Consider the following 878,510-nt stretch of genomic DNA (forward strand, 5'->3'; position numbering starts at 1 on the left):
ATTAACTAAATAATAAACAGTAAGCGGACAAGCCGCAACACACGGCTGAGCCGCGACTCACGAACACCACAGGATGTTAAAGGTGCTCGGTCAGACTCCAGGAATAGATGGCAAACTTCCGAGTACAGGATCTCTGAGGACAGGAACAACCGGATTGAGCAGGACTGGAAACTCTCTGTAGCAGACACAGGCAAACAGGAAGCTATCACCGGCGTCTGTAAGAAGTCCTGAGGGTGCCTTTATTCAGGAACCCTCCAATCAAGATCCAGACAGGGTAATCAATGGAAATGCCGTGCAGCTTGCATGCTGCACGGCCAGCACATAATCAGGTAATTTAGGACAGACCCAGCAACGGGGAACGCGGCTGAACGTGGCGTCCCCGTTGCTAAGGTCAGAGCGGCTCTGTGCGCCCGGCGTCTAGCGTTGCCAGGGAGCCGGCGGCTGAACGCGCACGGCGTCCCTGGTTGCTAGGCGCCGGGCCGCACCGACGAGCGGACCTCGGCGCCTAACAGTACCCCCCCCTTGAGGAGGGGTCAAGGAACCCCTAAAGCCAGGTTTCTGAGGAAATTCTCGAAAAAATGCCCTTTTGAGCCTTGGGGCATGAAGGTCCTCATCCAGGACCCAAGACCTTTCCTCTGGCCCATAACCTCTCCAATGTACCAAAAAATAAAGCCGACCCCGGGACAACTTGGAATCGAGAACCTTCTCCACCAAGAACTCCTGCTGACCCTGTACATTTACTGGAGATCTCCCCTGAGATATTCTACGAGGAAATCTACTGGACGAAACATAAGGTTTAAGCAATGAGCAATGGAAGGTATTTCCGATCCGTAAAGTTTTTGGTAAGCGTAACCGGAAAGCAACTGGATTGACTTTTTTGATAATGAGAAATGGTCCAGTAAATCTAGGACCCAATCTGGCTGAGGTTTGTCGGAGTTTAATGTTGCGAGTCGACAACCACACCCTGTCTCCTACTTTAAAAGTGCACGGCCGCCGGAGTCTGTCAGAAAATCTTTTTTCCCGGAATGCTGCTTTTCTGAGAGCCAGGTGCACTTTTTTCCAAATAAGTTTAAGATGAGAGGTCAGGGCCAGAGAGGAGACAGAGGAATGTTGAAAAAATGAATTAGCTCTGGGGTGAAAGCCAAAAACTGCAAAAAATGGAGACACATTGGTGGAGGAATGACAGGCATTATTATAAGCAAACTCCGCCAATGGAAGAAACTCAGACCAGTCATTTTGGAGTTTGGCCGAGTACAAACGCAAATATTGTTTAAGAGATTGGTTAACTCGCTCAGTCTGTCCATTGGATTGGGGATGATAGCCGGAGGTTAATGATAATTTCATCTTCAACGAAGCACAAAAGGACTTCCAAAATTGTGCAATGAATTGTGGACCCCTGTCAGAGACAATATCAGTGGGTAAGCCATGGAGTCTGAAAACATGGCGGAGGAACAAGACTGCCAATCCCTGGGCAGATGGCAATCGGGGAAGAGCAATGAAATGGGCCATTTTGCTAAAACGGTCCACTACCACCCATATGACTCGGCATCCGGCTGACAGAGGGAGGTCCACCACAAAATCCATGGAGATATGCGACCATGGCCTAAGGGGAACATTCAAGGGCATAAGTTGACCTATAGGCAAAGAACGGGGAACTTTATGCTGTGCACAGACCTGACAAGAAAAAACAAACTCTTTAATGTCTTTGGAAAGACCAGGCCACCATACTGAGCGGGAGACTAATTCAAAAGTCTTAGCGATTCCCGGATGCCCGGCAACCTTGCTATCATGAAACTCCGCCAAAACAGTAGCTCTCAAAAACTCAGGGACAAAAAGACGACCAGCAGGAGTATTTCCAGGAGCTTGATGTTGAAGCAGCTTTAACTGGGTAAATACATCCTGTGTGAGGCCTGCCCGAATGACTGAAGACGGAAGTATGGGAGTAACAGGACTGTTGTCTTGAACTGGAAGAAAACTGCGTGACAGGGCATCTGCCTTAGTATTCTTGGAACCTGGCCTGAAGGTGATAATGAATTTGAAACGAGTAAAAAATAAAGCCCAACGAGCCTGCCGGGCATTCAGTCGTTTGGCAGATTCAATGTATTGAAGATTTTTGTGATCAGTCAAAACTGAAATGGTATGGGTCGCTCCTTCAAGCCAATGCCTCCACTCCTCGAAAGCCCATTTAATAGCCAGCAATTCCCGGTTACCAACATCGTAGTTGGATTCTGCAGATGAGAATTTCCTGGACATAAAGGCACAAGGATGTAATTCAAGGGAATCTGGATCCTTCTGAGAAAGGATAGCCCCTACTCCAACCTCCGAGGCATCAACCTCAATAATGAAAGGCAATTCTGGGTTGGGATGTCTAAGGACAGGGGCTGAGACAAAGGCTTGTTTCAAGGCCTGAAAAGATAACTCAGCTTCACATGACCAATTGGTAGGATCTGCTCCCTTCTTAGTAAGTGCCACAATGGGAGCAACTAGGTCAGAGAAAGAGTGAATAAATCTTCTATAGTAGTTTGCAAACCCTAAAAAGCGCTGAATTGCTTTTAAATTGGTGGGTTGCGCCCAACTAAGGATGGCTTGGAGCTTCTTCGGTTCCATACGGAATCCCCGAGGGGAAATAATGTACCCTAAAAAGGATACCTCCGTGACATGAAATTCACACTTCTCCAGTTTGGCATATAGGTGATTTTCACGTAATTTCTTTAGCACCTGACGCACCTGGGTAACATGTTGTTCTTCAGAGTCAGAATATATCAAAATATCGTCTAAGTAGACTACAACGAATCTTCCAAGAAATTCACGGAGCACATCATTAATGAGATCCTGGAAAACTGCCGGACCGTTTGACAGGCCGAATGGCATAACCAGATACTCATAGTGGCCTGATTGAGTACTGAATGCCGTTTTCCACTCATCCCCTGACTTGATTCTGATGAGGTTATATGCTCCTCTAAGGTCAATTTTGGAAAAATCACAGCCGAACGTAGCTGATCAAAGAGGACAGAGATCAGCGGCAGAGGGTAAGTATTCTTTACTGAGATTTTATTCAAAGCTCTAAAGTCAATGCAGGGTCTGAGTGAACCATCCTTCTTCTCTACGAAGAAGAAACCTGCACTTAATGGGGATTTAGATGGCCTGATAAAACCTTTCCCAAGGCTTTCTTTCACATACTCATTCATGGCCACAGTTTCAGGACCAGACAATGCATATAACCTTCCTTTAGGCAACGTGGCACCAGGAATTAGCTCAATGGCACAATCGTAAGGCCTATGGGGAGGCAGAATATCCGCATTGCCCTTGGAAAACACGTCGACAAAATCCTGATATTCCTCAGGAATGGGTGCAGGAACGGCGGCAGCTACTCGGATAGGAAGCGTAATACATTCTTTCCTACAGATGGTACCCCATTGTAAGATCTCCCCCGACTGCCAATCAATGATGGGATTATGAAAGGCCAGCCAAGGGTGACCCAGAACCACAGGAACTGCTGGACAATGAGTAAGGAAAAACTCAATCTTTTCAGAATGCAGGGCACCCACCGAGAGTAAAACAGGAGGTGTACCTAGAGAAATAACCCCATTGGACAAGGGACTCCCATCTAAACCATGCATGGTGACACACCTACCCAAGGTTAACTGAGGAATACCTAAGGCCTTGGCCCATGTTAAATCCATAAAGTTCCCTGCAGCTCCACTGTCCACAAAAGCAGAGACCGAGGAACAGAGGCTGCCAAAGGAAACTTTAGCAGGAACTAACAGTGAATTATTTGAGGAGATGAGCTGCAGACCAAAGTGAACCCCCTCACAACTCACTTGGTCAGGAAGTTTCCCGATTTGTTCGGACAACTACGGGCAAAATGTCCCTTACCTCCACAGTATAAACAAAAACCAGAATTTTGCCTCCTGGTTCTTTCTTCAGGAGACAATTTGGAGAGACCTATCTGCATAGGCTCCTCCATGTCTACAGGAATGGAAAGCACACAAGGAGAAGACCCGACAGATGCCCCTTTTTCAGCCCTCCGCTCTCTGAGCCGACGATCTATCTTAATAGAGAGCTCCATGAGTTTATCGAGAGTCTCAGGAGCGGGATACTGAAGGAGACTGTCTTTTATAGATTCAGATAAGCCGAGGCGAAACTGACTGCGCAGGGCTGGGTCATTCCATCCACAGTCGTTCGACCAACGGCGAAACTCCGTACAATAATTCTCTGCGGGATTCCTACCCTGTCTAAGAGCACGCAACTGACTCTCAGCGGACGCCTCTCTATCAGGGTCGTCATACAATAGCCCTAAAGATTTTAAAAAGGCGTCTACAGACGATAAGGCCGGATCGTCTGTCTTTAAACCAAAAGCCCAGGTCTGAGGATCCCCCTGAAGCAGAGAAATAATAATTCCAACCCGCTGAGCCTCCGTACCTGAGGAGACTGGTCTTAAACGAAAATAAAGTTTACAAGACTCTTTAAAATTAAAAAACTGTTTTCTATCCCCAGAAAAACGGTCAGGCAGATGCATTTTTGGTTCAGGGATGACCCTCGGGGAAGTCCGTAACAGATCTTCCTGTGACCTCACCCGGAGGGACAGATCCTGAACCATCTGAGTAAGTTCTTGAATCTGACTAACTAGAAGCTGGCCAGGATTTGGCCCAATACCGGCGGGATTCATGAGGCCGACAAAATCTCCCAACTGAATAAGTGAAAAAATTAACTCCTGTTAATTTAAATTTTTTCTTTTGTCTGGCCGGTGATAATGTTATGATTCCCGTACTCCAGACCAGAAGAGATCTTATGGCAGAGGTCTGAGTACTGGGAAGATATGCTGGTTGTGGGAGCAGGAGAGCCTAGTAACCCCTGGCGCCCTAACTCCGTTGTCTCGCCCGTGTTATCAGAAATCCCTTGCGAGACTATGGTTGCTTGAGCCCATGGCAGCCGCGTTCGAAGGGCGGATTATGTCTGCCCAACCCCGATGCCCCCGCAGGTCTTAATGGGAGACAAAGGGAAATCCGAGACAGGGTGATAACAAGGGGCCCTCTGACTAAGCAACCAGGCCAGGGGTTACAAGCTAACTAACTTTAACCAAAGGTATGTGCGGACTAGCCGCCAGGGAAAAGGACAACCAAAGAACCACTGATCCGTTACTCCTATCCAGCACCGCTGGATACCAGAGTGGATCTGTGGGAGCGGAATCCTCCGCAAAAGCTCCAGAACACAAATTAACTAAATAATAAACAGTAAGCGGACAAGCCGCAACACACGGCTGAGCCGCGACTCACGAACACCACAGGATGTTAAAGGTGCTCGGTCAGACTCCAGGAATAGATGGCAAACTTCCGAGTACAGGATCTCTGAGGACAGGAACAACCGGATTGAGCAGGACTGGAAACTCTCTGTAGCAGACACAGGCAAACAGGAAGCTATCACCGGCGTCTGTAAGAAGTCCTGAGGGTGCCTTTATTCAGGAACCCTCCAATCAAGATCCAGACAGGGTAATCAATGGAAATGCCGTGCAGCTTGCATGCTGCACGGCCAGCACATAATCAGGTAATTTAGGACAGACCCAGCAACGGGGAACGCGGCTGAACGTGGCGTCCCCGTTGCTAAGGTCAGAGCGGCTCTGTGCGCCCGGCGTCTAGCGTTGCCAGGGAGCCGGCGGCTGAACGCGCACGGCGTCCCTGGTTGCTAGGCGCCGGGCCGCACCGACGAGCGGACCCCGGCGCCTAACACTCAGACTCTGAGGAATTTTCCGAGGAGCCTATGCAGATTGGGGCTACCCGCCTCTCCTCGCGTGAGAAGACGCGGAGGAGACAGCAGGGGTTATGTTTGTACTGTGGGAATAAAGGTCATGTGGTAGTATCATGCCCAGAAAAGCCGGAAAACTTCAGGGCCTGAGGGTGATGGGAAATATCCTGTCAGGCCAGAAGTCAGAATTTCCCAAGAAGACTTTTATCATTCCGGTGACCTTGAAGATCCTCGGTCAAACTGTCAAGACTGAGACCTTTGTGGACAGTGGGGCCGACGGGGTTTTTATGGACCGCCAATTCGCCCTGAAACACTCTGTTCCCTTAGTACCCTTGGCATCGGAAATTGAGATTTGTGGGTTAAACGGGGAACCATTATCCCAGGGTAAAATTACCTCTTGCACTAGCCAGATTTCTTTGTTTATTGGAGCCACACACTCTGAAAAATTGTCCTTTTATGTGACTGTCTGTACTTTTGCCCCATTGGTGTTGGGGTTACCCTGGTTAAGGGCCCACAATCCTCAATTTGACTGGGTCTCTGGGGAGATTCTTAGTTGGGGTACTGATTGTTTCAGGAGTTGCTTGAGCCTTCCAGTCAGGCTTTCGCAGCTAAGTTTGCCAGGATTGCCAGGATGTTATGCAGATTTTGCGGACGTGTTCTCCAAAAGAGTTGCAGAGGTACTACCTCCCCATCGCCCCTATGACTGTGCCATTGATTTGTTGCCGAATGCTAAGCTTCCCAAGAGCAGGTTGTACTCCCTGTCACGTCCTGATACTCAGGCTATGGCAGAGTACATTCAGGAGAACTTGGCTAAGGGATTTATCAGAACTTCACAGTCTCCAGTTGGGTCGGGGTTCTTCTTCGTGGGTAAAAAGGATGGTTCGTTGCGACCCTGCATCGACTTCAGGGAATTGAACCGTATCACGATTAAAAACTCATACCCACTGCCTCTCATTTCGGTCTTGTTTGACCAGCTTCGTACTGCCACCATTTTTTCCAAGATTGACCTACGCGGTGCGTACAATCTAATCCAAATAAGAGAGGGGGATGAATGGAAGACTGCCTTTAATACCCACTCAGGGCATTATGAATATTTGGTGATGCCTTTTGGGCTCTGTAATGCCCCGGCAGTCTTCCAGGACTTCATGAACGATGTGCTCAGGGAATATTTGGATAGATTCTTAGTTGTATACTTAGATGACATCCTAATCTTCTCCCATTCCCTGGAGGAACATCGGAAGCATGTACGCTTAGTCCTCCAGAAACTCAGAGACCACCGGCTTGGGGCGAAGCTGGAGAAGTGCGAATTTGAAGTTCAGCAAATCGCATTTCTAGGATATATTATCTCCCCAGAAGGTTTCCAAATGGAGGGTTCCAAGGTACAGGCAGTCCTGGATTGGGTGCAGCCCACTAGTTTGAAGGCGCTTCAGCGTTTTCTGGGCTTTGCGAATTTTTATAGACGATTTATCGCTGGATTTTCGTCTATAGTGGCGCCCTTGGTGGCACTCACTAGGAAAGGGGCGGATGTTGCTCACTGGTCTTGTGAGGCCAAAGCGGCTTTTGCCCGTCTCAAAAGGGCATTTGTCTCGGCCAAGGTGCTGCGACACCCAGATCCAGAGCGTCCTTTTGTGGTGGAGGTGGATGCCTCTGAGATGGGTATTGGGGCAGTGCTCTCTCAGATGGGGGTGTCTGATAATCGCCTTCATCCCTGTGCTTACTTTTCCCGTAAATTTTCGCCTGCCAAGATTAATTATGATGTGGGTAACCGGGAATTGTTGGCTATTAAGGATGCACTCGAGGAGTGGAGACACTGGCTTGAGGGGGCTAAGTTTGTGGTCTCAATTCTCACCGACCATAAGAATTTGGCATATTTAGAGTCAGCGAAGCGCCTCAATGCCAGGCAGGCACGATGGGCTTTGTTTTTTGCTCGCTTTAATTTTTTGATAACATATCGCCCTGGGTCAAAAAACATCAAGGCTGATGCGCTCTCGCAGAGTTTTGCTCCAATCCAGGAGACCACCGAGGAGCCATTGCCCATTTTGTCCCCATCATGTATTAAAGTAGGCATTACCCAGGACCTCTTGTCATTAGTCCTTACAGCACAGGAGCAGGCTCCTCCAGACCTTCCGGTAGGTCTTTTTTTTTGTGCCTCCTAGGTTAAGACCGCGAGTGTTCCTGGAATTCCATGCCAAGAAGTCGGCAGGTCACCCGGGTATTGCCAGAACTCGGGAGTTGCTATCTAGGGCGGTGTGGTGGCCCTCGGTGGCTAGGGATGTGGATCAGTGGGTTCGGGCATGTGACATCTGTGCCCGAAATAAGACTCCTAGAGGGGTTCCTGTTGGCCCATTACATCCACTCTCTATTCCATCTAAGCCATGGACCCACATTTCAATGGATTTTGTGGTGGACTTGCCCAAATCCTCGGGGATGACAGCCATCTGGGTTGTCGTTGACAGGTTTTCGAAGATGGCGCACTTCGTTCCTTTGGTTGGGCTGCCATCGGCCAGACGCCTGTCTGAATTATTTATGCTGCATGTTGTGCGCCTCCACGGGTTGCCACTTGATGTGGTCTCTGACCGCGGATCCCAGTTTGTGGCCAAATTCTGGAGGGCATTTTGTTCCGATCTCCAGATTTCTGTCAGCTTGTCGTCAGGCTACCATCCGCAGTCTAATGGGCAGACTGAAAGGGTGAACCAGTCCTTGGAGCAGTTCCTCAGGTATTATGTCTCCAAGTGTCAGACTGACTGGGTTGCTCATCTGTCCATGGCGGAGTTTGCCTATAACAACGCGGCTCACTCTGCTACAGGGATCTCTCCCTTCCTTTGTGTGTATGGGCATCATCCTAAGGCCAATTCTTTTGACCCCCTGGACTCCACGCCTGGTGGTTCCTCTGTGGTTTCGGTCCTTAGAGGTATTTGGAGGAAAGTGAAGAAAGCCCTTGTGTCTGTGTCATTAGTGACCAAAAGGGTTTTTGATAAGCGGAAAAGACCCTGCAGCTTCAAATTAGGAGACTTCGTCTGGTTGTCTACCAAGAATTTGAAGTTGAGACAGCCATCTCATAAGTTAGGCCCCCGGTTCATCGGTCCTTATAAGATCACTAGGGTTATCAATCCGGTGGCATTTCAGTTAGATCTACCCCGTTCTTTGGGTATCAATAAAACATTTCATTGTTCCCTTTTAAAACGGGCGATTAGTAATCCTTCTTCCAGTGGAAGACCTTCCCCTCTTCTGATACGAGGCCAGAGGGAGTTTGTTGTTGAAAGGATTCTTGACTCCAAGATGGTTCGGGGTCGGCTGTCATTTTTGGTGCACTGGAAGGGGTATGGCCCGGAGGAGCGGTCGTGGGTGCGCAGTTGTGATCTTCATGCCCCCAGACTGTTACGCTCTTTCTTCTCGCAGTTCCCCGATAAACCCGGTGGTAGGGGTTCTTTGACCCCTCGTCAGAGGGGGGGTACTGTTAGGGTCCCCTGCTCTGTGCTGCCACGTCGTCATGGCAACTGGGAGACAAGTGCTAGCGGAGTAACCTGAGCGTAACTGATACTCCGGTTCGGGTCTTTTGCTGTGCAGTGGTTACAGGCTCTGTGCACGGCAGGGGATCCGGTGCTGGTTTTTGTGCTCACAGTCTGTGAGGTCTGAGTGGGGCGTGGACAGCACCTGCTATATAAACCCTCTTCTCAGGTTAGGCAGATGCTGCTGAATCTTTGTTGGTTAGTCAGTTCCTGAAAGCTAGCTAGTACTGTGTAAACTTTGTATTTGTTTGTTGCTTACTGCAAATAGGCCTTGGGATTTGGTATTACACTCTGACAATCCAGACCTAGCAGTAAGACTGGAGTCAGTCGTTTAACCTGCTGGGGTTCTTTTGCTACTCTGTGAACCTAGCAAGTTTGCGGCTGTATTCTCAGACTTGCCTGCCAAAATCCTTTCTCACTGTGCAAGGTGTTCAGGTGTCAGTTTAGTGGCAGTAAGCTGAACCAGTGCACTGCAAGTGAGGACTAGGATTGTGGAGACTCTCCTTGTGTCTATTATTCCATCTCTGACAAAGGAGTTTACTGCCACACCCGTTGGTAACCCTTTAGGGTTTTGCTGTTGCCCTTAGCAACAGCATTTCGGGTTCTCTACGTATTAAATCACCACATCTCGCTTCTTTCCATCTGAGCATTCCTAATACTAGGGAGACACCCAGTTTCTTAGCCTTTGGGCTTCTCTGTTCACTTTGTGTTTATTTTGTTACCCTATCACCTTCTATGTATGTAATGTCATATTCCCTAGTCTGTCTGTGAGTTCATTTGTTTTGCATCCCTCTCCGTTCAGACACCAGTACATTCCTGCTGGCACTTGTGTGCATAACAACCTGTATATATAGTTCTATAACGTTCTAGTGGATACTGGGGTAATATTAGTACCATGTGGGGTAGAGATCGGGTCCATTGGAGCCTGGGCACTTTAAGAAATCAATAATGTGTGCTGGCTCCTCCCCTCTATGCCCCTCCTAGCAGACTCAGTTTAGAAAAATGTGCCCAAGGAGCTGGGTGCATTCCTCTTGATCTCCAGAGAGTTTTCTTCAGACTTTTATTTAGTTTATTTTCACGCAGTACTGGTTGGCAACCAGTCTGCCTGCATCGTGGGACTTACGGGGGAACCCAAACCAACTTCCTAAAGAGTTAATGGTTCGTATCCCCGCTGACAGGACATTAAGCTCCTGAGGTGATGTTTCACATACCCCCAGGGTGTGTGCCCACACCGGCAGCATGCTGCCACCCCTAACAGATGCTGAAAATGGTGCGGTGAGTGTTACACCGGGGGTCCCTTTTAGTGGGTCCCCGGTGAAAATGGCGGCATAAAGGCACAGTGATCACCGGGCTGCGAGCTGCGGTGCCCGCTGTGGACCCCACACTGGTGCTGATATAAAGGGGACTTTTGCTCTCTTGTACACTAGAAAACACACTCTTGGCCAGTGTAATCAATGAGGGACTGCGCGCCATTGAAGGGGCAGGGCTTCCCAGAGAGTGGGACCAGAGGCTGAAAGGTGCCATTACAGCTGCTGCTGACTGCCTGGCTGCACGCTGAACACTGCTCCACCACAGAGACCCACTGAAACACCACTGTAACTGGTACCAGGGGCTAATATAGTGAGGGGGGTGCGCTTATACAGCACTAAAAGCCGCCGTTAACACACAAACGATATATATATATATATATATATATATATATATATATATATATATATACCCAGCGGGGCACTGCTCTGTCTGAGGTATTGTGTGCTGGTTCCATTCTTTTCTTTGTCAATCCATGCTGACTGTCTGGGGCTAGTGTGCTGTTTCACTTTCTGTGTATTTTCATCTAACTCTGTGAAAGTTCTGCAAAATGTCTGGGAAAAAGGCTTTATGTCCCTCATGTAACACTAAGTTTACACCTTCTCCGGGGTCTCCCCCCTGTGTGCCCAGTGCTCTCTGCCTTCTCAAGATAGTAGCATGCAGGAACCTGAGTGGCTAGATTCATTCAAAAACATGATTTCTAATATTAATACAGAGTTAGCTACTGCCAGAAAGAAAAGACAAACCCTTAAGCAGTCTGTAGATGATTTTTTGCTTAAGGTTCAGGAACACAAACAGGCTCCTCAGCCCCCTCTGTTGGTCTCTCATAAACACACGCTTCCACAGGTGCTCCAGTCTGACTCTGAGTCTAAACTAATGGAGCAGGATGAAGGGAAGCTGGAAGGGGACGATGATAATTCTGTCTCCAGAGGTTGAGGCTCTAATTTATGCTATTAGGTGTGATGTTAGTGTATTAGAATGCTTAATATTTGTACACACTCCCTTACTAATGTTTGTAAGCCTGTATCTTCAGTGATGGTCCCTGGGACCAGGGGAATGCTGGGAAGTGGGTGGTCTATTGTGCAGTGTGCCTGGAGTTGGAGGGAATAAACAGCACAGCAGTGAACTCACATGTCTCTGTGTCCCGATGACTGGATTTACAAATATATGAACAAAACATGGTGTCAGAAGAAGTTTAACTTGGACTGCTAGTGCTCTCAGAGTGTGAAAGAATCTTGCAGAAGTCTGTGGCTGTGATACTCTGTGTCTGCAACCTGCCGTGTGCTCCTATCTTCAAACACTGAGTAACCATGGATAAACTAGCTCCTCCAACAGGCATGCTGATGTCTGGTAACTTGTCTGAAAACTGGAAAAGATTTAAGCAAAGGTTTAATATATATCTTACTGCATGTGGAGCTGATTCAGAGGCTGACAAAACAAAGGCATCCATTTTCCTCCATGTCATAGGAGAGGATGTGCTGGACATTTATAATAGTTTTCAGTTTGCTGAGCGGCAGAATATGGTACTATCTTCTATAATGCAAAAGTTTGAAGATTACTTTGTGCCAAGGAAAAATGTGACATATGAAAGATATAAGTTTTTCACATGTGATCAGAAGTCTGTAGATGGATTTGATCAGTATGTTACAGAGCTGCAATTACTCAGTGAAACCTGTGAGTTTGGTGATTTAAAGGATTCACTGATTAGAGATCGTATTGTCTGTGGAATACCTGATAATGGACTCAGAGAGAGATTGCTGAGAGAGCAAGACCTAAAACTAGAAAAGACAGATGACACAATGAAAGTGTTGAAAGATATCATTCTGAAAGGTTGGCCAGCAGAAAAACATGCGTGCCCGCTGTCTATCCATGATTATTGGATGTACCGCAGTGACCTTACAGTTGTCGATGGTATTATTTACAAAGGCAATAGGTTTGTCATACCTGCACAACTAAGAAAAACTATGCTGTGCAAGATACATGAAGGCCACTTAGGAGAAGAAAAATGTAAGCGGAGAGCGCGTGAAGTTATGTATTGGCCAAGAATGAACCAAGACATAGCACAGACTACAGCTACATGTGAATTATGTCTTACGTATAGACCGAAACAACTAGTCGAGCCACTGAGTCCTCACGCAGTGCCAGAGAGACCGTACCAGAAAGTTGGCGCAGATTTGTTTGATTGTAATGGGAAAACATACATTGTCGTGACTGATTATTACTCTAACTACCCTGAGGTGAAGACACTACATACAACTACTAGTAAAGCCGTAATCAATTGCATGAAGTCAATCTTTGCAAGGCATGGTGTTCCTATGGAAGTGTTCACTGACAATGGTCCTCAGTTTTCCAGTGCTGAATTTAGACAATTTGCTGATGAGTGGGAATTTGTCCATACTACGTCAAGTCCCCACTATCCACGCTCAAATGGGTTGGTGGAAAGTTCAGTAAAAACTGTAAAGAGTCTCATGAAAACAGCTCAAGAAGGTAAAGAAGATTTCTACAAAAGTCTTTTAATCTACCGCAGTACACCTTTACAGAATGGACTTTCTCCTGCACAAATGCTGATGGGAAGGAGGATTAGAGCAAATCTCCCGATACATGATGAACTGCTTAATACACATAACTCAGCGTTGGTCAGACTGAGTAAGGAACGTCAACAGGCGAAACAGAAACTGTTCCATGACAAAACGCTTATCTGATCTAAAATCGGGTGACCAAGTCCGTCTCAGAGATCACGAGAAAGGTATTTGGGGGCAGAAAGGTATTGTGCAAGCACAAGTAGCACCAAGATCTTATACTATATGTACAGAGCATGGAACGGAAGTAAGAAGAAATCGGGTGGATTTAAGATCTCAACCTAACCATAATGAAGACAACATGACTGAAGAATACCCTTCATCTGACATGTATGATGATCCTGATAATGGTGAACAAACCACGATTCTAGAAAGGTCCGACATGGTCCATGAAACACAGACTGTGTATGAAAGACCCAAAAGGGAAATACGCAGACCTGAGAGACTCATTGAAACGTGTTAGATGATGTTCTGAATATGACGTTGATAATTGTTGCATTGAAGCGTACAGGGCTTATCTTTAAAGAAAAGAGGATGTGATGTTAGTGTATTAGAATGCTTAATATTTGTACACACTCCCTTTCTAATGTTTGTAAGCCTGTATCTTCAGTGATGGTCCCTGGGACCAGGGGAATGCTGGGAAGTGGGTGGTCTATTGTGCAGTGTGCCTGGAGTTGGATGGAATAAACAGCACAGCAGTGAACTCACATGTCTCTGTGTCCTGATGACTGGATTTACAAATATATGAACAAAACATTAGGGATGTCCTCAACATACCAGACAAGGAAGTGGAGCCAGTGGAGGAATTATATTTTAATGTAAAACCCAAATCCTCTGCCACGTTTCCCGTCTCTAAGGAATTGGATACCCTTGCTAGAGTAGCTTGGGTTAATCCTGATAAAAAGTTTCAAACCCCTAAACGGTTATTGAATTCCTTACCTTTCCCTCTCGATGATAGGAAAGTGTGGGTACATCCCCTGTCTGTAGACCCATCTGTATCCAGGTTGTCATGTAAAATTGTGCTGCCTGTACCTGGGGCTATCTCTCTCAAAGACCCAGCTGACCGCAAAATTGAGACTACACTCAAGTCGATTAATACTGCAGTAGGAGTGGAACAAAGGCCCACTATAGCTTGCGGCTGGATCTCCAGAGCCATGGTAAATTGGCCTGAGAATATTATAAGGGTATTTGAACTCTGCCTCAAGATGAGATTATGACACTTCTACATCATATACAAATACCTGCAAATTTTATGTGTGAGGCTGTTAAGGAATTATGTATCATCAATGGCCATACTACTGCTATGGCTGTTTCGGCCCGCAGGGCTTTATAGCTGCAACAATGGTCAGCAGATGCTGACTCAAAGAAAGGGGTGGAAAATCTTCCCTTTACAGGAGAGGCCTTGCTCGATGATGAACTGAATAAGTGGATCTCACAGGCAACATCGGGTAAGTCTACATATCTACCATCCGCTGCGCCTGCTGCTAGACATCCCTACACTTGGCCTTCTGTGCAGTCCTTTCGTGCGGACAGATTCAGAGGCAGATCCAGAGGTGCCTCAAATGCCGCTAGGGGAAATTGCGGTAATTCCCGTAGACCAGCAGCTGCTGGATCCCAGGATCAGGCCTCTGGATCCTCCTCCACTAAGCCCTCCGCATGACGGTTGGCCTCAACAGTAAGGCGACTTTCAGTTAGGTGCTCAACTTCATCACTTCCCCCATGTGTGGGCACAGTCCTGTCGGGATCCTTGGGTGAGGGACCTCATATCCCAGGGTTACCAATTAGAATTTCAAGCACCACCTCCTCACAGATTCTTCAAGTCAAGCTTACCAGCTTCACCCTTAGCAAGGGTTACCTTGCAGGTCGCCATTCCAAAACTGGTACAAACGGGGGTTGTGGTCCCAGTGCCTCCTCCGTTGCATTGCAGGGGTTTCTACTCCAGTCTGTTCGTTGTACCGAAACCGGATTTGTTCAGTGCGGCCTATTTTGAACCTATAATCTCTGAACCCATATCTACGGGTGTTCAAGTTCAAGATGGAGTCCCTGAAAGTGGTGATCTCCGGTCTGGAGGAGGGGGAATTCCTGGTGTCTCTGGATATCAAGGACGCTTACCTGCATATCCCGATATGGCCTCCTCATCAGACTTACCTTCGGTTTGCCATAATGGACCACCATTTACAATTCCAGGCCTTTCCCTTTGGTCTCTCAACAGCTCCGAGGGGGTTCACGAAGGTCATGGCAGAGATGATGCTGCAATTACACAGGCTGGAAGTCAACATAGACCCCTACTTGGAGAATCTCCTGATAAAGGCGGTGTCCAGGGAGCGTCTATTACACAGCATCGACTTGGCTACGCGCCTTCTTACAGAACATGGGTGGATCTTGAATTTTCAGAAATTGCACATGGAATCGTCCCAGATAATTCAGTTCCTGTGTATGATACTGGACACGGTGTCTGAGAACGTGTACCTTCCACTGGACAAGGCCCTGGCTCTCCATGCCATGGTCCGATCCGTACTCAGACCCCGCAAGGTCTCAATTCATCTCTGCATCCGCCTGCTGGGCAAGATGGTAGTCTCCTATGGGGCAGTTCAGTACTGCAGATTCCATGCACATCCGTTCCAACTGGATCTGCTGGACAAGTGGTCGGGGTCTCACCTGCACATGCATCTGAGTGTTACTCTGTCAACAAAAGCATGGATTTCCCTGCTATGGTGGCTAAAAGTCTCTCACCTCGTGGTGGGTTGGAGTTTTGCTCCGCATTCTTGGGTTCTACTAACTACGGATGCCAGCTTCCGAAGATATGGGGCTGTGATTGATACAGGGGGCTCAGTTCCAGGAGAAGTGGTCGAGTCAGGAATCTGCACTCCCGAAAAATGTTCTGGAACTCAGGGCGATTTACAATGCTCTTCTGCAAGCATCCTATCTTCTCTGAGATCAAGCCATCCAGGTGCAGTCGGACAACGCCACGGCTATGGCGTACATAAACCGTCAAGGAGGAACAAAAAGCAGGGCCACCATGCGAGAAGTGTCGTAGATTCTCTTTTGGGTGGAAGCCAATGCAAGGGCCATCTCAGCCATATTCATTCCAGGGGTGGACAACTGGGAAGCAGACTTCCTCAGCAGGCATGACCTCCATCCGGGGGAATGGGGCCTTCACCATCAGGTGTTTCAACAACTGGTTCACCAGTGGGGCTGTCCACAGATAGACCTCATGGCTTCTCGTCTCAACAAGAAGCTTTGCCATTAAATTTCCAGAACGAGAGATCCGCAAGCTGCAGCAGTGGATGCTCTGACTGCCCCCGTGGTCTTACCAGTTCGTGTATCTGTTTCCTCCAATCCCTCTTATTCCAAGAGTTCTAAAAATACTCAAAAGGGAATGAGTACAAGCAATTCTAATTGCACCGGATTGGCCTCAACGGGCCTGGTACGCAGACCTCCTGACCCTGTCTCTGGAGGATTCCTGGCCTCTGCCGCTTTGCAAGGACCTTCTGCAACAAGGGCCATTCGTCTATCCAGACTTACTGTGGCTTCGTTTGACGGCTTGGAAGTTGAGAGACCGATTTTAGCTAGAAAAGGTATCCGATCTTGGGTTATTTCCACTATGGCCTAGGCCCGTAAGGTGGTTACATCTAAGCATTACCACCGCATCTGGAAGAAAGACATTTCCTGGTGTGAGGATAAGAAATATCCTCCAGTGGAGTTTAAGCTTGCCCGGTTTCTGCTCTTCCTGCAAGCAGGGGTGGATGTGGGCCTACGGTTAGGCTCCATCTAAGTTCAGATTTCGTCTCTCTCCATCTTCTTCCAGAAACAACTGGCGGTCCTACCAGAAGTACAGACTTTCTTGAAGGGTGTTCTTCGCATTCAACCACCCTTTGTCCCTCCCAGGGCTCTGTGGGATCTCTTGGTGGTTTTGACCTTTCTCCAGTCAGACTGGTTTGAACCTTTGCACAAGGTGGACTTGAAATATCTTACCTGGAAGACTGTCATGCTGCTGGCTCTAGCCTCAGCTAGATGTGTGTCAGAATTGTGGGCCTTATCTTTTGAGAGCCCGTATTTGATATTTTGTGAGGATAGGGTGGAGCTCAGGACTCGCCCGCAGTTTTTGCCGAAGGTGGTTTCAGCCTTTCACATTAATCATCCGATAGTGGTTTTGGTACTATCGGATCTGTCGATTGCTCCGAAGTTCTTGGACGTGGTGAGGGCTTTGAGGATTTACGTCAAAAGGATAGCTCGTCACAGGAAATCTGACTCGCTGTTTGTCCTTTATGACGCTACCATAATTGTGTCACGGGCTGGTCTGATTGTGTTTCTGGTAACAACCTGGGTGCTGTCACAACTGAGGGCCTGAGCTGACGGGAGGCAGCCTCAGTTGTAGGGGCTGAGATGTACCGGAACCTGGGAGGTTGTATCAGACCCCTGGACATGTAAGTAACATGAATAATAACTGCCCGAAGGCGTGACCACGACAACTTAGATAAAAGTCAATGATGTTTATTATGACAACTCCGCAACACAGCAGCAGTAAAAGAAAACGTAAAAGTCAGCAAATAATAAATACAGTTCCTGGGTACTACAGGATGGCAGGAGCCACAGGGCACTGGTAGTGTGAGATAGTTCTTATGATCTTCTAGATGGAAAGTCCTTACCAGGCCCGACTGTAGCAATGGAGATAACCCAGGATTGTGCCAGCTGGTGTTCCAGGAAAAGCTGGGTTGCTGAAGGTAAAACAGCTGCTGTGGATACTGGCTGGAACCAGACTGTTGTTAGCACGGAGTGGATACTGGCTGGAACCAGTTAAATAATAAATGAACTTGGGAGCGATGAAATATGAACTGAAATGTAGAACTTGAGAGCGGAGAAATAATAATACCGGTGGAGAGTGGTAAAGTGTAGAAAGGACACCGGCCCTTTAAGGGAAGCTGTACTCTGCTGGAAGCTGAGCTGGAAGCAGGTAATGTTGTAGCTGGAAACAGATGAATCCACAATGGATTGGAGAGTCAGGCTACACCGCAGGTGGAATGCTGGTGCGGGTCTCTATGGTGGAAGTCTTGAGACAGGAGCTGGAACCTGGAAGACAATCACAGGAGAGAGACAAACAGGAACTAGGTTTGACAACCAAAGCACTGACGCCTTCCTTGCTCAGGCACAGTGTATTTATACCTGCAGCAAGGAAGGGATTGGCTAGGCAATTATGCAGATTAACAATACTGACAACAGATTGGAGGAAATGATCAGCTGACAGAATCCAAGATGGCTGCGCCCATGCAGACACTTGGAGGGAAGTTTGGTTTGTAATCCATGTGGTAATGAAAACAGTAATGGCGGCGCCGGCCACTGGAGACAGGAGACGCCAGGCTGACAAGTGCACATCCAACCACGCGGACACAGCGGAGGCCGCGGCTGACGTAATCGCCACTCTGACACTCTGCATGCAGAAGCTCAGGGACGGCGGCGGAGGCCGCGGGAGACGCCATGCCAGATGTAATAAGGCGTTACTGTGACAGCGTCTCAGAGAGACAGGAGAGGATGCAGGAATGTGAACATTAGGATAACAGATGGGATCCGGTCCTGGAGCGCTGAGCCAGCCTTAGGAGGCATCTGATGGGTAAGAAATGGCGTCCAGATACCCGGATCGTGACAGCACCCCCCCCCTTTAGGAGTGGCCCCAGGACACTTCTTTGGCTTTTGAGGAAACTTGGAATGGAATCTCCGGACCAAGGCAGGAGCATGGACATCAGAAGCATTGGTCCATGAACGTTCCTCAGGACCATAACCCTTCCAGTCAATAAGATACTGTAGTTGACCGTAACGGTGACGTGAGTCCAGGATCTTGGCCACTTCATACTCAATGCCTCGTTGAGTCTGGACTTTCGGAGTTGGAGGAAGTGAGGAATGAAACCGATTCAAGATCAGCGGTTTCAACAGGGAAGGAATGTCCTGGGTATTTTTTAAGAAGGGAGGCAACTGGAGTCTGTAAGCAACAGGATTGATGACTTGTTCAATCTTGAAAGGACCGATATAGCGAGGTGCAAACTTCATACTGGGAACTCTTAACCTCAAATTCTTCGTGGATAACCATACCCGATCACCCACCTTGAGAGCAGGAACTGCTCGACGCTTCTTATCCGCAAACTTCTTGTACCTGAACGATGCCTTGAGCAGAGCTGATCGTACGCTCTTCCAGATATTGGCAAACTGATGCAAGGTGATATCCACTGCGGGAACAGAAGTTGCTGGAAGCGGTTGGAACTCAGGAACTTTAGGGTGGAATCCAAAGTTAGTGAAGAATGGTGTTGAAGCAGATGAAGAATGATACTGGTTGTTATGACAGAACTCGGCCCAGGGAAGTAATTGAACCCAGTCATCTTGAGAGGAGGACACATAGATGCGGAGGAAGGCCTCCAAGTCCTGATTCACCCTCTCGGTTTGACCATTGGTCTGAGGATGGTAAGCCGTGGAAAACTTTAGCTTGACTTGGAGGACTTGACATAAACTTCGCCAGAATTTGGCTGTGAATTGAACTCCTCGATCTGAGATAATTTCTTCAGGAAGACCGTGGAGTCGGAAGATCTCTTGTATGAATACTTGAGCCAACTTGGAAGCTGACGGAAGACCGGTGAGAGGAATGAAGTGTGCCATCTTGGTGAACCGGTCAACTACCACCCAGATGGTATTGAACTTGTTGCACATGGGTAAGTCTGTAATGAAATCCATCGACAAGTGGGTCCATGGTCGACGGGGAACGGATAGTGGAACCAGTTGCCCCGCAGGCGACTGGCGGGATACTTTATGTTGGGCACACTTTGGGCAAGATGCAATAAACTCCAAGACGTCCTTTTTCAGAGTTGGCCACCAATAGGACCTAGAGATAAACTCCAGGGTTTTTTGGATACCTGTATGTCCGGCAAAACGGGAAGCATGGGCCCAATGCATGAGCTTCTTCCTTAGCATCGGCTTCACAAAACTTTTCCCTGATGGGGGCGTAGAGTCCATCCCTACCGTGGAGAATGCCAACGGATTTATAATAGGATGCTTGTCTGAAGACTCTGACTCATTTTCTTGCTCCCATGAGCGGGAAAGGGCATCGGCCTTGCGATTCTGAGAGCCCGGACAGAACTGGAGTTTAAAGTCGAACCTGGAAAAGAAAAGTGCCCATCTGGCCTGACGAGGGTTGAGACATTGTGCGCCCTTCAGGTATAAAAGGTTCTTGTGGTCTGTAAGTATGGTGATTAAATGAGAAGCTCCCTCCAACAGATACCTCCACTCTTCTAGAGCGAGCTTGATGGCTAGCAACTCCTGGTCGCCAATGGCATAGTTGCGCTCAGCTGGGGAGAACTTCCGGGAGAAGAAACTGCAAGGATGTAAATGGCCATCTTTAGCCCTCTGAGATAACACCGCTCCTACTCCAACGGAGGAGGCATCCACCTCTAGGATGAAAGGAGAGTCGATGTCAGGCTGTTTCAGGACAGGCGCAGAGATGAACCTCTGTTTTAAAAGATGAAAAGCTTGCATGGCTTCTTCAGACCACTTGGACGGGTTAGCACCCTTCTTGGTGAAAGCAGTAATAGGCGCCACAATGGTGGAAAAGTCTCGTATAAACTTTCGGTAATAATTGGCGAACCCTAAGAACCTCTGGACCCCTTTGAGGGTTAAGGGTACCGGCCAATTCTGAATTGCTTGTAGTTTCTCAGGATCCATCTCTAGTCCGGAACCGGACACAATGTACCCTAGAAACGGAATGGACTTGACTTCAAAGACGCATTTTTCTAATTTGCAATAGAGATGATTGACACGGAGACGGGACAGAACCTCTTTAACCCAAAAACGATGTTCCTCTAAATCGTTGGCAAAAATGAGGATATCGTCTAGATAGACCACGACATGACGGTATAGAATGTCTCTGAAAATCTCATTGACAAAATGCTGGAAGACAGCTGGAGCATTGCTCAATCCGAAGGGCATGACGAGGTACTCATAATGTCCGTCACGGGTGTTAAAGGCGGTCTTCCACTCGTCACCCTCACGGATCCGGATGAGATTGTATGCACCTCGCAAGTCCAGCTTTGTAAAGATGGTAGCTCCGCTAACTCTGTCAAAGAGCTCAGTAATCAGGGGTAAAGGATAACGGTTCTTGATGGTAATGTCGTTCAAACCTCTGTAGTCGATGCACGGCCGCAGACCACCATCTTTCTTTTTTACAAAAAAGAAGCCTGCGCCGGCTGGGGAAGAAGAAGGTCGAATGAACCCCTTTGCTAGGTTCTCTTTAATGTATTCCTCCATAGAATGCGTCTCAGGCAGAGACAACGGATAAGTTCGGCCTCGAGGTGGAACCTTCCCTGGAACGAGATCAATCGGGCAGTCCCATTCTCTATGAGGAGGAAGGATATCAGCAGAAGCTTTACTGAACACATCCGTGAAATCTTGATATGGAGGAGGTGGAACATCAGACGACCTGGGGGAGGAAGAACAGACAGGCAATACTTTAAACAAACATGTCTCTGCACAGGAGGAACCCCATGCCAGGATTTGCGTAGTCGTCCAATCAATTGTAGGATTGTGAAGACGGAGCCATGGAAGGCCCAGGACCACAGGATGTGTGGCTCTTGGAATCACTAAAAGTGAAATAAGTTCGGAATGAAGAACTCCCACTCTCAGACGAACTGGTAGAGTCCTTAGAGCAATAACAGTATCAAAAATTTTACTGCCATCCACGGCAGTTAAGGAAAAGGAGGAAGGAAGTCTCTCGGTGGGTAGGGACCACCGTTTAACATAGGCTTCAGTAATAAAGTTCCCAGCTGCTCCGGAATCAAGGAGAGCAATGACGTTCCGATAACGTTGAGCAACTTGAAGCGAGACTGGGAGATTACAATCATGAGGAGATGGAGAGGAGATCATTACTCCTAGCCGACCCTCTCCTGGGCGAGCTAGGGTTTGGAGTTTTCCCGGACGTTCGGAACAGGCATTGATGGTGTGAGACGGAGCTGCACAGTAAAGACAAAGAGACTCAGAGAGACGTCTTCGGCGCTCAGCAGGAGTTAAACGGGAACGGCCAATTTGCATGGGCTCATCTTTAGATGGTGACAGTTGACGAGGAGGAGGAGCAGAAGATTTTGGAGCAGATGATCTTCCACGCTCAGTTGCTCTCTCTCTGAAACGTAAATCAACTTTCGTGCAGAGTGAGATTAGCTCATCTAACTTAGAAGGTAAGTCTCTGGTAGCTAACTCATCTTTAATAAGCTCAGATAAGCCATGCCAGAATGCAGCATACAGGGCCTCGTCGTTCCATGCCAGTTCGGATGCCAGGATCTGGAACTGTATCAGATATTGTCCTACAGTACGTGACCCCTGGCGTAAACGGAGAATCTCGGATGAAGCTGAGGTTACCCGGCCTGGCTCGTCGAAGATGCGCCTGAATGTTGACACGAATGCAGTGTAAGAAGATAGCAGGGTGTCGGACCTCTCCCATAACGGTGATGCCCAGTCAAGGGCGGAGCCACTGAGAAGAGAGATGATGTAGGCAATTTTTGTACGGTCACTGGGAAAATTGCCAGGTTGTAGCTCAAACTGAATCTCACACTGGTTGAGAAATCCCCTGCAGAATCTTGGAGATCCGTCAAATTTTGCTGGCGTTGGAAGATGAAGACGTGGAGCAGAAATGGGTAAGGTGGGTGGGGTTATAGCTGGAGTCACTGTGGTTGACGCACCAGATGCGCCTGATCCACGGAGAGTTGTCTGAATCCCATCCAGCCGAGTAGAGAGATCCTGGAGACAGCGGATGATGTGGCCCTGTGCAGCCTCCTGATGTTCTAGTCGGGCTGCCAGTTCTTGCATCGGCCTGGCCGCTTGATCCTGGTCTCCGGCTGGATTCATTAGGTCAGTGCTTACTGTCACAACTGAGGGCCTGAGCTGACGGGAGGCAGCCTCAGTTGTAGGGGCTGAGATGTACCGGAACCTGGGAGGTTGTATCAGACCCCTGGACATGTAAGTAACATGAATAATAACTGCCCGAAGGCGTGACCACGACAACTTAGATAAAAGTCAATGATGTTTATTATGACAACTCCGCAACACAGCAGCAGTAAAAGAAAACGTAAAAGTCAGCAAATAATAAATACAGTTCCTGGGTACTACAGGATGGCAGGAGCCACAGGGCACTGGTAGTGTGAGATAGTTCTTATGATCTTCTAGATGGAAAGTCCTTACCAGGCCCGACTGTAGCAATGGAGATAACCCAGGATTGTGCCAGCTGGTGTTCCAGGAAAAGCTGGGTTGCTGAAGGTAAAACAGCTGCTGTGGATACTGGCTGGAACCAGACTGTTGTTAGCACGGAGTGGATACTGGCTGGAACCAGTTAAATAATAAATGAACTTGGGAGCGATGAAATATGAACTGAAATGTAGAACTTGAGAGCGGAGAAATAATAATACCGGTGGAGAGTGGTAAAGTGTAGAAAGGACACCGGCCCTTTAAGGGAAGCTGTACTCTGCTGGAAGCTGAGCTGGAAGCAGGTAATGTTGTAGCTGGAAACAGATGAATCCACAATGGATTGGAGAGTCAGGCTACACCGCAGGTGGAATGCTGGTGCGGGTCTCTATGGTGGAAGTCTTGAGACAGGAGCTGGAACCTGGAAGACAATCACAGGAGAGAGACAAACAGGAACTAGGTTTGACAACCAAAGCACTGACGCCTTCCTTGCTCAGGCACAGTGTATTTATACCTGCAGCAAGGAAGGGATTGGCTAGGCAATTATGCAGATTAACAATACTGACAACAGATTGGAGGAAATGATCAGCTGACAGAATCCAAGATGGCTGCGCCCATGCAGACACTTGGAGGGAAGTTTGGTTTGTAATCCATGTGGTAATGAAAACAGTAATGGCGGCGCCGGCCACTGGAGACAGGAGACGCCAGGCTGACAAGTGCACATCCAACCACGCGGACACAGCGGAGGCCGCGGCTGACGTAATCGCCACTCTGACACTCTGCATGCAGAAGCTCAGGGACGGCGGCGGAGGCCGCGGGAGACGCCATGCCAGATGTAATAAGGCGTTACTGTGACAGCGTCTCAGAGAGACAGGAGAGGATGCAGGAATGTGAACATTAGGATAACAGATGGGATCCGGTCCTGGAGCGCTGAGCCAGCCTTAGGAGGCATCTGATGGGTAAGAAATGGCGTCCAGATACCCGGATCGTGACAGGTGCCAGTGGAGGGCGCAGGGAGGCAGAAGTTAGGTGGCTTGAGATATGGACAAGTCATATGCTGGAGCTCTCTAGAAGATTACACAGTGAGCACAGAGAATTGGCGAGACCTGAAGCAGAGGCGCGGAGTCTAACTCACCAGGGGTTTTCGCCAGTGACCCCCGCCAGGGGATATGGTCTTCGCTGCGCCTGACGGGCAGGTCGCAGCCCTCTGCTCAAGTTCCTCTGTGGAGGCTGTGAGACACTCGGGTATACAGGGATGCGTATTACACTGAAGTGTTTAACCATCGATAGTGAGTGCGATGGTGGCGTGAAAAGGTAAGTATATCGGAGATGGTGAACTCAGGAGTACTTGGGTAACTGAGGATATCCGGAGCCTGTGAGGGGAATCCTGGACTGAGCACCGAAGACTGGTAACACACTGAGATGGAGATAGTGGAAGGCGCAGGTAAGTAACCAGGAAAAGCAGGTACAGCAGGACACGGGTAAACGGATCTCTGGAGCAAGCCTGGAGCATTGAGACGACGCTGGAGAACTTGCAGGAGAACTGACAAGTTGTTCAAGGCAATGAGGACTCTGGGAAGCCTGCTTATATCCCCCCAGAAGGATGCTGATTGGTTGCTGCTGGCAGCAGCAGCAGCATGCACAGAACCAGCAAGTAATTACCTAGATAACCTGGATCATGCGACTCTGGATCATGTGACTCTGGATCATGTGACGCAGTGGAAATCATGCTAGTAACCACAGAAAGCACCAGTGGCTGATCTGTGGTACAGAATTCACCAGCGTGCCGGTAAGTGGCATGTGCGAGCAGTGTGTGAGCTGTGGTTCCTGACAAATTGGATGTCCTGCTTCTAAGCAGTACATTGCTCATTGGCTCAGATTGACTATACAACAAGCCTATTCCTCCGGAGTGTTGCCTCTCCCGATTTCTGTCCAGGCCCACTCCACGTGGTCGGTGGGTTCTTCCTGGGCAGCTGCCCGGGGCATTTCGGCCTTACAGTTGTGCCATGCTGCCACTTGGTCTGGTTCAGACACGTTCGTTAAGCTCTAAAGGTTCGACACCTTGGCCAGAGATGACCTTCAGTTTGGTCAGGCGGTTTTGCCGTGGTCTCAGCACTCTCCCACCCATTCTGGGAGCTTTGGAACTTCCCCATGGTACTAAAGTTACCCCAGTATCCACTAGGACGTTAGAGAAAATAGGAATTTAATACCTACCGGGAATTCCTTTTCTCGTAGTCCGTAGTGGATACTTGGCACCTGCCTCAGTGCTTCATTGTCCTGCTTACTTGGTTGTAAGTGTTCTTGGTTGGGTCTGCTGTTGCAGTCCCAGTTTCATGTTGGTTAACGTTGCTCCCCTCTGTTCTAGTGTGCTCTGCTATCTCCTTTTTACTGCTGTGTGTTGGTTCGTTTGTTCGTTGCATCACCGCTTTCATGTTATTCCTTATCTCATGGGGGTCGATTCTATTCGGCAACTAATGAATAGCGCTGGGAATTAGCTCCCGACGCTATTCAATTCAGCAACTAGTTACGTCGGCGATGGCCCGTTCTCGCCGACAAAACAGGTTGAATTGTCGGGAGAACGGGCATTCTCCGACTTAACTCCCCGGCGCGAGGCTGATTCCCGACAGAATCAGCCTCGCGCCGGCCGCGAGGCAGCACTTTTGTCGGGTTTCTCTTCTCATCCCCCGGGGATGAGAGAAGAATTCCTGACAATTGCAGGTAATTAGTTGCTGAATTGAATAGCGTCGGGAGCTAATTCCCGGCGCTATTCATTAGTTGCCGAATAGAATCGACCCCAGTGTATGTCCGTCTCCTCGGGCACAGTTTTCCTAGACTGAGTCTGCTAGGAGGAGCATAGAGGGGAGGAGCCAGCACACTATTGATTTCTTAAAGTTCCCAGTGCTCCAATGGACCCGATCTATACCCCCATGGTACTAAAGTTACTCCAGTATCCACTACGGACTACGAGAAAAGAAATTACAGGTACGGATTAAATTCCTATTATATATATATATATATATATATATATATATATATATATATATATATATACACACAGACTATGGACTTGTGGATATGTGTGAGTCTGTATGCATGTATGTATGTATATATATATATATATATATATATATATATATATATATATATATATACACACTATCGACTTCTCTGGCACCCTAAATTGATGTTCTTGCTGAGCGAATTGACCAACTACGTACCTCTTATCAGGACAGGCAACAGAAATCATGGGGCCCAATACACTCATGTATTTGGGGCTCAATACACTCATGTATTTGGGGCCCTCCATCCCTTCCCCATGTCTGTTCTCCAGATTCATTTCCCTTTCATCTCCAGCTTCGTCCCCCTCATTGGCTCCAGGATCTTTCCCCTTTATGGCTCCAGACTCATCTCCCTCTCTGTATCCAGCCCTATTTCCCTCTCCCCCTCTCCCGCTCCTTCCTTACCCCCTTCTACAGCTCCAGTTTTCTCTCCCTGTCCGGCTCCAGCCCTACAGTAACTTTATCCTTTTCTGAATTCTGCATCATATCTCTCTCTGGCTCCAGCCGTATCTCCCTCTCTGGGCTCCATCCCTATCCCTTTCTCCGGCTCTAGCTTTATATCCCTCTCTGGCTCCAGCCCTATCCCTCTCTGGCTCTAGTCCTCTCTTCCTCTCTGGCTCTAGCTTTATCCCACTCTAGCTCCAGCCTCATCTTCCTCTCCAGCTCTAGCCCCAGCCCTGTCCCCCTCTCCGGCTCCAGCCATGTCTCTCTCTGGCTCCAGCCCTGTTCCCTGCTCCAGCCTCATTTCCCTCTCTGGCTCTAGCCTCATTTTCATCTATGGCACTAGCCTCATCCTCTTCTAGCTCCAGCTTCGTCTCCCTCTCTGGCTCCGGCCCTATCTCCCTCTCCAGCTCTAGTGTTACCCTCTCTCTGGCTCCAGCCCTATCCTCCTCTGGCTCCAGCCCTATCTCCCTCTCCAGCTCTAGCTTTACCCTCTCTCTGGCTCCAGCCCTATCCTTCTCTGGCTCCAGCACTATCCTCCTCTGGCTCCAGTCCTCTCTTCCTTTCCGGCTCTAGCCTTATCCCCCTCTGCGGCTCTAGCTTTATCCATCTCTGGCTCCAGCCTCTTCTCCCATTCCAGCCTCATCTTCCTCTCCAACTCCAGCCCTGTCCCCCTCTCCAGCTCTAGCCCTGTCCTCCTCTCCGGCTCCAGACCTGCTGTCCCCCTCCCCCTCTCCTGCTCCAGCCTGGTTTCCCTCTCCGACTCCAGCCTCATCTCCCTCTACGGCTCCAGCCTCATTTCCCTCTCTGGCTCTAGCCTCATTTCCCTCTCTGGCTTTAGCCTCATCTCCCTCTCCGGCTCTAGCCTCATCCTCATCTAACTTTAGCTTCATCTTCCTCTCTGGCTCCAGCCCTATCTGCAGCTCTAGCTTTACCCTCTCTCTGGCTCTAGCCCTATCCTCCTCTGGCTCCAGTCCTCTCTCCCTCTCCAGCTCCAGTCCTCTCTCGCTCTCAGGCTTCAGCCCTATCCCCCTCTTTGGCTACAGCCCTATCCCCCTCTTCAGGTCCATCCTCTCCTCCTCTCTTGCTCCAGCCCTAGTCCCCTCTCTGACTCAACCCTATCTGGCTCTAGATATATCTCCCTTTCCAGCTTTAGTTTCATCTCCCTCTTCTCTGGCTCCAGCTCTTTTCCCCTCCCTGGGTCCAGCCTCATTCCCCTTTGTTTCTCCGGCTCCAGCAGTGCATCCACTGTATCTCTCGGGATCCATCCCCAGTTATCTTCTCTGTCTTCTGCTGCTCCTCTTTGTGACATCACATTGCTAAAAAAAACAAAACTTTATTTCTGAGGCCGACTGGCTCCTAGTCCCTCTTCGTGCCGTAGCAGCTGGACTCCTAGTACCTTTTCATAACTGTGCCCTGCAGTGTATAATAATATGGACGAAACCTTCACATATAGAGGTCTTGAATATGGTGTCTCACACTTGGACCAGACAAAACTTTCTAACTTCTTTGTGCATGTGTCAAAGATAACACAATGTGACAGCCAGCTACCAGAGTACTCTGGTAGCTGGCTGTTAGATCGTGTTATCTTTAACCCATACACAAAGAAGTTTACACCTCTATACAGTATGTGAAGGTTTTGCCCATATCATTATACACTGGACTTCCATGAGATATCGTGGTTTTTGCTGTGTTCACAGTTGACTCTGCTTGTTCACACCATCTATTAGTGTTGCTACCATTTTCCCTGGATTTGTACCCCTGATGAAGTCCATGAGAAGGCCAAAATGCGTAGGATTGGAGTCCCACTCATAACGTCCATGTTCATGTTCAGCCTTGGATTCCAAAAATTAAAGGGATAACAATAAGGCTATTTCCATATTTCCTTACTGCCGTTATCCAACAAAGTTTCTGAGGTTGAAAAAAGACAATTTGTCCATCGAGTTCAACCTGTTAGTGATCTCCTATACTGAAAATATTTAAGACTAAATTTAAATGTGGTGAGTGTTTAGCTGTAAACTAAAATATACCTTTGTTTTTGTTTTTTGTTTTTACTATAGCACATGATCTACCGACCATAACCCTGTATATCCTTATCCATTAGGAATTTATCTAGCCCATTCTTAAAAGGGAATTCCAAATATATTTCTCTAACGTCCTAGTGGATGCTGGGGACTCCGTAAGGACCATGGGGAATAGACGGGCTCCGCAGGAGACATGGGCACTTTTAGAAAGAATTTGGATTCTGGTGTGCTCTGGCTCCTCCCTCTATGTCCCTCCTCCAGACCTCAGTTTGAATCTGTGCCCGGACGAGCTGGGTGCTATTTAGTGAGCTCTCCTGAGCTTGCTATAAGAAAGTATTTTGTTAGGTTTTTTATTTTCAGGGAGATCTGCTGGCAACAGGCTCCCTGCATCGTGGGACTGAGGGGAGAGAAGCAGCCCTACTCTCTGAAGATAGGTCCTGCTTCTTAGGCTACTGGACACCATTAGCTCCAGAGGGATCGTACACAGGATCTCACCCTTTGTCGTCCGATCCTGGAGCTGCGCCGCCGTCCCCCTCGCAGAGCCGGAAGACAGAAGCCAGTGAAAGAAGCAAGAAGACTTCGAAATCGGCGGCAGAAGACTCCAGTCTTCACTGAGGTAGCGCACAGCACTGCAGCTGTGCGCCATTGCTCCCACACTACACCCACATACTCCGGTCACTGTAGGGTGCAGGGCGCAGGGGGGGGGGGCGCCCTGGGCAGCAATTAGGACCTCTTGGCAAAAGTTACACATATATACAGTTGGGCACTGTATATATGTATGAGCCCCCGCCATAATAGTGTACAGAAACGCGGGACAGAAGCCCGCCGTCGAGGGGGCGGGGCTTCTTACTCAGCACTCACCAGCGCCATTTTCTCTCCACAGCTCCGCTGAGAGGAAGCTCCCCAGGCTCTCCCCTGCAGATTCATGGTAGAAGAGGGTAAAAAGAGAGGGAGGGCATATAAATTTGGCGCAAAAACATAATATACAGCAGCTACTGGGTTAACACTAAGTTACTGTGTGATTCCTGGGACATATAGCGCTGGGGTGTGTGCTGGCATACTCTCTCTCTGTCTCTCCAAAGGGCCTTGTGGGGGAACTGTCTTCAAAAAAGAGCATCCCCTGTGTGTTCGTGGTGTGTCGGTACGCTTGTGTCGACATGTTTGACGAGGAAGGCTATGTGGAAACAGAGCGGGAGCAAATGAATGTGGGGTCTCCGCCGACGGCGCCGACCCATGATTGGATGGATATGTGGAAGGTTTTAAATGATAATGTTAATTCCTTGCATAAAAGGTTGGATAAAGCTGAAACCTTAGGACAGTCAGGGTCTCAACCCATGCCTGATCCGATGTCGCAGAGGCCGTCAGGGTCTCAGAAGCGCCCACTATCCCAAATTGTTGACACAGATACCGACATGGATTCTGACTCCAGTGTCGATTACGATGATGCAAAGTTACAGCCTAAATTGGCTAAAGCCATCCGTTATATGATTATAGCAATGAAGGATGTGTTGCACATCACAGAGGAGACCCCAGTCCCTGACAAGAGGGTGCATATGTATGGGGAAATGAAGCCGGAGGTGACCTTTCCCCCTTCACATGAGCTAAATGAGTTATGTGAAAAGGCTTGGGAATCTCCAGATAAAAAACTGCAGATTTCCAAGAGGATGCTTATGGCGTATCCCTTCCCGCCAACGGACAGGTTACGCTGGGAATCCTCCCCTAGGGTGGACAAAGCTTTAACACGCTTATCCAAGAGGGTAGCCCTGCCGTCACAGGATACGGTCACCCTAAAAGATGCTGCGGATAGAAAGCAAGAGGGTACCCTGAAGTCCATTTATACACATTCAGGTACCTTACTAAGGCCGGCAATTGTGTCGGCCTGGGTGTGTAGTGCTGTAGCAGCATGGACGGATACCTTGTCTGAGGAAATTGAAACCTTAGACAAGGATACTATATTAATGACCCTGGGGCATATAAAAGACGCTGTCCTATATATGAGAGATGCTCAAAGAGACATTAGCCTACTGGGCTCTAGAATAAATGCAATGTCGATTTCTGCCAGAAGGGTCCTGTGGACTCGGCAATGGACAGGCGATGCCGACTCAAAAAGGCACATGGAGGTTTTACCTTACAAGGGTGAGGAACTGTTTGGGGAGGGTCTCTCGGACCTGGTCTCCACAGCTACTGCTGGAAAGTCAAATTTTTTGCCATATGTTCCCTCACAACCTAAGAAAGCACCGTATTACCAAATGCAGTCCTTTTGATCACAAAAAGGCAAGAAAGTCCGAGGTGCGTCCTTTCTTGCCAGAGCAGGGGCAGAGGAAGGAAGCTGCACAACACAGCTAGTTCCCAGGAACAGAAGTCCTCCCCGGCTTCCACTAAATCCACCGCATGATGCTGGGGCTCCACAGGCGGAGCTAGGCCCGGTGGGAGCGCGTCTCCGAAATTTCAGCCACAAGTGGGTTCACTCCCAGGTGGATCCCTGGGCAATAGAGATTGTGTCTCAGGGATACAAGCTGGAATTCGAAGAGATGCCCCATCACCGATACGTCAAATCGGCCCTGCCAGCTTCCCCATTAGAGAGGAAAGTAGTGTTAGCTGCAATTCACAAATTGTATCTTCAGCAGGTGGTGGTCAAGGTTCCCCTCCTTCAACAGGGGAAGGGTTATTATTCGACCATGTTTGTGGTACCGAAACCGGACGGTTCGGTCAGACCCATATTAAATTTAGAATCTCTGAACATATACCTGAAAAGGTTCAAGTTCAAGATGGAATCGCTCAGAGCGGTCATTGCAAGCCTGGAAGAGGGGGATTTTATGGTGTCTCTGGACATAAAGGATGCATACCTTCATTTCCCCATTTATCCACCTCATCAGGCGTACCTCAGATTTGTGGTGCAGGATTGTCATTACCAATTTCAGACATTGCCGTTTGGTCTCTCCACGGCACCGAGAATATTTACCAAGGTGATGGCAGAAATGATGGTACTCCTGCGGAAGCAAGGGGTCACAATTATCCCATACTTGGACGATCTCCTTATAAAAGCGAGATCAAGAGAGCAGTTACTGATCAGCGTAGCACGCTCTCTGGAAGTGTTAGGACAGCATGGCTGGATTCTGAATATTCCAAAGTCGCAGTTGATTCCTACGACTCGTCTGCCCTTCCTGGGCATGATTCTGGACACAGACCAGAAGAGGGTTTATCTCCCGATGGAGAAGGCTCAGGAACTCATGACACTGGTCAGAGACCTATTAAAACCAAAAAAGGTGTCGGTGCATCACTGCACACGAGTCCTGGGAAAGATGGTGGCATCATACGAGGCCATTCCCTTCGGCAGGTTCCATGCGAGGACCTTTCAATGGGATCTCCTGGACAAGTGGTCCGGATCACATCTTCAGATGCATCAGTTAATCACCCTATCCCCCAGGGCCAGGGTGTCTCTCCTGTGGTGGCTGCAGAGTGCTCACCTTCTGGAGGGCTGCAGATTCGGCATTCAGGACTGGGTCCTGGTGACCACGGATTGCAAGCCTCCGGGGGTGGGGGGCAGTCACGCAGGGAAGAAATTTCCAAGGCCTGTGGTCAAGTCAGGAGACTTGCCTTCACATCAACATCCTGGAACTAAGGACCATATACAACGCCTTACTTCAAGCGGAGTCCCTACTTCACGACCAACCGGTTCTGATTTAGTCAGACAACATAACCGCAGTGGCTCATGTAAACCGCCAAGGCGGCACAAGGAGCAGAGTGGCGATGGCGGAAGCCACCAGGATTCTTCGCTGGGCGGAGAATCACGTAGGTGCACTGTCAGCAGTGTTCATCCCGGGAGTGGACAACTGGGAAGCAGACTTCCTCAGCAGACACGACCTCCACCCGGGAGAGTGGGGACTTCATCAAGAAGTCTTCACACAGATTACAAGTCGGTGGGAACTACCACAGATAGACATGATGGCGTCACGCCTCAACAAAAAACTACAGAGCTATTGCGCCAGGTCAAGGGACCCTCAGGCGGTAGCTGTAGACACCCTGGTGACACCGTGGGTGTTCCAGTCGGTCTATGTATTTCCTCCTCTTCCTCTCATACACAAGGTACTGAGGATAATAAGAAAAAGAGGAGTAAGAACAATTCTCATTGTTCCAGATTGGCCACGAAGGACTTGGAATCCAGATCTGCAAGAATTGCTCACAGAGGATCCGTGGCCTCTTCTTCTAAGACAGGACCTGTTGCAACAGGGACCCTGTCTCTTTCAAGACTTACCGCGGCTGCGTTTGATGGCATGGCGGTTGAACGCCGGATCCTAGCAGAAAAGGGTATTCCGGAGGAGGTCATTCCTACGCTGATAAAGGCTAGGAAGGACGTAACAGCTAAATATTATCACCGGATATGGCGAAAATATGTTTCTTGGTGTGAGGCCAGCAATGCTCCTACTGAGGAGTTTCAGCTGGGCCGTTTCCTTCACTTCCTTCAGTCAGGAGTGGATTTGGGCCTGAAGTTAGGCTCAATTAAGGACCAGATTTCGGCCCTTTCCATTTTCTTTCAAAAGGAGTTGGCTTCTCTGCCAGAAGTTCAGACGTTTGTGAAAGTAGTGCTGCATATTCAGGCTCCTTTTGTGCCTCCAGTGGCACCTTGGGATCTAAACGTGGTGTTGTTTCCTGAAATCACACTGGTTTGAACCACTTAAAACAGTGGAGTTGAAATATCTCACGTGGAAGGTGGTCATGCTATTAGCCTTGGCTTCGGCTAAGCGCGTTTCAGAATTAGCGGCTTTGTCTCATAAAAGCCCATATCTGATTTTCCATATGGATAGAGCGGAATTGAGGAAATGTCCCTAATTTCTGCCAAATTGGTCTCATCCTTTCATATGAACCAACCTATTGTGGTGCCTGTGGCTACTCGTAACTTGGAGGATTCCGAGTTACTAGATGTTGTCAGGGCTTTAAAAGTTTATGTATCCAGAATGGCTAGAGTCAGGAAAACGGAGTCACTGTTTATCCTGTATGCATCCAACAAGCTTGGTGCTCCTGCTTCAAAGCAGACTATTGCTCGCTAGATCTGTAACACGATTCAGCAGGCTCATTCTGTGGCTGGATTGCCGCAGCCAAAATCAGTGAAAGCCCATTCCACTAGGAAGGTGGGCTCTTCTTGGGCGGCTGCCCGAGGGGTCTCGGCATTACAGCTATGCCGAGCTGCTACTTGGTCAGGTGCAAATACGTTTGCAAAGTTCTACAAGTTTGATACCCTGGCTGAGGAGGACCTATCGTTGGCTCACTCGATGCTGCAGAGTCATCCGCACTCTCCCGCCCGTTTGGGAGCTTTGGTATAATCCCCATGGTCCTTACGGAGTCCCCTGCATCCACTAGGACGTTAGATAAAATAAGATTTTACTTACCGGTAAATCTATTTCTTGTAGTCCGTAGTGGATGCTGGGCGCCCGTCCCAAGTGCAGACTTTTTCTGCAATGCTTGTATATAGTTATTGCTTAAATAAGGGTTATGTTATAGTTGCATCAGGGTTTATCTGATGCTCTGTTATTGTTCATACTGTTAACTGGGTAAAGTTATCACAAGTTATACGGTGTGATTGGTGTGGCTGGTATGAGTCTTACCCTGGATTCCGAAAATCCTTTCCTTGTACTGTCAGCTCTTCCGGGCACAGTTTCTTTAACTGAGGTCTGGAGGAGGGACATAGAGGAAGGAGCCAGAGCACACCAGAATCCAAATTCTTTCTTAAAGTGCCCATGTCTCCTGCGGAGCCCGTCTATTCCCCATGGTCCTTACGGAGTCCCCAGCATCCACTACGGACTACGAGAAATAGATTTACCGGTAAGTAAAATCTTATTATTGTCCTTACTGTGAAGAAACCTTTCCATCCCTGTGTGCGAAATCTTCTCTCCTCTAACCTAAGCGGGTATCTAGCTCTGTGTATTGACCCCTTATATATTTGTAAATGTTAATTATGTCCCCTCTTAATCTTATTTTTTCCAGTGTAAACATGCCTAGCCTAGCAAGCCTTTCCTCGTATTCTAGCGTCGCCATCCCCTTAATCAATTTGGTCACTCATCTCTGAACTTTTTCTAGTTCCAGGATATCCTTTTTGTATATGGTGCCCATAATTGTGCACAGTATTCGAGATGTGGCCTCACTAGTGATTTATATAATGGGAGTATAACACTCTCATCCCTTGCATCAATTCCCCACTTAATGCATGCTAATAACTTGTTTGCCTTTTTTGCTGCTTTCCTACCTTGGGTACTACTGTTAAGTTTGTTATCTATGTAAACACCTAAATCTTTTTGCCAGTACAGAATCCCCTAGTTTCTCCCCATTTAGAATGTAGGTAGTGTTCTTATTTTTGTTACCGAAGTGCATTACCTTATTTGTCTATATTGAACATCATTCTCCATTTCAAAGCCCATGCATCCAGTTTGAATAAGTAGTTTTGAAGAGACTCCGCATCCTCCACCGAATTTATAATTATCACAGTTTGGTTTTGTCTGCAAAAATTGGCACTGTGCTCTTTAAACCTACTTTTAGATCATTTATGAAAATGTTCAACAACAATGGTTCAAGTACAGACCCCTGTGGCACACCACTGAGTACCTCAGTCCATTTCAATAAAGTTCCATTTACCACCACTTGCTGCTCCCTTTTTTTAACCAATTACTCACCCAAGTGCATAATGTGCTCCCTAGCCCAAGTTGTAGATAAGTCTTATGTGAGGGACTGTATCGAAAGCTTTAGCAAAGTCTAAAAAGATTACATCCACCTCTTTACCCTGATCTAGATTTGCACTAACTGTTTCATAAAAGCCTATTAAGTTAGTTTCACATGATCTATCCTTCACAAATCCATGTTGGTTCCTATTAATGACCTTATTGGTTTCAAGGAACTCCTGTATTCTTTCCCTTAAAATACCTTCCAGTACTTTCCCCACCTTAGATGTAAGACTTACTGGTCAGTAATTACCCTGTTCAGATTTACTTCCCTTTTTAAATATTTCCACTACTTCCGCTATACGCCAGTCTTTGGGAACCATGCCTGATGTAAGTGAGTCAATAAAAATCAAATATAGGTGTCTTGCTAATTCGGAGTGAAGCTCCATGAAAACCCTTGGGTGAATTCCATCAGGACCAGTTGATTTATTAATATTGTTATTTTTTTAATCTGTCATAGACTACTTCCTCACTTAAATAAGCAGTTAGCAGTGGGACAGTCTCATTACTGAGGTTATACGTCAATCCCGCCATCTGGTCCTCTCTTGTGAATACTGATGAGAAAAACTTGTTTAATTATTCCGCTATGTCATTGTCGTCTTTGATTAGGACGCCCAACTTGAAAGGGCTTTCTTTAATCTTTTGCTGTATTTAAAAAAACTTTTTGGGGTTTGATTTACTGTCCTTTGCTATTAGCTTTTCCATTTTAGACGCTCTAATTTCTTTTTTGCATATTTTGTTACAATCCTTATAGTACTGGAATGACTCCACCTTCCCGTCCAATTTATACTTTTTGAATGCGTGCCTCTTTTTGGCCATTAGTTCCTTAATCTTTTAGTTAAGCCACATTGGTTTGGAATTATTACTCTTTAATTTGCTGCCCATGGGAATGAACTTCCGAGTATAATTAGTGAGCAACGTTTTTAATACCTCCCATTTCTCTGTGGTATTCTTGCCTTGAAACAAAATTTCCCAGTCAATGTCCCTTAAAGGTTCCCTCATCATGGCAAAGTTGGCTTTTTCTAAAGTTATTAGTTGAGCCTATATAGGGCTATTTGTGAAAACTGATAATGAATGTGACCATATTGTGGTTGCTGTTTCCCATGGGCTCCCCTACTATAATATTCGATATCAATTCACCATTGTTTGCTAGTACCAGGTCTAAGATTGCATTGTACATAGTTGGTGCCTCGATTAATTGAAGTAAGTAGTGATCATTTAGTGTGTTTAAAAACGTATTACCCCTAGCAGTATCACATGAATCATTTGTCCAATTAATCTCTGGATAGTTAAATCTCCCAACACTATTACATCTCCTAACCCTGCCGCTTTTACGATTTGCTTCAGTAACGATTCCTTATCAGACACATTAATATCAGGTGGCTTGTAGCATATCCCTATATAGTAGCTCTTTTGCTCCCTTTCCCCGCATGCGATTTCTACCCATAAAGTCTCCACAGTATTACAGTCCCATCGTATTACAGTCCCATCGCAAATGTCATCCTTTATATCAGGTTTTTAAAAAGGCTTTACATAACAACATACCCCTCCACCCCGTTTATTTATTCTGTCTCTCCTGAACAGTGTATAACACTCCAGATTAACTGTCCAATCATGAGTTTTGTCCAACCAAGTTTCAGTAATACCTATACCTTGTTTGCTGCAAGGACTTCTTCTAGTTCCCCCTTTTTCCCTGTAAGGCTGCTTGCATTTACATACATACAATTAAGATAAGTATTCCCTCTTATGCTAGGAACATCATCCATGACACCTTTTTTTATATATTTACTGTAAGCAATTGCTTTTAATGTTACATTTTATGTTCTATCAAGAATAAAACTATTCTGATGTATTATTATCTGGCAATTGGCCACACTGTTGGATGATTTTCTTGTTAAGAAGGTATGTTCACAGAGCTTAATGGATATCTGAAATATAAAGAACCTTGGTGGACATATCAGAAGAAGTCTCCAATAAAAATATTTTCTGACAGTTTTCAGTGGTATCTCCATTGTGAACAATTTATTGATATTTTATTTATATTATATTAATATAGTGGTAATAAACTGTATCAAATTGTATTAAACATTCCACTTGTTAGTGCCCTTTGAGTATTGTGTTTAGATATAACATAGAAAATCACGGTCGACACTCAGACTGAATAGAGAAAACACAGAAAACTTCTGCTAACTTCGCGATTTAAAAGAAAAAGTGAGAGTAAAAGAGGGAAGGATGTACGGGAAGGATGGATGGATGGGAAGGATGTACCATTTCCAATTCAGAATGAGCATTAGTAGTTAAATAAAGACTATAGGGGGTCATTCCGAGTTGATCGCTCGCTAGCAGTTTTTAGCAGCCGTGCAAACGCTATGCTGCCGCCCACTGGGAGTGTATTTTAGCTTAGCAGAAGTGCGGACGTTTTTATTGCAGAGAGCCTGCAAAAAAAATTTGTGTAGTTTCAGAGTAGCTCAAAACCTACTCAGCGCTTGCGATAACTTCAGACTATTCAGTTCCGTATTTGACGACACACACCCGCCCAGCGTTCGCCCAGCCATGCCTGCGTTTTCCCTGGCACGCCTGCGTTTTTCCGAACACTCCCTGAAAACCGTCAGTTGCCACCCAGAAATGCCCACTTCATGTCAATCACTCTGTGGCAACCAGTGCGACTGAAATGCATCGCTAGACCCCGTGCAAAACTGCATCGTTCATTGTGCCCGTACGTCGCGCATGTGCATTGCGCCGCATATGCATGCGCAGAATTGACATTTTTTAGCCTGATCGCTGCGCTGCGAACAAATGCAGCTAGCGATCAACTCGGAATGACCACCCTAGTACCTGTAATGGTTCATCTTTAAGAAACTCACAGAATTGTAGTAAAAGTTGCCAGGCTGCCACTTAATATACAGTGTAGTGTTTGCCACACAATGCAGAGAACACACTAGTGACCACAATGCAATACAAAGAAATTTAAAAGTAATTGCCAAGATACGAAACAGACCATCCTGGCAGAGAGCATCCTAGTAACTGCAATACAGTATAGAGAGAATTTTAGCAATCAACATACAAACCATAGACTATCCTAGTGACATCACCTTAGTTTTCAGCATATGTCCAGCACAATAATGGTCTTGCTTCTATCTTTGGTCTAAATTTTGCTCAAAAACATGTGCGCCTCCCTCACAGTCCAGTTCAGTTGAGATTTGCCACAACTTCTTGCAGTGTCTGATTCAGCACAGACCGCAAAAGACTCAAAATACTTGCTCCAGAAGTTTTGCAGACTCCTTGTCCAGATGTTCCCAGCTATGGCTGAATAAACACAGCTCAGCCTAAACCATGCAGTTCTTAGCAAGGATCCGCTTCAACAAGTTTCACAATGAGCTGCCACATATATACAGTGTTCCCCACCAGTAGATAAGGCATAACACAGAGATGAAGTGTATACATAAATTGTCACATACAGTACACACACATAGAAGATGTATGGGTGTAGATGATAGACACACATATGAATACTCCTGGGGGAATGGAGAGCATATTAAAAGTAAATACATAGGATTTGAAATGAAAATGGTTATTACTTAACCGTATAGATCAAAAATACATCTCTTCTGCTATGCAATTTGGAAATCACATCACTGGAAAATGGCCTTTGAACTGCCCTCGTCCTTTGTTAGTGAAGTCTGCCCTTGATTTGCACTGCTGTTTACACAACTTTAAAAACTCTGTTCATCTCTGCACTTGGCTGGCACTCATGGCAAATACAGCAAATACCAGTTACACAACGGCTTGTGTGCAATATGTGGGACAAGTCCAAGCACTCCTCCGTACTGGTCAGCCAGGGCTCTTATTAATCCACTACTGAATATACAACTGTAATCAACAGGTGTTATGGTCATACTCAGATCACATCTTAGTTTAAATCTAGACATTTTAGAAACTCTAAAATATGCCATACGTGACTGTGGAGATTTCAACAGCCAGATCAATAATATTCTAGAATAACACTTGTAGATTCTATGAAATTAATAATAATTATATTTCTATGTGAATGCAATCAAATAATGTTTTAAGACAGTATAGCAAAAGCAAAAACATGATCTACAGTAAAAAAATTATATATTGGTTATTTGTTCTTTATAGCTTAGTTATTTTTGTAACCTCCCTTTTGAGTGGTGATTAGCATTATTCTAAATAAAATTAAATGGATTTTAGCCTTGCAAATAATAAATATATGTATAGATGTATTTTATTGTTAATGCAATATTAATAACTAATAGGGGCCAGGGAAAATGCTTTTTAATTTAGGTAGGGGGAGAGAGGACCGAACTTTAATATATATCACTGAAGCAGTCCCTGAAGTACCTAAGGGGCACTATACATGACAGCAGGTGTCATCCTTCTATGGCAACCTGAGAGGTGCTATAAATAGCACTGAGGAAAGGAGAGTGACAGGTTGACTGAGGTAACTGCATGGAGATGGAAGATCCTACGAACGAGCTGAAACAACTGCCAGAGTGAGTAGAAGTCTAAGGTAACAGCGGAACACAGAGGACGCACCTGCAGTGGTAGGCTCGCCGCCGCGTCTGAAGAAAATGTCAGTAAATATGCGGAGAGAGAAAAAATGAGCCTGACTCAAGGGAGATATACCTGTAAAGGGGACCAGGTACCAGTTACAATGGCTGTCTTCCTCAAAACCAGGTGATCCGTCTCTCTCGGTATCATATGACCATGCCTGGTGCCTGCACAAAGCACAGGGCCATCAATATAGAATTCAAAATGTGCAGCACCCCAGGCGTGAAGGGGGCAGGTTGGAAGACAGAGTGAAGGATGGAAGACTGAGAGACACAAAGTGAGGTGGATTGTAAGAGATGTGTGGAAGGGAGATGCAGGTGGGAGATGATGGTGTGGATGAGAAACAACACAGGGAGGTGATGATGGTGGGGCTGAGAGAAGACGCAGGGAGAGGATGAGATGGTGTGGCTGAGAGATGCAGTTGACACATGTGTGGTTGTACCTCTGTTGCATGATGATGATCTTGGTTATATTCCTACACAAACAGGCATCTTCTGGCCATGTCATATTCCACATTAATAGTGATTACCGACAGAAGATGTTGTCTGCCCAAGGAGGACATTTCTTCAGAGGTTCCTCATGTGAAGAAACCACCATATAGGTAAGGTGCATATGGAATGGAAAGGAATGCTCCCAGAGTGAAAAGAAACAGGCGGCGTGTCATGCTGACATACCCCGTTTGCAGTGGTATGTAATTTGTAGTATGTAATTTGTATTGCATTGAGTGCCAATAGGCAGTGCTAGACATGCCCAATAGGTGGTGCTAAACACACCCTTCCGATGGTGCACCCCCTATTAAAATGTTCTGCGCACGACCATTTGCATAATGTATTAATGCTGCTCTGTGGCCCTCATTCCGAGTTGTTCGCTCGCTAGCTGCTTTTAGCAGCTTTGCACACGCTAAGCCGCCGCCTACTGGGAGTGTATTTTAGCATAGCAGAATTGCGAACGAAAGATTCGCAGAATTGCGAATAGAAAATTCTTAGCAGTTTCTGAGTAGCTCGAGACTTACTCTGCCACTGCGATCAGTTCAGTCAGTTTCGTTCCTGGTTTGACGTCACTAACACACCCAGCGTTCGCCCAGACACTCCCCTGTTTCTTCAGACACTCCAAGAAACGCCAGCGTTTTTTCGCACACACCCATAAAACGGCAAGTTTCCGCCCAGAAATACCCACTTCCTGTCAATCACACTCCGATCACCAGAACAATGAAATTTCTTCGTTAAGCTGTGAGTAAAATACCAAACTTTTTAGCAAATTTACTTGGCGCAGGCGCACTGCGAACATTGCGCATGCGCAGTTTGCGACTAATCGCACCGATGCGAAGATAAAATAACGAGCGAACAACTCGGAATGAGGGCCTGTGTGTTTTCATATTGTACATAGTGATTGTGAGAAGTTGAAAAGTGATTTGCTTATATTGCCATCTTGTGGCTGTACAGTAACTTGCACTTACTGTATCTAAGAAAACGAGATACTGGGAGCCTGAATGCATTCACACATTAGATGAAAAAAAAAATACATATTTTAAGAACATTTAGAGCTTTTTATTATTTAAATGGATTAGAACAAAATGAGACTGCATTTCTTTTGAATAATGGCAATATATTTAGACAGTGTTCTGTCTTATCTTTGACATACAGTATGCACCGAGAGCAGGTGCTTGTGCCACAGGCAAGGAACCCCCTCAACCAGGGAACTTTGAGGGCCCCATAACAACATATTGAAGGGGTCCCTGGCCCAATGATTCCAGGAGAGACACCTCTCCGTGGCAGTTATTAATTTTATGCCTCCTAATAGTGCTCTAGTTCATTTCTTGAACTATAGTAGTGCCTAGTTAAAATTATGCCCCACACACCCCTCACTGAAAATGTAATGTCACACAGCTAAAGCTGGGTAATAGATCAGACCCAATTGCTTAGTAAGCAAATCTGGGAAATTAGTATGCAATTTTATAACCTGGGTCAAGACCCCCTAAACCTATGGGTCCCATAGCAACTGCCTCCCTTCCACCTACTATAGGGGCTAATTAAGACCTGATCACAGCAGCAAATTTGTTAGCAGTTGGGCAAGGCCATGGGGGTCATTCTGACCTGATCGCACGCTGCAGTTCATTGCAGCGCAGCGATAAGGTCAGAAGTGCGCATGCGCCGGCGCAGGCCAGACAGCCGACGGCTGTCGTAGCCCATCGATTGCATCTGCCTGATTGACAGGCAGAGGCGGTCGCTGGGCGGGAGGGGGTGTCACGGCGGCGTTTGCCCACCGTTTTGTGGGCGCGGTCCAGCCAACGCAGACGTGGCTGGACCATGTGGGGGGCGGGCTGCAGCTGCTGCGTAATGTCACACGCAGCCGCTGTGACCATCACAACGACGAGTAACTCCCTGTCAGCACACAGGAGCTGCGCTGGCTGGGAGTTACTCTTCAAGTACAAAAGTGTCGCCTCTGTGCGATGCTTTTGTACTTGTGCGGTGAGGCAGGGCCTGACAAGCGGGGCGCACTATCCCTGTGCTGGGCGTCCCCCCGCATGTCAGTGTGGATGATCGTAGCTGTGCTAAATTTAGCACAGCTACGATCAGGTCTGAATCACCCCCCATGTGCACTGCAGGGGCGGCAGATATAACCTGTGCAGAGAGAGTTAGATTTGGGTGGGGTGTGTTCAAACTGAAATCTAAATTTCAGTGTTAAGGTAAAGCAGCCAGTATTTACCCTGCACAGAAACAAAATAACCCACCCAAATCTAATTCTCTCTGCAAATTATATATCTACCACACCTGCAGTGCACATGGTTTTGCCCAACTACTAACAAATTTGCTGCTATGATCAGGTCTGAAGTACCCCCATAGTCACGCCCATGCACTCAACAGCTCCTACCACAGCTACTAACAGATCACCAGAGAGGAGAGGAGCATCACTGTTCCGGCAACAGTGAGTGAGTATACCTTGGAGGGTGCAGGAGGGATGGCTGACACAGAATAAGCCAAATCCATATTTCTTGTGTATATATAATAGATACTTATGCCAGGAGCCTAAATATCCCCTATTTATCTGAGAATTGCTGGTACAGTAAATGCATATTTCCCAAAATTGATTACATTTGAAGCAGGATTCCTTTGCGCGATGAAGCCACGTGCAACTTAAAAAGGGGCATGGCCTATGTAAAAGGGGGCATAGCTTCATGGGAGTGTCGCACCTTCTGTGAGCTGCTAGCATGCACTCAGTCCCACTGTGTCCCATGAATAAACGCATGTGCACAGCGTCTGTTTACCGCAAAGTAGCGCAGCGACTGACAGGAGCCTAACAACTGCCCCCCCCACACACACACACACACACCATGGGACACTTCGGGACAGTCCCAAAAAATCGGGACTGTCCCGCAAAAATCAGGACAGTTGGGAGTTATGTAGTAAATGGTGATTTAACATTATTTTAGTGTTTGTTTGTTTTTCTTTACCAGGCTAGACAAAGTAAGTTGAGATATTTTGTCATAACAGATATGGTATGGCAATGCAGCATGCATTACTACTGGTGCATGCAGCTCTACCTTCACAAGCTGGGCAGCGTGAAATGGGACATGCATCTCAACCATACCTCCCAACATTGGAGGTCTGCATTTTGGAAAAGTGACCATTACTACAATATGGGTGGGACTTGTTTGCATCATTTAGGGGTCATGGCTGCAGCGATCGGGATAATACAATTCTGATCATGACAGAGGGATAGAGCCCTCAACTAAGTACTATCCCATTGAAAGTGGGGAGTTAAGAGCAGGGGTAGTCAACCCAGTCCTCGAGAGCTACTAACAGTTCCCTAGCTGGTGCACAGGTGTAGTTATTACTAAAGGTGCACATACACACAGTGAGATTTTGACTAAATGCCAATTTTGACTGATTTCCCTTGAACTCCCCAGAACACAGAACCACCAATTTTGACTATATTAACTTGCGATTTTGACTATGTACAATTTTGCCTATACTAGAAACTAGATTGTACACTTTCTAGTAAAAATTACCTTGCCTGCACAGTCTATTTTTACTTGCGACACCGACCCTGCGGGAGCAGGCATCAGTGTCGCAAGCTGTAAACACACGGGGTAATTCAGATGTGATCGCTGCTGTGCGTTTTCACACAGAGTGTGATCAGGTCCTAACTGTGCATGCTTATGCACCTCAATGCGCATCGGACAACAACAACGGGCATCGCCGGTCAGCGACAGGATGGTGCAAAAAATTTGATCGCACGGGCATTCGCAAGGTGATTGACTGAGCCTTTACATGAAGTGTCTGGAAAAACGCAGGTGTTCCCAAGCGTTTTCAGGGAGGGTGTCTGACGTCAGCTCCGGCCCCGATCAGCCTGTTCTCATCGCACTGGAGGAGTAAGTCCTGGGTTGCGCAGAGACTGCACAAAGTGGATTGTCGCAGCTCGGTGTACACATGCGATGGCACACTTGCACAGCGAATTTACACTCTCCCTGGAGGCGGCAACAATCTGATTGCAGGACAGCAAAATTAGCAGCCCAGCGATCAGATCTGAATTACCCCCACAGTGTGATATGTGCTAACCTCTCTTACGATTTTGACTATATAGTCAGAATCGTAAGCACACATTGCACCGTGTGTATGCACCTTAACTGTCACATTTTCAAACGTGGTGCATTCATTCCTAACCGACACATGGGTGGTCATTCCGAGTTGGTTGCTCGTTGCCGTTTTTCGCTATGCTGCGATTTGTTGCTAAATGCACATGCGCAAGGCACGCAGGGAGCATGCACTTAGTTATTTAACTAAAAACTTAGTAGATTTGCTGTGGATCCTGCGGCGCTTTTCAGTCGCTCTGCTGATCGGTGAGTGATTGACAGGAAAGGGGCGTTTCTGGGTGGTAACTGAGCGTTTTCCAGGAGTGTGCTTAAAAACGCAGGCGTGTCAGGGAAAAACACGGGAGTGTCTGGAGAAACGGGGGAGTGGCTGGCTGAACGCAAGGCGTGTTTGTGACGTCAAACCAGGAACTAAACGGACTGAGCTGATCGCAATCTGTGAGTAGGTCTGGAGCTACTCAGAGACTGCAAAGAATTATTTAGTAGCAGTTCTGCTAATCTTTCGTTCGTTATTCTGCTAAGCTAAGATACACTCCCAGAGGGCGGCGGCCTAGTGTGTGCAATGCTGCTAAAAGCAGCTAGCGAGCGAACAACTCGGAATGAGGGCCATTGTACAGATCCAGAGATGGCCTGGAAAACATGACCTGTTGGTAGCTCTCATGGACTACCACTACCGCTGGTTTAGTGATATGATTTCAACTCTCCCTGAAGTTGACACAAAGAACTGACTAGCTGATTAAGTCACCTAAAACTGGGATTGCCCCCTACTAGAATCAGGACAGTTAGCAGATTGTCCCACTCTCTTCTACCTGTACTTGCACTACCTGCTGCTGTTTTGCTGCCTAAAGGGGCCCATACATCTGCAATCCCAATTTATTGTTTCACAGACCCTGAGATTTTTTCCCCCCAGATTTATTGTTTTTACTATCCATGTGACTTGCCCATATATTACAGATATTTTTTGATGATCTGCAGATCATTTTCAGTTAAACAGATCTGCCAATCTTGAAAGACTAGAAACGGTCTGCTGATTTAACAAATCCAATCGATTTGTGTGATCTGTGAACCCCATACCAGGGCCGTAACTACGTGTGTGCCAAGTGGGCTTGGCACACAGCGCAGTTGCCCTGAGGGCGCACGGCCAGCGGCATGTAATGAGTCAAATTGACTCATTACATGCCGCCTCTGCTGTGTGCCGCGCGCCGCCGCCGCGCTGTGGAGGAGAGCTGCAGCGCCGGGCAGGTGAGAAGGAGGAGGAGGGAGGGGGAGGAGGGAGCCGCAGCAGCGCTATTTCATTGGTAGTAAGCGCCGCTGCAGCATCCCCCTCTCCTTCCGTATTGGCTGCCCGGCGCTGATGTGGATGCTGGGATCCGGTTCCTCCATCCCAGCATCCACAGCAGCGCCGGGCAGCCAATACGGAAGGAGAGGGGGATGCTGCAGCGGCGCTTACTACCAATGAAATAGCGCTGCTGCGGCTCCCTGCTCCCCCTCCCTCCTCCTCCTTCTCACCTGCCTGCACCGAGGGAGCTGCACGAGGAGCCTGTCAGCGGGGAGATGGTAAGTATGTATCTCTCTCTCTCTCTCTCTCTCTCTCTCTCTCTCTCTCTCAGGGGGACACCGTCTGCCATAATGTGTAAAAAGGGGGCCTAGCTGCCGCAATGTGTAAAAAGGGGGACTGGCTGCCGCAATGTGCAAAAAGGGGGACTGGCTGCCGCAATGTGTAAAAAGGGGGCCTGGCTGCTGCAATGTGTAAAAATGGGTACTGGCTGCCGCAATGTGTAAAAATGGGTACTGGCTGCCGCAATGTGTAAAAAGGGGGACTGGCTACCGTAATGTGTAAAAAGGGGGACTGGCTGCCACAATGTGTATAAAGGGGGACACCGTCTGCCGTAATGTGTAAAAATGGGGACGCTGTCTGCTGTAATGTGTAAAAAGGGGACGCGGTCTGCCGTAATGTTAAAAAGGGGGACGCTGTCTGCTGTAATGTGTAAAAAAGGGGACGCTGTCTGCCGCAATGTGTAAAAAGGGGGACTGGCTGCCGCAATGTGTTAAAAGGGAGACTGTTTGCTGTAATGTGTAAAAAGGGGGACGCTGTCTGCTGTAATGTATAAAAGGGGCTCTACCTGGTGTAGTGGCGCTACTGTGCAGCGTAATTTGAATAATGTAGACTACTGTGCACCGTAGTATGAATTGCTATTATTTTGTGGCCACGCCCCTTCCCCATGAAGCCACGCCCCTATATATTTTTCACGTGCCTACGGCGCGCACTGGCCCTATCTTACATGGGGGTGCCAATGTCGTTTCTTGCAGACAGCGCTAAAATGCCTAGTTACGGCACTGCCCCATACACTGTAGATTTATTTGCACAATCATCTGCAAATTGGAAAATTAGCTCAATCGATTTCTGATATATGGGCCCCTTTAAGATCAGATTCTGCAATGTTAGGGTATTGTTTGTAAAAAAAAAAAGACATACATGAAATCTGGAAAATTTAGCTATGAGTGAATCCTGTACACCAGGCCCAATATTTAATTTAGCTCTTATGTTTAGCTATCTGAATACCCGTGCTTCACTACGGGATGAGGATGGTAAATTAGAATGATAGTTGTTTGTTAATTTACATTGGTTGGAGATCTAGTATATAGGCATATCTTGCTTCCCTGACCCACTTTGTGTAGTGGCCAGACCCCTTTTTGGTCCCCCCAAGGGACCCTGCTCTTCCCACTATACAACTCTCAGTCTGTGACTTCTTGCTGCCTCCATTCCCCTCCTCATATCATGTCAGTGCCCCTGTGAAATGATCGATTTATTTACAGTTTCTTATATAGCGCAGCACATTATACATCTCCTGATACAGTACTCTGTGCTGCTGGGGGACTGTGCTACTTCTACTATATAACTCTCAATGTGTGGGTTCGTGCTACCTCCATTCCCCTCCTGACATCATGTCTCTGCCCCTGTCACATGCAGCCCTGTCCTGCCTGACATATCCTGCATCTCCTAATATACTGTGTGCTGCTGGGGACCCTGCTCCTCCCATTATATATCTCTCAGTGTGTCTTCCTGCTACCTCCATTCCCCTCCTCACATCGTGTCACTACCACTGTCACATGCAGCCCTGTCATCACTGATATTTCATGCATGTCCTGAAATAGTCTGTGCTGCTGCCTCACCCATAGGGTGCTAGGTGTATGTTACCACCACAGTGTTTGTTCCCAGACTGTAAGTCATATGTGTACCAAGTTTGGTGTAAATTGCTGCAGGCATTCTAGAGTTTTGCTGGAACATACATATACGCATACATACATACATACATACATACATACATACATTAACAAATACATCCATTATTGGCGATTTTCGTAGGTGGGAAGGTACATTTGTAAAACTGGTTCTTAGAAAGCACCTTGGACCTAAGGAGAAGCTACCTGCCAAGTCTCAAGATTGTAGGCCTTGTGGTTTAAGAGATTTCGTAATGAGTCAATCAGTAAGTCAATCTCCTTTTTTGCCTTTTATATATATATATATATATATAGATAATAAATATTCCATTCCTGCACCTGGCTCTGACATTAAATCAATTATATTCACATTTAATAAATACATTTATTTCCCTCAAACAGCCCCAACTGTATTTTATTAGTCTGCACATTCAATAAATAAACCTATTTCCATCTCAAATAGCCCCAACATTAAATTAATATTTGCATTTAAAAAATAGCCCACCTTCACCCCAAACTCAGTCACACATTTAATGCAAAGGTAGCAATCCAGCGTACAAAGTTTTAGGAAGGAAAAAGCAAAGGAAGAGGGTACTGCTCATAAGAGCTTACATCCTAGAGGGGTGTGGTTTAATAGATCTACAGTAAAAAGATAGATAGTCAGTAGGTCGGCCCCCAAATGCTTGAAATGCAAAAGGATGACAGGGTCAAACTTTAGACAGGGTCAAAAGGTCAACATGGAAAAGGTAGACAGGGTCAAATGGTCGACAAGTTGTTTTTGTGTGTGTATCATTTTGTATGTTTCACCATATCTGAGCTAAATTAGTGGCACTCGGTACAGATTACTATTCCCAGTCGTAGTCTAGGTGTATTACAAATTATTAAAAAGTTGACATTTTAAAAAAACAAAAAACTTCTGTCCACCATATGTGTGTGTTAACCATTGTCATGTTGACCTTTCGAACCTGACAACTAGAGATGAGCGAGTTCGGTTCTCAGAGAACCGAACCCTACCGAACTTCATGTCTTGAACCCGGATCCGAGTCCGGCTCAGATTTTCCAGCCTGACTCGGAAACCAGACCGAGGCAAAACGTCATCATCCCGCTGTTGGATTCTCGTGGAGTTTGGATACCATATAAGGAACCGCGCGTCGCCATTTTCACTCCAGTCCTGGAGAGTGCAGTGAGAGGACGTGTCTCCGTCCTCAGAGTCTGTGCGGGTGGGAAAGTGGGGTAGAGATTATAGTGCTGTCTTATGCTGCTCAGTCCAGTGTAGTGTCTTAGCTGCATCAGTCAGCCCAGTGACCAGTCACAGTGTCCTCTGCTGCCATATGTCCAGTGCTGCTGTATAATAAGTCCCTTACAGTGTCGCTGTGTTGTCCTGCATCAGACCAGTTGTAGTGTCCTGTGCATCAGTCAGTCCAGTGACCAGTCACAGTGGTGGTGTCCTCTGCTGCCATATGTCCAGTGCTGCTGTATAATAAGTCCCATACAGTGTCGCTATGTTGTCCTGCATCAGACCAGTGGTAGTGTCCTGTGCATCAGTCAGTCCAGTGACCAGTCACAGTGGTGGTGTCCTCTGCTGCCATATGTCCAGTGCTGCTGTATAATAAGTCCCTTACAGTGGCGCTGTGTTGTCCTGCATCAGACCAGTTGTAGTGTCCTGTGCATCAGTCAGTCCAGTGACCAGTCACAGTGGTGGTGTCCTCTGCTGCCATATGTCCAGTGCTGCTGTATAATAAGTCCCATACAGTGTCGCTATGTTGTCCTGCATCAGACCAGTGGTAGTGTCCTGTGCTGTATATTATTTACTCCAAATAAAGGGGTTATTAACATTTAATCCAAATATAATTTTTACAGGGTTTGCCCTGTGTGGTGTAGGTGTATGCTCTCCTGTGCTGCATATTGTGTTATATAACTCCAGAAAAATAATGGAGAACAAAAATTTGGAGGATAAAATAGGGAAAGATCAAGAACCACTTCCTCCTAGTGCTGAAGCTGCTGCCACTAGTCATGCCATCAATGTCGTCTGCCAAGGCCGATGCCCAATGTCATAGTAGAGGACATGTCAAATCCAAAAAGCAAAAGTTCAGTAAAATGACCCCAAAAAATAAATTTAAATGGTCTGAGGAGAAACGTAAACTTGCCAATATACCATTTACGACACGGAGTGGCAAGGAGCGGCTAAGGCCCAGGCCTATGTTCATGACGAGTGGTTCAGCTTCACATGACGATGGAAGCCCTCATACTCCCACTAGAAAAATTATAAGAGTTAAGCTGGAAAAAGCACAGCAAAGAACTGTGCGTTCTAAGATGGTATCACAAATCCCCAAGGAGGGTCCAAGTGTGTTGGCGGTTGCGACGCCTGACCTTCCCAACACTGGATAGGAAGTGGTGGCTCCTTCCTCCTTTTGCACGCCCTCTGCAAGTGCTGGAGGGAGCACCCACAGTCCAGTTTCTGATATTCAAATTGAAGATGTCACTGTTGAAGTACACTAGGATGAGGATATGGGTGTTGCTGGCACTGAGGAGGAAGTCAGTGACGTGCAGTGGGGTGAAGCAGGTGAGGCAGAGCCTTTCCTGTCACACTAACGTTTGTGCCAGAGTTTTGACTGTATAAAGTACAGTATATGAAAAATACAAAGAATATGTTTGAAATATCTTTTTTGCATTATTCTAATCATTTTCATAGCCAAAACTCTGGAGTAAAAAGTATATGGCAGGTGAGGCAGTGCCTCAGCTGGCTAACTTTTCCGCACATCTCTGATCAAAACTCACCAAATTTCCAGGAATTTATACTGCTGAACCTGTGTATAATGCCCAGATGTATGCTTTGGCTCATATATTGCACTAAATCTGACTCTGGTGCTAGTCAGTACATCCTGAGCTATTTAGCTCACCGCACGTCCCTGGAGGAAGTTGACGAGGAGGATTCTGATGGTGATGTGGTTTGTTTAAATCAGGCACCGGGGGAGACACCTGTTGTCCGTGGGATGAATAAGCCCATTGTGATGCATGGGCAAAATACCAAAAAAGACACCTCTTCAGTGTGGAATTATTTCTCCACAAATCCAGACAACAGATGTCAAGCCGTGTGTTGCCTCTGTCAATCTGTAATAAATAGGGTTAAGGACATTAACCACCTAGGAACATCCTCCCTTATATGTCACCTGCTGCGCATTCATCAGAAGTCAGTGTCAGGTTGTGAAACTTTTGGTAAGAGCGTAAGCAGTCCACTGACATCTAAATCTCTTCTTCCTCTTGTACCCAAGCTCTTGCAAGCCACACCACCAGCTTCCTCAACGTCAACTCCCTCCTCAGTCAGGAACGTCAGTAGTCCTGCAGTCCATGTCACTGGCAAGACTGAGGAGTCCTCTCCTAACCAGGATTCCCCCGCAGGATCCTTGAGTGGTACGCCTACTGCTGCTGCCGCTGCTGTTGTTGCAGATGGGAGTCGAACGTCATCCCAGAGGGTAAGTCAGAAGACCACTTGTATTACTTCAACTAAGCAATTCACTGTCCAACGGTCCTGTGTGAGGCAGATGAAATATCACAGCAGTCATCCTGTTGCAAAGCAGATAACTGAGGCCTTGAGCGCTATGCTTGTGTTAGACGTGTGTCCGGTATCTGCCATTAGTTCAGTGGGACTTAGAGAATTGTTTAAGGTAGTGTGTCCCCGGTACCAAATCCCATCTAGGTTCCACTTCACTAGGCAGGCGATACCAAGAATGTACAGAGACGTCAGAAAAAGTGTCCTCAGTGACCTAAAAAATGCAGTTGTACCTACTGTCCACTTAACCACGGACATATGGACAAGTGGAACAGGGCAGACTAAGGACTATATGACTGTGACAGCCCACTGGGTAGATGTATTGCCTCCCGCAGCAACAACAACAGCAGCGGCACCAGTAGCAGCATCACACAAACACTAACTCGTTCCTAGGCAGGCTACGCTATGTATCACCGCTTTCCATAAGAGGCACACCGCTGATAAACTCTTACGGAAACTGAGGAACATCATCGCACAATGGCTTACCCCACTTAGACTCTCCTGGGGAGTTGTGATATCAGACAATGCCACCAATAATGTGCGTGCATTACATCTGGGCAAATTCCAGCAAGTCCCATGTTTTGCACATACAATTCATTTGGTGGTGCAAAATTTTTGGAAAAATGACGGGCGTGCAGGAGATGCTGTCGGTGGCCCGAAAAATTGCAGGCCACTTTCGACATTCAGCCACCGCGTGCTGAAGACTGGAGCGCCAGCAAACACTCCTGAACCTGCCCTGCCATCACCTGAAGCAAGAGGTGGTAACGAGGTGGAATTCAACACTCTATATGCTTCAGAGGATGGAGGAGCAGCAAAAGGCCCTTCAAGCCTATACATCCACCTACGATATAGGCAAGGGAGGGGGAATGCACCTGACTCAAGCACAGTGGAGAATGATTTCCGTCTTGTGTAAGGTTCTCCAACCCCTTGAACTTGCCACACGTGAAGTCAGTTCAGACACTGTCAGCTTGAGTCAGGTCATTCCCCTCATCAGGCTTTTGCAGAAGCAGCTGGAGATATTGAAGGACGAGCTAAGACGGAGCGATTCCGCAAAGTATGTGGGACTTGTGGATGGAGCCCTTCATTCACTTTGCCAGGATTCAAGGGTGGTCAATCTGTTGAAATCAGAGCACTACATTTTGGCCACTGTGCTCGATCCTAGGTTTAAAGCCTATGTTGTATCTCTCTTTCCGGCAGATACAAGTCTGCAGAGGTTCAAAGACCTGCTGGTGAGAAAATTGTCAACTCAAGTGGAACGTGACCCGTCAACAGCTCCTCCTTCACATTCTCCCGCAACTGGGGCTGCGAGGAAAAGGATAAGATTTCCTAGCCCACCCTCTGGCGGTGATGCAGGGCAGTCAGGAGCGATTGCTGACATCTGGTCTGGAGAAAACACAAAAGAAGAAGAAAAGCGATCTGTTTCAGGTGCACTAATTATTTAAAACATAACCTTTATTTTAGTTGTCACGATAAAAAAATGTATTGTTTCATCCGACGTCCTGCAGATGATTCGTATGCAAAATATCTTAAAAAACATATAGAAAAGTGATGCTAGAGTTAAAATAAAGGTTATGTTTAAATAATTAGTGCACCCGAAACAGATCGCTTTTCTTTCTTCTTTTGTATTTTCTCCTGATATATATGATTTGTGGTAGCACCCCCAATAACAAATATTGAATAAAATTAAGTATTGACATTAGGGGCTCAGAAAATAAAATAAAAAATAGAAATATTATATAGACAGTTTCCTGTGCAACAATAATCCTTTCCCGTTTTCCCTAACTGACATGTGGTCCGGACTGAAGGACCTGCCAACAATTACTGACATGTCTACTGTCACTGCATATGATTCTGTCACCATTGAAAGAATGGTGGAGGATTATTTGAGTGACAGCATCCAAATAGGCATGTCAGACAGTCCGTATGTATACTGGCAGGAAAAAGCGGCAATTTGGATGCCCTTGCACAAACTGGCTTTTATTTTACCTAAGTTGCCCCCTTCACCCCTCCCCCCCCCCCCCTCCAGTGTGTACTCCAAAAGAGTGTTTAGTGCAGCTGGTCACCTTGTCAGCGATCGGCGTACGAGGTTACTTCCAAAAAACGTGGAGAAGATGATGTTCATTAAAATGAATCATAAATTCCTCTGGGAAGACCTTTACCAGCAATTGCCTCCAGACAGTAAACAGGGACCTGTCATGGTGGATTCCAGTGGGGACGAATTAATACTCTGTGAGGAGGAGGATGTACACAGTGAAAGGGGTGAGGAATTGGAGGTTGACGATGTAGTGGACATCTTGCCTCTGTAGAGCCAGTTTGTGCATGGAGAGATTGATTGCTTCTTTTTTTGGTGGGGGCACAAACAAACCAGACATTTCAGCCACAGTCGTGTGGCAGACCCTGTCGCTGAAATTATTGGTTTGTTAAAGTGTGCATGTTCTGTTTATACAACATAAGGGTGGGTGGGAGGGCCCAAGGACAATTCTATCTTGCACCTCTTTTTCTTCTTTGCATCATGTGCTGTTTGGGGACTAGTTTTTTAAAGTGCCATCCTGTCTGACACTGCCGTACAACTCCGGGGGTACTGCCGTATAAATCCAGGGGTATTGCCTTATAAGTCCAGTCCAGTGGTGATGTCTTGTGCTACATCAGTCCAGTGGTGCTGTCTTGTGCTGCCATAAGTCCAGTGGTGATGTCCTGTGCTGTATATTATTTACTCCAAATAAAAGGGTTATATACATTAGTTATATTATTTTCCAAATAATTTTTACAGGGTTTGCCCTGTGTGGTGTAGGGGTACGCTCGCCTGTGCTGCATATTATTATAATAGCTACAAATAAAAGGGTTATTATTATCCAAATTAATTTTACAGGCTTTCCCGTGTGTGTGTGTGTGTGTGTGTGTGTGTGTGTGTGTGTGTGTGTGTGTGTGTGTGTGGTTTAGGAGTATGCTCTCCTGTGCCACCAATATTGTGCGTGTATTACATCTGGGCAAATTCCAGCACATCCTATGTTGTTTGTGCCGCACAGTTGTGTCGCTTAGCTTAGTCATACAGCTACCTCATTGCACTTCTTTTTCTTCTTTGCATGATGTGCTGTTTGGGACCTAGTTTTTTTTAGGTGCCATCCTGTCTGCCACTGCAGTTCCACTCCTAGATAGGCCAGGTGTTTGTGCCGCACACTTGTGTCGCTTAGCTTAGCCATCCAGCTACCTAATTGCACCTCTTTTTCTTCTTTGCATCATGTGCTGTTTGGGGCCTATTTTTTTAAATCTGCCATCCTGTCTGACACTGCAGTGCTACTCCTAGATGGGCCAGGTGTTTGTGCCGCACACTTGTGTCGCTTAGCTTAGTCATCCAGCCACCTCGGCAGTGACGTGCAGCCAGGGGAGGCAGGGGAGGCACTGCCTCACCTGTCATGCTCCCTATCATGCTCTGAGTTCTCACTATAAAAATGATTGGAAGAACACAAAGAAGATATTTATAATTTACAGTATAAACATCTTCTTTGTACTAATGCAATCATCTTTATAGATAAAACTTTTTCAGGGCTCCTGGAACTTGCAGGGTGAGACAGAGATGAGGCAGCTGCAGCTCAGCCTCAACTCTCACACTGTCCGACACTGCCTGTACAGATGGGTGGGGCTACACAGCGGCCAATCAGACTGCATGGAACAGAGAAATGTGAGCTCTGATAGACAGCTCGGATTGATCATGAGACCAATCCAGGAAGTGAAGAAAGGCAGACACCGAAGATGAGCAGCATGACAGGGGAGGAGGGAGATGGGGACCCGCAGTGCCAGCAGCAGCCGCCCATGCACAGTGACTGGGGTGAGTAGCTGCCAGAACCTGGGCTCTGTGTGTGTGTGTGCGTGTGTGTGTGTAACATTTGTAGTGAGTGTGGGGACAGTACTGTGTGTGTGTGTAATCTGTAGTGAGTGTGGGGACAGGACTGTGTGTGTGTGTGTGTGTGCGGGTGAGTGTGATCTGTAGTGAGTGTGGGGACAGGACTGTGTGTGTGTGTGTGTGTGTGATCTGTAGTGAGTGTGGGGACAGGACTGTGTGTGTGTGTAATCTGTAGTGAGTGTGGGGACAGGACTGTGTGTGTGTGTGTGTGTACAATCTGTAGTGAGTGTGGGGACATGACTGTATGTGTGTGTGTGTGTGTGTGTGTTTGTGTGTGTAATCTGTGGTGAGTGTGGGGACAGGACTGTATGTGTGTGTAATCTGTGGTGAGTGTGGGGACAGGACTGTGTGTGTGCAATCTGTAGTGAGTGTGGGGACAGGACTGTGTGTGTGTGTGTAATCTGTAGTGAGTGTGGGGACAGGACTGTATGTGTGTGTTTGTGTGTGTGTGTAATCTGTGGTGAGTGTGGGGACAGGACTGTGTGTGTGATCTGTAGTGAGTGTGGTGTCAAAGTCAGAAAAATATCTCTATGCACACTACCATATTTGCACCTCACACAGGTCCGTGCTGCGCATGCGTACGCTCTCCCGTACGTGCGCATACTCACAGTCGCGGGCACCCGCAGGCGCATGGTATGCGTATTTACGGTAGAGTTTATGCGATCATAGCGTGCGACTCAATCATTACATATTTTCACTAATAATGTATTTTGTAGATCATGGTCCCTTTGATAGATTCTGAAAGTTTGGTTAATATAGAATGTTCATGAACAGAGGAATCCCTCTTTGTTTGATACGAAGGGTCAGATAGGAGTAATACAGTGGTGTTTAGTATCCATCGGAAGAATATTTAATTAGAAATATTCCGGTGTTGGTTTGAAGCAGATCAATCGCTCGTGCGAATAGTTATGGACATAAGAAGTTTATGAACATTTACTTTATTTTTACTTTATTACCCATGCGGCGGGAAACCCAGTTTCCCTCCCACCTGAGCAGTTGGAAATAGTCACAGCCCACCTGTATGAATCAACCTATGACCTTTTGTTATAATGCGAAGCCGAATTCCTGTGTCCAATGAACAATGAGATTGTAGGGACCATTGAATTGTATTGTGTGTGGGGCATAAATAGCGGGCCGACCATATCCAACTTCACTCTCTTCAACGGTTCTCATTGCTGATAATCGGGAGCTGGATATCGAGGCGCATGCGATCGTTCCCCTTGTGCGTAAGTTCTCCCCGTAATCATATTGTCTTACTCTGAGCCATTTCTCTCTCTCCCTCTCTTCTTTTTCTCTCGTATTTTCCCTTGATTAGACTTGAATTGTATTGTATTATATTTCCTGTGTAGTTATCTGGTTAGTTGGTTTATGTTATACTGTAGTGTATGCTTTGTACTGTGATTCTTTTTTGCAAGTAATAGTCATAATACATATAATAGGTTTCGGACCCTAAGCCAGGTATCTGTGTATTCTTTATAGTGTTAAGTATTCTCTGAGCGTCGGTGACGCTCAAGCAGCTTTGTAGGTAATCAGGTTACACAAGGTTGCACTTACACATTGTCTCCACACTAAGGTTTACTGTGTATTTCATTGCTGAAGGTATAGATATAAAGGTTTAACGTTGTGAGCGTCTGCATCGCTGGTGATCTCCTCGTGGTCCCGAGCGTCCGCTACGCTATAGCTAATCATTACGTTAGTCGGCAGCCAATAGCGTGCCTGCCTGTGATCACTAAGCCGTAAGCGAACGTGACGCTTGAGCGTCTCGCCTACGGCTGAGCGATCGTTACGCAACTTGCGTACCCTTACGGTACTTCTTACGTAGCTAGCGTACAGTGTTCTTAGACCTCATAAAGGGTTATATACACGATAAATATTTAGCTTTATCAATTGGCGGCTCGTCCTGTCCTTCACATATCTGCACTAGGTAGATCAGCAGACATTATCCCTCAGCAAAGGGCGGGAGGTTGTCTCGTAGTGCTGACGGGATAAGCGTCTGCTTCGCTTAGATAAAAGAGTGCTGAAGGAATCCGGGAACCGGAGGTAAGAAACAAAACGCTAGTGTCTTTTAAAACTGTATTTTTCTGTCTTGCGTACACACGCACGCACACATATATATCTGCATTTCTTCTTTTTCATTTTCGTATATCACTCTCCTGTCTGCCAGTTTTATAGTCGATAGAAGTGCTAAAAAAAGATTTGCCGTTATTTCATAGTTTAAGAGTAAAGGTAATATAGTTAAAAGATAGACAAACACACAGTTTTGCCTGGGAGATAAGGCGAAGTCAGTGTGTTGTGTGGTAGATGACCAGGGATCATCTACATTGATAAAAATATAAATTGTGTTACGGTGGATCTTTGCTTTGCGTACACGTGTCCCTAACAAAAGACTTGTGTACGCAATCCAAAGGCGGACGCACGCAGCGTACATTACGCAACGGAGCGTCCGGTTACGCCCACGTAGCTCAAGTCACGATAAGTTGATTTTTAACGCAACGCGATAAGTAACGCAAAGCGGTAAATAGCGCCACAGGCGATAAATAACGCAAGTCTATTTTTGGAAATCCAAAATTTAAATTAACAGATCCTGCTCCTAATTGGTAACACAGCTGGGCTAAAGAAAAAAAATTTCTGCGCAGAAATAGAAATAGAAGCAAAAGGGTACATGTGATGAGTGAGTGTTTTTGTATTACATAAGTTTATATAACTTAAAGGTTGAACCACAAGAAAAGTCGAGTACTCGTGAGGTACACGCGTGTAAGTGACGTGCACGGTGGCTAGGGAGGCATCCTTGGTTAAACATAATATTTGAGCATTAGAGTATAGCGGACCAGTATAGAACAAGACCAGGAGGTCAGACCAGGAGGTCGTACAGAACAAGACCAGGAGGTCATAACAGACCAGGAGGTCCAGTTACAGTAAACAGGGAAGTCCGCTATACAGTTCAGAGGCACAACACCGAGATGGGTTGGTGCAAGACCCATATAGGCCGTACAAGCTCTGGCTGAAGGAATTCGCAGTCGTAAGTTTCGATTCCATTGGTCTTTCTGTACACAAGCTTAGTTGTTTGTGTACTGAACGACTGGACCGCACGTAATTGTGTACAGTAGTTAGTAATCTGACCTAGTACCATTAGAGTAAAGGGGTCACAAACGCTATTTGTACATTCTGACGTGATTTGTGTAATTTTTTATTTTTCAAGAAGGGAAGTTCGCTGGTCACTCAGGAACTATCTGACAAACCTCACCTTTACTGGAAAGAGTAAGTGTTCTGCGGATAACCCTCATATGTTCCAGTAAACAACGGTTTTTATAGGTGCCCTGGGTCGAGTGCGCCAGCACCATATCGGTGTGATCAGGTCGCATTGGTCGGCGTGGGCGAATGAGTGGGGTACTCGGTAAACCGCCACCGTCGGCCTATTGTGAACAATCTGGTTTTCTGTAAGGGTTCGCTGAAGACCTTGATATAGAGATCAGAGGTAGAGCAAGCAACGCCTGCAGAGTTATGGGGGCCAGTTGTTCAGGTAGGGGGCGATCAACCTCGGTTCGGGTTGATTCAGTGGTCCGACCAATTGGGTCGGCCAGGTATATCATGTGTGAGAAATATGGAAGTCACACAGAGGTTTTATGTGATGAATGGGAGAGAATGACGGTACAAGACCGGGAGAAATTCCCAAGAATAGGTAGCTTCAGCCCAGAGGTGTTACAAAATTTAAGGAGGAGTATATGTCTCATAAAATCAACAAAGAGACGAGTTCAGCATTATGATTATTTACAGTTGTGGCAACAGGAAGGTGAGATACAGAGAGGTTTGGCTCAGGCGGCAGGATCTGGCTCTAACAGAAAACTGATTGCCACGGCCCCGCCGCCACCATATATATCAGGAGAGAAGTTGATTACGGAGAAAGACGCACTAAGGTGTAACACAAAATCACTTAGTAACTGTGTAAATGTTAATGATAATGTTAACCCATTAACCCATGCAAGTATTAACCCGTGCAAGTTGTACCCTGTTTTGAACTTTCCTCAGGAGTGTGATCAAGAGGACGAAGCGACAACGATTTCAGCGCTCTCTCTAGCAGCCACCATAGCAGAGACCACAGTAGGCACAGCAACACCCACGAGATTAGTAAAGGCCCCTAGCGGAGGGATAGGTGAGGTCGTATCAACTGGTAAGTACGGCACCATGCATTATGCTGAGACTATTTCACCACAAGCTGTAGAATCTACACAGAATGAGGTTGTTAGAATTACTCCTGTTAGGGTAATAGCAGTTCCCAACGGGAAAACAGATGTATCAGGAGCCACTCCCATAAGGAACATTGCCATGTACAGCCCATTTTCCCGAATGGAATTAAGGACCATAGTGTCTGAATTCCCTGACCCTAGAAAAGATTTAGTTGCCAGCCAAAAATACATCACAGACTTAGGAAACACTTTAGAGCCCAATAATAAAGATTGGCAGATATTGCTAAAAGCTTGTTTACCCTCCAATGTCGACTCAGCTCAATTTTTAGCTGATTGTGGACTAGATCTGGATGTACCTCTTACAGATGTGTACAACAAAGATAACGTAAGAAGGATAAACTTACAGTTAAAGGAGCAATTCCCAGCAGTTGTTAAATGGAACAAAATATTTTCCATTAAACAAAAAGAGTCAGAAACAGCTGCAGAATATTTTCACCGGGCACTATTAGAAATGGCAAAGTACACTGGTATAGAGGACATTAGGACAAATCCAAACCATCGAGAAATAGCAGTATCTGTACTAATGGATGGTTTGAAGGAAACATTAAAGGCAAGGGTACAGACCACGCAACCATGTTGGCGAGGTCTGTCAGTGTCCACTTTGAGAGAGGCTGCTATTGATCACGACCGAAACATCACCAGACACAGGGAGTCGCAGAGTGATAAGCTAATGTCAGTAAGTATACAGGCTCTGACCACAAAGCAGCCTGCGTATGTACCATCCAACCCTATGGGTAAGTCAACTATGATAACATGTTATTCTTGTCAAAGACAGGGACACTATGCACGAGACTGTAGAGCGAAAAATTCGCAAAGATCATACCAACCCCCTAGACAACGACACGACACACGACATTGGGAGCAAGGTCCGCAGAAACGGAGTTATGAGCCACATACAGGGGAAACAAAAAGATATCCCCCAAACAGAGACTGGCATGCCTCTGGTAGTTCCCAACTGTCTCCCTCACAAATAGTTGCTGCCAGCGGGATTCAGGGAGGTCACCATACCCAAGAGGGGTGTGGCCATACCTGTAATCTGCAGCCAGTGAAATTGATTGCCAACCTTGAAAGTGAACCCGAGGTCGCAATTAATGTAGCTGGTAAAACTTTAAACTTTCTTGTAGACACAGGGGCGGCCAAGTCAGTGATAAATTCGACAGTGGGCATGAGGACCACTGGTAGGACAATTCCAGCCATGGGAGTAACAGGAGTAGTCCAGCACTACCCTGTTAGCAAACCAGCCGAGATTACAATAGGGCCTTTGCATACCAAGCATTCCTTTTTGCTGGCTGCATCGGCACCAACCAATCTCCTGGGAAGAGATTTACTGTGTAAAATGGGGTGCGTCATTTATTGTACTCCTGAAGGTGTATTCTTGGACATACCTGAGAAACACGCTCAGGAAGTGCGAGACATGTTAGACTCCCCATCAAAATTAATGTCACATACCATTATGACAAATAGGAATCCATCCCAAGTAGAAGAGATGACATCTCAGATACCAGAGTCACTTTGGACAAAAGACGGACAGGACACTGGATTAATGGCAAACGTAGCTCCAGTAGTTGTACAAGTAAAAGATGGTAGGATAGCTCCAAAAATCCCACAATATCCTCTGAAGCCAGAGGTGGAGTTAGGAGTTTACCCAGTAATAGAGCGCTTGCTACAACAGGGCATTCTGGTAAGAACGTCCAGCACTGCCAATAGTCCCATCTTCCCTGTTAAGAAGAGTGGGGGGAGGGGTTACAGGCTAGTGCAGGATCTAAGGGGGATTAACAAAATAGTTGAGAGTCAGTTCCCCGTAGTGCCAAATCCAGCTGTCATCCTAATGCAAATCCCTCCCACTGCCAAATTTTTCACTGTTATTGACCTCTGCTCCGCTTTCTTTTCGGTACCTCTGCACCCTGACAGCCAATATTTGTTTGCATTCACATACAGAGGAGTCCAATACACGTGGACTCGATTACCCCAAGGTTTCATAGATAGTCCAAGTATATTTTCTCAGGCTTTGCATGATTGTTTACAGTCTTTCCAACCAGACAGTGGATCAGTATTGATACAATATGTGGACGATTTATTACTGTGTTCAGATTCACTGGAAGCATCTCTGAAGGATACGAAACAGCTCCTGTTTCATCTTTCAGACACCGGACACAAGGTGTCCAAAGACAAGTTGCAATTATGCCAAACTAAGGTAAAATATTTGGGACACTGTCTAACACAAGGACTGAGACACCTGACCGCTGATAGAATCCAAGCAATTAGAGACATGACCCTGCCACAAACCCAGCAACAGATCAGAACGTTTTTAGGAATGTGTGGGTATTGCCGTAATTGGATCCCAGGGTTTTCCATTTTAGCGTTACCTTTGCAGGAAATGGTCTCCTCAAACAAACCTGATAGGATCTCGCATACAGACGAGTCCGAAACAGCATTTGAGAGACTTAAACAGTGCCTAACGCAGGCACCAGCACTAGGTATGCCAGACTATGGGAAACCCTTTGAACTATACGGAACAGAAAGTGCTGGTTGCGCGGCAGGCGTACTAACCCAAAAACACGGTGATGCCAGCAGGCCAGTTGCATACTACAGCGCTCAGCTAGATACGGTAGCGCGATCCCTCCCCACATGCTTGCGAAGCGTTGCTGCGATAGCATTGCTAGTGACAAAAAGCGAAGATGTCGTGCTAGGCCACAACCTCACAATCCATACGCCACATGCGGTATCAGCCTTATTGAATTCTGCCCAAACCAGACACGTCTCATCAGCGAGGTTTACAAGATGGGAATTAGCACTAATGGCCCCCGTAAACATCACCATAAGGAGATGCAGTGCATTAAATCCTGCAACATATCTCCCAGGTGTGCCTGGTCAGGCACAAGGGGTGGAAGGTGAGAGTGCTGGGGAAGGAGGATTTAATACAAAGGAAGATACACATGATTGTATGGAATATTTGACCCAAAATTTTACCGCAAGGCCTGACATCAGTGACAACCCACTGGAAGATGCAGAACTCACGTTCTACACGGACGGTAGTTGTCACAGACAGTCAGACTCGGGAGACTTGTGTACTGGATACGCAGTCGTAGATGACCAAGACACCATAGAAGCGGAACCGCTAGGCCCACCTCACTCAGCCCAGGTTGCTGAACTGGTCGCCCTAACCAGAGCATGTGAATTGGCTAAGGGTAAGTCAGCCAATATCTACACCGATTCTAGATACGCATTCGGGGTAGTCCATGATTTCGGAGCCCTATGGCGCCTCAGAAATTTCATGACGGCAGCTGGTACACCGGTAGCGCATGCAGCTCACATAAAAAGGCTTCTAACAGCGATACAGGAACCCGACAGAGTGGCTGTTATCAAATGTAAAGCACACACATATAGCCAAGACCCGGTATCACTTGGTAATAGCCGAGCAGACGAAGCTGCTAAGTTAGCAGCTGCTACCCCCATACAGACAGACACCACACAACTGATGGTATTCAATACCATCAACACACAGAAGTTGTGTAAAATGCAAAATTTGTGTTCCACACAGGAAAAGGCAGTCTGGAAGGCAAAGGGATGTGGCCAAGAGTCCTCAGGACTCTGGACGGATGGACATGGTAAACCAGTGGCCCCCAGAGCATATCTTCCATGTCTGGCTGAAGCAGCTCACGGGCTGACTCATCTAGGCAAGGAGGGAATGTGCAAATTGGTAAGAGCCTATTGGTGCGCCCCAGGATTCTCCTCTCATGCGAGTAAAAGAGCAATGTCATGCCTTACCTGTCTGAGAAAGAATATTGGAAAGGCAATACCAACAGAACCATCCCATATCCCACCTGCCGGCGGCCCTTTCCAGGTAATACAAATTGACTTCATTCAATTACCCCCTTGTCGGAATTTGAAATATGTACTTGTTTGTATAGATGTTTTCTCGAATTGGGTCGAAGCATTTCCTGCAGCTACAAATACCGCTATGTTTACAGCTAAGAAAATTGTGCAGGAATTTGTATGTAGATATGGTATCCCTAGAATAATCGAAAGCGATAGGGGTACCCATTTTACAGGTGATGTCTTTCAAGGAATGTGTAAGTTGATGGGAATTGATAGCAAGCTGCACACTCCGTACCGTCCACAGGCGAGTGCGAAGGTCGAAAGAGTGAACAGCACTATTAAAAATAAATTGAGTAAAGTGACGGCAGAGACAGGATTGACATGGCCAGAAGCTTTACCCATTGTATTGTACAGTATCAGAACCACTCCCAGGTCCCCTCTTAATCTGTCCCCCTTTGAAATCTTATTTGGTCGACAACCGCATGTCATGATTAACCCTCAGGATGATTTGAAATGTAACAATGAAGTAACTGTAAAGTACTTGATTAACATGAGTAAACAGTTAAGGAATCAAAATGATAATCTAAAGTTGGTGATTCCTGATCTACCTGATAGTAGTTGTCATGACATTGAACCTGGGGATTATGTAATGATACGAAATTTTCTACGCTCAGGTTGCCTTATTGACAGATGGGAAGGACCATACCAGGTCTTATTGACTAGCACGACAGCATTGAAGGTTGCTGAGAGAGAGACTTGGGTCCATTCATCCCACTGCAAGAAGGTTGCTGATCCAGAGAAGTCCCGTGATAAGGAACAGACGGTAGAGGTTGTATCACTGGAGTGTCTGTTCCAGGAGGACTGAGGCGGCACCTGAGCCTTGAAGACCGAGAGCTGTTGTCGACTCCCCACTCCCTTTTATTGTTTTTCTCCACTTCCCATCCCCTCTCCCTCAAATGTATTTTTCCTCCTTCTCATTCTTCTTCGTCTCCTCCTCAAAGATGGACTTGCCCCAAGAGACTGTGATCCGGATTTTCCTGTTGACCATGATGTTGACCAGAGCAGTCTGTTCCGGCGAGAGTACCATGGAGGTCGATAGAGGTTCTGGAATGGGTTCTGATGATAAAGATGGAGGCGTAGTTTTCCAAGATCAACCTAACCAACAAGCAAAGGCGAGTATCAGAAAACGATCCGATAGCATTGACCATAGAAGAAATTGTGATGGATTGTTAGCTGAAGAAAACTGTATCTGTAGGCTCTGTAACAATGTCATTGAAGATGGGTGCATTAAGAAATGCCAATCCAGTTTTAATATCCATATGGACCGGCATCCATTGAGTGATTATCACTCCTTAGTGGGTAATGTGTTAAACAAAACAGATTGTTGGGTATGCTCTCAAGTACCTCAAGGTCATAGCAAATCAGGGCTAGTACCATTTCCTTTAACGATAGGGGAGGTACTTGAGTTAAATGGTGGGAGACCGGTGGACCGGAGGTTTAATATCTCCAGCCCTCCTAGTTTGAAGCTCCACCAATACCACGTGGATAGGTCCCTATTATGTTTTAACATCTCCAATCCCAGAAAGCCGGGAAATTGGGAAGTATCATGGAGTAACCACACCATGACCTTTTCACATAGAGCAGATAGAATGCCTACAGATACAGAGCTTGTACGCCACATAGCCAGTAGAGGAAAATCTTTCCGGTATAGATACACCTTAGGAAATAGGATTACTAGAGTTGGAGAAGTATCACCAGGATACTGTGCACATATCGTACAACCTGATACGTGCATTAAGCAGATGGAAGAATTAGGGCTAGGAGATTTCACCTGGAAGGTGTGTAATATGGTAATGTCCTTCTCCGTCCCATATGTTCTCCCCGATGATGCATATTTCATATGCGGGAGAAAGGCGTACAAGTGGCTTGCCCCAAACTCTGAAGGATTGTGTTATATTGGAAGAGTATTGCCTGAAGTAATGACTGTAACTCATGATAAAATGAAAGACATACACCGTGGTGCCCAAGCTCCTTATACTCACACTCATTACGAGCACCTCGTTAAAAGACAACTGTCAGAAAGGTTAGAGCATCCGGCCTCTGATCTGATCCATGAATCCACCGGAATTCAGGTTCTGGTGGCGTTAGATTTCACTCGCACCGCTCGAGGAGTGATGAATTATAGATACATTTCCGCACTCGCCAATTTGTTAGATAATATCACTGAAATGTATGAGGACACGTTTAGATATACTGGAAGAGAACTTCAGGCTTATAAAACAGAACTGGTACAGCATAGAATGGTTCTTAATTACCTCACAGCAGTGACAGGCGGATATTGTGTTACATTAGCAACACAGTACGGCGTGAAGTGTTGCACGTATATCACGAATAGCACCGAGGATCCGGTAGAGGTCATAGACCAAAAGATGGACGATATTCTCCAATTAAAGTGGGAATTTCGTCGAAAACACAATCTCACTCTTGCTGCTGTGGGTAATGAGCTGACTGGTTGGGTGTCATGGTTGAACCCGCGAAATTGGTTCTCTGGTTTAGGAGACTGGGCTCAAGGAGTCATAATGGATGTTGGGAAGTTTCTACTATGTATCTTAGGTGTCGTTATATCGATTGGATTGATATTTAGATGCGGGCAGGCTTTAATGAGGTGCAAACAAAGTACCAGAGTGATGAGTTTGAGGAGTGAGGAAACTGTAATTAACCTGGATTTGATTTACGACCCAACGATAGAAACAATAATGTGATGAAAATGCGATTTCTACGGTCCGTTTCTTTCACCTGTTTTTCTGGTTTTTCTCCAAGATAACAAGACCCCCTTTTGGACGAGGAAGTTGATGAGACGCTATACAGACAACGGATAGACCAAAGAAGAAGTTTTGACCACTTGAGATATGGACACTTGATGAACTTTGCCATGGATCCCCAGTTTCCCTAGAATTCTTAAAATTACGCTAGCCCAACATTTTTTTTGTAAATCTAATGGCATTGACAAAGCTTATTGCTCACGCTTAATGAGCAAAACAGCGCAAAGAAGACGACTTTCAACTGATACCGAACAAAACTTCAACCGACAGATGTACATTAACCTGACATAGAATACCACCGCATTTACCGTAATTATGTCTTTTCTTCATTTCTACAACCCTCAGGTAATGACACACATAGTATAGGGAATACAGGCACAGATATCAGCAATCACATATTCCCCCATTCATGTATCATCAACTAAAATGTGCTCCCCATTTTGTTCAAAATCCGAAAAGAGCTCGGTAAAGTTTGACAGCCCATCCACAGACCTGTACCACGGGATAAGAAGGAATTCAAATGTATACTTCGCAATACCTCGAAGCTTGATTTACAACACGTACGGCACGATGATACATGACCCCCCAAACATGGACTCATACACACATGCTTCTGCTATCTCACTAGGTCATACCCTCTTCCCACCTACTCCTCTCTCCTCCCTTACCCAACCATGGAAATGAATTAACCCCTGACATATATTTTTCTCCTTTTGAAATGTTTTCAGGAAGTGGCAGTTATTATTGACTGCCAAAGGGTGGACTGTCAAAGTCAGAAAAATATCTCTATGCACACTACCATATTTGCACCTCACACAGGTCCGTGCTGCGCATGCGTACGCTCTCCCGTACGTGCGCATACTCACAGTCGCGGGCACCCGCAGGCGCATGGTATGCGTATTTACGGTAGAGTTTATGCGATCATAGCGTGCGACTCAATCATTACATATTTTCACTAATAATGTATTTTGTAGATCATGGTCCCTTTGATAGATTCTGAAAGTTTGGTTAATATAGAATGTTCATGAACAGAGGAATCCCTCTTTGTTTGATACGAAGGGTCAGATAGGAGTAATACAGTGGTGTTTAGTATCCATCGGAAGAATATTTAATTAGAAATATTCCGGTGTTGGTTTGAAGCAGATCAATCGCTCGTGCGAATAGTTATGGACATAAGAAGTTTATGAACATTTACTTTATTTGCACTTTATTACCCATGCGGCGGGAAACCCAGTTTCCCTCCCACCTGAGCAGTTGGAAATAGTCACAGCCCACCTGTATGAATCAACCTATGACCTTTTGTTATAATGCGAAGCCGAATTCCTGTGTCCAATGAACAATGAGATTGTAGGGACCATTGAATTGTATTGTGTGTGGGGCATAAATAGCGGGCCGACCATATCCAACTTCACTCTCTTCAACGGTTCTCATTGCTGATAATCGGGAGCTGGATATCGAGGCGCATGCGATCGTTCCCCTTGTGCGTAAGTTCTCCCCGTAATCATATTGTCTTACTGTGAGCCATTTCTCTCTCTCCCTCTCTTCTTTTTCTCTCGTATTTTCCCTTGATTAGACTTGAATTGTATTGTATTATATTTCCTGTGTAGTTATCTGGTTAGTTGGTTTATGTTATACTGTAGTGTATGCTTTGTACTGTGATTCTTTTTTGCAAGTAATAGTCATAATACATATAATAGGTTTCGGACCCTAAGCCAGGTATCTGTGTATTCTTTATAGTGTTAAGTATTCTCTGAGCGTCGGTGACGCTCAAGCAGCTTTGTAGGTAATCAGGTTACACAAGGTTGCACTTACACATTGTCTCCACACTAAGGTTTACTGTGTATTTCATTGCTGAAGGTATAGATATAAAGGTTTAACGTTGTGAGCGTCTGCATCGCTGGTGATCTCCTCGTGGTCCCGAGCGTCCGCTACGCTATAGCTAATCATTACATTAGTCGGCAGCCAATAGCGTGCCTGCCTGTGATCACTAAGCCGTAAGCGAACGTGACGCTTGAGCGTCTCGCCTACGGCTGAGCGATCGTTACGCAACTTGCGTACCCTTACGGTACTTCTTACGTAGCTAGCGTACAGTGTTCTTAGACCTCATAAAGGGTTATATACACGATAAATATTTAGCTTTATCAGTGGGGACAGGACTGTGTATGTGTGTGTGATCTGTAGTGAGTGTGGGGACAGGACTGTGTGTGTGTGTGTGTGTGTGTGTGTGTGTGGTCTGTAGTGAGTGTGTGGACAGGACTGTGTGTGTGTGTGTGTGTGTGTGTGTGTTTTTTTTTTATGTGTGGATGTAATCTGTAATGAGTGTGGGGACAGGACTGTGTGTGTGTGTGTGTGTGCAATCTGTAGTGAGTGTGGGGACAGGACTGTGTATGTGATCTGTAGTGAGTGTGGGGACAGGACTGTGTGTGTGTGTTATCTGTAGGGAGTGTGGGGACAGGAGTGTGTGTGTGTGTGTGTGTGTGTGTGTGTGTGTGTGTGTGTGTGTGTGTGATCTGTAGGGAGTGTGGGGACAGGAGTGTGTGTGTGTGTGTGTGTGTGTGTGTGTGTGTGTGTGCAATCTGTAGTGAGTGTGGGGACAGGACTGTGTGTGTGATCTGTAGTGAGTGTGGGGACAGGACTGTGTGTGTGCTCTGTAGTGAGTGTGGGGACAGGACTGTGTGTGTGTGTGTGTGTATAATCTGTGGTGAGTGTGGGGACAGGACTGTGTGTGTGATCTGTAGTGAGTGTAGGGTCAGGACTGTGTGTGTGTGTGTGTGTGTGTGTGTGTGTGTGTGTGTGTGTGATCTGTAGTGAGTGTGGGGACAGGACTATGTGTGTGTATTCTGTAGTGAGTGTGGGGACAGGACTGTGTGTGTGTGTGTGTGTGTGTGTGTGTGTGTGTGTGATCTGTAGTGAGTGTGGGGACATGACTGTGTGTGTGTGTAATCTGTAGTGAGTGTGGGGACAGGACTATGTGTGTGTGTGTGTAATTTGTAGTGAGTGTGGGGACAGGACTCTGTGTGTGTGTGTGTGTGTGTGTGTGTGTGTGTGTGTGTGTGTGTGTGTGTGTGTGTGTGTGTGTGTGTGTGTGTGACATCTGTATTGAGTTCTCTCCCTCCCCAGGTGCTGCTGACAATATCACTGATGATTGTATTGCCCTGTGTAACCTGCGGCATCAGGTCAGCTGTGTTTCTGCAGGAGAAGGGGCAATGGGGACACCTTACCGCACCAGTTTACTCACAACACTAGGGTGATGGCTGTGACCTGGCTATTACTGTATGTATATTCTACCTGTGTTTGCATGGATATAGTGCAGGGACATGAGTTAAATTGTGTAGGGGGTGAGAAAGGCTCCTGGCAATGAGAGCCTCCAACACTTGTGCCTCCCCAGCCTCTGACCTCACCGCACGTCACTGCACCTCGGTGCAACCTTTTGGCCTAAAAACAATTATTGAGGTGTGAGGTGTTGAGAATACACTGGAAATGAGTGGAAATGAATGTTATTGAGGTCAATAATACTGTTGGATCAAAATTACCCCCAAATTATGTGATTTTAGCTGTTTTTATGTTTTTTTCAAAAATCATCCAGATCCAAAACCAAAACACGAAAGGGTGGTTTTGGCAAAACCTATCCAGATCCAAAATACGAGCATGGAACCAGAACCAAAACCAAAACACAAAACAAGAAAAGTGCCCACCGCACATTTCTACTGACAACCTTTTGAACCTGTCGACTTTTTTTTACCTGTTGACCTTTTGGCCCTGTCGACATTTTGCATATGAACCATTGGAGTCGACGTATTGACTGTCTATCTTTTTACTGTAGCTCTAGCAACCAGATACCATCCTAAAAGGTAGGGGCAGATATTTGTGATGGTGTTCACTCACACGTTGCTAGGTTACCTCCAGGCATCATGGTAGTGGCAGTATAAGCAAAATCCTGGATGAGGGAATGTAGTAGTGAGGTGGCGATTAAATATCTGCGCAGAGGTGATGGACTAGAGTGTAAGTAGGGTTGTAGATGTAGGGGCTAGAGGAGTGAATGAGGGCTTTGTAGATCAGTGCACTGTGAGGAGTGTGTTCTTGATTCTACAGGAGACAGTGAGTCAGTGTTGTAATTGGCATAGAGGGTCAGCAGAGGGAGAGTCGTGAGAGAGAAAAGTAAGACGGCAGCATCATTTAGCATACAGAATTGCAATTAAGATTGCAAAGGACAACTCTTCCAAAAATAGATGTCCTTTGCGATGATAGGACTTTTCGGTTTATGACTCATGAGCCCTTCTGCACATGCGCAGATGCGCACACTGTGGAAGACACTGGGAGAGATCAGAATTGATCCCTCTAGGTGCACAATGCAGAAAGAAGCCCATAGGTTTCTATTAGGCAATGCCATCTATAGATGGCATTACCTAATGGGTCCAAGCTCTGGAAAGTATTGCATACCAGAGCTTGCGGACAGATCTTCTGCAGTTTTGGGAATTTTGGCCAGATTTAGCTTTTATTACTTTCCGGGGGATTCCTCTCATTATGCGAAGTGTAGCTCATAGCCATAAGCATGGACAAGAGGGTTAGGAGGACAGTTGGCTGGGTTTTTTGAAGAAGTACATCTTGAGAGCCCACTTGAAGTGTTGTAGATGTCTTTATATAGAAAGGCCACCCAGTGCACCATATGCTGCTTGCATGTGCTGCCCGTCAGGTCCATATGATGTCACAACGCTATGACGTGCACTCCATAGGGGTCCCATCATGCCCAGCGGTAAACTAGCAACATGTGAGTGAATACTACCACTAAGAGAACATGAAAAAAGAGTTGCAATATAAATACAAACACTAGAGGGCAAGACAAATGCATGCCAGTAACCTGAGAGAAAATGATGCAGTATCCTATATTATTTATTTATTATTACCCGTTATTTATATAGCGGACACATATTCCGCAGCACTTTACAGAGAATATTTGCCAATTCACATCAGTTTCTGCCCCAGTGGAGCTTACAATCTATATTCCCTACCACATGTACTGTACACACACACACACACACACACACACACACACACACACACACACACACACACACACACACACTTATGCTAGGGTTAATTTTGTAGGGAGACAATTAACCTACCAATATATTTATATAATACAAGGCTAATGCTGCTCCTTACCTCTGTGAGGGAAATTCAAGTGTTTTGCGCCCCAGCGGCCACTCTCTGGCGCCTGCCAGAGCAATGCAAGTGGTGCTCCATTGTTACGTCATTTTGACAGGCTGGTAACTAGTGCAGTATAATGCCGTTAAACACATATACACTTGGAGATACAAATAAAGCTAAACTCTGCAATAAAAGTATTTGTGTTTCCAAAGCATTTTATTTTTATGATACACAAGGACATAAAACCATAGTACCCCTAAAAAAATGGGTAAGAGTAAAAATATGTCATATTGCCAACAATGCAGGCAAAACTCCCCAAAACAAAAAGGTAAATCTAGCCATAAGATTGATCCAAGTGACAAAGATGACATTATTTTATCAGAATGAAAGATGTGCATAAACATAAAGCTAATTACCCCAGAAGTAATTGCCACATTCCATGTAGCTGCATTTATAACACCCTGGGTTTTCAGTAAAGGAATGTCATAGCAACAGATGGTTGAAAGGTAGAAATATCGTTCTGCACCAGCAAGTCCTTCAACTTTCTACTGCTAGAGAACTAATGTTGGTTATTCTCAGAGACTTCAGATCTGGATCCGATTTCACTAGTTGCCACAAATCCTTGTCAAAATAGGGGTTGTAACCACTTGAAGAGTGGTATTGCTGAACAAAGGCCATCTGCTGGGACTGGACCTTTTTAGAGGAAACTTGAAAGGTGTTCTCTCTCGGTGGGGCCAAGACTTTAGCAATAGCCTTAAGCAATACTCCGTGATTATAGCCCCTACATACTGTACACAAAAACTATGTAATCATATGGTAATTTTTTTTATTAGTATCCGACTCAACAGGTAATGAACTAATGATATATCAACTATAGACTACTGTGTATAGACACAGAGAAAGGGAGGCATTCAGTTGGCTGAGTTGGTTGGATACATCATTAGTTCATTTTCTGGTGAGTCGAATACCAGTTTGATACATCATTAATCCTTTATCTGTAGCACATGCATGAAGTTGAAGTAAGCTATATTGTACAACTGTTTCTGGTTATACTCCTGATGAGGTGAAATGCGTAGGTTGAAGGTGCTGTACGGTCCATCACGGAGGGCACACACAAGTTGTTGGGTGAGACAGGACATTGGGAAGATCAGCTCAAAGTGTGGCTAACCTAGCAGCATCTGTTAGGAATATTGTGTAAGCATTGCTCTGAACTATTGTGTGATAAATAAATTCATGTTTTAATAAATATTTAAAACATTTATTAACAAGTGTCCATCTGACATTTTCTTGGGTGTCTTTCATTGGTATGAGGGTCTAATTAACATGTTTGGACATTTCATCTGAGGAATCTCCATAATGTGTGTGTGTGTGTGTGGAGGCCACACACACTACTGAGCCTTATTTTGACTTGTTTTAAGGACATTACATCAAAGTTGGATCAGCCTGTAGTGTGTTTTTCCACTTTAATTTTGAGTGTGACTCCAAATCCAGACCTCCATGGGTTAATAAATTTGATTTCCATTGATAATTTTGGTGTGATTTTGTTGTCAGCACATTCAACTATGTAAAGAACAAAGTATTTAATAAGAATATTTCATTCATTCAAATCTAGGATGTGTTATTTTAGTGTTCCCTTTATTTTTTTGAGCAGTGTATATATATATATATATATATATATATATATATATATATATATATATATATATATATAGTGAAAAGAATAACATGCACTGGATAAAATACAAGCCGTTTCATTTATTCTCTCACTCAGAAGGACAACATCAGGTAACTTTGCAACAGCATAGGCTTCACAGCATGGCAATTCACAAATCAGGCAAGGTGTTCACAGGTAAAGACACATTGGTAGTACATCCCAAAAGGCTTCCTAGCATAAACTCCACACCCCCGGTCCTATCGTCTGGCCGGCGGATCCAGCACCGGAAACAATGTGTCACTGCACTGAACACATATTTAAAGGCATACGACAGGTGCTGTTAGTTAATTAGCCTAGCTTCTGGCTGACAAATGATTGACCCTTTAGTCCTCCTACTACTGCTGCTCTAAAGCTGAAAAATCCTGCTGTTCCACATTAACTTCATATGGAACTATGCTTTCCCTGCAATATATATGTAGATAGATAGACAGACAGACAGACAGACAGGGCCAGTACAAGGTCTCTCTGCACCCTAAGCAAATCTTCAGCCTAGTGCCCCATAACCTGCAAACCCCCACCACCATCACCTTTTGGAGATGAGTAATTGCATTATAATACATATACTGTACAGAGAAAATGGACAACACTCACTCAAGGACTTTTAAAGTGAAAAAGTATATTGTAAACAAAAGTCAGAAAATGTTGTGACTTTGTTCACAGTATACTTTCACTAAGCCACTTAACTGGCATGGTCAGATTTCATGCAACTGCGCCGTCCCACCCTGTCCCCCTGTTTTTGATGAGGAGGTCTATTCTGCAGATATGCATAATATAATGTTTAAATATTTAGAAAAATACTTTTTAAACTTTATTAAATAAAATAAATTTTAAAAAACAATGTTATTAACAGTTTTGAAGGGAAAAATTGTCAGTTAAGTGGTTTTAAAATCCTTGAGTGACTACCAATCTTTCTAGTAATTGGATAGGACACTGAGGCCAATTTCATGTTATTGCTGAGTGGCAAGAAAAAAAAAATATATATATATATATATTATTAGGAATGAGCGAGTTCAGTTCTCAGAACCGACCCCCCCCCCCCCCCCCCCGCCCCGAACCCAGGGGATCCGGGGCAATATGAGCCACAGCTCGGATCTCCCTGCCTCCCGCTGTCGGATCCTGAGGTTTTGACTCGGACATTGGTCTCCATTGTGACCTATGGAAGACCGCTGATTGGCTGAGAGAGCTGTCTGTCATGGCTCTCAGCCAATCAGCATGTCCCCATAGGCTACAATGGCCAAGATGGATGTCCCCACAGAGTTAATAATGTCGCTGCCCGCACTGCCGACACCGCCACCCGCACTACCGACACTCCTGCACTGCCCGCACCCTTGCACTGGGGACACTGCCGGCACTCCTGCACTGAGGACACCACTGGCACTCCCGCAATTGTGACACTGCAGGCACCCCTGCACTGCCGGCACTGCCGGCACCACCACACTGAGGACACCACTGGCACCCTTGCACCTCTGACACTGTTGGCACCACCACACTGAGGACACTGCTTGCACCCCTGCACTACCGACACTGCCGGCACCACCACACTGATGACACCACTGGCACCCTTGCACTGCTGACACTGTCAGCACCACCACACTGAGGACACTGCTTGCACCCCTGCACTACCGACACTGCCGGCACCACAGCATTGAGGACACAGCTGGCACCCTGCACTGCTGAGACTACCGGCACCAACGCACTGATGACCCTCTGTCACAGTAAGTGCACTACTGGTGTATCCAACCTGCACTGTATCCCGTGCTGTATCTGACCCACATTGTATTTGACCTGCACTGAAACCGCACTGCATCTGACCTACACTGCATCCGACTCATATTGTATTTGACCCGCACTGTGTCCAACCCACACTGTAATTGACCTGCGCTGTATCCAACCCACACTATATCCAACCCACACTGTATCTGACCTGCACTGTATCCAATCCACACTATGCCTGACCTGTGCTGTATCCAACCCACACTGTAACCTGTACTTTATCTGACCCACGCTGTATGTGACCCACAATATATCCAACTCACAGAGTATGCGACCCATACTGTATCTGACCTGCACTGTATCTTGCCTCTGTATCCGACGTGCACTGTATCTGACTTTGCACTGTAGCCAACACTCTCTGTATGTGACACGCACTGTACCCAACCTGCACTGTAGCCTACACTGTATCCAACCCACACTGTATCCTGCACTGTATCAGACCCAAACTGTATCCTGCACTGTATCTGACCTGCACTGTATCTCGCACTTTATCCGACCTTGCGCTGTAGCCAACGTGCACTATATCCAACCCGCAGTCCGACTTGCACTGTATCCAACACTCACTGTAAACTGGTCAATATTTAACTATGTGTCCCATAGTATTCCGCACTGTACTATGCAGGTACGGAATGCTGTTTTTTGTGATTGGGGAGAATTTGGGGAGCTTCTCAACAAAATGGTTGATTGACCGGAGCTTTACATGGGCACAGAGTGCCAGTCCAGTCATCAGTGACTTACGGCCCCCAGGAGTGAGGTACAGACTGGGCACTGAGATTAAGCATGTGCTGGGGGCATGTGCACTTGTGTAGGGGGCATCAATGTCTGCTGTTGCTATTTTACACATAGTTTCATTTTTTTTCTTTGCTGTTTGGTAACTACTTTAGAGCAATGATATTGTACACACGATCAGTGGAGGAACTACCGCCAGTGCAAGCAGTGCCTTGCACTGGGGCCCGCCACTGTCCAGGGGCCCAAAGCCAGCACGGCATGTAATGAGTCAAACTGAATCATTACATGCTGCTGTCCGCTGCCCACCAAGTAGAGGAGCGCAGCGGCCACGGGGGAAGGAGGAGGAGAAGGGAGGTGGAGGAGGGAGCCGCAGCAGCACAGTGTAATTGGTGGAGGCGCTGCTGTTGCTGTCCCTCACCTTCCATATAGGCTGCCCTCCGCCGCTGTGAATGCTGGGAAGCGCATCCCAGCATTTACAGCGGCGGAGGGCAGCCTATGGTAAAGGTGAGGGACAGCAGCAGCAGTGCCTCCACCAATTACACTGCGCTGCTGCGGCTCCCTCCTCCACCTCCCTCCTCCTTCTTCTCCCCTGCCCGGGATCATCATCCGCCATCAAGCTGCACCGAGGAGCCTGACTGCCAGCGGAGACAGTAAGTATAATCTTTTCTTTTTTTCTGTCTATGTATCTGTCTATCTATGTATATATTCTGTCTGTCTGCCACAATGTGTAAAAAGGGGGACTGGCTGCCTTAATGTGTAATGAGGGGACGCTGTCTGCCGTAATGTGTAAAAAGGGGGACGCTGCCTGCCATTATGTGTAAAAAGAGGACGCTGTCTGCCGTAATGTGTAAAAAAAGGGGTAATGTCTGCTGTAATGTGTAAAAAGTGGACGCTGTCTACCGTAATGTGTAAAAAAGGGTAATCTGTCTGCCGTAATGTGTAAAAGGGGCTCTACCTGGTGTAGTGGTGCTACTGTGCGGTGTAATTTGAATAATGGAGACTACTGTGCACCCTTATATGAATTAGTATTATTTTGTGGCCATGCCCCTATATTTTGTGGCGGAGGCGCGCACTGCCCCTGTTTTACATAGAGGGGAGGGGGCTCCGATGCTGTTTCTTGCACACAGCGCAAAAATGTCTAGTTACGGCACTGTTGCTAGGTATCTATTTCCCTGGCCCTGAGCAGCTCCCCCTCACCAGATTCTCTCCAGAGGTGAGGGGGTGGACTTGGATGGGATGGGGGGGGGGGGGGGCCATAGCATTTTGTTGCACCTGGGCCCATCGCTCGCTAGTTCCGCCACTGCACACGATTCTCAGGAAATTTCTGTGTTGGATTGATTTCTATTGATAGTACTTGTGAGTTGGTTTGATTAGTTATTGCTAATACAGTACTAATTTGTAAAACATTTTTCAACAGAAATAACCGTTGTGTGTTTGTGCCGCTGCTCTGTTGCTTAGTTTAGCCAGCCAGGCTTTGGACTATGTTGGTGAACAATATTGTGAGCGTTGAGGTGGTCAAAATTGAGTGGAAATGAAGGTTATTGAGGATAATAATACTATATGAACAAAAATACCCACAAATTCTGTTATTTTAGCTGTTTTGGTGATTTTTAAAAAAAGAATCCAGATTTAAACCCCCCCACCCGAAAGGGTGGCTTTAGCAAAACCAATCCAGATCCAAAACACTAAAGGAGATCCAGATCCAAAACTGAAATACAAAACCCGAAAAGTGTCCGGTGCATATCCCGTTGGGTTGGAAACTGCAGAGCAGTTGATATCACAGTTAAACAGGTTGAGAAAGAAAGAGTTAGATTTTATTCTGCACGGGGTGTCTCTTTCTGACTATTTCCAAGACAAACGTATCCCCCGGGGATTTAGAATCCCCACGTTTGGACGCCATAATCAAGAATTTTGTAGAAAGTGGGCAGCTGTCTTTAACAAGTGCTCACCTGACCTTATCTTACTTTTGATTGAGGAGTCAAGGAGGGAATTAAACGTAGTGAGAGAGAAAATAGTTTCTTTTGAAAACATCCATCTATCTAAGATACAAGCGGATGCGCCACAGGATTGGCTAATCAAATTAAATGAGCAGCTGAACAAATATCGCACCAACTTGATCAATTTAAAAAAATAAAAATTGTCTATAGTCATTCGTGACTACGAACAACATCAAGTCTACAGTTGGGTGTATAATAAAGCACCTGCATATCCAAGGGGGTCCAGATTTAAAAGGAAATAAAAAAAAAATCCTCTGGAAACTGACAATTCAACAACAGCTGAATCATCCACGGACACAGAATGTGCCAGTACATCAGCAGCAGGGGCAATCCTATAATAGCTTCTCGATACTCGCTGGTTTATTCGGTCTCTCAATATTTATTTTTTTCCTCCAACCATCGATCCAGAATCAGCCAAGGTTCCTCAAAGACACCACCACTCTAATTAAGAAATTATGTGATATCTCACCGCTACCTGATAAATATCTTTTGTGTATAGTAGACGTCGTCAATTTATATACAAGCATCCCACATGAACGTGTACTTGAAGTGATGAAGATATTCCTCCAGTCCCAACCAGATTACTGTGGTCCTGACATTGATTTTTTTTAAATTTGTTATGGCTCACTTTGTCAAGAAATTATTTTTTATTTGACAGTAAAATGTATCGCCAACGTACTGGGTGTGCGATGGGATCATGCGTCACACCCAGTTTCATGAATACGTTCACGTGCAAAGTAGAAAAAGACTTGTTCTTTGAAAATGATGACATCAGTCAACCTATAAAGTTATTTCTGTGCTACATCGACGATATCTTCATCCTATGGCAACGAAACGAAGAGTCATTCAAGAGGGCTATGGAGTGGGTGAATTCACAAGATGAAGTAATTAAGTTCACATTTGAATGTGATACTAAAACGATCCATTATTTAGATGTTCGTATTTCACTTGACTCCAATTTAAATATAATCACTTCTATCTATTATAAACCAACCAGTAGAAATACCCTGCCTGAAGCAAACAGCCATCATCCTGTATCAACTAATTTTTGAGGATTATTAGAATATGTAGTGACCCAAATGATGGGAACAACAGCTTGACATCATGGGGGTCATTCCGAGTTGTTCGCTCGTTGCTGATTTTCGCTATGCTGTTTTGCTGTGGATCCTGCAGCGCTTTTCAGTTGCACTGCTGATCGGTGAATGATTGACAAGAAAGGGGCATTTCTGGGTGATAACTGAGCGTTTTCCGGGAGTGTGCTAAAAAACGCAGGCGTGTCAAGGAAAAACGCGGGAGTGTCTGGAGAAACGGGGGAGTGGCTGGCCGAACGCAGGGCGTGTTTGTGACATCAAACCAGGAACTAAACGGACTGAGCTGATCGCAATCTGTGAGTAGGTCTGGAGCTACTCAGAAACTGCAAAGAATTATTAAGTAGCAGTTCTGCTAATCTTTCGTTCGCTATTCTGCTAAGCTAAGATACACTCCCAGAAGGCGGCGGCCTAGCGTGTGCAATGCTGCTAAAAGCAGCTAGCGAGTGAACAACTCGGAATGAGGGCCCATATTTCAAAAATTCCTTCAAAGAGGAGAGATGGGATGGGTGCACCACATAACTGCTCATACCTTCAGTTGCATAGACTGCATGTGTGTATTCCAATGAGCACACAAGTCTGTGAACTAGCAGCTCCACCATTGTGTGAGGGACAGCAATCTCACTCTGTGAGAGTGCTGAATCTGCACTTACCCACAGGCTATGATGGCATACCATATCTATATTGCGCAAGGAACACGTCCATTAAGGTGTCAGCCTTAATGATCGGAATTTCATTGCTTTTTGGAGTTTGAGTGGAAGAGTTACAACAGGTTTCTGAAATGCCAGATCATGTGTAAGAAGCCTTAATGGGACATGTGAAACTGTAAGGTTTTTTGTCTATGGAATTTCATAGCTTTTTTTAAATGTATTTTTTTTAATATTCAAAAATGTAAAATTTCACTGTAAGAATTACCATTTGATTTTGTAAATGTTTAAACGAAAATGTTCATAACACACCCCTGGCAATGAGCATTACCCCTGGCCACAAGCATTACAAACCCTTGGCAATGAGCATGACACCCGTCCTAGAGCATGAACCCATGGCAACAAGCAAGACACCTAGCTCATGAAACCCCTGGCAACGAGCATGACACCCAGTGTGTAGAAGCATTACTGTAGGGCATAATGTATCACAGGCATTGCAGTGTGTGGCATATGGTGCAGGGGGCATTACTGTGTGGGGCTTAATATTGTGAATTTTTTTTCCTGTGGTGGCCAAGGTCTGTTGGTGCAGGGTCAAAAACTGAGGTGTAAGGTAGTCTTTTCCTGAGAGGCCACGCCCATTTTAATGAGACCACGCCCCTTGACTGGGGCAGAGCATTCTGCAGCTTTCACATTTCCCCAGTGGCTGCTGAGAGGAACAACTGATGGGAATACACTGGGGCCAGCTCATTGTGTATTTACTTTTCCCAGGTGGCTGCTCCTCTTTTCAACCACAGCAGAGTGCTGGGTGAAGGGGGGGGGGTGCCTCCAGCCCCACTGGGCTGCCCGATCACTGAAATCAGGGGCCCACTGGGAGAGAAGCCATGGGTGCAGAGTGACCAGGAGGTTCCTCCAAGATTGTACTGCTGCTGGAAGTCAATCTTCCAGCACCAGCCAGTTTTCTGATTTAAGTGATATTCAGTAGTTTTCTGAAATTGGACATGTGCATCCATTATATACTGTATATATGCCAAGACAGGGGCATAACTAGGGTCTTTGGTGCCCAGGGCAAGTTGAGGAATGCCCCCCACCAAATAAAAAAAAATCATGCACTTCCAAAAAAGGGGCATGGTCATCTGGGGAGAGGCATTATCACTGTTTTGGTGAGTAACTTAAAGAGACACATGGGGCAGAGAGAGAGGGAGACACATGGGGAAGAGAGAGAGAAAGGGAGACATTGGAAAGAGAATGAGAAACCAGGGGCAGAGAGAGATGAAGACATGAAAGAGAGAGAGGGGAACAAGAGCAGAGAGAGAGAGCCAGGGGCAGTGAGAGGGACACATGGGAGAGAAGGAGACAGATACCAGGGCCAGACTAAGAGAGAGGGAGACATGGGGGGGAGAGGGAGACCGAGAGAGACCAGGAACAGAGGCAGAGAAGAGACCAGGGGCAGAGACAGAGAGAGACCTGGGGCAGAGACAGAGAGAGACCAGGGGCAGAGACAGAGAGACCAGGGGCAGAGACAGAGAGACCAGGGGCAGAGAGACAGAGAGACATGGGTCAGAGAGACAGAGAGAAATGGGTCAGAGAGACAGAGAGACATGGGTCAGAGAGAGAAAGAGACATGGGGCAGAGAGAGACACAGAGACCAGGGGCAGAGAGAGAGACTGGAAGACATGGAAGATTGAGAGATTGAGAGGTGGAGGAGACAGAGACAGACCAGGGGCAGAGCGAGAGAGAGAGAGAGAGAGGGAGAGAGACCATGGGTAGAGAGAGAGGGAGACAGACAGTAACCAGCGCTAGAGAGAGACTGGGAGACATGGGAGAGAAAGGAGGTGGGAGAGACAGAGAGAGACCAGGGCCAGAGAGAGACCAGGAGACATGGGGGAAGAGAGAGAGACCAGGAGACATGGGCGAGAGACAGAGACCAAGGGCAGAGAGACAGACAGACGGAGGCCAGGGGCAGAGAGAGAGAGCAGAGCCAGAGAGAGATGGGGAGAGAGAGAGAGAGAGGGGGGGAAACAGAGAGAGACCAGGGGCACCAAAAGACAGACCAGGGGCAGAGAGAGAGTCCAGGGGCAGTGAGAGGGACACATGGATGAGTAGGAGACAGAGCCCTGGGCCAGACAGTGAAAGGGAGACATGGGGGAGAGAGAGTGGGGGTGGGAAGACAGAGATCAGGGGCAGAAACAGTGAAAGACGATGGGCAGAGACAGTGAGAGACCAGGAGCAGAAAGAAAGGGAGACATGGGGTAGAGAGACAGAGACCAGTGCCAGAGAGAGAGACTGGAAGACATTGGATAGAGAGAGGTGGAGGAGGAGACAGAGACAGACCAGGGGCAGAGAGAGAGAGGGAGACAGACTAGGGCCAGAGAGAGACTGGGAGACATAGGAGACAGAGAGAGACCAGGGCAAGAGAGAGACTGGGAGACATGGGGGAAGAGAGAGAGGAGGAGACAGATAAAGACCAGGGACAGAGAGCGAGAGACACAGAGAGACCAGGTGCAGTAAGAAAGAGAGAGAGAGACATACCAGGAGCAGAGAGAGAGAGAATTACAGACCAATAACAGTAAGAGAGAAATACAGATATGGGGCAGTGAGAGAGTGACAGACCAGGGGCAGCGGTAGAGACAGATAGACCAGGGCAGTGGGAGAGAGAGACAAGACAGGGATAGCGAGAGGCAGAAAGACCAGGGGCAGCGAGAGAGGCAGACAGACCAGGAGCAGCGAGAGAGAGAGACCAGGGGTAGCGAGAGAGACAGAGAGACCAGGGCAGTGGCAGAATTAGAGAATGGTGGGCCCAGGTGCAACAATATGCATTGGGCCCCTCTCCCTTATAAAAATAGGGATAGCACGCACAACAACAAAAAACTGTAAGTGGGCGACAGGCAGGGGTGACAGGGAGATTGTGGGTGACTGAGGCAGGGGTGACAGGAACATAGTGGGTGACTGAGGCAGGGGTGACAAGTAGAGAGTAGATTACTGAGGCAGGGGTGACAGGTAGAGTTTGTGACAGAGAGTGGGTGACAGAGAGAGTGGGTGACAGGGAGATAGTGGGTGACAGGGATATAGTTGGTGACTGAGGCAGGGTTGACAGGGAGATAGTGGGTGACTGAGGCAGGGGTGACAGGGAGATAGTGGGTGCCTGGTGAGGGAAGGGTGACAGGGAGATAGAGGGTGACTGGTGAGGCAGGGGGGACAAGGAGTTAGTGGGGGACTGAGGCAGGGGTGACAGGGAGATAGTGGGTGACTGAGACAGAGGTGACAGGAAGATAGTGGGTGACTGAGGCAGGGGTGACAGGGAGATAGTGGGTGACTGAGGCAGGGGTGACAGGGAGATAGTGGGTGACTGAGGCAGGGGTGAGAGGGAAATAGTGGGTGACTGGTGAGGGAAGGGTGACAGGGAGATAGTGGGTGACTGGTGAGGCAGGGGTGACAAGGAGATAGTGGGGGACTGAGGCAGGGGTGATAGAGAGATAGTGGGTGACTGAGGCAGAGGTGACAGGGAGATAGTGGGTGACTGAGGCAGGGGTGACGGAGATAGTGGGTGACTGAGGCAGGGGTGACAGGAACATAGTGGGTGACTGAGGCAGGGGTGACAAGTAGAGAGTAGATGACTGAGGCAGGGGTGACAGGTAGAGTTTGTGACAGAGAGTGGGTGACAGAGAGAGTGGGTGACAGGGAGATAGTGGGTGACTGAGGCAGGGGTGACAGGGAGATAGTGGGTGCCTGTTGAGGGAATGGTGACAGGGAGATAGTGGCGGACTGAGGCAGGGGTGACAGGGAGATAGTGGGTGACTGAGGCAGAGGTGACAGGGAGATAGTGGGTGCCTGGTGAGGGAAGGGTGACTGAGGCAGGGGTGACAGGGAGATAGTGGGTGACTGAAGAAGGGGTGACTGGGAGATAGAGGGTGACTGAGGAAGGGGTGACAGGGAGATAGTGGGTGACTGAGGCAGGGGTGACAAGGAGATAGTGGGTGACTGAGGCAGGGGTGACAGGGAGATAGTGGGTGACTGAGGCAGGGGTGACAGGAAGATAGAGGGTGACTAAGGCAGGGGTGACAGGGAGATAGTGGGTGACTGAGGCAGGGGTGACAGGGAGATAGTGGGTGCCTGTTGAGGGAAGGGTGACAGGGAGATAGTGGCGGACTGAGGCAGGGGTGACAGGGAGATAGTGGGTGACTGAGGCAGAGGTGACAGGGAGATAGTGGGTGCCTGGTGAGGGAAGGGTGACTGAGGCAGGGGTGACAGGGAGATAGTGGGTGACTGAAGAAGGGGTGACTGGGAGATAGAGGGTGACTGAGGAAGGGGTGACAGGGAGATAGTGGGTGACTGAGGCAGGGGTGACAGGGAGATAGTTGGTGACTGAGGCAGGGGTGACAAATAGAGAGTAGATGACTGAGGCAGGGGTGACAGGTAGAGTGGGTGACTGAAGCAGGGGTGACAGGGAGATAGTGGGTGACTAAAGCAGGGGTGACAGGGATATAGTGGGTGACTGAGGCAGGGGTGACAGGGAGATAGTGGGTGCCTGGTGAGGGAAGGGTGACAGGGAGATAGTGGGTGACTGGTAAGGCAGGGGTGACAAGGAGATAGTGGGGGACTGAGGCAGGGGTGACAGGGAGATAGTTGGTGACTGAGACAGAGGTGACAGGGAGATAGTGGGTGACTGAGGCAGGGGTGAGAGGGAGATAGTGGGTGACTGGTGAGGGAAGGGTGACAGGGAGATAGTTGGTGACTGGTGAGGCAGGGGTGACAAGGAGATAGTGGGGGACTGATGCAGGGGTGACAGGGAGATAGTGGGTGACTGAGGCAGAGGTGACAGGGAGATAGTGGGTGACTGAGGCAGGGGTGACAGGGAGATAGTGGGTGACTGAGGCAGGGGTGACAGGGAGATAGTGGGTGACTGAGGCAGGGGTGACAGGGAGATAGTGGGTGCCTGTTGAGGGAAGGGTGACAGGGAGATAGTGGCGGACTGAGGCAGGGGTGACAGGGAGATAGTGGGTGACTGAGGCAGAGGTGACAGGGAGATAGTGGGTGCCTGGTGAGGGAAGGGTGACTGAGGCAGGGGTGACAGGGAGATAGTGGGTGACTGAAGCAGGTGTGACAGGGAGATAGGTGATGACTGAAGAAGGGGTGACTGGGAGATAGAGGGTGACTGAGGAAGGGGTGACAGGGAGATAGTGGGTGACTGAGGCAGGGGTGACAAGTAGAGAGTAGATGATTGAGGCAGGGGTGACAGGTAGAGTGGGTGACTGAAGCAGGGGTGACAGGGAGATAGTGGGTGACTAAAGCAGGGGTGATAGGGAGATAGTGGCTGACTAAAGCATGGATGACAGGGAGATAGTGGGTGACTGAAGAAGGGGCCACAGGGATATAGTGGGTGACTGAGGCAGGGGTGAGAGGGCAGAGGCGGAACTACCGCCAGTGCAACCAGTGCATTGCACTGGGGCCCGCCGCTGTCCAGGGGCCCAAAGCATGTAATGAGTCAAACAGACTCATTACATGCCGCTGTGTGCTGCGGGCAACCGCTGCCCGCAGCACACAGCCGCCCGTAGAGGAGCGCAGCGGACACGAGGGGAAGGAGGAGGAGGGAGGTGGAGGAGGGAGCTGCAGCAGCGCTGTTTTATTGGTTGAGGCGCTGCTGCTGTCCCTCTGCTTCTCTATAGGCTGTCTACCGCCGCTCCTTCTCTCCTGCCCGGGAATCGTGATCTCTGCCAGAAGCTGCACCGAGGAGCCTGAGCCAGCGGAGAGAGTAAGTATAATTCTTTCTTTCTTTCTTTCTTTCTTTCTTTCTTTCTTTCTTTCTTTCTTTCTTTCTTTCTTTCTTTCTTTCCAAAAAGGGGGACTGTCTGCCATAATGTGTAAAAATGGCACGCTGTCTGCCGTAATGTGTAAAAAGGGGACGCTGTCTGCCGTAATGTGTAAAAAGGGGACGTTATCTGCCGTTATGTGTAAAAAGGGCACGCTGTCTGCCGTTATGTGTAAAAAGGGCACGCTGTCTGCCGTTATGTGTAAAAAGGGGACGTTATCTGCCGTTATGTGTAAAAAGGGGACACTGTCTGCCGTAATGTGTAAAAAGGGCACGCTGTCTGCCATTATGTGTAAAAAGGGGACGTTATCTGCCGTTATGTGTAAAAAGGGGACGCTGTCTGCCGTAATGTGTAACAAGGGCACGCTGTCTGCCGTAATGTGTAACAAGGGCACGCTGTCTGCCGTTATGTGTAACAAGGGCACGCTGTCTGCCGTTATGTGTAACAAGGGCACGCTGTCTGCCGTTATGTGTAACAAGGGCACGCTGTCTGCCGTTATGTGTAACAAGGGCACGCTGTCTGCCGTTATGTGTAAAAAGGGCACGCTGTCTGCCGCTACGTGTAAAAAGGGTATGCTGTCTGCCGTTATGTGTAAAAAGGGGGATGCTGTCTGCCGTTATGTGTAAAAAGGGAGACGCTGTCTGCCTTAATGTGTAAAAAGGGGACACTATCTGCCGTAATGTGTAAAAAGGGCACACTGTCTGCCGTTATGTGTAAAAAGGGCCCGCTGTCTGCCGTAATGTGTAACAAGGGCACGCTGTCTGCCGTTATGTGTAACAAGGGCACACTGTCTGCCGTTATTTGTAAAAAGTGCACGCTGTCTGCCGTTATGTGTAAAAAGGGGGATGCTGTCTGCCTTAATGTGTAAAAAGCGGACGCTGTCTGCCGTAATGTGTAAAAAGGCGATGCTGTCTGCCGTTATGTGTGGCTCCGATGCCGTTTCTTGCACACAGTGCTAAAATGTCTAGTTACGGCACTGTTGCTAGGTATCCATTTATCTGGCCCTGAGCAGGTCCCCCTCACCAGATCCTCTCCAGGGGTAAGGGGGTGGACGTGGATGGGATGAGGGGGGGAGGGGGGCCAAAGCATTTTGTCGCACCTGGGCCCACCGCTCGCTAGTTCCGCCACTGTGACAGGGAGATAGTGGGTGACTGAAGCAGGGGTGATGGAGATAGAGGGTGACTGAGGAAGGGGTGACAGGGAGATAGTGGGTGACTGATGCAGGGGTGACAGGTAGAGTGGGTGACTGAGGTAGGGGTGACAGGTAGAGTGGGTGACTGAAGCAGGGGTGACAGGGAGATAGTGGTTGACTAAAGCAGGGGTGAAAGGGAGATAATGGAAGCAGGGGTGACAGGGAGATAGTGGGTAACTGAAGAAGGGGTGACAGGGGGATAGTGGGTGACTGAGGCAGGGGTGACAAGGAGATAGTGGGTGACTGAAGCAGGGGTGACTGGGAGATAGAGGGTGACTGAGGAAGGGGTGACAGGGAGATAGTGGGTGACTGAAGCAGGGGTGACAGGGAGATAGTGGGTGACAGGTAGAAAATGGGTGACTGAGGCAGAGGTGACAGAGAGAAAGTGTGATTGCAGAAAGACGGCGGCCGCAGTGTGCGATCCTGTCCCAGTGGTTTCCCTCCCTGGCTCCCCACTCACCTCACCCTGTGGTCCGGGCTCTCTCCGGGGGCAGTGCAGCAGGGGTGCGCGCACACCTCGGAAAGGTGGCAGTCAGGATGAGAAGGCTCTTCACGGCAGCTGCTCAGCCCCTGACTCTCCCTCCCCCTTCTCCCAGCATGCAGTGTGGCCATCAGCAGGAACTGACAGTAGCAGCAGTAGTACGGTGCCGGGTTGAAGGGTGATGTGATCTGATGACTCTGGCGACCACATCCAGGCTTCCTCCAATGAGGGCATGCAGGGCAGCATGTAATGAGTCTGTCTGACTCATTATACTGCTGCCTGTTGCGGGCACCTCCGTCATACTGGGCCTCGGTGCAATGCACCACTGGCATCAATGCTAGTTCAACTGCTGGATAAGGAGCAGCGAGAGATAGAGAGACAGACCGGGGCAGTGAGAGAAGGGAGGCATTTGATATGCCGGCTGTCGGGATCCCGGCATTCACCATACCGACGCTGGAATCCCGACAGCCGGCATACTGACAACTATTCTCCCTCTTGAGGTGTCCACGACATCCCTGGAGGGAGAATAAATAAGAATTTACTTGCCGATAATTCTGTTTCTCATAGTCCGTAGTGGATGCTGGGAACTCCGAAAGGACCATGGGGAATAGCGGCTCCGCAGGAGACTGGGCACAAAAGTAAAAGCCTTAGGACTACCTGGTGTGCACTGGCTCCTCCCCCTATGACCCTCCTCCAAGCCTCAGTTAGGATACTGTGCCCGGACGAGCGTACACAATAAGGAAGGATTTTGAATCCCGGGTAAGACTCATACCAGCCACACCAATCACACCGTACAACTTGTGATCTGAACCCAGTTAACAGCATGATAACAGAGGAGCCTCTGAAAAGATGGCTCACAACAATAATAACCCGATTTTTGTAACAATAACTATGTACAAGTATTGCAGACAATCCGCACTTGGGATGGGCGCCCAGCATCCACTACGGACTATGAGAAACAGAATTATCGGCAAGTAAATTCTTATTTTCTCTGACGTCCTAGTGGATGCTGGGAACTCCGAAAGGACCATGGGGATTATACCAAAGCTCCCAAACGGGCGGGAGAGTGCGGATGACTCTGCAGCACCGAATGAGAGAACTCCAGGTCCTCCTCAGCCAGGGTATCAAATTTGTAGAATTTAGCAAACGTGTTTGCCCCTGACCAAGTAGCTGCTCGGCAAAGTTGTAAAGCCGAGACCCCTCGGGCAGCCGCCCAAGATGAGCCCACTTTCCTTGTGGAATGGGCTTTTACAGATTTTGGCTGTGGCAGGCCTGCCACAGAATGTGCAAGCTGAATTGTACTACAAATCCAACGAGCAATAGTCTGCTTAGAAGCAGGAGCACCCAGCTTGTTGGGTGCATACAGGATAAACAGCGAGTCAGATTTTCTGACTCCAGCCGTCCTGGAAACATATATTTTCAGGGCCATGACTACGTCCAGCAACTTGGAATCCTCCAAGTCCCTAGTAGCCGCAGGTACCACAATAGGCTGGTTTAAGTGAAACGCTGAAACCACCTTAGGGAGAAATTGAGGACGAGTCCTCAATTCTGCCCTGTCCGCATGAAAAATTAGGTAAGGGCTTTTATAGGATAAAGCCGCCAATTCTGAGACACGCCTGGCTGAAGCCAGGGCTAACAGCATTACCACTTTCCATGTGAGATATTTTAAGTCCACAGTGGTGAGTGGTTCAAACCAATGTGATTTTAGGAACCCCAAAACTACATTGAGATCCCAAGGTGCCACTGGAGGCACAAAAGGAGGCTGTATATGCAGTACCCCCTTGACAAACGTCTGAACTTCAGGAACTGAAGCTAGTTCTTTCTGGAAGAAAATCGACAGGGCCGAAATTTGAACCTTAATGGACCCTAATTTTAGGCCCATAGACAGTCCTGTTTGCAGGAAATGCAGGAAACGACCCAGTTGAAATTCCTCTGTAGGGGCCTTCCTGGCCTCACACCATGCAACATATTTACGCCAAATACGGTGATAATGTTGCACAGTTACATCCTTCCTGGCTTTGATCAGGGTAGGGATGACTTCATCCGGAATGCCTTTTTCCTTCAGGATCCGGCGTTCAACCGCCATGCCGTCAAACGCAGCCGCGGTAAGTCTTGGAACAGACAGGGTCCCTGCTGGAGCAGGTCCTTTCTTAGAGGTAGAGGCCACGGGTCCTCCGTGAGCATCTCTTGAAGTTCCGGGTACTAAGTCCTTCTTGGCCAATCCGGAGCCACGAGTATAGTTCTTACTCCTCTCCTTCTTATGATTCTCAGTACCTTGGGTATGAGAGGCAGAGGAGGGAACACATACACTGACTGGTACACCCACGGTGTTACCAGAGCGTCCACAGCTATTGCCTGAGGGTCCCTTGACCTGGCGCAATATCTGTCTAGTTTTTTGTTGAGGCGGGACGCCATCATGTCCACCTTTGGTTTTTCCCAACGGTTCACAATCATGTGGAAGACTTCTGGGTGAAGTCCCCACTCCCCCGGGTGGAGGTCGTGTCTGCTGAGGAAGTCTGCTTCCCAGTTGTCCACTCCCGGAATGAACACTGCTGACAGTGCTATCACATGATTTTCCGCCCAGCGAAGAATCCTTGCAACTTCCGTCATTGCCCTCCTGCTTCTTGTGCCGCCCTGTCTGTTTACGTGGGCGACTGCCGTGATGTTGTCCGACTGGATCAACACCGGCTGACCCTGAAGCAGAGGCCTTGCTTGACTTAGGGCATTGTAAATGGCCCTTAGTTCCAGGATATTTATGTGAAATGACGTTTCCATGCTTGACCACAAGCCCTGGAAATTTCTTCCCTGTGTGACTGCTCCCCAGCCTCTCAGGCTGGCATCTGTGGTCACCAGGACCCAGTCCTGAATGCCGAATCTGCGGCCCTCTAGAAGATGAGCACTCTGCAACCACCACAGGAGAGACACCCATGTCCTTGGAGACAGGGTTATCCGCTGATGCATCTGAAGATGCGATCCGGACCATTTGTCCAGCAGATCCCACTGAAAAGTTCTTGCGTGGAATCTGCCGAAATGGAATCGCTTCGTAAGAAGCCACCATTTTTCCCAGGACCCTTGTGCATTGATGCACTGACACTTGGCCTGGTTTTAGGAGGTTCCTGACTAGCTCGGATAACTCCCTGGCTTTCTCCTCCGGGAGAAACACCTTTTTCTGGACTGTGTCCAGAATCATCCCTAGGAACAGCAGACGTGTCGTCGGAATCAGCTGCGATTTTGGAATATTTAGAATCCACCCGTGCTGTCGTAGTACTACTTGAGATAGTGCTACTCCGACCTCTAACTGTTCCCTGGACCTTGCCCTTATCAGGAGATCGTCCAAGTAAGGGATAATTAAGACGCCTTTTCTTCGAAGAAGAATCATCATTTCGGCCATTACCTTGGTAAAGACCCGGGGTGCCGTGGACAATCCAAACGGCAGCGTCTGAAACTGATAATGACAGTTCTGTACCACAAACCTGAGGTACCCTTGGTGAGAAGGGCAAATTGGGACATGGAGGTAAGCATCCTTGATGTCCAGAGACACCATATAGTCCCCTTCTTCCAGGTTCGCTATCACTGCTCTGAGTGACTCCATCTTGAATTTGAACCTTTGTATGTAAGTGTTCAAGGATTTCAGATTTAAAATAGGTCTCACCGAGCCGTCCGGCTTCGGTACCACAAACAGCGTGGAATAATACCCCTTTCCCTGTTGTAGGAGGGGTACCTTGATTATCACCTGCTGGGAATACAGCTTGTGAATGGCTTCCAATACCGCCTCCCTGTCGGAGGGAGACGTTGGTAAAGCAGACTTCAGGAACCGGCGAGGGGGAGACGTCTCGAATTCCAATTTGTACCCCTGAGATACTACCTGCAGGATCCAGGGGTCCACTTGCGAGTGAGCCCACTGCGGGCTGAAATTCTTGAGACGAGTCCGCTTGTAAGGCCCCAGCGTCATGCTGAGGACTTGGCAGAAGCGGGGGAGGGCTTCTGTTCCTGGGAAGAGGCTGCCTGCTGCAGTCTTTTTCCCCTTCCTCTGCCCCGGGGCAGATATGAGTGGCCTTTTGCCCGCTTGCCCTTATGGGGACGAAAGGACTGAGCCTGAAAAGACGGTGTCTTTTTCTGCTGAGAGGTGACCTGGGGTAAAAAGGTGGATTTCCCAGCCGTTGCCGTGGCCACCAGGTCCGATAGACCGACCCCAAATAACTCCTCCCCTTTATCCGGCAATACTTCCATATGCCGTTTGGAATCCGCATCACCTGACCACTGTCGCGTCCATAACCCTCTTCTGGCAGAAATGGACAGCGCACTTACTCTTGATGCCAGAGTGCAAATATCCCTCTGTGCATCTCGCATATATAGAAATGCATCCTTTAAATGCTCTATAGTCAATAATATACTGTCCCTGTCCAGGGTATCAATATTTTCAGTCAGGGAATCCGACCAAGCCACCCCAGCACTGCACATCCAGGCTGAGGCGATTGCTGGTCGCAGTATAATACCAGTATGTGTGTATATACTTTTTAGGATATTTTCCAGCTTCCTATCAGCTGGTTCCTTGAGGGCGGCCGTATCAGGAGACGGTAACGCCACTTGTTTTGATAAGCGTGTGAGCGCCTTATCTACCCTAGGGGGTGTTTCCCAACGCGCCCTAACCTCTGGCGGGAAAGGGTATAATGCCAATAATTTTTTAGAAATTAGCAGTTTTTTATCGGGGGAAACCCACGCTTCATCACACACCTCATTTAATTCATCTGATTCAGGAAAAACTACAGGTAGTTTTTTCACACCCCACATAATACCCTTTTTTGTGGTACTTGTAGTATCAGAAATGTTCAAAACCTCCTTCATTGCCGTGATCATGTAACGTGTGGCCCTACTGGAAAATACGTTTGTTTCCTCACCGTCGACACTGGAGTCAGTGTCCGTGTCTGGGTCTGTCTGAGGTAACGGGCGCTTTAGAGCCCCCGACGGTGTTTGAGACGCCTGTACAGGTAATAACTGATTTGCCGGCTGTCTCATGTCGTCAACAGTCTTTTGTAAAGTGCTGACGCTATCAAGTAATTCCTTCCATAAGACCATCCAGTCAGGTGTCGACTCCCTAGGGGGTGACATCACTATTACAGGCAATTGCTCCGCCTCCATACCATTTTCCTCCTCATACATGTCGACACAACGTACCGACACACAGCACACACACAGGGAATGCTCTGATAGAGGACAGGACCCCACTAGCCCTTTGGGGAGACAGAGGGAGAGTTTGCCAGCACACACCAGAGCGCTATATATATACAGGGATAACCTTATATAAGTGTTTTTCCCTTATATAGCTGCTGTATTGATTTATCTGCCAAATTAGTGCCCCCCCCTCTCTTGTTTTACCCTGTTTCTGTAGTGCAGGACTGCAGGGGAGAGTCAGGGAGCTTCCCTCCAACGGAGCTGTGAGGGAAAATGGCGCCAGTGTGCTGAGGAGATAGGCTCCGCCCCTTTCTCGGCGGCCTTTCTCCCGCTTTTTTAAGGAAAAACTGGCAGGGGTTAAATGCATCCATATAGCCCAGGAGCTATATGTGATGTATTTTTTGCCATCTAAGGTATTTTTATTGCGTCTCAGGGCGCCATCCCCCAGCGCCCTGCACCCTCAGTGACCGGAGTGTGAAGTGTGCTGAGAGCAATGGCGCACAGCTGCGGTGCTGTGCGCTACCTTATTGAAGACAGGACGTCTTCTGCCGCCGATTTCCCGGACCTCTTCTGTCTTCTGGCTCTGTAAGGGGGCCGGCGGCGCGGCTCTGGGACCCATCCATGGCTGGGCCTGTGATCGTCCCTCTGGAGCTAATGTCCAGTAGCCTAAGAAGCCCAATCCACTCTGCACGCAGGTGAGTTCGCTTCTTCTCCCCTTAGTCCCTCGGTGCAGTGAACCTGTTGCCAGCAGGATTCACTGAAAATAAAAAACCTATACTTAAACTTTTTCACTAAGCAGCTCAGGAGAGCCACCTAGTGTGCACCATTCTCGTTCGGGCACAAAAATCTAACTGAGGCTTGGAGGAGGGTCATAGGGGGAGGAGCCAGTGCACACCAGGTAGTCCTAAGGCTTTTACTTTTGTGCCCAGTCTCCTGCGGAGCCGCTATTCCCCATGGTCCTTTCGGAGTTCCCAGCATCCACTAGGACGTCAGAGAAAATAGCGTGCGCGGCAGCCTACAAGGGGCTCTTTTGCGCTCAACCCGCTGCCTGCATGCCGGCGGTCGGGATCCCGGCACCCAGGCCCGCCGCTAGCCACTCAGCAAGGGTATGCAATGCAGGGAGGCGCCGGCCAGGAGAGGCGCTCTCCCTGCTCTGCTACCCTGCTTTACTTTGTTCAGTGTTTTTGTGGTCGCCGCTGTGCCTGTCCCGCTGAGTATTAACAGCGGCTCTACTCTTCAGGCACAGGCGGATCTAAGGTGAGGGAGGAGAGGCAGGCAAGATCCCAGCCGGAGGGGACCCAGAGCAGGTGGCAGATTGGGCAATGAGGGGCCAATTGCCGTATGTAGCTCCACCCCCAGTCACTCTCCATGTTAGCTTACTGCAGCCTGTAGAGTGGAGGAGCTCTGAGCTTTGTTCTCATGAGACAAAGCTCCGCAGGTCACACTCGGGTGACTGACTGCATCTCCAGCTCTGTCCCTCTCCTAATCAGCGCAACGGTAAGCAACATTAACCCCCTCCCCACTGGACAAATAAACAATATAGAGAAGGAGCATAGAGGAGGGGGTGGGGGATGGAGGAGTTTAGTGTCAGGCTGAGGGTTGTTGCTGAGACTTCAGAATGACAGGTGCATGTAGCCACTGCTACATACACCTTCCATCCCTGCACCTTGTTACTGCTCTCACTAAGCAGTGCAACTGCACCCTTTCCCCGTGCTATCCTTGTACCTGTAACTGCTCCCCATGCAAGGGTCACTCTGTAACTTCCACCTTTGCACCTTCCCTGCAACTATGACATCAACCCCGCCCCCCTCACTGCACACTGTAATTTCTTCCCTATACAATATAACTGCCCCTCACCTCATGCAAGTGACACCACTTAACCCTATAACTTCTTCCCTTGCACCCAGTTACACCCCCTGCAATTGCACATTGCAACTGTCCCCACTGCACATTGTATATTCTGCACCCCTGCCCTTATACAAATAACACTCCTGCACCCTGTGACAGCACTGTGTAACAGCCACCCCTGCACCGTAACTTTCTACCCCTGCACCCCATAACTCCCACTGCTGCACCTTATAACTGACACCCATGCAAGTGACAATCCTACACCCCATGCAACTACACCCCTACATGCTGTAAAGGCACTCACCTGCAACTGCACCCCCAGATCCTGTAACTACCCCTCCCCTACATCCTCTAACTTCCCCCTGCTCACTGTAACATGCCCATCTGCACCCTGTAACTGTCCCCACTCTCTACCCTGTTACTGCCTCCCCTTGTGCCATGTACTGCCCTGTCCCTGGGAGGAACAGCCGCTGTCCTCTCCCTGCAGGCTTGCTGAAGTCCTGACCTCATCATCTGTGCAAGTGCGGCACTGCCTACTCCTAACAGCAGGAAACCGCAGCCAGATCGGCACACACAGGTTAGGATCCCGTGCGGCCAGTTAAAACAGCAGTGGTAGCCGGCCAGGTCAGTGGAAAATTAATATGGGGACTGGCAAAAACGGATTAAGGAAGGAGGGCACAGGGAGAACATGCATTGTCACCCTGTGCATGACCTATTGTCCTATTGTCCTACTGTCCCATGTATATGTCCCTCTGTCACCCTGTGTATGTTCCACTGTCACCCTGTGTATGACTCTGTGTTAAGTTCGTTTAACTTACAGGGAAATGTTATACCATACAATACACTGGTTCGGGCCGCTGTATGCAGATAATACCCCTACGACGTGAATGCACGTAGCATATGCACGCCCACACGCTATGTGCACTATACAGCGACATGTGTGGCTAAATACACTTCTATACCCAAACAAGAATGGAATGCGACACCAGTTGTATATGTTATGTTGTGATCCAACACAGCAACAAATATTTACTAAAAGGGATATACATAGAAATACAACAACATTACAAGAGAAGAGCTACAACCAATAGATACATACGTTTGTTCGCGAGTGCTCCTGGACCCAGGACTCAGCCTGTCTTAGCAAGATGACCTTCAGAGAATTCGCACTGAGCCTGGTTAGGAGTCTCTCTTTTATATAATGGGTCCAAATACAATACTATGGGATATGTAAGCTCTTCTTCCATTGGTCCGGGGGTGGGATATATCCAGTGCACTGTGGATCATTGGTCAGCTCAACCTGTGGGCGATGACTAAATCCTGAGATATGATTACTGTTGTTTACATCGGAGTTCCCGCCCCAAGACCAGTTAAACCCACCACATTATCATACATGAATCCGGTATTGCTAATAACTTATTGCCGCAATATGAGACAATATCCTCACACCCACCGGATTACTGCTTATGTGACCCTGAACAATATGATCCCACACATGATATATTTATACATTCCCATCCTCGTGATATGTGTATGTGTGTGTATATGTATATATATATATATATATATATATATAGATATAGTTTCCTGCTATTCATAATTATTTATGAAATATATATAAACCATGGGTTAAATGTGTTTAAACTATGTGTAGGAGAATATACATGTTATACATTTGATATATCATATATCAATGTCTGGTCTGTAATGTCACTTTTTGGTAATCTTGAAAGGTATTAAGCAAACAAGGGTCTGGCTTGTGTTTATGTATGTTATATTGTGTTCTTGTTTGTTCTGACCTCTAGTGTAACAATGACAGTCCAGTATCTGATGACTCAATATACAACTCTCAAACAATTGGGGCAACAACGGTATTTACACATTCCCTCAGTCTAAGGTCCATCTTCCATGGTCACAATATTTGCTTAAACAAGACAGTCTGATATGTTTAAAAAACACTGTTTGTATTATATCCCTGGAAGTATCACCTTTGAATGTGTGAGAGAGATTTGCTATTTTTTTGTGACAATATGATATTTATTAACACATGCATCTTCTACCATAATGCGCACAGTAACTTGCCTTTATGGTCATTTGCGCCCTACTGAATCAATGCATCCATTAATAAATGCCATGGCGTATGCTAAATATTGAAATATGCAATTTTGACTTCGACGTCTGTCACCCTGTGTATGACTCTCTGTCACCCTGTGTATGACCCTCTGTCACCCCATGTATATGTGCCACTGTCACTCTATGTATGTCCTCAGTCACCCTGTGTATGTCACTCTGTCATCCTGAGTATAGGTGCCACTGTCACCCTGTGTGTGCCCCTCTCATACCGTGTATGTCCCTCTGCCACTCCCCTTGTTTTGAGACCATGCCCTTTTACTGGTATCTAGTACAACTAAACTCCCCCATTCCCCTATCATGGGGGCCCCCTATCATTTTCTTCTAAATCTGCCTTGCTGTGTCTGTGTGGCATAATGTGTACCATAGGCATTATGCGTAAGTGGCATTATTGTGTACATTATATGTAGGGGGCACTACTACTATGGGCATTATGTGTATATGGGGCACTACTACTGTGGATGTGTATAAGCGGCATTACTACTGTGGGCATTATGAGTATTTTAATGACGCAACTGCTGGGGGTATTTTGTGTAAGGGGTGCAACTATATTGGACATTATGTGTATAAGCAGCACTACTAATGTGGGCATTGTGTATAAGGGGTACTACTGTGTAGCATAATGTGTATAAGGGGCACTATTTAGTGGTGTAATGTGTATAAGTAGTGTAACATGATTAAGGGCACAACTATGTGGTGTAATATAAATCAGGGGCACTATGTGCGGTGTAATGTGAATAAGATAGTGTGGCATAATTTTAATTAGGAGTACTATTGTGTGGCCATACCCCTTCCTTGTGAGACCACATCCCTCCTTTTGTAAAGTATGGGAGGGGTGGCGCAAATTTTCAGTTTGCAGGGGGGCGCAGAACACCCTAGCATCGGCCCTGCCGGCACCGGTATAACATACTACAACTGTGAGAGAGAGAGAGAGAGAGACAGAGACAGAACAGGGGCAGCAAGAGAAAAAGAGACAGACCAGGGACGGCAAGAGAGTGGCCAGGGGCAGCAAGAGAGACAGACCGACCAGGGGCAGCGAGAGAGACAGACCGACCAGGGGTAGCGAGAGAGACAGACCGTCCAGGGGCAGCGAGAGAGACAGACCGGCAAGGGGCAGCAAGAGAGACAGACACAGAAAGACCAGGGGCAGTGAGAGAGTCAGAGAGAGTGGGACATGGAAAGAGACAGACACAGAGAGACCAGGGGCAGCGAGAGAGGGAGACATTGGGGCGGCAGGCTGTTTTAGAAGGGTACAGCTAAAGGGTTAGGAGGCATTTTGCCCTAAAACAGCCTAGTGTGAAGACTATACACACGAACACTACACATACAAACACTGCACACATACACACTTACCTCACAATCAGCTGGTGATCTGCAGCAGCTTCATCTCTCTCTCCCTGACAGCACAGCTGCCCCTCTGGGCAGGGCCGGCTCCAGGCATGTTCGAGTCGAGCGCCCGCACAGGGCGCCACCCTTAAAGGGCACCGCACGCTGGCGCCGCCATGTTGGAGCCTGGAGCTGGCCCTGTCCTATGCTAAAGTGATCTGTGCGCGCTGTTCGGCGCCGGCGTCTGATGTCAGACACCGGCGCCGAACAGCACGCACAGATCACTTACAGGCACAGGCGCTGCACAGCACGCACAGATCACTTTAGCTATGGACTGCCTACAGCAGCACTCCCCCTCCCTCATCGCCAGCACAGCAGGTTCTCTGGGGGCATATGTGGCACTGTGGGGAAATATCTGGCACTGTGGGTGGCATTAATGTATCTGGCACTGTGGGGACATATCTGGCACTGTGGGGTCATTTATCTATCTGGCACTGTGGGGGCATATCTGGCACTGGGGGCATTTATGTATCTGGCACTGTGGGGGCATTAATGTATCTGGCACTGTGGGGGCATTAATGTGTCTTGCACTGTGGGGGTCATTTATCTATCTGGCACTGTGGGGGCATATCTGACACTGGAGGCATTAATGTATCTGGCACTGTGGGGGGCATTAATGTATCTGGCACTGTGGTGGCATATCTGGCACTATGGGGGTATTAATGTATCTGGCACTGTGGAGGCATATCTGGCACTGTGGGGGCATTAATGTATCTGGCATTGTGGGGGCATTAATGTATATGGTAGAGATGAGCGCCTGAAATTTTTCGGGTTTTGTGTTTTGGTTTTGGGTTCGGTTCCGCGGCCGTGTTTTGGGTTCGAACGCGTTTTGGCAAAACCTCACCGAATTATTTTTGTCGGATTCGGGTGTGTTTTGGATTCGGGTGTTTTTTTCCAAAAACACTAAAAAACAGCTTAAATCATAGAATTTGGGGGTCATTTTGATCCCAAAGTATTATTAACCTCAAAAACCATAATTTACACTCATTTTCAGTCTATTCTGAATACCTCACACCTCACAATATTATTTTTAGTCCTAAAATTTGCACCGAGGTCGCTGTGTGAGTAAGATAAGCGACCCTAGTGGCCGACACAAACACCGGGCCCATCTAGGAGTGGCACTGCAGTGTCACGCAGGATGTCCCTTCCAAAAAACCCTCCCCAAACAGCACATGACGCAAAGAAAAAAAGAGGCGCAATGAGGTAGCTGTGTGAGTAAGATTAGCGACCCTAGTGGCCGACACAAACACCGGGCCCATCTAGGAGTGGCACTGCAGTGTCACGCAGGATGTCCCTTCCAAAAAACCCTCCCCAAACAGCACATGACGCAAAGAAAAAAAGAGGCTTTTTACTGATATTTGGTGTTTTGGATTTGACATGCTCTGTACTATGACATTGGGCATCGGCCTTGGCAGACGACGTTGCTGGCATTTCATCGTCTCGGCCATGACTAGTGGCAGCAGCTTCAGCACGAGGTGGAAGTGGATCTTGATCTTTCCCTAATTTTGGAACCTCAACATTTTTGTTCTCCATATTTTAATAGGCACAACTAAAAGGCACCTCAGGTAAACAATGGAGATGGATGGATTGGATACTAGTATACAATTATGGACGGGCTGCCGAGTGCCGACACAGAGGTAGCCACAGCCGTGAACTACCGCACTGTACTGTGTCTGCTGCTAATATATAGACTGGTTGATAAAGAGATAGTATACTCGTAACTAGTATGTATGTATAAAGAAAGAAAAAAAAACCACGGTTAGGTGGTATATACAATTATGGACGGGCTGCCGAGTGCCGACACAGAGGTAGCCACAGCCGTGAACTACCGCACTGTACTGTGTCTGCTGCTAATATATAGACTGGTTGATAAAGAGATAGTATACTCGTAACTAGTATGTATGTATAAAGAAAGAAAAAAAAACCACGGTTAGGTGGTATATACAATTATGGACGGGCTGCCGAGTGCCGACACAGAGGTAGCCACAGCCGTGAACTACCGCACTGTACTGTGTCTGCTGCTAATATATAGACTGGTTGATAAAGAGATAGTATACTCGTAACTAGTATGTATGTATAAAGAAAGAAAAAAAAACCACGGTTAGGTGGTATATACAATTATGGACGGGCTGCCGAGTGCCGACACAGAGGTAGCCACAGCCGTGAACTACCGCACTGTACTGTGTCTGCTGCTAATATATAGACTGGTTGATAAAGAGATAGTATACTCGTAACTAGTATGTATGTATAAAGAAAGAAAAAAAAACCACGGTTAGGTGGTATATACAATTATGGACGGGCTGCCGAGTGCCGACACAGAGGTAGCCACAGCCGTGAACTACCGCACTGTACTGTGTCTGCTGCTAATATATAGACTGGTTGATAAAGAGATAGTATACTCGTAACTAGTATGTATGTATAAAGAAAGAAAAAAAAACCACGGTTAGGTCACTGGTATATACAATTATGGACGGGCTGCCGAGTGCCGACACAGAGGTAGCCACAGCCGTGAACTACCGCACTGTACTGTGTCTGCTGCTAATATATAGACTGGTTGATAAAGAGATAGTATACTCGTAACTAGTATGTATGTATAAAGAAAGAAAAAAAAACCACGGTTAGGTGGTATATACAATTATGGACGGGCTGCCGAGTGCCGACACAGAGGTAGCCACAGCCGTGAACTACCGCACTGTACTGTGTCTGCTGCTAATATATAGACTGGTTGATAAAGAGATAGTATACTCGTAACTAGTATGTATGTATAAAGAAAGAAAAAAAAACCACGGTTAGGTCACTGGTATATACAATTATGGACGGGCTGCCGAGTGCCGACACAGAGGTAGCCACAGCCGTGAACTACCGCACTGTACTGTGTCTGCTGCTAATATATAGACTGGTTGATAAAGAGATAGTATACTCGTAACTAGTATGTATGTATAAAGAAAGAAAAAAAAACTACGGTTAGGTGGTATATACAATTATGGACGGGCTGCCGAGTGCCGACACAGAGGTAGCCACAGCCGTGAACTACCGCACTGTACTGTGTCTGCTGCTAATATATAGACTGGTTGATAAAGAGATAGTATACTCGTAACTAGTATGTATGTATAAAGAAAGAAAAAAAAACCACGGTTAGGTGGTATATACAATTATGGACGGGCTGCCGAGTGCCGACACAGAGGTAGCCACAGCCGTGAACTACCGCACTGTACTGTGTCTGCTGCTAATATATAGACTGGTTGATAAAGAGATAGTATACTCGTAACTAGTATGTATGTATAAAGAAAGAAAAAAAAAACACGGTTAGGTGGTATATACAATTATGGACGGGCTGCCGAGTGCCGACACAGAGGTAGCCACAGCCGTGAACTACCGCACTGTACTGTGTCTGCTGCTAATATATAGACTGGTTGATAAAGAGATAGTATACTCGTAACTAGTATGTATGTATAAAGAAAGAAAAAAAAACCACGGTTAGGTCACTGGTATATACAATTATGGACGGGCTGCCGAGTGCCGACACAGAGGTAGCCACAGCCGTGAACTACCGCACTGTACTGTGTCTGCTGCTAATATAGACTGGTTGATAAAGAGATAGTATACTACTAATATTATATACTGGTGGTCAGGTCACTGGTCACTAGTCACACTGGCAGTGGCACTCCTGCAGCAAAAGTGTGCACTGTTTAATTTTAATATAATATTATGTACTCCTGGCTCCTGCTATAACCTATAACTGGCACTGCAGTAGTGCTCCCCAGTCTCCCCCACAATTATAAGCTGTGTGAGCTGAGCAGTCAGACAGATATATAATATATATAGATGATGCAGCACACTGGCCTGAGCCTGAGCAGTGCACACAGATATGGTATGTATGTGACTGAGTCACTGTGTGCTGTGTATCGCTTTTTTCAGGCAGAGAACGGATTATAAATAAAAGTGGTGGTCACTGGTCACTATCAGCAAAACTCTGCACTGTACACTACTGAGTACTCCTAATGCTCCCCAAAATTAGTAAATCAAGTGTCTAAACGGAGAGGACGCCAGCCACGTCCTCTCCCTATCAATCTCAATGCACGTGTGAAAATGGCGGCGACGCGCGGCTCCTTATATAGAATCCGAGTCTCGCGATAGAATCCGAGCCTCGCGAGAATCCGACAGCGTCATGATGACGTTCGGGCGCGCTCGGGTTAACCGAGCAAGGCGGGAAGATCCGAGTCGCTCGGACCCGTGAAAAAAAACATGAAGTTCTGGCGGGTTCGGATTCAGAGAAACCGAACCCGCTCATCTCTAGTATATGGCACTGTGGGGGCATTAATGTATCTGGCACTGCGGGGGCATTAATGTGTCTTGCAATGAGGGGGCAATTTATCTATCTGGCACAATGGGAGCATATCTGGCACTGGGGGCATTAATATATCTGGCACTGTGGGGGCATTTATGTATCTGGCACTGTGGGGGCATATCTGGCACTGTGGGAGCATTTATGTATCTGGCACTGCTAGGGGGGCATGTCATGTGCATCTGGCACTGCTGGGGGGGCATGTCATGTGCATCTGGCACTGCTGGGGGGCATGTCATGTGCATCTGGCACTGCTGGGGGGGCATGTCATGTGCATCTGGCACTGCTGGGGGGGCATGTCGTGCATCTGGCACTGCTGGGGGGTATGTCATGTGTATCTGGCACTGCTGGGGGGCATATCATATCTATCTGGCATGGCTGGGGGGCATATCTTGTAGTGTTCCCGTTTCTCAGCGCAATACCTGGTGCAATGTGTTGCAGTGCTCTATCTGGCACAAAGTTTATAACGTTCTCTGCCTGGCGCAAAGTGTATAATGTGCTCTACCTGTCACAGTGTGTATAGGAGGTTCTACCTGGTGCAATGTGTATTAGCTGCACTACTGTGTGGTGTAATGCGAATTGCCACTATTATGTGGCCACGCCCCTTCCCCACGAAGCAACGCCACTAAATTTTTGCTGCACACCTTCGGCGCGCACTGTCCATGATATTGCCAGGGGAGCACCAAGCATTACGGTATGCACATAATTTTGCCCTTCTAACTTAAAAATGTGCCCTCCCGATTGCAAAATGTGCCCTCCACGTGATCAGCACCCTGCCCTAAAAAAATCCTAGAGTGAACACTATCATGTGTAGCTGGGGGGCATGTCATGTGTAGCTGGCACTGCTGGGGGGCATATCATGTGTAGCTGGCACTGCTGGGGGGCATGCCATGTGTAGCTGGCATGGCTGGGGGGCATGTCATGTGTAGCTGGCACTGCTGCAGGGCATGTCATGTCTATCTGGCACTGCTGGGGGGTATATCATGTCTATTTGGCACTGCACTACTGTAGACATTATGTGTAGCTGGCACTATACTGGAGACATTGTGTGTAAGGAACACTACTGTGGCTGTTATGTGTAAGGCTGCTAATTGTGTGCGTAGAGGGGATGTGAAAATATATTTATTTATAGTTTGATAATATGAAGTTGTGAGGCCACGCCCTTTTTTCCAGGAGGCCATGCCCACTTTTCCAGGAGCATAGAGGATGGGAGGGGGCGCTTTGACATTTTCTCGCTCAGGGTGCTAGTAGGTTTGGATCCGGCCCTGCCTCTGGGTCCTGTGTAGCTCTGCCCCCTCTCACAGTTCACTCGGCCTCTCCTGCTTAAAAAGAAAATAAGAGCCTGACCTGCTGCCCTCTGTGAGTCAAAATTAACTCGGAGTCCTCACAGCAGTGTGGACCGCGGGTAACGTCAGATGGCAATTTGGTCCTGCTTGCCACAGTACCTGCCCATCAAGCTCCATGTGGTGCCAGCCCCGCCCACCAGGGGTTAAAGTGAGCCGGAACGGGGCGGAACTGTGTTCCGTCAGTTCCACTTGGAGACGGAGCGCAGTTCCGCCTCCTCCGGCTCACCTAACCCGCTATGTGCAGCACTGCAGGGAGATGCCGGGCGCCCGCTGAGATTGTGTTACCAGCGGGCGCCCGGCGGCAGCCGGAGGCAGGAGCTCAGTACTGAGCTCCCACTTCCAGCGCTGTCACTGTGCACTATGGGAGAGACGTCATTACGTCTCTCCCGTAATGCAGAGGAGCGGGCGGCGAGAGAGGACTGCAGCAGTCTGGGGGGAGGCATCTACTGGGGGTAAACTACTGGGGGTGGGCATTACTACTGGGGGGATCTACTGGGGGCAAACTACTCAGGGGCATCTACTAGGGGCAAACTACTTGGAGGGCATCTACTGGGGACATTATTACTGGGGGCCAACAACAAGGGGGCAAGCTACTGGGGGCAAGCTACAAGGGGGCAAGCTTCTGGGGGCAAACTAAAAAGGGGCAAACTACAGGAGGGCATAACTACTGGGGGGCAAACTACAGGAGGGCATTACTACGGGGGCATCTACTGGGGGCCAACTACAAGGGGGCAAACTACTGGGGGCAAGCTACATGGGGGCAAGCTACATGGGGCAAGCTTCTGGGGGCAAACTACAAAGGGGCTAACTACTGGGGGCAAACTACAAAGGGGCTAACTACTGGGGGCAAACTACAGGAGGGCATTACTATGGGGGGCAAACTAAAGGAGGGCATTACTAGGGGCATAACTACAGGAGGGCATTACTACTGGGGGCATAACTACAGGGCCATTACTACTGGGGGCGTAACTACAGGGGCATTACTACTTGGGGGCATAACTACAGGGGCTAAACTACAAGCGGGGCATAACTACAGGGACTAAACTACTGGAGGCACAACTACAGGGGCTAAACTACAAGGGGGCAAACTACAGAGGAGCATTATTGCTGGCGGCTAAACTACAAGCAGGCAAACTACTGGGACTAAACTACTGGGGGCATTACCACTGGGAAGCTAAACTAAAGGGGGGGGGTAAACTACTGGGGTCATAACTGCAGGGGCATAACTACTAGGGCTAAACTAGAGGGGGATAAACGACTAGGGGCATTAGTACAGGCAACATTACTACTGTCAAAGTCGAAAAATATCATGATGCATATGCCTTGCACTAACCCCATGCACATGCCTGCTGCTCGTGCACCCACTCCCCCGTGCGTACACATCCCCGCAGGTTGCGTAGGGGATGCACCAGCGTCTCGTGCGCATAAGATGTGTATTTACGGCGGAGTTTGTGAGCGTGTAGCGTGCGACTCGATCGTAGCATATTTAACCCAAATAGTGCATTTTGTAGTTAATATTCCCCTAGACCATGTCAGCGAGTATGATTAGTTTAAACTGTTCCTGGACAGAGAGATTCCTCTTTGCATGATAGGAAGGGTCAGATAAAGGTTGAAAGGTGGTGTCTAGTATCCAGCTGTAGGGTATTTTAAGGGTAACATTCCGATGTTAGTTAGGAAAGGATCGCTCGTTCCTGCGCATAGTTATGTGCAGAAGTAGAAAATAGATATAATATTGTATTTAAAATATATTACGAATGGGGAGGGGACGAGAATGGAATTCAGTCACACATAAATTTCCCACAGACTGAGATACAATGGCCTTATTTACACTAAGCTTTGAGATTCTATGAAGAGGGCATACACCTTTGTTTATGAATAGGGCCAGGTTTCTCTCCAGAATAATAAGTGCTGAGTTGCCATTGTCTCAACTGAAAGAAAGAGACAAACAAGGGTGAACAATGCCCAGGAGCAGAATATTTTTGGAAGATCAGAAACAATAGCTAACCACAACAAATACCAGGCAGATAGGAATTTAGAATACTAACAAGTCCTAGTACAAAATCCATGGAGATAGAGGTATTCATTTATTTTTTTATATATATATATATATATATATATGTGTGTGAATAAATATATAATTCCTAACAAATTGTAATAGCAGGAGTGTGTGTGTATATATATATATATATATATGAATATGTGGATATATGAATATCTTGAAGATTGAATATCATGTGTGGGTTCATATTGTTCAGAGTCACGTGAACATTAATCTGGTGGGAATTAGAACATTGTTAAAATTTACCTCATTAAGATATTAATAATACCAGATTTATGTTTAATGTGATGGGTTTAAACTGATTATGGGGCGGGAACTCCACATCCCAAGTCCTAGCCATCGCCCACTTCTTGAACTAACCAATGGAAGAAGAGCACACAGTGTCTATTGTATTATGTCTTGAGCTAGTGAATAAATAGAGCTTGCAGCAGGCTTGGTCAGACAAGACTCTGAAGGCTTTCTCCCTGATAGCTGAGGACTGGATTCCAGGTTGCGCTGGCGAAACATTTTCACGTATGTGTATTTCTCTGTAGCCATTGTTCGTTTTATTCTCTGTTATTCTGTTAGATTTCTATGTTAGTTTGTAGTGTATGATTTGTACTGTTTTTCCCCTTTTACTCTGAATAATCCACGGCAGTGTTAGAGCTGCTGCGGTTATAACCAAATCCGGTGTTGTGTTTTCACTTTCCTGCAAAGGGCATTCTTAGTGTCTTAATCGCTCAAACAGCATACACATTGTTAAGGTTTGTAGGCGTTACATCATTGCAGTATTTGACTACTAAGGTTTATAGTATAAGCATATTCTTACTGTGGTTTTAATAATAAGGTTTAAAGGTTATCGACTGTGTGTACGCTCGCTGTGTGTATTCCGTACACTCAGCGCAGCGTGTGTACGCCAAGTGCGTACCACGTACGGTACTCTGTACGCAAATAGCGTGCAAAGTGCGTAGCACATGCATGTTGTCTAGCGGCCATAGCGGCTCAACGGTAATAGTGTATAGCTTTATGTTTAAAGATAATATTTGACATTATCAATACTGGGGGCAATACTACACGGGGCATTACCATTAAGGGCATTACTATGGGGGGCCCTTCTAATGAGGGCATTGTAAAGGGGGCACTTCATAAGGGGCAACACTCCTGGGGACATAAGGGGCACTACTGTTGCGGGCATTGCATAAGGAGCACCACACACTGCCGTACTCATACATCCATACACTGCCGTTCTCATACATCCGTACAACAATACACTGCCACTCTCATACATCCATACACTTCCACTCTTATACATCCGTACATCAATATACTGCCACTCTCATACATCCGTACATCAGTGCACTGCCGCTCAAATACATCCGTACATCAGTACACTGCCGCTAACATACATCCATACATCAGTACGCTGCCGCTCTCATACATCCATACACTGCCGCTCTCATACATCCGTACATCAGTGCACTGCCGCTCTCATACATCCGTACATCAATATACTGCCCCCAATTTTGACTGGTCCCGGCAATCAGTGTGCAGTCCTCCCTGGCCTGCTGCTGCCCTGTGTCTGGCTAGTGCAGGTGTATCTCTAACACCTAACAGCAGCCTGCCATCATATGGAGGGAGACAGCAAGATGAAGGAGCAGAGTAACCTGACTAGGAAGGAGTAGGTAAGGTCTGTGTGTGTGTCAGTGTATTTTTCAGTGTGAGTGTCAGTATGTATGTCAGTGTGTGTGAGTGACAGGGGGTACAAAGGGTACACCCATGCTGGGCCCCAAGGTTCTGAAGGGCTCCATCTGTATGAGAGCGGCAGTGTACGGATGTATGGATGTATGAGAGCGGCAGTGTGTGGATGTATGAGAGCGGCAGTGTGCAGATGTATGAGAGCGGCAGTGTGCAGATGTATGAGAGCAAATTACTGTAAAAATGTGCCCCCCCAACCCCAAATCGGTACACCTCAATGTTTAAACCTAATATTTGCAATTCCCCTCCAGTTTACTATCAAAACTGGATGCAGAGAATAAAAAGTCAGCCATGTCTATACACCCATTTGAAGCCTCTGTGAGTACACCCCCTACAGGCAGCACTGCGCAGGCACAACAAATTGAAATGCTCTATCTTTAAAATGGGGCATATTTTACTTAATTTTAAAAAAATCTGTAACTTTCTAAAAACCTTAACCCACAAAAGGCACTACACTGGGACAAGCTCTATCTAACTAAATAAATCCCAAGTATTAATTCGTTCTCTACCCTGAGTTATGCCTTTCCAAAAATCCCCTCATAGACTACATTGGAAAACGGTCCGAAAAAGCCATACAGGAAGTGGCAGAAAAAAAACTGACAGTTTAAACTTTAGATTGCTCCCAATAACTCATTTTTATTATTTTGCCCTGAAAATTAGTACGCAGCACCAGGTGACGATTCTACGTGTCTATGCCAAATTTCAACTCAGTATGTCCAATCACTTTTGAGGTGTAGCCTCTCAAACACCATGCCCCAATCTGAGAAGTTCCCTATGGGAACATTCCGTTTGTTCGATTCAGTCTTAATATAAGGGCACGACCGTGCCCTTATAATATATATATATATATATATATATATATATATATATATACACTGCTCAAAAAAATAAAGGGAACACTTAAACAACACAATGTAACTCCAAGTCAATCACACTTCTGTAAAATCAAACTGTCCACTTAGGAAGCAACACTGATTGACAATCAATTTCACATGCTGTTGTGCAAATGGAATAGACAACAGCTGGAAATTATAGGCAATTAGCAAGACACCCCCAATAAAGGAGTTGTTCTGCAGGTGGTGACCACAGACCACTTCTCAGCTCCTATGCTTTCTGGCTGATGTTTTGGTCACTTTTGAAAGCTGGCGGTGTTTTCACTCTAGTGGTAGCATGAGATGGAGTCTACAACCCACACAAGTGGCTCAGGTAGTGCAGCTCATCCAGGATGGCACATCAATGCGAGCTGTGGCAAGAAGGTTTGCTGTGTCTGTCAGCGTAGTGTCCAGAGCATGGAGGCGCTACCAGGAGACAGGCCAGTACATCAGGAGACGTGGAGGAGGCCGTTGGAGGGCAACAACCCAGCAGCAGGACCGCTACCTCCACCTTTGTGCAAGGAGGAACAGGAGGAGCACTGCCAGAGCCCTGCAAAATGACCTCCAGCTAGCCACAAATGTGCATGTGTCTACTCAAACGATCAGAAACAGACTCCATGAGGGTGGTATGAGGGCCCGACGTCCACAGGTGGGGGTTGTACTTACAGCCCAATACCGCGCAGGACGTTTGGCATTTGCCAGAGAACAACAAGAATGGCAAATTCGCCACTGGCGCCCTGTGCTCTTCACAGATGAAAGCAGGTTCTCATTGAGTAGATGTGACAGACGTGACAGAGTCTGGAGACGCCAAGGAGAACGTTCTGCTGCCTGCAACATCCTCCAGCATGACCGGTTTGGCAGTGGGTCAGTAATGGTGTGGGGTGGCATTTCTTTGGGGGCCTGCACAGCCCTCCATGTGCTCGCCAGAGGTAGCCTGACTGCCATTAAGTACCGAGATGAGATCCTCAGACCCCTTGTGAGACCATATGGTGGTGCGGTTGGCCCTGGGTTCCTCCTAATGCAAGACAATGCTAGACCTCATGTGGCTGGAATGTGTCAGCAGTTCCTGCAAGACGAAGGCATTAATGCTATGAACTGGCCCGCCCGTTCCCCAGACCTGAATCCAATTTAGCACATCTGGGACATCATGCCTCGCTCCATCCACCAACGCCACGTTGCACCACAGACTGTCCAGGAGTTGGCGGATGCTTTAGTCCAGGTCTGGGAGGAGATCCCTCAGGATACCATCCGCCACCTCATCAGGAGCATGCCCAGGCATTGTAGGGAGGTCATACAGGCACGTGGAAGCCACACACACTACTGAGCCTCATTTTGACTTGTTTTAAGGACATTACATCAAAGTTGTATCAGCCTGTAGTGTGTTTTTCCACTTTAATTTTGAGGGTGACTCCAAATCCAGACCTCCATGGGTTAATAAATTTGATTTCCATTGATAATTTTTGTGTGATTTTGTTGTCAGCATATTCAACTATGTAAAGAACAAAGTATTTAATAAGAATATTTCATTCATTCAGATATAGGATGTGTTATTTTAGTGTTTCCTTTATTTTTTTTGAGCAGTGTATATATCAATCTTGATTACGGCACTCTACACCTGCATGCTTAAAATATTGAATTCGCTCCAGTGCCCTCATTATCATACTGCACAGCAGCCTGACGAAAATGAGTTAATCACTGAAACGATGACCAGGAGTCCTGCCTTACTGTTGTTTTTTTCTGAGTGGCGCAGAAGTGTGACTATATATATATATATATATATATATATATATATATATATATATATATATAGAAGACAAGGGTGTCCGGCACTCCAACAGTTTGCCCAACTGGTCCCGGTGCCAGAATCGTAACGATTAATATAGAAGTGAAGAAAAGACGGCACTTAGGAAACTTCAATGGTGTAAAGATGCTTGGATAATTGGGCTTGCATTGTAGGGTTAATCTTTGGTTAACTCATATTAACTGTGGCCACAAGCTTTGTTCATGCACCCCTATGCAAGCCCAATTATCTTAAACCTGAGTCAGCTGTTCTTTAGTAATTTATCAGCCAGTGTCAGGTGACTAGTGTACCTTTAAAAGCCATGGAGTATTTGGCAGATACACAGTAAACCTAGTGGGCATATTTGCAGTTATATTATGTGTGATACAGTTGCTAGGTTTTAATTTTTGAGACTCTGTGATAGTGTAGGACCTGCATGAAGATGGGGTACCTTGGCGAGCGGTTTGCAGGCTTCCGTGCATTGGACAATTCACTAACTAAACCCCCATCACTTATTTATTGATGTTGTGAATATAAGTGAGCTTGCTTTGGTGAGTGCTGAACTTTCTGTTTGTATATATATATATATATATATATATATATATATATATATATATGCAGCAATAGGAATCATGCAGCGGCACTCAGAGACTAGATCCCAGTAGGTAACGTGAAAAAAAGGACTTTTAATCCATAACAGCAAATAAGGTGACCAACGTTTCGGGGCGCTGGGGCCCCTTTGTCAAGGTGATACAGTGTACAAATAACAACATACCTTAAATAAGCAGTGAAGAGACCCGCGAACGGGACGCACGCCGCTGAGAAGTGGGTGTGAGCGGAACGCCGCTCTGATCACTTCCGGGTGCGGTGACGTCAGCGCTACCTTGCGTCTATGTCCGTCATTTCCTGGATACCCAGAGCTTGCTCGGTCGCCTAGGTGACCGGCGCCCGTCGGTAAGCGGGACTCCGGATGGACGTAGGATTGGCTGGCGTGAACATTAACAAAAACAATCAGTGATGTAAAACACAAGAGTCTAAACTGGATGCATTTCAAACACCCAGCTAAGACAACGCTGTGCAAATTAAAAAACGCTGTGCAAATTAAAAAAGGGGGCACATAGCTTTGACTTCATAACATACATGATGCCTGTAATAATGCATTTTCGTTGTACTTAATAATTAGCAGAAATGCATGTATAGAGCAAAAACAGGAAACACCTGGATAAAAGCATAAGGCCTTGTGTAACCTTAGGGAAATGTTAACTAATAATCAATTAAAGGGAGCTATAGCTTTATAATGTTAGCTAAACATGAATTCAGATCTGAAATATATTCCAGGTGACTTTGTCATTGAGGCCCTTAGGTCTGATAGTGTCCAAAAAATAGATCCATCTGGCTTCAAGACGCAGAAGTTGTCCACCACGGTCGCCGCCCCGTGTAGATTTGGGAACATGATCGATGATCTGAAAATTTAAATCTTGAAGTGTATGCTGAAGGTCGGCGTAGTGTTTCGCCACTGGTTAATCAGAAGTCTTCCCTGAGGTAGCATATTTGATCGCGGATCTGTGCATGGCAAAGCGTTCCCGGGCAGTACGCACTGTCTTGCCCACATATTGTAACTTGCATGGGCAAGTGATTAAATATACAATGTGGGTGGTGGTGCATGTGATAACGTGCCTGATGTTATATGATTTGCCAGTGGAAGTGGATGTAAAGGATGCACCGGGCGTTATGTTAGTACATGTCTTGCACCCAAGGCACTTATAGCAACCTGGGGGCTTAGTCAAAAAATTGGAGGGCAGGCATTCCCCAAAGCCTGTTACATCTGAATGCACAACAAAGTCTTTAATGCTTCTTCCTTTCTTAAAACATGTAAGGGGTCTTTTTTTCTTGAAGCAGGGTAATTTCTTGTCTGTGGACACTATTGGCCACATGGCTTTCAAGGCTCTGGGTACAACAGGACTGGCCGTCGTGTATTTTGTGACTAGTGGCACCAGCTCGTCACGTTTCTTAGGTTTCTGTTGTAGCAAATCATGACGTGAAATGGCTGCCACTTCCGATTTGTGTCTCAAAAGGTCGCCTTTATCGTAGCCTCTGACTGCAAAGCGGTTTACTACCGTGTCTAAGGCTTGGTCCAATCTGGAAGGGTCACTGGTGATTTTTGAAGCCCTCATCAATTGAGATCGAGGGAGACCTTTCTTCAAAGCCCTCGGATGGTGGCTGTTCGCGCGTAGTAGTGTGTTTTTGTCAGTCGGCTTATAGAAGATGTCCGTTCTTATACTTCCATTGATGATGGACACCTGGACGTCTAAATAGTTAAGCGTCAGTGGGTCACAGTTTGCTGTGATCTTTATTGGTGAAACTCTACTATTGATGTTGATCACAAGTTGTTCAAAAAGCTGTTGGCTCCCCGTCCACAGGATAAACACATCATCGATGTAACGTGAGTAATGCAAGATGTGCTTGCTGAAACTAATGTCCGAAAAAAACATAGCTTGCTCCTCCTTCATCATGAACACGTTGGCAAAGGAAGGGGAGACGTTACTCCCCATGGCACACCCGCTAGTTTGGCAGTAGAACTTCCCATCGAACAAAAAATAATTCCTGGTCAAAGTGAGTTCCAGTAGTTTTAAGAAAAGGTCCAAATTGATGGACGTCAGATTTTCATTGATGAGAAATTGTTTCACCGCTGCCAAGCCTTGAGTATGGGGGATGTTGGTAAATAAGCTGCAAATATTAATGGTGCAGATTAAGGTGCCCTCAGGTATGTCAGACAGTAGAGCAAGACGGTTCAGAAATGCAGTGGTATCTTTCACAAAATTTGGTTGTTTTAGAATAAGTGGTTGGAGTATACCGTCCAAAAAGACAGACACCGGTTGGTATAATGATTGATGGGCCGAAATTATAGGTCTGCCCGGAGGACATGCTAGATTTTTGTGTATTTTCGGTACAGTGAATAGGATTGGAACTCTAGGAAAATCCTGTTTCAGGGCCCTGCATAACGCCTCAGAAATGCAGGATGAGGCACAAGCTTGATCTAAAATACTGTCCACTTCTCGCTTGTAGACGGTTGTGGGGTCGGAAGGCAAAGCTTTATACATGGTTGTATCATCAAGTTGTTTATAAATTTCGGATTTATAATCAGCCAGGTTCATGATTACAATACCGCCCCCCTTATCGGCAGGGCGGATCACGATGTCCCGGTATTCTCCAAGTTGTTTCAAAGCTCTGAATTCTAGTCTGGATAAATTCTGATGTATTTCATGTTGAGCCCCAGTGTATTTGGTAACAGAATCGTCTAAGAGCCTGGTGAAGGTCTTGATGGATGCATTACTTGACTGGGGGTCGAATGAGGATTTGTGTCTAGAGTTGATAAATGCCTGATGCGGATCAGATGAGGCCACCATTGGATGGTCCTGGAAGTACTCTTGTAACTTCAGCTTGCGTGTAAAGTGATACAGCTCGGCTTGCCAAGTGAGACCATCAAATTTATTGGTAGGTATGAAAGACAGGCCGTTGTTGAGTACTCTGATTTCGGTATCCGTGAGGGTACGATCTGAAAGATTGAATATTAGACTTTCCTCCTTGTGGAGGTGTTTCTCGATCCTGCGGTTCTGTTGGCCCCTACGGGTGGGCGTCCTCTTGCTTTGGTACTCTCTACGGCTACAGAGGGGGTCCCTAAAGGGACAGCGGCATGGTCAGTGGGCCCATCTGAATCAGCAATATTGAATTCGTTATCGCTGTTGGACGTGGCATACTCGCGATTGCGCGACTCACCCCGTTTGCGCCAGGTATGCTTAGATCTTTGGTTGTACGGGCGGTGATTGCCTGGTTCTCCCCCAGCTACCCACCGGTAGACTTTGTTAGATTCATAGTCCTCCCGGACAATAGCACACTTGTTGCGTTTGAATCTAACCAGCTCCTTACGGTAATTTTCACACTGGGTTTTCAACTTCTGCATCAGTGCCTGGCTCGTATCCAGTTGTAAAGTGTCTCTGTGCTCTTGCTCCAACGCTTGGATTCTGTCTCTAGTAATTTTCAATTCTCTCCCCGACTCCTCTACTACCAGCAAAATTAAGTCAAAACTGCACTTGTTTAATATGGCCATCCACTTGTTACAAAACTCTGCATTAAAGCGGCCTATGGTAGGCACATTGCGGATTCTGAAGCCGCGAGGGATCATTCTGTCCCGATAGTAGTCGGACAGTGAGATGCCGTGCATTAAGTAGTCTGTTTCACGTCGTTTGAGTTTAATAAGTTGATGGTAAATATCTTCCATATTTAATTGTTTTTCTGAGTCGGCTAGGTCCTCAGTGAACAGCACCCGTTCAGCGTCCATTTCATTGAAGCTGAAGCTGTTAATTGGACCAGGGGGTACGTTCAAACTACTCAAGGGGGCCTCTTGAGTCATACCGATATCAGTACAAGGCAGTATGTTCAAACAGAGAAAAAAAGAGAAAAACAAAACAAAAAAGCCCAAACTTTGCTGGTACACAGTTCGTTGAAATGGGGAGAGAATGAATTAAATATAAAAGTGCTATGTGCTCAGTAGGAAAGTGCCAAGTGTCCATAAAAGTGCTTGCGTGTATAAAGTGCTCAGTGCTAGGGCGCAGGACTCCACCTTGCGATATTTAATGACTCCGTTGCACAAAAGATTTATATGAATAAATAATTTAAATAAAGCTGTAGCAATTGAAGGATGCGGGGGTGCCTCGTTCCTGGGTTAATGAAAAGTCATGAACATAATATATATATATAGATTTCCAGCAATGACAGCACTCAGAGATTTTTTCAGCAATGAAAGTGTATTAAAGCAATTGACGTTTCGGAGCTGCAAGCTCCGTCCTCAGAATACACACCACAATACAAAAACGAACAAACTTACCCCCTTATGTAGAGACCCACAGCCCCGTGAACACCGTCTCTGTACTTCCGCCGACTCGAGCGTCCCGTCTCCTCGTGCTGCAAGCGCCACGTCATATCCGGGAGCCAGCTGAGCGGTTGCCTAGGAAACAACCGCATGCGTGTCAGCTGCGATCAGCGCCACGGAACATCACTGACGGGCTGGCAATAATTGCATGAGGGAGGGATCTATCGGGGGGAAGAGAGAGAGGGAACAACACACATGTTAAAACATACAAAAAAACACACATATAAAAATAGATGAGCACCATACACCTTATATGAAGCAGGAGCTGAATACATGAAAATACTCCACATAAATGTAACCAGACCACTAAAGCCTGCCAGGCCTATATTAGAAAAGAAAAGTTATGGACAACGTAAAGGGTTAGATATACTTTACACTAGAGTGCTCCAATTAATCTTCTCATTAAGACCACCTGGGGAAGTAGTTCCCAATCTGGTGATCCACCGGGCTTCTTTAATTAATAATGTTTTAGCCCTATCCCCTCCCCTAAGTGTCATGGGGACATGGTCAATGATAAAATAACGGAGAGATTCTAATGGATGACCTGCCTTCTTAAAATGTTTGGCCACAGGTTGGTCAACCAGTTTCCCCTCAAGGGTCAACTTGATTGCCGATCTGTGGGCAGCCATCCGTTCCGAAAATTTCCGGATGGTTTGCCCAACATAAAACAACCCACACGGACAGACAATAATGTATACGACATAGGTCGAAGAGCAGGTGAGAACAAATCTAATGTCATATTTCTTCTGGCCATGGGGGTGCTGAAATGCTTTGCAGTTAACCATAAACTGGCAAGTGGCACAACCAGTGCACCGGTAGCACCCAGGGGCTTTATAATAGACATTCGGAATTTTAGGGGCTCCCATACCCGTAATATCGGTTTTAACAATACGGTCCCTGATATTCCTACCTCTTCTAAAAGCCATCATGGGTGCGGATTGCTTAAGACTCTTAAGATCTGGATCAGTGGCGACTATAGGCCAAAGGGCCCTAGTCGCACGTCTCATGATAGGATTAGAGGTAGAAAAATCACAGGGAAATGGAATCCTAGATTTGCGCTTCCTGCTGACAGGGACCAAAAGCGATTGTCTGGGCATCAGTAGGACCTCATCTTTTTGGGCCAATAGGGACTGTTTGTCATAGCCACGAGCCAGAAATTTAGATATAAGGACATCTAGTTCCCTGTTGAGGACTAAAGGATCACTAATGATCCGAGCTAGACGCATCATCTGTGAACGTGGTAAACCTTTTTTGAGCGCTTCTGGATGGAAACTAGAGGACGTCAAGAGGGTATTCCTGTCAGTAGACTTATGGAACACATTGGTACTTGATGTACCATTATTAACCTTAATTGCTACATCCAGGAAATGTGCCTCACTGGTGCTGCAAGAAAAAGTAAATTTAATGGGAGAGTCACCAGACTCTATGGTAGCCATCAAGTCTCTAAAAGCATTTTCGCCCCAAGTCCATAACAGAAAGATATCATCAATATAGCGACAGTATAATAGAATACTGTCGCTAATATTGTGATCAGAAAAAAATATCTTTTTTTCTTGTGTAAACATATATACATTTGCGTACAACGGGGCCACCGGGGACCCCATCGCACATCCCCTCAGTTGTAAGTAGAAACTACCGTCAAACAAAAAATAATTACGACGGAGAGTCAATTCTAACAAGGTCAGAAAAAGATCATGGTTAAACACATCTGTGGAAAGAAACATGTTTAAAAACGAAGACATAGCAGCCAATCCTTCTATGTGAGGAATCACAGTATATAGACTGCAAACGTCTAGACAACAGAGGAGTGTCCCTTCCGGGAGCTGGCCAATTCCCTGTAATTTCAGCAAGAAGGAGGTGGTATCTTTCAGGAATGTTGATTGAAGAGGGAGGAACGGCTGGATAATGGAATCCAAAAACTGTGCTACAGATCTATACAGCGAATCAGGGGCCGAAATAATTGGCCTTCCAGGAGGTTTTGAGCTATGCTTATGCAATTTAGGCAAGGTATAGAGTATTGGAACCTTGGGGTATCGTATGAGTAACACTTTAAGCATTTTTTCAAAGGCAATTTTCCTTCCTGTACAGCAATTTGCAAAATAGACTCCAGTTCTCTCTGATATTGAGATGTAGGATCGGTAGTCAGCTTACGGTATACTTCCTCCTGCGCCAGTTGAGAATAGATTTCGGCTTTATAATATTCCAGGTCAAGCACCACAATGGCCCCGCCTTTATCGGCGGGTCTGATCACAATGTCCTCATAGGACCCCAGTGCGGTCAGGGCAGCAGACTCATCTTTAGAAAGGTTAAACTTAATCTTAGAAGGATTAAATTTATTAATCGACTCATCAAGAAGCCTGTGGAATGATTTCAGCGAGGCATTCGTAGAGTATGGGTCAAAGGTAGACCTAGAAGCCCTTCTAAGGAAGTTGGAAAAGATGGACGTCTCAGTCTGCTCCGCATTGTCCTGGAAATGTTCTTTAAGGCAAAGTCTACGGGAAAAAGCATGTAGGTCTCTCGACCAATTAAAGGAATCGTGAAGGCTGGTGGGAACAAAACTTAATCCTTTATTAAGCACAGCCACTTCGGTGTTACTAAGAGTGCGTTTGGACAGATTAAAAATCAACGGTTCTTGCGTTGTGTCACGGCTCTTACCCCTTTTGTTCTGGCCACCCCCGCGGGTGGCAGAGATTTTATGGGGGTTACGGAATCTCGTGAACTGCCCTCTAAAGGGGCACTCGTAGTTGCCACACCTTCATCCAGCTCAGAGGTGGCAAATTCGCTCTCTGAACTAGATTGATTGGAGAAATTTTTACGATTCGACTTCCGGAACCAGGGTCTTCTCATACGGAGTGGTTTCTTGTTGTATTCAGAAGAATTTGTCCCAGACAACCATCGATATACTTGGTTTTCCTCATAATCGGTATCCACCGTAAGTTTCTTATTTCTTTTGAATTTCAGGAGGTCCTTTTTGTATTGTAAACACTGATTCTCCAGCTTTAGGATCCAATCCTGGGTTCGATCCTCCTCAAGGGTGGCATATTGTTCTTTTTCAAATACTTCAATCTTAGTTCTGGTAATTGACAACTCTTTGTTAGCTTCATCAATGACTAAAATCATCAAGTCGAACGCACACTTGTTGAGTATCGCGATCCAACGTCGGACAAAGTCAGGGTTATTGCGTCCTATAGTAGGTACGTTGCGTACCCTGAATCCACGTGGAATTTTGTGCTCACGATAATACTCCGACAAGGTGCTGCCATGCAAGGAGAAGTCTCTCACGGCGTTTCAATTTCCAGATTTGATGGTACAAAGACTCAGGGTCAAGTGATTTATCAGACAAGATAGGAGTTTCTTTAGAGAGAATCTGCTCAATTTCAGCTTCAGAAAAGCTGAATGTCTCCCCAGTGTCTGTGACCACTAAGTTACGGCAGCCCGGAAGTTCCTGTGAGGCTGACATCACGTCTTCAGCGTTGCCTCACACCAGGCAAGGAAAATAGGTGCACATACATATAACAGTAAAAAAGTCACTCAGACTGGGGAATGTCTCCCAAAGGTAAATACCAACTGGTGGTGGTGCCAGGTAACGGGTGCTGTAAACAGCACAATTATATCCATCCAGTGAATACCGGCACTCACAAACATAGAAGCAGCTTCCTCAGGTGCATGTCCATATCATAAGTAGATTTCCAGCAATGACAGCACTCAGAGATTTTTTCAGCAATGAAAGTGTATTAAAGCAATTGACGTTTCGGAGCTGCAAGCTCCGTCCTCAGAATACACACCACAATACAAAAACGAACAAACTTACCCCCTTATGTAGAGACCCACAGCCCCGTGAACACCGTCTCTGTACTTCCGCCGACTCGAGCGTCCCGTCTCCTCGTGCTGCAAGCGCCACGTCATATCCGGGAGCCAGCTGAGCGGTTGCCTAGGAAACAACCGCATGCGTGTCAGCTGCGATCAGCGCCACGGAACATCACTGACGGGCTGGCAACAATAATGTCCTATGAGGACATTGTGATCAGACCCGCCGATAAAGGCGGGGCCATTGTGGTGCTTGACCTGGAATATTATAAAGCCGAAATCTATTCTCAACTGGCGCAGGAGGAAGTATACCGTAAGCTGACTACCGATCCTACATCTCAATATCAGAGAGAACTGGAGTCTATTTTGCAAATTGCTGTACAGGAAGGAAAATTGCCTTTGAAAATGCTTAAAGTGTTACTCATACGATACCCCAAGGTTCCAATACTCTATACCTTGCCTAAATTGCATAAGCATAGCTCAAAACCTCCTGGAAGGCCAATTATTTTGGCCCCTGATTCGCTGTATAGATCTGTAGCACAGTTTTTGGATTCCATTATCCAGCCGTTCCTCCCTCTTCAATCAACATTCCTGAAAGATACCACCTCCTTCTTGCTGAAATTACAGGGAATTGGCCAGCTCCCGGAAGGGACACTCCTCTGTTGTCTAGACGTTTGCAGTCTATATACTGTGATTCCTCACATAGAAGGATTGGCTGCTATGTCTTCGTTTTTAAACATGTTTCTTTCCACAGATGTGTTTAACCATGATCTTTTTCTGACCTTGTAATTATTTTTTGTTTGACGGTAGTTTCTACTTACAACTGAGGGGATGTGCGATGGGGTCCCCGGTGGCCCCGTTGTACGCAAATGTATATATGTTTACACAAGAAAAAAAGATATTTTTTTCTGATCACAATATTAGCGACAGTATTCTATTATACTGTCACTATATTGATGATATCTTTCTGTTATGGACTGGGGGCGAAAATGCTTTTAGAGACTTGATGGCTACCATAGAGTCTGGTGACTCTCCCATTAAATTTACTTTTTCTTGCAGCACCAGTGAGGCACATTTCCTGGATGTAGCAATTAAGGTTAATAATGGTACATCAAGTACCAATGTGTTCCATAAGTCTACTGACAGGAATACCCTCTTGACGTCCTCTAGTTTCCATCCAGAAGCGCTCAAAAAAGGTTTACCACGTTCACAGATGATGCGTCTAGCTCGGATCATTAGTGATCCTTTAGTCCTCAACAGGGAACTAGATGTCCTTATATCTAAATTTCTGGCTCGTGGCTATGACAAACAGTCCCTATTGGCCCAAAAAGATGAGGTCCTACTGATGCCCAGACAATCGCTTTTGGTCCCTGTCAGCAGGAAGCGCAAATCTAGGATTCCATTTCCCTGTGATTTTTCTACCTCTAATCCTATCATGAGACGTGCGACTAGGGCCCTTTGGCCTATAGTCGCCACTGATCCAGATCTTAAGAGTCTTAAGCAATCCGCACCCATGATGGCTTTTAGAAGAGGTAGGAATATCAGGGACCGTATTGTTAAAACCGATATTACGGGTATGGGAGCCCCTAAAATTCCGAATGTCTATTATAAAGCCCCTGGGTGCTACCGGTGCACTGGTTGTGCCACTTGCCAGTTTATGTTTAACTGCAAAGCATTTCAGCACCCCCATGGCCAGAAGAAATATGACATTAGATTTGTTCTCACCTGCTCTTCGACCTATGTCGTATACATTATTGTCTGTCCGTGTGGGTTGTTTTATGTTGGGCAAACCATCCGGAAATTTTCGGAACGGATGGCTGCCCACAGATCGGCAATCAAGTTGACCCTTGAGGGGAAACTGGTTGACCAACCTGTGGCCAAACATTTTAAGAAGGCAGGTCATCCATTAGAATCTCTCCGTTATTTTATCATTGACCATGTCCCCATGACACTTAGGGGAGGGGATAGGGCTAAAACATTATTAATTAAAGAAGCCCGGTGGATCACCAGATTGGGAACTACTTCCCCAGGTGGTCTTAATGAGAAGATTAATTGGAGCTCTCTAGTGTAAAGTATATCTAACCCTTTACGTTGTCCATAACTTTTCTTTTCTAATATAGGCCTGGCAGGCTTTAGTGGTCTGGTTACATTTATGTGGAGTATTTTCATGTATTCAGCTCTTGCTTCATATAAGGTGTATGGTGCTCATCTATTTTTATATGTGTGTTTTTTTGTATGTTTTAACATGTGTGTTGTTCCCTCTCTCTCTTCCCCCCGATAGATCCCTCCCTCATGCAATTATTGCCAGCCCGTCAGTGATGTTCCGTGGCGCTGATCGCAGCTGACACGCATGCGGTTGTTTCCTAGGCAACCGCTCAGCTGGCTCCCGGATATGACGTGGCGCTTGCAGCACGAGGAGCCGGGACGCTCGAGTCGGCGGAAGTACAGAGACGGTGTTCACGGGGCTGTGGGTCTCTACATAAGGGGGTAAGTTTGTTCGTTTTTGTATTGTGGTGTGTATTCTGAGGACGGAGCTTGCAGCTCCGAAACGTCAATTGCTTTAATACACTTTCATTGCTGAAAAAATCTCTGAGTGCTGTCATTGCTGGAAATCTACTTATGATATGGACATGCACCTGAGGAAGCTGCTTCTATGTTTGTGAGTGCCGGTATTCACTGGATGGATATATATATATATATATATATATATATATATATATACAGCCAACAGAAGGTCCGTCTCTCCCATTAATGACGATGCTGCGCCGGGTGCCCTCACATAGATTCAAATATGCATGTGTATGGTGCGGCACTCCAGGCGACAAAGGACTCAGAGCCAATGCACAAGTTGAAGAACAACGTTTCAATGCCTTTATTTGGGCATTTTCATCAGGTCACCTATATATAAGCACTGTTGGCGCACACCACCGGCAACACCAGCTCATCTCACATAAGTAGCCAGGCAGCGGCCAGCTCATCTCACGTAGGTAGCCAGGCAGCGGCAAACTCAGCCTGTCAGTGACAGGCTGAGCGTAGCGTCTAGTTCCCTTCGTGGAGAGAACCTTTGCTGTGCGGTGCGCGATGACGTCATCGCGCACCGTTCAGCAAAGGTACTCTCCACGCAGGGAAACTAGACGCTACGCGTCTAGTTCCCTTCACAGGAGGCACAGACGGGGGACACAGCGGGCAGCGGAGGGCACAGCAGTGGCGGATCTTGCCATGGTGCGGCACCCTTCAGACGGCGCCAGCGCCCTCCGGATGGCGCCAGCGCCCTGACAATGCTAAATTCCTTTGTCGTATAACAACCCTTTTTGAAGCTAAGAACACTGTACGCTGTTTGCTTAAGAAGTACCGTAATGGTACGCTATTGGCGTAGCGATCGCTCAGCCGTAGGCGAGACGCTCAAGCGTCACGTTCGCTCACGGCCCAGTGATCACAGGACACGTTATTGGCTATGACTAGAGTAATGATTCGCTATGGCGTAGCGGACGCTCGAGACCACGAGGAGATCACCAGCGGCGCAGACGCTCACAACGCTATACCTTTATGATAAAACCTTATACCAATGAAATACACTGAATACCTTAATGTGAGTACAGGGTGTAAGTGCAACCTTGTGTAACCTGACTAACTACAAAGCTGCTTGAGCGTCACCGACGCTCAAGTGAACACTTAACACTATAGGAAATACACAGATACTGGTTTAGGTTCCAAGGCCTATTAACTGTATTATATCTAATATACTTGTAAAAGGGGATAACAGTACAAATGATACACTACAATATAACAGAGACTTCCTAACCACAGAACTAAACAATAAATACAAAAGGACAATACTACTCTGACCTAAAAGAAATACAATACAATACTATCTAATACAATACAATACTAGCCTAGTCTAGGGGAGATATGAGAGAACAGAACAGAGAGAGAGAGAGAGAGAGAGAGAGAGATGAGATGAGAGAAATTGGCTCACAGAAAGACAATGATTACGGAGAGAAACTTACGCACAAAGGGTATGATCGCCTGCGCCTCGATATCCAGCTCCCGGCTATCAGCAGATAACCGTTGATGAGAGAGTGAGAGCTGGATGTGGTCGGCCTGCCTATTTATGCTCCACACACAATGCAATCTCCTGGTCCTACAATCCCATTGTCCATTGGCCGAAGGAATTCGGCCCTGTATCATAACAAAAGGTCATAGGGTGATTCATACAGGTGGGCTGTGACGATTTCCAACAGCTCAGGTGGGTGGGAAACTGGGTTTCCCGCCGCATACCTGAGTATGTGTAAATAATAGAAATGGACATAAACTTCTTATGTCCATAACTATTCGCACGAGCGATTAATACGCTCCAAACCAACACCGGAATATTGCTAATTAAATACTCTTCCGATGGGTACCAAACACTGCTGTATGATTCCTGTTAGACCCTTTGTACGATATAAAGAGGGATTCCTCAGCTCTGGGACATTGTATTTTAACCAAACTTTCAGAATCTATCAAAGGGACCATGATCTATAAACTACATTAATTGTGAACATTTGTAACGAATGAGTCGCACGCTACGACTACATAAACTCTACCGTAAATACGCATACCGCGCCTGCGAGTGCACGTTATTGCGGGTATGCGCATCCACGGGAGAGCGCATGCACGCGCAGCGCGGACCAGTGTGCGGTGCAAATATGGCAACGTGCATTGAGACATTTTTTCTGACTTTGACAGTCCACCCTTTGGCAGTCAATAATAACTGCCACAAAACATTTAAGGAGAAAAATGTAAGTCAGGGGTTAATTGATTTCCATGGTTGGGTAGGGGAGGAGAGAGGAGAAGGTGTGAAGAGGGTATGACCTAGTGAGAAAGCAGAAGCATGTGTGTATGAATCCATGTTTGGGGGGTCATGTATCATCGTGCCGTACGTGTTGTAAATCAAGCTTCGAGGTATTGCGAAGTATACATTTGAATTCCTTCTTATCCTGTGGTACAGGTCTGTGGATGGGCTGTCAAACTCTACCGAGCTCATTTCGGCTGTGGTTGTAACAAAATGGGGATGCACATTTTAGTTGATGATACATGAATGGGGGAGGTATGTGGTTGCTGATATCTGTGCCTGTATTCCCTATCGTCTATGTGTGTCGTTACCTGAGGGTTGTAGAGATGAAGATAAAGAACACTTACGAAAAATGCAATGATATTCTATGTCAGGGAAATGTACATCTGTCGTCGAAGTTGTTTTCGGTATCTGTTGAGGGTCGTCTTCTTTGCGCTGTTTTGCTCCTTAGGCATGAGCAACAAGCTTTGTCAGTGCCATCAGATTTACAAAAATGGTGGGCTAGCGTGAGTTTAAAAATACTAGGGAAACTGGGGATCCATGGCAAAGTTCATCAAGTGTCCATATTTAAAGTTGTCAAATCTTCTTCTTTGGTCAATCCGTTGTCTGTATACATCTTGTCTCGTCAGCTTCCTCGTCCAAGGGGGTCTTTGTATCTTGGAGAAAAGCAGAAAAACAGGTGAAAGAAACGGACCGTATAATCGCATTTTCATCACATCATGGTTTCTATCATTGGGTCATAAATCAAATCCAGGTTAATTACGGTTTCCTCACTCCTCAAGCTCATCACTTTTGTACTTTGTTTGCACCTCATTAAAGCCTGCCCGCATCTAAATATCAATCCAATCGATATAACGACACCTAAGATACATAGTAGAAACTTTCCAACATCCATTATGACTCCTTGAGCCCAATCTCCTAAACCGGAGAACCAATTTCGCGGGTTCAACCATGACACCCAACCAGTCAGCTCATTACCTACAGCAGCAAGGGTGAGATTGTGTTTTCGACGAAATTCCCACTTCAATTGGAGAATATCATCCATCTTTTGGTCTATGACCTCTACCGGATCCTCGGTGCTATTTGTGATATACGTGCAACACTTTATGCCGTACTGTGTTGCCAATGTAACACAATATCCGCCTGTTACTGCTGTAAGATAATTAAGAACCATCCTATGCTGAACTAGTTCTGTTTTGTAAGCTTGAAGTTCTCTTCCAGTGTATCTAAACGTGTCATCATACATTTCAGTGATATTATCTAACAAATTGGCGAGTGCGGAAATGTATCTATAATTCATCACTCCTCGAGCGGTACGAGTGAAATCTAACGCTACCAGAACCTGAATCCCGGTGGATTCATGGATAAGATCAGAGGCCGGATGCTCTAACCTTTCTGACAGTTGTCTTTTAACTCGGTGTTCGTAATGAGTGTGAGTATAAGGAGCTTGGGCACCACGGTGTATGTCCTTCATTTTGTCATGTGTAACAGTCATCACTTCGGGCAATACTTTTCCAATATAACACAATCCTTCAGAGTTTGGGGCTAGCCACTTGTACGCCTTTCTCCCGCATATGAAATATGCATCATCGGGGAGAACATAAGGGACGGAGAAGGACATGACCATGTTACAAACCTTCCAGGTGAAATCTCCTGACCCTAATTCTTCCAACTGCTTAATGCACGTATCGGTTTGTACGATATGTGCACAGTATCCTGGTGATACCTCTCCAACTCTAGTAATCCTATTTCCTAAGGTATATCGATACCGGAAAGATTTTCCTCTACTGGCTATATGGCGTACGAGCTCTGTATCTGTAGGCATTCTATCTGCTCTGTGTGAAAAGGTCATGGTAAGGTTGCTCCACGACACTTCCCAATTTCCCGGTTTTCTGGGATTGGAGATGTTAAAACATAAGAGGGACCTATCCACATGGTATTGGTGGAGCTTCAAACTAGGAGGGCTGGAGATATTAAACCTCCGGTCCACCGGTCTCCCACCACTTAGCTCAAGTACCTCCCCTAACGTTAAAGGAAATGGTACTAGCCCTGATTTGCTGTGACCCTGAGGTACTTGAGAGCATACCCAACAATCTGTTTGGTTTAACACGTTACCCACTAAGGAGTGATAGTCACTCAATGGATGCCGGTCTATATGGATATTAAAACTAGATTGGCATTTCTTTATGCATCCATCTTCAACCAGATTATCACAGAGCCTACAGATACAATTTTCTTCAGCTAACAATCCATCACAATTTCTTCTATCGGATCGTTTTCTGATACTCGCCTTTGCTTGTTGGTTTGGTTGATCTTGGAAAACTACGCCTCCATCATCATAATCGGAACCCATTCCAGAACCTCTTTCGACCTCTATGGTACTCTCGCCGGAACAGACTGCTCTGGTCAACATCATGGTTAACATCAAAATCCGGATCACAGTCTCTTGGGGCAAGTCCATCTTTGAGGAGGAAATAGAGAAGAATGAGGAGGGGGAAAAAGAAATTTTAAGGGAGAGGGGCTGGGAAGTGGAGAAAAACAATAAAAGGGAGAAGGGAGTCGACAACTGCTTTCGGTCTTCAAGGCTCAGGTGCCGCCTCAATCCTCCTGGAACAGACACTCCAGTGATACAACCTCTACCGTTTGTTCCTTATCGCGGGACTTCTCTGGATCCGCAACCTTTTTGCAGTGGGATGAATGGACCCAAGTCTCTCTCTCAGCAACCTTCAATGCTGTGGTGCTAGTCAATAAGACCTGGTATGGTCCTTCCCATCTATCAATAAGACAACCTGAGCGTAGAAAATTTCGTATCATTACATAATCCCCAGGTTCAATGTCATGACAATTACTATCTGGTAAATCAGGAATCACCAACTTCAGATTATCATTTTGATTCCTCAACTGTTTACTCATGTTAATCAAGTACTTTACAGTTACTTCATTGTTACATTTCAAATCATCCTGAGGGTTAATCATGACATGCGGTTGTCGACCAAACAAGATTTCAAAAGGGGACAGATTAAGAGGGGACCTGGGAGTGGTTCTGATGCTATACAAAACAATGGGTAAAGCTTCTGGCCACGTCAATCCTGTCTCTGCCATTACTTTACTCAATTTATTTTTAATAGTGCTGTTCACTCTTTCGACCTTCGCACTCGCCTGTGGACGGTACGGAGTGTGCAGCTTGCTATCAATACCCATCAATTTACACATTCCTTGAAAGACATCACCTGTAAAATGGGTACCCCTATCACTTTCAATGATTCTAGGGATACCATATCTACATACAAATTCCTGCACAATTTTCTTAGCTGTAAACATAGCGGTATTTGTAGCTGCTGGAAAAGCTTCGACCCAATTCGAGAAAACATCTATACAGACAAGTACATATTTCAAATTTCTACATGGGGGTAATTGAATGAAGTCAATTTGTATTACCTGGAAAGGGCCGCCGGCAGGTGGGATATGGGATGGTTCTGTAGGTATTGCTTTTCCAATATTCTTTCTCAGACAGGTAAGGCATGACATTGCTCTTTTACTCGCATGAGAGGAGAATCCTGGGGCGCACCAGTATGCTCTTACCAATTTGCACATCCCCTCCTTGCCTAGATGAGTCAGCCCGTGAGCTGCTTCAGCCAGACATGGAAGGTATGCCCTGGGGGCCACTGGTTTACCATGTCCATCCGTCCAGAGCCCTGAGGACTCCTGGCCATATCCCTTTGCCCTCCAGACTGCTCTTTCCTGTGTGGAACACAAATTCTGCATCTCACACAACTTCTGTGTGTTGATGGTATTAAATACCATCAACTGTGTGGTGTCTGTCCGTGTGGGGGTAGCAGCTGCAAGCTTTGCGGCTTCGTCTGCTCGGCTGTTACCAAGGGATACTGGGTCTTGGCTATATGTATGTGCTTTACATTTGATAACAGCCACTCTGTCGGGTTCCTGTATCGCTGTTAGAAGCCTTTTTATGTGAGCTGCATGCGCTATCGGTGTACCAGCTGCCGTCATGAAATTTCTGAGCCGCCATAGGGCTCCGAAATCATGGACTACCCCGAACGCGTATCTGGAATCGGTGTAGATATTGGCTGACTTACCCTTAGCCAATTCACATGCTCTGGTTAGGGCGACCAGTTCAGCAACCTGGGCTGAGTGAGGTGGGCCTAGCGGTTCCGCTTCTATGGTGTCTTGGTCATCTACGACTGCGTATCCAGTACACAAGTCTCCCGAGTCTGACTGTCTGTGACAACTACCATCCGTGTAGAACGTGAGTTCTGCATCTTCCAGTGGATTGTCACTGATGTCAGGCCTTGCGGTAAAATTTTGGGTCAAATATTCCATACAATCATGTGTATCTCCCTTTGCATTAAATCCTCCTTCCCCATCACTCTCACCTTCCACCCTTTGTGTCTGACCAGGCACACCTGGGAGAAATGTTGCAGGATTTAATGCGCTGCATCTCCTTATGGTGATGTTTACTGGGGCCATTAATGCCAATTCCCATCTTGTAAACCTTGCAGATGAGACGTGTCTGGTTTGGGCAGAATTCAATAAGGCAGATACCGCATGCGGTGTATGGATTGTGAGGTTGTGGCCTAGCACGACATCTTCGCTTTTTGTTACTAGCAATGCTATTGCCGCAACGCTACGCAAGCATGTGGGGAGGGATCGCGCTACCGTATCTAGCTGGGCGCTGTAGTATGCAATTGGCCTGCTGGCATCACCGTGTTTTTGTGTTAGTACACCTGCTGCGCACCCAGCACTTTCTGTTCCGTATAGTTCAAAGGGTTTCCCATAGTCTGGCATACCTAGTGCTGGTGCCTGCGTTAGGCACTGTTTGAGTCTCTCAAATGCTGTTTCAGATTCGTCTGTATGCGAAATCCGATCAGGTTTGTTTGAAGAGACCATTTCCTGCAAAGGTAGCGCCAATATGGAAAACCCTGGGATCCAATTACGGCAATACCCACACATTCCTAAAAACGTCCTGATCTGTTGCTGGGTTTGTGGCAGTGTCATGTCTCTAATGGCTTGGATTCTATCAGCGGTCAGGTGTCTCAGTCCTTGTGTTAGACAGTGTCCCAAATATTTTACCTTAGCTTGGCATAATTGCAACTTGTCTTTGGAAACCTTGTGACCTGTGTCTGAAAGATGAAACAGGAGCTGTTTCGTATCCTTCAGAGATGCTTCCAGTGAATCTGAACACAGTAATAAATCGTCCACATACTGTATCAATACTGATCCACTGTCTGGTTGGAAAGACTGTAAACAATCATGCAAAGCCTGAGAAAATATACTTGGACTATCTATGAAACCTTGGGGTAACCGAGTCCACGTGTATTGGACTCCTCTGTATGTGAATGCAAACAAATATTGGCTGTCAGGGTGCAGAGGTACCGAAAAGAAAGCGGAGCAGAGGTCAATAACAGTGAAAAATTTGGCAGTGGGAGGAATTTGCATAAGGATGACAGCTGGATTAGGCACTACGGGGAACTGACTCTCAACTATTTTGTTAATCCCCCTTAGATCCTGCACTAGCCTGTAACCCCTCCCCCCACTCTTTTTAACAGGGAAGATGGGACTATTTGCGGTGCTGGACGTTCTTACTAGAATGCCCTGTTGTAGCAAGCGCTCTATTACGGGAAAAACTCCTAGCTCCACCTCTGGCTTCAGAGGATACTGTGGGATTTTTGGAGCTATCCTACCATCTTTTACTTGTACAACTACTGGAGCTACGTTTGCCATTAATCCAGTGTCCTGTCCATCTTTTGTCCAAAGTGACTCTGGTATCTGAGATATCATCTCTTCTACTTGGGATGGATTCCTATTTGTCATAATGGAATGTGACATTAATTTTGATGGGGAGTCTAACATGTCTCGTACTTCCTGAGCGTGATTCTCAGGAATGTCCAAGAATACACCTTCAGGAGTACAATAAATGACGCAACCCATTTTACATAGTAAGTCTCTCCCCAGGAGATTAGTTGGTGCAGATGCAGCCAGCAAAAAGGAATGCTTGGTATGCAAAGGCCCTATTGTAATCTCGGCTGGTTTGCTAACAGGGTAGTGCTGGACTACTCCTGTTACTCCCATGGCTGGAATTGTCCTACCAGTGGTTCTCATGCCCACTGTCGAATTTATCACTGACTTGGCCGCCCCTGTGTCTACAAGAAAGTTTAAAGTTTTACCAGCCACATTGATTGCAATCTCTGGTTCGCTTCCAAGACTGGCAATCAACTTAACTGGCTGCAGATTACAGGTATGGCCACACCCCTATTGGGTATGCTGACCTCCCTGAATCCCGCTGGCAGCAACTACTTGTGAGGGAGTTAGCTGGGAACTACCAGAGGCATGCCAGTCTCTGTTTGGGGGATATCTTTTTGTTTCCCCTGTATGTGGCTCAAAACTCCGCCTCTGTGGACCCTGCTCCCAATGTCGTGTGTTGTGTTGTTGTCTAGGGGGTTGAAAAGACCTTTGTACATTCTTTGTTCTACATTCTCGTGCAAAGTGTCCCGGTCTGTTACAAGAAAAACATGTTATTACACTTGCCTTACCCACAGGATTCGGTGGTACATACGCAGGCTGCCTTGTGGTCAGCGCCTGTATACTTACGGACATCAACTTATCACTTTGCGATTCCCTGTGCCTAGTGATGTTTCTGTCGTGATCAATAGCAGCCTCTCTCAAGCCGGACACTGACAGACCTCGCCAGCATGGTTGCGTGGTCTGAACCCTAGTCTTTAATGTTTCCTTTAAACCATCCATCAGTACAGATACTGCTACTTCTCGATGGTTTGGGTTGGTCTTAATGTCTTCTATACCAGTGTACTTTGCCATTTCTAATAGTGCCCGGTGAAAATATTCTGTTGCCGTTTCGGACTCCTTTTGCTTAATGGAAAATATTTTATTCCATTTAACAACGGCTGGGAAATACTCCTTTAGCTGTAAATTTATCCTCTTTACATTATCCTTGTTGTACACGTCTGTAAGCGGTACATCTTTATCCAATGCACAATCAGCTAAAAATTGAGTTGCATCAACATTGGAAGGTAAACAAGCTCTTAGCAGTATCTGCCAATCCTTGTTGTTGGGTTCTACAGTGTTACCTAGATCCCTGATGTATTTTTGGCTAGCAACTAAATCCTTCCTGGGGTCAGGAAATTCGGACACTATTGTTCTTAATTCCATTCTGGAAAATGGAGTGTACATGGCAATGTTCCTTATGGGAGTGGCTCCAGACACATCTGTTTTTCCATTGGGAACTGCTATTACCCTTACAGGAGCAATTCTAACAGCCTCTTCCTGTGTAGATTCTACAGCTTGTTGTGGTACAATTGTTTCAGTGTAGTGCATGGTGCCGTACTTACCCGTTGACACGACCTCACCTATCCCTCCGCTAGGGGCTTTCACTAATCTCGTGGGTGTCGCTGTGCCTACTGTGGTCTCTGCTATGGTGGCTGCAAGAGAGAGAGCTGAAATTGTTGCTGAATTGTCTTCTTGATCACACTCCTGAGGAAGGTTCAAAACAGGGTACATCTTGCACGGGTTAATACTTGCATGAGTTATTTGGTTAACATCATTAACATTTACAGGGTTACTAAGAGTTTGTGTTTTACAACCCAGTGCGTTTCTCTCCGCAATCAACTTCTCTCCTGCAATGTATGGTGGAGGAGGAGCTGTGGCAATCAACTTCCTGACTGCCCCAGATCCTGCCGCCAGAGCCAAACCTCTCTGTATCTCACCTTCCTGGTGCCATAACTGTAAACAATCATGATGTTGAATTCGTCTCTTTGCTGATTTTACGAGACATATCCTCCTCCTTAAATTTTGTAACACTTCTGGACTAAAGCTACCTATTCTTGGGAATTTGTCCCTGTCTTGTACAGTCATTCTCTCCCATTCATCACATAAAGATTCGGTGTGAATTCCATATTTTTCACACATTACATATCGTGCCGACCCAACTGGTCGGTTCACAGAATCAACCTGAACCAGGGTTGATCGCCCCCTACCTGAGCAACTGGCCCCCATAGTCTGCAGGTGTTGCTTAGTCCTCCTTGGATCTCTGTATCAAGGTTTTCAGCAAGCCTTTACAGACAACCAAATTACTCCACAGTAGGCCGGCGGTGGCGGTTTACCGAGTACCCCACTCACTCGCCCACCTCGACCAATACGACCTGATCACACCGACGTGGTGCTGGCGTACTCGATACAGGGCCCCTATGGAACCTTCAGTTTACTGGAACATATGAGGGTTACCCGCAGGACACTTACTCTTTCCAGTAAAGGTGGGGTTGTTAGATAGTTCCTGAGTGACCAGCGAACTTCCCTTCCAAAAATAAAAAATTACACAAATCACGTCAGAATGTACAGATAGCGTTTGTGACCACTTTACTCTAATGGTATTAGGTCAGATTACTAACTACTGCACACAATTACGTGTGGTCCAATCGTTCAGTACACGAGCACTACTTGTCATGTACTGAAAGATCAATGGAATCTATGTTTCCGGCTGCGATTCCTTCAGCCAGAGCTTGTATGGCCTATATGGGTTCTGCACCAACACCCCAGGCGTTGTGCCACTGGACTTTTATAGCGGACCTTTTACCTTACGACCTCCTGGTCTTGTTCCTTATGACCTCCTGGTCTTGTTACCTTATGACCTCCTGGTCTTGTTACCTTATGGTCCGCTATACTCTAATGCTCAAATATTATTTAACCAGGGATGCCTCCCTGGCCACCGTATATGTCACTTACACGTATGTCCCTTGACGAGTACCCGGCTTTCCTTTTGGTTCCACCTTAAAGTTATATAAACTTTTGTATACAAAACACACTCACTCAACACAAGTACACTTTTGTTTCTATATCTATTTCTGCGCAGAAATTGTCTTTAGGCCAAAAGTGTTACCAATTAGGAGCAGGATCTGTTAAACTAAATTTCAGATTTTCCAAAAATAGATTTGCGTTATTTACCGCTTCGCGTTATCTACCGCTGTGCGTTAATTATCGCCTTGCGCTAATTATCGCTTTGCGCTAATTCAACTTTTTCGTGACTTGAGCTACGTGAGCGTAACCGGACGCTACATTGCGTAATGAACGCTGCGTGCGTCTGCCTTTTGGATTGCGTACGCTAGTCTTTGTTAGCGACACGTGTACGCAATGCAAAGGATCCACCGTAACACAATATATTTTTATCAATGTAAATGATCCCTGATCATCTACCGCAATCCACACTGACTGCCTTGTATCTCAGACAAACCGTGTGTTTGTTCTATACTTTAACTATCACCTCTACTATTAAATAACAGCAAATCTCTTTTTAGCACTTTCTATCAACTATAAAATTTGGCAAACAGGAATAGTGATATACGAAAAATGAAATACACAAGTGAAAAGAAATGCAGGTATGTATGCGTACGCAAGACAAAAGAAAAATAAACAGTTTTAAAAAGACACAAGCGTTTTGTTCTTACTTCCGGTTACCGGGTTCCTTCAGCACCCTTTATCTAAGCGAAGCAGACGCTTATCCCGTCAGCACTGTGAGACAACCTCCCACCCTTTGCTGGAGGGATAATGTCTGCTGATCTACCTAGTGCAGATATGAGAAGTATAGGACGAGCCCGCAATTGACAATGCTAAATTCCTTTGTCGTATAACAACCCTTTTTGAAGCTAAGAACACTGTACGCTGTTTGCTTAAGAAGTACCGTAATGGTACGCTATTGGCGTAGCGATCGCTCAGCCGTAGGCGAGACGCTCAAGCGTCACGTTCGCTCACGGCCCAGTGATCACAGGACACGTTATTGGCTATGACTAGAGTAATGATTCGCTATGGCGTAGCGGACGCTCGAGACCACGAGGAGATCACCAGCGGCGCAGACGCTCACAACGCTATACCTTTATGATAAAACCTTATACCAATGAAATACACTGAATACCTTAATGTGAGTACAGGGTGTAAGTGCAACCTTGTGTAACCTGACTAACTACAAAGCTGCTTGAGCGTCACCGACGCTCAAGTGAACACTTAACACTATAGGAAATACACAGATACTGGTTTAGGTTCCAAGGCCTATTAACTGTATTATATCTAATATACTTGTAAAAGGGGATAACAGTACAAATGATACACTACAATATAACAGAGACTTCCTAACCACAGAACTAAACAATAAATACAAAAGGACAATACTACTCTGACCTAAAAGAAATACAATACAATACTATCTAATACAATACAATACTAGCCTAGTCTAGGGGAGATATGAGAGAACAGAACAGAGAGAGAGAGAGAGAGAGAGAGAGAGAGAGAGATGAGATGAGAGAAATTGGCTCACAGAAAGACAATGATTACGGAGAGAAACTTACGCACAAAGGGTATGATCGCCTGCGCCTCGATATCCAGCTCCCGGCTATCAGCAGATAACCGTTGATGAGAGAGTGAGAGCTGGATGTGGTCGGCCTGCCTATTTATGCCCCACACACAATGCAATCTCCTGGTCCTACAATCCCATTGTCCATTGGCCGAAGGAATTCGGCCCTGTATCATAACAAAAGGTCATAGGGTGATTCATACAGGTGGGCTGTGACGATTTCCAACAGCTCAGGTGGGTGGGAAACTGGGTTTCCCGCCGCATACCTGAGTATGTGTAAATAATAGAAATGGACATAAACTTCTTATGTCCATAACTATTCGCACGAGCGATTAATACGCTCCAAACCAACACCGGAATATTGCTAATTAAATACTCTTCCGATGGGTACCAAACACTGCTGTATGATTCCTGTTAGACCCTTTGTACGATATAAAGAGGGATTCCTCAGCTCTGGGACATTGTATTTTAACCAAACTTTCAGAATCTATCAAAGGGACCATGATCTATAAACTACATTAATTGTGAACATTTGTAACGAATGAGTCGCACGCTACGACTACATAAACTCTACCGTAAATACGCATACCGCGCCTGCGAGTGCACGTTATTGCGGGTATGCGCATCCACGGGAGAGCGCATGCACGCGCAGCGCGGACCAGTGTGCGGTGCAAATATGGCAACGTGCATTGAGACATTTTTTCTGACTTTGACAGCCCTCCGGAAGGTGGCGCCCCGGGCAAAAGTCCTGCTTGCCCGTGGCAAGATCCGCTACTGCTGGGCAGCCACCTCATGAGTGTGTCACTGGGCAGCCACCTCATGAGTGTGTCACTGGGCAGCCACCTCATGAGTGTGTCACTGGGGCTGGGCAACCACCTCATGAGTGTGTCACTGGGCAACCACCTCATGAGTGTGTCACTGGGCAGCCACCTCATGAGTGTGTCACTGGGCAACCACCTCATGAGTGTGTCACTGGGCAGCCACCTCATGGGTGTGTCACTGGGCAGCCACCTCATGAGTGTGTCATTGGGCAGCCACCTCATTGGTGTGTTGGAAGAGCTGCTAACTATTTTTTAAATGTTGACGGTTACATCCAACTCACTGATAACTTATACCCCTTTCACACCGCACAAATAACCCGGTATTGACCCGGCATATTGCCGGGTCGACGCGGGTCAGCGTGCGGTGTGAAAGCGCCATAGCAGAAATTCCGGGTCCCCTGACCTGGCAATTCAACTTGGAAATAAAGCAGTGTTATTCCCGGGTTGAATACCGGGTCAATGGCAGTGTAAACGGGCTCCCAGGTCGATGCGACCTGGGACCCGTTCAGTTAACAGGGAGAGGCAGTGCGGAGATGATCTCATCTCCCAGCGCCTCATCCGCCCCTGCTGCCGGCTCCGCCCCCTGCTGGTTTGGCAACCCGTTCGGCATATTGCTGAGTTGGGGAAGCCAGCAGCAGCGTCCAATGACGGATCCCACCCGGAAAGGACCTGTTTCCAATTCCCGGTTGGGATCCGGCATTGGCGGTGTGAAAGGTGTATAAATGACTTGAAGATTTATGCCTGGGCAATGCCGGCTACTTTAGTTAGTACTGTATATAGGACCAGTTGTCCTCCAACCTGATGTATTACTGCACACGCAACTGAACAATTATTGCTCTGAGCACACGTCAAGATTCCTTTGCGTTTCCGCTTGCAGTGAGGATTTATTTGCAGAGCGATTGCCTGAAGGGGACCGTTTCTGGGAGGTAACGGGGAGTGGCCGCAAAAAAACACAGGCGTGTTACGTCTGTTATTGGGGCATGTCTCTGTCTTCAACTATGATCATGTACATAGGGAAACAATAGCGCCAGCCAGTGTCGGACTGGGGCATGAAGGGCCCACCGGGAAAATATAGTGGTAGGGGCCCATGTTTATGGGTGTGGCCAACCACCACAGAGGCTTGGCTAACCTTTATGACAATGTACCAGATTAATAACAGCAATGCAATGTAGAAAATACACCAGTCCTGTGCAGTATAATGTAACATATGTATAATGTATAATTAAAGTACACTAGGATAGAGTTTGGAACCTAATCCCTAGAGGAGGAGGTGGGCCCACAGGCAGAGGAGGTGGGCCCACAGGCAATGGGGCCTACCGGGAGTTTTCCCTGTGGGCCAGTCCGAGCCTGGCGCCAGCGTCCCTACTGACACGACTAGTCCACATTACCAGAGACTCACTTTGGGACTCGTTTCTGCGCTGATGCTGTGTATGTGTACACAGTTGCTGATGACTTTGCGATGACTCCGGTGGGCGTCTCTATTCTTTTCTGGGCGGCTTCTTCACTTGCAATGATTAGCAACTCCGTAGGTTGAAAAATTGCAGCTGCCTAGGTATGTGCCTGCAAATCGGAATCAGGCCCTTACTACAGAGACTTTGTACTGTGTGATAAGTGACCTGGCGGAGACACAAATCTCCCACTTAGCTCCAGAGAGAACCACTATATAAAGCTGTTCCACCATCCTGCACCACTACCTGTTTGCAGTATACGCTTACTGGCTGGTGAGCTGTATCGATTCATCACCAGTGTGTATCACAGTGAGTACGACTGTACCAGCTAATATTAATAAATCGCACCACTTGTTAAGTAACTGGGCTGTTCACACGGTTGGACTGGCCCACAGAAGTATAGGGCAACCCCCCAGTGGGCCCCACTGCCTGGGGGCCCACCTCCTCCTCTAGGGATCAGGGCCTCATTCCAAGTTGATCGCTCGCTAGCTACTTTTAGCAGCCGTGCAAACGCATAATCGCCGCCCACGGGGGAGTGTATTTTCACTTTGCAAGTGTGCGAACGCCTGTGCAGCAGAGCGGTACAAAAACATTTTGTGCAAAACAAGACTAACCCTGCAGTTACTTATCCTGTGCAATGAATCCAGCGGCGAAGGCCCCGAAATTGACGTCAGACACCCGCCCGGCAAACGCCTGGACATGCCTGCGTTTTCCAAAACATTCCCAGAAAACGGTCAGTTGACACCCATAAATGCCCTCTTCATATCAATCTCCTTGCGATTGGCTGTGCGAATGGATTCTTCACTAGAACCATTGCACAGCAACGATGCTCTTTGTACCCGTACGACGCCCGTGCGCATTGCGGTGCCTACGCATGCGCAGTTTTGCCGTTTTTTAAATGAATGCTGCGCAGCGAACAACGGCAGCTAGCGATCAACTCGGAATGAGGGCCAAGGTTCCAGAATGTGCACTTGAATTATACATATGTTACATTGTACTAATATGCATTGTACATTGCATATTCCTGCCCAAGGGGGCTTGTGTGCCGGGTGAAATGAGCACATCCCCTTCCCGTCCGTCATCCATCCACCCCCCCTCGCCTAGCACACATCGTGCTGTGGTGAGCGGGGAGAAAGATGTGTGCTGAACGGTCACTGATAGATCGTTGCTCATGTAACAGCGAGATAGAATGTAAAAATAATATAAAAAAATACCAGTTGTAACTCAACTTTGATCATCAAATCACAAATTGGGATCCATTGGCCCTGAAAACTGTACAATTTGTTAACATTTCGAGCTGATGCAGATGTTTGGAATTTGCATAATGTCACTGAGACCACATGAAGTTTGTTGTCTTTATATCCCGTGTGGAATAACTTTGTAATATCAGCCAAGGATATAAATGCATATGCAGTCTATGCTGTGGTAAATTTGCTTTTGTATATTAGGTGTGGACAGTAATTTAGGGGAGTGTCGTCTAGTACATCCATTGTATTGTGTCCTTTGATGTGAAGGAGGTGTGTGACATATATAGTACATACAGCTACAGGCAGCAGCTAAAGCGCCAGTAACCGGCTAGCTCACAGGCACAGTAGACAGTGCGCGCACACACACGCTCTGTTGTTGTGGGAAAGACGTGTGCGCGCACCGGTCTGTGTATGCTACGTGCACTCCCGCTGCTGGCAGCTCCGCGCCGGCGCGCCCCCGGGAGCCGTGTCCCGAATCCTTGGGGACTCGCACATCACCCGGTCCCGGGGCTACCGGGGACAAAGGAAGGTAGAGAGATTCAGGATGTCTGACAGGTCAGTGTTCCGTTTCCTCTGGCTGTTATCGCAGAACCATCATGCGGATGCATGATGTATTGCAGTATGTGTGCACTGTGCAGCATGTAACGCACATGACATGTCGCCACATCGTTGTCTATGGAAGGTGGTGCTGTGATTGCGTAGAATATTATTTAGCATTGTAGTAACTCACGTCATGGTTATGCCACCTTCACATGCTTTAATCCATAGTCAGGGTTACAGACAGTCATTGTAGAAGTAATTAGTAATGTCAGAGATGTGTCTGGTGGGGGGTGAAGATAAGGGTTACAGGAGCAGGAGACCCATGTAAAGTACCTGATTGATGAGGTGTTATAAGGGACAAAGGGTAGTTGATAGCATGGTAAAATGTAATTATGGGAGTGTAATCCATACTTTGGCCATATTTATCAAACCTGTTTTTCATAAAATTATGCAGAAACTACAATTTCTAAATAATTTTATGTATCCCAACAATATGAAGGGAATTCACCTGGCATTGCAGGGCCAGCCTGACTCGCAGACACACAGCCTCTCAGCGAATATGCGTGGTCGCACTTTCCAGCAGTGGGCTCTAGTTTTCAGCAAACCTGGGCACCAAAACTCCAAAAAACATAGCTTTTAGGAGTTTGGCCCCATTGGTTTTTAGGAGTTTGGCCCCATTGGTTAACGCCATCCCCAGATGACGTTAATCACTTTATGCCTATGGAGTCAATCTGACAGAAGAGGGATCTTATAATCCCTCTCCCGCAGCCTCTGTCCGGCTCCGAAAAACTTGCTCTGTGTGCATGAGCAGTGCCAGACTTTTAGGAGGAGTCTTGAAAATGTGAAAGATTATTCCGATGTGTTCAGGATGTAAATCATATGGACAGCGATTCTCGCAACCACGGTCCCTGCACGTTAACTTTAGTACCTGGAGGGGTAGTTTTGCTAATAAAAAAGACTGTTGCGATACGGACTTCCATATCAATGGCAAATCAGTGGGCACGTGCACTGCTGCGGTTATTAATATGTGGGCCCCTTTATCTGCAGACATACGATTTATTTTGTTTGTTTTGACAGTTATTAGTAGCAAGTGAGAACCATTATATTGGTCTTCATCTTTGTAAACAGCTGAGGTACCAATGTAGAGCCATTGCAACACTCTGCAAAGGAATACAGTGAATGACATAGACATCATCTGGAAGGTGGGCTTTACCAATCACAGTGCTGAGTCTTTTAGAAATAAAATCCTAATTACATTTTAAGGCCATAATTGGAACCTTATTCCCATTATGCCAGATTGCCCCTCACGCTGATGATGTAGCCAGTGCTCGAAGTGGGGCAATATACGTCAGTATTATTCTTTCCCTGACCTTGCAAAGCTTCAAACGGCACTGAAAACCCACCCATTCATCAAAGCGTACCCTTCCGCATAATCTAGTCTTGTGGCTGCTCTTCCAAACCCCTGTCTAGTGCCTTGGTCATCTTTGCCTCACTTACTTCCTGCCATCAGGCCACCTTTCGCTTGCTTGCACCTCATGTCACCTGTCTGCCTTCCCCTAGTTTGTAAGCACCTTGGAACAGGGCCCTCTTCTCTCCTGTTCTCACAGCCCTCTTCTCTCACCCCTCAATTACAGCTCTCTCCTACTCAGCAATCATCTATACCCGCATCTCCTCTCTCGTTTATGTTTGTCTCTGCCTGCTCCTAGTAGTATGCCAAGTACTCCTATGCTTCCTTACATCTCGCCTGTAGTGTGTACTGAGAATTGAAGTGCTAATTGTTACCTGTGCTCTGTTTTAGTTATTCAGTCACTGTATTGTTTAGTTCTGTGGGGTGTGGATCATATGGTCAACAGTAACTAGGTCGACCACTATTGGTCGACAGTGACTATGTCGACACCTGAAATATGTCAACACAGTCATTAGGTCGACATGAAAAAAAGGTCTACATTAGTTTTTAACATGTTTTTGTGTCATTTTCTCTGGAAAGTGACCGGGCACCCCAATTAGTGCACCGTATCCCCTCCCATGGCGAGCAAATTACTATTTACAATTGTAGTCAACGTGGATCGTAAAGTATGAAAAAGTTCAAAAATGAAAAATTAATGTCGACTTTTTTCCATGCCGACCTATAGCCCATGTCGACGGTGCTGAGAACCACTTGTTGAGCCTTATAAATAAAATATAATAATAATAATTGTCATAAAAGCCACTTCCTGCTTCCCACTTAGAACACAGCGGCACTGGCTGTCAGCGCTGAGACCGAGGATGGGATTCCAGCGGAACATCTACATCGGTGCAGGGGGAGAGAGAAGGAACCAGGCAGGGAGTGACCCGGGTCTTCCGGCATTCAGTGGGCGCTTGGAGAGTATCTCATCTCCGAGCGCTACTTTCCCCGGCAGTCATTTTCTTTTAAGCTTTACCCAGGTCATCAAGACTCGAGTCGCACCTTTCAGACCTAAGCCGGATCATCTATCCAGGTTGCAAGTCCCTGGAAACCCCCTGCTAGCGAGCAGGGTCGTAGACCTGGGACACTTAACCCGGGTAGACTCTTGCAGACATAAGCTGGACAAGGGTCGATGCAAATTCATTTGCTAAAACCCAAGTTTTACAGATATTAAAGAGAAACATTATTGGGGAATGGAAGACAAACATTTGAAAAATAGAACACTGGTGGAAATTAATTATTTTATTGAGGAGGGTATAATCTATACATATAATAAAAGTGTGAGGGTTGTGTCTGTACATAGCAACTGTTTTTTTTGAGAAATACTGTATACTGCTTGGGACTGTGTATGAACTATGGAGATGAAAACATTTTTTGGGGGGGATTTATGTCTGCTTGTCTGTCCGTCTGTTCGTTCCAGCATCACGCAAAAACTACTCCATGAATTTGGATTGCATTTTCAGCATTGTTTTGTGACTAAGGGGGACATTTACTAAGCAGTGATAAGAGCGGAGAAGTGAGCTAGTGGAGAAATGGCCCCATCAACCAATCATTCTATAGTATGCAAATTATAGATGTTACTTCAGGTTTGATTGGTTGCCATGGGCAACTTCTCCACTGGCTCACTTCTCTGCTCTTATCACTGCTTAGTAAATGTCCCTTTAAGTAACTGAGGTATGATCTCGATGTGACATCAGGGAGAGGAGCATAAAGGAAAAACCATACGCTTGACTAATTTCCTGTAAGCGTCAGCTTCCCTATGACGATCAGCAAGTAGCAGGGGCAAATGCTCAGGGCTGCAGCTGCTTCTCCCATGGGCAGCTTTACGTGGCTTGTAGCCCCAAGCATCTTTTTGTGTTAATTCCTGAAGGAAAAGTTTCAAATATTGTTCACAAAGAAATTTTGTGATCAATGTGTACAATATACAATTTACATCACAATATTAGATGACATTTCTGTTTTCGCAGCCGACGCCCCGCAAATGGTCCAGACACGCCTGTGTTGTACGGACCGCACCCCCCCAACACCACCACAATGCCGTCCCAACGATGCCGTCGCATCTTACTATGTGCGCACGCGCAGTGCGGCTTCTGCTTGTGTGCAAACAGCACTGGCCTTCAGCCTGCGTACGCGAAGAGGTCTGAATTAGCCCCAAAGTATCATTTCAGGTGGCAGAATTTTAGTGGTGGTAGAGATGGGATCTCAGAGCCCCTCCTGAGTTGCAGCATTTCTCTGTGTGCTACTCTGATAGTCATTGCAGGAGGAAGTGTTTGGTGATAAACCTACTCACTGCATTTCCTTCTACAGGGACTGTGCTAGTGACTGATAGATGGAGTGGAGGAAGCACAGGTTAGGCTGATGTCTCTGTACCAGTACACTGCAACTTCTCCATTGTAAGCCATCTCATCTAGGCATTGCCTATTCCACCCAGTGTAACCTATGTAGTGCGCCCAAAATGGCTGCCTCGCCTGATACTTTTCATGGATGGGTTATGTAACCTGTGGAAGTAATTACCCAAAATGGCTGCACCAACCCTGCATTAAGTTCATTACGTACACTGTGTTTATTGTTTGTCTCTTGCTGTAATAATAAACCTCTGTGTTATGTTTTTGATGCACGTAACTTTAAGGGGGGAATTCAAATGTTTGGAAAGTCGGTTGGGTGTCTGTTTTTTACTATCTAATAGGAAAAACAAACACCAAACTGACTTTTCAAACATTTCAATTCCCCCCAAAGAGCTTCTTGAGAAAAACGCTATATAAATAAAATGATTATTATTCCAGCTCAATCACTGTTATGCTCCTCATAGGGCCACCAAAGGAGAAAGATCACAGCATGAAGTATCACCATGTACTTCCTCCAGGGGTCTATTTCAGATCCTTCCTATTTTGGCACCAAAAAGTGGCGTTTCTTATCGCTGTACAAAGCAGTGATAAGAAATTATTTTGCGCTGTGATTTATTAAGAAACTATTGCTGGGAAGTGGCTCAGATAATAGTAAAGTGATGGCTTTTGTTAATACTTTACTTCTCGGTTCTGCATAAACCATTGAGGGAAGAGCATGGAGGCTGGTGTGAAGGGATCAAAAGATCCCTTTTTGTTAATGATGAGAGCAAAATGACTAACACCATGTTAATTATGGAGGGCAAGAAAATGAAAAGAAAAAAAAAACTGTTTGGTGCTTGCTAAATTTGACCATACTTAACTTCCCATTGAGAACTGTGGTTAGTATTAGTTTGCCCATTGCAGGAAACAACTGGAATATACTGTACCTGCGTTATGCATTTCTTAACTAGTCCTATCTATATCTGCCTAAACCATGCTTAAACAGCTGTTCTTGCATGGATTCAGGCTTCATAAATGTTCCCCTCAGTTGCTCTATTTTGTCTATATGAAGGTGATAGGGACTAACGTGGTGAAGGAAGAAGCTTAGTGTATTGGCAGTATATAATATATATATATATATATATATATATATATATATATAAAAACTCACAGACTGAGGTGAATTAGCCTATAGCCTACGTGCAATAGCTTTTCAGAGTTGCTGTGCAGCATTGAATAATGTAAAGCAGTGGATTCATACATTGGGGCTAATTCAGACCTAATCACACAGCAGCGATCAGATCTGAAGTGCGCCAGCGCTGCAGTGGCGGTCGCTGGGCGGGAGGGGGCAGGCCGGCGGCGTTTGTCCGCCATTTAGGGGGTGCGGTCCGGGCACACCTGCGTTGGGGGGTCGGGCCGCTGCGGCTGCATGACGTCACATGCAGCCGCTGCGACCCGGGCAGCGACGAGTAGCTCCCTGCCAGCGCGCAGGAGCTGCGGTGGCTGGGAGCTACTCCTACCGCTGTGCGATGCTTTTGTACTTGTACGATGGGGTAGGGCTTGACATGCGGGGCGGACTAGCCCTGTGCTGGGTGTCCCCCCGCATGTCAGGGAAGCTGATCGTAGAGGTGCAAAATTTAGCACATCTACAATCAGGTCTGAATCATCCCCATACGGAGGTACATAAGGGGAGATGTATTATAGCGGCACTAATCGTGACGCTATAACACTTCCTGCTTCGCCTCATTACCGAGGCGAAGCAGGAAGGAACATTGTTAAGATGTATTACCATCTTGTCTGGCCGAAGCAGGGGAGTGAAAACTCCATCCTCCGGCAATCCCCACCTGAGCCCTCAACGCATCAACTTAGTGCTGATGCGCTGTGTCTCCCTGCCTGGACGAGCCACTTTCGCATGATCTCACATGCATCCTGGAGCCTGCAGTTGCCACAGCCAGGGACAACGCTGTCCCTAGCTGTGGTGTATGAGTAACGATACCTGCAGCTGTCGAAATCGATAGCTGCAGGTGTCGGAATGCCCATGGCTGCTGACCGTTCTTACATCGGCGTGCAGTCACTTGCCACACACCACCACTGTCATACATGGGGGAGAAGTTGTATCAGCACACACAAAGTGCACTGATACCACTTCTCCCCTATAACAAAGGGTAATACATTTACCCCTGAGTGATCTAACAACATCTCATTCTGAGCTATTTTACCTGTAGTAGATTCAACTGGCAATCTGCCTTCAATAAGTGGGATGAGCTTTAACTGTGTGAAATGTAGCAGTGGAGCAATACTTAATTTCTCTAACGTCCTAGTGGATGCTGGGGACTCCGTCAGGACCATGGGGATTAGCGGCTCCGCAGGAGACATGGCACAAAAATAAAGCTTTAGGATCAGGTGGTGTGCACTGGCTCCTCCCCCTATGACCCTCCTCCAAGCCTCAGTTAGGTTTTTGTGCCCGTCCGAGCAGGGTGCAATCTAGGTGGCTCTCCTAAAGAGCTGCTTAGAAAAAGTTTTTAGGTTTTTTATTTTCAGTGAGTCCTGCTGGCAACAGGCTCACTGCATCGAGGGACTTAGGGGAGAGAAGTGAACTCACCTGCGTGCAGGATGGATTGGCTTCTTAGGCTACTGGACACCATTAGCTCCAGAGGGAGTCGGAACACAGGTCTCACCCTGGGGTTCGTCCCGGAGCCGCGCCGCCGACCCCCCTTGCAGATGCCGAAGATGGAAGAGGTCCAGATGCAGGCGGCAGAAGACTTTTCAGTCTTCCTGAGGTAGCGCACAGCACTGCAGCTGTGCGCCATTGTTGTCAGCACACTTCACACAGCGGTCACGGAGGGTGCAGGGCGCTGGGGGGGCGCCCTGGGCAGCAATGTATAATACCTTTTTTATGGCTAAAAATACATCACATATAGCCCCTGGGGGCTATATGGATGTATTTAACCCCTGCCAGGTCTCAGAAAAACGGGAGAAGAAGCCCGCCGAAAAGGGGGCGGGGCCTATTCTCCTCAGCACACAGCGCCATTTTCCCTCACAGAAATGCTGGTGGGAAGGCTCCCAGGCTCTCCCCTGCACTGCACTACAGAAACAGGGTTAAAACAGAGAGGGGGGGCACTGATTTGGCGATATGACTACATATATTAAAATGCTATAAGGGAAAAGCACTTATATAAAGGTTGTCCCTGTATAATTATAGCGTTTTTGGTGTGTGCTGGCAAACTCTCCCTCTGTCTCCCCAAAGGGCTAGTGGGTCCTGTCCTCTATCAGAGCATTCCCTGTGTGTGTGCTGTGTGTCGGTACGTGTGTGTCGACCTGTATGAGGACGATGTTGGGAGGCGGAGCAAATTGCCTGTAATGGTGATGTCACTCTCTAGGGAGTCGACACCGGAATAGATGGCTTATTTAAGGAATTACGTGATAAGGTCAACACGCTGCAAGTCGATTGACGACATGAGACGGCCGGCAAACATATTAGTATCTGTCCAGGCGTCTAAAACACCGTCAGGGACGTTATAATGCCCATTTTACCTCAGTCGGTCGACACAGACACGGACACTGACTCCAGTGTCGACGGTGAAGAAACAAACGTATTTTCCTTTAGGGCCACACGTTACTTGTTAAGGGCAATGAAGGAGGTGTTACATATTTCTGATACTACAAGTACCACAAAAAAGGGTATTATGTGGGGTGTGGAAAAACTACCTATAGTTTTTCCTGAATCAGATAAATTAAATGAAGTGTGTGATGAGGCGCGGGGTTCCCCCGATAGAAAATTATTGGCGGTATACCCTTTCCCGCCAGAAGTTAGGGCGCGTTGGGAAACACCCCTTAGGGTGGATAAGGCGCTCACACGCTTATCAAAACAAGTGGCGGTACCGTCTCCAGATACGGCCGCCCTCAAGGAGCCAGCTGATAGGAGGCTGGAAAATATCCTAAAAAGTATATACACACATACTGGTGTTATACTGCGACCAGCGATCGCCTCAGCCTGGATGTGCAGCGCGGGGGTGGCTTGGTCGGATTCTCTGACTGAAAATATTGATACCCTTGACAGGGACAGTATTTTATTTACTATAGAGCATTTAAAGAATGCATTTCTATATATGCGAGATGCACAGAGGGATATTTGCACTCTGGCATCAAGAGTAAGTGCGATGTCCATATCTGCCAAAAGATGTTTATGGACACGACAGTGGTCAGGTGATGCAGATTCCAAACGGCACAAAGATGTATTGCCGTATAAAGGGGAGGAGTTATTTGGGGTCGGTCCATCGGACCTGGTGGCCACGGCAACTGCTGGGAAATCCACCGTTGTTACCCTAAGTCACATCTATGCAGAAAAAGACACCGTCTTTTCAGCCTCAGTCCTTTCGTCCCCATAAGCATATCTGCCCAGGGATAGAGGAAAGGGAAGAAGACTGCAGCAGGCAGCCCATTCCCAGGAACAGAAGCCTTCCACCGCTTCTGCCAAGTTCTCAGCATGACGCTGGAGCCGTACAGGACCCCTGGATCCTACAAGTAGTATCCCAGGGGTACAGATTGGAAAGTCGAGACGTTTCCCCTCGCAGGTTCCTGAAGTCTGCTTTACCAACGTCTCCCTCCGACAGGGAGCCAGTATTGGAAACAATTCACAAGCTGTATTCCCAGCAGGTGATAATCAAAGTACCCCTCCTACAACAAGGAAAGGGGTATTATTCCACACTATATTGTGGTACTGAAACCAGAAGGCTCGGTGAGACCTATTCTAAATCTGAAATATTTGAACACTTACAAAGGTTCAAATCAAGATGGAGTCACTCAGAGCAGTGATAGCGAACCAGGAAGAAGGGGACTATATGGTGTCCCGGGACATCAGGGATGCTTACCTCCATGTCCCAATTTGCCCTTCTCACCAAGGGTATCTCAGGTTCGTGGTACAGAACTGTCACTATCAGTTTCAGACGCTGCCGTTTGGATTGTCCACGGCACTCCGGGTCTTTACCAAGGTAATGCCCGAAATGATGATTCTTCTTCGAAGAAAATGGACGACCTCCTGATAAGAGCAAGGTCCAGAGAACAGTTGGAGGTCGGAGTAGCACTATCTCAAGTAGTTCTACGACAGCACGGGTGGATTCTAAATATTCCAAAACCGCAGTTGTTTCCGACGACAGTCTGCTGTTCCTAGGGATGATTCTGGACACAGTCCAGAAAAAGGTGTTTCTCCCGGAGGAGAAAGCCAGGGAGTTATCCGAGCTAGTCAGGAACCTCCTAAAACCAGGAAAAGTGTCAGTGCATCATTGCACAAGAGTCCTGGGAAAAATGGTGGCTTATTACGAAGCGATTCCATTCGGCAGATTCCACGCAAGAACTTTTCAGTGGGATCTGCTGGACAAATGGTCCGGATCGCATCTTCAGATGCATCGGCGGATAACCCTATCTCCAAGGACAAGGGTGTCTCTCCTGTGGTGGTTACAGAGTGCTCATCTTCTAGAGGGCCGCAGATTCGGCATTCAGGATTGGATGCTGGTGACCACGGAGGCCAGCCTGAGAGGCTGGGGAGCAGTCACACAGGGAAAAAATTTCCAGGGAGTGTGATCAAGTCTTGAGACTTTTCTCCACATAAATATACTGGAGCTAAGGGCAATTTATGATGCTCTAAGCTTAGCAAGACCTCTGCTTCAAGGTCAGCCGGTATTGATCCAGTGGGACAACATCACGGCAGTCGCCCACGTAAACAGACAGGGCGGCACAAGAAGCAGGAGGGCAATGGCAAAAACTGCAAGGATTTTTCGCTGGGCGGAAAATCATGTGATAGCACTGTCAGCAGTGTTCATTCCGGGAGTGGACAACTGGGAAGCAGACTTCCTCAGCAGGCACGACCTCCACCCGGGAGAGTGGGGACTTCATCAGGAAGTTTTCCACATGATTGTGAACCGTTGGGAAAGACCAAAGGTGTACATGATGGCGTCCAGCCTGAACAAAAAACTGGACAGGTATTGCGCCAGGTCAAGAGACTTTCAGGCAATAGCTGTGGACGTTCTGGTAACACCGTGGGCGTACCAGTCGGTGTATGTGTTTCCTCCTCTGCTTCTCATACCCAAGGTATTGAGAATTATAAGACGTAGAGGAGTAAGAACTATACTCGTGGCTCCGGATTGGCCAAGAAGGACTTGGTACCCGGAACTTCAAGAGATACTCACAGAGGACTCATGACCTCTGCCGCTAAGAAGGGACTTGCTTCAGCACGTACCATGTCTGTTCCAAGACTTACCGCGGCTGCGTTTGACGGCATGGCGGTTGAACGCCGGATCCTAAGGGAAAAAGGCATTCCGGAAGAGGTCTTTCCTACCATGGTCAAAGCCAGGAAGGACGTGACCGCACAACATTATCACCACATGTGGCGAAAATATGTTGCGTGGTGTGAGGCCAGGAAGGCTCCACGAAGAAATTTCAACTTTGTCGATTCCTGCATTTCCTGCAAACAGGAGTGTCTATGGACCTCAGATTGGGGTCCATTAAGGTTCAAATTTCGGCCCTGTCGATTTTCTTCCAGAAAGAATTGGCTTCAGTTCCTGAAGTCCAGAAGTTTGTCAAGGGAGTACTGCATATACAACCCCCTTTTGTGCCTCCAGTGGCACTGTGGGATCTCAACGTAGTGCTGGGATTCCTCAAATCACATTGGTTTAAACCGCTCAAATCTGTGGATTTGAAATATCTCACATGGAAAGTGACCATGATGTTGGCCCTGGCCTCGGCCAGGCAAGTGTCAGAATTGGCGGCTTTGTCTCACAAAAGCCCATATCTGATTGTCCATTCGGACAGGGCAGAGCTGCGGACTCGTCCCCAGTTTCTCCCTAAGGTGGTGTCAGCGTTTCACCTGAACCAGCTTATTGTGGTACCTGCGGCTACTAGGGACTTGGAGGACTCCAAGTTGCTAGATGTTGTCAGGGCCCTGAAAATATCGGTTTCCAGGACGGCTGGAGTCAGGAAAACTGACTTGCTGTTATCCTGTATGCACCCAACAAACTGGGTGCTCTTGCTTCTAAGCAGACGATTGCTAGTTGGATGTGTAGTACAATTCAGCTTGCACATTATGTGGCAGGCCTGCCACAGCCAAAATATGTAAATGCCCATTCCACAAGGAAGGTGGGCTCATCCTGGGCGGCTGCCCGAGGGGTCTCGGCATTACAACTCTGCCGAGCAACTACGTGGTCGGGGGGAGAACACGTTTGTAAAATTCTACAAATTTGATACCCTGGCTAAAGAGGACCTGGAGTTCTCTCATTCGGTGCTGCAGAGTCATCCGCACTCTCCCGCCCGTTTGGGAGCTTTGGTATAATCCCCATGGTCCTGACGGAGTCCCCAGCATCCATTAGGACGTTAGAGAAAATAAGATTTTACTTACCGATAAATCTATTTCTCGTAGTCCGTAGTGGATGCTGGGCGCCCATCCCAAGTGCGGATTGTCTGCAATACTTGTACATAGTTATTGTTACAAAAAAATCGGGTTGTTATTGTTGTGAGCCGTCTGTTCAGAGGCTCCTACGTTGTCATACTGTTAACTGGGTTCAGATCACAAGTTGTACGGTGTGATTGGTGTGGCTGGTATGAGTCTTACCCGGGATTCAAAATCCTTCCTTATTGTGTACGCTCGTCCGGGCACAGTATCCTAACTGAGGCTTGGAGGAGGGTCATAGGGGGAGGAGCCAGTGCACACCACCTGATCCTAAAGCTTTATTTTTGTGCCCTGTCTCCTGCGGAGCCGCTAATCCCCATGGTCCTGACGGAGTCCCCAGCATCCACTACGGACTACGAGAAATAGATTTATCGGTAAGTAAAATCTTATTTTTTAGCTGCAGTGGTAAATCAGCTTAATATTGAACAACGGGCGTGATTCAGACTTGATCGCACGCAGGTGTTTTTTTGCAGTGCTGCGATCAGGTAGTTGCCGCCTACAGGGGGAGGGGGTAATTGCTGTGCAGGGGTGCGATCGCTTGTGCAGTCTCTGCACAGCTCAGGACTTTCTCAGCCGCTGCGATGATCCGGCCATGAGCTGACGTCAGGAACCCTCCCTCCAAACGGCTGGGCACGCCTGCGTTCCCTAGAAACGGTCAGTTGACACCCACAAACGACCTCTTCCTGTCAATCTTCTTGTGATCGCCGGTGCGATCGCTTTCTTCGTTAAATCCGTCGCTGTCCGGCGATCCCCATCGCCAGCAGCCGACGCGCCTGCGCATTGCGGAGCATACGCATGCGCAGCTCAGACCCGATCGCACCGCTGTAAAAAAAAAAGCTAGCGTGCGATCGGGTCTGAATGACCCCCAACGTGTTTTACCTTCAAATTGAGAATTTAACTTTTGTAATCCATGTATTACAAAAATGAAAGGACCCTGTATTGCTCTCGTCCGTGGTAATACTGTAGATACATTTTAAATATAGCTAACCAAAATATAAATCAGGTTTGTACTGTTTAATACAAATTACGAAGATAATTTGTAATTACAAATTACAAAGATAAAGAATAAACCTTTACAGCTAGCATAGCATATACTTAGTTTGTGATGTATTATTAGATTATAAAATAATGTTAATTGTTAGTGACATCTGCAATGTGCCACTAATTATTAATACAAGGAACCTTCATGACAGTTTTAGAAGCACACTGCAGAGCATTGAATTGCCCCCTCTGTTTACAGTGATAGCATGACTGGAAAAATTCCAAGAGCTACTGTGTCAATATGCCTAATACCTGTATATTACTCCAGGTGTGTAAATTATGGGAGTCATTTTTATTAAGGTTAAATGGATACACATATTACCTGATTATTCTGCTGGATTGGATATGCTGGCTTTACATAATGATGCCCATTGGGATAAAAATCACAATTCAAGCGTTAAAAAAAAGAAGAAGAAGGGACCGCTTAGCAAGGGGTTTGCATATAAACTTGTCCACCGTGGTCACATGAAGAGCCCATGCTGCCAAAATTGATTTGACCTACAGTACATGCAATTAAATATTGTGTATGTGTCAAAATATATGAACAGTATTCACGAAAATGGTGTTATGATCTCAGTGCTATTAGAGAACATTGTGGGTCATTCCGAGTTGATCGCTCGCTAGCAGTTTTTAGTAGCCGTGCAAACGCTATCCCGCCTCCCACTGGGAGTGTATTTTAGCTTAGCAGAAGTGCGTACGAAAGGATCGCAGAGCGGCTACAAAGTTTTTTTGTGCAGTTTCAGAGTAGCTGAAAACCTACTCAGCGCTTGCAATCACTTCAGACTGTTCAGTTCCTGTTTTGACGTCACAAACACGGCCTGCGTTCGCCCAGCCACGCCTGCGGTTTTCCTGGCCAGCCTGCATGTTTTCGAACACTCCCTGAAAACGGTCAGTTGCCACCCAGAAATGCCCACTTCATGTCAATCACTCTGCGGCAACCAGTGCGACTGAAAAGCTTCACTAGACCCTGTCTGAAACTACATCGTTCGTTGTAATAGTACGTTGCGCGTGCGCATTGCGCCGCATAAGCATGCGCAGAAGTGCCTTTTTTTGCCTCATCGCTGCACAGCGAATGAATGCAGCTAGCGAACAACTCGGAATGACCCCCATTATGTGCGAAGCAGAATCAGGACCTATATTTGCAGAGAAATAACATTTTAACTAAATGAGTAAAATTTAATTTGAGAAACAGACTAAAAAAATTGCGCAACAGTTGTCAGGAATTGCACCACAATCAAGAAGATTTTCTAAAATGTGCAGATAGATTTAGCGTAGTGGGAGGACAAATTGTACCTCAGCTCTACATCACAATGTAAAATAATGCTGTTCAGCATTTGTGTTCTACGTGCAACAACAATATTATCCGTGAATACAAGAATTACACTGCATCCCCGTATTACAGTGGTTTGTCCACCCTTTTTCTGTATTGACTCCTGGCTAAACAGGGCCTTGGGAATTGATCACATATTGATAAATCATACAAAGTAGCACTGATAACATTTACCAAAGCCTTTGCCACTTGTCACATTTACAGTAGCTTCATTCTCCTCTATGGTTGTACTTTATAGTCTCAACAGTTTGTAAAATAAGATTAAACTGGAGCTATTAGTTCCATAGTAATCGATAAGTGTGCTTAATGTTTGATCTGAGGATTAAAATCAGAGGAAAAGCAAAATAGCTGCTGCCACAAAGACACTGTGCTTTTATTAACGAACATTCCCGGAATCGTCTAATTAGCCAAGTCCTCCCCCGGACCAGGCTGGATAGCTGTCTGTGAGATTAGAGAAACAAGAAACACAGGATCTCATTCAACTTAAACACTCCACCCCATTCATAAGTAGAGGAGGCAGGGACGGACATACATCAGGGACACATACCTCACCCACACTTACTGAGAGAACAGGACACTACCTTTCACTCCCACCCAGAGTAAACACCAGGGACTCTGTATCCCATTGCAAACACAGGGGACTTCACTATCTCCTGGAAAGCTCAGGAAGCTGCTGTTTACTATTCATAACATTAGTAATGCGGTATAGGAATGTAAACCTCAGAACAGTGCGTGCTGTCTGAAATGCGTAGTAAACTTGAACATATACCTTCCACTTCCTTTTGTGGCAAAAGCACAGACATTAGTGACTATTTCCAGTACATAAATATTATAATAGAGCGCCCAATGTTTCTTCTAATGCACATTAATCAGTATGCATGTCCTGTGGTGCATACCTGGAACATATTGGTCTGCTCCTGATTTTTCACACAAACTAGTAAATGTGACCCTGACGTGAAATAGTTGATATAACCTATATTAGTAATTTTACTATATAACGATGTATGTGTATTTATGTAATTCTCTGTTACTTGCACAACACCAATGGACCAACTCTCTATGTGAAAGTATATAATAAATTGTTAGGGTCTGCGAATGGTTCATTAGGTATAGTTTTATCAGGGATGGTTCTAGACTAATAGAAAAACGTGGGGGCATATGTATATCATAAGAAGGGTAAAATGAGAGAAAGGTGAGAAAGAAAGGTGGGGAACAAAATACAGAAGGGGAGAGCAGTACATACAAAATTAGAGACACACAAAAAGAGGGACATAAAGGAACAGATAAATAAAAATGAGACAGAGTTGCACACACACAAAAAGTGAGTGACAGGCACAGATGGGGAAGTACAGTAGAAGGAGATGTAGTTAAACATACAAAATTGGTTAGAGAGGCAAATACAAAAGTGTAGCCAGAAATAAGGGAGTAATAAAATGAATCTAGGCTAATAATGGAATTCAATTGCGGGTGAATACTTCCATCCGCAGCTTTACGGTAGCCCGATCTTGCACAAAAAGTGTTTGCTGCTCCATAGATTAGCAAGCACTTTTGAGCAAATTTGGCTGGCTGAGCGACTAGTGTGAGATGCAGTACCGCTGCTGGTGTTTAATTGCAGCAGCAGCAATGGCATTTCGTCCTTCTCCCGGCATTAAATTCCCCCCTACATGTATGGCAAAATAAGAATTGTGCAACAAATTCCCTGTGTTTTGCTTAGGGTTTAAGATAGTAATTCTGTAATAAATTTTTACTAACGAAAGAAGCTTGGCACCACCAGATTTGCAATTCAGTTTGTACACTAACACGTTAACACTGTCGAAAGCAGCAGTATCAAAAAAATCAATACTACCATTCAATCTTGTAGCATGATATACGTTCTCTATTTGTTTATTATTAAAACATGTACAAATATTAGCCATTAATACTAATAAATGGTTAGATTCACAAAAGATAAAAAAAATAATAATAACAACAACAACAACAACAACAACAACAACAACAACAACAACAACAACAACATAAAAGATACTATAATAAAGTGCTTGCTGTGAATACAGATTCCTTGCATATTGTACCTTATGCACACAGAAGGTTGCTCTAGGATTCCGCCCTTAATCTGGTTAGGCCAGTGGTTCCCAAACTTTTTTGAATCACGACGACCTAGAGTATCAGAATTTCTCTAACGTCTTAGAGGATGCTGGGGACTCCGTAAGGACCATGGGGAATAGACGGGCTCCGCAGGAGATAGGGCACTTTAAGAAAGCTTTGGATTCTGGGTGTGCACTGGCTCCTCCCTCTATGTCCCTCCTCCAGACCTCAGTTTTACACTGTGCCCAGAGGATGAAGGGCGCACTGCAGGGAGCTCTCTTGAGTTCTTTGCTATGGAAAGCATTTTTGTTTGGATTTTTACTTTTTCACAGGGAGCACTGCTGGCAACAGGCTCCCTGCATCGAGGGACTGAGGAGAGAGGGGCAGACCTACTTAACTGATAGGATCTGCTTCCTCGGCTACTGGACACCATTAGCTTCAGAGGGGGTGAACACAGGTTCGTCCTGGGCGTCCACCCCTGGAGCCACGCCGCCGTTCTCCTCACAGAGCCAGAAGAACAGAAGCAAGAAGACGTCTCAGGCGGCAGAAGCCTTCAGCTTCACAGAGGTAACGCACAGCACTGCAGCTGTGCGTCATTGCTCCACATCACCTCACACACTCCGGTCACTGTATGGGTGCAGGGCGCAGGGGGGGCGCCCTGGGCAGCAATAATAACACTTCTTAGATGGCAAATAGGTATATACATGTACAGCTGGGCACTGTACATGTATATGCACTGTACATGTATATAATTGAGCCCCCGCCATTTTACACGATTTTGAGCGGGACAGAAGCCCGCCGCCGAGGGGGCGGGGCTTCTCCCTCAGCACTCACGAGCGCCATTTCTCTCTCCACAGAACGCTGAGAGGAAGCTCCCCGGACTCTCCCCTGCTTACACACGGTGAAGGGAGTTTAAAAAGAGAGGGGGGGGGGCACATAATTGGCGGATAAAGTATAATACAGCGCTGCTGGGGAAAAGCATTCTGTGTTGGTCTCCAGGTTGTTGCGCTGGGGTGTGTGCTGGCATACTCTCTCTCTGTCTCTCCAAAGGGCCTTTCAGGGGATACTGTCTTCAGAAAAAGTTTCCCTGGGTGTGTGCAGTGTGTCGGTACGTGTGTGTCGACATGTTTGATGAGGAAGGCTCGCTTAATGTGGAGTGGGAGTGCTTGAATGTCAGGTCGCCGTCGGCAACGCCGACACCGGACTGGGTGGATATGCTGAATGTCTTGAATGCAAATGTAAATCTCCTGCATAAAAGATTAGACAAGGCTGAAGCTAGGGATCAGTCAGGTAGCCAGTCCGTGCCTGTCCCTGTGGTGCCAGGACCTTCAGGGTCTCAAAAGCGCCCCATATCCCAGGTCGCTGACACAGATACCGACTCTAGTGTCGACTATGAGGATGCAAAATTACAGCCGAAGGTGGCAAAAGGTATTAGGGTCCCTGGACATAAAGGATGCGTACCTTCATGTTCCGATTTCCCCCCCTCACCAGGCGTTTCTGAGATTTGCAGTACAGGATTGTCACTACCAATTTCAGACGTTGCCGTTTGGTCTTTCCACGGCCCCGAGAATTTTCACCAAGGTAATGGCGGAAATGATGGTGCTCCTGCGCAAGCAGGGTGTCACAATTATCCCGTACTTGGACGATCTCCTTATAAAGGCAAGATCTCGGGAGAAGTTGCTGGACAGCGTGTCTCTGTCCGTGAAGACGTTGCAGATGCACGGCTGGATTCTCAATTTACCGAAATCCCAGCTAGTACCTGCAACGCGTCTGACCTTTTTGGGCCTGATTCTAGACACAGACAAAAAAAGAGTTTCTCTAACGTCCTAGTGGATGCTGGGAACTCCGTAAGGACCATGGGGAATAGCGGGCTCCGAAGGAGGCTGGGCACTCTAGAAAGATTTATGACTACCTGGTGTGCACTGGCTCCTCCCACTATGACCCTCCTCCAAGCCTCAGTTAGATTTCGTGCCCGGCCGAGGTTGGATGCACACTAGGGGCTCTCCTGAGCCCTTAGAAAGAAAGTATAGATTTAGGTTTTTTATTTTCAGTGAGACCTGCTGGCAACAGGCTCACTGCAGCGAGGGACTAAGGGGAGAAGAAGCGAACTCGCCTGCTTGCAGCCGGATTGGGCTTCTTAGGCTACTGGACACCATTAGCTCCAGAGGGATCGACCGCAGGCCCAGTCCTTGGTGTTCGGTCCCGGAGCCGCGCCGCCGTCCCCCTTACAGAGCCAGAAGCAAGAAGAGGTCCGGAAAAACGCGGCAGAAGACATCAGTCTTCACCAAGGTAGCGCACAGCACTGCAGCTGTGCGCCATTGCTCCTCATGCACACTTCACACTCCGGTCACTGAGGGTGCAGGGCGCTGGGGGGGGGGGGGCGCCCTGAGCAGCAATAAAAACACCTTGGCTGGCAAAAATACCACAATATATAGCCCCAGAGGCTATATATGTGGTAAATACCCCTGCCAGAATCCAGGAAAAAGCGGGAGAATAGGCCGCGGAAAAGGGGCGGAGCTATCTCCCTCAGACACACTGGCGCCATTTCTCCTTCACAGATCCGCTGGAAGGAAGCTCCCTGGCTCTCCCCTGCAGTCTACACTTCAGAACAGGGTAAAAACAGAGAGGGGGGGCACTACATTTAGGCGCAATATATATATATATATATATATATATATATATATAATATAAAAAGCAGCTATAGGGGACATAACTCAGTTAGTCCCTGCATTATATAGCGCTCTGGTGTGTGCTGGCATACTCTCACTCTGTCCCCCCAAAGGGCTTTTGTGGGTCCTGTCCTCATTCGGAGCATTCCTTGTGTTGTGTGCGGTGTGTCGGTACGGCTGTGTCGACATGTTTGATGAGGATAATGATGTGGAGGCGGAGCAGATGCCTTTAGAAGGGATGTCACCCCCTGCGGGGCAGACACCGGGGTGGATGGGCTTATGGAAAGTAATGAGTACACGTATAGACTCCTTATATAAGAAAATCGACGTCATGCCAAATGTGGGACAGCCGACTTCTCAGCTCGTGCCTGCCCAGGCGTCGCATGGGTCGTCAGGGGCTCTAAAACGCCCGCTACCACAAGCAGACCCAGATGTTGACACTGATACTGACACCAGTGTCGACGACGATGAGTCTAACCTGATGCCTACTAAGGCCATTCACTGCATGATTGAGGCAATGAAAGAGGTGTTACACATTTCTGATATAAGTACAGGTACCACTAAAAAGGGTATTATGTTTGGCGAGAAAAAACTACCCGTAGTTTTTCCCCCATCAGATGAATTAAATGAAGTGTGTGAAGAAGCGTGGGCTTTCCCTGATAAAAAATTGGTAATTCCTAAGAAGGTACTAATGGCGTTCCCTTTCCCGCCAGAGGATAGGTCACGTTGGGAAACACCTCCTAGAGTGGATAAAGCGCTCACACGTTTGTCTAAAAAGGTGGCACTACCGTCTCCGGATACGGCCGCCCTCAAGGAACCTGCTGATAGAAAGCAGGAGGCGATCCTGAAGTCTGTATATACACACACACAGGCATTATACTTAGGCCAGCTATTGCGTCAGCTTGGATGTGCAGTGCTGCCGCTGCGTGGTCAGATAAACTGTCAGAAAATATTGACACATTAGACAGAGACACGATCCTGTTAACCATAGACCATATAAAAGACTCAGGGGTATATTTACTAAGCTCCCGATTTTGACCGAGATGCCGTTTTTTCTTCAAAGTGTCATCTCGGTTAATCTCGGTCATTTACTAAACACTAATCACGGCAGTGATGAGGGCATTCGTAATTTTTTGCTAGTTCAGGTAAAAAATTACGAATGAATACACCATCGGTCAAATTACGCCTGTTTAGATATGAATCTCGGTCATTTACTAAGAAGTGCAAAGCAAAAAAACACAAAACACTGCCGTGAAAAATTACAACTCGTAAAAAAGTCCTAAAAAAAACAGACCTGCTTTTTTTTTCCGTGATTTGAGATGCATGCAGGGATCCATGAGATCCGTGCATGTATATCAGTGGGAAGGGGTGGGAAAGTGCTTATTTTTGCCAAAAAAATTGCGTGGGGTCCCCCCTCCTAAGCATAACCAGCCTCGGGCTCTTTGAGCCGATCCTGGTTGCAGAAATATGGGGAAAAAAATGACAGGGGTTCCCCCATATTTAAGCAACCAGCATCGGGCTCTGCGCCTGGTCCTGGTCCAAAAAATACGGGGGACAAAAAGAGTAGGGGTCCCCCGTATTTTTAAAACCAGCACCGGGCTCCACTAGCTGGACAGATAATGCCACAGCCGGGGGTCACTTTTATACAGCGCCCTGCGGCCGTGGCATCAAAAATCCAACTAGTCACCCCTGGCCGGGGTACCCTGGGGGAGTGGGGACCCCTTCAATCAAGGGGTCCCCCCCCCCCCCAGCCACCCAAGGGCCAGGGGTGAAGCCCGAGGCTGTCCCCCCCCATCCAATGGGCTGCGGATGGGGAGGCTGATAGCCATTTGTGATAATGAAAAGATATTGTTTTTAGTAGCAGTACTACAAGTCCCAGCAAGCCTCCCCCGCATGCTGGTACTTGGAGAACCACAAGTACCAGCATGCGGCGGAAAAACGGGCCCGCTGGTACCTGTAGTACTACCACTAAAAAAATACCCAAAAAAACACAAGACACACACACCGTGAAAGTATAATTTTATTACATACATACACACATACATACATACTTACCTTATGTTCTCACGCAGGTCGGTCCTCTTCTCCAGTAGAATCCAAGGGCTACCTGTTGAAGAAATTCTACTCACCAGATCCATGGGTCCAGGCTCCTCGGCAAATCCAGGGTTAATCCACGTACTTGAATAAATAAAAAAAAACGGTGTCCCGACCACGAACTGAAAGGGGACCCATGTTTGCACATGGGTCACCTTCCCACGAATGCCAGAAACCCACTTTGACTTCTGTCTAAGTGGGTTTCTTCAGCCAATCAGGGAGTGCCACGTTGTAGCACTCTTCTGATCAGCTGTGTGCTGCTGTCCTCACTGACAGGCGGCACACGGCAGTGTTACAATGTAGCGCCTATGCGCTCCATTGTAACCAATGCTGGGAACTTTCTGCTCAGCGGTGACGTCACTTTAGGTCAACCGCAGGGCAGAAAGTTCCCATCATTGGTTACAATGTAGCGCATAGGCGCTACATTGTAACACTGCCGTGTGCTGCCTGTCAGTGAGGACAGGAGCACACAGCTGATCAGGAGAGTGCTACAACGTGGCACTCCCTGATTGGCTGAAGAAACCCACTTAGTCAGAAGGCAAAGTGGGTTTCTGGCATTCGTGGAAAGGTGACCCATGTGCAAACATGGGTCACCTTTCAGTTCGAGGTCGGGCAACCGTTTTTTTGTTTTATTCAAGTACGTGGATTATCCCTGGATTTGCCGAGGAGCCTGGACCACTGGATCTGGTGAGTAGAATTTCTTCAACAGGTAGCCCTTGGATTCTACTGGAGAAGAGGACCGACCTGCGTGAGAACATAAGGTAAGTATGTATGTATGTATGTGTGTATGTATGTAATAAAATTATACTTTCACGGTGTGTGTGTCTTGTGTTTTTTTGGGTATTTTTTTAGTGGTAGTACTACAGGTACCAGCGGGCCCGTTTTTCCGCCGCATGCTGGTACTTGTGGTTCTCCAAGTACCAGCATGCGGGGGAGGCTTGCTGGGACTTGTAGTACTGCTACTAAAAACAATATCTTTTCATTATCACAAATGGCTATCAGCCTCCCCATCCGCAGCCCATTGGATGGGGGGGGACAGCCTCGGGCTTCACCCCTGGCCCTTGGGTGGCTGGGGGGGGGGGACCCCTTGATTGAAGGGGTCCCCACTCCCCCAGGGTACCCCGGCCAGGGGTGACTAGTTGGATTTTTGATGCCACGGCCGCAGGGCGCTGTATAAAAGTGACCCCCGGCTGTGGCATTATCTGTCCAGCTAGTGGAGCCCGGTGCTGGTTTTAAAAATACGGGGGACCCCTACTCTTTTTGTCCCCCGTATTTTTGGAACCAGGACCAGGCGCAGAGCCCGATGCTGGTTGCTTAAATATGGGGGAACCCCTGTCAATTTTGTCCCCATATTTCTGCAACCAGGATCGGCTCAAAGAGCCCGAGGCTGGTTATGCTTAGGAGGGGGGACCCCACGCATTTTTTTTTGGGGATTTTACATTGTTTAATTAAAAAAAAAAAAAATAAGAACCCCAGCACGGATCACACAGATCCGGCCGAGATTGATTGTAAAAAAAAACGGCAGTGTTTTGCTAATCACTGCCGTAAAAATAGGTAAAAAAAAACGAATGACATCGACATCGGAAGAAAAGAAAAACCCGAATACGACAGCTTAGTAAATCCATCGTAATCAATTCAAAAAGTTGCAGTTTTACACTGTCGATGTCATTCGTGATTGAACTTTGACCTTTTTTCGGAAATTACGAATCTTAGTAAATTTACCCCTCAGTCTTATATATGAGAGATGCACAGAGGGAAATCTGCCGATTGGCATCTAAAGTAAGTGCTGTCATGACTAAGGTTTTTGTGAACCCGGTGCTAGCGAAGTCTGCGCGGGCGACTGGAGGACTACACGAATACCACCACTGACCTGGTTTGGAAGTGTTGTGGACTCGGGGTCTCTTCCGGTGACTGGGAAGAGGAACCGCGGCAGAGATGGCCGAATCCAGGTTCTCCTCATGCAGGATGAGGTCGGCAGACAGGAAGCACGTGTGGGCGCTGAAGGTCTCCTGAAAGACAGAACTGGAAAGGCGCTGATGAATCAGTGAAGAATAACAGGTACAACTGTGCTAAAGGGCACGGGGTGCTTGGGGACACTGAGATGCTTGGAGACACTGAGGTGCTTGGAGACACTGAGGTGCTTGGAGACACTGAGGTGCTTGGAGACACTGAGGTGCGTGGAGGCACTGAGGTGCGTGGAGGCACTGAGGTGCGTGGAGGCAGTGGGGTGCGTAGAGACACTGGGGTGCGTGGAGGCACTGGGGTGCGTAGGCACGGAGGTGCTGGAAGCACGGAGATGCTGAGGCACGGAGGTGCTGGAAGCACGGAGATGCTGAGGCACGGAGGTGCTGGAAGCACGGAGATGCTGAGGCACGGAGATGCTGAGGCACGGAGGTGCTGAGGCACGGAGGTGCTGGAAGCACGGAGGTGCTGGAAGCACGGAGGTGCTGAAAGCACGGAGGTGCTGAGGCACGGAGGTGCAGAGGCACGGAGGTGCAGAGGCACGGAGGTGCAGTGGCACGGAGGTGCAGAGGCACGGAAGTGCTGGAAGCACGGTGGTACTGAGGCACGGAGGCACGGAGGTGCTGGAAGCACGGAGATGCTGAGGCACGGAGGCACGGAGGTGCTGGAAGCACGGAGATGCTGACGCACGGAGGTGCTGAGGCACGGAGGTGCTGGAAGCACGGAGATGCTGAGGCACGGAGGCACAGAGGTGCTGGAAGCACGGAGATGCTGAGGCACGGAGGTGCTGAGGCACGGAGGCACGGAGGTGTTGGAAGCACGGAAGTACTGAGCTCTGGAGATCCGATCTACAACAGTAGTAAAACTGAAACACGACAGCTGTGGTTTTCAGTGGAGAACACGGAATTCAGTACTGTGCCTTTAAGACGAAACATTGCAGCTGTGCCTTTACATTGAGACTCAGGGAAATGGTGAAATCAAATGGCAACACACAAGTAAACCAAACGGTAACAAGGGAACAGAGTTTCCACAGGAACTTAGGTACAAAGGTTACCTTAAGGGAGCTTAGCATAAAGACTCACACAAGGCTGTATGTGACACGACCTCATCCTGCATGAGGAGAACCTGGATTCGGCCATCTCTGCCGCGGTTCCTCTTCCCAGTCACCGGAAGAGACCCCGAGTCCACAACACTTCCAAACCAGGTCAGTGGTGGTATTCGTGTAGTCCTCCAGTCGCCCGCGCAGACTTCGCTAGCACCGGGTTCACAAAAACCTTAGTCATGACAGTAGGAACTGGCCCCAGGGAGCCTGTGTGGCTGGCCTAAGTAGTGAGTACAGGTGCTGCTCACAGCTGTGGTAGCAGCTACTAATCAAGATGCAGATACAGAGCAGAACTCTGAACACCAGAACAGAGAGTGCCACCCCAGGCATGGAGTAGAAACTACATGGGATTGTGACAGTACCCCCTCCCTAAGGAGCGGATTCCAGACGCTCAACACATGTCAGAGTCTGAATCAAAAGGTAGAGGGCATATCACGGTATCCTCATGCTGCAAAGGAAGTCCAACAGAGGCTTTCAACTTAGATTTTCCCTTTTTCTTCTTTCTCCTTTTTGTGGATTTCCCAGTAGGAACAATAGACTGGAGCTGAAGAAAACCAACAGGTAAGCTGATTGCTGGAGTCTCAAAGCTGGCAACAGGATTCTCGGATGAATCAAGATAGATAGGAACCTTGGATGACCCCGGCTGGGCAGGAACCTCATTTGGGACTGAAGACTGGTAAGACCATGAATTGAATTTCTTAATTACCATTTCACTGAAGGCCACAAGATTAAGAAGAACTGGGTCATTGGTCTCAATTAGTGGACTAGCCCAAGCCGCGGCTTCTCCTCTGAAGGTCAGGAATAAAAGTTTAACTATGTTGGATGGAGTAATTCCGAGGGAAAGATCTGTCTCCATCATAGAAACATATCGATTAACTAGTGCGTAGTATTGCGTTAAATCTCCATCAAAGTAATCCAAAGATGGAGCGTTGGATGAATTCTGTGAAGTGGAAACTTGATTTTCTGGAAACACTGGAGATGGATCATCAGGACACTGATGAGGGGACAGACTTTCAGAAGACTGATCAGAAATATATGATGATCCTAACTGAACTTGGATTAGAGGCTTGGATGGTACTTTTTGGATTTGGTCCTTCCTGGAAGTCCTGGGGGACTGGGCTGTACCCAAATCGTGAGCCAACAAGTTAGTAGTAGAATTGGAACCCAGGACTACAACAGTGCCTATGTGTCTAGATATATGGCCTGTGTTGTGAGAAACGAGAGTGCTAGATTCTTCTTCTGAAATTGACATAATGCTCAAAGCCCCCTTGTCACGGGGCTGAACTACGGCAGGAGCCCCCTCTTCACGGGGCTGAACTACGGCAGGAGCCCCCTCTTCACGGGGCTGGGCTGAGGCAGGAGCCCCCTCTTCACGGGGCTGGGCTGAGGCAGGAGCCCCCTCTTCACGGGGCTGGGCTGAGGCAGGAGCCCCCTCTTCACGGGGCTGGGCTGAGGCAGGAGCCCCCTCTTCACGGGGCTGGGCTGAGGCAGGAGCCCCCTCTTCACGGGGCTGGGCTGAGGCAAGAGCCCCCTCTTCACGGGGCTGGGCTGAGGCAAGAGCCCCCTCTTCACGGGGCTGGGCAGCGCTCTGAAGGCTCTCTTGCTGGGCAGCGCTCTGAAGGCTCTCTTGCTGGGCAGCGCTCTGAAGGCTCTCTTGCTGGGCAGCGCTCTGAAGGCTCTCTGGCCGGGCAGCGCTCTGAAGGCTCTCTGGCCGGGCAGCGCTCTGAAGGCTCTCTGGCCGGGCAGCGCTCTGAAGGCTCTCTGGCCGGGCAGCGCTCTGAAGGCTCTCTGGCCGGGCAGCGCTCTGAAGGCTCTCTGGCCGGGCAGCGCTCTGAAGGCTCTCTGGCCGGGCAGCGCTCTGTAGACCCTCTGGCCGGGCAGCGCTCTGTAGACCCTCTGGCCGGGCAGCACTCTGTAGACCCTCTGGCCGGGCAGCACTCTGTAGACCCTCTGGCCGGGCAGCACTCTGTAGACCCTCTGGCCGGGCAGCACTCTGTAGACCCTCTGGCTGGGCAGCACTCTGTAGACCCTCTGGCTGGGCAGCACTCTGTAGACCCTCTGGCTGGGCAGCACTCTGTAGACCCTCTGGCTGGGCAGCACTCTGTAGACCCTCTGGCTGGGCAGCACTCTGTAGACCCTCTGGCTCTGGACCCTCGGATCCCCTTCCTGGGGCTGGACCCTCGGAACCCCCTCCTGGGGCTGGACCCTCTGAAGAACCCCCTCCTGGGGCTGGACGCGCTGAACCCTTCACTGGGGCTGGACGCTCTGAAGAACCCCCTCTTGGGGCTGGACATTCTGAAAAACCCCTCACTGGGGCTGGACGCTCTGAACCCCTCACTGGGGCTGGACGCTCTGAACCCCTCACTGGGGCTGAACGCTCTGAAGAACCCCCTCTTGGGGCTGGACGCTCTGAAGAACCCCCTCTTGGGGCTGGACGCTCTGAAGAACCCCCTCTTGGGGCTGGACGCTCCGAACCCCTCACTGGGGCTGGACGCTCCGAACCCCTCACTGGGGCTGGACACTCTGAAGAACCCCTTCTTGGGGCAAGATACTCTGAAGAACCCCTTCTTGGGGCTGGACACTCTGAAGAACCCCCTCCTGGGGCGACAGGCTTGGAAACTCTAGGTGGAAGACCAGTTTTGTGACAGATGGTATTTAAAGATTGGAGATACACTTTGCCCTCATTTCTTGGTTTTCGAATGGGAAAGGTTAAAATAAAATGTCCTTGACCCCCACAATACAGGCAAAGTTTATAGTCTCTTCGATACTGGCGTTCTGTTTCAGAGAGGCTAGGTCGAGGGAAACTTTGGAACTTGCCTCTTGTCTGAGGAGGAGAGGTGCCCCTATCATGCCTAGTCCATGGGTCAGAAGAAAACTCCTTTTCTGGAGCTATTTTACTGGGGTCCACCAGTCTCCCCAGGAATTCAGGAAGAACGCATAGAATACCGGACACTAAAGTCTGTAGCTGGTCTAACTGCTCCTTTAAAACCCCCAGTTGTAACAAATCTAAAGAAGGTGATGTCACGGGAGCTGAGGGGTTAACGAGCTGTGAGAAAACTCCCTCAGGCAGACTGCAATTATTTCCCCTGCTGTTTGTTTTTGGCCAGTTCATACTGTCAGAATTCGTTTTGATCTCCCAGTGTGAAAACATATTAGCAGGGACTGAGGTTCACAGAAAATAACTAGTTTATTAAAGCAACGTACAACTTTAAACAATAAATATAAAGCAGGAATAACTAGAGAACACAAAGGGAAAACTGAGGGGACATGGGATGCCAGGAAACTGTGAGTACATGAGAATGATGTAGACTGTGGTAGAGTATGCACGTACCAGGGTTGCAGGATTGCACTGTAGCCGGACTGCACTGTAACTGGAACACAGGATGGCACTGATGATTTGTAAACTTGTGAACGGTGACTAAAGGTGCTGATGTGTTAAGGAACTTGTGAATGATGATTTAAGACACTGGTGATTTGCAGACTTGTAAATGGTGACTGAAGATGCTGATGAGTTAAGGAACTTGTGAATGATGATTGAAGACACTGGTGATTTGCAGACTTGTAAACGGTGACTGAAGATGCTGATGAGTTAAGGAACTTGTGAATGATGATTGAAGACACTGGTGATTTGCAGACTTGTAAACGGTGACTGAAGATGCTGATGAGTTAAGGAACTTGTGAATGATGATTGAAGACACTGGTGATTTGCAGACTTGTAAATGGTGACTGAAGATGCTGATGAGTTAAGGAACTTGTGAATGATGATTGAAGACACTGGTGATTTGCAGACTTGTAAATGGTGACTGAAGATGCTGATGAGTTAAGAAACTTGTGAATGATGATTGAAGACACTGGTGATTTGCAGACTTGTAAATGGTGACTGAAGATGCTGATGAGTTAAGGAACTTGTGAATGATGATTGAAGACACAGGTGATTTGCAGACTTGTAAACGGTGACTGAAGATGCTGATGAGTTAAGGAACTTGTGAATGATGATTTAAGACACTGGTGATTTGCAGACTTGTAAATGGTGACTGAAGATGCTGATGAGTTAAGGAACTTGTGAATGATGATTGAAGACACTGGTGATTTGCAGACTTGTAAACGGTGACTGAAGATGCTGATGAGTTAAGGAACTTGTGAATGATGATTGAAGACACTGGTGATTTGCAGACTTGTAAACGGTGACTGAAGATGCTGATGAGTTAAGGAACTTGTGAATGATGATTGAAGACACTGGTGATTTGCAGACTTGTAAATGGTGACTGAAGATGCTGATGAGTTAAGGAACTTGTGAATGATGATTGAAGACACTGGTGATTTGCAGACTTGTAAACGGTGACTGAAGATGCTGATGAGTTAAGGAACTTGTGAATGATGATTGAAGACACTGGTGATTTGCAGACTTGTAAACGGTGACTGAAGATGCTGATGAGTTAAGGAACTTGTGAATGATGTGACAATGTTAAATTCCTTTGTCGTATAAACAACCCTTAATGAAGTCTAAGAACACTGTACGCTGTTTATTTAAGAAGTACCGTAAGGGTACACTAGTTGCGTAACGATCGCTTAGCCGTAGGCGAGACGCTCAAGCGTCACGTTCGCTCACGGCCCAGTGATCACAGGACAGCACGTTATTGGTGATGACTAGAGTAATGATTCGCTATGGCGTAGCAGACGCTCGAGACCACGAGGAGATCACCAGCGGCGCAGACGCTCACAACGCTATACCTTTATGTCAAAACCTTTTATCAATGAAATACACAGAATACCTTAATGTGAATACAGGGTGTAAGTGCAACCTTGTGTAACCTGACTAATTACAAAGCTGCCTGAGCGTCACCGACGCTCAAGTGAACACTTAAAACTATGAGAAAATACACTGATACTTGTTTAGGGTCCAAAGCCTATTATCTGTATTATGACTATTATACTTGCAAAAAGAATCACAGTACAAATGATACACTACAATATAACAGAGACTTCCTAACCAAATAACTATACAAGAAATACAATACAATACCAATCTAATACAATACAATACAATACTAATCAAGGGAAAAATACGAGAGAAAGTGAGGAGAGAGAGAGAGAGAGAGAGAGAGAGAGAGAGAGAGAGAGAGAGAGAGAGAGAGAGAGAGATATGAGAGAAATGGCTCACAGAAAGACAATGATTACGGAGAGAAACTTACGCACAAGGGTAACGATCGCAAGCGCTTCTGGACTGCCAGCTTCCCGATTATCAGCAATGAGAACCGTTTGATGAGAAGTGCCAGCTGGATGCCACAGGCCCGTCTTTTATGCTACTCACACAATGCAATCCAATGGTCCCTACAATCTCATTGTCCATTGGACGCAGGAATTCGGCTTCGCATTATAACAAAGGTCATAGGTTGATTCATACAGGTGGGCTGTGTTGTATCAGTGGCCTTGTTTATGCAACACAATGGGTGATGACCAACACATTCCTGTCTTCTGGAGAGCTATTGTTTGACGAATACAAAACAGAATCCTGTCTGGGTTTTGTTCTATATTCATGATGTCCACTTTCAGTTGAGACAATGACATCTCAGCCCTCATTCTCCTGGATACAAACCCTAATCCATTCGAAAACACAGGTGTTTTCCCTCCTCATTGAGTCTCAAAGCTCAGTGTAATTAAAGACTATTGTACTCCGTCTGCGGGAAAGATACTGATTTGGAGTACAATTGATCTTCAATTACTATTCCGGTGCTTACCTTATGCATGTAAAGTTATGAGGCCCTCCCAACATGCAAACTATTGTTTGGGGGATCTCTGAGGTCAAAGAGCCATTTGAGACCCACTGATACCTGTCTCCACTGTTCAGGTGCATGACTAAGTAAGAACAAATAATAATAAATGGACATAACTTCTTATGTCCATAACTATTCGCACGAGCGATTAATCCGCTCCAAACCAACACCGGAATATTGCTATTTAAATACTCTTCCGATGGGTACCAAACACCACTGTATGACTCCTGTTAGACCCTTCGCACAATACAAAGAGGGATCCCTCCGTTCAGGGACATTCTATATTAACCAAACTTTCAGAATCTATCAAAGGGACCATGATCTATAAAATACATTATTTATAAAAATGTGTAACGAATGAGTCGCACGCTACGACTACATACTCTTTACCGTAAATACGCATACCGAGTGCGAGCGAGTGCACACAGTAGCGGGTATGCGCCTTCACGGGAAAGCGCACGCATGCGCAGCGCGTACCAGGGTGAGGTGCAAATATGGCAATGTGTATAGAAACATTTTTCTGACTTTGACAGTCCACCCTTTGGCAGTCAATAATAACTGCCACCTTCTAAAACATTTCAAAAGGAGAAAAATGTAAGTCAGGGGTTAATTGATTTCCATGGTGGGGTAAGGAAGAAGAGTGGAGCAGGTGTGAAGAGGGTATGACCTAGTGAGAAAGCAGAAGCATGTGTGTATGAGTCCATGTTTGGAGGGTCATGTATCATCGTGCCGTACGTGTGGTAAATCAAGCTTCGAGGTATTGCGAAGTATACATTTGAATTCCTTCTTATCCCGTGGTACAGGTCTGTGGATGGGCTGTCAAACTTTACCGAGCTCATTTCGGCTTTCAGTTGTAACAAAATGGGGATGCACATTTTAGTTGATGATACATGAATGGGGGAAGTATGTGGTTGCTGATATCTGTGCCTGTATTCCCTATCGACTATGTGTGTCATTACCTGAGGGTTGTAGAAATGAAGAAAAGACATAATTACGGTAAATGCGGTGGTATTCTATGTCAGGGAAATGTACATCTGTTGTTGAAGTTTTGTTCGGTATCTGTTGAGAGTCGTCTTCTTTGCGCTGTATTGCTCCTTGGGCATGAGCAAATAGCTTTGTCAGTGCCATCAGATTTACAAAAATGTTGGGCTAGCGTGAGTTTAAAAATACTAGGGAAACTGGGGATCCATGGCAAAGTTCATCAAATGTCCATTTCTCAAGTGGTCAAAACTTCATCTTTGGTGCTTGTCTGTTGTCTGTATAGCGTCTCGTCAACTTCCTCGTCCAAGGGGGTCTTTGTATCTTGGAGAAAAGCAGAAAAACAGGTGAAAGAAACGGACCGTATAATCGCATTTTCATCACATCATGGTTTCTATCATTGGGTCATAAATCAAATCCAGGTTAATTACAGTTTCCTCACTCCTCAAACTCATCACTTTTGTACTTTGTTTGCACCTCATTAAAGCCTGCCCGCATCTAAATATCAATCCAATAGATATAACAACACCTAAGATACATAGGAGGAACTTTCCAACATCCATTATGACTCCTTGAGCCCAGTCTCCTAAACCGGAGAACCAATTTCGCGGGTTCAACCATGACACCCAACCAGTCAGCTCATTACCTACAGCAGCAAGGGTGAGATTGTGTTTTCGACGAAATTCCCACTTCAATTGGAGAATATCGTCCATCTTTTGGTCTATGACCTCTACCGGATCCTCGGTGCTATTTGTGATATACGTGCAACACTTTATGCCGTACTGTGTTGCCAATGTAACACAATATCCGCCTGTTACTGCTGTAAGATAATTAAGAACCATCCTATGCTGAACTAGTTCTGTTTTATAAGCTTGAAGTTCTCTTCCAGTGTATCTGAACGTGTCATCATACATTTCAGTGATATTATCTAACAAATTGGCGAGTGCGGAAATGTATCTATAATTCATCACTCCTCGAGCGGTGCGAGTGAAATCTAACGCTACCAGAACCTGAATCCCGGTGGATTCATGGATAAGATCAGAGGCCGGATGCTCTAACCTTTCTGACAGTTGTCTTTTAACTCGGTGCTCGTAATGAGTGTGAGTATAAGGAGCTTGGGCACCACGGTGTATGTCCTTCATTTTGTCATGTGTAACAGTCATCACTTCAGGCAATACTTTTCCAATATAACACAATCCTTCAGAGTTTGGGGCAAGCCACTTGTACGCCTTTCTCCCGCATATGAAATATGCATCATCGGGGAGAACATATGGGACAGAGAAGGACATTACCATATTACACACCTTCCAGGTGAATTCTCCTGACCCTAATTCTTCCATCTGCTTAATGCACGTATCAGACTGTACGATATGTGCACAGTATCCTGGTGATACTTCTCCAACTCTAGTAATTCTATTTCCTAGGGTGTATCTATACCGGAAAGATTTTCCTCTACTGGCTATGTGGCGTACAAGCTCTGTATCTGTAGGCATTCTATCTGCTCTATGCGAGAAGGTCATGGTTAAGTTGCTCCATGACACTTCCCAATTTCCCGGCTTTCGGGGATTGGAGATGTTGAAACATAAGAGGGACCTATCCACATGGTATTGGTGGAGCTTCAAACTAGGAGGGCTGGAGATGTTAAACCTCCGGTCCACCGGTCTCCCACCACTTAGCTCAAGTACCTCCCCTAACGTTAAAGGAAATGGTACTAGCCCTGATTTGCTATGACCCTGAGGTACTTGAGAGCATACCCAACAATCTGTTTGGTTTAATACGTTACCCACTAAGGAGTGATAGTCACTCAATGGATGCCGGTCCATATGGATATTAAAACTGGATTGGCATTATAGTTACAGAGCCTACAGATACAGTTTTCTTTTTAACTAACAATCCTTCAAAGAAAATGTTTACAGATAACATGGTTGTTAGATCGTGCCCGGTACTCGCCTTTGCTTGGTGATTGGGTTGCTATTGGAAATTTACACCTCCGTCTCAGTCATCAGGACCTTTCTGGATCCTTTCTCGACCTCACTGGTACTCTCACCGAAACAGACTGCTCTGGTCAACATCATGGTTAACGGGAAAATCCATATCACAGTCTCTTGGGGCAAGTCCATCTTACAGGAGGAGAAAAGGAGAAATTTGTAAAGGGGGTATAAGAAAACAGTTTGAGGGGGAGAGAACTTGTTACGATAATAAGTTCTCTCGTCTTGTTGTTCTTCTTGTTCTGCTGTCCTCTCAAAGGTGCTGTCTCTCAGTCTTCCAAACGAACATTCTGGTGATGCAATATTCCCTTCCTAACCGACGATCTTTCTGTAAGGAGCAAAAATCTGGCATTACCATTGGTCCAACTGAGGGGTGACATAGCATCTTTAAACCATGGAAACATGAGTGAGAAGAGAGAGAAAACACAAAAAAAACAAAAGAGATAGAGAACAATTCATGTACATTACATAACTCGACAATAACCATCAATAAGAAAAGAGAAACAAAACATTTTTTTTTAAACATTGTCAACATTAAGAAAACATTGTTAGCATTAGAAAAACATTGTCAGACTTATTAGGCTGTCATATCTATGTGTCTAATGGTCTCCTTGAGCAGTCCCTCCCCACCAGCACCTGCATTACTCCACTGTCTGTATCTGGCCAGAAATACATTGTGGCGGAGGTCATGCTGGGGTTTGGTAGACTCCTGCAAGGACCAAGTGGATATGCAATGTGTGAATTCTTACCACTACTCGTCAGAGATGGGGATAGCGAGAGAGAGAAAAAAAAAACATTTTTCACAAATACATTTACAACTTTTCACCTGGTCATTCCTGTGTCTTCAGTGAATGACCTCCCACTTTGTTAACCGTTACCTCAGGCTTACCATCCGTCGTATGCTCATCTTTCTTGACTACCTATCATGGGTGTGGCTCAAAATTCCTCCTATCTGATCTCTGATTATAATGGTGTGTGTTGTAATTTTGCTCATTTCTTGGTCTAGGGGGTCTAACTTTATGTGGGTTATTACAGTTGTTGGCATAATGCCCTTCTCTTCTACAATGGTAACAGATCCTTGGCTTTCTCCAAGTGTCAGTGAACTGGGGTCTTGGCTGATTTGATGCCTCCTCAAACGCTTGGATGCTCATCACCATCAACCGCTTTCCCTGTACCTACCTGATTCCTTGGATACCATGATTATGTCGTTGTCTAGGGAGTTGATATACCTTCTGTGAATCTTTGATCATACAGTTAGATCTTTCCTAGGATCTGGGTAATCAGATATGATTGATCTCAATTCTGTCCGGGACCAGGGATGGCGCATTGCACTGTCCTTGACGGGAATGGTTCCCTGATCGCCAGTCTTCCCATTGGGGACTGCAATCACCCTGACCGGATCGAACTCAGCTACATCACCTTGTTTTGGTCTTACAATATGGGGTACATTTGTTTGTGCGTGATATAAAACATTGTACGTACCTGTGGACACGACCTCACCTGACCCTCCGTTAGGGGGTTTGATTATTGCCTTTACCGATTTGATCGTGTCCACCTGGATGTCTTGTAGGATGGCTTCTGGAAGAGGTGCCGACATTGTTCTGGGCTCACTTTCTTGTTTGTATTCCTGGGGAAAGTTTGACATGGGGTGCAACTTGCATAGGTTAATAGTTGTACATTCAACAACATTACAATAATCATTGTTACATTTATTACACTTATTCTTATGATCTATACTACAGTTGCTAAGAGCGTTTTTATTGTTCAACCTTGTGCTTTTCTCCGCAACCACAATCCTCCCTGATGCCATGTCTCTCTTCTCAAGATAAGAGTCAGAAAAGTCAATTGACTCTCTTTGTAATTCACCTTCCTGTTGCCATAACTGCAAATAATCATAATGTTTACTTCGTCTCTTTGTTGGTTCAATGAGACATATCCTCCTCCTTAAATTTTGTAACACTTTTGGGCTAAAGCTGTCTATATTTGGGAACTTCTCCCCATCATGTACAGTCATTCTTTCCCATTCATCACATAAAACTTCTGTGTGACTTCCATGTTTCTCACACATTATGTACCTGGCCGCTCCTACTGGACGGTCTTCTGAATCAACCCGAACCGAGGTTGATCGCCCCCTACCTGAACAACTGGCCCCCATAATCTGCAGGTGTTGCTTACTACTCCTTTGATCTTTATATCACGGTCTTCAGCGAACCCTTACAGCAAACCAAATTATTCAAAATAGGCCGGCGGTGGCGGTTTACCGAGTACCCCACTCACTCGCCCACCTCGACCAATACGACCTGATCACACCGATATGGTGCTGGCGTACTCGATACAGGGCCCTACCAAAAAAAACCTTCTGTTTACTGGAACATATGAGGGTTACCCGCAGGACACTTACTCTTTCCAATAAAGGTGGGGTTGTTAGATAGTTCCTGAGTGACCAGCGAACTTCCCTTTAAAAATAAAAAATTACACAAATCACGTCAGAATGTACAGATAGCGTTTGTGACCACTTTACTCTAATGGTATTAGGTCAGATTACTAACTACTGCACACAATTACGTGTGGTACAATCGTTCAGTACATAAGCACTACCTGTTATGTACTGAGAGATCAGTGGAATCGAAAATTGCGGCTGCGAATTCCTTCAGCCAGAGCTTCCAATGGCCTATATGGGTTTTAGCACCAACCCCCGGGGTTGTGCTTCTTGTATCTTTATAGCGGACCTTCTTTGTCTCCTTATGACCTCCTGGTCTTGTTCTGTACGACCTCCTGGTCTGACCTCCTGGTCTTGTATACTGGTCCGCTATACTCTAATGCTCATATTTTATTTAACCAAGGATGCCTCCTTAGCCACCGTATATGTCACTTACACGTATGTCCTACCCGATTTCTTTTTGGTTCAACCTCTAAGTTATATAAACTTATGTAATAAAAACACACTCACTCAACACATGTACACTTTCGTTTCTATATCTATTTCTGCGCAGAAATTTTCTTTAGCCCAGCTGTGTTACCAATTAGGAGCAGGATCTGTTAAACTAAATTTCAGATTTCCAAAAATAGACTTGCGTTATTTACCGCGTCGCGTTATCTACCGCTTTGCGCTAATTATCGCTTATCGTGACTTGAGCTACGTGGGCGTAACCGGACGCTACGTTGCGTAATGAACGCTGCGTGCGTCGGCCTTTGGATTGCGTACGCTAGTCTTTGTTAGAGACACGTGTACGCAAAACAAAGATCCACCGTAACACAATATACTTTTATCAATGTAAACGATCCCTGATCATCTACCGCGTACCCCACTGGCTTTGCCTGATCTCCCAGGCAAACCTGTGTGTTTGTCTTACACTTTTAACTATTACCTCTATTCTTAAACTATGAAATAACAGCAAGTCTCTTTTAGCACTTTTCTTTCAACTATAAAACTGGCAAACAGGATAGTGATATACGAAAAATGAAATACACAGATGGAAAAGAAATGCAGATATATATATGTATGCGTGCGTATATACGCAAGACAGAAGAAAAATAAACAGTTTAAAAAAAAACACAAGCGTTTTGTTCTTACTTCCGGTTCCCGGATTCCTTCAGCACTCTTTATCTAAGTGAAGCAGACGCTTATCCCGTCAGCACTGCGAGACAACCTCCCACCCTTTGCTGGGGGATAATGTCTGCTGATCTACCTAGTGCAGATATGTGAAGGACTGGACGGCCCCCAATTGACAATGTTAAATTCCTTTGTCGTATAAACAACCCTTAATGAAGTCTAAGAACACTGTACGCTGTTTATTTAAGAAGTACCGTAAGGGTACACTAGTTGCGTAACGATCGCTTAGCCGTAGGCGAGACGCTCAAGCGTCACGTTCGCTCACGGCCCAGTGATCACAGGACAGCACGTTATTGGTGATGACTAGAGTAATGATTCGCTATGGCGTAGCAGACGCTCGAGACCACGAGGAGATCACCAGCGGCGCAGACGCTCACAACGCTATACCTTTATGTCAAAACCTTTTATCAATGAAATACACAGAATACCTTAATGTGAATACAGGGTGTAAGTGCAACCTTGTGTAACCTGACTAATTACAAAGCTGCCTGAGCGTCACCGACGCTCAAGTGAACACTTAAAACTATGAGAAAATACACTGATACTTGTTTAGGGTCCAAAGCCTATTATCTGTATTATGACTATTATACTTGCAAAAAGAATCACAGTACAAATGATACACTACAATATAACAGAGACTTCCTAACCAAATAACTATACAAGAAATACAATACAATACCAATCTAATACAATACAATACAATACTAATCAAGGGAAAAATACGAGAGAAAGTGAGGAGAGAGAGAGAGAGAGAGAGAGAGAGAGATATATGAGAGAAATGGCTCACAGAAAGACAATGATTACGGAGAGAAACTTACGCACAAGGGTAACGATCGCAAGCGCTTCTGGACTGCCAGCTTCCCGATTATCAGCAATGAGAACCGTTTGATGAGAAGTGCCAGCTGGATGCCACAGGCCCGTCTTTTATGCTACTCACACAATGCAATCCAATGGTCCCTACAATCTCATTGTCCATTGGACGCAGGAATTCGGCTTCGCATTATAACAAAGGTCATAGGTTGATTCATACAGGTGGGCTGTGTTGTATCAGTGGCCTTGTTTATGCAACACAATGGGTGATGACCAACACATTCCTGTCTTCTGGAGAGCTATTGTTTGACGAATACAAAACAGAATCCTGTCTGGGTTTTGTTCTATATTCATGATGTCCACTTTCAGTTGAGACAATGACATCTCAGCCCTCATTCTCCTGGATACAAACCCTAATCCATTCGAAAACACAGGTGTTGGCCCTCCTCATTGAGTCTCAAAGCTCAGTGTAATTAAAGACTATTGTACTCCGTCTGCGGGAAAGATACTGATTTGGAGTACAATTGATCTTCAATTACTATTCCGGTGCTTACCTTATGCATGTAAAGTTATGAGGCCCTCCCAACATGCAAACTATTGTTTGGGGGATCTCTGAGGTCAAAGAGCCATTTGAGACCCACTGATACCTGTCTCCACTGTTCAGGTGCATGACTAAGTAAGAACAAATAATAATAAATGGACATAACTTCTTATGTCCATAACTATTCGCACGAGCGATTAATCCGCTCCAAACCAACACCGGAATATTGCTATTTAAATACTCTTCCGATGGGTACCAAACACCACTGTATGACTCCTGTTAGACCCTTCGCACAATACAAAGAGGGATCCCTCCGTTCAGGGACATTCTATATTAACCAAACTTTCAGAATCTATCAAAGGGACCATGATCTATAAAATACATTATTTATAAAAATGTGTAACGAATGAGTCGCACGCTACGACTACATACTCTTTACCGTAAATACGCATACCGAGTGCGAGCGAGTGCACACAGTAGCGGGTATGCGCCTTCACGGGAAAGCGCACGCATGCGCAGCGCGTACCAGGGTGAGGTGCAAATATGGCAATGTGTATAGAAACATTTTTCTGACTTTGACAGATGATTGAAAACACTGGTGATTTGCAGACTTGTAAATGGTGACTGAAGATGCTGATGATTCCAGGAACTCGAGAATAACAATTAAAGACACTGGTGGTTTGCAGAGTAGTACACGGTGACTGGAGACACTGATGATTCTAGGAACTTGAAAATAATACTTAAAGACTCTGAAGCAGACACTGACTCCCAGCACACTGATGACCGAGACACATTAAAGTCCAGAAGCTGCTTGAGAACGCTGGAAGCTGTGCAGCAGTTAATGCTGGAAGCACCGGAGACACTGGGGTAGACTGCGGAGAAACTCGCCGGGAACAAGAGCACTGGCAGTTCTTTGGTCTATTTAGCAGCAGAGCTCAGCATGACCAGGACCAGGAGCTGTAACAATCTTGACTCGATGAACTGGCACCAGGGAGCCTGTGTGGCTGGCCTAAGTAGTGAGTACAGGTGCTGCTCACAGCTGTGGTAGCAGCTACTAATCAAGATGCAGATACAGAGCAGAACTCTGAACACCAGAGCAGAGAGCGCCACCCCAGGCATGGAGTAGAAACTACATGGGATTGTGACAAGTGCATTGTCCATTTCTGCTAGGAGAGGCTTATGGACTCGCCAGTGGACAGGAGATGCAGAGTCAAAAAAGCACATGGAAGTGTTACCATATAAGGGTGAGGAATTATTTGGGGATGGTCTCTCGGACCTAGTTTCCACAGCAACGTCTGGGAAGTCAGCATTTTTACCCCATGTCCCCTCACAGCCTAAGAAGGCGCCGTTTTATCAGGTTCAGTCCTTTCGGACCCAGAAAAACAGGCGTGGAAAAGGCGGGTCTTTTCTGTCCAGAGGCAGAGGTAGGGGAAAAAGGCTGCAACAAACAGCAGGTTCCCAGGAGCAAAAGTCCTCCCCCGCTTCTTCTTCCAAGTCCGCCGCATGACGGTAGGGCTCCACAGGCGGAGCCAGGTACGGTGGGGGGCCGCCTCAAGAATTTCAGCGATCAGTGGGCTCGCTCACAGGTGGATCCCTGGATCCTTCAAATAGTATCTCAGGGGTACAAACTGGAATTCGAGGCGTCTCCACCCCACCGGTTCCTAAAATCTGCCTTGCCGATTGCTCCCTCAGACAGGGAGGCGGTGCTAGCGGCAATTCACAAGCTGTATTCCCAGCAGGTGATAATCAAGGTACCCCTACTTCAACAAGGCCGGGGTTACTATTCCACACTATTTGTGGTACCGAAACCGGACGGTTCGGTGAGACCCATTTTAAATTTGAAATCCTTGAACACATACATAAAAAAATTCAAGTTCAAGATGGAATCGCTCAGGGCGGTTATTGCGAGCCTGGACGAGGGGGATTACATGGTATCCCTGGACATCAAGGATGCTTACTTGCATGTCCCCATTTACCATCCTCACCAGGAGTACCTCAGATTTGTGGTACAGGATTGCCATTACCAATTCCAGACGCTGCCGTTTGGACTGTCCACGGCACCGAGGGTATTTACCAAGGTTATGGCGGAAATGATGATACTCCTTCGAAAAAAGGGAGTTTTTAATTATCCCGTACTTGGACGATCTCCTAATAAAAGCGAGGTCCAAGGAACAGTTGTTGGTGGGAGTAGCACTATCTCAGGAGGTGCTGCACCAGCACGGCTGGATTCTGAATATCCCAAAGTCACAGCTGGTTCCGACGACACGGCTACTGTTCCTGGGTATGATTCTGGATACAGTCCAGAAAAAAGTGTTTCTCCCAGAGGAGAAAGCCAGGGAGTTGTCATCTCTAGTCAGAGACCTCCTGAAACCAAAACAGGTATCAGTGCATCGCTGCACGCGGGTCCTGGGAAAGATGGTGGCTTCTTACGAAGCAATTCCCTTCGGCAGGTTCCATGTCAGAATCTTTCAGTGGGACCTGTTGGACCAGTGGTCCGGATCGCATCTTCAGATGCATCGCTTGATAACCCTGTCTCCAAGAACCAGGGTGTCGCTACTGTGGTGGCTGCAGAGTGCCCATCTTCTAGAGGGCCGCAGGTTCGGCATACAGGACTGGGTCCTGGTGACCACGGATGCCAGCCTTCGAGGCTGGGGGGCAGTCACACAGGGAAGAAACTTCCAAGGACTATGGTCGAGTCAGGAGACTTCCCTTCACATAAATATTCTGGAACTAAGGGCCATCTACAATGCCCTAAGTCAAGCAAAATCCCTGCTCCTACACCAGCCGGTGCTGATCCAGTCAGACAACATCACGGCAGTCGCCCATGTAAATCGACAGGGCGGCACAAGAAGCAGGATGGCGATGGCGGAAGCCACAAGAATTCTCAGATGGGCGGAGAATCATGTACTAGCACTGTCAGCAGTGTTCATTCCGGGAGTGGACAACTGGGAAGCAGACTTCCTCAGCAGACACGACCTCCACCCGGGAGAGTGGGGACTTCATCCAGAAGTCTTCCAGATGCTGGTAAACCGTTGGGAAAAACCACAGGTGGACATGATGGCGTCCCGCCTCAACAAAAAGTTAAAAAGATATTGCGCCAGGTCAAGGGACCCTCAGGCGATAGCTGTGGACGCTCTAGTGACACCGTGGGTGTACCAGTCGGTTTATGTGTTCCCTCCTCTGCCTCTCATACCAAAGGTATTGAGAATAATAAGAAAGCGAGGAGTAAACACCATTCTCGTGGTTCCGGATTGGCCAAGACGAGCGTGGTACCCGGAACTTCAAGAGATGCTCTCAGAGGACCCGTGGCCTCTACCGCTCAGACAGGACCTGCTATAACAGGGGCCCTGTCTGTTCCAAGACTTACCGCGGCTGCGTTTGACGGCATGGCGGTTGAACACCGGATCCTAAAGGAAAAGGGTATTCCGGAAGAAGTCATTCCTACGCTTATTAAGGCCAGGAAAGATGTTACGGCAAAGCATTATCACCGCATATGGCGGAAATATGTTGCATGGTGCGAGGCCAAAAAGGCCCCAACAGAGGAATTTCAACTAGGTCGATTTCTGCATTTCCTGCAAGCAGGAGTGAATATGGGCCTAAAACTAGGCTCCATTAAAGTACAGATCTCGGCTCTGTCGATTTTCTTTCAAAAAGAACTAGCTTCAGTACCTGAAGTTCAGACATTTGTGAAAGGAGTGCTGCATATTCAGCCCCCATTTGTGCCTCCTGTGGCACCTTGGGATCTCAACGTGATGTTGAGTTTCTTAAAATCACATTGGTTTGAGCCACTAAAAACCGTGGATCTGAAATATCTCACGTGGAAAGTGGTCATGTTATTGGCCTTGGCTTCAGCCAGGCGAGTGTCAGAATTGGCGGCTTTATCATGTAAAAGCCCTTATCTGATTTTCCATATGGATAGGGCAGAATTGAGGACTCGTCCCCAGTTTCTCCCTAAGGTGGTGTCAGCGTTTCACCTGAACCAGCCTATTGTGGTGCCTGCGGCTACTAAGGATTTGGAGGACTCCAAGTTGCTAGACGTTGTCAGGGCCCTGAAAATATATGTTTCCAGGACGGCTGGAGTCAGAAAATCTGACTCGCTGTTTATCCTGTATGCACCCAACAAGCTGGGTGCTCCTGCTTCTAAGCAGTCTATTGCTCGCTGGATTTGTAGTACAATTCAGCTTGCACATTCTGTGGCAGGCATACCACAGCCAAAATCTGTAAATGCCCATTCCACAAGGAAGGTGGGCTCATCTTGGGCGGCTGCCCGAGGGGTCTCGGCTTTACAACTTTGCCGAGCAGCTACTTGGTCAGGGGCAAACACATTTGCAAAATTCTACAAATTTGATACCCTGGCTGAGGAGGACCTGGAGTTCTCTCATTCGGTGCTACAGAGTCATCCGCACTCTCCCGCCCGTGTGGGAGCTTTGGTATAATCCCCATGGTCCTTACGGAGTTCCCAGCATCCACTAGGACGTTAGAGAAAATAAGAATTTACTCACCGGTAATTCTATTTCTCGTAGTCCGTAGTGGATGCTGGGCGCCCATCCCAAGTGCGGATTGTCTGCAATACTTGTAAATAGTTATTGTTAACTAAAGGGTTATTGTTGAGCCATCTGTTGAGAGGCTCAGTTGTTTTCATACTGTCAAACTGGATATAGTATCACGAGTTGTACGGTGTGATTGGTGTGGCTGGTAAGAGTCTTACCCGGGATTCTAAATCCTTCCTTATTATGTCTGCTCGTCCGGGCACGGTGTCCTAACTGAGGATGGGAGGAGGGTCATAGTGGGAGGAGCCAGTGCACACCAGGTAGTCATAAATCTTTCTAGAGTGCCCAGCCTCCTTCGGAGCCCGCTATTTCCCATGGTCCTTACGGAGTTCCCAGCATCCACTACGGACTACGAGAAATAGAATTACCGGTGAGTAAATTCTTATTTTTTCTTCCGGTGGAGAAGGCTCAGGAGCTCATAGCCCTGGTCAGGAACCTTTTAAAGCCAAAAAAGGTTTCGGTGCATCATTGCACAAAGGTTCTGGGGAAGATGGTGGCTTCATACGAGGCCATCCCCTTCGGCAGGTTCCATGCGAGGACTTTCCAATGGGACCTATTGGACAAATGGTCCGGGTCCCATCTACATATGCAGAAACGGTTCACCCTGTCTCCCAGGGCCAGGGTATCTCTCTTGTGGTGGCTGCACAGTGCTCACCTCCTAGAGGGTCGCAGGTTCGGCATTCAGGACTGGATCCTGGTGACCACGGACGCGAGCCTCCGAGGTTGGGGGCTGTCGCACTGGGAAGAAATTTCCAAGGTCTCTGGTCAAGCCTAGAGACTTGTCTCCACATCAATGTCCTGGAGTTAAGGGCCATTTACAACGCTCTACGCCAGGCGGAGGAGTGGCTTCAGAACAAACCGGTTCTGATTCAGTCGGACAATATCACGGCAGTGGCTCATGTAAACCGCCAAGGCGGCACAAGGAGCAGAGTGGCCATGGCAGAGGCGACCAGGATTCTGCGCTGGGCGGATGGCCATGTAAGCGCACTATCAGCAGTGTTCATCCCGGGGGTGGACAACTGGGAGGCGGACTTCCTCAGCAGGCACGACCTGCATCCGGGAGAGTGGGGACTTCATCAAGAAGTCTTCACACAGATCGTGGATCGGTGGGGACTGCCTCAAATAGACATGATGGCGTCCCGTCTCAACAAAAAGCTAAAAAGGTATTGCGCCAGGTCAAGAGACCCTCAGGCGGTAGCGGTAGACGCTCTGGTGACACCATGGGTGTTCAGATCGGTCTATGTGTTTCCTCCTTTGCCTCTCATACCCAAGGTGTTGAGATTAATAAGACTAAGAAGGGTCAGAACAATTCTCATTGTTCCAGATTGGCCAAGGAGGACTTGGTATCCGGATCTGCAAGAGTTGCTCACAGAAGATCCGTGGCCTCTTCCTCTAAGGCAGGACCTGCTGCAGCAGAGGCCCTGTCTGTTACAAGACTTACCGCGGCTGCGTTTGACGGCATGGCGGTTGAACGCCGGATCCTAGCTGAAAAAGGGATTTCGGAGGAGGTCATTCCTACCCTGATCAAGGCTAGGAAGGATGTGACATCGAAACATTATCACCGTATATGGCGGAAATATGTTTCTTGGTGTGAGGCCAGAGCTGCTCCTACGGAGGAGTTCCATTTGGGCTGTCTGCTTCACTTCCTTCAAACGGGAGTGAATTTGGGCCTAAAATTAGGGTCCATAAAGGTCAAAATTTCGGCCTTATCCATTTTCTTTCAAAGAGAATTGGCTTCTCTTCCTGAATTACAGACTTTTGTGAAGGTAGTGCTGCATATTCAGCCTCCCTTTGTAACTCCGGTGGCGCCTTGGGATCTTAACGTGGTATTACGTTTCCTCAAGTCACCTTGTTTTGAACCACTCAAAACAGTGGAGTTGAAATACCTCACTTGGAAAGTGGTCATGTTGTTGGCCTTAGCTTTTGCAAGGCGTGTTTCGGAATTAGCGGCTTTATCATATAAAAGCCCATACCTGATTTTTCACGTGGATAGGGCAGAGTTGAGGACTCGTCCTCAATTTCTGCCCAAGGTGGTCTCATCTTTTCATATGAACCAACCTATTGTCGTGCCTGTGGCTACACGGGACTTGGAGGACTCCAAGTCCCTGGATGTGGTCAGGGCTTTGAAGATTTACGTGACCAGAACAGCTAGGATCAGGAAGACTGAAGCTCTGTTTGTTCTGTATGCGGCCAACAAGGTTGGCGCTCCTGCTTCAAAGCAGACAATTGCTCGATGGATCTGTAACACGATTCAGCAGCCGCATTCTACGGCAGGATTGCCATTGCTTAAATCGGTTAAGGCCCATTCCACTAGGAAGGTGGGCTCTTCTTGGGCGACTGCCCGTGGGTCTCGGCACTACAACTGTGCCGAGCTGCTACTTGGTCGGGGTCAAACACCTTTGCAAAGTTCTATAAGTTTGATACCCTGGCTGAGGAGGACCTCCTGTTTGCTCAATCGGTGCTGCAGAGTCATCCGCACTCTCCCGCCCGTTTGGGAGCTTTGGTATAATCCCCATGGTCCTTACGGAGTCCCCAGCATCCTCTAGGACGTTAGAGAAAATAGGATTTTACTTACCGGTAAATCTATTTCTCGTAGACCGTAGAGGATGCTGGGTGCCCGTCCCAAGTGCGGACTTCTTCTGCAAGACTTGTATATAGTTATTGCTTACATAAGGGTTATGTTATAGTTGGTCGGTCTTGAACCGAGGCTATGTTACTTGTTCATACTGTTAACTGGGTAGTTTATCACAAGTTATACGGTGTGATTGGTGTGGCTGGTATGAATCTCGCCCTTAGGTTACATAAATCCTTTCCTCGTACTGTTCATATCCTCTGGGTACAGTTTCTCTAACTGAGGTCTGGAGGAGGGACATAGAGGGAGGAGCCAGTGCACACCCAGAATCCAAAGCTTTCTTAAAGTGCCCTATCTCCTGCGGAGCCCGTCTATTCCCCATGGTCCTTACGGAGTCCCCAGCATCCTCTACGGACTACGAGAAATAGATTTACCGGTAAGTAAAATCCTATTTTTTTTTCACGGCACCCCTAGGCCAAAAGTTTCTTATTGAGAAATTTAGATTTTTTTTTTTTTAATTAAGTCAAATGTGCTTATATGTCAGCCTTAGGTTCAGTTATGTGGTGAGGGACAGGATTCACTTCTGGTTGTCCACATAATTTATGATTGGAAGACATCAGCACTGGTTTTGCCTATTACATTGACCATAAATATTTGAATTGGTTCTTGACACCAATCCAAGGCACCCCTGCAAGTGTCCTGAGGCACCCCAGGGTGCGACGGCACACAGTTTCGGAACCACTGGGTTAGGCTACCTAGTATTGATGTGCCATGCGCACACTTTATTTACATTTTATTGCAAAAATATAGGAGTTTAATTTGTCTAGGTCTGCCTCCACCATGGTCTACTGTGGTTGGATACAGGGGGAAGGAGCCTGAAATGAGGGGGTAGTAGGAGAGTTGGGGCTTGGGGGAAGAGAAGATTAGTGGCCCAGTGGAGGCGGAAGCGCAGAAGTATAGTGCTAGAATGTGCACAGTAAGAGGCTGCACCTTCTGTGTATATTAAGGAGCTGCACATTGCCTTTGTATGGTATTTGTCAGCATGACCACTTATGTTAAAGAATGGCCCAGCTGCTCCCAGAACTCTGCGCCACTTAGAAGCCAACCGTCAGAACAGGTAAGTATGCTTATCCTGTCGAGATTGTAACCATGGGGATGCAGCAGTCGTTATTTGGACCGCTGGCATCCCGAATGCCGGCAAATCCACCCCAACCCGTAAAAGAAGCAGAACAGCACACTTGTATTGGAAAAAAACTGGGGCTGCTGCATTGTTTGTATGTTCTTTCTATATTTTTGTGGGTTTCCTCTGGGTACTCCCGTTTCCTTACACAATTTAAAAGCATACTGGTAGGATAATTTGATTGTGACAAAAAATGTACCTTACTGTATTTGTGTGTGGCAGGGAGTATAGATTGTCAAATTGTCAGCTCTACATATTTAGTCAGGCGAATGACTAAATATCCTCTGTAAAGCGCTGTGGAATTTGTATGCTATATAAATAACTGTTAATAAATTCTTCACCTATATTATCTCACATGTTCACCAGCACTTCCTGTTTTTGGAATCAACTAACTACAAATAAAAATATAGTAGATAATTGAAGCATTTAGGCAGGGGTGGATTTATATATGTAATGCAGTATTGATTCATGCACCACATGCAGTACTTGTGACCCAGGGAGGAAATGGCACAGCTCAAAGGACTGCTGGAGTTGTATCTCTGTTACATCTCCTGTAAAAGCCAATGTTTATATATATATATATATATATATATATATATATATATATTGTGGCAGGAGAGGTACTTTGCCACCTGTAGGCTACACACAGGGTCCTGGAGGTGGATGGGAAGTGTGGATGGTCCGGGTTCCCATCCATTTGGCCCAGACCAGGTCTTATAGGCTTCTTAGCCCAAGAAGCTGCTTCATCAGCCAGCACCTGGGTGCTGGGTTTAAAGCAGAGTCTCTCCCATGAGTCAGGGCTCCAGAAGGCAGTTAGTGTCCAGGTGATAAGCCTGCTAGGGACAGTGGGATCTGGAGGGCTGGGCCACTAGTGTCAGGATGCCGGTACCTGAAGGGTTCCTTATTAAGTAAGAGGGAGTGAGGCAGGGCCTAACCTCTCTGGTAGTTTATACTAAAGACAGTGATCTTTGTTTATGTATATCTTTGTTTTTGAGCTACCTGAATAAAAGGTATTTGTTGTTTTTGCACAAGCCTGGAGTTGGTCGCTGGTGGAGTTTTTGTAGCAGAGCACATTCTAGCGAGACTCCTGTTACAAATGGCGCCTGAACAAGGACACTTCTGCTAGTCGTGTCACACGTGGCAACAGCCGCAAGGTAGCGGCACACATACCAGCAAACTCCAGACCAAGCTAAACTCGTGGGCATCCGTACCAGACCAAGGGTGTTGTGAGTAGTGGTTAAAACCAACCCCACAGGGTAAAAATAATGATATGTTTTGTTTAAACTGAATGTGTTTGTTTATGGTGCAAAGGTTTGCATTGGCAGCAAAGGGGTTAAACAGGGTGCATGGACTGTTCTTTCCTGCTTCGCACCATTCATTGAAAGTAGCTGTGTTGATTTGCTCTAAGGGGTTGCAAGCATCTGATAATTTATGACTGAATTTCTTTTCCAAGCTTATTTTTACCTGTGCCTGCAAAATCTGGTAGAGGGAGTCTGGTGTCCCTGTTGATTAGCTCATTAAGACCAATCAAGCAAAACTGAAACCTTTTATATAGGTGTATCTGTTTAAGTAATCCCTGAGTTCTAGTTTTAAGAGCCTGAAGGGAGAAGTTATTTATTTGCACTACCAGTGTAAGGTATTTGGGACCACTATGTATATGCTACCTTTCAGTGCTTTGTTAAAAGCTTAATCTGTGCTAAAAAGGAAAAAAGGAATTTTCTCTTACGTCCTAGAGGATGCTGGGGACTCCGTAAGGACCATGGGGTATAGACGGGCTCCGCAGGAGACATGGGCACCTATAAAGAACTTTTAGTATGGTTGTGCACTGGCTCCTCCCTCTATGCCCCTCCTCCAGACCTCAGTTAGATCCTGTGCCCAGAGAGCTCTCCTGAGTTTTCTGTGGAAAAAAGAATTTTGTTAGGTTTTTTATTTTCAGGGAGCACTGCTGGCAACAGGCTCCCTGCATCGTGGGACTGAGGGGAGAGGAGCAGACCTACTTAAATGTTAGGCTCTGCTTCTTAGGCTACTGGACACCATTAGCTCCAGAGGGAGTCTGAACACAGGTCTCACCCTGGGGTTCGTCCCGGAGCCGCGCCGCCGTCCTCCTCACAGAGCCGGAAGATAGAAGCCGGGTGAGTATGAGAAGCAAGAAGACGTCAAAGGCGGCAGAAGACTTCAGATCTTCATGAGGTAAAGCGCGCAGCAGTAAGCTGCGCGCCATTGCTCCCACACACAGAAAGCACTGATGGGTGCAGGGCGCAGGGGGGACGCCCTGGGCAGCAATAAACCTCATTTTTGGGCAAAAAAGGTCACATTAGGCTGCGGAGGCAGCAAATAGATGATCCCCCGCCATTTTATTAAAATTGAAGAGGGACCGAAGCCCGCCGCTGGAGGGGGCGGAGCTTGATCCCTCAGCACTAACCAGCGCCATTTTCTCCACGGAGGCTGCAGAGAACGCTGGCTCCCCGGACTGCTGAAAACTTCAGAGGGCTGAAAAAGAGGAGGGGGGCACATTGGAGCGCAGTGAGTGGGAAGATTGGCATTCTATAATAATATAAAAGCGTTGTCTGGATTTTCCAGTGTCAGTTTGGCGCTGGGTGTGTGCTGGCATACTCTCTCTCTGTCTCTCCTAAGGGCCTGGTTGGGGATTTGTCCCCTTATAGGTATATCCCTGTGTGTGTGGGGTGTCGGTACGTGCGTGTCGGCATGTCTGAAGCGGAAGGCTTCTCCAAGGAGGAGGTGGAGCAGATGAGTGGTGTGTCCCCGTCGGTAGTGCCGACTCAGGAATGGATGGACATGTGGCATATGTTGAATGCAAGTGTGGCATCTTTACATAAGAGGCTAGATAAAGCTGACTCCAGGGAGGCCTCAGGGGGTCAATCCTCGGATTGGACCGACTCACAGGGCCCGTCGGGGTCTCAAAAGCGTCCCTTGTCACTAATTGTGGACACAGATACTGACACGGACTCTGATTCCAGTGTCGACTATGATGAAGCTAGATTGCACCCTAAGGTGACAAAGAGTATTCAGTGTATGATTATTGCAATAAGGGATGTGTTGCATATTGCTGATGAACCCTCTGTTCCTGACACAAGGGTACACATGTTTAAGGGAAAGAAACAGATGATAAATTTTCCCACATCTCATGAACTAAATGAGTTCTTTGAAAAGGCTTGGGAGACTCCGGAAAAGAGACCGCAGATCCCCAAAAGAATTTATATGGCATACCCCTTCCCTAAACAGGACAGGGTGCGTTGGGAATCACCTCCCATTGTGGACAAGGCCTTAACGCGCCTGTCCAAGAAAGTGGCGCTACCGTCTCCAGACACAGCGGCCCTCAAGGATCCTGCGGATCGCAGGCAGGAGACTACTTTAAAGTCTATTTATTCGCATACTGGAGCTGTGCTAAGACCGACAATTGCGTCGGCATGGGTATGTAGCGCAATTTCAGCATGGACAGATGATCTGATGGCTGAATTTGATACCATGGATAGAGATACTGTATTGTTAATTCTAGCCCATATTAAAGAGGCAGTCTTATTTATGAGAGATGCTCAAAGGGATATTGGATTGCTGCCTTCCAGAGCCAATGCCATGTCTATCTCAGCGAGACGATCCTTATGGACTCGCCAATGGACGGGTGATGCGGATTCAAAAAAGCATATGTAAGTCCTACCCTATAAGGGAGACGTATTGTTTGGGGATGGGCCGACGGACCTGGTTTCCACAGCTACTACAAGTAAATCAAATTTTTTACCATTTATTCCCCAACAGCAAAAGAAAATACCACCGTATCAGATGCAGTCCTTTCGGTCGCAAAAGTCCAGAAGAGGTCGGGGGTCCTCCTTCCTTGCCAAAGGTAAGGCTAGAGGGAAAAGAGCACCCGCTTCGGCCGGTGCCCAGAAACAAAAGTCCTCCCCGGCTACTACAAAACCCTCAGCATGACGCTGGGGCTCCCCTGCGGGAGTCCGCACCGGTGGGGGCACGTCTTCGACTTTTCAGCTAGGCCTGGGTCAGCTCAGACCTGAATCCTTGGGTGTTGGAAATAGTTTCCCAAGGTTACAAACTGGAATTCGAAGAGGTGCCTCTGCGACGATTTTTCAAGTCGGCATTACCAGCTTCTACACCAGAACGGAATGTAGTGTTAGCTGCAATTCAAACGCTGTGTCTACAGCAAGAAATTATCAGGGTTCCCTTGAACCAGCAGGGAAGAGGCTGCTACTCAACCCTCTTTGTGGTCCCGAAACCGGACGGTTCGGTAAGACCTATTTTGAATCTAAAATCCCTAAACCTGTACATGAAAAGATTCAAATTAAAAATGAAATCGCTCAGAGCGATTATAGCCAGTATGGAGGAGGGGGAGTTTATGGTGTCACTGGACATAAAGGATGCGTACCTTCATGTCCCCATATATCCCTCCCATCAGGAGTACCTGAGATTCGCTGTACAGGATTGTCATTACTAATTTCAGACGTTGCCGTTTGGGCTTTCCACGGCCCCAAGGATTTTCACCAAGATAATGGTGGAAATGATGGTGGTCCTGCGCAAGCATGGAGTCACAATTATCCCATACTTGGACGATCTCCTGATAAAGGCGAGATCAAGAGAGAAATTGCTATCATAGGCGTGCGCAGCTAATTTTATTAGGGGGTGCACCGCAGGAGGGTCGTGTCTAGCACCACCTTTTGGGGCGTGTCTAGCACCGCTTTGTGGGCGTGTCTAGCACTAGTTTACATTCTCTCAGTAAATCACATGGCTTAGACTAATTTCTCCCTTGTTCCTAATACTACAAATAGATATAATACACCCCAGAGAAATAAAATGAAACATAATGGTGTGACCACCGGCTGGTACTAAATGTCTTCTAGGGCATAACCCTATCACTGATTACACTTCCCCAACCTATCCCTGACCCATTGGCAGAACTAGAGAGAGTGGTGGGCCTAGGTGCATATGCATCCCCCCCCCCCCCCCCCCCCCACACACACACACACACACCACCCTTTGTACCCGCCAACACCTACACCCAAATTTTGAGTGGGTCATTCTGAAAAGTACGGGAGAATTAGAGGGCCGAACATTTCAGTTTTAATATAACACAAGTAAAGTTTAAAATGTATACACGTGCCATCAAAGCCACATTGGGCTCTTTCTATGCCATCAGACCCCACCTCTGCAGGACACCGGCATTTGTCACACATGCTCCCATGCTCACCAGCTACTGACAGTAGTGCCCCTTATTCACATTGCGCCACACAGTATGAGCCGAAATTCACATTGCACCACACAGTATGAGCCAAAATTCACATTACGCCATGCAGTATGAGCCAAAATTCACATTACGCCAGACAGTATGAGCCAAAATTCACATTACACCACACGGGATGAGCCAAAATTCACATTACACCACACGGTATGAGACAAAATTCACATTATGCCACACAGTATGAGACAAAATTCACATTATGCCACACAGTATGACCCGAAATTCACATTATGCCACACAGTATGAGACAAAATTCACATTATGCCACACAGTATGGCCCGAAATTCACATTACACCACACAGGATGAGGCAAAATTCACATTACGCCACACGGTATGAGCCGAAATTCACATTACGCCACACCGTATGAGACGAAATTCACATTATGCCACACCGTATGAGACGAAATTCACATTATGCCACACAGTATGAGATGAAATTCACATTATGCCACACAGTATGGCCCGAAATTCACATTACACCACACGGGATGAGGCAAAATTGACATTATGCCACACGGTTTGAGCCAAAATTCACATTACACCACATGGGATGAGCCAAAATTCACATTACGCCACACGGTATGAGCCAAAATTCACATTACGCTAAACGGTATGAGCCGAAATTCATATTACGCCACACAGTATGAGCCGAAATTCATATTATACCACACAGTATGTGTAGTACTGCCGGTATGACCGGTAAGCTGGTCACATAACTACATCCCGGTGCTACCATACCCATCTCATCATTGTATATAAATACAGTTACTAAAAAGGAAAGAATGAGATCTATAAGTGCACTCTGGAAACTACTGAATGCTAATATATTTATGTAGACCTTTTCTATTTCATTTTTTTCGTGATTGTATCCACAGATCTTTTTTTTTTTTTCCAGGTATCTTCATGTAAATATAGTATACACTGTACATGCGTTTTGCCCCTGGCTGGCCTGGCCAAATACAGTACGTAAAAAAAAGAAAAAAAAGAATGCGTTCTAAAAAAAAAAAAAATGCACTCATGAAAATTAAAAAACGAAAAGGGTTATAATATATATATATATATATATATATATATATGCAGAACCAAGCAGCCAATCATTCAGTAGTTTCCTGAGTGCACCTATTGACTAAAGGTGCACTCGGGAAACTACTGAATGCTTACCTCAGCTAGTATATCCTGATCCTGAATATGTAAAAAGAAAATCAAAATCAAAACAAAGTAAAAAGAAAAGAATGACAGAGTCTCACCCTCTGCTAAACTGTCTCAGGCTCAGCCGCTCAGCTGTTTCCTCCGTTCTTACAGCGGCTACGAGTCCTCTTGAGAGGAATGCTGCCTGCGGTGTTGGCGGGACGGCAGTGGCAGGGCATACATGGACTGAGAGCGCAGGCAGGAGGAGAGCAACCAGATGGGAAGGGAGGGAGCGCGGTGTGAATTGAACACTTCGCATCAATAGGCAGAGCCTGACGTCAGTCCTCTCTGCGCTGCCGCTACTGTACATGTACATCATCCGCGGCGGTAGGCAGGCACAGCAGGGGAAGAGGCACAGTGACAGACAACAATGATAAGCCGGCTGAGCTCAGCACGGGCCCAGCGATCATCACAAACTACTATGCCATATCATGCATGGCGTGTGGGAAATGCGCCATGTGGGGAGTGCTGGACATTAGGGGGTGCCTGTGCGCACCAGGCACCCCCCGTGCGCACGCCTATGATTGCTATGCAGTGTAACGCTCTCTCTGAGAGTGCTCCAGCAACACGGTTGGATTCTGAATCTACCGAAGTCACAGTTGATTCCGACAACTCTACTAACGTTCCTAGGTATGATACTGGATACGGAACAAATGAAGGTTTCTCTAACGTCCTAGTGGATGCTGGGGACTCCGAAAGGACCATGGGGAATAGCGGCTCCGCAGGAGACTGGGCACAAAAGTAAAAGCTTTAGGACTACCTGGTGTGCACTGGCTCCTCCCCCTATGACCCTCCTCCAAGCCTCAGTTAGATTTTTGTGCCCGAACGAGAAGGGTGCATACTAAGGGGCTCTCCTGAGCTGCTTAGAGTAAAAGTTTAAAGTAGGTTTTTTATTTTCAGTGAGACCTGCTGGCAACAGGCTCACTGCACCGAGGGACTAAGGGGAGAAGAAGCGAACTCACCTGCGTGCAGAGTGGATTGGGCTTCTTAGGCTACTGGACATTAGCTCCAGAGGGACGATCACAGGCCCAGCCATGGATGGGTCCCAGAGCCGCGCCGCCGGCCCCCTTACAGAGCCAGAAGACTGAAGAGGTCCGGAAAATCGGCGGCAGAAGACGTCCTGTCTTCAATAAGGTAGCGCACAGCACCGCAGCTGTGCGCCATTGCTCTCAGCACACTTCACACTCCGGTCACTGAGGGTGCAGGGCGCTGGGGGGGGGCGCCCTGAGACGCAATAAAAACACCTTATATGGCAAAAAATACATCACATATAGCTCCTGGGCTATATGGATGCATTTAACCCCTGCCAATTTTTCCATAAAAAAGCGGGAGAAAGGCCGCCGAGAAGGGGGCGGAGCCTATCTCCTCAGCACACTGGCGCCATTTTTTCCTCACAGCTCCGTTGGAGGGAAGCTCCCTGACTCTCCCCTGCAGTCCTGCACTACAGAAACAGGGTAAAACAAGAGAGGGGGGGGCACTAATTTGGCAGATAAATATATACAGCAGCTATATCAGGGAGAAACACTTATATAAGGTTATCCCTGTATATATATAGCGCTCTGGTGTGTGCTGGCAAACTCTCCCTCTGTCTCCCCAAAGGGCTAGTGGGGTCCTGTCCTCTATCAGAGCATTCCCTGTGTATGTGCTGTGTGTCGGTACGTTGTGTCGACATGTATGAGGAGGAAAATGGTATGGAGGCGGAGCAATTGCCTGTATTAGTGATGTCACCCCCTAGGGAGTCGACACCTGACTGGATGGTCTTATGGAAGGAATTACGTGATAGTGTCAGCACTTTACAAAAGACTGTTGACGACATGAGACAGCCGGCAAATCAGTTAATGCCTGTACAGGCGTCTCAAACACCGTCAGGGGCTCTAAAGCGCCCGTTACCTCAGATGGTCGACACAGACACAGACACTGACTCCAGTGTCGACGGTGAGGAAACAAACGTATTTTCCAGTAGGGCCACACGTTACATGATCACGGCAATGAAGGAGGTTTTGAACATTTCTGATACTACAAGTACCACAAAAAAGGGTATTATGTGGGGTGTGAAAAAACTACCCGTAGTTTTTCCTGAATCAGATGAATTAAATGAGGTGTGTGATGAAGCGTGGGTTTCCCCCGATAAAAAACTGCTAATTTCTAAAAAATTATTGGCATTATACCCTTTCCCGCCAGAGGTTAGGGCGCGTTGGGAAACACCCCCTAGGGTAGATAAGGCGCTCACACGCTTATCAAAACAAGTGGCGTTACCGTCTCCTGATACGGCCGCCCTCAAGGAACCAGCTGATAGGAAGCTGGAAAATATCCTAAAAAGTATATACACACATACTGGTATTATACTGCGACCAGCAATCGCCTCAGCCTGGATGTGCAGTGCTGGGGTGGCTTGGTCGGATTCCCTGACTGAAAATATTGATACCCTGGACAGGGACAATATATTATTGACTATAGAGCATTTAAAGGATGCATTTCTATATATGCAAGATGCACAGAGGGATATTTGCACTCTGGCATCAAGAGTAAGTGCGCTGTCCATTTCTGCCAGAAGAGGGTTATGGACGCGACAGTGGTCAGGTGATGCGGATTCCAAACGGCATATGGAAGTATTGCCGTATAAAGGGGAAGAGTTATTTGGGGTCGGTCTATCGGACCTGGTGGCCACGGCAACGGCTGGGAAATCCACCTTTTTACCCCAGGTCACCTCTCAGCAGAAAAAGACACCGTCTTTTCAGGCTCAGTCCTTTCGTCCCCATAAGGGCAAGCGGGCAAAAGGCCACTCATATCTGCCCCGGGGCAGAGGAAGGGGAAAAAGACTGCAGCAGACAGCCTCTTCCCACGAACAGAAGCCCTCCCCCGCTTCTGCCAAGTCCTCAGCATGACGCTGGGGCCTTACAAGCGGACTCAGGCACGGTGGGGGCCCGTCTCAAGAATTTCAGCGCGCAGTGGGCTCACTCGCAAGTGGACCCCTGGATCCTGCAGGTAGTATCTCAGGGGTACAAATTGGAATTCGAGACGTCTCCCCCTCGCCGGTTCCTGAAGTCTGCTTTACCAACGTCTCCCCCCGACAGGGAGGCAGTATTGGAAGCCATTCACAAGCTGTATTCCCAGCAGGTGATAATCAAGGTACCCCTCCTACAACAGGGAAAGGGGTATTATTCCACGCTGTTTGTGGTACCGAAGCCGGACGGCTCGGTGAGACCTATTTTAAATCTGAAATCCTTGAACACTTACATACAAAGGTTCAAATTCAAGATGGAATCACTCAGAGCAGTGATAGCGAACCTGGAAGAAGGGGACTATATGGTGTCTCTGGACAGCAAGGATGCTTACCTCCATGTCCCAATTTGCCCTTCTCACCAAGGGTACCTCAGGTTTGTGGTACAGAACTGTCACTATCAGTTTCAGACGCTGCCGTTTGGATTGTCCACGGCACCCCGGGTCTTTACCAAGGTAATGGCCGAAATGATGATTCTTCTTCGAAGAAAAGGCGTCTTAATTATCCCTTACTTGGACGATCTCCTGATAAGGGCAAGGTCCAGAGAACAGTTAGAGGTCGGAGTAGCACTATCTCAAGTAGTACTACGACAGCACGGATGGATTCTAAATATTCAAAATCGCAGCTGATTCCGACGACACGTCTGCTGTTCCTAGGGATGATTCTGGACACAGTACAGAAAAAGGTGTTTCTCCCGGAGGAGAAAGCCAGGGAGTTATCCGACCTAGTCAGGAACCTCCTAAAACCAGGCCAAGTGTCAGTGCATCAATGCACAAGGGTCCTGGGAAAAATGGTGGCTTCTTACGAAGCGATTCCATTCGGCAGATTCCACGCAAGAACTTTTCAGTGGGATCTGCTGGACAAATGGTCCGGAGCGCATCTTCAAATGCATCAGCGGATAACCCTGTCTCCAAGGACAAGGGTGTCTCTCCTGTGGTGGTTACAGAGTGCTCATCTTCTAGAGGGCCGCAGATTCGGCATTCAGGACTGGGTCCTGGTGACCACGGATGCCAGCCTGAGAGGCTGGGGAGCAGTCACACAGGGAAGAAATTTCCAGGGCTTGTGGTCAAGCATGGAAACGTCACTTCACATAAATATCCTGGAACTAAGGGCCATTTACAATGCCCTAAGTCAGGCAAGGCCTCTGCTTCAGGGTCAGCCAGTGTTGATCCAGTCGGACAACATCACGGCAGTCGCCCACGTAAACAGACAGGGCGGCACAAGAAGCAGGAGGGCAATGACGGAAGTTGCAAGGATTCTTCGCTGGGCGGAAAATCATGTGATAGCACTGTCAGCAGTGTTCATTCCGGGAGTGGACAACTGGGAAGCAGACTTCCTCAGCAGACACGACCTCCACCCGGGGGAGTGGGGACTTCACCCAGAAGTCTTCCACATGATTGTAAACCGTTGGGAAAAACCAAAGGTGGACATGATGGCGTCCCGCCTCAACAAAAAACTGGACAGATATTGCGCCAGGTCAAGGGACCCTCAGGCAATAGCTGTGGACGCTCTGGTAACACCGTGGGTGTACCAGTCAGTGTATGTGTTCCCTCCTCTGCCTCTCATACCCAAGGTACTGAGAATCATAAGAAGGAGAGGAGTAAGGACTATACTCGTGGCTCCGGATTGGCCAAGAAGGACTTGGTACCCGGAACTTCAAGAGATGCTCACGGAAGACCCGTGGCCTCTACCTCTAAGAAAGGACCTGCTCCAGCAGGGACCATGTCTGTTCCAAGACTTACCGCGGCTGCGTTTGACGGCATGGCGGTTGAACGCCGGATCCTGAAGGAAAAAGGCATTCCGGATGAAGTCATCCCTACCCTGATCAAAGCCAGGAAGGATGTAACTGTGCAACATTATCACCGTATTTGGCGTAAATATGTTGCGTGGTGCGAGGCCAGGAAGGCCCCTACAGAGGAATTTCAACTGGGTCGTTTCCTGCATTTCCTGCAAACAGGACTGTCTATGGGCCTAAAATTAGGGTCCATTAAGGTCCAAATTTCGGCCCTGTCAATATTCTTCCAAAAAGAACTAGCTTCAGTTCCTGAAGTTCAGACGTTTGTCAAGGGAGTACTGCATATACAGCCTCCTTTTGTGCCTCCAGTGGCACCTTGGGATCTCAATGTAGTTTTGGGGTTCCTAAAATCACATTGGTTTGAACCACTCACCACTGTGGACTTAAAATATCTCACATGGAAAGTGGTAATGCTGTTAGCCCTGGCTTCAGCCAGGCGTGTTTCAGAATTGGCGGCTTTATCCTATAAAAGCCCTTACCTAATTTTTCATACGGACAGGGCAGAATTGAGGACTCGTCCTCAATTTCTCCCTAAGGTGGTTTCAGCATTTCACTTAAACCAGCCTATTGTGGTGCCTGCGGCTACTAGGGACTTGGAGGATTCCAAGTTACTGGACGTAGTCAGGGCCCTGAAAATATATGTTTCCAGGACGGCTGGAGTCAGAAAATCTGACTCGCTGTTTATCCTGTATGCACCCAACAAGCTGGGTGCTCCTGCTTCTAAGCAGACTATTGCTCGTTGGATTTGTAGTACAATTCAGCTTGCACATTCTGTGGCAGGCCTGCCACAGCCAAAATCTGTAAAAGCCCATTCCACAAGGAAAGTGGGCTCATCTTGGGCGGCTGCCCGGGGGGTCTCGGCTTTACAACTTTGCCGAGCAGCTACTTGGTCAGGGGCAAACACGTTTGCTAAATTCTACAAATTTGATACCCTGGCTGAGGAGGACCTGGAGTTCTCTCATTCGGTGCTGCAGAGTCATCCGCACTCTCCCGCCCGTTTGGGAGCTTTGGTATAATCCCCATGGTCCTTTCGGAGTCCCCAGCATCCACTAGGACGTTAGAGAAAATAAGAATTTACTTACCGATAATTCTATTTCTCATAGTCCGTAGTGGATGCTGGGCGCCCATCCCAAGTGCGGATTGTCTGCAATACTTGTACATATTTATTGTTACAAAAATCGGGTTATTATTGTTGTGAGCCATCTTTTCAGAGGCTCCTCTGTTATCATGCTGTTAACTGGGTTCAGATCACAAGTTGTACGGTGTGATTGGTGTGGCTGGTATGAGTCTTACCCGGGATTCAAAATCCTTCCTTATTGTGTACGCTCGTCCGGGCACAGTATCCTAACTGAGGCTTGGAGGAGGGTCATAGGGGGAGGAGCCAGTGCACACCAGGTAGTCCTAAAGCTTTTACTTTTGTGCCCAGTCTCCTGCGGAGCCGCTATTCCCCATGGTCCTTTCGGAGTCCCCAGCATCCACTACGGACTATGAGAAATAGAATTATCGGTAAGTAAATTCTTATTTTTTCTCCCGTTGGAAAAAGCCCAGGACATCCAGAACATGGTCAGAGACCTGCTAAATCTGAAAAGGGTGTCCGTTCATCATTGCACTCGAGTTCTGGGAAAAATGGTGGCGGCCTACGTGGCCATCCCCTTCGGCAGGTTCCATGCGAGGACGTTTCAATGGGACCTTCTGGACAAATGGTCCGGGTCGCATCTGCACTTACATCGGAAAATAACTCTGTCCCCAGGGGCCAGGGTGTCTCTCCTATGGTGGCTGCAAAGTGCTCTCCTGCTGGAGGGTCGCAGGTTCGGAATTCAGGACTGGATCCTGGTAACCACGGACGCGAGCCTCCGAGGATGGGGAGCAGTCACCCAAGGAAGAAATTTTCAGGGACTGTGGTCAGACCAGGAGTCCTGTCTACACATCAATGTGTTTGAACTCAGGGCTATATACAACGGCTTTCGACAAGCGGAGAGTCTTCTTCGAAACCTACCAGTTCTGATTCAATCAGACAATGTCACAGCAGTGGCTCATGTGAACCGCCAAGGCGGGACAAGAAGCAGAGTCGCGATGGCGGAAGCCACAAGGATTCTTCGCTGGGCGGAAAATCACGTAAGCGCTCTGTCGGCTGTCTTCATTCCGGGAGTGGACAACTGGGAAGCAGACTTCCTCAGCAGACACGATCTCCATCCAGGAGAGTGGGGACTTCATTAAGAAGTCTTTGCAGACATAACACGTCTTTGGGGAATTCCTCAAATAGACATGATGGCGTCACGCCTCAACAAAAAGCTTCTGAGGTATTGTGCCAGGTCTCGGGACCCTCAGGCAGTAGCAGTAGACGCCCTGGTAACGCTGTGGGTGTTCCACTCGGTCTACGTGTTTCCTCCTCTTCCTCTCATCACAAAAGTGTTGAGGATCATAAGGCGAAGAAGAGTACAGACGATACTCGTTGTTCCAGACTGGCCTCGAAGGGCCTGGTACTCAGATCTTCAAGAGATGCTCACAGGAGATCCCTGGCCTCTCCCTCTGAGGGAGGACCTGTTGCAACAGGGGCCCTGTATATTCCAAGACTTACCGCGGTTACGTTTGACGGCATGGCGGTTGAACGCCGAATCCTAGCGGAAAAGGGGATTCCGGAGGAGGTCATCCCTACTTTAATAAAGGCTAGGAAGGAGGTGACGGTGAAACATTATCACCGTATCTGGCGAAAGTATGTGTCTTGGTGTGAAACCAAGAACGCGCCTACGGAAGATTTTCATTTGGGGCGTTTTCTCCACTTCCTGCAGACAGGAGTGGATATGGGCCTGAAATTTGGTTCTGTTAAGGTACAGATTTCGGCCCTTTCGATTTTCTTTCAGAAGGAATTGGCTTCTCTTCCAGAAGTCCAGACGTTTGTAAAGGGAGTGCTGCACATCCAGCCTCCTTATGTGCCTCCAGTGGCACCGTGGGACCTGAACGTGGTGTTGCAGTTCCTAAAATCACACTGGTTTGAACCACAAGGTTGGTTTGAGGCACAAGGTTGAGTTGAAATTTCTTACCTGGAAGGTGGTCATGTTGTTGGCCTTGGCATCGGCAAGGCGAGTGTCGGAATTGGGGGCCTAGTCACACAAGAGCCCCTACTTGAGTTTTCATGTGGATAGAGCGGAATTGAGGACACGCCCTCAATTTTTGCCTAAGGTGGCTTCTGCATTCCATCTGGACCAACTTATCGTGGTGCCTGTGGCTACGAGTGACTTGGAGGATTCCAGGTGCCTGGACGTAGTCAGGGCTTTGAAGATTTATGTAGCCAGAACGGCTAGAATTAGGAAAACAGAAGCACTGTTTGTCCTGTATGCTGCTAATAAGATTGGCGCACCTGCTTCGAAGCAGACTATTGCTCGCTGGATCTGTAATACGATTCAGCAGGCTCATTCTACGGCTGGATTGCCGGTTCCAAATTTGGTTAAGGCCCATTCCACTAGGAAGGTGGGCTCTTCTTGGGCGGCTGCCCGAGGCGTCTCGGCATTACAGCTTTGCCGTGCGGCGACTTGGTCGGGGTCAAACACCTTTGCTAAACTCTACAAGTTTGATACCCTGGCTGACGAGGACCTAGCTTTTGCTCAGTCGGTGCTGCAGAGTCATTCGCACTCTCCCGCCCGATTGGGAGCTTTGGTATAAACCCCATGGTCCTTACGGAGTCCCCAGCATCCTCTAGGACGTAAGAGAAAATAAGATTTTAAACCTACCGGTAAATCTATTTCTCCTAGTCCGTAGAGGATGCTGGGCGCCCGTCCCAGTGCGGAAACTCTGCAAGACGTGTATATAGTTGTTGCTTACATAAGGGTTATGTTACAGTTGGAGTCGGTCTGGGACCGTCACTGTTGTTGTTCATACGGTTAACTGGTTATGTATGTTCCAGGTTACATGGTATGATTGGTGTGGGCTGGTATGAATCTTGCCCTTGGATTTTTAAATCCTGCCTTGTATTGTCCATCTCCTCTGGGCACAGTTCTCTAACTGAGGTCTGGAGGAGGGGCATAGAGGGAGGAGCCAGTGCACACCCATAGGAAAAGTACTTTGTAGGTGCCCATGTCTCCTGCGGAGCCCGTCTATACCCCATGGTCCTTACGGAGTCCCCAGCATCCTCTGCGGACTAGGAGAAATAGATTTACCGGTAGGTTTAAAATCTTATTTTCAATGAACATATGCTTTGTGATCTGCCGTGTTAACTCTGTCGGACGACTTTACAGCTATGGTGTAAGTAAGCCGCTAGGGTGGAACATGGAGCAAAGCGGCAATGGCAGATGCCGTAAAAGTTTTCCACTGGGTGAAAGGACTGGTAAATGCTATATTAGCAGTCTTCGGTCCGGATGTGAACGACGGAGAAATAGATTCCTCTGCAGATGCGATCTCCATCCGGGAGATATACAGTCGTCATCGAGAAGTTTCACTGAAGCGACAGGTCTTTGAGGTGTGCCACATTTCGACATATTGGTGTCTCGCCTCAACAAGAGATCTCAGGGATATTGTTCCAGGTCAGGGGACACTCAAGCTATAGCAGTGGACGTCCTTGGGTCACCTTGGGTGTTTTCAGTTGGTCTATGTGTCCCCTCCGTTTTCACTCTTCTGAAGGTGATAAACGTAGGACGAACAAAGGTTCAGGTGATCCTCATCGTTCCGGTCTGAACATGGAAGGCTTGGTATCCAGTTCTTCAAGATTTACTCATAGCGGATCCCTGGCCTCTTCCTCTACGTGAAGAACTGTTACAGCAAGATCCGGGCGTGTATCAAGACTTACCGTGGCTGCGTTTGGCTTCGTGGCAGTTGAACGCCATATCCTAGCCAGAAAGGGTATTTCCAGTGAAGTCATTTCCACTTTTCTTCAGGCTAGAACAGAAGTAACGGCAAAGCCTTACCACTGTGTTTGGAGAAAATATGTGTCTTGGTGTGAATCCAAGAAGGCTACTACGGAAGACTTTCAGTTGGGTCGTTTTTCTCCATTCTTTGCCAGCAGGTGTGGGGGCAGGCCGAAAGTTAGGCTCCATTCAAGAGCGGTTTGAGCCGTATTAATTTTCTTTCAAGAAAGTATTGGCGACCTTTCCGGAAGTTCGGACCTTCGTGGAAGGAGTACTGCACATCCAACCTCCGTTTGTGCCCCAATTGGCACCGTGGGACCTTGACGTGTGTTGAGTTTTCTTGTGTCACAATGATTGGAACCTTTCTGAAAGGTTGTGTTAAATTTTCTCTCTTGTAGAGTGGTCATGCTTTTGGCTTTGGCGTCCGCATGGCGGGTGTCGGAAGTGGCGGCTGGGTCTCATATGAGCCCTGTTTGATCTTCCAGGTGGATAGAGCGAAATTGAGAACTCAGATAATAGTTCTGCCAACAGTGGTTTAGGTGTTTCGCAGAAACCAGCCTATTTGATGCCTGTGGTGACTTGAGCTGATTCAAGGTCTCTCGATGTAGTCAGAGTTTTGAATATTTATGTCGCCAATTTGGCTCAGATTGCGGAAACAGAGGCTCTGTTTGTCCGGTATGCTCCCAGCGTGATTTCGGCGCCTGCGTCTCTGTAGTCTGTTACACGCTAGATCTGTGATCCGATTCGGCGTGCTCGTTCTAGGGCTGGATCGCCGTTACCGAATTCGGTCGTGACCCATTCTACTTGGAAAGTGGGTTTTCTTGGGCGGATGCCCGAGGAGTCTCGGCGATTCATTTTTGCCGAGCTGATACTTGGTTGGGTTCAAACACTTTTGCTAAGCTCTACAAGTTTGATACCCTGGCTGATGGGGTCCTCATGTTGCTCAATCGGTCCTACAGAGTCGTCCGCACTCTCCCGCCCTGTCTGGAGCTTTGGTATAAACCCCATGGTCCTTTACGGAGTCCCCAGCATCCTCTAGGACGTAGGAGAAAATAGGATTTTAATACCTACCGGTAAATCCTTTTCTCTTAGTCCGTAGAGGATGCTGGGCGCCTGTCCCAGTGCGTACTGTGTCTGCAGTAATTGGTTATGGTTACACTCTTGTGGTGTTTCTTTTCTGTCAGGCTGTTGCTGATGTTGTGCATGCCATGGCAGGCGGTGTCTTTTTATTGGTTGTGTTGACACATTGGTTGTGTTACATATTCTCTCAGCATGTGTCTGTGTATTTTTCATGCCGTTGGCTGGTATTCTTTTGAATGCCACGTTCTGCGGTATATTCGTGGTGTGAGCTGGTATGACACTCACCGTGGGCACAGTTTTCTAACTGAGGACTAGAGGAGGGGCATAGAGGGAGGAGCCAGTTCACACCCATCCAAAGTCTTATAGTGTGCCCATGTCTCCTGTGGATCCCGTCTATACCCCATGGTCCTTACGGAGTCCCCAGCATCCTCTTCGGACTAACAGAAAAGGATTTACCGGTAGGTATTAAAATCCTATTTCTCTAACGTCCTAGTGGATGCTGGGGACTCCGTAAGGACCATGGGGAATAGACGGGCTCCACAGGAGACATGGGCACTTTAAGAAAGAATTTAGATTCTGGTGTGCTCTGGCTCCTCCCTCTATGTCCCTCCTCCAGACCTCAGTTTGATACTATGCCCGGACGAGCTGGGTGCTGTTCAGTGAGCTCTCCTGAGCATGCTGTGAGAAAGTATTTTGTTAGGTTTTTTATTTTCAGGGAGCTCTGCTGGCAACAGACTCCCTGCATCGTGGGACAGAGGGGAGAGAAGTAGCCCTACTCTCTGAAGCTAGGTCCTGCTTCTTAGGCTACTGGACACCATTAGCTCCAGAGGGATCGTACACAGGATCTCACCCTCGTCGTCCGATCCCAGAGCCGCGCCGCCGTCCCCCTCGCAGAGCCGGAAGACAGAAGCCGGGTGAGTATGAGAAGCAAGAAGACTTCGAAATCGGCGGCAGAAGACTCCGTTCTTCACTGAGGTAACGCACAGCACTGCAGCTGTGCGCCATTGCTCCCACACACCTCACATACTCCGGTCACTGTAAGGGTGCAGGGCGTAGGGGGGGGGGGGGGGCGGCGCCCTGGGCAGCATATGGACCTCTTTTGGCAAAAGTACACATATATACAGTTGGGCACTGTATATATGTATGAGCCCCCGCCAAGAAAATGTATATTTAAGCGGGACAGAAGCCCGCCGTCGAGGGGGCGGGGCTTCTTCCTCAGCACTCACCTGCGCCATTTTTTCTCCACAGCTCCGCTGAGAGGAAGCTCCCCAGGCTCTCCCCTGCAGATACACGGTAGAAGAGGGTAAAAAGAGAGGGGGGGGGGGGGGCACATAATTAGGCGCAAAAATCTATATAAACAGCAGCTACTGGGTTAACATTAAGTTACTGTGTTATTCCTGGGTTTATAACGCTGGGGTGTGTGCTGGCATACTCTCTCTCTGTCTCCAAAGGGCCTTGTGGGGGAATTGTCTTCAGATGAGCATTCCCTGAGTGTGTGGTGTGTCGGTACGTGTGTGTCGACATGTCTGAGGTAAAAGGCTCCCCTAAGGAGGAGATGGAGCAAATGTGTGTGTGAGTGGTGTCTCCGTCGACAACGCCGACACCTGTTTGGATATGTGAAATTAAGTGCTATGGTAAATTTATTGCACAAAAGATTAAAGAACAGACAGGGAATCTACCCATGTCTGTCCCTATGTCGCAGAGACCTTCAGAGTCTCTCAATGCTCACTATCCAAAATAATAGACACTGATATCGACACGGAGTCTGACTCCAGTGTCGACTACAATAATGCAAAGTTACAGCCAAAATGGCAGGAAAGTATTCAATATATGATTATTGTAATAAAAAAATGTTTTGCATATCACTGATGACTCATCTGTCCCTGACACAAGGGTACACATGTTTAAGGGGAAGAAAGCTGAGGTAAATTTCCCTCCTCTCATGAAGAAAAAGAGCGGGAATCTCCAGACAAGAGACTGCAGTTTCCCACAAAGAATTCTCAGGGAGTATCCTTTCCCTACTAGGGCCAGAATACGATGGGAATCTTCCCCTAGGGTGTCACGTTTGCCCAAAAGGTAGCGCTGACTTAACAGCTATCCTCAGGGATCCTGCAGATAGCATGCAGTAAAAGTACTTTGAAGTCCATTTACACACATTCTGGTACTCTACTCAGACCTGCGATTGTGTCGGCATGGGTTTATAGCGCTGTAGCAGCGTGGACAGATACCTTATCAGCAGAGATTGAGACCCTAGTATGTATATATATATATATATATGTGTATATATATAGATATGTATAGATATATATATAGATATATATATATAGATATATATATATAACAGATGCTGTCTTATATATATAAAACATGCCCAGAGACATTAGTCTACTGGGTTCTAGAGTCAACGCTATGTCGATTTCTGCTTGACGTGTCCTGTGGAACATGCAATGGACAGGTGATGCCGACTTAAGAGGCATATGGAAGGTTTACCTTACAAGGCTGAGGATTGTGTGGAGAAGGGATCTCGGACCTGGTCTCCACAGCTATAGCTGGTAATTCTGATCTTTTGCCTTATATTCCAGCACAGCCTAGGAAAGCACGACATTATCAAATGCAGTCCTTTCGATCACAAAGAAACAAGAAAGTCCGAGGTGCGTCCTTTCTTGCCAGAGGCAGGGGCAGAGGAAAGAAGCTGCACAACACAGCTAGTTCCCAGGAACAGAAGTCCTCCCCGGCCTCTACAAAATCCACCGCATGTCGCTGGGGCTCCACAGGCGGAGCTAAGCCCGCTGGGGGCACGTCTTCGAAATTTCAGCCACAAGTGGGTTCACTCCCTGTTGGATTCCTGAGCAATAGATATTGTGTCTCAGGGATACAAGCTGGACTTCGAGGAGATGCCCCCTCACCGACGGCCCTGTCGGCTTCCCCCCACGAAAGGGAAATAGTGTTAACTGCAATTCACAAATTGTATCTTCAACAGGTGGTGGTCAAGGTTCCCCTCCTTCAACAAGGGGGTTATTATTCGACCATGTTGTAGTCCCGAAACCGGACGGTTCGGTCAGACCCATATTGAATTTAAAATCCCTGAACATATACCTGAAAAGGTTCAAGTTCAAGATGGAATCGCTAAGAGCGGTCGTTGCAAGCCTGGAAGGGGGGGATTTTATGGTGTCTCTGGACATAAAGGATGCATACCTTCATGTCCCCATTTATCCACCTCATCAGGCGTACCTCAGATTTGTGGTACAGGATTGTCATTACCAATTTCGGACGTTGCCGTTTGGTCTCTCCACGGCACTGAGAATATTTACCAAGTGATAGAGTCAGTTATCTACCTTTTAACATAAGCTATTTACTAATACCGTGTAGCCGTAATGGCCGCTAAACCACGTGCACGTGCTACGCACTTCGTACGCTATTTGCGTACAAAGACCTCACACGTGGTACGCAAGTTACGTACACACGCTGCGCTGGGTGTACGGAATACACACAGCGAGCGTACACACAGACAGTAACCTTTATAAACTTTAAACACAGAATATGCTTACACTGTAAACCTTAATACCGTGGTACTATAATGGTGTAACACTGAACCTTTGTGAGTATGCAAGCTGTTTGAGCAATTGAGATGCTCTGAAACCCTTAGCACTTATATGGTGAATCACACAAACACTTGTTAAGGTTCCAACACCTTACCAGATGATTTTTAGTAAGTAAAAGGGAAAAGTACAGTTAACAGCTTATACACTACAAAACTAACATTAATATCTAAACAGAATAACTAGACATGAATATACAATAGCGAACGATCGTAACACAGATACATATAATAAACACAAAGAGAATAAAATGGCAAACACTTAAAGGATAACAAGATGAGAACGAATTGCATACACACAGAGTAATGAAATGGCCACAGAGAAAACTTACACACTTGGGAATGAATCGCATGCGCTATCTGGAAACCAGCTCTCAGTCATCACGGGGAAAACCTTGTGGAGAGAAGTGAGTGCTGGTCTGGCTATGGGGGTCTTTATATACACAGCATACTGTACAATACAATGGTCCTATAATCTCATTGTTCATTGGACACAGGAATGTCCCTCTGCACTATAACAAAAGGTCATAGGTGGGTTTGTACGGGGGGGATGTGTCTCTCTCCAACTGCTCAGGTGGGAGGCATCCTCAGGACTCCCACCACATGTGTAATAAAACAGCAAATACTGTAAATGTCCATAAACTTCTTTTAAACATAACTATACGCAGAAGCGACTAATCTCTTCCTAACCAACACCGGAATGTTTCTAATAAAATACTCTTCAGTTAGGTACTATACACCACTGTTCAACCTTTGTCAGACCCTTCGTATCATGCAAAGAGGAATCCCTATGTCCACGAACCATTTACATTAAACATACTTGCAGACATTATTAAGGGGATTAATATCTACAAAACACACTATAAAGGTTAACTATGCTATAAACGAGTCGCCCGCTAGTCGCTCACAAACACTGCCGTAGATACACATCTCCATGCGAAGGCGACGTCGGAGCGTCCCTTACGCAACCTGAGGGGATGCGTACGCACGGGGGAGTCGGTGTACGAGCAGCGGGCACGTGCATTGGGGTTAGTATAAGGCATTAGTGAATAGCGATATTTTTCGACTTTGACACAAGGTAATGGCGGAAATGATGGTACTCCTGCGGAAGCAAGGGGTCGCAATTATCCCATACTTGGATGATCTCCTCATAAAAGTGGGATCAAGAGAGCAGTTGCTGATCAGCGTAGCACTTTCTCTGGAAGTGTAACGGCAACACGGCTGGATTCTAAATATTCCAAAGTCGCAGTTGGTTCCTACGGCTCGTCTGCCTTTCCTAGGCATGATTCTAGACACAGACCAGAAAAGGGTTTATCTCCCGATAGAGAGAGCTCAGGAGCTCATGACACTGGTCAGGAACCTATTAAAACCAAAACAGGTGTCAGTGCATCACTGCACTCGAGTCCTGGGAAGGATGGTGGCATCATACGAGGCCATTCCCTTCGGCAGGTTCCATGCGAGGACCTTTCAATGGGACTTACTGGACAAGTGGTCCGGATCACATCTTCAGATGCATCGGTTAATCACCCTATCCCCCAGGGCCAGGGTGTCTCTCCTGTGGTGGCTGCAGAGTGCTCACCTTCTGGAGGGCCGCAGATTCGGCATTCAGGACTGGGTCCTGGTGACCACGGATGCAAGCCTCCGAGGGTGGGGAGCATTCACACAGGGAAGAAATTTCCAAGGTCTGTGGTCAAGACAGAAGACTTGCCTTCACATCAACATCCTGGAACTAAGGGCCGTATACAACGCCCTACGTCAAGGGGAGACCCTGCTTCGCGACCAACCGGTTCTGATTCAGTCAGACACCATCACCGCAGTGGCTCATGTAAACCGACAAGGCGGCACAAGGAGCAGGGTAGCGATGGCGGAAGCCACCAGAATTCTTCGCTGGGCGGAAAATCACGTAAGCGCACTGTCACCAGTGTTCATCCCGGGAGTGGACAACTGGGAAGCAGACTTCCTCAGCAGACACGAACTCCACCCGGGAGAGTGGGGACTTCATCAGGAAGTCTTCGCACAGACTGCGAGTCGGTGGGTACTGCCACAGGTGGACATGATGGCATCCTGCCTCAACAAAAAACTACAGAGGTATTGCGCCAGGTTAAGAGACCCTCAGGCGATAGCTGTAGACGCCCTGTTGACACCGTGGGTGTTCCAGTCGGTCTATATATTTCCTCCTCTTCCTCTCATACCCAAGGTGCTGAGAATAATAAGAAAAAGAGGAGTGAGAACGATACTCATTGTTCCAGATTGGCCAAGAAGGACTTGGTATCCAGATCTGCAAGAAATGCTCACAGAGGACCCGTGGCCTCTTCCTCTAAGACAGGACTTGTTGCAACAGGGGCCCTGTCTGTTCCAAGACTTACCGCGGCTGCGTTTGACGGCATGGCGGTTGAACGCCGGATCCTAGCGGGGAAGGGCATTCCGGAGGAGGTCATTCCTACGCTGATAAAGGCTAGGAAGGACGTGACAGCTCAACATTATCACCGTATATGGCGAAAATATGTTGCTTGGTGTGAGGCCAGGAATGCCCCTACGGAGGAATTCCAGCTGGGCCGTTTCCTTCACTTCCTACAGTCAGGTGTGAATTTGGGCCTAAAATTGGGGTCCATTAAGGTCCAGATTTCGGCCCTATCCATTTTCTTTCAAAAGGAGTTGACTTCTCTACCTGAAGTTCAGACATTTGTAAAGGGAGTGCTACATATTCAGCCCCCTTTTGTGCCTCCAGTGGCACCTTGGGATCTTAACGTGGTGTTGAGTTTCCTGAAATTCCACTGGTTTGAACCACTCAAAACGGTGGAGTTGAAATATCTCACGTGGAAGGTGGTCATGCTATTAGCCTTGGCTTCGGCTAGGCGTGTGCCAGAGTTGGCGGCTTTGTCACATAAAAGCCACTATCTGGTTTTCCATGCGGATAGAGCAGAATTGCGGACCCGTCCACAATTTCTGCCGAAAGTGGTTTCATCCTTTCAAATAAACCAACCTATTGTGGTGCCTGTGGCTACTACGGACTTGGAGGATTCCGAGTTGCTTGATGTAGTCAGGGCTTTGAAGGTTTATGTAGCCAGAACGGCTAGGGTCAGGAAAACAGAGTCTTTGTTTATCCTGTATGCTTCCAACAAGCTTGGTGCTCCTGCTTCAAAGCAGACTATTGCTCGCTGGATCTGTAACACGATTCAGCAGGCTCATTCGGCGGCTGGATTGCCGCTGCCAAAATCAGTTAAGGCCCATTCCACTAGGAAGGTGGGCTCTTCTTGGGCGGCTGCCCGAGGGGTCTCGGCATTACAACTTTGCCGAGCGGCTACTTGGTCAGGTTCAAACACTTTTGCAAAGTTCTACAAGTTTGATACCCTGGCTGAGGAGGACCTTGTGTTTGCTCAATCGGTGCTGCAGAGTCATCCGCACTCTCCCGCCCGTTTGGGAGCTTTGGTATAATCCCCATGGTCCTTACGGAGTCCCCAGCATCCACTAGGACGTTAGAGAAAATAAGATTTTACTTACCGGTAAATCTATTTCTCGTAGTCCTTAGTGGATGCTGGGCGCCCGTCCCAAGTGCGGACCTCTTCTGCAAAGCTTGTATATAGTTATTGCTTAAATAAGGGTTATGTTATGGTTGCATCAGGGTTGACCTGTTGCTCTGTTGTTGTTCATACTGTTGACTGGGTATGTTTATCTCAAGTTATACGGTGTGATTGGTGTGGCTGGTATGAATCTTGCCCTGGATTACCAAAATCCTTTCCTTGTACTGTCAGCTCTTCCGGGCACAGTTTCTCTAACTGAGGTCTGGAGGCGGGACATAGAGGGAGGAGCCAGAGCACACCAGAATCTAAATTCTTTCTTAAAGTGCCCATGTCTCCTGCGGAGCCCGTCAATTCCCCATGGTCCTTACGGAGTTCCCAGCATCCACTACGAACTACGAGAAATAGATTTACCGGTAAGTAAAATCTTATTTTTTTGCACAAGCCTGGAGTCGGTCGCTGGTGGAATTTTTGTAGCAGAGCACATTCTAGTGAGACTCCTGTTACAAATATATATATATATATATATATATATTTGAATACAACACTTGTTGGGGACCAAAACAAGACCGTTTTTTGATACAACCAGACACATACGTTTTAAAACCATTAAAACTTTAAAATTGCATTTTTTCAATAAATACAGATTATGGCACTGTGGTCGTTATTCAGTCAGATGCAATGTCAATGTTGTACGTGGTGAATCGATTCTGTGTTACTGTACATCTGAATAGGTTGCACTGCGCTTGTGCCGCGATGGTCTTGTGATGGAGGCTGCGGTGAGGATTTATTCACAAAGGGAGTTACAGGTACAGATGGAGCCTTTGTTATCCCACCCTGCCTAGTTGCAGGCGTGCACTCCTGGCATGACTAGGCGATACGTCCACCTAGTCACGCCAGGAGTGCACAAGCCGCTTCCCATTCAGTCCGTCTTTGTCCGGGCTCGCGGACGGAGCCGCTCTCCATTAAAGTGAATGGGGAGCGTCTCCGTCCGGGTGCGCGCGCTCGTCCTGATGGAGATGCTCACAGTGACTAGGTGTGCCCAGGTGGGCGCGCCTAGTCACATAAAGAGCCAAGATAAAGAAGGCTTCATCTGTAGGGAGCATTTATGGGAGGTAATGGGGGAGTAGCAGCTCAAACGCAGGTATGTTTCGACCGCTTTGGGAGCGTGTCACAATCTGCGACTGCGATCCTGTACTAAGTGCCTTATTCAGCTTCACACGCATCTGAGATGTGTATGCATTTCCCACGTTTCTCTAACATCCTAGAGGATGCTGGGGTCCATATTAGTACCATGGGGTATAGACGGGTCCACCAGGAACCATTGGCACTTTAAGAGTTTAATAGTGTGAGCTGGCTCCTCCCTCTATGCCTCTTTTACCAGACTCAGTTTAGAAAATGTGCCCGGAAGAGCCGGTCCTAGGGGTGCTCTACTGAGCTCTTCTAGTAAAGTTTATTCTAGAGTTTATTTTTTTACAGGAGGCTGCTGGCAACAGCCTGCCTGCAACGAGGGACAGAGGGGGGGAGCAGTGTCCGCCCTGCGGGGTCTGAGCCATTGTCTCCGCTGACTGGACATTGAGCTCCAGAGGGGATAGATCGCGCCCAGCCACAGGGGAACGCTCGCCCCAGCAGCTGGCCGCCACCCCCTTGCAGAGCTGAAGTGTGGCGAGTTAGACACCGACCCCCCTAACAAGCGGGGGGTCGGTGTGAAGATGGCGGCTTCAGGGTAGGAGCGCAGTATTAACTGCGCACCCGGACGGCTCAGCGGTACTGCGGTGTGGCGCTGTGAGGGGCGCCCTGAGCCAGCACCTGACCCTACACTGACCAAATCAAGCCTGTCGGGGTCTGTGGATCTCAGCCAGCACAAAATCCTCAGGCCAGTATAATCTCAGAAGAGCGGGAAGACAGCGCCATTAAAGGGATGGAGCTTCTCCTCAGAGCGGACCCAGCAGCGTTTCAGCGCCATTTTCCTGCCTGCAGTCGGATGCAAGTGGATGATAAGTCCCTCCAGTGCAAATCCAACTTTCTGTATGATACCAGGAGGTTGTAGAAGGGAGGGGAGGCTGTGTAAAGGCTGTGTTACCTATTATGGGGCACAGTCAGCGCTGGTTTAGGGTCTCTCTATACCTATAATAGCGCTGTGTGTGGGTTTGCTCCAATCTCTGTGTCTCTCTGCCATTCTTGGGGGGGAAACTCTGTCTGCCCAGTACCCTGTGTATATGTGGGGTGATTGGTGTGCATTTGCAAACATGTCTAGGGACTCTGTTTCATATGCTGCAGAGGATTTATCCATCTCATGTAATGAGGATTGCACTGTTGTAGCGCAGATCCCAGCTAGAGAGCCGGAATGGTTAGGGGGACTATTTCTCAGATTTCTGAAAGAGTTGCTAGAACTGAGCATGCCACTCAGGTACTGCAATCCTCTATGGTTGTATGGTCAGATACTGCTCCCTCAGGGTCCCCTGCGGTGCATTCTCACAAACGTGCACTTGCTAACATTATGCAGGATGACACGGACACCGATTCTGACAATGTAGACGGTGAAGGGGATGTGTTGAGGGGGAAGGCATCACTTGCTAAGGGGGTGCAGTTGATGATTTAGGCCGTACGGGATGTGTTGCACATTTCTGACACAACTCCTGAGCAGGTTGAGGAGGCCTTTTTCACGGATAGTAAAAAGCCCCCCCTCACCTTCCCAGCATCTAAGGAATTAAATGCTATCTTTGACAAAGCCTGGGAAAATCCAGAGAAAAAATTCCGGATCCCTAAGAGGGTCTTGGTTGCTTTTCCCTTCCCAGAGGAAGATAGAAAGAAGTGGGAGTCTCCACCGATAGTTGACGCCTCTGTCCCCAGGCTATCAAAACAGGTGGTTTTACCAGTCCCGGGATCTACCACGTTGAAGGACCCGGCAGATCGCAAGGTGGATGCTACACTAAAATCCGATGGATAAAGGTGACGTTGATTTATTTTTACGTAATATTCAGGATTCTGCAGGGTTCCTGGTAGATTCCAAGAAGGACCTGGGTTCCATGGTTGCGGGGATCTCCTCCATATCCGTCTCGGCACGCAGGGGTCTCTGGCTGCGCCAATGGTCTGCGGAATCCAGGAAAAGTGTGGAGGGCCTACCATATATGGGTCAGGCTCTCTTTGGGGAGGCGCTGGATGCGTGGATTGCCACGGCTACCGCGGGTAAGTCTCCTTTTCTCCCCTCAGCTGCGCCGGCTACGAAGAAGCCTTTCACACTGGCTACTTCACAGTCCTTTCGGCCCACGGAAGGAAGGAAGGAAGGTGGTCGAATCAAGAATCCCTTCTCCCAATAAACATCCTGGAGCTAAGAGCCGTGTACAATGGTCTTCTACAAGCAGCACACCTTCTACAAGATTGGGCTGTTCAGGTGCAGTCGGACAACGTGACCACAGTGGCCTACATAAACCGACAAGGCGGAACAAAGAGCAGGGCTGCCATGTCAGAGATGTCAAAAATCCTCCTCTGGGCATAAAGACACGCAGTGGCGATGTCGGCAATCTTCATTCCGGGAATAGACAACTGGGAAGCAGACTTCCTCAGCAGACACGATCTCCATCCAGGAGAGTGGGGCCTCCATCCGGAGTTGTTCGAGGAGGTAACCGGTTGGTGGGGGATTCCTCACATAGACATGATGGCCTCCCGCCTCAACAAGAAGCTGCGGAGGTACTGTTCCAGGTCGAGAGACCCACAGGCAGTGGCGGTGGACGCACTGGTAACAACGTTGGTGTTCACGTCAGTGTATGTGTTCCCTCCACTTCCTCTGATTCCAAGGGTTCTTCAAATGTAAGAAGAACAAAGTTTCTGGCAATCCTCATTGCTCCGGACTGGCCAAGGAGGGCTTGGTACTTGGATCTACTGGATCTTCTGCTGGAAGATCCACAGCCCTTACCTCTTTGGGAGAATCTGCTGCTGCAGGGGCCGTTCGCTTATCAAGACTTACCGCGGCTACGTTTGACGGCATGGAGGTTGAGCGCCAGATCTTAGCTCGGAAGGGTATCCCGAGTGAATTTATTCCTACCCTAATACAGGCTAGGAAGGGGTAACGTCTAAACCAGGGGTTCTCAAACTCTGTCCTCAGGACCCCACACAGTGCGTGTTTTGCAGGTAACCCAGTAAGTGCACAGGTGTATTAATTACTCACAGACACATTTTAAAAGGTCCACAGGTGGAGCTAATTATTTCACTTGTGATTCTGTGAGGAGACCTGCAAAACATGCACTGTGTGGGGTCCTGAGGACCGAGTTTGAGAACCTGTGGTCTAAACATTACCATCGAATTTGGAAAAAATATGTTTCTTGGTGTGAATCCAAGAAATTTCCTGCAGTGGAGTTTCAACTTGGGCGTTTTCTCCTTTTCCTGCAAGCAGGTGTGGATATGGGACTGAGATTGGGCTCTGTCAAGGTCCAGTTCTCTGCTTTGTCCATTTTCTTCCAGAAACAGTTGGCTGTTCTCCCTGAGGTTCAGACCTTTTTGAAAGGGGTTCTGCACATTCAGCCTCCCTTTGTGGCGCCGACGGCACCCTGGGATCTTGATGTTGTGTTGCAGTTCCTACAATCAGCTTGGTTTGAGCCTCTACAGGAGGCTGACATCAAGTTCCTCACGTGGACGGCGGTCAATTTGTTGGCCTTGGCTTCTGCTCGACGTGTGTCGGAATTGGTGGCTTTGTCTTGTAAAAGTCCCTACCTGATCTTCCATGAAGATAGGGTGGAACTTAGGACTCGTCCGCAGTTCCTGCCTAAGGTTGTATCGGCTTTCCATATCAACCAACCTATTGTGGTGCCAGTGGCTACTGACTCCTCAATTGCTTCAAAGGCCTTGTATGTTGTGAGGGCTTTGAAGATTTATGTGAAGAGGACGGCTCGTCATAGAAAATCTGACTCTCTGTTTGTCCTCTATGATCCCAAGAAGATTGGGTGTCCTGCTTCTAAGCAGTCGATTTCGCGCTGGATTAGGTTCACTATCCAGCATGCGTATTCTACGGCAGGATTGCCGTGTCCAAAATCTCTAAAGGCCCACTCTACTCGTAACGTGGGTTCTTCCTGGGCGGCTGCCCGGGGTGTCTCGGCTGTACAGCTTTGCTGAGCGGCAACTTGGTGTAGGTCGAACACGTTTGCTAAGTTTTACAAGTTCGATACTTTGGGCTAAAGTTTGGTCATGCGGTCTTGCAGGAGCCTCCGCGCTCTCCCTCCCGTTCTGGGAGCTTTGGTACATCCCCATGGTACTAATGTGGACCCCAGCATCCTCTAGGACGTAAGAGAAAATAGGATTTTAATTACCTACCGGTAAATCCTTTTCTCGTAGTCCGTAGAGGATGCTGGGCGCCTGCCCAGCGCTGCATTTTCCTGCATTGGTTTTATAGTTCAGCACTGCCTGGTTCCTAGGTAAGTTCTGCGTTCTTTACTGTTTCAGTACTGCTTCAGCTGTTGCTGAGTTTTCCGGCATGTTAGCCGGATTTGCCTGTTGTGTGAGCTGGTATGAATCTCGTCACTATCTGTGTAATTCCTTCTCTCAAAGTATGTCGTCTCCTCGGGCACAGTTTCTAGACTGAGTCTGGTAGGAGGGGCATAGAGGGAGGAGCCAGCCCACACTGTTAAACTCTTAAAGTGCCAATGGCTTGTGGTGGACCCGTCTATACCCCATGGTACTAATATGGACCCCAGCATCCTCTACGGACTACGAGAAAAAGATTTACCGGTAGGTAATTAAAGTCCTATTTTTTCAGATATTGGACACGCACAGGGCCTGCACGTAAGCGGGCAGGGAGATGCGATCCCAGGGGCGGGTCTGCGGTGGCCGTGTGATTTCACACATGTTTGCTGCGACAGACAAAATGGTGACAGCCAGGCTCTGCAGGCAGTGGGGCTTCCCATATTCAGTGATGCGATCACATCGCTGGCACCAATAGTCATGCTCTGTGTCTTGCCCTGTGCTGGGCGGCCTCCAGCATGCGATTCTAGCCAGTTGCAGTTTTGCAAATTTAGCAAAGCGCCCTGAGTCCTATTGGAGAAAGAGCGCTATATAAATAAAATTATTATTATTAAAACTGCAACTGTAGCTGAATCAGGTCCTCAGTTACAATGGGTCACCGTAGGGTTACTATCTTAATAAAAATCCTGGCGGCTGCGACATTTGCACATTTAAGCACTACATCGTAGCTGTGACAGCATTTGCATCCATCTCTGCATCAGGCACAGTACACAGTGCGAATGATTGCTTTGTAACCTGTCGATCTGCTCATCTGATCTGGCCTGCTGTACGACCTTTGTTGGACCTTTGTTGCTAAATTGATTTATTTCTAATTGCATTGCTTGTAACACTATTTCTCTTACGTCCTAGAGGATGCTGGGGTCCATATTAGTACCATGGGGTATAGACGTGTCAACCAGGAGCCATGAGCATTTTAAGACTTTGATAGTGTGGGCTGGCTCCTCCCTCTATGCCCCTCCTACCAGACTCAGTTTAGAAAATGTGCTCGGAGGAGCCGGTTACAGCTAGGGGAGCTCTTAGAGCTTTTCTGTTTTCTTTTTTTTTTAAGAAGTTAGGCACAGGGAGGCTGCTGGCAACAGCCTCCCTGCTTTGTGGGACTTAGGGGGGGAGTAGTGTCCAACCCTCAGAGGTTAATGGCCACTATCTCCGCTGACAAGACATTAAGCTCCTGAGGGTGATGATCGTTAGTCCCCGAGGCGACCGCTCACTCCTGCAGCTTGCCGCTACCCCCTAATAGAGCCAGAAGATCGCAGTGGTGAGTGTGTCCCCGGTGACCCGACAAGCGGGGAGCCGAGGTGAATGGCGGCATCAGGGTGGGAGCATAGTACTGACACTGCGCTCCGGAGGCTCAGCAGTACATATGGTGCGGCGCTGTGAGGGGCATATACCCTAAAAAACTGGTCACTAAACCTATCTGGGACGTTCTGCTGCTAGTATAAATTACCTCAGGCCAGTATAATCCTGTAAGTGCGGGAAGCTGTGCCATGTTTGGGGGCGGAGCGCCTCAGAGCGGACCCAGCAGCTCACCAGCGTCGTTTTCTTCCTGCAGTTCATCACTGAGAGACGCTGACAGGGAGCGCTGACCCTCCACACGACTCCAGCTATCCTGTGCTGTACCAGGGGGTTGTAGAAGGAAGGGGGAGGCTGTAATTTCACTGTGTACTCTATTAAGGTACACAGTTAAGGTACACAGTCAGTGCCAGGCAGTTACTCTGTCACTGCTTACTGGGGCACTGTGTGTGCTGGCTCCAATCTCTGTGTTTCTCTGAAGGTACTTGGGGAAAACTGTGTCTGACATTTTCCTGTGTGTGTGTGTATGCTGATTATCACATAACCATGTCCAGGGACTCTGTGTCTTGTGCGGCAGAATATGTATCTTCTCCAGAGGAATCCATTCCTTGTACCTAGGAATGTAATATTTTGTCTCTGCCTTCCGAATCCGAGCCCCATTGGGTGGCTTCTATTAAGGGAATGATATCCCAGATTTCTACTAGGATTGCACATTATGAGACTGAATCATAGATTTTAAAACAATCTGTGGATGTTTCGTCTGGTTCTGTCCCCACTACTCAAAATCACCTGGTGTGTCCAAGCAACGTGCGCTTGCTCAGATTATGCAGGTCGTCACGGACATCGACTCTGACACGGCAGAGGGTGATGCGGATTTGCGTGGGGGTGAGGCTTCCTTGGCAAGAGGGGTGCAACTCATGATTGAAGCTATTAGGGATGTGTTACACATTACTGACAAACCACCTGAACAGGTAGAGGAGGCTTCCCCTGCAGACAATAAGAAAGCCTCCCTGACCTTCCTTGAGTCTAAGGAATTAAACGCATTATTTGAAAAATCCTCGGAAAATCCAGAGCAAAATTTCCAGATCCCAAAGAGGGTTCTTGTGGCTTTTCCTTTCCCTGAGGATGATAGGAAAAAGTGGGAAAACCCACCTATAGTAGACGCTTCTGTATCTAGACTGTCTAAAAAGGTGGTGTTACCTGACACGGGGTCTAACGCTTTGAAAGAACCGGCAGACCGCAAGATTGAAACTACGCTCAAATCCATATGCACTGCTTCAGGAGTGGCGTTAAGGCCCACTATTGCCTGTGCATGGATTTCTAAAGCCATAGTAAAGTGGTCAGGCACATTACTAGAGGACTTAGATTCTATGGATAGAAGTGACATTGAATTGTTTTTACGTAACATACAGGATTCTGCAGGTTACATGGTGGAGGCCATGAAGGACCTGGGTAACCTGACTGCAGGGACATCGTCCATGGCTGTGTCAGCACTCATGGGACTCTGGCTATGCCAATGGTCTGCAGACGCGGAATCCAGGAGAAGTGTGGAGAACCTACCCTTCACAGGTAGGGCTCTATTTGGGGAAGCATTGGATGCGTGGATCTCAATGGCAACCGCTGGTAAGTCAACCTTTCTTCCCTCATCCTCTCAGACGACGAAGAAACCCTTTTCTACGTCCTCGGTGCGGTCATTTCGGTCTGCAAAAGCTAAAATGTCTAATACTCCTACCACTTTCTTCAGGGGTGGCCAATCTAAATCCAAAAAAACGGCACCTGCAGGTTCCCAAGACCAGAAACCTGCCTCTGTGTCCTCAAAATCCTCAGCATGATGGTGGCCCTCCTTGCCTGGACAACGGGCAGGTGGGAGCGAGGCTCAGACGTTTCAATCAGTATGGGTGTCAACCGGTCTGGATCCCTGGGTACAGGATATTGTGTCCCAGGGGTACAAACTGGAGTTTCAAGAGCTCCCACCTCACAGGTACTTCAAATCAAGTCTGCCAGCTTTGCTGTCAGACAGGAAGCCATTCACAAATTGTTCCAGTTCCACCTCATCTGGTAAACCAGGGTTACTATTCAAACCTCTTTGTGGTACCGAAACCGGATGGTTCGGTCAGACCAATTTTGAACCTGAAGTCACTAAACCCTTATTTAAGGGAATTCAAGTTCAAAATGTAGTATCTGAGAGCAGTGATCTCAAGGCTTGAGGATGGAGAGTTTCTGGTATCCTTGGGCATCAAGGATGCATACCTCCACATTCCGATTTGGCCACCACACCTGGCTTATCTCAGATTTGTGCTGTTGGACTGTCACTATCAGTTCCAGGCACTGCCGTTCGGCCTCTCAACAGCACCAAGGGTGTTCACCAAGGTAATGGCAGAGATGATGATCCTCCTCCGCAGGCAGGGGGTGAATATAATCCCTTATCTGGACGATCTGCTGATAAAGGCATCTTCCAGGGAGGGTTGTTGCAGTCCATTGCTCTCATGACTCGACTGTTCAGGGAACAGACGATCTGCTGATAAAGGCATCTTCCAGGGAGGGTTGTTGCAGTCCATTGCTCTCATGACTCGACTGTTCAGGGAACATGGATGGGTCCTGAATCTTCCAAAATCACATTTGGAGCTGGCAAGGAGATTGTCTTTCCTAGGGATGATCCTCGACACGGAAGTGCAGAGGGTATTTCTACCGGTGGAAAAGGCGTTGGTGATCCAAAGTATGGTTCCGGATGTCTTGAAGCCTACCCGGGTATCGGTTCATCAGTACATTCGCCTTCTGGGGAAGATGGTGGCCTCCTACGAGGCTCTTCAGTACGGAAGATTTAATGCACGGTACTTCCAACGGGACCTCCTGGACAAGTGGTCGGGATCTCATCTGCACATGCACCTGAGGATAAATCTGTCGCCGAAAGCCAAGATTTCACTCCTGTGGTGGCTACAATTACCTCGCCTTCTAGAGGGCCGCAGGTTCGGGATTCAGAATTGGATCCTTCTAACCATGAATGCAAGTCTCAGAGGTTGGGGAGCAGTCACACAGGGGGAAAACTTCCAAGGAAGGTGGTCAAGTCTGGAATCCATCCTTCTGATAAACATTCTGGAACTAAGGGCCGTGTACAATGGTCTTCTACAAGCGGCACATCTTCTAAAAGATCAGGCCATTCAGGTTCAGTCGGACAATGTAACGACGGTGGCCTTCGTAAACCGACAAGGCGGAGCGAAGAGCAGAGCTGCGTTGTCAGAGGTAACAAGAATCATCCTCTGGGCAGAAAAGGGGTGTAGTATGGTATGCCGGCGGCCGGCCTCCCGGCGACCAGCATACCGGCGCCGGGAGCCCGACCGCTGGCATACCGACAGTGTGGCGAGCGCAAATGAGCCCTTTGCGGGCTCGCTGCGCTCGCCACGCTCTTTTATTCACCCTCCAGGGGGGTCGTGGACCCCCACGAGGGAGAATATATGTCGGTATGCCGGGTGTCGGGATTCCGGCGCCGGTATACTGTGCGCCGGGATCCCGACATTCGGCATAGTAAAGACCAACCGCAGAAAAGCACGCGGTGGCACTGTCTGCAATCTTCATTCCGGGAGTGGACAACTGGGAGCGGACTTCCTTAGCAGGAGAGTGGGGCCTCCACCCAGAGGTGTTCGCGGAGGTGACGGGTCTTTGGGGCGTACCTCAAATAGACATGGTGGCCTCCCACCTCAACAAGAAGCTTCATAGGTACTGTTCCAGGTTGAGACCCACAGGCAGTGGCAGTGGACACCCTGGTGACTCCGTGGGTGTTCAAGTCAGTGTATGTGTTCCCTCCACTACCACTCATCCCAAGGATTCTCAAACTAATAAAGAGAACAAGAGTTCAGGCAATCCTCATTGCTCCGGACTGGCCAAGAAGGGCTTGGTACGCGGATCTTCTGGAGTTACTGCTGGAAGATCCGAGGCCTCTTCCTCTTCGCAAGGACCTTCTGCAACAGGGGCCGTTCGCTTATAAAGACTTACCAAGGCTACGTTTGATGGCATGGAGGTTGAACGTCAGATCTTAGCTCGGAAGGGCGTTCCGAACAAGGTTATTCCTACCCTGATACAGGCTAGGAAGGGAATAATGTCTAAACACTACCATCGAATTTTGAAAAAGTACGTGTCTTGGTGTGAATCCAAGAAGTTTCCTACTTTGGAGTTTTAACTAGGACGATTTCTCCTTTTTCTGCAAGCAGGTGTGGATGTGGGCCTGCGTTTGGACTCCGAAAAAGTCCAGATTTCAGCCTTGTCAATTTTCTTCCAGAAATGACGGGCTGCCCTCCCTGAGTTTCAGACTTTCTTAAAAGGGGTTCTGCACATCCAGCCTCGCTTTGTGCCTCCTACGGCATCTTGGGATCTTAATGTGGTGCTGCAGTTCCTGCAGTCGGATTGGTTCAAACCTTTACAGGAGGTTGATGTCAAGTTTCTTACTTGGAAAGCGGTCGCACTATTGGCATTAGCATCTGCTAGATGTGTGTCAGAATTGGGGGCATTGTCCTGCAAGAGCCCCTACTTGATTTTCCATGAAGATAAAGCTAAGCTTAGGACGCGTCAGCAATTTCTTCCGAAGGTTGTTTCGGCTTTTCATATCAACCAACCTATTGTGGTGCCAGTGGCTACTGACTCCTCATTCACCTCAATGTCCTTGGATGTTGTGAGGGCTTTGAAGATTTGTGTGAAGAGAACTTCTTGTCCCAGAAAGTTGGACGCTCTGTTTGTCATTTATTATCCCAACAAGGTTGGGTGTCCTGCTTCTAAGCAGATGATTTCTCGCTGGATCAGGTTCACTATCCAGCATGCTTATTCTACGGCAGGATTGCCGTGTCCAACATCTGTTAAGGCCCACTCTGCTCGTAAAGTGGGCTCTTCCTGGGCGGCTGCCCAGGGTGTCTCAGCTTTACAACTTTGCTGAGCGGCTACTTGGTCAGGGTCGAACACGTTTGCTAAGTTCTACAAGTTTGATACTTTGGCCTCTGAGGACCTAAAGTTTGGTCAATCGGTGCTGCAGGAGCCACCGCGCTCTCCCTCCCGTACTGGGAGCTTTGGTACATCCCCATGGTACTAATGTGGACCCCAGCATCCTCTAGGATGTAAGAGAAAATAGGATTTTAATTACCTACCAGTAAATCCTTTTCTCGTAGTCCGTAGAGGATGCTGGGCGCCCGCCCAGCTCTTCGTTTTCCTGCATTGTTACTTGGTTAAGTACTGCATTGTTACTTGATTAAGTACTGTTGTTCAGCCGTTGCTGAATTGTTTCAAGCTGGTTAGCTTGGCTTTCTGTTGTTATGTGTGAGCTGGTGTGAATCTCACCACTATCTGTGTATTTCCTTCTCTCAAAGTATGTCCGTCTCCTCGGGCACAGTTTCTTGACTGAGTCTGGTAGGAGGGGCATAGAGGGAGAAGCCAGCCCACACTATTCAACTCTTAAAGTGCCCATGGCTCCCAAGGGACCCATCTATACCCCATGGTACTAATGTGGACCACAGCATCCTCTACGGACTACGAGAAAAGGATTTACCGGTAGGTAATTAAAATCCTATTTTACAGTATGGGGTACATGAAGCTCCACTATGTACAGAATCAGATTTAGGAATTTGTAAAGATTTATAATACAGCCATTTGATGTGCCATAAAAAGTGCAGGCAGGCCATAGGGAGGCTTAGGATAATGACATGATGCATGTATGTAGCTGAATTTATAAAACTAATGAAAGATTGTAAATCACAATTTTAAAAAACTATATATGGGGTCAATTAAATTCAGCGCGGATTGAATAGCGTCGGGAATTAGCTCCCGGTGCTATTCAATTCAGTGTAAAATGACGCTGGACGAGAGGATTTCTTCTTCGCACCTCTCCAGAGGTACGAGCAGAAATCCGAGAAAAGTGCTGGCCTGATGCTGTTTTCTGCCCATAGTGCAATGGAAACAGCATTGCGCCAGGCACTTAAGCGAAGAATGCCGGTTCTCGCAACAAAACACCCTGTTTAGTCCACGGAACTGGCCTTCTCCGACATAACAGTGCACTATACGGAACACTATACTGACATTAGATATTTATAGGAATGCGTTGTGGCCGAACATGTATCACTGTAATACTTGTTCTGTTTTTATAATTTCAGGATAGTGATATCAGTTGAACATGAAATATTTTATAAATGTAATAAAAATGGGCAGAACTGAAATTTAGGTGGTTAGCACATATTCGCAGAGACTGGCCTGGTATATGGGTAATTAAACCCTTCATGTAGCCCAAAATTTATTTGCCAGGTTTTATGGAATTTAAACCTATACAGGTACTAGTCTTGTGAGTATCACTGCACCATTTTTTTTTAGGTATAATATGGTTGTTAATCTTACAAACAAGAATCCTTTCCTTGTATATTTCATTAATAAGAGATTCGTTTTCATATTAACACAATACTTTTCAGCATAATATATAGCGCATACGTAGTTCTATCTCGTAGCCTTTGCAAGGAAAATAAATGTCAAATGAGCAACACTAAAATATCACACGGTGAGATCTTTGCTATGCCCGATTTTGACTATGCAATTTCCCTTGAACTCCCCCAGAGCCCAGATAGCACAGTTAGTACAGATTTTGACTATCTGTGCTTGAGATTTTGTCTATATTACGATTTTGACTAAGTGCCAATTTCTCATACGTCCTAGAGGATGCTGGGGATGCTTCAAGAACCATGGGGTATAGACTGGATCCGCAGGAGACATGGGCACTTCAAGACTTTAAAAGGGGTGTGAACTGGCTCCTCCCTCTATGCCCCTCCTCCAGACCCCAGATAGATTCTGTGCCCAGTGAGACTGAATGCGCACTGAGGAGCTCTCCAGAGTTTCTCAGAAAAAAGACTTTTGTTAGGTTTATTATTTTCAGGGAGACCTGCTGGCAACAGGCTCCCTGCATCGTGGGACTGAGGGGAGAGAAGAAGACCTACTTCTGTGAGTTTCAAGGCTCTGCTTCTTAGGCTACTGGACACCATTAGCTCCAGAGGGTCTGATCGCTAGGTACGCCTAGATGCTCGTTCCCGGAGCCGCGCCATCAACCCTCTTGCAGAGACAGAAGTCAGAAGCCGGGTGAGTAAAAGAAGATCAGAAGACTTCAGTGACGGCAGAAGACGGCTTTTAAAGTACTGCGCAGCGGGCGCGCTGTGCGCCATGCTCCCACATACAGACTGCACTGCAGGGCGCAGGGGGGGGGGCGCCCTGGGCAGCATAAATCCTCAAATAGCACTGGCAAGAGTGTATACGGTGCCTGGGCACTAATTACAGACCCCTGCCAGTATAAAAATGTGAAATTAAGCGGGACTGAAGCGCGCCATTAAGGGGGCGTGGCTTAGCCCTCACAGCTCTGACCAGCGCCATTTTCTCTTCACAGAAGCTGCAGAGACGCTGAGCCTGTCCTCCCACACTACTGTACAAGTAACAGGGTGCAAAACGGGGGGGGGGGGGGGGGCACAAGAGATTTGGTGCTAATTTGTTGAAATTAAAAGCGCTAACAGGTCTGGGCAGTATATTACTCGCTTCAGAACCGGGTCAGGTGCTGGGTTGTGAGCTGGCAGAACTCCCTCTGTGTTTCTCTAACAGGCTTTGCTGTGGGTCTGTCTCCTATAGCCCCAGTGTGGTTGAGGGTGTCGGTACGCGCGTGTCGACATGTCTGAGACTGAGTGCTCTTCTCAGGAGGAGGCTGGAGTGGGGACAGAAAAGGCTGTGGGAGTGTCTGTGTCGGCACCACCGACGGCTGATTGGGTAAATATGTTGAGTGTTTTGAATGCAAATGTGGCTCGGTTGACTAAGAGATTAGATAAATCTGAGTCTAAGAACCAGACATGGAGGACATCCATGGAGGATGCATTGTCCCAAACTCAGACCCCTTCGGGGTCACAGAAACGTGCATTTACCCAGATAGCAGATACAGATACTGACACGGACTCTGATTCCAGTGTCGACTATAGTGATGCCAGATTAAATCCTAAACTGGCTAAGTGCATTCAGTACATGATTGTGGCGATAAAAGAAGTATTGCATATCACAGAGGACCCTGCGGTTCCTGATACAAGGGTGTTCCCAAAAGAATTCCAGTGGCATATCCGTTTCCCTCTGGGGACAGGGAAAAGTGGGAGTCATCCCCCACGGTGGACAAAGCTCTATCGCATCTGTCCAAAAAGGTGGCGCTTCCGTCTCCTGACACGGCAGCCCTAAAGGATCCTGCGGATCGTAAGCAGGAAAATACCCTAAAATCCATTTATGTCACTACGGGTTCGCTACTCAGGCATGCCGTTGCTTCGGCATGGGTGAGTAGCGCTATTGAAAAGTGGGCAGATAACTTGTCATCTGAGATAGATACCCTGGACAGGGATAGCGTGATTTTGACTCTGGGTCATATCAGGGACGCTGCAGCATATTTAAAAGAAGCTGCAAGGGATATTGGCCTTTTGGGTTCCGGGGCCAATGCCATGGCAGTCTCGGCTAGGAGGGCATTGTGGATTCATCAATGGAATGCTGATGCTGACTCTAAGAAGACTAAGGAGTCTCTACCGTTTAACGGTAGTGTCTTATTTGGTGACTGCCTCACTGACCTGGTATCTACGGCTACCGCGGGTAAGTCATCATTTTTACCTTATGTTCCTGCGCAACAAAAGAAAACGCCCCACTATCAGATGCAGTCCTTTCGGCCCATTAAATACAAAAAAGGACGTGGGTCCTCCTTCCTTGCTGCGAGAGGTAGAGGAAAGGGAAAAAGGTCACAGGCTGTGGCAAGTTCCCAGGAGCAGAAGTCCTCTCCGGCTTCTACCAAATCCACCGCATGACGCTGGGGCTCCTCTGCGGGAGTCCGCACCGGTGGGGGCACGTCTCAAACTCTTCAGTCAGGTCTGGGTGCACTCGGACCTGGATCCTTGGATATTAGAAATAGTAACCCAAGGGTACAAATTAGAGTTTCAAGACGTGCCCCCTCACCGATTTTTCAAATCGGCCTTGCCAGCTTCTCTTCTAGAAAGGGAGCTAGTATGCGCTGCAATAATAAAGCTGTGTCAAAATCAAGTCATTGTCACAGTACCCCCGTCACAACAGGGGTCGGGTTTTTATTCATGTCTGTTCGTGGTCGGTCAGACCGATTTTGAACCTAAAATCCCTCAATTTCTTTAAAAAAATTTTTAAGATGGAATTTCTCCGAGCAGTGATCTCCAGTCTGGAAGAGGGGGATTTTATGGTGTCGGTCGACATAAAGGAAGTCTACTTACACGTTCCCATATAGCCTCCACATCAGGCATACCTGAGGTTTGCTGTTCAGGATTGTCATTACCAATTTCAGACGTTGCCGTTTGGTCTGTCCGCGGCTCCGAGGATTTTCACCAAGGTTATGGCGGAAATGATGGTTCTCCTGCGCAAGCAGGGAATCACAATCATCCCGTACTTGGACGATCTCCTCATAATGGCGAGATCCATGGAGCACTTGCTGAAAAATGTTGCGCTCTCACTGACGATTCTGAAACAACCTGGTTGGCTCCTAAACTTGCCAAAATCATAGTTGGTTCCGACGACACGGCTGTCGTTCCTGGGTATGATTCTGGATACAGAATTACAGAGAGTTTTTCGTCCAGTGGAAAAGGCTCTGGAAATACAGATCATGGTAAAACAGATTCTGAAACCGGCAAGATTGTCAATTCTTCAATGCACTCGGTTGCTGGGGAAGATGGTGGCGGCCTGCGAGGCCATTCCATATGGCAGGTTCCATGCCAGGGTGTTTCAGTGGGACCTGTTGGACAAGTGGTCCAGGTCTCACCTGGACATGCACCGGAAAATAATCCTATCTTCCAGGACCAGGATCTCCCTTCTGTGGTGGCTGCACAGTTCTCACCTTCTGTAGGGTCGCAGGTTCGGGATTCAGGATTGGATCCTTGTGACCACAGATGCAAGTCTCCGAGGCTGGGGAGCAGTCACACAGGGGAGATATTTTCAGGGAAAATGGTCAAGCCAAGAAGTTTGTCTACACATAAACATTCTGGAATTAAGGGCCATTTACAATGGCATTCTGCAAGCGGAACATCTTCTTCGCGGTTTGTCCATCTTGATTCGGTCAGATCACATAGCAGTGGCGTACATAAACCGCCAGGGCGGAACAAAGAGCAGAGCGGCGATGGCCGAGGCCACAAAGGTTCTTCGCTGGGCGGAGAGACATGCAAGCGCTCTGTCAGCAGTCTTCATTCCAGGAGTGGACAACTAGGAAGCAGACTTTCTCAGCTGACACGATCTCCATCCAGGAGAGTGGGGTCTTCATCAAGAGGTCTTTGCAGAAGTGACAAGTCGTTGGGGAATTCCTCAAATAGACATGATGGCGTCCCGCCTCAACAAGAAACTTCAGAGATATTTTTCCAGGTCGAGGGACTCTCAAGCAATGGCGGTGGACGCCCTAGTGACACCGTGGGTGTTTCCGTCGGTCTATGTGTTCCCTCCACTTTCACTCCAAAGGTGATAAAGATTATAAGAAGAACAAGGGTTCAGGCGATACTCATTGTTCCGGATTGGCTAAAAAAGGGCCTGGTATCCAGATCTTCAGGCGTTGCTCATGGAAGATCCCTGGCCTCTTCCTCTATGGGAGGACCTGTTACAACAAGGACCATGCGTGTATCAAGACTTACCACGGCTGCGTTTGACGGCATGGCGGTTGAACGCCAAATCCTAGCCCGAAAGGGTATTCCCAGTGAAGTCATTCCCACACTTCTTCAGGCTAGAAAAGAAGTAACGGCAAAGCATTACCACCGTATTTGGAGGAAATATGTGTCTTGGTGTGAATCCAAGAAGGCTCCTACGGAGGAATTTCAGCTGGGGCGGTTGCTCTATCTTTTGCAAGCAGGTGTGGATGCGGGCCTAAAGTTAGGCTCTATTCAAGTACAAATTTCGGCCTTGTCAATTTTCTTTCAGAAACAATTGGCCTCGCTTCCAGAAGTTCAAACCTTCGTGAAGGGGGTGCTGCACATCCAACCTCCGTTTGTGCATCCTGTGGCACCGTGGGATCTTAATGTGGTATTGCAGTTCCTGCAATCTCATTGGTTTGAACCTTTGCATAAGCTGGAGTTAAAATTCCTTACTTGGAAAGTAGTCATGTTGTTGGCCTTAGCATCCGCAAGGTGGGTATCTGAGTTGGCGGCTTTGTCTCACAAAAGCCCCTATTTAATCTTCCATGCTGATAGAGCGGAGTTGAGAACTCGTCAGCAATTTCTGCCAAAAGTGGTTTCATCATTTCACGTAAACCAGCCTATTGTGGTGCCAGTGGCTACTGACGCCTTGGCGGAATCGAAGTCTCTCGATGTGGTTAGAGCTTTGAAAATCTATGTCGCCAGGACGGCGCAGATTAGATAAACAGAAGCTCTGTTTGTCCTCTGGGCTCCCAATAAGATTGGGGCTCCTGCTTCCAAGCAGACTATTGCACGCTGGATCTGTAATACGATTCAGCAGGCTCATTCTACGGCAGGATTGCCGTTACCGAAATCGGTGAAAGCCCATTCTACCAGAAAGGTGGGCTCTTACTGGGCGGCTGCTCGGGGGGTTTCGGCATTACAGCTTTGCCGAGCTGCTACTTGGTCGGGTTCAAACACCTTTGCAAAGTTTTACAAGTTTGATACCCTGGCGAAGGAGGACCTCTTGTTTGGTCAATCGGTGCTGCAGAGTCATCCGCACTCTCCCGCCTGTTCTAGAGCTTTGGTATAAACTCCATGGTTCTTGAAGCATCCCCAGCATCCTCTAGGACGTATGAGAAAATAGGATTTTAATACCTACCGGTAAATCATTTTCTCTTCGTCCGTAGAGGATGCTGGGCGCCCGTCCCAGTGCGGGCTGTATCTGCAGTTTGCTTATGGTTACACTCGTGTTGAGTTAAGTTCAGTCAGTCTCTGGCTGATGTTGGTCATGCCGTTTGCATGCGTTGTTGTTAAATGCCATGTTGTACGGCGTGTTTGAGGTGTGAGCTGGTATGTATCTCACCTTAGTTTAAAAATTACATAAATCCTTTTTCTCGAAATGTCCGTCTCCCTGGGCACAATTCCCATAACTGGGGTCTGGAGGAGGGGCATAGAGGGAGGAGCCAGTTCACACCCCTTTTAAAGTCTTGAAGTGCCCATGTCTCCTGCGGATCCCATCTATACCCCATGGTTCTTGAAGCATCCCCAGCATCCTCTACGGACTAAGAGAAAAGGATTTACCGGTAGGTATTAAAATCCTATTTTTGACTCTACGGTACTTTGTAATAGATAGTACGCTAGATAGTCAAGATTAACTTGCCTGCACAGTCTATCTAGCCTTACGATACCGACCCCACAGGAGTGCGCATCGGGATCGAATCTGTATCGCAAGCTGCCTAACACCTTGAGATGTTCACTAACTTTCCTTAAGATTTTCCGAAATAGTAGTATGAGATATATGCTTCACTAGGCGCCACACTTCCAAACAATATAAAAAAAGAGAAATAAATAATGTATACATCCCTTCAGTATACGGAGTTCCTCCTCATATAGTGCAGTTCTCAAGTCGCATGTAACAGCATATAGGGAAGAGAACAGAATAAAAATCATGTGCAGTAAAAACGATTTAATCACACAAAAATATCCACAAAACCAGTGATATATTAAATACAATTATAGCCCTTGTCCTGCTCAAGATTAACATATTAAGATTACCAGAAGGGCTGAGAACTGATAGCAAAACAGTTCTCAACCAAGCTTTTTTCTCATACGTCCTAGAGGATGCTGGGGTCCACTTCTGTACCATGGGGTATAGACGGTTCCGCAGGAGCCATGGACACTTTAAGACTTTTCCAGAGTGTGAACTGGCTCCTCCCTCTATGCCCCTCCTCCAGACCTCAGTTTAGAAAATGTGCCCAGGCAGACTGGTCGCACTCTAGTGGAGCTCTACTGAGTTTCACTAAAAGACTTTGGGGGTAATTCTGAGTTGATCTCAGCAGGAACTTTGGGGGTCATTCCGAGTTGTTCGCTCGTTGCCGATTTTCGCTATGCTGCGATTCGCGCAAGGCACGCAGGGCACATGCGCTTAGTTATTTAACTAAAAACTTAGTAGATTTGCTGTGGATCCTGCGGCGCTTTTCAGTCGCACTTCTGATTGGTGAATGATTGACAGGAAAGGGGCGTTTCTGGGTGGTAACTGAGCGTTTTCCGTGAGTGTGCTAAAAAACGCAGGCGTGTCAGGGAAAAACGCGGGAGTGTCTGGAGAAATGGGGGAGTGGCTGGCCGAACGCAGGGCGTGTTTGTGACGTCAAACCAGGAACTAAACTGACTGAGCTGATCGCAATCTAGGAGTAGGTCTGGAGCTACTCACAAACTGCAAAGAATTATTTATTAGCAGTTTTGCTAATCTTTCGTTCGCAATTCTGCTAAGCTAAGATACACTCCCAGAGGGCGGCGGCTTAGCGTGTGCAATGCTGCTAAAAGCAGCTAGCGAGCGAACAACTCGGAATGACCCCCTTTGTTAGCAGTTAAGCAAAACCATGTCCACTGCAGGGGAGGCAGGTATAACATGTGCAGAGAGAGTAGATTTGGGTGGGGTGTGTTCAATCAGCAATCTAAATTGCAGTGTAAAGATAAAGCAGCCAGTATTTACCCTGCACAGAAACAAAATAACCCACCCAAATCTAACTCTCTCTGCACATGTTATATCTGCTTCCCCTGCAGTGCACATGGTTTTGCCCAACTGCTAACAAAGTTCCTGCTGCGATCAACTCAGAATTACCCCCTTTATGTTAGGTTTTTTATTTTCAGGGAGGCTGCTGGCAACAGTCTCCCTGCTTCGTGGGACTTAGGGGGAAGAAGTAGGAACCAACTTCCTAAAGAGTTTCATGGCTCTGCTTCTTGCTGACAGGACACCATTAGCTCCTGAAGGGTACTGAACACTAGCTGTGGCTATGCACTCACTCCCACAACACGCCGTCACCCACCTAACAGCCAGAAGTCAGAAGACGGGTGAGTAATATTACCGGAGATCTGCAAGAGGGACCTCCGGTCATCGTGACGGCTCAAGGTACCGCTCAGCGGGCGGGAACGCTGCGCGAACATGCTATCCATTACACAGCGCACAGAAGGGTGCAGGGCGCGGGGGGGGGGGGGGGGGCGGCGCCCTGGGCAGCATGAAACCTACACTTAGACTGGCAAAAGTAGTATATTATGCCGTGGCACAATCCTACACCCCCGCCAGTATAAATATTTTTGTGATAAATTCTGAGGGGAAATGCGCCATTACAGGGGGCGGGGCTTCCTCAGTCAGCCAGCACACTGCTCAGCGCCATTTTCCCCAAGCAAGCTGCAGGGGAAGAAACGCTGGTCCTCCTCCACTTCTGAATCAAGTATCGGTGCAAGTAAGGGGGGGCACAGTGTAAATTGGTGCTTAATTATAGATATTTGGCATTATAAAAGCGCTACAGGTCTCTGGACATTTTACATTACACAGGGATTTTAGTCAGGCACTGAGTTGTGAACTGGCAAATCTTTTCTGTGTCCTTTGGACAGATTTTACTGTGGGTCTGTCCCCTATAAGCCCCGGAGTGTCTGTAGGTGTTTGTGCATGTGTGGTGACATGTCTGAGGCAGGGAGCTCTTCCCCTGAGGGAGCCATTTTAGGGACACAGAGTTGTAATGTGGTGGCACTACCGGCACACCACGAGCCTGAATGGGTGAAAGAATTACGTGATAGTGTGAATTATATCAGTAAGAGATTAGATAAGTCTGAGTCTCATGCAGAAACCTGGAGAAAATCCGTGGAAGATGTGATTTATAATAGTTCTTGTTTCATCCACAGAGGATGGTTTATGTGGACCTCTGATTCACATAAAAGGTCATTTGCACAGGTAGTACAAACTGATACCGACATGGACTCTGATTCCTATGTCGACACTAGTGATTCCAGGGGAATAGATCCAAAATTAGCGAAAAACATTAAATACATGATTGTTGCTATAAAGGAGGTTTTGGAAGTTACGGAGCCCCCTCCTTTACCACAGGAGAAGGCTTACTTTTATAAAGAAAAGAAAATTAATGCAACTTTTCCTCCATCTCATGAGCTGAACAGTCTCTTTGAGGGAGTTTGGGCAAACCCTGAAAAGAAATTTCAGATTCCCAAAAGAATTCAGGTAGCTTACCCTTTCCCTGCAAAGGACAGGAAAAGGTGGGAGTCACCCCCCATTTTAGACAGTGCCCTGTCACGGTTAACAAAAAAGTTGATTCTCCCTGCGCCTGGGACGGCTTCACTAAAGGAGCCGGCAGACCGCAAGTTGGAGACTACGTTAAAATCTATTTATGTGGCCAATGGGACACTACTCAGGCCTACCATTGCCTGTGCATTGGTGAGTAGTGCTATTGAAAAGTGGTCAGAAAACTTGTCATCAGAAATTGACACAATAGATGGAGACGAGATAACGAGATACTCCTAACGTTAGGCCATATCAAAGACGCTGCTGCGTACATGCTAGAAGCCATGAAAGATATTGGTCTCTTGGGATCAAGAGCCGCTACCATGGCAATCTCAGCACGGAGGGCGTTGTGGATTCGCCAATGGAATGCTGACGCAGATTCCAAAAGAAATATGGAGGCACTCCCGTATAAAGGAGAAGCCTTGTTTGGAGATGGCCTGGATGCTTTCGTTTCTGCGGCTACCGCAGGTAGGTCGACATTCTTTCCTAATGCTCCTGCGCCGGCAAAAAAGACACATCACTCTCAGATGCAGTCCTTTCGGCCCAATAAGTACAAAAAGGGTAAAGGGTCCCCTTTCTTTGCGAGCAAATGAAGGGGAAAAGGAAAAAAGTCCACAGCGTTTCCAGGATCACAGGAGCAGAAGTCAGCTTCTGCTTCTGCCAAATCTTCAGCATGATGCTGGGGCTCCTTTGCGGGAGTCCGCTCAGGTGGGGGCACAGCTAAAACTCTTCAGTCAGTTCTGGGTTCAATCTGGCCTGGACCCGTGGATCCTACAAATAGTGTCCCACGGGTACAAGCTGGAGTTTCAAGACGTTCCCCCATGCCGATTTCTCAAATCAGCCTTGCCAGTTTCGATCACAGACAGGGAGGTGGTAGCAGCAGCAATACAAAAATTGTGTCAGGATCAAGTTATTGTCCTGGTTTCCCTGTCACAACAAGGAGAAGGGTTTTATTCAAGCCTCTTCGTAGTTCTGAAGCCGGGCGGCTCGGTCAGACCGATTCTAAACCTGAAAACACTGAATCTCTACCTGCAAAGGTTCAAGTTCAAGATGGAATCTCTGAGGCCAGTGATTTCCAGTCTGGAGGAAGGGACTTCATGGTGTCAGTGGACATAAAGGATGCCTACTTGCATGTCCTCATTTATCCTCCACATCAAGCTTATCTGAGATTCGCAGTACAGGATTGCCATTACCAATTTCAAACGTTGCCGTTCGGACTCTCTACGGCACCGAGGGTGTTCACCAAGGTGATGGCGGAGATGATGGTCCTCCTTCGACAGCAAGGAGTGAACATAATTCCTTACCTGGACGATCTCCTGATAAAAGCGAGGTCCAGGGAAAGGTTGGTGCAGAATATTGCACTCTCCCTGACAGTACTTCAACAACACGGTTGGATCATACATTTTCCAAAGTCACAGTTGGAACCGACGACAAGATTATCGTTTCTGGGGATGATACTGGACACAGAAGTACAGAGGGTATTTCTTCCAGTAGAAAAGGCTCTGGAAATCCAGAGAATGGTCAAACAAATTCTGAAACCAACAAGAGTGTCGATTCATGCATTCGTTTGTTGGGAAAGATGGTAGCGCCCTACGAGGCCATACAGTTTGTCCGATTCCATGCCAGAGTATTCCAGTGGGACCTGTTGGACAAGTGGTCCAGATCCCATCTACACATGCATCAGAGGATAATCCTGTCATCAAAAGCCAGAATTTCGCTCCTGTGGTGGCTACACAGTTCTCACCTACTAGAGGGATGCAGGTTCGGGATTCAGGACTGGGTCCTAGTAACCACGGATGCAAGTCTCCGAAGCTGGGGAGCAGTCACTCAAGGAGAAAGCTTCCAAGGAAGATGGTCAAGTCAAGAAACTTGTCTTCACATAAACGTTCTGGAGTTGAGATCCATTTACAGCGGCCTTCTACAAGCGGTGCATCTTCTTCAAGATCAACCCGTACAGATCCAGTCAGACAATGTAACAGCAGTCGCGTACATAAACCGTCAGGGCGGAACGAAAAGCAGAGCGGCGATGGCAGAGGTGACAAAGATCCTCCTCTGGGCAAAAAGACATGCAAGAGCTCTGTCGCCAATTTTCATTCCGGGAGTGGACAACTGGGAAGCAGACTTCCTCAGCAGACACGATCTCCATCCAGGGGAATGGGGCTTCCACCACGAAGTCTTCGCAGAGGTGACGAGTCTTTGGGGAGTTCCTCAAGTAGACATGATGGCATCTCGTCTAAACAAGAAGCTTCAGAGATATTGTTCCAGGTCGAGAGACTCGCAAGCAATAGCAGTGGATGCACTGGTGACCCAGTGGGTGTTTCGGTCGGTGTATGTCTTCCCTCCACTTCCACTCATACCGAAAGTTCTCAAGATCATAAGAAGAACAGGGGTTCGAGCGATCCTCATTGTCCCAGACTGGCCAAGGAGGACTTGGTATCCAGATCTTCAGGAGTTGCTCATAGAAGATCCTCGTCCTCTTCCTCTTCGCGAGGACCTGCTGCAGCAGGGGCCGTGCGTGTATCAAGACTTACCGCGGCTACATTTGACGGCATGGCTGTTGAGCGCCGGATCCTAGCCCGAAAGGGTATTCCCAAAGAAGTCATCCCCACTCTGGTTCAGGCCAGGAAGGGAGTAACGTCTAGACATTACCACCGTATTTGGAGAAAATATGTGTCTTGGTGTGAATCGAAGAAGGCTCCTACGGAAGAGTTTCAGTTAGGATGTTTTCTCCATTTTCTCCAGGCGGGTGTGGATGCTGGCTTAAGATTGGGTACAATCAAGGTCCAGATTTCGGCCTTGTCTGTGTTTTTTCAGAAACAATTGGCCTCCCTTCCAGAAGTTCAGACGTTCGTGAAGGGGGTTCTGCATATCCAACCTCCATTTGTACCTCCTGTGGCCACATGGGATCTTAACGTGGTGTTGCATTTCCTTTAATCAGGTTGGTTTGAACCTCTCCAAGAGATAGAGTTGAAGTTTCTCACTTGGAAAGTGGTCATGTTGTTGGCCTTGGCATCCGCAAGGAGGGTGTCTGAGTTAGGGGCTTTGTCTCACAAGAGCCCTTACTTGGTCTTCCATGAAGATAGGGCTGAGTTAAGAACTCGTCGGCAATTTCTTTCAAAGGTGGTTTCAGGGACAAACATGTTTGCTAAGTTTTACAAGTTTCACACCTTGGCCGATGAGGACCTAAAGTTTGGCCAATCGGTGCTGCAGGGACATCCGCACTCTCCCGCTCGTAATGGAGCTTTGGTATAACCCCATGGTACTGAAGTGGACCCCAGCATCCTCTAGGACGTATGAGAAAACAGGATTTTAATACCTACCGGTAAATCCTTTTCTCCTGCTCCGTAGAGGATGCTGGGCACCCAACCCAGTGCATACTTTACCTGCAGTTGTTATTTGGTTGTAAGTTAGACAGGTGTTGTGTTACAATTATTTTGCATCATGTTGCTGCAATAATTTATGCCCGTTGGCATGTGTTATGTTGAATGCCATGTTGTGTGGCATGGTTGAAGTGTTAGCTGGTATGAATCTCACCATTAACTTCAAAGTAAATCCTTTTCTCGAAATGTCCGTCTCCCTGGGCACAGTTCCTATACTGAGGTCTGGAGGGGGGGGCATAGAGGGAGGAGCCAGTTCACACTCTGGAAAAGTCTTAAAGTGCCCATGGCTCCTGCGGAACCATCTATACCCCATGGTACTGAAGTGGACCCCAGCATCCTCTACGGACTAGGAGAAAAGGATTTACCGGTAGGTATTAAAATCCTGTTATATTCACCAAGAGTCCACGTGGGTAGGCAATCTGGGGTATCTCTCTAGTGCACGTTCAGCAGTTCAAATCTTAACAGGACCTGTAGGGTCTTTTTCTCTAATTAGCGATATATAGATATTGCCTATAAAAAGACCCAGAGCATAGGGTCGAAACACGTTGGTTAATTGTATCCCACCAGGATTCCAGATATTGTGGTATTGTGATTTATGTATTTAATAGATCATGTTAATGAAATATTTTCTAAAAATTTTCTTTTTGCTGCTTAACTGCATCACTTGTCTTTTCCAATGTACTATTCCACTGTTTACATTTTCCACTGTTTATATTCATTTGTAGGTTCCATTATCTCAATTTAGCAGTACAATTTATTTGTACTTGATAGAATAAGTTGACTTCGGCTGTACTACTTATTGCTTTGTAGAATTTACATTTAGCTGTGCAGTCATTGTTTTAAAAGAGCTTATATACTTTACAGCTTTCATTATGAGCAACAATGCCTGGGATTATGTGAGGAGCTATGCATCATTTAGTCATAGTACGATGCCTCATAGTGATGTAATGTTCACAGCCTTGTTCTATAGAAATCCTCGGCACATACAATCTACCTTACTGTGTGTCTGCATTGTCCCTTACACACTGCTTTTCTGTTTGCTTTCCTCCCAATATGCTATTATTTATCTTTCTGAGTAGCGTTCTGCCTGCTTTTCTATGAGTATTTTGTGCACACTTGATACAACCACCTGCACTTCCTAATTTTAACAGTAGAATGAATGCCACAAAATCAGCCTATTATTTACTGATAACAATGTGTGTGTGATGGGAATGCTGAGGGGCCCTTTCTGGTGCTTCCCCTGATATTGTATTTATTATGAGGAGATCGGCACCCTCACAAGTCACCCATTGATATAAGCCTGTCAGTAGCCTTCCTTTAACAGCTGAGCAAGTGTTGAGTTTTCCCTGTGACGTCTCTGTACACGGTATGACAAGCAGTATAGTGTAAAGCTGTGTCCTCGTGTGCCAAGCTGACCATTGTTAAAGCACAACAGAACTGGAAAAAAACATACTGCAGAAAAAGACGTCAGATTACAAAGAATCAACTATTAGTTTTCAGAATTTACCAATGCTCAAGGTTTGATCCAGATACTGTATCTAAGATATGGAGAACCCTAAATACAGATGCATTTTGGTGTGTATGCGTAATACGGAAATGGCTATGGGCCTAATTCAGACCTGATCGCTAGCAAGCGATTTTTGCACTGCTGCGATCAGATAGTCGCCGCTGTAAACGTCTGTTTACGTACAGGACTAAAAGCAACACTTTAAAAAGACATTTCATACACTTTAAATGGAGCCGCTGCGGCCGCTATACTTAATACTCAACCTACGTACTTATTACACCATTAGCGTACAGAGCTCCGTACCGTGTATGTACTTTGCGTTCAAAAGCCGAGCTGGCTGTACAAAGTACACTCAGTGCGTACACACCCAAAGATACTCCATGAGCCCTTAACAGCTACACATGTGATAGTAATACACTTATAACCTTAGCAGGGAAAGGAAAACACGACACCAGTTTGTATTTAAAATGCCGGGTTCCGACACCACAACATATTATTACTGAAAGGGGGTTACAATAACAAAGCAATACATTACAATAGAATAATGGCTACAGTCAATGGTACATAAGTGTTTGTTTTTTGTCGCCTGCGCTTCCCAGTCTGGTAGATAACCTTTAGTAGAGTCTGTGTCTGACCAGGCATGCAGCTGGCTCTTTTATACAATCTTCCAAAACTTAACACAATGGATACTGTAATCTCTTTGTCCATTGGACACAGGGATGGTCATTTACAGTACAGGAGAGGTCATAGGTTGGTTTGAATAGGTGGGCGATGTCTGTTCCAGATGCACTTGTGGGTGGTCTCCTCTGGGTTCCCGCCGCATACCAAATGTACAGTAAATACAGTTTATATTTATATTAATAACTATTCGCAGGAACGTGCGATGTTCTGCAAACCAACACCGGAATATTGCCCTTAAAATACCCTACAGCTGGATACCAAACACCACCTATAACCTTGTTCTGTCCCCTCCTATCCTGTAAAGGTGAAACCCTTTGTTCTGATACCATTTAAACTGTTGTAACTTGCTGGTGTGGTGCAGGGAGACTATGTGTACATTGTGCACTATTTGGATTAAATATGTAATGTGTTTTGATGGCTTTTCCATGCGTTCACAAACTCTACCGTAAATACTCATACCACACTCTAATGCGCAGGACCGCGGGAGCGACCATACGCAAATTGCGAATATGCGCACGCACGGCAGAAAAAGTACACGCATGGCGGCCATCTGTGTGTAGTTTGTACGTGATGTGTGTACTGCAGTATTTTTCGACTTTGACAGTCCACCCTTTGGCAGTCACCAATAACTGCCACTTTCTAATCAATAAACAGAAAAATATCTATACAATATCTACAGAAGCTTGGATGGTCGGGGGAGAGTTGTAGGTGGGAAATGTATGACCTAGTGGGATAGTAAAAGCATGTATGTATGAATCCATGTCTGAGGGGCATGTATCATCGTGCCGTATATGTTCTACATAAGCTTCGAGGTATTACGAAGTATACATTAAATCCTTCTCATCCCGTATTAAGGGTCTGTAAATGGGCCAACAAACACTACCGAGCTCTTTTCGGCTTCTTGTTCCAACAAATGGGGTACACATTTAGTTGATGATACATGGAGGGGGAACATATGTGAGTGCTAGTGTATGTGGATATCACCTGTCGACTATGTGTGCCATTAGCTGGAGGTTGCAGAAATGAAGATAAGACACATATATAAAAATACATTCACATAAACATTTTGGGTAGGGCTGACGTCTTTTCCGGTTGGATGTATCTGGGCAGAGGGGGAGACAAAGAAAAACGGGTGAAAGAAACAGGCCATGATATTCATTTACAATCCTTATCATAACACTGTCTCTATGGATGGGTCGTAAATTAAATCTGCTGCTATAACAGCGCCCTCGCTCCTTAGACTCATCAAATTTGTGCCGTGCTTGCGCCGCATTAGAATTTGAACACACCTAAATATCGAACCAATAATTATGACGACTCCCAGGATACAAAGGAGAAACTTCCCCACACTTATAATGACATTTTGAGCCCACTCTCCTAAACCTGAGAACCATTTGTGTGGGTTCAACCATGAGACCCAGCCGGTCAGTTCATTACTCACAGTCGCTAAAGTAAGGTTGTGCTTCCTCCTGAACTCCCACTTCAACTGCAAGATCTTGTCCATCTTCTGATCGATTATCTCCGTTGGGTTGTCAGTACTGTTCGTTATATATGTACAGCACTTCACACCATATTGAGTTGCCAGAGTAACACAGTACCCACCTGTCACGGCTGTGACATAATTAAGGACTATCCTGTGCTGAATCATTTCCTTCTTGTAGGCTTGTAACTCCCTTCCTGTATACCTGAAGGTGTCGTCATACATCTCAGTGATATTATCTATCAAGATCGCTAGCGCATGGATATACCTATAATTTATAGTTCCTCTGGCAGTACGGGTAATGTCTAATGCGAGAAGGTACTGAATCCCGGTGGATTCGTGGATCAAATCAGAGGCTGCGTGCTCTGCCCTATCTATGAGGTGTCTCTTGATGATGTGTTCATAGTAAGTATGAGTATAAGGAGCCTGAGCACTGCGGTGAACGTCTTTTATTTTATCATGGGTTATGGTCATGACCTCCGGTAGTACTCTCCCAATATAACACAATCCCTCTGAGCTCGGGGCAAGCCACTTGTACGCCTTCCTCCCACATATGAAATAGGCATCATCTGGGAGAACATAGGGGACAAAATATAACATCACCATATTACAAATTTTCCAAGTAAAGAAACCAATCCCTAGTTCTCCCATCTGCTCAGTACAAGTATCGGGCTGGATGATATGAGCACAATACCCTGACGATACTTTTCCAACCCACATGGTCTTGCTTCCACGTGTATACCTATACCGAAAATACCTCCCACTGTTGGCTATTTGGCGTACAAGTTCAGAGTCTATGGGTATCCTATCAGCTCTGTGTGAAAAGGTCATTGTCTGGTTATTCCACGTCACTTCCAAATTTCCTGGTTTTCGGTGATTGGAAATATTAAAACAGAATAAAGACCTGTCTACATGATACTGGTGGGGCTTCGAACTAGGGGGCCTAGAGATATTGAATTTCTTGTCCACCGGTCTCCCACCCCGCAATTCGAGTACCTCATCTATTGCTAAAGGGTATGGTACTAATCCTGACTTACTCTGACCTTGAGGTACTTGTGAGGACACCCAGCATTCTGTCTGGTTTAAGACCTTACCCACTAGTGAGTGGTAATCACCCAACGGATGGCGGTCCATGTCGATATTAAGGTTGGACTGACATCTCTGGATGCACCCATCCTCTTACTATATTCTCACAATTCCTACAAATACAATATTCATCAGACAATATCCCTTCACAGTGCCTCCGAGCTCCCTGACTACCAGAGCACTTACTGATAACAGCCTTTACTCAAGTGATGTGCTGCTCCTGAGATCCTACAAATTCATACTCGTCATCAGAACCCATTCCAGATCCCTGCTCGACCTCTCTGGTACCCTCACCAAAACAAACTGTCCTGATTAAAACCAGAATTACTAACAGAACCCTAAACGCAGTCTCTTGTGACCGATCCATTTCGTTAGGGGAAAGGAGAAAATAAGAAGGAGAAAAGAAAGGAAAATGCAGGGGGAGGTGAAAAAAGAAAATGGTGCGACAACCGTTCCAGATCTTGTTGCTCTCTGTGCTCAGATGCCCTTCAACAGTCCTGCCTCTCAACTTTCCCAGAACAAACACTCCAGTGATACAAGATTCTCTACACTCTGCTCTTTGTCACGAGTTCTCTCCGGGTCAGCGACCTTCTTGCAGTGGGACGAGTGGACGCAAGTCTTTTTTTCGGCGACCTTCAATGCTGTCATGCTGGTTAACAAGACTTGGTATGGTCCTTCCCACCTATCTATGAGGCAACCTGAGCGTAAGAAATTTTGAATCATCACATAATCCCCATGATCAATGTCATGACAATTACTGTTCGGTAGGTCAGGAATCACCAGCTTTAAATTTCTTTGTTGATTTCTCAGCTGCTGGCTCATCCCAACCAAATATTTCACAGTCACTTCATTATTACATTTCAAATCATCCTGGGGGTCTATCATTACATGAGGTTGTCGACCAAAAATAATTTCAAAGGATGATAAGTTAAGTGGAGACCTGGGAGTGGTTCTGATGCTGTACAACACTAGTGGCAAAGCTTCTGGCCACAACAATCCAGTTTCAGCCATTACTTTGCTCAGCTTGTTCTTAATAGTGCTGTTCACTCTCTCTACCTTTGCACTCGCCTGTGGCCGGTACGGAGTATGCAGCTTGCTATTAATTCCCATCAGTTTGCACATGACCTGAAAGACTTCACCTGTAAAATGGGTACCCCTGTTACTTTCAATCATTTTAGGGATACCATATCTACACACAAATTCCTGCACAATTTTCTTTGCAGTAAACGTAGCAGTATTTGTGGCAGCAGGGAACGCTTCTACGCAGTTGGAAAATACATCAATACAAACTAACATATATTTCAAATTCCTACAGGGTGGTAACTGTATGAAATCAATTTGTATTACCTGAAAAGGTCCGTCTGTAGGAGGGATATGGGGTGGCTCTGTTGGTATTGTCTTTCCAGTATTCTTCGTCAAGCAAGTAAAACATGTCATTGCTCTCCTACCTGCATGAGAAGAGAATCCTGGCGCACACCAGTAGGCTCTTACCAACTTGCACATACCCTCTTTGCCCAGATGAGTCAGACCGTGTGCCGCCTCAGCTAGGCTTAGAAGATATGCTCTGGGGTCCACCTGCTTACCGTGTCCACCTGTCCACAGTCCTGAGGACTCCTAGCCATACCCCTTTGCCCTCCAGACTGCCTTTTCCTGTAGGGAACACAAATTTAGCATTTTAATTACTATCGTGTGTTATCTCTGGATGAGAGGAGAGAGGGAAAAAAAATAGTAAATAAAAAAAGAAAATGTCAGGTTTGGCATTCACCAACAGGCTGTCACACCATCATGCATATCGGTGTCTGTGCACAGTCTCTCTTCACCAGTATTCTCATTCTGCACCCTTTGTGCATGACCAGGCACACTGCATTAATACTGGTGTCCTTATGTCCTTATGCTGGTGAGATATACTGGATTTGGCAGAGCTCTGAAGGACCGAGTAGGCATGTGGCGTTTGAACTGTAATCGGGTCTATGTGTTGTACCCTCTTCTCGGTGAACGTAAGAGATGAGGAGGAAACTTTGAAGAAAAATCACATAGAGGTTAGTAACAGGTAAGTTTATAGAGGCAAAGAGGATTTTATAAAATTTGACAACTGGATTCGGCACTATGGGGAAGTGATTCTCTACTGTCTATACCCCTAAAAAAAATTATATGTGTCATATATCTACTGGGACTATTCCAGCCATCAATCCAGTGTCCTGTCCATCCTAAATTCATAGGGAACCCGGTATCTATGAGATAATTTTTTCTACCTGCGATGGACATGCATCTAGAACAGTGAAATGCAACATTATTCTTCGTGGGTATCCAACATACTTTGTGCTTCCTGGGCTGGAGCACGCTATGGGTATACCATCTCTAACAAAACTCCTGTTAAGTTAATCAGGGGCCATTTCTGCTAGATAAAGAAGCAAAAGTTTAGAGGCCTCATCTTAACCCCAGCAAGTTTTGTCAAAAGGGTAAAATTGCATTTATTCCGTTCTTCCCGTTAACCGAATCTGTGTTTTCTATGTGGCTCGTGATTCCTTACTATATGTCCCTTGATCCCGTCTATGTGTTTAATAATGTGGCTTGTTTTCTCTGTCTAGCGGTCTATATCGACTATGTGTTCTACTACTCCTACAGTCTCTAGCAAAATGCCCTTCCTTTTTACAAATGTAACATATTCTCGGTCTTTTCCAACTACCAGGGTTTTGGGGTTTAGGCTGATGAGGCTTTTCTGCAAGAGCCTGTAGACTTATTGTAATCAGCTTATCCTCCTGTTGTTTCCTGTGCCTAGCAACATTCTCGTGGTGTTCCATTGCGCACTCTCTAAGACAGGCTACTGTGGCTCCTCTCCAATTAGGCAAAAATGTTTGTACCCTGTCCCTTACTGCCTTATTGAGTCCGTCCATTAGCACAGAGACAGCCATCTCCCTATAATACCTCTTTTACACTCGCAGGAAAGTTCATTCCCGGGAATGTGTCCCGGTATATTTGCCGAGACACATTCCCGGGAATGACCCTTTCACATTAGCGGGCTGACCCGGCATATTGCCGGGTCAGTGACGTCACCGCCGAGTCTCCCAGAGGCGGTGCTTGGAGATAATCTTCTCCAAGCACCGCCTCCTATGAAGAGAACGGGTGCCGGGTCGCCTTGACCCGGTATACCCGTTTACACTGGCAGCTTCCCGGGACGGTCCCGGGTTCAACCCTGCTCTAGACCTGGGATGAAATCCCGGGATGCTCGTCCCGGGAAATTGTCCCTGTACCCATTTACACTGAGAAAAATCCTGAGATGATGCGCGTTCACGTGCAATATCCCGGGATTTTTCTGCGAGTGTAAAAGGGGTATAATTCACATTGTTCCCTGTATCTGATATCCCAATGTATCTATCCATTATTTGCAGGGCCCGATGAAACTATTCAGATGCCATTTCATTTTCCCTCTGTTTTATGGAGAAAATTCTTCTCCGCTTAACAGTAATGGGGAAATACAACTCTAGTTGCCTGTTAATTTGTTCCACATTCTCCTGATTGTGTTTGTTAGTCATAGGACCATCCGACTCTAATCTACAGTCAGTGATACATTTTTTGGTGTCAATATTAGGGGGTAGCACGCTTTTAAAAGTATCCGCCAATCTTTATTAGTTGGTTCAATAGCATTACCCAGATCTCTGATAAACTTCTGACATCTGGCTAAATACTTCCGGGGATCGGGGAATTCTGAAATGATTGACCACAGTTCAGCTCTGGATCACAGGCAATACATTGCATTATTCCTGGTGAGGATTACTCCCTGACTATCGGTTCCCCCATTAGGAGTTACTATTTCCAAGACAGGATGTAATCCTACCATTCCGTTCCTAATCTGTTTGCTGTAAGGTGTTGTTGTCTCTGTGCAATGACCCGTCTCACACTTACCGGTAGCTGTGACCTCACCAGTTCTTTCAGTGGGGAATACTGTTACTGCTCTAACTGAATGGACAGGCCCCACCTGAGTTTCCTGCAAGGCGACTGCCTGAATGAGAGCTGCGATTTGGCTGGGTCCTTCATCTTCCTGTGACCTATAACCTTGAAAAGACTTCAAAACAGAATACATCTTGCAAAAATTAGGGTTAATACATTTCTCTTGCATTATACTATCATTCATAGATATACCATTGACTGTAGCCATCTTTTCCCTCTCGATCTGTGTCGATAATGGTGTGTTTGTGTCCTCATTCCTGCTAGGTTTGGAACCTGCTTTGCGAGTTTGTTCCCTTTGCATCTCCCCCTCTTGTTGCCATAAATTTAAACAATTGTTATGTCTAATCCTTTGTTTTCTGGATTTAAGAAAACATATTTTACTGCTTACATTCTGCAGTACCTCTGGTTCAAAGCTGCCCACCGTAGGGAATGGTACCCTATCTTTGTCAGTCATACGTATCCATTAATTGCAAAAAGCCTCCGTGTGTGAACCATATTTTTCACACATAATAAACCTTGCTGACCCTCTCGGTCGCAATTCTGACCTTCTCGGCCCCACTTCTTCAACCTGAACCCTAGCTACCAAACGCCCACTGCTTGTGCAATTGGATCCCATCGCTGACTTTTTGCCAATAAATGCAATCCCGAATGCACACCGCAAATATACGGTGAAAGACTCCTAGCGCTTTCACTCGCTCCTTCTCCGCTGAGTACCACGTGTTACGTTCCTGATGCTCAGATCTAGAAAGATGTTGCGAAGTGAGTCCAGAGCACCAGGACGTGACGCTGAAATAGGGAGGGAACGGAAATAGCCCCTAGCACCCTACCTCCGTTGATTTACCCGTGTGGTCAGTTCACGCCTGAGTGACTATGGTTTCTTGGGCCCACGGCAGCCGCGTTTGAAGGGCGGATTAGGTCTGCCCAACTCCGATGCCCCCAGGTCTTAGCGTGAGACAAAGCGTGAACCGAGACAGGATAATAACAAGGGGACCTCTAACTAACGCAAACAGAAGCTAGGGGCTACTAACTACCCTAAAACTAAATTTATGTGCGGCATGCCGCCAAAGGAAAAGAACAAAAGATATCACTGTCCACTCCCCCACACGGCACCGTCGAGTTCCGGGGAGGACAGTGAAAAGCGGAAACCTCCGCAAAAACCACCAATACAAAATGTACTAACAGGACTAAGCGGCCTAGGCCGCAACACGCGGCAGAAGCCGCTACTCACGAAACCGGGAGAGAACCCCAACAAACGAGAACCCCCAGATGACTGCAACAGGTTCACCTGAACAGGAAGGATTGCCAGGACCGGCTTCAGAACTCCAGGACTCAGGAGCACAGGGAGCAGGATCGACCAGATACAGCTGACCAGGAACAGACGTTACAAGGCAGGAACAGCATACAGGAAGCTATCACCGGCGTCTGTGCCAGGTAGTGAGGGAGAATATAACAGGGAGCCCTCCAATAGCTGCAGCGATGCTTAATTAGTAATGTCGTGCAGCTGCCCTGCTGCACGACCAGAGCTAACAGGTGTAATGATTGATAGGAAGCAACGGGGAACGCGGTTCGTCTGTGGCGTCCCCGTTGCTAAGGGTCCGGCGGCTACGCGCGCACGGCGTCCCAGCGTTGCCAGGGACCCGGCGGCTTAGCGCGCACGGCGTCCTGGCGTTGCCAGGGACCCGGCGGCTCAGCGCGCACGGCGTCCTGGCGTTGCTAGGCGCCGGGCGGGCAGGAAGGGAGGTGCGGCGGCCGTGAGCATCGCTCGGAAGCAGACCGAGCGGCGCCGCGGACCGCGGCACCTAACACCACGACTCACTCCAATAGTGAACACCGCGTACCCAGTGAGGCCCTATTGGTTTCTATTTACTGGAAGTGTTAGGAGTGACTTATCTTTTCCAACAAATATCCACCGCTAGAGATTTTCCTGAGAGAGACCAGCGAAAACTCCCTGTACACTTTTTATACACAAATCACGCTTGCGTATGCTCTTCACATCGCTAATAATACCGCGATTTTACGCAAAAGCTTGTAAAACGGGTATCAAGTTGCGCTATATATCGCACCCACAAACGCGCGGTCCAATCGCACCTATCTGCCGTACGACCACGGGTCGATGTACAAACTGCAACCCTCAGCCGGAGCGTAACAAAAAACCTTTTTACTTCAATACTACACAATGCACAATTCCCTATTACGCTCTGCAAATCTCCTCACGATTTGTATATTTCAATCTATATTAACGTGAGTCAGCCGCCTCACGCCACCAAGCCTCCACTTACTTGGTGTACCACGGGACCCGATATCCGGGGTTCAAATCCACTCACTCCACTTTCGCTCACTCAAATACCCTTTGTTTTTCTGTACAGAAAATTTTCACTCGTTCTGATTGGCAGCTTTACCCCCAGAGGCAATATAGTTTAAACAAAAGTTTTATACTAATCTGCTTTAGAAACCGGGTAGTTTTGTGCTATTGTAGCATGGCTACTTTCCCACCTTTTAACTAAACAACACTATTGTGTAATTTGCACTTAGCGCCCGCACTCTTACGCACTTTGCGTAAACACGCAACCGTGCGTGTCTTTTACGCTGCGTGCGCAGTATTGTACTTTGTCCGAGACTCGTGAACAAAACCGTGCGTCCGCAGTAAAACAAATCACACAACTCTATAAATGTGAACAATACTAATTACTATTGCCCACTAGACACAACTTGTTCTGTATAAACTTTTATGCAGACCTGCGTTTGTGTCTTTACACTTACTTCCTTAAAATACTGTTATTTCAAATTTAACTATGTAGCAACAAATGTATCCGATTTCACACAGATCTAAATGAATCTAGCAATCTGAGTTTTGTGGCAACAATGTGAGAGGTTATGCAAAGTATCGGTGCCCTTTGTGTACGCTTTTTTTGGCGCCAAAAAAATTTCACAGATTTTTAAATAGCTTTTTTCCTGTGTTTTACGGGTTCTACCAGCACCTCTGCAAACCAGACAGAGCAGACGCCATCTAATCAGCACACAAGTAGGGTTTTCAGCGTATCAATCGACCAAGAAAAGGTTGCGTAGGGTAACTTTCCGCCCTTTGCTGATGGACTAAGTTTTCTATGACCTGTTAGGCTGTGAGCATGTGGAAACCGACGATGCCCCCAATTGTAAATGTCAATTTACGTACAGGACTAAAAGCAACACTTTAAATGGAGCCGCTGCGGACGCTATACTTAATCCTCAACCTACGTACTTATTACACCATTAGCGTACAGAGCCTCGTACCATGTACGTACTTTGCGTACAAACGCCGAGCTGGCTGTACAAAGTACACTCAGTGCGTACACACCCAAAGATACTCCGTGAGCCCTTAACAGCTACACATGTGATGGTAATACACTTATAACCTTAGCAGGGAAAGGAAAACACGACACCAGTTTGTTTTTAAAATGCCGGGTTCCGACACCACAACATATTATTACTGAAAGGGGGTTACAATAACAAAGCAATACAATACAATAGAATAATGGCTACAGTCAATGGTACATACGTGTTTGGTTTTTGTCGTTTGCGCTTCCCAGTCTGGTCCTCAGTCATCTGGGTAGATAACCTTTAGAGTCTGTGTCTGACCAGGCATGCAGCTGGCTCTTTTATACAATCTTCCACGCACGCACGGCGGCCATCTGTGTGTAGTTTGTACGTGATGTGTGTACTGCAATATTTTCCGACTTTGACACCGCCTACAGGGGGAGTGTATTTTCGCTTTGCAAGTGTGCAAACTTGTAGCAGAGCTGTACAAACAGATTTTGTGCAGTCTCTGAGTAGCCCAGGACTTACTAAGCCGCTGCGAACGCTTCAGCCTGTCCGGGACCGGAATTGACGTCAGGAGCCCTCCCTGCTAATGCATGGACACACCTGCATTTTTCCAGACACTCCCTGAAAACGGTCAGTTGACACCCACAAACGCCTTCTTCCTATCAAAGCTCCTTGTGATCGCCCGTGCGAACGGATCCGTTGCACAAACCCAACGCAGATTGGCGATCTGCTTGTACCCGTGCAACATGCCTGCGCATTGCGGTGCATATGCATGCACAGTTTGTACCTGATCACCCGCTTTGCGAAAACGCACAGCATCGATCAGGTCTGAATTACCCCCTATGTTTACTCCACAGAAGCAGACTCAAGCCGCAAATCATGTCCTTAGGGATTTGTATCCCTTTGTAAACAGTGTAGATTTAATAGTTCATTCTTGTCAGGTGCCTGTTTTTCCACTGACAGCTCCAGCTCATCTATGATCCAAAATAAACAGCAACACGTTCTTATTGTATATGTTTTAAAGCTGTAAACATAGCTGCTGTAAAGTGAAATCTTGCTCCAGGGATCTAATGAGAAAGTGGGTGGAATTAACAGCCACAACCAGAATTTTCTAGTACTGTAAAAATGTATACAATAAATAGATCAATAAACAGTTTATGTTTTATTGAAAAGTGCTGTAAATCAACAGGTAGTGCTGTAAAAAATATTACGTATTTTGATTATAACATATACTCTACTAGATCTTTGGCTTTATCACACCAATATGTTCTCCGTATAGCTGGATTTTAGTCTTTATAATCTTCTGGGATTTCTACTGGTCAACTGCACAGAAAGATACAGGGATCCCTAACATACTGGAGGACTTTTCCGAAACGCAAAACACCCAATCCTCGGCACAAATGCGACTTAGACCAGACATATCACTTGGTTTTTGCATGTGCATGTCAATTTCTGCAAGGGTGCATGGGTTTGTGGAGCAGCATGGCGCTATCTGTGAGTGGGATAGAGCGCCACAGAATGTGGTGCGCTAGGTAACATTTTCTTTGTCAAATCTAAGAAACTAGCTTGTATGGGATACTAAGCGTAACTGCTTTATGATGTGTTGCCTGAACTGACTTCTAACTGATGCGATATACAGGCTAGAGGTACCCAAGACAGCTTGTTAGACAAGATAGACTAATGGGCCCTACACACTACCCGACCCGCCGCCGAGCTGCCCGACGGGCGATACGGCCGGCAGAGGGTTGGTGTCGGGGCGAGTGAAGTTTCTTCACTCACCCCGTCACCCGGCTCCATAGCAGTGCATGCTAATATGGACGCGGGGCCACGCATCGTTCATCATTGGTGCCTACACACTGAACAGTATGAACGAGTTCTTGTTCATTAATGTACGAGAACGTTCATATCGTTTAGTGAAATCTCTAAGTGTGTAGGGCCCATTAGGGTTACAAACCCTATACGGATTATGTTCATTTTGCACAGGCAGAGGAGGAGTAGGGTGGACTCAAGGTCTTACTACTGAAGTACGGATTAGACGTACTGGGACAAGTTGTTTTTCAGAGTAGTAAAAAAAACACCCCAAGATTTAATTTTGTTGGGAAGATCTGATAAATATCACGCCTTGTAAACCTAGCAGCCGTGTTTGAGAACCACTGCTCTAGAGTGTACAGATTGATCTTACCTTCGACAGACCACAGTATCTGTGAAGTGGGCGTTTCTGTAATATAAATGGGCATTGATAGAGCTGTCTAGGTAGCTCTGGTTGGTCCCTTTGATTATCATGTCACTTCTGGATACCAGGTCGTAATGTATTGCTGAGAGAACTCAAAGACACACACAGCCGCATGTCTCATAAGTAATCTGCTTTACTTTGGTCAGCTTCGTTATTTATACACACATATTGGCAGTAAATGATTAACACAATTATATAACTTCATATGCCCCTTGTCCTTCTGCTTATCTGGAGCTACATTTAGATGTTTTCTGTTTCTGAGGAGAGAGCAGGGTACCAGATGCACACTTTCACACACGATGTTATATAACACAAGCTTTTATATTTTCCATATGTTCAAGCTAGTTTAATCAAATCTCTTTGTAATATTAAAATTAATTGCATTATTATAATTAAGCATGGTAGCTAAGCTTTTATCTCTATCAGTTTCCCTCCTATTTATAATAATCAAACATTACAGGTTCATCTGGTATTACAATATGACATTACAGTTGAGCTACAAGGCATCACATAAACTCTACCTACAAGAGACTAAGCAAACAGTCTAGCTATAATGGTGCTAAAGGCTATGTTCCCATAGGACGGTGCTTGTCACTCTATCCCACGGAAGGTAAAGAACCGTTCACATCATATCCATTAAGGTAGACTGCTCACGGCTCCTTCTTGCCAAGCTCTTCTGTAGTTTCTTCTTTGAGTTTACACTTTACAAATTTCTTTCAAGCTGAAAGGAAGGAAAACAAAGATAGCATCTTAAATTCAGATATATGCAATTTGCTAAAAAACATCACTATTTCAACAATCCCCTTTGCATGTTTGCATATTTCATCGTTCAAACTTAACTTGAGCAAAATTGCAGTGGAACCCAAGTTTCTCTTTCCTTAATTGACACAGAAGTGGGCGTGGTCAGAAACACTCGATATGGACCATCAAATCTGGGCTCAAGTGACTTTTTCACGTGTCTTTCCAGATACACCCAATCTCCTGGTTAAAGCTTGTGGGGATTCAGATCTGCTCCTGAATCTGGGAGATAAAAAAAAACTAGAGAACACAGAGGTGTCAGTTTCTTCAGTAAGAACACTTTAGCATCCCTTTCTGGTTTCTGTGACACACTCACTAATCTGATACTGTAACTTCTGGTACTCCTTATCTGCAAATATCTTTTGAACTTAATTTTCTATCTATTGATCTTGCTGTAGCTTTTGCCATTGGCCAATAACTGAAAAATGTCTGTGACTATCAATACATCTTTGGCAGTTAGTTATAGTCAATTTGCAGTCTGGAAAATAACTTTTGGGGATTGCTCCAAGGGTTGTCTTGACCTTCTGTCTTGGATTGGACATTTCCACATATCCAGCAGGCTTGTACAAACTTGGTTGCATCTGGATAAAATTCTGGAGCTATCCATCTTTTCTGTGACTTAAGTTTCCCATCTGATCATTTCCCAGGTGTGTGAGTCCATGGCTGACTTAACACATACGGGGGTATAAGCTTCTGGGTAAGTATAAATTTTCTTCTAATTTCCATAAGCCAGTTTCTTCTTCTTGTCTGGCTCCTCTTCTCTGCCATGCTGCTTTTTCTTTAGGACCTGCTTGTTCCTGAAATTTCTTCAAATCCTGTAGATCAGGCATCTGAGGCTTTGCTTCTTTCTGTTACTTCTGTATGTGTGGTGTAGATGGCTACCTTTACTGGTTGTTTCGTTGCTTTCTCTTTTCACAGGCTTCTGTCTCACTCTCTCCTGCTTTGTTCTGAAGTTCAATCAGCGTAGCATAATCAGGCATTTGGTCTGGCACTGGAATGGTTACTGTATAGGCTTGCCTTATCTGCTGGGGGCATTTTGCTGCCCTCTTGGCTTCAGCATCTTGCCAGATTGTTGCCTCTTGTTTCAGGAGTGTCATTTCTTCATGTGCCTGGATCTTCATTACTGCAACCTTTTCTGTGGCCCTTGCAGAGCTCTCAACTGGTGTCTGATCAGGGAAGCACGTTGTATGTCTTCGCCACTTGCCTTCTTGAAGCCTCTGCTTTTCCATATCTGGCCCACAATCCTGTGCTGGGATGGTAAGGATCCTGAGTCCACAACTTCATGTTTAGTGGTTACTGCGTATCCTGTATAAGGAATCCCATCCTCATAGTATCTTGAACCATCCACATAGAGATTGTGCTGTGCATCAGGAAGGGTTGTGTCTGTGACATGAGGTATTGGTTGAGTCTCTTGTTCCATCAGAGCCATGCAGTCATGGGAAAAAAATTTGTATTGTGAATATTTTCATCACTTTCTGCATTCCCATAGTTCATGTGGTCCTCATCATCCTGGTTATTCTGGGTACCATTGCTAGAGATATTATATGTCTCTCTTCTCCCTCCTTTTGAATCTAGAGATTCATACTCTGCTCCTTCTTCCTGCAATAGGGCTGGTAGTAGAGTTGCTGGGTTGAGGGTGGTACATCTCTTGATGGTGACATTTGTGGCACTTAGTAGAGCTACTTCATACTTGGTGAGTCTTGCAGCTGATAAGTGCTTGGTTCTGGCTTGCTGTAGTATTTCAGTCACCGCATGTGGTACCTGAATGATCAGTTCATGATTAAGCACAATGTCTATGCATTTCTGTTTGAGGACTGCTGTTGCTGCAACTGCTCTGATACAGGTGGCTGCTCCTTGGATAATGTTGTCCAGTTTTCTTGAAAGATAAGCCACTGGGCGTTGCTTGCTTCCATGCAGTTGCATAATGACTCCAAGTGCATGACCTCTTTCCTCATGGCAATAAAGAGTAAATGGCTTGGTGTAGTCTGGCAGACCCAATGCCGGTGGAGATGCTATGGCAGCCTTGAGGTTCTGAACTGCTTCTTCAACTTGTTCTGTGGTGTAGCTTGAAGCCTCTTTCTTTGTGCTGTCATACAAAACTTGCATGTAGATAAACTTCAATTGCTGCTTCAATGCTAGGCTTCATGATAGCTGGAATATTGCTGGTATACTTGATTCCTTGTGGGGTATACTGAATAGTAGCTTGCATGATGTTAAGGATATCAGCTCCCAACAAATTCACTGGGCATGTAGGTGAAGTCAGAAATTCAATGGGTACAGGTGTAAGTTCATCATTTATAAGGAGAGAAGTTGGCTTACTTCTTTGAAGAGGGAGGGGCTGTCCTCCCAGTCCTGTCCCATCGACATAGTGGTTGGTTAAGAGTTCTTCTGGGACGTCAGTTTTCTTAAGTACAGTGACTGCTGCTCCAGTGTCCAAAAGGCATTCTAGGGTGTTTCCTGTAGGTAGAGTAAGCATAACAGTACCTTTTATGGGGTCAGTGTAGGTGTCACTTGAGTAGGTGGACCCCGTAGCAGGATTCAGTCATTCCTGTTGTACCGTGAAGGCTGGGACAGAGTCCTTAGATTTCAGCCATGCCTGGTATTTTCTGCTTTTCTTCTTCTGATGACCTGAAACCTTGCACCAAAAACATTTACCAGTCATGTCTTCACCCTGCACATTTCTTGTGGTGTAGGGCCTGGAGTTATTTACACCTTTACCTTGATTTTGGACCTTATTTGTCTTGGTGTTAGACTGGGCAGCCTGCACTACATGTATAGTAACAGCTGGTGCTTTGGAAGTTCTCTTATCTCTCCTTTCTTTCTCGTTATCTTGAATCCCTTCTAGGACTTCTACTAGTGAGGTAATGTTCATCAAATTTGCTTCTGGTCGGACTGCATACAACTGCTGCCTGTATTCAGGTCTAAGTCCATTAAGGAACCTGGTCTTAAACAGTCTGGCGTTGTTAGAGTATTCCCTTATGCTGAGGTTTTTTTTATACCAGATCAGGTTCAGCTGGTGCAGTGTCTCTGATTTGCTTACATCTGACTTGTACTCTATACAACAGTTGTGAGCCTGAAGCCATAGTATAGCGGTTGGCTTCAAGGGGAGCATTCTCAATTTTCCCCCTATCACAATCTGCCTCCTGAGGAGCTATGGCAAGAAGCATATTATATTCACCTATTCCTATGGAAGCTCTAAGAATCTGTTCTAAATCAACCCAACACGGTCTATACACAAGATACACTTGTTTAATCTTTTTTTCAAATTCAGCTGGACTTTTTCTGATATCTGGTAAGTCATTTACAGTACGCATAACCTCTGAAGGGAGCCAGGATATGTATTGTTCCTGCTCCACATATGCTGCAATATAACCTTCAGCCCCAGGTAACCTGTCAGTTGTATGTCTGGGATTAGCATGACTACTAACTCTAACAGGCATTACATTGTAATTTTTACGAGATATTCCTCTTGGATCTCTGTTAGGACTACTAGCAAAGTTCCACAACCTCCTAAATATCCCTGGAGTTTTTGGTTTAACATTTTGTGATTCACATGGTCCTGAATTTGTCTCTACCCAGTTACCACAAAAGAAACATTTTTCACTTCCCTCCGGAACACATCTCCCACAATAAAGACACTTTCTTTCAGGGTAGTGGATAACATCCCTAAGAACCAGTGTACCTTCTGGATTTTCTTTATAACTTAAAGTATTTTCATAACGTTTTTCAGGTGTCATTTGTTCTGCATATGTTGCTGAAGGAGTTAAAACTCCTGCTTTATCATGTGTCCTTGATTCTGCATGCATTGATACTGCTGAGGGGGCTGATCCCCCTTCCACATTCCCATCATTATAAATAGCATAACATGTTATTGTAACATTGGGTGGTGGTATTATATTAGACCTACAATCTTCCTGTCTAATTCTTTCCTCATCTTCCAGTTCTTGTGAAACAATAAGCCATATATTTACAGTGTCCAAATAACCTTTCTTTTGTAACCAGTGACTATCTGTGGCCTGGAACCTTTTCCAAGCCTCTGTATCTAAGATTCCATCCTTTGGAAAATTAGCTCTTTTAAGGATAGCGTTAAATACGCTTAATTCCTCTCCTTCCCTCACGTTCTGCTAAGCGCTTCATCTTACTCCCTTTCCCTCCCATTGGGGTAATTAAGCCCTCTGGGTGTGGCCGAATCCACCTGCGGTGAAGAGGGATATGTCCTTGAACGAGAAGTATCTGTGTATCACTGGCTATAAGTTTTGTCTGGACACAAACCTTTCTCAGCCTATTTTTGTTTCTACTGAACTTGTCTGACTGTACTAAATCACATTTACAATACATGCAATCTAAAACACCATATTCAGTCTTCTAACTTTTCTGACAACTTGTTGGACACTGCTGGTATTTAAAAAAAAAAAAAATGATCAGTAGGTTAATCAGCTAAGCATAAAGGATATGGTTCATTTCTATGCACTGATAACATTTGAACATTTAAATGACATCCCACAATAATCACAATTCTGTAAAAACACCTTTCTCATGCTGAGATGCTTATCTATGTTGCAAAAAACACTGGGTAAATCCTGCATAATAATTAACCTTGGTACACCTCTGTACCGCACACAATTGCAAACTAGGTACGCCTTTGTATACTATTCCAATTATTCTGTGGGCGCATGCGCTAATAAGACATAGACACAGACTGTAGCTGCAACAAGCAATGCACTTTAGCTAAGCAATGCACCTGTATATGCCTTAGATTACAACAAGCAATAAACTTTAGCTGCGCAAGCAATACACCTGTATCTGCCTTAGATTACAACAAGCAATACTTTTTAGCTGCGCAATACAACATAATTCAAGTAATCTAGGCTGTGTGACAAGATAATCGGGTTTCTTTATAATGACAGTTCAAGGAAAAACATAAATGCACATTGTCTCTAGAATTACACTCAAGGAGTCTGATTTTGAGCAAAATATGGCTGCAGTCCAATCGTTTTACTCACCCAATGTGAAATCAGAGTCCTTGAGAACAATTCGCTTCCAACACAGAAACTATCATTAGATGCTTTTCCTTGTGTTAGTCATCCCGTAGAGTCCCCCATTAAATGATAGAGCTGTCTAGGTAGCTCTGGTTTGGTCCCTCTATTATCATGTCACCTCTTGATACCAGGTCGTAATGTATTGCTGAGAAAACTCAAGAAGACACACACAGCCGCATGTCTCATAAGTAATCTGCTTTACTTTGGTCAGCTTCGTTATTTATACACACATATTGGCAGTAAATGATTAACACAATTATATAACTTCATATGCCCCTTGTCCTTCTGCTTATCTGGAGCTACATTTAGATGTTTTCTGTTTCTGAGGAGAGAGCAGGGTACCAGATGCACACTTTCACACACGATGTTATATAACACAAGCTTTTATATTTTCCATATGTTCAAGCTAGTTTAATCAAATCTCTTTGTAATATTAAAATGAATTGCATTATTATAATTAAGCATGGTAGCTAAGCTTTTATCTCTATCAGCATCGACAATGCAAACACAGAGATCTGTTCCATCTGAGATTATTGTCATGGAACTGTCATGCTTGTGTAGGTAAACTTTGTGCTTAACCATAAAATGCAAATGAAGGTAGGATGCCTATTTCAGACAGATCTTTTGCACCCAACCTGGGGTGGGTGCATGTCCAGATACTAATGATTACAGCTGCGGAGTAAAAAACAGTATGTTGGACAGGCTTCCACATTCAGTCATGCGGATTATCTACATACACAAGCATGCAATTCTTGTATTCGCATAAACTAGTAAGCAGGCTGTTGTGGCCCGTGTGCAACAAGTACAGTGATGTGTGAGTCGCTTCTGGAATTAGTGGGCATGCTATTTTTATTTCTCTCAACTCATTAGCCATCTTTTCACTTTTTTGGGTCTGATTTTCACTACAGCTGTGTTACAGTATGCTTATGATTTCCTAGGTATAGTAGGAACCAGCCCAGGCTGTCTTGCGCTGGGACTGGTTGAGGATTTGTGCCTGTTTTTTTAATATGCATTTTGTTTTTTGCATGGATTCACTTGGGACAATGATCTGTAGTGTTACACGCATTTTTACATATATTAAACATGCATTAAAAAGGTATAATTCAGATGGCAGTAAGTAAGTAAGTACCTTTTATTATGAACTCTACTGAATATTTTGGAGTCCAAGGGGTTAGAAGTCTAGAGATGAGCGCCTGAAATTTTTCGGGTTTTGTGTTTTGGTTTTGTGTTCGGTTCCGCGGCCGTGTTTTGGGTTCGACCGCGTTTTGGCAAAACCTCACCGAATTTTTTTTGTCGGATTCGGGTGTGTTTTGGATTCGGGTGTTTTTTTCAAAAGACCCTAAAAAACAGCTTAAATCATAGAATTTGGGGGTCATTTTGATCCCAAAGTATTATTAACCTCAAAAACCATAATTTCCACTCATTTTCAGTCTATTCTGAATACCTCACACCTCACAATATTATTTTTAGTCCTAAAATTTGCACCGAGGTCGCTGTGTGAGTAAGATAAGCGACCCTAGTGGCCGACACAAACACCGGGCCCATCTAGGAGTGGCACTGCAGTGTCACGCAGGATGTCCCTTCCAAAAAACCCTCCCCAAACAGCACATGACGCAAAGAAAAAAAGAGGCGCAATGAGGTAGCTGTGTGAGTAAGATTAGCGACCCTAGTGGCCGACACAAACACCGGGCCCATCTAGGAGTGGCACTGCAGTGTCACGCAGGATGTCCCTTCCAAAAAACCCTCCCCAAACAGCACATGACGCAAAGAAAAAAAGAGGCGCAATGAGGTAGCTGTGTGAGTAAGATTAGCGACCCTAGTGGCCGACACAAACACCGGGCCCATCTAGGAGTGGCACTGCAGTGTCACGCAGGATGTCCCTTCCAAAAAACCCTCCCCAAACAGCACATGACGCAAAGAAAAAAAGAGGCGCAATGAGGTAGCTGACTGTGTGAGTAAGATAAGCGACCCTAGTGGCCGACACAAACACCGGGCCCATCTAGGAGTGTCACTGCAGTGTCACGCAGGATGTCCCTTCCAAAAAACCCTCCCCAAACAGCACATGACGCAAAGAAAAAAAGAGGCGCAATGAGGTAGCTGACTGTGTGAGTAAGATAAGCGACCCTAGTGGCCGACACAAACACCGGGCCCATCTAGGAGTGGCACTGCAGTGTCACGCAGGATGTCCCTTCCAAAAAACCCTCCCCAAACAGCACATGACGCAAAGAAAAAAAGAGGCGCAATGAGGTAGCTGACTGTGTGAGTAAGATAAGCGACCCTAGTGGCCGACACAAACACCGGGCCCATCTAGGAGTGGCACTGCAGTGTCACGCAGGATGTCCCTTCCAAAAAACCCTCCCCAAACAGCACATGACGCAAAGAAAAAAAGAGGCGCAATGAGGTAGCTGACTGTGTGAGTAAGATAAGCGACCCTAGTGGCCGACACAAACACCGGGCCCATCTAGGAGTGGCACTGCAGTGTCACGCAGGATGTCCCTTCCAAAAAACCCTCCCCAAACAGCACATGACGCAAAGAAAAAAAGAGGCGCAATGAGGTAGCTGACTGTGTGAGTAAGATAAGCGACCCTAGTGGCCGACACAAACACCGGGCCCATCTAGGAGTGGCACTGCAGTGTCACGCAGGATGTCCCTTCCAAAAAACCCTCCCCAAACAGCACATGACGCAAAGAAAAAAAGAGGCGCAATGAGGTAGCTGACTGTGTGAGTAAGATAAGCGACCCTAGTGGCCGACACAAACACCGGGCCCATCTAGGAGTGGCACTGCAGTGTCACGCAGGATGGCCCTTCCAAAAAACCCTCCCCAAACAGCACATGACGCAAAGAAAAAAAGAGGCGCAATGAGGTAGCTGACTGTGTGAGTAAGATAAGCGACCCTAGTGGCCGACACAAACACCGGGCCCATCTAGGAGTGGCACTGCAGTGTCACGCAGGATGTCCCTTCCAAAAAACCCTCCCCAAACAGCACATGACGCAAAGAAAAAAAGAGGCGCAATGAGGTAGCTGACTGTGTGAGTAAGATAAGCGACCCTAGTGGCCGACACAAACACCGGGCCCATCTAGGAGTGTCACTGCAGTGTCACGCAGGATGGCCCTTCCAAAAAACCCTCCCCAAACAGCACATGACGCAAAGAAAAATAAAAGAAAAAAGAGGTGCAAGATGGAATTGTCCTTGGGCCCTCCCACCCACCCTTATGTTGTATAAACAGGACATGCACACTTTAACCAACCCATCATTTCAGTGACAGGGTCTGCCACACGACTGTGACTGATATGACGGGTTGGTTTGGACCCCCCCCAAAAAAGAAGCAATTAATCTCTCCTTGCACAAACTGGCTCTACAGAGGCAAGATGTCCACCTCATCATCATCCTCCGATATATCACCGTGTACATCCCCCTCCTCACAGATTATCAATTCGTCCCCACTGGAATCCACCATCTCAGCTCCCTGTGTACTTTGTGGAGGCAATTGCTGCTGGTCAATGTCTCCGCGGAGGAATTGATTATAATTCATTTTAATGAACATCATCTCCACATTTTCTGGATGTAACCTCGTACGCCGATTGCTGACAAGGTGAGCGGCGGCACTAAACACTCTTTCGGAGTACACACTTGTGGGAGGGCAACTTAGGTAGAATAAAGCCAGTTTGTGCAAGGGCCTCCAAATTGCCTCTTTTTCCTGCCAGTATAAGTACGGACTGTGTGACGTGCCTACTTGGATGCGGTCACTCATATAATCCTCCACCATTCTTTCAATGTTGAGAGAATCATATGCAGTGACAGTAGACGACATGTCCGTAATCGTTGTCAGGTCCTTCAGTCCGGACCAGATGTCAGCATCAGCAGTCGCTCCAGACTGCCCTGCATCACCGCCAGCGGGTGGGCTCGGAATTCTGAGCCTTTTCCTCGCACCCCCAGTTGCGGGAGAATGTGAAGGAGGAGATGTTGACAGGTCGCGTTCCGCTTGACTTGACAATTTTCTCACCAGCAGGTCTTTCAACCCCAGCAGACTTGTGTCTGCCGGAAAGAGAGATCCAAGGTAGGCTTTAAATCTAGGATCGAGCACGGTGGCCAAAATGTAGTGCTCTGATTTCAACAGATTGACCACCCGTGAATCCTTGTTAAGCGAATTAAGGGCTCCATCCACAAGTCCCACATGCCTAGCGGAATCGCTCCGTGTTAGCTCCTCCTTCAATGTCTCCAGCTTCTTCTGCAAAAGCCTGATGAGGGGAATGACCTGACTCAGGCTGGCAGTGTCTGAACTGACTTCACGTGTGGCAAGTTCAAAGGGCATCAGAACCTTGCACAACGTTGAAATCATTCTCCACTGCGCTTGAGACAGGTGCATTCCACCTCCTATATCGTGCTCAATTGTATAGGCTTGAATGGCCTTTTGCTGCTCCTCCAACCTCTGAAGCATATAGAGGGTTGAATTCCACCTCGTTACCACTTCTTGCTTCAGATGATGGCAGGGCAGGTTCAGTAGTTTTTGGTGGTGCTCCAGTCTTCTGTACGTGGTGCCTGTACGCCGAAAGTGTCCCGCAATTCTTCTGGCCACCGACAGCATCTCTTGCACGCCCCTGTCGTTTTTAAAAAAATTCTGCACCACCAAATTCAAGGTATGTGCAAAACATGGGACGTGCTGGAATTTGCCCATATTTAATGCACACACAATATTGCTGGCGTTGTCCGATGCCACAAATCCACAGGAGAGTCCAATTGGGGTAAGCCATTCCGCGATGATCTTCCTCAGTTGCCGTAAGAGGTTTTCAGCTGTGTGCGTATTCTGGAAAGCGGTGATACAAAGCGTAGCCTGCCTAGGAAAGAGTTGGCGTTTGCGAGATGCTGCTACTGGTGCCGCCGCTGCTGTTCTTGCGGTGGGAGTCCATACATCTACCCAGTGGGCTGTCACAGTCATATAGTCCTGACCCTGCCCTGCTCCACTTGTCCACATGTCCGTGGTTAAGTGGACATTGGGTCCAGCTGCATTTTTTAGGACACTGGTGAGTCTTTTTCTGAGGTCCGTGTACATTTTCGGTATCGCCTGCCTAGAGAAGTGGAACCTAGATGGTATTTGGTAACGGGGGCACACTGCCTCAATAAATTGTCTAGTTCCCTGTGAACTAACGGCGGATACCGGACGCACGTCTAACACCAACATAGTTGTCAAGGCCTCAGTTATCCGCTTTGCAGCAGGATGACTGCTGTGATATTTCATCTTCCTCGCAAAGGACTGTTGAACAGTCAATTGCTTACTGGAAGTAGTACAAGTGGGCTTACGACTTCCCCTCTGGGATGACCATCGACTCCCAGCAGCAACAACAGCAGCGCCAGCAGCAGTAGGCGTTACACGCAAGGATGCATCGGAGGAATCCCAGGCAGGAGAGGACTCGTCAGAATTGCCAGTGACATGGCCTGCAGGACTATTGGCATTCCTGGGGAAGGAGGAAATTGACACTGAGGGAGTTGGTGGGGTGGTTTGCGTGAGCTTGGTTACAAGAGGAAGGGATTTACTGGTCAGTGGACTGCTTCCGCTGTCACCCAAAGTTTTTGAACTTGTCACTGACTTATTATGAATGCGCTGCAGGTGACGTATAAGGGAGGATGTTCCGAGGTGGTTAACGTCCTTACCCCTACTTATTACAGCTTGACAAAGGGAACACACGGCTTGACACCTGTTGTCCGCATTTCTGTTGAAATAGTTCCACACCGAAGAGCTGATTTTTTTGGTATTTTCACCAGGCATGTCAACGGCCATATTCCTCCCACGGACAACAGGTGTCTCCCCGGGTGCCTGACTTAAACAAACCACCTCACCATCAGAATCCTCCTGGTCAATTTCCTCCCCAGCGCCAGCAACACCCATATCCTCCTCATCCTGGTGTACTTCAACACTGACATCTTCAATCTGACTATCAGGAACTGGACTGCGGGTGCTCCTTCCAGCACTTGCAGGGGGCGTGCAAATGGTGGAAGGCGCATGCTCTTCACGTCCAGTGTTGGGAAGGTCAGGCATCGCAACCGACACAATTGGACTCTCCTTGTGGATTTGGGATTTCGAAGAACGCACAGTTCTTTGCGGTGCTACTGCTTTTGCCAGCTTGAGTCTTTTCATTTTTCTAGCGAGAGGCTGAGTGCCTCCATCCTCATGTGAAGCTGAACCACTAGCCATGAACATAGGCCAGGGCCTCAGCCGTTCCTTGCCACTCCGTGTGGTAAATGGCATATTGGCAAGTTTACGCTTCTCCTCCAACAATTTTATTTTAGGTTTTGGAGTCCTTTTTTTACTGATATTTGGTGTTTTGGATTTGACATGCTCTGTACTATGACATTGGGCATCGGCCTTGGCAGACGACGTTGCTGGCATTTCATCGTCTCGGCCATGACTAGTGGCAGCAGCTTCAGCACGAGGTGGAAGTGGATCTTGATCTTTCCCTAATTTTGGAACCTCAACATTTTTGTTCTCCATATTTTAATAGGCACAACTAAAAGGCACCTCAGGTAAACAATGGAGATGGATGGATACTAGTATACAATTATGAATGGACTGCCGAGTGCCGACACAGAGGTAGCTACAGCCGTGGACTACCGTACTGTACTGTGTCTGCTGCTAATATAGACTGGATGATAATGAGATGTAGTATGTATGTATAAAGAAGAAAGAAAAAAAAACCACGGGTAGGTGGTATACAATTATGGACGGACTGCCGAGTGCCGACACAGAGGTAGCTACAGCCGTGGACTACCGTACTGTACTGTGTCTGCTGCTAATATAGACTGGATGATAATGAGATGTAGCATGTATAAAGAAGAAAGAAAAAAAAACCACGGGTAGGTGGTATACAATTATGGATGGACTGCCGAGTGCCGACACAGAGGTAGCTACAGCCGTGGACTACCGTACTGTACTGTGTCTGCTGCTAATATAGACTGGTTGATAATGAGATGTATGTATAAAGAAGAAAGAAAAAAAAACACGGGTAGGTGGTATACAATTATGGATGGACTGCCAAGTGCCGACACAGAGGTAGCTACAGCCGTGGACTACCGTACTGTACTGTGTCTGCTGCTAATATAGACTGGATGATAATGAGATGTAGTATGTATGTATAAAGAAGAAAGAAAAAAAAACCACGGGTAGGTGGTATACAATTATGGACGGACTGCCGAGTGCCGACACAGAGGTAGCTACAGCCGTGGACTACCGTACTGTACTGTGTCTGCTGCTAATATAGACTGGTTGATAATGAGATGTAGTATGTATGTATAAAGAAGAAAGAAAAAAAAACCACGGGTAGGTGGTATACAATTATGGATTGACTGCCGAGTGCCGACACAGAGGTAGCTACAGCCGTGGACTACCGTACTGTACTGTGTCTGCTGCTAATATAGACTGGATGATAATGAGATGTAGTATGTATAAAGAAGAAAGAAAAAAAAAACCACGGGTAGGTGGTATACAATTATGGATGGACTGCCGAGTGCCGACACAGAGGTAGCTACAGCCGTGGACTACCGTACTGTACTGTGTCTGCTGCTAATATAGACTGGATGATAATGAGATGTAGTATGTATGTATAAAGAAGAAAGAAAAAAAAACCACGGGTAGGTGGTATACAATTATGGATGGACTGCCGAGTGCCGACACAGAGGTAGCTACAGCCGTGGACTACCGTACTGTACTGTGTCTGCTGCTAATATAGACTTGTTGATAATGAGATGTAGTATGTATAAAGAAGAAAGAAAAAAAAACCACGGGTAGGTGGTATACAATTATGGATGGACTGCCAAGTGCCGACACAGAGGTAGCTACAGCCGTGGACTACCGTACTGTACTGTGTCTGCTGCTAATATAGACTGGATGATAATGAGATGTAGTATGTATAAAGAAGAAAGAAAAAAAAACCACGGGTAGGTGGTATACAATTATGGACGGACTGCCGAGTGCCGACACAGAGGTAGCTACAGCCGTGGACTACCGTACTGTACTGTGTCTGCTGCTAATATAGACTGGATGATAATGAGATGTAGTATGTATAAAGAAGAAAGAAAAAAAAAACTACGGGTAGGTGGTATACAATTATGGATGGACTGCCGAGTGTCGACACAGAGGTAGCTACAGCCGTGGACTACCGTACTGTACTGTGTCTGCTGCTAATATAGACTGCCGTGAACTACCGTACTGTGTCTGCTGCGACTGGATGATAAATAATGATATAAAAAATATATATATATATCACTACTGCAGCCGGACAGGTATATATTATATAATGACGGACCTGCTGGACACTGTCTGTCAGCAGAATGAGTTTTTTATAGAATAAAAAAAACACCACACAAGTCACACGACGAGTGTTTAACTTTTTCAGGCAATCACAATATAGTATACTATACTGGTGGTCAGTGTGGTCAGGTCACTGGTCAGTCACACTGGCAGTGGCACTCCTGCCTGCAGCAAAAGTGTGCACTGTTTAATTTTAATAATATGTATGTACTCCTGGCTCCTGCTATAACCTATAACTGCTCCCCAGTCTCCCCCACAATTAAGCTGTGTGAGCACAGTCAGATATTATACATAGATGATGCAGCACACTGTGTATCGTTTTTTTCAGGCAGAGAACGGATTATATTAAATAAAACTGCACTGGTGGTCACTGGTCAGTGGTCAGTCACTAGTAAACTCTGCACTCTCTAGTACTCCTAAGCTCCAGTAAATCAAGTGTCTCTGTCTCAATCTCACTCTCTCTCTTCTAATCTAAATGGAGAGGACGCCAGGCCAGCCACGTCCTCTCCCTATCAATCTCAATGCACGTGTGAAAATGGCGGCGACGCGCGGCTCCTTATATAGAATCCGAGTCTCGCGATAGAATCCGAGCCTCACGAGAATCCGACAGCGTCATGATGACGTTCGGGCGCGCTCGGGTTAACCGAGCAAGGCGGGAAGATCCGAGTCGCTCGGACCCGTGTAAAAAAACATGAAGTTCGGGCGGGTTCGGATTCCGAGGAACCGAACCCGCTCATCTCTAGTTAGAACCCCACCAAACTACCAGTATGGGCAAAGGGGGTTGGTTTGAAAAAAGTTATTACAAAGTGGAAAATCCCATGATTGATGTAGATAACTCCAGCATGGCTAAAAACATAGGGGTAGTATTCAATTCAGCGTGATGCTGAGTCCGAGAATGCCCATACTTGCGGACTAATCAGGATGTTTAGTCGTGAGAATGGGCATTCTCCGACTAAAGTACCTCGCCGCGATGCTGATTGCGCCACACTAGGGCACAAAATAGCATTGCGGACCCAGTGTTGTCAGATTTCTGCTCGCACCCCCGGAGGGGTGCAAGGAGAATTCCACTAGTTTGGGATAACATCACACTGAATTGAACAGCTCCTGAAGCTCCTTTCTAGTGCTATTTAATTTGCTCTATATCTCGGCATAGACCTTTAGGTGCGCATATGCCACTGCTTACAAGAAATTTAAAGTACAGAGAAAAACAGGACAGGATGGAAATGAAGATATGAAAACATGCCATTCCTATTAACCTATAATGTGGAGAAATCATCACACATCCACATTTTAAAATGATTAGTGTAGTTTATATGCTTGGTTAAACCTTCCCAGTATTCCAGCATAATAACAGGAAGTATGTTATGAGAAATGCTTGCTCAATGTGTTCATTTTACCTTCTGATTTTCTAGGTGTGCTTCTGTCTAACAAGGATGCATTGAACATCACCATCACGAAGGTCGACACAGTACAGTATTGGCTTACAAGATCATTGGTGAAGGTGTATAACAGAAACTACAGGCTGGAAATGTGGATTTTGTTGGCATATAAACTGTAAAACACAGTAGCTCCTGGCCATCGTAGCTTACAACCATCTAAATGAAATGCATTGTAAGCAGCCCATACATGCAGACAGAAGACAACAGATCATGTGACAAGACGTTTGTAAGCGGGATACAGGGGCCAATACAGCCTGGAGCAGATTTGGGGTAAGTGATGACAGCAGTGACAATTCTGTATATGGCGATACACCGTTTCTGTGTTAAAGCCTTGGGCACTGGCTACATAGAGGACAAGTGAAAACTGATTTTTCGAGATAAAAGAATGTGAACTGGATTTTTGTGTAGTGTTTTGTTATGTTGTAGTATAACAAGTATTATATTATGAGTTTTAAGCCAAGTACAGATTATTATTGTTTCAAACTAATGTGCTTTTGAGAGTAAATTATTTTTTCTCTGACGTCCTAGTGGATGCTGGGGACTCCGTAAGGACCATGGGGAATAGCGGCTCCGCAGGAGACTGGGCACAGCTAAGAAAGATTTAGGACTACCTGGTGTGCACTGGCTCCTCCCACTATGACCCTCCTCCAGACCTCAGTTAGAATCCTGTGCCCGGCTGAGCTGGATGCACACTAGGGGCTCTCCTGAGCTCCTAGAGAGAAAGTATATTTTAGGTTTTTTATTTTACAGTGAGATCTGCTAGCAACAGACTCACTGCAGCGAGGGACTAAGGGGAGAAGAAGCGAACCTACCTAACTGGTGGTAGCTTGGGCTTCTTAGGCTACTGGACACCATTAGCTCCAGAGGGATCGACCGCATGGAACCGGCCATTGATGTTCGGTCCCAGAGCCGCGCCGCCGGCCCCCTTACAGAGCCAGAAGCAAGAAGAGTCCGGAAAATCGGCGGCAGAAGACATCAGTCTTCACCAAGGTAGCGCACAGCACTGCAGCTGTGCGCCATTGCTCCTCATACACACTTCACACTCCGGTCACTGAGGGTGCAGGGCGCTGGGGGGGGGGGCGCCCTGAGCAGCAATAAAAACACCTTGGCTGGCAAATATATCACAATATATAGCCCCAGAGGCTATATATGTGAAAAATACCCCTGCCAGAATCCATAAAAAAGCGGGAGAAAAGTCAGCGGAAAAGGGGCGGAGCTATCACCCTCAGCACACTGGCGCCATTTTCTCTTCACAGTGCAGCTGGAAGACAGCTCCCCTGGCTCTCCCCTGTAGTTTTCAGGCTAAAAGGGTTAAAAAGAGAGGGGGGGCACTAAATTTAGGCGCAATATTGTTTATACAAGCAGCTATTGGGGGAAAAATCACTCAGTTATAGTGTTAATCCCTGCATTATATAGCGCTCTGGTGTGTGCTGGCATACTCTCTCTCTGTCTCCCCAAAGGACTTTGTGGGGTCCTGTCCTCAGTCAGAGCATTCCCTGTGTGTGTGCTGTGTGTCGGTACGGCTGTGTCGACATGTGGGATGAGGAAGGTTACGTGGAGGTGGAGCAGAGGCCGATAAATGGGATGTCGTCCCATGTGGGGCCGACACCAGAGTGGATGGATAGGTGGAAGGTATTAACCGACAATGTCAACTCCTTACTAGGCTGGATGACGTAAAACAGCTGTGGGACAGCCGGCTTCTCAGCCCGCGCTTGCCCAGGCGTCTCAAAGGCCATCAGGGGCTCAAAAAAGCGCCCGTTACCTCAGATGGCAGACACAGATGTCGACACGGAGTCTGACTCCAGTGTCGACGAGGTTGAGACATATACACAATCCACTAGGAACATCCGTTACATGATCTCGGCAATGAAAAATGTGTTACGCATTTCTGATATGAACCCAAGTACCACATAAAAGGGGTTTTATTTTTGGGGAGAAAAAGCAGCCAGTGTTTTGTTCCCCCATCAGATGAATGAATGAAGTGTGTAAAGTAGCGTGGGTTCCCCCAATAAGAAACTGGTAATTTCTAAAAAGTTACTGATGGCGTACCCTTTCCCGCCAGAGGATAGGTCACGTTGGGAGATATCCCTTAGGGTGGATAAGGCGTTCACACGTTTGTCAAAAAAGGTGGCACTGCCGTCTTAGGATACGGCCACCTTGAAGGAGCCTGCTGATAAAAAGCAGGAGGCTATCCTGAAGTCTGTATATACACACTCAGGTTATATACTGAGACCTGCAATTGCCTCAGCATAAATAGTTTGCTAACATAGAGCATATTAAAGACGTCGTCTTATATATAAAGGATGCACAGAGGGATATTTGCCGGCTGGCATCCAGAATTAATGCAATGTCCATTCTGCCAGGAGGGTTTTAGAAACCCGGCAGTGGACAGGTGATGCTGCCTATAAAAGGCACATGGAGATTCTGCCTTATAAGGGTGAGGAATTGTTTGGGGATGGTCTCTGGGACCTCGTATCCACAGCAACAGCTGGGAAGAATTTTTTTTTACCTCAGGTTTCCTCACAGCCTAAGAAAGCACCGTATTTTCAGGTACAGTCCTTTCGGCTTCAGAAAAGCAAGCGGGTCAAAGGCGCTTCCTTTCTGCACAGAGACAAGGGAAGAAGGAAAAAGCTGCACCAGCAGCCAGTTCCCAGGATCAAAAATCTTCCCCCGCTCCCTCTGAGTCCACCGCTTGACGTTGGGGCTCCACAGGTGGAGACAGGTGCGGTAGGGGCGCGTCTCGGGAACTTCAGGGACCAGTGGGTTTGCCCACAGGTGGATCCCTAGGTTCTGCAAATAGTATCACATGGATACAGGCTGGAGTTCGAGGCGACTCCCCCTCGCCGTTACCTCACCTCAGCCTTGCCTGCTGCCCTCGGAGAAAGGTAGTACTGGCGGCAATTCACAAACTGCACTTCCAGCAGGAGAAATCAAGGTACCCCTCCTTCAACAAGGCCGGGGTTACTATTCCAAAATGTTGTGGTACCGAAACCAGACGGTTCAGTGAGACCCATTCTAAAATTGAAAGCCTTGAACACTTATATACGAAGGTTCAAGTTCGAAATGGAATCGCTCAGGGCGATTATTGCAAGCCTGGAGAATTTCATGGTATCACTGGACATCAAGGATGCTTACCTGCATGTCCTTATTTACCCTCTTCACCAGGAGTACCTCAAAATTGTGGTACAGGATTGTCATTACCAATTCCAGACGTTGCCGTTGGTCTGTCCCCGGCACCGAGGTATTTACCAAGGTAATGGCCGAAATAATTATCCCGTACTTGGACGATCTCCTTATAAAGGCGAGGTCCAGGGAGCAGTTGTTCGGCGGAGTAGCACTATCTCGGGAAGTGCTACAACAGCACGGCTGGATTCTGAATATTCCAAAGTCGCAGCTGGTTCCTACGACGCGTCTACTGTTCCTGAGTATGGTTCTGGACACAGAACAGGATAAAAAGGGTTTCTCCCGGAGGAGAATTCCAAGGAGTTGTCGTCTCTAGACAGAGACCTCCTAATACGTATACAGGTGTCGGTGCATCAATGCACGCGAGCCCTGGGAAGGATGGTTACTTCTTACTAAGAAATTCCATTCGCCAGGTCCCATACAAGGATTTTCCAGTGGGATCTGTAGGACATGTGGTCCGGGTCGCATCTTCAGATGCATCGGCGGATAACCCTGTCTCCAAGGGCCAGGGTGTCGCTGTTGTGGTGGCTGCAGAGTGCTCATCTTCTAGGGGGCCGCAGATTCGGCATACAGGACTGGGTCCTGGTGACCACGGATGCCAGCCTTCGAGGCTGGGGGGCAGTCACACAGGGAAGAAACTTCCAAGGCTATGGAAAAGTCAGGAGACTTCCCTACACATAAATATTCTGGAACTAAGGGCCATTTACAATGCCCTAAGTCAGGCTGGACCCCTGCTTCAACACCGGCCGGTGCTGATCCAGTCAGACAACATCACGGCGGTCGCTCATGTAGACGACAGGGCGGCACAAGAAGCAGGATGGCGATGGCAGAAGCCACAAGGATTCTCCGATGGGCTGAAAATCATGTGTTAGCACTGTCAGCAGTGTTCATTCCCGGAGTGGACAACTGAGAAGCAGACTTTCTCAGAAGACACGACCTCCACCCGGGAGAGTGGGGACTTCATCCAGAAGTCTTCCAAATGATTGTACACCGTTGGGAAAGGCCACAGGTGGACATGATGGCGTCCCGCCTCAACTAAAAGTTACAAAGATATTGCGCCAGGTCAAGGACCCTCAGGCGATAGCTGTGGACGCTCTGGTAACACCGTGGGTGTACCAGTCGGTGTATGTGTTCCCTTCTCTGCCTCTCTTACCCAGGGTAATGAGAATAATAAGAAGGAGAGGAGTAAGAACTATACTCATTGTTCCGGGTGGGCCAAGAAGAGCTTGGTAACCAGAACTCCAAGAAATTATCTCAGAGGACCCATGGCCTCTGCCGCTCAGACAGGACCTGCTGCAGCAGGGGGCCTGTCTGCTCCAAGACGTACCGCGGCTGCGTTGGACGGCATGGCGGTTGACCGCCGGATTCTGAAGGAAAAGGGAATTCCGGAGGAAGTTATCCCTACGCTATTTAAAGCTAGGAAAGAAGTGAACGTTAACCATTATTACTGCATATGGCGGAAATATGTTGCGTACTGTGAGGCCAGGAAGGCCCCAAAGGAGAAATTTCAGCTAGGTCGATTTCTGCACTTCCTACAGTCAGAGGTGACTATGGGCCTACAATTGGGTTCCATTAAGGTCCAGATTTCGGCTCTATCGATTTTCTTCCAAAATGGAACTGGCTTCACTGCCTGAAGTTCAGACTTTTGTTAAGGGAGTGCTGCATAGTCAGCCCCCGTTTGTGCCTCCAGTGGCACCGTGGGATCTCAACGTGGTGTTGGATTTCCTGAAGTCGCATTGGGTTGAGCCACTTAAATCCGTGGAGCTATAATACCTCACGTGGAAAGTGGTCATTCTGTGGGCCTTGGCGTCGGCCAGGCGTGTATCAGAATTGACAAAAGCCATTATCTGTATTTTATATAGGAAAGGCGAAATTGAGGACTCGTTCCCAATTCCTTCCTAAGGTGGTATCAGTTTTTCATGTGAACCAACCTATTGTGGTGCCTGCGGCTACTTGGGACTTGGAGGATTCCAAGTTACTGGACGTAGTCAGGGCCCTGAAAAGTATATGTTTCCAGGACAGCTGGAGTCAGGAAGACTGACTCGCTATTTATCCTGTATGCACCCAACAAGCTGGGTGCTCCTGCTTCTAAGCAGACGATTGCTCGCTGGATCTGTAGCACGATTCAACTTGCACATTCTGCGGCTGGACTGCCGCTCCCTAAATCTGTAAAAGCCCATTCCACGAGGAAAGTGGGCTCTTCTTGGGCGGCTGCCCGAGGGGTCTCGGCTTTACAACTTTGCCGAGCTGTTACTTGGTCAGGGGCAAACACGTTTGCAAAATTCTACAGGTTTGATACCCTGGCTGAGGAGGACCTTGAGTTCTCTCATTCGGTGCTGCAGAGTCATCCGCACTCTCCCGCCCGTTTGGGAGCTTTGGTATAATCCCCATGGTCCTTACGGAGTCCCCAGCATCCACTAGGACGTCAGAGAAAATAAGATTTTACTCACCGGTAAATCTATTTCACGTAGTCCGTAGTGGATGCTGGGCGCCCGTCCCAAGTGCGGACTGTCTGCAATACTTGTATATAGTTATCGTTAACTAAAAGGGTTATTGTTGAGCCATCTGTTGAAAGGCTCTGTTATGTTCATACTGTTAACTGGGTATCATATCACGAGTTATACGGTGTGATTGGTGTGGCTGGTATGAGTCTTACCCGGGATTCAAAATCCTTCCTTATTGTGTCAGCTCTTCCGGGCACAGTATCCTAACTGAGGTCTGGAGGAGGGTCATAGTGGGAGGAGCCAGTGCACACCAGGTAGTCCTAAATCTTTCTTAGCTGTGCCCAGTCTCCTGCGGAGCCGCTATTCCCCATGGTCCTTACGGAGTCCCCAGCATCCACTACGGACTACGAGAAATAGATTTACCGGTGAGTAAAATCTTATTTTATTTAACCATGTTTGTTACAAATTGACCTACCATCACCAGGCTTAAAGAGGTGAAATTCAATTGTTTTGCGCCCGCATCTCCTGTCTAAAGTGATGGAAGATTGCGGGGGGGGGGTCAATAATTATTTTTTTTGCGCAGATCGCACCCATAAAAGTTGTGTGTAAAGCAGCTTAACCCAACGAAAGTACTGGGCACGATTGTGGAAAGTGCGCCCAAACGGGTCACTTTTCGTACCCGGGGGGGTGCGAACTGAAAAGCAGAAGCCAGCAGCCATCACACCCGAACGGAGCTACAATTGAATAGCTCCATTTGGGCGCCATCTAGTGGCTGCCGGCGTTCTAACATTTGAATTCCGCCCAAAGGTTGCTCATTTATTTTCATTTACAGGATGGAACTGGTTTGGTCCTCAACATTGAAAACAATGCTTCCTGAAACATATAGGCCTAATTGTTGACTGATCAATGCAATATATACATTCTAAATGTGATTGTCTTATTACATTTATTCTTTTTTTAATGCATTAGGGGTATGTCATGTGAATTACTATATGTTTCCAATATAAATAATGCTGTCATGTTGAGTGCCTGCACTGTTAGGATACAGAGACAACAAGCAGGATAGTTTTTAGATGGTAGTTACTCTTCCTCGGTATGGTTGGCAGTCCTGTAAAACCTTATATAATCCAATAAGGTATGAACAGGTCTGCTGGTGGGAGAGTGTTTCCTTAAGGTTACTCCCTGCATAGGTTTCTAGGTCAATGGATTTGTGCTTGCGGCATGCAGGAAGTCAGACTGCATTCCTAGGAACATTCCAGTATGTTTGCCCACTGAGCCTAGCTCTGCACAACTGTACAGGTTGGACTGATCCTGCTTGCTCACACCTGTGTATTAGTTAACTTTTCATTTGCTGGATCTGAGTGGTACTGAGATTGAAATACTTCAAGGGGGTAATTCTGAGTTGATCGCAGCAGGAATTTTGTTAGCAGTTGGGCAAAACCATGTGCACTGCAGGGGAGGCAGATATAACATGTGCAGAGAGAGTTAGATTTGGGTGTGGTGTGTTCAATCTGCAATCTAATTTGCAGTGTAAAAATAAAGCAGCCAGTATTTACCCTGCACAGAAATAATATAACACACCCAAATCTAACTCTCTCTGCACATGTTATATCTGCCTCCCCTGCAGTGCACATGGTTTTGCCCAACTACTAAAAAAAATCCTGCTGCGATCAACTTGGAATTACCCCCTAAGTCTGATATGGTAAAATGCTAAGTACATTTTTAGCAGAGTTGTCATTAGCCACAAGCCAGCCATATAAAGGGGCAGATTTAACAACGAGTTATATTCTTATCACTTGTTACTAATCTTAATTGGTGCTCCAACCAATCAGCTCCTGTAATTTTCCAAACACATGACCATTAGAAGCTGATTAGTTGGGGCACCATTAAGATTAGTAATGAGCGATTACAAAATATTACTTGTTAAATGTACTCCAAAGTTTTACCTTTGCATGCTTGTCATTTATGACCTTGTTTTTAGGTATCAATCAATCAATCAATCAATCAATCAATCAATCAATCAATCCAATCAATCCAATCAATCAATCAATCAATCAATCAATCAGTCAATCAGTCAGAATATCATGAATAATTTTCATTATAATAATTTTTAATGTTTATAATTTTTTATTTTTTTTATCCAATAAAAACATCTCAGGGAATTTACAATTTACTTTTTAGCAAAGGTCTATAGGTATGTACACAGGATGAGATAAATCTGTAAGATTTTGACTATATAGTAAAAATCTTATGAAAAGTTAGTGCATATCTCCCAGTGTTATCGTGTGTACACACGGTGAGATCTTTGCTATGCCCGATTTTCACTTTGCGATTTCCCCTGAACTCCCCGGAGCCCAGCACCACCGATTTTGACTAACTTTTCTTGAGATATGTACTATGTGTACTTATGATTTTGGCTTATGTGAGATTTTGGCTTATGTGAGATTTATATGACATGTGAGATGAACCAGATAGTACACCGATCTAGCAAGGATTGACTTGCCTGCACAGTCTATCTTTTCTTGCGATACCGACCTGGCGGGACCGACCTGGCGGGACCGCGCATCGGGATCGAATCGGGATCGCATGTGGCATAACACCTTGCGATTTTGTAGTCAAAATCGAAAGAAAAAAAATCTCACCGTGTGTACACACCGAATTAGGCAGCTTGCAATACAGATACGATCCCGATGCACGCTCCCGTGGGGTCGGTATCGTAAGGCTAGATATCCTGTGCAGGCAAGTCAATCTTGACTATCTAGTGAACTATCAAGTACAAAGTTTAGTCAAAATTGGCACTTAGTCAAAATCGTACATAGACAAAATCTCAAGCACAGATAGTCAAAATCTGTACTATCTGTGCTATCTGGGCTCTGGGGGAGTTCAAGGGAAATCTCATAGTCAAAATCGAACATAGCAGGTATCTCACTGTGTGTACACACCTTAACAAATTCTCTTATCAGATACATAGGGGGCAATTCAATTGTTGCTCCCATTTAGACTGGGTAAACCTGTCTAAACTAATGGTTAGGGTGCCCAAACAGCCATTAGGGTGACCAAACCACGGAAGCTGTCACACATTTCTGCTAGCCACCTCTGGAGTCTGTGAGCAGGAATATGTCCCCCCACAGCACTTGTGCCGAACAGAGCAACAACTGAATTACTCCGTCCAGCGCCATCTAGTAGGGAAAACAATTGAATTCCCCCTCAATGTATTTTTTAAATGGTACTGCAAGCAGTGGCTACATTAACCTCTGTATAAGCATCATAGACACCTATGAAATGACAGGTAGTTTTTAACCCCTCTGTGGAGGAAGAGTGGGGCACGTCCTTCAGAGATAAAGTAAGATTACAGAGGATAAGCCCAACTCATTCTCCACAGCAAGGGGCAAAAAAGCCCACCGTAAAGCTTCCTACCTTTCCCACACTGGTCATTACAACTGTTGGGGACCCTGGGCCGCTAAGTTGCATTGGGAAATTATATGTTCACGTGTCAACATCACTTAAATAAAAAGCAATGAAAATAGTGGAGGAAGAACCTAAAGTCCATCTAACTTATCAGCACTATGTTCACTCAGTGGGGGTAATTCAGACCTGATTGCTAGGGTGCGTTTTTTGCATCCTTGCGATCAGGTAGTCGCCGTCTATAGGGGGAGGGGGAATTCGCTGTGCAAGTGTGCGTTCGGATGTGTAGCAGAGCTGCACAAACTAATTTTGTGCAGCCTGTACGCAGCCCAGGACTTACTCTTCCAATGCAATGATTGGGGCCAGAGCTGACGTCAGAAACCCTCTCTCCAAACACCTGGTCCCTCTTGCATTTTTCTGGACATTCTTTGAAAACGGTCAGTTACCACCCACAAACGCCCTCTTCATGTCAATCTCCTTGCAATCGCAGGTGTGTTCGGAATTTTCGCACCATACCGTCGCTGCCCGGCGATCTCCGTTGCTGCGGTCCATCGCGTCTGCACATTGCGGTGCATGCGCAGTTCAGACCTGATAGCCTGCTGTGTGAAAACGCAAAGCAGCGATCAGGTCTAAATTAGCCCCAATGTAAGTTCACTTGAGAAATACCATGTGTAAAAAGCAACAATTCAGTTTTAAGAAAACATCAAGATAGAAACATAAATAATACAAAAATGATACAATTACCACGGCTAATTGGTTTGCGGGGGCTATCCAATCAGCCCCAAGAGGCCAGAGCTTATCGCTGATGTCGGTACTTATTGGGGATTATGCTCACATGAAGCATAATCCACGATAGGTGCCCCTAAGACCCGCGATTAGTGCTGCGAACGTACATAGGTCCACCACTTTTCGCGGGATCTATGGATTTTCACACGAAAAACAGGTGTTTTTCGCACTACCTAATCAGTTAGGGTGATTAAAACAACGCGAATAACAGCACTATTGTGAATAATTCGATACCCCCCCAAAGAAACATGTACCAATGGCGCTGTTGTTTTCTTTACTGTATTTCTCATACATCCTAGAGGATGCTGGGGACTCCAAAAGGACCATGGGGTATAGACGGGATCCGCAGGAGACATGAGCACACTATAAGACTTTGAATGGGTGTGAACTGGCTCCTCCCTCTATGCCCCTCCTCCAGACTCCAGTTAGACTCTGTGCCCAGAGAGATTGGTCACACACTGAGGAGCTCTCCTGAGTTTCTCGGAAAAGACTTTATGTTAGGTTTATTATTTTCAGGGAGACCTGTTGGCTACAGGCTCCCTGCTTCGTGGGAGTGAGGGGAGAGAAGCAGACCTACTTCTTCTGAGTTCAAGGGCTCTGCTTCTTAGGCTACTGGAAACCATTAGCTCCAGAGGGTCTGATCACTTGGTTCGCCTAGCTGTTCGTTCCCGGAGCCGCGCCGTCACCCCCCTCACAAAGCCAGAAGAAAGAAGCCGGGTGAGTAAAGACTTCAGAGTCTGTGAGGTACCGCGCAGTGGTCGCGCTGCGCGCCATTGCTCCCACACACAAGCGTCACTACAAGGGCGCAGGGGGGGGGGGGGGCGCCCAGGGCAGCAATATACCTCTTATATATAGCCTGGAAAAGAGGTATACAGTGCATAGGCACTGTATACTGACCCCCGACAGAATAAAAATGGGAAAAACTAGCGGGACTGAAACGCGCCGAGAAGAGGGCGTGGCTTAGCCTTCACAACACTATACAGCGCCAATTTCTCCTCACAGAGACGCTGGCCCCGCCAAAACACTGTTGAACAGCTAACAGTGTAAAACGAGGGGGGGGGCACAGTTGTTTAGTGCAATATAGGTTCAAAAATTAAGCACTATATATATATATATATATATATATATATATATATATATATATAATGCGAAAAATGATACAGCGCCACTTGTGGATTAAAATCTCAGTAGTAAGACTGTGTATTAAAAAATTGTTAAGAAAATATTTAAAACACAACCGCCTTGTTAAAGGTGTCTGCCACCCCTTAAGGTTGCAACACTAGTACAATGCTGCCTAAAAAGATATACAGTGGGGGGATAAGGGTACCGGCGACTACTGTTGTGTAAACGTGCAAAAGGTTACTATTAAAAATGTATGATTCATGAGCCAAAAAATATAAAATCGAACAAACAGTTTTAATAGCACATACAGGTAGGTTACATAAAAGGTCATAAAAAGATCCAAAAACAAGTAAAAGGATAAAAAAGGAAGGTAAGAACTTAGCTTTTAAAATAGGCAAGGGGGTCACTGCAGGGAACCCAACGCGTTTCGTCACATCAGACTTCTTCAAATATATATATATATATATATATATAATTAGCGTGTGGTAAATGAGTTGGTAAAAGTTTCTGTGTTTTCCCTGTCAGATACTGGAATCTACCCATTATAGCAATGTCGGTGGGTGTTTAGTACACGTGTGTCGACATGTGTGAGTGCTCTGCCACAAACAGCTATGGGAATCCCTCTGTTGGCATTGCCGACTCCTGATGGTACTTGCTTCATGAGATTAAGTGTCAGCATGTCAGTAGTTGTAAGCTTTTCCAAAGAAAACACTGTATGGGAGACACAGACGTATGTGGGGGACCCTGTCGGCACCAACTATTATGACTGGGTGTAAATTAACATGATAATGTAGAAAACCTATACCTGTATGTATATGTATATATATATATATATATATATATATATATATGTATGTATGGTTCGGTTGCATTGAGCTGTAGCTCGAGCACAGACGTGGTAGTATTTGTGGGGGCGTGATATTAACATTATGTATATATTTCCCTCAGACCCCTCGGGGTCGCAAAAAAATTATTTTACCCAGTTACTACTCCCTGTTGTCGACACGAATACGTCTTATGTCTTATGTCGACCATAATGTTTCCTGATTAGATCCACAACATTGGCATTCAGTACATGTTCATACACATTCAGAACACATTAATGTCACTAGGGACCCTGCTGTTCCTGACAAAATATATATTTCTCTAACGTCCTAGTGGATGCTGGGGACTCCGAAAGGACCATGGGGAATAGCGGCTCCGCAGGAGACTGGGCACAAAGTAAAAGCTTTAGGACTAGCTGGTGTGCACTGGCTCCTCCCCCTATGACCCTCCTCCAAGCCTCAGTTAGATTTTGTGCCCGAACGAGAAGGGTGCAATCTAGGTGGCTCTCCTGAGCTGCTTAGAGTAAAAGTTTAAATAGGTTTTTTATTTTCAGTGAGACCTGCTGGCAACAGGCTCACTGCATCGAGGGACTTAGGGGAGAGAAACGAACTCACCTGCGTGCAGAGTGGATTGGGTTTCTTAGGCTACTGGACATTAGCTCCAGAGGGACGATCACAGGCCCAGCCATGGATGGGTCCCGGAGCCGCGCCGCCGGCCCCCTTACAGATGCTGAAGCAAGAAGAGGTCCATAAATCGGCGGCAGAAGACTTTCCTGTCTTCAACAAGGTAGCGCACAGCACTGCAGCTGTGCGCCATTGCTCTCAGCACACTTCACACTCCGGTCACTGAGGGTGCAGGACGCTGGGGGGGGGCGTCCTGGGAAGCAATGAATTTACCTTAGTTGGCGAAAAATACATCACATATAGCTCCTGGGCTATATGGATGTATTTAACCCCTGCCAGTTTTCCAGTAAAAAGCGGGAGAAGAGCCCGCCGTGAAGGGGGCGGGGCCTATCTCCTCAGCACACAGCGCCATTTTTCCCACACAGCTCCGCTGGTAGGAAGGCTCCCAGAATCTCCCCTGCATCCTGCAACTACAGAAACAGGGTAAAAAAGAGAGGGGGGCACTTATTTGGCAAAATAACAGATATAAGCAGCTATAAGGGATAGACACTTATTGTAAGGTTGTCCCTATACATATATAGCGCTCTGGTGTGTGCTGGCAAACTCTCCCTCTGTCTCCCCAAAGGGCTAAGTGGGTCCTGTCCTCTATCAGAGCATTCCCTGTGTGTGTGCTGGGTGTCGGTACGTGTGTGTCGACATGTATGAGGAGGAAAATGATGTGGAGGCGGAGCAGAGTGTCTGTAACAGTGATGTCACCCCCTAGGGGGTCGACACCTGAGTGGATGTACTGTTGAAAATTACGTGACAGTGTCAGCTCTATATAAAAAAAACAGTGGTTGACATGAGACAGCCGGCTACTCAGCTTGTGCCTGTCCAGACGTCTCATAGGCCGTCAGGCAGATACAGACGCCGACACGGACACTGACTCCTGTGTCGACGGTGAAGAGACAACCGTGATTTCCAGTAGGGCCACACGTTACATGATTGAGACAATGGAAAATGTTTTATACATTTCTGATAATACGAGTACCACCAAAAAAGGGGTATTATGTTCGGTGAGGGAAAAACTACCTGTAGTTTTCCTGAATCTGAGAAATAAAATGTGTGATGATGCGTGGGTTTCCCCCCGATAACAATTAATAATTTCTTAAAAAGTATTGGCTGCATACCCTTTCCCGCCAGAGGTTAGGATGCATTGGGAAACACCCCCTAGGGGGGATAAGGCGCTCACACGCTTGTAAGAACAAGGGCTCTACCCTCTCATGAGATGGCCGCCCTTAAGGATCCTGCTGATAGAAAGCAGGAGGGTATCCAAAAAAAAGGTATTTACACACATACTGGTGTTATACTGCGACCAGCTATCGCCTCAGCCTGGAGGTGCAGTGCTGGGTTGGCATGGTCGGATTCCCTGACTGGAAATATTGATATCCTAGATAAGGATAGTATATTATTGCCTATAGAGCATTTAAAAGATGCATTTCTATATATGCATGATGCACAGCGGAATAATTGCCGACTGGCATCAAGTCTAAGTGCGTTGTCCAATTCTACCAGTAAAATGGTCAGGTGATGCGGATTCCAAACGTCATTTGGAAGTATTGCCTTTGAAAGGGGACATTTGGGGTCGGTCTTTTAGACCTGGTGGCCACGGCAACAGCTGGGAAATCCACGTTTGTACCCCAGGTCGCCTCTCAAAATAAGACGCCGTATTATCAGGCGCAGTCCTTTGTTGGCAAGCGGACAAAAGGTTCCTCTTTTCTGCTCGTGACAGAGGGAGAGGAAAAAGGCTGCAGAGATCAGCCAGTTCCCAGGAACAGAAACCCTTTCCAGCCTCTGCCAAGCCCTCAGTATGACGCTAGGGCTTTACAAGCTCAGGCACGGTGGGGGCCCGTTCTCAATGAATTTCAGTGCGCAGTGGGCTCACTCGCAAGTAGACCCCTGGATCCTTCAGGTAATATCTCAGGGGTACATATTGGAATTCGAGACGTCTCCCCCTCGCCGTTTCCAAAAGTCGACTTTACCGACGTCTCCCTCGGACAGGGAGGCAGTTTTGGAAGCCATTCACAAGCTGTATTCCCAGCAGGTGATAATCAAGGTACCCCTCCTGCAACAGGGAACGGGGTATTATTCCACACTATTGTGGTACCGAAGCCAGACGGCTCGGTGAGACCGATTCTAAAATCTAAAATCTTTGAACACTTACATACAGAGGTTCAAATTCAAGATTGAGTCACTCAGAGCAGTGATTGCGAACCTGGAAGAAGGGGACTACATGATGTCTCGGGACATCAAGGATGCTTACCTTCATGTCAAAATTTACCCTTCTCACCAAGGGTACCTCAGGTTTATGGTACAGAACTGTCACTATCAGTTCAGACGCTGCCGTAGGGATGGTCCACGGCACCCCGGGTCTTTACCAAGGTAATGGCCGAAATGATGATGTTCCTTCGAAGGAAGGGAATTTTAGTTATCCCTTACTTGGACGATTCCCTGATAAGGGTAAGATCCAGGGAACAGTTGGAGGTCGGTGTAGCACTATCTCAGATAGTGTTGCGGCAGCACGATTGGATTCTCAATATTCCAAAATCGCAGCTGGTTCCGTCGACGTGTCTTCTGTTCCTAGGGATGATCCTGGACACAGTCCAGAAAAAGGTGTTTCTCCCGGAGGAGAAAGCCAGGGAGTTATCCGAGCTAGTCAGGAACCTCCTCAAACTGAGCCAAGTCTCAGTGCATCAATGCACAAGGGTTCTGGGTAAAATGGGGGCTTCCTACGAAGCAATCCCATTTGGCAGATTCCACGCAAGAACTTTCCAGTGGGACCTGCTGGACAAATGGTCCGGGTCGCATCTTCAGATGCATCAGCGGATAACCCTGTCACCAAGGACAAGGGTGTCCCTCCTGTGGTGGTTGCAGAGTGCTCATCTTCTAGAGGGCCGCAGATTCGGCATTCAGGACTGGGTCCTGGTAACCACGGATGCCAGCCTGCGAGGCTGGGGAGCAGTCACACAGGGAAGGAATATCCAGGACTTATGGTCAAGCCTGGAGACATCACTTCACATAAATATCCTGAAGCTAAGGGACATTTACAATGCTCTAAGCTTAGCAAGACCTTTGCTTCAAGGACAGCCGGTGTTGATCCAGTCGGACAACATCACGGCAGTCACCCACGTAAACAGACAGGGTGGCACAAGAAGCAGAAGGGCAATGACAGAAGCTGCAAGGATTCTTCGCTGGGCGGAAAATCATGGGATAGCACTGTCAGCAGTATTCATTCCGGGAGTGGACAACTGGGAAGCAGACTTCCTCAGCACGACCTCCACCCGGGGAGAGTGGGGACTTCACCCAGAAGTCTTCCACAGGATTATAAACCGTTGGGAAAAACTCGACAGGTATTGCGCCAGGTCCAGGGACCCTCAGGCAATAGCTGTAGACGCTCTGGTAACACCGTGGGTGTACCAGTCAGGGTATGTGTTTCCTCCTCTGCCTCTCATACCCAAGGTACTGAGATTGATAAGATGGTGAGGAGTAAGCACTATATTCGTGGCTCCGGATTGGCCAAGAAGGACTTGGTAACCGGAACTTCAAGAGATGCTCACGGAGGATCCGTGGCCTCTACCTCTAAGAAGGGACCTGCTCCAGCAAGGACCCTGTCTGTTCCAAGACTTACCGCGGCTGCGTTTGACGGCATGGCGGTTGAACGCCGGATCCTGAAGGAAAAAGGGCATTCCGGATGAAGTCATCCCTATCCTGATCAAAACATTATCACCGCAATTGGCGAAAATATGTTGCGTGGTGCGAGGCCAGTAAGGCCCGACGGTGGAAATTCGACTGGGTCGATTCCTACATTTCCTGCAAACAGGAGTGTCTATGGGCCTGAAATTGGGGTCCATTAAGGTTCAAATTTCGGCCCTGTCAATTTTCTTCCAAAAAGAACTAGCTTCAGTCCCTGAAGTTCAGACGTTTGTAAAAGGGGTACTGCATATACAGCCTCCTTTTGTGCCTCCAGTGGCACTTGGGATCTCAATGTAGTTTTTTTTTTGGATTCCAAAAGTCACATTGGTTTGAACCACTTAAATCTGTGGAGTTAAAATATCTCACATGGAAAGTGGTCATGCTGTTGGCCCTGGCCTGGGCCAGGCGCGTGTCAGAATTGGCGGCTTTATCCTGTAAAAGCCCTTATCTGATTTTCCATTCGGACAGGGCGGAATTGAGGACTCGTCCTCAATTTCTCCCTAAGGTGTTTTCAGCATTTCACTTAAACCAACCTATTGTGGTGCCTGCGGCTACTAGGGACTTGGAGGACTCCAAGTTGCTGGACGTAGTCAGGGCCCTGAAAATATATGTTTCCAGGACGGCTGGAGTCAGAAAATCTGACTCGCTGTTTATCCTGTATGCACCCAACAAGCTGGGTGCTCCTGCTTCTAAGCAGACGATTGCTCGTTGGATTTGCAGTACAATTCAGCTTGCACATTCTGTGGCAGGCCTGCCACAGCCAAAATCTGTAAAAGCCCATTCCACACGGAAAGTGGGCTCATCTTGGGCGGCTGCCTGAGGGGTCTCGGCTTTACAACTTTGCCGAGCAGCTACTTGGTCAGGGGCAAACACGTTTGCTAAATTCTACAAATTTGATACCCTGGCTGAGTAGGACCTGGAGTTCTCTCATTCGGTGCTGCAGAGTCATCCGCACTCTCCCGCCCGTTTGGGAGCTTTGGTATAATCCCCATGGTCCTTTCGGAGTCCCCAGCATCCACTAGGACGTTAGAGAAAATAAGAATTTACTTACCGATAATTCTATTTCTCATAGTCCGTAGTGGATGCTGGGCGCCCATCCCAAGTGCGGATTGTCTGCATTACTTGTACATAGTTATTGTTACAAAAATCGGGTTATTGTTGTTGTGAGCCATCTTTTCAGAGGCTCCTTCTGTTATCATGCTGTTAACTGGGTTCAGATCACAAGTTGTACGGTGTGATTGGTGTGGCTGGTAATGAGTCTTACCCGGGATTCAAAATCCTTCCTTATTGTGTACGCTCGTCCGGGCACAGTATCCTAACTGAGGCTTGGAGGAGGGTCATAGGGGGAGGAGCCAGTGCACACCAGCTAGTCCTAAAGCTTTTACTTTGTGCCCAGTCTCCTGCGGAGCCGCTATTCCCCATGGTCCTTTCGGAGTCCCCAGCATCCACTACGGACTATGAGAAATAGAATTATCGGTAAGTAAATTCTTATTATATATGAGATGTATATATAGATATATGTGTGTATATGTGTATTTAAATGTGTATATTTATATTACAATTTATAATGAATGCTGAAGTAAAGTTACTCCTTCTCATGTGCTGGTCGCTGTTGATAAAGCTCTAGGTCAGCCGTAACAACATGGTCTCAAATCCTCACGAGGAGTCCGAGTGTTTATTCTTTTCCCGCCGTGGATAGAATAAAGTGAAAGTCAACCCCTGGTCTGCACGGGGCCCTGTCACAAAGGATCGTATACAGGAAGCTAAGTGATATTTTAATTATATGCTTTGATGATATTTGCATTACATACGCATGGGGGAGTGCTTGTATTCAGAAATGGTCGGTTACCTTGTCATCTGATATAATTACCCTGGGGAGAGATGAGATATTCCTTAAGTTGGGTCTTATCTAGAACATTGCAGCTTGCTGCCGTGCAACTACAAGGGAATGCTGAGGCTGACTCCGAGAATTACTGGAGTGTCTTCCCTATGAAGGTGTAACCTGGTTTGGGGATGGCTTTGTTAAGTTGATCTCGGCAGATACGACGGGTAAGTCTACCTTCTTGAGCTATGTTCCCTCACAACGGTTGGTGACGCATTTTTTGTAGGATGCAGTCATTTTGACCGGTTGGATACCGTTTTTTCCCCTTCTTTGCAGTTAGAGGAAGGTGAAAAGGTAAGAGGTCTGCAGCCTTTTTAAGTTCGCAGAAGCAGATATCTTCCTCTGTTTCTGCCACATCCACCGCATGTCGCTGGGTCTATCTTGCAGGAGCCCACACCGGTGGGAACTCGTCTAATACTCTTCAGTCAGTCCTGGAATGGACTTGAACCAGTGAGTTAAGAATAGAGTCCAAAGGGGGACATACTGGAGTTTCCAGATGATTCCCCTCACTGATTTTTCAAATAGATCTTACCGATTCTCCTCTGGACGGGGAGGTAGTATGCGACGCCATACAAGAGTTGGGTCAGGATCAGGACATTGTCCTGCTGTCCCTGTCACAAAAAAAAAGCAAAAAAAAAAAAAAAAGCTTTTACTCAAGCTTTTTCGTGCTTCTGAGCCCGGACAGCTCGGTCAGAACAATCCCAAAAAGATTTCTACTTAAGAAGTTGAACAACAAGATGGAATCTCTCAGGGCAGGGATCTCCAACCTGTAGAAGAAGAAAGAGGATTTAAATGAGCTTTCATCCGCATTAAGCTTACCTGGGTTTGCTATTCAGGATTGTCATTGCCATTTCACCGGAGTGATGGCAGTATGATGGTTTTCCTTCAATAGTAAAAGCCATTATTATTCTGTACTGGGACGCTCTCCTGACTACGCCAAGGTCAAGAAACAAGTGGTACCAATCGTTGTTTCTCTCTGACAGTTCTTCAACACAGAGAATCGCTGTTGATCCCAACGGCGCAGATGTCGGAGTTGGGAATAAGATTAGATACTGAACTGTTGAGAGTTTGCTGTTTCCTGTGGAAAGAGATCTGAGGATCCAGAGTCGGATCAGATTTGCAACAGTGTAAACCCATCAATTCCGTTGATGAAGAAGATGGTTGCGACCTACGAGGCCATTCGGTGAGCAGGTCAAATGACAGAGTGGTTTTTGCGGGACCAGTTGGACATGTGGTCCGGGTCTCACCTGCACATGCACCGGAAAATAATCCTATTTTCCAGGACCAAGATATCTCTCCTGTGGTGGCTTCACAGCTCTCACCTCCTAGAGGGACGAAGGTTCGGGATCCAGGATTAGATCCTTTACGAAAGGTTGAGTTAAAATTTCTCACTTGGAAAGTGGTCATGCTATTGGCCTTGGTGTCCGCAAGGCGGGTGTAGGAATTAGCGGCTTTGTCTCACAAGAGCCCCTATTTGATCTTCCATGTGGATAGAGCGGAGTTGAGAACTCGGCAACAATTTCTGCCAAACGTGGTTTCTGCGTTTCATAGGAACCAACCTATTGTGGTGCCTGTGGCTACCGAAGCCTTGACTGATTCGAAGTCTCTCAATGTTGTCAGAGCTTTGAATATTTATGTCGCCAGAACGGCTCAGATTGGGAAAACAGAGGCTCTGTTTATCCTGTATGCTCCCAACAAAAATTGGGGCTCCTGCTTCTAAGCAGACTGTTGCACGCTGGATCTGTGATATGATTCGGAATGCTCATTCTACGGCTGGATTGCCGTTACTGAAGTCGGTGAAGGCCCATTCTACCAGGAAGGTGGGCTCTTCTTGGGCGGATGCCCAAGGAGTCTTGGCGGTTCAACTTTGCCGAGCAGCTACTTGGTCGGGTTCAAACACTTTTGCTAAGATCTACAAGTTTGATACCCTGGCTGATGAGGACCTCATGTTTGCTCAATCGGTGCTGCAGAGTCGTCCGCACTCTCCCGCCCGGTCTGGAGCTTTGGTATAAACCCCATGGTCCTTTTGGAGTCCCCAGCATCCTCTAGGACGTATGAGAAAATAGGATTTTAATACCTACCGGTAAATCCTTTTCTCTTAGTCAGTAGAGGATGCTGGGCGCCCGTCCCAGTGCGTACTGTATCTGCAGCTATTGGTTGTGGTTACACTCATGTGGTGTTTCTTTTCAGTCAAGTCTGTTGCTGCTGTTATTCATGCCATGGCATGCGGTATGTGATTATGGGTCGTGTTTACACACAGGTTGTGTTAAATTTTCGGTCAGCATATTGCTGTATGTTTTTCATGCCGTCGGCTGGTGTTCTATTGAATGCCACGTTCTGCGGCATGTTCGAGGTGTGAGCTGGTATGACACTCACCGTGTTGAAACAATAAATTCTTTCCTCGAAATGCCTGTCTCCCTGGGCACAGTTCTCTAACTGGTGTCTGGAGGAGGGGCATAGAGAGAGGAGCCAGTTCACACCCATTCAAAGTCTTATAGTGTGCCCATGTCTCCTGCGGATCCTGTCTATACCCCATGGTCCTTTTGGAGTCCCCAGCATCCTCTACGGACTAAGAGAAAAGGATTTACCGGTAGGTATTAAAATCCTATTTTTTCTAATAGTTTACAGCCTAAAACCAACTACTCTGTTCATTCTAAAATTTATTGTAGCTATTATAGTTTATATTCCATTCATATATGTTTTGAGGTTTTGCATCACTGTTGCACAGCCGATGCCAGCTATTAAATTGTTTCTGCTAATGGGCACAATAACAATATTTCTGCTTGAAGCCTCCGAGAGATAGCAGTTGCAGTTTTTCTATTTTAGCAAAACTGCACGGCCCAATAACTAAAATAGTACACAAAAAATAAAATTTTCCACAGATGGGAAGCCCATATCTCCCCCATTTTGGCCACCATATTCTTCCTACACATAGTAACAGTTTAAATCAAGACAGTGAATATAAAAAAAAAAAGAAGCGTTTTCTTTTCAAGTGAAGATTTTTTTACCCCCCAAAACCTACACATAGGGTGATATTCAATTGTGGTATGCACCGGCAGCCACTAGATGGCGCCAAACAGAGCAATTTAATTGTTGCTCTGTTCGGCCGGTAATGGCTGCTGGCGCCTGCATTTCAGCTCGCACTCCGTGGGTTGGCGAGCTGAAATGCGCAAAAAGTTACCCTTTTGGGCACCCAAACCGCACTTTTTCGCAATCGTGCCCAAAACTTTGGTCCCGTTTAGCTGCTTTACATGAATAAACCCGACCCCTATGGGCGTACTCAGTGCAAAAAACCCAACAATTGAATTGGGCCCCGTGATCTCCCATCACTTTAGACTGGAGATCGAGCGCACAAAACAATTGAATAACACCCATAGATTTCTGCTTTTTGTATTTTGTAAAGATGGGTTATTGGCAAAACAACAACCACAAAGCATTTCTTTGTGGTGTTTATAAGACTAAAAACCTTTTGCTTTTGGTTCTTTTTCTTGAAATTTCAATAAAAAACAATTTTTTGGCCATTTGGTTAATTCTGTATGGTCATGTTAGCAGTAGAATGATATTACAGGTTGAGTATCCCATATACAAATATTCCGAAATACGGAATATTCCGAAATACGGATTTTTTTGAGTGAGAGTGAGATAGTGAAACCTTTGTTTTTTGATGGCTCAATGTACACAAACTTTGTTTAATACACAAAGTTGTTAAAAATATTGTATTAAATGACCTGCAGGCTGTGTGTATAAGGTGTATATGAAACATAAATGAATTGTGTGAATGTACACACACTTTGTTTAATGCACAAAGTTATAAAAAATATTGGCTAAAATGACCTTCAGGCTGTGTGCATAAGGTGTATATGTAACATAAATGCATTCTGTGCTTAGACTTGGGTCCCATCACCATGATATCTCATTACGGTATGCAATTATTCCAAAATACGGAAAAATCCCATATCCAAATTACCTCAGGTCCCAAGCATTTTGGATAAGGGAGACTCAACCTGTATCTGAAAATACAAATTCTTCTGAAAAAAACTAAGGCATAATTTGAGTGGGTACTGCAAAAAAAAAGAATCTGATATACAGTAGATAGTGTATTGTGATGTATGCAAATGTGAAAAAATAACCTCAGCACAAGGCTAAGAAAACTCAGCAGCGAAGGGGTTAAAAAGGTCTCATGCATATTTCTACAGTATGCATGAGGTAAATTAGAGGGAAAAAATGCTCATTTCAGCACCAGAGTCAAGGGAGCACCAGCAGCAAGTGAAAAAAGCCCCTTTAGTACGTCCTTCCCCTGTACCTACTTGTTTCGTTCCCTCATTCTCTCCCATTTCCCGCCCTCATTTCCTCCTGATTTGGGAGGATGGAACTAGAAGTAATGCATGAAGTTGCCTGGCTTTTTTTTGGGAGGGGGGGGGGGGTGTAACTCAGCTTCAAGCAGGTTTCTCTCCATCCTTTTTTCCTGTCCCCCTTCTACGCCATCTCTCTCTTCCCCATCTTTTTCTCCTTCCACCTGTTTCTATTTCTCCCTCTTCTGCTTTACCCCCTTTTTCTATTCTCTTTATTTCCCTCTCCACCAGACAGGCCTCTATATACCCCCCGTCCCCCCCCCCCATCTTCCTTCACTCTGGCTTTGTTGGGTTTTACCCTGCCACTCCCCATCCCAACTCTCTCTCTTTCTCTCTCTCAACATTCTACCCCATGTTTCTCATTCAGTTGTTTATACTGTCAAAAGTACCTTGTGTCCTCCTCTGGGGCCCTTCTTCAATTGACACACTGCCTCCAAACAGATTGTCCCTGACTGCATGAGTACACGTGGTTCTAATTGTGCTCAATCCGCCGGGCTAGTAACCAGTGAAAGTACCTGATTGTCTGTAGTGGCAGCGATGGTGAAGCATTACAACCTATGTGAACATGTGAGAATGATACATTGGGCCAGATTTAAATATGCTTTCCCCCTCCCGGCCGCGATCATGCCATCCGACGCTACCCCCGGACAGGTACTTATGATAGCACTTATATCTAGAGTTTAGTAATGGAATTTCTTCAGATATGCTTATGTGAATGTTTTCTTACAGCTATTGGGGGTATGCAATTAGCTCTGATCATTTCAGAACTAATAAATTCACCGCACTGAGTATTCAAAGAGGGCCGTTTTCAACCGTTTTGAAGACATTAGCGAAATGCCTTTTCACCTTGTTTTTTAAGTGAAAAGTCATGGGCGAAAAATGCCTCAAAATCTGTGAAAATGGGCCAGGTTTTTCGCCAATCCATGTGTTTTCCGCCCCTGCCGCATTTTTCGCCTATGCGAAAATCCGTCCCTCCTATTGCATAGGGTGAATCCCCATTCTCCGCTAAAAATAGTGAATAGATCAGTTTTTTCGCCTAGTCAAAAATAACGGAGCTAATTGCATACCTCCCCTCTGTCTCTAATGTATCAGTATATTTATGTCTTTTTTATTTCAAGTAAAATGCCTGTATTTTGTGCCTGATTTTGAGTTGGAGTAAAGCAAAAGAGAATGCACTTTGGAAAACCATGTTGCACTGCAGGTGGGGAAGATTTAAAATGTGCAGAGAGATTTAGGTTCGAGAGGGATGAGTCCAAACTGCATGCAAGAAAAAAAATAAATGTATTTGCACACCTTGCATTGCAATATGGGACCTGATTTAGAGGTGGTTGCAGTTGAGAGAATGGATGTTATGAGCGATAATCGGGAAAATGCGAATGCTTTGCTGCAAATTTTCAGGCTACGGAACTTCTAAACATCGCATGTGAAGCTGCTGCCCAGAAAAGGATGAAGTTGCCCATCGCATCCATTGCAAATTGCTCAGCAGCTGCGTACGCATACACAGTACTAACGCAACAGTGACTGTTCCAATAAATCTATTGTTACGCAGACAGTAGCGACACTTGCAGCATGTTTCTCTACGTGGCTGAGACCTTGCGTGCAGCACTGCAGCCACACTAGCCTAGGCTTATCATAAAATCCCTTTAAATCGGGACACTAATGAGCTACACTGGTTCTGTGGCTGGCTTCCTTCAAGCATGCATTTCACCTGGCCACAGAACCTGTGTAATCTATGAGCGTCCTGGTTTAAAGGGATGGTATGCTAAGCCTACATTAGTCATATCTTAAGATATCTACAAGGAAGACTCTGCACCAGACAGGGACTGCTCAAGAAGCTGATGTTGCGACTAATGGTGTGTCGATGGTGGCGACATCAGATCCACCAGAGCACTTGAGTAATACTCAGATAAGAAAAGTGGGTGTTTCAGGGTTTGCTCAGTTTCTTTGCGTGGAAGAACACAAGGGGAATGATAAAACTGGCATTTGCATATTTTTTGCATCTGAGTCCATCAGTAAATCGCAGCCATGCATGTAGTGCATACACCTCTGAGTCAGGCTCATGGTTTGTCCAGGTACACAGTAATTTGCTCTTTTTTTGCCTTACTCCCAGCTCACTCTCTTTATCATATAGAAGGAGTTCAGTGGCCTCTATAAAATGCACACAATCTGTGGCCTTAAGTCTTTATACATACAGGTTGAGTATCCCTTATCCAAAATGCTTGGGACCAGAGGAATTTTGGATATGGGATTTTTCCGTATTTTGGAATAATTGCATACCATAATGAGATATCATGGAGATGGGACCTAAATCTAAGCACAGAATGCATTTATGTTACATATACACCTTATACACACAGCCTGAAGGTCATTATAGCCAATATTTTTTGTAACTTTGTGTACTAAACAAAGTGTGTCTACAGTCACACAATTCATTTAGGTTTCATATACACCTTATATACACAGTCTGCAGGTCATTTAATACAATATATTTAATAACTTTGTATATTAAACAAAGTTTGTGTACACTGAGCCATCAAAAAACTAAGTTTTCACTATCTCAATCTCAGGAAAAAAAAGTCCGTATTTCGGAATATTCCGTATTTCGGAATATTTGGATAAGGGATACTCAACCTGTATTATCAGAGAGAGAGTGGGTGAGGTCAAGCAAGGTTGACAGCCTGGTACTATTTTATAAAACTGCCAGTACGGAATCATAGTCAGACATTATAGTTAATTATTTATGAAGAGAACTAATACAAGGGGAATCAGAAATGACTGGTCACAGAATTCTTAAATGACTCCTGACCCATATAATTTACAGAAGGTCAGATGTACAATTAGTAGCCATCAATTTGCCAATTTGTAAACATTGCAAAATGTTTATGGTTAAATCAGTGTACATGGGACCTGATTCAAAGATGGACACAGCTGCTGTATGTAAATATGCAGCATCGGATCACTCTGCAAAAACATTGGTCATCTGAGTAACCATCAGAATTACGTACTGCTCTGAGTTAGACCCATGGGCAAGTAATAGAGCATCATACTTAATATTGTCCCCACAACTTTTATGCCACCCGTTGTGTGTGTGTGTGTGTGTGTGTGTGTGTATATATATATATATATATATATATATATATATATAAAACAAGACCGCACACTGTAATGAATTTTAGTTTGGTGGTGCAGGGTCCAGAAGGGGAAAAATATAGGCACTCACTTTTTCCAGCACACAGAGAAAGAGAAAGATCAGCATTCACGTTTTTATAGAAAAAAGGAGGTTCTTTTTATTCTTATAGATCCATAGAAGTCTCTATGTCAGCTGCAGCGCGACAGCTGTTTCAACCACAACACAGGCCCTGAAGAAAACCACTGTGTTGTGGTTGAAACAGCTGTCGGGCTACAGCTGACACACGGACTTCTATGGACCTGTAAGAATAAAAAGAACCTCCTTTTTTGCATCAAATCTTTAGTGCTGTTTTCTTTAATTTTCTGTGTGCTGGAAAAAATGGGTGCATATATATATATATATATATATATATATATATTTCTCTAACGTCCTAAGTGGATGCTGGGGACTCCGTAAGGACCATGGAGAATAGCGGCTCCGCAGGAGACTGGGCACAAAAGTAAAGCTTTAGAACTACCTGGTGTGCACTGGCTCCTCCCCCTATGACCCTCCTCCAAGCCTCAGTTAGATTTTTGTGCCCGAACGAGAAGGGTGCACACTAGGTGGCTCTCCTGAGCTGCTTAGTGAAAAGTTTAGTTTTAGGTTTTTTATTTTCAGTGAGACCTGCTGGCAACAGGCTCACTGCATCGAGGGACTAAGGGGAGAAGAAGCGAACTCACCTGCGTGCAGAGTGGATTGGGCTTCTTAGGCTACTGGACATTAGCTCCAGAGGGACGATCACAGGCCCAGCCATGGATGGGTCCCAGAGCCGCGCCGCCGGCCCCCTTACAGAGCCAGAAGACAGAAGAGGTCCGGAAAATCGGTGGCAGAAGACGTCCTGTCTTCAACAAGGTAGCGCACAGCACTGCAGCTGTGCGCCATTGCTCTCAGCACACTTCACACTCCGGTCACTGAGGGTGCAGGGCGCTGTGGGGGGGGGCGCCCTGAGACGCAATAAAACACCTTGGATGGCAAAAAATGCATTACATATAGCTCCTGGGCTATATGGATGAATTTAACCCCTGCCAGAATACATAAAAAAACGGGAGATAAGGCCGCCGATAAGGGGGCGGAGCCTATCTCCTCAGCACACTGGCGCCATTTTCCCTCAAAGCTCCGTTGGAGGGAAGCTCCCTGGCTCTCCCCTGCAGTCACTACACTACAGAAAGGGTTAAAAAAGAGAGGGGGGGCACTAATTACGCGCAGTATTAAAGATACAGCAGCTATAAGGGGAAAAACACTTATATAAGGTTATCCCTGTATATATATAGCGCTCTGGTGTGTGCTGGCAAACTCTCCCTCTGTCTCCCCAAAGGGCTAGTGGGGTCCTGTCCTCTATCAGAGCATTCCCTGTGTGTGTGCTGTATGTCGGTACGTTTGTGTCGACATGTATGAGGAGAAAAATGATGTGGAGACGGAGCAGATTGCCTGTAATAGTGATGTCACCCCCTAGGGGGTCGACACCTGAGTGGATGAACTGTTGGAAGGAATTACGTAACAGTGTCAGCTCTGTATAAAAGACAGTGGTTGACAGGAGACAGCCGGCTACTCAGCTTGTGCCTGTCCAGACGTCTCATAGGCCGTCAGGGGCTCTAAAGCGCCCGTTACCTCAGATGGCAGATATAGACGCCGACACGGATACTGACTCCAGTGTCGACGGTGAAGAGACAAATGTGACTTCCAGTAGGGCCACACGTTACATGATTGAGGCAATGAAAAATGTTTTACACATTTCTGATAATACGAGTACCACCAAAAAGGGGTATTATGTTCGGTGAGGAAAAACTACCTGTAGTTTTCCTGAATCTGAGAAATTAAATGAGGTGTGTGATGATGCGTGGTTTTCCCCCGATAACAACTGATAATTTCTAAAATGTTATTGGCATTATATCCTTTCCCGCCAGAGGTTAGGGTGCGTTGGGAAACACCCCCTAGGGTGGATAAAGCGCTCACACGCTTGTAAGAACAAGGGCTCTACCCTCTCCTGAGATGGCCGCCCTTAAGGATCCTGCTGATAGAAAGCAGGAGGGCATCCTAAAAGGTATTTACACACATACTGGTGTTATACTGCGACCAGCAATCGCCTCAGCCTGGATGTGCAGTGCTGGGTTGGCGTGGTCGGATTCCCTGACTGAAAATATTGATACCCTAGATAGGGACAGTATATTATTGCCTATAGAGCATTTAAAAGATGCATTTCTATATATGCGTGATGCACAGCGGAATATTTGCCGACTGGCATCAAGTCTAAGTGCGTTGTCCATTTCTGCCAGTAGAGGGTTATGGACACGACAGTGGTCAGGTGATGCGGATTCCAAACGGCATTTGGAAGTATTGCCTTATTAAGGGAAGGAGTTATTTGGGGTCGGTCTTTCAGACCTGGTGGCCACGGCAACAGCTGGGAAATCCACGTTTGTACCCCAGGTCGCCTCTCAACATGAGAAGACGCCGTATTATCAGGCGCAGTCTTTTCGTGGGCAAGCGGGCAAAAGGTTCCTCATTTCTGCCCCGTGACAGAGGGAGAGGAAAAAGGCTGCAGAAATCAGCCAGTTCCCAGGAACAGAAACCCTCTCCCGCCTCTGCCAAGCCCTCAGTATGACACTGGGGCTTTACAAGCAGAATCAGGCACGGTGGGGGCCCGTCTCAGTGAATTTCAGCGCGCAGTGGGCTGACTCGCAAGTAGACCCCTGGATCCTTCAGGTGATATCTCAGGGGTACAAATTGGAATTCGAGACGTCTCCCCCTCGCCGTTTCCTAAAGTCGGCTTTACCGATGTCTCCTTCTGACAGGGAGACAGTTTTGGAAGCCATTCACAAGCTGTATTCCCAGCAGGTGATAATCAAGGTACCTCTCCTGCAACAGGGAACGGGGTATTATTCCACACTGTTGTGGTACCGAAGCCGGACGGCTCGGTGAGACCGATTCTAAATCTAAAATCTTTGAACACTTACATACAGAGGTTCAAATTCAAGATTGAGTCACTCAGAGCAGTGATTGCGAACCTGGAAGAAGAGGACTACATGATGTCTCGGGACATCAAGGATGCTTACCTTCATGTCCCAATTTACCCTTCTCACCAAGGGTACCTCAGGTTTATGGTACAGAACTGTCACTATCAGTTTCAGACGCTGCCGTATGGATGGTCCACGGCACCCCGGGTCTTTACCAAGGTAATGGCCGAAATGATGATACTCCTTCGAAGGAAGGGAATTTTAGTTATCTCTTACTTGGACGATTCCCTGATAAGGGTAAGATCCAGGGAACAGTTGGAGGTCGGTGTAGCACTATCTCAGGTAGTGTTGCGGCAGCACGATTGGATTCTCAATATTCCAAAATCGCAGCTGATTCCGACGACTCGTCTTCTGTTCTTAGGGATGATCCTGGACACAGTTCAGAAAAAGGTGTTTCTCCCGGAGGAGAAAGTCAGGGAGTTATCTGAGCTATTCGGGAACCTCCTATAACCGAGCCAAGTCTCAGTACATCAATGAGATGGTTCTGGGAAAAATGGTGGCTTCCTGTGAAGCAATCCCATGCGGCAGATTCCACGCAAGAACTTTCCAGTGGGACCTGCTGGACAAATGGTCTGGGTCGCATCTTCAGATGCATCAGCGGATAACCCTGTCACCAAGCACAAGGGTGTCTCTCCTGTGGTGGTTGCAGAGTGCTCATCTTCTAGAGGGCCGCACATTCAGGACTGGGTCCTGGTGACCACGGATGCCAGCCTGCGAGGCTGGGGAGCAGTCACACAGGGAAGGAATTTCCAGAGCTTATGGTCAAGCCTGGAGACATCACTTCACATAAATATCCTGAAGCTAAGGGCCATTTACAATGCTCTAAGCTCAGCCAGACCTCTGCTTCAAGATCACCCGGAGTTGATCCATTCGGACAACATCACGGCAGTCACCCACGTAAACAGACAGGGTGACACAAGAAGCAGAAGGGCAATGGCAGAAGCTGCAAGGATTCTTCGCTGGGCGGAAAATCATGTGATAGCACTGTCAGCAGTATTCATTCCGGGAGTGGACAACTGGGAAGCAGACTTCCTCAGCAGGCACGACCTCCACCCGGGAGAGTGGGGACTTCACCCAGAAGTCTTCCACATGTTTATAAAACTCGACAAGTATTGCGCCAGGTCAAGGGACCCTCAGGCAATAGCTGTAGACGCTCTGGTAACACAGTGGGTGTACCAGTCAGTGTATGTGTTCCCTCCTCTGCCTCTCATAACCAAGGTACTGAGAATTATAAGATGGAGAGGAGTAAGCACTATATTCGTGGCTCCGGATTGGCCAAGAAGGACTTGGTAACCGGAACTTCAAGAGATGCTCACGGAGGATCCGTGGCCTCTACCTCTAAGAAGGGACCTGCTCCAGCAAGGACCCTGTCTGTTCCAAGACTTACCGCGGCTGCGTTTAACGGCAGGGCGGTTGAACGCCGGATCCTGAAGGAAAAAGGCATTCCGGATAAAGTCATCCCTATCCTGATCAAAGCCAGGAAAGATATAACCGCAAAACATTATCACCGCATTTGGCGAAAATATGTTGCGTGGTGCGAGGCCAGTAAGGCCCCGACAGAGGAATTTTCAACTAGGTCGATTCCTACATTTCCTGCAAACAGGAGTGTCTATGGGCCTGAAATGGGGGTCCATTAAGGTTCAAATTTTTGCCCTGTCAATTTTCTTCCAAAAAGAACTAGCTTCAGTCCCTGAAGTTCAGACGTTTGTGAAAGGGGTACTGTATATACAGCCTCCTTTTGTGCCTCCAGTGGCACCTTGGGATCTAAATGTAGTTTTTGGGTTCCAAAAGTCACATTGGTTTGAACCACTTAAATATGTGGAGTTAAAATATCTCACATGGAAAGTGGTCATGCTGTTGGCCCTGGCCTGGGCCAGGTGCGTGTCAGAATTGGCGGCTTTATCCTGTAAAAGCCCTCATCTGATTTTCCATTCGGACAGGGCGGAATTGAGGACTTGTCCTCAGTTTCTCCCTAAGGTGGTTTTCAGCGTTTCACCTGAATCAACCTATTGTGGTGCCTGCGGCTACTAGGGACTTGGAGGACTCCAAGTTGCTAGACGTTGTCAGAGCCCTGGAAATATAGGTTTCCAGGACGGCTGGAGTCAGAAAATCTGACTCGTTGTTTATTCTGTATGCACCCAACAAGCTGGGTGCTCCTGCTTCTAAGCAGACTATTGCTCGTTGGATTTGTAGTACAATTCAGCTTGCACATTCTGTGGCAGGCCTGCCACAGCCAAAATCTGTAAAAGCCCATTCCACAAGGAAGGTGGGCTCATCTTGGGCGGCTGCCCGAGGGGTCTCGGCTTTACAACTTTGCCGAGCAGCTACTTGGTCAGGAGCAAATACGTTTGTAAAATTCTACAAATTTGATACCCTGGCTGAGGAGGACCTGGAGTTCTCTCATTTGGTGCTGCAGAGTCATCCGCACTCTCCCGCCCGTTTGGGAGCTTTGGTATAATCCCCATGGTCCTTACGGAGTCCCCAGCATCCACTTAGGACTTTAGAGAAAATAAGAATTTACTTACCGATAATTCTATTTCTCGTAGTCCGTAGTGGATGCTGGGCGCCCATCCCAAGTGCGGATTGTCTGCAATACTGGTACACAGTTATTGTTACCAAAAAATCGGGTTATTGCTGTAGTTAGCCATCTTTTCTAGAGGCTCCTCTGTTATCATGCTGTTAACTGGGTTTAGATCACAAGTTATATGGTGTGATTGGTGTGGCTGGTATGAGTCTTACCCGGGATTCAAAATCCTTCCTTATTGTGTACGCTCGTCCGGGCACAGTATCCTAACTGAGGCTTGGAGGAGGGTCATAGGGGGAGGAGCCAGTGCACACCAGGTAGTTCTAAAGCTTTACTTTTGTGCCCAGTCTCCTGCGGAGCCGCTATTCTCCATGGTCCTTACGGAGTCCCCAGCATTCACTACGGACTACGAGAAATAGAATTATCGGTAAGTAAATTCTTATTATAATATGCAGTTTTTGGATCGGCACTCACAAATTCCTCGTTAGTTGCTCCGGTGCCATCTGGTAAATAATAGACCAACCTCCTCAGACAACCAGCGGCACTCAGAGATGTATTCAGTGGTAAAAATGCAGTAAAGTGCTATTTATTTCATCACTCCAAACCAACGTTTCAGGGTCGTGGCGCCCCTTTGTATCACCTTGACAAGGGGCTTCATGGTCCCGAAACGTTGGTTTGGAGTGATGAAATAAATAGCACTTTACTGCGTTTTTACCTTTGAATACGTCTGAGTGCCGCTGCTTGTCTGAGGAGGTCGGTATATATATATACATATATATATATATATATGTATATGTGTATGTATATATATATATATATATATATATATATAATGATTCAAAAGTTGCAGTACACCCTTTCATTTCAAAAACTGTGCTTATATATATATATATATATATATATATATATATATAATATAAACTGCCTCACAAAAGTAGCAGTGGCCGCTGCATCGTAGCACTTTGTATGTTTACAGATTCAGACTGTCACATCACATTGCTACTAAGACACAAATTCAGATGAAAAAGATGCAAAAAATTGCTTGGAGCAATCCGAGTGTCACGGGACCTGGCGCTCCATGAAGGGTTGCTTGGCACGACTATGCAAACGTGTATGAGCACACATCTGTAGGTCCAGATCTCCATATCCTGCATTTGCGTGAATACGCCCTCACTGAATTGTGAATACATGAGTTTGCCCCATCACAGCTCAGTTCTGACTCTGCTTGGCCATTACGGTATATATGATATACTTATGACTCTTCATCTTCTGCACTTGCTTGTGCCCATTTTCAGAGCATTCATAATGTAAATTAACAAATAGACGGAAGCTCATCAGCCCATATGACAGTAGGAGGAGACATCTTTTTTTCTAGTTCCTTTTGTTACAGTGTAAAACTGGGTGCCAGCAGACATGTGATATTAGGTGGCAATTATATGCACCGGTATGAAAATAATATTGTGTGCGGTAGTGGAAACTTGAACACACTCTGTGAGCATTAGCTGCTGATCTGGGGTAAATAAATATAGGCTAGTGATAACTTGGAAGAAAATATCCCTATAATACCAATGGTTAGAAATGTAATGCTTCTCCCCATTCCTCTTTCTCTCTGTGCGCCTTTCCCCCTCTGCTTTCTCTTTTTTTTTTTTTTCAACATCAATAGTTTTTATTAGAGAAAAAAAAGGGATATTTTTGTCGAAAGGGTTCAGAAAAAAAGGGAGAGGAGGAAAAGAGAGGATGGGGGGGGGGTACGAGCAGTAATAATAAGCAAACATTATTTTAATAGCGCATACAGAGGCATTGTATAATCACAATTAACTGTACATGCAATAATATCAGAACATAAGCAGTACATAGGAATAAATTAAAGAAAGGTTCTTTTAATTTAGGAAGAGTCAGACACTCTCTCATTAAGGCTAACTGGCATAAAGTCAGATTGGGAAGCTTTAGGGAAATACTGAGCTCCATCGCCATCCGTTACAAATTCATGCCAAGATGACCATACCACTAAGGAAGACATGGCCGAATACGAATAGGGTAAATATGTTGTCTCCATAGTGAAATGGAACTGGATTTTATGAATAACCTTCAGTTCTGCTTTCTCTTTTATCATCTCCTCTTCTGTCACCTGCCATTTCCATTAAGAAATCCCCTCTTGTGTCTGCCATATAAAGTATTTCCTAGATGGCAACACCTCTCTAAAGCTGTCTTGTGATGTCAGTGTTGGATCTTGTATAAAACCATGAAGTGTTAAGGGGGGCACACACTGAGAGATCCGTGCTTAAATTCTAAGCAATCTGACTAGATTGCTTAGAAATTAAGCACAGATCTCTCTGTGTGTATGCCCATAGTGATAGCGATGTGCGGCCCCGTGCCTAGCTATCGCTGACTCTAGATTTGGCATGCATGCATGCCAAATCTAGTAGATCGCTCATTTCACCGCTGGATCCTTTCCGATGAAAAGGATCCGACATCTGAGTATTCAATGAGTTCACGACAATACCAACCCGACTTTTTTTAAAGTCGGATTGACATTGTCTGAAACGGGGCTAAAACCTGTCGGATGTGGCCGCCGCTTCCACCAAAACACGTGGATCCGCGGCTATTCCGCCAAGCCACGTGTTTTCCGACAAGTCAGAATTCCCAACTTGTCGGAAAATCTGAGGCAGCATTGAATAGGCAGTTTCCGACAAGAATTTATAATGCTTCTGCTTTTTTACATTTCAATTAAAAGGCATTGTCTGTCAGACTTGGTGGTAAAAGTCAGCAAAGTTAGTGAGTCATAGCTTCTTGTAAGGAATCCTGAGACCACTAGATTCAGTGCTGGTCCCGCATTCTCCAGCACAAAAACCAACACATACTTGTCCTCAAAATGGTCTCATGTGATTGACGTTACCTGATTATTTGCACTCCATAACGTCCACTGAGGAAAGGCATAAAATAACCACTGAAACATCTCGATTGTGTTTGCTATGGAAGAAAGGTTAATTTCAGTTCATACCTCTGTGTTCCTGGTGGGCTTTGTATTCTGGTCTCTGGACTGCTTTATTTGGGGGCTCTCACAGCAAGAAAAGATAAAGAAAAACTGATTCATTGTAGTAAAAGACTACACCAGTTATTATGGAAGATTTTCTTTTCATGTGGAGTGACCTTCACTAACTAGTTTTCATTATTTTGGCTCATCTTGAGATATCATTGACTGTTTGTGGGAATAAGAAGGCTGATGTCAGGTTGGTGTATCAGATTAAAGTACAATGTTAGGGCTGGTAATTAAAATTATATACACTTACATTTGATTTCTCCCACTTGCATCCTCTAAGTCCCTACGGTCATCTCACGTGTTCTTCAGGACTGCAGCACTATGCCTAACATATGGAGAGTTTTATCTGACAAAAGCCTCTTATAGTAGCACGGTACTTATGCTTAGTCTAAAGCTTTTTCCTGGGAATACACTGTTCTGCATTTGGTTGCTGAGCTGGATTGTCTCAATTCTACTGTTTCACTTTGCATACTGATAGAATCATTAAGTTACTTTTGTAGAAGGATTCCAAACACACACACACCCAAAATAACCAAATCACCTTCACTTCAAACTATTAGTATTAGGGTCTTATATTTATTATCCTTTATTTATAAAGTGGTGACATATTATGCAGCACTGTTCATTGAGTGAAACAGAATGTAAAGATGGCCCTTCCCAAGTGGGAAGCAATTTACAGAACAGCAGGGAAAAGTATTTATGGCTACTGTAAGATGTTTTATTATCCACCAATATTTAAGCTGTCTTTGGCAACTGGCATTTCTGTGCAGCTACCATTGTTGTGTTATGGTTGGAATAAGAAGAGATAGTGGAATCTGGAAACATGAATGCTGGTCTAGTCAATCCTTAAGACAGCCAGCAAACATGCCTATCCTTCTCCAAAAATGCCATCTAAACTTTCATCTTGCTCTGGTAAAGAGTGATGGTCACCTGTGTACCCTTGACCATCTTGTTTCTCCCTTTCCCTGTAGATAGCTTGGAGTAGCTGTTTGTCGATTGTAGGTACAGTAAAGGCATGTTCAAGTAATTTCAATGGGATACGGTCATTAGGTCGACATCACTTAGATCGACAGTTATTAGGTCGACAGGGTCACTAGGTCGACATGGTCATTAGGTCGACATGTACTAGGTCGACAGTTCAAAAGGTCGACATAAGTTTCTCTTACGTCCTAGAGGATGCTGGGGTCCAGTTTAGTACCATGGGGTATAGACGGGTCCACTAGGAGCCATGGGCACTTTAAGAGTTTAATAGTGTGGGCTGGCTCCTCCCTCTATGCCCCTCCTACCAGACTCAGTTTAGAAAATGTGCCCGGTGGAGCCGGTCACAGCTAGGGGAACTCCTAGGAGTTTTCTTAGTTTTTTTGTTTTAATAGAGCTATTAGGTTACAGGGAGGCTGCTGGCAACAGCCTCCCTGCTTTGTGGGACTTAGGGAGGGAGTAGGAACCAACTCTTGAAGTTAATGGTTCTCTATCTCCGCTGACAGGACACTGAGCTCCTGAAGGTGCTGATCGCAAGCCCACGAGGCGCCCGCTCACTCCCGCAGCATGGCCGCCAGCCCCTAACAGAGCAAGAAGAAAGAAGTGAGGACAGCGCTGCGGCACGGTTAGCGGGTCGCCGGTGGGAATGGCGGCACAAGGGTGGGAGCGCAGCTCTGACAGGCTGCGCTCCAATGCAGGCTCAGCAACACATGCTGTGAGCGCTTGAGGGGCATCCTGAGCCAGCGCTGATACCCTACACTGGTCAGTCAGCTAACAGGCGCTAATCCCGCTGTTAGCAATAAAATCTTCAGGCCAGTATAATACAATTTGTGCGGGAAGCCGTGCGCCATTACAGGGGGCGGGGCTTCTTCCCAGAGTGGATCCAGCACTCACCAGCGCCATTTTCTCCTGCAGATCTGAGGAACAGAACGCTGACAGGGAGCGCTGCCCTCCACATAACTTCAGCTATCCTCTGCGGTACCAGGGTGTTATAGATGGGGGGGAGTGTGTTGATAGTACTAATTGATCTATTAAGGTTGGTTGATCAGCGCCAGACTTTTATCATAATAACTGCCCACAGGGGCGCTGTGTGGCTGGCTCCTTATACTCTGTGACTCTCTGAAGATACTCTGGGGGAATCTGTACCTGACATTTTTCCTGTGTGTGTGTGTGTGTGTGTGTGTGTGTGTGTATAAGTGTGTATATCCCACATTAACATGTCTAAGGACTCTGTGTCCTGCGCTGCAGAGTGTTTATCTTCTCCTGAAGAGTCTCTTTCATGTACTCAGGACTGCAATATGCTTTCTCAGCCTTCCGAATCCGAACCCCTGTGGGTGGATTCTTTAAGGGGAATGATATCCCAGATTTCAACTAGGATGTCACATAATGAAAAAGACGCAAGTTTTGAGAAAATCTGTGGAAGGTTTGACATAGTCCCCACTGTTTCGTCTAAGACCCCCCCTACATACCCACAAAAAGGTACACTTGCCCAGATAATGCAAGTTGACACTGATACCGACTCTGATACAGGCGACGGTGACGGGGATATGCAGGGGGGGGATGCATCACTTGCTAAGGGGGTACAACTAATGATTGAAGCCATTAGGGATATTTTACATATTACTGAGAAGGTACCTGAGCAGGTAGAGGAATCTTATTTTACTGAAAGTAAGAAATCCTTGCTTACCTTCCCGGTTTCTAAGGAGTTCAACTCTTTGTTTGAAAAATCCTGGGAAAACCCAGAGAAAAAATTCCAGATCCCAAAAATGGTTCTTATTGCTTTTCCTTTCCCTGAAGAGGACAGAAAAAAGTGGGAAAACCCCCCTATAGTAGACGCTTCTGTATCTAGGCTGCCAAAAAAGGTGGTTTTACCTGTCCCTGGTTCAACTGCTTTGAAAGAGCCAGCTGACCGCAAGATTGAGATTACGCTCAAATCACTATACACAGCTAATGGCGTAGCTTTAAGGCCCACCATTGCTTGTGCGTGGATTTCTAAAGCCATAGTAAAGTGGTCAGGCACATTACTTGAGGACTTAGTTACTATGGATAGGTGTGACATTGAATTGTTTTTGCGTCACATACGGGATTCTGCAGATTTCATGGTGGAGGCCATGAAGGACATTGGCATACTGAATGTGTGGGCTACGTCCATGGCGGTCACGGCACGCAGAGGACTCTGGCTACGCCAATGGACTGCGGATACAGAATTCAAGAAAAGTGTGAAGAACCTACCCTTCACAGGTCAGGCTCTGTTTGGGGACGCATTGGATGCGTGGATTTCCGTGGCAACTGTGGGTAAGTCAACCTTTCTTTCCTCAGTAGCACCACCGGCTAGGAAATCTTATCCTACGTCTACACTGCAGTCCTTTCGGACTGCAAAATGTAAAAAATTCAAACCCCCCCTCCACCTTCTTTAAGGGAGGTCAGGGAAAATCCAGAAAACCTGCACCAACAGGATCTCAGGAACAGAAACCAAGTTCTGCTTCCACAAAATCTTCTGGATGACGGTGGACCTCCCAGCCTGGAGATCAGGCAGGTGGGAGTGAGACTAAAAGATTTCAGTCACATCTGGGTGTCATCATGCCTAGACCCCTGGGTAACAGATATTGTTGTCCAGGGGTACAGACTGGAGTTTCAAGAACTCCCACCTAACAGATTCTTCAAATCAGGCTTACCAGCTTCGCTGACAGAAAGTGCTATCCTACAGGATGCCATTCAAAAATTGGTTCAAACAAATGTCTCTGTCCCATTTTCACCGCATCTACATCACAAGGGTTATTACTCAAACCTGTTTTTTGGTACTGAAACTGGATGGTTCGGTAAGGCCAATATTAAACCTAAAGTCATTGAACCCCTACTTGAGGGAATTCAAATTCAAGATGGAGTTTCTGAGAGCAGTGATCTCAGGTCTGGAGGAGGAGGAATTCCTGGTATCCCTGCATATTAAGGATGCATATCTTCACGTTCTGATCTGGCCGCCTCACCAGGCTTACCTCAGATTTGCGCTGCTGCACTGTCACTATCAGTTCCAGGCACTGCCATTTGGCCTCTCCACGGCACTGAGGGTGTTCACCAAAGTCATAGCAGAGATCATGCTACTCCTCCGCAGGCATGGAGTGAACATAATTCCATATCTGGAAGATCTGCTGATAAAAGCATCTTCCAGGGAGAGGTTGTTGCAGAGTATTGCTCTCTCAACTCGACTACTCCAGGATCATGGGTGGATTCTCAACCTTCCAAAGTCACATTTGGAGCCAACAGGGAGGCTGCCCTTCCTGGGGATGATACTCAACACGGAGGTGCAGAGGGTGTTTCTACCGGTGGAGAAAGCATTGGTGATCCTATCGATGGTACGGGACGTCCTGAAGCCAGCCCGGGTATCGGTTCATCAGTGCATTCGCCTTCTGGGGAAGATGGAAGCCTCCTACGAGGCTCTACAGTATGGATGATTCCATGCAAGGTCCTTCCAACTGGATCTCCTAGACAAATGGTCGGGTTCTCATCTTCACATGCACCGGCGGATACGCCTGTCGACGAAAGCCAGAATTTCATTCCTCTGGTGGCTGCAAACTTCTCACCTACTCGAGGGCCGCAGGTTTCGGATTCAGAATTGGATCCTTCTAACCACGGATGCAAGTCTCAGAGGTTGGGGAGCAGTAACCCAAGGGGAAAATTTCCAAGGAAAGTGGTCAATTCTGGAATCCACCCTTCCGATAAGCATTCTGGAACTAACGGCCATATACAACGGCCTTCTACAAGCGGCACATCTTCTTCAGGATCAGGCCATTCAGGTTCAGTCAGACAATGTAACGGCAGTGTCCTACATAAACCGACAGGGCGGAACGAAGAGCAGGGTGGCAATGTCAGAGGTAACAAGAATCCTCCTCTGGGCAGAAAAGCATGTGATGGCGTTGTCAGCAATCTTCATTCCGGGAGTGGACAACTGGGAAGCGGACTTCCTCAGCAGACATGATCTCCATCCAGGAGAATGTGGCGGTGGACACCCTGGTAATTCCGTGGGTGTTCCAGTCAGTGTATGTGTTCCCTTCACTTCCACTCATCCCAAGGATTTTCAAGCTAATAAAAAGAACAAGAGTTCAGGCGTTTCTCATTGCTCCGGAATGGCCACGAAGGGCTTGGTACGTGGATCTTCTGGAATTACTGCTGGAGGATCCGAGGCCTCTTCCTCTTCGCGAGGACCTTCTTCAACAGGGGCCGTTCTCCTATTAAGACTTACCGCGGCTACATTTGACGGCATGGAGGTTGAACGCCAGATCTTAGGTCGGAACGGTATTCCGACGAAGGTCATTCCTACCCTGATACAGGCTAGAAAGCGAATAACGTCTAAACATTACCATCGAATTTGGAAAAGTATGTGCCTTGGTGTGAATCCAAGAGGTTTCCTACGGTGACGTTTCAACTGGGACGGTTTCTCCTCTTTCTGCAAGCAGGTGTGGATGTGGGCCTACGCTTGGGCTCCATAAAAGTTCAGATTTCGGCCTTGTCCATTTTCTTGCAGAAACAGCTTCCCTCCCTGAGGTTCAGACATTCTTGAAAGGGGTTCTGCACATCCAACCACCATTTGTGCCTCCTACGGTACCTTGGGATCTTAATGTGGTGCTGCAGTTCCTGCAATTGGATTGGTTCGAACCTTTACAGGCGGTGGATGTCAAGTTTCTTATGTGGAAGGCGGTCACGCTGTTGGCATTGGCATCTGCTAGACGTGTCAGAACTGGGAGCACTGTCATGTAAGAGGCCCTATTTGATTTTCCGTGAGGATAGAGCTGAGCTCCGTACTCGTCAGCAGTTTCTTCCAAAGGTTGTGTCAACCAACCTATTGTGGTGCCAGTGGCTACTGACTCCTCCATTACCTCAAAGTCCTTGGATGTTGTGAGGGCTTTGATAATATATGTGAAGAGAACTTCTCGTCACCGGAAGTCGCACGCTCTGTTTGTCCTTTATGATCCCAACAAGGTTGGGTTTCCTGTTTCTAAGCAGATGATTTCTTGCTGGAACAGGTTTACTATCCAGCATGCTTATTCTACAGGCTTGCAGTGTCCAAAATCTGTTAAGACCCACTCTACTCGTAAAGTGGGTTCTTCCTGGGCGGCTGCCCAGGGTGTTTCGGCTTTACAGCTTTGCCGTGCAGCTACTTTTGCCACGTTTGCTAAGTTCTTCAAGTTCAATACTTTGGCCTCTGAGAATTTTAAGTTTGGTCAATCAGTTCTGCAGGAACCTCAGCACTCTCCCTCCCGTCCTGGGAGCTTTGGTACATCCCCATGGCACTAAATTGGACCCCAGCATCCTCTAGGATGTAAGAGAAAACAGGATTTTAATTACCTACTGGTAAATCCTTTTCTCGTAGTCCGTAGAGGATGCTTGGCGCCCGCCCAGCTCTTCGTTTTCCTGCATTGTTATTTAGTTCAGTTTGCTGGTTCAGCCGTTGTTGAATTGTTCCAAGTTGGTTAGCTTGGCTTTCCTTTTTGTTATGTGTGAGCTGGTCTGAATCTCACCACTATCTGTGTATTTCCTTCTCTCAAAGTATGTCCGTCTCCTCGGGCACAGTTTCTAGACTGAGTCTGGTAGGAGGGGCATAGAGGGAGGAGCCAGCCCACACTATTAAATTCTTAAAGTGCCCGTGGCTCCTAGTGGACCCGTCTATACCTCATGGTACTAAATTGGACCCCAGCATCCTCTACGGACTACGAGAAAAGGATTTACCGGTACGTAATTAAAATCCTGTTTTTAAAAAATAATAATTTTTTTTTGAACTTCATACTCCTGCGAGGGGACATGGTGCACTAATTGGGGTTCCCCGTCACTTTACGAAGAAAACTACACCAAAAAAGTAAAAAAACTCATGTCGACCTTTTGACCTAGTGAGCCTGTCGACCTAATGCATGTCGACCAATAGTGGTCGACATAATGACTGTCGACCTAAGTTGTGTCGACCCAATGACCCATACCCATTTCATCTTAAGAAGACCTGGACGCAATCGCAAAAACATCTATCTGGAGGCGTCTCTATTGTAGGTGCTGAAAGTATAGTAAACTCCATACAATCGTGGTGATGACTATCCGCAACAATACCTAGCCACTTCTGAATGTAGGTAACACTGCTTTGTGTATAGGAACAGTGAGCACTGCTTTGCCTGTGGTTACTCTGTTGCTGAATCTTGATCTTCTTAATCATCTTTTTCTGTACTCCTTGATTTTGACTAGCTACTTAGACCATTCTTCTCTTTAACCTTGACCATGAGTTGTGACTTACATTATCCTGTGATTTGTGACTTCTCCAGTCTCTAGCCAAAAAACAATCTATTCAGCTATTCTTCTGTCTGGATCTACTTACTGGTTCATCAGACATAAGTTTTCCAGTTGCTGTTAATGTCTTCCCTATCTAAGCATGACTTACTTATGCCTATAACAAAATGTGTCTACACTGGTTTAGTTCAACATGGATCCTACACATGTAGAGCAGGTTGTCTTTACCCGAGTACAACTTTTGGGTCTTCATGTAACACACCTTTCAGAGAAAGGCTTTAGTGAAAACATTGCCAGTCATCTGCATGAGATAAATATGTGGCTGGATATGTGCTCTTCTGTGCTCATGATGCTCCAGCAGTGGCCCCTCAACTTGAAGATCTGGCTCCTGTAGTACCTATTTCCAAAGATTTTTGCATTGCAGGACTTCTCCATTATGCCGGAACCTTAGATTTCTGAAAATACACATATTTTATTGTGACCACAAACTATTGAATTTCATTATTTTGTGGCTAAGATCAGATGAATCAATGATGGTAAGACTACTGTAGAAGGACATGTAGTATCTGCCTAGACTTATAAATTGATACAAATTACTTATGAAATTCTAGCAGAATGCCCACCCCCTCAATCCAAAACTGTTTATCGCAAGTCACTAGACCTAAAAACAAAACTAGTGAGAAACCACATCAAATTTCACAAACATATAAGTCACTTTAGGATCCAATAGAAAAGAAGAAGGCTTCTACTATTGTGGAGTCTGTCTAGCGTGTAAAATCATGAGAAACAAAAGTACCATACCTACACGCAGCGTCACACCCACTGTCTGGATCTTCTTCCTAGTTCCCAGGTCATATTTGTTTTTTCGGTCCTTATAGGTGTTTCTATGTTTCTACTCATGTCTGTAATAAGCAGTGTTATAACAGTTTGGGTATGGGATCCCGGCGGTCAGAATAACGGTGCCACGATCCCGGCCGCCAGAATTCTGACAGCGGGGCGAGCGCTACAAGTCCCCTTGCACTCTGCGGGCTCGGTGGCCCACTGCGCTCGCCACAGCTTCTATTCCCACTGTATGGATGTTGTGGAAACCCACAAGTGGGAATAGCCCTGGCACAGCTGTCGACATTCTAAGCGGTCTGGATCCCGCAGGGATATTAACTGCATCCCGTTATAACTAGAGATGAGCGGGTTCGGTTTCTCTGAATCCGAACCCGCCCGAACTTCATGTTTTTTTTCACGGGTCCGAGCGACTCGGATCTTCCCGCCTTGCTCGGTTAACCCGAGCGCGCCCGAACGTCATCATGACGCTGTCGGATTCTCGCGAGGCTCGGATTCTATCGCGAGACTCGGATTCTATATAAGGAGCCGCGCGTCGCCGCCATTTTCACACGTGCATTGAGATTGATAGGGAGAGGACGTGGCTGGCGTCCTCTCCATTTAGATTAGGGTTGAGAGAGAGAGAGAGAGATTGACCTGAGGCTGTGATACTGTAGAAGAGAGTGCAGAGTTTAGTGACTGACGACCACAGTGACCACCAGACAGTGCAGTTGTTTGTTTTATTTAATATATCCGTTCTCTGCCTGAAAAAAACGATACACACAGTGACTCAGTCACATACCATATCTGTGTGCACTGCTCAGCCCAGTGTGCTGCATCAATGTATATATATATCTGACTGTGCTCAGCTCACACAGCTTATAATTGTGGGGGAGACTGGGGAGCACTGCAGTGCCAGTTATAGGTTATAGCAGGAGCCAGGAGTACATAATATTATATTAAAATTAAACAGTGCACACTTTTGCTGCAGGAGTGCCACTGCCAGTGTGACTAGTGACCAGTGACCTGACCACCAGTATATATAATATTAGTAGTATACTATCTCTTTATCAACCAGTCTATATTAGCAGCAGACACAGTACAGTGCGGTAGTTCACGGCTGTGGCTACCTCTGTGTCGGCACTCGGCAGCCCGTCCATAATTGTATATACCACCTAACCGTGTTTTTTTTTTCTTTCTTTATAGTCATACTAGTTACGAGTATACTATCTCTTTATCAACCAGTCTATATTAGCAGCAGACACAGTACAGTGCGGTAGTTCACGGCTGTGGCTACCTCTGTGTCGGCACTCGGCAGCCCGTCCATAATTGTATATACCACCTAACCGTGGTTTTTTTTTCTTTCTTTATACATACATACTAGTTACGAGTATACTATCTCTTTATCAACCAGTCTATATTAGCAGCAGACACAGTACAGTGCGGTAGTTCACGGCTGTGGCTACCTCTGTGTCGGCACTCGGCAGCCCGTCCATAATTGTATATACCACCTAACGTGGTTTTTTTTTCTTTCTTTATACATACATACTAGTTACGAGTATACTATCTCTTTATCAACCAGTCTATATATTAGCAGCAGACACAGTACAGTGCGGTAGTTCACGGCTGTGGCTACCTCTGTGTCGGCACTCGTCAGCCCGTCCATAATTGTATATACCACCTAACCGTGGTTTTTTTTTTCTTTCTTTATACATACATACTAGTTACGAGTATACTATCTCTTTATCAACCAGTCTATATATTAGCAGCAGACACAGTACAGTGCGGTAGTTCACGGCTGTGGCTACCTCTGTGTCGGCACTCGGCAGCCCGTCCATAATTGTATATACCACCTAACCGTGGTTTTTTTTTCTTTCTTTATACATACATACTAGTTACGAGTATACTATCTCTTTATCAACCAGTCTATATTAGCAGCAGACACAGTACAGTGCGGTAGTTCACGGCTGTGGCTACCTCTGTGTCGGCACTCGGCAGCCCGTCCATAATTGTATATACCACCTAACCGTGGTTTTTTTTTCTTTCTTTATACATACATACTAGTTACGAGTATACTATCTCTTTATCAACCAGTCTATATATTAGCAGCAGACACAGTACAGTGCGGTAGTTCACGGCTGTGGCTACCTCTGTGTCGGCACTCGGCAGCCCGTCCATAATTGTATATACCACCTAACCGTGGTTTTTTTTTCTTTCTTTATAGTCATACTAGTTACGAGTATACTATCTCTTTATCAACCAGTCTATATTAGCAGCAGACACAGTACAGTGCGGTAGTTCACGGCTGTGGCTACCTCTGTGTCGGCACTCGGCAGCCCGTCCATAATTGTATATACCACCTAACCGTGGTTTTTTTTTCTTTCTTTATACATACATACTAGTTACGAGTATACTATCTCTTTATCAACCAGTCTATATATTAGCAGCAGACACAGTACAGTGCGGTAGTTCACGGCTGTGGCTACCTCTGTGTCGGCACTCGGCAGCCCGTCCATAATTGTATATACCACCTAACCGTGGTTTTTTTTTCTTTCTTTATAGTCATACTAGTTACGAGTATACTATCTCTTTATCAACCAGTCTATATTAGCAGCAGACACAGTACAGTGCGGTAGTTCACGGCTGTGGCTACCTCTGTGTCGGCACTCGGCAGCCCGTCCATAATTGTATATACCACCTAACCGTGGTTTTTTTTTCTTTCTTTATACATACATACTAGTTACGAGTATACTATCTCTTTATCAACCAGTCTATATATTAGCAGCAGACACAGTACAGTGCGGTAGTTCACGGCTGTGGCTACCTGTGTGTCGGCACTCGGCAGCCCGTCCATAATTGTATATACCACCTAACCGTGGTTTTTTTTTCTTTCTTTATACATACATACTAGTTACGAGTATACTATCTCTTTATCAACCAGTCTATATATTAGCAGCAGACACAGTACAGTGCGGTAGTTCACGGCTGTGGCTACCTCTGTGTCGGCACTCGGCAGCCCGTCCATAATTGTATATACCACCTAACCGTGGTTTTTTTTCTTTCTTTATACATACATACTAGTTACGAGTATACTATCTCTTTATCAACCAGTCTATATATTAGCAGCAGACACAGTACAGTGCGGTAGTTCACGGCTGTGGCTACCTCTGTGTCGGCACTCGGCAGCCCGTCCATAATTGTATATACCACCTAACCGTGGTTTTTTTTCTTTCTTTATACATACATACTAGTTACGAGTATACTATCTCTTTATCAACCAGTCTATATATTAGCAGCAGACACAGTACAGTGCGGTAGTTCACGGCTGTGGCTACCTCTGTGTCGGCACTCGGCAGCCCGTCCATAATTGTATATACCACCTAACCGTGGTTTTTTTTTCTTTCTTTATACATACATACTAGTTACGAGTATACTATCTCTTTATCAACCAGTCTATATATTAGCAGCAGACACAGTACAGTGCGGTAGTTCACGGCTGTGGCTACCTCTGTGTCGGCACTCGGCAGCCCGTCCATAATTGTATACTAGTATCCAATCCATCCATCTCCATTGTTTACCTGAGGTGCCTTTTAGTTGTGCCTATTAAAATATGGAGAACAAAAATGTTGAGGTTCCAAAATTAGGGAAAGATCAAGATCCACTTCCACCTCGTGCTGAAGCTGCTGCCACTAGTCATGGCCGAGACGATGAAATGCCAGCAACGTCGTCTGCCAAGGCCGATGCCCAATGTCATAGTACAGAGCATGTCAAATCCAAAACACCAAATATCAGTAAAAAAAGGACTCCAAAACCTAAAATAAAATTGTCGGAGGAGAAGCGTAAACTTGCCAATATGCCATTTACCACACGGAGTGGCAAGGAACGGCTGAGGCCCTGGCCTATGTTCATGGCTAGTGGTTCAGCTTCACATGAGGATGGAAGCACTCAGCCTCTCGCTAGAAAAATGAAAAGACTAAAGCTGGCAAAAGCAGTAGCACCGCAAAGAACTGTGCGTTCTTCGAAATCCCAAATCCACAAGGAGAGTCCGACTCCAATTGTGTCGGTTGCGATGCCTGACCTTCCCAACACTGGACGTGAAGAGCATGCGCCTTCCACCATTTGCACGCCCCCTGCAAGTGATGGAAGGAGCACCCGCAGTCCAGTTCCTGATAGTCAGATTGAAGATGTCAGTGTTGAAGTACACCAGGATGAGGAGGATATGGGTGTTGCTGGCGCTGGGGAGGAAATTGACCAGGAGGATTCTGATGGTGAGGTGGTTTGTTTAAGTCAGGCACCCGGGGAGACACCTGTTGTCCGTGGTAGGAATATGGCCGTTGACATGCCTGGTGAAAATACCAAAAAAATCAGCTCTTCGGTGTGGAAGTATTTCACCAGAAATGCGGACAACAGGTGTCAAGCCGTGTGTTCCCTTTGTCAAGCTGTAATAAGTAGGGGTAAGGACGTTAACCACCTCGGAACATCCTCCCTTATACGTCACCTGCAGCGCATTCATAATAAGTCAGTGACAAGTTCAAAAACTTTGGGTGACAGCGGAAGCAGTCCACTGACCAGTAAATCCCTTCCTCTTGTAACCAAGCTCACGCAAACCACCCCACCAACTCCCTCAGTGTCAATTTCCTCCTTCCCCAGGAATGCCAATAGTCCTGCAGGCAATGTCACTGGCAATTCTGACGAGCCCTCTCCTGCCTGGGATTCCTCCGATGCATCCTTGCGTGTAACGCCTACTGCTGCTGGCGCTGCTGTTGTTGCTGCTGGGAGTCGATGGTCATCCCAGAGGGGAAGTCGTAAGCCCACTTGTACTACTTCCAGTAAGCAATTGACTGTTCAACAGTCCTTTGCGAGGAAGATGAAATATCACAGCAGTCATCCTGCTGCAAAGCGGATAACTGAGGCCTTGACAACTATGTTGGTGTTAGACGTGCGTCCGGTATCCGCCGTTAGTTCACAGGGAACTAGACAATTTATTGAGGCAGTGTGCCCCCGTTACCAAATACCATCTAGGTTCCACTTCTCTAGGCAGGCGATACCGAGAATGTACACGGACGTCAGAAAAAGACTCACCAGTGTCCTAAAAAATGCAGTTGTACCCAATGTCCACTTAACCACGGACATGTGGACAAGTGGAGCAGGGCAGGGTCAGGACTATATGACTGTGACAGCCCACTGGGTAGATGTATGGACTCCCGCCGCAAGAACAGCAGCGGCGGCACCAGTAGCAGCATCTCGCAAACGCCAACTCTTTCCTAGGCAGGCTACGCTTTGTATCACCGCTTTCCAGAATACGCACACAGCTGAAAACCTCTTACGGCAACTGAGGAAGATCATCGCGGAATGGCTTACCCCAATTGGACTCTCCTGTGGATTTGTGGCATCGGACAACGCCAGCAATATTGTGTGTGCATTAAATATGGGCAAATTCCAGCACGTCCCATGTTTTGCACATACCTTGAATTTGGTGGTGCAGAATTTTTTAAAAAACGACAGGGGCGTGCAAGAGATGCTGTCGGTGGCCAGAAGAATTGCGGGACACTTTCGGCGTACAGGCACCACGTACAGAAGACTGGAGCACCACCAAAAACTACTGAACCTGCCCTGCCATCATCTGAAGCAAGAAGTGGTAACGAGGTGGAATTCAACCCTCTATATGCTTCAGAGGTTGGAGGAGCAGCAAAAGGCCATTCAAGCCTATACAATTGAGCACGATATAGTAGGTGGAATGCACCTGTCTCAAGCGCAGTGGAGAATGATTTCAACGTTGTGCAAGGTTCTGATGCCCTTTGAACTTGCCACACGTGAAGTCAGTTCAGACACTGCCAGCCTGAGTCAGGTCATTCCCCTCATCAGGCTTTTGCAGAAGAAGCTGGAGACATTGAAGGAGGAGCTAACACGGAGCGATTCCGCTAGGCATGTGGGACTTGTGGATGGAGCCCTTAATTCGCTTAACAAGGATTCACGGGTGGTCAATCTGTTGAAATCAGAGCACTACATTTTGGCCACCGTGCTCGATCCTAGATTTAAAGCCTACCTTGGATCTCTCTTTCCGGCAGACACAAGTCTGCTGGGGTTGAAAGACCTGCTGGTGACAAAATTGTCAAGTCAAGCGGAACGCGACCTGTCAACATCTCCTCCTTCACATTCTCCCGCAACTGGGGGTGCGAGGAAAAGGCTCAGAATTCCGAGCCCACCCGCTGGCGGTGATGCAGGGCAGTCTGGAGCGACTGCTGATGCTGACATCTGGTCCGGACTGAAGGACCTGACAACGATTACGGACATGTCGTCTACTGTCACTGCATATGATTCTCTCAACATTGATAGAATGGTGGAGGATTATATGAGTGACCGCATCCAAGTAGGCACGTCACACAGTCCGTACTTATACTGGCAGGAAAAAGAGGCAATTTGGAGGCCCTTGCACAAACTGGCTTTATTCTACCTAAGTTGCCCTCCCACAAGTGTGTACTCCGAAAGAGTGTTTAGTGCCGCCGCTCACCTTGTCAGCAATCGGCGTACGAGGTTACATCCAGAAAATGTGGAGAAGATGATGTTCATTAAAATGAATTATAATCAATTCCTCCGCGGAGACATTGACCAGCAGCAATTGCCTCCACAAAGTACACAGGGAGCTGAGATGGTGGATTCCAGTGGGGACGAATTGATAATCTGTGAGGAGGGGGATGTACACGGTGATATATCGGAGGGTGATGATGAGGTGGACATCTTGCCTCTGTAGAGCCAGTTTGTGCAAGGAGAGATTAATTGCTTCTTTTTTGGGGGGGGTCCAAACCAACCCGTCATATCAGTCACAGTCGTGTGGCAGACCCTGTCACTGAAATGATGGGTTGGTTAAAGTGTGCATGTCCTGTTTTGTTTATACAACATAAGGGTGGGTGGGAGGGCCCAAGGACAATTCCATCTTGCACCTCTTTTTTCTTTTCTTTTTCTTTGCGTCATGTGCTGTTTGGGGAGGGTTTTTTGGAAGGGACATCCTGCGTGACACTGCAGTGCCACTCCTAGATGGGCCCGGTGTTTGTGTCGGCCACTAGGGTCGCTTGTCTTACTCACACAGCTACCTCATTGCGCCTCTTTTTTTCTTTGCGTCATGTGCTGTTTGGGGAGGGTTTTTTGGAAGGGACATCCTGCGTGACACTGCAGTGCCACTCCTAGATGGGCCCGGTGTTTGTGTCGGCCACTAGGGTCGCTAATCTTACTCACACAGCTACCTCATTGCGCCTCTTTTTTTCTTTGCGTCATGTGCTGTTTGGGGAGGGTTTTTTGGAAGGGCCATCCTGCGTGACACTGCAGTGCCACTCCTAGATGGGCCCGGTGTTTGTGTCGGCCACTAGGGTCGCTTATCTTACTCACACAGCGACCTCGGTGCAAATTTTAGGACTAAAAATAATATTGTGAGGTGTGAGGTATTCAGAATAGACTGAAAATGAGTGGAAATTATGGTTTTTGAGGTTAATAATACTTTGGGATCAAAATGACCGCCAAATTCTATGATTTAAGCTGTTTTTTAGGTTTTTTGGAAAAAAACACCCGAATCCAAAACACACCCGAATCCGACAAAAAAAATTCGGTGAGGTTTTGCCAAAACGCGGTCGAACCCAAAACACGGCCGCGGAACCGAACCCAAAACCAAAACACAAAACCCGAAAAATTTCCGGCGCTCATCTCTAGTTATAACTATAGGATGCCAATGATCTCTGAGAACGAAAGTACTGATCGCCATTATATTGCCCTCTAAGACGACTGGACCTAAATTAATGTACCACACTCACCTTAAGGAAGTTAGCCTATTGTCTTTTTTTGCCGTGTGTTTTTTTCATTCCCTTATTCAGAGCAGGGTGTAAGGTAACTCACTTAGTGATATACTGTAACTGTTTCTACTGCTCAGTAGATACCTGCCTTTGTTTTTGATACTTATTAGCTTGTATTCGGAATCTTGCATGGGGCGTTTTTTCTTCCTGTCGGGGCGGTGCCGTTCTACTCGCAGACAACTGCAATTTCTCAGAATAACGATCCATGTTGAATTAGGCCCATAGTACCCTTTTTGTTTATGTTACGTGGAGGTGCGAGGAGAAAAGAAAACAAGTGAGGTTTTCCCAGTATATGTACCTTGACCGAAGCTGCGAGGGGACGCAGTACACTAATTGGGGTTTCCATGTGCTGTGACGATTACAACAACACAAAAATAATATTGACCATTTGTCATGTCGACCTTTTCCAGTGTTGACCTTTTTCTCATATTGACCTTTCACACGTGGACCTTTTCTCACATCGACCTTTGCCATGTCGACTAATAGTGATTGACCTAATGACTGTCGACCTAATTAGGGTCGACTCTATGATCCATACCCAAAAATAACTTTATAGACAGGTTTAGTTAAGCATAAATACTTCAATTATTTACCGTGTATCAATCAATTAAGTTATATGCAATCTTTAGTATACATTGATATGAAACAGTGGCTTTCTAAAGATGGGAATACACTATACAATTATCTGGCAGATGATTTGGCAGATCTGGATGGTTGGAATTGAAATATGGATGAGAGCAAATGACAGTAAACCATTTGCTCCCAAACACTGGAAAACAGACAAAAATGGTTGTTCACGCAAATTGTTAAAGCCGTGATTTAACCAATTTATCTCAGTGATAGGATTTGTCCATTTTCCAGTGTTTGGGAGCAAATGGTCGATCGTCATTTGCTCTCATTCATTACTAGATTTTCATTCCAACTAGATAATCTGCCAGGTAATTATATAGTGTATGCCCAGCTTTAGTGACATTCCTAGTAACACTGGCTTTCTTATGGTGGGTACACACTAGGCCAGGCATGTCCAAACTGCAGCCCTCCAGCTGTTGAGAAACTACATATCCCAGCATGCCCTGACACAGTTTTGCTGTCAGAGAATGCTAAAGCTGTGTCAGGGCATGCTGGGATGTGTAGTTTCTCAACAGCTAGAGGGCCGCAGTTTGGACATGCCTGCACTAGGCGATGTGCTCGGTGAGCAACGTCGGCTAGTGTTTCCCGGGTCGGGCCACCCGAAGGCGGGCATATCGCACAGTGACGTCATGCCACGGCCAGCCAGATCATGAGAGCTTTGGACGATGAGTTCATATTGAGCTACATGCACGGCCAAGATCAAGGGTCGTTTATGACGATCATCGTCAGCTGCATGCACACTGGGATATATAGTAAATGATATTGCTCAGGAGGGGGGAAATGAGCGATATAGTTTACTTAGTGTGTATGTACCTCGGGTGATATTCCTAGTGACAGTGGCTTTCTTAGTGACATTCCTAGTAACACTGGCTTTCTTAGTGACATTCCTAGTAACATTGGCTTTCTTAGTGACATTCCTAGTAACACTGGCTTTCTTCAGTATCGGATCTTGCCACGAGCAAGCAGGACTTTTGCCCGTGGCGCCGGCGCCATCCGGAGGGCGCCGGACCATGGCAAGATCCGCTACTGTGCCCCCCAGCTGTGTCCCCGCTGTGAAGGGAACTAGACGCTACGCGTCTAGTTTCCCTTCGCGGAGAGGACCTTTGCTGTGCGGTGCGCGATGACGCCATCGCGCACCGCACAGCATTGTGGGACTGACACAGATGCTAGGGGTCATATTTGACCTCTAGTGTCTGTCTATGCTGCGCTATGGGAGAGACATCATGACATCTCTCCCAAAGATCCGAGGAGAGGAGCGGCGCCGGCGGAGGTCTGCAGCGGTCGGGAATCAGGAGCAGGGATTGTAAGTAATCTTTTTTTTTTTTTGTGTGTGTAAGCGGCGCTACTCTACAGGGGGCACAAATGGGGGCACAACTCTACAAGGGGCGTAACTGACCACGCCCCCTGTATGAAGCCACGCCCCTATTTCCCGCCCGGGGCGCCAAAAGGACTAGAACTGGCCCTGGCTTTCTTAGTGACATTCCTAGTAACATTGCCTTTCTTAGTGATATTCCTAGTAACACTGGCTTTCTTAGTGACATTCCTAGAAACATGGGCTTTCTTAGTGACATTCCTAGTAACACTGGCTTTCTTAGTGACATTTCTAGTAACACTGGCTTTCTTAGTGACATTCCTAGTAACATTGCCTTTCTTAGTGACATTCCTAGTAACACTGGCTTTCTTAGTAATATTCCTAGTAACACTGGCTTTCTTAGTGACATTCCTAGTACCACTGGCTTTCTTAGTGACATTCATAGTAACACTGACTTTCTTAGTGATATTCCTAGTGACAGTGGCTTTCTTAGTGATATTCCTAGTAACACTGGCTTTCTTAGTAATATCCCTAGTAACACTGGCTTTCTCAGTGACATTCCTAATACCACTGGCTTTCTTAGTGACATTCCTAGTAACACTTGCTTTCTCAATGACATTCCTAGTAACACTGGCTTTCTTAGTGATATTCCTAGTGATAGTGGCTTTCTTAGTGATATTCCTAGTAACACTGGCATTCGTAGTGATATTCCTAGTGACAGTGGCTTTCTTAGTGATATTCCTAGTTACACTGGCTTTCTTAGTGATATTCCTAGTAACACTGGCTTTCTTAGTGATATTCCTAGTAACACTGGCTTTCTCAGCGATATTCCTAGTAACACTGGCTTTCTCAGTGACATTCCTAATACCACTGGCTTTCTTAGTGACATTCCTAGTAACACTGGCCTTTTTAGTGATATTCCTAGTGACAGTGGCTTTCTTAGTGATATTCCTAGTAACACTGGCATTCGTAGTAATATTCCTAGTGACAGTGGCTTTCTTAGTGATATTCCTAGTAACACTGGCATTCGTAGTAATATTCCTAGTGACAGTGGCTTTCTTAGTGATATTCCTAGTAACACTGGCATTTGTAGTGATATTCCTAGTTACACTGGCTTTCTTAGTGCTATTTCTAGTAACACTGGCTTTCTTAGTGATATTCCTAGTGACAGTGGCTTTCTTAGTGACATTCTTAGTAACACTGGCTTTCTTAGTGATATTCCTAGTAACACTGGCTTTCTTAGTGATATTCCTAGTAACACTGGCTTTCTTAGTGATATTCCTAGTAACACTGGCTTTCTTAGTGATATTTCTAGTAACACTGGCTTTCTTAGTAATATTCCTAGTTACACTGGCTTTCTTAGTGACATTCCTAGTAACACTGGCTTTCTTAGTGACATTCCTAGTAACACTGGCTTTCTTAGTGACATTCCTAGTAACACTGGCTTTCTTAGTGATATTTCTAGTGCCACTGGCTTTCTTAGTGACATTCCTAGTAACATTGTCTTTCTTAGTGATATTCCTAGTGACAGTGACTTTTTAAGTGATATTCCTAGTAACACTGGCTTTCATAGTGACATTCCTAGTAACACTGGCTTTCTTAGTGATATTCCTAGTAACACTGGCTTTCTTAGTGAAATTCCTAGTAACACTGGCCTTCTTAGTGGCATTCCTAGTAACACTGACTTTCTTAGTGATATTCCTAGTAACACTGGCTTTCTTAGTGACATTCCTAGTAACACTGGCTTTCTTAGTGATATTTCTAGTAACGCTGGCTTTCTCAGTGACATTCCTAATGCCACTGGCTTTCTTAGTGACATTCCTAGTAACACTGGCTTTCTTAGTGATATTCCTAGTAACACTGGCTTTCTTAGTGATATTCCTAGTAACACTGGCTTTCTTAGTGATATTCCTAGTAACACTGACTTTCTTAGTGATATTCCTAGTGACAGTGGCTTTCTTAGTGATATTCCTAGTAACACTGGCTTTCTTAGTAATATCCCTAGTAACACTGGCTTTCTCAATGACATTCCTAATACCACTGGCTTTCTTAGTGACATTCCTAGTAACACTTGCTTTCTCAATGACATTCCTAGTAACACTGGCTTTCTTAGTGATATTCCTAGTGATAGTGGCTTTCTTAGTGATATTCCTAGTAACACTGGCATTCGTAGTGATATTCCTAGTGACAGTGGCTTTCTTAGTGATATTCCTAGTAACACTGGCTTTCTTAGTGATATTCCTAGTAACACTGGCTTTCTTAGTGATATTCCTAGTAACACTGGCTTTCTCAGCGATATTCCTAGTAACACTGGCTTTCTCAGTGACATTCCTAATACCACTGGCTTTCTTAGTGACATTCCTAGTAACACTGGCCTTTTTAGTGATATTCCTAGTGACAGTGGCTTTCTTAGTGATATTCCTAGTAACACTGGCATTCGTAGTAATATTCCTAGTGACAGTGGCTTTCTTAGTGATATTCCTAGTAACACTGGCATTCGTAGTAATATTCCTAGTGACAGTGGCTTTCTTAGTGATATTCCTAGTGACAGTGGCATTTGTAGTGATATTCCTAGTTACACTGGCTTTCTTAGTGCTATTTCTAGTAACACTGGCTTTCTTAGTGATATTCCTAGTGACAGTGGCTTTCTTAGTGACATTCTTAGTAACACTGGCTTTCTTAGTGATATTCCTAGTAACACTGGCTTTCTTAGTGATATTCCTAGTAACACTGGCTTTCTTAGTGATATTCCTAGTAACACTGGCTTTCTTAGTGATATTTCTAGTAACACTGGCTTTCTTAGTAATATTCCTAGTTACACTGGCTTTCTTAGTGACATTCCTAGTAACACTGGCTTTCTTAGTGACATTCCTAGTAACACTGGCTTTCTTAGTGACATTCCTAGTAACACTGGCTTTCTTAGTGATATTTCTAGTGCCACTGGCTTTCTTAGTGACATTCCTAGTAACATTGTCTTTCTTAGTGATATTCCTAGTGACACTTGCTTTCTTAGTGATATTCCTAGTGACAGTGACTTTTTAAGTGATATTCCTAGTAACACTGGCTTTCATAGTGACATTCCTAGTAACACTGGCTTTCTTAGTGATATTCCTAGTAACACTGGCTTTCTTAGTGAAATTCCTAGTAACACTGGCCTTCTTAGTGGCATTCCTAGTAACACTGACTTTCTTAGTGATATTCCTAGTAACACTGGCTTTCTTAGTGACATTCCTAGTAACACTGGCTTTCTTAGTGATATTTCTAGTAACGCTGGCTTTCTCAGTGACATTCCTAATGCCACTGGCTTTCTTAGTGACATTCCTAGTAACACTGGCTTTCTTAGTGATATTCCTAGTAACACTGGCTTTCTTAGTGATATTCCTAGTAACACTGGCTTTCTTAGTGATATTCCTAGTAACACTGGCCTTCTTAGTGACATTCCTAGTAACACTGACTTTCTTAGTGATATTCCTAGTAACACTGGCTTTCTTAGTGACATTCCTAGTAACACTGGCTTTCTTAGTGATATTTCTAGTAACACTGGCTTTCTTAGTGACATTCCTAATAACATTGGCTTTCTTAGTGATATTCCCAGTAACACTGGCTTTCTCAGTGACATTCCTTGTAACACTGGCTTTCTTAGTGATATTTCTAGTAACACTGGCCTTCTTAGTGATATTCCTAGTGACAGTGGCTTTCTTAGTGATATTCCTAGTAACACTGGCTTTCTTAGTGATATTCCTAGTAACACTGGCTTTCTTAGTGATATTCCTAGTGACAGTGGCTTTCTTAGTGACATTCCTAGTAACACTGGCTTTCTTAGTGATATTCCTAGTAACACTGGCTTTCTTAGTGATATTTCTAGTAACACTGGCTTTCTTAGTGATATTCCTAGTAACACTGGCTTTCTTAGTGATATTCCTAGTAACACTGGCTTTCTTAGTGATATTCCTAGTAACACTGGCTTTCTTAGTGACATCCTAGTAACATTGGCTTTCTTAGTGATATTTTTAGTAACACTGGCTTTCTTAGTGATATTCCTAGTAACACTGGCTTTCTAGTGACATTCCTAATAACATTTGCTTTCTTAGTGATATTCCCAGTATCACTGGCTTTCTTAGTGACATTCCTTGTAACACTGGCTTTCTTAGTGATATTTCTAGTAACAGTGGCTTTCTTAGTGATATTCCTAGTAACACTGGCTTTCTTAGTGATATTCCTAGTGACAGTGGCTTTCTTAGTGACATTCCTAGTAACACTGGCTTTCTTAGTGATATTCCTAGTAGCACTGGCTTTCTTAGTGATATTTCTAGTAACACTGGCTTTCTTAGTGATATTCCTAGTAACACTGGCTTTCTTAGTGATATTTCTAGTAACACTGGCTTTCTTAGTGATATTCCTAGTAACACTGGCTTTCTTAGTGACATTCCTAGTAACACTGGCTTTCTTAGTGATATTTCCAGTAACACTGGCTTTCTTAGTGATATTCCTAGTGACAGTGGCTTCTTAGTGACATTCCTAGTAACACTGGCTTTCTTAGTGATATTCCTAGTAGCACTGGCTTTCTTAGTGATATTTCTAGTAACACTGGCTTTCTTAGTGATATTCCTAGTAACACTGGCTTTCTTAGTGATATTTCTAGTAACACTGGCTTTCTTAGTGATATTCCTAGTAACACTGGCTTTCTTAGTGACATTCCTAGTAACACTGGCTTTCTTAGTGATATTTCTAGTAACACTGGCTTTCTTAGTGATATTCCTAGTAACACTGGCTTTCTTAGTGACATTACTAATAACATTGGCTTTCTTAGTGATATTCCCTGTAAGGGATGCGGTCAAGATGCCGCCGGCCGGAATCCCGGCGGTCGAAATACCGACGCCGGAATCTCGACCGCCACAATCCCGACCGCCACAATCCCGACATATTCTCCCTCCGTGGGTGTCCACGACACCCATAGAGGGAGAATATAAATAGTGTTCCAAGCGTAGCGAGGCACCGTGCCCGCAGCGTAGCGAGCCCGCAAGGAGCTGCGTTCCGCTAGCCACCCCTGTCGGGATTGTGTGGTCGGGATTCCGGCGTCGGTATTTCGACCGCCGGGATTCCGGCCGGCGGCATTTAGTACTGATTCCCCCAGTAACACTGGCTTTCTTAGTGCCATTCCTTGTAACACTGGCTTTCTTAGTGATATTTCTAGTAACACTGGCTTTCTTAGTGATATTCCTAGTGACAGTGGCTTTCTTAGTGACATTCTTAGTAACACTGGCTTTCTTAGTGATATTCCTAGTAACACTGGCTTTCTTAGTGATATTCCTAGTAACACTGGCTTTCTTAGTGATATTCCTAGTAACACTGGCTTTCTTAGTGATATTTCTAGTAACACTGGCTTTCTTAGTAATATTCCTAGTTACACTGGCTTTCTTAGTGACATTCCTAGTAACACTGGCTTTCTTAGTGATATTCCTAGTGACAGTGGCTTTCTTAGTGATATTCCTAGTAACACTGGCTTTCTTAGTGACATTCCTATTGACAGTGGCTTTCTTAGTGACATTCCTAGTAACACTGGCTTTCTTAGTGATATTCCTAGTAACACTGGCTTTCTTAGTAATATTCCTAGTAACACTGGCTTTCTTAGTGACATTCCTAGTAACACTGGCTTTCTTAGTGATATTCCTAGTAACACTGGCTTTCTTCGTGACATTCCTAATACCACTGTCTTTCTTAGTGATATTCCTAGTAACACTGGCTTTCTTAGTGATATTCCCAGTAACACTGGCTTTCTTAGTGATATTCCTAGTAACACTGGTTTTCTCAGTGACATTCCTAATACCACTGGCTTTCTTAGTGACATTCCTAGTAACACTGGCTTTCTTAGTGATATTCCTAGTAACACTGGCTTTCTTAGTGAAATTCCTAGTAACACTGGCCTTCTTAGTGGCATTCCTAGTAACACTGACTTTCTTAGTGATATTCCTAGTAACACTGGCTTTCTTAGTGACATTCCTAGTAACACTGGCTTTCTTAGTGATATTTCTAGTAACGCTGGCTTTCTCAGTGACATTCCTAATACCACTGGCTTTCTTAGTGACATTCCTAGTAACACTGGCTTTCTTAGTGATATTCCTAGTAACACTGGCTTTCTTAGTGATATTCCTAGTAACACTGGCCTTCTTAGTGACATTCCTAGTAACACTGACTTTCTTAGTGATATTCCTAGTAACACTGGCTTTCTTAGTGACATTCCTAGTAACACTGGCTTTCTTAGTGATATTTCTAGTAACACTGGCTTTCTTAGTGATATTCCTAGTAACACTGGCTTTCTTAGTGACATTCCTAATAACATTGGCTTTCTTAGTGATATTCCCAGTAACACTGACTTTCTCAGTGACATTCCTTGTAACACTGGCTTTCTTAGTGATATTTCTAGTAACACTTGCCTTCTTAGTGATATTCCTAGTGACAGTGGCTTTCTTAGTGATATTCCTAGTAACACTGGCTTTCTTAGTGATATTCCTAGTAACACTGGCTTTCTTAGTGATATTCCTAGTGACAGTGGCTTTCTTAGTGATATTCCTAGTAACACTGGCTTTCTTAGTGATATTCCTAGTAACACTGGCTTTCTTAGTGATATTTCTAGTAACACTGGCTTTCTTAGTGATATTCCTAGTAACACTGGCTTTCTTAGTGATATTCCTAGTAACACTGGCTTTCTTAGTGATATTCCTAGTAACACTGGCTTTCTTAGTGACATCCTAGTAACATTGGCTTTCTTAGTGATATTTTTAGTAACACTGGCTTTCTTAGTGATATTCCTAGTAACACTGGCTTTCTTAGTGACATTCCTAATAACATTTGCTTTCTTAGTGATATTCCCAGTATCACTGGCTTTCTTAGTGACATTCCTTGTAACACTGGCTTTCTTAGTGATATTTCTAGTAACAGTGGCTTTCTTAGTGATATTCCTAGTAACACTGGCTTTCTTAGTGATATTCCTAGTGACAGTGGCTTTCTTAGTGACATTCCTAGTAACACTGGCTTTCTTAGTGATATTCCTAGTAGCACTGGCTTTCTTAGTGATATTTCTAGTAACACTGGCTTTCTTAGTGATATTCCTAGTAACACTGGCTTTCTTAGTGATATTTCTAGTAACACTGGCTTTCTTAGTGATATTCCTAGTAACACTGGCTTTCTTAGTGACATTCCTAGTAACACTGGCTTTCTTAGTGATATTTCCAGTAACACTGGCTTTCTTAGTGATATTCCTAGTGACAGTGGCTTCTTAGTGACATTCCTAGTAACACTGGCTTTCTTAGTGATATTCCTAGTAGCACTTGCTTTCTTAGTGATATTTCTAGTAACACTTGCTTTCTTAGTGATATTCCTAGTAACACTGGCTTTCTTAGTGATATTTCTAGTAACACTGGCTTTCTTAGTGATATTCCTAGTAACACTGGCTTTCTTAGTGACATTCCTAGTAACACTGGCTTTCTTAGTGATATTTCCAGTAACACTGGCTTTCTTAGTGATATTCCTAGTAACACTGGCTTTCTTAGTGACATTCCTAGTAACACTGGCTTTCTTAGTGATATTTCTAGTAACACTGGCTTTCTTAGTGATATTCCTAGTAACACTGGCTTTCTTAGTGACATTCCTAGTAACACTGGCTTTCTTAGTGATATTTCCAGTAACACTGGCTTTCTTAGTGATATTCCTAGTAGCACTGGCTTTCTTAGTGACATTACTAATAACATTGGCTTTCTTAGTGATATTCCCTGTAAGGGATGCGGTCAAGATGCCGCCGGCCGGAATCCCGGCGGTCGAAATACCGACGCCGGAATCTCGACCGCCACAATCCCGACCGCCACAATCCCGACATATTCTCCCTCCGTGGGTGTCCACGACACCCATAGAGGGAGAATATAAATAGTGTTCCAAGAGTAGCGAGGCACCGTGCCCGCAGCGTAGCGAGCGAAGCGAGCCCGCAAGGAGCTGCGTTCCGCTAGCCACCCCTGTCGGGATTGTGTGGTCGGGATTCCGGCGTCGGTATTTCGACCGCCGGGATTCCGGCCGGCGGCATTTAGTACTGATTCCCCCAGTAACACTGGCTTTCTTAGTGCCATTCCTTGTAACACTGGCTTTCTTAGTGATATTTCTAGTAACACTGGCTTTCTTGGTGATATTCCTAGTGACAGTGGCTTTCTTAGTGACATTCTTAGTAACACTGGCTTTCTTAGTGATATTCCTAGTAACACTGGCTTTCTTAGTGATATTCCTAGTAACACTGGCTTTCTTAGTGATATTCCTAGTAACACTGGCTTTCTTAGTGATATTTCTAGTAACACTGGCTTTCTTAGTAATATTCCTAGTTACACTGGCTTTCTTAGTGACATTCCTAGTAACACTGGCTTTCTTAGTGATATTCCTAGTACCACTGGCTTTCTTAGTGACATTCCTAGTGACACTGGCTTTCTTAGTGATATTCCTAGTGACACTGGCTTTCTTAGTGATATTCCTAGTGACAGTGGCTTTCTTAGTGATATTCCTGGTGACACTGGCTATCTTAGTGATATTCCTAGTAACACTGGCTTTCTTAGTGACATTCCTAGTAACACTAGCTTTCTTAGTGATATTCCTAGTAACACTGCTTTATTAGTGATATTCCTAGTGACTGTGGCTTTCTTAGTGATATTCCTAGTAACACTGGCATTCGTAGTGACATTCCCAGTGACACTGGCTTTCTCAGTGACATTCCTAATACCACTGGCTTTCTTAGTGATATTCCTAGTAACACTGGCTTTCTTAGTAATATTCCTAGTAACACTGGCTTTCTCAGTGACATTCCTAGTAACACTGGCTTTCTTAGTGACATTCCTAGTAACACTTGCTTTCTCAATGACAATCCTAGAAACACTGGCTTTCTTAGTGATATTCCTAGTGACAGTGGCTTTCTTAGTGATATTCCTAGTAACACTGGCATTCGTAGTAATATTCCTAGTGACAGTGGCTTTCTTAGTGATATTCCTAGTAACACTGGCATTTGTAGTGATATTCCTAGTAACACTGGCATTTGTAGTGATATTCCTAGTAACACTGGCTTTCTCAGTGCCATTCCTAGTTACACTGACTTTCTTAGTGACATTCCTAGTAACACTGGCTTTCTTAGTGACATTCCTAGTAACACTGGCTTTCTTAGTGATATTCCTAGTACCACTGGCTTTCTTAGTGACATTCCTAGTAACATTGTCTTTCTTAGTGATATTCCTAGTGACACTGGCTTTCTTAGTGATATTCCTAGTGACAGTGACTTTCTTAGTTATATTCCTAGTAACACTGGCTTTTTTAGTGACATTCCTACTAACACTGGCTTTCTTAGTGATATTCCTAGTAACACTGGCTTTCTTAGTGATATTCCTAGTGACTGTGGCTTTCTTAGTGATATTCCTAGTAACACTGCCATTCGTAGTAATATTCCTATTGACACTGGCTTTCTCAGTGACATTCCTAATACCACTGTCTTTCTTAGTGATATTCCTAGTAACACTGGCTTTCTTAGTAATATTCCTAGTAACACTGGCTTTCTCAGTGACATTCCTAATACCACTGGCTTTCTTAGTGATAATCCTAGTAACATTGGCTTTCTTAGTAATATTCCTAGTAACACTGGCTTTCTTAGTGACATTCCTAGTAACACTGGCTTTCTCAGTGACATTCCTAGTAACACTGGCTTTCTTAGTGATATTCCTAGTGACAGTGGCTTTCTTAGTGATATTCCTAGTAACACTGGCATTCGTAATGATATTTCTAGTGACAGTGGCTTTCTTAGTGACATTCCTAGTAACACTGGCTTTCTTAGTGATATTCCTAGTAACACTGGCTTTCTTAGTGATATTCCTAGTAACACTGGCCTTCTTAGTGACATTCCTAGTAACACTGGCTTACTCAGTGACATTCCTAATACCACTGGCTTTCTTAGTGATATTCCTAGTAACACTGGCTTTCTTAGTAATATTCCTAGTAACATTGGCTTTCTTAGTGACATTCCTAGTAACACTGGCTTTCTTAGTGATATTCCTAGTGACAGTGGTTTTCTTAGTGATATTCCTAGTAACACTGGCATTCGTAGTGATATTTCTAGTGACAGTGGCTTTCTTAGTGATATTCCAAGTAACACTGGCTTTCTCAGTGATATTCCTAGTAACACTGGCTTTTTTAGTGATATTCCCAGTAACACTGGCTTTCTTAGTGATATTCCTAGTAACACTGGCTTTCTTAGTGACATCCTAGTAACATTGGCTTTCTTAGTGATATTTTTAGTAACACTGGCTTTCTTAGTGATATTCCTAGTAACACTGGCTTTCTTAGTGACATTCCTAATAACATTGGCTTTCTTAGTGATATTCCCAGTAACACTGGCTTTCTTAGTGACATTCCTTGTAACACTGGTTTTCTTAGTGATATTTCTAGTAACACTGGCTTTCTTAGTGATATTCCTAGTGACAGTGGCTTTCTTAGTGATATTCCTAGTAACACTGGCTTTCTTAGTGATATTCCTAGTGACAGTGGCTTTCTTAGTGACATTCCTAGTAACACTGGCTTTCTTAGTGATATTCCTAGTAACACTGGCTTTCTTAGTGATATTTATAGTAACACTGGCTTTCTTAGTGATATTTCCAGTAACACTGGCTTTCTTAGTGATATTCCTAGTGACAGTGGCTTCTTAGTGACATTCCTAGTAACACTGGCTTTCTTAGTGATATTCCTAGTAGCACTGGCTTTCTTAGTGATATTTCTAGTAACACTGGCTTTCTTAGTGATATTCCTAGTAACACTGGCTTTCTTAGTGATATTTCTAGTAACACTGGCTTTCTTAGTGATATTCCTAGTAACACTGGCTTTCTTATGCTGCATTCACACCGCAAATGCCGGGTCCTACCCGGTAAGACAAACGTGTACTTACCGGGTGGGATCCGGCATTTGCGCTCCGTTGCAGGCTTCCCGACCCGGCAATATACCGGGTCGGTTGCCATGACAACGGAGGCCACAGCAGCAGCAGGGGCGGGGGTGGAGGCGGCGTCGGGAGATGAGCTCATCTCCAGCGCCGCCTCTCCCTATCTTGTGAATGGGAACCGTGTCGCATCGACACGGCTCCCATTCACACCGCACCCGACCCGGTAATCAACCCGGGTAAAACCCTTCTTTTTTACCGGGTTGATTTACCGGGTCAGGCGACCCGCTAAATCACCCAGTGAGCTTTCACATCGCACACTGACCCGGTTCGACACGGCAATATGCCGTGTCGGTACCGGGTTATTTGTGCGATGTGAAAGGGGTCTTAGTGACATTCCTAGTAACACTGGCTTTCTTAGTGATATTCCTAGTAACACTGGCTTTCTTAGTGACATTACTAATAACATTGGCTTTCTTAGTGATATTCCCTGTAAGGGATGCGGTCAAGATGCCGCCGGCCGGAATCCCGGCGGTCGAAATACCGACGCCGGAATCTCGACCGCCACAATCCCGACCGCCACAATCCCGACATATTCTCCCTCCGTGGGTGTCCACGACACCCATAGAGGGAGAATATAAATAGTGTTCCAAGAGTAGCGAGGCACCGTGCCCGCAGCGTAGCGAGCGAAGCGAGCCCGCAAGGAGCTGCGTTCCGCTAGCCACCCCTGTCGGGATTGTGTGGTCGGGATTCCGGCGTCGGTATTTCGACCGCCGGGATTCCGGCCGGCGGCATTTAGTACTGATTCCCCCAGTAGCACTGGCTTTCTTAGTGCCATTCCTTGTAACACTGGCTTTCTTAGTGATATTTCTAGTAACACTGGCTTTCTTGGTGATATTCCTAGTGACAGTGGCTTTCTTAGTGACATTCTTAGTAACACTGGCTTTCTTAGTGATATTCCTAGTAACACTGGCTTTCTTAGTGATATTCCTAGTAACACTGGCTTTCTTAGTGATATTCCTAGTAACACTGGCTTTCTTAGTGATATTTCTAGTAACACTGGCTTTCTTAGTAATATTCCTAGTTACACTGGCTTTCTTAGTGACATTCCTAGTAACACTGGCTTTCTTAGTGATATTCCTAGTACCACTGGCTTTCTTAGTGACATTCCTAGTGACACTGGCTTTCTTAGTGATATTCCTAGTGACACTGGCTTTCTTAGTGATATTCCTAGTGACAGTGGCTTTCTTAGTGATATTCCTGGTGACACTGGCTATCTTAGTGATATTCCTAGTAACACTGGCTTTCTTAGTGACATTCCTAGTAACACTAGCTTTCTTAGTGATATTCCTAGTAACACTGCTTTATTAGTGATATTCCTAGTGACTGTGGCTTTCTTAGTGATATTCCTAGTAACACTGGCATTCGTAGTGACATTCCCAGTGACACTGGCTTTCTCAGTGACATTCCTAATACCACTGGCTTTCTTAGTGATATTCCTAGTAACACTGGCTTTCTTAGTAATATTCCTAGTAACACTGGCTTTCTCAGTGACATTCCTAGTAACACTGGCTTTCTTAGTGACATTCCTAGTAACACTTGCTTTCTCAATGACAATCCTAGAAACACTGGCTTTCTTAGTGATATTCCTAGTGACAGTGGCTTTCTTAGTGATATTCCTAGTAACACTGGCATTCGTAGTAATATTCCTAGTGACAGTGGCTTTCTTAGTGATATTCCTAGTAACACTGGCATTTGTAGTGATATTCCTAGTAACACTGGCATTTGTAGTGATATTCCTAGTAACACTGGCTTTCTCAGTGCCATTCCTAGTTACACTGACTTTCTTAGTGACATTCCTAGTAACACTGGCTTTCTTAGTGACATTCCTAGTAACACTGGCTTTCTTAGTGATATTCCTAGTACCACTGGCTTTCTTAGTGACATTCCTAGTAACATTGTCTTTCTTAGTGATATTCCTAGTGACACTGGCTTTCTTAGTGATATTCCTAGTGACAGTGACTTTCTTAGTTATATTCCTAGTAACACTGGCTTTTTTAGTGACATTCCTACTAACACTGGCTTTCTTAGTGATATTCCTAGTAACACTGGCTTTCTTAGTGATATTCCTAGTGACTGTGGCTTTCTTAGTGATATTCCTAGTAACACTGCCATTCGTAGTAATATTCCTATTGACACTGGCTTTCTCAGTGACATTCCTAATACCACTGTCTTTCTTAGTGATATTCCTAGTAACACTGGCTTTCTTAGTAATATTCCTAGTAACACTGGCTTTCTCAGTGACATTCCTAATACCACTGGCTTTCTTAGTGATAATCCTAGTAACACTGGCTTTCTTAGTAATATTCCTAGTAACACTGGCTTTCTTAGTGACATTCCTAGTAACACTGGCTTTCTCAGTGACATTCCTAGTAACACTGGCTTTCTTAGTGATATTCCTAGTGACAGTGGCTTTCTTAGTGATATTCCTAGTAACACTGGCATTCGTAATGATATTTCTAGTGACAGTGGCTTTCTTAGTGACATTCCTAGTAACACTGGCTTTCTTAGTGATATTCCTAGTAACACTGGCTTTCTTAGTGATATTCCTAGTAACACTGGCCTTCTTAGTGACATTCCTAGTAACACTGGCTTACTCAGTGACATTCCTAATACCACTGGCTTTCTTAGTGATATTCCTAGTAACACTGGCTTTCTTAGTAATATTCCTAGTAACATTGGCTTTCTTAGTGACATTCCTAGTAACACTGGCTTTCTTAGTGATATTCCTAGTGACAGTGGTTTTCTTAGTGATATTCCTAGTAACACTGGCATTCGTAGTGATATTTCTAGTGACAGTGGCTTTCTTAGTGATATTCCAAGTAACACTGGCTTTCTCAGTGATATTCCTAGTAACACTGGCTTTTTTAGTGATATTCCCAGTAACACTGGCTTTCTTAGTGATATTCCTAGTAACACTGGCTTTCTTAGTGACATCCTAGTAACATTGGCTTTCTTAGTGATATTTTTAGTAACACTGGCTTTCTTAGTGATATTCCTAGTAACACTGGCTTTCTTAGTGACATTCCTAATAACATTGGCTTTCTTAGTGATATTCCCAGTAACACTGGCTTTCTTAGTGACATTCCTTGTAACACTGGTTTTCTTAGTGATATTTCTAGTAACACTGGCTTTCTTAGTGATATTCCTAGTGACAGTGGCTTTCTTAGTGATATTCCTAGTAACACTGGCTTTCTTAGTGATATTCCTAGTGACAGTGGCTTTCTTAGTGACATTCCTAGTAACACTGGCTTTCTTAGTGATATTCCTAGTAACACTGGCTTTCTTAGTGATATTTATAGTAACACTGGCTTTCTTAGTGATATTTCCAGTAACACTGGCTTTCTTAGTGATATTCCTAGTGACAGTGGCTTCTTAGTGACATTCCTAGTAACACTGGCTTTCTTAGTGATATTCCTAGTAGCACTGGCTTTCTTAGTGATATTTCTAGTAACACTGGCTTTCTTAGTGATATTCCTAGTAACACTGGCTTTCTTAGTGATATTTCTAGTAACACTGGCTTTCTTAGTGATATTCCTAGTAACACTGGCTTTCTTATGCTGCATTCACACCGCAAATGCCGGGTCCTACCCGGTAAGACAAACGTGTACTTACCGGGTGGGATCCGGCATTTGCGCTCCGTTGCAGGCTTCCCGACCCGGCAATATACCGGGTCGGTTGCCATGACAACGGAGGCCGCAGCAGCAGCAGGGGCGGGGCTGGAGGCGGCGTCGGGAGATGAGCTCATCTCCAGCGCCGCCTCTCCCTATCTTGTGAATGGGAACCGTGTCGCATCGACACGGCTCCCATTCACACCGCACCCGACCCGGTAATCAACCCGGGTAAAACCCTTCTTTTTTACCGGGTTGATTTACCGGGTCAGGCGACCCGCTAAATCACCCAGTGAGCTTTCACATCGCACACTGACCCGGTTCGACACGGCAATATGCCGTGTCGGTACCGGGTTATTTGTGCGATGTGAAAGGGGTCTTAGTGACATTCCTAGTAACACTGGCTTTCTTAGTGATATTCCTAGTAACACTGGCTTTCTTAGTGACATTACTAATAACATTGGCTTTCTTAGTGATATTCCCTGTAAGGGATGCGGTCAAGATGCCGCCGGCCGGAATCCCGGCGGTCGAAATACCGACGCCGGAATCTCGACCGCCACAATCCCGACCGCCACAATCCCGACATATTCTCCCTCCGTGGGTGTCCACGACACCCATAGAGGGAGAATATAAATAGTGTTCCAAGAGTAGCGAGGCACCGTGCCCGCAGCGTAGCGAGCGAAGCGAGCCCGCAAGGAGCTGCGTTCCGCTAGCCACCCCTGTCGGGATTGTGTGGTCGGGATTCCGGCGTCGGTATTTCGACCGCCGGGATTCCGGCCGGCGGCATTTAGTACTGATTCCCCCAGTAACACTGGCTTTCTTAGTGCCATTCCTTGTAACACTGGCTTTCTTAGTGATATTTCTAGTAACACTGGCTTTCTTGGTGATATTCCTAGTGACAGTGGCTTTCTTAGTGACATTCTTAGTAACACTGGCTTTCTTAGTGATATTCCTAGTAACACTGGCTTTCTTAGTGATATTCCTAGTAACACTGGCTTTCTTAGTGATATTCCTAGTAACACTGGCTTTCTTAGTGATATTTCTAGTAACAATGGCTTTCTTAGTAATATTCTTAGTTACACTGGCTTTCTTAGTGACATTCCTAGTAACACTGGCTTTCTTAGTGATATTCCTAGTGACAGTGGCTTTCTTAGTGATATTCCTAGTAACACTGGCTTTCTTAGTGACATTCCTATTGACAGTGGCTTTCTTAGTGACATTCCTAGTAACACTGGCTTTCTTAGTGATATTCCTAGTAACACTGGCTTTCTTAGTAATATTCCTAGTAACACTGGCTTTCTTAGTGACATTCCTAGTAACACTGGCTTTCTTAGTGATATTCCTAGTACCACTGGCTTTCTTAGTGACATTCCTAGTAACACTGGCTTTCTTAGTGATATTCCTAGTGACACTGGCTTTCTTAGTGATATTCCTAGTGACAGTGGCTTTCTTAGTGATATTCCTGGTGACACTGGCTATCTTAGTGATATTCCTAGTAACACTGGCTTTCTTAGTGACATTCCTAGTAACACTAGCTTTCTTAGTGATATTCCTAGTAACACTGCTTTATTAGTGATATTCCTAGTGACTGTGGCTTTCTTAGTGATATTCCTAGTAACACTGGCATTCGTAGTGACATTCCCAGTGACACTGGCTTTCTCAGTGACATTCCTAATACCACTGGCTTTCTTAGTGATATTCCTAGTAACACTGGCTTTCTTAGTAATATTCCTAGTAACACTGGCTTTCTCAGTGACATTCCTAGTAACTCTGGCTTTCTTAGTGACATTCCTAGTAACACTTGCTTTCTCAATGACAATCCTAGAAACACTGGCTTTCTTAGTGATATTCCTAGTGACAGTGGCTTTCTTAGTGATATTCCTAGTAACACTGGCATTCGTAGTAATATTCCTAGTGACAGTGGCTTTCTTAGTGATATTCCTAGTAACACTGGCATTTGTAGTGATATTCCTAGTAACACTGGCATTTGTAGTGATATTCCTAGTAACACTGGCTTTCTCAGTGCCATTCCTAGTTACACTGACTTTCTTAGTGACATTCCTAGTAACACTGGCTTTCTTAGTGACATTCCTAGTAACACTGGCTTTCTTAGTGATATTCCTAGTACCACTGGCTTTCTTAGTGACATTCCTAGTAACATTGTCTTTCTTAGTGATATTCCTAGTGACACTGGCTTTCTTAGTGATATTCCTAGTGACAGTGACTTTCTTAGTTATATTCCTAGTAACACTGGCTTTTTTAGTGACATTCCTACTAACACTGGCTTTGTTAGTGATATTCCTAGTAACACTGGCTTTCTTAGTGATATTCCTAGTGACAGTGGCTTTCTTAGTGATATTCCTAGTAACACTGGCATTCGTAGTAATATTCCTATTGACACTGGCTTTCTCAGTGACATTCCTAATACCACTGTCTTTCTTAGTGATATTCCTAGTAACACTGGCTTTCTTAGTAATATTCCTAGTAACACTGGCTTTCTCAGTGACATTCCTAATACCACTGGCTTTCTTAGTGATATTCCTAGTAACACTGGCTTTCTCAGTGACATTCCTAGTAACACTGGCTTTCTTAGTGATATTCCTAGTGACAGTGGCTTTCTTAGTGATATTCCTAGTAACACTGGCATTCGTAATGATATTTCTAGTGACAGTGGCTTTCTTAGTGACATTCCTAGTAACACTGGCTTTCTTAGTGATATTCCTAGTAACACTGGCTTTCTTAGTGATATTCCTAGTAACACTGGCCTTCTAATGCTGCATTCACACCGCAAATGCCGGGTCCTACCCGGTAAGACAAACGTGTACTTACCGGGTGGGATCCGGCATTTGCGCTCCGTTGCAGGCTTCCCGACCCGGCAATATACCGGGTCGGTTGCCATGACAACGGAGGCCGCAGCAGCAGCAGGGGCGGGGGTGGAGGCGGCGTCGGGAGATGAGCTCATCTCCAGCGCCGCCTCTCCCTATCTTGTGAATGGGAACCGTGTCGCATCGACACGGCTCCCATTCACACCGCACCTGACCCGGTAATCAACCCGGGTAAAACCCTTCTTTTTTACCGGGTTGATTTACCGGGTCAGGCGACCCGCTAAATCACCCAGTGAGCTTTCACATCGCACACTGACCCGGTTCGACACGGCAATATGCCGTGTCGGTACCGGGTTATTTGTGCGATGTGAAAGGGGTATTAGTGACATTCCTAGTAACACTGACTTTCTTAGTGATATTCCTAGTAACACTGGCTTTCTTAGTGACATTCCTAGTAACACTGGCTTTCTTAGTGATATTCATAGTAACACTGTCTTACTCAGTGACATTCCTAATACCACTGGCTTTCTTAGTGATATTCCTAGTAACACTGGCTTTCTTAGTAATATTCCTAGTAACATTGGCTTTCTTAGTGACATTCCTAGTAACACTGGCTTTCTTAGTGATATTCCTAGTGACAGTGGTTTTCTTAGTGATATTCCTAGTAACACTGGCATTCGTAGTGATATTTCTAGTGACAGTGGCTTTCTTAGTGATATTCCTAGTAACACTGGCTTTCTCAGTGATATTCCTAGTAACACTGGCTTTTTTAGTGATATTCCCAGTAACACTGGCTTTCTTAGTGATATTCCTAGTAACACTGGATTTCTTAGTGACATCCTAGTAACATTGGCTTTCTTAGTGATATTTTTAGTAACACTGGCTTTCTTAGTGATATTCCTAGTAACACTGGCTTTCTTAGTGACATTCCTAATAACATTGGCTTTCTTAGTGATATTCCCAGTAACACTGGCTTTCTTAGTGACATTCCTTGTAACACTGGTTTTCTTAGTGATATTTCTAGTAACACTGGCTTTCTTAGTGATATTCCTAGTGACAGTGGCTTTCTTAGTGATATTCCTAGTAACACTGGCTTTCTTAGTGATATTCCTAGTGACAGTGGCTTTCTTAGTGACATTCCTAGTAACACTGGCTTTCTTAGTGATATTCCTAGTAACACTGGCTTTCTTAGTGATATTTATAGTAACACTGGCTTTCTTAGTGATATTCCTAGTAACACTGGCTTTCTTAGTGACATTCCTAGTAACACTGGCTTTCTTAGTGATATTTCCAGTAACACTGGCTTTCTTAGTGATATTCCTAGTAACACTGGCTTTCTTAGTGACATTGCTAATAACATTGGCTTTCTTAGTGATATTCCCTGTAAGGGATGCGGTCAAGATGCCGCCGGCCGGAATCCCGGCGGTCAAAATACCGACGCCGGAATCCCGACCGCCACAATCCCGACCGCCACAATCCCGACATATTCTCCCTCCGTGGGTGTCCACGACACCCATAGCGGGAGAATATAAATAGTGTTCCAAGCGTAGCGAGGCACCGTGCCCGCAGCATAGCGAGCGAAGCGAGCCCGCAAGGAGCTGCGTTCTGCTCGCCACCCCTGTCGGGATTGTGTGGTCGGGATTCCGGCGTCGGTATTTCGACCGCCGGGATTCCGGCCGGCGGCATTTAGTACTGATTCCCCCAGTAACACTGGCTTTCTTAGTGCCGTTCCTTGTAACACTGGCTTTCTTAGTGCTATTTCTAGTAACACTGGCTTTCTTAGTGATATTCCTAGTGACAGTGGCTTTCTTAGTGACATTCTTAGTAACACTGGCTTTCTTAGTGATATTCCTAGTAACACTGGCTTTCTTAGTGATATTCCTAGTAACACTGGCTTTCTTAGTGATATTCCTAGTAACACTGGCTTTCTTAGTGATATTTCTAGTAACACTGGCTTTCTTAGTAATATTCCTAGTTACACTGGCTTTCTTAGTGACATTCCTAGTAACACTGGCTTTCTTAGTGATATTCCTAGTGACAGTGGCTTTCTTAGTGATATTCCTAGTAACACTGGCTTTCTTAGTGACATTCCTATTGACAGTGGCTTTCTTAGTGACATTCCTAGTAACACTGGCTTTCTTAGTGATATTCCTAGTAACACTGGCTTTCTTAGTAATATTCCTAGTAACACTGGCTTTCTTAGTGACATTTCTAGTAACACTGGCTTTCTTAGTGACATTCCTAGTAACACTGGCTTTCTTAGTGATATTCCTAGTACCACTGGCTTTCTTAGTGACATTCCTAGTAACACTGGCTTTCTTAGTGATATTCCTAGTGACACTGGCTTTCTTAGTGATATTCCTAGTGACAGTGGCTTTCTTAGTGATATTCCTGGTGACACTGGCTTTCTTAGTGATATTCCTAGTAACACTGGCTTTCTTAGTGACATTCCTAGTAACACTAGCTTTCTTAGTGATATTCCTAGTAACACTGGCTTTCTTAGTGATATTCCTAGTGACTGTGGCTTCTTATTGATATTCCTAGTAACACTGGCATTCGTAGTGATATTCCCAGTGACACTGGCTTTCTCAGTGACATTCCTAATACCACTGGCTTTCTTAGTGATATTCCTAGTAACACTGGCTTTCTTAGTAATATTCCTAGTAACACTAGCTTTCTCAGTGACATTCCTAATACCACTGGCTTTCTTAGTGACATTCCTAGTAACACTTGCTTTCTCAATGACAATCCTAGAAACACTGGCTTTCTTAGTGATATTCCTAGTGACAGTGGCTTTCTTAGTGATATTCCTAGTAACACTGGCATTCGTAGTGATATTCCTAGTGACAGTGGCTTTCTCAGTGATATTCCTAGTAACACTGGCTTTCTCAGTGATATTCCTAGTAACACTGGCTTTCTCAGTGACATTCCTAATACCACTGGCTTTCTTAGTGACATTCCTAGTAACACTGGCCTTCTTAGTGATATTCCTAGTGACAGTGGCTTTCTTAGTGATATTCCTAGTAACACTGGCATTCGTAGTAATATTCCTAGTGACAGTGGCTTTCTTAGTGACATTTCTAGTAACACTGGCTTTCTTAGTGACATTCCTAGTAACACTGGCTTTCTTAGTGATATTCCTAGTACCACTGGCTTTCTTAGTGACATTCCTAGTAACACTGGCTTTCTTAGTGATATTCCTAGTGACACTGGCTTTCTTAGTGATATTCCTAGTGACAGTGGCTTTCTTAGTGATATTCCTGGTGACACTGGCTTTCTTAGTGATATTCCTAGTAACACTGGCTTTCTTAGTGACATTCCTAGTAACACTAGCTTTCTTAGTGATATTCCTAGTAACACTGGCTTTCTTAGTGATATTCCTAGTGACTGTGGCTTCTTATTGATATTCCTAGTAACACTGGCATTCGTAGTGATATTCCCAGTGACACTGGCTTTCTCAGTGACATTCCTAATACCACTGGCTTTCTTAGTGATATTCCTAGTAACACTGGCTTTCTTAGTAATATTCCTAGTAACACTAGCTTTCTCAGTGACATTCCTAATACCACTGGCTTTCTTAGTGACATTCCTAGTAACACTTGCTTTCTCAATGACAATCCTAGAAACACTGGCTTTCTTAGTGATATTCCTAGTGACAGTGGCTTTCTTAGTGATATTCCTAGTAACACTGGCATTCGTAGTGATATTCCTAGTGACAGTGGCTTTCTCAGTGATATTCCTAGTAACACTGGCTTTCTCAGTGATATTCCTAGTAACACTGGCTTTCTCAGTGACATTCCTAATACCACTGGCTTTCTTAGTGACATTCCTAGTAACACTGGCCTTCTTAGTGATATTCCTAGTGACAGTGGCTTTCTTAGTGATATTCCTAGTAACACTGGCATTCGTAGTAATATTCCTAGTGACAGTGGCTTTCTTAGTGATATTCCTAGTAACACTGACATTTGTAGTGATATTCCTAGTAACACTGGCATTTGTAGTGATATTCCTAGTTACACTGGCTTTCTCAGTGCCATTCCTAGTTACACTGACTTTCTTAGTGACATTCCTAGTAACACTGGCTTTCTTAGTGACATTCCTAGTAACACTGGCTTTCTTAGTGATATTCCTAGTGCCACTGTCTTTCTTAGTGACATTCCTAGTAACATTGTCTTTCTTAGTGATATTCCTAGTGACACTGGCTTTCTTAGTGATATTCCTAGTGACAGTGACTTTCTTAGTGATATTCCTAGTAACACTGGCTTTCATAGTGACATTCCTACTAACACTGGCTTTCATAGTGACATTCCTAGTAACACTGGCTTTCTTAGTGATATTCCTAGTAACACTGGCTTTCTTTGTGATATTCCCAGTAACACTGGCTTTCTTAGTGATATTCCTAGTAACACTGGCTTTCTCAGTGACATTCCTAATACCACTGGCCTTCTTAGTGACATTCCTAGTAACACTGGCTTTCTTAGTGATATTCCTAGTAATACTGGCTTTCTTAGTGATATTCCTAGTAACACTGGCCTTCTTAGTGACATTCCTAGTAACACTGACTTTCTTAGTGATATTCCTAGTAACACTGGCTTTCTTAGTGACATTCCTAGTAACACTGGCTTTCTTAGTGATATTTCTAGTAACACTGGCTTTCTTAGTGATATTCCTAGTAACACTGGCTTTCTCAGTGACATTCCTAATACCACTGGCTTTCTTAGCTACATTCCTAGTAACACTGGCTTTCTTAGTGATATTCCTAGTAACACTGGCTTTCTTAGTGATATTCCTAGTAACACTGGCCTTCTTAGTGATATTCCTAGTAACACTGGCTTTCTAAGTGACATTCCTAGTAACACTGGCTTTCTTAGTGATATTTCTAGTAACACTGGCTTTCTTAGTGATATTCCTAGTAACACTGGCTTTCTTAGTGACATTCCTAATAACATTGGCTTTCTTAGTGATATTCCCAGTAACACTGACTTTCTCAGTGACATTCCTTGTAACACTGGCTTTCTTAGTGATATTTCTAGTAACACTGGCCTTCTTAGTGATATTCCTAGTGACAGTGGCTTTCTTAGTGATATTCCTAGTAACACTGGCTTTCTTAGTGATATTCCTAGTAACACTGGCTTTCTTAGTGATATTACTAGTGATAGTGGCTTTCTTAGTGACATTCCTAGTAACACTGGCTTTCTTAGTGATATTCCTAGTAACACTGGCTTTCTTAGTGATATTTCTAGTAACACTGGCTTTCTTAGTGATATTCCTAGTAACACTGGCTTTCTTAGTGATATTCCTAGTAACACTGGCTTTCTTAGTGATATTCCTAGTAACACTGGCTTTCTTAGTGACATCCTAGTAACATTGGCTTTCTTAGTGATATTTTTAGTAACACTGGCTTTCTTAGTGATATTCCTAGTAACACTGGCTTTCTTAGTGACATTCCTAATAACATTTGCTTTCTTAGTGATATTCCCAGTATCACTGGCTTTCTTAGTGACATTCCTTGTAACACTGGCTTTCTTAGTGATATTTCTAGTAACAGTGGCTTTCTTAGTGATATTCCTAGTAACACTGGCTTTCTTAGTGATATTCCTAGTGACAGTGGCTTTCTTAGTGACATTCCTAGTAACACTGGCTTTCTTAGTGATATTCCTAGTAGCACTGGCTTTCTTAGTGATATTTCTAGTAACACTGGCTTTCTTAGTGATATTCCTAGTAACACTGGCTTTCTTAGTGATATTTCTAGTAACACTGGCTATCTTAGTGATATTCCTAGTAACACTGGCTTTCTTAGTGACATTCCTAGTAACACTGGCTTTCTTAGTGATATTTCCAGTAACACTGGCTTTCTTAGTGATATTCCTAGTGACAGTGGCTTCTTAGTGACATTCCTAGTAACACTGGCTTTCTTAGTGATATTCCTAGTAGCACTGGCTTTCTTAGTGATATTTCTAGTAACACTGGCTTTCTTAGTGATATTCCTAGTAACACTGGCTTTCTTAGTGATATTTCTAGTAACACTGGCTTTCTAAGTGATATTCCTAGTAACACTGGCTTTCTTAGTGACATTCCTAGTAACACTGGCTTTCTTAGTGATATTTCCAGTAACACTGGCTTTCTTAGTGATATTCCTAGTAACACTGGCTTTCTTAGTGACATTACTAATAACATTGGCTTTCTTAGTGATATTCCCTGTAAGGGATGCGGTCAAGATGCCGCAGACCGGAATCCCGGCGGTCGAAATACCGACGCCGGAATCTCGACCGCCACAATCCCGACCGCCACAATCCCGACATATTCTCCCTCCGTGGGTGTCCACGACACCCATAGAGGGAGAATATAAATAGTGTTCCAAGAGTAGCGAGGCACCGTGCCCGCAGCGTAGCGAGCGAAGCGAGCCCGCAAGGAGCTGCGTTCCGCTAGCCACCCCTGTCGGGATTGTGTGGTCGGGATTCCGGCGTCGGTATTTCGACCGCCGGGATTCCGGCCGGCGGCATTTAGTACTGATTCCCCCAGTAACACTGGCTTTCTTAGTGCCATTCCTTGTAACACTGGCTTTCTTAGTGATATTTCTAGTAACACTGGCTTTCTTAGTGATATTCCTAGTGACAGTGGCTTTCTTAGTGACATTCTTAGTAACACTGGCTTTCTTAGTGATATTCCTAGTAACACTGGCTTTCTTAGTGATATTCCTAGTAACACTGGCTTTCTTAGTGATATTCCTAGTAACACTGGCTTTCTTAGTGATATTTCTAGTAACACTGGCTTTCTTAGTAATATTCCTAGTTACACTGGCTTTCTTAGTGACATTCCTAGTAACACTGGCTTTCTTAGTGATATTCCTAGTGACAGTGGCTTTCTTAGTGATATTCCTAGTGACAGTGGCTTTCTTAGTGATATTCCTAGTAACACTGGCTTTCTTAGTGACATTCCTATTGACAGTGGCTTTCTTAGTGACATTCCTAGTAACACTGGCTTTCTTAGTGATATTCCTAGTAACACTGGCTTTCTTAGTAATATTCCTTGTAACACTGGCTTTCTTAGTGACATTCCTAGTAACACTGGCTTTCTTAGTGATATTCCTAGTAACACTGGCTTTCTTAGTGACATTCCTAGTAACACTGGCTTTCTTAGTGATATTCCTAGTACCACTGGCTTTCTTAGTGACATTCCTAGTAACACTGGCTTTCTTAGTGATATTCCTAGTGACACTGGCTTTCTTAGTGATATTCCTAGTGACAGTGGCTTTCTTAGTGATATTCCTGCTGACACTGGCTATCTTAGTGATATTCCTAGTAACACTGGCTTTCTTAGTGACATTCCTAGTAACACTAGCTTTCTTAGTGATATTCCTAGTAACACTGCTTTATTAGTGATATTCCTAGTGACTGTGGCTTTCTTAGTGATATTCCTAGTAACACTGGCATTCGTAGTGACATTCCCAGTGACACTGGCTTTCTCAGTGACATTCCTAATACCACTGGCTTTCTTAGTGATATTCCTAGTAACACTGGCTTTCTTAGTAATATTCCTAGTAACACTGGCTTTCTCAGTGACATTCCTAGTAACACTGGCTTTCTTAGTGACATTCCTAGTAACACTTGCTTTCTCAATGACAATCCTAGAAACACTGGCTTTCTTAGTGATATTCCTAGTGACAGTGGCTTTCTTAGTGATATTCCTAGTAACACTGGCATTCGTAGTAATATTCCTAGTGACAGTGGCTTTCTTAGTGATATTCCTAGTAACACTGGCATTTGTAGTGATATTCCTAGTAACACTGGCATTTGTAGTGATATTCCTAGTAACACTGGCTTTCTCAGTGCCATTCCTAGTTACACTGACTTTCTTAGTGACATTCCTAGTAACACTGGCTTTCTTAGTGACATTCCTAGTAACACTGGCTTTCTTAGTGATATTCCTAGTACCACTGGCTTTCTTAGTGACATTCCTAGTAACATTGTCTTTCTTAGTGATATTCCTAGTGACACTGGCTTTCTTAGTGATATTCCTAGTGACAGTGACTTTCTTAGTGATATTCCTAGTAACACTGGCTTTTTTAGTGACATTCCTACTAACACTGGCTTTCTTAGTGATATTCCTAGTGACAGTGGCTTTCTTAGTAATATTCCTAGTAACACTGGCTTTCTTAGTGATATTCCTAGTAACACTGGCATTCGTAGTAATATTCCTATTGACACTGGCTTTCTCAGTGACATTCCTAATACCACTGTCTTTCTTAGTGATATTCCTAGTAACACTGGCTTTCTTAGTAATATTCCTAGTAACACTGGCTTTCTCAGTGACATTCCTAATACCACTGGCTTTCTTAGTGATATTCCTAGTAACACTGGCTTTCTTAGTAATATTCCTAGTAACACTGGCTTTCTTAGTGACATTCCTAGTTACACTGACTTTCTTAGTGACATTCCTAGTAACACTGGCTTTCTTAGTGACATTCCTAGTAACACTGGCTTTCTTAGTGATATTCCTAGTACCACTGGCTTTCTTAGTGACATTCCTAGTAACATTGTCTTTCTTAGTGATATTCCTAGTGACACTGGCTTTCTTAGTGATATTCCTAGTGACAGTGACTTTCTTAGTTATATTCCTAGTAACACTGGCTTTTTTAGTGACATTCCTACTAACACTGGCTTTCTTAGTGATATTCCTAGTAACACTGGCTTTCTTAGTGATATTCCTAGTGACAGTGGCTTTCTTAGTGATATTCCTAGTAACACTGGCATTCGTAGTAATATTCCTATTGACACTTGCTTTCTCAGTGACATTCCTAATACCACTGTCTTTCTTAGTGATATTCCTAGTAACACTGGCTTTCTTAGTAATATTCCTAGTAACACTGGCTTTCTCAGTGACATTCCTAATACCACTGGCTTTCTTAGTGATATTCCTAGTAACACTGGCTTTCTTAGTAATATTCCTAGTAACACTGGCTTTCTTAGTGACATTCCTAGTAACACTGGCTTTCTCAGTGACATTCCTAGTAACACTGGCTTTCTTAGTGATATTCCTAGTGACAGTGGCTTTCTTAGTGATATTCCTAGTAACACTGGCATTCGTAATGATATTTCTAGTGACAGTGGCTTTCTTAGTGACATTCCTAGTAACACTGGCTTTCTTAGTGATATTCCTAGTAACACTGGCTTTCTTAGTGATATTCCTAGTAACACTGGCCTTCTTAGTGATATTCCTAGTAACACTGACTTTCTTAGTGATATTCCTAGTAACACTGGCTTTCTTAGTGACATTCCTAGTAACACTGGCTTTCTTAGTGATATTCCTAGTAACACTGGCTTTCTTAGTGATATTCCTAGTGACAGTGGCTTTCTTAGTGATATTCCTAGTAACACTGGCATTCGTAATGATATTTCTAGTGACAGTGGCTTTCTTAGTGACATTCCTAGTAACACTGGCTTTCTTAGTGATATTCCTAGTAACACTGGCTTTCTTAGTGATATTCCTAGTAACACTGGCTTTCTTAGTAATATTCCTAGTAACATTGGCTTTCTTAGTGACATTCCTAGTAACACTGGCTTTCTTAGTGATATTCCTAGTGACAGTGGTTTTCTTAGTGATATTCCTAGTAACACTGGCATTCGTAGTGATATTTCTAGTGACAGTGGCTTTCTTAGTGATATTCCTAGTAACACTGGCTTTCTCAGTGATATTCCTAGTAACACTGGCTTTTTTAGTGATATTCCCAGTAACACTGGCTTTCTTAGTGATATTCCTAGTAACACTGGCTTTCTTAGTGACATCCTAGTAACATTGGCTATCTTAGTGATATTTTTAGTAACACTGGCTTTCTTAGTGATATTCCTAGTAACACTGGCTTTCTTAGTGACATTCCTAATAACATTGGCTTTCTTAGTGATATTCCCAGTAACACTGGCTTTCTTAGTGACATTCCTTGTAACACTGGTTTTCTTAGTGATATTTATAGTAACACTGGCTTTCTTAGTGATATTCCTAGTGACAGTGGCTTTCTTAGTGATATTCCTAGTAACACTGGCTTTCTTAGTGATATTCCTAGTGACAGTGGCTTTCTTAGTGACATTCCTAGTAACACTGGCTTTCTTAGTGATATTCCTAGTAGCACTGGCTTTCTTAGTGATATTTCTAGTAACACTGGCTTTCTTAGTGATATTCCTAGTAACACTGGCTTTCTTAGTGATATTTATAGTAACACTGGCTTTCTTAGTGATATTCCTAGTAACACTGGCTTTCTTAGTGACATTCCTAGTAACACTGGCTTTCTTAGTGATATTTCCAGTAACACTGGCTTTCTTAGTGATATTCCTAGTAACACTGGCTTTCTTAGTGACATTGCTAATAACATTGGCTTTCTTAGTGATATTCCCTGTAAGGGATGCGGTCAAGATGCCGCCGGCCGGAATCCCGGCGGTCGAAATACCGACGCCGGAATCCCGACCGCCACAATCCCGACCGCCACAATCCCGACATATTCTCCCTCCGTGGGTGTCCACGACACCCATAGAGGGAGAATATAAATAGTGTTCCAAGAGTAGCGAGGCACCGTGCCCGCAGCGTAGCGAGCGAAGCGAGCCCGCAGGGAGCTGCGTTCTGCTCGCCACCCCTGTCGGGATTGTGTGGTCGGGATTCCGGCGTCGGTATTTCGACCGCCGGGATTCCGGCCGGCGGCATTTAGTACTGATTCCCCCAGTAACACTGGCTTTCTTAGTGCCGTTCCTTGTAACACTGGCTTTCTTAGTGATATTCCTAGTGACAGTGGCTTTCTTAGTGACATTCTTAGTAACACTGGCTTTCTTAGTGATATTCCTAGTAACACTGGCTTTCTTAGTGATATTCCTAGTAACACTGGCTTTCTTAGTGATATTTCTAGTAACACTGGCTTTCTTAGTAATATTCCTAGTTACACTGGCTTTCTTAGTGACATTCCTAGTAACACTGGCTTTCTTAGTGATATTCCTAGTGACAGTGGCTTTCTTAGTGATATTCCTAGTAACACTGGCTTTCTTAGTGACATTCCTATTGACAGTGGCTTTCTTAGTGACATTCCTAGTAACACTGGCTTTCTTAGTGATATTCCTAGTAACACTGGCTTTCTTAGTGATATTCCTAGTAACACTGGCTTTCTTAGTGATATTCCTAGTGACAGTGGCTTTCTTAGTGATATTCCTAGTGACAGTGGCTTTCTTAGTGATATTCCTAGTAACACTGGCTTTCTTAGTGACATTCCTATTGACAGTGGCTTTCTTAGTGACATTCCTAGTAACACTGGCTTTCTTAGTGATATTCCTAGTAACACTGGCTTTCTTAGTAATATTCCTTGTAACACTGGCTTTCTTAGTGACATTCCTAGTAACACTGGCTTTCTTAGTGATATTCCTAGTAACACTGGCTTTCTTAGTGACATTCCTAGTAACACTGGCTTTCTTAGTGATATTCCTAGTACCACTGGCTTTCTTAGTGACATTCCTAGTAACACTGGCTTTCTTAGTGATATTCCTAGTGACACTGGCTTTCTTAGTGATATTCCTGCTGACACTGGCTATCTTAGTGATATTCCTAGTAACACTGGCTTTCTTAGTGACATTCCTAGTAACACTAGCTTTCTTAGTGATATTCCTAGTAACACTGCTTTATTAGTGATATTCCTAGTGACTGTGGCTTTCTTAGTGATATTCCTAGTAACACTGGCATTCGTAGTGACATTCCCAGTGACACTGGCTTTCTCAGTGACATTCCTAATACCACTGGCTTTCTTAGTGATATTCCTAGTAACACTGGCTTTCTTAGTAATATTCCTAGTAACACTGGCTTTCTCAGTGACATTCCTAGTAACACTGGCTTTCTTAGTGACATTCCTAGTAACACTTGCTTTCTCAATGACAATCCTAGAAACACTGGCTTTCTTAGTGATATTCCTAGTGACAGTGGCTTTCTTAGTGATATTCATAGTAACACTGGCATTCGTAGTAATATTCCTAGTGACAGTGGCTTTCTTAGTGATATTCCTAGTAACACTGGCATTTGTAGTGATATTCCTAGTAACACTGGCATTTGTAGTGATATTCCTAGTAACACTGGCTTTCTCAGTGCCATTGCTAGTTACACTGACTTTCTTAGTGACATTCCTAGTAACACTGGCTTTCTTAGTGACATTCCTAGTAACACTGGCTTTCTTAGTGATATTCCTAGTACCACTGGCTTTCTTAGTGACATTCCTAGTAACATTGTCTTTCTTAGTGATATTCCTAGTGACACTGGCTTTCTTAGTGATATTCCTAGTGACAGTGACTTTCTTAGTGATATTCCTAGTAACACTGGCTTTTTTAGTGACATTCCTACTAACACTGGCTTTCTTAGTGATATTCCTAGTAACACTGGCTTTCTTAGTGATATTCCTAGTGACAGTGGCTTTCTTAGTGATATTCCTAGTAACACTGGCATTCGTAGTAATATTCCTATTGACACTGGCTTTCTCAGTGACATTCCTAATACCACTGTCTTTCTTAGTGATATTCCTAGTAACACTGGCTTTCTTAGTAATATTCCTAGTAACACTGGCTTTCTCAGTGACATTCCTAATACCACTGGCTTTCTTAGTGATATTCCTAGTAACACTGGCTTTCTTAGTAATATTCCTAGTAACACTGGCTTTCTTAGTGACATTCCTAGTTACACTGACTTTCTTAGTGACATTCCTAGTAACACTGGCTTTCTTAGTGACATTCCTAGTAACACTGGCTTTCTTAGTGATATTCCTAGTACCACTGGCTTTCTTAGTGACATTCCTAGTAACACTGGCTTTCTTAGTGACATTCCTAGTAACACTGGCTTTCTTAGTGATATTCCTAGTAACACTGGCTTTCTTAGTGATATTCCTAGTGACAGTGGCTTTCTTAGTGATATTCCTAGTAACACTGGCATTCGTAATGATATTTCTAGTGACAGTGGCTTTCTTAGTGACATTCCTAGTAACACTGGCTTTCTTAGTGATATTCCTAGTAACACTGGCTTTCTTAGTGATATTCCTAGTAACACTGGCTTTCTTAGTAATATTCCTAGTAACATTGGCTTTCTTAGTGACATTCCTAGTAACACTGGCTTTCTTAGTGATATTCCTAGTGACAGTGGTTTTCTTAGTGATATTCCTAGTAACACTGGCATTCGTAGTGATATTTCTAGTGACAGTGGCTTTCTTAGTGATATTCCTAGTAACACTGGCTTTCTCAGTGATATTCCTAGTAACACTGGCTTTTTTAGTGATATTCCCAGTAACACTGGCTTTCTTAGTGATATTCCTAGTAACACTGGCTTTCTTAGTGACATCCTAGTAACATTGGCTTTCTTAGTGATATTTTTAGTAACACTGGCTTTCTTAGTGATATTCCTAGTAACACTGGCTTTCTTAGTGACATTCCTAATAACATTGGCTTTCTTAGTGATATTCCCAGTAACACTGGCTTTCTTAGTGACATTCCTTGTAACACTGGTTTTCTTAGTGATATTTATAGTAACACTGGCTTTCTTAGTGATATTCCTAGTGACAGTGGCTTTCTTAGTGATATTCCTAGTAACACTGGCTTTCTTAGTGATATTCCTAGTGACAGTGGCTTTCTTAGTGACATTCCTAGTAACACTGGCTTTCTTAGTGATATTCCTAGTAGCACTGGCTTTCTTAGTGATATTTCTAGTAACACTGGCTTTCTTAGTGATATTCCTAGTAACACTGGCTTTCTTAGTGATATTTATAGTAACACTGGCTTTCTTAGTGATATTCCTAGTAACACTGGCTTTCTTAGTGACATTCCTAGTAACACTGGCTTTCTTAGTGATATTTCCAGTAACACTGGCTTTCTTAGTGATATTCCTAGTAACACTGGCTTTCTTAGTGACATTGCTAATAACATTGGCTTTCTTAGTGATATTCCCTGTAAGGGATGCGGTCAAGATGCCGCCGGCCGGAATCCCGGCGGTCGAAATACCGACGCCGGAATCCCGACCGCCACAATCCCGACCGCCACAATCCCGACATATTCTCCCTCCGTGGGTGTCCACGACACCCATAGAGGGAGAATATAAATAGTGTTCCAAGAGTAGCGAGGCACCGTGCCCGCAGCGTAGCGAGCGAAGCGAGCCCGCAAGGAGCTGCGTTCTGCTCGCCACCCCTGTCGGGATTGTGTGGTCGGGATTCCGGCGTCGGTATTTCGACCGCCGGGATTCCGGCCGGCGGCATTTAGTACTGATTCCCCCAGTAACACTGGCTTTCTTAGTGCCGTTCCTTGTAACACTGGCTTTCTTAGTGATATTCCTAGTGACAGTGGCTTTCTTAGTGACATTCTTAGTAACACTGGCTTTCTTAGTGATATTCCTAGTAACACTGGCTTTCTTAGTGATATTCCTAGTAACACTGGCTTTCTTAGTGATATTTCTAGTAACACTGGCTTTCTTAGTAATATTCCTAGTTACACTGGCTTTCTTAGTGAAATTCCTAGTAACACTGGCTTTCTTAGTGATATTCCTAGTGACAGTGGCTTTCTTAGTGATATTCCTAGTAACACTGGCTTTCTTAGTGACATTCCTATTGACAGTGGCTTTCTTAGTGACATTCCTAGTAACACTGGCTTTCTTAGTGATATTCCTAGTAACACTGGCTTTCTTAGTGATATTCCTAGTAACACTGGCTTTCTTAGTGATATTTCTAGTAACACTGGCTTTCTTAGTAATATTCCTAGTTACACTGGCTTTCTTAGTGACATTCCTAGTAACACTGGCTTTCTTAGTGATATTCCTAGTGACAGTGGCTTTCTTAGTGATATTCCTAGTGACAGTGGCTTTCTTAGTGATATTCCTAGTAACACTGGCTTTCTTAGTGACATTCCTATTGACAGTGGCTTTCTTAGTGACATTCCTAGTAACACTGGCTTTCTTAGTGATATTCCTAGTAACACTGGCTTTCTTAGTAATATTCCTTGTAACACTGGCTTTCTTAGTGACATTCCTAGTAACACTGGCTTTCTTAGTGATATTCCTAGTAACACTGGCTTTCTTAGTGACATTCCTAGTAACACTGGCTTTCTTAGTGATATTCCTAGTACCACTGGCTTTCTTAGTGACATTCCTAGTAACACTGGCTTTCTTAGTGATATTCCTAGTGACACTGGCTTTCTTAGTGATATTCCTGCTGACACTGGCTATCTTAGTGATATTCCTAGTAACACTGGCTTTCTTAGTGACATTCCTAGTAACACTAGCTTTCTTAGTGATATTCCTAGTAACACTGCTTTATTAGTGATATTCCTAGTGACTGTGGCTTTCTTAGTGATATTCCTAGTAACACTGGCATTCGTAGTGACATTCCCAGTGACACTGGCTTTCTCAGTGACATTCCTAATACCACTGGCTTTCTTAGTGATATTCCTAGTAACACTGGCTTTCTTAGTAATATTCCTAGTAACACTGGCTTTCTCAGTGACATTCCTAGTAACACTGGCTTTCTTAGTGACATTCCTAGTAACACTTGCTTTCTCAATGACAATCCTAGAAACACTGGCTTTCTTAGTGATATTCCTAGTGACAGTGGCTTTCTTAGTGATATTCATAGTAACACTGGCATTCGTAGTAATATTCCTAGTGACAGTGGCTTTCTTAGTGATATTCCTAGTAACACTGGCATTTGTAGTGATATTCCTAGTAACACTGGCATTTGTAGTGATATTCCTAGTAACACTGGCTTTCTCAGTGCCATTCCTAGTTACACTGACTTTCTTAGTGACATTCCTAGTAACACTGGCTTTCTTAGTGACATTCCTAGTTACACTGGCTTTCTTAGTGATATTCCTAGTACCACTGGCTTTCTTAGTGACATTCCTAGTAACATTGTCTTTCTTAGTGATATTCCTAGTGACACTGGCTTTCTTAGTGATATTCCTAGTGACAGTGACTTTCTTAGTGATATTCCTAGTAACACTGGCTTTTTTAGTGACATTCCTACTAACACTGGCTTTCTTAGTGATATTCCTAGTAACACTGGCTTTCTTAGTGATATTCCTAGTGACAGTGGCTTTCTTAGTGATATTCCTAGTAACACTGGCATTCGTAGTAATATTCCTATTGACACTGGCTTTCTCAGTGACATTCCTAATACCACTGTCTTTCTTAGTGATATTCCTAGTAACACTGGCTTTCTTAGTAATATTCCTAGTAACACTGGCTTTCTCAGTGACATTCCTAATACCACTGGCTTTCTTAGTGATATTCCTAGTAACACTGGCTTTCTTAGTAATATTCCTAGTAACACTGGCTTTCTTAGTGACATTCCTAGTTACACTGACTTTCTTAGTGACATTCCTAGTAACACTGGCTTTCTTAGTGACATTCCTAGTAACACTGGCTTTCTTAGTGATATTCCTAGTACCACTGGCTTTCTTAGTGACATTCCTAGTAACATTGTCTTTCTTAGTGATATTCCTAGTGACACTGGCTTTCTTAGTGATATTCCTAGTGACAGTGACTTTCTTAGTTATATTCCTAGTAACACTGGCTTTTTTAGTGACATTCCTACTAACACTGGCTTTCTTAGTGATATTCCTAGTAACACTGGCTTTCTTAGTGATATTCCTAGTGACAGTGGCTTTCTTAGTGATATTCCTAGTAACACTGGCATTCGTAGTAATATTCCTATTGACACTTGCTTTCTCAGTGACATTCCTAATACCACTGTCTTTCTTAGTGATATTCCTAGTAACACTGGCATTCTTAGTAATATTCCTAGTAACACTGGCTTTCTCAGTGACATTCCTAATACCACTGGCTTTCTTAGTGATATTCCTAGTAACACTGGCTTTCTTAGTAATATTCCTAGTAACACTGGCTTTCTTAGTGACATTCCTAGTAACACTGGCTTTCTCAGTGACATTCCTAGTAACACTGGCTTTCTTAGTGATATTCCTAGTGACAGTGGCTTTCTTAGTGATATTCCTAGTAACACTGGCATTCGTAATGATATTTCTAGTGACAGTGGCTTTCTTAGTGACATTCCTAGTAACACTGGCTTTCTTAGTGATATTCCTAGTAACACTGGCTTTCTTAGTGATATTCCTAGTAACACTGGCCTTCTTAGTGATATTCCTAGTAACACTGACTTTCTTAGTGATATTCCTAGTAACACTGGCTTTCTTAGTGACATTCCTAGTAACACTGGCTTTCTTAGTGATATTCCTAGTAACACTGGCTTTCTTAGTGATATTCCTAGTGACAGTGGCTTTCTTAGTGATATTCCTAGTAACACTGGCATTCGTAATGATATTTCTAGTGACAGTGGCTTTCTTAGTGACATTCCTAGTAACACTGGCTTTCTTAGTGATATTCCTAGTAACACTGGCTTTCTTAGTGATATTCCTAGTAACACTGGCTTTCTTAGTAATATTCCTAGTAACATTGGCTTTCTTAGTGACATTCCTAGTAACACTGGCTTTCTTAGTGATATTCCTAGTGACAGTGGTTTTCTTAGTGATATTCCTAGTAACACTGGCATTCGTAGTGATATTTCTAGTGACAGTGGCTTTCTTAGTGATATTCCTAGTAACACTGGCTTTCTCAGTGATATTCCTAGTAACACTGGCTTTTTTAGTGATATTCCCAGTAACACTGGCTTTCTTAGTGATATTCCTAGTAACACTGGCTTTCTTAGTGACATCCTAGTAACATTGGCTTTCTTAGTGATATTTTTAGTAACACTGGCTTTCTTAGTGATATTCCTAGTAACACTGGCTTTCTTAGTGACATTCCTAATAACATTGGCTTTCTTAGTGATATTCCCAGTAACACTGGCTTTCTTAGTGACATTCCTTGTAACACTGGTTTTCTTAGTGATATTTATAGTAACACTGGCTTTCTTAGTGATATTCCTAGTGACAGTGGCTTTCTTAGTGATATTCCTAGTAACACTGGCTTTCTTAGTGATATTCCTAGTGACAGTGGCTTTCTTAGTGACATTCCTAGTAACACTGGCTTTCTTAGTGATATTCCTAGTAGCACTGGCTTTCTTAGTGATATTTCTAGTAACACTGGCTTTCTTAGTGATATTCCTAGTAACACTGGCTTTCTTAGTGATATTTATAGTAACACTGGCTTTCTTAGTGATATTCCTAGTAACACTGGCTTTCTTAGTGACATTCCTAGTAACACTGGCTTTCTTAGTGATATTTCCAGTAACACTGGCTTTCTTAGTGATATTCCTAGTAACACTGGCTTTCTTAGTGACATTGCTAATAACATTGGCTTTCTTAGTGATATTCCCTGTAAGGGATGCGGTCAAGATGCCGCCGGCCGGAATCCCGGCGGTCGAAATACCGACGCCGGAATCCCGACCGCCACAATCCCGACCGCCACAATCCCGACATATTCTCCCTCCGTGGGTGTCCACGACACCCATAGAGGGAGAATATAAATAGTGTTCCAAGAGTAGCGAGGCACCGTGCCCGCAGCGTAGCGAGCGAAGCGAGCCCGCAAGGAGCTGCGTTCTGCTCGCCACCCCTGTCGGGATTGTGTGGTCGGGATTCCGGCGTCGGTATTTCGACCGCCGGGATTCCGGCCGGCGGCATTTAGTACTGATTCCCCCAGTAACACTGGCTTTCTTAGTGCCGTTCCTTGTAACACTGGCTTTCTTAGTGATATTCCTAGTGACAGTGGCTTTCTTAGTGACATTCTTAGTAACACTGGCTTTCTTAGTGATATTCCTAGTAACACTGGCTTTCTTAGTGATATTCCTAGTAACACTGGCTTTCTTAGTGATATTTCTAGTAACACTGGCTTTCTTAGTAATATTCCTAGTTACACTGGCTTTCTTAGTGACATTCCTAGTAACACTGGCTTTCTTAGTGATATTCCTAGTGACAGTGGCTTTCTTAGTGATATTCCTAGTAACACTGGCTTTCTTAGTGACATTCCTATTGACAGTGGCTTTCTTAGTGACATTCCTAGTAACACTGGCTTTCTTAGTGATATTCCTAGTAACACTGGCTTTCTTAGTAATATTCCTAGTAACACTGGCTTTCTTAGTGACATTTCTAGTAACACTGGCTTTCTTAGTGATATTCCTAGTAACACTGGCTTTCTTAGTGACATTCCTAGTAACACTGGCTTTCTTAGTGACATTCCTAGTAACACTGGCTTTCTTAGTGACATTCCTAGTAACACTGGCTTTCTTAGTGATATTCCTAGTGACACTGGCTTTCTTAGTGATATTCCTAGTGACAGTGGCTTTCTTAGTGATATTCCTGGTGACACTGGCTTTCTTAGTGATATTCCTAGTAACACTGGCTTTCTTAGTGATATTCCTGGTGACTGTGGCTTTCTTAGTGATATTCCTAGTAACACTGGCATTCGTAGTGATATTCCCAGTGACACTGGCTTTCTCAGTGACATTCCTAATACCACTGGCTTTCTTAGTGATATTCCTAGTAACACTGGCTTTCTTAGTAATATTCCTAGTAACACTAGCTTTCTCAGTGACATTCCTAATACCACTGGCTTTCTTAGTGACATTCCTAGTAACACTTGCTTTCTCAATGACAATCCTAGAAACACTGGCTTTCTTAGTGATATTCCTAGTGACAGTGGCTTTCTTAGTGATATTCCTAGTAACACTGGCATTCGTAGTGATATTCCTAGTGACAGTGGCTTTCTCAGTGATATTCCTAGTAACACTGGCTTTCTCAGTGATATTCCTAGTAACACTGGCTTTCTCAGTGACATTCCTAATACCACTGGCTTTCTTAGTGACATTCCTAGTAACACTGGCCTTCTTAGTGATATTCCTAGTGACAGTGGCTTTCTTAGTGATATTCCTAGTAACACTGGCATTCGTAGTAATATTCCTAGTGACAGTGGCTTTCTTAATGATATTCCTAGTAACACTGGCATTTGTAGTGATATTCCTAGTAACACTGGCATTTGTAGTGATATTCCTAGTAACACTGGCTTTCTCAGTGCCATTCCTAGTTACACTGACTTTCTTAGTGACATTCCTAGTAACACTGGCTTTCTTAGTGACATTCCTAGTAACACTGGCTTTCTTAGTGACATTCCTAGTAACATTGTCTTTCTTAGTGATATTCCTAGTGACACTGGCTTTCTTAGTGATATTCCTAGTGACAGTGACTTTCTTAGTGATATTCCTAGTAACACTGGCTTTCATAGTGACATTCCTACTAACACTGGCTTTCATAGTGACATTCCTAGTTACACTGGCTTTCTTAGTGATATTCCTAGTAACACTGGCTTTCTTAGTGATATTCCCAGTAACACTGGCTTTCTTAGTGATATTCCTAGTAACACTGGCTTTCTCAGTGACATTCCTAATACCACTGGCCTTCTTAGTGACATTCCTAGTAACACTGGCTTTCTTAGTGATATTCCTAGTAATACTGGCTTTCTTAGTGATATTCCTAGTAACACTGGCCTTCTTAGTGACATTCCTAGTAACACTGACTTTCTTAGTGATATTCCTAGTAACACTGGCTTTCTTAGTGACATTCCTAGTAACACTGGCTTTCTTAGTGATATTTCTAGTAACACTGGCTTTCTTAGTGATATTCCTAGTAACACTGGCTTTCTCAGTGACATTCCTAATACCACTGGCTTTCTTAGCTACATTCCTAGTAACACTGGCTTTCTTAGTGATATTCCTAGTAACACTGGCTTTCTTAGTGATATTCCTAGTAACACTGGCCTTCTTAGTGATATTCCTAGTAACACTGGCTTTCTTAGTGACATTCCTAGTAACACTGGCTTTCTTAGTGATATTTCTAGTAACACTGGCTTTCTTAGTGATATTCCTAGTAACACTGGCTTTCTTAGTGACATTCCTAATAACATTGGCTTTCTTAGTGATATTCCCAGTAACACTGGCTTTCTCAGTGACCTTCCTTGTAACACTGGCTTTCTTAGTGATATTTCTAGTAACACTGGCTTTCTTAGTGATATTCCTAGTGACATTGGCTTTCTTAGTGATATTCCTAGTAGCACTGGCTTTCTTAGTGATATTCCTAGTAACACTGGCTTTCTTAGTGATATTCCTAGTGACAGTGGCTTTCTTAGTGACATTCCTAAGAACACTGGCTTTCTTAGTGATATTCCTAGTAACACTGGCTTTCTTAGTGATATTCCTAGTAACACTGGCTTTCTTAGTGATATTTCTAGTAACACTGGCTTTCTTAGTGATATTCCTAGTAACACTGGCTTTCCTAGTGATATTCCTAGTAACACTGGCTTTCTTAGTGATATTCCTAGTAACACTGGCTTTCTTAGTGACATTCCTAATAAGATTGGCTTTCTTAGTGATATTCCCAGTAACACTGGCTTTCTTAGTGACATTCCTTGTAACACTGGCTTTCTTAGTGATATTTCTAGTAACACTGGCTTTCTTAGTGATATTCCTAGTGACAGTGGCTTTCTTAGTGATATTCCTAGTAACACTGGCTTTCTTAGTGACATTCCTACTAACACTGGCTTTCTTAGTGATATTCCTAGTAACACTGGCTTTCTTAGTGATATTCCTAGTGACAGTGGCTTTCTTAGTGATATTCCTAGTAACACTGGCATTCGTAGTAATGTTCCTATTGACACTGGCTTTCTCAGTGACATTCCTAATACCACTGTCTTTCTTAGTGATATTCCTAGTAACACTGGCTTTCTTAGTAATATTCCTAGTAACACTGGCTTTCTCAGTGACATTCCTAATACCACTGGCTTTCTTAGTGATATTCCTAGTAACACTGGCTTTCTTAGTGATATTCCTAGTAACACTGGCTTTCTTAGTGACATTCCTAGTAACACTGGCTTTCTCAGTGACATTCCTAGTAACACTGGCTTTCTTAGTGATATTCCTAGTGACAGTGGCTTTCTTAGTGATATTCCTAGTAACACTGGCATTCGTAATGATATTTCTAGTGACAGTGGCTTTCTTAGTGACATTCCTAGTAACACTGGCTTTCTTAGTGATATTCCTAGTAACACTGGCTTTCTTAGTGATATTCCTAGTAACACTGGCCTTCTTAGTGACATTCCTAGTAACACTGACTTTCTTAGTGATATTCCTAGTAACACTGGCTTTCTTAATGACATTCCTAGTAACACTGGCTTTCTTAGTGATATTCATAGTAACACTGGCTTTCTCAGTGACATTCCTAATACCACTGGCTTTCTTAGTGATATTCCTAGTAACACTGGCTTTCTTAGTAATATTCCTAGTAACACTGGCTTTCTTAGTGACATTCCTAGTAACACTGGCTTTCTCAGTGACATTCCTAGTAACACTGGCTTTCTTAGTGATATTCCTAGTGACAGTGGTTTTCTTAGTGATATTCCTAGTAACACTGGCATTCGTAGTGATATTTCTAGTGACAGTGGCTTTCTTAGTGATATTCCTAGTAACACTGGCTTTCTCAGTGATATTCCTAGTAACACTGGCTTTCTTAGTGATATTCCCAGTAACACTGGCTTTCTTAGTGATATTCCTAGTAACACTGGCTTTCTTAGTGACATCCTAGTAACATTGGCTTTCTTAGTGATATTTTTAGTAACACTGGCTTTCTTAGTGATATTCCTAGTAACACTGGCTTTCTTAGTGACATTCCTAATAACATTGGCTTTCTTAGTGATATTCCCAGTAACACTGGCTTTCTTAGTGACATTCCTTGTAACACTGGTTTTCTTAGTGATATTTCTAGTAACACTGGCTTTCTTAGTGATATTCCTAGTGACAGTGGCTTTCTTAGTGATATTCCTAGTGACAGTGGCTTTCTTAGTGACATTCCTAGTAACACTGACTTTCTTAGTGATATTCCTAGTAACACTGGCTTTCTTAGTGACATTCTTAGTAACACTGGCTTTCTTAGTGATATTCCTAGTAACACTGGCCTTCTTAGTGATATTCCTAGTAACACTGGCTTTCTTAGTGATATTCCTAGTAACACTGGCTTTCTTAGTGATATTTCTAGTAACACTGGCTTTCTTAGTAATATTCCTAGTTACACTGGCTTTCTTAGTGACATTCCTAGTAACACTGGCTTTCTTAGTGATATTCCTAGTGACAGTGGCTTTCTTAGTGATATTCCTAGTAACACTGGCTTTCTTAGTGACATTCCTATTGACAGTGGCTTTCTTAGTGACATTCCTAGTAACACTGGCTTTCTTAGTGATATTCCTAGTAACACTGGCTTTCTTAGTAATATTCCTAGTAACACTGGCTTTCTTAGTGACATTCCTAGTAACACTGGCTTTCTCAGTGACATTCCTAATACCACTGGCTTTCTTAGTGATATTCCTAGTAACACTGGCTTTCTTAGTGATATTCCTAGTAACACTGGCTTTCTTAGTAATATTCCTAGTAACACTGGCTTTCTTAGTGACATTCCTAGTAACACTGGCTTTCTCAGTGACATTCCTAATACCACTGGCTTTCTTAGTGATATTCCTAGTAACACTGGGTTTCTTAGTAATATTCCTAGTAACACTGGCTTTCTTAGTGACATTCCTAGTAACACTGGCTTTCTCAGTGACATTCCTAGTAACACTGGCTTTCTTAGTGATATTCCTAGTGACAGTGGTTTTCTTAGTGATATTCCTAGTAACACTGGCATTCGTAGTGATATTTCTAGTGACAGTGGCTTTCTTAGTGATTTTCCTAGTAACACTGGCTTTCTCAGTGATATTCCTAGTAACACTGGCTTTCTTAGTGATATTCCCAGTAACACTGGCTTTCTTAGTGACATTCCTAATACCACTGGCTTTCTTAGTGATATTCCTAGTAACACTGGCTTTCTTAGTAATATTCCTAGTAACACTAGCTTTCTCAGTGACATTCCTAATACCACTGGCTTTCTTAGTGACATTCCTAGTAACACTGGCCTTCTTAGTGATATTCCTAGTGACAGTGGCTTTCTTAGTGATATTCCTAGTAACACTGGCATTCGTAGTAATATTCCTAGTGACAGTGGCTTTCTTAATGATATTCCTAGTAACACTGGCATTTGTAGTGATATTCCTAGTAACACTGGCATTTGTAGTGATATTCCTAGTAACACTGGCTTTCTCAGTGCCATTCCTAGTTACACTGACTTTCTTAGTGACATTCCTAGTAACACTGGCTTTCTTAGTGACATTCCTAGTAACACTGGCTTTCTTAGTGACATTCCTAGTAACATTGTCTTTCTTAGTGATATTCCTAGTGACACTGGCTTTCTTAGTGATATTCCTAGTGACAGTGACTTTCTTAGTGATATTCCTAGTAACACTGGCTTTCATAGTGACATTCCTACTAACACTGGCTTTCATAGTGACATTCCTAGTTACACTGGCTTTCTTAGTGATATTCCTAGTAACACTGGCTTTCTTAGTGATATTCCCAGTAACACTGGCTTTCTTAGTGATATTCCTAGTAACACTGGCTTTCTCAGTGACATTCCTAATACCACTGGCCTTCTTAGTGACATTCCTAGTAACACTGGCTTTCTTAGTGATATTCCTAGTAATACTGGCTTTCTTAGTGATATTCCTAGTAACACTGGCCTTCTTAGTGACATTCCTAGTAACACTGACTTTCTTAGTGATATTCCTAGTAACACTGGCTTTCTTAGTGACATTCCTAGTAACACTGGCTTTCTTAGTGATATTTCTAGTAACACTGGCTTTCTTAGTGATATTCCTAGTAACACTGGCTTTCTCAGTGACATTCCTAATACCACTGGCTTTCTTAGCTACATTCCTAGTAACACTGGCTTTCTTAGTGATATTCCTAGTAACACTGGCTTTCTTAGTGATATTCCTAGTAACACTGGCCTTCTTAGTGATATTCCTAGTAACACTGGCTTTCTTAGTGACATTCCTAGTAACACTGGCTTTCTTAGTGATATTTCTAGTAACACTGGCTTTCTTAGTGATATTCCTAGTAACACTGGCTTTCTTAGTGACATTCCTAATAACATTGGCTTTCTTAGTGATATTCCCAGTAACACTGGCTTTCTCAGTGACCTTCCTTGTAACACTGGCTTTCTTAGTGATATTTCTAGTAACACTGGCTTTCTTAGTGATATTCCTAGTGACATTGGCTTTCTTAGTGATATTCCTAGTAGCACTGGCTTTCTTAGTGATATTCCTAGTAACACTGGCTTTCTTAGTGATATTCCTAGTGACAGTGGCTTTCTTAGTGACATTCCTAAGAACACTGGCTTTCTTAGTGATATTCCTAGTAACACTGGCTTTCTTAGTGATATTCCTAGTAACACTGGCTTTCTTAGTGATATTTCTAGTAACACTGGCTTTCTTAGTGATATTCCTAGTAACACTGGCTTTCCTAGTGATATTCCTAGTAACACTGGCTTTCTTAGTGATATTCCTAGTAACACTGGCTTTCTTAGTGACATTCCTAATAAGATTGGCTTTCTTAGTGATATTCCCAGTAACACTGGCTTTCTTAGTGACATTCCTTGTAACACTGGCTTTCTTAGTGATATTTCTAGTAACACTGGCTTTCTTAGTGATATTCCTAGTGACAGTGGCTTTCTTAGTGATATTCCTAGTAACACTGGCTTTCTTAGTGACATTCCTACTAACACTGGCTTTCTTAGTGATATTCCTAGTAACACTGGCTTTCTTAGTGATATTCCTAGTGACAGTGGCTTTCTTAGTGATATTCCTAGTAACACTGGCATTCGTAGTAATGTTCCTATTGACACTGGCTTTCTCAGTGACATTCCTAATACCACTGTCTTTCTTAGTGATATTCCTAGTAACACTGGCTTTCTTAGTAATATTCCTAGTAACACTGGCTTTCTCAGTGACATTCCTAATACCACTGGCTTTCTTAGTGATATTCCTAGTAACACTGGCTTTCTTAGTAATATTCCTAGTAACACTGGCTTTCTTAGTGACATTCCTAGTAACACTGGCTTTCTCAGTGACATTCCTAGTAACACTGGCTTTCTTAGTGATATTCCTAGTGACAGTGGCTTTCTTAGTGATATTCCTAGTAACACTGGCATTCGTAATGATATTTCTAGTGACAGTGGCTTTCTTAGTGACATTCCTAGTAACACTGGCTTTCTTAGTGATATTCCTAGTAACACTGGCTTTCTTAGTGATATTCCTAGTAACACTGGCCTTCTTAGTGACATTCCTAGTAACACTGACTTTCTTAGTGATATTCCTAGTAACACTGGCTTTCTTAATGACATTCCTAGTAACACTGGCTTTCTTAGTGATATTCATAGTAACACTGGCTTTCTCAGTGACATTCCTAATACCACTGGCTTTCTTAGTGATATTCCTAGTAACACTGGCTTTCTTAGTAATATTCCTAGTAACACTGGCTTTCTTAGTGACATTCCTAGTAACACTGGCTTTCTCAGTGACATTCCTAGTAACACTGGCTTTCTTAGTGATATTCCTAGTGACAGTGGTTTTCTTAGTGATATTCCTAGTAACACTGGCATTCGTAGTGATATTTCTAGTGACAGTGGCTTTCTTAGTGATATTCCTAGTAACACTGGCTTTCTCAGTGATATTCCTAGTAACACTGGCTTTCTTAGTGATATTCCCAGTAACACTGGCTTTCTTAGTGATATTCCTAGTAACACTGGCTTTCTTAGTGACATCCTAGTAACATTGGCTTTCTTAGTGATATTTTTAGTAACACTGGCTTTCTTAGTGATATTCCTAGTAACACTGGCTTTCTTAGTGACATTCCTAATAACATTGGCTTTCTTAGTGATATTCCCAGTAACACTGGCTTTCTTAGTGACATTCCTTGTAACACTGGTTTTCTTAGTGATATTTCTAGTAACACTGGCTTTCTTAGTGATATTCCTAGTGACAGTGGCTTTCTTAGTGATATTCCTAGTGACAGTGGCTTTCTTAGTGACATTCCTAGTAACACTGACTTTCTTAGTGATATTCCTAGTAACACTGGCTTTCTTAGTGACATTCTTAGTAACACTGGCTTTCTTAGTGATATTCCTAGTAACACTGGCCTTCTTAGTGATATTCCTAGTAACACTGGCTTTCTTAGTGATATTCCTAGTAACACTGGCTTTCTTAGTGATATTTCTAGTAACACTGGCTTTCTTAGTAATATTCCTAGTTACACTGGCTTTCTTAGTGACATTCCTAGTAACACTGGCTTTCTTAGTGATATTCCTAGTGACAGTGGCTTTCTTAGTGATATTCCTAGTAACACTGGCTTTCTTAGTGACATTCCTATTGACAGTGGCTTTCTTAGTGACATTCCTAGTAACACTGGCTTTCTTAGTGATATTCCTAGTAACACTGGCTTTCTTAGTAATATTCCTAGTAACACTGGCTTTCTTAGTGACATTCCTAGTAACACTGGCTTTCTCAGTGACATTCCTAATACCACTGGCTTTCTTAGTGATATTCCTAGTAACACTGGCTTTCTTAGTGATATTCCTAGTAACACTGGCTTTCTTAGTAATATTCCTAGTAACACTGGCTTTCTTAGTGACATTCCTAGTAACACTGGCTTTCTCAGTGACATTCCTAATACCACTGGCTTTCTTAGTGATATTCCTAGTAACACTGGGTTTCTTAGTAATATTCCTAGTAACACTGGCTTTCTTAGTGACATTCCTAGTAACACTGGCTTTCTCAGTGACATTCCTAGTAACACTGGCTTTCTTAGTGATATTCCTAGTGACAGTGGTTTTCTTAGTGATATTCCTAGTAACACTGGCATTCGTAGTGATATTTCTAGTGACAGTGGCTTTCTTAGTGATTTTCCTAGTAACACTGGCTTTCTCAGTGATATTCCTAGTAACACTGGCTTTCTTAGTGATATTCCCAGTAACACTGGCTTTCTTAGTGATATTCCTAGTAACACTGGCTTTCTTAGTGACATCCTAGTAACATTGGCTTTCTTAGTGATATTTTTAGTAACACTGGCTTTCTTAGTGATATTCCTAGTAACACTGGCTTTCTTAGTGACATTCCTAATAACATTGGCTTTCTTAGTGATATTCCCAGTAACACTGGCTTTCTTAGTGACATTCCTTGTAACACTGGTTTTCTTAGTGATATTTCTAGTAACACTGGCTTTCTTAGTGATATTCCTAGTGACAGTGGCTTTCTTAGTGATATTCCTAGTAACACTGGCTTTCTTAGTGATATTCCTAGTGACAGTGGCTTTCTTAGTGACATTCCTAGTAACACTGACTTTCTTAGTGATATTCCTAGTAACACTGGCTTTCTTAGTGACATTCTTAGTAACACTGGCTTTCTTAGTGATATTCCTAGTAACACTGGCCTTCTTAGTGATATTCCTAGTAACACTGGCTTTCTTAGTGATATTCCTAGTAACACTGGCTTTCTTAGTGATATTTCTAGTAACACTGGCTTTCTTAGTAATATTCCTAGTTACACTGGCTTTCTTAGTGACATTCCTAGTAACACTGGCTTTCTTAGTGATATTCCTAGTGACAGTGGCTTTCTTAGTGATATTCCTAGTAACACTGGCTTTCTTAGTGACATTCCTATTGACAGTGGCTTTCTTAGTGACATTCCTAGTAACACTGGCTTTCTTAGTGATATTCCTAGTAACACTGGCTTTCTTAGTAATATTCCTAGTAACACTGGCTTTCTTAGTGACATTCCTAGTAACACTGGCTTTCTTAGTGATAGTCCTAGTAACACTGGCTTTCTTAGTGACATTCCTAGTAACACTGGCTTTCTTAGTGATATTCCTAGTACCACTGGCTTTCTTAGTGACATTCCTAGTAACACTGGCTTTCTTAGTGATATTCCTAGTGACACTGGCTTTCTTAGTGATATTCCAAGTGACAGTGGCTTTCTTAGTGATATTCCTGGTGACACTGGCTTTCTTAGTGATATTCCTAGTAACACTGGCTTTCTTAGTGACATTCCTAGTAACACTAGCTTTCTTAGTGATATTCCTAGTAACACTGGCTTTCTTAGTGATATTCCCAGTGACTGTGGCTTTCTTAGTGATATTCCTAGTAACACTGGCATTCGTAGTGATATTCCCAGTGACACTGGCTTTCTCAGTGACATTCCTAATACCACTGGCTTTCTTAGTGATATTCCTAGTAACACTGGCTTTCTTAGTAATATTCCTAGTAACACTGGCTTTCTCAGTGACATTCCTAATACCACTGGCTTTCTTAGTGACATTCCTAGTAACACTTGCTTTCTCAATTACAATCCTAGAAACACTGGCTTTCTTAGTGATATTCCTAGTGACAGTGGCTTTCTTAGTGATATTCCTAGTAACACTGGCATTCGTAGTGATATTCCTAGTGACAGTGGCTTTCTTAGTGATATTCCTAGTAAAACTGGCTTTCTCAGTGATATTCCTAGTAACACTGGCTTTCTCAGTGACATTCCTAATACCACTGGCTTTCTTAGTGACATTCCTAGTAACACTGGCCTTCTTAGTGATATTCCTAGTGATAGTGGCTTTCTTAGTGATATTCCTAGTAACACTGGCATTCGTAGTAATATTCCTAGTGACAGTGGCTTTCTTAGTGATATTCCTAGTAACACTGGCATTTGTAGTGATATTCCTAGTAACACTGGCATTTGTAGTGATATTCCTAGTAACACTGGCTTTCTCAGTGCCATTCCTAGTTACACTGACTTTCTTAGTGACATTCCTAGTAACACTGGCTTTCTTAGTGACATTCCTAGTAACACTGGCTTTCTTAGTGATATTCCTAGTACCACTGGCTTTCTTAGTGACATTCCTAGTAACATTGTCTTTCTTAGTGATATTCCTAGTGACACTGGCTTTATTAGTGATATTCCTAGTGACAGTGACTTTCTTAGTGATATTCCTAGTAACACTGGCTTTTTTAGTGACATTCCTACTAACACTGGCTTTCTTAGTGACATTCCTAGTAACACTGGCTTTTTTAGTGACATTCCTACTAACACTGGCTTTCTTAGTGATATTCCTAGTGACAGTGGCTTTCTTAGTGATATTCCTAGTAACACTGGCATTCGTAGTGATATTTCTAGTGACAGTGACTTTCTTAGTGATATTCCTAGTAACACTGGCTTTCTCAGTGATATTCCTAGTAACACTGGCTTTCTTAGTGATATTCCCAGTAACACTGGCTTTCTTAGTGATATTCCTAGTAACACTGGCTTTCTCAGTGACATTCCTAATACCACTGGCTTTCTTAGTGACATTCCTAGTAACACTGGTTTTCTTAGTGATATTCCTAGTAACACTGGCTTTCTTAGTGATATTCCTAGTAACACTGGCTTTCTTAGTGACATTCCTAGTAACACTGACTTTCTTAGTGATATTCCTAGTAACACTGGCTTTCTCAGTGACATTCCTAATACCACTGGCTTTCTTAGTGATATTCCTAGTAACACTGGCTTTTTTAGTGACATTCCTAGTAACACTGGCTTTCTTAGTGACTTTCCTAGTAACACTGGCTTTCTTAGTGACATTCCTAGTAACACTGGCTTTCTTAGTGACATTCCTTGTAACACTGGCTTTCTTAGTGATATTCCTAGTGACTGTGGCTTTCTTAGTGATATTCCTATTAACACTGGCATTCGTAGTGATATTCCCAGTGACACTGGCTTTCTCAGTGACATTCCTAATACCACTGGCTTTCTCAGTGACATTCCTAATACCACTGGCTTTCTTAGTGATATTCCCAGTAACACTGGCTTTCTTAGTGACATTCCTTGTAACACTGGTTTTCTTAGTGATATTTCTAGTAACACTGGCTTTCTTAGTGATATTCCTAGTGACAGTGGCTTTCTTAGTGATATTCCTAGTAACACTGGCTTTCTTAGTGATATTCCTAGTGACAGTGGCTTTCTTAGTGACATTCCTAGTAACACTGACTTTCTTAGTGATATTCCTAGTAACACTGGCTTTCTTAGTGACATTCTTAGTAACACTGGCTTTCTTAGTGATATTCCTAGTAACACTGGCCTTCTTAGTGATATTCCTAGTAACACTGGCTTTCTTAGTGATATTCCTAGTAACACTGGCTTTCTTAATGATATTTCTAGTAACACTGGCTTTCTTAGTAATATTCCTAGTTACACTGGCTTTCTTAGTGACATTCCTAGTAACACTGGCTTTCTTAGTGATATTCCTAGTGACAGTGGCTTTCTTAGTGATATTCCTAGTAACACTGGCTTTCTTAGTGACATTCCTATTGACAGTGGCTTTCTTAGTGACATTCCTAGTAACACTGGCTTTCTTAGTGATATTCCTAGTAACACTGGCTTTCTTAGTAATATTCCTAGTAACACTGGCTTTCTTAGTGACATTCCTAGTAACACTGGCTTTCTTAGTGATAGTCCTAGTAACACTGGCTTTCTTAGTGACATTCCTAGTAACACTGGCTTTCTTAGTGATATTCCTAGTACCACTGGCTTTCTTAGTGACATTCCTAGTAACACTGGCTTTCTTAGTGATATTCCTAGTGACACTGGCTTTCTTAGTGATATTCCAAGTGACAGTGGCTTTCTTAGTGATATTCCTGGTGACACTGGCTTTCTTAGTGATATTCCTAGTAACACTGGCTTTCTTACTGACATTCCTAGTAACACTAGCTTTCTTAGTGATATTCCTAGTAACACTGGCTTTCTTAGTGATATTCCTAGTGACTGTGGCTTTCTTAGTGATATTCCTAGTAACACTGGCATTCGTAGTGATATTCCCAGTGACACTGGCTTTCTCAGTGACATTCCTAATACCACTGGCTTTCTTAGTGATATTCCTAGTAACACTGGCTTTCTTAGTAATATTCCTAGTAACACTGGCTTTCTCAGTGACATTCCTAATACCACTGGCTTTCTTAGTGACATTCCTAGTAACACTTGCTTCCTCAATGACAATCCTAGAAACACTGGCTTTCTTAGTGATATTCCTAGTGACAGTGGCTTTCTTAGTGATATTCCTAGTAACACTGGCATTCGTAGTGATATTCCTAGTGACAGTGGCTTTCTTAGTGATATTCCTAGTAAAACTGGCTTTCTCAGTGATATTCCTAGTAACACTGGCTTTCTCAGTGACATTCCTAATACCACTGGCTTTCTTAGTGACATTCCTAGTAACACTGGCCTTCTTAGTGATATTCCTAGTGATAGTGGCTTTCTTAGTGATATTCCTAGTAACACTGGCATTCGTAGTAATATTCCTAGTGACAGTGGCTTTCTTAGTGATATTCCTAGTAACACTGGCATTTGTAGTGATATTCCTAGTAACACTGGCATTTGTAGTGATATTCCTAGTAACACTGGCTTTCTCAGTGCCATTCCTAGTTACACTGACTTTCTTAGTGACATTCCTAGTAACACTGGCTTTCTTAGTGACATTCCTAGTAACACTGGCTTTCTTAGTGATATTCCTAGTACCACTGGCTTTCTTAGTGACATTCCTAGTAACATTGTCTTTCTTAGTGATATTCCTAGTGACACTGGCTTTATTAGTGATATTCCTAGTGACAGTGACTTTCTTAGTGATATTCCTAGTAACACTGGCTTTTTTAGTGACATTCCTACTAACACTGGCTTTCTTAGTGACATTCCTAGTAACACTGGCTTTTTTAGTGACATTCCTACTAACACTGGCTTTCTTAGTGATATTCCTAGTGACAGTGGCTTTCTTAGTGATATTCCTAGTAACACTGGCATTCGTAGTGATATTTCTAGTGACAGTGACTTTCTTAGTGATATTCCTAGTAACACTGGCTTTCTCAGTGATATTCCTAGTAACACTGGCTTTCTTAGTGATATTCCCAGTAACACTGGCTTTCTTAGTGATATTCCTAGTAACACTGGCTTTCTCAGTGACATTCCTAATACCACTGGCTTTCTTAGTGACATTCCTAGTAACACTGGTTTTCTTAGTGATATTCCTAGTAACACTGGCTTTCTTAGTGATATTCCTAGTAACACTGGCTTTCTTAGTGACATTCCTAGTAACACTGACTTTCTTAGTGATATTCCTAGTAACACTGGCTTTCTCAGTGACATTCCTAATACCACTGGCTTTCTTAGTGATATTCCTAGTAACACTGGCTTTTTTAGTGACATTCCTAGTAACACTGGCTTTCTTAGTGACTTTCCTAGTAACACTGGCTTTCTTAGTGACATTCCTAGTAACACTGGCTTTCTTAGTGACATTCCTTGTAACACTGGCTTTCTTAGTGATATTCCTAGTGACTGTGGCTTTCTTAGTGATATTCCTATTAACACTGGCATTCGTAGTGATATTCCCAGTGACACTGGCTTTCTCAGTGACATTCCTAATACCACTGGCTTTCTTAGTGATATTCCTAGTAACACTGGCTTTCTTAGTAATATTCCTAGTAACACTGGCTTTCTCAGTGACATTCCTAATACCACTGGCTTTCTTAGTGACATTCCTAGTAACACTTGCTTTCTCAATGACAATCCTAGAAACACTGGCTTTCTTAGTGATATTCCTAGTGACAGTGGCTTTTTTAGTGATCTTCCTAGTAACACTGGCATTCGTAGTGATATTCCTAGTGACAGTGGCTTTCTTAGTGATATTCCTAGTAACACTGGCTTTCTTAGTGACATTCCAATTGACAGTGGCTTTCTTAGTGACATTCCTAGTAACACTGGCTTTCTTAGTGATATTCCTAGTAACACTGGCTTTCTTAGTAAATATTCCTAGTAACACTGGCTTTCTTAGTGACATTTCTAGTAACACTGGCTTTCTTAGTAATATTCCTAGTAACACTGGCTTTCTTAGTGACATTCCTAGTAACACTGGCTTTCTTAGTGACATTCCTAGTACCACTGGCTTTCTTAGTGACATTCCTAGTAACACTGGCTTTCTTAGTGATATTCCTAGTGACACTGGCTTTCTTAGTGATATTCCTAGTGACAGTGGCTTTCTTAGTGATATTACTGGTGACACTGGCTTTCTTAGTGATATTCCTAGTAACACTGGCTTTCTTAATGACATTCCTAGTAACACTAGCTTTCTTAGTGATATTCCTAGTAACACTGGCTTTCTTAGTGATATTCCTAGTGACTGTGGCTTTTTTAGTGATATTCCTAGTAACACTGGCATTCGTAGTGATATTCCCAGTGACACTGGCTTTCTCAGTGACATTCCTAATACCACTGGCTTTCTTAGTGATATTCCTAGTAACACTGGCTTTCTTAGTAATATTCCTAGTAACACTGGCTTTCTCAGTGACATTCCTAATACCACTGGCTTTCTTAGTGACATTCCTAGTAACACTTGCTTTCTCAATGACAATCCTAGAAACACTGGCTTTCTTAGTGATATTCCTAGTGACAGTGGCTTTCTTAGTGATATTCCTAGTAACACTGGCATTTGTAGTGATATTCCTAGTGACAGTGGCTTTCTTAGTGATATTCCTAGTAACACTGGCTTTCTCAGTGATATTCCTAGTAACACTGGCTTTCTCAGTGACATTCCTAATACCACTGGCTTTCTTAGTGACATTCCTAGTAACACTGGCTTTCTTAGTGATATTCCTAGTGACAGTGGCTTTCTTAGTGATATTCCTAGTAACACTCGCATTCGTAGTAATATTCCTTGTGACAGTGGCTTTCTTAGTGATATTCCTAGTAACACTGGCATTTGTAGTGATATTCCTAGTAACACTGGCATTTGTAGTGATATTCCTAGTTACACTGGCTTTCTCAGTGCCATTCCTAGTTACACTGACTTTCTTAGTGACATTCCTAGTAACACTGGTTTTCTTAGTGACATTCCTAGTAACACTGGCTTTCTTAGTGATATTCCTAGTGCCACTGTCTTTCTTAGTGACATTCCTAGTAACATTGTCTTTCTTAGTGATATTCCTAGTGACACTGGCTTTCTTAGTGATATTCCTAGTAACACTGGCTTTCATAGTGACATTCCTACTAACACTGGCTTTCATAGTGACATTCCTAGTAACACTGGCTTTCTTAGTGATATTCCTAGTAACACTGGATTTCTTAGTGATATTCCCAGTAACACTGGCTTTCTTAGTGATATTCCTAGTAACACTGGCTTTCTCAGTGACATTCCTAATACCACTGGCCTTCTTAGTGACATTCCTAGTAACACTGGCTTTGTTAGTGATATTCCTAGTAACACTGGCCTTCTTAGTGACATTCCTAGTAACACTGACTTTCTTAGTGATATTCCTAGTAACACTGGCTTTCTTAGTGACATTCCTAGTAACACTGGCTTTCTTAGTGATATTTCTAGTAACACTGGCTTTCTTAGTGATATTCCTAGTAACACTGGCTTTCTCAGTGACATTCCTAATACCACTGGCTTTCTTAGTTACATTCCTAGTAACACTGGCTTTCTTAGTGATATTCCTAGTAACACTGGCTTTCTTAGTGATATTCCTAGTAACACTGGCCTTCTTAGTGACATTCCTAGTAACACTGACTTTCTTAGTGATATTCCTAGTAACACTGGCTTTCTTAGTGACATTCCTAGTAACACTGGCTTTCTTAGTGATATTTCTAGTAACACTGGCTTTCTTAGTGATATTCCTAGTAACACTGGCTTTCTTAGTGACATTCCTAATAACATTGGCTTTCTTAGTGATATTCCCAGTAACACTGGCTTTCTCAGTGACATTCCTTGTAACACTGGCTTTCTTAGTGATATTTCTAGTAACACTGGCTTTCTTAGTGATATTCCTAGTGACATTGGCTTTCTTAGTGATATTCCTAGTAACACTGGCTTTCTTAGTGATATTCCTAGTAACACTGGCTTTCTTAGTGATATTCCTAGTGACAGTGGCTTTCTTAGTGACATTCCTAGTAACACTGGCTTTCTTAGTGATATTCCTAGTAACACTGGCTTTCTTAGTGATATTTCTAGTAACACTGGCTTTCTTAGTGATATTCCTAGTAACACTGGATTTCTTAGTGATATTCCTAGTAACACTGGCTTTCTTAGTGACATCCTAGTAACATTGGCTTTCTTAGTGATATTTTTAGTAACACTGGCATTCTTAGTGATATTCCTAGTAACACTGGCTTTCTTAGTGACATTCCTAATAAGATTGGCTTTCTTAGTGATATTCCCAGTAACACTGGCTTTCTTAGTGACATTCCTTGTAACACTGGCTTTCTTAGTGATATTTCTAGTAACACTGGCTTTCTTAGTGATATTCCTAGTGAAAGTGGCTTTCTTAGTGATATTCCTAGTAACACTGGCTTTCTTAGTGATATTCCTAGTAACACTGGCCTTCTTAGTGACATTCCTAGTAACACTGACTTTCTTAGTGATATTCCTAGTAACACTGGCTTTCTTAGTGACATTCCTAGTAACACTGGCTTTCTTAGTGATATTCATAGTAACACTGGCTTTCTCAGTGACATTCCTAATACCACTGGCTTTCTTAGTGATATTCCTAGTAACACTGGCTTTCTTAGTAATATTCCTAGTAACACTGGCTTTCTTAGTGACATTCCTAGTAACACTGGCTTTCTCAGTGACATTCCTAGTAACACTGGCTTTCTTAGTGATATTCCTAGTGACAGTGGTTTTCTTAGTGATATTCCTAGTAACACTAGCATTCGTAGTGATATTTCTAGTGACAGTGGCTTTCTTAGTGATATTCCTAGTAACACTGGCTTTCTCAGTGATATTACTAGTAACACTGGCTTTCTTAGTGATATTCCCAGTAACACTGGCTTTCTTAGTGTTATTCCTAGTAACACTGGCTTTCTTAGTGACATCCTAGTAACATTGGCTTTCTTAGTGATATTTTTAGTAACACTGGCTTTCTTAGTGATATTCCTAGTAACACTGGCTTTCTTAGTGATATTCCCAGTAACACTGGCTTTCTTAGTGACATTCCTTGTAACACTGGTTTTCTTAGTGATATTTCTAGTAACACTGGCTTTCTTAATGATATTCCTAGTGACAGTGGCTTTTTTAGTGATATTCCTAGTAACACTGGCTTTCTTAGTGATATTCCTAGTGACAGTGGCTTTCTTAGTGACATTCCTAGTAACACTGGCTTTCTTAGTGATATTCCTAGTAGCACTGGCTTTCTTAGTGATATTTCTAGTAGCACTGGCTTTCTTAGTGATATTCCTAGTAACACTGGCTTTCTTAGTGATATTTCTAGTAACACTGGCTTTCTTAGTGATATTCCTAGTAACACTGGCTTTCTTAGTGACATTCCTAGTAACACTGGCTTTCTTAGTGATATTTCCAGTAACACTGGCTTTCTTAGTGATATTCCTAGTAACACTGGCTTTCTTAGTGACATTGCTAATAACATTGGCTTTCTTAGTGATATTCCCTGTAAGGGATGCGGTCAAGATGCCGCCGGCCGGAATCCCGGCGGTCGAAATACCGACGCCGGAATCCCGACCGCCACAATCCCGACCGCCACAATCCCGACATATTCTCCCTCCGTGGGTGTCCACGACACCCATAGAGGGAGAATATAAATAGTGTTCCAAGCGTAGCGAGGCACCGTGCCCGCAGCGTAGCGAGCGAAGCGAGCCCGCAAGGAGCTGCGTTCCGCTCGCCACCCCTGTCGGGATTGTGTGGTCGGGATTCCGGCGTCGGTATTTCGACCGCCGGGATTCCGGCCGGCGGCATTTAGTACTCATTCCCCCAGTAACACTGGCTTTCTTAGTGCCGTTCCTTGTAACACTGGCTTTCTTAGTGCTATTTCTAGTAACACTGGCTTTCTTAGTGATATTCCTAGTGACAGTGGCTTTCTTAGTGACATTCTTAGTAACACTGGCTTTCTTAGTGATATTCCTAGTAACACTGGCTTTCTTAGTGATATTCCTAGTAACACTGGCTTTTTTAGTGATATTTCTAGTAACACTGGCTTTCTTAGTAATATTCCTAGTTACACTGGCTTTCTTAGTGACATTCCTAGTAACACTGGCTTTCTTAGTGATATTCCTAGTGACAGTGGCTTTCTTAGTGATATTCCTAGTAACACTGGCTTTCTTAGTGACATTCCTATTGACAGTGGCTTTCTTAGTGACATTCCTAGTAACACTGGCTTTCTTAGTGATATTCCTAGTAACACTGGCTTTCTTAGTAATATTCCTAGTAACACTGGCTTTCTTAGTGACATTCCTCGTAACACTGGCTTTCTTAGTGATATTCCTAGTAACACTGGCTTTCTTAGTGACATTCCTAATAACACTGGCTTTCTCAGTGATATTCCTAGTACCACTGGCTTTCTTAGTGACATTCCTAGTAACACTGGCTTTCTTAGTGATATTCCTAGTGACACTGGCTTTCTTAGTGATATTCCAAGTGACAGTGGCTTTCTTAGTGATATTCCTGGTGACACTGGCTTTCTTAGTGATATTCCTAGTGACTGTGGCTTTCTTAGTGATATTCCTAGTAACACTGGCATTCGTAGTGATATTCCCAGTGACACTGGCTTTCTCAGTGACATTCATAATACCACTGGCTTTCTTAGTGATATTCCTAGTAACACTGGCTTTCTTAGTAATATTCCTAGTAACACTGGCTTTCTCAGTGACATTCCTAATACCACTGGCTTTCTTAGTGACATTCCTAGTAACACTTGCTTTCTCAATGACAATCCTAGAAACACTGGCTTTCTTAGTGATATTTCTAGTGACAGTGGCTTTCTTAGTGATATTCCTAGTGACAGTGGCTTTCTCAGTGATATTCCTAGTAACACTGGCTTTCTCAGTGACATTCCTAATACCACTGGCTTTCTTAGTGACATTCCTAGTAACACTGGCCTTCTTAGTGATATTCCTAGTGATAGTGGCTTTCTTAGTGATATTCCTAGTAACACTGGCATTCGTAGTAATATTCCTAGTGACAGTGGCTTTCTTAGTGATATTCCTAGTAACACTGGCATTTGTAGTGATATTCCTAGTAACACTGGCATTTGTAGTGATATTCCTAGTAACACTGGCTTTCTCAGTGCCATTCCTAGTTACACTGACTTTCTTAGTGACATTCCTAGTAACACTGGCTTTCTTAGTGGCATTCCTAGTAACACTGGCTTTCTTAGTGATATTCCTAGTACCACTGGCTTTCTTAGTGACATTCCTAGTAACATTGTCTTTCTTAGTGATATTCCTAGTGACACTGGCTTTCTTAGTGATATTCCTAGTGACAGTGACTTTCTTAGTGATATTCCTAGTAACACTGGCTTTTTTAGTGACATTCCTACTAACACTGGCTTTCTTAGTGACATTCCTAGTAACACTGGCTTTTTTAGTGACATTCCTACTAACACTGGCTTTCTTAGTGATATTCCTAGTGACAGTGGCTTTCTTAGTGATATTCCTAGTAACACTGGCATTCGTAGTAATATTCCTATTGAAACTGGCTTTCTCAGTGACATTGCTAATACCACTGTCTTTCTTAGTGATATTCCTAGTAACACTGGCTTTCTTAGTAATATTCCTAGTAACACTGGCTTTCTTAGTGACATTCCTAGTAACACTGGCTTTCTCAGTGACATTCCTAGTAACACTGGCTTTCTTAGTGATATTCCTAGTGACAGTGGCTTTTTTAGTGATATTCCTAGTAACACTGGCATTCGTAATGATATTTCTAGTGACAGTGGCTTTCTTAGTGACATTCCTAGTAACACTGGCCTTCTTAGTGATATTCCTAGTAACACTGGCTTTCTTAGTGATATTCCTAGTAACACTGGCCTTCTTAGTGACATTCCTAGTAACACTGACTTTCTTAGTGATATTCCTAGTAACACTGGCTTTCTTAGTGACATTCCTAGTAACACTGGCTTTCTTAGTGATATTCATAGTAACACTGGCTTTCTCAGTGACATTCCTAATACCACTGGCTTTCTTAGTGATATTCCTAGTAACACTGGCTTTCTTAGTAATATTCCTAGTAACACTGGCTTTCTTAGTGACATTCCTAGTAACACTGGCTTTCTCAGTGACATTCCTAGTAACACTGGCTTTCTTAGTGATATTCCTAGTGACAGTGGTTTTCTTAAGCTAGCCATACACCAGGACGATATATTTCCAACCAGCCAACTAGTTGGCTGGTTGGAAAGATAATCTGGCAGTGTGTGGGAGCAAACGATTATCAGCCGTTTGCTCCCACACGCTAAAAAACGGTCAGAAACGGTCTGACCAACTAGTTGGGAAAATCAAACCTGTTTGATTTTCCCAACCAATCGTTCAGGTGTAGGGGAAAACTTCCCCCCAACTGAACGATAAGTAGGCGGACACTGGCTGCTAGTGTCCGCCTACTTTTGTCTCGTGCTGCAGGTGACCCTCTGTGCTCCATACCCCTCCGGCCACCTCACCGCCCCAGCCGCAGTGACCCGCCACTACCCAGCCGCCAGTTCCACCGCAAATTAACCCCCCTCCGCCCGCCAGTCCCTTTCCTCCGTCGGCCGCCCCATCCATCCCGCCAGCCTCCCTCAGCCCTGCTCAGCCCGCCCAGCAGTAATTCCCCCCCCGGCCGCCAGCCTCCCTTCGCACCGGCTCCCGCACCGCAAAGTTACACCCCGCCCGCCAGCCTCCCTCCGCCTGCACCGGCTGCCACACCGGTAATTCACCGGCCGCCAGCCCGCCCGGCCGCCAGCCAGCCTCCCTCCCCCGCATCGATAATTCACCGCCAGCCACCCTCCCACCCCCGCACCGCTAATCAGCCGCACCCTCCCCCCCCGCACCCGCACCGCTAATTCGCCGCACCCCCCCCACCCGCACCGCGAATTCGCCGCACCCCCCCCCGCACCCGCACCGCTAATTCGCCGCACCCCCCCCGCTAATTCGCCGCACCCCCACCCGCACCGCTAATTCGCCCCCCCCCCCCGCACCGCTAATTCGCCCCCCCCCCGCACCGCTAATCAGCCGCACCCCCCCCCCGCACCGCTAATTCGCCGCACCCCCCGCACCCGCACCGCTAATCAGCCGCACCCCCCGCACCCGCACCGCTAATCAGCCGCACCCCCCGCACCCGCACCGCTAATTCGCCGCACCCCCGCACCCGCACCGCAAATCAGCCCCCCCCCCCCGCACCGCTAATCAGCCGCACCCCCCCCCCGCACCGCTAATCAGCCGCACCCCCCCCCGCACCCGCACCGCTAATTCGCCGCACCCCCTGCCCAGCCGCCAGTTCCACCGCAAATTAACCCCCCTCCGCCCGCCGCCCCATCCATCCCGCCAGCCTCCCTCAGCCCTGCTCAGCCCGCCCAGCAGTAATTCCCCCCCCCCGGCCGCCAGCCTCCCTTCGCACCGGCTCCCGCACCGCACAGTTACACCCCGCCCGCCAGCCTCCCTCCGCCTGCACCGGCTGCCACACCGGTAATTCGCCAGCCTCCCTCCCCCGCATCGGTAATTCACCGCCAGCCACCCTCCCACCCCCGCACCGCTAATCAGCCGCACCCCCCCCCCCCCGCACCCCCCCCACCCCCGCACCCGCACCGCTAATTCGCCGCACCCCCCCCCCCCCCGCTAATTCGCCGCCCCCCCGCTAATCAGCCGCACCCCCCACCCGCACCGCTAATTCGCCGCACCCCCCGCACCCGCACCGCTAATCAGCCGCACCCCCCGCACCCGCACCGCTAATCAGCCGCACCCCCCCGCACCCGTACCGCTAATTCGCCGCACCCCCGCACCGCTAATTCGCCGCACCCGCACCGCAAATCAGCCGCACCCCCCCCCGCACCGCTAATCAGCCGCCCCCCCCCGCACCGCTAATCAGCCGCACCCCCCCCCCCCGCACCTGCACCGCTAATTCGCCGCACCCCCCCCCCTGCACCCGCACCGCTAATTCGCCGCACCCCCCCCGCACCCACACCGCTAGTTCGCCGCACCCCCGCACCGCTAATCAGCCGCACCCCCCCCCCCCCCCCCCGCACCGCTACGGTAGCACATCACTGCTGCCGGGCTGCCGCTGTCAAAGGACACCCAGCAGTGGCACCCCTCCCGCGATTCCCCACGATTGCGGCACCCCCCGCACCCCACCCATGATTGCTGCACCCGCGCACGCCACCCCCGATCACTGGCACCCCACCTGCGGTTGCGGCACCCCCGCACCCCACCCGCGATCGCGGCACCCCCCGCAGCTTACCCGCAATCGCGGCACCCCCCGCAACTTACCCGCAATCATGGCACCCCCTGCAGTTTACCCACAATCGCGGCACCCCCCGCAACTTACCCGCAATCGCGGCACCCCCCCGGCGATCGCGGCACCCCCCGCATATCACCCACGATCGCGGCACCCCCGCATATCACCCGCGATCTCGGCACCCCCCGCATATCATCCACGATCGCGGCACCCCCCGCATATCACCAGCGATCGCGGGACCTCTGCTCCCCTCCTGCAGTCACTGCCCCCCAAGATCGCGGCACCCCTTCCCCCTCACCACCACCAGGGACATCTCCAGCCCGCACCGGCTCCCGCACCGCTAATTCACCCCCCCCCCCCCCCCCCTTCGCCAGCCTTCTGTCGCTTCAGACGCGCACGGAGACATCAGGTGAGTGCCACGGAGTGGCGCTTCCTGATTGGCTGAAGAGACACTTCTGTGACAGCTGTGACCGGGGTGTCTCTGCATTCGTGGAAAGGGTTCCCATGTGTAAACATGGGACCCCTTTCAGTCCGTTTGGTCCGGGTGTTCGGTTTGTTGTTTTGCCAAGTACGTGGATTATAATCTGGACCCTGGATCAGGTGAGTATAATTATCTTTTATTTTCAGGTACCCGTGGATTCTACTTGGAGAAGAGGACCGACTGCTTCGTGTCAACATAGGTAAGTATGTGTGTGTCGACATGTGTGAAATAAAGTTTTACTGTCACGGTTTGTGTCTCCTGTTTTTATTTGGGTATTTTTTTCCCATTAGAACTACAGGTACCAGCGGGCTCGTTTTTCTCCCGCATGCTGGTACTTGTGGTTCTCCAAGTACCAGCTTGCGGGGGAGGCTTGCTGAAACTTGTAGTACTACTGGAAAAAACAATATTCTTTTAATTTTCTCAAGGCTATCAGCCCCCCATCCGCAGCCTTTGGATGGGGGGGACAGCCTCGGGCTTCACCCCTGGCCCTTGGGTGGCTGAGGAGGGGGACCCCTTGATTGAAGGGGTCCCCACTCCCCCAGGGTACCCCGGCCAGGGGTGACTAGTTGGATATTTAATGCCACGGCCGCAGGGCACTGTATAAAAGTGACCCCCGGCTGTGGCATTATCTGTCCAGCTAGTGGAGCCCGATGCTGGTGTAAAAAATACGGGGGACCCCTACTCTTTTTGTCCCCCGTACTTTTTGCACCAGCACCAGGCGCAGAGCCCGGTGCTGGTTTTAAAAATACGGGGGATCCCCTGTCCGTTTTCCCCCCGCATTTTTAGAACCAGGACCGGCTCGAAGAGCCCGAGGCTGGTTATGCTTTGGAGGGGGGACCCCACGCAATTTTTTTTCAGGTTTTTCCCATTCCATTAAAAAAAAATAATAATAATAATAATAATCTTTTTAAAAATATATAAATAATACTTGTGCCTCCAAAAAAGACAAACCAAGTACCTAATCCCTTCTAATATAAATAGATATGCTATTACCCACCCAAAAAAACACCAAAAAAAACATGTTTTTAAAACTTTTTATTAGATTCCGCCAGCAAAGTGTGGCGAATTGAAAATGACCGAAACCGAAACGTTAAGCTGTCAGAACAGGGTCACGTATGTTCTTGATTTTTGAAAAGTCCTAGAGTGCCGCCTATCGTTTGTGATATGTTTGCTTTTTGAAGCTCAGGAGGGCACCAGGCAAGCTGTACATTTTACTACATTGGGAGTGCCGAATATCTACATCTGGTATATATATATATATATATATATATATATATATATATATATATATATATATAATTTGCCTTGGCAGCCCAACCATGCTGGTATCCATAGTTCAGTATAAAAACAAGTAAATCTAATAAATGTATGGTGGTGAGAGAAAAGCCCAGTTTCACTGAAAAAAAGACAATTCTGCATGTTTTGAAATGAAAAAAACAAAACAAAACTGAAGAACTGTAGGAAGGCACTGTCCGCCTACTTCGGTGACATCACAAGTTGGACAGAAGTTGGTAGGTTGGTTGGTCTGATGAAAAGTTGGTTAGATGTGTGGAGCACTGGTAAAAAGTTGGTTAGATGTGTGGGGCACTGTTTTAGTTGAACAGACAAGTTGGATGGTTGGAAGTTTGGAGTGTTGGAGAAAAGTTGGTCTGAAGTTGGTCTGATGTATGGCTAGCATTAGTGATATTCCTAGTAACACTGGCATTCGTAGTGATATTTCTAGTGACAGTGACTTTCTTAGTGATATTCCTAGTAACACTGGCTTTCTCAGTGATATTCCTAGTAACACTGGCTTTCTTAGTGATATTCCCAGTAACACTGGCTTTCTTAGTGATATTCCTAGTAACACTGGCTTTCTCAGTGACATTCCTAATACCACTGGCTTTCTTAGTGATATTCCTAGTAACACTGGCTTTCTCAGTGACATTCCTAATACCACTGGCTTTCTTAGTGATATTCCTAGTAACACTGGCTTTTTTAGTGACATTCCTAGTAACACTGGCTTTCTTAGTGACTTTCCTAGTAACACTGGCTTTCTTAGTGACATTCCTAGTAACACTGGCTTTCTTAGTGACATTCCTTGTAACACTGGCTTTCTTAGTGATATTCCTAGTGACTGTGGCTTTCTTAGTGATATTCCTATTAACACTGGCATTCGTAGTGATATTCCCAGTGACACTGGCTTTCTCAGTGACATTCCTAATACCACTGGCTTTCTTAGTGATATTCCTAGTAACACTGGCTTTCTTAGTAATATTCCTAGTAACACTGGCTTTCTCAGTGACATTCCTAATACCACTGGCTTTCTTAGTGACATTCCTAGTAACACTTGCTTTCTCAATGACAATCCTAGAAACACTGGCTTTCTTAGTGATATTCCTAGTGACAGTGGCTTTTTTAGTGATCTTCCTAGTAACACTGGCATTCGTAGTGATATTCCTAGTGACAGTGGCTTTCTTAGTGATATTCCTAGTAACACTGGCTTTCTCAGTGACATTCCTAATACCACTGGCTTTCTTAGTGACATTCCTAGTAACACTGGCCTTCTTAGTGATATTCCTAGTAACACTGGCATTCGTAGTAATATTCCTAGTGACAGTGTCTTTCTTAGTGATATTCCTAGTAACACTGGCATTTGTAGTGATATTCCTAGTAACACTGGCATTTGTAGTGATATTCCTAGTAACACTGGTATTTGTAGTGATATTCCTAGTAACACTGGCTTTCTCAGTGCCATTCCTAGTTACACTGACTTTCTTAGTGACATTCCTAGTAACACTGGCTTTCTTAGTGCCATTCCTAGTAACACTGGCTTTCTTAGTGATATTCCTAGTGACACTGGCTTTCTTAGTGATATTCCTAGTGACACTGGCTTTCTTAGTGATATTCCTAGTGACAGTGACTTTCTTAGTGATAATCCTAGTAACACTGGCTTTTTTAGTGACATTCCTACTAACACTGGCTTTCTTAGTGATATTCCTAGTAACACTGGCTTTCTTAGTGATATTCCTAGTGACAGTGGCTTTCTTAGTGATATTCCTAGTAACACTGGCATTCGTAGTAATATTCCTAGTGACACTGGCTTTCTCAGTGACATTCCTAATACCACTGTCTTTCTTAGTGATATTCCTAGTAACACTGGCTTTCTTAGTAATATTCCTAGTAACACTGGCTTTCTCAGTGACATTCCTAATACCACTGGCTTTCTTAGTGATATTCCTAGTAACACTGGCTTTCTTAGTAATATTCCTAGTAACACTGGCTTTCTTAGTGACATTCCTAGTAACACTGGCTTTCTCAGTGACATTCCTAGTAACACTTGCTTTCTTAGTGATATTCCTAGTGACAGTGGCTTTCTTAGTGATATTCCTAGTAACACTGGCATTCGTAATGATATTTCTAGTGACAGTGGCTTTCTTAGTGACATTCCTAGTAACACTGGCTTTCTTAGTGATATTCCTAGTAACACTGGCTTTCTTAGTGATATTCCTAGTAACACTGGCCTTCTTCGTGACATTCCTAGTAACACTGACTTTCTTAGTGATATTCCTAGTAACACTGGCTTTCTTAGTGACATTCCTAGTAACACTGGCTTTCTTAGTGATATTCATAGCAACACTGGCTTTCTCAGTGACATTCTTAATACCACTGGCTCTCTTAGTGATATTCCTAGTAACACTGGCTTTCTTAGTAATATTCCTAGTAACACTGGCTTTCTTAGTGACATTCCTAGTAACACTGGCTTTCTTAGTGACATTCCTAGTAACACTGGCTTTCTTAGTGATATTCCTAGTGACAGTGGCTTTCTTAGTGATATTCCTAGTAACACTGGCATTCGTAGTGATATTTCTAGTGACAGTGGCTTTCTTAGTGATGTTCCTAGTAACACTGGCTTTCTCAGTGATATTCCTAGTAACACTGGCTTTCTCAGTGACATTCCTAATACCACTGGCTTTCTTAGTGACATTCCTAGTAACACTGGCCTTTTTAGTGATATTCCTAGTAACACTGGCTTTCTCAGTGCCATTCCTAGTTACACTGACTTTCTTAGTGACATTCCTAGTAACACTGGCTTTCTTAGTGATATTCCTAGTACCACTGGCTTGACATTCCTAGTAACATTGTCTTTCTTAGTGATATTCCTAGTGACACTGGCTTTCTTAGTGATATTCCTAGTGACAGTGACTTTCTTAGTGATAATCCTAGTAACACTGGCTTTTTTAGTGACATTCCTACTAACACTGGCTTTCTTAGTGACATTCCTAGTAACATTGTCTTTCTTAGTGATATTCCTAGTGACACTGGCTTTCTTAGTGATATTCCTAGTAACACTGGCTTTCTTAGTAATATTCCTAGTAACACTGGCTTTCTTAGTGACATTCCTAGTAACACTGGCTTTCTCAGTGACATTCCTAGTAACACTGGCTTTATTAGTGATATTCCTAGTGACAGTGGCTTTCTTAGTGATATTCCTAGTAACACTGGCATTCGTAATGATATTTCTAGTGACATTGGCTTTCTTAGTGACATTCCTAGTAACACTGGCTTTCTTAGTGATATTCCTAGTAACACTGGCTTTCTTAGTGATATTCCTAGTAACACTGGCCTTCTTAGTGACATTCCTAGTAACACTGACTTTCTTAGTGATATTCCTAGTAACACTGGCTTTCTTAGTGACATTCCTAGTAACACTGGCTTTCTTAGTGATATTCCTAGTAACACTGGCTTTCTTAGTGATATTCCCAGTAACACTGGCTTTCTTAGTGATATTCCTAGTAACACTGGCTTTCTCAGTGACATTCCTAATACCACTGGCTTTTAGTGACATTCCTAGTAACACTGGCTTTCTTAGTGATATTCCTAGTAACACTGGCTTTCTTAGTGATATTCCTAGTAACACTGGCTTTCTTAGTGACATTACTAATACCACTGGCTTTCTTAGTTATGTTCCTAGTAACACTGTCTTTTTTAGTGACATTCCTAGTAACACTGGCTTTCTTGGTGACTTTCCTAGTAACACTGGCTTTCTTAGTGACATTCCTAGTAACACTGGCTTTCTTAGTGACATTCCTTGTAACACTGGCTTTCTTAGTGATATTCCTAGTAACACTGACTTTCTTAGTGATATTCCTAGTAACACTGGCTTTCTTAGTGACTTTCCTAGTAATACTGGCTTTCTTAGTGACATTCCTAGTAACACTGGCTTTCTTAGTGACAGTCCTTGTAACACTGGCTTTCTTATTGATATTCCTAGTAACACTGGCATTCGTAGTGATATTCCTAGGGACAGTGGCTTTCTTAGTGATATTCCTAGTAACACTGGCATTTGTAGTGATATTCCTAGTAACACTGGCTTTCTTAGTGATATTCCTAGTAACACTGGCTTTCTTAGTGATATTCCTAGTAACACTGGCCTTCTTAGTGACATTCCTAGTAACACTGACTTTCTTAGTGATATTCCTAGTAACACTGGCTTTCTTAGTGACATTCCTAGTAACACTGGTAACACTGGCTTTCTTAGTGATATTCCCAGTAACACTGGCTTTCTTAGTGATATTCCTAGTAACACTGGCTTTCTCAGTGACATTCCTAATACCACTGGCTTTCTTAGTGACATTCCTAGTAACACTGGCTTTCTTAGTGATATTCCTAGTAACACTGGCTTTCTTAGTGACATTACTAATACCACTGGCTTTCTTAGTTATATTCCTAGTAACACTGTCTTTTTTAGTGACATTCCTAGTAACACTGGCTTTCTTAGTGACATTCCTAGTAACACTGGCTTTCTTAGTGACATTCCTTGTAACACTGGCTTTCTTAGTGATATTCCTAGTAACACTGACTTTCTTAGTGATATTCCTAGTAACACTGGCTTTCTTAGTGACTTTCCTAGTAATACTGGCTTTCTTAGTGACATTCCTAGTAACACTGGCTTTCTTAGTGACAGTCACTTTAACACTGGCTTTCTTATTGATATTCCTAGTAACACTGGCATTCGTAGTGATATTCCTAGGGACAGTGGCTTTCTTAGTGATATTCCTAGTAACACTGGCATTTGTAGTGATATTCCTAGTAACACTGGCTTTCTTAGTGATATTCCTAGTAACACTGGCTTTCTTAGTGATATTCCTAGTAACACTGGCCTTCTTAGTGACATTCCTAGTAACACTGACTTTCTTAGTGATATTCCTAGTAACACTGGCTTTCTTAGTGACATTCCTAGTAACACTGGTAACACTGGCTTTCTTAGTGATATTCCCAGTAACACTGGCTTTCTTAGTGATATTCCTAGTAACACTGGCTTTCTCAGTGACATTCCTAATACCACTGGCTTTCTTAGTGACATTCCTAGTAACACTGGCTTTCTTAGTGATATTCCTAGTAACACTGGCTTTCTTAGTGACATTACTAATACCACTGGCTTTCTTAGTTATATTCCTAGTAACACTGTCTTTTTTAGTGACATTCCTAGTAACACTGGCTTTCTTAGTGACTTTCCTAGTAACACTGGCTTTCTTAGTGACATTCCTAGTAACACTGGCTTTCTTAGTGACATTCCTTGTAACACTGGCTTTCTTAGTGATATTCCTAGTAACACTGACTTTCTTAGTGACATTCCTTGTAACACTGGCTTTCTTAGTGATATTCCTAGTAACACTGACTTTCTTAGTGATATTCCTAGTAACACTGGCTTTCTTAGTGACTTTCCTAGTAATACTGGCTTTCTTAGTGACATTCCTAGTAACACTGGCTTTCTTAGTGACAGTCCTTGTAACGGGATCAGTACTAAATGCCGCCGGTCGGAATCCCGGCGGTCGAAATACCGACGCCGGAATCCCGACCACACAATCCCGACAGGGGTGGTGAGCGGAACGCAGCCCCTTGCGGGCTCGCTTCGCTCGCCACGCTGCGGGCACGGTGCCTCGCTACGCTCGGCACACTATTATATTCTCCCTCTATGGGTGTCGTGGACACCCACGGAGGGAGAATATGTCGGGATTGTGGCGGTCGGGATTCCGGCGTCGGTATTTCGACCGCCGGGATTCCGGCCGGCGGCATCTTGACCGCATCCCCTTGTAACACTGGCTTTCTTATTGATATTCCTAGTAACACTGGCATTCGTAGTGATATTCCTAGGGACAGTGGCTTTCTTAGTGATATTCCTAGTAACACTGGCATTTGTAGTGATATTCCTAGTAACACTGGCATTCTTAGTGACATTCCTAATACCACTGGCTTTCTCAGTGCCATTCCTAGTAACTTATGTTTTCTCTGTGATTCTCCCAGTAAAATTTCTGCAGTTTCACATTTGTTTCAAAATTGCTCTATAAGGGAGGACTTTTTATAATTTTTTTTCTTTCAAATCATATTATTCTATCCTCTAGGATTCTAAAATATACAACAGTAACAATATTTGTGTCATGGTTGTAGAAGTAGGGCCGAAACTAGGATTTCCGGCAACCGGGGCAAGGCAATAATTTAGCGCCCCCCCCCCCCCCCCCCCCGAAAATAAAAAAATCAAAATTAATAAAATAGAATAATATTAATAATTAAAAGAATATATAAATTAAATACATATTAATTGAAATAAATAAAAATACAAATATTCCAAACTACACCACACAGTGTTCCGCCCCTATTCTCATTACAATTCACAGTATTAACCCTCATTAACATATATAGTCTATCAAATGAGATGTGGCACTCACGGGTCCTAATGTAAGCAGTATGTAGCATGTTTCCCTGGCTTGTCAACGTTTCGTTTATTCATGTAAATTTTGTTGTGCCACGACAAAATTTATATGAATTAATTAAACATTGACAAGAGAGTGCACCCGGGCACACACACACACACACACACACACACACACACACACACACACACACACACACACACACACACACACACACACTATATATATATATATATATATATATTGAGAGAGAGAGAGAGAAAGAGTTAGATAGATATATAGATATGTGTACATATATATATACAAACACACACAGTATGAACCATATACATATACTATATACTGGCTGCTCCTCTTGATCGGATTCTCCCCTCACAATGTCCACTTGCCTCAGCCCAGAGTGGGGGATGCAATGAACTTTCGCTGGCTTGTCATCTTTCTACAAGCTTCCCTCCAGAGGCGCTGGCAGGCAGCCGGGTGGGAGTGTTTACTTGAGGCGCTGCCGGGCTGGAATGCAGAGAGAGGCTCTGGCGGAAATTCAGCAAAGGGAGACATGCAGCAGCAGCGGCAGGACTGTGACGGCTCCATAATCAGCTGCAGGAGGTGATCGCGGTGAGCGGGAGTGGAGAAGCAGCTGACTGAGGGAGCCGGACAGAGGTACCCGTGCACCCTCAATCCGACACTCGGGTCACGTGACCCCTTAGCCCCTCCCTAGTTACGGCCATGACACTGGAAGGATATAAATTAATAGGCTTTTTACCCCTTTTCTTCACTTGTTTTTAGATGCCTTGTTTAATATAAGCTTTTTTAACATTAGTGTTAGAAAATGGATCACAAGCGTCATTCTGATTTTTGGAATGTACTGTATTTCTTTACCACTTGAAGAAACAACTTCCTAAATATATTAACAAAACAATACTTTCATGCGTTACCTCTTTTATTGTGTTGTCTACAGTGTCAGTGACTCCGTTCATTCAGTATTAAAACTGACTGAAGGTGATACAATGTCAGGAATTATCAGTATGATATGTACAACTAGTAGCTGAAGTACCGGCGTTGCCTGGGTTTAAATTTCCCAGTTATTAAGTTATCAGTGAGGTAGATGTAACTGTCAGCATATTATAAATATGATAAGTAGCTTAGTAGCTCTTCCAACACACCCAAGAGGTGGCTGCCCAGTGACATTTTTGTTTTTGAGGTGTCGCCAGTAGTCCTGATCCCCACCTTTTTTTTCTGTTCACTTTTATAATCACTTTTCCATTGCAAGATGGGTTTAAAGTTTAAATTCTGTTATCAATTTTGCTATTCCAAGGATTTTGGGTACACAACATTTTTTGTCTTCCCACCTCCATTTCAGTTATTTTAGTTTATTGATTTATGGTTATTTCAGTCAGTTATTTCAGGTCATTGAATTATGGGTAATTCTGTCAGTTAGTACAGTTTAATAAAGTTTTCATCCAAATCCATCCAGTGGAAGGCCCATTACACTGTGTCAAAGTTCTGCCCAGCGTACACCAGTGAGAGGTCCGACTGGGACCCCAACCCTTTAGTATGTCTTCTGGAATCCACTGTTACCACTCTGTGTAGTTTTCATCCAATGGCAGGCCCAGAACATGCTCGCCCAGTTCAAAGTTCTGGTAAGCGTACACCAGCGGGCAGACCGACTGGGATCCCAACCCCCTAGTGTATCTTCTGGGATCCTTTGTTACCACTCTGAAGTTTTCTTCCAAATCCCTCCAGTAGAAGGCCCATATCAGGCTCCTTGGGTCAAAGTTCTGCCTGGCGATTTACGCCATAAGGTCCGATTGGAGCCCCAACCCACCTAAAACCTGGCCAGTATCCAACTGGACCACCTCGCGTTGGTTTAATCCCAAACGATGCAGGGGTGTCAGAATGCATAAACGGATGTAACAATCCTGACTGAATTTTTCATGTTCTGTGACTTACCTCTGCCATCTCTCCTGCAGTTCAGTCTATCCTTCATGCTGGGTTTTTAGCTCAGCATGAGTACATCCTGACCTGTTTGCCTTCAGCATACAAATGGCAGTCTGTGTTAATTACTCTTAAGCCACCTGAGTAGGAATTCCTTTGTTTGAGTAATCAGAAGGATCCTGTATCCAGTATCTGGTCTCTCTCTTCATTGTGTCCACATGAAGTTCCCAACAGCTGTGGCTGTCTCTGTGAATAAAGCTGCACAGCGCTTGCTGCCGTTGACCGCTGTCTCAGCATTGTCCTCCATGATGTTTGCTTCCTTGTGATTGGGCCTAGTCCAGAGTTCCCTCCAAAACCGGACCTGGGCGCTGCCATCTTGGATTCTATCAGCTGATTCTCCATTGTCCAATACTGGGGTTCTTTGCACCATCCAATCACTGAACATTCTATGCTGTAAAGGAAATTTCCTGCTGTCAGGAAGTACAACTCTGTGCAGAACTCCTACAGTCTAGTAACTTTGCTCTGATCCACTTCAAGTCTAGTGATTTCCAAGTTCCAAGTATTTCTGCATTTACATCTGCATCTCTCAGGACTCTCCATTGTCATCATTCCGGCAACGGCCCGGTCAGCACTTGAGTCCGTTCCGGTTCCATTCCAGTTTCCATTCTCTGCAAGTACACCAGCATCTCCCAAGGACTCTCCAGTGTCATTCCGGATCCAGCCCGGTCAGCACTCCAGTGCATTCTGGTTCCATTGCAGCCAGCATTCCGGTTACATTCTGGTCACAGTTCCAGGTCCATTCTGGTCACTACTCTTCTATATCGCTAATACATGCCTCCCAACTTCTGTACATTCAAATGCAGACCTCTTTGCGTGGAAAGGGGGTGTTGCCTGTGATAAAGGGGCATGGCTTGCAATGTTGGTATTGCTGTGAAGCCACACTCCTTTCCAACAGGTCACGCCCCCTTTTCGGGCTGCGCCAAAAGTCCTGCATTTAAATTTTCCGTCACTGTGGGGTCATGGCCAGCACTCCCACAGTTCCTCTGTCTCCCGTGAATAGACGCTGTGTACATGTGCCCAGCATCTATTCACCAGAGCTGCTGCAAGTGACAGGAGCCTCCCTACTGCCCCCCCCCCCCCCCCCACACACACTGTGGTACACTGCGGCCCATGGGTGGGACAGCGGCAGAAGAGGGGGCAGTTGGGAGGTATGCTGTTATGTGCCAATTACTGCTTCTCAGAAAATATCTTCTTTTCACGCTGCCACATCAATTACTATCACCATTTATTGTAAATGTTACCTGTCATTTCACTACCAACATGGGTAAAAGATTTTTAAGATGACGATTCACTGATTCATTTATGGTTCTTAATATATTAATTAGGTAAATAATATACAGTAACATGGCAATAACTATCCATCAAACTATATAATGCCTAACTCACATTTTGATAACCTGTACAGTTGAAGATGTTTCAACATATTTTTGCTTGTTTGTCACAACAATGTTTATCACTAAGTGTAATAAGAAAACATTAAATATTTTCCCTTTTACGTAGTGTAAGTATGAGACTGCTCGGAAAGCTGTTTATGCTTGAAGTACAATTTCAACATAATGTATCTGCAGGAACATGGAAAGCATTTGCCTTAGGTGGGGGTTAGAGGGTTTATTATTATGTATTCTTTCCAAACCCCTCAGATACGCCACTTAATTTACTGCTTCTTTCTCTGACGTCCTAGTGGATGCTGGGAACTCCGTAAGGACCATGGGGAATAGACGGGCTCCGCAGGAGACTGGGCACTCTAAAAGAAAGATCAGGTACTATCTGGTGTGCACTGGCTCCTCCCTCTATGCCCCTCCTCCAGACCTCAGTTAGAATCTGTGCCCGGCCAGAGCTGGGTGCTCCTAGTGGGCTCTCCTGAGCTTGCTAGAAAAGAAAGTATTTGTTAGGATTTTTATTTTCAGTGAGATCTGCTGGCAACAGACTCACTGCTACGTGGGACTGAGGGGAGAGAAGCAAACCTACCTGCTTGCAGCTAGCTTGTGCTTCTTAGGCTACTGGACACCATTAGCTCCAGAGGGTTCGAACACAGGGCCTGACCTTGATCGTCCGTTCCCGGAGCCGCGCCGCCGTCCCCCTTGCAGAGCCAGAAGACAGAAGAGAAGCGATGAAATCGGCGGCAGAAGACTCCTGTCTTCATTAAGGTAGCGCACAGCACTGCAGCTGTGCGCCATTGCTCCCACAGCACACCACACACTCCGGTCACTGTAGGGTGCAGGGCGCTGGGGGGGTGGGGGGCGCCCTGGGCAGCAATTATAATACATTTTGGCATAAAATACACATAATACAGTCAGTTAACTGTATATGTGAAAAAACCCCGCCATTGAGTTACAGAAAACGCGGGACAGAAGCCCGCCGCTGAGGGGGCGGGGCCTTCTTCCTCAGCACACCAGCGCCATTTTCCCTTTACAGCTCCGCTGGAAGCAGCTCCCCAGGCTCTCCCCTGCAGTATCCTGATACAAGAAGGGTAAAAAAGAGAGGGGGGGCACATAAATTTAGGCGCAAATAAGATATTTAAGCAGCTATTGGGTAAATCACTTTTTATAGTGTGTATCCCTGTGTTATATAGCGCTGTGGTGTGTGCTGGCATACTCTCTCTCTGTCTCCCCAAAGGACTTTGTGGGGTCCTGTCCTCAGTCTGAGCATTCCCTGTGTGTGTGCGGTGTGTCGGTATGGCTGTGTCGACATGTTTGATGAGGAGGGTTACGTGGAGGCGGAGCAGGGGCAGATAAATGTGGTGTCACCCCCGACGGGGCCGACACCTGATTGGATGGATATGTGGAAGGTCTTAACCGACAGTGTCAACTCCTTACATAAAAGGTTCGATGACGCAGCAGCCTTGGGACAGCCGGGGTCTCAGCCCGCGCCTGCCCAGGCGACTCAGAAGCCGTCGGGGGCTCATAAACACCCGCTAGCTCAGATGGTAGACACAGATGTCGACACGGAGTCTGACTCCAGTGTAGATGAGGATGAGACAAATGTACAGTCTACAAAGGCCATCCGATGCATGATTACTGCAATGAAAGATGTATTGCACATTTCTGACATTAACCCGGTTACCACCAAGAGGGGTATTATGTTTGGGGAGAAAAAGCAGCCAGTGACTTTTCCCCCATCTGATGAATTAAATGAATTGTGTGAAGAAGCGTGGAGTTCCCCTGATAAGAAACTAGTGATTTCTAAGAGGTTACTGATGGCGTACCCTTTCCCGCCAACGGATAGGTTACGTTGGGAAACATCCCCTAGGGTGGACAAGGAGCTCACACGCTTATCTAAAAGGGTGGCACTGCCGTCTCAGGATACGGCCTCCCTAAAGGAGCCTGCGGATAGAAAGCAGGAAGCTATCCTGAAGTCTGTGTATACACACTCTGGTACTCTACTGAGACCTGCTATTGCTTCAGCCTGGATGTGTAGTGCTGCAGCAGCATGGACTGATACCCTGTCAGACAACATTGATTCCCTCGACAGGGATACTGCTTTGCTAACCCTCGAACATATAAAAGACGTCGTCTTATATATGCGGGATGCCCAGAGGGACATTTGCCTGCTGGCATCTAGAATTAATGCAATGTCCATTTCTGCCAGGAGAGTATTATGGACTCGGCAGTGGACAGGTGATGCTGATTCTAAAAAACACATGGAGGTTTTGCCTTATACGGGTGAGGAATTGTTTGGGGACGGTCTCTCGGACCTCGTATCCACAGCAACAGCTGGGAAGTCGACTTTTTTACCTCAGATTCCCTCACAGCCTAAGAAAGCACCGTATTATCAAGTGCAGTCCTTTCGGCCTCAGAAAGGCAAGCGGGTCAGAGGAGCATCCTTTCTGGCCAGAGGCAAGGGTAGAGGAAAGAAGCTGCACCAGGCAGCCAGTTCCCAGGAACAAAAATCCTCCCCTGCTTCCACTAAGTCCACCGCATGACGTTGGGGCTCCACAGGCGGAGCCAGGTGCGGTGGGGGCGCGTCTCCGAAACTTCAGCAACCAGTGGGTTCGCTCACAAGTGGATCTATGGGCTGTACAAATTGTATCTCAGGGATACAAGCTGGAGTTCGAGGCGACTCCCCCTCGCCGTTACCTCAAATCTGCCTTGCCAGCTGCTCCCAGGGAAAGGGAGGTAGTACTGGCGGCAATTCACAAGCTGTACCTCCAGCAGGTGATAATCAAGGTCCCCCTCCTTCAGCAGGGAAGGGGTTACTATTCCACAATGTTTGTGGTACCGAAACCGGACGGTTCGGTGAGACCCATTCTGAATTTAAAGTCCTTGAACACTTATATAAAGAAATTCAAGTTCAAAATGGAATCGCTCAGAGCGGTCATTGCAAGCCTGGAAGAGGGGGATTTTATGGTGTCGCTGGACATCAAAGATGCTTACTTGCATGTCCCCATTTACCCACCTCACCAGGAGTACCTCAGATTTGTGGTACAGGACTGTCATTACCAATTCCAGACGTTGCCGTTTGGCCTGTCCACGGCACGAGAATATTTACCAAGGTAATGGCCGAAATGATGATACTACTTCGGAAGAAGGGAGTTATTATTATCCCGTACTTGGACGATCTCCTCATAAAGGCGAGGTCCAGAGAGCAGTTGTTGGTCAGCATAGCACTCTCTCAGGAAGTGTTGCAACAGCACGGCTGGATTCTGAATATCCCAAAGTCGCAGCTGATTCCTGCGACGCGTCTGCTTTTCCTGGGCATGATTCAGGACACAGAACAGCAGAAGGTGTTTCTCCCGGTGGAGAAGGCCCAGGAATTGTCATCTCTGCTCAGGGACCTCCTGAAACCAAAACAGGTGTCGGTGCATCACTGCACGCGAGTCCTGGGAAAGATGGTGGCTTCTTACGAAGCAATTCCCTTCGGCAGGTTCCATGCAAGAATCTTTCAGTGGGATCTGTTGGACAAATGGTCCGGATCGCATCTTCAGATGCATCGGTTGATCACCCTGTCCCCAAGGGCCAGGGTGTCTCTGCTGTGGTGGCTGCAGAGTGCTCATCTTCTCGAGGGCCGCAGGTTCGGCATACAGGACTGGGTCCTGGTGACCACGGATGCAAGCCTCCGAGGATGGGGGGCAGTCACTCAGGGAAGAAACTTCCAAGGCCAGTGGTCAAGTCTGGAGACTTCACTACACATAAATATACTGGAACTAAGGGCCATTTACAACGCCCTGAGGCAAGCAGAGCCCCTGCTTCAAAACCAACCAGTACTGATTCAGTCAGACAACATCACGGTGGTCGCCCATGTAAACCGCCAGGGCGGCACAAGAAGCAGGATGGCAATGGCAGAAGCCACAAGGATTCTTCGATGGGCGGAGAATCACGTGCTAGCACTGTCAGCAGTGTTCATTCCGGGAGTGGACAACTGGGAAGCAGACTTCCTCAGCAGGCACGACCTCCACCCGGGAGAGTGGGGACTTCATCAAGAAGTCTTCACACAGATTGTAAATTGCTGGGAACTGCCACAGGTGGACATGATGGCGTCCCGCCTCAACAAAAAGCTAAAAAAATATTGCGCCAGGTCAAGGGACCCTCAGGCGATAGCTGTGGATGCACTAATGACACCGTAGGTGTACCAGTCGGTTTATGTGTTCCCTCCTCTTCCTCTCATACCCAAGGTACTGAGGATAGTAAGAAAGAGAGGAGTAAGAACTATACTCATCGTTCCGGATTGGCCAAGAAGAACTTGGTACCCAGAACTACAAGAAATGATCTCAGAGGACCCATGGCCTCTGCCTCTCAGACAGGACCTGTCACAGCAGGGGCTCTGTCTGTTCCAAGACTTACCGCGGCTGCGTTTGACGGCATGGCGGTTGAACGCCGGATCCTAGCGGAAAAGGGCATTCCGGATGAAGTTATTCCTACACTGATAAAGGCTAGGAAAGACGTGACAGCAAAACATTATCACCGTATATGGCGAAAATATGTTGCTTGGTGTGAGGCCAGGAAGGCCCCTACAGAGGAATTCCAGCTGGGTCGATTCCTGCACTTCCTACAGTCAGAAGTGACTATGGGCCTAAAATTAGGATCCATAAAGGTCCAGATTTCGGCCCTATCTATTTTCTTTCAAAAAGAACTGGCTTCACTGCCTGAAGTTCAGACGTTTGTTAAGGGAGTGCTGCATATTCAGCCCCCTTTTGTGCCTCCAGTGGCACCTTGGGATTTTAACGTTGTGTTGGATTTCCTGAAATCACACTGGTTTGATCCACTTAAGACCGTGGAGCTAAAGTATCTCACGTGGAAGGTGGTCATGCTGTTGGCCTTGGCTTCAGCTAGGCGTGTGTCAGAATTGGCGGCTTTGCCATGTAAAAGCCCGTATCTGATCTTCCATATGGACAGGGCAGAATTGAGGACTCGTCCCCAATTTCTCCCAAAGGTGGTATCAGCGTTTCATTTGAACCAAGCTATTGTGGTGCCTGCGGCTACTCGGGACTTGGAGGCTTCCAAGTTGCTGGACGTAGTCGGGGCTTTGAAAATTTATGTTTCCAGGACGGCTGGAGTCAGGAAAACTGACTCGCTCTTTATCCTGCATGCACCCAACAAGCTGGGTGCTCCTGCTTCAAAGCAAACTATTGCTCGCTGGATCTATTGCACGATTCAGCTGGCACATTCTGCGGCTGGACTGCCGCATCCTAAATCAGTAAAAGCCCATTCCACAAGGAAGGTGGGCTCTTCTTGGGCGGCTGCCCGAGGGGTCTCGGCTTTACAGCTTTGCCGAGCTGCTACTTGGTTGGGTTCAAACACATTTGCTAAATTCTACAAGTTTGATACCCTGGCTGAGGAGGACCTTGAGTTTGCTCATTCGGTGCTGCAGAGTTGTCCGCACTCTTCCGCCCGTTTGGGAGCTTTGGTATAATCCCCATGGTCCTTACGGAGTTCCCAGCATCCACTAGGACGTCAGAGAAAATAAGAATTTACTCACCGGTAATTCTATTTCTCGTAGTCCGTAGTGGATGCTGGGCGCCCGTCCCAAGTGCGGACTCTCTGCAATACATGTATATAGTTATTGTTCACTAAAGGGTTATTGTTATGAGCCATCCGTACAAGGAGGCTCAGTTGTTGTTCATACTGTTAACTGGGTATGGTTATCACAAGTTGTACAGTGTGATTGGTGTGGCTGGTATGAGTCTTACCCTGGATTCCAAATCCTTTCCTTGTTGTGTCAGCTCTTCCGGGCACAGTTTCCCTAACTGAGGTCTGGAGGAAAGGCATAGAGGGAGGAGCCAGTGCACACCAGATAGTACCTAATCTTTCTTTTAGAGTGCCCAGTCTCCTGCGGAGCCCGTCTATTCCCCATGGTCCTTACGGAGTTCCCAGCATCCACTACGGACTACGAGAAATAGAATTACCGGTGAGTAAATTCTTATTTTTTTTTTTAAACCTAAAAAGGGCAGACTGAGTGTACAGATACAGTATATTACCCTTTCTCGGGTCCCTGCCAAATGTGCTCAGAGGAGTGAGTGGCCACACAGTATGTAAGGAATAGTAAATATTGCAGAAAAGGATGCATATTGTCCAGGAGGGGTCCTTTACTATGACATATCACTCACACAGAGCCGGCCCTAACCAATATGATGCCGTAGACAAGATTTTGGCTGGTGCCCCCTAGCACTGCCGCTAGTTCTGCAGGAAATGCCTGGCATAAGTCAGCTGGCAGCTCTGCTAACGTCGGGTGCCTTTTGTTTATGAAAAATCATCTTATTTCCATTGCTATGTCACTAGAATGCACACGCAGCTTCTGCTGATTAAAATGATATGCGGCATGCCTATATTCCGTGTGTGACTGTGGCTGTATCTGCATACAAAATTCTACATTACAGTGATTTCCAGGAATACACACAACGTAGCATTTCGTATGCAGATACAGCCGCACAGAATATAGGCATGCCGCATATAATTTTAATCAGCAGAAGCTGCTTGTGCCCCTAGGCATTTGTCTAGTTTGCCTATGCCTAAGGCCGGCTCTGCACTCACATGTTTTAAAGCACGGTACAGTAACTTGTATGTGCTGCAGTCAGGTCATGCTTCAGGTTAGACGCTTGAGCTCTGCATCATGCTGGAGGTAAAACACGTACAGTCCTGTGTCAAACATCTCCCCTTGCTTCTCTCTTTAACTCCTTCATTGCAGCCATTGGATTTTATCTGTGATAATAACAAACAAGTTTGTCTACTGAAAAGCATAAGACAGAATCTGAATTTACCATGTGTGTTTGTAATTATATTTAACAGCATTAAGAATAGTATTTTAAATGGACTAATTGCTAATTGATGTTTTCCGGTAATATTAATAATGCTTACATGATTCTTTTGAGACAAAGGGCTAAATTTACTAAACATCATTTTTGGGTTTTTTGTTGTATTTCTTTGGGTTTTGCAAATGACCAATGACTAAAGTCAAAGGGGGTGATTCAGACCTGATCACTGGGCTGCAAACTTTGCTGTCCTGCGTTTAGCTAGTCCCCGCCACCAGGGGGTGTGTAAATTCGCCTGTGCAAGTGTGCGATCCCATGTGAACACTGAGCTGCAAAAATCCACTGTGTGCAGTATCTGCGCAGGCCAGGACTTACTACTACAGTGCGATGAGAACAGGCTGATTGGGGCCAGAGCTGACGTCAGACACCCTCCCTGAAAACACTTGGACACGCCTGCGTTTTTCCGGACACTCCCAATAAACGGTCAGTTACCACCTACAAACGGCCTCTTCCTGTCAATCACCTTGCGAATGCCCGCGCGATCGTATTTTTCGCACCATCCCGTCGCTGACTGGCGATGCCCTTTGTTGTTGTCTGATGCGTGTGCGCATTGCAGTGCATACGCATGCGCAGTTAGTACCTGATCGGGTCTGAATCACCCCCAACAGCAATGAAAAAATGACCAAAAGCCTTACTTTAGAATGTTTTGGAACATTGGACCAACAATTGATTATTTTACTTAGACAAGAATTTACTACAGATTTACTAATGGTCGGTTTTGAAATCTACCGAACCTTGAAGGCAAACCCGCCCACACAATAGACCTGTGGGATAGATCTGTGCAGGCTTCTTTAGGTTAAAAAGCAAAGAAAGAGTTAAATTCAAGTAATAAAAAAAAGTGTTCTTTCCCCAAAATAAGTAACCAACCCTTTGGTCTCAGCCTGGGCTGATACTGGAAAATAGGGGGAAAAACGTTGTGGGGTACCCCCTATCCACTAACCAGTACCGGGCTGAACCAGGCGGGGGGCTGACCGTATAGCAGGGGGAGACACAGCGTGGGGTCTCCCTGCCATAACAGCAACCAGACCCACACTGGTCAGTCCAGTACTGGAATTCCTCTGGAAGTCAGGACCCCCCCCCCCCCAATAAATAAATAAATAAATAAATATATAGTATCCCCCCTCCTGAGGAATCCCCAGGCCTGAGCTGAAAGCTCAGGGCTCTTCCCCACAGGCCAGGTGGGTGCAGGGTTGATGGTTAAAGAATAGATAATATTGTTCTTTACAGGCAGATTAATGGGCCAAGCAGCCCTCCCCCGGCATGGCGGTACTTGTGGAACAACAATTGCCAGCATGCCCAAACATTAGGGGTGTGTTGGCACCTGTAAAAAAATTATTAAAATAAACAACTTTCCACATAGACTGTTGTAGTTAATTATATACTGTATGTAAAAGAAACTGCATACTGACCGAACCCTTGGATGGCCTCTTCTTCGGTTCAGTTAGGCATCCATAGGTCTTGGTCAAATAAAAAGATGAAAACACGAGCCCCACAGACAGCACTGTACATATTGGACAGTGCAAGTCAAAATGACAGGTCACCAGGGGACACTGGGCCTAATTCATGTTTGTACGCAACTGCTGATGTTTACGCAAGTGAGCGTTTAGCTGCAGACTTCATGTGCAGAGATTGCACTGCGCATGTGTCAAGGTGCCTTTGCGATCACGCTTACACTGTGACTTTTATCATAGACTGATTGACAGGAAGAGAACGTTTGGGGGATATAATGGGCAGTGGCAGCAAAAACGCAGGTATGTCATGGCCACTTTCAGGGTGTGTATCTATACTTGGCTGTGATCATATACGAAGAGAAACATGGCTCCTGCGTCACTACTGCCGCAACAAGTCTGCGTAGCCATATGGCAACCCTAACAGTCGATGTTCCTCTTTATTGCATATAGGGGCTAATTTAGTAATGATTGCAAATTCTGCAAATTAGCAGAATTTGCAATCCTTTGGATCACATGCTGGGGGATGCCCATCGCAGGACAAGGCCGCCCAGCATGCTGACCGCCGCCTCCCCCCCTTTAATGAAGCAGAAATTGCGACTGCATCGCAATTTTTGCTACATTGCAGAAATTAGGGATTCCTCCTGCGGGTGCAGCTTAGCTGCGCCCGCAGGAGACTTGCCATCCAGTGCGACTCCATCACAGGCGTGCACTCCCGGTGTGACTAGGCGATCCATCCGCCTAGCCCCGCCGGGAGTGCACAGAGATTCTCCCATTCTAGTGAATGGGGCGTATCTCCGTCACGGACGCATGCGCGCCCCGGACGGAGACGCTCTCCCATTCTAGTGAATGGGGCGTGTCTCCGTCAAGGACGTGCGAACGGAGATGCTCTAGCGATAGGTACGCCCAGGCACAGACGGAGCCACGATTAGCGTGGCTCCATCTGTGGGTTTCGTGTTTAGAATTGGCAACAGTGGTGTGATCATCTGAGTTTACGTACAAAAACATATTGGTAGTACAGACATTTCACTTCAGCATAAGGACTTCACAAAATATTGGCTAGAATAGTTATCAAGATTACCTTGGAGTGATGGGTCAGAAGTCTTCTGATGTCTATGTAAGTTAGGTCTACTGAACATTATTTACATTAATCACAGACTGTGTTATGGCATTCTCCAGTAGGTATTGTGAGGACAGGCAGAAAAGAATACCCCGCAAATGTTATGGAGACTGTCATACATACCTATGGCAGGGGAGTACAGATGCCTTTTTATACATCTAGCCTGAAAATGCCATGCGAGCGAGCTGCGCTGAGTAGTGTAGCCTGTATTCTGCATCGTTTAACAAATATGCGTCTCTAAATTTAGCACCTCTACGATCAGTTTCTCTGACATGCGGGGGGACGCCCAGCACAGGGCTAGTCCGCCCCGCATATCAGGCCTTACCCCCCACCCAGCCACAAGGGTGAAAAAGCATTGCATGCTTTCACACCCTGCGCTGGCAGGAGGCTACCCGCTGCGTCACAGGTAACAGCGGCACCGCAACTGCGCCAACGGCGTTCTAATGCCATTGTCACGCCCCCTCCGCCCCATTTTCACAGCAATAGCGTCTGAATAAGGTCCTAAGTTTATAAAATGATAAGCAGCATTTGTTGACAGGAACAATAAAGGAATTTATAGAAAACTAATTGTCAAAACACTTTTGAGCACTACTGCACAATGTAACAAAATTGCAAGGTGTACTTTTGTAATGTTCTGCCATATCGAACTTCTTTTTCATTATATCCTCTATTCTGTATCTTTCTCACCCTTCTTTTCATCATACAGTTTTTGTTGTGATGGATAGAGTTGTTGCAGCTCACTTTGCTCAGCATCCCTGTACTGGTCCCTCCCTCCTTTTTAGTGCCATGTATATGCATGGATGTGGGGGTGGGTCTGCCCAGCAGATGTGCTCTCGGTGACTGCCTCTGGATTGGGAGTCTCTGCTCAACCTTCACTAATCTGCAGTGAGAGGTGGAGACAGAGAGGAGCTGCTGGCACTGATAATAGAGGGAGGGTGTATGTTGTACCCAGGAGTGGGGGTGAAGCTGCAGTGCAGAACTGCAACAGCCTTTTGCATGGTCAGTCATAAGCCTTATACAGATGAACAACCTGGAATGACTTTACAGATTGGACTAATATGCTATGAGTGTGCCCTAATGGATTACTCCTTGTGTCAAGCATTGAAGGGCACATAACAAAACTGTCAACTGCATCTCTCCCCGTCAGGACAATAAGTCTTGCTGCTGTGGATGCTTCGTTTTTTTCTTCTTCAGGGTCATATAGGATGTCTCTCATGGCACACTGTAAAGTGTCAGTGAAATAGGATGCTTCCTACCCTGTTTCATCTTCATTATTATACTCAGTGTCCAGCGTGCCCTTGATAGAGGAAGCACAGCTGCAATGCCCAGAACTGAGCTTCTAGCATCTGTCTGATTCAATGCCTGACTACTTGATAAACATGCAGCCTTTGTGCACTAATAGCTGCATCTGTGCACACTCATAGCACACTGCTGGTGCTGTGAGCCCTCTTCCCTGCACACTTTCTACTGTCTCTCTGACAATGCTTAACCTCCTGACAGTAACAAGATGGAAATCATTTCCAGTGAAAGGAAAATGCATGAAGCCAGAGCTCATAGTTAGCAGCATGTTTCCCTAGTGGAAACTCTTTTGCCATGTGAGTAGCAGTGAGTATTTAATCTCACGGACTACGTACCTCCAAATGTGCATCATATCTTCTATGTGGCTTCTGCTTCGGTGACATCCCTATGCCAGACTTCTCTTACAAGACTCCCAGGATAACATGGGGGAAAAGTCTGACTATCAGAGGCTTCCTAGCAAGGAGAGCAAAGAAGACAATGAGGTAACACAACTCTCTATGTTTGGCTTTCAGAAATGATGGGGATTGCGATGATGTAATATAATCTGTTTATAGCATTTAAGGGTTAAATGAAACAACATCTGACCTTCCTATTAACCCACGTGTGATGCACTCTACATCAACATTGAATGCAGGACGCACAGAACAATAACTTTGCAGTCTCCCAGCATTCTTTGGAAAGAGGCATGTGTGTTTAATGTCAGTAACAAAGATGAGTTTATTACATAATTCATTTCGGAATAGAGTGTTTGTCCTTTTTTTTCTTTCTACTATTGATTACATAATTCATTTCGGAAAAGAGTGCTTATGTTTTTTTTTTCTTCCTACTATTGTGTTATCTTTTGGACAGTTTTTTTTTTTTGTAACCACAGCTACTTGTTATGCTGCTCCTATCATGCATGAGACTTTAAATTCTTCTCTAGTTGCCCTGTGGTTTCTATGGCAACTCTCCACTTGCCATCTATTGGTTGGTTGATGTTTTTGCAGTGACAGCCAACTGGAGAATAGTGTAAACTGTCGCCACATGGTGTTGATGCATTTTATGTAACATTAACCCTTTCCTGTTACAAAAGCCCTGATTCAGTTGCATTTTGAAAGCATTAGTCTTCAAGAGAAATACCTGCAAATTATATGCACTAATGAAATGTGTATTTTTCCCCTCAACCTTTATTGTTAGTGTAGTTTGATTTAGGGATGTATTGCATTTCATATGTAATTATTTTGGCATCAAATAATATTCTTTTTTACAAAGCGCCGAATGCAGCCTTTGTACTGCTACTGTGTTGCTCGGGCTGCTGATGAGATGTACAATAAATGTGGTACCTTTGGCGATCGAGTTCTGCTGACAGCCTATTGATATCTGCCTATCTGTTTACCTCTACTTGCAAATTATTCATATACTCATCACATTAGGACTAGTGCATGTTGCTTTCAATGGGAAAATAGAATGGTCCTTTTAGTTTGTGATTTTAGTCTTATCAGAACTATCATGTCATAACATAGGACTTGATTCAGATGTAGCTGGAGAAGGCATTGCAAGGAAGCAGCAGCGATGCACTAATATGGTGATGCAGCAGGAGGCATCTGATATAAGTAGATGCCTACTGCTTGCATCCTTGGACATCAAGTCACCTGGCCAGCTGCGTGACCCATGGGGTCACGCAAGCCGGCCACCGCAGTTCCTACAAAGAGGCCGGGAAATCTCTGTCTTCTGACAGAGATCCTGGCCTAGGTACTCCCCCAAATGACGGCTGACACACCTCCATTTTGGGAAACAGCTGCCATTGCCGTCCCCTCCCCGCCCTCAAACAGCAGCAGACTGTCAATCACTGACAGCCTGCAGCTGTAGCACCGAACATTGATTCTTTGCGCTATGTGCCACAGATAGACGGGATTTGAATTAATTCCATAGTGCAGACAATCATTTTACAGTCTGCAAACCCACAAAACCTACTAAACTGCTATAGTATACAGTACGGAGTGGTTTTTTTTTTCATGGTACTCCTGTAACAACCGTCACTATGGAACCTTATCCTAAATTAACTAATAACAAATAAAAAATTTTCTTTAAGTTCAGGTCCTTCCTTAAGAGCCACTAGCTACTAGTTATTTATCAGACTGGCCTTGTGGCCCTGTGCTGTACAGGCTGTGGCTGTAGGCTCATATGGCAGAGGGGACCACACATTGGCCCTCATTCCGAGTTGTTCGCTCGGTATTTTTCATCGCATCGCAGTGAAAATCCGCTTAGTACGCATGCGCAATGTTCGCACTGCGACTGCGCCAAGTAACTTTACTATGAAGATAGTATTTTTACTCACGGCTTTTTCTTCGCTCCGGCGATCGTAATGTGATTGACAGGAAATGGGTGTTACTGGGCGGAAACACGGCGTTTCAGGGGCGTGTGGCTGAAAACGCTACCGTTTCCGGAAAAAACGCAGGAGTGGCCGGGGAAACGGTGGGAGTGCCTGGGCGAACGCTGGGTGTGTTTGTGACGTCAACCAGGAACGACAAGCACTGAACTGATCGCACAGGCAGAGTAAGTCTGGAGCTACTCTGAAACTGCTAAGTAGTTAGTAATCGCAATATTGCGAATACATCGGTCGCAATTTTAAGAAGCTAAGATTCACTCCCAGTAGGCGGCGGCTTAGCGTGTGTAACTCTGCTAAATTCGCCTTGCGACCGATCAACTCGGAATGAGGGCCATTGTATGTTCTCCTGCTGTAGTGTTCCCAGCCAGGCCTAGCAGTGACTAGTGCTGCTTTTTCAAGGGGCCCCTGCGCTGCCACACTAAGCTAAGTCAGTCTTGGTTGGGGCCACAGTGGCACAAAGGGGAAACTATTTAAAATTTACTTATTATTATTTTAAATGCAGCAAACATGCTGGAAAAGCCCCGCCCACTGCACATTACTAGCAGATTGGCCTCTAACCCTCCAAGTTGCCACACATCCTATTACATTGCGGCAGTAGTCTGATACATCCTCCAATTTAAGAGAAAAATACAGCCTGGGAATTTCAAGCAATGGATGACCCTATTTCCAATATATTTTATAAAGCTTTTGTCATATGACCATATGTAAAGGCTACATACTGTACATTCATAGCAATGCAGGTGTAAATGATCATTGATACACATTGGTACTGGCTATCACAAATCATACACATTTATAATTAGATTCATCTGAAGATGCGTCCAGCTCAGAAACGGTAACATTTCTTTCAGCATATATCTGGCAGAAAGTGGGTACACTTAATCCACATGATAGCAAAGAGATATGGCTAGACAGTGTTCCTAGTATAGGCCTGATTCAGAGATGGACGCATTAGCACAGTAGTTGCGTCTGTAGACTCCGCTACTGTGCTAACAAATGTTAAGGCTACAGGAGTAGTCATGTGTAAATATATGCCTCCTGCATGCCTGTGTGATCCACTGCTGCCCCCCAACACACAGCATCGGATCACTTGCGTGAACAGGTTACTCAGGATGGCCAGGCTGTTCAGACGTCCGGAAGACGCAGACACTTACCTCGGTACTCCCAAGAAAATGGGATGACATGCCACCATTTTCAGTAACACTGCCCAGCGCCACTCACTTCCCACCCCCAAACAGCCGCCGCTTGTCAGTCAGACTATGGGGTATATGCAATTCACGGCGAATCGCGGCAATTTTTCGCCGTTTTTTAATTCGACTAAATTCGCCAGGTGAATTCCGGAAGGTGGCTTCCGGAATTCACCATATTCAATGAAAAACGGATTCGCCAGAGTCGCGGGCGAAAATCGGCCGATTTGGCGGATTTTGCCGCGATTTTAAAAAACGGTAAAAAACGGTAAAAACCCGAAAAAAAAATGGCGTGGGGTCCCCCCTCCAAAGCATAACCAGCCTCGGGCTCATCGAGCTGGTCCTGGTTCTAAAAATCCGGGGAAAAATTGGCCAGGGATCCCCCGTATTTTTAAAACCAGCACCGGGCTCTGCGCCTGGTGCTGGTGCCAAAAATACGGGGGACAAAAAGAGTAGGGGTCCCCCGTATTTTTAACACCAGCATCGGGCTCCACTAGCTGGACAGATAATGCCACAGCCGGGGGTCACTTTTATGCCGTGCCCTGCGGCCGTGGCATTAAATATCCAACTAGTCACCCCTGGCCGGGGTACCCTGGGGGAGTGGGGACCCCTTCAATCAAGGGGTCCCCCCCCCCCAGCCACCCAAGGGTCAGGGGTGAAGCCCGAGGCTGTCCCCCCCATCCAATGGGCTGCGGATGGGGGGGCTGATAGCCTTTTGTGATAATAAAAAGATATTGTTTTTTCCAGTAGTACTACAAGTCCCAGCAAGCCTCCCCCGCAAGCTGGTACTTGGAGAACCACAAGTACCAGCATGCGGGAGAAAAACGGGCCCGCTGGTACCTGTAGTACTACTGGGAAAAAAATACCCCCAAAAAAACAGGACACACACACCGTGACAGTAAAACTTTATTACACACTACCGACACACACATACTTACCTATGTTGACACGCCGACTGCCACGGTCTCCGACGATCCGAGGGTACCTGTGAAAAAATGATACTCACCTTCCAGCGTCCAGAGATAAATCCACGTCCAGAGAGATAAATCCACGTACTTGTAAAAAAAAAAGAAAACGCAAATACCCGCTCCATACTGGACTAGAAAGGGGTCCAATGCTTTCACATCAGACCCCTTTCTCCCGAATGCCGGGACATCACGTGACTCCTGTCACTGAAGTCCCTTCAGCCAATCAGGAAGCGCTACTTCCGTGGCGCTCACCTGATTGGCTGTGCGCTGTCTGTACTGTGACAGCACATCGCAAAGCCGCTCCATTACTTTCAATGGTGGGAACTTTGCGGGTAGCGGTGGGGTCACCCGCCGGTCAGCCGCTGACCGGCGGGTGACCTTACCGCTAGCCGCTAAGTTCCCACCATTGAAAGTAATGGAGCGGCTTTGCGATGTGCTGTCACAGTACAGACAGCGCACAGCCAATCAGGTGAGCGCAACGAAGTTGCGCTTCCTGATTGGCTTAGAGACCTTTCTGTGACAGCTGTCACTGACAGGTCTCATTCGTGGAAAGGTGTCCCATGTGTCAGCATGGGACCCCTTTCAGTCCGGCATGGAGCGGGTGTTCGGTTTGTTTTTTTGCCAAGTACGTGGATTTATCTCTGGACCATGGCTGAGGTGAGTATATTGATCTTTTCTTTTCAGGTATCCGTGGATTCTACATGGAGAAGAGGACCGATGTCGGCGTGTGAACATAGGTAAGTATGTGTGTGTCGACGTATGAAATAAAGTTTTACTGTCGACGGTGTGTGTGTCCTGTTTTTATTTGGGTATTTTTTCCCCAGTAGTACTACAGGTACCAGCGGGCCCGTTTTTCTCCCGCATGCTGGTACTTGTGGTTCTCCAAGTACCAGCTTGCGGGGGAGGCTTGCTGGGACTTGTAGTACTACTGGAAAAAACAATATCTTTTTATTATCACAAAAGGCTATCAGCCCCCCCATCCGCAGCCCATTGGATGGGGGGGGACAGCCTCGGGCTTCACCCCTGGCCCTTGGGTGGCTGGGGGGGGGAACCCCTTGATTGAAGGGGTCCCCACTCCCCCAGGGTACCCCGGCCAGGGGTGACTAGTTGGATATTTAATGCCACGGCCGCAGGGCACGGCATAAAAGTGACCCCCGGCTGTGGCATTATCTGTCCAGCTAGTGGAGCCCGATGCTGGTGTTAAAAATACGGGGGACCCCTACTCTTTTTGTCCCCCGTATTTTTGGCACCAGCACCAGGCGCAGAGCCCGGTGCTGGTTTTAAAAATACGGGGGATCTCCTGTCAATTTTTTCCCCGCATTTTTAGAACCAGGACCAGCTCGAAGAGCCCGAGGCTGGTTATGCTTTGGAGGGGGGACCCCACGCCATTTTTTTTTATGATTTCACCGTTCCAGCATAAAAAAAAAAAATAATAATATTTTAAAAAATATATAAATAATATTTGTGCCTCCAAAAAAAAAAAAAAAGTACCTAATCCCTTCTAATATAAATAGATCTGCTATTCCCCCCCAAAAAAACACAAAAAAAAACATGTTTAAATTTTTTTTATTTGTTTTCACCCTCCAAAGTGTGGCGGATTGAAAATGACGAATTTGCTGTCTAAAAGCACTGCTGTCGAATTTCCAAACTTGAATTGAATATGCTTTGGTCGAATTGCAGCACTTGTATCATTGCAGAAAAGTCGAATTTGCAAAAATTCGAATTTCAAAAAGTCGAATTTTGAAAGTCCGTTTTTTGGTCGGAAAGCACTGAATTGCATAGGCGATTTTTTTTTTTGGTCGAAAATGACCCGAAATTCGACAATTTCGGGAATTCGACCGCAATTGCATATACCCCTATGGCTTAGGGAGCGCTACATGCGATGAAATAGGACCAGTTCTGCAGGTGCACAGATTGGGTCCTGTGTATGCGCACTCATCCCCACATTGTAACTGTACACAAACCATCAGTTTGCTTACAATTATGAATCAGGCCCTAAAGTTGCAATAACCTGTTTGTACACATAATAATGTAGTAAAGTGTCAAACACAGGAAAGAATACTGTCTTCCCAGTTCTAAATACATGTGAAAGTCATGTGTTCAATGTAAAATGTGATGATATCCAAACAGATCCTCATTTGTTGTTCACCTCTTTAAAAATCAAGCTGTACTGTACATATGTTAATGTCAATTAAGTAATGTGATTAGATGTCTGCAACTTGATATAATTGTGATGCTAATGGATTAAATACAATTAGCTGGAGTGGTGAATACGCAATGAGCTAGTTAAAAATGCTCAGTGGTGTAACAGGGCGGAATTGTGCCCTGTGCCACCCCAACATGACGTCGCCCAGAGGGGAGGTGCCGCCAGCACTGGGAAGTTCAGCATTGCTTGGTGCGATACTGCTAGCCAGACGCAAGGGCCGTGTGGCAGCTCTTTGTGTGACGGCACCTCTTGCACACTCCTACTTACTGCACTGAAACGCTGGCTAATATACTCACCATTGTCTTTTGTTTGACTAGCCTTCCAACAAACACAAGAGATACATACTGTAGGCCTCTTCATACAGTAGGTATGATTGTTTCTGCTGCGGGGTACACAGGGCTCCACAAGTCTGGACAATGGGGTGTAGAGTAGGATCTTGATCCGAGGCACCAACAGGCTCAAAGCTTTGACCTACTTCCCAAGATGCATAGCGCCGCCTCCTATATCACCCCGCCTCCCAGCACAGGAGCTCAGTTTGTCAGTTGGTGCTGCAGTAAGCAGGCACTTAACAGAGGGGCTGCTCCAAGCAGCCCTGAGAAAAGCTTTTTATGGGGTAAAAAGTGAAGACTTCAAGGGCAGCAGCGGTGGTAAATGTCTTGTGACATTCACTGCTGCAGCTCCAGCTCTCCCCAGCGGCGCTGTACACTCCCGAGCCCTGGTTGCCGGGTACCTACAGCGGAGGCTCCGGTTTTCTTCATGTTAGACACACACGGCTGGTGGCTCTCCAGGATCGCGTGGCCGCTCTTCGGGAGGTGGTAAGTGGGTCCTGCTCGCGGGACCCGGTCTTTATCGCGATTCGGCGTGGTCAGTGGGAGGCGGGCCGCGCGTGCTGGCGGTGGACACTGGATTCAGGCGATCCCACTAGATCACCAGGGCATGGGCGCAGGTAAGGTTTTCTCTTAAAACCGATTTTAATATCGCCCACAGTACCCGGTGGTTTTGCCAGCAAGGGGGATAAGGCTTAAGGTGCATACACACGGAGCGATATAACTGAGCGATTTTGACTATATAGTCAAAATCGCTCAGAAAGTTAGTGCAGATCGCTCCGTGTGTACACAGGCAGCGATAGCGATGCGCGTCCCCGCCAGGTCGCTATCGCTGGGAAAAATAGTCAGTGCAGGCAAGTCAATTTTGGCTATGTCGCTGGGAAAGTTAGTTAAAATCGCTAGAGGCCAGCGATTTTTCCCAGCGATAGCGATGTTGGCGGTGGTGCGGGCGGCGGCGGGTGGTGGCGGCGGTGCGGGCGGCGGCGGGTGGCAGTGTGGGCGGCGGCGGGTTGCGCGGCGGCGGGTTGAGGCGGTGGTGCGGGCGGCGGCGGTGCGGGCGGGGGAAATTTACCTTTATCTTGCAGAGTTTGGCAGCGGAGCGGTACCAGTTTCAAAAATGGCGCCTCAGCGTCATTTTTGAAATTCAAGATGGCCGCCGCGAGCCAATCACGGCTCGCCGCGTCATCGCCCCGCCCCCTCCCGCTGACTTATATAAGTCAGCGCGAGGCAGCGGCTTTCAGTCCGACGGCGGAGGAGGAGCGTAGAAGAGCTCCTGAAGACGCCGTGAAAGTCCTGGATGGGCGGCGGCTATGCAAAAGAGCTTAGCAGCCGCCGCCCACCAGGTGAAGACGCCGGAGCAAGACCCCAGAAGCCCTGGGGAGGTGGCGCCCCCCCAGGTGAAGACGCCGGAAGCCCTGGGAAGGCGGCGGCCATGCAAAAGAGCTTAAAGGCCGCCGCCCCCAGGTGAAGACCCAGTTTAATAAAGGATTTTTAAAAGAATGTGTTGTGTTTTCTTTTTATATTTTCTTTACAGGTGGACTACAGGTGCCAGCGGGCCCTTTATGTCCGGGCATGCTGGCACTTGTGGTTCTCCAAGTGCCAACATGCTGGGGCAGGCTTGCTGGGACCTGTAGGCCTCCTGTAAAGAACAATATTACTATTGAAAGGCTATCAGCCTCCCATCCACCGGGCCACGGATGGGGGGGACAGCCTCGGGCTTCACCCCTGGCCCTTGGGTGGCTGGAGGGGGGGACTCCTTGATTTAAGGGGTCCTCACTCCTCCAGTGTACCCCGGCCAGGGGTGACTAGTTGGGGGGGTAATGGCACGGCCGCAGGGACCAATATAAAAGTGTCCCCCGGCTGTGGCATTATCTCCCTGGCTAGTGGAGCCCGGTGCTGGTTTGGAAAATACGGGGGACCCCTATGTCTTTTGTCCCCCGTATTTTTTAAACCAGGACTGGACGCAGAGCCCGGTGCTGGTTGTCTAAATATGGGGGAACCCTACTCATTTTTTCCTCTGTATTTTAACAACCAGGACTGGCTCAAAGAGCCCGAGGCTGGTTTTACATAGGAGGGGGGACCCCACGCAAATTTTTTTTTTTTACTTTCAGCTATTTAAATACCAGCCACCCTGTAAAATCGTCCTATATATGACACTCATCCCCTTATTTAAATGAGATAGTCAAAATCTCCCATAGCCAAAATCTCCCATAGCCAAAATCTCTTGCATAGTTAGACAAAATCTCTGGTAAAGTTAGTCAAAATCTCCTACTGCCAGTTCAAGGGAAAAGTTAGTCAAAATCTCTCATAGCCAAAATCTCTCCGTGTGTATGCACCTTTAGACCTGAAGCCCCTCCCCAGCCCCAGGGCGCCATTTCCAGCAAGTGTTCCCGCCCTGGAGCTGCATCTCTGTCTTTTCCTCACTCCCTGTCAGTGTCTGCGGTGCCATTACTCCTCAGCTCACTGTTCCTGGGACTGCTTGGGCAAATCCTCCTATGTAAAGCCGCCTGGTTGTCAGTGCTGTGCCTTTACATGACACTTAAGTATTCTACCTGCCTTTTTAGTCAGTGTTAGTAAGAAAGAGTGCATTTAGTCAGGGGTTTATAGTACAATTACCCTGTGATATACATCCAGTTTCTTACTGTGTAGTGTTATATCTATTGACTATATAGCTGTGTAAGCTAGTCCAGTGCAGTATTATTGTCTGTAATAACCTCTGCATTGTACAAACTGTGACTATTTGTGTGTGCATTAATAGCTGAGTGGTGTCCATCTCGTGTCTTTCACTCAACTTGCTATCCCTATATTCTATAACCTGAGGGGGCTTGGTGCGTCAGGTGTTATTTAATATAGGATTTTCACAAAGATATACTGTATTACGTATTTTTCTCTGTGATTTAGTCACCATATCTCTCCTTTATCTCTGCTGGTGCTGACTACACTGCGCAGGGGTTTGGGTTCAGGGATATAGTGCTGCTAATAATTGTACTGTGTTACCTCATACTGCAAATTATATCATGTCTGCTTCTGAGGGTAACGGTTCTGGGGCGGAACCCACTGCTGGTGTTGCTGAAGCCACAGGCACATATGGGAGAATATAGCAGCTGTGGGCTCTGGTTCTGGGGGCTCCTTGCCCCCCAGTGGGACTGTGGCAGCGGAGGCACATACTGACCCTCCGTGGGCCGCTTTTTCCACGCTTCTGCATACGCTAGTTCATAAACTAACACCCCCTGTGGGACCCCCAATGCCGGTACAACCCTATGTGGTCCCTGCAGCTAACCCGCCGTGGGCGGACGATTTATCTGCTCAATTAAAGAAGTTGAACCAGTCCCTGACTACTAAAAAGTTTGACCAACGCTCGCCTAAGTCCAAGAGGTCCTCTAAGTGAGCGCTCGTCTCCACACAATCCACTGCTGTCACTGACATCTCGTCTGATGAAGACAGCACATACACTGACCCCACAGGTTCTGACTCAGATACGGCTGATGGGGAGGGTAGTTCACATGTGGATGTTCCTGATCTTTTGGAGGCTATTAAGTTAATTCTGCAGATTACGGATGATCCCGAGCCATCCGTTCCTCCTAAGAAACCAGATAGGTTCAAGCGTCAGAAGGTGATTAAACAAGTTTTACCTCACTCTGACCACCTAGTGGATATACGTCAGGAACCCTGGCAAAGCCCGGGTACGAAGTTTGTGCCTCAAAAGAAGATGCTGGCTCGCTATCCCCTCGCGCCAGAGCTGTCTAAGAATTGGGAAACGCCTCCTCCAGTAGACTCACATGTGGCTAGGATGGTGGTTTCCTCAGCTCTACCTGTCACTACCGTCACGTCTCTAAAAGAGCCTACGGATAAACGTGTTGAGGGTTGTCTAAAAGCGATTTACACCCTCATGGGTGCTGCACAAAGGCCCACTATTGCAGCTACATGGGCGGCAGAGGCTATTGAAGCATGGGCCTTGGAGTTAGAAGCTGAAATCTCCTCTGACCATGCTAGACAATGCTTGTCATATACAGTATTAAAGAGGCGGCTTCTGATGCCGGTATCCTAGCAGCCAAGGCCTCTACTACGTAAGTCCTGGCTCGCAGGATATTGTGGCTGAGATCCTGGTCTGTGGATCTGGACTCTAGAAAAACCCTGGAGGTACTCCCTTTCAAGGGGGATATTCTGTTTGGGGAGGACTTAAATAAGATAGTGGCTGACTTGGCTACTGCCAAAACTGCCTGTCTGCCTAATACAGCTCCTTCTGTGTCGAAGGCCAAAGGCACGTCCTTTCGCCCCTTTCGTCCTTCAGGTAAAGCAAAAGGTCAGGCGTACCATAAGCAGGCCTGCACTTCCAAACCTGGTAAGCCGAAGCTCAAAAGAGCCTGGGCTGCCCGTCAGCCAGCAGCCAAGACCGATAAGCCTGCCGCATGACGGGGCGGGCCTCCCCCTGGGGGATCCCAGGGTGGGGGGCCAGCTTCTAGGGTATACCCAGGAATGGTTGAAGACCACTTCAGATACCTGGGTACGGGAAGTCGTCAGTCGAGGTTACGCCATAGCCTTCAAAAACCGACCCCCTCATCGGTTTTGCCAGACAGACGTCCCGTCGGACCAGACAAAGGCAAACACTCTGCATTCGGTGGTACAGACCCTCCTGGATACAGGAGTCGTAGTACAGGTGCCTCTTGCTCAGAGGGGCCGGGGGTACTATTCTCCGCTGTTTCTAGTCCCGAAACCGAATGGGTCCTCCCGGCCCATTCTCAACCTCAAGGCACTGAACAAGTTTGTGAAGGTTTCCAAGTTCCGTATGAAAACCCTTCGCTCTATAGTTCTGGCCTTGGAACCTGGGGACTACATGGTCTCCCTGGACATACAGGATGCTTACCTGCATATTCCTATAGCAGTGTCACATCAACAATACCTGAGGTTCGCTATTGGCAACCTCCATTACCAGTTTCGGGCGTTACCTTATGGTTTAACAACGGCTCCGCGAGTCTTCACCAAAGTTATGGCGGTGATGGCGGTCGTACTCCGCCGTCAAGGGGTCAGGACGACTTGTTAATCCTGGCAAATTCCCCAGATCTTCTCCTGCGTCATCTGGATATGACGGTCCGGTTTCTACAAGCCCACGGGTGGCTCATCAACTGGAAGAAATCCTCCCTGGTCCCTGCTCAGAGCATGGTGCATATGGGAGCGCTGTTGGACACTCACAACCAGAGGTTGTTCTTGTCTCAGGAGAAAGTCCTGAAGCTTCAGGACAGGATTCGTTGCTTCCTTTCTCGTCCGCAAGTGTCGATACATTCGGCAATGCAGGTGCTGGGCCTCATGGTATCAGCATTCGACATGGTGGAGTATGCTCAATTCCATTCTTGCCCCCTCCAGAAGCTGATTCTAGCCAAGTGGGATGGCCTGCCTCACCGGATCAGGTCTCAAATGATCTCTTTGACTCCGGAGGTCCGTCTGTCGCTGCTCTGGTGGCTCCAGGACCGACAGTTGTGCAGAGGCCGTCCCTTCTGGATATCCAACTGGGTCCTGTTGACGACAGATGCCAGTCTAAGAGGTTGGGGCGCGGTGCTGGAGCAGCACTCCTTGCAGGGACGGTGGACCAAGGAGGAATCTCTCCTCTCGATCAACATTCTGTAATTGCGGGCGGTCTTCAATGCGTTGAACCTAGCCCAGCATTTGATTCAGAACTGTCCTGTTCAAGTACAGTCGGACAACGCCACCACAGTGGCTTACATAAATCATCAAGGCGGCACTCGAAGCCGTTTGGCAATGAAGGAAGCCTCACGGATTCTACGTTGGGCAGAACGCCATCTACCGGCAATATCCTCAATATTCATTCCGGGAGTCCTGAATTGGGAAGCGGACTTTCTCAGTCGTCAGGACGTGCATGCCGGCGAGTGGGGCCTCCATCCAGAAGTGTTTCAACTCCTCGTGGATCTGATGGCGTCTCGACACAATCACAAGGTTCCAGTCTTCGGAGCAAGGACAAGGGATCCTCAAGCAGCATTCGTGGATGCGCTGGCAGTGCCGTGGAGGTTTCGGCTGCCGTACGTGTTCCCTCCGGTGTCACTCCTGCCCAGGGTAATTCGGAAGTTCAAGCAAGAAAAAGGAAATCTGCTTCTCATAGCTCCGGCGTGGCTCAGACGGCAGTGGTTCTCAGACCTGCAAGGCCTATCGTCAAAGCGTCCACTTCTACTTCCACAACGCCCAGACCTCCTTGTTCAGGGCCCCTGTGTCTACCAGGACCCAGCCCGGCTGTCTTTGACGGCGTGGCTCTTGAAGCTTCCGTCTTAAGAACTAAGGGTTTTTCTGAAGAGGTCATTAAAACTGTGTTGCGGCCTCTGCTCGGATTTACCATCGGGTCTGGCATTCCTACTTTGTTTGGTGCGCATCTAACCATTATGACGCTTCCAAGTTTAGTACAGCCAAACTTTTGGCTTTTCTACAGCAGGGCCTAGATTTAGGCCTGCGTCTGGCCTCCCTCAAGGTTCAGATTTCTCTGACGTCCTAGTGGATGCTGGGGACTCCGTAAGGACCATGGGGAATAGACGGGCTCCGCAGGAGACTGGGCACTCTATAAGAAAGATTTGGTACTATCTGGTGTGCACTGGCTCCTCCCTCTATGCCCCTCCTCCAGACCTCAGTTAGATTTCTGTGCCCGGCCCGAGCTGGTTGCACACTAGGAGCTCTCCTGAGCTTCTAGAAAGAAAGTTTAAATTAGGTTTTTTATTTTACAGTGAGACCTGCTGGCAACAGGCTCACTGCATCGAGGGACTAAGGGGAGAAGAAGCGAACCTACCTGCTTGCAGCTAGCTTGGGCTTCTTAGGCTACTGGACACCATTAGCTCCAGAGGGATCGACCGCAGGACTCGTCCTTGGTGTTCGTTCCCGGAGCCGCGCCGCCGTCCCCCTTACAGAGCCAGAAGCATGAAGATGGTCCGGAAAATCGGCGGCAGAAGACTTCAGTCTTCACCAAGGTAGCGCACAGCACTGCAGCTGTGCGCCATTGCTCCTCATACACACTTCACACTCCGGTCACTGAGGGTGCAGGGCGCTGGGGGGGGGGCGCCCTGAGCAGCAATAATATCACCTTGGCTGGCAAAATAACCACAATATATAGCCCCAGAGGCTATATATGTGGTAATTACCCCTGCCAGAATACAGAAAAAAGCGGGAGAAAAGGCCGCCAAAAAAGGGGGCGGAGCCATCTCCCTCAGCACACTGGCGCCATTATTCCCTCACAGTTCCGCTGGAAGGAAGCTCCCTGACTCTCCCCTGCAGTCTACACTACAGAAAGGGTAAAAAAGAGAGGGGGGCACTAAATTTGGGCGCAGTTTAATACAATAAGCAGCTATAAAGGGTCATAATTCAGTTAGTCCCTGTATTATTATAGCGCTCTGGTGTGTGCTGGCATACTCTCTCTCTGTCTCCCCAAAGGGCTTTTGTGGGGTCCTGTCTCCTTTAAGAGCATTCCCTGTGTGTGTGTGCGGTGTGTCGGTACGGCTGTGTCGACATGTTTGATGAGGAGACTTATGTGGAGGCGGAGCAGATGCCTATAAATGTGATGTCACCCCCTGCGGGGCAGACACCTGAGTGGATGGATTTATGGAAGGAATTACGTGCAAGTGTCGACTCCTTACATAAAAAATTTGACGACATGCCAAATGCGGGACAGCCGGCTTCTCAGCTCGTGTCTGCCCAGACGAGTCAAAGGCCGTCAGGGGCCCTGAAACGACCACTACCTCAGATGGCAGACACAGATGTCGACACGGATACTGATGCAAGTGTCGACGACGATGAGTCAAATTTAATGTCCACTAGGGCCATTTGTGGCATGATTGAGGCAATGAAAGAGGTATTACACCTTGCTGATATAAACCCAGGTACCTCAAAAAAGGGTATTATGTTTGGGGAGAAAAAACTACCTATAGTTTTTCCCCCATCTGAGGAATTGAATGAGGTGTGTGAAGAAGCGTGGGCTTTCCCTGATAAAAAATTGGTGATTTCAAAAAAATTACTAATGGCGTTCCCTTTCTCGCCAGAGGATAGGTCACGTTGGGAAACTCCCCCTAGGGTGGATAAAGCGCTCACACGTTTGTCTAAAAAGGTGGCACTACCGTCTCCGGAGACGGCCGCCCTAAAGGAACCTGCTGATAGAAAGCAGGAGGCTATCCTAAAATCTATATACACACACACACTGGTGTTATACTGAGACCAGCTATTGCTTCAGCCTGGATGTGCAGTGCTGCTGCTGCTTGGTCAGATTCCCTGTCGGAAAATATTGACACCCTAGACAGAGACACTATATTGCTAACCATAGAGCATATAAAAGACTCAGTCTTATACATGAGAGATGCACAGAGGGAGATCTGCCGGCTGGCATCTAGAATAAGTGCTTTGTCCATTTCTGCTAGGAGAGGCTTATGGACTCGGCAGTGGACAGGAGATGCAGATTCTAAAAGGCACATGGAAGTTTTGCCTTATAAGGGTGAGGAGTTATTCGGGGACGGTCTCTCAGACCTTGTTTCCACAGCAACAGCTGGGAAGTCTGCATTTTTGCCCCATGTCCCCTCACTGCCTAAGAAAGCACCGTATTACCAAGTACAGTCCTTTCGACCCCAGAAAAACAGGCGGGGAAAAGGCGGGTCCTTTCTGTCTAGAGGCAGAGGAAGGGGGAAAAAGCTGCAACACACAGCAGGTTCCCAGGACCAAAAGTCCTCCCCCGCTTCTTCCAAATCCGCCGCATGACGGTGGGGCTCCACAGGCGGAGCCAGGTACGGTGGGGGGCCGCCTCAAGAATTTCAGCGATCAGTGGGCTCGCTCACGGGTGGATCCCTGGATCCTTCAAGTAGTATCTCAGGGGTACAAGCTGGAATTCGAGGCGCCTCCCCCCCGCCGTTTCCTCAAATTAGCCTTACCGACGACTCCATCGGGCAGGGAGGCTGTGCTAGAGGCCATTCACAAGCTGTATTCCCAGCAGGTGATAGTCAAGGTACCCCTACTTCAACAAGGCCGGGGCTACTATTCCACACTGTTTGTGGTACCGAAACCAGACGGTTCGGTGAGACCCATTTTAAATTTGAAATCCTTGAACACTTACATAACAAAATTCAAGTTCAAGATGGAATCGCTCAGGGCGGTTATTGCAAGCCTGGACGAGGGGGATTACATGGTATCCCTGGACATCAAGGATGCTTACCTGCATGTCCCTATTACCTTCCTCACCAGGAGTACCTCAGATTTGTGGTACAGGATTGCCATTACCAATTCCAGACACTACCGTTTGGACTGTCCACGGCACCGAGGGTGTTTACCAAAGTAATGGCAGAAATGATGATACTCCTTCGAAAAAAGGGAGTTTTAATTATCCCGTACTTGGACGATCTCCTAATAAAGGCGAGGTCCAGGGAGCAGTTACTGGTCGGAGTAGCACTATCTCGGGAAGTGCTACAACAGCATGGCTGGATTCTGAACATTCCAAAGTCACAACTGGTTCCTTCCACTCGCTTACTGTTCCTGGGGATGATTTTGGACACAGAACTGAAAAAAGTGTTTCTACCGCAGGAGAAAGCCAAGGAGCTGTCATCTCTAGTCAGAGACCTCCTAAAACCAAAACGGGTATCGGTGCATCGCTGCACACGAGTCCTGGGAAAAATGGTGGCTTCATACGAAGCAATTCCATTCGGCAGGTTCCATGCGAGGACCTTCCAGTGGGACCTCTTGGACTAGTGGTCGGGATCGCATCTTCAGATGCATCAACTGATAACCCTGTCTCCAAGGACCAGGGTGTCTCTACTGTGGTGGCTGCAGAGTGCTCATCTTCTAGAGGGCCGCAGATTCGGCATACAGGACTGGGTCCTGGTGACCACGGATGCCAGCCTTCGAGGCTGGGGAGCAGTCACACAGGGAAGAAACTTCCAAGGACTATGGTCAAGTCAGGAGACTTCCCTACACATAAATATTCTGGAACTGAGGGCCATTTACAATGCCCTAAGTCAGGCAAGACCCCTGCTTCAAAACCAGCCGGTACTGATCCAGTCAGACAACATCACGGCAGTCGCCCATGTGAACCGACAGGGCGGCACAAGAAGCAGGATGGCAATGGCAGAAGCCACAAGGATTCTCCGATGGGCGGAAAATCACGTACTAGCACTGTCAGTAGTGTTCATTCCGGGAGTGGACAACTGGGAAGCAGACTTCCTCAGCAGACACGACCTACACCCGGGAGAGTGGGGACTTCATCCAGAAGTCTTCCTACTGTTGGTAAACCGTTGGGAAAGGCCACAGGTGGACATGATGGCGTCCCGCCTCAACAAAAAGCTAAAGAGATATTGCACCAGTTCAAGGGACTCTCAGGCGATAGCTGTGGACGCTCTAGTGACACCGTGGGTGTACCAGTCGGTTTATGTGTTCCCTCCTCTGCCTCTCATACCAAAGGTACTGAGAATAATAAGAAGGCGAGGAGTAAGAACGATACTCGTGGTTCCGGATTGGCCAAGAAGGGCTTGGTACCCGGAACTTCAAGAAATGATATCAGAGGACCCATGGCCTCTACCGCTCAGACAGGATCTGCTGCAGCAGGGGCCCTGTCTGTTCCAAGACTTACCGCGGCTGCGTTTGACGGCATGGCGGTTGAATTCCGGATCCTAAAGGAAAGGGCATTCCGGAGGAAGTCATTCCTACGCTGATAAAAGCCAGGAAAGAAGTAACGGCGAACCATTATCAGCGTATTTGGCGAAAATATGTTGCGTGGTGTGAGGCCAGGAAGGCCCCAACAGAGGAATTTCAGCTGGGTCGCTTTCTACACTTCCTACAGTCGGGAGTGACTATGGGCCTAAAATTGGGTTCCATTAAGGTCCAGATTTCGGCCCTGTCGATTTTCTTCCAGAAAGAACTGGCTTCACTGCCTGAAGTTCAGACTTTTGTAAAGGGAGTGCTTCATATTCAGCCCCCTTTTGTGCCTCCCGTGGCACCTTGGGATCTCAATGTGGTGTTGAGTTTCCTAAAATCACATTGGTTTGAACCACTTAAAACTGTGGATCTGAAATATCTCACGTGGAAAGTGGTCATGTTATTGGCCTTGGCTTCGGCCAGGCGTGTGTCAGAATTGGCGGCTTTGTCATGTAAAAGCCCTTATCTGATTTTTCATATGGATAGGGCAGAATTGAGGACTCGTCCCCAGTTTCTCCCTAAGGTGGTATCTGCTTTTCACTTGAACCAACCTATTGTGGTGCCTGCGGCTACTAGGGACTTGGAGGATTCCAAGTTACTGGATGTAGTCAGGGCCTTGAAACTTTATGTTTCCAGGACGGCTGGAGTCAGGAAGACTGACTCGCTTTTTGTCCTGTATGCACCCAACAAGATAGGTGCTCCTGCTTCTAAGCAGACTATTGCTCGCTGGATTTGTAGCACAATTCAGCTGGCGCATTCTGCGGCTGGATTGCCACATCCTAAATCAGTGAAAGCCCATTCCACGAGGAAAGTGGGCTCATCTTGGGCGACTGCCCGAGGGGTCTCGGCTTTACAACTTTGCCGAGCTGCAACTTGGTCAGGGGCAAACACGTTTGCTAAATTCTACAAATTTGATACCCTGGCTGAGGAGGACCTTGAGTTCTCTCATTCGTTGCTGTCATCCGCACTCTCCCGCCCGTTTGGGAGCTTTGGTATAATCCCCATGGTCCTTACGGAGTCCCCAGCATCCACTAGGACGTCAGAGAAAATAAGATTTTACTCACCGGTAAATCTATTTCTCGTAGTCCGTAGTGGATGCTGGGCGCCCATCCCAAGTGCGGATTGTCTGCAATACTTGTATATAGTTATTGCCTAACTAAAGGGTTATTGTTGAGCCATCTGTTGAGAGGCTCAGTTATATTTCATACTGTTAACTGGGTATAGTATTACGAGTTATACGGTGTGATTGGTGTGGCTGGTATGAGTCTTACCCGGGATTCAAAATCCTTCCTTATTGTGTCAGCTCTTCCGGGCACAGTATCCTAACTGAGGTCTGGAGGAGGGGCATAGAGGGAGGAGCCAGTGCACACCAGATAGTACCAAATCTTTCTTATAGAGTGCCCAGTCTCCTGCGGAGCCCGTCTATTCCCCATGGTCCTTACGGAGTCCCCAGCATCCACTACGGACTACGAGAAATAGATTTACCGGTGAGTAAAATCTTATTTTCTGCCTTGTCGGTGTGGTTTCAGAGAAAAATTGCGACTTTACCTGATGTTCATACTTTCACTCAGGATGTGTTGCGTATCCAACCTCCCTATGTCCCGCCTGTGACTCCTTGGGACTTGTCGGTGGTTTTGGAGGCGTTACAAGAGTCTCCATTTGAACCTCTTGGTTCAGCTGACCTTAAGTGGCTTTCCCTTAAGGTGGTGTTTCTGTTGGTTATTGCCTCTGCTAGAAGAGTGTCGATTTGGGTGCCTTGTTCCCCATATCTGATTTTTCACAGTGACCGGGCGGTTCTTAGGACTCGTCCCGGATATTTGCCTAAGGTGGTTTCTTCGTTCCACCTTAATCAGGAGATTGTGGTTCCGGCCTTTGTCTCTCCTGATTTGTCTCCCAAAGAGAGGTCTTTGGATGTGGTACGGGCTCTCCATATCTATGTGATGAGAACTGCTTCTATTCTATAATAATTCTCTCTTTGTTTTGTTTGGATTTCACAAACGTGGCTGGCCTGCTCTCAAGCAGACTTTGGCCAGATGGATTAGAATGGTGATTGCACATGCTTATGTAAAGGCTGGTCTGTCAGCTCCTGTTCACATTACGGCCCATTTTACTCGGTTTGTTGGACCTTCTTGGGCGGCCCAACGTGGTGCGACCCTTGATCAATTGTGCAAGGCGGCTACGTGGTCCTCCGGGAACACGTTCATAAGGTTCTATGCCTTCGATACTGCCGCTTCCCAGGATGCTTCCTTTGGACGCCGGGTTCTTGTGCCCGCTACAGTGCGTCCCCTCCCATAAGGAACTGCTTTAGGACATCCCCATTGTCCAGACTTGTGGAGCCCAGTGTACCCCGCAGCAGAAAACGAGTTTTCTGGTAAGAACTTACCCTTGTTAAAACTCTTTCTACGAGGTACACTGGGCTCCACAAGGCGCCCACCCTGACGCACTTAGCTTCTTTGGGTTGATATGGCATTAGCCGCTGACACTTCTCTTGTCGTGAGAGTGTGGTGTATGTGGCTACTAACCGTTGTCGTCTCTTTTCCTGCTACTGCTTTGGGCTGGTTAACTAAACTGAGCTCCTGCGCTGGGAGGCGGGGTGATATAGGAGGCGGCGCTATGCATCTTGGGAAGAAGGTCAAAGCTTTGAGCCTGTTGGTGCCTCGGATCAAGATCCTACTCTACACCCCATTGTCCAGACTTGTGGAGCCCAGTGTACCTCGCAGAAAGAGTTTTAACAAGGGTAAGTTCTTACCATAAAACTCGTTATTCTACCCCTCTCAGTTACGAAAATATTGTAACTGTGAGAGTGGCAGTAATAAATGGCAGCTATTGTGCAAGAAGACATGATCACCTCATTTCTGGCTACATCAGGACTTTATCATTTTGTATATTTCCGCTTGTTTAGGCGCACTGAGTGACATGAAAGAGTGCATTTGGACAACATGCAAGTAAAATGATGCTGTTATCTATGTAAGCTTGTTATATTGATCTCTGGAACACAGGTTGTGTTAGCGTTTTTTGGTGTGTCAGCATTATTCTGTATATAGTTGCGTAATTATTATTTCAGTGTACAGGCTGTTTCCCATTTCAAAAATGCTCAGGACCAGAAGGATTTTGGATATCGGAATTTTCCTTATTTTGTAATATTTGCATACCTTAATGAGATATCTTGGGGTTGGAACCCAACTCTAAGCACAGAATGCATTTATGTTTCATATACACCTTATACACACAGCCTGTAGGTCATTTTTATACAATATTTTTAATAATTTTTTACATTAAACAAAGTTTGTGTACATTGGGGGTAATTCCAAGTTGATCGCAGCAGGATTTTTGATAGCAACTGGGCAAAACCATGTGCACTGCAGGGGAGGCAGATATAACATGTGCAGAAAGAGTTAGATTTGGGTGGGTTATATTGTTTCTGTGCAGGGTAAATACTGGCTGCTTTATTTTTACACTGCAAATTAGATTGCAGATTGAACACACCACACCCAAATCTAACTCTCTCTGCACATGTTATATCTGCCTCCCCTGCAGTGCACATGGTTTTGCCCAGTTGCTATCAAAAATCCTGCTGCGATCAACTTGGAATTACCCCCAATGTGCACTGCAGGGGAGGCAGATATAACATGTGCAGAGAGAGTTAGATTTGGGTGGGGTGTGTTCAATCTGCAATCTAAATTGCAGTGTAAAAATAAAGCAGCCAGTATTTACCCTGCACAGAAATAAAATAACCCACCCAAATCTAACTCTTTCTACACGTTATATCTGCCTCCCCTGCAGTGCACATGGTTTTGCCCAATTGCTATCAAAAATCCTGCTGCGATCAACTTGAAATTACCCCCATTGAGCCATCCTAAAGCATAGGTGTCACTATATCATTTGTGATATAGGAGACCCATCATGTCCTTGTAAACAGCACAAGACCTAACACATACCTACTTTCAATTCTTCTTCTCCAAGTGAGGCGGGTGGGGTCAGGCTTATCCCAACATTAGGCCCCACCCCCTCATGGGGGAAATGCTGTGATTGGTTAGTATTTGCGTATGGGGCGGGGCTAAAATTACATAGAATTGCACCATTAGGCCCCATCCCCACCTCGGATACCACATATTACCTGTATTTATCGCCACATTCTGCACACTTCAATAGGAAGTGGGCAGAATGCGGGATGGATGTCCACACGTCCGGCGGTGCGGGGGAATCCCCGAAAATCGGGTATCTCCCACAGGAACCGGGACAGTAGGCAAGTATGACCCAACAATAATATCTAATAATCATCTTTATAAGTCAAATGATGTCATCGTTTTTAAACATTAATTAAAATAATTCAGCTCAGGTAATTGCAATAGTAAATGTAAGAAATTTTTAAGCAGATTGTTTTTGTATAATGGCATGTACACACTAGAGAGATGGGTATTCGTTCCGATTTCAGAACCAATTACCGTCAGCCCAGATCGTGTGTTAGTGTTCACTCTAGGATCTGGGCAGGGCAGGGCGCTGGACTGTGAGGGGCACAACTGTGTGCGCACGTGGCGAAGCTGCGCACGCTGAAAGGGGGCGTGGTCACACAAAATAGGGGGCGTGGTCAATACACGTAATAAAAGTGGGTGGTTCAGCCCACAGACGTTAAAACAGGGGGCGTGGGCGGCCGGCGGCGTCACTGTTGGGGGCGTGCCCAGCACCTACGGAGGTGCTGGGCTTCCCCAAAGCTCTGTCACAGCGTGAATGGATGCCGCGCGCATGCGCACGGCATCTTTACACGCTGGGAGGACAGGAAGCGGGCGGCTGTTCTAGTAGGGTGCCGCAGAAAGGGCAGGGCGGATTTTGCCCTTAAAAAAATCAGGCAGGGCGCGGCGCCCTGCTAAAACAGCCTAGCGTGAAGACTATGTGTACACACTGGGGCGATGCTAATAAAGGTTTGAACAAACATGTTCTGTCCTTCATTAGCATACTACAGGACGCTAGCGACAGTGCTTGGATGGACGCGCAATCCCCCGTACAAACTGAGCGATGTAGGCAATATGTCATTGCGAAACAGTATATTGTGCCAATGTCGTTCTAGTGTGTACCCTGCTTTAGGGATCATGTTGAAGTGGATAGAAAAGCATCGTGACTAAAGACAGTATTAAGCAGCATCTAAATGTTACTATGTAGAAGTCAAACAAAGGCATCTGGAAAATACCAGACTTCTTTTTATTGCTTTAATTCTTTTGTTTACCTCTGTTTTCCTTACATAACTAGCGGTTCTCCTCATTAGTGATGGAGGAAATGATGATATATTTTTTCCATTTGGTCCAAAGGGATTAATTTATTAGTCCTCTTTTATATTGTAAAGGATTAGTCATCCACTGAGCAATGAAAGTCTGCATTAGTCTGAATATAAGACAGTCTTTAGAGTGTTTACACTCCAATTTAGTATTTATAATTGGGAGGTAGTTCTATTTAATTAAAGGTGTCACTGACATAACTTCATTAATCCTTAAAATACAGGATATTTTATATCAGGGGTGTGTTCAATATGCATACATGCAGCTACTGTGAGACTACATGTCCCATCATGCCCTTGAAAACAGGAGTACTATCCAAAAAAGTACAAGACTAAGTTGATTTTCCATAAGAATTGATTGAAGTCAAATTCAATTTATCTCCAAGGTCATAGAAACTTTGGGGGTCATTCCGAGTTGATCGCTCGCTGACATTTTTCGCAGCGCAGCGATCAGTTAAAAAACCAGCAAATCTGCGCATGCACTGCAATGCGAACGCGCAATGTATGGGTACATCGAGCATCGTGGTTTTGTACCGGTTCTAGCGACACTTTCATTCGCACTGTCGGTCGCAAGAAGATTGACAGGAAGTGGGAGTTTCTGGGTGTCAACTGATCGTTTTCTGGGAGTGTTTGGAAAAACGCAGGCGTGGCTGGGTGTTTGCTGGGCGGGTATCTGACATCATTACCGGGTCATTCGTCGCAGCAATAATCGCACAGGATAAGTAACTACAGGGCTGGTCTTGTTTTGCACAAAATGTGTTTGCAGGTGCACTGCTGCACAGGCGTTCGCACTCCTGCAAAGCGAAAATACACTCCCCCGTGGGCGGCGACTATGCGTTTGCACGGCTGCTAAAAACTGCTAGCGAGCGAACAACTCGGAATGACCCCCTTTATCAGAATACAATAATGTGGCCTCACGCATATTCCCTAAATACAGTATGCATGCCCAGCCTGAGTTTCATATACATTTCTCATACGTCCTAGAGGATGCTGGGGTCACATTAAGAACCATGGGGTATAGACGGGATCCGCAGGAGACATGGGCACTTTAAGACTTTCAAAGGGTGTGACCTGGCTCCTACCTCTATGCCCCTCCTCCAGACCTCAGTTTTAGAATTGTGCCCAGTGAGACTGGATGCACTACAGGGGAGCTCTACTGAATTTCTCTGAAAAGACTTATGTTAGGTTTTTTATTTTCAGGGAGGCTGCTGGCAACAGTCTCCCTGCTTCGTGGGACTTAGGGGAGAGAAGTATGACCAACTACTAGTGAGTTCAATGGCTCTGTTACTAGCTGACAGGACACCATTAGCTCCTAAGGGAGCTGAACGCTGGGTACGCCTAGATGCTCACTCCCGCAGCCTGCCGTCACCCCCTTACAGAGCCAGAAGTCAGAAAAGAGGTGAGTAGCAGAAGAACAGAAGACTTCTTCTCCGGTGACGGCTTTCTGAGGTACCGCGCAGCGAGTGGAACGCTGCGCGCCATGCTCCCACACAAACACAGGCACTGCAGGGTGCAAGGCGTGGGGGGGCGCTCTGGGCAGCATACTATCCTCACAAAAGGCTGGCAAAAGCGGACATTAGTGCCTGGGCACTGTCCTTACCCCGCCAGCGTAATTAATTGTTTATTTCCCGGCGGGACTGAAGCGCGCCATTACGGCGGCGGGGCTTTTTCCTCACCTCACCAGCACACTGCTTGGCTCCATATTATCTCGTCAGAGAGACGCTGGTCCTTCCTTCACTGCTGTCAAGATCAGGGTGCAAAACAGGGGGGGGGGGACGCAGCGATATGGGTGCTTATCATTTGTATATATAGATATATGTATATATAAAACACTACAAGTCTGTCACTATAAAGTTTTTTGTTCCGTGACTGTGCATTTTTGGTGCTGGGTTGTGAGCTGACAAATCCTCTGTGTTCCTATGACAGATTTACTGTGGGTCTGTCCCCCATAGGCCGGTGTGTCTGTGGGTAATTGGTACATGTGTGTCAACATATAGGTGGCTGAGTATTTTTCCCAAGAGGAAACTATATTAGGGACGCAGACATGTGATGGAGTGACCCTCTCGGCACCACCAATAACTGACTGGGTGAAAGTTTGAATAATATTGTGATTCATATCAAAGTAAGGTGGATAACTCTGTGTCTCAGACACAGACGTAGAGAAAATCTATGGAGGATGGGATGTTCATGACTATACTTCCTTTCCCTCAGGCCCCTCGAGGTCGCAAAAATGTTATTTGCCCGGTTACTACACACTGATACCGACACGGATACCGATTCCTATGTCAACCATAATGTTTCCTGATTAGATCCAATGTTGGCAAAGAGCATTCCATACATGATTGTAAATATTAAGGACGTATTAACGTCACTGAGGACCCTGCTGTTCCTGCAAGGGGTCTATATATGTATGTGTATGTATATATGTATGTATGTATGTATATATATATGTATATATATATATAATATATATATATATATTTCTAATAAAAGCTGAGGTAATGTTCCTCCATCTCATGTGCTGAACGCTCTGTTTGAGAAAGTCTGGGTCAGCCCGGACAAGATGGTTTCAAATCCCCAAGAGGATTCCGGTTGTTTATTCCTTTCCCGCCACGGACATAATAAAGTGAGAGTCACCCCCTGTTCTGCATGGGGCCCTGTCACAAATCCAGCGGATAGTATGCAGGAAACTACGTTATATTCTAGTTATGTAACCACGGGTACGTTACGTAGACCTACCAGTACAAGCACATGGGTGAGTAGTAATATTCAAAAGAAAATGGTCCGATACCTTGTCATCCGATATGGTTACCCTGGAGAGAGATACTCCTTACGTTGGGTCATATCAAGCCAATTCCATGGCGGTCTCGGCTAGGAGGGCATTGTGGATTCACCAATGGAATGCTGCGGCTGACTCCAAGAAGAAATGGAGTCTCTTCCCTATGATGGTGAAGCCTGTTTTGGTGATGGCTTAGTTTATTAGATCTCGGCAGCTGCTGCAGGTAAGTCAACCTTCTTGGTTTATGTTCCCTCACATCGGAGGAAGAGGCATCATTATCGGATGCCGACGTTTCGGCCCATAGATACACAAGTTAAGATTCCTCTTTCTTTGCAGGTAGGGAAAGGAGAAGAGAGATGAGGTCCAAGCCTCTTCAGCATCACAGGAGCAGAAATCATCCTCTGCTTCTGGCAAATCCACCGCATGACGCTGGAGCTTTCTTGTGGGAGCTCGCACTGGTGGGGGCACGTCTACAACTCTTCAGTCTGTCCTGGATTCGTCCGGACCTGGACCCGTGGGTTTTACAAATAGTGTCCCAAGGGTACAAACTGGAGTTTCAAGACTTTCCCCCTCACCGATTTTTCATTTCGGCTTTACCAGTTCTCCGCCGGACAGGGAGGTAGTATGCGACGCAATACGAAAGTTGTGTCAGACTCAGGTCAGTGTCCTGGTTCCCCTGTCACAACAGGGAGAAGACTTTTATTCAAGCCTCTTCATGGTCCCGAAGCCGGACGGCTCGGTTAGACCAATCCTAAATCTGAAATCCCTCAATTTCAACCTAAAGAAATTCAAATCCATGATGGAATCTCTCAAGGCAGTGATCTCCAGTCTGGAGGAAGGAGATTTCATGGTTTCGGTAGACATAAAGGATGCCTACTTACTTATTCCCATTTCTTCCGCATCAAGCTTACCTGAGATTTGCAATTTCGGACTGTCATTGCCAATTTCGGACGTTGCCGTTTGGTCTGTCCACGGCTCCGAGGATTTTCACCAGGGTGATGGCGGAGATGATGGTTCTCCTTCGCGAGCAAGGAGTCATAATTATCCCGTACTTGGACGATCCCCTGATAGAGGCGAGATCCAGGGACCAGTTGGTGCAAAACTTTGCACTCTCCTTGACAGTTCTTCAACAACATGGTTGGCTCCTGAACTTGCCAACATCACAGTTGGTCCCAACGATGCGGTTGTCGTTTTTGGGAATGATACTGGACACAGAACTACAGAGGGTTTTTCTTCCAGTGGAAAAAGGCTCTGGGGACCCAGACTCTGGTCAAGCAAATTCTGAAACCAGCAAGAGTATCAATACATCTATGCATTCAGTTGCTGGGGAAGTTGGTTGTGGCCTACGAGGCCATTCAGTTGCTAGTTCCATGCCAGAGTGTTCCAGTGGGACCTGTTGGACAAGTGGTCCGGATCCCACCTACACAGGCACCGGAAGATAATCCTGTCTTCCAAGACCAGAATCGCACTCCTGTGGTAGCTGCACAACTCTCACTTCCTAGAGGAGCGCAGGTTCGAGATCCAGGACTGGATCCTAGTGACCACGAATGCAAGCCTTCGAGGCTGGGGAGCAGTCACACAGGGGGGGAAAACTTCCAAGGAAGATGGTCAAGTCACGGAACTTGTCTCCACATAAATGTTCTGGAGTTAAGGGCCATTTACAACGGCCTTCTACAAGCAGAACATCTACTTCGAGATCTGCCCGTACTGATCCAGTAGGAAAATGTACCAGCAGTAGTGTACATAAACCGTCAGGGCGGTACGAAAAGCAGAGCGGCGATGGCAGAAGTCACAAAGATTCTCCGCTGGGCGGAGAAGCATAAAACAAACGCTCTGTCAGCGATCTTTATTTCAGGAGTGGACAACTGGGTAGCAGACTTCCTCAGCAGACACGATCTCCATCCAGGAGAGTGGGACCTCCACCAAGAAGTCTTCACAGATGTGACAAGTCGTTGGGGAGTTCCTCAAGTAGACATGATGGCATCTCGTCTCAACAAGAAGCTTCAGAGATATTGTTCCAGGTCAAGGGACCCTCAAGCAATACCAGTGGATGCACTGGTGACACCGTGGGTGTTTCAGTCGGTGTATGTATTCCATCCACTTTCCTCTCATACCTAAAGTTCTAAAGATCGAAAGATTTGAGCGATTCTCATTGTCCCAGATTGACCAAAGAGGGCTTGGTATCCAGATCTTCAGGAATTACTCAGAGGAGATCCCTGGCCTCATACTCTGCGCGAGGCCCTGTTACAGCAGGGGCCGTGCGTGTATCAAGATTTACCGTGACTCCGGTTGACAGCAGGGCGGTTGAACGCCAATTCCTAGCCAGTAGGGATATTACCAGTGAAGTCATTCCCACACTTATTCAGGCTAGAAAGGGGGTAACGTCTAAAACATTACCACCGTATTTGGAGAAAATATGTTTCTTGATGTGAATTCAAGAAGGCTCCTACGGAGGAGTTTCAGCTAGGACATTTTCTCCACTTTCCACAAGCAGGTGTGGATGCAGGCCTAAAGTTAGGCTCAATTAAGATACAGTTTTCGGCCTTATCGGTTTCCTTTCAGACACAATTGGCCTTCCTTCCAGAAGTTCAGACTTTTGTGAAAGGCGTGTTGCACATCCAACTTCCATTTGTGCCTCCAGTGGCACCATGGGATCTTCATGTGGTGTTGCAGTTCCTTTGATCACATTGGTTTGAACCATTGCAGAAGGTGGAGTTGAAGTTCCTCACTTGGAAAGTGGTCATCCGGTTGGCCTTGGCATCTACAAGGCGGGTGTCTGAGTTAGCGGCCTTGTCTCACAAGAGCCCTTATTTGATCTTCCATGAAGATAGAGCAGACTTGTGGACACGTCAACAATTCCTGCCGACGGTGGTTTCTTCCTACCACATGACTTCCTACTGTGGTGCCTGTGGCTACTGATGCCTTCGCTGAGTCAAAGTCTCTACATGTGGTCAGAGTTTTGAAAATGTATGTCGCCAGAACGGCTCAGATTAGGAAAACAGGCTCTGGTTGTCCTGTTTGCTCACAACATGATTGGGTGTCCTGCTTCCAAGCAGACCGTTGCGCACTGGATCTGTGGTATGATACAGCATGCTCATTCCACGGCAGGATTGCCGTTACCGAAATAGGTGAAGGCTCATTCTACTAGAAAGGTGGGCTCGTCCTGGGCGGATGCTAGGGGTGTCTCGGCATTGCAACTTTGCCGAGCAGCTATTTAGCAAACACTTTTGCTAAGTTTTACAAGTTTGATACCTTGGCTGATGTTGACCTCAAGTCTGGTCATTTGGTGCTGCAGTGTCGTCCGCACTCTCCCGCCCGTTCTAGAGCTTTGGTATAACCCCATTGTTCTTAATGTGACCCCAGCATCCTCTAGGACGTATGAGAAAATAGGATTTAATACCTACCGGTAAATCCTTTTCTCTTAGTCCGTAGAGGATGCTGGGCGCCCGTCCCAGTGTGTACTTTAACTGCGGTTAAAAACTGTGGTTACACACAGGTTGTGTTACGGTTCTGGTCAGCATGTTGCTGCAATTGTTCATTCCGTTGGCTTGTGTTCTGTTGAATGCCACGTTCTGCGGCATGCTGGAGGTGTGAGCTGGTAAGATGCTCACCTTGGTTTGACAATAAATCATTTCCTCGAAATGTCCGTCCCCTGGGCACAGTTCCTTAAACTGAGGTCTGGAGGAGGGGCATAGAGGGAGGAGCCAGGTCACACTCTTTGAAAGTCTTAAAGTGCCCATGTCTCCTGCGGATCCCGTCTATACCCCATGGTTCTTAATGTGACCCCAGCATCCTCTACGGACTAAGAGAAAAGGATTTACCGGTAGGTATTAAAATCCAATTTTTTAATGTGCAAAACAAGTACAGGTTGAGTATCCCATATCCAAATATTCCGAAATACGGAATATTCCGAAATACGGATTTTTTGGAGTGAGACTGAGATAGTGAAACTTTTGTTTTCTGTGGCTTAGTGTACTCAAACTTTGTTTAATACACAAAAGAATTAAAAATATTGTATTAAATGACCTTCAGGCTGTGTGTATTAGGTATATATGAAGCATAAATGAATTGTGTGAATGTACACACACTTTGTTTAATGCACAAAGTTATTAAAAATATTGGCTAAAAGGACCTTCAAACTGTGTGTATAAAGTGTATATGAAACATAAATGTATTCTGTGCTTAGACTTTGGTCCCATCGCCATGATATCTCTTTATGGTATGCAATTATTCCAAAATATGGAAAAATCCGATATCCAAAATACCTCTGGTCCCAAGCATTTTGGATATGGGATACTCAACCTGTATAAGACAGAGGGCCTCATTCAGCATGGCTTGCCATTGTGAATGAGTGCACACTCATTGCGATCGCAGTCACGAATCTCTATGCATACACATGACAGCATACGACCTAAAGACAAGTTATTTTATCAATTGTAAAACGCTATTTTACTTAATTAGGCATCCAGCACACTAAACAGCATTCCCTGCATCACTATGAACACCATCACCAGCCATAAACTCGACCATCAGAACGTCCACAGTCTGCGTAGCTCTCAAGCTGCTCAGTGTTGTTGATGCGTTTGCAATTCCTGCAATATGTTTCACATATATTGTAATTGCAACGCACATGACACACCCACTACACGCCCCGCATCGCAGAAGTTGTGCGCCCATCCCACTGACATGCCTACACCACTCCTTTTTATCATTGCTAAATGCATTCTCCACTGTAAAAAGTATGTGAGCGGAACAGAAAATAGCGCTTGGTGGAAACAAAGCAGCCCAGACGTATTCAGGTGACTCCCAATCACCAAAGAAGCTAATAGAGAACAATAGATATTGAATACGCCTTAGGCGCTACCACCTTCTAAGAGAAAGTCACGTTCTATTCTTAATTAATAGTCCCAAAATTGAGTCTTGTGTTTCACTCGCAGTATTCCTCCTTCTAGGTGTAAGATCTTCTCCAATTTCGGAGTGCTTCAGAAAATTCCCTTATAGGAGGATGTTGTTCATAAAAAAAGAGAATAACGTATATAGTGTAGTATTTTGAACACAAACGAATTTATTTAGTTATAAAATACATGAAAGTATTCTTTTTCAATTAAAATATTCTTATTCGATTAAAAATGACAGCTATACTTAGTACAAGATGGAACCGTACCGTGTCAAGCTCCCAGCATGGAGCAATGAAAAGGGTGAAATTGAAAGGTTCCGGAATTCCTCCCTCCTCCCTTCACGCAAACCGCTGGCTGCTGGACCTGGCAAGGTTCTCCTGTTTTTCTAAAATGCAGGTAAATGGATCTCTGAATGCCGCCAACGCGTTTCGAGTTGTTTAACTCTTCCTCAGGGCAGAATGATCCATACCTGGATGTGTTCCCTTTTTATACTAACATTAACCCGGAAGTGGAATCACACTTCCTGTTGATTAATACTGGATAATTGTTTAAAATTTCCTCTCTTTTAACATATCTTAATCCTACATACCTACAGTAGATAAAAACTGGTACTGTTATCATAAAATATTATAAAACAAAAAATATCCATGACATCATATAATGAAATACTTCCTGTGTGTTATAAATTCCATCATATAATTAATACAGACTATATTGTTTACAGAACAGTTATTACATTACCACTGTTTGAGGAATTATACCCATCCAATGTACAATTGTAGCAGGGGAGGAAAACCATTCATTTATTTATTTTAATTAAAGTCTGAAACGCTGTGCGTTCCATTCGCGGCCGCACCCGGAAGTGTCCTGCGTTCCACCGCCGGAGACGCACACTGACTTCCTGGGGCGGCGTCATGCGTTCCATTTGCGGCCGCACCCGGAAGTACCATGCGTTCCACCGCCGGAGACGCACACAGGCCTCCGGGAGCGGCGTGGTCCAATCTGCTTATCTGTGCATCACATAAATGTGTTCCCATGGATGCAAAATTGGTTCCTGCTTGATGATACAGCGGTCAATAGTAATATAAAAGTGCAAGTACATACATATATATAAAAATTACACAATTGAAAAATATATAAATAAACTGAACCTATCGACATATAATAGGGAACAATCTTCAGGTTAAAATTTATAAGAATAAAAACTGGATTTAGTATAGGATATCTTGGTTATAAATTCTTATATTAAAGGAACCATTTTATTTCGAATTCTTTGTTAAGTCCTTCAGGGCCAGTTACCACCCCCAAACTCCGGCTTCCTGTCAATCAACTTGCATATGGCTAGCGATCAAAAAAGTCGCTGGATTTTTTCGCTGTTTGGCCTCGCGCATGCGTACTAAGATCCGTATGCATGTACAGTCGATCGTTAATCAGCCAGCTGGCGAATTCGTACAAAAGCGATCAGGTCTGAATAGCCCCCATTGTCTTGTGTATGGTTGTGTGTGCATGCGCAGTCTGACGATAATTGCTCATTGCGCGATAATTTGCATTTACAACTGATGCTGAATGAGGCCCAGAGAGCAACTTAATACTGAAGGATTACTGTATTTAAAAACAAATTATTAGTACGTAAAGGGCATATTCAAATTGGCGTGGGGTTTACCTTGCGGGGAAAACCTCCGGGTTCCACTCCCATTTTGCAAATAGTTTTCTATAAAATTCTTTATTGTTTCCCACTGTCAACAAATGGCGCTTATCATTTTAGATACTTAGGGGGGTCTATTCATGAAGCAGTGAAAAGAGTGGAGAAGTGAGCCTGTGGAGAAGTTGCCCATGGCAACCAATCAGCTACTCCGTACAATTATGTGGTATTCAAATTATAAATGTTACTTCAATGCAAATTGGTTGCCATAGGCAACTTCTCCACTGGCTCACTTCTCCACACTTTTGACTGCTTCATGAATAGACCCTAATTCAGTAAGGACTGATTGTCGGGAAACTGCTCCTGATTGACAGGCAGAGGCGCTCGGAGTGATTTACGGGGATGGCCGACATTGGGGAAAACAAGTGGCGAGGCCAAGGACTGCGTCGTGTACGCAGTTTCCTTGGCCTTGCAAGCCGCACTGCGGCAAGCCTGAGTAAGCTTTGAAATTGCAATCCTTACTGAATTAGGCCCTTAGAACAAAGTAACAGAATTGGTCACTGCAGACTCTCTGGGCCTGATTCTGAGTCGCACTCTACTGTGACCACTTTAGTGTCTTTTGCTGTAGTCGCATGTAATGAACATTGGTACTTTGCATCCAATGCAATGGATGCGTTGGAACCTGAATCAGGCCCACTGCTTGGTGCATTGTTGGATGCAACCATTGGTCACACAATCGAAACTTCCACAAGCCCCATGCTACAGATGTGTCCACATACATACAGGAGGTACATAACTGCCCTTCGGTAGCACCGAGCATCTTTACTTGCGACTTTTTCCATTAAAATGTGTCCTAATTGCAAAAAAAGATGCGAACACGACACACAAGCAGACTCGACTGATTAAAATAATGCGGCATGCCTATATTCTGTGTGTGACTATGGCTTTGTCTGTATATGAAATGCTACATTTCAGTGTTTTCCTAGAGAACACTGTGACATAGAATTTTGTATGCAGATACAGCTGTGTCACCAATGTTTTCCGGGAGTCGCGAGGTCAAGGACTACGTCACGAGACGCAGTTCCTTTGGCCTCACAAGCCGCCCTGCGATGGCCAGCCTGAGAAAGCCAAGGCTTACTTAGCTCGCCATCGCAGTGCTGTGATCACAACTGCAGCAAGGAGGTGTTTTAACAACTCCTACTGCATTTGCATTGCTGTGGATTGCATTTGCAGAGCTGCTGCGAGCTTTGTAATTGTAATCCATGCTGAATGAGGGCCTTGGTACTTGCGCTGTATGTTTGATTTGTAGGCTGACGAATATATTGCATTTTATCAGAGTACACCACATTAAACTTGCTCTTATGACACCATCACACCTTGGGACAATCGGTGGCCAGCTGGCTGAGGTGCTCCTTTGCAAAAGCAACTGGTACTCTCTTATTTTTTGCCCTGATGAAGGGCATCCTGCTCAGATAGCGACCCAGTAAACCATAGTCCTTAAGTCAATCCTTTACTTAATCTTGTCTAAACGGGTACTATTGCGATATAGCTTTCCCATAAATCTTGGGTTGTTTGCCGTGCAGACAGATACTGGCTTATCATTCTGTCCACCCTGGTTGTTGTTTTCCAGGGGCAGCATTGCCGCTTGATGTTGGTATGGCCCTGGAGCCTTTGGAAACGATTCCAAACATTGACCATTTGACATGAGATGCCAAACTCGCGTGTAACTCTTGCTTGACCACGTCCCTGGCTTAGAGCACATATGACAGCCTCCCTCACATTTGCTGAGTATTCTTTTCTGCTTGTCCTTGCCATACCTTTCTGGGAATGCCGTATCACAGTCTATGATTAAGGTAAAGAATATGCGGTAGAGATGTAATTTACAAAACATAGATATCAAAAGACTTTAGCCCATCGCCCCAAAGTATTTTTATGATAAAAACTATTCTTTCCAATATTTTGTGAAGTTCCTTTGCTGGGGTGAAATGTGTATACTTCCAATAGGCTCAGATGATCGCACCACTGTTGCCAACTCTAAGCGTGAAACCGAGTTGCACTGTAGCTTTGTATTTTCATTGTAACCTTCCCGCAACTTCCCAGTACCTCTGCGCTCAACATCACTGCACTCCTCGGCCTATATTTACTAATAATCCGAGTTTGACCGATTTGTGTTTTTCTTTCTAAGTCCCAACAAAGTTAAAAAATACAAATGAATAGACCATCGGTCAAATGCGGCTGTTATTTCATACAACACGGGTATTCACTATTCATTCGTATTTGGGTGTTAGTCTCTGAGTGCTCAACTGCAGTCGTATTTTTTTGTGATTCGTTAAAAAAAGCGGCAAAAAAATAGACCTGCTTTTTTCAGGCCTGTTTACATGTGTTGCAACTAACAAATCACTCACACCTGAATTAGGATGCCTATAAAAGGATCTTAGGCCCATTTCAATCCACCTACACTCAGAAATGGCAGCAGCACTGTGGGCCAGTGATATTTTGTGTGCTGTGGGATTCCTCAGACTCAGACATCAGCCTGTAAGTAACCAGGGCCAAGAAACTGATCATGGTCAGCAGGTTGTACAGGTTCCGCGGAGGCTGCGCAGGCCTCGTTTTTTTAGGGGGCGTTTAAACTTGAATGCATTGTCTGATGATACGGTCATATAGATGTTCCGTCTAAATCGTAACAACATTTTCCGTCTGTATGACCTTGTCAAACTGGGCCTAGACCCTGAGACAGCACGCTCTCGCTCTGTCTCAGGCCTGCACAAACTCCTGGCTGTGTTGCACTTTATGGCTACTGGCAGCTTTCAGGCTGTGTCTGGGGATGTCATAGGAATCCACAGCCCTCATTTTCAAGATTATTAACACAGGTGATGTATACCTAACTACCTCCTCTGTTTTTGGTTGGTTTTAATTACTCGGTGGCCAGTTCTGTCCTAAAATCTCATGTATAATTTTCTTTCAAATATACACACAGGTGTTGGCTGTTTTGCAGCCCCACATCGATGCCTCAATCTGCTTCCCTACCCAGGAGTCTCAGTGGCATGCCGTCAGGGTAGATTTCTATGAGCTGGCTGGCATGCCCAATGTGCTGGGAGCCATAGATTGCACACACATTCAGCTGAGACCACCTAGGGGCAGGCAGCACATCTATACTAATCGCCATCTAGAGCACTTCACAAATGTGCAGGTGGTTTGTGATGCAAATCTCAAAATAATGAGTGTTGTTTCTAGTTACCCTGGGGGCTGCCATGACTCCTTCATCCTCAGTCAGTCATCCCTCTTTGATAAGTTTGAGGATGGCCAAATGCCAAATGGATGGCCGCTGGGTATGTGATTTTATATGTGTAGGCCTGTGTCTACTTTGTCCAAATACAGGGGCAGATGTATTAACCTGGAGAAGGCATAAGGAAGTGATAAACCAGTGATATGTGCAAGGTGATAAAGGCACCAGCCAATCAGCTCCAATATGTAAATTATCATTTAGGAACAGATTGTCCGCTGCCTTTATTACCTTGCACATATCACTGGTTTATCACTTCCTTATGCCTTCTCCAGGTTAATACATCTGCCCCACAGTGTGTTACTTATGTGTTGCTGTATCTTAACATGAATCACGTTGCTATATGTGTCTTTTAGGTGATGGAGGATATGGCTGTTTCTCTTGGCTTCTAACTCCATTGTCCCGACCTGATACCCCTGCTGAACACAATTACAATCATGCACATAAGTCCACGCGGAATGTGATAGAAAGATGTTTTGGTGTGCTGAAATTTAGGTTTTAGTGTCTAGACAAGTCTGGTGGCCTTTTGTTGTATAGTCCCTTGAAGGTGACTCAAATTGTGTTCTGCTGCTTTCTTCATAACATGTGTTTGCAACAACATCTGCCACATGTTGAGGAGGAGGAGGATGAAGAAAGCAGCCAGCAAGCAGAGGAATTAGAGACATCTGGTGATACGTGGAGTACAGATGTAGGGAGGCAGGTTAGGCAAGACCTCATAAATCTTTATTTTTAAGGTAAGTTTTGTTTGCTTCATTTGTTGTGTAAGCCTAAATATATGTTGCCCCATTTTTCATTTACAAACCATTACTCAGAATGTGTCTGTCTCCTTGAGACATACAAACATACCGTCGCTTTATGCAAAACAAATGTAGCATGTGTCTTGTGTTTATTTTAAAACTCAAAACAACAGATTATGAGTGGCATGCATGAAGTCTGGATAAGTGTTATTAAACTTGCACAGATAATTTATTACAAGCACACATAATCCACATAGTAATTTATTTAGTATTTTACTTTCTGATTGTGTGTAACGTCCTAATGCACAGGTTCTCAAACTCGGCCCTCAGGACCCCACACAGTGCATGTTTTGCAGGTAACCCAGTAGAAGCTAAGGTGTATGAATTACTCACAGACACATTTTAAAAGGTTCACAGGTGGAGCTAACTATGTAACTTGTGATTCAGTGAGGAGACCTGAAAAACATGCACTGTGTGGGGTCCTGAGGACCGAGTTTCAGAACCTGTGTCCTAATTAAACACTCCACATATAATATGTTAGCCTTGAGGAATACATGTGTCCCTATGTGTGATGCTCCATCGTATTTAAGGGACACAAACTTAGCATCATCCAAAATAATTTATTTTGTAATGTTTGCTGCAGTAAACTTGCTGATTTGTAAGTCAATACTTAGTTTGCCACATATATCCATTATTATACACATTATTTGTGCTTATTTAAAAAAAAAATACAATTTCTTTGTTTCTGCATCATGTGTAAGAAACTGATTACTCATTTTTAACACACACAAACATGGCCCAACAATAATTACATTCATTTTGGCACTGAATTATCTAAATTCGATCACAACATATTAGGACCTTTTTAGCCAACTCAATTGTGTTATTCTTGTAATGTTGTATACAAAAGAAAGGTAAAAGTAACAATCACATTGTAATTTGTATTGGTCATGGATGAATCTGCATGGCTACCAATTAGTCTGCCTGCAGGATATGAGAATGATTGGAATCTAGAAAGAGTAATGATTAGAAAAAAATCAAGTGGTCTTGTTACTGCATGCTAACATTAATGTGCAGATCAAATAACTTTGTCCTCCTCCTAAAAAATTCAAAGATGTGAAAGAATAAATGTGTTGGCCAAAATCCTGTTGTTGTTTGTAACACTTATAATTAATGATGTTCAAAAAATTGATAAGGTGGTAAGTGTAATAGATATTGTGACAAACCTACACTTACTAAATGTGTTTATTTACTTCTCTATACAGAGATCGGTGTATCTATTTTTTATTTTTTTGTGGTTGGCTGCTTGGACTGGCCTTTGCCTTTACCACTGTCGTGTTGGCGTGCTCTGGTGGAGCGCCTTGGTGGTGAGGACACTGGCGATAGAATCGGAGTAGTCGTACCAGAACTGCTGCATGGTTGCTGATGGTTCTGGGATCTTAGTGTTTCATTGAGGTTAGTGAGGGTGGCATTAAGTTCACGTGCTGCAGCATTTTGATTCTCTAAAATTCTGGTGATAGATTCATTGATCATTTGATTGTTTTCTAAGATGTTGATGTAGCTTTGCTGTTGTCTGTGCTGTTCTTCCATTATGCGTTGTAAGTTGCCCATGACATGTGTAATGTCTGCACGCATGATTTCCATGGTATTGGCAATTCTGGTGGTTGGTTCATTTTGGCGACTGATATTTCTGCTGATTCTTCTGAGGTGAGCTGGTAGGTTTGCAAAAATGTGGGTCTGCCTACGCAGGCAATCTTGATTAGTGGCCTGCTGTGTAGCCCAACTGTCCCAAAACACTTGATCAGGGCCTTGTGCTACTGGTGTTGTTGGGCTGTGTTGTGGTGGTGGAGTGCTTTGCTGTGGTGGTGTACTCACAGGTTCTGGGTGGCTGATTCCTTGGATTAATGGCTGCATTTGTAACATGATTGTCTCATCCATGTCACTGTGTTGCTGCTGTTGCGTCTGGATGCTGGTACCAGTACTAGAATCTGGAATTAGAACCATTTTTGCGTAAGTTTGACATATGTTTGAAAAATTTAAGCAAACCAATAAACATGGAACACATGTATTTAAATGGTGCATTCAGATATCCAGCATAGCAACATCATCACTCAGAACTAGAAAACAGACAAATTCCTGTTTGTGGCAAATGTGTCTGGTTATTTCATTATTAAAACAAGCACATGAGTTGTATGGTAGATCAGACATACTCCACCATAAAAACACACTTAAAATCTTAATTTTTGCCCTTATAGTGTTTAAATCTTAAACTTAGTAATGTTTTGGCATGTTGGTCCATAAGGACCCCCTCCACCCTCCAGGAAGACCGATCGTATCAGGTGTGAATAGTATCACATCTAATTTATCGGCGGTTATTGATGCCTATTTGCAACCATTAGTCAAAGAAACAAAAGCTTACCTTAAAGATACCGGAGATGTTTTATGTTCTTTGAATAATCTTGAATGGAATGAGGATTATATAATGGTCAGTGGTGACGTGTCGACCTTATATACCATTATAGATATTGATCTGGGTATTAAGGCAATCCATTTTTTTCCGGAAAAAAGCACTTTATCAATAGATCTAAAGAATTTTATAATAAAGGGTATTAAGTTTATTTTAACTAATAATTATTTTTATTATAATGGTTGTTATTACCTGCAGATGGTCGGTACCGCCATGGGCACTAGATTCGCGCCCAGTTATGCAAACCTTTTTATGGCGTATTGGGAGGACACAGTGGTTTGGCATAATAACATTCTGGGCGCGGATCTGGTGTCATGGCAAAGGTATATAGATGATATTTTGTTTGTGTGGAAAGGTACCCAAAACGACCTTGTGCAGTTTTGTGAAGTTCTCAATTACAATTATTTTAATATTAAAATTTTGTTTAATTGGAGTAGAAATGAAATATCCTTTTTAGATTTGTGTATTTACATAAAAGAAGGCACTCTACATACTAAAACGTATAAAAAAAACACTGATTCGAATAGTTATATAGATAAATGCAGCCTTCACCATAAGAACTGGCTCGATGGCATACCGTATGGGCAGTTCTTGAGTGTCAGACGCAATTGTACAGAAACTCCGGTTTGTGAATTACAGATGGAAGAAATGGGTAATTTGTTCATAGAAAAAGGTTATAACAAGAACTCTATAGAAAAAGCCAAAATGAAAGCCCTGAGTGTTGATAGACAGAGTCTTTTAAATAGAAAACCAAAAGAAAGGAATAATGACAACATTAATTGGGCCTTCATTAGTGGATATAATTCCCATCATAAAGAAATAGAATCAATATTCAGAAAAAATTGGAAACTCCTGAAACAGGATCCAATTATTGGTTCTAAAATTCCTGATAAACCAAGTTTTATATATAGACGTGCACGCTCACTAAAAGATAAACTTGTGAATAGTGCAATTGAGGAGGTGAAAAGAACCAGCATTAGAACTGTTGGTTTTCACAGATGTGGCTTGTGTACCATATGTAAATTGGTGAAAGGAACAAGTAAAATAAAAGAGTTCTGTGTTAAAGGTAATACTTACCCAATAAAAGAATTCCTTACCTGTAATTCAAAAAATGTGATTTATGGACTCGAGTGCCTATGTGGTTTAGTATATATAGGTAAGACCAGTAGAAATTTAAAAATAAGATTAGCAGAACATACGTACAACATTAGAAAAGTTCTAGAAAGCCACACTGTATCTGCACATTTTAAGAAATTTCACAAATGCAATCCAGCTGCAATCAAAGCTTTTTGGGGGATAGAAGGGGTCACTTCATCTTGGAGAAATAAAGACATCGAGAGCAAATTAGCTAAATCGGAAATGAAGTGGATTTTTAAACTTAAAACCCTAACCCCAGAAGGCCTTAACGGGGATTTTGAATTAAAATTGTTTTTATAGTTCTAACTTGCCAAATCTTTTTTTATTGTATATCCCTTATATTTTATTATGTTCCTGGTATCCTATGAAATATATGTAGTTTTAATATATTTATTTTTTTGTTTTTTAATTACATGTCAATTTGTGGATTTACTTGGACTAAAGAGGAACCGTTGTTTGCTACTTTTGTGCATATGGGACTTCTTTTTACGAACACCACCTTATAAAATTGGTACGGGACTTCCTGACTTTGGAGATGGAATGCACTGACAACTTCCTGGTTTTTGAAGGTGGAATTCATGTTGATTTCCTGTCGCGTCAGCGGAACTTCCGGTGACGGAGTTTCCTGCTGAGCTCTTCTGGACGACGGTGGAACGCATAGTCACTTCCGGTTCCGGGTAGCGGAGCTTCCGGTGACGGCGTTTCCTGCTGACGACCGCGGGCGGGAACGAGCCGCCCCATGTGGATCCTGTTTTAGTTGATTATGTTATGTATAAATATCTGTACCTCCCATTCACCATTATGCTCCTGACGAAGGACCATAGCAGTCCGAAACGCGTTGAGCTGGTGAATTTGGAACGGAGGGTGACCTGATCTGGGACGTCCTAGCTACCTACTGCGCTCATATGGTATCCGGAACCTACAGTGCAGCCCTGAGTCCACCTGAGGAGGGTAACTTTGACCACCAGTGACGACAACACCCTGCTTTTACCACTTCACAGTGGTTATATGTTTGTTTTAATCTGTTAAATTGTGAGTTTCCTGTGTATAATAAATTCCTTTAATCCCCTACAAGTGGATCTGCACCATGATCTCTTTTTCTCTCTGATTGAGTTAAGGAAATTGATTCACAGAACCTAAGGACATAAGAATTACGGGATCTTTAGGAACACAGAAACCTCCATATTTTCATTCTCTATGTAAGACTTTTTGATATTTTTGCGCCGTCAAGACAAAATTTTCGATTGGTGCCAATGTTACGACAAACACATAAGTTAAATTGCGGACAATAATATTACTATTTTGCAAGCTTACACATGTGTTTATTTTGCAGCATCTTCAACACAATCTGCTGCTGTATGGCTGAAGTGGACATACATATCTTTACTGGATGTGGACAAGGCCATTTTGGTCAGAATCCATTTGATGTTTTTTTTTCTTTTCGGTAAGTATAGCAGATCTTGTGGAATTTAGAGTTAATTAGTCTCATTAAATGGATTATTATGAGATGATTAATTTATTTCATCATTACAGTTTCTTACTTACAATCAAGATGAGGGGAGTGTGGTTGGCGTCTTGGAGGTGTGACCAAAATTTCGAGTTGTGGTACCGAAGAAACTGTAGACAATCTTCGTGGCGGAGTAGACTGCTGTGGTTGTGATTGGACATCAGACCTTGCTTTCTTTGTTGCCACATGTACTTTTGTTTGGTGTGCTACAGGAGTCCTCCTTCTGCTGGTCAAAACTTCTTGGGATGGACCTGGGATTTAAAGTGTACTTTTGTTATGGCCATTCCTTTACAAACATAACCTATACTACAATGGACACTTTACCTGCTTCCGCAGCGTCATCATCATGAGATGTAATGGGAGTGACTGTAGGCCGACCAGTACTGCTTTTTTTCAACACTGTAAATAATGAAACAAATAAAAGAACTAATTTCTTCATGCTATTGTTGATACATCCACCCATTATGTTTACAAACATTAAATCTTTCTCAATTTATTTATGTGTGCATAATTTCTGTACAAAACCATAAATGTTTAAAATAAATACACACGATGGCCAATAGCCATATGCACTATGGAAAGTGCAACACAGGAAATAATGTACAGGACACAGACATAGGACACAGGGGCAGATTTAATAATCCTGGTGAAATGATAAAGTGGTTGTTAATAAAGCACCAGCCAATCAGCTCCTAAGTGACATTTTGCAAACCTAGCCTGTAACATGGAAGTTATGAGCTGATTGTTTGGTAATTTATCAACTTCAACTTTATCACTTCACCAGGCTTAATAAATCTGCCCCACAATTACTAATACATACACTAACTACCCAAAACACAGACATCTTCATTGAAAAATGTTATGTCATTAATGAAAGATGCAATATAGAAAATGCTCTGTGATGTGGCACTACAAACACACATTAGCACAATATGAGCCAAAAACCAAAACACATTAAAAAAAAACCATCATAATAGTACGGTAACTAAGTCTGCAGTGTTGTGTCAGGGTACAAATACAGACTCTAAATGTACCAAAAAATAGTGGTTTTGTCTTAAACAAGATTACATACAGTACTAATGAAATGACACATGTAACTGGCTTCAAAGCCACTTTACACTACTCCAGCCTCTAACATGTCAACCATTGATTTTCAAACATTGCACATGGATAACTGAAATAAAAAACATAGGCCAACTTGCAAACTGGCAAATGTGCCAAAGGAAAACATTATTGCTGTACAATTCAATGACACACCAAGTCCAAACTACACATGGAAAATGTACTGTAAAAAAACCACATGACATACTATAAAGTACTATGTTATATTGGCTTTGGTAAAAAAAAACCCCAAAAACAATGTATTTGCTGACGCACACATGAAGATGGGAGTAATATGCAACGTCACATGACACACATTAACAAAAAACATAAAGACAGACGGAATGTAATGGAATGATAAGACAAATACACATGCTCACCATCCTTCCTGGGCAGTCCAGAATCACGGACATGGGTTACAGACACTACTTCAGGAGGTATTAAACTCTGCATGGGCTCCTCATAGTCCAGATATCTGGCAATATAGGGCTGTCCACCACCGGTTTTGCGAGCCGACTTCGCCTCCTTGGCCATTTTGGACTTGACACGTTGCTTTATGTCATAGTACCGTTTGCGGCACGTGTCCTCCGTCCGCTTGACCACCCCCTCACTATTTACAGCAGCAACAACTTTCGCCCACAACACCGTCTTCTTCCGTGTTGGCACCTTGGCGGACTCAGGCCCAAATAGCTGCTGCTGATACTTCATCAGCTCCCGCACCAATGCCAAATTTTCTGCATAACTAAACTTTACATTCCGCCCAGTCTTAGTAGTGGTGCGTGGCTGCGGAGCTGTCTGACTGTCACTATTACTGTCACTTGAGGCTGCTGCAGAAACCTCACGCACCTCCTCCACCTCACTAACCTCACTCTCACTCACCTCCTCCACCTGACCAACCTCCTCTCCCTCACTCACTCCCACCACCTCACTCACCTCTGAGTCAGACATAATTGTCTGGTTAAACAATTAACACAGAAAAAATAAAAACAAACACACTCCTCCACTACCACTGCACAACACACACACACACACACACACACACACACACACACACACACACACACACACACACACACACACACACACACACACTAACACACACACACACACACACAGGACTCTAAATGAAAAAAACTTGGATAAAAAATGAGATAAAACAAAAAAAACAAGACTACAAGAATGACAAGACTACTTTCAAACACAATACTACACTCAGAAATCGCCCAAAAAACTCCTCACCAAACCAACTACTCACCAACCTCCATAGCACAACCTCCCTCCTCACCACTAACTAAACCCACGAGGTGCGGATGGTTTGGGGCGTATTTATATGGTTGCGCACAGACACTCCTACATCTGAAACACAACCAATCACGAACGGGGATGAAAAATGGAACTAAAAGTGAAAATGCGGCCGTGGTTGAAAAAAAAAACCCTCCAGCGTTTAACATAGAAAATAAACCTGTAAAAACAACAAAAACACGTACGCAAACGACAATGATGGCCGTAAATCGACATCGGAAAACACGAAAACCATAAACTCGACTGCTCAGTAACTTGGCGTATATAGTTTCAAAAAGTTGCATGAAAATACACCCGATACAAAACGAGTTTAAACACTACATAAACCGACTCAAACACGAATATTAGTAAATATAGGCCCTCATGTACTGGCTGAAGGGGGAAGCAATCACTATGAAGTCATCCTGCTTGTAGGGTATAATGATCATCTTTGTGGGTTTGATAGAGATAATGGGGGTCATTCCGAGTTGTTCGCTCGTTATTTTTTTCTCGCAACGGAGCGATTAGTCGCTAATGCGCATGCGCAATGTCCGCAGTGCGACTGCGCCAAGTAAATTTGCTATGCAGTTAGGTATTTTACTCATGGCATTACGAGGTTTTTTTCTTCGTTCTGGTGATCGTAATGTGATTGACAGGAAGTGGGTGTTTCTGGGCGGAAACTGGCCGTTTTATGGGAGTGTGTGAAAAAACGCTACCGTTTCTGGGAAAAACGCGGGAGTGGCTGGAGAAACGGAGGAGTGTCTGAGCGAACGCTGGGTGTGTTTGTGACGTCAAACCAGGAACGACAAACACTGAACTGATCGCACTGGCAGAGTAAGTCTCGAGCTACTCAGAAACTGCACAGAGAAGTCTTTTCGCAAAATTGCGAATCTTTCGTTCGCAATTTTGATAAGCTAAGAAACACTCCCAGTAGGCGGCGGCTTAGCGTGTGCAAAGCTGCTAAAAGCAGCTTGCGAGCGAACAACTCGGAATGAGGGCCAATGTTCTCATGTTTGTTACTTTCTCATGCGAGAACATGTGGGTTAGTTCTCGATCCATCCATGCATAGCAGTTGAACTCTTTAAAGCATTGCCTAGGGTACTAGTGTATATGACATATTGTATTGTCCTCGTATATAGATTTCTCCTGGACACTGTGGGTAATCCGTAATGTTGTCAAAATCAGAAATACATTTTTACTCAGAAAAAATGAGTGTGTTTATAGTAGTTTTGTGTGAGCGATGACTACTGTGATCTAAAATAAGGCCCGTACTTACTCTATGGGCCCAATCCAATCCACTCGCCTCCGCACACTAGGTGGGTGAGTTGCCGTTGCAACAGCATGTAATCAGCATCGGGACTAGCCCCCCTTTGTGGTCCTGCCTTTCTGCGGATTTGTGGATTTTTGTAAACGACTGAAAAATATCTGTGAGTCTGGCGGTACCTTAGTGTGGCATATAGCCACACTTACCCGCCGCCACAATTAAATCACGGCTAATCGGATTGCCCCTATGTGTGTATTTCCTGTTATTTTATGTTAATTAATATTAGTGTTTCACCTTTGTCTCTGATCCTGTGTACATTATATACAGTATAATGATCACTGTATATACGGGCTTCCTGTATGTGTTTTCCCTTCTGCATTGAGCTGTGCACTGAATGTAAAGTAGTTAGTGCTGCATCACTTTTCCTGCTTATTATTTAACCCATTCTTTTCTTTATAGACTGGTATCTGCACCTTTTAGAACACTTTCAGTTTTTATACTTTTTATTATATTAGATGAGATGTATATTTGCACACACTGTCCATGTAGTGATTGTACAGGTTTTTAGGCCCAATGGTCTGCAGGTCTGTGACACAACAGTATAGATTCAAATGTTATCGTGGGTCCGAGAAGTTAATTTCAGCTCGTTACCCCCAGAGGTAGCAAGCTGAAATGCACGTAAAGGTCTTTTCACACTTGCGCCCATTAGTTTAGTCGGGTCTAGGTGCTTTGCGCGCCTAAACTCGTCCCTAATGGGCGCGATCAGCACGATAAGTGGGGGGCAATTGAATATCGCCCGCGATTTCCCGTCACTTTAGACGGGAGATCGGGCGCGATAAAACAATTGAATTCCCACCATACAGTAGATTCCAGCTTTTAACACAGGAACTTCGCAAACTAATAGCTAGAATCGTTTAACCTGGATTCTTTTAAACATGTTGCAATATATGATATCTGCCTCCTGAAGGTATATTGTATGCTGCTTATGCCCGATACTTTGAATAGGGAATAATTGTCCTTTTAAGGGCATTTAATTTTCTCATACGTCCTAGAGGATGCTGGGGATGCTTCAAGAACCATGGGGTATAGACGGGATCCGCAGGAGACATGGGCACTTTAAGACTTTAAAAGGGGTGTGAACTGGCTTCTCCCTCTATGCCCCTCCTCCAGACTCCAGGTTAAAATCTGTGCCCAGTGAGACTGGTTGCACACTGGGGAGCTCTCCAGAGTTTCTCAGAAAAAGACTTATGTTAGGTTTATTATTTGCAGGGAGAACTGCTGGCAACAGTCTCCCTGCATCTTGGGACTTAGGGGAGAGAAGCAGACCTACTTCTGTGAGTTTCAAGGCTCTGCTTCTTAGGCTACAGGACACCATTAGCTCCTGAGGGTCTAAAAGCTAGATACGCCTAGATGCTCGTTCCCGGAGCCAGCCGTCACCCCTCTTGCAGAGCCAGAAGTCAGAAGACGGGTGAGTAGAAGAAGATCAGAAGACTTCAGTGATGGCTTGGAGGTACCGCACAGCGGCCGCGCTGCCCGCCATGCTCCCACACACAGCGGCACTACAGGGTGCAGGGCGGGGGTGGGGGGGGGGATGCCCTGGGCAGCATGTAAATCCTCTTTAGACCTGGCAAAAGTGGTTTTTATGTGCCTAGGCACTGAATCCGGGCCCCCGCCGGAGTAAATATTGAATAAAATAGCGGGGCTGAAGCGCGCCATTGAGGGGGCATGGCTTAGCCCTCACAGCTCTCACCAGCGCCATTTTCTCTCCACAGAGCTGCAGAGACGCTGGCCTTCCTCTCCCCTGCTGTAGAAGTAACGGTGCAAAAAAAGAAGAAGGGGGGGGGGGCACAGTATATTTGGTCCTATTTAATGTAATATAAAGCGCTAACAGGTCTGGGACTTTATATAAAGTGTTCAGAACCGGGATATGCGCTGGGTTGTGAGCTGGCAAACTCCCTCTGTGTTTCTCTGACAGGCTTTACTGTGGGTCTGTCCCCTATATGCCCAGTGTGTTTGTGTGTGTCGGTGCACGTGTGTCGACATGTCTGAGGCAGAGTGCTCTTCCCAGGAGGAGACTGGATTAGGGAATGAAATGGCTGTGGGAGTGACCCTGTCGGCACTGCCGACTCCTGATTGGGTAAATGTTCTGAGTGCTTTGAATGCGAATGTGGCTCGGTTGAATAAAAGATTGGATAAATCTGAGTCTCAAAACCAGGCATGGAAAAAATCCGTAGAGGATGTGTTGTCCCAGGTTCAGACCCCCTCGGGGTCACAAAAGCGTTCATTTACCCAGATAGCAGATACAGATACCGACACGGACTCTGACTCCAGTGTCGACTATAGTGATGCCAGATTAAATCCAAAACTGGCTAAGAGCATTTAGTACATGATTGTGGCGATAAAAGACATGTTACATATCACGGAAGACCCTGCTGTTCCTGATACAAGGGTCTGTATGTTTAAAGGAAAGAAACCTGAGGTAACGTTTACTCCCTCTCATGAAATGAACACGCTTTTTTAACAGGTCTGGGGAAATCCTGACAAGAAGTTTCAGATTCCCAAGAGAATTCTGGTGGCATATCCGTTCCCCTCAGGGGATAGGGAAAAGTGGGAGTCACCCCCAACTGTGGACAAAGCTTTATCACGGCTATCCAAAAAGGTGGCGCTGCCGTCCCCTGAAACGGCAGCCCTAAAGGAACCTGCGGATTGTTAGCAGGAAAATACTTTGAAATCCATTTATGTCACTACGGGTACGCTGCTCAGACCTTCCGTGGCTTCGGCATGGGTAAGTAGCGCTATTGAAAAATGGGCATATAACTTGTCATCTGATATAGATACCCTGTACAGGCATAGCGTTCTTTTGACACTGGGTCATATCAGGGACGCTGCAGCCTATCTAAAGGAAGCTGCGAGGGATATTGGCCTTTTGGGATCAAGGGCCAATGCCATGGCAGTCTCAGCCAGGAGAGCATTGTGGATTCATCAATGGAATGCTGATGCGGACTCTAAGAAGGCTATGGAGTCTCTGCCGTATAAAGGTGATGTCTTGTTTGGTGACGGCCTCACTGACCTGGTATCTACGGCTACCGCGGGTAAGTCGTCATTTTTACCTTATGTTCCTGCACAACAAAAGAAAACGCACCACTATCAGATGCAGTCCTTTCGGCCCAATAAATACAAAAAAGGCAGAGGGACTTCCTTCCTTACTTCTAGAGGAAGAGGAAAAGGAAAAAGGTCACCGGCTGTGGCAGGTTCCCAAGAGCAGAAGTCCTCCCCGCCTGCTGCTAAATCCACTTCATGACGCTGGGGCTCCTCTGAGGGAGTCAGCACCGGTGGGGGCACGTCTCAAACTCTTCAGTCAATTCTGGGCTCGTTCGGCCCTAGACCCATGGGTTTTAGAAATAGTGTCCCAGTGTTACCAACTAGAGTTTCAAGACGTTCCCCCTCGCCGATTTTTCAAATCGGCCTTACCAGCTTCCCTTCAGGACAGGGAGGTAGTATGCGAAGCAATACAAAAATTGTGTCTAAATCAGGTCATTGTCAGGGTTCCCCTGTCGCAACAGGGAAAAGGCTTTTATTCCAGCCTGTTCGTGGTCCCGAAGCCAGACGGCTCAGTCAGACCAATCCTGAACCTCAAATCCCTCAATTTCTACCTAAGGAAATTCAAATTCAAGATGGAATCTCTCCGGCCAGTGATCTCCAGTCTGGAGAGGGGGAGTTTATGGTGTCGGTAGATATAAAGGATGCCTACTTGCATGTTCCCATTTATCCGCCACATCAGGCTTATCTGAGGTTTGCGATGCAGGATTGCCATTATCAGTTTCAGACGTTGCCGTTTCGTCTGGCCACGGCTCCGAGAATTTTCACCAAAGTAGTGGCGGAAATGATGGTTCTCCTGCGCAAGCAGGGAGTCACAATTATCCCATACTTGGACGATCTCCTGATAAAGGCGAGATCCAAGGAGCAATTACTGCAGAACATTACGCTCTCCCTGACAATTCTGCAACAACATGGTTGACTCCTAAACCTGCCAAAATCACAGTTGGTTCCGACAACACGGCTGTCATTCTTGGGTATAATTCTGGACACAGACTTGCAGAGAGTCTTTCTTCCAGTGGAAAAGGCTCTGGAAATTCAGAACATGGTCAAACAGATTCTGAAACCGGCAAGAGTGTCGATTCATTAATGCACTCGGTTGCTGGGGATGATGGTGGAGGCCTACGAGGCCATTCAGTTTGGCAGATTCCATACCAGGGTGTTTCAGTGGGACCTGTTGGACATGTGGTCCGGGTCGCACCTGCACATGCACCGGAAAATAATCCTGTCCTCAAGGACCAGAATCTCCCTCCTGTGGTGGCTGCACAGCTCTTATCTCTTAGAGGGCCGCAGGTTCGGGATTCAGGATTGGATCCTGGTGACCACGGATACAAGTCTCCGAGGCTGGGGAGCAGTCACACAAGGTGAAAATTTCCAGGGAAAATGGTCAAGCCAGGAAGCTTGTCTGCACACAAACATTCTGGAATCAAGGGCCATTTACAACGGCCTTCTGCAAGCGGAACATCTTCGCAGTCTGCCCGTCTTGATTCAGTCGGACAACATAACAGCAGTGGCATACATAAACCGCCAGGGCAGAACAAAAAGCAGAGCGGCAATGGCAGAGACCACAAAAGTTCTCCGCTGGGCGGAAAGACATGCAAGCGCTCTGTCAGCGGTCTTCATTCCAGGCGTGGACAACTGGGAAGCAGACTTCCTCAGCAGACACGATCTCCATCCAGGAGAGTGGGGTCTTCATCAAGAGGTCTTTGCAGAAGTGACAAGTCGTTGGGGAACTCCTCAAATAGACATGATGGCATCTCGCCTCAACAAGAAACTTCAGAGATATTGTTCCAGGTCGAGGGACCCTCAAGCAATAGCGGTGGACACCCTAGTGACACCGTGGGTATTTCAGTTGGTCTATGTGTTCCCTCCACTTCCACTCATTCCAAAAGTGATGTAGATCATAAGAAGAACAAGGGTTCATGCGATACTCATTGTCCCAGACTGGCCAAGGAGGGCCTGGTATCCGGATCGGTATCCGTATCTTCAGGAATTACTCATAGGAGATCCCTGGACTCTTCCTCTGCGAGAGGGCCTATTACAGCAGGGGCCGTGCGTGTATCAAGACTTACCGCGGCTGCGTTTGACAGCATGGCAGTTGAACGCCAAATCCTAGCCCGAAAGGGTATTCCCAATGAAGTCATTCCCACACTGCTTCAGGCTAGAAAAGAAGTAACGGCGAAACATTACCACCGTATTTGGAGAAAATATGTGTCTTGGTGTGAATCCAAGAAGGCTCCTACGGAGGAATTTCAGCTGGGGCGTTTTCTCCATTTTCTGCAGGCAGGTGTGAATTTCGTCCTTATCAATTTTCTTTCAAAAACAATTGGCCTCCCTTCCAGAAGTTCAGACTTTTGTGAAAGGCGTGCTGCACATTCAACCTCCCTTTGTGCCCCCAGTGGCACCATGGAATCTTAATGTGGTGTTGCAGTTCCTGCAATCTCATTGGTTTGAACCTTTACGTAAGGTTGAATTGAAATTCCTCACTTGGAAAGTGAATTAGCGGCTTTGTCTCGCAAAAGCCCCTATTTAATCTTCCATGCAGATAGAGCGGAGTTGAGAACTCGTCAGCAATTTCTGCCAAAAGTGGTTTCATCGTTTCACGTGAACCAGCCTATTGTGGTGGCAGTGGCTACTGAAGCCTTGGCGGAATTGAAGTCTCTCGATGTGGTCAGAGCTTTGAAGATTTATGTCGCCAGAACGGCTCAGATTAGGAAAACGGAGGCTCTATTTGTCCTGTGGGCTCCCAACAAGATTGGGGATCCTGCTTCCAAGCACACTGGATTTGTAATACGATTCAGCAGGCTCATTCTACGGTGGGATTGCCGTTACCGAAATCGGTGGAGGCCCATTCTACCAGAAAGGTGGGCGCATCCTGGACGGCTGCCCGAGTGGTCTCGGCATTACAGCTTTGCCGAGCAGCTACTTGGTCGGGATCAAACACCTTTGCGAAGTTTTACAAGTTTGATACCCTGGCTGATGAGGACCTCTTGTTTGGTCAATCGGTGCTGCAGAGTCATCCGCACTCTCCCGCCCATTCTAGAGCTTTGGTATAAACCCCATGGTTCTTGAAGCGTCCCCAGCATCCTCTAGGTCGTATGAGAAAATAGGATTTTAATACCTACCGGTAAATCCTTTTCTCTTAGTCCGTAGAGGATGCTGGGCGCCCATCCCAGTGCGTACTTTATCTGCAGTTATTAGTTATGGTTACACACATGTTGTGTTGCGTTAAGTCATACTGTTGCTGACGTTATTCATGCCGTTGCATGTGTTGTGTTGAATGCCATGGTGTACGGCATGTTTGTGGTGTGAGCTGGTATGTATCTCACCTTAGTTTAAATTAAATAAATCCTTTTCCTCGAAATGTCCGTCTCCCTGGGCACAGTTCCTATAACTGGAGTCTGGAGGGGGGGCATAGAGGGAGGAGCCAGTTTACACCACTTTTAAAGTCTAAAAGTGCCCATGTCTCCTGCGGATCCCGTCTATACCCCATGGTTCTTGAAGCGTCCCCAGCATCCTCTACGGACTAAGAGAAAAGGATTTACCGGTAGGTATTAAAATCCTATTTCTCTAACGTCCTAGTGGATGCTGGGGACTCCGTAAGGACCATGGGGGAATAGACGGGCTCCGCAGGAGACAGGGCACTTTAAGAAAGAATTAGGAATACTGGTGTGCACTGGCTCCTCCCTCTATGTCCCTCCTCCAGACCTCAGTTTGAATCTGTGCCCGGACGAGCTGGGTGCACCTTAGTGAGCTCTCCTGAGCTTGCTAAATAGAAAGTATTTTGTTAGGATTTTTTTATTTTCAGAGAGATCTGCTGGCAACAGACTCTTTGCTAAGTGGGACTGAGGGGAGAGAAGCAGCCCTACTAACTGCGGATAGGTCATGCTTCTTAGGCTACTGGACACCATTAGCTCCAGAGGGATCGAACACAGGAACGCACCCTTGGTCGTCCGATTCCAGAGCCGCGCCGCCGCCCCCCTCGCAGAGCCAGAAGCCGGCGTGAGAAGCAAGAAGACGTCAAAAGCGGCGGCAGAAGACTCCAGTCTTCATATGAGGTAGCGCACAGCACGGCAGCTGTGCGCCATTGCTCCCACATTACACCCACACACTACGGTCACTGTAGGGTGCAGGGCGCAGGGGGGGGCGCCCTGGGCAGCAATTAGAGACCTCTTGGCAAAGTGGCATATATACAGTTGGGCACTGTATATGTGCATGAGCCCCCGCCATTATTTTACACAAAATCGCGGGACAGAAGCCCGTCGCTGAGGGGGCGGGGCTTCTTCCTCAGCACTCACCAGTGCCATTTTCTCTCCACAGCTCCGCTGAGAGGAAGCTCCCCAGGCTCTCCCCTGCAGATTCACGGTAGAAAGAGGGTAAAAAGAGAGGGGGGGCACATAAATTTAGCGCAAAATCAGTATATACAGCAGCTACTGGGTAAACACTAAGTTACTGTGTAATTCCTGGGTCATATAGTTCTGGGGTGTGTGCTGGCATACTCTCTCTCTCTGTCTCTCCAAAAGGCCTTGTGGGGGAATTGTCTTCAGATGAGCATTCCCTGAGTGTGTGGTGTGTCGGTACGTGTGTGTCGACATGTCTGAGGTAAAAGGCTCCCCTAAGGAGGAGATGGAGCAAATATGTGTGTGAGAGGGTGTCTCCGTCGACGACGTCGACACCTGTTTGGATATGTGTAATTAAGTGCGAAGGTGAATTTATTGCACAAAAGATTAGAGAACAGACAGGAAATCTACCCATGTCTGTCCCTATGTCGCAGAGACCTTTAGAGTCTCTCAATGCTCACTATCCAAAATAATAGACACTGATATCGACACGGAGTTTGACTCCAGTGTCGACTACGATAATGCAAAGTTACAGCCAAAATGGCAGAAAAGCATTCAATATATGATTATTGTAATAAAAGATGATTTGCATATCCCTGATGACTCATCTGTCCCTGACACAAGGGTACACATGTTTAAGGGGATGAAAGCTGAGGTAAATTTCCCTCCTCTCATGAGGAAAAAGAGCGGGAATCTCCAGACAAGAGACTGCAGTTTCCCACAAATAATTCTCAGGCAGTATCCTTTCCCCACTAGGGTCAGGATATGATGGGAATCTTCCCCTAGGGTGTCACGTTTGCCCAAAAGGTAGCCCTGACGTAACAGCTATTCTCAGGGATCCTGCAGATAGCGTGCACATTCTGGTACACTACTCAGACCGGCGATTGTGTCGGCAGGGGTTTATAGCGCTGTGGCTGCGTGGACAGGTACCTTATCAGCAGAGATTGAGACCCTAGTATGTATATAGATATACATATGTAAATATAGAGATATATATATATTAAAGATGCTGTCTTAAGAGATATGTATATATAAAACATGCCCAAAGAGACATGAGTTTACTGGGTCCTAGAGTTAAAGCTATGTCGATTTCTGCTTGACGTGTCCTGTAGAATATGCAATGGACAGATGATGCCGACTTAAGAGGCATATGGAAGGCTGAGGATTGTGTGGAGAAGGGTTCTCGGACCTGGTCTCCACAGCTATAGCTGGTAATTCTGATATTTTGCCTTATATTCCTGCACAGCCTAGGAAAGCACGGCATTATCAAATGCAGCCTTTCGAATAAAGAAACAAGAAAGTCCGAGGTGCGTCCTTTCTTGCCAGAGGCGGGGGCAGAGGAAAGAAACTGCACAACACAGTTAGTTCCCAGGAACAGAAGTCCTTCCCGGCCTCTACAAAATCCACCGCATGTCGCTGGGGCTCCACAGGCGGAGCTAGGCCCGGTGGGGGCACGCCTGCGTAAGTTCAGCCACACGTGGGTTCACTCCCTGTTAGATCCCTGGGCAATAGATATTGTGTCTCAGGGATACGAGCTGGACTTTGAGAAGATGCCCTTTCACCGACGGCCCTGCCGGCTTCCCCCCGCGAGAGGGAAGGTTCCCCTCCTTCAACAAGGAGGGGGTTATTATTCGACCATGTTGTAGTCCCGAAACCAGACGGTTCGGTCAGACCCATATTGAATTTAAAATCCCTGAACATATACCTGAAAAGGTTCAAGTTCAAGATGGAATTGCTAAGAGCGGTCATTGCAAGCCTGAAAGGGGGAGATTTTATGGTGACTCGGGACATAAAGGATGCATACCTTCATGTCCCCATTTATCCTCCTCATCAGGCGTACCTCAGAATTGCGGTACGGGATTGTCATTACCAATTTCAGACGTTGCCGTTTGGTCTCTCCACGGCCTTGAGAATATTCGCCAAGGTAATGGCGGGAATGATGGTGCTCCTGCGGAAGCAAGGTGTCACTATTATCACGTACTTGGACGATCTCCTCATAAAAGCGAGATCAAGAGAGCAGTTGCTGAACAGCGTATCACTTTCTCTGGAAGTGTAACGGCAACACGGCTGGATTCTATATATTCCAAAGTCGCAGTTGGTTCCTACAGCTCATCTGCCTCTCCTAGGCATGATCCTAGACACAGACCAGAAAAGGGTTTATCTCCCGATAGAGAGAGCTCAGGAGCTCGTGACACTGGTCAGGAATCTATTAAAACCAAAACAGGTGTCAGTGCATCACTGCACTCGAGTCCTGGGAAGGAGGGTGGCATCATACGAGGCCATTCCCTTCGGCAGGTTCCATGCGAGGACCTTCCAATGGGACTTACTGGACAAGTGGTCCGGATCACATCTTCAGATTAATCACCCTATCCCCCAGGGCCAGGGTGTCTCTCCTGTGGTGGCTGCATAGTGCTCACCTTCTCGAAGGTCGCAGATTCGGCATTCAGGACTGGGTCCTGGTGACCACGGATGCAAGCCTCCGAGGATGGGGGGCAGTCACACAGGGAAGAAATTTCCAAGGGCTGTGGTCAAGGCAGGAGACTTGCCTTCACATCAATATCCTGGAACTAAGGGCCATATACAACGCCCTAAGTCAAGCAGAGACCCTGCTTCGCGACCAACCGGTTCTGATTCAGTCAGACAATATCACCGCAGTGGCTCATGTAAACCGCCAAGGCGGCACAAGGAGCAGGGTGGCGATGGTAAAAGCCACCAGAATTCTTCGCTTGGCGGAGAATCACGTAAGCGCACTGTCAGCAGTGTTCATTCCGGGAGTGGACAACTGGGAAGCAGACTTCCTCAGTAGGCACGACCTCCACCCGGGAGAGTAGGGACTTCATCAAGAAGTCTTCATGCACATTGCAAGTCGGTGGGAACTGCCACAGGTGGACATGATGGCATCCCGCCTCAACAAAAAGCTGCAGAGATATTGCGCCAGGTCAAGAGACCCTCAGGCGATAGCTGTGGACGCACTAGTGACACCGTGGGTGTTCCAGTCGGTTTATGTGTTTCCTCCTCTTCCTCTCATACCCAAGGTGCTAAGAATCGTAAGAAAAAGAGGAGTGAGAACAATAATCATTGTTCCGGATTGGCCAAGAAGGACTTGGTATCCGGAACTGCAAGAAATGCTCACAGAGGACCCATGGCATCTGCCTCTCAGACAGTATCTGTTGCAACAGGGGCCCTGTCTGTTCCAAGACTTACCGCGGCTGCGTTTGACGGCATGGCGGTTGAACGCCGGATCCTAGCAGAAAAAGGCATTCCGGATGAGGTTATTCCTACGCTAATAAAGGCTAGGAAGGACATGACGGCTAAACATTATCACCGTATATGGCGAAAATATGTTGCTTGGTGTGAGGCAAGGAATGCCCCTACAGAGGAATTCCAGCTGGGCCGTTTCCTTCACTTCCTACAGTCGGGAGTGACTTTGGGCTTAAAATTGGGGTCCATTAAGGTCCAGATTTCAGCCCTATCCATTTTCTTTCAAAAGGAACTGGCTTCTCTTCCTGAAGTTCAGACGTTTGTAAAGGGAGTGCTGCATATTCAGCCCCCTTTTGTGCCCCCAGTGGCACCTTGGGATCTTAACGTGGTGTTGAGTTTCCTGAAATCACACTGGTTTGAGCCACTTAAAACCGTGGAGTTAAAATATCTCACGTGATAGGTGGTCATGCTATTGGCCTTAGCTTCGGCTAGGCGTGTGTCAGAATTGGCGGCTTTGTCACATAAAAGCCCCTATCTGGTTTTCCATATGGACAGGGCAGAATTACGGACTCGTCCGCAATTTCTGCCAAAAGTGGTGTCATCTTTTCATTTGAACCAACCTATTGTGGTGCCTGCGGCTACTCGTTACTTGGAGGATGCCAAGTTACTAGATGTAGTCAGGGCTTTGAAGGTTTATGTAGCCAGAACGGCTGGAGTCAGGAAAACTGAGTCACTGTTTATCCTGTATGCATCCAACAAGCTGGGTGCTCCTGCTTCAAAGCAAACCATTGCTCGCTGGATCTGTAACACGATTCGGCAGGCTCATTCTGCGGCTGGATTGCCGCCTCCAAAATCAGTAAAAGCCCATTCCACAAGGAAGGGGGCTCTTCTTGGGCGGCTGCCCGAGGGGTCTCGGCATTACAGCTTTGCCGAGCAGCTACTTGGTCGGGTTCAAACACTTTTGCAAAGTTCTACAAGTTTGATACCCTGGCTGAGGAGGACCTTGTGTTGCTCATTCGGTGCTGCAGAGTCATCCGCACTCTCCCGCCCGTTTGGGAGCTTTGGTATAATCCCCATGGTCCTTACGGAGTCCCCAGCATCCACTAGGACGTTAGAGAAAATAAGATTTTACTTACCGGTAAATCTATTTCTCGTAGTCCGTAGAGGATGCTGGGCGCCCGTCCCAAGTGCGGACTTCTTCTGCAATGCTTGTATATAGTTATTGCTTAAATAAGGGTTATGTTATGGTTGTATCAGGTTATCTGATGCTCTGTTGTTGTTCATACTGTTAACTGGGTAAGTTTATCACAAGTTATACGGTGTGATTGGTGTGGCTGGTATGAGTCTTACCCTGGATTCCAAAATCCTTTCCTTGAACTGTCAGCTCTTCCGGGCACAGTTTCCTTAACTGAGGTCTGGAGGAGGGACATAGAGGGAGGAGCCAGTGCACACCAGTATTCCTAATTCTTTCTTAAAGTGCCCTGTCTCCTGCGGAGCCCGTCTATTCCCCCATGGTCCTTACGGAGTCCCCAGCATCCACTACGGACTACGAGAAATAGATTTACCGGTGAGTAAAATCTTATTTTTTTCCTTTGCTCCCAAGTCAGAAACAGCCCCCAAAATGTTTATCTGTTCTTAGCTATCCTAAGTTTGACTTGAGTGTTTCTGAAATCTCCTTCCTCTGACTAGTGACCACCACAGCAGACTGGTCCACAGTAAGTAGTAATTTTCTAAAAATCCAATGTCTTATGAAAAAACAAGGGGTATAATGTTCAAACGAGCCTGTCTGATTGCCATTTTAAAACATGACAGATTTGCTACAGTCTCGTTGATATATGCAAGTTACAGGCTATTACATTCTCCACAAATAAAAAGATGTAGGGTATTGATGTTGAATGTGACCAGCGCAAAAAATGTGGCAAAGTAGGTGCTGACGAAGCTTTGTTTATATACCCTGTACTCAGGGCCAGTTCCGGGGCTTCTTGCGGCACGGGCGGCATTAGGGGGCGTGGCTTCATACAGGGGGCGTGGTCAGTTACACCCCCTGTACTGTAGTAGGATGTGCGGTGCGCGATTATGTCATCGCGCACCGCACAGCAAAGGTCCTCTCCACGAAGGAAAACTAGACGCTAAGCGTCTAGTTCCCTTCGTGGAGAGGACCTTTGCTGTGAGGTGCGCGATGACGTCAACGCGCACCGCACATCATTACAGTTAAGGTCCTCTCCAGGAAGGGAAACTAGATGCGTAGCGTCTAGTTCCCTTCACAGCGGGCAGCCCACGAAGGGAAACTAGACGCGTAGCGTCTAGTTTCCTTCACAGCGGACGGCGGGGCAGCGGCAGCGGGGGGCACCACAGCAGCAGCGGATCTTGCCATGGTGCGGCGCCCTCCGGATGGCGCCGGCGCCCTCCGGAAGGCGGCGCCCCGGGCAAAAGTCCTGCTTGCCCGTGGCAAGATCCGCTACTGCCTGTACTTGTCCTATATTGTCACTGTTTCTTGTTTTTCTTATTTGTTTATGTACTCTGTAATTCGGCACTGTGGTGCCATATAAATAAAGAATAATAATAATAATAATAATGTAGGCTAAGTACAGGGGTAGGAATACTCTTATCAGCAGAGGGGCACATTTTATAGCTGAATAAGTGAAGGATGGCTACTGGATTTGCCGTGTTCAATAAGGGCAGATTGTGCTTCTAGTATCACCAATGTCACCATTTCCAGGAACTATCCAGTGATAGACAATTATTTTTTGAGTTTACTAACAAGGTGAATGATGCAATATTTTTTGCCTCTCAAATCAGGTTCCCTGAACCACCAGCTGAAGAAACTTTAATCAGTATGATCACCCTCAACATATTTTCTGGGTAATGATTCTATTCGGGTGTGGATCATAGGGTCGACAGTGACTAGGTTGACCACTGTTGGTCGACAGTGACTAGATCGACACCTGAAATATGTTGACGTGGTCATTAGGTCAACATGGACAAGGTCGACATGTTTTTTTTTTAATGTTTGGGTGTCGTTTTCGTTGTAAAGTGACCGGGAACCCCAATTAGTGCACTGTGTCCCCTCGCATGGCTCGGTTCGCTCGCCATGCTTCGGGAAAGGTGTCTTGCTCCGCTACCGATGCGCTCCGCACAGGTTACCATTCCCAGTTGTAGTCCACGTGGATCATAAACTATGAAAAAGTAAAAAAAAATTTTTTTTATTAAAAACTCATGTCGACCTATTGACCATGTCGACCTGTAGACCATGTTGACCAATAGTGGTCGACCTAATGCATGTTGACCTAAGTGCGGTCGACCTAAAGACTGGAAACCATGCTATTCGCTATTCTCTGTGTCCACAATATGGTGCACTAGGCCAGGTCTATTGGTTAATATGTAGAAAAAAGTACTAAATATAGCATAAGCTTTGAAGGAAAGATATGACTCCAAATTAGACATGGGTTTAGCTCTATCCAACTGTTCAACTATACACTTCTTTTTGTGTTCCAGATTAATTACATTTATTATATTGCTGCTAATCTTGGCATATTAGGAATCTGCAGTTTAGGAAAATAAGCATTCCATGGCGCACTGTCAGAAACAGGTACAGTATTGGAAAAGCCAGTTATGTGTCCTGTTCATGAACCGTGATAGAGGGATGTCACTGTATTTTACCCACACTTCATTGCTCTCTCACACACACCAAGGACACATAGAATGGCTTTTCTTTCTCGGTTTTCAGTAATCTAGTTACACATATAAATAAATCTGCTATAATTTTTCATGACTTTATGCAGTGAAGCTAAAGTATCTGCCCCGCAAATCCCCATTATAACAGCACACATGATAAATGAGACAGCAGTCGGTAAAGACAAGGGCCGGGATGTAATGTGCGCCGATCATGCCGCCCAGGAAATTATCACACCACACCGGACATTACAAATGTGCATCTATTTCCCAGATCTCGGCCAGTGTAATGGTGTGCCAGTGTAAAGCCGTTCTATTTCCCGGCTTCTGCGTATCGGATCCAAATTGTCGCAGTATTTAGACTAGAAAACTACTTATATTTTCGGACCAACCGGAATCCGTTTTTAATATAGTAGGTCCAAAGTGTTAGAGAAAGTCACCCATTGGCACCCAAAAGTCCTATGATTAAAGCAACACACACCCTAAATAATCCCCATTCCTCCAGGATGCACAAGCAGTTTATGCTGATTTCAATGATATGTGGAATAGCTGTATTCTGCGTGTAATTGCGCCTGTACCTAATTATGGGGGTAATTCCAAGTTGATCGCAGCAGGAATTTTTTTAGCAATTGGGCAAAACCATGTGCACTGCAGGGGAGGCAGATTTAACATGTGCAGAGAGAGTTAGATTTGGGTGTGGTGTGTTCAATCTGCAAACTAATTTGCAGTGTAAAAATAAAGCTTCCAGTATTTACCCTGCACAGAAACAAAATAACCCACCCAAATCTAACTCACTCTGCACATGTTATATCTGCCACACCTGCAGTGCACATGTGCGGGCCCTCATTCCGAGTTGTTCGCTCGCAAGCTGCTTTTAGCAGCTTTGCACACGCTAAGCCGCCGCCTACTGGGAGTGAATCTTAGCTTATCAAAATTGCGAACGAAAGATTAGCAATATTGCGAATAGACACTTCTTAGCAGTTTCTGAGTAGCTCCACACTTACTCGGCAACTGCGATCAGTTCAGTCAGTTTCGTTCCTGGTTTGACGTCACAAACACTCCCAGCGTTCGGCCAGACACTCCTCCGTTTCTCCAGCCACTCCCGCGTTTTTCCCAGAAACGGTAGCGTTTTTTCGCACACACCCATAAAACGGCCAGTTTCCGCCCAGAAACACCCACTTCCTGTCAATCACATTACGATCACCAGAACGAAGAAAAAACCTCGTAATGCCGTGAGTAAAATACCTAACTGCATAGCAAATTTACTTGGCGCAGTCGCACTGCGGACATTGCGCATGCGCATTAGCGACTAATCGCTCCGTTGCGAGAAAAATATAACGAACGAACAACTCGGAATGACCCCCATGGTTTTGCCCAATTGCTAACTTTCTTGCTGCTGCGATCAACTCAGAATTACCCCCTATGGGCCTAATTCAGAGTTGATCGCAGCAGCAAATTTGTTAGCTGTTGGGCAAAACCATGTGCACTGCAGGGGGCAGATATAACATGTGCAGAGAGAGTTAGATTTGGGTGGGGTGTGTTCAAACTGAAATCTAAATTGCAGTGTAAAAATAAAGCAGCCGGTATTTACCTGGAACAGAAACAAAATAACCCACCCAAATTTAACTCTCTGTCTGCAAATGTTATATCTGCCCTCACCTGCAGTGCACATGGAGGGTAATTCCAATGCCACTTTCAGATCGCAAATGCTGGATCCCACCCCGTAAGAGAAACGTGTCCTTACCGGGTGGGATCCGGCATTTGTTCTTCTCTGCTGGCTTTCCGACCCGGCAGTATACCAGGTCGGTTGCCATAGCAGCGGGGGGGCGCAGCAGCAGCAGCAGGGGCGGGGGTGGAGGCGGCGCTGGGAGATAAGCTCATCTCCTGCGCCGCCTCTCCCTATGCTGTGAATGGAAGCCGTGTCGCATCGAAACAGCTCCCATTCACACTGCACCTGACCCGGTATTCAACCCGGTAATAACCCTTCTTTTTAACCGGGTTGAATTACCGGGTCAGGCGACCTGCTAATTTGGCAAAGGTGCTTTCACATCGCACACTGACCCGTTTCGACACGGCAATATGCCGTGTCGATACAGGGTTATTTGTGCGATGTGAAAGGGGTACAAGTTGATCGCAGCAGGAATTTTGTTAGCAGTTGGGCAAAACCATGTGCACTGCAGGGGAGGCAGATTTAACATGTGCAGAGAGAGTTAGATTTGGGTGTGGTGTGTTCAATCTGCAATCTAATTTGCAGTGTAAAAATAAAGCAGCCAGTATTTACCCTGCACAGAAACAAAATAACCCACCCAAATCTAACTCTTTCTGCACATGTTATATCTGCCTCCCCTGCAGTGCACATGGTTTTGCCCAACTGCTAACAAAATTCCTGCTGCAATCAACTCAGAATTACCCCCATGGTTTTGCCCAACTGCTAACAAATTTGCTGCTGCGATCAACTCTGAATTACCCCCATGGGGGGTCATTCCGAGTTGTTCGCTCTGTATTTTTTTCTCGCAACGGAGCGATTAGTCGCTAATGCGCATGCGCAATGCCCGCAGTGCGACTGCGCCAAGTAAATTTGCTATGCAGTTAGGTATTTTACTCACGGCATTATGAGGTTTTTTCTTCGTTCTGGTGATCGTAATGTGATTGACAGGAAGTGGGTGTTTCTGGGCGGAAACAGGCCGTTTTATGGGTGTGTGCGAAAAAGCGCTACCGTTTCTGGGAAAAACGCGGGAGTGGCTGGAGAAACGGAGGAGTGTCTGGGCGGACGCTGGGTGTGTTTGTGACGTCAAACCAGGAACGACAAGCACTGAACTGATCGCAGATGCCGAGTAAGTGTGGAGCTACTCAGAAACTGCTAAGAAGTGTCTATTCGCAATTCTGCTAATCTTTCGTTCGCTATTTTGATAAGCTAAGATTCACTCCCAGTAGGCGGCGGCTTAGCGTGTGCAAAGCTGCTAAAAGCAGCTTGCGAGCGAACAACTCGGAATGACCCCCATGGTTTTGCCCAACTGCTAACATATTTGCTACTGCGATCATCTCTGAATTACCTGCTGTGTTACAGTGTTTGGCTGGAATACACTGTAGCATAACTTTTTGTATGCAGATACAGTTGCTATTACATACAGAATATAGGCTTGATGCATATCATATTAAAAAGCAGGAGCTGCTTGTGTGTCCTTTTTGCATTGTTTTGTTTCACTGTTTCTAGTCTGAGCAGGTTTGGGATTCCTCAGGATGTGGGCATCCCCCTCAATAAAGGCATTGGGGCTCACTGGCACCTGTAGTCCTCCTGTAAAATAAATATTAAAAAAAACTACAACACACACACACTGAATGTTATAAATATTTATGGCATCCACACACTCACACACAAAATACCTGCCTGTATCTCTGGCTCAGGTCAGTCCTATCTTATCCAGTAGGCATCCAGGGTCCTGGCAAATTAAAAAAAATGAGATTCTGATCTAGCGAATTGTCAATTGGCTGTATCTACATACTGCGCAAACAGCCACATGGCTGAGAATGATGTTTTTCATGTGGGTTTTGTACTGATTAAGTAGGGTTTCCGGGCCCAGGTTGGGATTCCGACCGCCAGGATTCCCTTGGCTGTCGGGATTCCTACATTGGTATCCTGACCGCTGGGATCCCGACAGCCGGAAACCCTACTGTGCTTCCCCTTCCCATTTCTGAATGTTTTCTTGCACTTCTGGAATACTATGCTGGTGTGTTGCGTTAGCAGCATCCTTCAGGTACCCCTACAAGAAAAAGTTGAGGGGTGTTAAATCCAGAGATTGCGCTGGCCACAACTCTCATTTTCAGTGATTTGCGAAATGCCACGTGTGCACTGCTGACGGAGAGCCCTGACTGACTTGAAAGTCGTTGCACAGACTTCCGGTGACTGACAACATATGCAGCTCGCACTTCGGTCAACTTTTCCTCTGTTAACACCTTTGGTCGTCCGCTTCTCGCTGCGTCTGCAACATTTCTTGTCTTCTGAAACTTGTCGTATAGCGGCTTCATTGAGGATTTGTTTGGAGCAACTGTTCTGTACTTTTCTGTGAAGGTCTCCTGGGTCCGGGCATAACTGCAGGAGTAGATGTACTGCATGACAATGACTATACGCTGCTGCAACGTGTACTCCACGGGTCCTCAGTTCAGGTTTTCATTGTCATTAACCACATGGAAGAGAAGAAAACAGTTACAGTACATGTGTTTCCCTGTATGATTTCGGAACTTTTTGAACACCCTGTATATATAATTTAATTAACATTGCACATATTATATGCTGTAGTTGCCGGATATACAGGTAACACCACTCACATCCCTTCTGCCATCTTCCTCTCTTTACCTGCTTATAGTGCGCTTTCTTAAGTCCCCTGACATTCATACTACTCACTCTATGGGGGACAGGGATTCAGTGATTTAAGGTTGCAACCTAATTAAAGTCTCCTGAGATTTTTTTCATGCAAATGCTAAATGTCACATGTGCATGAAAAGGGAAGGTAGACCTCCGCAGTGGGGGAGAAGGTGCTATTAGTTGAACAAATAAAAAAAAAAACACATTCTTGTCATTTTGTTTGTTAGTGGTGAACAAGACAGCACTGGAGAGTGGCTTCCTGTAAGGTAACTTACTGATATCTGTGATGCTGGTATTTATCCTATTATCTGTCTTTAAAAACAGGGTAATGTGTTGTAATATGTAGTGTGTTTCTGTGTAGTGAAAGGTACAGTATGTTTCCTAATATCCATGTAATGTGGTACATGACCTTACTCTGAGTTTTGTGATAGATGTGAATTACAGCTGTAGTAAGCATTAGGACAGTGTTGCAGTATATTGAAATATTGTCAAATTACATCGTTTTTACATTCAGTTTACTATCACACCAAGATACCATTTATTGCCATAGAACACCATGGTTTTCTGGGCTGACAATTTCTCACTCTAGTGCTTTGTCACTCTAATGCACCTGAGTGACAGTCTCCTGACACTCAGGTGCGTGTCCTTGTTATAGATGTGTCCACTTACATCTAGCCTCCCTGCACATTAATCAGCGCAGAGAGTCTTTGCATACCATTAAAATGTGTCTTATTCGCAAACCGGCATGCCGGGTGTAGTATGGTATGCCGGCGGCCGGGCTCCCGGCGACCAGCATACCGGCGCCGGGAGCCTGACCGCCGGCATACCGACAGCGTGGCGAGCGCAAAGGAGCCCCTTGCGGGCTTGCTGCGCTCGCCACGCTGTGGGCACGGTGGCGCGCTACCACGCTATTTTATTCTCCCTCCAGGGGGGTAGTGGACCCCCACGAGGGAGAATACCTGTCGGTATGCCGGGTGTCGGGATTCCGGCGCCGGAATACTGTGCGCCGGGATCCCGACATTCGACATACTGAAGACCACCCGGCATGCCTATAGTCTCTGTATCCGCATATGAAATGGTACGTTACAGTGTTTTCCTAGAAAACACTGTAAAGTACCATTTCGTATACAGCTACAGCCGCAGACACACAGAGAATATAGCCATGTCACATATCATTTTAATCAGAGTCTGCTTGAGTGTCTTATTTGTTTAGTGATGCGAATAAGATGCATTTTCAGCAGGAAAAGACGCCCGCCGCTAACGGCGTTGCACGATCCCTGTCAGCTCACTCGCGCCAGGCAACTCCTACTACGTGGCGTATTGATCCCTGAAATAAAGATTGGTGGTGGTGGGGGGTGGGGGTGTTATCTGAAGTCCATGTGTAAATGTATACTGAACCCAAATTACAAATCGGCTAACATAAAAGTGATTCAGATAAAAGTGAGAAATAAAAATAAATGTACAATTAAATGTCAAACTTATCAGGATATATTTGACATAAAGTTGCGATCCTAGGAGAGACCTTTGTCTTCCTGAGAGTTAACCCACTGAAGGACACTGCATTCAGCCTCTTACAAATGACTGATAACAAAGGGGGGTCATTCAGACCCAATGGGGTCTGAACTGCGCATGATCGTTGCCGCAGTGCGCCGGTGCATGCCAGACAGCCGACGGCTGTCTTAGGCTAGCGATCGCCTCTGCCTGATTGATAGGCAGAGGTGGGCTGCCGGCGTTTGGCCGCCGTGTAGGGGTCGTGGTCCGGGCAATGCAGGCATGCCTAGACCGTTGGAATGCGGGCCGCAGCAGCTGCGTGACGTCACATGCAGCCGCTGCGACCTGAGCAGCGACGGGTATCTCCCTGCCAGCGCTCAGGAGCTGTGCTGGCTGGGAGCTACTCGTGAAGTACAATAGTATTGCCGCAGTGCAATGCTTTTTTACTTCTGCGGGGGGGGAAGGGGCTGACATGTGGGGCGGACTAGCCCTGTGCTGGGCGTCCCCCCGCATGTCAGGGAAGCTGATCGGAGATGTGCTAAATTTTGCACATCTACGATCAGGTCTGAATTACCCCCTCAGAACAGTAGTTGCTCAGTAATTATACATACATGGTGAAGTTTAAGCCACACATGTAGTTAAATTGGTGCCTGTTCATTTCTAAGAATGATCAGATTGAAATGAATCAAAATATTTTCTGCTTGCTTGTGTACTGTTATCTATCATCCCCGTTATATCACTTCTTATTGGCATTTGTGTGATCAGCATTATAGATCTCAAGTTCTGTCAGTGTTTAGCACTTTTGCATAAGGCAATGTCAGTACTTCATATTCTAGTTTCGCAGGACAGTTGGATGTATGGCTGAGCTTATTTCCTGTAATGAATCGTGCAGTAGTTGAACAGCAAGCACTCCTGATAACATGGCAGTCTGAAGGACGTGTTTGGATGAATGGATATCCGTTCCTGCGTGCGAGTTTATCATTAGCGTGGGAATAACAGTCTCTCTCTGCCACAGAAATTTGCTACTAAAGGTGCAGTTGTATTTGTTGTACAATATACACAACAATTGTACCTGTTTAAAAAGTAAAGCCAAACATAATCTCTGTATTTAGGCCATGGCCAGATATGGAACTAGAATTAAATAACCTGGTTTAATCCCTGACGAAATAGGGAATCCTATAATATACTTAGTTACAAATGAGGAAGAAGCATTTAATGGTAGAAAAGGACTAACTGCAAAACCAATCAGCTGCGCGTAATACATAATTAATTGACCCAGTTCTTTTCCTGTCTATGACAGACACTGAATTTGGCATTCTCCTTGCAGTAGATGAGGTAGCATTAGCCCGGAGCGTGATCTGTACTATCCCAGAGATGATGGAGTCTGTTTACCACCTGCAAATGGAACATTCAAACCCAACATCTTTTCTTGTGCTGAGTATGATTGGAAACTGATGACTTCAGACTTGTAATCTCATGAAAAGAAAATTCTTATTTCTCTAACGTCCTAGAAGATGCTGGGGACTCCTTAAGGACCATGGGGAATAGACGGGCTCCGCAGGAGATAGGGCACTTTAAGAAAGACTTTAGGATTCTGGGTGTGCACAGGCTCCTCCCTCTATGCCCCTCCTCCAGACCTCAGTTTTAGACTGTGCCCAGAGGAGAATGGGTGCACTGCAGGGAACTCTCCTGAGTTTCCTGCTTAGAAAGTTTTTTTGTTAGGATTTTTTCTCTTTTTCAGGGAGCACTGCTGGCAACAGGCTCCCTGCATCGAGGGACTGAGGAGAGAGGAGCAGACCTACTTAAATGTTAGGCTCTGCTTCCTCGGCTACTGGACACCATTAGCTCCAGAGGGAATGAACACAGGTTCGTTCTGGGCGTTCACCCCAGAGCCGCGCCGCCGTTCTCCTCACAGAGCCAGAAGAAATGAAGACAGAAGACGTCTCAGGCGGCAGAAGCCTTCGGTGCTTCACAGAGGTAACGCACAGCACTGCAGCTGTGCGTCATTGCTCCGCTACACCTCACACACTCCGGTCAATGTAAGGATGCAGGGCGCAGGGGGGGCTCCCTGGGCAGCAATAAAACACCTCTCCTATGGCAAAAGTGTATATACATGTACAGGTGGGCACTGCACATGTATATAAAAGAGCCCCCGCCATTTTTTAATAAGTTTGAGCGGGATAGAAGCCCGCCGCCGAAGGGGCGGGGCTTCACCCTCAGCACTCACCAGCGCCATTTTCTCTACATCACCGCTGAGAGGAAGCTCCCCGGACTCTCCCCTGCTTGACACAGGGTGAAAGGGGGTTTTAAAGTAGAGGGGGGGCACATTATTGGCGTTTATACACTGCAGCAGCGCTGCTGGGTAAACATTCTGTGTTTTTCTCCAGGGATAGCGCTGGGGTGTGTGCTGGCATACTCTCTCTCTGTCTCTCCAAAGGGCCTCAGGGGGAACCTGTCTTCAGAAAAGATATTCCCTGTGTGTGTGTAGTGTGTCGGTACGTGTGTGTCGACATGTTTGACGAGGAAGGCTCACCTAAGGAGGAGGGGGAGTGCATGATGGTCAGGTCGCCGTCGGCAACGCCGACACCGGACTGGGTGGATATGTGGAATGTCTTGAATGCAAATGTAAATTTACTTCATAAACGATTAGACAAGGCTGAAGCTAGGGATCAGTCAGGTAGTCAGACCATGCCTGTCCCTGTGGCACCAGGACCTTCGGGGTCTCAAAAACACACCATATCCCAGATCACTGACACAGATACCGACACAGAGACTGACTAGTGTCGACTATGAGGATGCAAAATTACAGCCAAAGGTGGCGAAAGGTATTCGTTACATGATTATGGCCATTAAAGAGGCTTTGCATATCACTGAGGAATCCCCTGTCCCTGACACGAGGGTACACATGTATAAAGGGAAAAAGCCTGAGGTCACTTTTCCGTCCTCATTTGAACTAAGCGACTTGTGCGAAAAGGCTTGGGAATCTCCAGATAGGAGACTACAAGTTCCCAAAAGGATTCTTATGGCGTATCCCTTTCCACAGAAGGACAGGATACGATGGGAATCTTCGCCAAAGGTAGACAAGGCGCTGACACGCTTATCCAAGAAGGTGGCACTGTCTTCTCAGGATACAGCTTCCCTCAAGGATCCTGCTGATCGTAAGCAGGAGGTTACCATCAAACACATTTACACACATTCCGGTACTATCATTAGACCGGCTATGGCATCGGCCTGGGTGTGTAGTGCTATCGCAGCATGGACAGATTCCTTATCTACGGAACTTGAAACCCTAGATAAGGATTCCATTCTAATGACCCTAGAGCATATCAAAGATGCTGCTTTGTATATGAGGGATGCTCAAAGAGACATTTGTTTACTAAGCTCCAGAGTAAATGCTAGGTCTATTTCTGCTAGGCGACTCCTGTGGACCCGACAGTGGACGGGGGATGCCGACTCAAAGCGGCATATGGAGTCGTTGCCTTACAAGGGGGAGGAGTTGTTTGGAGAAGGCCTCTCGGACCTTGTCTCTACTGCTACGGCCGGTAAATCGAATTTCTTACCTTATGTCCCCCCCGCAGCATACTAAAAATGCACATCATTATCAAATGCAGTCCTTTCGTTCCAATAGAAGCAAGAAGGTACAGGGATCGTCCTTCCTTGCCAGAGGAAAAGGCAAGGGAAAAAAGCTGCATTCAGCTAATTCCCAGGAGCAGAAGTCCTCCCCTACATCTGCAAAGTCCACCGCATGACGCTGGGGCTTCCCGGGGGGAGTCAGCTCAAGTGGGGGCGCGTCTTCGATTTTTCAGCCAGGTCTGGGTTTGCTCGCAGGTGGATCCCTGGGCTATAGAGATTGTTTCTCAGGGATACAGGCTGGAATTCGAAGACGTGCCTCCTCGCCGGTTTTTCAAATCGGCTCTGCCAGCTTCCCCGTCAGAGAGGGAGTTAGTGTTGACTGCGATTCAAAAATTGTATCTTCAACAGGTGATAGTCAAAGTTCCTCTTCTCCAGCAAGGAAAGGGGTATTACTCAACCCTGTTTGTGGTCCCGAAACCGGACGGTTCGGTCAGGCCCATTTTGAATCTAAAATCCCTGAACTTGTACTTGAAAAAGTTCAAGTTCAAGATGGAATCGCTCAGAGCGGTCATCGCCAGCCTGGAGGGGGGGGATTGGATGGTGTCCCTGGACATAAAGGATGCATACCTTCATGTTCCGATTTTCCCTCCTCATCAGGCGTTCCTGAGATTTGCAGTACAGGATTGTCATTACCAATTTCAGACGTTGCCGTTTGGGCTTTCCACAGCCCCGAGAATTTTCACCAAGGTAATGGCGAAAATGATGGTGCTCCTGCGCAAGCAGGGGGTCACAATTATCCCATACTTGGATGATCTCCTCATAAAGGTGAGATCTCTGGAGAAGTTGCTGGACAGCGTGTCGCTGTCGGTGAGGATGTTGCAGGGGCACGGCTGGAATCTCAATTTACCGAAGTCCCAGCTAGTCCCTCCAACATGCCTGACCGTTCTGGGTCTGATTCTAGACACAGACCAGAAAAAGGTTTTTCTTCCGATGGAAAAGGCTCAGGAGCTCATGGCCCTGGTCAGGAACCTATTAAAGCTAAAAACGGTTTCAGTGCATCATTGCACACGTGTCCTGGGGAAGATGGTGGCATCGTACGAGGCCATCCCCTTCGGCAGGTTCCATGCGAGGACCTTTCAATGGGATCTACTGGACAAATGGTCCGGGTCCCATTTACAAATGCATCAAAGGATCACCCTGTCTCCCAGAGCCAGGGTATCTCTCCTGTGGTGGCTGCACAGTGCTCACCTCCTAGAAGGCCGCAGGTTCGGAATTCAGGACTGGATCCTGGTGACCACGGACGCAAGCCTCCGAGGTTGGGGAGCGGTCACACTGGGAAGAAATTTCCAAGGTCTCTGGTCAAATCTGGAGACTGGTCTCCACATCAACGTCCTGGAGTTGAGGGCCATATACAACGCCCTACGCCAAGTGGAGGCATTGCTTTGGGACAAACCGGTTCTGATTCAGTCAGACAATGTCACGGCAGTGGCTCATGTAAACCGCCAAGGCGGCAAAAGGAGCAGAGTGGCCATGGCAGAAGCGACCAGGATTCTTCGCTGGGCGAAAGGCCATGTAAGCGCCCTATCAGCAGTATTCATCCCGGGGGTGGACAACTGGGAAGCGGACTTCCTCAGCAGACACGACCTGCATCCGGGAGAGTGGGGACTTCATCCAGAAGTCTTCGCACAGATCATGGGTCGGTGGGGACTGCCTCAGATAGACATGATGGCGTCCCGTCTCAATAAAAAGCTAAAGCGGTATTGCGCCAGGTCCAGGGACCCTCAGGCGGTAGCAGGAGACGCTCTAGTGACACCTTGGGTGTTCAGATTGGTCTATGTGTTCCCTCCTCTACCTCTCATACCCAAGGTGTTGAGAATAATAAGGCTAAGAGGAGTCAGAACGATCCTTATTGTTCCGGATTGGCCACGAAGGACTTGGTATCCGGATCTGCAAGAGTTGCTCACAGAAGATTCGTGGCCTCTTCCCCTAAGGCAGGATCTGCTGCAGCAGGGGCCCTGTCTGTTCCAAGACTTACCGCGGCTGCGTTTGTCGGCATGGCGGTTGAACGCCGGATCCTAGCGGAAAAAGGTATTCCGGAGGAGGTCATTCCTACCCTGATCAAGGCTAGGAAGGACGTGACATTGAAACATTATCACCGTATATGGTGAAAATATGTTTCTTGGTGTGAGGCCAGAGCTGTTCCTACGGAGGAGTTCCATTTGGGCCGTCTGCTTCACTTCCTGCAAACGGGAGTGAATTTGGGCCTAAAATTAGGGTCCATAAAGGTCCAAATTTCGGCCTTATCCATTTTCTTCCAAAATGAATTGGCTTCTCTTCCTGAAGTACAGACATTTGTGAAGGGGGTACTGCATATTCAGCCTCCCTTTGTACCTCCGGTGGCACCTTGGGATCTTAACGTGGTATTAAGTTTCCTCAAGTCACCTTGGTTTGAACCACTCAAGACGGTGGAATTGAAATATCTCACTTGGAAAGTGGTTATGTTATTGGCCTTGGCTTCTGCAAGGCGTGTTTCGGAATTGGCGGCTTTGTCGTATAAAAGCCCCTACCTGGTTTTTCATGTGGATAGGGCAGAATTGAGGACTCGTCCTCAATTTCTGCCAAAGGTGGTCTCATCTTTTCATATGAACCAACCTATTGTCATGCCTGTGGCTACGCGGGACTTGGGGGATTCCGAGTCCCTGGATGTGGTCAGGGCTTTGAAGATATATGTGTCCAGAACAGCTAGGATCAGGAAGACTGAAGCTCTGTTTGTTCTGTATGCGGCCAACAAGGTTGGCGCTCCTGCTTCAAAGCAGACTATTGCTCGCTGGATCTGTAACACGATTCAGCAGGCGCATTCTACGGCAGGATTACCATTGCCTAAATCGGTTAAGGCCCATTCCACTAGGAAGGTGGTCTCTTCTTGGGCGGCTGCCCGATGGGTCTCGGCATTACAGTTGTGCCGAGCAGCTACTTGGTCGGGGTCAAACACCTTTGCAAAGTTCTATAAGTTTGATACCCTGGCTGAGGAGGACCTCCTGTTTGCTCAATCGGTGCTGCAGAGTCATCCGCACTCTCCCGCCCGTTTGGGAGCTTTGGTATAATCCCCATGGTCCTTACGGAGTCCCCAGCATCCTCTAGGACGTTAGAGAAAATAAGATTTTACTTACCGGTAAATCTATTTCTCGTAGTCCGTAGAGGATGCTGGGCGCCCGTCCCAAGTGCGGACTACTTCTGCAATACTTGTATATAGTTATTGCTTCAATAAGGGTTATGTTATGGTTGCATCGGTCATGTACTGATGCTATGTTGTTTTTTCATACTTTTAACTGGGTAGTTTATCACAAGTTATACGGTGTGATTGGTGTGGCTGATATGAATCTTGCCCTTGGATTAACAAAAATCCTTTCCTCGTACTGTCCGTCTCCTCTGGGCACAGTTTCCCTAACTGAGGTCTGGAGGAGGGGCATAGAGGGAGGAGTCAGTGCACACCCAGAATCCTAAAGTCTTTCTTAAAGTGCCTATCTCCTGCGGAGCCCGTCTATTCCCCATGGTCCTTACGGAGTCCCCAGCACCCTCTACGGACTACGAGAAATAGATTTACCGGTAAGTAAAATCTTATTTTCTCTAACGTCCTAGTGGATGCTTGGGACTCCGTAAGGACCATGGGGAATAGACGGGCTCCGCAGGAGACAGAGCACGTTAAGAAAGAATTAGGAATACTGGTGTGCACTGGCTCCTCCCTCTATGTCCCTCCTCCAGACCTCAGTTTGAATCTGTGCCCGGACGAGCTGGGTGCACCTTAGTGAGCTCTCCTGATCTTGCTAAATAGAAAGTATTTTGTTAGGATTTTTTTTATTTTCAGAGAGATCTGCTGGCAACAGACTCTCTGCTACGTGGGACTGAGGGGAGAGAAGCAGCCCTACTCACTGTGGATAGGTCATGCTTCTTAGGCTACTGGACACCATTAGCTCCAGAGGGATCGAACACAGGAACGCACCCTTGGTCGTCCGATCCCAAAGCCGCGCCGCCGCCCCCCTCACAGAGCCAGAAGCCGGCGTGAGAAGCAAGAAGACGTCAAAAGCGGCGGCAGAAGGCTCCAGTCTTCATATGAGGTAGTGCACAGCACTGCAGCTGTGCGTCATTGCTTCCACATTAAACCCACACACTCCGGTCACTGTAGGGTGCAGGGCGCCGGGGGGGGCGCCCTGGGCAGCAATTAGAGACCTCTTGGCAAAGTGGCATATATACAGTTGGGCACTGTATATGTGCATGAGCCCCCGCCATTATTTTGCACAAAATCGCGGGACAGAAGCCCGCGGCTGAGGGGGCGGGGGTTCTTCCTCAGCACTCACCAGTCCCATATTCTCTCCACAGCTCCGCTGAGAGGAAGCTCCCCAGGCTCTCCCCTGCAGATTCACGGTAGAAAGAGGGTAAAAACAGAGGGGGCACATAAATTTAGCGCAAAATCAGTATATACAGCAGCTACTGGGTAAACACTAAGTTACTGTGTAATTCCTGCGTCATATAGCGCTGGGGTGTGTGCTGGCATACTCTCTCTCTGTCTCTCCAAAAGGCCTTGTGGGGGTTCTGTCCTCAAATAGAGCATCCCCTGTGTGTGTGGTGTGTCGGTACGCTTGTGTCGGCATGTTTGACGAGGAAGGCTATGTGGAAGCAGAGCAGGTACAAATGAATGTGGGATCGCCGCCGACGCCCGATTGGATGGATATGTGGAAGGTTTTAAATGATAATGTTACTTCCTTGCATAAAAGGTTGGATAAAGCTGAAGCCTTGGGACAGTCAGGGTCTCAACCCATGCCTGATCCTACAGCGCAGAGGCCGTCAGGGTCTCAGAAGCGCCCACTATCCCAAATTGTTGACACAGATATCGACACGGATTCTGACTCTAGTGTCGATGGCGATGATGCAAAGTTGCAGCCTAAAATGGCTAAAGCCATCCGCTACATGATTATAGCAATGAAGGATGTATTGCACATCTCAGAGGAAAACCCAGTCCCTGACAAGAGGGTTTATATGTTTGGGGAAAAAAAGGCATGAGGTGACCTTTCTCCCTTCACATGAGTTAAATGAGTTATGTGAAAAAGCTTGGGAATCTCCAGATAGAAAAATGCAGATTTCCAAACGGTTGCTTATGGCGTATCCTTTTCCGCCAGCGGACAGGTTACGCTGGGAATCCTCCCCCAGGGTAGACAAAGCTTTGACACGCTTATCTAAGAAGGTAGCCCTGCCGTCACAGGATACGGCCACCCTAAAAGATCCTGCGGATAGAAAGCAGGAAGGTATCCTGAAGTCCGTTTATACACATTCAGGTACCATACTAAGGCCGGCAATTGCGTCGGCCTGGATGTGTAGTGCTGTAGCAGCATGGACAGATACTTTATCTGAGGAACTTGATACCTTGGACAAGGATACTATATTACTGACCCTGGGGCATATAAAAGACGCTGTCCTATATATGAGAGATGCCCAGAGAGACATTAGCCTACTGGGCTCTAGAATAAATGCAATGTCGATTTCTGCCAGAAGGGTCCTGTGGACTCGGCAATGAACAGGTGAAGCCGACTCAAAAAGGCACATGGAGGTTTTACCTTATAAGGGTGAGGAATTGTTTGGGGACGGTCTCTCGGACCTTGTTTCCACAGCTACGGCTGGGAAGTCAAATTTTTTACCATAGATTCCCTCACAGCCTAAGAAAGCACCATATTACTAAATGCAGTCCTTTCGATCACAAAGAGGCAAGAAAGTCCGAGGTGCGTCCTTTTCTTGCCAGAGGCAGGGGTAGAGGAAAGAAGCTGCACAATACAGCTAGTTCCCAGGAACAGAAGTTCTCCCCGGCTTCCACTAAATCCACCGCATGACGCTGGGGCTCCACAGGGGGAGCCAGGATCGGTGGGGGCACATCTCCGAAATTTCAGCCACCAGTGGATCCCTGGGCTATACAGATTGTGTCTCAGGGATACAAGCTGGAATTCGAAGTGATGCCCACTCGCCGTTACCTCAAATCGGCCCTGCCAGCTTCCCCCATAGAGAGGGAAATAGTGTTAGCGGCAATTCACAAATTATATCTCCAGTAGGTGGTGGTAAAGGTTCCCCTCCTTCAACAGGGAAGGGGTTACTATTCCACAATGTTTGTGGTACCGAAACCGGACGGTTCGGTCAGACCCATATTGAATTTAAAATCCCTGAACATTTACCTGAAAAGGTTCAAGTTCAAGATGGAATCGCTCAGAGCGGTCATTGCAAGCCTGGAAGAGGGGGATTTTATGGTGTATCTGGACATAAAGGATGCTTACCTGCATGTCCCCATTTATCCACCTCATCAGGAGTACCTCAGATTTGTGGTACAGGACTGTCATTACCAATTCCAGACGTTGCCGTTTGGTCTGTCCACGGCACCGAAAATATTTACCAAGGTAATGGCAGAAATGATGGTGCTTCTGCGAAAGCAAGGAGTCACAATTATCCCATACTTGGACGATCTCCTCATAAAGGCGAGGTCCAGAGAGCAGTTGCTGATCAGCGTAGCACACTCTCGGGAAGTGTTGCAATAGCACGGCTGGATTCTGAATATTCCAAAGTCTCAGCTGATTCCTACGACGCGTCTGCCCTTCCTGGGCATGATTCTGGACACAGACCAGAAGAAGGTTTTTCTCCCGGCGGAGAAGGCTCAGGAGCTCGTGACTCTGGTCAGAGACCTCTTAAAACCGAAACAGGTGTCGGTGCATCAATGCACGCGAGTCCTGGGAAAGATGGTGGCGTCATACGAAGCCATTCCCTTCGGCAGGTTCCATGCGAGGACCTTTCAGTGGGATCTGTTGGACAAGTGGTCCGGATCGCATCTTCAGATGCAGCGGCTGATCACCCTATCCCCCAGGGCCAGGGTGTCTCTTCTGTGGTGGCTGCAGAGTGCTCACCTTCTCGAGGGTCGCAGGTTCGGCATTCAGGACTGGGTCCTGGTGACCACGGATGCAAGCCTCCGAGGGTGGGGGGCAGTCACACAGGGAAGAAATTTCCAGGGTCTGTGGTCAAGTCAGGAGACTTGTCTGCACATCAATATCCTGGAACTAAGGGCCATATACAACGCCCTAAGTCAAGCGGAGCCTCTGCTTCGCAACCAACCGGTTCTGATTCAGTCAGACAACATCACCACAGTGGCTAATGTAAACCGCCAAGGCGGCACAAGGAGCAGGGTGGCGATGGCAGAAGCCACCAGAATTCTTCGCTGGGCGGAGAATCACGTACAAGCACTGTCAGCAGTGTTCATTCCGGGAGTGGACAACTGGGAAGCAGACTTCCTCAGCAGGCACGACCTCCACCCGGGAGAGTGGGGACTTCATCAAGAAGTCTTCACACAGATTACAAGTCGTTGGGAACTGCCACAGGTGGACATGATGGCATCCCGCCTCAACAAAAAGCTACAAATGTATTGCGCCAGGTCAAGAGACCCTCAGGCGATAGCTGTGTATGCACTAGTGACACCGTGGGTGTTCCAGTCGGTTTATGTGTTTCCTCCTCTTCCTCTCATACCCAAGGTGCTGAGAATCGTAAGAAAAAGAGGAGTGAGAACAATAATCATTGTTCCGGATTGGCCAAGAAGGACTTGGCATCCGGAACTGCAAGAAATGCTCACAGAGGACCCATGGCCTCTGCCTCTCAGACAGTATCTGTTGCAACAGGGGCCCTGTCTGTTCCAAGACTTACCGCGGCTGCGTTTGACGGCATGGCGGTTGAACGCCGGGTCCTAGCAGAAAAAGGCATTCCGGATGAGGTTATTCCTACGCTAATAAAGGCTAGGAAGGATGTGACAGCTAAACATTATCACCGTATATGGCGAAAATATGTTGCTTGGTGTGAGGCCAGGAATGCCCCTACAGAGGAATTCCAGCTGGGCCGTTTCCTTCACTTCCTACAGTCGGGAGTGACTTTGGGCTTAAAATTGGGGTCCATTAAGGTCCAGATTTCAGCCCTATCCATTTTCTTTCAAAAGGAACTGGCTTCTCTTCCTGAAGTTCAGACGTTTGTAAAGGGAGTGCTGCATATTCAGCCCCCTTTTGTGCCACCAGTGGCACCTTGGGATCTTAACGTGGTGTTGAGTTTCCTGAAATCACACTGGTTTGAGCCACTTAAAACCGTGGAGTTAAAATATCTCACGTGGAAGGTGGTCATGCTATTGGCCTTAGCTTCGGCTAGGCGTGTGTCAGAATTGGCGGCTTTGTCACATAAAAGCCCCTATCTGGTTTTCCATATGGACAGGGCAGAATTACCTATTGTGGTGCCTGCGGCTACTCGTGACTTGGAGGATGTCAAGTTACTAGATGTAGTCAGGGCTTTGAAGGTTTATGTAGCCAGAACGGCTGGAGTCAGGAAAACTGAGTCGCTGTTTATCCTGTATGCATCCAACAAGCTGGGTGCTCCTGCTTCAAAGCAAACCATTGCTCGCTGGATCTGTAACACGATTCAGCAGGCTCATTCTGCGGCTGGATTGCCGCCTCTAAAATCAGTAAAAGCCCATTCCACAAGGAAGGTGGGCTCTTCTTGGGCGGCTGCCCGAGGGGTTTTGGCATTACAGCTTTGCCGAGCAGCTACTTGGTCGGGTTCAAACACTTTTGCAAAGTTCTACAAGTTTGATACCCTGGCTGAGGAGGACCTTGTGTTTGCTCATTCGGTGCTGCAGAGTCATCCGCACTCTCCCACCCGTTTAGGAGCTTTGGTATAATCCCCATGGTCCTTACGGAGTCCCCAGCATCCACTAGGACTTTAGAGAAAATAAGATTTTACTTACCGGTAAATCTATTTCTCGTAGTCCGTAGTGGATTCTGGGCGCCCGTCCCAAGTGCGAACTTCTTCTGCAATACTTGTATATAGTTATTGCTTAAATAAGGGTTATGTTATGGTTGCATCAGGTTTATCTGATGCTCTGTTGTTGTTCATACTGTTAACTGGGTAAGTTTATCACGAGTTATACAGTGTGATTGGTGTGGCTGGTATGAGTCTTACCCTGGATTCCAAAATCCTTTCCTTGAACTGTCAGCTCTTCCAGGCACAGTTTCCTTAACTGAGGTCTGGAGGAGGGACATAGAGGGAGGAGCCAGTGCACACCAGTATTCCTAATTCTTTCTTAAAGTGCCCTGTCTCCTGCGGAGCCCGTCTATTCCCCATGGTCCTTACGGAGTCCCCAGCATCCACTACGGACTACGAGAAATAGATTTACCGGTAAGTAAAATCTTATTTTTTTTTCTGTCAGTTTTCCTATCCTGTACATTACACTTGCTAGAATGTTTCATATCTTTAGTGCAGAAACTTTTAAAGTAAAGACAAAGGAGTTCATTTACAACATTTTGGCTGTGCTTTATTTGTGCAAATTTACGTCACTTTAGTATCTGTTTATAATCTAATTTTGGGGACAGGAATTTAGTAATTTCATTAACATTCATACACAGCCGATACTCGGCAAGAACGCCTGGATTCGCTTGCCATTAAAAGATATTAAACCCACTGACATCTCCATCTTTTCACCCAGCGATATTCAGGACAGCGCAAGTGATGCTACATTTGGAACGTTATTCGAATTGGACTGTAGTACTAAGTGGTGTGCCACAAGGCTCTGTACTGGGACCACTATTGTTCAACACCTTTATAAATTATCTAGCAGCAGGTTTAGAGAGCATGGTGTCAATTTTTGCACACGACACCAAACTGTTTAAGGTTATAAATTCGGAGGGGGATACTGAGTCGCTTCGGAACGACTTATTTAAACTGGAAACATGGGCAGCAAATTGGAGAATGAGGTTCAGTGTAGACAAATGTAAGGTAATGTAGTTTAGTAGCAAGGACAGAAATACTACCTACGTACTAAATGGGGAAAAGCTAGGGGATTCTGTACTGGAAAAAGATTTAGGGGTTCACATATATAACAAACTTAGCAGTAGTACCCAATGTAGGAATGCAGCAAAAAAGTAAAACAAGGTATTAGCATGCATAAAGCGGGGACCAAATTGATTAATGGGATGAAGACGTTAGAATATGGAGAAAGGCTTGCTAGGCTAGGCATGTTTACACTGGAAAAGAGGAGATTAAGAGAGGACGTGATTGACATTTACAAGTATATAAGGGGGTCAATGCACAGAGCTAGCGGGGGATTCGTTTTTGGTAAGATCGTCACAAAGGACACGTGAACACCCACTTAGGTTAGAGGAGATGAGATTTCGTACACTCAGACGGAAAGGCTTCTTCACAGTAAGGACAATACGTATTTGGAATTCCCTGCCTGAAAGAGTAGTAATGGCGACTCGGTAACTACTTTTAAGAATGGGCTAGTAAATTCCTTATGGATAAGGATCGACAGGGTTTTATGGTGGGTAAACCATGCACTATAGCAGTGATCTCCAACCCGTAGCTTGCGAGCTACCGGTAGCTCGCCGTAGTATTTTCGGTAGCTCACGGAGCGCATGGGCTTGGGCAGTCACTGGCACTCCTCCTCCCATCATTTTGAATATGGTGCCGGCTGTCAGCCAATTAGAGCTTGTGGACCGGCAGTGGCGGCACCTGATTGGCTGCCGGACCGCTCGTTTTGATTGGCTCACTTAACGGCACCATATTTTAAATGCCCGCCGCCGGCAGAGACTGTCACCCTCTCCGCAGCCGCTCTCCGGACTTCACAGGAGAGGCGCGCGCTGCGCTCTCCTCCCCTTTCGTCCCTTATCAGTGATCACGCTGAGCGAAAAAGATTGTGGGTCCCAGGGACCCATTACGTCCAAAAATTGGGGTCCTATGCCACTGTTTCTGGGTCCCATCACATATTATGGGGGGAGAGGCAGGGAGAAGCTGGTTTCAGCTGGAGGAAGAGGCAGGGAATTGTTAGAGTAGAGCTGTGGATAGAGGGGGTAAGGGCAGGCAGTGCTGGGGGTAGGGAGGGGTAAGTGCAGACAGCAGTTGGGATAGTGCTGAGGGGCAAGGAAGGGTCTAGGGGCAGGCAGTGCTGGCGATAGTGAGGGGCTAAGAGTAGATAGCGGTTGGGGTAGTATTTGGGGGCAAGGCGGGGGTTAGGGGCAGACAATACTGGGGGTACGGAGGAGGAAAGGGTAGATAGCAGCAGGGGCAAGTAGTGTTCAATGCTTTAAGTTTAATAACACTTAAAAAAAATGCTGTGATCCTAGCTCACCGCTTTGTCACTAGAGCCACACACAGCAATCACTGCACCCTTACTAAAGACACACACTATAATCACTGCACCCTATTGATTTATGGAATCATATTTATGAATATTAATATTTAATATATCATATATGGTATTTAATATATGGATATATTTTAATTAATATGCGTTTATCATATATATCTGCAAATATATTATGTCAGGCTTACTAAGTGGCTGATAAATATATGCAGTCCTTATATATATGACTTATGAAATTATGAAGTTAAGATTCCTTAAAGAGAGTTCAAGCTTGAATATTACCGCTCTTTTTATATGATTATTTATTTACAGGCAGATCAAATCGTACAGAATAAGATATACACTGTAGTGATATATATACTAATTATTTATCTAATGCTTCCTTCGTTATATAACATAAAACAACATGACATAAGTTTTACAAACAGTTTCAATTGCTAACATAAAGTGTATACTTGCAAGTTAAAGATTGCCATCCCAAGGATCATTCCTTCTGCATCTTCTCCATGACTTCTCCTCCTCCTGACTGACTTCCTTCCTTCTCTCCTTCTCCTTCTTCTAACCCCTAGCTAAAAAGTCTGCTCCTTTTATCCCATATTTTACCAATTCAAACTATCATATTCTCATAGTTTCCAATGGAATAGATAATTATAGGTTTGTCAGATTCCAAGGTGTAATAAAACGTTCTCTGCTCCAAGTTGGATATTCTGCTCAAGCAGGTATGGTGCCATAAAATGTGTCCTTTCCTTATACTGTACATCAAAGACCTTCCTTTGGTTATTTGAAGATAACAATATTTGTTTGCCTGAAGCATGTTTTATCAATGGATGTGATCTCTTTTCGTAGTAGTTAATTTATGGTCCCTAGCTTTAACCTCTACTGGACAATTGACCAGCTAGTTTTATAATTGCCAGAGGTATTGCAAATCTTGATTCTGATCGAAATGTACACCTGTGGATTCCAGTGTCCATTTGATTGTAAATGCATTCTTTGTTATACTGTGACCTCTCTAGCCTTATTTATGGCTAGAGCAGAATAAACCTGTTCCCTGCACTATGTTTTACCATCTTGCAGTAAAACACAAGTATACAGTTAAATATATAAACACATATACAAACCTAATTTCTTAAATTAGCTACACATTACCTCATACATTCAAACTTATTTCATATCTATTCCTTTCTATATATATCCAGTATACTGTTCACTATGGTTACATTGCCTATTTATAATGAATTATATTTTGATTCAGACAACATCCATTGCCCTAATATTATATTGAGTGCGGACAATTACCTATATGGCAACAACCCCCTCTACAGCCACACACTGCAATCACTGCACCCTCACTACTGCCACACACTGCAATCACTGCGCCCTCACTACTGCCACACACTGCAATCACTGCGCCCTCACTACTGCCACACACTGCAATCACTGCGCTATCACTACTGCCACACTGCAATCACTGCGCTCTCACTACTGCCACACACTGCAATCACTGCGCTCTCACTACTGCCACACACTGCAGTCACTACTACCCTGTCACTACTGCCACACACTGCAATCACTGCGCTCTCACTACTGCCACACACTGCAGTCACTACTACCCTGTCACTACAGCCACACACTGCTTTCTATGTACTTTCTCTGCTACCCCTTCTCCATTCTTTCTGCAACTATGTCCTGCCTGCAGTGGCCCCTCACCATGTGGATGCCCGCCTCCGGTGGTCCTGGCCTCTGTTGGGGGTCCCGACGAGGTGAGGCATAGGCCTGTCTGGATCACCGATCCAGGGGGCAGTGCTCTCTCTGGTGTCTCTCTCCTCCCAGCTCCTCTCTGCCGGTGGCACAGCAGCATAATCTGTGGAGAACTGCAGGGGGGGCAGATATAACATGTGCAGAGAGAGTTAGATTTGGGTGTGGTGTGTTCAATCTGCAATCTAATTTGCAGTGTAAAAATAAAGCAGCCAGTGTTTACCCTGAACAGAAACAAAATAACCCACCCAAATCTAACTCTCTCTGCACATGTTATATCTGCCCCCCCTGCAGTGCACATGGTTTTGCCCAACTGCTAAAAAATTTCCTGCTGCGATCAACTTGGAATTACCCCCCATGGGTAGGGGGTGTACACTGTCATACGCACAGGGGTAGGGGGTACAGTGCAGGGTGTCATACACTGGGGGGTGGGTACAAAATGTCACATACACACACACACACACGCACACACACACATACAGAGGGCTACAGGGTGTCACACACAGGGGAAGGGGGTGTATACTGTCACACATGGGAGTGTGTGTGAGGGGGGGTTTACAGAGTGTCACACGTACAGTGCAGGGTGTTATACACTGGGTGCGTAGAAGGTGTCGCATACATACATATACACACACACACATACACTCACACGGGTACAATGTGTCACACAATGTCTGCGTGGGCAGTAACATGCAGGGTATGGTCCCCGGGCTGTGAGTAACCTGTGTTCAGCAGCTCAGTGTTGTCCTGGTACTGCTAGCCCTGGCTCCCGGGCACACACCAATACAGCAGCTGTGGGAGCAGTAGGTATGTCTGGCGGGGAGCACTGCCCATGTCCTCCTGGGACACCCGGCAGCGTCTGCTGGCTCACAACTCATGCTATGTATGCCCGCATTGGGCGGTCACCGGGTCACAAAAGGAAACCCCCACACCTGGGGCACAGCAGATTCTATCCAGTGGTGGGTCCCTCTGCGCAGTCTCTCCGGGCCGAGCCACTGTATTGCTGCAGTAGGCACTCCGCCAGCCCCTCCAGCTGCAGCCACCGCGCGGAGTCCATGGCTTCGTTCAGCTCCGCTATCCACCGGAGAAGGGACGTTTCTATTGCGGAAGTTGCTGTGTGGCTGCTGCAGGGGATGCGGCCCATGGTACTTACACCACTGGGTACGGGATTCCACCAGCAGCTCTGGCATAGGCTGCTGCTGCTCGCCGTGGGAGGGACTAGTGGGTAGGTGGATGGAGGCGGAACGTTAACTTCTGAGTGCGGCACCCTGCTGGCGGCATATGTATCTGGGTGGGAGTCCCTGGGGACGTGCTCCAGTGTGATTGGCTAAATGTTTAATGAATGGTGTCTCCCTTGCCCGACTGGCTCCTCCTCCACTTTTAAAGTCCTCTCTGCAGCTGGGCAAAGGAGACATCAATTATTAAACCTGTAGCCAATCCAGCTGGAGCACGTCCCCGAGGACCCACCCATTTAGAAAAAGTGAGTCACCGGGCCTCAAAATCGGGTAAAATACGCGCTATAGCGCGTTTTTGCGAAAACTGGTCATACAGGAGGAGCAGCACCAGCGGCAGTAGAAGAAGCCAGCAAGGGTTACCACTGTGTGGGACAATTTATCTGGTGCTGCGAGGGGGGGCATTTTAAATTGCACTGTGGGGGTAATTGTATCTGGCACTGGTGGGGGCATTGTATCTGGCACTGCTGGGGGGCATTATATGTGTATCTGGCACTGCTGGCTGGGGTCATTATTTGTGCATCTGGCACTGCTGGGAGGCATTATTTGTGTATCTGGCATTGCTGAGGGGCATTATTTGTGTATCTGGCACTACTCTGAGGGGGGGCATTACTTGTAGTTGTGAGGCCGCACCCACTTTTGTGAAACCACACCCACTTTCGCAGGACCGCACGCGCATTGGGAGGAGGGGGTAGCTCCTTCAGAGGTTTTATTTTCCGAAAGTAGCTCACACCCCAATTAAGGTTGGAGACCACTGCACTATAGTAATAAAATTAAATAAATAAATAAAAAAAATGGAAGGAAGTGACATAACGGCTAAACATTCACCACAGTTAAAATTAGTCTTAAAAATGTAACAGTGTAGGAGATCACTAACAGGTTGAACTCGATGGACAATTAGTCTTTTTTCAACCCCTGCAACTATGTTACTATGTTACTATATTTGTCCCAGATCAAAGGACAAGAAAACTAAAATCATCTGTAATGAGAGGAATAAGTTTGTGTGCGAAGAGTACAGCAAATGGTTGTGCAACCAATGCCATAGGTAAAAGTTAGGCCTACAGTGATTTGAAATAGAAGCTCACACATGACGTGTTGTGCAATATTTGGATTTTTTTAATACATTTTCTGTATCTGCTGCTATATAACCTATTTGATAGTTACTAAAGGTTGGTACACACTAGGCGTTGTGCTCTGTGAGCGATGTCGCCTAGTGTGTTCCCTTCCCTCCCGGGGTGCTCGTCAGGAGTGTGTGCACACTGAGCAATATGTAAACAATATCACTCAGTGACGTATTGAGCTGCCTGCACGTCCGACAGTGAGGGTCATTAATAACCCGCGGGGCCGCGCATTGCTCGTCGTTCAGCAGCATACACACTAGTCGATATGGTAAACAACGTCGCTCAGGAAGGGCAAAATGAGCAACGTTGTTTACTTTTTATCGGCAAGTGTGTACCCACCTTTAGACAAATACGCCTCTGTTTGTCGAGATTTGAGTACAAGCATTTGTTGTATAATACTATTTGGAGAAAAAATATTGTAATAAACTGTTTTTATTTTGGTGATATAGTATGATATTTACAATTGGGTCAATTTGACCTCATAGCACTGTCAAAGTAGCTTTTTTCATGGTACCAGAGCAGGGTTAAAATCAATGAAAATTGATCTCAATCGAGGTTGGGCTTCAGGGACTGAAACACACATTTGCTAAAAGGTGATTTTTTAATAGTTATTTTTAAATATTAATAAATGTGTGTTTTGGCCCTGGAAGTACACCATCATTTTTTTTAATCAATTTTAGATTGATGAAAATCAAACAAAATCCTCCTTTAGTAAATTTACCCTTATATGTATAACAGCACAAATTGGCATTTACAACACAGAACCATCATTTTTCACTATCGTACGTATGATTCAGGGCACAGATACTGTATATTTCACATTTAATGACAGATACAGCCGAATTATAGACGATCAAGTCTCCATATGTGATATTAAAGTAGCATACATGTGAAGTCTGCTGTGTACACAACAGGCCTTATTCAGAGTTGCACGAGTTACCAGTGTCAGAAATGTTGTGGAAAAGTGATGGATGTTCTTAGGCAGTGACTGGGAGATGTCTAGTAGAGCATACAAACATGGTCTATTCAGTGGGCATGTTATGGGAGGGTCGTGGGTGTGTCGGTGAAAGCGTCTGTGTTTAAGATGTACAGCTGCAGGCATAGGATACCATAGTCAGGTGACTATGGAGAAACTAAACTTGCCATAGGACAGGTGTAAGCTGCAATGGTGGGCAGATGTGTGGCCTGTAATGACATACCAATCAGTATTACAGTGCATTACATACAGTGGATGTGCACAAGGGAAGGAGTTTGTAGTAGTGTTTGCATTAAGTTGCGGATGGGTGACCGCCAATAGATGCTGCATGCTTTTCTGTGTATGCAAGGTGTGATGTGATATCTCTGTTATGATTCTGTATATTCTGTTTGTTGTAAAGAAATAGTTTTTTGTCAGATTCTTTACTACTAGATTTCTAAAGACTAGACTGTTGCTCAGCTGCCTAGTCATACTGGCTAGCAGCAGTAAGCTGAATTGGGATTGTTTGTGTCTCAAGTTGTTACTGGTTGCAAGGTTATTTATCTTGTAATAGGTCATAATGTGACTGAAACGTTGAAGCTGCAACCGATGTTGAATATATATTGCCCATCAGAGCAATTCAATTGACCCAACCCCGGGTGGGTGCGAGTGTCACATGTGCGACCATTAGTATTGTTGGGCAAAGCCCTCTAAAGTACAGCACGTTTCAGCTCACCACCACAGGAGGCTGTGAACTGAAATGTGTCTCCTTTGGCTATTCGCACCCGAACAAGAGCAGCAATTGAATTACTCTGTTGAGCGCCATCTAGTGGCAGCCATAGGGTAAAACAGTTGACTCACCCCCTCTCTGTCTAACTGTGTGGTTCTCTGTAAAGGTCACAATGTGTCACACCCCATTTGGTAGCCTGGAATATATGTAAATGTAGTGATCAATATATGAATTAAACCCCATTATTTATTATGACGAGTGCAGAGCCCCTGTGAATTATATAATTATATATATATATATATATATATATACACACTGCTCAAAAAAATAAAGGGAACACTTAAACAACACAATGTAACTCCAAGTCAATCACACTTCTGTGAAATCAAACTGTCCACTTAGGAAGCAACACTGATTGACAATCAATTTCACATGCTACTTCTCAGCTCCTATGCTTTCTGGCTGATGTTTTGGTCACTTTTGAAAGCTGGCGGTGCTTTCACTCTAGTGGTAGCATGAGACGGAGTCTACAAGCCACACAAGTGGCTCAGGTAGTGCAGCTCATCCAGGATGGCACATCAATGCGAGCTGTGGCAAGAAGGTTTGCTGTGTCTGTCAGCGTAGTGTCCAGAGCATGGAGGCGCAACCAGGAGGCAGGCCAGTACATCAGGAGACGTGGAGGAGGCCATAGGAGGGCAACAACCCAGCAGCATGACCGCTACCTCCGCCTTTGTGCAAGGAGGAGCAGGAGGAGCACTGCCAGAGCCCTGCAAAATGACCTTCAGCAAGCCACAAATGTGCATGTGTCTACTCAAACGATCAGAAACAGACTCCATGAGGGCCCGAGGTCCACAGGTGGGGGTTGTGCTTACAGCCCAACACCGTGCAGGACGTTTGGCATTTGCCAGAGAACACCAAAAATGGAAAATTCGCCACTGGCGCCCTGTGCTTTTCACAGATGAAAGCAGGTTCTCACTGAGCACATGTGACAGACGTGACAGAGTCTGGATATCACTGACCTGGTTTGAGGAGGTTGTGGACTCTGGGTTTCTTCCGATGACCGGGAAGTGGAACCGCAACTGGGCCGCAGCAGAGATGGCCGGATGTAAGTCTTCCTCATGCAGGATCTGATCGGCGGACAGGAGGCACGTGCGGACGCTGAAGGTCTCCTGAAAGAGAGAACTTGACAGGTGCTGGTAAATCACGAAGGTGCTGGGAGGCACGGAGGTGCTTGGAGGCACGGAGGTACGAAGGTGCTGGAGGCACGGAGGTGCTGGGAGGCACGGAGGTGCTTGGAGGCACGGAGGTACGAAGGTGCTGGAGGCACGGAGGTGCTGGAGGCACGGAGGTGCTTGGAGGCACGGAGGTGTTGGAGGCACGGAGGTGCTTGGAGGCACGGAGGTGCTGGAGGCACGGAAGTGCTTGGAGGCACGGAGGTGCTTGGGGGCACGGAGGTGCTTGGAGGCACGGATGTGCTGGAGGCACGGAAGTGCTTGGAGGCACGGAGGTGCTTGGAGGCACGGAAGTGCTTGGAGGCACTGAGGTGCTTGGAGGCACTGAGGTGCTTGGAGGCACGGAGGTGCTGGAGGCACGGAGGTGCTTGGAGGCACGGAGGTACTTGGAGGCACGGAAGTGCTTGGAGGCACGGATGTGCTGGAGGCACGGAGCACTGGAGATCACAGGTACAGTTGAACGATGATACTCAGGCTGTGCTGGAGGCACGGAAGTGCTTGGAGGCACGGAGGTGCTTGGAGGCACGGAAGTGCTTGGAGGCACGGAAGTGCTTGGAGGCACTGAGGTGCTTGGAGGCACGAAGGTGCTTGGAGGCACGGAGGTGCTGGAGGCACAGAGGTGCTTGGAGGCACGGAGGTGCTTGGAGGCACGGAGGTACTTGGAGGCATGGAAGTGCTTGGAGGCACGGATGTGCTGGAGGCATGGAGCACTGGAGATCACAGGTACAGTTGAACGATGATACTCAGGCGCCGGAGCACTGCCCGGCATCTGAATTTAAACTTCCCGCCAGGGCCTGATTGGAGGACGGGCCGATGACGTCACCCGCAGCTCCCGAGGACGTCGGACGTGGAGGCCTGCTAGACGGAGCGCCGGACGCCGGGTACCCGCCAGCGAGGACGGCCGCACGGAGACCCAGCGCGCCCGGAGAGGTAAGTATGAAGACCGCGGCGCCGTGACAGTACCCCCTCCTCTAGGAGTGGCCCCTGGACACTTTCCCGGCTTCGTAGGATGTCTAGCATGGAAGATCCGGACTAGTCGAGGAGCCGAGGCCTCAGAAGCCTTTATCCAACTTCTCTCCTCAGGACCATATCCTTTCCATTCCACCAGATATTGCAGATTCTTGTGAAGGTAACGCGAGTCTAGAATATTTTTGATCTCGAAGTCTGTTCCTGTTTCAGTCTCCACTGAAGTGGGGCTAGAGGTCTTTGAATGGAAACGATTAAGGACGAGAGGACGAAGAAGAGAAACATGGAAGGCGTTCGGTATACGTAGGTGTGAAGGTAAACCCAGCTTGCAGACCACAGGATTCAGGACTTGTAGCACAGGGTAAGGACCGATGAATCTTGGAGCAAACTTCATGGTGGGCACCTTCAACCGGAGATTACGTGTGGACAGCCATACCCTGTCGCCAACCTTGTATTGTGGAGCGGCTCGCCGTTTCTTATCCGCAAAGAACTTGTACCGGACTGAAACCTTCTTAAGATTAGCATGAACCTTACTCCAAATTTGTCTGAAGTGTAGTAGAGTGGACGTTACGGCTGGAACCTCTTCCATCGGAAGGCTTAGTAATTCTGGAACACTTGGATGGAACCCATAGTTGATGAAAAATGGAGATTTACCAGTGGAAGAATGAAACGAATGATTATGGGCAAACTCTGCCCAAGGTAACAACTCCACCCAGTTGTCCTGTGAAGGGGAGAGATAAAGATGGAGGAAAGTCTCTAGATCTTGATTGACTCGTTCCGTTTGTCCATTCGTTTGGGGATGATAAGCGGAGGAAAACTTAAGTTTAATCTGTAGAGTCGGACAGAGGGCTTTCCAAAACCTTGCGGTGAACTGTACCCCACGATCAGAGACTATTTCCTGTGGCAACCCATGCAACCGAAAATGTTCTTGGATGAACAGTAGAGCTAGTTTCGGGGCTGTTGGTAGACCAGACAAAGGAACGAAGTGTGCCATCTTCGAAAAACGGTCGACGATTACCCAAACGGTGTTGCAACCCTTGGAATGGGGCAAGTCAGTGATGAAGTCCATGGAAATATGAGTCCAGGGTTTCATAGGAATGGACAGAGGACGAAGCAACCCAGCAGGAGGTAAACGGGGAGATTTATGCTGTGTACACTGGGGACAGGAATTAACGTAATCCTGTACATCCTTCCTCATGGAGTCCCACCAGTAAGATCTTTGCAGAAACTTGTACATCTTCTGGGCGCCGGGATGACCGGAGAATTTGGAGATATGGGCCCACTGAAGTATCCTCGACCGGAATTTGACCGGTACGGACATTCTTCCAGGAAGAGGACCTGGAGTAGTCGAGGCAGCAGAGACAGAAATTGGATTTAAAATTAAACTCCGTTCAACGGAATCCTCATCATCTGTGGGAGTTTGTGAACGGGACAGTGCATCCGCTTTGGTATTGAAAGTCCCGGCTCGGTATTTGATAATGAAAGAAAATCGAGTGAAGAAGAGTGCCCATCTAGCTTGGCGAGGATTCAAACACTGTGCGGTTTTGATATACAACAAATTTTTGTGATCAGTGTAAATGGTAGTCACATGTTTGGCCCCCTCTAAGAGATATCTTCACTCTTCCAAGGCAGATTTAATCGCCAAGAGTTCCTGGTCTCCAATAGTGTAATTCCGTTCAGCTGGAGAGAATTTACGAGAGTGAAAGCCGCACGGATGTAATTTCTTATCTGAGGCATACTGAGAGAGAACGGCCCCAACACCGACCGAGGATGCGTCAACTTCTAGGAAGAAAGGTTCCTCGAAATTTGGTTGTTGGAGTACTGGAGCGGACATAAAAGCTGATTTCAAGTGGGAAAAGGCCTCTATGGCTTCGGGAGACCACAATCCCGGGTTGGAACCCTTTCTCGTTAGGGCGGTAATGGGTGCAACAATGGTGGAGAAACCTCTAATGAACTTTCTATAATAGTTTGCAAAACCCAGGAACCTTTGTATTGCTTTCAAGGAGAGTGGCTGTGCCCAGTCCCGAATGGCAGAGAGTTTCTCCGGATCCATGCGAAGCTCCTTCCCCGAGATAATATAACCGAGGAACGGTATTGATGTTACTTCAAAAGTACACTTGGACATCTTGGCATAGAGATGATTCTCACGTAGACGGCGGAGTACCTCTTTGACTTGTAATCTGTGTTCAGCAAGGTCTTTTGAAAAAATCAGGATGTCATCCAAATACACCACGACACTTAGGTATAACATGTCTCGGAATATTTCGTTGACGAATCCCTGGAAGACAGCAGGAGCATTGCTAAGACCGAACGGCATCACCAGGTACTCATAATGCCCATCCCGGGTATTGAAGGCGGTCTTCCATTCATCTCCCTCTCTGATGCGTATAAGGTTATAGGCCCCCCTCAAATCGAGCTTGGAAAAAACATGGGCACCACGAACTCTATCAAATAACTCTGTGATTAGAGACAAGGGGTATTTATTTTTGATGGTAATATCATTTAAGCCGCGGTAGTCGATACATGGTCTTAACCCTCCGTCCTTTTTTTTCACGAAGAAAAAGCCCGCTCCAGCCGGGGAAGTAGAGGGGCGGATGAATCCCTTGTGAAGATTGGTTTTGATATAGTCAGACATAGCCTGTGTCTCTGGGAGAGACAGAGGATAAATGCGACCCCGAGGCGGCATTTTTCCAGGGATAAGGTCAATGGGGCAGTCCCAAGCTCTATGGGGTGGTAACTGGTCGGCTGCTTGTTCCGAAAACACATCTCTAAATTCTTGGTATGCCTCTGGAATAGGTTCCTCCTCCGCCTTAGAAGAAACACGAAGCGGACAAACAGGGGTGAGACAGTTAACGTGACAAAAAGAACCCCAAGACCGAATCCGTGCGGTCTTCCAATCGATATGGGGATTGTGACTTTTGAGCCAAGGTATTCCGAGAACCAGATCGTGATGCATTTCCGGGATCACCAGGAACTCCAAGTATTCTTGATGTAGAGCCCCGACCTGTAGTTTAACTGGAACCGTGCGTTCTGTTATGATACCCTTGGATATCCTAGTACCATTGATGGCTGTCAAGGAAATAGGCCGTTCGATGGACCATACTTCCAAATTCAGGCTTTGAACACAGAGGGAAGAAACGAAATTCCCTGCAGCTCCAGAGTCCAACAGGGCTTCAAAAGACTTGGACGTGGCCTTGGTGATTAACGTTACAGGAAGCAAACAGTCCGAAGTGGGAGAAGATTTGGTCGTAACCCCCAACTTGACTCCTCCGGAATAAGCTAGGCCTTCTCGTTTCCCGGACGGGATTTGCTGGACTTGATGAAGTGACCCGCAGCTCCGCAGTACAGGCAGAGCTTACTCTCATGACGACGTTGCCGCTCCTCCGGGGACAATCGGGATCGGTTAATCTGCATGGGTTCGTCTGGACTTGGACCCACCGCTTGCCTTGCAGGAGGAAGCCGGAACCTAGAACGATCCGATCGACTACGTTCTCCTCCACGTTCCTGCATCCGGAGATCTACCTTGACACAGAGGGAGATCAATTCCTCTAAAGAACCCGGAAGCTCTCAAGTGACCAACTCGTCCTTCAGGCGATCAGATAGACCGTTCCAGAAAGCAGCTCTCAGAGCCTCATTATTCCAACGAAGTTCAGAGGCAATGGTTTGGAAATGAACCACATACTGACCCACGAATCGGGAGCCTTGACGGATGCGGAGTAAGTCAGAAGAGGCCGAGGTCATCCTGCCGGGCTCGTCAAAAATTCGTCGAGAAGACGTGATGAATTCGGAGTAATTGGAAACCAGTGAATCAGAACGTTCCCATAATGGAGACACCCAGTCCAAGGCAGATCCTTCCAGCAGAGAAATAATATATTCTACCTTGGACCGGTCTGTAGGAAAGTAGTGAGCTAGTAGCTCGAAATGCACCTCGCATTGAAACCACGACAATTCTTAGGATTCCCATTGTAACGGGATGGCGTACGCAGCTAAAGGCGCGGAGTGGCACCGGCCGATGGTTGGACATTGCTGGAGGTGGCAAGTGGTGCAGCTACCAGAACTGGTGCCGGAATTACTGAGGCTAGAGACGCCTGAATCTGATCCAGACGTCCGGACAACTCCTGGAGGTACTGCATCACCTGACCTTGTGCCGCTTCCTGACTTTGTACACGGGAAGCCAGGTCCTGGATGGCACTTGAGTCCGTGTTCCGATTCCCCGGGTCCATGGGGCCTGAGTATACTATCACTGACCTGGTTTGAGGAGGTTGTGGGCTCGGGGTTTCTTCCGATGACCGTGAAGTGGAACCGCAACTGGGCCGCAGCAGAGATGGCCGGATGTAAGTCTTCCTCATGCAGGATCTGATCGGCGGACAGGAGGCACGTGCGGACGCTGAAGGTCTCCTGAAAGAGAGAACTTGACAGGTGCTGGTAAATCACGAAGGTGCTGGGAGGCACGGAGGTACGAAGGTGCTGGAGGCACGGAGGTGCTTGGAGGCACGGAGGTGCTTGGAGGCACGGAGGTGCTGGAGGCACGGAAGTGCTTGGAGGCACGGAGGTGCTGGGGGCACGGAGGTGCTTGGAGGCACGGAGGTGCTGGAAGCACGGAGGTGCTTGGAGGCACGGATGTGCTGGAGGCACGGAAGTGCTTGGAGGCACGGAGGTGCTTGGAGGCACGGAGGTGCTTGGAGGCACGGAAGTGCTTGGAGGCACGGAGGTGCTTGGAGGCACGGAGGTGCTTGTAGACACGGAGGTGCTGGAGGCACGGAAGTGCTTGGAGGCACGGAAGTGCTTGGAGGCACGGATGTGCTGGAGGCACGGAGCACTGGAGATCACAGGTACAGTTGAACAATGATACTCAGGCGCCGGAGCACTGCCCGGCGTCTGAATTTAAACTTCCCGCCAGGGCCTGATTGGAGGACGGGCCGATGACGTCACCCGCAGCTCCCGAGGACGTCGGACGTGGAGGCCTGCTAGACGGAGCGACGGACGCCGGGGACCCGCCAGCGAGGACGGCCGCACGGAGACCCAGCGTGCCCGGAGAGGTAAGTATGAAGACCGCGGCGCCGTGACACTGGAGATGCCAAGGAGAACGTTCTGCTGCCTGCAACATCCTCCAGCATGACCGGTTTGGCAGTGGGTCAGTAATGGTGTGGGGTGGCATTTCTTTGGGGGGCCGCACAGCCCTCCATGTGCTCGCCAGAGGTAACCTGACTGCCATTAGGTACCGAGATGAGATCCTCAGACCCCTTGTGAGACCATATGCTGGTGCGGTTGGCCCTGGGTTCCTCCTAATGCAAGACAATGCTAGACCTCATGTGGCTGGAGTGTGTCAGCAGTTCCTGCAAGACTAAGGCATTGATGCTATGGACTGGCCCGCCCGCTCCCCAGAGCTGAATCCAATTGAGCACATCTGGGACATCATGTCTCGCTCCATCCACCAACGCCACGTTGCACCACAGACTGTCCAGGAGTTGGCGGATGCTTTAGTCCAGGTCTGGGAGGAGATCCCTCAGGAGACCATCCGCCACCTCATCAGGAGCATGCCCATGCGTTGTAGGGAGGTCATACAGGCACGTGGAGGCCACACACACTACTGAGCCTCATTTTGACTTGTTTTAAGGACATTACATCAAAGTTGGATCAGCCTGTAGTGTGTTTTTCCACTTTAATTTTGAGTGTGACTCCAAATCCAGACCTCCATGGGTTAATAATTTTGATTTCTCTAACGTCCCAGTGGATGCTGGGGACTCCTTAAGGACCATGGGGAATAGACGGGCTCCGCAGGAGACTGGGCACTCTAAGAAAGATTTAGTACTACTGGTGTGCACTGGCTCCTCCCTCTATGCCCCTCCTCCAGATCTCAGTTAGAATCTGTGCCCGGACAGAGCTGGGTGCATTTTAGTGAGCTCTCCTGAGCTTGCTAATAAGAAAGTATTTTAGTTAGGTTTTTTATTTTCAGGGAGCTTCTGCTGGCAACAGACTCTCTGCTACGTGGGACTGAGGGGAGAGAAGCAAACCTACTAACTGCGGCTAGGTTGCGCTTCTTAGGCTACTGGACACCATTAGCTCCAGAGGGATCGAACACAGGAACCTAACCTTGGTCGTCGGTTCCCGGAGCCGCGCCGCCGTCCCCCCGCAGAGCCAGAAGACAGAAGCCGGCGGGTTGAAGCAAGAAGAGGTCAAAATCGGCGGCAGAAGACTCCTGTCTTCATATGAGGTAGCGCAAAGCACTGCAGCTGTGCGCCATTGCGCCCACACTAACCCACATACTCCGGTCACTGTAGGGTTCAGGGCGCAGGGGGGGGGGCGCCCTGGGCAGCAATTGATTACCTCCTGGCAAAAAAGCAGCATATATACAGCTGTTATGCACACCAGTGCCTGCAGGAATGTACTGGTGTTTGAACTGTTATGCACACCAGTGCCTGCAGGAATGTACTGGTGTCTGAACAGAGAGGGATGCAAAACAAATGAACTCACAGACAGACTGGGAAATATGACATAACGTACACAGAAGGTGATAGGGTAACAAAACCAACACAGAGTGAACAGAGAAGCCCAGAGGCTAAGAAACTGGGTGTCTCCCTAGTATTAGAAATGCTCAGATGGAAAAAGCAAGATGTTGTGTTTTAATACGTAGAGAACCCGAAATGCTGTTGCTAAGGGCAACAGCAAAACCCTAAAGGGTTACCAACGGGTGTGGCAGTAAACTCCTTGGTCAGAGATGGAATAATAGACACAAGGAGAGTCTCCACAATCCTAATTCTCACTTGCAGGGCCCAGGTTCAGCTTACTGCCACTAAACTGACACATGGACGCCCTGCACAGTGAGAGAGGATTATGCAGGCAGGTCTGAAAGTACAGCCACAAACCTGCTGGGTTCACAGAATAGCAAAAGAACCTCAGCAGGCTAAATGACTGACTCCAGTCTTACTGCTAGGTCTGGATTGGCAGAGTGTAGTACCAAATCCCCAGGCCTATTTGCAGTAAGCAACAACAAATACAAAGCTACACAGTACTGGCTAACTTTCAGGAACTGACTAACCAACAAAGATTCAGCAGCATCTGCTTAACCTGAGAAGAGGCCTTATAAAGCAGGTGCTGTCCACGCCCCCCTCAGACCTCACAGACTGTGAGCACAAAAACCAGCACCGGATCCCCTGCCTGTAACCACTGCATAGCAAAAGACCCGAACCGGAGTATCAGCTGCGCTCAGGTTACTCCGCTAGCACTTGTCTCCCGGTTGCCATGACGACGTGGCAGCACAGGGCAGGAGACCCTAACAACAGCTGGGCACCTTATTATGCATGAGCCCCCGCCATTAATTTTACACAAAATCGCGGGACAGAAGCCCGCCGCTGAGGGGGCGGGGCCTTCTTCCTCAGCACTCACCAGCGCCATTTTCTCTCCACAGCTCCGCTGAGAGGAAGCTCCCCAGGCTCTCCCCTGCAGACTCACGGTAGAAAGAGGGTAAAAAGAGAGGGGGGGCACATAAATTTAGCGCATTAATCATATATATAGCAGCTACTGGGTAAACACTAAGTTACTGTGTGATTCCTGGGTCATATAGCGCTGGGGTGTGTGCTGGCATACTCTCTCTCTGTCTCTCCAAAAGGCCTTGTGGGGGTCCTGTCCTCATATAGAGCATCCCCTGTGTGTGTGGTGTGTCGGTACGCGTGTGTCGACATGTTTGACGAGGAGGGCTATGTGGAGCAGGTGCAGATGAATGACGTGTCTCCGCCGACGGCGCCGACACCTGATTGGATGGATATGTGGAAGGTGTTAAATGATAATGTAAACTCCTTGCATAAAAGGTTAGATAAAGCTGATGCCTTGGGACAGTCGGGGTCTCAGCCCATGCCTGATCCTACAGCGCAGAGGCCGTCAGGGTTTCAGAAGCGCCCACTATCCAAAATTGTTGACACAGATATCGACACGGATTCTGACTCCAGTGTCGATTACGATGATGCAAAATTGCAGCCTAAAATGGCTAAAGCCATCCGCTACATGATTATAGCAATGAAGGATGTATTGCACATATCAGAGGTAAACCCTGTCCCTGACAAGAGGGTTTATATGTATGGGGAGAAAAAGCAAGAGGTGACTTTTCCCCCTTCACATGAGTTAAATGAGTTATGTGAAAAAGCGTGGGATTCCCCCGATAGGAAAGTGCTGATTTCCAAAAGGTTACTTATGGCGTACCCTTTTCCGCCAACGGACAGGATGCGCTGGGAATCTTCCCCTAGGGTAGATAAAGCTCTGACACGCTTATCTAAGAAGGTGGCCCTGCCGTCACAGGATACGGCCTCCCTAAAGGATCCTGCCGATAGGAAGCAGGAAAGTATCCTGAAGTTTGTTTATACACATTCAGGTACTCTACTGAGGCCGGCGATTGCGTCGGCCTGGATGTGTAGTGCTGTAGCAGCATGGACAGATAATCTGTCTGAGGAACTGGATACCTTAGACATGGATACCATTTTACTGACCCTGGGGCATATAAAAGACGCTGTCCTATATATGAGGGATGCCCAGAGGGACATTTGCCTACTGGGCTCTAGAATAAATGCAATGTCAATTTCTGCCAGAAGGGTCCTGTGGACTCGGCAATGGACAGGTGATGCCGACTCCAAAAAGCACATGGAGGTTTTACCTTACAAGGGTGAGGAATTGTTTGGGGACGGTCTCTCGGACCTAGTTTCCACAGCTACGGCTGGGAAGTCACATTTTTTGCCATATATTCCCTCACAGCCTAAGAAAGCACCGTATTACCAAATGCAGTCCTTTCGATCACAAAGAAGCAAGAAAGTCAGAGGTGCATCCTTTCTTGCCAGAGGCAGGGGTAGAGGAAAGACGCTGCACCATTCAGCTAGTTCCCAGGAACAGAAGTCCTCCCCGGCTTCCATTAAATCCACCGCATGACGCTGGGGCTCCACAGGTGGAGCCAGGATCGGTGGGGGCGCGTCTCCGAAATTTCAGCCACCAGTGGGTTTGCTCACAGGTGGATCCCTGGGCTATACAGATTGTGTCTCAGGGATACAAGCTGGAATTCGAAGTGATGCCCCCTCACCGTTACCTCAAATCGGCCCTGCCAGCTTCCCCCATGGAAACGGAAGTAGTGTTAGCGGCAATTTACAAGTTATATCTCCAGCAGGTGGTGGTAAAGGTTCCCCTCCTTCAACAGGGAAGGGGATACTATTCCACAATGTTTGTGGTACCAAAACCGGACGGTTGGGTCAGACCCATATTGAATTTAAAGTCCCTGAACATTTATCTGAAAAGATTCAAGTTCAAAATGGAATCGCTCAGAGCGGTCATTGCAAGCCTGGAAGAGGGGGATTTTATGGTGTCTCTGGACATCAAGGATGCTTACTTGCATGTCCCCATTTATCCACCTCATCAGGAGTACCTCAGATTTGTGGTACAGGACTGTCATTACCAATTCCAGACGTTGCCGTTTGGGCTCTCCACGGCACCGAGAATATTTACCAAGGTAATGGCAGAAATGATGGTGATCCTGAGAAAGCAAGAAGTCACAGTTATCCCATACTTGGACGATGTCCTCATAAAGGCGAGGTCCAGAGAGCAGTTGCTGATCAGCGTAGCACACTCTCAGGAAGTGTTGCAGCAGCATGGCTGGATTCTGAATATCCCAAAGTCGCAGCTGATTCCTACGACGCGTCTGCCCTTTCTGGGCATGATTCTGGACACAGACCAGAAGAAGGTGTTTCTCCCGGCGGAGAAGGCTCAGGAGCTCGTGACTCTAGTCAGAGACCTCTTAAAACCGAAACAGGTGTCGGTGCATCACTGCACGCGAGTCCTGGGAAAGATGGTGGCATCGTACGAAGCCATTCCCTTCGGCAGGTTCCATGCGAGGATCTTTCAGTGGGATCTGTTGGACAAGTGGTCCGGATCGCATCTTCAGATGCATCGGCTGATCACCCTGTCCCCGAGGGCAGGGTGTCTCTTCTGTGGTGGCTGCAGAGTGCTCACCTTCTCGAGGGCTGCAGGTTCGGCATACAGGACTGGGTCCTGGTGACCACGGATGCGAGCCTCCGAGGATGGGGGGCAGTCACTCAGGGAAGAAACTTCCAAGGGTTGTGGTCAAGTCAGGAGGCTTGTCTGCACATAAATATCCTGGAACTAAGGGCCATATACAACGCCCTAAGTCAATCGGAGCCTCTGCTTCGCAACCAACCGGTGCTGATTCAGTCAGACAACATCACCGCAGTGGCTCATGTAAACCGCCAGGGCGGCACAAGAAGCAGAGTGGCGATGGCGGAAGCCACCAGTATTCTTCGTTGGGCGGAGAATCACGTGCAAGCACTGTCAGCAGTGTTCATTCTGGGAGTGGACAACTGGGAAGCAGACTTCCTCAGCAGGCACGACCTCCACCCGGGAGAGTGAGGACTTCATCACGAAGTCTTCACTCAGATTACAAATCGATGGGAACTGCCACAGGTGGACATGATGGCATCCCGTCTCAACAAAAAGCTACAAAGGTATTGCGCCAGGTCAAGAGACCCTCAGGCGATAGATGTGGACGCACTTGTAACACCGTGGGTGTTCCAGTCGGTCTATGTGTTTCCTCCTCTTCATCTCATACCCAAGGTGCTGAGAATCGTAAGAAAAAGAGGAGTGAGAACAATACTCGTTCCGGATTGGCCAAGAAGGACTTGGTACCCGGAACTGCAAGAAAGGCTCACAGAGGACCCATGGCCTCTACCTCTCAGACAGGACCTGTTGCAACAGGGGCCCTGTCTGTTCCAAGACTTACTGCGGCTGCGTTTGACGGCATGGCGGTTGAACGCAGGATCCTAGCGGAAAAAGGCATTCCGGATGAAGTTATTCCTACGCTGATAAAGGCTAGGAAGGACGTGACAGTAAAACACTATCACCGTATATGGCGAAAATATGTTGCCTGGTGTGAGGCCAGGAAGGCCCCTACAGAGGAATTCCAGCTGGGCCGGTTCCTGCACTTCCTACAGTCGGGAGTGACTATGGACTTGAAGTTGGGGTCCATAAAGGTCCAGATTTCGGCCCTATCCATTTTCTTTCAAAAGGAACTGGCTTCTCTTCCTGAAGTTCAGACGTTTGTTAAGGGAGTGCTTCATATTCAGCCCCCTTTTGTGCCACCAGTGGCACCTTGGGATCTCAACGTGGTGTTGGGTTTCCTGAAATCCCACTGGTTTGAGCCACTTAAGACCGTGGAGCTAAAGTATCTCACGTGGAAGGTGGTCATGCTATTGGCCTTAGCTTCGGCTAGGCGTGTGTCAGAATTGGCGGCTTTGTCATGTAAAAGCCCCTATCTGGTTTTCCATATGGACAGGGCAGAATTACGGACTCGTCCGCAATTTCTGCCGAAGGTGGTGTCATCTTTTCATTTGAACCAACCTATTGTGGTGCCTGCAGCTACTCATGACTTGGAGGATTCCAAGTTGCTTGATGTAGTCAGGGCTTTGAAGATCTATGTAGCCAGGACGGCTGGAGTCAGGAAAACTGACTCGCTGTTTATCCTGTATGCATCCAACAAGCTGGGTGCTCCTGCTTCAAAGCAAACCATTGCTCGCTGGATCTGTAACACGATTCAGCAGGCTCATTCTGCGGCTGGATTGCCGCATTTAAAATCAGTGAAAGCCCATTCCGCAAGGAAAGTGGGCTCTTCTTGGGCGGCTGCCCGAGGGGTCTCGGCATTACAGCTTTGCCGAGCAGCTACTTGGTCGGGTTCAAACACATTTGCTAAGTTCTACAAGTTTGATACCCTGGCTGAGGAGGACCTTGTGTTTGCCCATTCGGTGCTGCAGAGTCATCCGCACTCTCCCGCCAGTTTGGGAGCTTTGGTATAATCCCCATGGTCCTTACGGAGTCCCCACCATCCACTAGGACGTTAGAGAAAATAAGATTTTACTCACCGGTAAATCTATTTCTCGTAGTCCGTAGTGGATGCTGGGCGCCCTTCCCAAGTGCGGACTTTCTGCAATACGTGTATATAGTTATTGCTTCATAAAGGGTTATGTTTTGTTGGCATCCATTGTTTGATGCTCTGTTGTTCATACTGTTGACTGGGTAAGTTTATCACAAGTTATACGGTGTGATTGGTGTGGCTGGTATGAGTCTTACCCTGGATTCCAAAATCCTTTCCTTGTAATGTCAGCTCTTCCGGGCACAGTTTCCTTAACTGAGGTCTGGAGGAGGGGCATAGAGGGAGGAGCCAGTGCACACCAGTAGTACTAAATCTTTCTTAGAGTGCCCAGTCTCCTGCGGAGCCCGTCTATTCCCCATGGTCCTTACGGAGTCCCCAGCATCCACTACGGACTACGAGAAATAGATTTACCGGTGAGTAAAATCTTATTTTCCATTGATAATTTTTGTGTAATTTTGTTGTCAGCACATTCAACTATGTAAAGAACAAAGTATTTAATAAGAATATTTCATTCATTCAGAGCGAGGATGTGTTATTTTAGTGTTCCCTTTATTTTTTTGAGCAGTGTATATATACACTGTGAATATATACAGTGTATGTATACAGTCAGGATACACTCGGAACTCACTAAAAAAGTCCAACCTCCTGATGCCTTCCAATGGGGAATAGCATATGCAAATGGATGTGGCGGCACTCCCAGGCATATATCGACTACATAAATTTTAAGCCTAGTTAATACTTTTTCTCTCAATGTTTCACTTAAAAAAAAAAAAATAATCCGGATCAAGTTACAATAGCACTGCATACTGTATATAGGCAGCACTGCACACAGAAGGAATCAGCATATTTACTTCCTTCACAAACTCATTATGGAGCTCAGCAGAGTCCACTGGAAAGCTATGATCTTCTACGAATACAATAGTGGTCTGCGATAGCAGGAGAGTTTTGACTGACTGCAAGATGCTTTTGATGAAGAAGTACCTTCCCGAACCACTGTGATTGATTGGTTTGCAGAATTTCAGCGTAGGAGATGGTCCCTGGGAAACAAGGAGCGCTGCAGCCGACCTGTATCCGCAATTACATAGGACAACATTGCTGCTATGCTGGCCATAGTTGAGGTGGAGTCCAGGGTGACCGTGCTCCAGTTATAAAGGGAAATAGGCATCTCATTGGGATCCATCCGTTTAATACTCCGCAAAAAGCTTGGAATGACCAAGGTCTCTGCACGCTGGGTGCCCAATCAGCTGACTCGAGAGCACAAGGAGGCTCTGGTGACTTGGTACTGTAACATGCTTGCCAGGTGTGATAGCGGTTGCTCAAACTCTGGGAGATCATCAGTGGCCATGAATCCTGGATCTACAATTTCGTTCCTAAAACCAAACAGCAGTCAGCCCTTTGGACCTCAGTTGGAGGTGCGCCTCCACAGAAGTTCCGACGTGAACACAGCGTAGCCATGCAGATGGTGGCTGTTTTTGTGGCCAAGACTGGTCACTTAGCTACCGTACCACTCGTGCAGCAGTGCACCATCACTGGGGACTGGTACACCAACCAATGCCTGCCGCAAGTGCTGCAAGCCATTTCCAGTCGGCATCCACAAACTTGCGCTCGTGGTGCTCTTCTCCATCATGACAACGTACCTGCCCACAAGTTCAGCAAAGTGGTGGATTTTCTAACCTATGAATGCATCCAGGAGCTTGGTCATCCACCGTAGGGTCCAGACCTTTCCCCCTGCAACTTCTTCGTGTTTCCACAAATCAAGAGCAAGATGCATGGGATTTGTTTTGAGTCTCAGGAAGCTACAGTGGAGACCTTCAACCAGCATGTAGAAGACATACCTGCTTTGGACTGGTCTAGCTGCTTCACCAAGTGGTTTGAACACATGCAACTTTGCATAGACTCCTCTGGCAAACACTTTGAAAAAATGTAATGTTGACTTTAGTTGTAAATACTTTTTGTGCATACAGAAATTTATTTCTCCATGAAACTCCACACCTGTGAGCTCCTTCGTTTTATTTATGTATTATACTTGAATGTTAAATAAGTGCAACCATTGCCCATGTAACATATTTTGTGCACATGCACTGAATCACTTTCTTTGAATATATACAGATGATGGATCGGCTCATCACTGACAAGTGATTTTTTTTGTTCCTAAATACTGGGGAGCATCTGTTAAAAACCTGAGGCTACACAGCTCCGCTGCCCCTATTTTAGAGCACAATGCCAAGATAGCTTCACATAACAAATAGCAGTTTCAGCCTATCTGCACAGATGCTTTGCAGAATTATTGTGATTTTTTTTCCTCATGTAATACTGAACAGGTGAACTCTAAGCAGTGTATACTAACACATTTGTACTAACCTCTCATTGTTCTATAAAAGTAGCCAGAGCCGGCCTTAGCCAATTTGATGCCCTAGGCAAAATATTGTCTGGTGCCCCCTAGCTCCGCCGCTAGTTCTGCATCTGTAACTGCAACACTCAGGTAGTGGGGCCCACCGGGGGGTTACCCTGTGGGCCAGTTCAACTCTGCACAATGCCACACAGTAATGACCATAATACATATAATTCCACACAGTAAAGGAACCTTACACATATGCCCCACATTAGTAATGCCCATAATACACATATACTGCCACAGATACTGCCACACTTGCTGGTTATACAAAAAGACCAGTATCAAACATGTAGAAACTGTCCATTCTCTTCACTATTCAGTGTGTTTGGTGGTGTCTGTTACTGCATGCCCTTTACTTTATACTGTGGGAGTGATATGCTCTGCCCTCCAGTCTGATGTGTCCGAAAGTCGTGCTGCACTGATGTTTCATATAGAAAAGCACAACGCAACTTACTGACCACGTTACAGTGCTTGGTGGCAGGGGAATTTTACGGCATGGACTGACTAGGAAATAAAGTGTGGGGAGAACACTGCCCATGTTATGTCCCTGCAGACTCCTGGGAATTGCACAGGGATAAGGGACACAGGATAACAGGGTCCCCTTCCCCTATGTGCGCAAGCAGTATAGGTGATGTCTGGTTTCTGTGAAGCAGTCTTCCAAAATACACATGTGTTATAGAAGCCATCCAGTAATAACCTTATATAGTCAGTGATAATGTCACAGGTCCAGGAATTGCATTTACTTGGCTTCTGCTGTCTGTCTGAGGTCTCACAAGTCAGGGGCATTCAAGCATGTCAGAGGAAGTTTAAGGCACAGTGTGCATTTTTTTTTTACAAATGTAAACAGCAGTGTATACAAGTACTGATTGAATACATTTGGAAAGTAACAGTTAGTTTGCGGACTGTCCCTCCCAGCATGAGATACTGCAGGGACATGCTTGGATGCCCCTAGACATGCTTGGATGCCCTAGGCAAATGCCTAGCCTGCCTATAGCTAAGGCCGACTCTGAAAGTAGCATAGAAACATAGAATTTGACGGCAGATAAGAGCCATTTGGCCCATCTAGTCTGCCCTTTTAGGGTTAGGTTATTAGGGATAGGGGTTAGAGTAGGATTAGGGTTAGGATTAAGGGTGATGGTTGGGGTATTAGTGATACTAGAATTAGGGATGACGGTGTTAGTTTAAGGGGTTAGGATTAAGGGTGAGGGTTAGGGTATTTGTGTCAGGGTTTTAGTGTTAGGGGTTTGAATTAAGCAGGCCTGACGACAGGAGGGAAGGTCTATGGGGACACCCGTACTGGGCCCTAAGGATCAGAAGGGCCCCGGGAATATACCACAAAATATGGGGCCACAGCGCCTAATAGTTCTTTTTAAACTGTGCGCACCAGCCACCCACAAATTAAGTAAAAAGCAAGTAACAGAAACAACAAAAAATTCTGTTGTCGGCTTTGGGATTAAGGGTCAGGGTATTAGGGTGAGGGTCTAGGGTACAGTGTATGGGAAGTAAGGGGACATCTGTCTGCATTTCTTTTTAGTGTCTCCACTTTATGTACTGTGCATATTTGTTTTTTTTTTCTTTAAAAAAAACAAAACAACTACAATAACTTGGAAACATCCCATGATAACCTCCAACTCTTAAGTGCACTAAACTATGTCCATTTTGTGCAGCTGATGATCAAATCTGGAGTCCTGCTACACTGAGATAGCCTTCTAACATGCACAATTTCCTACCATCTACTGGAAACCATTGTTATGCCACATCCTACGATATTCAGTTTCCTTTTTGCAAATCTGTGCATAATCCAGAACATTTTTGTGCTCCCCAAATCATCCATCATCCTCAGAAAAATATTATGTACGTGCAACCCATAATAACAGGTACAGCTGCAGGAAAATGAGCGGATGTCACAACAGGAAGAAAATCATTTTCCTCAGCAATTTATTATTATTTATTCACAGTAGGTCTGTTTCAGAGTTTGGAGCTAATAAAAAAAGGAGCAATTTGCTCCTTGGCAAAACCATATTGCACTAAGGGTGGGGCAGATTACTACTGTTAATTCTAAACTTCAGTGTAAAACATAGCTGCACTGCATTTGTTTGATACAGGTTGAGTATCCCATATCCAAATATTCCGAAATACGGAATTTTCTGAGTGAGAGTGAGATAGTGAAACCTTTGTTTTCTGATGGCTCAATGTACACAAACTTTGTTTAATACACAAAATTATTCAAAATATTGTATGAAATGACCTTCAGGCTGTGTGTATAGGGTGTATATGAAGCATAAATGAATTGTGTGAATGTACACAAACTTTGTGTAATGCACAAAGGCCCTCATTCCGAGTTGATCGGTCGCAAGGCGAATTTAGCAGAGTTACACACGCTAAGCCGCCGCCTACTGGGAGTGAATCTTAGCTTCTTAAAATTGCGACCGATGTATTCGCAATATTGCGATTACTAACTACTTAGCAGTTTCAGAGTAGCTCCAGACTTACTCTGCCTGTGCGATCAGTTCAGTGCTTGTCGTTCCTGGTTGACGTCACAAACACACCCAGCGTTCGCCCAGGCACTCCCACCGTTTCCCCGGCCACTCCTGCGTTTTTTCCGGAAACGGTAGCGTTTTCAGCCACACGCCCCTGAAACGCCGTGTTTCCGCCCAGTAACACCCATTTCCTGTCAATCACATTACGATCGCCGGAGCGAAGAAAAAGCCGTGAGTAAAATTACTTTCTTCATAGTAAAGTTACTTGGCGCAGTCGCAGTGCGAACATTGCGCATGCGTACTAAGCGGATTTTCACTGCGATGCGATGAAAAATACCGAGCGAACAACTCGGAATGAGGGCCAAAGTTATTAAACATATTGGCTAAAATTACCTTCAGGCTGTGTGTATAAGGTGTATGTGAATCATAAATGCATTCTGTGCTTAGACTTGGGTCCCATCGCCATGATATATCATTATGTTATGCAATTTTTCCAAAATACGGAAAAATACAATATCCAAAATACTTCTGGACCAAAGCATTTTGGATATGGGATACTAAACCTGTACATACAAAAGCAGTCAATATTTTTCCTGCATGCAAAAAATAAATAAATACATTTTCACCCCTTGCATTGCAACATGGTTTGATCCAGGAACAAATTGCTCCTTGTTTGCTACTTTCTTTATTTGTTCTTAACTGTTACTCAGGACCATTGTCAGTCTTCCCATTATTTATTTGTTGTTAATATGTTCAAACAGAAGGTCATTTATGTTCTCAGTTCTCACTTATTTATTTCATTATTTCGTATGTTTTCTCTCTAGTCATGTATGCTTTTTCATTGTTCAGGACAGTTTGTTCACCTAAGAAACTGAGCTGACATACCTGCTGCAGTGGATGTCTGAAAATTGTGCCACCAATTGTGATATAGTACACTTCTAATTTTCAAGGATTAGATGTTGGACTGACACCAACAAGAGATACCTGTCACTGACTTCTCCCAGTGCACTTTCTTCAGTTTGTTAATATTTCACTTAACTGATTGCCTGACTCTTTTTATAGTTAGTACAATGGACCAGGCGTTGTCCACTATAATTACAGCTGAAAAAAATCTTCTTTCAGATAGCTTTGTGTAAAGATATTGCTCAGTTATCCTTTAATTTCCTGCGTTGTTAACTTTCAGTGTCAATTCCGAGGAATGTATTAATCGCGTTCAGTGATGCCAGTGTGTGGCAGCCTCTTCTGGCAGTGAGAGAGTTAAGGGGATGTTGACAGATGAGAGGGGGACTGTTTTAAATCCCAGTGGAGGCTCTCACAGGAAATTAACTCTCCATCCTGCAGTTAAATATGACCCCTTGGCTCTGATTCAAGCAGTTAGCCATGTGAACACCATAGAGTGTCTGTTTTTAGCAGGGCAGACTTTCAGCCCAAGAAGATTGTGCTTCTAGGAATGAGCTGGAACCATAGGCTACACCCACGGAACAACTTACTTCTGAGTGTGCTGTCAGAGGTACAGTCCTGAGCAGACAGTCGATGATGAGCACAGCAAGCCCAAAGACTGAAGAAGAGTCCTGCAGCATTGTAATGTTACTCTAACGGATTCCTTCTGTGAGTTTCGTCAGTTCGGAATGGATTCATCTTGCAGGTTTCAGTCTAGTACAGCCACTTCTCTGGACAGAGAGATCCGTTATATCTTGGACCCCAGAGATGTCTCAGCGAGCTGGAAGTTCATACAAAGTTGTTACTCTTGTTTTCTAGGCCACATTTTTACTTTTAGCACTGTTGTCATTAAAGCTGCTCGCTCTTGATGTCAGATAAAAACAAGCGTCCAGCTGAATACAAAACAATCTATGGCAAGAGCAACAGTGTTTTCTGCTGTTTTATCAAAAAGGATGCGTGTAAAATGCTAACAAAACATTGCCATCGATGACTAGGATGACATATCAGTTCCGCACATATTTTTGTACTTTTTAATGATGTTTCAGACTGCTGATGACAGATCATTGAATTTTTTTTTTTTGCTTTGACTATGGAATCTGGATGTCTCTGCACAGTTTTGCCCACTTTGTAAAGTATGTTTTATACCTAAATGTATTGTTGGCTGTAACATTTTGAATCGTAAACATTCCCAGGAAATTTTGAAAACTTTCCAGAAAGTCATAAACATTTCCAATGCTGCAGATTTTGCGATTCTAATTCTTTATTTACATAAATTGCACTTTATTACCTGAATGACATTTCTTTAACATAAAAATATTTATAATCCAAATAGCTTGCAGCAGAAAAAAAAAAACCCAGGACACCAGTTCAAGCTTTGGTTGAAATTTGTGGTTTACGTTGAGATTTTTAACCTGTATTTTTGGAGAATAAAAATGTATGCAAAGGTCCACATAAGAACTCACAATATCTGCCTGGACGCTCATCTCAGAGTAGCCGAGGAGAAGGGCCTATTCTGTGCATGGCCCAGCATCAATCCTCTTATATATTTCTCACTGCTGAGATGATTTGTCCTGTGGGACCAGGTTCTTACTGCCACAAAAAGCAGAAGAGGAGATTGAGGAGTGCCAGTCAGTGGCTTGCTGTCACATCGAAGCTGCTCTCTGCACCACTAGTAGAACTCCTTGTCACCCGCCTTATTTTGGATAAAACCTTTTAAAAATTTGCCTTTTGTTATGTTTCTCCATCTGTGGGCTCTGTGAACCTGACAAATATGAAGCGTTTTCAGGCTTGGAAGAGCTCCCTCCCTTTTCTGTCACACTTTAGTATCTATAAAGTAAGTATTACAGCATTTTTATGTTGCTATTATGTTGTGATGCATGTGATGACTATGGTATTCACTTCCTATTACAGTGGTGTTCTGAGTGCGATAGTATTTTTTATGTGGCATCATAGAATAGCAAGTGCATGGAAACCTCTCTGATATAACAATAATTGTACAATGAGGATGTTGCAGTCTAATAATGAGGAGGTTACACTTACAAAGTGCACTCTCTGTGCAGTGTCAAATGCCTTTGTTTTGCACTGGTACAGTACGTCTGTATGGTCAGTACTTCATTGTGCATGCATACTTGCTACTCTCATGAGACATTATGCAACCTAGAACTGTAATAGTTTTATCTCACACCAAAGACTACCCTCTTAATACTTTCGTACCACCTCTTTCAGTAAAATAATTTAATATTTCTCTTAATATACTGCATAGTTTAGCATCCACTATTACCTTAATTAACTGTGAGACTGAGGGGACTATGATAATTACCTGTCCTGTTTATGTGTGCTGAGCTTTGTTTTAAAGTGAGTAGATGTGAAAATGTGATTTGTAAAATGGAGCCGCAAAATGGGTCTCATTAAAAGTATATGACAAGACCCGAAACCACCAGTTGTGTGCCACGTTTGTGGAAGGAAAATATCCTTGCACCCCTCTAGGCAGCGGGGAACACCCCTTTAAAGTAGCCTTTGTTACTCCTTTACGCCTGCAGTAATTTTGCTACACTAAGGGGTATATCATTTCTGCACGGTTGCTAAAAACTGCGCGGGGGGGGGGGGGGCGCTACTCTATACTTTGCTTGGAATGCCCCGACTTCATCCAATGGCTCCCCTCAGCCTGGGCAAACTTCTGCTATACCGCCATCTTGTTCTGAAAACCCACGTGGCTTCTCAGAGATGTGTGCACATGCCTGTATGTCTCCAAATCAAGTCAGATATTAAGATATTGTAGACAGAGATAAGAGGAGCTGTCATCATTGTAATAAATATTGGAGGTTCCTTGAAGATCACAGCTACTATATTTACACAATAGCTGATTGTGAATACAAGAGTAATAACACTATTCTACAGTGTAGGTACCTCTAAATATGTAATAAATATTACTTTAGCAATTATCACAAATGTATAATGGGGTAATTCAGATCTGAACTGCGTATGCGTGTGAGCCGTAGTGCACCGGCGCATCGCACATCATCGGGCATTGGTGCCTAGCGGCGGAATGGTGCGAAAAATCCGAACATATGGGCGTTCGCAAGGTGATTGACAGGAAGAGGCCGTTTGTGGGTGGCAACTGACCGTTTTACAGGAGTGTCCGGAAAAACGCAGGCAGGCACAGGTGTTTTCAGGGAGGGTGTCTGACGTCAGCTCCGGCCCCGATCAGCAGGAAACAATTGCAGCGGCTGAGTAAGTCCTGGGCTGCGCAGAGACTTCACAAACTGATGTTTGTGTAGCTCTGCTACAAAAGCGAACGCACACCTGCACACACCATATACCCTCCCCCTGTAGGCGGCGACTATCTGATCGCAGGGTAGCAAAAAACGCAGCCCAGCGATCTGATCTGAATTACCCCCAAAGTCAATTTTTTAATGTCCCGAAAATGGTGGTAAATCATTTGCTAAAATAAATATTGCAGTGAGGCAGGTGTTTGCTTTGCTACAATGTTACTAACACAATATTCTACTACTGTACCTTCTCTCAGCCCCCTCCTGTCATGTGGATGGTGCCAGAAATTCTCATTATGTCTCCTAACAAAACAAATGAAAGCACATAAAGCGCCTACTCAGTCCTCACACAGATTCCAGGCTTCTAGGAAAGACATTTTTTTTTCATTTTACTATAAAGTATAATCAACCGTTGCATAACATTTTGAAACCTAGTCTGTGAATGCTTAGCAAATATTTTCTCTTCCCCACTGTCTTGACCTGAATATGTTCATTCTTATTTTTATATCCATTTCACAAGTGATATAACATTATAGGGCCTCCATTTTGGAAGGGGAATAGCAGGAAAAATACCTGCACTATCTTCCACAGGTAAACAACACACTTGCACCTGGACATTCACATAATGTTTAACAGAACGTGATTCGTCAGACCGGGACACCTTCTTCCATTGCTCCTTGGTCCAGTTCTAACACTGGTGGTCATTCCGAGTTGTTCGCTCGGTAATTTTCTTCGCATCGCAGCGATTTTCCGCTAATTGCGCATGCGCAATGTTCGCACTGCGACTGCGCCAAGTAAATTTGCTATGCAGTTAGGTATTTTACTCACGGCATTACGAGGTTTTTTCTTCGTTCTGGTGATCGTAATGTGATTGACAGGAAGTGGGTGTTTCTGGGCGGAAACTGGCCGTTTTATGGGTGTGTGTGAAAAAACGCTACCGTTTCTGGAAAAAACGCGGGAGTGGCTGGAGAAACGGAGGAGTGTCTGGGCGAACGCTGGGTGTGTTTGTGACGTCAAACCAGGAACGACAAGCACTGAACTGATCGCACTGGAAGAGTAAGTCTCGAGCTACTCAGAAACTGCACAGAGAAGTCTTTTCGTAATATTGCGAATCTTTCGTTCGCTATTTTGCTAAGCTAAGATTCACTCCCAGTAGGCGGCGGCTTAGCGTGTGCAATGCTGCTAAAAGCAGCTTGCGAGCGAACAACTCGGAATGAGGGCCACTATCGGCCCCCATCCACTACGATAATTTGGCCCTTTTCTACACTATTTTGACTCATCGATAAAATCATATGAAAAGTGTCAAATCGTATGCCATGTACTTCTGATTCCGTTCCGATGCGCGGTCCTGTGCGTATCGGATCGGATCCGGAGATTGTCACTGCTGCACCAAGGATATATTTTTTATTTTGATTATATAGGAAACAACAGAAACTGTTGGTTTTGCACAATACACATGAGTTTTATTTATTTACTAGCTGAATACCCGTGATTTGCTACGGAATTTAAAGCATAATGCCAATCTTTGTCAGGCCGCATCTCTGGGCTTCCGTGGATTGATGCTGTCAAAATGCTGGTGCTGAGGAGAATAATACGCCTTTTTCTCTATCCAGTCCCGCCTCTGATGCTGCCGTGATCAGTGCTGTAAATACTGGGATGACAGGCCAAAATCCACCCGCTGTATGTTAATGTTATGTTAGTTTTGCGGGCTGACTCTATGTCAAAGGGCCCTAGGTCTCCTTTCTTAGCTGCAGAACTAAAGTATGCCTCTGCCCCCACCCGTGTGTTCCTCTGCCCCTACCCGTGTGTGCATCTGCCCTTACCAGTAGGTGCCTCTGCTCCTACCCGTATGCCTATGCCCTACCTGTGTGTGCCCTGCCCCTACCTGTGTGTGCCTTTATCCTTACCTGTGAGTGCCTCTGCTCCTACTCATGGGTGCCTCTACCCCTACTCATGTGTGCCACTGTCCCTACCTGTTGGTGCCTCTGCCCCTACCCATCTGTGCCTCTATCCTTACCTGCCTCTGCCGCTACTCATGTGTGCCTCTGCCCCTACCCATGGGTGCTTCTGCCCCTACCCATGTGTGCCTCTCTCCTTACCTGTGGGTGCCTCTGCTCCTACCCATGTGTGCCTCTACCCCTATCTGTGGCTGCCTCTGCCCCTACTCGTGTGTGCCTCTCCCCTTACACATGGGTGCCTCTATCCCTACCCATGTGTGCCTCTGTGTAAATTGCTCCAGGCATTCCAGAGTTATGCCCGAGAACTATGGATTTTTACATGTCACCCCTTCCCACCCCCACTCCTAGGGATGCTAGGGGTGTCTTACCCCACAGTATTGCTTTCCAGATTGTAAGTCATATGTGTACCAAGTTTGGTGTAAATTGATCCAGGCATTCCAGAGTTATGCTGGGACAAACATATGCACATACATACATATGTCCATATATATATATATATATATATATATATACTTATTTGACATCATATTAATTATTAATATTATATACCCAGTATACACCAAACCATGGTTTTAGGATGTTGTAGATTGATTCATACAAGCACTCACTGTGAGGGTTTTGATTGGCAGCCCTGGGTCCCAGCCAGTATGGTGACTTACTGTATCTGTCCAAACTCAGTAGTACAGGTATAACCAAAATCTCTATATATTCCAATGCACTTGGCACAGTGTTGTTACTGTTTATTGAAATTACTTGCAATTTGAGGCTTGTTGCGTCTATAACAAGGGATCCAGAATTGAAGTGAAGTAATTTAGTATTTCATAGATAACAAGCAAATAAAAGTATTAAGAGTGTAATTCAATGGCTTTCATTTGGTTGTAATGGTTTTAATTTACCACTCACTGTTTAAACCACACGGTGAACTTGACATATCCTATTACTGTGGCGCTTATATGCTGCATTCAATGTTGGAGTGTACAGCGCTGGTGTGACAGGAATAAATACATTTTCTCTAATGTCCTAGTGGATGCTGGGGACTCCGTAAGGACCATGGGAATAGACGGGCTCAGCAGGAGACATGGGCACTTTAAGAAAGAATTTAGATTCTGGTGTGCTCTGGCTCCTCCCTCTATGTCCCTCCTCCAGACCTCAGTTTGAATCTGTGCCCGGACGAGCTGGGTGCTGTTTAGTGAGCTCTCCTGAGCTTGCTATAAGAAAGTATTTTGTTAGGTTTTTTTATTTTCAGGGAGCTCTGCTGGCAACAGACTCCCTGCATCGTGGGACTGAGGGGAGAGAAGCAGCCCTACTCTCTGCAGATAGGTCCTGCTTCTTAGGCTACTGGACACCATTAGCTCCAGAGGGATCGTACACAGGATCTCACCCTCGTCGTCCGATCCCGGAGCCGCGCTGCCGTCCCCCTCGCAGAGCCGGAAGACAGAAGCCGGGTGAAAGAAGCAAGAAGACTTCGAAATCGGCGGCAGAAGACTCCAGTCTTCACTGAGGTAGCGCACAGCACTGCAGCTGTGCGCCATTGCTCCCACACTACACCCGCATACTCCGATCACTGTAAGGGTGCAGGGGGGGGGGGGGGGGGCGCCCTGGGCAGCAATTGGAGACCTCTTTGGCAAAAGTTTGCATATATACAGTTGGGCACTGTATATATATATATATATATATATATATGAGCCCCCGCCAAAAATTGTACATGAAAGCGGGACAGAAGCCCGCCGTCGAGGGGGCGGGGCTTCTTCCTCAGCACTCACCAGCGCCATGTTTTTTCTCCACAGCACCGCTGAGAGGAAGCTCCCCAGCCTCTCCCCTGCAGTTACACGGTAGAAGAGGGTAAAAAGAGAGGGGGGGGGCACATAATTAGGCGAAAAAATCAATATAAACAGCAGCTACTGGGTTAACATTAAGTTACTGTGTTATTCCTGGGTTAATAGCGCTGGGGTGTGTGCTGGCATACTCTCTCTCTCTGTCTCTCCAAAGGGCCTTATGGGGGAATTGTCTTCAGATGAGCATTCCCTGAGTGTGTGGTGTCGGTACGTGTGTGTCGACATGTCTGAGGTAAAAGGCTCCCCTAAGGAGGAGATGGAGCAAATATGTGTGTGAGAGGGTGTCTCCGTCGACAACGCCGACACCTGTTTGGATATGTGTAATTAAGTGCTAAGGTGAATTTATTGCACAAAAGATTAGAGAACAGACAGGGAATCTTCCCATGTCTGTCCCTATGTCGCAAAGACCTTCAGAGTCTCTCAATGATCACTATCCAAAATAATAGACACTGATATCGACACGGAGTCTGACTCCAGTGTCGACTACGATAATGCAAAGTTACAGCCAAAATGGCAGAAAAGTATTCAATATATGATTATTGTAATAAAAAAATGTTTTGCATATCACTGATGACTCATCTGTCCCTGACACAAGGGTACACATGTTTAAGGGGAAGAAAGCTGAGGTAAATTTCCCTCCTCTCATGATGAAAAAGAGCGGGAATCTCCAGACAAGAGACTGCAGTTTCCCACAAAGAATTCTCAGGGAGTATCCTTACCATACTAGGGCCAGGATACGATGGGAATCTTCCCCTAGGGTGTCACGTTTGCCCAAAAGGTAGCCCTGACTTAACAGCTATCCTCAGGGATCCTGCAGATAGCGTGCACATTCTGGTACACTACTCAGACCGGCGATTGTGTCGGCATGGGTTTATAGCGCTGTGGCAGCGTGAACAGGTACCTTATCAGCAGAGATTGAGACCCTAGTATGTATATATATATATATATATATATATATGTATATATAGAGATATATATATTGAAGATGCTGTCTTAAGAGATATATATATATATATATATATATATATATATATATATAAACATGCCCAAAGAGACATGAGTCTACTGGGTCCTAGAGTCAAAGCTATGTCGATTTCTGCTTGACGTGTCCTGTAGAATATGCAATGGACAGATGATGCCGACCTAAGAGGCATGTGGAAGGCTGAGGATTGTGTGGAGAAGGGTTCTCGGACCTGGTCTCCACAGCTATAGCTGGTAATTCTGATATTTCTTTTTCATCCAATAGGGGTCACTGGAGTACTCTTGGGATATGGACGGTTCCACTGGAACTAGGCACTGAACAGTTAAACTTTGACTATATCTCCCCTCCATATCCCAGAGTACCTCAGTGTTTTTTTCGGTGCTCACAGAGCAACTAGGCTTGTGGAAGTGGATCCACAATTATTGATTTTTTCTTTGATTATTTTTTGAAAACATCCCTTTCCCCCTTCCAAGAAGGCGAGGGTTTGGGATAGTGAAAGCTGCTGTTGCAGCTGTGGTTGTCGGACCTCTCTAAAAAGAGCTCCCTAACTTCCACGTGCAGGACACCTGCAGTAAAAGGCTGACAGTACTTACAGAGAAGCCCCGTCATTGCCCTCACCACAGGGTCCAGGTATGTTGTTTGGGGCGGTCAGCTCATGCTGCCGCCCCGCTGTGTGGGATTACTGTGTGTGTATTTGTGCCACGCAACTGCCCGCAGCCGCCCGCCGCCGCTTCCAGCGCCGCTGTGTTAATGTCTCTTCCGCTGCGCTGAGCCACGCTGGTCTTTGGAGGCCGCTCCACGCGGCATATCGTCTGCTCCGATGCACTTCCGGAGGGCGCACAAGGCCGGTCTCCGTGTACAGAGTAGCGGTACACGGAGCACGGGGGAGAGGGGGAGGCACACTTCTTTGAAAGTATGTATGACCTAACACAGAGCCAGCAGCGCTGTATAGATAAGTAACAGGAATATATGCATTTAAGTATAATCTGCTACATAGATTAATGTTTGCACTTTGTGATATTCTGTGAGCATGGGAACATATATAAACCATGCTTCCTGTTTTTCCTGTTTCTTTTCAGAATTTCCTGTATACATCTCTCCACCATTGAAGGCGCTGGGGTGTTAGGGGGATTTTGGGATCAGACATATTACTGGCACATTTGGCCAGAGATATAGAGACACCTTAGTGCTATTTACTGAGTCGCACAGGTTCTTTGTCTTTGTATTTGTATTGTTTTTTTGTTTGTTTTTTGCATAATGAGTAAGACACCAGCAAAGTCCAAGAAGCAGGTTTACTGCAATGTCTGTAAGGGTGTATTACCTGATGGATTTACCACATGTAAAGTATGTGTTGTAAATTCTGAAACAAATACAATTCCTGCTCCGGTTTCAAATCCCATTTCAACCCCGGACCGGCCATGGGCTATATTAGCAGATGTTTTAGCTGGATTGCAATCAGAGTTGGCCGCCTCTCGGCAGGAGCGAGAGGTGGCAAGATCTGAATCTAGGGTGAGACCGCTAGAACTTCCTGAGGGGTCTCAGCCTTACCTAAGGTCCAGATCTTCTTTGACTAAAGGGGATAAGTTTCATTTTTCCTATAAGCTACCGGCTGCTATGTTAATGTCTGATGATTCTTCGCCAGACCTCACTTTACAAGATATGGGTGAGGAGGGCTAAGTAGACCAGCAGTCAGAGGGTGACGATTTTGACAGGCCAGGTATTGATAATCTCATCAGAGCAGTGCGTCAGTCTCTGAATTTTACAGAAACTGAGGAGCCTCTGACAAATGATGAGGTCGTTTTTACTAAACGACAAAGAACTCCAGTTTGTTTTCCTGTGTCAGAATCTCTTAATAAAATGTTACTAGAAACAAGGAAGAATCCGGATAAACGGTTTTCTGTACCTCACAGAGTTAGGTCTAGCTATCCGTTTCCAGAGTCTATGACAGCTACATGGGAGAATCCGCCGTTGGTGGATTCATCTGTGTCTAAACTTACAAAGAAATTAACCATACCAGTTCCAGCTGCAACTACACTCAAGGACCCTTCGGACCGTAAAATAGAGGTTATGCTGAAGTCCATGTATACAGCGGCAGGAGTGCTGCTTAGACCTGGGTTGAGTGGCATTTGGGTAACTAAAGCACTAATGGTATGGATAACAGAACACAGATCTGCCTTAACTGATGATCATCTTATACTTCTCGCTGATCAAATCTGGGAAGCGGCTGACTATTTATGTACAGCTTCTACTGACGTCTGTCAGCTTACTTCTCGCCTTACTTCATCACTAGTCACAGCACGACGTGCGCTCTGGCTACGCTCTTGGCGAGCTGAGGCAGAGGTCAAGAAAGGAATAGAAGCATTACCTTATGAGGGCGAGAGATTATTCGGTCCTGAATTGGACAAATGGATTTCTGAGGCCACGGGAGGAAAGTTGGTTTTCTTACCATTTCCTCCAACAGTGCCTAGAAAAAGATATTCTGGACCGGCGTTCAAATCTTTTACACCTCAGTCCTTTCGCGGGCGTGGCAGGGGAATGGCCACACCAGGTACACAAGGTCGGGGACGTAGTTTCCAACGAGCCAATACCACTCGTCAGGATACTAAAGTCACCGGTAAGCCAGTGGCATGACGGGCTCCCAGCCCATCTCGGATCTCCTATTGTAGGAGCACGTCTTCAGTCATTCCAGTTGGCGTGGCTTCAGACGTCCACAGATGGGTGGATCCGCAATTTAGTTTTAACAGGTTACAAAATAGAGTTCGACTGTCTCCCGCCAATGCGGTTTTTCAGGACAGGACTGCCTCGGTCGGACGACAAGAGGGCGATTCTGCAGACTGCCATTCAGTCTTTGCTGGACGTAGCAGTTTTGGTTCCGGTCCCTGTGCACCAACAGGGTCAGGGTTATTATTCCAGTCTGTTTGTAGTACCGAAGCCGGATGGCTCGGTCAGGCCAATATTGAACTTAAAGGGCCTCAACCAGTACGTCACTTACTACAGATTCAAGATGGAATCTCTACGATCAGTAATTGCAGGTCTAGAGCCACAGGAGTTTATGATTGCGCTGGATCTCAAGGATGCGTACTTACACATTCCGATTTGGCCTCCTCATCAAAGGTTTTTGCGGTTTGCAATACGACAGAACCATTATCAGTTTCAGGCTCTACCGTTTGGCCTCTCGTCAGCACCTCGGGTATTCACCAAGGTGATGTCTGTGTTGATAGCTCATCTCAGATCTCTAGGAGTGATAATAGTTCCATACTTGGACGATCTGCTCATCAAAGCTCCGTCTCAACAAATACTCCTTCAACAGGCATTGCTGACATACAATGTTCTGGTTCACCACGGTTGGATTGTCAACTTCAAGAAGTCACATCTAGTTCCGTCCCAACGACTTCAATTCCTAGGTATGATTCTCGATACGGTAGACCAAAGGATTTACCTACCCGAACAGAAAGTACGGGTCATTCGTCATCTGGTACAATTAGTGCTCAAGCCACGCACAGTCTCGGTTCATTTGTGCATTCGCCTCTTAGGCACAATGGTGGCGGCTTTCGAAGCACTTCAGTTCGGGAGATTTCACTCACGTCCTTTTCAACTGGATGTGCTCGCACAGTGGTCGGGCTCACACTTACAGATTCACCACAGGGTAAGGTTGTCTCCAAGGACCAGAGTGTCTCTACTCTGGTGGCTCAGGGTACAGAATCTAACAGCAGGGAAACAGTGCGGCACCTGGAATAGGATAATTCTCACGGCAGACGCAAGTCTCAGAGGTTGGGGAGCTGTAGTTCAGAATCTTCAGCTCCAGGGTCTCTGGGCGGATCACGAAAGATTGCTGTCCATAAATGTCCTGGAACTCCGGGCAATTTACAATGCATTGCGACAGGCAGTGCACATCCTGCAGGCGCAGGCGGTTCAGGTGCAATCAGACAATGCGATGGCGGTCGCATACATCAACAAACAAGGCGGAACGAGAAGCCGCATGGCAATGCGGGAAGTAGCTCGAATCCTCAATTGGGCAGAATACCACCAGGTCATATTGTCGGCAGTGTTCATTCCGGGAGTGGACAACTGGGAGGCGGATTATCTCAGTCGTCGGGATTTTCATCCAGGAGAATGGGCATTAAATCCAGAAGTATTTCTCATACTGGTCCAGAGGTGGGGTTACCCGCAGGTGGACTTGATGGCATCTCGCCACAATCATCAAATGCCCCAGTATGTATTCAGAACGAGAGATCCAGAGGCAGTGTCGGTGGATGCTCTCACAGTCCGGTGGCCATACAGTCTAGTGTATCTGTTTCCACCGTTTCCGCTGCTCCCGCTATTGCTAAAACGGATCAAAAGAGAGTTCGTCACAGTCATACTAGTGGCGCCTCATTGGCCACGGAGAACTTGGTTCTCGGATCTTCGCGGATTACTCGCAGATGATCCTTGGCCGCTCCCACTACGTCCGGACCTGTTACAACAGGGTCCGTTTCTTTACCCCGATTTAGCGCGGCTGCGTTTGACGGGGTGGCTGTTGAGACCGCCCTCTTAAGAAGAGAGGGCATTCCAGAATCAGTCATTCCAACCATGTTACGAGCTAGAAAGCCGGTTACGGCAGCTCATTATTACAGAATTTGGCGTGCCTATATAGGTTGGTGTGAAGCTCGCAAATTTCCGCCATCTTCTTTCAAGTTATCCCGTCTTTTGTTATTTCTACAGATGGGGTTAGATGGAGGTCTACGTCTATCCACACTAAAAGTGCAGATATCTGCTTTGTCAATTTACTTTCAAAGACGATTGGCTCTTTTGCCATCAGTACACACCTTTATGCAGGGTGTCCTCAGAGTACAGCCTCCATTCATTCCACCTACAGCGCCATGGGACTTGAATCTGGTTTTAGATTTCTTACAGTCTTTTCATTTTGAACCCTTACAACAAGTGGATATTAAATTTCTCACTTGGAAAACAATTTTTCTTCTAGCCTTGGCTTCGGCAAGGCGGGTTTCAGATTTGGGTGCTTTGTCATGCAAGCCGCCATATTTGGTGTTTCATAATGACAGAGCGGAACTTCGGACGAATTCCGCTTTCTTACCAAAGGTAGTGTCATCTTTTCACATCAACCAACCAATAGTAGTTCCTGTATTATCAGGACATTCTGAAACTCTGGATGTGGTACGCGCTTTGCGCGTTTATGTGTCTCGAACGTCCACGGTTCGTACGAGGGATACGTTGTTTGTTCTCTATGATGCTGCCAAGAGGGGTTGGCCAGCCTCTAAGCAGACCTTATCCAGATGGATAAAACTGACCATACGTCAGGCTTATCTTCAGGCTAGGTTACAGCCGCCTACTTCGGTAACAGCTCATTCCACACGTTCTGTGGGAACTTCATGGGCAGCTGGTCGGGGAGTTTCTACGACACAGCTTTGCCGGGCGGCTACATGGTCGTCAGTGCACACGTTTGTGCGCTTTTATAAGTTTGATACTTTTGCGGCATCAGCATCTAGCTTTGGCCGTTTAGTGTTACAGGTGCCAAATAGCTCTCCCGCCCACGGGGGAAACTTTGGTACGTCCCAAGAGTACTCCAGTGACCCCTAGTGGATGAAAAAGAAAATAGGATTTTGGTACTTACCAGATAAATCCTTTTCTGTGAATCCATAGGGGGCACTGGACGCCCACTCAGAGCAGTTGTTACCTGGTTGTGGTAAGTGCAGGGAATATTATGGTAACACACTCTTACCGACTGTTTCAAATTAGAAATTCTGTCGGGTTGGTGTCAACTGTTAGTTGTCATTTTTTGTTTGTGTCAACTTTATTGTTGTCCATTTTTTTTTGTTATATGTATGTCTCCATTGTCAACCTCTATAGCTACAGTTCGGCTCAGTAAAAAAACACTGAGGTACTCTGGGATATGGAGGGGAGATATAGTCAAAGTTTAACTGTTCAGTGCCTAGTTCCAGTGGAACCGTCCATATCCCAAGAGTACTCCAGTGCCCCCTATGGATTCAAAGAAAAGGATTTATCTGGTAAGTACCAAAATCCTATTTTTTCCTTATATTCCTGCACAGCCTAGGAAAGCACGATATTATCAAATGCAGCCTTTCGAACAAAGAAACAAGAAAGTCCGAGGTGCGTCCTTTCTTGCCAGAGGCAGGGGCAGAGGAAAGAATCTGCACAACACAGCTAGTTCCCAGGAACAGAATTTTCCCCCTGGCCTCTACAAAATCCACCGCATGTCGCTGGGGCTCCACAGGCGGAGCTAGGCCCGGTGGGGGCACGCTTTCGTAATTTCAGCCACAAGTGGGTTCACTCCCTGTTAGATCCCTGGGCAATAGATATTGTGTCTCAGGGATACAAGCTGGACTTTGAGGAGATGCCCCCTCACCAACGGCCCTGCCGGCTTCCCCCCACGAGAGGGAAACAGTGTTAACTGCAATTCACAAATTGTATCTTCAACAGGTGGTGGTCAAGGTTCCCCTCCTTCAACAAGGAGGGGGTTATTATTCGACCATGTTGTAGTCCCGAAATCGGACGGTTCGGTCAGACCCATATTGAATTTAAAATCCCTGAACATATACCTGAAAAGGTTCAAGTTCAAGATGGAATCGCTAAGAGCGGTCATTGCAAGCCTGAAAGGGGGAGATTTTATGGTGACTGGACATAAAGGATGCATACCTTCATGTCCCCATTTATCCACCTCATCAGGTGTACCTCAGAATTGCGGTACAGGATTGTCATTACCAATTTCAGACGTTGCCGTTTGGTCTCTCCACGGCCCCGAGAATATTCACCAAGGTAATGGCGGAAATGATGGTGCTCCTGCGGAAGCAAGGTGTCACTATTATCCCGTACTTGGACGATCTCCTCATAAAAGCGAGATCAAGAGAGCAGTTGCTGAACAGCGTATCACTTTCTCTGGAAGTGTAACGGCAACACGGCTGGATTCTATATATTCCAAAGTCGCAGTAGGTTCCTACAGCTCATCTGCCTCTCCTGGGCATGATCCTAGACATAGACCAGAAAAGGGTTTATCTCCCGATAGAGAGAGCTCAGGAGCTCATGACACTGGTCAGAAATCTTTTAAAACCAAAACAGGTGTCAGTGCATCACTGCACTCGAGTCCTGGGAAGGATGGTGGCATCATACGAGGCCATTCCCTTCGGCAGGTTCCATGCGAGGACCTTCCAATGGGACTTACTGGACAAGTGGTCCGGATCACATCTTCAGATGCATCGGTTAATCACCCTATCCCCCAGGGCAAGGGTGTCTCTCCTGTGGTGGCTGCACAGTGCTCACCTTCTCGAAGGTCGCAGGTTCGGCATTCAGGACTGGGTCCTGGTGACCACGGATGCAAGCCTCCGAGGGTGGGGGGCAGTCACACAGGGAAGAAATTTCCAAGGGCTGTGGTCAAGTAAGGAGACTTGCCTTCACATCAACATCCTGGAACTAAGGGCCATATACAACGCCCTACGGCAAGCGGAGTCCCTGCTTCGCGACCAACCGGTTCTGATTCAGTCAGACAATATCACCGCAGTGGCTCATGTAAACCGCCAAGGCGGCACAAGGAGCAAGGTGGCGATGGTAGAAGCCACCAGAATTCTTTGCTGGGCGGAGAATCACGTAAGCGCACTGTCAGCAGTGTTCATTCCGGGAGTGGACAACTGAGAAGCAGACTTCCTCAGCAGGCACGACCTCCACCCGGGAGAGTGAGGACTTCATCAAGAAGTCTTCACGCAGATTGCAAGTCGGTGGGAACTGCCACAGGTGGACATGATGGCATCCCGCCTCAACAAAAAGCTGCAGAGATATTGCGCCAGGTCAAGAGACCCTCAGGCGATAGCTGTGGACGCACTGGTGACACCGTGGGTGTTCCAGTCGGTCTATGTATTTCCTCCTCTTCCTCTCATACCCAAGGTGCTGAGAATCATAAGAAAAAGAGGAGTGAGAACAATACTCATTGTTCCGGATTGGCCAAGAAGGACTTGGTATCCAGATCTGCAAGAAATGCTCACAGAGGACCTGTTGCCTCTGCTTCTAAGACAGGACTTGTGCAACAGGGGCCCTGTCTGTTCCAAGACTTACCGCGGCTGCGTTTGGCGGCATGGCGGTTAAACGCCGGATCCTAGCAGAAAAAGGCATTCCGGATGAGGTCATTCCTACGCTGATAGAGGCTAGGAAGGATGTGACGGTTCAACATTATCACCGTATATGGCGAAAATATGTGGCTTGGTGTGAGGCCAGGAATGCCCCTACGGAGGAATTCCAGCTGGGCCGTTTCCTTCACTTCCTACAGTCGGGAGTGACTTTGGGCCTTAAGTTGGGTTCCATTAAGGTTCAGAGTTCGGGCTTATCCATTTTCTTTCAAAAAGAACTGGCTTCTCTGCCTGAAGTTCAGACGTTTGTAAAGGGAGTGCTGCATATTCAGCCCCCTTTTGTGCCTCCAGTGGCACCTTGGGATCTTAACGTGGTGTTGAGTTTCCTGAAGTTACACTGGTTTGAACCACTCAAAACGGTGGAAGTAAAATATCTCACGTGGAAGGTGGTCATGCTATTAGCCTTGGCTTTGGCTAGGCATGTGTCAAAATTGGCGGCTTTGTCACATAAAAGCCCTTATCTGGTTTTCCATGCGGATAGAGCAGAATTGCGGACCTGCCCACAATTTCTGCCGAAAGTGGTTTCATCCTTTCATATAAACCAACCTATTGTGGTGCCTGTGGCTACTACTGACTTGGAGGATTCCGAGTCACTGGATGTGGTCAGGGCTTTGAAGGTTTATGTAGCCAGAACGGCTAAGGTCAGGAAAACAGAATCTTTGTTTATCCTGTATGCTTCCAACAAGCTTGGGGCGCCTGCTTCAAAGCAAACTATTGCTCGCTGGATCTGTAACACGATTCAGCAGGCTCATTCTGCGGCTGGGTTGCCGCTACCTAAATCAGTTAAGGCCCATTCCACAAGGAAGGTGGGCTCTTCTTGGGCGGCTGCCCGAGGGGTCTCAGCATTACAGCTTTGCCGAGCGGCTACTTGGTCAGGTTCAAACACCTTTGCAAAGTTCTACAAGTTTGATACCCTGGCTGAGGAGGACCTTGTGTTTGCTCATTCGGTGCTGCAGAGTCATCCGCACTCTCCCGCCCGTTTGGGAGCTTTGGTATAATCCCCATGGTCCTTACGGAGTCCCCAGCATCCACTAGGACATTAGAGAAAATAAGATTTTACTTACCGGTAAATCTATTTCTCGTAGTCTGTAGTGGATGCTGGCCGCCCGTCCCAAGTGCGGACTTCTTCTGCAATGCTTGTATATAGTTATTGCTTAAATAAGGGTTATGTTATAGTTGCATCAGAGTTTATCTGATGCTCTGTGATTGTTCATACTGTTAACTGGGTAAAGTTATCACAAGTTATACGGTGTGATTGGTGTGGCTGGTATGAGTCTTACCCTGGATTCCCAAACTCCTTTCCTTGAACTGTCAGCTCTTCCGGGCACAGTTTTTCTAACTGAGGTCTGGAGGAGGGACATAGAGGGAGGAGCCAGTGCACACCAGTATTCCTAATTCTTTCTTAAAGTGCCCTGTCTCCTGCGGAGCCCGTCTATTCCCATGGTCCTTATGGAGTCCCCAGCATCCACTACGGACTACGAGAAATAGATTTACCGGTAAGTAAAATCTTATTATTTGTAGTCATACAGTATGTGTTGATTAAACCAGAAGTGCGATACCTGTAAGTTGGGATCCCAGAATCTGTATTTGTGGTCTCCTGGTTGATGGATAATTGCAGTATATTCCATTGGGCTTTGTTGTTGTCATAGAACAATAGCACATTGAAACGTGGTGTCCCAGTCTATTGATACATTGTGTCCTTGTTAAAAACAGCAGAGCTCTACTAGACTAAACAACTAATTTAGTATGTTTACATGCAATGAGTTTATAGTGACCAGGATACGCAGGACCAGCAGAAACCATGAGACCACCTGGGTAAGTTACACTACCTTACCAAATGCTGGGGGTGATTTAGAATGAGCTGGTAAGTGTGAAATGCACTGTAGCCTGTGCTGTTTGGTACATACAGATGCGTGAGTGCCAGGTCCCATGCAACTCTGCTAATGTTGGATGTCTTTTTTGCCAAAAATACATCTTAATCGCAACGCAATGTGACTAGGACACACAAGGAGACTATTCTGATTTGATACTTGTATATTGTGTGTGAATGAGTCTGTGTAAGGAGCAGAACAACACTTGTATGGGAATAAATCTGTGGCTGCTACTTTATAACAATACATATAGATTCAGCGAGTCAGTCACATACAGATATACCAGTGTCATATATCAAATTAATCAGCAGTCTACTCGTGCGTCCTAGTCGCATTGCATTGTGACTGAGATGCATTTTCGGCAAATAAGACGCCCAATGCTAGAAGATTCTTACACAACCTAGCGTGCCAAGAAGCGCTGTTTGTCATGACTGCAAAGATGTATGAGGACATATCTGTTAGAGATGAGCGGGTTCGGTTCCTCGGAATCTGAACCCCCCCGAACTTCAGCCTTTTTACACGGGTCCGAGGCAGACTCGGATCTTCCCGCCTTGCTCGGTTAACCCGAGCGCGCCCGAACGTCATCATCCCGCTGTCGGATTCTCGCGAGGCTCGTATTCTATCGCGAGACTTGGATTCTATATAAGGAGCCGCGCGTCGCCGCCATTTTCACACGTGCATTGAGATTGATAGGGAGAGGACGTGGCTGGCGTCCTCTCCGTTAGAATAGATAGAGACACTTGAGTTAATTTACTACTAACTTAGTAATTTTGGGGAGCATTAGGAGTAGTCAGAGGCCCTCATTCCGAGTTGATCGGTCGCAAGGCGAATTTAGCAGAGTTACACACGCTAAGCCGCCGCCTACTGGGAGTGAATCTTAGCTTCTTAAAATTGCGACCGATGTATTCGCAATATTGCGATTACTAACTACTTAGCAGTTTCAGAGTAGCTCCAGACTTACTCTGCCTGTGCGATCATTTCAGTGCTTGTCGTTCCTGGTTGACGTCACAAACACACCCAGCGTTCGCCCAGGCACTCCCACCGTTTCCCCGGCCACTCCTGCGTTTTTTCCGGAAACGGTAGCGTTTTCAGCCACACGCCCCTGAAACGCCGTGTTTCCGCCCAGTAACACCCATTTCCTGTCAATCACATTACGATCGCCGGAGCGAAGAAAAAGCCGTGAGTAAAAATACTTTCATCATAGTAAAGTTACTTGGCGCAGTCGCAGTACGAACATTGCGCATGCGTACTAAGCGGATTTTCAATGCGATGCGATGAAAAATACCGAGCGAACAACTCGGAATGAGGGCCAGAGTGCAGAGTTTTGCTGATAGTTACTAGTGACCACCACCAGTTTTATTTATTATTTAATATAATCCGTTCTCTGCCTGAAAAAAAACGATACACAGTCACATACCATATCTGTGCTCAGCCTCAGTGTGCTGCATGATAATATCATCTATGTATATCTGACTGTGCTGAGTGCTCACTGCTCACACAGCTGAATTGTGGGGGAGACTGGGGTGCAGTTATAGCAGGAGTACAGTGCACACTTTTGCTGCCAGTGTGACTGACCAGTGACCACCAGTATATTGTCTGCCTGAAAAAGTTAAACACTCCTGTGGTGTTTTTTTTTTTATTCTATAAACGCATTCTGCTGACAGTGTCCAGCAGGTCCGTCATTCATTATATTATATAAATATTTACCTGCAGTAGTGTTATATTTTTTTTGTTAATCTCTATCATCTTTATCATCTCTATATTAGCAGACGCAGTACGGTAGTCCACGGCTGTGGCTACCTCTGTGTCGTCAGTGCTCGTCCATAATTGTATACCTACCTGTGGTGGGGTTTATTTTTCTATCTTCTTCATACTAGTAGTTTAGGAGTCTGCTGACAGTGTCCAGCAGGTCCGTCATTATATTATATATACCTGCAGTAGTGATATATATATATTTTTTATATCATCATCTCTATACTAGCAGACGCAGTACGGTAGTCCACGGCTGTAGCTACCTCTGTGTCGTCAGTGCTCGTCCATAATTGTATACCTACCTGTGGTGGGGTTTTTTTTTCTATCTTCTTCATACTAGTAGTTTAGGAGTCTGCTGACAGTGTCCAGCAGGTCCGTCATTATATTATATATACCTGCAGTAGTGATATATATATATTTCTCTGACGTCCTAGTGGATGCTGGGAACTCTGTAAGGACCATGGGGAATAGCGGCTCCGCAGGAGACTGGGCACAAAAGTAAAGCTTTAGGACTACCTGGTGTGCACTGGCTCCTCCCCCTATGACCCTCCTCCAAGCCTCAGTTAGATTTTTGTGCCCGACCGAGAAGGGTGCACACTAGGGGCTCTCCTGAGCTCTTAGTGAAAGTTTAGTTTTAGGTTTTTTATTTTCAGTGAGACCTGCTGGCAACAGGCTCACTGCATCGAGGGACTATGGGGAGAAGAAGCGAACTCACCTGCGTGCAGAGTGGATTGGGCTTCTTAGGCTACTGGACACCATTAGCTCCAGAGGGACCGAACACAGGCCCAGCCTCGGAGTCCGGTCCCAGAGCCGCGCCGCCGGCCCCCTTACAGAGCCAGAAGCAAGAAGAGGTCCGGAAAATCGGCGGCAGAAGACATCCTTTCTTCACCAAGGTAGCGCACAGCACTGCAGCTGTGCGCCATTGCTCCTCAGCACACTTCACACTCCGGTCACTGAGGGTGCAGGGCGCTAGGGGGGGACGCCCTGAGCAGCAATAGAAACACCTTGGCTGGCGAAAATACATCACATATAGCCCCCAGGGCTATATGGATGAATTTTAACCCCTGCCAGATTCCACATAAAAGCGGGAGAAAAGGCCGCCGAGAAGGGGGCGGAGCCTATCTCCTCAGCACACAGGCGCCATTTTCCCTCACAGCTCCGCTGGAAGGACGTCTCCCTGACTCTCCCCTGCAGTCCTGCACTACAGAAACAGGGTAAAAAAGAGAGGGGGGCACTAATTGGCGTGATAATTACAAATAGCAGCTATAAGGGGGAAAAACACTTATTTAAGGTTATCCCTGTATATATATATAGCGCTCTGGTGTGTGCTGGCATACTCTCCCTCTGTCTCCCCAAAGGGCTAGTGGGATCCTGTCCTCTGTCAGAGCATTCCCTGTGTGTGTGCTGTGTGTCGGTACGTTGTGTCGACATGTATGAGGAGGAAAATGATGTGGAGGCGGGGCAATTGCCTATAATAGAGATGTCACCCCCTAGGGAGTCGACACCTGAGTGGATGATCTTATGGAAGGAATTACGTGACAGTGTCAGCTCTTTGCAAAAGACAGTTGACGACATAAGACAGCCGGCTACTCAGCTTGTGCCTGTCCAAGCGTCTCAAAAGCCATCAGGGGCTCTAAAACGCCCGTTACCTCAGATGGTAGATACAGACGTCGACACGGATACTGACTCCAGTGTCGACGGGGAAGAGACAAACGTGACTTCCAGTAGGGCCACACGTTACATGATTGAGGCAATGAAAAATGTTTTACATATTTCTGATAATACTAATACCACTAAAAAGGGTATTATGTTCGGTGAGAAAAAACTACCTGTAGTTTTTCCTGAATCTGAGGAATTAAATGAGGTGTGTGATGAAGCGTGGGTTTCCCCCGATAAAAAAACTGATAATTCCTAAAAAATTATTGGCATTATATCCTTTCCCGCCAGAGATTAGGGCGCGTTGGGAAACACCCCCTAGGGTGGATAAAGCGCTCACACGCTTATCAAAACAGGTGGCTCACCCTCTCCTGAGACGGCCGCCCTTAAGGATCCTGCTGATAGAAAGCAGGAGGGTATCCTAAAATGTATTTACACACATACTGGTGTTATACTGCGACCAGCAATCGCCTCAGCCTGGATGTGCAGTGCTGGTTTGGCTTGGTCGGATTCCCTGACTGAAAATATTGATACCCTAGACAGGGACAGTATATTACTGACTATAGAGCATTTAAAAGATGCATTTCTATATATGCGTGATGCACAGCGGGATATTTGCCGACTGGCATCAAGGGTAAGTGCGCTGTCCATTTCTGCCAGAAGAGGGTTATGGACGCGACAGTGGTCAGGTGATGCGGATTCCAAACGGCATATGGAAGTATTGCCTTATAAAGGGGAGGAGTTATTTGGGGTAGGTCTGTCAGATCTGGTGGCCACGGCAACAGCTGGGAAATCCACATTTTTACCCCAGGTCGCCTCTCAACATAAGAAGACGCCGTATTATCAGGCGCAGTCCTTTCGTCCCCATAAGGGCAAGCGAGCGAAAGGCTCCTCATTTCTGCCCCGGGGCAGAGGAAGGGGAAAAAGGCTGCAACAGACAGCCAATCCCCAAGAACAGAAGCCCTCTCCCGCTTCTGCCAAGTCCTCAGCATGACGCTGGGGCTTTACAAGCGGACTTAGGCACGGTGGGGGCACGTCTCAAGAATTTCAGCGCGCAGTGGGCTCACTCGCAGGTAGACCCCTGGGTCCTTCAGGTGGTATCTCAGGGGTACAAATTGGAATTCGAGACACCTCCCCCTCGCCGGTTCCTAAAGTCTGCTTTACCGACGTCTCCCTCCGACAGGGAGGCGGTATTGGAGGCCATTCACAAGCTGTATTCTCAGCAGGTGATAATCAAGGTACCCCTCCTGCAACAGGGCAAGGGGTATTATTCAACGCTGTTTGTGGTACCGAAGCCGGACGGCTCGGTGAGACCTATTTTAAATCTGAAATCTTTGAACACTTACATACAAAGGTTCAAGTTCAAGATGGAGTCACTCAGAGCAGTGATCGCGAACCTGGAAGAAGGGGACTATATGGTGTCTCTGGACATCAAGGATGCTTACCTCCATGTCCCAATTTACCCTTCTCACCAAGGGTACCTCAGGTTTGTGGTACAGAACTGTCACTATCAGTTTCAGACGCTGCCGTTTGGATTGTCCACGGCACCCCGGGTCTTTACCAAGGTAATGGCCGAAATGATGATACTTCTTCGAAGAGAAGGCGTCTTAATTATCCCTTACTTGGACGATCTCCTGATAAGGGCAAGATCCAAGGAACGGTTAGTAGTCGGAGTAGCACTATCTTAAGTAGTGTTACGACAGCACGGGTGGATTCTAAATATCCCAAAATCACAGCTGATTCCGACGACACGTCTGCTGTTCCTAGGAATGATTCTGGACACAGTCCAGAAAAAGGTGTTTCTTCCGGAAGAAAAAGCCAGGGAGTTATCCGAGTTAGTCAGAAACCTCCTGAAACCAGACCGGGTCTCAGTGCATCAATGCACAAGGGTCCTGGGAAAAATGGTGGCTTCCTACGAAGCGATTCCATTCGGCAGATTCCACGCAAGAACATTTCAGTGGGATCTGCTGGACAAATGGTCCGGATCGCATCTTCACATGCATCAGCGGATAACCCTGTCCCCAAGGACAAGAGTGTCTCTCCTGTGGTGGTTGCAGAGTGCTCATCTTCTAGAGGGCCGCAGATTCGGCATTCAGGACTGGATCCTGGTGACCACGGATGCCAGCCTGAGAGGCTGGGGAGCAGTCACACAGGGAAGAAATTTCCAGGGCTTGTGGTCAAGCCTGGAAACGTCACTTCACATAAATATCCTGGAACTAAGGGCCATTTACAATGCTCTAAGCCAAGCAAGACCTCTGCTTCAGGGTCAGCCGGTGTTGATCCAGTCGGACAACATCACGGCAGTCGCCCACGTAAACAGACAGGGCGGCACGAGAAGCAGGAGGGCAATGGCAGAAGCTGCAAGGATTCTTCGCTTGGCGGAAAATCATGTGATAGCACTGTCAGCAGTGTTCATTCCGGGAGTGGACAACTGGGAAGCAGACTTCCTCAGCAGACACGACCTCCACCCGGGAGAGTGGGGACTTCATCCAGAAGTCTTCCACATGATTGTAAACCGTTGGGAAAAACCAAAGGTGGACATGATGGCGTCCCGTCTCAACAAAAAACTAGACAGGTATTGCGCCAGGTCAAGAGACCCTCAGGCAATAGCGGTGGACGCTCTGGTAACACCGTGGGTGTACCAGTCAGTGTATGTGTTCCCTCCTCTGCCTCTCATACCCAAGGTACTGAGAATTATAAGACGGAGAGGAGTAAGAACTATACTCGTGGCTCCGGATTGGCCAAGAAGGACTTGGTACCCGGAACTTCAAGAGATGCTCACAGAGGACCCGTGGCCTCTACCTCTAAGAAGGGACCTGCTCCAGCAGGGACCCTGTCTGTTCCAAGACTTACCGCGGCTGCGTTTGACGGCATGGCGGTTGAACGCCGGATCCTGAAGGAAAAAGGCATTCCGGATGAAGTTATCCCTACCCTGATCAAGGCCAGGAAGGAAGTAACTGCACAACATTATCATCGTATTTGGCGTAAATATGTTGCGTGGTGCGAGGCCAGTAAGGCCCCTACAGAGGAATTTCAACTGGGTCGTTTCCTGCATTTCCTGCAAACAGGACTGTCTATGGGCCTAAAATTAGGGTCCATTAAGGTTCAAATTTCGGCCTTGTCGATTTTCTTCCAAAAAGAGCTGGCTTCAGTTCCTGAAGTTCAGACGTTTGTCAAAGGGGTACTGCATATACAGCCTCCTTTTGTGCCTCCGGTGGCACCTTGGGATCTCAATGTGGTTTTGGGGTTCCTAAAGTCACATTGGTTCGAACCCCTTATCACTGTGGACTTAAAATATCTCACATGGAAAGTGGTAATGCTGTTGGCCCTGGCTTCAGCCAGGCGCGTGTCAGAATTAGCGGCTTTGTCCTATAAAAGCCCTTACCTAATTTCTCTGACGTCCTAAGTGGATGCTGGGGACTCCGTCAGGACCATGGGGATTAGCGGCTCCGCAGGAGACAGGGCACAAAACTAAAGCTTTAGGATCAGGTGGTGTGTACTGGCTCCTCCCCCTATGATCCTCCTCCAAGCCTCAGTTAGGTTTTTGTGCCCGTCCGAGCAGGGTGCAATCTAGGTGGCTCTCTTAAGGAGCTGCTTAGAAAAAGTTTTTAGGTTTCTTATTTTCAGTGAGTCCTGCTGGCAACAGGCTCACTGCATCGAGGGACTTAGGGGAGAGAAGTTCAACTCACCTGCGTGCAGGATGGATTGGCTTCTTAGGCTACTGGACACCATTAGCTCCAGAGGGAGTCGGAACACAGGTCTCACCCTGGGGTTCGTCCCGGAGCCGCGCCGCCGACCCCCCTTGCAGATGCTGAAGATTGAAGGTCCAGAAACAGGCGGCAGAAGGCTTTTCAGTCTTCATGAAGGTAGCGCACAGCACTGCAGCTGTGCGCCATTGTTGTCACACACTTCACACCAACGGTCACGGAGGGTGCAGGGCGTTGCTGGGGGCGCCCTGGGCAGCAATGTATAATACCTTATTCTGGCTAAAAATACATCACATATAGCCCCTGGAGGCTATATGGATATATTTAACCCCTGCCAGGTCTCAGAAAAACGGGAGAAGAAGCCCGCCGAAAAGGGGGCGGGGCCTATTCTCCTCAGCACACAGCGCCATTTTCCCTCACAGAAAGGCTGGTGGGAAGGCTCCCAGGCTCTCCCCTGCACTGCACTACAGAAACAGGGTTAAAACAGAGAGGGGGGCCACTTATTTGGCGATATGTATATATATATTAAAATGCTATAAGGGAAAAACACTTATATAAAGGTTGTCCCTGTATAATATAGCGTTTTTGGTGTGTGCTGGCAAACTCTCCCTCTGTCTCCCCAAAGGGCTAGTGGGGTCCTGTCCTCTATCAGAGCATTCCCTGTGTGTGTGCTGTGTGTCGGTACTTGTGTGTCGACATGTATGAGGACGATGTTGGTGAGGAGGCGGAGCAATTGCCGGTAATGGTGATGTCACTCTCTAGGGAGTCGACACCGGAATGGATGGCTTATTTAAGGAATTACGTGATAATGTCAACACGCTGCAAGGTCGGTTGACGACATGAGACGGCCGGCAAACCAATTAGTACCTGTCCAGGCGTCTAAAACACCGTCAGGGGCGTTAAAACGTCCTTTTACCTCAGTCGGTCGACACAGACACAGACACGGACACTGACTCCAGTGTCGACGGTGAAGAAACAAACGTATTTTCCTTTAGGGCCACACGTTACTTGTTAAGGGCAATGAAGGAGATGTTACATATTTCTGATACTACAAGTACCACAAAAAAGGGTATTATGTGGAGTGTGAAAAAACTACATGTGGTTTTTCCTGAATCAGATAAATTAAATGAAGTGTGTGATGATGCGTGGGTTTCCCCCGATAGAAAATTATTGGCGGTATACCCTTTCCCGCCAGAAGTTATGGCGCGTTGGGAAACACACCTTAGGGTGGATAAGGCGCTCACACGCTTATAAAAACAAGTGGCGTTACCGTCTCCAGATACGGACGCCCTCAAGGAGCCAACTGATAGGAGGTTGGAAAATATCCTAAAAAGTATATACACACATACTGGTGTTATACTGCGACCAGCGATCGCCTCAGCCTGGATGGGCAGCGCTGGGGTGGCTTGGTCGGATTCCCTGACTGGAAATATTGATACCCTTGACAGGGACAGTATTTTATTGACTATAGAGCATTTAAAAGATGCATTTCTATATATGCGAAACTCTGGCATCAAGAGTAAGTGCGATGTCCATATCTGCCAGACGATGTTTATGGACACGACAGTGGTCAGGTGATGCAGATTCCAAACGGCACATGGAAGTATTGCCGTATAAAGGGGAGGAGTTATTTGGGGTCGGTCCATCGGACCTGGTGGCCACGGCAACAGCTAGAAAATCCACCTTTTTTACCCCAAGTCACATCTCAGCAGAAAAAGACATAGTCTTTTCAGCCTCAGTCCTTTCGTCCCCATAATATCTGCCCAGGGATAGAGGTAAGGGAAGAAGACTGCAGCAGGCAGCCCATTCCCAGGAACAGAAGCCTTCCACCGCTTCTGCCAAGTCCTCAGCATGACGCTGGGGCCGTACAAACAGGTGCGGTGGGGGGTCGTCTCAAGAGTTTCAGCACGCAGTGGGCTCACTCGCAAGTGGACCCCTGGATCCTACAAGTAGTATCCCAGGGGTACAGATTGGAAATTCGAGACGTCTCCCCCTCGCAGGTTCCTGAAGTTTGCTTTACCAACGTCTACCTCCGACAGGGAGGCAGTATTGGAAACAATTCACAAGCTGTATTCCCAGCAGGTGATAATCAAAGTACCCCTCCTACAACAAGTAAAGGGGTATTATTCCACACTATATTGTGGTACTGAAGCCAGACGGCTCGGTGAGACCTATTCTAAATGGAGTCACTCAGAGCAGTGATAGCGAACCAGGAAGAAGGGGACTATATGGTGTCCCTGGACATCAAGGATGCTTACCTCCATGTCCAAATTTGCCCTTCTCACAAAGGGTACCTCAGGTTCGTGGTACAAAACTGTCACTATCCGTTTCAGACGCTGCCGTTTGGATTGTCCACGGCACCCCGGGTCTTTACTAAGGTAATGGCCGAAATGATGATTCTTCTTCAAAGAAAAGGCGTCTTAATTATCCCTTACTTGGACGATCTCCTGATAAGGGCAAGGTCCAGAGAACAGTTGGAGGTCTGAGTAGCACTATCTCAAGTAGTTCTACGACAGCACGGGTGGATTCTAAATATTCCAAAATCGCAGCTGTCTCCGACGACACGTCTGCTGTCCCTAGGGATGATTCTGGACACAGTCCAGAAAAAGGTGTTTCTCCCGGAGGAGAAAGCCAGGGAGTTATCCGAGCTAGTCAGGAACCTCCAAAAACCAGGAAAAGTGTCAGTGCATCATTGCACAAGGGTCCTGGGAAAAATGGTGGCTTCTTACGAAGCGATTCCATTCGGCAGATTTCACGCAAGAACTTTTCAGTGGGATCTGCTGGACAAATGGTCCGGATCGCATCTTCAGATGCATCAGCGGATAACCCTGTCTCCAAGGACAAGGGTGTCTCTTCTGCGGTGGCTGCAGAGTGCTCATCTACTAAAGTGCCACAGTTATGCATTCAGGACTGGGTCCTGGTGACCACGGATTCCAGCTTGAAAGGCTGGGGAGCAGTCACACAGGGAAAAAATTTCCAGGGAGTGTGATCAAGTCTGGGGACTTCTCTCCGCATAAATATACTGGAGCTAAGAGCAATTTACAATGCTCTAAGCTTAGCAAGACCTCTGCTTCAAGGTCAGCCGGTATTGATCCAGTGGGACAACATCACGGCAGTCGCCCACGTAAACAGACAGGGCGGCACAAGAAGCAGGAGGACAATGGCAGAAACTGCAAGGATTCTTCGCTGGGCGGAAAATCATGTGATAGCACTGTCAGCAGTTTTCATTCCGGGAGTGGACAACTGGGAAGCAGACTTCCTCAGCACGACCTCCACCCGGGAGAGTGGGGACTTCATCGAGAAGTTGTTTCCACATGATTGTGCACCGTTGGGAAAGACCAAAGGTGGACATGATGGCGTCCCGCCTCAACAAAAAACTGGACAGGTATTGCTCCAGGTCAAGAGACCCTCAGGAAATAGCTGTGGACGTTCTGGTAACACCATGGGTGTACCAGTCGGTGTATGTGTTCCCTCCTCTGCTTCTCATACCAAAGGTACTGAGAATTATAAGACGTAGAGGAGTAAGAACTATACTCGTGGCTCCGGATGGGCCAAGAAGGACTTGGTACCCGGAACTTCATGAGATGCTCACAGAGGACTCAGGGCCTCTGCCGATAAGAAGGGACTTGCTTCAGCAAGTACCATGTCTGTTCCAAGACTTACCGCGGGTGCGTTTGACGGCATGGCGGTTGAACGCCGGATCCTAAGGGAAAAAAGGCATTCCGGAAGAGGTCATTCCTACCCTGGTCAAAGCCAGGAAGGAGGTGACCACACAACATTATCACCACATGTGGCGAAAATATGTTGCGTGGTGTGAGGCCAGGAAGGCCCCACGAAGAAATTTCAACTCGGTCGATTCCTGCATTTCCTGCAAACAGGAGTGTCTATGGGCCTCAAATTGGGGTCCATTAAGGTTCAAATTTCGGCCCTGTCGATTTTCTTCCAGAAAGAATTGGCTTCAGTTCCTGAAGTCCAGAAATTTGACAAGGGAGTACTGCATATACAACCCCCTTTTGTGCCTCCAGTGGCACTGTGGGATCTCAACGTAGTCCTGGGATTCCTCAAATCACGTTGGTTTAAACCGCTCAAATCTGTGGATTTGAAATATCTCACATGAAAAGTGACCATGATGTTGGCCCTGGCCTCGGCCAGGCGAGTGTCAGAATTGGCGGCTTTGTCTCACAAAAGCCCATATCTGATTGTCCATTCGGACAGGGCAGAGCTGCGGACTCGTCCACAGTTTCTCCCTAAGGTGGTGTCAGCGTTTCATCTGAACCAGCTTATTGTGGTACCTGCGGCTACTAGAGACTTGGAGGACTCCAAGTTGCTAGATGTTGTCAGGGCCCTGAAAATATAGATTTCCAGGACGGCTGGAGTCAGGAAAACTGACTTGCTGTTATCCTGTATGCACCCAAAAAACTGGGTGCTCTTGCTTCTAAGCAGACGATTGCTAGTTGAATGTGTAGTACAATTCAGCTTGCACATTCTGTGGCAGGACTGCCACAGCCAAAATATATAAATGCCCATTCCACAAGGAAGGTGGGCTCATCTTGGGCGACTGCCCGAGGGGTCTCGGCTTTACAACTTTGCCGAGCTGCTACTTGGTCAGGGGCACACCCTTGCTGAGGAGGACCTGGAGTTCTCTCACTCGGTGCTGCAGAGTCATCCGCACTCTCCCGCCCGTTTGGGAGCTTTGGTATAATCCCCATGGTCCTGACGGAGTCCCCAGCATCCACTTAGGACGTCAGAGAAAATAAGATTTTACTTACCGATAAATCTATTTCTCGTAGTCCGTAGTGGATGCTGGGCGCCCATCCCAAGTGCGGATTGTCTGCAATACTTGTACATAGTTATTGTTACAAAAAAAAAAAAAAAAATCGGGTTGTTATTGTTGTGAGCCGTCTGTTCAGAGGCTCCTACGTTTGTCATACTGTTAACTGGGTTTAGATCACAAGTTATACGGTGTGATTGGTGTGGCTGGTATGAGTCTTACCCGGGATTCAATATCCTTCCTTATTGTGTACGCTCGTCCGGGCACAGTATCCTAACTGAGGCTTGGAGGAGGGTCATAGGGGGAGGAGCCAGTACACACCACCTGATCCTAAAGCTTTAGTTTTGTGCCCTGTCTCCTGCGGAGCCGCTAATCCCCATGGTCCTGACGGAGTCCCCAGCATCCACTACGGACTACGAGAAATAGATTTATCGGTAAGTAAAATCTTATTATTTCATACGGATAGGGCAGAATTGAGGACTCGTCCTCAATTTCTCCCTAAGGTGGTTTCAGCGTTTCACCTGAACCAGCCTATTGTGGTACCTGCGGCTACTGGGGACTTGGAGGACTCCAAGTTGCTGGACGTAGTCAGGGCCCTGAAAATATATGTTTCCAGAACGGCTGGAGTCAGAAAATCTGACTCGCTGTTTATCCTGTATGCACCCAACAAGCTGGGTGCTCCTGCTTCTAAGCAGACTATTGCTCGTTGGATTTGTAGTACAATTCAGCTTGCACATTCTGTGGCAGGTCTGCCACAGCCAAAATCGGTAAAAGCCCATTCCACAAGGAAGGTGGGCTCATCTTGGGCGGCTGCCCGAGGGGTCTCGGCTTTACAACTTTGCCGAGTGGCTACTTGGTCAGGGGCAAACACGTTTGCTAAATTCTACAAATTTGATACCCTGGCTGAGGAGGACCTGGAGTTCTCTCATTCGGTGCTGCAGAGTCATCCGCACTCTCCCGCCCGTTTGGGAGCTTTGGTATAATCCCCATGGTCCTTATGGAGTTCCCAGCATCCACTAGGACGTCAGAGAAAATAAGAATTTACTTACCGATAATTCTATTTCTCGTAGTCCGTAGTGGATGCTGGGCGCCCATCCCAAGTGCGGATTGTCTGCAATACTTGTACATAGTTATTGTTACAAAAATCGGGTTATTGTTGTTGTGAGCCATCTTTTTAGAGGCTCCTCTGTTATCATGCTGTTAACTGGATTCAGATCACAGGTTGTACGGTGTGATTGGTGTGGCTGGTATGAGTCTTACCCGGGATTCAAGATCCTTCCTTATTGTGTATGCTCGTCCGGGCACAGTATCCTAACTGAGGCTTGGAGGAGGGTCATAGGGGGAGGAGCCAGTGCACACCAGGTAGTCCTAAAGCTTTACTTTTGTGCCCAGTCTCCTGTGGAGCCGCTATTCCCCATGGTCCTTACGGAGTTCCCAGCATCCACTACGGACTACGAGAAATAGAATTATCGGTAAGTAAATTCTTATTTTTTTATATCATTATCATCTCTATACTAGCAGACGCAGTACGGTAGTCCACGGCTGTAGCTACCTCTGTGTCGTCAGTGCTCGTCCATAATTGTATACCTACCTGTGGTGGGGTTTATTTTTCTATCTTCTTCATACTAGTAGTTTAGGAGTCTGCTGACAGTGTCCAGCAGGTCCGTCATTATATTATATATACCTGCAGTAGTGATATATATATTTTTTTTATATCATTATCATCTCTATATTAGCAGACGCAGAACGGTAGTCCACGGCTGTAGCTACCTCTGTGTCGTCAGTGCTCGTCCATAATTGTATACCTACCTGTGGTGGGGTTTTTTTTTCTATCTTCTTCATACTAGTAGTTTAGGAGTCTGCTGACAGTGTCCAGCAGGTCCGTCATTATATTATATATACCTGCAGTAGTGATATATATATATTTTTTATATCATTATCATCTCTATACTAGCAGACGCAGTACGGTAGTCCACGGCTGTAGCTACCTCTGTGTCGTCAGTGCTTGTCCATAATTGTATACCTACCTGTGGTGGGGTTTTATTTTCTATCTTCTTCATACTAGTAGTTTAGGAGTCTGCTGACAGTGTCCAGCAGGTCCGTCATTATATTATATATACCTGCAGTAGTGATATATATATATTTTTTATATCATTATCATCTCTATACTAGCAGACGCAGTACGGTAGTCCACGGCTGTAGCTACCTCTGTGTCGTCAGTCACTCGTCATCCATAAGTATACTAGTATCCATCCATCTCCATTGTTTACGTGAGGTGCCTTTTAGTTGTGCCTATTAAAATATGGAGAACAAAAATGTTGAGGTTCCAAAAATAAGGAAAGATCAAGATCCACTTCCACCTCGTGCTGAAGCTGCTGCCACTAGTCATGGCCGAGACGATGAAATTCCATCAACGTCGTCTGCCAAGGCCGATGCCCAATGTCATAGTACAGAGCATGTAAAATCCAAAACACAAAATATCAGTAAAAAAAGGACTCAAAAATCTAAAATAAAATCGTCGGAGGAGAAGCGTAAACTTGCCAATATGCCATTTACCACACGGAGTGGCAAGGAACGGCTGAGGCCCTGGCCTATGTTCATGGCTAGTGGTTCAGCTTCACATGAGGATGGAAGCACTCAGCCTCTCGCTAGAAAAATGAAAAGACTTAAGCTGGCAAAAGCACAGCAAAGAACTGTGCGTTCTTCGAAATCACAAATCCACAAGGAGAGTCCAATTGTGTCGGTTGTGATGCCTGACCTTCCCAACACTGGACGTGAAGAGCATGCGCCTTCCACCATTTGCACGCCCCCTGCAAGTGCTGGAAGGAGCACCCGCAGTCCAGTTCCTGATAGTCAGATTGAAGATGTCAGTGTTGAAGTACACCAGGATGAGGAGGATATGGGTGTTGCTGGCGCTGGGGAGGAAATTGACCAGGAGGATTCTGATGGTGAGGTGGTTTGTTTAAGTCAGGCACCCGGGGAGACACCTGTTGTCCGTGGGAGGAATATGGCCATTGACATGCCTGGTGAAAATACCAAAAAAATCAGCTCTTCGGTGTGGAAGTATTTCAACAGAAATGCGGACGTGAGGTGTCAAGCCGTGTGTTGCCTTTGTCAAGCTGTAATAAGTAGGGGTAAGGACGTTAACCACCTCGGAACATCCTCCCTTATACGTCACCTGCAGCGCATTCATCATAAGTCAGTGACAAGTTCAAAAACTTTGGGCGACAGCGGAAGCAGTCCACTGACCAGTAAATCCCTTCCTCTTGTAACCAAGCTCACGCAAACCACCCCACCAACTCCCTCAGTGTCAATTTCCTCCTTCCCCAGGAATGCCAATAGTCCTGCAGGCCATGTCACTGGCAATTCTGACGAGTCCTCTCCTGCCTGGGATTCCTCCGATGCATCCTTGCGTGTAACGCCTACTGCTGCTGGCGCTGCTGTTGTTGCTTCTGGGAGTCGATGGTCATCCCAGAGGGGAAGTCGTAAGACGACTTTTACTACTTCCACCAAGCAATTGACTGTCCAACAGTCCTTTGCGAGGAAGATGAAATATCACAGCAGTCATCCTGCTGCAAAGCGGATAACTGAGGCCTTGGCATCCTGGGCGGTGAGAAACGTGGTTCCGGTATCCATCATTACTGCAGAGCCAACTATAGACTTGTTTGAGGTACTGTGTCCCCGGTACCAAATACCATCTAGGTTCCATTTCTCTAGGCAGGCGATACCGAAAATGTACACAGACCTCAGAAAAAGACTCACCAGTGTCCTAAAAAATGCATTTGTACCCAATGTCCACTTAACCACGGACATGTGGACAAGTGGAGCAGGGCAGACTCAGGACTATATGACTGTGACAGCCCACTGGGTAGATGTATTGACTCCCGCCGCAAGAACAGCAGCGGCGGCACCAGTAGCAGCATCTCGCAAACGCCAACTCTTTCCTAGGCAGGCTACGCTTTGTATCACCGCTTTCCAGAATACGCACACAGCTGAAAACCTCTTACGGCAACTGAGGAAGATCATCGCAGAATGGCTTACCCCAATTGGACTCTCCTGTGGATTTGTGGCATCGGACAACGCCAGCAATATTGTGTGTGCATTAAATCTGGGCAAATTCCAGCACGTCCCATGTTTTGCACATACCTTGAATTTGGTGGTGCAGAATTATTTAAAAAACGACAGGGGCGTGCAAGAGATGCTGTCGGTGGCCAGAAGAATTGCGGGACACTTTCGGCGTACAGGCACCACGTACAGAAGACTGGAGCAACACCAAAAACGCCTGAACCTGCCCTGCCATCATCTGAAGCAAGAAGTGGTAACGAGGTGGAATTCAACCCTCTATATGCTTCAGAGGTTGGAGGAGCAGCAAAAGGCCATTCAAGCCTATACAACTGACCACGATATAGGAGGTGGAATGCACCTGTCTCAAGCGCAGTGGAGAATGATTTCAACGTTGTGCAAGGTTCTGCAACCTTTTGAACTTGCCACACGTGAAGTCAGTTCAGACACTGCCAGCCTGAGTCAGGTCATTCCCCTCATCAGGCTTTTGCAGAAGAAGCTGGAGACATTGAAGGAGGAGCTAACACTGAGCGATTCCGCTAGGCATGTGGGACTTGTGGATGGAGCCCTTAATTCGCTTAACAAGGATTCACGGGTGGTCAATCTGTTGAAATCAGAGCACTACATTTTGGCCACCGTGCTCGATCCTAGATTTAAAATGTCAAAGTCAGAAAAATATCTCTATGCACACTGCCATATTTGCACCTCACACAGGTCCGTGCTGCGCATGCGTACGCTCTCCCGTACGTGCGCATACTCACAGTCGCGGGCACCCGCAGGCGCATGGTATGCGTATTTACGGTAGAGTTTATGCGATCGTAGCGTGCGACTCAATCATTACATATTTTCACTAATAAGGTATTTTATAGATCATGGTCCCTTTGATAGATTCTGAAAGTTTGGTTAATATAGAATGTTCATGAACAGAGAAATCCCTCTTTGTTTGATACGAAGGGTCAGACAGGAGTAATACAGTGGTGTTTAGTATCCATCGGAAGAATATTTAATTAGAAATATTCCGGTGTTGGTTTGAAGCAGATCAATCGCTCGTGCGAATAGTTATGGACATAAGAAGTTTATGAACATTTACTTTATTTGCACTTTATTACCCATGCGGCGGGAAACCCAGTTTCCCTCCCACCTGAGCAGTTGGAAATAGTCACAGCCCACCTGTATGAATCAACCTATGACCTTTTGTTATAATGCGAAGCCGAATTCCTGTGTCCAATGAACAATGAGATTGTAGGGACCATTGAATTGTATTGTGTGTGGGGCATAAATAGGCAAGCCGACCATATCCAACTTCACTCTCTTCAACGGTTCTCATTGCTGATAATCGGGAGCTGGATATCGAGGCGCATGCGATCGTTTCCCCTTGTGCGTAAGTTTTCTCCGTAATCATATTGTCTTACTGTGAGCCATCTCTCTCTCTCTCTACTCTTTCTCTCGTATTTTTCCTTTAATTGTATTGTATTGTATTTCCAGTGTAGTTATCTGGTTAGTTGGTTTATGTTATATTGTAGTGTATCATTTGTACTGTGATTCCTTTTGCAAGTATAATAGTTAAAATACATATAATAGGTTTTGGACCCTAAGCCCAGGTATCTGTGTATTCTTTATAGTGTTAAGTATTCTCTGAGCATCGGTGACGCTCAAGCAGCTTTGTAGTTAATCAGGTTACACCAGGTTGCACTTACACTCTGTCTCTACACTAAGGTATACTGTGTATCTCATTGTTAAAGGTATAGATATAAAGGTTTAAACGTTGTAAGCGTCTGCACCGCTGGTGATCTCCTCGTGGTCCCGAGCGTACGCTACGCTATAGCGAATCATTACGTTAGTCGGCAGCCAATAGCGTGCCTGCCTGTGATCACTGGGCTGTAAGCGAACGTGACGCTTGAGCGTCTCGACTACGGTTGAGCGATCGCTACACAACTTGCGTACCCTTACGGTACTTCTTACGTAGATAGCGTACAGTGTTCTTAGACCTCTTAAAGTGTTTTATATACGATAAATATTTAGTTTTATCAATTGGCGGCTCGCCCGTCCTTCACATATCTGCACTAGGTAGATCAGCAGACATTATCCCTCAGCAAAGGGCGGGAGGTTGTATCCCTCGTTAGTGCTGACAGGATAAGCGTCTGCTTCGCTTAGGTAAAGAGTGCTGAAGGAATCCGGGAACCGGAGGTAAGAACAAAACGCTAGTGCCTTTTAAAACTGTTTATTTTTCTGTCTTGCGTACACACGCACGCACACATATATATCTGCATTTCTTTTTCTTTTTCATTTTCGTATATCACTCTCCTGTCTGCCAGTTTTATAGTTGATAGAAGTGCTAAAAGAGAGTTGCCGTTATTTCATAGTTTAAAGAATAGATAACATAGTTAAAGGATAGACAAACACACAGTTTTGCCTGGGAGATAAGGCGAAGTCAGTGTGTTGTGTGGTAGATGATCAAGGATCATCTACATTGATAAAAGTATAAATTGTGTTACGGTGGATCTTTGCTTTGCGTATACGTGTCTATAACAAAGACTTGCGTACGCAATCCAAAGGCCGACGCACGCAGCGTATATTACGCAACGGAGCGTCCGGTTACGCCCACGTAGCTCAAGTCACGATAAGTTGATTTTTAACGCAAAGCGATAAATAACGCGAGGCGAGAAATAACGCAAGTCTATTTTTGGGTGTCCGAAATTTAATTAACAGATCCTGCTCCTAATTGGTAACACACCTGATCTAAAGAAAAATTTCTGCGCAGAAATAGAAATAGAAACAAAAGTGTACATGTGATGAGTGAGTGTTTTTACAATTTTAAAGGTTGAACCACAAGAAAAGTCGAGTACTCGTGAGGTACATGCGTGTAAGTGACGTGCACGGTGGCTAGGGAGGCATCCCTGGTTAAATATACAATTTTGAGCATTAGAGTATAGCAGACCAGGAGGTCATACTGTAACAAGACCAGGAGGTCATAGCAGACCAGGAGGTCCAGGTACAGCCGACAAGGAAGTCCGCTATACAGTTCACAGGCACAACACCGAAAAGGGTTGGTGCAACACCCATATAGGCCATATATGCTCTGGCTGAAGGAATTCGCAGTCGTAAGTTTCGATTCCATTGGTCTTTCCGTACATAAGCTTAGTTGTTTGTGTACTGAACGACTGGACCGCACGTAAGTGTGTGCAGTAGTTAGTAATCTGACCTAATACCATTAGAGTAAAGGGGTCACAAACGCTATTTGTACACTCTAACGTGATTTGTGTAATTTTTTTTATTTTAAGGGAAGTTTGCTGCTCACTCAGGAACTATCCAGCAACCAATAGTTACTGGAAAGAGTAAGTGTTCTTCGGATAACCCTCGCAGGTTCCAGTAAATAGAGGTTCAGGTCGCAGGGGCCCTAGGTCGAGTACGCCAGCACCATATCGGTGTGATCAGGTCGTATTGGTCGGCGTGGGCGAGTGAGTGGGGTACTCGGTAAACCGCCACCGTCAGCCTATTGTGGACATTTGGTTTTGCGTAAGGGTTGGCTAAATAAAGCAACACTTTCGAACTATGGGGGCCACTTGTTCAGGTAGGGGGCGATCAACCTCGGTTCGGGTTGATTCAGTGGTCCGACCAATTGGGTCGGCCAGGTATATAATGTGTGAGAAATATGGAAGTCACACAGAAACTTTATGTGATGAATGGGAGAGAATGACTGTACATGACGGGGAGAAATTCCCATGAGTAGGTAGCTTCAGCTCAGAAGTGTTACAAAATTTAAGGAGGAGGATATGTCTCATAAAATCAACAAAGAGACGAATCCAGCATTATGATTATTTACAGTTGTGGCAACAGGAAGGTGAGATACAGAGAGGTTTGGCTCAGGCGGCGGGATCTGGCTCTAACAGAAAACTGATTGCCACGGCCCCACCGCCACCATATATATCAGGAGAGAAGTTGATTACGGAGAAAGACGCACTAAGGTGTAACACAAAATCACTTAGTAACTGTGTAAATGTTAATGATAATGTTAACCCATTAACCCATGCAAGTATTAACCCGTGCAAGTTGTACCCTGTTTTGAACTTTCCTCAGGAGTGTGATCAAGAGGACGAATCGGCAACGATTTCAGCGCTCTCTCTAGCAGCCACCATAGCAGAGACCACAGTAGGCACAGCTCCACCCACGAGATTAGTAAAGGCCCCTAGCGGAGGGATAGGTGAGGTCGTATCAACTGGTAAGTACGGCACCATGCATTATGCTGAGACTATTTCACCACAGCCTTTAGAATCTACACAGAATGAGGTTGTTAGAATTACACCTGTTAGAGTAATAGCAGTGCCAAATGGGAAAACAGACACATCAGGAGCCACTCCCATTAGGAACATTGCCATGTACACCCCATTTTCCCGAATGGAATTAAGGACCATAGTGTCTGAATTTCCTGACCCTAGAAAAGATTTAGTTGCCAGTCAAAAATACATCAGAGACTTAGGTAACACTGTAGAGCCCAACAATAAAGACTGGCAGATATTGCTGAGAGCATGTTTACCCTCAAATGTCGACGCAACTCAATTTTTAGCTGATTGCGGACTAGATCATGATGTACCTCTTACAGATGTGTACAACCAAGATAATGTGAAAAGAATAAACTTGCAGCTAAAAGAGTATTTCCCAGCAGTAGCTAAATGGAATAAGATATTCTCCATTAAACAGAAGGAGTCAGAGACAGCTGCAGAGTATTTTCACAGAGCATTATTAGAAATGGCAAAATACACAGGCATAGAGGACATTAAAACAGACACAAACCATCGGGAAGTAGCAGTATCGGTACTGATGGATGGTTTAAAAGAGTCATTGAAGACTAGGGTACAGACCACGCAACCATGTTGGCGAGGTCTGTCTGTGGCTACTTTGAGAGAGGCTGCTATTGATCACGATAGAAACATCACCAGACACAGGGAACAACAAGGTGATAAATTAATGTCAGTAAGTATACAGGCTCTGACCACAAGGCAGCCTTTGTTTGTATCACCAAATCCTGTGGGTAAGTCAAGTATGGTTACTTGTTATTCTTGTCACAAACAGGGACACATGGCACGAGATTGTAGAGTAAAGAATCCACGAAAATCATACCAACCCCCTAGACAACGACACGACACACGACATTGGGATCGGGGTCCACAGAAACGGAGTTATGAGCCACATACAGGGGAAACAAAAAGATATCCCCCGAACAGAGACTGGCATGCCTCTGGTAGTTCCCAGCTAACTCCCTCACAAGTAGTTGCTGCCAGCGGGATTCAGGAAGGTCACCATACCCAATAGGGGTGTGGCCATACCTGTAATCTGCAGCCAGTAAAGTTAATTGCCAACCTTGGAAGTGAACCCGAGATCGCAATTAATGTAGCTGGTAAAACTTTAAACTTTCTTGTAGACACAGGGGCGGCCAAGTCAGTGATAAATTCGACAGTGGGCATGAGAACCACTGGTAGGACAATTCCAGCCATGGGAGTAACAGGAGTAGTCCAGCACTACCCTGTTAGCAAACCAGCCGAGATTACAATAGGGCCTTTGCATACCAAGCATTCCTTTTTGCTGGCTGCATCGGCACCAACCAATCTCCTGGGAAGAGACTTACTGTGTAAAATGGGGTGCGTCATTTATTGTACTCCTGAAGGTGTATTCTTGGACATACCTGAGAAACACGCTCAGGAAGTGCGAGACATGTTAGACTCCCCATCAAAATTAATGTCACATACCATTATGACAAATAGGAATCCATCCCAAATAGAAGAGATGACATCTCAGATACCAGAGTCACTTTGGACAAAAGACGGACAAGACACTGGATTAATGGCAAACGTAGCTCCAGTAGTTGTACAAGTAAAAGATGGTAGGATAGCTCCAAAAATCCCACAGTACCCTCTGAAGCCAGAGGTGGAGTTAGGAGTTTACCCAGTAATAGAGCGCTTGCTACAACAGGGCATTCTGGTAAGAACGTCCAGCACTGCTAATAGTCCCATCTTCCCTGTGAAAAAGAGTGGGGGGAGGGGTTACAGACTAGTGCAGGATCTAAGTGGGATTAACAAAATAGTTGAGAGTCAGTTCCCCGTAGTGCCAAATCCAGCTGTCATCCTAATGCAAATCCCTCCCACTGCCAAATTTTTCACTGTTATTGACCTCTGCTCCGCTTTCTTTTCGGTACCTCTGCACCCTGACAGCCAATATTTGTTTGCATTTACATACAGAGGAGTCCAATACACGTGGACTCGATTACCCCAAGGTTTCATAGATAGTCCAAGTATATTTTCTCAGGCTTTGCATGATTGTTTACAGTCTTTCCAACCAGACAGTGGATCAGTATTGATACAGTATGTGGACGATTTACTGCTGTGTTCAGATTCACTGGAAGCATCTCTGAAGGATACGAAACAGCTCCTGTTTCATCTTTCAGACACAGGACACAAGGTGTCCAAAGACAAGTTACAATTATGCCAAACTAAGGTAAAATATTTGGGACACTGTCTAACACAAGGACTGAGACACCTGACCGCTGATAGAATCCAAGCAATTAGAGACATGACTCTGCCACAAACCCAGCAACAAATCAGAACGTTTTTAGGAATGTGTGGGTATTGCCGTAATTGGATCCCAGGGTTTTCCATTTTGGCGTTACCTTTGCAGGAAATGGTCTCCTCAAACAAACCTGATAGGATTTCGCATACAGACGAGTCCGAAACAGCATTTGAGAGACTCAAACAGTGCCTAACGCAGGCACCAGCACTAGGTATGCCAGACTATGGGAAACCCTTTGAACTATACGGAACAGAAAGTGCTGGTTGCGCGGCAGGTGTACTAACCCAAAAACACGGTGATGCCAGTAGGCCAGTTGCATACTACAGCGCTCAGCTAGACACGGTAGCGCGATCCCTCCCCACATGCTTGCGAAGCGTTGCTGCGATAGCATTGCTAGTGACAAAAAGCGAAGATGTCGTGCTAGGCCACAACCTCACAATCCATACGCCACATGCAGTATCAGCCTTATTGAATTCTGCCCAAACCAGACACGTCTCATCAGCGAGGTTTACAAGATGGGAATTGGCACTAATGGCCCCCGTAAACATCACCATAAGGAGATGCAGTGCATTAAATCCTGCAACGTATCTCCCAGGTGTGCCTGGTCAGGCACAAAGGGTGGAAGGTGAGAGTGATGGGGAAGGAAGATTTAATATAAAGGAAGATACACATGATTGTATGGAATATTTGACCCAAAATTTTACCGCAAGGCCTGACATCAGTGACAACCCACTGGAAGATGCAGAACTCACGTTCTACACGGACGGTAGTTGTCATAGACAGTCAGACTCGGGAGACTTGTGTACTGGATACGCAGTCGTAGATGACCAAGACACCATAGAAGCGGAACCGCTAGGCCCACCTCACTCAGCCCAGGTTGCTGAACTGGTCGCCCTAACCAGAGCATGTGAATTGGCTAAGGGTAAGTCAGCCAATATCTACACCGATTCTAGATACGCATTCGGGGTAGTCCATGATTTCGGAGCCCTATGGCGTCTCAGAAATTTCATGACGGCCGCTGGTACACCGGTAGCGCATGCAACTCACATAAAAAGGCTTCTAACAGCGATACAGGAACCCGACAGAGTGGCTGTTATCAAATGTAAAGCACACACATATAGCCAAGACCCGGTATCACTTGGTAACAGCCGAGCAGACGAAGCTGCTAAGTTAGCAGCTGCTACCCCCATACAGACAGACACCACACAATTGATGGTATTTAATACCATTAACACACAGAAGTTGTGTGAAATGCAAAATTTGTGTTCCACACAGGAAAAGGCAGTCTGGAAGGCAAAGGGATGTGGCCAGGAGTCCTCAGGACTCTGGACGGATGGACATGGTAAACCAGTGGCCCCCAGAGCATATCTTCCATGTCTGGCTGAAGCAGCTCACGGGCTGACTCATCTAGGCAAGGAGGGGATGTGCAAATTGGTGAGAGCATATTGGTGCGCCCCAGGATTCTCCTCTCATGCGAGTAAAAGAGCAATGTCATGCCTTACCTGTTTGAGAAAGAATATTGGAAAGGCAATACCTACAGAACCATCCCATATCCCACCTGCCGGCGGCCCTTTCCAGGTAATACAAATTGACTTTATACAATTACCCCCTTGTCGGAATTTGAAATATGTACTTGTTTGTATAGATGTTTTCTCAAATTGGGTCGAAGCATTTCCTGCGGCTACAAATACCGCTATGTTTACTGCTAAGAAAATTGTGCAGGAATTTGTATGTAGATATGGTATCCCTAGAATAATCGAAAGTGATAGGGGTACCCATTTTACAGGTGATGTCTTTCAAGGAATGTGTAAGTTGATGGGAATTGATAGCAAGCTGCACACTCCGTACCGTCCACAGGCGAGTGCGAAGGTCGAAAGAGTGAACAGCACTATTAAAAATAAATTGAGTAAAGTGATGGCAGAGACAGGATTGACATGGCCAGAAGCTTTACCCATTGTATTGTACAGTATCAGAACCACTCCCAGGTCCCCTCTTAATCTGTCTCCCTTTGAAATCTTGTTTGGTCGACAACCGCATGTTATGATTAACCCTCAGGATGATTTGAAATGTAACAATGAAGTAACTGTAAAGTACTTGATTAACATGAGTAAACAGTTAAGGAATCAAAATGATAATCTGAAGTTGGTGATTCCTGATCTACCTGATAGTAATTGTCATGACATTGAACCTGGGGATTATGTAATGATACGGAATTTTCTACGCTCAGGTTGCCTTATTGACAGATGGGAAGGACCATACCAGGTCTTATTGACTAGCACTACAGCATTGAAGGTTGCTGAGAGAGAGACTTGGGTCCATTCATCCCACTGCAAGAAGGTTGCTGATCCAGAGAAGTCCCGTGATAAGGAACAGACGGTAGAGGTTGTATCACTGGAGTGTCTGTTCCAGGAGGACTGAGGCGGCACCTGAGCCTTGAAGACCGAGAGCTGTTGTCGACTCCCCACTCCCTTTTATTATTTTCCTCCACTTCCCATCCCCTCTCCCTCAAATTTCTTTTTCCTCCTTCTCATTCTTCTCCGTTTCCTCCTATAAGATGGACTTGCCCCAAGAGACTGTGATCCGGATTTTCCTGTTGACCATGATGTTGACCAGAGCAGTCTGTTCCGGCGAGAGTACCATGGAGGTCGATAGAGGTTCTGGAAGGGGTTCTGATGATAAAGATGGAGGCGTAGTTTTCCAAGATCAACCTAACCAACAAGCAAAGGCGAGTATCAGAAAACGATCCGATAGCATTGACCATAGAAGGAATTGTGACGGATTGTTAGCTGAGGAAAACTGTATCTGTAGGCTCTGTAACAATGTCATTGAAGATGGGTGCATTAAGAAATGCCAATCCAGTTTTAATATCCATATGGACCGGCATCCATTGAGTGACTATCACTCCTTAGTGGGTAATGTGTTAAACAAAACAGATTGTTGGGTATGCTCTCAAGTACCTCAAGGTCATAGCAAATCAGGGCTAGTGCCATTTCCTTTAACGATAGAGGAGGTACTTGAGTTAAATGGTGGGAGACCGGTGGACAGGAGGTTTAATATCTCCAGCCCTCCTAGTTTGAAGCTCCACCAATACCATGTGGATAGGTCCCTATTATGTTTCAACATCTCCAATCCCAGAAAGCCGGGAAATTGGGAAGTGTCATGGAGTAACCACACCATGACCTTTTCGCATAGAGCAGATAGAATGCCTACAGATACAGAGCTTGTACGCCACATAGCCAGTAGAGGAAAATCTTTCCGGTATAGGTACACCTTAGGAAATAGGATTACGAGAGTTGGAGAAGTATCACCAGGATACTGTGCACATATCATACAACCTGATACGTGTATTAAGCAGATGGAAGAATTAGGGTTAGGAGAGTTCACCTGGAAGGTGTGTAATATGGTTATGTCCTTCTCCGTCCCATATGTTCTCCCCGATGATGCATATTTCATATGCGGGAGAAAGGCGTACAAGTGGCTTGCCCCAAACTCTGAAGGATTGTGTTATATTGGAAAAGTATTGCCTGAAGTGATGACTGTAACACATGATAAAATGAAAGACATACATCGTGGTGCCCAAGCTCCTTATACTCACACCCATTACGAGCACGTTGTTAAAAGGCACCTGATAGAGAAGACAGAGCATCCGGCCTCTGATCTAATAAGTGAATCCACCGGGATTCAATTCTTAATCGCGTTAGATTTCACCCGCACCGCTAGAGGAGTGCTAAATTATAAATACATATCGGCGCTCGCAAATTTGTTAGATAATATCACTGAAATGTATGATGACACGTTTAGATATACTGGAAGGGAACTTCAAGCTTATAAAACAGAACTGGTGCAGCATAGAATGGTTCTTAATTACCTCACAGCAGTGACAGGCGGATATTGTGTTACATTGGCAACACAGTACGGCGTGAAGTGTTGCACGTATATCACGAATAGCACCGAGGATCCGGTCGAGGTCATAGACCAAAAGATGGACGATATTCTCCAATTGAAGTGGGAATTTCGCCGAAAACACAATCTCACTCTTGCTGCTGTAGGTAATGAGCTGACTGGTTGGGTGTCATGGTTGAACCCGCGAAATTGGTTCTCCGGTTTGGGAGACTGGGCTCAAGGAGTCATAATGGATGTTGGGAAGTTTCTCCTATGTATCTTAGGTGTTGTCATATCGATTGGATTGATATTTAGATGCGGTCAGGCTTTAATGAAGTGCAAACATCGTACCAGGGTAATGAGTTTGAGGAGTGAGGAAACTGTAATTAACCTGGATTTGATTTATGACCCAATGATAGAAACAATGATGTAATGAAAATGCGATTATACGGTCCGTTTCTTTCACCTGTTTTTCTGCTTTTCTCCAAGATAAAAAGACCCCCTTGGACGAGGAAGTTGACGAGACGCTATACAGACAACGGATTGACCAAAGAAGAAGTTTTGACCACTGTAGATACGGACATTTGATGAACTTTGCCATGGATCCCCAGTTTCCCTAGAATTCTTAAACTTACGCTAGCCCAACATTTTTTGTAAATCTAATGGCATTGACAAAGCTTTTTGCTCACACCTAATGGGCAACACAGCGCAAAGAAGACGACTTTCAACTGATACCGAACAAAACTTCAACCGACAGATGTACATTAACCTGACATAGAATACCACCGCATTTACCGTAATTATGTCTTTTCTTCATTTCTACAACCCTCAGGTAATGACACACATAGTATAGGGAATACAGGCACAGATATTAGCAATCACATATTCCCCCATTCATGTATCATCAACTAAAATGTGCTCCCCATTTTGTTCAAAATCTGAAAAGAGCTCGGTAAAGTTTGACAGCCCATCCACAGACCCGTACCACGGGATAAGAAGAAATTCAAATGTATACTTCGCAATACCTCGAAGCTTGATTTACAACACGTACGGCACGATGATACATGACCCCCCAAACACGGATTCATACACACATGCTTCTGCTATCTCACTAGGTCATACCCTCTTCACACCTACTCCTCTCTCCTCCCTTACCCAACCATGGAAATGAATTAACCCCTAACATATATTTTTCTCCTTTTGAAATGTTTTCAGGAAGTGGCAGTTATTATTGACTGCCAAAGGGTGGACTGTCAAAGTCAGAAAAATATCTCTATGCACACTGCCATATTTGCACCTCACACAGGTCCGTGCTGCGCATGCGTACGCTCTCCCGTACGTGCGCATACTCACAGTCGCGGGCACCCGCAGGCGCATGGTATGCGTATTTACGGTAGAGTTTATGCGATCGTAGCGTGCGACTCAATCATTACATATTTTCACTAATAAGGTATTTTATAGATCATGGTCCCTTTGATAGATTCTGAAAGTTTGGTTAATATAGAATGTTCATGAACAGAGAAATCCCTCTTTGTTTGATACGAAGGGTCAGACAGGAGTAATACAGTGGTGTTTAGTATCCATCGGAAGAATATTTAATTAGAAATATTCCGGTGTTGGTTTGAAGCAGATCAATCGCTCGTGCGAATAGTTATGGACATAAGAAGTTTATGAACATTTACTTTATTTGCACTTTATTACCCATGCGGCGGGAAACCCAGTTTCCCTCCCACCTGAGCAGTTGGAAATAGTCACAGCCCACCTGTATGAATCAACCTATGACCTTTTGTTATAATGCGAAGCCGAATTCCTGTGTCCAATGAACAATGAGATTGTAGGGACCATTGAATTGTATTGTGTGTGGGGCATAAATAGGCAAGCCGACCATATCCAACTTCACTCTCTTCAACGGTTCTCATTGCTGATAATCGGGAGCTGGATATCGAGGCGCATGCGATCGTTTCCCCTTGTGCGTAAGTTTTCTCCGTAATCATATTGTCTTACTGTGAGCCATCTCTCTCTCTCTCTACTCTTTCTCTCGTATTTTTCCTTTAATTGTATTGTATTGTATTTCCAGTGTAGTTATCTGGTTAGTTGGTTTATGTTATATTGTAGTGTATCATTTGTACTGTGATTCCTTTTGCAAGTATAATAGTTAAAATACATATAATAGGTTTTGGACCCTAAGCCCAGGTATCTGTGTATTCTTTATAGTGTTAAGTATTCTCTGAGCATCGGTGACGCTCAAGCAGCTTTGTAGTTAATCAGGTTACACCAGGTTGCACTTACACTCTGTCTCTACACTAAGGTATACTGTGTATCTCATTGTTAAAGGTATAGATATAAAGGTTTAAACGTTGTAAGCGTCTGCACCGCTGGTGATCTCCTCGTGGTCCCGAGCGTACGCTACGCTATAGCGAATCATTACGTTAGTCGGCAGCCAATAGCGTGCCTGCCTGTGATCACTGGGCTGTAAGCGAACGTGACGCTTGAGCGTCTCGACTACGGTTGAGCGATCGCTACACAACTTGCGTACCCTTACGGTACTTCTTACGTAGATAGCGTACAGTGTTCTTAGACCTCTTAAAGTGTTTTATATACGATAAATATTTAGTTTTATCAAAAACCTACCTTGGATCTCTCTTTCCGGCAGACACAAGTCTGCAGGGGTTCAAAGAACTGCTGGTGAGAAAATTGTCAAGTCAAGCGGAATGCGACCTGTCAACATCTCCTCCTTCACATTCTCCCGCAACTGGGGGTGCGAGGAAAAGGCTCAGAATTCCGAGCCCACCCGCTGGCGGTGATGCAGGGCAGTCTGGAGCGACTGCTGATGCTGACATCTGGTCCGGACTGAAGGACCTGCCAACGATTACGGACATGTCGTCTACTGGCACTGCATATGATTCTCTCTCCATTGAAAGAATGGTGGAGGATTATATGAGTGACCGCATCCAAGTAGGCACGTCAGACAGTCCGTACGTATACTGGCAGGAAAAAGAGGCAATTTGGAGGCCCTTGCACAAACTGGCTTTATTCTACCTAAGTTGCCCTCCCACAAGTGTGTACTCCGAAAGAGTGTTTAGTGCCGCCGCTCACCTTGTCAGCAATCGGCGTACGAGGTTACTTCCAGAAAATGTGGAGAAGATGATGTTCATTAAAATGAATTATAATCAATTCCTCCGTGGAGACATTCACCAGCAGCAATTGCCTCCACAAAGTACACAGGGAGCTGTGATGGTGGATTCCAGTGGGGACGAATTGATAATCTGTGAGGAGGGGGATGTACACGGTGATGAATCGGAGGATGATGATGAGGTGGACATCTTGCCTCTGTAGAGCCAGTTTGTGCAAGGAGAGATTAATTGCTTCTTTTTTGGTGGGGGTCCAAACCAACCCGTCATTTCTGTCACAGTCGTGTGGCAGACCCTGTCACTGAAATGATGGGTTGGTTAAAGTGTGCATGTCCTGTTTATACAACATAAGGGTGGGTGGGAGGGCCCAAGGATAATTCCATCTTGCACCTCTTTTTTCTTTCATTTTTCTTTGCGTCATGTGCTGTTTGGGGAGTGTTTTTTGGAAGGGCCATCCTGCGTGACACTGCAGTGCCACTCCTAGATGGGCCAGGTGTTTGTGTCGGCCACTTGGGTCGCTGAGCTTAGTCATCCAGCGACCTCGGTGCAAATTTTAGGACTAAAAATAATATTGTGAGGTGTGAGGTGTTCAGAATAGACTGAAAATGAGTGGAAATTATGGTTATTGAGGTTAATAATACTTTGGGATCAAAATGACCCCCAAATTCTATGATTTAAGCTGTTTTTTAGGGGTTTTTTTAAAAAAAAACACCCGAATCCAAAACACACCCGAATCCGACAAAAAATATTCGGTGAGGTTTTGCCAAAACGCGTTCGAACCCAAAACACGGCCACGGAACCGAACCCAAAACCAAAACACAAAACCCGAAAAATTTCCGGTGCACATCTCTAATATCTGTACATGGGGCCTAATTCATCTTGGATCGCTGTTGAGACAGAAATTGCGATTTTCTCAACCCTGCTTCTGCTAAAAATCGCATGTGAACAGCCGCCGAGAAAGGTAAAAGACGCCCACTGATGCAATCACAAAATTGCGATGCATCCGCAAAAATCAACTACCGTCAACAATTGCGGTTGACCCAGGGCTACTCAGAATAAAGAGAATGCAGTCACACCGGCGCCATGTTTAATTATAATAATAATAATAATACTAATTTTATTTATATAGAGCTCTTCCTCCAATAGGACTCAAGGCGCTTGTTTATAGTCGCAATCTATTGCAAGTGACGTAAGATACACGGCCCGAAAATGCCCATGATCCGCTGTGTTTTTACAAACAACTCCCCACAAACGCCATGTTAACACCCACGAATGGTCACATCCTGTCAAATTGCAATCGCATTTCACTAAATTGCAATTGCAATTTATAATTTGCGCGTGCGCGTATTGCGTTCACAGCATATGTGCAGTCTGCCGATAATCACCTGATTTGCAATTTTGCAACTGAATCTGAATAAGGCCCAATATCTGTACATGTATGAAAGCAAATAACGTAGAGAAAAATCACTTATGTGCTGCTATACTGCATCCTGCCCTCTGTGTCTTAGTGTCCTGCGTCCTGATCCCGTGTGGTTTGATCAGTTTGGGGTGGAGAGGCGGTGAGAGCATGGGGGGTAATTCAGATCTGATAGCTGGTGTGTGTTTTCGCACAGCGGGCGATCAGGTCCAAACTGCGCATGCGTATGCACCGCAATGCGCAGGGGTGTCTCACGGGTACAAAGCAGATCGCCGCTCAGCGATGGGTTTGTGCGAAGGATCCATTCGCACGGGCGTTCGCAAGGAGATTGACAGGAAGAAGGCGTTTGTGGGTGGCAACTGACCGTTTTCTGGGAGTGGTTGTAAAAACGCAGGCGTGTTCAAGCGTTTTCAGGGAGGGTTCCTGACGTCAATTCCGGTCCCGGACAGGCTGAAGTGATCGCAGCGGCTGAGTAAGTCCTGGGCTTTGCAGATACTACGCAAAGGGGGTAATTCCGAGTTGATCGCAGCAGGAACTTTGTTAGCAGTTGGGCAAAACCATGTGCACTGCAGGGGTGGCAGATATAACATGTGCAGAGAGAGTTAGATTTGGGTGTGGTGTGTTCAATCTGCAATCTAAATTGCAGTGTAAAAATAAAGCAGCCAGTATTTACCCTGTACAGAAACAAAATAACCCACCCAAATCTAACTCTCTCTGTACATGTTATATCTGCCACACCTGCAGTGCACATGGTTTTGCCCAACTGCTAACAAAGTTCCTGCTGCGATCAACTCAGAATTACCCCCAAAATCTGTTTGTACAGCTTTGCTGCACATGCGTTCGCACACTTGCACAGCTAAAATACACTTCCCCTGTGGGTGGCGACTATCTGATCGCAGCAGTGTAAAAATCGCTGCCTAGTGATCAGGTCTGAATTACCCCCATGGAGCATTAACACTGCCACACACGGAGGGGACCATAGGAGTGGAATTGCAGACTAGCTACAGTACATTGCAACAAAACAAGATACAATTGGACCACAACCACCTATTCTGCGCTAAGAACACCTTACATTGACATTGACTATACCTTTAATTAACAGGCCGTGGATTAATTTCTCAACAGATTTAACACCAAAAGTAACCTCAAGCTTGCCATATTCTATTGGTACTGCAGTTTAGGAGGTTGAAAAACCTCTCTGTTGGGAGCAGCTGAGGTTATAGAACTTTAACTCTTGAGCACTGGGCAGTTGTGTTATTGATACAAAGAGTTATGTGATACCACATGTTGGGCACTGTTTCTGCAGTGTAACTACTTTTCAACGTTTGTAATATAAGTACCGTATATACTCGAGTATAAGTCGACCCGAATATAAGCCGAGGCACCTAATTTTACCACAAAAACCTGGGAAAACTTATTGACTCGAGTATAAGCCTAGGGTGGGAAATGCAGCTCTAGCCGTACACAGCCCTCATAGTGCCAGATATGCCCTCATACTGCCAGATATGCCCCACAGTGCCAGATATGCCCCACAATGCCAGATGTGCCAGATATGCCCCACAGTGCCAGATATGCCCTCATGCTTCCAGCTATGGCCCACAGTGCCAGATATGCCAGATATGCCCCACAGTGCCAGATATGCCCTCATGCTGCCAGATATGCCCCACAGTACCAGATGTGCCAGATATGCCCTCATGCTGCCAGATATGCCCCACAGTGCCAGATGTGCCAGATATGCCCCACAGTGCCAGATGTGCCAGATATGCCCCACAGTGCCAGATATGCCCTCATGCTGCCAGATATGCTCCACAGTGCCAGATATGCCCTCATGCTGCCAGATATGCCCAACAGTGCCAGATATGCCCCACAGTGCCAGATATGCCCTCATGCTGCCAGATATGCCCCACAGTGCCAGATATGCCCCACAGTGCTAGTTTGTTACTTACCCTCCGTCGCTCCCACGCTGTCCCGTCGCTCCCGCGCTGTCTTCTGAAGGAGGGACACGGAGGGCACAGCGAGCGGCTCTCCTGTGTCCCTCCTGCGTCTCCGGCGGCAGCGGCGCGTGTGTGTGTTAAAGGAAGTGCCGGTTCGTGCACTTCCTTTAACACACACACGCCGCTGCCGCCGGAGACGCAGGAGGGACACAGGAGAGCCGCGCGCTGTGCCCTCCGTGTCCCTCCTAAATACTCACTCGAGTATAAGCCGAAGTGGCTTTTTCAGCACAAAATAAGGTGCTGAAAAAGTCGGCTTATACTCGAGTATATACGGTAATAGAATAATATCTGAACAGCTACTGAATGCTGAGTTACATAATTTAGGACTAAAACGTGCTATTGTTATTTATCTATGAGTAAAGGTATCCAGTAAACATTAGAAATTGGAATGGTTCCTATGGTTTACAGCCTTTAATTTGGCGGTGAAAGGTTAGGCTGCCCTAACCTAAGTCAACTGTTATGTGACACATTGATATAAGTGCTATAACCTGGTTTGTCCCAGAGTTCAGGTGAATGAATTCAGATGTGGCAATAGATATTTACAAAAGTTCAATGTCTTATTTTCTCACTCCTCTTGCATTATCCACTTTGGTAATTAATCTATGTGCAGGTTCTCTGAGTGTTTCCATAGTGATCACTTATGTGTATGGGCCTAATTTAGACCTGATCGCTGCTGTGAGTTTTCGCACAGCAGCCGATCAGGTCTGCACTGTGCATGCGCCGGCGCATGCCAGACAGCCTACGGCCGTCTCAGCCCGGTGATCGCCTCTGCCTGATTGACAGGCAGAGGCGGTCGCTGTGCGGCAGGGGGCGGGCCGGTGGTGTTTGGCCGCCATTTTAGAGATGCGGTCCGGGCATAGCAGGCATGCCCGGACTGTGCGAGGGGCGGGCCGCGGTGGCTTCGTGACGTCACACCCCCCCGCTGCGACCCGGACAGCAACGAGTTGCTCCCTGCCAGCGCACAGGAGCTGCGCTGGTAGGGAGCTACTCTTCAAGTACAAAAGCATTGCCGCTGTGCGATGCTTTTGTACTTGTGCGGTGGGGTAGGGTCTGACATGCGGGGCGGACTAGCCCTGTGCTGGGCGTCCCCCCGCATGTCAGGGAAGCTGATCGTAGATGTGCTAAACTTAGCACATCTATGATCAGGTCTGAATTAGGCCCTGTTAGCAGTCTCCAACCCTTCAACCTATTAAACAGTTTGCAGGGGGTGCACAAAAGACTTATGCACCTTTTACATCGCAATCCTGGGTCCAGCCTGGGTCACTGAACATGGGTTTCGCGCCATGTCATGGTGCCCCGAAACCCCGTTTACACCATAGCTGGACCCGGGTTTTTGCCGGGGCTTCCCTCTGTCAGTGCTTGGAGATGACATCATCTGCAAGTGCCGGAAAGCCGCCTCCCCATACAGTGTAAATGGGACCTGGGTCTGATGACTCGAGTCACCTGTTTACACTGTCCCGTTATATAGGTCCAACCCTGCTCACTACCCAGGTTGACCTGGCTTTTTGCTCAAGGACCCTTTTAAACTCTAGGGGTGGCCTGGTAATAACCCTGGTTATTTGGGCAGTGTAAAAGGGGCATTAGAGGGGATTTCCACTTTGAATAACCCTGTAGTTTGGGGATGATAAGCTTTCTCCACAGTAAAAGACATCTGGTGTAGCAGCTCTAGTTGGAATCCTTGTAGCTGCCGCGTTGAATCCCTAATGCCACGGAGACACCAGAACAGTGCTGAAAGTGATTTGCAGATGTCCTGCCTATGTACTGTATGTGATTGCTAAGACAGAGCTAAATGCAACAAATCCATCGCAAGTCCCCCCTAGCATCCCTAGTTCTATTTTTATTCAGAAGGATTTAGTACAGGTGACATTTAAGAGGGGAAACCACTGTACGTCTATTATCAATCTGAATACTTGTTTACAAGCTGCAAAGTAGATGGAGGAAAAGCCATCTACGCTCACAGCTCAGACATGTGCTTCCAATTGTCTGCACATTTATTTATTTTTTTGTTTGTTTGTTTGTTTGTTTCATATCCAAAAACTTAGGGAAGAGGAATTTTGGACATATGTCTGCACATATTTGTTATTAACACAATGGTCCAGATTGAGAGGGGGGGGGATGGGTTGTTGCTTTGCTTGTCTGTGTTTCTCCCTTACTAAAAAGGTTCTGTCTTTCCAATATTTAAAACATAGCAGTAGCATGCTGAAAGCATAAGTATACTGACAGGTTAGTACTGCAGGCACACTCTGGGGGTAATTCCAAGTTGATCGCAGCAGGATTTTTTTTAGCAGTTGGGCAAAACCATGTGCACTGCAGGGGAGGCAGATATAACATGTGCAGAGAGAGTTAGATTTGGGTGTGGTGTGTTCAATCTGCAATCTAATCTGCAGTGTAAAAATAAAGCAGCCGGTATTTACCCTGCACAGAAACAAAATAACCCACCCAAAACTAACTCTTTCTGCACATGTTATATCTGCCTCCCCTGCAGTGCACATGGTTTTGCCCAACTGCTAAAAAAAATCCTGCTGCAATCAACTTGGAATTACCCCCTCTATTGGGAGTGTCATGGTCCTGATACTGGGATCAGTACAAGATCCTGGCAGTCGGGATCCCGGCAGTCAGGAGGAAGACGCTGGGAGGCCAACAGCCGGGATCCCGGAGGCGAGTGTGGTCTTGCTGCGCTCACCACGCTTCGGCCTCGGTGGCCACAGGTTTCTGTTCCCATTTGAGTAGTGGCGTGGACCACCACACAAGAGGGGTAACCAGCTGGCGGTCAGGACTCCGACCGCCGTTATTTCAGCTGGTTCGGGATTCCGGCGTCGGTATCCTGACCGCCGGGATCCCGACAGGCCATCAATTGACTGCCTCCCCTGATACTAACTTGTTTTTCTCTGTTTCCAACATATTTTTTCGTATTTATTAGGGTCAATCCAATTGGATACGAGTATGCAAATTCGCAGAATGAAATTTGCATACAACACCGCCTTGCGCACACCATCAAAACGCGAGATGCCTTTATAACTGACGAGTCACAAGAAGGCGCACAGCTTTTCTACAATAAGTGACCTAGTAGAAGTGTATGAAAAAAATAGAAAAATCACCCTTGACCCCGAAAAGGTGGCAACTGAGATATCAGGACCGTAAAAGAAGGCTGTTAGTGGCCCTAAGGAAAGGACTGGAGGTTCTTAAAATGTGTTTTGTCTTTTTATTAATTTTTGGTTTAAAAATTATAAGGAAAAAGTGTTTGTCAGCAAGTGAATGTCTTTATAGTATTGTGGGGTACAGAAATCTGTCTAAGTGATTTCTCAGTGTTTTTATACAAGTTTAATAATTTTGAACAACAAATACTTTATGCAAGTTCTAAAACCCCTCTCCCATCAGTACAACACCTCAACATATGGGGGTCATTCAGGTACTTTGCAAATGCGCAGGACCCGTCCTGCACATGCGCAAACAGGTCCTGCGGCATAGGTCGCAGGCCAGCATCAGACTATCATTGATTGACAGTCTGATGCCGTTTTGGGGGTGGCGACAGGCTCTGTTTGGAAAAAGGGAGGCGTGTCGCAGCTGTCGCCGCTGGATGAAGCCAGGGATCTCCATCATAGGACGGAGATTTCCTGGCTGGCCTCTGCGATGGGCGGCTTGCGCAGCACTGTGGGTGCCGCAAGCTGCCCAGTGGTGGGTGCTTTGATCCGAAGCTGTGTCCTAGGAATTTGCAGGGAAAATGCAATGCAAGTTTGGAATTGAAATGTAAATGCAATTCCTAAAGCAAATTCACTGTGAAAACGGCTCACACAAGCAATTCGCTCCTAAGTGAATTGACCCAATTAAATTGCTATAATGTGTGGGTATAATAACTTACAAATTCCGGAAGGGAAAAGGAAAAATGCAGGTGCGCAGTGTAAGCCAGAGGTTCCCAAACTCAGTCCTCAAGGCACTCTTACGCGGTCATGGTTTTGAGGATAACCATACTTGTCACAGATGACTTAGGGCCTAATTCAGCATGGATCACTATTCAGAGAAATCGAAAATCAAGCTATTAACCGAACAACTGCGCATGCGTAGTGTTCGCATTATGCAAGCGCGAGGGGTAATAGCGCACAGATCGTAATCGCAATGTAGCCGCTGTTTGACTGACAGGAAGCTGATGTTTGTGGTCGGAAGCCTGACGTTTTCTGGGTGTGTCTAAAAAAACGCAGGCATGCCCAGGCATTTTTGGGGAGGGTCTGTGATGTCTTCCTGCCCGTCTCAGTCACAGGTTAGTGGCAGTCTCAGACCTACTCACATTTGCTCAGATGGTAAAGTTTCTTCGATGTTCCAGGAATTACGTATGCATCTGCGAGTGGATAGCGATCTGTGAGGCATTTGCAAACTTGCACAGGGCATGTTTTCTTCCTGATGGGGTGGCGCCTTTCTACTCGCAGACCACTGCAATTTCTCTGAATAGCGATCCATGCTGAATTAGGCCCTTAATTCGTACCTCAGTCAGTTTGATGCTCAGCCATGGATATCCTTAAAACCTGCACTTTTAGGGTGCGCTGAGGACCGAGTTTGGGAACCACTGGTCAGATCTAAGACTACTGTTAGACAAAATTATTTTGTTAAACTCTTAGTAACATGGAGCATATGTGAAGTTCTTAGCACGTTTGGCCAAAAATGCTGGAAATTGACTAGACAGTTCTAATAAATAAAAGCACTACATTCAGTCTGTTTTGATCACATATTGCCTTAACATACATTCATATGTTTCCACGTTTAATCTCATTTACTGTGTTTTTATGGCTACAAAGACACCACTCTGATATCGTGCCACAGACTTGTAAATTCTTGCTGTTGTCATGTGTGCTCAAAAGTACCTGGTGTATAATAGGCTGTCTGACATCTTAGGGAAACATACAGTAACCAGGACATCAAGCACTATACAGAGAAGTCATACAAGGCAGCAAACATTTATCATTCTGATCTGTAATCTGGGTAGCAGTACATACTGTATATAAACAAATGATACCAAAATGAATTCAATGCAAAAATGTACTGAAATCATATATTTATATAAGGTTGTGCTATCCAGACATTGTTGTCCATACATAAAATACATGGCTATTATGAAATTACTGGCGACTCCACTGTTTAATACAGCCAACATACATTTATGAACAAATAAACCTAATTTAATTTAACAGCATGGACCATTAATGATCTTTCCTCCTATCGTTGTATAGTGTGTAATCATGTGCACAGGAAGCTGTCTGCTCAGATCTACAGTAAATAATCAGTACAGGAAGTTTTACAGAAACAATAGCTGTCAGTTCTAAACAGGCATGTTTGACATTCCAATTGTTACCTACATCTCCCATGATCAGCAGCTAATGTGCACCACTGGGTACTTAGGTGTCATTCCGAATTGATCGCTCGCTAGCAACTTTTTGCAGCACTGCGATCAGGTTAAATCTCGGCAAAACTGCGCATGCGTATGCACCGCAGTGCACAGGCGCGTCGTACGGGTACAAAGGGGATCGGTGCTGGGCGATGGATTTAATGAAGAATCCATTCTCACAGCTGAACGTAAGGTGATTGACAGAAAGAGGGAGTTTGTGGGTGTCAACTGACCGTTTTCTGGGAGTGTTTGGAAAAACGCAGGCGTGTCAAAGCGTTTGCAGGGCGGGTGTCTGACGTCAATTCCGGGATCAAAAGGACTGAAGTGATCGCAGCGGCTGAGTAAGTCCAGAGCTACTCAGAAACTGCAAAAAACTTTTTTGTGCCGTCGGCTGCAAAAGCGTTCACACACTGGCAAAGCAAAAATACACTCCCCCGTAGGCGGCGAATATCTGATCGCAGCGCTGCAAAAAGTTGCTAGCAAGCAATCAACTCGGAATGACCCCCATAGTTACAGTAAGCTAAAGGCTGCCTGCTCTGATTATAGTCTGGTAAAAATGTACATCCCAAATGTACTACTGTGCTTTGTAATTCATGATCTAGGACAATTCATATTTTGAATTATTATTGCAGTTGTGTAGAATATACAATGTACTATTGATTTCCGTTGCTGCAGAAACCTGCGCTACAATCCCACAACAACTGGAAGTGTAGGAGCAGTGTGAGAATTCACACAGGCTGTTGGTTTGAGAGGAGCAGGAAAGATAGCAAACTGGTCATTCTCCTGACAGTGTTGACAGATTTTATGGTCCTAATCTCCTTGAGTTGAGCAGTGTCTGGTTAGAACCCTTTAATTCCCACAGTTTTTTCACACATTAAGTCAGATTTATCTATCCAGTAATGGAATTTATAAAACTATCGAACCATATAAGGTGTAATAGAGAGAGAGAAAGAGAGAGAGAGAGAGGGAGAGAGAGGAGAGAGATCTTACTCTTGCAGAATGTACAATATCAGTGCATTGTATATCATGCATTTGTTTTACTGATTTTTCCTTTGTTTTTTCTCCACAGAGGTTGGGTAGTAGTAGCATGCAGCCAGATGAGGGCTCAGAATGGCTTCTGGAGCTCCTGAGCGAGGTGCAGTTGCAGCAGTATTTCCTACGCATACGTGACGACCTCAACATCACACGTCTTTCCCACTTTGATTACGTAAAGAATGAGGATCTGGAGAAGATCGGCATGGGCCGACCTGGTGAGCAGATATACTGTGGGGATGGGCAACATGACTACATCCCATACTGTGTGGTACAGAAGTTATCAGTGCTGACACTAAACCTAACAACCAAGTAACAGTATATACACGGTTGAGTCACATTATTATGACCACCTCATACATTTGCCATCGGCAGCGCAGAGCCCATGAAGTACATCACCTGTTGTGCGCTGGCTTGGTGGGTATATAAGGTGTGTGATAGGCCATCTGCACACGTATCACTTGTTGCTGTCATGGGTAAATGGGGCAGTTTATCCAAGTTGCAAAAAGGGATGATTATCGGCTTTTGGGGCTAAGGGTGTTAGTACTTTTGAAACAACGCAGTTTGTGAACTGTTCGCGTGCTGCTGTCGTGAAGGTGTATTGTGACTGGACAAAGGGCACCATTGCAAATAACCAACACGGAAACTGCAGAGCACCATGTGCCATTAATGTGAGAGGGTCATGAGGGCTGACCGACACAGTACAGTGGAGCAGCTCACCATCAAAATAAACCCGGGGCTACCAGACGTGTGCTGTCCGTGCTGCACACAGCAGTTACTCTGGCTATAAGCTGGTGGTCATAATAATGTGACTTGACTGAGTATTACATGGGTATTCAATTAGCGGTGATGGCTGCAAGGTGCTGGCATTCTGGCTGTTTCTCAGAATACCCTGCAGTAGTGCGCAGGAAAATCTGTATTGTTGAGCCATCATATTAACCACTTAACTGACGATTTTTCCCTTCAAAAGCGTTAACAACATTGTTTTTTAACATTTATTTTATTTAATAAAGTTGAAAAAGTATTTTTTTTTAAATATTTAAACATTATATTATGCACATCTGCGGAACGGATCTCCTCGTCAAAAATGGGGGGACAGGGTTGGACGGCGCAGTTGCATGAAATCTGACCATGCCAGTTAAGTGGTGCAGTGAAGTGCCACTACTTGTATATGTCTTGTTCCCAGTATGCCTGGTGACAAAATTCTAGTATACTACACCACTATATGCTAAACTGACTTACATCAGGAAAGTGATATTTAGTACATGTCCTGTTTCTATTAGTGAAAACTTTGAATGGAAGTGCTCATTTTACTAGTGCTATTCCTAGGGGGTACATTTACTAAGATGTGAGTTCTATTTAAGATGGGTTGTTGCCCATAGCAACCAATCACATTCTACTTCTCATTTATCTAGCACCTTCTATAAGATAATACCTGGAATCAGATTGGTTGCTATGGGCAACATCGCATCTTAAATAGAACTCCCATCATAGTAAATGTACCCCCTAGTATCAGTTTGGCTTAACTGTACTCAGTTTGCATAAGTCTCAGACAAACAAAAATAATTAATGTTAGATTCCCTATAGATTGTAAGCTTGCGAGCAGGGCCTTCCTACCTCTAAGTCTGTCGCTGCCCAGTTTTGTTCTATAACTGTTGTTCTAATTGTAAAGCGCAACGGAATATGCTGCGCTATATAAGAAACTGCTAATAAATAAATAAAATAAATGCCAGCTACCCTCACCAAGAGGGGATAGTTAGGTACAGGAGTGCTGGTCCTGCGCTCACTGATGAAATGGGAGGAGAGCAGTGTGAAGTGCTACAAAGAACGTGAGAGTGGTTCTACGGTCATTGGGTAATAGTTACAAGAAAGGGATAATTCTTGTGCTCACCGTGTGGATCTGAGTGGTGTGCCATGTGTGTGGTGGGAGGGGATGGAGGAGAGGTAGTGTGGAAATGCGTGCATGGATGTGTATTAGATTGGAATAGTAATTGTTGGTGTAAGTATGTTTCAGTGCTGAGTGACACAGCACTCTGGTGTATGGAGCAGTGGCAGAACATTTGCGCTGTTAAGTCGCTAGAGTTTTGTGAACTCAGATCAGGAACAGGGGGTTAGCTTGGGTGTTAGGAGGCCTGATAAGGCTCTTCCTCATGTGGAGGTAACTGACTACCAGGGTGTTTGTGGAGTATAGTCTGGTATGAAACTGACCGGTGCAAACGATATGCAAAACTAGAGAGCACAGTGGATATGGTGTGCCCCTTGGTGAATAGTGACAGAGGGCTACAGAGCCCGCACGCAGCCCGGGAAGAATGCTAGAACTGGTATAGAGACATTGTGGGGCAGATGTATTAAGCCTGGAGAAGGCATAGAAAAGTGATAAAGCGGTGATAAGTGCAAGGTGATAATGCATCAGCCAATCAGCTCCTGTCAATTTACATATTTGAGCTGATTGGCTGGTGCGTTATCACCTTGCACTTATCACCGCTTTATCACTTCTCTATGCCTTCTCCAGGCTAAATACATCTGCACAGTGCAGAGTGTTAATGTTGCGCTCTTAAGTCTATATTAATTATAGCATTTATCAATTTGGATGTAGAGTACTGAGGAGTGGAATGCACCGTGCTTACTAGGAGAGTGCACAGCGTAGAATAGATTTTGGTACTGCTGGTTGAAATGCACAGCGTAGAATGGATATTTGTACATGCTGGTTGAGGATGGGTACGCGTTACCTCCACTGGGGATCCCGGCGGTCAGCATACCGACTGCGTGATCCCGGTTGCGGAATGCGGGGGGAGCAACAGGGGCCAACATGCCCCTTGCAGGCTCGGTGGCGAGTCTATTCTCACTCTATGGAAATGGTCCCTGCTAGTCGGCATGCCGACTGTCTGGATTTAGTGGGGATGGGATCTAGCCGTCGGTAATGTGACTGGCGATCTCCCGACCGCTGGTCACATAACTACATCCCGCTGGTTGAAATGCACAGCGTATAATTAATACTGGTACGTGCTGGCTGAAGTATGATAGATGATACAGATTTTCCAACCACCTGGCTGATTGGCAGATACAAAACTCAGGGATCTCTTCAACGGCCCGTGGGAGCCCGTAAGGACAGTAATCAGCAGCACCACGTCAGATAACGAGGCCTGTAAGCCCAACCTGTGACATGTGGCAACCAACGATGTAATTATGCTGGGCATACACTGTAAGATAAAATGCCTTTCAGATCAACAGACATTTTATTTGCCACTGCAATAAAAGCAAATAATATGTATTTGCAAACACAAGAAGTCACAAGTGTATACAGTGTAAATTATGGTTCACCTACCATATATACAGAATAATAATAAAGCAAAAAACACTGTTAGCGCAAGTAGTAACAGTGTTTTTTGCTTTATTTCATCTGCCACTACAGATATCCGGGACATACACTGAGATCTCTCACAGTGGGGTAAATTTACTAAGGTGGGAGTCCTTTTAGAACTTGTGATGTTGCTCATAGCAACCAATCAGATTCTGCTTAACATCTATCTAGCTGCTTTAGAAGATAATAGATAGAATCAGATTGGTTGCTATGGGCAACATCACCAGTTCTAACAAACTCCCACCTTAGTAAATTTGCCCCAGCGCATGTCACATGATATCGGTGCTCAGCCCCCAGGGAGGAGACACATCCCCGTTCCTTCCAATGTGAAGGAACAGAGGAATATCCATTGGTCGGCCACAGTAGGGCATACACTGCCCAATGCGGCCAACCAGACACTTAGAAAATATTACATTGGAGGGACATGCTGGACGATCAAGCATTTCCGACCGATCGATATTTTCGGATCAATCAGACGCATACATGCTACAGTAATCTGGCCGATCCGCCAATATCAGGCGGATCGGATAGAAAATAGTAGCTTGTATGCCCAGCATACGTTGTAAATCAATACAGCTAGATGTGTAAATAATGGGCCTAATTCAGACTTGATCGCAGCAGTAAATTTGTTAGCAGTTGGGCAAAACCATGTGCACTGCAGGGGGGCAGATATAACATGTGCACAGAGAGTTAGATTTGGGTGGGGTGTGTTCAAATCGAAATCTAAATTGCAGTGTAAAAATAAAGCAGCCAGTATTTACCCTGCACAGAAACAATATAACCCACCCAAATTTAACGCTCTCTACACATGTTATATCTGCCACACCTGCAGTGCACATGGTTTTGACCAACTGCTGCGATCACCTCTGAATTACCCACAAGTACAGGTTAACAAATGGATGAATAATATGCTCTTTATTCTGTTTAGAAACACATAAATAATAATCAAACTCAGTCATTAGTGTCTGAGACACAATGCTCCCAAGATGTCAATGAAGTTGATCAGGTGGAATCCTTCAGAGTACACCCTTGACATAATAGTGCCAGTCCGTATAAGTGTAAATCACTTTATGTGTCATGAATTAAATGGTTAAAGTTGAGCCAGACTTTTACAATACCGACCTCACCTCACTGGGAAGCAGATGACTGCAAGGCATACCTATAAAGTGGGATGCCATAATCATTGGTATCATTGACTGTCAAGTTTGGATCCAACTGTACATTTGACAATTTAATTCAAGTATTCTTTCTGAAGGATTCTACCTGATCAAACATTAAATCTTTTACACCTTTTCTAGAAAAAATGCGAGGTTAATGAATGTGAAAAAACGCACAACTACAACCCTTTACACTGACATGTGGGGGGACGCCCAGCACAGGGCAAGTCCGCCCCACATGCCGCGTCCTGCCCTTCCTACAATATCATGCGAGCGCATCGCTAAACAGCAATGGGCTCACATGATTAGGATTGCCATCGTTTTGGGTCGCAGCAGCTGAGTGTGATGTCACGCAGCTGCTGCGGCCTGCCCCACAAACGGTCTTGACATACCAGCGTTGTCCAGACCGCGGCCCCAAACGGTACATCGATGCACACACAACGCAGTGTTGACGCCCCATCACCAACAATCATACACTACCTGACTTTAGTAGGTAGACACTGTGCCCATTTCTGAAAGAAAAATGTGTGCGGTGGGCCTCCATCATATTGGGGTAGCCAGCACTGGGCTTGGTGAACTACATGTCTCAGCTGGCTCTGGTTGCAGGGCAAGCTGGCATGTGTGGTTCTCCAAGTGCCTGCATGCCCTGACAGCCAAGTATAGTAACCATGCTATGCTGGGACTTGTTTGACAATGCTAAATGTTTTTAAATCCATTTTTATCATCACTATTAACCCCATACCCACCCGGTATCAGATGTGCGGAACAGCTCTCTGTGCTATTGGCACCAGGGCGTGTTATACTCAGGACAGGGGTCCGTATGCATTTTTGCTGGTCTGACTTCCCCGGGGATACAAGCCCTGGTGCCAGCTGGCCTGTATCTGTCCGGAATCATGGTTGGGAGTCCCCCACTCTGTAGGTACTCTCAGCAGTATTGGTTAAAAAGTGTTGGGGTGGGTCCTCATTCACTATTGCTGCATTCACAACAGCCACTCTCTGTGCTAAGTCAAATGAGACTCTTCTAGTGTTGCACACAGATATACAAGTGTCACTCGCACCACGCATCTCCCGCTGCATGGTGTATTGAGGCTAGATGTATGAAGACTTCTCTGTAGCATCTCTTTCCTTTTTTATAGGCCAACGGCGTCTTTGGGAGGCAGTAAAGAGAAGAAAAGCAATGTGTAAGCGCAAATCTTGGATGAGTAAGGTAGGCAAATGCTAAATACACCAGTTTTAATCTATTGTGACATTTGCAGACGTACTTCGCATTCATAATGTAGTGTCAGGATGATCCAGTGCTTTCCATTTAATCATTTCATTAGTATTTTTTGGAAAGGTAGTTTCTTCTTTTTTTTTTAATTGTCTTTGAGCCTGCTTCAGATCACCCATAATATATGACGGCTGCAGATCACCCATAATATAATATGCTAATGCTGCATGAGGCGTCTTATGTAAATAGACTCCTCCTGCCAGCTTATCTGATCCACTGCTAATAATCCACCCATAATATATGATGGCTGCAGATCACCCATAATATAATATGCTAATGCTGCATGAGGCGTCTTATGTAAATAGACTCCTCCTGCCAGCTTATCTGATCCACTGCTGAATCTGAAGACGCGGAATTGGATCATCTGCGTTAACATTGGTTATCTGAGTAACCCTCATGTTACTCAGGATGACCGGAAAAGTCACACCGTCCAAGGATGCAGCCACTGGCTTCAGCATTCCCAGAAAGTGGACACGCTCCAGTTTTTGGCAACGTTGCCTGTTGCCACCCCTAAATACCAGCAGCAGCATATCAATCATTCTGCAGCATTTGGGGCCTTGCGAGCGTCATTACATCCCTGGGTCTGCACATGAGCAGTATGGCTTCTGCGCATGCGCAGATCCAGAAACATTGCAGATCATCGCACATCTCTGAATTAGGATCTTGTTTCCATTAAGGGCATCATTTAGAGTTAGGACTTAGGTGGTTATTCAGAGTTGATCACAGATTTTGCTATTTTAGCAAAATCTGCGACCACTAAAATCACATGCTGGGGGCTGCCCAGCATGTGTGGCACCGCCCAGCAATGCGATCGCAATTCAGTTGCGATCGCATTACATAAATCTCAAATAGAGGTTGACCACTTCCAATGCAGCACGGCTGTGTATGAAGGCGGTCTGGCAACATGTTTCCTATAACGCAGGTGACATCATCAGTCCATCCTGAAAACGTCCATGACACGCCTGCATTTCCTGCTCTTCTCCTCCCAATGCCACGTCGCTCCTCCTGGATGCCTGTCACATAGTGAAGTGTTGTGCATGCGCACTGTAACCGCTGCATGTGCTCAGACACCCAGTACCTGCCGTGCGTGCTACATCCAAGTCTGAATAAGGCCCTAAATCCAGGTAAAAGTTACAGTTTTGCTGTAAGCAGAGCTGACGTGGGGCATTTCTTATTTATCGCTAAGGGTATATTTACTAAAATGCTGTTTTCCGTCTGTTTTGGTAGTGTATTTTAAAGAGCAATAATATGAAAAGCAAAAACCAGTTTGTTTTGCATTGTTCTGCATTTTATATGATTTCTTTTTACATCCTTTGACCAGGATGGGCAGAAAGCAGCCACTGCTTGGTAAATATACCTCTAATATTCTAAAGCAGCAGGAGGTGTCTGTAGGAGATAGATGCCTCCTCTTGGCATTAGCAAGGATCCGACAGCTACATGCACTGGCCAGCCTGCATAAGCTGAAGCTTGCTCAGGTTGGCCTTAGGATACAGACACTGTATTTCGGGAAGGACCCGTCACACATTCTATACGGGACGACAAGCCGAATGGTGAGTCCCCGGTGGCTGTGATACACACAGTGCTGCCATTCCCCGGGATAACCAGCCAGCACATATATTACACACAGCATAACATCATACAGCATATATGTGCCAATCCTCCCTTCCTATACACTGTGTGGTCGGCACTGCAGCCCAGGAGGCTACGAGCAACATTGCGAGACCCATTCTACACATGCTTGCGTCTGCGCAGACCCCCACACATCATATTTGTATGCAAACCATCGAGTTTGCGTACAAATATGAATCAAATCCAAATGACATTATAAGTCAGGGCGCCAGGTCACCATTGGCCCTAGATTTTGGTGTCTGGCAACCAGATTATTCAGGGAGGAAGGAAGGGAGGAAGCAGATACTCGTAAACCCCAGTGGAGATTCTTGGCGTGCCTGTATTGCGGCGGCCAGGAGTGTATGTGCTAAGTGTCCATCCCGGCCTGCGCTGATTGCTGTGCCTGTTGGTGGGGGGTATTGTTTAGCCAGGGGATAGCTGTAAATGGGTGATTTGCCTGGGGGTACCGGGTTGGTTTGCCTGGAGGGTGGGGGGACGCTGCTCAGTGACGTGGCTGCGAGGGGGGTGGGGGAGGCTAGCTCTAGCTCTTTCATTTCATCCTGGCTCCTAGATTTTAGAAAAATGTGTCAAGCCCTGTTATGAGTAGGGTTTCCTCCTCCTCAGTCCGCATAGACAGCTTATAATGAATATCACATGTCATTGCAGCGAACATGGCATAAGCCTCATTTACAAAAAAAATGTCATATTGTTCTCAGCATTTGCATTGGTCGTGCAACAATATCTAAACTGGAGAATGGTTTTTTGTTGGAGTTTACTTGGCGCTTCAAAAATAAACTATGTGGCAGCCTCTTAACTTCTATAGGACTGATCCCAGACAGTCCAAATACATGAAAAAAGAAAAAAGAATGCAGAAGAAGATGGCGCTACTGTGTCTAGGGGAAGAGTAGGTGGAAGGGCCAAAACAAATACTTATCCTGTGTTAGTGATTTTTTCTCTCTTCAAACTTGGATCTTCTTAAATAGATGTTCTCGAATTCATGTATGAAAAATAAAATGGGAGAGGAATGATGTGTAGAACCTCTGTGACTGATGATCTCACAGTTAATGTATACAAAATTTCTCTATCGTCCTAGTGGATGCTGGGGTTCCTGAAAGGACCATGGGGAATAGCGGCTCCGCAGGAGACAGGGCACAAAAAGTAAAGCTTTAGGATCAGGTGGTGTGCACTGGCTCCTCCCCCCATGACCCTCCTCCAAGCCTCAGTTAGATTTTTGTGCCCGGCCGAGAAGGGTGCAATCTAGGTGGCTCTCCTAAAGAGCTGCTTAGAAAAGTTTAGCTTAGGTTTTTTATTTTACAGTGAGTACTGCTGGCAACAGGATCACTGCAACGAGGGACTTAGGGGAGAAGAAGTGAACTCACCTGCGTGCAGGATGGATTGGCTTCTTTGGCTACTGGACATTAGCGCCAGAGGGACGATCACAGGTACAGCCTGGATGGTCACCGGAGCCTCGCCGCCGCCCCCCTTGCAGATGCTGAAACGAGAAGAGGTCCAGAATCGGCGGCAGAAGACTCCTCAGTCTTCTTAAGGTAGCGCACAGCACTGCAGCTGTGCGCCATTTCCTCTCAGCACACTTCACACGGCAGTCACTGAGGGTGCAGGGCGCTGGGAGGGGGGCGCCCTGGGAGGCAAATGAAAACCTTTTTTGGCTAAAAATACCTCACATATAGCCTCCGGGGGCTATATGGAGATATTTAACCCCTGCCAGAATCCATTAAAGAGCGGGAGACGAGGCCGCCGAAAAAGGGGCGGGGCCTATCTCCTCAGCACACAGCGCCATTTTCCCTCACAGAAAGGCTGGAGGGAAGGCTCCCAGGCTCTCCCCTGCACTGCACTACAGAAACAGGGTTAAAACAGAGAGGGGGGGCACTAATTTGGCGTTAGAAATATATAAAAGATGCTATAAGGGAAAACACTTATATAAGGTTGTCCCTATATAATTATAGCGTTTTTGGTGTGTGCTGGCAAACTCTCCCTCTGTCTCTCCAAAGGGCTAGTGGGTCCTGTCCTCTATCAGAGCATTCCCTGTGTGTGTGCTGTGTGTCGGTACGTGTGTGTCGACATGTATGAGGACGATGTTGGTGAGGAGGCGGAGCAATTGCCTGTAATGGTGATGTCACTCTCTAGGGAGTCGACACCGGAATGGATGGCTTATTTAGGGAATTACGTGATAATGTCAACACGCTGCAAGGTCGGTTGACGACATGAGACGGCCGACAAACAATTAGTACCGGTCCAGACGTCTCAGAAACACCGTCAGGGGTTTTAAAACGCCCGTTTACTTTAGTCGGTCGACACAGGCACAGACACGGACACTGAATCCAGTGTCGACGGTGAATAAACAAACGTATTCCTTATTAGGGCCACACGTTAAGGGCAATGAAGGAGGTGTTACATATTTCTGATACTACAAGTACCACAAAAGAGGGTATTATGTGGGATGTGAAAAAACTACCGTAGTTTTTCCTGAATCAGATAAATTAAATGAAGTGTGTGATGATGCGTGGGTTCCCCCCGATAGAAAATTATGGGCGGTATACCCTTTCCCGCCAGAAGTTAGGGCGCGTTGGGAAACACCCCTTAGGGTGGATAAGGCGCTCACACGCTTATCAAAACAAGTGGCGGTACCGTCTATAGATAGGGCCGTCCTCAAGGAGCCAGCTGACAGGAGGCTGGAAAATATCATAAAAAGTATATACACACATACTGGTGTTATACTGCGACCAGCGATCGCCTCAGCCTGGATGTGCAGAGCTGGGGTGGCTTGGTCGGATTCCCTGACTAAAAATATTGATACCCTTGACAGGGACAGTATTTTATTGACTATAGAGCATTTAAAGGATGCATTTTCTATATATGCGAGATGCACAGAGGGATATTTGCACTCTGGCATCAAGAGTAAGTGCGATGTCCATATCTGCCAGAAGATGTTTATGGACACGACAGTGGTCAGGTGATGCAGATTCCAAACGGCACAAAGGTGTATTGCCGTATAAAGGAAGAGGAGTTATTTGGGGTCGGTCCATCGGACCTGGTGGCCACGGCAACTGCTGGAAAATCCACCGTTTTTACCCTAAGTCACATCTCTGCAGAAAAAGACACCGTCTTTTCAGCCTCAGTCCTTTCGTCCCTATAAGAGTCATATCTGCCCAGGGATAGAGGAAAGGGAAGAAGACTGCAGCAGGCAGCCCATTCCCAGGAACAGAAGCGTTCCACCGCTTCTGCCAAGCTCTCAGCATGACGCTGGGACCGTACAGGACCCCTGGATCCTACATGTAGTATCCCAGGGGTACAGATTGGAATGTCGAGACGTTTCCCCTTCGCAGGCTCCTGAAGTCTGGTTTACCAAGGTCTCCCTCCGACAAGGAGGCAGTATGGGAAACAATTCACAAGCTGTATTCCCAGCAGGTGATAATCAAATTACCCCTCCTACAACAAGAAAAGGGGTATTATTCCACATTATATTGTGGTACTGAAGCCAGAAGGCTAGGTGAGACCTATTCTAAATCTAAAAAAATTTGAACACTTACAAAGGTTCAAATCAAGATGGAGTCACTCAGAGCAGTGATAACGAACCAGGAAGAAGGGGACTATATAGTGTCCCGAGACATCAGGGATGCTTACCTCCATGTCCAAAATTTGCCCTTCTCACTAAGGGTACCTCAGGTTCGTGGTACAGAACTGTCACTATCCGTTTCAGACGCTGCCGTTTGGATTGTCCACGGCACCCCGGGTCTTTACCAAGGTAATGGCCGAAATGATGATTCTTCTTCGAAGAAAAGGCGTCTTAATTATCCCTTACTTGGACGATCTCCTGATAAGGGCAAAGTCCAGGGAACAGTTGGAGGTCGGAGTAGCACTATCTCGGATACTGCTACAACAGCACGGGTGGATTCTAAATACTCCAAAATCGCAGCTGATCCCGACGACAAGTCTGCTGTGCCTAGGGATGATTCTGGACACAGTCCAGAAAAAGGTGTTTCTCCCGGAAGAGAAAGCCAGGGAGTTATCCGAGCTAGTCGGGAACCTCCTAAAATCAGTGCATCATTGCACAAGGGTCCTGGTAAAGATGGTGACTTCCTACGAAGCAATTCCATTCGGCAGATTTCACGCAAGAATTTTTCAGTGGGATCTGCTGGACAAATGGTCCGGATCGCATCTTCAGATGCATCAGCGGATAACCCTATATCCAAGGACAAGGGTGTCTCTCCTGTGGTGGTTACAGAGTGCTCATCTTCTAGAGGGCCGCAGATTCGGCATTCAGGATTGGATGCTGGTGACCACGGAGGCCAGCCCGAGAGGCTGGGGAGCAGTCACACAAGGAAAAAATTTCCAGGGAGTGTGATCAAGTCTGGAGACTTTTCTCCACATAAATATACTGGAGCTAAGGGTAAATTTATAATACTCTAAGCTTAGCAAGACCTCTGCTTCAAGGTCAGCCGGTATTGATCCAGTGGGAAAAACATCACGGCAGTCGCCCACGTAAATAGACAGGGCGACACAAGAAGCAGGAGGGCAATGGCAAAAACTGCAAGGACTTTTCGCTGGGCGGAAAATCATGTGATAGCACTGTCAGCAGTGTTTCATTCCGGGAATGGAAACTGGGAAGCAGACTTCCTCAGCAGGCACGACCTCCACCCGGCAGAGTGGAAACTTCATCGGGAAGTTTTCCACATGATTGTAAACCGTTGGGAAATACCAAAGGTGGACATGATGGCGTCCCGTCTGAACAAAAAACGGGACAGGTATTGCGCCAGGTTAAGAGACCCTCAGGCAATAGCTGTGGACGTTCTGGTAACACCATGGATGTACCAGTCGGTGTATGTGTTCCATCCTCTGCTTCTCATACCTAAGGTACTGAGACTTATAAGACGTAGAGGAGTAAGAACTATACTCATGGCTCCGGATTGGCCAAGAAGGACTTGGTACCCGGAACTTCAAGAGATGCTCACAGAGGACTTATGGCCTCTGCCGCTAAGAAGGGACTTGTTTCAGCAAGTACCATGTCTGTTCCAAGACTTACCGCAGCTGCGTTTGACGGCATGGCGGTGGAACGCCGGATCCTAAGGGAAAAAGGCATTCCGGAAGAGGTCATTCCTACCCTGGTCAAAGCCAGAAAGGAGGTGACCGCACAACATTATCACCACATGTGGCAAAAATATGTTGCGTGGTGTGAGGCCAGAAAGGCCCCACGAAGAAATTTCAACTCGGTTGATTCCTGCATTTCCTGCAAACAGGAGTGTCTATGGGCCTCAAATTGGGGTCCATTAAGGTTCAAATTTCGGCCCTGTCGATTTTCTTCCAGAAAGAAGTGGCTTCAGTTCCTGAAGTCCAGAAGTTTGTCAAGGGAGTATTACATATACAACCCCCTTTTGTGCCTCCAGTGGCACTGTGGGATCTCAACGTAGTTCTGGGATTCCTCAAATCACATTGGTTTAAAACCAGTCAAATCTGTGGATTTGAAGCATCTCACATGAAAAGTGACCATGCTCTTGGCCCTGGCCTGGACCAGGCGAGTGTCAAATTGGTGGTTTTTTTCTCAAAAAAGCCCATATCTGGTTGTCCATTTGGACAGGGCAGAGCTGCGGACTCGTCCCCAGTTCTCTCCCTAAGGTGGTGTCAGTGTTTCACCTGAACCAGCTTATTTTGGTGCCTTGCGCCTACTAGGGACTTGGAGGACTCCAGGTTGCTAGATGTTGTCAGGGCCCTGTAAATATAGGTTCCAGGACGGCTGGAGTCAGGAAAACTGACTTGCTGTTATCCTGTATGCACCCAACAAACTGGGTGCTCTTGCTTCTAAGCAGACTATTGCTAGTTGGATGTGTAATACAATTCAGCTTGCACATTCTGTGGCAGGCCTGCCACAGCCAAAATATGTAAATGCCCATTCCACAAGGAAGGTGGGCTTATCTTGGGCGGCTGCCCGAGGGGTCTCGGCTTTACAACTTTGCCGAGCGGCTATATAGTCAGGGGCAAACACGTTGTTAAAATCCTACAAATTTGATACCCTGGCTAAGGAGGACCTGGAGTTCTCTCATTCGGTGCTGCAGAGTCATCCGCACTCTCCCGCACGTTTGGGAGCTTTGGTATTATCCCCATGGTCCTTTCAGGAACCCCAGCATCCACTAGGACGATAGAGAAAATAAGAATTTACTTACCGATAATTCTATTTCTCGGAGTCCGTAGTGGATGCTGGGCGCCCATCCCAAGTGCGGATTATCTGCAATACTTGTACATAGTTACAAAAATCGGGTTATTATTGTTGTGAGCCATCTTTTCAGAGGCTCCGCTGTTATCATACTGTAAACTGGGTTCAGATCACAGGTTGTACAGTGTGATTGGTGTGGCTGGTATGAGTCTTACCCGGGATTCAAAATCCTTCCTTATTGTGTACGCTCGTCCGGGCACAGTATCCTAACTGAGGCTTGGAGGAGGGTCATGGGGGGAGGAGCCAGTGCACACCACCTGATCCTAAAGCTTTACTTTTTGTGCCCTGTCTCCTGCGGAGCCGCTATTCCCCATGGTCCTTTCAGGAACCCCAGCATCCACTACGGACTCCGAGAAATAGAATTATCGGTAAGTAAATTCTTATTATCCACAATACTGGTGGAGAAAATATTAGATATGAATGAATCAATTTTTCTCACTTACATGAGAAAAAAGAGAGATACTCTTTGGCAGAAATGAATGACCATGACCATAGCGTGAGTAACGGTACGCTATACCCTTGAATCATAGGATAAAGAAACCGAGATATGTGCTACATAGCCTCTCACTAAGTAAGTGAGGTATGCTAAATAACACTCCATTGCATTATAACAAAAAAGCAGATAAAGAAACCATTTTATGTGTCCATCCATCCCTCACCATGTAAGTGAGGTACGCTATGGTCATGGTCATTCATTTCTGCCAAAGAGTATCTCTCTTTTTTCTCATGTAAGTGAGAAAAATTGATTCATTAATATCTAAACTGGAATTGGCAAACTTCTGAGAGAGAAAATTGTTCCCCACTCTGCGGTAGAACTGAGATGTAATGCCACGTTGTGCTATTCATTTGATCGGTATCCAGATGATAGGTTGACAGTAATAAGGTCAGCAGTCAATATGTCGACCCTATATGGTCAACATGCATTAGGTCGACAGGCACAAAAGGTTGACGTGGTCAATAGGTCGACATGTAAAAGATCGACAGTGGTTAAGGGTGACAGGTACACAAGATCGACAGGTTCACATGGTCGACATGACAGTGGTAGACACACGTGTGATCTACGCACTTTTTCATATTTACCATCCACGTGGACTACGATTGGGAATAGTAACCTTGCCTTCGCTCATCATGCGAGGGGACGTGGTACACTAATTGGGCTCACGTGGTTGAACATACCTAAGCGACACCCAACCTGCAAAAAAAAACCAGTGTCAACCTTGTTTGTGTCAACCATTTCAATGCCGACGTTTTCACTGTGTCAACTTTTTATACCTGTCAACCATTTCAGGTGTCTACCTTTTCACTGCCAACCTTTTGACTCTGCAGATCATGTACATGTCAACCACATGAGGGTCGACCTAGTGACTGTCGGCCTAATATTGGTTGACCTAATGAACCACACCCCATTTGATTAAAGTCTACTATTATGGTATTTATATGGTGCTCTCCAGTTTGTTTTCACTAGGGTGAGTGTAACTGGCTGACTCTCATTCTGTTCCCATTACCACTTATTTTATACATAGATAACACAAATATCCCCAGTCTGAGCTCTTTTAAATTATTTATATCCTCAAATATTATTCATCATCTAACTCATTTTTTCAAGTCCTTAGGGGATAGTATACCTGTAGTTTATTACAATACCGTATTTGTCCTCTTGCCGGAAGAGCATACAGGTACAGTATACTACAAAATTAAATGGAGAATATTGCATTCATAAAAAATGAGCAGAATTGAATAGGTTAATACAGACCTCTCCGACACCTTACTTCAGTTCTCTGTCCTCTGTCTGCAGTGTTGGAATATCTGGCTCTGGGGTTACTCTGAAAATAGAACCCACCCACTCAGTATCGCATATCCTTCCACGTTCCATGCTGGACTAGGACTGTTGACACACGCACTGTACAAGTGTCAGCAGTTGTCCCAGGATTTCCTTTCTATGGTCAGTCACTGAGTGGAGGATGGACTGATCCAGCTGCAGAGCTATCTGCCATCGGAAGCTGTTAATCCCAGCTGACAGATTTGCTGCACTTTTCCAGGAAACATATCCCACTATTAGCGTTACATTTTTGCAGGACTGAATTATCTGATGGGGACTCCTACATAATACCAGTGTTCTGCAAACTGCAGCCCCCTCATGACTTTAATAATGTTATCTTTGTCAGTGATAAGATTGAAAACCGTATAGATGTACAAGATCCGCCAATAATCTAGTTGTTTCCAAAAATGTTATATAATAACAAAACCTGCTGTTTGCTCCAAATTTGAAAGCCGTTGATTGACTGCTGTCTGGATATTTGTTGATAGAATGGTGACAATCTCTTTAGTGATAAAGTAAATATTTAATTTCATTGAAAGCAACAAAATAGCTCATTCATAATTTGTTTATATCTACCATTTATAATATTATTTTTTTTCTGTAGTTCCTTGCTATATTCATCTCTACCACTTTTTCTGATACCATAAAATCTAATCTATGAAAATTGTTCCATAATTGTATACTCAATGCCTTGTCTTGTTCACTGCAGGTGTTCAGTGGAAAACGTCCAGACTCCGAATTTGCTCCTCTGCCCCAAAGTACTTTTCGAAAACCTCCCAGCCCTCCGCCTCCAGAAGGTCAGCAGGCCCTAACCTGTCTTATAAGTGAAAAAGACATCTCCCTTTTTGAAAAGCTTGGTGATGGGTCTTTTGGAGTAGTTAGGAGAGGAGAGTGGAGCACCCCTAATGGGAAAATGGTAGGTCCATTAACTCAATTTATGGTATTTATTTATTTATTTATTTATTTATTATCAGTTATTTATATAGCGCACACATATTCCACAGCACTTTACAGAGAATATTTGCCCATTCACATCAGTCCCTTCCCCAGTGGAGCTTACACTCCATATTCCCTATCACATGTACACACAGGGGGTCATTCCGACCTAATCGCACGCTAGGATTTTTCGCTGTTCTGCGATCAGGTCAGAACTGTGCATGCGTATGCACCGCAATGCGCAGGAGCGTCTTTGGGGTACAAAGCGGATCGTTGCTGAGCGATGGATTTTACGAAGAATCTATTCGCACAGCCAATCGCATGGAGATTGACAGGAAGAAGGCGTTTGTGGGTGTCAACTGACCGTTTTCTGGGAGTGTTTGGAAAAAGCAAGCGTGTCGAAGCATTTGCAGGGCGGGTGTCTGACGTCAATTCTGGACAAGAACAGGCTGAAGTGATCGCAGTGGCTGAGTAAGTTCTGAGCTACTCAGAAACTGCACAAAACTTTTTTGTACCGCTCGGCTGCACATGCGATCGCACTCTTGCAAAGCAAACATACACTCCCCTATAGGCAGCGACTATCTGTTCGCAGCGCTGCAAAAAATAACTAGCAAGCGATCAACTCGGAATGACCCCCACAGACACATTCACGCTAGTGTCAATTTTGTTGGAAGCAAATTAACCTACCAGTATCTTTTTGGATTATGGAGGAAACCAGAGTACCCAGAGAAATGCACACAAGTATGGGGAGAATATACAAACTCTGCACAGTTAGGGCCAAGGCGGAATTGAACCCATGACCTCAGTGCCTTGAGGCGGTAATGCTAACCATTACACCATCCATACTGCCCAGGGGGGAGCCAAGCTCTATTCAAGCAAGCTTTTTCCATTAATCAAAAGCATTTTAAGCGAATATTTCTCCATGACAGATGCAAATCCATAATGAAACTTATTTTGGGACATTTTAGGAACCATATTTATGTCTGATTGTCAGCATCTTGTCAGGAGGTATATTTGGTTTTATACTCATGGCTCTGGAGAAGTGTGGTAGTGAATAGTATAGTTGCCACTGTGAGTTCTCTTACAGAATTCTACATGGGGTGTAAGCAAGTAAAAGTAAAGATGGGTTCTTCAAAAGTGTACACCCCCCATTTACTTACTTTCTACATATGTGTTCTCATATACTTTTGCTGCAAGGGCACCAGGTCCCGTGTAACTCAGCAAACGCCAAGCATCTTTTTTGCTTAAATATGCATCTTAGTTGCATTCTGATGCAACAAAATTGCGCAATGAGACTGCAATGATTAATTTGATATGCAACACTTGTACATCTGTATGCAAATTAGTCTGAATCTGCTCACAAAGCGCTACTGTGCAGCGGGAGCAGCTTTTTTTCACACCAAGCTCCGTTGTACTTCATCCTTGTTTTTGTACACCTTTAAAACTAATTCCTGTGTGGTTAAGGTCACAGCCCAGTGTCTCTGGTACAGACTGAGTGGTGTTTTGCTGCATCTGGGGTGTGCATAAGAAGAAAAAGTCACTACGCTACACTGCTACACCATATGGTGTATTGAGGCTAGGTGTATGAGGACACATCTGTACCTTTCACAGCAACAAATGGCTGTATTCCAAACCTTCCTCTGAGAAGGAGTCCAAGCTGTACAACTCCATTTGTGTTAACAAGACTTCTAAAGATTGACTTCTTTAGTTTGATATTTTTATTATTGTTAATGTGTCTTCTTTAAACCAGTCCCTTCCTGCAATGTCCACTGTAGGTTACTGCTACTCTGTCCTTGACATTGAGTTTTTCCTCTTCACAAAATACTGTACTGTACTTGCCTGACAGTAGGAACGGTTAAACTGATCCGGAAATTATGGTTTGTTTGTTGTTGGGTTTTTTTGCTGTTACTTGAGGATAATGTTATTAGTGACATCTGTTTGTCACATTGGCGGTAAATGATAAAAATTTGTGTTTTTTCATTTAGGAGATAGTTTAATTTTAGTAATAATTCCCTTTTATTCATGTACACCGGAAATATATTGATAGGTTTAGATTTAGTTACTGGTGATTGGCCTGCTTATTTACTATGGGGTAAATTTACTAAGCAGCAGCTTACAAAAGACAAATTTACAAAAGCAATGCAGTTACCCCTAATTTGAATAGTAACCCTATTGCTGTTTTACATTTTCTGCTTAAACACGGTTAGAGGAATAGAGATAAATTTATTAATTATGGATTATATTTATCTTTCTTTTTGTGTTAACTACGGGCCTGATTCAGAGATGTACAGTATGCAAACTTGATTTTTTTTCCAGTTGAGTGTTTTTCGTCATTCTGTACATGCGTCTGAGTCACGCCGTAGAGGTCGCAGAGAGGATCTATTCGCAAACTGTTTCACAGCCAGGTACCATTTGTGGAAGGTAACGGGGAGTGGTGGTAGAAAAGCAGGTGTGTCACAACCATTTTGGGGGGAGGGGGTGTTTGAGGCTACAGCTGTGATCCTGTATGCAGCTGCAATGTCTCTGGCATCTTACTTACAGCTACCATGCTGCACAGAACTTTCATAATAGACTGATCTGCAATGGATGCTGCATTTTTCTACGCAGCTGCTGGGATTTGCAAAACTCAATACAAATCCAGACAGCAGCGACATTTGCATATTTTCGCATAGCCATCACATACAAATTAACAGCTGAGAATGCATTTGGGTACATTCTCTGAGACAGGTCTTACATTCAAATATCCTCACTGTAAATGATGGTGAAAATTTGCAATTTGCTGAAAATAAATCTTCAAATTATACAATAAATGCAATCATTCACCGGGGTCATTTAGACAGGAATATTATTCACTGAAAGTAAATAATAGATTAAAAGTTTGTACATTTGTATCAGACTAAACTTACAACAGTATTCTTGAAACTTGATTTGAGCCCTGTTTAATTTGAAGGTAATAACCTCTACAGTGTTAAGGGCCCTACACACTATTCGATCCGCCGCCGAGCTGCCCAACGTCACCCGGCTCCATAGCAATGCAGGCAAATATGGACGAGATCGTCCTTATTGGCCTGCATGCACAAGCGACGGGGCACCAACGATGAACGAGCGTGGGGCCGCGCATCATTCATCGCTGGTGCCTCTACATTGAAAGATATGAAAGGTATTTAGTTCATTAATGAACAAGATCGTTCATATCTTTCAGTAATATTGACCAGTGTGTAGAGCCTATTAGTGCTCTACTGCAGAAGTTCAAGTTCACATGCAAGTTCTGGAGATTTAGGTGTCGAAGATTGCAGGTCTAGTTATTTGATGCAGGTTTCAGAACCGCAGTTGTCTATGATGGCGTCAGAGTGCACAAACAAAAAGAAACCATATTGAATAGCGTAATCTATAATGGTGACGTTTGGCACCAGGCAGACAAATTTCATAGCAAGCTTCTGTTTTACAAAGTCAGTGTACCCACTGAGACCAAGAAGAATGACATCCAAAGCCATTTGTGTGAATATGTATCTGCTGCTGCTATCTGGCTGTGAAGATTTGTCCAACCTCTTACATATATTCCTGTCAATTACTTTCAGTATATTATTAATTATATGGAGCACTTAGTGATGCCATCTTCAGTATCATGCTGTAAGGAATAACAGGCACCTCCTGATGAGTTTCAGCATATTATTGTTCACCTCTTACTTCATGCTTTACAGCAGGGGTGGGGAACCTTTTTTCTACCGAGGGCCATTTGGATATTTATAAAATCCTTCGGGGGCCATACAAAAATTCTGAACTTAAAACATTACCCTGCCCCCCAGTAGGTCTGCCCCTTAGAGGCACTGTGTGTGCGCGCCAGAGGCGCGCGCGCCAAAAAATGGGTGTGGCCAGTTAAAATGGGACGTGATACACATATGCCCCTAATAGTGCAGTGCCAGATCCACAATTGCCCCCACAGTGCCAGGTATACAAATGCCCCCATAGTGCCGGGTATACAAATGCCCCTCACAGTGCCAGGTATACAGATGCCCCCACAGTGCCAGGTATACAAATGCCCCCCACAGTGCCAGGTATACAAATGCCCCCCACAGTGCCAGGTATACAGATGCCCCCACAGTGCCAGGTATACAGATGCCCCCCACAGTGCCAGGTATACAGATGTCCCCACAGTGCCAGGTATACAGATGCCCCCACAGTGCCAGATATACAAATGCCCCTCACAGTGCCAGGTATACAGATGCCTCCCACAGTGCCAGGTATACAGATGCCCCCCACAGTGCCAGGTATACAGATGCCCCCCACAGTGCCAGGTATACAGATGCCCCCACAGTGCCAGGTATACAAATGCCCCCCACAGTGCCAGGTATACAATTGCCCCTCACAGTGCCAGGTATACAGATGTCCCCACAGTGCCAGGTATACAGATGCCCCCACAGTGCCAGGTATACAGATGCCCCCCACAGTGCCAGGTATACAGATGTCCCCACAGTGCCAGGTATACAGATGTCCCCACAGTGCCAGGTATACAGATGCCCCCACAGTGCCAGGTATACAAATGCCCCTCACACTGCCAGGTATACAGATGCCCCCCACAGTGCCAGGTATACAGATGCCCCCCACAGTGCCAGGTATACAGTTGCCCCCCACAGTGCCAGGTATACAGATGCCCCCCACAGTGCCAGGTATACAATTGCCCCTCACAGTGCCAGGTATACAGATGTCCCCACAGTGCCAGGTATACAGATGCCCCCCGTCCTGCTTACCGCTGCTTCTTTCGGCGGGACACGGAGGAGAGCGCGGCTATGTTGGGCGGCGGCATGTAGGACTTGAAACCAGCCGCCGGTTCAAGAGCCAATCAGAGCTCGCGGACCGGCAGCCGCGGCTTCTGATTGGCTGCCGGTCCGCGAGCTCTGATTGGCTCACGAACCGGCGGCTGGTTTCAAGTCCTACACACCGCCGCCGCCACCCGACAATAGCCGCGCTCTCCTCCTGAGTCCCTGTCCTGACAGCTGAGACACGCTGCCGCCAGACTGAGCGGCGGCGTGTCTCACAGAGAAGCGGGTGGGCCGGAGCAAACGGCTTTGCGGGCCTTATACGGCCCACGGGCCGGAGGTTCCCCACCCCTGCTTTACAGTATATAATGGAACTATGGTTTTATACTATTATATGTTCATTTGAATTTTTTTGTAGTTTCCAATACAGAATACATTGCCCTGCCTGTATTATACAGTAGAAGGATTAGATTAGTTCTTGCAATTAATGTTGAAGCATTTTTAATTGTCTCACTATAAATAATGTGTCGTTCTTGTGTTAGACACATCACTGACACAAGAACAACACCAGACTTGGCAAAGGGGTTATTCAATTAAACCCATACTTGCCTACCTGACCCTCTCCATGAGGGAGAAAATGCTCTGTTCCTGGACTTTCCTGGTAATGTATGATTGCATCACCTGTGGTGAAACACCTTTCTTATCAATTAACTAGCTCACCACAGGTGATGGCAATCATACATTACCAGGAAAGTCCAGGAACAGAGCATTTTCTCCCTCATGGAGAGGGTCAGGTAGGCAAGTATAATTAAACTCCACAACTAAATGCCGGCGGTGCGGGGAAAGGCTATTCAATTAAGTAGTCGAGAGTTCAGGTTAAAAAATCAAGGGTTCAGTTACAAAAATCCACTAATTCCGCATAAACTGTGGAATCAGTGGATTTTCCCAACGTGTGAACCCCTAATTTTGCTGTTTTCTCGCTGACTTTACGGTTCATTCACTATCGGGCATCACGTGCGGGGTACTCACAGCTAATTAAATTGCTCTGGTGCAGCAATTAGCCACGGGGTTTGAATATCCTCCTCAATCTTAAACAATGATAATAGGATAACATTTGTAAAACTCAATTGGAGTATTTTCAGTACATAGAAGTCCAAGATGTGAGTTCCATCTGTAATGCTGTAATAAGACTTCACCAACATAAAGGTATAGGTGGGGTGATCTTCAAAATGGAAACACATGGGGGTAAATTTACTAAGATGGGAGTTCTATTTAAGATGGGATGTTGCCTATAGCAACCAATCAGATTCTACTTCTTATTTCTCTAGCACCTTTTAGAAGATAATACCTGGAACCTGATTGGTTGCTATGGGCAACATCCCATCGTAAATAGAATTCCCATCTTAGTAAATTTACCCCCATGGAATGTGCTCTACACATCAGTTAACATCTCACTGCTATGTTTTTTTGTTTTTCAAAAAAATAAAAACATTTGTATTGATTCTGAAGCATAGTCATGTGTACAATGCAATAGATAGGTTTCACAATGATAGTAACAAGGTTACAAAAATTATAAATGTTATCCATTAAAGCCTTATTAAGTAAGAGGGTGCTGTGCGCACTAAAAGAGTATCCCTTTATGGGATAGGGGGTCATTATGTACTAGTCTTGTTAAGTACCTTGAGGTGATCCAGAGCAAATTTTTGGACCCAATGCCAAACGGCTCTAACCAAAAGGCACAACCACAAATAGTCATAGAGATCAGCGTTCTCTTTCTGACAACGAGGACATTAAGGAGATCGAGAGGAATGTTTTAAAAATCTGCGATGAGGACTAATATATGTTTGATAGAATTAAAAAACAATTCTTAGTATGAGCAAGCAGGTATAACGCGACAAGAGTCCATAGATTGTAAGCTTGCGAGCAGGGCCTTCCTACCTCTGACTGTTTGTTATTACCCAGTTTTGTCTTATTTTTGTGTTCAGTTGTAAAGCGCAATGGAATTTGCTATATAAGAAACTGTTAATAAATAAGAGTCAAATAGGTTTTTAACTAAAATGTTCACTGTTCGGTCAGGGAAACAATAGAGGCATTGAGTCAGGCCTGTCTGTAATGTGCTATAGTCTAAGACAGTGTTTTTCAACCACTGTGCCGTGGCACACTAGTGTGCCTTGAGCAGTCTCCAGGTGTGCCGCCATAGAAGCACAGCCAGGCCCATCAGTGTTTTGCCGCTACTGAGGCCCTGGAACAATTAATACTGGTGGGTTTAGTGGTTGCAGAGCCAGTTCTAATTTTTGGCCTGGGCAGTCTTGGGCTCTTCTGGCGTTCTCAGATGTGGCTCAGGCGTTACCTATGGAGAAGCTGCGACATGACATCCTAGGACATGCAACTGCACCATGCAGCACCATTATATTTGAGTGTGCCATGGCAATATTTATATCTTGTTAAGTGTGCCGCAAGTTGTAAAAGGATGAAAAGCTCTGTGCTACAGTGTCGTCACCTTGTTGTTATAAAAACGCCCCCAAAAACGCAGAAAGAAGTGCATTGGTGGAGGGGCTACTGGAGGGGCCCCAGTTGGCTACCCCTCCCCAGTATGCCTGTGCTGTAGGCAGTGGCGGTGATCTCTTCGGGAAGATGGCACTGCACATAGAGAGCAAAGCCTCTGGCACTGTGCCAGAGTCTTTGTTCTCTAATGGCCAGTGTCTGCTTCTCAAATACATACCTCCCAACATTGTAAACTCAGGGAGCCGAAAAGGAGCGTGACCTATGGGAAAACGGCGTGGCTTCACGGGAGGGCTCGCAATCGTGAGCCACGTCCCACTTTCGTCACTGAGGGGGCATGTCCAGCGCTCTGTTAGCTGTTGGCATGCCCTCTCTACCTTTGTCTCCACTGAATAGACGCTGTGCGCATGTGCACATTGTCTATTCTCTGCTGCTCTGCTGAGCAGAGCAGCAATGACAGGAGGCTCCCAACTGCCCCTCCACACACCGTGGGTCTCTGCGGTCCACAGGTGGGACAGTCCCAAAAAAACGTGACTATCCCGTGAAAATCGGGACAGTTGGGAGGTATGCAAATATCACTGGAATGATAGCACTGGGCGGGGAGGAGGGACCTGCCACCTAAGATTGTTCTACTGTGAGGCGTATTGTGTGACCACACCCACCCTTATGAGACCACACCCCTTGTTGTTTTGCAACTACGGGGTGCCTAATCCCTTGCACTGGTTCTGGCACTGCTTAATGAGGAAAAGGGGGGGGGGGATAGATGAGTTCCACCACCACTCCGAGACCACTTTAAGCACTGCCAGGTACAATGTATAAATACAGACATTTTACTGCACTTGAACAAGGGGATCTTTTAGCCTGAAACTTTCGCTTCTTCTGTTACTGTTTGCCTGCTTTAATAAAAAATAAATAAAAAAAACCTCTATTGAGCATGTTTTGGTGCAACAATTCACTGGCATGTAGACTTACTTTTGCGACAGAAGAACCTGCCATTGCTGTGAGCTTGTGTAACAGATTGTAACCAGTGCAGCCAAGAACAGGTGAAGGGGGCATGGTGAAATGGCAGGAGGAATGGCAGCGCCTCCTAAACACCCCCTCTCCGGAAGTATAGCTTTTTCTGCGCTGGGGGTCACTCGGGGCAGCATTGAACATTTGTCCTCAATGGTGGCCAGACCGTTTTTGGGGTGGCTGCGTGATGTCACACACAGCCGTTTCGATAAAGAAAATGGTGGCAGTGCGGCTGCATATGCAGGGGCCTCTGGTATTCCCTGTTCAGCGATGCGATTGCCAAAAGATTGCAATCACAATGCTGGGTGGGACTTGGGGAGTTATTTAAGTTGGGTTGCGGATTCTACTAAAAAGCAGAATCTGCAACCCTTTCTTTCGCATGCTGAATGTCTTGCCCAGTGGTTCATAAACTTTTTTGAATCATGACTCCCTAGAGTATCATAATTTGTTTTACGGCACCCCTTGACCAAATTTTCTTATTGAGACATTCAGAAAAAAAAAATATAACATGAAGTCAATTGTGTTTATAATATGTCATCCATAGGCTCAGTTATGCGGTGAGGGACTGGTTTTGCCAATTAAATTAAGTGTAAATTATTTGAATCGGTCTTGGAACACCAAACAACGGCACCACTGCAAGGCCCCCTAACCCCCCCCCCCCCTTTTTCCAGAGGCACTCCATGGCGTCACAGCCCCCATATTGGAAACTACTGCCATAAAATATATATATTTTTTTTAACTACATGCAGTACACCTTAGATCTCAGTTCCTATAAGGTTGTAAATCCTTGTATAAAGTAAGCTGCACATATGTGGGAATAGTCCTCGGCTCCCTGCCAGCATTCTGGTGGCCGGGGTGGTGACTACATCCTATTTAAATGACTATGTGTGAGTTTTAGCATTATTATCCTATTTGTATGTAAAAGCTGTTGAAAGGTGGAAGCGCTACTGCGCAGATTCCATACTGTTCCTCCTGGGAGGTTTTGCTCCCTGTACCAAGATGGCTGCTGACCGAAATACTGCACATAAGTGCGGTGCCATCTTGACAATGGGGGTGATTCCGAGTTGATCGTAGCTGTGCTAAGTTTAGCACAGCTACAATCGTTAACTCAGACATGCGGGGGGACACCCAGCACAGGGCTAATCCGCCCCGCATGTCAGTGCCGGCCCCCCCGCACAAATACAAAAGCATCGCACAGAGGCATTGCCTTTGTATTTAAGGAGTAACTCCCGGCCAGCGCAGCTCCTGCGGCTGGCTGGGAGTTACTCGTCGCTCCTGCTGGCCGCAGCGGTCCGGCCACGCCTGCGATGGCTGGACCGCTCCCCCTAAACGGCGGCTAAACGCCACCGTTCAGCCGCCTAGCGACTGCCTATGTCTCATGCGCAGTTCCGACCCGATCGCACGGCTGCGAAGAAGTGCAGCGTGCGATCGGGTCGGAATGACCCCCAATGTCTTAGAGCATCACAGTGGGAGACAGTAGTTTTTCACTTAACTCCTCAGAGACCTGAGATTATCAGAGATCCACAACACTTCCAGTGATCCTGCACTGCTACCTGTTGCATACACTCAATAGCTGGGGAGCTGAATGACACCCCTCTCGCCTCAAGCTCCGCTCAGTGAGAACTAGTGTGTAACAGTGATTATGTGGGATTCATATAAATATTTCATGCAATTCACAATATGGGCTTACCATCTTCGGAGTGTTGGAGAATTATTATAACTTTTTATTTTTTGGTCAGATGATTTTTTTTTTTTATTATTATTTCAAAATGTAACTGGACCCTCTTTTGTTATTTTCCCCTCACCTCACTTTAAAATTGTTATAAAGGAGAAAATTATCTAAAAGCAATTATAGATTAAGAACATTTTCTTACTGCGTAAGCTGCAGAACTAAGGGGGTCGTTCTGAGTTGATCGCTCGCTAGCAGTTTTTAGCAGCCGTGCAAACGCTATGCCGCCGCCCGCTGGGAGTGTATTTTAGCTTAGCAGAAGTGCGAACGGTTGTATCACAGAGCGCCTGCAAATTTTTTTTGTGGAGTTTCAGAGTAGCTCAAAACCTACTCAGCGCTTGCGATTACTTCAGACTATTCAGTTCCGGATTTGACGTCACACACCCGCCCAGCGTTAGCCTAGCCACGCCTGCGTTTTCCCTGGCACGCCTGCATTTTTCCGAACACTCCCTGAAAACGGTCAGTTGCCACCCAGAAACGCCCACTTCATGTCAATTACTCTGCGGCAACCAGTGCAACTAAAATGCATCGCTAGACCTTGTGCAAAACTGCATTGTTTGTTGTGCCCGTACGTCGCGCATGCGCATTGCGCCGCATGCGCAAAATTGCCTTTTTTTAGCCTTATCGCTGCGCTGCGAACAAATGCAGCTAGCGATCAACTCGGAATGACCCCCTAAGTGTCCTGTTAGTTGCTTTTCATTTTACCCTTGTATGCCTTACTGCCATGTTTTGCTAATCACACTATGTAACCTATGTAGTGCACCCAACATGGCTGCCTCGCCTGGTACTCTCGTGTAAAATAAACAATGCATGGTTCAGAACTCTCCTAATATATTTGTCTCCCCAAATATGTGTCATTACTTCACCCTTTGAGAGGATTTATTAATAAAAATAAAGACAACGTCAAGCAAAATATATTTAAAAAAATGTCTATTTTTATTTTAAGTAAAATTTAGCCTGTTTTTTTTAATTCTTCTTCTTTGTCTTCTTATGATTATTATTATTATTATTATTATTATTTACTCTGCATTATAAAATAGGGAATTTCGGACTAAGGCCCTCATTCCGAGTTGTTCGCTTTCTAGCTGCTTTTAGCAGCATTGCACACGCTAGGCCGCCGCCCTCTGGGAGTGTATCTTAGTTTAGCAGAATTGCGAACGAAAGATTAGCAGAACTGCTACTAAATAATTCCTTGCAGTTTCTGAGTAGCTCCAAACCTACTCCTAGATAGCGATCACCTCAGTCCGTTTAGTTCCTGCTTTGACATTTACAAACACGCCCTGCGTTCGGCCAGCCACTCCCCCGTTTCTCCAGCCACTCCTGCGTTTTTACCTGGCACGCCAGCGTTTTTTAGCACACTCCCTGAAAACGGCCAGTCGCTCGAGCTTGTGCAAATCTCCAAAGTTTTGTGTTAAATTAATGAACGCATGCGCGCTGCGTACCATGCGCATGCGCATTTTCCACCTAATCGCTCCGTTGCGAAAAACGGCAACGAGCGAACAACTCGGAATGACCACCTAAGATTGGTCCAGTAATCTTAAAAACTTGTCCTAAAAGAGGAACAAGATGGCGGGAGCCTCATGACTCATGAAGAGTCATCCTTCAGCACTCAGGAGAGGAAAAACCCCCTTGTTGAGGAAACCTCTGGGGACCCATGGCGGAAGGACTGCCCGTCCCTCTAGGCATTAAGAGACTATGCAGAGTTTGCCCAGACCACCTACCCACTAACCTTGCCTAACTCAATCATCCCTTTTGTCACCTCAAATCTTCTATTTTGACCTATTACCCGGTCAGAGAAAAATGCATCTACACGTCAATGGAGAGAGAGTAAAAAGAGAGAGCAAGAGATGAATGGGAGTGAGGGGGGTGGGAGGGGGACAGTCATAACCACCATTGCATTCATTTCTGACAATAACAGGGATTACAACTATACAAATGTAACCATTCTCGTCATGGCTACATCATACCGCAATTGCGCCTTGTTAGGCACGACCGCACCGCGTTTGTCTGGATGTTTAAGACGTGTGTGTGACCCATTCGCATGGATGGGAGCGGAAAATGCATGTCGGAATGGATCCGACCTCAATTGAATATAACCGTAAATGTCACTTTTTTTTTTTTTTTTTTGGTCTCGATGGTCCATAAACCTTCCCTAGATGTATAATTCTCAAAAAAAATGTCTATGTACAGACACAACCCTTACAGTTTTATTATATGTATAGATTTTTATTGTAGGGTTTCCCTATTTATCTTTGGCTATGTAAGACTTTGTATGAACCCAATTTCCACTATTATGTTGTTTGTTACTGTTACAGTGTATCAGTGATAATCTCAATTAAGTACAAAACGATGAAAAAATCGGCGTAAATCTGTGAAAATCACAAATATATTCTGATTGGTATGATTCCGCATATGCTACAGCAGTGTTTTTCAAGCACTGTTCCGTGGCACACTAGTGTACCCTGAGCAGTCTTCAGGTGTGCCGTTATAGAAGTAGAGCCAGGCTCCCCAGTGTGCTGCCGCTACTGAGGCCCTGGAGTGATCAATACTGGTGGGTTTAGCGGCTGCCGAGCCAGTTCTAATTTTGGGCCTGCGCAGTGTTGGGTTCTTCTGGTCTTCTCAGTTGTGGCTCAGGCGTTACCTATGGAGAAACTGCGACATTACATCCTAGGACACGCAACTGCACCATGCAGCACCATTATTTCTCTGACGTCCTAGTGGATGCTGGGAACTCCGTAAGGACCATGGGGAATAGCGGCTCCGCAGGAGACTGGGCACAAAAGTAAAAGCTTTCTGACTAGCTGGTGTGCACTGGCTCCTCCCCCTATGACCCTCCTCCAAGCCTCAGTTAGATTTTTGTGCCCGGCCGAGAAGGGTGCATGCTAGGTAGCTCTCCAGAGCTGCTTAGAGTAAAAGTTTTAAATAGTTTTTTTTATTTTCAGTGAGACCTGCTGGCAACAGGCTCACTGCATCGTGGGACTAAGGGGAGAAGAAGCGAACTCACCTGAATGCAGAGTGGATTGGGCTTCTTGGCTACTGGACATTAGCTCCAGAGGGACGATCACAGGTTCAGCCTGGATGGGTCCCGGAGCCGCGCCGCCGGCCCCCTTACAGAGCCAGAAGAGCGAAGAGGTCCGGAAAAATCGGCGGCAGAAGACGTTCCTGTCTTCAATAAGGTAGCGCACAGCACTGCAGCTGTGCGCCATTGCTCTCAGCACACTTCACACTCCGGTCACTGAGGGTGCAGGGCGCTGGGGGGGAGCGCCCTGAGACGCAATAAAACATGTTTTAAACCTTATATGGCTAAAGAAATGCATCACATATAGCTCCTGGGCTATATGGATGCATTTAACCCCTGCCAGTTTTCCTAAAAAAAGCGGGAGAAAAGGCCGCTGTGAAGGGGGCGGAGCCTATCTCCTCAGCACACAAGCGCCATTTTCCCTCACAGCTCCGCTGGAAGGACGGCTCCCTGACTCTCCCCTGCAGTCCTGCTACAGAATCAGGGTAAAACAAGAGAGGGGGGGCACTAATTGGCAGAAAATACATATACAGCAGCTATAGAAGGGAGAAACACTTATATAAGGTTATCCCTGCATATATATAGCGCTCTGGTGTGTGCTGGCAAACTCTCCCTCTGTCTCCCCAAAGGGCTCGTGGGGTCCTGTCCTCTATCAGAGCATTCCCTGTGTGTGTGCTGTGTGTCGGTACGATTGTGTCGACATGTATGAGGAGGAAAATGATGTGGAGGCGGAGCAATTGCCTGTAATAGTGATGTCACCCCCTAGGGAGTCGACACCTGACTGGATGGTAGTATGGAAGGAATTACGTGACAGTGTCAGCACTTTGCAAAAAACTGTTGACGACATGAGACAGCCGGCAAATCAGTTAGTGCCTGTCCAGGCGTCTCAAACACCGTCAGGGGCTCTAAAGCGCCCGTTACCTCAGATGGTCGACACAGACCCAGACACGGATACTGACTCCAGTGTCGACGGTGACGAGACAAACGTAATGTCCAGTAGGGCCACACGTTACATGATCACGGCAATGAGGGAGGCTTTGAACATTTCTGATACTACAAGTACCACAAAAAGGGGTATGTGGGGTGTGAAAAAACTACCCATAGTTTTTCCTGAATCAGATGAATTAAATGAGGTGTGTGACAAAGCGTGGGTTTCCCCCGATAAAAAACTGCTGATTTCTAATAAATTATTGGCATTATACCCTTTCCCGCCAGAGGTTAGGGCGCGTTGGGAAACACCCCCTAGGGTAGATAAGACACTTACACGCTTATCAAAACAAGTGGCGTTACCGTCTCCTGATACGGCCGCCCTCAAGGAACCAGCTGATAGAAAGCTGGAAAATATCCTAAAAGGTATATACACACATACTGGTGTTATACTACGACCAGCAATCGCCTCAGCCTGGATGTGCAGCGCTGGAGTGGCTTGGTCGGATTCCCTGACTGAAAATATTGATACCCTGGATAGGGACAGTATATTATTGACTATAGAGCATTTAAAGGATGCATTACTATATATGCGAGATGCACAGAGGGATATTTGCACCCTGGCATCAAGAGTAAGTGCGTTGTCCATTTCTGCCAGAAGAAGTTTATGGACACGACAGTGGTCAGGTGATGCGGATTCCAAACGGCATATGGAAGTTTTGCCGTATAAAGGGGAGGAGTTATTTGGGGTCGGTCTGTCAGACCTGGTGGCCACGGCGACGGCTGGGAAATCCACCTTTTTACCCCAGGTCACCTCTCAGCAGAAAAAGACACCGTCTTTTCAAACTCAGTCCTTTCGTCCCCATAAGGGCAAGCGGGCAAAAGGCCACTCATTTCTGCCCCGGGGCAGAGGAAGGGGAAAAAGACTGCAGCAGGCAGCCTCTTCCCAGGATCAGAAGCCCTCCCCCGCTTCTGCCAAGTCTTCAGCATGACGCTGGGGCTTTACAAGCGGACTCAGGCACGGTGGGGGCCCGTCTCAAAAATTTCAACGCGCAGTGGGCTCACTCGCAAGTGGACCCCTGGATCCTGCAGGTAGTATCACAGGGGTACAAATTGGAATTCGAGACGTCTCCCCCTCGCCGGTTCCTGAAGTCTGCTCTACCAACGTCTCCCTCCGACAGGGAGGCAGTATTGGAAGCTATTCACAAGCTGTATTCCCAGCAGGTGATAATCAAGGTACCCCTCCTACAACAGGGAAAGGGGTATTATTCCACGCTGTTTGTGGTACCGAAGCCGGACGGCTCGGTGAGACCGATTTTAAATCTGAAATCATTGAACACTTACATAAAAAGGTTCAAATTCAAGATGGAATCACTCAGAGCAGTGATAGCGAACCTGGAAGAAGGGGACTATATGGTGTCTCTGGACATCAAAGATGCTTATCTCCATGTCCCAATCTACCCTTCTCACCAAGGGTACCTCAGGTTTGTGGTACAGAACTGTCATTATCAGTTTCAGACGCTGCCGTTTGGATTGTCCACGGCACCACGGGTCTTTACCAAGGTAATGGCCGAAATGATGATTCTTCTTCGAAGAAAAGGCGTCTTAATTATCCCTTACTTGGACGATCTCCTGATAAGGGCAAGATCCAGGGAACAGTTAGAGGTCGGAGTAGCACTATCTCAGGTGGTGCTACGTCAGCACGGGTGGATTCTAAATATTCCAAAATCGCAGCTGATTCCAACAACACGTCTACTGTTCCTAGGGATGATTCTGGACACAGTCCAGAAAAAGGTGTTTCTCCCGGAGGAGAAGGCCAGGGAGTTATCCGAGCTAGTCAGGAACCTCCTGAAACCAGGACAAGTGTCAGTGCATCAATGCACAAGGGTCCTGGGAAAGATGGTGGCTTCTTACGAAGCGATTCCATTCGGAAGATTCCATGCAAGGACTTTTCAGTGGGATCTGCTGGACAAATGGTCCGGATCGCATCTTCAGATGCATCAGCGGATAACCCTATCTCCAAGGACAAGGGTGTCTCTCCTGTGGTGGTTGCAGAGTGCTCATCTTCTAGAGGGCCACAGATTCGGCATTCAGGACTGGATTCTGGTGACCACGGATGCCAGCCTGAGAGGCTGGGGAGCAGTCACACAGGGAAGAAATTTCCAGGGCTTGTGGTCAAGCATGGAAACGTCTCTTCACATAAATATCCTGGAACTAAGGGCAATTTACAATGCCCTAAGCCAAGCAAGGCCTCTGCTTCAGGGTCAGTCGGTATTGATCCAATCGGACAACATCACGGCAGTCGCCCACGTAAACAGACAGGGCGGCACAAGAAGCAGGAGGGCAATGGCAGAAGCTGCAAGGATTCTTCGCTGGGCGGAAAATCATGTGATAGCACTGTCAGCAGTGTTCATTCCGGGAGTGGACAACTGGGAAGCAGACTTCCTCAGCAGACACGACCTCCACCCGGGAGAGTGGGGACTTCATCCAGAAGTCTACCACATGATTGTAAACCGTTGGGAAAAACCAAAGGTGGACATGATGGCGTCCCGCCTCAACAAAAAACTAGACAGGTATTGCGCCAGGTCAAGGGACCCTCAGGCAATAGCTGTGGACGCTCTGGTAACACCGTCGGTGTACCAGTCAGTGTATGTGTTCCCTCCTCTGCCTCTCATACCCAAGGTATTGAGAATTATAAGACGGAGAGGAGTAAGAACTATACTCGTGGCTCCGGATTGGCCAAGAAGGACTTGGTACCCGGAACTTCAAGAGATGCTCACAGAGGACCCGTGGCCTCTACCTCTAAGGAAGGACCTGCTCCAGCAGGGACCTTGTCTGTTCCAAGACTTACCGCGGCTGCGTTTGACGGCATGGAGGTTGAACGCCGGATCCTGAAGGAAAAAGGCATTCCAGATGAAGTCATCCCTACCCTGGTCAAGGCCAGGAAGGATGTAACCGCAAAACATTATCACCGCATTTGGCGAAAATATGTTGCGTGGTGTGAGGCCAAGAAGGCCCCTACAGAGGAATTTCAACTGGGTCGTTTCCTGCATTTCCTGCAAACAGGACTATCTATGGGCCTTAAATTAGGGTCCATTAAGGTTCAAATTTCGGCCCTGTCGATCTTCTTCCAAAAAGAACTGGCTTCAGTGCCTGAAGTTCAGACGTTTGTCAAAGGGGTACTGCATATACAGCCTCCTTTTGTGCCTCCAGTGGCACCTTGGGATCTCAATGTAGTGTTGAGTCTCCTAAAATCACATTGGTTTGAACCACTCACCACTGTGGAATTGAAATATCTCACATGGAAAGTGGTCATGCTGTTAGCCCTGGCTTCAGCCAGGCGTGTCTCAGAATTGGCGGCTTTGTCATATAAAAGCCCTTACCTAATTTTTCATTCAGACAGGGCAGAACTGAGGACTCGCCCTCAATTTCTCCCTAAGGTGGTTTCAGCGTTTCACATGAACCAGCCTATTGTGGTGCCTGCGGCTACTAGGGACTTGGAGGACTCCAAGTTGCTGGACGTAGTCAGGGCCCTGAAAATATATGTTTCCAGGACGGCTGGAGTCAGAAAATCTGACTCGCTGTTTATCCTGTATGCACCCAACAAGCTGGGTGCTCCTGCTTCTAAGCAGACGATTGCTCGTTGGATTTGTAGTACAATTCAGCTTGCACATTCTGTGGCAGGCCTGCCACAGCCAAAATCTGTAAAAGCCCATTCCACAAGGAAAGTGGGCTCATCTTGGGCGGCTGCCCGAGGGGTCTCGGCTTTACAACTTTGCCGAGCAGCTACTTGGTCAGGGGCAAACACGTTTGCTAAATTCTACAAATTTGATACCCTGGCTGAGGAGGACCTGGAGTTCTCTCATTCGGTGCTGCAGAGTCATCCGCACTCTCCCGCCCGTTTGGGAGCTTTGGTATAATCCCCATGGTCCTTACGGAGTTCCCAGCATCCACTAGGACGTCAGAGAAAATAAGAATTTACTTACCGATAATTCTATTTCTCATAGTCCGTAGTGGATGCTGGGCGCCCATCCCAAGTGCGGATTGTCTGCAATACTTGTATATAGTTATTGTTACAAAAATCGGGTTGTTTATTGTTGTGAGCCATCTTTTCAGAGGCTCCTACGTTTATCATACTGTTAACTGGGTTCAGATCACAAGTTGTACGGTGTGATTGGTGTGGCTGGTATGAGTCTTACCCGGGATTCAAGATCCTTCCTTATTATGTACGCTCGTCCGGGCACAGTATCCTAACTGAGGCTTGGAGGAGGGTCATAGGGGGAGGAGCCAGTGCACACCAGCTAGTCAGAAAGCTTTTACTTTTGTGCCCAGTCTCCTGCGGAGCCGCTATTCCCCATGGTCCTTACGGAGTTCCCAGCATCCACTACGGACTATGAGAAATAGAATTATCGGTAAGTAAATTCTTATTATTTGAGTAAAAAAATATGGTGTGCCTTGGCGATATTTAGATCTTGTTCAGTGTGCTGAGAATCTCTTGTCTAAGACATTGCATAAGCAAGTATAATGATGAGAGATTGATTTAGTTGTAGGTGATAGCAGTGACAGCAGTGATTCTAAAAAATTAAACCGTTTTTGATCAGACAGTTGCTGAATAGTCTGAGCCACATATTGCTGAGCCCAGTGGTTGGAATGTTATGGGCGTCCTAAGGGTTTTATCAACTAAACAGCCAGTGGAGACTATACTCTGTGTCAGCCACATTAGTAAAGGTCACTGCTAAGTTTTTTCTTTTCCCTTATTCTCCAGAGGCACACCACAGGCCTGGGGAACTATAGAAGCATAATACCACCTTTCTGTGGTCTACTTTGTCTTGGAGATACTCGTATGTAGAGCACCCTCCATGTGATTATGATTATAATTAATATTAAATACTGTACATCTAACATTCATTATGCTATTTTAACAGATTTTACTTAAAACTTCTTGTGACACATCCAGCCTGGTCTAGTGCCACAATAATGTCCCCCAGCAAACCTGTTTTTAATGACTTGTGTCATTGGTACATAAGAACTTTTTTTTAGAGATCATACTTTATTTATTGCACTCTTACAAATTATTATTTTTCCCAGTTTAACGTTGCAGTGAAGTGCTTGAAGACTGATGTCCTTACACAGCCTGATGCCCTGGATGATTTTATCAGAGAGGTCAATGCGATGCACTCACTCGACCATGTCAATCTCATCAGGCTATATGGAGTGGTCCTTACACATCCCATGAAGATGGTATGAAAGCCTAGACTTGTCACTAGTGGATCTGTACCCCAAAGTGTGTTATATGCTTTCATATTGCGCTTACTGTATGTGACTGTGTTGTATATTTATTATACTGATTTTGAAAACACACAAACATTTCTCATAATAGTGTTCCCAAACTCGGGCCTGAAGGCAAGAGTACAGGTTTTAAGAATATCCAGGTTTGAGTACAGATGGTTAAATAAAAATGACTGAGGTACTAATTAAGTCGCCTGTGCTCAACTAAGAATATGCTTGAAACCTGGTCTGCTAGTTTGTCTTGAGGACCGAACTTTGGAAAAACTGTCTTATAATTATATAAGTGTAAACCAAACAAACTTTTCACCTTTAAATTGAATATTGTAGGAGGTTCTGAATATTTTGTTGTGGAATTATTTCACCCTCAAAGTCCATCTTGTAATGATGTTACTTTGGTATGTTGTCACAAATAGTTATTGCCTGCAATAGTTTCGAACATGCTATAAGCCAACCTCAAAATTGTGTTCAGTTAAACACCAGGAGGCATAGTAGCTAAACTTATAAAGTGCTTAGTGATGCTTCACCCATCTGGCTGAATTATGCAATGCATAGACATGATTATTGACTACGGTATATAAGCACACTCTGAATTGGCACTTTTTCCATACAGAATGTATTAGCTATACTTTGTTCTCATTTGATGCTGAACAGGCTTTGAATTTTAACGAGTTCTTTATTGGTCCATCCATGGATCTTTTCAGCTCCTCATAACCTACAATATGCTCCTTATAATGCCGTCAATTTCTATGTTTCTATGTTTCTATCACAGTACAGGACAACACACTACAGCCAGATAGATATACAACTTCTCATCATTGCAAGCCTTCTGTTTTTTATTCTCTAGAAAATGAAACCATAGATCATTGTATAGTAGATTTATGTAAATCCACCCCTATATTTATCTTTTAGTTTTTTTCTACTCTTTACCTAATTTGAAGACATACGCTTAATACTATGTACTAACACTACACAAGAAGTCATGGCACCTGGAAACAGCACATGGCCAGATACACCCAGCTTAACACCCCTGTTAGCACAAAAGCACGTGTTCCATCCAGAGCCTCAATGCTCTAACAGTGAGGGTGTACCTAGGGGTTTAGAAGAGCTATGCTTCCCCCAACCACCTCCCATTCCAACCATTGTATAAAGCAAAGGAGGGAGTTTAGTTACTCTGATATCACTAAATAAGTTCCCCCAAACCCCCTCATCCACCCTTGTAATTCAGCTCCCCCTCCTAATCATTACCACCAACCCTATTCCTCATCCCCCAAGCCGTGTTATTCATCACCCCCTTCACTATCCATCACTACAATTCAATACTGTTTTTTATAACTCTCATCTCTGGTATTCATCACTATTCTTTATTGTCACTGTTAACTCATCATTACCACTCATCCGTTATTCATTGCTTCCTCCATCAGCCAGCCTCACCACTGTTATTCATTTCCTCACCCCACCCTGTTATTAATTACTCTCCTTCATTAACCCTTCCTGCCCACAATATTCCTCTTCCTCTCCCACCAATGATAGCCTGGGATCGCAGTGCTGTGGTGACCCTGTCACCATGACCCCTGCCTATCAGAGACTGTGAGCTGCATAATCATCATGTGATCAGATACAGGGAATCCTTTAGCTGCCACTTTTACTGTGAAAGGTAAGAGAAATGGGGGGCTCTGCATGCTTCCTGCTCTTAAATTGTTATACACCCCCTTCTCTTCCTACCAATGAGCAAGATAGGGTTGTGATATTAAGATACTAGTTACCAGCCCGTCGAAATGACGAAACAACATAAGAGCAATGTCAGCGCTGGTGGCTGTGCGCCCCCCGAACAGAGCAACTCTTGAATTGCTCCGGCACGTGCCATCTAGTGGCCGCTGGCGCACAAATCCATTGAATTCCCCCCCATTGAGATGAGGAAAAACATTAGCCTTTTATTATATAGGATGCAGAGAAAACACTGTGTTATATCAGCTTTGGCTAGGAAATAACACTTCTTACTTGCCATCATAGTAGAATTTGATTTTATACAAATATAAGAATGAGTATTAAATGCAATTTATTAATACCTGTTTTCCAGGTTACAGAACTTGCTCCATTGGGCTCTCTCCTGGACCGATTGCGTAAGAATCTGGGTTACTTCCTCATCTCCACATTATGTCACTATGCCATACAGATTGCTAATGGAATGGCCTACCTGGAATCCAAACGTTTCATTCATCGGGACCTTGCAGCCAGGAACATCTTGCTTTCGTCAAGTGACTTGGTGAAAATTGGTGACTTTGGCCTCATGAGGGCGCTGCCCAAAAATGATGATCACTATGTCATGCAGGAACATCGCAAGGTGCCCTTTGCTTGGTGAGTGCTTCATTAAAAAAGAGAGAAAGGCCCCAAATTCTATAGAAGGCATTTAACTAAAATATTGATTTATGCATAAATACATTGTTACTCATAAAAGCAATTAGGTTGTAGCTATCATTTTTCTAGTGCACTTGAGAATACAAAAGCTAATGTGTCCATTGAGTTATAGTACATCTGCACATATGACACCAAAATAAGATGGTGTTCTATTCTAAGAAAATAGGAACATTAAACTAGTGGGAGTGTTTATAAGACTTTATCATATGGATTTTACTGTATGTACATCTCTGTGTTTCCTAGCAGGCCCGTTGGCTTGGATTGCATTTATTTATCACAAATTAGCTTGATAAATTTATGATACCTAGTTGAGAATGAGCAATGCAGTACCTTGGCACTCCAGGGGAATTCATTTCGGAGCGAGGTTTAGTGAGGTAAAAAACATTGCATATCTCATGGCCAATTTTGTATCACCGCGGGTATGCGTACTTCCGATACCCGCAGATTCCAATGAAAATAACAGTTGCAGAGTTTTCAGAGCTGAAAACCCTGCTGCGCTAGTAAAAAAAAAAAAAAAAAAAAAAATAGAATAATTCATCTGTCTGCGGGTCTCTGCAAATCCCGGTGGTCTTCCCTCCATCTTTACACTGGGGAGGTGGCTGCTGGGAGACCCATTGCTCTTGGGAGATGTAGTTCTCCCACCCTCTGGGGGTTAAACTACATGGGGGAGTCAAATGCATACACACTTACACACATTACCAACACTCACAGACACTCTCAATACACTCACATACTCAGAGGACCAGATCCCGACACTGGAGAAGCACCACTTCAGAATTTTATTATTTATTTATTATTTATTAACAGTTTCTTATATAGTGCAGCAAATTCCGTTGCGCTTTACAATTGGACACAATGACACAACAAAACTGGGTAATAACAAACAGTCAGCGGTAGGAAGGCCCTGCTCACAAGCTTACAATCTATAGGGAAAAAGGCATTGATACACAAGGAAAGGCATTATCTATTACATATTTGTCCACCGGATTGCAAAGGTTCTAGGTGGGTTGCATGATATCACATAACAGCAATGATGAACCCTGGTCAGAAAGAAGGGAAAGTGAAGAAAGAGAAAATATGTGGAGGATATGTGCGGACTGCACAGTGGGGATATAATCGGATAGGAAAGCTTATGAAGGTTGAGTGAGCGGTTCTGGAATGTGATATGCTAGCCTGAAGAGGTGAGTTTTCAGGGAACGTTTGAAGGTTTGGAGACTAGGGGGTAGTCTTATTGTGCGTGTTAGGGCATTCCACAGAGTGGGTGCAGCCCGAAGAAAGTCCTGCAATCGTGCATGGGAGCAAGTAATGAGTGTTGATGAGAGACGTAGATATTGTGAAGATCGGAGAGGTCGGGTTGGGAGATATTTTGAGATGAACGAAGAGATGTACATTGGTGTAGTAAGGTTAATGGCCTTATGTGTGAGTAAAAGTATTTTATATTGAATACGGTAGAATACAGGTAACCAATGGAGGGACTGACAAAGTGGATCTGCAGACGATGAACGTCTAGCAAGGAAGATTAGCCTCGCAGTTGCATTCAGAATGGATTGTAGTGGTGAGAGTCTCTTTTTGGTACGACCAGTAAGAAGACTATTGCAATAATCAATGCGGGAGATAATGAGAGCATGTATTAGAGTTTTTGCAGTGTCTTGTGTAAGGTATGGTTGTATTTTGGATATGTTTTTTAGATGCATGTAACATGATCTTGAGACAGATTGAATGTGAGTAGCAAAGGACAGTTCTGAGTCAAGTATGACACCTAGGCAGCGAGCTTGTGGGGTAGTATTGATTGTTGAGTTCTCGACAGTGATATAGATATCAGGTTGGTAACTACTATTGGCCGGTGAAAATATAAGTAGCTCTGTTTTGGAAATATTAAGTTTGAGGTGGTGAGATGACATCCAAGATGAAACAGCAGAAAGGCATTCAGTGACCCTGACCAATACAGATGGTGACAAATCTGGGGAGGATAGGTAGATTTGAGTATCATCTGCGCAGATAAAATACCAAAGTGAGAACTTGTCGCGCTACCGTAACCACAATCACATTCAGAAAAGGGTGGCCTAATATTCACAGGAACCAAGATAAAATTCAGTTCTCCTTCACTTACACAAATTAAAACTGGATTCTAAAACAACAAAAGAGATAAACACAATAGTGTAATAAAGAATGATAAAAATCCAAATCGTGCTTTTATTGGTTCCACTCACATAGCTGAGATTGATCTGTGCATATTATCCTCATAAGAGGTATATCCAGGAATCACCAGCAGGGTAATAGCTGAGATTAATCTTTACATATCATCCTCATGAGAGGAATATCCAGGAATCACCAGCAGGGTACTGAAAACTTAAAAGAACGAATATAGTGCAATACAGCCTTAAAAGGAACAGAATTTAATAAAAACTCACAATTAAAAAAACATAAAAGGCATATATCACCAAACAGATGGTGTGTCAATTGGTATCCCGCTGTAACGATTTCTAGAGTTCTCTGTGTGTGCGTGCTTGGAAAGATGTCAGCTGAAGCCAGGTGAAAATTAAGTAAAGTTTATTGTGGAAAAAGTGGTGGTAAAAATAAATATAAACTGGATGCTTGATTACATGGAACAAAACACGATAAATGGAATATTTCAGGTTAAACATAGATGCAAAATAAACATGAAGAAATCCGGGTTTAAATCAAGCAGGGGAAAAATAACATACCCAAAAATGAAGTGATCAGGCAGGAATGGAAACAAACTGCAAATAATAGTCCAGAAATGTAGATGTTGAACCGGCAGGGTAAGAAGTCCAGAAGCAAGGCACATGCGTTTTAGCAAACTGCAGGGAAGTCTCCAAGAAGCAAATAAGGCAGAATCTGGACAGGGTTACTGGAGAGAGCCCAGTCTCACTCCATACGGAACCGCAATGATCTGCAACTAGGTGCCTGTGAGCTGGAGTTAAATAGCAGCAGGGTGTTGGGCTCCAGGTGCACACAATCAGGTAATTACCCTGCAGAGGCAGTGTGCAACTGCCATTCAGACCTGAGGCAACAAGTGAGACCCCTAGAGGCAGGAATGAGGTAATGCAAGGCAAAACAAACACAAATATTCCTAACATTATCCCCCCCTTTAAACAGGCGGATTCCAGACGCCTCAAAGTTCATCTTCTCTTCTTTTTTCCTCCTTTCTTTTTGGGTTGCCTAGACTTACTAGAAGGTGTCACAAAGACACTACTTGGCAATACAGGTCCATCAATAACAAGTCTAGGATCATACAGAAGCTCACTCTCAGAGTCGGAGCCACAACCCAGCGGTAGAACTGACTTCTTATTTTCCTGGATGGAATCAAGAACGGAAGGTAAATTTGAAGATGCTAAACTTGCCGAGCAATCTGCGTGAACACCTAGAGATACCTGCCCACATCTGAAAAACTGAGGGTGCTCCCCAGACTGCAAAGGCAGGTTCTCAGACGGGCACACCTTTATAGACTCATCTAGGAGAGTGAGGACAGTTGATGGACAGAATCTTTCGGTCACAGCCTTGAGGAAACCGGGCAAATCTTGTAACACTGGATCTCCCTTATCTATAAGACCATTTACCCACTTCAAGGCCCTCCCTCTGAATCTCATACATACGTTAGCAATGATATCAATAGGGGACAAGTCATCAAAACTCAGATAATATCTGAAGAGAGCTAAAAAGTGAGAGATATTTCCATAAAAGTAAGGCAGATCCTCGGGCAAATCTTGGATCTCGGGCATGGCAGGCACCTCTATCTGGTGTTTGACAGGCGGAACCCCCTCCTGGGGCTGGACAGGCGGAACCCCCTCCTGGGGCTGGGCAGGCAGAACCCCCTCCTGGGGCTGGGCAGGCAGAACCCCCTCCTGGGGCTGGACAGGCAGAACCCCCTCCTGGGGCTGGACAGGCAGAACCCCCTCCTGGGGCTGGACAGGCCTTGGCCGGACCTCTGGCAAGGTGGACACCTCTCGGACCTCTGGCAAAGCGTGGACCTCTGGCAAGGCGGGCACCTCTCGGACCTCTGGCAAGGCGGGCACCTCTCGGACCTCTGGCAAGGCGGGCACCTCTCGGACCTCTGGCGAAGCGGGCACCTCTCGGACCTCTGGCGAAGCGGGCACCTCTCGGACCTCTGGCGAAGCGGGCACCTCTCGGACCTCTGGCGAAGCGGGCACCTCTCGGACCTCTGGCGAAGCGGGCACCTCTCGGACCTCTGGCGAAGCGGGCACCTCTCGGACCTCTGGCGAAGCGGGCACCTCTCGGACCTCTGGCGAAGCGGGCACCTCTCGGACCTCTGGCGAAGCGGGCACCTCTCGGACCTCATGCCGTGAGGCAAGGGCAACGGGGACCTCATGCCGTGAGGCAAGGGCAACAGGGACCTCATGCCGTGAGGCAAGGGCAGCAGGGACCTCATGCCGTGAGGCAAGGGCAGCAGGGACCTCATGCCGTGAGGCAAGGGCAGCAGGGACCTCATGCCGTGAGGCAAGGGCAGCAGGGACCTCATGCCGTGAGGCAAGGGCAGCAGGGACCTCATGCCGTGAGGCAAGGGCAGCAGGGACCTCATGCCGTGAGGCAAGGGCAGCAGGGACCTCATGCCCGAAGGCAAGGGCAGCAGGGACCTCATGCCCGAAGGCAAGGGCAGCAGGGACCTCATGCCCGAAGGCAAGGGCAGCAGGGACCTCATGCCCGAAGGCAAGGGCAGCAGGGACCTCATGCCCGAAGGCAAGGGCAGCAGGGACCTCATGCCCGAAGGCAAGGGCAGCAGGGACCGACACCCCTCCTGGGGTCGCAGGGCCGGACACCCCTCCTGGGGTCGCAGGGCCGGACACCCCTCCTGGGGTCGCAGGGCCGGACACCCCTCCTGGGGTCGCAGGGCCGGACACCCCTCCTGGGGTCGCAGGGCCGGACACCCCTCCTGGGGTCGCAGGGCCGGACACCCCTCCTGGGGTCGCTTGGCCGGACACCCCTCCTGGGGTCGCTTGGCCGGACACCCCTCCTGGGGTCGCTTGGCCGGACACCCCTCCTTTCGAAATTTGAGCACCACAGTGGCATAACTGAGCAGAATTTGGCACTATGGCAGAATGAGGAAAGCTCTTTTTATGTTTGCGAGCAGGACATAACTGAATAAAATGTCCCGACCTGCCGCAATAAAAACAGAGCTTCTTATCCCTTCTATGTCTCCTTTCTTCCTCAGAGAGACTGGGTCGTGGAAAACTCCAAAACTTGCCTTTGCTTACGCTAGAAAAACAGCAGCCAGAACTGAGAGCACCAGACTGATCTTTTCCCCTTTTTTCCTGCGTCTCCTTAAAGGGAGCAGGTAATCTTACTGAATCTTCAGGCAGAGCAGACAGTATCTCTGAAGATAGGATTTGAATACCCTCCAGTTTCTCTCTGAAATCCACCAGCAATGCAGAACTCAAAAACGGCAAAAACTTGAGAGGCAGGGAACCTTTCTGAAGTGAAGCCATTGTATGAGATTCAGCTGAATCAAAACAAAACTCCTGCACACGTTTATTTTGGCAGATCATTCTGTAACGATTTCTAGAGTTCTCTGTGTGTGCGTGCTTGGAAAGATGTCAGCTGAAGCCAGGTGAAAATTAAGTAAAGTTTATTGTGGAAAAAGTGGTGGTAAAAATAAATATAAACTGGATGCTTGATTACATGGAACAAAACACGATAAATGGAATATTTCAGGTTAAACATAGATGCAAAATAAACATGAAGAAATCCGGGTTTAAATCAAGCAGGGGAAAAATAACATACCCAAAAATGAAGTGATCAGGCAGGAATGGAAACAAACTGCAAATAATAGTCCAGAAATGTAGATGTTGAACCGGCAGGGTAAGAAGTCCAGAAGCAAGGCACATGCGTTTTAGCAAACTGCAGGGAAGTCTCCAAGAAGCAAATAAGGCAGAATCTGGACAGGGTTACTGGAGAGAGCCCAGTCTCACTCCATACGGAACCGCAATGATCTGCAACTAGGTGCCTGTGAGCTGGAGTTAAATAGCAGCAGGGTGTTGGGCTCCAGGTGCACACAATCAGGTAATTACCCTGCAGAGGCAGTGTGCAACTGCCATTCAGACCTGAGGCAACAAGTAAGACCCCTAGAGGCAGGAATGAGGTAATGCAAGGCAAAACAAACACAAATATTCCTAACACCCGCCACTGTATCGACCCGAAATCCCTCTGCATCCAAAAGGAAATCCCAACTGTCAAAGACGTTTGGTGTGGAGCCGATTGTCAGATATTATAAGCGCTGGAATCCCAAATGGAAATTTGCTTAAACGCGTTTTCGGTCCTAAGACCTTCTTCAGAAGCCAAGGGCCAGAGAGTCAGACAACTCCCTTATATACCCTCATAATCAGCTTGACACAAAACACCCTTCTCAGATTAAAAACACCTGTACACTTTTAAATAAGATGTTTCCCAAACAGGAAGTGCTTGACCGGAAATGACGCTTTTGCGTTCCACGGGTCCTCCGCTCCTTCCTGTTTGCGTTCCACCATACATACATTCATACGTCTGAACTTATTCTAATACATATCATCAAAAAAAGATAATATAAATGCTCCCTGAATTAACCTCCTAATTATCTAGTGCAAAACCGCTTCTTATTAAAAAGAGACACATAAAATTTGGACAAGTCCGTTCCCAAACAGGAAGTGCCTCATCGGAAGTGACGTTCTTGCGTTCCACGAGTCCTCCATGACTTCCTGTTTGCGTTCCACTGTGTTTAAATGCAATTAAACCAGGATCCTGTATTTCCAAACAGTTCTTCAACCATTCTTATGAAATCAGGGATATTGATGATCACTTAAAAGCCGATCCAAGTTCTCACACGATGAGGGACCAAAATTGGTCCAATAATTGTATAGAAAAAATATAGATATAAAAAAAAAATGTATAAGACACTTATACATAAATTTAATAAACAGAAACATTAACCAGACAAGAATAGAAGGGATACATATTTAGGACTGTAGGAACCATTTTAACTCGAAATCACTGTTCAGTCCTTGAGATGACAGGGTCCCCAATTGGTAGATCCAGCGCATCTCAGACTTGGCCAGCCTATTCTCAATATCTTTGCTGCGCCAAGTCGGACCCACAAGCTGGATTCCCCAAAAGGACTTAATCCCATTTGTACTACAACCATGAACAGATTTAAAATGAGCAGATAGACAATGCGTCTCAAGTCCCTTCTTAATATTATATAGGTGTTCTGACATCCTAATTTTTAGGCATCTAGTCGTTTTTCCTATATATAGTAGACCACAGCTGCATTCTATGGCATATATCACATTTTGAAAATACCTTCAATTTGTGTATGTTGTGAGTTGAAATCTGATATAAAGGACCACTGTTTATCTTCATTCTCAACTTTATTCTTAATATTATAGATCATCTCCTTCCTATCAAATGTATTGACCTTCTGATATGCTTCTTTTAACCATTCGGTTTCATATCCCTTCTCTAAAAAACGATCAGTCATCTCTGCTGATTGACTCTCATAGACTTCTACTTCAGTGCAGTTACGTTTAACCCTCATGTATTGACTATAGGGAATGCTATGTAGCCAATTATCATGATGTTGACTCCCCTTTTCAATGAAATTATTAAAATCAGTGGTCTTTCGATATCATTTCGTTTGTAACTCATTGTTCTTTACATAAATGCACAAATCTAAAAATGCAATTTCTACTGAGCTCACAGTAACTGTGAGGTTAATGTTGAACCTATTCACATTTAGTGAATTTAGAAAGAGCTGAAGCTCCTCCATACTCCAATCCCATATAAATAACAAATCATCGATATATCTGCGCCAGAGCACCAGGCCCGCCCCCAGAACGCCATCACGCCACACTACTTGATCTTCCCAGTAGGCCATGAAATGGTTGGCGTAACTGGGGGCGAACCTGGTGTCCATCGCAGTCCCAATACATTGCAGATAATATGTGCTGTTAAACACAAAATAATTGTTGTTCAGAATAAATCTGATACGTTCAATTATGAAGCTTTTAAGATCACTGGAATAGTCTGACTGTTCCAAAAAATAATTAACTGCTTCTATTCCCCTTTCTTCCTGAATTATAGTATATAGGCTTGTGACATCGGCACTTACTAGGATGAAATTTTCATTCCACTCTATACTATCCAGCAACTTCAACACATCACCCGTATCTTTAAGATAGGATTTTGTTCGCTTCACCAAAGGCTGTAAATAGTGGTCCACTACAGATGAAAGGTTAGATGTAACACTATTGCTACCTGATATGATGGGTCTACCAGGAGGGTGAACAGGGTCCTTGTGGACTTTCGGGAGGGTGTAAATGGTCGGCACTGATGGGTATTTTATATTAATATACTCATGTTGGGATTTGGTAATTACATTTTTCGATAAGGCATCATCTGTTAATGCTAACAATGATTTCACAATCCGAGCACTTGGATCACTCTTCAGTTTTCCATATGTGCCTCCATCATTCAATTGCCGATAGATTTCTGCCATATAGTCCTCCCTGTCCACAAGGACCACTGCTCCACCCTTATCTGCAGGTTTGATAATTACCTGTTCATCTTCCCTCAGACTTTTCAACGCCTGCCATTCCTTTCTTGTTAGGTTACATTTTTTAGTTTTACTCCTCAGTACTTTCTCAACGTCATCCATTACCAATTTATTAAAGCAATCCAAAAAGCTTCCTCTCATATGAGTTGGATAAAAGGATGACTTGGGCTTAAACTGAGGCCCTGAGGGAACTCTAGTATCTTCAACTACAGTTGCATCCTTATTTGCAAAAAACTTTTTCACAGTGAGTTTTCTGATATATTTTTGCATATCTATATAAAAATCAAAGGAATCAACTTGACTAGTGGGGGCAAACTTTAGCCCTCTCCTAAGAACCCTTTCCTCATCTGTAGTTAACACCCTTTTGCTTAAATTAAATATTTTTACATTTGTACTTATAATTTTAGAAGTCTTATTAATATCCTCAGCCAATTTTTCTATAACTGCATCCTTCTGTTTCTGTTTAGCAGTCTCTCCTCTTTTACCTCTCCTATTTTTTCTTTTTTTAGTTTTTACTGATATCTCATTCTCCCTCATTGTTTCCACCCTAAAAAAGGAGACCTACCATTTCCATCCTGATCAGTCAACCTATCATTGTCATATTCATTTGATTCAGGAGGAAATCCATCACTTAAATAATTTCTTCTCCAGGAGAAATCTCTTCTTCTATTCTGTTTATCATTCCTCCAATTCTGACGCTGTCTATTATATGGTCCATGTGTCCTATAGTCTGTATTATACAGACTATAGGACACAGGGACCTAATAGAAATGAACCTAGGTCCAATGAGGGACGATACACAAATTATAGACGATTCAATGGGGAGAGACAAGGATCACGGAATTACATACCATATAATAGACAGCGTCAGAATTGGAGGAATGATAGTCAGAATAGAAGAAGAGATTTCTCCAGGAGAAGAAATTATTTAAGTAATGGATTTCCTCCTGAATCAAATGAATATGACAATGATAGGTTGACTGATCAGGATGGAAATGGTAGGTCTCCCTTTTTAGGGTGGAAACAACGAGGGAGAATGAGATATCAGTAAAAACTAAAAAAAGAAAATATAGGAGAGGTAAAAGAGGAGGGACTGCTAAACAGAAACAGAAGGATGCAGTTATAGAAAAATTGGCTGAGGATATTAATAAGACTTTTAAAATTATAAGTACAAATGTAAAAATATTTAATTTAAGCAAAAGGGTGTTAACTACAGATGAGGAAAGGGTTCTTAGGAGAGGGCTAAAGTTTGCCCCCACTAGTCAAGTTGATTCCTTTGATTTTTATATAGATATGCAAAAATATATTAGAAAACTCACTGTGAAAAAGTTTTGCAAATAAGGATGCAACTGTAGTTGAAGATACTAGAGTTCCCTCAGGGCCTCAGTTTAAACCCAAGTCATCCCTTTATCCAACTCATATGAGAGGAAGCTTTTTGGATTGCTTTAATAAATTGGTAATGGATGACGTGGAGAAAGGACTGAGGAGTAAAACTAAAAAATGTAACCTAACAAGAAAGGAATGGCAGGCGTTGAAAAGTCTGAGGGAAGATGAACAGGTAATTATCAAACCTGCAGATAAGGGTGGAGCAGTGGTCCTTGTGGACAGGGAGGACTATATGGCAGAAATCTATCGGCAATTGAATGATGGAGGCACATATGGAAAACTGAAGAGTGATCAAAGTGCTCGGATTGTGAAATCATTGTTAGCATTAACAGATGATGCCTTATCGAAAAATGTAATTACCAAATCCCAACATGAGTATATTAATATAAAATACCCATCAGTGCCAACCATTTACACCCTCCCGAAAGTCCACAAGGACCCTGTTCACCCTCCTGGTAGACCCATCATATCAGGTAGCAATAGTGTTACTTCTAACCTTTCATCTGTAGTGGACCACTATTTACAGCCTTTGGTGAAGCGAACAAAATCCTATCTTAAAGATACGGGTGATGTGTTGAAGTTGCTGGATAGTATAGACTGGAATGAAAATGTCATCCTAGTAAGTGCCGATGTCACAAGCCTGTATACTATAATTCAGGAAGAAAGGGGAATAGAAGCAGTAAATTATTTTTTGGAACAGTCAGACTATTCCAGTGATCTTAAAAGCTTCATAATTGAAAGTATCAGATTTATTCTGAACAACAATTATTTTGTGTTTAACGGCACATATTATCTGCAATGTATTGGGACTGCGATGTGCACCAGGTTCGCCCCCAGTTACGCCAACCTTTTCATGGCCTACTGGAAGATCAAGTAGTGTGGCGTGATGGCGTTCTGGGGGCGGGCCTGGTGCTCTGGCGCAGATATATCGATGATTTGTTATTTATATGGGATAGGAGTATGGAGGAGCTTCAGCTCTTTCTAAATTCACTAAATGTGAATAGGTTCAACATTAACCTCACAGTTACTGTGAGCTCAGTAGAAATTGCATTTTTAGATTTGTGCATTTATGTAAAGAACAATAAGTTACAAACGAAATGATATCGAAAGACCACTGATTCTAATAATTTCATTGAAAAGGGGAGTCAACATCATGATAATTGGCTAAATAGCATTCCCTATAGTCAATACATGAGGGTTAAACGTAACTGCACTGAAGTAGAAGTCTATGAGAGTCAATCAGCAGAGATGACTGATCGTTTTTTAGAGAAGGGATATGAAACCGAATGGTTAAAAGAAGCATATCAGAAGGTCAATACATTTGATAGGAAGGAGATGATCTATAATATTAAGAATAAAGTTGAGAATGAAGATAATCAGTGGTCCTTTATATCAGATTTCAACTTACAACATAAACAAATTGAAGGTATTTTCAGAAAACACTGGAAAGTGCTCAAAAAAGATACTGTTATTGGGAATCTTTTGCCTGACAGACCTCGCTTTATACATCGGAAGTCAAGATCCCTAAAAGATAGACTGGTGCACAGCTCAATAGAAGCACCTATACAAAGCAGTGTTAGAACTCAGGGCTTCCATAGGTGCGCTATGTGCAACATGTGCAGGGCAACAAAGAGCAACAGTAAGATGAAAGAGTTTACAGTAAAAGGAAATAAATATGGAATCAAAGAATTTATAACGTGCAATTCGAAAAATGTGATATATGCCATAGAATGCAGCTGTGGTCTACTATATATAGGAAAAACGACTAGATGCCTAAAAATTAGGATGTCAGAACACCTATATAATATTAAGAAGGGACTTGAGACGCATTGTCTATCTGCTCATTTTAAATCTGTTCATGGTTGTAGTACAAATGGGATTAAGTACTTTTGGGGAATCCAGCTTGTGGGTCCGACTTGGCGCAGCAAAGATATTGAGATCAGGCTGGCCAAGTCTGAGATGCGCTGGATCTACAAATTGGGGACCTTGTCACCTCAAGGACTGAACGGTGATTTCGAGTTAAAATGGTTCCTACAGTCCTAAATATGTATCCCTTCTATTCTTGTCTGGTTAATGTTTCTGTTTATTAAATGTATGTATAAGTGTCTTATACATTTTTTTTTTATATCTATATTTTTTCTATACAATTATTGGATCGATTTTGGTCCCTCATCGTGTGAGAACTTGGATCGGCTTTTAAGTGATCATCAATATCCCTGATTTCATAAGAATGGTTGAAGAACTGTTTGGAAATACAGGATCCTGGTTTAATTGCATTTAAACACAGTGGAACGCAAACAGGAAGTCATGGAGGACTCGTGGAACGCAAGAACGTCACTTCCGATGAGGCACTTCCTGTTTGGGAACGGACTTGTCCAAATTTTATGTGTCTCTTTTTAATAAGACGCGGTTTTGCACTAGATAATTAGGAGGTTAATTCAGGGAGCATTGATATTATCTTTTTTTGATGTTATGTATTAGAATAAGTTCAGACATATGAATGTATGTATGGTGGAACGCAAACAGGAAGGAGCGGAGGACCCGTGGAACGCAAAAGCGTTATTTCCGGTCACGCACTTCCTGTTTGGGAAACATCTTATTTAAAAGTGTACAGGTGTTTTTAATCTGAGAAGGGTGTTTTGTGTCAAGCTGATTATGAGGGTATATAAGGGAGTTGTCTCACTCTCTGGCCCTATGCTTCTGAGGAAGGTCTTAGAACCGAAAACGCGTTTAAGCAAATTTCCATTTGGGATTCCTGCGCTTATAATATCTGACAATCGGCTCCACACCAAACGTCTTTGACAGTTGGGATTTCCTTTTGGATGCAGAGGGATTTCGGGTCGATACAGTGGCGGGATACCAATTGACACACCATCTGTTTGGTGATATATGCCTTTTATGTTTTTTGAATTGTGAGTGCATTTTTTATTAAATTCTGTTCCTTTTAAGGCTGTATTGCACTATATTCGTTCTTTTAAGTTTTCAGTACCCTGCTGGTGATTCCTGGATATTCCTCTCATGAGGATGATATGTAAAGATTAATCTCAGCTATTACCCTGCTGGTGATTCCTGGATATACCTCATATGAGGATAATATGCACAGATCAATCTCAGCTATGTGAGTGGAACCAATAAAAGCACGATTTGGATTTTTATCATTATTTATTACATTATTGTGTTTATCTCTTTTGTTGTTTTAGAATCCAGTTTTAATTTGTGTAAGTGAAGGAGAACTGAATTTTATCTTGGTTCCTGTGAATATTAGACCACCCTTTTCTGAATGTGATTGTGGTTACGGTAGCGCCACGAGTTCTCACTTTGGTATTTTAGATCAGATAGTAGGATAGGAACCAAGAAAGGACTGTGTTTTTAAAACCTAGGGATTGTAGTGTTTGTATGAGAAGAAAATGGTCAACAGTGTCAAAAGCAGCAGAGAGAGCTAGAAGAATAAGAAGTGAGTAATGGCCGTTGGACTTTGCAGTGACTAGATCATTCACTACTTTAGTCAGTGCTATCTCTGTGGAGTGTGAGTAATTACTGACTAATTGAAAAGCCCAGGATTAGGTTCCAACCTCTTCTAATCCTTTCCCATTACACTCAAAATTTCAGTTTCCTTTTATGTTTTGTGTACCAGGGAATACTTAACTTAATTTGTGCAGGACCTAAAATTTCCTAATCTGGACTTTAGTACCTAAAAGGACCTATTTTGACTGTTACAACCTAAAAATACCTAATTCTGTTACTTATGTTGAAACTATATAAATGTACTGTGGAAATGTGTAGAATGAGTAGTTTTCATATGTAATTCATATATACAGATGTATCCTGTTACAGCCTTGCAGCGTAACGTACACAGCTCGTCTGTCGACCCCTGTGATTCGCCGGTGCGAGCGTACCCATGCACCTGCGATACATTTGTTTCTACGGGAAAGCCGCGTCTGTTAATGGATCGCAGGATGATGCATTGTGGGAGCAAACGCTACAAGGAAGTAGAAGGACACATCTGTAATAAAGGCACAGTGTTTCAAACATAATGATATGTTGCTTGGTTTTGTTTTTTCATACAACATATAAATTCCTAAATTGGAATTTTAAAAACTCTAAAATCCTGAAACATGAATAGAAAAGACTAATTTAGTTTTTTAGATCCTAAAAATCCTAGGCCTACTAATTAAGCTAATTGGGAACTTCCACAATCCGACTTGTGCTGGAGGCGCGTAAAGAAAGAGGCAGTAATTTCTATAGAAATCACTATGTCTCATTGTCAGTCCTGCAATTGAAGAGAAATAACAAAAACCCCACACCGCAGGGTTTTTCCAATTTCCCGCCATCAACTGAATCTGCCCCTACAATTTCTTTCAAAGATCTATGGGCCTCATTCAGAGTTGTAGCAGTGTACACAGCAGCTATGTTTTTGGACACAGCAGCTGTGTGTAAATATGCTAATGTCGCAGTAGGTGTCTTAGACGCCTCCTGCCGGCTTCTGTGATTTGCTGCTGCGTCCGAAGATCCAGCATCGGATCACTTTCGAGGACATCGTTCATTTGAGTAACCGTCAGGTTTCTCAGATGGCTTTCTCGTATTCAAAGCTGAGGGCAGACATTGGCTAGGGCAGTCCCAGAAATGCTGCTTGTTGCCATCCCCTCCCCACCCCCAAACGGCTTAGGGGGCAGCTTGTGCAACGATGCGGGTTCCATTATGCACAGTGCGCAGAAGGGGTCGCTTGCATGCGCAGTCCTCCAGCCATCAGCGCAAATCATTGAGTGTCCATGTCTGCCTTCTCTGGAGGTAATTTATCAAGTGTACAATGAGCACTGTACCACAGAATGAGGATGCTAAAGAGGTGTCCTCTCCACCATGTTTTCTCATAGCTCTTCAAAAGGAAATCTGGTTTCTGCACAGCATTGCTAGGTATCGGTGCGCCTGCTCTGATCTTTACAAGGAAGGCCTTCACTCTGGCCAACCCCTCCCCTCAGCCTGTGCAAAATGCTCCACAGACATTGCCATATTGCTTTGTACAGCTAGACCACAACTGCTTCATATTCCTTATTCCCATTTCTGCTCTCTTCTCTATTGTTCTTATCATACTTATTTTTTCCAGGTGTGCACCAGAGAGCCTAAAGACTCGCACATTCTCACATGCAAGTGACACATGGATGTTTGGGGTGACGTTGTGGGAGATGTTCACTTATGGACAGGAGCCATGGATTGGGCTCAATGGCAGCCAGGTGAGACATTGTGTAATCCTGCAAGTTAGTGCTGACAGGCTTTAGTTTGAAGAGAATGGTGTTTAACAATTTCCTGGATTGTGGGATCCTTGCTGTGTACCCATTACATTAATATTTTCAATGTACTATAAAGAAAACAATAGACAAAGCAGATATAATTGATTAAATAATAACATATCATTTACGGCCAGTATAGACTATTATACAACTCAGCCACACCTCTGCCTCTGTCTGAAGGGGAGTAACTGGATGGCAGGGGATCATTCACACCATAGGCTAAGTTGAGTGAGGGAATGTTGTGTAGTTGAAACTATGGGCTATGCAGAATTTCGAACAGATCTCTTGGGCCATAGCTAGGGCTGGTGCAGTGCACACTGAGTTGCATGTAATGCCGATGGCTGTGTGTGCGCAGAATTCCTAGTTTTCTTTAGTCGGATCATCTAGTAGACTTAACAGGTCTTGTGCAGATTTTACCTGATTCAGAAGTGCACGCAGTTGCATGTGCAGCTACAATTTTCTTTACATTGGACTTGCGAAAATATGCTAATGACTCAACCGCTGTCTTGTGCACAGAGACGCCCACTGTCAGCGTCTCACCTCTGCTGCTCACGTACATAAGCGAAAACATCAGAACGTTGGGCGCGCATTAGTCAGACCTGAGCAACCCAATGTTGTTTTATACAGAACGACTCTCCTTAGACGCCATGGCTTCTCCAGCTGCAAAAGAATTCAAAGTGGCTGACTAGGCCATGCACAGAAACTAGCCTCCCCCAAACGCTGACTGCCTACCACTCACTTTGCGAATAATTCCTCTGTGCCTCCACCGTCGCTAATCATTTGCTGTGCGTGTGCAGTGCCTATTTGGCGCATGCGCAATGGCAAAAAAATCGATCCACTGCGTCCAATTTCGACTTTCTATGCACCTCTGAATCCTGCCCACAGTTACTAATCCAGACAGATAAATCTTTATGCTATCTTCCCCCAGCACCCTGAATGATAGCAGTAACCAGATTTAAATCCCATACAATATCTTAGAATTCAGAGATCTCGGTTACATATATCTGCGCAAATGTATGTGTAAGCCCACAAGCCGCGTCAAGGCCTCTCTGTATATATATATTGGGGGTCCCTAACCCTATATCTAGGTGCAGGGCGTGGCACCCAAAAAAAAATCAGCATAAGCCAGGCAGCCCAGGGCAGTATACCAGTGAAAAAGCTATAATGTTAATAGATTAGTGTTTAAGAAGCCGAAGCTATGGAGAAAGTGATACAAAAATCAGATGTAATTAAAAATAAGAATTTACTCACCGGTAATTCTATTTCTCGTAGTCCGTAGTGGATGCTGGGGACTCCGTAAGGACAATGGGGAATAGCGGGCTCCGCAGGAGACTGGGCACTCTAAAGAAAGATTTAGTACTATCTGGTGTGCACTGGCTCCTCCCTCTATGCCCCTCCTCCAGACCTCAGTTAAGGAAACTGTGCCCGGAAGAGCTGACATTACAAGGAAAAGATTTTGGAATCCAGGGTGAGACTCATACCAACCACACCAATCACACTGTACAACTTGTGATAAACTTACCCAGTTAACAGTATGAACAACAACTGAGCATCACTCAACCGATGCTACATAACCATAACCCTTTGTTAAGCAATAACTATATACACGTATTGCAGAAAGTCCGCACTTGGGACGGGCGCCCAGCATCCACTACGGACTACGAGAAATAGAATTACCGGTGAGTAAATTCTTATTTTCTCTAACGTCCTAGTGGATGCTGGGGACTCCGTAAGGACCATGGGGATTATACCAAAGCTCCCAAACGGGCGGGAGAGTGCGGATGACTCTGCAGCACCGAATAGGCAAACACCAGGTCCTCCTCAGCCAGGGTATCAAACTTGTAGAATTTTGCAAATGTGTTTGAACCCGACCAAGTAGCAGCTCGGCAAAGCTGTAATGCCGAGACCCCTCGAGCAGCCGCTCAAGAAGAGCCCACCTTCCTTGTGGAATGGGCTTTCACTGATTTTGGATGCGGCAATCCAGCCGCAGAATGAGCCTGCTGAATCGTGTTACAGATCCAGCGAGCAATGGTTTGCTTTGAAGCAGGAGCACCCAGCTTGTTGGATGCATACAGGATAAACAGCAAGTCAGTTTTCCTGACTCCAGCCGTCCTGGCAACATAGATCTTCAAAGCCCTGACTACATCAAGCAACTTGGAATCCTCCAAGTCACGAGTAGCCGCAGGCACCACAATGGGTTGGTTCAAATGAAAAGATGACACCACCTTTGGCAGAAACTGCGGACGAGTCCGCAATTCTGCCCTATCCATATGGAAAACCAGATAGGGGCTTTTACATGACAAAGCCGCCAATTCTGACACACGCCTAGCTGAGGCTAAGGCCAACAGCATGACCACTTTCCACGTGAGATACTTTAGCTCCACTGTCTTAAGTGGCTCAAACCAGTGGGATTTCAGGAAACCCAAGACCACGTTTAGATCCCAAGGTGCCACTGGTGGCACAAAAGGAGGCTGAATATGCAGCACTCCCTTAACAAACGTCTGAACCTCAGGCAGTGAAACATATTTTCGCCGTATACGGTGATAATGTTTTGCTTTCACGTCCTTCCTAGCCTTTATCAGCGTAGGAATAACTGCATCCGGAATGCCTTTTTCTGCTAGGATCCGGCGTTCAACCGCCATGCCGTCAACGCAGCCGCGGTAAGTCTAGGAACAGACAGGGCCCCTGTTGCAACAGGTCCTGTCTGAGAGGCAGAGGCCATGGGTCCTCTGTGAGCATTTCTTGCAGTTCCGGGTACCAAGTCCTTCTTGGCCAATCCGGAACAATGAGTATTGTTCTCACTCCTCTTTTTCTTACGATTCTCAGCTTTGTTGAGGCGGGACGCCATCATGTCCACATGTGGCAGTTCCCATCGATTTACAATCTGCGTGAAGACTTCTTGATGAAGTCCCCACTCTCCCGGGTGGAGGTCGTGTCTGCTGAGGAAGTCTGCTTCCCAGTTGTCCACTCCCGGAATGAACACTGCTGACAGTGCTTGCACGTGATTCTCCGTCCAACGAAGAATCCTGGTGGCTTCCGCCATTGCCACCCTGCTTCTTGTGCCGCCCTGGCGGTTTACATGAGCGACTGCCGTGATGTTGTCTGACTGAATCAGCACTGGTTGGTCTCGAAGCAGAGGCTCCGCTTGACTCAGGCCGTTGTATATGGCCCGTAGCTCCAGGATATTTATGTGCAGACAAGTCTCCTGACTTGACCACAGCCCTTGGAAGTTTCTTCCTGGAGTGACTGCCCCCCACCCTCGGAGGCTTGCATCCGCGGTCACCAGGACCCAGTCCTGTATGCTGAATCTGCGGCCCTCGAGGAGGTGAGCACCTTGTAGCCACCACAGAAGAGACACCCTGGCCCTGGGGGACAGGGTGATCATCCGATGCATCTGAAGATGCGATCCGGACCACTTGTCCAGCAGATCCCACTGAAAGATCCTCGCATGGAACCTGCAGAAGGGAATGGCTTCGTATGACGCCACCATCTTTCCCAGGACTCGTGTGCAGTGATGCACCGACACCTGTTTTGGACCAGAGTCACGAGCCCCTGAGCCTTCTCCTCCGGAAGAAACACCTTCTTCTGGTCTGTGTCCAGAATCATGCCCAGGAAGGGCAGACGCGTCGCAGGAATCAGCTGCGACTTTGGAATGTTCAGAATCCAGCCGTGCTGACGCAACACTTCCTGAGTGTGTGCTACGCTGATCAGCAACTGCTCCCTGGACCTCGCCTTTATGAGGAGATCGTCCAAGTATGGGATAATTGTAACCCCTTGCTTCCGAAGGAGCACCATCATTTCCGCCATCACCTTGGTAAAAACTCTCTGTGCCGTGGACAGGCCAAACGGCAACGTCTGGAATTGGTAATGACAGTTCCGTACCACAAACCTGAGGTACTCCTGATGAGGCGGATAAATGGGGACATGCAAGTAAGCATCCTTGATGTCCAGAGACACCATAAAATCCCCCTCTTCCAGGCTTGCAATGACCGCTCTGAGCGATTCCATTCTGAACTTGAATTTCTTCAGATAAATGTTCAGGGATTTTAAATTTAAAATGGGTCTGACCGAACCGTCCGGTTTCGGTACCACAAACATAGTGGAATAGTAGCCCCTTCCCCGTTGAAGGGGGGGAACCTCTACCACCACCTGCTGGAGAAAAAGTTTGTGAATTGCCGCCAACACTATCTTTCTTTCCATGGGGGAAGTTGGTAAGGCCGATTTTAGGTAATGGTGAGGGGGCATCACCTCGAATTCCAGCTTGTATCCCTGAGACACAATTTGTATAGCCCAAGGATCCACCTGTGAGCGAACCCACTGGTGGCTGAAATGTCGGAGACGCGCCCCCACGGCTCCTGGCTCCGCCTGTGGAGCCCCAGCGTCATGCGGTGGATTTAGTGGAAACCGGGGAAGACTTTTGTTCCTGGGAACTAGCTGCATGGTGCAGCTTTTTTCCTCCACCCCTGCCTCTGGCAAGAAAGGACGCACCTCTGACCTTCTTGCTCTTCTGAGAACGAAAGGACTGCATTTGGTAATACGGCGCTTTCTTAGGCTGTGGAGGGACATAAGGCAAGAAATTTGACTTCCCAGCCGTAGCTGTGGAAACTAGGTCCGAGAGACCGTCTATCCGTCCCTGCAGCTACCGCACTACACATCCAGGCCGAAGCAATTGCTGGCCTCAGCAGTGTGCCAGAATGTGTATAAACAGACTTCAGGATAGCTTCCTGCTTTCTATCCGCAGGATCCTTTAGGGCGGCCGTATCCTGAGACGGCAGGGCCACCTTCTAAGACAAGCGTGTCAACGCCTTGTCTACCCTAAGGTAGGATTCCCAGCGCAACCTGTCCGTTGGCGGGAAAGGATACGCCATAAGTAATCTCTTGGAAATTATCACCTTCCTGTCAGGGGAATCCCAAGCTTTTTCACATAATTCATTTAATTAATGTGAAGGGGGAAAAGTCACTTCATGCTTTTTCTCCCCATACATATAAATCCTCTTGTCAGGGACAGGATTTTCCTCAGAAATGTGTAATACATCCTTCATTGCTACAATCATGTAGCGGGATGGCTTTAGTCATTTTAGGCTGCAACTTTGCCTCATCGTCATCGACACTGGAGTCAGCTTCCGTGTCGACAAGTGTGTCAACTATCTGGGATAGTGTGCGCTTTTGAGACCCTGACGGCCTCTGCGCTGTAGGATCAGGCATGGGTTGAGACCCTGACTGTCCCAAGGTTACAGTTTTATCCAATCTGTTATGCAAGGAGTTTACATTATCATTTAACACCTTCCACATATCCATCCAATCAGGTGTCGGCACCGTCGGCGGCGACACCACACTCAGCTGCACTTGTTCTGCCTCCACGTATCCTTCCTCATCAAACATGTCGACACAGGCGTACCGACACACAGCACACACACAGGGAATGCTCTGACTGAGGACAGGACCCCACAAAGGCTTTTGGGGACACAGAGAGAGAGTATGCCAGCACACACCCCAGCGCTATATAACCCAGGGATTACACTGTACCTTAGTGTTTACCCCGTAGCTGCTGTTAAATATATCTCTGCGCCTAAATTTAAGTGCCCCCCCTCTCTTTTTTACCCTCTATTGCACCTGTATACTGCAGGGGAGAGCCTGGGGAGCGTCCTTCCAGCGGAGCTGTGAAGAGAAAATGGCGTTGGTGTGCTGAGGAAGAAGGCCCCGCCCCCTCAGCGGCGGGCTTCTGTCCCGCTTTAATGTGTAAAAAATGGCGGGGGCTCGGGCATATATACAGTCCCAGACTGTATATATGTCTATTTTTGCCAAAAAGGTAATTAATTGCTGCCCAGGGCGCCCCCCCCCCCCCCCCCTGCGCCCTGCACCCTACAGTGACCGGAGTGTGCGGTGTACTGTGGGAGCAATGGCGCACAGCTGCAGTGCTGTGCGCTACCTTAAGTGAAGACAGGAGTCTTCAGCCGCCGATTTCTATGTCTTCATGCTTCTGCTGCTTCTGGCTCTGCGAGGGGGACGGCAGCGTGACTCCGGGAACGGACGATAAAGTTTAGGTACCTGTGTTCGATCCCTCTGGAGCTAATGGTGTCCAGTAGCCTAAGAAGCGCTACATAGCTGCCGTGAGTAGGTTTGCTTCTCTCCCCTCAGTCCCTCGTAGCAGAGAGTCTGTTGCCAGCAGAAGCTCTCTGAAAATAATAAACCTGACAAAATACTTTCTTTTCTAGCAAGCTCAGGAGAGCCCACTAGGAGCACCCAGCTCTGGCCGGGCACAGATTCTAACTGAGGTCTGGAGGAGGGGCATAGAGGGAGGAGCCAGTGCACACCAGATAGTACTAAATCTTTCTTTAGAGTGCCCAGTCTCCTGCGGAGCCCGCTATTCCCCATGGTCCTTACGGAGTCCCCAGCATCCACTAGGACGTTAGCGAAATAAGAAATAGTCTTAAGGAAGTTAGTATGTGATAAGTGTTAATGTAAGGGTATGCCACACTAAAGCCATCCAGCTCTGCCAATCTAGGGGCACCACATCCCACACCTCTACACCCCCAATCTGGGTCTATAATTAACCAGCAAGGAGCCACATGATAATGGCTCCTTACTACAATATGTCTAAGCTAAGAGCTACCTACCTTGGAGCAACCCTATAATGCTCCATATAGCATGTCAGGACCTGCATCTCCTCCTAATCAAGCACCTCTCTGCCTCTCTCAACAAGGAAATATAGTGGTGGATGCTCAATTAGCTTAGTGATATTATTCAGGTGCTTGAAAGGGAGGGGTATTTCTAAGCAAGAAAAAAAAAAACATTTTGTTTCCCCCAGCACCCTGAATGATAGCAGTAACCAGATATAAATCCCATACAATATCTTAGAATTCAGAGATCTCGGTTACATATATCTGCGCAAATGTATGTGTAAGCCCCCAAGCTGCGTCAAGGCCTCTCTGTATATATATATTGGGTAAATCTTTATTTCTGATGTTACGCCTTGCCAACACTTTTTTGTATCATTTTTAATTCTTATTACTAGTTATGAAAACAGGAAGAATTAGTCAAATAATTTCAGAAATTACTAAAATCCGTGTCTTAAAAGCCTTAAGAAAGAGTGTGTTAGCTACTATAAAATAATTTCAGACATAAATAAATTAAGTGTCTAAAGGCTTATCCAGAGTATAGAAGCTACTATATATCCTATAGCCTGTGACTTTAGCTGTGTACCGGCACCTTATGTCTGAGTACTGGCGCCTCATGTCTGACTTCCGGTACCTTATGTCTGAGTACTAGCACCTTTTTTCTGAGTACTGGCATCTTATGTCTGAGTACCCGAACCTTATGTCTCCTTATGTCTGAATACCAGCACCTTATGTCTGAGTATCTGCGTCTTATGTCTCAGCCCCGGTGCCTTGTGTCTGACTACTGGCACCTTATGCCTGAGTACCGGCGCCTCTTGTCTGAGTACCGGCACCTTGTGTCTGAGTACCAGCACCTTATTTCAGAGTGTAGGCACCTTATGTCTGAGTACCGACACTTTGGGCCAAATGTAATAGAGTGAGAGTTTCAAAAAGTGAGAGAGTTGGTAAGATTTTGCAGTTTTTTTTAAAGTGGCAATCATTTACACAGCAAGATCAACCTGGTTTTGCAGTGTAAATGATTGCCACTTTAGAAAACCTGAAAAACCTTACCAAATCTCTCACTTTCTGAAACTCACTCTATTACATTTTATGTCTTGAGTATCGGCCCCTTATGTCTGAGCACTGGCACCTTATGTCTGAGCACTGGCACCTTATGTCTGAGTATCGGCCCCTTATGTCTGAGTACCGGCACCTTATTTCTGAGTGCAGGCAACTTATGTCTGAGTATTGGCCCCTTATATCTGAGTATCGGCCCCTTATGTCTGAGTACCGGCACCTTATTTCTGAGTGCAGGCAACTTATGTCTGAGTATCGGCCCCTTATGTCTGAGTACCGGCACCTTATTTTTGAGTGCAAGCAACTTATGTCTGGGTACCAGCACCTTATGTCTAAGTACCGGTACTTTATGTCTTGAGTACCGGCATCTTATTTCTTGAGTATGGACACCTTATGTCTGAGTATCGACACCTTATGTCTGAGTATCAGCACCTTATGTCTGAGTACCGGCACCTTATTTCTGAGTGCAGGCACCTTATGTCTGAGTAACAGAACCATATTTCTTTGTACCGGTACCTTATGTCTGAGTACAGACACCTTTTGTTTGAGTACCAGCATCTTATTTCTGAGTACAGTTGCCTTATGTCTGATTACCGGCGCCTTATGTCTGAGTAACAAACCCTATTTCTGAGTACCAGCACCTTATGTCTGAGTACAGGCGCCTTATGTCTGAGTACCGAAAACCTTATGTCTGAGTACCAGCGTCTTATTTCTGAGTACTGGCACCTGGGTTCATAGACTAAAAAATTATATTCCATGACCAGGGACATTCTGTGCAGATTCCTGATAACCAGAGTTACCCTGTATTCATTAATTTTTTCATATTAAAGCAAAACCTTATGGTGTGGTCAATCTCACTAAAACCATTCCTACTGTAGTTTATCTCCACAGTGTTACTCACTATATGAAGAGCTTCTTCACTCTTGTATACTGACTGTTCCTGTTGTCGTGCAGATCCTTCATAAGATTGATAAAGAGAGTGAGCGCCTGGCACGCCCAGAAGACAGCCCACAAGACATTTATAATGTCATGCTACAGTGTTGGGCACATAAACCTGAGGATCGGCCAACATTTGTAGCGCTGAGAGACTTCCTGGTGGAGGTAAGGCCCTAGCACCTACATGACACAGGCTCAGTTTCTTCTGCTAAATTCACCCATTATAAATCATATATGAATGTGGTTTTGTGCTATGTAAGGGCCTGTGTATGCCCCCCGCAGTAACAAAGAGGTTGCAGCTGTTTGTGCATGTGATTGTCACTTCTTATACTCTTATACTGACAAGTTACTGTGCCATTATCCTTTGCATCCTAGGCTCGACCAACAGATATGAGAGCGCTGCAAGACTTCCAGGAGCCGGACAAACTGCACATCCAGATGGACGATGTCATAACTGTCATCGAGGGCAGGTACCAGTTCCCTCCCTTCTGGGAACTTAACAATTTCATTATCTGAGATAGATTGTACTTACTTAAGACCCCAAATGGAGCAGCATTATAAGATCGGTATCATAGTGAGGTGAACTACCAAGTCGATCAAAGCTAAAATTAATAAAGGTCTGGATGAATTTTAGGTTCTTTAGATACAGTGAAAGTACGCAGTAAGAATAAAACACATTCTTCCTTTTGCCGGAGCCAAGACCTTGTGTGGAAGAGGCGGAGAATGCAGGTTAATTGCTGGATGGGGCGTGAACACTCAGGCACACCCTAAGCAGTGCAGTCTGTTTAAATGGTCGCACTCTGCCTCTTTAATGCTACAGGCAGTATGAGGCGCAGCCTACTATCTTGATGGCCCAAATCAGAGCGCACACAACGTAACTCAATAAAAATGTATTATTGACAAGATCTCACGCAGTGGCAGTGGTGTCGCTAGGGTGGTATGGGACACACCCAGGTGACACCCTCCGAGGGGTGACACCAAAATGCCGGCTCCTCCTCAGTGACAGGAGCCGGGTCCTGCATTGTGACATTACGTACAGAACTCGGCTCCTGTCACTGTGTAGGAGCCAGCAGTGCAGCCAAAAGAGCCTCCGGGAATGCTGGACACTTCCCCCGGAGTGATGAAAATGGGGCTGGGTCTTAAGGCCACAAAACCTTTTCAGTATGGGGGCTTTTCACCGCACCTGGTGCCACTGACCCCAGTGACGTCCCTGCACAGTGGCACTCTGAACCAATGTATTAGACTACAGTGCTGCACTGTAGTGTACACTGTACTGCTTTCAAATAAGCCATCTGTTCAGAGACAGGCCATCCAAGCCTGTTTTACTATGTTCTGTATTACTGTTTGCCTTTGTAGGGTGCTGCAGCGCCATATAAATAAAATGTAATAATAATAATATAAAGACCTGTCAAATATGTACAGTAGTGAAGAGGTAAAGCATTTTCTATCGATGACCAAATTCAAATTTAACGTCTGCTGCAATTCTCACCTGGTGAGCCAGCATACAAGGGTGCCAATGTGTTACCCAACGTTCATTGGTATTGCCAGGACAATATATATTGTACCTGTCACAGCTGTATTTTCAGACAGTAAATGTGTTAATTCCCAAAAGCTACTTCAGTTCATTGCAGAAGTAGAATGTGTTAATGTATATCATGCTGATTTTTAGGGGTATATTTACTAAAGTGTGGGTTTTTGGAAGTGGAGTTGTTGCCCATAGCAACCAATCAGATTTTACTTATCATCTATCTAGCATCTTCTAGAAGATAATAGCTAGAATCTAATTGGTTGCTATGGGCAATGGTGGTCATTCCGAGTTGATCGCCAGCTGCATTCATTCGCTGTGCAGCGATGAGGCTAAAAAACTGCACTTATGTGTATGCGCACCGCAAAATGTGCACACGCGACGTACTATTACAACTAACAATGTCGTTTCACACAGGGTCTAGCGATGCTTTTCAGTTGCACTGGCTGTCACAGAGTGATTGACATGAAGTGGGCGTTTCTGGGTGTCAACTGACCGTTTTCAGGGAGTGTTCGGAAAAACGCAGGTGTGCCAGGAAAAACGCAGGCGTGGTTGGGCGAACGAAGGGCGTGTTTGTGAACTGAACAGTCTGAAGTGATCGCAAGCGCTGAGTAGGTCTAAAGCTACTCTGAAACTGCACAAAATTATTTCGTAGCCGCTCTGCGTTACAATCGTTTGCACTTCTGCTAAGCTAAAATACACTCCCAGTGGGAGGCGGCATAGCGTTTGCACGACTGCTACAAACTGCTAGTGAGCGATCAACTCGGAATGACCACCAATATCTCCACTTCTAAAAACCCACACTTTAGTAAATGTATCCCTAAGGGGTATTTTTACAAAGGGTTGATTTTCATTGATTTTTATCACTTTCAGATTGATCTAAGTTGATATTTTGTTTCCAGGGCTAAAGCACATTTTTACTAACATTTAAAACTGAATATCCAAAATCATGTTAGTAAATATGTGTTTTAGCTGTGGAAACTATTTGAATCGATGAACTTTGACCTTTACTAAATATATCCCTAAGGGTTACTCTTAATGCACACAGGATAGGTGTGAATATTATAAGTTGCTATTGTGTATGTTCATTAGCAAATCAGGGGTTAAATAGTGAGTTTGTCACTGACGCACCCTGTGGGTAGGTTATCAGGTCTGGGTGGAGAGCTGAAAGTGAGTCACGGAGGAGCGCCCATCACAACCACACCTCGTAATTGTGCCCCAGCGTCAGAGACAGGCTGAATAGACTGATAACTCCAACCTGGTTGGAGAGGAGTATGTGTGCTGATGATTTAACCCCTCTACTGAAATCTTTGTAAAATTACCTTCTCAGCACAGCACTCTGTAGTCATGCCGGCCACATATTTACCATGTCACAGGTAGAAGATACTGGTTCAGTAATAGAGAGACCATAGAAGGTGGCTTGCATTGCATTCTGATTAAGCTGCATTGCTTTGTCTAAAGTGAATGACTTTTTAGCCTTTGCTACCTGTACTCCATTTTCAGTAGCTGTCTTATTAAAACATATTGTGCTCTTATGATTTCATTGCTACAGTAGCAGTAAAAAAATGAAGTTATGCTATTATGATGTGTTTCAGTGTCAACCATTCCAGCTGTCCATGTCACTCATATGTATGGTTTGTCAGTTCTCACTCACACTGTGTGAGAACATGGGTCATTCCGAGTTGATCGCTCGCTAGCTATTTTTTGCAGCACTGCGAACAGATAGTCGCCGCCTATAGGGGAGTGCATGTTTGCTTTGCAAGTGTGCAAATCGCATGTGCAGTCGAGCGGTACAAAAAAGTTTTGTGCAGTTTCTGAGTAGCTCTGAACTTAGCCGCTGCGATCACTTCATCCTGTTCTTGCCCGGAACTGACGTTACACACCCGCCCTGCAAACGCTTTGACACGCCTGTGTTTTTCCAAACACTCCCAGAAAACAGTCAGTTGCCACCCACAAACGCCCTCTTCCTGTCAATCTCCTTGCGATCGGCTGTGCGAATGGATTCTTCGTTAAATCCATCGCTCAGCAACGATCCGCTTTGTACCCGTATGACGCGCCTGCGCATTGCGGTGCATACGCATGCGCATTTCTGACCTGATCGCAGTGCAGCAAAAAAAACTAGCGTGCGATCAGGTCAGAATGACCCCCATGGCACATTGGAAGTGGATATGTGACTGAAACACATACAACCCTGCATTGCTCATACATGTATGCTCTCAGGTCCGGAGCATGCGCAGTGCAAAGAGACACAAGACACTGTCCGCAAACCGGCTTATTTTCAACTCCGCATTGGCCTGCAGACTGCATTTTTAATAATACAGGTTTTGAGAAAACTGTCAAATCATCCTGAGAGTTGTAGTTCAACAGATGATTCATGACAAAGCGATATGCTATCAGCATACATTTGGTAGGCCTAGATCTTGTAACAGACTCAGAACTACAATACAGTTTATTACATAGAGATAATGACGTTCCTTCTTTTTAATTGGTAAAATTATTCACAAAATTGCTATCATATCACAATATTGCCACCATAAGATCTAATTATTTAGACTCCTTCCCAACTACTGTAACTGCCCGTCATTTCCCTCTGTGTAGTGTAATGTCTTCCTGACAAAAGCAGTCCCTCTGCCAAAGAACGGGTTAAATACAAAACAACGAACTTAAATGCACTCATTTCCTTTGACCCTGCCTGTGTACCAATGGCGTGCTGCAGCTTAGATACACTCTTACACACCCACACACTGCTCCCATTCCTGCTGGCAGCCGCACAGCGGGGGCAGGTGAGCTGATCTTCACAGAAGGGATGGGTTACAAGTGAAGGGGGGAAGGGGAAAGAGGTGTAAGAGCAGCAAGGACAGAAGTCCTGCCGGAACATAGGACACAGATTAGACTTCCTTCTCTGGGGCTTCGTAAGTAACCTGCAAACAGCTGTTTTTGAAACTGAATTTTTACCCAAAAAAAACGTGCTGGGGATGGGTGCTAGTGACTGCAGAGTGGACTTGCTGGCTGGGCAGAAGTTTTTGATGAATTTGAATGCGTTACTGACAAACAGGGTATTTTGATTGCTAGTATATGGACTATTCATAATTATCTGCTATTTTATTTATTAAGCACCAGCGTAAACCATAGGACTAACCCATAAATACTGTATGTGCAAATAAGGTAATTGTAAGATTTATAGAAAACAGAAGTAATTAAGGTGTCTGTATCTTTTCTGTAACTGTCAGTGCTCACCAGTGTTGCTGCATCAGCAGGTGAGCACAGGCACAGTACATGGTAATGTAGACTTCTGTTAGTGGCAGCTAATGTGACTTTGTGTCTCTTCTCCACTCTCTCCTACAGTGCCTATCGCTGTAACGTCTTCTTTCCACACCCTTGTCTGGTGACATTTTTCACATCAGTCAGAAAGTAAAATGTCAGGCTGTACATGTATCTGTCACTGAGAGTGACCATATTAGCACTTTAGGTATTGGATCTCCCTGATTTACTTCTAGTGATAGGAAAGCAGCATGGTCATTGCAGGCGTATAGGAGGTTAACCCGTATCAGTGGCTTCATTCAAGTTTCTAGCTGTAGGAGGATACCTGTCATATCTTGCCCGTTGCCCCCTCATATGCTGACGTTTTCTGCTAGGTAACTACTGAAAGACAGAAGGAATTCCAGAGGAGGCAGGAAGGAGTGTGTGTGACAGATTACAGTTTTAGGGAGTGTGCTCTCCGGGATGACAGGAAGAAGGGCTGACTCACTCTTTACTCTGCATGTACCCACGTGTTAATTGGGCAAAGAGTTAATCGTACAAACGAAACACGTAACCACTGCCGTAGTACAAACCTGTATTGCCAGGGATAAAGGTAGCTGCTGGTAGCTTTGATTACTGCATTCCACCACTGAGTCAAGAAAGAATTTAATACTAAGCTTTTAAATGAAAAAAGAAAAGTTTTTTTTTTTTTTTTTGTAATTGATTTTGCTATGCCTGACTACAGGAGCTTACTTATACAGATATTACTTTTGCAGAGTGAAGCCTGTTCTGCTGTCTGTTGTTTTATGATATTTATGTGTCCCACAGGGCAGAGAATTACTGGTGGAGAGGTCAGAACAAACAAACCTTGAAGGTTGGTCAGTTTCCACGGAACACAGTGACCTCTGTAGCTGGTCTATCAGCTCATGATATTAGTCGGCCTCTAAAGAACAGCTTCATCCATACGGGTCATGGAGACACTGTGCCCGCTCACTGCTGGGGTTTCCCTGACAAGATTGATGAGTAAGGATATTTTAAAATTACTGAAAGTATCTGGTCCTTTCTGGAAGTTACAGCTTTGTGATCTGCTTTTTCTATCTTTATAAAGTAACGTCTTGCTCCATTTTAGGTAGGAATAAAGTTAATCATCTGATGGTGTAATATATTAAGATGTGTACGTGAATCCTGGATAATTCAATGAAGCTCTGTTTGTTAAACTTATGTTACTACAGATGGAATACAACAGCTAAAACAAAGAATAGCTGCAAGAGCTAAAAGACTTTAGAAAGCGCATTATTAGGGGTATTGCCTCCTGTACAGAGGGATGCTGGGGTATTTTAATTCTGTGATAGGGCTTAAATTGTGCTGAGCTGGTGGTATGCAGGTTTCATCTTCTATTTTTAATCGTATGCATTTTGAGCCAGAGTGTTACACTTCAGAGAAGGCATTTCTAGGCACACCGAGCGATGTAATTATCTTTACACACACAAAAAGTAACACATAATAATATTCCCTTTAGCTAATGATGTAAGCCATAAATTAGGTCAATTGAGCAGTATTAATGGACAAATCCGAAAAGTTTGAAATATAAAAGGAGTTTGGACTTAGATGTGACGCTTACACTTTTGCAGAGTGTGATTTCCATCATATTGCATCCTTGATGTACAGTATATAAAACTTGTCTATATAGGAGCAGCAATGCAAAATCAGACATTTCATAGAGTAAACTAGATCCATTGTTTCTTATTGCTGAGTAGAACCTGGCACCCCACTTACTAACTGGACAGTTTCATTAGAATCAATAGAGGATGACAGGATGTGGTTAATATACTGCCTGTCTGGATCCCAGCGTTCAGGATACCAACAACAGAATCCCGACAGCGAGGGTTATGCCCTTGGTCGGAATCCCGACTGCAACCTTGTATTCCCACTTGGGTGATGGGTCCACACTCGTTGCCAGGATTCCCGGATGACACATCATTATACCTTCAGTATTATTGTCTTTCTGCATATTATGCATATACATGTCGGCAGGGTCATTTAAAATAACAGTTCACTGAGGAGCACAGCTACATATGCACAATTCAGTATACTTTTACTGGTCAGCTGCTGTGGAACTGCACCTTCCAACATGTCATACCCTGCCACAGTTTCGCTGTTAGATCATGCTAAAACTGTGGCAGGACATGCTGGGATGTGTAATTCCATTGCAGCTGGAGTGCCCAGATTCATCTCCCTGCCCTACAGCATGTGCTACTATTATATTTGCTCACTCCCCGTCATTTATGTTTCTCTCACAATATGTTGTTTATTTCACTCCTCTTAACGTTTCTAATAATACAGGACACAAAGGAAAAATATTGTTCCCCCCTGAAACACTGCATCGATTTAGAGTGACTTGAAATCCGTTAAGACCGACTTTTAGTAAATTTGCCTCTTATTGTCACATGGCCTGCAATTGAGGGATATTTACAGTGTTTTGTAATATTGTTAGATAATGATATAGGGGCTATGAGTTAAAATAGAGCTGTCAGATTGTGAAGTCAGGAATGTTTGACCATCATGATAATTATTTACATAGACAGTGTATTTTGTGCCACATTAATATGTGAACATTTTCATCCCTCCAGTTCAGTGTTTTACCTCCTTGTGTTGAGATGCAATATTTTGCCTAAGGAATGACATACTTTTGTCCTCTGCTTCCCCCTGCAGGCTGTACTTGGGAAATCCCATGGACCCACCTGACGTTCTAGGACTTGATCAAGGAACTCCTAGACCAACTCAACTTCCAGGGAGAGCAAAAAGTGAGTAGCTGGTAATCAACCTTATCACTGTGTAATATCAGATACCAGGTGTATACATGGCCACTATATATCATTCTGAAACTGAAAGAACACATGGGAGGTGATCTGCGAAACACAAACCATTCAATTTCCACAATTGCACTTACATTTGAAAAGCAGAAATGTTTCTAGAAAAAGGTGGCAGTGTTTGAGGAGGAGCAGGTTATGTGCAGGCTGATTGTTGGACAGTGTGAGTACTGAGTAGGCATACTGGTACATCTAGTTTTGTGGAGCAGTCCACGGATTAAATATATATTTGGGAAATTATGCATTTGAAGGATAAAAAAATAGTATTTTACCTGCTTGCTGGTGTCATAGTCTGTCTTCCTACCAGCCTGGCATAGCTGAAGTAATCAAAACAGAGCACATGTCAACAGCTACTTTGTAAAGACTAGGTGTAAGTGTAATTTGCCTGTCAGACTGGGATGGGGAGGAGGAGCTTAGGGTAGTTAAAATCTGTTTAGGCCATTTGTCTGTATGACCGACACCAGTTAGTGGCCAGTGACTAGGGAGTAGTTATCTGTTAGTGAGTGACATGACTGTGACTATTTACTCTGAAAGTTACTGGGTTGCGGTCATCCTGTCAAAATAAAACCGTGTTGTAGAAGCCCAAAGTGAGTATGTGATTCCACTACATAGCATCTTTATCACGTGGTGTCAGTTCACGGGATGCTAAGGAAAGCTAGTTTCCCCTTCCCAACCCACACAGAATCCAACATGGAGGAAATACTTGTGAGCGGACAGTAGCAGATGCAACAGCAGCAAGAATTGTGGTATGAACGGTAGCTGCGGCAATGACCGCAACAACAGTCGGGTCCTTAGGAGGAGCCCAAGCTTCAGAATATGTCAGCTGACAGTGATATAGAAGTCTACCTCACCACTTCCAAAAGCACAGCCAATAGGGCGAAATGGCCACCAGAGGTCTGGGTGCAGACGCTGGAGCCATACTTTTCTAATGAGGTCCAGCAGATTTCTGTGGACCTCAGTGTCGGTGTACTCAACATTAAAGACTGAGATACCTTGTGTCTGCATTACTGGGCTAGGGCAAGCTTAGTACTCCTATGAGTGGTGTTTCTCCATAGAAGTTTGTTCAGAACTCAATTGGCCACTTTGATCGAAATACTGAGGAAGTGGTGAAAAGGAAGGAAAACGCGCCCCATTAGATTGTGTAGCTGCTGGCAATTGACCACAACGTCCGGACTTTGGGCGGGGTCTGCAAACGTGGGTGATGCAGGCTGACCCCCAAAGTACTCGCCACACTAGTGGAGAGATTTGGGGTGTTGCAGCAAATGGCCAAGCCTCTTAGCTTTGTGCCAAAACGTATGACAAGACAAAAAACAGGGTTGTATGGGAACTGCCAGGCACCGACGGTGAAAAACCCTGTAGATAAAGAGATGAACCTGAGGCTGACTAAGCTAACCTGTTTTGAATGTGGGGAGCCTGGACACATCCAGATGGAGTAACAGACACTGCTGGAGTCTATGTACTGCTCCCTAGCCCTTATGGAGGGGCAAATGTAGCCAAGCTACTGTATCATGAGTATACCCGGAAGGGCAATGGGTTATTTCTGGTAACCATCCTCAATAACCAGAACGTAGTCCTTGCCTTGGTGGACACTGGTAGTGAGCTAACTTTGGTTTCAAGTTTCCTGATCCCAGCAGAATCGGCACATCAGTAGCCAAAAGTAAAGGCCCTTTATTTTCATGGAACATCTGAGGAATACGAGAGGACCCTCCTTCAAGTCACCCTCAGGGTCTGTCCAGACCTGCCCCGTTGCCAGAGAACCTGCCCTAAACCCTCATGCCAGGCTCCTCTTAGTAACATAGTAACTAAGGTTGAAAAAAGACAATTGTCCATCAAGTTCAACCTATTTGTGGTCTCTTATTATATTATAGGACTAGTTATTTTTATGTTAGGACTAGTTATATTAACTATAATGCGCGACTACGCCCATAACCCTGAATATCTTTATTCAATAGAAATTTATGTAACCCATTCTTAAAGGTGTTGACTGAGGGGGTCATTCCGAGTTGTTCGCTCGTTATTTTTTTTCGCAACGGAGCGATTAGTCGCGAATGCGCATGCGCAATGTCCGCAGTGCGACTGCGCCAAGTAAATTTGCTATGCAGTTAGGAATTTTACTCACGGTTTTTTCTTCGTTCTGGTGATCGTAATGTGATTGACAGGAAGTGGGTGTTTCTGGGCGGAAACTGGCCGTTTTATGGGAGTGTGTGAAAAAACGCTACCGTTTCTGGGAAAAACGCGGGAGTGGCTGGAGAAACGGAGGAGTGTCTGGGCGAACGCTGGGTGTGTTTGTGACGTCAAACCAGGAACGACAAGCACTGAACTGATCGCAGATGCCGAGTAAGTTTGAAGCTACTCAGAAACTGCTAAGAGGTGTGTAATCGCAATTTTGAGAATCTTTCGTTCGCAATTTTAAGAAGCTAAGATTCACTCCCAGTAGGCGGCGGCTTAGCGTGTGTAAAGCTGCTAAAAGCAGCTTGCAAGCGAACAACTCGGAATGGGGGCCCGAGTCCGCTGTTACTACTCTCTCAGGCAGGGAATTCCAAACACGTATTGTCCTTACTGTGAAAAAACCTTTTCGCCTCAATGTGCGGAAACTCCTCTCCTCTAACCTAAGCGAGTGACCACGTGTCCTCTGTGCTGATCTTATAGAACAGGTCCCTCCCAAGCTCTGTGTATTGACCCCTTATATATTTGTCCCCTCTTAGTCTCCTCTTTTCCAATGTAAACATGCCTAGCCTTGCAAGCCTTTCCTCGTATTCCAGCGTCTCCATGCCCTTGATTAGTTTGGTCACCCGTCTCTGAACCTTTTCTAGCTCCAGGATATCCTTTTTGTAATATGGTGCCCAAAATTGCACACAGTATTCAAGATGTGGCCTCATTAGTGATTTATATAGTGGGAGTATAATACTCTCGTCCCTTGCATCAATTCCCCATTTTATGCATGCTAATATCTTCTTTGCCTTCTTTGCTGCACTCCTACTTGGGATACTGCTGCTTAATTTGTTATCTATGTGAACCCCTAAGTCTTTTTCCAGTACAGAATCCCCTAATATTAACCAAATTGTCCCATTACCATTGACATAGGTGCCCTTTAAACGAATGCTAGGGAGCTGGTTCACTTGTATGCCCAATTGGGAATCCCTAAGGAAATTCTTACCAATCAGGGTACGCCTTTCATGTCCAGGCTAATGAGGGCCTCATCTGGGATTAGCCCTTTTCAGCTACTGTATGGGAGACAACCCCAGGGTATTTTAGATATGCCAAAGGAGGGTTCGGAACAACAGGGACCTAGAGAACCCAACATAGTTTCTCTTACGTCCTAGAGGATGCTGGGGACTCCAAAAGGACCATGGGGTATAGACGGGATCCGCAGGAGCTTGGGCACACTAAAAAGACTTAATCTGGGTGTGAACTGGCTCCTCCCTCTATGCCCATCCTCCAGACCCCAGTTAGACTTTGTGCCCAGGAGTGACTGGATGCACACTAGGGGAGCTCTACTGAGTTTCTCTAGAAAATACTTTTGTTAGGTTTTTTATTTTCAGGGAGACCTGCTGGCTACAGGCTCCCTGCAGCGTGGGAGTGAGGGGAGAGAAGCAGACCTACTTCTGTGAGTTTCAAGGCTCTGCTTCTCGGCTACTGGACACCATTAGCTCCAGAGGGTTCGATCACTTGGTGCGCCTAGCCGCTTGTTCCCGGAGCCACGCCGTCACCCCCTCACAGAAGCCAGAAGTCGGGTGAGTATGAGAAGATCAGAAGACTTCAGGACGGCAGAAGACTTCAGTAACGGAAGGTAAAGCACAGCGGTAACGCTGTGCTCCTTGCTCCCACACACATCACCAACGGTAGTCACTCGGTGCAGGGCGCTGGGGGGGGGGGGCGCCCTGGGAGGCATGTTACTGGAGTTCAGGGCGGCATATTATGGTAGTGGGTGCCTAGGCACCCTTTACAGACCCCCGCCGGCATTTTTAGTTAGTTTGAATTTGGCGGGCCGTGGCCGCCGGGAAGGGGGCGGAGCTTCGGTCAGCTGCTCAAACGCGCCATTTTCTCTCTACACGCGGCTGAGGGAGAGACGCTGCCGGGACCTCCACGATTCACAACAAGTAACGGGGGCATCTCCAGAGGGGAGCCGCAGTGGGGTGCTGGTTTTTTTTATCAAACAGGCAGCGCTGGGTACATATATCGTTATACCGATATATGGGCGCTGGGGTGTGAGCTGGCATACTCCCTCTGTCTCCTCTTTCTGGGCTGCAGTGTGGGCCTGTCACCTTGCTGGGACGTTCTGTGTGTTGTGTGTGTCGGTACTAAGTGTCGACATGTCTGAGGCTGAATGTTATTCACCAGAGGAGGTTATGGGAGGTGTGGATGCGGGGCCAGAATTGGCACTGTCGACGCAGCCGACACCTGACTTACTAGCACTTCTTAATACGATCAATTCCAATGTAGCTTCTTTATCGAAGAGGTTAGATAAGTCTGAGTTACAGACGCAGGTGTGGAAAAAGTCCCCTGAGGAGGCTTTGTCTCAGGTACAGACCCCATCCGGGTCCCATAAGAGGCCATTTACTCAGGTGGGGGATACTGATACCGACACGGACTCTGATTCCGAGGTCGATTTCACTGAGGCTGCGTTACATCCACGTTTAGTTAAGAGTATTCAGTACATGATTGTGGCTATAAAAGATGTTTTACACATTTCTGATGAACCTGCGGTACAGGAAACAAGGATTTGCTTGTTCAAGGGAAAAAAAACCTGAGGTAAAGTTTCCGCCCTCTCATGAAATGAATACTCTTTGTGAAAAGGCTTGGGAGTCGCCGGATAAGAAATGGCAGATTCCCAAGAGGATTTATATGGCGTATCCTTTCCCCTCTGATGACAGGGAAAAATGGGAGACATCTCCAACCGTTGATAAAGCTCTATCCCGTTTGTCTAAGAAGGTGGCGCTTCCGTCTCCTGACACGGCAGCTCTCAAGGATCCGGCGGATCGCAAGTTGGAGACGTGTCTGAAGTCCATTTTCGCTAATTCGGGGGCTCTGCTCAGACCCGCTGTGGCGTCGGTATGGGTGAGTAGTGCTATTGCTAAATGGGCTGAGAATTTAGCTAGTCACATGGATACTCTTGATAAAGATAATGTCCTTTTAACTCTCGGTTATATTAAGGACGCTGCAGATTACCTAAAGGACGCGGTGAGGGACGTCTGTCTCTTGGGTTCAGGGACCAATGCCATGTCGATATCTGCTAGGAGGGCCCTGTGGATCCATCAATGGAATGCTGATGCCGACTCCAAGAGGTCTATGGAAGCACTACCCTTCAAAGGTACGGTCTTGTTTGGGGACGGCTTAGCGGACCTAGTCTCGACTGCGGGTAAGTCCTCTTTTCTTCCTTATGTTCCCACACAACAGAAAAAGGCACCACATCAACAAATGCAGTCCTTTCGTCACAACAAATACAGGCGTGGGAAAGGTTCATCTTTCCTCGCCTCAAAGGGTAGAGGACGGGGAAAGAAACTTCCTGCAGCCTCAGACGCACAGGACCAAAAGTCCTCCCCTGCTGCTACCAAGTCCACCGCATGACGCTGGGGCTTCCCTGGGGGAGTCCGGACCGGTGGGGGGCCGTCTTCGGATATTCAGTCAGGTCTGGATTCAATCAGACCTGGATCCTTGGGTGTTAGAGATCGTGTCTCAAGGATACAAACTGGAGTTTCGCGAGATGCCCCCTCACCAGTTCTTCATTTCGGCATTACCTGTAGTTCTTCTGGACAGGGAGGTGGTCCGGGCAGCGATTCAAAAATCGTGTCTGCAGAGGGTCATTGTTCCCGTCCCCCCGTCCCAGCGGGGGGAGGGGTTCTACTCGAGCCTCTTTGTGGTGCCGAAACCGGACTGTTCGGTCAGACCAATTCCAAGTTCAAGATGGAATCCCTTCGAGCGGTGATTGCCAGCCTGGAGGGGGGGGATTTTATGGTGTCAGTTGACATAAAAGATGCCTACTTACATGTGCCGATATATCCTCCGCATCAGGCTTTCCTCAGGTTTGCGATACAGGATTCTCATTACCAATTTCAGACGTTGCCGTTTGGGCTTTCCACGGCTCCGAGGATTTTCACCAAAGTCATGGCGGAAATGATGGTTCTTCTTCGCAAACAAGGGGTTTCAATTATCCCGTACTTGGACGATCTCCTGATAAAGGCGAGGTCCAACGAACGGTTGCTGAGAATTGTAGAGTTGTCACTCTCGGATCTGCGACAGCACGGTTGGGTGCTCAATTTGCCGAAATCACAGTTGATTCCGACCACTCGGCTTCCTTTTCTGGGCATGATTCTGGACACGGATTAACAAAAGGTATTTCTTCCAGAAGAAAAGGCTCGGGAACTGCAGACGATGGTCAGGGAACTTCTGAAGCTGACGAGTGTGTCGATCCATCATTGTACTCAGGTTCTGGGGAAGATGGTTGCGGCATACGAAGCCATACCATTTGGCAGATTTCACGCCCGGGTGTTTCAGTGGGACTTGCTGAGCAAATGGTCCGGGTCTCACCTACACATTCACCGGAAGATAAGTCTATCTCCCAGAGCCAGAATTTCTCTCCTGTGGTGGCTACAGGGTCATCACCTCCTAGGGGGACGTCGATTCGGTATCCAGGATTGGGTACTTCTGACAACAGATGCAAGTCTCCGGGGCTGGGGCGCAGTCACCCAAGGAAGAAACTTCCAGGGAAAATGGTCGCTCCAGGAAGCCTGTCTCCACATAAATATTCTCGAGTTAAGAGCCATTTACAACGGCCTGCTACAAGCAAGAGGCCTTCTTCAGGGTCGACCAGTTCTGGTACAGTCAGACAACATCACAGCGGTGGCGCATATAAACCGGCAAGGCGGAACGAGGAGCAGAGCTGCAATGGCGGAGGCCACAAAGATCCTTCGCTGGGCGGAACAACACGTGAGCGCACTGTCAGCAGTTTTCCTGCCGGGGGTGGACAACTGGGAAGCAGATTTCCTCAGCAGACACGATCTCCATCCGGGAGAGTGGTCTCTTCACCAAGAGGTTTTTGCAGAGGTGACAAGACGCTGGGGAATTCCGTTGATAGACATGATGGCGTCTCGGCTCAACAAGAAGCTCCCGAGGTATTGTTCCAGGTCAAGGGACCCACAAGCCACTGCAGTAGACGCCCTGGTGTGTTCGTGGGTGTTCCAGTTGGTGTATGTGTTCCCTCCACTTCCTCTCATTCCAAAGGTGCTGGGGATCATTCGACGAGCAAAGGTTCAGGCGATTCTCGTCGTTCCAGACTGGCCAAGAAGGGCCTGGTACCCGGATCTTCAGGACTTACTAGTGGAAGATTCGTGGCCGCTTCCTCTAAGAGAGGATCTGTTGTTGCAGGGTCCATGCGTGTTTCCAGACTTTCCGCGGCTGCGTTTGACGGCATGGAGGTTGAGCTCCAGATCTTAGCTCGTAAGGGTATTCCCAGGGAGGTCATTCCAACTCTCATTAAGGCTAGGAAGGAGGTTACGGCGAAACACTATCACCGTATTTGGAGGAAGTATGTTTCCTGGTGTGAGGCTAAAAGGGCTCCTGCGGAGGTTTTTCACTTGGGTCGTTTTCTCCACTTTTTACAGGCGGGCGTAGATGCAGGCCTGAAATTGGGTTCCATCAAAGTGCAGATTTCGGCTTTATCTATTTTCTTTCAAAAAGAATTAGCTGCCCTCCCGGAGGTTCAGACCTTTGTGAAAGGAGTAATGCATATCAATCCTCCGTTTGTACCTCCTGTAGCTCCATGGGACCTTGATGTCGTCTTACGGTTTCTCATGTCTTCCTGGTTTGAACCTTTGCGTAAGGTTGAGTTGAAGTTTCTCACCTGGAAGGTGGTTATGCTTTTGGCGCTGGCGTCTGCCAGGCGGGTGTCGGAGTTGGCGGCTTTATCTCATAAGAGCCCGTACTTGATTTTTCATTCGGATAGGGCGGAATTGAGGACTCGTCAACAATTTCTACCGAAGGTGGTTTCTTCATTTCACATTAACCAACCTATTGTGGTTCCGGTGGCTACGGAAACGGTGGCGATTCCGAAAATCTCTAGATGTTGTAAGAGCGTTGAAAATCTACGTTTCTAGGACAGCTGTTACTAGGAAGACTGAGGCGTTGTTTGTTTTGTATGCTGCCAACAGGATTGGTCATCCCGCTTCAAAACAGACTATTGCACGCTGGATTTGTAGTACGATCCAGCAGACTCATTCTTCGGTCGGACTACCGGTACCGAAGTCGGTAAAAGCCCATTCTACCTGAAAGTGGGCTCATCTTGGGCGGCTGCCCGGGGCGTTTCGGCGTTACAACTTTGCAGAGCGGCTACTTGGTCGGGTTTTAACACGTTCGCTAAGTTCTATAAGTTTGATACCCTGGCCGATGAGGACCTGGCGTTTGCTCAGTCGGTGCTGCAGAGTCGTCCGCACTCTCCCGCCCGTTCTGGAGCTTTGGTATAATCCCCATGGTCCTTTTGGAGTCCCCAGCATCCTCTAGGACGTAAGAGAAAATAGTATTTTGGTACTTACCGATAAATCCTTTTCTCCTAGTCCGTAGAGGATACTGGGCGCCCGTCCCTGTGCGGACTATTACTTGCAGTGTTTTTTCTTGCTGGTTAATTTAGTTTATACACGGGTTGTGTATTGGTTTGTTGCAGCTTGTTGCTGGCATTAATGCATACTGTTATCTGGTTTGAGGTTATTCCGGTTGTACGGTATGTTTATGGTGTGGGCTGGTAGTTTGGTAGCCCTTAGTTAAAACAAAAATCTTTCCTTGAAATGTCCGTCTCTCCTGGGCACAGTTCCTATAACTGGGGTCTGGAGGAGGGGCATAGAGGGAGGAGCCAGTTCACACCCAGATTAAGTCTTTTTAGTGTGCCCAAGCTCCTGCGGATCCCGTCTATACCCCATGGTCCTTCTGGAGTCCCCAGCATCCTCTACGGACTAGGAGAAAAGGATTTATCGGTAAGTACCAAAATCCTATTTTTTGCTTCTCAGATGTATGAGAGGTTGGGGAAGATAAGCCCTTTGGTGTGCCAAGACGTAGAAGAAGCAATGTCGACAAAAGAAAAGTTATACTACTTGGTTCTAGCGTCAACTGAAGAGAGTAAGCTTTTAGCTCATTGGCAGGGGCAGTAGCCCTGTGAACTGTAAAGTCTGACAGGCCGGGAGGAGGAAGGAGGAGCAGATATATAAGATTTTAAACCTACCGGTAAATCTTTTTCTCCTAGTCCGTAGAGGATGCTGGGGACTCCGTAAGGACCATGGGGAATAGACGGGCTCCGCAGGAGACATGGGCACTATAAAGAAACTTTAGAATGGGTGTGCACTGGCTCCTCCCTCTATGCTCCTCCTCCAGACCTCAGTTAGAGAAACTGTGCCCAGAGGAGACGGACAGTACGAGGAAAGATTTTGTTAATCCAAGGGCAAGATTCACACCAGCCCACACCATCCACACCGTATAACCTGGAATATACGAACCAGTCAACAGTATGAAACAGAACAGCATCAGTCAAAGACTGAACAAACCTGTAACCCTTATGCAAGCAATAACTATATACAAGTCTTGCAGAATGTTGTCCGCACTGGGTCGGGCGCCCAGCATCCTCTACGGACTAGGAGAAAAAGATTTACCGGTAGGTTTAAAATCTTATTTTCTCTTACGTCCTAGAGGATGCTGGGGACTCCGTAAGGACCATGGGGATTATACCAAAGCTCCAAAATGGGCAGGAGAGTGCGAATGACTCTGCAGCACTGATTGAGCAAGCATGAGGTCCTCATCAGCCAGGGTATCAAACTTGTAGAATTTAACAAAAGTGTTTGAACCCGACCAAGTCGCCACTCGGCAAAGCTGTAATGCCGAGACGCCTTGGGCAGCCGCCCAAGAAGAGCCACCCTCCTAGTGGAATGGGCCTTTACCGAATTAGGTAATGGCAATCCAGCCGTAGAATGAGCCTGCTGAATCGTGTTACAGATCCAGCGAGCAATAGTCTGCTTAGAAGCAGGAGCGCCAACCTTGTTGGCTGCATACAGGACAAACAGAGCCTCTGTTTTCCTAACCCTAGCCGTTCTGGCTACATAAATTTTCAAAGCCCTGACCACATCAAGGGATTCCGAATCCACCAGTTCCCTTGTAGCCACAGGCACCACAATAGGTTGGTTCATATGAAAAGAGGAAGCCACCTTAGGCAAAAATTGAGGACGAGTCCGCAACTCAGCTCTATCCTCATGGAAAATCAGATAGGGGCTTTTGTGAGACAAAGCCGCCAACTCAGACACTCGCCTTGCAGATACCAAGGCCAACAACATAACCACTTTCCAAGTGAGATACTTTAATTCCACGGTTTGAAGAGGCTCAAACCAGTGAGACTTAAGGAACTGTAACACCACGTTAAGGTCCCATGGTGCCACTGGGGGCACAAAAGGAGGCTGGATATGCAGCACTCCCTTCACAAAAGTCTGGACTACTGGGAGAGAAGCCAATTCCATCTGAAAGAAAATGGACAGGGCCGAAATCTGTACCTTAATGGAGCCTAATTTTAGGCCCAAATTTACTCCAGTCTGTAGGAAGTGGAGAAAACGGCCCAGATGGAATTCTTCCGGAGGAGCATTCTTGGTCTCACACCAAGACACATACTTCCTCCAGATACGGTGATAATGTTTCGCTGTCACCTCCTTCCTAGCCTTTATCAGAGTAGGAATGACCTCATCCGGAATGCCCTTTCCAGCTAGGATCCGGCGTTCAACCGCCATGCCGTCAAACGCAACCGCGGTAAGTCTTGGAACAGTCAGGGCCCCTGTTGCAACAGGTCCTCTCTAAGAGGAAGAGGCCACGGATCTTCTGTGAGCATTTCCTGCAGATCCGGATACCAGGCCCTTCGAGGCCAATCTGGAACAATGAGAATTGTCTGTACTCCTTTTCAGCTGATGATTCTCAATATTTTTTAGATGAGAGGAAGAGGAGGGAACACATAGACCGAATGAAACACCCACGGTGTCACCAGGTCGTCCACAGCTACCGCCTGAGGGTCCCTTGACCTTGCACAATACCTCGGAAGCTTCTTGTTGAGGCGTGACGCCATCATGTCTATTTGAGGCAGTCCCCACTGACTTGCAATCTCTGTAAAGACTTCTTGATGAAGTCCCCACTCTCCTGGATGGAGATCATGTCTGCTGAGGAAGTCTGTTTCCCAGTTGTCCACTCCCGGAATGAAGACTGCTGTCAGAGCGCTTACATGATTTTCCGCCCAGCGAAGAATTCTGGTGGCTTCTGCCATTACCACTCTGCTCTTTGTTCCGCCTTGGCGGTTTACATGAGCCACTGCTGTGACGTTGTCTGACTGAATCAGAACCGGTAGGTCGCGAAGAACATTCTCCGCTTGACGCAGGCCGTTGTATATGGCCCTCAATTCCAGTACGTTGATGTGTAGACAAGCCTCCTGGCTTGACCACAGTCCCTGGAAGTTCTTCCCTGTGTGACTGCTCCCCATCCTCGGAGGCTCGCGTCCGTGGTCACCAGAACCCAGTCTTGAATGCCAAACTTGCGACCCTCTAGAAGGTGAGCACTCTGCAGCCACCACAAGAGAGATACCCTGGCCCTGGGGGACAGGCTGATCATCTGATGAATATGTAGATGTGACCCGGACCACTTGTCCAGAAGATCTCACTAAAAGGTCCTCGCATGGAACCTGCCGTAGGGAATGGCCTCGTAAGACGCCATTATCTTTCCCAGAACTCGAGTGCATTGATGGACCGACACCCTTTTTGGCTTTAACAGGTCCCTGACCAAGCTCTGGAGTTCCTGGGCCTTTTCCAACGGGAGAAAACCCCTTTTTTGTTCCGTGTCCAGAATCATGGGAATTGTTTGGGGGTGTAGAAACACTCCCACTCCTGGCGCACCTTGATTGAACAAATTGAAAGGCTACACAACGGCTGCACGCACTGGGGGACTGCTGATTCCCCCAAAAAACAGAGATAGAAAATATATACAAGTGCTGCGCTTGAAGTGAGCTTAGTGAATAGATACTAAAAAATTTAAATATAAATAAAGGTGTCTGCTCCAATCAACCAACAACTCACACGGAACTTGCTAGTAAACAAATTTAATAAGCACATAAAAATGAAAATAAAAAGACAATAATAAAAACAGATACAATAATAAAAACAGATACACTCAGTGCGTCCGTGAGCAATGTGAAGGAGTGACGTCACTCCTTCACATTGCTCACGGACGCACTGAGTGTTGCCAGTTACCGTCACCCGCAGCGGTGTTTTTACAATCTGCTTGATCAGCTGTGGAGAACATTCATCCGGAACGCCAGCCCAGCGTGTCACTGCAGCATCACGACCGGCTCGCCAAGATTCTCTGCACTTTGCTAGTGCCATCGGCGGACGCACGGCAGCTGCTCCGGTATCTCTTGTGCCGCGCCATTGCATTTCCCGCAGGACGGGTAATTATAACCGGCGGCTTCTCCTCTGCACTGGGACGCCAGTAGTTCAGAGGCACAAGACTATTGTTCTATTCATTCTCCAACAGGCTGTATTTATTGCTACTTTTTATCTCCAATTGATACAAAGAGACCACAATTTGGTCTATTGTGGCAACACTAAAGTGACACTATCTACTAACTTTTATCTAAGTGATCCACTCAGCAAATGTTTCAGTGTGCTTGAGCTCATTTCAGTATCTGTTTTTATTATTGTCTTTTTATTTTCATTTTTATGTGCTTATTAAATTTGTTTACTAGCAAGTTCCGTGTGAGTTGTTGGTTGATTGGAGCAGACACCTTTATTTATATTTAAATTTTTTAGTATCTATTCACTAAGCTCACTTCAAGCGCAGCACTTGTATATATTTTCCGTGTCCAGAATCATGCCTAAGAAAGGCAATCGGGTCGTTGGAACCAACTGCGACTTTGGTAGATTGAGAATCCAGCCGTGCTGCTGCAACACCCTCAGGGAGAGTGATACGCTGTTCAGCAACTGTTCTCTTGATCTCGCTTTTATCAGGAGATCGTCCAAGTACGGGATAATTGTGACTCCCTGCTTGCGCAGGAGCACCATCATTTCCGCCATTACCTTGGTGAAAATCCTCGGGGCCGTGGAAAGCCCAAACGGCAACGTCTGAAATTGGTAATGACAATCCTGTACAGCAAATCTCAGGAATGCCTGATGAGGAGGATATATGGGGACATGAAGGTATGCATCTTTTATGTCCAGGGACACCATATAATCCCCCCCTCCAGGCTGGCGATTCCATCTTGAATTTGAACCTTTTCAAGTATAGGTTTAAGGATTTTTAATTCAGAATGGGTCTGACCGAACCGTCCGGTTTCGGGACCACAAACAGGGTTGAGTAGTACCCCGTCCCCTGTTGAAGCAGGGGAACTTTGACCACCACTTGTTGAAGACACAGTTTTTGAATTGCATTTAAAACTACCTCCCTCTCTGGGGAAGCAGCTGGTAGGGCCGATTTGAAAAACCGGTGAGGAGGCACCTCTTCGAATTCCAGCTTGTAACCCTGGGAAACAATGTCTATTGTCCAGGGATCCACCTGTGATTGAACCCAGACGTGGCTGAAAAGTCGAAGACGTGCCCCCACTGGGGCGGACTCCCTCAGCGGAGCCCCAGCGTCATGCGGTGGATTTTGTAGAAGCCGGGGAGGACTTCTGCTCCTGGGAACTAGCTGTAGTTGGCAGCTTTTTCCCTCTGCCCTTACCTCTAGCGAGAAAGGAAGATCCCCGTACTCTTTTGGATTTATGCGACCGAAAGGACTGCATCTGATAATGTGGCGTTTTCTTTGGCTGTGAGGAAACATAAGGTAAAAAAGTGGATTTACCTGCAGTAGCTGTGGAAACCAGGTCCGTGAGACCTTCCCCAAATAAGTCCTCACCCTTGTAAGGCAAAACCTCCATATGCCTCTTTGAGTCTGCATCACCCGTCCATTGGCGGGTCCACAGGGCTCGCCTAGCAGAAATCGCCATGGCGTTGGCTCTGGAACCCAGTAGGCCAACGTCTCTCTGAGCATCTCTCATATATAGGACAGCATACTTAATATGACCCATGGTCAATAAAATGGTATCCTTATCCAGTGTATCAATTTCAGCAGACAAGGTATCTGTCCACGTTGCTACAGCGCTACAAACCCAAGCCTACGCTATCGCCGGTCTGAGTAATGTACCAGTATGTGTGTATATCGACTTCAAGGTAGTCTCCTGCCTGCGATCAGCAGGATCCTTGAGGGTTGCGGTATCTTGAGACGGCAGCGCCACCTTTTTGGATAAGCGCGTCAACGCTTTGTCCACCCTGGGGGAGGATTCCCACCGTATCCTGTCCTTAGCCGGGAAAGGATACGCCATAAGAATCCTTTTGGGAATCTGCAGTTTCTTGTCTGGAGTTTCCCAAGCCCTTTCAAACAACTCATTTAGCTCATGTGAAGGGGGGAAAGTAACCTCAGGTTTCTTTTCTTTAAACGTGGACCCTCGTGTCAGGGACAGAGGGGTCATCTGTGATATGCAACACATCTTTTATTGCAATAATCATATAATGAATACTTTTCGCCAATTTTGGCTTCAACCTCGCATCATCGTAGTCGACACTGGAGTCAGAATCCGTGTCGGTATCAGTGTCAGTGGGATAGTGGGCGCTTCTGAGACCCAGAAGGGCTCTGTGACATAGTGAAAGGCAGGGATTGACTCCCTGTACTTTCCCTGGACTCCGCTTTGTCAAACCTTTTGTGTAATAAATTCACATTTGCTTTTAAAACATTCCACATGTCCACCCAATCAGGTGTCGGCGTTGCCGACGGAGACACCACACTCAATTGCTCCACCTCCTCCCTAGAAGAGCCTTCCGCTTCAGACATGCCGACACACACGTACCGACACCCCACACACTCAGGGAAATCTCTAATCTGGAGACAGGTCCCCAACAAGGCCCTTTGGAGAGACAGAGAGAGAGTATGCCAGCACACACCCAGATATAAATATAGCGCTTTTTTTTTTTTTTTTTTCTTTCCCCCTCCTTTAAAGCCCTCTGTCACCGTGTTCAGCAGGGGAGAGTCCGGGGAGCCAGCTTCTCAGCAGCGTGCTGTGGAGAAAATGGCGCTGGTTAGTGCTGTGGGATCAAGCTCCGCCCCCTCAGCGGCGGGCTTCGGTCCCGCTCAAAATACAAAAAACCTGGCGGGGGATTGTATATAATAATGCCACAGCTTAATATACAAGTATTTATGCCAGCCAAGAGGATTATTGCTGCCCAGGGCGCCCCCCCTGCGCCCTGCACCCATCCGTGCCTGTATCGTGTGTGTGTGTGTGTGTGTGTGTGTGTGTGTGTGTGTGTGTGTGTGTGTGTGTGTGTGTGTGTGTGTGTGTGTGTGTGGGAGCAATGGCGCGCGCGTTACCTCAGTGAAGATCCGAAGTCTTCTGCCGCCTGTGAAGTCTTCTTTCTTCGTATACTCACCCGGCTTCTATCTTCCGGCTCTGCAAGGAGGACGGCGGTGCGACTCTGGGACGAACGGCTAGGGTGAGACCTGCGTTCCGATCCCTCTGGAGCTAATGATGTCCAGTAGCCTAAGAAGCAGAGCCTATCACTGAAGTAGGTCTGCTTCTCTCTCCTCAGTCCCACGATACAGGGAGCCTGTTGCCAGCAGGACTCCCTGAAAATATAAAACCTAACAAAATTATTTTTTACAGAGAAACTCAGGAGAGCTCCCCTGAAAGCACCCAGTCTCCTCTGGGCACAGGATCTAACTGAGGTCTGGAGGAGGGGCATAGAGGGAGGAGCCAGTGCACACCCATTCTAAAGTTTCTTTATAGTGCCAATGTCTCCTGCAGAGCCCGTCTATTCCCCATGGTCCTTACAGAGTCCCTAGCATCCTCTAGGACGTAAGAGAAAAGTCCTTTATTACCATAGAACAGGCCTGGCCAACCTGTGGCTCTCCAGCTGTTGTAAAACTACAAGTCCCATCATGCTTTGCCACAGTTTTTCTATTAGGGAATGCTAAAACTCTGGCAGGGCATGCTGGGATGTGTAGTTTCACAACATCTGGAGAGCCACAGGTTGGCCAGGCCTGCCATAGAACATACCTTGTCCGCAGAGAAAAAGCACTAGGTAGAGAGATGGTACAATGGAGCAAGGATGCCTTTTCTTCCCTACCTACCAGGGCACACAGTCTTGATTGAACATGATATTGTCATGCCTCCCGGATTAGTAGTTAAACAAAAGTCCTACCATATTCCTGAGGCTAGGAGGAGTGCACTTATAAAGGAGGTGGAGTGCATGGGCCAACTGGGGTTAATTGAGGAGTCTACCAGGGAGTGATGTGGCCTGATTGTGATAGTTGCAAAATCCAATGGCAGCTTACAGTTTTGTAAAGACTTTAGAAAGTTAAACAGCGTGTCCCAGTTTAATGCCTACCTGATGCCATGAGTCAATTAACTGGTGGAAAGTTTGGCCAGCATCAAATATTTAACCATCCTTGCTTGATATCACAAAGGGTTATAGGCAGATTCCCCTTACGCCTGCAGCCAAGGAAAAGACAGCTTTTTATACCCCTGAATACATTTTGTGGTACAAGGTAGCCCCTTGGTTTGCATGGAGTGCCAGCCACTCTCCAAAGGGTGATGAACAAGGTACTGAAACCTTATACTACCAATACGGCCGCATATCTAGATGACATTGTTATACACTCAGAAGACTGGTAATCCATCTTCCTAAGGTTGAGGCAGTACTGGCCCCATTGAGATCCATGGGTTTAACAGCTAACCCTGTGAAAAGTGCAGTAAGTACAGTATTTTGTAAGTATTTAGGTTACGTAGTTGGACTAACACAGGTGAAAATTTAAAAATCTTAGTAGTTAAAGTTAAGGCTGTTAAAAATTGGTCGGAGCTTAAGACCAAGTCGCAGTTGAGAACATTCCTGGGCGTGGTAGGTTGCTGTGGGCGGTTTATCAGCTACCTTGTGATTAGAGCGGCTCCATTGACAGACTTACTTAAAAAACCCGTTCCGATCGACTGGAGTGGAACAGTCTTGCTGAGACAGAATGGGCAGATCTTCGGCTGGCCCTTTGAACCTCTACGGTACTGCAGGTACCTGATTTTTACACACAGGTTTTTCCTACAGATGCTTCATATGTTGGCTTAGGTGCAGTCCTGTCCCGGAAAAGCAAGGGTGTAGAACGTCCTGTATTGTACTTGAGCAAGAAGTAGTTGCAGAGTGAACAAAAGTATGCTTTGGTAGAGAAGGAGTGTCTGGCTATAAAATGGGCCATAGAAACACTTAGGTACTATTTGCTGGGGAGAGCGTTCTCCTTAATCACGGACTATGCCGCATTACAGTGGATGCAGAGAAACCGAGAGGTGAATGCCAAGGTTATCAGGTAGTTACAGGTGCTACAACTTTTTCAGTTTACAGTGAAGCATAGGCCTGGGATCCTACACACAAATGCAGATGCCCTGTCCTGGAAATGTGCACTCTTCGGGAGGTCCACATCGCTGGACTTGTCGACGCTAGGGGGAGGGATTTGCGGCAAAAGCGGCAGTGTGCTATAAAGGGTTCAGGGGTGTTGACCTGTTAAGCCCAGGGAAATCATTTGAAGGATAAAAAAATGCTTGTTTTACCTGCTTGCTGATTTTATTGTTTTTCTACCCTCCAACCTCGCACAGCTGAAGAAATCAGTAATCAGTAGTCAGCAACTCCTTTTTAAAGATTAGGCGCGCCCGCCTGGGTGCTCCTATTACCTAGAGCGCCCCCGGGCATGCGCGCCCGCGACAGAGACGTGAGACATTCACTTGAATGGAGAGCGTGCCCGTCCGCGCGCCCGGACAGAGACGCTCTGAAAGGGAGCGTCTCTGTGCACTCCCGGCGTGACTAGGCGGACGGATCGCCTAGTCACGCCAGGAGTGCTCGTTTGCGATGGAGCCGCCTCTGATGAGCGCGGTTCCATCTGTAGGTGGGGGATCATTGCCTCTCAGACTTGGATGGCGAGGAGGAGTTTAGGTTATTTAAGGTCTGTATATCCAATGCCAGTTAGTGACCGGTGAATAGGGAGGGGATGTAGTTGGCATCCATACGGTTAAGTCAGAAGACCGGTGTGAGAATCTCGACACTGCTCAGAATCCCAAACGTAAGTATAAGAGGGAGGGTTAGGTGTAGGCTGCCGGGGGAGGGTTAGGGTTAGACTGCAGGAGGGGAAGGGTAGGGTTAGGCTGTGGGTAGGGAGGGTTAGGGGGAGGTGGAGGAGAAGGGTTAGCAGACTTACTAAAATGTGACAGGATTATGACCATCAGGATGCCGCTGTCAGTATTCTGACCACCGACACCCTGACAGGACCCTCTACCCAACCCCTTGAGAGTAGGTCTCTGTTAGTGAGTAACAGTTCTGTAACCATTTCCTCTGTGAAAGCTACTGGTTTGCATAAATGTGTGTGTGTGTGTGTGCGTGCGTGCGCGCGCGCGTGTGTGTGCGCGTTCGTTTTAGGCAGGCATGGAAAAAATGCTGCAAAGTAGGACTGCTTTCAAAAATAGAAGTGTTAATAGTTTATTTTTATCAATTAACAAATGCATAATAAATGAACCAAAGAGAAATCTGAATCAATATTTGGTGTAACCACCCTTTGCTTTTGACACAGCATCAATTCTTCTAGGTACAATTGCACACAGTTTTGAAGGAACTCAGCAGGGAGGTTGTTTCAAACATCTTAGAGAACTAAACACAGATCTTCTGTGGATGTAGGCTTGCTCATATCCTTCCGATGACATCAGTTAGTGCATAATTTTTGACATGGGACACATGAATTGATTTCCCCATCTCTGACTACTGAAATATTCTCCCAATCATAAATGATTTTATTGTAAGTAGAGGACAGAATTCTTTTATTATTAAACATGTGCCATGTATAAGGTAGTTGATATACTGTATAGTTGATCTGTTTTAGGTAACATACAACCATTCTACTTTTCCTGAACCGTAAGAATCAGTCCATAAATGTTATGCTTGTAACCAATAGATTTCTGAGTCTGTATGTTTGCAATACCCCTTTTCCACCTAAAACCCAGGTCTGATCCGGACAACTGAACACAGCTGTGTCACGGCGGCTTGATACCCCATTCACACCGCAGGCTGGACCCGAGTTAGTGGTGGGTTTTCTTACTGCCGCCACTTGGAGATGACATCATCTTCAAGCACTGGTGATTCGGCTCTTTATAGGCTTTTAATGGGACCCAGTTCGGATGACTTGGTTACCCATTTACACTGCACTGTTGCACTGTTAACCGGGTCCGACCCTGGTAGCTACCCAGGTTACATTTCCAGGTCACTGCACCCGGCTTATTTTTCAATGACCATTTTCCACTGAGCCATGACCTGGGGGTAGATCCGCCAATAACCTAGGTTATTGTGGCAGTGCAAAAAGGGTATAAGTGATGACTTTACTGAACATGGGGTTCCCGGGGGTTGTTTCTTCAGCTGGGAACCATGTATGTTCATATATTACATTTTCATCTATACTACTTTTATGTGCATTTCCCTAGTGTAATATCTGCTTCCCATTTCCTTCAATTCTCTCAATTGTTCTTTTACAGTCTTTTATGTCCTGTAATCTCTTTTTTTTCTTTTCTTTTTTTTTCTTTTTTTTAATTCTCTCATTTTTTTTTCTTACACTGTAATAACTACATGTCTAACATATGACTGGTCTCAAAAATAATCTTTCATTTACAATTTTATGTGCATTGTGACTAAGTTACTTGCTTTTTTTTCAATGCTTCGTGGCCTTTCTTCTCCCAGGGGAGCCTCCACCTCGCCCTCCTCAACCAGCCGCCCTGGTTAAGAGTAAGTTTCATCGCTCCCTCCTCCGTGTACCCTGCTTCTGCCCGATCTGTACTCTCGTATTTCCTCTCTCTCAAGGTACAGAGTGTATTGTCTGTGGAATAACTCTGTACTGACATTAAAACTAACGTGTGCAGTGCAACCTGTATATACTTATCTCTTCATAACTTTCATTAAAAAAAATCGGTTTATGCAGTGTAGCTGAATTATATTTTTGATGTTGTGTTTTCGTTTTCATGAACTATATAATTCTGTTTATGTCCCTCCATATAACTTCTCATGGATATGATAATTCAATCATAACAAAAAAAAATCCAAGTATCTCTTGTTAGTATACGTATTGCCAGATACATTAAACATTTTCTGAGACTTTTTCTTATGATCCCTGATTTGTCCTTATAGCCTGCAATGTCTGAAAATATTAAGTGATAGGATTCATGCCATGTTAATAGTAATAATGTGTAGCACATATACAGTACAGAATTGTTAAAATGTGGACGTCCCTGCTGTGATCTTCTGTACCTGTTCTACGCAGACAGGGGTATTCAATTAAGTGCTGTTTTGCACTAATTTGATACAGGGTATTCAATGGCAGGCAGTTTTGTCCTTTTTTTAAATACATTTTCACCCATGCTGTTTCACTGTTTTTTGTCGAGCTGGCATGGGTGGGCGTCAAAGCCTGCAAATTCGCCAAAACACATGTATCGGCAGCGATTTCGCCAATACATGTAGTTTTTGCCAGTGCCAGATTTTTCGACCAGTCGGAAAAACTGCACGGGCATTAAATAGGTCGATTGTAAATTCGACCTAAAAATGGGCGAAAAGTGCCGTTATTTCGACTGGTCGAAAAAAACGGCACTAATTTAATACCACCCCCAATGCCTGTTTACCACTACGGTATTTCCACAATTCTGAAACGGAGCAGCCATACAGAGAACCTTTATAATGTGCTTTATTTTAAATAAGTTTCTGCGTGAGTAATTTAGATTTCTTTTTTGTAAATTAATTTAAAAGAGTAAAAAAAATAGACATCTTTTGACACTAGATCATGCAAGATGGTATAAAACTCCCAAATGACCATAGGGATAACCATAGGAAAGTAAATCAAATAATGTTTCATTCGTGCTTTAAACCATGGTGATCTACCAGCCACTCAGTACTGTGCCCGACTCCTTCACAATCTATGAAGGCTACACACACACACAACACAAGATATTGCACTCATAGGCTCCAATAATGGTATACAACATGGCAGTATATTATGTATTATAATATTATTAGTATTTGTGAAGGCCAGATTTCATTTTTCTCTCAGTGAACAGGTTTTTCCAGGTAGACTGTTGCATCATGTTGGCCAGTGGAGTAAAATTCATACAACATAAAATTATTTACAACAGTAATATGTAATGTGCAATGTGCTTGCTTTCTTATGTGCACGATTGTATCCAAAACTTTTGCTTGTCTATCTTTAATGCAGAAACCTAAGCAACATTATCACATTTTTCTCTGAAGAATGTTTTTGGATTTTATTTACTTTTTGTTGTGGTTATCACATTACCAGAGTATTAAGTGCATGTTCTCATAATATCGAAACCTATCACCTGTCACAATGGGATGCGTTTAATTTAACGGCTGTCGGGATCCCGATTGTCAGGATACTGACGCCGGAATCCCACCAGCCAACAATGCCGCCAGCTGGTCAGGTTTAGGCTGCGGCGAGGTTGGGTTAGGTTCAGGCGCCACCATGGAGAGTTAGGGTTAGGCTGCGGGAATGGGTAGGTTAGGTTGAGGCTATGGGGAGGGTGGGTATGGGGAACATTTTTGGAAGGTAAGTATACTTACCTTCTCCTGTCGGGATTCTGATCGTTGGGATGCCGTGGTCGGTATTCTGACCGCAGGCAGACCAATCGCCGGCATTCTCTACCCAACCCGATCAGATTTAATGCATTGATTATTATGTCTACTTACTTGGGTGCATCCTCTTGTTTGTGTTTTAGGTCATTGTGATATTGTTATTACAAAAGTAATCACAATTACATGTCTTATTCTAATATTCATTTATTTTATGCTTTAGAACCCACATACAATCCTGTCAACGGAGACGACGATTCTCTTTCATCTGGAATAAAGAAGCTCTCTCTCAAGAAAACGTCAACATCAAAAGGACTAAAATTGGTTAAACCTTCTGCACGTGTGTCTGGCACCAAAGTGACTGACAGACAGCTGCTTGGCATCAAGAGTTGCAGTTTTTCTTCAGGAGATGTGGCCTTGATAGACTTTGGAGAGGACATAAGTCCGCTAAGCCCAGGCATTGTTTCTCCTCTAGTTGAACAGACTGCTCCTTCTTTAGCTAAACTAGCTATGGATGCCTTCTCATTGCTTGATAAAACTCCTCCTCAGAGCCCCTCACGCTCACTTCCTCGTCCTCTTCATCCAACTCCTGTGGTTGATTGGGATACTAAACCTCTTCCAGCTCCTCCAGCTTACGATGAGGTGGCACAAGATGAGGATGACTTTGAAGTGTGCACTATAAATAGTCCTGATACTCTTACGGCAAACAGAGAAAAGGTAACAATGAATCTACTTCAGAGATCCAGTGAAAAAGGAGAAACTAACTATGGCTATGTCCTGGAAGCTGAGAGGGGTCCAGCCATAAAAGTGGAAGACAATCTGTTTCTGCCGTCAAAGGATGTGAAGCAACCCAATTATTCTCAAACATCTGAAATCTTTGAGGAACTGCAGCAAGAATGCATGAAGAGGCTTAATGTTCCTCCATCCTCTTCACTGGCATCAACTCCAAGCCCAAGCTCCTCTGTTGTCAACATTAATGTGACTGTATCAGAGGACAAGCCACAAATACCCCCAAGAATACCTATACCTCCCAGACCAATTAGACGTAATGAGCATGACCGATGGTCTGGAGAGCTGTCTCCAGCTTTTGGAGCAGAAGAAGTGGGATGGGCACCATTATTGCCTCCACGAGATCCACTGTCTCAGCCCACATCCAGGACTCCTAGCCCTATGGCTTTTCAGGTGGGCTCACCCCAGCAGAGGTCTAACCGCTGTTCTCCCATGTTCATTGGGCTTTCTACTTCTCCAGGTAAACCTATGCCCACTACTCAAAGCTTTGCATCAGACCCTAAATATGCCACTCCCAAAGTTATACAAGCCCAGGGTAAAGATGCTTCTAAAGGTCCTTGCATCTTGCCTATTGTGAAAGATGGTAAGAAAGTTAGCAACACTCATTACTACCTTTTGCCTGAGAGACCTTCATACTTGGACAAATATGAGAAATTTTTCAAGGAGGCCCGAAGTCCAGAGGAAACTTCAGTGAGTAGAAGTATCACTACGGCCACTGTTAGACCAATGGTGCAGCAAATGGACTGTAAAGCCAACTTTTCATCTAACAATAGCAACTGTTCATCCAAGAGCGCTGTGAAGACCGCCTGTAGTCTGCAAAAGATTGTTTACGATGGCCCAGATAATTTCAGGCCCACAGAAAAAATCAGACTGGTGAGTTTAATCTCACATTGCTATAAAAACTGCCAGATGATATTACTAGATCAGTTCTCGAGTGTGTTGTAACTGTCATGTCCCCTAGTATGATCTCATGCAGTTAGAAAAATCCTAGCTAGATACTATACAAACAGTGCGTAGGCTGCTATCACTGTGTAAAGGGTAAATGTTTACTTATTAATCTTGTTAAACATTTGGTAATTGATCTGAGATTAGAGTACTGCAAGCATTTTCACAAACTCTTGTCACTCTTAAAGCTACAGTGTCACACAAGCAGTTTGTGCCCTGCTGTATATATTTATTTTAGTAAATCAGCAAAATCTGTATGTACCAGTGAAAGAGCTAATACAGTGTGAATGTTACGTTTGATCAGTTGAAAACAGCTGGGGTAAAGTGTGCACATATGCTTGTCCTAGGAATTTATAGATAATCATGAATTATGTGTTTATGTAAGAATATATTAATGATTAATTAGTACTATAGTTCAAAATCATCAATTGACTCCTAGCTTAAAGGCTAGTGTTTTACAAATCTTGTAAAAGCATAACTTGAGTTTTAAAGTTCAATATGCCAGAGGTGCTAAACAAGTGCTTTACTAGTCTGGCAACCACCATATACTGTGTGTATTTTATTCCCAGTGATAAGATCTCCTATGCACAGTGCATCCTGTGCTGTTATAGAGGCAAAGCCACTCTTCTTTGTTCCTGGAACCAGAGGTTCCACTCTGAAAGAGTAAGCAGCTTTGACCATGTTATATAGGTGGCTGACAATGTAAGCACAAGGTGCCCTCAGTGTCATGGGTGGTTCTGGAGATACTGTGGGATGGAGATCTCATAACCAGCTGGTACAGCGAGAAGGATGGCATAAGAGGGATTGGCATAGGGTGATTGATATTGTGTGATGGCAGGAGTGGAGGCTGGTTTAATAGGCTGGTTGTTAATGAGGCATAATAAAATACGGCCTGCACTATGTATTTATAGACCCACTGAGAGTTTAGTGTAACATATTACATAGAGATGTGTCCTCATACACCTATCCTTTTTGCGCCCTATGGCAGGAGATGCATGGCACGACTTCAGTGCTCTGCCTCATGTAGCTATTTACGTCCATTTTTCCAAATTTTGCCTGTTTCTCGCATTGTGGCCACATACAAATTAACTTTTTTGTTGCAACGGAATTGGTATAAAGTTGTAGATTAAGCATAAAATGCATGGCACGATGCATGGCCAGGTTTGGTCCTACATCTGTTACCCAGATTAGCGACTGAGTCACACACACAAGCTACATGAAATGCAAGTTTCTGTAGTCAGGGCACCCATGCATTGTACTGTTATCACATTCCTGATGCAGATAAGATGCACGTTTTGTGTAAAAGTCTGTGGTGGGGCACTTGGTGTGATTGTCGCAAAGTTCTTAGAGTACCAAACAGCTACTGTGTTTAGCGCGATTGAGGATAGATGTATGTGATCACATATGTAAGTTGTTCATAAGCATATGTATAGTCATTAAGGAGTGGGATGTGAAATTTGGTTGTGGTCCCAAGGTAAAATGAAATATTATTAATACACCAATGGATTACTGCCCTGGTCAGTCATTGTGTAATACAAGTAGAAATAAGAGTAGAAAGTAATTCAGTAAATTACTGTGCTGTCAGCTTTTTCAGAACCCTTTCTGTGACCACCAATAACCGAGTTTATTGCATTCTCTTATCTTTATTGCGTCCAGGACTCGGGGTGAAATTTAAAACCATAATGAGCAATAAGTAACTGTCCGAGTGTATATTATATCGTCGAAATGTGGACAAACAAGTCATGTTACTGAGTGTTGAAAAAACCGGGCAAGTGGGTGGTATCGAGGCATGATGGTGTGATTGTGTCATTGTGGCCCCACCCCCTGCTATACAGCACCACAGTTACCTGCACTGCGAAGTGGGTGGCGGGGCCATGATGATGCATATCAGCGTGAATCGCATCATCGGCTAGACTAGACTCCAGAAGTGGGTGGGTGGTTAATTTGCAAAAAAAAGCTAAATATTAAGAACCTTCACAAACCTCAATGTCGTAAAAGATGCCCAAGGGTCATTCCACATCAAATCACCCCCAAAAAAATTAAATGTCCACCACCCATCTCAGATTTTTACAGATTTTTTTTAAGTTAAGAGATGATGTAAAAACAACTATTTCTGCCAAATATCTGACTGTCTGACAATTTGTTTATTAAATATTGATATTTTTATTTATGAAATTATTTACTAATTGCGGTTTCTTTATCCAATTAGTGTGAAGTATCACGGGTGTTTATTAAGGAATCAACCATCATGAAATTTGGACCCCTAAGGTAACTCCTTCTTCCCGAATCCAAAATTCGAAACCGAATTACTTTATCTGCTTTACGTTTCGAGTTACGGTAAAAACGCACATTTTTCGAAAAGACTTAAAAATGCTAGGTTCAATCAACATTATATATACCTATTTTTTTATGTGCTTAACAAAGGTATACATTACTACCACACAAAAAATCAGCATGGTACTCTGTTTCATAGTGGAGAAAATAAATCATGAAGTTTACGTTCAATTACTGTTGTATCGCATACATAATTAACACAAGAAATCATGAAATGTAAAAATTTAAACATAACTTGAGTCCCTAACTTATTTTATGTCACAGAGTACATAGTAAAACAATCAAGGTAAAACATCAGGTATAGCAGTTTTACGAAGATGATGAACATTCTCGCATGTGCCCTGGAAAGAAAGTTTGTTTCTGTAAAAGTTCCAGGAGGAAAAAGAATTCACCAACAGAAAAGGCTACTCCTAGTAAACTTGAAAGAGCTTTATCTTGCTTTCAAATACTGTTATCTAGACATTCAAGTTGGATTGTCTAAGGTTTGTTCCTTGCGACCTACATGGTGTGTTAGTGAGTGTTGCGACAAGAGGTATGCATTCTGTGTGTGTTTGCGAAACTCGCCAAAACATAAAAACTTATTGGTTGCTACTCTACCACTAAAGATGGACTATAAAGGCCTAACTGAAATCCTTGCTTGTTCTTCAGTCTCAAAAACTTGTATGCTTCATCGGTGTGATAAATGCCCAGGTCTGGAAGCACTTCAGAAAATAGTTGAAAAACATTTACATGATAATAACATAAATGATGGACACAATTGTTTATAAGTACTGGGTCCACACTGACCAAAGTAAATTGGTTACAATCACTAGTACTGTGGAACAATTCCGTGAAGTTATTTGTAGTGCTGTTGATGATGCAACAGCCCATCTGTATACAGCAAAGTCACAAGTTGAATTCCTACGCCAGTTGAAAGAAACCCTTCGACCAGAAACAGAAGCTACAGTATGTGTTACTAGATTTTGCAGAAAATTATTAATTTGTGTGTCAGAATGCAATTCAAGGATTCCACTGGGACACTTCACAAGCAACACTTCACCCATTTGCTGTACACAGATAGAGCCACGCTCATCTATGCTGCAATGCGCGCGCATGGCATACGCATTGCGGCGTAGTGCAAATGCACTGTGCTGTGACTGATCACAGCCGGCATTTGCTCCATTGGCATGCATACGCGTGAATTTGCAGACATACTTGCCGTGAGGCAATGATTACCGTGCCTACATCTGTTTTTTAGGCAAGATGATTGTGTGACACTTTAAACTGTGTGAGTCTGTGTGTTATTAGTGATACCTGTGACCATGTAGCCATAACTGTGCATGCCTTCATTACGGTAGTTATGAAATACTTAGCGGAACTATTACTAAAATTGGAGCATGTTCACTACTTTTGTGATAGTGCTAAACGTCTAGTCACCCAGACCAGTCTGCAAGCAGTGGAGACTCATCACATCTTGACACCTTTGGACCTGTATAGCTGGACAAATAAAAATGTACATGGCATAAAGTTTTTTACGTATCACAAAAGGAAATACAGGACTGCAAAACCAAGCTGCATAGCGATCTAGAAACAGCAAAGACTGTGGTAGGAACACTTGCTCATCCCCAATTTTGGCCTATTAGTTATGAAGAACTACAAATATTCCGATCATCAGATGACATGAAGACAGGAGGGACCACAGTTTGGGGGGTATCCAATTACAGGTGAAAATACTTCTGGCGCCCCTGTGTGTTTTTGGTAGAAACAGACCCTTTTTGGGCGCCCCTGTGAGTTTTTGGTAGAAACAGCCTCATTTCCGTGGATTTGGTTTTGCCTCCCTGCATCAGGTGAAACAAAATCCCTGCTAAGCCGGCGCGAGCCGCAGCTTTACGGGACTAATTGGATAGCCCCCAGTGGGACAGTTAGCGGCGTTAAATTACTGTGGCTAATTGCATAACCCCTTTAGTTTCACTATGACCACAGTCACAAAAAATGTAGACAAAAGTGATCTGCAGCCTGGAACATACAGATGGATTCACGTGGTTCCGTCTGTGCCTGGGCGCATCTATAGCCAGGGCGCGTGCGTCCGTGACGCGCCCCATTCACTAGAATGGTAGCATTTCAGTGCGCTTCCTGTGTGACTAGGTGGACGGATTGCCTAGTCACGCCGGGAGCGCTCATATGCGATGGAGCCGCCTCAGATGAGCGTGGCTCCATCTGTACATAGCATCAGTGTACAATAACATCTGGTACATTGGGTATATTATTCAATGTAATGAGGAAGAACAAGATGTGCTGGTACACTTCATGAAATGAAACCAGTCAACAAATGTGTTGTCCTGGCCTTCAGTGTTTTGTTCCATTTATTCACGTCCCCTGTGTAACAGAAGTGTCCACTATCCAAGGAAGTTCTGGAAGGAACTGTCTGCTGACACTTTTAGGAAAATGACAGACCGTTACAACAGGTTCCAAACAAGGGAAAGATAATGTGATTGTTGACTCAACTTGATTTATGGACTCAAGTTATGTTTAAGTTTTTAAATGTCATGGATTCTTGTGTTAATTATGTATGCGGTACAACAGTAATTGAACACCAACTTCATTATTTTTTTTCTCCACTATGAAACAGAGTACCATGCTGATTTTTTGTGTGGTAGTAATGTATACCTTTGTTAAGCACATAAAAAAAATTGGGATATCTAATGTTGATTGAACCTAGTGTTTTGTTTTGTTTTTTCGTTTTTACCGTAACTCGAAACGTAAAGCAGATAAATTAATTTGGTTTGGATTTTTGGATTCAAGAGGAAGAGTTACCTTAGGGGTGAAAATTTTATGGTGATCCCTTAATAAACACATGTGATACTTCAAATAAACTGGATAAAGAAGCCGCAATTAGTAAATAATTTAATAAATTGAAAAAACAATATTTAATAAATGAATTGTCAGACAGTCGAGATATTTGGAAGAAATTGTTTTTTTTTTACATCCTCTCTTAACTAAAACAATTTCATAAAAATTTGAGATGGGTGGTGGACACGCTTGGTTGAACTGACATGGAATGACCCCCAAAAAAACGCCAGATTGCACACAGATCATTTAATACTCAAACACACTTTGCCACCACAGTGCACGGATACACACTCATCCTTATTTTGCCAAGCCACATATGAATGGTCCATCTGTGCAGACACTACTCAATCAAACATATCACTGAGCATGAAAACACTTACCACTCTCATATTTGGACAGCAATTTTAACTTTAATAGGTCCATTCAAATTAAGGTGATGGCCACGATCTAATGCATGCCTATGGCACACTTACGATAGCCCCAAGACTGCATATTTCAATACACACCCCTATGGGGCTGCAAACAGAAGTCTGTGGTATCCTTTTCATTGGAGCGTGCCACAGTTCCCTTCTCAATGGTTTGTCTGTGCATAATATCTTACACATGTTTTGTTTGAGTTAATAATGCTAATGCCTGCAAAGATAAAATAATCGCATAGAATGGCTGCCTACTGTCACAGCTGAACCCCCATTTTATTTATTTCAACTTTCTTGTATTTTTCTCCTAAATTACTGCTCATTTGAAAGAAAGTCACATTGTTGATGATTTTATTTTAGTTACACATTTAAGCTTTTAGTTGCATTGTTTCATTTGTATTTATATTTAGTTATAATGTTTAATTTGTATTTTTAAGCACTGCTCATATAGATTGCCCTCCATATAGCAAAAGATATCCTACTGTATGTACAGATGGAGCCGTGCTCATCTGAGGCGGCTCCATCGCAAACGAGCACTCCCGGAATGACTAGGCGATCCGTCCGCCTAGTCACGCTAGGAGTGCACAGAGACGCTCCCATTCAGAGCATCTCTGTCCGGGCGCGCGGATGTAAACGCTCTCTATTCAAGTGAACGGGGCGTGTCTCCATCACAGGCGCACAGGAAGGGGACGTGCGCCATCTGTATTGTGAGATAATACATTAGGTACAGTCAGGGGCTGACACTGAGATTGAGGATAAGCTGTAGGCTCTAGAGCCGCAGTAAATGAAGCCCAGAACATATTTATTTGTCAGAAAAGGTTTCCCTTCCCAGGGATGTCCTAGCTACTTTGTTTAGACATGTTACTGCATCTTACTGTAGCAGTCATAGCAGACCTACTGCAAATCTATGAGGATGGTTAAGAAGAAAGAGGGAAGATTTATAGTAGGAGCTAAGGTGGGATGGAAAAAAAGGACACACGGAGAGCGCAAACAGACTAAATGGATTAAAATGTTTTAATAATAAAACCAGGACTCAAAGGTCCAATAAATGTAAAATAAATACACACATGTATACCACCAATTATTTCACATGGATAATTAAAAACAGGACACTCCCTACTGATTCCACGGTATTATCCTAAGAAGCTGGGCACATAAAAAATTGTATACTCAAGTTGCTATTTCTTTGTCTTTTAGCAATGCATTGCAATATGTCCCATAGTTGGAAATCATTTAATAATGTAGCTTCTTTAGAACTAATGTTGCTCAAAAGTTCCTTAAGGAATTCCAGATAACCATTAGGCACATAAGTATGTACTTGTTCTAATATCATTAGCTGCACAGTTGATTTCCAAATTAATTTGGCAACAAATACTCCACTCAGTGGGGCAGAAAGAACACTCAGCACTGCAGCGGCTCCGTCAACCGCTCTCCATAGATTAGTGTTGCGGTAATGATAAACGCCTTCCGCTTCCAAGTGAGTCCGAGACCGGCGGCGCTGGGCGTCCCCGTGCGCTGACTGGTTATGCTGCTCACTCGTGATGGGTGGATGTCGGTCACGGCCCCCGTTTAGCAAAGGAGGCCACTGGAGGTGGCTTGAAAACCAAAATCTCGGTGCGGTGCGATGCAGTGCAGTAGCGGATGGTATCCGTGGCAGCTACAGGAGTCCCGAAGCCTGAACCCTAGGTGGGATGGATTGGAAACCAATAAGGGATGAAAAGGAATCCAGATGTAGAAACTTTTAGAAGTGGAGTGCGCATCACTGCAGACTCCAACAACATGGCTCCTCTGGCAATGCTTCATTCCCTAACCAAGATGGATGCCAATAATGTATCTGTGCATGTAGAGCGCCATTTTGTCACTGTGTATGAATGACATGGTGTAGGAGGCTGTCCACTACGCTTCCTTGACCTGTGACTTTACCCCGCTATTACCCCTTTTCCATAGCCTTGCACCGCTACCTGAGACAAGTAACAGTCACTGGCTGGTGAGCTGTCTACACCCCTGCTCTGCTACAGGGTATGCTCCATCTGATAACCCAGCAGTGTGGCAGTGAGTACAGACGTATCTTCACTTGTGTTAAATAAACCACATTGCCTGGTTATGTCATTCATTGGGCATTGCCTGAATTACAACTGCTGTGGTGTACAGTACTCTGCTGAACACCAAACTACACACACATTCCCTACAAAAATGACTTACAGCACATTTAATTATCTTTGGGAATTTTTGCATTAAAATACATTTGTATCATTCTGTAACTAGTTATGTTTTAGTTATTTGTGCTGTCCTTGGTCCTCTGAGATACAATAAAGCACTTTTGTTATCATGTAGTGGCAGAAATAAAGGATCCTGAGCAGCTCTTGCTTAGTTTTCTTTCCTTCCACGCTATCTTATTTATCCATAAAAGTAAAAGTGTGTCACAGATTATTATATACTATAAATGTCATCACAAAATGCAAAACATGCAGACATACGGTGTCTAGAGATTTGTGGGTCCAATAGCAGTATTTCAAAGGGACTTCCAAGTCCAGGGAGGGACAACTTGTGCAGCACTGCCATAGGAGGCATATCTAGCTCTAACAAAGGGGCATGTCTAGAGCAAAATATGTCATGTCCCCATCAATCCCCTATATCACCATGTACATATAGTTACTCTTTATATTTGTATATGTCAGAGGTATTTCTTCTGAGATATATATATATATATATATATATATATATATATATATATTATACCCCTTTCACACTGCCAATACCGGATCCCACTCGGGAATTGGAAACGGGTCCTTCCCAGGTGGGATCCAGCATTGGCAGCTGCTGCAGGCTTCCCCGACCTGGCAATATGCCGGGCGGGTTGCCATAGCAGCGGGAGGGTGGAACCGGCGCTGGGAGATGAGATCCTCTCCGCGCCGCCTCTCCCTGCTGTAGTAAACGGGTCCCGGGACGCATCGACCCGGGAGCCCATTTACGCAGCCACTGACCCAGTATTCAACCCGGGTATAACACTGCTTTATTCCCAGGTTGAATTGCCGGGTCAGGCGACCCGCGATTTCGGCTATGGCTATGCCCCTTTCACACCGCACGCCGACCCAGCAATATGCCAGGTCGATACTGGATTATTTGTGCGGTGTGAAAGGGGTATTACTTTCCAATTATTATCTCTTCCGATGCCTGTAATTATTTGTTTATCTTGAAACTGAACTTTCACAAAATATTTGAACACCCAGTGTATTTAGGCCCATGGCTACAAATAGTTTTAAAGTGTAAAATGTATTAAAAGTCACAGAATACTAGAGATAGATACATAAAACAAGTTTGTAATACACAACTGTACAATTTGACAATCCTGAGGTTAAGATCCCCCCTCCCCACCCTACTGTAAGGGTGCTTTTATTCAAATATGGAGCATCATAATGTACATTACAATTTCTTTACCGATATAGTGTGTGTGTGTGTATATATATATATATATATATATATATATATACATACAGTATATATGTACACACACACAGTATATATGGCACTCACTGCACAGTGATACACAGATTAAAATTCCTTGATTAATCCAATGTTTCAGGACCTTTATTGCGTGTCTTTTCCACAGCAGCTGACCCTTTATTCAACTGCCATGCTGTTATACCATCATGGTCTCTCTAATTTATAGTACTTATATCATCATTGCCCCCATAAATTCCATTTACGACCCTCCTCCCCATCAATTATATCATCTAGGTCTCCATCAATACTTTATATCATCATGGTCCCCATCAATCCCATAAACCATCATATATTCATCTATATCCAGATAACTAATATCCACATGTCACTTTGAATCGCCCATATCACCATTCCTCCCTGAATCTCCAGTATCTGCAAATCCCACTCCAGTCTTACATTACCAGGCCGGTTGCCTGCTTCCTCTCGCCGAATGCTATTCTGTTCTGCACAGGTTTGCTTTCTGCTCAGGGTGGAAGGAGGCATCAGCATTCTTTCCTTCTTTTGACACACTTTAATTGTGGAGCTTAGTTTGCTGAGTAGTCGGCAGTCACATAACAGGGGAGCTCATTAAGCACCTTTCTGACCTTGCAGAGGGGCAATGCCTAGCACAGCAAGGGCAGTAGCTCCACCCATGAACTTGGTGCATAATGTTTATACATTGGTATTTGTGTGCTTCTTAATAGACTTTCCCATATAAAAAGTATTGGTATAGCTCAATGTTTAACATTTCTGAGGAAATATAAAATAGAAATAGTTTTGTGGAGTCCGGATGGCTCTGTGGCTTCCTGCTAACACCAAGAATGCATTTTAAATGTTCAATTAATGAAATCTCTCTCCCCACAACCCAAATTATCCTTATGCTTTTGGATGTAATGTGACATAACTGCATTCAGCAATCTGTCAAACTTTTCTGATCAGAGAGAGAAACATTTTGCACTCCCCATAACTACCATTTTAACATGCTAATGTGTGCACCTACCCATACAGATGAGCTGGCCATGCAGAAACAGGACCATGACATCACATAATGCAAATTACATTTGCAGTGTTCTTTTACATTCTTGCAGTTTTATAAGTGATCCCTCATGTCTATGAGGGCTTTGTTAAAAATAATTGTCAGTCTCTAATATAATACCATTTTAATTATACTCCATTAAACATTTACAAGCTGACAGTAGCTATTTTTCTTTCTATCATGTGTTCTGTATCATTTATTAGGTAGTAACATTACAATTATTCCCCATTCTCAGGTTCAGGACATGGTCCATGGAGTGACCACAGAGGAGTGTCAGACAGCCCTACAGAACCATGGCTGGAATGTTCAGAAGGCTATCCAGTACCTAAAGGTATGGTAAATACTCTATCAACTCTTATACACAGCAACGAGGCTGCACATAACTGTGGAAATACGTTTTCTCTAAAGGCAGATTTGTTTGTATTCTTATTACAAATGCAGGTTTTATACTTAGTTCTCCCTAAACCATATTGGACACAAAATATCAAAATAATCTGCATGTGATTGGTAAACTGAGGACACTGCATGTTCAACATTCTAATACAAACTCAGAGGTTATTTAGAGTTGTTAGGAAACCACAAAAAGCACAGTAATGGGCAAAACCATGTGGCACTGCAGGTGGGGCAGATGTAACATGTTTAGAGAGAATTAGATTTGGGTGGGGTGTGTTCAAACTGAAATCTAAATTGCAGTGTAAAATAAAGCAGTCAGTATTTACCATGAACAGAAACAATATCACCCACCCAAATCTAAATCCCTCTGTACATGTTACATCTGCCCCACCTGCAGTGCACATGGGCCCTCATTCCGAGTTGTTCGCTCGCAAGCTGCTTTTAGCAGCTTTGCACACGCTAAGCCGCTGCCTACTGGGAGTGAATCTTAGCTTATCAAAATAGCGAACGAAAGATTTGCAATATTGGGAAAAGACTTCTCTGTGCAGTTTCTGAGTAGCTCGAGACTTACTCTGCCAGTGCGATCAGTTCAGTGCTTGTCGTTCCTGGATTGACGTCACAAACACACCCAGCGTTCGCCCAGACACTCCTCCGTTTCTCCAGCCACTCCCGCGTTTTTCCCAGAAACGGTAGCGTTTTTTCGCACACACCCATAAAACGGCCAGTTTCCGCCCAGAAACACCCACTTCCTGTCAATCACATTCCGATCACCAGAACGAAGAAAAAACCTCGTAATGCCGTGAGTAAAATACCTAACTGCATAGCAAATTTACTTGGCGCAGTCGCACTGCGGACATTGCGCATGCGCATTAGTGACTAATCGCTCCGTTGCGAGAAAAAAATAACGAGTGAACAACTCGGAATGACCCCCATGGTTTTGCCCATTAGGGTGCTTTTTTGGTTTGCTAAAAACTCTGAGTAGTCCCCTCAGTGTCTTTAAAACCTTGTTACAGTAATGGCAGCGTGATTTGATGGATGCTATGTCAATGTTTATGTCACACTCAAGTCGGTTTGTGTACCCGGACTTGGATCAGGGCTTGGAGCTGCCGATGAAGCTGATGGCTGGAAACTAGGAGGTCGGATAAAGTTTCTGCACATGTGCAGGAGTCAAAGTTACTGCTGAAGTGAAGATAGATGCAGAGTAGGGAACCTGGGGAAGTTAGGGACTGACCTATGTGTTGACATCGGATACTGCACTATACTGAATAGTGGCAAACTGCTGCTGGACTCTGAAGCGGTACTTTAGAATATGTTATAAACAGTTGGACAAATACTGGTGGTCTGAATACTCTAGGGCACTAGATGGACTAGTGGAGTTTCTTGGGACTGGTGAGACTATGGGGTATATGCAATTGCGGTCGAATTCCCGAAATTGACGAATTTCGGGTCATTTTCGACCAAAAAAAAAATTCGCCTATGCAATTCAGTGCTTTCCGACCAAAAAAACGGACTTTCAAAATTCGACTTTTTGAAATTCGAATTTTTGCAAATTCGACTTTTCTGCAATGATATAAGTGCTGCAATTTGACCAAAGCATATTCAATTCAAGTTTGGAAATTCGACAGCAGTGCTTTTAGACAGCAAATTCGTCATTTTCAATCCGCCACACTTTGGAGGGTGAAAACAAATAAAAAAAATTTAAACATTTTTTTTTTGTGTTTTTTTTTGGGAATAGCAGATCTATTTATATTAGAAGGGATTAGGTACTTTTTTTTTTTTTTTTTTGGAGGCACAAATATTATTTATAGATTTTTTAAAATATTTATTTTTTTATTTTTTTTTTTATTGCTGGAACGGTAAAATCCTAAAAAAAAATGGCGTGGGGTCCCCCCTCCAAAGCATAACCAGCCTCGGGCTCTTCGAGCTGGTCCTGGTTCTAAAAATGCGGGGGAAAAATTGACAGGGGATCCCCCGTATTTTTAAAACCAGCACCGGGCTCTGCGCCTGGTGCTGGTGCCAAAAATACGGGGGACAAAAAGCGTAGGGGTCCCCCGTATTTTTAACACCAGCATCAGGCTCCACTAGCTGGACAGATAATGCCACAGCCGGGGGTCACTTTTATGCCGTGCCCTGCGGCCGTGGCATTAAATATCCAACTAGTCACCCCTGGCCGGCGTACCCTGGGGGAGTGGGGACCCCTTCAATCAAGGGGTCCCCCCCCCCAGCCACCCAAGGGCCAGGGGTGAAGCCCGAGGCTGTCCCCCCCCATCCAATGGGCTGCGGATGGGGGGGCTGATAGCCTTTTGTGATCATGAAAAGAATATTGTTTTTTCCAGCAGTACTACAAGTCCCAGCAAGCCTCCCCCGCAAGCTGGTACTTGGAGAACCACAAGTACCAGCATGCGGGAGAAAAGCGGGCCCGCTGGTACCTGTAGTACTACTGGAAAAAAAATACCCAAATAAAAACAGGACACACACACCGTCGACAGTAAAACTTTATTACACACTGCCGACACACACATACTTACCTATGTTCACACGCCGACATCGGTCCTCTTCTCCATGTAGAATCCACGGATACCTGAAAATAAAAGATCAATATACTCACCTCAACCAGGGTCCAGAGATAAATCCACGTACTTGTAGAAAATAACAAACCGGACACCCGACCAAACGGACTGAAAGGGGTCCCATGCTGACACATGGGACCCCTATCCCCGAATGCAGAGAGACCTCTCAGTGACAGCTGTCACTGAAAGGTCTCTAAAGCCAATCAGGAAGCGCAACTTCGTTGCGCTCACCTGATTGGCTGTGCGCTGTCTGAACTCAGACAGCGCATCGCACAGCCCCGTCCATTATATTCAATGGTGGGAACTTAGCCGCTAGCGGTGAGGTCACCCGCCGGTCAGCGGCTGACCGCGGGTTAACCCCACCGCTACCCGCAAAGTTCCCACCATTGAAAGTAATGGAGCGGCTTTGCGATGCGCTGTCTGACAGCACAGACAGCGCACAGCCAATCAGGTGAGCGCCACGGAAGTAGCGCTTCCTGATTGGCTGAAGGGACTTCAGTGACAGGAGTCACGTGATGTCCCGGCATTCGGGAGAAAGGGGTCTGATGTGTCAGCATGGGACCCCTTTCAGTCCGGTATGGAGCGGGTATTTGCGTTTTGTTTTTTTTACAAGTACGTGGATTTATCTCTCTGGACCTGGATGTACCTCTGGACGCTGGAAGGTGAGTATAATTTTTTCACAGGTACCTCGGATCGTCGGAGACCGTGGCAGTCGGCGTGTCAACATAGGTAAGTATGTGTGTGTCGGTAGTGTGTAATAAAGTTGTACTATCAAGGTGTGTGTGTACTGTTTTTATTTGGGTATTTTTTTTCCAGTAGTACTACAGGTACCAGCGGGCCCGCTTTTCTCCCGCATGCTGGTACTTGTGGTTCTCCAAGTACCAGCTTGCGGGGGAGGCTTGCTGGGACTTGTAGTACTACTGGAAAAAACAATATCTTTTTATTATCACAAAAGGCTATCAGCCCCCCCATCCGCAGCCCATTGGATGGGGGGGGACAGCCTCGGGCTTCACCCCTGGCCCTTGGGTGGCTGGGGGGGGGACCCCTTGATTGTAGGGGTCCCCACTCCCCCAGGGTACCCCGGCCAGGGGTGACTAGTTGGATATTTAATGCCACGGCCGCAGGGCACGGCATAAAAGTGACCCCCGGCTGTGGCATTATCTGTCCAGCTAGTGGAGCCCGATGCTGGTGTTAAAAATACGGGGGACCCCTACTCTTTTTGTCCCCCGTATTTTTAGCACCAGCACCAGGCGCAGAGCCCGGTGCTGGTTTTAAAAATACGGGGGATCCCTGCCCAATTTTTCCCCTGCATTTTTAGAACCAGGACCAGCTCGAAGAGCCCGAGGCTGGTTATGCTTTGGAGGGGGGACCCCACGCCATTTTTTGTTCCGGGTTTTTCCCGTTTTTGTAAAATCGCGGCAAAATCCGCCAAATCGGCCGATTTTCGCCCGCGATTCTGGCGAATCCGTTTTTCATTGAATATGGTGAATTCCGGAAGCCACCTTCCGGAATTCACCTGTCGAATTAAGTCGAATTAAAAAACGGCGAAAAATTGCCGCGATTCGCCGTGAATTGCATATACCCCTATAGCTGCATACCAAACTGGTACTGATGAGTACTGGGTTGGTATCGGTGAGACGTTGGCAGAACACTGGGCTGGTTCCAATGGGACTTTGGCTGAACACCAGTCTGGGACTGATGAGATGTTAACTGGACGCCAGTATGGTACCAGTAAGATGTTAGTTGGACACCAGGCGGATACCGGTGAGGCTTTGGATGAACACTGGGCTGGTGATGGTGGGATGTTAGCTGGACACTGGGCTGGTAGCGACGAGGCTTTGTCTTAATAGGAATCCTTGGGAGGAGCCTCCAGGGAAACACTCTGGGGTAGCACAGGTACACGAGTCACACTGAGAGGAAAGAGACTTATTGCAATGCCAGCTTGCTGGCTCAACAGGGGTCGCCTTTTTGGAACTACTGAAAGCAGATCGGCCAGGAGTACAGAAACTAGTTTCCTATTAGTAGACACTGTTCATCTGATCTGATCAAACATGGTGACATCCATGTTCTGGAGCCGGTGGGAGAGCATTGCCATGTGGGATGCCAGGACCCACCAGTACACAGAGATGCCAGCCGGGACAAAGGTAAAGTCACCACCGACTGGACTCAGAGAGCAAGGTTCCTGCAGTAGCGCCAGCCGCAAACGAAACCCCTGCACAACATGGTCCAGACCAGACAGCACCCGGACTATTAAGCAACGGGGTCTGAGTATAAGGTCTCCCAGAGGTCTATCCATGTAAATACTAAAATGGCTTACGGTAATCAACACTATATATTGAATCATATCTATGGGATATATAGTCGTGTTATGGTGCAATTTAGTAAAACTTACCTGTCTGGCTACTTTCTCCAGTAAATGGCCCCTGGAAAGCAACACGAAGACTGACATATCAGGAGTCCGATATGTAGTTTTCTTGCTGCGCAAGTGCCGGCAGTGCCACAGTCAGAGTAGCAGCAGCAGCAGTGGCGGAGGGGGTGTAAGTAGTGGCTATCAGCATACTGTGACTCAGCATATGCCGGGTCACCTCACTAATAGTAGCGGTGGTGCGGAGGGCAGTGCAAACGGGCAGTGGCGGCATCTGGCAAATAGCAAACTTAGGTGACTCTGCATATGCGTATGCTGGGTCACTTCACTAATATACTCTGTATTAGGGGTGGATTGGGATCAAACACCAGCCTAGAAAATTTTTAGAAGCAGCCCTCATGGGAGCGGAGTCTGTTGAGGGGGAGGGGCCTATCAATAGGTCGGGGTCACTCCTCAGAGGTCCTGATTCTGAGATAGACACAGTTGGGGCTTCCTTTGCTTTAAGTTATGCTAATGTTTACCTGCAATTTTATGCAATGGTGCTACAATGCCCTTCCCTGATGTACATCTGTACGTCTGAATATATAGGACTGATATGCCTATTTCAGTGTCTGCTGACACTGCTGTCATGCCTTTAATCGACTTCTGATTGTATTGATTTTTCATTCTACAAACCAAGTTTTTTTTAACCTTACGTGTTTCAAAGTACAGGGAGGGAGCACACACTACATACAGCACAATACAGGGAGGAGAGCACACACTACATACAGCACAGTACAGGGAGGGAACACACACTACATACAGCACAGTACAGGGAGGGGAGCACACACTGCATACAGCACAGTACAGGGAGGGAACACACACTACATACAGCACAGTACAGGGAAGGAACACAAACTACGTACAGCACAGTACAGGGAGGGGATCACACACTACATACAGCACAGTACAGGGAGGGAACACACACTACATACAGCACAGTACAGGGAGGGAGAGCACACACTACATACAGCACAGTACAGGGAGGGGAGCACACACTACATACAGCACAGTACAGGGAGGGAACACACACTACATACAGCACAGTACAGGGAGGGAGCACACACTACATACAGCACAGTACAGGGAAGGAACACAAACTACGTACAGCACAGTACAGGGAGGGAACACACACTACATACAGCACAGTACAGGGAGGGGAGCACACACTGCATACAGCACAGTACAGGGAGGGAACACACACTACATACAGCACAGTACAGGGAAGGAACACAAACTACGTACAGCACAGTACAGGGAGGGGATCACACACTACATACAGCACAGTACAGGGAGGGAACACACACTACATACAGCACAGTACAGGGAGGGAGAGCACACACTACATACAGCACAGTACAGGGAGGGGAGCACACACTACATACAGCACAGTACAGGGAGGGAACACACACTACATACAGCACAGTACAGGGAGGGAGCACACACTACATACAGCACAGTACAGGGAAGGAACACAAACTACGTACAGCACAGTACAGGGAGGGGAGCACACACTACATACAGCACAGTACAGGGAGGGAACACACACTACATACAGCACAGTACAGGGAGGGAGAGCACACACTACATACAGCACAGTACAGGGAGGGGAGCACACACTACATACAGCACAGTACAGGGAGGGAACACACACTACATACAGCACAGTACAGGGAGGGAGCACACACTACATACAGCACAATACAGGGAGGGAGCACACACTACATACAGCACAGTACAGGGAGGGGAGCACACACTACATACAGAACAGTACAGGGAGGGAACACACACTACATACAGCACAGTACAGGGAGGGAGAGCACACACTACATGAGCATAGTACAGGGAGGGAGAGCACACACTACATACAGCACAGTACAGGGAGGGAGCACACACTACATACAGTACAGGGAGGGAGCGCACACTACATACAGCACAGTACAGGGAGGGAGAGCACACACTACATACAGCATAGTACAGGGAGGGAGCACACACTACATACAGCACAGTACAGGGAGGGAGCACACACTACATATAGCACAGTACATGGAGGGAGCACACACTACATACAGCACAGTACAGGGAGGTAGCACACACTACATACAGCACAGTACAGGGAGGGAGAGCACACACTACATACAGCACAGTACAGGGAGGGAGCACACACTACATACAGCACAGTACAGGGAGGGAGCACACACTACATATAGCACAGTACACGGAGGGAGCACACACTACATACAGCACAGTACATTGAGGGAGCACACACTACATACAGCACAGTACACGGAGGGAGCACACACTACATACAGCACAGTACAGGGAGGGAGCACACACTACATACAGCACAGTACAGGGAGGAAGCACACACTACATACAGCACAGTACAGGGAGGGAGCACACACTACATACAGCACAGTACAGGGAGGGAGCACTCACTACATACAGCACAGTACAGGAAGGGAGCACACACAAGTAGTGAAACACAGACACAGGGGACCAGCGCAGCAGAATCTGTCCCAGTGGCCAATCCGCCCCTGATTACATACATACCACCACAACATTACATGAATAGCACCACATTACACGAATAGCAGCACATTACACGAATAGCAGCACATTACACGAATAGCAACACATTACACGAATAGCACCACATTACACGTATAGCACCACATTACAGGTATAGCACCGCACAACACGTATAGCACCGCATTATACAACTAGCACCACATTACACGTATAGCACCTCATTACACAAATAGCACCACATTACATACGTAGCCACCGCATTACATAAATAGGCCCATCATCACGGACAGACATTGGGCAGCTGTAGGGCTGAAGGACTTTGCATTAGAGATTGTCCCAGGGCTGGCTGTGAATGCAGCCTGATCAGCAGGCATCCTGAGAACAAGGTAAATCCTGCTCCTGTCCAGTCCCCAAACCATACACTGTGACCGGGGATGCCCTAAACCTTACACCATCATGATAATGCAAATAATGTAATTAAAAATAACCTCTCTGCCGGGTCCCCTTCAGTGTTCAGATGCCCCTCTGGCCTGTTCAGTGAGAGTTCGGGAGCTAGGGTGGCGGCGAGTGTAGTGAACCCGGCTCTGACCATCGCTATGCTGCTGCTCCCGGGCCGTGCTCGTTGAAGAAACCTTTGGCCGGGGCCAGAGAGAGGATGCTGCTGGGCGGATTAACTTTCTCCAGGTCCCCCGTTGGTAGAACAGCTTCACCACTTTTCACGGCTAGCGGCACCTGAAAGTGCCCACTAGCCTAACTTCCAGATTGCGTTCCAATGAACAGCAAGTACTGGAAGCAGTGTGAGCCAACCCAGCCTGAGTGTGAATCGGCCTAGCTGAGTCGGGGGGATGGGACCAGCCCATCGGAATCTGTCACGGTGTCCTGGTGGGCCAATCCGCCCCTGCTCTGTATATATAGTACTAGTTTGAGTGGTGATGGGGGCACTGCGGTCAGATAGCAGAGTGAAGTGTAATTGGATACCTCTGCGCTAGTACTCTAAGTGAATATTGGAATGGAGAATAACGCACTCATTGAAGCAAATACTGTAGAAAAAAAGGTTTTTTATATATATATATATATATATATATATATATATATATATATCTTTAAATGACCGATCAAACATACATTAAACAACATATACTAAATACATCAAATCAATGGAAATATATACAAAAGCTCATGCAATTCCCTTATTTATTCAATTGCTATAGGAGGTGGATCCTAGATAAAAAAAAAAAATATATATATATATATATATATATATATATATATATAAAAAACAGAATGTCATTTCTCACTGAGCTGCTCAAAAGTGCAATATGTCACACCGCACCAGGTGCCAATAATATCCTCAGTCTTATTAAGTAGATACTAAGCAGTTTCCAATATTAGAAAATGGATAGTAGTCAAAATACAGACGCTGGAATCCCGACACTGCTCGGGATACCAGCGCTGACATCCCGATTGGGAGCACAATACCGACCCCGTCATCCCGATGCCTGAGAGGTAAGATGGGAAAGACTGTTAAATTTAGTCTGGGGGGAGAGGGGATTAGGTTTAGTCTGCGGGGAGAGGGGGGTTAGGTTAAGTCTGCGGGGAGAGGGGGTTAGGTTTAGTCTGCGGGGAGAGGGGGTTAGGTTTAGTCTGCGGGGAGAGGGGGTTAGGTTTAGTCTGGGGAGAGGGGGTTAGGTTTAGTCTGCGGGGAGAGGGGGTTAGGTTTAGTCTGCGGGGAGGGGGGGTTAGGTTTAGTCTGCGGGGAGAGGGGGTTAGGGTTAGTCTGCGGGGAGAGGGGGTTAGGTTTAGTCTGGGGAGCGGGGGTTAGGTCTAGTCTGCGGGGAGAGAGGATTAGGTTTAGTCTGGGGAGAGGGGGTTAGGTTTAGTCTGCGGGGAGAGGGGGTTAGGTTTAGTCTGCGGGGAGAGGGGGTTAGGTTTAGTCTGGGGAGAGGGGGTTAGGTTTAGTCTGCGGCGAGAGGGGGTTAGGTTTAGGCTGCGGGGAGAGGGGGTTAGGTTTAGTCTGCGGGGAGAGGGGGTTAGGTTTAGTATGCGGGGAGGGGGGGTTAGGTTTAGTCTTCGGGGAGGGGGGGTTAGGTTTAGTCTGCGGGGAGGGGGGGTTAGGTTTAGTCTGCGGGGAGAGGGGTTAGGTTTAGTCTGCGGGGAGAGGGGGTTAGGTTTATTCTGGGGAGAGGGGGTTAGGTTTAGTCTGCGGGGAGAGGGGGTTAGGTTTAGTCTGCGGGGAGGGGGGGTTAGGTTTAGTCTGCGGGGAGAGGGGGTTAGGTTTAGTCTGTGGGGAGGGAGGGGGGTTAGGTTTAGGCACCACCAGGGATGCTTAGGGGTAGGCTGCTGGAAGGGTTAGTTTTAGGCTGGAGGAAGGGAGGGTTAGAGGGGGCATTTGGATAAGGTAAGTATACTTACCTTCCCCCTGTCAGGATTCTCACATTCGGGATGCTGCGGTCAGAATATTCTGATCGCCGACATCCCGACCCCAACCCCTTGTATCCAATCAATCAAAAGCCATTGCTGAATAGTTGCTGTTGGTTATACTCTTCTTTATTACAGGTTATTGCCACCCAAATCTAAAAATTCAGTTCTGGGTGGAACTGAGTAATATAAATGAAAAAAAAAATTCCTCCTCTTGTTTCATATGGCAACTGGAAGTGACCTCAAATCCAGTCTTTTCTGCTACACTGGTGGGCCTGTTAATACTAACATGGGGTCATTGGAGCCCCTCCCCGGTAGACTTCTGCTTTATTTAAATGAGAAGTTCATCGGAGCTGAGTTTTGACAACCCAAACAACAAATATTTCCTGGTTGCAACTTGCTTTATTGTTATATGACGAAGGGTATTTCATATTTCCGATTATACTGTACATTAACTTAGTTCTACTGAGAACTACTTTTTTTTTTATAGCTTTTTAGAGTGGAATTGGGCTTTACTACTCCTTGTTGTCTTTGCACCTTGAAACTCCTGTGGAGACTACCAATCACACTGCTTTCTTTTGTGCTGCAGGTTGAGCAGTTGTTCTGCCTCGGACTGAAGACCCGAGTGGAGTGCCATAAAGTGCTGGAGATGTTTGACTGGAATCTGGAGACTGCTAGCTCCCACCTTCTGGAGTCTTACAGCAGCTCTCAGCACAAGTAAGGGAACTGAGCTTTCCCTAGAGTTATATTAACAATACTATATTCACTCTCAGTATACACAGAGTGCCCTAATATGTCATATACTGTGTAGCAACTCTTGACATTTAGACTTAACGATTAAATAATTATAAAATGGTCACAAACTCTAGAAAGAAAAGAAAGGCACAGCAGCATTCCTCCCAGAAATGTACTGCTGTGCCAAAATCAAAAAAGCATCTCCAGATTATTGGTGATTTATTTACAGTAAATGAAGTAATACTATTTCTCTGACGTCCTAGTGGATGCTGGGAACTCAGAAAGGACCATGGGGAATAGCGGCTCCGCAGGAGACTGGGCACAACTAAAGAAAGCTTTTAGGTCACCTGGTGTGCACTGGCTCCTCCCACTATGACCCTCCTCCAAGCCTCAGTTAGATTTTGTGCCCGGCCGAGGTTGGATGCACACTAGGGGCTCTCCTGAGCTTCTAGAAAGAAAGTATATCATTAGGTTTTTTATTTTACAGTGAGACTTGCTGGCAACAGGCTCACTGCAGCGAGGGACTAAGGGGAGAAGAAGTGAACCTACCTGCTTGCAGCTAGCTTGGGCTTCTTAGGCTACTGGACACCATTAGCTCCAGAGGGATCGACCGCATGGAACTGGCCTTGGTGTTCGGTCCCGGAGCCGCGCCGCCGTCCCCCTTACAGAGCCAGAAACAAGAAGAGGTCCGGAAAATCGGCGGCAGAAGACATCAGTCTTCACCAAGGTAGCGCACAGCACTGCAGCTGTGCGCCATTGCTCCTCTTACACACTTCACACTCCGGTCACTGAGGGTGCAGGGCGCTAGGGGGGGCGCCCTGAGCAGCAATAAAAACACCTTGGCTGGCAAAAATACCACAATATATAGCCCTAGAGGCTATATATGTGATAATTACCCCTGCCAGAATCCATAAAAAAGCGGGAGAATAGTCCGCAAAAAAGGGGCGGAGCTATCTCCTTCAGCACACTGGCGCCATTTCTCCCTCACAGCTCCGCTGGAAGGAAGCTCCCTGGCTCTCCCCTGCAGTCTACACTACAGAAAAGGGTAAAAAAGAGAGGGGGGGCACTAAATTTAGGCGCAGTATATATAACAGCAGCTATAGGGGACATAATTCAGTTAGTCCCTGCATTATATAGCGCTCTGGTGTGTGCTGGCATACTCTCACTCTGTCTCCCCAAAGGGCTTTGGTGGGTCCTGTCCTCTGTTAGAGCATTCCCTGTGTGTGTGCGGTGTGTCGATACGGCTGTGTCGACATGTTTGATGAGGATAATGATGTGGAGGCGGAGCAGATGCCTATAGAAGGGATGTCACCCCCTGCGGGGCAGACACCTGAGTGGATGGACTTATGGAAGGAATTGCGTGCACGTGTCGACTCCTTACACAAAAAATTTGACGACATGCCAAATGCGGGACAGCCGGCTTCTCAGCTCGTGCCTGTCCAGGCGTCTCAAAGGCCATCGGGGGCTCTAAAACGCCCGCTACCTCAGATGGCAGACGCAGATGTCGACACGGATACTGACACCAGTGTCGACGACGATGAGTCTAGTCTAATGTCCACTAAGGCCATTCGTTGCATGATTGAAGCAATGAAAGAGGTGTTACAAATTTCTGATATAAACCCAGGTACCACTAAAAAGGGTATTATGTTTGGGGAGAAAAAACTACCCGTAGTTTTTCCCCCATCAGAAGAATTAAATGAAGTGTGTGAAGAAGCGTGGGCTTTCCCTGATAAAAGATTGGTAATCTCTAAGAAGTTACTAATGGCGTTCCCTTTCCCGCCAGAGGATAGGTCACGTTGGGCGACACCCCCTAGGGTGGATAAAGCGCTCACACGTTTGTCTAAAAAGGTGGCACTACCGTCTCCGGATACGGCCGCCCTCAAGGAACCTGCTGATAGAAAGCAGGAGGCGATCCTTAAGTCTGTATATACACACTCAGGCATTATACTTAGACCAGCTATTGCGTCAGCATGGATGTGCAGTGCTGCCGCTGCGTGGTCGGATTCCCTGTCAGAAAATATTGACACCCTAGACAGGGACACTATTCTGCTAACCATAGAGCATATAAAAGACTCAGTCTTATACATGAGAGATGCACAGAGGGAGATCTGCCGGCTGGCATCTAAAATAAGTGCATTGTCCATTTCTGCTAGGAGAGGCTTATGGACTCGCCAGTGGACAGGGGATGCAGATTCAAAAAGGCACATGGAAGTTTTGCCTTATAAGGGTGAGGAGTTATTCGGGGATGGTCTCTCGGACCTAGTTTCCACAGCAACTGCTGGGAAGTCAGCATTTTTACCCCATGTTCCCTCACAGCCTAAAAAGGCGCCGTTTTATCAGGTACAGTCCTTTCGGACTCAGAAAAACAGGCGTGGAAAAGGCGGGTCCTTTCTGTCCAGAGGCAGAGGTAGGGGAAAAAGGCTGCAACAAACAGCAGGTTCCCAGGAGCAAAAGTCCTCCCCCGCTTCTTCCAAGTCCGCCGCATGACGGTGGGGCTCCACAGGCGGAGCCAGGTACGGTGGGGGGCCGCCTCAAAAATTTCAGCGATCAGTGGGCTCGCTCACAGGTGGATCCCTGGATCCTGCAAATAGTATCTCATGGGTACAAACTGGAATTCGAGGCGTCTCCACCCCACCGGTTCCTAAAATCTGCCTTGCCGACAACTCCCTCAGGCAGGGAGGCTGTGCTAGAGGCAATTCACAAGCTGTATTCCCAGCAGGTGAGTCAAGGTGCCCCTACTTCAACAAGGACGGGGTTACTATTCCACACTGTTTGTGGTACCGAAACCGGACGGTTCGGTGAGACCCATTTTAAATTTAAAATCCTTGAACACATACATAAAAAAATTCAAGTTCAAGATGGAATCGCTCAGGGCGGTTATTGCAATCCTGGACGAGGGGGATTACATGGTATCCCTGGACATCAAGGATGCTTACCTGCATGTCCCCATTTACTATCCTCACCAGGAGTACCTCAGATTTGTGGTACAGGATTGCCATTACCAATTCCAGACGCTGCCGTTTGGACTCTCCACGGCACCGAGGGTGTTTACCAAGGTAATGGCGGAAATGATGATACTCCTTCGAAGAAAGGGAGTTTTAATTATCCCGTACTTGGACGATCTCCTAATAAAGGCGAGGTCCAAGGAGCAGTTGTTGGTGGGAGTAGCACTATCTCAGGAGGTGCTACACCAGCACGGTTGGATTCTGAATATTCCAAAATCACAGCTGGTTCCGACGACACGTCTACTGTTCCTGGGTATGATTCTGGATACAGTCCAGAAAAAAGTGTTTCTCCCGGAGGAGAAAGCCAAGGAGCTGTCATCTCTAGTCAGAGACCTCCTGAAACCGAAACAGGTATCGGTGCATCACTGCACGCGGGTCCTGGGAAAGATGGTGGCTTCTTACGAAGCAATTCCTTTCAGCAGGTTCCATACCAGAATTTTTCAGTGGGACCTGTTGGACCAATGGTCCGGATCGCATCTTCAGATGCATCGCCTAATAACCCTGTCTCCAAGAACCAGGGTGTCTCTGCTGTGGTGGCTGCAGAGTGCTCATCTTCTAGAGGGCCGCAGATTCGGCATACAGGACTGGGTCCTGGTGACCACGGATGCCAGCCTTCGGGGCTGGGGGGCAGTCACACAGGGAAGAAACTTCCAAGGACTATGGTCGAGTCAGGAAACTTCCCTACACATAAATATTCTGGAACTAATGCCCTAAGTCAGGCAAAATCCCTGCTTCTACACCAGCCGGTACTGATCCAGTCAGACAACATCACGGCAGTCGCCCATGTAAATCGACAGGGCGGCACAAGAAGCAGGATGGCAATGGCAGAAGCCACAAGGATTCTCCGATGGGCGGAAAATCACGTACTAGCACTGTCAGCAGTGTTCATTCCGGGAGTGGACAACTGGGAAGCAGACTTTCTCAGCAGGCACGACCTCCACCCGGGAGAGTGGGGACTTCATCCAGAAGTCTTCATGCTGATTGTAAATCGATGGGAACGACCACAGGTGGACATGATGGCGTCCCGCCTAAACAAAAAACTAGAGAGATATTGCGCCAGGTCAAGGGACCCTCAGGCGATAGCTGTGAACGCTCTAGTGACACCGTGGGTGTACCAGTCAGTTTATGTGTTCCCTCCTCTGCCTCTCATACCAAGGGTGCTGAGAATAATAAGAAAACGAGGAGTAAGAACAATACTCGTGGTTCCGGATTGGCCAAGACGAGCGTGGTACCCGGAACTTCAAGAGATGATCTCAGAGGACCCATGGCCTCTGCCGCTCAGACAGGACCTGCTGCAGCAGGGGCCCTGTCTGTTCCAAGACTTACCGCGGCTGCGTTTGACGGCATGGCGGTTGAACGCCGGATCCTGAAGGAAAAGGGCATTCCGGAGGAAGTCATTCCTACGCTGATTAAAGCCAGGAAAGATGTAACTGTAAAGCATTATCACCGCATATGGCGGAAATATGTTGCTTGGTGTGAGGCCAAAAAGGCCCCAACAGAGGAATTTCAACTAGGTCGATTTCTGCATTTCCTACAAGCAGGAGTGACTATGGGCCTGAAATTAGGCTCCATTAAGGTACAGATCTCGGCTCTGTCGATTTTCTTCCAGAAAGAACTAGCTTCACTACCTGAAGTTCAGACGTTTGTGAAAGGAGTGCTGCATATTCAGCCCCCGTTTGTGCCTCCAGTGGCACCTTGGGATCTCAACGTGGTGTTGAGTTTCTTAAAATCACATTGGTTTGAGCCACTTAAAACCGTGGATCTAAAATATCTCACATGGAAAGTGGTCATGTTATTGGCCTTGGCTTCAGCCAGGCGTGTGTCAGAATTGGCAGCTTTGTCATGTAAAAGCCCTTATCTGATTTTCCATATGGATAGGGCGGAATGGAGGACTCGTCCCCAGTTTCTCCCTAAGGTGGTATCAGCTTTTCACTTGAACCAACCTATTGTGGTGCCTGCGGCTACTAGGGACTTGGAGGATTCCAAGTTACTGGACGTAGTCAGGGCCATGAAAATTTATGTTTCCAGGACGGATAGAGTCAGGAAAACTGACTCGCTATTTATCCTGTATGCACCCAACAAGCTGGGTGCTCCTGCTTCTAAGCAGACTATTGCTCACTGGATTTGTAGCACAATTCAGCTGGCGCATTCTGCGGCTGGACTGCCGCATCCTACATCAGTAAAAGCCCATTCCACAAGGAAGGTGGGCTCATCTTGGGTGGCTGCCCGAGGGGTCTCGGCTTTACAACTTTGCCGAGCTGCTACTTGGTCAGGGGCAAACACGTTTGCAAAATTCTACAAATTTGATACCCTGGCTGAGGAGGACCTTGAGTTCTCTCATTCGGTGCTGCAGAGTCATCCGCACTCTCCCGCCCGTTTGGGAGCTTTGGTATAATCCCCATGGTCCTTTCGGAGTTCCCAGCATCCACTAGGACGTCAGAGAAAATAAGATTTTACTCACCGGTAAATCTATTTCTCGTAGTCCGTAGTGGATGCTGGGCGCCCGTCCCAAGTGCGGATTGTCTGCAATACTTGTACATAGTTATTGTTAACTAAAGGGTTATTGTTGAGCCATCTGTTGAGAGGCTCAGTTGTTTTCATACTGTTAAACTGGGTATGGTATCACGAGTTATACGGTGTGATTGGTGTGGCTGGTAAGAGTCTTACCCGGGATTCAAAATCCTTCCTTATTATGTCAGCTCGTCCGGGCACAGTGTCCTAACTGAGGCTTGGAGGAGGGTCATAGTGGGAGGAGCCAGTGCACACCAGGTGACCTAAAAGCTTTCTTTAGTTGTGCCCAGTCTCCTGCGGAGCCGCTATTCCCCATGGTCCTTTCGGAGTGCACAGCATCCACTACGGACTACGAGAAATAGATTTACCGGTGAGTAAAATCTTATTTTTACTATTATACAGCAGTTGTCAAGAAAGCAGTAATTGTCCGTCTGAATGTAATTATGTGTTGCTACCATAGTGGAGATCCACTAAAACTCACTAGCCAAAGCTCGGCAACCATGACCATCTCTGACCGCTCAAACTACTCCTAGCAGACTAACAGAAGACATATTTTTCTAAATATTACCAAAATAATATAAATGTTGTGCTTTAAAATGTACTATGTAAAATAGGCTGTACCCATAATATCTCTATGATTACATATAATGACATATGCTTGCAAATTTGCTGTGCAATATTGGGCCTATTTCTTTTCTAAATTTTGAATTATGTTAAGACAAATAGATTACTGTTAGTACAGATAGATTATTAAATACTATGTTTCCTACCTTTTTTACTAATTAAATGCATAATATTGTATAATAGCTGTACAGTAGTTCATTGAACACTATTCTATGCTGATATATTAATTGCATTTTATATACTACACCTTATATTCATTTTCAAACTATTATCTGTTTAAGGGTGTGTACACACGGTGAGATATTTTCTTTCTATTTTGACTATATAGTCAGAATCGCAAGAAAAGTTAGTGCAGATCGCAAGGTGAAAGTCACCTTGCGATCCCGATGCGCGGTCCTGCCAGGTCGTCATCGCAAGAAAAGAGACTGTGCAGGCAAGTCAATCCTTGCTAGATCGTGTACTATCTAGTTCATCTCACATGTCAATGACATCTCACATAAGCCAAAATCTCACATAAGCCAAAATTGTAAGCACACATAGTCCATATCTCAAGAAAAGTTAGTCAAAATCGGTGGTGCTGGGCTCTGGGGAGTTTAGGGGAAATCGCAAGTAAAAATCGGGCATAGCAAGGATCTCATCGTGTGTACACACCCTTAGACTTATTCAGGAATCAGATGCCATTATATTTTTATTTTGCTATTTTTTTCAGGTGATGATGTCATAACACTTCTGAGGAAGTTGACGATCTGCACAACATACACCTACCTGGACTCCCTCGCTTAAAGCATTCATGGACATTGCAAGCGCCTCTTATTTCGGAACCAGCCCACACAGGGCTTCCTCAACCCTGAAGGGTCAACCGTTTAACCAACCCAGTGTTCTGCTACATGGACATGTGTTAATGTTGAATCTTCTCTCTTATAGTGTTTTGTCTGTTTGTTTTCTCTCGCTCTCTTTCCTGTTGTTCATTTGAAAAACTCATTGTTTTTATAAAAAAAGATGTGTAATTTTAATATATAAATATCTATATATATGACTAGATATATATATAAATATAAGATATAAAGTTTATTTGAAGAAAGACCAGATTGTGGATATTCCTAGTTATGACTTTGATCTTTCTATTTTATGTTGTGGCTACTGTGAAAGAGATCAATCATAATTGACCAACACAAAGACAGAACGAAGTGGGCAGGGACATTTTTTTTAATTAGTTTTAAATTTACCAGCAGCAATGTTACAAATACAAGCTATGAATACCTTGAACTGGAAAAAAATAATATTGCAGAGTTAATTGTTTATTTTTCTTATCTATCAGAAAATGTGGTTTTGGTTTTATTTATAGTTACCACCATACATTTAATGTGGTTTGGTAATAGCCTGGGAACTATAGGCAGCTGCAAGATTTTGGTGATTTAGCCACAAAATTTAAAGCAGCATTTATTTTAAATAAACCTGGTTTTGCCTTCTTTTTTTTTTTTAACCTGTTTTAAATCTAGCAGTGAAGTTGGCAAAATCTCAAAGCTGCTTGCTATTTAAAGACTAATGCATTTTAGCCTTTAGCTCAAAATCACAGGATATACTATTCATAAATCATATTGTCCCCTTCAGTGAAAAAAGTAATAAATATTGCCTCCTATATTAAATTATTTAAACATTGTTGTTACATGAGTACTAAAATGAATATTGCACCTCTCAAGATGAACTGACTTGGCATCTGGAAGAGCTTGTTTGCAGTCCGTCTATTCAAAATGTGTTTTTTTCTATTACATTAAATAAAGAAAAATAGTAGGTTTTTATTAGGGAACATCCTTACCAAAATAATTCTGGGTACAATATTTTAGTGACAATTCAGCAGTGTTATTTCAATAATTTAATAAAGGAAGCAAAATTATTTTATTAAAGGGGGCAAGATTTATTATGTGATAAATATATTTCAGTGAACGGGGCAATAATATTTATTACATTTTCTAAAGGGGGCAATAATATTTATGAACTGTTCTAAAGGGGACAATAATATCGATTTGTGTACCTAAAGGAAGGAGTATTAAAAATCTATTTCTATAAAGGGGGAATGATTATTTATATACAGTATAAGGGGCATACAAAGTATTTATATACATGGGACTACTAAGAACTAATGCTTTATAGGAGGCACTAATTATTATTTCATGTTTAAGAGGGGGTCTACACATGTAGTGCATACTGTTGATGCTTGTAAAAAAAAAAGCAAGGGGCGTTTGCAAACCTGAAAGTTAGTTAATCGCCCTCTTATTAACTTGAATAGAACTGCACTGAAAATATTTAATTTAACTCACCTTTAGAGGCACCTACAGTGCATCCGGAAAGTATTCACAGTGTTTCACTTTTTCCACATTTTATTATGTTAGAGCCTTATTCCAAACTGGAATAAATTCATTTCTCTGACGTCCTAGTGGATGCTGGGGACTCCGTAAGGACCATGGGGAATAGACGGGCTCCGCAGGAGACTGGGCACTCTAAAGAAAGATTTAGGACTATCTGGTGTGCACTGGCTCCTCCCCCTATGACCCTCCTCCAAGCCTCAGTTAGATTTCTGTGCCCGGCTGAGCTGGATGCACACTAGGGGCTCTCCTGAGCTCCTAGGAAGAAAGTGTTTGTTAGGTTTTTTATTTTCAGTGAGACCTGCTGGCAACAGGCTCACTGCATCGAGGGACTAAGGGGAGAAGAAGCGAACCTACCTAAGTGGTGGTAGCTTGGGCTTCTTAGGCTACTGGACACCATTAGCTCCAGAGGGATCGAACACAGGACCCGACCTCGTCGTCCGTTCCCGGAGCCGCACCGCCGTCCCCCTTACAGAGCCAGAAGCAAGAAGGTGGTCCGGAAAATCGACGGCTGAAGACTTCTGTCTTCTCCAAGGTAGCGCACAGCACTGCAGCTGTGCGCCATTGCTCCTCATGCACACCACACACTGCGGTCACTGATGGGTGCAGGGCGCTGGGGGGGGGGGGGGGGGGGCGCCCTGAGCAGCAATACTGACACCTTGGCTGGCAAACTGGCACCATATATAGCCCCAGAGGCTATATAGGTGCTTTTTAACCCCTGCCAGAATCCATAAAAATGCGAGAGAAAGTCCGCGAAAAAGGGGCGGAGCTATCTCCTTCAGCACACTGGCGCCATTTTTCCCTCACAGCTCCGTTGGAGGGAAGCTCCCTGGCTCTCCCCTGCAGTCAATACACTACAGAAAGGGTTAAAAAGAGAGGGGGGGCACAATTTAGGCGCAGTATACAATATATATAGGCAGCTATAAGGGAAAACACTCTTATATGTGATATCCCTGTGATATATAGCGCCCTGGTGTGTGCTGGCATACTCTCCCTCTGTCTCCCCAAAGGGCTTTGTGCGGTCCTGTCCTCTGTCAGAGCATTCCCTGTGTGTGTGCTGTGTGTCGGTACGGCTGTGTCGACATGTATGAGGAGGATAATGATGTGGAGGCGGAGCGAATGCCTGTAAATGTGATGTCACCCCCTGCGGGATCGACACCGGTGTGGTTGGACTTATGGAAGGATTACGTGAAAGTGTCAACTCCTTACACAAAAGGTCGACGACACAGAACAGCCGGCTACTCAGCTTGTGCCTGTTCCAGCGTCTCAAATGTCATGGGGGGCTCTAAAAACGCCCGCTACCTCAGATGGCAGAAACAGATGTCGACACGGATACCGACTCCAGTGTCGACGACGATGAGACTAGTGTACCCTCCAAATAGGTCCACCCGTTACATGATTGAGGCAATGAAAAATGTATTACACATTTATGATAATACCCCAGGTACCACATAAAAGGGTATTATGTTTGGTGAGAGAAAACTACCAGTAGTTTTTCCTGCATCTGAGAAATTAAATGAGGTGTGTGAGGAAGCGTGGTCTTCCCCCGGTAAGAAATTGATAATTTCTAAACGGTAATTGGCAGCGTACCCTTTCCCGCCAGAGGATAGGTCACGTTGGGAAACACCCCATAGGGTAGATACAGCGCTTACACGCTTATCAGAAAAGGTGGCACTACCGTCTCCGGATACGGCCGCCCTGAAGGAACCTGCTGATAAAAAGCAGGGGGTTACCCTGAAAGATATAGTCACACACTCGGGCATTATATTGCGACCAGCCATTGCTTCGGCATGGATGTGCAGTGCTCCCGCTGCGTGGTCAGATTCCCTGTCGGAAAATAACTATGGATAGGGACAATATTTTGCTGACAATAGAGCATATAAAAGACGTGGTCTTATACATGCGTGATGCACAGAGGGATATTTGCCTGCTGGCATCAAAAATAAGCGCTAGGTCCATTGCCGCCAGACGGGGGTTATGGACTCGGCAATGGTCAGGCGATGCCGACTCGAATCGGCACATGGAAGTTTTGCCCTATAAGGGGGTAAAACTGTTTGGGGATGGTCTTTCAGACCTCGTTTCCACAGCTACTGCTGGGAAATCGACTTTTTTGCCACAGGCTACCCCACAACAAAAGAAAGCACCGTATCATCAAGTACAGTCCTTTCGGCCCCAGAAAAGCAAGAGGGCTAGAGGCTCATCCTTTCTGCCGAGAGGCAAAGGTAGAGGAAAAAGCTGCAGCACACAGCTAGTTCCCAAGAGCAGAAGTCCTCCCTGCGTCCGGTAAGTCCACAGCATGACGCTGGGGCTGCTCAGGCGGACCCGGGTACGGTGGGGGCCCGTCTCAGAAATTTCAGCGCCCAGTGTGCTCTCTCACATGGATCCCTGGGTCCTTCAAGTAGTATCTCAGGGGTACAGGCTGGAGTTCGAGACGTTCTTCCCCCCGCCGTTTCCTAAAATCTGCCTTACCGGCACCTCCCTCTGCCAGGGAGGCGGTGTTGGTGGCTATTCAACACTATAATCACAACAAGTGATTGTCAAGGTGCCCCTCCTTCAGCAAGGAAGAGGTTACTATTCCACAATGGTTGTGGTACCGAAACAGAACGGTTCGGTGAGACCCATCTTAAAATTAAAATACTTGAACTTTTATATCAGAAGATTCAAGGTCAAGATGGAATCGCTCAGGGCGGTTATTACGAGCCTGGACGAGGGGGATTACAGGGTCTCCCTGGACATCAAGGATGCGTACCTGCATGTCCCCATTTACCCTCCTCACCAGGAGTACCTCAGATGTGTGGTACAGGACTGTCACTATCAGTTCCAGATGCTGCCGTTGGAGTTGTCCACGGCACCGAAGGTCTTTACCAAGGTAATGGCCGAAATGATGATACTCCTTCGCAAGAAGGAAGTTTTTATTATCCCGTACTTGGACGATCTCCTGATAAAGGCGAGGTCCAAAGAACAGTTGGTAGTGGGGGTAGCACTCTCTCGGGAAGTGCTACAACAGCACGACTGGATTCTCAATATTCCAAAGTCACAGCTGGTCCCGACGACACGTCTTCTGTTCCTGGGAATGATTCTGGACACAGACCAGAAAAGAGTGTTTCTTCCAGTGGAAGCACACGAGTCCTGGAAAAAATGGTAGCTTCGTACGCAGCATAATTCCATTCGGAAGGTTCCACGCAAGGACGTTCCAGTGGGACCTGTGGGACAAATGGTCCGGGTCCCATCTACAGATACAACAGCGGATAACCCTGTCGGCAAGAAACAGGTTGTCGCTGCTGTGTTGGCTGCAGAGGGCTCATCTACTAGAGGGCCGCAGATTCGGAATACAGGACTGGGTCCTGGTGACCACGGAGGCCAGCCTTCGGGGCTGGGGTGCAGTCACACAGGGAAGAAATTTCCAAGGAGATTTCGCTTCACATAAATATTCTGGAGCTAAGGGCCATTTACAATGCCCTAAGCCAAGCAAGGCCCCTGCTTCAGAACCAGCCGGTACTGATCCAATCAGACAATATCACGGCGGTCGCCCATGTAAACAGACAGGGCGGCACAAGAAGCAGGATGGCAATGGCAGAAGCCACAAGGATTCTCCGATGGGCGACCTACACCCGGGAGAATGGGGACTTCTTCCAGAAGTTTTCCAAATGCGGGTAAACCGTTGGGAATGACCACGGGTGGACATGATGGCGTCCCGCCTCAACAAAAAGTTGAAAAGATATTGCGCCAGGTCAAGGGACCCTCAGGCGATCGCTGTGGACGCTGTAGTGACACCGTGGGTGTACCAGTCGGTTTATGTGTTTCCTCCTCTACCTCTCATACCCAAGGTACTGAGAATAATAAGAATGCGAGGAGTGAAAACCATACTCGTGGTTCCGGATTGGCCAAGAAGAGCTTGGTACCCGGAACTTCAAGAGATGCTGGCAGAGGACCCTTGGCCTCTGCCGCTCAGACAAGACCTGCTGCAGCAGGGACCCTGTCTGTTCCAAGACTTACCGCGGCTGCGTTTGACGGCATGGCGGTTGAACACCGGATCCTAAAGGAAAAGGGTATTCCGGAGGAAGTCATCCCTACCCTGATCAAAGCCAGGAAGGATGTCACCGCAAGACATTATTACCGCATTTGGCGGAAATATGTTGCTTGGTGTGAGGCCATGAAGGCCCGAAGGAGGAATTTCAACTGGGTCGATTCCTACACTTCCTGCAAGCAGGGGTGACGTTGGGCCTCAAATTGGGGTCCATCAAGGTCCAGATTTCGGCTCTGTCGATTTTCTTCCAGAAAGAACTGGCTTCACTGCCTGAAGTTCAGACTTTTGTCAAAGGAGTTCTGCATATTCAGCCTCCTTTTGTGCCCCCAGTGGCACCTTGGGATCTCAATGCGGTTTTGGCATTCCTGAAATCACATTGGTTCGAACCACTTAAGACTGTGGAATTAAAATATCTCACGTGGAAAGTGGTCGTACTGTTGGCCCTGGCTTCGGCCAGGCGGGTTTCAGAATTGGCGGCTTTGTCTTGTAAAAGCCCTTATCTGATTTTCCAGATGGATAGGGCAGAATTGAGGACTCGTCCTCAGTTTCTCCCGAAGGTGGTCTCAGCTTTTCACTTGAACCAACCTATTGTGGTGCCTGCGGCTACTAGGGACTTGGAGGATTCCAAGTTGCTGGACGTAGTCAGGGCCCTGAAAATTTATGTTTCCAGGACGGCTGGAGTCAGAAAAACTGACTCGCTGTTTATCCTGTATGCACCCAACAAGCTGGGTGCTCCTGCTTCTAAGCAGTCTATTGCGCGCTGGATTTGTAGCACTATTCAGCTGGCGCATTCTGCGGTAGGATTACCGCAGCCTAAATCAATAAAAGCCCATTCCACAAGGATGGTGGGCTCATCTTGGGCGGCTGCCCGAGGGGTCTCGGCTTTACAACTTTGCCGAGCAGCTACTTGGTCAGGGGCAAACACGTTTGCTAAATTCTACAAATTTGATTCCCTGGCTGAGGAGGACCTGGAGTTCTCTCATTCGGTGCTGCAGAGTCATCCGCACTCTTCCGCCCGTTTGGGAGCTTTGGTATAATCCCCATGGTCCTTACGGAGTCCCCAGCATCCACTAGGACGTCAGAGAAAATAAGATTTTACTCACCGGTAAATCTATTTCTCGTAGTCCGTAGTGGATGCTGGGCGCCCATCCCAAGTGCGGATTGTCTGCAATACTTGTACATAGTTATTGTTACAAAAATCGGGTTTTGTTGTGAGCCATCTCTTCAGAGGCTCCAATTGTTATCATACTGTTAACCGGGGTTCCTATCACGTGTTATATGGTGTGATTGGTGTGGCTGGTATGAGTCTTACCCGGGATTCAAAATCCTTCCTTATTGTGTCAGCTCTTCCGGGCACAGTTCCTAACTGAGGCTTGGAGGAGGGTCATAGGGGGAGGAGCCAGTGCACACCAGATAGTCCTAAATCTTTCTTTAGAGTGCCCAGTCTCCTGCGGAGCCCGTCTATTCCCCATGGTCCTTACGGAGTCCCCAGCATCCACTACGGACTACGAGAAATAGATTTACCGGTGAGTAAAATCTTATTTTTTTTCCCTCAAAATTCTACACACAGTACTCCATAATCCCATAATGACAACGTGAAAAAAGTGTTTTTGAGATTTTTGCTAATTTTCTAAAAATAAAAAACTAAGAAATCACATGTACATAAGTATTCACGGCCTTTGCTCAATACTTTGTGGATGCACCTTTGGCAGCAATTACAGCCTCAAGTCTTTTTGAATATGATGCCACGGGCTTGGCACACCTATCTTTAGGCAGTTTCACCCATTCCTCCGAATACTTTCCAGATGCACTGTACATATGAAAAAAAAACACCTTATTATTTTAATTAGTTTTATTTAAATATTTTCTTTACTGATACCTGCTTAGTTATCTTAATTAAAGGATAAGTCTGACTTTGTTGGGTATAGCTGTACAAAATAGACTCAGTGGGTGGGTGCAATGTGCCGCTCAGGAATGGTACATTACTGCCAGCAACATGGTTACTTTTACTTTGCACAACATAGAGGTGCGCAGGAAAAGTAGGGATGTACACTGTACCGTTAAATAAGCGCTGCTGAACTTTGCAGTGATATTTTTGGTACATCTCCCTGAGCTGAATCTGTCCCATTGAGTCTATCCTACTGTATATATGCTGTAACTATTGTTTATAAAACTCCCTAATAGGAGGAGCAAACGCATACATTTTTCTTCTGCTTTTCAATATTCAAGGGGATTGTCTACGCTAGGTCCCCACTGCCGCAGCACAAGGTTATTGGGTTTAAATGGAGTAAAGGGTTTAAATGCATAATAGATAAAAGCTGCTCAGTTCATACCTGCGGTGTGACCTATTCTGCAATGCTGGTTGACGAGCGTAGACAGAGTACTCTATACTCACAGCCCCTGATTGGATGCCGGTCCGTGAGCCGTGATTGGCTCACGGCCAGTGCCAAATTTAAAATGCCACAGAGAATCTGAGGAATAGAGTACAGCTGCTGAGAGGGAGGAAAGAAGATGGAAGAGTCAGCCATGGAGGAAGCCCTAGCGGAAGAAAGAAGAGGAGGTACCGCTGGCCAAGATGGGCCAGAGGCCAAAGCAAGAAGCTGAGGACTGGAAAGTGCTACAGTGGTGGAAAGAAAAAGAGGTAAATTAAGCTCCACATTGCAGCCTCTAGGCGTTTTCAGGTCACCTTCACTTATTTAACCCTCACTAGACCACCAAGGTTGTTGGGCACTAGGCTCGTGGGCGCAGCCAGGCCTCAGGCCTGTGTGGTGCATGTGAGGCAGTCAGGGAGCCCGTCACTCTGGGCATTAGGCCCAGGTGACTGTCAGAACTTAGGCAGGCCCAAGACCTTATATTCTTATACTCCCACTTCAAAATGAATATTTCAACCACTGATTGCAATTGTATTCTCCTAGTAACAGGCAACTCATTTGATAATGAGGCTGGGACTGTACAGATGTATCCTCATAAATCATGCTTTAATATGCCACGTAACGGAAGATGAGTGAGCTGACAGGTCCCATGCAACTCTATTAGCGCCGGGTGTCTTTTCTTGCCAAACATGTGTCTTATTCGCATCACTATGTGAATAGAATGCACAAGCAGACTGCTGATTAAAATGATATGCAGCATGCCTATAGTCTCTGCGGACTGTAACTGCATATGAAATGGTACGTTACAGTATTTTCTAGGATAACACTGTAATGTACCCTTTCGTATGCAGATACAGCCACGGTCACGCACAGAATATAGGCATGCTGCATATAATTTTAAATAGCAAAAATATTCACCATTTCCAATCCTACACGACAAGGATGCCCCCTCTCACCACTTATCTTTGCCCTAATAATTGAACCTCTTGCTTGTCATTTCTCATAAGTCCTAGAGGATGCTGGGGATGCTTCAAGAATCGTGGGGTATAAACGGGATCCGCAGGACACATGGGCACACTATAAGACTTTGAATGGGTGTGAACTGGCTCCTCTCTCTATGCCCCTCCTCCAGACCTCAGTTAGACTCTGTGCCCAGGAGTGACTGGACACACGCTAGGGGAGCTCTACTGAGTTTCTCTGAAAGACTTTATGTTAGGTTTTTTAGATAGAAACATAACATAGAAACATAGAATTTGTCGGCAGATAAGAACCACTTGGCCCATCTAGTCTGCCCCTTTTTTTTTTATATATTATTTTTTTTTTTTATCACTAACCTTATTTGTTCCTTATTTCTTTGTAAGGATATCCTTATGTCTATCCCATGCATGTTTAAATTGCTCTACTGTCTTAGCCTCTACCACCTCTGATGGGAGGCTATTCCACTTGTCCACTACCCTTTCTGTGAAATAATTTTTCCGCAAATTTCCCCTGAACCTCCCCCCCTCCAGTCTCAGTGCATGTCCTCGTGTCCTATTGCTTCTCTTCATTTGGAGAATGTTTCCCTCCTGGACTTTGTTAAAACCCTTCATATATTTGAAAGTTTCTATCATGTCCCCCCTTTCTCTTCTCTGCTCCAAACTATACATATTGAGATTTCTTAGTCTTTCTGGGTATGTTTTGTGATGTAGGCCATGCACCATTTTAGTTGCCCTCCTTTGTACAGTTTCTAATGTATTAATATCCTTTTGAAGATATGGCCTCCAGAACTGAATACAGTATTCTAGATGAGGCCGTACCAATGACCTATACAGTGGCATTATTACTTCTTTCTTTCTGCTGCTGATTCCTCTCCCAATGCAGCCAAGCATCTGACTAGCCTTCCTCATTGCCTTGTTACATTGCTTACCTGCCTTTAAGTCATCTGAAATAGTGACTCCTAGATCCCTTTCCTCCTCAGTAGTTTCCAGTATAGTGCCATTAATACTGTATTTAGCTTTAGGATTTTTGAGACCCAAGTGCATGATTTTGCATTTTTTGGCATTAAACTGTAATTGCCAGACTCTTGACCATTCCTCTAGTCTACCTAGATCCTCAATCATTTGTTTTACCCCACCTGGTGTGTCTACCCTGTTGCATACCTTTGTGTCATCTGCAAAAAGGCATACTTTCCCTTTAATCCCATTTGCAATGTCACCAATAAAGATATTGAAAAGCACTGGTCTAAGTACAGATCCCTGGGGTACTCCACTGGTAACATTTCCCTCCTGTGAATGCACTCCATTTACCACAACTCTCTGTTTTCTATCCTTCAACCAAGATCTTATCCATTCAATAATCCTAATATCCAATCCCAAACTTTCAAGTTTATTTAGCAGTCTGCGATGTGGAACTGTGTCAAAAGCCTTACTAAAGTCAAGATAAGCTATATCCATGGCTCCACCTTTATCCATCACTTTAGTCACACAATCAAAAAAGTCAATAAGATTTGTTTGACATGATCTTCCCCCAGTGAATCCATGCTGTTTGGGATCCAGTAAATTGCCGGATTTGAGATGATCTACAACTCTTTCTTTTAAGAGTGTTTCCATCAATTTCCCTACTACTGATGTAAGACTCACTGGTCTGTAGTTGTTTGCCTCTTCCTTGCTTCCACTTTTGTGCAGTGGGACTACGTTTGCTCTTTTCCAGTCCCCTGGAATTTCTCCTGTAGCTAATGACTGGTTGAATAATTCTGTCAATGGTGCTACCAGCACCTCTTTAAGTTCTTTTAGTATCCTTGGATGTATCCCATCTGGCCCCATAGATTTGTCCACTTTCAGCTTTGAGAGTTCTGTTAGGACCTTCTCCTCTGTAAATGTACTTGTTTCATTTTCCTGAATATCCCTGCAACTTAACTGTGGCCCCTTCCCCTCTCTTTCAGTAGTAAATACTGAGCAAAAATAATCATTAAGATGATCTGCTATTAAATTGTCTCCCTCAACAAGATTCCCAGTGTCCGTCTTTAGTTTTATAATTCCGCCTTTTGTTTTTCTTTTTTCGCTTATATACCTAAAAAAAGTTTTGCCTCCTTTACCCACTGACTGGGCCATTTTCTCCTCAGCTTGTGCCTTTGCACATCTGATTACCTTCTTTGTCTCCTTCTGTCTAACAAGATATATCTTTTTGTCTTCATTATTTTGTGTCTGCTTATATTTCCTAAAAGCCATCTTTTTTGCTCTCACAATATTTGCTACTTCTTTTGCAAACCACACTGGCTTCCTTTTCCTTGTGTTTTTCCTAACAGTTTTGATACAAAGGTCTGTTGCCTTCAATATTGCACATTTGAATGTTTTCCACCTCTCCTGCACTGTTTCCAAGTTCCTCCACTCTGCCAAAGAATCGCTTACACATTTTCCCATCCCTACAAAATCAGCCTTCCTAAAATCCAACACCTTTGTTTTTGTATGGGACGAGTCAGTCTCTGTCTTAATGCTGAACCATACTGCTTGATGATCACTGGATCCGAGGTTTTCACCCACTTTTACGTCTGATAATCTGTCTCCATTTGTAAGTATTAAGTCTAATATTGCGTCTTTCCGAGTGGGCTCCCTCACCAATTGGTGGAGGGATGCTCCCTGAAGGGAATTTAAAATGTTCCTACTTCTAGTGGAACTAGCAACAGACACCTCCCAGTTTACATCAGGAAGATGCACACTGAGGAGCTCTCCAGAGTTTACCAGAAAAATACTTTTATTAGGTTTATTATTTTCATGGAGACCTGGCAACAGGCTCCCTGCATCGTGGGAGTGAGGGAAGAGAAGCAGACCTACTTCTTCTGAGTTGAAGGGCTCTGCTTCTTAGGCTACTGGACACCATTAGCTCCAGAGGGTTCGATCACTTGGTACGCCTAGCTGCTTGTTCCCGGAGCCGCGCCTTCACCCCCCCTCACAAAGCCAGAAGACAGAAGCCGGGCGAGTATGAGAAGATCCTGCGGATCGTAAGCAGGAAAATACCCTAAAATCCATTTGTCACTACAGGGTCGCTACTCAGGCCTGCTGTTGCTTCGTCATGGGTGAGTAGCGCTATTGAAAAGTGGGCAGATAACTTGTCATCTGAGATAGATACCCTAGACAGGGATAGTGTGCTTTTGACTCTGGGTCACATCAGGGACACTGCAGCATATTTAAAAGAAGCTATAAGGGATATTGGCCTTTTGGGATCAAGGGCCAATGCCATGGCAGTCTCAGCAAGGAGAGCATTGTGGATTCATCAATGGAATGCTGACGCTGACTCTAAGAAGGTGATGGAGTCTCTACCGTTTAACGGTAGGGCCATGTTTGGTGACGGCCTCACTGACCTGGTGTCTACGGCTACCGCGGGTAAGTCTTCATTTTTACCTTATGTTCCTGCACAGCAGAAGAAATCGCCTCACTATCAGATGCAGTCCTTTCGGCCCAATAAATTAAAAAAAGGACGTGGGTCCTCCTTCCTTGCTGCGAGGGGGAGAGGAAGGGGAAAAAGGTCACAGGCTGTGGCAAGTTCCCAAGAGCAGAAGTCCTCTCCGGCTTCTACCAAATCCACCGCATGACGCTGGGGCTCCTCTGCGGGAGTCCGCACCGGTGGGGGCACGTCTCCAACTCTTCAGTCAGGTCTGGGTGCACTCGGACCTGGATCCTTGGATAGTAGAAACAGTAACCCAAGGATACAGGTTAGAGTTTCAAGACGTGCCCCCTCACCGATTTTTCAAATCGGCCTTGCCAGCTTCTCTTCTAGAAAGAGAGATAGTAAGCGCTGCGATACTAAAGTTGTGTCAAATCAAGTAATTGTCACAGTGCCCCCGTCACAACAGGGGGAAGGCTTTTATTCGAGCCTGTTCGTGGTCCCGAAGCCGGATGGCTCAGTCAGGCCGATTCTGAACCTAAAATCCCTCAATTTCTTTCTAAATAAATTCCAATTCGAGATGGAATCTCTCTGAGCAGTGATCTCCAGTCTGGAAGAGGGGGATTTTATGGTGTCTGCGACATAAAAGATGCCTACTTGCATGTCCCCATATATCCTCTACATCAGGCTTACCTGAGATCTGCTGTGCAGGATTGTCATTACCAATTTCAGACGTTGCCGTTTGGTCTGTCCACGGCTCCGAGGATTTTCACCAAAGTAATGGCGGAAATGATGGTTCTCCTGCCCAAGCAGGGAATCACAATTATCCCGTACTTGGACGATCTCCTCATAAAGTGGAGGTCCAAGGAGCAATTGCTGAAGAATGTTGCCCTTTCACTGACGATTCTGCAACAACATGGTTGTCTCCTAAATTTGCCAAAATCCCAGTTGGATCCGACGACATGGCTGTCGTTCCTGGGTATGATTCTGGATACAGAATTGCTGAGAGTTTTTCTCCCAGTGGAAAAAGCTCTGGAAATACAGAACATGGTAAAACAATGTTAGGCGCGGCGGCTTTCACCGGCGCCTGACCTTTGCTAGGCAACAGTCTCGGCGCGTGACGGCCGCCGCGCCTCCTCCTGTCCCCGCACGGCGCCTAGCAACGCTGGGACGGCATGCGCGCTGAGCCGCACAGCGCCTAGCAATGCCGGGACGCCGTGCGCGCTGAGACGCCGTGTCCCTGGCAACGCTGGGACTCCATGCGCGCTTAGCCGCCGGACCCTTAGCAACGGGGACACCACAGGTGAACCGCGTTCCCCGTTGCTTCCTATCAATCAATCTACCTGTCAGCTCTGGTCGTGCAGCAAGGCAGCTGCATGACATTACTAATTGAGCTTCGCTGCAGCTATTGGAGGGCTTCCTGTTATATTCTCCCTCAGTGCCTGACACAGACGCCGATGATAGCTTCCTGTGTGCTGTTCCTGCTCTGCAGAAGTCCTAGTCCAGCGTGCTGTTATCTGGTCGATTCTGTTCCCTGTGGTCTGAGCCCTGGTGTTCGGAAGCCGATCGTGGGAGTCCTTCCAGTGTTCCAGTCGGTTGTAACCTGTGCCTATCATCTCGGGGTTCTTGTTCATTTGGTTACTCTCCCGGTGTCGTGAGTAGCGGCTTCTGCTGCGTCTTGCGGCCTAGGCCGCAGTATTTTTTGGTAAAACTAGTGCTGGTGTTTTTGCGGAGGTTTCCGCCATAACTGTTCTCCCCGGTACGCGACGGTGCCGTGTAGGGTGTGGACAGTAGTACCTTTGTTGTCCTTTTCCTTTGGCGGCGTGCTGCACATATGTGTGCGGCATATGTTTAGTTTTTTAGTAGCCCCTAGCTCTGAGTTTTGTTTAGTTAGAGGTCCCCTTGTTATCATCCCGTCTCGGTTTACGCCTTGTCTCATATTAAGACCTGGGGGCATCGGAGTTGGGCAGACCTAATCCGCCCTTCAAACGCGGCTGCCGTAGGCCCAAGAACACATAGTCTCGCAGGCGTAGACTGACCACGCGGGTGAAACAACGGAGGTAGGGTCCTAGGGGTTACTGCCATTCCTTGTCCTAACTACAGCATCACTTTCCTGTGCTTGGGAATTACCTACTCACTAGCTCATGTTCTGAGCACAGAGAATCTAACAAACAGATTCTGAAAGCAGCAAAGGTGTCAGTTCTTCAATGCACTCGGTTGCTGGGGAAGATGGTGGCGGCCTACGAGGCCATTCCGTATGGCAGGTTCCATGCCAGGGTGTTTCAGTGGAACCTGTTGGACCAGTGGTCCGGGTCTCACCTGGACATGCACCGGAAAATAATTCTATCTCCCAGGACCAGAATCTCCCTTCTGTGGTGGCTGCACAGTTCTCACCTTCTGGAAGGACGCAGGTTCGGGATTCAGGATTGGATCCTGGTGACCACAGATGCAAGCCTCCGAGGCTGGGGAGCAGTCACACAGGGAAGAAACTTTCAGGGAAAGTGGTCAAGCCAGGAAGCTTGTCTATACATAAACATTCTGGAATTAAGGGCCATTTACAACGGCATACTGCAAGCAGAACATCTTCGAGGTCTGCCTGTCTTGATTCAGTCAGACAACGTGACAGCGGTGGCGTACATAAACCGCCAGGGCGGAACAAGGAGCAGAGCGGCGATGGCCGAGGCCACAAAGATTCTTCACTGGGCGGAAAGACATGCCAGCGCTCTGTCAGCGGTCTTCATTCCAGGAGTGGACAACTGGGAAGCAGACTTCCTCAGCAGACACGATCTCCATCCAGGAGAGTGGGGTCTTCATCAAAAGGTCTTTGCAGAAGTGACAAGTCATTGGGGTATTCCTCAAGTAGACATGATGGCGTCCCGCCTCAACAAGAAACTTCAGAGATATTGTTCCAGGTCAAGGGACCCTCAAGTGATAGCGGTGGATGTTCTAGTGACACCATGGGTGTTTCCATCGGTATATGTGTTCCCTCCACTTCCACTCATTCCAAAGGTAATAAAGATTGTAAAAAGAACAAGGGTTCAGGCGATCCTCATTGTTCCGGATTGGCCAAAAAGGGCCTGAAGATCCCTGGCCTCTTCCTCTTCGGGAGGAACTGTTGCAACAGGGGCCGTGCGTGTATCAGGACTTACCGCGGCTGCGTTTGACGGCGTGGCGGTTGAACGCCAAATCCTAACCCGAAAGGGTATTCCCAGTGAAGTCATTCCCACACTTCTTCAGGCTAGAAAAGAAGTAACGACAAAGCATTACCACCGTATTTGGAGAAAATATGTGTCTTGGTGTGAATCCAAGAAGGCTCCTACGGAAGAATTTCACCTGGGGCGTTTGCTCCATTTCCTACAAGCAGGTGTGGATGCGGGCCTAAAGTTAGGCTCTATTAAAGTACAGATTTCGGCCTTGTCGATCTTTTTTCAGAAAGAATTGTCCTCCCTTCCAGAAGTTCAGACCTTCGTGAAAGGCGTGCTGCACATCCAACCTCCATTTGTGCCTCCTGTGGCATCGTGGGATCTTAATGTGGTGTTGCAATTCTTGCAGTCGCATTTGTTTGAAGCAGGGTTGAGTTAAAATTCCTTACTTGGAAAGTGGTCATGTTGTTGGCCTTGGCGTCCGCAAGGCGAGTGTCTGAGTTGGCGGCTTTGTCTCACAAGAGCCCCTATTTAATTTTCCATGCTGATAGAGCGGAGTTGAGAACTCGTCAATAATTTCTGCCAAAAGTGGTTTCATCATTTCACTTAAACCAGCCTATTGTGGTGCCAGTGGCTACTGGCGCCTTGGCGGAATCGAAATCTCTCGATGTGGTTAGAGCTTTGAAAATCTATGTCGCCAGAACGGCGCAGATTAGGAAAACAGAGTCTCTGTTTGTCCTCTGGGCTCCCAATAAGATTGGGGCTCCTGCTTCCAAGGAGACTATTGCGCGCTGGATCTGTAATACGATTCAGCAGGCTCATTCTACGGCAGGATTGCCATTACCGAAATCGGTGAGAGCCCATTCTACCAGAAAGGTGGGCTCTTCCCGGGCGGCTGCCAGGGGGGTCTCGGCATTACAGCTTTGCCGAGCTGCTACTTGGTCGGGTTCAAACACCTTTGCGAAGTTTTACAAGTTTGATACCCTGGCTGAGGAGGACTTCTTGTTTGGTCAATCGGTGCTGCAGAGTCATCCGCACTCTCCCGCCCGTTCTAGATCTTTGGTATAAACCCCATGGTTCTTGAAGCATCCCCAGCATCCTCTAGGACGTATGAGAAAATAGGATTTTAATACCTACCGGTAAATCCTTTTCTCTTAGTCCGTAGAGGATGCTGGGCGCCCGTCCCAGTGTGGGCTGTATCTGCAGTTTGGTTATAGTTCCGCTCATGTTGAAGTTGAGTTCAGTCAATCTGTGACTGTTGTTGGTCATGCCGTTGCATGCGTTGTTGTTGAATGCCATGTTGTACAGCGTGTTTGAGGTGTGAGCTGGTATGTATCTCACCTTAGTTTTAAAATAATTAAATAAATCCTTTTCCTCTAAATGTCCGTCTCCCTGGGCACAATTCCTATAACTGGAGTCTGGAGGAGGGGCATAGAGGGAGGAGCCAGTTCACACCCATTCAAAGTATTATAGTGTGCCCATGTCTCCTGCGGATCCTGTCTATACCCCATGGTTCTTGAAGCATCCCCAGCATCCTCTACGGACTAAGAGAAAAGGATTTACCGGTAGGTATTAAAATCCTATTATTTGCCTTAACACCAACATTATGGGTTTTTCTATTAGGGGTGCCCAGTATGAACTCTCCCTTTTCGCGTATGATGTCCTTGTTACTCTCACCAATCCATTAATCAGCCTTCCCAACCTCTTTACCCACTTAACTGAAATTTTTTTTAACTACGAAATTGTCGGGGGAGGGGGGGGGGTGGAGGTTATGAGTCAAATAGGTGAAGTTCATGAATTTAACCTTATCCAAAATGATTTTAGTTAAAAAAAAAAAATGTAACATTTTTTCCCAAAAATCATTTTTCTCAACATCGGATCATCGGTCAGGAAGATCGGTAACGTCAAAACATCGGTAACATCGCGACCATCGCAACATTACTTTTTACCCCCAAGACAGGTGCCAGGTACACAGGGGGCGGTGTGGGGTGGCTTGGGGGAGTTGTTTTACACTTTCCCAGTGGTGGGACCACTGCAGCCACTGGGTGGGTGGTCCTGTCGTGCTGACCGATCAGCAGTGATGGGCAGCACGGCAACACTGAAGGGAGGGTGCAGGGAGGCAGAGGGACCTTCCGGTCCCTCTGAGAGCCTTCCTTGCAGCTGCTAATACTGTTTATCTGACTTGTTGCTTCCTGTGCGACCAGGTCAGATAAAACACTGCCTGGTGTGGTCGCTTCTGATGTGACCATGCCAGGCAGGTGGTTAAGGAATTATCACTCTATGGTGACCTTTCTGGGTACAAGATCAATTATGACAAATCAGAGGCCCTCCCATTGCAAATACCGGCCACACCACTGAATCTCTTAAAGATTATTTTCCCTTTCACGTGATGTCAGACCTCTATGACGTATTTAGGTGTTTTTCTGACTAAGGTGGTCATTCCGAGTTGTTCGCTCGCTGCCGTTTTTAGCTGAATAGCGATCAGGCTAAAAATGGGCGATTCTGCGCATGCGTATGGGCCGCATTGCACACGCGCTAAGTATTTTCACACAAAACTATTCAATTTTACACAGGTCCGAGCAACGCTTTTCAGTCGCTCTGCTGATCGGTGAGTGATTGACAGGAAGTGGGTGTTTCTGGGTGGTAACTGAGCGTTTTCCGGGAGTGTGCTAAAAAACGCAGGAATGGCTGGGGAAACGGGGGAGTGGCCGGCCGAACGCAGGGCGTGTTTGTGACGTCAAAGCAGGAACTAAACATTCTGCAGTCATCGCAAGGTAGGAGTATCGAGCCACTCTGAAACTGCATGAAATTTTTTAGTAGCAGAACTGCTAACCTTTCGGTTGCACTTCTGCTAAGCTAAGATACACTCTCAGAGGGTGGCGGCTTAGCGTTTGCACTGCTGCTAAAAGCAGCTAGCGAGCGATCAACTCGGAATGAGGGCCAAAATCCTGTCCATCTCTCTATGAAGCTAATTATCCTCCCTAGGGCGATTTAAAAAAATATTCTTAGTTGGAAAAAATCTTCATATCCTGGATAGGTCGGATTAATGCTCTTAAAATGAATGCTTTACCCACATTATTATATCTTTCTGCTGCGGGGTACACTGGGCTCCACAGGGAATGACATTGGGGTGTAGAGTAGGATCTTGATCTGAGGCACCAACAGGCTCAAAGCTTTGACCTTCGTGCCAAGATGCATAGCGCCGCCTTCTCTATAACCCCGCCTCCGTGCACAGGAGCTTAGTTTTGTAGTTGGTGCCATGCAGTAAGCAGGCATACAACAGGTGGGCTGCTCCTGCAGCCCTGAGAAGAGCTTTTTAAGCGAAGATAGAAGACTTCAAGGGCTGCAGCAGTGATAGATGTCAGTCTGACATTTCCTGCTACAGCTCCATCACCTTCCTCAGCGGTGCTGTATACTCCTGCGCCCTGGTTGCCCTGTACTACCAGCAGAGGCTCCAGTTTGCTCACCGTTAGTCACACATTCGCCAAAGTTCTCCTGGATCGCGTGGCCACACTTAGGGAGGAGGTAAGTGGGTCCCCTAGGCGGCTCCCGCTGAAATCGCGATCCGGCGTGGCCGGTGAGAGGCGGGCCGTGCACTGGCGTGGACACTGTGGTCGAGCAGGGACTCCACTAAACCACCAGGGCAAGGGCACAGGTCAGTTTTTTCCTCATAAAAAACATTATTATTACAGCCCATAGTACCAGTGGTGAGGTCCAGCAGGGGGATAAGGCTTGGACCTGCCCCAGGGCACCATTTACAGTAATGTTCCTGCCCTGGAGCTGCATATATCTCCCTCACTCCCAGTCAGTGTTTGGGTGCCATTACACAGAGCAGCACTGTTCCTGGGACTGTTTGGGCAAATCCTCCTTTGTAAAGCCGCCTGCACGTCAGCGCTGTGCATTTTACAAGACACTTAAGTATTCTACATGTCTATGGACAGTGTTAGTTAAGAAACAGTGCATTTGGTCAGGGTTATATAGTACAAGTACTTTGTGATATACATCCAGTCTTTACTGTGCATTGATATATCTACTAATTATATAGCTATACTGAGTATTACTTTGTATTGCTAGTCCAGTGCAGTTTTATTGCATGTCATAATTTCTGCATTGTACATTGTGACTATATGTGTGTGCATGTAGCTGCTGTGTGACCTCCATTTCGTGTCTCTCACTCAGATTGCTATCCCTATATTCTATGACCTGAGGGGGCTCAGTGAGTCAGGTTTATCATTTAATATAGGTAGTTCACAGGATATACTAAGTGTGTATTTTTCTCTGTGATTTTTAGTCACGATATACCTCTTGAATTCCCTGTTTGCTACACAGGGGGTTCTTGTCAGGTATTGTGCTGCTGATATTGTACTGTGTTGCCTTGACATGAGCTTTTGGATATGTCAGCTTCAAAGGTCAATGGTGCTGGGGCTGATCCCACATTGCGTTGTGGTGATGCTGCAGACACATTTGAGGAAAACATAGCAGCTGAGGGTTCAGGTTCTGGGGGATCCTTACCCCCAAGTGGGACTGTAGCAATGGGAGTTCAAAATTACCTACCTTGGGCTACCTTCTCCACGCTATTGAATACGCTGGTAACTAGACTAACCCCCTATGGGACCTCCTGTGCCGGTACAACCGCTTATGGTCCCCGCGGTTAACCCGCCATGGGCAGATCAACTGTCTGCTCAGTTACAGTAATTGAACCTATCACTGACTACTCAAAAGTCTAACCCTTGCCCGCCTAAGACCAAGGGGTCCCCTAAGCAGGCTATTACTTCCTCACAATCCACCAACGTCCTAGACTCCTCGTCTGATGATGGCATTTATACTTACCCCACAGATTCTGATCCCGGCGCTTCTGATGGGGAATCTGTTTCACAGGTGGATGTTCCTGACTTGTTGGAGGCTATCAGGACCATTCTTCAAATTACTGGTGACCCAGAATCTGATGCTGCCCCTAAGAAACCGGACAGGTTTAAACGTCAGAAAGTGGTTAAACAAGTTTTATCTCATTCTGACCATTTAGTTGACATATGTCAGGAGTCCTGGGAAAATCCAGGAAAGAAAGTCATGCCTCACAAGAAGATGCTGGCTTGCTACCCACTTGCAGCGGAGCTAAGTAAAAATTGGTAAACACCCCCGCCAGTGGATTCGCAGGGGACGCGGCTGGTGGTATCCTCAGCTCTGCCGGTAACTACCGTCACGTCTCTGAAAGAACCGACGGATAAGCATGTGGAGGGTTGTTTAAAGGCAATTTACACCCTAACTGGTGCTGCGCATAGGCCCACCATTGCAGCGACTTGGGCTGCAGAGGAAACATGGGCTCAGGAGCTGGAGGCGGAGTTGCCTTCCAACGCTTCTGATCATGCTAGACAATGTCTATCTTATATTGTCACAGCTTCTCATTACATTAAGGAGGCAGCTTCTGATGCTGGTATTCTGGCGGCCAAGGCTTCTACGTCCAGTTTGGCTCGCCAGATTCTCTGGTTACGGTCCTGGTCTGTGGATCTGGACTCTAAGAAATCCCTTGAGGTGTACTCCCTTTTAAGGGAGACATTCTTTTCGGAGAAGATCTCAACAAGATAGTGGCTGACTTAGCTTCTGCTAAAACAGCATGTCTACCTAGTACTGCTCCTTCGGTGCCGAAGGCTAAGAGTACTCCATTTGGCTCCTTTCGTCCTTCACTGAAAGCAAAAGGTCATGCATACCCAAAACAGGTTTGCACTTCCAAACCCAATAAGCCCAAACCCAAATGGGCCTGGGCTGCCCGTCAGCCTGCTTCCAAAACTGACAAGCCTGCCACATGACGGGGTGGGCCTCCCTCTGGGGGATCCCAGGGTGGGGGGCCAACTTCTAGGGTATATCCAGGAATGGTTGAGGACCACTTCCGATGCCTGGGTGCTGGAAGTCGTCACTTGAGGTTACGCCGTATCCTTCAAAAACCGTCCCCCTCATCGATTTTGCCTGACAGACGTACCTTCGGATCAGGTGAAGGGTCATCCCGGCCCATTCTCAACCTCAAGTCCTTGAACAAATTTGTGCGGGTCTCCAAGTTTCGTATGGAAACTCTTTGCTCTATTGTTCTGGCCTTGGGACCTGGGGATTACCTGCATATTCCCATTGCAGTGTCACATCAGCAGTACCTGAGGTTTGCGGTTGGCAACCTCCATTACCAATTTCGGGCTATACCTTTTGGTTTGACCACGGCTCCGCGATTCTTCACCAAGGTTATGGTGGTCATGACGGCTGTACTCCGCCGTCAAGGGGTCAGGATCCTACCGTACTTGGACGACTTGTTGATCCTGGCAAATTCCCCAGAAATTCTCCTATGCCATCTGGATCTGACTATCCAGTTTCTGCAAGCCGACGGGTGGCTCATTAACTGGAAGAAATCTTCCCTGGTCTCTGCTCAGAGCATGGTGCACCTGGGGGCGTTGTTGGACACAACCAGCGGTTGTTCTTGTCTCAGGAGAAAGTCCTGAAGCTTCAGGACAGGATTCGATGCTTCCTATCTCGTCCGCAAGTGTCGATACATTCGGCAATGCAAGTGCTAGGTCTCATGGTGTTGGCTTTCGACATGGTGGAGTACACTCAATTCCATTCCCGCCCTCTGCAGAAACTGATTCTTGCCAAGTGGGATGGCCTGCCTCGCCGGATCAGGTCTCAAATTCTGTCTTTGTCTCTGGAGGACCGTCTGTCACTGAGCTGGTGGCTTCAGGACCAACTATTGAGCAGGGGTCGTCCCTTCTGGATCTCCAACTGGGTCCTTCTGACGACGGATGCCAGTCTGAGAGGTTGGGACGCAGTGTTGGAGCAACACTCTCTTCAGGGTCGGTGGACCAAGGAGGAGTCTCTCCTCCTGATAAACATTCTGGAATTGCGGGCGGTGTTCAACTCATTGAACTTGGCCCAGCATTTAATACAGAACAGACCTGTTCAAGTACAGTCGGACAACTCCACCATGGTGGCGTACATCAGTCATCAAGGCGGCACTCGAAGCCACATGGCATTGAGGGAAGTATCACGGATTCTTCAGTGTGCAGACCGCCATCTTCCAGTCATATCAGCAGTGTTCATTCCGGGGGTCCTAAACTGGGAAGCGGACTTTCTCAGTCATCAGGGTGTACACGCCGGAGAGTGGAGCCTCCAGCCAGAAGTGTTTCAACTCCTCGTGTACAAGTGGGCTTTCCAGATGTGGACCTGATGGCATCTCGACATAATCACAAGGTTCTGGTCTTTGGAGCAAGGACAAGGGATCCTCAAGCAGCGTTCGTGGATGCACTGTCAATTCCATGGAACTTTCGGCTGCCATATGTGTTCCCTCCAGTGTCACTCCTGCCCAGAGTAATAAGGAAGTTCAAGCAAAAGGGAGGAATCCTACTTCTGATCGCTTCAGCATGGCCCAGACAGCATTGGTTCTCAGACCTTCAGAGTCTCTCGATAGAGCATCCCTTTCTACTTCCGCAGCGCCCGGATCTCCTTGTTCAGGGCCCCTGTGTATATCAGGATTTAGCCCAATTGGCTTTGACGGCGTGGCTCTTGAAGCTTCCGTCTTCAGGGCCAAAGGATTTTCTGAGGCGGTCATTCAAACCATGTTGAAGGCCCGGAAACCGACTTCTGCTCGGATTTATCATAGGGTCTGGAATTCTTACTTTGCTTGGTGCGCATCTAACAATCATGCTGCTTGCAAGTTTAGTACAGCCAAATTTTTGTCCTTTCTACAACAGGGCCTGGACTTGGGCCTTCGTCTGGCCTCCATCAAGGTTCATATTTCAGCCTTGTCGGTTTGTTTCCAGAAGAAAATTGCAACTTTACCTGATGTTCATACTTTTCCTCAGGGTGTGTTGCGGATTCAACCTCCTTACGACCCGCCTGTGGCTCCTTGGGATTTGTCGGTGGCTCTGTTTGATGCTTTTGTATTTGTGCGGGGGGGGGCTGGCACTGACATGCGGGGCGGACTAGCCCTGTGCTGGGCGTCCCCCCGCATGTCTGAGTTAACGATCGTAGCTGATCGTAGTCGGATTCTCTGTTCGTTTTGTTTGGTTTTCACAAACGTTGCTGGCCTGCTCACAAGCAGACCCTAGCCAGATGGATTAGAATGGTGATTGCACATGCTTATGTACAGGCTGGCCTTCCAGCTCCTGCTACCATAAAGGCCCATTCTAGTTGGACCTTCTTGGGCGGCCCGCCGTGGTGCGACCCTTGAACAATTGTGCAAGGCGGCTACGTGGTCCTCAGTGAACACGTTCATAAGGTTCTATGCCTTTGATACTTCCGCCTCCCAGGATGGTTCCTTTGGACGCCGAGTTTTGTGCCCGCTACAGTGCGTCCCCTCCCATAAGGAACTGCTTTAGGACATCCCCAATGTCATTCCCTGTGGAGCCCAGTGTACCCTGCAGCAGAAAACAAGATTTATGGTAAGAACTTACCGTTGTTAAATCTCTTTCTCTTGGTATGGCATTAGACTCTGACACCCTCTCCTGTCGTGAGTGTGTGGTGTATGTGGCTACTAATGATTGTCGCCTCTTTTACCTGCTACTGCATTGGACTGGTTAACAAAAACTGAGCTCCTGTGCACGGAGGCAGGGTTATAGAGGAGGTGGCGTTATGCATCTTGGGAATAAGGTCAAAGGTTTGAGCCTGTTGGTGCCTCGGGTCAAGATCCTACTCTACACCCCAATGTCATTCCCTGTGGAGCCCAGTGTACCGCGCAGAAAGAGATTTAACAACGGTTAGTTCTTACTATAAATCTCGTTTTTTCAGACACTCCCCATCTCAGTCCCTCTCCGGGTCCTAACATCTCTCCAGACACAATTTGGCAAATTTATTTGGAATAACATACTGTAAAACCCCGCTTACGTAGGAAGCCCTTCAGAAGAGTTCACACTGTGGTGGCTTATGCCTTCCATCACTATTATGCCATCAAACTTATCCAATTAGATGCCTGGCACTCCCCACGAGGTCTGAAGAGATGGGTCAATCTAGAGAGTGATCTGGAACAGATTGACTGTATTTCCCAACTCCTATGGCTCCCTCGTCGCCATAGACATAAAACTACTCTATCGGTACCTACAGACTCTCACACTTTCAGTATGGGACACGGTGGCCGCCAAACTTTCCTTATCAGCCTATCCCTCTCCCCTAACGCCCATATTTATTTATTATTTTATTTATTACCAGTTATTTATATAGCGCACACATACTCCGCCGCACTGTACAGAAAATATTTTGCCAATTCACATCAGTCTCTGCCCCAGTGGAGCTTACAAACTATATTCCCTATCACATGTACACACAGACATATTCACGCTAGGGTTAATTTTGCTCGGAGCCAATTAACCTACCAGTATATTTTTTGGATTGTGGGAGGAAACCTGAGCACCCGGAGGAAACCCACGCAAGTATGGGGAGAATATACAAACTTCGCACAGTTAGAGCCATGGTAAGAATCAAACCCATGACCTCAGTGCTGTGAGGCAGTAATGCTATTACACCATCCGTACTGCCCATATGGAATCATCCTTCTTTTCCTCCTGGTCGATCACCACATACTTCACAACGACATTCCACTTTCTTTCTCAGAACTTCAGGAAAAACTCTCTCCAAGATTCCTATTTTTATCAATGTCTCCAAATTAGAAACGTTGTGACTACCTCTCTAAAATAATCCGCTCCACCTCGTAAGCCGACGGCAATAGAACGCCTTTGTATCTACCATCCTATGGACAGAGGTATCATCTCTATACTGTACCAATCTTTTATATCTCCTGACTCTCCCTCCCCTCCCCACAGACAGCACATGAAATCTCTTGGAAAATAGATCTAGGGACTTCTTTTGATGAAGACACTTGGGACATGATTCGTCTAAACGTTTCTAAATGTTCTATTAGCGTTTCCATTAAAGAAAATTCCTATAAAGTCTACACACGCTGGTACTTAGTCACAGAATGCCTACATCAGATCTACCCCACCACTTCAAACCTATGCTGGCGTCAATGCGGCCAAATAGGCTCCTTTTTTCATATTTGGTGGACCTGTTCTAAGATTACCCCTGTCTGGACCCTGGTCCAGACATTTATATACTCTGTGGTACCTAATTGCCCTTTTCTTACACCGGCTACACTACTTATGTGTGCCCCAGCTCGCCAATTATCCAAACCTGAAAACAAAATGGAGCTACATATAGCTTGTGTTTCTAAATTTCAAATCGCTAGAGCTTGAAAAAAAAAATCCCCTCCTACTCAACTTGAACTCATGAACCAAATCTGGTTTGTAGCTAAGATGGAGTATACTACAGTATATGAGCCTTGATGAACAACACAGTGGATAAGTTTCATACCACCTGGGCTTTTTGGTATGGGTACACAATGCATCCCTTCCAGGACTCCACTAAATCACCCTTTACCAGACTTTTTCTCATTATTTTTTCTTCTTTTTCCTACTCTCTTTCATTCTGGCTTGCCTTTAGCCCCTTCCCTTACTTTTTCCTTTCTCTCCTCTTATTCTTCTCCTCTTCCCCTTTTTCTAATTCTCTATTTCTCTCTTCCACTTAACCTATCCCATTTATGCCCCCTATCCCAGTACTACTCCCTTTCTATAATTAAATGCAGACACTGGTTTTTACCACCATGCCTTCCACCGGCTAGTCCACAGGGGTTTATCCTTTCTCTTTTTCTTGAATGTTTTTGAAAGTATTTCAACTTATTTTGTATCTCTCCCAAGATTGTTCTCGTTGACTTCTTTATAAAAACCAAAAAAGTCTTTGCAGATGTTTACCGGATCATATGTAATAACAATTTTACTACGTATTTGTACCTGCATTCAATTTTATTACTTCAATAAAATTCTATGATAAATAATTTTAATCATCAGAAGCTGCTTATGCGTCCTATTTGCGTCCTATTTCCATCAATTGCGAATAACACGGATTTTAATGGAAAAAGTCGCACGTAAAGACACTCAGTGCTACCGAGTCATGCCACGGGATGGCGTGACTAGGACGGCTGTTTATAATGCAGGGAGGCTAGATGTAAGTGGACACATCTGTATACAAAAATAGGTTAATTTACCAGACCTTGCATAGAAAAATAAAATATACAAACTGTTTATGGCATATTTTTTATTCTGAAGGTAGTTTCATAGGTGAGGATACTTTTGACATAATAACCTCACTGTCTTTTTAATGACACACAATAATAAATAATAGGCTATATAGACGATGACTTTATGCCTTTAGTCAGTAGATGGCAGTAGAGGAATATCTAACACACACAAAGGAACGTTACATAGTAAGACCTACACCAGGTTGTGTAGTGTGAAATCGCTTTGAACATGCCCAGAACACAAGCTGCACACACATATGCATCTATGCAGATTTGTGTGAAGAACTGGCACCTGTTTGCTTTTCCGTTTTAACAATCCGGCCAGGCTCGCATGAAGTCCTGCACTGCCTGCTTCTTACATGCTATTACATTTTACCCCATGACAGAGACGTCCATGCCTTATCATTTGCAGGTATTTGAGGTGAATCCGTTCAGAATGCCATCTTTCGGGATCCCGACACTTCAGAATGCTGGCACCGAGATCCCGACATGGGGGTAAATTTACTAAGATGGGAGTTCTATTTAAGATGGGATGTTGCCCATAGCAACCAATCAGATTCCAGGTATTATCTTCTAGAAGGTGCCAGATAAATGAGAAGTAGAATCTGATTGGTTGCTATGGGCAACATCCCATCTTAAACAGAACTCCCATTTTAGTAAATTTACTCCATGGATCGAAATCCCAGCGCTGGGATCCTGAATGAAGGTTGCTGGGGTTGCAGGGAGTTAAGCCGCAGGGGAGGTGTTTTAGGGGTTAGATGTGGGGGGAAGTTAGGGTAAGGCACCACAGGGGAGGGTTAGGTTTAGGCTGCTGGGGGAAAGGGGGGGGGGGGGCAGGCTGTGGGAATGAGAGGTTAGGGATTAGGCATACAATACTTACCTACTAGGTGTCCGGATCCTGAGTGTCGGGATGCTGATATTATGACTGCCGGCATCCCAAGCACCGGGATCCCGATACCATCCCATCTGAGGTTGGGAACAAATACACAATGATAATGATGTTTGTCGCCAGCACTCACAAACCTCCTGTAATTGGCTGATTGAGAGTGCAGTGGAGACACTGATAGGTCCTTTCTTTGTCGCTTGTGAGGTTATTTCCGTGTCGCTTGTGCATATGACATTTTTGTATCAGCAATCTTTTTAACATACACAAGACATGGTTTTCCCTGATATATTATAGATGTTATTGAAGTTTTATTGAAGCCTAATAGCTAGTCTTCATTGCATTAGCAAAACAAATGGATAAAAAAACATAGATGTATGTGATATATGCCTTATGTAAACCCGGCACAACTTTGTATGTGCCCACAATTAAAACAATTAAACGTTCTAGTACCAACATACACCACAAACAAGCCACCTGAATCTGGCTAGTTGGCCAGCAATTCAAGAAACAGTAATTTCAATTTTTATAAGAGTGTATAAAATAAATTATAATTGATCTATCTATTTATATAGTTATCTATATACAGTATAGTTTAAAAAAAATGCAGAACTTAAAAGTTCCTTATGTACCCCATCATTTTTGAGTTTGGTAATATGCTGACATTCATAAAGTTGATATAGTCGTAATATCGACATGCTTGGTATATCAACATTAACCACGTCATAATTCATCATGTCAACTCTGATCAAATGTCAACATACTTTAATTAGAGTGTTGACAAAACATTCTTGGTGGTCTAGGGATGTTGTTCAGGTCCAGTGGTGACTTTCGGCTTGTCCTGCAGCGGTACCGGCCCTGAGTATTGCTCACCCCCTAACCCTCAGTTAGTGCCTAACCTTATCCTCCGCTCCTGCAGTCCAATCCTTACCCTCAGCTGCCATGGCCTAACCCTAAACTTTCCAGTCTGTGCAGAATGTCGACATTTCACATGTTGACATTGTGAACATGTCAACATTCTGCAGATGTTCTATGTTGACATTTGAACAATGTCTCCATAATAACTGTCTACCATAATTTTTTTATACTTAACAACATTTTGTGGTATACTGTAAGTGTAACCTTTTAAAATGTTACTGTCTCTACTAAAGGCAGTTAGATATTCTTTTCTGATTGGCTTCAGAGTGTGAGTGTACTATAGGGGACTAGCGTTTGACCTTCCAATATAACAAGTAATTACCACGCAGTAATGGCAACTATCCACATAACCATGGCTGCGAGCTTAAAGCAAACCTACCAAAATAAACATCATCATCAACCTCTCCTCTGCCACAACCTGTACTAGCTGTTAATCTACTGCAGACTGTTCAGCACATTGTTCTTCTGCAATTGAGATAAAGTGTCTGGATCTGATATGAATGAATCACAAGGGTCTGTAATTACTGACCGCAGCCTTTCCTTGCATGAACCATGTTAGTCCGTATGGCTTGTGACATCTGGTGGCTATGCCCAAATTGCAGCACCGTGAAATTACACTATGGCATAAAGTGAAATCAGTCTGTCCAGAAGTGAAAATGAGAAGTGATACTGTGGGCATGGTCTGTTTCCTTGAATGTCCACGATTCAGTAAGAGGAATAACATATGCCTGCTCTGACCTTTATTCTAGCAGGCTAGCAGCACCTCCCCGACTAGTAAGTTGATGGTTGAGGATGGGTCTCACTATACTGTATATGTGAATCTGTATCTTCATACTGGTGCTGTCATGCAAGCTACAGTATTTGAGTATGAGGAGGCATTTGCTTTTACATCCCACTCTATACCAGTCCTCCTCTAAGCCTTCATTTACTAACACCTAGGTATTCCAATGATTTGTTGTTTCATAGTATATTCTGGGAGACTGGGAGTGTCACCTGTAGGAGAGTGCACGTTTGGATTCTCTCAGCTGGACCCATTCTCTCCTGCCACAAAGGCAAAGAGACACTCATTGCAGCTACGCAGACTGTCTACAAGTGAGAATTAAAAGAATAAAAGTTAATGAGATATGACAGTTAATTTAAAATAGAGGTCTAAGTCATACAGTATGCAGGATACCGTAAAGCTAATGTCTGTTATGCTTCTAAGGTTTGCTTTCATAAATTAGGCCACTTTAAATACACTTGTTCCCCATACTTAAATCCTCTTATCTTATTTGATAATGTATCTTTCATTTCAGACAATGTCAGGGTGTTATGAACTGAAGTAGCAGCTCACCGATTTCTCTCCTTTCTTGATGTATCAAAGTATCACTGCCCATAGTTGTTATTAACCAGACTCTAAGGGTAGCTCTGTGAGAGCTATCTCCATCACAGTCCACACCGATCACCCACATTGCTGTACCCAGGGAAGGAAGATAAGCTCAATATGCAGTTGCAGGAGCATCACATGAGAAACAAAACAGATCCTGCATACAAAATACCATGATAAGACAATGGTCAGATAGGGTAAATCTTTTACTGCAGAAATGGTTTAAGAGAGTTTTTCCTTTGGTCCACTGAGTACTATAGTACCGCTGGTTAACAACTCAAATAAAGTGCTATACTTCTGTTAGTTACAGGTATGTAAATTGACTGTAGATACAGGTTTAATACTAATTTGACATTATATAACTAGTGTCAATATGCCATATGGCGCAAAATGCCCTATGGAACTGAGCCTCTCTGAGAGGTGTAGCGTAACATTTTTCTTTCAGTTTTGTAGACACAGAGAAACATCACATAAAGTGTACTAGAGACACTGCGCTGCAACTTTAGCCAAGCAGTAATTAATTTAAAACATAAAGTCGCAGATGAAGCACAATGGAACTTGGCATGAGAAAAAGCTGCGCCCATTGCATCACAGTACTTCATACACAGATTCAGACTCATTTGCACACAGATGTACAAATGTCACACATCAAATTGATGTGGGCCTCACCGCTCTGGGAATCTGATCCCACACTGAGAGTTTCCTGTCCACCTTCTGCTGAATATTCAATGAGCATGGAAGATCCCAAGTTTTTTTGCATTCCATGAGTCTGACTACCATCACCTACTCCAGGGGGAACCCATGCATTTGGGTAGAGCCCATCTTCCATCAGAGGAAAACCACTTTTAATACCAGAGATGACTATGTAGTCATGCACTTTGGGCTGAGTAACACACCTGAAGTGTTTCAGAACTTTGAAAATTTTATATTTTGTGACCAGCTTTATAATACCCTGGTATACCTGGATGACATCCTGATTTTCTCTTATAATATGCAGTCACATCACGGTCACGTCAAGGAAGTGCTTCACCACTTCAGGAAGAATAGTTTATATTTCAAGCTGGAGAAATGCTCATTTGAAACCAAATCTATTCCCTTCCTAGTGTATATCAGAGGATCTAGGCTTCACATGGACTCCAAGTATAGGCAAGATATACTCAATTGGCCTCAGCCCTCCACACTCAGAGCAGTACAGCGATTCCTAGATTTCACAAACTACTACCGGATGTTTATTTGGAGCTACTCCGTGGTAGTTGCACCACTCACAGCCCTCACAAAGAAAGGAGCTATGCCAGTTAAGTGGTCAGAGTAGTCCAACCCGCTTTTCAGCTCCTCAAACTAGCCTTCATATCCACTTCTATCCTCAGACAACCAGATATCGACAATCCATTTGTCTTGGAGGTTGATTCTTCTTCCGTTAGTTTAGGGGCAGTTCTTTCCCAAAAGTCATCTTAGGAGCAACACCAGACAACACCCCTTCCCAGAGGAAGAAATTTGTTCCCAAGAATCTTCTAAATAAAATTGCTGAAGTGGGAACATTGATCCAAATTTTCAGGACACGCACTAGTTTGCAAGACAGTTACTTATCATGATTAGTTATTGTGGCCTACACCTCTTCAGGGGTGGTATTCAGTATGCCGGCTGTTGGGATCCCAGTGCTCAGTATGCCAGCGCCAGAATCCCGACACCCGGCATACCGACTAATATTCTCCCTCTTGGGGGTCCACCACCCCCCTGGAGGGAGAATAAATAGTGTAGCGCGCCAACGTGCCCACAGTGAGGTGAGCGCAGCGAGCCTACAAGGGGCTCATTTGCGGTCGCCCAGCTTGCCGGGATCCCAGCATCGGTATGCTGGCCCCCGGGATCCCGGCGGACGGCATACCATACTAAACCCCTCTTCAGGATGACCAACAATTTGTAGCTGCATGTGCTAAATGTGCTCAACACAAAAACTCCAGACGAGGGCTGGCCAAACAACTGTTACCTCTATCTGTGTCCTCCAAGCCGCGTCTCCATATCTTTGTTGACTTTATAACAGATCTGCCCAGTACTGATAATTTCACCACCATCTGGTTAGTGGTTGATCGATTTTCAAAGATGTATTATTTTGTCCCTCTCCGAGGCCTTCCATCAGCACCAACATTAGCCCAGCTGTTTGTCAAAGTTATTTTCCGACTACACAGTTGCCCTGAACAGACTGTGTCTGATAGAGGAGTTCAGTTTGTGGTGAAATTCTCATGTTCTTTGTGTCAAGCCCTTCAAGTCATGCTCAATTTCTCTTCAGCCTGCAACTCCCAGTCCAACTGGCAGACACAGAGTTGATAGAAAAAACACAGAAAAAAACAGAATTTGCAAAGTTAATGGTGGTCAATAATTCAGAGATCTATGTTACACTTAATTGCAAAGATATGGTAATTATATGACCCAAATGGGGTGCTGTTATTAGTTTTAGGGATGAGTTTGAGGTGCGGTGCACCCTGTACTGTTGGGCTGGACTGCTTTTGGGTAGCATACTTTAATATTTCATTAAGCACTTTTTGTAACACTTTCAAATAATGTTTCTACTAATATTACTCCTTTAAGCATTTTAATTACACCTCTCACTTGTGTATAACCTTTTAAAACATATCTTTTGCTTCTTTCTTATTAACATTCACTAACACTTTAGCTTCTCACTGGTGTGCTGCCCTGGGTTGGCTGGCTAACGCCGGCTTGTGGGGTTCCACACCCCAGATTTAGACTTACTGTAGTAATAGGGACCTCTAGTGTCAGAGACGCCGTGAAGTTGGCCTAGGGGCTTACCATATCTTTGCAAATATATGCAGCTGAGATCTCTGAATTATCTACCACCATGTGGTTTTCAAATCCATTTGCTAATATCATCCCAAATGCTGGGGGATACCTGTGTTTTTTGTTTCATTTTCAAAATAACCCTTCCCTTTCATGCACATGGATGACATTACTAATTGGATGGAGCAGTTACCAAATTTCTTATTGCATTTCCATGAATCATTAGCCTCCGCTCCGTTTCACAAAGTCTATGGCCTGCATTCCAGAGTACCATTACCAGCAACTTCAGCCCCTGCATCTGAACTTTTTGCTAAACAAAATTTTGAGTACAGGCACAGGTACGAGAAGTGCTGCTTAAGGCTTATCATCGCTATAAGATTCAAGCAGACATAAAGCGACAAGCTGTTTCAAGCTTGAAACCAGGGGTTGAGTTTGTCTATCAATGTGCAACCTTTCTATCAGAGTTTCTTCCATGAAATTTGCTCTGCATATCATTGGATACTTCCAAGTATCTTAAATCATCAACTCAGTTTAATACAAGCTACATTTTCCAGCCTACCTCAGAATTCCCAATTCATTTCACATTTCCCCCCTGAAGCCATTACTCCTGAATCATTTCTATATATACAAATCACAGTCACTGGCTATTCAAAGTGTAAAGAGATGAATGTGAAATTAAAGATTCTCAATTCTAGTTTCAGATACAACAATCTCCAATATATAGTAGACTGAAAGGGTTATAGCCCGAAAGAGGTACTGGATCAAAGCATAAGTACACTTCGGAAATGTGGGATGCTTTAAAAGGTTTGCTTGAAAGCAATATTCACAAATTCATTCCAATGAGCAGTAAACACAGGAGTATTAAGCACAAACCAATGTGGCTTAATAAGGAGGTCAAAGAAGAAATGGCTAATAAGAGGCGTGCTTTTAAAACATTTAAATCTAATGGAGGGGAGGAGTCATTCCGATTTTACAAGGAATGCAATAAACAATGCAAAAAAGTAATAAGAGCAGCTAAAATTGCAAACGGAAAGCAAATCGCTATTGAGAGTAAAACCAATCCTAAAAAGTTTTATAAATATATAAACAGCAAAAGGTTGAAGAAGGAGAACGTGGGCCCATTAGAGGATGAATTGGGATCATTGACAAATGATGACAAATTAAAAGCGGAAATATTGAACAATTTTTTTTCCATCAGTATTCACCAGGGAGGATGCACAGGTGACAGTAGTGCTTAACAACAGTGAATGTAATGACTCTTGTCTAGATACCTGTTTAAGTGAGGAAGTAGTCCTGGAGAGACTAAGCAAAATAAAGATTAATAAATCACCATGCCCAGACGGTTTTCATCCGAGGGTTATTATGGAGCTTAAGACACAGTTAGCAAAACCCCTATACCTGATTTTCAATAGTTCGATTAGATCAGGCATGGTACCAAAAGATTGGCGCATAGCTGAGGTAGTGCCTTTATTTAAAAAGGGAACTAAAAATAATCCTGGAAACTATAGACCAGTTAGTTTAACCTCTATAGTGGGAAAAATATTAGAAGGCATTTTGAGGAATAGCATAGAGGAGTACCTACATGCAACTAAGTTTATTACTAAAAGTCAACATGGGTTTGTAAAGAACAGATCATGTCAAACCAACTTAATTAGCTTCTATGAGGAAGTGAGCAAGAATCTTGACCACGGAAAAGCAGTGGACGTGGTTTACTTAGATTTTGCAAAAGCCTTCAATACAGTGCCACATAGGAGACTGGTCCACAAATTAAGGGAACTTGGCCTAGGAAATACTATTTGTACTTGGATAGGTAATTGGTTGGATAACAGGGAACAACGAGTAGTGGTAAATGGGATGTTCTCCAGCTGGGCACCAGTAGTCAGCGGAATACTACAAGGGTCCGTTCTTGGCCCACTGTTGTTCATTATATTTATCAATTATCTAGGAATAGGCCTGGAAAGCACAGTGTCAATCTTTGCAGATGACACTAAACTGTGTAAGGTAATTAACTCAGAAACCGATGTGGAGTCTCTACAGAATTACTTAGTTAAACTGGAATTCTGGGCGTGCTAAATGGAAAATGAGGTTCAACATAGAAAAATGCAAAGTTATGCATTTTGGGACAAAAAACACACTTGCATCCTACTCTCTAGATCAGCGTTTTTCAACCTGTGTGCCGCGGCACACTAGTGTGCCGCAAGCAGCTGCAAGGTGTGCCACCGTCGCCAGCCAGAGATGCGTTACCACCCACCAAAGAGACCCGCCGCCATCAGCCAGGGATGCCTGCCCAGCTGGCGCCGCCAGCGGTGACCAGCTCGGGCAGCCCTGTACTTCTGCGAGAGCCCTCCAGTGACCTATGATGACTCATAGGTCACGGACCGCACGTCCCATTCCCGCCTGGAGTACCCGCCCACTGCTGCTCCGTGCTGCCTGATCACGTCTCAGCGCTCACTTCTCCTCACTGAGAGGGAAAGATTATTTTCAGGTATACAAAAAAAGAACACCCATTATTAATAAGTGTAATTACAGTGGGTAGGGGCAGGTATGTGGAATTACTATGGGGGCATGTGTATGTAATAACTATGGGGGGGCAGGAGTGTGGAATCACTATGGGGGCAGGCGTGTGGAATCACTATGGGGGGCAGGTGTGTGGCATTACTATTGGGTGTGTAGAATTACTATGGGGGGGCAGTGAGTGAAACTGTATATAAGGAGTAAATACTGACCAGGTTAAGTTGGAGGTGAAAGTACTGGAGGTCAATGTGTTTGTATTACTGTGGGGGCCAGTTGTTTGTTTAATTACTGTGGGGCCAATATGTGTGTGTTTTTTTTGTATGTTTTTTCCCCCGTGGGGCACTGATGGTGTGCCTTGGCAATTTTAAAGTCTTGTCGGTGTGCCGCGAGTTGAAAAAGGTTGAAAATCACTGCTCTAGATAGGGAAAATCTAGGGGTAGCTATGGTGGAAAAAGATTTGGGGGTGCTCATAGATAATAGGCTTAGTAACAGTACACAATGCCAAACTGCAGCAAAGAAGGCAAGTAAAGTGCTTGCGTGCATTAAACGGGGCATTGAGACCAAGGATGAGGATGTAATCCTGCCGTTGTACAAATCATTGGTACGCCCACACCTGTAATATTGCGTTCAGTTCTGGGCCCCATATTACAAAAAGGATATCGTGGAACTAGAAAGAGTTCAAAGATGAGCTACTAATTTGATTAAAGGGTTAGAGACACTGGAATATGAGGAGAGGCTCACTAAATTAAATATGTATTCATTAGAAAAGAGGAGACTAAGAGGAGCAGTGGTTAAAGTGGGCCGGAACGGGGCGGAACTGCGTTCCGTCACCTCTAATTGCAGGCGGAACCAGTTCCGCCTCCGCCCGGCCACAGCATCATGTCCCTGTTCCATTGTAAAGGTGGCAGCGGCCGCCAGCCAATCATGGCTCGCGGACCGGCTGCAGCACCAATCAGAAGAAGGGAAGGTTTCTTTAAAATCTGCCGTGAGCCAATCACGGCTAGCAGACCGCCAGCCAATGAGAAGCTGCCAAGTGGCAGCTTCTCATTAGCTGGCGGTCCAGGAGCCGTGAATGGCGCACAGTCGGCGCCAGATTCAAAGTGCCCTCTCCCCCCGCCCCTCCGCCGCTGCTGCAGCCTCCGGAGTGTGAGCCGCGGACTGTAATGCCCGATCCCCCCCGCAGCCGGAGTTTACTGTGAGGCTGCGCGGCGGGAAGTAATGTCCGTGCCCACTCCACATCTCCCTGCCAGCGCAGCAACTTAAAGTCCACCCCACCCAGGCCCGGCGCTACCCGCTCAGTGCAGGTAGGCGCCAGGAAGGAGAGGCGCTCTAGATGTCCTGTATCCCTGCTGATGCGCCGCCTGTCCCCCCTGCTGGTAGTGTCTCCTGCCTAGGCGACCTAGCATTGTTCTACAGCACTCCAATGTTGCTGCTCCCCGGCACTACTTCCACCTTATCCTACTGACCGCCAAACTTATGGGGCTGCCCGACCCACCGGCACTTGTCCGGGATCCGCAGCCATGTGATCTCAGATGCGTGGCTGCTCCAGGAGATCCTCAGACGTGTGGCTGCTTCCCTCACTGGTGCCTAGCAACTGCTCGGTAAGCGCACCCACGTGGCCCTGCCTGCCCCAGTGGCCAGGACCTGACGCCTGACAGGAAAACCAGACAGGCCCTTGATCACAGTCCTATCCCGGGGACGCACATGGCCGCCCACAGCATGGAGAAAAGGCCCTGAAACCCCCGCAACCCGAGCAAAGGCCCCAGAAAACGTGTAACGGCCAAGGGAATACAAGACAGCCTGCTCCGACGAGCACCTGCGACGGATGACAGCCCCAGCCTGACCAGAGATACCTGCAGTCTGATCATTGGAGGACACCCCACCACCTGACAGGTAACATGTGGATAAGGCAAACATATGGGGTCTTTGCATTGATTAAAGAAAGAAAATAAAGAGGAAAGAGAAAAAAACAGGACAGGGTAGCTAAAGTACAGAAGAGAGATGGCAGTAGAGGAAAGGAGAATAATAAAGTAAAATAAAGAAAGAACATGACAGATAACAACACTGATATGCTCACTAATAAGACAGTACCCTGTCCAACATCCATATGAAAAGAGAGAGCCCCAGCTTATAAAAAAAATGATAAAAGTACAAAGAAACACCCCCTAATTTACTCAGAAACCAAATCAAAATCACTCCCCATAAAAACCTTAACCCATGTGTGTCCGGCTAAAGTGTGGGTATACATGGCCTAGAGGTTTATGACACTACTGTCATATATTGGGCGCGATGTTATTGAGTCCAAGTTTGCCAGTCGTGCGTGATGCCAGCCGAACTTAGACTTTTTTTTGAAGGAGCAGTCATTTACAAAGGCATGGTTTTGCCTTGTAAATGATTTCCCCTTTAAAAAACGTCCAAATTGGCCGGCATCCAGCACTTAATGTTTAGGGGTGCCTGGGGCACTGCATGAGTGCCATCATTTCAACCAGTGTTTTTTTTTGCCTCCGATAGGAGCATCGGACACCGTCATGAAGGAGAAGCAGCCAGCAGCTGGTCTGCCATGTCCGTGTTACATTTTTGTGAGTGCGGTCCTTGGTTATGATGTCACATTAACACCACACTGTCAGTCTGAGGAGCCAAGGGTGCTGCTCCAACCACCCAAAGTAAGTAGCAGTGACTCCTAAAGTACCCAGAGGGATTGTGCCAGTGCTGCACATCTGGTAATGATGTTTAAAAAAAAAAAAAAAAAAAATCTATATTTTTAATGTGTGTTTTTTTTTTTTAATATTTGTTGAAAACGGGAGGGCAGAACTAATTGGGAGGAGAGCTATGAGTAGAGGGAAGAGTCAGGATTCTTAAACCGGTGCCCCTAAAAGTAAAGTCTAGATCCGCCACTGCCTGCTGCTGCCGACTGCTGCACCTGTCACACTGTGACAGGCAGCGGTGCCGACAGCTTTCAGCTTCCTCTCTCCATCCCTGACTGTATAGTGCAGAGCCAGAGTGTGCACTGTGCAGGCCAGGAAGGAAGACCCGAAAAGGGTGGCACTATCACAGGCGGAATTTTGTATAAGCGGCACTACCACAGGCGGAATTTTGTGTAAACGGCACTACTAAGGGGGCATTTTGTGTAAGCACCATTACTACAGGGTGGGATTTTGTGTAAGCAGCACTACTACAGGGGGGATTTTGTATTAAAAAAAAGCACTACTACGTGCAGTGTTATGTGAATAAGATTGTGTTACTGTGGCGTAATTTGAAATGGGGGTAATATTGTGTGGCTGTGCCCCTTCCGTGTAAGACCAAACTCCTTTTTTCGGTGTGGGAGGGCGCAAATTTGTAGTTTGCAGGGGGGCGCTGAACACCCTAGCACCGGCCCTGACCCCACCCCTAGGCTTAGTGACCCGCGGCCTGTAATGCTCTCCCCACATCCACCGGAGCGCTGTCTGCACGTGATTGTGCATTACAGTCCGAGGCCCTAACCGTGGCACACCCCATGGCGTCTGGCAGGAGAGACAACTCGCCCTCCACATGAAGACCTCCAGGTAACTGCTGCTACATATCACAGCTCTGGGTGCCCAGTCTTTCTGCTGCTGCTGGTGATATTTTAATTCTCTCTCTCTCTCTCTCTCTCTCTCTCTCACTCTTTTTGTCTGTTTTTGCACTTTTTCAAAACTCTGAGTGCCTATATATATATATACGTATATCTATCTGGAAAAACCCCTCATAAATCCTGCGTTTGCCCTTGGAGGGGGCTCTACTTGCCGTACTGTGTAAAATGGAGCTCTGTCTGCCGTACTGTGTAAAATGGGGCTCTGTCTGCCGTACTGTGTAAAATGGGGCTCTGTCTGCCGTACTGTGTAAAATGGGGCTCTGTCTGCCGTACTGTGTAAAAGGGGGCTCTGTCTGCCGTACTGTGTAAAAGGGGGCTCTGTCTGCCGTACTGTGTAAAAGGGGGACTCCGCTATTGTGGACATTGTGTGTGTAAAGGGCACTAGTATGTGGGGCGGGAAATGTGAAGCATTATTTTGAATTGGTGGTACTTTATGTGGCCACGCCCCTTCCTTGTGAGGCCACACCCCTTTCTACGGTGTTGCGGGCGAGGTGAGTTCCCCCACCTCTCCAGGACCACTTTAAGCCCTGAAGAGGAGACATTATTAATATCTTCAAATATGTAAAGGGTCATTACACGGAGCTAGCAATGGATTTGTTTATTAAAAGAACTCTGTATAGGACGCGTGGGCACTCACTGAGGCTAGAAGAGAGAAAATTCCGTACACAACGTAGGAAAGGGTAATTCTCCGTAAAGGGAATAAAGATTTGGAACCTACTGCCGGAGAAGGTAGTAATCGTAGACTCTGTAAATGCATTTAAAAACGGATTGGACAAATTTCTAACAGGAAAATGTATCAAAGGCTTTAGCATTTAGCATGTTGACATTAAAATTATCTGGGAGTGGTAGGAATCATTGTTGTAAAACGGTACTAAACCATTATTTCAGCATGCAAATTATAAAATGAACAGATTAATGCAGAATACAGGTTGAACCAGATGGGCATTTTGCCTCATTTCAACCTCACTGACTATGTAACTATGTAACTATATAAGATACTTAAGGTACTGGATCAAAGCATTCATGCTCCTGCACTAATTAGGAATTGTCATTGTAAATTTCCAGCTAAGCTTCATCCAATGTGTCCAGTGGCCACTTAAAAGGAGGGTACTGTCATACATCAGTGCCTCAGCACTGATCCCAGGGACCCCTCACTTTTGAAAATTGGGGTCCTACCGGTCCTTTTCTGGGTCCCATCGGAATGAAGGTTCTTATTAATCTTAATCTTGTTGCAAAGTGGGGGGATGGGGTGACAGTGCTGCTGGGCTGTGTAGCATGCAGGACACCCTGCACCAGAGCTGTAACTAGACATTTTGGTGCCCTTTGGCAGAAAGTGAATTGGTTCTCCACCTCCCAGAACGTAAAGTATAGGCAGTGCGTGCCGAAGGCGGGCGGCAAAATGTAGGGGCGTGGCTTAATGGAGAAGGGGCGTGGTCATATAGTAGTGCCAATTCACATTACACCACACAGTAGTGCCGCTTATACAAATTGCAACAGGTAGAACCTCCTATACACATTGCACCAGGTAGAACCTCCTATACACACCGTGCCAGGTAGAGCACATTATACATATTGCTCCAGGTAGAGCACGTAATACACTTTGCTCCAGGTAGAGCACGTTATACACTTTGCTCCAGGTAGAGCACATTATTAGCGCCAGGCAGAGCACGTTATACACTTAGCGCCAGGCAGAGCATATTATACATATTGCACCAGGTAGATGACAATATGCACATTGCACCAGGTAGAGCACGTTATACACTTTGCACCAGGTAGAGGACGCTATACACTTTGCGCCAGGTAGAGCACGCTATACACTTTGTGCCAGGCAGAGCACGTTATACACTTTGCACCAGGCAGAGCACGTTATACACATTGCGCCAGGCTGAGCATATTATACATATTGCACCAGGTAGATGACAATATGCACATTGCACCAGGTAGAGAACGTTATACATACTGCGCCAGGTAGAGCACGTTATACACACTGCGCCAGGCAGAGCACGTTATACACACTGCGCCAGGTAGAGCACGTTATACACACTGCGCCAGGTAGAGCACGTTATACACAATGCGCCAGTTAGAGCACGTTATACACACTGCGCCAGTTAGAGCACGTTATACACACTGCGCCAGGTAGAGTACGTTATACACACTGCACCAGGTAGAGCACTGATAATGTCGATATTATCTTAGACCGCAAAGCTATACCTCTAAATACACTATTACTGTGGAGCCGCTATGCCGCTAGACTGAACGCACGTGCTACGCACTTTGTACGCTATTTGCGTACAGAGTCCTGCACGTGGTACGCACTTGGCGTTCACACGCCGCGCTGAGTGTACAGAGAACACACAGCGAGCGCACACACAATTGATAACCTTTAAACCTTGTTAAATGATACTATGTAATGATATGCTTACACTTTAAACCCTTAACAGCAAAGTACTGTAATGATGTTATATCCTAAACCTTAAGTAGCGCTGACGGTATAAAGTATCCGCAGTGCGTACACCTTATCAATGCTTATACACCTTATACAGATAAATCTACTTTAAAGCCCATGCAGGAAAGTGAAAACACAACACTGTTTCTGTAGTTGAAACCATAGGGTTCTAAGGCCACCGTGGATTTGTTCCAAAAAGGTAAACAATACAATGTATACACTACAGGCTAACAAGTAAATCTAAACAGAATAATAGCTACAGAGAATGTACATACGTGATAATGTTTCGCAAGCGCAACCCGGCTCGGTCCTCCACTGGTCATACAGATAGCGTTTAGAGTCTTCTGACCGGCCAGGCAACAATGGTCCTTTTATACACAACATGCATACACAATACAATGGTCACTGTAATCTCATTCACAGGAATGTGTCTTTACATTACAGAAGAGGTCATAGGTGGATTTGAATAGGTGGGCGATGTCTTTCCCCAACTGCTCTTGTGGGTGGTATCCTCTGGATTCCCGCCGCATACATAAAATACAGTAAATACAGTTAAAGTTCATATTCTACTTTTGTACATAACTATACGCAGGAATAAGCGATCTTTCTCTAACCAACACCGGAATGTTACCCTCAAAGTACCCTACAGCTGGATACTAGACATCACCTTCCAACCTTTATCTGACCCTTCCTATCATGCAAAGGCTAATCCCTCTGTCCAGGAACTGTTTAAACTATTAATATTCGCTGACATGGTCTAGGGGAACTATATCTAAAATGTACGCTATTTGGGTTAAATATGTAATGTTCTAATAACCCACTACGCGCTCACAAACCCCGCCGTAAATACCCATATCATGCGCATGATCGCCGGAGCGATCCTACGCAAATTGCGGATATGTGCACGCACGGCGGACTGAGTGCACGAGCAGCGGGCATGTGCATGGGGTTAGTACAAGGCATATGCATTATGATATTTTTCGACTTTGATAGTCCACCCTTTGGCAGTCAACAATAACTGCCACTATCTAGACATTAAACAGAAAAATATACAATACAATATCTATAAAATAATTGGATGGTAGGAGGAGAGGAGTAGGCGGGAAATGTATGACCTAGTGGGATAGTAAAAGCATGTATGTATGAAATCCATGTCTGAGGGGCATGTATCATCGTGCCGTACATGTTCTAGATAAGCTTCTATCCCATATTAAGGGTCTGTAAGTGGGCCAACAAACACTACCGAGCTCATTTCGGCTTCTTGTTCCAACAAATGGGGTGCACATTTAGTTGATGATACATGGAGGGGGAACACATGTGAATGCTAATATGTGTATACATATTACCTGTCGACTATGTGTGTCACTACCTGAAGGTTGTAGAGATGAAGATGAGACACGTATCACAAATACATTCACATAACATTTGTGCAATCGTTCTAGGGTGTTGGTTGAAGTCTTGTCCGGATGGGTGTATCCTTGCTGTGGGTGATAATCAAAAGTCTTTAAAAGTCTTTAGAGTGTCCATCAAAGTCTCTAGAGTGTCCATCAAAGTCTTTAGAATGTCCATCAAAGTCTTTAGAATGTCCATCAAAGTCTTCTTCCGAATGGATGTATTTTTGCTTGAGGGGAAAACAAAGGAGAAACAGGTGAAAGAAACGGACCGTGGAATCACGTCTTATCACAACATTGTCTCGATTGATGGGTCATAAATTAAATCAGTTGTTGTAACAATGCCCCCGCTCCTCAAACTCATCACTTTGGTACTGCGCTTGCACTGCATTAAAATCCGAACACATCTAAATATCAAACCAATCATTACGACGACTCCCAGGATACAAAGGAGAAACTTTCCTACTTTCACGATAACATTTTGAGCCCATTCTCCTAAACCAGAGAACCAATTTCGTGGGTTCAACCATGAGACCCAGCCGGTTAGTTCATTACTCACAGCAGTAAGGGTAAGGTTGTGTCTCCTTTGGAACTCCCACTTCAATTGCAAGATATCGTCCATCTTTTGATCTATGACCTCGGTTGGGTCATCAGTGCTGTTTGTAATGTACGTGCAGCACTTCACACCATACTGAGTTGCTAGGGTGACACAATACCCGCCTGTCGCCGCTGTGATGTAATTAAGAACCATCCTGTGCTGGATCAGTTCCGTTTTGTAAGCTTGCAACTCCCTCCCAGTATACCTGAAGGTGTCATCATACATCTCAGTGATATTATCTATCAGGTTCGCTAGCGCATGAATATACCTAAAATTTATAATTCCTCTTGCGGTACGGGTGATATCTAACGCAAGTAGGAATTGAATCCCGGTGGATTCGTGGATCAAATCAGGGGCTGCGTGCTCTGTCCTATCTATAAGGTGTCTCTTAACGATGTGTTCATAGTGAGTGTGGGTGTAAGGAGCTTGAGCATTGCGGTGAACGTCTTTCATCTTATTATGGGTTATTGTCATAACTTCTGGCAACACTCTTCCAATGTAACACAATCCCTCTGAGTTTGGGGCAAGCCACTTATACGCCTTCCTCCCACATATAAAATATGCATCATTGGGGAGAACATAAGGTACAGAATATGACATTACCATATTGCAAACCTTCCAGGTGAAAAATCCTATCCCTACCTCTCTCATCTGTTCAGTACACGTATCAGGCTGTATGATATGCGCACAGTACCCTGGAGATACTTCTCCAACCCGCATGGTCCTACTTCCTAGAGTATACCTGTACCGAAAATACCTCCCACCGTCGGCTATTTGGCGTATAAGTTCAGTGTCTACGGGCATTCTGTCGGCTCTGTGTGAAAATGCCATGGTTTGGTTATTCCATGTCACTTCCCAATTTCCCGGCTTTCGGGGATTGGAAATGTTGAAACATACTAAGGACCTATCCACATGATATTGGTGGAGCTTCAGACTAGGGGGCCTAGAAATATTAAATTTCTTGTCCACCGGTCTCCCACCCCGTAATTCAAGTACCTCATCTATTGCTAAAGGGTAAGGTACTAGTCCTGACTTGCTCTGACCTTGAGGTACTTGTGAGCACACCCAGCATTCTGTTTGGTTTAAAACCTTACCCACTAATGAGTGATAGTCACTCAATGGATGACGGTCCATGTTGATATTAAGGCTGGACTGACATCTCTGGATGCACCCGTCCTCAACTATGTTTTCACAATTTCTACAGATACAATTTTCTTCAGCCAATAACCCTTCACAGTGTCTCCTAGTTTCTTGACTACCAGATCATTTTCTGATACTCGCCTTTGCTCGATGGATGTGTTGCTCTTGGATTTCTATCAATCCGTCCTTGCCATCAGAACCCATTCCAGATCCTTTCTCGACCTCTCTGGTACTCTCACCGAAACAGACTGATCTGGTCAACAACAGGGTCAACAGGAAAACCCGGAATGCAGTCTCTTGGGGTTCGTCCATTTTGCTAAGGGGAGAGAAAAAGAGCACGGAAGGGGGGGGGGAAAGGAGGGTAATGGGAGATGGAGAAAATAATAAAAAGGAAAAAGAAATTTTGTGCGACAACCGCCTCTGGTCTTGTAGTTCTCTGTGCTCAGGTGCCGTGACAACAGTCCTGCCTCTCAATCTTCCCGGAACAGGCACTCCAGTGATACGATTTCCTCTACACTCTGCTCTTTGTCACGGGCTTTCTCTGGGTCAGCGACCTTCTTACAGTGGGACGAGTGGACCCAAGTCCCTCTCTCGGCAACCTTTAATGCTGTCGTGCTGGTCAGTAAGACTTGGTACGGTCCTTCCCACCGGTCAATAAGGCAACCTGTCCGTAGAAAATTTCGAATCATTACATAATCCCCAGGTTCAATGTCATGACAATTGATGTTTGGTAGGTCAGGAATCACCAGCTTTAGATTGCTGTTTTGATTCCTCAACTGCTTGCTCATCTTAACCAAATATTTTACAGTCACCTCATTATTGCATTTCAAATCATCCTGGGGGTCAATCATTACATGGGGTTGTCGACCAAAAAGAATCTCAAAGGGTGATAGGTTAAGGGGGGACCTGGGAGTGGTTCTGATGCTGTATAATACAAGTGGCAAAGCTTCTGGCCACAACAATCCTGTTTCAGCCATCACTTTGCTCAACTTGTTCTTAATAGTGCTGTTTATTCTTTCCACTTTCGCACTCGCCTGTGGGCGGTACGGAGTATGCAGCTTACTATTAATCCCCATCAGTTTGCACATTACCTGAAAGACTTCACCTGTAAAATGGGTACCCCTATCGCTTTCAATTATGCTAGGGATACCATATCTGCACACAAATTCCTGCACGATTTTCTTTTCAGTAAACGTAGCAGTATTTGTGGCAGCGGGGAACGCTTCTACCCAATTTGAAAACACATCAATACAAACCAACACATACTTTAAATTTCTGCAGTGTGGCAACTGTATGAAATCAATTTGTATTACCTGAAAAGGGCCGTCTGTTGGCGGGATATGGGATGGTTCTGTTGGTATTGACTTTCCAATATTCTTCCTCAAGCAGATAAAACATGTCATTGCTGTCTTACCCGCATGAGAAGAGAATCCTGGCGCGCACCAGTAGGCTCTCACCAGCTTACACATACCTTCTTTGGGAAAAGGACAGTTTGGTGCCGCACAGGACCCTAAAAGAATTTTTTTGTGTAATGGGCTTTTATGAAATTTGTACCTTGTAAACCAACAGTGCATATGCATGCGAAATGCCTGTATAGGTCTTTAAGGAGTTACTGTGGTTGGTGGTGCACCCAGAGTCAATAGTACATGTTAATGTTAGCAAAAGAAAAAGAGAGACTCTGTGTTGGGGCACGCTTGAAAAACTAAAACTTAACTTTTAATTATAGCATGATAAAATTTATGGTACACAGTTCAACACACATATAGTTTATAACATTTAAGGAGAAAAAATATAATAATAAATAATTCTCACTTTAAGAAGTAATAATTTTGGAGTAATAATTTTCCAAATGATATTATTATTTGTGGTGACAGTGACACCTGAGATGAAAATATTAAGAAATCTGTTTCTGCATAGGAGAAAATTCTTCCAATGCCTGTTATAATGGTGTGTCCTGGTAACGATTAATCTGCTATTTCAAAATCTAGAAATTTATGAGTCAAAAATAGCAATATGCCAAAGAACTCTAGATGAGTGTATGATCAGAAGGAAAATTCTATAAGAAGGAGGAAAATTAGGAATGAAAAGTGGTAATGGTCAAAGGTTGCTCCACCACCTCTACTTTTCACACAGAGATATTTATTACTGCTCCTAATATTCCCTGGAAGTCTCCCATCCAGGTACTGATCAGGCTAATCACTGCTTAGCTTCCAAGATCAGACGAGATTGGGCGTAGCCAGTGAGATATGGCAGTAATATCACATAGATTGTGAAGAGAGAATGTATGGTTATTGACATATACCTGTTAGGGTACTTCTGCTGTCCATTAATACGCACAGTTATCCTGTTACTTTAAGCATTGCAGGATAGTTATTTAACTGTCGTCAGGATGAGAGAGTACCGAACCAGTAAGTTTCAGGAAACGTATAGGTTCAGAGCCCGTCTTCTGCTGTCCACTGTCATATAATTTAATACAGCGGACAGTGGATGAGAGAGGCGGGTTTATCTGTGCCTATTGAATAAAAGTATGAAACTACACAGATATCTTAAGATTTCTTATAATAGTGCATATTCCCAGTATGTACTATTAATCCTAATAGTGGTATGCAAGGAGATTTTCGCTATTAGCAATGCCCCTGAATTAATGCAGAGGAAGTTCAAAAGACAATTATAAGTGATATCTGAAACTATACGTAATAATCTGAAATTTTGTCTCACTAACTGGAGTATGGGAGTGAGAGAGAAAAAAAAAAAAAAAAGGAATTATGAAATAAGGTAAAGTAACCTAACACTATGAATAATAAATAGCAGATTTGGCAAAAATTAAACAATTAAGGACAAAACATTTTTTTGTGTCAAATATACGATACCAGGAGGTGAGTGGGCTGAACCGTGCACTGTTCAGCACCACTAGTCACAGACGGCCGTTTCACCTGGAGGTGGCTTGTTCACTTACTGGTTCGGTACTCTCTCATCCTGATGACAGTTAAATAACTATCCTGCAATGCTTAAAGTAACAGGATAACTGTGCGTATTAATGGACAGCAGAAGTACCCTAACAGGTATATGTCAATAACCATACATTCTCTCTTCACAATCTATGTGATATTACTGCCATATCTCACTGGCTACGCCCAATCTCGTCTGATCTTGGAAGCTAAGCAGTGATTAGCCTGATCAGTACCTGGATGGGAGACTTCCAGGGAATATTAGGAGCAGTAATAAATATCTCTGTGTGAAAAGTAGAGGTGGTGGAGCAACCTTTGACCATTACCACTTTTCATTCCTAATTTTCCTCCTTCTTATAGAATTTTCCTTCTGATCATACACTCATCTAGAGTTCTTTGGCATATTGCTATTTTTGACTCATAAATTTCTAGATTTTGAAATAGCAGATTAATCGTTACCAGGACACACCATTATAACAGGCATTGGAAGAATTTTCTCCTATGCAGAAACAGATTTCTTAATATTTTCATCTCAGGTGTCACTGTCACCACAAATAATAATATCATTTGGAAAATTATTACTCCAAAATTATTACTTCTTAAAGTGAGAATTATTTATTATTATATTTTTTCTCCTTAAATGTTATAAACTATATGTGTGTTGAACTGTGTACCATAAATTTTATCATGCTATAATTAAAAGTTAAGTTTTAGTTTTTCAAGCGTGCCCCAACACAGAGTCTCTCTTTTTCTTTTGCTAACATTAACATACCTTCTTTGCCCAGATGAGTCAGACCATGTGCCGCCTCAGCTAAACTTGGAAGGTATGCTCTGGGGGCTACTGGCTTACCCTGTCCATCTGTCCAGAGTCCTGAGGACTCCTGGCCATACCCTTTTGACCTCCAGACTGCCTTTTCCTGTGGAGAACACTAATTTTGCATTTCACTTAATTTTTGTGTGTTGACGGTATTGAATACCATCAGTTGTGTGATGTCTGTCTGTATGGGGGTGCTGGCTGCTTATTTAGCAGCTTCGTCTGCCTGGCTGTTACCAAGTGACACTGGGTCTTGACTGTACGTGTGGGCTTTACACTTGATAACAGCCACTCTGTCAGGTTCCTGTATCGCTGTTAGAAGTCTTTTGATGTGGGTCGCATGCACCACGGGTGTGCCAGCTGCCGTCATGAAATTTCTGAGGTGCCATAGGGCCCCAAAATCATGCACTACTCCAAAGGCATACCTAGAATCTGTGTAGATATTGGCTGACTTACCCTTAGCCAATTCACACGCTCTGGTTAGGGCGACCAGCTCAGCAACTTGTGCTTGTGACCAGCTCAGCAACTTGTGCCCAGGGGTTCGGCTTCTATGATACCTTTGTCATCTACGACTGCGTATCCAGTACACAAGTCTCCCGAGTCCGTCTGTCTGTGGCAACTACCGTCAGTGTAAAAGGTAAAATCTACGCCTTCCAGTGGGTTGTCACTGATGTCGGGTCTTGCAGTGAAAGTTTGGTTCAGATATTCCATACAATCATGTGTGTCAGTGTCTGTACTAAATCCTCCTTCACCATCATTCTCATCCTCCACCCTTTGTGCCTGTCCAGGCACACCTGGTAAATAAGTTGCAGGATTTAGTGCGCTGCATCTCTAATGATGTTTACAGGGGCCATTAGTGCTAATTCCCACCTTGTAAACCGTGCTGATGAGACATGTCTGGTTTGGGCAGAATTCAGTAAGGCTGACACTGCATGAGGCGTATGGATGGTCAGGTTGTGTCCCAACACTACGTCTTCGCTTTTACTCACTAGCAAAGCTATCACTGCAACACTTGGCAAGCATGTGGGGAGTGACCGTGCTACGGTGTCCAACTGTGCACTGTAGTAAGCTACCGGCCTGCTGGCATCACCATGTCTCTGGGTTAGGACACCTGCCGCACACCCAGCACTCTCCGTACCGTACAACTCAAAGGGTTTCCCATAATCTGGCATACCTAATGCAGGTGCCTGTGATAGGCACTGTTTGAGTCTCTCAAATGCCAGTTTGGACTCATCTGTGTGCGAAATCCGATCTGGTTTGTTTGAAGAGACCATCTCTTGCAAAGGTAGAGCCAGTATGGAGAACCCTGGGATCCAGTTTCGGCAGTACCCACACATTCCTAGGAAAGTGCGGATCTGCTGCTGGGTTTGTGGCAGAGTCATGTCGCGAATCGCCTGTATTCTATCAGCGGTGAGGTGTCTCAGTCCTTGTGTCAAGCAATGTCCCAAATATTTTACCTTGGTCTGGCACAACTGTAACTTATCCTTTGAAACCTTGTGTCCCGTATTAGAAAGGTGAAACAGAAGCTGTTTCATGTCTTTCAAGGACGATTCGAGTGAATCAGAACACAGCAGTAAGTCATCTACATACTGTATTAATACTGATCCGCTCTCAGGTTGAAAGGATTGTAAACAGTCATGCAAAGCCTGGGAGAAAATACTTGGGCTGTCAATGAAACCTTGGGGTATGCAAGTCCAGGTGTACTGTACCCCTCTGTATGTAAATGCAAACAAGTATTGGCTGTCAGGGTGCAGAGGGACCGAAAAGAAAGCGGAGCAGAGGTCAGTGACAGTGAAAAATTTTGCAGTAGGAGGAATTTGCATGAGGATGACAGCTGGATTTGGCACTACGGGGAATTGGCTCTCAACTATTTTGTTTATCCCCCTTAGATCCTGCACTAGCCTGTAATCCCTCCCCCCCCACTCTTTTTCACAGGGAAGATGGGACTATTGACAGTGCTGGACATCCTAACTAGAATGCCCTGTTGTAGCAAGCGCTCTATGACCGGGTAAACTCCTAATACCACCTCTGGCTTCAGAGGATACTGTGGGATTTTTGGAGCTATCCTACCATGTTTTACTTGAACTTGAGCTACATTTGCCATCAATCCAGTGTCTTGTCCATCTTTGGTCAAGAGGGATTCCGGTATCTGGGAGATCATTTCCTCTACCTTGGATGGACACCTGTCTATAACAGCAGAGTGTGACATTAACCTTTGTGGAGTGTCTAACATATCCTGCACTTCCTGAACGTGATTCTCGGGTATATCTAAGAAGACACCCTCAGGAGTACAATATATGACACACCTCATCTTACACAGCAAATCTCTCCCAAGTAGATTAGTCGGAGCCGATGCAGCTAGCAAAAAGGAGTGCTTGGTCTGCAAAGGCCCTATCGTAATCTCTGCTGGTTTACTTAAAGGGTAGTGTTGCACTACTCCCGTTACCCCCATTGCTGAAATTGTTTTACCCGTGGTCTTCATACCTACCGTTGAATTTAACACTGACCTGGTCGCCCCTGTATCTACAAGGAAAGGTAGTGATCTACCAGCTACATTAACTGTAACCTCGGGTTCATTTCCAAGGCTAGCAATCAACTTCACTGGCTGCAAACTACAGGTGTGGCCTGACCCCTATTGTATGTTGTGACCCTCCCGCAGCGCGCTGGCAGCTACAATATGTGAGGGGGCTAGCTGAGAATTTCCAGAGGTCTGCCAGTTCCTCGTAGGTGGGTACCTCCTGGTTTCCCCTGCATGTGGCTCATAACTCCTCCTATGCGGTCCCTGATCCCAATTACGTGCGTCATACTGTGTGTCATGTTCTGGTCTAGGGGGTCGATATACCTTATGTGGGTCTTTAAAATTACAGTTCTTTGCGTAATGTCCTTCCCTCTGACATTTAAAACATTTTACCACATACGACTTACCATCAGGGGTCTGGGGTTTTGGCTGATGTGGCTTCGTTGTCAGGGCTTTTATACTTACTGTCATCAGCTTATCCCCCTGTGACTCCCTGTGCTTAATGATGTTCCGATCATGCTCAATAGCGGACTCTCTTAATGCAGCCACCGAGATACCTCTCCAATTTGGTTGAGTGGTTTGTACCCTTGTTCTCAACGTTTCTTTTAAACCGTCCATTAATACGGACACCGCTACCTCTCTATGATGTACATTTTCCTTAATATCCGCGACCCCAGTGTATCTAGCCATTTCCTGCAGTGCTCGATGGAAATATTCAGAGGCCGTTTCACCTTCTTTTTGTCTAATGGAGAAGATTTTATTCCACTTGACAACAGTTGGGAAATATACTCCTAATTGCAGATTGATCGGTTTTACATTCTCCTGATTGTATTCATCAGTGAGAGGTACTTCTGCGTCTAATTTACAATCAGCAATGAATTTCACAGGGTCAATATTGGAGGGCAAACATGCCCGTAGCACTGTCCGCCAATCTTTGTTTGTGGGTTCGGTGGCGTTACCTAGTTCTCTAATAAACCTCTGACATGCGGTTAGATCTTTCCTGGGATCGGGAAATTCAGACATAATTGTCCTCAATTCTGTCCGGGACCAGGGACAATGCATAGCAATGTTCCTGACGGGACTGATTCTCTGAGTGTCAGTCTTCCCATTGGGGACTGCAATCACCCTGACAGGATTTAGTTCAATTACATCATTCTGGGTTGCTTCTACAATGTGAGGTGCAATTGTCTCTGCATAATGTACTGTACCGTACTTACCTGTGGACACGACCTCACCTGTCCCTCCGCTAGGGGCCTTTGCTACTGCTCTTACTGGTTGGGCCGTGCCCACTTGTGTGTCTTGTATGGTGGCTGCTAGAGAGAGTGCCGATATCGTGCTGGGCTCATCTTCTTGGTCGCAGTCCTGAGGGAAGTTTAAGATGGGATACAACTTGCACGGGTTAGCATTAACACATTTATTAAGTTCACTCTTATTATATATTAGTATGCCATTGTCTGTAGCCACTTTCTCTCCTGTAATGTACGGTGGTGGTGGTGCTGTTGCTATCAGTTTACTGCTAGGGTTGGAACCAGCTGTTAGAGCTAATCCCCTTTGCATATCACCCTCTTGTTGCCATAAATGTAAACAATCTGTATGTCTAATCCTTTGTTTTCTGGATTTTATTAGACATATCCTTCTCCTTAAATTTTGCAACACCTCTGGACTAAAACTGCCTACCTTAGGGAATGGTTCCCTATCTTCCGCAGTCATACGTTCCCATTCATTGCATAAAACCTCTGCGTGTGATCCATATTTCTCACACATTATGTACCTCGCCGACCCTTTGGGCCGCGGAATATCAACCTGAACCCTGGTTGATCGTCCCTTACTTGAGCAACTGGCCCCCATTCTTTTGCAGGTATTGCCTTCTCAGCTAATTCCTACAAAAAAACAAATTACTCAGTGGTAAGGCAACGGTGAAAGTTCTCAGAGCGCTCTCACCCACTCACGCCCACGTTGGCCAATACACCTAAGCACTGTCCTCAGCACCGGTCGTACCCAACCTAGGGCCCTATGTAACCTCTATTTACTGAGAGTGTGTGGGAGTGACTTACCCTTCCCAGTAAATATCGGTCGTTGGAGATTTCCTGAGTGACCAGCGAAACTCCCTTAAAATAAAAAAAACTGTTACACAAATCATGTTGCGTGTGCTACAATTAGCGTCTATGATCCCACGATTTTACGCAAATGGCGTAATGGTTATCAAGTTGAACTAACTATTGCACAAACTAACGCGCGGTAAAATCGCATGGCGTATAAGTAACTGTTACTTATCCGCTGTACGGCCAATGGAATCGTTTTTCAGGCTGCGAAACCTCAGCCGGAGCTTTTCAGAACAGGCTTATATGGGTACTACGCTAACCCCCGGGGCTGCGCTCTCACCGCTGACCTTTTAGGCCACGGTATTCAGAGCTTCGCTTGACTTTGTCAGCGGTTTTCTGACTTCGCTGACCTCTTGGTCTGCTGTTATACTAATTGCTCCTTTATACCTTAATCAATGTTAACGTGAGAAAGCCACTCCCATGCCACCAAGTGTCCACTCACTTGATGTGGTCTCCTACGGGATACCGAATTCCCTGGGTCCACAAAACCTTTATTGTTTGCACACTCACGCTCGTTCACTCATATACACTTTGGTTTTTCTGTACAGAAAATTAACTTTCATTCAAATAAAACAGCCTAGTCCCAGAGGTGACACAGTAGGAGAAGGTTCTTTTAAACTAAATATTGGAAACTGAACAAATTTGTGCTATTATCGCGTGGCTACCGTATCGCCTAAACTGAAACAATGCTATTGTGTGATTTGTATTTAGTGGGCGTACCTGTACGCACGTTGCGTAAACACGCCACGTGTGTAGGCCTTTACGTTGCGTACGCAGTCCCGAACGCTGTCCGAGACACGTGTACAAAGGCCGTACGTCCGCAGTACTACAAATCCCACACTTCTATAAATGTAAGCGATATTTAACTATAATCGCTCACTTAACACTACACACAGTTTCCACTGTATCAACCTCTACAACTAGGCCAGGCTGTGTGTGCGTTTTACACTTACTCCCTTAAATGTTAACTCTATATGTTAACTAAATAGCAACAAATTTTCCAGTACAGGTCAAAATAAATCTAGTAATCAGTAATTATGGCGATAGTGTGAGCAGATATGCAAAGTACAAAATACAGGTGTGTGCGTGGGTTGCGTGCGCATTTGGCGCCAAAACAGAAACTTACAGATTTTAAAAAGAAAAATAGCTTTTGCGTTCTTACCTGACGGATCCCTCCAGCATCCCTTCAAACCATGCAGGGCAGACGCTTATCTAATCAGCACTTATTGTATCCCCCGACCAAGAGAAGGTTTACAGGGGATACCCCTCCGCACTTTGCTGATAGATAAAGTCTGCGAAAACTCTGCTAGGCTGCGGGTATGAGAAGGAACCGGACGAGCTCCCAATTGATAATGTCAATATTATCTTAGACCGCAAAGCTATACCTCTAAATACACTATTACCATGGAGCCGCTATGGCCGCTAGACTGAACGCACGTGCTACGCACTTTGTACGCTATTTGCGTACAGAGTCCAGCACGTGGTATGCACTTGGCGTACACACGCCGCGCTGAGTGTACAGAGAACACACAGCGAGCGCACACACAATTGATAACCTTTAAACCTTGTTAAATGATACTATGTAATGATATGCTTACACTTTAAACCCTTAACAGCAAAGTACTGTAATGATGTTATATCCTAAACCTTAAGTAGCGCTGACGGTATAAAGTATCCGCAGTGCGTACACCTTATCAATGCTTATACACCTTATACAGATAAATCTACTTTAAAGCCCATGCAGGAAAGTGAAAACACAACACTGTTTCTGTAGTTGAAACCACAGGGTTCTAAGGCCACCGTGGATTTGTTCCAAAAAGGTAAACAATACAATGTATACACTACAGGCTAACAAGTAAATCTAAACAGAATAATGGCTACAGAGAATGTACATACGTGAGAATGTTTCGCAAGCGCAACCCGGCTCGGTCCTCCGCTGGTCATACAGATAGCGTTTAGAGTCTTCTGACCGGCCAGGCAACAATGGTCCTTTTATACACAACATGCATACACAATACAATGGTCACTGTAATCTCATTGTCCATTGGACACAGGAATGTGTCTTTACATTACAGAAGAGGTCATAGGTGGATTTGAATAGGTGGGCGATGTCTTTCCCCAACTGCTCTTGTGGGTGGTATCCTCTGGATTCCCGCCGCATACATAAAATACAGTTAAAGTTCATATTCTACTTTTGTACATAACTATACGCAGGAATAAGCGATCTTTCTCTAACCAACACCGGAATGTTACCCTCAAAATACCCTACAGCTGGATACTAGACATCACCTTCCAACCTTTATCTGCATCACCTTCCTATCATGCAAAGGCGAATCCGTCTGTCCAGGAACTGTTTAAACTATTAATATTCGCTGACATGGTCTATGGGAACTATATCTAAAATGTACACTATTTGGGTTAAATATGTAATGTTCTAATAACCCGATACGCGCTCACAAACCCCACCGTAAATACCCATATCATGCGCATGATCGCCGGAGCGATCCTACGCAAATTGCGGATATGTGCACGCACGGCGGACTGAGTGCACGAGCAGCGGGCATGTGCATGGGGTTAGTACAAGGCATATGCATTATGATATTTTTCAACTTTGACAGCACGTTATACACATTGCGGCAGGCAGAGCACGTTATACACACTGCGCCAGGTAGAGCACGTTATACACACTGCGCCAGGTAGAGCACGTTATACACATTGCACCAGGTAGAGGGGCCGAGAGATAGGAGTGTGAGGAGGTAATACTGGGCTGATTTGGGGAGGGGAATCAGTGTGTCTGGATTGACAGGGGGGTTCTAGATGGGAGGACAGTGAGATAACACAGTGGGCTGGTTGGGGAGGGAAGGTGGAAATACTGGGCTGGCAGGATCAGTAATGGTGGGGGACACTGGGCTGGCAGACACTGTTAAGGGAGCATTGGCCTGCTGCTGTTCAGTTTCAGCCTAGCCCCACACTAGCTCAACACAGCACACTCACACCCCTTCCCCAGTGTCCCTGCATCCTCAGACCCCAGCTAAATTACCTCTGCACTGCCAGCTCTGTGCAGGGATCTGTTTCCAGGTGGCAGGTCCGGCTTGCTTCATCACTCTGCTGGGTGATGTCACCTGGCGGCGGCTCCGGCACCTCCCGTATCATCTGTAATCTTGCGTCGCGGACTGACCCCCCCCCCCTCTCCCCTCCCGTGGACTAGTGCAGCCAGGGAGAGGGTGACAGTGTGGATCAAGCCCCGGAGCGCCGCGCTGCAGCTTTCCGTGGCATGACGATAACGGCTCCCTCAGTCCTCTCAGCATGTTACTCAGACTCCCTGCACCGCTATCTTCCCGCCCAGCAGCAGCAGCCGCCGCCTGCCACATTTCTGACCAATAACGTCAGAGGAAAGTCAGCTAGTGACCAATCAAGCGCCAGAGAGCAATTCCAACGGAGGACGTCCCCGGGTACCTGCCCATTCTTAAAAAGTGAGTCCCCAGTACTCATTTTGGGGTAAAAAATGTGCTATAGCGCGTTTTTTGCGATCACTGGTGTGTCCTTTCTGAGGATAATTCTTGGCTCTAGGCTTCAGTGGAATCCTGCTCTGTTCCTGATTATCGCTTCTGTGATCTCCTTCTACTCAGCTCCATCCAGTACCAGTGCTCTGTGGATTCCAGTCTCTGTAAGCACCATGTCTTCACCACCTGCCAACAGTGCATCAGTATTTGCTCCGGTAGACTCTGGGCTTACCATATGCTATGGGTGTCCTGCCTAAACTGCCAGTATCTTCGGCTATTTGTAGAAGTCATCAATTATCACACTATTCAGCTTCAGTAGCAGATTCTGCTAAAAAGCAGTTCCAGTGCCTTGGATCAGGGTGAGGTTCCAGGACTGCAGCTAAGGTCAGTTGGTAGTTCTGAGTTTGTAATTTCTGATTTCCTGTCTTATTTCTCATTATAAGCCCGGTACTATATTGTTCTGAGTTTCTGCAGAAAGGGTTCCGGAGTTCCTAGGAGTGGGTTCTTCTACTTCCTTGGTTCAAATCATGGGGTTAAGCTTGTCATAAACTGTTCCAAGTTTCCACGGTTTTGCAGATTACAGTTTCGTATCCTGGCACAGTTCCTGATCAAAGCATTCCATACAAACTGTTAGTGTTCTGCAGCTATCTATATTTGCTCCATGAACAAGAATTTCATACTGACTCCTTGTTTCACGTATGCTGCAAATTGGCCCAAGGGTCCAGATATAGATCAACGAAAACTTACAACCGTGACACACATCATTTTTAGCCATTATGAATTCAATGTAATTTGTTACAATTGGCAACCAGGGGCCTAATTCAGATCTGATCGCAGTAGCAAATTTGGGTGGGAGGCAGATATAAGGGGCAGATATAACATGTGCAGAGAGAGTTAGATTTGGGTGGGGTGTGTTCAATATGAAATCTAAATTGCAGTGTAAAAATAAACAGGGAATAACATTGGGGATGCAGAGTTGGATCTTGATCCGAGGCACCAACAGGCTAAAGCTTTGACGGTTCCCAGGATGCCTTGCACCGCCTCCTCTATAACCCCACCTCCATGCACTGGTACCTGCAGTGCAGGCAGCTAACATAGCGCAGCCCTGAAAAGAGCTTTTCTGAAGAAAGAAGACTTCAAGGGCCGCAGCACATGCACCTAGAAGTGCTATATGTCAGTCTGACATAGCGTGCTGCAGCTCCCTCACCTCCCCCAGCGGCGCTGTATACTCCCGCGCCCTGGTTGCCAGGTACTTACAGCAAAGATGCTCCGGCTTCATAAGGCACACACCCGCCGCTGCTCTCCGGGATCATGTGGCCGCTAGTTCAGGGAGGAGGTAAGAGGGTCCCCCAGCTGGACCCACTGAAATAGTGATCCGGCGCGGTCTCTGGAGACAGACCGCGCCGCTGGCATGGACACTGTGGCCGTGCAGGGACCCCACTATATCCACCAGGGCAAGGGGCACAGGTTGGATTTACTTAAATCTGTTTGATATACGCCCCGCAGTACCCGGTGGTGAAGTCCAGCAGGAGGATAAGGCCCTGACCTGTAGCCCCTTCCCCTAGCCCCAGGCACCATTTACTGCAAATGTTCCCGCCCTGGAGCTGCATCTCTCTCTCTCTCCCTCACTCCCTGTCAGCGTTTGGGCGCCATTACAAGAGCTGCGCTGATCCTGGGACTGCTGGGCATTGTCTCCTCTGTAAAGCCGCCTGTCTCATCAGCGCTCTGCATTTACAGGACAGTTAAGTATTCTACATGTCGTTTAGACAGTGTTAGTTAAGAAAAAGTGCATTACTACAGGAATATTTCAGTACAAGTACCCTGTGATATACATCCAGTATTTACTGTGCATTGTTATATCTGTATACATACATAGCTTTACTTAGTATTGCTAGTCCAGTGCAGTTTTATTGTTGTTGTAATAATTTCTGCATTGTACATGTGACTGTGTGTGCCAATAGCTGCTGTGTGGTTCCTATTCCGTGTATCTCACACATATTGCTATCCCTATATTCTGTACCCTGAGGGTGGCTAAGTGCGTCACTCTGAACTTGCAAAACCGCTATTTTTGATCTTTAAGGATTCAGTAATATCAGGAATGGTTCCCAAAGACTGGTGTATAGCGGAAGTAGTGCCTATATTCAAAAAGGGAAGTAACGCTGAACCAGGTAATTATAGACCAGTTAGTCTTACATCTATAGTAGGGAAAGTATTGGAAGGTATTCTAAGAGATAGTATTCAGAAGTTCCTTGAAGTCAATAAGGTCATTAAAAGGAATCAACATGGGATTATGAAGGCCAGATCCTGTCAAACCAACTTACTTGGCTTTTATGAAACAGTAAGCGCAAACTTAGATCAGGGTAAAGAGGTGGATGTAATCTTTTTAGATTTTGCCAAAGCATTCGACACTGTACCACACATGAGACTTATCTACAAGCTACAAGAATCAGGGCGAGGAAGCACAATATGCACATGGGTCAAAAACTGGTTAGATAATAGGGAGCAGCGCATTGTGGTTAATGGATCTTTTTCAACTTGGACTGAAGTGCTAAGTGGTGTGCCGCAAGGCTCAGTATTAGGACAGCTATTGTTCAATATTTTCATTAACGACCTAACAGAAGGTCTAGAGAGCATGGTGTCAATTTTTGCAGATGATACCAAATTGTGTAAAGTTATAAATGCGGAGGAGGATGCTGAGTCGCTTCAGAACGACTTAGTTAAATTAGAAGCTTGGGCAGCGAAATGGAGAATGTGCTTCAATTCAGACAAGTGTAAGGTAATGCACTGTGGTAACAAGAACAAAAATAACACCTACCTACTAAATGGGGTAAAATTAGGGGATTCTGTACTGGAAAAGGACTTAGGTGTCCACATAGATAGCAAACTAAGCAGTAGTACCCAAAGTAGGACTGCAGCAAAGAAGTCTAATAAGATATTAGCATGCATAAAACGGGGAATTGATGCTAGGGACGAGAGTATTATACTCCCGATATATAAATCACTTGTGAGGCCACACCTTGAACGCTGGAATACGAGGAAAGGCTTGCAAGACTAGGCATGTTTACACTGGAAAAGAGGAGATTAAGAGGGGACATGATAAACATTTACAAATATATAAGGGGACAATATACAGATCTTGCGCAGGACCTGTTTTTGGTTAGATCAACACAAAGAACTCGTGGACACTCGCTCAGGTTAGAGGAGAGGAGATTCCGCACAATACGGCGTAAAGGCTTTTTTACTGTAAGGACGATACGTGTTTGGAATTCCCTGCCTGAAGGAGTTGTAATGGCCGACTCAGTCAACACCTTTAAGAATGGGTTAGATAAATTCCTAATGGATAAGGATATCCAGGGTTACGGGGCATAGTCACGCACTATGGTTATTATAAAAAAGAGGGGTAAAACGTAACGGCAGTCATCAACTTCAGTCAAAATTTTATACAAAATAATCGTGCATAGGAGACCACAAATAGGTTGAACTCGATGGACAATTGTCTTTTTTCAACCTTAGATACTATGTTACTATGGTCCTATATATATATATATATATATATATATATATATTTATTTTATATATATATAAATATATATATATACACACACACACTGGTTGAGTATCCCATATCCAAATATTCGAAATACAGAATTTTTTGAGTGAGATGGTAAAACCTTTTTTTTCTGATGGCTCAATGTACACAAACTTTGTTTAATACACAAAGTTATTAAACATATTGTATTAAATGACCTTCAGGCTGTGTGTTTAAGGTATATATGAAACATAAATTAATTGTGTGAATATACACACACTTTGTTTAATGCACAAAATTATTTAAAATATTGGCTAAAATGACCTTCAGGCTGTGTGTATAAGGTGTACTGTATATGAAACATAAATGCATTCTGTGCTTAGACTTGGGTCCCATCACCATGATATCTCATTATGGTATGCAATTATTCCAAAATACGGAGTAATCCGATATCGAAAATACTTCTGGTCCCAAGCATTTTGGATATGGGATACTCATCCTGTATATACATATATATATATATATATATATATATATATATATATATATAAAATGTAGTTATAAGGGGAGCGCTCAGATGAAATTAATGTCTTTTAATAATCCTTCAGATTGGATGTCAGCAGTATGGTAGATATTTTCCACCTGGTGGACAGCAAGTCCTAATAAGACCTCATATCCCATGAATGTCAAGATAAATGTAAGAGCCACACGAATGCAATTTTACAGAAAAGATTTTTAATAAATTTCTTCAATTTTACAAAAGAGATGGACTAATAAGTGTTTTCGTTGTCTGGGTGACTTTGGTGAGTGGGGTTTTTCCAGAAAATACCTACCATACTGCTGACTTCCAATCTGAAGGATTATTAAAAGACATTAATTCCATCTGAGCGCTCCCTTTATAACTACATTTCATCGATAAACCACTGGTCCTCAACTGGCAAGAGGACTTGATTTGGGGAATAGCTGCCAATCCTCCAAGGACTTGTGTGCCAATTAAGGCCTATTCTTTTAGCGCAACTGGTTGTTGTTTTTATTTATATATATATATATATATATATATATATATATATATATATAGTGTTTCACAGGATATACTAATACTTGGCATTTTTCTCTGTCTATTTCAGTCACCATATACCACTTAAATCCTCTGTTTGTGCTCTGCATTTGCAGTCACACTACATAGGGTTTTTTAGTCAGGTACTGTGTCTGGCTATATTGTACTGTTACGCCCTAAGGCTACATTTCCACATAATGTCTGCTACACAGGGCGTGAGATTCGTGGCTGATCCTGCGTCATGCAGTGCTGACGCCGCGGATGCACCTGAGGAAAATATTCCATCTGAGGGTCCAGGTACCATGGGTTCAGTACTAGGGTTGCCACCTCATCCCTTAAATCCTGGAGAGCTGTGATTTACACAGTTTTTTTGGCTGATTAAACCAGGTGGAATGCAGCTTGATTTTAATCAGCCACAGAACCTGTATTATTCATAGGTCTCCAGGATTAAAGGGATGAGGTGGTAACCCTATTCAGTACCCCTCAGTCAGCCTGCAGCGCCGGTGGCACACCAAGAGCCACCCTGGGCTGTTTTTTCTAATTTGCTGACTACGCTAGTAACGAGACTTACGCCTCCTGTGGGACCTCCTGTGCCATTACAGCCACATATTGTCCCTGCAGTTAATCCACCATGGGCAGATAATCTGTCAACTCAGTTACAGCAATTAAATCAGTCTTTGGTTAAATAAAAACCTAACCCTCGCCCACCTAGGACCAAAGGGTCATCTAAGCGGGCCATTACTTCCTCACAATCAACGCATGTTACAGATACTTCATCCGATGAAGATGGCGTATACACTGATCCCTCAGACACTAATGCAGATGCTTCTTATGGGGAATTTATTTCATAGGTGGATGTTCCTGACCTCTTGGAGACTATCAAACTGATTCTTCAGATTGATGATGAATCTGAACCCTCAGATACGTCTAAGAAACCCGATAAGTTCAAACGCCAGAAGGTCACTAAATTAGTTTTGCCCCATTCTGACCATTTGGTTAACATACGTCAGGAATCCTGGGAGTATCTAGTAAGGAAAGTCTCCCTATCTAAGAAGATGCTAGCTCGTTATCCCCTCGCTGCAGAGTTAAGTAAAAATTAGGAAACAGCGTCGCCGGTGGACTCACATGTTGCACGTCTGGTGGTGTCCTCTACTCTGCCTGTCACTACCGTCACCTCTCTGAAGGAACCGATGGATAAGCATGTGGAGGGTTGCTTGAAGTCTATTTACACCCTTGCAGGTGCTGTGTATAGGCTCACTATAGCGGCCTCTTGGGCTGTGAAGGCTATTGAAGCCTGGGTTCAGGAAGTTGAAGCTGAGCTACCTTCTAATTTTTCTAATAATGCCAGTGTCTTTCATATATTATCACAGCCTCTCATTATATACAGGAGGCGGCCTCTGATGCTGGTGTCCTGGCGGCTAAAGCATCTACTTCGTCCATTTTGGCACGCCGGATTCTGTGATTGCAGTCCTGGTCTGTGGATCTGGACTCTAAAAAGACCTTGGAGGTTATCCCCTTTAAGGGAGACATCCTGTTTTGGGAAGATCTGAACAAGATTGTTGCTGATTTAGCATCTGCTAGAACTGCATGTCTGCCAAGTACTAAGCCTTCGGTTCAGAAGGCTAAGAGTACCACCTTTCGTTCCTTTCGACCTCCAAGTAAAGAAAAGGGTCAGGCGTACCCGAAACAGGCTTGCACTTCTAAAACCTCTAAGCCCAAACCTAAACATTCCTGGGCTGCCCGTCAGCCTGCTTCCAAACCAGACAAGGCTGCTTCATGACGGGGCGGGCCTCGTCTGGGGGATCACAGGGTGGGAGGCCAACTTCTACAGTTTACTCAGGTATGGTTACAGACCATTTCAGACACCTGGGTAAGGGACGTCGTCACTCACGGATACGCCATTTCTTTCAAGAAGCGTCCCCCCCAGTTTTGCACGACAAATATCCCTTAGAATCCGGTAAAAGCATAAACTCTCCATTTGGTGGTACAGTCCCTCCTGGACACAGGTGTGGTAGTGCCGGTGCCTCTGGCTCAGAGGTCAGGGGTTACTATTCAACGCTGTTCCTAGTTCCGAAACTGAATGGTTCCTCCCGGCTGTTACTTGGAACTCAGAGGCTGAGTGGATAAGTCCCAAGCACAGGAATGTGATGCTGTAGTTGGCACGAAGTTCAGCAGCAACACCTACGGAACCCTGACTCCGTTGTCTCACCCACGTGGTCAGTCTACGCCTGCGAAACTATGTTTGCTTGGGCCCACGGCAGCCGCGTTTGAAGGGAGGATTAGGTCTGCCCAACTCCGATGCCCCCCCGGTCTTATTTGGAGACAGAGCGTTAACCGAGACGGGGCGAGAACAAGGGGAACCTCTAAATGAAACAGAAACACAGAGATAGGGGGAACTACTGAACACAACAAAGGTATGTCCAGCGCGGCCGCCAAGACAAACTGTAACCAAGGTAATGCTGCCCGAATACCAAACACGACACCGTCGTAATTTGGCGAGGACAGCAATAGTGGAAACCTCCGCAGAGAAACACAAAAGCCAGAAAGTAACAACAAATACGGCCACAGCCGTACAGTGCAGCAAAGCCGCTACTCACAACACCGGTAAAGGTGCACGCTGAAGGAACAGGAACCCCAAGGCTGCAGATACAGGACAATAGGACTGGAGGGCTGGATAAGAATTCCAATGATCAGGCTCCGGACACCAGGACTCAGGATACAGAATTAACCGGCAAACAGGGCCTGGACACAGATGCAATACTGGGCATGAAACAACCAGGAACATACAGGTATCATAACAAAATGTAAATCACCAGCCCTAGACTGCAGAGCTAGATGGGTAATAAGGGAACACGCCCCAATCAGGATGGCTGGAATCCAGGCACACGGTAATGGCACAAATACCTGCAGGTGCGTCTAAACACATAGAAAACAGGCTGCAGTTACACAGACTCACCACCGGCGGCCAACAAGAGTCTTCTAAACAAATACAATGGAAATCCTGGCATGCAAACAGAACTATAATACAAAATTCACAAACAGAAAGAAAACAGGAATGAACCACTCCTTGTGGTTCATAACAGTACCACCTCCTTAAGGGTGCACTCCGGACACCTCATAAAAGCCAAGGGGAACAGAAACAGAAGAATAACAAAAAATACATAACCAAAACGCAAGACAGGAATGAGCCACTGCCGTGGCTCATAACACCGGCCCATTCTCAACCTCAAGTCTCTGAACAAGTTTGTGAAGATTTCCAAGTTCCGTATGGAAACTCTTCACTCTATTGTTCTGGCCTTGGAGCCCATGGACTATATGGTATCCCTGGACATACATGATGCTTACCTGCATATACCTATTGCCATATCGCATCAGCAATACCTGTGGTTTGCTATTGACAACATACATTATCAATTCCAGGCCTTGCCTTTTGGACTGACCACAGCTCCATGAGTCTTCACCAAGGTCATGGTGGTTATGACGGCTCTGCTCGACCGTCAGGGTATCAGGATCCTGCCGTATCTGGATGACTTGTTGATCCTGGAAAACTCCCCAGGGGTTCTCCTCCATCATCTGGAACTGACGGTACAATTCCTACAAGCCCACAGGTGGCTCATCAACTGGAAGAGATCATCCCTGTTCCCTGCTCAGAGCGTGGTGCACCTGGGGGCATTGTTGGACACACACAACCAACGGTTGTTCTTGTTCCGAGAGAAGGTCCTGAAGCTTCAGGACAGGATAAGATGCTTCCTTTCTCATTCGCGAGTGTCGATACACTTGGCGATGCAAGTACTAGGCCTCATGGTATCGGCTTTCAACATGGTAGAGTACGCTCAATTTCACTCTCGCCCTCTGCAGAAGCTAATCCTTCCCAAGTGGGATGGCCTGCCTCACCGGATCATGTCTCACATGATTTCCTTACCTCCGGAAGTTCGGCTGTCACTGAGCACTCAAAGCCGCATGGCGATGTTGGAAGTGTCAAAGATTCTCCAATGGGCGGAACGCCATCTGCCAGCCATATCGGCAGTGTTCATTCCGGGTGTCCTCAACTGGGAAGCGGACTTCCTCAGTCGTCAGGACGTACATGCCGGAGAGTAGAGCCTTCGTCCAGAAGTGTTTCAACTCCTAGTGGACAAGTGGGACCTACCAGATGTAGACCTGATGGCATCTCAACACAATCACAAGGTTCCAGTCTTAGGAGCAAGGACAAGGGATCCTCAAGCAGCATTCGTGGACACCCTGGCAATTCCATGGAACTTTCAGCTGCCGTACGTGTTCCCTCCAGTGCCACTCCTGCCCAGGGTAATAAGGAAGTTCAAGCAAGAAGGAGGAATCCTACTTCTGAGCTCTCCAGCATGGCCCAGACGAAATTGGTTATCAGTCCTACAGGGTCTCTCGATAGAGTGTCCTCCTCTACTTCCTCAACACCCAGACCTCCTTGTTCAGGACCCCTGTGTTTACCAAAATTTGGCTTTGGCGGCGTGGCTCTTGAAGCTTCAACTCTGAGGGCCAAAGGCTTTTCTGAGGTGGTCGTTCAAACGATGTTGAAAGCACGGCTTGAAAAAGAGCCCGTGCGGCTTGAAATGCGTCTGTGGTGACTGTAACTTACCAAGGACTATTAGGAGCAGTGACTGACTTGCCTGGTTAAAGCATTGGAGCCCAGCAGGGTGCGTAGTCTGGACTGCACTCTGCTCTCAACCACCAGTGGCTCCATTTCTACCTACTGGGTAAGCCTTGTACCCTCCTGCTTTGTATGGACGATTGAGAACCTTATTTTTAACATCATACATCTATGCATGTCTTCCCAGCTTTTATTGTGTTGATTTAATGTGCTTTTAATTTGTATTGTCTTATGTTAATACATATACAATTCTCAGGTATAGAGTGTATGTAGGGTGGTTATTCAGGTTTGTTCACAAACCAAACAATCTAGCAATTGGACAAAACCATGTTGCACTGCAGGTGAGATTTATATTTCATCTTGTCTGAATCTCTCTTGGATTTAACTAGAGATTGTAAACTAGGTCCCTTTACAGCATCCTGGAATAAAGTTTTGGAGGGTACTATCCCCCATGTGGTGGCATCTGGGCACCAACTATCACTTCAGGTGGGTTCAGGTACAGAGAAGTGACCACTCCCCACTGTCCCTTAAAGACAGTGTTAAAGGTGTGCATGCCTCATGCCTGCCAGACACATGCACTTAACTTGATTGAGTAAAACCAGAGGGCAGACTTACCTCCTGTGATATTATATATTGTAGTAAAATAAAAAAAGGCCTTTGAGCCTAAAAGTTGATATATCTTCTGTGACATTGAGAAGTATATTTCTGCTTAACATCTGTATGCTGTACTACAACTAAAGGGGTAATTCCGATCTGATCGCTGGGCAGCGATTTTTGCAGCCCTGCGATCAGATAGTCGCCGCCTACAGGAGGAGTGGGTTTTCGCTGTGCAGGTGTGCGTTTGCATGTGTAGCAGAGCTGCACAAACTGATTTTGTGCAGTCTCTGCGCAGCCCAGGACTTACACAGCCACTGCGATCACATCAGGCTGATCAGGACCGGATTTGACGTCAGACACCGCCCCTGAAAACGCTTGATCCCATCTGCGTTTTCCCTGACACTCCCAGAAAACGGTCAGTTGCCACCCACAAACGGCCTCTTCCTGTCAATGTCCTTGCGATCGTCCGTGCGACTGGATTTTTCGCACCATCCTGTCGCAGGGCGCTGCAGCCTTGGGATGCGCCAGCGCAGTGCGGTGCATATGCATGCGCAGTCGGATCTGATCGCCTGCTGCGATCAGATCTGAATTACCCCCTAAGTCTTTTTGAAGAATTTTTGTGCAATAAATTACATTGCCTCTAAGAAGACTGCAAGCCTAATTCAGCATGGATCGAAAAAGCTAAATCTTTCTCGAATTGCCAAAACCATGTGCACTGCAGGGGGAGGGGCAGATATAACATATGCAGAGAGAGTTAGATTTGGGTGGGGTGTGTTCAAACTGAAATCTAAATTGCAGTGTAGAAATAAAGCAGCCAGCATTTACCCTGCACAGAAACAAAATAGCCCACCCAAATCTAACTCTCTCTGCACGTTACATTTGCCCCACCTGCAGTGCACATGGTTTTGCCAACTACAGAAAGATTTTGCTTTTGCAATCCATACTGAATTAAGCCCAGCATCTGTATCCTCCAACAACAGAATTGTGCCAAATGCTATTTTGTTCTCCGGCTGTTCTGGATTGAGCCCAATGTCTCCAAGCTCTGCCCTTTGCCAGCTACCAAACACTTCCATGGTGAGGGACCAGTGGGAATCAGTTGACACCAAGGAGGTGTGGCAGCAGTGTGTCCACTGCATGCATGGAAGTATGTAGTTCAAAGTGCCGATCTTAGGAACTTAGGATCTTGGTGGTGGCAGCAAGTTACCCACCCACTGCACTGCAGGTGGAGTCAGTAACAGACAGATACTGATTGTAAGAGGAAATCCCCTAATATGCATGAAATATATACTGAGGGTGCTTGTTATTAATATTAAGGCCAAGAGTATCTTATTGGTTTTATATATACACTGCTCAAAAAAATAAAGGGAACACTTAAACAACACAATGTAACTCCAAATCAATCACACTTCTGTGAAATCAAACTGTCCACTTAGGAAGCAACACTGATTGAATTTCACATGCTGTTGTGCAAATGGAATAGACAACAGGTGGAAATTATAGGCAATTAGCAAGACACCCCCAATAAAGGAGTTGTTCTGCAGGTGGTGACCACAGACCACTTCCCAGCTCCTATGCTTTCTGGCTGATGTTTTGGTCACTTTTGAAAGCTGGCGGTGCTTTCACTCTAGTGGTAGCATGACACGGAGTCTACAACCCACACAAGTGGCTCAGGTAGTGCAGCTCATCCATGATGGCACATCAATGCGAGCTGTGGCAAGAAGGTTTGCTGTGTCTGTCAACGTAGTGTCCAGAGCATAGAGGCGCTACCAGAAGACAGGCCAGTACATCAGGAGACGTGGAGGAGGCCGTAGGAGGGCAACAACCCAGCAGTAGGACCGCTACCTCCGCCTTTGTGCAAGGAGGAACAGGAGGAGCACTGCCAGAGCCCTGCAAAATGACCTCCAGCAAGCCACAAATGTGCATGTGTCTACTCAAACGATCAGAAACAGACTCCATGAGGGTGGTATGAGGGCCCGATGTCCACAGGTGGGGGTTGTGCTTACAGCCCAACACCGTGCAGGACGTTTGGCATTTGCCAGAGAACACTAAGATTGGCAAATTCGCCACTGGCGCCCTGTGCTCTTCACAGATGAAAGCAGGTTCTCACTGAGCACATGTGACAGACGTGACAGAGTCTGGAGACGCTAAGGAGAACGTTCTGCTGCCTGCAACATCCTCCAGCATGACCGGTTTGGCACTGGGTCAGTAATGGTGTGGGGTGGCATTTCTTTGGGGGGCCGCACAGCCCTCCATGTGCTTGCCAGAGGTAGCCTGACTGCCATTAGGTACCGAGATGAGATCCTCAGACCCCTTGTGAGACCATATGCTGGTGCGGTTGGCGCTGGGTTTCTCCTAATGCAAGACAATGCTAGACCTCATGTGGCTAGAGTGTGTCAGCAGTTCCTGCAAGATGAAGGCATTGATGCTATGGACTGGCCTGCCCGTTCCCCAGACCTGAATCCAGTTGAGCACATCTGGGACATCATGTCTCGCTCCATCCACCAACGCCACGTTGCACCACAGACTGTCCAGGAGTTGGTGGATGCTTTAGTCCAGTTCTGGGAGGAGATCCCTCAGGAGACCGTCCGCCACCTCATCAAGAGCATGCCCAGGCATTGTAGGGAGGTCATACAGGCACATGGAGGCCACACACACTACTGAGCCTCATTCTGACTTGTTTTAAGGGGTGATCTTCAGTATGCCGGCTGTCGGGATCTTGGCGCACAGTATACCGGCGCCAGAATCCCCGCAGCCAGCATACTGACACTTATTCTCCCTCGTGGGGGTCCACGAGCCCCCTGGAGGGAGAATAAAATAGCGTGGCGCAGCGTGGCGAGCGCGGCGAGCGCAGCGAGCCCGCAAAGGGCTTATTTGAACTCACCACACTGTCGGTAAGCCGGCGGTCGGACTCCCGGCGCCGTTATGCTGGTCGCCGGGAGCCCGACCGCCGTCATACCATACCACACCCGTTTTAAGGACATTACATCAAAGTTAGATCAGCCTGTAGTGTGTTTTTCCACTTTAATTTTGAGTGTGACTCCAAATCCAGACCTCCATGGGTTAATAAATTTGATTTCCATTGATAATTTTTGTGTGATTTTGTTGTCAGCACATTCAACTATGTAAAGAACAAAGTATTTAACAAGAATATTTCATTCATTCAGATCTAGGATGTGTTATTTTAGTGTTCCCTTTATTTTTTTGATCAGTGTATATAAATATATATATATATATATATATATATAGTAGAGGCTGGCGGCACTCACGGGACTTTAACACAAATCACACGGGACTGCCCCCCGTAGATATCAACGTTTCGATTGTTTAATCGTCTTCAGGATAATGCATAATACAAAAAACACACATTTATAACTCACCCAGTGAACCGACGCCTCCTCACGCCACCGTGCTCCGGGCGCCCGTCTGTTCCTGATGACATCACCACTGGCGACGCGCGCTCTTTAGCGCTCACACCAAGCTCCGTACAGGACTCCCATTGCCTAGTGACGGAAAGGGGCATAATCTCGTGACTTGTATCCACCACCACACTACATGAAAACATACTTAGATACAGAAAAATGTAGAAAATGTAAAAAATCTGTACGGAGCTTGGTGTGAGCACTGGAGAGCGCGCGTCGCCAGTGGTGACGTCATCAGGAACAGACGGGCGCCCGGAGCACGGCGGCGTGAGGAGGCGTCGGTTCACTGGGTGAGTTATAAATGTGTGTTTTTTGTATTAAGCATTATCCTGAAGACGATTAAACAATCGAAACATTGATATCAACGGGGACAGTCCCGTGTGATTTGTGTTAAAGTCCCGTGAGTGCCGCCAGCCCCTACTCTATATTGTTGGTGTGACACACCTAGGAGGGCACCAGGGCCTGGTGATATCTATACTGGAGAGTGCCGACCAGAAACACATACATACATTAGGACACAAGTGACTCCGGCGCAACCAAGGTTTTGGGAGTGCATGGGGGAACAGTGACCTCGGTAACTTGCAGGGCCGAAACTAGGGGGGGGCTAGGGGGGCAGGCGACCTGGGCGCCGGATTGGTGGGGGCGCCGAGACCCCCTAACCAGAGCTATCGCTGTCCGCTAAGCGTGGTCCGCAATGTGAGGCTCCTGGTCAGGGAGATCGCGCTGAAACTGCTCCGTCCTGCACTGCCTAAGCGTGCTGCTGTGTGTCTTTGAAGTGAGGGGAGAGAAGACCTGGTCAGGGAGATCGCGCTGAAACTGCTCCGTCCTGCACTGCCTAAGCTTCCTGCTGCTTGTCAGCTGTTTGACAAGCGCAGCAAGAGCAGAGTGTGAAACTCTGCTGCTTGCTGCGCCTGTGAAACAACTGACAAGCAGCAGGAAGCTTAGGCAGTGCAGGACGGAGCAGTTTCAGCGCGATCTCCCTGACCAGGTCTTCTCTCCCCTCACTTCAAAGACACACAGCGGCAGTGCTATGTGGGGAAGGAGGAGAGCAGCTAATTACTAAGTAAGTGAAGAAAAGGGGGGGGGGGGGGCGGGCTACAGGAAGTACAGCTGAGGCCAGGGGAATAACTGACATCACCCAGCAGCCCAGCTTCCCCTCTTCACTCCTCTGACCTCTCTGCATGTTGCCCAGACCCCAGGTCTCCTGCTGCTCCTCCGTTCTTCCCCTGCTTCCTCTAACTGAAGCTGAGCTAGAGAGGCCATCAGAAGTTATCCAGCTGTGCCTCTCTCCCCTGTATCCCCAGGTATGCCTCTTACCCGGCACTCGAAGTCTTATTCAAACAAAGTTTATTGTTCTCCACATTTCAGGGGATGAACCCCTTTCGTCAGGAGATGAAAGGGGTTCATCCCCTGAAACGTAGAGAACAATAAGCTTTGTTTGAATAAGACTTCGAGTGCCGCCTTGTCTCTGCTGAGATATTGGATTTATTTATATATATATATATATATATATATATATATGTATATATACGCACACATAGTTACATGCGCGGGTGGGGGTGCCAAGTTAATGCCTTGCCCCGGGTGACGTAAATCCTAGTTTCGGCCCTGCGGTAAGGCACCTATTATTATTGTGCATCATCTATTGGATGGATTTCGGTGGCTTTGTATGCTGGATGCATTTCAGCAGTTTGTAGCAGTTCTTCAGCCCATGGCCCTCATTCCGAGTTGTTCGCTCGCAAGGCGATTTTAGCAGAGTTACACACGCTAAGCCGCCGCCTACTGGGAGTGAATCTTAGCTTCTTAAAATTGCGAACGATGTATTCGCAATATTGCGATTACAAACTACTTAGCAGTTTCTGAGTAGCTTCAACCTTACTCGGCATCTGCGATCAGTTCAGTGCTTGTCGTTCCTGGTTTGACGTCACAAACACACCCAGCGTTCGCCCAGACACTCCTCCGTTTCTCCGGCCACTCCCGCGTTTTTTCCGGAAACGGTAGCGTTTTTATCCACACGCCCATAAAACGCCGTGTTTCCGCCCAGTAACACCCATTTCCTGTCAATCACACTACGATCGCCGGAGCGAAGAAAAAGCCGTGAGTAAAAATACTATCTTCATAGCAAAATTACTTGGCGCAGTCGCAGTGCGAACATTGCGCATGCGTACTAAGCAGAAAAACGCTGCGATGCGAAGAAAAATACAGAGCGAACGACTCGGAATGAGGGCCCATATCAGTGCTATGGCAGATAGCAGCGGACTGAGAAATGTAACACTGCCGGTTGGAGAAACTTGGAGTTTCTCAGACATGGATGCGGATGAGGGCCCTCATTCCGAGTTGTTCGCTCGCAAGGCGATTTTAGCAGAGTTACACACGCTAAGCCGCCGCCTACTGGGAGTGAATCTTAGCTTCTTAAAATTGCGAACGATGTATTCGCAATATTGCGATTACAAACTACTTAGCAGTTTCTGAGTAGCTTCAGACTTACTCGGCATCTGCGATCAGTTCAGTGCTTGTCGTTCCTGGTTTGACGTCACAAACACACCCAGCGTTCGCCCAGACACTCCTCCGTTTCTCCGGCCACTCCCGCGTTTTTTCCGGAAACGGTAGCGTTTTTATCCACACGCCCATAAAACGCCGTGTTTCCGCCCAGTAACACCCATTTCCTGTCAATCACACTACGATCGCCGGAGCGAAGAAAAAGCCGTGAGTAAAAATACTATCTTCATAGCAAAATTACTTGGCGCAGTCGCAGTGCGAACATTGCGCATGCGTACTAACCAGAAAAACGCTGCGATGCGAAGAAAAATACAGAGCGAACGACTCGGAATGAGGGCCGAGATCCGATTCATAGAGAATTTTTCCAACACAGGCGGTGAAGAAACTAATGAACAATTATTCATACAACTTCTCAGGCTCCGTAAAAAAGAAATAGATTATTTTCTGCATGGGGTAACGTTATCATAGAAGTGGCCAGATACTAGTGATGTGCACCGGACATTTTTCGGGTTTTGTGTTTTGGTTTTGGATTCGGTTCCGCGGCCGTGTTTTGGATTCGGACGCGTTTTGGCAAAACCTCACCGAAATTTTTTTGTCGGATTCGGGTGTGTTTTGGATTCGGGTATTTTTTTCAAAAAACCCTAAAAAACTGCTTAAATCATAGAATTTGGGGGTCATTTTGATCCCATAGTATTATTAACCTCAATAACCATAATTTCCACTAATTTCCAGTCTATTCTGAACACCTCACACCTCACAATATTATTTTTAGTCCTACAATTTGCACCGAGGTCGCTGGATGGCTAAGCTAAGCGACACAAGTGGCCGACACAAACACCTGGCCCATCTAGGAGTGGCACTGCAGTGTCAGGCAGAATGGCACTTCAAAAAAATAGTCCCCAAACAGCACATGATGCAAAGAAAAAAAGAGGCGCAATGAGGTCGCTGTGTGACTAAGCTAAGCGATACAAGTAGCCGACACAAACACCTGGCCCATCTAGGAGTGGCACTGCAGTGTCAGGCAGGATGGTACTTCAAAAAAATTGTCCCCAAACAGCACATGATGCAAAGAAAAAAAGAGGCGCACCAAGGTCGCTGTGTGACTAAGCTAAGCGACACAAGTGGCCGACACAAACACCTGGCCCATCTAGGAGTGGCACTGCAGTGTCAGGCAGGATGGCACTTCAAAAAAATTGTCCCCAAACAGCACATGATGCAAAGAAAAAAAGAGGCGCACCAAGGTCGCTGTGTGACTAAGCTAAGCGACACAAGTGGCCGACACAAACACCTGGCCCATCTAGGAGTGGCACTGCAGTGTCAGGCAGGATGGCACTTCAAAAATATTGTCCCCAAACAGCACATGATGCAAAGAAAAAAAGAGGCGCACCAAGGTCGCTGTGTGACTAAGCTAAGCGACACAAGTGGCCGACACAAACACCTGGCCCATCTAGGAGTGGCACTGCAGTGTCAGGCAGGATGGCACTTCAAAAAAATTGTCCCCAAACAGCACATGATGCAAAGAAAAAAAGAGGCGCACCAAGGTCGCTGTGTGACTAAGCTAAACTACTATATATACTGCGCACAACTAAAATGCACCACAGGTATAGAATGTAGATGGATAGTATACTTAATGACGACACAGATGTAGGCACAGCAGTGGCCTTCCGTATCGTACTGCTATATATAGTATACTGGTGGTCACTGTGTCAGCAAACTGCAAAACTAAAATGCACCACAGGTATAGAATGTAGATGGATAGTATACTTAATGACGACTCAGAGGTAGGCACAGCAGTGGCCTTCCGTATCGTACTGCTATATATAGTATACTGGTGGTCACTGTGTCAGCAAACTGCAAAACTAAAATGCACCACAGGTATAGAATGTAGATGGATAGTATACTTAATGACAACACAGAGGTAGGCACAGCAGTGGCCTTCCGTATCGTACTGCTATATATAGTATACTGGTGGTCACTGTGTCAGCAAACTGCAAAACTAATATGCACCACAGGTATAAAATGTAGATGGATAGTATACTTAATGACGACACAGAGGTAGGCACAGCAGTGGCCTTCCGTATCATACTGCTATATATAGTATACTGGTGGTCACTGTGTCAGCAAACTGCAAAACTAAAATGCACCACAGGTATAGACTGTAGATGGATAGTATACTTAATGATGACACAGAGGTAGGCACAGCAGTGGCCTTCCGTATCGTACTGCTATATATAGTATACTGGTGGTCACTGTGTCAGCAAACTGCAAAACTAAAATGCACCACATGTATAGAATGTAGATGGATAGTATACTTAATGATGACACAGAGGTAGGCACAGCAGTGGCCTTCCGTATCGTACTGCTATATATATTATACTGGTGGTCACTGTGTCAGCAAACTGCAAAACTAAAATGCACCACAGGTATAGAATGTAGATGGATAGTATACTTAACGACGACACAGAGGTAGGCACAGCAGTGGCCTTCCGTATCGTACTGCTATATATAGTATACTGGTGGTCACTGTGTCAGCAAACTGCAAAATTAAAATGCACCACAGGTATAGAATGTAGATGGATAGTATACTTAATGACGACACAGAGGTAGGCACAGCAGTGGCCTTCCGTATCGTACTGCTATATATAGTATACTTGTGGTCACTGTGTCAGCAAACTGCACAACTAAAATGCACCACAGGTATAGAATGTAGATGGATAGTATACTTAATGACGACACAGAGGTAGGCACAGCAGTGGCCTTCCGTATCGTACTGCTATATATAGTATACTGGCGGTCACTGTGTCAGCAAACTGCAAAACTAAAATGCACCACAGGTATAGAATGTAGATGGATAGTATACTTAATGACGACACAGAGGTAGGCACAGCAGTGGCCTTCCGTATCGTACTGCTATATATAGTATACTTGTGGTCACTGTGTCAGCAAACTGCAAAACTAAAATGCACCACAGGTATAGAATGTAGATGGATAGTATACTTAATGACGACACAGAGGTAGGCACAGCAGTGGCCTTCCGTATCGTACTGCTATATATAGTATACTGGTGGTTACTGGTCAGCAAAACTCTGCACTGTACTCCTCCTATATAATATTAATTATACTGGTGGTCCCCAGTCCCCACAATAAAGCAGCACACTGAGCACAGATATGGAGTGTTTTTCAGGCAGACAACGTATACTGGTGGTCACTGTCAGCAAAACTCTGCACTGTACTCCTGCTATATAATACAACTGCTCCCCAGTCCCCACAATTAAGCAGTGTGAGCACAGCTATATTATGCAGCACACTGAGCACAGATATGGAGCGTTTTTTTCAGGCAGAGAACGGATAAAACTGGTGGTCACTGATCAGCAAAACTCTGCACTGTACTCCTCCTAACAGCTGCTCCCCAGTCCTCCCCACAATTAAGCAATAAAGCAATCAAGTTCAACAATAAACGGAGAGGACGCCAGCCACGTCCTCTCCCTATCATCTCCAATGCACGAGTGAAAATGGCGGCGACGCACGGCTGCTTATATAGAATCCGAATCTCGCGAGAATCCGACAGCGGGATGATGACGTTCGGGCGCGCTCGGGTTAGCCGAGCAAGGCGGGAAGGTTCGAACCTGCCTCGGACCCGTGTAAAATGGGTGAAGTTCGGGGGGGTTTGGTTTCCGAGAAACCGAACCCGCTCATCACTACCAGATACCGCGTGGTTTTCGCATAAGGAACACCTCCACCATCGGCAAATTCAGTAGCGACTTTTGTCGTAAATGGGCTGCTATTCTCAATAAATGCAGCCTAGATTTAATTTTGCTGGTGATCCAGGAATCCTCAAGGGAGCTGGAGCTTGTCAAAGCTAAAATTGCTGCATTTGAGGAACTACATGTACCAAAATTTACTTCTAATAAAAGTCAGCCATGGATGGAAAAACTTGCATCACAAGTTGAAACTTATCGGAGGGATTTGGTATGTTTCAAACGTGAAAAACTCATGACAGTTCAACGAGATTACGCGGAAAACAAAGTTTATACATGGACATTTAATCCTGAACGTAAACGGTTCTTTTATAAGAAGCAGTGGAATTTCAGAAAGTTTCCAGGTGACACAGAAACTTCCAGTGGGGGAGCATCCTCCCAAAGCGACAACGAGGATGCACGGAAAAAATTGGATAAGAGGGGACCAGTAAAAGAAACCGAACAAGGAGAGGCCGACAGTGGCACAGGCAAGTCAAAAGCCAAATCAAGCAAGAAGAAAACAACATAGTCTTTAATCTTTCACATAGACAACTAACTGAAAGTGAGACAACTGTCCTCAACAAGGGTCTCTCTTTTGTCCCCTCATGCAATATGGACTGCTTTCAATGGAAGGTGGACTCATACAAATTTAATAGAAATTTAAGATTAAGAGAACATTTTCAGTCATCTGATTCTGAGAAGATTGCTGAGAGTGAAGTACCCTTGGCTATAAGACCCAGATCTACATTTGATCCATATACGAACAATGTTTCACTTAAATGTTTCCAGCGAAGATTGGATCAACAAATTGGGGACATTAAGATAGATACAAAAACCAGTGTCTCCAATATGTCTAAGGTGGAATTTGAAGCCATGTGTAGTCTCAGCAAAGATACTAGTATTGTCATTCGCCCATCGGACAAGGGGGGAGGGATTGTGGTACAGGACTTGGAACAATACTGTAAAGAAGTTTATCGTCAATTAGGGGATAGTACTGTATATCGTGAGTTACAAGCAGACCCCACAATAGTATTTAACAATGAGTTATATTCTGTACTTACAAAAGCTGTATCAGATAACATCATTTCAGATACATTAAAAAATGCATTGTATCAGCGGTTTCCTATAGCTCCTGTACTGTTTACAATCCCGAAGATCCACAAAGACCCCATTTGCCCACCTGGACGCCCCATAATTTCAGCTCGGGACTCCATTTATTATAATGTTTCAAAATATTTGGATACATATTTTCAACCGATAATGCAAGCCCAGACCACGTATTTAAAGGATACTACGACCCTTATTCTTAAGTTGAAACAGTTACCATCTCCCTTACCTAAATGCTTCTTATGTTCCCTGGATGTCATAAATTTATATACAAGTATACCCCATGAAGGGGGTTTAAGTGCAGCAAGGAGACTCCTCACCAATAACCCTCTGTACACTGGCCCAGATGTGTCATTCTTTATTGGTTTATTGGAACTGACTTTAAAGAAGAATTATTTTCTGTTCAACAATAAATGGTATTTACAGCAGCAAGGCTGTGCAATGGGGTCCTGCGTGGCCCCAGCATTTGCAAACAGCTATATGTTTGAGGTTGAACGGGAAACTTTCTTCTCTGACTCCAACATAGCATCTAAATTTTTGGTATTTTTAAGATACAGTATATAGATGATTTGTTTATCATCTGGCTGGGTGAAGAGAGTGATTTCCATGATTTAATGACCAGGGCCAATACTGCTAATGAGCATATTAAGTTCACATATAAGATCAGTGATTGTGAAGTTAATTAACTTGATGTGACCATTCAATTAAGAGAAGGTGATCTACACACCTCATTATACAGAAAGAGAACAGACCTTAACAAAATTTTGCATCATTCGAGTCAGCACCCTAGGGCGACTAAAGAAGGGCTTCCCTTCTCCCAATTTGTCAGAGCACATCGAATTTCTGACAATATGGAAGAAACAATCAATAAAATTGATCGCATGATCAGGCAATTTATGGCTAGAGGTTACAAGTATGACCAATTACTAAAAGCTAAAACTAAAGTATTGCAGATACCTAGGGAGCAATTATTATCAGCTAGTAGGAAGCCACAAGGTGACGCCTTTAGAATACCATTTGTCCAACAGTTTCATGCACAGAGTCAGTTAGTGGTCAAGGAAACCAAGATGTTGTGGCCATTAGTTACCACAGACCCTGATCTGAAGGTACTTCGGAAAGCGAGACTAATGCCAAGCTTCAGACGAAGCAAAAATCTCAAGCAGTGGCTTGTAAAGAATGACATATCTGAAAATACCAAGACTCAAATTAAACCAAATTTTTTAACTAGAAAGCCGGGTTGTTACCGGTGTGTGGGGTGCACTACATGTAGTTACCTTGAAAAAGGTGATACATTTGCACACCCACACATCGGTAAACGGATTCCCATAAAGAAAGTGTTAACTTGCACAAGTACACATGTTGTGTACTTCATCCGGTGCCCGTGTGGTCTTCTCTATGTAGGGAAGACCACCAAGCAATTTAAGGAACGGATGAACTTGCACTGGTCATCTATTAGAAAAGCTATAGAAGGACAAATAGTAGCTCAAGAACAACCAGTAGCAAGACACTTTAGAATGTATAAACATGGTCTATCAACTTTGAGATATATGATTATAGATCAAGTGGAAAAAAGTGTTAGAGGTGGTGACAGAGATAAATGTCTGCTACAATGTGAGGCAAGGTGGATACATAAATTAAATACTGTATCCCCATATGGCCTCAATGAGCACTTTGGTTTGAATTGTTTCCTTTAACTGTATATGATATGCGAGAGGAATAATTTATTTGGCATTTGTATATAAAATAATTTATTTGGCATTTGTATATAAAATTATACTCATGGTATAAAAGATAATAGATATGATAGACTATGATTCCCTATATGCAGATTGGTGGGCATGTTGAAATTGTTTTTTTTTTTAATTTTCAAAATTTTTCTGTATCTAAGTATGTTTTCATGTAGTGTGGTGGTGGATACAAGTCACGAGATTATGCCCCTTTCCATCACTAGGCAACAGGAGTCCTGTACGGAGCTTGGTGTGAGTGCTGGAGAGCGCGCGTCGCCAGTGGTGACGTCATCAGGAACAGACGGGCGCCCGGAGCACGGCGGCGCGAGGAGGCGTCGGTTCACTGGGTGAGTTATAAATGTGTGTTTTTTGTATTATGCATTATCCTGAAGACGATTAAACAATCGAAACGTTGATATCTACGGGGACAGTCCCGTGTGATTTGTGTTAAAGTCCCGTGAGTGCCGCCAGCCTCTACTCTATATTGTTGGTGCGACACACCTAGGAGGGCACCAGGGCATGGTGATATCTATACTGGAGAGTGCCGACCAGAAACACATACATACATATATATATATATATATATATATATATAAAAAGCACTAATAGTCAGGTCTATTGGTAAATTAATTATGATTATGGTTTATTTTATGTGATACCATCCGGTGTCTTAATGTTCTTAATATATGATAAAATTGTGCAAAAAATTTCCATACTATGGTGGCCAATCCCGGGATCAGGATCCGCGGGATCCCGGGATTTAGGGCCAAAAATGGCTGGGATTCAAACCCGGGATTGGAAGCTCCAATCCCGGGGATTAAGGGATCAGCGTTGAGCGTCCACAGGATGCTCAGAGGCTGCCCGGCTTCCTTGTTCCGGCTTCCCATCGCAGTGTGAGAGGTCACGCTGCGCCGTCAGCCACTGCTGGGAGCCGCCAGCAGTGATCAGAGTTTGTTCCCTACCCACCTGCCCCTGGTATATGGTGAGTTATGTGTGCAGGGCGGGGTAGGGCGAGGGGGCGGCCACATACCTAAAAGCCAATCCCGGGTATCCCGGGAATCCTGGGATTGGCCATTTTTCAATCCCGATACCTGGGATTGGAAAAATGGCCCGGGATTGGCTTCCCTAGTCCATCCATACCTAGATGAGAAGCGCAGTCCTGTATTTTTTGTTCCCACAAAACGAAATAAGCTATTTATGCTTCCTCCCAAACACTAACTACCTAAATCAATATCAATCACACCCAAGTGCTCCACCTGTGAAACTTTGTTCCGTGTGCAGAGAAGTGTGAGGGATTAACTCTGACTGCAGCATGAGCCTGCAGACACCCAGAGAAGGTATTAGTCTCTCCCTTAACAGTATGGCAAATTGCCCTTTTCATACCTGACTTTCGCAGGACTGTCCAACAGTGTCCTGCAGTATGGAGGATTGAGAGGCTCCCTGTCCCCCACAGCTCTGCTTAGAGCAGAAGTGAATAAATGCTGTGAGCATTTGCTCAGCATCTATTCACGGGAGAGCGGGACAGGAGGGATGCCATCAGCTCCTGGAGTGCTGGGCATGCCCCCACAGTGACGGTAAATGATAGGCATGGCTCACGGTTGTGAGACTCCAACAAAGCCATGCCCCCTTTTTTGAGCGGACACAAGAGTCCCTTGTTCTGCATTCAAAATGTTGGGAGGTATGCCTTTTTGTCATAATGGTAAATAGTAATTTTTCGGATAGCAACACTCTACAGTATGTCTTTCGATTGACCCCATAATATTAATTACTGTATCACACTATTTGCAGTAATACCATGTATCACATGCATAAGTGAAGTGTGAGATTCAGAACAAGGATATACTTTGTAGATAATTCTGGTAGCATTTATTCCAAAACTTGTGTTGTATAACTATACTTCGGAGTTAATATTTGACATATATGAGAGGGTGTGTAATGACTCATATAATTGATTAGCTGCGTGAGACTGTAGACTGAGCAATAATGCCCATATAACTATTCTTTGCACCCACTGATCACTCATGTAGTTGAATGTCTCCAACCACTGTTCTCTGTAAACTTAGCGATGGATGTGGAATCCATCTTACTATAAAACTTAATTTATTAGCAGAGATACATTGTGTAGGATTACACTAAAAAGATAACTCGCTTATAGCAAACATTTAACGTTTTTATTTCTCGAGCATTCATCTTAAATTTACTACATGTGTCAAACCTGTCCCTTTGTCCATTCACAAGAAACAGATTAAATTTCCACTTTTGCCATAGTTGTGGGCACTAAATTGCACAGGTGTGACGTTCATCATACTTGGTTTAATCCTATGCCTGTATACTGTACGTTGTTAGTATATAACCAGACAAAATAATCTAAAATAAAGATTAAACAATTTCTTATCAATTTCCATCAGTTTATTCTTGGTGATCACACAGATTATTCTTGGTGATCACACTCATAATGAGTCACATCAATATGTCATGCTATTTTGTATTTTTGTAATTAACTGTGTGTTAGGACACACAAGAGCACACTAAGTAATATGCAGTTCCAGCGTTGTAGGAGGAGATGTAATAAGTATCCCAGCGCTCACCATCCAGACAGTGGAATCCCGATGCTAAACATGCTGAATAATCCCAATGGTGAGTATTAGGGTGAGGTTTAGGGTAAGGGTTTGGGGGAGGGTTAGGGTTAGGCTGCAGGAGGAGTTGTTTAGAGTTAGGCTGCCAAAGGGGATGGTTAGGGTTTGGCTGCCAAAAGGGAAGGTTAGGGTTAAGATGCAGGATGGTTGGGTTAGGGTTCATCTTAGAATACTTACCAAAATTTGGCTGGAATTTGATCATCAGCATTTTGCTGTCGGGATTGCCAGGATGGTGAGTGCCGGGATAACCCCATGTTAGACACATTCACATAAAAAGAATGAGCTCTAACAGCTGCACATAAATACAGCCTATTTATTCCCCTTGTAATGAAATCTTGTCATCTCAGAATGAATCCAGTTCAGCTTCCAATTGGTAAATTGGGCATATTTGCAGCACCCATAGAAAGCTTTGGGAACTGCTTTTGCAATCAAAAAGAGGGACCACCAAAGATATCATTGATACATTCATCAAGATATTGTAGCAAGAAAGACATTTTTGGCCGGTTGACAGAAAAAATACCTCAATAAATAGGCCCCTAAATACGGAGCTGCAAGAATTAAATCTGGACAATTGTGTAACTTTTTTATGGCTATGCGTTGAACAAATTTTATTTGACTTTACCATGGGTTATACTGTTTCTGTGCAGGGCAAATACTGGCTGCTTTATTTTTATACTGCAATTTAGATTTTAGTTAGAACACACCCCACCCAAATGTTTCTCTCTCTACAATATATGGATTTGTTGGAGAATTGTGTATAATTATTTATTTGGTTATTTATGTCTACTTATTTCTAATAATAATAATAATAATAATAGTAATATTTCTATCTAATAATAATTTCTAATAATATGCTAAGTAAATGTTAGATCTTTTTTTGTTCAATGCAAAAACACATTTTGGAGATGCTAATATTGCAGCATTACCTTTGATGTTAATATAGTAAATTCAACCAATATCGGATACTCAGACCTGGCAGATAATTGTATAGAGTATACCCAGCTCCAGTGAGGCCTCCTATGTGAGAGGGTGAACTTCTGTTCATACAGCCATTTTTATCGACACACGAGCGACACTGCCATAGCATGCATATAAGATGGACCATCTCTGTGTTTGCGCTAAGCCACCTCCCTGTCATAGTCCAGGAACACCCATTATATTTTTAAGACATTTCTAAGACTATTTGTCACCTGTGCACCTCAATTGCAATTGTGACTCTGTGCGCATACTGGCCCTCATTCCGAGTTGTTCGCTCGCAAGCTGCTTTTAGCAGCATTGCACACGCTAAGCCGCCGCCTACTAGGAGTGAATCTTAGCTTAGCAAAATTGCGAACGAAAGATTACGCAATATTGCGAAAAGACATCTCTGTGCAGTTTCTGAGTAACTCGAAACTTACTCTGCCAGTGCGATCAGTTCAGTGCTTGTCGCTCCTGGTTTGATGTCACAAACACACCCAGCGTTCGCCCAGACACTCCTCCGTTTCTCCAGCCACTCCCGCGTTTTTCCCAGAAACGGTAGCGTTTTTTCACACACTCCCATAAAACGGCCAGTTTCCGCCCAGAAACACCCACTTCCTGTCAATCACATTACGATCACCAGAACGAAGAAAAAACCTCGTAATGTCGTGAGTAAAATACCAAACTTCTTAGCAAATTTACTTGGCGCAGTCGCAGTGCGAACATTGCGCATGCGCAATGAGCGGAAAATCGCTGCGATGCGAAAAAAAATACAGAGCGAACAACTCGGAATGACCACCACTATCTGGAATTGTGCAAAGTGCGACATATATGCATGTGCAGAAGAAGAATCCCTCTCCACTGCATCTGACATGAGCAATGCGTGCTTCTTAGAATTGCCTCTATAATGTAATATAATCTTATACTGTATATCACACATGTCACAGGGCACTGTGTACAGGTACAAAAAAAACAGAAGTGTAGGGGTGTTCTGATTGGTTCCATGTCAGAGGTTAAAGAGGGCCAGTTTACTTTGTAAAACGCCTTCATAATGGTGGAATTTGTTTTTCAGTAAGAGGTAAGGAGTGGTTAAATGATTAATAAAAATCTAGTTATCTTAGAAGAAAATCGATAGATTTTCATATAAAAAAGAAAAAAAAAACCCAGCTCCTTTAAATGGTGTTAAATGATCTTAATTATGGCTATGGGTAAACTTGTGTTACAACAGTAATGTACTGTACCTATCATGAAAGTGGTGCATCCACATCTGCCTGCAAAACCCTGCATATGTAAATTCGGGCTGGGTAGGCGTAACCGGCGGCATCCTGTCGGTTTCTTGGCAGTGCAATGCCGGCGAGGGGCGAGCGCAACAAGCACCTTGCGGGCTCGGTTGCTCACTGCACTCGCCACAGGTTGTATTCCCACTCTGTGACAGTGACATGCGGTGAGGGCAGTGCCTGGTGAGGCACTGGCGCCACCTCCCCCTCCCTCACATAGAAGACCCCACAAAAAAAAAAAAGCATAGGGTTCCCCTTCTTTTACAAAGACCAGCACTAGGCTGAACCAGCCAGGAGAGTAATGCCATAGCAGGGGAGACACTCAGTGTGGGGTCCCCCTGCCATAGCATTAAACACCCCTCAAACCAGTCAGTCCAGGGTTGGAATTCCTTAGGAAGTGGGGACTCCAAAAATTTAAATGGGGTCCCCCCTCCTGAGCAACAACCAGCACTGGGCTGCATGCCCAGTGCTATGCCCCGAACCCTTGGTGGCGGTGGGTGTGGGGTTCATGGCATACTAATATTGTTCTTTACAGTTGGCCTACAGGTCCCAGCAAGACTACCCAAGCATGCCGGCACTTGGAGAACCACAAGTGCCAGCATGCCAAGACATTAAGGGCCCGCTGGCACCCATAGTCCGCCTGTAAAGAATATATTAAAATAAAAACAACAACACCTGATGTTTTAATATTTTATTGTGCTGGACCTTCACCTGGGGGAGGCGGCCTTTAAGCTCTTTTGCATGGCCGCCCCCACTCCAGGACTTTCGACGTCTTCACCTGGGGGACGGTGGCCTTTAAGCTCTTTTGCATGGTCGCCCCCACTACAGGACTTCTGACGTCTTCACCTGGGGGATGGCGGCCTTTAAGCTCTATTGCATGGCCGCCCCCACTCCATGACTTTCGATGTCTTCAACTGGGGGACGTCGGCCTTTAAGCTCTTTTGCATGGCCGCCGCCTCTCCAGGGCTTCCAGAGCTACCTCGCTGCTGGCTTATATAAGCCAGTTGAGGGGGTGGGGCAATGACGTGGCGAGCCGTGATTGGATCGTGGCGGCCATCTTGAATTTAAAAAATTACGCTGAGGCGCCATTTTTTAAATTGGAAGCCGCTCTCCGCTGCCGAACTCAGCAGAGTGGCTGGCAGAGGCTGGATCCTCTCGGATCCAGGTCTGCCGCCAGCCACCCTTTCCCCGCTGGGTCCCGCCACCACGATGCCCACCGCGTTGCGCCGCCGCATGTGCCCGGTGGCCAGCGGATCCAGTGGATCTGCTGTCCCAATCACATCTGGGGGACTGACAGGGGCGTGCATTCATGTGGTATGAATGCACGCCCCTGTCATTGAGGCACCAGTATAGGTGCCGCTTCACCATACATTTTCAATGGGATTTTACAGCCCATGCTTTGCACCCCCTCCCCTTCCCCGCCACCACTGCCCGGACTTTAATGTTAGCAGCGGGTGGCACCTCTCCCGCTGCCTCCCACCCTAAAATGCAGGGATTTTTAACGGGGAGAAATTGTTAAAATAATAAAAGAAGATATTTATCACAGACTCTGTTATAAATATCTTCTTTTTATTATTTTAATTATTATGACAGGGGAAGCACTGCTTCCCCAGCCTCCGCTGACTGCACGTCCCTGCTCTGTGGGTGTAGTGGACACCCACGAGTGGGAATAGTCTCTGCTGGTCGGCATGCCGACCATCAGGATTGTGAGTGGGCGGGATTTAGGTGCCGGTATTGTGACCGACGGTCTCCTGAGCGCCGGTCACATAACTGCAACCCGTACATTCATCTACATGTTTTTGTAACTGCACAAAGTGAACACAGGTGTCTTTGAACATGTGTGCAAGTCTAAAGTTGCAAATTTATACCAGACCTGCATTTTTTCTGAAGGATGGAGAAGGGCATGTTTTTTTTTTAATGTCTTGAAGTATATTTACTTTCAGAATTACTGTGTTACTTATATTGATAACCCATAGATTCACTTTTGTAGCATTTGAAAAACTTTGAGTAGAAATTCTAACTTAGAACCCTGACACATTCTATTAGCTGGAAAATGCACCCCGAGAAAAGCTACAGTTCTATAGAGGCATAGATTTCGCTCTGCTTACTGACATTTTAGTAGAAGGGTATCTCACTTCATTGGTGGGATGTAGTGGGGTTTGAGATCACTGGAGGTGCAGGATGCCATCAGATATTGGAAGTTTTTTTAAAAAAAGGGCAATCACTTAAAAGCAGTGGTGGCTCCAGAGGTGGTGCTGCAGCACAGAACAACATTCACATAAGGGAGACACACCAACTGCCAGTGTTTTGGTTTGAATTGAAATGGCAGTTGATGTGCTCCCCCTGATTTGAATTTTGGACTGCATTGCAGCCCCACCTCTGGAGCCACCACTGCAAGGCCTTGGATGTCAATTCGCCACCTCAAACTCAACATTACCAAAACAGAATTAATTATATTCCTGCCAGCTAAGAGTAGTTACCAACCTGATATCTCCATAAATGTTGACAACTTGACAATCTACCCCACAAACTCGCTGCCTAGGTGTCATCCTTGACTCTGAACTGTCATTTGTGCCACACATTCAATCTGTCTTTAAATCGTGTTACATGCATCTAAAAAACATATCCAAAATACGACTATATCTTACACAAGACACTGCAAAAACTCTAATCCAAGCACTCAAATCTCCACTTCTAAAAACCCACACTTTAGTAAATATACCCTCTGTAGTTTCTAAAATGTATATATTACAATATAACAGTTGCATATATTTATGAATAATTTATGTTTCCATAGCTAACACAAGGGGGCCTGTCCATTTTAGATAAAAGGTGCAGCAATACACTTGCCACATGGGGCCCCAAGCCTGCTGGGATCCGGTCTGAAGATCGACAGTATCTAGGTTGACAATGTTTAGGTCGACCACAATAGGTCGACAGTCACTAGGTCGACATGGATGGAAGGTCGACAGGGTTTCTAGGTCAACATGTGCTAGGTCGACAGGTCTAAAGGTCGACATGAGTTTTTCACATTTTTTTCTTTTTTTGAATTTTTTCATACTTAACGATCCACGTGGACTACGATTGGAACGGTAATCTGTGCCGAGCGAAGCGGTAGCGGAGCGAAGGCACCATGCCCGAAGCATGGCGAGCGGAGCGAGCCATGCGAGGGGACGCGGTGCACTAATTTGGGATCCCGGTCACTCTACGAAGAAAACGACACAAAAACAACAACCTCATGTCGACCTTTAGACCTGTCGACCTAGCACATGTCGACCTAGAAACCCTGTCGACCTTCCATCCATGTCGACCTAGTGACTGTCAACCTATAGTGGTCGACCTAAACATTGTCGACCTAGAGACTGTCGATTTGATGAACCACACCCAGCCTGCTCTGGCACATAGCGTTTTACATTATTCACACAGATTATGTTGAGTAGGTGCAGCAGCAGCTAATACAATGCAATATATATCATGTCCTACTGTTTGACTCAAATAAAGTTACTCCACATGTAGTTGAGTTGAAATTCATGTGTTTCTATTAAGTTTACCTGTATTATTTTCACTTCTTTTTTAACAATTAATTTTTCTTATTTTAGGTATACACTGACATTATAGTTGTATGATATCTTACTAGAAATGATTAGTGGACAAAGTCAATATGTGAGTTAAACATTTATTTAACTCATCTTGTGCAGACACATTACTGTATGTAAACACATTAGTCAAAAGAAATATAATAGATTATGGAACAGATTTGTTAAATTTCCATACTTAATATTCACAAATACTAGCCCAATGCTTTTTCATGCAGCTGTTTACCATCTGTACTGTTCCCCCTGTCACCAGTAAGTGCAGTGGCCAAGTGCCTTGTCCTGTCTATCATTAATCAGAGCAAATCAAAGTCACTTACCTCACATGCCTAATGGTAAATTTGCCTCTGACCTCAAAGGTTTACTTCTGATGATCTTTTTTTCCTGCATCAATGGTGGAGTTACAATGTTTGTTCTGATGATGCTGTAGCAACAAGTTTTTTTTCCCTGTTAAGAAACAGAATGATTGCTATAAGAAATTAGGTAGTTTAACCCTTTAGGAAGGGGGCTGGCTTGAAGGCGGATCACATGACTTAGCCTGCCTAGGCTACATTTCATGTCTGCCACTGCCACTATAGCCTACCAACAGAAGAAGGCAGCGCTGATGGAAGTCACATTTTAATCAAATTAGGTCACTCTTAGGTCACTCTTTTCACATACCCCCTAAGAAGCCTCTAATGACGTCCTATACTTACCTTTGCTTCCTAATTTAAACTGCACTGGGTTTACTAAGGTAAGAGAGAACACAAAATAAAAAATGTCTTGTTACCCTGAAACGCTATGGGGTATATGCAATTGCGGTCGAATTCGGGCTGGAATTCGACCGTTTTTAAATTCGACACAATTCGACAGTCAGACACCCTCCCGCCGGGATCTGAATTCGACATATTCAATTAAAAACGGATTCGACAGTCCCGCTGTCGAAAAACGGACCAATTGACGATAGTGTGCGTCCTGGATTCGACTTCATGTACGGCACAAAAGTGTGTAAAAAATCCTGAAAAAAAATGCGTGGGGTCCCCCCTCCTAAGCATAACCCGCCTTGGGCTCTTTGAGCCGGTCCTGGTTGTAAAAATACGGGGGGGAAAATGACAGGGGATCCCCCCTATTTTCACAACCAGCACCGGGCTCTGCGTCCGGTCCTGGTGACAAAAATACAGGGGACAAAAAACGTAGGGGTCCCTTGTATTTTTAACACCAGCACCGGGCTCCACTAGTCAGAGAGATAATGCCACAGCCGGCGGACACTTTTATATCGGTCCCTGCGGCCGTGGCATTAAATCACTAACTAGTCACCCATGGCAGGGCTACCCTGGAGGAGTGCGGACCCCTTAAATCAAGGGGTCCCCCCCTCCAGCCACCCAATGGTGGGAACTTTGCGGTCAGCGGTGAGGTTACTTGCTGTCAACCGCTGATCGCAAAGTTCCCACCATTGAATATAATGGAGCGGCATAGTGCTATGCACCGTCTGACAGCTCAGATGCACACAGCCAATCAGGAGAGTGCCACGACGTGGCGCTCCCTGATTGGCTGTAGGGACCCTCTGTGACAGGAGTCATGGGGGGTCTCAGCAGTCGGGGAAAGGGGTCCCATGTGTAAACATGGGACCCCTTTCAGTGCGTGGTCCGGGATTTTTGTTTTGTTTTTTTGCCAAGTACGTGGATTACAAGCAGAAGCGGACAGATATACACTGGATTTTTGTGAGTAGAATTTTATTTACAGGTACTGGTGAAGGGGACCGGGTAATGCGTTTTCTTTTTTTGCCAAGTACGTGGATTACAAAAAAGAACAGGACACAGCTACACTGGATTTTGGTGAGTATAATTTTATTTTCAGGTACACCGTGGATTCTACTTGGAGAAGTGGACAGAGGTCGGCGTGTGAACATAGGTAAGTATGTGTGTGTCGGCGTGTATGTATGTAATAAAGTTTTACTTTCACGGTGTGCGTGTACTGTTTTTATTTGGGTATTTTTTTTGCAGTAGAACTACAGGTACCAGCGGGCCCATTTCCCCCCGCATGCTGGTACTTGTGGTTCTCCAAGTACCAGCTTGCGGGGGAGGCTTGCTGGGACTTGTAGTTCTGCTACAAAAGACAATATTCTTTATTTTTGTCACTTGGCTAGCAGCCTCCCATCCGCAGCCCTTGGATGGGGGGGACAGCCTCGGGCTTTACCGCTGGCCCTTGGGTGGCTGGAGGGGGGGACCCCTTGATTTAAGGGGTCCGCACTCCTCCAGGGTACCCCGGCCAGGGGTGACTAGTTAGTGATTTAATGCCACGGCCGCAGGGACCACTATAAAAGTGTCCCCCGGCTGTGGCATTATCTCTCTGAATAGTGGAGCCCGATGCTGGTGTTAAAAATACAGGGGACCCCTACGTTTTTTGTCCCCTGTATTTTTAGCACCAGGACCGGACGCAGAGCCCGGTGCTGGTTGTGAAAATAGGGGGGATCCCCTGTCATTCCCCCCCCCCGTATTTTTACAACCAGGACCGGCTCAAAGATCCCGAGGCGGGTTATGCTTAGGAGGAGGGACCCCACGCCTTTTTTTTCAGGATTTTTTACACATTCCCACTCCTTCCCACTGAAAAACATGCTCTGATCTCTCCATATTATTCTAGTCAGTAAAAAAAAAAATATATATTTTTTTTAAATATGTAAATAATATTTGTGGCTCCTAGTAGACAAACCAAGTAAATAACCCCTTCTAATATAAATAGATATGCTATTAGCAATAAAAAAAACACAAAAAAAACATGTTTTTAACATTTTTTATTAGATCCCGCCAGGAAAATGAAGCGGACTGAAATTGACGAAATGACTGTCGAAAAGCACTGTTGTCGAATTGACATTCTTCAATTGAATATACTTTTGTCGAAAAGCCGCATTTTTACCATTGCAGACATGTCGAATTTGACAACTGTCGAATTGCAAAAAGTCGAAATTGAAACGGCCGTTTTTTTGTCGAAAAGTACTGTATTGCATTGTCGAATCATTTTTTTGTGTCGAAAATGCCCCGTTTTTCGACATTTGCAGCAATTCGACCGCAATTGCATATACCCCTATGTCCTCACAAAGGAACCTATGGTACAAACTTGTGGGGTTCCCGTTTAATTGTTCAATGTATAGAGTGGAAACATCTAGAGTACGATATAAGCAGCTACAGTATTTGACTTGTCCCAGCCCAGAATGCTTCTGAGGGATCCGCCATATATGAGTCTATGTTGGACTTTACTGAAAGGCTTGGGCTGTATTACTAAACAAATGAATACAGAAAGTTTTAGTGCTAATTTGATCAAGACAGAAAGCTCTCTCCCCATCTTTTACCCCGAGGGACAGGGTGGTCTCTGTAAATGGAGACACCTAACTATAACCTGGCTCCAAGCCTGTTTAACAGGTTTATACAGGAAAAACGTGGTGCCTAATCTTGTTGGCAACCTACATAATCCCAAATAAGATGCTGCCTACAAGGTCATTGCAAAAAACCTTTTCAATGGGAGAACAGAAAGAATGCAAACAATAGTTTACCAAGAAGCACTGCTTCGCTGGATTTCTTACCATCCTATAATAAACAGATTAGCAAAATTATATATATACTGTATATATATATATATATATATATATATATATAGAGTTAATTTATTACCACAAACTCATATGGCTATATGAATAAAAATAACACTTAAAAATCAATTCATAAACACAGGCATAAAAAATACATATAGAACTGGCAGGCTACTCTATATCCTTAGCGGTCAATAGACATATTATTAGCAGTTAATAGTCATTCAGTTCATCCAGGTTAATAGTAGTCATGTTAGTATAGTTTAGCTCCTCATGCCACTCAGATAGTTTATCACTTTCCAATTATGTTACTATAGTCACTAACAATATAAACGTGAATCAGTTTAGAGACTGTGGTTGTATAGGCGCCCACCCTTGTGGGATAATGATATTGGTCCTTCTACCTCCCTTATATGGCACAAACAGGGGGCTATACAATCATGGAGCCCGGTGTGCAAATCAGCAAAAAACGGCCACATTCAGAGTGTCCTCTCCAGCATGGAATAAGGAGCAATAAACTATAGCTCACACAACGCGTTTCCTCGTATCTCAGTACTGAGTATTCAGTGGCTTCAGCAGACATAATCTGTTTAACAAGTTGTTTTCATTAACCTATTCATATAAAGACTGCCCTGCTGCGTATCTGGGGTATTATGACTGCTGATGCTGCAGTGTTTATAGGCCTTATCGATGTCCTGCAATGTTTTGTACTGTGAAGGGCCCCATACACTAGACAGATAATGCCCAATTTCAGCCCAATTCGGGCATTCGGCCTTATACATTGTGTGAAATCGGGCATTTTTGGTGTGCTTTTCCCCCGATCCGATGCGATGCGCGTTCCCGTGTGCACCAGATCGGATCCCCCTAGATCCGACAAATCACGAGTGCTGCACTTGTTATATGTCAGATCCCGCAGTAAATGGATAGCAAAGTAAAAAATACATTGTATGCAAAAAAAACCCTGCATACGATATATCTAATACTATCCTGCTAACGGGGAGGCTGCCGGGAGGTTGGAGGAAATCTTATATGACATGACGGACCGTCATGTCGTATAGGTGTATGGGGCCCTTAAGTACATTTTTGTTTGTTTTATTCATGTTCTCTCCTTGCAAATCATGCATTGACCCTTGCAGTGTACATATCATGTCTGCCACTGCCCCATAGGCTACCATCAGAAGGAGGCAGCCCCGATAGATGTCACATTTTAATCAAATTAGGTCACTCTTTTTGCATGCCCCCTAAGAAGCCTCAAATGATGTCCTATGCTTACTTGTTTACTTCCTAATTTAAACTGCACTGGTTTTACTACGTTAAAGGGGGGTACACACGGAGAGATCCGTGCTTAAAATCTAAGCAATCTTGCTAGATTGCTTAGATTTTAAGCACGGATCTGCCGTGTGTATGCCCTCCAGCGATAGCGATGCGCGGCCCCGCGCATCGCTATCGCCGGTGCTAGATTGAGCCTGCATGCAGGCTCAATCTAGCGGGTCGCTCACTTCACCGTTGTGTGAAGTGAGCGGCCCCCCCGTCGGCTTTCCCCCTCGCTCAGCACATCGCGCTGTGCTGAGCGGGGTGAGAGATGTGTGCTGAGCGGTCTGTGTTAAGATCGCTCAGCACACATCTCTCCCGTGAGTACCCCCCTTAACAGAGAACAATAAATCTAAAATGTCTTATCTTGTTACCCTGATATGCTATGTCCTCACAAAGGAACTTGTGGGGTTCCCTTTTAATTGTTTCATTTGTAGAGTGGAAACATCTAGAGTACGATATAAGCAGCTATATGACTTGACCCAAGCCCAGGATGCTTCTGAGGGATCCGACATAGATGAGTAACAATGGACTGAGTGCACAATTAATACAGTGTATTTCATTTTCTTTATCTCTTCTCTATACAATAACATTCTCAAGGGCCAAGTAGCAATAAGTTAAGGCTAAAAAAGGATCTCCCTAATGGTTTGGATTTCAAGTTTAAAAGGTACAGTAAATCAGTATGGTAAATAAGGGTTATGCCAAATCTTTGCTTTACTCCATACTGTATAACACTTATACTATAATGCATACAGAAGTGTATTATATACAAACCATGAACTAATATAGTCTTTTCAGAAGTGGTGTCCCAGTACTCCGGCCATGTAAAGCAATGGTACACGACTGAAACCCAGTTGTGAATGATGTATAGTGACTTCGGCCAGGGAATCCTGGCAGTTAATAGACATGAATGGAAGAGGAAATTTATGTAGATCCTTCACTATGGTTGTTGTAAACAACAGTAAGGTTATCTGGTGGACAACAGCTTTACATTATAAGGTTTAAATAATGTAAACATATCACACATATAGGCAGGGGCGGATTGGGAACAAAAAGCGGCCCTGGAAAAATTGTACTAGTGGCCCCACATGGGCAGCACCAGAGGTGTAAGGTCTAGCCATGGGCCATGGCAGCAGCACCCTCCCCCCAAGACTTTCCAGATAGTGGGCATGTCCAGCATCAAGGTGGAAGTTAAAAATAAATAAAATTTTATATTATGAGCACATTATATGATACACCTTCAGAATTTTGGAAACTATATAATTCTTTAGAAAGATATATTTTCTTGCTTATTACACCAACTGTATCCCAATCACTATTCACTCAATCTTATATGTCAGCCAAGCAGGCAGACAGAGCATACAGTAGATCATCTGCAATCACAGGCTAAGTGGCATATATGAAAATTATTTTGCATCTTATTCATTATGTCTATAAAAAGGACCACATGTCCTCAAAAAAAAAAGGCCCCACGGGTGCGTCGGCCCACCGGGAATCTTTCCGGTGAACCCTATGGTCAGTCCGCCTCTGCATATAGGGGCATCCATAATAGGTTCCTAGGGCCTCTTCAGATCTGATCGATTAGCTAATGGGCAAAACCATGGGGGTAATTCAGACCTTTTCTCTAGCAAGCGATTTTTGCACTGCTGCAGTCAGATGGGTGGTCTTCAGGTTGCCGAATGTCGGGATCCCGGCGCACAGTATACCGGCGCCGGAATCCCGACACCTGGCATACCGACAGATATTCTCCCTTGTGGGGGTCCTCGCCCCCCCCCCTGGAGGGAGAATAAATAGCGCGCCACCGTGCCCGCAGCATGGCCCCATGGGCCTAATTCTGAGTTGATCGCAGCAGCAAATTTGTTAGCAGTTGGGCAAAACCATGTGCACTGCAGGGGAGACAGATATAACATGTGCAGAGAGAGTTAGATTTGGGTGGGGTGTATTCAAACTGAAATCTAAATTGCAGTGTAAAAATAAAGCAGCCAGTATTTACCCTGCACAGAAACGAAATAACCCACCCAAATCTAACTCTCTCTGCAAATGTTATATCTCCCCCCCCCTGCAGTGCACATGGTTTTGCCCAATTGCTAACAAGCTTGCTGCTGCGATCAACTCAGAATTACCCCCATGGTTTTGCCCATTAGGTAACAAATTTGCTGCTGCGATCAAGTCTGAATTAGGCCCCTAGTTTGCTGTAATAGATTCTGAGGTTTCCTTGACGTGGACATCATTTACTAGGTAAAACCATGCCTTGTAAATGATTGCCACTTGAAAAAAACATCCGAGATCAACCCTGCATCCCGCACCTCTGGCAAACTCTGGCCCTATTACATATGCTCCATGGTAGGCTATTGATCTTCAATACAAGACAATAGTAATACATGCATATTGAGCGATGCATTGTAAGCATAATATTCATCAAATGATACACATAGAAACTAGTTTTGTAAATACAGACAATTTTCATTAGATGTTAATACATAAAACCCTACATGAGGAACCATTTCAAGTTTCAGCCCTTGGGCTCAGATCGGAGGAGGATTTACCACAAGGCAACTAAGGTGGCTGCTCAGGGCCCTGTGGGTCTCAGGGGGACCCGCCAAATAGGCTGTATGGAGGGCATTTCTGGTGGACCACGACCGCCGTCAAAAATGTCGGAGCACTGGGCTGGCTGAATACTCCCAGCAGGCTGTCAGTGACTAGACTGCTGTTGGATTCCGGCTCCAGCACTTGCATGTGTCTCCAGTCCTGCAGTGTTGTAAGCCTCAATCACTCATATACAATGCAGTTGAGGGTGAACTAATAAGGTATGGGGACCTGCTACATTCAGTGAGGGGAGCACAGATCTAAAATGCAGTAACTGAGTGGTGTAATAATGGAAGTTAGAGGTGAGGGGGAGTCAGTATGGGATCCCGACAGTCGGGATCCTGGCGGTGAGTGCATTGTGTCCCATCACGGGCTCGCTTTGCTCGCCACACTAATTTATTCCCCTTCGGGGGAAAAATTTATTCCCTAATTTATTCCCCCTTGGGGGTTGGCGTGGACCACCCCCGAGTGTGAATTCGGGGCCCTGGTTGGGATTTTGACCGTTGGGATTCCCATGGATGTCGGGATTCCGGCATCAGTATTATGACCACCGGGATCCTGACCACCGGGAAACTAACTGCTTCCCATGAGGGAACATGGTACAATCAGTAGTGGGAGAAGATATATAATGTAATAGAATATAAGGAGGAAAAACAACAAATAAAGTAAGAAGCATAAATCAGGAATGAAAATATAGTGCTAATTATTGTTTGATGGAGGTGGGTCCTAAATCGGCATCTTGCTTAGGGCCCCATGAGGTCTAAATCCACCTCTGTCTCAGTGTACATAAGGTATAAACAATTAGCATTCCAATATATATATATATATATATATATATCTATCTATCTATCTATCTATATATATCTATATAAGTATATATATATATATATCTTACGTCCTAGAGGATGCTGGGGTCCACATTACTACCATGGGGTATAGACAGGTCCACTAGGAGCCATGAGCACTTTAAGAGTTTAATAGTGTGGGCTGGCTCCTCTCTCTATGCCCCTCCTACCAGACCCAGTTTAGAAAATGTGCCCGGAGGAGCCGGTCACAGCTAGGGGAGCTCCTAGAGCTTCTTTAGTTTTATTTTTTCTAAGAGTAATTTAGGCACAGGAAGGCTGCTGGCAACAGCCTCCCTGCTTTGTGGGACTTTGGGGGAGTAGTGTCCAACCCTTAGATGTTAATGGCCACTATCTCCGCTGACAGGACACTGAGCTCCTGAGGGTGATGATCGTTAGCCGCCCAAGGCAACCGCTCACTCCCGCGGCATGCTGCCACCCTCTAACAGAGCCAGAAGATTCCGGTGGTGAGTGTGTCACTGGTGACCTGATAGGCGGAGAGCCGGTGTGAATGGCGGCAACAGGGTGGGAGCGCAGTAGTGATACTGCGCTCCGGAAGGCTCAGCGGTACAGCAGGTGCGGTGCTATGAGGGGCACCCTGGGCCAGCGCAAATACCTTTACACTGGTCACTCAGGCTATCAGGGACTCCAGTAAATGCTGCTAGCATAATACCTCAGGCCAGTATAAAATTTCAAATTGTGCGGGAAGGCGCACCATGTTTGGGAGCGGAGCTTCTCCTCAGAGCAGACCCAGCAGCTCACCAGCATCATTTTCTCCCTGCAGATCCACTTCCAGCGACGCTGACAAGGAGCGCTGTCCCTCCACATGACTCCAGCTATCCTATGCGGTACCAGGGGGTTATCCTATGCGGTAGAAGGGGGCGGGGAGGCTGTCATTTCACTGTGTAGTCTATTAAGGGTACACAGTTAGCGGCAGGCAGTTCTTATATAACTGTCTCTGGGGCTCTGTGTGTGCTGGCTCCAAACTCTGTCTCTCTCTGAAGGTACTTGGGGGAAACTGTGTCTGACATTTTCCTCTGTGTGTGTGTGTGTGTGTGTGTGTGTGTGTGTGTGTGTGTGTGTGTGTGCAAATTCTCACTTAACCATGTCCATAAGACATGTGTCTTATGCTGCAGTGGAGGTATCTTCTACAGAGGAATCCATTCCATGTATCCAGGAATGTAATGTCATGTCTCAGGCTTCTGATTCTGATCCACATTGGCTGGCTTCCATTAAGGGAATGTTATCTCAGATTTGTACTAGGGTAGCACATACTGAGACTGAAACTCAGGTTTTAAGGAAGTCTATGGAAGTTTGATCGGGTTCTGTTCCCTTTACTTCAAAATCCCCGCCCGAGCATATACCCAAAGAAAAGTGCACTTGCCCAGATTATGCAAGCCGACACGGATACCGACTCTGAAAAGGCAGACGGTGATGGGAATGTGCTGAGGGGGGCGGCATCCCTTGCAAAGGGGGTGCAGCTCATGATTGAGGCCATTAGGGATGTGTTGCACATTACTGACACACCATCTGAGCAAGGTGGTCATTCCGAGTTGTTTGCTAGCTGCATTCGTTCGCTGTGCAGCGATGAGGCAAAAAAACGACACTTCTACGTATGCGTATGCAGCACAATGCGCACGCGTGACGTACTATTACAACGAACGATGACGTTTCATACAGGGTCTAGTGAAGCTTTTCAGTCGCACTGCTGGCCGCAGAGTGATTGACATAAAGTGGGCGTTTCTGGGTGTCAACTGACCGTTTCCAGGGAGTGTTCACAAAAACGCAGGCGTGCCAGGAAAAACACAGGCGTGGCTGGGCGAACGCAGGGCGTGTTTGTGACGTCAAAACAGGAACTGAACAGTCTGAAGTAATCACTAGCGCTAAGTAGGTTTTGAGCTACTCTAAAACTTCACAAAAAAACGTTGCCGCCGCTCTGCGATCCTTTCATTCGCACTTCTGCTAAGCTAAATTACACTGTCAGTGGGAGGCGGCATAGCGTTTGCACGGCTGCTAAAAACTAGAGATGAGCGGGTTCGGTTCCTTGGGATCCGAACCCCCCCGAACTTCACCCATTTTACACGGTTCCGAGACAGCCTCGGATCTTCCCGCCTTGATCGGTTAACCAGAATGCGCCCGAACGTCATCATCCCGCTGTCAGATTCTCGCGAGATTCGTATTCTATATAAGGAGCCGTGCGTTCTCTCCCTGAAAAGCTCCGTAATCTGTGCTCAGTGTGCTGCAAATATCTGTGCTCAGTGTGCTGCAAATATCTGTGCTCAGTGTGCTGCAAATAATCTGTGCTCAGTGTGCTGAAAATATCTACGTTCCCTGCCTGAAAACGCTCCATATCTGTGCTCAGTGTGCTGCAAATATCTGATCAGTGTGCTGCATTGTGGGGACTGGGGGCCACCAGTATAAGTATATACATGATGTAGCCATTCACTGGTACCTGGTGACAGAACGTATACTGGATTCCCCCACAATGTAATATTATATCTGTCATCTATATACATGATGTGGTCATTCACTGGTACCTGGTGACAGAACGTATACTGGATTCCCCCACAATGTAACTTTATATCTGTCACCTATTACATGATGTGGTCATTCACTGGTACCTGGTGACAGAACGTATACTGGTTTTCCCCACAATGTAACTCAATGGGGTATATGCAATAGCGGGCGAATCACGTCATTTAATCCGCCCCTGTATAATTCGCCCGCTATCGCCAGCCGCAGCCCTGTCGCCGGGACCCTGAATTCACCATATTCAATGTATAACTGATTCGACCCACCCCCAGGCGGATTACGGCCAATCGGCGAGTAGTGGGAGTACTGAATTCGCCTTCCCGCCGAAAGCAGCCCTTTATTAGGGCTTGTTTGCTGCGTGCTCTGCAGCCATTTTGTGAACCTGCAGAGAGGTGTGAGGAGGTGCAGAGCTAGCAATTTGGTTGTTTGCTGTGGATATCGTTTGGACACCCCAGCAGGCTTTATTCCAGGACAGTCAGGAGGATTCCTGTTACCCGGAGGAGAGCCATTTTAGGAGCTTTTACTACATTTGTAGGTAAGTACCACATGTGTGTCTGGTGTTGCATGTATGTGTTTGTGTAGTGGGGGTTGCCATGAGGTGTACATGGGGTGTTTGGGTATGTGTGCATGTGTGCAGGTATGTGTATAGCCCCTTGCTTGTGTTGCTGCATTTTTTGGGGGAGACTTGTGTTTTGGGGTAGTTTTTCACGTTTTTTTTTATTCTTTAATTGACTTTTTTGGGTCTTCTATTAGCATTGGTGTACCTCCTGAGTGTGCTGGGATGCTTTCTGGTCATTTTGGGGTGATTTGGAGCAAGTTTGGTCGACAGCCTGGTCGACATGTGCTGTAGACTGTTTGGCAAACATGTGTTTTCCATCCTAATTTTGCTGTGGTGTACCTCCTGAGTGTGCTGGGATGCTTTCTGGCCATTTTGGGGTGATTTGGAGCAAGTTTGGTCGACAGCCTGGTCGACATGTGCTGTAGACTGTTTGGCAAACATGTGTTTTCCCGCCTAATTTTGCTGTGGTGTACCTCCTGAGTGTGCTGGGATGCTTTCTGGTCATTTTGGGGTGATTTGGAGCAAGTTTGGTCGACAGCCTGGTCGACATGTGCTGTAGACTGTTTGGCAAACATGTGTTTTCCCGCCTAATTTTGCTGTGGTGTACCTCCTGAGTGTGCTGGGATGCTTTCTGGCCATTTTGGGGTGATTTGGAGCAAGTTTGGTCGACAGCCTGGTCGACATGTGCTGTAGACTGTTTGGCAAACATGTGTTTTCCATCCTAATTTTGCTGTGGTGTACCTCCTGAGTGTGCTGGGATGCTTTCTGGTCATTTTGGGGTGATTTGGAGCAAGTTTGATCGACAGCCTGGTCGACATGTGCTGTAGACTGTTTGGCAAACATGTGTTTTCCATCCTAATTTTGCTGTGGTGTACCTCCTGAGTGTGCTGGGATGCTTTCTGGCCATTTTGGGGTGATTTGGAGCAAGTTTGGTCGACAGCCTGGTCGACATGTGCTGTAGACTGTTTGGCAAACATGTGTTTTCCCGCCTAATTTTGCTGTGGTGTACCTCCTGAGTGTGCTGGGATGCTTTCTGGTCATTTTGGGGTGATTTGGAGCAAGTTTGGTCGACATGTGCTGTAGACTGTTTGGCAAACATGTGTTTTCCTGCCTAATTTTGCTGTGGTGTACCTCCTGAGTGTGCTGGGATGCTTTCTGGTCATTTTGGGGTGATTTGGAGCAAGTTTGGTCGACAGCCTGGTCGACATGTGCTGTAGACTGTTTGGCAAACATGTGTTTTCCCGCCTAATTTTGCTGTGGTGTACCTCCTGAGTGTGCTGGGATGCTTTCTGGCCATTTTGGGGTGATTTGGAGCAAGTTTGGTCGACAGCCTGGTCGACATGTGCTGTAGACTGTTTGGCATAACATGTGTTTTCCCACCTAATTTTGCTGTGGTGTACCTCCTGAGTGTGCTGGGATGCTTTCTGGTCATTTTGGGGTGATTTGGAGCAAGTTTGGTCGACAGCCTGGTCGACATGTGCTGTAGACTGTTTGGCAAACATGTGTTTTCCCGCCTAATTTTGCTGTGGTGTACCTCCTGAGTGTGCTGGGATGCTTTCTGGTCATTTTGGGGTGATTTGGAGCAAGTTTGGTCGACAGCCTGGTCGACATGTGCTGTAGACTGTTTGGCAAACATGTGTTTTCCATCCTAATTTTGCTGTGGTGTACCTCCTGAGTGTGCTGGGATGCTTTCTGGCCATTTTGGGGTGATTTGGAGCAAGTTTGGTCGACAGCCTGGTCGACATGTGCTGTAGACTGTTTGGCAAACATGTGTTTTCCCGCCTAATTTTGCTGTGGTGTACCTCCTGAGTGTGCTGGGATGCTTTCTGGTCATTTTGGGGTGATTTGGAGCAAGTTTGGTCGACAGCCTGGTCGACATGTGCTGTAGACTGTTTGGCAAACATGTGTTTTCCATCCTAATTTTGCTGTGGTGTACCTCCTGAGTGTGCTGGGATGCTTTCTGGACATTTTGGGGTGATTTGGAGCAAGTTTGGTCGACAGCCTGGTCGACATGTGCTGTAGACTGTTTGGCAAACATGTGTTTTCCCACCTAATTTTGCTGTGGTGTACCTCCTGAGTGTGCTGGGATGCTTTCTGGTCATTTTGGGGTGATTTGGAGCAAGTTTGGTCGACAGCCTGGTCGACATGTGCTGTAGACTGTTTGGCAAACATGTGTTTTCCCGCCTAATTTTGCTGTGGTGTACCTCCTGAGTGTGCTGGGATGCTTTCTGGTCATTTTGGGGTGATTTGGAGCAAGTTTGGTCGACAGCCTGGTCGACATGTGCTGTAGACTGTTTGGCAAACATGTGTTTTCCCGCCTAATTTTGCTGTGGTGTACCTCCTGAGTGTGCTGGGATGCTTTCTGGTCATTTTGGGGTGATTTGGAGCAAGTTTGGTCGACAGCCTGGTCGACATGTGCTGTAGACTGTTTGGCAAACATGTGTTTTCCCGCCTAATTTTGCTGTGGTGTACCTCCTGAGTGTGCTGGGATGCTTTCTGGTCATTTTGGGGTGATTTGGAGCAAGTTTGGTCGACAGCCTGGTCGACATGTGCTGTAGACTGTTTGGCAAACATGTGTTTTCCATCCTAATTTTGCTGTGGTGTACCTCCTGAGTGTGTTGGGATGCTTTCTGGCCATTTTGGGGTAATTTGGAGCAAGTTTTGTCGACGGTCTGGTCGCCATTTTGTGTGGGTCAGCCATTTTGTGTGGGTCAGCCATTTTTTGTGGGTCAGCCATTTTGTGTGGGTCAGCCATTTATACATGTATATATGTATGTATGTATGTTTATTTTTATTTTATTTTATAACAGAGATGTCAAAGGACAAGCAGACCCGATCCGCCCCTTCCCCCACCCCCTCAGATCTATCCCTGCATAGCAACGAGGAGTGGGAGCCAACCCAGGAGGCGGATACGACCGACCAGGCATGTAGTGACCAGCCGCGGTCGTCAAGGGCCCATGAGAAGTCCAAGAAAAAGCCTAGTAGAAAGGTACTAACCACACCTGCAGACACAAATAGCATCAAACTTTCTTTACTGTAGTTTGCGCAATGCCATGCACACCTACTGGAATATGTGCGCAATGCCAGGGATACTGACACTCACAGGTACATACCGATCTTATTATTATTATTTTTTTTTTTAATCCCTAAAGGCAAGAAGCCAGCCAGAGGAGCAGTCGGAGGAGGAAGCCTCTGGTGAAGATGCAGGACCGAAAAAGTCGCGTGGACCCAGATACACTGAGGCGGAAAACTGTACCCTAGTGGATTGCGTCGACAGGTCCTACGACGTTTTGTATGGACTAAGGGCACAGACAACAGCAGCTAGGACAAAGCGAAGCATCTGGGAATCCATTGCGAGTCAAGTCACTGCAATATCTGGAAACCGCCGGAGCACCAGAAATTGCTTGAAGCGGTACAGTGATTGCCGTAGACAGACCAAGAAGAAGATGGGGATTCAGCGCCGACATGAGACAGCTACGGGAGGTGGCCCGGCTCTCAACCTGAAGTGGCTAGGACATCGCCAGCGCACGGACCGTCACCTGTGCAGCAGGCATCGGCAGCAGCGCGCGGACCATCAACTGCGCCGCAAGCATCGCGAGCACACAGATCGTCACCTGTGCGCCACAGTTCGTCATCGCGCAGTTTGTCACCTGTGCACCAGACGACGTCAGCGCACAGACTATCACCTGTGCGCCAGACACCGTCGGCGACCACACCACAAGATGGGCGCCAAACTACAGCTCCTGCGCGCAGGCCATCACCAGATCGTCGTCTCTCCAGGAGCTCTGGGACTGTGACTGAAGAGCCTCAAGACACAACCCTTGTGGTCCCATCACCCGATCTGTTTGAGTCTACAGGGTTAACAGACGAAACTTTTCTTGGGTTTGAGGACAGCCGTGCAGACGTATCCAGCCAGACCCTTGAAAAGTCTTCCGAAACGAGGACAAGTGGAGCTCCTGGAGCAGCGGCATCACAGGATGGAGAAGGCTTGTATTTATTTTGTGTGTGTGGGAGGGTGGAGGGGGGGGGGGGGGGGTCAGCAGTTGTGTAAAGTTTATTAACTTTCCCCAAAAAATTATTTTGCAAACAGTGGTGCCACGAACCAGCAGCGGACTAGCTTCGGGGATTGGTTCCTACTTCAGGCCGGATCTCCTCCTACAGGAGTCGTCAGAGGATGACGAGGTGGAAGTGCAGGAGGCTCCAGTTGCTACATCCCTGTGTGAGTAATTTGAATTGTGAGCCTTTTAAAAAATGTATGTTGAATGTGTATAATATTGTCTAATTTTCTTTTCAGCTGCCCAAATCCAAGTGGTGGCAGACATCCAGGAAGGGCAGAATCCCTCAACTGTTCAGAGGGTTCACACCCTGGCATCAGAGATTGGGACACGCCAGGATACATACACAAATGTCGTGGGAAGCAGACTGGACAACATTGAGAGGACAATGGAGAAAATGGCAAACAGTCTGCTTGAACTGCAAAAGACTCTTTCCGACAGCACGGCCACAATACTACAGGTCAGAATGCAAGATCATAGGGAGAATATGGACGTACTTAACATTCTGGCCGAATCCATGACCCGGCTCGTGGACAACACTTCATGTCTGGCAGAAAGCAATAAAAACATGTCGGAGAGTCATCGACACTCCTCATCCAGCCAACAGGTCATCGCAACCACACTGCAGATGATCCATGATAAGCTCCCAGGATCAGCTCATCAATACGCTGGTGATCCACCATATCCGCCGTCGCAAGCCACAAGGACGCCTCGTACCCTTCCTCAAGTCCCATCCCAGTACAGACAGTCACAGATGTACCAGGGATATACAGGGATGTACCCCACCCCCCAGATGCCTCCACCACCGGCCACACAATCTTCAGCCGTATGGGCACAGAGGCCCAGACAACATACTACCCAGCCTTCCAGGACATCGACGCCCTATCAGGGGGAAGAAGAGGATCCGGACAGACTTCCACCATAAACCCGGTCGTATTGTTTTATTTACTTTTAAATGTTTTTCATGTATCCCTTTCTTCCCCTCCCATTAGTTTTTTTTTTTTCTTACTATTGTTTTCTGTGTTGGGCTTCCCCACCCGTGACCGGGTACTACCAAGGAGCTTTGTGTAGGCATACATGCGCGGGCATGTATGCGGGCGCGTGTGGTAACGGATGAAAGCTCCTTGTGGCTACATGTATGATGGGCCAAAGAGCTATTCTGATACCACTTTTTTCTTCCAAAAATCCTTTTTGTAATGGTGTACAGTAGGCTTTAATTGTGTGAATTTACTATGTTTATGTTTACTGTGTTTTTGTCTTATTCATAGGATTGGTGGGGAAAAATGAAGTGGACGGCATAAGTTCGTGTTGTGCGTACCAAGGTGAGTAGAACCATGTTTCATTCAAGAAACTTTGAACCGCATGCCTTTGTAGAACCACACAGTCCAGCAATGGGTCATGCTGGGCTGTGTTGTTCCACAAATGTGAGCGTGTCAAAGTGCTGACCACTGACGCCACTCTTTCACTTTGAACCGCATGCCTTTGTAGAACCACACAGTCCTGCAATGGGTCATGCTGGGCTGTGTTGTTCCACAAATGTTAGCGTGTCAAAGTGCTGACCACTGACGCCACTCTTTCACTTTGAACCGCATGCCTTTGTAGAACCACACAGTCCAGCAATGGTTCATGCTGGGCTGTGTTGTTCCACAAATGTGAGCGTGTCAAAGTGCTGATCACTGACGCCACTCTTTCACTTTGAACCGCATGCCTTTGTAGAACCACACAGTCCAGCAATGGGTCATGCTGGGCTGTGTTGTTCCACAAATGTTAGCGTGTCAAAGTGCTGACCACTGACGCCACTCTTTCACTTTGAACCGCATGCCTTTGTAGAACCACACAGTCCAGCAATGGGTCATGCTGGGCTGTGTTGTTCCACAAATGTGAGCGTGTCAAAGTGCTGATCACTGACGCCACTCTTTCACTTTGAACCGCATGCCTTTGTAGAACCACACAGTCCAGCAATGGGTCATGCTGGGCTGTGTTGTTCCACAAATGTTAGCGTGTCAAAGTGCTGACCACTGACGCCACTCTTTCACTTTGAACCGCATGCCTTTGTAGAACCACACAGTCCAGCAATGGGTCATGCTGGGCTGTGTTGTTCCACAAATGTTAGCGTGTCAAAGTGCTGACCACTGACGCCACTCTTTCACTTTGAACCGCATGCCTTTGTAGAACCACACAGTCCAGCAATGGGTCATGCTGGGCTGTGTTGTTCCACAAATGTTAGCGTGTCAAAGTGCTGACCACTGACGCCACTCTTTCACTTTGAACCGCATGCCTTTGTAGAACCACACAGTCCAGCAATGGGTCATGCTGGGCTGTGTTGTTCCACAAATGTGAGCGTGTCAAAGTGCTGACCACTGACGCCACTCTTTCACTTTGAACCGCATGCCTTTGTAGAACCACACAGTCCAGCAATGGGTCATGCTGGGCTGTGTTGTTCCACAAATGTTAGCGTGTCAAAGTGCTGACCACTGACGCCACTCTTTCACTTTGAACCGCATGCCTTTGTAGAACCACACAGTCCAGCAATGGGTCATGCTGGGCTGTGTTGTTCCACAAATGTGAGCGTGTCAAAGTGCTGACCACTGACGCCACTCTTTCACTTTGAACCGCATGCCTTTGTAGAACCACACAGTCCAGCAATGGGTCATGCTGGGCTGTGTTGTTCCACAAATTTTTATTGAAAATAAATGAACATGAATTTAGTGTGTCTTTACTTTAATATACTTTTTTTTCTTTTCCCCACAGATATCTATATACACAAGAAAAGAATGTAAAGAAGAACAAACTACTTTTTTGTTTTAATTAACTCTCAAACTTTATTAAAAAATATTTTTCTTCAATAAACTTTTAAAAATAGAAGTTTCCTGTGGTTTTTATTAAAATTTGTAATGCATTTGAATTGTACGTAAGTAGATTGCCCAGGGAACATCAAGGGAACTGTCTCTTCACATCCACACCACTTAGGAAGGATACACCGGAAGACCTGTGGAAGAGAACAGTATGAGCTTCCAGATATGGGTAATAGTGTCACCCTGGGACTGGAAAGAAGAGGTACATACAGTCCACACAACACAAGCGGGGAACAGTGGGTCCAAATGCAAACCTCCGCCACTCGCGTCACTACACATCCAAACATTCCCTGACAAGCATTAGGTGTATCAGGAGGGAATGTTTGGAAGTGCAATCTTGCAAATGCCGGAGGGCTGCACTTTGGACATGCCGGGGTGATTTTGGACAAGGGAGTCTTGGTCAATACATCTCACCTGAGGGGGGTTGTCTGCTACATGGCGGAGGGTCAGGTCCACATCACCAGTAGGGTCACCCATGGAACATCAGGTGAAATGTCGTGTCTCCTCACATCCACGCCACTTGGGAAGATACATCGCAGGACCTGTGGAAGAGAACAGTTTGAGCTTCCAGATATGGGTGATAGTGTCACCCTGGGACTGGAAAAAGAGGTACATACAACAGTCCACAGAACACAAGCGGGTTGCAGCGGCCCAAATGCAACCCTCCTGCACTTGCATCACTACACATCCAAACATTCCCTAGCATTGCTGTTTCAGGGAATGCTTGGATGTGCAGTCTTGCAAATGCCGGAGGGCTGCACTTTGGACATGCCGGGGTGATTTTGGACAAGGGAGTCTTGGGCAATACATCTCACCTGAGGGGGGTTGTCTGCTACATGGCGGAGGGTCAGGTCCACATCACCAGTAGGGTCACCCATGGAACATCAGGTGAAATGTCGTGTCTCCTCACATCCACGCCACTTGGGAAGATACATCGCAGGACCTGTGAAAGAGAACAGTTTGAGCTTCCAGATATGGGTGATAGTGTCACCCTGGGACTGGAAAAAGAGGTACATACAACAGTCCACACAACACAAGCGGGTTGCAGCGGCCCAAATGCAACCCTCCTGCACTTGCATCACTACACATCCAAACATTCCCTGACTAGCATTGCTGTTTCAGGGAATGCTTGGATGTGCAGTCTTGCAAATGCCGGAGGGCTGCACTTTGGACATGTCGGGGTGATTTTGGACAAGGGAGTTTTGGGCAATACATCTCACCTGAGGGGGGGTTGTCTGCTACATGGCGGAGGGTCAGGTCCACATCACCAGTAGGGTCACCCATGGTAGAGTTGGATAAAAGGATCAAATATTTGCGGTAACCCAACAACAGGATAAAACGGGGTAACGAACTGTACAAACATGGCCTGGGGATATACATCAACAGGATGTAAAACTCTGAAATACATAAATGAAGAGGTTTTTTTAAAAATATTCCAATGTCAGTTTACACGATAATACAAATGTTGTCAGTATACTCACAGGCAACTGCAAAATAATTTTGGATCAATGTCCGCCGGGAATCCTCTCCTTCGTCCATACCCACCGGTAGAGCAGAAGACCGGTTCCCGCGTCGGAAAGCACTGCGACGAAGAGTCACCGGCAAACGGTTTGCGACACATATGTTGTGTAAAATACAACATGCATTTACCATGCCGCAAACCTTCGACGGTGAGTACAAAAGAGCACCGCCGGAAGTGTCTAAACATCGAAACCGGCTTTTAAGTACACCGAAGGCACGTTCAATTATTTGCCTCGATGCAATGTGTGTCTCTTGGTAACGTTTTTCTGCTCTACCAACAGGATTAGACAATGGGGTCAACAGCCACGGTTTGTTTGGATAACCCGCATCGCCTATAGAAAATATAAAAAAAATGTTAGGTACTTGTAAAAAATAATAAAAAAAAATAATAATAAAATAATAAAAAAATAAAAAAATGAAAATACATACCTAACAGCCAGCCACCAGGCATGTTTCCTGTTTCGAACTTGTCAAACAGTGATGACTGGCTTAGGATGAAGGAGTCGTGAGATGATCCAGGAAATCCCACAAAAATGTTCAAAAATCTCATGTTTACATCACAGACCGCCTGAACGTTCAGGGAATGGAACTGTTTTCGGTTCCGAAAACATTCCTCTGAATTCCGTGGCGGTCTGATCTGCACGTGGGTACAGTCAATCGCGCCCAGCACATTGGGAAATTTGTATTTGTTGAAAAAGCCTAATTTGATCTCACGACATTCGCTGTCCGTCTCTGGAAATGTGATGTACTGGATCGTCAATTTGCGGAAAGCCCTAATGACCTGGGTTATACAGCGCAACAGTGTCGACTGTGAAAAACCGCATGTTTGAGACAGTGTAGGCTGGAATGTGCCTGACGCCAAAAAATGTAACGTCCCCAGCAGTTTCTGAAAACCGCTGATTGCACGATTTGTCCGTGCCCGAGGTTCCAAGTCGGCCTCCAACAGAGCGTACAGCGAATATATGTCGCGAGTCGATAAGCGATAATTTTGTATCACCTCGAACTCGTTGAGATCCTCCAGTTCACGCCTAGTGCGATACTGGCGTGGACGTGGAAATGAAACCCGCAATACTGGCTCACCCAATGCAGACATTTGCTGACCTGGATCCTGATGTTCATCAGCACTTTCTTCCTCCATCATGCTTGCAGCCAGCATGAACATCACAATCTGGTCAGAAAAAGGCTCCATTATTGTAGTCAGTACAAAAATAGGAATGTGTTTTAAAACGCAGGAATTTTCCTAAAAAAACGATTCCACAGAGCTGACTGTAAAATGGCTCCTTCTCCCTGTAGTCTCAAACCTGGGAGTGAGGAGATAGGAGGGGCTTTGCAGAAGTGTATCCTGGGAAAAACTGTGGAATCATGGGTAAATTTCCCTCAGGAGATTGAAGAAAAAAATATTCCTTTAAAAAATCAATTAAATAATACTTGTGAAGCAAAAAAAGACAAACCAAGCAGATAATCCTTTCAAATATAAATAGATATGCTACTAGCAATCCTCAAATATCCAAAAAAAACATGTACTAAAATTTTTTTTTTAGATCCCGCCAGTCAACTGAGGCGGACTGAAATAGGCGAATTTACGGTCGAAAAGCACTGCAGGCGAATTTCCAAACTTGAATTGAATATGCTTTGGGCGAATTGCAGCATCTGTACCATTGCAGAAAAGTCGAATGCGAAAAAAGTCGAATTGCCAAAAGTCGAATTTTGAATGTCCGTTTTTTTGCGATAAAGTACTGGACTGCATAGGCGAATTGTTTTTTTTAGGCGAAAAAGTTCCGGAATTCGACTTTTTCTGGAATTCGACCGCAATTGCATATACCCCTATATCTGTCACCTATATACATGATGTGGTCATTCACTGGTACCTGGTGACAGAACGTATACTGGATTCCCCCACAATGTAATGTTATATCTGTCACCTATATACATGATGTGGTCATTGACTGGTACCTGGTGACAGAACGTATACTGGATTCCCCCACAATGTAACTTTATATCTGTCACCTACATACATGATGTGGTCATTCATTGGTACCTGGTGACAGAACGTATACTGGATTCCCCCACAATGTAACTTTATATCTGTCACCTATATACATGATGTGGTCATTCACTGGTACCTAGTGACAGAACGTATACTGGATTCCCCCACAATGTAACTTTATATCTGTCACCTATATACATGATGTGGTCATTCACTGGTACCTGGTGACAGAACGTATACTGGATTCCCCCACAATGTAACTTTATATCTGTCACCTATATACATGATGTGGTCATTCACTGGTACCTGGTGACAGAACGTATACTGGTTTTCCCCACAATGTAACTCTATATCTGTCACCTATATACATGATGTGGTCATTCACTGGTACCTGGTGACAGAACGTATACTGGATTCCCCCACAATGTAATGTTATATCTGTCACCTATATACATGATGTGGTCATTCACTGGTACCTGGTGACAGAACGTATACTGGATTCCCCCACAATGTAACATTATATCTGTCACCTATATACATGATGTGGTCATTCACTGGTACCTGGTGACAGAACGTATACTGGATTCCCCCACAATGTAACTTTATATCTGTCATCTATATAATAATTATAGTAGTACAGTACAGTAGGCCATTGCTATATCTTGCAGCTCTGTGTCACTGCAAGTATCCATTCCATATCTGTGCAGCATTTTTGCGAGCAGTATATATATAGTATTACAGTGCAGCATATTGGTGACTAACAGTATATAGTTGTACAATAGGCCATTGCTGTATCTTGCAGCTCTGTGTCACTGCAAGTATCCATTCCATATCTGTGCGGCATTTTTGTGAGCAGTATATATAGTGTTATAGTGCAGCATTTTGGTGACTAACAGTATATAGGTGTACAGTAGGCCATTGCTGTTTCTTGCAGCTCTGTGTCACTGCAAGTATCTATTCCATATCTGTGCGGCATTTTTGTGAGCAGTATATATAGTGTTATAGTGCAGCATTTTGGTGACCCAACAGTATATAGTTGTGTACAGTAGGCCATTGCTGTATCTTGCAGCTCTGTGTCACTGCAAGTATCCATCCATTCCATTTTCTTCCAGTGATTTGGACCAATAATACCATTGATTAGAACGAATAATTCCAGTGATTTTGTCATTTTCTTCCAGGGATTTGGACCAATAATACCATTGATTAGAATGAATAATTCCAGTGATTTTGTCATTTTCTTCCAGTGATTTGGACCAATAATACCATTGATTGGAACGAATAATTCCAGTGATTTTGTCATTTTCTTCCAGTGATTTGGACCAATAATACCATTGATTGGAACGAATAATTCCAGTGATTTTGTCATTTTCTTCCAGTGATTTGGACCAATAATACTATTGATTAGAACGAATAATTCCTGTGATATTGAGGTGTTTGTGTCGCTTAGCTTAGCCGTCCAGCGACCACAGTGCACCGCTTTTTCTCTATTCTTTGTATCATGTGCTGTTTGGGGCCAATTTTTTTAAGTGCCATCCTGTCTGACACTGCAGTGCCACTCCTAGATGGGCCAGGTGTTTGTGCCGCCCTCTTGGGTCGCTTTGCTTAGTCATCCAGTGACCTTGGTGCAAATTTTAGGACCAAAAATAGTATTGTGAGTTGTGAGGTGTTCAAAATAGACTGGAAATGAGTGAAAATTGTGGTTATTGAGGTTAATAATACTATAGGATCAAAATGACCCCCAAATTCTATGATTTAAGCTGTTTTTGAGGGGGTTTTGAAAAAAAAAACACCCGAATCCGACAAAAAATTTTCAGGGAGGTTTTGCCAAAACGCGTCCGAATCCAAAACACGGCCGTGGAACCGAATCCAAAACCAAAACACAAAACCCGAAAAATGTCCGGTGCACATCACTACTAAAAACTGCTAGTGAGCGAACAACTCGGAATGACCACCGATATACGTTGCTGCTATATGTCCACTGCTGCCGTATACTAATAATAATAATAACAACAACAACAACAACCACAAGTCCGTTACAGTGTTGTTGTGTTGTGCTGCATCAGAACAGTGGTAGTGTCCTGTTCATTAGTCATTCCAGTGACGATATACGCTGCTGCTATAAGTCCACTGCTACAGTATTATAATAATTATAACAACAACCACAGGTCTCTTACAGTGTTGTTGTGTTGTGCTGCATCAGACCAGTGGTAGTGTCCTGTCCATCAGTCATTCCAGTGATGAGGCAGTCACAGTGGTATACGCTGCTGCTATATGTCCACTGCTACAGTATTATAATAATTATAACAACAACCACAAGTCTCTTACAGTGTTCCTGTGTTGTGCTACATCAGACCAGTGGTAGTGTCTTGGCAATCAGCCATCAGTCATTACTGTGCCGCATATTGTGTTATATAACTCAAAAAAAAATAATGGAGAACAAAAATTTGGAGGATAAAATAGGGAAAGATCAAGAACCACGTCCTCCTAGTGCTGAAGCTGCTGCCACTAGCCATGACATAGACAATGAAATGCCATCAACGTCGTCTGCCAAGGCCGATGCCCAATGTGATAGTAGAGGGCATGTAAAATCCAAAAAAGCCAAAGTTCAGTAAAAAGACCCAAAAAAAGAAATGTAAACAGTCTGAGGAGAAACGTAAACTTGTCAATATGTCATTTACGACACGGAGTGGCAAGGAACGGCTGAGGCCCTGGCCTATGCTCATGACTAGTGGTTTAGCTTCACATGATGATGGAAGCCCTCATAACTGAGGCCTTGACACTTATGTTGGTGTTAGACGTGCGCCCGGTATCCGCCATTAGTGCAGTGGGATTTAGACAACTGACGGAGGTATTGTGTCCCCGGTACCAAATCCCATCTAAATTCCTCTTCACTAGGCAGGCGATAGCGAGATTTTGCCATTTAATTCCAGTGATTTGGACGTATAATTACAGTGATTTTGTCAATTAATGTCATTGATTTATAATTATTAATTCCAGTGATATTGCCAATTAATTCCAGTGATTTGGACGTATAATTCCAGTTGGAACTGTTTGTGTCGCTTGGCTTAGTCATACAGCTACCTCATTGCACCTCTTCGACATCTTTGCATGATGTGCTGTTTTTGAAAAGTGGGCCTAGTTTTTGAAAAGTGCCATCCTGTGTGACACTGCTGCATGAGTCCTCGGGTACTGCCGTATAAGTCCACCAATTGGAGATTTTTTTTAAAAGTGACTGGAGCGTGCTGGAGATGCTGTCAGTGGACCGAACAATTGCGTCCTACTCTCAACATTCAGCCACTGCGTGACACTACTAGATGGGCCAGGTGGTTGTGTTGCTTAGCTTAGGCCTACAGCAACCTCGGTGCACCTTTTTTTCTTCTTTGCATCATGTGCTGTTAGGGGCCTTTTTTGATATCTGCCCTCCTGTCCGACACTGCAGTGACACTCCTAGACGTGCCAGGTGTTTGTGCCGCCCACTTGGGTCTCTTAGCTTAGTCATCCAGTGACCTCGGTGCAAACTTTTGGCCTAAAAACAATATTGTGAGGTGTGAGGTGCTCAGAATAGACTGGAAATGAGTGGAAATGATTGTTATTGAGGATAAATATAACGTAGGAGCAAAATTACCCCCAAATTCTGCGATTTTAGCTGTTTTTATGTTTTTTTTAAAAAAATCATCCAGATCCAAAACCAAAACACGAAAGGGTGGTTTTGGCAAAACCAAGCCAAAACCAAAACACAAAAGTGGAATTAGAACCACAACCAAAACACAAAACACGAAAAGTGCCAGCTGCACATCTCTAGTGAACACAATTCCATATCTGGACGATCTGCTGATAAAGGCATCATCCAGGGAAAAGTTGTTGAAGTCCATTGCTCTCACGACTCATCTGCTCAGGAAACATGGTTGGCTCCTGAAGCTTCCAAAGTCACATTTGGAGCTGACAAAAAGATGGTTTTTCCCAGGGATGATCCTCGACACGGAAGTGCAGAGGGTGTTTCTACCAGTGGAGAAAGCGTTCGTGTCAGACTTGGTTTTGTCTGTGTCCCCGGAGGGGGCGCTAGTGGGTCAGTGGAGGTGGATGGGAGAAAACGAGGAGGCTGGATTATGTTTCTGCGCATGAGCGCAATGATATTTATTAAACAGATGGTTCACAAAACGGCAGCAGAAAATAACAGTAGGAAATGCAAATGTCAATTGTACAGCGTGGCAGCTGAAAGTCTATGGTAACAGAATGAATGGTGACTGATGAAATGATAACCGGTAGTGATGATAACAGATGAGTGATAACTTGGCAGAGAATATTCTGGTATGGGAACCAGAGCAGATTAAAACATGGAACCAGCAGAGATGGTGTTGTATGGCAAACCTGGTAGCAGAGGCAGGAGTCTGACTCACAGTGCAGGTGATGAGGCACTGGCAGCAAGCAAGCTGTATCACAGGTGGAGAGATGGAACACACCTGGAGTCAGTCTCTACTGCTAGGCTGAAGCACACAGAGATGGTGGTGAGTGTGAAGCCTGTAGATGGAAGCAGGTATTGCTGGGGCTTGTAGTTCCACGGAGCTGTGAGAAGTAACCAGGAGTACAGAGTCTCAGGTAGAAAGCCAGGAACACGGAACAGCAGGTAGGTATCCAGGTACACGGAGGAAACAGGAACCAGATCCTTACACATGAGTCGCAGGAGTGACACAAAGTTCAGGATGCCTGCAGACTGATCCTGCAGCTTCATATATACCCCTTGTTAAACAGTCATTGGTGGAGTGAGGAAAAGTGGGTGCGGCCAAGCACCGGATTGGCCGCCGTATGCTGACTGCTGGAGGCTGTCATGGCGGCGCCCATGCCGCGGCCTAGCGGGGACGCGGCGTGCTACACGCCCGCTATCACAGGAGCGCTCCCAGGCCCGGGATGGCGTCTGATGGCAGAGACGCGGATGACAGATGAACGCAGGGACCCAGGACGGAGTCCGCAGCGGCGGACAGATGTCAGCTTGGTGAGTCGATTCCTGACAGTACCCCCCCCTTTAAGGGTGGGCACCGAACACCCACGTGGCTTGGAAGGATGAGTGTTATGGAAGACACGGACCAACCTTGGAGCATGGACATCCAACGAATTTACCCAACTTCTCTCCTCTGGGCCATAACCGGACCAATCGACAAGGTATTGAAGACGTCCATACCGGCAACGGGAATCCAGAATCTTGCCAATCTCGAACTCCACGCCCCGCTGAGTTCGAACTTTGGGGCCAACTGGAAGAGCTCTTTGGAAATGATTCAGGACTAAAGGTCTGAGGAGAGAAACATGAAAAGCATTAGGTATTCGCAGAGAAGGTGGTAACTTCAGCTTGTAGGCCACAGGGTTGATGACTCTTTCGACAGGGAAGGGGCCAATGAAACGTGGTGCAAATTTCATAGACGGGACCCTAAGACGGAGGTTCCGGGTAGACAGCCAAACCTTGTCCCCAGGTTTCAGGCTAGGAACTGCGCGTCTTTTGCGATCAGCAAAGTATTTATACCAGCTGGAGGCCTTTTTGAGAGAAATGTGAATCTTCCTCCAGATTGAAGAAAACTGACTCAGGGCAGTAGTGGCGGCAGGAACATCCATGTGAGGGAGTTCTTGGAAGTCTGGAACACGAGGATGTTGCCCATATACTGCAAAGAATGGAGTTGTCTCAGTAGCAGTGTGGTAGCGGAAGTTGTGGGCAAACTCGGCCCATGGGAGCAGATCAAACCAGTCATCCTGAGAAGATGAAATATACAATCTTAAAAATGTCTCTAGTTCTTGATTTACCCTCTCTGTCTGCCCATTCGTCTGAGGGTGGTAAGATGACGAGAACTTCAGTTTAACCTGCATGGCAGAACAGAGAGCCCTCCAAAACCTCGCTACAAACTGTACACCTCGGTCGGATATTATTTCTGAGGGTAGACCATGTAAGCGGAAAATCTCCCGTAGGAAGATTTGGGCGAGTTTTGGGGCAGAAGGGAGACCCTGGAGAGGAACAAAATGGGCCATCTTGGTAAATCTGTCCACTACAACCCAGATGGTATTGTATCCTCGAGAAGGAGGAAGGTCGGAGATAAAGTCCATGGACAGGTGTGACCAAGGGCGACTAGGAATAGACAATGGTTGTAACTGACCTGCTGGAGACTGACGAGGAGTCTTGTGCTGCACACACTTAGGACAGGATGTTACGAAATCCTTGATGTCAGCTTTCATCTTTGGCCACCAGTATGTCTCAGAGAGGAACTTGAAGGTTTTCAGGACACCGGGATGACCAGTGAACTTGGATTGATGGGCCCAAGACAGCAACTTGGGACGGAGTTCTGGGGAAACAAAAGTCTTACCAGGAGGAGGAGCTGGGGAGACTTGAGATGCAGCAAATACCACTGGACTCAGGATGGAATGTGGAACTGAGTCAGGCGTTTCCTCTTCGGATTCCATAGATCGGGATAAGGCGTCAGCTTTAACATTCTGCGAACCTGGGCGGAAATGAAGCTTAAAGTTAAAACGTGAGAAAAACATAGCCCACCTGGACTGGCGAGGATTAAGGCACTGGGCTGCCTTTAAATATAGCAGATTTTTATGATCCGTGTAGATGTTGAACGGATGTTTGGCCCCTTCCAGGAGATACCTCCATTCCTCGAGGGCCAGCTTAATCGCCAATAGTTCTTGATCTCCAACGGAGTAGTTAGCTTCTGCAGGGAGGAATTTACGAGAATAAAATCCACAGGGGTGGATTTTCCCATCGGTTCCCTTCTGGGAGAGAACAGCTCCAACTCCAACTGTAGAGGCATCCACCTCCAACTCGAACGGTCTGTTTACATCTGGCTGGGACAGAACTGGAGCAGACATAAAGGCCAGCTTGATCTTCTGGAAGGCCGCTAAAGCCTCTTCTGACCAGTTGGAATGGTCTGCCCCTTTCCGAGTTAAGTTGGTAATAGGAGCGATGAGAGTGGAGAATCCCCGAATAAATTTCCTATAGTAGTTGGCAAATCCCAGGAACCGCTGAATAGACTTGAGAGAATTTGGAATGGACCAATTGGCAATGGCTTCCAACTTTGTCGGGTCCATCTGGAGATCCGATCCGGAAATTATATAACCCAGGAAGGGTATAGAGGAAACTTCAAAAGTACACTTGGATAGTTTACCGTAGAGCCGGTTCTCACGAAGACGTCGGAGGACTTCACGGACTTGTAGACGATGAGAGGGAAGATCTTGGGAGAAGATGAGGATATCATCCAGATAAACAACGAGGTATTTATACAGAACGTCACGGAAGATTTCGTTCACAAAGTGTTGGAACACTGCTGGGGCATTACTCAACCCGAATGGCATTACCAGGTACTCGTAATGACCATCTCGAGTGTTAAAAGCTGTCTTCCATTCGTCACCACTCCGGATTCTGATGAGGTTGTAGGCACCGCGGAGATCTAGCTTGGTGAAGATGCGGGCTCCTTTAACTCTGTCAAATAATTCGGTAATGAGTGGTAATGGATAACTATTTTTAATGGTAATGTCATTGAGACCCCGGTAGTCAATGCATGGTCGCAGTCCTCCATCCTTCTTTTTAACAAAGAAGAAGCCTGCACCAGCGGGTGATGATGAAGGACGGATGAATCCCTTCTGTAAATTCTCCCGGATGTAGTCGCTCATCGCTTCAGTTTCGGGAACAGATAACGGGTAGGTACGCCCCCTAGGTGGCTTCTTGCCAGGAAGGAGATCAATGGGACAATCCCATTCTCTATGGGGCGGCAGGACATCCGCGGCCTTTTCACTGAAGACATCAGAGAAATCTTGATAAGCCGCAGGAAGACTTGACTGGGTTTTTACTTCAGTAGACTTGATTGGACAAACTTGGGCTAAACAGGACTGATGGCAATGTGAACCCCATGAAGTAAGTTGTAACGTTGACCAGTCAAACTGTGGATTGTGTAGCTGGAGCCAGGGCATGCCCAAAACGATCTCCTGGGTGGCTTGAGGAATGACTAAGAACTTTATTAATTCTGAGTGTAGGAACCCAACTCCCAAAACCACTGGTGCAGTTTGGTGAGAAATATTCCCCTTGGAGATTCGGCTACCATCCACGGCGGTAATGTAGACTGGGTAAGAAAGTTCACATACAGGCAAGCAAAATTTATTTACCGCAGCTTGGGTGATGAAATTTCCTGCGGCTCCACAGTCCACTAATGCTGATGCAGACTGAAGCCCAACTGAAGTCTCTAAAGTCACAGGAAGGATAAGGTCTTGATTAGAAGGAGCTTGTCTAGAAGATCCCAACTTGACTCCTCCTTTACAAGTCAGGATCTGGCGTTTCCCGAACGCACTGTGCAGGAATTAATCTGGTGACCTGCAGCCGCACAATAAAGACAAAGTCTCTCACGAAGTCTTCTTGACCGCTCCTCAGGAGTTAGGCGGGACCTATTTATTTGCATAGGCTCATCAGAAGGTGGAGACTGGAACTGTACGGAAGGTATCATCCTTGATCTGCGTGGCTCACTCCGAGCACGTTCATTGTTGCGTTCGCGGATGCGAGAGTCCAACTTGATGCACAAGGAAATTAAATCGGACAATTGTACAGGAAGATCGCGGGTTGCCAGTTCGTCCTTGATCCGATCAGAGAGTCCATGCCAGAAAGCTGCTACCAGGGCTTGATTGTTCCACTGAATCTCTGCGGCCAACGTCTGGAACTGGATGACATATTGTCCCATACTACGGGTACCTTGACGAAGTTGGATTAGGTCTGCAGAAGCTGATGTTGCACGACCAGGCTCGTCAAAGATCCGTCTAAAGGTTGACACGAATTCTGTATAGTTGTTAATCAGAGGGTCGGCACGTTCCCACAGAGGAGACACCCAACTCAAAGCAGATCCAGAAAGTAGAGAGATGATGTAGGCAACCTTGGATCTTGACGTGGGGAAATTATGTGACAACAATTCAAACTGGATTTCACATTGGTTGAGAAACCCGCGACATAACTTTGGGCTGCCATCATACTTGCTTGGCACGGGCAGGTGCAGACGTGACACTGGAGCTGATGCAGCCGGCATAGAGGAACTCACAGTACTGGCAGGTGCTGGAGTAACAGGAACTGTAGAAGTGTGTACACTAGGCAGGGATTGCTGTAGTGTATCTATCCGGGAGGACATCCCTTGCAGGAACTGGAACATCTGCTGCTGCGCAGCCTCTTGACCATCCAGACGGGAGACCAGATTTTGCAAGGCCTCTGACCCCACACTCCGTCCACCATCCGAGTCCATCGATCCTGAACTTACTGTCAGACTTGGTTTTGTCTGTGTCCCCGGAGGGGGCGCTAGTGGGTCAGTGGAGGTGGATGGGAGAAAACGAGGAGGCTGGATTATGTTTCTGCGCATGAGCGCAATGATATTTATTAAACAGATGGTTCACAAAACGGCAGCAGAAAATAACAGTAGGAAATGCAAATGTCAATTGTACAGCGTGGCAGCTGAAAGTCTATGGTAACAGAATGAATGGTGACTGATGAAATGATAACCGGTAGTGATGATAACAGATGAGTGATAACTTGGCAGAGAATATTCTGGTATGGGAACCAGAGCAGATTAAAACATGGAACCAGCAGAGATGGTGTTGTATGGCAAACCTGGTAGCAGAGGCAGGAGTCTGACTCACAGTGCAGGTGATGAGGCACTGGCAGCAAGCAAGCTGTATCACAGGTGGAGAGATGGAACACACCTGGAGTCAGTCTCTACTGCTAGGCTGAAGCACACAGAGATGGTGGTGAGTGTGAAGCCTGTAGATGGAAGCAGGTATTGCTGGGGCTTGTAGTTCCACGGAGCTGTGAGAAGTAACCAGGAGTACAGAGTCTCAGGTAGAAAGCCAGGAACACGGAACAGCAGGTAGGTATCCAGGTACACGGAGGAAACAGGAACCAGATCCTTACACATGAGTCGCAGGAGTGACACAAAGTTCAGGATGCCTGCAGACTGATCCTGCAGCTTCATATATACCCCTTGTTAAACAGTCATTGGTGGAGTGAGGAAAAGTGGGTGCGGCCAAGCACCGGATTGGCCGCCGTATGCTGACTGCTGGAGGCTGTCATGGCGGCGCCCATGCCGCGGCCTAGCGGGGACGCGGCGTGCTACACGCCCGCTATCACAGGAGCGCTCCCAGGCCCGGGATGGCGTCTGATGGCAGAGACGCGGATGACAGATGAACGCAGGGACCCAGGACGGAGTCCGCAGCGGCGGACAGATGTCAGCTTGGTGAGTCGATTCCTGACAGTTCGTTATACAATCAATGGTTCGGGATGTCTTGAAGCCAACCCGGGTATCGGTTCATCAGTGCATTCGCATTCTGGGGAAGATGGTTGCATCATATGAGGCTCTAAAGTACGGAATATTTCATGCTCGGTCCTTCCAATTGGATCTCCTAGACAAGTGGACGGATCTCAACTACATATGCACCAGAGGATACGTCTGTCGCCAAAAGCAAGGATTTCCCTCCTCTGGTGGCTGCGAATACCTCACCTTCTGGAGGGCCGCCGGTTCGGGGTTCAGAACTGGATCCTTCTAACCACGGATGCAAGTCTCAGGGGTTGGGGCGCAGTCACTCAAGGGGAAACCTTCCAAGGAGGGTGGTCAAGTCTGGAATCCATTCTTCCAATAAACATTCTGGAACTGAGAGCCGTATACAACAGTCTTCTCCAAGCAGCACATCTTCTGCAAAATCAGGCCATTCAGGTACAGTCGGACAATGTGACGACAGTGGCCTACATAAACTGACAGGGAGGAACGTAGAGCAGGGCTGCTATGTCAGAGGTAACGAGAATCCTCCTCTGGGCAGAAAAGCACGCAGTGGCGCTGACAGCGATCTTCCTTCCAGGATTGGACAACTGGGAAGCAGACTTCCTCAGCAGGCACAATCTCCATCTAGGAGAATGGGGCCTCCATCCAGAGGTGTTCACAGAGATGTCCAGTCTTTGGGGCGTGCCTCAAATAGACATGATGGCCTCATGTCTTAACAAGACACTTCAGAGGTACTGTTCCAGGTCGAGAGACCCACAAGCAGTGGCGGTGGATGCCCTGGTAACACCGTGGGTGTTCAAGTCAGTGTATGTGTTCCATACACTTCCTCTCATTCCAAGAATTCTAAAACTCATAAAGAGAACAAGGGTTCAGGCAATTCTCAATGCTCCGGACTGGCCAAGGAGAGCTTGGTACGTGGATCTTCTGGACTTACTGCTGGAAGATCCGAGGCCTCTTCCTCTTCGCGAGGATCTTCTGCAACAGGGGCCGTTCGCTTATCAAGACTTACCACGGCTATGTTTAACGGCATGGAGGTTGAACGCCTTATCTTAGCCCGGAAGGGCATTCCGAGCAAAGTTATTCCTACCCTGATACAGGCTAGGAAAGGAGTAACGTCTAAACATTATCATTGCATTTGGAAAAAATATGTGTCTTGGTGTGAGTCCAAGAAGTTTCCTACGGTGGAGTTTCAACTTGGACAGTTTCTCCTTTTCCTACAAGCAGGTGTGGATATGGGCCTGAGTTTGGGATCTGTAAAGGTCCAGATTTTGGCTTTATCCATTTTCTTCCAGAAACAATTGGCTGCCCTCCCTGAGGTTCAGACTTTTTTGAAAGGGGTTCTGCACATCCAGCCTCCCTTTGTGGTGCATACGGCACCCTGGGATCTTAACGTGGTGTTGCATTTCCTGCAATCAGATTGGTTTGAACCTTTTCAAGAGGCTGAGGTCAAGTTTCTCACATGGAAGGCTGTCACATTGTTGGCCTTAGCTTCTGCTCGACGTGTTTCGGAATTGGGGACTTTGTCCTGTAAAAGCCCCTACTTAATCTTCCATGAAGATAGGGCTGAGCTCAGGACGCGTCAGCAGTTCCTTCCAAAGGTTGTGTCAGCTTTTCATGTCAACCAACCTATTGTGGTGCCAGTAGCTTCAGACTCTTCGATTACATCAAAGTCCTTGGATGTTGTGAGGGCTTTGAAAATCTATGTGAAGAGGACTGCTCGTCACAGGAAATCGGACTCTCTGTTTGTCCTTTATGATCCCAAGAAAATTGGGTGTCCTGCTTCTAAGCAGACGATTTCTCACTGGATCAGGTTCACTATTCAGCATGCATATTCTACGGCAGGATTGCCGTCTCCAAATCTGTTAAGGCCCACTCAACTTGTAAGGTGGGTTCTTCCTGGGCAGCTGTTCGGGGGGTCTCGGCTTTACAACTTTGCAGAACAGCTACTTGGTCAGGGTCGAAGACGTTTGCTAAGTTCTACAAGTTCGATACATTGCTTCTGAATATGCCACCCACATTCTCCTACCCACCTGTACTAAGATCTGATCAAAATAATGTTATCCCAATTTTACTTCTGCCGCTAATTACCTGCTATTGTGTTTTTTTTTCTTTCTTTCTTTCCATTGCTCGCTTCACTCCACCATGTGTTTTTTCTGTAATGTTAACCTCTACTGATTGCACACCTTTCCATTGTGCCCTACATGCAGGGTACATCATACTACTACATAAGCATCAGTTTTCCCATATATGAACTTTGCCCTTGTATGGCTCACCTCCCACCGTGTAACCTTCAAAGTGCGCCCAACATGGCTGCCCCATATGGTACACTTGTGGATGGGATGAAAAATGCATGGACCTTGTGGTTTTGTTGGAACCCTACTCTAAACTGTAGGACTCTGAAATCACCCCCATTTTGTGTCATCTCTTCTAGGGGTGGACTATTCCACCTTGGGTAATCCTACGCTGAGCGCCCAAGATGGCTGCCGCACTTGGTACCCTGTGAGGGTGGAATACACAACCCTTGGAAGTTATTACCCAAAATGCCTACACCAATCCTGCATTATGCTCTCTGTGTGCTTAAGGTTTTCTTTTATGTCTGTGTGGCTTATCTATTGCTATATTACTTAAATCTCCTGTATTATGTGTATTGTTTTTGATGTCTGTAAAGCGCCTTGAGTCCTGTTGGAGAAAGAGCGCTATATAAATAAAATTATTATTATTATTATTATTAGTTACGTACTGCGTTGTTACTTGGTTCAGTAATGTTATTCAGCTTTTGCTGAGTTTTCAAGCTAGTTAGCTTGGTTTGCCTTGTTTGTGTGAGCTGGTGTGAATCTCGCCACTATCTGTGTAAAATCCTTCTCTCAAAGATGTCCGTCTCTTCGGGCACAGTTTCTAGACTGGGTCTGGTAGGAGGGGCATAGAGGGAGGAGCCAGCCCACACTATTAAACTCTGAAAGTGCCCATGACTCCTAGTGGACCCGTGTATACCCCATAGTACTAATGTGGACCCCAGAATCCTCTACGGACAACTAGAAAACTATTTATTGGCAGGCAATTAAAACCCTATTATATATATATATATATATATATATATATATATATATATATATATATATATATTGTATCCGGAAAATATTCACAGCACTTCACTTTTTCCACATTTTGTTATGTTACAGCCTTATTCCAAAATGGAATAAGTTTATTTTTTTCCCTTCAAATTCTACACAAAATACCCCATACTGACAAAAGTTTTTTGAGCTTTTTGCAAATTCATTCAAAATAAAAAAATAAGAAATCACATAATGTATATAAGTATTCACAGCCTTAGCCATGAAGCTCAAAATTGAGCTCAGGTGCATCCTGTTTCCACTGATCATCCTTGTTCCTACAGCTTAATTGGAGTCCACCTGTGGCAAATTCAGTTGACTGGACATGATTTGGAAAGGCGCACACCTGTCTACATAAGGTTCCAAACTTGATAATGCATGTCTGAGCACAAACCAAGTATGAAGTCAAAGAAATTGTCTATTGACCTCCGAGACAGATTTGTTTCGAGGCACAAATCTGGGGAAGGGTACATAAAAATATCTGCTGCTTTGAAGGTCCCAATGAGCACAGTGGCCTCCATCATTCATAAATGGAAGAAGTTAGGAACCACCAGGACTCTTCCTAGAGCTGGCCAGCCGTCTAAACTATGATCGGGGAAGAAGGGTCCTAGTCAGGAAAGTGACCAAGAACCTGATGGTCACTCTGTCAGATCTACAGCATTCGTCTGTGTAGAGAGGAGAGCCTTCCAGAAGGAAAACCATCTCTGCAGTAATCCACCAATCAGTGGCCAGACGGAAGCCACTCCTTAATACAAAGCACATGGCAGCCGTCTGGAGTTTTCCAAGATGCACCTGAAGGACTCTCAGAACATGAGAAACAAAATTCTCTGGTGTGATGAGACAAAGATTGAACTCTTTGGCGTGAATGACATGCGTCATGTTTGGAGGAAATCAGACACCGCTCATCTCCAGGCCAACACCATTTCTACAGTGAAACATGGTGGTGGCAGCATCATGCTGTGGGGATGTTTTTCAGTGGCAGGAACTGGGAGACTAGTCAGGATGTAGGGAAAGATGAATGCAGCAATGTACAGAGACATCCTGAATGAAAACCTGCTCCAGAGCGTTCTTGACCTCAGACTGGGGAGACGGTTCATCTTTCAGTGGGACAACAACCCTAAGCACACAGCCAAGCTATCAAAGGAGTGGCTTCAGGACAACTCTGTGAATGTCCTTGAGTGGCCCAGCCTTGAATCCAATGGAACATTTTTGGACGAATCTGAAAATGGCTGTGCACCGACGCTTCCCATCCAACCTGATGCAGCTTGAGAGGTGCTGCAAAGAAGAATTGGGGAACCTGCCCAAAGATAGGTGTGCCAAACTTGTGGCATCGTATTTAAAAAGACTTGAGGCTGTAATTGAGCAAAGGCTGTGAATACTTATGTACATGTGATTTCTTCGTTTTTTTATTTGTAATAAATTTGCAAAAATCTAAAAAAAAATTTTTTTTCAGTTGTCATTACGGGGTACTGTGTGTAGAATTTTGAGGGAAAATTAATTTATTCCATTTTGGAATAAGACTGTAACAAAACAAAATGTGGAAAAAGTGAAGCACTGTGAATACTTTCCGGATGCACTGTACATAGATCCGTCTGGTAAAGCACTTTTGGTGACTAACATAGCATGATACAGCTGTATCTTGTTATGTTATGCACCTTGAGTCCAGTACCAGACGGAACGTGGTATGTACGGGAACCCGACCCGTTGTTGAGCACCAGTAGGCAATGGGAGAGCCGGACCCACCCAGCTTTTTATATATATATATATATATATATATATATATATATATACGGTGTGTGTGTGTGTATATATATATATATATATCTATCTATCTATCTATCACACATGCATATATTTATCTATATATATATATAGGGGTGGTAGGGGATGAACTTACGCCACAAATTGTAGTACATCAACCAATACAACATGACAATGTTGGAATACAGAAAATGAACAGTGCTGGTTTCACTTTGGGGACTTTTTCCACACTACTTCCTGCAGACTGTGTTGTAAACTCAGTTTTAAAATAGTGGTGAAACTCCAGTGGGTAATGGGAGGTTGCTGCAAACCCACAGGTTGGGGGGAACCAAAATGCCAAGTTGACCCTCCTCCCTGCACCAAGGCACACATAGAATAAACAGCAACTTATTCTGAGTGGTGCAGTGAAGTCTAGTGATGCACTGTTCTTTGTTTGCCTACAATTAAGTGTTATTGGGTCACACCCCGTCAACACACAGACTTTTATTTGTCTCTATCAATATTGATATCATCATTAACTAGGTATCAATTTTTAAGAGCACCAAAAAAACAAGTAACATTATGAAAGATTGAAGTTTTTCTGGTAAACTTATCAAATAGCCAATCATTGGTCTTTTCCTTCTCCTTTACATGAAAGATGTGTTTGACATACAGTAGGACATGAGTATGAATTTTCAAACAATTAGTTTGTTAGTTTAAACTATGTATCTTGGTATCTTTGTAGTGATGATTTGTAATGTTCATTGTAGTCATGACAACAAATTATAATGCTCCTGTTGATGATCATGTTCTCCTTCCAAATCTTTGTCAATAAATCAAATTATATGATGAAAATGTAATTTAGTGCTAAAGTATCTTTGTATAATTTATTTATTATTATTTATTTACAGTTTCTTATATAGCGCACCATATTCCGTTGCTCTTACAATTGGAAACAACAGTGATAAGACAAACTGGGTAATAACACAGACATAGCGGTAGGAAGGCCCTGCTCACAAGCTTACGATCTATAATGCCAAAGGTTCTCTGTCATTTGTTGCAATATGAGAACTGTAATATTTTTTTCCAAATCTATGTTCTGGCCATGCCAAAGGCGTAATTAGACATGGCCTAGACTTAGCATAGCCATAATCTCTTTGTTTTAAGAGTAATAAAAAATATATAACCAATTTGAATTACCATAAATAAAAATAAGTATAACAATAAATCCACTAACCATTCCCCATGAAATTTAAATGGCTCAGATTGCTGATAGAGAAAAATTGCAGACTGTATGAATCGTTTGTAAAGCCTGAGTAATTTGCATGAACAATCACAATTCAGGTTTTCAATTCGCATTGAACTTAAATGTTCATAGAATGGAAATGCTTACTATTTAAGCATACCTATTCCACATCCTGCTGAAGTAAGGAATATTTAATCTTTTTTAAAAACCTACTATACGCTGATAGAGAGAAGCCACCAACACCTACAGTATTTTGAAAAGGTCCTGAAGCAAGAAAATGTTAAGTGGCAAGTGGTTTTTCTAGAAATGACTATGGTTCTACATGCTCTAGGACAGTGATCTCCAATCCGAAGCTCGCGAGCTACCGGTGGCTCGCTGTAGTATTTTCAGTAGCTCACAGAGCGCATGGTCTTGGGCAGTCACTGGCACTCCTCCTCCCTTCATTATAATATGGTGCTGGCCGTCAGCCAATCAGAGCTCATGGACCGGCAGTGGCGGCACCTGATTGGCTGCAAGACCGCGAGTTTTGATTGGCTCACTTACCGGCACCATATTTTAAATGCCCGCCGCCGCCGGAGTCTCTGTCACCCTCACCGCAGCCGCTCTCTGGACTTCACAGGAGAGGCACGCGCTGCGCTCTCCTCCCCTTCCATCCCTCATACAGGAGGAGCAGCACTTGCGGCAGTAGAAGAAGCAAGCAAGGGTTAGCACTGTGTGGGGCACTGTATCGGACATTGCGGGGGGCATTTCATCTGGCACTGCAGGGGGCATTTTAAATGGCCCTGCGGGGGGAATTGTATCTGGCACTGTTGGGGAATTGTATCTGGCACTGCTGGGGGGCATTATTTGTTTATCTGGCACTGCTGGGGGCATTATTTGTGTATCTGACACTGCTGGGAGGCATTATTTGAATATCTGGCACTGCTGAGGGGCATTATTTGGGTATCTGGCACTACACAGGGGGGCATTACTTGTAGTTGTGAGGCCACACCCACTTTTGTGAGGCCACACCCACTTCGCAGGAATGCACGCGCATTGGGGGGAGGGGGTAGCTCCTTCAGAGGTTTTATTTTCCAAAAGTAGCTCACACCCCAATTAAGGTTGGAGACCACTGCTGTAGGAGATACATCCATTTTTAAAAGGTCATAAAAAGACATTATAGTCACATCAATTCTAGATCCAAGACATAATATACCATGCATTCTTATAGTATCTTCTTCTTGAAAGCCTTACAGGTTTATCCTTTTCCAAACTATGGGGGTAATTCAGATCTGATCGCAGCAGCAACTTTGATAGCAGTTGGGCAAAACCATGTGCACTGCAGGTGGGGCAGATATAACATTTGTAGAGAGAGTTAGATTTGGGTGGGTTATGTTGTTTCTGTGCAGAATAAATACTGGCTGCTTAATTTTTACACTGCAATTTTTATTTCAGATTGAACACACCACACCCAAATCTAACTCTCTCTGCACATGTTATATCTGCTCCCCTGCAGTGCACATGGGGCCTAATTCAGAGTTGATCGCAGCAGCAAATTTGTTAGCAGTTGGGCAAAACCATGTGCACTGCAGGGGGTAGGGGGGGGCAGAAATAACATGTGCAGAGAATGTTAGAATTGGGTGGGGTGTTATCACTGACCTGGTTTGGAAGTGTTGTGGACTCGGGGTTTCTTCCGGTGACCGGGAAGAGGAACCGCTACTGGGTCGCAGTAGAGATGGCCGGATGTAGGTCTTCCTCATACAGGATTAGGACGGTAGGCAGGAGGCACGGGTGGATGCTTGAAGGTCTCCTGAAAGACAAGACTTGTAAAGGTGCTGGTGAATTGGTGGAGAGTACCAAAAGCTTACTGTGAACGATGTTGAGGTACTTGGAGGCACGGTGATGCTGGAGGCACGGAGGTGCTGAGGCACGGGGGTGCTGAGGCACGGAGGTGCTGGAGGCACAGAGGTGCTGGAGGCACGGAGGTGCTGAGTGCTGAGGCACGGAGGTGCTGGAGGCACGGAGGTGCTGAGTGCTGAGACACGGAGGTGCTGAGGCACAGAGGTGCTGAGTGCTGAGGCACGGAGGTGCTGGAGGCACGGAGGTGCTGAGTGCTGAGGCACGGAGGTGCTGGAGGCACGGAGGTGCTGAGTGCTGAGACACGGAGGTGCTGAGGCACAGAGGTGCTGAGTGCTGAGACACGGAGGTGCTGAGGCACAGAGGTGCTGAGTGCTGGAGGCACGGAAGTGCTGAGGCACGGAGGTGCTGAGTGCTGAGGCACGGAGATGCTGAGGCATGGAAGTGCTGGGGCACGGAGTTGCTGAATGCTGAGGCACGGAGACGCTGAGGCATGGAGATCCTGGAAGCACGGGAGCTCTGGAGATCACAGGTACGGTAGTAGCAATGATACTCAGGCGCCGGAGCTCTGCCCGGCATCTGGATTTGTACTTCCCGCCAGCCCCTGATTGGAGAGGCGCTGATGACGTCACCCGTCCCCAGAGACGTCGGACGCGCCCGCGACGTCCACACTATGGACGCCGGACGGAGCGCCGGGTGACAGAAACCGCCAGCGGGGACGACCGCCCGGGCAGCCAGCAGCCACGGAGGGACAAGCCCGGCGGCCGCGGTGGAGACATGACAGGTGTGTTCAAACTGAAATCTAAATTGCAGTGTAAAAATAAAACAGCCAGTATTTAGCCTGCACAGAAACAATATAACCCACCCAAATCTAACTCTCTCTACACATGTTACATTATCCCCCCCCCCCCCCCTTTCTGCAGTGCACGTGGTTTTACCCAAATGCTAACAAATTTGCTGCTGCGATCAACTCTGAATTACCCCCTTGGTTTTGCCCAACTCTTAGCAAATTTTCTACAGCGATCAGATCTGAATTAGGCCCTATGGGGGTGATTCAGACCTGATCGCTAGCAGGCTATTTTTTGCACTGCAGCGATCAGGTAGTCGCCACCTACAGGGGAGGGGGTAATCGCTGTGCAGTGTTATGAACGCTTGTGCAGAGAGCTGCACAGCTCAGGACTTACTCAGCCACTGCGATGATCCTGAACGGAGCTGACGTCATGAACCCTCCCTGGTAACGGCCGGGCACACTTGCCTTTTCCTGGACACTCCCTGAAACGGTGAGTTGCTACCCACGAACGCCTTCTTCCTGTCAATCTTCTTGCGATCGCTGCTGCAATCATTTTTTTCATAAAATCCATTGTTGTCCATCGACCCCCGTCGCTGGCTAGTGACGCGCCTGTGCATTGCGGCCCGCATGCATGCGCTGTTTAGACACGATCGCACTGCTGCAAAAAAAGGCAGTGTGCGATCAGGTCTGAATGACCCCCCATATATCTTCTTCTACGTCTTCGTCTACTTCATAATGCAGATCTGAGAATCTAAAAATAAATCTGCCAAAATAATTTTAAATTTTTTTGTAGTACAAACTGAATAGTGAATGCTATTTATAAATTCTAAAAAATATTTTAAAATAAATTATCAACAGGTAGTATGTGGTCACAATTTGATAATGTTTATTACACTAAGATTATAGTTAACTAAATATATAAATAACTATATCTGAAATGCGCTTTTAATGTTAAAAATATAGGGATATCACATTGTATTTGTTTTACAAGTAAAGGTTGAAAGATGTTTAAGACTTAATATACTAAAAAAATAATTTTAATGTGGTTATGCCATTATGAAACTACTTACCAATAATCTGTATGTTTTTGAAGTATAGATTCTTATTGTATTCTATATTACAATGGCAGCTTTGGAAGATTGTTGAATTAAAAGTATTTATTACAGTTGTAATATTTTTGTGAAATAGAATTAAGATGTGCAAAAGTATTACATACAATGTAATATAAATTGAAAGAATGCGGATACATTGCCATAATCCATTACAAGGCCATAAATGAAACATATTGACTTTGGACTTTGCCGAGCAATCAAGTATGTTGTAAAGTATGCAAAACACTATATACAACCAAGAAGCTGGAAAGTTCTAGTCACCTCTATTATATATGTTTAAAAATATATTACTATATACTGTAAGACACTGGGTGGAGAGCAATGACAGGGAAATACTGAAAAAAATAAAATATTGTCCTGTCACTATACTACAGTTGAAAGGGACCACCACCAATAACTCAAAATAAAAAATAAACATATTATTAATAAAGGAAATACATTTACTTTGTTTACATTATTGTGCATAATGATGATATAAAGTCATCTGAATCCTCACATTGGAGTTAGTCATCATTTAAAAACTAAATTGTAAATTAGATTATGACATTATAGCAGTGCTGTAACTAGATACTTTAGCTCTGTGTGCAAGAAACAGCATCGGCACCCCCCTCCCCCCATATATAAATCAGGGCCAGGGCAGGCGCGCACCAAAAATATAGGGGCCTGGCTTCATGGGGAAGGGGTGTGGCCACAGAGCTCCCTTTTACACAGATTGGCAGTCATAGCTCCCTTTTATATATTACGGCAGGCAGAGCTCTCTTTTACACAGTCCAGCAGGCAGAGCTCACTTTCACACATTACGGCAGGCAGAGTCCCCTTTTACACAGCATGGCAGGTTGAGTCCCCCTTTTACACAGCACGGCAGGTAGAGTTCCCTTTTACACATTATGGCAGGCAGAGCTCACTTTTACACATTAGGTAGGTAGAGTCCTCCTTTTACACATTACGGCAGCAGAGTGCACCCTTTTTATTTTTACACATTATGGCAGCAGAGTCCCCCTATTTACACATTAAGCAGGCAGAGTTCCCTTTTTTTACACATTAGGCAAGCAGTGTCCCCCATTTTAAACATTATGGCAGGCAGTCCCCTTTTTTTACACATTCTTGTAGGCAGTCCTTCTTTTTGACACATTATGGCAGGCAGTTCCACCTTTTTTACACATTATGGCAGGCAATCCCCCTTTTAGGAGAGAGAGAGAGAGAGAAAGATACTCACCTGTGACCTGCGACCCAGAATCCACAGTATCCAGGGCAGGCTGTCAATGGCAGAGACCCAGGAGCTGGTGGCTGCAGCAGCGCTCCTAAGTCCCCTGCAGAGGCTGCGCCAGCGGTGGGAGACGGGCGCCGGTGGGACTCAGAGACTAATAACTGCCTGAGATAGCGGCAATGCGGAGAGAATGCATTGCTCTGAGTCCCTTGCAGAGGCAGTGGCGGGAGACAGGCGGCTCTGGCGGGACTTTAAGTGACAGGGACAGTGACTGGAGATAGCGGTCGTGCGCGCGGGGATGGGCTGCAGGGTTATTGCCGATGGTGTGCCTTCAGTGCATGTGTGCTGTAGGCAAGGCACCATTGGCATTGGCACACACTTAGTTACGGCCCTGCATTATAGACATCATGAATTCCAAACCCAAGGCTGATGTCACTTCCTATACTGAGAGTGCAGTAGTTTCCATCTAGACCAGTGGTTCCCAAACTTTTATGATCACGGCACCCTACAGTATCAGAAGTTTTTTCATGGCACCCCTAGGCCAAAAGTTTCTTATTGAGAAATTTAGAAAGAAATATTACATTAAATAAATTGTGTTTATAGGTCATCCTTAGGTTCAATTATGTGGTGAGGGACAGGGTTTGCTTCTCTTTATCCACATATTTTATGATGGGAAGCCATCAGCGCTGGTTTTGCCTTTTACATTGACCATAAATAATTCGAATTGGTCCTGGACAATCAACCCATGGCACCCCTGCAAGCATGTTGTAAAGTATGCAAAACACTGTATAAAACCAAGAAGATGCAATGTTCTAGTCACCTCTATTATATATGTTTAAAAATATATTACTATATAAGACACTGGATGGAGAGCAATGACAGGGAAGAACTGAAAAAAATTAAATATTGTCCTGTCACTATAATACAGTTGGAGGGGACCACCACCAATAACTCTGCACAAAATAAAAAAAAACACATTATTAATAAAAACTTAAAAATTCCCAGAACCAGATCATAGTTAACAGCAGTATTTGAAACTATCTCACACATCAATTAGACTGGTTGACTCCTTTCTAGATGAAATTATTTGACCTGACCATTCACTCCACTACTTCAGTGAAGGTCCTTTTGCTGGGCTGTTTCTGCTGTTCAACATCTACTTACATTCCGCCAACTACTTGTCTGAACTCACCATGGTTCACTAGTCATGTACAAAGTTATTCAGGGTGGTCCGTAAACCTAATAGAAGTTATTTTTTCTAGAAAAATAATCTTCTAAGATAATCACATACTGTAGGATACCTATCTATATCAACATGATTTTCAAAAGCAGCTTAAATATACTAGTTGAATGCAAATGACAATTACAATGTTGCAACATTTCTTAATTCATTAACTTTATTGAACTTAATCAGGGATATTCATATAAAACATATATATATATTTTTTTGATTATAAAGACATTGGCAGTGTCAAGATCAATCTTTTTGTCATGTCTGGCAGACCCCTAATAGCATTAGCCACAGTCAAGATAGGGTTAATAGAGAGATTTTTCTCATGTCCTTGGTAAGGAGCTGTTTTCTGAGAAGGCTTTGAGAAGAAGTTAAGAGTCACAGAACATTGCACCTGCAAACTTTGCTGAGTATACTCATCTAAACAATAGATTAGAGTACCAACAGAATACTGTTTGATAAATTTATTGGGACTAGATTATTACATAAAAGCAAGGGGTTTATAAAATATCTATCAGTCTATCTGTCTATCTGTCTATCTGTCTATCTGTCTGTCTGTCTATCTACCTACACTCTGTGTATCTACCTATATACTGAGCTGACCCTAGCCATAGGTAGTGTAAGTAAATGCCCAGGGGCATCTGAGATGCCTAGGAGCATCTGGGCAGGCTGGTCATCTAAATTCTTATTAGCAATTTCGTGCTGTAGCTTTATTGTGGTGCAATAATTGTTTTTGGGTTGTTCATTGCAGTGCAGCATGCGAGACATCATGACGTCCCGCAGCACTGCTGAGACAGGCAGAGCAGAGTAGCCATGGCAGACGGCCAGAAGACATCAAAGAAGGTAAGTGTAGTGACTGGAGAGACACTTGTGTGGGGTAGGGCCAGAGTCTGCAGGGATTCATTTTGTTCGAGAGTATATTATATATGTTGTTTGAGATGTATATATATTATATGCACTATTTTAACAGTATTCTGGAACTGGGTCTGGAAAGACTTGCATGGGCTGGAGAGACACTTGTGTGGGTTGGGGCTGAAGAGACTGTAGTGGGCTGTGGCTGGATAGACACTTGCATGGGCTGGAGAGACACTTGTGTTTGTTGGGGCTGGAGGGACACATGTGAGGGCTGGGGATGGAGAAACACTTGTGTTTGTTGGGGATGGAGGGACACTTGTGTGGGCTAGGAATGGAGAGACACTTGTGTTTGTTGGGACTGGAGGGACACTTGTGTGGGCTGGGGCTGGTGAAGCACTTGGGTGGGCTGTGGATGGAGAGACTTGTGTGGGCTGTGGCTGGATAGACACTTGCATGGGCTGGAGAGACACTTATGTTTGTTGGGCGGGAGAGACACATGTGAGGGCTGGGGATGGAGAAACACTTGTGTTTGTTGGGGATGGAGGGACAATTGTGTGGGCTAGGAATGAAGAGACACTTGTGTTTGTTGGGACTGGAGGGACACTTGGGTGGGCTGGGGCTGGTGAAGCACTTGGGTGGGCTGTGGATGGAGAGACTTGTGTGGGCTGTGGCTGGATAGACACTTGCATGGGCTGGAGAGACACTTATGTTTGTTGGGCGGCAGGGACACATGTGAGGGCAGGGGCTGGACAGACACTTGTGATTGTTGGGGCTGGAGGGACACTTGTGTAGGCTGGGGCTGCAGGGACACTTGTGTTTGTTGGGGCTAGAGGGACACTTGTGTGGGCTGGGGCTGGTGAAATACTTGTGTGGGCGGTCATGGATCAATGGATTAAGTTGACAGACATTAGGTCAACTGCTATTGGTCGTCGTGGACATAGTCAACATGGGAAAAGGTCGACACATTGAAATGGTCGACACAGGGCATTTTGAAATGAAAAGGTTGACCTTTTGACTGTTGACCTAAGTACTATCGACCTACCACCCAGATACCGTCTGGGCTAGGGCTAGAGAAACACACAAAGGGATATGAGGCTTTTTGAGATTGGGAGCACAACACAATATGGGAAGGGGAGCACAGCACCATGAAGCCATGCCCCTCTTGCGTGGCTATGCCCTATCTATGCGTGGGGGCACCAGACAAAATCTTGCACAGGGCACCAAATTGGTCAGGTCTGGCTCTGCCTACGTGTGTATGTATATATATATATATATATATATATATAAAAAATATAATATATATATAGAAAATGGCAAAGGAAGGAGAGTGCGCTCATGGTGCAAATCAATTTAATTCATAAAAACATATCAGCACAGGACAAGTCAAATGAATGGCAATGGACTCGTACCCTGATTGCCCACTCTGTGGGCTGTGTATCACATAAAATGAAAACCACAAGGCAGAGACTGCAACCCACTGCACCTGGATCTGGGACCTCACACTGCGCCGGTTTTAGAAAACCGATCCGTCTGGACACCTATACCGGGTAGACCAGAGAGAAGCAGCTTGAGTGGCAGAAGAAGCGTCTGGTAAGCCCCGCGTTTCGTAATCACTTCATTATATATAGTACACACACACACACACACACACACACACACACACACACACACACACACACACACACACACACACACACACACGGTGTGGCTATTAAATAATGTGACTGTATTTGCAAAAAATAAACCATACTGCATGAGTTAAAAGGGAGTGGTGGAATATTGATTTTGCAAGTTTCACCCCTCGCACACAGATAAATTGCTGTTACACTGCACTTGAAGAAGTTGTGTTATTCAAGTGCATTGTAAAAATGCTTGGTTCAAAGGCAGAGCAACATGTTACCTTAAAATTTTTAGTTGAATTTAAAAAAATGTCGAAGATGAGGAACGTCCCGGAAGGACTAGCAACAAAAACAAATGATAAAAAATGGAAAAAAATTGAAAATTGTTTGAATCGACTGTTGAAGGCAAAGGGTGGTCACACTATATATTGATTTGATTTAGATTTCTCTTCTGTTTATTCACTTTGAATTTTGTTAGAATCAGAATCAGCCTTATTGGCCAGGTATACTTGCGTACACTAAGAATTTGTTTTCGGTTTACAGTGCAACAGACACGAAGGGAACAAGTAAACAAGGGGGGGGGGGCATGTGCAGTCTTCAGATAAAAGAACCATAGGGAACAGAGTGATCATTACATGTAGAGAAATAGAGTAGACTGACTGGGTGGTCTACCAGGGGGTCGGTTGGTCAGCAGTTCAGCAGGTGGACTGCTTGAGGAGAGAAGCTGTTGAGGCTTCTGTTGGATCTAGTGGGAATGGCCTTGTATTGTCTGCCAGATGACAGCAGGTTGAGCGTGCCGTGGCCAGGGTGAAGCGGGTCCTTACCTTTCCTCATCGCCCATTTTTTGGCTCGATACAGATCATGGACAGGGGGAAGGTCTGCTCCGATGATCTTCACTGCAGACCTGACCACTTTTTGGAGCCTGCGTTTATCTCTCTCGCTGGCGGAACTATACCAGACGATTATCGAGGAGCACAGTACAGATTCTACAATTGCGGAGTAGAAGAGGAGAAGGAGCTTCTGTGGGATGTTGAACTTCTTCTTATGTTGCCTTAGGAAGAACAGCCTCTGCTGCGCCTTTCCGATTATGGCCTTCGCATTGAGCCCCCATTTGAGGTCTTGGAGGATTGCGTTCCCCAGGAATTTGAAGGAGTTCACTAGCGACACCACGCTGTTGGCTATGATAAGTGGGGGAACTCCAATTGGCTTCTTCCTAAGGTCCACTACCATCTCGACAGTTTTAAGTGGTTTGAGCTTGAGGTTGTTGCAGCTACACCACCGGCCAGCCGGTCCACTTCCTGGATCTTAACTGACTGAGACTCGGAGGAGCAGTCGCTGGTATACAGAGAGAAGAGCAGGGGTGAGAGGATACAGCCCTGAGGGGCCGCAGTACTGTTGTACAGTGCTTTGGAGGAGAATTCTCCCTCTTTGACCACCTGTTTTTTTATCTGTCAGGAAGTCTACAATCCAGGAACAAGTAGCCTCCGGGACCCCTTGGCGGAGAAGTTTGGGGTAGACCCGGTAGAGGATGCTGGGGACGATTGTATTGAAGGCTGAGCTGAAGTCGACATACAGGATTCTCGCATAGGTACCGGGCTTGTCCAGATGCTGCAGAATATAGTGCAGGCCCAGGTTGACAGTATCCTCAACGCACCGATTCGCTCGATAGACAAACTGAAGGGGGTCTAGTTGGGGGCCGGTCACAACTTTTAGGTGGTTTAGTACCAGTCGCTTGAACACTTTCATGCATGACCACAGACGTCAGTGTTAGCGGTCTGTAGTCATTTAGGCTTGTAATGGTAGGTTTCTTTGGGACCGGAACAATTGTGGAGATTTTGAGGCAGGAGGGAACATATACACACTATATGCACACTATGGGCCCGATTCTGGTTTGATTGCTAATCGTGATCCAACCGCAAATATTACAAAAAAGGGAACGCCTCTGCATTTCAATCAGACAGAGGTGTTCATGGGGGGGGGATGGGGAGGGCTGCAACGCTCCATTTCCTAGGCGGAGACAGACCATTGCAGGTGCGTGGCATCAAAATGGGGGGGGGGGGGCGTGGTGGTGTGAACTGGGGCTGCTGCGTGACGTTACACGCAGCTGCCATGATCAGAAAAATAGTGGCGGGCTTCCTGTGGGCATAAGTAAGTAGCGCCGGCAGGAGGCTTCCTTAATTATAGTACTCAAGCAGATATTGCGGTGCGATCGCAATTTCTGCTTGATCAAGAAGGGGGGGAGGAGTGGTGGCCCGCATGCTGGGCGTCCTCGCTCTGCGATGGGCGGCCCTCAGCATACGATCACAAGAATAGCAAATTCTGCTACTTAGCGGAATTTGCAATACAACCTGAAACAGGCCCTCTATACGAATGTGGCTTCTCTGATATTACACAGAAGCAGCAGCACTGCGATTGCGACTAGCCATGGCATGCTGCAGACTTTTTGCGGGAGTATCCTATGGATTGCGAGTGTGTGTGCAGTGCACGCGCACACCCATAGGCATGCTAATTGCTATGATTAGCTTGGAGGATGAGCACGTACACATTTTATCTTTATAATATATAATATTTTGTTTATTCTTATTCAATATATTTTGCATATTCGCATCTACATACAGTATATATATATCTTGCACTTTCAATAAATACTGTATACGTTAAATATCTTATCTGTTGCAGCTTTACCTTTTTAACTGCTGTACACATACCAAGATAATTCAGACAAAATATCCAAAACATCCATCTGTAAATATAGCATTTTCTCACCATCATTGTTGACATAGATGCCCCTATAGCATTGTTCCCTAAATAATGTGGTCCGTAGAAACACTTATAGCAATATATCCCTCTAACCTGACCAGTGGCAAAAGCTTCCACAGTGACAATATATCTCCACAACCAGACCAGTTGTAATAGATCCCCAATGGCATTACACACATAACCACTTTTATAGTGGAAATAGACTGTGCCACCATGACAATAGATCCCACAACTTTTCTAATGTCAATATATCACTCATTGCCAATAACCACCCACTCTCAACCCAACCAATGGCAATACAATGGGTCACACAGTGGCATTAACCATCCACCGCACTAGTAGCAATACATCTCAATATGCCAATAGATTGGCCATCATGACCTACAGATGTGACTGCCATCATCCTGCAGCCTGCTCAAGACAAACACGACTCGTTTGCTATGAATAATGTGCCTGCAGCTGTGCGCAGGCATGCGAGTATGCTCCCACTTCTATAGGAAGGCATAGTGCATAAGCATGCTGTGGCTAGTTATGGCAGGGTGTGGGTAATTGCTGCCACTATGCATACATACATGGCAACATATTACCGGTAAGATGCATAAGGACACATCTGTATGTCAAGTATGTCCCTGTGGCATTAACCACCAACCCTGTCCCATGGCAATACATAGATCCCAATGTGTCAACAGACCACCAAAAAACAAATCAGTGGCAATTGATTCCCAAGTGGCCTTGATGCCTCTCTTAACTATAGTAGAAATAGATATTGCCCAGGACATTAGCTCTCCCCCAGTAGCATTTACCACCAAAATAAATTGCAATCGATCAACCCATGATGATATTTTGCTCCATAATATTTCCCCCCACCTAGCAAAGTCCAATAGAGTTCCCTGTAGCATTGTCCACACCTTAGCGCCACAGAAATAGATCACTCCCTAGCTCAGTTAAAAAAGCTGAGACCAGCACATCCAATAAAATCCAATGTGTAAAAAGTGTTTTAAAAAATAGGTACACGTTCCATTGTAAGTATAAGTTTAACACCTCCCCCCAGGGTTGGAAGGGTATGTCTAAGTGGTTGAGAGCGGTATCACAGGTGTTGGCTGGCTATGTGATGGAGCTTTCCTCTGAAATGTTGTTCCCTGTACCTTATCTCATAGTACCATGCTCAGAGATTAGTAATCCTCAATACTGACTTTCTAACTTTCCCTAGCCAAGCTAACAAGTATCTTCACAAGCATTTATTGTTGGAGCTCTTGTTAAAGTCTGCTGTGCCACCGCGTGTCAATGGGGGGAAATGAGCACACGATTACTGAGGGAATCCTGGGATAGAAAATGTCAATATAATTCAGTTCTTTATTTCAAAGAGGATATACTTAGTGGAGGAATAGCAATGTCTCTTGCCAATGGCACTTATGTCACAATAAGGGCGCTTTTGCATGGAACAATCTCAGTCTCTTTCAGTTGCAAGGATTATTCAACACTTGTTTAATTAGCTCAGACCTTCCAGCAGTAACTCTGCCTACATTGCACAAAGTCACTCCTTTAGCACAGATATATCTCTTATCCTTTCATTTACCCTCTGCCCTGGAGTACTGTTCATACATTTCTCTTGAACTCATAATAAACTCAGTCCTGGGTTAGCCCTTTTTCTCTGGGTCCTAGCAGGCACAATATGGTGCTGCTGGCTGTACCCTTCTTAAACACTGGTTAGTTTGTACATTGGTGGTGGAGGCTGAAAGGTACACTTGCCTGTGGCTGGCTGTCAGTTTTAAGCAGTACTCACTTAGACCCAGGTAATGGAATTTCAAGCTGGCTGTCCATGTTGTACTGGCTCCTCTCTCTCATTTAAGATTGCAGCTGCGTCCTCACTAGGCCTGGCTGTGTCTGGTCTTCTGGCTGTGGTGTCTCAACACCCGTTCTCCAGCAACACTCCCTGGTAACACTCCGCTGCTTTCCTTAACAGCGCTGCTCTCACCGCCGAGTGTTCTGTGGCTCTCTCCAGCTTACAGCTCCCGCTCTGCTCCACATTCCTTCGTCTTCCATCACGATCTCCAACTTCTTCTTCCTAGCGCTCTCTGGGGGTAATTCAGAACTGATCGTAGATGTGCTAAATTTAGCACATCTATGATAAGTTTCTCAGACATGCGGGGGGACGCCCTGCACAGGGCTAGTCCGCCCCGCATGTCTGCCCATACCCCCTCCTTGCATTTATGCTCTGTCTTGGAGCACAAACATTTGCTGCTGGCTGCACCCTTCTTAAAACACTGGTTAGTTTGCACACAGGTTGCGTAGGCTGAAAGGCACACTTGCCTGTGGCTGTCTGTCAGTTTTAAACAGTACAGGAAAGCAGAAGATCTGTCATTCCACAATCTTAAGCCCAAATACCCTGCTTGGGTGCCCTCCTAGGGGATAGCTAGCACTCCCCTAAAGATCATGCAGTTCCAAGGCACTTCGTTGTGGCTCATGATAATATGGCCATGTTAGGGTACCGTATAGTAGATCATGTACCTTTTTCTTTGAGATGTGGTGATAGGGCCAATAATTTATTAAGATTAGAAACTAAGTGGATCTTTGAACTATATTAAAATGACATGGTGCACTTTGGTTGCCTTTTTTGTTTAGAATATTACGTCTGTGTTCAATAAATCGTGTACATAAGGTCCTAGTAGTGTGGCCAACATAGGCCCTCATTCCGAGTTGATCGCTCACTAGCTACTTTTTGCAGCCGTGCAAATGTGTAGTCGCCGCCCATGGGGGAGTGTATTTTCGCATTGCAAGTGTGTGATCGCATGTGTAAAAAAGAGGATAGAAAAGATTGTCTCTTTGTTGGCGCACGGAAAGAAGAAAAGATTACAATTATTTAAAATATAACTTTAATGTCAAACGATTAAAATGATGTGAAATATATACGGAAGAATATTATTAAATAAAAGATACCGTATCAATTAAAAGTATTCACTGTGTATAATTTGTTATATTACCATATATATAATAATCTCACTATTCAGTATGAGGATAAACTTTAATAAATATGATTATACATTCAGGGTCCGACAAGTTACTGCAGCCTTCAAAATCCTCACTATTATTTGCATTTGAGGTATATATCACAGCTTGTCCTTAATTCCCTATTGTCATAATAAGTTTAAATATAAACCTGACATGGATTACCATTTGTCGTTGGTATTCAATGCCCCTGCCTATATTGCTATAGTAATTAATATGCATATATAATAGCAGAAGCACATTGCCTACAGAGACTGTTATTAGGAGGCTTATTAAGAAGAGTCACACTGTGTCATATTAGATCTTACAGTGTTGTGGTTTTATTGCCCAATGCTGCAACATTGTAACAACCCGTACAGTTGGGTCTTTTTCCTTTACACAAACGCTTATGAGTGAAAATAGAACAGTATATAATACAGGGACAGCTAATCAAAGTCCTGACATCAAAATATATTCTCGTGACTTGGAAATTATAGTATTCTTATCTACAGGATTTATCATAAGTAAACAATTTTCCTGCCTATCAGTCACAGCCTAATTGAATACAGTATATTTATGCCAGAATACAATATTGTATCATGTTGTGTGCCACTGGGTTAGCCACCTTAATCAGCTTCGTGTATACATCCTTTTCTTAGCAGTCTCTGAAATGTGTAATATAATGCTACTGCCAAGCTGGTTTTAAACAATCAACTAGTAAATGCAATTGTGTCCAATGCTACACACATTAAATACATACATTAAATATCACCGTTGCTCTATATTCATCAGTTTCAAAGGGTTACAGAAGCCTTATCACGGGAATAATTCACATGGGGCTGCTGTCATTTATATATAGTGGTATTCACATGTGTATTCCCAATATACAGCACACTGCCTTAGTCTAATTAGTATAATTGGCTCCATATGTGATTCCTATCCTAAAAAGTGTGAATAGGAAGCATGTAACAAAATGCTGCTATGCAGCTGATTTTATAGTGGCTGACAAACGTTATCATATCCCCCGTATGGTAAACTGTATTACACTCAGTCCCGTATAGTTAGATGGATTTCAGCACGTGTGCCATTTGCTGCATTAATTCACTCAGACTTATGTGCATTAATTCACTCAGACTTATGTGCTAAAACTCCCTGCATTTAACAGCCTATATTAAGAGTATTTCACAGAGAGCCATTAAGCTACACATGTGTTGTGCAGAGTTGTTTAAAATTACAGATCATTATTACACCACATAGATCCCACAACGCTCAGCGTACAAGACACATGTAAAGTAAACTGTCCCCGAGTGCTTTCTCTTAGTAGTTATGCCGCATGAGATCTAATAAGGCCCAGCATGCAAGGTATCTATACACGTGTTTTAATCTATCCACAGGTACTTTGACTCTACACCTTTACATATTTTCTAAATGGCTGAACATTCTATTAAGATGATCTTGGTCCTATTGCATACACTTATTACTTTACATCAAATTCCTTTCAACATTTTTACACAGTGAAATTTAAGCAAGCAAATTCATGCTGCTCTGAAACGACACCCAACGTGCTTGTTTCACATCAACTTCGTCAGTGTAAATTTTGTTTGTAATGTGTCTCAAAAATAGATGTTAATCTTATCTATGATGTATTAAGCCTGAGTATGGGAATATGTGTATATTGTTTCCTACATAGACTCAGACATGGACCGATGTCTATTGAAATACATAAGTATAGTCCCAGACTACCATCAGTTAATGGTGGGTAGATAGTAAAGAAAAGTTATGAGTGCACTATAAAGCACATAATTATATGAATTTATTTACAATCATAATAAATTCAATATGAAATCACCCTGCACCCTTCATATATGGGTAGGTAGTCGTCCTTTTCTTCTTGATCCCACACTGCTCTAATTAAATCTATAAATAAATGGATGCTGCGAATAAATGAACATTTCATCCTCAGCAGCAGTACAGGGTACACCTTAGATCTCATGATGGTATATATCAAGGGTGTAATCACGCCCAAAGTGAATAACTTCTCCCTTCACACAAAAAAGGGTAGGTAGTGATTATATGGATAAATGAACACTCCAAGTGAGTAAATGGCTTCATCATGAAGAAGGTCTGAGTACACAATACATTATATAATAATGTACATCAATGAGTATAACCTCTCCCCCTATGTGACTTCTCCCCTCACACAAAAGGTAAGTAATAATTGTATAAATCAATGAACACTCCAGGTAAGTAGATGGCTCCCTCATAAAGAGAATCTAAGTCCACAGTACGTCATGTAATAATATACGTCAAATAGTGTAATCTCTCCCCCTGTGTGAATTATTGCAACCAATATAAATTCTCCCTTCACATAAGAAAAAAGGGGGTAAGTAGTGATTATATGAATGAATGAACACTCCAAGTGAGTAAATGACTTCATCATAAAGAAGGTCTGAGTATACCATACGTCGTATAATAATATACGTCAATGAGTGTGTCCTCACCCCCTATGTGAGTTCTCCCCTCACACAAAAGGTAAGTATTAATTGTATAGATCAATAAACACTCCAGATGTATAAATGGCTCCATCATAAAGGAAGTCTAAGTACACAGTACATCGTACAATATTATACGTCAAAAAACATAACCTCTCTCCCTATGTGAATTCTCCCCTTACAAAAAAGGTAAGTAGCTGTTGTTTTCATTTAGTCGTTTTGGATGCTGACAGCCCGTCAAGAATATCATTTTACTCTCAAATCTAAAGAGGTCTCTATCTATGTCCCCGCCTCGGATGTTTAATTCAAAATGTCTCATGCCGAAGGCCTGAAGGCCCTTTGGGATCCCATTATGATGTTGCAAAAAGTGGTTGGCCACTGGAGTCAGTGTTTTAAATTTCAGTTTGTCCTGTCTAGCATTTCTAATGCTACCAATATGCTCCAATAGTCTTACTTTCAATGGCCTGATTGTCTTGCCAATATACATCATATCACAGGGGCATATTAATCCATATACCACCCCTGTCATGGTACAATCAATATAACTATTGATCTCCCATTTTCTGCCATAATTGTCCTTATATTCTGTCTTGGGAGTCATGTATTGGCAGGCTTTGCACTGTCTGCAGCAAAAAGATCCCTTCTTTTGATGTAATGGTTTCTTTAAAGACGGTAAATGGCTTCTCACCAAATGGTCCTTCAAATTGCGCGACCTCCTCCAACTGATTTTGACTTTGTTTGGTAGACTCTCTAGAGTAGGTTTTGATGTCATGTTTTGCTGTTTTCAGAATCCTATTGCTGTAGCCTCTCTGTTTCAATCTATCCACCAGCTGTTGTTCCCTCACGGCAAAATTATTTGGTTCTGAGCAATTCCTCTTAGTGCGTAACAGTTCACCTTTAGGTATACCTCTGATGGTTGTGGGTAAATGTGACCTGTCAGAGTGCAAGATACTGTTAGTAGCCGTTTTCTTCCTAAAAATATCAGTGGAAATTGAGCCATCACTATTGATGTTTATAGTGAGGTCCAAAAAGTTGACGGCTTCTTCACTCATTTCGCCTGTGAGTTTCAAGTTCAGATCATTGGTATTAAGTATGGTAATTAATTCTTCTAACGAATTCTGGTCCTCATCCCAAAGGATGAGGACATCATCAATGTATCTAAGATACAGTAAGATATGATCTGTGTACTCCGCATGAATATCCTGAAATACCATCTCTCTCTCCCACCATCCCAGGTAGAGGCCAGCATATATGGGCGCACAAGCCGTCCCCATTGCTGTGCCTCTAACCTGGAGATAGTATCATTCGTTACATGTAAAATAATTTTTTGTCAATATGAACTCAAGGAGGGAGAGGAGGAATGTATTTAGCTCATGTTGTATATTCATGTCGAGGAAAAATTTAATTGCCTTGATGCCCTTTGAGTGATCAATGCTGGTATACAGGCTCTTGACATCGTATGTCGCCAGCCACATGCCTGGGGACACAGTAATGTTCTGGATCCGATTCAGAACATCCATAGTGTCCCTGACGTAGTGCTGAAAACAGACGATGATTTGAATGAGATCCTACCAAACAAAGTCCAAATCAGTTGGAGGAGGTCGCGCAATTTGAAGGACCATTTGGTGAGAAGCCATTTACCGTCTTTAAAGAAACCATTACATCAAAAGAAGGGATCTTTTTGCTGCAGACAGTGCTAAGCCTGCCAATACATGACTCCCAAGACAGAATATAAGGACAAATATGGCAGAAAATGGGAGATCAATAGTTATATTGATTGTACCACGACAGGGGTGGTATATGCATTAATATGCCCCTGTGATATGATATATATTGGCAAGACAATCAGGCCATTGAAAGTAAGACTATTGGAGTATATTGGTAGCATTAGAAATGCTAGACAGGACAAACTGAAATTTAAAACACTGACTCCAGTGGCCAACCACTTTTTGCAACATCATAATGGGATCCCAAAGGGCCTTCAGGCCTTCGGCATGAGACATTTTGAATTAAACATCCGAGGCGGGGACATAGATAGAGACCTCCTTAGATTTGAGAGTAAAATGATATTCTTGATGGGCTGTCAGCATCCAAAACGACTAAATGAAAACAACAGCTACTTACCTTTTTTGTAAGGGGAGAATTCACATAGGGAAAGAGGTTATGTTTTTTGACGTATAATATTGTACGATGTACTGTATACTTAGACTTCCTTTATGATGGAGCCATTTATACATCTGGAGTGTTTATTGAGCTACACAATTACTACTTACCTTTTGTGTGAGGGGAGAACTCACATAGGGGGTGAGTACACACTCATTGACGTATATTATTATACGACGTATGGTATACTCAGACCTTCTTTATGATGAAGTCATTTACTCACTTGGAGTGTTCATTCATTCATATAATCACTACTTACCCCCTTTTTTTCTTATGTGAAGGGAGAATTTATATTGGTTGCGATAATTCACACAGGGGGAGAGGTTACACTATTTGACGTATATTATTACACGCCATACTGTGGACTCAGATTCTCTTAATGAGGGAGCCATCTACTTACCTGGAGTGTTCATTGATTAATACAATTATTACTTACCTTTTGTGTGAGGGGAGAAGTCACATAGGGGGAGAGGTTATACTCATTGATGTACATTATTATATAATGTATTGTGTACTCAGACCTTCTTCATGATGAAGCCATTTACTCACTTGGAGTGTTCATTTATCCATATAATCACTACCTACCCTTTTTTGTGTGAAGGGAGAAGTTATTCACTTTGGGCGTGATTACACCCTTGATATATACCATCATGAGATCTAAGGTGTACCCTGTACTGCTTCTGAGGATGAAATGTTCATTTATTCGCAGCATCCATTTATTTATAGATTTAATTAGAGCAGTTTGGGATCAAGAAGAAAAGGATGACTACCTACCCGTATATGAATGGTGCAGGCTGATTTCATATTGAATTTATTATGATTGTAAATAAATTCATATAATTATGTGCTTTATAGTGCACTCATAACTTTTCTTTACTATCTACCCACCATTAACTGATGGAGTGTTCATTGATTTATACAATTATTACTTACCTTTTGTGTGAGGGGAGAAGTCACATAGGGGGAGAGGTTATACTCATTGATGTACATTATTATATAATGTATTGTGTACTAAGACCTTCTTCATGATGAAGCCATTTACTCACTTGGAGTGTTCATTTATCCATATAATCACTACCTACCTTTTTTGTGTGAAGGGAGAAGTTATTCACTTTGGGCGTGATTACACCCTTGATATATACCATCATGAGATCTAAGGTGTACCCTGTACTGCTTCTGAGGATGAAATGTTCATTTATTCGCAGCATCCATTTATTTATAGATTTAATTAGAGCAGTTTGGGATCAAGAAGAAAAGGACGACTACCTACCCGTATATGAATGGTGCAGGCTGATTTCATATTGAATTTATTATGATTGTAAATAAATTCATATAATTATGTGCTTTATAGTGCACTCATAACTTTTCTTTACTATCTACCCACCATTAACTGATGGTAGTCTGGGACTATACTTATGTTTTTCGATAGACATCGGTCCATGTCTGAGTCTATGTAGGAAACAACATACACAGATTCCCATACTCAGGCTTAATACACCATAGATAAGATTAACATCTATTTTTAAGACACATTACAAACAAAATTGACACTCAGGCTTAGTTTTATAACTCTAATTATGGACCAGACCTATATAGATGGAACATCTAATGGCCCACAAATTCCCGAGAGGGGTCTCATTGAGGAATGATCTCCAACATATCTCACCCCAATTATTAACTAATTTATGCTGGGAACACACAGGAAGTACATATATAACCATAGAGTCGATACAAATAGCTTTATTATATTTATTTTCAAATATCCCACATCTACACATCATTATTTCACTTTACTGTACATTATGTCCATTCTGTACACATCATCCTTTCTTCTTGTGTTTTTTCTTATCACGCTATTATATTGTATATTTTTATCACTCACCAGTTGCATCCGTTGTTTTTCACACTTGTACGTCTTTAATCTGTACTTAAACTTCCTCACAAGAACCTGTCCCGTTTTAATATTTTTATGCACAACCAATATCACAAGGCACACTATATTTATATTCACTATAAGGTCTGTGACCTACACTTAGCATTCATCACTCAGATATCTCACGAACAATATATAGGTATACATATGTGGTATAAGTAATTAAATGAAGGAATATTAGGATAGATTATTTTAATATAAGTTTATTAAGAAACTTTATTAATATGTGTTCCCCTTTTATCATATCAATAATTGGTTTGATAACTTACATCTTAATTATTGCAGCATGGAATTAAAAAGCTTAATAATATATGAATTCATCTCTGTGAGTATTCTTCATAAATATCCGTCAGTACTTTAATCCATCATGGACTTCTGTGTGCACATCTCAGTAACATGTTATTCAACCTTTCCCTGTATTTATCTATACTGATGCCCGGGTTCTGAGAAGAACCAAACCTTGTCTGTTAATTAATGGTATATAGATAGCAGGAGCCTTGGTAGGGGTGGAATGTTATGCGATCACATGACAATTAATTTGACTATGATTGGTTAGCCTCTCTTTTAAAGCCATCCTTGGGAGGACAATCTGGCTTGCCCTGATGAAGCTGATGTGAAACGTGCACGTTGGGTGTCGTTTCAGAGCAGCATGAATTTGCTTGCTTAAATTTCACTGTGTAAAAATGTTGAAAGGAATTTGATGTAAAGTAATAAGTGTATGCAATAGGACCAGGATCATCTTAATAGAATGATCAGCCATTTAGAAAATATGTAAAGGAGTAGAGTCAAAGTACCTGTGGATAGATTAAAACACACGTGTATAGATACCTTGCATGCTGGGCCTTATTAGATCTCATGCGGCATAACTACTAAGAGAAAGCACTCGGGGACAGTTTACTTTACATGTGTCTTGTACGCTGAGCATTGTGGGATCCTATGTGGTGTAATAATGATCTGTAATTTTAAACAACTCTGCACAACACATGTGTAGCTTAATGGCTCTCTGTGAAATACTCTTAATACAGGCTGTTAAATGCAGGGAGTTTTAGCACATAAGTCTGAGTGAATTAATGCACATAAGTCTAAGTGAATTAATGCAGCAAATGGCACACGTGCTGAAATCCATCTAACTATACGGGACTGAGTGTAATACATTTCACCATACGGGGGATATTATAACGTTTGTCAGCCACTATAAAATCAGCTGCATAGCAGCATTTTGTTACATGCTTCCTATTAACACTTTTTAGGATAGGAATCACATATGGAGCCAATTATACTAATTAGACTAAGGCAGTGTGCTGTATATTGGGAATACACATGTGAATACCACTGTATATAAATGACAGCAGCCCCATGTGAATTATTCCCATGATAAGGCTTCTGTAACCCTTTCAAACTGATGAATATAGAGCAACGGTGATATTTAATGTAGAAGTGTGTAGCATTGGACACAATTGCATTTACTAGTTGATTGTTTAAAACCAGCCTGGCCGCAGCATTATACTACACATTTCAGAGACTGCTAAGAAAAGGATGTATACACGAAGCTGATTTAGGTGGCTAACCCAGTGGCACACAACATGATACAATATTGTATTCTGGCATAAATATACTGTATTCAATTAGGCTGTGACTGATAGGCAGGAAAATGGTTTACTTATGATAAATCCTGTAGATAAGAATACTATAATTTCAAAGTCACGAGCATATATTTTGATGTCAGGACTTTGATTAGCTGTCCCCGTATTTTTCACTCATAAGCGTTTGTGTAAAGGAAAAAGACCCAACTGTACGGGCTGTTACAATGTTGCAGCATTGGGCAATAAAACCACAACACTGTAAGATCTAATATGACACAGTGTGGCTCTTCTTAATAAGCCTCCTAATAACAGTCTCTGTAGGCAATGTGCTTCTGCTATTATATATGCATATTAATTACTATAGCAATATAGGCAGGGACATTGAATACCAACGACAAATGGTAATCCATGTCAGGGTTATATTTAAACTGTTATGACAATAGGGAATTAAGGACAAGCTGTGATATATACCTCAAAGGCAAATAATAGTGAGGATTTTGAAGGCTGCAGTAACTTGTCGGACCCTGAATGTATAATCATATTTATTAAAGTTTATCCTCATACTGAATAGTGAGATTATTATATGGTGGTCCTGGTTCTATAAACACCAATAACATCAGCATATGGTAATATAACAAATTATACACAGTGAATACTTTTAATTGATACAGTATCTTTTATTTAATAATATTCTTCCGTATATATTTCATATCATTTTAATCGTTTGACATTAAAAGTTATATTTTAGATTAACTATAATCTGTTCTTCTTTCCGTGCGCCAACAAAGAGACAATCTTTTCTATCCTCTTTTTTGTCCTCAATTTTATTGTCTATGGTAGCACCCCCAACATATGATTGAGAATTGTAACCACAATACATGTATTACTGGGGTATTCATTAGACTCAAAAGAATAATTGATTTTCGACTTGTGCAGAAGATATTTCCCCCATTCCCCTTTCCCTTATTGGTTATGATCGCATGTGCAGCCGAGCGGGACGAAAATGTTTTTTGCAGTTTCTGAGTAGGTCTGAACTTACTAAGCCCTTGCTATCACTTCAGCCTGTCCGGTCCCGGAATTGACATCAGACACCCGCCCTGCAAACGCCTGGACACACCTGCGTTTTTCCATACCACTCCCAGAAAACGGACAGTTGACACCCATAAACCCCTTCTTCCTGTCAATCTCCTTGTGATCGGCTGTGCAAATGGATTAGTCGCTAGAAGCATTGCACAGCAACACTGCTATTTGTACCTGTACAACGTGCGTGCGCATTGTGGTGCATAGGCATGCACAGTAGTAACCTGATCGCTACGCTGCAAAAATCGGCAGCATGCGATCAACTCGGAATGACCCCTATAGTGTAGACACATCCACATGTCAATAAGTAAATTACAAAACTAGAGTTGCAGTTTATAAAGCTTTTCAAACTGTAGTGTTCTCTCTGTGTAGGTATCTTAATCGAAACAGTTTTTCTATAACAGAACACATAGTGCATCCCCTCTTTCCACATTTGTAGAACCCCAATGGTTTTGTGCTCAACCAGTCTGACCATTCTTAAGTTACTACACACTTTAACTTGTCTCAAATAGCTGGGAACGAAAACAGTTTTTAAAGACACTGCTTGTGGGTAGTGTATGTTTCCTGGAATGTTGTCCTATCTTAAAATTTTATATTTTTTCAGAATAATATTTTTAATATCATTCGAATGGCTGATAAATTGACAGACAAAGGCTGTTCTCCTATCATCAGATTCAGAAGTACTTTTATTTGGTTTTGGTTCAAGAATAGTATGTCGATCCATTTTATATACCTCTTGGTATGCCTGTTGTAATAAATCTTCTGGGTACCCACACTGTCTGAAAGAATCTAATAATTCTTCTGCTTGCATAGAGAATGTTTGTAATTGTGTGGAGTTATGTCTTAGTAGCATTAATTGTCCCTTGGGAATATTTTGTTTCCAAGGTCTGGGGTGCCCATTGGTGTTATGCAGATATGAATTTGTATTGACAGACTCAAGGGATCACGTCAAGGAAGTCCATTTGCAACTTGTTCCAGAATTTGATAAGCTTGCCTGAAGTGGTGAGTTTCAGGGAACACTTGAAAGTTTGAAGACAAGAGGAGAGTCTTATTGTGCATGGGAGGGAATTCCACAGAGTGGATGCAGCACGAACAAAGTCTAGCAATCGTGAATGGGAGCAAATAATGAGTGTGGGTGACAGACGTAGATCTTGTGAAGAGCGAAGAGGTCGTATAGGTAGATATTTTGAGATAAAAGAAGAGATGCATGTTGGTGTAGTTTGGTTAATGGCCTTGTATTTGACTAAAAGTATTTTATATTGTATATTATATTGAATATGGTAGAATACAGGTAACCAATGGAGGGATTACAGAGTGGATCTGCAGACGATAAACATTTAGCAAGCAAGATTAGCCTTGCAGCTGCATTCAGAATGGATTATGGTAGTGAGAGTCTCTTTTTGGTAAGACTGGTAATAAGACTATTGCTATAATCAATGCGGGAGATAATGAGAGCATGGATTAGAGTTTTTGCAGTGTCTTGTGTAAGGTATGATCGTATTTTGGATATGTTTCTTAGATGCATGTAACATGATTTTGAGACAGATTGAATGTGTGCAACAAAGGACAGATCAGAAGGCTTTAATCAGTAAGCATTGCTAATGCGGTGCGAACGCATCTTCCCATCTATCAGGCCAGTGCACACACAGAGGCGTTCGTGCAGTGGTTAGGGGTGGCAATTTGGCATTCCGGGGGCTTGATGATGGAAACAGGAGCGGGTCCTGGCCATTGTCTCGGTGGCGGCGTGAATATAAAACGTGGCTTCGGGACGCCTGCATACGCAGCCTGACTGCATATGAAGGGGGTTACCACTATTTTGTCAGGTCTGTGATGCTATCGCAATTTAATTGCGATTGCATCACTGGCGGCAATTAGCATGCTGGGCAGCCTTGCCCTGTGCTGGGCAGTCCCCAGCATGTGATCATATGCAGTTTTGCTATTTTAACAAAACTGCAAATGAAGCTGAATAAGGTCCAGATTCAAGGATGATACATAGGCAACGAGCTTCCCCATTTCATATTATGCCACATTATAGTGCCTCCACTTCATATTGCACCACATTACAGTAGCCCCACTTCATATTATGCCACATAATAGTGCTTCCACTTTATATTGCGCCCCAGTTCATATTCATATTACAGTGCCCCAGTTCATATTATGTAACATTACAGTATAACGCCCTGCAGTTCATTTTATACCACATTACAATGAGCAGGTCCAGAGGCATTACTCGATATATTGTATTGTAGATTCCAAGGCAAACATTTGTAAGGAACCCCTGAGTATGTACCACCCAATGGAGAAACATGTCTATAACACATGTAACTGACAGGGAACGTGGACCCCATCTCAGCTCTGAGCCCCATAGCAGCTGCACTTCCTACACCTACGCCCAAAGCAGTAGAGAGCCTTGCTGGGCCCAGGTACTTTTCAGGGGAGTGGCCTAATCACAAGAGGTGCAGCCATGCACCCTTAGAAAAAAATCATAATAACTTGTATTTTAAGCGCCCCCTTGGCCACACTGCAGCCCAGCACACAGCAGCGTGTGCTGGGCCGAGGAGAAGAGCTGTAGCTGCTGCTGCTGCTAGGTAAAGGGTTGGGGACCTGAGCCCCCACTGGTCCCCTCCATCATACTTAGGCCATGGTAATTAGTACCCTTCCCTCTCTCGGCGCAACTGGCTACACCCTTGCTTATTGCCATGACTTGTGACATTTCATCATAGGGGACTTGGCTATAATGACACAAATTCCCCCATCTCCTGCAGTGGCCACCTCTATATCCCTTCAAGGAAATTTGGAAATGTAGTTAGGCGTGGCTAACAGTGGCCACCACAACTTTTTCTAATGTGGGGAACAAGTGTCCTGGCTCTGTGTCCTGCACTGAGCATGATGCCAAACCAAGTTGGACACACAGCTTCCTCTAAACTGGCACAGATCCATTAGAGTAACCATGTAGCACAAAAGCTAAAGCTTTTTCTGTAACTAGAAGAAAATATTTAATATAAGTGATGAATGACAGACATGGCTGCCAGCAGCGACCTTCCTTAACATTGTTTACTGACTAGTTCATTTTTCAATGTTTTTCATGTCTCCACCTTCCACAATAACGGTAGATGCACAGAAATAACAGGTGCCAATGGTTGGTTTGAGTTTAGCTGTTAATAACGCGCCTATGTAGTTTACCATAGTCATGCATTCTCTTCACCATCAGGTACAGTTGTTATTCCATTACCAAATGTATCATTAGTTGGCCACACTTTGGTGTGTAAGCTTATATGTACAGTATAGGACTACCTTTTCATTCTGTTTCATGATGTTTTATGGTATTTGAATGGGTTGGGTATGGGATCCCCGCTGGGATATTGACTACATCCTATTTGAATTAGGATCACTTAATGAACAGCTCTATGTAATATGTTTGGACTTTATAAATTAAGGGTATGAAAAATAAGCAAGATATTATCTGGTCATGCTATATAACGTGGCCTGTACTTAGTAACTGGTTTCTGAGGGAGGATTTCAAATAAACAACATACTTTTTGCACTTTGTTCAATCACCTTGTTACTATATGGTATGGTGCACCAGGAAATAACTGTAGACAAATCTATTTACAATATATTGTATACATTTTTATAGACATTTAATACGTCACTTGCTATCAGTTGTCTATAATACTTCACTACACCATAAAATAAATGATGGTTATCTGTTTTATATTACATGATAATAATTACCTACACAGACACCTTTGTCCAATGTACAGTACAAACCACTTATATCAAAATGTTCCTGCATTTTATTTTTCAATTGTTTTAATGTATATTAAATAAAAAGTCAATGTTCAACAGAGTATAAACCCAAGGATCCGTAACTGCTTTGAATGCATCACAAACTTGTCCTTTTCTGCCCATAAAAATTATATAATTATATTTTCATGTTTATAAGACAGCTATGTTGTTGAGTTCATAACAGACTATCACTTAAAAATGTTCTTTAGTTAAAAGAGCAAAATAGATTGGAAGATCAATACATTCTTCAAACAAAATAAATGGAAGTTACTAAGCATTGGAGAGCGATAAAGTGGAGAGAGATAAAGATGAAGTGAAGATAAAGTGATAGATAAAGTGGAGAGAGATAAAGTACCAACCAACCAGCCAGGGGCATCAACGGAAATCTTGGGGCCCCGTACAGTGATATCTCTGGGGCCCCCTCAGATGATATATATATATATATATAGATAGATAGATAGATAGATAGATAGATAGATAGATATATTAAAGTGCAACAGAATTTGCACGATATAAGAAACTGTTAATATATATATATCTATATATTAATACATACAGTATATATATATATATATATTAATATATATATATATATATATATATACATACAGTATATATTTATACACATTTATACTGTATCTCTCCTTCCCCCCCCCACACACCATAGTCTGTGTCTCCCTCTCTCCTTCCTCCCACAAACCCCAAAGTCTGTCTCTCCCCAACGACTCCATGCTCCATTCCCAGCTCCACCAGCCCATCCCAAAGCCCTGTATCCCCTCACAAAGCCTCTCTTACCCCAGGGAGAGACTCACCTGCACTGCACTCCCCAGACCCGAACACCACACAGCAGACCCTACCAGAAGAGGCAAGTGCAGGGTACAGGAATTCCAGCCAGTGGAGTTACTGCCATGTCCCATAACTGCCCGCAACAGAGCAGAACCCAGAAGAGCGGACGCACACTCACTCTGCACAGTCACTGTGTGTGAGAGGCTCATGTCACTCTGAGGCCGCGCCTACAGCTCGCTGCCCTATTTGGACAAGACGGCTCACATTCCAGCCGAATACATATCAGCATATACTTGGGGCCCTTCTGATCTTTGGGGCCCGGTACAGTTGTCCCCTTTGTACCCCCCTGTTGCTGGACCTGCAACCAGTTCCTGTCATTTTGTAAACACAGCCTGTAGCATGACAGTTATGAGCTGAGTGGACTTCATCTCTGTCCACTTTATCACTCTCCAAGGTTTAGTACATCTCTCCCTAAGGCTACTCTTGAAAACTCTATATTCTTATTGTTTAACTGTCATATATAAACTGTCAGTGTTCGGCTTGTGAGAGTGTATGTGAGATATTTAGGGGAAGAGCAAGTATTCAGAGGTTGCTGAACATGGGTCCAATAATGCACATATAGCATGCTTTACATATAATATACTAGGTGATTCATCGCACCCTACGGGTGCTTATCACACTATCGCAAGGGACTATGCCCCCTTAACCCTTGCAATCCCTTGTGGAGTGCAATATTTTTATTATATGGAGTATTACCTCCAATCATGATTATGTGAGTGGTTAAATATTGCACGGACAAAGGGCGTGCGATGGTTAAGGGGTCAAAGCCCCTTGCAATGGTGAGAACAATGCCTGCAAGGCCTGATGAATCACCTATAGGTGCTGTGGTTGGGGGAGTGGCGGATGTGGGGGAGAATCAGATGGGGTCCGGGGGTGCCTTCGGTGCGGGAGGGGCAGTTGCAGGGGTGCCACGGGTGGGGGAGGGGCTGCTGCGATGGTGCCATGTGTGAGGGAAGGGCTGGTGCGGGGGTGCTGCGGGCGTGGAGGGGGAGGGTTTGCAAAGATGGAAGGTTCGCACAGACACCTGTATAGTTATTATGATATAATTGTATTGTACATATGTCTTTTCCCCTTTTCCCATTAATATTGTGTTATATTCTGATTTGGGAGGTGCTCCTGGAATAAAGTAAGATACATCCATAACCAAAGAAAGAAAAGTATTCCATATCAGGGGCACTCTCGGACACTGTTACTTATTAATTACTCAAAGTCAAATATCATTTGATATTTGACCACTGATGATAAAATATAATGTTTAATTTTTACATAAAACTTCTGCGAAATATTGTGCTTGTGAGTTTGTGAAACAAAATATAAGTGAATTAAAATGTTAACCACTGTTGTCTCTATTCCTTGTACAACTCAAATGTTCAATAAATGTTTCACTTTATATAAGAAATACTTTGTTGCTAATACCTCCTCCAGACACCAAGAAAGAAACATTTGTATCTGTTGGGGTATAGAAATGTGTCCGTTGTAACTGTAATCTTTTAAGTATGATTCATGATCCTACTTCATATCTTTAATGGCTTATTTGTAATTTAATCGGTGTTGGCAGTGTGCGCATCACTGCATTTTTGTACACCTTCTATTATGTAAGCTGCAAATGAAGTGGATCGAGGTTTTAGGCAGTGTATGTATGTCTCGTATGCAGACATAAGTTCAGTGTCTATAAATACCTTCACTTGGATAACATATATCCTATAATGCAGACCTTATAGTACCAACTCATCAATTAGAGTGTCTTTTTATCACATTCTATAGACACTCTGATTCTTCTATATTTTTGGAATCACTTAGTCTGCTGCTGTCATGAATACCACTTAGGGAGTGTTGTATGGGTGAATATTAGTAGGGAATTGCTGAATCTCATGGACATATGATCCATGTAGTCGCAATAGATCCATGCTGTCACTCTCAAGTGTGAAGTTTCTGATCTCTATGGGGTACATTTACTAAGCAGTGATAAGAGCGGGGAAGTGAGCCAGTAGAGAAGTTGCCCATGGCAACCAATCAGCACTGAAGTAACATCTATAATTTGCATACTATAAAATTATACAGAGCTGCTGATTGGTTGATGGGGAAATTTCTCCACTGGCTCACTTCTCCACTCTTATCACTGCTTAGTAAATGTACCCCTTAGTTCTGTTCATATACTATTCACACTGTTAGTGGAGAATCGGATTTCTCAGTATGTGTATGTTCTATTACCTGAAGGCTGCACAGCTCAGCGTTATTCCCACTGGCCGCTGCGCTCAGACCCGTGAATGTTGGTGTGATTACAGCAATTATCTTTATTGAAATGCCATCTCCAGTAGGGAATCAAATTTCTCAGTGTATGTATGTTCTATTGTCTGAGGGCTGCGCAGCTCAGCGTTGTTACTGCTGGCCGCGGCGCTCAGAACCGTGAATGCTAGTATAGTATAGCAGTTGTCTTTATTGAAAAGCCGTCTCCAGTCACAATTGGGTGTTACTTATGCACGGTACATTGATTTCTCCCCTGATGTTATGTTTACTAATCTCTCATACATGAATCGCTAATCTATGTAGCATTATGAGTTAATCTAGTTGGTCAGTGGTATAGAGGACACACATAGATTATATCGTTTGTATATGTATTTCACAGGTAGAAGATTACTGACAAGCGAAAGCTGCATGAGTTAATGTAATGTCTCATATGTGTTAGATCACAGGTTCTCAAACTCGGTCCTCAGGACCCCACAGGTCTCCTCACAGAATCGCAAGTGAAACAATTAGCTCCACCTGTGGACCTTTTAAAATGTGTCTGTGAGTAATTAATACACCTGTGCACCTGCTGGGCTACCTGAAAACATGCACTGTGTGGGGTAATGAGGACCGAGTTTGAGAACCACTGTGTTAGATCACTGTGCTTTCACTCTGGCCCCCTGTTGCCGCGAGTCTCAGGCTGAATGCTAATATCCACTCCCATTCCGGGATCTGTGTACACGCAGTTGGCAGCAGCTCCTACTGTATATTAAGCCGTCTCCAGCATAGCATATAAATACCTCCGAACATGACCCTCTCCAGGAGGGACAGAATGCCCTTCTCCTGGACTTCCCTCTTAATTTATGATTTCCATCACCTGTGGTGAAACACCTTTGTTATCCACTAACCTGTTCAATACAGGTGCCAGCAATCATACATTAAGAGAAAAGTCCAGAAGCAGAGCATTGTGTCCCTCCTGGAGAGGGTCATGTTGGAAGGTATGCATATAGATGGCTGCGGTCAGGGCTCCACTTTACAATGTCACCGATATACACACTTGGTTACTGACATAGCATGCAATATGAAACACATATTAACAGTGGTTTAAACAATTAAAACAACAGACACGTTAAACACATGTGCTGCTCCGGGAAGGGGGGAGGGGGGGGGGACCAGAGCCACTGCGGGGGTGGAGGGTGTGGGTGTGGGGGTGCAGCGGATAGGATCTAGAGGTACTGTGAGTGGGAGGGGAGGGGAGAGGGAGGGGGGGGGGGGCGGGTAATGCTTTTCATGCTTCTCATCCTGGAGGCAGCTAAGCTGCTGTCCTCCCTTTGGCAGTGGCTCTCCCACAGACTCGCACAGCAGCCAAGCAGCCAGTCACTATTGTTAGCGCTGGTGTCCCAACGCGCCACATTACAGGGAAGAAGATGCACTGAATAAATGACAGCTCCCAGCAGGCCTTAGTGCTGGAATGCTTCGGTGCTAAGGGCTGCTGGGAGCTGTAGTTTATTTAGTGCGTTGACTTCCCTGTAATGCGACGCATTGGGACACTGGCGCTAATAAAAGTGACTGTTTGGCAGAACTGACTGACTCGCTGAATCAATGTAAAAGGTGAGAGTGCTGTGCACCCACTGCACTGCACAGCACTGTCACCTTTTACATTGATTCAGCGTCCAGACATTACCCTCCGCAATATCCCACTCTCTCTGTTACATTAGCCATCTCGGGGCTGCCAGGCCGGCAGCCGAGGTGCTGTGTTGCAGAGTCAGGGCCTCTGGGGAACTGGGCGCAGCTGTAGCGGGGGAGGCACTTATGTGACATCATGCGCAGAGGAGGCTCCGGGGTTCACAGAGTATTTGGCGCAGGGAGGGCTATGAAAGCTTTCCGCTGCGCAGCTTTCATACACATCTATGCCGGTGGGTGCAGCAGTTTTTGTTCCACCTGCACCGCGGCTAGGGAGTGGGGATTGTTGATGCCGGAGGGGGCAGGCTGACTGGCAGCAGGATATAGGACGCAGCAGTAAAAGGATTGTTTTTTTCCCCTATCTACAGCTCAGAGACTTGCTGCAGATGCAGTGGCATACCCTCCAGCTGGACATTTTTGGCAGGTACAAGACCTTTTTTTTAATGGTCTGTACCAATTTTTGTCTCTCCAAACTTCCATTGAAAGTATAGGAAAGGGGGCGTGCCACGCCACTTTACCTGTGGCCACACCCCTTTTTGGAATTTGTAGCGATTTTTATGTGTAAATTGTTGGAGGGTATGTTGCTGCAGATGCAGTGGGCCTATATTGGGGTGTGGACCTGCATACCCTCCAACACTGTACCCCCGGAAAGCGGGTCAAATTTGGAAAAGGGGAGTAGCCACGGGTAAACGGGGCGCAGCCACACACCCTTTCCTATACTTTCTATGGAGATTTAATGAATAAAAAATCGTTACAAAGCTCTTTTTGGCCGGTACAGACCATAAAAAAAGGTACTGTACTGACCGAAAAGGTACAGTTGGAGGGTATGGACCTGGAGCTGCAGCTCCATCAGCCCCATTGTTAATCCTGCTCTGGGAACACAACAGCCAAAGGGCAGAACATCCCATTGGATGTAATGTGTGTGGGAGGGCTTTTCTCGCTGGGTGTGATAGGCATGATGCTAACCCAATGAAAGCTCCTAGCCACGCCCAGCATTATACACACAGGCACAGAGTCACAGATCTGGGCTATTATATAGGACATAAGATTGCTTACAGTGCATAATAATTTTTTAACTCTTCTAGGCAAAAAACAGGCATCTTAGAATTATTTCAGTTGGTGTTATATCTCCTTTCATAATTAGGGGCATATTTATTAAAGTATACAGTATTTGTGGGAAATTGGAGGCTTTCCGCCGCAGAAGATATCTCCAAACACAAAAGCAGCTCCCATCGGTTTCTAAGGGGGCTGCTATGCTGCTGGATTTACAAAGCTCAGGAATTTGAAGAATTCCAGAGCTCGGCCCTAGGCACTAATGCCATCTGAAGATACAATACTACATTGCATACTCTTTCGATTGTTTTTTACAGTATGCATACTGGGTAGTATGTCATTGTGCATCATTGAGAAATGATTTCCAAAAGGCAAAATCTGTCCCAAAAAGTAGTGATTTTAGAAAAAATGTGCCTTGATAAATAATGCTTTGGTATCCTATAGTGCCACAGAGCACTTGCAGGGGGTCCACTGGTTTTTGGTCCAGTACTAAATAAAATTATTTATGTTTAATGTGATAGGCAAGGCCATTGCTGGACACTACCAATCATAAAACATGTGGACAAACAGAAGTGCATCACTGACCACAACCACCACCACCACCACCACCACCACCACCACATAACTGACCCTGAGGAGGACAGATAAGCACAATTTACTTAATGTAATAATCTTTGCTGAATTTCTGAATAACCCAGGGGTGTTGTGAAAAATGGTGATATTCCATGGCACCGTGATTCAAGACAGTTTGGGAACCACTGCCCTAAATCATAGTTTTATCTTTATTGTCTACTACAACCATTCACTTTTCCCCTGTTCCCCTCACAATCCACATTTCCTATTTAATAAAGGCAACAACAAAAAAAGCCCATTGCCTCTGCCTACCTATACACAAAATGTTAGGGGTTCCTAGTCATGTAGGTAGATTTGTAAGGAAGGGGAATTTGTTTTTCCTAGTCTAGAATAACTCCTACCTTACATTCACCTGTTGTGGACCAACACATTAATTTAAACAACTACCATTCTGTGTATCACTGTACTACAAGGCATGTATGGGATCAGTAACTGGAATCTGTGTTGATCCTTGTAGTGCCATATTGGAGGAACTTGGGTTGCCTCTATGTGAGTTGGCACTCAATTTAAAAATACATAAATGTATGACCCAAAGTAGATTCTATTATCAAGTAGTGTAGGACCATCAGAGCAGAGACGACTTGCTGTGGCTGGTGACTTACCATATTGTTGCAGATGTATGTAATGGAGATCTTTGCCTTATTATTAGTATTATCATGTAGGATGTATGTCTCAAATGTGTATATGTGTAAGAATACAATATGGATATTAGTGGGCCTATTTATCAATATTCACAGAAACAGCACTTAACTGACAATTTTTTCCCCCCAGAAACCACCCAGAAATAGTTTTTTTTTATAGTGAATTAGGTGAAGAACATGAATTTAACCTTATCCAAAATGATTTTTGTTATAATAATAAAAAATAAAAAAATCACACGTGTAAAAAATATAATTTTTCAAACATCAGAACATCGATCAACACCATTGGAACATTGGGAATATTGCACTTTCATTTTAACAGTGGGGACAGCTCCCAGGTACACATGGGGACTTGAGGGGGTTGATTTAAACTTACCCAGGGGCTGCTACTGTCTGCAGCCACTGGGTGGGATTCTTATCGTGCTGACCCATCAGTAATGATTGGCAGCACAGCAAACATCGGGGGAGGATGCGGGAAGGCAGAGCAGCGGCAGATGGAATTTTCTCTTCCCTGAAGTTGCAAACACTGTTTATCTGACAGGTCGCATCCTGTGCAACTAGGTCAGATAAAGAACTTGCTGGTGTGGGCCATGCCAGGCAAGTGGTTAAGTATCATGTCTTGAGAGAGAAAGATAACTTGGACAAATGTATAGGTATCAAAATTATGTCTGGACAGTTTTCAGAAAAGTGACTGCTCCGGTGAAGAGTCTACATAACCTGAGAGCCATTATCACTTTTCTTCTGCATTCTATCCAGCCTAGTCACAGCACATGTATGGCCATCAGGCCACTCTTGTGCAAAAAAAACACACACATATATAGCCAAACAGGAAGGGGAGGAGCATGCAGTCAACCGAGGAGGGATGAGAAGATACTGTAAGACGACCCCCCCCCCTCAGATGGGCCTTAATCATAGGTAGAAGCTATTACATTTGAGACAGGCTTTTTTCAGGTTATTAAATTGACTCATTCAACTGTCCTCATACAGAACTTGGGGCAGTACTTTTGATTAATTTTATACTAAATGCAGGAGATATCTCCAATATGTCCTGATTTACAGTATTCTTAAGTAGCAGTGATAAAAAAAAAGAACTTAATCCTGAAAAAGCTGCAGGCTGTATTATGAACAAGTCCCTGTTGCATAGCAAAACACGCATCTTTCCTAGTTTCCACCAGTGCCAACGGGAACAACATGTGCAGCAGAGAGATACTGTACTGTGAATGGCAAATTGCTTTCTCACAAATATTTAAAATGCCCACTCTAATATATATTGCAGACGCCAGGCGCATCTTATTACCATATACGATAAAAGTGCGCTGTACATCGCAAAACACTGCATCCCATAAGAGAAAACAATACACCCACACATTATCTGAGTTCCAAAGCTCGTTGATGTATAAATTTGTTATTAAAATGCGTGTGTTACCATATATGGATTCAATATATTACAAAGTACAGTATACCTATAGTTACATGGGTACAACTCACACAGTAAGCAGTTAAAACATACAGTTACAGTCACAGTTACATACAGTTACAGGCCAGCATACAATTCCATTATCCTTAAGTTATATAAATTCGTCTTTCCATATCACTCTCTCTCTCTCTCTGAAAATAAATGCAGGAACTGGTCAGCCAGCAACTCCTTCATCCTCTGGTACCAAAAGGCAATTGAACGTCATCATGTTTTCATGTAGAGAACAAAGACATACAATGTTTGAAAAAACCTTTGGGGAAAATATGATTGAAACGGAATTATTAGATGATGATATATATGGAATAATGAATAAATTAGAAATCATTTTGATTAAAGAGTGTAAATTATGGTGGGAGGTTGCCACTCTGGAACGGTACTTAGCACACGAAATTATCCCTCGTGGTCTAAAGATCCTTAAAACCTCCACATTTGAGACTGCCAGAGAGGATTTTAAAAAAGAGTGGGAGGACACCATTGATGCATGCTCCTTCTCATTAATAAAACTCATTATCTCAGAAAGAAAGAGAGAATTAAATAAACTTGATGATGAGATTGCAGTCTTTAAGTCCTTAGCATCCCCATATATAAACTCTGAAGAATATAAATCCCTGGATAAAGAAATTGAGCTTAAGCTAAAGAGAACCCAAAGACAATTAATGGAAAGAAAGCTAAAAAAGTTCAATAGGGATAAGCTAGAAAAGGACAATACATTAGAAAAGGAACCGCTACCAAAGGTTGATTATGGGAATAGACCTCGTGGGTATAGAAGAAATCCCTATACACACAATAAGGATCTGCAAAAAAATTCCCCTTACCGTTATAGGAACAATAGAGAAAGAGCAAATTACCATTCCGATCGGGGACTATCTGGTACCGCCCATCAAAGGCCAAGATTTAGACCCGAGAATGGACGAGATACCAGATATGCCTACCGGAGAGATCGGACCCCTGAATGGAGAAACAGAACATTTAAAGACAAAGGGAATTTAAGGTTTCAAAGAGAACCCACAAAGTGGGAATCTGATACGAGGGAATTAATACCCCAATATAGGTCCCCAACATCTAAAAAGAACCACCCCTCTAGACACTTATCGGATAGAGAGGGAGTTGTTACTTCTGGCCGCTACTCTCCCCTGGAAAGCGTGAATGATTCACCTCGTTTTTTAGACGAGGGGAAGCGGCTACCCAGATACAGATAATTACATCTAAACCAAGGAGGGGAAAAAGAGGAGGTAGATACAAGCAGAGAAAACGAAAATCCAAAAAAGGTAAAAAAAGGAAAAAGAAACAGGGTAAAACAAATATGCCCAGTATCGAAACTGACAGCACAGTATCTACAGTAATATCCACTAGTCAAACAGATACCATCGATAATGACTCAAAAAAAGTAAAAATATTTAACTTAAGTACACATATTCTCTCTAAGAATGAAATTTCTGTTCTACAAAAGGGCTTGAAATATGCACCCAGTAACTTTGTGAACACGTTTGACCTGTATATAGATATTCAAAAATATGTCAGAAAATTGACAGTAAAAAAATTCTTTGCTAATCAAACCCCTCAAAATGACCCAGATTTGGTCACCCTTACTCCTTATAAACCAAAGTCAATTTTTTTCCCCAGACATGTACAGGGACCCTTCTTAGAATCCTTTGCAAAATTAGTCATGGACGATATAAATAAATTACAAAACCAATCAAGAAAATCGTTTAACTTAACAGCAAAAGAGAGACAAGCTCTGAAGGATCTTAAGAAGGATGACACCTTTATCATTAAACCGGCAGATAAAGGGGGGGGGATTGTCCTAATGGACACTGAGAAATATGAAGGTGAGGTTCTGAGGCAGTTAAATGACACCACCGTATACAAGAAATTAAGAAATAATCCCAGTGACACAATTTATTCCAAATTGAGAAATTTGGTAGAAAAGTACGAAAAAAAGGGGACACTAAGTAAACAGGAGGCGAAATTTATTATGATTGAAAATCCAATTGTGCCGGTAATGTATATCCTCCCGAAAGTACACAAAAGCCTCATAGACCCTCCAGGGCGACCAATTATATCAGGAGTGGATTCCATCACAGCAAACTTGTCGCAAGTTATAGATCATATTCTCCAACCCTTAGTCTTACTAAATAAATCACATCTGAAAGACACTAAGGATTTCCTGTTGGCCCTAGAAACCATCAAATGGGAAGAGGGAAATCATCTGGTAACTGCAGATGTGACCTCCCTCTACACCATTATCGACCATAGACAGGGTGTAGAGGCAGTTAAAGGTTTTCTGGAACAATCGAATCTTTCAGAGGATATAAGGGAATTTACTGTGGAGGGTATATCTCTAATCTTAGAAAATAATTTTTTCCTATTTAAGGACCAGTTCTATCTTCAAAAAACTGGAACGGCGATGGGCACCAGGTTCGCCCCGAGCTACGCCAATCTCTTTATGGGACACTGGGAGACCGATGTCATCTGGTCCGGTGGCGTGCTCGGGACGAACCTGGTTGCCTATCTCCGCTACATAGACGATATTTTTTTCGTCTGGCGGGGCGACACAGATTCCTTAAATGCTTTTTGTTCAGATTTAAATTCCAATGACAGAAATATCAAACTATCTTTTAGCTTTGACCAAAAATCAGTGAACTTTTTAGACATAACAGTCTACATAAATGATGGGAAAATAAATACTAAGACGTTTACTAAGCCTACAGACTCTGGGGCATATATACCAATGGATAGCTGTCACCACCAGAGTTGGCTTAATTCCATCCCTGTTGGTCAACTAAAGAGGTTAAAAAGGAACTGCAGTGACAATGTAATTTTTGAGGAACAAGCTGCTGTCCTATCTAGGAAATTTGAAAATTGTGGATACAAGAGTACAAATGTGGCTAGGGCCATGGAAGATGTTAACATAGTAGAACGGAAAGATCTGTTAAGCCAAAGAAATTCAAAAAGACAGAATGATAAGAAATTTGAATGGGCGTTTATAACTGACTATACCGTTCAACATAAGTCCATTGAAAAGATTCTCCACAAACATTGGAATCTTGTAAAGAACGATCCCATTATCGGCCCTCTCGTTCCAACTAAACCTGTACATATTTACCGTAGGGCCCCCAACTTAAAATCTAAATTGGTATCGAGTACCTTTCACACCAAAACATCCACATCTGGGATCACCTCAAAGGGTTTTTTTAGATGTGGTAATTGTATGGGGTGCAGGAATATAAAAAGCAGTGGGTGCAATAAAATAGACAAAACAACTATTAATGGCAAAGTTATTGAAATCAGGGATTTCATTACCTGTGATACAAAGAACATAATATATGCCATTACTTGCAAATGTAATCTCACTTATATAGGACGTACATCAAGACCATTTAAAATCAGGTTGGGTGAGCATATTAGAAATATTAAAAAAGGAATGGACTCTCACTCGCTATCGGCTCATTTCAAATTAAAACACGAATGTCGCACATCAGATATTAGTGCGTTTTGTGGTTTAAGGCACATAAAAAGCTCTCAACGTAACAATAATACAGCAACAAGTTTGGCAAAAATGGAAATGAGCTGTATTTTTAATTATAATACATTACATCCTGCAGGCTTAAATAACGACTTTGAGCTTAAATGGTTCATGTGATTAGTCCAATTATGTTCCATTAACTCGGTGTAATCAATATATAAAAAAGAATCGCGTAAAATGTCCTCTTTTTCTTTTTTTTCTTTTTTCTTTGCACTTTATATTTTTTATACATTGTGTCCCTCTATATTTATATATTTGGTATGTTTTGCATTAGCTTATCAGTACAATTTATATTTCCTTATAGGCGCTATTATTAATATAAACCAAATGGTGAAATCCGGGACTCTTATTCTTAAAAAACTACGTTTCCCATGAGCATCGTTACCGGAAACACGACATCTCCGGGAATGACAACTTCCGGTTAAACAAGGAAGAAACAATGCAAACGGACTACATTCCCCAGAAACCTTGGGAGCGGACATGAAGAGCAGAGAGTCCATTCAAGTTATAGGACTAACGGACTACATTACCCATGATGCTCAGCGATGCCGGACTTCCGGTCCGGCGAAAAATCTGTTTGTAAAGCTATATTTAAATCCTTGACTTATATTATGCTAACAGAAACACAAGGAGAATAATTGTAAAAAAATTGTATATGTTTTGTAATCCTCTGCGGAAGCGGCAAGGAGGATTAATATTAAATTATGTAATTTAATTTATGACATCACTTCCTGCTAATTTCTGATTGGACAACCGTCCTTTAAATATCAGGTCACGACCACACTCCATTATGTCTCGATAAAGGCCCAGGCCAGGGCTGAAACGCGTTGACAAGCAGGAGTGTGAGTAGTGACAATCTATTTTCCGGATTTTTATCAGTTCTTTTTATTTTTTCATTTTAGATTTTTTCTTGTTATTTAACCTAAGGGTCATCCCGCTTTCTCGGGACTCCCTAATTTTTTCCTTGCCGGCTCTGCCTAGGAATTGTTTCATTCTGTATATTGTGGTTTTTATGGACTCAATACAGTCTGTCTACATCTGTGAGTCTTATTAAAACATTTTTTGTACCCCCCTACCTCCATCTGAGGAGAGTGAGTTCTTTGCTGGGGAGGCTAGACTGTTACCACCAAGGACACTACATAAGGAGTGGAACCTAAAAAGATACCTTGATGGGAGTACAACTACATTAAGAACTGTGAGTTTTGGTACGCACAAGTTGATCTACAGATTTCACTGTTATTTTAAAGATACCTTGATGTGCTTCTTACCCACTTCACGAGTGTGAGTCTTGGGGTACGCTCCATCTATACATTTCAAGTTTCCAAAGATACCTTGATGTGCTTATAGCCCCTCTCGCGAGTGTGAGTTTTGGGGTACGCTCCATCATTATATTATAGAACATACTTATTTGCCAGGTGCAGTTCAAGTGAATCAGGCCTTGGCATTGGAAAAAGAAACCTTGATGGGTTTAGAAATTTTTGATTAAAGTGTGAGTGGGGTACGCCTAAAAACCACCACTATCTTTCTAGAAAAAGAACAATCTAGATTTATTTGACGTTTATGAGGAATTTACTACACATTGGTTCCTTTTTGTTTTCATGTTTCCTTACATATTACTATACCCTGGAGAAATCGCACCAGTCAATACCTTCTGAAGATTCTATCACAGGAATCGCCAATAAGGGACGTAATGGTGATATCTTTATTATAACTGGTTTTCAATTCATTATAGCGCTGTTGGTATAAACACAGATCTCGAATTTCTTGGTATTGTGAATTGAACTTCTGTGTGGTCAGCAATGCGTTATTTAGTTTCTGGGGGAGGGGACTCACTCATTCATGATGAGTCACTAGTCTCTGTATATGCTGAACAGGTTCAGCCTTGGGGACGTCCAAAGGGGATGGCCTGAGCTACCTGTCCACTACCTGTTTGGAATATCTATTGTTCTAATAAAAGTGATTTTAGCTTACATACATTTAATCATAATTATTTGTTGCAATGTCCTACAACTTTATAACAAGTATCAAATAAATCTACACATTAATCTGGTTGCTTAAATAATAAATATGACTGGTCTATCTTGTTTTGTTCATATAATACACATACATGACACCACTTCATTACATAATTCCAAATCACCATGATGTCTGGCGCTTGACACTATCATAATTATGTACTGCATGAAATAAGTGTCAAATCCATCTCTGTGGCATGTCCGTGTAAATGCGTGTGTTACCATATATTGCTGTGCTCGCTGCGCGTATTTGCAAGTATAGCGACTTATATGTGTGTAGTTTGTATGTTCTTTTTATGTAATATTTTTGACTTCGACAGTCCACCCTTTGGCAGTGAACAATAACTGCCATCAATTCTTAACATAAGAAAAAATATTTCATACAATAATCGGTGACCTAGACACAAGTATGTATGCATTTTGCAAATCAGACACTTGACTATATTTGGGGAAGACAGGGAGGAGGACGAGACATCCTCTATATGCACTCGGCGGTCACGGGACCACTGGTTGGGTGTGGGACAACATTCAACCTATAGAGTATGCTGGGACAGTGCTTTGGCCTATAATGTCTGATTTGCGACGAACATTTCACACATACATGTACCTACGTCTTTGTACACTGATGTTTGGATTCGACTGAGGTTCTGCTGGGTAGATGAAGAAGACACAAACAAATCGTGACAGTGACATATAAAATTTTCATGATCAACATATTCCTATCATTTTCTGAACATTGTTTCCATTTCTGGAACGTATGCTAGGTCTGTTTAATCATTCTAAATAACATAAACCTTCGGAGTTCGGGGAGAGCCACTCATAAACCTTTCTTCCACATATATTAATGAGCTCTTTATCTGCAATGTGTGAATAGCCATTGTCTGATTGTTCCTGATTACCTCTGAACTCCATAACTACTAGAACTTTGATTTTTTTCTCTGACTTTAACAAACTGATCGGCTAATCCTGGGATCCTATAAGGAAATCACTCCTTCCTCCAGAACCGGTTCCAGTCCCACACTCGACTCCTCATAAAAAAAACCTCGCAAAAATAGAATATCCTGAAAGAAAATGTTTGTCAGCGGGAAAGAGAGAAAAGAGAAATAGAATAAAACAACTCTTGTTCATAACAAATCAATTACAATGACTGGTCTTTCTGCAGTCCTTTAGTACGCTCAGGTAGTGTTCAACAGTGCCGCCTCTCAGTCTTCACGGAACAGAGTCTCTAGTGATACGAGGTTCTCTTTGCATTGCTCTTTGAACACACAGTTCACTTGGAACACACAGTTCACTACGAACACACAGTTACCAAACTACACAAACTCGATGAATGTGAGCAATAAACTACTTTGTCACAAGTTCTCTCCGGGTCAGCGACCTTCTTGCAGTGGGACGAGTGGACCCAAGTCTCTCTTTCGGCGACCTTTAGTGCTGTCATCAAAACTTGGTATGGTCCTTCCCACCTGTCTATTAGGCAACCTGAGCGTAAGAACAATCACACAGTCTCTTGGTTCACAATCAAGACAGTTAGCATTTGGCATACCAGCAATCAACAGTTTCAAGTTCTTTTGTCAAGTTCTCAAATGCTGGGTCATCTCAATAAGGTACTGTACTGTTACCTCATTGGTGTATTTCTGATCATTGTGCGGATCAATCATGACATGAGGTTGTCTTCCAAAAACAACCCAAAACTGACACAAATACCAAAACCAAAACAAAAACAAATTTCGAAGAGGGTGATTCGTTGAGTGAAGATCTGGGAGTGGTTCCAAAGCTACATAATGCTAGTGGCAGTATCTCTGATCACGATAGTACAATTTCAAGCTTTGCTCCTACTTCTAGGGGTACTATTATCTACACACAAATTTCTGCGCAATTTTTCTTTGCGGTAAACACAGCAGCATCCGTGGCGGCAGGAAATGCCTCTACCCAGTTTGAGAAAACATCAGTGCACACCAATACATAACAATAATTCCTAAAGGAATTCCTAAAGGACTCTCCTCTAGTCTCCAAACCTTCAAGCGTTCCCTGAAAACTCACCTCTTTAGGCAAGCGTATCAAATTCCAGAACCGCCCAGATAACTTTCCTAAACCTTCCTATCAAATTGCATCCACTCTGTACAGTCCACACATATTCTTACATGTCTTCTCATTCTTTGCAATAGATAGGCATATGTACACAAGGAAAGGTGCTATTTCCCTATAGATTGTAAGCTTGCGAGCAGGGCCTTCCTACCTCTATGACTGTTATCACCCAGTTTGTTATTGTTATTTCAAATTGTAAAGTGCAACGGAATTTGCTGCGCTATATAAGAAACTGTTAATAAATAAATAAATAATAAAGGGTGTTAACTGTACGAAGTCGATATGTATTTCCTGAAAAGATCCGTCTGCAGGAGGGTTATGGGATGGCTCTGTTGGTATTGCTTTACCAATATTCTTCCTCAAGCTAGCAAGACAGGTCATTGCTCTCTTACCTGCATGAGAATAGAATCCTGGCGCACACCAGTAGGCTCTCATCAGCCTGCACCTACCCTCTTTGCCTAGATGAGTCAGACCGTGTGCCACCTCAGCTAGACTTGGAAGGTATGCTCTGGGGGCTACTGGCTTACCATGTCCACCTGCCCAAAGTCCTGAGGACTCCTGGCCATACCCCTTTGTCCTCCAGACTGCCTTTTCCTGTAGGGAACACACATTTTTTGTATCTTAATTTAACTATCGTAGAGTACAATGAGCATAACTCAAAAAAAAAAAGAAAAAAAAGAAAAAAGAAACAGCTCTAGAGGTGTTATGCACACCAGTGCCTGCAGGAAAGTACTAGTGTCAGAACTGTTATGCACTCCAGTGTCTGCAGGAATGTACTGGTGTTTGAACTGTTATGCAAAACAAATGGACTCACAGACAAACTGGGGAATATGACATAACGTACACAGAAGGTGATAGGGTAACAAAATACACACACAGTGAACAGAGAAGCCCAGAGGCTAAGGAACTGGGTATCTCCCTTGTATTAGAACTGCTCAGATGTAAAAAGCAAGATGTTGTGTTTTAATACGTAGAGAACCCGAAATGCTGTTGCTAAGGGCAACAGCAAAACCCTAAAGGGTTACCAACGGGTGTGGCAGTAAACTCCTTGGTCAGAGATGGAATGATAGACACAAGGAGAGCCTCCACAATCCTGATTCTCACTTGCAGTGCACAGGTTTAAGCTTACTGCCACTAAACTGACCCCTGACACCTAGCACAGTGAGACAGGATTAGACAGGCAAGTGTTAGAATACAGCCGCAAACTTGCTAAGTTCACAGAGTAATAACAGAACCCCAGCAAGCTAAACGACTGACTCCAGTCTTACTGCTAGGTCTGGATTGGCAGAGTGTAATACCAAATCCCCAGGCCTATTTGCAGTAAGCAACAAACAAATACAAAGCTACACAGTACTGGCTAACTTTCATGAACTGACTAACCAACAGAGATTCAGCAGCATCTGCTTACCCTGAAAAGAGGCCTTATAAAGCAGGTGCTGTCCACGCCCCACTCAGACCTCACAGACTGTGAGCACAAAAACCAGCACCGGATCCCCTGCCGTGCACAGAGCCTATAACCACTGCACAGCAAAAGACCCGAACCGGAGTATCAGCTGCGCTCAGGTTACTCCACTAGCACTTGTCTCCCGGTTGCCATGACGACGTGGCAGCACAGGGCAGGAGACCCTAACAAGAGGAGAGAAAGAACAAGAAAATGAAAAAGAAAATGTCAGGTTTGCCATTCACCAACAGGCATATCAGTGTCTATACAAAATTTCCCTTCACCAGTATTCCCATTCTCCACCCTTTGTGCATGACAAGGCACACTGCAGTAATACTGGTGTCATCGTGCTGTTGAGATATACTGGGTTCGGGCAGATCTCTGAAGGACCTAGGCATGTGGAGTTTGAACTGTACTTGGGTCCATGTATTGTACCACCCTGTGTGAATGCAAAAGATGAAGAGGAAACTGTAGAGAAACAGAATAGAGGTTGGTGACAGATGAGTTTGTAGAGGTGAAGAAGATTTTATTAAAATTTGACAACTGGATTGGGCCCTACGGGGAAGTAATTCTCTACTTGGTCTACTCCCCTTAAAAAAAAATTCTGCGTTTATCATATCGCTATTGGGACTATCCCAGCCACCAATCCAGTGTCCTGTCCATCCTAAGTTCATAGGGAACCCGGTATCTGTGAGATAATTTCCTCTACCTGTGATGGACATGCATCTAGAACAGTAGAATGCAACATTAGTCTTTGTTGGAGCACAGTATATGTATATCATATCTAACAAAATTAAGTTAATCAGGGGCCATTTCTGCTAGGAAAAATAAGCAAAAGTTTAGAGGCCCCATCTTAACCCCAGCAAGTTTTGTCAAAGGGTAATGTTGCATTTATTTTGTTCTTCCCATTAGCCGAATCTGTGTTTTCTATATGGCTTATGATTCCTTACTATATGTCCCTTGGTCCCGTCTATGTGTTAAATAATGTGGCTTGTGTTTTCTGTCTAGGGGATCTATATTGACTATGTGTCCTACTACTCCTACAATCTCTGGCAAAATGCCTTTCCTTCCTACAAGTGTAACATATTATTGACCATTAGGGATCTGGGGTTTGGACTGATGGGTCTTTCCTCTATGTGCCAGTTTACTTACCGTCCTCAACCTCTCCACCTGTTGTTCTCTGCGCCTAGCACTATTCTTGTGATGTTCAATAGTACACTATCTAAGATTAGCTACTGTGACCCCTTTCCAATTTTGCAAAGAAGTCTGCACCCTGACACTCAATGCCTTATTGAGCCCATCCATTTGCACAGAGACAGCCACCTCCCATTTGCCGAATTAGTGTTTACCAGTGGTCTTATCCAGATGGAGAGTTTTCTATTACTGCAAGAGACAGAAACAAACAAAAAAAAGTTTAACAAGCTTCTAGGTCATGCGAAGTATTTCATTCAATCCTTCTCATCCCATATTAAGGGTCTGTACATGGTCCAACAAACATTTCCAAGCTCTTCTTTACTAGGGGCATTACTAGGAATGAATACTTCTTATATGGTAACTGAAAGAAATACCCTGGGGTTATCTTGTCTCTGTCCGCTTTCCTACTGGCAAATACTAATGTGCGGACAGGTTTTTCTCCATTTCTGACGTTACTTTCTTGATTTTTTTTGTTTTATTTATTTTTTTGTTTTACTATATATGTACACGAATGATACCATACTTACCTGTTCCACTGGTCTCAGCCACTTCCCCCACAGGCTACTGCTCTTCTTTTACCAGTTGGATACTCCTCTGGGTACATGAGAAATGGCTGAAAACAATCAGGTCACCTTCTACTCCTAAATAAAACTTCAACATTCATTAGTACATATATAGGTTACAGTCATATTTTTCGTATTTTTATTATTTCCTATAGTTTGTATGCTGGCCGTAACTGCTTCCACATCTACATAAGGCGGTGTACTTGCATCCTCTTTTTTTTTTTCTTTTTTTTTTCTTTCTACTTGTTTATTGTTGCTACAAGTTCAAACAGTTCTTATCTTTCCATTCTTGTCTTATATGAGTTTGGTTAGACATACCACCTGCAATACCTTAGGATCAAACTCACCAACCCCTCTTGCTGCCACAGGTTTAAACAATTTGTATGTCTGACCCTTTGTTTTCGGGATTTTATCAGACATATCCTTATCCTTAAGTTCTGCAATACCTCTGGTTCAAAGCTGCTCACCTTAGGGAATGGTACCCTATCTTTGTCAGTCATACATAACCATTCATTGCAAAAAGCCTCCGTGTGTGAACCATACTTTTCACACATAATAAACCTTGCTGACCCTCTCGGACGCAATTCTGACCTTCTCGGTCCCGAGTCTGACCTTCTCGGTCCCAACTCTTCTTCAGCCTGAACCCTAGCTACCAAACGCCCACTGCTTGTGCAATTGGATCCCACCTTTTTGCCAATAAACGCAATCCCCAATGCACACTGCAAATAGACGGTGAAAGACACCTAGCGCTTTCACTCGCTCCTTCTCCGCTGAGTACCACGACTCACTCCAATAGTGAACACCGCGAACCCAGTGAGGCCCTATCTAGTTTCTATTTACTGGAAGTGTTCGGAGTGACTTACCTTTTCCAGTAAATTTCCGCCGCTGGAGATTTTCCTGAGAGAGACCAGCGAAAACTCCCTAAACACTTTTTATACACAAATCACGCTTGCGTATGTTCTATACAGCGCTAATGATACCGTGATTTTACGCAAAAGCTCGTAAAAGGGGTATCAAGTTGCGCTATCGCACCCACAAACGCGTGGTCCAATCGCACAGCGTATAGGTACTTGTTACCTATCTGCCGTACAACACGGGTCAATGTACAAACTGTGACCCTCAGCTCGGAGCATAACAAAAAACCTTTTTAATTCAATACTACACAATGCACAATTACCTATTACGCTCCTCTGCAAATCTCCTCACGATTTGCTTATTTCAATCTACAGTATATTAACATGAGTTAGCCGCCTCATGCCACCAAGCCTCCACTTACTTGATGTACCACACTACGGGATCCCGAATTCCCTGGGTTCAATATCCACTTACTCCTACATTCGCTCACTCAAATACACTTTGATTTTTTTCTGTACAGAAAATTTCAATTCATTCAGATAGGCAGCTTTACCCCAGAGGCAATACAGTTTTTAAACTAAATTTAGAGTAACCTGCTTTTGAAATCTGAGTTATGTGCTATTGTATTAAATGTCTACTATCCCATCTTTGAACTAAACGACACTATTGTATAATTTGTACTCAGCGTCCGCATTCTTACGCACTTTGCGTAAACATGCGACCGTGCGTGTCCCTTACGCTGCGTGCGCAGTCCTTTACTTTGTCCGAGACACGTGTACAAAACCCTGTGTCCACAATAAATCACACAGCTCTATAAATGTGTACAATACTAATTACTATTGCCCACTAGACACAACATGTTCTGTATAAACTTTTATGCAGACCTGCGTTTGTGTCTTTACACTTACTTCCTTAAAATACTGTTATTTCAAATTTACCTATATAGCAACAAATGTATCCTATTTCACACAGATCTATAATGACTCTAGCAATAATCAATAATTTAAAAATGGTATGATTCAGATTGGATAGCTATCTTGCAGAACATACACTGATATAGATATACACATAATTATAATAAAATTATATATATATGTACCATTCACTGGTCTCCTATGAGACACCTTACCTCTTATTTGCATATCAAAGCTATTTGGTCTTCACTGCTAAGAAAAAGTAGTTACACAGGTTAATTTGCATTTCAATGGCTATCCTATAGCAAACAGAGAGTTAACTAAATCCTGGGAAAGAAGAAGAAAAAAAAGTTTTTGTTTTTTTTCAATTTCTTACAGCAAGCCAAGCATTTATCTCACTATTTACTCTCACTAGGCCCAAATGAAACTATTTGTAATTGACTAGGGCATGTGTTAAATAAATGCATTAGTAACTCATAAATGGTGTTTGATGTGACCAAGGAAACTGATTATTCTGAGCAGACTGAAAATCTGCTATTTAGAAAATGACCTTCCTAAAATGGCCACTGCTCCTCCCCCTTCCACATGCATGAGGTTTACACAAAATGGTGGACAGGCCATGTGGTTAGTCCAAAATGGAGGACAGACCATGCGGCTTCCTTTGTCACAAAGAAATCACACATTATACAAGCACCAGAAGTTATTTTAGGCCTGAGTTAAAGAAAAACTATATCAAGGCTATGCAACAACTTTTAAACGGACTTTTAAACCTACTTAACAGATAAACCATCCAATCTGAATCAAACACAATATGACTTATTTGAACTTTGTTTTGCAACAATAAAAATACATTTTAGCATCTTAAATATTATGAGAAACACATTGTCCCTTGAAATTTCATATCAATGGCTTACTGATATCACAACAATACACGTGGATGTTATTTTCATTAGCGTCACGATGCGTCCATCGGAGCCGGTCGATTACAGCCGCGTTTGAAATGTATAGTGCATCATTAAGACCCTGATATCCTGGACGAGCCCCCATCTGTGAATGCCAAATTGCTTTCTCACAAATATTTAAAATGCCCACTCTAATATATATTGCAGACGCCAGGCGCATCTTATTACCATATACGATAAAAGTGCGCTGTACATCGCAAAACACTGCATCCCATAAGAGAAAACAATACACCCACACATTATCTGAGTTCCAAAGCTCATTGATGTATATATTTGTTATTAAAAGGATATGGATTCAATATATTACAAAGTACAGTATACCTATAGTTACATGGTTACAACTCACACAGTAAGCAGTTAAAACATACAGTTACAGTCACAGTTACATACAGTTACAGGCCAGCATACAATACCATTATCCTTAAGTTATATAAATTCGTCTTTCCATATCACTCTCTCTCTCTGTAAATAAATGCAGGAACTGCTCTGCCAGCAACTCCTTCATCTTCTGGTACCAAAAAGCAATTGACCTCCTGTGTGGTCAGCAATGTGTTATTTAGTTTCTGGGGAGGGGACTCACTCATTCATGATGAGTCACTAGTCTCTTTGTATATGCTGAACAGGTTCAGCCTTGGGGATGTCCAAAGGGGCTGGCCTGAGCTTCCTGTCCACTACCTGTTTGAAATATCTATTGTTCTAATAAAAGTGATTTTAGCTTACATACATTTAATCATAATATTTGTTGCAATGTCCTACAACTTTATAACAAGTATCAAACGAATCTACACATTAATCTGGTTGCTTTAATAGTAAATATGACTGGTCTATCTTGTTTTGTTCAAATAATACACATACATGACACCACTTCATTACATAATTCCAAATCACCATGATGTCCGGCGCTTGACACTATCATAATTATGTACTGCATGAAATAAGTGTCGAATCCATCTCTGTGGCATGTCCGTGTAAATGCGTGTGTTACCATATATTGCTGTGTTTGCTGCGCGTATTTGCAAGTATAGCTACTTATATGTGTGTAGTTTGTATGTTCTTTTTATGTAATATTTTTGACTTCGACAGTACTCTGGTCCGGATATACTTCCCTACAGGTACTGCACGTCTTTCTTCTCCTCACAGCTCTCTTCCAGGATGGGATCAATGTGCATTTTAGTTTGGCCGCTTATTGCATATGCACCAAGTTCCGCAATGTGATACATTACAGAGCTTGGACCCAGTGGTTAACGCCATGTTTAGATGGTATTAACAAATAGATGCCTATGGGTTTTTTTTCACATTGCTCTCTGAGAGGGATCTAATCAGATCCCTCCCAACTCCATTGTGGTGCGTGCATCACATGATGCATGAGAGGTGGACTCCTCGGTCCTAATTATGTTTCCTCATACATCTATGCTGAAGCCGCGCCAAACAACCCTTCTTGGCACACCAGGTCCCATGAGAATCTGCTAGCATCGGACGTCTTTTTGCAACTTTTTTTGCTACAGTGACTCTTAGTCGTAATGTGATGTGACAAGAAAGCACTAGGAGACTGTGTTGATTACTTTGATATGTGACACTTATATATCTGTGTGCAACAGAATCTCTGGATCTGTAAGAAGTGCTACAATGCAGCCATGTCTATTTTCCATTCCATTGTGCTTCATATACACACACAGATGTACAAGTGTTTCATACCAAATTAATCACCAGTCTCTCCAGGTGTGTCCTTGTCCATCACGTTGTGAATAAAATGCATTTTTGTCACAACACTAATGGAGTTGCACATGACCTGTCAGCTTACTCATGCCAGGCATCTCCTGCTGTGTGGCATTTTGAGGCTAGATGTATACACAGAAGACCAGTGATATCAGCAAAGGGAGAGCTGTCATTTGCTGAAATCTTTATGCATATGATGAGTGTTGGGATGCATTGTATTCAAAATGTGATGCTTGATGCATCCAGCCCCGGTCCGGTAGTGGCTCTCTGCAGTACTCCCCAACAAGGGTCAATCCGGTTAACATATACAGACACCAGAAGTGTTTTTCACTGCCCTGTCAGTAGCAAGTGCAGGATTTATAGAGGGGGGCTTCCAAATGCAGTCTACAATCTCCCACTCTGCGGAACATTGGAGCAAGTACAGGAGTCTGGGGGAGCAGTAGAAAAACCTTGTAACGACCTTGGACATTAATGTAAACAATGGTCTTTTTATGCACTGGATGCTGCATGGAATACAGTATTAATATTTAACACTACAGATGCAGTGGCGTATCTATAATGGGTGCCGTGTGTGTGGTGCACATGGGCCCCTGGGTCCAGAGGGGGTCCCACACCGCACACACTGCACCCATTTCTTCTATATACTTACCTTTCTGGTGTCCGGGTGTGGGTCCCCTCCTCTCCCGAGTCCCATACCTGGCAGACACAGCAGTGCTGTTAGCACTCTGTCTGAGCACTAGAGACTCTGGCACAGTGCCAGAGTCTACAGCGCATGCGCTGGTCTCCAAAAAATGCCCGCTGCGCCATTTTTTCGGAGACTTGCGCATGCGCTGTAGACTCTAGCACTGTGCCAGAGTCTCTAGTGCTCAGACAGAGCACTAACAGCGCTGCTGCCATCTACGGGATGGGAGAAGAGGAGGCCCACACCTAGAGACTGCACACGGGTCCCCTCTCTCTAGGTACGCCCCTGTATAGATCGTCTATAGTATAGGCTGTATCGAACATTTAAATAATATAAATAAGTGGCCAGGAAAAGGTTAAACATACTATAATAAATAAATACACAGACATACCTGTAAGCAGAGGTTTGCAAAGGACCATACATTGCATGCTGTTTTTATATTTACAGTTGGGCAGTTTGGTGGCTAAAAACTGAAACTATATGCATACTTGACTACATTTGTATTGTCCTCTCCAGGAGAAGCCCAGAAAGGAGTAGATGGTAGGCAGCAAAGGGGCAGAGCTGGACCAGTCGTGTCATTAGGATCTGCTTCTTCACAGAAATTGGCACCATTTGCATAGGGGGGCTACAATGACGCAATTACAATAGAATAACGGCCCTCATTCCGAGTTGATCGCTCACTGCGGTTTTTCGCAGCGCAGCAATCAGATTGAAAAAAGGGCATTTCTGCGCATGCGCATGGTACACAGCGCGCATGCGCTAAGTACTTTCACACAAAACTTTGTGTTTTTATACAAGCTTGAGCGACGCTTTTCAGTCGCTCGAGTGTTCATTGTTTGATTAACAGGAAGTGGGTGTTTCTGGGTGGCAACTCAGCGTTTTCAGGGAGTGTGCTAAAAAACGCAGGCATGCCAGGTAAAAACACAGGAGTGGCTGGAGAAACGGGGGAGTGGCTGGCCGAACGCAGGGCGTGTTTATGACGTCAAACCAGGAACTAAACAGACTGCAGTCATCGCAAGCTAGGAGTAAGTCTTGAGCCACTCTGAAACTGCATGAAATTTTTCAGTTGCAGAACTGCTAACCTTTCGATCGCACTTCTGCTAAGCGAAGATACACTCCCTGAGGGCGGCGGCCTAGCGTTTGCATTGCTAGCGAGAGATCAACTCAGAATGAGGGCCAACATCATTAGGCTCCGCTCCACTCCTTGCAGACCGGTTATTCAAGATATTTTTCTCCCCCATTCTGCCCACAGGAAGTGAGTGGGATGCAGAAGGGTTGCCTACTGTTCCGGGGTGTGGGAGACTACACGAAAAATCGGGTGTCTCCCGCAGGATCTGGGAGAGTAGGCAAGTATGACTACATGGAATGTGTGGCAGTTTGTAAAACCCTAAACTTCATGTGTTTTTCTTAAAACCACACAGTAAAAATGGTTGCAGTTTATCATGAAGTGACGTGATTTATAAGTCTACAATTCTAACAAGCCAGGTGGATGCCAGCCTGCCAGGCTTACTTGTTTTAGAACATTTAAAGAAATAAAGATTTAAAAAAACACAACAGTGGCAGCCAGGTGCATTTCAGGAGAGGAGGAGGCCCATGTGCAGTCTCCATCTAGATCCTCTCCTCTCTAGCCGGAGGCACAGAGACTCTGGGTAATAGTGTCACTAGGTGACCCTAGCGCTTCTCTAATGCACATGCACAGGTCTCCAGGGAAATGGTGCTGCGGCCATTTTCCCAGTGATTATCTTACTGCTTATGCGCAAAAACACCAGGAAAATGGCTGCTGCATTATTTTCTCTGTGATTTGTGCAGGACTCTGGAAAGGTGAGTATTGAAAAAATGGGTGCAGTTCTGGTTGCCTGGCAAGTGACTCAAATTATCACTATAGCCAGAGGCGGATTGGCCATAGGGTTCACAGGGATGATTCCTGGTGGGCTGACGCACCCGTGGGCCTGTTTTATTTGAGGACATGTGGTCCTTTTTATAGACATAATGAATAAGATGCAAAATAATTTGCATATATGAAAATTTCTTTGCCACTTCGCCTGTGATTGCAGATGATCTAGTGCAGTGGTTCCCAAACTGTGTGCCGTGGCACCCTGGGGTGCCTCAGGACACTTGCAGGGGTGCCTCGGGTTGGTGGTCCAGGACCAATTAAAATTATTTATGTTCAATGTAATAGGCAAAGCCAGTGCTGGTGGCTGCCAATCATAAAGTATGTGGACAAACAGAAGCAAATCTTGTCCCTCACCACACAATTGACCCTAATGATGACATATAAGCACATATTTACTTAATTTAATATTTTTCTTTATTTCTCAATAAGAAACCTTTGGCCTAGGGGTGCCGTGAAAAAAATTCTGATACTCTAGGGCGCCGTGATTGAAAAAAGATTGGGAACCACTGATCTAGTGTATGCTCTGTCTGCCTGCTTGGCTGACATATAAGATTGAGTGAATAGTGATTGGGATACGGTTGGTGTAATAAGCAAGAAAATCTATCTTTCTAAAGAATTATATAGTTTCCTAAATTCTGAAGGTGTATCATATAATGTGCTCATAACATTTTTATTTTTTATTTTTTTAACTTCCCCCTTGATGCTAGACATGCCCACTATCTGGAAAGTCTTGGGGGGGAGGGTGCTGCTGCCATGACCCATGGCTAGACCTTACACCTCTGGTGCTGCCAATGTGGAGCCACTAGTACAAAATTTTCCAGGGCAGCTTTTTGTTCCCAATCCGCCCCTGACTATAGCAATGGTATATAATATGATTACTAGAGCTGCCACCACATCATGCAGTTTAAGGGCCAGAGCAGAGCTGTTGCACAGGCCCTGAGATAGCAGCTACTTCTACTAAGTTTGCTGTGTGTGTGGCTCTAAGGGGGTAATTCCAAGTTGATCACAGCAGGAATTTTGTTAGCAATTGGGCAAAACCATGTGCACTGCAGGGGAGGCAGATATAACATTTGCAGAGTGAGTTAGATTTGGGTGTGGTGAGTTCAATCTGCAATCTAAATTGCAGTGTACAAATAAAGCAGCCAGTTTTTACCCTGCACAGACACAAAATAACCCACCCAAATCTAACTCTCTGCAAATGTTATATCTGCCCCCCCCCCCCCCCCCCTGCAGTGCACATGGTTTTGCCCAACTGTTAAAAAATTTCCTGCTGTGATCAACTTGGAATTACCCCCTAAGTCCCCAATCAATGCATTGGACCAGAGAATAGCTACCAGGAAGAAGGAGCCTTACCATGAGGTTGGAGAATGTGTGCTTAGAAAGTGCAGTACTGGTTCTATTACATAGTACATTTCCTCCTAAATTGTCATTATATACATTAAAGCAAACATGGATACTATGCTTGTACAAAAGGACATGTGTGATGCGTGTTGCAAATTAAAGATAAATCTGGAAATGAAAGCATTGTGCAACATGGATTTTAAATTGTTTTACCACTGATTTCTAGATCACGCACTTTGCTGGTAAACAGAGGATCTAAGCCCGGCGATGTACATACATTACATGTGATTAGAGGGTTCAAAAGCACAAAAAGATTTCATTATCTTGACATAATCTGTGCATTTCTGATGTGGAACATCTCTTATATGTAGTTTTACCTGTCTGTGATACACACATACATTCTTAGATAGATTATACATTAACTCTATTTGTAGAATAATTCAGCACAAATGTTTGAAGGTACATCTTGTGGAATTCTACAATTTACTTCCTTCTTCTGAACCTCACCCTTTATGCAAACTAAATGATATTTCTGACAAATCATGTTACAGTAAATGAGATTGTATTTCATGAAAAAAATCAAGGTGACAATAATTAGGCCTCAGTTAAAGTTTTTGAAGTCCTTTGCAGTAATCTAATCTCTAGTTAGGTATAGTGGACCTTCCCACATCTCTTATCAAACTTCCTTACACATGTTAATTGAGGAACAATCTCGAAATACAATCAACTTGATACCTTATTCTAAGGGGGGAATTCATTTAGCTGTGGTATTTACTGCTGGTTAATTGATCCCCCTGGGGCGATCCAATTAGCCGCAAAGGTAGTCCAAAGGCTGCAGTTAAAGGGTCAAAATAAAATCCCAGATAAATGGCCAATTTTTGAGTGTCAAAGCCACGTTAACACATAGGTCTGGGAACTTATTCCATGTGTAAATGCCCTATCACAGTTAATTTACCGGGTGAGAAAAAATTGAAAAGGCCCAGACGTTAATGCCTGAGTCTATCACCCTTTTTCACACCCAGTAAATTATCAGGACTAAATGAGTATTGATTATCTCTGTACTCCTCCGCAAGGCTCTGTTGCTCTGTTATTGTCATGTCTGAGGGTTGAGGCTGACCTGGGGAAGCCTCAGGCGTAGGGGCTGACGTGTAAGAAACCTGGGTGGCAGTATGGGATTCCTGGACATGCAGGGTACCCCTAGCACAGGCGCCCGAAGGCGTGACCAAAAACGACAGGAGTAAAAGTCAAGTTCTTTATTGTGCACAGAGTTCAATAATCACAGCGGCAGTTTGGTGAAAGAACCAATTCTCAGCAATTAGAATTCACAGTGTTAACATAGCAGCACAGTTCCTCAAATACGGTAGTAGCAAGTATGCTGTTTGGTATAGTACAACATCAATATGGTACAGTCTTGGAAGACACTGAGATGGTATACTCCATAGATGTTAACAGCTAACCACTGTACTGACGAGATGAACTGATACTGACCAGAGGATGACACACTGGAAGCAGGAGTCGATGGCAGAGCACCGAGGTAGGCTGAGAGCTGGAGGACTGCCGAGAATGCTGAGTGGAACTGGTACAGATGGTGAGAATACAGTGGAACTCACCAAAGATGACAGAGTTCAATGTTGGGGCTCTGAAGGCGATGTAGGAACACCGCTGGTGACCGGAAATGATGTAGGAATACTGCTGAGAACTGGAGACGGTGAAGGAACACTGCTGGTAACAGGAGGCAATGTGGAAACACAGCTGGTAGCTGGAAACGATGTGGGAACACAGCTGAGAACTGGAGATGGTTAAGGAACACTGCTGGTAACAGGAGGCAATGTGGAAACACCACTGCAGTCAGGCAACACTGCAGGATGGAAACTGGTGCAGGTCTCTTTAAGTGGAGCAAGGTCACAGGAGCTGGAAAACCTGGAGACAGCAAACAGGAACAACCACTTAATGTAGAGACATGCAACACTGGGTTAGACAACCATAGCACTGACAACAGGAAGCATTCAGGATACTTATACCTGCCGGGAAGCAGGGACTGGCTGAGCAATCAAAGAGGATTCTGTGTACAGCGGATTGGCTGTGGAGAGTCATGTGATTAACCCTAACATGGCTGCACCCATGTTTGGCTCTAGAGGGAAAAGTCTGTTTGTAAACAGCATGTGGTAGCTTGTAGTAGTGGCGACGGTGGCAGAGGCTGTGGAGAGCAGGTGACGCCATCCGCTAGGACAGTATGGACATGCTGGATAGCTGTCATGTCAGTGTCACCCGGATCACTGAGGAGAGACTGTGGAGATGCCGTGCAGGACACTGCATGCAGACAGCGCAGACGGAATCCAAGCTTGGAGCGCCAAGACAGTCTCAGAAGACACTTGGATGGTAAGTGAATGTGTTTAGTAACCCGGATGTGACAGTCATCTTCTGTCATGTCACTACTCGCTGGCTTCACACACTTTAATTAGTAATTAGTAGTTTATTATTATACTTTAATTAGTAGTTTATTATTCATTTTTATCAAACATATATGTCCATTTTTATTTGATACATGCAATGATGGTGTTTATGGCAACATGTTTATATAGACTAAATGCAGTAGAACACTATAGTGTGTACAGTACATTAATCTTTTATTAGGGACACCATGTTCATTGTAACCTCCTTAATATATTTATTAAGTTTAAAAAAAATATATTATTATTGTTTTGAGTTATTTTGAAAATTCAATTATTATAAAGCAGAATTTACAAATATATTATATTGGACTAGTAATCACTCTTATCTACTATTGACACTACAAGAAATACACTATATATTACCTAGCCAGAATATTTTTTATAATATTTGGAATATCAGCCAATAAATACTGTATAAGAACACAAAATAACACTAAATCTCAACTCACCTTTAAATATTGCTCATACTGTATATTTCTTGAGTAGATTTTTCCATTTGTCACAAACCACTAAAACAGTGGCTTCTGATTCTGTACACACATGTTCTATATTTGGTTAGATTGTCACATGCACATGAGTGTACTGGAGATATAAGGACATTGGTTGCTTTAGTATCCCAAGTGGCATGCATTAAGTGCCGACCTCTGCTAGTTCTGGTCTGCCAATTCTCAGAACTACAGCCACAATCACTGCATTCCAAATGGCACATGTGCAGTGCTGACTTCTGGAATTACTGGTTAATTACTTTGAAAACTAGTGGTGATCAAAAGTTGTGGTAATGGATCCTAATAATGGGGCATATAAACTGGACAGGTCATCCCCCTTCTGTACATCCTGATGAAGTCCTACTGCGGACGAAATCTGGAGGGATAAGACTCGGCACTCTTCTCATTACCTGGACAATAGGGTGTTTTCACACCCTTTTCACATTACTTTCACCCTTTAATTGAAATTTTGTTTTAGTAACCCACATTGCAATTCCCATACTTGTAATGGGAAATGCGATATGGCTGAATTTACGGAAAAAAAAAAGTAAAAAAAAAAACACTGCAGTGTACCATGTGATAATTTTGCCAGGGCACAGGGCAGCACTGTGATATGGTAAGTATATTTACCATGGAGGGGGTCCGCGGTGCACGGGGGGTAGCCACAATGGGGGATCGACCCAATGGCGATAATAGTGGCGATGCCGGCGGTGGCGGTGCATGCACGGCAGGACATCGGTGTGTTTTTCCCGAAAAATACCCCAATGATGCTGCGGCTTGTCATCGCAGGGACAGAGCTTGATTGCAAGCTCTGTCCCTGCATGTGATAATTGATACATCTGTGCAATATAATCAATTATCACGGTGCGGATTCGGGTGATTTTATCACCTCACATCCGCATCCTTGGATGCGGATGGTGATAAATAAGCCCCTTAAAGAGTATTGTCATTTTCAAAGTAGGCTGACACAATAAGTGACTTTTGCACATCCCTCCCCCTTGCCCGAAATAAGTATTTTGCACTATTGTATTGGTTATTGGCATATCATATGCTGTAAGGATGTTACATTTGCCAAGCAGCAGGCATACATGAAACAAATAAACTTATTTAGGCTTATGTCTGATACACAAATTATTTTGTTTATGTTTTTCCAACTACATACTGCACTATTAGCACATCCCTTCTGTATCCTTTCATCTAGCATGGATGGGGAATGCAGAGAGGCACAAACGTAGGAAGACAGAGTGGGGTGGATGGAGAAGATAGAGTATGCTGGATGGTGGACATAGATGGGCAAAGACAGAGTGGCATGGCAACAGTGGTGTCACAATACGGGTCCACCCCTGCAGCCAGATGTCACTTGCCGAGGGGTGACACCAAAGTGCAGATAAGAACCAGGTACTGTGCTGTAACATTCCATGCAGCACCCAGCTCCTGTCACTGTGTGGTAGCTGGCACTGCACTCACACTGGTCCCCAGGGGCAGCCCGCATCCCCGGGATCCACAGAGTGATGAAATAGGAGTTTGGGCTTTGAAGCCATGCCCCCAACCTGTGAGGCCACGCCCCAATCTGTGAGGGCACTCCCCATTGAGCCAGTGTGCGACACATCTGCACGCACAATGTATCTCTCGCACCAGGTGTTATCGTCTTTAGTGATGCCTCTGCATGGCAAGCCTATCATTTTTCCTTTATAGCTGCTCAGATCTTCAGTTGCATAGACTGTGTGTACAGTGTGTGTAGTCCAGTGAGCACATAATCTGTGATCAAGCAGCGCCACAATTTTGTGAGTGACAGCAATCTCTCTATGAGAGTGCTCAATCTGCATGTAACCACAGAGTGTGGTACCATATCTCTATTGCGCAAGAAACATCTCCATTAAGACTTCAGCCTTAATGGGTATAATTTCATTGCTTTTTTGAGTTTGAGAGGTAGAGATTCAGACATTTGTGTAAGTCTTAATAGGACATGTTAAACTGTTAGTTTTTTTTTTTGTCCATGGAATATATATAATCAGGTCTTGCTTCCCAATCTGTCCAATTACCTAATTTCTTTGTCGATTATCATTTCCACTGTCCGGCTCATCCCCCACTTCAATGGAAACATTACTTATCCAATGTGGTGCATGGAAGACAGAGCGGCACAGATGGGGATGACAGAATGGTACGGATGGGTGAAGTCATAGTGGTGTGAATGGGTGAAGTAAGAGCAGTGTGGATGAAGATAGAACGTCACGGATAGGGGAAGAAAGAGCGGCATTGATGGGGAAAGACAGTGGCATTGATGGAGGAAGAGCACAGACCTATCATATTTGCTTTATAGCTCTGCAGACCTTCAGTTACATAGACTATATGTGTATATTCCAGTGAACACACAAATGAATTTTTTAGCTCCACCATTTTGTGAGTGACCGCAATCTTACTCTATGTGCTGAATCTAAGTTAACCACGTATGTAACCATGGCTGTATTGTGCCAAGAACATGTCCATTGGCTTCAACAGCCTTAATGGGTAGATTTTCATTGCTTTTTCTGAGTTTGAGTGGAGTTACAACAGTTCTCTGAAATTTTAGACCATGTTTAAGAAGCCTTAAACCAGGTACACACTGGTTGACCCCCCCCCCCCTCCCCCCAGTTAGCAATCAGCGCTATATCGCTGATTGCTAATTATGGGAGATCGCCAGTATATACACACTGAACGATATCGATGTATGGTATCACTCAGTAATGTCATCCCCCGCACTACCCGAACATGCTGCTCAAAAATATAGTTAACATTTAACTGCATGTTCAGTAGATCATGGATGAACGAGAATGACCTGCCGGTACGTGCATTGGCCCTCATTCCGAGTTGTTCGCTCGGTATTTTTCATCGCATCGCAATGAAAATCCGCTTAGTACGCATGCGCAATGTTCGCACTGCGACTGCGCCAAGTAACTTTGCTATGTAGAAAGTAATTTTACTCACGGCTTTTTCATCGCTCCGGCGATCGTAATGTGATTGACAGGAAATGGGTGTTACTGGGCGGAAACACGGCGTTTCAGGGGCGTGTGGCTGAAAACGCTACCGTTTCCGGAAAAAACGCAGGAGTGGTCGGAGAAACGGTGGGAGTGCCTGGGTGAACGCTGGGTGTGTTTGTGACGTCAAACAGGAACGACAAGCACTGAACTGATCGCACAGGCAGAGTAAGTCTGAAGCTACTCTGAAACTGCTAAGTAGTTAGTAATCGCAATATTGCGAATACATCGGTCGCAATTTTAAGAAGCTAAGATTCACTCCCAGTAGGCGGCGGCTTAGCGTGTGTAACTCTGCTAAATTCGCCTTGCGACCGATCAACTCGGAATGAGGGCCCTTGTTCATCCATACACACGGGACGATACGAACGATAAATCTTGCAAAACAGATTGTTATCTTCATATCGTAATGTGTTGTCGCCCATTGTGTAAGCTGCTTTAATCAGACTTTGTTGTAATGGTTATGTCTGTACATAGAAAATGTTTTTGGAAAAATATATTCCTTGGGACAGTGTATGAAGACAAAAAAAAATTTCTGCAATTTTTATTTGTCTGTTTATTACCGACAGGATGAATTTGGATTGCATTTTTACTATTGTGTAGTTTAGTGACCTAGAAAGAAACTGATGTATGTACAGTATTATCTCAATGTGAGATCAGAGAGAGGAGTAAAAAAGGAAAAAACAGATGCTTGACACTCGGTGCTTGCAGTGTGCTGTCTCCTCAAGTCAAAAATTACTATATGTAGGTATATGAATGTATTATTTTGGAACAAAAATACTTCTAGGAACTGTTTCTGAACTATGGAGACAACATTTTTTTTTTTAGCGCAAATTGCACAGGCTCCTCAAGTCCAAAATGACAGTATGTATATAGATACAGTATATAAATATATGTATATAAATATATAAAACACAAACAGTTATATGTATTCATATTATAACTGCAGGCGTGCACTCCCAGCATGACTAGGTGATCTGTCTGCCTAGTCACACCGGAAGTGCTTCCATTCTCAGCATCTCCATCCGGTCGCGCGCACCTAGCATGGTTCCATCTGTATATATATATTTTGCACAATGTTTTTCACAGAAAAATTTGACTATATATTAATCACTAATCATTCAGCTTATCTTGACTCATAAAGTTGCAGTATGCATGGCAATCCAATAGATGGCACAGAAAGACAAATACTACATATCATAAAGTCCCTGGTCATGTTATATGCAACCTTTCAGTGTTACTTTAGGATAAGTAGCAACAAATCTACAAGATAATATTTGTTTGACTAAAGTGAACTTAGACTGGACTGTGAGATTGATTGCCCCTTCAATTGGATTTTTTGGTTTACATACTAAAACAGAAAACTGTGTATTATTGCTTATTGTTGTACTGTCACAAGGACAAATGCTAAGGGCTGCAGGACCAGCTGCTTCTCCCATGGGCAGATTTACATGGCTTGCTCATGAGTTAGTTGGGGCAAGCATCTTTTTGTGTTAATACATAAGTGAAAAACTGCAAATATTGTTTTACAAATACATGTTGTGATCAATGTCTACATCTAAAATATAAAATGTACATCACAATATTAGATGCCACTACTGTCTACTGTAAAATTAGTTCCACTGAGCAATAACAGACATCCATGCGGCAATAAAAGCAGGGTGCTACAGAGGTTCCAGGGATGTTTAGTGATTAAGCCCAGAGAAGTCATGCATTTGCAGGATAGAAAATGTGTTTCTTACCTACTTCATTGACTTCAGAGTATTTTTCCCCTGCAGCCTAATGCAGCTGAAGGCATGTGATCGATCAAACAAACAGAGAAGCTGTAAGGAACACCCTTAAGAAGGGAAAGTGTCACTTGCCTTTCAGTCTGGGAGCGGGAGGAGGAGTTTAATGTATAAAAAGATTGTTAGGGGCATATGTATGAACTATGCCAGAAAAGCTGGGCAGTGGCTAGAGAGAAGGTCTGTGTTAGATAGTGATAGAGCCATTGGAGAATTTTCTGTGTGAAGCTGAAAATCTTTATCAATCGCTCTTAAGAACAAGAACTATATGATGGTTACTGGTCTGCGGTCATCCTAATGCTTCCACCCATATATATACTGTATACTATTGCAACAGAATTTGACAATGTCATGGAAATCTATTCCTTTACATTTAGTACTGTCCTCAAGTGACAAAAATAATTGTTATCATGTTAGCTTTTTAACATCTGCTGCCTAATCTTGGCAAAAAGTCTGGTGTAGCCAGCACTCCCTGTGACCTCCAACCTCATATGCTGTCCACCGAGCATATTTCTTGTGATTTCTCCTTATGACAGTCCCATATGCTCAGCAGCACAAGCATGGGTTAGGAAGAGGTGAGGAGTGCTGGGGTCAGAGCCCCCATACAGCAAAGTGGGCAAGAGTACGTCTGTTGCTTATGGGTGCAGAATGATAGAGCCTCTATGTCATGTTCTGCAGTATATTGGGGCTCATGTGCAGAAGAGGTCCACCTCTTTTTCAAAAGCAGTTATCTCGAGTGGCTCCATTCCCCAAATTAAGTTATTGAATGCCAGTAAATGAGTTGACTTTTTTTTTTTTTGGTACGTTCTGTATTTAGAACCTTTTTGAAATCATATAACCAATAAAATTGGAATGGAAATGCCAATCAATTTGTACTGTTTGATCAGTATTATTATAATTTGCTGCTAAGCAATCTGGTGAGTGCCTGATGCTTGAGTTACGTGATCTCAACATGCAGATATATGGAATGTATGTCTGTAATATTTTCATATTTGGACTTAAATATATCCTGCAATTATCATGTATAGTCTCTGCTTTCAAATATACAATAATTCAAAAGTCAGTGTAGCTATAATCTGTGCAATATACAGTAATCTCTGCATTATCTACATCCAGAAGTGAAGATGTAAATAATTGCTAGGGTGTCAATACAGTTAGCAGGCTGTACAGAGCGCTTCAAGAGCTGTGGGAGAGTGAGGGTAATAAATAACAATACTTATCTCCCTTCCCACTTAGTTGAGTTAGAATTGAATCAACCTGGGAGAGACAGGTATATGCATGTGTTCCTGTGAGAAGGACCACATTTCAGAGCTATGGTCTGACAATAAGGAACTTACTTTTTAAGAGGACTAAAGGGAAATAATGGGCAAGCAAGTCACCTGGCTCTGTGTGGCCTTCTGTATCATAGCATTGGGTGGTAAGGAAACTTTCACATTTACCTAGTTTTTCTATGTTTTTTTTTGTGTCAAGCATATTATAATATAATTGGTAATTTTATTTTAATTAGTAGCTTTGTACAGTATGTTCTAAAAGAATGCTTCACTACTTTATAAAAATAACACTCCTTCAGCAATAACCAACTGTAAACTTTATTTGTATGAGATACATACTGTGTAAACTATTGGCATTTTACCACTAATCATATTTAAAACTGTTTAAGTACTTAATTAAAATTAATCTTTATGTGTTTGCATGCTGAGAGAAACTGTAGACCAGGAGGTTTACTTGCTACATCTGCACATTATTTTTTTTATATGTATTTACATTAAAGCTGACTAATATCCTTCTAGTGTTAAATGTGTCATAATTCTAAACTGTTTGTACTTTGTGATAGATAGATAAATAGATAGATAGATAGATAACGAGAGAGCGATTATTATTTTTCAGACCGTCGACTTCAGTTCCAACTTTGCGCCCCAGAATGCCCTGTATATTGCATTCTGGAGCGCATGTGCCAGATAGTAAAGTTACATGATACTTGCCTACCTGACCCTCTCCATGAGGGAGAAAATGCTCTGTTCCTGGACTTTCCTGGTAATGTATGATTGCCATCACCTGTGGTGAGCTACTTAATTGATAAGAAAGGTGTTTCACCACAGGTGATGGCAATCATACATTACCAGGAAAGTCCAGGAACAGAGCATTTTCTCCCTTATGGAGAGGGTCGGGTAGGCAGGTATGAGTTACATTCAAGCCTGAAGAGAATAAATTAAATTATCCCCTGATCTCTATTCAACAACCTCTGCACTCTGAGTGCAGAAATCAGCAGAGGGACTGTTTATCAGTCCCGCCGAGACCGCTGTTCTCCATACCTCCCAACATGACCCTCTCCAGGAGGGACACAATGATCTGCTTCTGGACTTTTCTCCTAATTTATGGTTGCCGGCACCTGTTTTGAACAGGGTAATGGATAAGAAAGGTGTTTCAGCACAGGTGATGGCAATCATAAATTAAGAAGGAAGTCCAGGAGCAGAGCATTCTGTCCCTCCTGGCGAAGGTCATGTTGGGAGGTATGGTTCTCTGCATGAGGGATGACAAGATGCCGGTGGAGGAGAATTTATAGCCACCGGATGGTGTTGGGGAGATACTGTAATGCACAAATGGAATGTTGTACAGCAATTTAGAGTTTTACTTTAGCTTGGTGCAGTGGTTCCCAAACTCTGTCTTTAAGGACCCCGAACAGTTTACATTTTCCAGGTCTCCTCACAGAATCACAACTGAAATAATTAGCATCTTCTAAAATGTGCCAGTGAGTAATGAATACACCTGTGCACCTCTGGGTTACCTGGAAAACGTGAACTGTTGGGGGTCCCTGAGGACTGTGTTTGAGAACCACTTGGCTCGGTGGCTCTGTGTTTGCTTTCAAAAGTACTATAGGCATAGACTTTTCACATTGTCACAAAACAATATTAGCCATTGGAAAAAAATAAATATGTCCTTAGCTGGCATAATCCCTATACCTTTACTAATCATCCTCTTAGGCATGATGCTGTATGTACTCCAGATTTTATGAGAACCTAGCATGAGGAACAGTTTACAAAAAAAATTAAGTCTGCTTTTTTTCCCACCATGCCTGATATTTCATGAAACCCAAAGTAGCTTTTACAGTAATTACTTCATAATTATTTGTTTCTTTTAAAACCTTGATGCAAATTTGAATAAACAAATGGCTACATTTTTAGCTGCTCTGATGTCTTTTAGAAAATGAGAAAAAAAGTTGTGTACAGTTTGTGTACAGACTTTTATAAATCTTCCATAGACAGTATTTGAATGCATTTGTTAGCAGCATTTTTTTTTTACCAGCTTATATACTGAATGTTCAATGGATGTTTTGAGCTTTGATTTTAGTACATAATGTATGTGATATATTATTCAGAGTCCTCTGGATTTTTTCTTTCTTTCAAATGATGATATTTTCTATCGGTACATATATTATTATATTGTTTAGCAGAGTTCCCTATAGTACAGTAACTGTATACATGACAAAATTACTGAGCCACACTATTAATATACTTTATTTATTTATCCATTTTTTTTTTTACATTTATAGGTGACAGGTTCCAGATACTATGTGAGCATATTTTATATTACATACTATGGGGTACATGTGATAGGGCCCAAGTTTGTCGGAGGTGCAGGATGTTGGCCGAGATTGACTGTATTTTTTAAAGCAACAATCATTTACAAATACTGTACCTAACAAATGACTGCCGATTTGAAAATACGGCCGACATCTCACACCTCAGGCAAACTCGGACCTACATACACCCCCTGTATGTGTACTGTTTTATACAAAAAACACCCTAAAACTGATAAAATGATTAACAAATAAATTAATAAATAAAGAAATAAGTAAAATATAATAAAATAATACTGTTATTTTTTTTTTTAAACAAACTGTGCACATGGATCAAAATGTGCCTGGTTGTATTTTAGTAAGAATAATATTAATATTTAAACACCATATATTCATATACCAAGTTAAAACATTTACATTGACTTAATGCTCTGTTCAGAAATGGAAACAAATCGTTACTGAAGTCAAATTGTTTCTAAAATATGCAACTATGTTGCAAGTTCACAGTCTACAATTGTGCATAGCCAGGAGGGCAGATGTTAGTTAAAAGCATGCATGCTAATCAGTCTTAAGCCAATTTGATGTAAATAAAGTGTTGGCAGGAAGCTGTATGCCGTTAATAAAGTAAGTTGTGATCACTTGCTAGGTCATCAATAAGAAGACATTTTTCCAGGAGCAGATTAAATATAATATAAGTCTATTGTCCGTATATTTAGTTATTTGGTCACAGTTCCATACAGCAGCATACAGTACCTCCCATCATGACCCTCTCCAGGAGGGAGAAAATGCTCTGCTCCTGGACTTTTCTCTCAGTTTGTGATTGCCATCACTTGTGTTGAACAGGTTAATGGATAAGAAAGGTGTTTTACCGCAGGTGATGGCAAGCATACATTAAGAGAAAAGTCCAGGAACAGAGCATTTTGTCCCTCCTGGAGAGGGTCATGTTGGGAGGTATGCAGCAGGCAGACAGCATTTACTGTAATCACAGCGGGTCTTATGACACTGCTCTTTATAGTGTGTGTAGGGGCTCCGTTTGGTGATTGCCCAAGTGTCCTCAGGTCCCGCTGCTCTGGGCTGTGATGTAGGCACACGGACAGGTGAATGGTCCCAGGTAAAGCGGAAGTCTTTAACATGTTTTGTTATGTTCACGTGACTTTCTTAAAAAGTATGACTTCCATTATCTGGTATTCCGATTTAAGTTCCCCAGCTCAGTCAATTTGGACTGCTATACAGCATTATTCCTATTTGTACACAGTTTATTTGTCTCATAGATATAGGAACAAATCCATTTTCAATTGTGCAAACATAGATACATGTAAACAGTAATAATAAATGACTAGTAACAATATTTATATAAAATAAAAATTAAAGTAAAAAGACAAAAATAAATCAAATATGGCTGAGATGACTACCACTGGGGATAGGATGTATAAAAAGTAAACAATATTATTTGTACAATAGTCTATACCTATAGATGATCAATAAAAAATATAAAAATATATAAGAATATATATAGGAACCCCTATATATAAGAACCCCTTACTCTCTGAGAGATATATTATATACTATTCATAACAGAATTTGTGGAGGAAAAAAAATATAAAAATATATAAGAATACAGGTTGAGTATTCCATATCCAAACATTTCGAAATACGGAATATTCTGAAATACAGATTTTTTTTGAGGGAGACGGAGATAGTGAAACCTTTGTTTTCTGATGGCTCAGTGTACACAAACTTTGTTTAATACACAATTTTATTAAAAATATTGTATTAAATGTCCTTCAGGTTGTGTGTATAATGTATATATGAAACATAAATGAATTGTGTGTATGTACACAAACTTTGTTTAATACACACATTTATAAAAAATCTTGGCTAAAATTACCTTCAGGTTGTGTGTATAAGGTGTATATGAAACATAAATGCATTCAGTCATTAGACTTGGGTCCCATCGCCATGATATCTCATTATGGTATGCAATTATTCCAAACTATGGAAAAATCCGATATCCAAAATACTTCTGGTCCCAAGCATTTTGGATATGGGATACTCAACCTGTATATATATGAACCCTTATTTATAAAAACCCTTTACTCTCTGAGAGTTATATTATATACTATTCATAACAGAATCTGAGGAGGAAAAAATATTTATTTCCATATGGCATATATAACGTCACTATAAACCACCTTTCTTAAGTGTCCTCATACAGCCTATATTACATAAACACATATATTGATTATAGAGGAGTAAAGCTGATAGTATGCAATAAAACTATCAAATTTACAATTACATATTAAAGGACACAAACCAAACCTAAAAAGAACCACATAATTACAATGATACCCCTTTTAGACCGCCAGCTTTTAACACGGGCTATTGCATATGAGCGTGCATAACCCGTGTTGCTATGCGGTCTGAAAGGGCCCACTCGGAACAATATGGTTCGAGTGACCCGGTATTCCAACTTGGGTAGCAAGCAGGGTTGAACATGTGTTTAACCTGGCTGGCTTTGCTGTCTGAATGGGAAGCCGGGTCGATGCGACTCACCATTTACTCTGTGTGCATGGGTGACGCTAGGAGATCCACTGCGTCACCGGTGATGCCATCAACCCGGCAATATGCCAGGTTGGGGGACAACTGTGGTGAGAGGCCTGAGGAGGGTCACATGCAGGAAACACCTGTGTCAGGCTCCCGGGTGCGACCCGCCTCAGGAAGTGTGAAAGGGATATGATTGTGCTGACTGTTTTGTCACCGGAAAAAAGAGGAGAATAAGGGACTGAGAAACAACAGAACTGAAAATGATGCTACATTTGAGTCATGGGAGGAGGCAGAGGGCAAACAATTTGGGTGATTATAGGATACTAGGGAGGAGAAGGGACATTATCAGAGCTCCTAATGGTCATATCCCCCAAGGTGCAGTCAGAGATCGAACTCAATGGATCCATGAAGTCCCCCAGGAATGAGGGTTCTTAATTTGTGTATCCAGTGATTCTCTCTGATGCACAATTTTGTAAACCTATCATCCTCTCTGGGGGTAGGGTTGATCCTTTCAATTCCCAATAATGTGAAATTTCTCCATCTGATGGATTCATTTTTCTCTTATCAATAAAGAAGATAGGTGTTAACCAATGTCCTAGGTTTTCTGAGTTTTTATAGATCACCATTGGTCTTCTTAAAATACAGGTGTTCCATATGTAAAATAGAGTAATTTCTTTTAATAATGTTTTTTATTTCCCTGATGCTCCATTGAACTTTGACACAAAAGATGGTTGATCTGGCATTGGAATTGGTTTCCTCGCCTTGTGTTCTAGGAGCTCATATCTATTAAAGCTTCCAGTTTACAGAATTGCTGAGTCCATAATATGATTTGGATAGCCTTTATCTATAAAAGCATCAACTACCTCCTTTGTCTGCGTTTCCAAGGTGTCAATCTTAGTACAATTCCTACTTAATCGTTTTAGTTGTCCAGGTGGGATATTATTAATTCAGGGTTTGTAAAGTGAACTCTCATAATGCAGGAAGCTATAGTTATCTACCTCTTTTTTATAGGTTTGAGAAATGATCTGGTTGTCTTCTACAAGTGAGATATCTATAAATGAGATAGCTGTTTTGTGTTTGGTGCTAGTGAACTTTAAATTAAAATAATTAGTGTTAAGGAGTGTAGTGAATTGTGAGTGTAAATCCCCATCAAAACAAAAAATTAGTCATCTAGTGGCCATAGAATACGAGTTCCATGCCCAAGTCCCACCCCCATATGTGCGCCTCCTCAAAGGCAACCATATATAGGTTGGCGAAGCTGGGCACGATCCTCGTTCCCATGCCATCCCAAGTGTCTGTAAATAAAATGTGTGACCAAAAAGGAAATAATTGTGAAACAAAATGTGTGGAATATTAGAGTACAGAGCTTGAATAACACAGGTTACAAAGAAATATGTCTCTTTGTCTATCACATATAATATACTGTATGTCTTATATTCCTTCAAATGAGCTAAACATCAGTGAGGAAAAAATATGACTTGTTAAAAACTGCATGGACAATTACTAAATTTCATTTTTATATCCTGCATTATTGCGGTGCTTTTCTCCTGGGATTGTATCCTGTCAATTTGCTAAGCTCAAAACTGCAGAAAAACTGCAGTTTAATACAGAAATCAGGTCAATCGCACCATGTCTGGGCTCCTGAAATCAAATTACCCACATCAGAGGGCTCCAGTACCTGTTTCCCGCATACTTTATCAGCAGGGCCGGTTCTAGCCCTTGTAGCACCCCAGGTGAAAACAGGGGCGTGGCTTCATAAAGGGGTGTGGTCAATGTGCCCCCAGTAGTATTGCCCCCATTTGTGCCCCCAGTAGTATTGCCCCATTTGTGGCCCCAGTAGTATTGCACCCATTTGTGCCCCCAGTAGTATTGCCCCCATTTGTGCCCCCGGTCAGAGCCGTAACTAAGGGGGGGCTAGGGGGGCATGTGACCTGGGCGCCGGATTGGAGGGGGCGCCGCAACGCTTACACCCCCTCCGAGTCCCGATGCGCACAGGTCCCTTCGTCGGAGCAGCACAAAGCAGTCCAGGCTGTGTGTGATGAAACGGAAAATAAACTACAGCTCCCAGAAGCCCTTGCTGCGGGAGCTGTAGTTTACTTTCAGTTTCTTCTATGCTGACTGTCGTGTGCTGCCTGTTGTGCCCTAAAACGGGGCACATGGAACAAGTTACCCCAGCCCCCCCTGCTGCCTTTGATAACCGCACTGCACTGCTGAGCTGGAAAAATGAATGGTCCGAAAAGGGGGCGGAGCTACACGGCAATTTGCTCAGTACCAAGCCAGACAGCACCATCGAAGAGAGGAGGGGAGAGGAGCAGCAGCAGCACACACCAAAGCCTAAATAGTGAGTGTGACACTGTATGTGTGTGTGCAACTACTATATGTGTGTGTGTATAAATGTGTTGTGCATGTGTGTGACTGTATGTAAATAGGTGTGTCACTACATATCTGTATGCGTGCTTGTGTGTCACTATGTATGTATGTATGTATGTATGTATGTATGTATGTATGTGTGACTATGTATGTATACAGGTGTGTGACTATGTACGTGAGTGAGTGAATGAATGTATGCGTGCGTGTATGTGTTTAGATGTGTGACAGTATGTATGTGTGTGATTTTACATATGTATCAATGTATGGGGTATTATTTCCTTCTTAACTTCATCTGTAGCCCAAATGTCTAACTAAGGGGGGTCATTCCGAGTTGATCGCACGTAGCAATCAACTAGACACCGCCTATGGGGGAGTGTATTTTAGCATAGCAAGGTTGTGATCGCTTGTGCAGCCCTGTTATGCTAAAAAAGTTTTGTGTAAAACAAGACCAGCCCTAGACCTACTTACCCTGTGCGAGGGATCTAGCGATGAAGGTACCGGAATTGACATCAGACATCCACCCTCCAAACGCCTGGACACACCTGCGTTCGGATCTCCACGTCTGGGAAATGATGAGTTGACACCCCCCAGAACGCCTTCCTCCTGTCAATCTTCTTGCGGTCGCCGCTGCGACTGCTTTCTTAGTATGCGGTGTCGCTGCCCGGAGACTGCCGTCACCAGGCAATGACGCGCCTGCACAATGCGGCCGCCGCACACGCGCAGTTCTGAACCATTCGCACCGCTGCAATGAACCGCAGCATGCAAACGGGTCGGAAATGACCCCCTGAGTTCAGCTAAACGTCTAGAAAAGAAGCTATATAGCAGCTACCAGCCCTTTGCTCTCATGGAGTATATATGGGTTGGGGTTACGTGGCCGGTGCACGGTCAGCATACCGATGCCAGGATCCCGGCCACCAGAATGCCGTCAGGGGGTGAGTGTAAAAAGCCCCTTGTGGGCTCGGTGGCTCGCTACGCTCGCCACAGGTTATATTCCCACTCTATGGGTGTTGTGGACACCAATGAGTGGAAATAGCCCATTAGCTGGTACTGGCTGATGGCATTGTCAGTCCTCGCACAGAGTTACACGTGGTGGTGGGTTGGTTGTCTGTGCGTGTGTGTGTGTGTGTGTGGGGAAGGGGGGGCGCCGGATTACTGTTTTGCCCCGGGTGACAAGAATCCTAGTTTCGGCCCTGCCCCAGTAGTATTGCTCCCATTTGTGCCCCCCAGTAGTATTGGCCCCTTTTGTGCCGCTTTTAAACAGTATTTTAAAAAATTAATACTTACCATCCACGCTCCTGATGCCCAACCGCTGCTGCCCTCTGTCTCTGGCCGCTGGCGCCACTCCTCTGATCTATGGGAGATACGTCATTATGTCTCTCCCATAGAACCGCATAGACACTAGAGGTCAATCATGACCCCTAGTGTCTAAGTGCCGCTCACACAATGCAGTGCGGTGTGCAATGACTTCATCGCGCACCGCACAGCAGTACCGGCACCGGGGTGGGGGGTCACCACCAGTAGCGGATCTTGCCACGGTGGCAGCGCCCTCCAGATGGCAGCGGCGCCCTCCGGAAGGCGGCACCCCAGGCAAAACTCCCGTGTGCCTGTAGCAAGATCCGCTACTGCTTATCAGCTCC

General features: G+C 45.6%; 1 protein-coding gene, 4 long non-coding RNA genes and 2 pseudogenes across 14 annotated transcripts; 4 read left to right on the plus strand and 3 right to left on the minus strand.

The window, feature by feature from the left end:
• Positions 1–137,387: 137,387 nt before the first annotated feature.
• TNK2 (tyrosine kinase non receptor 2) lies at positions 137,388–681,690 on the plus strand. Of its 10 annotated transcripts, XM_063916519.1 has the most exons (18): positions 137,388–137,558; positions 262,509–262,805; positions 559,461–559,641; positions 565,078–565,148; positions 574,841–574,987; positions 575,574–575,780; positions 594,834–594,986; positions 597,112–597,389; positions 612,500–612,626; positions 621,311–621,457; positions 621,668–621,762; positions 626,886–627,080; positions 628,770–628,861; positions 648,706–648,825; positions 650,822–652,260; positions 662,666–662,761; positions 673,337–673,464; positions 680,332–681,690. In XM_063916519.1, the coding sequence occupies exons 3-18, from the start codon at positions 559,479–559,481 to the stop codon at positions 680,333–680,335; spliced, it is 3,462 nt and encodes a 1,153-aa protein (XP_063772589.1). In that variant the 5' UTR covers positions 137,388–137,558; positions 262,509–262,805; positions 559,461–559,478; the 3' UTR covers positions 680,336–681,690. The 10 variants fall into 10 exon arrangements, with proteins under 10 accessions (XP_063772589.1, XP_063772587.1, XP_063772586.1 ...); XM_063916517.1 differs by lacking the exons at positions 137,388–137,558; positions 262,509–262,805 and adding an exon at positions 395,942–396,791; XM_063916516.1 differs by lacking the exons at positions 137,388–137,558; positions 262,509–262,805 and adding an exon at positions 502,811–503,871.
• Positions 502,739–574,824, minus strand: LOC134909537 (uncharacterized). The gene is made up of 3 exons (XR_010175959.1): positions 574,799–574,824; positions 505,554–505,609; positions 502,739–502,818 (listed from the first exon to the last, which is right to left on the minus strand). It is a non-coding gene; the product is annotated as an uncharacterized LOC134909537 (long non-coding RNA).
• A 45,089-nt stretch (positions 681,691–726,779) lies between the features above and the next one.
• LOC134913692 (5S ribosomal RNA) lies at positions 726,780–726,898 on the minus strand (annotated as a pseudogene).
• Positions 726,899–727,746: 848 nt separating this feature from the next.
• Positions 727,747–727,865, plus strand: LOC134913693 (5S ribosomal RNA; annotated as a pseudogene).
• Positions 727,866–759,081: 31,216 nt separating this feature from the next.
• LOC134911427 (uncharacterized) lies at positions 759,082–846,062 on the plus strand. The gene is made up of 3 exons (XR_010176561.1): positions 759,082–759,165; positions 812,395–812,486; positions 845,292–846,062. It is a non-coding gene; the product is annotated as an uncharacterized LOC134911427 (long non-coding RNA).
• Positions 778,470–782,203, plus strand: LOC134911425 (uncharacterized). The gene is made up of 3 exons (XR_010176559.1): positions 778,470–778,649; positions 781,484–781,662; positions 781,826–782,203. It is a non-coding gene; the product is annotated as an uncharacterized LOC134911425 (long non-coding RNA).
• LOC134911426 (uncharacterized) lies at positions 786,342–788,113 on the minus strand. The gene is made up of 4 exons (XR_010176560.1): positions 787,534–788,113; positions 787,065–787,436; positions 786,804–786,980; positions 786,342–786,526 (listed from the first exon to the last, which is right to left on the minus strand). It is a non-coding gene; the product is annotated as an uncharacterized LOC134911426 (long non-coding RNA).
• Positions 846,063–878,510: the final 32,448 nt, after the last annotated feature.

Source organism: Pseudophryne corroboree, chromosome 4 (genome assembly GCF_028390025.1).
Source record: "Pseudophryne corroboree isolate aPseCor3 chromosome 4, aPseCor3.hap2, whole genome shotgun sequence".
Lineage (NCBI taxonomy): Eukaryota > Metazoa > Chordata > Amphibia > Anura > Myobatrachidae > Pseudophryne > Pseudophryne corroboree.

What these genes read in the sequence shown, in the direction of transcription:
- TNK2 (XM_063916516.1), top strand. Translation starts at nt 503,809, where the DNA reads ATGAAGCGTTTTCAGGCTTGGAAGAGCTCCCTCCCTTTTCTGTCACAC. An exon ending in TTACACATCCCATGAAGATG is followed by an intron (nt 594,987 to 597,111) that starts GTATGAAAGCCT and finishes CCTGTTTTCCAG; the next exon opens with GTTACAGAACTTGCTCCATT. An exon ending in CGTATTTCCTCTCTCTCAAG is followed by an intron (nt 648,826 to 650,821) that starts GTACAGAGTGTA and finishes TTTATGCTTTAG; the next exon opens with AACCCACATACAATCCTGTC.